Source organism: Schistocerca gregaria, chromosome 2 (assembly GCF_023897955.1).
Source record: "Schistocerca gregaria isolate iqSchGreg1 chromosome 2, iqSchGreg1.2, whole genome shotgun sequence".
NCBI lineage: Eukaryota > Metazoa > Arthropoda > Insecta > Orthoptera > Acrididae > Schistocerca > Schistocerca gregaria.
Window position 1 is genome coordinate 797188073 of NC_064921.1, and position 876659 is coordinate 798064731.

The window sequence follows — 876659 nt, forward strand, 5'->3', positions numbered from 1 at the left end:
GTTAGTGTCTGCAGAGTTGAGAAACAGCTGAAATTGTTAAAATTGAACAAAGCTCCAGGGTCCGGTGGAATCGCTATCAGATTCTATACAGAATTTGCGGGTAAGCTAGCTTCTCTTCTAACTACATCTATCGCAGATCCCTCAGACAACGAACTGTCTCCAGTAGTTGGAAAAAAGCACAGGTCACATCCGTTTACAAGAATGGCAGTAGAACTGATCTGCAAAACTACCGTCTAATTTCATTGTATCGATTTGTTGTAGAATCTTGGAACGTATTCTGATCTCAAATATGATGAGGGATTTTGAATAAAATGACGTATTACATGTCAATCAGCATGGATTCGGAAAACATCGATCATGTGAAATCCAACTGAAACCTATGCACGTTGTTAGCCGATGTGCAAATTAATTTACAAACATACCAAATTTTATTTTTATAAATTTTGAAGTGAGTGAATTGAATCAAATGGATTATCTTTCGATCTTAATTTACAACTCTTGTAAAATGCAAGTCAGTAGTAGTGTGAACTTATGTCGATTTTTGCATTCTCTACGCCGTTGAGATTTCCGTAAATTAGTTATATATATATTTCTTCTTCTGCCCTAAGTACTTCTGATTTTTGACCATGAATACAATGCTGATTTTTTATCGGACTTCCTCTTCGGATGCAGGTAGCTACAATGACATGATGTTAGCATAATGTGCGGAAGGAAATGAAAACTTTCGTGGTTTTGCACTAACAAGAATCCTTACACTTCATATTTTCATAAAAATTATTATTCAATTAATATAATATCTACTACACACTTCTCACAAGAATACGTCTTCTCCCTAAGAGAACTAAAGACAAAATCTATTAAATAATTGACAAAAAATTTAATGAAATTTCCATCATTTGTCATTCGCCTTCTAGTACATCTTTTCTGACACTTACAGCACTCCTGCTAGTGTTTATTATCACAGGTTTTTAACTTTTGTCGTAGCGTGTTGGGGATTTTCCTTGTGTATGTATACAATTGCTCCCACACTGTGCGGTGACATGTAATGGAGGCGTACAATGTTTTAAGTACATTCATAGAGCTTAAATTTAAATTTTGCCTATAGGGGTTCGATTACCTTTTTTGTCGGCCTATTTTTGTTTTTATATTGGGTTGGAAATGTCAGCTTGTCTTGCTTATACCTTATATTACAGGAAATACATGGCTTACATACGGAATGGTAATTCATTAAGTATTTACATGAGAACGCCACTTGTCCTTTTGGTAGCATTGCCAATCTCTGTGCTCATGCACACAAAATATATTTGTTGTCTGTGCAAGAGCCATTAATGCTCCACGCATTATTGTGTACGGTCGTTCGTGCTTCCACTCGCGCTTTCAATGTCATTTTCACACTGAGTGACGTATCATCCGTCGAGTAATTTTGCTGTGGCATGTGAGTGCGGTGCATATGCGTTTACTCTTCAAGAACCGATGCTGTGCCAGATAATTCACCTTTGATACGGCGAACGTGAATCAATACCACCACAGACTTTGCATACACCGAAAAACTCTAGAAAACCGGCCACATATATCTTCTATCATTGTACTTTCAATTAAATGTTATGATCGTGGTCTCAATTGGATGGCATTCGGCAATGAGCGAAGTATCGGAAATACACCCCACTGAAGGCTGTTGTTCTGGAAATGGAAATATCTGTACCTTTCTTACTACTGGACATACTCTTCCCTTTGCCATCACAGTACCCCAAGTCAAATCCATACCCACCTTACGACAGGATATAGTCATTTCCTTTAAACAAAAACAAACTTTATAAACCTCGTGCTCAAATGCGAACATATCACTCACCCACAACTAATACTAGTATAATACTTCGTCAATAACTGTTTGCCTACGATACGAAATAATACTGACCGAAAATCAACGATCGGTGAGCATGTCTCTTACGTTCTTCCTGTGAGTCGTACCATCCTGACATAGACGTAATCGACCAGATGTTAAAGAAAAAACACGATCCCAACAACAACTGCATGTTACTGTCACAAGCAGTCTTTGTTCTACAGGTGCACACAAGAATCCATGTTAATTGCTATATACTCTTTACAAATCGAAGTACGACATTACCTCTGAATGAGGCGGTGTTTTCTGAACAAATACTGTGATGTCGATTTTACAAATACATATTATCAGCCAACGATGCAACCTCGTCATAAAATCAATGAACTTTCAAAGTGAGTCTGTTAAGGAACATGGTATGTAAGAGGTATTTGCGACTCCTTCACACCACCCTAACTAGAAAATTCTTTAGTATTTGCAACGCATACTGTCTCGAGAACATATCAGAAGTTCTGCGATACATCTGCCTAGTTATAGGCGATGATTGATTGAGAAGGAGCACAAAAAGTAGTAGTAGATGATGTGCCGATTGAGGTCCTAAGGAGAAAAAATGTACACTAGCTTCCCAGATCTCTAGTGTTACACTATATGTTAGAAATTATGTCCATCATTTGGAATCAGGTTTTCCATTCAAGCACATACTTCCATAGGCTCACACCCACAACTGAATCATATTTCTGGCACTCTCATATCTCTAAACGAGGCACCTTCCTCGAACCTGTCTGCTACAGTAAAATTACAACCTGGTTTTAGTTACACCGGGCACATCTCACAGTCGCACCCATTTCTACAGCTTTCCATAAGTGTTCGTTCCGATTTAAGTCGGAACTGAGCAGAAACCAGAGAAAGACATATCCACCACCTTCTGCAACCCGTGTAGAAACAGAACTACCTGACTTACTGCAACAGGAACGTGTTTTGAACACTCGATGAAAATGTGGTATGTCGCCAAACTACATACAAGTACTACGGATCCCTGTCCATTCAAATCAATCAGACCAACATGCTATCATAGTTATTCTCTACCCTCCCAACATAGAAAATTTACGCACTGTAAAAGCTCATACATTTTGCAAGTCTCCTAGGCATCGATGCGGATGCAATGACCCATAACCTCGGCGGACCTCCAGCGCGGAGAAACAGATTTTACAATGCTTCCCCAGAATAGTGCAGAGTGCAGCCATCCAATCATTCCTAATGGTGTTCCCAATTCCTCACCTCAAACTGCTACTGCAGATGCCTATGTGGACAAGACCCTATTAAATATGTACAGACACTGCAGAGGCCACTTTAAAGTCTGATCACATATACTCTATGCGAATGATCGTATGAGACGCTCCCTCTTGTCCTGTTTAGTTGTTTCAAACACTGTTTTCTAACACGCTTTTGTAGATCACCAAACATTTACTTTTTTTCTACCACGATTTCGATGCCTGTGTTAGGTTCTAAACTGACATTAAGACGCTCCGATCCACAGCCTCTCATAGAAAACTAGACATCGCATGGCCTAAATCATATTCTTACCGCGCATAGCATAACACTCGATTATTTTAAATAAAAGGTAATTACAATATAAGGCAACTAGAAGAGTTTGGCTGCTTTGTGGAGAGCTTCCAGACTACCGTCCAAAAGGGATCCACGACCTCTTCATTTAAATTCATATGTCACAGTGACGGAACAGATGATGGCTCCGCTTTCCATTTCGAGTGATTCCTCATTTTGCACTCATGTACGTGATCACTGTTTCACTGCTAGCAACCCTCAGAAGTTGTCATCCATTCACAAAACTTTTTCCCCAACTCAAACAAGCGTTGTCAGTCAATCATTATCTGGTAACCAACAGTGCACCAATGCATGGATGGGATGGGAAAGACGCCGCCGATGTACTGTAATATTAAGCAACACACTTGATAGCGAGAAGAATTTTACAGTAACTCCAACACTGGCCAATCACGTGAAAGCATGTTTCCTCAATTTCAATATCATAGCTAAACCATCCCTTCTCTACTTTGCGAGTATCATTGCGAACATGAATAGATGACTACTCAACATGCCCATTCACAGTTAATTCTCGAACGCATAAGGCATAGCTCTACATATTTCTAAGACCTCGAGCATAGGACTTAATTTTCGACCCCTCTCTCTGCTTATGGGGTCACAGAGCTTTCTCACGGTCTTAGGGTAAAAGACCATCGTCACATAATCATTGACCAACCCATCCTGCAGCACCGTTAGAGAATTAATCTCCAACCGATCAAAAGAAGACCGCTACACTCCATGCCTTGTGAATGAATAGAGCGTTCCAAGTCCTAACCGGTCCAAGTGCTCGAGATGTGATCAGGTCGAGGAGCTTAGCACTCCTTATCAATGTATAGTAACAGATTTCAAAGTACCATAATGCAAAAGCATACAGTTAAGAAGAACAAGAAAAGACTGATTTTTATACGCAATGGAGTTCCAGATGAATTGAGTTCGACGCATTTTTACGTAAATCATCCAAGCTATCAACTCGAAAGTATTGTTCTAGAGTCTAGGATCGGTAACTGGAAGGTATTGGTAAGAGAGAGAACATAAACACACACAGTCCTAAGACTACAACGTTCTGCACTAAAGAACGAGCTATAATGTTTGCTCGCATACGTTTCCGGCCTATCAGACACATCCTTCTTCGAGGTTTTTCTACGCTGAACTATCTTATCGAATCGTAAAACGAAAAAACTACTCGGTCTCGGTTTACATGAGCTGTCAAAGAACAGGCGCTCCAGCTTCATCAACTAGAAGAGAAGGTCGAACATCTTGGAGAACTCGAAGTTGTGGTATCGAGAAGCGGCGAAAGTTAACAGGTGTCGTGCGTTATATTAGCAACGTGCTGGATATAAAAAAAATCTCGTTGCGGAATGTGATCGTTACCAGATTATTATTTAAGTATATAAAAATCATGTTGTGTGTTACTAAGCTGTGTTTGTGTGAACATAACATAATATAGCATAACATAATATACGTTTATGTACATAACATTCGTTTATGTGCATAACATTCGTTTATGTACATAATATACATTTATGTACATAATATACGTTTATGTAGTTTCATCTTCATTGTAGGTAATGGAAATCACACAGCAAGAAACAAGTTTCCTAAAAAGGATGTAATGAGACAGAAATGGCTTCATTCAATTCCAACGCAAGGTTTCGTAGTCACTAAATATTCAGTGGTAAGTTTTGCTTTGAATGTGATTTATGAAGGCTTGTTTTAGATTATGTTATATTATTATTTGCCGGGTCACTTGGATTGAGTATATTACGATTAATGTACTTCACTGCTCACTTTGCAGATGTGTCACAGTCATTTCAAAGATAGCAACGTCATCTGAGAAGTATCTGCTACAAACGGGAAACCGTAACTGCTCTAGTTTGAAGGCCACAGCTTTATTCAAATAATGTGCCAGGCATTTTTCCAATCTGTCCGGCCTACCTATCTTCTGCTGGAGGACCATCCAGAGAGGGACCAGAAGGAAAAAGGAGCACGCTGGGGGCAGCAGTATTGCAGGAAATCATCAAAATTAGGGTAGCTAGTCATCAGTATTTGAGAAGAATTTCATGTAACAGCCTCCAGGAAGTTAAGGATAAAGTTAATGTAACATTTTTATAGCAGAACTGAGTGAAAACAGTGAAAGAAGAGAGTATTATTTTTATGTGTGTCGTTCTATCTGTGCAGTCTCATTACTTAGTGTTTACTGTGACTGACAATCATCTGAAAGTGGAGGTCTATTCAAAAGGAGTTTTATGAAACAAAATTCTAGTCACTGAATTTGTTTTAGAAGTTGTACTGCGAAAATTGTGTGAATACATCGACTGTGATTTGCATGCCTCAGTGTAAGAGTAGCGTGTGGAGAGTCGGGTGTTAGCTACACTACTGACCTGATGGGAATGGCTTGCAGAGCACAGAGTTAAAGGTACAGAGAAGAAAGAATTGTGAATTATGATTTTGTAAAAATTAATTGCACAAGTGAAGTTTTTTTTAGGTAAAATGTTGCTGTATCGTTTGCCTGTACATAATTATGAATAACGTACTGTTTTAGTGGGATCTCTCTTATTTAGTATGGTTTAGTTGGTTTCATTGTTAAGATGAGAGTAAAGTTTTCTGTTCACATTGCTTGGACAGAGAAGTTATAGATTTTACCGCTCCATTACCATTTTCAGAAATTAAATTTGGCAGAGTAAAGTTTGCCAGGAAAGCTGAAAGATTGGAATAGTCAGACAATGAGTTTTAGTTTTGGCAATACAGTTTTTTGAAGAACAGTTCTTTTACTGATGAAACAAGAGAATTTTATTTTCTGCTTATGTATGTAGCCACTTTGCACTCTGCGGAACACAATGGTTAAAACTGAGACACGATTTATTCAATATAGTTGCACGTCCTTGCATTGCACTGCACGGAGCTTTTTCTTTCCTTTCAGATTGCTTGCTGTTGTGCTGTGTATTTTGTGTTTACCATTTCAAGCAGTACCAAGTTTCTATTGCCACAGGTAAGCCATACGTAATGTGTTAGGGCCAGTTTTACAGTACAGTTAGGTTACAGTTAGATCAATGATTTAGCATTGCTAACCAAAGTTCATTATCAGATAGGCTCACGTAAAATTTATTTCAGTTTCCATTTCATATACAGACAGTTTTATTTTCACGGTTCAGAGTTACATTCGAATGCCCACTATTCTATGTTTGGAATTTTGTTTAGTCGGATTGAGTACGTAAATGTACAGGGCACTTCATAGAAACATTTTGGTGATTTATTCTTTCATAAATTGATTAGTAGCTTTATACAACATTTTGCGTCTGTGAACATTCTGTGCTGTAATTGCAACTTACGTATTGTGACATCATGTATTGTAGCATTGATCACTCCTGCACCATATATAGTTTCACATAACAGCTTATTTAGCTCAAAGTTTGGATTTTCTGATTACTTCATTATTTAAAAATACAGTTATAAAGGTTTTGGCCACTTATTTTTTATCTGGTAGTGTTTCTGTAGCTACACCACCTTTATTGTTCAGCATTATAACACGGACACGTACGAATACATAGAACACTGGTTCAGTTTACTCAAATTGACAATTCATGAAAATTAAACAAGTAGTAATGTTAATCAGTAAAGCGTATCTTTTGTAAAGACACAGTGAAGGGGGTCGTATATTTGACTGGCAATGAGTCGGACATCAGTGTTGTTCTCCTTACTGCACGAAGCCTAGACGTCGTCAGCTGGAGTACACACTAGAAGTTGCAAGAGATACAATTGTTTTTACCTGTGCTGTAGCTCAACTTCCAGTTAACTTCAGCATGCAAATACGCGGCGAATATACTTTTACGGTTGTCGCAATCTCTAACCTGATCTTAGGAGTCGATTTTTAAACCATTTCCCGCACTTGTGAATATATACAATCATCAGCTAATTAGAATGAATTTAATACATAGAATCCCTTAAACAATGGTGACAAGCCCAAATATCACCACCGCAACTAGTGAAGATGACAGTTCTTTTCGACAACTTCTACGGAGATTTCCAGACTTAATCACACAAGGCATACATACCCCTTACGGAGGCACGAGATCGTTGCACTACATTCGAGCAATTCCTGGACAACCTGTCTCCACCCACTCCCGCTGCTCAGTGCCAGAACGTTACACTGAAGCCAAGCAGCGTTTCGACAGGTTGTTGGACGCAGATATTACACCCTGATCGAACAGCCCTTGGCCATCACTGCTTCATTCAGCGAGTAAAAAGGACGGTACCAACTTGAGGCAATTTCAGGGCTCTGAATCCTGGGACTGTCCCAGATAGTTACACCACTGCAAAAGTCCAGGACTTTACAAGTGCTTTATACGGTTCTAAGCTTTTCAGTGCAATAGACTGTGACAAGACGTATACGCAAATTCCAGCAGCCCTATTTGACGTCCCTTAGACGGCCGTCATTACAAGCTTTGGGTTATTTGAATTCCAATATATGCCTTTCGTGCCAAAGGCCTTGCCATAGTGATAACGCCGGTTCCCGTCACACCATCCGGGTCTGCCGAGTGCTGTTGGCGAATGGGCTACACTCAGACCGTGTGAGGCCAATTGAGGAGCTACCTGAATGAGAAGTAGCGGCACGGGTCACAAAAGCTGACGACGGCCAGGAGAGTGGCGTGCTAACTACATGCCCCTCCGTCTCCACTTCCGGTGACACCTAAGGGCTGAGGATGAAACGGCAGCTGGTCGGTACCATTGGCCTTCAAGGCCTGTTCGGAAGCTGTTTGTTTATTCCGTTGACTGTTGTTACGCATTTCGTATCGCGCTTGAACGGTGGCTTTTTGAGAGGTCTGATTATTTGTTTCACGTATACAGATGACAGCCTGGTTTTTTTTATCGTTATGAGCAAGAGCACAAGGAGCATTTTCAGTTGCCATTTCAACCTCTCCAGCAGTATGGTGTCCTCCTAAATGCAAACAATGCTCATTAGGAAAGCTGCCTATTAAATTTTTTGTATATGAAGTTTCAGCACAAGTTATCAGACCACTCCTAGACCATGTTCAGGCAATTTTGAATATGCCCCAGCCCAGAACTTACCAGGAGTTAAGACGTTTTATAGAGACGATAAACTTTTAGCGACAACATTTAGACGATAAACTTTTAGCGACAACATTTGCCAAATGTTGCACAAATCCAAGCTCCTCGAAACGTCGCTGTTAATGGAAAACACACCACCAGCAGAGCTCGGTAGCATAGACACAAACTGTGAGAGAAGCCTTCAACAGGCTTATGGATGCATTGTCGATGGCTGCCTTGCTCTTTCATCCAAGTCTTTCCGTGTAGTTAGCATTGACAGTAGACGCCAGACAGACTGCCATTGCCGGAGCATTACAATAGTGGGTATCGGGAATCTGGCAACCATTTGCATTTTTTTTCTCATATACCTAAACAGGCGCCGGCCGTTGGTGGCCGAGCGGTTCTAGGCGCTTCAGTCTGGAACCGCGCGATCGCTAAGGTAGCAGGTTCGAATCCTGCCTCGGGCATGGATGTGTGTGGTGTCCTTAGGTTAGTTAGGCTTAAGTAGTCCTAAGTTCTAGGGGACTGATGACCTCAGATGTTAAGTCCCATAGTGTTCTGAGCCATTTGAACAATTTTTTTGAACCTAAACAGGCTCAAATCCTTTGGTCGGCAATAGGGCAATAGATCGAGAGTTACTGGCAATGTACGAAGCTGTAAAATACTTCTGCAGGAAACGTGAAGCAAGAACATTTGCCCTCTTCATGGATCATTGACCACTCGTCATGGTTTCCAGAGAATTAGTCGCAAAGTCCGTTCGTAGCATAAGACATTTAGACTAAATAGGATAGTTCACTACAGATATTCGCGATATAAGCGATTTAAAAATCATGCTGTTGGATTGCGCCTCATGGGCATGCAAAGCAATCAGTGGAGTGTCATGGCCAGACATCGCTGCCGCCCAGCACACAGATCCTGAACTTAAATGCTGCTTTGCAGTTACGAATTTAAAGAAATGCTCTTTCTGGCATTGCAAAGTCGCCCATACATTCCTGCAATACACTGTGAAAAAATAGTCCACGTTGTTCATGATCTTTCTCACCCTGGCGTTCGTGATTCCACACGAACATGGCCAGGAGCTGAAAACAATGCTGCCAGCTAGCGAGGGCATGCTTACATTGCCAACATAACAAATTCAGTCAGCACATCTTCGCACCTATTGGACACATAGTCACCCTAGTAACAGGAGTTATGTACTGGGTACAAGAACTTGTCGATGCTAGTAGATCGCTCTCTCCTTTGGTCAGATTCTACGCCAATCACCGATATTAAGACAGAGACTATAGCTAAAGAGTTTGTTCACACGTGGATGGCCTGAGCTGGAGTTCCACATACAGTGAGCACAGAGCGTGGCCATCAACTCGATTACTTCCTTTTTACGGAGCTCACAAAACTATTTGGAATCTCCCAACTCAAGATTACGAGCTACCACCCCATGAGTAATGGAATGGTGGTACGACTGCGTAGAATACTCTAAACAGCACTCATGTGCCACGACAGTACCTGGAGCGATGCATTGCCTGTCGTACTACTCAGCTTGAGAACAGCTATTAAGACAGACGCTGATCTGGCATGAGTCAACTATGAGGGAAGATCGGAAAGTAAAGCTGACCTAGAGGTAAGTTAAGGTATTTGTAGCGAGAAATAACAAGACATATAAGCTGCCAAACGTGATGGAGCTCATGCACGAAGCTTTGCGACACGTCGCCGCACACGATGGTGAAATGAAGAACAGCACAGCAAAAAAGATGAGGAGGAAATGTGGACTTTTTGGTGGCTTGGTGTTGTGTTGCTGATGGCCTCGTTATCAGTGTAGCAGTACTGACATGTATGTCTTGGAATCCAGTATGGAAGGAGTTCAGAGATTACCAGACAGGTGATTTTAATACCCTCAATGGCTTCAGTACCTAATTACATGGGAAATCAGCAGTTTGTTTTTACGCCAAGCGTAGCTCATGAAGGAAAATTATCCTTGTTAAAGTCAGAAATTTTCATCTTTCTTGTTTTCAATTACAGTACTATGTTAGCTAAGATCGAGAACATGGTATGTTTTCCGTCAGCTCACCTAAGAAGCATATCGCTTGGGTTTTGGCATGTACAACTTCTTTCTGTTTAAAAAGTAAATGCCATTCAAAACTATATTGTTCTCTGCTCGCATCTTTTGGCATCTTTACTGCAACTGTTCACATCACTGCGGGTTAGATGGGTCGCTTGCCTGACCAGTGCTGTCCAAGTTAAAGCTGTTGCCCAGTATCATCGCTGAGTCGATGTACTTGTAACGCACAGGATGAAACGTATCCACATTATCTTACTTGATTGTACTTGAGACTGCTTGGCTTCCGTTCCACGTGAAACGAAATCCAATGAGGTTCCAGTAAACAGGGAAGAATACATATTGTATGTTTACATGAGCTTTATTTTTATGATGAACGGAGTATAGACTGCTGCAATTTCATGACGATATTGTTTAAAGTCTGCGCTACAGAGGGTATTTCGTTTTCGTGTGCAGCTCTAACGATGGAAGCCTGAACTAGGAAACGAATCATGGTGTGCATGTCACTGTCATAAACTTGTGAAGGGCAGCAAAGTGTTGTTCGATATTTGTAGGCCAAAGTGCATAAACCGAGTGAAATTCACAGGGACATGTGCGGCGTTGATGGGGACGACTGTAACAGTGTCTCCAGGTGGTGTGTATTCTACCAAGAGGGCCATCTGAACCTTAGTGATTCGCTATGCTCTGTGCGGGCGATCACAGCTACATCCCCGCAGAATGTCGGAGCCATTGAGGCAGTAATTTTGAACGACCGGCGCGTGCAGCTGCGACCATTATAGCAGTTCAACATTTTCTATGATGTGGTGTGGTGTATGATATTGTAACGACACGTAGAAATTTCGTAAAGTTAGCGCTCGCTGTATGCCTGAGAACCTGGCAGATTACTACATGGGCCAGCGAATGATGACAAGCTCGGATCAGTTAATAACCCATTCGCCGCAGATGGGCTTGACTCTCTGAAAGGAGTCGTCATTGGTGATGAGTCATGGGCGCACCACTACACACCTGAAACAAAGCAGGCCCCTATGGAATGGAAACACGCTGGTTCTCCAGTGCGAAAAAAATTCAGAATGACTCGGTCTGCTTGGAAAGTGTTTGTGACAGTGTTCTGGGATATGCATCGTTTGTTGTCGGTTCTTCGCTTAACACAGGACCATTGTAAATGCTGCAGCCTACAATAGAACTTTCGCTTAGTTATGTCATTCCCATCGTGACAAGCGTCACAACATTAATGGTGACGTGTCAAACTTCTTCATGACAATGCTCGCCCCCATGTTCCTGCTCCTGTTCGTGAGACAACTGGCAATTTTAAACTTTTTGGTAGTAAAATTATTGTGCGTTACTTTCTGATTTTCCCTTGTAGTTTATAGGTAGCAAATTCGCATTGCAGCAGACCTCATAGAGATGCAGGATGTTACAACCGCCCAGCCCACATACTGCAAGAGTTTGAACAGACACTGCATTACACAATACAGCGATTATTCCGGTAGAACCACTCTATCATGGCACAAAGCAAACATTTTTCCACAGGGACCTCCAAAACTATCGATGTGCTCAAGCCTCTGTTGTGTTACCTGAACGTGGGGCGATATCCAGTATTACAACGTGGCTTGCACGCCATCGTAAAGCTGCGAGATGGCAAGCCACAACAATTTATGTCGCGAGAGAAAAGCCTGCCTGTGTCCCTTAGGACGAGTCTTCAGAGACGAAACATGCAGATTTTCCAAGGCAAACCCCACCGAGTGAAGAAACCTCAGAGGAGAATACCACCACAGTTTCACCGAATCAAGCTGTTAACAATACAGTTCCAACAGCAACACCTACGAGATGCAGCTCCCCGACATCCCACTAGATTTAATTACTTGAGCAGGTCAGAAAATTAAACATATCAACCAGTTCTGTTTCTCCTGCATCGACCTATGTCCGATGGGCACAACCAATCTCCACCAACAACATTTTCGCTACCCCCAGCAACCATCTCCCATAATGGTGTTCCATCTACGGCGTCAAGACCTTCTCGAGGTATGTTCACTCCAGCAGGATGGAAGATATGCCTCAAATTACTGTCTATTCCTCGTGCCCCAGGATTCTGCAAGCAAACACTTCAGTCAATGGTAAAAAGTTGTCACCCCTAATTAGCAGAGGCACAGGGTTCGTGTGGTAATGATAACTATGATGCAGAAATGGTACAGCGCCGGCCGGAGTGGCAGAGCGGTTCTAGGCGCTACAGCCTGAAACCGCGCGACCGCTACGGTCGCAGCTTTGAATCTTGCCTCGGGCATGGATGTGTGTGATGTCCTTAGGTTAGTTAGGTTTAAGTAGTTCTAAGTTATAGGGGACTGATGACCTCAGAAGTTAAGTCCCATAGCTCTCAGAGTCATTCGAACCATTTTTTTTTTAATGGTACAGCTGTGCTGTACCCCTGGACAATGTGACACAGCCAGTCGCTCATCATTCCACACGCAAAAGAGATTGACTATTGTGGCGACATATTGGCGATACAGATCGACAGTCAAGGAATCAACACGAGTGCATGAAGTTTCCAGTAACTGATATTTGATATCGATCTCTTGTATGGAATTGGAAATAAAGTATCTTGCATTGTTACCGTTTATCAGCACTTCTTCCTTCAGAATAATGTGAGTTACTACAAGCTCTCCTCTAGCGATAACTAGTCCCAAGTATCATCAAGTATCTTTTCTTTGTTTATTAGTTAATAAATGTTATTTGTTCCTGGTACGCTGGAGTTCATATTTCGTATATCTGATTGAGTGTCTCGAACACGCCATTATAGTTGTTCAGACAGTTAACACCTAGTTGGCTACGTAGTAACTTAATCAAGGAGGTTATTTTGATTTTGTTTTCTAAGCTCCTTGAACTCAACATTCCGTCTATGAGTCCAAAGACAAGGAGCTGCAAACGAAACATTGGGTGGCTGCTGCCTCGCCGTTTTCAATTTTTTGTTGCATACTACTTGGCCAAAAAACAGGAAAAATCTGGCAAAAAAATGGAACCCTCAGAGTAAATGGAAGATCGTGCCCAACATTAAAAATTCTTTCATTCTGGAGTGTGGTTTCAAACAGTTTTCCACACTAGTCTATCCTGTACAAATCTTTCTATTCCTTTCTAAAAAAAATCCATTTAAAGCACTACCCCCCTCTTACCGCTATACACATATTAACTATTTTTAATCCACGTTTTTCTCTTACATGTGGTCATAGTCCAGACAAACATTTTAGTAAAATTAGCCCACTATGGTATTGGAGATAAATCATTAGCTATATTTAGAACATATCCTACTGAAGGGGAAGTATATAAAAATAATCAAACGTCACTGTTGTTCAAAATAAAATGTAGAATATCACAGGAGCCGGTTCTTGGACCATTTCTCTTCAACGTTTATGTAAATGATTTCTCAAGTTATATACCATGCGAGAATGTGCTGTATGCTGACCATATCACACTCATAACAACAGGTGAAAACTTATGAATTGTTCAAAATTACAACAGAGAAATAACTGAGAGGACTAATCACTGGTGTCTGACCAACCAGCTGTCCGTAAGTAAAATAAAAACAGAAGAACTTTATTGCAGTCACAGAGCAATGAAGCCTGGAAGTAAGACTATGAAATTAATTTTACTTGTGAAAGAGAAAAGATTGTCATGGGATGGATACATACTACCTAAGCAGCAAACTAGCAAGATTATTATGTTTGTTTCACAAATTAACATAAAACATCAGTACAAACCATCTACTAAACTCTTACTATGCTGTCTTCCGCACACACACCTGCAATATGGAATACTGCTGTGAAGAAATGCACCAGAGATATAAGTTTCTCTTTGTTCATCACTAACAGCTCCACGAGGAGTGAAACAATCTAGGCAGGTGTGGAGGAAACGCACTTTAAAGGAAATGTCGCATCCAAGTTAATGGTATTACTGCAGGTGTGTTGCCACGAAATGAGAACTGTTATCGTCTCTTTTGTTGTCTAAAAATCCATGAAAACCTCCCGTGAAGGCTTCCTCCAAAACTCTATCGAAAGCAGCATTCTTTACAAGTTGACGAATTTACGGCCCAACAAAATACCTTCCTAAACTCTGCATTACTTAATGAAAGAAATTTGTCTGTTAAGCACTTAAAGACCCGTCCTACTTGGTTTAATGGTTTGACAAAATTTTTCATCAAAACCAGCTTTATATGTAGGGGTGGAAGAATAACATCTTTGAGTCCATTGGAGGCTCAGCGGGCAACAGTTTTCTCGCTAGGGATAAGATTTCTTGCAGACCAATGTGCTTGAATATAATGTGATTTTCTGTCCCTGGTTGGTTGGTTTGTGGGGGTTGAAGGGACCAGACTACAAAGGCCATCGGTCCCTTCTGTCCCCACAGTCGCACATACATGAAAAGCAGCAGTACTTAATGTAGCCCAGATGCATTCCCAAGGGAACACCTGTGATTTTTAGACGCCACATATTTTCCATTTGTGTTCAGTGTATTTGGTGGAGACAAGAGGGCTTTCATGTTAGCATAGGTCTCCTTCATGTGAACTGCTTGACAAACAGGAATACAAGAAAGATGACTGTTATTTGGAAAGTAATAAAGTCTTCTAACTTAGCTTACAGGAGTCTCTGAATTGCCTCCATTTTATAGTATCACGTTTCAGATTCAAAGATTGCCTTAAACCATCAATGTTACAGCAAACAACAAGCTTGTTTTCTTCTCCAAATAAGGAAGCAGATTCCTTTGATATTGTCAACAATGTGAGACTCTGGCATCTTGTTGTCATTGCTGTAATCTTGACCCTAAAAGTTCTTTGAGAAACCAAAGTCTCGTGCGAGATCACTCAATTCTGACTGACTCAGTTGGTGAGATTTATTATGTTATTCCTCAAAATCAGGGTCATTGAAGGCATAAATCTCCTTGGTCTCTTCTTCCACACTGTTTCTGCCTCAAAGTCTTGGGAAGAGAAGGCACTGAAAAAGTATCTGAATGTGGTATACCGCCTTTATGAAATTACTGCAACACGTGCAAAAATCAAGGGGAAAAACTCAGGAGAAAACCAAAGAGATAACTAAAACAAAGTCGTTAAACTTAACCAAAGATGCTGCTAGATAGACTGTCACATAGGCAGAACGATTGGTCACAGTTTTGATTACATGTTCGAAAACTAGCATCGCCACACAGCCACCCCTCCCTCTCCCTCCCCCTCCTGGGATGAAAGGGAACTTGTGCCTGATTGTCCTGCCTGTTCTCAGGCTGACCAGCATTATTATCTCTGAATGCAAGCATTCGTTGAGAGGAGAAGGGCCTGGCCGTATGTGAACGCCTGTGGTGGCTGATTCCATTGACGATGATGGTAGGGCTCTGGATAGGGCAAGTGGGGTGGGGGTCTATTCAGCAAGGGAAGATCTAGAAGCTGGTATCGGCTGATAGAGGGGCTGCTGTTGGCAGTGTTATCTGATGGGTGCAGGTATATTAGTTTTACACATTCAGTGGAAACCCTGTTTGGTTTGGCGTTAGTTAAGAGCATTGGGAAAGGGGCCAGAGTAAGTCTGTGGTAAGGGTGCTTTTTATAGCATCTGTGCAATACCTAATAGGGGATCATTAAGCAAGGTCTTTATGAACGAAAACGAGAGGGTTCATATGGTGTGACGAGACTGAACGTTGGAGATTTGAAATGCAGTTCCTCGTGTATAGCACCAACGAGCAAGGATCTTCAGGGTGGCTTTCTTGTTGAATGAGAAAAAAAATCCAACGGAAGTCACAGGGTTTCATTGTACACCATTTCTACTGCTGAAGTGCCAAGGTCGGTTCTGACTGCAGTCTGCAACCTGAGTAACGCCAGTAACAAGATGGTCAATCAAAAAGACTTTGACACATTTACGCTGACTTGAGTGCCCTGAGCCAGTGCTCCATCAAGCCAGTGCTTTCTGGATGGTGGCTTCTGGAATGATGATTGGTGAATCTACATAAAGTAGCTAGTTCATTGAACAAAGAAGAATCAGATTGTCGATCTGTCGTGTTCACATATCGGGCATCCAGACCTTGAAACCCATGTAGTCAATAAGACTCATGCAACCGTCTCTGCAGAAATGTCGATAATAAGAGTGGCTTCGACTCAACATGTAGACCTGTCTATAGCCGTAAGAATTCGTGCACGGGGGAATAGTAGTCCTCTGAGGTTTTTGTGGATATGAGAAAAGAGCCATGTCGGTTCTCGTAAGCTCGAAAGGAACCGAGAGGCTCGTGGACGTGGCGTTTAACTATGGCTGAATGATAGGGTAAGCAGGTTTTAATCCAGAAGCGACAGTCATGTCATGCCTCCGGCCAAACATACACAGGGTGAGTCACCTAACGTTACCGCTGGATATATTTCGTAAACCACATCAAATACTGAGGAACCGATTCCACAGACCGAACGTGAGGAGAGGGGCTAGTGTAATTGTTTAATAGAAACCATACAAAAATGCACGGAAGTCTATTTTAAAACACAAACCTGCGTTTTTTTTAAAATGGAACCACGTTAGTTTTGTTAGCACATCTGAACATATAAACAAATACGTAATCAGTGCATTGTAAAATGTTAATTACATCCGGAGATATTGTAACCTAAAGTTGACGCTTGAAACCTCCGACGTTCAGTTGCGTGTTGTAACAAACACGGGCCACGGTCGGCGAGCAGCATCTGCAGGGACATGTTTAGGATGACGATCGTGTTTACGAGTGTGGCTGTAGTGCACTGTTGTGGTTTGGTCTAGCTGTCGCAGTGTCCGCATGTAGCGCTTGCTGCTATTGTTATTCTGCATTCGTCTCCGCACGCAGACCAACTGTAGTACAACGTGTTACCAGACGTCTGTGACAGTGTCGTGTTGTAGGAACTGTGACCATGGTGTATTCGAACTCTGAAAAGGCGGAGATGATACTCATCTATGGCGAGTGTCGAAATGCAGTTGAAGCCTGCAGGGTGTATGCAGAACGGTACCTGGACAGAGAGCATCCAACGTGCCGCACATTGCAAAACATCTACCGCCAACTGTATGCAACAGGTATGGTCGCAGCACGCAAACGGATCCGTAACAGTGAAACGTCCCCTTAGAAAAATTATACAAGACTGTGCTTAAACTGACTCACAATATTTTTAGCGCAACGCAAACTGACTTTCAGAAATCCCTACAAAAGAATGGCCCTGACTAACATTAACCTACACCTTTCACAAATCACTTACCTCACAAAAATCTTCTTTACTCGAACTACTGCAATACAGCGAGCACCACTACTGCCAGCTAAATAAAAGATTCAAACTACGGAAGGCACTAACTACTGATAGGCATAGTTAGCAAATGAAAGATTTTGATAGAGAACAAACAATGCATTTACCTCAATAGTGTTCAAAAGTCATAATGTATATAGTAGTTCATGACATCCAGTCTTACAAATTTCAGAACTCCGCCATTTCTCTCCCCACATCCACCACTGCTGGCGTCTCACCTCCAACTGCACAACGCTATGCACCGTTAACATCCATCTGCCCAACACTACGATGGCGAGTATTACAACAATGCCAACCAGCCACTGACTGCACACAGCACAGCCAGTGATTTTCATACAGAGCGCTACGTGGCGTTACCAATATAAAAAACTTAAACAGCCTACTTAGATAGCCCCCACGCTCCCCACAAAAAGTTTACAAATCGTTTCGGGCACTGGCCAATACAGATTTGAAAAAAATTTTCATAATTATAATTACAATAACAAAGAAATCAAATGCACACACTTATTGATACAATGTTGGTCAAAACCTAAAATTTTCTCACAGTCCATAAAGATAGTCCTGATTATTCATTACAGAAAAATTGCAGTGGTTTTTTTTTCTCAAGGTCTGAGCAGTAAAAGAAAATGCTCACGGAAGTAGTGGATTTCCATGCAGTCTTGAAGTAGTGTTGTCCTTCCAACGGAAAGACAGTGCTGACTCTTGACATGCAGACAGGTAATGGGCCACAACATAACAAACCCACAGCAGAGTCAGTCGAAGTTTTGAAGAATATATGTAGGTAGGTCATCACAGAGTAGACCCACTGTAGTCCTGGTAGAGATTACGGTATTGGTGGGCCATCAAAGATGCAGACCCACTATACTCATTGTAGAAATAATGGTATTGGTGGGTCATCAAAGATGCAGACCCACTGCTGTCCTTGTAGAGATGGCCAGCAGCCATCTGTTGTGACTGTGCAGGTGCACAATCACCATTGAAGAGTCTAGTGGACAATATAGCACGTCCATAAACCACCACTTGTGCACTGACAAAGTTTTTTGAATTGTCCTTAAAAGTCTTGAAGACAATATAGCAAGTCCGTAAACCACCACTTGTGCACTCACAAAGTTTTTGGAATTGTCCTTAAAACCAGCAATGCCGTTAATCAGTCCCTTGCTGTATTATTAACACACATGCAAACACTATCAGTCCCTACTTCTCACATATTGTCCATATACTATGACCAACAGAAACGTGTGCAGTGAAATGTAACTTACAAGTTACTTAATTTGATGAACTGGTGACAATTACAATTTTATAATATAAGAATACAAATACAAAGGTACAAAATACATCATTAAAGAACATAACAATGGAGATAACATTTGTAATAATACAGGCTTCACAAAACAATAGAAATTAACATATACATCAGTATTACAGGAATTATGACATAAGTAAATACATAAACGATCAGAATAACTTTTGAAACATCAACTTCACACATGAGCATTAAAATAAAACAGAATAAATAATGTCTAAGCATATTTACAAGGTAAATAACATAGTATTAGAAAAGTTCTACAACATAACTCGTATCAGCTAAACACTCAAAGACAGAAAAAATACAAATACACAAGGGTACACAAACACATAGAGGGATAACACAAAAGGAAAGGACAGGGTTTGTTTTATTGCAGTATTTTGCATAGAGATCTCCCTTCGTTCATCATTATCCCCAAAAAGTCCTATCTAAGCCTGCTTTCTATATACTGTTCACATCCTTTTTCAAAAATAGTTCTTCTCCACTGTACACTACTTTTTTGGCCAAACCATTTTCTTATAGCTTTTCAATGCATTTCTTCCAATTCATCATAACTTGTTCTCTTATATGGCCTACCCCAACTTGAGCTAACTTAAATCTATTGAGCTCAGATGCTAAACTAAGGGACGAGGCAATGCAGCAGCACAAAATAATTAACACAAACAGCAATGACAAAAATTCAAATTGGCAAAGCAAGCAGCAATATTATAACTAATATAAGGCAATGAGCAGCAAACAAGAAAAATAAATCAGTAGTAACACTGGCTTAACAGAGTAATGCAAAGTGAAATTTAGTAGCACTATGCCTGGCAAACAGCAGGAGCAAATGCAATAACTTATATCTAAACATGATGTAGTTCAAGCAGATAAAATATTATAGAAAAATGGCCATGTTTAATACTTATGTCAAATCTTAACACTAGGGTGATGCATCACGAGAACTTACTCTAGCAGACAAGTTACCAACTTGTAAAAAAAATTATTTATGCAGTTCCCTCGTTTTCTTGGAAGTAGATCATAATTTTTTTTACTGGATCTGTAGGCATAAAATAACTATATTAGTACATCTATTAAATTTTATTTTAACCAATGCTGCAGTGCAGCTAGAAACCAGATATTAAACAAAATAGGCAAATCAAGGCGTGAAACGTCATTCGCTAGCCATAAGGCATTTCATAATGCAGTAAACAATCTTCCAACTAGCAAGACAATAGACATGAAATGTTTCTCATCCTTTCATTTCAGTAAATATCATAAATTAAGAACTCTACAGTGTAATCATGTTTTCAAGTTTGAGGGTGTCGTATTTACGATGCTTTCTACAAAGGAATGCCAATAGCGAGGATAATGGCCTCTTTTTTTTTCTGCTCCACCTGTGCCTCTGAAAGGCACACACTAATGGCTTTTTTTCCAGGCGTTTGTTGCGCAGCTGGGTGCCCACGACGCATTATGTGAAGGTGGTCACTTAACTTTCTTACCGAAATATTTACGACAACAGTGACAGTCTCATATAAAAAAAATTTCACCAATCGAGAATTTGCGTTTCAAATCTGTAGAAACAAAATACTGTAAATATAACAGTGTCCAAAAAATTTTCGCCAGCATATACACAGCATATACACACATTTCATAACTCTTAAAGTACGATTGTCGGTTTCCAACATCCTTTTCCACAAATCAGAGCCCTAACCACTACTTCTTATTCCTTACCTTATTACATATATACATATTCGTCGCCATTCTTCAATATTTCATCATTATAAATATGTAGCATAATCAAATTCCTCATATAGCATCAGCTTAATGTTCATAAACATATCGCAACAGCGTAATACACATCGTCATCATAACATCATAAAATCTCAGCCAAATCTTTCAAAACCTAAAACAAATTCTCTGCTCATTTCAAAAGTGTCATCTACCTCAAACGTACTTTTAAAATCATGATCCTATACCAAATACATCATTCAAACCTCTCATAGTATCACAACGGTTCCGAAAAAATATGAAGATTTCAAAAAGTACAGACGAAATACAATTACATAAGTCTGAAGTTATCCAACTGTGTAATTACATAAACATCTGTCACTGAAGTAGTAAAATAAATATTTGTCTTTCTCAGTTAAATGATCAGATAGCTGTGTAATTCTGTGTTAGAGAAATATGGTACCGATGTGTAAAGTTGTATAAGCAAATACCATATTAGCTAGGGCTCCTTGTGCTTGCCACACACAAGGTACACAAAGTAAGAGTGTACCCCCTGCGGATTAATGTAATTATACCTTCAGGTGTTACAGATTACAGCAATGGAATGAAATGTATCACAGAAAACCTTTGTATCATTGTACTTCAAATATCTTTAAAAATAAATGTTTTAAGTACAAAATTAATCACTCAAATACATGTACTGTACGCTAAACTTTGCGTCTTGTTGTAAGATAATCCCTGTGGAAGTGTCGTAGTTATCGTCCTCCGAAAGCTAAGTTCTGCAAAAGTCAATGTACTTACCTCATGATAAACGAAAGTGAAATGCTTTCCATATAGATATCGTAGTTATTACGTAACTTAACATGATGAAGAAAGTACTATAATGTAACATATTGTTGTGCTACGGAAAAGGCTGTCTCATTGTAGCTATACCACAAAAGGTAATACTAAAACATGTTTTCTTTTCCAGAAGAATTCAGAAAAACAGATACACTGAAAAAACAACAATGTAAACTGTCTCACACATTAGTAGCGTCGTGATATAATCCTGTAGCTGTCAAAGAAACCGAATGCTAAATCATCTTTAATCCCACAGAAAGTATTTCAAAGAAAGTATGTATTTTCAAGTAAATCAAAATGTTGCATTAAAATCTCATTAGCAGTACCAGTATATGTTCTAAGTATGTAAGCCTGATAGTCGTTATGTAATCGTGCAACTAACAAGCAAGAATGTACAAATAACAACACTGTGTCGTCTGTTCACTATAACAATGCATTCGTAATTTCTGTTTAAAAATGTTCCCTAGGTTCTAGACTGCATAGTTACTCCAAAACATTGTTGTATGTTAACAGTTTCTCAGTGTGACAAATTGTACTAGTAGCGTGAAGTGAAAAGTTTTATGGCAAAGACTAAGTTAAAAAGCAGATTATCTCTCAATAAACGGTTTTACATGTGAAATGTGGTGCAATCCTTTACTCTTCATGGTACTCAGAGTTTCAACTTGAACACAATTTTCATGCAGTATACGTCGGTAAAGAATACTGGAATTTTTCTCAAGGTTAGCTTATGTTATTTTTCTCTAAGCCAGCCGGCGCACGTGGCTGCCTTCGGTGCGAGTCATTGTCTGTCTCTTTGTTGGCGCGTCGTTATTGGGATTAGGAGATCTAACTTCTAAAAATTCACCTTGCCGAGAGGGCCCTGCCCTGATTGAAGCTCGCCAGTTCTGATGCGATTCAGGTCTGTCGTTACGATTATATCGTCTGTCGTCATGTCGGTAGTTTACATAGTTTCTTGTTTGTCGGTCATGTGGTGGAGAATTTCTCCCGGAATCGTAACTGCGTGGTGGACCGTTGCGTTAGAAGTTATTCTGTCTCCCTTGATAATAATTATTTTGATTCCCATATGGTCTGTTTCTACGGTTGCCTCTGTGATAGTCATTACCGCGGAGAGGCGACCTTTCCCTGTAATTATTACTACTCCGCCAACGGTTGTCATACGGGTGGTGTCTGTTTTGGTCACGATTTACGTTGTAAGAATGGCCTTGTCGTGTATTATTTCTGTCATCGCGGAATTGTGACAGATGTGACCTGTAATTGTTGTGCTCCTGTTTTCGATTGTCAGTGTCAATTTCCAGTTCTTGTAACAGTCCCTGAGAAGCTTCAATGTCGTCTTTGCAACGTCCTGCCAAAATAATATGTCGTAAATATTCAGGTAATTTGATTAAGAAAATGCGGATGAGTTCTGAGGGGCTGTATGGGTTTGACAGGTACTGATTCTTGTGCAACATGTCTTCAAAATATTTCACAAGACTGGAGAATTCAGATTTTTCGAAATGTTTCATCATTATGATGCTATGTTTTACTCGGTCTTGAGTAGCTTGAGACAAATATGCTGAGAGGAAGGCATGATAAAATTCTCCTTCACTGTGACAATCGTGAATGACCTATCGCATTCTTACAGTTGGTTCATTCTCTAAGTAGCCACACATAAATTCTAACCTGTTCTTCAATGACCAGTTGGGAGGAAAACAATGAGAGAATTGATGAATGTCGTTGTCCTGACCTTACACCTCTGGACTTCTTTCTGTGGGGTACGTTAAAGGAGAATGTGAACCGTGATGTGCCTACAACCCCAGAGGATATGAAACAACGTATTGTGGCAGCCTGCGGCGACATTACACCAGATGTACTGCGGCGTGTACGATGTTCATTACGCCAGAGATTGCAATTGTGTGCAGCAAATGATGGCCACCACATTGAACATCTATTGGCCTGACATGTCGGGACACACTCTATTCCACTCCGTAATTGAAACGCCCCTCATGGTAACGTACATGTGCGTCAGTGAAAAAGACCAATAAAAAGGTGTTAGCATGTGGACGTGATGTGCTGTCCCAGTCTCCTCTGTACCTAAGGTCCATCACCGTTCCCTTTGGATCCCTACGTAATTCGGTGCTCTCCGATACACACGATCGAACAGCGGAGGAGTGGTACTCAAGCGTCAACTTTAGGTTACAATATCTCCGGATGTAATTAACATTTTACAATGCAACAAACGGCACTGATTACGTATTTGTTTATATGTTCAGATGTGCTAACAAAACTAACGTGGTTCCATTTTTAAAAACGTAGGTTTGTGTTAAAAAACATACTTCCGTGAATTTTTGTATGGTTTGTATTAGCCAATTACACCAGCCCCTCTCCTCACGTTCGATTTCCGGCTGGGTCGGAGATTTTCTCCGCTCATGAACTGGGTGTTTTGTTGTCCTTATCATCGTCATTTCATCCCCATCGATACGCAAGTCGCCGAAGTGGCGTCAGCTCGAAAGACTTGCACCAGGAGAACGGTCTACCCGACGGGAGGCCCTAGCCACATGGCATTTCCATTTTTACCAACCAAATATTCGGGTTTGCTTCAGAATATGAAGACAGGAATTGCGTCAAAAACCTGTTTCCTACAATGGAAACGTATGAAAGGTCGGGGTCGGCTTTGGGAAACATCACACCAGACGAGGAAGTTGCCCATAGGTAATTGCTTGAACTGCATTCCTGTCTTTTGTTTCGTAAGGAACTTGCGTAAGTCCTTGTATGATTCCTGTGTCGTGGATAGCTGCGTTAGATCCACTCTTGCAGAGAGCACATTGATTCTTGTGAAACAGTCAGGAACCACGTTGTCGGCTCCTCGCAGGTAACGGAAATCAGTAATGAATTGCACGATGAATTTCGAATGGCGGAAGTGAAGAGAAGAGAAGGAACTGCGAGGGTTGTTTAACGTCAAAGAAACAGGTGCACGATCTGTAAGGAGAATGAAGTGGCGTGGCTCACTTTGTGGTCGGAAAAGTCTAATTGCTAATAATATCATTTAGTCTGTGCATTTTGTCTGTGCATGAGGCAACCTACACTAAAAAAACTCTGGGGGCTGACACGAACCTTTGACGTTCTATTCCAGCACGGGTCCTACAGCAGTCTGGCTAACGTCGACGACCACAGCTAGCAACAGCGCAGGCAGAGGGTCAGCAAGAAATTCTGCCTATCTCAAGGAGGATCGACTCTGTAAAAAGCATGCAGCATTTCAGGTGTCTACACGACAGCTGTTATGCTGCAAAGTGCAACTGTGAGCAGTGCCTGGACCAACACTGCACGTGCAGGTGGCGCCCGTAGAAATTAGCCTTGCCTAAGAAACGATGCAATTGCTGATTTGTTTTGGGGAAGGAAATCGACTGAAGCAAGTCCACCTTAGACTGCAAAGGCTTAATACCTTCAGAAGGCACTCGTTGTCCCTACAGTCCACTGCCTGTTTGTGAAACACACACTTGTCACTGTTTATCTTCGATGTATAATCGGAAAGTCTTTTAAAAACAGTCTGCAGATGAATTTCGTGCTCGGCAACAGATGCGAAAAAATTCAACATGTTGTCAAGGTGCATCAAACAGAGATTCAGGCCACGGAAGACCTCGCAAATGGAACGTTGCCATGTTTTTGCTGCATTCTTATGGCAGAATGGCGACTGTACAGGTTCAAAAAGGCAAAAAAGCATAATTACTGCTGTCCTTTGTACATCCTCTGGTAGTGCTGGAATTTGGTGGTAGGCTACAAGAAGTCCATTTGGAAATCTGTCACAGTGGCCATAAAACAGTGTGAGGGTGGGCACACAATAGCGATCGATGGTGGTGAGAACATTTACGTCATGATAGTCCCCACATAGACGCCATGAAGCTTCTTTCTTTTGAACTAGACGCAGGGAAGACCGCCATTGCCAACAACCCTTCAAACTCTTTCTTTGCCACAGAATACATATCAGAAGTTAACCGATTGGCCTTGTAAGCAACCAGTGGTCCTCCTGTAGTTGGAATATGATGTGTAATGTCATGCTGTACTAGGCACGGCAGTCCGGGCTGGCATTCTGTTGCGTCCAAGGTCATACTGGGCGTGACGTCATCTCCGATTTGGCGTAGGTGCCCTTGAACCACAGCAAGTGCGGCGGCAGTGTCTCAAATGCGAGCGGGGTTGAGCCCTGTTGTCCGTGAGGATGTACACCTTCTGCTCTTCCTCCAGTGTAAGTTTTGAAATTAGATCACTGACACTGGACAGCAAGGTAAGGAGTTCCTTTAACGGTGTTTTTGCGCCTACCGCTGAAGCCCTCTCATGTGGAGTGAGCTTGTTGCAACCCAGAAGCATCTCGCAGAAGTGATCTTTTGATCATGTACAGTCTCATTGTTCATTGCAGTGTAGCCTCCGACATGGATACAGTTATGTTGTAACAGTGGACAAAATACGCGCCGAGTGAGAGCTTAGGACACCAAACATTAGGAAAGTCCGTCAAAAATTCTGTGAGAATCGTAAATTCAAAAATGCGTTTTAATGACCGAACGTTTTTCTTTGCTTTTGTTACAGAGGTGTCTTGAAAGGAGGGTATGGATAATGGAATGTAGTCGAATTAAGTCGGGTGATGCTGAGGGAATTAGATTAGGAAATAAGACACTTAAAGTAGTAAAGGAGTTTTGCTATTTCGGGAGCAAAATAACTGATGATGGTCGAAGTAGACACGATATAAAATGTAAACTGGCAATGGCAAGGAAAGCGTTTCTTAAGAAGAGAAATTTGTTAACATCGAGTATGGATTTAAGTGTCAGGAAGTCGTTTCTGAAAGTATTTGTATGGAGTGTAGCCATGTATGGAAGTGAAACATGGACGATAAATAGCTTACACAAGAAGAGAGTAGAAGCTTTCGAAATGTGGTGCTACAGAAGAATGCTGAAGATTAGATGGGTTGATCACATAACTACTGAGGAGGTATTGAGTAGAATTGGGGAGAAGAGGAGCTTGTGGCACAGCTTGACTAGAAGAAGGGATCGGTTGGTAGGACATGTTCAGAGACATCGAGGGATCGCCAATTTAGCATTGGAGGGCAGTGTGGAGAGTAAAAATCGTAGAGGGAGACCAAGAGATGAATACACTAAGCAGATTCAGAAGGATGTAGGTTGCATTAAGTACTGGGAGACGAAGAAGCTTGCACAGGATAGAGTAGCATGGAGAGCTGCATCAAACCAGTCTCAGGACTGAAGACCACAACAACAACAACACATAGGTGGAGCCAGCGCCAGCGGGAGTGGCTTGTACAGCCACTGCTGAAAATCGTTTTCATATCTGTTATGGACACTGAAGAGCCAAACAAACTAGTACACCGCCGGCCGGTGTGGCCGAGCGGTTCTAGGCGCTTCAGTCTGGAACTGTCGCAGGTTCGAATCCTGCCTCGGTCATGGATGTGTGTGATGTCCTTAGGTTAGTTAGGTTTAAGTAGTTCTAAGTGCTGGGGGACTGATGATCTCAGATGTTAAGTCCCATAGTGCTCAGACCCAAACTGGTACATCTGCCTAATATCGTATAGGGCCTCCGCCAGCACGCATAAGTGCCGCAACATGATGTGGCATGGACTCGACTAATGTTTGAAGTAGTGCTGAAGGGAACTGACACCATTAATCATGCAGGGTTGCCCATAAATCCGTAAGAGTACGAGGGGGTGGAGATCTCTTCTGAGCAGCATGTTGCAAGACATCCTAGACATGCTCAATAATGTTCATGCCTGGGGAGTCTGGGGGTCAGCGGAAGAGTTTAAACTCAGAAGAGTGTTCCTGGAGTCACTCTGTAGCAATGCTGGATGTTTGGGGTGTCGCATTGTGCTGCTGGAATTGTCCAAGTCTGTCGGAATGCACAATGGAATAAATGGATGCAGGTGATCTGTCAGGATGCTTACGTACGTGTCGCCTGTCAGACTCGTACCTAGATGTATCAGGGGTCTCATGTCACTCCAACTGCACATGCCCCACACCATTATAAAGCCTCATACCAGATTAAGCAGTGCCCTGCTGACATTGAGGGTCTACATCTACATCTACATCCGTACTCCGCAAGCCACCTGACGGTGTGTGGCGGAGGGTACCCTGAGTACCTCTATCGGTTCTCCCTTCTATTCCAGTCTCGTATTGTACGTGGAAAGAAGGATTGTCGGTATGCTTCTGTGTGGGCCCTAATCTCTCTGATTTTATCCTCATGGTCTCTTCGCGAGATATACGTAGGAGGGAGCAATATACTGCTTGACTCTTCGGTGAAGGTATGTTCTCGAAACTTTAACAAAAGCCCGTACCGAGCTACTGAGCGTCTCTCCTGCAGAGTCTTCCACTGGAGTTTATCTATCATCTCCGTAACGCTTTCGCAATTACTAAATGATCCTGTAACGAAGCGCGCTGCTCTCCGTTGGATCTTCTCTATCTCTTCTATCAACCCTACCTGGTGCGGATCCCACACTGCTGAGCAGTATTCAAGCATTGGGCGAACAAGCGTACTGTAACCTACTTCCTTAGTTGTCGGATTGCATTTCCTTAGGATTCTTCCAATGAATCTCAGTCTGGCATCTGCTTTACCGACGAGCAACTTTATATGATCATTCCATTTTAAATCACTCCTAATGCGTACTCCCAGATAATTTATGGAATTAACTGCTTCCAGTTGCTGACCTGCTATTTTGTCGCTAAATGATAAGGGACCTATCTTTCTATGTATTCGCATCACATTACACTTCGCTACATTGAGATTCAATTGCCATTCCGTGCACCATGCGTCAATTCGCTGCAGATCCTCCTACATTTCAGTACAATTTTCCATTGTTGCAACCTCTCGATACACCACAGCATCATCTGCAAAAAGCCTCAGTGAACTTCCGATGTCATCCACCAGGTCATTTATGTATATTGTGAATAGCAACGGTCCTATGACACTCCCCTGCGGCACACCTGAAATCACTCTTACTTCGGAAGACTTCTCTCCATTGAGAATGACGTGCTGCGTTCTGTTATCTAGGAAGTCCTCAATCCAATCACACAATTGATCTGATAGTCCGTATGCTCTTACTTTGTTCATTAAACGACTGTGGGGAACTGTGTCAAACGCCTTGCGGGAGTCAAGAAACACGGCATCTACCTGTGAACCCGTGTCTAAGGCCCTCTGAGTCTCGTGGACGAATAGCGCGAGCTGGGTTTCACACGATCGTCTTTTTCGAAACCCATGCTGATTCCTACAGAGTAGATTTCTAGTCTCCAGAAAAGACATTATACTCGAACATAATACGTGTTCCAAAATTCTACAACTGATCGACGTTAGAGATATAGGTCTATAGTTCTGCACATCTGTTCGACGTCCCTTCTTGAGAACGGGGATGACCTGTGCCCTTTTCCAATCCTTTGGAACGCTTCGCTCTTCTAGAGACCTACGGTACACCGCTGCAAGAAGGGGGGCAAGTTCCTTTGCGTACTCTGTGTAAAATCGAACTGGTATCCCATCAGGACCAGCGGCCTTTCCTCTTTTGAGCGATTTTAATTGTTTCTCTATCCCTCTGTCGTCTACTTCGATATCTACCATTTTGTCAACTGTACGACAATCTAGAGAAGGAAGCACAGTGCAGTCTTCCTCTGTGAAACAGCTTTGGAAGAAGACATTTAGTATTTCGGTCTTTAGTCTGTCATCCTCTGTTTCAGTACCATTTTGGTCACAGAGTGTCTGGACATTTTGTTTTGATCCACCTACCGCTTTGACATAGGACCAAAATTTCTTAGGATTTTCTGCCAAGTCAGTACATAGAACTTTACTTTCGAATTCATTGAAAGCCTCTCGCATAGCCCTCCTCACACTACATTTCGCTTCGCGTAATTTTTGTTTGTCTGCAAGGCTTTGGCTATGTTTATGTTTGCTGTGAAGTTCCCTTTGCTTCCGCAGCAGTTTTCTAACTCGGTTGTTGTACCACGGAGGCTCTTTTCCATCTCTTACGATCTTGCTTGGCACATACTCATCTAACGCATATTGTACCATGGTTTTGAACTTTGTCCACTGATCCTCAACACTATCTGCACTTGAGACAAAACTTTTGTGTTGAGCCGTCAGGTACTCTGTAATCTGCTTTTTGTCACTTTTGCTAAACAGAGAAATCTTCCTACCTTTTTTAATATTTCTATTTACGGCTGAAATCATCGATGCAGTAACCGCTTTATGATCGCTGATTCCCTGTTCTGCATTAACTGATTCAAATAGTTCGGGTCTGTTTGTCACCAGAAGGTCTAATATATTATCGCCACGAGTCGTTTTTCTGTTTAACTGCTCAAGGTAGTTTTCAGATAAAGCACTTAAAAATATTTCACTGGATTCTTTGTCCCTGCCACCCGTTATGAACGTTTGAGTCTCCCAGTCTATATCCGGCAAATTAAAATCTCCACCCAGAACTATAACATGGTGGGGAAATCTACTCGAAATATTTTCCAAATTATTCTTCAGGTGCTGAGCCACAACAGCTGCTGAGCCCGGGGGCCTATAGAGACATCCAATTACCATGTCTGAGCCTGCTTTAACCGTGACCTTCACCCAAATCATTTCACAATTCGAATCTCCGTCAATTTCCTTCGATACTATTGCACTTCTTATCGCTATAAACACGCCTCCCCCTTCACTGTCCAGCCTATCTCTGCGGTATACATTCCAATCTGAGTTTAGGATTTCATTACTGTTTACGTCTGGTTTCAGCCAACTTTCTGTTCCTAGTACTATATGGGCGTTGTGACCGTTTATTAATGAGAGCAGTTCTGGGACCTTTCTATAGACGCTCCTGCAGTTTACTATTAGCACATTAATATTGTTATTCCTTGTTGCATTTTGCCTACTCCTGCCTTGCCGCGTCTCAGGAGGCGTCTTGTCGGGCCTAGGGAGGGAATTCTCTAACCTAAAAAAACCCCATGTGCACTCCACACGTACTCCGCTACCCTCGTAGCCGCTTCCGGCGTGTAGTGCACGCCTGACCTATTCAGGGGGACCCTACATTTCTCCACCCGATAGCGGAGGTCGAGAAATTTGCACCCCAGCTCTCCGCAGAATCGTCTGAGCCTCTGGTTTAAGCCTTCCACTCGGCTCCAAACCAGAGGACCGCGATCGGTTCTGGGAACGATACTACAAATAGTTAGCTCTGATTCCACCCCGCGAGCGAGGCTTTCCGCCTTCACCAACTCCGCCAACCGCCTGTACGAACTGAGGATGACCTCTGAACCCAGACGGCAGGAGTCATTGGTGCCGACATGAGCAACAATTTGTAGTCGGGTGCACCCAGTGCTATCTATCGCCGCCGGTAGGGCCTCCTCCACATCTCGGATGAGACCCCCCGGCAAGCAGACAGAGTGAACACTGGCCTTCTTCCCCGACCTTTCCGCTATTTCCCTAAGGGGCTCCATCACCCGCCTAACGTTGGAGCTCCCAATAACTAATAAACCCCTCCCCCCGTGTGCGTGCTCGGACCTTGCTGAAGGAGCAGCCACATTTCCACTCACAGGCAGAGCGGGCGATGCCACACGGCCAGCCTCCACATTGACCCTCCGCCTCGTGAGCCGCGAACGCCGCTGAACCCGCCACTCCCCTTGGGGAGAGGGTGGCCCAACCGCGCCCGGTACCCGCGAAGATGTCTCGACAGCAGGGACAGTGGGTGAAGCATCTAACACCTGGGGTGCACCATGCGACGCACCAGACTCCCCACTGCCGCTACACTCCGAGGCAGCAGCCTGAAGACGGCTGACCGCGGCCATCAACACGCTCAGCTGTTCGCGAAGAGTGGCCAGCTCCTCCTGCGTCCGTACACAGCAGCCACACATCCTATCCATCCTAAGAAATCAATTTACTATAGAGTGTTAATCAACTTTTAACTAGACTGCTAATTCACTAAAGGCGGTTGATTATTGACTAAACTGTGATTGCTAACCACTTCTTGTAGAAACAAGGAAAATAGCACTTCCTGTCTCTGGACGGTATTGAAAACAAACACTAGCACTACTAGCACTATGGCTGACTAAAGGGACTCTCTGACTGTATTCAAAACAAACACGAGATCTGTGGAACACTTAATAGCACTCGACTATTAAAGCTTCCTAAAAGCAAAAACACGCAGAAGAAGAAGTGACAAGTAAGAAAAATACAGATAATACTTAAATTAAGGTAGCTCGCTGCACAGCAGACGTGAAGCAGACGGCGGTTAGGGCGGGTCCATGGATTCATGAGATTGTCTACATACTAGTACACGTCCATCATCTCGATACAATTTGAAACGAGACTCATCTGACCAGGCAACATGTTTCCAACCATCAACAGTCCAATGTCGGTATTGACAGGTCCTGGCGAGGCGTATAGCTTTGAGTCGTGCAGTCATCTAGGGCAAACGAGTGGGCCTCCGGCTCCGAAAGCCCATATTGGTGATGTTTCGTTGAATGGTTCATACGCTGACACTTGTTGATGGCTCAGCATTGAAATCTGCAGAAATATGTGGAAGCGTTGCACTTCTGTCACGCTGATCGATTTTCTTCAGTCTCCGTTGGTCCCGTTCTTGCAGGATCTTTTTCTGATAGCAGCGATGTCGGATTTTGACGTTTTACCGGATTCCTGATATTCATGGTACATTTGTGAAATGGTCGTACGGGAAATTCCTCACTTGATTGCTACCTCGGAGATGGTGTGTACGATCGCTCGTGCGCTGACTATAACAACACGTTCAAACTCACTTAAATGTTGATAAATTGGCATTGTAGCAACAGTAACAGATCTAACAACTGCGCCAGACACTTGTCTTACACAGGCGTTGCCGACCGCAGCGCCGTATTATGCCTTTTTACATATGTCTGCATTTGAATTCGCATGCCTATGCCAGTATCTTTGGCACTCCAGTGTAATAGGAAAAGTACTCAGTGACAAGGAAAAGTTTGAACATCTGGCGATGTCTTCAGAATCACCAAGCAATTATGAACATCCAGAGCACACAGAGGTTCAAATGGCTCTGAGCACTATGGGACTTACATCTGAGGTCATCAGTCCCTTAGAACTTACAACTACTTAAACCTAACTAACCTAAGGAGATCACCCACATCCATGCCCAAGGCAGGATTCGAACCTGCGACAGTAGCAGTCGCGCGGTTCCGGACTGAAGCGCCTAGAACCGCTCGGCCACAACGGCCTGCAGAGAGAGGTTTGACAATAAAGAAAGTTTCGATTTGATTAGCTTAACGAATACTCTTGGGTAGTTTATAGCCAGCAACTGAGAGGTGTATGCTGTTTTCTGGTGTAGATGGTGGGGGCAAGCATTCTGAACCTCTAGGATCTTTAGTCACTCGCCCACTTTGTAAAAATTAAAAAAAAAAGAGTCGGAAATCTTCAGAAATCATTCTGCTACCGATTATCACAAGACGGCGGTGTTATAAAGTACATAATTCAAAAGCTGTTATGAAAACCCTGAAAAGGCTGTCAATGTTTTAATTGTAACTGAGAAACTGAAAATAATTAAATCACATAGACAGTGGCTGATTTCTATAGTAAATAAGACCATATTATGTGGTCGTGAAAATGTTCCTTAAAGAGGATACCGAGATTACGGTACAATGAGTGAGGAAATCGACCAAGGAAAATTTCGAGAACTTTTAAAATTTCGCATTGACTCAAATGATTCATCTCTCCAGAATCGTTTGGAGACAGCGTCAAAAACTGCTACATAATTGAGCAAAACATCTCATCTTGATAGTTGTCATTCTTTCAAAAAGGCACCAGAAAAAAGAAAAACAAGCAAAACATTATGCTGTCCCTGGCGACGAAACTAGCGACACTAGTGGTACAGAAAAACTCACTGTATGTAACAGGTATTTGCATATACAGAAGACTGCAGCACACAAAGAGTTAATATACTTTTTATCTGCAACTGACTTGACTGGTGCTGCATTAAGCGATCAGATCATTCTTTCCTGTCATAGATTTTGTATTGGGACAGTTCAGGAGTCGTTGCTCGAGAACAGAGCACTTTTCAGTTCTCAACATGTTCATCCTTATACCAAACACCATCGTAAGAACAGAAAATCTGAACTCAGTAGTGTCACCTGCAGGTGTGTACAGTAGCAACTTGCCTCAACCTCTCTCGTTATCAGGAGAAATAACTCTTTGGAAGGAGTTCTGGAGAGACAGGGAACATCTCCCCAAATAGCAGCAGAGGAGCATTGAGAAACAAATGAGTTTTTCCCAAAGTTAAAAAGTATTTTACAAATTATTGCTACATTATCAGTATCCACTCGTAGCGTGGAGTGCAGCTTATCTTCTCTTAAAGAACCAAAAACGTACCTTTGTATGACAATGTTCGAAGACAGGTTGAACGGTTTGGCTGCCCTGTATATTCACCAAGATATATCTGGCAGAATTTGCTCAAATGTATTACAGTGCTAAATTCCGTGCTTCATCACGGGTTATACAGGGTTAGCTAGTGAAAGGGGCAGATTGGAGATGGCCTTGACAGCTCGAATGTGAGTGGTGGGGGTAATGGTGGCTGACTCCGTTCTACCTGCATGTCCCGCCATTTAGTTGCGATGGATCATTAGATAGGTGAACATCGCGGCAACGCGGTTTAAACGTATAGTATAATATGAATGGTGAGAGTCTGGTGAAAACGCCAGGTGTTTTTCGACGCCATTTCAACATACCGCGCAACAGGCCTGCTCCCTCGGATAACGGAATTCGTTCGTGGATAAACAATCTTGAACAAACTGGATCAACGTCTAAAAAACGAAGTGGGGGGTGCAAAAACCGTTTGAACCCCTCAAAACATCGCTGCTGTTCAACAGGCAATGCTCAGAAGCCCACACCGATCTGCCAAACAACATGCTCTACGTCTTGGAATAAGTAACACTTCGGTGAGAAGGATTCTTCGTCAAGATTTACGTTTTCACCCATACAAAATACAGATTGTGCAATCTATCAAACCCAAGTGACAATCAGAAACGATTACAATTTTGTGAGGAAATGGCCATAAGACTTGAAGAAAATGACGACCAAGTAAACCACTTGTGGATGAGTGATGAGGCGCATTTCACCTCTCTGGTTTTGTTAATAAACAAAACTTCAGATACTGGTTGGAGGAAAACCCTGGCACGCTTCATGAAACGCCTCTTCATGCTCAAAAAGTGATGGTTTGGTGCGCAATGTCGGCAAGAGGAATCATAGGCCCAATTTTCTTTGAGGATATCAATGGAACTGCTGTGACTGTTAACTCTGTGCATTACGTTGCAATGATCCAAAACTTTCTTACGCCAGAACTCGGCCGTTTTCCAGTGAAAGAACACACAATGTTCCAACAAGATGGGGCAACAAGCCACACTGCGAGAATTGCCATGAATGGTGTGAATGCTTTGTTTCCAGGCAGCATCATTCCCCCTCGCTCTCCAGATTTGACAACCTGCGACTTTTTTCTATGGGGTTACTTCAAAACAAGAGTTTTTCAGAACGATCCACCCAGAACTATCCCAGCCCTAAAACAACGAATTCGGAACGAAATTGAAGGAATACCAGTCAATATGCTGCAAAATGTCATGGGAAACATCCAGGCCCGGCTGCAGAAGTGCATAGATTCCAATGGAGGACATCTGGCAGATGTTATATTAAAAAAATAATTTTTTCACCTATTGTACAGTAAATGGCTACCTTTGTACTTTATATTTATAACCATTAAATAAAAAAAATCTTAAAGAATTAGTTACTTATTTAAATCTTCCCGTTTCACTGGCTAACTCTGTACTTGGTGGTATTTTGTGTGGAAAGCTTCATAGAAGTTGTTGAAATGGACTGTCGCCTTTACTAGTGGCTATGGATGTGTTTGGACGTGTCACAATTGTTGCAGGGATTCTATGATGTAGATTCATTCTAATTAGCTGTCATTAAAGAATTTTCTAAAACTTGTCCGATGAGACTCACTATGTGTTGTTGTTGTTGTTGTTGTTGCTGTGATATTCAGTCCAGAGACTGGTTTGATGCAGCTCTCTATACTACTCTATCCTGTGCATGCGTTAAATGAGCAAAATAAAGTTCTGTGGTTTTTTTCGTGTTTACTTTGTAATGCCTACCATCAGCAGCGGTCAGCCCCTTCCAAAGTGAAGCCCCTTCCAAACCAAAATCCTAGAGCGCCACTGAAAGGCCACCAGGTGGAAGAAAACTGGGAAATTTTCTAGTGTCACGTGTCCCGTGGACGCAAGGTAGTGCCGGCTCTATCCAGCTCTAGTGGCATCCTCAGTAATGCAGCAACTGGTGCAGGTGCGATGAGCTGCATCTTGAAGGGCAGCACATCAGAGCACTTTGACCTGTAGAGTGCGGCTGGATTGCATGGCACCTACCAGAAGCAACATTTTTTCCCTTCAGAGAAGGTGGCGGAACCATCTTGCTGCACGGACAGCAGCTTTACTGCAGATTATAGCCGAGGACGAGGCAGACCTCCTCCCACGGAGGAGCTGGTGGAGCCATCTCGCTATGAGACAGTGGCTGCAACAGGAATGACAACTAAGATACGACACCCCTCTCCCCTGCACCACTCCTCTCCACAGAGGGGATGGCAGAGCCATCTGGGAAAAGCAGACCTGAGGAGAAAGGCACAATTAGGCAGGGTCGTCATTGAGGAAAGCTACTGGGCTGCTGAAGGTAGTGCGACAGGCTTGCAGCGAAACTTTCGTGAGTGGAGGACAGGAGCGCAAGCAAAGACCAACTAAAGACCTGGATGGGGTGCCCTGAACAGAAGAACAGAAATATCCAGAACCCATGATCAGGGTAAAACGTCACAGAGTGAGATCCAGATGAAGGCACATGGTAGGTCGCAAAGGTGCCTGTTGGAGAAGAGACCCAATGCATGAGACATGCAGGAGTCACACTACAAAGAGAAGCAGACCAGGAAGGAAGTAGGGCCCTGAGGGCATGGGCAGAACACTGACAACAGGCAAGAAGGACGCCGGAACAAAGGGATACAGGTCTGGAGGAGACAAGGAGAGGAGCAGAGGTGGCAGGGGATACTTTATATAAAGTACCTGTGGCGAGGACGACAGCCAAAGATACAGAACCCCTTTTTGCAACTCTCCTCCTCTCCACAGAAGGGATGGCAGTGCCATCCCATTGAAGCAGACGTGGCACCTTTGGACCGAGAAAGTGTCAGTATGCAGGAGACTGGACCTGATAGTACAGGAAACACCAGGGATGGACTGATGGTGGAGGATGGTGAGTGGGTTGTTGGCATATGGGCAGATGGCATGCAGACCAGAAGCATTTTGGCATGCACCGTGTGGGCCAGCAGTTTGCAGACTGGTGTTATGTGGGCTGACAGCGTGTGGGCCAATGGTGTGCAGGTCAGCAGTGCAATGGCCAGCCATGTGTGGACCAGTAGTATGTGGGATGGAGGAGTGTGGGCCAGAGGCATTCAGAATGGAGGCATACAGGCTGGAGGCATGGAGATCAGAGATATGTGGGCTGGCTTTGTGCAGGCCAGAGGCACACAGGACAGCAGGGTGTGGGCCAGCAGAACGTGGAACTGTGGTGTGTGGGCAGGCAGTGTGATGGTTGCTGGTGGTGATGGAGAATAGGAAGACACTGGGGCCGCCAGCAATGATAGTGATGATGGCGCTGGAACAGGGCGCCAGTGGCTGCTAGGAGACAAAAACTTGAAACAAAGGCGGCTGTTAAGGCACAGAAGTGCTGATGGGGCCAGCCAGGCACAAAGGCTGGATAGGACACACTGGTAACTGGGTCCAGACATGACAATGCAACCAAAACACTTCTGGAGATCATCAGATGTCTTGTGCCCAGCAGTAAGAGGAGCTCTGGGCATTTAGCCACCCACAGAAGGAAATCAGACAATGGCTGTGGGCTTCTGGCAAAAGGAGTAAATAGCATCAGGTGCGAAAACGGATGCAGCAAAAGGAGCTTCACTGCAAGTTTAAACGCAGCCAAAACCTCTCAAACAAACAGAAGCTAAACGATGTCAAAGTTAGCATAAGGAGGGATATGCATGAAGCGGTCAGTGAATTCGAAAGTAAAATTCCATGTACCGACTTGACAGAAAATACTAGGAAGTTCTGGTCTTAAGTTAAATTAGTAAGTGGATCGAAACAGCATATCCAGATACTCTGGGATGATGATGGCGTTGAAGCAGAGGATTGACATGTGTAAAGCTGAAATACTAAACACCTTTTTCCAAAGCTATTTCACAGAGGAAGACCGCACTGCAGTTCCTTTTCTAAATCCTCGCACGAACGCAAAAATGGCTGACATCGAAATAAGTGTCAAAGGAATAGAAAAGCAACTGAAATCACTCAACAGAGGAAAGTCCAAAGGACCTGACGGGATACCAATTCGATTCTACACAGAGTACGCGAAAGAACTTGCCCCCCTTCTAACAGCCATGTACCGCAAGTCTCTAGAGGAACGGAAGGTTCCAAATGAATGGAAAGGAGCACAGATAGTTCCAGTTTTCAAGAAGGGTCATCGAGCAGATGTGCAAAACTACAGGCCTATATCTATAACATCGATCTGTTGTAGAATTTTAGAACATGTTTTTTGCTCGCGTTTCATGTCATTTCCGGAAACCCAGAATCTACTCTCTAGGAATCAACATGGATTCCGGAAACACCAATCGTGTAAGATCCAACTTGCTTTATTTGTTCATGAGACCCAGAAATATTAGATACAGGCTTGCAGGTAGATGCCATTTTTCTTGACTTCTGGAAGGCGTTCGATACAGTTCCGCTCTGTCGCCTGATAAACAAAGTAAGATCCTATGGAATATCAGACCAGCTGTGTGGCTGAATTGAAGAGTTTTTAGCATACAGAACACAGCATGTTATTCTCAATGGAGAGACGTCTACAGACGTTAAAGGAACCTCTGGCGTACCACAGGGGAGTGTTATGGGACCATTGCTTTTCACAATATATATAAATGACCTAGTAGATAGTGTCAGAAGTTCCATGCGGCTTTTTGCGGATGATGCTGTAGTATACAGAGAAGTTGCAGCATTAGAAAATTGCAGCGAAATGCAGGAAGATCTGCATCGGATAGGTACTTGGTGCAGGGAGTGGCAACTGACCCTTACATAGACAAATGTAATGTATTACGAATACATAGAAAGAAGGATCGTTTATTGTATGATTATATGATAGCAGAACAAACACTGGTAGCAGTTACTTCTGTAAAATATCTGGGAGTATGCGTGCGGAGCTGTTTGAAGTGGAATGATCATATAAAATTAACTGTTGGTAAGGCGGGTGCCAGGCTGAGATTTATTTGGAGAGTCCTTAGAAAATGTAGTCTATCAACAAAATAGGTGGCTTACAAAACACTCATCGACCTATACTTTAGTACTGCTCATCAGTGTGGGATCTGTACCAGGTCGGGTTGACAGAGGAGATAGAGAAGATCCAAAGAAGAGTGGCGCGTTTCGTCACAGGGTTATTTGGTAAGCGTGACAGCGTTACGAAGATGTTTAGCAAACTCAAGTGGCATCGCGGTGTAGCTTGCTGTCCAGGTTTCGAGAGGGTGCGTTTCTGGATGAGGTATCGAATATATTGCTTCCCCCTACTTATACCTCCCGAGGAGATCACGAATGTAAAATTAGAGAGATTCGAGCGCGCATGGAGGCTTTCCGGCAGTCGTTCTTCCCGCAAACCATATGCAAGTGGAACAGGAAAGGGAGGTAATGACAGTCGCACATAGGCACAGAAAGTGCCCTCCGCCACACACCGTTTGGTGGCTTGCGGATTATAAATTTAGATGTAGATATAGATGTAGGGCAGCTCCCAGGCAGATAGGGGTTGGGGGGGGGGGGGGGTTGACGAGCAAGGGAGTACACCATGAAGGTTGAGACACATGCAGGGCGATTGTCGAGAAAGGACAACTAGGTTGCCGAAGGTGGAGAGACCAGGCACAGCTGAGCCTTGTGGTGAAACTTCCAAGACCAGAAAAAGGAGCTGCACAGAAGTCCATTAGGCTATAAGAGACGACCACAATGATAGACCTCGAAGGGTGGCGACCAGGCGGAGGGGCGCCTGGAAGGGCTCTACGGACGGTGGAAAGTGCGTCGTGGAGTTGGAGTTGCATTTTGGAGAAGAAGGCGAGAGTGGGAAGTGGGTGAGAACCACACCGAGATGGGATGAGGCCAGGGAGTGGAAGGAGGACACTGGAGGTGGGTTTGAAGAATCAGTGATGTGCAGAATTATTCGAGATGTAGCAAGAGGTGAGACTCCATGAGTCAGCCACGAAGTGGCTGGTGGTGTGGTGATGGAGTCAGTAATGACAGCAGGGCCAGCACTGAGAGCTCTGATGGCGCTAGAACTCGAAGACGTACTGAGTACTATGGCAAGTGTGCCGGCAGTGCGGGAATAGGCGGCGCCCTTGGTGCTTAAGTAGGAGGTGTCGCAACCCGAGGCACTCGAACAGGGGCACTGGAACAGGGAGTGTTGGATGAGAGAGGCAGCAGCACTGTGAGTGAGCGTGCAAAAGGCAGAGTGTCCAGAAGCCAGGGGACTGCATGCGGACTGGAGAGAAACATCAGGATGACACATGAAGAAGGTGGTTCAGTGCAGCCACGAAGGTGGGTCATGAACCTAAGGCTTTTTCTAAGTCGGTAGGAAGTGGTAACGCTGATGTGGAGTCTTGTACTGATTGGGGAGGAGGGGAGGAGCCGTCGAAGAAGCTCTGAGGTATGCAGGAAATGCTGTGCATAATGCAGAAGCTGTGCTGCCATATCTGCAGCATGTGGGGCCTCGCCAGCAATCAGTGTTATGCCAAGTTTGTGGTACCCCAAATCAAACGAAGCAACTGTTGATTCCGTCACTGGAAAAGCTACATAAGAGAAATTTCTCACGTGAGAGACGCTGACATGAAGTGAGAGAAGGGGACGGGTGCAGTGAAATGGCACTAGCAGAAAAACACTAGAACTAAGAAATAAAGCTGCGCTGACACGAGACAGAGACAAGGCAAAACAGGTAGGCATGCGACCTAAAACTACAGAACGTGAGAGATAAAAACGTGCAGTCAAAAGCAAGCCAGAGGAAACAGTAATAATGTTGACTGAACATGAAGTAGAACCATCAAAATAACGTGTGCACAGAGATGAATGCATAGAAGAAGGCTACCTAGCTGAGCACAAGACACGGGAATGGAATGAAGTTCCATTGGCAATGGAGTCATGTAAAGTTTACCCTCGTCGCTACTGTAGTAGCCCAACGTGGGTGATGCATGCACAAGTAGAGAAAGGTGTCACTTAGCCAAGAACAACAGAACTTTAGCCAAGAACAACATAACTTTAGCCAAGAACAACAGAACTTTATTACCATAGTGAAAGTAGATGATGATAACATTAGCAACTGTAATAGCTTTCGATTAAAAGCAGCTTAAAGATTTCTATTTATTTATTTACACATCACGTTCTTTAGGACCAAATTGAGGAGCATATCTCCAAGATCATGGAACATGCAAATGGCTCTAAGCACTATGGGACTTAACATCTGAAGTCATCAGTCCCCTAGACTTAGAACTACTTAAACCTAACTAACCTAAGGAAATCACACACAGCCATGCCCGAGGCAGGATTCGAACCTGCGACCGTTGCAGCAGCGCGATTCCGGACTGAAGCGCTTAGAACCGCTCGGCCACAACGGTCGGAATGGAACATGTCAGTACATGAAATTACAACATAATAGTAATAACAGATAAAAATAAAATGTTTATGAACCTGAAAAAGTCAATCCATAAATTTAATTAAACGCAATCAACAATACAACAAGAATAAGCTTAATTTTTCAAGGACCTCCTCGATAGAATAGAAGGCGTGATTTGAAAGCGGTTGGATTACTGTTAAGATTTTTGAATTTGAGTGGTAGCTTATTGGCAATGGATGCAGCAGTTTACTGCACACCTTTCTGCACAAGAATTAAGGAAGTCCGATTCAAACGCAGGTTGGATTTCGCCGAGTATTAACTGAGTGAAAGCTGCTTATTCGTGGGAATAAGCAATATTGTTAAGAAGAAATGTATATATATTAAGTGGCAAATGTCAAAAATACACAGACTCATGAACAGGGGTCGACAAGAGGTTTGTGAACTTACACCACTTATTGCCCAAACTTCCCATGTCTGAGCCAAAAATATCCTTTTAGAATGGGAAGAGTCACACCAAAATATAATACCATACGACATAAGCGAATGAAAATAAGCAAAGTAGACTAATTTTCGTGTCGAACGATCACTCACTTCAGATACCGGTCGAATAGTAAAAATTATAGCATTAAGTCTTTGAACAAGACCCTGAATATGGGCTTTCCACGACAGTTTACTATCTATCTGAACACCTAGAAATATGAACTCTTCAGTTTCACTAATCATATGCCCATTCTGTGAAATTAAAATATCAGGTTTTGCTGAATTGTATGTTAGAAACCGTAAAATCTGAGTCTTACTGTTATTTAGCGTTAGTTTATTTTCTACAAGCCATGAACTTAGGTCATGAACTGCACTATTTGAAACCGGACCAATGTTGCACACAACATCCCATCCTTTACTACCAAGCTAGTGTCATCAGCAAACAGAAATACGAGGGTCGGTCAAAAAGTAATGCCTCCCATTTTTTTTCTACTTAAAAAAATTAAGTTAAGTGAAAAATTTGAATTTGGCGCCATTCCTCAAACCTTCTTCTGCAATCCACTGCAGTAGTAACTTTCTGTGTCAACAGGTGGCAGCACAGCAGAAGTTTGTAAGATGGCCGACATCGATGTTCGTTTGAGACAGCGTTGTGTGATTGAATTCTTGAATGCAGAAGGTGAAACGCCCATACGCATTCATGAAAGACTGAAGAAGGTGTATGATGTTGTGACAGTGGATGTCAGCACTGTTAGACGATGGGTTCGTCGTTGTAAGGAAGCTGAAGGGCAAACACCGGTGACTGACGAAAAGCGGAGCGGCAGGCCGGTGAGTGCAGTGACTCCACACAACATTCAGCAAGTTGATGACATCATTCGTGGTGACCGTCGGGTGACTGCAGATGAAGTGTGTCGCATTATTTCTCTTAGTAAAGGCAGTGTGATCACGATTATTAAACAATTGGGGTACTCAAAAGTTTGTGCACGGTGGGTTCCAAGAATGTTAACCGATCAGAATAAAGAGGCAAGGAAAACAATAGCCTCCCAACACTTGCAGCGCTTCCGTTTGGAGGGAGATGAGTTTCTGAAAAAAATTGTGACTGGGGACGAAACATGGGTGCATTTTTTTGAACCCGAATCAAAGAGGCAGTCAATGGAGTGGCGTCACACAAGCTCGCCGAGGAAGAAAAAATTCAAAACTGTGCGATCGGCAGGGAAAGTTATGGCAACAGTTTTCTGGGATACAGAGGGTGTGATTCTGGTTGATTTTTTGGAGCAGGGATGCATAATAAATTCTGTTCAATACGTCACAACCCTCAAAAAACTTAAAGCACATCTTCAGCGAATTCGCCCAACAAAATCAATGGCAGATGTTCTTCTTTTGCATGACAATGCAAGACCACACACCAGTCGTCACACCTCTGACGAGATTGTCAAAATTGGATGGGAAGTTTTGCCTCATCCCCCATACAGCCCTGACCTGGCACCATCAGACTTCCATCTGTTCGGGCCACTAAAAGAAGCTCATCGTCGGATTCATTTTGAAGATGAGGAGGCCGTCAAAACATCCGTGCGTCAATGGCTTAGGAAGCAGAGCTGTGATTTTTACCGTACTGGGATACATGCCCTTGTTCAAAGATGGACCAAAACTGTACAGATGGGCGGAGATTACATTGAAAAATGACAAAATGATCCTCAATGTTGTGGTTTTCAACCTATGTAATTGCATTTAAATTTCCTGACAATTAAACGTAGAAAAAAAAAAGGAGGCATTACTTTTTGACTGACCCTCGTATTTTAGAGTTACCTGTAATACTGGAGGACATATCATTTATAAAAGTAAGGAACAGATGTGCCCCTAACACTGATTCCTGGGGCACCCCCCACTTGACTGTACCCCACTCACACCCCACATCGCAGCCATTCACAACATTGTGAATAATGGCCTTTTGCTGTCAGTTGCTAAAGTAAGAGGTGAACCAGTTATGAGTTACTCCTCCGTAATGGTCCAACTACTGGAGCAATATTTTGTGATCAACACAATCAAACACCTTAGTTAAATCAAAAAATATGCCTAGCGTTTGAAACCTTTTGTTTAACACATCCAGTACCTCACAGAGAAAAGAGAATATAGCATTTTCAGTTGTTAAAGGACTTCTAAAGCCGAACTGTACATTTGATAGCAAATTGTGTGATATAAAATCATCAACTGTCCTTACATACACAGCCTTTTCAATAACTTTAGCAAACACTGATGGCATAGAAATAGGCATAAAATTATCTACATTATCCTTTTCTTCCTTTTTATAAAGCGGCTTTACTACTGGATACTTTAATCGTCCAGGAAACTGCCACTCCTAAACGAAAAATTACAAATATGGCTAAATACAATGCTAACATGTGCAGTAGAGTATTTTATTATCCTGCTAGGCAGTCCATTACATCGATGAGAGTTCTTAGTCTTCAGTGACTTAATTAGTGACTCAATATCCCCCTTGTCTGTATCACAGAGGAGTATTTCAGTCATCAATTTCGGAAATGCATTTGCCAAGAAAGTTGTATGATTTCCTGTAGAAACTAAATTTTTATTTAGTTCACCAGAAATGCTCAGAAATAGACAGTATTGTGAAGCTTAGTGCAGTGTTGGCTCAGGTGACTCACAGCATAGGGGAGTTATGCAGGAATTATACGAAGGAGCATCAGGTAGCGATAGTGGGTGGAGCAGGGAACAGTCTTGATAGCGACAGGGAATTTGATTTAGGTGCTGACCTGATAAAGATAGCTACTCAAACTGATGGCACTAATGTGCATTTCGTGCAACTGTTTCTGCGTCATGATCGGCCTCATCTTAACACGACTGTTAGGCGCGTTAACACGGGGCTGGAGAGGGCACTGACGGCAGAAGGCACGGACACATTTCAGTGGTGCCAGTTGGGTCTATAGGTAGATCAGGTTTCACTAGGCAGGGTCTGCACCTCAATAGGTATAGGAAGGAGAGGCTGGCAAAGCCTACAGGTGACAGTGTAGTGGGTGGTGGTGGGACCACTCATGGAAAAATTCCTGCAGTAGTTGGTGTTAGACCTGCACCTTCTTTAGACTGAAGTCAGCTAATAGGTATACCTGCTTAAAGGAAGTCCCTCTAACTAAGGGCTCACCTTAAGAGGACATCATGTTTCCAAGTACTGAAGGAATTAGCATATTTCATCAAAATACACTTCCTGCAACTGCTGGCACACACCTCTACTGTGCGAACTACCTAGCAGCTAGATATAATAAAGGTTTGTCAAAAACACGATAACAGTCGTTGAATGTACAAGCAGAGTACACTGTTGATCACTATCGAGGAAATACTGCCGCAGGTAGAGTCTGTACTCGTGGGACTCGCGATGTGTCTGTTTTCATTAGCGAGCGCTGTGCTCTGGCGACTAGAGGCCTCGAGGTCTGGACCGGTATTCGCACTGGGTGGCTGGCGGGTTGTAGGGCGGTGTTCTATGAAGGTCGCCCGGCGGAGGAGTAATCGGAAGTTGTCGAATGTCACGTGGCTCGTGGACGCAAGTTAGTGCCGACTATGTCTGGTGGGTGCGTAACCCCCCCCCCCCCCCCCTCTCTCAATACTACAGCGGCTGCCACAGGCAACATAAGCTGTGTCGACTTGCAGAGATCTTGATAGGGCGGCAACCCGCATCATTGTATTGTGTGGCGTGCAGCTGGATCGTAAGGCACCAGTCAGACGCAGCATGTTTTACAGAGATTGGCTCTTGTCTTCTATTTATCATGAAGCTCTCTTCCAGTTCAGAGTCCCAAACTACTGGAAAAAAATGCTGGTGGCTCATGTGCATAAGAAGAAACACACAATATTACACACAAATATCCTTAACATCGGTCTGCTCCAGAAATCTTCAAGATATTCTCAGTTCCAATATAATAAATCTCCGTGATAAGGATGAGCTTCAGTCAACAAATCAGCATGAATTTAGAATGCATCACCAGTGCGAAATTCAGATTACCCTCTTTTTCACATGATATCCTGCGAATCATGGATGAAGGTCAACAACGAGATTTCAGATTACTACAGGCCGATCCACGAAAGATGGCGGTTCGCGCATTGCTAGGCACGGACGAGGATTGCATTGCTCATGATTCCAAAGACAGTTGCGGTACATGCTCGTGCTTTCTTCTAGAAGAAAGCATGTATCCTGCAAATTATGTGTCTCCCTTGCTTATGCGGAATGTATTACATACAACCACCATCAGTGATGAGAACTCGTAACAAACGGAATAAAAATTCACTAAACAGTTCCCTACACTCACGTTTAATGCTCACATTAGCTACGGCATACGGAGCAGAGCGCTCAGACCATTACTGAACGCTCATTGGCTTTCGAAAAATGCGTGTCGGACGTGTGCAGGACAAGCCTAAACACAACCGCCATTGTTCATGACTCCAACTATAGATTTCTGGAAAGCAAATGACACAGTGGCGAATTGCAGACTGTTAACGGACGTACGAGCATACATAATAGGTTCTCAGATTAGTGAGTGGTTTGACGACTTCTGGAGAAATAACCCAGTAAGCTGTCTTCCACAGCGAGTTTTCTTCAGAGACAGAGATATCGTTAGGAGTGCCCCATGCAAGTGTGATAGGACCACTGTTATTCTCTACATACGTAAATGATCTGGCGCACAGGGTAAGCAGCAATTTATGGCGTTTTGCTGATGACGGTGTGATGTAAGGGCAGGCTACAGCCGCTCGTTTTATGCAGCAATCCACTCGCTGTTATCAGCAGATGCCCATGAAAGCATTGTCACAACATAGTGCAGGTATAAGTGTTATTCGTTCTTCAGTAAAATGTATGACTAATAGTGATTTGTTTCTCAGCAGCCATCGGTCATTACCCTGATAACAATCATACCACCTCAACTTTGTTACTGTAGCGGTCATCCACCGCAGATCTCTACGACATGAACAACAACACCAGTGCTTGCACAAATAATTCCAGATAATCCCATATTGATAACAGGGCCACAAGAATTTTTACAGGTGCGTTTGGAAACAGCAGTGCATGGTGCCACTGCCGTATCAGCTGTCGTGCCACTTTAGTGGCGTCATTTTTGTTGGATGTGGAAACCCAGCTCAGAACAGCAGAGGATCAGTCAATTCCCGAGGACAGCCCTTTTTCTCGAAAAGACAATCAGTTACTGACAGAATTACAAATTTCGCCAGAATTCAGATGAAACTGCAGGGCTAAATTCGCTAGAGATACCGATGACAAGGCGTACAGATATGTGTGAAATACCATGTGTTAAATATATGTGAAATTATGTATGTGTGAAATGTATGTGACTTTGCGCATACGTAGGCAAAGGCACAGGCAGTAATGAAGAGAGTGGCCTAAATCTGGGAAGTCAATGCATTTCACATGGCCAATTATACTCTGAGGTGATGAAAGTCACGGGATAGTGGTACGCACATTTACAAACTGTGGTAGTTTCGCGTACACAAGGTACAAAAGGGCAGTGCATTGACGGGGCTATCATCTGTACAGAAACACTCCATGTTAAAAGTTTTCCGACGTGATTATGTCCGCACGACGGGAATTTACTGACTTCGAACTAACAATGGCAGTTGCAGCTAGATACAAGGGTATTCCATTTAGGAAACCGTTAGGGAATTCAGTAGTCCGAGATCCACATAGTCGAGAGTGTGCCAAGAATACCAAATTTCAGGCATTACATCTCACCACTGACAACGGAGTGGCCGACGGCCATTACTTAACGACCCACAGTAGCGGGGTTTGCGTAGAGTTGTTAGTACTAATAGAAAAGCAACACTGCTTGCAATAACCGCATAAAAAATGAGACATACGATGAACTTATCATTTAGGACAGTGTGACGAAATTTGGCGTTAATGTTCAAAAAAATGTTCAAATGTGTGTGAAATCTTATGGGACTTAACTGCTAAGGTCATCAGTCCCTGAGCTTACACACTACTTAACCAAAATTATCCTAAGGACAAACACACACACCCATGCCCGAGGGAGGATTCGAACCTCCGCCGGGACCAGCCACACCGTCCATGATTGGCGTTAATGAGCTACGGCAGCAGACGACCGACGCGAGTGCCTTTACTAATAGCACGACATCGCCTGCAGCGCCTCTCATGGGCTCGAGACCATATCGTTTGGACCCTAGACGACTGGAAAAACGGTAGCGTTGCCATATGAGTCCCTATTTCAGTTGGTAAGAGCTGATAGGGTTCGAGTGTGGCATACACCTCACGGAGCCACAGACTCAAGTTGTCAACAAGGTACGATGCGAGGTGGTGATAGCTCCGTAATGGTGTGGGCTGTCTTTACGTGGAATGTACTGAGTCTTTTGGTCCAACTGAGACGATCATTGACAGGGTATGGTTGCTTTCGGCTACTTGGAGACCATTTATAGTCATTCATGGGACGAGTTCATACAACAATTGCTTGCAGTTGGATTGAAGAACATTCTGGACAGTGCGAGAGAGTGATTTGTCCACTCAGATCACCCGACATGAATCCCTTAGATCGTTTATGGGACATACTCGAGAGGTCAGGTCAGTTGACTGCACAACACTGTATTGTATTGTATGTTGACCGGGGACCTAGAAACGACAGAGAGGCCCCGTCCCCGCCGCAGCCGCAGTGGTCCATAACCCCTCGACTACCGCAGTCCACTTACCCCTCCGCCCCACACCGAACCCAGGGTTATTGTGCGGTTCAGCCCCCGGTGGACCCCCCAGGACCCCCGTCCCCGCCGCATCCACAGTGGTCCACAACCCCTCAACGACTACCGCAGTCCACTTACCCCTCCGCCCCACACCGAACACAGGGTTATTGTGCGGTTCGCCCCCTCCCCCCCCCCCCCCCCCCCAGGGAAAGTCCCACACCAGACAAGTGTAACCCCTATGTTTGCGTGGTAGAGTAATGGTGGTGTACGCGTATGTGGAGAACTTGTTTACGCAGAAATCTCCGACATAGTTTAACTGAGGCGGAATAAGGGGAATCAGCCCGCATTCGCCGAGGCAGATGGAAAACTGCCTAAAAACCATCCACAGACTGGCATGCGAAAAACTTTTTTTTTCAGAATATGGAAAGACCAAGAATATTGTACATCCTGAAGCTCATGAATAAACTTTTTTTTAAAGTTACTTTAACACATAAAAAATCATTATCTTTCATTTATTTTCATTGTGTAAATCTGTCTGCTTTGTATGTGTGTACTCACTTAGAAATGAAAAGACACACTGCAACGCATGCCAAGCACACGTACTTTCTTATATATTATAGTAGGAGAGGATAATAAGGTACTGTTTTAATTTATAATTCAATATCCTAGCCTTTTTAATTTCCTACTTGATGTCTGCTGGCAACTTGTTATAAGTCTACACGATTACACAAGAATATGAAGCTCCCCTCTGCGCTCTAGATAGGAATGCACAGTTTGTATCTGCATCTCCAGGTATTTACAAATACATAAGTGTTTGCATGATTAGTCAGTGAAGGAAATCTGCTGTATGAGAGATTTCCACTGAAGTAGTGGTAGGTGGTACAGTTGCGTAGATGAGTGATACCAAATAGAGGTTGTCTTACTGTTGTAGTGTGAGTCGGCGATGGCTGAGTCGAAAATGAGTCTTTAGGTGAAGGCCATAGAGTGCCAAGTCATTGTAATAATTCTTGGCCGGTGGAATACGTTGATCAGAAGCAGAGATATACAGGAATGAGTATGTTTGACCTATGGGCCGTATCCCTTATTAATAATTCACCAGAGGGGGTTGGAGGCAGAGGGACACATGACTCTTTCAGTCAGCCGCATTGGTGCTTACGTCGACGGCTCAGTACCAGAGTAGTTTCAGTTGACTCCCTCTCTGTGTCACTCTCTGAAATAGTGTCTATTTACATACAGTAGATTTCAAAGCTCGCAACAAATCGTGCGCTAAAGCGACCAGGAAGTCGCATGCAGTTACATGCTCCACAAAGTACACGTCTGTACCCTACTGTGTGCACAGAGAGCAAGGTGTCATGATGTTGAGTGCTAAAAGGAAATCAGCAATTTATTTTTTACCTACAGTCACTACATTACATACTGTGGCAGTGAACACCACGGATAGAGACTGAAACGGCCACAATAGATGCAAAAATAGAAAAGCAAGTGAGAGGAGAGGGGAAGCTTGACATTTCTTCGAAAATAAGTTTTTTTATGATGACAAATACTCGTATCGAAATTAAATGACTATGAGCGAGGATAATTATCGATTTCCACCGGATCTTGCGCTACAGAAATCGCGAGACCAGGACGTTTTGATGAGACAATCAATTAATTCTTCTGATAAGTTATCAGCTACTCAAATGTTCCGTGCCGCTGGTGGATCGAAGTTTGTCAAAAAAACTACACACATCAACAAAAGTTTTGCATCACCCCGGTTCCCAGAACTCATGAAGACGTTGACTATGGATATTGTATCACAGACACAATACCTTTGCCTGTTCAGAGATGTCACTAAATCCGCCAAAAGATGTAAACAACCATGCATGAGCAGCGCCAATTAGACAGAGGGGATCCGACAGATGATCCGTTCCAGTCATTCCACCAGAAAGGAGGTACACGGCTCGTGTTGTCTGTAGTTCAGCCATGCCTAGACGGTCAATGCCGCTGTTCGATCAGGCCCGCATTGTTACTTTGTGCCAGGAAGGGCTCTCAACAAGGGAAGTGTCTCGGAGTGAACCAAAGCGATGTTGTTAAGACATGCAGGAATACAGAGAGACAGGAATTGCCGATGACATGTCTCGCTCAGACCGCCCAAGGGCTGCTACTGCAGTGGATGACCGCCATCATGTTGAATAACGCGTTTCGTGCAGCCACAGGATGTCGTCTTACGACTCAAACTGTGCGCAATAGGCTGTATTGATGCGCAATTCACTCCAGACGTCCATGGTGAGGTCCATCATTGCAACCACGACACCATGCAGCGCGGTGCAGGTAGGCCCAACAACAAGCCAAATGGACCGCTCAGGATTGGCATCACGTTCTCTTCACCAACGAGTGTCGCATATGCCTTCAACCAGACAATCTTTGGAGACGTGTTTGGAGGCAACCCAGTCAGTCTGAACGCCTTAGACACACTGTCCGTTGAGTGCAGCGAGGTGGAGGCTCTCTGCTGTTTTGGGGTGGGCTTTTGTGCGGCGGACATATGCCGCTGGTGGTCATGGAAGGCGCCGCAAAGGCTGTTCGACACGTGAATGCCATCCTCTGACCGATAGTGCAACCATATCGGCAGCATATTGGCAAGGCATTCGTCTTCGTGGACTATAATTCGCGCCCCCATCGTGCACATCTTCTGAATGACTTCCTTCAGGATAACGACATCGTTCGACTGTGGCTGTGGCTAAGCCATGTCTCCGCAGTATCCTTTCTTTCAGGAGTGCTAATTCTGCAAGGTTCGCAGAAGAGCTTCTGTAAAGTTTGGAAGGTAGGAGACGAGATATTGGCAGAAGTAAAGCTGTGAGGACCGGGCGTGAGTCGTGCTTCGGTAGCTCAGATGGTAGAGCACTTTCCCGTGAAAGGCAAAGGTCCCGAGTTCGAGTCTCGGTCGGGCACACAGTTTTAATCTGCCAGGAAGTTTCATGCCTGGGATAGATTGTAAACGGCTGTTTATGGACGATGTGACCCACCAACCAATCTGAGGGGTCTACGCCGAATCGCCGTTGAGGAGTGGGACAATTTGGATCAACAGTGCCTTGATGAACTTGTGGATGCCACGACAAATACAGGCATCCATCAATGCAAGAGGACTTCTTACTGGGTATTAGAGGTACCAGTGTGTACAGCAATCTGGACCATCACCTCCGAAGGTCTCGCTGTATGGTGGTAACACATGCAATGTGTGATTTCCCCGAGCAATAAAAACAGTGGAAAGCTCACTATCAGCAATATTCCTCTTCGAGGTCTCAATGTCAAATCTTGCTCGGCAGTACTGTGAACGAAGGGTTTTTATTTTCTGTTTAATTTCTGACACTGCTGTCCGTGGCCCACATTATTTTAATGTACACATATTCCACATAAGGTTGTGTTACGTATGTGTCTGTCGTAATAATCTTTATTTCTGTTAGCAAACAGACACAAATTCAGTACATATTGTTCAGCATAAACCTGCACGTGTTCTTTGCAACAAGCTGCCATATTCTAGTTTCATTCTTCTCGGTATCGCTTAAGCCGTCAGCACACGAGAGCAAGGCACTTATCGTTGAGTGCTTGGAGATGGGATGTAAAGCTTCACCAGAGACAGCGCTTTCGGCTCACAGGAGGAGCCGGTTAACGTGATTTTGCGGCTTTTGGGTCATAAGTCTTAAGCCACACTTGTTGTTCACAAAAATGGACCTCCCTAGTAAAATTCTTACGTTATCTCTATTAAATCCTACATTTCCTCTCTTGTCCATGTGCTACTTATCGTGTTCTGTCTGTGGTATACGTAAATAAAAACTTCAGTGCTTGTGAACATTTAATAAGACGAAAATAAAATATGCACGTCCAGTCAATAAGGATATCACCTTATAAAAGTTCACCAAATCGAAAAAAACTCATTCCTGACAGAGAGCGCACTTACATTTACATTGTAATTGTTATGCAACTAATATGTGTGTAGCTACAGCAAATATGCCGATGTTCGTCAGTGAAAATGGACTCGATAAGCAACCTCAGCTATCAGTAAACGGAATCTAACCTGCATAACACTATCTGAGTATTGTATGAGTGTCAATTTCACTTTCATTTAAGCCCTCAACAGATCGTTACATGTAAAACATAAAACTAACATTTGGATAAGTTATCTGAGTGCCTATTTTAATATGAAAAACTACAGGAATAAATGAACATGTAAGAATGAATACCTAAGCTATCTGACTGCGTTTTTGAACAAGAATGTACAAGTGATACAGAATCTGGCTTGAGCAACGGAATCTACTGAATTAGAGTACATGACAAGCTATGGTTTGTCAATTCTCTGTTTTGGACCTACGTTTTGCAGTCACCTCTTTAAATGACTACCTTTTTCCATGCGGTTTACAGCAATTCGCATGCACCAGCAGTGGCTAAAGCTTATTGTTACTAAGAATGAATTTAATAAAAAGGAGTTTGCTTGGATCCTGTTAACTACTAAATAACTTGTGAGAAGGGATTACATAGATAAAGTCTATTTAAAAACTTCAGTATCATCATAACCCAAAACCAATAACAGATAATGACAGAATATCAATAATGGCTGAATGGCAATTAACAAATTATTTCAATTTCAGTTACATTAACATTTAATAACCACAGCATATTTATTAATTAGATGTGGAAAATAATAATTATTATTTGGAGGACAAGAAGGCTTCTTTAATTGACAAGCAAAACATGGGATTATTGCAAACTCGGACTAACAATCACGAACCTGACCCTGAATGGCATTTGCGCTATGCTTGCGGATTTTACCTTGAATTTCATCTTCAAGCGTAGTTAGGCCAGCTAAAACTCTCCTGGCTATATAAATGATATCAGATCTTGAGTGGGGTAAGATGTGCCATCACTGACGTGAGGGCAACGTGACACGTCTTCTGTCTCAGAGCTCTCGACCGACACTACTACCTCAACTCTCGCAGACAGACCTCGTCTCACAACAATGCCACAGTCTAATATATACAGTCGCGACACTCTCGCTGATTTTTGTTATACACAGCGACAACAGCGCCCCAAGCGGTGGAGAAGCTACGCTGCTGAATACGGTATTTAGTAAACGTAAACAGTATCGTTTATATTCATTTTTAAGATGGTATTTACGAAAGGCAGCGTATGTAGCGCAATCAATTGAAGTAACAATAGGAAGAAGACACCACATTTGTCAATCTTTAGGTTCTAAGGACCCTGAGAGGTATGAAACATCACATTAGAGCGCTTTTTATTTACGATTTTTTTCTAAACTGTATTGAATTACTGAATTTGTTTTTCTTTTTTAGGAGTAAGAAATAGTTAATAAATAGTAGAAGACAAGACCTGCTGCAAAAAGATGTCCTTTATTTGCACAACAACGTGAAGTTTTGTGCGTTACATTTCGAGTCACCCAGTTCATGGGCGAGGAAAAGAAGACAATGATATGGAATGCAGTTCCTGCGTTATTTGACATGCCGAATAAGCCACAACTAGTGACGATGAAGAGAATATTGCCATATAAACGTGAAAGTGTTACTGCAAAAACAATAAAACTGTCTCCTGATGCAGAAGAAACAGCTACCACAAGTGTTCCTACACGAGAGACACATATAAAATCACTAACAACGGAATCTGCAACACAGACATCTTTTGAAGATGAAATGCTTAGATTACGTGAAATTATTCGCGTATTGGAAAATCGTGTGAAATGGAAAAATGTGCAAATCATTAGACTTCATACAAAATTACTACGTGACAAGGAAAGTGCCCATCGTAAGAATAAACTGCAACCACAACGTCACAGGACACAAATACAAAAGGACAAGCCCATTTTAAAAAGTATAGGTTCTAAGTACTTGAAAAAAGATGCTCTCGATTTATTGATGAGCCAAATCAGTATACCATTGAATGGAAAACGTGGTGCGAGATGGAAAGATGAAACTAAATTATTTGCACTTAATTTCTTGTATTATAGTACTCAGGCATACAGTTTTTTATCACACTGTTTTAGCCTTCCATCAGTACGTAACTTACAAAGGTATGTTGAAGATATACAGTTAAATTGTGGGATAAATAATAACATACTTTATCTTCCCCCCATGAACCACGGACCTTGCCGCTGGTGGGGTACAGCCTACAGGAAAATTAAAGAGACCTTTGGAGAAAAGAGCGCCTCTTGTATGAGTATCAAGAGCTCAGATGGAAACCCAGTTCTAAGCAAAGAGGGGAAAGCAGAAAGGTGGAAGGAGTATATAGAGGGTCTATACAAGGGCGATGTGCTTAAGGACAATATTATGGAAATGGAAGAGGATAGAAGAAGATGAAATGGGAGATACGATACTGCGTGAAGAGTTTGACAGAGCACTGAAAGACCTGAGTCGAAACAAGGCCCCGGGAGTAGACAACATCCCATTAGAGCTACTGACGGCCTTGGGAGAGCCAGTCCTGACAAAACTCTTCCATCTGGTGAGCAAGATGTATGAGACAGGCGAAATACCCTCAGACTTCAAGAAGAATATAATAATTCCAATCCCAAAGAAAGCAGGTGTTGACAGATGTGAAAATTACCGAACTATCAGTTTAATAAATCACAGCTGCAAAATACTAACGCGAATTCTTTACAGACGAATGGAAAAAACCGGTAGAAGCCGGCCTCGGCGAAGATCAGTTTGGATTCCGCAGAAATGTTGGGACACGTGAGGCAATACTGACCCTACGACTTATCTTAGAAAATAGATTAAGGAAAGGCAAACCTACTTTTCTAGCATTTGTAGACTTAGAGAAAGCTTTTGATAATGTTGACTGGAATACTCTCTTTCAAATTCTGAAGGTGGCAGGGGTAAAATACAGGGAGCGAAAGGCTATTTACAATTTGTACAGAAAGCAGATGGCAATTGTAAGAGTCGAGGGGCATGAAAGGGAAGCAGTGGTTGGGAAGGGAGTGAGAAAGGGCTGTAGCCTCTCCCCGGTGTTATTCAATCTGTATATTGAGCAAGCAGTAAAGGAAACAAAAGAAAAATTTGGAGTAGATATTAAAATGCATGGAGAAGATAGAAAAACTTTGAGGTTCGCCGATGACATTGTAATTCTGTCAGAGACAGCAAAGGACTTGGAAGAGCAGTTGAATGGAATGGACAGTGTCTTGAAAGGAGGATATAAGATGAACATCAACAACAGCAAAACAAGGATAATGGAATGTAGTCGAATTAAGTCGGGTGATGCTGCGGGAATTAGATTAGGAAATGAAACACTTAAAGTAGTAAAGGAGTTTTGCTATTTGGGGAGCAAAATTACTGATGATGGTCGAAGTAGAGAGGATATAAAATGTAGACTGGCAATGGCAAGGAAAGCGTTTCTGAAGAAGAGAAATTTGTTAACATCTTGTATAGATTTAAGTGTGAGGAAGTCGTTTCTGAAAGTATTTGTATGGAGTGTAGCCATGTATGGAAGTGAAACATGGACAATAAATAGTTTTGACAAGAAGAGAATAGAAGCTTTCGAAATGTGGTGCTACAGAAGAATGTTGAAGGTTAGGTGGGTAGATCACGTAACTAATGAGGAGGTATTGAATAGGATTGTGTAGAAGAGAAGTTTGTGGCACAACTTGACTAGAAGAAGGGATCGGCTGGTAGGACATATCCTGAGGCGTCAAGGGATCACAAATTTAGCATTGGAGGGCAGCGTGGAGTGTAAAACTCGAAGAGGGAGACCAAGAGATGAATACACTAAACAGATTCAGAAGGATGTAGGTTGCTGTAGGTACTGGGAGATGAAGGAGCTTGCACAGGATGGATTAGCATGGAGAGCTGCATCAAACAAGTCTCTGGACCGAAGACCACAACAACAACAACATTTCATCTTTTAAAGCAGAAAGTGCAGCAGTTACCAGAAACTGATATAATTGTTAATTTGTCTATGGATGAGATGTCACTAATGGAAAATTTGATATATGACAGCTCTAGGGATCGTGTTATTGGATTTGAAGACATGGGTTTCATACTTACATCTCTAGTTGCCAATACTGCATTAGTTATAATGATTAACGGCATCTTCTCAAATTTTAAACAGCCATTAGTATATTATTTCTCCAAAGGACCAGTAGGAGCCACTCATCTGACGCGCATATTTTTTGAAGTTGTCAAAAAACTCAAAGAGATTGGTTTGGTTGTAAAAACTTGTGTGACTGACCAGGGCTCGAATTTTGTGGAGTGGAGGAACAGACTGGGTATCACACCAGTTAATCCATGCCTAGTACACGAAGGGAGTAAGATCTACTTTTGTTATGACACCCCACACTTGATAAAAAGCATACGTAATAATTTATTCAGGTATAACATTATCCACACAACAGATGAAGGAGGGATTGGCACTGCTTCATGGAAGGACATTTGTCAGTTGTACTCAAGTGATTGTGAAAGGAAGTACAAGTTGGCCCCCAAGCTCACTAAAAGAGCTGTCCAGCTGCCAGCATTTTCAAAAATGAAGGTAAGCACTGCAGTTCGTGTGTTGAGTCATACATTAGCAGCACGCATTGAAACACTTGTTACTTGTGGCACCATATCATCATCTGCTACTGCTACTGCAGATTTTTGCCAAAAAGTAAACGATATTTTTGACGTATTTAATGCATATAGTGTTAAAGGGCCTGTATCCTTAAGGAACTGCATTACAAGTACCTCAAGACATTTAGGAATATTAACGACACTGAAGCCATGGATACAGTCATGGAAATTTGTAGATGTTGATGGGAAAGATTTTTCATCTAGGATTAAGTGTGTTAAAGCACTTCTGGGTAACATAAGCGTTTTGAACATGTTTGTTGATGTCGTTTTGGATGGAACCAAGTTATATTTATTAACACGCAAAATTAATCAAGATCCACTGAAAAACTTTTTCTCAGTGATAAGGCATAAAGGTGGTTTTTGTAGCAACCCATCACCACGACAGTTTTGTGCTGCATTCAATCATTGTGCTTTATGCAAATTAATGAACACACATAGTGTAGCCACCTCCAATTGTGAGGGGGATCATCTGGGGTCAGCCAATAGTGGATATGAAAGCAGCGCCCAAATTACTTGTTTCACCACTGTTGGACATCAGTGACACGAGTTCATCGATCAGAATACCAAATGTGGAAGTCCAAACAGACCTCGGAGAGGCAAACAGCAAGACATATGTGTTTGGTTATGTATTAAAGAAACTGCTTACAATTCATGACTGTTATAAATGTAGGACAGTACCTGTAGATGGCAGCCAAGACGTAGACTCAAGAGACAAAGTTTATTGTCATTTTAAAAGTTATGAAGAGAACTTTGGAAGCCTATTTATTTGTACAGAAGATGTCAAAGAATTTTTAACTCATTGTGAGACTAAGATGACTTCTACTTTTGATGAATATGTTCACATAAGTAAGCGTGGTGCTTTCTTTGTGCACATGCTGATGGACATCTCCAATTTTCCATCTGGGTGGCTGTGCTGAAACCAAGCTGCTGTTAATAAGACTGTTTGTGAAAGTGAGGCTCTTTCACATTATTAAATTCAGGAATCAAGACTTAGTCTGTAGAAGCAAGAGAAGAAATAGAAAAGTGATGAAGCTGGCTCATTTGGGTTGCTAAAGTGTTAGGACTGACTCATTCATTTAATTTTATTTTCGTTAAATGTATCAATGGGATATAATAAAGTTTTAAAACACTCATACTTTTTATTGAGATAACCTGATACCACAAAGAATAAGACAGAAATTGTATTTTAGGAAGCAGGCTTCCTGCAAAGCAGAATGTAATGAAAAGTGATGTGTCGCTACATTTTTACACAAGGAAGATCATCTATATACTTCATATGTGGGATATACAGTGTGTATTCTCTTGCTTTCAGTGGAATAAGTGCGACTGTATGCTACTTCTTACTTATGTCTTCAAGAATATGTTGCAGCTTATGTCACTTCATTCAATAGTTTGTGCAATGTTTACTTATATATCTCGATCATTTATGTCTCTCGCTGTTTTCCTAACACTTGTGGCGCAAAAATATATTAACTATTTTGTAAATTACGTACAAAACGAATTAAAAACAAACATTATTTTTACGTCGCGTCTGCTGTCAGAGGAAGGCGAGCTTTCTGGCCGCTAGTGGCGCTAGTGTCACTTGAACTGCCACATGGTAACAACTTTCACAGCAGTGAGTGTCGCGACTGTATATATTAGACTGTGACAATGCTTAGAATCGCGCTCCCATGTTTCGCCATCAGATTGTTACTATCGGTATCTGAGTGCTTACAGAAGGCAAAGAATAGCGTTAAGTTGGCTATATTGTTTTCTATGTAATGAAGAGTTCTGACACACTCCTTACAACATAATATCAGATACTACAGAAATTATTTCTATTAACTTCATAGTAAAGTTCCACCACCTTTTAGAAAAAGCTAACATGAAAAAAATGTTTGTGTAGAGAGGGACGAGAACCCTCTACCGATCCACTTTCGATTACGTAAATTGATGTCTCAAGCAACTACACCATGCTGCTACTACTACTCTCGTATTTTATGCTACAGTCTTCTAAAGGCCGTAATCGCTTAAATGTTATTAACTGACACGTTTTCATGAATCTTCAATGGGTCATTGCCTTAAATCTGTTTACTCTCACAACACGTGAGTTATAAAGCGAAAATGACTAAATACGAAAAATCCATAACCCCCAATATGACGTTTCCCGACATTTTATTACAACAAATCGTACCAATATCGATTAAAAAAAATGGTTCAAATGGCTCTGAGCACTATTGGGACTTAATTCTAAGGTCATCAGTCCCCTAGAACTGAGAACTACTTAGACCTAACTAACCTAAGGACATCACTCACATCCATGCTCGAGGCGGGATTCGAACCTGCGACCGTAGCGGTCGCGCGGTTCCAGACTGTAGCGCCTAGAACCGCTCGGCCACTCCGGCCGGCTGTGTTCAATCATCTGCCTTCCTCAGCACAGGCACTCGCTACACTGCTCGAACTTGACGTGCACACATAGGCTACCGTAAAATGCCGGCAATATCGATTCGTTCTCGAAACACTCATTGTTCTGGTGCTTACAAATAGCATATATTCACAGAGTGTAACGTACAGCACAAAACCTACCAAATATGAGCTTTTGCTGAAAAGGACAAAGTACAGCGTCTTGCTTTCTGCTTGTCACTTAGGGAGCGATCTTGCTTCCTATTGGTTCTGCTTTACGTGAAATGTTGCCGAAATACTACAGCACTTATTTTGTATTTCACGTGACGAAATGGCTCCTCAACGCGAAACAGCGGTAAGCGACGTCACAAAACTCGCAGAGCCCCACGTCAGCGTCAACTAACTCGTTCCGTCTGCCGACGGCTTTAGTCAGCAAGTAACGCGAGCTGTGAATTGCACAGGTGCACGTCTTCTCCACTTGAAAGTGCAGTTGTGAGAAAACACTTTGATTTCTATCGGCAACATTTATGTATCACTGAATGTGCTTTCAGGCACAGATATAGATTTATCTTCGGTTACGTGTAACATGCAGAAGCCAGGTGGGATAGCAAGTTCACACACTCAGCAGAAATCTATAAACACTTCGTAGTGTGCTCAAAGGAAGGTGAAAATGGGCACTGAGCGATATAGCACTCTTTTCTTTGAAATGGACGCGTTGGGACTGAGGTACCGCGCGTGTGATTCTCAGGACGAGGAAGAGGGACAATTATGGCTGATGTGTGTTCGGACAGCGCCCTCTCTTTCACTTCCTCCATGTAGAGGCAGGGGCATCATGCTTGGAGCTGGCCAGCAGTAATCATCTCATAGCATCCAGTGGCACTGCAAGGTCCTTATCATCTCAGATGGAGGCCTACATCCTGTTACAGTGGCGACCCCAACAGGGAGGCAGGGTGGGGACATCTCAAGATGGTAATGTTTGCAGGAAGAGTGCATAGTATGGTACTGAAAGTGGAGACAGGGGTGACAACTGCTGCAAGGGCTGTTCCAGCGATGACGATGGCTGTCACGGTGGCCGTGGTTGGGCTGGAGATTTAAGTGACCACTAAAGGCACACCTAGTACTGGTGGTGATGGTGGAAACCGCACTGCCAGTTAGCCACCATGTGAGATCTCCACAGTCGCTGGCATCGATCCTGGAAACATGCAAAATGTACTGGTTCTGACTGCAGAGCTAGTACGGAAACTCATAATGAGGCACTGCCATCTGCATCATCAGCTGCAGCAATATGAATAGCACTAACCACAGCTGTTGACCGCGTAGGATCGTGGATGGACTCTTACAGTTTGAGCCCTGTAAGTGACCACAGACAAGGTTATAGTCATTATTAAAGTATCCTCGTGCTCAGGAGTATGTGAACAGGGTTTAAGAGAATAAATGTTTATTAATAAAACCAAAGCTCAGTTATAATGTCCTTGGGTATCTACACGACTAAATACAACAGAAATGTCTCACGTGTGACGTTGTCTGTGATGTTCCTACCGCCAAAGGCTAGAGTCGTGGTAGGTGGCAGTGCGAAGACCTGGGACGTTACTATACCGGTGCTGCCGGTTTGCGACGGCTGATGTTCTGCTGGTGCGGATCAGAATGAACTAGGCCGGGTCTGCTGGCGTGGAGCACTAATCTGCTAGTACAGCCAACTGGTAGCACTGAGACTGAGATGCTGCTGTGGCCGGACAGAACTGCTGGTACTGCCCACTTGAGGCGCAGGTTATAACTGACTTCACATGATCCAGTTGTGGCCTAAATAGTCAGGAGCGATTGACTACCCACTTGGCGCTGCGAGGGCACATGACTTGGCGTAGCAAAATAGTGCCTTGCCGATAGCGCTGTATGTTGCGACAGGCACGCTGCCTGTCGTCGACGTTAAGAGCCCCAGACGCTGTGGAAGCGACGTGTAACTCTGTGGTAAACGCTCCAGGCTGTACGGGAAAATATCTCAGTGTTGATGTAAGCCATTTACCCATGTCCTTCTGGCAAAGCGACTGCATCTACATCTACATCTACATCCATACTTCGCGAGCCACCTGACGGTGTGTGGCGGAGGGTACCCTGAGTACCTCTATCGGTTCTCCCTTCTATTCCAGTCTCGTATTGTACGTGGAAAGAAGGATTGTCGGTATGCTTCTGTGTGGGCTCTAATCTCTCTGATCTTATCCTCATGGTCTCTTCGCGAGATATACGTAGGAGGGAGCAATATACTGCTTGACTCTTCGGTGAAGGTATGTTCTCGAAACTTTAACAAAAACCCGTACCGAGCTACTGAGCGTCTCTCCTGCAGAGTCTTCCACTGGAATTTATCTATCATCTCCGTAACGCTTTCGCGATTACTAAATGATCCTGTAACGAAGCGCGTTGCTCTCCGTTGGATCTTCTCTATCTCCTCTATCAACCCCACCTGGTGCGGATCCCACACCGCTGAGCAGTATTCAAGCAGGCACGGCGTGCCTGGCGTGTGGAGGAATCTACACTACTGGCCGTTAAAATTGCTACACCAAGAAGAAATGCAGATGATAAACGGGTATTCACTGGACAAATATATTATACTAGAACTGACATGTGATTACATTTTCACGCAATTTGGGTGCATAGGTCCTGAGAAATCAGTACCCAGAACAACCACCTCTGGCCGTGATAACGGCCTTGATACGCCTGGGCATTGAGTCAAACAGACCTTGGATGGCGTGTATAGGTACAGCTGCCCCCGCAGCTTCAACACGATACCACAGTTCACCAAGAGTAGTGACTGACGTATTGTGACGAGCCAGTTGCTCGGCCATCATTGACCAGACCTTTTTAGTTGGTGAGAGATCTGGAGAAGGTGCTGGCCAGGGCAGCGGTCGAACATTTTCTGTATCCAGTAAGGCCCGTACAGGACCTGCAACATCCGGTCGTGCATTATCCTAATAAAATGTAGGGTTTCGCAGGGATCGAATGAAGAGTAGAGCCACGGGTCGTAACACATCTGAAATGTAACGTCCACTGTTCAGAGTGTCGTCAATGCGAACAAGAGGTGACTAAGACGTGTAACCAATGGCACCCCATACCATCACGCCAGGTGATACGCCAGTATGGCGATGACGAATACACGCATCCAATGTGCGTTCACCCCGATGTCGCCAAACACGGATGCGACCATCATGGTGCTGTAAACACAACCTGGATTCATCCGAAAAAATGGCGTTTTGCCGTTCGTGCACCCAGGTTCGTCGTTGAGTGCACCATCGCAGGCGCTCGTGTCTGTGATGCAGCGTCAAGGGTAACCGCAGGCGCAGTCTCCGAGCTGATAGTCCATACTGCCGCAAACGTCGTCGAACTGTTTGTGGAGATGGTTGTTGTCTTGCAAACGTCCCCATCTGTTGACTCAGAGATCGAGACGTGGCTGCACGATCCGTTACAACCATGCGGATAAGATACCTGTCATCTCGACTGCTAATGATACGAAGCCGTTGGGATCCAGCACGGCGTTCCGTATTACCCTCCGTAACCCACCGATTCCATATTCTGCTAACAGTCATTGGATCTCGACCAACGCGAGCAGCCATGTCGCGATACGATAAACGCAATCGCGATAGGCTACAATCCGACCTTTATCAAAGCCGGAAACGTGATGGTACGCATTCTCCTCCTTACACGAGGTATCACAACAACGTTTCACCAGGCAACGCCGGTCAACTGCTGTTTGTATGTGAGAAAACGGTTGGAAACTTCCCTCACGTCAGCACGTTGTATGTGTCGCCACCGGCGCCAACCTTCTGTGAATGCTCTGAAAAGCTTATCATTTGCATATCACAGCATCTTCTTCCTGTCGGTTAAATTTCGCGTCTGTAGCACGCCATCTTCGTGGGGTAGCAATTTTAATGGTCAGTAGTGTATTAGCAGGCAGCTATAACATAGTCCCCCCTTAAAACAAGATGGTACTGCGATCTCGAAGGCGAGCCATATTCTCCGGAGGGGTGGGGAGAAGCAGCCCACCGCCAGTGCTGACTGCCCTGGGAATTGGAACGAGCAACAATACAGTCAGCAAATGGAAAACAGCCGCCCGACAATTGACCAGAAAAATACAATAACAGAACCTTGCATTCGATGTGCATTGAACCGAACAAAATCACTGTGCACATATAAAAACATCGGAAAGTGCATAAGCACTGAATAAAAATGCAACAGACAACTAACAAGACTGCTGAGCGTGTGGTGTAGGTCCAGTGACTGTTGATACAGAAGAATAGTACAGAAATGTTGCAAAAGCCTAGCGTCAGGCACATGAAGATACCGAAGTGAACCACTTATAACACAATAAATGATCCCAACAAAACAAGCTTTCTGTGTCCGTGTAGGGTAACGGTGACTGGCTTCCATCTTTCTGTTCGTAACTATCACTTTAGCTTTCATTACGCACTGAGACGGTAATGCCAATCGTCAGTCGTCAAGTTCCACGATTCACTATCTCGGCAAGTTTTTGCATCTCAAATCAACAAAGCGTGTCTCGCCATATTGCCGCACATACATTCACACAGTGTATCACTGCTCCACCGTCACTTTTGATAACGTTCTCTGTGCTTTCTTGCCTACGATTTACATAGCAGTTCTTCATATGACGCTTAATAATTTAAATGCAGGAAAAATAACCAAAAGAATTTAAGATGTTTTCATATTCAGGTAATAATAAGAAAACATATTTATCCACTAGAGGAGATTAAATAAAATGCAGTTTCGTTTTAACATTATTGCCAAACACAGCTATGCTACACAATCAGCGATATGAATACAACCTGTTTCTCAGTTACATGTTACGAAGGACGAAGTATACGTCCTGAAAATCATCAGAGACAGTATTTAAATAATTAATTTCAATCAGTAATTATAGACTGGGGTGGGGGAGGGAAGAGCAAACAAACAAATAACAAATTTCTGCACCCGTGCAGGAACGAAAACGAGCACTGTGTTGCAAATCTCTGATGCATGAAACGCGTTCGTAAATTATTTTTAAATACATACGGAAATGTGTGTGTGACGTTCCGTCTATGACAATGATAGAATTCTGACTGGGAACATATACAAAAAAAAACAAAAAAAACAGGAAATTAATTACTCCTCCCACGAATTACAGAGAAATCAATTCTTAACCATCTGACTGCAAGTTTTAAAACATCTTCTGATATCTCCTAACAACTGTTCTGCATTGCTCCTGTGCGCAACAGACAACTTACCCCGTCTTGCCGCTGTAACTGCGTGATCAGCAACACATTAAAATATTTCAAAAAGCAATACTGCGATCCATGTGGATCGCAATGCATGGACTAATTGCAACAATTACTGGCATACTTTTATACATAGAAACTGAATGATCAGGAGGGGTTTGGTCAACTAACCTTAAACGATGTAAAGAAAAATGAAAGAAACCAATAAAAACTTTTAATTTGCTGTATTCATAAAATTGATGATTTAAATGCTGACACAAACTTTACATGGACGTTTCTGGCCACAACAAAGATACGAATATTATTCTGAGTGTATCCATCCATAAATCTGACAAAATCCCTCCAGTGCACACGCAATCAACAACTACGTGCAGCGAAAAGGCAAATTAGCAAAAAATTCTTATTTAATACCAAAGTCTACTGAACTAAGCAGAAAAGACAACTACTAAGAAACCTCCCGCAGGGTTAGAAACCCGTATGAGATTAGATTAGAGATTAGATTAATACTGCACGTTGAGGAACCTTGAATGCGAAGAACACTGCCCTCTGACAGGGGGGAACAGAACAAGCGGGAAAACACTTCCCAAGTAAAACTAACTAGCACACAACGAGCCATATGAATACAAGATCTGCTCCAGCAAACAAACCAATACACGGGAAAACTCTAAAACCAGACTAAAATAACACTGAAACACGAAATCTGTTAGAGATAATGTCTAAACGCACTTGTCCCACATGGGAACAAATTCTTCACCAGCAAAGTATGGCGGATATAGAATAACACCGAAAAAACCTTTTTCTCGTCGCTAATGATGTACAGCAGACGAGAGAGGGAGAAAACAACAGACGTCCTTTAGACGCTAAAGCACTGTAACGCCTCACAAAAAGTGTTTCCTCAACGCCAATAAAGTATGCTCATACTGAAGAGTAATCTAAGACACTAAAAGAATAACTTTTTACTAACAAAACCAAAACTGAATTACACTGAAGAGCCAAAGAAACTGGTACACCAGCCTAATTTCGTGTAGGGCCCCTAGTGAGCAAGTAGAAATGCCATAACTCGACGTGGCATGTCTGAAGTAGGGCTGGAGAGAACTGACACCATGAACCATACATCCCTAAGAGTACGAGCGGGTGGAGATCTCTTCTGAACAGCACGTTGCAAGAAAACCCAAATATGTTCAATAATGTTCATGTCTGGGGAGGCTGGTGGCCAGCGGAAGTGTTTAAACTCGGAAGAGTGTTTCTGGAGCCACTCTGTAACAATTCTATACGTGGGGTGTCACATTGCCCTGCTGGAATTTCCCAAATCAGTCGGAATGCGCAATGGACAAAAATGGATGCAGATGCTCAGAGGGGATGCTTACGTACGCGTCACCTGTCAAGCGTCGTATCTAGATATATGAGGGGTCCCATATCACTCGAACTGCACACACCCCACACCATTACAGAGCCTCCACCAGCTTGAACAGTCCCCTGCTGACATGAAGGGTCCATGGATTCATGAGGTTTTCTCCAGACCAGGCAACATGTTTCTAGTCGTCAACAGTCCAATGTCGGTGTTGACTGGCCCTGTCGAGGCATATAGCTTTGAGTCTTGCAGTCATCAGTTGCCCTGTCAAGGCATATAGCTTTGAGTCTTGCAGTCATCAGTGGTACACGAGTGGGCCTTCGGCTCCGAAAGTCCACATCGATGATGTTCCGTTGAATGGTTCGCCCGTTGATGGTCCAGCAGTGAAATCTGAAGCACTTTGCACTTCTGTCACGTTGAACGATCCTCTTCAGTCGTCGTTGGTCCTGTTCTTGCAGGATCTTTTTCCGGCCGCAGCGATGTCGGAGATTTGATGTTTTACCGCATTCCTGATATTCATGGCACACTCGTCAAGTGGTCGTACGGGAAAATCCCCACTCATCGCTGCCTCGGATATGTTGTGTCCCATCGCTCGTGCGCCGACTATAGCACCACTTTCAAACTCACTTAAATCTTGATAAAGTGCCATTTTAGCAGCAGTAACTGGTCTAACAACTGCGCTAGACTCTTGTCTTATACAGGCGTTGCAGATTGCAGCGTCGTATTCTGCCTGTTTACATATATCTGAATATGAATATGCATGCCTATAGCACTTTCTTTGGCGCTTCAGTGTATAATGTCCTTGGATGAATATCCACACAACTATGATACTTGTGGAGGCGCTGGCGCCAGTCGCTTTCTCTGTTCGATTCACCCGGACCGATTTTTTCCCTCTGGCGCTGCTTATCATTGCCTCGTCGGACGGTGGTGGCGCTGGTGGGCTTGCGGGCAGAATGGGTTTTGACTTCGGAACGGCCGGTACGTGTCGCTGCTCAGAGAGTGAAACTTGTGTTTGCGTGGAGTTAGCTGGATTTGACCGGTGTATGTGGCTTGGAGTGCGGAAGCGGGCCTGTTATTGCAAGTTCTTGAGACGTCAATGGGCCATGGTCTTCTACACAGGACGCTGAGCAATGTGTTATTCATTTTAGTTAGTGGAGTTGAACTATGTACCACGCAGCTGTCTATTGAAGCAGTAGACATTCAAGCTTTCTAGTTTTGCACTCAAGTCTACCCGTGTTATCACTAGCTTCTACCTTTTTTTATGAGTGCCGATATTGTATTGGAACTGCGACGTACTGGTGTAATAATATTATGATTTTGACTTATTGCCCTTTTAAAACTGTTGTGCTGGGGCTATTTTACATATTATTTTGAAATTTGAGGTCTACAGTTATTTCTTTGAACCATTTTTATTTGCATTTGACTTGATGTGATCTATCTTTGCAGAATTTTATCTTACTATATTCTGGGGCTGTTAACATTGTTTCTTTTGGCTGTGGCTGTGTGTTTGTGCTTTTCTGTTTGCAGCACTGCTGCGGGCACCTACTCCATGTCTAAATCGATGTCTGGGGTATGACGCCTTGGCCAACCAGTACCAGAGGGAAGGGGAGGATCTTTTGGCCGCAGAGAAAATGGCAACCGATACGGCGGCCACTGAGTTCTTCGGGTTGCAGTGAGTGGGGATCTTGCATTGAGTAAAGTTTTCTCTGCATTGGGATGCTAAGGCGTCTGTTCCGTTTGCTATACTGCTTATATATTTACCCTCAAAACTATAAAGGAAGGAGACTAGTGTTTTGAATTACACCTTACGTGCAGCGGGAGTTGAACTTATGTATATGTTAAAGAGAAATACTTGATGGGTAGCGGAAATTGGAAGTTACGTGTATTGTCCTATTCCGCTTGCCCATGTGACCTATTTAAAAGAAACTTATTTCACCTTTATTTTTCAAGTGCCCTTTGTTAAATGAAACTGATTTTGCCTTTTATTATTGAAGTGTTTACAGCAAGTATAGAAGTTATAAGTAGTTCTTGTTTGCACCTAATTCAATTAGAAAGGTATTGTGTAATGTATTTTTCTGACTTGTGAATAAGAGGCACTTGTAGAAAATTTTTGGTAAATACTGTTCCCTTTGGATTAAACTGTTGATCATTAATAAATTATTTGGATCACTGCTGCAGTGGTACTGCCAAGAGGGGACCTAACTGCTGATGCGGCCGGATGGAACTGCATTTACGGCCGACTTGAGGCGTAGGGCGTAACTGACTTCATACAGTCCGGCAGTAACCTGAATAGTAGGGAACGCATAGATATCTATGTGGCGCTCCGAAGGCACGTGAACTGGCGCAGCAAAATAGTGCCCTATCGACAGCGCTGTATGCTGCGACAGTGCGCTCGCTGCCTGTCGGCGAGGTTACCGCCTCCAGACACCGTGGAGGCGATGTGTAACCCCGTGGTAAACAGGAACAGACCATACAAGAAAGATATCTTGATGCTGATGAGATCAGTTTACCCCGTTCTCCTGGCGGGGAGTCTGCCCACACGGCCTGACTGGTGTGTGAGGAACCGACAGCCAGAGATGTAACAATTATCAATGAAAATTCTGTAATTTTTTCGCCTTTGGGGTTTTCAAAGTGTGAACTTAGTCTTGTATATCCTCATTTCTTTCTGAATCGAACTGCTCAGACGCAAAGAGCACTTACCGTTTGGAATTGGTGCGAAGTACACTGAGCCTCATTGTTTAAAGCCATAGTTTGTGCTAGGTTGACTGTGACGAATCCCGACACAACACTTCGACACTTTATTCTGCAGTTGTTTTAGCTTTCATATTAAATATGCAGGGAAATTTGACAAAGCATATACACTAACTACATGCATAGATTTTAGAAAATGATATATGTTATCAGTGTGGGTGCGTTCCTACAGTTGTGAGTGTATTGGCTACTGTGCATGACTGTTGGTGTGCTGAATAGCTTTTAGTGCAGAGTTTGCAGGGGCATATTAATTTCTCAGTAGCAGTCGATATGTGGTGAATACACGTGATGGTGTACATTCTTCATTCTTCGTGCAAGTGTGATGGGGCTTGGGGCCATAGTGATTGTGGGATCACTGCTCTTTGTTTTTCTACGTTCGTACAGTTTTTCCAAGACAAGAAGACACTTGATGCTGGTGCTGCCTAGTGACGGTGAAAATTGTTGCAAGGCCAGTGTTGTTGGCCGGTACTCACTCGTTTAGGTAACGGCAAAATTTTGCTACTTCACACACTGTATGTAACCATAATTTGTTTACTTTCTACAATATCAGATATCAAAATAAGTGAAGAGGCTGTTCCTAGTTTATCGTGGGACCTACATACGTCTACATACATACTCCATAAGCCACCATTTGTTGTATGGTAGAGGGTATCATGTATCACTACTAGTCATTGCCTTTCCTATTCCACTCGCAAATGGAACGGGAGAAAACGGCTGTCTATATGCCTTGGTATGAGTCCTAATTTCTCTAGCCTTGTCTTCACGGTCCTTAAACGAAATTTACGTTGTCAGCAGTACAATCGTTCTACAGTCATTTACAAATGCCAGTTCTCTAAACGGGCTGTGGTAGAAGTAAACATAGGCTTCCGCGGCCGTTGTCACAGTCAATAAAATTCTTCTGGGTTTGAGGCCGCATTGTCATCTGTAAAATTCCGACGTTTCGGCGACTATTGCAAGGCGCCTTCCTCAGGATGTATTGCTAACTAACAGTGGATATTGCACTGTTAGATCGACAATGTTGACAGCAACCGCACGCAAAATATTAGGAAACCAAACTCGACCGACTTCCACTGACACAAAACGAGGAATTCCTGAGTCAGGACGTTGTGAACACATAATACTTTTGACAAAGATGCATTGTATAACTGACAATGTGTGCCATTGAGGAAAGAGGATGTGTTACAGGGTATTATCACTAGCAATCTTCGGGCCATTGTTTACAAATGTCATCCCTTTCGTCAAGAACGAGTGAGTTTATTATTCGTGCTTTGATCAGAAATTAATCTACAACTGTTTCTAGATCTCTGTCTACTTGCAAAGACACAACTGAGCTGCATTCCTCCCAAATCGGGGCTGCTCCCTTGTATAGATAGTAGCCACACACGGCGAATGTTCCTGACTAGTTTCTGGGCAACGTAAGAACGCCTGGGCATGGAGGCGGCGCCGTATGCCATATACTTAGGGAGTTTTGGCTTATCGGTTGAACTGTGTATAGTTCGGTGGCCGCTGATGTGTTGACACCCCTATGAGCTGAACATCCATCGTGTCAAGTCGGCAGCCCGGCTTGGGGATTGTATTGTTGGCGCCCAGACGCCGGTTGGAATTCAAACTGCCAGCCATATGCTAATGGTCATTTCATGCATATTGTCGTACTAAATTCAAGCGGAAGCCCAGTAGATGGCCTTGCTGTACTTTCATGTGCGCCATCCAGCGGAAAGAAGTCGGCAGCTTATTCAAAAAGAAGACAAAAACAAAAGGAAACAAGAGGTACCTCGCTGTTTTCTTTAATCATTTATACACCGTTGGACAGAGTTTTTTTAAGCGTATGTTAAACAATCGGCCAGTAATTTCATGTATGCACTTTATTGCAAGTTGCTTATTGCTCTACTACATTTGAATGTACTCACCTCTTGTGCTACTACTGCGTTACGTATTTTGTTTCTCTCCCTCTGCTGCACAGTGGGCTCAAGCTAATGTATTTAGTGTCTGTATTGCGGGCTGTAGACAGATATAAATGTTTTAACTGTTATTTCGCCTAATTGAGCACTTAATTTAGTTCCATCAAGGCGGCTCTACACTGAAGCGCCAAAGAAACTGGTATAGGCATGCGTATTCAAATACAGGGTTATGCAAACAGGCAGAATACGGGGCTGCGGTCTGTAACGCCTATAGAAGACAAGTGTCTGCCACAACTGTTAGATCGGTTACTGCTGCAACAATGGCAGGCTATCAAGATTCAACTGGGTTTGAACGTGGTGCTAGACTCGGCGCACGAGCTGTGGGACATAGCATCTCCGAGATAGCGACGAATTAGGGATTTTCCCGTCGGACCATTTCACTAGAGTACCGTGAATATAAGGAATCCAGTAAAACATCAAATCTCCGACATCGCTGCGGCCGGAAAAAGGTCCTGCAAGGACAGGACCGACGACGAGTGAAGGGAATCGTTCAACGTGAAAGAAGTCCAACTCTCCCGAATATTCCGCAGATTTCAATGCCGGGCCATCAACAAGTGTCAGCGAGCGAACCATTCAACGAAACATCACCGATGTGAACTTTCGGAGGAGAAGGCCCACTCGTGTACCGTTGATGACTGCACGACTCAAAGTAATATGCCTTGACAGGGCCAGTCAAGACCGACATTGGACTGTTGATGACTGGAAACATGTTGCCTAGTCTGGAGAAAACCTCATGAATCCATGGACCCTGCATGTCAGCAGGGGGCTGTTCAAGCTGGTGGAGGCTCTGCAATGGTGTGGGGTGTGTGCAGTTGGAGTGATATTGGACCCCTGATACGTCTAGATACGACTGTGACAGGTAACACGTACATAAACATCCGGTCTGATAACTTGCATCCATTCTTGTCTATTGTACATTCCGACAGACTGCAAGGCAATGCGACACCACACACGTCCAGAATTGCTATAGAGTGGCTCGAGGAACACTCTTCTGAGTTTAGACACTTCCACTGGCATCCAAACTCCCCAGACATCACCATTATTGGGCATATCTGATTGCCTTGCTACGTGCTGTTGAGGCGGATTTATGGACAACCCTGCAGGATTGCTGGTGTCAGTTCCCTCCAATCATGGTCGTTGATTTTGGGGCGGGGGGGGGGGGGGGGGGGGGGGCTCATACGATACAAGGTAGAGGTACCAGTTTCTTTTGCTCTTCAGCGTATTTTAATTTCACTCCCTTGCTGGCAGGTGATCTTTTGCTATAATAGCCAATAGCGCTCACAGTTAGTTTTATAACTTAATTAATAATCTGAATGACTGGTACTAAGCTTCGTTAATCATGGTTGTTGGTGTCAAATCTTTTTGTTAAAGCTATATGTGAAGATGTATAATAGTGCAATCGATATGTGTGTGTTGGTATGTTATGGAATTTGCTGATGAAAGGTCATTTCAAAATTTAAAATAATTATCGTGTTCACAGTGGGCCTCCCCTGTACCTAAGTTCAGTACTCTGTGTATGTTTAACATTTTGAGAGGTCTCACTTATCACAAATATTTACTAGCCATGGGCTAAGAATTTAACTGCATTAAAAAAATTGTAACCTACCCGCCGCAATGGCGTATTTGGATAAACATTATAGACATACTTTTGATGGACCTTTTTGTAGTATACTGAAATATTCTGTAACAACCTGACTGGGGGTCTATGTCGCTAATATAGTTGTTCAAGACTGTTATTAGCCTATTGCCATTATCGCTTGAACTGAAACTCTTGCTCTCTAATTGCTAATTTTACCTTGACTCGTTTTTGTATTTCATTTTAGGCGCCGCCGAACTTATACAATATTGTTCTGTGCTTTTAAAATTTCGAAAATTATACTTAATTGTTTGTTGGTAAATTTGCTTAAAGGTGATTGATTCCTCCACCTTGTTATCGTTTGCTGTTAAGAGATTGCTTTGTTTCGAAGAGAATAAAATGTTATTTATGGAAATATGATATAATTTGTGCAGCACCTTACTACTCAGCAACCAGCTCTCTCCCACTTCAACAACGTCTTGTTTATCAAAATCGTGATCTATGACCATTGGCGATCGGGACAATGAATCCACATTCATACGTCTGACATAACATCGTAGTAGAAGCTAAAAAGTAGTACCAGTCGCTGTAACTGCTGCTCTTTTCTTTGTTACATTTTTGCAGGGCTCAAATATATACTACTGAGCGTTTGTGGTTCATTATTAAGCGAAACTTGACGCCATAGAGGTAAAGACGCAACTTCTTTACTGCATAACCACTAGCGAATATGTCATGTTCTATTTGGAACTACTTGGTATGAACCCATTGGCTAGGCTAAGATAACTCCAATCCGATACATGGATACATCTGTCGCGAGAACCAAATTACTGCTGGACGTAAGTGTTGCTGCTCATGGGGCTGATTGCAGCTTCCATTGCATAATGAGAAAAGCTCTGTCGCATTCCGTGGACCAAACGTATTGCAATTCTTTGCCGTCTGGAATAAACTTCGCATAATGGCTCATTTTGCCTGGAGAGCCATCAGCTTCGTTAGATTTTGTTTTGTTTGGGCAATGAATGTGTGGCTTCTAAATGGCACTGTGTTGTAGAGATTCCTTTCGATATTGTGATGTGGCCTAGTTATTCTATTTGATCCTGGAATAATTTACACTTTTCGAATTTGCATTTACTTCTGCATCGTGCAGCTTTGAGAAGCTGGTTCACAAACTGCTCAGATGGTTCTGTTGGTCCACTTCTGTGGCTATGATGATATCCAGGTAGTAGATCAAGCACATTGCTACATTTTGGTTTAGCTTCTCAAAGAATGTTTGAAAAATTGCAGGCGCACACGCTATTCCAAATGGCAATTTTGGTATCCATCCACCTAATAAGTCTATTACTTACTACGTTAGAGAACATCATTTAACAGCAGCTGCAGGCAAACACCTGCAAGGCCAGTTTTCGGAAAATACGTATCAGCAGATAACTTGGCAAGCAGGAAATCTACTACTGACAGCGTTTATGGTGCTCTTGCAATCACCACGTACGTCGGTGTAGGTACTTATTAGAATATTTGACAATAACAGCTGGTGTTGTTCTCGTTGGTTCAGTTAGCCTCATTTCTTTTCTTTGAATAGTTTCTTCTTTCGACATTCCTCACAATCAGTGAGAAATGTGTAGGCTGTGGACGGACGAAATTAGATGTGGCCGTTTGCTTAAGCGTTATTATGAGCTTCGATTTGACATGCATATCCTAACCCAGGTGAAAATAGAAACATATTCTTGGTACAATTTGTTTAAGAATTCAAACTGGACAACGGAAGATATTAAATTCACGGCAGTTTGGATTTTAAATCCAAAGATTGGGCAGACATCAAAGCCGAAAATGTTAGTAGAATTACCCAGAATTACAACTAGAATACTTATTTGCTGTGAAACATTCGCATATTTAGCATATTATTAAATGGCTAAGTGTGTCACCCAGTTCCAGTTGCAGGGTGCCTATCAAACTGCTTCCAGGAGCAACAAAAATTTGATTTCCAGTATTTCATATAATTACTGACCGCATTTGAAAATTTAAAATCATAAATTACAAACTGAAAAAGAGTTAGTGTTTCCTTAACATTTTAATACAAAGTTAGAAACTGTGTATATGTCTTGGGACCGTTTCACTCGTGGTGCACAAATTACCCAGACTATATTCATCCGGTGTTTGGTAATGAGAGCACTTATTGACTTCCAACAAACTGTACACATATTATCAAACCTTTTAGAAACTTTTTCTAGCTGAATGAATAATCAAAGGAAACAAGTTTACAGTAGCGCTTACTTCGTTTTCGCTGTTCCTGCAGTAAATCTTCAAGGTCAGTCTTAAGCTGGGATTTTTTACTTTCTAACCACTAAGTCTATTTGCAAGACGTTATGCAGGGAGTATCCACATATACCACTGAAAGTACCTGTACAATTATGTTATTGTATGATGCATAGTTTAGGAGATATGGTGTCATAAACAATGAGATGCTTGAAAAATTAGCTTAGCACATTAACTCATTTGTAAAATAATTAGACGTTTGAAGACGTTTTATACATGGGAGTTGGATTCTCTAAAGTATCACGGGAGTGGGGGGGTGGTTTACAGGTTGGCAGAGAATCTACTCTTGACAGGAATCGTTTGATTGATTGAATAGTCCTTTCACAATAGGTGGGATGTGACAATGGCAGAGCCTCTAATTGGTAAAATATTCATTGATTTTTATTTGATTACATTTTGTACAAAGTGTGTGCTTCCAATATAGGACAAGCCCCCCTCCCCCCCCCCCCCCCTGCGGGTTCGGGGGTACGAATAGGCCCGCGGTATTCCTGCCTGTCGTAAGAGGCGACTAAAAGGAGTCTTCAAAGTTTCGGCCTTATGTGATGGTCCCCACTTGGGTTTGACCTGCCATTTTCAAAATTTCCGTTGTTAGTGCGTGCCATTTGGGGAAGGACGCCTTACGTGGTGTTTTTCTATTAGTCCATCGTGCACCTCCATATTGCATGCTATCTATTGTCGTGTGGAGGGATTTACACCCCATGTCTTCTGGGTTGCCTCCTCGTCTTGTGCGCAATCCCCTTCTTAGCGCCCACGGCAACTGTGGACCCTTTCAACACCTAAAATCCAGCACGGTAGCCAGTCCGTTGTGGTGGGGTCGTCATGTACCCTCTTGGTGGTAGCCCCCTGACCACGCAGGAATCGCACTACAGATGCCAGAGCTGTTTCCTCCCCATGCATGCCAAGGAGTATGTGCCCATCTTTTCTGGGGCATGGGGACTCCGGGCAATGGGATATCGGCCAGGTACCCGTTGCTTTGGCTGGGTGGCGCCCTTGGGGAGAGCCCTCGTTCGGAGTAGGTGGCATCTGGGCGGATGTGGCGCAATGAAGCGCAATAAATCTCACCAAGCTGGTGGTCGCACTGCCACCAGCGTCTCTAAGCGAGGCAAAATTGAATTCGATGCTGCACAATATGATCCTCAGTCGTTCCCCTCGTTGGCTGCGCCATGGGAGGGACGCAGATCTAGTGCCAAGCAGGAGCCTTATGTACCACAATACCTTGTCTGCAGCAGGACTGATGGTGACTCCTTTCTTTCGACAAAGCCTATGTTTTTTGTGGAACACCTGGAGGATAAGTTTGGGGAAGTGGCGGGTTTGTCTAAAATGAGGAATGGGTCCATCCTCCTCAAGACGTCCTCCCCAGCCCAGTCACGGGCGTTGCTCTTGTGTGATAAGCTGGGAGACGTCCCTGTTACCGTCACTCCCCACAGTAGCTTAAATATGGTCCAGGGGATTATTTACCATCGCGATCTCTTGTTACAGTCCGATGACGAGCTGAGAGCTGACTTGGAACGACGTGGTGTGCATTTTGTCCGTCGTGTGCACAGAGGACCCAAGACCAACAGGGTGGCCACCGGTGCCTTTATCTTGGCCTTCGATGGTGCTGTATTGCCTGAGAAGGTCAAGGTAATGGTTTACCGTTGTGACGTCAAGCCATACGTCCCTCCCCCGATGCGGTGCTTCCAGTGCTGGAAGTTTGGGCATATGTCCTCCCGTTGCCCATCCAGTGCCACATGTCGAGATTGCGGACGCCCCTCTCATCCCGATTCTCCATGTGCGCCTCCGCCTGTCTGTGTCAACTGTGGGGAACTCCACTCTCCATGCTCGCCGGACTGCCCCATTCTTCATAAGGAGCGGAAGATTATGGAATTTAAGACCCTGGACCGGCTTACTTATCGCGAGGCAAAACTGAAATTTGAAAGGTTGCATCCTGTCCCTCTTCAAACTTCTTATGCTGCAGCTACATTATCGTCGCCCTCGCGGGCGGCAGTTGTCGCCTCCTCTGTGCCTCCTTCAGTTGGCCCTCGGGGCCGTCCATCTCTGTCTGCCCCCCTTGTGTCTGGGGGCAAGCCTTCCTCTGTTGCCCCCTTAGCAGTTGGGGGCAAACCCCCTTCTGTCACTCCCCCCGCACATGCTTCAGGAGTGACATCTGCTCCAAAACCAGGGGGCTCGATCCCTCCCCCTCCCCCTTCTCCGCCGGCGTCGTCTCCGCCGGCGTCGTCTCCGCCGTCGTCGTCTCCGCCGGCGTCGTCTCCGCCGGCGTCGTCTCCGCCGGCGTCGTCTCCGCCGGCGTCGTCTCCGCCGGCGCCGTCTCCGCCGGCTCCTATCTCGCGGAAGGGGTCCCTCGGGGCCCTCCCTTCTTCCGTTTCTTCTGCTACCCCGCCGGATGTCAGCCAGTGGCTGAAGGTTCATCCACCTGCTGGTCGTAGGGCTTCTGCGTCGTCGTCAGCCTCCGACGCTCCTTCAGAGAAACTCTCCCAGCCCTCTAAGCCAAAGGACAGACGCGAGAAGATGGACCGGAACGTCCAAGAAGAAGGACGCTCCGGCAGTTTCAGCACCGCCTGCTGTCAATAGCTCTGGCTCTGGGGATGCGGTGGAGATCCTCGCCTCTGCCGCGGATCTCGCCCTCACGGAACCCTCGGGGACCTCTCCTATGGACACAACGGCCGCCACCGAGCGAGAGTCAGCTGACTCTGCGGCGCCGTCTGCCTCTTAGTGGACTTAACGCCCTCCCAGTCCCTTCCTGCTTCCATTCTCCAGTGGAATTGCGGCGGTTATTTCCGCCACCTGCCTGAGCTCCGGATGCTTTTGAGTGTTTCCCCTGTTCTGTGCATTGCTCTTCAGGAAACTTGGTTTCCAGCAATGCGGACCCCTGCCCTTCGCGGTTATCGGGGATACTATAAGAACCGCGCTGACTGTCAACGAGCTTCAGGTGGAGTTTGCCTCTTTGTTCACCACTCTGTCTGTAGCTCACCAGTACCCCTTCTGACGCCTTTAGAGGCAGTCGCTGTCAGGATTGAGCTCTCGCCAGCTATTACTGTTTGCTCTGTTTACGTTCCTCCGTATGGGCAACTCCCCCGACATGTCTTGGCTGCGCTGCTGGCTCAACTCCCGCCGCCATTGCTGCTTCTGGGCGATTTCAATGCCCACAACCCTCTATGGGGTGGGACTGTCTCCGATGACCGCGGTCGCGCTGTGGAGCATGTGTTGGCTCAGCTCGACCTTAGCCTCTTGAACACCGGTGCTCCCACGCATTTCAGTGTGGCCCATGGCTCGTTCTCGGCCATCGATCTCTCTCTTTGCAGCCCCGGACTTGTCCCATCCCTTCACTGGAGAGTGCATCCTGATCTGTGTGGTAGTGACCATTTTCCCATCTATTTGTCACTGCCCCAGTGTCATTCTTCTGGGCGCCTGCCCCGCTGGGCTCTCAACAGGGCTGACTGGCCGGCTTTTACTTCCGCTGCCACCATTGCTTCTCTCCCACAGGGTGACATTGACGAGGTAGTCCGTGTCTTGACCTCGTCAATTATTTCTGCGGCCAAGACTGCCATCCCTAGCTCTTCTGGACTCCCTCGCAGGAAGTCTGTCCCCTGGTGGTCGCCGGAGATTGCTGAGGCTATTCGCGACCGTAGGCGGGCTCTCCAGCGTCATAAGCGGCACCCGTCTCTGGAGACCCTCATCGCCTTTAAGAAGCTCCGTGCCTTGGCCCGTCGTCTTATTGCACGGCGTAAGCAGGAATGCTGGGAGAGGTACATTTCATCCTTGGGCTCCCGTGTCTCCCCGTCGCTCGTGTGGTCCCGCATCCGGCGGATTTATGGATACCAGACCCCTATGGGTGTCCCTGGAATCTCCCTCGACGGCGCTGTCTGCACGGACGCCGCCACCATTGCTGACCACCTTGCCACGCACTTTGCTACGAGCTCTGCGACAGCAACTTACCCTCCTGCCTTTCGCTCTCTAAAGGAGCGCGCCGAGCGGACGCCGTTATCGTTCCACACACGTCGTTCTGAAAAATACAATGCTCCTTTCAGCGAGAGGGAATTCCTCGCTGCCCTCGCCAATTGCCCTGATACAGCGCCAGGACCGGACTGCATCCACGCGCAGATGCTGAAGCATCTCTCCAGGGACTGCCAGAGACACATCCTCACCATCTTTAACCGCATTTGGAGCGAGGGCGTGTTCCCGTCGCAATGGCGAGAGGGTGTTATCGTTCCCATCTTGAAGCCCGGTGCGGACCCTCTGGCGGTGGACGGCTATCGTCCCATTACACTAACCAACGTTTTGTGCAAATTGCTCGAACGTATGGTGGGGCGACGTTTGTGTTGGGTCCTTGAGTCGCGCGGTCTCCTCGCTCCATCCCAGGGTGGCTTCCGTCAGGGCCAGTCTGCTGCGGACAATTTGGTGGGGCTGGAATCTGCTATCCGTACGGCCTTTTCCCGCCGTCAGCATCTCGTTGCTGTATTTTTTGATCTGCGGAAGGCATATGACACAACATGGAGGCATCACATCCTTGCTACGTTGCGCGAGTGGGGTCTTCGTGGTCAGCTCCCTGCTTTTCTTCAAAACTTTTTATTGCGCCGCTCTTTCCGGGTGCAAGTCGGTGCCGCCTCTAGTTCATCTTATATACAGGAAAATGGGGTCCCGCAGGGCTCGGTGTTGAGCGTTTCCTTATTTCTAGTGGCCATTAATGGTCTGGCTGCAGCTGTGGGGTCGTCGGTGTCTCCTTCTTTGTATGCCGACGACTTCTGCATCTCATTTAGCTCAACGACTACGGGAGTCGCCGAACGCAGGCTGCAAGCAGCCGTTCGCAAGGCGGCATCATGGGCTCTGACTCATGGATTTCAGTTCTCTGCGGCCAAGACTCGAGTTATGCACTTCTGCAGGCGTCGGACGGTCCACCCTCATCCGGAACTTTACCTCGACGGTCACCTACTTGAAGTGGTGGACACTAGCCGCTTCTTAGGACTCGTCTTTGATGCCCGGCTCACATGGGTTCCTCATATTACACAGCTGAAGCAAAAGTGCTGGCAGCACCTCAACGCCCTCCGCTGCCTGAGCCATGCGTCTTGGGGTGCAGATCGCAGCACGCTGTTGCGATTGTACAGAGCCCTTGTGCAGTCCAGGCTTGATTATGGGAGCCTGGCCTATGGGTCTGCATCGCCCTCAGTGTTGACGTTGTTGGACCCCATACACCACTGTGGGGTTCGGCTTGCAACTGGTGCTTTCCGTACGAGCCCCGTGGATAGTCTGCTGGTGGAGGCCGGGGTTCCCCCGCTGCGGATTCGCCGCCACCGACTGCTCGGCGACTATGCTGTCCACGTGCATTGCTCACCGGGCCATCCCAATCATCGCCTGCTTTTCCCTGCCAGGGTCCTCCCTCTGCCCGACCGGCGACCTAGGTCTGGGCTTTCCATTGCTGTCCGTGTCCAGTCCCTGCTGTCGGATCTGGGGTCGTTCCCTCTTCTGCCGCCCTTCCGGGCCTGTGCACCCACGCCTCCCTGGTGTATGACCCGTCCGTCCGTCCGTCCGCCTGGACTTGGCACGGGAACCCAAGGACTCGGTTCCGCATGTGGCCCTCCGTCACCATTTTCTTGCGCTCGTAGCCTCATTTTCAGGCTGTGAGCCTGTCTACACTGATGGTTCCCTGGTGGATGGTCGTCCTGCCTACGCTTTTGCTCACGCTGCCCATGTTGAACAGCGCTCTTTGCCGGCTGGCTGCAGTATTTTTACTGCAGAGCTGGTGGCCATATTGCGCGCTCTTGAGCATATGCGTTCCTGCTCAGGTACGTCCATCGTCATCTGCAGTGACTCCCTGAGCAGCCTCCAGGCTATCGACCGCTGCTATACCTCTTCTCCTCTGGCATCCTTTATTCAGGAGTCTGTTTTTGCCTTTACCCGCTCTGGTCGTTCGGTGGTCTTTGTTTGGACGCCAGGTCACATTGGCATCCCTGGGAATGAACGTGTCGACAGGCTGGCCAAAGGGGCGGTCGACGCCCCCACTTTGGCGATCGGCCTCCCGGCTCGTGATTTGCAGCTGGCGTTGCGCCGTAAGGTGCTTCAGATGTGGCGTGACGAGTGGGGTAGCCTGACTTCTCCGAATAAACTGCGGGCTGTCAAGGAGACGACCGATGTGTGGCAGTCCTCCCTGCGGGCTTCTCGCAGGGACTCTGTCATCCTGTGTCGGCTCCGCATCGGCCATACCTACCTGACACACGGACATCTTTTGCGTCAGGAGGATCCCCCCCTGTGTCAGTGTGGGTCCCGGTTGACGGTCGCCCACATTTTGTTGTGTCCCCGCATGCGCATCCTCCGGCAGACTTTTAATCTCCCGGGCATGTTGCCTTTGGTTTTATGCGACGATGCCTCCATGGCTGACGACGTTTTAAATTTTATCCGTGGTAGTCCTTTTTATGGTTCCATTTAGGGGGGACCTGTCCCTTTCCCTTTCTGTGTATCTTGTCCTCGAGTATCTCATTGGTTGCAGATTTTAATGTGTGTATTCGGATGGTTGACTCTTTCCCAATTTTTGTTCCCATGGTCAGTCAACCAGTCTCCGACCCTCTTATTTTCTTCCGTTTCTTTCTGTCCAGTGTTCGTCTGTACTCTTCTTGTCTCTAGTGTTCGCTGACACATTGGTGTTCTTTCAGTGACTGGGGGGAGGGGCGTCTCCTCCCCCCTTGGGGTTTTACCTGTTCTGTAAATTTTGTTTCGCCGGTTTTTTGGAATGGGGGACTGATGACCTTAGCTGTTTAGTCCCCCTTAAACATCCCAACAACAACAACATAGGACAAGCCAACTTACATCTATTTTCTTGCAATATTTAACCTATTTATTACAATTTAATACATCAAAGTGGCAAAACTTATAGTAATGTTGCATATATTTTTTATCCATTTTTAGGCCCTGAAAATTATTTACATACTACATCACAATCATATTTACATTTTTCTCAAACTATTCATGTTCTCAAGTTATTTACACATCATAATATGTTCAATTAGTTACAGTACCTCTTTAACAGCTTATTCATAACAGTGTAGTGGCTGCTCCAGTACATATTTGAAACAGGACTTACTGATAGCCTACTTGAAAAGAAAACGCTTCTGTGGCGTTTGAAAAATTAGACAGTAATGGTTTGTTAGAAAAACCATGTTCATCTGAAAATAGTCTGGAGATTCAATTCTTTCTTTCAGTTTACTTTGATGTACAAGAGCTTTGTGGAAGGATGTACTCAGTGAGGGACAGAGGATGGGAGCTCACCCATTCTTAGAAAAAATTCTTCACAAATCAGACTAACACTGCGGCTCATTAAACTGACATGTTTATCAGGTCAGAGTCAGTTTGAAGACAACTGCAACTTGTAAGGCCAGCTTCACATAGGGCCACTTTACATCGCTGCTCTGTGGTTTGCAAGCAGCACTCAATGCTCTAAGCTCTCCCTTGTAATACACCCTCTGAGGAGACCAAATGGTACACTAACTGACCCTTATACACTATTTCGTGGCCACGTAAATTATGGTGTACTGTCATGGGGTTGATTGGATGTATTAATGCTACAAAAGAAAGTAGTCAGTCATTGCATCAAACAAACGACTGGAGCACTGCAAGCCTATATTCAGCAGTTTAGGAATAAAGACAAGCTTCAGCACAGTACGTGTTTTTGAGCCTCATCAGTGTAAAAGAAACCAATGGGTTTTCAGCATGTGGCAAGACATATATAATCATGATACCTGCAACAAGAGGAACATTGATACACGAAACAGTCGACTGTCTGGAACACATTATACTTTGCTAATGGTTGCTTTAAAAATGTTCGATTCATTACCCCGAGAAGTGCAATCCCTACCACCAGGAACATTAAAAAGGAAAACTGCGCAGGACCTGAAAGAGTACCCATTATACTCCATTGGAGAATTCTTCAAAGGTGACCAAAGTGAATGGGCAAAACTGTTTCATCTTACATGCAGTGGGTATTTTTGTTAATATATATGTATGTATCAAAAAATTGTAAATAAATCACATTTATATGTGTAATCTTGACCAGGCTGTTCAGTCTTGACTAGTAAACAGTGCAGATCTAGTAATAAAATAAGTAAAGTAATAAGTTATAGTGGAGCATTTACCGAGTGAGAGGTGATCCAAATGGGCATTAGTGACACTTGCAAGCTCTACTCACCTTGTGTAAAATACTGAGCAATAAGTGGAGGATATTTCATTAGATGTTCAACAAGTTTTGGCAGAAATTACAATAGAAATTTGCGCCTTCTGCATAGCTTAGTCAGAAAAGAGATGGGTATAAGTTCGATGACACACTTTATTGTTGCTGGACTAGAGGATAAGATGCCAGAAGACAACTCTCTACAGGAAAACGCTAGTACATGCATCCAAACAGCAATTTTTTATTTACTTGATAAATGTAGGGCATTGAAATAACTTAAATGTACATTAAATTTGAAATCAGGATTAATATGCAGCTGAAATGTTTGCTTGAAATACAACTTTGCACATACTGAATTTGTAAAGTATCTTAGTTGCTACAGTATTTCCTGTATTATTGATATTTGATGGAAATAAACATTACTTTTCTCACCGATTACGTTCTTCTCTGTTATGGACATACCAGTCAAATTTGTTGCATTTGATGGACTACCGCGCAGTCTTCTTTGTGATACCGCTGCTGCAGTCCTCACGTTTCGGATCCTCTGTGGCAGGCCACTTTTCAATCTCAGTGGCAAAACTTCTATAGTGACGTTTGGTTTGTGTGTTTCTGTATCCAACACCATTGTCTGTGGCAGTGCAAACCAACCACTCCCTCCTCACAGCAGCTGCTGCAGTAGAAACAGAGCTGCCATCGACTCGTGCGTTAGCAGAACTGCGCTCGTGGTGTAGCTGTGGCTACTGTAATGTTTCCTGCATTATGACGAGTGGAGCTGCTTTTTATGGTCGCCACATTCGTCGTAGCAGACCACCGAGACGACCAATAGAAACACCGTTCAGCAGCTGTGGCTATGCATCAAACAGTTCATATGCCTGTAGCATTCACCATTGGCAGCGCTTTTAAAATGCACTGCTAAGTGGCTATGCACTAATTGGTACTGACTTATAGTGCATATACCTAGAGTCAGTTGTGAAATCTCACAACTATTTAGTCATTTTCCTAAAAACAAACATAAGTCTTCGTTGTCGCCCCCTTCTTCGTGACACCGGCCAGCTCAGGATCCGGGTACACTGTTTGTTACATGATTTTTGAACTTACTGTCCGTTTCTTGCTGAAACAGATGTTGCACATCCCCCCACTACCAAACAAACAGAACATGATGCGCTGAACTACGCCGTTATGGTTTTAAACTTGAGCACAATGCACACTGAGGCGATCAGTTTCAGTGCCAGGCCGGCGCCTCATTATATTCCGTGCTACAGGGCAAGGATGCAGTGAAACCAGTTTGCTTGCTCCTTCGTTGTAGACATGGAATTTTATGCGGAAAACCTCGCTTTGTGTGTTCTCCAACCCTGATGAAGATGTGTATGACTGAGGCTAAGACGAATGGTGCAAATCGGAATTTTATACTTCCCGAGAGTTTTCATCAGTAGTATGCAGGGAGAGTCTACATTCACTCGACCTACAACATTCTCTTTATAGTTTGCTCTTCCCTGAATGCCTGTACAAATGGCAATGCTTACTTCAAAGAGAGATCTGGTAATGTCAATTCTTCCAATCTTACTTCCTTGCATGAGACATACTTCAGCATAATTCACAGATTAGGGAATCTGTATGCGATTATTGGCAACTAAGACTTCCTCTTTGCGGCTGCCGATATTATTCTGTTTAGAATCTGTATAGCGTCTTTGTGTAGCCCGTCACTCCAGTAGCTGCCAGGAACTCGGTCTTACGAACAAAATTCTGTAGCTTCCTGACCGCAAATTGTGTTCCACTATAGTTGATCTACATGTTTCTCTTCAGCAGCTGCCGTTCTCTTCGTTGGAGTCCTGTCCACATACATGTACATACAACCACACGAGATTCTGTGTGGCCTACTCCGGCATTTTGTAGTGACTGGCGAGCATATATCGTCGACGTGAAACATTACTCTGGCTTGCTTATGGATTTCTAGTACACTACAGTGATATGACATTTTTCCACAAACTTCTTTATACGGTCAGTAAGACATTTAATGAAAAATAAAAATATTCTGGGTTTCGTAAAAGGCTGTATGAACCATTTCTTGACAGTCGCAATACACTTCGTATGTTCTAGGTCCTAGAACGAACAGCCAGCCATTGCTTCAGATGCACCACATCTTCCCAAGTAATTTCAGTTTACAGATACAGTATTTCTCCATCCTTTCCTCTAAAGTGTTACAATCCTACTATTCTGTCGTGAATGTGGTTTCGAATCATTGTTTAAGTAAGAGTATATGTGCATGTGGGCATTCGATACTTTTGCCACTTATCAGTCAGATCTTTTCTGAAAACTAATACATTCAAAAAATGTAGTTTGCCCTCTATTTCCTCTTCTGTGGCGAAATGAACATCCGTGTTTCCTCCTCATTAGTAATTTCCATTTTTATTTCTGTAAAACTCGTTATTAACGGACTGTCCATTCGATAAAATGCAAAAAAATCGATCGATTGTACAGGAATTTGGACATATGCTAGCGGTATGCCGTGCTAGAAATAGATATTAAAGCATGAGGAATGAGAGCAATTGAATGTCAGCCGCACAAGGTCAGTGGAGGTGCTGCTGATATTGGAAGACCAACACCTCCGTAAATAGTACAGGTAAATTGAATCGCCATAGCGACGGCTATCGATCTAACACCTTGCGCTGCTGAGTAAGGACGATGTAGTAAAATATACGTATGTTTGTGTGGTTGGAACGAAAAAATTGATATTTTAGGTAGAGTGAAGAAAGCGGTAAAATTTAATCGACGAACGCTTCTGGTTAGTATTCTTGTTAAATATGTATTTCATGGAAGTGGCTGGTACTATCACAACAATGTATCTTTGTTGTCAGTTGCGATATTCGCACTTTATTTTGGGTACTTAAGGAAGTAATTAATCTTTGGTTATGTGTGTAATAAGGTATTGAAGTAAAAATTATTTTAACAGGTGTCAACTTCACAATGAGTGAGGCGAAGGAAGAGAAAAAGGACGATGACGAAGATCCGCGATTGGACTTCATCTTTGCGTATCTCGCAAGATCGCTGAGAATAAAGTCCGAAAAATGGACGAAAATGTTGAGCAACGAAGATACGAATGTAAGAGAAAAGTTCAAATTAGCTTTTGTACTGTTTCATATGTCGCTCGGTGTTTTATAAGAATTGGATGCTGAACGATACTGTTTACTGGGTACACCGAACGTTGTTCCAGAATTTGTGAATATGGGTAATTTGATTAGCGAGAAAATTTTAATTGAATTGTCATTAATTTTTTCTATTAATGAGAGCTGATACACCCCGCATTGCGCAAATCACAATGTAATATAATGCAAACGAGGCGTACAACACCAATGCTACAGTTAAGAATTATTAACCACGATAGAATGTATGGAATTTTTGGTTGTACTTATCGATAAGAATTCAAATAGAAAAAAAATATATATGCTTAATTATCGTAGACGATCCACATCTACACGTTGTGTCATTGCAGGTTTTGGAGAGAAAGAAATCTGTAATTTAGTAGACTCACCGTATTTCATTCAGTAATCTCCTATATAATTATATTTTGAGATAACTTATCGATTTAGCAGTATAGTTCTCATTGTTAAAAAGTGCGCAGTACGTATGTACTAGGATCGTTACCATTTATTACTGTAGCACCGTCATTCGTCAATTATGAGTGGATAGACTCCGTCAGTATTGAAATGTTAACATTACACAAGCATTATAATACAAGAACAGATTAATATAAGAATGCAAGACAATTTAGCATAAATATAGGATAACACTAAAATGACATATAGAGTGGGAAGTTTTTGACTAATGTGTGTTCACTTGGTTTCATATAGGCCTAGTGGTGGACTGTTTAGGCAGTCCAATTTTCTGTTTCAGCGTCAGAAAACTCGTTCAATCTGTGTAGTGGCTTTTGGTGAAGATTGTGCCACTTCTTCCATCGAAATTTCACAAATTCCATTTCAGTATTTAGATGGACGAACATTTTAATGGCCACTGTCCCATGTAATGGAGCATCAACAGCTTTGCATGTCTGCGTCTTTCTTACCATTGTGCGTGTTATAATTGTGGATATCACTCCAGTTGCCGAACGCTTCTGATTTTCTCTCACATATGTGAGACAGCTGACTGAAAATTGTCGTCATTCCTACATTTTTTAAGTACTTTCTTGCAGCTTGTAGAGTGACCCCAGTGGCTTTCAAACTGTGAACAATGTACCATTACTAGTAGATAAGGTACGGATCAGTTATTATGTTATACAGTAGTTTCCTCAGGAGGTCAGGAGGTGTATGAGAACTTGTAAACAACTGTTTAGAGAGTTTAGTATTTTAACTATTGTTATATGATTTCTTATTAATTCTCTCTTAGAGTACAGAGAAAATGATGACATCAAAAATTACAGTATGTTCTTGAAGCAAAAATAACTAGAAGTAAGAAATTGACCTTGTCTTGGAAAGGGTTGAATAATATGTCTACCAAAATCTGTCACCACTTATTCAATAATATTAATTTTCTGTCAGACAGCTAAGCAAAATTTGAAAGTAAGCCAATGAAATAGACTCTTACAGCAACTCCAGATTTTGAAAAATTCTGTTTAGAAATGTAATTTGTTTAGTGTGAAAGTAGCTTGTTATGTAATTTATAAACAAAAATAACCAGTTTTTGAGAATATAGTGTAATTGGATAGATAAGAAATCTACTCATCAAGTGGCTACTACATAATTTCTTATTTATTTTTTTATTCCTGTTGCGTTGGTCTGGTAAACAAAATAATTGCTTCAAAGGGAAAGATTCATGTTACATGAAGTATAAAAAAGTTGCAAATTAAAATATTATAACTATTAATGTGAACAATAACTAAATAGGCCTAAGCTCATAATTACAAACTGTAGTAAATAACATGCTTACAGAACAAAATAGGTTAATAATTACAAACTTAAGCATTTGCTACCATGAAGCTGAAGAATTAAACAATAAAATCGTAAATTGCAGCTATTCCACAACATAAGTTACAAATGTCTTGAACTTAAAGTATGTAATTAAACTGAGCATATAAATTTCAGTGATAAGGTGGGCTATTGTATTCATTTACAGAGTGGAAATAAGAAAAATTACACATATAGTGTGTCATTCCTAAATGACTATGGAGAAATATTTACATTTAAAAAATCAAGATAGTAGAAATAGTTTTCAGTTGATATTCCTTTAGTTTATCATTAAGGTGTGGCACTACAAAAGTAAGCCCTTTATGTCAGACTGCAATGCATTGAACATGTGCTTGAGTATAATGTAGGCGAGAGTAGTGTACAGTGAAATAAAAATGACATTTTTGATGATTTTGTAGAAATTATTTCTTACACAACAAAGATTTTATTTATTTAAAAGAATAATTCATTGACAATGTTTTGGCAGCTAATTAACAAACGAAGTTATAATTGTAGCTATCGGCAACGCTAGAGGCAGAATCATCGCAATGCCCTTAATATGCCCTTAATGTGATACTCAAGCCATGTCTTCTGCTACTAGGGATATAAAATGTTTTTTTGTTATCCCTCTCCCACTAAAGGTATGATACCTCATACTCATCATCACCATCTACTGCCTTCAACACTTTAGTACTAAAAATAGTTAATTTTGAGTTTTACCAAAATATAGACAACAATCACAACATCCCATTTCAAATTAAAAATCTCTAGTGGTGAACTCTCCTCTGATTTACTGGATTACACTTCATCACTTATATCGGAAGCCCTTTTACTTTCATGCTGCTTAGTTTACTGCTTCTGTTTAATTTTCTGCTTGTTGGTTATTGTCATGCTTCTCATTTTCCTTGAAGTTTTTTCTTCAACAGACATTTTTTTAGCTGTTGAAGTCAATATGATGCTTCTCCCTTTTAAGTGTCCAGTTGCTTGTTTTTTTTTTTGTTTTTGTGGGAGCTTTTGGAATACAACTAAAATCCTTCACTAAGATATATGATTTGCTATAGCTTCTAGTGTATAAACTGCAACTGGCTGCCTCAACATCTTGCAAATTGTCTCCCAGATATTGTCTTTTTGGAGGGATCACACATGTATCTGAATCCATTGGTTCTATTGGATCAGGCACACCATCTGAAACCACAGACATGAAGAAATACAACTCTTCGAAGACGTTTACATTAAGTTGATAAATTACACATTTTCTAAACCCAGAAGTTACAGTTGTTAGAGTAAATGCTTTTTTTAATTAAATCCAGAATGACATGCTTTGCTCAGATGGGGTATCATCAGGTTACCCCAAGGAGGCGCCAGCAGGCTGAGCAGTACAGAACAAGATCTTGCTCACAAACGGTATACACAGTCGTACACTAGAATGGTACTGGACGTCCTTCTGTATTCACATTGTCCATACCTATGAATGATCAGTTACAAAGAGATGCGTTAGATTTACTTTCACAGATATGCCATCCCGTGCCAATAGATTTTGGATTAAAAAACTACAACCTCTAAGGGAAATAAAAATTGTATTATGTCACTAAGAAGTGATGATACCTTTGGCTGACTTGATAACACTATCGTCAATAGCTCGGTGGATATTTGTTGAGAATTAAATAAGCTGTAGTAACAGCTGTATATACAACTGTGCATACTCAAACCACCTCATAATTACACAGCTATTTTATTCCTTCCAGTTTTTCCAAAAGTTTTCATGAAATGATTAATTATTGAATACTGCCTCATTTTTCTGAGCGGTACTTATCTGACTCTCACTTTGGATTTTGTAAAGGATTCTGCACAGAGAGAGCTATACAAGATTTCATAAATGAAGTCCTGGCATAGCCAAACAGGAAAATTATTCTGTTGAAGTGTTGTGAGACCATGACAGTGTGGACCATAAAATGCTTGTCAAATAAAATATTTTATCATCAGTGGCACCCCTTTAGTATGGGTGAATTCTTGCTTTCATATCAAAAAGCAATAAGTGACATTAACAAACTGTCTTCCAGGGATAAAGCTAATATCAGAATGGAGGACACTATTTCTGGGATCTTACAAGGTTTGGTACTAGGTCGGTTGCTTCTGTTGACCTGTAGAAATGATCTTCCAAACAGATTTAAAGCACAGTCAAAAACTGTAATATTTGCTGATGATACAAGCATGAAATCCAGGGCCTGAAATCAATCTTTGCCAGACATAACCCAAATGTTAGTCGAACAGGACTACATATGATTCATAGTCAACAGTTTAAGTCCTAATTCACATAGAATTATATAATACAACTTCATACAAGAAAAAAATATCTTCTGATTTACAGATATAAAAATAAATGGTCTTACGCTAAGTGAAACACTTTTTGTAAAATTCCTTGGGATCATCCTCAATAAAAAGTGAAATGGAGTCAATGCAGAGAAATGCTAATGTTACTTACAAGTATTTTTCATAGTGTTGATGAGAAGGCTAGAGTGTTGGTTAATTTTCGATATTTTCATTTCCTGTTGTCTTAACAAATGATTATCTGGGAGATGAAGCTGAAGTTTGGAAAGTGTTTATACTACAGAAGGGAGCAGTGAGAATATTACAATATGTAAAGAATATAACAGCACATGTTGTGGGTGCCTCTGTAAGGACCTTGCCATTGTTACAAATGTTTATCAGAACATTTTTTGCTTAATATTGCATATGGCTTCTAATAATATTTAGTTTCGGCTGAAATGAGATTTGCACAATCAAAATACTGTACAGAAAACTAATTTTCATGTAGAGTTTATCTCATTGTATAGAATCAGAATGCACTTTCAGACCTTGGTGGAAAGTTCTTCAACAAGCTCCAGTCTAACATAAAACAAGATCAGAAGGGAAAGAAAATCCAGAAGAAAATTAAAAGCTTGCATCATTATCCACCCAGTCTACAAATAATCTATGTATCTGGATTCATGGATTAAAATTTCCAGTTGGTTGCATTGTAAGTGCCAATGTTTAGATGTGTGACTTGCAGCAGTGTATTGTAAACAGGTATCTGTTGTTACAAATGAAGGTAAGTATTTTATTCAAACAATAACAGCGTATTTTTCCAAAGAAAAAAAAAAGCTACAAGTAGGAGATATACAGATGTTATCTAATAAAACCGAAGAAGGAGCAGTTTTTTAAAGTAATTGACTAGGTTACATTTAGCTGGGATGAGAACAATTAGTATTAAGAATTTAGTGATAGTTTATTGTTAATACAGCGTGCAGATTGAGTTTCTCTTTTTTTTCATGCATGCCTTGGGTTATTTCAATTCCCTGAAAGGAGCTCATTCTTGTTGTCAAGCCAAAGTAGTCCCATACATACGGAATGAACGCAGGGGAACATATGCAAGAATCCTGTGTTCCACTCCTAGGTGAGGTCCTAGTGTAGGTGGATTGCTGTTGCCTTCCTTTGAGCTGTTATGTAGCGTCAAGTGTGTATCCGCGTTGACTTGATGACTGTGTTGAGTCTCGTAAGTGTAGTGTTCGGTTTGTGGATGAAGTGAACAAAAAGGATGAAACCCAGTGCTGGCACATAGCATACTCCTTTCGAATAGCACCAAGTGATCCTTTGAGTTTAGTGTCCCAATCTGCTGGATGGGTCATCAACAGGATTTTGTATCCGTTACTTTGAGGCACTGAAGGGTGGATGGAAATTTAATGCAAGACATTGGTGCAGATACTGGTGATCAGGAATTTTACACCACTACCCCTCATCTCCCTGCTGGCCAAATACTGACAGTAAAAAATTTCCACCACTGGGCTTCGGATCAACATACCTCTGAGTCTAACTCCATCATGAAAGCATAAGTTAGTGACTTCTGCTTAAGAGGCAGGACTTTCCTATTGGGATATGTACAGAACATGAGGAATGAATAAATGGAGACATTTTTGTGGTCACTTTATCACTAAGCTATGAAAACCGTTTCCTCTAGCAATGACAATCTTTCAACATTTCATTCTAAGTGAGAGCTGTACAAAAAGCTATTTCTTCTGTAGTTTGCTGATTTTTATGGTAGGTGCTTGCAGCTGTTTTATGTCAATGCCAATGCTGTAGTCACTCGTTTAATTCAGAAAGTATTGACATCTGTTTAACTTGTATTACATTTCTTTCTGCTCTTATTTTGTTACAGAAAATTGTGATGGATTTCTTGGATAAGACAACAGAATATTTGTTAATTGTCACAGTCAATACTGCTGGACAGCTTATACCTATCAACAGTTTCCCAGTTAACAGTAAAACAAAATGTTGTTATTTTATCAAATGTTACAAAGAGCCAGTAACATCTCAGAACTATCAGAAAGTATTGCTTTGTGGTGATATGTCATCAAAACCTATTGATGAGTTATCTGTTTTAGTTGCAGAGGTAAGATGGCGCATAAAATATTTTTTTAGTCAAAAAATAATGTGACTTAGATGAAAGCAGTGAGCTACTTTGAAATTGAAAGTTCTTGGATATTGGAGCTGCATCACACTCACTCTTATAATCTGATACTTTGGTCTGCTTGCTGTGCTTGGCTGCATGGTTCAATTTCATGGAATAAGGCCTCAGCGTAAAGTCTTTAAGGTGGACTGGAAGATTCTGTATGTAGGATGTGCTATCGATACCCAAGAACGTGTAACATTATCATCAGTGGTCACAAAATGAGCTACTTTATTTTTTGTTTCTTATTGAGGAGTGAATAACAACATACAATTTAATCAAAAAAAGTCACTTTGAAATTGAAATAGTGTTATTACAGAACTGAATTTTCCCTCTTAGCTGTAGTGAAATTCTGTAAACAAAATGAAATTTATCTATTTTGTTGATAAAAATGTTACTCAAGTATTTTGTTAAAATAATAAGCAGAAATTTTGTATTTATAAACAACTTGTTAGGACTCAAAACTGGACTGGAAAAAAAGCACAGGTCATTCCTATTTTCAAGGAGGGTTGAACTGATCATAAAACTGGAAAACAAATTTTAATAATTGGTTATATCTTGGTATCCATCACTTGTTCTAAGACAAGTGAAACATGCTGATTCAAAATATGCGAACAATTTGTCTCTATCACCCACTTTCTTTTAGATAGACTCCTACAATCTTTTATATTTCAGTATAAAAATTATTTCTTATTGAAATCGTCCACTTTTGGCTATTAAAAGATTATTTATTACCATTAAAATTTAGGCATGTTCTCATTTTCAAGCATTATGGCATGTTCTAACCTACCCAATAATATAAAGCTGTGCCATCTGTGTAAGAGCAATTGCACTAGGTGTTGTGAATTTTTGAGCTATTCCATGTACCATCTATATTACAGAGCTGGAGAAATAATGATGTAAACTTTGAAGTGAACAGCTGATAAATTCACAGCTATTCCATGTATCATACACGGTATAGAGCAGGTCAATAATGATATAAACACTGAAGTGTTTACATATTGGTTATGTACATGGTATATGGAACAGCTGATAAATTCATAACATCTAATGGAACTGCTCTTACACAGCATGGCAGGGCTTTATATTATTGAGTGACTTACATTATCCACTCCAGTCACTAACATCAGCTATCCTATCAAAGGCAGGGCTACCTGTGAAACCAGTCATGTGGTCTACAAGCTAAGCTGCAACCGATGTGCTGCATTCTATGTGGGCATGACAAATAACAAGCTGCCTGTCTGCATGAATGGCCACTGACAAACTGTGGCCAAGAAACAACACCCCAGTTGCTGAGCGCACTGCCAAACATGATATCCTTCATTTCAATGAGTGCCTCAGAGCTTGTGCCATATGGATCCTTCCCACCAACACCAGCTTTTCTGACTTGTGCAGCTTTTCTGACTTGGCCTCAATCTCCTTTAGTCACTTGTCTCACCCATCCAGCCCCTTCCCTGTCCCCATTCCAGTACTACACAGCCATCATTCCACCAACACACACCCAGTCTTTTTATTTCTTTCCTTTTCCGTTACTTCTCCCCCCCCCCCCCCCCTACCTCTCACCTGCCATCCGTCTAGCCTGTAGCACTTCACTGTCTGCCACCCCCACCATACTATCCTTCCCCACCCCAGCTTCCTCCTTACCCCCACCCAGATGCCACTACCACCATTTACTGGTGCACTGGTGCTACTGCTCTGTGTTGTTTCAGCTGCCTGAGACTGCAGTCGTGTGTGTGAGTTGCATTTGCGTGAGTATATGTGCATGTGTGTGTATGTATCTATTGTTGGTGAAGGCCTTAATGGCCAAAAGCCGCTTGTTTACACACAGCGCGTGAAGCACTCGTCGTAACAGTGTGACCAACTGCCACACAAACAGAGTTCTGTACTTATAAAAAGATAGGAGACCTTACGTTTGAGATTACCCTCGCACAATCTAAGCTTTTGAACAAAAAGTCCTTCTACCAAAATAGAACACAAACACATACATTCACGGAAACACAACTCACTCACACAGGGATACTGTGCCTGGCCAGGCCCTGGCAACCATGTTTGTGTGTGTGTGAGCTGTACTTGCCTGGATGTGTGTGTGTGTGTGTGTGTGTGTGTGTGTGTGTGTGTGTGTGTGTGTGTGTGTGTGTGTTCTGTTTTGGAGGGAGGACATTTTGTCCAAAAGCTTAAATGCTTAGCAGTTTTTTCATTGTGCTTCTCTGAAACTCAGTACGTCTTCTAAGTGGTTTGTAGCTATCAATCATTTTCATAATATTGTTGTTATTCCATTCTAGACCTTCCATTATTTAATACAAAATATTCTGAAACACTAAGAAAAATGACAATAATAGCAAAAATAATGCATAATGATGAATGCATTTATAATTAAAAAAGTCAATCTTATGAAAATATAGAATCATACAAAAATAAGAACACTATTATGAAAAGGAAAGTCGGTACTCACCAAATAGCGAAGATGCTGAGTCGCAGATAGGCACAATGAAAAGTCGTGTGTGTGTTGCATTTGCGTGTGTGTGTGTGTGTGTTTGTGTGTGTGTGTGTCTGTTGTCTATTGTTGACGAAGGCCTTAAAGCCCGAAAGCTGTGATTGTGAGAGTCTTTTTGTTGTGCCTGTGTCTGACTCAGCATCTCCGCTATATGGTGAGTAGCGACTTTCCTTTTCATATTATAGTTACATCGTATCCTGGATTTTCCATTGTGTAAGAATAGAACACTGTCACAAGAAAATAAGAAAACAATAAATCACTTGAAAGTAGTCACCACATTTAACAACTTATCACAGGTGTTGCTGCTAGCATGATAAACTTAAATAAAAACGCCCAAGACAATTAATATAAAGTGCATGTAGAGTGCCAGTGAACATCACAAGATGTAGTAACCAAGACAATAAAAGTCCTTCTCTCAAAATAGAAACCCAAACACACACACATTCATGCAAGTGGTGTCCCAGCAACAATCTTAAAGAAGAGCATACTAATTCAAACACTTACATACTTATATCACTGCTCAGGAACTTTTCCCTGATGTATGGAGAACATCTAAAGTTATCCCAGTACACACAAAGGTGAGAGAGATAATGTAAATAAGTACAGACCCATCACAATTTCCTCTTTCATTTCTAAAATATTAGAAAAAGTTATATATGACAAACTTATGGAATTTGTCAATGAAAACAATATCCTATGTAACGAATGACATGGATTTAGAAATAACAGGTACCATGTTTTGTGACTTTGTAGTGAGTTGTTTAAATGTAGAAGTCTCTTATAGCCCTCGCCCCTCTGCTGTCAGAAAAGAAGTCAGTAGTCAAATATGTGTCACTGCCTAGCAGGACAACAACATCAAAAGGAAAGACAGCGACTGTGAAATTCAGGAACAAGGGAACAAGTAAAGACTTGGATCGCGCAATATGCCAATCACTTAAAATCAACTCACAACAAGAAAAACACCTCAATTGAAAGGATAGGGAAATGAGAAATGGAGATGGTATTTGTCACAGTAGACAAGAAAACCGAATCCACCAAAATAGAAATTGAAGCTGCATGTGAGATTGTTTCGGCTAGACTCAGTATCAAGGATGGACAAAAAATTATAAGACAGTCCTTTTACCGACCACTAGATTCTCCTCTTGACGTAACTGAAAACTTTGGAGAAACCCTTAGTTTGCTTGTACACAAGTTCCCTAATTGTACTGCAACAACTGGAGAAGATTTTAATCATCCAGCAATCAATTGGGATAATTGTTGCTTTGTTAGTGGTGGGCATGACAAGAGATACTGTGAAATGTTACTGAATGCTTTCTCTGAAAACTATGCCAAACAGATAGTTCCGAACCCCATTCACAATGGACATATGTTAGATCTTATGGCAATCAAACAGAGCTAACCTCTTTGAGGAAGTCCACATTGAAACTGGTATCAGTGATCGTGAGGCAATTATAGCAACAGTGAATAACAAAACAACTAAAACAAGCAGAAAGATTTGTACATTCAGCAAACTAGACAAAAAAACAGTAGTTTCAAGTCTCAATGAGGAACTTCAAACTTTTAGCTCAGGGCAGGAGCATGGAGAGGAACTATGGCTTAAATTTAAAAGAATAGTTGACTAAGCATTGGAAAGTTGCTAGTCACACAAACGCAACTCACACACATGACTGGAGACTCAAGCAATTGAAACCACAGTGCGAGGAGTGGCACCGGTGCATGATGGGTGTGGCAACTGGGTGGGGGAAGGAGGAGGTTGGGGTGGGGATGGGGAGGGATAGGTGATGTTTGTGATCGGACTGGAGTAGGTGGTGGTGGGAGGATGTATGGGATAGGTCTTGCATCTAGGTCTGTTACAGGGATATGGGCCATGAGGAAAGGGGTTGGGAGCAGCATGGATTAGTATATTGTGTAGGTTCAGTGGACATGGGAATACCACTGTGGGAAGCATGGGAAGAATAGTGGGCAGAACATTTCTCATTTCAGAGCACGACGAGAAGTAGTTAAAACCCTGGCGGTGGATGTAATTCAGTTGCTCCAGTCCTCGGTGGTACTGAGTTACGAGGGCAATGCTCCTCCATGGCCGGACAGTTGGACTTTGGAAGGTGATGGGAGACTGGAAAGATAAGGTACGTGAGATTTGTTTTTGTACAAGGTTGGGAGGATAATTGCGGTCTGTGAAGGCTTCACTGAGACCCTCTGTATATTTTGAGAGGGACTGTTCGTCACTTCAGATGCGACAAGATGGAGGTCAACATCTAGGAAGGCGGCTAAGTCCACTTCAAGGTCACCCGCCTAGCAAGCAAACCAGAGGGCCGTCTTTTTTTAAAAAAAAAAATCTCTAGAGCGGTCTGGTGCGACCCATAACCATCTCAATCAATACCTTTTTTTTTTTTAGAAATGAATTAAGGATCTTTATTGTCTATAATATATCATACAATCAACGTTAATCTTTATTTTACAATTGCCATTACCAACTTTGGCCCATATAAACAGGTACTCATCAGCATTTAATTTCTTCTTCTTCCTAGTACTCAAAACAAATGGCATACTTGGAACTAGAGTACCATAAGGCTGTTTAGCCAACAGTCCTGTAGTCTCCGATATACTCCATGTCTTCCAAGTGAGAATGTTCGCATCTACAAAAGCTTCAAGGCCACCATAATCTGCTTGATTGCCCCACACAACAGCAAGTGTGAGCCAAGTACTACCTCCAAACACTGCCTGTACATCACAGGAAAAGTTCAGATGGAGTCCACGAAATACATTCGGACCTCCAATTAACTGCTACTTATTAAATTGACCAGCAAGGTCAATATCAATAGCCTTCAAGCTGCGATACACAGGTACACTGCGCCGCCAGCGACGACGCCATGCACTTTGCAGAGGCATTGCTGTGGCACGTTAACACAAGTGATTGTCCCCACACAACAGCAAGTGTGAGCCAAGTACTACCTCCAAACACTGCCTGTACATCACAGGTAAAGTTCAGATAGAGTCCATGAAATACATTCGGACCTCCAATTAACTGCTGCTTATTAAATTGACCAGCAAGGTCAATATCAATAGCCTTCAAGCTGCGATACACAGGTACACTGCGCCGCCAGCGACGACGCCATGCACGTCACAGAGGCATTGCTGTGGCACGTTAACACAAGTGAACAAGTGCCTGAGAGACGACTTTAATTTCAATCTCCTGAATAGTTTTGTTTCTCAAATCAAGAAGTGCGTTATCATGCAGTAGCACATGTGATGCAATTGTGTTGCTCGATTTCCTTACGCTGAGACCGAAAGGTGTCTCAGTTGTTGGCAACAAATTCCAGCTGTGTTGCACACAGCCCTTGGGGCAGAATTCGTAGCCCAAAACACACTATTGGAGCTATCAGATGTAAAATATTATGTTCACACTACTCTTTGCTCGAGTTTATGTCTTTGGAGGGGCTCAGCCTTTCATTTCTTCTTAGGAAGTAAAACCATCTGCAATATCTTCACTTCGACAGCTGCCACCTGTTCCTTACCAAGAAGTCCCTTCCACACAGACTAGCCACCCATGGTCTTCGCATCTGCAGTGACGAGCAGTCCCTCTCGAAATTTACTGAGGGTCTCACTGCAGCCTTCACAGACCATAAGTATTCTCCTGACCTTGTACAAAATCAAATTTCCGTACCTTATTTTTCCAGTCTCCCACCACCTCGCAGAGCCCCACACTACGGACTCAGAAGAGCATTCTCCTCGTACCTCAGTACCACCCAGGACTGGTCCAATGGAATTACATTCTCCGCCAGGGTTTCAACTACCTCTCGTTGTGCCCTGAAATGAGAAATGTTCTGTCCACTACCCTTTCCTCACCTCCCACAGTGGTATTCTGCCGTCCACCGAACCTACACAATATATTCATCCATCCGGACACAACCCTTGCTCCCAACCCCTTGCCTAATGGCTCATATCCCTGTAATAGACCTAGATGCAAGACCTGTCCCATACATCCTCCCACCACCACATACTCCAGTCCAGTCACAAACATCACCTATCCCATCAAAGACAGGGCTACCTGTGAAACCAGACTTGTGATCTACAAGTTCAGCTGCAACCACTGTGCTGCATTCTGTGTGGGCAAAACCACCAACAAGCTGACTGTCCGAATGAATGGCCACCAACAAACTGTGGCCAGAAAACAAGTGGACCACACTGTTGCTGAGCATGCTGCCAAACATGACATCCTTCATTTCAATGACTCCTTCACAGTCTGTGCCACATGGATCCTTCCCACCAGTACCAGCTTTCCTGAATTGCGCAGGTGGGAACTTTCCTTGCAATACAGTCTACGTTCCAATAACCCTCCTGGACTCAACCTTCGTTAAGTCACTGGCCTCACTCATCTACCGCCTTCCCTGTTCCCATTCCAGCACTACACAGCCCTCATTCCACCACCACACCAAGTCTTTTCTCTTCTCTCCCTTTCTGCTACCCCCCCCCTCCCCTCCCTCCTTCCAACCTCTCCCCTGCCCTTTCGTGTAACGTGCAGCACTTCATTGTCCAACACCCCAATCCTACAACCCCCCCCCCCCTCCCCCTCGCTACCCAGCCTCATCCTTATCCCCACTGTCACCGCTTCCATCATGCACTGGTGCTGCTGCTCACAGTGTGGTTACAGTCGCCTGAGACTGCAGTTGTGAGTGTGAGTTGCATTTGCTGGAGTGTGTGTATGGGTTTCTGTCATCTGTTTTTGATGAAGGCCTTGCTGGCCGAAAGCTTTTTTGTGACAGTTTTTTTGTTTTGTCTATCTGCGACTCAGCATCTCTGCTGTATGATGAGTAGCAACTTTCGTTTTTACATTCCATCCTGGATTTTCCATTACTTGACTATGCATTGGATAGATATGTACCCAATAGAACAGTTCATGATGGGAGAGACCCTCCATGGTATAGAGTCACTGTAAAGGAACTTAACAAAGAAACAGAGACTACTGCATCATAGGTGCAAACAAAGCCTAGTGCTATGGATTGAAAGATGCAGTGACAGTGAAGAGAGCAGTGCGTGAAGCCTTCAGTGACTACCATAGTAGAACAGTGTCAAATGGTCTTTCACAAAACCCAAAGAAATTATGGTTGTATGTAAAGGCTGTTAGTGGCACCAAAATTACTGTTCAGTCACTCATAAACAAGACAGGAAATCAAATGGAGAGTAGTAAAGCAAAATCAAAAATGCTTAACCCTGTTTTCAAATGTTCCTTTACGTAGGTAAACCTACAAGTATTGCCCAGATTTAATCCTCATACAACTGAAAAGATGAGTGAAATAGATATTAGTGTCAGGGGTGTTGGGAAACAGTTGAAATTGTTAAAAGAGAATAAATGTCCAGGGCCCAATGGAATCCATATCAAATTCAATGCTGAATTTATGGCTGAGCTAGCGTTTCTTCTGGCTGTAATGTTTTGTAGATCACTTGAACAAAAACCTGTGCCCAGTAGGTGGAAGAAAGCACAGGCCACACCCATTTACAAGAAGGGCAGCAGAAGTGATCCACGAAACTATCGTCCAATATTCTTGACACCGATTTCTTGTAGAATCTTAGAACATATTCTGAGCTCAAAAGTAACAGAATGATCTTCTCCGTCCGAACCAGTATGGATTACAAAAACATCGATCAAGTCAAACCAAAGTCGCACTTTTCTCATATGGCTTACTGAAAGACATGGATCAAGGCAGTCAGGTAGTTGCAGTATTTATCAATTCCCAAAAGAGTGCTGCACTTATTCTTATTATCAAAAGTATAATCGTATGAGGTATCAGACGAAATAAATGACTGGATTGAGAATTTCTTGGTAGGGAGGTCACAGCATATTATTTTGGATAGAGAGTCATCGACACGTGTAAAAGTAACTTCAGGTGCATCCAAGGGGAGGGTGTTGGATCCGCTGCTGTTCATAATGTGTATTAATGATCCAGAATGAGATTTTCACTCTGCAGCGGAGTGTGCGCTGATATGAAACTTCCTGGCAGATTAAAACTGTGTGCCCGACCGAGACTCGAACTCGGGACCTTTGCCTTTCGCGGGCAAGTGATCTACCATCTGAGCTACTGAAGCACGACTCACGCCCGGTCCTCACAGCTTTACTTCTGCCAGTATCTCGACTCCTACCTTCCAAACTTTACAGGAGCTCTCCTGCGAAGGTTCGCAGGAGAGCTCCTGTAAAGTGACAGAAGTGACAATACAGTGCTGTGCAAGTGGTTTTCACATTTAGTTTTGTAACACTGTCAAAGTGTTTCCATGCTGGCTGCCAAAGGTGCTGTATTCTATGATGCTTATGCGCTTACTCTTAGAGTAGTTTTTTATTCCTTTGTTAATTAGTTATAGAGTTGCTTTTGACTGTTGTATGTTCTAGTTGTTGGGACAATTCTCCTTCCATGTAAAATACCCCCGTCTAACATATGTCATTTATCAACTCTCTTTACATCTGAATAAAGTGTTGCTGAATCTGATGTGAAGAGTCTTTTATTGTATTGCTGTCTAATAATATGTGCATAGTAATTTGTTCAGACAGCCACAGACACAAGTCCTTACCAACAATGGTGATCATGACATGATTGAATTAGCCACATTATATCACAGGAAGGACCTGCGTTCAACATGATGGATGCATTGACGAAGCCCGTGCCTTCGGTATCATTTGCGACTATTTTGGCCACATAACTCAGCATTATGATTTTGCAGGTGGAAGCAAGCTTTCTCTTTGCTGGAATAATTGCAGATGCAACTAAATTCACCAGCTGGATCAGAAATACGGAATGGAGATCAAAGATGTGATCGCCACTTTGCCTACGATGAATGCAGATGAGAAGTTAAGAATGAAACTGACATGACAGGTTTCCATTTCACAGGAAGAAGAGATCAGCCAAGTTCTAACACAATAAGACATTGGTGACAAAAGATGTTCACAATATTTATGACACCTGCTGAGTGAGGTGGATGTGGTAGCTGTGCCTGATAGTCTTTTGCACACACTGTAGAGTAATTGCTCTGCCACCACAGGTGAAAGGCATTATTGCGTCACAAACCAGCATGCCCTTAGATGCTGTAGTGGAGTTAAATTTTATGCTATAACACCTGCACCAGTGGTGTGCTTGTCGTTGCACATGATAACACCAGCCGATTAAGACATGTTTTCCACCAGAGCGGATCTACTAACCAAGAAGATGGAAGAATTATTGACTAGGGGTGACTGCAGCAGAGACAGGGGTTATTATTGCAAGAGGTCAAGGAGCCGCTCATCTTCTGTTTTGTCGACGTCAGATACTGACAAACCCGCTGTTGGCTGGTATCAAAGCAGATTTGGGGACATGGGAGGCAAGGTACAGGTCTATGTACACACCCAAATGCTGGTGGCAATCAGATGTAGACATGCTGATCAGTTTCTGGGCATCGTCTCAGTGCCTATTCATCAGTTACTGTAAATCTGGGCAGAAATAACTTGTATAAGGGGCGTTCAAATGAAACCCAGTCACTGGTGTAAAGTAAGGGTAATGATTTTATTAACTCAACAGTGCAGTTATAAACAGTACACAAACTCAAAAATAGTTGCCAACACGTTTATCCCATTGCGACACTAGCCGGTCGATTTAATCCTTGAAGAAACTAGTAGGCTGCTCTAAAATCCAGACCGGGAACCAATCACACACTTCATCGTGCTCTACGATAACACAAGGTAACCAATGGATCTTGGTAACAGTGATTCTGCTGTTGTCCAAGACTAAAAGCATTCATTTCTGCAACCATTTCCATTGTGATGACACAATGAGGCTGTCCAGGATGAGCATCGGCTTCTAGTGACTTGTGCCTCTGAAGGAATCGTTTGTGCCATTCCATGACACTTGAACAACTCAGACTGTACTCACCATACACAGCCTTCATCCATTGACACATTTCACGGCCTCCACCTCCGACTGCCATCAAAAATCGAATCACTCCTCGTTGTTCCTGCTTACTCGCCTGCATGTTCGGTAGTGTACGATAACTTGTGTGACCACTTGCTCTTCATCGTGAAACCACACTGTCGCTATGCAGCATCAAACGGTATGCACATATCAATCTGCCTACCAATAGATCGTGCTACCATACCCGCAGCTATGTGGTGCCACCTTACTTGTAAGGCAAAGGCAGACGCATTGACTGGGTTTCGTTTGAATGAACCTCATAGAAAGTGGTTTTTACTTAATGTGTGTTCCCGTGCATGAAGATGCACAGCAAGTGGATCTGTACTGCCATCTGCCTGACTGTTGTCAACAATTCAACTATATCAATGTACAGAACGCTATGAATCAGCTTGGACCTTGGACTACAGTGTGATTTAACATGGGATTTTGCGGTTGCAGACGTGTCAGAACCCATAATAGGTGTGGATGTTTTGGCATATTATCAACTGCTTCCTGACATAGCGAATATGTGGCTTGTCAATGGTGTCATTGGGTTAACAGCTGCAGGTTTTCTTTGAAATGGGGCAGTGCACATGGCTCAGCTCATGCAAGACACCAGTGGTGAGTATGCTGAGATTCCCAACACTGGCAAGAGCTCCGGGAGCACCAAAGGAGATACCCCATGACACTGTGCATCACATACAGTCTCGTGCTGATCTTGCCACTTGGTACCAGGTTGACTTGCCACAAAAAAAGTGGAATTTGATGGCATGATTTGTGAATGTGTGATGCAGCTGTTGAGTTGGCCCTGGTCATGTCCACTACACTTAGTACCAAAGCAGAATGGTAGATGGCACCCTTGTAGCGACTGTTGGGGCTGTAAAAGCTGGATCTGTCCCTGATTGTTACCCCGTCCCATTGCTTTGGGAGTATAATTATGTATTGTGTGGCATGACTGGATTCATTGTTTTAGACTGCGCAAAAGCATATAATCAGATTCTGTTGGCAGGAGCACACACACAAAAGATAGCCCTTATTACTCCTTTTAGCCTTTTTGAGAGTTGGTTCATAACATTTTGCTCACGAGATGAAGCGCAAATGTGGCAAAGATTCATCGACTCCATGCTACAAGGGCTAAAACTTTGTTTGCTTATGTCAGTGACATTTTGTTCTTTTCTATCTCTGTGGAGCAACAATAGCAGCATCTTAATCAAAGTGTTCAGAAGATTGGAATGGTATGGCATTGTTCTAAATACCCCCAAGTATGGCTTCAGCCTGGCACAAGTTGGTTTTTTGAGCCACAGCATCACACCAACAGGTTCGCTGCCCATGCTGGAGAAAGATGAAGCCATTCTGCAGATGACCCAGCCAAAGACCTGCAAGGAACTACATCATTCCCTCAGCATCCTCAATTTCTATTGATGACTTCTACCTCATGTACCAGAGTTGCAAGCACTGTTAACAGCGGCATTCACTGACACAAAGGGCAAGGGAAACTCACCAGTTTCATGAATGGATGAAATGGTCTTGGATTTTGAAGCAACTGAGTGCACCACTTGCAATGGCAGTTGAGTCAGATGGCAGTCAGCATGGCACTGCAACAACTTTGTGATGGAGCATGACAGACACTAGGATTCTTCTGGAATGAGCTATCCCCGTCTCAACAGAAATGGAATGCTGATGACAAAGTGCTTTTAGTGATCTAGGAAGCCATTAAATATTCACGATCTCAACTGGAGGCCAGAGAATCAACCATCTCTACTGACCATAAGCTGCTCGCATGTCTTCCGACAAAATAACATGAATTGTTCACCTCGGTGGCACAACATATTGATCTACATTTCTCAGTGCAGCACAGATATAGAACATATCTCTGGAATATATTGGCTGACTGCCTCTCCCACATTGGGACCATCACTCGTTTCATGGATTTTACAGAACCCGTGGCAGCACAACAGTCAGATAAGCTGCACGATCTGCTTAGGTTGTACTGCTAAATTTCCAGTGACAAATCTCACCTTTTCCTACCCATGCAGATGGCGTTGGATTTTGTTAATAGACATAACTTGCACCATCTAGGAGTTGCTGTTGCAACACGACAATCAGCAAAGTCAACAGATGTGCATTCACCAATTGGTAGTTTTCTGGATACAACAGATCAATTTGCATACATTCATATCAATGTGCTCGGCCCCTTACTTCCAAGGAATGGCCAACGTTATTTATTAACAATGATACACTGCTTCACTGCTTCTCCCACTGGCCGGAAGCTGGATGAGTAGACAACATCTCAGCAGAGACCTTAGGTTCCACCTTTGTTTCTAGTTGGGTGTCACACTTTGGCTGCCATTAGCATGAATCCGACAGTTGAGTCGGCGATATTGTATGGTTACAGGCTGTTTGCTGGTAAGAACAAAGATATGACTTGCAGAATACCACAGAAGCAAACAGCCTGTAACTATATAACATTGCTGGCTTTACTGTCAATACAGCTGTCAAGCACCATCATTATGAAATAAACTGTCATAATTAAACATCATCACAATTAACTGCTCCAGCTAAAGTTTAACACCTACTATAGCTCCACCAACAGCAAAGGAGCAAACTTATTCAGTAGTGTGACAGCAACTGACACATCAATGTCATATGGATGTCAAGACCACCTGATGTAGGTAACAAACCATAATTCTATAATACATTAAATTGTCTAACTCAGAATGTAAAATATTGTACCAAATGATGTGCTTTCCACAGATAACCTGAAGATGGCAATCGTGCCAGAATAGGCATATTGTAATAAACAATATATTCAAACACAGCAGCGTTTTCGTCTCATAGCATAATATATAAATTCTAAAATTTCTGCTCAGTCTTCTTACATTTTGCTCATTAAATATTTGACTACATTGACTTATATTGGTATACAAACTTAAATATTTGTCATTTTTTACATAATTGTTTTCGTACTATTTTGTTTGATACAACTGAATGAAAGTCAGTGATTTCAGCTATGACCTACAGTTTCCCTCAGATCTTTTATTCTGTGGTGTCATTTGGAGGTTAGTTGCCATTTTGGTATCATATTTTATCATTTCTTATTTACAGGTTTTTGTACCTCTTCTATCGAACCCTGGGAATCACAGAGGATGGCCAAAAGTTGTGGCAGAGGATATACAAAGACATATACATGAACTCAAAAGCATTGTGTATGAAGTTAGAGGAAAAATTACTGGTCATACACTACTGCCAATGCCAGCTGGAGTGGAGAGAGTTCACCAAGCCCTAGTTGATATTACTGAGAGGTACAGGCTTACCCGACTGTGTAACTCTTTACCTTATCTGTTAAGTTGCTGCTGGAGTGACTTGAAACACTTGTTACATATGTACAAAAACAAAATAAGTGATGGCAGTCCACAGTGAGACGGCATATCTGAACTGAAGCTGGCATAGGGCTACCAATGAATTGTCTAACTCAGAAGTTAAAATATTGTACCAAGCTCCCAGTGCCTCTGAGGTATTGCCCTTCATATTTACCTCTCGTCTTCCTCATACAAGATGGGCTCTCTTAGTTTGGATCCTGAGTGACATAACTCCCTCCCTCTTCCCCTGCTTCCTCGCCCCTCTGTAGTCCATATAATTGCTTTTTGGCTATAATAAATTTTAAAAAAATGTAGTAACAAGAAACATGTCACTCAATGAATTGAATCTTACTTTACTTCTCTACATAAACATTACTGTTACTAAACAATTTGTTGTATCTGTCACCATCCTTCTGAATTCCCATGTTGTAGTCTGCTGCTACCACTCTGTTAAGCCAGTTGTTCATTGTATTGTTTACCTTGGCATCACTTCCAAAATGTTTCCTGCCTAACAAATTTATGAATCTTGCGAAAAGCCGTTTGTGTTGATTTCATTCTTCAGTTAAGTCTTCAAATCATCTATGGCCATTGTTGAACATTTCACATTGCTTTCACACATTGCATTCATTAGTTACTGTATTATCAAAACATTTCACATTGCTTTTGCACATTTATGTAATTAATTACTTTATTATCATGCATTTCCCCTAGTTTGTGATAAATTTCTATTAACTGAATGCCTGGCCATTCAGAAATCAAATAACATCTCTGACATCACAGTAGATGGGACTTCTTATCACACAGTTAGTTTTAAACAGCCACAGAATGACACAATGCACTTTAACAATTAGTTTGACTTGCCTTCACTCAACACTCATATAAGATGCTGAAGAAGCCTTTGAAGCTTGATTCCAATCTGTTCAGGAATAAAGCTCATAGGTTATTACTCTATCTATTACCCCCATTATTCATCTTTCCTTTCTTTGTAAATAACTTGCACTTACAAAAGCTAAGAATGCTATTGGTGCTCTGTGAATTTATCAGTACAAATAATTGACTTTTGCTATAACTTAAATACTTTGTTATTCACTTTGTTGCTGTGAGTATTCATTACTCGTCTTAGATTATCTGCCACACTTCCAGGCATAATTGCTTAATTTGAAATGAGGTTAAATGCTATGGAAGACTCAAAAAATCGATTAAAAGATGTAAACCAGTCAGTGACAGCACCCTTGACTGTCAGATCTAAAGGAAACTGGCAACCATTCTTCTTCGTTTTGAGAACACCAAACATATGGTGAAGAACTGGAGTTGTATGTTGGATGCCATAGGGGGTATTACTAGAACTTCCATTACTGTGTTCACCATAGGTGACGCCCCCTCCCCCCTGCCCCAAGCAGTTTAGGCTAACTTTGCTTTAGCAACTCACATTGAATTGTGGCAATGCCTGGATTGGGAATGTGTATACTGACCTGTAGTGACACTTTAATGCAGTTTTCTTTTTATTCTGTAATTCGGTACAATGTTCAACAATGATGCCACGAATGCAGTTTTCACTTTGTAACTGAACTAAGTTTCTTGTGTCCTGGCACAGCATGCTGTTTATATTTGCTTACTTACAGATGACTTGAAATTCAGAAAAGTACCAGCTGATACATTTTCTGTCTAGTAATGCCTTATGTCCCACAGATAGCTAATGCAGTCTCTATCTAATAATGCCTCCTCTCTCACAGTTGTCGTGTATTGTAATTTATATAGGATGTGGCCTAACCTTTTTTCTGGTTAAAAGATGAACTATAACATAGTCTCTGTCACCTCACAGGCCCTATTGTTATAAAATGACATGATTAACTGTGAATGCACCACAGCACGTTTTTTTATTGGCTTGTGCTGATGTCGAAGGTAAGTTACACAAGTCATCTCACACTAAGACCATTGTGCAACAAGAGTGATGCTTTGTCAAAAGAGAGTGTTAATTTCTGGATATCCAGCAGACACAATTCTGCTGTAGTATGGATAACAGTTGAAGTACAGTGTGGTATGAAATGGCATGGCAACTGTAAATGTACTTCAAACTTGAAATACATGGGACAGTACAATTCTTGTGGGCAAAAAATCTGAATTACACACAGATTCACTGTGAAATTCTGGGCCAAATGCAGTGTCCAGCCATAGTGAAATTGTGCTAACAATTTGACCATAGCCTCACAGATGTGGGTGATGTTGATCAGAAGACAGGCCATAGATATTTTCCTCGTACAATGATGCACAGGCAATTGAGGAACTGATTTGCAGCAATTTGCATGTTTTTCAGCAATGAGGATGTTTCCACAGCAGTCCTCAAATGGCTCTGTGACCAAGGAGCAGATTTCTATCATTGAGGAACTGAACAGATGGTAGAATGTTCTGACCATTATTTGCAGAGACTTGGTAACTACATTGAAAAATAGTATCATGTATCTCTGTCATTTTGAAATGTAGTGCAGTATTCAGCAGAAGTTACTTGGCCTTCCATAATAATGTGTAACTTACTTTTTTAAGTCCCCTCATAATCACATTCTACATTAGAGATGTATGTATGTATGTTTTGCTTGCAGCGGGTATAGGTCCATGTACACGGAACCAGTGTGATACTAATAATGTTGCAGTGCTTTAGTGATATATCATGCAGAGTAAAAGTACAGTAGTTGTGACAGAGAGCTTTGTGCTGTTGCCAGCATTTTGAATTTACAGTAGCATTTTATCATACTAAAAACTATGCTCTCTCATACTTTTTTATACACTCTTCCTCTTTGGGATTTTACTTCATCCTTTCTCCAATCAATTCATACATACTTTTCCCCGTAGGTGCCTTGTCAAGGTCCTTCTGTATAACTAATTCTTCATTTCTTTCCCCATTTTTCAGTAGCATGATTCTTTTGACCTTTTCTTACCCTGGCTTCTTGTTTTGTTTGTATGAATTCATTTTTTCCCTCCATGATTTGTGGCCATAAGATAGTTATCTTCATTTCTTTGGTGTCTGTTAGTTATTTCAACAAATTATTTAGTAGACACTACTGCATGGCTATTAATCTCCCATTACTGGCCACCACTGTTGAAGAAAAATGGAGAGGATAATAGGTTTATGAACTGTTCACTTAAATTTGATCTTTTAGTTGGTAGCACATTCTTTTAGGAGGGAAATGTCAGTCCTCTTTGTAGCACTAAAATTTTTAATTTTTGATTTCAGTGCATATACAAAATTTGAACCAATATCCATTATGGGATTCGTATAATGTTACAGTAAAATGTTTTTTTTTTTACCCTCCATTTTAGCAAAGGCCAAAAAGTAGACCTGTACTTGAAAAGTGCAATTGAAGGAGTGATCATCAAATGGGCAACACAGATAAATGAAGCTGTAAAGGAAGAATCTTCTGATGCCTTTGAAAATGGCCAGCACCCAACACCTGCAGCTGGTCAGTCACCCTTTTTGTTACTGAAAATAGAAACAATACTACCAACAAAAAATATTTTTTATATTTATTTTACTGTGTAAGTGATTATTGGTTCAATTTCAAAACTTAAAGTGTCAAAGGAACAGTTGGCTGCAATCACCAGCTGTAAGCTGAGGTGACAAAAGTCATGGGATACCTTTTAACATCGTGTTGGTCCTCCTTTTGCCCGGCATAGTTTGGCAATTCGATGTGGCATGGACTAAAGTCGTTGGAAGGCCCCTGCAGAAACATTGAGCCATGATGCCCCTTTAGCTGTCCATAATAACAAAAATCTAGCTGATACAATATTTTATTCACTAACTGACCTCTCAGTGATGTCCCACAAATGTTAGGTGGGATTCATGTTGGGCGATCTGAGTGGCCTGCAATCACTTGAATTATCCAGAACAGTTGTGACCCACTGACATAGCGCATTGTCATCCACAAAAATTCCATTTTCGTTTTGGAACATGAAGTCCATAAATGGCTGCAAATAGTCTCCCGGTAGCCGAACATGACCATTTCCAGTCAGTTATTGGTTCAGTTAAACCAGAGGACCCAGCCCATGCCATGTAAACACAGCCCACACCATTATGGAGCCACCACCAGCTTGTACAGTGCCTTGTTGACAACTTGGGTCCATCACTTCGTGGAGTCTGCGCCACGCTTGAACCCTACCATCAGTCCTTACCAACTGAAATTAATACTCATCTGACCAGGCCATGGTTTTTCAGTTGTGTAGGACCCTACCCATATGGTCATGAGCCCAGGAGAGGTGCTGCAAGTGATTTCGTACTGTTAGCAAAGGCACTTGCATTTGTCATCTGCTGCCATAGCCCATTAATGCCAAATTTCGCTGTACAGCCCTAACAGATATGTTTGTCATACATCCCACATTGATTGCTGCGGTTGTTTGACACAGTGTTGCTTGTTTGTTAGCACTGACAATTCTATGCAAAAGTCACTGCTCTCTATCATTCAGTGAAGGCTGTCGGCCACTGCGTTGCTGAAACATGGTATTCTCAACACACTTGTGTGGATTTTGGAATACTGAATACTCAAATGATTTTTGAAATGGAATGTTACATGTCTCTGGCTCCAACTATCATTCCACATTCAAAGTCTGTTAATTCCTGTCATGCACCCATAATCAAGTTGGAAACCTTTTCACATGAATCACCTGAGTACAAACGACAGCTCTGCCAATGCAATACTTTTTTTACCTCTCGTGTACGCCATACTACCACCACCTGTGTATGTGTAGATCACTATCTCATGACTTTTGTCTATTCAGTGTATAGTTTACTGAGTATGTTTGCATGTAATCCAAGAGTATTACTTACAAAGAAAACTGTGCAGAATGTTCTCAGGTGGATGGTCAGGTAGTTGTGCATGTCTGTCATAAAGATCTGCTTGTGCCCAAAAAATTTTCATACATGGTATATGTCAGAAAAACTGAAGAATTACAGTCATCTGTATCATTTCCAGACCTGCTATTAACATAGAAACAAAATCTGCAAGTAAATGGGAGTACTGACTGGGTTTATTAGGACAAGTGGAGATTTGTAAAGTCTTGGCAGATTAAAACTGTGTATCAGACTGGGTTACAAACCTTGAACATTGTATTTCAGTGGCATTGCTCTTCCCGACTAGTTATCCATGCACAAATTATGATCCACACTCAAAGCTTCAATTCTGCCAGTGCCAGTGCCCATTCTACTTCACAGAAGTTCTCCTATATATCATACTGAAATAGCATTCCTGGAAGAAAGATATAGTGGAGAAACAGCTGAGACACAGCCTAGGAGATTATTTACAGAATTAGTCCTTCACTCACCTGTGAAATATCAGAAGCTACCTTTTTTGCTATATACGTGGACCCTGAAACTGTCTCTTGTACAAGGTTTCACAAGTTCAGGGCAATTTTTTCTTTGCTGTTTTGGGTACAGAGTCAACAACTGTGCTACTTAAAGGCAACATACTATGATTACGCCTTGAAACATTTTTTTGTCCTGTGTGATACATTTAATATCATTTACAAAAATGGGCCTATTTGCCATAATTCTTCCACAGATTTCACATAGTTGTAATGGTACCAGATTGATGGTAACTTGCACGGGGTTGATCCCTCAAGTCATTATTTCCATTCTTCATATGTCCTATGCAGTTTCTTTCACTATTTTTAGCTATAACCGAATCAGTGACTGTGTTCTTCAATGCTGATTGACAAGTGCCTGAGAACTGCTCTGTCCAAAGTAATTCCGTTACTGCTTCCTATGAAAATGATGCGAAGAAAAAAGATAGGTTGGTGGGTAAAATTCATCTGATTGTGAGGTCGTAAGAGATTGAGCAAGCTTAAACTGGACAATGATAGAATGAAATATATCAGTCTAGCATTCAATGTAATTGTTTTATGGAAATAATTGGAAACATATTTCTGGTTGTTGCTTGAGTATTTGAAACCTGCTGCTGCTGCTGCTGCTGAATGTGAATCCAGTGGCTTAACCTCTGCAGTATACTGCCTTAATAAGTAGAAAAAGATACCTAATTATAATTTGTGGCATTAAAAGTTTAGCACATTGCTCAGAGAGGAGATCACCTGCTGTATAAAGGAAAATCGGCTGAATTATTGATAAGCTGCAACACTTTGGGATTATGATGTTTTCTTTAACTATTGTACATTTTTATCTGTTTTCCATATTTTATTGTATTTGCAAAGCTGATTATCTTATATATAAAACTGTAAACTTTGAGAATTTACAATAACTGTATTGCAATATACCACTTAAAGATGATTTCATTTTTAAGGAGCCTCAGGAGGAGCAATAACAAAAATTAGTTGGTCTTCTAAGCTTTATAGTTCTATCGTATTTAAGTACAATGAAGGCTTTCAGGACCAGATGTCTTAGTTCCTATTAAGTCTTCCAGGTCGTATGACCCAATCTATCGATTCTGCAGAGCCATTGCCCATATACCACTAAGTTTCATGGCTTCGTCTTTTCTGTTACAATTGTCCCCGTGATTATGTATTTCGATGGCTTCTCTATATAGCAGTGGATAATACTTAGTCATGTTGTTGTTCTTGTTGATGATGTGGTCTTCAGTTTCAAGACTGGTTTCACCACCTCTCCACACTACTCTGTCGTGTATCAGCATCTTCATCTCCGAATAACTACTGCAACTTACATCTTTCTGAATCTACTTACTGTATTCATGTCCCCTTTATGATTTTTATTTCCCCCCTTCCAATACATACACACTCTTCCCTCCACTAATAAATTTGTGATCTCTTGATTGTCTCAGAATCTGTCCTATAAACCGATCCCTTCTTTTAGTCTACATCTACATGTACATCTACATTCATACTCCGCTAGCTACCCAACGGTGTGTGGCAGAGGGCACTTTACGTGCCACTGTCCCTTCCTTTTCTGTTCCAGTCGCGTATGGTTCGCGGGAAGAATGACTGTCTGAAAGCCTCCGTGCCTGCTCGAATCTCTCTAATTTTACATTTGTGATCTCCACGGGCGGTATAAGTAGGGGGGAGCAGTATATTTGATACCTCATCCAGAAACGCACCCTCTCGAAACCTGGCGAGCAAGCTACACCGCGATGCAGAGCGCCTTTCTTGCAGAGTCCGCCACTTGAGTTTGCTAAACATCTCCGTAACGCTATCACGGTTACCAAATAACCCTGTGACGAAACGCGCCGCTCTTCTTTGGATCTTCTCTATCTCCTCCGTCAACCCGATCTGGTACGGATCCCACACTGATGAGCAATACTCAAGTATAGGTCGATGAGTGTTTTGTAAGCCACCTCCTTTGTTGATGGACTACATTTTCTAAGGACTCTCCCAATGAATCTCAACCTGGTACCCGCCTTAGCAACAATTAATTTTATATGATCATTCCATTTCAAATCGTTCCGCACGCATACTCCCAGATATTTAACAGAAGTAACTGCTACCAGTGTTTGTTCCGCTATCATATAATCATACAATAAAGGATCCTTCTTTCTATGTATTTGCAATACATTACATTTGTCTATGTTAAGGGTCAGTTGCCACTCCCTACACCAAGTGCCTATTCGCTGCCGATCTTCCTGTATTTCGCTACAATTTTCTAATGCTGCAACTTCTCTGTATACTACAGCATCATCCGCGAAAAGCCGCATGGAACTTCCGACACTATCTACTAGGCCATTTATGTATATTGTGAAAAGCAATGGTCCCATAACACTCCCCTGTGGCACGCCAGAGGTTACTTTAACGTCTGTAGACGTCTCTCCATTGACAACAACATGCTGTGTTCTGTTTGCTAAAAACTCTTCAATCCAGCCACACAGCTGGGCTGATATTCCATAGGCTCTTACTTTGTTTATCAGGCGACAGTGCGGAACTGTATCGAACGCCTTCCGGAAGTCAGCTGCAGCTCATTTTGCTATTTCCCCTAGTCAGTGAAGAGTTTCATGTTCTTTTAGTCTTGTATGCACCGTTATGGTGGTAGATCATCCAAGAAAGAGGCAGGTGGAACAGGACTACTGATCAGGTGAATACAGGGTTATAAATACCAAACTAGATAGCGGTAATACAGGAGTATTGAAAACTCCATCCGAACAGGCCTTGGAAGGCCCAACAGTACTGATCGGTTGTTGCGTCATGCTCAGCCCATGGGCATCACTGGATGCGGATATGGAGGGGCATGTGGTCAGCACAATGCTCTCCCGCATGTCAGTGTACGAGACTGGAGGCGCTACTTCTCAATCAAGTAGCTCCTTAGTTTGTCTCACAGGGGCTGAGTGCACCCTGCCTGCCAGCAGCATTTGGCAGATGGTATGGTTGCCCATCCACATGCTACCCCATCCTGGCAGCGCCTAACTTCGGTGATACAGGTACCAGTGTTTACACTGTGGCAAGGCTGTTGGCAATACAGGAGTAGGTTTAATTAATAATGAGAAAATAGGAATGCAGGTAAGCTACAATGAAAAGCATAGTGAACGCATTGTCACATCCAAGATTGACACAAAACCAACACCTTTCACAGTAGTACAAGTTTATGTGCCAACTAGCTCTACAAATGATGAACAGATTGAAGAAATATGTGATGGGATAAAAGAAATTATTCAGATAGTTAAAGGAGATGATAATGTAATTTTGATGGAGGACTGGAATTTGATAATGCGAAGGGAAGAGAAGGAAAAATTCTAGGAACTTTGCAAACGGCATAATTGAACCACCACTAACGTTTAGTTTAAGAGTCAATGACATAAGGTTGTACACATAAAAGAGACCAGGAGACTGCGGAAGTTTCCTGATTGGTAGTACAATGTTAAGACAGAGATTTCAAAACCTGATTTTAAGTTGTAAGACATTTCCAGGGGCAGATGTGGACTCTGACCACAATTTGCACTTCACAAAATGAAAAAAAAAGTGTATCCTTTGACTATAATATCAATGAGTCAGTGTTGGAATCAGCCAACTCCTACAAGTACCTAGGTGTAACACTTTGTTGAAATGTGAAATGGAATGATCACATAGGTTCAGTTATGGGTAAAGCAGGTGGTAGACTTTAGTTTGTTTGTAGAATACTGGGGAAGTGCAATCAGTCTACAAAAGAGATTTGCTTACAAATCACTTGTGTGACTGGTTCTAGAACATTGATCAAGTGTGTGGGACCCATACTAGATAGGCCTAACAGGGAATATTGAACATGTACAGAGAAGGGCAGCTCAAACACATTTAGGTTTGTTTAATCCATGGTAGAGTGTCACAGAAATACTGAAGGAACTGAAATGGCAGACTCTTGAAGAGAGATGTAAACTATCGTGTCTGACAAATGTCCTGATTGTACACCTCATTCACTTGAAATGTGTAATAAGCAATCACATCTGTGCTAGTAAAACTCTCCAGACTTGTAATGGCTTTTACTGTATCACACGATACTGCACAATTGCAGCAGTAACCCAACCATTAGCATGTTGAGGTTTATCTTTCTGCGTAGGTATAAAATTCAGAACATACCTGCTACACAATGACAGGCCTTGTTGAATCCCTTGCGCTCTGACATTACTACTTGTATAACTTCTATGTCATAAATGGCCTTATAGACCAACAGCTGAGAATGCCTAAAGCTCATCCTATAGCATGGCATCTCCATTAACTGTTCAATGCTATTGCACTTGCAGCTGCACAACAGCTGATGCTGTCTTTCCAGATACATTACTTATTTAGCCTTGTGCCGGCCTTCAGCCTTATCAGTTTCTGCCCTGGCCAGATGCAGAATAAAATTCCGCTCAACTCCTAGTCAAACAAGATAGTTGCACGAGCATCACGCCCAAAGTGATGTCAGCTCACGGAGATGCTCAGAGGTGCCTCGCATCCTAGGGTGCACCTGAGAGCTACAACACCGAGAAGAATCCCTTCTTGGCTTTTGGCAAGATCAGTGTGTAGTATGATCAATGTGTGTGTCTCTTATATAAGACATTCATAGGAGATAAGGAAAGGAAACATAATTTATATCAGTTGCGATAATAGAAGGTAACATCAGCAGAAACTTTAATTTTTTACAAAGTCCATCTCAATTAAACCATACAGCACTTCCTGAAAAAATCTGTTAACAAAGTTTCAAGAATCGGTTTTAAATGATTGCTCTCAGGATATACTACAACCCCCTATGTATCACTCACACAGGGATCGTGAGGATAAGATTATGGTAATTACTGGAAGCACAGAAGCATTCAAACACTCGTTCTTCCCACGCTCCATATGTCAACGCAACAGGAAGAAAACCAAATAACTACTACAATGGGACCTACTCTCTGCCGTGCACCTCACGGTGGTTTGCAGAGTATAGGTGTAGATGTAGATTTATTGGTTATGCACTATAGATTAAAACTAAAGAAATTGCAAAAAGGTAGAAAATTATGGAGATAGAACCTGAATAAGTTGAAAGAACTGGAGGTTGTTCAGTGTTTCAGAGGGAGCATTAGACAACAGTTAACAGGGGAAAGGAATACAGTAGAAAATGAGTGGGTAGTTTTGAGAGATGAAATAGTGAAGGCAGCAGAGGCTTAAATATGTGAGAAGACAAGGCCTTGGATAACACAGGAGATGCTGAATTTAATTAATGAAAGAAGAAACTATAAAAATGTAGCAAATTAAGCAGAAAAAGGGAATACAAACGTCTAAAACATGAGATTGGCAGGAAGTGCAAAATGCCTAAGCAGGATCAGTGAAAGAGGAATGTAAGGCTTTAGTAGCATATTTCACCAGGGGAAAGATAGTTACCGCTTACAGGAAAATTGAAAAAATCCTATGGAGAAAAGAGAAGCAGCTGTATGAATATCATAGATGAAGTTGAAGGTGATATTATAGAAATGGAAGAGGATGTAGATGAAGATGAGGTGGGAGATATGATAAATGTGAGAAGAATTTGACAGAGCACTGAAAGAATTTGACAGTGCACTGAAAGACTTAAGTCAAAACAAAGCTCAAGGGGTAGACAGGTATGTGTCAGAACTCTTGGTAGTCTTGGGGGAGCTTACCATGACGGAACTCTTCACCCAGTATGCAACATGAATGAGGCAGGCAAAATATCCTCAGACTTCAAGAATGTAATAATTCCAATTCCAAGGAAAAGAGGTGCTGACAGTTGAGAATAGTACCGAAATATCAGTTTAATGAGTCATGGTTGCAAAATACTAAAGAACGAAAAAACTGATAGAAGCTGACCTCAGGGAAGATCAGTTTCATTTCTGGAGAAATGTATGAACATGGGAGACACTACTGACCCTATATGACTTAACTTAGAAGATAGATTAAGGAAAGGAAAACCTACATTTATAGCCTTTGTAGACTTAGAAAACTTTTGACAATGTTGATTGGAATAATCTCTTTGAAATTCTGAAGGCAGCAGGGTAAAATACAGGGAGCAAAAGGCTATTTACAACTAGTACAAAAACCAGATGATAGTTATAAGAGTCAAGGGGCATGAAAACGACACAGTGGTTGAAAAGGGAGTGAGGATTGTAGCCTATCCCCAATGTTATTCAATCTGTACACTGACCAGGGAGTGAAGGAATCCAAAGAAAAATTTGGAATAGTAATTAAAGTTCCATAAGAAGAAATAAAAACTTTGAGGTTTGTTGATGACATTGTAATTCTGTCAGAGACAGCAAATGACTTGGAAGAGCTGTTGATCAGAATTTACAGTGTCTTGAAAGGAGGGAATAAGATGAAGATCAACAAAAACAAAACAGTGATAATGAAATGTCGTTGAATTTAATCAGGTGATGCTGAGGGAATTAGATTAGGAAACAAACACTTAAAGTAGTTGACGAGTTTTGTTATTTGGGCAACGAAATAACTAATGATGGCTGAAGTAGAGAGGTTACAAAATGTAAACTGAGAATGGCAAGAAAAGTGTTTCTGAAGAAGAGAAATTTGTTAACATTGATTATAGATTTAAGTTTTAGGAAGTCCTGTCTGAAAGTATTTGTATGGATTGTAGCCATGTATGGAAATGAAACATGGACAATCTACAGTTTAGACAAGAAGAGAACAGAAGTTTTTGAAATGTGGTCCCACAGAAGAATGCTGAAGGTTAGATGTGTAGGTCACAAACTAATGAGGAGAAGATACTGAATATAACTGGGAAGAAAAGAAATTTGTGTTAACACATGTGTAGAATGTAGAATGAGGGATCGTTTGATAGGACACATTCTGAGGCATCAAGAGATCAGCAGTTTAGTACTGGAAGTTTTTCTTGTGTGTGTGTGTGTGTGTGTGTGTGTGTGTGTGTGTGTGTGTGTGTGTGTGTTTGGCTGGGGGGGGGGGGGGGGGGGAGGTTAAAAATTGTGGAGTACAGAGGAATACAATAAGCGGATTCAGAAGGATATGAGTTGTAGTAGTTATTCAGAGATGAAGAGGTTTGCACTGGATAGAGTAGCATGGACAGCTGCATCAAACCAATCTTTGGACTGGACATCACAATTACGACAACAACAACAACATCATTTAGATAACAAAAGGATTCTTTTAGAGCTATTTTACCATGTAGCCAAAACACAAATCTGTCATCCACAAATCGATACCATCAAAATGGTTTTGTATTTGCTTTTGATAGAGCTGACTGTTAGAATTTCCCTCTAGAAAAATTAGCAATCACAGGACCTTGTGGGTTACCTCATAATATGCATTATCCCATTGGAAATGACTAGAAGTAAAGTAGTGTCTAAAAAGAGCCATCAAATCCCTTGGGAAAACTTTGGTTGTGTAAATAATATCTTCATTAATGGAAATCATAGTGAATAAAGATACCATGTCAAAACTTAAAAGAAAATCTTAGGAGTTAAAATTAGTTCTTTAGATTTCTTGGTAAAATGATGAGATATTTGAAAGATATTCTTGTGTAAGTTTTGGCATAGTGTTTTTATTCACTATGATCTGTGTTAACAAAGTTATGATCTACCTACGTAACGTTTCTTTTTTGTAGGCAATCTGACTGCTCTCTTTGGACATTTTCTTATTTCTTGTCAGGTCCAATGAACAGTGAATGTTATGAGCAAGTTGATTGTGTTGCAATGGTTAAGCCATTAAACCCTTCAATTGCAATTTTTTTAATGGAAAAATTTGAACAGTCAGCTCTATAAAAAGCAAATAAGAAACAATGTCGATGGCATAAATTTGTGTATGATACATTTGTGGTTTGTCCATCCAAATGATATAAATCCAAAACTCCAGTTTACCTTGGGAATGGAAAACAACAGTACAGTATGCTTTTTGGAAGTTTTATTTATGAGACAGAGTAATGGAAGGTTGAAAAATAAGTTCTTTTAGAAAGTCACTCATGCAGACAGAAATTTGTATAAGATCTCCAACCACCATCCACAACAAAAGAGAGGTGTCATTAAAAGTCTTGTTGACAGAGCCAAAAGAATTTCCATGCTGGACCACTTGGATGCCAAATGAAAACATCTGAAGCAGAGTTTTGAGAAAAAAATGGTTATTCAGGCAAAGAAGTAAATAGGTTTGTGCGATCAAATAACAGTAGGCCAAAAGACAAAGATTAAACACAGTGATGGAATATGTAATGTAAAAGCTTAAATTTGACCCAAATTTTATTAAATCTTTTCAATTAAATTTTAACTATAAAAATTGATAAATGAAAGTATTGATGTTTTCAAATAATTTTAAATGTATCGATGTTTGCTAATGATGTTAAATGTCTTTGACAGTCTATTAAAAGTAAGTGGAGTTACGGATGTTGTTTACAGAAAGCAAAAGCATAATAATGAATGTTTTTCTGTTTTTATAGTGACCGTAATATTCATAGGTTAATTGAAAATGTATAATACTGTCAACAAGCAAATCCACTTTGGGTTTTCAATCTATAGTTGTGTGGATGACCTTGGCACTAAGTGGCACAGAAAGGACAGAATGAAATGAAAAGTCAGCAATTGCAGGCAGGGTGGCCTGGTGTACACACATGGCTGTGCCATGTATGGCAGTGTCAAAATTGAGCGAGTGCTAAAACTCCATAATCGCGTGAAAGTTGGCGAGCTAGTGGCATTTGTGTCATAAAGTTGTCTTCCAAAATTGCAGTTTATGGAAAGCAAGAATATCCAACATTATCTAAGATGGAATTTGGAACTGATGCAGCTTCAAGGAAAATGGCTACCGCAAGCAGCGTGGTAGTAACAAACTAATTCTGTATTAACTGGAGATGTGAAAAGCATTATCATTTGCAGTCTTCAACTACAGCACCACAACAGCCCCTATAAACAAGGCAACACTTTTTATTAAATCTGCATAATCAGAAATGTCTTGAATATTACAGTCACAAGTCTCATATCTAATTATTGAACAGAGTCAGTTTTGTTTAAAAGTATCTGTTAACCCTTGAGTGAGTGAACCTATGTATAAAATGTGCCAAACACAAATAAAATTGTTTTGCATCATTCCCTTGTCTTTTTTTTCATGGTCGCAAGCCCATACCTACTCATTTTTTATTGCTGTACCTAACACAGTGATAAATTGTGTTGTCATATCAAGAAAATGACCCACATTAAGAGCTAGAATCACAATCCCCCAATGATGCATTTGTCTATGAGATAATGAGTAATTGAATAAGCAGTTGTATGTGATGTGATGCAACTGTGTCATTTAATGCTTCGACTGGGGCATTACTGTGAGATAACACCTGTTCGTGTCAACAGAGTGATATAATGAAATTTTATTTCATTGTTTAATTAAACAGTGCTTTAGCTCATATCGTGAAAGTTTATTTTTTGTTGTTTAACCAAACTAAGCTTGAACTATGAATTTGCTCTTACTTGTTTACCTTGGTAAAATAAAGACAGCTATTCTTTACATGTGTACAACAAGTATGCCACCTGCCTGCTTTTGTTATGAAATTCGGCGTGCCCACTCGAGGGGTACAGTCATTATCCTAAAGTCACAAAATGAATCCTTACTTCCTTGTCACTGTGCTAAAATAATTTTGAGTAACTTTAAACAGTCTAAAGAGCATATAAAACAATTTCAAAATTACGACAATAGAAGACTGTCACCAGTATATTGAGTTGGAAAATACAGCTTTAAATTTATTTTTGTGGACATAAAATTATCTTTTTGCATTGCTAATTCACTAACAGCTTCAGATTTTGAGATTACTTTCAGATAATTTTCAGTTATTAAGTTTTCATTAATGCATAACTGCCAATATTGAAGGTGGTAGGTACTGACCTGTGTAAGAAGCTCGCAGCTTGCAAATACATCTTGATTCCAAGTAGAACTTTGAAAATTAGTTGTAGGAAAGTAAATTCATTTTAGTAACAATTAAATATTTTCTGAACAAATAAAGTTAAATTGCTCCTTCATATCTGGTGACCACACTTCTTAGTATCTTTTTGTGAGGGACAGTTGTAAGATATTACAATACCTGTCTATAATGCATTGACTACTGTGGTAAGGATAAAACAAGTTAGGCAGTGCAGTGTATTTAGTGTAATATCCTTTTTTGTATGCAGAAATTATTGCATGTCAAGCCGTGTCATCCTTATTGTGGGGTGGGTCTTTTCATGAGATCCTGAAAACTACTACTGCGGTCAGCCAGAAAATGATGGAAAACACATTGACCATAATTTCCAGTCTGCAAGTACACATTCTTTTTGTACTTAATGAAGAAAGTGTTTCTACTCTCTGTTTACTCAGCAGGATCAGGAACTAAGTTTATAAATAAAAAGTTTGAGTTCTCACTGATTCAATTATATTTTTACAAAATTCACACATGAGAATATTAATAATATTAATAATAATAATGTCTTTATCATAAATAGCAGCAGTTCAGAGGCAACCTCTACTATAACTTTTCATTAAATGGTCTTTCGCCCTGACTTTTAATAATCAAAGTCAATTGCTTGCCACAAAAGTGGAAAATAATCTCACAACTTGCTACGCAGTTTTGAAACATTATGGGTAGCACGCAAACAATTACTTTCCCAAAATCTAACTAATCCAGGATGGTGTACAGTCGTCACGAGTTCATTTTCTGTCTTTACTGAAAACGTGTTTAGTTGCAGCCTGGCTATGACGTCATCTAAGGCAGTGCGTAAGCTGACGTTTGGCTGATGCGGACCATGTGATAACTGGGTGCAAAGTGTGTGTCACAGCCTCTCAGCTGTGTATTTATATATGGGTTCAGCACCCAGCTGAAGGGAACACCTGCTGTCATCTGCTCTTATGTCCCAGTAGCAACCTCTAAATGGTCACTTTATTGGACACATTATTTTATAACACTGTCATGAATCAATTTAGGATCTTAATAATTTTATGTGAATGGAATTAAGTTGGCTTTCTAGAATCTAGAAAAAGTTTTAGCTTGCCTTCATTTAAACTTTGTCGTCTAGAATTTTTGAAATGGAACTGACAGTAGAACATGACATTTGAACTACAACATTAAGAGGCCTTGTATTGATTATTATTTACATTAAGATCTTGAAACTTGTTGTAGCATTATTATTAAATGGGTTTCATCAGGTGCTGTAATAAGAACTATCTGTCATAAATAAAAATCATACTTAATCTATTACAAATAAGGACAGTTTTTTTCCAAATTTTGTTTTCAGAAAATTACTTGAAAACTATTAGAGGTAGCTTAATGGGGTCACATAGTTAATATTTTTATATCAAACTGACACTTCATACTGAGTTTCATCTTTGTAAGTTACTATTTAGCACCTTCAATTTTTCTTAAAAATGCCAATTTTGACCAAAATATTGTGCTGGTCAAGTTGAAACTTGTGACAGTTGATTTTGACATACATTTGCACATTCTGAACAATTTTTGGTTTTCTGGCTTTATTATTTAGTGCCTTTTTTTCTTAAAACTGTGTTTAGGTAAATATGTTCATCTGATCACTCTAGGATTTAACAATTTTAAAATTAATATACTGAAGAGTATGCTGACAAAGTTTGGAAAAGCTACTTTAATTTGTAATTTCATCCTTAGACTATAGCGCAATTACTTGAATGCTGCACACAGGCACTTTATGATGATGTGGCTGTAGTAGCAGTGAACTGGTGTAAGTCCCAGCACACTTGCTCACCCCTCTCAAATGATACAGCACTTGTTTTACCACATTATCATACTTGGAAGAGGCTCAGCGAGAAAATTAGTTGCCACTAATCAGTAATATTCCATTAGGCTACACAGTAAAAAAAATCAGTAATTAAATATTGTTAGAGTTAGTAAACGTGGTAATAGTGGTATTGTACAGATTAAATACCAATGCTCAGCTAAATGAACAAGAGGTGTTAGTTTTCTGGGAAGAGAAACAGGATGCTCAGGGAAGCCACTATTTGCAACGATACAAGATGCAGTGACTGGGTTGTGTGCCATAAAACACACCAATACAGCAGCATGATTTTTTAAGCTCTAGGAATTGAAGCATTTATTTATATTGGGTAACTTAGAGCATTATACTGTATAATATTAAATATGATAGGAAGTAAACTCGGTAAAAATGAGGTGAAATGATTGTTTGGCATTGATGGCCGGGAGGCCCCCATCTGGTAAGGTTTGGCTGTCGGATTGCATTTCTTATATCAGGTGACACCACATGTCGGTGACTTGCATGTCAGTGATAATGAAATGATAGTGAGGACAACACAACACCCAGTCCACGAGCGAAGAAAGTCTTCACCTCGGCTGGGAATTGAACCCAGGCTCGCTGCATGCAAGGTAAACATGTTACAACTCAGCTAAGCAGGCAGACAATAAACACAGTTATTACAATAGCGAAAAGTTGCTAGTTTCATAATTAAAATCAAACAATGGAAATTTTCGGATGGAATGTGACAGTATTATGTATGAAGAGGATAGTTGCCACTCACCACATAATGGAGAATAAACTGGGTAGTGGGGGTACCGAGAAGGCTAGGGCTTGGAGGAGGTGGTGTAACTGGATAGTGGTGTGGAACAGTAAAGAGCTGCTTATGGGAGCATGCAAGGACGAGGTAGAGAGAGGGCATGACAGCTAGGTGCAGTCAGGTGGTTATATGGAGGGCAGGGCAGGATGTAGTGGAAAAGGAGGAAGTAAAAAGACTGAGGGTGTTTTGGCAGAGCAGAGGGCTGCGTAGTGCTGGAATGGGAACAGGGAAGGGGCAAGATGGGTAAGGCAATGACTAACAAAGATCAAGGCCAGGAGAGTTACCGGAATGTAGGATATATTGCAGGGAGAGTTCCCACATGCGCAGCTCAGAAAAGCTGGTGTTTGTGGGAAGGCTCCAGATGGCACAAGCTGTGAAGCAGTCACTGAAATGAAGGATGTCATGTTGGGCAGCATGCTCAGAAGGGTGGTCCACTTCTTTCTTGGCCACAGTTTGTGGGTGGCCATTCATGTGGACATACAGCTTGTTGGTTGTCATGCTCACATAGAATGCAGCACAGTGGTTGCGGCTTAGCTTGTAGATTACATGATTGGTTTCACAGTTAGCCCTGCCTTTGGTGGGATAGGTGATGTTTGTGACCGGACTGGAGTATGTGGTGGTGGGATGATGTATGGGACAGGTCGTGCATCTAGGTCTATTACAGTGATATTTGCCATGAGGTAAGGGTTTGGGAGCAGGGGTTGTGTAGAGATGGACAAGTATAATGTGTAGGTTCGGTGGACAGCAGAATACCCCTATGGGAGGGGTCGAGAGCATAGTGGGTAGGGCATTCCTCCTTTCAGGGCATGAAGAGAGGTAGTAGAAACCCTGGAGGAGAATGTGATTTAGTTACTCCAGTCCTCTGTGGCACTGAGTCACGAGGGTCAGGGGGGATGCTCCTCTGTGGTCAGACAATGGGACTTTGGGAGGTGGTGTGTGACTGGGGAGATAAGGCACGGAAGATCTGTTTTTGTGCATGGTTTGGAGGGTAATTATGGCCTGTGAAGGGGTCAGTGAGAGCCTTGGTATATTTTGAGAGGGACCGCTTTGTCACTACAGATGCAATTGCCATATGTGGCTAGGCTGTATGGAAGGGACTTCTTGGTTTGGAATGGATGGCAACTGTTGAAGGGGAGGTATTGTTAGTGTTTGATAGCTTTATTATGGACTGAGGTACTGATGTAGTTATCCCTGTGGTGGAGGTCAACTTTGAAGAATGTGGCTTATTGGGTGGAATAGGACCAGGTGAAGCAAATTGGGGAGAAGGTTTCGAGGTTCTGGAGGAATCTAGATAGGGTACCCTCCCCCTCAATTCAGATCACGAAGATGTCATCAGTGAATCTGAACTAGGTGAGGGGTTTGGGGTTCTGGGTGTTTAGGAAGGATTCCTACAGGTGGCCCATGAATAGGTTGGAATAGCGTGGTGCCATGCAGGTGTCCATAGCCATACCGTGGATTTGTTCGTAGTTCATGCCTTCAAAGGAAAAGTAGTTGTGGGTGAGGGTATAGTTGGTCATGGCACCTAGGATGGAGATTGTAGGTTTGGAATCTGTCAGGAATTGGGAAAGGTAGTGTTCAATAGAGGTAAGGTCATGGGTTATTAGGGATGGTGGCGTAAAGGGAGGTGGCATCAAACGTGACGAGCAGGAGTTGGAAGAAATGGTCGGTAACTTTTATGTGGTATGGTATATTGTGAGTAATTGCCTGAAGGTGTTGGTCTGTGAGAGCAGAGATTCTCTCAGTGGGGGCACAGTAACTGGATACTACGGGGTATCCTGGGTGGTTGGGCTTATGGGCTTTAGGAAGCATGTAGAAGGTAGGAGTGTGGGGAGTGGCAAGTGTGAGGAGAGAGATGGACTCTGGAGAGAGGTTACGGGATGAGCCCAAGGATTTGAGGAGGGACTTGATAGCGTGCTAGATTTCTTGAATGGGGTCACTGTGGAAGGGTTTGTAGTTAGATGAATCTGACAGCTGGTGGAGTCCTTTGGCCAGGTAATCCTTGCTGTTCAAAACAATAGTGATGGAGCCTTTGTCAGCAGGTAGGATTGTGATGTCACGGTCAGTTTTTAGGTAGTGGATTGTAGTTCTTTCTGCGGGTGTAAGGTTAGTTTGCATGCGAGGGATTTGGGGAATGATGGTGAGGTAAGGTTTGAGGTTAAGAAATTCTGGAAACTTTCAGGGGGTGATTTGGGGCAGTGGAGGTGGATCACTGTTGGATGAAGGAGTGAACTGAGTCAGGCAGGATTCAACATTGTTCTTCGGTTGAGACAGTGTTGCGAGCCGAGAGGATGCAGCAGCAGCAGCTGTTGTGTGATAAACAGTAAATTAATTTAGTCTTAGTTTTTTTTCCACATGCTTCTACACCTCCCCCCATGAACCATGGACCTTGCCGTTGGTGGGGAGGCTTGCGTGCCTCAGCGATACAGATGGCCGTACCATAGGTACAACCACAACGGAGGGGTATCTTGAGAGGCCAGACAAACGTGTGGTTCCTGAAGAGGGGCAGCAGCCTTTTCAGTAGTTGCAGGGGCAACAGTCTGGATGATTGACTGATCTGGCCTTGCAACATTAACCAAAACGGCCTTGCTGTGCTGGTACTGCGAACGGCTGAAAGCAAGGGGAAACTACAGCCGTAATTTTTCCTGAGGACATGCAGCTTTACTGTATGATAAAAGGATGATGGCATCCTCTTGGGTCAAATATTCCGGAGGTAAAATAGTCCCCCATTCGGATCTCCGGGCGGGGACTACTCAGGAGGATGTCGTTATCAGGAGAAAGAAAACTGGCGTTCTACGGATCGGAGCGTGGAATGTCAGATCCCTTAATCGGGCAGGTAGGTTAGAAAATTTAAAAAGGGAAATGGATAGGTTAAAGTTAGATATAGTGGGAATTAGTGAAGTTCGGTGGCAGGAGGAACAAGACTTCTGGTCGGGTGACTACAGGGTTATAAACACAAAATCAAATAGGGGTAATGCAGGAGTAGGTTTAATAATGAATAGGAAAATAGGAATGCGGGTAAGCTACTACAAACAGCATAGTGAACGCATTATTGTGGCCAAGATAGATACGAAGCCCACACCTACTACAGTAGTACAAGTTTATATGCCAACTAGCTCTGCAGATGACGAAGAAATTGAAGAAATGTACGATGAAATAAAAGAAATTATTCAGATAGTGAAGGGAGACGAAAATTTAATAGTAATGGGTGACTGGTATTCGAGTGTAGGAAAAGGGAGAGAAGGAAACATAATAGGTGAATATGGATTGGGGCTAAGAAATGAAAGAGGAAGCCGCCTAATAGAATTTTGCACAGAGCACAACTTAATCATAGCTAACACTTGGTTTAAGAATCATGAAAGAAGGTTGTATACGTGGAAGAACCCTGGAGATACTAAAAGGTATCAGATAGATTATATAATGGTAAGACAGAGATTTAGGAACCAGGTTTTAAGTTGTAAGACATTTCCAGGGGCAGATGTGGACTCTGACCACAATCTATTGGTTATGACCTGTAGATTAAAACTGAAGAAACTGCAAAAAGGTGGGAAATTAAGGAGATGGGACCTGGATAAACTGAAAGAACCAGAGGTTGTACAGAGTTTCAGAGAGAGCATAAGGGAACAATTGACAGGAATAGGGGAAAGAAATACAGTAGAAGAAGAATGGGTAGCTCTGAGGGATGTAGTAGTGAAGGCAGCAGAGGATAAAGTAGGTACAAAGACGAGGGCTGCTAGAAATCCTTAGGTAACAGAAGAAATATTGAATTTAATTGATGAAAGGAGAAAATATAAAAATGCAGTAAATGAAGCAGGCAAAAAGGAATACAAACGTCTCAAAAATGAGATCGACAGGAAGTGAAAAATGGCTAAACAGGGATGGCTAGAGGACAAATGTAAGGATGTAGAAGCTTATCTCACTAGGGGTAAGATAGATACTGCCTACAGGAAAATTAAAGAGACCTTTGGAGAGAAGAGAACCACGTGTATGAATATCAAGAGCTCATATGGCAGCCCAGTTCTAAGCAAAGAAGGGAAGGCAGAAAGGTGGAAGGAGTATATAGAAGGTTTATACAAGGGCGATGTACTTGAGGACAATATTATGGAAATAGAAGAGGATGTAGATGAAGACGAAATGGGAGATACGATACTGCGTGAAGAGTTTGACAGAGCACTGAAAGACCTGAGTCGAAACAAGGCCCCCGGAGTAGACAACATTCCATTAGAACTACTGACGGCCTTGGGAGAGCCAGTCATGACAAAACTCTACCAGCTGGTGAGCAAGATGTATGAGACAGGCGAAATACCCTCAGACTTCAAGAAGAATATAATAATTCCAATCCCAAAGAAAGCAGGTGTTGACAGATGTGAAAATTACCGAACTATCAGTTTAATAAGCCACGGCTGCAAAATACTAACGCGAATTCTTTACAGACGAATGGAAAAACTGGTAGATGCAGACCTCGGGGAGGATCAGTTTGGATTCCGTCGAAATGTTGGAACACGTGAGGCAATACTGACCTTACGACTTATCTTAGAAGAAAGATTAAGAAAAGGCAAACCTACGTTTCTAGCATTTGTAGACTTAGAGAAAGCTTTTGACAATGTTGACTGGAATACTCTTTTTCAAATTCTAAAGGTGGCAGGGGTAAAATACAGAGAGCGAAAGGCTATTTATAATTTGTACAGAAACCAGATGGCAGTAATAAGAGTCGAGGGGCATGAAAGGGAAGCAGTGGTTGGGAAAGGAGTGAGACAGGGTTGTAGCCTCTCCCCGATGTTATTCAATCTGTATATTGAGCAAGCAGTAAAGGAAACAAAAGAAAAATTTGGAGTAGGTATTAAAATTCATGGAGACGAAGTAAAAACCTTGAGGTTCGCCGATGACATTGTAATTCTGTCAGAGACGGCAAAGGACTTGGAAGAGCAGTTGAACGGAATGGACAGTGTCTTGAAAGGAGGATATAAGATGAACATTAACAAAAGCAAAACGAGGATAATGGAATGTAGTCAAATTAAATCGGGTGATGCTGAGGGAATTAGATTAGGAAATGAGACACTTAAAGTAGTAAAGGAGTTTTGCTATTTAGGAAGTAAAATAACTGATGATGGTCGAAGTAGAGAGGATATAAAATGTAGACTGGCAATGGCAAGGAAAGCGTTTCTGAAGAAGAGAAATTTGTTAACATCGAATATAGATTTATGTATCAGGAAGTCGTTTCTGAAAGTATTTGTTTGGAGTGTAGCCATGTATGGAAGTGAAACATGGACGATAACTAGTTTGGACAAGAAGAGAATAGAAGCTTTCGAAATGTGGTGCTACAGAATAATACTGAAGATAAGGTGGATAGATCACGTAACTAATGAGGAGGTATTGAATAGGATTGGGGAGAAGAGAAGTTTGTGGCACAACTTGACTAGAAGAAGGGATCGGTTGGTAGGACATGTTTTGAGGCATCAAGGGATCACAAATTTAGCATTGGAGGGCAGCGTGGAGGGTAAAAATCGTAGAGGGAGACCGAGAGATGAGTACACTAAGCAGATTCAGAAGGATGTAGGTTGCAGTAGGTACTGGGAGATGAAGCAGCTTGCACAGGATAGAGTAGCATGGAGAGCTGCATCAAACCAGTCTCAGGACTGAAGACAACAACAACAACATGCTTCTACAAAGAAGTTAACTATATGTGTATTTTACTGTGTAGACTAGCAGTAAGAAAATTAATCATAATTTTTGTTTTTGCATGTCTTGTGAATATCCTTGTGTAGGGTGGCTTCCTAGTGTAAGTTTTCCCATCACCAGAAGCTCTGTCATTCCACTTAAGTTTTAATTTTGTGCCAGTAGACAGCACACAGTCCAGCACATTCTAGTTTGAACATTTATCTCATGCACTAACTTGGCAAACAGGATTTTTAATGACAGATATCTGTAAATACATCAACTTCAGTAGAGAAATTTATTTCTGTTTAATATCTTGTGGTCTCAGAGTACAGTGAGAAATCTGCACTGCAACTTTCAGTGTTACTTTATTCTTCTTTGGTATATTTTCAAACTCAGTAGCACCATTTGAGACCATATCTTTTTTTTGTACACAGTTCAATATGGCTAGGGTCTGTGCTTGTTGTGTGCAGACACAAGGAGAGTTGGCTGCTGTCCGTAAACAGCTGAAAGCTACATTGGCTACAATCGACAAGCTTTTAGCTAATGCTCAAAGTTGTGGTGATGTCGGGGCACCAGTGATGGGATCTGAAACACCTTTGGTGCCACTGGAATTTCCAGGTGACCTGGACGTCACTGCGGCTTCTGATGCGCAACATCTGACCGGTCCATCCTCACTCCAGAGTGGGTGGCAGACAGCAGTGGGTTCATGTGTCACTGGGTGGAAGGCAAAGAGAGAGCAGGCCATGTGGTGGCTGGCTCCCTAGGCCTTGGCAACAGGTACAAGGTGCTACCCAGTGTTGATGCTAACTCTGAGCCAGCACGGGATGCCTCTCGTGTTGGACCAGCAGTCAATTTTGCTGTCCAGTCCGGACAATTACAGAGGGTGAGTATGCTTGCCATTGGGAGCTCCAATGTTAGGGGGGTGATGGAGCCCTTCAGGGAGATAGCAGGCAAGGTGGGAAAGAGTTCCAGTGTGCATTCTGTGTGGTTTGCAGGAGGTCTTATCCGTGATGTGGACGAGGCCCTGCCAGCGGCTATCAAGTACACGGGATGGAACCGGATGAATGTAGTGGCACATCTCGGCATGAATGACGCCTGCCACTTGGGTTCTGAGGCCATCCTCAACTCTTTATGGCATCTTGCTGATTTCGCGAAGCAAATAGCAATGCACATGGGGCACAGGCAAAGCTGTCTACTTGCAGCATCGTACCCAGTGTTGATTGTGGTCAATTTTTATTTTGTTGTCCAATGTAATTATCTTTTTCTCATGATGAAGCTGCTTCAATTTCTGGATTACTTGCTTCAATAGTTTGCAGTATTCTTTGTAATACATTTTAGTGCTAACATCAGAGCTGTTCCTAGATAGTAAATACAGTCTCCTTTTTGTCCCTCATGATGTCTGTATTCCTTGTGTAATACATGGTTTATTTTTTGACCTGTATGATCTGAGTCACCTTTATGGGAAAACAATTTTCAAAAGTGGAGGTAACTTTATTAATGAATGTTTTGTATTTTCCATTTGAGTCAGAAGTATTGTAAACATCTATACAGTTCATGTCTGTGAGCAATTTCCTGAATTTCTCAATTTTTTACTTATTTATTACCTTCATGTACTCAGATTTAACAGATTTTTTATCTTGACAAGTTTCAACATTTAACACAAGATGATGCATGTCGTGAGCAGGTAGCCCATTTGCTATTGGTTTTGTGATATGACTTTTTTCCCTAGATTTGTTTACAAAGATATTATCAGTAGCAGTCTCAGAGCACTTACATGCCCTAGTCGCGAAGTTCCCGGTAGGAATTAAATTGAATGATAGTGTTACTGACTGCAGTAATTGTTCACTGACAGAGCTTTTCAATAAATCCACAGAAAATCACCACTATTTCCTTGTTTTTTACTGTGAGAAGGGACAACAGAGCTTCCAGATTTTTTTATGAAGAGCTTAAAATTTCCTGAAGGTGATCTGTATATACCTACTATTATAAAGGGCTTTTCCTGAAATACTTCTATTGCACAAGCTTCTACGTGCTGCTCTGAGCAACATTTATTAATATCAGTATTCTTGAAATCGAAATAGTTTCTGACGGATGTAGCAACTCCTCCTTTCTCCATATTTTCTCTACAGAAGTAAGAAGCTAACTTGAATCCTTTAGTATTTAACATATCTATACCAGTGGTCACATGATGTTCAGAGTGGCAGATTATATCAGCTGGTTTGCTCAACTCTAATCCTTCAACACAAACAAGCAACTCATTAAGCTTAACCCTTAGTCCTTGGATATTTTGATGCAATAAGAATAACTGATTTTGCACAATGGCTGAATTAAAACTGGATGAACCTAACTTTCCTGTCAATTTTTGAGTATCTGTCGTTTCAATCAGAGGGCGCGTGCAGGAATTGTGTACCTAAAAATTTGCTTTCTGGCTGCCTGTTTTATCAATGTGAATGTCATTTTCAGTCTGTCTCTGAACATCTTTTGTTTCTCTCCTCCCCACCCTAAAAGAATTTCTAATCTATCACTTGTAACCACTGGTACTTTATCACTTGTGACAGTGCCCCTCCCCCCCCCCCCCCCCCCTCCTCGCCTTAAGTTATTTGCCATTAGCCCAGACAGTTTTCCCTTCCCTTTTTTGTTGAGGCGAAGGCCATGCCTAGTATAGTCCCACTTGCTGCTAAGAGTCAATAGAAACCACACCAATATGAGACCTCATACTTGATCCAAGCAGCCAGTCCACCTCTAAATTAACTCTCGTGACAGAAGAGCTTAAATGAGGCCAGTCATGGTGTCTCAGAACAGACACAAGCCTAACACCAGTTTGTCTCGTTGCTGAAGCTATCTTTACCAGGTCACTCTCAGTTCAATAATTAGGGTTCCTATAGCGATAAGAAGTGCAATAGTATCGAAGGAAATTCACGGAGATCCGAATTGTGAAATGATTTGGGTGAAGGTCACGGTTAAAGCAGGCTCAGATATGGTAATTGGATGTCTCTATAGGCCCCCGGGCTCAGCAGCTGTTGTGGCTGAGCACCCGAAGAATAATTTGGAAAATATTTCGAGTAGATTTCCCCACCATGTTATAGTTCTGGGTGGATATTTTAATTTGCCGGATATAGACTGGGAGACTCTAACTTTCATAACGGGTGGCAGGGAAAAAGAACCCAGTGAAATTTTTTTTAAAGTGCTTTATCTGAAAACTACCTTGAGCAGTTAACCAGATAACCGACTCGTGGCGATAACATATTAGACCTTCTGGTGACAAACAGACCCAAACTATTTGAATCAGTTAATGCAGAACAGGGAATCAGCAATCATAAAGTGGTTACTGCATCGATGATTTCAGCCATAAATAGAAATATTAAAAAAGGTTGGAAGATTTTCTATTTAGCAAAAGTGACAAAAAGCAGATTTCAGAGTACTTGATGGTTCAACACAAAAGTTTTGTCTCAAGTATAGATAGTGTTGAGGATCAGTGGATAAAGTTCAAAACCATCGTACAATATGCGTTAGATGAGTATGTGCCAAGCAAGATCGTTAGAGATGGAAAAGAGCCACCGTGGTACAACAACCGAGTTAGAAAACTGCTGTGGAAGCAAAGGGAACTTCACAGCAAACATAAACATAGCCAAAGCCTTGCAGACAAACAAAAATTACGCAAAGCAAAATGTAGTGTGAGGAGGGCTATGCGAGAGGCGTTCAATGAATTCGAAAGTAAAGTTCTATGTACTGACTTGGCAGAAAATCCTAAGAAATTTTGGTCCTATGTCAAAGCGGTAGGTGGATCAAAACAAAATGTCCAGACACTCTGTGACCAAAATGGTACTAAAACAGAGGATGACAGACTAAAGGCCGAAATACTAAATGTCTTCTTCCAAAGCTGTTTCACAGAGGAAGACTGCACTGTAGTTCCTTCTTTAGATTGTCGCACAGATGACAAAATGGTAGATATCGAAATAGACGACAGAGGGGCAGAGAAACAATTAAAATCGCTCAAAAGAGGAAAGGCCGCTGGACCTGGTGGGATACTAGTTCGATTTTACACAGAGTAGGTGAAGGAACTTGCCCCCCTTCTTGCAGGGGTGTACCGTAGGTCTCTAGAAGAGCGAAGATTTCCAAAGGATTGGAAAATTGCACAGGTCATCCCCATTTTCAAGAAGGGACGTCGAATAGATGTGCAGAACTATTGACCTATATCTCTAACGTCCACGAGACTCAGAGGGCCATAGACACGGGTTCACAGGTAGATTCCATGTTTCTTGACACAGTTTGGCGTTTGACACAGTTCCCCACAGTCGTTTAATGAACAAAGTAAGAGCATACGGACTATCAGACCAATTATGTGATTGGATTGAGGAGTTCCTAGATAACAGAACGCAGCATGTCTTTCTCAGTGGAGAGAAGTCTTCCGAAGTAAGAGTGTTTTCAGGTGTGCCGCAGGGGAGTGTTATAGGACCGTTGCTATTCACAATATACATAAATGACCTGGTGGATGACGTCGGAAGTTCACTGAGGCTTTTTGCAGATGATGCTGTGGTGTATCGAGAGGCTGCAACAATGAAAAATTGTACTGAAATGCTGGAGGATCTGCAGCGAATTGACACATGGTGCAGGGAATGGAAATTGAATCTCAATGTAGACAAGTGTAATGTGCTGTGAATACATAGAAAGATAGATCCCTTATCATTTAGCAACAAAATAGCAGGTAAGCAACTGGAAGCAGTTAATTCCACAAATTATCTGGGGGTACGCATTAGGAGTGATTTAAAATGGAATGATCATATAAAGTTGATCGTCGATAAGCAGATGCCAGACTGAGATTCATTGGAAGAATCCTAAGGAAATGCAATCCGAAAACAAAGGAAGTAGGTTACAGTACGCTTGTTCGCCCACTGCTTGAATACTGCTCAACAGTGTGGGATCCGTACCAGATAGGGTTGATAGAAGAGGTAGAGAAGATCCAACAGAGAGCAGCGCGCTTCGTTACAGGATCATTTAGTAATCGCGAAAGCATTATGGAGATGATAGATAAACTCCAGTGGAAGACTCTGTAGGAGAGATGCTCAGTAACTCGGTTTGGGCTTTTGTTAAAGTTTCAAGAACATACCTTCACCGAGGAGTCAAGCAGTATATTGCTCCCTCCTACGTATATCTTGCGAAGAGACCATGAGGATAAAATCAGAAAGATTAGAGCCCACACAGAAGCATACCGACAATCCTTGTTTCCACGAACAATACGAGACTGGAATAGAAGGGAGAACCGGTAGAGGTACTCAGGGTACCCTCCGCCACACACCGTCAGATGGCTTGCGGAGTATGGATGTAGATGTAGATGTAGATCTATACTGTTGTGCACCTCACCCACTATTACCACAGTGCCTTCATTTGTGAAGTCTTTGCAGAGTGAACCTACATCCTTTGTCACATGACCCAGACTTGCAGTAGGTTTAAAAAAACTTGTGACCTGGTAACCTGACCCTAGTTCATCCTGCAACAGTTGGCCAACACCTCTACCATGTGATTTACCTAAGAACAAAATTGCCTTCTTTCATAACTTTTTCTGACTTCTTACCTTTCAAACACTTTTTGAAAGTTTGCTGTGTCCTGTGTATTCCTAAATCTACCTGTGGCTCATCAGTTTCCAACTGTGACAACAGATCAAACCTGTTTTCCACATTGACGACACAACTGTCTGAGAATGTCCTATTCCTATTTCTTCTTTGACCTGTTGTCACTTCCCACCTCTCTTTTCCCTTCTCTCCCCTTAACTTTTCCATATCTTGTTTCGCTTTATCTAGTTCTGCCTGAAGGGCAGCAATCTTCTCCTGTTCCACTATACAACCAGTGAGCCTTGTTTATTTGCCCAATCCCCACGCTGCTACAGTCACCCACATGAAAGAAACTGCAACAACCCTCACACCACACTCCAGAACTATCAATTCTACGGCTTTAATCTAAGTTAAAACAAGAATAACCTCCTAGACTACTAAATTAATATATTAAATTTATTAGAAATTTTAGGCCTAAATTTTGGATATTAATTTAAAACTTCTGAAAAAAGAATTGATCCTACACTATATAAACTTTTCACTTACTTCACTTACTTCAGCTACTTACTAGAGATTCAAATGGATAGTGTGTAAGAATACAGTAACAACACAAACTTTACTTTATTGATGTAATCTTATAACTTATAGTATATGACAACGTAAGCAAATCCTAGTCCAAAATTCATGCCTATGAAATGTTTTCTTCTTTCAGAAAATACTCAAAAAATGTGAAACCTTCAATTGATAGCTTACAATAGGTATTAATTTACTTATTTATGATGTAATATTGCCTAAATTAATTGTTATTACTCAATTAAACACTTATCTTTATGAGAGCTGTGAATGTACACTCTGGAATTACACGATTAGCACTTGTTTTGTCGAAACCACTGTGATACTTTGTGATATACCAGATTGCGGAACGAAAGGACGGAACTTATTCTGACTTCCTTTTCTCTTCTTTATGAGTCCCATTACATTCTCTCCTTTTTGGTCTTTTTCCGTCCATGCCTATTTTCTTTCATAAGTGACAGTTGATAAATTGGTTAACTCGATGCATGAAGTGATTTACTGTACTATGAGTTGTAATGAATGATGGAGGATGATGTACCCTTGTAAGTTGATAAGGAGGGGTGTGACGACTTTTATCTATTTTCTCCCAGAGGATAACAAAGTTTTGTTGATTTGAAGATATGTGTGAGGAAGTTGTTTTTATTGAGGTTATTTGTGAGCAGGCAAGAGGTCCTGTGGGTTAATGTGTTTGAAGGCAATGTACAGTCAAGAGCTGCTGTGTCATTTGTTTTAAGTGGTGGTGTTTCTGTTGTACAGATAATGTTTTGTGGTGGAAGCAAAGGAAGGTACAATGAATGGTAATGATGTTGCTAATTGTATGAGAGAAGCTGACTGAGTAATGGTAAATGGTGTATTTTATGCTGTCTCCCAGAGGTCAGAGAAGAACAGCTAAATATATTTCATTCTGCCACACAACAAGTTCCTGGTTGAGACAGCAGTGTGTCCTTGAAGTGATTTAAATTGCAGCTTCTGTTACCTGTGAACACTTGCTGTAAACAGAGGCTACATGATGCAAACCTTGTGGATCGGCACCATTATTGCTTGTGACAAGCCAGCCACGCACCCACACACTAGTGCTACTCTTCCTCTTTTTTGTCTTGCCTATCATAATTAAGTTTAGTTTTCATATTGGATAGGTTTTCTGTGAGCATAAAGTGTAATGAACTTCTTGGGAAAATATCTCATCGTCTTTTGAAAGAATTTTTGTCTACTGCCTGTGTTGTAAACTGTAGTTTTTCACTAAGAATTTATTTGGGACAGTGTACTTGCTCAGTTGACTGTTATATAGTGCTTAAGTTTGAAGTGGTCATAAGTAAATATTAAATTTTTTGTGACAAGAATTGTACAGGTACATACTTCTTTGTATTTTCAGAAAAGTTAAGTATTTCTGAAGCTTTTGAGGTCTTTGAAGTTACTCTCTCTCATCTGTTGTTTAGGTTTTTGTCATTTGACATCAGGCATTGTGCATTATTCAGCTTTGTTGCATGTGTTGCATTGTAGGTTTCTTTTGTTGACTAGGATTTTGTTTTGTCTTTCAACAGAATGCATAAAGTGACCTTACTAATGTTTATCTGCAATTATTTGCCTAGCAGTTCTGCTTTGTGGATGATTTCCATGTAACTTTTGTAACTAATGTTCAGCTCGTCTGCAGATGAGCTGATGCCATAGTCAGTCTAGAAGCATTTATTTCCTTATTTTCATTCAAGGCACCTCTCATAAGGGTTAAAAGTGATCGATAGTTTTTCATTCTTATCTGCACTGAATTGACCGTTTCCTTCAGTTTTTCTTTATAAAATTTTTCTAACCTGTGTCCAGTAAAATTATTATGCACTCTTTTCTTACTGACTTGTTGTACATGGAATCCGAAGTTCGAGCTGCAGTAATTTCTGTTGAACTCTGATCTGTACATAACAGAATTTTCACCGACTTGAAGCAACTCTGTTGTGCTTTTCATGCCATAGTGAATTCATAAGGTGACTGCCAGCGTCTTCTGAATTTTGTGTTTGCTGAAAGTCAATGCAGAGATACACTGTTCAAAATTAATGCAAGTACCGTACTAAGAATACAAACTAAACCTTCCTGAACCTTGTTTTTTGTCACACAAAAGTTAAGATCCTTCCATCTACAAATTTGTTGTTTTTCTGTGCAAACTGTTATTGATGTTTAACCGACTGCCAGATAACTTAGTCTATAATCTGTTTTCTCATTTACTTAGTGTTTTATCATAGGTACATGCCACCAGCTGTGCTTCAAAAAACATGTTTTCTTCAAGGTCACAGTAGCAAGTACACGTGTGCTGTGTTGAGTGCTGGAAGCACCACCTTCCTCTCACCACTCTTGTCCTTTCTCCTTCCTTGCATCTAACCCTCTAGTCCCCCTTCACACCATTTAACAGGGACCCATTCCTCCTCTTCTCCCTGCTTTTCCCTCTTCCTAGTGATACTCCATTATCCTCCCCTTTTGCCTCCCCCTTATGCACACACAACATACAGTTGCCCTACTGCCATTCAGAGCTTTACCCCTCCTGTCCCTCAAGTTTTTGAGTTGCCATTATGTTTCAGTGATATCACATAACATATATTACCTTCCCTGGCTTGTGACGCACGTGGGTGCATGTATCTGTCAATCTGAAGTTTGTTTACATGCATGTGCTTCTGTTACACCAAACTGCAACCTAACCACGAATCTTTTTGTATTTTATGAACTGTTTATATACTTACTTCGTTCTCTCATTTCCTTTATGTGAAGTTCTACAAATAGGCCCAGAATATGCATTTCTACATGCCTATGACTTGACATTTTACAAGCTTAAAAAAGCTGCTAGTTGAACCTCCCCTGATAATTTGAAAATTGAAAATGTTAAGAATATCTTTCTTGAACTTCGTCATCATGGAGAAAAAATAAGGTTGTAACTGATTTTCATTTTGAGTTGATAATCCAGCAGTGTTTCTAGTTATAATTTTAGTTGTAGAGAACAGATTATTAATAATTGTTGTATCAGATATTTAGAAAATTGTGGTTGAGGGACACTATTAGGAAAAATATTGAGTCCATGTGTTATCTTGAGCACTAGAGCTTTTACTTTCTTGGTGTATTTTCATATTTTATCCCCTTAGATTAATGAGAATTAGTAGTTTTTTAAATGTTTTCCTGCCATAGGCACTGAGAGTGGTACCATGGTTTTGATGGGATAGTGAGATCTGTTCCTCAACTACTTTGGCTGTATGTTCTTTTATAACTGTGTTGTGATGGAAGAATGCAGAAGATTGAAATTAACAGTACAGATAGTCTACAAAAACCAGCAGAGTCCTCTAACTGGGAAGGTATCAGAATGGTGTCCCACAGGGTCCCTTATTGTGCTTAATGTATATTAACAACTTGCCACTTTATATTCATGAAGATGCAAAGTTATTTCTTTTTGCTGATGATACAAGTATAGTAATCACATCCAGGAAGCAAGAATCACTTGAGGAAATTGCAAATAATGTCTTTCAGAAAATTATTAAGTGGTTCTCTGCAAATGGACTCTCACTAAATTTTGAGAAAACACAGTTTATACAATTCTGTATAGTAAATGGCATAACACCATTGATAAATATAGACTATGAACGTAAGTCTGTTGCTAAGGTAGAATACTCAAAATTTCTGGGTGTGTGCATTGATGAGAAATTGAATTGGAAGAAACACATCGATGATCTGCTGAAATGATTAGGTTCAGCTACTTATGCTATTAGGGTTATTGCAAATTTTGGTGATAATCGTATCAGTAAATTAGCCTACTATGCCTGTTTTCATTCACTGCTTTCATATGGCATCATTTTTTAGGGCAATTCATCAGTAAGAGAGAAAGTATTCAATGCACAAAAGCGTGTAATCAGAATAATAGCTGGAGCCCACCCAAGATCACCTTGCAGACATTTATTTAAGGAACTCAGGATATTCACAGTACCTTTGCAATACATATATTCACTTATGAAATTTGTCGTTAATAACCAATCCCAATTAAAAAATAGCAGCAAAATGCATAGCTATAAAACTAGAAGAAAGGATGATATTCACTATTCTGGATTAAATCTGACTTTGGCACAGATAGGTATGAATTATGCTGACACAAATATCTTGGGTCATTTGCCAAATAGTATTAAAAGTCTGACAGATAGCGAATCGACATTTAAAAGTAAATTAAAAGAATTTCTGAATGACAACTCCTTCTACTCAATAGATGAACTCTTAGATATGAAGTAGTAACAGGGAAAAAATTAGTTAATTAATCAATTATTTTGTGTAAAAAAAAACTTATGTTAAAGTGACACATTCCACATCATTACGAAACGTCATATTCATGATCTGTGGAACAAGAATTAATGTATGTATGTAGTAGGTGACACATGCTGATTTTATTTTGTGATTCTGGGAATTGATAAGCATTCAGAGGAGTATGTGTTTTCTCCAATTACTGAGTAGTTTAAGTGGAAACTAGATATGCCTAGGAAGTCCCTCCAACATTTCATTCGGTCCACAGATGTTTAAGGTCATACCAGACCCTCATTTTGCAATTCAGCAATATTATGTCAAGTCTTTAGCAGTAACGCACGAGGAATATTGAAGATATGTAAAGCTATTTGTATCATTTTAACTAAGTGGTATGTATAAGGACTATTACCACATGAGGTAATTTAAGGTGTATATTTAGCTATATTGGTCTTTCCCAATTACAAACAATTGAGACAGTCACAGTTTATCAGATTCTCTGACTTGTTTATGCTACCATTTTCCAACTGAAATGACTGAATAATTTTGAGCCGCCTGTGAAGTTTCACTCTGTCTTTCTTACTGGGTATTCTGAAGTACTTCAGTACGGCCGGTTGAATTTTAATATTAGACATTTGTTGGTTGTGTTCTGTAGCCTTTCCTATCTCTCAATTTTATCCATAGCCCCAGTATTTTGTCAGTATTATTTTTATGTAGGGATCTAAAATAAACATGTGTTTGAAAGTGAAGAAAAGAGACAGCTTCTGAGTACCCTAAACAGCTGTCACATGAAACCACCCTGTGTGAAACCCAGTAGAATAACAGTTTTCATCTTCCCTATTTGATAATATCTTCACAAACATCGAGAATAGTGTCACTGAGGCACAGAATGTAAACTTAGGTCTTTCATATCACAGCACACTTGTCACATGTATAAATTCTTCTATACCCAAGGTAGTAAAAATAAAAGTGAGAATATAAAAGACACTTCTGCACAGAAAAAGTAAATACTTTTATTCAGACTTTAGCAAAGGGAACCTGGGAACATATATTTTCAAAAACAACAACTGATGACTCATACAATGCTTTTTGTAGTACTTCCATGTACCTATTTGAGATGTTTTTTCCAAAAAAGCTTACAAAAATCAGTGTCATGCCAAGAAATGACAGCCAGTGGGTATCGCCTGCTATCATAGTATCTAGTCAAACTCTAAAACATCTCAGTCAAATAAAAAAAGACAACAAAGACAAACAATTTGCAGACTATGTTACGACATATAAGAACATTTATAGCAAGGTGATTGAAAACACTAAAACAGTGCACAATCACAAAGTAATTTTAGGGTCAACGAACACATCAAATCAATATGGAATGAAGTAAAAAAAAAAAAAAAATAATAATAATAATAATAAACAAAAATGTTAAAAACGAAGAGGACATTGTTTTAAAAGATGATCGTGGTGTTTTACTCAGGAATCTTACCTTTGTAAATTAACAGAAATGACTACTTCATAGATACTCCCATCAATCTGAGTAGAAATTGCCATAGGAATAGTGAAACCTGTGTTCAAAGAGAACAAAGTATCAATTCAATATTGCTGTGCGCCACTAATAAACCAGACATTCTAAGAATAACAAAAACAATGAAGAATAAATTGTCTGCAGAGATTGACGAATTACCTGCTTTGGTCGTAATAAAATGTGCGTGTCGTGTCAAAACTGTTCTCACATATCATAAATATATCATTATCAGAAGGAGTGTTTCCTCAAAGATTAAATATTTCAAAAATAAAACCACTGTATAAAAAGGGCAATAAGTTGGAAATCATAGACCAATAGCTTTGTTATCTATTGTTTCAGAAGTAATATAGGCAGTCATTAAACATTGTATTACAAATTTCCTTGACAAATTCAATCTCTTGTCTGTAAATCAGAACAGTTTTTTCTAAGGCCAAGTATTGCCAACATCTGCAACTATAGTTTTGTAATATTTAGAAAATTGGTTTGAATGAACAAGTTTACTTTAAATATTTCAATCCATTATATGAAAACAAAGTCACAAAATGACCTAGATCTCAGAATACAAAATAAAGAAGTTAAGAGAGTAGCGGTCACAAAATTTTTAGGTGCCCACATAGATGGAAATTTGGATCGAAAAGCCCACATGTCACAAGCAAGTTAAGTTTCACTGGCTTTGCACTACGTGTAACAGTAATGTGTCTAGTAAACAACATAGAAGAACAGTCTACTTTGCTTACATTCACACTGCTATTACCTATAGCCTCACCTTCTGGGGTCATAATATGAAAAATCTAAAAACCATCTTCACACTACAAGAACCATCTTCGCACTACAAAAATGAGCTGTTAGAATAATTACAAACAGTTCCAGGCTAAAAGTGTTGTGACTCACCGATCTTTCAAAGTGCCGCCACGCAGTTACACATGTCCTCTACATGCGGTGCTGTCTGCCAGCCACGCAACAGCAGCGCCATGTAAGCGGCCAGCCGGCCAGCGGGAGCTAGACTTGGACTCGGTTATGATTTGACTGTTAAACTGTACACACGTCTTACTCTGTTTACTTGATCTGTGACTTTCATGTATTGCGTCTTCCTTGAAATATATTTGTTCAACTTGAAGTTATAACAATTGGGGACGAGGATGGGATTTTTCTTTTCCAACGTTGACCCACATATTTCCATGGCTACTTTAGAGGTCTCATAGAACAGCAAATGATTCTCACAAATGCGATTCATGATTTCGTCACGGCATCAAATGCTGGGCGTCTCTCGTCATTCTCTCTACCTACTTTTTCTCCTTACGACGAGACAGCGGAAGACTGGTCTGATTACGAAAAACGTCTTTGACGGCACTTCTTGGCATTTCATGTCGCGGATGAACAAACATGTAAGTCTCTGTTCCTTTCATGGATTTCACCTCAAATGTATCGGTTGTTGTCGCAGTCAGCTCCTTTGAAAGATCCTGCGTCTTTGTCCTTTGCTGAAATGTGCTCACTTCTGTCTGTCTATCACTTCTGCCTGTCTATTTTCAAAAGCAAACACATGTGTTGCCTTTTATTGTTGTCAAAAACAACCGAATCAGTCCTATCGCACTTGGGCTGCTGAACTTCATGGCCTCAGTAGAAAGTGTCAATTTGTTACTGAAGTTCACAAAGAATCCTACGCCCTTTTTCATGGTATGGGATGCTATTATCCAATCGGCGCCCGACAAAGAAGTTAGGCAATGTGCCCTTCAGTTGGCAAATCTGACTCTAGATGAAGTCGTATCCATTGCTCAGTCTTTTGAAATTTCTCACGCCACTGGAGCGCAAATAGAGGCATGGGGTGACGTTGGGGAAATACAACCTCTGTGCGATGTTGCCGAAGTGCTTGGCATGTCCCCACCAGCCAACGTGGCCGCAGTACACTCCCAAGTGCAGCCTCGGCCTAACCTCTAAGAAACTGCAGCAAAACCCACGGCAACTTCCTTCATGTCCGCGGTGTTTTACGAAACATTCACGAGAAGATTGTCCACAACATTGGGCCGTGTGTCACAAATGCAAGAAAAAGGGTCATGTGTCATCTGTTTGCAAATCCGACTGCATACATGATGTTCATGAACATGACGCTGATTCTGATTCTGTGTTGTCTGTCAATTTTACTTCTTCCGTTTCAGGGAAGTTATTCCTCACTGTCCAAATACTTGGCCGAGATGTTCGCATGCAGGTGGATACTGGTTCTGCTGCCATTATCATCAATTCTCAGACATATCTTCATTTGGGTTCTCCAATCCTGTCACCTGTCACTAGGCAATTACGAACTTACAATAAACAGATTTCTCTCTTGGGATAATTTGATGCTGAGGTATCTTACAAATCTGTCGTTCGCACTGTTCACATATTTGTGGTCGACCATAGAAACATGGAGAATCTTTTTGGTTTCAATGCCTTTCACATTTTTGGGTTCTCCCTAGATGACTATGTCAATATCGTCTTTGATGCTATTCCTTATGCTCAATTGGATTCCTTGTCGATGACATTTTTGTCCCTTTTTTCTCCTGGGTTAGGCTGTGCAAACGACTTTGAAGCTCTTATCACACTCAAACCCACTGCTCGGCGTAAGTTTTTTCGGGCTCAGCCCATTCCTGTGGCCCTTCGTGATCAGGTCAAACGGGAGCTGGATCGTCTCACTGCTTCAGGGGTCTTGCTTCCTGTCACTTCCAGTGAGTGGTCCTCTCCTGTCGTTGTCGTTGCTAAGCCAAATGGTGATATTAGTCTCTGTGGCGATTTCAAAGCCACTGTAAATGCTAAATGCCTTATCGACACCTACCCTATGCCTCGACCTGAAGAATTGTTCACTAAACTTGCTGGAGGCCAGTATTTTTCTAAACTTGACCTGTCAGAAGCTTATCATCAACTTCCTCTCGATGCTGCTTCCTGGCAGTTTCTAGTCCTTAACATGCCTTTCGGGCTCTATCAATACCAACTACTGCCATTCGGGGTTGCCCGTGCCCCTGCTCTCTTTCAGTGATTCTTGGAACAATTATTACTCACTGTCCCTGTCCCAACTATCACGTACTTGGGATTTTAACTCTCTCGGGATGGTATTTGTCTACTTCAGCAAACTGTCGCTGTGATCGATGCCCTTCCTCGCCCTACATCTGTTAAGGAACTGCAGGCCTTCTTGGGGAAAATAGCATACTATCACAAATCTTTACCATCTGCTGCTTCGATGGTTCAGCTGTTGCATCGCCTGTTGCATAAAAACGTGCCTTTTCACTGGTCCGCGTCATGCAATGTGGCTTTCCAGAAATTGGAGACTATGCTCAAACAGGCCCCATGCCTGGCTACTTATCGACCTGGCCAACTTCTTGTTCTTGCCATGGACACCTCTCAATACGGGGTCGACGCAGTCCTTGCGCATCGTTTTTCTGACTGTTCTGAACAACCCATTACTTATGCCTCCAAAACACTCACGGATGCCCAACAAGAGTATTCTCAAATTGAAAAAGAAGCTTTGGCCATTATTTATGCTCTTCATAAGTTCGGTGTTTTTCTCTATGGATCCAAATTTCACCTTGTTACAGATCACAAACCACTTGTTTCCTTGTTTCATCCATCGTCACTTCCTGACAAGGCTGCACACCACCTCCAGTGTTGGGCTCTTTACTTGTCTCATTTGAATTATGAGATTCATTTCTGGCCGACGGCTCAACATGCAAATGCTGATGCACTGTCTCGCCTTCCCATTGGTCCTGATCTGGCATTCGATAGGGACAAACGTTTGTGTTTCCACCTGGATGTTGCCGAGCAGTGATTTGTGGACAGATTCTCCATCACCGGGGACAGGCTGGTTGCTGCTACTGGTTCTGACCCTACCCTCTCCCGTGTTTTATGCTGTATTCAGAAGGGTTGGCCAGATCGTCCATCCGCTAAGACTTCTGAATCCATTGCGGAACTACTACGCTTTGCGTTACTGCCTCAAGGCTAGGGATGGTGTTATCCTTCTTTGCACCGAAAATGCTTCGCCGCTTGTTGTGGTACCTGCATCTTTGCGTGCTTCGGTCTTGCGCCTCCTTCACCAAGGGCACTGGGGTGTATCTCGCACAAAATCTCTGGCCCGCTGACATGTGTATGGGCCCGGCATTGACTCTGAAATCACACACATGGTCGCTGCCTGCGGCCCTCGTGTGTCACAGGCCGCCGCCCCGAAGTCATTTTTGGCACCGTGGCCTTTGCCTGAGAAGCCCTGGAAGCGTATTCATGCTGACTTTTTTAGGTACTTATTTGCTTCTCGTTATTGACGTCTACTCTAACTTTCCTGTCATTGTCCGTTGCTTGTTACCTACCACCGCAGCAACCACCAATGCTCTAGCTCGCATTTTCTCTGTGGAAGGCCTTCCCTCTACTCTTGTTACTGATAATGGTCCGCAGTTTGCCTCTTCTCATTTTGCGGATTTTTAAGCCCATCATGGCGTCATGCATGTCACGACCCCTCCGATCCATCCACAGTCAAACGGTGAGGCTGAACGACTGGTCTGCACATTTAAGGCTCACATAAGGAAACTCCTGACTTCTTCTGCTGATGATGCGCTTCTCCAATTTCTGGCTTCTTACCGTTTCACCCCCATGGGTGACCACAGCCCGGCTGAGCTCTTACATGGCCGACAGCCCCGCACACTACTTCATATTCTGTGGCCTTCCACTTCACGGCTGCGGGTGCCTTTGCTTGGCTGGTTCACCGTCGACGACCTTGGATGGGTACAGGGATATGGCAGGTGGCCAAAATGGAGTCCTGGCTGCATCTTACAACACCGTGGCCAACGCCAGCATGAAAACCACACGGACACGGGTGTTGCAGTGCGTCATTCGGACCAGCTTCGGCCTCGTGTGCTGGCAGCGGCTGTTCCGGGTGCCGCTACAACCCCTTTGGCTCTACCTGACGCTCGGGATACTCGAATCTCTCATTACTCACAACGCAATGCTCTTACCATCATATCAGTGCCAGCACAAGAACTGACACCACCAAGAGAGTGCCCATGCAGGAACCAGATGACCATCATCTGTCGGAGCAACTCTACTCACCTCCTTCTCCTACGGATGCGGACACATCACGCACGACTCCTGTTATAACAACCGGACTTGCCACAATGGGCAGAATGGTACACGGGGCCCCAGCAGATTCGAACCCCACGTCTCCTGTCATCTCGACCCGTTATCATCAGGTACACTTCCGTCCATCATCTCGACCCGTTATCATCAGGTACACTTTCGTCCGTACGGGAAGTCTCCTCCTCGAGACTTAACGGCCAGTCAAACAACACCTATGGACGTTAGCAATCTACAGGCCACCTCCATCAAGACCTATGCAAAAAATTCAAAGGGGGGAAAAGTGTTGCAGATCGCCGATCTTTCAAAGTGCCGCCGCGCAGTTACGCGTGCAGCAGCAGCGCCACATAAGCGGCCAGTCAGCTAGCGGGTGCTAGACTTGGACTCAGTTATGATTTGACTGTTGAAGTGTACACACATCTTACTCTGTTTACTTGATCTGTGACTTTCATGTATTGCATCTTCCTTGAAATATATTTATTCAACTTGAAGTTATAACAAAAACTCTCCAAGCATATATTTTGACAGCTGAATATTCTACCTTTACCATGCCTCTGCATACAAAAAAGTGTAACTAACATAAAAATGTGCATTGAAAATTTAAAAAAAACCCAAATCTGCATTCATATAATATAAGAATGTGCAGTGATATCCATATAAAAAGAGTAAACAAGGCTACTACACAAAAGCTAACAAACATTAAAGATATAAAATTGTATTACAAACTTACAGCCCATATAAAAGAAATGAAAAGGTTGTGTACATGTAATGGAGCAATATTCAAGTTATTAATGACCAACTGCTATTACAGTGTAGAGTACCTTCAGCAACCTAGTAGCAAGTCATTATATTCATGGACAGTTGTGGTATACCTTACACACAAGTTGGTGCATCGCTAGTCTCATTGCATATGTATTGTTTTTCTGTTTTAGGAGTGTAAACGATTTTATTTATTATATCATGTTACATCAGCCATCTTGTTTCCGTGTTGGAGAGCAATACATTTATCTGTATCTTGAATTATACTAACAGTCATTTTGTTTTTACATCAGATGAACTATTATTTCACTTCCAATGTTTATCACAGAAGGAGCCATTTCTGACATGATTTTCTTCATAATCGGTTATGGAACAACACAACTGTGTTGTACATTACAGATGAAGTATTTAAAGATTGCTACAGATCCTTTCTTAGTAATAAGAGCGTATTTAATTTCATTCAAAGCTACATATGACACTGTTGTTTTTCTGTTGTGTGCAGAAATTTTGTTTTGGAATAACCGTCTGAAGAACATGGAAAATTTGTACCATCAGATGCGTGACCCTCGAGTTGTGGATATGGCTTCAATACTAGAGCTGACTGATAGTGCATATTTCCCATGCTTCAAGTCAATGTTCCGTAATGTAGTAGCAGGTAATATTGTAATTTTAGACTGATAATTAACATTTTTAAAGTCTTGCTTTGTAAGTCACTGTCATAGTGAAGCTAAGATCAGTACTGTAAATAGTGAACATACAACAATTGAAATTGAGAAATAAAATGGGTTTGAAAGTCTACAACTAAATATGTGACTCTCAGTTTATCCAGTATATCATTAATGGTTTAGTTGTGATTGATATGTGGCAGGTGCCTGTGAACAATGTGTTGCAAATGGCACGTGATGCAACTGTTGAAGTTGTGCTATCAGCTGTACATGAAGTGGTTTCTTTTGGAAGGTTACATAGTTTAGGGCTTTTGAAGAATCACTGTTTTTTATGTCAATTTTCTCTTTTAATTGTATCAGTAGAAAATTCATTCGAGAAAACTAAGAAGTTATGAAACAGAATAGGTAGCCATTATTTACTTCCAGGAGGCAAAATGAGTGTCTGTGTATCTGCGGATGGATATGGGTGTGTGTGCGAGTGTATACCTATCCTTTTTTCCCCCTAAGGTAAGTCTTTCCGCTCCCAGGATTGGAATGACTCCTTACCCTCTCCCTTAAATCCCACATCCTTTCATCTTTCCTTCTCCTTCCCTCTTTCCTGACAAAGCAACCGCCGGTTGCGAAAGCTTGAAATTTTGTGTGTGTGTTTGTGTGTTATTTTATTGTGCCTGTCTACCGGCGCTTTCCTGCTTGGTAAGTCTTGGAATCTTTGTTTTTAATATATTTTTCCCATGTGGAAGTTTCTTTCTATTTTATAAACAAAGATGATGTGACTTACCAAACAAAAGTGCTGGCAGGTCGATAGACACACAAACAAACACAAGCATACACACAAAATTCAAGCTTTCGCAACCAAAGGTTGCTTCATCAGGAAAGAGGGGAGGAGAGGGAAAGACAAAAGGATGTGGGTTTTAAGGGAGAGGGTGAGGAGTCATTCCAATCCCGGGAGCAGAAAGACTTACCTTAGGGGGAAAAAAGGACAGGTATACAGTCGCACACACACACACATATCCATCCGCACATACACAGACACAAGCAGACATTTGTAAAGGCAAAGTGTTTGGGCAGAGATGTCAGTCGAGGCGGAAGTACAGAGGCAAAGATGTTGTTGAAAGACAGGTAAGGTATGAGCGGCGGCAACTTGAAATTAGCGGAGGTTGTGAGGATTCCTTGAAGCTCCGCCTCAACATCAGGAATGGGATTACCTTGGCAAACTTTGTATGTGGTGTTGTCTGAAAGCTGACGCAGTCCCTCAGCCACAGTGGGAATGACCAGCAACAAACTGTCCATTTGCATGAATGGATACAGGCAGACAGTGTTTGTTGGTAATGAGGATCACCCTGTGGCTAAACATGCCTTGGTGCACGGCCAGCACATCTTGGCACAGTGATACACCATCCGGGTTATCTGGATACTTCCCACTAACACAAACCTGTCAAAACTCCGGAGATGGGAACATGCCCTTCAGTATATCCTCTCTTCTCGTTATCTGCCAGGCCTCGACCTCCGCTAATTTCAAGTTGCCGCCGCTCATACCTTACCTGTCTTTCAACAACATCTTTACCTCTGTACTTCCGCCACGACTGACATCTCTGCCCAAACACTTTGCCTTTACAAATGTCTGCTTGTGTCTGTGTATGTGTGGATGGATATGTGTGTGTGTGCGAGTGTATACCTGTCCTTTTTTCCCCCTAAGGTAAGTCTTTCCACTCCCGGGATTTGAATGACTCCTTACCCTCTCCCTTAAAACCCACATCCTTTCGTCTTTCCCTCTCCTTCCCTTTTCCCTGAAGAAGCAACCGTTGGTTGCGAAAGCTAGAAATTCTGTGTGTGTGTTTTATTTATTGTGCCTATCTATGGGTGCTTTGCCGCTTGGTAAGTTTTGGAATCTTTGTTTTTAATATATTTTTCCCATGTGGAAGTTTCTTTCTATATACACTCCTGGAAATTGAAATAAGAACACCGTGAATTCATTGTCCCAGGAAGGGGAAACTTTATTGACACATTCCTGGGGTCAGATACTTCACATGAACACACTGACAGAACCACAGGCACATAGACACAGGCAACAGAGCATGCACAATGTCGGCACTAGTACAGTGTATATCCACCTTTTTCAGCAATGCAGGCTGCTATTCTCCCATGGACACGATCGTAGAGATGCTGGATGTAGTCCTATGGAACGGCTTGCCATGCCATTTCCACCTGGCGCCTCAGTTGGACCAGCGTTCGTGCTGGACGTGCAGACCACGTGAGACGACGCTTCATCCAGTCCCAAACATGCTCAATGGGGGACAGATCCGGAGATCTTGCTGGCCAGGGTAGTTGACTTACACCTTCTAGAGCACGTTGGGTGGCACGGGATACATGCGGACGTGCATTGTCCTGTTGGAACAGCAAGTTCCCTTGCCGGTCTAGGAATTGTAGAACGATGGGTTTGATGATGGTTTGGATGTACCGTGCACTATTCAGTGTCCCCTAGACGATCACCAGAGGTGTACAGCCAGTGTAGGAGATCGCTCCCCACACCATGATGCCGGGTGTTGGCCCTGTGTGCCTTGGTTGTATGCAGTCCTGATTGTGGCGCTCACCTGCACAGCTTCAAACACGCAGACGACCATCATTGGCACCAAGGCAGAAGCGACTCTCGTCGCTGAAGATGACACGTCTCTATTCATCCCTCCATTCACACCTGTCGCGACACCACTGGAGGCGGGCTGCACGATGTTGGGGCGTGAGCGGAAGACGGCCTAACGGTGTGCGGCACTGTAGCCCAGCTTCGTGGAGATGGTTGCGAATGGTCCTCGCCGATACCCCAGGAGCAACAGTGTCCCTAATTTGCTGGGAAGTGGCGGTGCGGTCCCCTACGGCACTGCGTAGGATCCTACGGTCTTGGCGTGCATCCGTGCGTCTCTGCGGTCCGGTCCCAGGTCGACGGGCACGTGCACCTTCCGCCGACCCCTGGAGACAACATCGATGTACTGTGGAGACCTCACGCCCCACGTGTTGAGCAATTCGGCTGTACGTCCACCCGGCCTCCCGCATGCCCACTATACACCCTCGCTCAAAGTCCGTCAACTGCACATACGGTTCACGTCCATGCTGTCGCGGCATGCTACCAGTGTTAAAGACTGCGATGGAGCTCCGTATGCCACGGCAAACTGGCTGACACTGACGGCGGCGGTGCACAAATGCTGCGCAGCTAGCGCCATTCGACGGCCAACACCGCGGTTCCTGGTGTGTCCGCTGTGCCGTGCATGTGATCATTGCTTGTACAGCCCTCTCGCAGTGTCTGGAGCAAGTATGGTGGGTGTGACACACCGGTGTCAATGTGTTCTTTTTTCCATTTGCAGGAGTATATATATATATATAAAATAGAAAGAAACTTCCACATGGGAAAAATATATTAAAAACAAAGATTCCAAGACTTACCAAATGGGAAAGTGCCGGCAGACAGGCACATGAACAAAACACACAAACACACACACAGAATTACTAGCTTTCGCAACCGATGGTTGCTTCTTCAGGAAGGAGATGGAAAGACGAAAGGATGTGGGTTTTAAGGGAGAGGGTAAGGAGTCATTCCAATCCCGGGAGCGGAAAGACTTCCCTTAGGGGAAAAAAAGGACAGATGTACACTCGCACACACACACACACACACACACGCAACACACACACACACGCAACACACACACACACACACACACACACACACACACACACACACACATATATATCCATCCGCACATACACAGACACAAGCAGACATATATATGATGGAATAATGACAGTATTATGAAAAGGGTAGATTGCTATTCACCATAAAACAGACATGCTGAGTTCCACATAAGCACAACAAAAAGACTTTCAAACAAGTAAGCTTTCAGCCATAAAAGGTCTCCATTGGAATTATACAACATACACACATCCGGCTTCAGCACCCAGAGACTTTGGTCATGTTTGTGTGTATGTCGTGTAATTCTGATGAAGGACTTTTTGGCTGATTGCTTACTTGTTTGCCAGTCTTTTTGTTGTACTTACCTGTGACTCAGGATCTCTGCTACATGGTGAGTAGCAATCTGTCCTTTTCATAATATTGTCATAAGCGATAGTTTCAAACATTGCAAAGAGCAATTAATATACTCACAATTTATTCAGAAGTGAATTTGTATTACATGGTATATAAAAAATCCAACATGAATTTTTTAAATAAACTTATTTATAGTCATATTTTATTTTTTAACATCATATTTAATGTATATAATTCTTTTCCATAAGCGTTTGAATGTGTCACTCTTTTTCTTTGAAGCCATGAAATCCAGGTCCAGCAGTAGCAGTCAGTCAGTACCGTAGTGGCATTGTGCAGCAGTGCCTTGTTGCCAGTGACATGAGCAGATTATGATTGCCTCTCAGACACAGTCACTAGCCAAATGAATAACTGCTGGCTCAACACAGTTTACAGCAAGGATAGAGAATGTTACTGGAGGGAATCACATGATCATTCCAGGAGGAACTCATGGGCTGTAAATGGCACAGAGCAGTCACCTATAATGTGTTAGTGTCAGTGAAAATTTGGGAATCTGTTGTTATCGACAGAAATTTAGGAAGCAGGCACACAAGTGCTCCTCACCTTGCACGTGCTCAGATGGCAGTGGCAGTTGCATCTAATTGCAGGACAAGCCTCTGATAATCCATTGAGGACAGTGGGTCAGCAGCTGGACATGAGGTTCTTGAATAATGATGATTAAAACCAACAGCCTTATTGTAATCCAACTTTGTTTATTCAGAACATGCCACCAGTTTCGACACCAAAATGTGTTATCTTCAGGCCCTGAGCATGACCTGCAACAGCTAGTTGCCGTCTGGCAAACATTCGCATTGTCTTACTAAGGTAGCATTCTGTAAAGGCTGCATTCTTGTGCCACACCACAAGCTGGGCAATGGCATTACCTAAGATCATACTTGACCTTTGCAGTACTTGCAAAACAGGCTTTGACTAATCATTAGCGGAGCTTGTATATGGCAAAACAGTTCCACCACCCAGTGAATTCAACAGTACGTGCTACTGGACTAGTCGCCTACTGTGTTTTGTAGCTGAGAATGAGTTCATGCTCCAGTCAACAGAGGTGCTTATTTTCAGCTTCAGTAGTTGTTTTGTATAGTGAAGCTCCAAGAGAATAACAGTGAGATATTCTTTGCTTGTCAGAAGCTCATCGTCCTTAGTGTTAATTTGCTACAGTTCATAAGTCACAAGTTCTTACTCATCTTCAACATGTACATGTTAATAAATGTTTGTTGTTCAGATTCATATAAGTACTAATAATTTGTTTGCTATCACCTTTGATGTGCCTGAACACGTGCAGAAGTAGTCTGGACAGATATTGTTATAGATTCTGTGACAAGTCCATCCCAGAAACCTTTGTGTTCTTGAAGGAGATACCATCCTGTTACATAATGCTACTTTTCAGAATGTCTTTTATACATCTTTCCCATTTTATCTTGTATTTGAAGAATATTATGTTTAATATCTATACATCAAAATATTTAAAAAATGGTCAAGCTTAAGTAAATAAAATTAGTAACATACTTATTCAATATGCAAAATTTTATACATAAGATAAACTTTCAACATAATGTATTTTATACAGCAATATTCTTTTCCAGCTGTTGCAGAAGCACGTGACATAGTCATTTACTTGAAGCCACTGCAAAAATATTTTGATCAGTTAGAAAATACCATCTTTTGTGAATGTCAACCTATTTTGTGGCCACTTATGCATACAGTGTGCCTCGTGTGGGCAAACAGCCGATATTACTGCAACAATTCAAAAATTACTGTACTTATAAAGGAAATATGTAATCTGCTTATTCAAGAGGTAGGTTTTGTATTTTCAAATAGATTAAGACAGTTGTGGACATACCCGAAGCTAATCACATTATTTGTGCCCTGTTACCTTTAATACTGTTCAGCCTTACAGCACAAGTACAATTAAAACTTACATTCAGAGGCCCATTTGTATAGTAATAGGGGAGAGTCGAAGTTAAGTATCAAATTTGAAGAGTTGAAAATGTTTTGAAACATCCTGGCAGATTAAAACTGCTTTCATCCAGGAGTGCTAGTACAGTGAGGTATGCATCATAGCTTCTTTGAAGTTTGGGAAGTTTGAGAGAGATATGGGCAGAAGTGAAACTTGAGGGCAGGTCAATAGTGGTGCCCGTAGTGGGTACACATTCTTGATCTGCCAGGAAGTTTGAAAACTGTGCACATGCCACTGCAGAAATAGATTTTTGTTGTTGTTGATGTGTTTAATTTCTAAATAAGCTAATCTTTTCAAGAGGTAAATATTGTGTTGGTATTTGAACCTGCTGCCTTCTGATAGATATGACTGAAAACCACTGATTACAGACTCCTTTTGTACCATAAGCATCTAGTTTTTGCATAGGAGAAGAATGCAATTGACTGGATCGATGCCTTTTTAAAACAACCAAAGGTTCAGAAGCATAGCAATTTTTATTAAGTGCATGAACTATCAGCCAGTAAATGAAAAGAGAGCCTCATTGATGTGTTTATTTTTTCAAAAACCAAACTGCTGTCCTTTTAGTAGGAAATTTCTTTCAACAAAGGACATTACTTGAGAATATACAATTTTTTGTATTATTGTAGAGTCACTTGGGAGGAGAGAAATCAGTTGAACTATCAGCCAGTAAATGAAAAGAGAGCCTCATTGATGTGTTTATTTTTTCAAAAACCAAACTGCTGTCCTTTTTAGTAGGAAATTTCTTTCAACAAAGGACATTACTTGAGAATATACAATTTTTTGTATTATTGTAGAGTCACTTGGGAGGAGAGAAATCAGTTGATAATTTTTGACCTCGTGCTTGTCCCGGTTATTGTGTGAAGGAAATATATTGAAGGTTTTGAGTGGCCGAGGAAAAAGGCCCCTGCTTATGGAACAGTTGATTATGTAACAAAGTGGTTGCATTATTTAATCATCAACCTATTTTATTACATATCTAGGTAAACCATCAAAGCCAGATAACAGGAAATTTCCCATATTCTTAATAATTAGGAGAACCTCCTTCAAAGGTGCAGGTGTTAGACAAACTGATTTCTCAAATCTTATATACTCTGTAGGGAAAGATTGTTGGCAGAGAGTGAAAAAACTGAAACACTGCTTGATATACCAAAAAAGGTTTGTTAAGTATAAGGCAAATGTGTTCAGCATCTATTATTTGTTGACCATTACATTGGGGAGATTCTGATGTTTTTTGCTTCAGTGATTCAGGGGCATCACATGGAATAATGTTGTGAAAGCTGCACAATGTTTCAACAAGTCAGCTGTTTGTTGTATTCAGATGCTTACTGATGTTTTTCTGCAGTGGCTCACCAATATATGTGTTTGCTAGAAAAGTGTAGGTGGCAAGGGGTGGGACTGTAACATCATTGTAGACAAATCATAGATGCTGGTGACATCCAATGCCCCCTGCTAGGGAAATGGACCAGGTCTTTACATGTGCGATGTGGGAAAAGCAACGGCCCAAGATGCGGCCCAGCACATATATGGGCAGTTTGTAGGTGCCCACTTTAAGTGTCTGGACTCTGATTCCCTGTCTGTTTGGCTTGTTTGATTCATTTGCCTTTGGCTGACAGTGCATTAGTACCTCTAATGCTGGTTCCCATGCCTTGCTAAGTTGAAATCCTGTGTCTCTGTTAATCAGGTCATTACTTAAACGTGTTGTAACTGCTTCTTTAATGATGGAGTTCCAGTGTATGGTGACAGATGAAAGGATCTTTGTCTCTTCATAGTTCATGCTAGTCTCATTTCAAGACAGTGTTCATCAACAGCAGAATTTCTGGTTGAACCAGTCTGGTGTGATGTCTATGTTTAGCGGATCTACCTCTAATAGTGTGACACATCTGACCAATGTATGATTTCTGACACTGGCACAGGATTGTATATATCCTTTCCAGAATGAGATTTTCACTCTGCAGCGGAGTGTGCGCTGATATGAAACTTCCTGGCAGATTAAAACTGTGTGCCCGACCGAGACTCGAACTCGGGACCTTTGCCTTTCGCGGGCAAGTGCTCTACCATCTGAGCTACCGAAGCACGATTCACGCCCAGTACTCACAGCTTTACTTCTGCCAGTATCCGTCTCCTACCTTCCAAACTTTACAGAAGCTCTCCTGCGAAACTTGCAGAACTAGCACTCCTGAAAGAAAGGATATTGCGGAGACATGGCTTAGCCACAGCCTGGGGGATGTTTCCAGAATGAGATTTTCACTCTGCAGCGGAGTGTGCTTCGGTAGCTCAGATGGTAGAGCACTTGCCCGCGAAAGGCAAAGGTCCCGAGTTCGAGTCTCGGTCGGGCACACAGTTTTAATCTGCCAGGAAGTTTTGTATATATCCTTTGTTCCCTTGGACCTACATTGTTATTAACAGGACCTAGCATCATTTCCACTCACCCTGGAGGGCAGAAGGCAAATTTTATTTGATGTTGCTTTAAAACCCGCTCTGATCTTAAAGGACATGCAATCAACGGAGGCTCAAAAAAACCATCCTCGTGGAGTTCTCCATTTCTTCTGGCTGTTCTTGAGGTTTATTGTATGCAGGTTGAAATGCATTTTGAATCTGTTTGTTGGAGTATCCATTTTTTACAAACACATAGCTCTGCTAATAAGCTCTCTGCATATGAGATAACTCTAGCTGCATGAACAAGAGTCCGTAATACACTACTGCATTGGGACGGATGACAGCAGCTCATAGCTCATAGCCTGTACGAGTAGATATAGGTCAGTGTAAGCTGGTTTATGAAACACATTGGGAACCAACAAACCGGTTTCTTTTCTGCGGACAAAGACATCTAAAATATGAGATCCCCATTTTCTTCACTTCCATGTTGAAGCAGATGCTTGGATGGAAGGATTTATGGTGTTCCAGAAAAGCAGGAAGTGTTGCTGCCCCATGTATCCATACTACAAATGCGTGATCCACTTTGCTCCAGAAACATTTAGGTTTCAAAACCACTGACTGAAGTGCTTTTTCTTCAAAGTATTCCATAAAAAGATATGCTACTTTGGGAGACAAAGGGCTACCTATAGAAATCCCATCAGATCACTGAAAATATTATTCATTAAATGAAGAGTAAGTCAAGATAAGCACATGTATGAATAAATGTAAGATTTTACCCTCCAGATTAGTTTCTAAAAGTTATAGTGAATCCACCAGACTTACTCATGTGAAGAAAGAGACCACACTGAAACTCACAAGTACTTCTGCTGGTTCAAGACACAAACTCTTCAGTCGCTGTGTAAAACCTTCTGAGTTTCAAAAATTATGTCCCCATTTTTGTACCAAAGGACTCAAAGAGGGAAGCCAGATGTTTTGCTTGGTAATTAAGATCAACAGGCTGTTCAAGAAACATCAAATAAAATGTGTCTTTTTTCTAATAATGCAAGTAAAAATGTTGCTAGGTTCTGTGAAAAACAACCTAGTTATAAGGAGAAGATGAATGTATAAAATTCTGAGCCAGTGTGGGATATCCTACATTGGCCAGACATGTCGCACAGTTAAAGATAGATATACTGAACATATACATCACACTAGGAACGGCCAGCCAAAAAAGTCTGCTGTTGCTGAACACTGTCTTGATACCAGACATTGTGTGAACTAAGGAGAGACGAAGATCCTTCCGTCTGCCTCCACATACTGGGACTCCACCATTACAGATGCAGTCGAAGTATGTGTAAGTAATGACGTGATTAATAAAGACACGGAATTTCAACTTAGCAAGCCATGGGAACCAACATCGGCGGTACTAAGGCATCGTCGGCAACAGAAGAACGAATTCAGGAAGTCAACACAGGAAGAGAATTGGAGTTGGGACACTGAAAGTGGGCACCAACACACATCCGTGCAAAAACCTGGACTGTTCCTCTAGCACGGGGCATTGTACATCGTCAACCCATACAATTTGTCTACGATGATGTTATAGTTCCACCCCTTGGTTCCCCCATTGTACATCGTCAATCCGTACAATTTGTCTACGATGATGTTATAGTTCCACCCCTTGGTTCCTGCACTTTTCTAGGGAACCAGCACATGGTGAGTCATTGCAGCACCTGAAGATGATGAGCAGCTATCTCATTAAAATATCGTGCAGCTTTCACAGCATCATCGAATGCAATGCTTGAGAACTGCTGAAGCCATTATTGCATCGGAAAAGTTTCATACAGCACATCTGTTGTTTCTTGTTTGATGCTGCAGGGTGAGTGATGGCCTGTGACACAGTTGTGTTGCATGAAACTGTGAGTCTATATAGGAGTTGGCAGTCTGAGCTCACCCATTCACCCTGTGAGTGGACAGGTGGCTGCTCCTTCAGCAGGGTCTGAAAAGGTACATGGAGACAGGGGAATGAATCTGAAATGTGGACCAGGGCCTTTATACTGCTGTCGAGGATGCGGGGTGCAGTCATTTTCAAGTTGTGGCTAACAACAGCACAAACGGGATTTGTCGCTTGGACACTGAGGCCATCCTCACTTTGTATGAGTGACTGGTGGAAATGGTGAATACAGCTGACTTCACTGGCAGGGTGCAAGCTGAGTGCACAGTTTACACTAATGTACCCAGAGTTGACGGGGGTCATTTGGTTTGGAGCTGAGGAGAAGGTCTCAACCAAAGGCTCTGTTGATTCTGCAACGATCTTGGCTGCACATCTGTGGACCTGCATTATGGGATGGATAATTGTAGACCTCACTGTGATAGGTCAGGGGTTCACTACACAAAGGCAGCAGTTACTCAGGTAGCAGAGTACTTGTGGAGTGCACATGGTTTCTTTTTAGGTTAGGCGGTAGTTTGAGGTCCTCTGATGAACATTCGGCAGTTGACACACAGAGAGGGAAATTAGACCATATAGAAAGTAAAAACAATTTGACTGTCAAAATATTAACTGTCAGTTGTCTTAGTATTTAATGAAGTTCCTGATTTACTACTGTCCAGGAAAGTAGTCATGCTCAAATTATTCTGAGAGCCTAGAGCTGGCTGAAACACAAAGTAGAAAGCTCTGAAATATTTAGCAAGGCATGAAACGTTTATTGAAAACACAGATAAGATGCTGTAGGAGGAGTGTTCGTTGCAGTCTACAAAAATAACGTATCTGTCATGGTTGAAACTGAGGTTGTGTGTGAAGTTATCTGAACTAAACTAAACTCCTCTCAAACAGGCCCAACGGTACTGACTGGCTGCCGTGTCATCTTCAGGTCACAGGTGTCACTGGATGCAGATATAGAGGGGCATGTGTTTATCACACTGCTCTCCTGGCTGTATGTCAGTTTATCAGACCAGAGCCACTACTTCTCAATCAAGTAGCTCCTCAGTTTGTCTCACAAGGGCTGAGTGCACCCCACTTCCCAAGAGCATTCGACAAACCAGATGGTCAGCCATCCAGGTGGTAGCCCAGCCAAACAGCACTTAACTTCGGTGATCTGACGGGAACTGGTGTTGCCACTGTGGCAAGGCCGTTGGCGTGAAGTTATCTGGACGTGAGTAACAGATCTAAGTGAACTCAACTTAATTATTAGATGTTTTTACTGGGGACATGATTCCTTCATTACAGTTTTAAAAACATTCAAAGAATAAAACTTCCTGGCAGATTAAAACTGTGGGCCGGACTGAGACTCGAACTCGGGACCTTTGCTTGACATGCTACACCAGTAGCACAGAAATACTCCAATTGTGCAGTGTTATACTGGGACATCTATGGATTCGTTGCAGGTGCTATGGACAGGCAGTTGTGTGAAGTATTGCAGGTGCTATGGACAGGCAGTTGTGTGAAGTAGTCCTAAACATGTTTTCTGAGAACTGTCTTGAGCAGCTAGTTTGATGGACTGTAAGCAATGGAAATATTTTAGGTCTTGTACCTACAGACAGACCTGGGTTCATCGGCAGTGTCAGCATAGAGATAGATTAGTGATCATGATGTCATCTAAGTGACAACAGTTACTAAAGTTAATACATGCGTCAAGAAGGCTAACAGTATTTTTGGTAGAAAGAGTACATAAGCAGTTGTTAGAATCCAACTTAGACAATGAATGAACATCATTTAGTTTCAATATGTTGGATTTAGAGGAATTGTGGGCAGAGTTTATACTGACTGTATATCGCACTCAGGAGAAGTTTGTGCCCAGTAAGTGTATCAAGGACAGAAAAGATCCACTGTGGATTAATAATAATATTTGGAAAATGTGAAAGCAGAAACAGTTGCATTCTCTGATTAAAAGATATCACGCTGTTGACGATAGCCAAAAGTTAATAGAATTGATTCACCTGTAAAGATATAAATGTGCAGTGTGCACAACTGCCACTCTCATACGTAAGGAAAAGATCTTGCTGATATTCTGAGAAAATTCTGGGTGTACGTAAAATTGGTAAGTTTGTCTAATGTTTGTATCCATTCACTGATTGATCAGTGTGATGGGGCAATAGAAAAGGAAAACTGGAGTTTTATATTTTGTGTATAAGAAATCATTCATGCAGAAGGATTGTACAGCATACTGTCATTTGACCATCACACAGACTTTCATGTGAAGGACATATTAATAGACATCTTTGGGATAGAGAAGCAACTGAAAGAGTTGAAAACAAATAAATCACCAATCCCAGTTTGGTTTTGCAGAGTGTACTCTGTGGCATTGGCCCCTAAGTTATCTTGCATTTATCACAAATCTCTCACTCAGCACAAAGTCTTAAGAGACAGGAAAAAGTGCAAGTGACTCCTGTATATACCAGGGTCATTTCAGAAGTTCTCCACACTGTACAGATAAGATGGAATTGAAAAAAGTAATTTATTTTGAAAAATACCTTTACAAGCCTCCAAATAATCCTCATTCTTGCTTATAACAGCTTCCCAAAGTTTTCGCCAACTCCTCTATTCCAGATAGGGCACCTTCATTGGTGAGCTGTCTGATTACTCAGGTCACCTCACTGGAAGCTCCGTCAGTTGTATCAAAACGTTTTCCACAGGGTTGTTCCTTCAGTTTGGGAAACAAATGAAAGTCTGGTGGGCTCATATCAGTGCTTTATGGTGGGTGAGGAAGTTTTCCCATCCATATTTGTCCATTATTTCTCACTGATGGGGCAATATACAGTCCTGAATGTTTTTGCTCCTCACTCGGAGCGTGCAGAACCCGTCTGGCAGCAACTTTTCTGATCTTAGCATTTCAGTTATGATTCTGTAAACTGAAGTGACAGACATTTTGATCTTATACGCGATTTCCTCACATGTTGTTTTTGTCGATCCTCTCTCAAAATTTCACTAACAAAACCTGAAAGGTGTAGTCTGTTGTAGGTAATTGCCTTCCACTTCTGGGGTTCTTCTCATTCCTTTTGATTAACAATAACCTGAAAGATGTAGTCTATTGTAGTTAATGCTCTTCCGCTTCTTGGATTCTTCTCATTCCTTGCCTTGCCTTCACAGAATGAACAGACGACTATGACACTGTGCTACAATCCACTACACTATTGCCACACACTTCTCTCATTGTGTTGTAAACTTCCGTTGGGTTGTTTCAACCTAGAGATTACATTTTGATGTAGGAATGCTGGTCAACAAGTGTAAGGTGACCTAACTTGGTTTCAGCATCTGTTGTAATTTGAATTACTCACTACACAGAGATATGACAATCACACCTAAAATCTTGCTTACAACTGACATGAATTTCAGCTTGATCGTGCCACCATAACGGTGACTTGTGCACTGTGTGCAGGATGTTTTACATGACCCTCATAAGATGGGTAAAAGAATGGATCTGCAAAATTAAGGACCAATACCCTTAACATTGGTTATCTGCAGAATTCCTGAACATATTCTGAGTCTGAATATAATAAATTTCCGTGAAAAGAAAAAGTTTCTCCCCATGAATCAGCACGAATTTGGAAAGTGTTGCTTGTCTGAAACTCAGCTTGCCCTTTCCTCACATGTTGTCCAGTGAACTATGGGTGAAAGACAACAGGTAGATTCTATATTTCTAGATTTCTGTAAAGTGTTTGACACCACAGTGCCCCATTGCAGATTGTTAATGAAAGTCCAAGCATACAGAATCGATTCCCAGATAAGTGAGTAGCACAAAGACTTCTTAAATAATAGATCCTAGTATGTTCTTCTCAGTGGCAAGTGTTCATCAGAGATGAGGGATCATCAGGAGTGTACCAGGGGAATGAGACAGGAGTGCTCTTATTTTCTGGACAGGATGAGATGCAATATGTGGGCTGTTTGCTAATGCCACTGTTGTTTTGTGGGAAGGTGTCATCATTGAATGACTGTAGAGGGATACAAAGTGACATAGACAAAATTTCTGGATGATCTGATGAAAGGTGTCTTACTCTAAATGTTGAAAAATATAAGTTTATGCAAATGAATAGGAAAAACAAACCTGTAATGTTTGAATATAGCATTAGTTCTGTGCTGCTTGACACACTCATGTCGACTAAATATCTAGGTATAATGTGGTATAGCAATACGAAATGGAATGAGCATTTAAAGATGCAAACAAAGGAAAATCCAGGATGGAATGTAACAATATTACGAAAAGGAAAGTTGCCACTCACCATACAGTGGAGATGCAGAGATGCAGGTTGGCACAACAGAAAGACTGTCACAAATGAAGCTTTTGGTCAGTAAGGCCTATGTCAGAAATAGACGACACACACACACACACACACACACACACACACACACACACACACACTCACACACTCACACTCACACTCACACTCATATAAACACGACTCACATACATGACTGCAGTCTCAAGCAATTGGTGCTGCTGCTCACAGTGTGGCTACAGTTGCCTGAGACTGCAGTCATAGGTACTTTTTGTTGTGCCTATCTGCGACTCAGCATCTCCGCTATATGGTGAGTACCAACTATCCTTTTCATATAAAGATGTAGTAGAGAAGATGGGAAATTGTAGTTCACTTTTAAAGGAGACTGCAAATAAATCACCAGAGCAACCTGCATATAACGCACTAACGCAACCAATGCTTGAGTAGTGGTTAAGTGTTTGGGATCCCCACCAGACCAAATTAAAGGAATACTTTGAAGCAATTTCTAGATATGTCAATGGTAGGTTCAATCAACACACGAATATTAAGGAATTGCTTCATGTACTGAAATGGGAATCCTTGTGGTAAGACAATGTTCTTTTCATGAATCACTACTGAGACAATTTAAAGAACCAGCATTTGAAACTGATTGCAGAACAATTCTGTTGCCACCAACATACATTTCGCTTAAGTTCTATGAAGATAAGATAAATTAGGGTTCATACAGAGGTGTATAGACAGATGTTTTTCCTTTGCTCTGTTTGTGAGTGGAACAGGATAGGAAATGAGGTATCCCCTGTTGTGCACCATACTGTGGCCTGGGGAATATGTTGTAAATGTACGAGATTTGTTTACAAATTCTGGAACGTTGTCAATAAAATTTTTCTGTGCTTACTGTTTTCGTATTGTGCATGGTCCCCATTGAAATATTCTCCTCCACAATTGATACACCACTTCCATGCTGTTTCTGCTTCTGGAAGCAGTCTTGGTACACCTTTTGCAGGATCACGCAAAGCGCTGTATGTGAATTTTCTTTTATCTCCTCTATTGTTGCACATCTTCATCCTTTCAATGGAGTCTTCAACCTTGGAAGTAAAAAAATGTCTGCAGAGGCCTGGTCTGTAGAGTACGGAGGATGAGGCAACACAGTGATTTCGTTTTCTGTGTAATAGTTGTGTGCCAACAGGGACGAATGTGCAAGTGCACTATCATTATACAAGAGCCATGAATTGTCTCAGCATATTTCAGACCATTTCCTTCTCACATTTTTTCGCAGGTGTTGCAACATGTCCTGAAAGTACCATTGATTAACAGTTTCTCCCTGTGGCAGAAATTCATGATGAACTAATCCTTCAAAGTCAAAGAAAACTATCAACTTGGCTTTGACATTTGACATGACCTGACAATCTGTTTTGGTCTTGGAGTACGTTTCTCAACACATTCTGAAGACTGACTCTTGGCCTCAACATCATTACTGTCTTATCACCAGTTATGATTCTCTTAAGGAACATCTTGTTCTCAAATGTTCGATCCAAAAGCTCTTCACAGAGTGTGAGGTGAAGGTCTTTCTGGTCTCGACTCATGAGCTACGGAACGAACGTAGCAGCGACGTGATGCATTCCAAGATGCTGTGTCAGTATTTCATGACATGATCCAAGTGAAATGTTACATTCTTCTGCCATCTCTCGGACAGTCAGTTTTTGATTGGCATGCACGGTTTCGTTGATGTTCCTGACATAAGCATCATCAGTAGATGTTGAAGGATGTCCTGAATGAAGGTCATCTTCAGCTGGCCATTTTTGAACTGTGTGAACCATTTGTAACACCAAGTATGGCTTAAGTACTCGTTACTGTAAGCTTCCTGCAGCATTGGGTGTATCTCTGTAAAGGTGTTCTTGAGTTTCATGCAAAATGTAATGCAGATGCATTGCTCAGCTAACTGTGCCATCTCGAAATTTGCAAACTGTGTGTCACAGTGTTCGTCTCAGTACAACACTGAACAATAACTAACAGACATACAAAAAATGAAACTTCTGGCAGTTAAACATTAAATACAGGTGTGTGTATGGATGCCAACGGCATTTTGCTCCAACACATGATTGGTACGAAATTGCAAATGTTCTGGAACTTTTTAAGCAGACCTCCTAGATGTAGACATCAGTTTGTAAAGTTTTTCTTACACTATGAAAAATGGCTTTATATTTTTTATTTTGATCATTTATGTTGGCTTTATTCGTTAGTTGTGTTGCCTAAGATGCTACTTTATGAAGTACTTTCCTATACAGGAACAACTGTGAAAATTCAGATAATCTGTAGTTATGCTTTGTCCATAGAGTGAGTAACCTATTAGTCTTACATGACGTCCTTATACCCATTGGGATCCAACCATTATGAATTTTCCTGATAACTGGATTTGTAATTTATTTTTGTGACAGATTTGTGTCTCCGTTTTGATTTGACATTCTTAGTCATTCTCATTCATCTCATTGTGTATGGATAGGTGTTAATTTCATTTGTCTTCTTAATATTATGAACTGTCATATGACAGTATGGCAGTTTTTTAACACCCGTCAGGAGCTGTGCATCTGTGTTTTGTTCTTGATTTTTGTCTTCGTATTTGGGCTAATTCATGTTTGAATTATGATTGTGTCACATCATAATCAGAGAGGCCCTTATGACTATGTAACTGTTTACAAATTGTGTATGTCTTCATATACTTATGCTTATATCTTATGGTAAGCACAATGTTTTAGAAAGAAATTACTACAGGGACCAAGTTGCAATATTCCTAACTTGTTTTTTGTAGTTATTGCTCAATCTTTCACATATTGACTTCCGGCAACTCATTATGTTTTGGAATCTGAATGTTGAGTGTTACTGCTCTGATGCTTCCAAATCTTTTTATATAGATTATCTCTCTTTTAACTTGTATGTTGCAGTGATTTAACACTCTGCTCCACATCTATTTATCTACTTTTTTAATCACTATATTTATCACAATGAAGTTTTTCTACATAGAAAATACTGAATGGAGAGAGGCCCCCATTCTATTAAATTTGTATGTCCATGGTATACCAGCTATTAACTTCAAGAAGATTGAGTACGCAGATGATGTGGCTTCTTTTAAATTTTGTGCACAAATGTCGTAACCTTTATTTTTAAGATATCATAGACTCAGAAACTCTATCACATTAGTTTTGAAAAGTCATTTGTTACATCAGAAAGGAAATATCGTAGGCAGTAATAGCAGTAATGTTGTTCATGGGAAAAGAGACTGACTTTCAGGCTGACTAGCTAAGGAGACTAGAAATTATTCTCAGTTGAAACACAACACAAAATCATTGTGCTGTTTGTGAAAGACTGCAGAAATATTTTGTAATTAGTGTGAAGTGTTACATACTTTCTAAAATTATTCTGACCAAACAAAAATCTGAGAATTAAGATTGAGTAAAACAGCATTGTGAACAAATTCAAGTGCATGATTTTAGATTGTGGAGTGCTTGGTGTGTTTTTTTAAAAGCATTATGGAGAGGATTCTTGTTGTGTTCATCCTGCAATTCTGTAATTTGGCAACTATGACTTTATATTTTGGATATTGCCAGTCTATTTCAGAGTAAAGTTGAAGCTCCATATTTTAGTCTCATTCGCTCAAGATTGTGTAAATGTTTTCAACTACAGAAACCAGCAAAATTCTTACAAAATATTATTGTGAAATGAATTGAATCTAAAAAACTAAATGAGTTGTTGCTTCAGTTATTTCCTTATCATCATAATTTCCTCAGTGCTGCAGATGATTGATTTGAAAGTACTTATTACTGATGCACCTCTTTAGAAGTATGTAGCTGTTCTAGTCATTACATGTATGTGATATAAAGGCTGAATGATGACAAGCTGTAAATTTGGTATATTTTCAGGCAATTAAATACCTAGATCAATCTACCATTTTCCAAGCAGAAGTTGAAGAATCATATGACAAGATTCTGAAGTGTATTGATACACTTGAACTTTTTCAGTAAGTATTGCTTCATATGAAGATTGTTTCTCAGAAACTGATAAATAAATTGAGTTGGTTGTACTGATTTTATGCAATGGAGACTCTCTCTCTCTCTCTCTCTCTCTCTCTCTCTCTCTCTCTCTTGTCTCTGTATCTGGTCATGAAACTTACACCTATTAACTGTAATTTATTTATTGATTGGTCCTGTGAATCTAGGACTGCAAAATGTGAAAAAGGTATTGTACCGTTCGTTAATTACTATACACATTTTGTGAAATTTTTATACATGTCATTTTTTTCAAACAAATTTTTTTACTCTATACACTTTACAAATACACTCCTGGAAATTGAAATAAGAACACCGTGAATTCATTGTTCCAGGAAGGGGAAACTTTATTGACACATTCCTGGGGTCAGATACATCACATGATCACACTGACAGAACCACAGGCACATAGACACAGGCAACAGAGCATGCACAATGTAGGCACTAGTACAGTGTGTATCCACCTTTCGCAGCAATGCAGGCTGCTATTCTCCCATGGAGACGATCGTAGAGATGCTGGATGTAGTCCTGTGGAATGGCTTGCCATGCCATTTCCACCTGGCGCCTCAGTTGGACCAGCGTTCGTGCTGGACGTGCAGACTGCGTGAGACGACGCTTCATCCAGTCGCAAACATGCTCAATGGGGGACAGATCCGGAGATCTTGCTGGCCTGGCCAGGGTAGTTGACTTAAACCTACTAGAGCACGTTGGGTGGCACAGGATACATGCGGACGTGCATTGTCCTGTTGGAACAGCAAGTTCCCTTGCCGGTCTAGGAATGGTAGAACGATGGGTTTGATGACGGTTTGGATGTACCGTGCACTATTCAGTGTCCCCTCGATGATCACCAGAGGTGTACGGCCAGTGTAGGAGATCGCTCCCCACACCATGATGCCGGGTGTTGGCCCTGTGTGCCTCGGTCGTATGCAGTCCTGATTGTGGCGCTCACCTGCATGGCGCCAAACACGCATATGACCATCATTGGCACCAAGGCAGAAGCGACTCTCATCGCTGAAGACGACACGTCTCCATTCTTCCCTCCATTCACGCCTGTTGCGACACCACTGGAGGCGGGCTGCACGATGTTGGGGCGTGAGCGGAAGACGGCCTAATGGTGTGCGGGACCGTAGCCCAGCTCCATGGAGACGGTTGCGAATGGTCCTCGCCGATACCCCAGGAGCAACAGTGTCCCTAATTTGCTGGGAAGTGGCGGTGCGGTCCCCTATGGCACTGCGTAGGATCCTACGGTCTTGGCGTGCATCCGTGCGTCGCTGCGGTCCGGTCCCAGGTCGACGGGCACGTGCACCTTCCGCCGACCACTGGCGACAACATCGATGTACTGTGGAGACCTCACGCCCCACGTGTTGAGCAATTCGGTGGTACATCCACCCGGCCTCCCGCATGCCCACTATACGCCCTTGCTCAAAGTCTGTCAACTGCACATACGGTTCACGTCCATGCTGTTGCGGCATGCTACCAGTGTCAAAGACTGCGATGGAGTTCCGTATGCCACGGCAAACTGGCTGACACTGACGGCGGCGGTGCACAAATGCTGCGCAGCTAGCGCCATTCGACAGCCAACACCGCGGTTCCTGGTGTGTCCGCTGTGCCGTGCGTGTGATCATTGCTTGTACAGCCCTCTCGCAGTGTCTGGAGCAAATATGGTGGGTCTGACACACCGGTGTCAATGTGTTCTTTTTTCCATTTCCAGGAGTGTACAATCATAATTGGTGATGCAGTTTTGTTTTGATAGATACTCTGTTATTGTATAGAAATAGTGTATAGAAGCAGTGCTTCTCTAAGTAAACTTTACTGCTTGATTTGAAATGGTTTCTGCAAAACGCTCTTTTTTGTGGATATGGTTAACACTGTTGAGACCAGCCAGATAGAAGAATATCAGGCCTGTGAAACAGACAGTTTATGTTGTTATTTAAAATGTTAGCTGCTATGTATGTAACTGATGTATCTGTAAGAGTAATAGATACTAAAAAAAGAATCAAGCTGCAAGATTTATTTTTCATCTTTAGTTTAAGTCTTTCATAGGTTACAGATTTAAAAATAATGAGGACAGGAAGTATACTTGTCCTTGAAAAAGAAAACTCTTCCTCTTGAGCTTCCAAATTTTCTTCTTGCGCAGTCAAAGACATGATGTATTTGTAGCAGAAATTATAGCAAACTGTGTAATCAAATGAGTACATGCACAAAACTATGTCAGTGCGATCATATTGGCTCAGCCATTCGTGACAGCAACTGTTACGTTTGCTTGATAATGTTTCTTTCAAAATAATTCTACAAATTCACAACACAAGATAGCACCAGTCAGTGGGCAGGTAGCGAGATATCTGTACAATATTCTCATATGTAATAAGTCCAGTTTCAAACAGTAGATGGCTCACGTGTCGAGAAAAAACTCAGCCCAACCTATATTCAGGTACATCCTTTTTAATACAAAGTTGTGGCCCTGGCTATGCTCAGTCTTGGTCTACAAATTGTTAATGCATTATACATTATAATGATGGACTGGATTGGACCTTTCCGCAATAGTGCTAATTTAGCTGTTGTGCATTTACACTATTTATTTGTCTTTTCTAGTAGCTGTGTATAGATTTGTTATGGGTGATGGAGGAACTGGTAGTATTTAATTTTTATTTATAATTATTACATTTTCTTATATATATGCAAGTGGTATATTTTATTGTTCCTAAATAGTTGCCTACATGATAATCTTTGATCTACCAATTCCGTTAATCTAATAATCTTTCCCTGTAATCTAAATTATTTCAGACTTGCTCCACAGTTTCCCCATATTTCAGAATTGACTGACCATCAGCAAAATATATGATACTGAGGTTATCATATAAATCATTTTTATCTATCCACTTAAATTAAAAGAGGGTATCATACGATATATAGTTCCTTAATATTCATACTATGAAAATGTTTTACTCAGTTTTCTGTTACTCAGTTTCACATTATTTGTATCCATATGCTGATAAATTTTGTACTCCCTGTTTTCTTTTTCTTTTTTGTCTGTTTATTTCAACATGATGATTAGCTGGGCAGTTTTTTCCAGATTTATCATCAATATGTTAGCATCAAAGAACAATAAATTTTTTTTATGATAGTCTTAATGTTTTCAAGGTTTTTTCCAGTATTTTCTGTAAATAAAAAGATATTGGTTTCATATGCAGATTTGTATAATTTCCTATTACTGCTGTTTACATTTAAATCATTTACATGTACCTTGTGGATGAGAATTAACTCCCTAATAAAAATTGTTTATAACTTTTTTAACACTTTACCAATTTTCATGAAAAAGAAACCATTTTGTTCCTAACAATGGTAGAATTCTTATGCAGTGCTAAAATGCAACATAAGCTCCTTCATTATGTGTAAGTTTCTGTAAACAGATGTGAATGTTTGTGACAGACTTCTGCAGATAATCCAGTGGCACATTTAAAGGAACTTGGCAAATTCACTTCATCAATTGTCAAGAGTTTTTGGTTCTGTCAATACGCTTTGTCTTTCACCCACCCACAGAGGAAGAAATAGCAGGGTATTAAATCAGGACTCCTTGCTGGCCATTCGAAGGCGCTGTGACATTCCAACCAGTGTCCTGGAAAACGGGTGTCAAGCTAAGCTCAGACGGGTTACACTAAGTGAGATGGGGCCCCATCTAGCATAAAGATTAAGTCACTGTAATCATCCCACATGGATACATTACCAAGCATATCAAGGTACTGTTCAACAATGTAGGAAAAGACAAATTTCTACTTACCATAAAGAAGACATGCCAAGTTACAGGCAGGCACAATTGAATGGTTTATTTCAGGAACCAGTGAAGTGTCAGAACCAGAAAAATGAGTTAATGTCACCATATTTGTTTTTGAGGATAGTTGCACATTTCATTGCAGAAAGCAGTTAAATATCTCCAACTGTTGTTGTCTTGCATTAGGTTTATTTTCACGTTTACATCACAAACCAGTCAAACGACTCCATTTGTCTGGTTTCTGCAGTAAACTGTGGGGACACTTTATGCTTCTTTGTTGTCAGTTGGTACTCGCACTCTAAATCAACAATAGTCGATATTCAGATGTTTTCATTGTAATCACTGATCAGTTAACTTGAACTTTTCGTATAAGTCTGTGCTGTTTTCCAGTGTTCATATGTTTCTGATAACAGTATGCCTATATGAAAATGAGATGTCTGCAGGTTCAGAAGACAAACCTCAACACAAAAGGAAATGATGACACAAAAGGAAATGATGACTCGTACAAGTAAAATCGTATTCGGAATGCAAGGGTGAAAGGAGAGAAGGTTATGTTTCTCACACTGGCAAGGAAGTACCTATGAAAAAAAAACCAGCAGTATCATTTGTAAGTGCAATGCAAATTGTTATTTAATCATTAACCAGGACACCATTAATGAAACTTGGAGATATTTTCATTCTCTTGAAAATAAAAACTGTCAGTGTATCTATATTCAGACTTTGATTGAGGTTAATGAAGTTAAGCATAGCTGGGGAAAACAATGGCCAGACAAAAGGTCAGGCGAAGAAAGTGGTAGGCATACTGAAGACAGTTTTAAAAGAAATCACTCTTACAGATATAATGTAAAGATTGGCGGTACACTGAAACATGTTTGCAAGAATGTCTTTATGAAAATCCATGTATACCACATAACAGATTAGGAAGAATTTGCCAATTATTACTTCAAAATATTACCCCTAAAGACATGAGGGGCAAGAGCAGGAGGGGCAATGCTCTCCCTGGCAACATTTGTGTATGTATCCACGATCATATTGAAAAATTTGAAGTTAAAGAGAGCCATTATGGTCGGCAACACAAAAAGTATTTGGATGCTTGTTTAAATGTCACAAACTTCATAAGATGTTCATTAATGACAACCCTGTCATAAAAGATACTGTCAAGTACCATTTTTACTATTCTTATTTTCATGTAAATTTGGGTACTCATTTGGTTGACCACAGGTTGATGTATGCAGTCAGTGTGAAAGCCTAAACACAAAATTTACGGATAAATCCTTGAATGATAATGCTAAATGTACGGCAACTGCAGAGCTTGTTGTACACCAGAGGGTCAAGAAGTTTTATATTAGTATGAAGGAAGTATCTCAAAATGGATGACGAAGAAACCACCAATTTGTATTTTGATTATACGCTAAACTTGCCACTCCCAAATATTCTTGCTCAGGAAATTTTTTACATGTGGCAGTTATGGGTTAACGTTTTTAGTATCCATGATTTGAAAAGTAACAAGTCCAAAATCTGCCTTTATCAGACTCTTTTTAGTGATGATCCATCAGGACAGAACAAGAACCACACTATTGTTAGGTTTTTGATGAACCTCTGTGACAAAGGGCGATATGACAGTATCACCCACAACTTCCTTATTTGTGGTCACTCGAATTCATCATATAACAGAGACTTTGGGGGGTATAAAATGTGTCATGAAGAAAGTGGATCTAATTTATACATCAGAGCAATACATGGAGCTTATACTGAAAGCAAGTAAAACAAATCGTTTTACTGTACAGGAAGTTTCTTTCCAAGGTAACAGAAGTTCCAAAACGTGGTGGCCTCATGCACACAAAAAGCTTACAAACTCAGACAAAACTTCTGATAGAGGTTTTCCTAAAACCAAAAGGTGAATTTCAAGATATCCGCATACAAAAAATTTTGTTACAACAGTAATACATCTGGAAAAGTGGCTGTAAAGCCACATATTGATGGAATCATTCAGTGAACTTTCACAATGCTGAAACAGATCCTGCTCCTGACTTATCCACCAATTTTGCCTACCCTTCAGGAAAAGTAAGTTTATAAATAGTATAATATATTAGGCAACTTGTACAAAACTTACTGTTAGGTGTAACCATTTTCTTTCATTCAAACCTTTACCTAAAGTATCATAGTGCAGTCTGAAATAATATATTTTTTGGCCGTTCTCCATTCATGTTTAGGTCTGAGCCTTAATCCTTTCATTATTGTTTTAGGTTCCTATCAATATCCAGAAGCTGCGAGATCTACATGCCCTAAGACCTTACCTGGCTAGGTATGAAACATTTTATGACAGCATTTTACAATGGCCTACTACAGAGGCAGAATGTGCTGTGGAATTTGTTTATGAGGATAGAGTAGCGATACTGCGATAATTGAAGTAGATGATTATTTCATCTGTGTATTAGTAATGTAGTCTCAATATCATTAAAAATTCTGTCCTTTTCCGGTTTATTTGTAAATCCTAAAAAAATATGGAGAATTATATCATAAAAATACATTTGCTCTACTCGTTTACAGCAGAAACCGGTTAGGTAACTTATTTTTCATTCCATTGACAACAATATTAAATGATCCAAAATATTTTTCTTTGATACAATGATTTGCAATATATACTACTTTCAGAAAAAAATACCAAAGTCACTACCAAAACATGAAGTATGATGGGAGACAGTTTTTTGTGTTTTCACAAAATGGACAAACTTGGTGCTTCACTGGTTTCTGAAATAGACGTTTCAATTAAAAGACACCTACTAGGTACTGTTCTGTATTCATTGTGTCATGAATAATATATGCACCTGCCCACCCACCACAATGTGACCTTTGGACAGTGTTGGCTTTGTTCAACATCCACTATTGCCCAGTAATTACAATTGTTCCAGTTAACAAACTCTCCAGTACGAAATGCGGTTTCATCTGACCACAGGATATTACTGAAATTATCTGACAGCCTTCACATCAAGCAAGCAAGCAAGCATTTTGTGCCATGATCTGCCACTGATGTCTGAAATGACATAAATGAAATACTGCCAGTGAAAGGAACAAAATGTTAAGTATTTACAAAGTTATAAACAATTTTCAATAGGGGCTTAATTCTTGCCCACCTTGTGGTAGGAATAGGATTGGACTAGATGTGGAACCTTGGGGAACTCTATGTTGACCACACAATATATTAAATCTGTGAACTATTTTTTTTTTTCAGAGAGATATCATTTAAGCCAGTTTTGTGTTGCTACCCAAACTGCCCAGTTCTCAGTCAAATAAAAGTAATTTATCATGATTATATTGAGGGCTTTTGATAAGTCTAGCAATAAGCTCAAGGTATATTCCTGCTTGTCTAGTCCTTGTAGCTTTCATATAGAAAAAATAGCTGTTTCGTTTGAGTTGCTTTTTTAAAAATCATTTTTTGAATCTCTTAATCTCTATATGGCAATGTCCTGACTGACTGACTGACTGACTGACTCATCATCGCCCACACCAAAGTACTAAGGATAGAAACTTGAAATTAAGAGAATGAGTGGATCATATATTGTAGATATTGATTTTTTGAAAGTCCAGTCATAAGGGGGTGAAATAGGAGTTTTTTTTTAATTGTCGCTGTTAAGAGAATTTTGAAGCTACACCTACAAAAATGATATTTGGTTTCTTGGTCAGAAATAAAGAAATATGCATTTCAGCATTTTTGGAAATTTAACTCTGTAGTGGTGAAATAGTGTGTGAAAGCCCTTTTTTTGAAGATTTATCATTGTTAAAGAACTACTAAAGAATTTTTAAAGCTACAGCTCTGAACACTAGTATTTGACTTCTTGGTTACAAAAATAAAAAAAATAAAAAATGTGTGTTTCAGTGTTTTTGGGAACTGGACCTCAAAGGAGGTGAACTGGGGATGAGATTTTTTTCTGAAAATATTTTATTATGAAAGCATTTTTTTAAAAGCTTGGCCACCCAGTCAGAAATAAAAAATACATGTTTCACTGTTTTAGGAAATTCAACCCCTATGGGGATGAAATGGAGGATGAAAACTTTTTATGGAAATATTTCATTGTGCAAGCATTTTTGAAGCTAAATCTACAAAAAATTGTGTTTGGGTTCTCTGTAAGAAATAAAACATATGCATGTCACTGTTCTTGAAAAATCAACCCCTGAGGGGGTGAAATAGAGGACAGAACATCGTATGAAAATATTTCATTGTGAAAGCATTTTTAAAGTTAAATCTTTGAAAATTAGTGTTTGGCTTCTCGGTTGTAGATGAAAAAATATATGTTTCACTGTTTTTGGATACTCAACCCCTAAGAGGGTGAAATAGGGTCAGACTGATTCACTGACTCAGCCCAGCTTAGAATGATAGAAACTCAAAGTTTGAAGAGGGTGTGGATCTTATACTGTAGGCATCATTTAAGAAGGGATTGTCTGAAATTCCACTTCTACATGGGTGAAATAGGGGATGAAAGTCTTGTTGCAGTATTTTTGGAAATTTGACTGCTAAGGGGGGGGGGGGGGGGTTAAACAATGAGTGAAAGTTATTTTGAAAATCAATAAATACTAAAGAACTACTAAAGGATTTTTAAAGCTACATCTATGACAACTGATATTTTATCTCTGGGTTAGAAATAGAAAAATACGCATTTAACTGTTTCTGGAAATTCAGCTTGTAAGGGAGTGCAATAGGATGAAAATTTTAAAGAAACTATTTCCTTACATTAAAAAAACTTTAAAGATAAATTTATGAAAGTTGGTATTTCATGTCTTGGTTAGATATAAAGAAATATTTGTTAGTGGATGAAAGTTGCTATGGAAATAACTCCAGAAGAACACAAAATGCATGACTAACAAAAACTATGAACTTCAGCTGTCAGAATTGCTTTTTGGCCAGAAGTACTTTCAGAAAAGACCATCCTTATATGGCATTAATTAGTGTGAGAAACATAGATGGTGTTGCAGTTTGTGAAAAATGTAAAAAATTGATTAAACAAAAACAAAAAAATCTCTGTGGGTCATATGGTCTACATGAGTAAAGCGGTAGCTGCTAAGCTAGTATTTTATATTTATTTAAGGACCTAGTCTTTTATTTTTTTTTAATCAATAATTTTTTTTAAAAATACAGACAGTAGAGAATCACGTCTAGAGTTGACACCTCTTCCTGACTTTTTTGTTGTGAAGTGGTTTCAGTTTTGCGATTTTGAAGCATGTTGGAAAGTTGCCAGTTGAGACGGACAGATTTAAAAAATAAATCAGTGGTTTAGGAATTATGTCTGTACTTTTTTTTACAGCAATATCTGGTATATTATCTGTTCCTGGTGAGTGTTTTGATTTTATTAACTTGATTTCTTGCTGAACTTCTGCATATTTATTGACATGAAATATGTTGTATTGTCTACTGATTCAATTTTTGATGCCAGATGTGTGTGATATTGTCACATAGCAACCACAGTCAAGTCCAAATCTTGAGGTACAGTCGCCACTGAAGTAAAACACATAGAACTGAAAGCACATTTATTACATTCACCAGCATACAGCCAGAGCAGAACTGACTTGCACGGAGAGTGTAGCAGACAATGAATATTTGAGAATACACAAATATTCCAGAAACAATAAATACAGAATAACAAATATTTGTCCATCAAAGCTTGACCACTTTCACATTCTAAATAAAGTAACAATGGTTGGTTTGAACTGGCAACCCACAGCACTCCAACAATGGTACTAACCACTACACCATATTGTGTGGCCTGTAGCTCACACCATTGTTCAGTCTCCTGGAAAAACAGTGACCCCCACTGTTACAGGAATTCTCAGTGGAGCTGACTACTGCACCATTGACAATAGTCTACAATAGTCTACCATATGTCAGCACTGGTGGGTCCTTGCATACTGGTTGTGTTATTATATCCTCTTTACTGTGATGGGCATCAAAGATAGATCATATATCAAGTGAGTCTTCAGATTGCTTTAACATCCCGTCATCAATCTGCTTCTCTGGACTTTAGTAGGGTTTCATCTAGAGGACTCCTCTGGGCTTTTGTCTTTTGGCAAGTGACAAGGGATACAATATGGCTCAAAGCATCATTTTAGTAACTTTTTTCCAATAATCCTACTTTCTACAAAGGCGCAAACATTCAAGCAAAGTCTCTTGGGCTGCATCCCCCTGGTCGGTGCTTGGCCATATAGTACTCTCTCTCTTACTTCTGGGTGTCCAGGTCCATATATGAGCCGGCTAACATGCTTGATGGGTCTTGGTGGTGAGATGTTTGACATAGTCTTTCTAAGTATCAGTTGGTTCTAATGGGAACAGTGTATTCGTTGTCATTTCAGCCTCGCAACTGTGGAGTGGGAAGAACAGTGTTAATCCTGTAGCATATTCCTTCACTGAACTGTATGCAAATATCGCAACGGTTAGTATTGCAACCTAATCTCTCTGTTCAACATCAGTGTACATTGGAAGCATATCTGCCAGTGTCTTATTAAAGGGTTCTGCGAGGCCATGAGCCTGTGGATGGTAGTCAGTTGTCACCTTGTGGGTGATGTTGCAGTGTGAAATTACCTCTGACACTAGTTCTGAACTAACGTCCCCAAAGTTGTTCAGGCTCACATGCAGTTCCTCTTTGTCTAAATGTCTTGGCTCAAACTTGTCTAGGGGTTGAACCACACGTGTCGCATTACACGCCTTAAGTTAGACACTTGTGACCCTTTGGTTAAATTGTCTGGCTGATGGGTAGTTTGCGAAATACAAAGTTAACATAACATATAATAATAGTGATAGTGATAATGATATCAGGAACTAAATTAACGACCCGTAAGTGATGTAGGCCACACAGTTGCAATTTGGTTAGAATAATGTTTATTCAGAAAGCAAACCAATAGTGAAAGTGGTCATATTTAGAATTGCTATTACACTCGAGCCCATATACATTTGACATAGTTTGAACATTCACAATCTCATCGTGAATTAAAGTCCAACACTCCACCTCATTAACTATGTGAAAAGTTAAGAGTTCGCACCAGGCGCGCGGCTGCTCGCCTCTCAGAGACTAAGTCCCACAATACCACACAATGTGAAATTTTCTAAGTTGTTTCACTTCCTAGCCACCTAAAGAATGATACCTGTCAGTGTCGCCCTAACCGCCGTCTGCTTCACGTCTGCTGTGCAGCGAGCTACCTTAATTTAAGTATTAACTATATTTTTCTTACTTGTCACTTCTTCCGTGTGTTTTTGCTTTTAGGAAGCTTTAATTGTCGAGTGCTAGTAATAGTGTTCCATAGATTTCGTGTTTGTTTCGAATACAGTCAGAGAGAGTCCCTTTAGTCAGTCATAGTGCTAGTAGTGCTAGTGTTTGTTTTGAATACAGGTCAGAGACAGGTAGTGCTATTTTCATTGTTTTCTACAAGAAGTGGTTTGCAATCACAGTTTAGTCAATAATCAGCCGCCTTTAGTGAATTAGCAGTCTAGTTAAAAGTTGATTAAGTCTCTTCAGTAAATTGATTCCTTAGGATGGATAGGATGTGTGACTGCTGTGTACGGACGCAGGAGGAGCTGGCCACTCTTCGCGAACAGCTGAGCGTGTTGATGGCCGCGGTCAGCCTTCTTCTGGCTGCTGCCTCGGAGTGTAGCGGCAATGGGGAGTCTGGTGCGTCGCAAAGTACACCCCAGGTGTTACATGCTTCACCCACTGTCCCTGCTGTCGAGACATCTTCGCAGGTACCGGGCGCCGGAAGCGGCTACGAGGGTAGCGGAGTACGTGTGGAATGCACATGGTTTTTTTTTAGGTTAGAGAATTCCCTCCCTAGGCCCGAAAAGACGCCTCCTGAGACGCAGCCAGGCAGGCGTAGGCAAAATGCAACAGGGAATAACAATATTAATGTGCTAATAGTAAACTGCAGGAGCGTCTATAGAAAGGTACCAGAACTGCTCTCATTAATAAACGGTCACAACGCCCATATGGTACTAGGGACAGAAAGTTGGCTGAAACCACATGTAAACAGTAATGAAATCCTAAACTCAGATTGGAATGTATACCGCAGAGACAGGCTGGACAGTGAAGGGGGAGGCGTGTTTATAGCGATAAGAAGTGCAATAGTATCGAAGGAAATTGACGGAGATTCGAATTGTGAAATGATTTGGGTGAAGGTCACGGTTAAAGCCAGGCTCAGACATGGTAATTGGATGTCTCTATAGCTGTTGTGGCTCAGCACCTGAAGAATAATTTGGAAAATATTTCGAGTAGATTTCCCCACCATGTTATAGTTCTGGGTGGAGATTTTAATTTGCCGGATATAGACAGGGAGACTCAAACGTTCATAACGGGTGGCAGGGACAAAGAATCCAGTGAAATATTTTTAAGTGCTTTATCTGAAAACTACCTTGAGCAGTTAAACAGAGAACCAACTCATGGCGATAACATATTAGACCTTCTGGTGACAAACAGACCCGAACTATTTGAATCAGCTAATGCAGAACAGGGAATCAGCGATCATAAAGCGGTTACTGCATCGATGATTTCAGCCATAAATAGAAATATTAAAAAAGGTAGGAAGATTTTTCTGTTTAGCAAAAGTGACAAAAAGCAGATTTCAGAGTACTTGATGGCTCAACACAAAAGTTTTGTCTCAAGTACAGATAGTGTTGAGGATCAGTGGACAAGGTTCAAAACCATCGTACAATATGCGTTAGTTGAGTATGTGCCAAGCAAGATCGTAAGAGATGGAAAAGAGCCACCGTGGTACAACAACCGAGTTAGAAAACTGCTGCGGAAGCAAAGGGACCTTCACAGCAAACATAAACATAGCCAAAGCCTTGCACACAAACAAAAATTACGCGAAGCGAAATGTAGTGTGAGGAGTATGCGAGAGGCTTTCAATGGATTCGAAAGTAAAGTTCTATGTACTGACTTGGCAGAAAATCCTAAGAAATTTTGGTCCTATGTCAAAGCGGTAGGTGGATCAAAACAAAATGTCCAGACACTCTGTGACCAAAATGGTACTGAAACAGAGAATGACAGACTAAAGGCCGAAATACTAAATGTCTTCTTCCAAAGCTGTTTCACAGAGGAAGACTGCACTGTGCTTCCTTCTCTAGATTGTCGCACAGTTGACAAAATGGTAGATATCGAAATAGACGACAGAGGGATAGAGAAACAATTAAAATCGCTCAAAAGAGGAAAGGCCGCTGGTCCTGATGGGATACCAGTTCGATTTTACACAGAGTAGGTGAAGGAACTTGCCCCCCTTCTTGCAGCGGTGTACCGTAGGTCTCTAGAAGAGCGAAGCGTTCCAAGGGATTGGAAAAGGGCACAGGTCATCCCCGTTTTCAAGAAGGGACGTCGAACAGATGTGCAGAAGTATAGACCTATATCTCTAACGTCGATCACTTGTAGAATTTTGGAACATGTATTATGTTCGAGTATAATGTCTTTTCTGGAGGCTAGAAATCTACTCTGTAGGAATCAGCATGGGTTTTGAAAAAGACGGTCGTGTGAAACCCAGCTTGCGCTATTCGTCCACGAGACTCAGAGGGCCTTAGACACGGGTTCACAGGTAGATGCCGTGTTTCTTGACTTCCGCAAGGCGTTTGACACAGTTCCCCACAGTCGTTTAATGAACAAAGTAAGAGCATATGGACTATCAGATCAATTGTGTGATTGGATTGAGGAGTTCCTAGATAACAGAATGCAGCATGTTATTCTCAATGGAGAGAAGTCTTCCGAAGTAAGAGTGATTTCAGGTGTGCCGCAGGGGAGTGTCATAGGACCGTTGCTATTCACAATATACATAAATGACCTGGTGGATGACATCGGAAGTTCACTGAGGCTTTTTGCAGATGATGCTGTGGTGTATCGAGAGGTTGCAACAATGGAAAATTGTACTGAAATGCAGGAGGATCTGCAGCGAATTGACACATGGTGCACGGTATGGCAATTGAATCTCAATGCAGACAATTGTAATGTGATGCGAATACATAGAAAGAGAGGTCCCTTATCATTTAGCTACCAAATAGGAGGTCAGCAACTGGAAGCAGTTAATTCCATAAATTATCTGGGAGTACGCATTAGGAGTGATTTAAAATGGAATGATCATATAAAGTTGATCGTGGGTAAAGCAGATGCCAGACTGAGAATCATTGGAAGAATCCTAAGGAAATGCAATCCGACAACAAAGGAAGTAGGTTACAGTACGCTTGTTCGCCCACTGCTTGAATACTGCTCAGCAGTGTGGGATCCGCACTAGATAGGGTTGATAGAAGGGATAGAGAAGATCCAACGGAGAGCAGTGCACTTCGTTACAGGATCATTTAGTAATCGCGGAAGCGTTACGGAGATGATAGATAAACTCCAGTGGAAGACTCTGCAGGAGAGACGCTCAGTAGCTCGGTACGGGCTTTTGTTAAAGCTCCGAGAACATACCTTCACCGAAGAGTCAAGCAGTATATTGCTCCCTCCTACGTATATCTCCCGAAGAGACCATGAGGATAAAATCAGAGAGATTAGAGCCCACACAGAAGCATACCGACAATCCTTCTTTCCACGTACAATACGAGACTGGAATAGAAGGGAGAACCGATAGAGGTACTCAGGGTACCCTCCGCCACACACCGTCAGGTGGCTTGCGGAGTATGGATGTAAATGTAGATGTAGATGTAGATGTAGATGCTTTCGCGTCTCAATCCAAACTGTAGCCTTTGGTGTCTCCAGCTGAACTGTCTGCTTTCGCATTTGCTCCAGCACTCCCCCTGCCCGTCCCCAGCTGCATTTCCCGCGCACCAAATATCCTCACTCAAATAACTAGGGCAGTTCCCTTTCCTGAAGCCCTCCATCTGATTGGCTACTGCTGATTCTACATTATTTTACATTTTAACATATTTAAGTAATCAAAGCTTGACCACTTTCACATTCTAAATAAAGTAACGATAATAGCCATTACATTATAAACGTTAAATTCTTTTACATAAAACCAATAAAGTTTCCTTCTTAGCTTTGAATGCCATGGCCAGCAGCCCTGCACCAATATCCTTTCTGATAAATAAATAAATTAATTAACTATAATGCACTAAACTTTACAACAAATATTCTGTTACCTAATGATTCAATAAGGTGTCATGCTGTCATCGTTCAGTGTGTTTTGTGTGAGGAAATGGTGATCTGATGCTTAACTGAAAATAGTGATAATTTAAATTTACTATACCTTTTAAACAAATAAAGTTACATATTTGATATTTATAACATTTGTCATTTTAATGATGCGCTTTTATATGAACTGTCGACCAAAGCGTTCAGATTTTAGCATTCTGGTATTTGTTACAAAACTTGTTATGTTCACTTTAACAGTAAATCCTTAACTATTACAGATAGGATCAATATTCAAGTTTTATTTGGATCACCATGAAAATTTGTGGAGGATGGCAGATTAAAAATTACTGTGGCTTGATTCCCTCCACTACTACAAAATTAAATAGTTTTCGTAAATGTTTCCCTTTATGGCTGATCTTGTGTCTGTCGTATTTAACACTGCTACATCTTCTTGGCCACAAATGGCTCATACTGGGTTTCTGTATGACATAGGTTTCCGTCTGTCTCACTCGTACATTACAGCGCTTAGGTCTAATTAGACAGTAGATCACATTTCATGGTGAATCTGTGCCCTTTGTGGCATCCAGTCCTGGACAAGGTTCGTTTCACAATTCCTGAAGGCTGACTCTTTCGGCCATATACTTGAATTACAGTGAAATGCTCATTAACTCACACAGTCTCAACTGGAAAGCTTTTCAATGAGGAGAGAGCATTGGTGCTCTCCAGAGTGCTGTGTGCTTCAAAATGATGTCTTCTACAAGAAACTTTGCAATTTTTGGTGCTTCGTTAGCCAGCACTGCTTAAGTGCCAAAGGGTGAGGTGTTAATGGCAGACTATTATCCATTGATTCAAGATTGTTGACTTTAGGGGCCTCCCCAAGAGGTCGATTCCAATTTGATGGAGTGTTGCTGCTGCAGGTGGGATTGGTACCAGATGCCCTGTAGGTAACTGTGGCACTTGCTTCTGTCAGCATTCCATAAATTGGCTTGACTTAGTGTCTAATGGATTGGAAAAGACTGGCACCTGACACTTGTGCCTGATTTTGTCTAGAGTCTTCACAAATCCTGGGTGACCAGATGTTGCAGTATCACGGGAAAACTTCAACGTAGCTGGCCATAGTTGAGCTGGGATGACGAGCAACCATTTCTGCCCCTTTGGATCATAATTTCTCTTGTACGGTGCTCTGTCAATTGATTGAAACTTCTTTCATCAAGTGTTAGACTTTGTCAGCTTTGGACGTGTTCAGATTTACTATATGGCATTGTGCCAAAATGTTCTTTATGTACGACTATGTTGTTTCCCCATGATGTTGTGCCCTGTTCCTCAGTTGTTCCTCTGCTAAGTAGACTTGTACTCATTGTTACAGAACACTTTCATCGGTTAAGCCTGGAATTTATCGCAGGTGTTGAGCTCCAATCAGTGCTGGTCTGTACCATCCAAGTAAAAGTACACACTTTTCAGACACTTCATGTCTTCCTACCTGTTTCATTTTGTGACTCAGTCAAGTTCTTTAACACATTTTGTGAGATACTGACTCATGTCTCTGGAAAACACTGATAGGTGCCTGATGTGTATCTGACATACTGCTGTGTGGGCTCCATTGGTCTCCTGAGTACCAGGTGTACCAGTATGAAATGAGCATTTTTTTTGAAAATGAAACAGTAATTTTGAATTGAAAAGTAAAAACATTTTATTCAAAGTACTGACCATTGCTTTCCATACATTTTGACCACCTTTCTGGCAATTTGTGGACACCACCCCAATAGAAATGTTCATCTTTTGAAGCAAACCAATCAGACACCCAATTTTCGACTTCTTTGTAGGAATTGAAGTGTTCCTCAGCCAATGCGTGTGCCATTGATGAAAACAAATGGTAGTTGGAAGGGGCCAAGTCTGTTGAATACGGCAGGTGGGGTAGCAGCTCCCAACCAAGTGTTTTGATTGTATCCTGAACCAGTTTTGCTTTGTGTGCAGGTGCATTGTCGTGTAAGAAAATAACTTTGCCATGTCTTCTGGCCCATTCTGGTCGTTTTTCGATCAATGCATAGTTCAATTTGATCATTTGTTGTCTGTAGCGATTAGTATTCACAGTTTCACCAGGTTTCAGAAGCTCATGATACACCACACCTTTCTGATCCCACGAAACACAGAGCATTGTCTTCTTGCCGAATTGATCTGGTTTTGCAGTCGATGTTGATGGTTGTCCCAGATTAACTCATGATTTTTCCCGTTTAGGATTCTTAAAATAAATCCATTTTTCATCGCCAAAAACAATTCGATGCAAAACTGATTTTCTTTCATGTCTTTGAAGCAAAATTTGACAAAGGTTTTTCAGTTTTCCATCTGTCTTTCATTCAATTCATGTGGCACCCATTTTCCACACTTTTGGATCTTTCCCATAGCTTCAAACGGTCCGAAATTGTTAGTTGTGCAACATTTAGCATTGCTGCCATTTGCTTCTGATTCAAAGTATCATCTTCATCCAATATTGCTTGTAATTCAGTGTATTCAAACTTTTTTGGTGGTCTTCCACATTCTTCATTTCTAGCATCAAAATAATTATTTCTGAACCCTTGAAACCATCTTTTGCATGTTGCATCTGATAGAACATGATCACCATATGCCTTGACAAGCATTCGATGTGACTCTGCAGCACTTTTTTTCAAATGAAAACAAAAAATTAATGCTTTCCGCAAATCATCACTTTCTGGTACAAAGTTCGACATTATTAACACGATGAAAACATATGATGTTGTTTGTTCCGTGACTTGACGTATATTAAATATCTTTGACAGGTGTCATACCAACCAAACAAAAGAAAAAATTAAGGCTCGTTCACAACAAATGTTCCCTATCGACACATTTGTATCTTAATGCTCATTTCATACCAGTACGCCTGGTATACAGTGGTACTGCTTGTATTCTGTTTCCTGTTCTTGTAGTTAATGGCTTTTACATTGCCTTATTGAGCTATGGTAATATAAAGTGTGCTCTTAGAAAATTCCCCTTAGGACTTGTGGAGGGTACTGGGTAGACAATATTTTGAATTGTAAGTGATGCCTGGAAATGTACTGTGTCCACACTGCAGCAGTTTAAAGACAAGTTTGCTGGTGGGGTTTCTTAGTGATGGGACAGCTGACTGTTTTTATTAATCAACTGGTCAACTGATTGTTTTTCTGTTCAGACGTTTTTTTCAGTCCAATGGAACAACCAAGTGAAACTAGTCTTTGCAGCCATGTCAGCTACATGAATGTTTTCAAACGTTCACTGGTTTTGAGAGGTTTCACTTGAAGTGAGACAACTGACTGAAACAAGTCCCTGTCAGTTGCGGCTGTTATATGAATCGTTTTCACTGACTGACTAGTTTCACTTGGTGCGAGAGAACTGACTGACTACTGAAGTCTCTGTTGGTTGGGCCATTATATTAATGTTTTCACTTGGCCCCTGGGTTTGAATGATTTTTACAAACTTAATTTTTCACTTTTTTTCCGTAGGGTTGTTGGGGTGGCCTCCTCTTCTGGCTGCCAGGGTCAGGGTTGCAGCTGGCATGAAAAGGTGGTGTGGAAGCGACGACTGGCCACCACGTCACCTCCTCGCACCAGCTGCAGCCCTGGCCCTGGAAGCTGCAGGATGCTGACTGTACCAAACAGGCACTATCTCAGATTTTAATTTCATTTATGGACATCATCTCTTTTCAGTAAAACAGTTGCAAAAATGTGTCTATGTTCCATTCTTCTTCGTATATCCCTAAGAGAACTCCCATGCTTGCTCAGTATTGTACTTCCAATGAAGCTTTGTTAGTTATGTGTTTGCTCTACCTCGAACAATTTAATGCACAGCATTGTATTTATCAGTTTTAAATGGTGAAAAGAAGAATCAGTCTTTCAGTAATGTATGAAAAGATAGATTTACCATAAAGAAGACACGTCAAGATGCAACAGGCACGATTAAAAGACACTCACATATAGCTTTCGGACACAGTCTTTGTCAGTAAAACACACACACACACACACACACACACACACACACACACACACACACACACATGCGCACACACACACACATGCGCACACACACACACAAATGACCACCAATTCCAGCATCTGGGGCCAGAATCCATTACTGACGAAGGCTGTGGCCAAAAGCTATAGGTCAATGTCTTTTAATTGTGCCTGTTTGCAGCTTGATGTGTCTTCCTTATGGTAAGTAGCAATCTATCTTTTCCTACATTGTTGATATTCCTACTGGAAGTTTACATTGTTAGAATTAGATTTTCAGCACATAATGAAACGAATGTCTTTATTGCTTGTCTTCGTGTACACCTGAGGGTATGTGCACCCCTGTTTGTATTGTATGCCACTACTTTACAGCATCTAATGAAAATACTACAGACTGGTTTCACTCAGAAGAATAACTGGATAACTCGCTCATCACATAAACCACTAAACAGTGCTTTCAATTGAATGAACGAATGAATGCAAGCCTTAACTGACAGAAAAACTAGAAACTGCTTTCACGTGAAAAAGAAAGAATGAATAACTCAATCAGTAGTACACAAAATGCCACTGGACTGCGTCGACTGTTTGCATTCAGTTGCTCCCTGAGACTGGTACATGCAAAAGAAATGAATGAATAAAAATTCCACCGATATGTAAAACTACAACCGACTGATTCATTTGTTTCCATTCGGTTGCTCTTGTAAAATGATGCTATTACCCATATAGCAGAGATGCTTGAGTCACAGATAGGCACAACAAGAAGGCTGTCACAAATAAGCTTTTGACCAAAAGGCCTTCAAATAGACGACATACACACGCACACACACACACACACACACTCACACACACACACATGCAAACGCAACTCACACACACAACTGCAATCTCTGGCAACTGCAGCCATGCTGCGAGCAGCAGCAGCAGTGCATCATGGGAGTGGTGATTGGGTGGTGGTAAGAAGGAGTCTGGGGTGGGGAGGAGGAGGGATAGAAGGGTAGGGATGGCATACAGTGAAACAGTGAAATTGTGCTGAGGAGCCTGCATTCCACTACCCCCCCCCCCCCTCCCAAATCTCTCCCCTGCCCTCCGGCTAACCTCCCAACAGCACATATCTGCCCTACCCTCTCTTCACCTCATTCCTGCACTCCCCAGCAACATTTCACTCTCCCCCATCCCAACACCCCTACCCTACTATCCCTCCCCCTCCCCAACCCAGCCCCCTCCTTACTCCCTCCCTGTCGCTATTGCCATGATGCACTGGTGCTGCTGCTCACAGTGTTGCTTCAGTTGCCAGATATTGCAGCTGTGTGTGTGAGTTGCATTTGTGTGTGTGTGTGTGTGTGTGTGTGTGTGTGTGTGTGTGTGTGTGTGTGTGTTTTTGTGTGTGTGTGTGTGTGTGTGTGTGTGTGTGTGTGTGTGTGTGTGTGTGTGCTGGGTGAAAGCTCATTTGTGACAATCACTTTCTTGTGCCTGACTGCGACTCAGCATCTCTGTTATATGGTGAGTAGCAACTTTCCTTTTCATAATATTGTTACATTCCATCCTGGATTTTCCATTGCTTGAAAGGAATGAATGAATAATTCAACCGGTATGTAAAGCTGCAACCAAATGAGTGATTCTATTGTTTTCTAACAACTGACCGAATCAGTTGTTTTCCTTCGGTTGTTCTCATCACTAGTGGTGCCTACATAGGTTCGGCTGATGTCATTTGACATCAGTCCTACCTCTGAATTGGTTCAAGTCTCATTCACTTGTCTGAGAGTGTTAGAGCAACATGGTTGAGCACACATTTGCAGAATACACTGACATTATCTTTCTATATGTTGAAGTCACAGTAATGGAAGAGCTGCTCATCGACTTTCTCATGTTCATTATCCACAACATCCAACTCCAGTGCATACCCTTTTCACCACGTTTATGCTATGGCATTGAGAAAGGGGTACCTTCACTGTCAGCAGGCATGACTGTGGTGCTCCAAGGAGACACATTGTCAAGTGTTGGACGTCATGTTGGAAAGACGCATATTGTAGTCAGCTTATAAAATGTGAACTTTAACAGTGAGGAAGATGTTTTCAAGTATGTTTTGTATTGTGAAGTGATGTTTTGTGTGTTACGTGAAATTGCAACAAAAGCAATAAAAAGGAAGTGTAACTTAAATTCGAAGTGCTGATTATCTTTTTACATCACCATTGTGCTAACTTTGAAAGGTTTAATCTTCAAGAATGGTTTGTGAAACACATCTATAAAACTTTTGAATATAGCAGAATAAAACCCAGCCCTCATTGCATCCGAGTTTGGAATCATCACCACCTACATTTTCAATGATTGAGCCATGATTCTACGAGACCAGCATGGGAAACAGGAAAAGATGAGTGCCTAATTAATTATTACATGAAATGAATTTATTAACTGTGCTCTAATGACACCTGCCACATAATAACTTTGTTGTTGCCCAAAAATGCAGTATTTAGCAGCATGAGCAACACCACAATCATTATTAAATTTTGACCTTTGTTGTGGCAGGGTTGTTAGAAACTGTAAACAAATTACGTGCTGGGTCATGCCTAATAAATTACTTGTAGGAGTGGTTTTGTTACCAACACATTTTCAAATGGTTGTAACACAGAAATGGTATTTTTCTGGACATGGGTTCCAGTTCAAAATATTATGTACTGAGCCTCTTCTACAAGTCCTAGAAGTTTGTAAGGGGAATTTTACAGCATGCTGTATATGTGTTGAAGTACTTGGCATCTCAGCCAAACAGTGTCATATTGAAATGATGTTCAAGTCCAAATCTGAAGACATGGTTGTCAGTGAACTACAACATTTTGAAATGAAGGCACATGTGTTACTGACACTGATGCACAGCCAGAAAACAACTGAACTTGAACTCCTGCATGGAGAGTGCAGCTTTTATAAAAACCATCAAATATTGCAGAATATATTAATATTAAAAACATAAGATATTTCAAAGCTTTTGACAATGTTGATTGGAATACTCTCTTTCAAATTCTGAAGGTAGCAGGGGTAAAATACAGGGAGCGAAAGGCTATTTACAATTTGTACAGAAACCAGATGGCAGTTATAAGAGTCGAGGGACATGAAACAGAAGCAGTGGTTGGGAAGGGAGTGAGACAGGGTTGTAGTCTCTCTCCGATGTTATTCAATCTGTATATTGAGAAAGCAGTAAAGGAAACAAAAGAAAAATTCGGAGTAGGTATTAAAATCCATGGAGAAGAAATAAAAATGTTGAGGTTCGGCGATGACATCGTAATTGTGTCAGAGACAGCAAAGGACTTGGAAGGCAAGTTGAACGGAATGGATAGTGTCTTGAAAGGAGGATATAAGATGAACATCAACAAAAGCAAAACGAGGATAATGGAATGTAGTCGAAATAAGTCGGGTGATGCTGAGGGAATTAGATTAGGAAATGAGACACTTAAAGTAGAAAAGGAGTTTTGCTATTTGGGGAGCAAAATAACTGATGATGGTCGAAGTAGAGAGGATATAAAATGTAGACTGGCAATGGCAAGGAAAGGGTTTCTGAAGAAGAGAAATTTGTTAACATTGAGTATAGATTTAAGTGACAGGAAGTCATTTCTGAAAGTATTTGTATCGAGTGTAGCCATTTATGGAAGTGAAACATGGACGATAAATAGTTTGGACAAGAAGAGAACAGAAGCTTTTGAAATGTGGTGCTACAGAAGAATGCTGAAGATTAGATGGGTAGATAAAATAACTAATGAGGAAGTATTGAATAGGATTGCGGAGAAGAGAAGTTTGTGGCACAACTTGATCAGAAGAAGGGATCGGTTGGTAGGACATGTTCTGAGGCACCAAGGGATTACCAATTTAGTATTGAAGGGCAGCATGGATGGTAAAAATTGTAGAGGGAGACCAAGAGATGAATACACTAAGCAGATTCAGAAGGATGTAGGTTTGAAGTAGGTACTGGGAGATGAAGAAGCTTGCACAAGATAGAGTAGCATGGAGAGCTGCATCAAACCAGTCTCAGGGCTGAGGACCACAACAACAACAACAAACAAGATATTTCAGGAACATTCCAGAAATGGTAAATACCAATTCTGAAAGTTTCTTTTCTGATAAGCCCACAGCGTTCATTGAATTGGTGAATGACATCATATACAGTTTTTCAAGTTTCTGCTGCTCAACAATTTTATTAGTTTGTCATGTATACTCAGTGAATCCCATTACATTATTTTCAAGAGTTCCTGAAATATTAATGAATGTTATAGAAGTGTTGGATGGCCTACTTGAGCATTCTGGAGTTCTTTGTTGAGATTAGTCGTAAGTTTTTGTGCTGTTGGAATTTGTCAGAATTTTACATAAGGCACTTCCTTTTGTATTTGCACCTACGTTTTTTGATGCATACATGTTTACAATGAGTTTACATTAATGGAAAATCGGTGGTAATAACTACATTGTAAAGATCATAAAATCATTATAAAGATCATATTATGACCATCCAGTATTCTTGACATCCATTTGTTGTAGCAGCTTACAACATATTCTGAACTCAAACATAGTGAGCTATCTCGAATGGAATGGCCTCCTCCATGCCAATCAGCAGAGATTTCGAAAATCTTGATCATGTGAAACCTAGCTCCCACTTTTCTCACATGGCATGCCGAAATCTGTGGATTGAGGCAGGTGGGTAGATGCAGTATTTTTTGATTTCTAGAAAGCATTTGACTCAGTAGTGCTGCTAAGCTTATTATCAAAAGTATTGGGGTATTAAGTGAAATTTGTGATTTTTTTTGAGGATTTTCTGCAAGGGAGAATGCAGCAGGTTAGCTTGGATGGAGAGTCATTGACATGTGTAGAAATAACTTCAGGTGTACCCAGGAAAGTGTGTTAGGTCCCTTGCTATTCATGTTGTATGTTAATGACCTAGTGGACAGTTTTAATAGTAATCTCAGACTTGTTGCAATTGATGCTGTTATCTGTAATGATGTACAGTCAGGAAGAATCTGCACAAATAGTTCTACATCTACATCTATACTCTGCAAATAACTGTGAAGTGCATGGCAGAAGGTATGTCCCATTGTACCAAATATTAGGGTTTCTTCCCATTCCATTCACATATAGAGTGCGGGAGGAATGATGTAAGTTTGTATGATTGTTTAAATGCCTCTGTGTGTGTGCTGTAATTAATCTAATCTGTCCTCACAATCCCTATGGGAGCAATATGTATAGGGGTTGTAGTATATTCCTAGAGTCATCATTTAAGGCTGGTTCTTGAAATTTTGTAAATAGGCCTTCTTGGGATAGTACATGTGTATCTACAACAGTCTGCCAGTTTAGTTTCTTAAGCATGTCTGTGATATTCTCCCACAGATCAAACAAATATGTGATCATTTATGCTGCACTTCTCTGTATACATTCAGTATCCCTTGTTAGTCCTATTTAGTATGGGTCCCACACATTAAAGCAAGCATTCGCTCTCTCTTATCTTTCCAGTCTTCCACCACCTCCCAAAGTCTCACTCTCCGGCCACATAGGAGCACTCCCCTTGTAACTCAGTACCACCCAGCACTGGAGCAACTGAATTACATTCTCAGCCAGGTTTTTGACTACCTCTTGTCGTGCCCTGATATGAGAAATGTCCATCCCACTATCCTTCCCACCCCTCCCACAATGGTATTCCGCCAACCACTGAACCTACACAATACACTCATCCATCCCAACACAACCCCTACTCCCAACATCTTATCTCTTGGCTCATATCCCTAAAACAGACCTAGATGCAAGACCTGTCCCTTACATACTCCCACCACCACCTACTCCTGTCTGGTCACCTATCCCATCAAAGGCATGGTTACCTGTGAAACTAGTCATGAGATCTACAAGCTATGTTGCAACCCCTGGGCTGCATTATATGTGGGCATGACAACCAATAAGCTGTCTGTCCACATGAATGGCCACAGACAAACTGTGGCCGAGAAACAAGTGGGCCATCTTGTTGCTGAGCATGCTGCCCAACATGACATCCTTCATTTCAATGACTGTTTCACAACCTGTGCCATATGGATCCTTCGCACCAACACCAGTTTTTCTGAATTACACATGTGGGAACTTTCCATGAAATATATCCTATCTTCTCATAACCCTCCTAGCCTTACACAGCCCTCATTCCACCACCCCACCAGTCTTTTTACTTCTCTCCTTTTCTGTTACCCCCCCACCCCCCTCCCGCACACACCTCTCCCCTGCCCTACATCTACCCTCCTGACTGCCCTACACTTTCTCCATCTTGTCCCTGCACGCTCTTCAGCACAACTTCACTTCAGTTCAGGCAATTGCTCTCTAATAGTTAAAATTACCTAATAACTAGTATTGCCAATGGCACAGTAGTGTGTGTTTTCTGGTGTATGTGTGGTTGTGTGTGTGAATGTGTGTGCTTTCTGTCAGAACAAAAGCCAGATCCAAAAGCTAATTAATGCTGTGTCCCATTACATGTGTCTATGATATAGGTGAGTCATCATGTTTCCTTTATTTTACACATTGTATTAATTTATTTGTATAATTCTCAACACATATTTTACAAAAAATATTACTTTTTACAAATTTATTATAAACTGTAGGCCCTGGAGTTTTGCTATTTAGACACTGTGCATGCATTTATCATCATCTTTGCTCTTTTAAGTGACCTTGATTTTCATTTAGCTTAAGTCTAAAACAGTTACAGAGACACAATAGAAATGATTGAAATATCTTGCTTTTGTTCCATGGAATTTCAGGCAAACTACCAGATGTCAGGAGTTTGGTGCAGAGAGTTCTGGCCATCTCCAGAACCATACTGGTAAAAAGGCACTGGGTTCCTGTATTTGAGTCCACTGACACATGTGTGGTGTACTTAGATGACATTGCAAATCCACTGCTCGAGTGCATGCACTTCTGCTGTGGATCTGTAAACTGCGCTGCGCATATCCATGGTGAAAGCTCACCTTATCGATATAAGATCTATCGTTTGTACACGTTAAAATTACATAAAGCATGAAGTTTATCTGTGACAGGATTCCATGCAGAATCTTAACTGAAAGCCACCAACCTAATAGATAAGGGACTAAGATTTTCCACAGATTCATTGATGATGGAGCTCCAGAAGTTTGACATATGGGCCACAATTTTTACTTCATTGTATTTCATCAAATGGCCAATGGGAACACACTGTTCAGCAACAGCTGTCTTAGTGGTTTGGAGGAGGCGCGTATGCTGCTGATGTTCCACGATGTGTTCCTGAACAATGCGTGTTGTGTGCTCTATATAAGATTTGCTGCATTTCTATGTAATCTATAATTACCTGCCTTGCACAACTCTTAAGTCATCTTTGATAGATCCCAAAAGTGCTGAGATGTTGGAAGGCTGGTGGAAGATTGCTTTAAAGTTATATCTTCTCAATGTTCTGCCTTTTTTTTTGCAAAGACATTTTCAATGTATGGTCAATAAGCAGTTGCTTTGAAGATCCCATTTTCCTCCTTGTTCTGTCATTTGCGCATCTGTGTTTTTTGAATAATCTGATGGTTTCGTGATGGTAAGTGCTGTGTCTCCCCTGGTGGCCAATCCTTTTATGGAAGATTTTGAGGAGTGAGCACTCGCCCAGCTGTTTTAAAACAAACAGAATTTTGGCAATACATTGATGCCACTTTAATAGTTTAGCGTCATAGTTTGCGCAGTCTCCATGAGTTCCTTCAACATCTGATCTTGATTCATGAAACCATAGAATTTACTATGGAGATGGAGAGAGAAGGTTGTTTGTAATTTTTAGACGTCTTGGTGCAATCTAAGAGTGTTGGCACACTTTGACATTTGGCACTTCAGAAGTGTACTGATACAATCCATATTTACAAATACTAGTTGCCACCATCTGGCACAAACAATTGTCATTTTGAAGAACTTAATCCACCAAACCCATACCATCACAGTTGCCGATAAGATGCAGAAGGTACTGGCACACCTACAGACCATGTTTCTGAACAATAGATACTTGTCTCACCAAGTACAGAGTGTGCTACAGATGCACAAACAACTGAAAAAGGAAAAGGATGAGGGTTTCAAAATGAGTGCTTATCTACTACATATTTTCCGTGAAAATATGCAGAATGCTAAGAAGGCATAAGGTTAAAGTGAACTTTTGTCCTCTTTCCAAAATCTTGGTATTTTGGAGATCTTTCAAAAACAACTTAGAGTTGTACAAGACTGGTATTTACAGGATTCCATGCAAATGTGGAAATCTTATGTAGCATAATTGGATCTATTCACCATGTGGCAGTAGCAAAGACAAACAAAAGTTAGGAAGTGTGCAGGCAGTAGCTCAATGTTCTGGCAGAAGGGTTGAAAAGTAAGGAAGGGTGATGAAGGAAAATGACCAGTGAGGTTTAGGAAATGAGGAGAATTATGGAAAAGTCACACTGAACCCCAGGTCAGGGGAGATATGCTTCATGGGACGAGAAGACTTGAAAACCTGAGAGCTTAAAGGCGGGAGATAGTGCTATAAGAAAGTTAGAGATCAGTGACCAAACATCTTGAAATAGTTAGTAAGAGCAGAAAGCTAAGTTTATTATATGTGGTAGATATAGTGGACAGGGAAAATAGATACGTCAGAAAATAAAAGATATAGAAAACTGAAAGGAAGTGAATAAAGAAATAAATTAATGTAAATTAAGGCCAAGTGGGTGGTGAGAACCAAGGACATGTTGTAATGCCAGTTCCCATTTGCAGATCTCTGAGAAACTGTTGTCATGGGGAAGAATCTATATGGTACATTTGGTGAGACAGGCACTGTGGTCATGACATTCATGCTGCAGAAAATGCTCTGTAACAGGATATTGTGTGTTGTCAGTGTGTACCCTTTGTTTATGCCCATTCATCCTAACTGATTACTTAGTGGTAGTCATACCAATGTAGAAGGCAGAACAATCTTTTCAAAACAGCTGGTATACAACGTGTCATTTCACATGTGGCTCTCCCTTTGATAGTGTATGCTTTTCCATTTACAGGGCTGGTATAGGCAGTGGTAGGAGGGTGCATAGGGCAAATCTTAACAGTGATGATGGTCACAGGAGCCATTGGGTAGGAAAATGGGTGCAGAAGGAGCATAGAGTCTATCCAGGCTTTTGTGGAGGGGGAATCTCTTCTAAGTCTGCTGGGCAAAATGTCAGACACAACGGACCTTATTACAGGGCATTGTTTTAGGAAATCTTAGACTTGTAGAAGCAGCTGATTAATAAGTTCAAGACCAAGATAGTACAGTCCTGTATTGTTTTTTGGATGTTTAAGTAGCACCAGGATTGGACATGATGGCCTGGGAAACCTGCTTTTGGACTAGACTGGTGTGGGTGATTATGTCCTATGAAGGCTGAGGTGAGTGTGTTGGTGTATTGCTGTAAATAGTCTGCATGTGAATAAATATGTTTGCCTCGAATACCAAGGCTGTAACTGTGGACATATTTGATATTTAAAGGATGGCAACTATCAACATGTAAGTACTGTTGTCCACTTGTATGTTTAATATGAACAGAAGTGTGCAGCTGACCCTCAGTGAGGGTGAGGTCAACATCAAGGAAAATGGAATGGGATTCAGAATACCACCACGTGAAATTTAATTGGGGGATTTTATTTAAAGATTCCAAAAATTTTAATGGTGCAGCATCACCATGAGTCCATGTGGCAAAAATGTTATTATTGTACAGAAGCCAAAGATGGACCGAAGGCTTATGGATTCTAGGAAAGCTCCCACCAAATGACCCATGAAAAGGTTGGCATAGGAAGGAGCTATCCTGATTCCCCTGGCCGTGCCACTGATCTTTTTGTGTGTCTGCCCAAAGATGGTAAAGTAGTTGTTGGTAAATATAAAGCTGATAAAGGTGAGTGGGAAGAATGTCTTAGGTTTTGAATTAGCTGGTCTCTGTTTGAGGTAATGTTCAACAGCAGACCGACCACGTATGTGGGGAAGTTGGTGTAGAGTGAGATAGCATCAGTGGTGACAAAATTTAAGACAATCTAGAAATTGTCAGTGTCTTTAATATAGGAGGGAAGAATTTGTGCTATAGCTGGCAGGTGTTGATAAACTATGGCAGATATACACCGATCAGTGAGAACATTATGACCACCTACCTAATAGCCAACATGTCCACCTTTGGCATGGATAATAGTGCCTATGAGTCATGGCATGAATGCATTGAGGCGTCAATCACATCACAGATGTGTTCGATCAGGTTCAGCTCAGGCAAGTTGGGGGGCAAGCACATCAATTGGAACTTGCCACTGATTTCCTCAAACCACTCCATCACACATCTGGGCTTGTGACATGGTGCATTGTCTTGTTGAATAATGTCACTGCCATCATCTGCAACCTATGTACGATACTAATGGGCTGTTATGGTGCCCTGCACAAGCTCCAATGGACACATGGTTGCCCACATGAATGTTCCACAGTGTCAACTGGGTATACCACACATGTACTCACAGTGTCTTAAATACAGTAGCTCAGTGCAATTTCATTGTTATTCACCTGAGGATGACCAGAAGACTTGGCACCAAGCTATCATGGCAGGAAGTTGCAGACACCTGGCAGTTCATCCAAAATTTAATGGAACAATTGTATGCTGGTAAAGTTTTAAATTTATCATCATGCTTTTGCTTGTGTGATTTCATGCCACATTAAAAGTATAAGCTGTCTTAAATTAACGTCATTTCAAAGTTTTTTTTAAGGATTACTGTGTTTTGTAACTTCTTGTGATAAAGAGTGGTAGTTAATAATGTTAATTGTTTTTATTTTCAGTGATATCTTTGATGAATGTCGCACATCTCTAGCATCATACTTTAAGGGAAATAATGAACCAGTTCCTTGGACTTTTGACACAAGATTGGTATTTGAATATGAAAATCAGTTTATGGACAGACTGAAGCTAATTAAGGTAAATATATGCTTACAGTATTTACATCAAATCTGAGTATTAGTCCAGTGAAATTTCTATCTTTTATTTCTAAATGATTCATCACATCTGTTTAATTTTTGGTTGACTTTGTATTTCATTCATCTTGTTTGTTTTTCTCACGTTATTGCAGTAGTTTTTGAACTGTGGATGTTCTCTTTCTCTCATTGTTTCAATTATTTAGTGTTTGTTTCCTTATTTTATTGCATACATCACATTGATTCCTATTTTTTTGTCATTTACTTTCTTCTTAGCTAGCAGATCATACGGTGGTAATCAGAGCTGAAAGTTCAAACTTGTTTAAAACATACATAACAACTGTAATTTCCAAAGTAATATACTGATTAATACCTATAGTGTGTACGTCATTTAATGAGCTCCACTACTATGCCAAACATTTATTAATAAAATTTAAACAGCGGGTAAAGAGAGACACACTATGTATAGAGGAGATTCAAAGTGATGAATAAGGGCATAAACAAAAAGTTGAATAATTTAACATATAGTTCAAAGAAGTGTTCTTTTTCAAGCATGAAACCCAAGAATAGCTTTGTAGTTGGTCTCAGCTGTAGTGAATGCTGCTCCACACATTTCATCTTTGGGAAAAATAATCATAAAAAATTGTGTAAAAGGTACCAGAAATTGAATCTGTGGCCTCAACAATATTAGTTATCAATACTAATCACTGCAGTACAGTACAAAATATAACTAATTCTTTTAGACATTACAAGTAACTTATTAACTAAGTTCTGTAATATGCTCCCATACTGTGAAAGTTGGTAAGTTGCACTGTGGCTCAGATTTCATCCTTAAGCGTAGTTTCGCTCTTGACAACTTGTCTATGCATTTTGATTTCAAAGAAGGCAAAAGGATGCAGCTCACTATAAGACAGTGCCTTCTAAAGTTCTGTGTTCATGTTGATTGGCTTTGTAATTGTTTTACTTTTCTGAATTTATTGTGGATAAATTTGCAGTACAGGTAGGAAAGTTAAAATATATCATAAGCTTCATATGTTTCAGGAGTTCTTTGTAACAGCACTTGAATTTTTTAAACTGGAGAAAGTTGAGATTGGAGGAGGGAAGGGGCGAGTACTTGGCCCAAAAGTACAAAAAATTTACTCTGATTTTTGTGACTTATATGGTCAGTTTGGGAGCATTACATACAATCCATTTGACCCAATTGATGAAAGTTTTGTGAAAGATTATTCAGTCTTCAGAGAGAAAATTGAGGACTTTGATCGCAAACTTGCTACTCTTTTGTGTCAAGCCATTGATGATTGCTACAATCTTGAGAGCATTTACAAGGTACTTTAATTTTGGTAATTTTATGTTGTGAAAGCCTAAGCATATGTAAAAAAAATCATTCTGAAATTAATACTGTTATGAAAAGTACATTTTGCTACACCCAGTAAAGATGACACGTTGAGTTGCAGACAGGCACAGTGAAAAGCCTGTTAAACATTGAGCTTTCCACCAAAGCCTGAGCTGTCCACCAAAGCCTTTGTCAGAAAAGAAAACACTCACACATTCATAAAAGTAGGCCAGCATTCTGGCCGCAGTGGCCAGTGATAACCATCATGCGTGAGTGAAGTGTGCCTGCTTGTGTGAAAGTAGCTATGGCTGAAAGCTCAATGTATAACAGTATTTTCATTGTGCTGTCTGCAAGCTAATGTGTTGCCTTTATAGTGAGCAGCAATCTATCCTTTTCCTAATATTGTTGATATTCCAAATTGGACCTTCCATTATTTTGTTCTAAAGTTAATAGTATTTAACAAAAACATACTAGAGTTTCAAATTTATTGATAAATTGTTAAAATATTGAAACATATAGTGCTATTACATTTAATCAAAATGTACTCTTAGTGGCTCTTTACTGAACAGTTTTATCCCCTTGTGATACGATATTTACACTACTGGCCTAAAAAATTGCTACACCATGAAGATGACGTGCTACAGACGCAAAATTTTACTGACAGGAAGAAGATGCTGTGATATGCAAATGATTAGCTTTTCAGAGCATTAATACAAGGTTGGCACCGGTCGCGACACCTACAATGTGCTGACATGAGGAAAGTTTCCAACCAATTTCTCATACACAAACAGCAGTTGACCGGCGTTGCCTGGTGAAACGTTGTTGTGATGCCTCGTGTAAGGAGGAGAAATTCGTACCATCACATTTCCGACTTTGATAAAGGTCGGATTGTAGCATATCGCGACTGCGGTTTATTGTATCGAGACATTGCTGAAAGCATTGGTCGAGATCCAATGACTGTTAGCAGAATGATCACCATGCTGGATCCCAACATCCTTGTATCACTACCAGTCAAGATGACATCCGCATGGCTGTAACGGATCGTGCAGCCACGTTTCGATCCCTGAGTCAAGAGATGGGGACATTAGCAAGACAACAACCATCTGCATGAACAGTTTGACGTTTGCAGCAGCACCGACTATCAGCTCAGAGACCATGGCTGCGGTTGCCCTTGACACTGCATCATAGACAGGAGTGCCTGCGATGGTGTACTCTACGACGAACCTGGGTGCACGAATGGCAAAACTTCATTTTTTCAGATGAATCCAGGTTCTGTTTACAGCATCTTGATGGTTGCATCCGTGTTTAGCGACATCACGGTGAATGCACATTGGAAGTGTGTATTTGTTATCACCATACTGGTGTATCACCCGGCGTGATGGTATGGGATGCCATTGGTTACACGTCCCAGTCACCTCATGTATGCATTGATGGCACTTTGAACAGTGGATGTTACATTTCAGATGTATTATGACCTGTGGCTCTACCCTTCATTCGATACCTGTGAAACCCTACCTTTCAGCAGGATAATGCCCGACCGCATGTTGCAGGTCCTCTACGGGCATTTCTGGATACAGAAAATGTTCGACTGCTGCCCCGGCCAGCACATTCTCCAGATCTCTCACCAACTGAAAACGTCTGGTCAATGGTGGCCGAGCAACTGGCTTGTCACAATACGCCAGTCACTACTCTTGATGAGCTGTGGTATCATGTTGAAGCTGCATGGGCAGCTGTACCTGTACGCACCATCCAAGCTCTGTACGGCCAGAGGTGGTTGTTCTGGGTACTGATTTCTCAGGATCTATGCACCCAAATTGCGTGAAAATGTAATCACATGTCAGTGCTAGTATAATATATTTGTCCAATGGATACCCGTTTATCATCTGCATTTCTTCTTGGTGTAACAATTTTAATGGCCAGTAGTGTAAGTGTGTAGGTGTAATATGGAGATTATTTTGCAGTGTTGTGCAATGATTGTGAATATCATTTTTTTGCTTTCCTTATTAATTTAATGTTTTTTGTCAATTAGTACTGTTTCCAAGATGTTCATAGTGGACGGTCATGGTATGTTTCAATTTTTTAAGCAAATTCTTGCATGAATTTTTAATGTTCATCCCAATAATGATTCTTATAACTCTCTTTTGTATTCTGATGTGCAGAGTAGAGTAAGTGAGAATGTTGTTATATATTTTAGACATGATTGTAAATATGCATAATATGCACTCACATTACTTGCTCACTTATGTGGCATTTCAGGAGCCTTATGGCATAGCAACCTTTACCCAACTTTGAATTAACGTATTCCACATACTTGTCGCATTTCACGTTACTTTGTGTTGTCCAAATGCAAATTGTTTTTCCATTTAGTTTTTATTTAGCAAATATGACAGTTCAATTTGAAAGAGACCTAATTTTAAACCAAAAATACAATGAGTGACTTAATGTTCAGGATTGGCTGAGTAAGAATTCTGTAATGTTTGAACAATGGACTACTTGAGGTTTGAGAACTGATGGTGCAAATAATTCTACCATACTTTTTTGGGGTTAATAATGTTCTTTGTGAATAGGTAGAGGTCCTACACAATGTGATACTATGTGACATAATTCGACAGAATTAAATTTTCATTCTGTGTGTCCCCAATCTATAGTATCTCCAGGAGAATGCATGTGTACTCATTGTTGCCTGCTCTGCAGCAACTCTCTGTAAGGCTTGGAAGTGTTGAAGAAGAGCGCCCTCTTTCTATTGCCACACTTCAGCAAAACTCATCCCCTCATGATTCCGTATCTCACTTTCTCTCTAGCTTTGCAAAGAGGCACCTTTCAATATGAGGGACACTATAATCTTATAAATGTGTATGCGTGTGTTACGGGAATGATATCTGCAACATAATTTGCCATAAAATGTCTCAGTATCCACAAAATCAAGAATAATGTAATCAAATTACACCTCATCATGTTGCAACCGAACCTGTGTAACAGAAACGTGCTGCTGCAAGGACCCACAAAAAGATTGTGACTGGTTGCAACGTTTCCTTCAGTGATATTTGTGAAAATAAGTATGGTGTTCTCAGAATATTATTAAACACCATACTGTGTGTAATACTTGAACTGCAGTTGCCACCGAGAAACTCAAGCAGCAGGTATCTCGAGAACACCAGCAGGAGTGTAGGGAACAGTGAGAAACTGTACCCGTAAAATTGTGGATGGTGAACTATAGGGCAGGCTAATTGCACTCAAATTTTACATAAAATCAGCCAAAAAGTATAAGATCTTCACACATATTTGTTATTGTTAGCAACATGATTTTGAAGATCTTCTTTCAAAAAATGTGCTTTTGATGTTAGTATGCCATATTTTTAAGACATTATTGGTGGTATAACATTATTTACTGGGTAATGTTGCAGTTTATCAACATAGCTGGGACCCTTCTTGAACGTGATATTGTTAAGACAGCAATTGAGCCAAAGTTCTCTATCATTCTCACAATGTTAGGAGAAGAGATGGCCACTGTTCAGGTGAGTTCCCCTTTGTGTATGCCATATACAAGAGATTTGTTAAAAACATTTCCTTGTAAATAAACAAAATTGGTTGCAGGAACTTTTTGAAGAACATCAGATGCTGTACTCACAGAGGAAGTATGTGCCCGCTGATATGAATTTCCCTCCAGTGGCTGGAGCCATTATGACAATCCACAAATTACGAGAGAGAGTTCGACCGCATATTGAGAACTTGAAATCATTTGATAATCCGTATGTAGAAATTTGAATTTAGACAATATTTGTCTTTAAACTAAGTACTGTAAATACCATGTGAAGGTAATTAGTTTTACAGTATTTGGAATATTATAGATAGGTACTCACTGTAAAGATGATACGCTGAGTTGCAGAGAGGCACAAGGAAAGGACTGTTACACATTTAGTTTTCAACCAAAGCTTTCTTCATATAAGAAAACTCTGGCACATTCACACAAGCAAGCACACCTCACACACATATAACTGACATCTTTATCAGCTCGGATGAGAATGCAACTGTCATGTTGAATGAAAGGAGCAATTTGGAGTGAGGCGAGAAAGGGCTTGATAGCAAGGTACAGATGGGGATGAGGAAGAGCTCTGTCCAGCAGAGCATGCAGGGATTAGACGGATGCGTGATGAGACAGCCAAGACTCTTCCCTCCCCCCACCCGTACCATGCTATCCTTCAGCCATGGTCCGTCTAGACCCATAACATGAAACGTTTTACTTTCATGTGATGTTGCTTCTGAATCAGATTCTGGTGGGAAAACAACATTATTTCAGTGTTACCATCCCATTGCTTTCCATAATTTTATTTGCATACTTAGCTGTGTTACTTATATTTACAGTCTGTTTTCAGTCAAAATTCTATCTTCAGCAGTGGATAATATACTTCTTAATAACTAACTAGTATTTCAAATGTACTCCTATCTGTAGAGCCACCATGTTAGAGAAGATGTTCCTCTCCTGTGAAATCTAAATTTAGATGGAATACAACAGATGAGCAACCAGCATTGTCTGAATTCAAAGTAGAAAATGAGTGCGTGGTAGAAGTAGATAGTTGCAGTAGTCTTTTGATATTTTCAGTTTTTTTCAGATGATAAGGACAAAGGCTTACATTTGACAAATTTTCTGTTTACAAGGAAAGGGGATATACAACAACATACTGCTTCTCCTCTAAATATGCCTAAAAACAGACTTTTAGAAAAGCATTTTTCTGACAGAATTTCTTCTGCATAAAAGAAGACCCACCACTCAGTGTGCAGACTGTACACAGAAAAGACCAAATTGCCTAGGGGAAAAACTCCACAAAAAGAAACAGTTTGGTGATATTTTAACTGTCAAGTTCCACTCTGTATGCCAAAGTTTTTTTTAAAAATTTCACTGTAGATGGGCAGATTATCCGTTAAAAGTAGTAATAAAAATCTATGCAGAATTTTTTCACAAAACATATTGACATTTAAGTCAAGTTAATGCACAACATTTTTAGTAAATGTTTTAATTATTTCAGGTTATTCAACTGAATAAACCCATCCTCCCTGTGAGTGGACAGAGGGCCACATCTTCAGCAGGGTCTGAGCAGGCACATGAGGGGGGGGGAGACATTTGCTGCTTTCCAGGAGCGCCAACATTAGGTGCATTATGGAACCCCTTAGGGAAATAGCAATCAGAGCTGATGAAAAATCCAATGTGCAGTCAGTATGTTTGCTAGGGGGCCTCATTCAAGCAGTAGAGGAGGCCCTGCCTGCAGCTGTTGAGAGCGCCAGTGTGCAGTCATCTGCAACTTGGTAGCTCATGTCGGTACCAGTGATGTCTGTCACTTGTTTTCTGAGGGTCCTCAGTTCATACTGGTGGCTGGTGGAAGTGGTGAAGACTGCTGTCCTTGCACATTGTGAGCAAGCAGAGCTCACTATTTGCAACATTATTCACAAACTGATTGGGGGGCCCTTTGGTTTGGAGCCAAGTGGAGAGTGTCAGTCAAAGGCCTCATCAATTCTGTGACAGTTTTGGCTGCAGATTACTGGACCAGCATTATGGAGTAGAGAATTGCAGCACTCCCCCTGGTAGGTCAGAGGTGCACTACGCGAAGGGAACACACACACACACACACACACACACACACACACACACACACACACACATCCATCCGCACATATGTGGTATGTGCGGATGGATGTGTGTGTGTGTGTGTGTGTGCGAGTGTACACCTGTCCTTTTTTTCCCCTAAGGGAAGTCTTTCTGCTCCTGGGATTGGAATGACTCCTTACCCTCTCCCTTAAAACCCACATCCTTTCGTCTTTCCCTCTCCTTCCTGAAGAAGCAACCATCGGTTGTGAAAGCTAATAATTCTGTGTGTGTGTTTGTGTGTTTTGTTCATGTGCCTGTCTGCCGGCGCTTTCCCGCTTGGTAAGTCTTGGAATCTTTGTTTTTAATATATTTTTCCCATGTGGAAGTTTCTTTCTATATATATATATATATATATATATATATATATATATATATATATATATTCAAAAAAGTAATGTACTCAAGAATAGTTGCACACTTTAAGTGGAAACAACTTACTTTGCTTATAACTGTTGGAATTCCAGAAAGGCTTCTTGACTGAGAATGCTCTTTATATATTTCTTAATCAAATAGTACAAGCCTTAAATAATAATGTATAACCCCTTGGTATTTCTTGTGATCTCTCAAAGACCTTTGATTGTGTAGATCATGATGTTCTCATAGAAAAATTCAGAATGTAAAAGGTTATGCTGAATACGCCAGACAATGTCTGAAATGTAGAAAATTTTAGTAACTGGGGTAAAATCACAAATGGAGTCCTACAAGTTTCAATTTCGGGTCCACTGTTGTTCTTAATATATGTGAAAGACCTCCCACTTCACATTCAACAAGCAAAATTGCTGCTTTTTGCAGACAATACTAGTGATATAATAAATCTTATTAGAGAGAAAGCAACAAAAGAGATAGTAAACAATATTTTACAAAGAATTATGAAGTGTTTCCCTGAAAATGGATTCTCCTCAGATGTTGAAAAAACACTCTAAATTCATGCTGTCTAATTCCAGTGGGAACCATGTGCATCACGACCTATTGTTGTCAGTATATTTAGGATAAATGAGGGCATGGGTTGTAAATATTGGAATACTTTATTTTACAGATCGATTTCAGTTACAGTGTGACCATCTTCAGTGCAAATTATTTGAATCTTGTAGACCCATATCATAATAGCACAATATTTTCTATGAAGAGTAACATGTAGTTTTATGATTGCTTCCAACAGATATTGTAACTTTTACTATGTACGATAATTTTTTAATTTGCAGAAGAGCCTATCTTGTAACCTTAACCACTAAGGAGACAGCTTAAACAACCGAAGCTGCTGTTTACTCAAAATATATTGACTCTACATTATTCAGGTCTTTACAACAAATAGAGTCTTACCAACAATTGATGTTGCACATGTGCAGGAGTCAGTAAGTAGGGTGGAATGCACCAAATTTGTAGGTGTACATATTGATGAAAACTTGAATTGGAAGATGCATACTAATGAGCTTCTCAAACAATTAAGTTCAGCTGCTTTTTCTCTTTGTATAATTGCTGATCTTGGAAAAAAACCTTTCAGCCTCCACACAGAGTTTGCATATTTCCAATCAATAATGTCATACAGAGTAATTTTTTGGGGCAACTCATCACATAGAAAGAAAGTATTGAATGCACAAAAGTGAACAATAAGAATAATATGTGGTGTTCACCCACAGACATCATGTAGGCACCTCTTCAAGGAGCAAGGCCATCACAATACATGTTTTTATTAATCAAATTTGTCATAAATAATCCATCACAGTTTGAGAAGAAAAGTGATGTACTTACTTACAGAATTGTAGAGAAAAATTTCTTTTCTTATCCATTGTCAAAACTGACAGTGACTCAGAGAGCAGTCCAGTATTCAGCAAAAACAATTTTTGATCATTTGCCCACTAACACAAAATGTCTGACAGGTAGTGAAGCAAGTTTTAAATCTAACCTAAGGTCATTTTTCCTGAACAACTCCTTCTAATTCATTGATGAATTTCTAATTAAAAATTGGTAGCCAGATAAAAACATCCTTGTTTTTAAGTGTATTTGCATGAGTAGGACCAATAGTAATTGTGTGTTTATTAAGTTAAAACTAATCCCATATACATTACCTGCAAACTGAGTATTTCCACATTATTTCGATAAAATAATTGTGGAAATGATATATGGAACATATAACTAAGTAACTAACTCACACTCAAATTATTCTCGCAACCGAGAGCTGGCTGAAACCCAAAGTAGAAATCTCTGAAATATTTTGCACGTCATAGAAAGTTTGTCAAAAAGACAGATTAGGTGCCACATGACAAACAGCATTCATTGCAGCTGACAAGAATGTTGTGACTGTCAAGGTCAAAATTTAGGCTGCTGGGAAGTTATCTGGATGCACGTAACAGGTCTAGGAGAAATCAGATTAGTTGTTAGATGTTTTTACTGGCCAACCAATTCCACTGTGACAGTTTTGGAAGTTTTCAGAGAAAGTCTACATACAGCAGTGCAGAAATACTCCAATCATGCAGTATTAGTTGGAGGCAACTCACTGCAGGTGGTACAGACAGGCAGTCTTGTGAAGTAATTTTGAGCACGTTTTCCAAAAGCTCCCTGGAGCAGCTGGTTCGGCAGCCCACACCCTCTGGAAATATTTCAGACCTTGTAGCTTCCAACAGGTCTGACCTTATCAGTGGTATCAGTATTGAGACAGGCATTTGTGATCATTACGTAATCATAGCAACAGTGGTTGCTATGTGTTGTGGTGTTGACAGATGTGAAAATTACCGAACAATCAGTTTAATAAGCCACAGCTGCAAAATACTAACACGAATTCTTTACAGATGAATGGAAAAACTAGTAGAAGCCGACCTCGGGGAAGATCAGTTTGGATTCCGTAGAAACACTGGAACACGTGAGGCAATACTGACCTTACGACTTGTCTTAGAAGCTAGATTAAGGAAAGGCAAACCTACGTTCCTAGCATTTGTAGACTTAGAAAGCTTTTGACAATGTTGACTGGAATACTCTATTTCAAATTCTAAAGGTGGCAGGGGTATAATACAGGGAGGGAAAGGCTACTTACAATTTGTACAGAAACCAGATGACAGTTATAAGAGTCGAGGGACATGAAAGGGAAGCAGTGGTTGGGAAGGGAGTAAGACAGGGCTGTAGCCTCTCCCCGATGTTATTCAATCTGTAGATTGAGCAAGCAGTAAAGGAAACAAAAGAAAAATTCAGAGTAGGTATTAAAATCCGTGGAGAAGAAATAAAAACTTTGAGGTTCGCCGAAGACATTGTAATTCTGTCAGAGACAGCAAAGGACTTGGAAGAGCAGTTGAATGGAATGGACAGTGTCTTGAAAGGAGGATATAAGATGAACATCAACAAAAGCAAAATGAGGATAATGGAATCTAGTCGAATTAAGTCGGGTGATGCTGAGGGAATTAGTTTAGGAAATGAGACACTTAAAGTAGAAAAGGGGTTTTGCTATTTGGGGAGCAAAGTAACTGATGATGGTCGAAGTAGAGAGGATATAAAATGTAGACTGGCAATGCCAAGGAAAGCGTTTCTGAAGAAGAGAAATTTGTTAACATCGAGTATAGATTTAAGTGTCAGGAAGTCGTTTCTGAAAGTATTTGTACGAGGTGTAGCCATGTATGGAAGTGAAACATGGACGATAAATAGTTTGGACAAGAAGAGAATAGAAGCTTTCGAAATGTGGTGCTACAGAAGAATGCTGAAGATTAGATGGGTAGATCACATAACTAATGAGGAAGTATTGAATAGGATTGGGGAGAAGAGAAGTTTGTGGCACAACTTGATCAGAAGAAGGGATCGGTTGGTAGGACATGTTCTGAGGCATCAAGGGATCACCAATTTAGTATTGGAGGGCAGCATGGATGGTAAAAATTGTAGAGGGAGACCAAGAGATGAATACTCTAAGCAGATTCAGAAGGATGTAGGTTGCAGTAGGTACTGGGAGATAAAGAAGCTTGCACAGGATAGAGTAGCATGGAGAGCTGCATCAAACCAGTCTCAGGACTGAAGACTACAACAACAACAACAACAACAACAACAACACAACAACAGCAACAGTGGTTACTAAAGTTAATAAATCCAACAAGAAGCATAGGAGAGCATTTTTTCTAGAAAGAGCAGATAAGCAGTTGTATAGCATTTCACTTTGAAAATGGATTGAGATCATTTTGTTCCAGTATGATGGACATAGAGGAATTAGAGACGAAGTATAAATAGATTTATATTGTCCCCTGGAGTATTTTACGCCAAGTAAGTGGAAGATCTGGCAGAGAACCCGAGAAGATTCTAATCCTACATGGAATTGGTTAATGGGTCTAAGGCTTCTATCCAGTCACTTGTTGACCAGTCTGATGTGGCCGTAGAATATAGCAAAAGTAAAACTGAAGTTTTAAATTTCACATTTAAGAAATTGTTCACACAGGTGGTTCATATAAACATACCATCACTTGATCATTGTACAGACTCGCTATATGGAGGACATAATATTAGGCATCCCTGCCATAGAGAATCAACTTAAAGAGTTGAAAACTAATAAGCTGCTCTGTTGAGATGGAATTTCTTTGGTTTTACAGAGAGTACTCCACTGCTTGGCCCCTTATTTAGCTTGCATTTATTGTCTCTTGCCCAGTGCCAAGCCCCAAGTGACTGGAAAAAAGCTCGGTGTCTCCTGTATATAAGAAGTGTAAAATAACAGACCCGTAAAATTATAGACCAACATCCTTAACATCAGTGAGCTGCAGAATTCTTGAACAATTTCTCAGTTGGAATATAATAAATTTCCTTGAGACAGAAAAGCTTCTCCTCACAAATGAACTTCGAGTTTGAAAGTGTCACTCATGCAAAACTCAGTTTGCTGTTTTCTCACATGACATCCTGTGAACCAAGGAGGAAGGGCAACAGGCAGGGTCCATACTCCTAGATTTCTGGAAAGTGCTTGATACAGTCAAAGACTTGTTAAACAATATAACCCAGTACATTGCCCTTAATATCAAATGTTTAATTGAGACAAGGCTATCATCAGGATTGCTCTAGGGAATTGATGCTCTTATTTTACATGTACATAAATGATCTAATTGACAGGCTGAGCAGCAATCGGAGGCTGTTTACTGTGATGCATGGGATGGTGTCATCATTGAGCAAATGTAGGGGGATACAAGAAGACTTAAACATACATACATACATTAATCCTTGTTCCATAGACCATGAATATGACACTTTGTAATGATGTGGAACGTGTCACTTTTAACTTAAGCTTTCTTTACACAAAAGAATTAATTAAATTTTTTATTTTATTTTCTTTTATTATTTATTCATTTATTTACAGTTACTACTTCATATCTAAGAGTTCATCTGATGAGTTGAAGGAGTTGTCATTCAGAAAGTCTTTTAATTTGATTTTAAATGTTGGTTGGGTATCTGTCAGACTTTTAATACTATTTGGCAAATGACCAAAGATTTTTGTGGCAGCATAATTCACCCCTTTCTGTGCCAGAGTGAGATTTAATCCAGAATAGTGAAGTTCTAGTGTTGTAGCTATACAGTTCACTGTTATTTTTGAATTGGGATTGGTTATTAATGACAAATTTCATAAGAGGATATATGTATTGCGAAGGTACGGTGAATATCCCGAGTTCCTTAAATAAATGCCTGCAAGGTGATCTTGGGAGGGCTCCAGCTATTATTCTGATTACACACTTTAGTGCAATGAATACTTTCTCTCTTAATAACGAATTGCCCCAAAATATGGTGCCATATGAAAGCAGTGAATGAAAATAGGCATAGTAGGCTAATTTACTGATATCTTTCTCATCAAAATTTGCTATAGCCCTAACAGCGTAAGTAGCTGAACCTAACCATTTCAGCAGATCATTGATGTGTTTTTCCAATTCAGTTTTTCATCAATGCAAATTTATAGTTTATGTAATGGATGACAACTTGCTCAAAATGTAGAAAAATTTAAGTTAATGCAGAAGAGTGGGAAACACAATCCAATAATTTTGGAATACAGCATTTGTGGTGCACTGCTTGCTGTTTCATACAGTCATATTCATTAAATATCTGCACATTACCTTGCAAAACACTGTGAAATGGAAAGGCAGGCAAGGATAGTAGAAGGGAAGGTGAATGGTTGACTTAAGTTTGTCATAAGAATTTTAGGGGAGTGTGGTTCATCTGTAGAGGAGACTGCATGCATGCGGTGGTTTGGTAGGTCTGGTAAAAAGCAAGGAAAAAAGTTTTATTTGTTTATATACTTTTTAAACAGCTCACATTAATTTCAATGTAGTCACCGTTGAGGGATATACATCTGGTCCAGTGATCTTCAACCTTTTTCATCCCATATGAAAAACAGTTTGTGTAAAACCTTGCAAAATACTCTTTGACTGCAGCTATCACTTCCTCATTTGATGAAAATTTCGTCCCAATATGCCAAAGTTTCAAGTTAGATAACAGAAAGAAATAACTTGGGGCTAATTCTGGTGAATATGATGGGTGACAAAACAATTCAAAACCCAGCTCATGCACAAACATCATTATCAATGATGTGTGGTATGGTGCATTATCCTGGTGAAAGAGCACTTTTTCACATGCCGAACTAGGTTTTTTCTCAGCCAATGCAGATTTCAGACATTCCAACAATGAAGCGTGATAGGGTCCAGTTATGGTTCTGCCTTTTTCCAAGTAATCTATGAGGGTTATTCCTTGGAACTTCCAAAACAGTGACTGTCACATTACCAGCTGACAGAATGGTATTTGCCTTCTTTGATGCACTTTCATCAGCTTTTGTCCATTGTTCAGACTGGCATTTTGACTCCAATGTGTAATAATGTATCCAAGTTTTATCATCTGTCACAAATCAGTGCAAAATGTCTTGTGGATTGTGATTAAACTTTGCCAGACACTGTTGAAATGTGTAAGCAATAGTGGCCCCGACCTATCTTAGAGCTTGTTCGTAGCCATGTCTCTGTGCAGGATATTATGCTGTCACTCAATTGAGGTACCTGCAGTCCTGCAATCTCACAAACTTTTTATCAAGAATATGGGAAAAGATAGATTGCTACTTACCATAAAGAAGACACATTAACTTGCAGGCAGGCAAGTATCTTTTAGATACTTACACAGAGCTTTCGGCCACAGCCTTCATCAACAAAAGAGAAACAATTCATACACAAGAGCAAGCACATCTCACGCACACATGAATGCCAACTCCAGGAGCTCAGGCCAGAATACTAACTTTTATTCGGCGGTCTTGCACTACCATGTTATGGATTTTGTCAATGGTTTCTTTTGTGGTGACCTTTGGTACTTGTCTGATCGAGTTTAAATTCATTTATGCATAGGTAAATGGTCTTCAATGATGGTGCAGACTCTATGTCAATTTCATCCAGTTCTGTTTTGACTTGTGTGGCAGTCCAATCTTTCAAATGAAAATGTTTAATAACAGCACAAAGCTCCATTTCCTCCATTTTCGATCACCAGACAACTCACTGACCAATTCAGATGGCTATCAGCAATGAACTGTGCACTGTACATTGTTGAAATTCTTTATACAAATCTGGGAAGAATCATGATTAAGCTTGTCAACCATGAAGGTGCAATAGAAATGTTCCATTCCTTCGTGGAAATTTATCATATGTATCAAACCTCCCTCATAGAACATTAGTGCAACACATTCTTGAGTATTACTCGAGTGCTTGGGATTTCCACCAAGTTGTATTAAAGGAAGACATCAAAGCCATTCACAGATGGGCTAGTAGATTTATTGTTGGTAGCTTAAGTCAAGACGCAAGTATTATGTAGATGCTATGTGAACTCTAGGGGAATCTCTGAGGGAAGACAACATTCTTTTGGAGAACTAGCACTTGAAACTGACTGCAAAACAATTATATTGCAGCCAACTACATTTCGCATAAGGACCATGAAGATAAGAGGTGTTATGACTGATATCAAGATGTGTAGGCAATTGCTTTTCCCTTGTTCTATTTGTGAATGGAACAGAAATGTAAGCTACTAGTTGTGGTACAAAATACCCTCCACCAGACACCATAAATGGTTTGCAGGATATTTGTGTGGATGTACATTAGATGTGCCTACTTAGGTTTAAAAAATTCTAGAAAGTCTGCCATTTATAACAAACTCATTGGAATAGCCATTTACCGCAAGCTCTACATAAATACTCCTGCTTGATTCTTTCACTCTATAGCAAAATGTGCATTATTTTGAAACCTCCTGGCAGATTAAAACTGTGTGTCAGACTGGGTCCTACACACAGTTTTGATTTTCCAGCAGGTTTTAGCTTTTTAAATATTTGTAAAACAGCATGTTCTTGTTGCATTGCTGAGGTGTCAGTTACCTAGATACATTTTGCATTTTTCCCATGTATGACAGGTATGTGCTGGCCTAGTACACAGTTCTTGTCCCAATTTTTTACATGATTAAAATGACACTTACACTCTTTTTTCCCCCTATCCTGATGATGTATTTGCTTTCTCTAATTTGGCTACAGGTTAAAAGATGCAGTTCCATTATTTGAAATTTATTGAAAGTTCACAGTTCTGATGCAATCGTACACCAAACCTCAACTCACTTGCATCCACAAAATCAAGCAGCACTCCAGCACATTTCTACAAATATTGGATACATAGGTAATGATACTAAAAAACTGAACAACAAATAGAAACATTTGTAGTTCTGTGAGCCAAGGTAAGGACCTGCTGCTGTAATCATGTTACTTGCCGTAACCCAGTGGTGCAACATTTTGCCACACCCTCCATCTAGGTGCCACAAAATGATTGTCCAGCTAATGACCGGTGCAGTTCCCGTGGCACGGGTTACTGTGGCAGACTTGAAGCAACCAGTCAGCAACAAGACTGCCCTTTCACATGCAAGTGCTGGGTGGCCAGGCTAGGCACAGATTCAGTTACTCATTGAGGTGGTATCTACTGCAGTGTGGGATTCCACTGTGAGGCTATCATGGCTATGCCACCATCTTGGCAGGCTCACCTGCCTGGGGTTCCAGTCCTATCACTAATGGGCCAAGGCTGAAACTTAGGCCCTCCGAGCCACTGAACCACTAGGTGTCTGGTAATGCTAGGTGCCACCAGCCAGACTGAGTTTTGGGGTTCACACCCAGATGCCTCCACTGCCACACACTGGGGCTATCCACCAGCCAGCCTTGTCTGTGTCTTAGCCTATCTGAGCTGCCTTGGCTACAGCTGAGCCAGCACAATCAGCCAACAAATGCATGAGTTGCCAAGTTGCCTCACTGATGAGGTGAGCCAGACTTAGCAGTTGCTGGCTACACCTTGTCCCTGTGTCATGCCATATGGTCCTTTGATTCAGTACCCACCACTCAGTGCCAATTGGCACGGGTCTTCTATAATAAACTTCTGCAAAGTAAATAAAGGTCTCAGGGGTGTTCGAGTTGCAAGAGCCTCATCCTGTCACCTGTCTCCACCAGAGAGCCTCAATGCCCATACACAGTAAACACAGGGAGGAAGGAAAAACAATAAATTGTAGGCAGGAGACTAACAGTGCGTCTGCATACAGACAAGGAAACAGAAACCAAGGAAGTAAACAGTTCTTCCTTCATAACTATTACAGCTAACATGATGATCTTGTTTATTGATTACTTGAACATCAGTGAACGTGTAACATGGATCAGAGTCTGGAAAGGAAAAGAAACTGACAATTTCAATAAAAAAATATGTGCCAAAATTTCATACATGAAGTGGAAATACATGTTTCAACTTGTGACCACTTGGGAGGAAGCACTGGCATCAAGGCAAGAAAATTATTTGGTTCATGTATAAGTTAATAGTGTTTTTCCATAAGTGTTTAATAAACACAACAGGTACACATAATAGAGACTTTAGTCATCAGTAATAAATTCTCTTTCACTACTTACAATACTCTTCCAATGCTGGGGTAACTTTTCGATTCTCCGACTGTAGAAATGACGTGCCTTTGAGGCGAGGAACTCTTCAAGCCATGTCTGGAGCACATTTTCATAGGGAAAGAAAGTTCCTTGAAGGTTGTTGAATGGAGAGTGGAAAAGGTGAAAATCTGTGGGCAAAAGAACAGGTGAATAAGATGGATGTGGAATGAATTCCTACACCAGCTATTGTGATAGTGGTTTTTGTCGGTCTAGAAGAATGTGGGCAGGCATTATCATGGAGTGCAGTCTTCGGTCATTTTTCGTAGATTGCATCTACAAGACATCTCAGTAGTTGACAATAAATGTCAGTAGCGATGGTTACACTTTGAGGAAGCAGTTTGTAGTGCACCACACCAGTGCTGTTCCACCACATGCATAATATTATTGTTTTGTTAATACTTTCAGGTCTTTGTGTAGGGAATTGGTGCTTTTTTGGGCTAACCATTCCTTTCTTATCTTTATGTTAGCATAAAGGACCATTTCTTGTCATCAGTAATGACACAGGATAGGAATAGTCGGTGTTGTTCATGAGCCAGTTAATGGTGAGCATGCAGAGATCTCATAGGGCCACCCATAATTTTTTTTGGGTATAGCTTAGAGCTTGCAGTACCCATACAACTGATTTTTGTACCTTCCCCATTAGGCGCAAATTAGTGCAATGGTGGAATGATCACAGTTCATCACATTTACCAGTTCTCAAGTACACTGATGTCTATCATTGTGGATTAAGAGTTTAAATGATCTTCATCAACAACTGGTTATCCTGAATGTGGAGAGTCACTAATGTCAGAACGATCCTCCTTAAAATGAGAAAGCCATTTTCTGGTCATGCTCTGTCCAATGACATTATCCCCATACACAGCACAAATGTTTCTTGTTGCCTGTGCTGCTGTTAACCCCTCTGTTGAGCTAAAACAGAAGAATATGCCAGAATGTTCATATTTCTCCACTTGGCTTCCATTTTCTTGTGTCCACAGCTCCACTAGCTATTTCCAGATTACAAAATGACAATATGTGAACTCAGGTAGCAACAGTGAACTACAAATAAAAAATGGCAGTCAGTAAATAAACCCATAACAACCAAAATACCAACATGCAAAACAAAATTGCTGCAGACTAACGCACCAATTTAATATAACAGTATGTACCATTTTATTTGTGTAAAATGTTAGGTCAAACAGAACTGTACACTATTTCATAGCATCCATTGAGGACACAATGCCTTTTGTGGAAATGATGAAACATATGTCATAAATAAACACCACTATTGCATAAAGATGAGGTGTTTTATGAAAGACTGCTATCTGTGGCGAACCTGAGAATTTTTCAGATGTTTATAATTATAACACTTGATGAAAAGGGATGTGTAAGATACTGAAAGTATTTTAACTCAAAAATTAAATTTCAGTTAAGCATAAGTATTTTTAACTTCCACACATTTTGACAATTTTATTTTATTTTATTCCATCTGTTCAAACAAACAAAAATAATTCGTCATTTGCTACATTAATAAATTCTTGAATCACAAATTAATATGAATTGTTTGAAAATTGTAGTGTTCTAATACATATTAAATCATTTTACATACAAATTCAAGCGAGGAAGCTTTTTACCAATGCAGAAGATAAAGATTTTTTGGTTAAATGCAGGTAACCACTAATAATACTTCATTTGTTGGTTAATCTTGTCTAAGATGCTTTCCTCATGAAATTACAAACTGTGTTGTTTATTTATGTCTAGATGATGACCTGAAGCAGATGTAGCACTCAAAAACATCACCACATTCATTGAAAATTCAGTCTTAGCTCCGAAATGCATTGGATGTTCACAGAAAAATAAAATATTGTGACTACACTTGCAAATATATCCCTAACCAATTATTTTCATTACTTACTATGTTTGTATCTCATTGATCCCTTGAACTACTCAAACATTTAAAGAAATCTTGAAATTAATATGCAGTTTTATCTCTGATCTTAAGTAATTTTTGTGATGGTCTATAGGATATTTACTTGTCACTTAGTATTGCCATGAGGTTCGTCTAATGTGTCTCATTACAGAAGTTTGTAATTTTCATCACTGTTGTTTCATGTACACACAAATCAGCTTTTGCTGTTTTTCAGTTCACTTGTATTGTTTTCACACTTGTCACTGGAATTTATTAGTAATGTTGTCCGTTTACTCACCTTGTACAATCACAGATGAATTTTTTGTGCTGGGAATGAAGCTGTAATGCTTTGAAACCTATCTGTAAAACAAGTGCATAGCTGTGTGGTTAAATTTCATATCCACAGACAATAACATCATATATAAATTAGTAGCACTGCTGCTATTAATAGCTTCTCCTACTTTGTTTTTGTTACTGTAGTTGGAAGAAAATGCTCAAAACTCTGACATGAATCCAATGAAATCATCAAATGTTTTTGTGGTAGATATTGAATTTTGACTGCATCATAAAGAACGCCGATTTGAAACTTCCTGGCAGATTAAAACTATATACTGGATTGAGACTCAAATCCAGAGAACTTTGTCTTTCAAGGACAGGTGTTCTACCGACTGAGCTATCCTAGGGTGACTCAAGATCCATCCTCAGAGCTTTACTTCTGCCAGTACCTCTTTGGAATCGAGGTAAAGAGGTATGACAGAGTGAAGTTTTGAGGGCATAGTTTTAATCTACCAAGAAGTCTCAAATTTTGTGGTTAAACTATATTTGAGTCAGCATAAGTTGATCCCTGTCAGTTTTAGTGGACTGTGCGCAACAACTTTGTGGGCGTACCTCTACCAATAACGTTACGCGAATTTGTAACCATCTCTATGGCAACATGTCATTGTTGACACAGCTCTGTACAGTGCTACTGTTTTTGCCTGCAGCACTTAGCACTCCACATTTGAAAACTGGCAACAATGTATGTGCTGCCAGGAATGTTCTTATATGCACAAAATTCAGGCTGCTGTAAAAATTAGCAAATTACAATTCTGTGTTATAACTTTGCAGAAAACCTTTCATAAGAATTAAACACTGCAACAATAGCAAAATTAGTTTCTAAGTGCTACTGGAGTCACAGCTAGAATCTTTCAATTAAACAACAATGGGTAAATTAGGAAGTTTCATGTTGTGGGCTTCCTCAATTTGGTGGGAAGTCTTATGCATGCATCTACCCTTTGTTTTATATTTCCAACTTGTCCTTCCCGTTCATGTAGTTTGTGTGCGTTCTTGCTAGTCAAAGTTTAGCTCATTCTTCCACAAAACAAAGTGTTTGAATGTCCCATTGTAAGACATTTATTTGAAATCTTATTAGTTTTACAAGAAGAGGGTTATATGATGATTTTGTACGTTGCAAATCCATGCCTACTTCATTGATAAGAACACTTTTGTCATATTTAGAGTAGACTGTAGAAAATGTTTTACTGAGTAATGTTTCAGTATCAGTTAGTCTCAGTCTCACATATTTTGGAAGGCTAATATGCAAAGAGCACCACCTCATTTAGAACTCCCATAGGATATTTCTTTGTAGCATATTTTTTTTTACTATTCCGGATCTCAATTCTGACTTTTTAGATACAGGTTGAATTTGATGCTGTCTCAGTGTGCACCACTCACGTGTGCGGGCACACATGCGCGCGCGTGTTCCTGTTCGAGAACCTCCCCCCCCCCCCCCCCCCCCTCTCTCTCTCTCTCTCTCTCTCTCTCACACATACACACACACACACACACACACACACACACACACACACACACAGAGAGAGAGAGAGAGAGAGAGAGAGGGAGAGAGAGAGAGAGAGAGAGAGAGAGAGAGAATTTGTATGAGGTATGATGATATTTACTGCAGCTATCTTCAAATCCATGTAGCAGACCATGTACTGAGATGTTATTACTTCTTTAATAAAAAAAATCCTATCCCTACTTCGACATGTGAATGTGTCCTTTTTCCTATGACATATAACAATATTATGAAAGGTAAATAAAATAGAAAGAAACTTCCACATGGGAAAAATATATTAAAAACAAAGATTCCAAGACTTACCAAGCGGGAAAGTGCCGGTAGATAGGCACAATGAATAAAACACAAACACACACACAGAATTTGAGCTTCCTCAACCGGCGGCTGCTTCGTCAGGAAAGAGGGAAGGAAAAGGAAAGATGAAAGGATGTGGGTTTTAAGGCAGAGGGTAAGGAGTCATTCCAATCCCGGGAGCGGAAAGACTTACCTTAGGGGGAAAAAAGGATAGGTATATGCTCGCGCACACACACACACACACACACACGCATATCCATCCATACATACACAGACACAAGCAGACATCAAAATATGTCTGATAGATTCATACTCACCATGTAGAAAAGACATTGAGTTGCAGAGGGCACAGTGAAAAGACTTCTATACATTAAGCTTTTGGCTCAAAGGCCTTCTTCTGAAGTTGGAAGCACACATACATTCACAAAAGCCCAACTTGTACACATGTGACTACCATCTCTGGCTGCTGTGACTGAACTATGGTCTACAACTATGCCTGATGGGAGCAGCAATATGGCATGCATGGAGGAGAGTAAGGAGGAGCCACAGGTAGGGATGGTAAGGGTTAGCAAGGTAAGGGTTGGGGAAAGATGCTGTGCTGCCTGCAAGAGTGTGCAGAGACATGTTGGAGACAGGATAGTGCTGGTAGGTGCACCCCCCCCCCCCCCGCACCTCCCCCCCTCCTTCCCTCACAAACCCCCTGACTGCACCTTGCAGCACTACGCTGTCCCAACCCGTCAGCTGTGCCCAACCCTTACATTGCTACATCTCACTGTCCCTGCCTGTGGCTCCTCCTTACTCTCCACCACAAATGCCATATTGCTGCATAGTTGCAGTCTACAGTGGCTGGAACCAGTGGTTGTGTGTGTGTGGATTGTGCTTATTTGAATGTGTGCATGTTTTCTACTCCAGAAGAAAGCCTTTTGGCTTAAAGCTTAAATTTACAGCAATCTTTCACTTGTGCCTCTCTGTGACTCAGTGTATGCTCTATATGGTGAATGGTGATCTATCCTTTTCATAATATTGTTGTTATCCCATCCTGGATTTTTCCTTGATTGATGTTATACTTCATTCCAAAAACACACACCACTTTCTAGAACGGACCTGCATGTTAAGGCTCGTCAGAATAATGAACAGTTTCTCTACAAAGGTTTATATGTGGTCAAATTATCGAACAGATCAACTACTTTAATATGAAAATGGGAAATTAAGGGTGGAATACAGACAAAGGCACTAGTAAAGATAAATGCTCACCAAAAAGTGAAGGCATTGAGCAGTTTGTATATGCATAAACAAGAACTCGAACATTTAAACTGGGCTGAGTTTATTGATGAAGGAGATCATGGAAGAGATGAGTGACAGATGGGGCTAAGTCTAGTAAGAGGGAGGGACAGTGGGGGAAAATGTTTAGAATATGGTTGCAAAGGAAAGTTACCACAGTTGCATATTGGGCGACAGCTAGCTGGGGTTAGAGGTGGTGTGGGATAGAATAGAATATAGGTACAGAGGGTGAGTGAATGCCGAGAAAACAGTGAAATGGAGAGCCATAGAGCTATAAGCCAATGTAATATGTGAGAGTATAGCATTGAAAAGTAATAAATTGTGAGTGGGGGTTGGACAGAAGACTGGAATATGGGCAGAGGTGGAAGTAGAACAGGGTCTACCAGTGACGCCTGAGGTCGTGCTGATTACAGGACTGAATGGTGTGTTCAGGCAGAATTCCCTTCTTCAGTTTAGAGCAAAGGTGTGCTGTGCACTGCATCTTCATGTTATTTGCAAAAAAGCAAAAACATAATCTCGAAAAAAACTGTACAGTGTTAGTTTGTATAATAAGCTGCTATTTTTATGACTGGGTATCATGAATTTGTTGTCTTGTTGCAGAATGAGGAAGTCTGAAGAAGCAACAAACCTCATAAGAAGATGTGATAATTTATTTGAGTCTCTTGATTCATTTGAAGATTATATTTTCACTAATTGGATGACCACAGTTCCTAACATCTGTGCAGAAAATCTAAATAAAACCATATTAACAAGAAAGAAGGGTTTTACTCTGAACTTAAACTTCAGTGAAGAAGTAAGTGTTACAAGTAGGGATTTATATTAATGATACACACCCACCATCTTCACTCCTTACCACTTCAGTAAGTAATAAATATATTTTATTTGTTGTCGCAAATTCAAATTAGTGTAATTGCCTTAATCATTGTAGTTGTATCCATTTGCTAAAATGTAGATTTCAGTTGGTCTTCATTACTAAAGGACTGTTGAGCCTTTCACTGAAAAGAAATTTTTTCTCCAATTGCAACTTTCTCAAGCACATGGAGAACTTATTTTAAAAATAAATTAGTTGGTTAGTTTCATGTTCCATAGATCATATGAATCATTCTTCTATCAGTGTTATGTGGAATGAGTCAGTTTTATTTTTAACATTAATGAACATATTATTTTTCAATAGTCTTACTCACACAACTATTAAACACACCTGTGTTTAAATAACAATTCGGCCATGGATGAGGAAGAGTTGCACAGAAGAAGTGATTTTAGGTTACATTTAAAACTTGCTTTGCTTCCTGTAAGACATTTTATGTTATTGGGAAATAATGAAAAAAATTATTGTTGCATATTGATCTGCTTTCTAAGTCAGTGTCAGCTTAATTACTGGGTAATAAATCAGATTTTTTCCACTAGTGTTGTAGGTATGTGCACTGCTTTTCTTCTCAAATTGTGATGGATTATTTATGAATATATGTGTGAGGATGTGGAGTCTAAATGCCTAACTCCTTGAAGAGGTACCAACATGATGATCACAGATGAAGACCACATATTATTGTTACTGTTCACTGTTGTGCAATCAGTACTTTCTTTTTATTTGTAAGTTACCCCAGAAAATTATTCCATAAACATTATTGAGTGTAAATGTGCTGAATGTCTTAGGCGGTTGATTTGTTTGTTTCCAACATTAGCAATTATTGTTTGCAATGTTAGGAATTAGACAGAGAGACAAATTGTTTACCAGCTCAATAATACACTTCTTCTAAGTTTCATCAATATGTACACCAAAAAACTTGGAGCATTTTACCCTTTTACTAACTTCAGCTCAAGTCCTACATCAGTTCTTGGTATGACTCTTCTTTGTTGCACAGAACTCAATATACCATTGCATGTTTTCTAAAAATTTAGAGAGAGTGTGTTTTCAGAGTGTTTGAAAAACATCACTAACTATCTCTTTTGTTTCTTTCTCTCTAATGAGATTTATTACAACATTGTCTGCCCCCGGTAGCTGAGTGATCAACGCGACGGACTGTCAATCCTAAGGGCCTGGGTTCGATTCCCGGCTGGGTCGGAGATTTTCTCCGCTAAGGAACTGGGTGTTGTGTTGTTGTCCTAATCATCATCATTTCATCCCCATCGATGCGCAAGTCGCCGAAGTGGCGTCAAATCGAAAGACTTGCACCAGATGAACAGTCTACCTGACGGGAGGCCCTCGTCACACGCTATTATTATTATTATTATTATTATTATTATTATTATTACAACATTAATAATGTCTTCAAAAAGTACCAGTTCTAGTTGATTAATGTTACATGGAAGGTCATTCACATTTATATGGAATATGATGATTTCTCCCCAGTCAATAAAATTTTCTACTTCTGGTTAAGCTGTTCATGCTCGCTTACTTTTAAATGTATTAGTATTCTTGAATCAGTGGCTGTATTTATTTCTGATGGTTGTTTGTCATTGTTTTCTCAAACTACAGAATAATGAAGAGAAGAGCTCTTAACATAAAAGACTGTTAGTAGAGACAAGGCATATTTGTTAGAAATTTAAGATGATTTTCATTAATATTTCAGCTTGTAATACTTCTCCGAGAAGTGAGATACTTAAAGATGCTGGGGAAAGATGGGATCCCTGAGGAGGCCATCAACTTGCATCAGAGAGATGAAACATTTAGACAGTGGATATTCAGCCTGAATGCTTGCATTAACTCGTAAGTTATGAAACCAGTCTAAATGAAGTTAGCTAATGCCAAGAATTCTAAATCAATAACGTAGTTTTTGGTGTACCAAAACGTATTTAGAAATGTACTGTAATATCAGAAGTATGCAACATATACCTGTTGAGAAATAGTAGTGTGTCAGTTAAATACTAATAATTGGACTAGCTTTCAATCCCTTGCTCTTTTGTAGTACAAGAACACATATTCACATGTGCAACCATACACACATCCAAACACACACACCAGCAGTTGCTGGTGTGCATTTGGGTGTCTGTGTGGTTGCACATGTGTATGTGGGTTCTTCTACCAGAGAAAGAGCAAGAGCTTAAAAGCTATACTAAATACTTTTTTCTGCTATCACACATCAGTCAGCTATAGGCGAGGTTCTCAATCTTATTCCAGTGCACTCTCATCTGCAACATAAATCATTTTGTACCCCAACCCCCTCCTACTTTTGTCTAATTGTTATAATAGTGTCCTTTGAGCACATCATAAGTAAACATTTCTTTTTTCAAAAATGATCATATATAAGAATAATTAAAAGGGGGTGAAAATTAACAATTACAGCTAGTTTATAAATAACCATGTATGCAATGTGCAATTAATGGAACTGAGGAAATGTGTGTATTTCACTACATATTCTTTTACAAATTAGTTCACAAATCAGTTCCCATGCCATAATCTACACACAACCCCAATCCTCCCATCACCCCAAGAAGCAGGTACAAAGGAGAGTCCCATTCATGACCCAGTACCACCCCAGACTGGAACAACTAAACCACATCCTTTGTCAGGGCTTTGATTATCTATCATCATGCCCTGAAATGAGGGACATACTACCCAAGATCGTTCCCTCCCATCCTAAAGTGGTGTTCTATCGCATACCCACAATGTCCTTGTCCATCATTATTCCACACTCAATAACCAACTCCTTGCGACGGGGATCATGTACCTCTGGAAAACCCAGGTGTAAGACCTGCCCAATCCATCCACCCAGTGCTCCCTATCACAATCCTGTCAGAGGCTTGTCCTACCCCATCAGAGGGCAGGCCATCTGTGAAAGCAGCAATGTTAATACCAGATCTGTGCAATCATTGGACAGCTTTTTATGACTACCAACCAGCTGTCCATTAGAATGAATGGTCCCCACCAAATTGTGGCCAAGAGCAAAGTGGACCACTCTGTGCCACAATCTGTAGCTGAACAAAACATGCTTGATTTCAACGGCTGCTGCACAACTCGAGCCATATGGATCCACCTGCCCACCTCCAGTTTCTCTAAACTGGTCAGATGGGACTTATCTTTACAACACATTCTCTGCAAGCAAAATTATCCTGGCCTCAACCTACGGTGTTCTAGTCTCCCCATACCCTCCACCCAATAGTCTCCACCCTCTTTGTCCTATCACCTAGTCCCATTTCGTGTCCACTACCCTCATTGTTCATTGCTCTTTGCCAGTGCACCCAGCAGTCTTTTTCCCTTCTCTTCTCCTCCCTGTTCCACTTCCCATCACCCCTCCCCCTCCTTTCCTCACAGCCTCCTGACACTGCACCTGGCACCCTTATCCTGCCACCACCTAGTCCCTGCATGCTCCACAAGCCACTGCTATTCTCTCTCCATACCCTGCTATCCTTTCCTCTTGCCTGCCCCATTGCAGACTGCTGCTTTTATTAAATGTGACAGTTGCATTCTGGCTGGTGCAGCCAGAGGTAGTGGTGAGTTATGTGTGCGGCAGGTGTGCTTGTTTGTGTGAAAGTGTGTATGTGTGAGTGTAGGTTTATTTATTTATTTTTTATTTATTTGTCCCATAGATCAAATCAGCACAATGGCTTGTACAACTGATACTGGATAAGTCAATACAAATATACAGTTTACAGGAGTCTAAAACAGTAAACAAGCACACAGAAGAATGATTATTTTACATTGCCTACAAATTATGTTACTTTAAGTTACAGCTTTACAGAGAATTGTTACATGATGTGACAAAATTGACTTAACAACATTCAGCTTTGATACATTATCATGCTTTAAGACAATTTTGATTCCAAATATTCCTGGTTGGTATAAAAGCAATCTTTTATTAAAAGAGATTTCACTGTCTGTTTGATTTCTTTCTTTCTTGGATTTCTTGTATAAAAGTTGGAAGATGGTTATATAATTTTATTCCCATGCACTTGACACCATCACTGTACAGTTTTGTTGAGTGGGGAAGTGTTCTTAGAGAGGTTTTTGATTTTGTGTCATAATCGTGGTAATCCATATTTTTGCTAATTTTGTTGATATTTTTTTTGGTAAAGAATAATAATTCTAGTATGTATTGGCATGGGAGGGGCAAAATATTTAGTTTCTTAAATAATGGTTTACATGTGTCTCTTTGTTTTTTGAACATAATTGTTCTGACTATCTTCTTTTGCAGTTTGAATATCTTAATTGATTCAGAATTTTGGCCCCAGAAGATGATTCCATAGTTAAGTACAGAGTGAAAGAGTGCATGGTACATTGTGGTTAGGGTACTTGTGTTAGTGATATTTCTTATTGATCTAATCATGAAGCATACTTTACTAAGCTTTGTGCTGGTAACGTCAATGTGCCTTTTCCATGTGAGCGTATCAGTAATAGTGACACCCAAAAATTTTATTTCATTTTCAAGTTTAACATTATTTTTTTCCAGTGGTATAGTAGGTAGTAATGGACTTCTGTTTTGGGCAGTGTGGAAGGTTATTCCAATTGTCTTTTTTGCATTAAGAAGCAGCCTGTTACTTTGAAGCCATCGACTTATTTGATCTGTGGTCCTATCTATATTAGGTTGGAGAATTTGTTCGGGTGCAGATATGAGTACAGAGGTGTCATCAGCAAACGAAAGGGTTTTTGTGTCTGGTAAGCTGTGAGGAAGGTCATTTATGTAAAGTAAGAACAGCAAGGGGCCCAGGACGGAGCCTTGGGGAATGCCTTGCTTTATGGTATGTATGGAGGAATGTACAGTGCTAGCTGTACCTGAGAGCTTAGTTTCATTTAATTCGACATACTGCTGTCGATCTTCCAGATAGCTTTTAAACCAATCATAGGCATTTCCTCTTATTCCATAGGAATGCATCTTTTGCAAAAGTATACTATGATTAACCATGTCGAAGGCCTTTGTTAGATCTAGGAAGATACCTATGGCTGGGAGTTTTTTGCCCAGAAGCTCCAGTGCATGATCTAGAAATTCTTGTATTGCATCAGTTGTAGCTTTCTTACTTTGGAAGCCGAACTGAGCAGGTGACAGGATATTTTCTTTGTCTAGAAAGGACATGATTCTGGTGGCCATTATATATTCAAATACTTTACTAAAAGTTGAAAGCAGTGCAATGGGTCGATAATTACTGGGATCCTCTTTGCTTCCTTTTTTGTGGACAGGTATAATTTTTGCAATTTTGAGCATACCAGGAAATGCACCATTCATGAATGAGAAGTTTATTATGTGGGTTAGGGGTTTATTGATAAAATTACTGCAATTATGAAGGAGGAAGCATGGAATTTGATCTTGTCCAGCAGATTATTTTTTTAAAATTTTGCTATGAAGTGTCTTTTCTATTTCAATTTCAGATGTAGGCCTTAAAAATAGAGTCTCAGAGCATAAGATTGATTCTAGTTGTAAGGGACAGCAATTTTTAAGATGGTTAGCCAGGTTTTCTACTGTTTCTGTAAAGTAGTTATTGAATTCCTCTGCTGTTTCTTTCCCACTGGAGAATTTTCCATTTATTTTTAAGCTAATATCACTTTGTAGTTGTTTTCCTCTATTAGTATTCATATTAATAAGTTGCCACATGCTTTTGCTCTTATTTGATGACAATTTGAGGTAGTTATCATTCTGTAGCTTTTGGCTGCATTTACTACGTTCCTTAATATCTTTTTATATAGAGTAAAGTATGACTTAATGCTCCACTACTGCCTAGCTTGGATTTGCTAATGTAAGAAAGTTCTCTTTTTGTTTGTGATGATCTAATGACTCCTGGGGTGATCCAGCTGGAGAGTTTTCTATCTTTGTTGATACATTTTGTTTGTAAGGGAAAGTGGCAATTAAAATAATAACAGAAAATATCCAAGAATGCTTCATATTTGCTGTCTACTGTTTGAGCCTCATATACATTTTGCCAGTTTTCATTTTGTATATCAAAGAGGAAAGTATGCATGTGGGTTTTATTGAAGTTTCTCCTCTGTACAGTGATTTTATTGTGTTCGTGACTGTTATTTTGCAACCAAACCTCCATAATTAATGCATTGTGGTCTGAAAATCCTAGTTTGACGGAGGATACAGTACAATTTATATTGCTTGTTACTTGATCCAGACAAGTGGTACTGTGATTTGTTATCATGGTTGGAGTGTTAACCATTAGGTCTAGGTTGTAGCTGTAATAAAATTTTTAATGCTTAGATGGCCAGAGTTTTCTGAGAGAAAATCTATATTATAGTCACCACATATTAGAACACTAAATGATTTTCTTTTACTTAGATTTTCTATTACTGGTGCTAGATTTTTGTAGAAAGTCCCTATGTTACCAGAGGGTGACCTGTAAAGTGCTATTATATGAACATTTAGATCTGTAAGCTTTACACCTGACAGTTCTATATCTTTCTCAATACTATACGAATTGCAAATATCAAGAGGTGTAGCAGTGATGTTGTCTTTTACAAATATGTAACTACCTCCACCTTTGTAAGATGTACTTGAGAAGTGACCTACGAGTTTAAAATTTGGTATCACAACACTTTCTATTTCAAAAGTCCTCATGAAATGTTCATTAATGCATAATATCTGTGTATCTGACAGTTCACTTCCACTTGATAACAAAATTTCTAATTCATTAAGTTTGGTTTTGAGCCCTTGTACATTATGGATGTATACTTATATATCAAGATTTTTTTTTGTTTAATTTTTTTATACATTGGTGAGGAGGTTCAGACTTTACCTTATTTACTACAATTTGCTGATGGAGTCCTTTGCAAGTTTTATGGTGTACCTTTAACTTGTTTGATGATGCTAAGTTTTTTTCTTTTCTCAGAGGGAGATAGAAAAAATCCTCTTTCTTGGGTATATTCTGCCTTGATCTTAAATTAACTCTTACTGGTGTAGCTGCTGCAGTCCTTTGTGGATCTTCTGATGTCTCCTCTTCCCTGCTTTCTTTGTTCTTGTCAAATTTGCTTTCCTCATTTTTGCCTGTAAGTCTTTCAGGAAGCTGATAGACAGATCTATTTTGTAATAGTCTTTCTTTAATTATTTCAGTGATGTGATCGCACATAACACTTTTTCCGTCGTAATTAAGGTGCATTCCGTGTTTGGTGTGTAGGTTTCGATGTAGTTTACTTATGTCCAGTACATCGCACTTTGGGTATTCTGCACACAATTTCTTAATTTTGATGTTAGTTTTCCTAATTTCTTTATTAACACGCAATCTGTAGATTAGGTCGTGTCTATGAGGCACAGTGGCTAGCTACTATTGTGTTCATAGATTTATTCACTTCTAGAAAGTTCTGTAGCGTTTTAATGCAGACATCGGCTTCATTTTTAGCTATGTCATTCGAACCTGCTATACATACTATAAAGTCATTATCCTGTATTGTGTTCATCTGAAGACCAGTGTCTATGACATGGTGTGTTCCAGCTCCAAGTTTCACTATGCTAGTCACTGCCGTTTCTCCATTTTTCTCTCAGAGCATGTAGGTAGTGGTGAGGTTTGTGTGCGACAGTTGTGTTTGTTTGTGTGAAAGTGTGTGTGGTGTGTGTGTGTGTGTGTGTGTGTGTGTGTGTGTGTGAGAGAGAGAGAGAGAGAGAGAGAGAGAGAGAGAGAGAGAGAGAGAGAGTGAGTTTGATGATAAAACAATATTCAACATTTAAATGACAGTTCAAAAACTGTTATATTCAAACTGATCAACCAGAAAGGAAATAATCAAGAGTAAAAATGCCCAAGGTTCAATATCTGGAACTTTTCTGACATTTCCAAATCTGGTGTGATGTTTGTGCTTGAATTTGTGAATAAATCAGATCAAATCTTTGTTGCATCTTTGAAATAGCATCTCACAGATCCTCTTTCAATTGCAGTCAAGACCAGTGTTTTGTCTTGATAATGTCATTGTAGAAAATGGTGACTCAGACCAGTAAGTTGATGTGAAGGGTAATAACACATCTATTGTCCATCTTGCTGAATTGGGATATTCATTTCAAGTCTTCCCAAAAATTTTCAAGATACTTCAATTTAAATTCATTTCAAAGTGTTCTGTCACTTGAGAGGTCTATTAGCTCACTTTTAGTTCTTTGTGTTCTGCTGTTAACAAATGGTCTGTAATTATCATATTGAACTGATTGTGGATCCAGTCAAACTCGAATGAAGGTTTTGTAAATTTATCGTCAAATTGTTGATGAAGGCATTCAAGATGCATTGTGACAATCTACTAATTTTACCTACATCCAAGCTGTTTTCCTTCACGAAATCATTGAGATGAGCAGACATCTCACATTACCCTTCTCCATCTGGGTATTCTAAAGTTCAGTTTTTCTCTTAGACTCAAGCACTTACTTGCTTAGAAAGAAGATATTACTGTTTCCGCATGGAACTGATTTATGAGGATCAATCAGTTTCTCAAAAACATCAGCCCATTGGTACAACATTAAAGGCCATTTTTCATCTATAAATGGAGCTGTGAGTGTGTGAAATCTATTCAACAGGAATACATAACTCCACAACACAATGAGGAACTAGCTAACACGAGACAACCAATGTTCTTGTGTGCAGTACAAGTGAATTATGAGTAAAACTCATCCCCTTGAAAGAAGGCTACTGTTTAAAGCTCTCGGTTTCACAAAATTTACACTGCTAATTGCGTCGTTCAGCACTTCATTGACTTCCTGTTGTACTACTTGAGAGGCCAATGCCTTCCTATGTGTCATGCAAAGTGTGAATTGTACAGAAGGAGAAACAGCCATGAGCCCATTTTAGTTTCTGTAAGTGCTGCCATCCCATTGTACATATACCAAGTCAATTTGTCCATAGCAGATTATTGTCAACAAAAAAGGAATTCACAAGAGAGAAAATATCTTCACCTATAGTCTCCCTTCCAGAGCTTTACAAAATAGAAAGTCCATGTTCATTTCATTTTTATATCTGGAGAGTACAGAAATTAGAAGCTAGGAAAGATGTCTGATATCAGTACTGTCTTCAAGATGCTGGCAAATTTTGGGCTGTCACAAAGATGTGCAATTGATTTTTCCTGTCAGTGGCTATTGCATCAATATGAGGAACCATACTATCATCTGAGAGCGATATCAACTTCATACTTTTGCCAAACCTTTGACAGCTGCAGCAAAAAGTAATTTCTCGCCAATAATGTGCAGTGAGATGGATTTTGCAATTAAGTAGGATATCTGTAGGGATGCTGTTATGGCTTTCTTAGAAACTGATAATTGTTTTTAGAGAAATCTGTTCTACATGCCGCTTAAAATATTCAGTGTGTTTACTTGATCTCAGTTGGGCATGAGTTGAGAAACACTTTGAAATTGTGGGTACAATGTGTGATGTAATGAAAGTTATTTGAGCATGTGTCTGCCTTGCTCCCAACTCAGATGAACATACTACTTAGACTGTGTACTCTTGTACTCTGCTATGGAGCAAAGTGGGGGGGGGGGGGGGGGGGGGGGGTGGCATAAATTCAAGTTTTGATGTAACTGGAACAAACCTAGTGAAAAAAGTTATTTAATATCCTAAGGCAGCACAATTTCCACTATTTTAATTCAAAACCTACTAGACTAAAAGCATGCATAGGTAGTGTCTCTATTAAGTGTCCTCATGATATGTATTCCACCATTGTAAAAGAGTTTATTTTTTCAGATGACAGTATGTTAACAGTATAGTTAAAACATTGTATAAAAGTGGACAGGAACATGTCCCAACAAAAGTTAACTAAGTCAAAAAATATCTTACTACTAACAAAATACAGTCTGAAAAAAACTAGTGCACCTACTGAGCATAAAGATAAAAATTATTTCTAAGATGTGGTTCCAATACCCAACTTGTTTATGAAACCTTCCACAATTATTTAATTAGTATCTTGAATGCTCATCTTGTTAAAAAGGAAAACAAGGCATTTAACTAGAAAGGAAAGCCATGGCACACCCAAGAATTGGAGAATCTAAAGAGGCAGAAGAAAAGTTAATAATTCTGATGAAATTAAGAATTTACAAAAAAAATGCCAAGAAACTGTACAAGAATGAGTGGCTAAACAAAGACCCAATACTAATTTCATAAAAATACTGTAAAAACAAATGCAAAGCAGCCTATTCATTAATTAATAATATTTAAGATATAGTCAGAACCTCTGATAACACAGTGGCAGTACCAGCAGATACACCCAACCAGCACTTCATAACCTGTGCAGAAGAAATCAAAAAGTCAGTAAGAAAATCTAATGAAACATATATGGATTATCTTAAGAGCACAAACCTGGACCTTCATTAAGCAGCTTTATTGAGGTAAACCATGCATCAATAACCTAATGAAAAAGTTATATATTACCCTGTAGTGCCACTCATATTCTATAAACTTGTGTCTTACAGAGGATATTTTTCCTGATCTCCTCAAATTATATAAGGTGAGTCTGGTCCTTAAGAAGGGAAGCAAATCAAACTGCAAACTACAGGCCAATTTCACTAATCCCATTACTATCCAAAGTCTTTGAAAGCACCAGCCAAAGTGACACAGTGTATTGAGGTAGCAACGGTAGAATTTGTATAAAAAATTTACGTAATAATCGTCTTTTAATTGTCCTTTGTTCTTCAAAGTTGGAAGATCATAGGCCATTCTGAAATGCAACTTTTAATACTGGCCTATAGGATGCTCAGCTTCATTTTGTTAAATAATATGAACACTGGTGGACTTGATGTCTTTAAATAGATTATTTTCTGTTGTTTCACTTCAGAATACAAATCAAAATCAACCACAATGCTAACACAACACACATAACTTGCACCCCATTCTTGCCCTTCAAACTCATACTACAAAGTGCCCAAAGACAAAGATTTACCTCTAACAACATGTAGCAAAGAAAACACTGTTGGATATAGACCTATTTGTGCAAAACATACATTTAAAAAATAAAGTACAAATAATTATTTATCGTTGCTTATCTTTTTGAGAAGTCCATAATCATAATAATTACAAGTATTTATATATGTTGATGTTTATACATTTTATTTATTTATTTACACGTCAAGTTCTGTAGGCCCAAATTGAGGAGCAAACCTCCAAGGTCATGGAATATGTCAGTACATGAAATTACGTCATAAAAGTAATAACAGATAAAAATAAAATGTTTATGAACCCAAAAACGTCAGTCCATAAGTTTAAGTAAACACAATCAACAATACAAGAATCAGCTTAATTTTTCAAGGAACTCCTCGACAGAATAGAAGAAGTGACCCATGAGGAAACTCTTAAGTTTTGATTTGAAAGCGCATGGATTACTGCTGAGATTTTTAAATTTGAGTGGTAGTTAATTGAAAATGGGTGCAGCAGTATACTGCACACCTTTCTGCACAAGAGTTAAGGAAGTCTGATTCAAATGCAGATTTGATTTGTGCCTTGTATTATCTGAGTGAAAGCTGCTTGTTCTTGGGAGTAAGCCAATATTGTTAGCAAGAAATGATATATATATATATATATATATATATATATATATATATATATATATATATATATATATATATATTGAGAGGCCATCTTCAAAATACCCAGACTCATGAGTAGGGGTCGACAAGAGGTTCATGAACTTACACCACTTATTGCCTGAGCCACCCGTTTCTGAGCGAGAAATATCCTTTTAGAACGTGAAGAGTTACCCCAAAATATAATACCATACAACACAAGTGAATGAAAGGAAGCAAAGTAGACTAATTTTTGTGTTGAACAATCACTCACTTCAGATACCGTTCGAATAGTAAAAATGGCAGCATTAAGTCTTTGAACAAGATCCTGAATGTGGGCTTTCCACAACAGTTTACTATTTATCTGAACACCTAAAAATTTGAACTGTTCAGTTTCACTAATCATATGCCCATTCTGTGAAGTTAACACATCAGGTTTTGTTGAAATGTATGTTAGAAACTGTAAAAATGAGTCTTACTATGATTTAGCATTAGTTTATTTTCTTCAAGCTATGAACTTAGGTCATGAACTGTACTATTTGAAACTGGGCCAATGTTGCACACAACATCCTTTACTACCAAGCTAGTGTCATTGGCAAACAGAAATATTTTTAAAGTTACCTGTAATGCTAGAGGGTACATCATTTATATAAATAAGGAGCAGGAGTGGCCCCAACACTGATCCCTGGGGCACTGCCCACTTGACTGTACCCCACTCAGACCCCACATCAGACCCATTCTCAACATTGTGAATAATGACTTTTTGCTGTCTGTTGCTGAAGTAAGAGGTGAACCAGTTGTGAGCTACTCCCTATATTCCATAATGGTCCAACTTCTGCAGCAGTATTTTGTGATCAACACAATCAAATGCCTCAGTTAAATAAAAAAATATGCCTATCATTTGAAACCATTTGTTTAACCCATCCAGTACCTCACAGAGGAAAGAGAATATAGCATTTTCAGTTGTTAAACGACTTCTAAAGCTGAACTGTACATTTGATAGCAAATCGTGTGATATTGAATGATCAACTATCCTTACATACACAGGCTTTTCAGTAAACCCTAGCAAACACTAATGTCATAGAAATAGGCCTAAAATTGACTACATTATCATTTTCCCCCTTTTTATAAAGCGGATTTACTACTGAGTACTTTAATCATTCAGGAAAATGACCATTCCTAAACAAAAAATTACAAATATGACTAAATACAGGGCTAACATTTGTAGCAAAGTATTTCAGTACTCTGCTAGGCATGCCATCGTATCCATAACAGTTCTTAGTCTTTAGTGATTTCTACATCTACATCTACATCCATACTCCGCAAGCCACCTGACGGTGTGTGGCAGGGCACCTTGAGTACCTCTATCAGTTCTCCCTTCTATTCCAGTCTCATATTGTCGGTATGCCTCTGTGAGGGCTCTATTCTCTCTTCTTTTATCCTCATGGTCTCTTCGCGAGATATACATAGGAGGAAGCATTATACTGCTTGACTCCTCGGTGAAGGTATGTTCTCAGAACTTCAACAAAGCTACTGAGCGTCTCTCCTGCAGAGTCTTCCACTGGAGTTTACCTGTCATCTCCATACCGCTTTCGCTATTACTAAATGATCCTGTAATGAAGCACGCTGCTCTCTGTTGGATATTCTCTGTCTCTTCTATCAACCCTATCTGGTACGGATCCCACACTGGTGAGCAATATTCAAGCAGTGGCCAAACAAGTGTACTGTAACCTACTTCCTTTGTTTTCGGATTGCATTTCCTTAGGATTCTTCCAATGAATCTCAGTCTGGCTTTGTGTTGGGGAATGCAGTGGTGACCTCGGTCACTCACCCCCCCCCCCCCCGCCCCCCCCCCCCCCCCCCCCACCGCTCCCCACCCCCCTACTACTTCCAACACTTCCGCTCAATAATAATAAATGCACAGGTTTGACTGCCGCACCTTGTATGTACACAGATGATGCTACTTTACTGCATATTAACTATGTACGTGAAGTCCTTGTCAAAAGAATGAATTAGTTAAAGTAGCATCCATTAAGTGCAAATGGTTTACTATTAAATGTAAATAAGATGCAAAATATATTGTTAATTTTTAGAAAAAAATGTAAATTTTTTAAGCATTACACTTGAGACAACAAGCTACCATGAAGGAACCATGTAGAACAAGTAACAGTTAGGTTATCAAGAGTAATATTCATGCTGGAGGGACTGATGTCATGTGTCATCTTCGAATAGGACAGTGTATTTCGCCCTTTTTCAATCTGTTTTAAAGTGTGGATTAATACTCTGGGGAAATAACAAAATAAATAAATAAAGGAAATTTTTGTAATTCAGAAGAAAGCAATTAGAATAATGGCAAAAGGAGAAAGCAGAACTCATTGCAGGCCTTTGTTCAATAAATATACTATTTTAAGTGTAATTATTTTATGTATTCTAGAAAGTGTTAACCCCGAAGACTAGCAAAAACGAACAATAGTCAGACCCACAGGGCAATCAAAATATGTAGCAAACTGTCTAAACATGTCACAAGCATAACAATCAAATCATTTAAGGAAAAGTTCTTCAGCTCTTTCTAATAAACCCACTTTATTCTTTAGAAACATTTTAAGATATGCTAAATACTACAGTGTAAATAATGTCAATAGGTATTATGTAATATTAATAAGTAAATGGACTGAAGAAAGTATATTGCATGTACAAATGCTGAATGACTAATAAAAAATGTGAATCTGTGTGTTTCATCTGCAGGTGTGTCTAGCTTTATAGGCATCAAGCTATTGTTGGTAAAAATTTCCAAACAATGAACACATAAATGTAATTACTGATAAAGCCTAACATCTAATAATCAACTTGATGAAGATGGTACCTGTTCCCGAAAGAACAGATACCATTGATGAGCGTGCAGCTTCTGTAGAATGAAATGATAATTAAATCGAAACCCTTAGCTGCCGACAGGTGTTGTTGATATACATCAATGGGGACAGCTGAAAATGTGTGCCCTGTCGGACTCGAACCCGGGATCTCCTGCATACATGCCAGACGCTCTATCCATCTGAGCCACCGAGGGCACAGAGGACAGTGTGACCGTAAGGACTTATGCCTTGCACGCTTCCCATGAGAACATTCCATTAGGAACACTACGATTGTAGGTTGTAGACAGTTGGGAGTGTTGGTCTCACAGGAAGTGTGCAAAGGATAAGTCCCTGCAGTCGCGCTATCCTCTGTGCCCTCGGTGGCTCAGAAGGATAGAGCATCTGCCATGTTAGCAGGAGATCCCGAATTCAAGTCCCGGTTGGGGCACACGTTTTCGGCTGTCCCCATTGATGTATATCAACAACACATGTCTGTAGCTAAGTATTTTGATTTAATTATCACTTAATCAACTAGATGTTTACACACTTTGGATTTCCATTTACAACTAATGTTGCTGAGATGGTCTGTTGTGACCAGGCAAAACTGCTTTTGTTTGGGCACAACTGTGGGAAGAACGCTCATTGTATCAGAACAGATGGAGTATTACTTTACTCTATTCGACAAATGAATAAAAGATTTACTTAATTTTGATACAGATCTTTGCCCCAGGCCCAATAAATGACAGTTGTTATTGACTAATAAAGCTTCACTTGAGGCACAGGTTAACAAAGTGTTCTGTTGCAGTACAGTGTTCCACATTTAAATGAAAAAGTCCATCAGAAACTTTTAACCATCACATTGGCCCTATGCTATGATCCTGACTCCTTTAGCAAAGGTCATGAACTGGGACAGAGCTCTTGTTAGCTCGACAATATATTGACTTCAGCATGAGGGACTGCTATGCTGATAAGGGAGGCGTGGTCTTCAGGAGTGCCTCCCATACTTCACAATGAGTGGGCATTTGCTCTCAGTGCCCATGCCCTGCCAAGTACAATGATGGAGGGTGAGTTCATTCTTGCAAACTACACCCCAATGATGTTGGTAGAGTTAAGACAGAACTTTCTGCTGAGTGTTCACAACTTGCCATCACACTTTCTTGTATGCCATAGCAGAATTCCTGATTGTGGAAGCTGCATGATGATGGAAAAATTGTGTCACGACACTGGGTGGTAAATTTTCTTTCCAACTGCGTGGTCAAGCATGGTGCACATGTTGTAAAACAACCTGAAGAACTGAATGAGATTTTCACTCTTCAGCAGAGTGTGCGCCGATATGAAACTTCCTGGCAGATTAAAACTGTGTGCACGACCGAGACTCGAACTTGGGACCTTTGCCGTTTGCGGGCAAGTGCTCTACCATCTGAGCTACCAAAGCACGACTCACGTCCGGTACTCACAGCTTTACTTCTGCCAGTATCTCGTCTCCTACCTTCCAGACTTTACAGAAGCTCTCCTGCAAACCTTGCAGAACTAGCACTCCTGAAAGAAAGGATATTGCAGAGACATGGCTTAACCACAGCCTGGGGGATGTTTCCAGAAGGAGATTTTCACTCTTCAGCGGAGTGTGCGATGATGTGCTCTATCAACCTGAAGAACTATTATAAAACAACCTGAAGAGCTATGTCAGAAGCAACTGCTGAGGCAATAGCCCGAACATTGAGGTGAAAATTTTGAAGGATGTCAATATCCTGAGAATCGATTTGAAAACATAGATGAATCAAATGCTGTGTCTGTACTGAGTGGTAGCTGAGCCACCATGTAAACATTTGAATGTTGGGCAGTAGCCTGGATAACAACTCATACTGACATCAGACGATATCGGAGCCCACTGTTGCAGTTTTTGTACTGTCTGAGGTGGGACATGTTTGACAGGATTGAACGAGATCCTCAAAGGCTGATGATATGTGAGCACATAGAACTTCTGACTTAACAAATACTGGAAACACCATAGATAATGGGGAGAACCTCTTTTTCAAGCTGACTTTAGTTACAGTATTTTAGGGAAAAGCAATAGGTCGCTCAGAAAAACCAATTTTATGGGAGAGCACTGCTCTGATCCCATAAGCAGACGTGTCCACACCTAAATTAGCTGGATCAAAGTGAATCAAATATCTGTGACTTAACATTGCCTCTTTCAGTTGCTGAAATGCTTTCTGGCTTTCTTTAGACTGCACAAAAGGAACATTTTTCTGGTACAACTGGTTTAGTGGGGGAACACTTTGTGCAGTGTTAGGAATAAGTTCTGTATAATTGGGGGGGCTTCCCCAGGACTGATTGTAGCTCTTTAATGTTCGGGGGTGCCAGTAGATCTCCAATCACAGACAGATGTGGTCTAGTTGGATTTATAACCTGTGTATTTATTACGTGGCCTAAATACAACAGTATCATCTAAATAGTTGTGCCACAAGGTACTATTACTGTTAACTGTTCCAGGAACAGGTGTGACATAGCTAGGTTTATAACCTGCATATTTATTATGTTGCCTAAATACAAAAACATAGTTTTCACAAGAAGGGACTATTGCTGTTAATTGTTCCAGGAACCACTGAAAAACTGCCAGAGCTTCACCCAGTGGTAACTGTATGTATGCCTCCTGAAAATCTGTCTTTGAAAAGTATTTGCCCCATCCCAGTCTGTTCTTCAATTCCTTCAGAAGTGGAAGAGGCAAAGAACCCACTAGCAAAGAACCCACTACAGTTTGTGTGTTTACTGTTGCTTTAAAGTCCAAACTCGAACGTAAACCACCTGAAGACTTCTTCAGAATGATCAGGGATGATGTTCCTTGGAGTGCAGAAATGGCTTTGATAACTCCATTGTCTTGCCATTGGCCAGCCGCGGTGGTCTAGCGGTTCTAGGCGCTCAGTCAGGAACCGTGCGACTGCTGCGGTCGCAGATTCGAATCCTGCCACGGGCATGGATGTGTGTGACGTCCTTAGGTTAGTTAGGTTTAAGTAGTTCTAAGTTCTAGGGGACTTATGACCACAGATGTTGAGTCCCATAGTGCTCAGAGCCATTTGAACCATTTTTGTCTTGCCATTTTTGCAATTCCTGAGCAACTTGCTCACATAATGCATGTGGGCAGGTCGTGCACGAAAAAATTGCAGCTGTGCATTGCCTTGCACAGTAATGTTAGCTTCAAAGTCGTTAGCTCTTCCTATTCCTGGTTAAAATAGTTCCATGAACTTACTACACAAGTCAGATAGATTACTGTGAGGCCCAGAAACACTAATTTGTAACATATAATTCTGAATGCACAAATTGAATAAATCAAATAAATCTAAGCCAAATATGTTTGCCTGTTTTTAGAGCTTAGTGTGTGGAAAGAAACACATTGTGTCACTCCCTGAAAAGTTGCTGGCAAACTACTCATGCTAAGAACTGGTATTTTTTGTCCGTTAGAAGTAGATAAAATTGAAGTAGGCTGCTGTAGTGGTGGGCTACCGATTTTGTCATGAGTGACTTTATTTATCAGGGAAACAGAAGCACCAGTGTCCATCTGTGACTTAATTATCTTATGTTTCACTTGTAACTGAACAAAAAGTTTGTTTGCCTGCCGTTATGTAGCAGCAAAAGACCACTGCATTGTGGGAGTACGTGGTGTGGCTTGCATTTGAGCAAGTGGTGTTGCCTGCACCGTGAACATTTGTTGACAGTGAAGCTGTAGTTATTGTGTGCTAGCACATTGTGGGGACTAGCGGCTGTTGCCTTTTGCCCTGCCCCTTCTGCACAAACATACAGTTTGAATATGACCTTCACGTCCACATTGAAAGCAACTAGCATTATGGCACGGGCAATATTTCCTATCATGCCTCAAAAAATGCAGAGGACACAATTTTCTCCCAGAGTTTAGTAACACAGGCCATGTGCTACCAGACTGAAAGTTTTTACTTCAGCTGTTCTTAATTTGTCTGAGCACTGTTCTTAGTTACCCGAACACTATCTGTACATAACTGAATGTGTGGTGCACTATGCACAACTGAAACGCAAGAAGCCTTAAAATTAATGTCTGTTGAGTCCACAGTTTTTTGAAATTTCACAATAGACAGAACTAATTTTAAATCAGTGTCAAGCAGCTTCAGAATTGCAGTGCAAATATGTGCATTGGATAAGTTCTGTGTAATGACATCACATAATGTTACCACAATATAGTTAATTCCACATGAACATTTAAACTTGCAATATGTGGAGAGACCTCTAAGTTCTGCTATCCACTGTTGACTGTGTGAGCAGGCTGTTGCTTCAGATGAAAGAATTTAAACATGCAGCTGATTCATGGACCTGATTGTCAAAATAATTGTGTAACAAATTTACAAACTCATTGTACATGATTTTCTCAGGAATAGGTTCTGTGCACGGTTTAACCCAAAAGTGGTATACCTCGGTACCAGAGGTGGACAAAAAAGAGGCATTGTTCTCTGTACCTGTTAATCTGTAGGCTGGGAAGTGTGCCTCTAATTGTGCAGAGTAGTCTGACCATTCTTCATTTTGGCTGTGATATTGGCAAATTTTGGAGGAGCTACTGGCAGCGGGGCTGCTTGTTCGTGGAATAGTGACGTCAGTTGTCTGACAGTGAGCAGCAGGCATTGTGTCTGCTGCACCTGAAACTGTGCATGTTCAGTTAGAGACTAACCTGTGGCAGGTGAGAAATGTTGAAATGTTGTAGGACACACAGTAAGACAACTGCAAGAAGCAGAGCACCAAAATTCAGAAAAAAAGATTTACGCAACAGGCAGGCAGCTGGAATTAGTTTTGAGCCAGTTAAATGCTGATCATTGTTGCCATTTGTTGTGACCAGGAGAAACTACTTTCGTCCGGCCACAACTCTTGAGTCTTTGTTTGCTCACTGAGAAGGCTCATCAACCAAGGACAGATTAAATATTATTTCAAAGAGATAGAGGGGCTGGCCAGTACTTACCTCAGCTCAGTACAGCCGATAGAAACACAAAAAACAATCGAAAATTTAAGTTCCTAGCTTTCGGAATAAATGTTCCTTCATCAGGGAGGAGAGAGGGGAAAGAAAGGGAAGAAGGGAAAGTGGATTTAGTTACTCACAACCCAGGTTATGAAGCAACAGGGAAAGGAAAACAGGGAAGGTAGCAAGGATGGAGGCATGGTTGTCAGAGGGAAGCCAAAGATATTCTACTGCAGGTACTGTTAGCTATCACTTACATCTGTCATCTAAACACTTTCTCTTCTTCAGTGTTATATATTTATATAAATAAATATTTTCGTCACCAACTGTACTTTCCCTTCTTCCCTTTCTTTCCCCTCTCTCCTCCCTGATGAAAGAACATTTATTCCGAAAGCTAGGAACTTAAATTTTCGGTTGTTTTTTGTGTTTCTATCGGCTGTACTGAGCTGAGGTAAGTACTGGCCGGCCCCTCTATCTCTTTGTTGGTAATTGTTTCACATATTTATATGAGATTTTCCATTAATTAGTTAAATATTATTTCACTTTATTACATACTTGAATAAAAGATTTACTTAACTTTGAGACAGATCTTTGCCACAGGATCACTTGATAAGTTATTACTGAAATTGACTATTAAAGCATCATTTGATGCAAATATTAACAAACTGTTCTCTTGCAGTATAAGGTTCCACATTTAAATGAACAAGTCCAATACTATGATGTTGATTCGTTCAGATGAGGTCCTGAACTGGGACAGAGATATTGACCTTCGCATGAGGGCACTGGTATGCTAATAGGGGACATGTGTTCCTTAGGAGTGCCTCCCGTATATCCTTACAGATTGCAGTGAACCCTCCCTGTCTCTGGTATTGATGTGTGTTGCCAACTTTGAATGATAGAAGAATTTTCTTTTTAAAGTAGTGCATACTTTTGAAGGAGAGAGGGACTCACATCAGTGGGAGCTCTTGTTACCTCCGTAGATCAGCCTCTTATCCATGAGGATGGATCACTTAATTTTAAACCTGGTTAACTACTTCCACTGACCACATATTAGAATTCAACTTCTAGCTAGGTCACTAGCTTCAAACCAACTCTGGAAGCCTGGCTGAAACTGAGTGTACAGTCACAATGGCTGTGATTAACAATCTGTTGTTGTAGTCACTGGTGCAAGGAAATGGCGTTCACATTGTTAAGTGACTTATTGTTATTGGTGTTGTTAAATGTCTGGTACGTAGCTAACTCTGTGGGTAATTGGTGACTGCAGATGGATGATGAAATATTACTCACAACTTATGTCAATGTGTAAGTATTTCAGTGAATGTGGTATCTGCCCCCCCCTCCCCCCTCTCCTATTACTCTCCTGTTCTCCAATTTCACTCAGAAACTTCTGTTGTAGATATACACAACAATAACTAGTTTATGAAATCCAAAACTACATATAGCCTAATTTATTTTCATGTTTGTACAAACCCCAATGTGTGGTTACTGTTGTGACATCATTTGGTTGACAAGCACCTTCTTCTTGATAGCGTAATTTAGAAAACAAACACACACACACACACACACACACACACACACACACACACACACACACACACACTGGTGATTTAAAACATTATGCCCACCTGATTATTAGCATGTTAGCTCACCTTTGGAACATGATAAAGCATCAGTTTTGCATAGGATGGATTTGACAAGTACTTGGTTGTTTCCCAGAGATATGTGTACTATAAGGATGGGGAAGGAACTTGGCTGTTCCTGTCTAAATGAGCCATCCTGGTATTTGCCTGGAGTAATGTAGGGAAACCACAGAAAATATAAAAAACTCAGTCAAATTTGGCTGAAAAGACATTAATGTGCCCCTCAAACCTCTGTAGCATGAATCTGCTCTTGATATTTAGATAGTTATTCTGCTGGGAGATGCAATTTGTTGGGAAAGATATCAAGCATGAAAGGCTGCAAGTAGTCTATGATAATGTTCACATAGTTGTGGTGCTTTTGATCACTTGCAAAGGTCACATGAAGTGCAGCGGAATTTTCTGCATAACATAACACCGCGCCCACAATGGCCTGCATCTATGGTGTAGCGCATGATTTGAGCAACCTGGATGATGACGTGTCTGGTCATGATCTTGGACTTGATGTAACAAGATTCCTGTGGCCCCATGAGACGTTTACATTGATCCACAGTCCAATTTTGATGATATCCACTGTAATCATAATAAGCAATGTCTCACATGAGTATGCAGCATCTCTTGTACATCACAGTGATCATTCAGCAACTGATTCTGTTAATGCCTCTCATATACCATTACATGCGTGGTAACAACACTAAATGTGAACATCAGTAATACACTCTGGTGGCTATTCCACCAGCGTGCAGAGGTAACTTGCATGATGTAACCATTGTTTTCTACATTTTGCAGAAGTAGTTCATTAGACAGTATAATCTATAATCTCAACATAGTTAATTACAATGAAAACATCCACTCAGTCAAATGCTGATAATTTTTCTGTAGAGAACATGGACTGGTTCCAAACAGCCTTTGACTGAGAAATAATAACTTAAAACTGGGATCTTTCATACTACCTTGATAAATGAATAAATAAATAAAGTATGGGAGGGACACTGCTTACATTGCTGAGGAACTACTTGTGATGTATAAGTGGAGGTCTGCTTTTCAAACTCTTCCCTTATGTTTAACAAGTTTTGTCAAAATCAACTCAGTGATCATGGACAAACAGTTTATTATATTGTTCTTGAGATTATGTTGGGAGGCAAAATTGGCTGAGTTCCTGCACAACTTCATGAAAAGTACATGCAGAACAGCTGCAGCAATGAAAGGAACATATGGTGAGACGTGTGGACCCAGATGGGTTATAGAGCAAAGGCAACAACCACCAATTGAAGGCAATTAGTAAGTATACAGTGCAAGGACACATCTGTAGTAAACTGCTTTGCCACTTTTGTGTCACAGTAGTTTAACATGAATACTTGATAGTAACAGTGCATAAAATACCAAATGGAACGAACAGTTAGATTTGCTTACTACAAATCAGGTGGCAGGCGTTGTTTCTTTGGTAGGATGCTGAGAAGCAGATGTTTTCCTATAGCATGTACTGCTTCTGAAATGTCTTGCATCTGCTGCATCTGTGTCAGACTGATTGATTAGATGTTATTCTGACTTAGTGATCCATATGTTAACACTGCATTCAATCCACAACAATGACAGTGTTGAGAGGAAACATTGCAAAGTACAAACCTCTTTCAGGGCAAATGGCTACCATGCTGTGACAACAAAAGTAAAGATAAAGAGTACCAGGAAGAACTGCTGAGGCAGTTTGGTGACTTATCATACATACAAGGCTTTAGTGATAGGATGGTAAAGATCCTACACTGATGGTGGAGGGGGGAGGAGGGGCGGCTCAGACTCATCTACTAAACAACAATAAAATAAGAGACTTCTTGAGTATATGAGTTTTGCTATGATTGTGGACTAGTCTGTATTAGTGAGATATGGAGAACAAGTGATACAAATGGCTTGGTTGGTGATCTAAATTGATGGTGGGAGAATGTCAGACAGATGTGGTACATCCATACAATTTCTACATCTATATGACTACTCTGCAATTCACATTTAAGTGCTTGGCAGAGGGTTCATCGAACCACACTCATACTATCTCTCTACTATTCCACTCCCGAACAGCGAGCGGGAAAAACGAACACCTACTTTAACAAGCCCATGTGATTATTCAGCATCTTCCGGCATAATTCATGATGAAATTATTCATGGGTGAACAGCCGGATGTCAGTGTACCAACAGACACTATATTTCAGCAAGTGATCATATTAGCATTATCATTGATGCATTTACTGATTGGGGTTGATGCAGCACTTTTATCTCCCCCCCACCCCCCTCTCCCCCAACTGTCCAGCCTCTCACTGTACCCACTGTCTGTGCCCAGCATCTTGTCTCCCCATCCTCTCACTGGCATGTTGCTCCATCCAGTATTCACACCAGTGGATGTTCACACCTCTGCTGTTGCTTCCACCTGCTCCTGAAGTCAGCTTGTTGTGTTTCCTCTTTTTAATCAAAGTGCCGGTTCTGAAGTGTTACTAGGAATGTAGCCACTATCGCTTATTCAAATCTTGATTTAATGACACTGTTCCAGAAGTTAAATGGCCGTGTCAGGAACTTAGTATGGTCAGAATCCATTCTGTGCATTTGCGATAGGTGGTGTTCCATGACTGCCAGCTTGTTAAGCTGCCACAATCTGGTGTGCCATTGGGGTTTTCGGAATGATCTTTGGCACTACACATCATCTGACCTATATATGTCTTGTCACATTTGTAGATGGATTTCCCAAGGTCCATAGTCTATAGGCCAAGGTTGTCTGTGCCACAACCAAGCAGAACCTGTGTTCTAGATGGTGGGTGGAGGACCATCTTTACTATTCAACATATGTCTCCAGCTGTCCAACTAGTTCAATTCCTGGACATGGGAATGGATTGATGGTGTCACGTGGGCCACAGGTTTGCACCCACTCCTAAATCCACACTTATCTCTGACATCATCATCTGCACGTGTGACATCTGAATCAGTTGAAGTACGTGGCGTGAAACCTATCATGCTCTAATCTGAAAGAAACCTGTAAAAACAAACATCTGTAGCACTGAGATGGCAGCCATACAGGAAATAAGAGAAGATCCATATATTGTTATCTGACCAGAAAACACAGCCAAAACAACTGTGGTCCTGTCTTACCAGAATTACATTGAGAAGATACGGGACCTGTTCGTACTGGAAAATTGACATTGATCCTACCAAGAGGGTGGGAACACTATGGTACTTTGGAAAGAATCCAGTTTGCCAAACGAAGTTGTTAAGAAACTACAATAGAGAGCTTCAGTTCCACTAAGACTTAATGAACTTCAAAGGTTCACGAAAACTGTTATGAGCAATGGTAGCATTGGTGCCCTAACTTAATCAATTTCTAAATACGTGATGGATTTGATTAGCCCTTACTTTGGGAAGAGTTCATTTTGTACTCACAACTCTGTGAATTTTGTTGGGTGCCTTAACAACTTTAACCTTAATGATAACAATGTCCTTGTGAGATCTGACATTGTCTCTTTTCACCAGACTGCCATAAAGAATCCGTGGAACTTGTTCGCTTAGAAATTTGGTGTAGAGATGACACACCTTTTTATGCATCTCTTGGTGTTGACATACTTTCATCTCAACAGTGGTTACTATGGCAGATGGAAGGAGTAGCAATGGGGACTCTATTTTCACCAGTTTCTGCAAACATGGATGTAGGAGATCTTGAAGACAAAACCTTGCAGTCTACCAGTGTAAATCAACCTATTTTTTGTAAGATGTAGACAATACTTTTATCGTACGACCACTTGGAAGAGACAAGCAGAATGAGTTCTTCATAAATCACTGTTTCATGGACTATAACACCAACTTAACCATGGAAGTCAAAGTGGATGGAGTTCTTCTCTTTCTGGATGTCCCAGTAAAAAGAAGAGCAGATGGCACATTGCACCACAGCATGTATTGGAAGAAGACACACACCCCTCTAATTACCTGGACAGCTGAAATTACCCAGCACAGAGGAATGGGGTGTTCAAAACATTGGTACATAGGGCATGTACCCTCTCTGATAATAAAAGTCTCAACCAAGAACTTGAACATCTGAGGACAGTGATTTGGAAGAACAGCTGCACAGGGTGGCTAATTCAGAGAGCACTAGGTCCTACACTCACTGTACAACTGGAGGAACAGAAGTGGAAGCTCAGGAGAATGCAGCCATTCTGTTTATCCCATTAAAGATTAAAGATAGGATGATTTCTCCAAAAAGACCATGTGAAGACATTCTTCCTCTTCCCAGCTAAAATATCAGCACTGTTTGGTAGTGTTGAAGACAATCTTGGACTTTGGAAACCTTGTGTCTACCACATGCATTGACAATGTGGCAACACACATAAAGGCTAGATAATGTATACTGTCAAAGATCATTGTTGAGAACACCAACAACACACTAGATTGCAGGGTCATGGAACATTGCCTGTCTGATCACACTGAAAGAATTCTGATCATAAGAAGATCTATTGAAATTCAAATAAGGAAGTCTCTGATCAGTTTTAATGGTGGCTACATCCATAGTGAGGCTTGGGAACCTGCACTTAGTCTGATTAGGAAGAGGTAGAGATTAGGAAGAGATAGGAGGTAGTCAACAATGAACTGACTTCAGGGACAAGTGGAGTAACAGCAGGGGTGCTGCCAGCACACATCCCTTGGCATGAAACCTCGGAGATGGAGCAACATGTCAGTTGGAGAAAAAGGGGGGGGGGGGAGATGGGAGAGAGATGCTAGATGCAGATGGCAGACAGAGCAGCAGATTGGAGGGAGGAAAGAGAAAGATAGCAACACTGCACCAACCCCTAAGTAGTAAGTCCATCAGCACACTTGTTGTTGGCAATAAGGTCAATTACTGACATACAGTGTATCTAAAAAAAATGTATGAACACTTTGAATCAATATAAAAACTTTATCTATGGAAATAGAGACACGTTTGAAGGCTTGAATTACAGAAAAAATGTGCTTCAAAGAATCTTGTTCACAATTGATCAAATTGATGGCCATCATTTTCCAGACAAAATGATAATGCGAACCAGTGGATTGGCAAACATCATAAAACATTTCTTTTGGAATTTCACAATATTGTCATTCAATTTCCAATTTCAAAGCACCGTTTGTACTGGGTTTTGTGCGATAAATTCTGTACTTGAGGCATCCCCATAAAAAGAAGTCCATTGATGTGAGGTCTGGGTAACCCACAGCGTATTTAATTCTATCCCTTCATGCAAACCATGTGTTTGGAAAAACTGCATCGAGATGGGTTCTTACATTGCAGTGGTAGTGGGGAGGTGCTTCACCTTGCTGAAAGTAAATCTCATCATTAGTAAACATCTCCTCAGTGTGTGGACGGATGGACTCCTGCAGCATGGTTAGGTACCTGTCATCAGTGGCAGTTTTGTAAACTTAAAAAGAAAAAAGAAAAGGTCCTATGATGCCCAATGCTGGTATCCCACACCACATTGTTACCCCCTGTAAGTTTAAATATTGTTGAGCAATAATATGGGAATTAACAGGACCCAGGCAGTTATGGCAATTAATTGTGTCGTTTAATTTAAAGGTGGCTTCATAGCCCCAGCCAACAATATGTGGAAAACCTGCATCTTCTGTAAATTCTGCCAGGTACCATTCACAGAACTGAACTCTCCGGTCTGTATCGTCTTCGTTGAGAGCATGAATTACTGCTGGTATGTAGTATTTACAGCATGGATGTTTCAAGATGCAATGAATGCTATCTTTTGAGATGTGTGTCATTTTCCGTAGAGTTTTCTGTGGGGATCCAGTGAGGGTTTCCTGCGTCTGCTTTTCTTTTCTAAGGCTGGTGGACAACTGTGGTCATCCAGAACATTTCTTGTTGATGGTGTATACAGGGTGGTCCATTGATCATGATAGGGCCAAATATCTCACGAAATAAGCATCAAACTAAAAAACTACAAAGTGCGAAACTTGTCTAGCTTGAAGGGGGAAACCAGATGGCATGGTTGGCCCGCTAGATGGTGCTGCCATAGGTCAAACGGGTATCAACTGCGTTTTTTTAAAATAGGAACCCCCATTTTTTAATTACATATTCATGTAGTACGTAAAGAAATATGAAAGTTTTAGTTGGATCACTTTTTTCACTTTGTATTAGATGGTGCTGTAATAGTCACAAATATACGGCTCACAAATTTAGACAAACACTTGGTAACAGGCAGGTTTTTTAAATTAAAATACAGAACATAGGTAAGTTTGAACATTTTATTTCGGTTGTTCCAATATGATACATGTACCTTTGTGAACTTATCATTTCTGAGAATGCATACTATTACAGAATGATTACCTGTAAATACCACATTAATGCAATAAATGCTCAAAATGATGTCCGTCAACCTCGATGCATTTGGCAATACGTGTAATGACATTCCTCTCAACAGCGAGTTGTTCCCCTTCTGTAATGTTCGCACATGCATTGACAATGCGCTGGTGCATGTTGTCAGGCGTTGTCGGTGTATCACAATAGCAAATATCCTTCAACTTTTCCCACAGATAGAAATCCGTGGACATCAGATTCGGTGAACATGCGGGCCATGGTATGGTGCTTTGACGACCAATGCACCTTCATGAAATACGCTATTCAATACTGCTTCATATGCACACGAGCTATGTGCCGGACATCCATCATGTTGGAAGTACATCGCCATTCAGTCATGCAGTGAAACATCTTGTAGTAACATCGGTAGAACATTACATAGGAAATCAGCATACATTGCACCATTTAGATTGCCATCGATAAAATGGGGGCCAATTATCCTTCCTCCCATAATGCCGTACCATACATTAACCAGCCAAGGTTGCTGATGTTCCACTTGTCGCAGCCATTGTGGTTTTTCCGTTGCCCAATAGTGCATATTATGCTGGTTTAGGTTACCACTGTTGGTGAATGACACTTCATCGGCAAATAAAATGCATGTAAAAAGTCTGTCATCGTCCCGTAATTTCTCGTGTGCCCAGTGGCAGAACTGTACATGATGTTCATAGTCATCACCATGCAATTCCTGGTGCATATAAATATGGTACGGGTGCAATCTCATGTTGATGTAGCATTCTCAACACCGACATTTTTGAGATTCCTGATTCTCTCGCAATTTGTCTGCTACTGATGAACAGATTAGCCGCGACAGCAGCTAAAGCACCTACTTGGGCATCAGCATTTGTTGCAGGTCGTGGTTGATGTTTCACATGTGGCTGAATACTTCCTGTTTCCTTAAATAATGTAACTATCTGGAGAACGGTCCAGACACTTGGATGATGTCGTCCAGGATACTGAGCAGCATACATAGCACATGCCTGTTGGGCATTTTGATCACAATAGCCATATATCAACACGATATCGACCTTTTCTGCAGTTGGTAAACGGTCCATTTTGGTAAAGGGTCCATTTTAACATGGGTAATGTATCACAATGCAAATACCGTCTGCACTGGTAGGAAGTTTCATGATACCACGTACTTATATGTTTATGACTATTACGGTGCCATCTATCACAAAGCGAAAAAAGTGGTCCAACTTAAACATTCATATTTCAATACGTACTACACGAATGTGTAATAAAAAATGGGTTGTTCCTATTTTTAAAAAAACACAGTTGATAGCCATTTGACTTATGGCAGTGCCATCTAGTGGGCCAATCATAGTGCCATCTGGGTTCCCCCTTCAAGTTTGATGAGTTTCGTTCTTTGTAATTTTTTCATTTGATGCTTATTTCGTGAGATATTTGGCCCTGTCACTATCAATGGACCACCCTGTATACTTCCATTTGCTTCAAATGTATCTCTGATGTGAGCAATGCTCTCATGCAGTGGTGGCAGTTTATTAAAGTCCCTTCTGAAATGTCTTTGTGCTTCCACTGTGTTCTCAGTTTTCCAATAACATTTAGGGACAAACCTTCTCTGTTCAAAGCTAAATCATTCTCCGGTCATTCTCTTTCTTTAGTTACACCTTAAAAACAAAAAATTCAACACATTATGGACAGTAAAGTGTTAGTACACTTTTTTGAGACACCCTGTATTGTGCCTGTGGTAACACGGTTCACGTTTTCTGTCGCACTTCACATAGCATAGACCGGGAACTGTCTCCTAGGCATGCCCAATGTGAACTCACTGGGCACGGCACATGCTGCCTGAGTTGTTGTTGTTGTTGTTTTTCCGCCGGCAGAGGTTGTGGCCGAATTCACGCGTGCCCTCTGGTGGACGGGACTCTACTTGCGGCAACTACTGCCCGTGACGCACTGTGCCAATGTGCGCCCCCCGTGATCTTTCTGGTGGTTACTGCAATGCCCATTGGACACACACATCTGGCTGTTCATTCATGAACTGTTTCGTTATAAACAAGTCCCTGATTTGGCTAGGCAGTTACTCATCACAAAGTGAAATAAGAAAGCCTGTCAGGATAGTAAATTGACTGTACAACATGAGCAGTGAGGAGTGCTACAGACTGTAACTGTCACAGTTGTCAGTTATTGCAAGCCGGTGGACTGAAAGTGCTTGGAGCCGTAACCCCACACTGCAGGTGACAGGCACTAATGACTGCTCTAAGGAGCTTCTGGCCACTAAGTAACCAACAATACATCATGATGTCAGCTTCCACTGTATTCGCTGATGACAAACAATAATAATTCACATCAAATATTCTAGTAATAGCACCTGATTTAACTCAGTTTGCCAAAATGTCCAGTCGTCATTTTCAAATAATAAATGTATAGCACAACTGCAAACCACACATCACCCTGATGGAGGCCGCCTGCAGTAATAGCTGACACGTCAAAAGTTTTATTAACATACTTGATACGACCATGCTACCAGAAGAGTTTTGTTGACATTAATTAGTATTGAGAACCAGTTTTGAAGTATGTAGTTTTTGCACAAGAGCCAGGGTGGAGTCAGAATAGGTATTTAGTGTATCTGATTATAGAATGGGACAAATGTAGTCAGAATAGGTATTTAGTGTATCTGATTATAGAATGGGACAAATGTGTCTACCTATTTAGTGTATTTGATTATAGAATGGGACAAATGTGTCTACAGAGCTTCAAAAATTACCATTAAGGATACTGTGAAATAAATTACATAAAATATATATGGATAATTTTAAAAAAAAACTTTTAAAGAATATTCATAACATTACATGTCAGTACATTACTTTTTTGCAGAATTTTTGATAAGGCAGAAGGAACGGAGATTGGTCAAGAATTGTTAATGCCATACTTGTCTCCTTTTTTGAAAAGAGGAATAAATTCAGTAATTTTGAAAACATCTGGAAACAGCCTGTAATTAGGGAACTATTAATTATATCACAAAGTGGAATTATAATTAGTAGAGCAATTTTTTAGTAACACAAAGGACATGCCATCAATACTAGATGAATATAAGCTGATTGCTACTGCCACTGATAATTTTCAGCACTTCTTCTTGAGGTACTGGAGTTAGAAACATTGACGTGCTTGATTTTTTAAACTCAGTGGGAAAAGTCAGTGCCTGTGAAATAATCTGTGATGAAATATTAAAAGCATTACTTGAAAAATGCTTGTTAAGAGATTTACTTATCTTCTTTGCATCTCATATTTTAGTTCCATTTAGTTTTAGTTATATCAAGGATCGTCGCCTTTTGGTGACCTGTGGGCCTGATTATATACCTACTTAGGCTCACGGGCTGCCTCATCATGTGTCACTACAGCAATGCTCCTAGCACGTAAAGTCAAACCTATTGTGTCCATTTCCATATATATTGGGCGATGCACCAACATTTGTGGTACCCATTTCTTGACATGCCATGCCAACAAATTATGCCTCAAAACACATTTTTTTATTACATTTATTTTATATTCACCCCATCTTCAGATGTTTACATTTATTTACGTGATGTGAACATTGATTTTTCACTTATGATATTTTACAATAGCTGTCTTGAAACTTCTGTTGCAAAATTTTGCAACACCGTTGATAAAGAAACAATGTTCACTGAAGATGGAATGCCAGGAATCTGGCAATGTCATCATGGAAAAATAAATGCCTATAGAAGCAACTGGCTGCAGCTAATTGATTATGAATTACATCAGTTTCAATGGTTACACTGTTCTAATAAATGCACAACAGACAAGAATTATTTGCTAATGTAAATATGAGAAAGGAGGGAAAAACCAAATACAGCAATGAGAGAGGCAGATTCAGTCAACAAGCAATTAGGAGTAACTTAGAAATTTTTGGTTACAGTCAGACCACTCGAGTGTTTGGAATTTAGTGTGATGACATCCACAAACACTATTAACACATATTTTTTAAATACATGTTTAAAAATATTGTTGATGACGACAAATCATAGAAATATGCTAAAATGCTTCCTGGATGGAATACAATGCAAGCACATCACTCTCTCTCCTGCAGATTTTTTCCACAGTCTGAGTTGAGACCAGTCACAGGGCAGATCCAACTCATGGCCCCCTGGTTGCCCACCCATGTACTAGATCATTTGGACCTTCTTTAAAACCTCAAGTTCCAAGGGTCCCTGTAACAACATCCCAGACTGCCTTATATATATATTGTTAGAATTTTTTATACAGTTATTGTTTGTATTTTTCTCACCCTTATGAGTTGTCTAAGTATCTTTTGTATTTGTTTTAAATATATAAAACCTGGAATAATTCCTATCTTTGCTTTCTGCATACAGTTTTCTTTTCATGGGAAAAGAGCTGATTATTCCACTTGTAATCAGGCCTTTAAAACTGATTAATTTGTGCTAGAAAAGTTACTAGTCTTTTAAGGAGAAAGGCAATATTAAAATAATGGGCCACAGTGCCCAGAAATAATTTTGCCTGCTTATTAGTATTATCCTCATTGAACACTCCCAGGATTTGTGATACAACTTAAATCTAAACAATTCTAAATTTTGGGCATCTTTAATTAAATTAAACTCCTGTAGATAACTCCCAGCTTTGTCAGAGGTGATACAGCGGCACAACTCCAATTTTATTGAGATCCCTTGGTGACCAGGCAACCTGTTAGATGTATTCTCAGTATTTAATAATGGTGTGGAGATGCTGAGTCGCAGACAGGCAGAATAAAAAGACTACTATACATTTGAGCTTTTGGTTAAAAGGTCTTCTTCTAAAGCAGAAAACACATGCACATTCACACAAGAACATCTCACATACACATGACCACTGTCTCTGGTCACTGAGGCTGGACTGCAAGCAACTGTGACTGATGGGAGAAACAATCTGTAAGTGGTGGAGTAAGGAGGAAGCTAGGGCTGGGAGGATGAAGGACAGCGGTTGGGGAAGGGTGTGTCAAAAGATTTGAGGGAAAGGGGTGGGAGTGGAAAAGGAGAGAAGTAGTATAGAGGAAATAGACTCGGGGGTGCATTGATGAAATAGAAGGCTGTGTAATGCTGGGATGGGAGTGGGGAAGGGGATATATGGGTGAAGGACAGGGGTTAGCAAAAGCTGTGGCTAAGGGGGGGGTATCAAGGAACTTAGAATATATTGCAGTGAGAGTTCCCACCTGAACAATTCAGAAATTCTGGTCTTGGTAGGAAGCAGCCAGATGGAACAAGCTGTGAAGCAGTCATTGAAATGAAGCATATTGTGTGTTGGGGTGCCTGTTCAGCAACTGGGTCATCCAGCGTTCTCTTGGGCACATTTTGTCGGTGGCTATTCATGTGAAAAGATAGCAAGTAAATTGAATAGTTTAGCATTTTCAATGTGTATTTTCTCAGGTGCCACAAACACAGACACCAGAAAGATAGTGTATCACTTTTATTTTAAGTCTTCATTATGGCACAATCTTTGGGAGAACTCAACAGATGTCACATGGGTACTAGTATTGCAAAAGAAAATAAGATGGAACATATGTTTTGCCAAATTTTCATTTCCTGCATATTTGTGATGTCTTGATTTTCTTACATAGAAAAAAACATACACTTGAAACTTTCATTTTTCACCACAGTTGTAGCACTTATCACAGAGAGAATTCTAAACTTTCCGCATGCTGTTTAAAACCCTATGCCAAAACATCAAAGGATATGGATTTAAACATTTACAGTGAATTAAAAGACAGGAATATATTTCACATGGAGCTTGATACATCGAAAAGATTTCTGTTTACTCCTATAGTGGAAAAGTATTTCATTCCATATAATAGAGGGAAACATTCCACATGGGAAAAATATATCTAAAAACAAAGATGATGTGACTTACCAAACAAAAGCGCTGGCAGACAAACACAAACATACACACAAAATTCAAGCTTTCGCAACCAACGGCTGCTTCTTCAGGAAAGAGGGAAGGAGAGGGAAAGACGAAAGGATGTGGGTTTTAAGGGAAAAGGTAAGGAGTCATTCCAATCCTGGGAGCGGAAAGACTCACCTTAGGGGGAAAAAAGGACAGGTATACACTCACACATATCCACCTGCACATACACAGACACTAGCAGACATTTGTAAATGCAAAGAGTTTGGGCAGAGATGTCAGTCGAGGCAGAAGTACAGAGGCAAAGATGTTGTTGAAAGACAGGTGAGGTATGAGTGGCAGCAACGTGAAATTAGCGAAGGTTGAGGCCTGGCGGATACCGAGAAGAGAGGATATACTGAAGGGCAAGTTCCCATCTCCGGATTTCGGATAGGTTGGTGTTGGTGGGAAGTATCCAGATAACCCGGACAGTGTAACACTGTGCCAAGATGTGCTGGCCGTGCACCAAGGCATGTTTAGCCACAGGGTGATCCTCATTACCAACAAACACCGTCTGTCTGTGTCCATTCATGCAAATGGACAGTTTGTTGCTAGTCATTCCCACATAGAAAGTGTCACAGTGTAGGCAGGTCAGTTGGTAAATCACATGGGTGCTTTCACACGTGGCTCTGCCTTTGATCGTGTACACCTTCCGGGTTACAGGACTGGAGTAGTTGGTGGTGGGAGGGTACATATGACAGGTTTTACACTGGGGTCGGTTACAAGGGTAAGAGCCAGAGGGTAGGGAAGGTGGTTTCTGCATTTCCTCATTTGTAATATTGTCTTTAAGCACCAGATCTGTTCCGCACATGAGCGCCCTTTTCTGAATCCGGCCTGGTATTCACCAATTAGTGTATCTGCTTGGGATTCTATCCTGTTTAAAAGCGCTTTGGAAAGGATTTTGTAAGCGACTGGGAACAGGGAAATTCCTCTGTAACTGTTCATGTCTGTCTTGTCGCCCTTTTTGTGTAACGGGTGAATTAGAGCGCATTTCCAGTCCTTTGGTATCTGCTCCGTTATCCATATGTCTGACATTATATGGTGTAATTTCTGCATAAGCATAGGATAGTTTAGTTTCCAGAACTCAGCAATGATCCCATCTTCTCCTGGTGCTTTGTTATTTTTGAGCTGCTTGACTATCTCCATAATTTCTTCAAGATCCGGGGCATGTGAGTCTGGGTGTGTGAATACTGAGGAAGAGAAGACATGTTTTTCTTGGGGTGGTTCGCAGTTGAGGAGGGAACTGAAATATTGGGCTAAGACTTTGCAGTTATTTTTCGTATTGGTTTCCAAAGAGCCATCGGGTTTCTTGAAGCACAAGCTAGGTGCTTGGTATCCCTGTAAGTCTTATAAAAATTTCTTGTATTATTTTCGATGAAATCCTGCTGGATTTCAGAGAGTCTGTTGTTGTCATATCCCCATTTTTCTTTTCTAATTATTTTTGAGGTCTGTTTTTGGGTTTTAATAAAGTTCTCTCAGTTTTCTTCAGTTTTGTGACTGCTAAATTTTTTCCATGCAGTTATTCGGTTGTCGACTGCCTCATCACAGGTTGCATTCCACCAGTGATGTTTCCTGATACTAAGGGGTTGTTCTAATTTAAGAGCTTCCTGAATTTTCTCTGTTAGTTTCTTCCAGTGTGTTGTTTTTTCAGGATTATCTTTGTTGAGTTGCAGTTATTCCAGATCTGGTTTGGTACTTTTGGGTGGCCTTTTTAGAATTCTGTTGGGTTGGAATTTTGTTTTTATTTGGAGAAGATGATGATCTGATTCAAAGACACCTTTGTGGATTCTGATGTTTCGAATTTCTTTTATGTTTTCTTTGGAAATTGCGACATGGTCTATTTGGTATTCACCCTGTCTAAGACAGGGTGATCTCCATGTGGTTAATTTATGTGCAGGTTTTTGAAACTGGGTACTCATTATTTTAAGTCCAAAGTTTCTGCAGAAATCGATTAGTTTTTCACTATTCTTGTTGGTACGTTTGTGTTTGGTGTGGGGTCTGGTGGTATCTCTGAATTTTTTTTCCTTCCCTAATTCTGTGTTAAAATTGCGTACTAAGATTTTCACATGGTGCCTAGGTACTTTATTTGTTGTTTCTTCTAGTGTTTCCCAGAAATTGTCCACTGTTTCTGGGTAGATTTTACTGTGGTGATTTGTGGGGGCGTGCACATTGATCAGAGTGTATGCTTTATTAGCTGATTTTACTGATAACAGGGAGACTCTTTAAATTGGGAGACGTGAAGTCAATAACTGAGTCGAGTACGGAACTGTGTACGGCGAGTCCTGTTCCGAAAAGTGGTAGTTTGTCTCTTACTTTTTTGGCAGGTTTGCCCTTGTAGATCCTGTAATTCTCCGTGTTAAAGTGTCCTTCATCTGTGAATCTTGTCTCTTGCAGTGCAGTGATTTTCAGGTTAAATTTTCCCATTGCGTTGGTAAGTTGCTGTAATTTGCCTGTTTTAGTGAGGGTGTTCACATTAATTGTACTAATAAAATTTTTACGTTTCATTTTGAGAGTGTGAGGAGTTTTTGAGAAGCTCCGATTCTTCTCCACATGGTGTCCCTGATCCCCCAGAATCCGATGATCAGGTGAATCCAGTCCATCAAGTGGTGCCTGGGGTAGTGACTCTGTGGTCGTCTTTTCCATCATGCGTTCAAGTTGAATTTTAGTTTTTGTGGTGATCTCTGTTGAGACCACAGGTATACGACTCGATTTTTGAGTTTGAGAAGATTTTGTGCAGCCGCCTCAACTAGAGGAACAGACGCTAACCACTGGCCGCCAGATGTTGAACAGACACCACTGGGTTTTTTGGTTTTTGGTCTGCCTTGGGTATTTCATTTCCCCAGTACCACCTATATCTAGGAAGCTTTACCCTATCCACCACCCCGGTAGGCGCCTGATGGGGGTACCAACAACCCCACATATATATATTAAAAACAAAGATTCCAAGACTTACCAAGCGGGAAAGCGCCGGCAGACAGGCACATGAACAAAACACACAAACACACACACAGAGTTACTAGCTTTCGCAACCGATGGTTGCTTCTTCAGGAAGGAGAGGGAAAGACGAAAGGATGTGGGTTTTAAGGTAGAGGGTAAGGAGTCATTCCAATCCCGGGAGCGGAAAGACTTCCCTTAGGGAAAAAAAGGACAGGTGTACACTCGCGCACACACACACACACACACACACACACATATATCCATCCGCACATACACAGACACAAGCAGACATATTTAAAGGCAAAGAGTAAGGGCAGTGATGTCAGTCGAGGCGGAAGTGCAGAGGCAAAGAAGTTGTTGAAAGACAGGTGAGGTATGAGCGGCGGCAACTTGAAATTAACGGAGGTTGAGGCCTGGCGGAAATCGAGAAGAGAGGATATACTGAAGGGCAAGTTCCCATCTCCGGAGTTCGGATAGGTTGGTGTTGGTGGGAAGTATCCAGATAACTCGGACGGTGTAACACTGTGCCAAGATGTGCTGGCCGTGCATCAAGGCATGTTTAGCCACAGGGTGATCCTCATTACCAACAGACACTGTCTGCCTGTGTCCATTCATGTCAATGGACAGTTTGTTGCTGGTCATTCCCACATAGAAAGCTTCACAGTGTAGGCAGGTCAGTTGGTAAATCACGTGGGTGCTTTCACACGTGGCTCTGCCTTTGATCGTGTACACCTTCCAGGTTACAGGACTGTAGTCGGTGGTGGTGGGAGGGTGCATGGGACAGGTTTTACACCGGGGGCAGTTACAAGGGTAGGAGCCAGAGGGTAGGGAAGGTGCTTTGGGGATTTCATAGGGATGAACTAAGAGGTTACAAAGGTTAGGTGGATGGCGGAAAGACACTCTTGGTGGAGTGGGGAAGATTTCATGAAGAATAGATCTCATTTAATGGCAGGATTTGGGGAAGTCGTATCCCTGCTGGAGAGCCACATTCAGAGTCTGATCCAGTCCTGGAAAGTATCCTGTCACAAGTGGGGCACTTTTGTGGTTCTTTTGTGGGAGGTTTTGGGTTTGAGGGGATGAGGAAGTGACTGGTTATTTGCTTCTGTACCAGGTCGGGAGGGTAGATGCGGGATGCGAAAGCTGTTTTCAGGTTGTTGGTGTAATGGTTCAGGGATTCTGGACTGTAGCAGATTCGTTTGCCATGAAGACCTAGGCTGTAGGGAAGGGACCGTTTGATGTGGAATCGGTGGCAGCAATCATAATGGAGGTACTGTTGCTTGTTTGGTGGGTTTGATGTGGACTGATGTGTGAAGCTGGCCATTGGATCGAACCTTATGGGAAAAAAAGGACAGGTATACACTCGCGCTCACACACACACACACACACACACACACACATATCCATCTGCACATACACAGGCACAAGCAGACATTTGTAAAGGCCTTTTTTCTCCCTAAGGTAAGTCTTTGCGCTCCTGGGATTGGAATGACTCCTTACCATCTCCCTTAAAACCCACATCCTTTCGTCTTTTCCTCTCCTTCCCTCTTTCCTGATGAAGCAACTGTTCGTTGTGAAAGCTTGAATTTTTTGTGTATGTTTGTGTTTGTTTGTGTGTCTATCGACCTGCCAGCACTTTCGTTTGGTAAGTCACATCATCTTTGTTTTTAGATATATATGTCAGTCACTGTAATTTAAAAAACCTCTTGTATGTTTGCTCCTATATGGCATGTCCCAGGAGATATTCACAACATTCGTGGATACAACAGGAATGATCATTCTATTCAAAATGGATATTGGCCATTCCTCCTAGGATATCATGTATATGTCTGTATATATGCTGCGAGGACCATACTTCATCACCAGTGATCACCAGTTACACGTGTAGTACCAGAAAAAGATATACACAAAATTGTAGAGTTTACATGTTATTTGTGAATGTGTTAAATCTTATGATATATGCTGCCTACATCCTACATATCTTTTCTCATCCAGGTACAACCAGATTAGGCAATGCAGCCATCCAGTTGAATTTGATTTGGTTGTTGATGACATTGAACGTATTGACTCGTTGATTTCTGAGGCACATGAATCACTAAACTGGAATTCTGCAGGTAAGTCTCGTGTTGGCAATGTGTGTAGTAAGAGATAACTTTTTTCTTTGTGATGAATTATATAGTGGAGATATTAAGCAGCAAATAGGCATGTAAGAAAGAGGTTTCAAAATAACCCAGCTTTTGTATTTTGAATTTGAGTTTTTACACACACACACACACACACACACACACACACACACACACACACACACACAAACCAGATTCCAGAAGTTCTCACACAGCAGATTATCGACCACCTCCACTACGCCTGGGACAGAAACACAGCGGGAGGTGTGTTGGTTCCGAGGCAGTTTTGGCGGTAAAGCAAGTCGTTGTACCAAACTTTGTGCGTACCCAAATGCCACCAGCAGTCAGATGTAGATGCTTCATCTGATTTACATTCTGAGTCACAGCATCTGGAAGTGACTGGCATACTGGGCGGAAATTTCTGATTGACACAGGCTCTGATTTGTGTATCTTCCCACAGTGGATGCTACACTGGTGTAGACCACAAATGTCATTCTGCCTTACAGCCTCAAACAACTCTTTGATCGCAATGTGTGACACGCAACATTTCAAGCTGAACGTAGGCCTGTACCATATGTTCATGTGAAATTTCACAATTGTGGTTGTCACTGAGTTTATAGTCACACTACAATATGTTGTCTGACATCACCAACACACACCTGGGTGACCACATCACTGGACTCACAGCCACTGGATTTTGGAGGCACACCACCATCCAGTCCACCAAGATAATAGAAGCTGCATGAACAGACTGCAAAGGTAATAGAAGCTGCTGACAGTGAGTATGCAACACTGCTTCGAGATTTCCTGGCACTGACAAGACTGTCATGTGTGCCTATAGATGTGAAGCATAACACCTTGCACATATAAAGACTACTGAGGGAGCCCTGTTACTTTGTAGGTCACAGCTATTAGCTCTGGATCACTTAGCAGTTGCAAATGCAGAATATGACAGCATGACTTGAGAGGGTATCACGCAACTGTCCAGTAGTCCTTGATTTTTACTGCTGCATGTAGTGTCAAAGAAGTATGATGCATGGAATGCACACGGTGACTATAGAGTGCTTAATGACTCTACAGTGTCAGATATTATCTGTTGCCATTACTCTGTGGTTAAAACTATGCATTGAGTGGTGCTTGCCTTACAGCATTTTGGACTGTGACAAGGCATACACACAGATTCATGTGGCTGAGCAGCACATCCTTAAGACAGCCCTAATTACACAGTTAAATCTCTTCAAGAACAATTTCATGGTGTTCAGCCTCAGGAATGTTATGCAGACATGGCAGAGATTTATTGACACTATGTTGTACAGCGTCTTATTCTTCTACACCTACCTCGTTGACAACTTGGTATTTTCCGCTTCACCAACATCTGAAGTTTTGAAGTTGCTGGATGAGTATGGCGCAGTACTGAACACAACAAAATGTGTATTCGGTCAACCACAAGTCGATTTTCTTGGCCACCACATTACCATGCCAGGCTCCATACCACTACCTGGAAAAGTGAAAGACATTCTGACGAACCCCCAGCCTTCCACAGTTAAGGCACTGTGATGATTTTTAGGGATGCTAAATTTTTTTCATTGACATCTACCATGGGTCGCAGAAATCTAACAACTATTAACAACAGTGCTTGCAAGTCCAAAATGCAAAGGAACACAACAATAACTGGGACAGTTTGCATGTCTGTTGCATTCTAACAAGTGAAACAAGTGATAGCGGATGCTGCATAGTTGGTGCACCCTGAGCCAAATGTGCTTTTAGCATTGGTGGTAGATACAAGCCTGATGGTGGTGGGCACTGTGTTGCAGCAACACAACAACCCTTTTTATTGCAGAAACTTTCAACATCTCAACAGAAGTGGAGCACTTATGAGCGCAAACTATTAATGATACACAAGGCAGACACATACTTTCGACCTCAGCAAGTAGTCCATGAGTTGACAGTCTTCACCAACCAAGACCTTCGAATTGTTACATGTGTGTCAACCCAGAGCATGCTCTATATTACACCTTGTCATAGGTAGCTGTGTGTGGCCAGGAATGAAGACTGTCTTGGGTGGACGTGATGTTGCATAGAATGTCAATGTTGCAATGTCAACTGTCACATACATGTGCCAATTGGCAACTTCCCTAACACTACTAAGCATTTCACATTATGTGCACATGGACTTCGTAGGACCACTACTGCCTTTCAAGAGTCAGCGGTATCTGGTGACAGTGATTGACCTGTTCACCCATTCGCGAGAAGTGGCAACTGTGGACAGCAACTTTGTGGAAACTTTGGAGCATGCCTTCATGCTATACTAGGTATCATGTTTTGGCTGTCCTTTGCACATTGCAACAAATCATGGCAAGCAGTTCGAATTGGAATTGTTGAAACATTCTGTGGCATGAATCATCACAAAACGACCAGCTGCCACCTGGTCAGCAATGGAATGAGAGAGTGTTGACATGAAACACTAAAAGCAGCTCTGGTATGCCACATTGCCGGGTGGACAGAGCTTCTGCTGATGGTTCTCCTTGACCAGTGGAATACATACAAGCCTGATCTAAATGATTCATCTGCAGAACTGGTGTATGGTGAGATGCTGCAACTGCCAGTGAGAATTTGTATATTTGGCTCTGAAGTTTGTAACATCTGCCTTCGTCGGTTGCCTTAAAGATCACATCAAGAAAATCTGACCTCCACAGCTGTCCAGACATGGAACTGTTTTCACATTTGTTCACAAAGACTTCAGTAAGTCTACACATATGATGATATGTTTTGATGGTGTCAGACTGGCTCTAAAACCACCATAGACCTGGTTGCATAATGTTATCAAGAGGGAAGATTGCACCCCTGACATTCTGGGCAATGGCAAGCACCACATAATTTCATTACACAGGGTTGTGCCGGCATACAGTGTCAATGAGCTGCCTCCCACTGATGGTCGGCGGACACAGCCTCACACTGCATCTGGCCCAGCCAAAGCAACTAGTGTGGCAGCACCACTCACAATGTCTGCTCCAGGAAGGCAATGGACCATGAGATCTGGTCGATGCATCCCCTTCCTGGAGTGCTTCCTGGATGGTGTTCCATTTCTGCTAAGGCAGCTTTTGAACGCGTTTTCTGAAAATTGTCTTGAGCAACTAGTTTGGCAGCCCACACACAAAAGAAATATCATAGGCCTAGTAGCTACAAATAAGCTGGATGTTATTGACAGCATCAGCATAGAGTTAGTAGAGAGACAGGGATTAGTGATCATGATGTATTTAGGGTAACTCTGATTATGAAAGTTAATAAATTGGCCTACAAGGCCAGGCGAGTATTTCTTTTAGAAAAAGAAGATAGGCAGTTGTTAGCATCAGTGAATTGACACCACTTAGTTCCAGCAACATGGATGTAGGGGAATTATGGGCAAAGTTTAAGGAGATTTTAAATCATGGTCCAGAGAATTATGTGCCTAATTAAGTGAATTAAATAATTATACAGACTTTCCTGGTGAGGTGTTGTCACATTGAATAATCAGGTTTCTGCCAGTTATTCATGTCCTTCCTGCATAATATTTCAATTGCATGACTTACAGTCTTCTTCAGGTGCTGTCTGATACTGATTTTGGTGTGGATCAAGTCCGGTATTTATGTGTATGTTGTGATAGGTGTTCCGTCTGCAGACTGTGACAACATAGGTATAAATACCAGACTCATTCCACACTGGAAACAGTATCAGACAGCACCTGAAGAAGACTGTGAGTCATGCAGTTGAAATATCGTGCAGGAAAGACACGAATAGCCATTAGAAACCCAATTACTCAGCGTGACAAGTTAATGAAGGATGGAAAAGACCCAGCATGGTTTACTAACAAGATTCGGAAACTGTTGAGGAAGCCGAGGCTGCTGCACTCTCGGTTCAAAACAGAATGCATAAATGATGACAACTGAAGGTTAGTAGAATTTCGTGCATCTTTGAAGAGATCTATGTGTGATTCATAAAACTGTTACCAATGTCATACCTTACCAAAAGATCTGACAGGAAACCTGAGAAAATTCTGGTCCTACGTAAATGTGTGATTCATAAAACTGTTACCAATGTCATACCTTACCAAAAGATCTAACAGGAAACCTGAGAAAATTCTGGTCCTACGTAAATGTGTGATTCATAAAACTGTTACCAATTTCATCCCAATGAAATCCCCAAACCACCTTCTCTACCCTCTGTCTCCTACCCTTGTAACCGCCCCTGGTGTAAAACCTGTCCCATGCATCCTCCCACCACCACCTACTCCAGTCCTGTAATCCGGAAGGTGTACACGATCAAAGGCAGAGCCACGTGTGAAAGCACCCACGTGATTTACCAACTGACCTGCCTACACTGTGAAGCTTTCTATGTGGGAATGACCAGCAACAAACTGTCCATTTGCATGAATGGACACAGGCAGACAGTGTATGTTGGTAATGAGGATCACCCTGTGGCTAAACATGCCTTGGTGCACGGCCAGCACATCTTGGCACAGTGATACACCATCCGGGTTATCTGGATACTTCCCACTAACACCAACCTGTCAGAACTCCCGGAGATGGAAACTTGCCCTTCAGTTATCCGCCAGGCCTCAACCTCCGCTAATTTCAAGTTGCCGCCACTCATACCTCACCTGTCTTTCAACAACATCTTTGCCTCTGTACTTCTGCCTCGACTGACATCTGTGCCCAAACTCTTTGCCTTTACAAATGTCTGATTGTGTCTGTGTATGTGCGGATGGATATGTGTGTCCGTGAGTGTATACCTGCCCCTTTTTCTCCCTAAGGTAAGTCTTTCCGCTCCCAGGATTGCAATGACTCCTTACCCTCTCCCTTAAAACCCACATCCTTTCGTCTTTCCCTCTCCTTCCCTCTTTCCTGACGAAGCTTGAATTTTGTGTGTGTGTTTGTGTTTGTTTGTGTGTCTATTGACCTGCCAGTGCTTTCATTGTGTAAGTCACGTCATCTTTGTTTTTAAAAACTGTAACATTGGTTTGCTGCAGAATCCTTGAACATACTCCCAGTTCAGATAGAAGAAATTTTCTTGAGGCAGAGAAGCTTATGTCCACAAATAAACATAGTTTTAAAAAGCATCACTCATTTCTTGCAAATTATACTGCAAATTATGGATGAAGGGCAACAGACAGATTCCTTACTTCTAGATTTCTGGAAAGAATTTGACGCAGTGCCCCATTGCGGTGCGTTAAAGAAGGTATGAGCATATGGAATAGGTTCACAGATATGTGAGTGGCTTCAAGACTTCTTAAGCTGTAGAACCCAGTATGTTGTCCTTGACAGCAAAGGTTAGTTGGAGATAAGGGTATTGTCAGGAGTGCCCAGGAAAGTGTGACATGACCGCTGTTATTCTCTATGTACATAAATGATTTGGCAGACAGGGTGGGCAGCAATCTGCAGTTGTTTGCTGATGATGCTGTGGTGTGCGGTAATGTGTCATTGTTGTGTGACTCTAGGAGGTACAAGATGACTTGGACAACATTTCCAGATGGTGTGAAGAATGACAGCTAACTGTAAAAATAGAAAATAGTAAGTTGATGTTGGACGAGTAGGAAAAATAAACCTGTGAAGTTTGCATACAGCATTGTCCTGCTTGACACAGTCACATCATTATTTACCTGGATGTAACATTGCAAAGCAGTATGAAATGGAATGAGCAACTGAGAATTGTAGTAGGAAAGTCGAATGGTCGACTTCATTGTATTTGGAGAATTTTAGGAAAGTGTGGTCCATGTGTAAAGGATGCATATAGGATGCTAGTGAAACCTATTGTTGAGCACTGCTCAAGTGTTTGGGATCTGTACCAGATCGGATTAAAGGAAGACATAAAAACAATTCAGTGGCAGGCTGCTAGATTACTTGCTGGTAAGTTCTAACAGCATGCAAGTGTTAGGCAGATGCTTCAGGAACTCAAATGGGAATCTGTGGAGGGAAGGTGACATTCTTTTCAAGGAACACTATTGAAAAAATTTAAAGAACCAGTATTTGAAGGTGAGTGTAGAATGATTCTGTTGCCTCAAGCATACATTGCGTGTAAGGACCATGAATATAAGATACGAGAAATTAGGGTTAATATGGAGGCACATATACAATTGCTTTTCCATCGTTTCATTTATGAGTGGAATTATAAATGAAATGACTAGTACTGGTAAGGGGTACCCCTGCCACATGCTGTAAGGTGGATTGCAGACTATTGATGTAGATGTAGACAGTGTAGTGATCATGACTGCCGCCAGTGCAGTAGGCAAGTGTTTGACACATGTTGTGCCTCAAGTGTTTGTTTTTGCACTATCCATTCAGTTCTCAAGCCAGCCACCAGGACCACTGCATTTTGGCATCATTGCTGCCCTTATTTATTCTTTGGGTTTTGCAATGTACTTTTTATGTTTTCTCTGTGTCGTAACTGTTAGAGAACTGTCATTCGTGTTTTGTCGTTATGTACCTTACTTATTGATAGACAGTCAAGCTTATTCTCTCTCTCTCTCTCTCTCTCTCTCTCTCTCTCTCTCTCTCTCTCCCTCTCTCTCTCCCTCTCCCTCCCCCCCCCCCCCCCTCACCCCCCCCCCCCCCCCAGCTCGTTATACTTTCACTGAATAATATAGGTTGATTCTTATAGAGAAGACAACAGCTATCTGGATGAACCTTTTGGTTTGAAATCGGTAATGGCACTATTTAAAAAAAAAAAAAAAATAGCATTGTAAAAAGTGGCTGGTTGCTGTTGTCTTCTCTGTATGAGCGAACCTATATTTTGTACACAACCATGGGCAAGAATGTCTGTTTTTGACAAAATAGCAAGACGTACTGTAGTAGCTTTTTGACTGGAAGATTAAAATTCCTTTCAATTTCTGTAATTTACAGCAATTGTGTTTTATTTATTCTAATTCAAACAGACAAACTAACTGGTTGGACAGGCCAGACTAAGCCCTGTGGCCAAAGTTTCATTAATATAAATAGCATATTGATTAAAAGAAAAACAGCAGACCCTCACACGGCAACAGACAAGCTCACTGATGCAAGGAGATACTTGAACTTCAGAGGTCGCATCTGCAGAATGGGTAACTCTAGATTAACTATTACACTCCTTAATATAATAATTCAAAAACGGTAAACCTTACTTGGTTAGTAGAAATGAAGCAGGGCTTACAAGAAATGAGCACTACAGAAGATACTATCAGATAAAATAAAGCCTTTGGAATCTGAGTTGCTTTGTAAATCACACATTCATAGAGGCACCTAAAAAACCATTGGAAAATGTTCAGCAGAGAAATGCAAGTAAACAACACATTTAATTATGAAGAGATTTTGGAAAAAGAAGAAGAAAACAAAGCTGTCAGACCAAGCAAGAAGATGTGGAGGGGTGACATCCATATGTGTATGAATCCTTTCAATTACTTGTTAGATCATTATTTGCGTTGTGAACATTCTTATCATACTCAGTTTCCTTATCTTCACCATTTAAAATTGTTATACATACTCAAAAGAGAACTGCTCTGAATATTTTGGGAAGGGAATTTGTTACCAAATAAATGGCCCAGCAGTGATACTATCATTACGTGATTGAGAAATTCTCCCTTAGTAGAGATAGATGAGACAGATTGCCATTATGGGAAAGTCATGATCGTACATTTATTTATTAAATGTTATGCATTTCGAAAAATCATAATTAGCATAAGCTGTGGGAAAATGTACATAAATTAAGAAAAAATATGTAAGTACTAGTTCAATGTATGATCGTGACAAACACTGTATGCACAATTATTCCAGTACTTATGCGCAGATCAAGTTTTAGGCTCAGCACACTGACCACTTGGACTTGTTTCATAAAGACTGCATATGGTGGTACAGTTGTCAGTTCAATGACTGCAAATGTCAAACAGGCTGTAGCATATTAAATTGTCAAAGAAGTAAACTAATCCAAGCATTAAACAGAGCCAACTCACTTTGACTGCTAAATGTACTAAGATTAATTTCTCTGCAAAATGATGTAATATCTTGTATGAAAGAAGGTATTTAAATTCTGTTGTTGGATAAAAGTTAAAAGACAATAAAATGTGCATTGAAATATAACAATGACACTGTTAAAAGTTAAATGACAATAAAACGTGTGTTGAAATACACGCATCAAAAAAAGTTTCGCATCACCTGGTTCTTAGAGTTCTGGAACCTGTTCAAAAAATTGGAATAGAGAGCAACATAAACATCATTTCCACCCTTTTTATCATTCATGAAAACCACACATTACATGTTATATCACCATACACCGAGACCTTCAGAAATTGTTGTACACACCAGTATCTCTAATAGCCAGTAGCATGTTCTCTTGCATTGATGCATGCCTGTATTCATCAGGGCATACTATTCACAAGTTCATCAAAGCACTATTGGTCCAAATTGTTCCATTCCTCAACGGCAATTTGGGGTAGATCCATCAGAGTGATTGGTGGGTCACGCTGTCCATAAACAGCCCTTTTCAATCTATCCCAAGCATGTTCGATAGGGTTCATGTCTGGAGAATGTGCTGGCCACTCTAGTTGAGCAATGTTGTTATCCTGAAGGAAATCATTAACAAGATGTGCATGATGGGGGCTTGAATTGTCATCCATGAAAATGAATGCCTTGCCAATATGCTGCTGATATGGTTGCAATGTCAGTCAGAATATGGTATTCACGTATCATACAGCCGTTACGTTGCCTTCCATGATCACCAGCGGTGTTTGTTGTCCCCACATAATGCCTCCCCAAGACAGCAGGGAACCTCTACCTTGCTGCATTACTGGACAGTGTGTCTAAGGTATTCAGCCTGACTGGGTTGCCTCCAAACACATTTCTGACGATTGTCTGGTTGAAGGGATATGCGACACTCATTGGCGAAGAGAATGTGGTGCCAATCCTGAGTGGTCCATTCGGCATGTTGTTGGGCCCATCTGAACCATGCTGCATGGTGTCATGTTTGCAAAGATAGACCTCGCCATGGACTTCTGGAGTGGAGTTGTGCATTCATGCAGCCTACTGTGCACAGTTTGAGTTGTAACAAGACGTCCTGTGGCTGCATGAAAAGTATTATTCAACATGATGGCATTGCTGTCAGGGTTCCTCCAAGCCATAATCCGTAGGTAACCGTCATTCATTGCAGTAGTAGCCCTTTAGCCCTTGGGCACTTCGGTTCAGTCCGAGATGCCAGGACACTTCCTTGTCGAGAGCCATACCTGGCACAAAGTAACAATGCGGATGTGATTGAACCACATTATTGACTGTCTAGGCATTGTTGAACTACAGACAACATGAGCCCTGTACTCCCTTCCTGGTGGAATGACTGGAACTGATTGGCTGTCCAACCCCCTCTGTCTCATAGGTGCTGCTCATGCGTGTTTGTTTATATCTTTGGATGGGTTTAGTGGCATCTCAGAACAGTCAAAGTGACTGTGTCTGTGATACAATATCCACAGTCAACGTCTATCTTCAGGAGTTCTGGGAACCGGGGTGATGCAAAACTTTTTTTTGATGTGTGCATAACAGTAACACAGTAGGTAGAAATATTTACTACATGATGTGAATAAAATAGAAAGAAACTTCCACATGGGAAAAATATATTAAAAACAAAGATTCCAAGACTTACCAAGCAGGAAAGCGCCAGTAGACAGGCACAACAAAAAAAACACACAGCACACACACAAAATTTCGAGCTTTTACAACCGGCAGTTGCTTCGTCAGGAAAGAGGGAAGGAGAAGGAAAAATGAAAGGATGTGGGTTTTAAGGGAGAGGGTAAGGAGTCATTCCAATCCTGGGAGCGGAAAGACTTACCTTAGGGGGAAAAAAGGATAGGTATATACTCGCGCGCATGCACACACACACACACACACACACACACACACACACACACACACACACATCCATCCATACATATACAGACACAAAGGATGTCAGTTATAATAGCAATAAAATATGCTATTTATGATAAAACATAAAGAAATAGCTTTTTTCACATTACTTGGAAAGAAATGTAATACAGATATACAAATAATTGCACATACAGTATCACAGTTATGTATTATACTGGTGTGTGTTATTTATTTTTCACAATTTCTGTATTTTGTCCCATGGTTTATGTATGATGATGATTTCTTAAAACGAGCCACATTTAAGAAAGAATTGGGTGAGCAAGACTTTTCCATAATCACAATTTGTGTCAGAGTAATAGTGTTACAGGATAAGAAAAGGAGATTCAAAGGATATACTACAGTAGTGATTCGATCAGGTTCAGTGAGTAGCTACTGCCATGAATTGCTTGTTGGGCTTTTGCAGTTGAAGAAGATGGGTAAGGTCATGCTACATTAGTCATTTAAAGTTTACCATGACTGGGGAGTGAGGAAAGGGAAGCAGAAAACATGAGCAGCTACTTTCAGAATTTCTCTGCTAACTGAGACTGTTACTTTCACAGGAATGCACTACCATTACTTCAAATATGTTCACGTTAAAAATAGCTCATTAGATATGTAATATCTCTCTGATGTTTTTAATGAAAATTCTATGAAGTTTTGGTCTTACGTTAAATCAATACATGGATCAAAGCCATCTCTTCAGACATTCTATAACCACAGTGGCATTGAATGGAGGATGAAACGAGAAAAGGCGGAAATACTAAATGCATTTTTCCAAAACTGTTTGGCAGACAAAGCTCACATTGTCGTACCTCCTAAGAACCATCACACAAATTAAGAAAATGCTGATATCAAAATAAGTGACTGTGGGATGAAAAAGCAGCTGAAATCACTCAGCAGTAGAAAGGCCACTGGGCCTGATCGGATACCAATACGATTCTACATAGTGTATATGAAACTGTAAGTCTGTGGAGGAGTGAAGTGTTCCTGATGATTGGAAAAAAGCACAGGTCATTGCTGTTTTCAAGAAGGATCATTGAACAGACACAGAAAACTATAGGCCTATATCTCTGGTGTTGGTCTGTAGTAGAAAACTATAGGCCTATATTTCTGGTGTTGGTCTGTAGTAGAATTTTGGAACATGTTTTATGCTTGTGTAGTATAGTTCTGGAGACTGAAAATCTCCTATGTAGGAATCAACATGTGTTCTGAAAATAATGATTGTGAGAAACTGAGCTTACTCTGTTCATCCACAAGACCCAGAAAGCAGTAGACATCAATACCCTGGTAGATGCAATTTTCCTTGACTTCTACAAGGTGTTTGATGCTATTATGAATTATCGCCTAATGAACAAAATACAAGTGCACAGAATATCAGACCAATTGTGTAATTGACTTTAAGAATTTGTGATAAATAGAACACAGCATGTCATCCTCAATGGAGAGAAGTGTCCAGAAACAAAAGTAACTTTAGGCATACCCCAAGGGAATGTCATAGGTCCATTACTTTACACAACATATGCAGGGTGTAATTAAATTCCCTTTACAAACTTTGAGGACTTGTAGTGGGGACCAAGACGTTATATTTACCATAGGTACTCATGTCTGGAATTGCATTGTTTTCCCAGTACACACAAAATACCACAACACACATTGCTCTGTGACTCATGCTGGTTGTCGTCAGGGTCCTTTTACAAATAGGGCACCAGCTTCAATACAAATACAGTACCTTTTTACTATGTTCTGATAGACATGATCATCATTCCATAGTCCTCCTTTATACACCGAAGCCATAACACGTGCCAATAGGTGTTTCTTGGAGGCCATAGGTGTCTCATAAATCAAGGATTTCATGTGACACCCCAGGTAGTAGTCTACCAGGTTTAAGTCAGGTGAACCTGCAAGCCAAGCAGTTGGGCCACCATGACATATCTGCTATTGCCCAAATCATTCATCCAAATGATCTTGGAATGCATGCAAAAATGTGGTATTGAGCTGTGGCAACTGAATTGAATGTAAATAACCCTGTAGTGGGCATGGTATATCAGGTAATCTGTGAATTACGTATGTAATAACCCTAGTCAATGGTGTCAGACATGCAGGATATTTGAATGTGTGTTGTGGTATTTTGCATGTAGCAGGAGGACACTGCATTTCCAGACGTGAGTTCTTATACAGGGTGTATACGACGCGAGACAACCGGGAGATCCAGGAAAAACCCGGGAATTTTTTCATCTGGGAGAAAACCGGGAAAAACTCAGAATATTTTTAGAGTTCCAGTAATTTTTCATTGCTTGAGTTTTCAGTTAAATTTTTGTAATTTTGTCTGGTAAGAACCGATACTCTAACAAAGGATATTACTGTATCCTGATACTGCAGAATAATACTTTAACAATAAAACATAAATGAGAGAAAAAAACAAAAATAACTTAAATTGCAAAGGAAATGCGCCATATACAACAACGACACACACAGTGCTCATGCAAGTCTCTGCCAATTGAAAATGTGTCATAGGCTTTAGAAAGACTATGCAGTGCTTCATAACAACAAATTGCCTCCAATGAGCGTGAAGTTGCAGCTGTTTACATTTGATTTGTTTTAGCAGTTGCGCACGGGCTCATGCGCATGCGCAGTTGAGTCATGTTTGAGTAGTAGATTCTTCCGCTTCTGGCTACAGGAATGTGGCTGTTGGCTGTGCAAACAGTAGCAGCAAGCAGCTAGATGCTACCAGGAAAAGGGGGCATCAAATTCATATTCTTGAGGGAAAGAAAACTTGTTTCATATAGCGCCTAGCATCCAGCGAATGTTTGTCTATTGATTATTCATATGATTTCCCTGTTGGTTTATGAATATTTTTGAACACATTTTAAGTTGATTTCTGAATGAATCATTAGGTGACTTTTGAAAGCATGCATAGTGTACGTGATGTGTCTATTAGGAAATCCTTGTTGCATCTAGAAATAAACTTTCCGCGGACAAAAGGGGGCAGGGCAATATGAGCTGAGGGAGAAAAGCCGAACAGATGAATGCCAATCGCTGTCTGATTATGTGGTTGACTGGGTTTGCGAATGATCAGCATTGTTATAATTACTAGCGAAATCCATAGATTCAGACTACCAGAATGGAAATAAACGAATAACATGAATAACAGGTGAGAAAGATTAGATATTATCTTCTCGGTGTATCCAAGAAAATTAAATTTTGACAGAAAATGTTTGGTCGGATCGCTACACTAGTAAGGACCAGTTGTACAGTCTCCGGCTAGCAGACGCGTAAATTCTATTCTGGAAGTAACGAGGAAAACATGTTGTTCGAACACATAATAACGCCTAACCGGAAAATAATTGCAGGATAACTAAACCTCTGATTCTGACAGGGTTAGTGAAGTTAATCGGCAAACAAATTTTGACAGAATTGGTGATAACAAGATAGAACGAGGAAGGAGAAGAAACGGGGACATCACGCAAATTGTGGAAGAATAAGATGATTCCAAATTTATATAAAACTTTCAGAATACTACCTTTTGATCTCATGCTTGAGAAGCTGGTGCGTATGAATGAAATGTGAAACTATTTCCTAACATAAAGGTTTTTGCTTTTAGTGGGCCTAATAGGCACTTGATATAGGTACTTCGTGGATTATATTCTTCCGTGTTATAAAAATGGCAATTTGTGCCAAAACAGTCTCGTTTATTTGGTGTGTTACAAAATTGCTGACATCTTAGAAAGGCCTATTTTGTTTTATGTAGCAGACAGTGACAAAATAGACGTAATCAGATTGAGAAACCACACCACTCTTGGGTATTATTTGTATTAACACCTTTTTCAGTATTAAATAATGACATTTTGATTCTTCATGTAGCAAAACATTTGATGATTTTTGATGAGGTAATAGATTCTTTCGCAGAAAGGAAAGCAGGACATGCAAAGCTGTAGCAACATTAAAGAGAAAAAAATGCTAGGAGCTAAGGTTTGAAGAAGTGTGTAATTTCTTGCTTATCTCTTGCCAGTATTGGTTTTATACATCCTATATTTAATTTTATGTCACACAAAACAGCAAGTTATTAACTAATAGGCAATAAAGAGTTCAGATTTTCTGAAGAGTTCTTGTTCTCTCGATTACAAATGATCCCATCCACTATTAATTGCGAGACTTTTAAAAAGAGAGGCAGGCTGTCAAACTGGCCGACTGGGAGCAGGAGAGGCACCACAGAACATTTCAGTTTCCACTCGCCTGAATATAGTTTGGATGTGCATTAGAAAAATGCTTTATAAAGAGGCATGGCACTGCACTTTGGCATACTTAAGACCAAATAACATGTCTTACATTTCCTCGGCCCACCCGGTTGGCTGTGCAGTCTAATGCATGGCTTTCCGCACGGCTAGGAGCGCCTGGTCCCTGGCACGAATCCGCCAGTGGATTTGTGTCAGGGTCCGGTGAGCCGGCCAGTCTGTGGATGGTTTTTAGGCAGTTTTCCATCTGTCTCGGTGAATGCAGGCTGGTTCCCCTTATTCCGCCTCAGTTATGCTATGTCGGCTGCGGAAACAAGTTCTTCACGTACGTGTACACCACCATTACTTTACCACGCAAACATAGGGGTTACACTCGTCTGGTGTGAGACATTCCCTGGGGGGTCCACTGGGGGCTGAACTGCACAATAACCCTGGGTTCGGTGTGGTGCGGTGGAGGGGTGAAGTGGATTGCGGTAGTTGTCGTGGGGTTGTGGACCACTGCAGCTGTGGCAGGGACGGAGCCTTTCCATCATTTCTAGGGCCCTGGTAAACATCCGGGGCTGATGCACAGAGCAATCTGAGTTATAGTGGGTAGTCTCCACATGACCTGTGTTTACATTTAGTGATTTTGCTGTTTGCCCTTCGTTTACTCTCACGTCAAATGAAAACAAAATGGATATCTGTGGCCAGGAGCTATCAAGTGAATTAAAACACATTCACATAATTACGGAAGGCTAAAATACGTCATTAGTTTCAGATTTTATTTTATTTCCACCTTTCTGACAGTCAAGCATTAATGGCCTTGTGGAACAATTTGAAACAAAATGTATAATTCCACAGTACTGTCTAATTTCAACTGTTCACTGCATTTCAAGTGCACATTTTCATTTTCTAGCACGTATGACATTATGTCATAATAAAGAACCAAACATGGTACAATACATTACTGGTACTCCATTGGGGATCCGGACATACGAATGTGCACTTTAAGTATGCACTTTAAATGTGCACATTTTAATATTGTTCATGAAATTGCAATGCTCTTGCACTATCCTCTGATGTCTTGTTTCTTTTATTATGTAATCTATGATCTTTCAGTGTTTTACACGTATGTACATACGGGCTTCCTACGTCATGATAGCTACCCAAGTGCGGTGTAGCCTGTAATCTGCGCTTTCTGGCAACTGCTGAAACGAACTTATTTCTAACAGCTCACAAGAAAATATTGCGAATAGTGGTTTGAAAACCGTTACTTTCAAAGTAAATATCCTTTTACGTAAGTTGAATTATGTGCAAGAATGTACCATGAATTTATTAAATCACAGAGCATTTGACTGTCATTTAAAAATCAACTCTTTGATGATGCGCCATTTAAAAAAAAAAAAAAACAAACAAAAAAAAAAAAAAAAACCACCAGTATATGCGAAAGCTTAGCTTCTCTTGCAGCCTGAGAACATTGTATATGAAAACTTTGCTTTTCTTGCAGTAACACTATGTATATTAATTTAAACTATCAACTTTCCCTGTTTGTGTGTTCGTGCTACTTAACAGTGATGTTGCTGTGGGCTGACTACATTACGTGTCCTATGCTCTGAATATCCACTGTCATCGGCAGGCGAGATCACGTAACATGAGCTACGAACGGCCTACAAAAGCACATCGAAATCTCGATTTCAATGATTCGGAAAGTAACATGTGGTGTTTGGCGTAATTCCAGTGTATACTTTTGTAATATGAAAATATGCAGTGTACTTGTTGCTGCACATCAAAGATGTTTCCAAAACATGTCTTTTTCCCTGAGTTTCATTTTCTAAAGTGCCGGGAAATTGTATGCCCGTGTATAAAACCATAACCATTCAAAAGATTGATAAGGGAAAGTATACTGTAACCCGGGAGAAAGTGTATTTTTAACCAGTAAATCTGGGAAAAATTCGGGAATTTTTTTTTTCCTTGTCCAGGTAAACACCCTGTTATACTAAACTGAACTGTCTTGATCCCCACTACAAGTCTTCAATGTTTGTAAAGGGAATTTACTATGCCATTACCTTCCTCCAATTCATAAAAGTCAGGATTGATAAAGGAGAAGAGAAGATCAAAAGAAGAGCAACATGTTTTGTTATAGGTTCATCTAGTAAGTGCAAGACCATAATGGAGGTGCTCTGCCAACTCCAGTGACAAATGCTGCAATAGAGGCATTTTGCACGATGATATGCTTTATTGTTAAAGCTTCGGGAGCATACATCAACCTTCACTGGTAGCGCAGCCTGACGTTGACTCACCTCTTCATATTAGTACAATAATGGTGGCAGACGTTTCTCAATGTTACACAGACTGACAGGATTCTGCGTGGTGAGTGGCGGCAGCAGCTAGCTAAAGTTGGCACAGAATTCCTGCAGGTCATAGTGACTGTGTTTGGCAGTACCAGCACAGTGTAGGCAAAGACTATGGTGTGTAGGTTAGACAGGGCAGTGTCCTGAACTCTAGTCCTCATTATGTGGATGGTCGGCTGATGATGACAACGGTTGTTCAGGTGCCTAATAGCATTTGGTTATGGCTGCCGTCTTGATCCTGCCTGCTGGCCCAATTGGTGTGTGTAAATAATGCTCAGGAGACTGTTTGCTTGCTGCCTAGCAGTGAAGGAATATGCCACTGACTGGTAAAGTGTTGCATCAATGTTATCTGTGGCAGGTTGGCTATGTTGGCAGCTACATACCTCTGGGATGGTAAGTGATTCATGGTGTCCCAGATGTCATTGGCATCACCATGTTCTGTCCACATTACAACAGTTTGTTGACAGCTTTACTTTTTATATGTAGTGATGGTCCGTTTAACGCAATATGTGTGCAGAATTACAGGGGGTGGACAAAAATATGGCACCACCAAAAACACGTCACACACACATACACATTAATCCTTGTTCCACAGATCATGAATACAACATTTTGTAATGGTGTGGAACATTAAGTTTTCTTTACACAAAATAATTAATGTTTACTACTTCATATCTAAGAATTCATCTAATGAGTAGAAGGAGTTATTATTCAGAAATTCTTTTAATTTGATTTTAAATGTTGGTTGGTTACCTGTCAGACTTTTAATATTATTTGGCAAATAACCAAAGATTTTTGTGGCACTATAGTTCACCCCTTTCTGTGCCAAAGTGAGATTTAATCCAGAATAGTGAAGATCATCTTTTCTTCTGGTGTTGTAGCTATGCACTTTGCTGTTATATTTGAATTGGGATGGATTATTAATGATAAATTTCATAAGAGGATGTATGTATTGCGAAGGTACTGTGAGTATCCTGAGTTCCTTAAATAAATGCCTGCAAGGTGGTCTTGGGTGGGCTCCAGCTATTAGTCTGATCAAATGATTTTGTGCAATGAATAGTTTCTCTCTTAATGATGAATTGCTCTAAAATATGAATCCATACGAAAGCAGTGAATGAAAATATGGGGTTGGTTGTTGGGTTTGTGGGGGCTTGAAGGGACCAGACTACAAAGGCCATCAGTCCTGAAAATAGGCATAGTAGGCTAATGTACTGATATGTTTATCACAAAAATTTGCAATAACCTTAACAGCATAAGTAACTGAATCTAACCGTTTAAGCAGATCATTGATGTGTTTCTTCCAATTCAATTTCTCATCAATGCACATGCTCAGAAATGTTGAGTATTGTGCCTTACCAACAGACTCTGTTCATAGTCTATATTTATCAATGGTGTTATGCCATTTACTGCATCTATATTCTGCAAACCACTGTGAAGGGCATGTCAGAGGATATGTCCCTTGTTTCTCATACCAGTCACATTTTGAGTGCAGAAAGAATGATTTTTTAAATACCTCTGTGCATGCTGTAAATAATGTAATATTGTTATTATGATCCCTATGTGAGCGATAAGTAGTGGGTTGTAGTACATTCCTAGAATCTTGATTTAAAGCCACTTCTTGAAGCTTTGTAAGTAGGCTTTCTTTAGATAGTTTACCTCTATCTTCAAGAAGCTGCCAGTTCACTTTCTTAAGCATCTCTGTGTCAACACTCCCATGCTCAAACAAACCTGTTACCATTCATCCTGCTCTTCTCTTCACCTATTAGTCCTATTTGGTATGGGACCTACACACTTGAGCAGTATTCCAGAAAGGGTTGCATAAAGTGATGTGCGAGTGAACTACTTTGTAGACTCATTTCATTTTCCCAGTATTGCACCAATAAACTGAAGTCTACCACCTGCTTTATCCACGACTGAGTGTATGTGATCATTCTGTTTCATGTCCCTTCAAAGTGTTACACCCAGATATTTGTAGGAGTTGACCAATTACATCAGTGACTTGATATTATAGTCATAGGAATCTACATTTTTTTTCATTTTGTGGTGTGCACAGTTTTACATTTCTGACATTTAAAGCAATTTTCCAGTCTTTACACCATTTTGAAATTTACCAAGATCTGACTGAATATTTATGCAGCTCCTTTCAGACAGTGTCATCTGCAAAAAGGCTGAGGTTACTTTAATATTGTTCAAAAGATTGTTAATGTACAGCAAAAACAGCAAGGGTGCCAACACATTTCCTCAGGACATACCTGAAGTTATTTCTACATCTCACAGTGACTCTCCATCCAAGATAACATGCTGCTCCCTCCGTACCAAAAAGTCATAAATTTCACTTGATACCACACCTGATTGAATTTTTGTGAATAAGTGTAGGTGTGGTGTTGAGTCAAATCCTTTTTGGAAATCCAAAGTTTTCAGTATGTCATGTGAGAAAACATGTGAGTTGAGTTTCTTTTGATCGATTTTCTTGGAATCTATGCTGACTGGCATGGAGGAGGTGTTTCTGTTTGAGATACCTCATTATGTTTGAACTCAGTATATGTTCTAAGGCTCTACAACAAATCTTTATCAAAGATATTGAATGGTAGTTCTGTGGATCACTTCTACTACCCTTCTTATAAATGAGTGTGACCTGTACTTTCTTTCAACTGCTGGGCAAGGTGTTTTGTTTAGAGGATCGACAATCGATTATAGTCAGAGGATGGGCTAACTCATTCGCAAATTCAGTATAGAATCTGATATGTCTTCAGTCAGGCCCTGGAGCTTTGTTTAATTTTAATGATTTCAGCTGTTTCTCAACACCACAGACCATAACACTATTTCACTCATCTTTTCGGTGGTACACATTGCACTCTTAACAGCCAAATGTGTTTTGTTCAGCATGTCTCTATGTATTGCTGTATGCTTGTTTTACACCTGTTATGCAATACGCTCTATCTCTTTAGAAGTTTCTTTACAGTGACTGTATACTATGGAGGATCCTTCCCACAATGAACTGTTCTACTGAATATGTATCTATCAAGTGTTTGCTCAGGCATTCTTTTAAACTCGAGCCATAGTTCCTCTCCATATCCTGTGCTGAAAAGTTCCTTATTAAGATACGACTCTACAGTTTTTTTTAATATATACATATTTTTACTAGTTTTAGTTGACATTTGTACTTGGTAATCATTAGTTAGTTAGTTAGTTAGTTATTTATATTACTTGTTCCATGGATCATGAACACGATTCTTTCGTAATGATGTGGAACGTGTCAAAGTACAAAAGATTCATTTATCCCAAATAATCTTTGTTAGTCTTAAAATACTTACTGTATTTCTTTAGCCTATGTCTAAAAATTCATCTATAGAGTAGAAGGAGTTGTCATTCAGGAATTCCCTTAACTTACTTTTGAATGCCGATTGGTTGTCTGTCAGACTTTTGATATTGTTTGGCAAGTGACCAAAAATCTTTGTGGCAGTATAATTCACCCCCTTTTGTGCCAATGTCAAATTCAATGAACAGTGGTGAAGGTCACCCTGTCTCCTAGTATTGTAGCTGTGGACTGTGCTATTAATTCTGAAGTGATCTGGGTTACTAACAACAAATTTCATTAGGCTGTATATATATTGTGAAGCTACTGGCAATATCCCTAATTCTTTAAATAATTGTCTACAAGATGATCTTGGATGAGCCCCAGACATTATTCTGATAACACGTTTTTGTGCAATAAATACGTTCTTTCTTAGTGATGCATTGCCCCAAAAGATGATTCCGTAAGAAAGCAATGAATGAAAATATGCATGGTAAGCTAACTTACTGATGTGCTTGTCTCCAAAATTTGCAATGACACTAATAGCATAGGTAGCTGAGCTCAATCGTTTCAGTAGATTGTCAATGTGTGTCTTCCAGTTTAAATTCTGATCAATACAGACACCCAGAAATTTTGAACAATCTGCTTTAGCTAAAGATTTTCCCCCACACTCTATATTTATTTCCGGTGTTATGCCTTTCCCTGTACTGAACTGTATGTACAGTGTTTTTTCAAAGTTCAATGAAAGTCCATTTGCGGAAAACCACCTAATAACTCTTTGAAAAACATTATTTGCATTTTCCTCAGCTGATTCTTGCTTTTTAGGCTTGATTACAATACTTGTGTCATCTGCAAAGAGAACCAAGTTTGCATCATCATGAATATAATTAGGCAAGTCATTAACATATATTAAAAACAATAAAGGCCCCAAGACAGAACTCTGTGGTACCCCATTCTTGATACATCCCCAGTCTGAATAATCTGATGCCCTTTGTGTACTATGTGGGTTTACTGTTTCAACCTTCTGCATTCTACCAGTTAAATATGAAGTGAACCATCTGTGTACTGAACCATTCATTCCATAGTACTTCAGCTTATCTAAGAGGATTTCATGATCCACACAATCAAAAGCCTTAGAGAGATCACAGAAAATCCCAATTGGTGATGTTCTACTATCCAGAGCATTTAAAATTTGATCAGTGAAAGCATGTATAGCACTATCTGTTGAAACACCTTTCTGAAAACCGAACTGACATTTTGTTAAAACGTTATTCCCACTGATGTGTAAAGTTACTCTTGAGTACATTACTTTTTCAAACACTTTTGAGAAGGATGTCAGAAGTGAAATAGGACGATAATTGTTGACGTCTGTCTTGTCACCTTTTTTATACAAGGGTTTAACTATGGCATATTTCAATCTGTCAGGAAATATTCCCTGATTCAATGAGCTATTACATATGTGGCTAAGAACTCGACTTATCAGGTGTGGACAAGATTTTAGTATTCTATTGGAGATACCATCATTATTGCTACAACTGCATCATGGTCACTGATACCAGATTTGATGTGGATGTCCTCAAAAAAAGTCAAGTCTATTTGTTGTCAATATATCTAATATAATTGATCTAATATATTTCCATCATGAGTGGGGTTTTAAACTGTCTATTCTAAGAGGAGAGAGGAAGAGGAGGAGACTAGTGTTTAATAACCTGTCAACAATGAGGTTATTAGAGATGGGGCAGAAGTCACACGTTTTGTAGTATTAGTTGATCAGAAAAAGAAACTGTAATTGCCAACATCATTTGCAACAGCTGTATTTGTGTTTACTTGAAGGCAACATCCATAGAACGTATAATTATTATTTGTGCTTTGATCATTTTGTACAGTGACATGGACAAGATTTATGAAGTGGTAACGGTATATAGAATAGGCATATAGGCTAGAAGGCTAGGTAATGTAACATGAGACAGATTTTAATGTTAATTAATGTATGTACAAAAACCAGGAAAATCTCTCTCTCTCTCTCTCTCTCTCTCTCTCTCTCTCTCTCTCTCTCTCTCTTTCTCTCTCTGTTTCAGGCAGATAAAGAAAGATGCTTCTCAATCTCTGTAGGAATGCCAGAGGGAGGAGTTCCATGAGAAGCATCATCATTTGAAGATCAGGAAGGTGTTGGGGCAGCTTCCTCCATGGCCAGAGCAGGAGGATTGCCTGTTCTGTGAGCCGGGAAGTTGTGCCAGTGCACATCAAGACCCAGTGCTGGAGGGCTGTGTTGTATGGGCCTAGAATAGTCATCTTTGTACTGCCTGCAGAAGCAAGGAATATAGAAACATTAGTTATATTTAAGAAAGAGTAGAAGAGGGTGATAATAAAATGTGTGGAAGGTGCTAATAGGGTGTGTTCCTGCTGCTTCTCTCTCTCTCTCTCTCTCTCTCTCTCTTTCTCTCTTTCTCTCTCTGTCTATATCTCTCTCTTTCAGGCAGAGGGAAAGAGAGGGGCAGTGAGGACGATCTTTATCAGCATCTTTCACATTTTTTATTAGCACCTTTTTTTACTCTTTCTTAAATATAACTAGTGCTTTTGTGGTCTTTGTTTTTGCAGGTGGTGTGGGGATGATTGTTTTGGATTTGTGTAGTATACTTTTCTGGTGTTGGGCTTTGCTTGTTTTGGATTTGTATAGCATACTTTTCTGGTGTTGGGCTTTGCTGTGTGCTGGTGCCACTTCTTGTTTCATGGAGAAGGCAATTTTCGTATTCCGGTCATGATGGGAGGGGAGGGTCTGGGTCATCAAATGATAATGTTTCGTTTTTTGGAATTCTTCCTACTTTTGGGCTGAGAAGTATCTTTCTTTATTCTTGTTGATTCTGACTTCAGATTAAAAAAAAAAAATCTCTTGCTTCCACACATCATTTGTACAGGTTTCATGGATCCAGGAACTCATGTATCTGATTGAATTTTTCTAAGATGTATTGCACTTATCACCTATAGCTATGAGCCATAAATCGAAACTGGTACAGCCATCATTGAATAGAAATTCAGTCTTGTTTTGATTCTTGTTTTCTCGATAATGTTCTCTTGTTCATTTCACAAATTGTGTGATGCATATTCAGTTTCTTATCATTACCATGAGTTAAGTCACAGCTGTGGTATTGGTAATGAGACACTTGCACAATAAGTTTATTATATTTAGGTTTGTTTTTTTCAAACCAGATATCTTTGTCTTGAAGCACTTAGTCTTGGTCTTTTGTGCAAAGCTTTTCATATTATACACTGAGTAGAAATTTTGGAAAAATTATTAAAACTATTTAGTAGTAATCTGCACATGGAGATTTATGATAGTTGTTCTTTACAAACACAATCTGCAAATGGAACAGTGAAGCGGCAAAGTTGGTAGTGGTAGCATAGGTACCCTCCACCAAAGACCATAAGATAGCTTGCAGAGTATATATTCAGAAACTCAGATTAGGGAAGTATGGAGAAGGAAAGTGACTGTGCACTTTCAAAGAACCATCCCAGCATTTGCCTTAAGCAATTTAGAGAAAATCTGTTCTAGGTAGTTTTCAGAGAAGGCATTTAATAATGTTCCACAGGATGTCGTATCACACTCACTGTTAACAAAACTCTTAATTTTTTCAGCAGATTGTTGGATATTTAAAGTCTCCTCTGATGATTACACTATGATTGGGGATCTTATGTCTAAGCGAACTGAGTTTTTCTCTGAAGTTTTCAATTACATCAGGAGGTGAGTCCAGTTACCATTTTATGTCCACCCTGATACTGAACGTTGCCCAAACAACCTCACAGGCAGCTTCAATTTCTTTCTTTGCATTTGAATTTCTTATCTATTGCAATAAATACACGACCTCCACTTCCCATTGGCCTATCCATTTGATAAACATTAAAAATTTTCCCAAAAATTTCCCTGCTATCAGTTTCAGGTTGCAACCAGCTTTCTGTACCTAGTATTATGTGAGCTCCACAGCTTTTCAGGAGGCTTCAAACTCTGGCACTTTGTTGTGAATGCTTGGGCAGCTAACCATTAGGATGTTGTTACTCCCGCCTATAGAAGGATCATTCTTTTGGACCCTACACTTACACTTTTGAGTCTCCAACAACTGCCTTTATCTGTACTGGGTGGAGAGCTAAGAAAAGTCTTGAGTGCACCACACACACAGTCAGCTACCTGGGTAGGAGCCTCTGATGCCTAGTGCACACATCACCCATTTAGGGAGCCCTACAGTTCTCAGCCCTATGGCCCAAGTCCAGGAAGTTGCAGCCTAGCTTGTAATAGAACTCCCAGAGTGTTTAGTTTAGTCCAGGCACTCAACTCAGTACCAGTGGACTTCAGTCAGTTCTGGGGACAATGCTGCAAATTTGAGTTTTGTTGAAACTCTGTGCACAAGGCTGGTATTCTTAACTTTCTCTACCAGTCACAGGAATGATGCAAGTATGACCTCAGAGCCCAGAAAGTAGGCATCATTTGTTCCAATGTGCAGTACAGTCTACAGTTGGTTGTACTCTGTTTCCTCAGTAGCTGCCAAAATAGCCTCTTTAGCATGTTGAATGAGGCCCCCAGGCATACATACTGGGGTACCTGGTGTTCCTTCTTGTCCCCTTTCTTCCATTTCCCTAAGGTGTACATTATTCACTACACATTTCAACTGCCAACAATTAATATTCCTCTGCCCTTTTGTGTTTGCATCCTCGTGATATGGGACAAAGCAGGTTTCTCAAAACAGGTGAAGTGAGTCCCAGTGGCTTAGTTTTAGTCTCAGTGAAAGACAGCACCTCAGACTTGTTGGTTAGGGTGGTTGGTATAAAACCGTGATTCCTGCCTCGTCTCTGTCTATCCTGTACAGGAGGCCTAGATCTAACATTGACATGCCACTCACATTTAAATGGATGAGTAATGGCTGATCCCATACTTCCTGCAGAGGATACACAATACAGAAAAGAGGATAGTGCTTGGAAGTACCTTTGGTACCACAGGTACATCACTCTCAGTAGCTCTTCCAACACACTGATTCATGGCAGTTGCCAATTGTTTAACAGTAGTCAAGCCAATTTCCAGCTGCTTATGAACATCAACTAACTCATCCTGTGTTCATTATCAGCATTCACAGTGGGGCTACATTGTGACTGGTGCAGTGTTATACAGAGCAATGAACAAATAACTGTAAACTAAGAGAAAATGTGATTTCTATTACGGCAACAGAGAAAACTTTGTAAAAATTGCTAGTTTTATAATACTTTTTGACATTTATTGAACTTGCTAACAAAAGTGAAAATAGAATTAATTATGAAAAATGTAGATAATATATTGCGTATTTCTCTTGAAAGGGAAAACGAAATTTAGCACAATATGTTATTATAATATCTGCTTCATAATTAAATCACAAAAAAATAACTTTTGAGGTCATCAGTCGCCTAGAACTTAGAACTAATTAAACTTAACTAACCTAAGGACATCACACGCTTCCATGCCCGAGGCAGGATTCGAACCTGCGACCGTAGCAGTCACTCGGCTCCAGACTGTAGCACCTAGAACTGCACAGCCACTCTGGCCAGCCCCAAAGTTCAATAGACAGAAACTTTGGGAAATAATGATGAATTGTGGATATCCAAAGCATCTAGTAAATGCGATAAAAAGTTTATATCAAGACACAAATATCACTCTAGATCTTAATGGTAAAACAACTAATGAGGTACCAACGAACAAAGGGGTACGGCAAGGCTGCTGTGTCTCTCCAACTTTGTTCAACATCTACATTAATGAAATAATACATACCGGTATATGGAAATCAGAATTTCAGAAAGGCATCTGCCTAGACAGGAACATTCTTGTAAATAATTTACTATACACTGATGACCTTCAGAAAGAAATCTACTTGCTAAGACAAATAAGTGCAAAATTTAACATGGGAATTTCAAAAGAAAAGCCTAAGACAATGGCCTTTGTGGGGAAAGAACCAATCAGAATCAAAATAGTGATAGACTAGAAGATTTTTGAGCAAGTAAACCATTTCAGTTACCTCGTATGTGAAATGACATGGCTACAGCAGAGATATTGAAATTAAGCTTAGTAAATTCAGTCGGGTTTGTGGAACAGTCATCAGGAACCTAAAAAACAAAATCAGGAAAGACACTCAAATTAAATTTTACAAAACTGTTGCAATTCCCACACTTCTCTATGGAAGTCAGACAGGGTGATTACCAAGAAGCCAAGAAAAAGCCAGATTCAGGCACAAGAAATGCTTGTACTTTATCATGAATTGTAATTTTAATTTGTGCTTTGTAGGAACTCTAGGCCACCGTATCCTCATTCAAAACTAGCTGTTCCCTAATTTTATTATATATTTACATGAAAAAGGTATATTTTTGGACACTTGCAAACATATTAATTTTGTGAGTTTTCGTAAGTTGTAAATGTTGTGCATAAGCAATTTAGTAGTAAATCAGCATTTGTCATTTACAGTTACTTTCAATAAATAGCATATCATGCCATATTAGTTTCTCTTTTACCAAGAGTGCATATCATCAGCAACTATCATAAATTAACTCTATTCTCAAATTTGTTAGCAATTGTAGCAGGGCAAATGTTTCAAAGAAACAGCAAATTTGTACCAAGTTTTTCTATTTCCATTGTAGAGATCTCGTTTCAGCCAGTAATTACTTCAGTTCTTAAAGACTACTTCTGATATTTATAGCATATCAGACCCATTAATTACAAGATAGTAGGCAAGCTTCTAAAGTTATTTGCTTATTCTTCAGTAAAATATTACACTAGGCATAATGCAGCCCCATTGTGTATGCTATTCTCAGGCACAGGATGAGTTAGCTGCTATTCATAAACAGCTGGAAATCATCCTGAGTACTGTCAAACAATTGGAACATGTTGCAACTGGGTGTGTTGGGAGAGCTAGCAAGAGTTGTGTACCAGACACACCAAATGTCTTGCAAGTACTGTTCTCTCCTGTTGACACTCTCTCTTCTGTAGGAAATACAGTCGCTGCTTTCATCCACCGAATGCAAAACTGAGCCAGTGACACTCATTACACTTCTTGGGAAATGTGCTGAGTCCCATGTCAAGAGGAGGCAAACACAAAAGGATAATGGTACCCCAAAAGGATAATGGTACCCTTTAGGGAAGTGGCAGTAAGGGATGGTGAGAATCACCATCTGCACTCATTGTTTATGCCTGGAGGCCTCATTCAGGATGTTGAAGAGCTTATTACAGGAGCCACTGAAAAAACGGGGTGTAACCAACTAAAGATTGTGGCTCATGTTGGGACAAACGATGCCTGTTGTTTGTGCTATGAGCTCATACTTGATCACCCCAGTGACTGGCAGAGAAGGTTAAGAATACCAACCTTGCTTATGAAGTTTGAAAAAAGCTCACAATTTGCAGCACTGACCCCAGAACAGTTTGTGGCCCACTAGTTCTGAGTCAAGTGGAAGCCTTGAACTAAGGACTGCGTAGGTTCTGTGATTAGCTAGTCTGTGATGCCTTGGACGTAAGCCAAAAATTGTGCGATCCCAGAGTGGATCAGGTGCTCACTACACATCAGAGGCTGCTACGTAGGTAGCTGATTGTTTATGTGTTGTACACAATGGCTTTTTTAAATTAAGTGGCTCTCCATCCACTCCAGATAATGATAAGTGTAGGAGATCTGGAAATATCAGTATGAGCTCCAAGGAAATGCCCTCCCACAGGCAAGAATATTAAGATCCTAGTAGTCAACTGCCGAAGCATTCACAACATAGTGCCAGTGTAAAAAGAGCTCCTAAAATGCAGTGAAGCTCACATGATACTAGGTACAGGAAGTGGGTTGAAACCAGAGAGGGACAGAGTAAGATTTTTGGAACCAATTTAAACATATATTGAAAGAATATACAGCTGGAAATCATCCTGAGTACTGTCAAACAATTGGAAGATGTTGCAATGTGGTGCTACAGAAGAATGCTGAACATTAGATGTATAGATCACATAACTAACGAGGAAGTATTGAATAGGATTGGGGAGAAGAGAAGTTTGTGGCACAACTTGACGAGAAGAAGGGATCGGTTGGTAGGACATGTTCTGAGGCATCAAGGGATCACCAATTTAGTATTGGAGGGCAGTGTGGAGGGTAAAAATCGTAGAGGGAGACCAAGAGATGAATACACTAAGCAGTGTCGGAAGGATGTAAGTTGCAGTAGGTACTGGGAGATGAAGAGGCTTGCACAGGATAGAGTGGCATGGAGAGCTGCATCAAACCAGTCTCAGGACTGAAGACTACAACAACAACAACATTGAAAGAATAAGCTAATTGTAAATGGAACTGGTATATTAGCTGCAGTAGAAAGAAACTCGTATCTACAGAGATAGAAATTGAAGCCACATGAAAGATTGTTTGGGTATAAAATTATAATTGTTCCTTCTATTGTCCATCAGACTCACCTTCTGAGGGAACTGAAAACTTCAGAGGAAATCTCAGTTCACTTATATGTAACTTCCCCAATCCAACTGTAATCATCGGAGAAGACTTCAATCATCCAACATTCAAATGAAAAAAATAACAACTTTGTTAGTGGTGGGCTTGTCAAGATGTGCCATAAAACACTACTAAATACCTCCACTGAAAACTTCCTGGAACAGATAGTTTGAAAACCCACGCGTGATGGAAATATATTATATCTACTGGGAAAAATAAATCTGATGTCTTTCAGGACATATGCTTCAAAGCTGGAATCAGTGGCCGTGAGACAGTTGTAGCAACAATGATTAACATGGTACAAAGGCCAACTAAAACAAGTAGAAAGGTGGATATATTCATAAAATCAAACTGTGGAAATCCAGGATGGAATAATGACAATATTAAGGAAAGGATAGATTACTACTCACCATGAAGTGAAGGTGTTCAGTAAACTAGACAAAGAAGCAGATAGTCATACCTCAGGGAGGAACTTAGAAACTTTTAATTCAGAACAGGAGCAAACAGAGTAATTATGGCTTAAGTTTAAAACAATAACTGAATGCCCTAAATAGATATGTACCCAGTATAACAGTTTAGAAGATTGGACCCCTCAGTGGCATGGCATACAGTCACTGTAAAGGGACTCCAAAAGAAATAGAGACTACTGCCATCCCTCACTGCCTCTTTCCTAAGGAGTACCATTATTCACCATACGTTTAAACTACTGATGATTAATAGACCCCTGTCCTTTTGTGTTGCCTCCACATGACGTGGGCTCAGCACATTTCCCAAGAAGTGTAATGAGTCTCACTGTCTCGGTTTTGGTTTTGGTGGATGATAGTACCTCGAAATTGTTAGTTTGGGGGATGTAAGTGAAATTCTGAGATTTTCCTAGACCCTGGTACACTTGTACAGAATGTCGAGGCCTACCACTGACATGCCACTCACAGTCAAGTGGACAAATAGTGATAGATCCTGTATTTCCTACAGAAGACATGGTGTCTACAGGAGACAGAAAGCAGAGGGCTATTGAAAGACGTTGAATGAAATGTGTTTGGCTGCCAGGAGAGCAGTGCATGAAGTTTTCAGTAACTACTGTAGCAGAATATTGTTAAAAGACGTTTCACAAAATTAAAGAAATAAAAAATCTGGTCACATGTAATGGCTGTTGGTGGCACCAAAGTTAAATGTCCAGTTTTTCGCAGATGAGACAGGAATGGAAATTGAAGGTTACAAAACAAAAGCAAAAATGCTTAACTCACTTTTTAAATGCACCTTCACATAGGAAAACCCAGGAGTAATTCCAGAATTTTATTCTCATACAAAGATAAATGTTAGTGATGAAATACCTATCAGAATCTATATTGAATTTGCAGATGAATTAACACCTCTTTTAATCACAACATACTGAACCTCTTTTGTACTAAATATTATGCCCAGTGGTTGGAAGAAAGCACAGGTCAAACCCATCTACAAGAAGAGCAGCAGAAACGATCCACGAAACTACTTTCTAGTATCCATGACATCTACTCGTTTTAGAATCTTAGAAAATATTGTGAGCTCACACGAAATAAGGTATCTTGAACGGAATGACCTCCTCCATGCCACCCAGCATGGATTCTGAAAACATCGATCATTTGAAACCTAACTCATACTTTCCTCACATGACATGCTGAAAGCCATGGATCAAGGCAGTCAGATGCAGTATTCCTCGATTTTTAAAAAAACATTTGACTCACCAGGGAACATTCCCAAGTGTCAGTAAATGATCGTGATGAAACTTGGCAGATGTCTAGAGGGGGCAAAAGAATGCAGTATGTACATATTTTTTATTTGCCCCGACTTCACTTCTAAGGGTTAAAATACACCCTGAAAAGTAATTTGGCATGTTACGTTTGGGGACAATATCTTCGAAACAATGATATATAAAAAATGTTTCTCATAAAAGTTGATATAAATTAATGTTCTTGAAAACAATATAATTGAATTTTGTAGTAATTTGAAACTTTGCAGAATACCCCACCACAATTCATTAATTTTTTAAAAACAAAACTTTTGTTATAACATAAATTAAAGAAACTTTCATCCTACATACACCCATGTGTAATAATAAAGCTTGTCTCTGAAATACCATTTCTGGAAAATAAGCTGTAAACAGTGTGCTGTCAGAGTATTTTCAACAAATCTGAAATATCTAAATAGTCATTATTAGTCTAGTTATCTATTTTATTATATTTGCTTTATGTTTTAAATAATTTTTGTTCAAGAATTAGAGTTGAGCACACTAGTTTATATAATCTGCCTCTCTGAACATCATGAGATCACTGGTATAGATATGTTAAATCTTACAGGATTCAAGTTAGCTTCTTATTTCTGTAGATAAAATAGAGAGAAAGGAGGAGTTGCCATATTTGTCAGAAACTGTTTTGATTTCAAGAATATTGATATTAATAAATTTTGCTCAGAGCAGCACTCAGAAGCTTGTGCAATAGAAGTAGTATTTCATGATAAGCCCTTTATAATAGTAGGTATATATAGATCACCTTCAGGAAATTGTACCCTCTTCATAAAAAATCAGGAAGCTTTGCTGTCCCATGCCATAGTTAAATACAAGGAAATAGTGGTTGCTGATGATTTTAATGTGGATTTATTGAAAAGCTCTGCCAGTGAACAATTATTGCAGTCTGTAACACTATCTTTCAATTTAGTTCCTACTGTGAACTTTGCTACTAGGATATGTAAATGCTCCGAGACTGCTATTGACAATATCTTTGAAGACAAATCTAGGGAAAAAAAGTAATATCACAAAACCAATAGTAAATGGGCTATGTGAAATGCAGCATCTTCTGTTAAATGTTGAAACTTGTCAGGATAAAAAATCTATTAAATCGTGAGTACAGGAGTGTAATAAATAAGTAAAAAATTGAGAAATTCAGGAAAAAAATTGGAGTACACAAGGAATAAAGATATCATGTGAGACAGAAAGGAGACTGTATCTACCATCTAGAAACAGCGGAACAGCTCTGATGTTAGAATTGTAATGTATTACAAATAATACAGCAAAATATTAAAGCAAGTAATCCAGAATCCATAGCAGCTTTACTATGAGAAAAAGCTAATTACATAAGACAACAAAATAAAAACTGTATGGGATATAGTGAAGACAGAGACAGGTTGGGTCAAAAAGGAAGAGGAACAGATAGCTCTAAAAATAAATGAGACTTTGGTTACAAGTACATGTGGTGTTGCAAACCTCTCAAACGAGTACTTTATTTCTGTTACTGACAGCTTGTGGTTATCAGGTTCGGTGAACAGTGCAATGGACTATCTGAGACCAGTCTTTAAAAATAATTTCAGTAAAATGGAAATGACTCTCATGTCTCCCATAGAAGTAGCACCCATCATAAAATCTTTTAAAATCTAAGTATTCCAGTGGGTGCGATAACATATCAATGAAGTTAACCAAAGAGTGCTCATGCAAGTTGAATTCTATCTTAAGTTATTTGTGTACTCTATCTCTTATCAATGGAACATTTCCAGACTGGCTAAAATATTCTGAAGTTAAGCCTCTTTATGAGAAGGCGGATAAAGAGATACCATCAAACTATTGACAAATTTCACTTTTGCTGACTTTCTCAAAAAAATTTGAAAAGGTTGTGTTCGAGCATCTCCTTAAGCATCTGACTGCAAATAATATATTATCCAAGTCACAGTTTGGATTTCTTAAGGGTCCTGATATAGAGAAAGCTATTTATACTTACAGTGAGAATGTACTTAATTCATTAGATAATAAATTAGAGGCTACTGGCATTTTCTGTGATCTATCAAAAATCCTTTGACTGTGTGAACCACAGCATTCTCTTAAGTAACTTAGAATATTATGGTGTCATCGACAATGCTGCGAAATGGTTTGAGTCTTATCTATCTAACAGGACGCGTAATACCTGTGTAGTAAGTGGTCAGTCCTCATTTGGCTGGGAATTAATTACATGTGGTGTTCCTCAAGGTTCCATTTTGGGTCCACTGCTTTTTTGTGTGTACATTAATGACCTGTCATCTGTTACATTGCCAGATGCTAAGTTGTTTTGTTTGCAGATGACACGAACATTGCAATAGTTGCAAGTCAAATACAGATTTATAAAGAGATGCTAATAAAATTTTCACTAACATTAATAAGTAGTTTAAACCTAATTCACTGTCATTAAACTTTGAGAAGACCCACTATATGCAGTTCAGAACCTGTAAGAGATTTCCTTTGTGTATAACATATGAAGACATGCAGATCAAAGAGGCTGACAGTGTTAAATTTCTGGGATTACCACTCGATAATAAATACAGTTGGGAAGGGCATACCACAGAATTGCTTAAGTGCCTAAACAAGTCTGTATTTGCCGTGAAAATGATGTCAGATGTAAGAGATATAAATATAAAAAAACTTGCATGCTTTACATACTTTCATTCTATTATGTTATAACAAATCATATTCTGGGGTAACTCATAAAACTGAGCAAAATTTTTGGGTGCAAAAGCATGTGATAAGAATCATGTATCGTGCAAATTAAAGAACATCTTGTAGAAACCTGTTCAAATGTCTTTGTATTCTAACCACTGCTTCTCAGTATATGTATTCCTTAATGAAATTTGTTGCAAGTAATACATCTCTATTTCCAACCAATAGCTCAATACATAGTATCAATACTATGATTAGAACAATCTACATGAAGACCTAAAATCACTTACCTTCATCCATAAAGGGGTCCAATATTTAGGAACACACATTTTGAATAAATTTCCAGCAACCATTAAAAACTTGGTTTGATCAGGGTAGTAAGTATTATATTCAAATGTTTTATGTTTTTATGTTATACTTTCTGACACGTTCCACACCCACGAAAATCATCTCATTTTTTTGGTCTAAGGAATAAGAACTGAATCTAATCTAATATAATCTCTATTATATTATGTTTTACATACCCTTTGTTTCCTATTTCATGTATGTTGATTTTGTTAGTTCAGAATAAAAAGTAACTTATTGTTATGATACAAAATCATTACAACAATAGTAAGACATAAAGAATTGCTTAAAACATAATATTTTCTTGTATGATGCACATAAAATGAATGAAATTTCTTTACATAATGTACACAAGGGAGGACACAATATAAAACAAAATTTTGCAGGATTTAAAATTTTTGTGGGTAACCCTCTAAATATACTGATTTGTATCAAGCATATTTCAGTACATTGATAACCCTTGGCAAAGGGAATTGATAATAATACTAGTGACTGCAGTGTGATTATATTGTTTCTTGAAGGGAGGTAAACATCATGATCATTCAACAAAACTCAATCTGAAAATCTCACAAAGTACTTCCAACATCGAATGTTGTGTACATCTCATGACTGTGCCTGTGCTGTTGAGTCCTTTGGAATCACCAGATGAACAAGTTCCTTGTCCTCAGATACAGTGCTCTATACAGTTATTTCACATTGACAGCCGATGACTTGAACAATAACACAGATATTTCTCCCTCACTGGAAGAGAAAATGTCTTTCAAATATCTTTTGACCTGGTCAGACATTTGTGTACCAGATGCTTCACAAGATATTTTTGAATTATTTGTCCAGACTCACCATTTGATACTTCTAAAACTATAAAAAGCAGGTTGTCACTGTGAGACAACTGTTTTGACCATCTAAACTGAGGACAAGGAACTTGTACATCTCGTGATTGCAAAGGGCTTGACAGCACAGTTACAGTTGAGATGTATACAGCTTTCAATGTTGGAAGACCTTTGTGAGGAGATTTTCAAATTTAGTTCTGTTGAATGATTATGGTGTTAGTCTCAAATTTAAAAACAATATAATCAAGCTGCAGTCACTGGTGCATAATTCTTTCTGTTCACTAAAGCTTACGTGTGTACTGAAATATGCCTGACACAAATCAGTGTAGTTTAAGGATCATCCATGATAATTTGAAATCCTGCCAAATTTTGTTTTGTTTATGTTCTCTATTGCGCATGTTATGTAAAGAAATTTTGTTCATTTTATGTGCATGGTGTAAGAAAATATGTTTTAAGCAGATTATCACTATTGTAATGATTTTATATCATAATAATGAGTTACTTATTATTTTCAATAAACAGGTTGTATGTATTTAAGAAAAAAATTTAAAAAAAGGAATACTATGTAAAACATAAAATAATAATTATAAACACAAAACAAATATATCTAAAATAAATAACTAGACAAATAATGATTGTTTGGATATTTTTTATTATGTATGTTGAAAATACTCTGACAGTGCATTGTGTACAGCTTATTTTCCAGAAATAGTATATCAGAAACCAGCTTTATTACACAAGGATGTATGTAGCTTGAAAGCTACTTGAATTTATGTGTAGCGCAGATCCCATGAAACCATTGACCTAAGTTGTTAACAAGGCACTGTGCAATCTGGTGGTGGCTTCATAATGGTGTGGTTTGTGTTTACTGGAAAGGACTGGATCCTCTAGTCCAAATAAACTGATCATTGACTAGAAATGGTTATGTTAGGTTACTTGGAGAGCATTTGCAGCAATTTGTGGACTTCCTGTTCCCTAACAATGATGGAATTTTTATATGAAAATGTGCAATGTCAGTGGGCCACAGTTGTTCGCAATTGGTTTGAGTAACATTTTAGACAGTTCAAACAAGTGATTTGGTCTCCAAGATCGTCCGTCATGAATCCCATCAAAGATTTATAGGAGATAATCGAAGGTCAGTTCATACACAAAATCCTGCTCAGAAACACTTTCGCAATTATAGACAGCTACAGAGTCAACATGGCTCAGTACATCTGCTGGGCCTGTCGAGTTGGTACACTGCACCAGGCAAAAGGAGGTTCGACGTGATATTAGAAGGTGTCCCATGACGTTTGTCACCTGAATCTTGTTGGAACACTTGCTGTGTGTGTTCCATATTAATGACCTCGCAAGCAATATTATTATAACCTCAGATTTTTGTAGCCAAAGCAGTTATCTATAATGAAATACTGTCTGAAAGAAGCTGGATGAATATTTAATCAGATCTTGATAAGATTTCAAACTATTACAAAGATTGGCACTTGCTTTAAATGTTCTGCAATGTAAAATTCTGCACTTCACAAAATGAAAAAAAAAAAAAAAAAATCTAATAATCTATGACTATATTATCATTGAGTCACAATTGGGACTTGTAAACTCATACAAATAGCTGGGGTTAACAATTTGTAGGGACATGAAATGGAACAATCAATTAGACTGAGTATATGTAAAGCAGGTGCCAGACTGTAATTCATTGATAGAATACTAGGGAAATGCAATCGGTCTACAAAAGAGATTGCATGAAAAGACTTTTGTGACCAATCCTAGAATACTGTTCAAGTGTGTGGAACCCATACTAGATAGGAGTAACATGATATTGAATGGATACAAAGAAGGGCAGCACAAATGGTCACAGATTTGTTTGACCCATAGGGAAAGTATCAGGAAAAAGCTGAAATAAGTGACCTGGCAGACGTTTTAAGTTAGAGGCAAATTAGCCCGTGGGGAATCTATTTAGAAAGTTTCTAGAACTAATTTTGAGTGATGAATCAAGGAATGTATTACAACCCCCTGTGGAATTCTTGTGTAGGGATTGTGAAGACAAGATTAGACTAATTACAGAATAATTAGACTAATTACAGCTTACACACAGGCAGTGGAGTGATAATTTTTCCATTATCCATACGTGGTTGGAATGGGAGAAAGCACTAACAATTGGTATAATGGGACATACCTGCTGCCATGTGCAGTGGTTTGCTTGGATAATAAAGATAACAGCCAGACCATACTGATTTGCATGCAAAAATCCAAAGAGTGTGAGTTAAAATTTAAGATCTTTATTTGCACAATCAAAGTATTCCTCTATGGCATCCGCAGTTTTGAACTCATGTTGCCCTTAGGACAATTCTTCATAACTTCTTAGAAATCAGTGATGTTTCCTTGTTTACAATAATAATTGTTACTTGTGTTTTGCAACTAAACTTTACTTTTTTTTTAACGTCTTACACCTAGTTGTTGTAGGCATCTTTTATGGTTTCTGGCCCCCCTCCCCCATATTTTGTATATGTCCACTAGCTCCTCTAGTAGTACTTCTGAACTCACAATTATGAAATCTCCTTGTATAATTGTTTGTACTGAACTGTATTAGGTGGTACATCTCTTACCGCTGCATTTAATTTTGTTGCAAAGCTAACTTTTATACAAGAAAATTATACACATCCAGTTTCACGAGACCAGAATTGCTCACAGAAGAGCCAGTGGACACATAGAAAAGATGGGAAGAATTTAAAGATGAAGATGTCTAAACAGTCAGGGAAGATACATTTGGTCATTTCAGTTGCAAAAGGTAAGTAATAGATATTATATACCAGATAAACTGCATTTCTTTTGCCAACTGAGGAAGAATGGCCGCAGACCATAAACACCATTTGCAAGATATTCTGCTTTTTACTTATTTTCAGTTTGGGATTTTGTTGACAAATTCAAAAGCATGGTAAAACAACTTCATGAGAGAGTTACTAATGCACAATCAAATATTAAAAAAATCAGAGATCTTATGGGTGCTTGGTCTACAACTCCATTATATGAACGGAAGGAGCGAAAGAAATTTGCTCTGCTTAATATTGAAGATCGTTTGGAAAATGTGCAAAAGAGGTATGTTCAAGTTTTAGGAGTTTCAAAATATGTCACTGAAATCATCACTGACATTTGGTATGTTGCAGACATTGTGGATAAAAGCCTTATGTTGATACGTGGTGTGAGTTACTTAATTAATGATTTTAGGTACAACATCATCAAGGAAACTGGTGTCCTGATACATAATTTTATGGAAACTAATTACAATCTGTATTTTGAATCCAACTATGTGAATGAACAAAGTGAAATAGCACATTTTAATAGCAACTCACCTAGCATAGAGGAGGAAAACAAAAATTCCATTAATCAAGAGAACGCCACTAATAACCATGAACAATTAGATATTACACTGGGAGAAGAAGCAAATGAACAACATTCCGCAGAAGAGGAGAGTGGCTTTGCTGTGACTGATTCAGATATTAATGGTACCTGTTCTGATGAAAGAGGAGGTGCAGGTGAAAGAACTGTAAGTAATTTGTAACTCACTTATGTTATTGTGTCAGTCATAATACTAGCTGTTGCACACAGCTGCACTCGTGTATCAGTAGTTTTCTTATGATGAGTGCTAGAATAAGTAAGCTGCTCTATGTGAAGTAGCTACCTGTTTGGCTAAACATAGCTTGTGATACATTCCCTGCTCTACCCCCTCCAAAGCTGTCCCAATGCATGATGCGTTGATGTGTGCAGCATTGCTGTCAAGTAGTGGGAACAGTGCATCATCAGCAGGAATGTACGTCTGTGCATTGTGCTATTGAAGTAGCATAGAAGTCTGGATTAAATACACTGAAGATTTTAAAGCATTGTATTCATTACTTTGAGTTTATCATGTAGCACATAGCAACCAATAAAAGCATTTTCACAAATTTGATGAAGATCAAAAGTCAAAGAGTAAATATTTTTTCATAATTTGTGTAACATTCTTCAAATCAGTAAGTATCTTGCACTACACTTTTTATGAAGTAGCTTGTTTTTTCCCACAGAGTTCAAGCTATCTCCTTACAAGGTTTCTTTGAAATCAGTTCAGTGGGTTAGGAACAATGAATTTAAATATCGTGCATGATGTGGCAAGTTTTCACACACCTTGGTGTTTGTGATGTCATATACCCTGGACTGTGTGTCATACAATGATATAATTTTGCAAGGACATTGAGTGGTATACGAGAAACTGTCAGCAAAATGTGTAGCAAATACAGTTAGTAGTAAAGTAGTAATTAAGTAAAACATCAGGCAGTCTCACTGCATGAACAGCAAAAATGTAGTAAGCAGTAAACCGTTTTTCCTTTCATCATTTTGCCGAGATTATAAGTGAGAAAAAGGGTCATAAAGATTTGAAATTGTGTGTAATGATGGCCATCCATCCAAGTGCTGGCCATGCCTGAGGGCACTCAACTTCGGTGATCTGACGGGAACCGGTGTATCCACTGCGGCAAGACCATTGCCCTATTATAAAAAACTCATTTAATTTCTGTAGCTAATACTGTGTTTTTAACAGTTATGGAAAGGATAGATTGCTACTCACTGTAAGGATGACATGTTGAGTTGTAGACAGGAACAACTGATTCACACAAGTAAACACTCCTTACATACACCTGACCACTATCTCTGGCCAGGCTATAACTGAAATGCGTTGAATGGGAGCAACAGTCCATAGTGGAGCAGGGAAGGGGTAGGGATAACAGAGTGTGGGTGAGGGAAGAGGAAAGAGTGCTTCATGGTGGAGCACGCAGGCACTAGAGGTGGCAGACAAGGATACCTGGTGCACCATAGGGAAGCTGTGGGAAGGAAGGAAAGGGAAAAAACAGGGAGCTGAAAGGAGAGGACAGATAAGGGGAAGAGATCAGTGTTTGCATTGGAAGAGAGCAGTGCACATTGAGGGCAAGGGGATGTGAGCTGGGAGGAGGTGGTAAGTCAGAGGGGGCAGAAATTTGTGGAGGGTGCAGAGACAGTAGATTACTGTAGGTTGAGGCCAGGATTATTTTGGAAGTGGAGAATTTGTTGTAAGGATCAATCCCATCTTTGCAATCCAGAAAAGCTGACGATGGAAGGAAGGATCCAGATGGCCTGAGTTGTAAAGCTGCCACTGATATCAAGGATGTTATGCTTAGCTGCATGTTGTCCAACAGGATGGTCCATAATGCTCTTGGCTACAGTTTGGCACTGGCCATTCATTTTGCTGCCTAACTGGTTGGTGCTCATACCTATATAAAAAGTTGAGCTATGATTGCAGCAGAACTAATACGCTACATGACTGCTTTCTCAGCTCGGGCTGCCTATGATGGGGTAAGATAAGCCTGTGACAGGACTGGAATAGGAAGTGCTTGGGGGGGGGGGGGGGGTTGGATTCAGCAGGTATTGCACCTGAGTCTTTCACAAGGATATGATCCATTGGGATATGGCACGGGAAATCTGTTTGTGGACTGGGTCTGGGGGATAGTGCCTGTCCGTGAAGGCCTTTGTGAGGCTTTCAGCATACTGGGTAAGGGAGCTACCATTACTCCAGATACTCTGTCCGCAGGTGGTTGGTCGATGGGTTTGATGTGGACAGAGGTGCAGATGGAGCCTTCAGAGAGGGGCAGGTGAGCGTGCCACCTTCCATGGTGGCACTATGGATTGAGAAGAACCAAATGAAGTGAATGGGAGAGAAGGTTTTGAGGTGAGGAAGGAATGAGGATAGAGTGTCCTGAACCTGAGTCCAGACCATGAAGATATCGTTCACAAAGCTGAACCAGATCAAGGGTTTTGGAGGCTACGAAGGTTTTCTCTAAACAGTGCACAAACAGGCTGGCATAGTAGGGTGCCATACATGTTCCCATGGTTGTGCCATGGATTAGTTTGTGTACCTTCCCTGCAAAGGGGAAGTAGTTATGGGTTTGGATATAGTTAGTAAGGTAAATGGGAAATGAGGTAGGGAGGACATTCAGAGAGGTTGTGCTCATTAGTGTCAAAACCACGAGCTTGAGGAATGACTCAACTGTGATGAATAGGAATGCAGGAGGTAAAGGGGTGGGGATGGTGGAGAGTTGGTGAAAGAAGGGATTGGTATCATTGATGTGGAAGGCTAGATTTTGGACAATAGGTTGGAGATGTAGGTCTGCCTGAGCAGCCAGAGACAGTGGTCATGTGTGTGTGAGGTGTGCTCCCCCTCCCCTTTTTTTTTTAACAGTCTTATTGTTGAGCCTGTCTTCAACTCAATGTGTGTCACCTTTACGGTGAGTAGCAATCTATCCTTTCTGTAGTTGCTGATATTCCAACCTGGACTTTCCATTGCTTAATATTGTAATATTGTATAAGGGGTGTTCAAAAAGAAACAAAACAGAGTCTGGAATGTTCCAACCAGTGACAGGAGGGTAATATCATGGTGTGTGTAATGAGGTGTGGTTCTGACCAGAGCTTGGAAGTTCACAGCCCATCGCTACAGGGCACACGTGCACGTCACATGACTATACAGACCTAGCAGCAACATGCATCAATCGTCTAAAGCTGCCAGTCACATTGCAAACAGTGACATGGAGGCATCAAAAGAAGAGCAAAGAATTGTTGTTCGTTTTCTGGCAGTGGAAGGAGTCGGAGGAACTGAAATTCATCGACGAATGGTACTAGTGCACAGCTTACACTATATGTCCCTTGCAAGGGTCAGTGTGTGGCACAAGAACTGCATGGCAGGACAGGTGTCATTATCCGATGATGCACGGTCTGGAGTACCACATTGCATTCCCAGTGACATCCTCCAGCTAGTGGATGCACTCATTACCCAGGACTGCCAAGTGACAGTGAAAGCCATAGCCACCATGGTCGGATTTAGTGTCGGAAGTTTTCACACCATCATGAAGGAACGACTACACATGCGCAAAGTGTGTGCGCAATGGATGCCCCACAGTCTTCAAACACACCAGGAAGCATGTCGAATGGCTCACTGTCTTGCTCATCTGTAGTGCTATGCTCTGGAAGGGAATGCATTCCTGTCATGAGTGGTGGCTGGAGATGAGTCCTGTCCACCAAAAAAAGCCAAGGCCATCCAAACGAGTGCATGAGAGGTTATGCTGACGTTCGTCTTTGACCAAGATGGCCTCCTTCTGATTCACTTCCTGCAGCATGGGAAACAGTGAGTGCCCATTGTTACTTGCAGATCTTGACCACCCTTTGCCAAGTGATCAAATCAAAACGACCAAGCAGTCTCTCCCATGGGGTCATTCTGCTCCATGACAATGCAAAGCCTCATATGGCCAACCAATCGTGGTACTCTTGCAGAAATTCATATGGGAGGTTCTCAGCCACCCTCCATACAGTCCAGACCTCTCTCCCTGTGATTACCCCATTTTTGCTCCACTCAAAAAGGCTCTGAGGGGCAAACAATTCACCTTGGATGACAACGTCCAGCTGTATGTGTGGATCTGGTTAACATCGCAGGCCCGGGAATTTTGTGAGACAGCCATTCATCCCCTTGTGTCACAGTGTAACAAGTGTCTAAACAGCCAGGGTCAATACTTCTAACATACAGATACTGGTTTCTGTAATTATGCCTCCAGCTCATTTCTTTTTGAATGCCCCTTGTATTTTGTGAGTGTATTATTTTTTATTTTTTATTTTTTATTCGGTTGAATATAACTTATTGCATGTACAAAGTTGGATACGAAACATTATATGAATGATCTCTAACAGTAAGTCATGAGACAACTGATACCTGGCATAATTTTAACTGACAGTCTACATGTAACAAAAGCGAAATTCTGTAAATAATGTTCGCTTTACTCAAGACTGAAACATGCTCAAAGTTATGTATTATGCCACAACAATTGTGCAACTTTGCACCAATATGGAAACAATTATGAGTATTATTGCGCAGTATTCAGAGGAAGCTTCCTCATTAGCAGTCTGTACTTATGGACTGCAAAAAAAGAATCATGGAAACCTACTTTCAAAGCATTTAATATGCTGCTATAAAATGTATTTATATTCTTTAAAGTACAAGTCCGCTTAGAAACTGTAGTGTTTGCAATAACACCAAACAGAACAAAAACCTCCACATAATTCGCACCAGTACTGTACAGTACCAGAAGGGCATGTTTCCCACAGCCCCAGTAGGTATGTACAACTTAAGTGTATTTGACATGTTCAGTATCTACAATAGTCAGTGTTATTGTCAATAAAAAGGACTAATAAACAAACATTTAATGTAATGTTTTCTTTAAAACCAAGATATTCCTGGGGCTCATATCGGGGTCTGTTGTTGATAGAAAGATAGGGTCAAGTGTTTTTGATAACCCTTCAGCTAGGAACCATTTGTGTAACTAACAGAAGGATCACCTGTGTCATCATCCTGCAGTACAGGGTCAAAGTAACAATATTGCACTTCCCCCAGCTTAGGAAAATGGAGCAGATAAGCTGGTTCTTTTGCATTTGATGTGGTCTCTGGTGGGCTTTATGGGAGTTATGGAGGCATCATTAGTTCAGAGGCGATTCCTCACAAAACCATCAAAAAAAGTTTCTTTTACTATATTTTCACCTTCAATAGTGGACAAAAATCCAGCCGATGATTCCAAGATGGCTATACACAGCAAATGAACGAAATTATAATTGCACTCATAAAATCACAATATCGAATGAACTTCCACCTTCATATCTTTATTCCTTTCTCAGAAACAAAGGTTCTGAACATATAAAATAGCTATGTAAAAATTAAATAAATTGATTGAAGATGGTATATCTATGATAAGCCCACAGTTCAGTTAAACTGATAGGTATACCAATGAATGAATGAATGAACGAGTGATGCATTACGTGGATGTTTCCAAAGGAAGCCCCTGATAAAGCATTTTTCACCATTTTTCTGCTGCAAGCATCAAACCAAACCCCAGTCGCTTATTCCAAGATGGCTATGCACAGTAAATGGCTGTAATTTTTACGATATATTCCTAAGACTCCAGTCTCAAACAACCTTGAAAATTTTGTAGATTTCTTTATCTGTTTGCGAGATGCAGAGGTTCAACGTAAAATAGTAAAATACTATGTTCTTGTTGCTGTGGTCTTCAGTCCTGAGACTGGTTTGATGCAGCTCTCCATGCTACTCTATCCTGTGCAAGCTTCTTCATCTCCTAGTACCTAATGCAACCAACATCCTTCTGAATCTGCTTGGTGTATTCATCTCTTGGTCTCCCTCTACAATTTTTACCCTCCACACTGCCCTCCAATGCTAAATTGGAAATCCCTTGATGCCTCAGAGCATGTCCTACCAATCGATCCCTTCTTCTAGTCAAATTGTGCCACAAACTCTTCTTCTCCCCAATCCTATTCAATATCTCCTCATTGACTGTCCATGTTTCACTTCCATACATGGCTACACTCCATACAAAAACTTTCAGGAACGACTTCCCGACATTTAAATCTATGCTAGATGTTAACAAATTTTTCTTCTTCAGAAACGCTTTCCTTGCCATTGCCAGTCTACATTTTATATCCTCTCTACTTCTACCATCATCAGTTATTTTGCTCCCCAAATAGCAAAACTCCTTTACTACTTTAAGTGTCTCATTTCCTAATCTCATACATTCAGCATCTCCCAACTTAATTTGACTACATTCCATTATCCTCGTTTTGGTTTTGTTGATGTTCATCTTATATCCTTCTTTCAAGACACTATCCATTCCGTTCAACTGCTCTTCTAATTCCTTTGTTGTCTCTGACAGAATTACAATGTCATCGGCAACCTCAAGGTTTTTATTTCTTCTCCATGGGTTTTAATACCTACTCCAAATTTTTCTCTTGTTTCCTTCACTGCTTGCTCAATATACAGATTTAATAACATCGGGGAGAGGCTACAACCCTGTCTCACTCCCTTCCCAACCACTGCTTCCCCTTCATGCCCCTCAACTCTTATAACTGCCATCTGGTTTCTGTACAAATTGTAAGTAGCCTTTCTCTCCCTATATTTTACCCCTGCCACCTTCAGAATCTGAAAGAGAGTATTCCAGTCAACATTGTTAAAAGCTTTCTCTAAGTCTACAAATGCTAGAAATGTAGGTTTGCCTTTCCTTAATCTACCTTCCACGTTAAGTCGTAGGGTCGGTATTGCCTCATGTGTTCCAATATTTCTACGGAATCCAAACTGATGTTCCCCGAGGTTGGCTTCTACTAGTTTTTCCATTTGTCTGTAAAGAATTCACGTTAGTATTTTGCAGCCGTGACTTATTAAACTGAGAGCTTGGTAATTTTCACATCTGTCAACACCTGCTTTCTCTGGGATTGGAATTATTATGTTCTTCTTGAAGTCTGAGGGTATTTCGCCTGTCTCATACATCTTGCTAATCAGATGGTAGAGATTTGTCAGGACTGGCTCTCCCAAGGCTGTCAGTAGTTCTAATGGAATGTTGTCTACTCCCGGGGCCTTGTTTCGACTCAGGTCTTTCACTGCTCTGTCAAACTCTTCACGCAGTATCATATCTCCCATTTCATCTTCATCTACATCCTCTTCCATTTCCGTAATATTGTCCTCAAATACATGGCCCTCGTATAGACTCTCTATATACTCCTTCCACCTTTCTGCTTTCCCTTCTTTGCTTAGAACTGGGTTTCCATCTGAGCTCTTGATATTCATGCAAGTGGTTCTCCTTTCTCCACAGGTCTCTTTAATTTTCCTGTAGGCAGTATCTGTCTTACCCCTAGTGAGATAAGCCCCTACATCCTTAAATTTGTCCTCTAGCCATCCCTGCTTAGCCATTTTGCACTTCCTCTCGATCTCATTTTTGAGACCTTTGTATTCCTTTTTGTCTCCTTCATTTACTGCATTTTTATAATTTCTCCTTTCATCAATTAAATTCAATATTTCTTCTGTTACCCAAGGTTTTCTACTAGCCCTCGTATTTTTACCTACTTGATCCTCTCCTGCCTTCACTACTTCATCCCTCAAAGCTACCCATTCTTCTTCTACTGTATTTCTTTCCCCCATTCCTGTCAAATTGTTCCCTTATGCTCTTCCTGAAACTCTGTACATCCTCTGGTTCTTTCAGTTTATCCAGGTCCGATCTCCTTAAATTCCCACCTTTTTGCAGTTTCTTCAGTTTTAATCTACAGTTCATAACCAATAGATTGTGGTCAGAGTCCACATCTGCCCCTGGAAATGACTTACAATTTGAAACCTGGTTCCTAAATCTCTGTCTTACCATTATATAATCTATCTGAAACCTGTCAGTATATCCAGGCTTCTTCCATGTATACAACCTTCTTTTATGATTCTTGAACAAGTGTTAGCTATGATTAAGTTGTGCTCTGTGCAAAATTCTACCAGACGGCTTCCTCTTTCATTTCTCACCCCCAATCCATAATCACCTGCTACGTTTCCTTCTCTCCCTTTTCCTACTCTCGAATTCCAGTCACCCATGACTATTAAATTTTCGTCTCCCTTCAGTGTCTGAATATTTTCTTTTATTTTGTCATACATTTCTTCAATTTCTTCATCATCTGCAGAGCTAGTTGGCATATAAACTTGTACTACTGTAGTAGGCGTGGGCTTCGTGTCTGTCTTGGCCACAATAATGCGTTCACTATGCAGTTTGTAGTAGCTTACCCACATTCCTATTTTTTTTATTCATTATTAAACCTACTCCTGCATTACCCCTATTTGACTTTGTATTTATAACCCTGTATTCGCCTGACCAAAAGTCTTGTTCCTCCTGCCACCGAACTTCACTAATTCCCACTATATCTAACTTTAACCTATCCATTTCCCTTTTTAAATTTTCTAACCTAACTGCCTGATTAAGGGATCGGACATTCCACGCTCCGATCAGTAGATCGCCAGTTTTCTTTCTCCTGATAACGACGTCCTCTTGAGTAGTCCCCGCCCAGAGATCCGAATGGGGGACTATTTTATCTCCGGAATATTTTACCCAAGAGGACGCCATCATCATTAACCATACAGTAGAGCTGCAAGACCTCGGGAAAAATTACGGCTGTAGTTCCCCTTGCTTTCAACCGTTTGCAGTACCAGCACAGCAAGGTCGATTTGGTTAGTGTTACAAGGCCAGATCAGTCAATCATCCAGACTGTTGCCCCTGCAACTACTGAAAAGGCTGCTGCTCCTCTTCAGGAACCACACATTTGTCTGGCCTCTCAACAGATACCCCTCCGTTGTGGTTGCACCTACGGTACTGCTATCTGCATCGCTGAGGCACGCAAGCCTCCCCACCAATGACAAGGTCCATGGTTCACGGAAGATAAAAATGTAGTTTATAAAGTGATATAGCATGGAGAAATATGATATAAAATGTCTCCATTATTGTCAGTAGCATTCTGGGAACTCCATGCTGCAGTACTGAAGCACATGTCTGAGATGTTAAATTAGTTTTGTGCTATTACATTTTCACTGAAGTAAACTATCAGAATTTTACTGACCTGTGAAGTTCCGTTCATATGAGAGACATGTCCTGCTGTGGCAGGGGAAAGAAGGGGACAAGCGGAAAAATGATCGTGTCAGAGCACAAAAAAAGACAAATATGCTCCTCTTTATTGAAGGAATCTGACAGAAAAGTAGGATACCAGCTGCCTCAGTTCATCTTCCTCGGCACCTTTATAATTTTTCACAAAAATATTGTCATGTGAACATATTTGCCCTTTTTCATACTGAGAGAGAAGGAAAGAGCGGCACAGGAAAGAAACAGAGAAGTAATAAGTGCTGGATGATACTAGACAGTGCTTCTGGTATAGAAAGAGTGAAAGAGACAACTGTAGTATGAGGGAAAGAGATGTACACAGTGGCAGTGGAACACAGCAGTCAGTGAGAGAGAGGGGTTGAAAAGGGTGAAGGAGACAGAGACAGTGGGAGAGGAATAGAGAGATGGAGGAAGGGGAAGTGGGTGAGATCCTGTGATTTTTTATGCTATCTTGGCTTTTGAATGGTTTTAAACAATTAAAACAGATCACCTTTCAATGCTCTGAAAATGAGAAAATTCAGTATTCTGTTAAAGTTTTCCCATTGGCCATAATTCGTTACCATACAATGCTGTGTTCTAAACCTACAGTCTCAGAAATTTCTTTCCTAAGTTAAGGCCTATATTTTGATACGAATATAGACTACTCTTCGCCAGGAATGCCCCTTTTCTTGCCCGTGCTAGTCTGCTTTTTATATCCTCCTTGCTCCGTCCATCATCTGTTATTACACTGCCTGGGCAATAGAATTTCTTAACGTCGTCTACGTCTTGTTCACCAATTTAGATGTTAAGTTTTTCCGCTATTCTCATTTTTGCTACTTCCAATTACTTTTTTTCATTTTTCAGTTTACTCTAATCCTTATTCTATACACATTAGACTGTTCGTTACACTCACCAGAACCTGTAATTCTTGTTCACTTGTAGTGAGGTTAGCAACATATCAGTAACTTTTACCATTGACACTATTTGACCCTCAATTTCAATCCCACTCTTGAACCTTTCTTTTCTTTCTGTCATTGCTTGTTCGATCTGTATATTGCGCGATAGGGGCATCCTTTTTAATCCGAGCACTTCATTTTTGGTCTCCCAATCTTATTGTTCCCTTTTGGTTTTTGGACATACTGTATATCACCAGTCTTTCCCTATAACTTTCTCCTACTTTTTGTAGAATTTTGAACATCTTGCACCATTTTATATTGTTGTACATTTCTTTCTGTATGACAAAAGCTCCAGGTGTGTGTCGATTTTTACTTCACGCTTGCTTGCACTATCGACCGTAATGTCACCAACTGCGTCTATGGTGACTTTAACTTTCGTAAAACCAAACTTATCGTCATGTAACAGATCTTTAGTTTTCTTTTCCACTCTTCTGTATATTTTTCTTGTCAGCAACTTGGATGCGCGAGCTGTTACTGACACCACCATTTTGTATCAGGTGACTGATTTCAACCCGTGCATCTTTTGCAGCTCTTCAGCGCATTGGGTGATGAGGCCGGAGCCTGTGGTCATCCTGCAGAAATGTTAGCATTGTAGCGCGAGATTTTTCTGCCCAGCCAGCATTCAAATCAAATGGCTCTGAGCACTATGGGACTTAACATCTGTGGTCATCAGGCCCCTAGACTTAGAACTATGTAAACCTAACTAACCTAAGGACATCACACATATCCATGCCTGAGGCAAGATTTAAACCTGCGACCGTAGCAGCAGCGCAGTTCAGGACTGAATCACCTCCAACCACTTGGCCATAACAGCTGGCGAAGACAGTTTTCATTCCGGTCTAGTCTTCTACCTTAACTTCATGAATACTCTAGGCAAGCAAAGCTTGCTAGTGTATGCGCTTATAGTAAAAGCTGTAAAACTTTTTCACATTTATTGGTATGCATGTGACAACATACTTAACATGTTCCAAAACACTGCACATAAAAATGGGATTTTCCATTGCTCATACATGGGGTTCAATCCCAAGTGTTTTGGATAGCCCTTGGGCTTGGGACCATTTGTATAATCAACAGAAGGATCATCTTAGTGTCATCATCCTGCAGTACAGAGTCACAGTATCAATATTGCACTTCCTCCAGCTTAGGAAAATGGAGCAGATCAGTTTCTTCTTTTTGCATATGATTCGGTCTCCTGTGGGCTTGATGGGATTTATGGAGGCACCCTTAGTTAATGGGCAGTTCCTGAGAAAACCTGAAAAAAGCCTTTTTCATCATTTTTTTTTCACCATCAGCAATGGATATCTAAATAACTAACCGCAGTAAATTTCGCATCTTTGTACAGTATATTCTCAATGCGTTTATCATCAGTGACATTTTCTTGTTTTCAAAAATATTATCAGTTATTGAGATACATCCCAACAACATGGCTTTTGGTACTAAAAATGGCCATGCATTCCAAGATGGTTATGTACGCCAAATGGATGTAATTCTTATGATATATTCCTAAAATCCCTATCGCAAACAACACTGAAAATTATCTTGACATTTTTATCTGTTTCTGAGATACAGAGATTCAAATGTACATGTTAAATCCAGTGTGAAGTGGAAACATAGTTTATAAAGTGACATCGCGCCAGGAAATGAACTGTCCAACATCTGTGCTATCAAGACGGACAGGCAGAGACAGATGGACAAAAAACTCTACAAGAAAATAATACACTCCTGGAAATTGAAATAAGAACACTGTGAATTCATTGTCCCAGGAAGGGGAAACTTTATTGACACATTCCTGGGGTCAGATACGTCACATGATCACACTGACAGAACCACAGGCACATAGACACAGGCAACAGAGCATGCACAATGTCGGCACTAGTACAGTGTATATCCACCTTTTGCAGCAATGCAGGCTGCTATTCTCCCATGGAGACGATCGTAGAGATGCTGGATGTAGTCCTGTGGAATGGCTTGCCATGCCATTTCCACCTGGTGCCTCAGTTGGACCAGCGTTCGTGCTGGACGTGCAGACCGCGTGAGACGACGCTTCATCCAGTCCCAAACATGCTCAATTGGGGACAGATCCGGAGATCTTGCTGGCCAGGGTAGTTGACTTACACCTTCTAGAGCACGTTGGGTGGCACGGGATACATGCGGACGTGCATTGTCCTGTTGGAACAGCAAGTTCCCTTGCCGGTCTAGGAATGGTAGAACGATGGGTTCGATGACGGTTTGGATGTACCGTGCACTATTCAGTGTCCCCTCGACGATCACCAGAGGTGTACGGCCAGTGTAGGAGATTGCTCCCCACACCATGATGCTGGGTGTTGGCCCTGTGTGCCTCGGTCGTATGCAGTCCTGATTGTGGCGCTCACCTGCATGGCGCCAAACACGCATACGACCATCATTGGTACCAAGGCAGAAGCGACTCTCATCGCTGAAGACGACACGTCTCCATTGGTCCCTCCATTCACGCCTTTCGCGACACCACTGGAGGCGGGCGGCACGATGTTGGGGCGTGAGCGGAAGACGGCCTAAAGGTGTGCGGGACCGTAGCCCAGCTTCATGGAGACGGTTGCGAATGGTCCTCGCCGATACCCCAGGAGCAACAGTGTCCCTAATTTGCTAGGAAGTGGCGGTGCGGTCCCCTACGGCATTGCGTAGGATCCTACAGTCTTGGCGTGCATTCGTGCGTCGCTGCGGTCCGGTCCCAGGTCGACGGGCACGTGCACCTTCCACCGACCACTGGCGACAACATCGATGTACTGTGGAGACCTCACGCCCCACGTGTTGAGCAATTCGGCGGTACGTCCACCCGGCCTCCCGCATGCCCACTATACGCCCTCATTCAAAATACGTCAACTGCACATATGGTTCACGACCACGCTGTCGCGGCATGGTACCAGTGTTAAAGACTGCGATGGAGCTCCGTATGCCACGGCAAACTGGCTGACACTGACAGCGGCGGTGCACAAATGCTGCGCAGCTAGCGCCATTCGACGGCCAACACTGCGGTTCCTGGTGTGTCCGCTGTGCCGTGCGTGTGATCATTGCTTGTACAGCCCTCTCGCAGTGTCCGGAGCAAGTATGGTGGGTCTGACACACCGGTGTCAATGTGTTCTTTTTTCCATTTCCAGGAGTGTATTATCCTTTGTGGTGCAAAATCAAACAATGGAAAATCCAGAATGGACTAATGACAATATTATGAAAATGATAGATTACTACTCACTGTACAGTGCAGATGTTGAGTCTCACTTGTTTAGCAGTCTTTTTTTTTGTGCCTGCATATGACTCATCTCTCAGTCTCCCCTGCTCATAATATTATATTAACCATTTTGTTGGATCCCTAAAAAATTGACCTTTTATCGGTATATTATACACTCGTGGAAATTGAAATAAGAACACCGTGAATTCATTGTCCCAGGAAGAGGAAACTTTATTGACACATTCTTGGGGTCAGATACATCACATGATCACACTGACAGAACCACAGGCACATAGACACAGGCAACAGAGCATGCACAATGTCGGCACTAGTACAGTGTATATCCACCTATCGCAGCAATGCAGGCTGCTATTCTCCCATAGATACGATCGTAGAGATGCTGGATGTAGTCCTGTGGAATGGCTTGCCATGCCATTTCCACCTGGCGCCTTAGTTGGACCAGCGTTCGTGCTGGACGTGCAGACCGCGTGAGACGACGCTTCATCCAGTCCCAAACATGCTCAATGGGTGACAGATCCGGAGATCTTGCTGGCCAGGGTAGTTGACTTACACCTTCTAGAGCACGTTTGGTGGCACGGGATACATACGGACGTGCATTGTCCTGTTGGAACAGCAAGTTCCCTTGCCGGTCTAGGAATGGTAGAACGATGGGTACGATGATGGTTTGGATGTACTGTGCACTATTCAGTGTCCCCTCGACGATCACCAGAGGTGTACGGCCAGTGTAGGAGATCGCTCTCCACACCATGATGCCGGGTATTGAACCTGTGTGCCTCGGTCGTATGCAGTCCTGATCGTGGCGCTCACCTGCATGGCGCCAAACACGCATACGACCATCATTGGCACCAAGGCAGAAGCGACTCTCATCGCTGAAGACGTCACGTCTCCATTGGTCCCTCCATTCACGCCTGTCGCGACACCACTGGAGGCGGGCTGCACGATGTTGGGGCGTGAGCGGAAGATGGCGTAACGGTGTGCGGGACCGTAGCCCAGCTTCATGGAGACGGTTGCGAATGGTCCTCGCCGATACCCCAGGAGCAACAGTGTCCCTAATTTGCTAGGAAGTGGCGGTGCGGTCCCCTACGGCATTGCGTAGGATCCTACAGTCTTGGCGTGCATTCGTGCGTCGCTGCGGTCCGGTCCCAGGTCGACGGGCACGTGCACCTTCCACCGACCACTGGCGACAACATCGATGTACTGTGGAGACCTCACGCCCCACGTGTTGAGCAATTCGGCGGTACGTCCACCCGGCCTCCCGCATGCCCACTATACGCCCTCATTCAAAATACGTCAACTGCACATATGGTTCACGACCACGCTGTCGCGGCATGGTACCAGTGTTAAAGACTGCGATGGAGCTCCGTATGCCACGGCAAACTGGCTGACACTGACAGCGGCGGTGCACAAATGCTGCGCAGCTAGCGCCATTCGACGGCCAACACTGCGGTTCCTAGTGTGTCCGCTGTGCCGTGCGTGTGATCATTGCTTGTACAGCCCTCTTGCAGTGTCTGGAGCAAGTATGGTGGGACTGACACACCGGTGTCAATGTGTTCTTTTTTCCATTTCCAGGAGTGTATATATTACATGTCATTGAACATTTTCTCACTTTGCAGATGAAATACAACATTGTTTGTACCTTCCTGTGAACCGCATGGTTATGTAGCTTTTTCCGTGTCTTGAATTGTATGTTCACTAAGAGACTTCTTGTTTGTGAACTTCAACTTAGCTTCCTTCCACAAACAATGAACTTCTTTTTGCACGTGTATTCCGACTTGTTGGCATGCAGCTTAACATTCATATTGTAAGAGTTTTGATACAAATTCATGTTGAACATAATGGCATCAGGTTTATATTCGTTACAGAATATCACTGCTTGACATGGAGTTATTTCAACCAGTGTGACAGAAAACTGCCTGAAATGAATGAAATCTGACACTTGGTGCAGAATTTGAATCCCAGGCAGGCACACATGTAAGGCATTCAGTCCAGTCAGCGAGGCATTTTAATTTTGCCTGTTATAATAATGTATATTTCCTGAATTAAAAGGCTTATGTGAGATTTTCATTGCTGCCCTCCCCCTTGAAATGAGATTTTACCAGACCCTTCCCACCCATTTTGAGTTCACATAATTAATGGACATCCCCTTACAATTCTACTGTCATCTGCAAAAATATCTAATTCTACTTATTGTGTATTAGACAGAAGTTCATTTACATATTTGAGGAACAATTAGACTTAAGTTTATTTACATATATGAGGAGCAGTGGAGGATCTAAGATTGAACGTTGGGGAATCCCTTACACGGTCTCACTCCAATCAGAAGAATCTTCACTGATTATATTGGTTGAATTACTGAGTACAACTTTTTGCAGTCTTTTGGTTAGATATGAAAGTTGTCTACAAGACTATTATAATTCACACAGTCAACTGCCTAGATAGGTTTCAAAAAATAATAGTCAATGGTATTTGTTATTTAATGCTTGATAAATTTAGTGGCTGAATGTGTAAATAGCATTATTAGTTGAGCAACAGTTCTGAAATACAAACTGTGATTTACTGAGGATATTATTATTTCTCAGGTGGGGTACTGTTCTAAAATACATCACCTTCTCAAAAATCTTTCAAAGTGATGTCAGTAGTGAATTAGGTCGGTAGTTATTGAAATGTATCACCTGTCGTATGGCACGTTTCAATCTCTCTGGGAAAATTCCTTGAGTTAGAGATGCATTCCTTATTTCAGATAAAACAGGGCTTATTATATGGGAACAAATCTCTTGTACTGTGTTTGAAACACTGTCAAATCCAAATGAGCTTTCATTTCTGGAGAATGCACAGGGTGTATCAAAAAGAATCATCTGATTTTTAAAAAATCACAACTATTATGTAATTCAAGATATGTGCGTGAACAATGTACTGTTGGAAAGAGCAAACTCCTGAGACTTACATGGTTCCCACTAGGTAGCAGCAGTATGCGCCCACTTCAGTTCTAATAAAAATGGTGTCAGGACAAAAGAAAGTGTTTTATGTTCTATGTCTGCACAGTATGGGTCAGTAATAAGTGTTTGGCGTGACTTTCACATTAGGTATGATGTGGATCCTCCTACAGCACAGAGCATTAGATGATGGCATGAACAATTCTGAGAAATAGGTTGTTTCTGTAAAGGCAAATCGCCGGACCGTCCATGAGTGTCTTGACACAGACGTTGAATGCCAAAAACACTGTTACAGAAAGGACATATATTGATATGCTTGAGAACTTTTTTTTTCCCCAACAGTTGGAGACTGATTTGAATGGCTTTATTTATCAACAGGATGGGGTACCTCTGCACTGGCATATGGAGGTGCAGGAATTTTTAACCAAAGTATTACTGAATAATGGATCAGTCACACTGCACCAAACGATACTCCCTTACGTTACTGGCTTCCAACGTCACCTGACCTGACTGTGTGTGATTGTTTATTGTAGAGGTTTGATTTGATTTGATTTGATTTCTTTATTAATCCATGTAACAATTTACATTGTGTGGATTTCGTAAGCAAAATCATATACAATACAATATACCTACAAATTATGCACATAAAATTAATATTTACACAAATTTTTAAAGTATGTTACATTAGTTTTATATCCTTATGTAATTTTCTTATAGTTCTGTAAAATTTTGGATTTCATATTTTAATTATTTCCTCATGTATTACAATGCAGGCTACTTTAATTTCACTACATGTTTTAATTCAGATAGTCCGTTACTGCATAATAACTTTTATTTAATAAAAATTTTTTTAGTTTTGTTTTGAACTGTCCAATTGTGTCAATATCTTTTATATTTTGGGGTAATTTATTATGCAATTTAACAGCATTGTACAACAAGCTCTGCTGCGTTTTAACTTTATTTTTTCTCTCTAGATGCAGATTGTATTGGTTTCTGGTTCCATAGCTGTGTACTAAAGAATTTTTAACATAGCAGTCAATATTTTTCTTTACATACATAATACTTTGAAAAATGTATTCACAGGGGACAGTTAGGATTTCCAGCTTTTGGAAATGTTCAAGGCAGTGAGCCCTACTGCCATTCTTGGTTATTATACGAATTTCTCTTTTCTGTAATTTGAAAACTATTTGAATATTTTTACTGTTGACTCGCCAAAATATTATTCCATAGGTAATAACAGAGTGGATATAAGAAAAATATACAGATCTGACACATGTAGTATCACACACTGCAGTCAGAATTCTGAGAGCATAGCATGCTGTAGCGATTCTGTTACTAAGTATTTTAATATGTTCGTCCCACTTTAACTGATTATCAACATGCATACCAAGAAATTTTGTGTGTATAAAGGACTCTGTTTATATGCCTCCATTATCAACAACAGCGAATGAAGTGAGACATCGCATAACAGCAGCTGTGGAAGCTGTAACTTAAGACATGCGCACTTCAATGTGGGAACAATTTGAATACGACATTGACATATGCTGTGCATCTCGAGGGGGGCATATTGAACACCTATGAAAAGGTATGAAAATAAACTTTTCAAGTTTCCCATTCTTCAAAAACAAAATTAATTGCATTTGATTTTTAGCTTCAGAAATATAGATGCGCCAAATCAGGTGGTTCTTTTCTATACACCTTGTATAATTCTCCCCATTTAAGAAGGAGAAATTAGTGAAACATTCATATCATTGATTTTTTTTGACAGTTGCATTTTCAACATAGTGCTGTGAGTTTTCGCATGAACTGTTTGCCCCTTTTTATTTTCTACTACATGTAGTGAATTATGGTTACATGTATCTGCTATATGTTACTGATCATTTGTAGCTCTTCCATTTAATTCAATAATGACATTGTAAAACTACTTTCTTGTTATTTTAGTTATTTTTTGGCTGTCCGACTCGGATTTAGTAGCTTTACTGAGAGAACATGCTGTGCTACTAAATAATCCTGACCATGCGCTTAATGTGAATATGTGCCTCTTATACAGACCGCTTACACCATGGACAATGCATGTGAATCCATACTGAGAATGTAAGCATCCAATTCACTATTCTCACCGTCTGTTCATGTACTACTCATTTCATCATCTAAGATTGTAGTATCTGTGTCATTCTGGATGACAAACTAAGGTCAGAACTAGGTATTTCAGTTACGAAGTGTGTGTCTGAAGCTGCTTCCAATTGTGACTCCATAGGTAATAGGTACACATGCAACACATGCATTACTCAGGTTCTGTTGGTGATAGAAAGGTAGGGTGAATTGTTTTGAATTGCCTTTGGGCCAGGGACCATTTTTAAAACCAACAGAAGGGTTGCCTTAGCATCACTATCCTACAGTACAGGATCAAATTACGAATATTACACCTTTTCTCCTGCTAATGCAAATGAAGCAGAGCAGTTGGTTCTGTTTACATATGATGTGGTCTACAGTGGTCTTTAAGGGGCTTACCTAGTCACCACTAGTAACCACAGCAAATTCCTCAAATTTTATTGTTATATTTTCTACACACTTATCTAGATGTGTCAGCTTACCATTTTCAAAAATCTGTATCCATTACCGAGAAATGCCCAGTTGGCTACACACAGCAAATGGGTGTAAATTTTACAATATATTCCTAAGATTCCCAATCTCTAACAATGTTGAAAATTTTCGTGGCTTATTTATTTGTTTCTGAGATACAGAGGCTCAAAGTTTCTCTCTGTTCAAATCTAAAACGTAACTTATGAAATGAAGTAGCTGGAGAAATAAGCTGAAAAGTTTCTCCATTATCATCATGAGGATTCTGGGAACCATATGTTGTACTAACGAAGCACATGCTGAATTTTTGTGCATGTAAAATCTGATCTGAGGTTAAAATTAGTTGTTCATTGCTTCTGTTTCACATAAGTAAACTATCAAAATTGTACTGGCCCATAAAGTTCTTTTCAAACAAGTGTCTCGCCCTGCCGTGGTAGAAAAATAAAGGGAACTAGTGGAAAAATGCTCCTATCGGAGCACAAAATAGGTGAATATCTCTTATTTAAAAGATTCTGTAAAGTGTGGTACCAGCTGCCTCATTCTACTTTCCTCAGCACCTTTAAAAATGTTCCCAAAAATAAAGTCATGTGAACATATACATGCTTTTTTATGACGAGAGAAACAGCAGTGGCTGTGGGAAAGAGATCAAAAAGCAATAAATACTGGGAGGTAGTAGACAGTGGTTGTGGTATAGAAAGAGTGAAGGTGACAGTGGCAGTATGAGAGAAAGAGGGGGACACATTGGCAGTGGAATGTAGCTGACAGTAACAAAACATTGCTGGGAAAAGAGTGAAGGAGAGAGTGCCAGTGGAATGGAAATAAAGAAATGGAGAGACTGAAAGTGTGTGAGAGTCAGTGATAATAAGAGACAGAGTCTATGACAATGGCAATGAAGAAGAGAGAGATAGTCACAGTGGGAAGGAACAAATGAGATAGCAACCTTAACAAAAAGCAAGAGGGAGACGGTGAGAGCAGGCAGTAGTAGTAGGACAGAACGAAGGAGACCGCCGGTAAAACAGGACACAGTGACAGTTCGAAAGACACAAAGAGCTAATGACAATGATTTGTGCTGAATGAGTGAGTGAGAATGAGCAAGTGAATTTGTCTCATAACATACATAATATAAATCATTTAATTCAGGTACAGGAGGCATGTCAAATTGTTGTAAAATTTCACCATAAACAAAGAACAGATGTTAACAAACAGCATAATAACAATAATAAGGAAGAAGAAATCGACAACACCATGGATTACAGAAGTAAGGAAAGATCTAGAAAGAAAAAAACATCAAAAAATCAGAAATAGCAGAAAGAAACCATTTTAAAAATAAAATAGTAAATTTGGAAGACTTTCAAAACAGAAGAAATAAAAATCGGGAATAACATGGACAGAAGAAAGGAAGAGACTTCATGGGGAGACAATGAGGGAATACTGAAAAAATAAGAAACAACAACAAAGGAAGAAAAGGAACTGAAGTTGTTAATGTGATCCTAGTTGTTCAATACGACTGAAAAAAAAAAGACAGTTTTGTTGTATGTACATGCAATAAAATTTAACACTTAATTACCCCTTGCTCAAATTATCATTTAATCCTCTATTAATTCTTCTATTGAATACAAGTATTTCTGCCCCAGAATCTGCTCTAGCCACATTTTTAAAGTTTCTGGCTTCATATTAAATATGTTTTTGGCCATTAACTTCTTATATATTGTCATCCCCCATATACTGTGGAGTCCGTGCAGATAATTTCAACTGGTATGTGGGTAGCATTAAATTATTTTCATTTCTTGTGTTATATGTATGGTTAAAATGATTCTCCGAAATGTATATGGAGGGAACAGTTGGGATTTGTAGTTTCCAAAATAATGGGAAACTGTTTGCTGTGCAGTGCACATTTATCAGACAATTTTCTTTTGCAGTCTCAATATGAGTTACACTACTTGGAACTTCTTGAAAAAATGACCCCGTATCTAATGACGATTCAAAATAATTATGATAAGCAATTTTTCGTTTACTCAGGTCAGTGAATTTGCTAGTATTCACATTGCAATGCAAAACTACTCAGTGTATTTAATTGGAAGTCAATATGTGTATTTTAGCTAAAGTTCTTGTCCCCATTCAGCCCCAGGAATTTGACTATATCAACTTCTGTCATAGGTTGATTGTTACATTCTGTTTTGAGTTCCACACATTTTGAATGTTTGGTACTGAAATGTACCATATGGGTTTTTGCGATGTTCAGTTTCAACCCATTTAACTGGAACCAGTTTTCTAGGGTATCCAGTGTGCTTATTATGTAGCTCAGAATTTTTTCTGCATCATCATCTTCAATTAAAACGGAAGTATCATCTGCGAACACAACTGATGGGGAATTTGTATTTATGGGTAAGTCATTTATGTAGAATAGGAACAGCATTGGCCACAAAATGGTGGCTGGAGGCACACTTTGTGGTACTGTACTCCATTTGGAATAATAATTTCCTGCATCTGAGGTGATAGTTCCCCTTTTTTTCTGTTGTACAAGCATTTTTTCTGTTGTACAAGCATGATGTCAGCCAATTTAGAGCATTGCCTTTAATCCCTTATTTGTCTGATTTATAGATAAGCAAGTCATGGTTGATGAAGTCAAATGCTTTTGTGAGATCGCAAAAGGTACCTGTGACTGTACTCCTCTGATCCAAAGATTTGCCTATCTTTTCAGTAGTTATTCACAGCATCCAGAGGGGAGTTTCCTGTTTGAAATCCAAATTAGTTACTTGTAATAATATCATTTTTTACAATAAAGTTTTGATCCAGTTTGCAGCTGATTTCTCTGGTTTGCAGATACTTTCTCTAACACTTTTGACAGGCTGATAATTTCTCATGTTTTCCCTTGACCCTTTCTTGAACAGAAGTCTGACTTCGGCATACTTCAAAACATCGGGAAAGCATCCCTGTTCAAAAGACTGGTTGAATATTTCAGTTAGGGGAGGTGCTATTATGCTACACACTGTTTTAATCACTTCAGTGGGTATCCCATACCTCCCAGCAGAGTTTTTATTTTTAATGATAGTATACATTTTCTACATTCTTTGTTGTGACTTTTTTAAATCCTTAAGGTAGTCAGCTTCTTGGTGGATTCCAAAGGGATTTACTTTACTCTGATACTCTTCTACATCAACATCTAACTTTGCTACTTTTATGAAGAATTCATGTAAACACTCTGATATTTGAGCCGAATTTACAGTAAAACTATTATCTTCTTTAATCCTAAATATTTCATTACTACCAACTCTAATACCTAACTTTGATTTGACAACTGACCACATTACTTTTGTTTTACTTTTACGTTTTACAATGAATTTCTTGTTTGTCTGTCTTCACAACTTCTTTAAATAAAGCTTTGTAATGATGAATATGCTCAGTAAAATGTCTGTTTTTATTATATTTCAGTTCATTATGGAATTTCCTCCTTATGGCACTAGAAATTTTTATACCATTTAAGTTTATTAGTCATTTTCTTGCATATGGTTCTAAGTGGAAAATTTTCATTAAATATTTCAAGAAAGGCACTTAAAAATTGTTTAAGTTACTCATACTCAAAATACATCTGTTGTAAGGCCATTCAACCTCTCTTAACTTATTTCTAAATGTAAATGATTTTTTTTTTCATTGAAGTTTCTTTTCATTTGGCTTTTGTTACATGAGGTTTCATTCTTAATTTTTGGTAGTTCAATTAATAATGCAGAGTGGTTAGAGATTCCTAAATCTATGCAAAAATTTGTAAGTATCTCCAAATACATAATTTATTAAAAACAAAGATTCCAAGACTTACCAAGCGGGAAAGCGCCGGCAGACAGGCACATGAACAAAACACACAAACACACACACAGAATTACGAGCTTTCGCAACTGGCAGTTGCTTCGTCAGGAAAGAGGGAAGCAGAGGGAAAAATGAAAGGATGTGGGTTTTAAGGCAGAGGGTAAGGAGTCATTCCAGTCCCGGGAGCGGAAAGACTTCCCTTAGGGGAAAAAAAGGACAGGTGTACACTCGCACACACACACACACATATCCATCCGCACATACACAGACACAAGCAGACATATTGCCTTTAAATATGTCTGCTTGTGTCTGTGTATGTGCGGATGGATATGTGTGTGTGTGTGTGTGTGCGAGTGTACACCTGTCCTTTTTTTCCCCTAAGGGAAGTCTTTCCGCTCCCGGGACTGGAATGACTCCTTACCCTCTGCCTTAAAACCCACATCCTTTCATTTTTCCCTCTGCTTCCCTCTTTCCTGACGAAGCAACTGCCAGTTGCGAAAGCTCGTAATTCTGTGTGTGTGTTTGTGTGTTTTGTTCATGTGCCTGTCTGCCGGCGCTTTCCCGCTTGGTAAGTCTTGGAATCTTTGTTTTTAATATATTTTTCCCATGTGGAAGTTTCTTTCTATTTTATTTACAAATACATAATTTGTTAGAATATTATCAAGACAGGTAGCTGACTGTGCATTTACTCTAGTAGGTTGCATGAAGTTTATTTTGAGGTCAAAGTTTTTTAATTAAGTATTTGAATTTGGACACATCATCGGTTTCGACTATGATATTAATATTGATGTCAGCAGCTATTACTATATTTTTACTTTTTTCTTTATTGAGTTTTTCAAGTAGGGAATGAAATTTCACCAGAATAGCTTCAGTTGTAGCTTTTTCTGGTACTCTGTAAACAGAAAATACTGTGACATTTAGGTCCCTCAACTCGATATAGCAGCTTTCAAATATACACTCTTTATTCAAATTATTAAAATCATTTCTTATTTCATGTCTTATATCAGAATGAGTAAGTATGCAAGAGGCTCCATGTGATTTCACTCTTTAACAAAAGCCGTTGGCTGATTTGAAGTTTTCAGTTTTACTAAGAATTTTAATGTTGTCAGATTGTTTTATTTATTTCGTTCGTTGTCCTCGGTGGCGATGTACTGCATTGCTACACTGGATGTTAACTGTGTTGTGGATTCCGACACTGACTACTGTAAATAATGTAGCCGACTGGTGGACAGTTGCGTTTCACAGTACTTTAATTTCACTTTTCACAACCCCCTAATAATATACAGTTATATGTATTGTTTAAACTTTTGATAAGCCTCATTAATAGTTAGCAGGCAAACCTCCACATACTGCTACTATAGTTTACTGTTGAACATCTACGAATAGTAAAATCTAACCACAATGTTCACAGTTCTTGAAGAATAAACAGGTACATATGGAAACAGACAATGTCTTTGTTTTTACACGCTGCCTATTGTGTAACATGTATTTCGCTGTTAAGTTGATACATTGTTGTTGTTATAAGCAACACAGGTTCCTCATCTGAAACTTGGCCATGGACTGACTGTCTTGTTACTAAAAATTGGGCCCTTATGTATCATCAAATAATAGGTGCTGAAATTTCACATTGTTCAAAGTTAATTTTACAGAAGTTACAATTAAAGCTAAATCATTAAATTAACTGAATACATTGTAAAATTCATTCCTTTTAACACTTTCTTCTCCTGCAAGAGTTAGCCGAATTGTTTGTCTATATCATGAAATTAACAAATATAAGTACGCAAACAATACTTTGGACAAAACTGTTAATTACTTTGGAATTAATGAAGGGCTGGTTTTGCTAACATGCTTTCAAATAGAGCCAAATAGATACTTTAAGATTACTAGTATTTTGTCTTCCATATGTTTACAATTTGTACAGAATTTACATTTGTTTATATGTCAACAATAGAATTTAAGTTACGAAACAATTACTGATTTCACCCTATAATGAAAGACACTAACTAGGAACAGTCGAAATAAATTGGAAATTCAATTACATACAAAAAACTAAGCACCACATTAGGTCTGGTGACATGTTCTTTAAGACTAAGGGCCGACCTTTCTCTTTTATGAAAAATGTAGATTATATTCACATATGCTAATGGTAAATAGTTAAAGGTAACAAAACAAATTTAAAGAAGCAGATGGCAGAACGAGAGGGGAATAAAAATTATCCCAGCTTGCTTCGTCACAAAATGTAAACCAATGTTCATCGAGGCAAATAACTCTGACATTTCTACATTCAGACAGAATAATTTATAATTCATCCACTTTATGACTTTTGTATGAAAAGTCAGCAAGAGTGGATGGGTATGAGCAATTTACAGTGATGGACTTGTGGGTGTGAAGAACAGTACATGGCTTCTGCATTTCATTACATACATATGTGTGTTACACTTCTTGTCCCTCTTCAAATAGCATCACAATTTTCTTTTGAGTTTCCTCAAATGTTAATTTAAACTTTTCCTTTCTCATATATCCCTGCCATTTTCTCAGCATGCCCATTAAACATTGAATTTGTCACATTATTTAGCATCATCAAATCCACCGTTTCTTCCTTGTTACAGAGCTAAGCTCCCACAACACTGTCTACTGGTACTTGTTCTTTTACTGACAACAGTTTTTCACTTTTAAAAAACTTTTAGTACCTAGACAACAATTTTCCTATTGCAGTTAGAGTACAATAACTAGTTTTGGTTGCTATCTACAACCATCTTCAAATCTGTAAACAAATGGAGGAAAGTAGCAGAAGAAAATTTTGTAAAGTGAAATGGGATATAAAAACACTGTATAAAAGCTGACCAAAAATATAATGGGGAACCAATTCCTATAATAAAAGTGATCGTTTGACAAGTTCATTTAACGGTGTAATACAAAATATGTTAAAGTTTATAAGATAACACTGCTCAAAATAGTGAATATGCATTTGAAAGCATCTTTAGGCGTAGTCATATGGTGACATGCATTAGTAAATACCAAGAAAGTTACCGGTACAGTACGTAGTTCAAAAACATCACCATGAGCAAGCCAGGTTGTACACCTGCCAAAAGAATATAAGCCCAGAAATCTTAAAAAAAACCTTTTATCTATATCCAAGTGAATTTTAAAATTATAAAGATAACAATGGCATTAAGGTAAAATTACAAGGCAGGGATGCTGTATTACATGATTAACTGGCAGCATCAAGTATGTGGGAAGCAGATTATATATAATTGACAATAATTCAAGGAAAAATCCAAGATGTCCAGAGACATATATTATCTGCAAGAAGCTCAGCCAACCTCTCTCTCCCCCTCCCATTCAGGTGTAGGCCCTGTATAGTATATCCCCATCTCTCAATTATAGCAACAGGCACTGTTCTCGTATGAGATTTAATTTTAGAGTTTGCACGGCTCACCAAAATGTTTACCAGGGCTAGTTATGGCATGTAGAACCTCCACACAACTTGCACTTGGGTGTGTAGTTACTATTAATATTTCATCCAGGTCACCCCTAATGCTGTAATTTCTGACCTTACCCAAGCTGTTCCCTGCTCCGATTAACTGTAATAACCTGATCCTCTTTGTGAAAATCTTTACACGAACTCCCTATGTCCTCTGCACATGGCTGGGACTAGCACTTGGCTTCACAATATTTGTGACCTGGAATCCTGTTCCTAATTCACCCTGTACCATCTGGCATACTGCTCTGCCATGGCTACTATCTAATAGCAAGACTCGTTTATTCCTACTGTCTTTTGGTACTGAACTACACTTAGTTTCTTCACTAGAAGTCGTCTGCACCCTATTGTGACCTAAAGCTGGATGAGGCTCTTTCCCTCCTATTTCAGGTAACAAGGCAGACTTATTAGATACTGTGAGCTCAATATATAGAAATTAAGAAGCCAGGATCCTAGATTAAGATTTCCAAAATCAGAAGTCAAGACCATATTCATTGTTGAACATTTATGTCAACCAGAGTGCGATTTATTTGTTATCACTCACACACACAATATTCATGTGACCAGGCCTCTTACACTTAATCGTCACATTAGGTAGGTCAAAAACTTCCAGTCTTTAACAATGTTCATAATTACAAATACTAAAAAAATAAACCAACTTGCCGCACTTTTTCTCCATAAGAATCTGACCAAGAACTAACTGAGAACTGCACCAGCTCAGACCTTATATAGATGAGCACTTGAATATTTGACTATTTCTGTTAATATATCATAGTTTATAATTTCCCAGAGTTAAAATGATCCTTTCTAACTGGTTTTGAAGTTAACTATTGGATTTTTATTATTTAAATAACATGAGTGAGCTGTATCAATTTAAATACGCGGAACTAACTTATGCATCCACCGTGGGAATTCCCAACTTATAAACATGACAGCTCTCTTGAACAATAATTTTTACTTTTTCAAATTTACTTAATTCTCAATTAATGCACTTACAAAGTTGAGATTGCAGTCAATTTATGTAGAAAAATAAAGGTAGCAAAAGTATCGAAACAGATGTCGGAAATATTTAGTAGTTTGGTCACAATTGGCACTGAAAGTCGTACAGGCTACAGATTTTAAGTCTTAATATCTATTTAACTAGTAGACTTTAGGTTAATTTAAACACTTTGCTGGAATCAGTAAAATTAGGCTTTCTTTTGGATGCAGTTGTATAGCTGAATTCGATCGAACCACAAAACACCTTTCCATCAACAATAATTTCATCTGCACTGCTTATAATGTCAGCCTTACCCTTTTTCTCAACAGCCTGTACTGTATTCACAAAGTCCTCACATAACTTCCTTTTCCTCTCAACGCAATTAGTACTCACTTTTTTGTTATCAGTCTCGTCCCTTAGTTTTATCATATTATTATCACAGCTCTTTTCTATTTTATTCACATGTTGTTCTAACCCAGACACTTTTTCATGAATGAGACTAATTTCCTTTTTAATGTCATTAGCTAGCATGGTCATTCTGGTATCCATATTACTTATTTTAGTACCCATGCTAATCACATCACTCCTCACCTTACTAAGTTCATTACTAAGTTTTGCATTACCACTACTTATATCATTACCCATATTATTCATAGACCCCATGATATGCATAAGCATATCTTGTAAATTATTCTCATTTGACGAAGCCTATGCCCTTTGAGTGCCACTATTAGTGTTCCTTTCCTTACTGAAGTCCTTTCCATCAACATTACTCCCCTCTCTTCCCTCTTTGTCTCTAATTTCAGTGGATTAAGCCTTAATTTCCTCATCCTGAATACCACTTGCTTCACTGTCAGTTATGGTCAAATTTAATTCTGACCTATAACCACCGTCGTCTGTGAATTCTAATACTTCAACTTTTCTACCCCCTAAAGTGTCACTCACTTTCATTCCACTCGCAATGTCACTAATGTATTCCACTCGCTTAGTCTTATTCCACTCGCTTAGTCTATACTGCTTTGTTTTCCTCACTTTCCATTTTGATGAAAGTTACATTATATATATTGCTCGTACGATCCCTTAAAGTTCCGGGTGTCTTCTCCATCGGCCGTCAGCCGGTGTCTTGTTTATGATGTCTGTGGTCTGCTACTGCTGCTGTTGCTGCAAACTCGTGATCTGCCAAGCTGCTCCCATTCGTATTCGGCGCCTGTTGTCACTAACCCTGGTCAGCTATGTCCGGCTCGCATGGATTGGCTTGGTCAGCTATGTCCGGCTCGCATGGATTGGCTGCTGCTTCCATCATGGCCGCCGCTGCTGCAAACTAGTCGCGTTGGTTGGCTGCTACTGTTGTGGCTATCTCTAAACTGCGTCGGATGTAGTTATATGTGCACGGTTCTCACTTCTGCTGTTGTTGCCACTAATTTCACTCTCACTCGAAGTCGGTCTTCCAAATATAATCTTAAGGTTCGTAAGTTCGATATCCTCAGCCGAAGGGGCACCACATGTAACGTACCAGAACATTATCTTTGTTCATTAGTTACTCTTAAAGTTCACGTCACAACCGGATGTACCGGTATTGAAACATTTCCTCACCCAGTAGATAGTGCGCAGTGTTCCTGACCTACCTTGCTTTGCTTATTCAATATTGTGTTCCCAGTAGCTGCGTCCGTCTCACCTAGATCACACTGAAATTAAGAAGCCAGGATCCTAGATTAAGTTTTCCAAAATCAAAAGTCAAGACTGTATTCATTGTTGAACATTTATGTCAATCACAGTGTGATTTATTTGTTACCACTCACACACACAATATTCATGTGGCCAGGCCTCTTACACTAAATCTTCACATTAGGCAGGTCAAAATCTTCCAGTCTTTAACAATGTTCACAATTACAATTACCGAAAAAAATTAACACTTGCCGCACTTTTGCTCCATAAGAATCTGACCGAGAACTAACTGAGAACTGCACCAGCTCGAACCTTATATAGACGAGTGCTTGAATATTTGACTATTTCTGTTAATATATTATAGTTTATAATTTCCCAGGGTTAAAATGATCCTTTCTAACTGGTTTTGAAGTTAACTATTGGGTTTTATTATTTAAATAACATGAGTAAGCTGTATCAATTTAAATACGCGGAACTAACTTATGCATCCGCCGTGGGAATTCCCAACTTATAACCATGACAGCCCTCTTGAACAATAATTTTTACTTTTTCAAAGTTACTTAATTCTCAATTAATGCACTTAGAAAGTTGAGACTGGAGTCAATTTACGTAGAAAAATAAAGGTAGCAAAAGTATCGAAACAGATGTCGGAAATATTTAGTAGTTTGGTCACAATTGGCACTGAAACTTGTACAGGCTACAGATTTCAAGTCTTAATATCTATTTAACTAATAGACTTTAGGTTAATTTAAACACTTTGCTGGAATCAGTAAAATTTAGGCTTTCTTTTGGATGCAGTTGTATAGCTGAATTCGATCTATTAGCTCACTCGAACTTTACTTAATATGTATTGCACAATATGTGTCATTGTTCATACTGTTAATATGATGCATTTCCAATAAAACTAATTAGCTCATTACTTTCAGAATGAACATTAGAATGTACTGAAATAATAGATTTTAAAAGGCGAATTTTATTTAAACTATTTCTGAATTCTGTACTATGACGCTGAAGGCCACATAATCTGTAGTCGGAATCTGAATAGTGAAAATGATAAAAAAAATAATGCTTAACTAAGTTACTGAAGGAGTGTAAAACCAAAACAGGATAGCAGTGGGCAACCCTGCTTCATTACACATTCCCACAATCTTTTTCCACCTTTAACCTGTCTGGTTCAAATTCCATATAACCTGATTCAGCCTGACAGGCACAAATCTTCGCTTTCTGTTCAGCAATTCTCTTACCTTTCTTGCAGAGCCTACAGTTTCATGGGAAAGCTTCATTGATTGCCCCCATTCACTATCTCACCACAGACAGTTGCTCCACTATAATTCTATCCCACAATCTACATACCATTCCATATCTGACTATCCCAAGTCAACATTCACACTTATCACACGTTACAACACAGTAAACAATTACCATATTTTACAGACTATAAGATGCACCTTTTTTTAGTCTAAAAATTGTCTCTGAAGTTCGGGTGTGCCTTTTACTCAAAATTAATATAAAAAGTCCAGTGTTTGTTTAAGGTTCCCACCAGTCTTAAAAATGGATACATATTTAATGCTGCAGAAAACCTATCTCAATCGAGTAACATTGGATTCAACTGGCAGCAGCAGTGCACCACTCTGAGGAACATTAATTGCTGGGATTCTCCCTCCCACCCCGCCATCACAAACCCAGAACATGATGCATCATTGCAGTCCACAAAGCCAGTGAACTTCAATTCAAAGTGATTTGTGTTATTGGTAACCATACAATATTTTTGTTAGTAGCTAGTTTTTTAATGCAAAAATTATTCATCTGATGTGGCTATAAATCAAAAGTAATAGCATATGCTGAAGAACATGGAAACAGAGCAGCATGTCGGGCGGCAGGTTGAATTGCAGTTGGTCGGCTAGTAAAGAATACCTGAAAAAGTTGGATAAGACTAATTGTGCAAATAGAGCACTGAATCCAGAATGGCCAATACTGGAAGACGACATACTGAAATGGATTCAAGGACGCCATCAAACTGGCATTGGAATTAATACAAAAATAATTAAAATATGGGCTCATAAGCTAGTGCTATAGTAGAACTTAACAGACTTTAAGGGTGGAGTTTGTTGTTGCTGCAGGTTTATAAAGCATCGTGGACTTAGCATGCAAACGAAAACCAAAATATCTCAGAAAATGCCACAACAGTATGAAGAGAAAATATTATCTTTCCATCACTTTATTATTCAACATTGAAAGAAAACCAGTGTGGAACTAAGCCAAATTATGGAAGAAACTCTTCCGACATTTGATGATGTGCCGAATGACAGAACTGTTGTCATGAAAGGTGCTAAAACTGTAACTATCAAAATAAGTGGACATGAAAAAATGCACTACACTGTTGTTTTCATGTTGTGCTGAAGATTCTAAACTTATTCCAATGATCAGTTTCAAGTGCAGAAAAGTGCCAAAACTTTCTGTTGTTCATGTACATGACAAGGGTTGGATGATTGTGGTTGGTACAGAATTATGGATTAAAAGAGCATGGGAGAGCAGGAAAGGTGCTTTATTGAAGAAGAATTCTCTTCTTGTGCTAGATCAATTTAGTAGTTATTTGAAAAATTCTGTGGAAGAGAAACTGAGACAGGGAAATACAGAGCTTGCTGACTTACTCCACAATTGCAACTTCTTGATGTCTTGATAGAAACATTTAACGTGTATGTGAGGGAGGAATGGAAAAAATGGATGAACTCATCATGAATTCATACAATCAAAGAAGTGTTTCAGTGGATAAAAGAGTTGTGGTCTAAAGTGAGAGAGGACATTTTTCTAAATCTTTTTCAAGAAGTGCAGTGAAGAGAACAGTGATGACGATGAAGAGGAAGAGGAAGAAGAAGAAGAAAGATCAGTTCAGTTTACAGACTAAGAATTTTTTAACTTCGGCTAAGTCCAGTAATAAAAATGAATAAAATGTTATTTTTTAAAAAGAAATTGCTTAAAAATTTAGGTACTTCTTATAATCTGTAAAACATGGTAAAAGTATAATAAATCACTTAACCCACTTTACACTGGACAAATTATGTTGTATACAAGCTGAAAAAATTCGGACTAAAGGTTAGTGCTTCAGGCATATGATATGACATCAAAGTTAATTATTTCCACTTAAAATGAGAACTCAGCACTCACTTAAAAGCAGTATCTGTTAATTAACTTATTCACAATAAAATGTAACTTTTAGTCACTACTTATTACAAGTATTCCTTGATATTAGAGAATGTTTACTATCATCAGAGTATGGTCTACTGTGTGTGATGCAATTTTACACTATAATTCGCATACATTCTGAGAATGAAACCTTCAATTTCCCAGATGGAGAAGATATAAAACAACGAACTTACATATAAGATATGCTTCACACAATCACTTTATCCTGCAAAAATTGTCTACTTTAACTAGTAATGATGATACAATTACAGACAAGCACCATCACACATGCTGTCGGTTTAATAATAAGCTAGCAAAATACTTACACGGCTTATTTAAAGAGGAATAGTAATCAGAGTCATTTGAATAAAGATTTAAAAATGAAAAACTTCTTGCCACTTGATGGTTTTCAAACCAAGACTTTTTTGTTGTTGTTGATTACTAGTAAACAAGGGCCCACTTTCATGAATAACTTGAGTGTGTGATACCTGGGACCCTAATGTACATCACCATATAGATGGGTTCAAAAGAGGTCAGCAGATATTTTGTTCCGCTCACTACTTTCCCAATCCTGCTGTTTCTAACTTTTTTCTGATATCCTTCATATGTATCTGAAAAATCCACAGAAACATTGCATGTTACATACCTACCTTGTTACCCCCACCCCTCACCACCAGTTTCTGTTTTATGCATCAAAGTCAGTTCAGCTTCTTCCCAAACATTTGAGATATGACTGAATCTGACATAGTCTCTCAGGAGATGAAATACTGTTAGTTTATTTTACATATCCTACATAATTATATTCCTTATATTTTTTCCATGAGTTAGTGTTCCTTCTGGCTTGTTCAAGATGAAATCAGTTTTGCTCTCTGTACCGTTGCCAGAAATTCTCAGCTTACTTGTCATAAATAAAACTCCATCATAAACTTCTTTTTTGACCAAATTATGTTCTGACTTGCACAAATTTCTCTTGTTACACCAGTGTCCATCCATTTCCCATACTTCTATATTAGAAGGACCTGTAGTTCTGCTACATGTGCTAAATTGTAACTATAAGGCCATTATCTTCTGTTGTCATTGAATCACTACCTATTCCCCTAATTTACATTACCAGTGACTTGTGGTCAGTAATGTTCTGTACTACTACTGGTGGTCCATGACACAAGTTATGTGGTGTTGCCAGAACAAAGAAAAGTTATGCAAGATACCTGAAAGTAAACGTATAAGAAAGAAGGAGTTAAATACTAATTTGGAGTTTAAAGATATGTAACTTAATATTTATTTGTAAACCATTAGTTGGCATTTTGCCATTTGGTTGGGTTATTCTGTACCATTTACTTGATGGTGCCTTTAAGTTACAGATGAGACATTCTGATTAATTAACCTTGTTGTACCAGCTGGCAGACCCAGTCTTGGAAACGACATTCTAACAGAATTCTAAGACAGCCTAGGTGTTGTTTAGGAATGCAAGGTAAATGAAGACAAGAATGCAATGAATAGTCAATAAAACCAGATTTCCATCAAGTGTGTGGGTTGAAAAGTAATACCAAGAAACAAGCAGTAAAAACAATTTGGAGAAAAGCAAATAGATTGGTGGAGCTTAGTGAATGATATTGTAACTGTAATGATAATTACATCAAGAACAGTTCATTCTGTCATTACTGTGGTAATTTTTAATACTAGTGGCTAGCATAGGTATTGATTGGCTGGTGCTGAAGCTTTCTTGAAGTGGGCATGCATTGGCTTTTACACCCATAAAGGAGGGAGTATTGCCAGTAATGTGAAACATGTTGTGGACAGTTTCTGTTAAGGGTTGGTATCTCAAGTTCAATAGATGGCATGCAGGGAGTTGCAGCAAAAGAGAAATAACATAGGAGACATCTGTAGCATGCCATTTCATTCTGACTAAACTAGGATGAAGTTGAAGTGGGACATTGTAACTACGGTATGTGTCTCAAAAGAGAAGCAAGATAAACTACAAGAAATATTGACATTAATGTAAGAAATGCCATTAAGCACTTGATCAGTTGTGTGCAAAATGGATGTAGATATGGAAAGTACTGTTGATAACATCGGCATTATTACTATCCACAAAATTGTTACCTTGAATCCAGCTGATTTTCACCCCATTGTGTTAATTTTTCTGGCAATGCCTGTGAAGCTCCAATTTCTATGTGAGATGCTTTTCAATGATGTAATGTGTTTCATGTACTCATTACTCTTAACCTATGTAAGATGGACGAAAAGAGTTGGTGGCCAGTGTGTTATATAATTTGATTCTTAATTTTTTCCCTTTTTCGGACTCATGTAAAGAGTCATGTCTGTGAGACACATAAGAAAGTGAAGAAGAATACTGGCAAGATCTGTCATTGCTTATAACATTGTGCAAAGAGTTGTGGAGTTTCTAAGAGAAATGTGTTATAACTTTATTGTGGTGCTGTCTCCCACGCATTAAAAGTAGGAGTGGGCCCGGGCAGTTTTGAAGTATTGCTGTTGTAGCTGACCCTGGGGGGTGGTGGGGTGGCTTTGGTGTATGATGGCTGCAGCGGAAGGTTGCAAAGGCTGCCCTGAAAAATGTGACTGTCAAAATAAACATTTAATTTACTCAGACATTTTCACACTGCTGACACGGAGCACTTGGTGAGGCCCACATGGTTGGTGAGGTGACAATGAGTGCCCAGACAGCTGGCTGCCAGTGACCAGTATGTGGCATGCAACCCAGTTACACTGCAAGCACACAGTGTCATCAGTGCTTGAGTTGGGCAGAATTCTTGCAAGGGAAGCCAGCTCTCCTGTGGTGGGACACAGTGTGGTGAGTAATGGTGTGTGGTGCAGTGCTGCCTGCACTGGGAGTAGCAGAAGCAGCTGCCCTGCCTAGCAATCAACCCACTGCCCCCCTGTGCAGGAGTCTGGCTCACTAATGGAATGGGCTTGGGATAACTCCTATGCATCATGGCACCAAGTCTGGAAGGCAGACTTAGTGCAGGAAGCAGATACAGTAATGGAGTACTGAACTTGTTACTGCTGCTGGCAGCTCCATGTCACCTCCTTGTCAGGTGTAGCCTCTACTTTGTAGTCATACTACAGGGCTATGAATCAGTCTGCTACAAGGTGACAGCTATTTATACCAGATAGGAGCTTATCTGTTATGCCAATGTGCCACTTCTAATCATGTTCCCAACGACACCACTGAAGCATGTTATGGAGAAATACCGTTACCTATACTACAAGGACCACATCGTCCCACTGGGCTGGCAGCCTTTGTGGAGCGAAGCCTGGCCTGTCTTGCGATGAATAGACAGCCGTGTTACTGCAATTAGAATGCTAACACCTTGCACCTGCTGGCTGGCAGTGGCTGCTGCAATACTTTACAACTATACTCCCACAGATTTGCCCCCATATGTAGAGGTAGTGCAGAAAGTGCAGCCATATGCTGCTTTCTGACAGCTGTTTCAGATTACATTGTTTGAATTGGATATTACTGGACTGTACTGCCAAAATCGCAGTTAATTTAAGAAATAATTCACTCATCAGTGAAAACATCAGTCAGGAAATAATGAAATGTATTATAAAAGCATTTGTTTGGAGTGTGGCTCTTTATGGGTGTGAAACGTGGACAATAGGATAACAAGACAGAATACAACTAGTGGCCCTGGAGGTTTGGGGCTACAGAAGGATGACAGCTGAAGAGGCAGAGTTACCAATGAAGAGGTGCTGAGAAGAGTACAGGAAACTGGATCTTTGTGGAGGCATATCCAGAGAAGAAGAGACAAACTTGTAGGACAAGTTTTAAGACACAGTAACATCACTGGAACACTGGCATGAGGAACTATTAAGGGAAGGACTCGCCTGGGCCAACCAAGGATGTCATACATGCAGTTGATTATGAATGTTTTGGGATGTACTGCATACACAGAAACGAAGAGGAAGGCAGACAGAAGAGGGAATGGCATACTGCTGCAAACCAACCTCAGGGTTAAACACTAAAGTGAGAGATTACTGGACTGGCTTACTTGCCTTTTGTATTACTTGTGTAGTTCTCCTTCATCCCATCAAGGGAACACACTGTATGTGCTGCAGTGTTGTTGTCATATACTGAGGTACCTGAGTTGCTGTTTACTTTGTTGGTGTTTATTTAGATATATTTGCAATATCATTACAAGTGTAATTACTATTGTTTGACACATTTGAAAGTTATTTGGGAACAAAATTTGTCATGGTGACATCCTTGTGTGAAAATTCAAGCCTTTGATGATAATGTCCAGTGCCTTCAATAGGAACAACAGAATAAGATGACAGATTTTTAACTATATAGCTATAATTTTTATTCTGATACTGCAGGAATATCAAGACTATTTATATCTGAAAGTTTTGGCTGTAGAAAGTAGAGTAGAGTGTCGATTATCTGAAAATTGTTCAACGGAATTACCACTTGCTCGCCTGTGCCACCCTCCGACCTCTAGTCTTGCTCCTTTCCAGCACCATTTTGAGCTGTAGACAATATTAACTGTTTGCATGCTATTATGATCAGTAGTGTCAACTTTGCTGCATGAAGTAAGATTGTGATATAAAACATCTAAATGTAAAGGTGTCATTATTTGTATGAGAGATAAATATGAGATTATTAAAAGGTTAGAAGAAAGGGAATCTGCAAGCAAGTTATCTATTGATTACAAAGTTGGTATGTTGACAATTACTGACATAACAAACAAAAAGCAAGTATCACACATTTTATATTGTAGCTTGAGTCTACTGATGGATCAACAAGTCGTAAAACTATGAAGGTAACCACTTAAATGGATCTATATGATGCTGTTTACAGGTGGTTAGCACAAAACGGGTCATAGGGAGAACCTGTCCGGTCCCATCCTGTGGAAAAAGGCAGTTCAATTTAATGAAGATCTTGGAGGGCTTTTGAATTTTATAGCCAGCACAGACTGGTTAAAATGCTTAAATCAAGGCATGGCATTCGTGAACTTCAAGTGCAAGGAGAAAACTGTCTGCTGATTCTTCAGCATATGATTCTTTCAAAACGAAGCTACGTCAGGGTGGTGATTCTTCTGGGAAACCTGGAATTCTCGGGAATTATACTTTACCTGGAAAAATCAGTACTCAGGGGATTTCAGAAATTTCATAAAATCTCAGGGAATTCTGCATTTTTAATCTAGCATCGAAACTGATTTTTATTAAGTTTTATAAATCACAAATTTTAAAATACTTAATGTTTCAAAGTGTGTTAATTCTACAAACATCATTCCATATAAATTGTTTATGTTTAAAAACTGTGGTTAAACAACTGCTTATGGCTGGTATATAGCTCACATGAGAGGAAAGAAAAGTCATTATTGTGATATGTGTCCCCCCCCCCCCCCCCCCCCATCATTAATTTATCAAGAGCTTCTTGACACCATCTTCCTGATTACCTCTGGAATTCTCAGGGAATTTTTTTACCAGGTTTGAGTAGCCACCTTGTTAGGGATGTATTGAAGGGGAAAACATTTACAAAACTAACAAAACAGGGCTTGATTGTAAAGCTTTACCAAGAAAACATTTTGCTTCACATTGTGAATTAAGAGCATCTGGTCCTAAAATAAGCATTATATCACTGCTTAAGCTAGTGCCAATGCTACTGGTAGCCACCGATTCCCTCTGCTCATCATTGTAAAACTAAAGAAACCACTTTGTTTCCAACATGTTAATATGTCTGTGATGCCTATTGTACCTGGGGTGGATGGTATGATTTTCACTGAATGGTTTATAGAATATTTTAATCCTCTGTAAAAGCTCATCAGTTAAAGAATGGCAAAAAGAGAGAGAATATTACTGCTCCTTGAAAATATACCAACTCATCCATCATGTGATATCTTGTATGAAAAGGATGAGGAAAAGTGATTTCTTCCTCATAATGCAGAACAGAATTTGAAAAAACCTGGAATAAAATTTTGGATATGGCAGAAAGTTCTTAAAGTCTAATTGAAAATGACAATAAGAATGACATGTCCAGAATGTCCAGTATGCTTTAAGAACTCAATTGCCTTGAATGTTATGAAGAAGATGTTTAAGAATGGACGAGCATCGATGATGCAGATCCAGGACACCACAGCATGTAAGGTAGCAAAACTGTAAACCTAATCACTGACAAAACTGACACTGCCAGCATCTCATTAGCTATTGGTCCAGAAAATGAAAATGAATGTGTACTGGCTGCTTTTGAAGTATTTAATGTTCATATAATGTCTTGCGATGGTTTGAAGCTGTACTTGAGAGCAGCCAGCATCCTGAAAAAAATGTGAGACTTAGCTGCTCGTAAGTGGGTACGCTTGTTTAGACAGAGCGAAATTAAGGTTATTTTTGTAAGAGTTATGTCTTTACATGTGTACTATATGTGAAAAAAGCATAGGTGTTAAATATTTTTGATTTACTAGGCTGTAGTGCATACATCCCTACTGTAGTTGCATTTGTAACAGTACAAAAGATTCAAGTTATTATAAATATATTTAATTTTTGTTTGCAAGATGGTAAACAAAAATATGTTGCTGTTGTGGTCTTCAGTCCTGAGACTGGTTTGATGCAGCTCTCCATGCTACTCTATCCTGTGCAAGCTTCTTCATCTCCCAGTAACTACTGCAACCTACATCCTTCTGAATCTGCTTAGTGTATTCATCTCTTGGTCTCCCCGTATGAGTTTTTCCCTCCACGCTGCCCTCCAGTATTAAATTGGTGATCCCTTGATGCCTCAGAACATGTCCTACCAACTGATCCCTTCTTCTAGTCAAGTTGTGGCACAAATTCCTCTACTCCCCAGTTCTATTCAGTACCTCGTCATGAGTTATGTGATCTACCCATCTAATCTTCAGCATACTTCTGCAGCACCACATTTCGAAAGCTTCTATTCTCTTCTTATCCAAACTATTTATCATCCATGTTTCACTTCCATACATGGCTACACTCCTTACAAATACTTTCAGAAACGACTTCCTGACTCTTAAATCTATATTTCCTTGCCATTGCCAGTCTACTTTTTATATCCTCTCTACTCCAACCATCATAAGTTATTTTGCTCCTTTACCACTTTAAGTGTCTCATTTCCTAATCTAATTCCCTCAGCATCATCTGACTTAATTCGACTACATTCCATGATCCTCGTTTTACTTTTGTTGATGTTCATCTTATATCCTCCTTTCAAGACACTGCCCATTCCATTCAGCTTCTCTTTCAAGTCCTTTGCTGTCTCTGACAGAATTACAATGTCATCAGCGAACCTTAAACTTTTTATGTCTTCTCCATGGATTTTAATAACTATTCCAAATTTTTCTTCTGTTTCCTTTATTGCTTGCTCCATATATAGATTGAATAACATTGGGGGAGAGGCTACAACCCTGTCTCACTCCCTTCCCAACCACTGCTTCCGTTTCATGTCCCTTGACTCCTATAACTGCTATCTGGTTTCTGTACAAATTGTAAATAGCCTTTCGCTCCCTATATTTTACCCCTGCCACCTTCAGAATTTGAAAGAGAGTATTCCAGTCAACATTGTCAAATGCTTTCTCTAAGTCTACAAATGCTAGAAATGTAAGTTTGCCTTTCCTTAATCTAGCTTCTAAGATAAGTCATAGGGTCAGTATTGCTACACGTGTTCCAATATTCCTACGGAATCCAAAGTGATCTTCCCCAAGGTCGGCTTCTACTAGTTTTTCCATTTGTCTGTAAAGAATTCATGTTAGTATTTTGCAGCCGTGACTTATTAAAGTCATAGTTCGGTAATTTTCACATCTGTCAACACCTGCTTTCTTTTGGATTGGAATTATTATATTCTTCTTGAAGTCTGACGGTATTTCGCCTGTCTCATATTTCTTGCTCACCAGATGGTAGAGTTTTGTCAAGACTGGCTCTCCCAAGGCTGTCAGTAGTTCTAATGGAATGTTGTCTACTCCCGGGGCCTTGTTTCGACTCAGGTCTTTCACTGCTCTGTCAAACCCTTCATGCTATATCATATCTCCCATTTCATCTTCGTCTACATCCTCTTCCATTTCCATAATATTGTCCTCAAGTACATCGCCCTTGTATAGACCCTCTATGTACTCCTTCCACCTTTCTGCTTTCCCTTCTTTGCTTAGAACTTGGTTTCCATCTGAGCTCTTGATATTCGTACAAGTGGTTCTCTTTTCTCCCAAGGTCTCTTTAATTTTCCTGTAGGCAGTATCTATCTTACCCCTCGTGAGATAAGCCTCTACATTTGTCCTCTAGCCATCCCTGCTTAGCCATTTTGCATTTCCTGTCAATCTCATTTTTGAGATGTTTGCATTCTTTTTTGTCTGCTTAATTTACTGCATTTTTGTATTTTCTCCTTTCATCAATTAAATTCATAATCTCTTCTGTTACCCAAGGATTTCTAGCAGCCCTCGTCATTTTACCTACCTCTGCTGCCTTCACTACTTTATCCCTCAAAGTTACCCATTCTTCTTCTACTGTGTTTCTTTCCCCCATTCCTGTCAATTGTTCCCTTATGCTATCCTTGAAACACTGTACAACCTCTGGTTCTTTCAGTTTATCCAGGTCCCATCTCCTTAAATTCCCACCTTTTTGCAGTTTCTTCAGTTTTAATCTACAGTTCATAACCGATAGATTGTGGTCAGAATCCACATCTGCCTCTGGAAATGTCTTACAATTTGAAACCTGGTTCCTAAATCTCTGTCTTACCATTATAAATCTATCTGAAACCTGTCAGTATCTCCAGGCTTCTTCCATGTTTGATTATCTGATTAAACCAGTTTTCCAAACAACTGTGTCTCCCATGAATAACTGATGTACTTTAATTAGTTATGACTAATAAATTAAATAATAAAACACAAATTGTCAGTCAATAGGCTACAGAAGGTTAAAATGTGTGTTCTGTATGCTGATTAAATTTTGTGGTGAGGGTGCCTGGAAAATTCATTCATGGCTAATGTTCATGGTAGTTTTAAGCAGTACCATACATACATTGAACCTCATTCCCTGTATTGCACACAGTTTTTTTCTAGCCATATAAAAGGAACCACAGACAAAAATTTCGGAATGTAATTAACACTCACCTTGTGTCCCAGTCTTTCTTCCTTATCTTACAGAACTAGCACTCATGAGAGAATGTTGTAGTGGGAGCCTTAGATTTGAAAGAAGAATTCAGTAGAGTAAGTTTGTTAAAATAATAATTCTGATGTTGTTTTTCATCAGTTTTATCAACTGTACCATTTCAGTCCCACTGAATGTTTAAGAAAAGGGAAGTGGTAATGATGTACTGAAGTATTTAATTGGCTCATCAGTTCTTCTTGACTAGCTCAGTGGGAAAAGCAAGGCAGCAGTCCAAGCCTGAATCTCTATCAATGCATAGCGAATACTCAACACATGTAAAAAATTGTTGCAACACCAAACTTCTTCTTGTGCAGAGTGTCATAGTAAAGAAATTATTTGACTGGATATTGTGTATAGCTTTCTCGGGCTTTTAATTTAAACTGAATGTCAAAGAAGTTCCTTATATAGTTAAGGCTATAAAGATGATGTGTAATGTGAGGATAATGTTATTTGGGGAGGGGGAAGGGGCTGGGGAAATATTATTGGTCGAAATTTTCTATTCCATCTTCCATGTGAATAGACATTGTTAATATACCCATCCACACTGCAGGTGTTTCACTGATAAATTTTAATTGCTTTTTGATGGTCACAATATTCTGAAAACTGCCCTGAAACTTTAACATGAAATAGAAGTATAAAAGAGGAAAGTTCAAATTTTAATTGTGGTATCCAAACTAATTATGGAAATTATTTATGCCTGTTTCAAATTTGGTTCTTTTTTTATTATAGTGGACTGTAAGTGAAATTGAACATGTCATTTCTCATTTGCAGTTGAACCTGAATGATAAAAAATGTAGTGAGAAATGGCTGGCCTACGTAAGATATGTTGATGAAATCGTAACTGAAGGACTTCTAAATGCTATTGGAGGCAGGTAAGCTCCTAAAATTTCTTCATACCATATGAAGGTGATGGAGACATCTCATAAATTTCCACAGAATTGATTATGTATGCGTAGTTAGTGCATACGTATTCTGAAGTCATGTCCATTGACAACCATGTCATGCATAACTGTTTGTGGCATATGATTTATGTTTCACAGCACTTATGAGGATGATGTATCCACATCCTCTAATCGCTTACATGTGCTCAAAACTAACTGTTATTGCATAATTATGTGCTAATTTAAAATAAAAGTGTGGTGCAAATGACCTTTTATTTAATACAGGCTTTGGTTGCCGCCCACAATAAGTCTGTTTCATATATTAATCTCAGTACTATATATTTTGCATATGCTCACTCAGTATTGTAATATGGAGTAGTATTTAAGACAACTGTGGAGCAAGCCAGAAATATTTCAGACTGCAGAGAAAGAGAAGATCAAAGAATGTCATGCAGACAGCTATTTAGAGAGAATAAAATTCTACCTCTTCCCTAAATGTATATACGTATTAGAAAGTGTCATTGTTATAAAAGAAAAAAATTAACAATGGTTATAACTGTCTCATGTGAGACATCCATGCACAACTACTATACAGACAAACAATTATGGTACACAAATTGATTTTACTCTCTTCACGAGTGTGCACTGTTTTGAAACAACTTAGCAGGTTAAAAATGTAAGTAGGATCAGGACTCAAATCCATAATCTTGCCTCTTGCAGGCAGTGCACTTAACAACTCAACTATCTAGACCCAAATAACTCAGTTGGTGAGAGCATTGCCTATGAAACATGAGGTTCCTAGTTCTACTCTAAGTCCAATACTCAACTGTATAACCTGCCAGGAAGTTTCAAAGGAAGAAAATGTTCACTATCTTAAAAAGGCATACTCATTCCTGGCATGAAACTTTATAAAGCATTAAGTAGATAACATTAAAAGAATGTGCATGGATAAATTCAAATCACCAGTGTTTCTATTCTGTGATGTGGTATCTATAAAAATAAAAATGTACCACACTTTGATGCTGTATTTGTAAAATGTTCTCAGTGCTACGATATTATATAATATTCTTTCTAATCTAATGAAATTTTATTCAGCATAAGAAGAAAAGAAATGTTTGTAGTGTTTAAGGACTGGTTCTGTATTTATCATACACTCGGCCATACTATGTAGATTTACAGGATAATTTTGTAAATAAATAAGCATATATAAGAAAGAGATTGTAAAAAGAAATCATCAGCTTTCCATCCGGTTTCACTTTTGATTGCATTTAGGAGAATTTTAGAAAAGCTAACACATAGCAGTAGTAGTAATAGTAGCTTTATTCGTCCATAGATCTCTTTTTACAAGAATATAGGACATGTCAAAGTATTTACAAGTTCTGACCAATTTAAAATAAGCTAATACGTATACACATACATTTACAGATCTAGATAGAGACAGTCATTAGAGGTGTTAGTAGTGCACTATGCATAGCTTAGGGGAAAGTTTTTCTAGAAAAGGAAAAAAAGAAGGAAAAACCATAGTATCAAGGTGTTATGTGGAATCTTGGATGTTTTATAATCATAATTATTATTTATTTGTATAACTTTTTTTCCAAACCCCTAATCTGTTTTATCTAAGTAATTCTTCAATGTATAAAACGTATTGCATAACAGATACCTTTTAGCTGCCTTTTTAAATAAGTGTATTTTTGCAATATCTTTCATCTCTTTTGGCAATTTATTGTACAGGTTCATTCCTTGGTAGAAAATGCTGTTTTGAGTTTTAAGTTTAATTTTTTTGGTAAATGTAAGTTGAGTCTAACTCTTGTTCCTTGGTCATGGACAGAGCTGTTTGTATAGTAATTACTCCTGTTATTTTTTATGCGTACAAGTGACTGGCAAATGTATTCACATGGAGCAGTTAAAATCCTCAATGTTTTGAATAGATCTTTACAATGAGCTTAACTACTATTTTTGGCTATTATTCTTATGGCTCTATCTAAAGATTGAAATTTGTGTTCATATTTTGTGCAGGGCCTACACCTCGCCCATGGCTACTACCTAGCAGCAGCACTTGCTTCTTCCTAACACTTTGTACGTTCCTAGGTTTCTTGGCCTCAGTTGAAGTATATTGCACATTTCCTGCTCCTTGTTCTACCTGAGGCTCTTCTCCACTTAACTCTGGCAGTGGTAGACAGCTGTTTTTGGTGTTGATGATAAAACTGTCATATCGCATTCTCTTTCTTTCTATCTTCCTACCAGCTGCCAGTTTCCAACCACCCTCCTCCCACCTATCTCCATTGATCCTTATCAGTTCCTTCCTTTCTTGTTCCAACTGTGCCTGAAAGGCACAGATTTTCCTTTCCTGTTCCCCAATCAAAATGTTCCTACTGCATACTCTGCAGTTCCAGGAGAGAGCATCTCCTGTTCTCCCAACATTCTCCCCACTGCATCCTGCCCAGTGAAAATATTTCCTACAAGACTGGCAACAAATCTCTCAACTCACTACCCTATAACAGCTCCCACATTTCTCACTTATGGTCAGTTTCGAAGGAATAATTAAGTTTAAAGGATCAATAATGAGATTTTCACTCTGCAGCAGAGTGTGCACTGCTATGAAACTTCCTGGCAGATTAAAACTGTATGCCGGACTGAGACTCAAACTTGGGACCTTTGCCTTTCGCGGGCAAGAGCTCTACCAACTGAGCTACCGAGGCACGACTCACACCATATCCTCACAGCTTTACTTCTGCCAGTGCCTCGTCTCCTACCTTCCAAACTTAACAGAAGCTCTCCTGCGAACCTTGCAGAATGAGCACTCCTGAAAGAAAGGATATTGCGCAGACATGGCTTCGCCACAGCCTGGGGGATGTTTCCAGAATGAGATTTTCACTCTGCAGCGGAGTGTGTGCTGATATGAAACTTCCAGGTATATTGTCTGGACCGAGTTCTTACAACTGATTCACAGTACATTTACTCACTAATGAAGTTTTTTCTCAACAACATGGACCAGTTTAAAATCAACAGCGACATTCATGATTAGAATACCAGAAAAAAGAATGACCTACACTATCCTTTACTTAACCTATCTTTGCCCCAGAAAGAGGTAAAGTATGTTGCTATAAAACTTTTTGATAAATTACCAGATGAAATAAAATGTCTGACAGACAGCAGTAATAGTTTCAAAAACAAATTGAAATCATACCTCCTTAACAACTCCTTCTATACCATAGATTAATTCTTGAATATAAGTAAATTAATCTGGAGATATAATATATGCATTTTGTGCCATTTAAGGGAGTGGGATAGATAATAGAAATATTTAGGTATAACACTGTAATATTAACTAACTAACTTACTCACTCCACACATGTCCTATTGGTCTGTTAACCAGTACAGCTTTTTAAATACTGTCACTATTTTATTTGTAATGTTCTATCATTGAAATGTTTTTCACACTTTTTAAGTTTATTGTTTTGTCTGTTTATATTTATTTTCCTTTACTCGTCTCTTGTCTTGTTTTCTCTCAAAATAAGTGATCTTTTCCTTTTAAATCAATTTCCTTGTTCCGGAATGACCATGATAAGATGTTTCAGTGTGCTTGCGTACTTTATATTAAGCTGATGCCTCGTTTATTTCAAAACATGATGGGGCACATTAGTAAAAGAATAACAAACAAACATTAATAATTAACTTAAAATAGACACATACTTAATAAACTTTTAACAAAAGCCATCGCCTTTCTCGGAAGACTCTTTCTATGGGGTTCCCTGACAGATTATAGCGGGAAATGAATACATGAGGAATTCCCCATGTCTTCATTGTTTTGAACCATGCTTTACTTCAAAAATACGATGCATTATCAGAAATTAACATTGCAAGTTTCCCCACTTTAACTAAATAATCATCTATGATCCTTCTTAACATAGGTTGCACATCAGTTGGTCGTAACGCATACAATTTTACATATTTTGTGAAAAGATCATCCATTGCAAATACATATTTAAAATTTCCTTTTGCTACTGGAAATGACCCTCACGTATCACATGATACGATGCTTAGAGGTTTCCTAGGTATTATTGTATGCAAGACATCTTTAACACAATAATTGATCGACCTTGCCTTTTGACATATCCTCTACCTCTTGAGTATTTCTTGAGCTCTTTCCAGCAAATTTGGATAGAAACGTAGTTGTAATTTCATTACACACTTATGAGCTCTGAAATGTCCCCATCTCACATGTGTGAACCACAATACGGAATCAATACACCTTGAGGGAATCCATATCTTCCACTTATCCTTCTCAGTTTTACAATAAAACAATTCACCTTCTTGCAGTTGCTAATGACTGTTAACTTTATCAGTCATTCCTGTTCTTAAATCACTTATTATTTTTCTACATTTACCATCTACTTTCTGCATTTACCCTATGTGTGAACACATTTCATTAACCTCTTTCCTATATGAAAGTATTCCTAACACCATCACATTAAAATCCATTACTCACTCTTCTTCAACCTCATCAATCCTGGTAGTTGGTAACCTCAACAATGCGTCAGCGACAACATTGTCTCTCCCTTTGACATGCTTAACCTCCTCATTAGTTATGTGATCTACCCATCTAATCGTCAGCATTCTTCTGTAGCATCACATTTCAAAAGCTTCTATTCTCTTCTTGTCCAAACTATTTATCGTCCATGTTTCACTTCCATACATGGCTACACTCCATACAAATACTTTCAGAAACAACATCCTGACAACAAAATCTATACTCAATGTTAACAAATTTCTCTTCTACATTCCATTATCCTCATTTTGCTCTTGTTGATATTCATCTTATATCCTCCTTTCAAGACACTGTACATTCCATTCAGCTGCTCTTCCAAATCCTTTGCTGTCTCTGACAGAATTACAATGCCATCAGTGAACCTTAAACTTTTTATTTCTTCTCCATGGATTTTAATAACTACTCCGAATTTTTCTTTTGTTTCCTTTATTGCTTGCTCCGTATATAGATTGAATAACATTGGGGAGAGGCTACAACCCTATCTCACTCCCTTCCCAACCACTGCTTCCGTTTCATGTCCCTTGGCTCTTATAACTGCTATCTGGTTTCTGTACAAATTGTAAATAGCCTTTTGCTCCCTGTATTTTACCCCTGCCACCTTCAGAATTTGAAAGAGAGTATTCCAGTCAACATTGTCAATAGGTTCCTCTAAGTCTACAAATGCTAGAAATGTAGGTTTACCTTTTCTTAATCTAGCTTCTAAGATAAGTTATAGGGTCAGTGTTGCCTCATGTGTCCAATATTTCTACGGAATCCAAACTGATCTTCCCCAAAGCCGGCTTCTACCAGTTTTTCCATTTGTCTGTAAAGAATTGGCGTTAGTATTTTGCAGCCGTGACTTATTAAAGTCATAGTTCGGTAATTTTCACACCTGTCAACACCTGCTTTCTTTGGGATTGTAATTATTATATTCTTCTTGAAGTCTGACGGTATTTTGCCTGTCTCATACATTTTGATCACCAGATGGTGAGCTGTCCCAAGGCTGTCAGTAGTTCTAATGGAATGTTGTCTACACCCAGGGCCTTGTTTCGACTTAGGTCTTTCAGTGCTCTGTCAAACTCTTCACGCAGTATCATATCTCCCATTTCATCTTCATCTACATCCGCTTCCATTTCCATAATATTGCCCTCAAGTACCTCACCCTTGTATAGACCCTCTATATACTGCTTCCACCTTTTTGCTTTCCCTTCTTTGCTTAGAACTTGGTTTCCATCTGAGCTCTTGATATTCATACAAGTGGTTCTCTTTTCTCCCAAGGTCTCTTTAATTTCCCTGTAGGCAGTATCTATCTTACACCTAGTGAGATAAGCCTCTACATCCTCACATTTGTCCTCTAGCCTTGCCTGCTGAGGCATTTTACACTTGCTGTCGATCTCATTTTTGAGATGTTTGTATTCATTTATTGCATTTTTGTATTTTCTCCTTTCATCAATTAAATTCAGTATTTCTTCTGTTACCCAAGGGTTTCTACTAGCCCTCGTCTTTTTATCTATTTGATCCTCTGCTGCCTTCACTATTTCATCCCTCAGAGCTACCCATTCTTCTTCTACTGTATTTCTTTCCCCCATTCCTGTCAATTGTTCGCTTATGCTCTCCCTGAAACTCTGTACAATCTCTGGTTCTTTCAGCTTATCCAGGTCCCATCTCCTTAAATTCCCACCTTTTTGCAGTTTCTTCTGTTTTAATCTACAGTTCATAACCAATAGATTGTGGTCAGAGTCCACATCTGCCCCTGGAAATGTCTTACAATGTAAAACCTGGTTTCTAAATCTCTGTCTTTCCATTATATAATCTATCTGAAACCTGTCAGTATCTCCAGGTTTCTTCCATGTATACAAACTGCTTTTATGATTCTTGAACCAAGAGTTAGCTATGATTAAGTTATGCTCTGTGCAAAATTCTACCAGGCGGCTTCCTCTTTCATTTCTTACCCCCAATCCATATTCACCTATTACATTTCCTTCTCTTCCTTATCCTACTATCGAATTCCAGTCACCCATGACTTTTAAATTTTCGTCTCCCTTCACTATCTGAATAATTTCTTTTGTCTCATCACACGTTTCTTCTATTTCTTCGTCATCTGCAGAGCTAGTTGGCACATAAACTTGTACTACTGTAGTAGGCGTGGGCTCTGTGTCTATCTTGGTCACAATAATGCGTTCACTATGCTGTTTGTAGTAGCTTACCGGCACTACTATTTTTTTATTCATTATCAAACCTACTCCAGCATTACCCCTATTTGATTTTGTATTTATAACCCTGTAGTCACCTGACAAAAAGTCTTGTTCCTCCTGCCACTGAACTTTGCTAATTCCCACTATATCTAACTTTAATCTCTCCATTTCCCTTTTTAAATTTTCTAACCTACTACTAACGTTCAGTCCAAACGGCATTACTTTAAAATGGTGACTACATCCTAGGTAAATGAATGCCATATATTTTCTTGATTCCTTAGACATTTTAGCCAATACGAGCTTCGTAGGTCATGGGAGGTGAAGGACTTCATCCAGTGAAATTTCTGTAATAGTTATTCTAAATTCTCTGGATGAGTCCTCACAGGATTAATAATCTTATAAATATCACAAGCATCTAAGACTTACTGAATGTCCCCATTTGGCTTAGTCACTGCCAATAATGGGCTTGAGTATTCGGATGTGGAAGTCTCAATAATTGCCCAGTCTATCATCTGTTTTATCTCTTTCTTTACAGCTTCTCTTTTCAACCAAGGGACTGAATACATAGTTTTACAAAAAGTCGAATGAGGGTATGTTTCGGTACAATATTCAAGGTCCTTAATTACACCTGGTATTTTAATTAAATACAGGCAAAAATAATTGCAAGACCTCTCTCAATTCAGTTTGTTGTTGGGATGATAAATATTCCAATTCTCATAGTTTTTCAGCAATGCTCAATACATTGGTCTTAGCATCAGTTTGCCTAACACAATTATTATTCTTGAAATGCAAAGCATTTACAGGAAGAGAATTAATGGTTAGATTCTGGCAATACTTTCATAAAATAATCAAGTGCATTCTAGGGCTACTCCTTGTAGTTCCACTGACACCCATATCTGCTTAATTATGAGCTGTGCTTTCGCGCTAAACGCCCCTGACACTGTGCAGCCTGTTACTGGTAAGGTGAGTATTTTTTGTTGCTGACTAATCATATTCAAGCAACCCATTGTCATCACACTAACCATTGCCCCTGTATCCATCAGTACACTAACTGGTAAATTATTAATCTTTACTACTACAATCGTTTACAAAATATACCCTTTTTCATTCGTTTCATTCTTTGGTTCTTTCATGAGATCTTCCCGAATATCCGGTTCCATATTACAGGGGCTGTGGTCCCCCCCCCCCCCCCCCCCCCCCCCAACCTCCGATCGTATACCTAAGCAAGTAAGAGGTAGGGAGGGGCCAGACCTGTGCGTCATGCGATTGCCCAGCTCCCCCACCACAACCTCGGCCGTTTTCAGCTGCAGTATGTCAGTCGTAGCCGAGCTACGTGTGTGTAAACATGGCCGCTACGCTTGATGCTCCCGCCAAATGTGAGTTACAAAGTGTAATCCGTTTTCTGCAAGCAGAAGGATGTAGTGCTGCGGAAATTCACTGCAGAATGAGCAACGTGTATGGTAACAATGTTTGAGTGATGGTAGTGTTCGGGAATGGTGTCGAAAATTTAGAGAAGGACGAACAGAAGTCCATAATGAAGGTGGACAAGGTCGCAGGTCTGTCGCCACTGTAGGCCTTGTTGAGTGTGTTGATCAGGCAGTGAGATGCAAACAAAGGTTTACAATTAGCAAACTGTCTGATGAATTTCCAGACATATCAAGGTCTGCTTTGTACACAATTGTGACTCAAGATCTTGGCTATCGGAAATTGTGTGCTCGTTGGATCCCAAAAATGCTGAGTACTGACTACAAAATGCAGAGGATGGCGCCAGCATTATCGTTTTTCACGTTATGCCAATGAGGGAAACTTTTTTTGAAGTTGATTGTTACTGGCGATGAAACATGGGCCCTCTATGACAATCCTGAAACAAAGGAACAATCAAAGCAGTGGATGCACACAGCTCTCTCAAGCAAGCCAAGAAAGTTTAAACATTCACTGACAAAAAGAAAAATAATGGCCTCTGTGTTTTGGGACCATAAAGGAGTGCTGCTGGTGGACTTTATGGAGCAAGCTATGATGATAACCAAGGTAGTTTATTGTGAAACTTTACGTCGTCTCCGCGAAACAAACGCAGAGGAATGCTTTCATCTGGCGTTGTTTTTATCCATGACAACACCTGACCACACAGTGTCAACATGACAAAAGACCTCCCCAAAAAGTTTAAATGGGAAGTTTTTGAACATCCACCGCGCAGCCCGGACCTAGCAGCAAGTGATTATCACCTGTTCCGAGAACTGCAGTCATGGTTAGGTGGGCAGCACTTCGCTACTAACGAAGAACTTCAGGATGCCGTTAAGACATAACTGTCCTCACTGGCGGCAACATTCTTCGAGGAAGCCATCAAAAAGCTTGTGTCATGGTATGTCAAGTGCCTCAATCATTTTGGCGATTATGTGGAAAAATAAGTTAAGACTTTACTGTACTTTTGGTAATAAAATTATTATTTTCTGTACTTTTTTCTTTTATTTACAGCCAATCGTAGGTTGAAAAAAAAAAAAAAGAAAAACAGCCCTTGTATATTCAAGAATATTTACTGACTTGTGATGTTTGCCTCCCTCCTCAATACCAGCCACCCGACGAAGGCCTAAAATGACAGGTACTAGTTTGACCACCTGTCATTCAAGTTCCTTGGCTGATCATGTACCTCTACTAAATGAAGTTCATTTCCTGTTGGTGGATATGTATTATCCACAACTACATTTCTCCCATCTGTCAATGGTATGGGTCTGGTACATCCAGAAGATGTTCCTGTAGTATTAGTGTTTGTCCATCCTACATTATTCATCCAATACGTTCCCCAATTTGATTTATTCAGTGGCTCCATAGGAGCCTATGGCCATCGCCGCAACATGGATTGTTTGACGACTGCCGCCCCCCAAACTTTCTTTTCCTATTTGTATTTACAGCGTTCACCCGTTGAAAATGTCCTGCTCCTGGTATTTGGTTATTATTTCCTACAAAATTCCCTTGAGAGTATTTGTAATTCATATTCCAATTTTGATTATTCTTTTGTGCACGATCCACGAATCCACTACTGTTTTTAGAATTATTGTTACTTCTGTTAAAGTCTGGAGAATGACTATTACTTTGATTACCATTATTCCATTGATTGATTCACACATTATTCCTAGAATAATAATTACTATTATTATTTGGCAATTGTCTTGCATCTTCCATCAGCATGTCGATTGAATCGATTACTGACAGAATTCGTTCTGCATCACTGTCGGGTACATGTATAAGTTTCTCTCTGATATTAAAAGGTAATCTGCCTTTTAATATTCTAATAACCTCCCTACTCGAAATCGTTTCGGTCCAATATGTGTCTTGTTGAAATAACGATCAAAATATTGTCTCAATGTTTCTTTCTTTGAATAGCAAAATTCAGGCTGATAAACCTCTTTACGTAATCTCTCTTGTCTACTTATTGACCAATATTTTGCTAGAAATTGCAGGTTTTACTTAACTCAGCAGCCCACAATGCTGCTTCTCCTACAATTTTTGATACTATGAACTGTAGTTTGTCATAGTCTGTCCAACTATGTGGAAATATCCTTTTAAAAGAATTAATAAATACTTTGGGATTAATGTTATTCTTTTCACTTGAAAAAATAGGAAATTGCGTACTTTTGAAAATACTATGTTCTACCTATAATGATAAAATACAACTTCTTTGAACATGGGGATCATCCTCTTCATCCGATTGGGTGTTTACTTCCCATGGTTTACCTGTATACGTGCTATGTTGTACTCGTGGATGTTTTCTCTTGCAGTTAGATTTCATATGGCTACCTATTTGTTCATTTTCCGTCTTGGTATTACTACTTGATTCTATTTTACTTAATGAGCCGCACACTAAATCATTTAGACGACTAATTAATCCCTTTATTTTTTTTGGTAATACGGCAATTATTTTCAGTCAAGGTGTTAACCCTTTCTGATACGACTGCAAACTGTTCAGAAAAATTACTTACACTTTCCTGGATCTTGTCTATATGGTCAATAATTTTAACTTCTTCTTTTTCTTGATAAACTAATCTGGATTCTGTATTATCAGTTTTATTATCAACGTTACCTGCTGTTGAATAAACTTGTCTTCCAAAGCAGCAATCATTTTAGCCTGTTGTTCGGCAAATTTATTTCCGAAGGCCTGTTGTTGATCCCTAAATAGATAGATGCTTGCTGCTCCATTATCCTAGCATTGATGTCAGATAATCTATTTTCTAACATCTCCCGCTGTTCAGAGAATTTAGTATTTAAAGTTGCTTGCTGTTCAGCTACATCAGAAAATTTAGTATTTAAAGTTGCTTGTTATTCAGCCACATCAGAAAATTTAGCATTTAGTATCACTTGTTGTTCAGCTAGCTTAGTGTTTAAATCACCCAACACATTTAGCTTCACTAAGTACATCTGTCTTTCCTGAACTGGTTTGTGCAACATTCATCATGCATTCATTGCCTGCTTTCTCCTTGGGATCAAAATTATCATCATCTAGCTCCATAACCTTACTTTCCATTCCACAACCAGATACACTAGGAGTAATGATTTTGTCCGACTCTGTAAACAATTCTCCTCCTAAGTTAATGATCGTTCTGTTAATTTTCTCATGTTCAGATAATTAATTTAGTTTGTCACCAGATTCTGCAATGTTTTTTGTCAAAATCGCTACGTAATCTCCTACTTCACTTTGACATGATGGAAAATCTTGTTAACTATCATTTACTACAGTTACAATATTCACACGACACTACATTTACTCCTACTTGACACAAGCACAATGAAAATCTCACTATTACCAATATGGTAAAATAATGAAATCTATGGTACCTGAATAATCACTTATTTTGATTAGTGCTTACTGTTTATCATCTATTTGGGGTTGTTGCAGCTTCACCCACATCCCTGCCGGCAGCTTATGTCACTGTCTCGGCTGATGTTCTGCTCTCAAACAGCTCTGTCCGCAGATATCTCTTAGTTGTGAAGCGTTGACCCTCGTGTGGCAGTCGTAGAGGCGGCGAGCTCCGCATGTTGTCTCTGCCATCGTCGTCAATTTGAAGTGCCAAACGGTGTGTAGTCCAGTGTTGTCAGGCTTTGCGCTGTTTGCGAATGATGTGTTGCTTTGCGTCATCGAGCCCCGCATTGTAGGCGCCAACTGATGTGATGTCCCTTCTCTCCTTCTTAACTCGTTGGGAAGAGACGCGACTCGTAACAATGTTCATCACCGTCGGTGTGATGTGGAACAGCATCTGAAACTCTCGTAAGAGCACAACTCCTCGTGTGGTTTAGAAATATTCTGTTATCTGTCTGCAACAGTCTTCTCAGTTTGTGTGAACTGGTAAACTGCAATTGTTTATGTTTATTTTTATGCCCAGTTAGTTCCATGATGAAATAAAATCTTGATTCTTGACTTCATCATTACGGTCATTTTTCACATCATACATAGCGAGAACGAGAATTTGCTGTCTACTATTCCGTTGCTATGTCCAGTTATCAACAATGGTCCGATGTAACTCCAGAGATAACTTATGTTGGAGTAAATTTTTTTTCATTTTTATTTTTTTTTACACCGTAATACTGATTTAAACTAATCACTCTTCACTGTCCATTATTCTTGTATTCACTTAGTCACTTAAAATGTTTAAAGAGTCAATCAACGTGCGTTAATACACATTGTATTGTCCATTTAATGAGTTAGGCGACACGTAAGATTTACCTTTTGATTCAGATTTTATTGTTCTTTCTGTAATTAATTGTTTGTGCCTACAACACACGCACACCAATATGTCATTCAAGATTAACTTCTGTTCAGTTCAGTAATTGTGACACTGGCGACAACGTTTGACTAATCAGCGTACTGGATTTCTTCATGTCTTCGTTTTATAGTGTCCCACTCAAGACTATGATTTGTTTTTCTGTCATTGATCCATGGCTCTGAAGATTTGTAAGTGTTCATCAGTATGAAGGCTAAGTCCGATAAACCAATATCACTCAATTGAAGTCTAACAGTCATCTTACTATACCGTCGTGTTGAGAACGGTAAAGATTAACTTTCATCAGTCGAATGACTGAGCAATACTTCAGTCTCTACCTCATGAATTATCAAACTTCCAAAATTGAAACAATCTAATAGTGTTTGCATCGAGACAACTATCACGAAAGTACTCTAGAGCGACTCAAGAGCAACTAATTAACTGAACATTTCCATATACGAGTTGCATTGTAGTCGCATAGAATTTCCTTTTCGATGTGGCTAAAACTCTCTTCCATGGTAAATGTTGCCTTTGACTGAATTACTTTCTTAGATTTAACCTTCATTCATTTGAGTTTGAATTTATTCTATAGATGTTTGATAAAGAATCTATAATAATCCTTTCCTTTTATATCCCCTTTTTGTATGCTATTCTCAGTATTTGAATAATATAGGTATTAATCAAAATATTACCAGTGTAGATTTTATCGTCAATAGTTGCCGTCACTGTCAAGATGGCTCACTTCCCTACTTTAAGTTTCCACAAAGTTTGTTAATTGGGGTTTTCTGTCCTTGGGGCATTGCACTGTTCCCCCCCCCCCCCCCCCCCCTTGCCCCCCCCCCCCCCCCCCCCGCCCCCAAGAAAAAAGAGTGTAACTACTATAGACATATAGATTAAGAGGAGTTTAAAGGATTTATTATTGGCCAGCTTCTTCTAATCCATTGACAAATATCGTGTCACAACCACTGATGCATATACACTCCTGGAAATGGAAAAAAGAACACATTGACACCGGTGTGTCAGACCCACCATACTTGCTCCGGACACTGCGAGAGGGCTGTACAAGCAATGATCGCACGCACGGCACAGCGGACACACCAGGAACCGCGGTGTTGGCCGTCGAATGGCGCTAGCTGCGCAGAATTTGTGCACCGCCGCCGTCAGTGTCAGCCAGTTTGCCGTGGCATACGGAGCTCCATCGCAGTCTTTAACACTGGTAGCATGCCGCGACAGTGTGGACGTGAACCGTATGTGCAGTTGACGGACTTTGAGCGAGGGCGTATAGTGGGCATGCGGGAGGCCGGGTGGACGTACTGCCGAATTACTCAACACGTGGGGCGTGAGGTCTCCACAGTACATCGATGTTGTCGCCAGTGGTCGGCGGAAGGTGCACGTGCCCGTCGACCTGGGACCGGACCGCAGCGACGCACGGATGCACGCCAAGACCGTAGGATCCTACGCAGTGCCGTAGGGGACCGCACCGCCACTTCCCAGCAAATTAGGGACACTGTTGCTCCTGGGGTATCGGCGAGGACCATTCGCAACCGTCTCCATGAAGCTGGGCTACGGTCCCACACACCGTTAGGCTGTCTTCCGCTCACGCCCCAACATCGTGCAGCCCGCCTCCAGTGGTGTCGCGACAGGCGTGAATGGAGGGACCAATGGAGACGTGTCGTCTTCAGCGATGAGAGTCGCTTCTGCCTTGGTGCCAATGATGGTCGTATGCGTGTTTGGCGCCGTGCAGGTGAGCGCCACAATCAGGACTGCATACGACCGAGGCACACAGGGCCAACACCCGGCATCATGGTGTGGGGAGCGATCTCCTACACTGGCCGTACACCTCTGGTGATCGTCAAGGGGACACTGAATAGTGCACGGTACATCCAAACCGTCATCGAACCCATCGTTCTACCATTCCTAGACCGGCAAGGGAACTTGCTGTTCCAACAGGACAATGCACGTTCGCATGTATCCCGTGCCACCCAACATGCTGTAGAAGGTGTAAGTCAACTACCCTGGCCAGCAAGATCTCCGGATCTGTCCCCCATTGAGCATGTTTGGGACTGGATGAAGCGTCGTCTCACGCGGTCTGCACATCCAGCACGAACGCTGGTCCAACTGAGGCGCCAGGTGGAAATGGCATGGCAAGCCGTTCCACAGGACTACATCCAGCATCTCTATGATCGTCTCCATGGGAGAATAGCAGCCTGCATTGCTGCGAAAGGTGGATATACACTGTACTAGTGCCGACATTGTGCATGCTCTGTTGCCTGTGTCTATGTGCCTGTGGTTCTGTCAGTGTGATCATGTGATGTATCTGACCCCAGGAATGTGTCAATAAAGTTTCCCCTTCCTGGGACAATGAATTCACAGTGTTCTTATTTCAATTTCCAGGAGTGTATTATTAACAGTATTACATAATGTGAAAGTAATATTTTCATTAGTATCTTTTAGAAGGAACATTGACATGTTTGTTCTTTCTTGAACATGAGCTACATAAGTTTTGTTTTTTGGCATGTTCCACATCCTCAAGTATTTCTTCAGCATGGGTATGTAGAATGAACAATGTATCTTATCTACTCTAATCATTTATCATAGAAACTACTTTTTTCAAATTTATCTACCTTTTATGATTCAGTACATCTTATTTCAGGCTGTATGTTTTTGTTACTTTTAAGATACATGAAACAACAAGAGAAACCTTTGTTTTATTAATGTGAATTTTAAGTTTGCAGTTCCTCATGGATGAAATGGATGAGAAACGTAAAAGGCCACCTCTGTTTGAAGTATCACTAGAGTTGCAGGAACCAGACCTTGTATTTGTTCCTTCACTGGATGTAAATGACCCTAAAAGCTTCTATTCTCTTATCCAGAGCATTATAAATGACATTACATACATGGCTACTATTATTCCTCGTGTAGCTCCGAACCCTGGACAAATTGATTATAAGGTATATTTGAAATTTAATGATAAAGAACTGTCATATTTAAAGTTATTATTACTTGCATTAACAAACAATTTCTGATATACTTGTTGTCATTATATTCCAAATTAGGAAGAAATGGAGTCAAATGCAGACTTAATTGAAATGAAAGAAGAAACACTGACACGTGTTCAGCAAGTAATAGAGCAAGTAAGTGGCAAAATAATAAAAAACTTTGGTGTTATTTATTTCCTTATAAATGTAACTAATGCCTGTATGCCTGTAGAATGTCAATGGTTATGGTGTGGTGGATACACTGGTTCCTGTCAGATCAGGAAATTAAGCACCGGTAGGGCATGGTCAGTACTTGAATAGGTGATTGTCTTAATAAATGGTGTGCTGTTGACAATTGTCCCTTCACCTTTACTGCAGAGGGGACAGGATGGGTGGTGATGTGAAGTTCCTGATTGCCAGTCTTTGTGCCAATGTCCTGGATTCAAATTCCAAACTTCTCCATAGGGTCTCATGAAGTGAGGGCAGGTGATACTGTTGATGGTGATATGTCCATTGGATGGGTATGTTGAGTTCAGGGTCCCCTTTTGGTGTGCATCGGAAAGAGTAGCCTATGTGCTGGCAGTAGGTTTCAATTTTCCTTTCTGTCATCATCTCCAACATGAACATGGCACGACACTACACACACACACACACACACACACACACACACACACACACACACACACCATTAGTCATTTTCACTTCACAGATACACCTCCTCAATCAACTCTCATACTTCATGCAGGGAAGGTGCCTATGGGCATGAAGGATATGGGAAATCTTTCCAATTAGATGCTGAACCTGCCCTTTTGCTATAAGACTTTTACTTTTTACCTGTAGACTACATTTGTGTATTATTCTATAAATGTTCAGTATTATGTGTTTCATATGGTGAAATTTATGTGTAATTTCAATCATATGTTGTTAAATTAACTCTTTAACATAATATCCTGGCCGATTTCTGTAGTATGAAAGAAACACATCTAAATGCTGGTTATGACTACGAGCACCAAAATACTGGTTATGACTATGACTGTGGAAAAACCAGAATAGTAGAGGGTTGAAACTTTTGATATGTGGTGTCACAGAAGGCTGATAACAATTATGTGGACTGATAAGATAATAAACGAGGGAAAACATTCACCAAAATAATGGACAGGATAGTACGAAATGTGTTGAGACATCAAGGAATAGCTTTCATGGTGCTACATGCAATAAATCAATACAATACAACAGTGCCTTGTTTCATTTCTTTTACGAAGCGCTGTGCAAATTCTGCAAGGTTGTGCCGAAAATTTCTTTCTTCCACTCCCCACGATAGTCTGAATACTATGTTCTTGTGGATCCTTAGCAGGTGCTCATTTGTAGGTTGGATTGCTTCAGTTTCCTCAACAGTTGCTGCACCAACTTGTTGATCACTTGTTCAGGCTCTTCTTGTATGTATTTGTATATCTGGATTTAGGTTTCTGTACACTTTGTATGTGTTAAACAAAGCACAATTTATTAGAAACAAAGGTACTTTATTTGCCCCTTATTGGTTTTCCACACTATCCCACAATACGGAAGATATTGATCTTCTTTGTCCACACCTTTCATAAATTTATTGTACATGTATCACACTATGTTTTGGTTTCTGTGTGGTTTCATCTTGTTGAGTTACTTTGCCCCAACCCCTTTCGCAACCGTGGACCCATCGTGAATTGTCGTTATCATTCTCACCTCCCATTCATCTTTCCATACCTGCAGCAAAATGTCACGTTGTCTTTGAAATGCAGTGTCACCATTCTCTAGAGATTTGTGTTCTGTTTGTAGATGCTGAGGGAGACCTTTCTTGATTCATGTTATGCACAAACTCTTGTTTTACTTTCTATAAATGTTTTGGCAATAGCTGTACTGTTGTAATAATTGTCTCAATAAACATAGTGCCACATGCCAAGGTGAGGTGAAAGTACAAAGAGAATAGTGTCTTGAAGCTTTTTTCGTTCTCCAGTGTATGTTTCTAAATTTGAGAGGTATCCACTTAAACTTTTGCAAACCATAAGAACAAGCAAACAACTTTTGATACGTTTTCCAGGATTATATGGCCGGAAACTATTGATCTCACTGGGAAGGGTTTCTACACCTGGAATTCCTTTAAATGTTCCTAAAATAATGGTCTTATCCTTCTTCAGCCAACTTTCACTGTTAGAAGGTTTGTCATCTAAATCACTCACAATTATCTCACTTTGGTTGATTATAGCTGTGTTTTACTCTTCTTCACTTCCATTTCCACTATCAGTAACATAATCTAAATCACTTGGCACATCACAACAATTCTTTGCAAACATTTCAGCAAGAACCTCATCAACTGTTTTAGCACCGTACTGCACAAGGCAACACCTACAGTATTGAATGTTTTGTGACACTGATTGTTGGTGGTAAAACAAAAGATAAAAATAAGTTCATACTGATGTTTACATCTACATCTACATTTATACTCCGCAAGCCACCCAACTGTGTGTGGCGGAGGGCACTTTACATGCCACTGTCATTACCTCCCTTTCCTGTTCCAGTCTCGTATGGTTCGCGGGAAGAACGACTATCTGAAAGCCTCCGTGCGCGCTCTAATCTCTCTAATTTAACATTTGTGATCTCCTCAGGAGGTATAAGTAGGGGGAAGCAATATATTCAATACCTCATCCAGAAATGCACCCTCTCAAAACCTGGCGAGCAAGCTACACCGCGATGCAGAGCGCCTCTCTTGCAGAGTCTGCCACTTGAGTTTGTTAAACATCTCCGTAACGCTAGCACGGTTTCCAAACAACCCTGAGACAAAACGCGCCGGTCTTCTTTGGACCTTCTCTATCTCCTCAGTCAACCCGATCTGGTACGGATCCCACACTGATGAGCAATACTCAAGTATAGGTCGAACAAGTGTTTTGTAAGCCACCTCCTTTGTTGATGGAGTACATTTTCTAAGGACTCTCCCAATGAATCTCAGCCTGGTACCCGCCTTACCAACAATTAATTTTATATGATCATTCCACTTCAAATCGTTCCACACTCATACTCCCAGGTATTTTACAGAAGTAACTGCTACCAGTGTTTGTTCCGCTATCATATAATCATACAATAAAGTATGTATTCGCAATACATTACATTTGTCTATGTTAAGGGTCAGTTGCCACTCCCTGCATCAAGTGCCTATCCGCTGCAGATCTTCTTGCATTTCGCTACAATTTTCTAATGCTGCAACTTCTCTGGGACTCTCCCAATGGACCTCAGCCTGGTACCCGCCTTACCAACAATTAATTTTATATGATCATTCCACTTCAAATTGTTCCGCACTCATACTCCCAGGTATTTTACAGAAGTAACTGCTACCAGTGTTTGTTCCGCTATCATATAATCATACAATAAAGTATGTATTCGCAATACATTACATTTGTCTATGTTAAGGGTCAGTTGCCACTCCCTGCATCAAGTGCCTATCCGCTGCAGATCTTCTTGCATTTCGCTACAATTTTCTAATGCTGCAACTTCTCTGGGACTCTCCCAATGAATCTCAGCCTGGTACCCGCCTTACCAACAATTAATTTTATATGATCATTCCACTTCAAATCGTTCCGCACTCATACTCCCAGGTATTTTACAGAAGTAACTGCTACCAGTGTTTGTTCCGCTATCATATAATCATACAATAAAGTATGTATTCGCAATACATTACATTTGTCTATGTTAAGGGTCAGTTGCCACTCCCTGCATCAAGTGCCTATCCGCTGCAGATCTTCTTGCATTTCGCTACAATTTTCTAATGCTGCAACTTCTCTGTATACTACAGCATCATCCGCGAAAAGCTGCATGGAACTTCCGACACTGTCTACTAGGTCATTTATATATATTGTGCACTGATCCCTCAATTCATGTATAAACTTAATGTTAAGTTGAAATAGTTACTGTCATGAGCAACAGGTTTCAGAAAAGCGCCCAGAATGGAAAATGCAAATTTATTTTATCTGTCCCCAACAGTTGAATGTGGAAATACATAAATCTGCATGAGCCATACATGATGTGTTAACCTTCATACATGCCACTAGATAAATATTGATAACATTGGTAAAAAGTGCCAATTTGAAAAGCTTATGCACAAGTTAGCAAAAATTCATTGCTAAATGAGGTATTTTGACAGTCAACAGAAAAAAACAGTATTCCAGAAAGTTCATTAGTTTTCAAGGCACATTTTGACATGTTTGAAGCTGTTTAACAATAGGAAAATTTCACCTACTTAAAAAAATTAACATACTTTGGTCCTAATATGAATTAAGAACAGATTTTTTTACATACTTGGAGACTCTATAGAAGTCCATACTACATGCAAATATCAGAGCTCTTTATATGATTTTGGCAAGAAATAGAGACTTCAAAGCAATTTTCTGTTGCCATGGGGAGCAGTGGTAGTTGGTACTTGTTGGTACAATGTTGCAGCTGTGGACCTTAAATCTCAGATGACAACTAATAGTGAGAACCATAGAGAGCAAAAACTGCAGGGAAATAGAGATTGGAACACATGAGTACATTCAGTGTTTTAAGTGCTACTCCGACTTGGAAAAATTGTTGCAGGAGAAGAAATTATTGTAAGCTACATCAAAGAGCTCAGAAAACTGATCTGGGGAGGAGGAGTATAAATTAGGTTGCTGTTGGAGAAAGTACTTTGGAACATAATTTTAGTTAATGATTGATTCATCATGTGAATTTATTCTCTTTCTCTCTAAGTGCCAGTGCCTCATAAATTCCTATCTTACATTTATGCCTCATTACTCACTAGAGCAAAAACTGAATTAAATTTTTATTTACTTTGCTTTAATTTGTTTCTTGTGTTTTGCTTTCCTTTTGCCATTCCGGTGTCTCACTGAGTACACGTTTTTTACCTTTACTCTCTTTTCTTTTATCGACTTTTGTACTTACATTGTTGCTTGTCATCTTTCCATCATTTCTCCAGTCACCCTTGGTTTGTGATTGTTACTCATTAATCAAATAACTCATATATTTAAACAAGCTTTTTTGTATTTTGCCCCCAACACTTTGTATAGTCCATTTTTCCTACCAGTGCCTACATTTTATGATTACATTTCCTCATTGATGTGTGCCATTTAATTATTTTCAGTTGCTTTGTGTCTCTTTACGATTTCCTTGCTGTTACTGGTGCATAAAATCAATAGAAATCACAGAATATATACAGTAAGCATACAGGTCTCCAGTTCTGAATCTAATAAGGAGTAAAACTTAAGCTTGTAGAATTTACTGTTCACACACTGTGCTACAAAAACTATAGGAAATAATGTTGGATGAATGTAAATAAAATCTGAACTGCTCTGCATGGTGTCACTGTTGCTTAGAACATATGACAGAAACTTATTGTTCAAACCCATATTCAGCTATCCTGATTTAGGTTTTCTGTGGTTTCCCTAATCACCTCAGGCAGATGCTGGGATGGTTCCTTTGAAAGGGCACAGCTGACTCACTTCCCCATCCTTCCCTAATCCGATGGGACTGATGACCGCGCTGTTTGGTGGTCCTCCCCCCCCCCCCCCTCCCCCCCAATCAACCAACCAGAAACTTGCTGCTTACTATTTATGGTTTTTCTTTAACACTCAACTTGATCAGGATGAATTGTCAGATTTTAGAACATTTTGAGTGGAAAGTGTATTTGTCAGCTTCTGTTGTTGAATTTTCCTACCCCCCCCCCCACCCCCCCCCCCCCCCCCCGCCCCCCCCAACCATCACCCACTCTCTCTCTATCTTTTTCTCTGTGCCAAAATAAATACTAAAGTGGTTTCTTCTTGATTAATAGTGTCACCTATAACTTATATGTAGGGATAGAGAAAATCTGAAGTCATAATAAAGCTCTTAATATATGAAATCACTGAATTCGAATTTTCTTTCCAAAACTTTAATTACTGTATGTTACGTAGTATAAAATCATTCAAAATTATTATTTACTTATTATTTTGTTGTGTAAATACGTGGCAATGAATGAGAGAGTGTATGCAGGACATATGTTAAAACTTAATGTCATTTTATGTAAAACGTTATAAAACTGAACTGTGGGAAAATTGTGTTGCAACCACTATGCTGAAGACGTATGTCGATGTGTGCTTGCTTTTGTAAGAGAGCAGCCAGAATAAAAATCTGAAGCGGAAAAAGTTTCTATATTAATTTAAAGAATATTTTGCATTACGTGTTATTTTATTAAACAATATATTAGAAATTGAAATTGCAATGACGTAAATGACTATCTGATTAGTGGTTGGCTAAGGCAAGTTTTGCCGCAAGAATGTTCTGGAGGGATCATTCTGATTGGTCATTCAGATCAATAGCCAATTAAAACTGAGTGGTTCCCGCCCACAGGTAATTATATAAACATAGGGGAGAGGAGCATTGAGATAGTCGCTCACTAACCTGCTTTCGAGTAACACTAAGATAGATGTCCCTGTGAAAATAGTATGTAAAATGAAGAGCTAGTGAGATCATTTCAGATAGAACATGTCGTGACTAAAGCGGCTTAAGTTACAAACATTTTGAGGAAAGTGTGATGTTTCGGAACTAATTAGTTGAAGTCTTATAAGTGGTAATCTTTTGGTCATAGAGACAATTCCGCGTGGCATATTCCGTGATCCTTATGGAATGGCAGTTCTAACATAGAAGACCACTGAAATGACCAAATTTTTAACTCTGTAATAGTGGAGGGTCAGTGACTCTTAGATCGGAAAATTAATTGGGTCAGACTTGCCGGAATTCTGGCTGCTTTTCTGGAAACCCAGAATCTACTCTTTAGGAATCAACATGGATTCCGGAAATGGCTATTGTGTGAGACCCAACTCGCTTTATTAGTTCATGAGACGCAGAAAATATTAGGTATGGGCTCCCAGGTGGATGCCATTTTCCTTGGCTTCCAGAAGGCGTTCGATACAGTTCCGCACTGTTGCCTGATGAACGAAGTAAGAGCCTACGGAATATCAGACCAGCTGTGTGGCTGGATTGAAGAGTTTTTAGCAAACAGAACACAACATGTTGTTCTCTATGGAGAGACGTCTACAGACATTAATGTAACCTCTGGCGTGCTATAGGGGAGTGTTATGGGACCATTGCTTTTCACAATATATATAAATGACCTAGTAGATAGTGTCGGAAGTTCCATGCAGCTTTTTGCGGATGATGCTGTAGTATACAGAGAAGTTGCAACATTAGAAAATTGCAGCGAAATGCAGGAAGATCTGCAGCTGATAGGCCCTTGGTGCAGGGAGTGGCAACTGACCCTTAACATAGACAAATGTAATGTATTGCAAATACATAGAAAGAATGATATTTTGTTGTATGATTATATGACAGCGGAACAAATACTGGTAGCAGTTACTTCTGTAAACTATCTAAGAGTATGCATACGGAACAATTTGAAGTGGAGTGATCGTATAAAATTAATTGTTGGTAAGGCATGTGCCAGGTTGATATTCATTGGGAGATTCCTTAGAAAATGTAGTCCATCAACAATGGAGGTGGCTTACGAAACAGATGTTCGAATTATACTTGAGTATTGCTCATCAGTGTGGGATCTGTACCAGGTCGGGTTGACAGACGAGATAGAGAAGATCCAAAGAAGAGCGGTGCATTTGGTCACAGGGTTATTTGGTAAGCGTTATGGAGATATTTATCAAACTCAAGTGGCAGACTCTGCAAGAGAGGCGCTCTGATCCGCGGTGTAGCTTGCTGTCCAGGTTTCGAGAGGGTGCGTTTCTGGATGAGTTAGCGAATATATTGCTACCCCTTATACCTCGTGAGGAGACCACAAATGTAAAATTAGAGAGATTCGAGTGTGCGCAGAGGCTTTCCGGCAGTCGTTCTTCCTGCGAACCATACATGACTCGAACAGGAATGGGAGGTAATGACAGTGGCATGTAAAGTGCCCTCTGCCACACACCATTGGGTGGCTTGTGGAGTATAAATGTAGATGTAGATGAAATATGTTGGATAAACAGTGAACTTGGAATGATAGAGCAGTTGCATTATTAAATACGGGCTTGATAGCCATTTCATGTGCTGCTTCCTTATGAATAAAAAGACGTCAATAGAATTTTCAAATACTTACTGCAGTTAAATTGCATTCTCCTTCCACCCAATATTTGTGAAAATGAACTTACAGGAACTTGAGTTACACGACCTGTGTGTGGTAGGTATTAGGTGGTGGTTTCATCAATGTTGCTTTTCACTGCCTAGCCAATAAAACACAGTCTTAGGTTTGTCTTCTCCTCAGCATTTTCTATCTGTTCTAGAATAACAACAATATGGATTAGGACAGGTTGCTACTCAGAACATAGAGGGATATTGAGGAACACATAGGCACAATTAAAAGCACAGTACATTTAACAATAGAAACACACACACACACACACACACACACACACACACACACACACACACACACACATGGCCATTATCGTCTTCAGAGTCAGGCTTCAGCATCCTAAGATGACACAGGCCGTGTCTGTATGACTTGTATGTTAGAATGCCCTTAGTTTTTCCTAAAAATTTTACTCACATCCCTCAAATGTTTTCTGTTTGATTAGATTTACTAGAAAAAAGTTTCATCTCAATACAATGACATTAACTTATGCTGACTAGAGCAAAAAACTTTAATGTTGGGAATTTTATGTTATGTAGTTTTTAGTCAGTGTAAAAGTTATTTATCACTGCATAAAGTCAAAATTAAATATATTTTTGCTTTTTAGGATGCATTTAGTATTTGGAAATACTTTTTTTCAGTGCTTCTTTCTTGTTATCAGAATACAGTCTGCAGTGTTCTTGAACTGCATTAATTTAGCAGAGATTCCAACTCCTTAACGATTCTTTTAACATCTAAATATGAATTGTTGCTTGTTCACGTCCAAGTGCTTTCTAAAATAAAACTAGTGTCCATAAGATTTAGGCAAGAGAACAGATCTCTGCTCTTACTTGACTAGTGCAATAAACACCTTTATGTGACCACTTTTGCCAACCTGGTCAATTTTGTCTTTTGTTCTCTCCTGATTTACCTTTGGAGCTACAGCAAATTATTTATCAGATGGTGGGTAAGTATAAAAACTCCATTTTAATAATATCATGGACATTGTCGTTTAAGTTGTGGTGTTGGTATAAAACGAATCAGTTCTGAGGGAATATACAAAATGTGCGCAATGAATTTTAAGTACCAACTGTATGATGATACACCTGCATTCATTTTAATTATTGCTTAGGGAAAAATTTAATATTTTCCAGACAGTAAACTCTAATTTTTTACTGTTTCTGTCTGAATCATCATCTGTTTGCAATGCAGTCGCTGTGTTCAACAATAGAATTGACATAATAAATTTATAGAATAAATACTTCCATCAAAATCCTGAATTTGCAAATGCATTGTCCAAAGTACAAAAGCATCTTTTGTGAACTTGCCCTGACATCTTCATTAAAATAAAAAGAATATTTGCTTTTCATTTTATGCACCCATTACACTCAATGTAAAGATTTGAAAAGAATGTTGTTGTAATGACTTTGACAAGTATGTTACATTGAACCCCAAAAATACAGAATTATTGCTCTAAGATTTTTTTTCCTGTCAATCAATACCATCATATTATACAATACACACATATGACCATTTAATGTCACCAGCATCTTCATCATCATCATTGTTTTCCAACTCACAGTTTCCCGGGTGTGGTGTGCAATAACTTACCAGCAAACTGTATTTTATTGTAAGAAATGAAAACTAATTTCAATAAATTGTAAATAATTTATTTGTGTACAGGCTATATCTTATTGCGAAAATTTTGAAGAACATTCATATCTGTGGTTGGATGACCGTGAAGCATTTCTTGAACAGTTTTTGGAATATGGTCCGCAGCTGACATGTGAAGAAGTTGAGACTACAAACACTGGTATGGAAGAGCAACAAGTAGTTGACACAAAACCTACTCTGCAGCATTTCAAAGAGCAGGTATGTTTGCTGAAATCAACAGTTTGGTTGTTGTTATTAATTTTTCACATGCATTAAAATTATTAGCTGATAAGGAACCCCTTAATTGCGATGTCGCAAGTTTAATCTTTGGTAAGGTTCATTTGAAAATGTTTTGTTAATAATTATGACAGGAAAAATATTAGCTGCTATTGATTCACCACATGCATAAGAAGGGTAACAGAAAATGATTGTCTGTAAGGTGCAGAGATCAACCATGTATGACATTTATGTATTACACTTCACAAAATGGATATTGTCGACATTCAAGAGTAGTTCAGAACAAACTCTTAACTTATACCATGAACAACAGAAGAAATATGGTGCCGCATAGCAATCACAAAAGGTTCACAGCATCAGGATCGAAGGCAAACTCCTTGTGAGCTACAACCTGTGCAGGATGTGAAGTTAGGTATCCTCTCTAAAAGAATGCTTGTCAAATCATATTGGTGTAATGGGTTGATGAGAAGTGATGGAATGTGATGGCATGCAACGAAATGCGAAACAGTCTCTCATGGAGCTTATTGTGAAAATGGCTGCCCTTTAATGCGTAGTTGCAGACAGAGTGATTGTATGATTTATAGGCATGGCAAAAACCATCCATAGGCTGTATTTGTCCATTTGTTTCAGGTGGTATGAACTGTAGTGTCACACACTTTTCAGGAGAGATAGTTTGCAGTAAAGGAGTATGATTTTTACATGCAGACCAGGAATCAAGCAAAAACAACTTATTTTGACCCACTATTTGCCAAAAGCAGTTCTCTTACACCCATTGTCCCACTCTGGCTTGCATTGTTGTAAGTATTCCCTACTGCCCTTGCTAGGTCATTCACACATGAGAAAGAATCATAGGGAGCAGCAACTTCTCACACCACAATAAATAACTTACCAGCCAATTTACCGTCCAGACCAGCAGTCTGTATAAATGTTTACAAACACATTAAGGCATTGGTGTTAGTTGATCTTTATACAACTCTCTTGGTAGCTCTAATTTTTAGGGTTCCTTACTTATTTATTTCCTCTTCGAACCCTGATCATTTGGAGTTACAAACAAATTACTACTGAATAATTTTTTTTAATCTCACCTGCAAATTTTTGGGCTGGTGCTGCAGTTTGCTGTGTATCGTCAAGTTGACACTTTGTTTGAAATTTTGTTATCTTATATCTTCCAATTCTGTGGCACTAATATAACAACAAAAATAATCAATTTTTGACAATACAGTGTAATTGGATCAATAAAAGAATCAACTCACCAAGTGGCGGCAGGAGAACAAACACACACACACACACACACACACACACGCACACACACTGTCACCCAGAACTCTGGGTCAGGAAAGACGCACCAGACAGGATGGGATGGAAGGGTCTTCGCTTCTCATCCCATCCAGTAATTCTCCTCTGACCTGGGGTTCTGGGTGACATTTCTGAAGTGCACCCCTTTTCCTTCACCCCTCATCTTCCCTTTCAACCCTTTACCGGAAGGAGCCACTAGCTCTGAAAGCTTGCATAAGTAAAACATTTTTTTTTATATGTGTGTTCTCCTGGTGCCATTTGGTGAGAAGATTTTTTCTCTCTCCAGTTTCAGTAAATTCTGTAGTACTGTTTTAAGTTATGCAACCATCCACTGCTTCCCTTGGAATCACTGTAATCAATGTGACGTGCAATTGCATATTGTAGTGGATTTGTATCATGCACATCCAGCAAATTGTATTGAGCATCCTTGAAATGCAGAAATACCAGTTTTTGTATCAAGTGTGCCTTTTCGTCCCTTGGATATCCATAGTTTTTCTTATACATGATCGTATTGCTGCTGAATTTTTTAAATTTTTTATTTATTTATTTCTTTTTTATGCAGCAGATGATCTTCCATGAGCATAATTACCTTTAGTACCCACTCTTTGGACAATAATTGTACTTTATTATGTTTCACTGGAGACGGGGTTCGTAGCTCCCTGTTGGACAAGGATGATGAACTACATGGCTCAACACCTGTTTCAGTGTCTTTTACACTTGTCAAGCATGTATTGTCATCACTGTACTGCTCGTGCCCATTGTCTGCACAGTCGAGGGTGTACGACACCACACATTCCACTGAATCATCTTGCAGAAACACTAATAGTTCATGCTCCACTTCTTTCTCACTCTGCAAAATGTCAACTTTGGCGTTCAATGAATTCGAAAGTAAAGTTCTATGTACTGACTTGGCAGAAAATCCTAAGAAATTTTGGTCTTATGTCAAAGCGGTAGGTGGATCAAAACAAAATGTCCAGACACTCTGTGACCAAAATGGTACCGAAAGAGAGGATGACAAACTAAAGGCCGAAATACTAAATGTCTTTTTCCAAAGCTGTTTCACAGAGGAAGACTGCACTGTAGTTCCTTCTCTAGATTGTCGCACAGTTGACAAAATGGTAGATATCGAAATAGACAACAGAGGGATAGAGAAACAATTAAAATCGCTCAAAAGAGGAAAGGCCGCTGGACCTGACGGAATACCAGTTCGATTTTACACAGAGTACGCAGAGGAACTTGCCCCCCTTCTTGCAGCGGTGTACTGTAGGTCTCTAGAAGAGCATAGCATTCCAAAGGATTGGAAAAAGGCACAGGTCATCCCCGTTTTCAAGAAGGGGCGTCGAACAGATGTGCAGAACTATAGACCTATATCTCTAACGTCGATCAGTTGTAGAATTTTGGAACACGTATTATGTTCGAGTATAATGACTTTTCTGGAGAGTAGAAATCTACTCTGCAGGAATCAGCATGGGTTTCGAAAAAGACGGTCGTGTGAAACCCAGCTCGCGCTATTCGTCCACGAGACTCAGAGGGCCATAGACACGGGTTCAAAGGTAGATGGCTGTGTTTGTTGACACAGTTTGGTGTTTGACACAGTTCCCCACAGTCATTTAATGAACAAAGTAAGAGCATACGGACTATCAGACCAATTGTGTGATTGGATTGAGGAGTTCCTAGATAACAGAACGCAGCATGTCATTCTCAATGGAGAGAAGTCTTCCGAAGTAAGAGTGATTTCAGGTGTGCTGCAGGGGAGTGTCATAGGACCGTTGCTATTCACAATATACATAAATGACCTGGTGGATGACATCGGAAGTTCACTGAGGCTTTTGCAGATGATGCTGTGGTGTATCGAGAGGTTGTAACAATGGAAAATTGTACTGAAATGCAGGAGGATCTGCAGCGAATTGACGCATGGTGCACGGAATGGCAATTGAATCTCAATGTAGACAAGTGTAATGTGCTGCAAATACATAGAAAGATAGATCCCTTATCATTTAGCTACAAAATAGCAGGTCAGCAACTGGAAGCAGTTAATTCCATAAATTATCTGAGAGTAGACATCAGGAGTGATTTAAAATGGAATGATCATATAAAGTTGATCGTCGGTAAAGCAGATGCCAGACTGAGATTCATTAGAAGAATCCTAAGGAAATGCAATCCGAAAACAAAGGAAGTAGGTTACAGTACGCTTGTTCGCCCACTGCTTGAATACTGCTCAGCAGTGTGGGATCCGTACCAGATAGGGTTGACAGAGGAGATAGAGAAGATCCAACGGAGAGCAGCGCGCTTCATTACAGGATCATTTATTAACCGCAAAAGCGTTACAGAGATGGTAGATAGGCTCCAGTGAAGACTCTGCAAGAGAGACGCTCAGTAGCTCGGTACAGGCTTTTGTTGAAGTTTCGAGAACATACCTTCACCGAGGAGTCAAGCAGTATATTGCCCACTGCTACGTATGTCTCGTGAAGAGACCATGAGGATACAATCAGAGAGATTAGAGACACACAGAGGCATAGCGACAATCTTTCTTTCCACGAACAATACGAGACTGGAATAGAAGGGAGAACCGATAGAGGTACTCAAAGTACCCTCCACCACACACTATCAGGTGGCTTGCAGAGTATGGATGTAGATGTAGATGTATTGTTGAAGATACAATGCAATGTTTACTTTGTGTATTGTTGCCATTGCTGTGCATTGTATCAATATCACTAGCACTGTAACTCTGTTGCGAGTTAGTAATTGAGTAAGCATTTCAACTACACTCCATAGCCTCAAGCTGTGCTTGCCATTGGATACCTTCAATTCCAGCCCCTGTTGCCATTATCAGCCAATATTGTGATTGCATTGTAGACAATATGTGGCGTGTAAAATGCCGTAAACATCATTGGACTTTTGTGATCTCGCAATCAAGGAGTTCCTGGTGAGATAGGAGCCAAGTTTGTAAACTTATTGTACCATATTTTTCATTTCTCTGTAATAACGTGTTATTTCAAATTCGATGAATATTTTGTATAAGGTTAGCAAATGTGATATCTGAATCAACATTCAGACATGAAGGTATGCAACTGGTTGCTGTGTTAAAATATGAAACTTTTTAAAATTTAAATATGGCAAGATTAAAAAAAAAGACACAAAGAGAGAGCATAAAACATAACATCTATTATTTGTGGTTTCTTTGATCTTATCCGGTTCAAATCCTAGTCAGACCTTGCAAATTTGCTTCCTTTCAGTTTTCGTTTTGCAAATCAGTTTTGATTGTAATGACTTCTGCTTCTTTTGACACATATTAATCAAATGTTGTTAACATACCTATTTTTATACATAGATAAATGTTATGTAACTGCATCACATCTCAACAAGTGCAAAATCCTTATTCTCTGAGAGGTTGATCATGGATGTCATGTAATTACTGTGCCAGGCTTGTGTAGCATTATCAGAGTATACAAGGATTCAGAGATTTGAAATAGAATGAGATATCTACAGTAGTGGTACTGTGTGTAGCTTTAGATTATATATAATACAAATGGTTGCCAGTCCATGAGCACATGCGCTACCTTGATTATGAGCACAAGATTTTGTTCGTCTCTAGCACAAAGATTGTAAACTGGACCATGATTTGTAGTGTGCGGACTGCTTTAAATTCTCAAGTATAGCACAATACTACACTACAGTTTCAAGGTATTGAGACTTTGCTACATCTGTGAATACACTTCACAGACCACAGTCCACTTATGGTGTGTGATGGAGGGTACTTCAAGTATCGCTGTCTTTTTTTCTCCCTTTCTTGTTCCATTCATGATTGGTATGTGGAATTATTGTCAGTAAATCTCCTTATACACACTAATTTCTGTGATTTTCGCATTGAGGTCATTTTGCGGAACATTTGTGGGAGAAAGTAAGTCACATGAGTCTTCTTGGAATGTATACTCATAGAATTTCAACTGGAAAGCTGTCCATAATTCGTAGTGCCTTATGCAGCATTTACCACTGAAGTTTGTTGAACATTACCATAACTATTTTGTGCCAACTAAATCATCCCATAATGAAATGTGCCATCTCTTCATTAGATTTTCTCTATCACTTCCGTTAATCCAACTTGAGAAACGTCCCAGACTGATGAAAAGTACTCAAGAATCAGTCAAACAAGTGTTCTATGAGACATTTGTGTTGTTGTTGTGGTCTTCAGTCCTGAGACTGGTTTGATGCAGCTCTCCATGATACTCTATCCTGTGCAAGCTGCTTCATCTACCAGTACGTACTGCAACCTACATCCTTCTGAATCTGCTTAGTGTATTCATCTCTTGGTCTCCCTCTACAATTTTTACCATCCATGCTGCCCTCCAATACTAAGTTAGTGATCCCTTTATGCCTCAGAACATGTCCTACCAACCGATCCCTTCTTCTGATCAAGTTGTGCCACAAACTTCTCTTCTCCCCAATCCTATTCAATACTTCCTCATAAGTTATGTGATCTACCCATTTAATCTTCAGCATTCTTCTGTTGCATCACATTTCGAAAGCTTGTATTCTCTTCTTGTCCAAACTATTTATCATCCATGTTTCACTTCCATACATGACTACACTCCATACAAATACTTTCAGAAATGACTTCCTGACATTTAAATCTATACTCAATGTTAACAAATTCTTCTTCAGAAACACTGTCCTTGCAATTGCCAGTCTACATTTTATATCCTCTCTACTTTGAACATCATCAGTTATTTTGCTCCCCAACTAGCAAAACTCCTTTACCACTTTAAGTGCCTCATTTCCTAATCTAATTCCCTCAGCATAACCTGACTTAATTTGACTACATTCCATTATCCTCGTTTTGCTTTTGTTGATGTTCATCTTATATCCTCTTTTCAAGACACTGCCCATTCTGTTCAACTGCTCTTCCAAGTCCTTTGCTGTCTCTGACAGAATTACAATGTCATCGGCGAACCTTAATGTTTTTATTTCTTCTCCATGGATTTTAATACCTACTCCGAATTTTTCTTTTGTTTCCTTTACTGCTTGCTCTGTATACAGATTGAATAACATTGGGGAAAGGCTACAACCCTGTCTCTCTCCCTTCCCAACCTCTGCTTTCCTTTCATATCCCTTGACTCTTATAACTGTCATTTGGTTTCTGTACAAATTGTAAATAGCCTTTTGTTCCCTGTTTTTTACCCCTGCCACCTTCAGAATTTGAGAGTATTCCAGTCAACATTGTTAAAAGCTTTCTCTAAGCCAACAAATGCTAGAAACGTGGGTTTGGAATTATTATATTCTTCTTGAAGTCTGAGGGTATTTTGCCTGTCTCATATGTTTTGCTCACCAGATGGTAGAGTTTTGTCAGGGCTGGCCCTCCAGAGACTGTCAGTAGATCTAATGGAATGCTGTCTACTCCTGGGGTCTTGTTTCGACTTAGGCCTTTCAGTGCTCTGTCAACCACTTCATGAAGTATCATATCTCCCATTTCATCTTCATCTACATCCTCTTCCATTTCCATAATATTTTCTTCAAGTACATCACCCTTGCATAGACCCTCTATTTACTCCTTCCACCTTTCTGCTTTCCCTTCTTTGCTTAGAACTTGGTTTCCATCTGAGCTCTTGATATTCATACAAGTGGCTCTCTTTTCTCCAAAGGTCTATTTAATTTTCCTGTAGGCAGTATCTATCTTACCCCTAGTGAGATGAGCCTCTACATCCTTACATTTGTCCTCTAGCCATCCCTACTTAGCCATTTTGCACTTCCTGTCGATCTCATTTTTTAGATTTTTGTATTCCTTTCTGCCTGCTTAATTTACTGCATTGTTGTATTTTCTCCTTTCATCAATTAAATTAAGTATTTCTTCTGTTACCCAAGGATTTCTGCTAGCCCTCATCTTTTTACCTACTTGATCCTCCGCTGCCTTCACTACTTCATCCCTCAAAGCTACCCATTCTTTTTCTACTGTATTTCTTTGCCTCATTCTTGTCTATTGTACCCTTATGCTCTCCCTGAAACTCTGTAGAAACCTCTGGTTTAGTCAGTTTATCCAGGTCCGATCTCCTTAAATTCCCACCTTTTTGCAGTTTCATCAGTTTTAATCTACAGTTTACAACCAATAGATTGTGGTCGGAGTCCACATCTGCCCCTGGAAATGTCTTACAATTTAAAACCTGGTTCCTAAATCTCTCTTACCATTATATAACATGTCTGATACCTTCTAGTATCTCCAGGCTTCTTCCATGTATACAACCTTCTTTCATGATTCTTGAACCAAGTGTTGTTTTATGGATGAATTAAATTTCCTGAAGATTCTTCACATTACTCTCAGCCTGGAATCTGCTTTCCTTACAGCTTGCTTTATGTAGTGATTCTTCTTTAGGGCACTCTGGGTGGTTAATGCTACATATTTTATGTTAGTTACTGTTTCCAGTTGTTGTCATTGCTACTATAATTAAACATTAGTTGAACTCCTATTGAAGCTCAATATGCTACATTTATTTACTTTCAGGGTCAGCTTTATTTATTTCTTTAGAATTTCATTGCTTGGAGCCATCGCAAAGATGGCTTTTGTAAACATCAGAAATTATAGTATGACAATAATCACACTTAAAAATATGTTATAAGCTGCAGTTGTTGCATCTTTTATCTACAGGGTGTTTCAAAATGAATATAAGGGCTTTATCACTTCGTAGCATTTAATATATTCAACTTATAGCTATAAAGTGTACGTCAAATGAAGGAGCGACTCAAACAGTTTCATTTGTATATCTTTGTGCAGGGGGAAGAGTATGGAATAACCAAGAGTAATTGAAGAATACATTGAATAAGTGAGAGTCTCCAAGAATGAAATTTTCACTCTGCAGCAGAGTGTGCACTAATATGAAACATCCTGGCAGATTAAAACTGTGTGCTGGACCGAGACTTAAACTCAAGACCTTTTGCAATTTGTGGGCAAGTGCTCTACCAACTGAGCTACCCAAGCATGACTCACGACCCATCCTCTCAGCTTTAATTCTGCCAGTACCTCATCTCCTACCTTCCAAACTTCACAGAAGCTCTCCTGCGAACCTTGTAGAACTAGCATTCATGATAGAAAGGACATTGCAGAGACTTGGCTTTGCCACAGCGAGGGGTATGTTTCCAGAATGAAATTTTCACTCTGCAGCGGAGTGTGCGCTGATATGAAGGTGAAGTTTGGAAGGTAGGAGATGAGGTACTGGTAGAATTAAAGCTGTTAGGACGGATCATGAGCTGTGCTTGGATAGCTCGGTTGGTAGAGCACTTGCCCTTGAATGGCAAATGGCCTGAGTTCGAGGTTTGGTCCAGCACACAGTTTTAATCTGCCAGGAAGTTTCGAGTGAGAGTCTTTCATGCGGATTCCCATGAAACCCCTTTGGAAGGCTAGTTGTGAATTAGCAATTGCAGTGTGTCTGTGTGGAAACTTTTAATGAGACGCTTAAACTACGTCCTTGTGATTCTCAGTTCTTACAAGTTCTAAAGCCTGCAGACTATAGTTTATGTGCCAATGTGCCAACGTTGCAAACGAAATGTTGCTACATGATGATGGAGATCTTCTGGATCGTGTTGTCTTCAGTGACGAATCGACACTTCGCCTAAGTGGAGTTGGAGAAACATACACAATGTGCACAACTGGGGGTGACCAGTCTGTAAGCTTTAGAACTTGTAAGAACTGGAAATGATAAGGACTTAGTTTAAGAGTCTCATTAAAAGTTTCCACACAGACTCACTGGAATTGCTAATTCACGACTAGCCTTCCACTGGGGTTTCTTGGGTTTCCTCATGAAAGACTCTCACTCGTTCAACGCATTCTTCCGTTACTCTTGGTTATTCCATACTCTTCCCTTTGCGCAAAGATATACAAACAAAACTATTTGAGATGCTCTTTCATTTGATGTACAATTTATACTTGTAAGTTGAAAATAATAAATAATACAAAGTGATTAAACCCGTTTTTGTGTGCACAAACGCTTCACAGCATGAACCTCTGTGGTCCATTCCATATATAAATCTTATTGCTCTTATATGTCACAGCTGTATTCTTTTATTGTGTACATCAGCTGCACAGTCCCATAGCCCAATCTCATAACTGAGGAAGGCGGTAAATCGTTCCTTAATATATTATTTTCAGTGTTTGGTTAGGAACTATCTTGGTGAACTGGCTTAGGTGATATATGGGGCTATTGGCTTTTCCACATGCAAAATTAATGTGGTTTGTACTCCACAAATTTTCATCAAACGTACACAGTCAGAAATTTACAGCTCCCATTTTTTGTCGCTGAGATGTTGCATAAATTAATTATATTGTTGAGGTGAGAACTGCTCACCTTACTGATGGATTGAAAGTTCATCATTTTATAAGTTTATATTAGATTAGAAGTTTTTTTTGTTCCAATTGATTGATAGTGAGAAGATTCCCCAGGATACACCATATTAACCTGATTATAAGATGAGGTATTTTCCCAGACTCATCATTTGAAAAATTTGCGGTCACCTTAAATTTGCCAATTAAATTTTTCCTGCAGAGGTTGATGTTTTTATACTGTTTAATAGATTAATATAGGGGTCATTTTTCATTGACAGATGAAGCTTTGGCTTCTGGGGGTTCAATAAATTTATTTTGAAGAGCAAACAATGCTTTCAATTGAATAGACTCGAGATTTACCGATATGCCAAAGCACTCAATACATTATCGACCTTGTTGGAACAGTCATTCGATCCATGGTAGTAGTGTAAGGGAGATGGGAGACACTTGAACTGTCCACGTCAATACTCTAATGCTCTGCATAAAAATTGATGATTTTGTGAAACACAGGAGAAAATAGCAGCAAATTATCATCTTAAAATTTAGTTATATTTCAACAGGTTTGCAATAAAAGTTCTTGTAGATGTCTGGCTACTGTATATGTACGTCAATGCGACTTTTTAAGGAAAGATAACAAACATTTTGTTTTTCAAAAACATTTACCATGTCAATTTTCTGTATCGTTATGAGAAAATAATGGTTTACCAAGTGGTTTGTAAATGGGGAATTCGCTTACTGTTCATATAGTAGTATTCTGGTGGAAAATGTCACCAGCTTGTGAACAAGATGGTGACATGAAGATGGAACAAATAAGAAAATTAATCCAAAATTAAATGTCTAACAAATGAAATAAATAAAATTAAACTGACTGCAATTGTTATCCCAAGAATAAATTTCAATGCAAACACACATTTTGGAGGTAGTGCAACAGACGTCACTAAATCGCAGGGCAATCAAAAGCATGAATTGTGATTTCTGTCCTTCATTTAAGTATTAGTTTTGTTGTTACATATGACCTGCACCCGAGGAGATATTGCTATCTGTACTTCAGTATTGTTCAAGCGCAGCAGTAAGGTTTGGAGAGGGAACTACAATGAGTGCAATGAGGGGAGTGGTGAGCAGGCAGCAGATTTCATTGTACTGCAAACTGCAGTGCGTACTTTTGACTTTTTATGAACATCTGCCATGTTTAAACTGCAGTTTGCCTGAATCCATTTGCACTCAGAATCAAATAATTGACTTTAAAATTGTACAAATACACAATAGCAAGAAATGCTGAAAGGCTATGTACCTCATGCAGCAATGTAGTTGACACTCACCCTGAGTTATGACGCAAATGATAGGGGATTTGTCAGCTGCTGTTTCTACAAAGCCAAAAATTTTGAAAATGATTTTGCAGGGATTTATTAAGCATCAAAATACTTGTGAGGAGCATCAATACATATATACTCAACACACCTTGAAGAAGCCATGAATACATCTCAGAGAAGTCGATACACAGTCATTTTACTGGAGTTGGTCGATTAGTCGATATTGTGGTGAGCACAGAAGCTCTTATCCATTGAAAAGCTGTACAGCCTACAGCTTGAGTCGATGGTATGTTGTGCCTCATCTGACTTCTATCGTCCCTGAGGACTTGGGACTGACTTCTATCGTCCCTGAGGACTTGGGAGCAGGTAACCAACTCATGAGTGGGGCAGGGCACCTGATTGCAGGCATGGCAGGGCTGTTTCTTGACAGACATGGAAACTGCAGGAGGTGTAGTGAGCACCTGGGCATAAGTCGGCACACACGGGCGCAGTGCCTCAGAGTTTTGGAGAGTGAAACCACCTCACCCCATCCTTTACTATGCACCCAATATCCTGATGCACTAGGAGTCTCCAAGAATTTGCATTTTGTTTGTCTTCCAGTGTGAGTGAATAGATGCTTAACAGAAGACGAATGAGAGATTTCATAAAATACATGTATAAATCTTTGCATGTTTGTCGGGAATTACGTAATCCATACAACATTATGTTGTACTAGTATAGTCCAAACTCTGTTCCCCCCCCCCCCCCCCCCCCCCCCCCCCCAAATAGGAATTTGAGAGAATGCATTGGCACAATCACCAGCACTAAATACAGATGCATCACAAAGCATGTAGCTGAAGGATGCTGTGTTGGGGTCTGGTATGGTACGAGAGCATTTAGAACTCAGCAGTTGCCACATGTCCTCCATGAACCATCTTTCTTTTTTGCCGTCTGAAGTGATGACGCCCGATCACTGTCTGACATAGATACAGTGCCCTCTGTTTACATTTTGTTCATTGCTGGTTGTGCCACTTTGGATTTGTCTGCTGGTAGGCAACATGCATGGGAGGAGATAGGCTGTCCATCCATTCTTTTGATATGACACTGTGTAATGTGCAAATGTTTTTAACATGCTATGGTAGGGTCTGTCAGAGCGGGAAATTGACACAATTAATGAGAACCAATAGTGTGATTGGCGATGGAGTAGAGTTTATTGCCTTGCACCGGTACAGTATTGGTTGTTTTCAGGTGTGTTTCATTTGGATGACGTGCGGGAATATTCACTGATGCTCGTTCCTTGCATTTGTATGTGCACATTATGCTGAACTTTCTTTTTTTTTTTTTTGCATTAGTGCCAAACGTTTTGTGAAACCAACACCAAGTGGAAGAGTGACTTGTGTTACTGGTGAAATTTGGTTTTTTGCGTCATAGAGATTTGACGCACAATACGAAAAAACATTGACTTTCAGCACAGGCATCATTTGCATATTGTGGTGGAGCACATTTCAGAGCCAGATTTGTTGATTGTAGTCATGCGCATTATAGGGCCGCTAGTCGTTACATTGCAGGGCGTGCATGGTCCAAGGCCGCTCTCATATGCACACAGTAACTAATCACAACGAATGCTGTCTTCAAGGTAAGTAGCCATAGTGTCCACCTTTTTAGCTAAATCTGAGAGTGACAGATTAGTTTCAGAAGCTAACACGGGGTGTAACTTTGTGGAAGCTTTTTGAGCATATAAGGCGTAAAAAAGTCTCAGTCAAGAAGTATTTGCGTGCAAATGAATGTAATTTCCGTAGCAGTCCTGAAGGCTTCAAATGAATGTATATTTGTTATGAGAGCATGTTTTTAAAATGTCCATGGAGCGGTAGAGAATAATGTTCAATTAGAGCCTGTTTTAGGTGGGCACACAATTGTTCATGTAGCACATGCTCCATATTTTTGATGTGATTAGGGTCTAGTTGCACTAACATAGAGGATATTTGTCAAAGTAACAAAGCACTTGGTGATTTTAAAATGTTTTTTCCTGTTGAGTAAATCGCAGTTCACTGTTTGTTGACCAAAATGGCAGCAGTTTCATATTACCAGTGTCAGGCATAGACAAAGCATGATACAGATCCAGAATGGCTTGATGACTTATTTGCTCAGCTGTGGTCAAAGTAGAAGTCATTGGTGTAGAAACTGGTGTATGTTCCTGTGTGATTGATGTTGGAAACAGCTCTAAAGTAGGATGCAACAGTGATGAATCTGACTCTGTTTTCAATGGTTTATCTATGTTCTAGTCAGTGGCCACGTCTTACACTTAGGGAAATATGGTAGAACATGTCAGAAAAACAGGAATACATATGCAATAAATATTAACAGTGAAAAACACATGTGCTAATGTACCTTCCACAGATCCCAAGGGAAATGATCATCGTGGGTGAAGAATGAATAAAAAAACGGTAAACAAATTTTCATTTAAAGGATAATAAATACTAAATATTGCATTTTATAATTTTGTGAAGACAGAAAGCGTGAAAAAAAAATTGGTGCTTTACGTTTTTAAATGTTTTTGTTACACATGACAATGTGGCATGAGGTCCAACTTAAAATGAACATGTTTCATAGTAAAAATATGTTTTAAGACCTGTAGATGAGAGCAAAGTGTACCAAAACTGGTTGTTTTAAATAAAGAAATACATATATAATATTGGCTTTAGAATTCTTTTAGCAAATACTAAACAGAAAAAAAATCTTACAACACTTATTTACAAACTAGTTGATAAACCCAGCATTGCCAGGTTATTTATTTATAGCTGAAACTGTGACTTTGTATATATGGAATTTATTTTTGACTTCTAAAATTTCTTTGCATACAACATTTGAAGTAGCATGATAGGGGACATGAAACAAGTGATTGGTGCTTCACTAACGCGGCAGGGAGACATGTAGAGTTGGCCGTGCAAAAAGTAACTAACACTAAGATTATTTGTGGTCATGGCATAACAAGAGCTCACTGGGAATTTGTACATGTTTAATGTGAAATGGTTAATTGTTAGATTCCTAACAATTAACCATCGAGGTATAAAAACTTGCTAATGTGTGCCACATCCCACCAGAATTTTTGCTTCTGTGATGTGGCGTTGAAGAGAAGTAAACATTGTGTCTTGCTTTTGGAAGGCAGTTCCAAAGAGCAAGTTACAGCCTGATGTTCTTGTGCTACAGCAAGTATCGCCTCACGATCTTCTTTTGGCTCTTGAGACCACATAGTCCTCAGTCTTTCAACTTTTCTGGTGTATTCAGGAAGACTCATCTATTTTCTATGTATTTTTATTTGCAAAGAAAACAAAATAGAAACGTCATGAGTAGGCAGCCAATCACAGAGAAAAATTAATAAAATTGATTTTCCTAGGAAAGAATACAAATAAAACCTATCGAAAGAAGTAAAGCAATGTTGTTAAGTCTTTAATACACTAAGGAAATCCAGTAAATCCATTCCTAGCCAAGTAAATTTGCTGTTAATGCCTGTGTCTTCTAGGATGGTTCTTCTGCACGTACAGGCGGAATGGAGTAAGGGGAATGATAAATTTTAAAACCAATTTTGATCAATCATCATGAGAGAATTATTAATTAATGCCTTGACAACATTGTGTCCACTGCTCCACAGATTTAATCTGCGTGACATCGAGAAGCAAGAACACCTGACAGAGCTTTGTGAAGCACATTTTTTCTCGAAATGACAATAATCTAATGACAAGTTCATTGAAACTGCTTGCAATAATGATCATTTATTGCAATTTGTATCGTATTATAAGTAAAAATACAATAAACAACCAAATTAACTTCAAGCACAAATCAAAATCATAATACTTGCTTGACAACTACTACTACTCAACAGAATTTTAAAAAATGTGTGTATAAGGTGTGTGTCTGGCTGTGTTTGACTGTAGTTAAGTGTAATCACTGTGTGTGTAAAAAAGAACTACTGGTAGAAAAGACTAATGTAAAATACTATCATAAAAATGATCATTTCTTAGCTGTCAATGGGTATTATGAGTGTAAACTAACTCTTTCAACATTGCAGTGAGAGACTGCATTTATAATTCATTGAAAAAGCAAACAATTAACCAACATCTGCGAATAACTTCAGGGAATGCTGACCGATAACATCAGAAACCCCTGATATTTCGACAAGCAACTGTTACTGTCATTTTAAGGCATTTTCCACTTCACGTATTGAAAATGACAGGGATGTACATGTGGAAGTATTGGACTTTTGACAAATTTATCTGCATAGAGCATACAGCATCCTGGGAGAACCTTAATTTCTCCTTGGGCAATATGTTGAACGTTATAGTCTGCATAATTCGTAGGATATGAAGTCCTAATCAGTAAAGGTTAGGAAGATTTCATTATTATGTATGCAACTGATATGTTGAGAAACACATTTTTTAAACCACAAGTCTTTAAAACTAAGGTATGTTATTAGTTTACTTTGTGCCAAAATCTACGTTGTAATATCATTGTCACTGCTATTTGATTCTGTTTCTGAATCATCTGATTGTAAATTTACATTGATAGGCTCAAGGCTTATATTCACCATCACTTCCCTTTCAAATTTTTCTTTCTGGAGCTTTTCAGCATGCCGGACAGACTATGCCCATGCTAAAGAGGTGTGTTGTCAATTGCCTCATGCGCAAAAGATTCAGTGTCTGTTATCTTGAATGATTTGTCTTTTTTTTTTTGTCATGTCTGTATAGTCTGTTGCATGACTTGTATAAATTAATTAGCTGCAGGAGACTGGCATGAGTCTGGTTTATACTGGGTGAAATATTTTTATTTTTAAGCCAGAGAAAAATACCCTCTTTTCTGATGTCTGGTCATGATGTTTTTTCTGTAACAGTTGGATTATAACTAGCAATGACCAACTCCGAAGCAAGGTATGACAAGAATTGTAAACCACATCATGAAACTGACAGCATTCATTTCCGAATGGTAGTCACTGCTGTTTTTCTTACACTTAAATACAAGTTTACCATAAGGAAGAAAACCAGAAGAAGAGCCAGCATGCAGAATAATTATCTGAGAGCATATTCTACATCTGCATCTTTATCTACACAGAACTTAACAAGCCAATGGCGGAGGGTACTCTGTACCACCAATAGTCATTTTCTTTCCTGTTCCACTAGCAAATAGAGCAAGGGAAAAACGACTGTCTATATGCCTCTCTATGAGACCTAATTTCTTGTGTGTTATCTTCGTGGTCCTTATGTGCAGCATATGTTGACAGCAGTAGCATTGTTTGGCAGTCACCTTCTGATGGTGGTTCTCTAAATTTTCTCAATAATGTTTCTCAAAAAGAATGTTGACTTCCCTCCAGAGATTCCTATTTTATTTCTTGGAGCATCTCCATAACTCTTACCTGTTGCTCTAACCTACCAGTAACAAATCCAGTAGTTTGCCTCTGTACTGCTTCATTGTCTCCCTTCAATCCAAACACTCAACCAGTACTCAAGAATAGGTCACATCCTATATTTGGTCTCCTTTTTAGATGAACCATTTGAACCACTCTTTTCTAAAATTCTGCCAATAAACTGAAGTCAATCATTCACCTGCCCTACCACAGTTCTCACATGCTTGTTCCATCTCATATCACTTTGCAACATTATGCCCAGTTTTATAAGTGAAGTGACTGTGTCAGGCCGGACACTAGTAATACTGTATCTGAACATTACAGGTTTGATCTTCCTGCTCACCCTCATTAACTTACATTTTTCCACATTTAGGGCTAGCTGCCATTGATCACACCAACTGGAAATTTTGTGTAAGTTGTATCTTCCTACAGTCACTCAACTCTGACACCTTACTGTACACCATTGCATCATCAACGAACAACTGCAGACTGCTGCCCACCCTGTCCGCCAAATCATTTACTTATATAGAGTGCAATAGTGGTCCTATCGCACTTCCCTGGGGCACTCCTGAAGATGCCCTTGTCTCTGATGAACACTCACTGCTGAGGACAACATACTGGGTTTATTTATTTATTTATTTATCCTTTGACAAAGTACATTGTATGGATCAAGATATATTTTCATTTCATGCACCGACAGGTACATAGTATTTACTGTCTCCTATTTAACAAAAATATAATTTATTACAAAATTATTCTAGGACTGTTTCATATTAAATTAGATTTTATACAATTTTTCTTTTGATACAATAATGGTGTTGTAATTGTTTTGAACTTTAGTGCACATAAATTCATTTACACTATAATAACAGTTTTCTATTAGAAAATTTTTGAGAAATTTTTTTCAAGGGCTTTTGCTCCAGCGTATGACACCTCTTTTGTGTGTGTGTGTGTGTGTGTGTGTGTGTGTGTGTGTGTAGGCTCATGGAAGAGATTCCATTTTCTTGTGTCATGGTTGTGTTGTGTGCTGTTATCTCTAGTATCAGGAGGATATTTGAATTTTGTCCAGCAGAGGAGTTCGTATAGGTATATATCGACTAATGTTAGTATTTTGAGAGGTTTAAATGCTGTTTTACATGAATCTTTCCATTTAAGTTTGGCTACCATTCTTATGACTCTTTTTTGTAATTTAAATATTTTATTAATGTTTGTTTTCGAGGTACCTCCCCACAAAGTTATGCTGTAACTTAATGTCGTATGAATTAATGCATAGTATATTGTTTTCATAATGCTTGTATCTTTTAGGTAGCTGAGTTTGTGCTGCACATATTCTATTTTGTATATTTGGTGTTCTCTTCTATAAACTCATCTATACATACATTGATATCTTCACCGTGAAAGTTTCGAAGTCTGAAGTTTACACAAAATGTTTTAGTAATACTGTTGTTCAAGTTTAATTCAGTAACTCATTTGATGGCATTATTTACTTCTACATTGGCTTTTATTTCTAGCTCTTCTGTGTCAGTAGAGTTGTGTCATCTGCATAGGTAACTATACTACCATACCTAATCATATTCAGGATGTGATTTGTGTACAGAATGAAGAATATTGGGCCAAGAATGGAACCTTGTGGCACAGAGAAGTGTAAAAATCTTGCTTTAGATCTTATTTTTTCACCAGTAGTTTTTGTAAGTTCATTATATTGGCTCCTGTTTGTCAGGTATGAGACAATCCAGTCTCCTGCATTTCCTCTTGTGCCATATACTCCTAATATTTCTACTAAAGTTTTGGGGTCTACACAGTCAAATGCCTTTGTTAGATCCATAAATACTCCTACACATTTATTTTTATTGTCCAAGTTTGTTATGATATTGTTGATGAGATCTGTTACTGCATCTATGGTGCATTTATCTTTCTGGAAGCCAAACCGATTCTTGTTGATTATTTCATATTTAATTAGAAAAGCAAGGAGTCTCTGTGCATAAGCTCTACATCTACATGACTACTCTGCAATTCACATTTAAGTGCTTGGCAGAGGGTTCATCGAACCACAATCATACTATCTCTCTACTATTCCACTCCCGAACAGCGCGCGGGAAAAACGAACACCTAAACCTTTCTGTTCGAGCTCTGATTTCTCTTATTTTATTTTGATGATCATTCCTACCTATGTAGGTTGGGCTCAACAAAATATTTTCACATTCGGAAGAGAAAGTTGGTGACTGAAATTTCGTAAAAAGGTCTCGCTGTGACGAAAAACGTCTTTGCTGTAATGACTTCCATCCCAACTCGCGTATCATATCTGCCACACTCTCTCCCCTATTACGTGATAATACAAAACGAGCTACCCTTTTTTGCACCTTTTCAATGTTCTTCAAATGCTCGTTCAAATATTTTTGATATGAATGGTAAAAGAGCTATAGGCCTATACTTTTCTGGCCTTTATCTGTTTCCCTTTTTATGTATTGACTTTATCAACGCTGTCTTTAAGCACTTTGGAAAAGTTCCTTCCAGGAATGATGAATTGATTAATTGTGTAAGAGGTTTCTTGAGTTCCTGCATACAGTGTTTAATTTCTATACTTGATGTTCCATCAATTCCACATGACTTTGTTAGTTTTAGGTTTTTTATTATCTTTAATGTTTCTTCTTCTGTCACTGGGAAAAGTGCCATTGTTTTTCCCTGGGGATTAATAAATGTTTTACAGGTGTTATTGTGTTTTTTATTATTTGTTTTTCTCTTTTAGTTTTTGGCCTACTGTGACAAAATAGTCATTGAAGAGATTTATGATTTTATTCTGTTCATTTATAGTTTTTTTGCTGATCATGATCTGTATTTTGCGATTTTCCTGTGATTGGAGGGTTTGCGATTTGTGTTTATAATAGACCAGCAAGCCTTACTTTTATTAGCAGCACTATTTATGTACTTTTTTGCTTCTATTCGTTTGGCTACTTGCAGTACTTTAGCATAGATTCGTTTATATTTTCTGTAGTACTCTTTAAAGTTTTCATCAATGCTAGTTTAATATATTCTGTGCATCATTTTTATCTTGTTCCTAAAGACCAAAATGCCTTTTGTTTTCCATTTTTTGTTGTTATTTGTGATTTTGGCTTTAGTTTTTATTACTGGGCATGTTATATTGAGATGGTAGGAAAGTGTGTCAATAAAATGAGCCACTTTATGCTCCACTGATGGAGAGTCTTTTTCCAGTATTTCCCATCCTTCTTTTTCACGTTTTATCCTAAGAGCTGTTAAGTTTTGTTCATTTAAGCTTCTTTTTTTCCATATTTTTTGTGTCTTTTTATTTGTGGTGATATGATTTAGACATATTTTTTATTGCATCATGGTCTGACAGGGCCATTTCTATAACTTCACTATTGTACTGAAAGTTCCTTAAATTGGTGAAGATGTGATATATTTGAGTACAGGAGTTTGCAGTAATACATATTGGAGTAGCTATTGCATTGTATAAGCCATATGTTTTCATTGTGTTTAGGAGCTCCCTACAGTCATTTGTGTCTTGCAATGTGTACCTAGTAGTACAAGTGCACAATTCTTGCTTGGGATGATATGTAAGAGCTCTCCTATGTTTTCAATGAACATTTCTAAGCACCCATTTGGAGGTCTGTAGATGTTTAAGATGTACAATGAGGAACTACTTGGAACTATTTTTTGGCCTGTTACTTCGACTACAATTTCAATGTTACATTTTTTACATAAGTCAAGGCTGTTTGTATGGTTTCTGCTTACATTGTTATGGGTTAGTATAGCAGCTCCACCTCCCTTACTATACCTTGTGCATGAACTGGCCGTTACGTTGTAGTTTGCAACAGTACGTTTTGAAATTTCATGCTCATTTAAACCATGTTCTGTGAGAGCCAGAATGTCAGGAGTTTCTTCATTTAGCATTATTTCTAATTGGGTTACCTTATTTTTTAAGTATTGTATATTCTGGTGCATTATTTTTATAACTGAATAACCTGATTCTGTGTTTGTTTTTGTCCTATATTCTTTTTTGTTATCTCTGTTTTTTTGTGATTTTTCACCCCCCCACTATACAGTGTTAGTTTCCCTTGTTTCTAATGATTTTACAAACATCTGCATACAGTCTGCTGAGTGTTATCGAACCTAATCTATTTAAATGTGTGCCATCCTTTCCCAGACAATTTTCGCACAGGAATTTGTTTGGGTCTATGAAGATAGCACCAAGACAATCACACTCTTGTTTGATGGCACTGTTTATTTTGGATATGTATTTGTCACTCACTGACCTCCTTTTTACGATTCCGTTAAGTATGAGCCTGGTTCCTTCAAAAACACTTCTTTCTACATTGGTCATATTTCTTGTTTCATTCACTAATTCATCTTCGCTGCTGCTTTTAAGCGAGTTTGTTCCAACGTGTATAAGAACACCTTTGTAATTCCATTTGTGTTTCGTGTCCTGTTCTGTAGTCACTTGTTTTGCAATATTATCCCACGTCGCACATCGATTTCGCAGTTGGGGACAGTGACATTTTTCAAGAGCGAATGTCCCATTACTTGAAACTAGCAATCTTGTACAGCTGTGGGCTTGTTTCTTCTTTTGGTGTATGTCACCATCTTCCACTTATATTTATCTGCTTGTGTTAGACCTGTTGACTTTTCGTGTCTTCATTGGAGGCACTGGATATATTTTTGTTTTTGAAGTTCAAGCCTGCATATGGAGCACGGGATATGTTATTGTTTCTTGATTTCATAATTTCACGGTGTTCTATTTGTTTTTGGTGGTTTTCATTCTCACAGCGCTGCCTTTTTTGTATTAGTGAATCATTTTCTTTCCTTGCTTAAAATAGTTCAGTTTTTACATTGTCAATGTTGTCTTGTAACCTCTTTATAGTTTTGTTTTCTGATGCTTGTGATTCAATTTGGTGTATTTCACACACGCAGAGCTGCATTTCATGTATTACCCTATTATTTTCTTTCTTTGTTGTTGTTGTTGTTGTCTTCAGTCCTGAGACTGGTTTGATGCAGCTCTCCATGCTACTCTATCCTGTGCAAGCTGCTTCATCTCCCAGTACCTACTGCAACCTACATCCTTCTGAATCTGCTTAGTGTACTCATCTCTCGGTCTCCCTCTACGATTTTTACCCTCCACGCTGCCCTCCAATGCTAAATTTGTGATCCCTTGATGCCTCAAAACATGTCCTACCAACCGATCCCTTCTTCTAGTCAAGTTGTGCCACAAACTTCTCTTCTCCCCAATCCTATTCAATACCTCCTCATTAGTTACGTGATCTATCCACCTTATCTTCAGTAGTCTTCTGTAGCACCACATTTCGAAAGCTTCTATTCTCTTCTTGTCCAAACTAGTTATCGTCCATGTTTCACTTCCATACATGGCTACACTCCAAACAAATACTTTCAGAAACGACTTCCTGATACATAAATCTATATTCGATGTTAACAAATTTCTCTTCTTCAGAAACGCTTTCCTTGCGATTGCCAGTCTACATTTTATATCCTCTCTACTTCGACCATCATCAGTTATTTTACTTCCTAAATAGCAAAACTCCTTTACTACTTTAAGTGTCTCATTTCCTAATCTAATTCCCTCAGCATCACCCGATTTAATTTGACTACATTCCATTATCCTCGTTTTGCTTTTGTTAATGTTCATCTTATATCCTCCTTTCAAGACACTGTCCATTCCGTTCAACTGCTCTTCCAAGTCCTTTGCCGTCTCTGACAGAATTACAATGTCATCGGCGAACCTCAAGGTTTTTACTTCGTCTCCATGAATTTTAATACCTACTCCAAATCTTTCTTTTGTTTCCTTTACTGCTTGCTCAATATACAGATTGAATAACATCGGGGAGAGGCTACAACCCTGTCTCACTCCTTTCCCAACCACTGCTTCCCTTTCATGCCCCTCGGCTCTTATTACTGCCATCTGGTTTCTGTACAAATTATAAATAGCCTTTCGCTCCCTGTATTTTACCCCTGCCACCTTTAGAATTTGAAAAAGAGTATTCCAGTCAACATTGTCAAAAGCTTTCTCTAAGTCTACAAATGCTAGAAACGTAGGTTTGCCTTTTCTTAATCTTTCTTCTAAGATAAGTCGTAAGGTCAGTATTGCCTCACGTGTTCCAACATTTCGACGGAATCCAAACTGATCCTCCCCGAGGTCTGCATCTACCAGTTTTTCCATTCGTCTGTAAAGAATTCGCGTTAGTATTTTGCAGCCGTGGCTTATTAAACTGATAGTTCGGTAATTTTCACATCTGTCAACACCTGCTTTCTTTGGGATTGGAATTATTATATTCTTCTTGAAGTCTGAGGGTATTTGGCCTGTCTCATACATCTTGCTCACCAGCTGGTAGAGTTTTGTCATGACTGGCTCTCCCAAGGCCGTCAGTAGTTCTAATGGAATGTTGTCTACTCCGGGGGCCTTGTTTCGACTCAGGTCTTTCAGTGCTCTGTCAAACTCTTCACGCAGTATCGTATCTCCCATTTCATCTTCATCTACATCCTCTTCTATTTCCATAATATTGTCCTCAAGTACATCGCCCTTGTATAAACCTTCTATATACTCCTTCCACCTTTCTGCCTTCCCTTCTTTGCTTAGAACTGGGCTGCCATCTGAGCTCTTGATATTCATACACGTGGTTCTCTTCTCTCCAAAGGTCTCTTTAATTTTCCTGTAGGCAGTATCTATCTTACCCCTCGTGAGATAAGCTTCTACATCCTTACATTTGTCCTCTAGCCATCCCTGTTTAGCCATTTTGCACTTCCTGTCGATCTCATTTTTGAGACGTTTGTATTCCTTTTTGCCTGCTTCATTTACTGCATTTTTATATTTTCTCCTTTCATCAATTAAATTCAATATTTCTTCTGTTACCCAAGGATTTCTAGCAGCCCTCGTCTTTGTACCTACTTTATCCTCTGCTGCCTTCACTACTACATCCCTCAGAGCTACCCATTCTTCTTCTACTGTATTTCTTTCCCCTATTCCTGTCAATTGTTCCCTTATGCTCTCTCTGAAACTCTGTACAACCTCTGGTTCTTTCAGTTTATCCAGGTCCCATCTCCTTAATTTCCCACCTTTTTGCAGTTTCTTCAGTTTTAATCTACAGGTCATAACCAATAGATTGTGGTCAGAGTCCACATCTGCCCCTGGAAATGTCTTACAACTTAAAACCTGGTTCCTAAATCTCTGTCTTACCATTATATAATCTATCTGATACCTTTTAGTATCTCCAGGGTTCTTCCACGTATACAACCTTCTTTCATGATTCTTAAACCAAGTGTTAGCTATGATTAAGTTGTGCTCTGTGCAAAATTCTATTAGGCGGGTTCCTCTTTCATTTCTTAGCCCCAATCCATATTCACCTATTATGTTTCCTTCTCTCCCTTTTCCTACACTCGAATTCCAGTCACCCATTACTATTAAATTTTCGTCTCCCTTCACTATCTGAATAATTTCTTTTATTTCATCGTACATTTCTTCAATTTCTTCGTCATCTGCAGAGCTAGTTGGCATATAAACTTGTACTACTGTAGTAGGTGTGGGCTTCGTATCTATCTTGGCCACAATAATGCGTTCACTATGCTGTTTGTAGTAGCTTACCCGCATTCCTATTTTCCTATTCATTATTAAACCTACTCCTGCATTACCCCTATTTGATTTTGTGTTTATAACCCTGTAGTCACCTGACCAGAAGTCTTGTTCCTCCTGCCACCGAACTTCACTAATTCCCACTATATCTAAATTTAACCTATCCATTTCCCTTTTTAAATTTTCTAACCTACCTGCCCGATTAAGGGATCTGACATTCCACGCTCCGATCCGTAGAACGCCAGTTTTCTTTCTCCTGATAACGACATCCTCCTGAGTAGTCCCCGCCCGGAGATCCGAATGGGGGACTATTTTACCTCCGGAATATTTTACCCAAGAGGATGTCATCATCATTTAATCATACAGTAAAGCTGCATGTCCTCGGGAAAAATTACGGCTGTAGTTTCCCCTTGCTTTCAGCCGTTCGCAGTACCAGCACAGCAAGGCCGTTTTGGTTAATGTTGCAAGGCCAGATCAGTCAATCATCCAGACTGTTGCCCCTGCAACTACTGAAAAGGCTGCTGCCCCTCTTCAGGAACCACACGTTTGTCTGGCCTCTCAACAGATACCCCTCCGTTGTGGTTGTACCTACGGTACGGCCATCTGTATCGCTGAGGCACGCAAGCCTCCCCACCAACGGCAAGGTCCATGGTTCATGGGGGGAGGTTCTTTCTTTATGTTTATATTTTCTGTTTTTAGTGCCTCAATATCATCTTGTAGCAATTTTATAACTTCATTTTTCGAGTCTGTTGTGTTTAAAAGTTCAGCTGTTTCAGCACATAAACAAACTTGACATGTCCATGAAATATCGCCACTGATGAACTTCATGTTTACCTTTGCATGCTTTTCATGTAGCCAATAGTTTCACTTTGTACACAATATACCTTTCATCACTCGCTTTTTGCATTCTCTACACGAATAACTGTTGTTTGCATTTTTGATGAGAGCGAAGTGTCACTACAGTTTCCTAACGATGCCATATTACTTGTTCTGTTATGAAGGAGTCTTTGAGCCACCCAAATATCAGTGAACTTATTCCATATGCTCATACCTTTGTTATTAGTGTGCAGTGGGGCACCATGTCAAATGCTTTCTGGAAATATAGAACTTTAAAACCACCAGTACGATGACTTACTTTCCAGCAGGTCTCCCTGGAATGATTCCAGGAACTGTTGAACCACCTCCTCTTCTTGTATTATAAATCTTTACATGGAATGTAGTTCTTGTGGCACCTATGCTACTTCTTTGAACTAAAAACTCTCTTCTTAATGTATTTGGAACCAATATCTTTTAAAATTCTCTACATTGATGAAGAGATTACCTTTGAAGCCAATTTTTTCTTGCATAAAAGTAACAAGTTTTTGTGATTCACCATTCACCTGGAACACTTTAAAACATCGTTGTTAAAATCATCTGTTTGTATTACAGGTTTCTTGTAATTTCAGTGTAAAAAAACAAATCCCATTTGATGTTATGGGATGAAAGAATGTGTAATTTGCCAACTTTTTCATTTTTACATTAGTTATATCTGACAACATTTGCATTGCAAATAGAGATTTGTTTAGGCACTTCAGTGGTCCTGTGGTGTACTCCTCACAGTCTAGTTTATTATCAAGCTGTAATTCCAAGAAATTAACACTGTCCACTTTTCTATCTGTTTGTCATCAAATTGTAGTTATATACTGGTGGAAAACATCTTACAAGCTCTGAATTGTATGTAGTTGTTTTTTCAAAGTTTAGTGTCAAAGAATTGTCTAGGAAACATTTATTAATGTCTGTGTAAGTTTCATTACTAATTAATTTACTATTTAGTACAATATTTGTAATGTATTGGGGTGTTTGTATAATTTGCAAACAAAACAAACTTTGTATCTGGTAATGTTACTGGCGAAAGCTCACTGACACACAAAAAGAAGTAGGGGCCCTAAGACAGTACCTTGCAGGACACCACATATAGTTGGTTCCCAGTTGGGTGATGCCTGATATCTTAATATTTCTCTTTCCTAATGACACACTTTGCTTCCTATCAGAGATGTAAGATTTGAACCATTGTGCAGCATTTCCTGTTACACCGCCATATTTTAATTTACTTACAAAGAAGTTGTGATTTACACAGTTAGACACCTTTGACAGATTGCTAAACATATCAATAATTTATTGTTCAGTGAATTAAGTACATTTTCATTGTATGTGTAGCAGGCCCTCTCAATATTAGAACACTTTAGAAATTGGAAGTGCTACTTAAAAAGGTATCAAACACTGGAATCACAAGGTAGGAAGGGTCTTTTCATTGTGCCTTTCTGCACCTTGGGATATCTTCTTTACAGTAAGTAGCAAAGTGTTAGTTGTTTTCAGATGGTTATGAAGTTGATTGTATATCACATTTTCTAAAACTTTTGAGAATGCTGGCAAAATTGAAATTGAATGGGAATTTGACAATATTTCATTATCTCCTGTCTTAAACAAAGTGTGCTTCAGACATTCAGGAAATGTTCCACTGATATACGACTGATTACACAGATAGCTTAATATATTACTTAACTTAGAATTGTATTCTTTAATTAACTTTGTTGAGATTTTATTATGGCCACTAGAATTTTTTTTGTTTGGAAAGATTTTATTGTGAACATTACTTTTATTGGGGCAGTGAGGGTCATATTCATTTTTGTGAAGTTATGTGTAATGACTGGTCTGAGGTACTTGATGGCAGCATCTGCTGAATCTGACAACCCCATCTTTTCAATAGGTCATGATATGCTTGTTAAAAAGTTCTGCAACACTGTACACATCTGTTACCACTGTATCATATACTCTCAATGTTGCCTGCTCCTCTTCAAGTCCGGTTACACCTGTCTCTTTCCATATTGCTGTTATTTTGTTATCTGACATGGTTATCTTTTTTAGTAATGTATTTGCTTTAATGTTGATATTACCACCATTAACATTATGCAATATGCCTTGTAATGTGCTGTAGCATCAACATCAGAGCTGTTTCTGATTGATACAGTCTCATTTTTGTTTTATGAGATATGTTTATTCCTTGAGTATTCCATGGCTTCTTTGTAGACTTTGTTCTTATGTGGCAAAGTTTTGGGGGCATAACAGTATTTAAATAAAATAAGTATTTCATTGATAAAAGTGTTGTATTTTTGATTCATGCTGTGGGTACTGTATACATATTTTTCATTCATGCTGTGGGCACTCTATACATCATCGTACACCTTTTTTTTTTTTTAAGTGATGTCTTAAGATAGTGAGTTTTTGGTTTATTGACTTCCCTCTTGAGTTTATATTCTATTAAGTATTAAAAAAAACTGCATGTTAAAGGCTCTATGACTCAAAGCCTGTGTGACAGATTAGTTCATTGCGTACAGTCCAATAGGTATGTGGGTAGAAGATAAATGGATGGGTCCCCAATGTGATATGACTTAATCTCTCCCTCTCTCTACTTATTTCTTTTTTTTAAAAAAAAAAAAAAAAAAAAAACCAAATAAGTAACCTATGATTTACTGTGTCATATGCTTTGGCAGGTCTAAATATGTAGCTGCACTTTGCATCCTCTGATCCAACAGACAACTTCATGGAAGAACTGTGAACCTGCTGTAGTTGTGCTTAGCATGTTTGTGAAGTCCAGCTGAGAACAGACAAGCAGTGTGTGTTTTGTGAAAAAGACACTTGGCTGGGATATGATAATGCTTTTAAATATCTTACTAAAAGCAGGAATCAATGATTTTGGTCTATAGTTGGAGACATTTGCCTTACTTCCCTTTTTATACACTGGTTTCACTACGCCCATTTTTAGAATGTTGGATACATGTTTTTTCTTATGCTGCAATTAATCAGGTAGGTAAGAAGTTTAGAGATTCATTTCAAGTGCCTCTTAGTTATTTCACTGGATATGGCATTCAGATGATTTTTTTTTTCTTTAGGAAGCATTCTTGCCTCGCATACTTCCTGCTCATTCATTCTATAAATTCAAACTCTCTACACTGATTGAGGTGACATGGGGTCTCTGTGTGTGCATCTATAATATGGATTGACTGGTCAACAAAAATGAAGTAATTAATAAAATATTTTATATAGTGTTTGCAAAATAGTTTTGCAAAATATAATGTAACTGGATAGATAAAAATATCTACTCACTAAGCAGTGGCAGGAGGACACACACATAAAGGTATTAAGGTTTGCAAGCTTTTGGAGCCAGTGGCTCCTTCTTCTGGCAGAAAAGTTGGGGAAGGAAGAGGATCGACGGATAAGTACTGGTGAGGTTTGTGAAAAGGGGTAGAGTTCATAAAATTCGCCCAGAACCTCTGGTCAGGGGACACCAACTAGACAGGATGAGAAGGAAAGACTGGTTGTTAGGGGTCGGCATTGGATGAGATTTGAAAACTTGAAAGATGGAATATACGGTAATACACAAGGCAGAGATTACTTCCAAAACAATGTGCATGAGTTAATAAGAGTGGAAAGCTAACTGCATTGTGTGTGTAGAGGTGGGAGGTGATGAAAAATAGACAGGTCAGAAAATAGAAGATAGAGAAAACTACAAGGGTGTGAAGAAAATAGTTACTGTGAAGAAATGCTAAATCAAAGAACTTAATATAGATCAAGTGCACGTGGGTGGTGAGAACCGAGGACATATTGCAATGCCAGTTTGCATCTGTCAAGTTCATGGAAAATGTTGTCTGAGGGAAGAATCCAGATGGCACGTTTGGTGAAAAGCCACCGAGGTCATGACTGCCATGTTGGAAAGTATGCTTTCCTACAGGATATTGTGTGTTGCCAGAATATATTGTCTGCCTATGCCCATTCATCCTAACTAATAACTTGTTGGTAGTTATGCCAGTGTAAGAGACCAAACAGTTTTTCGTAACGACTCATATATAACACTTACCATTTCACAGGTGGCTCTTCCTTTGATAGTATCTTTTGCCAGTTGCAGGGATGGTATAGGTGGAGTAGGAGGGTGCATAAGGGAAGTCTTACAGCGGTGAGGCTCCACAGGGGTAGGAGCCATAAGCTCTCTATATAGATTAAAAATATATTCACCAAGCAGCGACAGAACACATTTAAAAAGATTTTAAAACTTTGTAGGACCGGTGGCTGCTAATCCCTCCAAAAAACAATCAGGAGCACGCAATGTGTTACTCAGTATTATCCTGAATGTATTAATCAGCTTACCATGCTGATAAACAGTTCTTCCACATTATTATGAGTCTGTATATGCAGAAGAGGCATAGCACCTGACAAGGATATTGCAGAGATTGGAAGGGTGACAAAAAGCTGTTCTAAGTGAGGTGAGCAAAATGTTAGAATGGATCTCATTTCAGGGTGTGATTTTAGGAAGTCATAGTCTTGTCAAAGTAGCTGATTAATACATTCAAGACCAGGATAATACTGAGTGACAAGTTGTGTACTTCTGATTGTTTTTGGAGGGGTCAGCAGCCACTGGTTCCGAAAACTTTAATATCTTTATAAATGCATTCTGTCACTGCTTGGTGAATAGATTTTTTTATCTATCCAGTTACTTTATGTTTTCAAAAATTGATTACTTTTGTTGATGTATTAGCATGTGTAGCCATCATTGCTCCTTATATGACCCTCTTGTCAGTTTTTGTTGTCATTTATCTGGTTCAGACTGTCATCTTCGTTTGTATCTTATGTGCTAGTCCACTCGTTTTTGTATCTGGACCACCCATATCATCCCTTCCATGTCTTCTAGTATCTTTCCCTTCCATGTCTTCTATTAATTATTTCTGTGCATGTAGATGGGTCCAATGTTATTCACGAATTTGTATATAACAATTTGTTTACAGTTTACTACACTGCACGGCCTTCTCCCATTCGTATTTTGCCAATTTATGTGCAAATTTGATCATAATTTTCTTGCCCAGCTACCACTTGCCATGATGATACACAGTTCTTTCACATTATTATGAGTCAATTTTCTGGCAGACCACTCTGACTGACATTTACTGCCATCTCCTACATTACATTATTTGCTGAACATGAAAGATAGCATTTTCTGCAATGACTTCCTCTTGCTGTTTGCTTTTTAAAATTTTGTCAATTTTCATGACTTTCCCAATCAAAAAGTATGTTTTCTCTTCCAGTCATAATTTTTTTGCATAATATAGGTCACTTCTCAGGTGGAAAAATCTCGCCCACCCATTACCTTTTGGTAACTTTAGTCTGCCTCGTGATTTTTGTACAAATTTTTCTGATTTTTCCTGTCTTTTCCCTTGTGTTTCTTCCATTTTTCTATCTTTTTCCATCCTCTGGTTCTTTTTTGCCTCTCCCACCATCTCTAACACTTCAAATCCTCCTCTCTTGTCATGATGAATTCCATCAGTCATTTCATCTGTTCCTTTCAAAAACATGCTTTTGCACTATCAAAACTAAGATCCCCTGTTTCTTGAAACCTGCTTATCCCTTAGAGTTACTCCAAAAGGCCTAACATTGAAAGTATCTGTTTCTGGATGTAATCCAACTCTACACCAGGCTGTTTTACAGTTTCAAATACAGCAATCTCTTGCTCTTAAGTGGCTAACCTGTGGCCTGAATGGTGCATTTGACAATTTCCACTCCACAAGACTTCTCTCGTTCTACAAAACCCTGCAATTATCTGCCCCTCAGGTTTCCTTGGATGGTATCAACTACCACTCCTCTCCTAGAAACTAAGCTTGGCCAATCTCTTTAACATCCTCCAGCCTTCACCATTGCCTCCCAGACCAACAATAACTTGTAATCACAAGAACCAGTCACAACAGTATAGTGTTCTCAACTTCTCGTCTAAAACACTCCCCCCTACTGAATTATCTCAACCATCCAGTGGTTTCACTTTCAGCCCTAAACTTGCATTTAATCTTGCTGCTTTGGTGAAGGACCTATTTTGCATCACACATAATGTCAACTGGAAATATCACTTTGCAACCCAATCCTAAAACCTTTCAAATAGCTTACCTGACACTGAACCCTGCCTTGAACATATCTGACCATGATCCCAACTTAATTCACCACCACTATCACAAAATCATTCCTTACAAAACTTCCAAATATGCCTCACATACAGAATTCCTTCACAGATCTATAAAGCTGCTCTAAGCCATCCTCTGCAAAACTCCAGGCTCTTCATTCCCTAAAATCTGATTACTCCATCGTTATCCTCCCAACAGACAAGGGATCTACCACTGTGGTACATGACTGATGCGAGTACGTATGTGAAGATCTACACCAGGTGTCTGACATCTCTACATCCACAATCAAGATCCCATTCCTGTGATTCAAACTGACCTGCAGTCCCTCCTTAAAAGCTCAGGCCCTTCACAAGGACTAACACCTCTTACCCCACCCAAACCTTGCACCTCAACCTTTTACCTTCTTCCTAAGATCCGCAAACCCAATCACCCTAGCAACCTGTTAGTTGTTGGTTTCTAGGCACCTACCAAATGTACATCTGGTAATGCACCCACCCATCTTTCCCCACTCCTCTCTTTTTTCACTCCATTTTCCCTGGTGCTGTGCCTGTTTGCATTCTAGTCCCTGCACACTCTGCCAGTCAGTGCTCCCCCCCCCCCCCCCCCCCCCCTGTCTGTACACTGCTATCTTTCCCCCTTCTGTCTCCCTCCAGATTGCTGCTTCTGACCCATGTGATAGTCGCTTTCTGACCCAAGCTGAAGAGTTTGCAGTCGTGTGTGTGCGAGGTGTGCTTGCTTGTGTGAATGAATGGTGTGTGTTTCTCTTTTTCTTATAAAGGCTTTGTGCAAGTGTCTTTGAATTATGTCTGTCTCATCTTTATGCTGGTCCCTTTAATCCCCCAAACCAACCGACCAACCAACCGTCTTTATGGTAAGTACTTATATTTTGATGGTTGCCATTGTTTCCATGCCACATGTTCCTTCCCATATGCATTCGAGGCAAACGTCTTTGCTCAGATACAAAATGTTTGCAACAGTACAGCATCATTTTCACCTCAGTCTTCACTTGACATAATTACCCCATCAACATAGTTAAAAAGCAATTTCCCAGGCCATTATGTCCAATCCTGGTACTGCTGATACCCCCAAAAAGCAACTCAGGAGTACACCACTCTTCACTCAGTGTTATCCTGGTCTTTAATGTATTAATCAGCTACCTCAACAAGACTATGGCTTCCTAATACCATACCCTGAAATGAGATCCATTCTGTCTAACATTTTGCCCACTACACCTAGACTAGCTTTTCATCATTCTCCCAATCTTCACAATATCCCTATCAGACCCTAAGCTCCTTCTGCACCCATCTCCCTATCTTACGGCTCCTACCACTGTGACAGTCCCTGCTGCAAGATTTGCCCTATCCAGCCTCCCGCTACTGCCTATACCAACTGTGTAACTGGCAAAATATATGCTATTAAATGGAGGGCCACATGTAAAATCACAAATGTCATATGCCAGCTGTTATGTAAAAACTATTCAACTTTTTACATTGGCATGACTAACACCAAGTTATCAGTTAGGATGAATGGACATAGGCAGAGTTTGTATACTGGAAACACACAATATCCTGAAGCAGAGCAAGCTCTACAACATGACAGTAGTGACCTTGGTGCCGTTTCAGTTTACATGCCATCTGAATTCTTGCCCCAGACACAAATTTCTCAGAAATCTGCAGGTGGGAACTGGTGCAACAATATGTCCTTCCACTCTTATTAAATTTTGCACAGTATTTTGGTAGTAATCTCTGTGTTGCATATTATCCTATCTTCCACCTTTAAGCTCTCAGGTTTACAATTGTCTTGTGGTACAGTCCCCAAAAATCAGCCTTACATCCCCTCCCATCCAGTAAGTCTTCCCTGACATGGGAGTTTGGGTGACTTTTTCGCACTCTACCCCTTTTCCCAAACCTAACTTGCCCTTTTCATTCATCCCCTCCTCCTTCCCCTTCAACCCTCTCTGCAAAGAGAAGGAGCCACTGGCTCCAAAAGCTTGCATACTCTAATACTTTCTGTAAGTGTGTTCTGCTGCTGTCAATTGGTTATTAGAGTTTTTTATTCATCCAGTTACATTACCTATAGTATTGGTTTTTTTATAATGTTACCATCATGAGTTATGCTAAATTGTTCTATGTTCATCTTCTTGGAATCTTTGTGGTATTTATCAGTTAGCTGCCAAGGTGATTTACTTTTGTTTTCAGACTATTCTATTGCTTTGCTGTTAATCTGCTTCCTTGGGTTAGCAATTTCAGTTTTAAAAGTTTTCTTTGCCTGATTGCATTTGTCCTTAAAAACCTCAGATAGTGACTTTATAAATCTGGTTTAGATCGTATATACTCTGCCTAGGATTACTTTCATTTTGGAAACGTTTAACTACCTTCTGGATTTATTTGATGACAGCAATATTCATAATGATTCAGCAATGTTAAGTAGAACTAATTCCATTTGATATAGATCCTTTCAGATTGAGCACGGAATACCATTTCTCATTTGCTATTTTGTATTTAAGGACGCTAATGTTTAATGTATTCGCAGTTTGTTTCTGTAGAACAGTTTTTGTTATTCTTGGCACAACTGAATTTAGGTACTTGTCTCACCTGACAAAAGTCTAAGCTACTGTAATTTACCATATCTATAAAAATTTTGTTGATTGTAACAGTTGATTATAATAGTGGAGCATATGTTCATGAGTCTAATGCCAAAACTTACTAAATTAAAAAGATTATATGACCTTAATACATCACTGAATTTCATGTTTACTGTACTGTTTGAATTTGCACCTGTATTGAAGTTGCCTAATATAGTGAGATTGTTAGGTCCAGTCTCACCAAGGACACTACTAAATCCACTTGTACACAACACTACATCAGCATTTGGTAGCTGATATACCCCGATCACTTTATGCTTCACTAACTTATGATTATTATTGTGGAGTGCAACGCCTGTCATTTTGACTGATCCTTCTTGGGTGTGGTGTCCTAGAAAGGATTTTTTTTTAAACTGCTGTATTCTTAATAATATAAATTAACACACCACCACCTCTGTGGTTTTGCCTACAATAACTGTTTGCTAGTAAGTAACTCTCTAACCTATAATACATTATTTCACTGGATTTTAGTCCATTATTTACTCGTGTATCATAAATATACATATTATATACACAGTTATGACTACATTACTTTCGCTGAAAACTTGGCCACTTACAATGCATTTTATGCTCCTTGATGAAGTTCACTTTCTCTGCAAGAGGCTGGAAACAATTGGCATTGAAGCAAATGATGAACAGTCTGGTCTTCTCTACAGTCACACTGATCATCATCTTGATCAGTGTAACCCTGTCTTGCTAATTAACCTTTTGATCTTCCAACTCCAGATTTTAGTTTGTTAAGGGACCTCCAAGTCATCTGTTTCTCATTGTAGCTAGGGGGCAGAGTTTCTGAAATTCAGTTTCGGCCAGGGGGAAGGTAAGTCACAGCCTTCCATAGTTGTAACCTAGCTTTTTTGGCTCCAAGTACCGTCGTTGTTCTTAGGAAACTCCTCCTTGACTTCTGTCACTGCAGGTGTGCTTCACGCCCATAGAGAAGATGCATTCTCTTGTGCTCCACTTTCTTTCTTTCCATATTTGTGGCTATTTCTTTTCAAACAGGAGATGGTGCTATTGCTGTGAGGTGGTAAAGTCATTTGACTGGAGTGAATTTCAAGCAACCCTTTATGATTCTGCAGGTGTGATTGAAAGCTATTTCCATTTGTTTAGCATGTGTTGAATTGTGCCAAACAGGATATGTATACTCTGCTGCAGAATAGCATAGTGCTGTTGCATAGGCACGTAGAGTTTCAGGTTGACTACCCCACTTTGATCGATCTGGCCAGTTTCCATGGGAGACTGTTTCTGGTGAAAATTTTGACTTTCAGTTCATGCAGTGCTTCTTGAAAGTAAGAACTCTATTACAAACATGTCACTTCTAGATATGTGGGGAACTCAGTGTTCCAGTTCAACACTGACAATACTATCTTTAATCTGTGACCAGCTTCCCAGTTTGTCAGATGAAAAGCACGTATTTGTGTCTTTGTGGGATTTGGTTTATATTGTAGTAGCTGGAAAGTTGGTTGAGGGAATTTGTGAGTGTGTTCTCTGGTGATTCAAAATTCTTGGCCATGCTCAGTTTTTGTTAATAAATTTGGCAAGTGCTCCTGTATTAATATTTGCAACATGTCTAGTTTGTTGCTGATATATTGCTCATTTAAGTGTATCAGTTCTAAGGTTGTTATCTCTTCTTGGTGATTTAGCATCTTCAGTGAATCACATTTATTGAAATTACATTTTTTTACAATAACTTATTGCAAAAAACTGGGTTTTTAGGACTGTCCTGCAATGATTGATCACTTGTTTCAAACCCTTGGCTTTTCTCCGAGTGAATGGGATATAGACACTTACAAACTACATCTTTGACATTAGCAAAACGTCCTTTATCCTGAAAAGTCTCCTGGTTGTAGTCCAGAACAACTGCATTCTCTTCCTTATTATATTTGTTGCACAGTTCACTTATGTGGAAAAGTAGCTTGGCCTTTCTCTTTTGGTTTATGTGGCTTCCATGTCTTGGATGTCCATCACAGTTCATTCGATGTATGGCTCGCAAATGTACATGCTAAACTTATCACACAGTTTCTTTAGCTCAGAATTGTAGTATCAAATCTCTTTATTTACACATGACCAATGTAGCAAATCATTTCGCTCTGCCAACGTCTGCACCAGCGATTGATTCTCTGCAGGTCTTCCTGCATTTCATTACAGTCTTCTAGCATTTTGAACCTTCCTGTAAACAACAGCATACAGTCTCATGGTTTTGTGTTATAGTATTCCTGAAATGATCTTCATATCTGTATCTTGATTATATTCCATTAAGAAGATGGGTTGAGTTCTATATGCAAGAAAGTCCTGAATCCAGTCACAAATATGGTAAGATACTTGGTAAATTTGTAATTTGTTCACTAAGAGAATGCCATCTGGATGATGAGAAACATAGCATCAACGTGGGTGCTGTTGTCTACGCTACCCTTGATTTCTTGTACAAATAGAGTTCAGATGCCTTTCTACAGTTGAGCAGTATCAGTTGATTTTCTAATTTCCAATACTAACCTCAGTATCTGGATCTGGCATTTCAGTATTCATGCCATGATTGAAAAGAGGTACCATATTACGATCTTGCATAGTGAAACAATTTCAGAAGACCAGATTCAGTATGTTGGCATACTCCAATCATCTCCATTTTTAATGCTTTATTTTGTATGATAGTATCCTCATGCATGAATATATTTAGAATGTAGTATTTTAGCTTTCTGTCTGTTGTCTTAAATTTCAATACTAAACTAATCCATAATAAATTAGATTGAAGGTAGGGATCCAGTCATTGACTTTACACATGAACAGAACTTTCTAGGGTTTCCTGATGGACCCCTCACCAGAAACTGACAGTGGAAATTAATGTAAACTTCCTACATAGGCCTGCTCTGATAATTGCACAAATTACCATTAAGTTTTTCAATTAGGTTCCCTGCATTCTCTTTTTAGTGAGAATATAGTAGCCTTATTTTGGAATATTCTCCGAATGCTACCATTAGACCAGGGTAAGGCTTTCCCTTCTTTTAGTGCTTCACTTGGTACATGTTTATGTAGACTGCATTTTGTAATGATATTCGGCTTTAATTACAGTTGTTCTGCACATGTCAAGCTTGAACTAAATGTTCTCAGTTCATTTTTAAGTTGTTATTAGTGACTGTCTACTAAGCCGACCAATCACAAATAATGCATGCCTCTTGATGACTATTGTTCCTGCAGTAGCATTCTGATTGATACTCCATCTCTGAGTGGTGACACACACTTACAAAAAAATTGAGTATGTTTGTAGTGTAGTAGTCTAAAATATTTCTTTTCCATCTCAGCTCTCAGACTAGTTGTTCAACACACTTGTGTGACAATAAGTTCAATATTAGTTAACTAGATGGTCTGCCTTCACCACTGATAATGTATTTGTAGATTTCCCACTCAGTTCTAGGCAGATTAAACTCACCATTTACTCCTACCATAGGATCAGGTTATTTTCTAGGTTTAATCTTTCTTTGAATGACTCTATGGACTGAAGAAGTGTCTGAATCTAGTGAGTATCTTAAATATTTCACTGTAAATCTAAGTCTGCCAGCCGTGGTTAATCTCGTGCACATGAGTTTTGACTGAAATTCATTTTAGACCTCATTAGACTTGTTACTATTTTTGGATGAACACTCCAGAAAAACTGTATAATTTATTCAGGAGAAAGAGCTTCACAAATTGAACAAGTCAATAAAGTGTTTGTTACTATTGTTTTTGAAAAGGATGTTCAATCTATCCAATACAGGGGTGTTTCAGAAGTGATGGTCAATAATTTTCACATGGGAAGTACAAAAGTAGGTACAAAGATCAAATAAACATGGATCCACACATCAACTATTGTTGAGATACAACACATTTTCTGTTGCTGTTCACCAGTGTCCAGGAACACATGGCATCTCTGAACATTAAAGTAGGCATTTGAAATGTTGTCTATGCATCTGAATGCAACATTGAACTCGTCTCTGAAATGAGTTGTGAACCATCTCAGGCAGACGTGGGGAATTCTGTAAATGCTGGAAGGCTGCTTCAGTCTGCAAGTGTAATTCCTCAAGAGAGTTGACCTTTGGTAACATAGACCAGGCTTTTGACATGAACACACACACACACACACACACACACACACACACACACACACACACACACACACACACACACACACACAGACAGAGAGAGAGAGAGAAAGAGAGAGAGAGAGAGAGAGAGAGAGAGAGAGAGAGAGAAAGAGAGAGAGAGAGAGAGAGAGAGAGAAATACATGAGATTTAAATCTGGATACCTTGGAGGCCATGGCACCACACAGACAGAAATACATGAGATTTAAATCTAGATTCCTTGGAGGCCATGGCACAGGCCCTCATCTTACTATCCAATGTTGACCATACGTTCGAGTTAGAAGCCGGCACACTCGTAAATGAAAATGTGTGCTGGAGCACCATCTTGCATGAACCACATGTTGAGGCATTGGTTCAGTGGAACATCATCACGTGCATCTGGAAGCACAGTCCACAGAAACCACATATACTGCTGTCCGATTAGTTTCTGCAGTAGGAAGTGTGGTCCAATTATGTGGTCTCCAAGCAGTCCTGCCGAGACATGCAACAAATAACGTTGCTGTTGTCATGATACATGTGTTGCATTAGGATAAACATTGACCCAAATGGATGGAGTACTTGCCAATATAAAATCCACTACACACTGCTGTGACTCAGGACATAGTCTTGGGTAGCAAACCTCCATGTTGAAGTACTCGGACGTTCGTGTACAATGTGCAACACCCTTTCTTCAACATTGGGTATTATGGATGTCGGTCAACCTTCATATACCCAGTGTGCAAAGCTCCCAGTTTTTCTATGATGCTGATGTAACTGGCTAAATGAATGGCTGTTGGGCTGCTTGCAGAGAGGATATGCTACATCTACTCTTCATTGGTGTAACCTCTGTCCATAGTGCCTTCATGTTCATAACTGAGTGTGAGGCTGGTAATCACAGTGCACAGAGGGGAAAAGGCATGTAATTCCAGAATGAGATTTTCACTCTGCAGTGTAGTGTGCGCAGATATGAAACTTCCTGTCAGATTAAAACTGCACTTGGTAGAGCACTTGCCCGCGAAAGGCAAAGGTCCTGAGTTCGAGTCTCGGTCGGGCACATAGTTTTAATCTTCCAGGAAGTTTCATATCAGCACACACTCTGCTGCAGAGTGAAAATCTCATTCTGAAGCTCTCCTGCGAACCTTGCAGAACTAGCACTCCTGAAAGAAAGGATATTGTGGAAACATGACTTAGCCACAGCCTGGGGGATGTTGCCAGAATGAGATTTTCACTCTGCAGCGGAGTGTGCGCTGATATGAAACTTCCTGGCAGATGAAAAACTGTGTGCCCGTCCGAGACTCAAACTCTGGACCTTTGCCTTTCGCGGCAAGTGCTCTACCAACTGTACCGAAGCACGACTCACGCCCAGTACTCACAGCTTTACTTCTGCCAGTACCTCGTATCCTACCTTCCAAACTTTGCAGAAGCTCTCCTGCGAACCTTGCAGAACTAGCACTCCTGAAAGAAAGGATATTGCAGAGACATGGCTTAGCCACAGCCTGGGGGATGTTTTCAGAATGAGATTTTCACTCTGCAGCGGAGTGTGCGCTGATATGAAACTTCCTGGCAGATTAAAACTATGTGCCCGACCGAGACTCGAACTCAGGACCTTTGCCTTTTGCGGGCAAGTGCTCTCCCAAGTGCAGTTTTAATCTGCCAGGAAGTTTCATATCAGCGCACACTCTTCTGCAGAGTGAAAATCTCATTCTGGAAACATCCCCCAGGCTGTGGCTAAGTCATGTCTCCGCAATAATCTTTCTTTCAGGAGTGCTAGTTCTGCAAGGTTCGCAGGAGAGCTTCTGTAAAGTTTGGGAGGTAGGAGACGAGGTACTGGCAGAAGTAAAGCTGTGAGTACTGGACGTGAGTCATGCTTCTGTAGCTCAGTTGGTAGAGCACTTGCCCGCGAAAGGCAAAGGTCCCGAGTTCGATTCTCGGTCGGGCACACAGTTTTAATCTGCCAGGAAGTTTCATATCAGCGCACACTTCGCTGCAGAGTGAAAATCTCATTCTGGAAACATCCCCCAGGCTGTGGCTAAGCCATGTCTCCGCAGTATCCTTTCTTTCAGGAGTGCTAATTCTGCAAGGTTCGCAGGAGAGTTCTGTAAAGTTTGGAAGGTTGGAGACGAGGTACTGGCAGAAGTAAAGCTGTGAGTACCGGTCGTGAGTCGTGCTTCGGTAGCTCAGTTGGTAGAGTACTTGCCGGCGAAAGGTCCCGAGTTCGAGTCTCGGTCGGGCACACAGTTTTAATCTGCCAGGACATTTCATATCAGCGCACACTCCGCTGCAGAGTGAAAATCTCATTCTGGAAACATCCCACAAGCTGTGGTTAAGCCATGTCTCTGCAATATCCTTTCTTTCAGGAGTCTAGTTCTGCAAGGTTCGCAGGAGAGCTTCTGTAAAGTTTGGGAGGTAGGAGACGAGGTACTGGCAGAAGTAAAGCTGTGAGTACCGGTTGTGAGTCGTGCTTCGGTAGCTCAGTTGGTAGAGCACTTACCCGCAAAAGTCAAAGGTCCTGAGTTCGAGTCTCGGTCGGGCACACAGTTTTTATCTGCCAGGAAGTTTCAAGGCATGTAATTGTGCGTGCATATACAAACAGATAGTTGAACCCGAAACTTGAATTTCCAAATTAAATACCGCAATATCCAGTGTGTTTACTGTTGGTTCCCAACTTGAATTAATGTGATACCTCAGCGATGGTTGATTTGCAGACCCATGATCATTATAGTTTTTTAGCTACTTTTGGCCTTTACTTTCCATATGTCTATTATTGACTATCACTTCTAAATACCTGTATATTCACCTTTTGTCAAAAAATTCCCTACCCCGTACTATGGGTTTCAACTAACTCTTAGTTCCTTATATGATATGGAGACAACTTCTTTCGAAAAGGCTTGGATTCTCGAACTTTACTGTGAATAAGTCAGCCTTTAAGTTCTTAAGAATATCACTCGCTGCACTCCCTGTCAAGTCTGTTGTAGTAATTTGTTTACTTTATTAATGTTTTGGGTTTTTTATTATTAGAATAAGCAATGTAACAAAATATTCTTCAGTAAGTCATGTCACTGTGTTACAGTTAATTAAAATAAAATGTTGAACTTAAAATTATTTCCACATTACAAAAACCACCGTCCATGATACCCATGAAATACAACAAATGTAACGTAATGACAAGGATTTCATATGGGGTTGCCAAAATTTGGTGCCAACACGGATGATGATCTAGAACTGATTGCAGCTTCCTTCTGAGACACCCACTGAGTGCACATTTGTTTTTTTCCTGCACAGGATGCTATTTCTGTGGTGGGGGCCATCACACACCTAAGACATAAAGTGCTTCCTTTTTACTTTCTGTGGTTGCTCATATATGTTGGAGGAGCGATGTCTGTTTGAATAGGAAAGGTAAGACCTTTTTGCTGTGTTTTTATTATCAGCAGAAGGCAATGCCTGTTTGTTAGGTACATGGAACTAACCTCTCAGCTATTTGCTGCTTACATTGTTGCCTGTGAAATATCTCCAGATCTAGGTATGACCTGCCAGTCAGTATCACATTTCTGCTTAGTTCTAGATCAGAGTTCTAACTATGTTGGCCACAGGAGTAGCTGCCAATCTTCAGGATGTTTTTACAACTACAGGACACTGCCCTATCACTCCATCACTGGCACAATTAGCAAAGGTCCCATGCCAGCCTCTTCAGCAGTGCATAAATGCTGCAGTTTATGTCCATTCGATCCTGTTGACTGTACTTGAGTCTTGGCCTCCTTCAAAAAATTTTACAACCCCCCCCCCCCATTTTTCTCCATCATCAAACTGAAAATTTCTTGATTCTTCAGGGTATATTCAATTTTCAGTTTCTGATACAGCTTTCAGTTGTTTGTAGACATCGACCACTTTTTCCATTGAGACCTCACACTGGCCACAAGCTTTAGCCATATCTACTTCTGAACGTAGCTTTTGCAAAACGAAGTAACAAAATAAAGGAAAAAATACTGTTGCTGCTTACTTCTAGAAGCAGCACATAAAAAACTACAGCAAAACACACACACTTTATAAAGACAGCTGCTGTGACAAATACTGCCAATAACTAATGTTAAAGCCTTGGGTTGTGTCATGCAACATGGCCCAAAGCTCCAAAATTTATTGTCCCTAAATAGAAAATGGAAGCAGGATTTGTGTTCCTAGGATCTTTGTTGTTGTGCTTTAGCCAGACTTCATTTTGTATGGTGTGGACACAGAAGTTGCTTGGTTTGCCCCATGGGCTGCAGCCATTGACTGATTGTGCCCAGTTTACTATTCCCAACATTCATTCACCCAGGTTGTAGTATTGATGCTGTAGGTACCTGCATTTGTCATTAGGGCCCCATAACAAAACTACCCATTGAACACAATCCTTTCAGACCATTAAGGGTTTGACAAGACACACGAACAACACTAAACTTGGTCAGAGGTGTGTTCACAGCAGTCTTAGAACAGTGCCTCTGAATCTCGAGATGTGGGATCACCAGGACAGTTTCTTGTAGTGATCACATGGCGCCAGGTCCCTTAACCCAATTTTTTCATCTAGCAGTCATTCAGTATATGTGTGACTATTTATTTAATCTGGAGGGTTGCAAAGGGTTGCAAATATTGACTCCTCATGCAGTGAGCAGTGAGGATTTGTGAACAGCCATACATTTATTCACAAATCCTTCCCTTAAAGTCTTCCCTATAGTGTAGATTTGTGACAATATGAAGTAATTGGATAGATAAAAATCTACTCACCAAGTGATAGCAGAGGAATACACAAATAAAAAAAGGTTTTACCTATTCAAGCTTTCGGAGCTAGTGGCTCCTTCTTCCAGCAGAAGGGTTGAAGTGGAAGGAAGAGGGGTGAAGGGAAAGGAATTGAAGAAGTTTAGGAAAAGGGGTAGAGTTTGGAAAAGTCACCCAGAACCCCAGGTCACGGGAGACCAACGTAAGAGGGGTGAAGGGCAAGGAACTGAAGAAGTGTAGGAAAAGGGGTAGAGTTTGGAAAAGTCACCCAGAACCCCAGGTCATGGGAGACCAACCTGACAACAGAGATGATGTGTTGAACAGCAGGCAGTTACATTTAACAGTAGGCTTTTAGAGTTTTAGCTATTGGACAAAGTACTTTTTCAGATAGAGAAACACACGCAGGCACAAACATGGCCATAGTTGCCTCCAGACATGCATAAACCTTATGAACTAGTTCTAGAGGAATTTTCTCTCTTTTGTCTGCTAGTAAAATTCATCAGTTTTATTCATCAAATAGCGGAGATGTTGAGTCACAGAAAGGCACAACAAAAAGACTGTCGGAAAGTTAGCTTTTGGCCAACAAGGCCTTTGTCAAAAGTAGACAGCATCCACTCCCCTCCCTCCACCACACACACACACATCTGGCAGTCTTTTTGTTGTGCCTTTCTGCGATTCAGCATGCCTATTATATGGTGAGTGGCAACTGTCCTGTTCATACATTGTTACATTCCACCCTGGATTTTCCAGTGTTTGATTTTGCCATCAGTTTTTTTTATTTTCTATTAAACGGTGTATATTTGTTTGTGGGGGGGGGGGGCTAATTGTTCTACAGTATCTGTTCAAAAACCAACACAAATCTGTTCTGCCTTATAGACATGTAAACATAGTATTATTATCTGAAACATAGATATCAAGGACATTACTTGCTCTATGTGCAGATACCTGAGTAGCATAAAAGATATGGAAAAAACTGCTCATCACTCAATGTAGAGACTGGAATGTGGCCCTCAATATAGCCAAATGTGAGGCAGTTGTATAAATTGATCAAAAATATTTTTATGTTGGTTAACTATACCATTGCTGTTCAACAAATTGGGCTGAGTATCAATTGTATATTTCATAATGGTATTTATCTAGAATGATTTAGGATGAACATAAAAATCTGGATCTGGGATCATCCACAAAAGAGATCATGAAGTATGAAAGAAAAACGCATTGTCTAGACAGTTCCTTACTAGTGCCCATGTTTGTCTCGGCACAATCTACAATGTGCTAGCAAATACATTATTTGGTGATTCTCAAATGGTTGTCTTGTATAATCAATATCAGACTTTGTTTGAGAAAAGTGCATTCCCCTGGTGATAGAGATTTTGTAATTTTTGAAAGTGATTTTCCCTTTTGTCAGCAGCCAGAGTATTATCAACTTCTTGTCACAAAATTCTGTATCATCTTTCTAGAAATAGTAGGGATGTCACATGTTGTAGGCAATACAACTTTATCTCTGTTACATTTTAGATTCTACTGTGCTTTTCCTGTAAATTGGTGATTGGAATTGTTCTATTTCAGATCGATCATTATGAAAATCTATATATGGAGATAGAAAGGATGGATACAGAAAAAATATTTTCTGGTTGGTTTCGTGTAAACGTACGCCCATTTAAACAAGCTTTACTTAACACAGTATGCAAATGGAGCAATATGCTAAAGCAGTATTTAGCAGTACACGTCAAAAACAGGTATGATATTTTATTGAAAATTCAACTGCTTGACTCACTTGGGTGCTTTATGTATTAGTGTGATGGTTCTTTTGTACTTGTAATATTTCAGTCACAGCACATACATTCTGGCTGCACATCAAACAGAATACCAACTCATACTGTGGGGAATCACTTTTGTCATCAGCAGTTTGACAATGAAGTTGTGAAGCAGTGGCATAGTTTCTGCAATCACCATGTTGCATAGTATCTTTTTTGGTTCAGTTTCAGGCTTTAGTACACTGTCTTGGAAAGTGAAGTGATAGGGGATATTGATGAAAATTCAACTATTGGAAGAGGGTGTGCTCAGTGATCCCTTTAATTTCCAGCAGAAATGAATTTCATGACTGCTTTCAGTTTCACCTATCTTTTATACCTATTTTAATTTCAAATCATAATAATACAAACAACATGAAGTATGGGGGTGAGGGAGGTTTATAAAGTTTTAACAAAGTTTCATATTTCATTTTTGTGTAATGTTACATGTCTGCACTCATAGCAATGCTGAAATCAATGAGCCACAGTATTGTAGCCCTCCTCTGTAGGAGCCAAAGCGAAATGGCTGTGCCTGTCTCCATCTCAGCTCTGCCCATCTCCATCTTATCAGAGGGCTGTGCCCTTCTATTTTGGCTACTCTAATGGCATGCTGTGTTGCTATTGCTCAGTGATTTCAATGTGTACCAGGTCTGCAGATATGTAACTGAAAGAAACAAAAAGTTGAATATTTAACTTAATTTTTTTGTAGGTGATAATCAAAACTTTGTGGCGACCCCTCATATGTAAGGACAGATGTCTGTTGCCAGTATAGTGGTTACAGAAATATAACTGTGTGTATCTTTGTTTATCCTCGCTTGTCCCTCAATCAACACTCCCACCCTTAAACATTAATCATAAAGCACTGTTCCAAATATGTTTTGCACTCATGCATAGCATGACACATTTCAGGAATTTATTTCCATTATCAAGAGCAACTATTTGCATTGGTATTTTATGTGATGTTTGTGTGTGTTTTGTTCTACCCTGTCTTGCCATACAGTCGTCTTTTAGCACTTCTACTGCATTCAGAAAAAACATAAAATAATAATGTTGTGACATGTGTCATGCTACATACAAGGACAAAAATGTGACCAGTGCTGTGTTTTATTATGAAATCTTTAATAACACAGTTACACGTTTTCTAAAAACATTGATTATGATGAATAAATTAAACTCCCATCCTTCCCTCGCAGCCATTCACACATAAAGCACTGCCTTAGCATAATATAAAATTGTATACTATTTCACTACTTCTGTTTATACTGAATCAGAGATGTAACATGAATGATGTATGAATAGGGGCTGCTAAGTGTGAAGGGAGTTACAGAACTCTTGTTAGCTAAAAATCTTTCTTGAAAGGAAAATAGATATTACAAGTTGCCCATAACTTTACAGATTTTTGAGTTCTAGTAAACCTATTATTAATTGGCATATTGTTTCTGGTAGGAATAGACTGTACACTTACTTTTATACATTTGTATTCAGTGTTAAAGTGGTTGAATTCCAGACTAAACCTTGTTATAAAAATTTAAATGAACTACTTGTGTAAAAAAAGAAAGAAATAGATCCAATCAAAGTTTATATTTCATATATGATTATCCTGAAGCATAGATATAAAGGTTTACATCAAATACAAGAAGAAAAGGGGATTGGGTGATTCGGAATTTTATTATCTCGCTACATACATACATATTTTATTTATTCAGCTATTGGGTTTAATTGTGCAGAAGACTCATCAGTATAAGTAAAATAATTGAGACACATACAATGTGTGAAAAGAAAACTGAAATTAATCTTAATTTACAACCATCAGTACAAGTTTATTATGTTACTCTAGAAAGAAAATTTAACACCATATAAAAGTTTTGTGACTGAATAATATAACTTTTTGCACAAGTATAGGATGTATTTTCTGTTCAGAAAATCTGGTTCTATACTCTGAAGGTTTTCGGTTTTCACTTCTAAGTTATCATAAATTTTCATAACAATGTGTCTAGGAGTCTGTGAGTAGAGTTTTAATATATAAAATGTTAAGCACAGAATTACTTTTGTTTCTAGTATCATACTTGTGCTGAAAATAGTTTCTTGTGATTAATTCTGGATTGTTATGTATAAAAATAAGCAATTAATAAATTTTAATATCCAGAGTAGTTAAAAAATTTAAGAATGAAGTTACCTTTGTTTCTAGAATCATACGAGTGTTGAAAATAATGTCCTACAAATAATTATGTATTGTTATTGTTATAATCGTGTACACAATACTTGAATATGTACCATGGCACCAGGCCGCTGGTGCACTATACTTCGTGTGTCCTGCCAATGGCATCTGCACGGGCCGGCCATCAGAAGCCATGTGCGGTGGTCCTGGTGACTTTACACAAGGCATAGCATTCTCTGTGCTGTGTACCATAGCTCTCCTCTTTATAAGTGCAGTGCAACAGGCACCAGATCTCATATTCTGATCTTACTTATTGTCAGCCACTGATTATATCAGTATGTGGATTGTTTCTATGTTAGAGTCTGTGTTCGTGACTGTTGTTCACTTTTATGTGGAAGAAGAATAAACTTCTATTAATTATAGTCATGCTGTTGTTTCTGTCTTACAGCACAATGCAATTGGTGATGAGTGTGATGTTCACTTCTGGTTGCTCAGTCTATGTGGTTGTTCAAAAGCAGTAGCAGCTAGTTGTTGTGGTTGCTGTCACGAGTTTGTCGGCCATGTTAACTATGCAGACTTCGATGCCAACAGTGTACTTGCCGCCCTTTCCCACCTATGATGATAGAGTCGAAGACTGGGAGGCTTAGGAGAAACAGCTTCAGCAACACTTCCTCGCTTTTGGTGCCAGTGATGCTAACTTGTACAAGGCTTTTTCCTTTCTTGGCTTTTTCTTCAGATGTACCAGTTGTGCCAGTTAGCCCTGTTCTAGGAGCATACATTTGATGTTGTCAAATTATCACCATAAACACATGCATGTGATTGCAGCACGTGTGGAGTTCTATTGTTGTCATAAACAGCCTCATGGGGCCTTCCAGGCCTGAGTGGCCAAACTCCCTGCCTTCAGTTTCAAATGTCAGTTTGTTACTGATGCTTATCATGATTCCTCTGCTTATTCTGACATCCGTGATGTCATCATTTGGTTCACTCCTGACAAGGAGGTGTGTCAGTGCCTACTACAGTGTGAGAATTCATCTTTTCTGAAGTGTAAGTATTGCTCAATCTTTCAAGGTTCGCATGCTGCTGGTGATCAGATTGAGATTTGGTGTGGCATCATCGTACTGGCTCCCGTTTCTGGTCGTCGGTTATCAGTCAGTTATTGGCCAAACATAAAAAGCCACCACAACCACAACAATGGTAGTGCTCAGACTACAAGTAGACATGGTTTAAGCAATGACCTTATTGAACTCACAAACTTACATGGATTTGGGATCTCCGCCATTGTCTCTGGTTACTCAATGTTTGGTGAATTGCAACAAGTAGTCTATTCCAAATTTGTAACAATTCGTGATTCCCATTCTGTGTAAATCTTTGTTTAGTCCTTTGACTTTTTTGCTAGTGCATAATATGATACTGTCACCAATAATTTTTTTGGTCTGTATGCTTTAGGTGCTTTTGGTTTTTCCTTTTCTGATATGGTGCACCTCATTTCCAGCTAGCTCCTTTAGCAGCAGTTAATTTCCCCATGTTCTGAGTTCTTGTCTCTTTTCTTGAATCGATTATGTTGTGCCACTAATTTTGTGTCCCATATTACCCTGAAGCCTACAGTACGGCCTCGCTTTTTCTGTTCACACCCTATTCATGTGGCTTTGCTGGATAAAGAGGAATCAGAATTGGACAGGCTGACATTGCTGTGGATTGTACAGCCCATTACATCGAGTTAGTCTATCTCCCCTTGTGACTGTTAGAAAACAGGGTGGCTAAAAATAAGTAATATTGGAAATTGTCAGAAACTGTCATGCATGTGGGAAATATCATGGAAATGCCAAGGAATTTCATAAAGTTATCGTAGAATTTTTTGCGTTTACACAATATTTTATTATTTATTTATTTTTAAATTACCACGTAGAGGGGTTGCTTTGAGCGAGCATGATCTTCAGATCATAGCATTCCATCTGTGGACTGCAGCTGGAAGCATACTATGCATTACTGTTTGTAACAAAGTCATAATTGTTGAGACCTATATTAATGCTTATTGTTCTGTATTACAAACTGTGGAAACTCTGAGTTGTTGAACTTTCTATGTACATATAGTAGTGCCCTCCTACTAATACAGGTACTATACTTCATTTTGTATGTATAATAAATTGCTTCAACACTCAAAATCCTAGTACATGCTATATATATAACACATCTTGAGGTTTCTTGATTGTATAGACCCACTAGTTTAATTTCAAGTTTTGTATTACAAGTAAGTACAGTTTCTAAGAAGGACCATGTGTATAATACTCTTTTGAAAAACCTTGCTACTTCTATGTGTCATTTATACCATCATTTGTGTCTTTAGGTAAATACGGTAACAGTAAAGATATCAAATCATAAATTGGGTGTAATAATTGTCAAAAGTCACACTAAAGGATTAAACATATTAGCAAATTTAAAATCTACTAGAAAACAACTGCAAACTCAGAAATCACAAAATACTGTCAGCTCCTTTCTTCTCTTTGAAGAAGTAATCTGAGCAGAAGTACTCTGGTGTATTTAGACACTGATGACTCACAAGTCAATGCACTCAGCTGGAAGTGCTGTGCATTTATTAAAAAAAAATTTCCAATGATAGTAAAATATTCATAAGAATGCAGCTGCAGCAAACTAAAATTGTGTACACAGTTTTTTGTGTGACTGCTGCTTTAATAAAGATGGATGGAAGGAATCTATTACTTCTTGTAGTTATATTGTTATAGGATTTGATGGGTCACTGAATAAAGTTTGTCAAGAAATTAAAATGGATATGAATGTCAGAGTTTGGTGCAATGAAAAAAATGAAGTTTGAACACAATACTTAACATTCTTTTCTTCATTGTACAAGAGCTTCTGATCTTCTTCTTTCATTCAAGGACATGCTTCTACTTTTTATGAGCCTTAATAATTTTTTACACATCTCAGTGGATGGACCAAATCATAAATTTTTCAGAGCTGTAGTCTACTAAAGAAGTCGATGATCCAATGATACATGATATAAGCAGCTGTGTTCTTCATATCATGTGTGGTGCATTTAAATTTGGAAATGGAACATTGTTCAGTTTATTATCTGTTTATAGATGTACTGACTCTTTGTCCTCAATTATGAAGTATACAGGATTAAACCTATATCCTAAAAAAAGTGTGCAGTCTGTTGGGTAGAAAATAAAAGTGTTACTACTAGTGCTATTGAAATTATGAGAATCTTAAAAAAAAAATGGCAGAGGCCTTACCCTGTGACAAAAAAGAACTGACTAACACCGTCTACAATGTTGTAAACGGTGCTCTTTCAGATCCTTTACTGCCAGGAAAATTAGAGTTCTTTACTCATTACCAGCTGAGTCACAACTATTCCTACAAGAATATCAAATTATCTATTACTACCTACATCTACATGTACATCTATACTCTGCAAACCACGATGAGGTGCATGGCGGAGGGTACATCCCATTGTACTGGTTATAAGGGTTTCTTACTGTTCCATTCACATATGGAGCGTGGGAAGAATGATTGTTTGAATGCCTCTGTGCAGTAATTATTCCGTCCTTATCCTCATAATCATCCTCATATTGAGCAACATGTAGCTGGTTGTAGTATATCCCTAGAACAATCATTGAAAGCCAGTTCTTGAAACTGACCTTCTCAGGATAGAAGAATATACCATTTCAGTTCATTCAGTATCTCTGCAATTAAACAGACCTGTGACAGTTCAGGCTGCCCTTCTATGTCTACATTGAATGTCCCATATTAGTCCCATCTGGTATAGGTCTCTCACACATGAGCCCTATTCTAGAACGGGTCACACAAGTCATTTGTAAGCAGTCATTTGTAGAGTGATTGCACTACCCCAATATTCTAGACGTTTAGACCAAGTTGCCAATCTCTGCCCTTAGAATTCTTATCACGATCTGACTGAATATTTATGCAGCCTCTCTCAGATAGTACTCCATTATAGATAACTGCAGCATCAGCAAAAAGCTTGATTTTACTGTTAATGTTGTCTGCAGGTTATTAATATATATCATGAACAGCAAGGGTCCCAACACACTTCCCTGGGGCACACCCGAAGTTACTTTTAAATCTGATGATGACTCTCCACCCAAAACAACATGCTGTGTTCCCTCTACCAAAAAGTCCTCAATCCAGTCAGTAATTTCACTTGATAGCCCATATGATTGACATTTGCCAATAAGCATAGGTGCAGTACTGAGTCAAATGCTTTTCGGAAAAGAAGAAAATCTGCATGTACCTGGTTGGCTTGATCCAAAGTTATCAGTATGTCATGTGAGAAAAGTGCAAGCTGGGTTTCACATGATCAATATTTTCTCTAACAATGATGGTTGGCATTGAGGAGGTCATTGTCTTCAAGATACCTCATTATATTTGAGCTCTGAATATGTTCTAAAATTCTACAACAAATCGATGTTGAGAATTTGGGAGAGTAATTTTGTGGATCACTTCTACTACCCTTCTTGTAGCCAAGTGTGACGTATGCATTTTTCCAAGAATGGAACACGGTTGTTTTTTTGAGGGATCTATGATAGTTTATTGTGAGAAGAGGGGCAAACTCGGCCACAAATTCAGTATAGAAACTGACTGGGATTTTATCGGGGCCTGGAGCTTTGTTCCGTTTTAATGATTTCAACTGTTTCTCAACTCCACTGACACTAATACTTACTTCATTCATCTTTTTAGTGGTACGAGGCTTGAACTTGCGCAATTCTCCTGGGTTTTCTTATGTAAAGGAACATTTAAAAATGGAGTTAAGCATTTCAGCTTTTGCTTTGCTACCCTCGGTTTCAGTTCCGGTCTCATTCGCTAGGGACTGAACACTAAGTTTGGTGCCACTAACAGCCTTTACATATGGCCAGAATTTCTTTGGATTTTGTGAAATGTCATTTGTCAATATTGTGCTACAGTAGGCACTGAAGGCATCACACACTCCTGTCTTGACAGCCAGACTGTTTCATTCAGCATCTCTCTATCTATAGCCCTAAGCTTTTTTTACATATATTATGCAGTAATCTCTGCTTCCTTAGAAGTTTCTTTAGAGTGACTGTACACCATGGAGGTTCCCTCCCATCATGAACTGTTCTACTGGGTACATATCTGTCCTGTGCATGGTCAACTATTGTTTTAAACTTGAGCCATAGTACCTTTACATGCTCCTGACCTGTGCAGAATATTTCAAGCACCTCATTGAGATATGACATTACTGATGTTTTATCTAGTTTACTGAACTTATATATCTGTCTGTTTGTTTTAGTTTTCCTCTGTAGTTTGATAATCATTATTGCCACAACTTTGTCATTGTTACTGATACCAGTTTTGATGTGGACATCCTCAAAGAGGTCAGGTTTATTTGTTGCCATTAGATCCAATATATTTCCATCATGAGTAGGGTTCCTAACTATCTGTTCTTGGTAATTTTCATACCTGGAATTTGGTACAGTTCCATGTGATGTCTTATCATACCCACCACTAACAAAATTGTAATTTTTCCAATTAATTGTCAGATAATCAAAATCTCCACTGATGATTACAGTATGACTCCTGATACTGAGTCTTGCCCAAACAATCTCTTGTAGCTTCAATTTCTATCTCAGTGTTTTTGAGTTTCTTGTCTACTGCAACAAATTCACCTCCTCCATTTCCCATTTGCCCATCCTTTTCATATACACTTAAATTTTCCCCAAAAATCTCATTAGCATCAGTTTCAGATTTCAACCAGCTTTCTGTACCTAGTATTATGTGAGCTTCAGTGCTCTCCATGGTCCGCACCATAGAGTTCAAGGGAATGCATGCATGTTGATTTCAAGGGAATCTTACTGGTTGTAGGTTGTCAATGCTTTCTCTAAATATCCATATTTCATCCCCCATCCTTCGATGTCTGCCATGGCTGTGATTCTTTCCCCCCTCCAAAAGTTTTTCTATTGGAGTGTTACCTTATACGCTTGTAATGGATAACCTTCCACAGTTTGGGTCACAAACCTTCCATAATTTCGGTACACATCTTTCTGTCCCCAATCTAACGGGGAGGCAGAATGTCTCATCTGCATGTTCAATGTTCAAATGAAGAAGTACGTTGTGGACTCCTCCATGGATGGTGCCCTGATATGCATCTTGAGTTCCAATAGGTTTATGCAAGTGGGAGATTGGAGGCCAGCCAAGATGTTCCATGGTCACCAGTCCTGCATCCTCCTTCATCTGCTCATGCCAGCTCACCAACACCCACTGGCATAGCCCTCATCTTGGTACACTCCTGCATCCACAATTTGGACTCTGGATGGTTGGCCACTGACCGAATTTAATTCTGGCAATGGTCCACAACTGCCAAGGCTTCTGCTTCACTATGGTGTGCACAAGTGATGGGCTGGTGATGCACAACCACAGCCAGCTGTGTTCTCATGCCACTGTGAGGGCCACGGGTCCACCGTCTCCACCTCGTTCTACACACCTGTCCTGGCCTTGCTGCAAGACAGATCTGCCATCATGGAGGATGTCACCACCTCCTGCCTCTCCTCCGTGGTCCAGCCCCCATTTGGTGATTCTGTCACCATCTCAGCTGGCACCTTCAGTCCTTCAATACCAGCATCCCCCGCACCCCGGACTGAGCAGCCTGTGCCTTTACCATCAGCACAGTTCCAACACATTGATGAACTGGATGTTGAGTGCAACCAGCACTTCGCAGTGGATCAGCTGCCACATTAGTTCACATCCATGCCGTGCCACACCCACCCCTACTCACTGGTTACGGCCAAGAATCTCCTTCTGCCACCAGCATGATGGCTTGTGGCATCTGCTGCAGGGGCCATGATGTTTCAACAGTAGATCTGATGCCCACAGTGGTGGTGTGCCCTTCCCCCAAGGCATGAGGGGTGCTATAAAACTTTACATAATACTTGGATACATGCTGTGGCACCAGGCCACTAGCATGGTACACTTTGACTATTCAGGCAACAGCATCTGCACGGCCCCCTTGCAGTGCGACACATGACTCATGCATACGGCAAGGCATCTGCTTTGTTGTCTACTGGAGCCGTCTTCTGTATCAGCCCAGAGCAGCAAGCACTCCCTCTTATATTGTGTTCATACTTATTGTCAGCAGCTGCTTGTATCAGTACCTGGATTGCCTCTATGTTTGTGTTTGTGTTCTCATCTGTTGTTTGCTTGTATATAGAAGAAGAATTAAGTTAGGTTCATTGTGGCCATGTTGTTTGTGTTTACAGTATGCATACAGCTTAGCAGTTCATAAATATAAATGCACAAAGTGGTTAAAAATGTAAATCCATAAATAATTAATCACACATTGATCCATTGTGCAGTAGGTGAATAGTTACTGTTCCCAAATTTTATATATTGCTCTATCATTGAATTTTACATTATTGTTATAAATTTAGATAAAATATCCTTGAGAAAACAAGCATCATAATACAAAGCAAACTATTGAGCCATAATTCCAAACAGTAATAACATTTCCCTTCCATTTTCAAGTGTTATTCCATCTTGTATGCATGTGCGGATTCGCACCAGGAGTATCCCGCGTGTGTTGTGTAATCAGTCAACATGAACCAGTTTGCAGTTCCAAACATCTACACTTAGGGTGCACCCCAGGTGTATCATGCAATAGGGGCACAGTGTTAAATATATTGTGCAGATGTTCGCCATTTTCCCTTGCAAAAACAAAAAAGCAGCGCCAATGAGGCAAATAATGCATGATGTGCATCACGTCTCAACTGTCTCGGGCACTCGCTGACTTGTGCTGAACATGACCTTTTGGAGCCTCTGCAGAATGATAAATGAAACATCTACACCAGTGGAATAAACACTATAAAGAGGGAACTAATTGATTAGGGTTCCAAAAATATTAGCATTACATGGAGGAATTTGTTGTATAGAGGAAATATACTAAAGAGGAATCTTTAGCATTGTGTGTATGGGCTTTTGGTTGAGACCAGAAAAATGGACATAGGAAGCGTTATAAAGAGGAACGCTATAAAGAATAACTTCTTTATAGCGTTCCTCTTTATAACGCTTCCCTCTATGCTATGTCCATTGGTTTTGCTCAGGTTTAGTGTTGGTGATTTTACTCTAAACCAGGTTAAGAGTTCTGAAAGTAATTTGTTGGTCTCAGCCTCTGTGTTGGTGGACTGTTTGTTGTTCATCACAATGCTAGTATCACCAGCAAACATAGTAAACTTGCGTGTTTTGTAAGACAAAGGTAGATCAGTTATGTAAATCAGAAACAGCAGTGGACTGTAGTCTGATCCCTGAGAGACTCCATGGAGTACAGTGGCTCAGTTGGACTCCACCACCTCCCCTGCTATACTGCTCTTATCAAAAACTACCTTCTGACTCCTATCATTTAGGTAAGATTATAGCAAGTTTGCCACTGCCCCTCTGATGCCATAGTGGCTTACTTTGTTGACAAGTATTTTGTGATCCACACAGTCGAAACCCTTAGAGATATCACAGAAGATACCAACTGGCTTCATTTTTGTTTGTTAAGGGATCCCAATATGCTGTTTCTGAATGAAAATATTGCTTCAGTAGTGGACATACCTTTTTGGAAGCCAAACTGTTTATTGCTGACAGTCTTAAAATTTTCGAGGTGCCTCACAGTTCAGGAATGCAGTAATTTTTCATGGACTTTTGCAAAAGTGGTCAGAAGAGAGATGGGATGGTAGTTAGTGACGTGTCTTGTATCTCCATTTTTGTGGAGTGGCTTACTATAGCCAGCTTCATTCCATCTGGGAAGACACCCTGATACGTAGAGGTATTAAATACGTGAACTAAAACTGTGGAGAGTTGATCAGATCAGACTTTTAGTAGTATACTGGAAATATTATCTACACCTGATGATCCTTTGCTTTTTAAAGATGTAATTGTTTTCTTTTCCTCATTTATGGTCATGGCGGATACACGTATTTCACAAACTGAATAGGGAAAGTGGTGTTGCAGTGTACTTTCTAAAGAGCCATTACAGCCTGTTTGTGCAATAGCACTTATGAAGTGGTTATTCAAGGTTTTTTCTACTGTCTCTTGATTGTTTTAAATATTGATAATAAACATATAAGCAAAGTCAACATGTTTATTAGCACTGTTGACACATGTCTCACTCCTGATTATTTTCCAGATTGTTTTGAGTTTATTACAGGATTAGTTGATTTTGGTGCTAAAATATGAACTTTTTGGGAGTTTAATTACTTTATTGAATATTTTACGTTACTTTTTATCATGATTTATTTGGGTAGGATTTCTTGAATGTTTTATTGTGATGCACAATCATGTTGTGTTTGCAGGATATCTGTATCCCCTAGGCAATCCATGGTTTTCTTGTGATTTCTTTGGGTCGATTTTTTTAAACCTTATGTAGGAAGGAAACTTAAAATAATGATGCAATTTCATTGTGAAATAATTATATTTGGAATTGACATCTGTTTCATAGTATCAGTGATTCCAATTTACATTTTGCAGGCATAACTTAAAGGCCGTATTGTTTCATCACTTATGAGCCTGACTATCTTTCACAGGGGCTCAGATATACTCTGGCAAGTAATCATATTATGAATGGTAAGTCTCTATCCATTGTGATCAGAGAGGCCATTCAGTATTTTACTAACAGAGATACTGCTCAAATTCCCGTGGTATATAAACATGTTGTCAATTAGGGTGATTGAATTAGAAGTTAGTTTGGTGGGAAAATTGACCACTGGGACACGGTTGTAGGTGTCCATCAAATTTTCCAGATCAGACTTTCCACTATTGTGTTGATATTGAAATCTCTAAGTACTGTGATTTCTCTTTTAGAATTAAATATATGAAGTAAGAACGAGTCAAGCTGCTTCAAAAATAGGTCAAGATTGCCTGGCGGTGCCCTATATATTGATGCATTAAGTGGGTTGAATTATTACAGACTACTCAGTAGGACATGCTTCAAAATGTTGCTCTAAGGAAAACTTGTGGACATCAATTGCTTTACAGTTGACACAGTTCTTTGCAAAAATAACAGCATCACCTTCTTTTCTTTGTTTGCTTCAGTATAAAGATGTAACAGTGTATTCAAGTATTACGAGTCTTTCTATTCCTGAACAGATGTGATGTTCAGGAAAGCACAATATGTGGTCATTAGCTATACTTCCGCTGTCCTGCACATTGACCAAGAGTGCATTTAGTTGAATACACAAGTCTGTAATATTCTGGTGAAAGGTTGTCAGTTGACGATTTTCAGTGCTAGTTAAAACATTTTGTCTAAAAAAAGAATTCTGAGACAGTGAGTTCAGGGATGCTTTCTTGATCTGTGACCTTGGAAACCATTCATTTAATGTGGCTGTCTGTATGCACTACCTTTTTTAGAGTCAAATTGCACTTAGAAGGGCACGCATTGCATTTTTTCCTAATCTGTTTAGGTGCATTCCATGGATCATAAACAATTCTCTACTAAAACTGCTGACATCTGTAACATGAGTGTTGCTGAAAAGTTTGCAAGTCTTTGCTAGTTTAAAGTTGGTTTGTGAGATGACTTTGTTTACACAGGACTATGGGGTTAAATCATATCTCTTGGGGATGATCATAAGCAAAATCTTGGATTGATGAAGTGTCAAGAATTTCTCTTTCAATGTTTGTATTACATCATAACCTTCATTGCAGGGCAGGTTGTTTGAACCACCTACTAATATAACATAGTCATTTTTTTATGTTTTTGGGATCACAGCCTGAAACTACTTCCAGGATTTTAGCAGCAGGTTGCACTATTCTACATAATTCGACATTTCCGAGATTGCTTTTTATGATTTCGGTAATAACGCTCCCATGACACCAAAAATATGTACCTGCTTTGTGGCAGATTTTTCTGAGCTTATGCCTATTGTTACAGGAACATGCACTTGTTGCTTTTGAAGATTTGGGTTTCAGCATATTGCTAGTAATTTACTTTTTCTGGTGACTTTCATTTTTTGACAATTTAAGACACTACTTAAGCTTAGGTTTGGAGCCACAAGTTGGTATACTGCTACTGCATGCAAGGACTTTCTGTATCACTTTTGACAAGATTGGAAGAAAAAAAAAGGGATTATAGTTCTCCATGTCTTCCCTCAACCCTTTCTTGAACAGAGGTCTGACTTTGGCTTACTGCAACACATCAGGAAAGCATCCCTGTGTAAACGACTGATTGACTGTTTTAGTTAGGGTAGGTGCTATTATGTCCCACACTGCTTTAATCACTTTAGTGTGTATCCATCCCACCAAGCAGAATTTTTGTTTTGTTTTTTAATGATAATATAACATTTTCCACATCTATTATTGCGACTTTTTTGAAATCTGTGCAATACCCAGCTTCTTGGTGTAGTCCAAAGGGATTTCCTGTAGTCTGACACTCTGCTACGTCGACATCTGACTTTGCCACATTTATGAAAAATTCATTTGAACACTATGATATTTAAGCTGGTTTTACAATAAGGCTATCATATACTTCAATCCTATGTATTTCATTACTACTAACTCTAACACCTAATTCTGGTTTGATGACGGACAACATAGCCTTTGTCTTACTTTGTGTTGTACAGTGAACTTACTGTTTGCCATTTGTTTGGCTGCCTTCACAACTTTTTTAAATGTAACTTTACAATGCCAAACATAGTCAGTAAAATGACTGTTTTTATTATATTTCAGTCCATTGTGGAGCTGTCCTTCCTGGCACTAGAAATTTTTATATCCTCAGTTATCCATTTAAGTTCACTAGTCATTTTGTTTCATGTGGTTATAAGTGGAGAATTGTCATTGAACATTTCAAGAGAGCCATTTAAAAAATTGTCAAAGTTACTACTTGTATTTGAAATACACATATAGTTGAATTTTTTCATTAAGAAACTTATTTGTTAATTTGTGGTGGTTCAATGAATAATGGAGATTGGTCAAAGGTTCCTAAATCTTCTTCAAACACATAATTTGTTAAATATCATCAGCATAGGTCACTGACTGCATTTACTCTAATGGTTTACCTGAAGTTTGTTTTAAAGTTGAAGTTTTTATTAAGCCAGTGAATTTGGACATACCATCACTTCCAACTATGATATTAAAGTTAAAGCCAGCAGCTCTTACAATCTTTTTTTTCTTTTTGAGATTTTCAAGCAGGCACTGAAAGCCGATAAGGAAAGCTTCAATTGTAGCTTTCTCTGGTACTCTGTAAATAGGAACTACAATGACATGTATTTCCCTTAATTCGGTGCAGCAGCTTTCAGATATACAGTTTTCATTCAAATATCATTTCTTGTTTCATATTTTATATCAGAATGAGTAAGTATGCAAGAGCCTACCTATGATTTCTCTTGCCCACAAAAGCTGTTGACTACTTTGAAATTTTCAATTTTATTAAGAATTTTAATATTATCAAATGTAAACCAATGTTCATTGAGGCAAATAGATGTGATATTCTTGCATTCAGAAAGAATAATTTGTAATTTGTCAACTTTATGACTTTTGCTTGAAAAGTCAGCACTTGATCATTTACATTCCAGTACATTATGCAGGGATATTCATGTTTATTTATGGTTTCAAGCACATTTTTTCTTGGTTACTGTTTTGGTCTTGCCATTTTTGTTACTAAACATTGTTTCTCATCCCTGCCATTTCTTATAAGTTTCCTCTGGTATTCAGAATTCTACATGTATCAGCGACCATTTTGCTAAGAATTTTGTATCCTAACATTTTTAAATGAAGACTGAATTTGCACAAGCATTTACTGGTTAAAAATTTAATGGATTTGTAAACACAGCTTGTAGATTATTACAGTTTTTGTTTAAATGATAGGTTATTTTCTCTATATATCAATCACTGATGGATCTTCTTTAGGCAGTACCACCAATCACAGTTCTTGACTTTGTAGAAGTTAGTGGCAGATTGAATTAAATTTCTTGTTCCACTTACAATTTCCTTTTCAGTGTTGCTTCTAATAGAATTTGAATCTACAGGGATGAAGACTTCTGTGTAATTCTTCCGAAATGGCTCTGATGAACCATCCTGTGAGCTATATATTTTGCTTAAGTGTTTCTTCAACTGGTGGATCTTGATTCCTGGGTGAACATTTGTAGCAGAATTTGGCAATAACACATTTTTGAACAGAGAATTGCATATGACAAGCAATTCTTGTCCACTTATATTTATTTTTGGAATTTGAGACTTCTGCATGAGTTTCTTTCATAGGTGCAACAGACTCATTGTTTTGGCAAACAGATGTATCATTCCACCTGTTTTTATGTTATTTTCACGTTCACCTCAACAGTGGTAAAAAAAAAAAATCTCATGTTTCTGGCCACAATATTTTTCTCTTCTGCACTGTTAATTCTGATTTAAAGATAGCTGTCGCTATGTATCATTGAGCCACTTGATTACTTTATGTCATTTCTGTCAAATAGGCACAAAGATTCCTCATTAAAAACATTTTACTTGTAACAAGAAAAAAAACTGATGTTTTCTGTTGACTGTGGGTGGAGCATAAAATGAGATGACAAGTATTTGTTTGGGCTGGCCCCATCCAAACATTACAACTATCTGCTGAAACACCAGAGAAAATGAGCCTGATGGCATTTAAGAAAGACACCACCGATGCTTCTATTTCTTCATCTTTCTTGTCTTTTCTTTATTGGCACTGTAGTTAAGTCGTCATATGTTGATCCCTGATAGTTGCAGTGGACCAGGTGTGGCAGCTTTGCAAGCCTACCTTGAACAGTAAAGTAATGTGATTTTGTACATGTCCCTATGGTAACACCTCAGTTAATCACAGTTCTGTTTTTGTCTGTAGCCATTAGCACTTCACAGCTGAAAGGTAGCAACAGAACCACGAGCTATCGGGCATCTTCTTTTACCTCTCAACTTTAGAGCTATGGGGAAGCCATGCTGCCGGCCTGTGTGCCCGTGCAGTTCTAGGCGTTTCAGTCTGGAACAGCGTGACCACTACGGTCGCAGGTTCGAATCCTGCCTCGGGCATGGATGTGTGTGATGTCCTTAGGTTAGTTAGGTTTAAGTAGTTCTAAGTTCTAGGGGACTGATGACCACAGATGTTAAGTCCCATAGTGCTCAGAGCCAAACAGTCAGTTTTTATTCATTTGTGGATTAGATTAGATCAGACTAATACTTGTTCCATAGAGCATGAGTGCAGCGCTTCGTAATAATGTGGAACATAATGTTTAACTAAAGTTTCTTTACATGTCATAATTCAACCACTGTTGCTTTTTCTCCTCAGCATGTTAGTATGCTACCTGCTAGTGCACAGCCCTGTGGCGTACTTAATGACTTGGGATTTCCTGCAAGCAATTGCACAGCCACCTGTTGCTCAGCAGTGCTAATCCTCTTTCAGCATACATCTCAATTACCTTAAACATAGACATCTCACTTGCCACCTATGCGTCACTCAACCCAGCCTTACTCTCCTTGATAAATTTATGTGTGGCATAGTCCATACCAATTCAGGCAGGATAGGAAAAAATCTTACTTTCATAGTCTTGGATGTTATTAAATATAGCATATGTTAAAATGAAGGACTAAGGAAGGAAAATATATTTCTTTGTTTTCTCCAAAAAAATATCTGCTCTGAGATACATCCCTCCAAAGATGACACTGCGCATACCATTTTGAAGATGCAAATTTTGGAAAAAAAAGTTTAAAATGCTGTATCTCTGGAACAGTTCTAAATATATATTTTTTAAAATTTTAAAGATAATTGCTTTATGATTACAAAGAAATCCTCCATTTGGACTTAATCTGTCAAAGTTCTTTTACCATAGCGTTCTGAACTTTTATTAATATATTAATGGAAAAAAACCTTTTTTATCAAAGATGCCAGTCCATAAAATTTTGATTTTTTTCTGTTGATTAGTATCATATAGTTCTACATTCGTTGAAAAGGAGAGCTTCCACTTTTATGTTGAACAGGTTTTATAAACAATTGAAAATTTTGCCACACATAAAACTTGGTTTATTACCACATTATCACAAAACAGGCTAATAAAAATCAAAACCTAGCCTTATTTAACATAATTTTAGTTTTGAAAGATGAGTAAGAGACACATTTTTCAAACATTTTAAATGGTTCCAAAATGTATGTGAAGAGTCCAAAGACATAAAGTTTTCAGTTTTTACAACTTCTGTGCACTCTGTTTTGCACCAAAATTAGCCAGTCAATAAACTAAAAATGTGTTACACTGCTTCAGTATCTTCATTTGATATAGAGTGATGCCTTCCTGTTAATCAATAGGGACTGGAGCACTTATAATCTTCAAAACATTGTGAACAGGAAGTGAGCACTGATGGCATTGTTGCTGTCCTTCAGTTGGAAACGTATATCCAGCTGCTGGTCCATGTGGCAGCATAAAGTTCACTACAATTTGGTATCTATAATCTCTGCAATCCACCAGTCACAGAGTCCGCCAGAAAAATGAATACACACTTTAAGGAACGAAAAGTATTGCCTGTGTGTTATTTTACATTTAATAATTGATCACACATGTGGTACAACCTTTAGTTTAGCACATGGTCACTTTAAATGTCCAAAATGTTCACCATTGGTGGCTATACACATAACAGAATGATGAGCGGTCACCGCAACTATGTCAGTCAACACTACAGTGGAGATCATTCCATATTTTGCTGTAATCTCTTGGCAAAGTTCCTCCATCATGCGTTGCTTACATCGATGAATGTTATCTTTCACAGTTCCCCACAAGTAAAAGTCCATAAGTGTTAGATGTGGCGACCATGAAGGGAACTCAATGGGCCCTCTACCTTGAAGAGTGTGGTCAGTTTTGCTGTAGTGTATTCATCCATAGCATTAGTGATTTCTCTGTGCTTTCTTGATGCATAGATCTTATGACTTGACTTCACTGGCCACGGTTTCTTAACAGGACAAACACCTACCTCTGTAGTTGACTGAGTCAGGTTATTTAATTATGCCTCTATTGATGCAAAATCTACATTTATTTATTTAATTATTCTACATGAACAAATACAAGGATTTGTTTTGGATAGTTTACATATTGATCATTTCCCCTTATAACATTGTGGGAAACAATTATATACAAAAGGTCTAACAGATAAAAAAAGTTTTTTTTTTTTCATGTAAATGCTATTTATACGAATGAAAGTATTCTACTCGCCTGAGAGGAATTCCTTAATACTATAAAAACACTTATTGCTGAGGAACTCCTTCAAGGCAAGTTCAAGGCAGCTTCCTCTTAAGCTTTTTAATTTTTTTGGAAGTTTGTTATAAATTTTGATCCCCATGTAATAGGGGCTCTTGTCTGCACTTTTTGTATTATTTCTTTCCAGGTGATTATCATCGTCCCTCCTAGTATTGTACATGTGCACTCTCTATTTAGATGGTCGTACTGCTTGTATTTTAGCATCAGCTGAACAGTTTTTTTTAAGGGTGAATACCCTATTTACATGCTTGGCAGCAGCACATCCCCATACTACAATTCCATATGTGAGGTATGGATACACTAAAGCACAGCAGATTATACTCATTTGCTCATATTTAAGAAATTATGACATTGTCCACATTGCATAAATCGATTTGCTAAGTTTTTGGCATAAGAAAACGACATGATGCTCCCAACAGAGATGCTGATCTAACATTACGCCAAGGAAGGAAGTTTTATCTTTCAATTTTATTTCTGAACCATCATCAGACTGCATCATCTGCATCATGGGAGGTGTCAGCTTGTTCAGATACTATCATTGTTATTATTGTGTCAAAACAGTTAGAATACAAAAAGTTGTCACTGGAAATGTCTTCACTTTGAAACAGAGTCTTCACATGAGAACACTTATTCCCAACCTGAACAAAGTCGGTTTTATTGTTTGTCTTATATATTACTCTTTTATGGATAAGCAAATAGTCAGCATACTCTCCTGTTGCCCCAGTCAGAAAAAATTTCAAACCGTCCTTTTCACAAAACACACTGCATCTGTGTCAATTGTTAAATTCCTCATGAAAACATAAAAACACAGAACTCATTGGATGGTCTCAGATTTCTTAGAAGGCTCTTCAGTAAACAAATTAGCACTGTACAACTACAATATAGAAAGCTGCAGTGAACAACCATGACAAAGAAACTGACAAGAAACTACAACAAAGTGTAAGAAATATGTGAAACAATGAAAGTGAAAAGAAATAACTGCAACAAATGTAGTGATAAGAAATAACTGCAACAAAAACAGTAGAAATAAATATTGTAACAAAAAATAAAATAAAATAAAACATGTCCAACATAAAAGTGGAAGCTCGCCTTTACAGAGAATGTAGTACTGCTTGGCACTAATCAACATAAAAAATCTAACTTTTCTGGATTGTCATTTTCAAAAAGAATTTTTTATGTAATTTATAAAAAAAATTCAAAAGGCAACAGTAAAAGAACATTGACAGATATGTTCAAACTGAGGATACCATTGTAATCATAAATAAAAAACTCTAACAAAATATCTAGAACTGTACAGTGATATAGCATTTTAAAATTTTTTGCAAAAATTTTTTGCAATCTTTGAAATGGTGTTCGCAGTGCCATCTTTGGAGGCCTGTATCTTGCGGCAGGAAGTTTTTGGAGAAAACAAAAAAATATGTGTATCTCACTTACTCCTGAATTTTAACGTCTGAGACTATGATGGTAACCCCCCTGCCTGAAGTGAATACGGATTATGCTGTGTCTAAAACCCATAGCTTTTAGTGTTACACATAAGGTAATTATATCTTATTATACTGTTATTTATCTCCCACATAAGTCCATATATTTTCCACAGAATTTTGTGTGTAAATGATCTTAAACAAACTTTTTTTTTGTGACATGGTTCACTTTCCAGGGTCATGTGCTGCCTAGCAAGTAGGATTTTCCCCCATCTTTCTTGGATTCAGCCAGTTTTTTTTTTTTTTTTTTTTTTTCGGGCTTGGATAACTTTTTAGTTATATAATCTCCCCAGAGTGTTACTACAGAATTTAGAAATGCTGGTGGCAAGTTTAAGCTTTGAGTTATCCCATGAAATGACTTTAGGTGCCTCAATTGCTCAGAAAGTAAGCTGCCTGTGTTCTAGATTTGGTCCTGCACGTATACTGTCCATAAAAAAACATTCCAAAACTGATTTTATTCAAGGTGTTAAAGCGACGTTAGCACAGTATCTATGGTGGCAGCTTGAACTAAGAACTGTAAACAACAGATTTTCCAGTCAGTTGTGAGCAGGCAGTGTTAAGTAGTGGAATTGCAGCCATAGTGTGTCAGTGCTATTGTGTCCCAAATCACACTGAAGGAACACCTAATCAAATATTTAAGACATTCATCAGAATGTTTCAAAGAAGAGAAAAGCGTGTGCAATATTTGTCCCACACACCTTGATTCCTTAATAAAAATAACGATGCGTGTTTGCTTGCTGCGACTTCAGTGGAATACAAAAGTGGACAATTCTTTTCTGGAGAAAATCATCGCAGGTCAGTGACACTTGGTGTTACTGATTCCAACCTAAAACACAGTGACATAGTACAGTAATTTAAGTGAAGGACTGACTCTTTGATGACAAAATAAGCCAATTTGACATGTGAATTGAACGGACTTTTCTGACTGTTTGAAATGGTTGTATGGAGGTTCTGTGCATTGTCCTCGAATGGGGGAGGGGGGGAGGGTGGGAAAATTTATAACACCTGTGGCATGAAAACTACCATCTTATCTTTTTATTTACCCAGTCTTGAATCTTTTTGGGCTGGCAGGATGGCTTTAAAATGTCACAAATGCTCATTTGTAATGATGTATATAGAAATTTTGATGTGTAGTACATCATCATTATCAATGTGTGTTCTGTCACAAGGCAGGTCTTTGATACTAAGTTAATCATTTTTCATTTTTTCCCTTCTCTGTAATCCTTTTCAATTTTCATTATATCAAATCTGTGTCAAAGTCATCAGCTAGATTATATTTTCTCAGTCCTTTTGTGTCGAGTGCAATCACTTTTCTTCTAAAGCATTCTTTATATGCAGTCTGTTATTATATGCCACAGCCAACGTCTTTTTCTACTCTTGATTGTCCTTTTTATCTCACCTTCTTCAGCACCCTTTTAAGTACCTCCAAATACCTTATTTTACCTTTCCAGTTGTCACTGTCTTCCTCTAGATTCAGTTCCACACAAAACACTTCACTAACCTTTCACTTAGCTACTTATAGAATGACCCACAGAAAATTTTCTTTTTTCTGTCAAATGCTTCTTTTGGTATTGCTGTGCTTGTTTTTTCCATAATTCCTAATAAAATCAAAAATATGAAGCTCAGTATGGCAAATGTAAAGGTATTGTTTATGTTAAACTGTGTGAAACATCAGTCCTTCTTCACACTGTATCTGTAAGTCAAAAGGATTAACTAAGTGTGTGACTAATTTCTGAAGTTCATTTACTTTGCATATGTATAGGGAACGGCCACACACCTGTCGCATTACCATGTTACTGTTCTGGTAACTTTGTATAGCTTGATTAAATTGCAGATAGGGTTATGGTTTGTGAAATAAATAAATATCCTTAACACAAGCTGAGCCCTGGTTAGTAATGAATATGTTTTTCAGTCCTTACTTAAAACAGTGGGAGCAACGGTAGCTTGATTCACCAGCTTGGTCAAAACTAAGTCTGGCACACTACACTGTTGTCCAAAATTAAAGTAAAAAATCAGTTCTGAATAACTCCTCAAAATCTACAAACCTATGCTGAAGAGTCACATGTCTCTAAAGACAACACTCCCGTTCTGAGTCCATAAACCTATTCAGAAATTCCGTAGTTCGTACACTACTCTGCTGTCTTTTCATAGTTAAAGAATGCAAGTGCAACTTTTGAAATTTTCTATAAGTTTCTGAACTCACACAGAAATCTACAGCCACTAATCTTGTTGCCTGATAAATTTTAAAAGCTTCAATCATGACTGACATGCCACTAAGTAGGACACATTGATAATCGCTAACCTTTCATTGCGAACTACTTCAGGCTCTTATGGCCAATGCCCTTGTATAGACTTGATCTGTCATTGCAAAACCCACAGAATTAGATTAGATTAGATTAATTATTCATTCCATAGACCCATAAAAGAGGGAATCCTCCTGGGTGTGGAACATGTCAGATAAACACATTACAAAAATGTAATTAGAAAACTTTAATTTTAATGATCCTCAGTAAATAAACACTAAAATTATGTACATTAATTAAATTTAAACTTCTAATATTTAAAGGTTTAATACTTACATCTGCTTTCATTAAACCCATCATTCAGACATTTGCTAATTTCTTGGCTGTTACAACCAAATATTGTCAAAAATTAAACTAAATTATTGATTTCCTTGATCCTCAGTGAAGAACAATCACATTATGTACAAGATTTATTTAAAACTTTCACTATTTACAGACTTAAGACTTACATCTGCTTTCCATACATCCACCATTCACACAGTAGCTGCTACAACCAAGTATTGTCAAAAATTTAAGTATAATAAATTTTCATTAAAATGGTCTACTGCACTTGTTGAGAAGCTAATGGATGGAAGAAAAGGAGTTGGCCCCCCAAAATTCTTTTAAATTATATTTAAATTGTGCCTTGTCTGAAACTAAACTCTTAATGGTTGCTTGTAACTTATTGAAAATATGTGTTGCTGAATACTGGACTCTTTTCTGTGCTAGAGTAAGTGATTTTAAATCTTTATGCATATTGTTCTTATTTCTAGTGTTGATACTGTGTACTAAGCAGTTAGTTAGAAAAAGAGATATATTTTTTTACAACAAACTTCATTAAGGAATAAATATACTGAGAAGCTGTTGTTAATATGCCCAATTCTTTGAATAGGTTTCAACATGATGTTCTTGGATTTACACTATTCACTACTCTTATTATACACTTCTGTACTCTACAAATTTTTTCTCTGTTTGTAAAGTTACCCCAAAATATGATACCATATGACATAATGGAGTGAAAATCAGCAAAATATGTTAGTTTTTTTATATTTATATCTCCTATGTCTGACATCATTCGCATTGCAAACTCAGACTTGTTCAGGCGATTTAGCAGTTCGTTAGTATGTTGGTCCCAACTGAATTTATTATCAAATTGTAATCCCAAGAATTTTACACTCTCAACTTCTCCTATTTCCATGTCATCATATTTAATACACACACCAGAAGGAAATCTCTTGGAAGTTCTGAACTGCATGTAGTGGGTCTTTTCAAAGTTTAATCACAGTGAATTGGCTATGAACCACTTATTAATGTCAGCAAAAATTTGATTCCCTGCCCTTTCTAAATTTATATTTGATTTACTATTTATTTCAATGTTTGTATCATCTGCAAATAAGACAAACTTGGCGTCTGGGCATCTGGTAATGTAACAGGTGACAGGTCATTAATATACACAAGAAACAGTAGTGGACCTAGTATGGAACCTTGGGGAACACCACAAGTAATTTCTTCCCAGTCAGACGATGTCTGATTGCCTACTGCTGAAGTGTTACATGACACCCTTTGTTTTCTGATGGTAAGATATGACTGAAATCACTTTGCAGCACTACCAGTGACTCCATAATATTTTAATTTACTTAAAAGAATGCTGTGATTCACCAGTCAAACGACTTTGACAGGTCATGGAATATGCCAGTTGCCTATAATTTGTTGTCCAATGAATTAAGGACATTTTTGCTGTAGGTGTAAATAGCTTTATCAATATCAGAACCCTTAAGAAACCCAAACTGTGACTTTGACAGTATGTTATTTCCACTAAGGTGTTTAAGTAGATGCTTGAACATAACCTTTCCAAAGATTTTTGAAAAAGCTGGAAAAAGTGAGATTGGTCGGTAATTTGATGGCATTTCTTTGTCCCCTTTCTTGTGGGGAGGTATAACTTAGCATATTTAAGCCAGTCCGGGAATGTTCCTGTGACAGGTGATTGATTACACAAATAACTTAAGATATGACTAAGATCACATCAACACTCTTTTATTAACTTTGTTGATATGTTCTCATAACCACTAGAATGCTTTGATTTCAAGGACTTTATGATGGATTCTATTTCTTTGGGTGAAGTAAGTGTCAATTCCATTTTACTGAGATTGCTAGTGTGCACTGGTCTCAGATATTCCATAGCATTATTTACTGAACCTGACAACCCCATGCTATCAGTAACAGAAACAAAATACTTGTTTAAATGGTTTGCAACATAACATGCATTTGTTACCAGGGTTTCATTAATTTTTAGAGCTATTTGTTCCTCCTCATTTCTGGTCCTACCTGTCTCTGACTTAACTATATCCCATATTGTTTTTATTTTATTGCTTCTCCTCATAATGCAGGTGTTTAGATTTCTAGATAACCTTCTTCAATATTTTGCAGTAATTTTTGTAATGAGCTATAATGCTAGTATCAAAAGTGTCTCTACGTATCAGATAGAGTTTCCTTTTTGCCTCACATGATATCTTTATCCCTTGTGTGATCCATGGTTTCTTATTAAACTTATGCTTAATTTGAGTTACCTTCAGGGGAAAACAATTTACAATTAAGGTGCTAACTTTATTAATGAATGTTTTGTATATTCCATGTGTGTCTTGGATGCTGTAAACATCCATCCAATTAATTTCTTTGAGCAATCTCCTAAATTTCTCAGTTTTTGACTGTTTTATAGGCCTTCTGTACTCAGTTCTGATAGATGTTTTACCCTGACAATTTTCAAAATTTAATGTTAGGTGTTGCATGTCATGGTCAGATAGCCATTTACTATTGGTTTTGTAATGTGGCTTAGTTGCCTAGAATTGTCTATAAATATATTATCAATGGCAGTCTTACAACATTTGTATACCCTAGTTGGGAAATTTACAGTAGAAATTAAATTGAATGACAATGTGACTGATTTCAGTAACTGTTCACTGACATTGTTTTTCAGGACATCTGTATTAAAATCACCGGCAACCACTAGTTCTTTGTTTTTTAATTTTAGATGAGATAATAAATCTTCAACACCGTTTATAAACTGGTTGAAATTTCCTAAACATGCTCTGTATATGGCTACCATTATAAAGGACCTATTATGAAATTCTATCTACATTGCACATGCTTCTAATTGCTACTCTAAGCAAAATTTATTAATGTCAGTATTCTTAAATTTAAAACTATTTTGAACAAATGTGGCAACTCCTCCTTTCTCCATCTTTTGTCTACAGAAGTAGGAGGCTAACTTAAATTCTGAAAGGTTTCACATATCTATACCTGTGGTCACATGATGTTCAGAGAGGCAGATTATATCAACTAGGTTCGATGACTCCAATTCATCAATGTACATAAGTAGTTCATTAATTTTACTTCTAAGCCCTCGAATATTTTGATGTACTAAAGATAATTGCCATTTCACATTTGCCCAGATGAAATCGCGTGGAAATAAAATTTCTGCTGATTGCTGTAAATTTTTAACCAACAGCTGTGTTCGGTGATACAATGTGCCAAGATTATGCTGTTTGATTACACATACTGTACATCTTATGATAAAAATTATACATGTAAATACTTTAGATGACCTCCACGTGCATACTGATTCCTTAGCGCTGTTAAAACATATCTGTTCCTTTGCCTCTTTATCAAAAAATCCTTCATAATGTCTTTCATTGGTTGCATATTAACCTTAAGTGTTATACGTGAGTTAGGGTTAGAATTTCAACGGTTTCTCCATAATGACATTAGTTTCTTTGCTAGGGTCCTCAGTGTTTGTGCTGTTTGCTTCTTATTCATTGAAATAGTTAACATTAACATTACAGTATTTAATATTAAATATTGTCTGTATTAAATCTAATGATAATTAAATGTCTACAGATATTTATTGCAGCCTAATATTGGCTCTACATTAATTGTTTTGCAGTTGATTTTGTACTAAAATGCATTTGTAATCCTTGGAATCAGGATTCTGGCTTGTAACTCAAATTGTATTGTTTGAATAGAAATTCTGAAGCTGGTTTTTCAATATTTCTCGTCAAGCACTGTCTTTCGACACTTTATTGCTGAAAGAGTTTAGAAGTTATTAATTTTCAGAGATATTAGGTGCATTTATCTCTTTCAACATCAATGTATAAAGCACTCTTGTATCTACAAAGTGGGTGTTTAGACATGGTTCCATGCCTCGTTTCTCTCATTCATGTGTGGCACCATTACCTATTCTCTGTAATTATTAATAAGGATTTTACTCATGTGTGGTCACTGTGAAATATATGCAGCTTCTGAGTTTGTGCCATGGTGGCATCCTTACATCATGTGCAGGCCAGCAACAGATATTTGCCTGGGAAAAACCAGTTGCAGTAACCCTTCAGACTACCTGCTGCACTTATCAGAGCCAGCTTACTTTGTTGTACCCATATTGTGCCAACACACAGCAGGCATTGATGTGTTGTCAGCTGGTAAAAGAAGCAGCTCCACATGCCACCTCCTCATGAGCTTGCTCACCTGTGTCAGGACTCATGCCATGCCATCACCTGTCAAACAAATGCACAACCAGCTGCATCTGCCCAGTCATCTCTCAATATTAATTATGGTGAATATTAGGAGAAAGGTACGATGGTAGTTTCTTGCTTATGGTTGGTGCTACAGCTTCCCAGCGATATATTTGAATTACTCTAAATACTATAAAACAGACTAAGAGTTAAATGGAATCATTTTACATATAGTACATGAACTTAATATTGTACTTACCAACAGTAAAAATATGCAGTGCTGTTATTCTTGTTTACTGAGCGAGATAACACTTGTTAGGGTTGTTGAGTTCCAGAGGAACAGGTGTCACATCTTATCTTGTCATCCAGATTAATTTTTTTCTGTAATTTACGTACATTGATAAAGGTAAATGCCTGGGTGCTTTTTGGGTGAAAGGACATCACTAATAAGGCCCCCTATCCCTGTCCTGTCAAAGCTATTGCTCTACTCTAAAGACCTTTTCACCAAAAGGGCATTGAGCAGCACTTTAATTATTTTCATTATATTTATCATATAGATCAGAAAAAATTCTGTTTTGCGCAAAAGTTCAGTTTGCAAAAGATGGAATTTATCTACATGATAAATAAATTTGTAATAGCAGCTAAGGAAGAACAGCCACTAACAATATTCCTAATTTCCTGTTATGCCGTCTTTCCTTCAAGAAAATAAAAGTTAAATTTGTCTGCTGTACTGGAAAACTTTGTCTTTTAAACATTTTAATTTTATGAACAGAAAAGTCCAGCCAGGGCAAAAAAAGAGAACATGCTGCCAATCCTGAATGGTCCATTTGGCATGGTGCTGGGCCCAACTGTACTGCGCTGCATAGTTTCATGGTTGCAAAGATGGACCTCACCATGGATGTTGAGAGTGAAGTTGCACATCATGCAGCCTATTGCACACAGTTTGAGTCATAACACAATGTCCTGTGGCTGCATGAAAACCATTATTCAGCATGGTGGCTGTGCTCTCAGTGTTCTACTGAGCCATAATCCGCAGGTAGCAGTCATTCACTGCAATAGTAGCCCTTGGGCGGCCTGAGTGAGGCATGTCGTTGAAAGTTCCTGGCTCTCTGTATCTCCTCCATGTCCGAACAGCATCACTTTGGTTCACTCCAGGTTGCCTGGACACTTCCCTTGTTGAGAGCCCTTCCAGGCACAAAGTAACAATGCGGACGTGATTGACCATCTAGGCATGGTTGAACTACAGACAACACGAGCCGTTTACCTCCTTCTTGGTGGAATGACTGGAACTGATCGGCTGTCAGACCACTTCTGTCTAATAGGCGCTGCTCAAGCATGGTTGTTTACATCTTTGGGTGGGTTTAGTGACATCTCAAAACAGTCAAAGGGACTGTCTGTGATACAATATCCACAGTCAACATTTATCTTTAGGAGTTCTGGGAACTGGGGTGATGCAAAACTTTTTTTGATGTGTGTACATTGCTGGTTGCTCAATTCTTACAAGATAACTATAATTCTTATTTACATTTTGAACTAGTGTGGTTCACACAATGTACAAATTATTTGTTGCATATTTTCAGCCTTCAAGAGCTAAATGACTTTATTGATGAAGCAGATAATGGTCTCCTGCAGCCAGTTTTGGAAGGGGACTATGATGGTCTTCTGAAAGTAATGGGGTACCTGTTTCATGTAAAGGAAAGGACACCAAAAACAGATGAAATGTTTGAGCCTATAAAGGAAATGATTGATCTGCTAAAGACATATGATGTTGAATTTTCAGAAGAAGTGTACTTACAGCTACAGGTAGGTTTTTTGTACATCACTTGATATTATAGCCTACAAAATTAAAAACTGAAAACTTCATTATTTAAACAGATGATAATATCATTCTAAGAAACAACAAAAATATCAAAATGAGAAGTTTGGCATGTGACTCAGTTTGAAGAAATTTTTTGGCAGAAGTCATTGATAGAAGTTGTAGAATAATAGGGTCTCTGAGGAAGTTTTTAGAGTAACTGGGTGATAGTCCCTTTACTACTTCCAAAAGAGTTGTGCAGGAACAGCATCCAATCCAATTTATTGTTGCATAAATTGTGCAAAAATTGTAAATTAGTCAGGTGAGTGGCCAATAATGACAGATTTTTGCTCTAATGTGGTATGCTGTTTAAACTAAAGCTTGAAAATTCTTCCTGTTTAATGAGATAACAGGTATTGTGCTGACCCTTCAATGACTTGTGTGCCAGTTGAACTATTACACTTTAATTAAGCAGTTTGGCTTCATGAGGCAGTGGTCAACACCAAAAAAACAAATCAGGAATCTTTTTGTCAATAGCCAGTAGTGCTAATCAGTAGACTACATAGTTAACTGTAGATTAGTAAAATCCTTCGATGATCATGCCAGTGACATAGGAGAAATAAAAACTGGTACAATTAACAACTTTTCAAAATTCATTTAAAAAAGCTCTTAGTGTTAGTGCGCTCTTTCTAAATACTGAAGAACAAAATGGCTTAAATGAATTCAAAAACGCCGAAGAGTGTGGACCTCAGTTTATGCCTTGGAAGGAAAAGATCCCTGTCAGGTCTGATGCCACTGCCATTTTTAATTCCCATCAAAAGAAAAGAGGGAAACTAACTGAATACAATCCTGCAAGCACGTCACATGTGTCAGGAAATGTGTTGTGTGAGAACAAGCCATGGATGGGCTCAACATCTTAGTAATATTAATATTGTCCTCTAGAACAAAGATCTTCCACCTTTGGCATTTCTAACTATAATACTTCCATTTCATCTCTTGTCAACTGATACAATAGGAAACAACTTGCAGTGACACACAGTTTATCTTGCAGGGTGAAAATAGTTAATTCAGATGTTAACATTACTATTTAGATACCTTTCATTCTGAGATAAATAAGAAGACGTATTAGCTATGTGGTGCTAGAACGTTTGAGAACATGTATTTCTATAAATCACTTAGAGAATACAGTTTTGATAAAAACTTACAAATAAAAGGTATAAAACTTTGCTTCCACCATTTGCCGATAGGAGGCGACAACGGTAAGAAACAGATTGCAGACGTCAGACAGTTAGCTTGGACCTTGGTCAACATAAACTCATTCAAACATTAGTTGATTTGTGAGTGCATCATAAAGTTGTTCTTGATTGAAAATGTCAGTTTATGAGCCTAATTCTCGTCATTTGCAAGAGGTGTTAACTGTTTTGTTTCAGTATTAAGAAAGAAGTGGCTGAGTCTCATCCAATGCTCTCAAGTACGTATGGTAAGGACACTATTAGTGAAAGAACGTGTCATGAGTGGTTTCAACGCTTCAAGAATGGTAATTTTAATGACGTAGACCGGCATAGTGGTGGAAGAGAAAATGTTTTCGAAGATGCAGAATTGGAGACATTTCTGAGTGAAGACTAGCGTCAAACTGGCACAATTAGTGGGAGTGACACAGCAAGCCATTGCAAAATGTCTCAAGACTATGGGCATGATTCAGAAAGACGGAACTTGGGTCCCGTGTGAGCTGAAACCAAGAGATGTTCAATGGAGTTTGTGTGTTTGCAAACAGTTACTTCAGAGACAAAACAGAAGGGATTTCTGCATTGCATTGTGATTGGGGAAGATAAATGGGTTCATTACAATAACCCTAAACGCAAAAAATCATGGGGATATTCCGGTCATGCTTCCACATCGACAGCCAAACCTAATATTCACGGCTCCAAGATCATGCTCCGCATTTGTTGGGACCAGCTCAGTATTGGGTACTATGAGGTGTTAAAACCAAGTGTACAATGACAGGTGCTCATTGTCGAATGCAATTAATGCATTTGAGCTGAGCGTTAAAAGACAAATGGCTGCAATACTGCGAGTGGCACGTTAAAGTGATTTTGCAGCACCACAACGCTCGATCCCGCGTTGCAAAAGAGGTCAAAATGTACTGTCAAATTTTAAAATGGGAAGTCCTACCTGACCCGTCATATTCTCCAGACATTGCTCCCTCTGAATATCACCTGTTTAGATCAATGACGTATGGCCTGGCTGACCAACACTTCCGATCTCATGAAGAAGTCACAAATTGGATCAATTCATGGATTGCTTCAAAAGATGAACAATTTTTTCAACACGGGACCCATACACTGCCCGAAAGATGGGAGAAAGTAGTGGCCCGTGATGGAACTTACTTCGAATGATACGTGTATAACCAATTTGTTTCATTGAAGCCTCAAATGATGGGGAAAAAACAGTGGAAGCAAGGTTGTACACCTTGTAACAGACAAATTATTAAGTTACAAAGTGGTATGTAGGTGGAATTTTTCTACTGAGTAGAGGTTGACTGTTCCACTGACAGTGACACTAATAAACACAACTACAGCAATTATCAGTAACTCCTCGTGCCATCTGGCTCACCACATAAACACGTTTCTGTACTACGATTGATAGAATCTTCAAATTTTCATTATGTACTTATAAAATAATAAGGAAAATTAAATATGTTAAGAGAGAAAGCAATAGTAATGGATTTCTTTTAGAATCATCTCTCTTTGCAAGCAATGTGAAAGTATATGTGCTTTGTTCATATTATATGCATTAAAGTATGGTGCTTTGGAAAACTGGACTAAGGACTTCATGTTGAATAATGTATAAAATTAGTACCAAAGATAATAGAAAATTAACAGCAAGTATCTACAAAATATGGTGTAACATCTGTATTGATCCTCACAAGTATTTTCTTTGCTCGCGTGATATTTTTTCCTAGTTAGAAACCTTGCATCATTGACTGCAATGTCTTCTACCTTTTTTCCCATGCTCAGATTTACAGCTTTAGGAGTATTCATTTACCATCATTGAAGTGTTGGTAACACTTTGTTCCTCTTGGTAAATTGCTTCTAACGAATGTTAATATAGTCTAATGAAAGTGTTCTGAATGTTACCCATTTATACTAGAATGAATTGTCTGCAGTTTTGTCAGTATTATTAATACTGCAATCTAAGGTATTTATTGAGTGACTTGACTCAAGATCTGCTGCTTTTGTTGCACTTATATGAAAATGGTAAGTAGTTTAACCATATAAAAAAACAAAAATTCTATGATCATGTTATTCCTCAGTAATTATTGTTCTATAGTTAGTGTAGGACAATATATTTTTTTTTGTTTCTGATTTTTAGGAACTGCCTGAACGATGGAATGCTACAAAGAAGACTGCTGTAACTGTGAAACAACAAGTTACTCCACTTATGGCTGCTGAGGTTACGCTTATCAGGAAGCGAATAAACTTATTTGACCTGAGACAAAACCAGTATCGAGAATATTTTCGAAAACTGGATTTATTCAAGTAATTTCTTACCTGAAAAAGATATGGTTGTCTTACTGCCACTCACTCTCATTTTAGTTTGAGATTTACGATTCAGTTAATTTCACCTCTTTTCAAGTTGAGAGAGTAACAGTAATGAAACAATGGAAAGAAAGGGAGGAGAGGTTAAAGGGACAGGGGTGGAAAAAAAGAGGGAGAAGAATGGAAAAGGGGAAGGGAAAGAGAGAGAGAGAGAGAGAGAGAGAGAGAGAAAGAGAAAGAGAGAGAGAGAGAGAGAGACTTTAATCATCCGACAATTAATTGGGAAAATTACAATTTTGTTAGTTGTGGGCATGATACGACATCATGTGAAACTGTACTAAACACCTTCTCTGAAAATTACCTAGAACAGTTAGCCAGGGACCCTACTCATGATGGAAATATATTGGATCAAATGGCAACAAATAGTCCTGACCTCTTTGAGGATGCCCACATCAAAACTGGTATCAGTGATGATGGTGTGGGTGTGGCAACAATTATTTCCAAACTACAAAGGAAACTGAAACAAGCAGACAGAGGTATACATTCAGTAAACTAGATTAAAAAATCAGTAATGTCATATTTCAGTGAGGAACTTGAAACATTCTACAAAGGTCAGGAGCATGTAGAGGAACTCTGGCTCAAGCTCAAAAGAATAGTTGACCACACACTGGATCGATATGTACCAAGTAGAAAAGTTCATAATGGGAGGGAACCTCCGTGGTACACAGTCACTGTAAAGAAACTTCTAAAGAAACAGAGAGTGCTGCATAATAGGTGTAAAACAAAGCATAGGGCTATAGATAGAGAGAAGCTGAATGAAACATGTTTGGCTGTCAAGAGAGCAATGTGTGATGCTGCCTGTGACTATCATAGCAGAATATTGTCAAATGACATTTTACAAAATCCAAAGTTATTCTGGTCATATGTAAAGACTGTTTAATGGCACCAAAGTTAGTGTCCAGTCCCTAGTGAATGAGACAGGAACTGAAATTGAACAGAGTGGCCTCCTCAGTGTCAACTGTGTTGGGACCCTTGCTGTTCATGTTGCATATTAATGACCTTGCAGACAATATTATTAGTAAAATCAGGATTTTTGCAGATGATGAAGTTATCTATATTGAAGTACTACGTGAGAGAAGCTGCTTAAATATTCAGTCAGATCTTGATAATATTTCAACATGGTGCAGAAACTGGCAACTTGCACTAAATGTTCTGAAATGAAAAATTTTGCACTTTACAAAACAAAAAAAACATAGCGTCCTATGACTATAATGCCAATGAGCCACTGTTGGATTGGCCAACTGATACAAATACCTGGGTGCAGCACTCTATTGGGATAAAAAATGCAGTGATCACATAGATTCAGTTGTGGGTAAAGCGGGTCGATCACTTTAGTTACAGTTGTGGGTAAAGTAGATGGTAGACTTCGGTTTATTGGTAGAATGCTGATGAAATGCAATCATTCTACTAAAGACACTGCTTACAAATCACTTGTGTGACCTATCTTAGAATATTGCTCAAGTGCTTGGGACCCATACCAGGCAGCACTGACGTGGGATATTGAAAATATACAGAGATGGGCAGCATCAATGGTCACAAGTTTGGTTAATCGTTGGGAGCATGTCACTCTGATACAGAAGTGAACTAGAAGTGTTATTAACGACATATAACTTAGAATCACTGATCAGCTTCCCTAAACGTATGGCTCAAGACAATAGCACTCTAATAGATAGCATATTTGTGTAATAAGATGATGTAAAAATAACACCTGCTTTCCCTGTGATAAATGGATTATCTGATAAGTGGCTTATCAGAGCATGATGCACAATTGATTAACTTACAAAACCTAGTAGCTTGTACAGTTCAGAAACTATTAAGTAAAAGTGTAAGGCTGGACGACCCTGTATCTATAGAGCACTTCAGAGAAAGTTTAAGAAATATTAATTGGGAAAAAATATATATATATATAATAGAAAGAAACTTCCACATGGGAAAAATATATTAAAAACAAAGATTCCAAGACTTACCAAGTGGGAAAGCGCCGGCAGACAGGCACAATGAACAAAACACACAAACACACACACAGAATTACTAGCTTTCGCAACCGATGGTTGCTTCTTCAGGAAGGAAGCAACCATCGGTTACGAAAGCTAGTAATTCTGTGTGTGTGTTTGTGTGTTTTATTCATTGTGCCTGTCTGCCGGCGCTTTCCCGCTAGTGATAAGTGCAACATATTTCTTGATAAATTTATATCCCTTTTTAACACTGTTGCCTCAAAAAAATCACTAAATGTAACACCAAACAGTTTTCAAAGAAACCTTGGATTAATACCGGTATTAAAGTGTCTTCAGAAAGAAAAAAGAAAATTATATGAGCCAGCAATAATGAATTCTTGAATAGGAATAAATAAATCTTCAGGTATAATATATGCATTTTGTGCCATTTAAGGGAGTGGGGTAATCTTTTTTTCTTTTTTTTTAATCAGTGATTCATGTGCGCATTTCTTATACATTTGACGCATTCCTTATCATAATGATGGTTTTCGAGAGATTGATCAATGGAACACTTATCTAAATAACTAACTGAAATGGCAGATTCTTGAAGACAAGCGTAAACTATCCAAAGAAAGCCTATTAACAGAGTTTCAAGAATCAGCTTTAAATGATTACTCTAGGGATATACTACAACCCCCTGCATATCACTCACACAGGGATCCTGAGGATAAAATAAGAATAATACCTGCACATAAAGAGGCATTCAAACTATCATTCTTCCCACGCTCCATACATGAACGGAACAGGAATGAATCCTAATACCTGGTACAATGGGATGTACCCTCTGCCATGAACCTCACGGTGGTTTTCAGAGTATAGATCTAGATGTGGATGTAAATGTAGATAATGTAAGGTGGCCCAGCAGCAGGACACAAAGGCAAATCCCTTTAGTTATTGAGGTCACGTGAGACATTGACATTAAGTCAAATTCAGAATTCAGACAGACTGCATCAAAGGAAATTAAATTGACACAGACTTCCAGTTCATCTTATAATAATAGAGAAAAAAGTTAAGTCAATAATAAGAGTTCCTGTTCGATCAACGTGCTTCATCAGAATATTGGGGGAGAAAACCATTGCAATGGCATCTAACAGCTACTGCTGAAGTAGTTACTCCTCCTAAACAGCATCCCATACGAGCAAACCATTGCATTTTTACCTTCTGTTATTCTTACTTTGCCAGTTGCCTTGCCACAGTGGCCACACTCGTTCCTGTCAGGTCACCAAAGTTAACCGCCGTTGTGCTGGGCTAGCACATGGATGGGTGTCCATCCAGTCTGCTAAGTGCTGTTGGCAAGCAGGGTGCATTCAGCCCTTGTGAGGCAAACTGAGGAGCTATTTGATTGAGAAGTAGCAGCTTCAGTCTCGTAAACTGACATATGGCTGGAAGAGCTGTGTGCTGACCACATGCCCCTCCATATCCACATCCAATGACGCCTGTGGGCTGAGGATGACACGGTGGCCGGTCAGTACTGTTGAGCCTTCCAAGGCCTGTTCAGGCAAAGTTTAGTTAATCATACTTTAGGTATTTGGTGTAGGCATGGCTGTGTTTAAAAAGAGTAGCTTGATGTAGTCATAGGGTTGAGCCTTGCACATCTGCTTTCATGCCCTGCAGATAATTCACTGTAGCTGTGTTCCTACAGCCAGTGGTCTATGCATTGGCTAGAACTGCAAGTTAATTAAATACACATAAATACAAAATTAAAGTAAAATGAATAATGAATAACAGTGGTTCTGTTCTAATATCAGTAATTGATGTAGACAACAAAGAATTATGTTGAATGATGTTTATTCAAGAAAAGACATCTCAAATAAATGGGAAGTGGTTCTGTGATATTCAGTTAAAATGCAGACAGAAAATACTCTTATTGCATGCAGTAAAGTTATGTTGAAAACGATATGAGAATGGTAGCAAAAGTCCCCAAATTAAATAGTCATAAAAGACTCACACAAAATTAAGTCAATTTCTTTATCAAAATACACAAAAGATTCACCAGCCCAAAATAGTTCAAAGTTTAACATGCTGATTAACAAATTAAGACACACAATATGAAGAATGGTAACTAATACCATGTCTTTTCTCAGTTCTGTAAATCAAGTGGCAAAAGTTAGCGTCCTACTCTGGAGCACATTCAAACCTCTTAAAATATAAAGTCCCTTCAGAACTTAAAGTTTGATAGCAGTCATTCACAGCCCATAAACAAGCACCTATGCGACTGAATCATGTATGTTTCTCTAGACAGGTCTTCCTTCTTCCAGAACTTGCCACAAAGTGACCAGCATTGCACACTTGAGCTCTTCCCTCAAAAAGTCCCACTCTGAACTTGACTCCAGCAGTATTCCGACAATGTCCAACTCTCATTAGCTAAAGGCCATCCCCACCAAAAATACATCATTCTATGGCTCTAAAGACATGATTTGACTCAACATGATCACTTCCCAGACTGAACTAATATATTACAACAATACTTAAATAAAGAAATGTTATATATATTCTGTCTCACTCAGATTACTTACAATAATTAAAAGTAAATGTTTGTCCATTAGTAAATACACTAATACTCTTGCACAAGTGTGCTTATGATAAATGACAACAGATTGTCATTAAATATTTTTTAAGCAATTATGAGGGTAGGAACTTAAATAGTGGCAACTATTTATTAACAACCGATACAAAAGAGTTACATGTTTTCACCTGTTACTGTCCTTCAGAGTAATCACCAGTGTTGTGTAGAACCCATTGCCAGCGATGTGGAAGGCATAGTATACCGTTGGCAGAGCCTGTTCTGTTGATGGTGCAAATGGAGTGGTCTAAGCCTTTCAAATCTCTGGAACAGTTCTGTAGCGAATGCCACGAAGTGGTTCCTTCATCTTCGGAATCAAATCAAAGTCACAAGGACATAAGTCCAGGGAGTATGGTGGGTGGTACAGTACTTCACAGTCCCATTGACCGAGCAGAGCAGCACAGCTTGCCCTGTATGCACCCACGCATTGTCGTGCAAAATGATGGGTGGATTGCACAGAAAGTGTTACCACTTCTTTTGCAAAGTTGCTCGTAGGTGATGCTCCAAAATCGAACAGTAATATTGTGCACTGATGGTCTGCTGTGGAGGAACGTAATGTGTTATTATAACCTCATCACAGCCGTACATGAGAATCACATTAACTTGAGACCGCTCCATTCGCACCATCAACAGAACAGGCTCTGCTAATGATATACGACGCCTTCCAAATCACTGGTAACTACTTTGAAGGTCAGTAACAGGTGCAAACATGTAACTCTTTTGTAACAGCTGTGAATAAATAGTTGCCACTATTTGGTAAGTTCCAAACCTCGTATTTATGCTTTCCTGACAGAGGAACCTTTTGATTCTCTTTTTAATTGTGGTGACCTCTAACACATGCAATTGGCCCTTTTAAATTAGCTGTTTTTTAATAGCTCTTGCAGTTGACATTTAAATGAAGTTAAAAGCAAAGGTATGACAAAATATGAGGTACTCATGCTACATTCATTTGCTGTAAATGTGGAGAATTCAATGTTCTGACAAACATTTGGATGATAAAAAAGATATAAAGACATAATAAATCAATAAATAAAATAGATACAGATACATAGCTTTCAGGCATGGTATAACAATGAAAATAATCAATTATTGACAAAATTATTTAATTAGATGTATAAAAAATCTACTCAGCAAGCGGCAGCAGAACACACACATAAAAGACAGTTGTATCTGGCAAGGTTTCGGAACCAGTGGCTCCTTCGTCATGCAGAAGAGTCCAAGGGGAAGGAAGAGGGATGAAGAAAAAATACTGGAGAGGTCTAGGAAAAGGGGTAGATTTCAGATTTCTCCGAAATCTACCCCTTTTCCTAGACTTCTCTAGTACTTTTCCTTCACCCTTCTCCCTCGCCCATCAATCTTTCTGTCTGAAGAAGGAGCCACTGCCTCTGAAAGCTTGCCAGTTACAACCATCTTTTATGTGTGAGTTCCCGTGTCTTGGTGAGTAGATTTTCAGGGATGATAGCTATAGTGCAATGCTATCATCTAAGATATCATATGTTGACATAGCATGAACATTCAAAAGTTGTTATGTTTCGGTTCATTGTGTAAATGTTTATGCACTATGAAATATTAACTTCTGTCTCAACAATACTGGAATGTCATTGTGTCATTGGATGTCCCTCATGTATCTGAAATCTCTGATGTATTCAGATTTGCATTAATATTTGATACGAGTTATTGTCGAATGTCAAAGAGATGTAACCTGGTCATCTTTAAGTGTGTCTGACACTCTACCATTTCCGGTGGCACATTCTGACAAAGGCAAAATGATTATCAGCTGTCCAAATTCCCAGCTCTGGGATTTACCTGTTTTCGGTGACACACTCGTTGTCTCTGCACCTGAGCTTGCCTGGGGCGGAAATGGACAACTAGCCTGGCTGGCCATGGCACGCTCTGTGTCCTGGGCCCACTAGTGTCCAGGTGTGCAACAAATTCATATCTCCTCAGTATCAGGCCCAGGTGGACAAATAACTTGCCCACATACTTGCAAAATTACAATTTAATTATATAAGTAAATAATTTGTGTGCACGATCTTAGCAGGCAGAAAGAAATTGATGTAATTTGTCTATCTGCACATCATATAACCACAGGGATACATACATGGACAACTTAAACAAGTAGAGAGGTATGTATATTCAGTAACGTAGATAAAAACAGTAGTCACACTATGAAAGAGGTAGTTACTAATCACTAAATAGCGGACATACTGAGTCACAGGTAGGCACAGCAAAATGACTGTCACAAAATGAGTTTTTGGCCAACAAAGCCTGTGTCAAAAATAGGCAACAGAACACAGACACACACACACAAATACAACTCATACTTACATGACCACAGTCTCTGGCAGCTGAAACAAGACTACGAGCAGCAGCACATGATGGGAGAGGCAACCAGGTGGCGGTAAGGAGGAGGCTGTGGCAGGGAAGGAAAGGGATAGCAGTGTAGGGGTGGGGACAGTAAAGTGCTGTTAGTAGGAGAATGCAGGTATGAGGTGGCCTCAGCCTTCATTAGTGATTGTCCTTACCTATGTAGTCCATTCCATGTTCCCATTCCAGCACTACACAGCTCTCTATTCCACCAATGCACCCAGTCTTTTTACTTCTCTCCTTTTCCATTACCTCCCTCTCTCCTCCACCCTCGGTATAACTTCCTGACTGTACCTAGCTGCCCTACCCATTCCACCTCAAGTCTGCACAATCTCAGTAGCAGCCCTCCCCTATCCTGCGCTATTCCTTATCCTCCCTGCTGCAGTCTCCTCCCTACCACCACCCAGTTGCCTCACCCATCATACAGTGCTGCTTGTAGTCTGGCTTCAGCTGCCAGAGACTGTGGTCAAATGTGTGTGAGTTGCTTTTGTTTGAATGTGTGTGTGTCTGTTGTCTATTTTTGACAAAGGCCTTGTTGTCCAAAACCTCATTTTGTGACAGTCTTTTTGTTGTGCCTATCAGCGACTCAGCATCTCTGCTATATGGTGAGTAGCAATTATTCTTTTCATAATACTGTTATATTCCATCCTGGATTTTCTGTTGTTTAAAAAACAGTAATGTCATATCTGAATGAGGAACTTGAAATTTTCAGCACAGCGCAGGAGCATGTAAAGGAACTATGGCTCAGGTTTAAAAGAATAATTCACCATGCATTGGATTGCAGCAGAAAAGTTCATAATGGAAAGACTCTCTGTGGTATAAAGTCACTGTAATGAAGTTTCTAAAGAAAGAGAGACTGTTACATAATATGCGTGAAACAAACCATAAGCCTATATAAGAGAGTGTTGAATGAAATATGATTGGCTGTGAAGAGAGCTATGTGTGAAGCTTTCAGTGATTCTGAAGGAGAGTATTCTCAAATGATCTTTCACAAAACCCAGACAAATTCTGATTATATGTAAAGACTGTTTATGGCACCAAAGTTGGTGTCCAGTAATACACAAATGAGACAGGAACTGAACTTGAGCGTAGCAAAGGAAAAGCTGATATACTGTACTCTGTTTTCAAATGTTCCCATACAAAGGAAACCCTGGAGAATTGCCGCAGTTTAATTGTATTATCACTGAGAAGATGAGTGAAATATGTGTTAGTGTCGGTGTTGTTGAGAAACAGCCAAAATTGTTAAAATTGAACAAATCTCCAGGGCCCGATGGAATCCCTGTTAGTTTCTGTATTGAATCTGTGGTTGAGTTAGCCCCTGTTCTAACTATAATCTATTACAGATTCCTCAAACAAAAAACTGTGCCCAGTATTAGGAAGAAAGCACAGGTCACACCCATTTACAAGATGAATGGTATAAGTGATCCACAAAACAACTACTTAGTATCCTTGACATTGATTTGTTGTAGCATCTTAGTACATACTCTGAGCCCAAACGTAATGAGGCATTGTAAATAGAATGATGTCCGGCAAACGAACCCACATCAAATCAAAAAACATTGCATAATCCATCTCACACTTTTATCGCATTCTAAAATCCATGGATCAAGGCAGTCAGGTAGATGCATAAAAAGCATTTGACTCAGTGCGACACCTATGCTTATTGTCAAAAGTATGATCATATGGAGTATCAAATGAAATTAGATTAGATTAGATTAGATTAATACTTGTTCCATAGATCATGAATACGACACTTCGTAATGATGTGGAACGTGTCAGGTTAATAAAAGATGTCTGTACAAGAAATTACATTACACAAAATATTGCATGACACTAATGATTAAGTGTTTTTTTTTTTTTTACTTACTTTATATCTAAAAATTCAGCCAATGAGTAGAAGGAGTTGTCATCTAGAAATTCTTTTAATTTATTTTTAAATGTTAGTTGGCTATCTGTCAGGCTTTTGATGCTGTTTGGTAGGTGCCCAAAGACTTTTGTGGCAGCATAATTTACCCCTTTCTGTGCCAAAGTCAGATTTAACCCTGCATAGTGAAGATCATCCTTTCTCCTGGTGTTATAGGTATGCACACTGCTATTACTTTTGAATTGGGTTGGATTATTATCAACAAATTTCATAAGGGAATATATATACTGTGAGGTTACTGTGAGGATCCCTAGATCCTTAAATAGATGTCTGCAGGATGACCGTGGGTGGGCTCCAGCAATTATTCTGATTACACGTTTTTGTGCAATGAATACTTTTCTACTCAACGATGAATTACCCCAGAATATGATGCCATACGAAAGCAGTGAATGAAAGTAGGCATAGTAAGCTAATTTACTGAGATTCTTATCACCAAAATTTGCAATAACCCTAATAGCATACGTAGCTGAACTCAGACGTTTCAGCAGACCATCAATGTGTTGCTTCCAGTTTAACCTCTCATCAATGGACACACCTAAAAATTTTGAAAATTCTACCTTAGCTACAGACTTCTGTTCAAATTCTATATTTATTACTGGAGTTTTGCCATTTACTGTACGGAACTGTATATACTGTGTTTTATCAAAATTTAAAGAGAGTCCGTTTGCTGAAAACCACTTAATAATTTTGTGAAAAACATCATTTACAATTACATCACTTAGTTCTTGGTTTTTGGATGTTATTACTATACTTGTATCATCAGCAAAAAGAACTAACTTTGCATCTTCATCAATGTGGAATGGTAAGTCATTAATGTATATCAAGAACAGTAAAGGACCTAAGACCGAACCCTGTGGGACCCCGTGCTTGATAGCACCCCAGTTTGAGGAATCAGCTGTTTTAACATTACACGAACCACTTATTTCAACTTTCTGCATTCTTCCAGTTAAGTATGAATTAAACCATTTGTGCACTGCCCCACTCAAACCATAATGATTTAGCTTATCTAAAAGAATTCCATGATTTACACAATCAAATAAGTGACTGGAATGAAGATTTATTGGTAGGGAAGATGAAGCATGTTTTCTTGGAGGAAGAGTCATCAACAGATGGAGAAGCAACTTCGGTTGTACTACAGGGAAACGTGTTGGGTCCCGTGTTGTATTTTAATGACCTTGTGGACAATATTAGTAGTTACCTCAGACTTTTTGCAGATGATGCAAATATCTACAATGAAATAACAGTCTGAAAAAAGCTCCACAAATATTCAGTCAGACCTTGACAAGATTTCAAAGTGGTGCAATGATTGGCAGCTTGCTTTAAATGTTCAGAAATTTAAAATTGTGCACTTCGCAAAACAAAAATAAAAACAAAATACTACATAGTACACTGTGAATATAATATTAGTAAGTCACAGTTGGAATCTGTAAACGTACAAATGCTTGTATGTAACACTTAATAGTGACATGAAGTGGAATGATCACATAGGCTCAGTCATTGGTAAATCAGGTAGCAGACTTTGGTTTATTGGTAAAATACTAGGAAAATACGATCAGTCTACAAATGTGACTGCTTATAAATCAGTCATGCAACCCATCCTACAGTATCGATCATGTGAGTGGACTCTACCAAATAGGACAAGAGGGGATTTTGAACATATACATATACAGAGAAGGGCAGCATGAATGGTCACACGTTTGTTTGATCAGTGAGAGGGTTTCACAGAGATATTGAAAGAATTGAACTGAAAGACTCTTGAAAATGTTGCAAAACTATCCCAAGAAGGTGTGCTAACGATGTTTCGTGAACTGGCTTTAAATGATCATACTGGGTATAAACTAAAACCCTCTATATGATGCTCCCACAGGGATTGTGGGGATAAGAATAGAATAATTTCAGCAGAAACAGAGGCATTTAAATAGTCATTTTTCCCACAATCCACACGTGGAAGGAATGGAAAAAGTCCTAGTAACTTTTACATCGGAATGTACCATCTGCTATGCACTTCACAGTGCATAGCAGGGGGGGGGGGGGGGGGGGGGGGAATATTCCACCTCCTTTAACATGGTATAGCAGCAAGAAGTAATAAAGATGCTAGAAAATAGTAAGTTCATAGCTGTGCATATTGATGAAAACTTACAAGGTGTACAATTTTGCTTCCACCGTTTTTTCTCGCAACATTTGAGGCTTTAACAAAACAAATTGGTTACACATATATCATTCAAAGTATTTTCCATTGCTGGCCACTACTTTCTCCCATCTTTCGGGCAGTGTACATATTGCGCGTCGAAAAAATTGTTCATCTTTTGAAGCGATCCACAAATCGATCCAATTTGTGACTTCTTCATTAGTTCGGAAGTGTTCGTCAGCCAGGCTATGCGCCATAGATAGTCAGAGGGAGCAATATTTGGAGAATACAAAGTGTGGGGTAGGACTTCCCATTGTAATGTTTCCAAGTACATTTTGACTTCTTTTGCAACGTGGGTTAGAGCGTTGTTGTGCTGCAAAATCACTTTATCGTGCCTCTCGCTGTATTGCAGCCATTTGTCTTTTAATATTCTTCTCAGATACATTAATTGCATTCGATAATGAGCACCTGTGATTGTTTCACTTGGTTTTAACACCTCATAGTACACAATGTTGAGCTAGTCCCACCAAATGTAGAGCAAGATCTTGGAGCCATGAATATTCGGATTTGCTGTTGATGTGGAAGCATGGCCGGGATATCCCCATGATTTTTTGCGTTTAGGGTTATCGTAATGAACTCATTTTTCTTCCCTGGTCACAGTGCGATGCAGAAATCCCTTTCATTTTTGCCTCTGAATCAGCTGTTCACAAACACACAAACACCGTTGAACGTCTCTTTGTTTCAGCTCACACAGGACCCAAGTTCCTTCTTTCTGAATCCTGCCCATGGCCTTGAGACGTTTTGAAATAGCTTGCTGTGTCACTCCCACTAATTGTGCCAATTCTTCCTGAGTTTGACGAGAGTCTTCACTCAGCAATGCTTCCAACTCTGTATCTTCAAAAACATTCTCTCTTCCACCACTATGCCGGTCTACGACATTAAAATTACTGTTCTTGAAGCGTTGAAACCACTCACGACACATTCTTTCACTAACAGTGCCCTTACCATATGTACTTGAGAGAATTCGATGAGACTCAGCCACTGTTTTCTTCACATTGAAACTAAACGGTAACACCTCCTGCAAATGATGATAATTAGGCTCGTAAACTGACATTTTCAATCAAGAACAACTTTATGATGCAGACACAAATCAACTAATATTTGAATGAGGTTGTGTTGACTGAGGTCCAAGCTAACTGCCTGACTTCTGCTATGTTTTTCTTTTGACCACTACTTACCGTTGTCGCCACCTATTGGCGAACGACAGAATCAGAGTTGTGCACCTAGTAAATTGGAACAATGTAATAGACCTGCTAAAATGTTTAGGTGCAGGTACTTTGGCCATAGGAAGAATTGCATCTTTGGGCAACATAGAAGTCAGTAAGTAATGTATTATGCAGATTTTAAATTATTATTGATGTCTTATGAGATAATATTCTGCAATAACTCCTCATCTTGGCAAGATGTATACATTGCACAAAAGAAAATAGAGGTAATTAGAATCATGTATGAGGTTCACATATGTATGTCTCGCAGGTATCTCTTTACGCTGAAGGGAATGTTAACCACAGCCTCACAGTATGTTTATTCTGTTATGAAATTTGTTGTCAGTATTCCATCTAAATTTGAGAGTAACAGAGACCTCCAGAATTAAAACATTAGAAGGAAAAATGCTCTGCATTACCCTTTAATGCACCTAATGTCAGTGTCGCCCTAACCGCCGTCTGCTTCACGTCTGCTGTGCAGCGAGCTAACTTAATTTAAGTATTATCTGTATTTTTCTTACTTGTCACTTCTTCTTCTGCGTGTTTTTGCTTTTAGGAAGCTTTAATAGTAGAGTGCTATTAAGTGTTCCATAGATCTCGTGTTTGTTTTGAATACAGTCAGGGAGAGTCCCTTTAGTCAGCCATAGTGCCAGTAGTGTCAGTGTCGCCCTAACCGCCGTCTGCTTCACGTCTGCTGTGCAGCGAGCTAACTTAATTTAAGTATTATCTGTATTTTTCTTACTTGTCACTTCTTCTTCTGCGTGTTTTTGCTTTTAGGAAGCTTTAATAGTAGAGTGCTATTAAGTGTTCCATAGATCTCGTGTTTGTTTTGAATACAGTCAGAGAGTCCCTTTAGTCAGCCATAGTGCTAGTAGTGCTAGTGTTTGTTTTCAATACCGTCCAGAGACAGGTAGTGCTATTTTCCTTGTTTCTACAAGAAGTGGTTAGCAATCACAGTTTAGTCAATAATCAACCGCCTTTAGTGAATTAGCAGTCTAGTTAAAAGCTGATTAACACTCTATAGTAAATTGATTTCTTAGGATGGCTAGGATGTGTGGCTGCTGTGTACGGGCGCAGGAGGAGCTGGCCACTCTTCGCGAACAGCTGAGCGTGTTGATGGCCGCGGTCAGCCGTCTTCAGGCTGCTGCCTCGGAGTGTAGCGGCAGTGGGGAGTCTGGTGCGTCGCATGGTGCACCCCAGGTGTTAGATGCTTCACCCACTGTCCCTGCTGTCGAGACATCTTCGCGGGTACCGGGCGCGGTTGGACCACCCTCTCCCCAAGGGGAGTGGCGGGTTCAGCGGCGTTCGCGGCGCACGAGGCGGAGGGTCAATGTGGAGGCTGGCCGTGTGGCATCGCCCGCTCTGCCTGTGAGTGGACATGTGGCTGCTCCTTCAGCAAGGTCCAAGCAGGCACACGGGGGGAGGGGTTTATTAGTTATTGGGAGCTCCAACGTTAGGCGGGTGATGGAGCCCCTTAGGGAAATAGCGGAAAGGTCGGGGAAGAAGGCCAGTGTTCACTCTGTCTGCTTGCCGGGGGGTCTCATCCGAGATGTGGAGGAGGCCCTACCGGCGGCGATAGAGAGCACTGGGTGCACCCGACTGCAAATTGTTGCTCATGTCAGCACCAATGACTCTTGCCGTCTGGGTTCAGAGGTCATCCTCAGTTCGTACAGGCGGTTGGCGGAGTTGGTGAAGGTGGAAAGCCTCGCTCGCGGGGTGGAATCAGAGCTAACTATTTGTAGTATCGTTCCGAGAACCGATCGCGGTCCTCTGGTTTGGAGCCGAGTGGAAGGCTTAAACCAGAGGCTCAGACGATTCTGCGGAGAGCTGGGGTGCAAATTTCTCGACCTCCGCTATCGGGTGGAGAAATGTAGGATCCCCCTGAATAGGTCAGGCGTGCACTACACGCCGGAAGCGGCTACGAGGGTAGCGGAGTACGTGTGGAGTGCACATGGGGTTTTTTTAGGTTAGAGAATTCCCTCCCTAGGCCCGACAAGACGCCTCCTGAGACGCGGCAAGGCAGGAGTAGGCAAAATGCAACAAGGAATAACAATATTAATGTGCTAATAGTAAACTGCAGGAGCGTCTATAGAAAGGTCCCAGAACTGCTCTCATTAATAAACGGTCACAACGCCCATATAGTACTAGGAACAGAAAGTTGGCTGAAACCAGATGTAAACAGTAATGAAATCCTAAACTCTGATTGGAATGTATACCGCAGAGATAGGCTGGACAGTGAAGGGGGAGGCGTGTTTATAGCGATAAGAAGTGCAATAGTATCGAAGGAAATTGACGGAGATTCGAATTGTGAAATGATTTGGGTGAAGGTCACGGTTAAAGCAGGCTCAGACATGGTAATTGGATGTCTCTATAGGCCCCCGGGCTCAGCAGCTGTTGTGGCTCAGAACCTGAAGAATAATTTGGAAAATATTTCGAGTAGATTTCCCCACTATGTTATAGTTCTGGGTGGAGATTTTAATTTGCCGGATATAGACTGGGAGACTCAAACGTTCATAACGGGTGGCAGGGACAAAGAATCCAGTGAAATATTTTTAAGTGCTTTATCTCAAAACTACCTTGAGCAGTTAAACAGAAAACCGACTCGTGGGGATAATATATTAGACCTTCTGGTGACAAACAGACCCGAACAATTTGAATCAGTTAATGCAGAACAGGGAATCAGCGATCATAAAGCGGTTACTGCGTCGATGATTTCAGCCGTAAATAGAAATATTAAAAAAGGTAGGAAGACAAAAAGCAGATTACAGAGTACCTGACGGCTCAACACAAAAGTTTTGTCTCAAGTGCAGATAGTGTTGAGGATCAGTGGACAAAGTTCAAAACCATAGTACAATATGCGTTAGATGAGTATGTGCCAAGCAAGATCGTAAGAGATGGAAAAGAGCCACCGTGGTACAACAACCGAGTTAGAAAACTGCTGCGGAAGCAAAGGGAACTTCACAGCAAACATAAACATAGCCAAAGCCTTGCAGACAAACAAAAATTACGTGAAGCGAAATGTAGTGTGAGGAGGGCTATGCGAGAGGCTTTCAATGAATTCGAAAGTAAAGTTCTATGTACTGACTTGGCAGAAAATCCTAAGAAATTTTGGTCCTATGTCAAAGCGGTAGGTGGATCAAAACAAAATGTCCAGACACTCTGTGACCAAAATGGTACTGAAACAGAGGATGACAGACTAAAGGCCGAATTACTAAATGTCTTCTTCCAAAGCTGTTTTACAGAGGAAGACTCCACTGTGCTTCCTTCTCTAGATTGTCGCACAGTTGACAAAATGGTAGATATCGAAGTAGACGACAGAGGGATAGAGAAACAATTAAAATCGCTCAAAAGAGGAAAGGCCGCTGGTCCTGATGGGATACCAGTTTGATTTTACACAGAGTACACGAAGGAACTTGCCCCCCTTCTTGCAGCGGTGTACCGTAGGTCTCTAGAAGAGCAAAGCGTTCCAAAGGATTGGAAAAGGGCACAGGTCATCCCCGTTCTCAAGAAGGGACGTCGAACAGATGTGCAGAACTATAGACCTATATCTCTAACGTCGATCAGTTGTAGAATTTTGGAACACGTATTATGTTCGAGTATAATGTCTTTTCTGGAGACTAGAAATCTACTCTGTAGGAATCAGCATGGGTTTCGAAAAAGACGATCGTGTGAAACCCAGCTCGCGCTATTCGTCCACGAGACTCAGAGGGCCTTAGACATGGGTTCACAGGTAGATGCCGTGTTTCTTGACTTCCGCAAGGCGTTTGACACAGTTCCCCACAGTCGTTTAATGAACAAAGTAAGAGCATACGGACTATCAGATCAATTGTGTGATTGGATTGAGGAGTTCCTAGATAACAGAACGCAGCACGTCATTCTCAATGGAGAGAAGTCTTCCGAAGTAAGAGTGATTTCAGGTGTGCCGCAGGGGAGTGTCATAGGACCGTTGCTATTCACAATATACATAAATGACCTGGTGGATGACATCGGAAGTTCACTGAGGCTTTTTGCAGATGATGCTGTGGTGTATCGAGAGGTTGCAACAATGGAAAATTGTACTGAAATGCAGGAGGATCTGCAGCGAATTGACGCATGGTGCACGGAATGGCAATTGAATCTCAATGTAGCAAAGTGTAATGTGATGCGAATACATAGAAAGATAGGTCCCTTATCATTTAGCTACAAAATAGCAGGTCAGCAACTGGAAGCAGTTAATTCCATAAATTATCTGGGAGTACGCATTAGGAGTGATTTAAAATGGAATGATCATATAAAGTTGATCGTCGGTAAAGCAGATGCCAGACTGAGATTCATTGGAAGAATCCTAAGGAAATGCAATCCGACAACAAAGGAAGTAGGTTACAGTACGCTTGTTCGCCCAATGCTTGAATACTGCTCAGCAGTGTGGGATCCGCACCAGGTAGGGTTGATAGAAGAGATAGAGAAGATCCAACGGAGAGCAGCGCGCTTCGTTACAGGATCATTTAGTAATTGCGAAAGCGTTACGGAGATGATAGATAAACTCCAGTGGAAGACTCTGCAGGAGAGACGCTCAGTAGCTCGGTACGGGCTTTTGTTGAAGTTTTGAGAACATACCTTCACCGAAGAGTCAAGCAGTATATTGCTCCCTCCTACGTATATCTCGCGAAGAGACCATGAGGATAAAATCAGAGAGATTAGAGCCCACACAGAAGCATAGCGACAATCCTTCTTTCCACGTACAATACGAGACTGGAATAGAAGGGAGAACCGATAGAGGTACTCAGGGTACCCTCCGCCACACACCGTCAGGTGGCTTGCGGAGTACGGATGTAGATGTAGATGTAGATGTAGATGTAGATGTAGATGTAACTTGGGCACAGAAAGGGATGAAATATGCAGCTATAAAAGTCTTTGACAATCTACCTATGAGAGAAAATGTCTGACAGATGGCAGACGTGTTTTCAAATATAGATCAAGGATGTTTCTCCATAACGACTCCTTCTGTATCTTAAAGAAGTTCTTGAAGAGAGATAATTAATCATTAAAAAAATCGATTCGTAAATTACCAGCATGTCATGGTATAATCCTTTTTTTTTTTTTTTTTGTATATTTTTTTGAAAGTTGTATGTAAGTGTGCTATGTTTGTTCTGTTGATATATTCCATATCATGATATATTGTGAATTTAATGTGTGAAACACTTAACTAACTCCCAAGTGTCATGTTAAACTTCTAAATGGAATACGATATATTTTACACAGACATACTCATTTACATTGCAAATGATTTTAGGTATGGCTGTGATGATGCATACACTTTAATGGATGTTACACATACCATAATTACAGAAATGGAAGAGCAAATGACAGTGCTCCAGGAACAGGCATCATTATTTGAAGTGACAGTCCCTGAATACAAGCAACTTAGGACATGTTGCAAAGAAATAAAAATGTTAAAGGTGTGTGTGTGGTTTTTATGTTAATCGTAACACATTATCATATATAGAAGTATCACTGATTACTACTCAGAAACATTCATATTTTATTAGATAAGTTAAATCCAGTACATTGCTTTACTGTTGTGCAATATATTTTAAAGTTTGCTGTATATCTTGTACAGTATTATGATAATATCCTGTAAGTATTCCAGATTGCATAGTAAATTTCTAGAAATAGAAAATTGGGAATGACAATGGAATTATAGTGCATGTTCTTTTTATTGCCCATTGTATCTTGAGCAACACGTAGTTCCACTTGGCACCTGTGGAAGGTACATTACTTCACTTGTTTTAGTTGTAAATACTTGTGTCATTTATTATTGTTTTTCTGACATGTTCCACATCTTGGATTACCTCCTCACTACGGATCAGTTGGAATGAAACTAAATGTAATCTAATCTAGTACAATAAAATCTTTGAAAGTCTAATCAATGTAAACTCCAGGTAGAAATATCAACAATGTAGGGACAGATAGATAGCTACTTACTGTAAAGAATATGCATCAAGTTGCAGACAGGCATGATTAAAAGACACTCACATGTAGCTTTCGGCCACAGCCTTTGCCACTAAAGACACACACACACACACACACACACACACACACACACACACCTCACACACACATGACTACCAACTTCAGGATCTCGGACTGGCATTCTGGCCCAAGATGCTGGAATTGGTCATCATGTGTGCATCAGGTGTGCTTGCTTATGCATGGGTGTTGTGTGTGTGTGTGTGTGTGTGTGTGTGTGTGTGTGTGTGTGTGTGTGTGTGTGTGTGTGTGTGTGTGTTAATCGTGCCTGTCAGCAACTTGACGTGTCTTCTCTGTGAAAACTTTGTCACATACCAACACGTTTTTGGATAATGTAGTAGAAATATGGCTCAACTGAGATTTTCTCTGTGGATTTTCTTTCTCTTAGTTTACCTGGGGATAGGACACTAATCGCTAGTTATACGGCAGTCTCGTAAACAAGAAATTCATCTGTGGCAGTTTGTTGTGCGCTGATGACTCGGTTGTCTACAGAAAAATATCAGCACTGGCAGTAGTAAGGAAGTGCACAAAGACTTAGACAAAATTTCTACTTGGTGAAGTCAATATGTGACTGTATCACTCTCTGCACACAATGAGCATTGGATGTTAAAATGGATTAATGAAGTGTGTGGCTCATTTTAAAGTTGGTTGGCTAAATTGGTGAGTAGAAGGAGACCCCGTACCAGTCACTAGGCCCAATTATTGTTGTACTAACTTCCTGATAATTGATTTGATTGCGGGAAAGATATGGCTGGCAAAAAAGAAATGTCTTTAACAAAGTGTGGATACTGTTTGACTAGTAAAAATGTTTATTTTACATTTGCTTAAATACTGTGTGTGCAATGACAGAGGGATTTGTGAACTCATTCAAGAATTTAATAAATTCTGAACATCACATTGCATTTCAGAGTTGAATTCTGTGAATTCTGAAAAATATATGGTAGTAAACCTTTCTTCCAAGTCCATGAAATCTTACAGAAATTTTAAAAGTCCTTAGACCTGTTGCATGAAAACTTGTGAGGAACTTTCAGTGGTGACTGATATTCCACATATCTGCACAGGTCTTGCCTGCGTGAGTTCGCACAACCAATGACCAACAGGATCACTGCCTTTAAAAAGCCACCTGTATGTGGCAGCAGATTAAATCACAAAACCAGTATTAAAGTAAAACCTATTTCCTTATAGACTATGCATTTATATCTGGGATATATTCTGCTGCAAAGTTCTATAACCTGCAGACATCAGGCAGGAAATTAGAAAATTCTTGCTTTTTTACTAAACTTATCAAACAATCCTTGTTGTTAATGTGCTGTGTCCATTATTTCAACAATTTTCGAAATTATAGGAACCAGCAAAGGTTCTGGTTCATCCTCATTTTCACTTTCTTCATTTTTCTCTGTCATCTGTTTCTACAAGACTTCATCAGTTTTCATTGACTGACAGATGGCAACAACTTAATCACATTCAACATCGAAGCTAAGGTAATCAGTGTTTTCTTCTTGCTTCATTATTTGCTCCCATGCAATTTCTTCATTTTCTGCCATGATGTCTTTTGTAAGTATTTGATGAAAGCCAGCCTTCTTAAAACACTTTGAGATTGTACTTTCTTGCATGGAATCCCAGGCACTTCTTACAAAATGCATAGTGTTCAAGATTGTAACTTTTCTCAACATAGCATGAAGACAGGCCAGTGTTTTCTATACAAGCATCTTCCTGTATTTTTGTTTCAGGTCTCTTGTAATGCCTTGGTCAAGTTGCTGAAGGTGATTTGTACAATTGGGAGGAAAAAAAAACACTACATTTGTATTAACATTGTAGGAAGAGACAGATTGTTACTTACTGTAAAGAAGACACATCAAGTTGCAGACAGGCACTATTAAAAGACACCCACATATAGTTTTCAGCCACAGCCTTCGTCAGTAAAAGACACACACACACAAACACCATTCTCTCTCTCTCTCTCTCTCTCTCTCTCTCTCTCTCTCTCTCTCTCTCTCTCTCTCTCTCACACACACACACACACACACACAAGGAACCACACCTCATGCACACATGATCACTAACTCCAAAGTTTCAGCCCAGAATGAAGCATCACATGATCACGTGACATGAAAGCAGCAATCTGGAGAGGGTGGGGAAGGAGGAGGGGAAGGGGAAGGAGAAGGGGAAGGGATAGTAGTGTATGGGAGGGAAGAGGGAACATACATTGTCTGGTGAAGTGTGCAGGGACTAGAGTGACAACAGGCACAGTGTCAGGAGATTTTGAGGGAAGGAGGTGCAGAAAAAAGGAGCAAAAAAGGAGAGGAGTGGGGAAAGACCGGTGGGCGTATTGGCAGAAGGCTGCAAATAAACAAGGTGGGAAATGAGAATGGGGAGGAGATGATAGGACAGAGGGTGTGGAAACTGTCGGGTAGAGGGTGGGGGACAATATGTTACCATACGTTTACATGCAAATGCTATTAAGTTTGATCTTTGTATCATAATTGTTGGTTAGATATTTAAATCTAATTAAAATATTATTCATTCAAACAGACTTTATGGGACTATATATACATTGTGAGGTCATACATAGATGACTGGAAGACTACACCATGGAAGAAAATTGATGTAGAAAACATGGATCAGGAATGCAAAAAGTTTGGCAAAGAAATCCGAGGTGAGTGACATTCTTAGAAAAATTCTTTGTCATGAATTTAAATAATTTGGCTATTTCAAGAGTTATACAGCTTTAACTTACATGTCACCTATTTCTTCACCCCTGTATAAATTTTTAGCAGGTTTCATAGACAGATCAATTGTTTCATGATCATATTTTTAATTTTTGTGTATTTCTGTCTTCTGTTGTCTATTTGTTGTACTTTTCATTCTTTCTTCATAATCACCTGTACAGTAAGTAAACTGTACATGTACTTCACTACAAAGCATTACAAAACAGAGAACTACAAAACATTTCATTGCAGAGCACTACAAAACATTTCACAAAAGATCACTCTTAAAAATTGCTGTGTCCTGCAAATTTGGCTATCTTTATTTTGAACAGTAACTAAAGCTGTTAATACACTGAATTGCAAAACCTAAGGACAGAAGTAACTTTTGCATGATGTGTCACTGCCAAGTAATATAGTTAAACGTAACTTCATACCATACGTAGAACAAACTGCTAAATGTAACTGAAAGAAATATCGAATAAGACAAACAGAAATGACACTTTTATACAAAGACAATAATCATACTGAAATCACTGTGACTTATGGTGGTCCCTTTGACATTGTAAAGGGTTCAGACATGGTTTTTAATAGGGTGTGTGATCATGGACAGCAATGCTTGCTCTGTAACATTCTGCCATACTGTCCACAGGGATGGTAAGGGTTTTTGTAGTAGGGTGTTCCATTCCTCCACCAGCCTAGTCGACAACTACTTGGTGATGGTTGTTGCTACATATGGATGAGCTACAATATGTCTCCCCAATGCATACCTCATGTGCTTGGTGGGATTTAAGTTGGGGAGAATGGACAGGCCATTACATTTGACAAGTATCCTCTCATTCCAAGAATTCCTCTACCTGTAATGCTCAATGTGGTTGCACATTTTCATCCATAAAAATAAAATCATAACCTAATGAAAGCCTGAAAAGAAACAAATGGGGAAGGAGTATTGTGTCACAATAACATTGACCAGTGAGTATCATGTACAAATATTTGGAGGTCAGTATGCCCATGCAGCTTACACCTCCCCACACCTTAACACCTGAACCACCAAAACGATCATGTTTGACAATGCTGGGTATTCCCTCATATTACTAGGGGTACCATGTGATGCACCCAAGAACAATGTCGAACATGATCATTCTGGTGGTCCAGGTGGTTTGTTGTGATGAGTCATGATGTTGCATCGGTATACTGGCCTCCACATCTTTGAAAATGGTACTCTTACTAGTCAACATTGTTTTGACACTTTACTCCTTCCCAATTTTTGCTTTTCATGGGTTCATTCAGCAATGACCTAACTTTCATGGGTCAACATTGTTTTGACACTTTACTCCTTCCCAATTTTTGCCTTTTCATGAGTTCATTCAGCAATGACCTAATTTTTATGGGTTATATTTCACCACCATATTCAACAGTGCAGGTGGAGGAGCTCTTTAAATGAGAGGATGTTTGGCAAATTGACTCCTCTGCCCATTCTCCTGACTTAAATCCCATCAAGCATGTGTGGGAAGCAGTTGGGAGATGAGCAGCATGTCCAGATGCACCAACAACCATCCAGCAGTTGTCTACCATACTGGTGAAGGACTGAAACTCCTAAAACAGAAACTTCCTACCAATCTTGCGGCCAGAATGGGAGCATATTGCCAAGAACGCATTTCCATCTGTGGTGATAACATACCCTGTTGAGAGCCGTGTCCTGTCTCTTGTAGTAACTTCAATGTAATTGTTGTCTTTGAATAAAAGTGTCATTTCTTTTCATCTCATTGCATATTTCTTTCAGTTACTTTCTATACTATAGTATAGAAGTTCTTTCTTTGTATGGTCCAAGTTTCATTGAGCTACTTATTTGCAGTGACACATGATGCGAAAATTACTTTCATCCTTAAGTCTTGCACAGCAACATATATTGTTATTACTTTTCCCGTTTTTGTGGATTGCCATAGAAGATAATAGTCAACAAACGTGAATGACGTAAGAATAATATACAGTTGTATCCTGAATGAAATAGGGAAGAAAACTTTGATCAAATAGTAATTGAAACTTTGAATTTTTTTTCAGTAGATTATCCTGTTGCCTTTTTCTGGATATTCTTAGCCACCACCACTTCCTTTACCTCTCTTCCTGTAACTGATGCCTACTATCCACTCAAACTAACCATGTTACTTATTTTCAAATTTGTTTATGGAAATAGTCTAACTCTTTTTGCTATGGTGGTAAGAAGCCAACTATTTTCCATTTCCATTTTGCTTGAATTGGTTACAATCTCCTGTACAACCGTACATGAAATTAATGTGAAACCATTTTGAAAAGCATTTTACACATGAAACTTCAGTATTTCTGGTGTATGAAACCTTTAGACAATTTAAGAGAATTCAACCCGATAACATCTTTGACAACCATCAGTATTTTGACCAGTGAACACTCTGGCATTTTCAAGGTACAAATGCAATGTCAGAGCACTGGATAAGGAAATATAAGACCTCGGTAGGTGGGGCTATGTCGAACAAGAACCGCACTAGACATATGCAGATAGACATCTCACACACCTAAACAAGTAATGCCACCCACACAACCAAATGTGACCAATTTTTTACACACAGAACATGGTGTTAATAGGATCCCAACTCCCACTGATGTGTTTCTTGAGGCTGAAACTTAAACCATCCAAGTCAGCATGAAGGTGTCTGCATACCTTGGTTAATAGGACCCATACCATCTCAGACCCTGGTAGTTTGTCAGATGAATTAGCACACCTTGAAATCAACTTTTGGTAGACAGGTTATAGTGAAAGACAAGGCAGACATGCTGCTCAGTCAATAACTCAGGAATCAAGTGAATGATGAAAATAATGAAGTGGCAACTAAATCTATGACCTTTCTGCCTTAAGCAGTTAAAATCTCCAACAGATTTGGTCACATTCTGTATAAACATAATGTGAAGTGTGTTTTTTGACCACCATCTAAGATTAATGTCTTTTTAGGGCCTGTAAAGCATGATCTAGGTTTGTGTAAGGCAGGAGTTTACATCTACATCACTACTCTGTAATTCACAGTTGAGTGATTTGCAGGTGCTTCATTAAACCACCTTCAGATTACTGGTCTACTGTTCCACACTTGAATAGTACACGGGACAAATGAACACTTAAATCTTCTATGCTAGCGGTGATTTCTCTATTTCATTGTGATAATCATTTGCCTCTCTGTAAGTGAGCACCAATAAAATATTTACACACTTGGAGGAGAAAGTTGGTGATTGAAATCTGGTGAAGAGATCTGACTTCAATGGAAAATGCCAGTGTTAGTGATTGCCACCCCAACTCATGTATCAGACCCATTTTGCTCTTTCCCTTATTTCATGATAATACAAAATGATCAGCCATTGTATTAACTTTGCTGTCCTCTGTAAACGAGCTGCCATTCTATGAACTTTGGTGTCCTCTGTCAACCGTATCTTGTCCCGTACCATACAGCAATACACCACAAGAGGATGGACAAGCATAATGTAGGCAGTGTCTTTAGTACATTTCTTGCATCTTCTAAGTGTTCTGCCAATAAAACACAGATTGTTTCACATACCCCACAACATTCTCTGCTTGATCATTTCAAGTTTAAGGTGTTTGTGATTTGAATCCCTAGATATTCAGTTGAATTGACAGCCTTTAGATTTCTGTGTCAGAAACTTAAAGGATCCTTTTTGGGTAGTCAGGTGGATGACCTCACTCGTTTCATTATTTAGAGGCAATTGGCACTTTTTGGACCCTACAGATATTTTGATGAATTCATTTTGCAGTTGAAGTTTGGATCTTTTGATGATTTTACTAGTTGGTATATGACAGTATTATGTGCAAACAGTCTAAGAGGGTTGCTCAGATGCTTCCTAAATCGTTTTTGTAGATCAGGAACAGCAGAGTGCCTGTAACACTTATTTGGAGAATGCTAGATATCACTTTGCTTTACTTGATGACTTAAAAAGTTACTATGAACTGCAACCTTTCTGAAAAGAAGTCATGAATCCAGTTGCACAGCTGAGACAATACTTCATATGCACACAATTTGGTTAGAAATCACTTGTGAGGAGCAGTGTTAAAATCCATACAAAATGTAGAAAAATAGAATAAATCTGATTCTCTGTTGATAGCTTTCGTTACTTTGTTTGAATAAAGAAACAGTTATATTTCACAAGAATGAGATTTTCTGAAACCGTACTGACTACAGATTGGACTGCAGCCAACAATACACTGCTATATCAGGGGTGGCCTGCTGATACAAAAAGAACAGCTGCTATAATGCTGAACAATTACTAAACTGCCAGGTCAGGTGAGGGACCAGTGTTGTAGTAACACTGGCACGACAAAAAGACAGAACCATTGTAGTGTGGTGTCCTGATAATTCCATGCCCGAGCCATAGGCTGTGTTGGGGCTATGTGATGGGAATCGGTGCCTTGGAAAAATTTGTGCACATCAACCCCATATAGACACCCCTGACTTTTAAATAAATGCATGAAGTCTGGGAGCTGCAAACTTCAAGGAGAGGTCCACGTCAGAATATGAGTTGATATGAATTTACAAGCTGCCATCATGAGATATGGCTCCACTACCTGCAGGCCTTCTGCTGACTTACCAGAGTCTGATATTGTGGACTTAGCACCTTCCAGCCCGTAGGCAACGTCCTGGTATACTTCCAGTCACTGCGAGCCTCCTACCTTGGAGGACTGCTGTTCAAAACTGGGGCAGTGCAGCCACCCAACCACCTTCTCTTGTGCCAGTATACCATCGCTGTCTACCTCCACTTGCAAGGTCGAGGTCTACTGCTGAGAGCTGTCTTCCTTGTGGGACCCACAGTGGAATCTGATGCCAATTGGTGAACCCTGTGTGGTGGCCTAGCTCACCACACTTAACTTATGTCACATTCTTGCTGAATTGCTCGCATCACCATTTCCATAGGTGAGTGACAGAGCAAGCTTCCCGATACCACGGGCTACCTGCTTACCTCATTGCCTCCACATCCATTGTCTTCAACAGACATCTTGGAGAGCATTACCACCACAGAGTGTCATTATGATTGTTGTAGTGTATTCACTAATAAAATCTATGTTTCTTTAGTGATGTTTTCTTGTTGAGACATTAAGCAGCTGACAGGCCATTACAAGTGGTGTCAGACGCAGTATTGATGTCTGTAGCTGAATCCAGGCCCACATGTCTAACTACAATTTGCAGCATCAAAATTCAGTGGGATTATTATCTGAGTGATTCCTGCAAGTATCATGTTGATTCACTGCATCTTCTACCAGGTTTTTAATTGTGTTTACATTCACAAAGGGCGGAAAGTAAACTCCGACAGTGTTCTGAGGATGTGGAAATACAGTGCCAGGGGTGTGGAGGAGGGGGTGGGGGAGGGAGGGAATAGATAAATTGCAACACCGAGAAGGAGTTGTGTGGCATAATGAAAGTTTTTAGGATGTTTCTAGGTCTAAAAAATAATTTCTATTCAGATTTCATGCCAGTCACGTAGCGTAACGCTAGTAGGACAACTGTGGGGATGAAAATCAGGTTTGCCTAAAATACATGCTATAATGGTCATGAGCATTAGATACGTTTGAGATTGAACATGGTGAGTTGATGTTATTCAAGAATGCCCTTAAGGCAACAAAGATGCCATTTATCAACACCTCACTGATTCTGAACAAGGTTGTGTAATATCACTACAATTAGCTGGATGTTCCTACTGCAGTATTTCAGAAAGACTTGGCAGGAATGTAGCCACTGTACATGATCACTGGCAGCAGTGGTCATGAGAATGTTAACTAATTAATTAATTTATTTAGTCCATCAAATTCTACATGTAACAATATTCTGAGAAGGAAAGTTGCTACTCACCACATAGAGGAGATACTGACTCGCAGATAGGCACAACAAAAAGATTTTCACACTTAAAGCGTGTGGCCAATGGACTACCCTCTTGCTGAACATGCTGCCAAACATGATATTCTTAATTTCAATTACTATCTCACAGCCTGTACCATATGGATCCTTCCCACCAACACCAGCTTTTCGGAATTGTGGAGGTGGAGCTTTCCCTGCAATACATCCTATGTTCCCGTAACCCTACTGGCCTCAAACTTCTTTGTCTGTCACAGTCTTCTCCCATCCAGCCCCTTCCCTGATCCCATTCCAGAATTACACAACCGTCATTCCACCGCCACACCCAGTCTTTTTTATTTATTTTATTTTTCTACTTATTTGTCTCTATTTCTTTTCCACTACTCCCTCCCCCCTCCCCACCTCTCCCCTGCCCACCGCCCAACCTGCAGCATTTCACTGTCCACCATCCCCACCATACTGTCCCTCCCCCTCTCTGCCCCAGCCTCCTCCTTTCCTCCACCCAGTCACCACTCCCATTATGCACTTGTTCTGCTGCTCGCAGTGTGGTTTGAGTTGCCTGAGACTGCAGTCGTGTGTGAGAGTTGCATTTCTGTGAGTGTGAGTGTGCACATATGTGTGTCTATTGTTGACAAAGGCCATTGGTTGAAAGCTTTAAGTGTGGAAATCTTTTTGTTGTGCCTACCTGCGACTTAGCATCTCTGCTATATGATGAGTAGCAACTTTCCTTCTCAGAATATTGTGTCAGTACATCCTGGATTTTCCATTGTTTCATTTTTTCGTGATGGCTTTTCTTTGATCCTAACCCGCTGCTTTTCTCCCTTCTTACTATTTTTTTTTACATCACTATACTCAATGTTCATCCTCTTTCTCTTCTTTTGTATATTTCTCTTGTCGCCTTACAAACTGCACTGCATGCTCTTTATAATTGATCACTCTCTCTGTACCACTTCACATATTTTTGCATATTTATTCCCACATGTTTCCAGCACCATACAATATTGTATCTCATCCCACAAACCCTCTCCACCCCCGACACTTTCTCCATTCTATCCCAGTTCGCACCCAATAATTCCGCCATCCAGTCGCATCTGCCATCCCCCTTCTTCACTCTTATCCACACTCAGACCTGCAAACCACATTTTGGCGAGTTTTTGTGTTTCACTATCGTTGACTCCCTCAGATTTCGTCTTGATTCCCCCTTTTGCATTCATTTCACCCTTTTTGTATATTTTCACATGTATTTGGGTCTATTTTTGCAAAATGTTTTGGAAGTTATTTTTCGCATTTTTCCACCAACATGGATCCTTGCTCCTTCCATTTGCGTCAATACAGAAAAGTCTCGTTATCCCTAACCAGATCCCAGTCCCACATACTGTTCCTCCATTGTTGTTTGGCTCATGGAATCCCCCCTAATGGCCTTACCATCAAATTACCCACCTCTGGCTGCCACCCCTCCTTCCACAATGACCTCCACCTGTAAAAATTCTGCCAATCCTTAGCCCTGACCAACATAGTCCTGCAAAATGAATCAACCAATCCCAAACCTCCTTTCTGTACCTTCTCTCCATCCGCAAGATTCTCCTGCTATGCATAGAAGCATAAGCCCCACAGAAATATCAGTCCTTTCCAATGACCTCACCTTTTATCCCACTCCCAAATTCAATCATGCAGTACTTGTTATGATGTCCTCTCCTTCTCCTGTTCCCTGCAGTGGAAACACTTTTTGGCCTCCAACCTGACCAATCAGACTCAACCAAACACCAATATTGAACCTTGCCTAACTCAGTTCACTCCTCCATCCAACAGAGATCCATCCACACTGCCCCTAACCACCTCCGGTTAACTTTCCAGATTTTCTCAACCTCAAAGCTTGCCTCACCATCATTCCCCAAATCCCTCAACATGCAAACTAACCTTACATCTGCAGAAAGAACTGCAGTCCACCATCTAAAAACTGATCCCGACATTATAATCCTACCTGCAGACAGAGGCTCCACCACTGTTGTTCTGAACCGCAGGGATTACCTGGTGGGAGACTCCGCCAGCTGTCAGACACTTCCACCTACAAACTTTGCTACAGTGACCCCATTCCAGTAATCCAGCAGGATCTCCTGTCAGTACTCAAATCCTTAGGCCCACCCCAGAACCTCTCCCTGGAATCCATCTCGCTACTCAACCCTACCACTCCCTGCACTTCTACCTTGTACATGCTTCCAAAAGTCCATAAACCTAACCACCCAGGGTGCCCCATTGTGGCCAGTACTGTGCCCCCACTGACAGAATCTCTGCTGTTGTAGACCAACACCTTCAACATATTACCCGGAACCTACCCTCCTATTTAAAAGATAACTGACTCTCCACATTTCCTGTCCCTTTACCCCTGCTCGTCACTATTGATGCCACCTCCCTGTACACTAACATTCCTAATGCTCTTGGCCTTACCACTATTGAACACTACCTTTCCCAACGCCTGATGGATTCCAGACCAACCACCTCCTTCCTAGTCACCATGATCGACTATATCCTGACCCACAATTGCTGCTCCTTTGAAGGCATTACCTACAAACAAATCTGGGGTACGGCTATGAGTGCTCGCATGGCACCATCCTATGCCAACCTTTTCATGGCCCATCTGGAGGAATCCTTCTGAAACATCCAGAATCCTTAACCCCTCACCTGGTTCAGATTCATTGATGACATTTTTGCTATCTTGATCGAAGGTGAGTACACCCTATACACATTCCTCCAGAACCTCAACAACTTCTCCCCCATTTGCTTCACCTGGTCCTACTCAACCCAACAAGCCACCTTCCTAGATGTTGACCTCCACCTCGAAGATGCCTACATCCGTACCCCCGCCCATATCAAACGTACCAACCACCAGCAATACCTACACTTCGACAGCTGCCACCCATTCCATACCAAGACGTCATTTCTGCCTAGACACCCATGGTTGTTGCATTTGCAGTGACGGGCATTCCCTCTCAAAATATGCCGTGGGTCTCACTGAAGCCTTCACGAACCGTAGTTATCCTCCCAACCTTGTACAAAAACAAATCTCCTGTGCCTTATCTTTCCAGTCTCCTACCACTTCCCAAAGCCCCACCGTCTGGCCACAGAGGAGCATTCCCCTCCTAACTGAGTACCACCCAGGACTGGAGCAACTGAATTATATTCTCCTCCAGGGTATTCTACCGTCCACCGAACCTACACAATATACTCGCCCATCTCTACACAACCCCTGCTCCCAATCCTTTACCTCAAGGCTCAAACCCCTGTAATAGACCTAGTTGCAAGACCTGTCCCACACGTCCTCCCACCACCACCTACTCCAGTCCACTCACTAACATCACCCATCTCATCAAAGGCAGGGCTACCTGTGAAACCAGTCATGTGGTCTACAAGTTAAGCTGCAACCACTGTGCTGCACTCTATGTAGGCATGACAACCAACAATCTGTCTGTCTGCATGAATGGCCACTGACAAACTGTGGCCAAGAAACAAGTGGACCACCCTGTTGCTGAACGTGCTGCCAAATATGATATCCTTCATTTCAATGACTGCTTCAAAGCCTGTGCCATATGGATCATTCCCACCAACACCAGCATTTATGAATTGTGCAGGCGGGAACTTCCCCTGCAATACATCCTACGTTTCCATAATCCTACTGGCCTCAACCTTCGTTAGTTGCTCTCCTCACCCGTCCAGCCCCTTCCCTGCTCCCATTGCACCACCACACCCAGTCTTTTTTTATTTATTTTATTTTTTATTTTCTATTAATTTCTCTCTATTTTTTTTTTTTTCGCTACCTTCTAGCCCCACCTCTCCCCTGCCTGCTGCCCAACCTGCAGCACTTCACTGTCCTCCGTCCCAAACATACTATCCTTCCCCCTCCCCACCCAGCCTCTTCCTGTCCCCCACCCAGTCGTCCCTTCCATCACGCACTGGTGCTGCTGCTCACAGTGTGGTTTAAGTTGCCTGAGACGGCAGTCGTGTGTGTGAGTTGCATTTGCATGTGTGTGTGTGTGTGTGTGTGTGTGTGTGTGTGTGTGTGTGTTGTTGACAAAGGCCATTGGCCAAAAGCTTTAAGTGTGCAAATCTTTTTGTTGTGCCTATCTGTGACTCAGCATTTCCACTATATGGTGAGTAGCAAATTTCCTTCTCAGAATATTGTTACGTTACATCCTGGATTTTCCATTGTTTCAAATTCTACATGTACAAGATATATAAGCATATTGGACAAACTTAAAATTTTTAGAACAAAATTTCAATTCTTTATATGTGACACAAATTTTAATGCATAAATTATACATCACTGCTGAACAGATTAGCTAATGTGTGAACTACACTAATAACTGAGCACAGACAGCTCATCAGATTGGATCACAGTTAAGAAACTTAGTCGACTGTACATGAATAATTCTAAAAATTAAAAATAAAATGCAAAAATACAACAGCACATTCAAATCAATTATATACTATTAAAAATACATACTATGGTACAGCCACATTGTAGACTAAGAGCACAAGAACGCTTAGGAGAAATTCAATTGTAGATATTCATCAGCTAAATAAGAAAAATGCTTGAGTAAGATACTTTTTACTTTGTTCCTAAATACATTTCTATTTTCCTAATTGATGGTGGTAGTTCGTTGTCAACCACACTGTCCATATTTCTAACACCAAGCAAACTTTTGGTCAGTCTTTGAATATTTACCTGAATTTCTACACTAGTACAAGTATTATGGTAATGAATAGATTTATTTGTCTGAAACAAATGCAAATTCTTATTAACAAAAGTTACAGTTTCAAATATATAAATCAAGGGAACAGGTAGTATTTTCAATTCTGTGAAAAGAGGCTTAGAGGACGTATGTGGAGACACCTGTTTCATTATTTTCAAGAGACTCTTTTGCATCACAAAAATTTTTCCAACATTGACCCCCAAAACAGGATACCATACGAGAGAACTGAGTTTACTAAAGCAAAATAAACTGTTTTTAGTGTGGAGATATCACAGGACTAACTAAGAATACGAAAGAAAAGCATAGCATAGACTACTCAGTTTTCTGAGTAGTTTTTCTCTGAATATTCCACTGTAAGTTATTGTCTATCCACACACCAAGAAATTTGAACTCATTGACTGGCTGTATTGATTCATTGTCAATTAGTGTGGGTTCCATGTAGGCAGGATGATTTCTGCAGACACCTCAGTTGACCGTTGTTTCGTTGGACAGAACTCAAATGCCACCTTTTTTTGGGAATTTAATCACCTGCCTCCTGTTACAGATGTTTGACTGAAATCATGTATTGCAAGTTCCTCTGATGCCAAGAATTCTAGTTTTTCAAGCAAGAGTGAGTGATTGACTAAGTCGAAGGCTTTAGTCAGGTCTACAAGAAGACCAGAGACAGAATGTTTATCATTAAAAGCACTTATAACTTGATCAATAAAAGTAAATAAAGCTTCGTTTATAGACCTGTTCTTGTGAAAACCAAACTGTTGTTCTCTGTGTAGGTATTATTTATCAAGGAATGAAATTGCATGGGAATACGTCAGTTTTCCTAGGATCTTCAATATGGCAGAAAGAATAGAGTGTGGTCAATAATTGTTGACTTCATTTATGTCTTCTTTCTTAAACAAAGGAATAAGTTCAGTAGATTTGAAAATACCTGGGGGACAGCTTGTAATAAGGGAACAGTTAATTACATCACAAAGTGGAATTACAGTATCTAGAGCAATAGTTTTTAACAAAAAGTCAGACATGTCATCAAAACAGTATGAATATGAGTTGCTACTTCTACTGACAATTTTCAGCATTTCATCTTGAGTTACTATTACAATGATTTGCCGGATTTTATAAACTCAGTGGGAAGAGACAATTCAGGTTAAATAATCTGTGATGCAAGATTAGAAACAGTACTTGAGAAATGCTTTATAAAAATTTCACTTATCTCCTTTGTATCTCATATTTTACTTCCATTGTTTATTAGATGAACTCGACCTTCTTTAAAACCTGTAGTTCGAAGGGCACCTTTAAGAACATCCCAAGTTGCCTTAATTATGTTCTTAGAGTTTTTATATAATTTTACTTGCCATTTTCATCGCTGTACTTATAACTTGCCTAAGTACTTACGAAATATAAGTACAGTCCCAAGAAGACGGGCTATGTGGCACTACTGAGATGGAAGACTATTGTGTTTTTGTATGGCTCTGGTGTGTTGTACTGCATCTGCAGCAGGAATTTGACCAGCAATTGGCACTACAGTGACACAACGAACTGTTACAAATTGGTTACTTCCAGGACAACTCTGAGCCAGATGTCATGTAGCGTGCATTCCACTGACCGTAAACGACCGCCATTTGCAACTTCAGTGGTGTCAGATGAGAGTTCATTGGAGGGCAAGGTGGAGCTCTGTTGTGTTTTCTGATGAAAAATGGTTGTGCCCCAGTGCCAGTGATGACCATGTGATGGTTAAAAAGAGGCCAGGTGAGGGCCTGCTACCAACCTGTCTGTGAGCTAGACACTGTGCATCTACACCTGGACTTATGGTCTGGGGTGTGATTTTATCCCACACACCCTGACTGCAAATCTGTGTGCCAGTTTGGTGATTCAACCTGTTGTGCTGCCATTCATGAACAGTACTCCAGAGGTGTTTTCCAACAGGGTAATGCTCGTCTATGTACCACCGTTTTTACACAATGTGCTCTACAGAGTGTTGACATGTTGCCTTTGCCCTGTTCAATCACCAGATCTGTCACCAATGGAGAACGTTGGGACATCATCAGATGACAACTTAAGTGTCATCCACAAGCAGCATTAACTGTCCATGTATTGATTGACCAAGTGCAATAGGCGAGGAACTTCATCCCACTTCCGGCACCTGTACAACACAATACATGCACATTTGCATGCTTGCGTTCAACATTCTGACAGTTACATTGCTTATTGATGTATCAGCATTTCACATTTGCAATGGCTTATCTCGTGCATACATTAAACAGTGATCTTATAATGTTAATCACACAAATATGTTACTTAGAGAAATGTATTCCCAAAATTTGATTACTCTACCTTTATTATTTCTTGATGTTTTTTTCCCATCAGTCTATGACTGTTAGTTTTTGCTTGGCTTGTATGGGCAGTATGTCTTATCATGAGCAAGAGGTATGCCTCATTATCCTTTAAGTATATAATGTGTTAACTATCTGTAGAGCTTCAGGAGGTGAAAATAAATTTTGTCAAGATATAGTGATAGTGTTATATTTAAGTGTCCTTCCATTCATTTGATTTTGTTTCTGTTGCTGTTTTGTTGCCTTTATTGAATAGTCTCCACAATGTCAGAGCCTGAGGCACAGCGTGTTTTTGAGAGGAAAGCAATTAGATCCTTGTGAGAGAGTGCAGTTTATTAAGGGCAGTTTATTTAATTCTGAGCTGGCTCATTGTTTTCATTGTGTGAATTGGTAATTATGAGCAGCCACTCAAGCAGACAAGTTAAGTTACATTAAGAAGTGTTGTGATAGTATTATGTTGAAGTGTCCTTGTTGTTTGTGTTTTGTTTGCTCGATATAGGGTTAATCATGTCATTATAGATAACATAGGGGGTTATCCTGTGGGAGACGTGAATTTTAACAGCTGAATTAGGTGAATTGTGAGCAGACAGTGCAAATATGTGAAAGGAAATAGAGTTTATGTGCACAGACCAGTCGGATATAATGAAGAAAATAAATGTTCATGAGAAGAACACAGCTTTGTACAGTTGAGCTACTCCAGAGCATGCAGAAAAGAGGCAGAAAGAATTTGGTATGTAGTTGGCTAAATATGAGCACCGGTATGTTTCTCTGGCAAAAAGGAACCTGAGGCTTTTGGAGAGGCTGGAGAGAAGGGAATGCAGTAACAGCTTGGAAGAAGCAGAAAGTAAGGAGAAAGTAGTTGATAGCAAATTTTGGTTGATGTGCAGAGCACTGACATTGTACAATTTGTGGGGAATAATTTAGAATTATCTTCTCCAATCTCTTGTGAAAATGCGAAGTCAAGGCCATCTGTAGTGCTGGATGAGGTGAGTGTGTGCTGAATGAGTGCATGAGTGGCTACTTACTGATTTAGATGTCAAATCGTAGTACCTATGTTGTTGGGTGGTAACAGTTGCTGTTTTGAGGCCATAGAGCCTGGGCCATATGTAAAAGTAAGTAATTGTGCTGATGAATTTTGTGTTTTGCAGAGAGGAACTACAGTTCATAATTTTTTGCTGATACTGTGGAGGATGCACAGGGAGCTACGCATAATGATAATTGTGTTGTCAGTGTGTCAGCGTAGTCAACGTGTCAGTGTATTTTCGGGGTGCCTTTTCTGGGAAGACATAAGGGAGACTTCTGTTGCATGGACAAAATTCAGAGAGATGTTCCCAAGTTACAAGTTAGTTTTTGCATGGCTTTTATGGGCAGTATGTCTTATCATGAGCAAGAGGTATGCCTGGATAGATGAAAAGAAGTGCTGAATGTAAGACATGAGTTAAATAGTTCCAGTTGCTGTGAAAAGGGAATTTATAAGACAAAGAGTTTTCTGATATTATTGTTAGTTTGTTGCCTGATGGTTTAGTTCAGTAATATTTATTAGGGAAAAGTAAGGTAAGTTTAATGAACTTACAGATGCATGAGATAGGCTGGATTACAAGTCACTAATAAGGAATAGTTAAGTGAAATTTAATGTAGATACAAGGAATTTACTGAGTGAATCTAAGGGGAAAGCTGACTGTGCTGTACACAATTACCAGTTTGTAGGATGTGTGTCAAGATTTTGCAGAATTACCATGCGCTGAGATCTGGATCCACCGTAGAGAGATGGGATGTATCATCACAACTTTATTATTATTATTATTATTATTATTATTATTATTATTCTGATGACCGACGACACTGCCATGGATAGAGCAAGAGCCCATGGAAGTGGGTCAGACCGGAGTTGAACAAATGCTGTTACATCAGGGGCAGCCTGATTGTACAACAAGAACTGCCACTATTACACCCTGCAGTTGCCACATCACCAGGCCTAGTGAGGGACCAGCATTGTAATTATAACACAGCAGACAGATGGAGCCACTGCAGCATGATTACTTCATGCCCCAGCTGTAGGCTCTATTTGGGCTAGCCATTGGGAGTCAATGCCATGACAAAGCAATTACCCCTCATTTTTAGATAGATGCATGCAGTCTGACAACCATAAGCTTGAGAAAAGGTCCACACCAGCCTACATGTCAACATGGATGAGAGGCTTGCCTTCCACTAACTGCAGGTCTACTGCTGACTTCGAGTCTGATGTGGACTCTGCACCTTCCAGCCCGTAGGCCACCTGTGGGCCTGCTTCCAGTCACTGCCAGCCTCCTGTCAAGAAGGGCTACTGTTCGAGATCGGGACAGTGCAGCGGTCCAACCACTTTCTCATTTGCAAGCATGCTGTCACTGTTTGCCTCTGCTTGCAAGTGTGGGCATTACTGCTAAGAGCTGCCCTGCTCTGTAGGGTCCATTTCAGGACCAGCACCTTCTGTTTCGTCCTGCCCTGAGTTTTGAAGCTGCATCCAGTCACTGCATCTGCTGTTCTATCTACCATACGCACCTTGTGTCAGCATTTCAATGGAGTTATTTCCCCTGGAGAGTGATACAGGTGACTTCTAGGAACTTGAACTTGAACCTCTTTTGTTTTTATATCCTCTATGATTACCAATTTATATAGGCATGTCAGCTCCCTAAACACATACATACACAAGTTCTCCTTCATGACAAAGTGCTTGCTTTAAGCACTTAGTCCCATTATTGTCATCAGTATCTGCCCAGTGTTTAGCTTGTGAAGAATGCGCATGCAGCTCGACGTCTGTTACCGTTCCTACTCGGTTTCACATGTTTCATACGAAGTCAGAGCACCCGTGTCATATGACCACATAATCTTTACTGCACGAATTCGTGAAGCTCATTTTCAGCGGTGTGATCCTTTGTGAAATCTTTTATGTGGTGACAACTGGTTGCCATATCAGCAGCCCAAGGAAAGTATTTCACCTCGTCGCTCACACTTATTCAGTGGGGATGCCAGCGATGCATCCAAAAACATCCGCCAACAGGGTAAGTTTCTTGCCACTTCTGCGACACTGTTGAGCACAGAAAATTCATGGTTTTACGAAGTTGTCAAGCACAGAAAGTTCATGTTTTTACGATGTTGCCGTTCACAGAAAATTCATGTTTGTACAACATTTTTGATCACAGAAAATTCATGTTACTCAAAGTATTGTCATTTTTTAGTTCATCACATGTGCACCCACACATCTCATGTGCACACTTAACACTTTGCAGACAGGTTTCATGTGTTTTTGCACTTTGTTTTTGAGCTCCTTTCATACTGTGGCATTACACAAAGTTTTTGTAGTGTCATTTCCATATACTATAGAAATTGAAAAAAAAAAGCTACAAGAATAAATTTATCCTATTCATTTGCTTACATGCCATTTTTGCTACTTATATACATTACAGTCATTTTGCTTTAGGACGGTTTGTTAAAGTATAATTTCATTACATTGTTCAATTCCAATTATATGAGTACACTTTTTGCTCTTGTTTGATTTTACATTATTTTCATAACATGCATACAATAATAGATTTGTTTCTCATTTATGGCATAAATTGAGATACATTTCGTTTCAATTTACTGTGACTTCTTGTTGGAGCATATTTATCATGTTCAAAGAGTTAAAAAAGTAAACAATAGTCGCTACAACAGATTCTACACACTGCTTATATAACTACTCATGGCCTCACCTCTCTGGCATTCTCCAGGAAGGACCTACCCACAACAGGGTTGAGGAAATTTCATGAAAAGGCATTTATGTTCTCAGGGACATCCCATTGCTGGTCTTAACTGCGTTCCCAAGAACAAAATAGTTTGTTGTTTATAAACATAACGCAAACCTGATGATACCATTTGTAACAAGTACTTATTCAGTGTTTAAAGTGCACCTCAGTATTTACTTGCTATGCTCATTGTATAAAGGATAACCATTTCATATGCCGAGGTATACAGAGTTGTATCATCAGTACTATATGTCATGTACAATGAGCTTAAAATAGTGTTCATTTAAGTAACAAACGGGAAAAAAAAGTTCATTGTACATAAGGTGTTTGACGCTTTCCTGAGTAGTCGATGCTCACAGTAGTTATATTTCAACCCCTTGATTATTTGGTAGTGCTGCATGTTAGTTCAGCCTCATCATATGCGACGTACTGCAAATTTCTACACATATTTTCACACTGTCACATTCATACATATCATAAACTTACAACTATATTCACTTGTGGTGCAGTCCTTTCTTATGTTTATGTGGTACGTAACACTCAACAAGCATTTATCCTTCTTCACTTTTAGAATGTGTTGATGCACTCTTCTCTGGAAGAAAAACTTAATGAGTTTATATGAGTACACTTTTTGCTCTTGTTTGATTTTACATTATTTTCATAACATGCATACAATAATCTTCATAGATAAGTGTACAGTGTCTCAATGGTCAGTAATACCTCTTTTATAAATTCAATCATATAGTCATTTACTTCAGGGTGCAGTTGTGCTGTCACAAACTCTTTTAATGTCATGTGTGTATCTCTATTTACTTTATACGAGGTGTGACAATAAAGTAATGAGACTGATTTTCTTTACAAGATGTGGCAACCCTGCAGGCTTGCGTAGGCACACCCAATATCTTTGACCTTGATCTATAAGCTGCTTCTAGTCCAAGCAGCACATCGATGCAACTGTTGAGTTGTGAGCTGTGCTGTAGTAAGTTAACGCGTGTTTGTGTCTCTCGTCACGGAAATGGAACCGCATAATATTGCGCAATGGTATGCCATTTCTTTTTTGCGTTAAATTGGGTGAAAACACATTAAAAACTTACAATAAGCTTCAGAAGGCATTTGAAGAGGAGGTTATGTCAAGAGCCCAAGTTTTTTATTGGCATAAAATGTTTAGTGAAAGCAGAACGAATATTGAAGATGAAGACTGCCGTGGACGACCATCAACCTCACGGACGGATGTCAACTTGGCCAGGGTCCGTGAACTCGTACAATCTGATTGAAGATTATCGGTGAAAATGATTGCAGAATAACTGAACATCAATCGAGAAATGGTTCATCTAATAATAACTGAAGATCTTGGTATGAGAAAGATTTGTGCAAAAATAGTCCCCATTTCCAAACCGGAGAAGTGTCCAACTTCTTCAACTCCTCTCCCTGGAAAGGGGTCCATTGGGTCCCTCCCTTCCCAGGTTTCTACCAGTGGGATGGCTGACGCCCGCCAGTGGCCTAAGTGCCCACAAGCAGCTGGTCATAGGGCTTCACGATCCTCCTCAGTCCCAGAGACTGAATCAGTGAAGCCCGAGGAGCAGTGAGAAAAGTCTAAGAAGAAGACCTCTAAGACCAAGGAACTTGTGGTGGTGCCCACCCCAACACAACCTACGAGCTCTGCATCTGAGGATGGGGTGGAGATTCTGGCGTCTGCTGAGGACCTAGACCTTGCTGGACCCTCAGACACCATGGAAGTCGATTGCACGGGTACTCAGTTGGTGGCAGCAGGTGATCCAATGGCGTAATCTGCCTCCTTGGTCCCTTCAGGCCTTTTACAGCTGCTGATAATGTCATCATCCAGTGGAATTGCAACGGTTTTTTACACCACCTTGCTGAGCTCCGACAACTTCTCAGCTTTTACCCTTTCTTCTGCATTGCTCAACAGGAAACTTGGTTTCCGGTGATGCGAACCCCCACCCTCCATGGCTATCGGGGTTATTATAAGAATCGGGCAACTTACGAGCGGGTATCTGGTGGAGTCTGTGTCTACATCAATAACTCTGTTTACAGCAAGTATATCCCTCGTCAAACACTGTAGAGGCTGTCGCTGTTCAGATGTGAACGCCTCGGGCTGTTACTGTCTGCAGTCTCTATCTTCCATTGGATGGTGATGTCCCGCAGCATGTATTGGCTGCGCTGATAGCCCAACTGCAGCCACCTTTTCTGTTATTGGGCGACTTTAATGCCCATAACCCTTTGTGGAGTAGATTGTTGGCAAAATCATTGTCATTGAACAAGTGTTGGCGCAGCTCGACCTTTCTCATTTAAGTAATGGTGCCTCCACACATTTCAGTGTGGCACATAGCATGTACTCAGCCATCAACCTTTTGGTCTTTAGCCCTGGCCTTCTACCATTTCTCCAATGGAGTGTGCATAATGACTTGTTTGATAGTGACCACTCTCCGATCTTTCTGTCACTGCCTCAGCGTCACTCACCTGGTTGCTTCCCCAGATGGGCTTTGAATAAGGCTGACTGGGACTTGTTTGCCTCCATTGCCACTCTTGAGCCTCTTTCTCACGGCGCCATTGATGTGATGGTTCACACGATCACCACTAGCATCATTTCTGCCATGGAATCTGCAGTTCCCTATTCTTCTGGGTACCCTCAGTGGACGACTTTGTCTTGGTGGTCACCGGAGATAGATGAGGTGATTAGAGATCACAGGCGGGCCCTCCAGCATCATAAGCGGCACCCATTATTGGAACACCTCATTACCTATAAACAGCTCCGTTCCTGAGACCGATGCCTTATTCGCTGACGGAAGCAGGAGTGCTGGGAATGGTGTGTCTCCACCATTGGCACCCTTACCTCTCCATCACAGGTTTGGTCCAAGATTAGGTGACTCTATGGGTATCAGACACTCGTCAGCATACCTGGGCTTTCCCTGAGTGGAGCAGTCTGTACTGAATCAGACACAATTGCAGAACTCTTAGCAGAGCATTATGCTCAGAGTTCCACTTCTACAAATTACCCACAGTCCTTCCACTTCCTGAAAGAACGGTTGGAAAGTCAGAAACTTTCATTCCATATGCACCACCCTGAATCGTACAATGAGTGGGAATTCCACAGTGTCCTAGCCGCTTGCCCTGATATGGCTCCTGGTCCAGATCACAATCCACTGTAAGATGCTGAAACACCTCTCGGTGGACTGCCAGCAACACCTCCTCAACCTTTTCAACCGTGTCTGGGTTGAGGGTGAGTTACCCTCTCAATGGTGGGAAAGCATTATCATCCCAGTGTTGAAACCTGGCAAGAACCCCCTGGAGGTGGACAGCTACTGCCCCATTAGCCTCACCAAAAGTTATGTGCAAGTTGCTCGAATGCATGGTGAGCCGGAGCTTGAGTTGGCTATTTGGTCTCAGGGCCTTCTAGCTCCGTCCCAGGGTGGATTCCGTAAAGGCCGCTCTGTCACTGATAATTTGATCTGTCTGGAGTCTGCCATCTGTGTGGCATTTTCCCACCATCAGCATCTGGTTGCCGTCTTTATTGACATGCGCAAGACATACGATATGACGTAGTGACATCACATCCTCACCACTCTTCATGGGTGGGGTCTTAGGGGCCCACTCCCACTTTTTATTCAAAATTTTCTGTCGATTCGTTCCTTCTGCTCGCAAGTTGGTTCCTGCCATAGTTCCTCCCGAGTCCAGGAGGATGGGGTCCCACAAGGCTCTGTACTGAGTGTCTGCCTCCTTTTAGTTGCTATCAATGGGCTAGCTGCAGATGTGGGAATGTCTGTATCGGCTTATTTGTATGCTGATGACTTTTGCCTGTACTATAGCCCCACTGGCATTGCAGTTACTGAACGGCGGCTACAGGGCGCAGTCTTGGCCTATCACACATGGCTTCCAGTTCTTGGCTGCCAACACCTGCGTCATGCATTTCTGCCGGCATCAAATTGTTCACCCTGAGCCATCTCTTTATCTTGATGGCAAACCTCTTGCCATGTTGGAGACACATCGGTTTTTGGGCTTGCTTTTTGATGCCTGGTTGACTTGGCTCCCTCATATTCTGAAGCTTAAACAAATGTTGTGGCACCATCTTAATGCTCTTTGTTGCTTGAGTCACACCAGCTGGGGTGCCAATCGGTCTACCCTTCTATGACTGTATCTGGCATTGATTCAGTCCTGTCTCAATTATGGGACTCTGGCTTATGGTTCGGCATCACCATCTGCATTGCGGGTGGTTGACCCCATACTTCACTGCGGGATCCGACTTGCAACTGGAGCTTTCCACTCAAGCCCTGTAAACAGCATACTTGTGGAAGCTGGTGTCCCTCCATTGTGGATCCGGCACCAATGACTACTGGCTGCTTATGCTGCACATGTTTTTAGCCAACCTGGGCATACAAATTACCGTCTCCTGTTCCCCAACTCGCTCGTCCATCTTTCAGAACAGCGGCTCCGGTCAGGGTGTATGATCGCAGTTTGCATCTGGGCTCTTCTCTCTGGGCTTGGGCTTGAGTTTTTCCCTCTCTCATCTCTTTTCTGGGCCCATATACATATACCCCCATGGTGTGTGCCCTGCCCATGCCTTCGGCTGGATTTGGCACAGGGCCCGAAGGACTCAGCCCCTCCTGAGGCCCTCTGCCACCGCTTTCTTTCCATCCTTGCCGCGTTTCATGGGTCTGACGTGGTCTATATTGACTGTTCGATGGTTGCTGGTCACACTGGTTATGATCTTACTCTTGGGGATCATTCTGAACAACGCTCATTGCTGGCTGGCTGCAGAGTTTTCAGTGCTGAGCTGGCTGCCATCTCTCACATTAGAGTATATCCGCTTCTGTTCAGGTGAGTCCTTCGTAATCTGTAGTGACTCCCTGAGTGGTTTACGAGCTGTCAACCAGTGTTTTCCTCGCTCTTGTCTGCTGATGGCTATCCAGGAGTCCATCCATACTCTTGCCCGTTGTGGCCGCTTCATGGTTTTTATGTGGACCCTGGGTCATGTTGGCATCCCGGGTAATGAACATGTTGACACGCTGGCCAAACTGGCTGTTGGTGCACCGGCTTTGGAGATTGGCCTTTTGGAGTGTGATATCCATTCAGTTTTGCGGCAGAAGGTCCTTGGTACCTGGGGTGATGAATGGCACACCCTGCCTTCACCCAACAAACTTCGGATCGTCAAGGTGTGTGGTGCTCCTCATTGCGGGCCTCTCGCAAGGACTCTGTTGTACTCTTCTGACTGCGCATTAGCCACACCTGGATGATGCATGGCTATTTATTTCACCGTGAGGACCCACTCTTTGTCGCTGTGGTTCAGCATTGACAGTGATCCACATTTTGATTGACTGTCCGCTTTTAATTACACTCAGGCAGATGTTTGTGCTTTTCCTTACCCCCCCCCCCCATGGTCGGCCAACCACTGTAACACTCTGTGTGTTTCTAATTCATCTTTTCTGGTCTTTTTCTATGTCTTTCTTGTTCTGTGCCATCCCTTGTCATCTCTGTTGCTTGTTTTTGTTCCTTGTGGATGTTTCATGATCGTGGAAAAAGGGTCCGATGGCCTTTGTTGTCTGGTCCCTTCAACCCCCACAAACCAACCAACCTATTGCATTGTGCATTACTGTGTGTTTCACAAGTTTGTTTGTTCATTTACAACTGGGCTACGTGCAAGGCAAAGCATTGTGAGTAAAGTATCGTCGTCTCTAGAGACATAAAAGTAAAAGTCTTCTTGTTACTTCCACTGACTTTATCATTTACACATTTGACGTATAAGACAAAACCTAAACAAAAATTTTCCTTATCAACTAACAACATAAATTCTGGAATGTGATTTTCTAGCATAATAAATTTAATATTACTATACCTATGTACAACATAGAGGGTATACAAACCTTCTTCAGTATATCAACATTCTCAAGTCTTTGTGTGGGTAAAGGCCTTTGTCTTTACCCGTGTTCGCTTGTGCCAATTTGTATGTTCCTGGGTAGGGTATTTTGGTAATTATGTAAGGTCTAGTGTATAGTAATTGCCACTTACGGTTCAGTTTTCTAGTTTTTGTGGATTTGGGGTGTGTTCTAAGTAACTCCCTTTGTCCTATGGAAAACAGTGTCATACATTTCAGCTTTCTGTCGTAAATTCTTTTCCTATATGTAGTCCATGTTTCAAGGTTGATTACTGCTTGTCATATTTTATCATCCAGTGATAATTCCGGTATCAGTATCTTGGTAAAGGTTTTTCCCATTCGTCTACCTGTTTGCAATTGAACATCAGCTTATTTGGTGTAAATCCAGTGGATGTATGTTAACAACTTGTAAGAAAGAAGTGACATATTCAATCCACTTGATATGTTTTACGAGGTATATATGTCCTCACAAACCTCTTGAATTCCTTAAACACCGAAATTTGGATACTAAAATGTGTTTTATTCGGTTGGAATCTGCAAACTTTTTTCATTTACATCTGACAAAATATGAGGCATTATAACATAACTTCCAGTTCTCCTACTCTTTCAAAATAATCCTCTTTAATTTGTCTTATAATTGAATTGGCTGTAGCTTTCTGTATAGCATACAGTTTTACGTATTTAGTGAAAATATCATACAGGCCTACTACATATTTTACTCCCTCCTTACCTCTGGGGTAGGATCCAGCCTCATCTAACAATACGTTTTCTAGAGGTTTGTTAACCACAATGGAATATAGTTCTATCTGTTTGGAGGTGTTAGAATGTTTTGCTTTCTGGCAAACAATACACTTTCTTACCACCTGTAGCACTCTTCATCTAAGGTTGGGCAAATAACAATATTTAGCTATTTTATCAGTGCATTTTGCAGTGCCATAATGGCCCCAACTGTTGTGTGTGTATAAGATAAAATCATCCACATTTTCCTCTGGCAAATACATGCATCTTTGTTCTGGTTCGGGATGGTTCCTATGGAACAAAACACCTTTGTGAATAGTAAAAAACCCTATTTAATTTTTCATGGCCATTACGTGCAAATTTTGCTCTTACCTTAATCCTACTTATGTCTTCCTGTTGTAATCTCTCCATATGTTTGCACATGTGGGCATAGTGTGGTTGGAGTGTTTTATCCTCCATCAACATAGCTCCTATTTCACCTTGCTGCTCTAAAAGATCGTTGATTTACTCTAAGCCCTGTGGTCGGCAAAAAAAATCTTGAGCTATTATGTTTTGATTTCCTTTTTGTATACTATTTCAAAGTCGAGTTGTTGAAGATATATACACCATCTGGCTATCCATCAGTGTAGCCACTAAAAAGTTAACTAAAATGACAGGGACTGATGGTCACAGTACACTTTTGTGGTCTTACCCCAAAGAAAATCTTCAAACTTTTTAAAGGACCAAATTACGGCGAAACCCTCTAACTCTGTGACTGCATATAAACATTCAACTTTGGATAAGGTGCGACTGGTGAAGCTAGTTACATTAGGGATGATATTTCCTTCTTCTTCTACCATTTGAAGGCGGCATGCACTCAGACCATGAGAAAACATGTCAGTGCATAAACAAAAATCTTTTTTCATGTTTTGTTGAGATAAAATATTAGCATTTAATAAGGCTCGCTTGTTGTTGTTGTTGTCTTCAGTCCTGAGACTGGTTTGATGCAGCTCTCCATGCTACACTATCCTGTGCAAGCTTCATCATCTCCCAGTACTTACTGAAACCTACATCCTTCTGAATATGCTTAGTGTATTCATCTCTTGGGTCCCTCTACGATTTTTACCCTCCATGCTGCCCTCCAACGCTAAATTTGTGATCCCTTGATGCCTCAGAACATGTCCTACCAACCGGCCCTTCTTCTTGTCAAGTTGTGCCACAAACTCCTCTTCTCGCCAATTCAATTCAGTACCTCCTTATTAGTTACGTGATCTACCCATCTAATCTTCAGCATTCTTCTGTAGCACCACATTTCAAAAGCTTCTGTTCTCTTCTTGTCCAAACTATTTATCGTCCACGTTTCACTTCCATACATGGCTACGCTCCATACAAATGCTTACAGAAACGACTTCCTGACATTTAAATCTAGACTCGATGACCATCATCAGTTATTTTGCTCCCCAAATAGCAAAACTCCTTTACTACTTTAAGTGTCTCATTTTCTAATCTAATTCCCTCAGCATCACCCGACTTAATTTGGCTACATTCCATTGTCCTCGTTTTGCTTTTGTTGATGTTCATCTTATATCCTCCTTTCAAGACACTGTCCATTCCGTTCAACTGCTCTTCCAAGTCCTTAGCTGTCTCTGACAGAATTACGATGTCATTGGCGAACCTCAAAGTTTTTATTTCTTCTCCATGGATTTTAATACCTACTCCAAATTTTTCTTTTTTTTCCTTTACTGCTTGCTCAATGTATAGATTGAATAACATCGGGGAGAGGCTACAACTCTGTCTCACTCCCTTCCCAACCACTGCTACTGTTTCATGTCCCTCAATTCTTATAACTGCCATCTGGTTTCTGTACAAATTGTAAATAGCCTTTCGCTCCCTGTATTTTACCCCTGCTATTTTTAGAATTTGAAAGAGAGTATTCCAGTCAACATTGTCGAAAGCTTTCTCTAAGTCTACAAATGCTAGAAACGTAGGTTTGCCTTTCCTTGATCTTATTTTCTAAGATAAGTCATAGGGTCAGTATTGCCTCATGTGTTCCAACATTTCTACGGAATACAAACTGATCTTCCCCGAGGTCGGCTTCTACTAATTTTTCCATTCGTCTGTAAAGAATTTGCGTTAGTATTTTGCAGCTGTGGCTTATTAAACTGATAGTTCGGTAATTTTCACATCTGTCAACACCTGCTTTCTTTGGGATTGGAATTATTATATTCTTCTTGAAGTCTGAGGGTATTTCGCCTGTCTCATACATCTTGCTTACCAGATGGTAAGGTTTTGTCAGGACTGGCTCTCCCAAGGCCGTCAGTAGTTCCAATGAAATGTTGTCTACTCCCAGGGCCTTGTTTCGACTCAGGTCTTTCACTCCTCTGTCAAACTCTTCACGCAGTATCGTATCTCCCATTTCATCTTCATCTACATCCTCTTCCGTTTCCATAATATTGTCCTCAATTACATCGCCTTTGTATAGACCCTCTTGATATAAAACTTCCTGGCAGATTAAAAGTGTGTGCCCGACCGAGACTCGACCTCGGGACCTTTGCCTTTCGCGGGCAAGTGCTCTACGAACTGAGCTACCGAAGCGCGACTCACGCCCGGTACTCACAGCTTTACTTCTGCCAGTATCCGTCTCCTACCTTCCAAACTTTACAGAAGCTCTTCTGCGAAACATGCAGAACTAGCACTCCTGAAAGGAAGGATACTGTGGAGACATGGCTTGGCCATAGCCTGGGGGATGTTTCCAGGCTGTGGCTAAGCCATGGGGGATGTTTCCAGGCTGTGGCTAAGCCATGTCTCCACAGTATCCTTTCTTTCAGGAGTGCTAGTTGTGCATGTTTCGCAGAAGAGCTTCTGTAAAGTTTGGAAGGTAGGAGACGGATACTGGCAGAAGTAAAGCTGTGAGTACCGGGCGTGAGTCGTGCTTCGGTAGCTCAGTTGGTAGAGCACTTGCCCGCGAAAGGCAAAGGTCCCGAGTTCGAGTCTCGGTCGGGCACACACTTTTAATCTGCCAGGAAGTTTCATATCAGCGCACACTCCGCTGCAGAGTGAAAATCTCATTCTGGAAACATCCCCGAGCCATCTACAGTAGATGCCCTGGAGGGTATTGCCACCACATGGCATTGTTACGATTGTTGTAGTGTGTTCACTAGTAAAGCATGTGTTTAATCAGTGATGTTATCATGTTGATATGTCAGTTGGCTACCAAGCTTCCACCCACAGCTCCACTGCTACCCCACCCTGGGTAATGAGCCTCCAGTTCCACATACTAACAACCTAGTTCTGTCACCTGCCATAGTGACCGTCAGCCTCCTGCCATTACACCATGCAGATGTGATGTGTCATACAGTTGTCAGACAATCAATACCAGTGTATGAACCATGAATGTCACACATGCTTGCAACAGCTGAGCAAATGTACTATTGCAGAACACCATCATGGTATCAGTCATCCTATGGAATATAACAGCACAGAGATTCTGATGCACACTTCCAACTGTTAGAATAGTGTTATGAAGGAAGTAGTTTAGATTAAATTAGTAAGTGCTGTTGGTAATGGAGACTGAGGTTTTTGCTTCAGTTCTGCTTGGAATCTTGCTCTCTCCCTGATCAAACAACAGAGGTACATAATTGAAAGCTGCTTGCTCACCCATGGCTAACTCATATTCACGTTTGATAACTTCTGACATTGGTCATCTTTGATTGTGTGGTGATGCTAGTTATTTGTGATGTGTTTGTTGCCTTTCCGCATATGTTGAATTATGTTTCTTGGTTGTTATAGCCCCACCTACAGATGGTTTAAATTTCCTTGCACAGTGCTTTCTTGTTATGTTTGCACTTGAAAATGATGGAGTGCTCACCTATTGAAATACCGGCAGTTGTCAAAGGTGGAACCTTGAGTGCATTACTGTACATGAGCAATGCATTACATTTTTTGAAGAAGAATAGAAATAAAGTATTTGCTTTATTGGAGTAATTAGAAACTGAAAATTTAATCACCCTTTTTAACAACAATATGGAGAGGATAGATTGCTACTCAGAACATAGAGGAGACGTAAGGTCGTAGACAGACAGAAGAGAGAGAATCCTAGAAGTATTTAAGCTTTGAGATAAAGTACTTCCTCAGAAGTGGGAATCTCACACATTCACATAAGAGCAACTTACACACACTTGTCTACTGCCTCTGGGCATTATTTGTTGGGGATTAGCACAGTAGCCACTTGTGTTTGAGTTGTTGTGTGGATGTATGAGAGTTCTACTTCTGAAGAAAGACTTTGTCCAAAAGCTTAAATATTTCTAGTATTCTTATTAGTTCTATTAGTCTGCAACTTAATGCCTCCTCTGTAAGATGAGTAGCACTCTATACTTTCCGCATTGTTGTTTTTTCATCCTGGACTTTCCACTGTTTGATTTAACCACCCTCTTTATTTCATAAAACAGTAATTATCAGTGTATGATACACACTCAGGGTGCACTGAGTGTAATACCAGAAGTAATAGGACCTTACTTCGTGTCAAGATTTTGAGGCAGCAATGGAACAGTCAGCTTAACAGAAGAGACACTGTTGGAGCAACTACTGTTAATCTTTGCAGTGTGATATATTATTTTGTTAATATAGCACAATGAAATACATTAGCATTTACAGCTAAACTACACTAACAGTTTCTGTCACTCAACATTGTTTTCCTTTTGGTTATTTATTTACTTGTTAATTTTGTGGTATCTCATTTCTGTTTAAAAGAAACACTTATCCTGCCGGAGAAGAAGAAAGGTAAAAAAGGTAAACAGGCAATAAATCTGTTTGTTATGCTTTTGCAGTTGTACATCTTATACAAAATGTAGAACTCTGTCTTTGCACTTGTGTCTTGTCCTTGTCTATTGGCTTGTGTGTGTCATGTCCTTATATTTGTTTAATAATATTTTTGTTTTATGAGACTTCTTAAATTTATTAACTAGTAATAATGTATGTTTAACTGTTGAATAACTGTAGTACTATTGGTATTCTATATGTAACTTAACTTAATTATGGCTGCAGTATAATATCGTATAAAAGTCATGAGCAAGAAGAGCAGTGTAAAATGCAATAATGAAATGATGGAAGCTGTGTTGAATAACATTGTATCTGAATAAAAGTAATTGTGCTTGCAGTATCTTCAACTGAAGGGATAAACATTAGTGTAGAAGGATGATTTCTAATACTGAAGGGCCTTACTTCATGCTGAGTATGGAAAATGATGAAAATTAAAGGAGTGTTAGGAATTCATTATGACTCCATGGTTGAGGGACTGCCACAGAACATGTACAGGATAGTGAACACAGTAGATTAGCTCTCAGTGTCATGTTCTTTGTCAGATCACTTATACAAAGGCTGCATTGTGATGAGAAGGAGGGGTTTGTGTGTGTGTGTGTGTGTGTGTGTGTGTGTGTGTGTGTGTGTGTGTGTGTGAGTGAGTGAGGGAGAGAGATAGGGAAAGTGAGAGGGCGGGGGGGGGGGGGGGGGGGATAGAGAGGGAGGGAGGGAGAAAGAAAAATAAGGAAATCAGTTTGCTGAAGAATGGAAGTTCAACATGCAAGCTACACTCTTCAATGTCATATGTATGTGGTTACGAACTTAATGTTCCCTCCTTTATGAAGTATCCTTCATCATATTGTTATTTATATTTCAACCAGGATATTTTGTCGTCATGTTAATCATGAGAGGTATGATTGGCTCTAGAAAAAATGTGAGGCAAAAACTGATGAGGAAAGGTTGTTAATTCATCTGTCTCAATAATTTATGCTTTCTGCCATCATATTTCTGTACCGATTACTGTCTTATTTCAGCAAGAAAAGAACATAACATATGCTTCATGTTTTTCAGTGTGCCTATTAAGCTTATTATATTCAAATAAATTGGAGAAATCATTGGCATGATGTATAGGTTACCATTTCTTTCTTTTTTAAAAAAGTTAATCTCTTTCCTAGTCTTTTGACATTTTCACTTTATGAAATCCTATTAATACTGTATGAATTGGACTGTTATTGTAAATGTACTGTCCATTAAATTTCTAGAAGTTCCTGCTGCTACAGAACTTAGTAGTTTGCTCTGGATGTCCAACAACTCCTCTGTGTACTGTAAAACAGCATTTTCTATCAAGGAATAGAACTGCACAATAAAGTGCAAAGGAGATTAAAGATATTGCTAAGACAAACTATTTATAAAGGCAGTTGAACAGTGTCTGTTAAGCAATACATTCAGTACAATGAAGAATTACGTAGGTAACACAGAGTAGAGGTTTGGTAAAAAGTGTAACAGTATTATATAATAATAACAACAACCATTACAAGAAAGGATAGATTGCTATTCACTGTAAAAATGACCCGTTGAGTTGCAGACAGGCACACCGAAAACACTGTTGCACATTATAGCTTCCACGCAAAACTTTCTTTGGCAAAGAAAACACACAAACATTTGTACAAGGAAGCACATCTCAAGCACATGTGACTCCTACCAGCAGTAGCTCTGACTGGAGTGCCATTGGCATTCTGTTTGGAGCAGGTGGTGGTAGCACTCGTGCGCATGATATGTTCTTCCTTGTGCAGATATTTGTGTATTTTTTTTGCTGAAGAAAGCTTTGCCTGAAAGCTATAATGTGTAACAGTCATTTTGGTGTGCCTGTCTGCAGCTCAGTGGGTCATTTTTATGGTGAATAACAGTCTATCCTATTCCCAATATTGTTGATATGTCAACATGGAATTTCCTGCAAATAATATTGTTATTAGTGACTAGTTTTGAACTTTTTGTTCATTCTCAAACTATTACCTGTATTAGAAGACACAATGTTGTTAGGAAAACATGAAATACAAAATTTTCAAACATTTTGTGTGCACAGATTACAACATGGCACAGATTACAACTTTGTGGCATACCTGCATTGAAATATTATGGCCGTATTACCAAAAAGTTAGCTCACTCTTTCCCTAAACAGTACAAAATGGTATTTTGAACCACAGGTCAATTAAGATATAAACTAGTACATAAAATGGTAAAAAATTAAAGAAAGTTTGAGGCATGTGTTGGGTATAAGATTACAATGTGGGAAGTTTGGTTGATTTTATATGGGGCAAACTGATTGTAATTTTGTAACTAGATACAAGTAACATATCAGCCCAAGCAACAAGACTGCTTTTGGCTATCATTTGTGAAGCACAGAATGTACAGTGAGTGGTACTGACAGTACTGTGAAAATTTTACATGTGGCAGCTAAAGGAATGAAGTTAGATATGCTTCGAATTCAAATATAACAATTTTTTTTATACTCTTATGGCATATCAGTAATTTAAAAACAGTGTGATAATGTCTGAGACTTTTACCCATTCAGCTTCTATGTATTTTGTTGCAACGTTAATGATCTGTGACAACAGAACATATGGTCATAGAATAAACAGCTTAAGACACCTGTCATAATTTGCTAGAACAAGGTACTATGAAATTTTGAATGTATCAAGACAACCATAATAAAGTCAAATAACATTTTTATACTGATCTGGTATAAAAAATAATGTATTATGTACAGTGAAACACTACTAATGCAGATATGCAACAAAAGATTTATTGCACTGCTGCAGTCTGTGCACACAAAATGTTTGAAAATGTTGTATTTTGTGTCTTGTTATTAACATTATAGCTTGTAATATAGGTAAGGGTTGGGAAATGAACAAAAAGTTCGAAACTGGTCACAAATAAAAATGTAATTTTCAGCTCTGATAGAATCCTTAATAAATTACAAATATATTGAGCTTACTTTCAAAACTGTACAATGTATCATACTAGCACTTTACCCTCATTCTGAGCTCAGTGATTCCCTCATTATAGAGGAATGTGGACTCAGGTTTTCAGGCTAGCAAATAGGAAGTTACACATTCACAAAATTGTCATCTTGACATCAGCTGATATTGTGTACAGTGTGATGAAACAATGTGTGTGTAGAATGTGCAGTGGCTGAGTGTGAGAAATGTGTAACATTAGACTTTTACATTATTAAATAATTATTTGTTAAACAATATTGTATAGTAGGGACAAACCAAATGATATTGCACTGTTTAAACGGAGGGGCCTCGTGTTTCGGAATGTGGAAGCCCCAGTATTCAACCAGTCGTTCCTATTTAACTTTCTGTAAAACATTCAATGGTGAAAGTAAAAGATTATAGTGGCTACAGTTGCCTGAGACTGCAGTCATGTAAGTGTGAGTTGCATGTGTGTGTGTGTGTGTGTGTGTGTGTGTGTGTGTGTGTGTGTGTGTGGTCTAATTTTTGACAAAGGGCTTATGGGCCGAAAGCTTTGTTTGTGACAAGTCTTTTTGTTGTGCCTATCTGCGACTCAGCATCTCTGCTATATGATGAGTGGCAGCTTTCCTTTTCATAATATTGTTGCAGACTATAGTATATGGATTTAGATAGTGTGACATATGGAAGTTTGGGTCAGTTCAGGAGCCATGCATCGATAGCCTTCTGGTAAGGCAACCATTTGCAATAAGAAGGAAATCCAGGTTCTAGTCTAGGTCGGGCACAGATTCTCTTATGTCACCAGCAGGTAGAACATCTTTACCTGATATAGCTGACACCAAATTATTGACATTCAGCAATTTTTATCTTTTATCTATTTTCATGGGGCTGTCAATTATCACCAATGTAAATAAAACTACTACTACTACATTACAGGTCAGTCTGTGTCATTTGAATTGGACAGTTGTGTAAATAATTTTGTTGATTGTTTTCTGCACTTCTTTATTTATTTTTTTATACTGTGCCGTTGCCAAATGGGATTTGTTTGTGATTGACAAATGATCAGGTAGCAGAAAGAGTAGTTTGAAATTTGTGATTTTCTTTGTGGATGAATGTATAATGGAATATAAGCTTTATGCCAATGCTCCCATCCATCACAAATGGTTTGGTAATCAATGCATCATAACCATGAATCTACTCTGCTGATGAGAAAGAAATTCAGTCAGTTCAGATGTATAGTATGTATGTTCACTTGAGAATGGAACTGTTATGAAAGTTGAGGAAAAGTGATTGACATGTCTTTTCAGGAAACCATGGGGGGAATTATGCACACATTTTGGCCTTTAGTACATGAAAATTCAAAAAGATATGAAGCATTTTGAATTTCTATTTATGTACTAATTACAAATTTGTAGAGACAATTTAAAAATAAATTTGATATTGTGAAGAATTATTTTCTTTAAATTGTTCAGTTAAATTTGAAAGAAAATAAACAAAACTGTAGAAAGACCGCCACTCAACCAGTTACTGACTGATAGTGTGGTGCATAGATGTACTTACCAATAATCTATGCACTCTCTTTTTAAGAAATATCAAAATTGTCAAAATTTTCATTTCTTGTGATACAGAGAAAAAAGGGTTATAGTGAGAATTATGGGAACGTCATATGGAGTTCCATGGAGAATATTGAAGCACTCATAAGTCTACGGCAAAAGACACAGTAGTGCAGAAGGAATTACTGCACAGATAAGGATATGACGAACATCAAAATCATGAACAAAAAGTAAATAGTTGGATTTAAGAAATCGGTTTGCTGATGTTTTGAGGAGAAAGCGCTATAACACCTTTTGATCTGCTTCTCTTTTTCTGGCTTGAGCTAACACTCTGCCTAAAAAAACTTCACAAATATGACTGTGTACAGCTGCTGCGACACTCAGTATTGTTTGCTACTAAAGAAATTGTTGTGGCTGCACGTGACCAAAAGTATGCAACAAACAAACAAATAATTTATAATTAATTGACTGCTTACTCCTGTTCAAGAACTCCATTTGATTGGAGGATTTATTAAAATGAAAGAACGTTGATCTTCATGTGAATTGCTGTTGCTGCCAGTCAGATATTTGATTTACATTACTTATGTCTCACTTCCCCCCCCATGAACCAAGGACCTTGCTGTTGGTGGGGAGGCTTGCGTGCCTCAGCGATACAGATAGCTGTACCGTAGGTTCAACCACAACGGAGGAATATCTGTTGAGAGGCCAGACAAACGTGTGGTTCCTGAAGAGGGTCAGCAGCCTTTTCAGTAGTTGCAGGGGCAACAGTCTGGATGATTGACTGATCTGGCCTTGTAACAATAACCAAAACGGCCTTGCTGTGCTGGTACTGCAAACGGCTGAAAGCAAGGGGAAACTACGGCCATAATTTTTCCCGAGGACATGCAGCTTTACTGTATGATTAAATGATGATGGCGTCCTCTTGGGTAAAATATTCCAGAGGTAAAATAGTCCCCCATTCGGATCTCCAGGCGGGGACTACTCAAGAGGATGTCATTATCAGGAGAAAGAAAACTGGCGTTCTACGGATCGGAGCGTGGAATGTCAGATCCCTTAATCGGGCAGGTAGGTTAGAAAATTTAAAAAGGGAAATGGATAGTTTAAAGTTAGATGTAGTGGGAATTAGTGAAGTTCGGTGGCAGGAGGAACAAGACTTCTTCTGGTCAGGTGACTACAGGGCTATAAACACAAAATCAAATAGGGGTAATGCAGGAGTAGGTTTAATAATGAGTAGGAAAATAGGAATGCGGGTAAGCTACTACAAACAGCATAGTGAACCCATTCTTGTGGCCAAGATAGATACGAAGCCCACACCTACTACAATAGTACAAGTTTATATGACAACTAGCTCTGCAGATGACGAAGAAATTGAAGAAATGTATGATCAAATAAAAGAAATTATTCAGGTAGTGAAGGGAGATGAAAATTTAATAGTCATGGGTGACTGGAATTCGGTAGTAGGAAAAGGGAGAGAAGGAAACATAGTAGGTGAATATGGACTGGGGCAAAGAAATGAAAGAGGAAGCCGCCTGGTAGAATTTTGCACAGAGCACAACTTAATCATAGATAACACTTGGTTCAAGAATCATAAAAGAAGGCTGTATACATGGAAGAAGCCTGGAGATACTGACAGGTTTCAGATAGATTATATAATGGTAAGACAGAGATTTAGGAACCAGGATTTAAATTGTAAGACATTCCCAGGGGCAGATGTGGACTCTGACTGCAATCTATTGGTTATGACCTGTAGATTAAAACTGAAGAAACTGCAAAAAGGTGGGAATTTAAGGATATGGGACATGGATAAACTAAAAGAACCTCAGGTTGTACAGAGTTTCAGGGAGAGCATAAGGGAGCAATTGACTGGAATGGGTGAAAGAAATACAGTAGAAGAAGAATGGGTAGCTTTGCGGGATGAAGTAGTGAAGGCAGCAGAGGATCAAGTAGGTAAAAAGACGAGAGCTAGTAGAAATCCTTGGGTAACAGAAGAAATATTGAATTTAATTGATGAAAGGAGAAAATATAAAAATGCAGTAAATGAAGCAGACGTCTCAAAACTAAGATCAACAGGAAGTGCAAAATGGCTAAGCAGGGATGGCTAGAGGACAAATGCAAGGATGTAGAGGCTTATCTCACTAGGGGTAAGATAGATATTCCCTACAGGAAAATTAAAGAAACCTTTGGAGATAAGAGAACCACCTGTATGAACATCAAGAGCTCAGATGGAAACCCAATTCTAAGCAAAGAAAGGAAAGCAGAAAGGTGGAAGGAGTATATAGAGGGTCTATACAAGAGCGATGTACTTGAGGACAATATTATGGAAATGGAAGAGGATGTAGATGAAGATGAAATGGGAGATACGATACTGCGTGAAGAGTTTGACAGAGCACTGAAAGACCTGAGTCGAAACAAGGCCCCCGGAGTAGACAACATTCCATTGGAACTACTGACGGCCTTGGGAGTGCAAGTCCTGACAACACTCTACCATCTGGTGGGCAAGATGTATGAGGCAGGTGAAATACCCCCAGACTTCAAGAAGAATATAATAATTCCAATCCCAAAGACAGCAGGTGCTGACAGATGTGAAAATTACCGAACTATCAGTTTAATAAGTCACAGCTGCAAAATAATAACGCGAATCCTTTACAGACAAATGGAAAAATTAGTAGAAGCCGACCTCGGGGAAGATCAGTTTGGATTCCGTAGAAATGTTGGAACACGTGAGGCAATACTGACCCTACGACTTATCTTAGAAGCTAGATTAAGGAAGGGCAAACCTACATTTCTAGCATTTGTAGACTTAGAGAAAGCTTTTGACAATGTTGACTGGAATACTCTCTTTCAAATTCTGAAGGTGGCAGGGGTAAAATACAGGAAGTGAAAGGCTATTTACAATTTGTACAGAAACCAGGTGGCAGTTATAAGAGTCAAGGGGCACGAAAGGGAAGCAGCAGTTGGGAAGGGAGTGATACAGGGTTGTAGCCTGTCCCCAATGTTATTCAATCTGTATATTCAGCAAGTAATAAAGGAAAAAAAAGAAAAGTTCGGAGTAGGTATTAAAATCCATGGAGAAGAAATAAAAACTTTGAGGTTCCCCGATGACATTGTAATTCTGTCAGAGACAGCAAAGGACTTGGAAGAGCAGTTGAATGGAATGGATAGTGTCTTGAAAGGAGGATATAAGATGAACATCAACAAAAGCAAACCGAGGATAATGGAATGTAGTTGAATTAAGTCGGGTGGTGCTGAGGGAATTAGATTAGGAAATGAGACACTTAAAGTAGTAAAGGAGTTTTGCTATTTGGGGAGCAAAATAACTGATGATGGTCGAAGTAGAGAGGATATAAAATGTAGACTGGCAATGGCAAGAAAAGCGTTTCTGAGGAAGAGAAATTTGTTAACATCGAGTATAGATTTAAGTGTCAGGAAGACATTTCGGAAAGTATTTGTATGGAGTGTAGCCACGTATGGAAGTGAAACATGGGCAATAAATAGTTTGGACAAGAAGAGAATAGAAGCTTTCGAAATGTGGTACTACAGAAGAATGCTGAAGATTAGATGGGTAGGTCACATAACTAATGAGGAAGTATTGAATAGGATTGGGGAGAAGAGAAGCTTGTGACGCAACTTGACCAGAAGAAGGGATCGGTTGGTAGGACATGTTCTGAGGCATCAAGGGATCACCATTTTAGTATTTGAGGGCAGCGTGGAGGTTAAATAATTGTAGAGGGAGACCAAGAGATGACTACACTAAGCAGATTCAGAAGGATGTAGGTTGCAGTGGGTACTGGGAGATGAAGGGGCTTGCACAGGATAGAGTAGCATGGAGAGCTGCATCAAACCAGTCTCAGGACTGAAGACCACAACAACAACAACAACATGTCTCACTTTATGTGCAAAAGTTAAATTTATTTGATGGTAAAATAAGATAATTCTTTCTTCTGACATTATATTTGTTAGCATTCCTATTACTTTCAAATGCAAGTAGAGTCTTGACAACAAATTTCAGTGTGAATACCTGTACTGTAATGTTGAACAGATGGCTACTAGATCTATTTGAACATACCTCTCTTAATTCTAATTGCTTTCTTTTGTGTCTTGAGATGAACTATTGAATCCAAAGGTCTATTGTCCCTCTCCTAATGGAGAACTATATTTTCCAGGTGTAAGTGCCAAAGTATCACATTTCTCTCAGTTTTTTCCCTTCTTCTTCTTTTTCTTCTTCTTTCTTCTTTTCTTCTTTCTTCCTTCTTTACTTCTTTTTTCTTCTTCTTCTTTTTTCTTCTAATGCTCATGTGAAGACGCCATGCAGAAACTGACAAGCTGTGCGTTTTTGTTAGGAATCTCAAATTTTCGAAAATTTTGTTTCTTGTGATACAAATAAAGAAAACTGTGATCAGTATTATAGGAAAGTTGTGGGCAATGTCATGGAGACTAGTGAATCACTCATAACTCTTCTGCAGATGACACAGAAGTTCAGGAGGAATTACTGAACAGATAAAGGTATGATGAACACTGAGATTATGTCTAAAAGGCAATTGGGTAGGTTTTAAGAAAATGGCCTTGCTGCTGTCAGAAGGAAGCACTGAACAAACAAGACATTGAAAGCACATTCAGGAAATGGAGAATGTCAAGAAAGACAACTAGCCACTTTTTTTCACTTCATTTATGCCAAGATGCACTTCGGATTTGACCTATCTTCAGTTGCCTTAAAACAGTTACATATTTATAATCAGTATGAGTTTGTTCACTGAATTTTGTTGCATCTCTGTCCAACTTGAAAATGTCATTAGTGTGTGTTTGTTTTCTATGTGTATTTAGTTAAAAAAAAAGAATAACACTGAAAGCTAGCAAATTTCGTTTCTATTCTTGTGTGTGCTGGTCAGCGATTCAAGGCTTATGCGTTTCAGTGGGTGGCCTCCATTACCCCTGAAGTTTTTTAATTAACTCCTATATTTTACCTTGTTGCATACTAAAGTCAGCAACAATTAAGCTGCATTAATTTTAAATTAAACATTAGTATGAAGATTGGGGAGAAATAGCGGTTAAAGAAATTGTTGCTTTGCACAGTGTATGTGCAGCATTTAAAATTCATTTGATACATTCTTACTATTCATAACTATATAACTGAAGATTGATGAAACTAAAAGGCATCTTGGCATAAAAAGTTAAAAGTAGCTGCTGGTTGCTGTACATGCTCAAGGAATTTAATCCATATCCAAGAATCCAAACTGTCATTGTCGTGGATTGTAACTAGTACTATGAAATACCATGCAGTTGAGGAAACTAATGTTATTATGTACTCTTGGTACAGTAGACCACAACGTACAGAGGAAATTCATATAGGTGCATATTCAACGTATATTGTTAAGCTTGTGAAACTCTAGATTGAATTTTCTAAAACATCATAATAATGAGAGGATGCATTAGTTAATATAGAGCTGTGGTAACTGCTTTGGTGGAATAAAAGACCTGGCCAGTTACTAAAGGACACTCGCATAGAGCACAATACTGAGAAACAAATTTGTCCTTGGATGAAGAAGCTTTGCAGAATGTTGAAAATTTGTGAATATCAGCCAATTGTCCAACTGAAAGTACTTGCGAATCAAACTGAGATGAACTGTTGGTTTGAGATAAAGTGTCAGAATTTTGAAGACAGTGATCCATTCTGATATTGTGTTTTATTGAGCTAAAAAGTAAGCAGCATTTACGAAGGAAGCTTTCTACAGGATAGGCAGCCAAGTTGCTTAAATCGCTAGCTGCCTGAAATGTCTTTAATGCTCTTCTACTTTTTCAAAACACTTTTCAGCTTTACAGGAATTGTAGACAGTGGGCTACTTCAATTTTTAATCTGGGCAACTAGTAATGATGTGATTACTTTAGCAGAAATTTTTCCTTTTGCTTACATTACTTATGTTGAGTGAACATGCTGCTCCTCCACACAGCTTTGCAAGCAGTCGTCACTGAAATGTAACAAGAACGCAGCTACTAACTGTGGTATCGTCACCCAATCTTTGTTACATTTTTATCTTCTCCTACTGTGCTCATTTTGCCCAGTAAGACATTTCTTGCAGTAAAAGTTCTAGATTTTATGTCTATTTCCTTTTCTTTACTCTTGGCTTTTTCAAAATATAAATAGTCCTCTATTAATTTTTTGTTGTTTATCATTTTATATATTTCTTGTTTATCATTTTATGTGTATTGCTTTTCTAAATTATTTTGAGTTTGTTACAGTTCATATGATTTTACAGATCTTGATTGATTATGTTTCATTGTTATGGTTGTTTGTTGATTATTAAGTCACACAGTTGTGCCAGTCATTTTCCATTTTCTTTTGCCTTTCTCTTTTTGCTCTTTTTGTGCTCATTGGTACATGTTTCTTCTAGGTATTAAAACACATGTAACTAAATACAATGTGAGATGTGCAGCTTATATAACATTTTGGTTCTTTTTCTATGTGATGCTTTTCTCACATGAAGAAACTGTAATGATTTGTGTTGTTTGTGTGTGATCTGAGTTCTTAGAAAACAAATTACCCTTATTCCTTAGTAGTACAATTCTGTGTTGTTTGTTCTGTTACTGTCGCAATATGTGATTCGTCCTAAATGTTTTGTCTTGGACAATGCACCATACGTAGTCACAGTGCTACAGAGCATTAGTCTAACTGAATTTATAATGCTTTGCCTATACTCTTATCAGTAGCTACGTTCTGTGGTGTAGTGTAATGATAAGAAAATTTGGTGGTTGTAAATTGAATATGTTATAAGCTAATGAAGACTTTCCAGGAAAATTAATGTATTTTAGTGGAAAGTTCATTACATTTGTACTGAATTTCTTTGTTTGTTTTTGTATAATTTAATGAACTATCAAATGTGTAAAGTTTATTTAAAATATTAAAAGAAACTAAAAACAGAATAAAAGAGCAGTAGTTACATCCTAGTCAACATTTAAGTTTCACTCACCAAAATCAGGATTTACAGTCTGATGATTCAGTTAATAAAGGGATACTCAAGCAAGACAATAAAACTAGAGATTCTGGACCTGTGTGTTTCTTTGTTAGGAACTGACCTGACCTTTTTCTTTTCTTCTTGAGAGGAGGTGTGTTTGTGTCTATTTTATTTGTGTGGAATTGGGGGGGGGGGGGGGGGGCGGTAGTGGGTGCATATGCTTCTATAATATGTGACAGTGTATTATAAGCTTTTATATACACCTTATGTAAATGGTCTTAATAACTTTTTTCGTAGTTATCATGTTACTTCATTTCTGGGTGGAAAAACTGACACATCATCATCAGCCATTTGACATCCATCACTGGATAAAGATCTCTTAAAGACGTCACGGTCCTCAGTGGTACACAATTATGTTATTTATGCATGCTTTTTTAATGTCATCCATCAACCCTGTTACATCATAATCTCAGTTTTCTCATGTCTCTCACAACCTGCCAAGGAGCTTCCTTGGTCAACTATCATCCATTCATCTGGCTACATATGTCATGCAATTCCCATTTCGTTTCCTTTACAATCATAATTATGTCTTCCTCTCATTTGTATTCCCTGTGCCATCTATTTGTTTTCCTCTGTTCCATAGTAATCATTAAAATGAATCACTCCATTGCGTACTGAATACATGTCATTCTGTAATGATATTTACATCAGAAGTACATATCTCATGGTCATAAATCATAACGTGATAGACACAGATTGTAAACTTTCTACCTCAAGCACATTGTATCCAATGTTTACGTGTCATACAGATGTTTTCTATATGCTTAAGATCATGTTTCCGCTTTAAGATATTTGAGTTCACCGTTGTAAATACTGAAAAAAGCATTGTAGGGATATGTAACTAGTATGAAGCAGCAATTGTGACTGCAATATAACTTGTTAAATTACTGTTAATGTATAAAAGCTTCACCATCAAAATATTCCTTTTCGTAATGTTGTTACAGTTCATCACGGATTTTCTATTGTTTGCTTTCTCCATCAAAATATATATTTCTTACAAGCTGAGAATAATAACTGATTTGTGATAGAGAGGAAGGTGCGGTAAGAGACAACATGCTTCTTCCTCCAAACATTTTAATGGTTTTATCTGAAATATTAATCATTCCTAATAGATCTGAGTTAATAACTGTAATTTATCTTGTCCACCTGCAAATGCCTGTCTCACTTCTACAGATTTCTAAAATCAGAATTCATTGTCATATGACTTCACTTTAGTGGTTGGGCATTGTATCTGATCAGCTTCAGATGTTTCCCTCACAATAAGTAGCTTATTTTGCTATGCTGAAATCTTTATTTATAGATATGACAGATTCATAGAATTTACTGTTTTGTAAAGTTATTTATGGAAAGAAAAATGTTGAATTCTTCTCTTACAAATAATTTCTCTAGTTTTTTGTCTCACAGTAACACTTCTTGTAGAGACTTACCATAAAACTGTATATTGGACTGAAACTTGAACCCAGAACATTTGCCAACCATGGCCAATTTCTCAGAGATTTCATCACTGCCACCCGAAGTTTGTCTTTATCAAATCTGAAAATCGTTAATGTTTCATAGAAGCAGTTTTGAAACTGTAATAATTTTATAGTTTTGAACACACTTTTCTTTCATTGTTTTTTATTATTATTCTGTAGAGGGTTAGGAACCTATTTACTTATTAAATGATGTGTTTTTCATTTTAATTTATGTCATATACCAAATTTTTCAACTGTAAAACTCATCTAAATGAGTTATTAAGTATAACAGTTTTATATCTTACTGAACATATTTCTCTGACTGCCATTGCTTTGTATTTCTCTATAGAGTGAGTGTTGCTTCCTTATAATTGGCAAGTTGAACTTCATGCCAGCTGCATTACTGCAAATAAGATGCTGCCTTGGAAGTATTATTATGTTATCTTGTATTATAGGGATTAATTGTAGTAAATTCAGTTTGTACATTAGATTGCACTAACATTTCTAATACCAAGCTCTGTATACACATAGAATAGGAAAAGAAAAGAGAATAATTATATAAAATTCATGTTTTTTTTCCCCCTGTGTGGTATTTTCTCACAGACATGCACCTACTTTCATGTTAAGGTACTGTGATAACTTTTCATATAGGTCTCGATAAGGAAATGCGATCCTGGGATGCCTATCTAGGTCTTGAGGCTACTCTGAAGAATTTGATGACCTCTCTCAGGGCTGTGACAGAATTACAGAATCCCGCAATAAGAGAGCGACACTGGGAACAGCTAATGGCAGCCACAAAGGTCAGTACAAGCTGATTTAAATCCTAATTTGTATTCTCCACTGCAAATAATAATAGTAATAATAATAATAATAATAATAATAATAATGAAGTTAGTTTATGAGAAAGAGCAAAATTTGTGACACAGTCAGGTCAAACTTTCTGAACAGCTCTCTGCTTCATATTTAGTCATTGCAGGAAACGAAGAGTGAGAAAACTGAGTAGGAGAAACAGGACGTAGACCTGGATACTGCGGGTCTCAAGTAGAAAGGGAACCCTCATTTGCAAGAGAACAAGAAGTATAAATCAGATAGTGTCCACCCTTGGGTTGCGGGATATAGGGAAAAGATTAACACATGTTGTGTCTTTGAACATCACTGTAAATATATTAACAACCTGTGGACATTAATATGCATACATTACATATAAAAGAACATTGAACAAGCATTCAGGATATCATGCTGCTTGTAACCAGTGTTTTTCTGGTTCCTAACATTTTCTGTCTTAACAATTGATCAAAAATTATTTTGTTAAATTGCAGCCAAACTGTACTTACAGTGAACTCAGGGTAGTTCTTTTACAAAGTATACAATAATATCTTCCTTCTGGTATGCTTCACATAGTTGTATGACCACTTATGTGAGTGTAGTAAGTAGAAATGGCATGGAACAGAAAATATTGATGGTAAAAACTTACATTTCTTTCATAACATACATTGTAACAACTCAGTTGAATCTCAGTGTAATAATGCATTCGATGGTCTGATATAACATATATTACAACCAAAATAATTCTATCAGAAAATGCTTTGATAATTCATGGCCATGTTTTATGTTCTTTGGTTTTGACCACAAGACTATTATGTGGTCACAAACTTTACCTTAAGGCACTCTGAAAAATCATGCATTCAGAGTAAATAAACCAAAAACTACAGAATTGTGTATGACCTGTAACTCTTAACATTGCCCAATAACATTATGATGGCAGGTCAGAAGGGACCAGTTTATAATTGAATAGGAAATGAGTCATCAATCATCTGAACATGCATTATTAGAGGAGCATATCTACAACCATACACCATAAACTTTTGTCCAGAATAACATCTCAGCACAGACAAAAGAGAAATGGTTTACTGCCATCAGAAATCACATTACTTAACTCATGTCCTTTTGATCCACTTACTGGTCACTAACCATGTTATAATGTAGTCGTGATGCACAGTTTACTTAGTGTGACTTACACATTTGGGCCCACTTCTAAATGCATGTAAAGCAGAGCTTCCGAGTTAATAATTCATTTATAAAAGCTTGGTCTTGTATCAAGTGTATCCATTCAGGCTTTCCAGTGGCTTCCTTAGGCTGAATTCTTATTGGTCTGATGTTCACTTGTAATTCCCACAAATGCCAATAAACACCAATGCAGTTCTTTACTACATATCTCATTATTATATGTCTCATGAATCATGCCTGTACTAGTTTCCTTCATGCCTAAAACCAGTGATTCCCCCCCTAACATTTCGCAGTACTTGTCTCGTCATTCCATTACAGGGTCTTGTTAACATTACTGCTGACTTGAAAGATAATACCACAGAGACTCTGAAGATAGGGCATAGTCACTAGCCTTAAGTTATCAGAAATTTAATAGCTGTATTCCAGATTACAGGCACTACATACTGGAGGTAATTGTGTTATGCACCCAAAAGCACATCAGACCTGTTGCAGTGCTTGTATTACAGCGATGAAAGCACTGTACATGTACACATACATCTACACTGTATAAACCACCGTGAAATGCATAGCAGATGGTACTTCCCATTGTTCCAGTTCTTAGAGCTTCTTTTTTCGACCAAAATAGCGATTGCTGTGTTGCCAGTTCACGTGTTCCAGACAACATCGCACTGTCCATGTAGATACTTGCCATGCTGAAAACAAACCCATTTCCTGACTCAAGATGTGTGATGTGGCTGTATGATCCTGTACACCAAAGTGAACAATATATCTATCCTGGGTGATGTTTAGAGGGAGAGTAGATTACTAAGGCCCTAGGCTAAGAGAAGAAAGTGATGTTTTGTGATAGCGTCGGATGTGAAACATGGTAAAGTAGTAAGCACTGTGCCTGCTTGTATTCAGAAATTAAAAACAAGGAAGGGTGAGAATGAAAATGGTTTATAAGAGGAGGAGCATTATTTTAATTGAATAAATTGTGGGTTATTGGTGATCCATTGTAAATTAACTAAAAGAAAAGGTTTTGGCCTATAAGGCAATTTTCAAGCATATTACTGAATCTCACACATTAATACGCTGAGGTAAACACGATTTGTTGATCCTTGGCGTTATGTAAAATTACTTCGGCGACTATTTTTTGACAAATTACTTTTGAAATTACACAATACAGCAATTACACGAACATGAGAAAACATGTATGGGAATAAACTTGTGTATCAGCCTAGAACTTCTTATTTACTGATGGATTGAGACCCCAAAGTTTTGCTTCTATCTCAGGGTTGTGATATCAGCTTAAAAAGAGGTGAATCATTGAATTGTGTTTGCTTGTTTCATCATAGGTATGGGGATATACAAATCTGTTTTCTCTTTGTTTTAAATTTCTAGAATTTGTAAATGGCTGAGTTTAGCCCCTTTTCCTCTGTGTAAGACTTGTACATATATTATTTCTTTGTGGTTTAATAATAATGGATGTACAAATCTGTTTCAGGTTATTATAAGATGAGTGTGGTGTGTATCTTCATATAAATTTATTTTTTATGTATTAATGCTTTCTTTTGTTTAAATTTTGGAGACTTGTAACATTTTTTTTTTCTTTTTCATGCTGCTAGTGCTCAGAGCGTCTTCCAGCAAAATATTCGGTAAGTTATAAGTGGTGATACTTATGCATTAGACATGATTTCTAGGATAACTCTATTTAAGAACAGAAATATTTTATGCATTAAGCAAAAACTCTACAGGGATGAGATTTCTAGGTGAAAATTATTTACCTAACTGAGTTTTACTGTGGCAAGAACATTGTTTTTATCATGGTTGCAACTGTAACTGTTGTAATTGCTGTACCAGTAGAACCTGTAAATGATTATTCTGATTTCTGTTAGAACTCAAAGCAAGATATCTTTATAACCAAGTTATTCCCGAACATTTACAAATATATATATATATATATATATATATATATATATATATATATATATATATATATATATATATATAACAGAAAGAAACTTCCACATGGGAAAAATATATTAAAAACAAAGATTCCAAGACTTACCAAGCGGGAAAGCGCCGGCAGACAGGCACATGAACAAAACACACAAACACACACACAGAATTACGAGCTTTCGCAACTGGGAGTTGCTTCGTCAGGAAATAGGGAAGGAGAGGGAAAAATGAAAGGATGTGGGTTTTAAGGGAGAGGGTAAGGAGTCATTCCAATCCCGGGAGTGGAAAGACTTCCCTTAGGGGAAAAAAAGGACAGGTGTACACTTGCACACACACACACACATATCCACCCGCACATACACAGACACAATATGTCTGCTTGTGTCTGTGTATGTGCGGGTGGATATGTGTGTGTGTGTGTGCAAGTGTACACCTGTCCTTTTTTTCCCCTAAGGGAAGAGCTTTCCGCTCCCGGGATTGGAATGACTCCTTACCCTCTCCCTTAAAACCCACATCCTTTCATTTTTCCCTCTCCTTCCCTCTTTCCTGACGAAGCAACTGCCAGTTGCGAAATATATATATATATATATATATTAAAAACAAAGATTCCAAGACTTACCAAGCGGGAAAGCACCGGCAGACAGGCACATGAACAAAACACACAAACACACACACAGAATTACGAGCTTTCGCAACTGGCAGTTGCTTCGTCAGGAAAGAGGGAAGGAGAGGGAAAAATGAAAGGATGTGGGTTTTAAGGGAGAGGGTAAGGAGTCATTCCAATCCCGGGAGCGGAAAGACTTCCCTTAGGGGAAAAAAAGGACAGGTGTACACTCGCGCACACACACACACACACACACACACACACACACACACACACACACACACACACATATCCATCCGCACATACATGTGCGGATGGATATGTGAACACTCGCGCGCACACACACATCCATCCGCACATACACAGACACAAGCAGACATGAAATGTGAGGATGACATTTGGCATTACCCCCAAAGGCCTCACACTTAAAGTTCCCATCTCTGGCTGCAATCCTTCTTTCCATTGGTCCTTATACCAGTTCCAAACAGCACAATCCATAGCGCTCACCCGCCTAATCCTTCACCTATACATCGACTCGGCCAATGAACACACCCATCAACTCCTATCCCAAATCAAAGACCTCAATCTTTCCTCTCCCACATCCACACCGGCTGTTCATAGCATCCTCGTACAGGCCAACCGCAAATTAGAATAGCATGCCACCCTCCACCTCAAAAAACTATCCAATCTCCTGGTTTCCCACCTCCGGAAAGGCAACTCACTCACCCTCCACAACCTTTCCAACAAACCTCAACCTCCTCTCATTGCACACAGACCCAGTCTCTCCCATCTACTCAATCTCCCACTTCCAGCTCCACTCCCCCCAACACCTCAGAATTCTAGTCAACACAATCTGGAACCACAACACCCCAATTCAGTAGTTAACCTTTCCTCCAAACCTCTCTCCCAATCCGAAACCTCTGTCCTATCCAAAGGCCTCACCTTCAGCCCCACTCCCAGGTTCAACCAAACTGCCCTTGTCAAAGATTTACTGTCCTACACACGTAGTCTCTGCTGGAAATATCACATTGCCACGAAGAAAAATAATCCTGATCCCACTCCTAATGATCCAACTCCCCAAGACACTATCCAAATTGAACCCTGCCTGGAACAGTGCCGTCCTCCATCACAGTGGGACCCACCTCCTCTTCCTCAAAATCACCCTCTCCAAACCTTCCAGGAATTTCTCACTTCCAACCTTGCCTGACAAGGGTTCCACGACCATGGTACTTGATCGTCGGGAGTATGTGGCTGAGGGACTGCGTCAGCTTTCAGACAACTCTACATACAAAGTTTGCCAAGGTAATCCCATTCCTGATGTCCAGGCAGAGCTTCAAGGAATCCTCAGAACCTTAGGCTCCCTACAAAACCTTTCACCTGACTCCATCAAACTCCTGACCCCACCGACACCTCGCACTCGTACCTTCTACGTACTTCCTAAAATTCACAAACCCAAACATCCTGGCCGCCCCATTGTAGCTGGTTACCTAGCCCCCACAGAACGTATCACTGCCTACGTAGATCAACACCTTCAACCCATTACATGCAGTCTCCCATCCTTCATCAAAGACACCAACCACTTTCTCGAACGCCTGGAATCCGTACCCAGTCTGTTACCCCCGGAAACCATCCTTGTAACCATTGATGCCACTTCCCTATACACAAGTATCCCACCCGTCCAGGGCCTTGCTGCAATGGAGCACTTCCTTTCACGCCGATCACCTACCACCCTACCTAAAACCTCTTTCCTCGTCACTTTAGCCAGCTTCATCCTGACCCACAATTTCTTCACTTTTGAAGGCCAGACATACCAACAATTAAAGGGAACAGCCATGGGCACGAGGATGGCCCCCTCGTATGGCAACCTATTTATGGGTCACTTAGAGGAAGCCTTCTTGGTTACCCAAGCCTGCCAACCCAAAGTTTGGTACAGATTTATTGATGACGTCTTCATGATCTGGACTCACAGTGAAGAACAACTCCAGAATTTCCTCTCCAACGTCAACTCCTTTGGTTCCATCAGATTCCATGCCACTTTCCTTGATGTTGACCTCCATCTGTCCAATGGCCAGCTTCACACATCTGTCCACATCGAACCCACCAACAAGCAACAGTACCTCCATTATGACAGCTGCCACCCGTTCCATATCAAACGGTCCCTTCCCTACAGCCTAGGCCTTCGTGGCAAACAAATCTGCTCCAGTCCTGAATCCCTCGACCATTACACCAACAACCTGAAAACAGCTTTCGCATCCCGCAACTACCCTCCCAACCTGGTACAGAAGCAGATAACCAGAGCCACTTCCTTATCCCCTCAAACCCAGAACCTCTCACAGAAGAACCCCAAAAGTGCCCCACTTGTGACAGGATACTTACCGGGACTGGATCAGCCTCTGAATACGGCTCTCCAACAGGGATACGACTTCCTAAAATCCTGCCTTGAAATGAGATCCATCCTTCATGAAATCCTCCCCACTCCACCAAGATTGTCTTTCCACCGTCCACCTAACCTTCGTAACCTCTTGGTTCATCCCTATGAAATCCCCAAACCACCTTCCCTACCCTCTGGCCCCTACCCTTGCAACCGCCCCCGGTATAAAACCTGTCCTATGCACCCTCCCACCACCACCTACTCCAGTCCTGTAACCCGGAAGGTGTACACTATCAAAGGCAGAGCCATGTGTGAAAGCACCCACGTAATTTACCAACTGACCTGCCTACACTGTGATGCTTTCTATGTGGGAATGACCAGCAACAAACTGTCCATTCGCATGAGTGGACACAGGCAGACAGTGTCTGTTGGTAATGAGGATCACCCTGTGGCTAAACATGCCTTGGTGCACGGCCAGCACATCTTGGCACAGTGTTACACCATCCGAGTTATCTGGATACTTCCCACCAACACCAACCTATCCGAACTCCGGAGATGGGAACTTGCCCTTCAATATATCCTCTCTTCTCGTTATCCACCAGGCCTCAATCTCCGCTAACTGCTTGTGTCTGTGTATGTGTGGATGGATTTGCCAGGCTGGAGGGTGCCGGTGGACAGGCGCAACGAATGACACACACGGGCAGTCACACGGAATGTTTGGAATGTCTAGCTTTCACGACCGACAGTTACTTCTCCGGGGGAGGGGGGGGCGGGGGGGGGGGGGGGGTTGCGGGAGAGGGTGGGGAGTCGTTCTGGTACCGGGGGTGAGGGCACTTGCCTTGGGGGGATGTAGGGACTTGTGTACGCACACACACACATATCTGTCCGCACATGCGCGGACACGTGCAGACATAGTCAAAATGTCTGCGTGTGTCTGTGTATGTGCGGATGGATATGTGTGTGTGTGTGTGTGTGTGTGTGTGTGTGTGTGTGTGTGTGCGGGTGTACACCTGTCCTTTTTTCCCCCTAAGGTAAGTCTTTCCGCTCCCGGGATTGGAATGACTCCTTACCCTCTCCCTTAAAACCGACATCCTTTCGTCTTTCCCTCTCCTTCCCTCTTTCCTGAAGAAGCAACCGTCGGTTACGAAAGCTAGAAATTCTGTGTGTGTGTTTGTGTGTTTTATTCATTGTGCCTGTCTACCAGCGCTTTCCCGCTTGGTAAGTCTTGGAATCTTTGTTTTTAATATATATATATATAAAATAGAAAGAAACTTCCACATGGGAAAAATATATTAAAAACAAAGATTCCAAGTCTTACCAAGCGGGAAAGCGCCGGCAGACAGGCACATGAACAAAACACACAAACACACACACAGAATTACTAGCTTTCGCACCCGATGGACCGTTTGATATGGAATGGGTGGCAGCTGTCATAATGGAGGTACTGTTGCTTGTTGGTGGGTTTGATGTGGACGGATGTGTGCAGCTGGCCATTGGACAGATGGAGGTCAACGTCTAGGAAAGTGGCATGGGATTTGGAGTAGGACCAGGTGAATCTGATGGAACCAAAGGAGTTGAGGTTGGAGAGGAAATTCTGGAGTTGTTCTTCACTGTGAGTCCAGATCATGAAGATGTCATCAATAAATCTGTACCAAACTTTGGGTTGGCAGGCTTGGGTAACCAAGAAGGCTTCCTCTAAGCGACCCATAAATAGGTTGGCATACGAGGGGGTCATCCTGGTACCCATGGCTGTTCCCTTTAATTGTTGGTATGTCTGGCCTTCAAAAGTGAAGAAGTTGTGGGTCAGGATGAAGCTGGCTAAGGTGACGAGGAAAGAGGTTTTAGGTAGCGTGGCAGGTGATCGGCGTGAAAGGAAGTGCTCCATTGCAGCGAGGCCCTGGACGTGCGGGATATTCGTGTATAGGGAAGTGGCATCAATGGTTACAAGGATGGTTTCCAGGGGTAACAGACTGGGTACGGATTCCAGGCATTCGAGAAAGTGGTTGGTGTCTTTGATGAAGGATGGGAGACTGCATGTAATGGGTTGAAGGTGTTGATCTACGTAGGCAGAGATACGTTCTGTGGGGGCTTGGTAACCAGCTACAATGGGGCGGCCAGGATGTTTGGGTTTGTGAATTTTAGGAAGTAGGTAGAAGGTACGAGTGCGAGGTGTCGGTGGGGTGAGGAGTTTGATGGAGTCAGGTGAAAGGTTTTGTAGGGGGCCTAAGGTTCTGAGGATTCCTTGAAGCTCCGCCTGGACATCAGGAATGGGATTACCTTGGCAAACTTTGTATGTAGAGTTGTCTGAAAGCTGACGCAGTCCCTCAGCCACATACTCCCGACGATCAAGTACCACGGTCGTGGAACCCTTGTCAGCCGGAAGAATGATGATGGATCGCTCAGCTTTCAGATCACGGATAGCCTGGGCTTCGGCTGTGGTGATGTTGGGAGTAGGATTAAGGTTTTTCAAGAAAGATTGAGAGGCAAGGCTGGAAGTGAGAAATTCCTGGAAGGTTTGGAGAGGGTGATTTTGAGGAAGAGGAGGTGGGTCCCGCTGTGATGGAGGACGGCACTGTTCCAGGCAGGGTTCAATTTGAATAGTGTCTTGGGGAGTTGGATCATTAGGAGTGGGATCAGGATTGTTTTTCTTCGTGGCAAAGTGATATTTCCAGCAGAGACTACAAGTGTAGGACAGTAAATCTTTGACAAGGGCAGTTTGGTTGAACCTGGGAGTGGGGCTGAAGGTGAGGCCTTTGGATAGGACAGAGGTTTCGGATTGGGAGAGGGGTTTGGAGGAAAGGTTAACTACTGAATTGGGGTGTTGTGGTTCCAGATTGTGTTGACTAGAATTTTGAGGTGTTGGGGAGAGTGGAGCTGGAAGTGGGAGATTGAGTAGGTGAGAGAGACTGGGTCTGTGTGCAATGAGAGGAGGGTGAGGTTTGTTGGAAAGGTTGTGGAGGGTGAGTGAGTTGCCTTTCCGGAGGTGGGAAACCAGGAGATTGGATAGTTTTTTGAGGTGGAGGGTGGCATGTTGTTCTAATTTGCGGTTGGCCTGTAGGAGGATGCTATGTACAGCCGGTGTGGATGTGGGAGAGAAAAGATTGAGGACTTTGATTTGGGATAGGAGTTGACGGGTGTGTTCATTGGCCGAGTCGATGTATAGGTGAAGGATTAGGCGGGTGAGGGCTATGGATTGTGCTGTTTGGAACTGGTATAAGGACTGATGGAAAGAAGGATTGCAGCCAGAGATGGGAACTTTAAGTGTGAGGCGTTTGGGAGTAATGCCAAATGTCAGACAAGCCTGAGTAAATAAAATATGGGAGCGTAATGTGGCTAGGGTAAAGGCATGTTTGCGGAGGGAATGTAAATAAAATTTAATGGGGTCGTTGTAGGTATGTTGTGGGGTTGACATGGTATTAGTAGGTGGAAAGGGTAATATGAGGTTAAAGTGAAAGTAAATAGAGATTTATATAGGGAGAGATAAAGGTGTGAAAAAAGTCGAAATAGTGTTGGTTTGAGATGAGCTATGTTGATCATGTGCTGAACTTAGGTTGGTGAACAACAATGGGTGCAAAGGTTGGGTAGTTATGTTGTCTCCAGATCACGTTAAAGGGTGGGGAAATTCAAGAAGATTTCGAAATGCAACAGAGACAATAACGAACGTAATTGTTGGGTTCAAATTAAAGATGATGTAAATAAAATAGAAAGAAACTTCCACATGGGAAAAATATATTAAAAACAAAGATTCCAAGACTTACCAAGCGGGAAAGCGCCGGCAGACAGGCACATGAACAAAACACACAAACACACACACAGAATTACTAGCTTTCGCAACCGATGGTTGCTTCTTCAGGAAAGAGAGGGGAAGACGAAAGGATGTGGGTTTTAAGGGAGAGGGTAAGGAGTCATTCCAATCCCGGGAGCGGAAAGACTTCCCTTAGGGGAAAAAAAGGACAGGTGTACACTCGCACACACACACATATCCATCCGCACATACACAGACACAAGCAGACATATTTAAAGGCAAAGAGTAAGGGCAGAGATGTCAGTCGAGGCGGAAGTACAGAGGCAAAGAAGTTGTTGAAAGACAGGTGAGGTATGAGCGGCGGCAACTTGAAATTAGCGGAGGTTGAGGCCTGGCGGATATCGAGAAGAGAGGATATACTGAAGGGCGAGTTCCCATCTCCGGAGTTCGGATAGGTTGGTGTTGGTGTGAAGTATCCAGATAATTCATCCTGAAGGAACATAGCTTCTAGTACCCATAGTCTCAGTTGGCAGAAATTGGGGAGATTGGTACAGAAACTGTAGTGCTACTCCAGTCAGGCCACAGCACCCGGAGACAGTGACTGTGTGTGTGTGTGTGTGTGTGTGTGTGTGTGTGTGTGTGTGTGTGTGTGTGTGTGTGTGTTTTGTGGTCCAACACTTTATATTTCTGATGAAGGCCTTGTGGCCAAAAGCTTAAGACCTTAGAACTCTTTCTTTTTATTGTGCCTGTCTGTGACTCAACGCCTCCTCTTTGTGATGAGCAGTTACATACTACTCATAGGTTCAGTCATTTCTTAGCTATGGTATTCTTTTCTGAGGAAGAAATGCACAAAATATGAACACAATCTGCAGAAAAGGACCATAAAAATGTGAGGGCATGCTGAAAAGTAATCCCTCCTAATTGATTGTTCTGTTCTCAGTATCAGTTGAGGTATTACATGTCGCGCATATTACTTGGTCGATTTTTCTGCTTTGTTGGTGCAAGTTGCAACCCTCTGCTGCTAGAGGACTCCAAATTGCAGCATGTAACATGGCAGTGTGTAATGTAACATCAGTGCTTGAGAAACAACATGCTTTAATCAAGTTTTGAATTCGAAGAGTTCATCCACATGTGGAACACCCTCTCTTTCATCATGACAGTACCAGAATGCACATGAGCACTGTGACTTTTGCAACAATGCAATACCTTGGGTTCACTGTCACTAAACACTTTCCATACAGTTCTGACTTGGCGCCATCTGATTTTCATCTATTACCTTTGAGTACATCAGTTTCATAGTGATGAAGTGGTTCAAGCAGAGGGGAGGTTGTGGCTCTGTCAACAAAGTAAAACATTCTACAGTGACATTATCAACAAACTGGTCTTTCGTTGGGAGGAATGTGTTAGTTGCCAGGGTGACTATGTTGAGAAACAAATATGTAGACATGAAGAATAAAAAATGTAGAATGTTGATAAAGTTCTTTATATTTAAAAAAGCTTTCAGAGTTTTCTGTAAAAAATTTGGAGGCAGTACTTATCAGCATGCCCTTGCAGTACGTCTACATCTACATTTACATTTCACAATTAAGGCCTAGCAGAGGGTTCATCGAAACACATTCAAACTATTTCTCTAGCGTTCCACTCCCAAACAGGGCACTAGAAAACCAAACTCTTAAATCTTTCTGTGTGAGCTCTGTTTTCTCTTATTTTATCATGATGCTCACTTTTCGCTACGTAGGTGGGTGCCAACAGAATATTTTCACAATTGGAGAAGAATGTTGGTGACAGAAATTTCATGAGAAGATCCTGCTGGAAAGAAAAACTTCTTGTAATGATTGCCACCCAAATTCACATGTAATGTCTGTGGCACTCTCTCCCCAGTTTCACAATAATACAAAATGTGCTGCTGTTCTTTGAACTTTCTCGATGTCCTCTATCACTCCCATCTATGGAGATTCCCACCACACAGTAATACTCCAGGAAAGGGCTGACAAGCATAGTGTATGCAATCTCTTTAATACACTTGTTACATTTTCATAGTGTTCTGCCAATAAATTACAGTCTTTGGTTCAACATTCCAATTAAAATTATTTGTAATTGTAATCCTCAAGTACTTAGTTGAATTTACAGCTTTTAGATTTTTTTTTAATTTATCGTGTAACCAAAATTTAGCAGATTTCTTTTATTACTCATCGGGAAGACTACACTTTTCATATTTAGAGTCAGTTTCCACGTATTTTACCAAACAGGTATCTTGTAAAAATAATTCTGTAATTGGCTTTCATCTTCTGGTGACTTTACAAGACAGTAAATGACAGCATCATCTGCAAACAATCTAAGAGGGCTTCTCAGATTGTCTCCCATGTTGATTGTGTAGATCAGGAAAGTAGAAGGTATATAAAACTTCTTTGGGGAATTCCAGATATTACTACTGTTTTACTCAATGACTTTTTGTTAATTACTATGACCTTCCTGACATGTACTCACAAGTATAGTCGCACAACTGTGGTGAGACTCGGAATGCAAGCAGTTTGAATAGAAAACAATTGAGAGGAATGGCACAAAAGCCTTCTGGAAATCTAAAAATATGGAATCAATTTTACGTCCCCTTTTAATAGCACTCATTACTTCTTGAGAATAAATAGCTACTTGTGTTTCACAAGAATGATATTTTCTTAATCTGTGCTATTAGTCAATATATTGTTTTCTTTGAGGTAATTAATAATGTCAAACACACGCTATACATTCCAAAATCCTAATGCAAATTGACATTAGAGATATGGGTCTGTAATTCAGCTAATAGCTCCTCTTTCCTTTCTCGGGTACTAGTGTAACTTGTACAACTTTCCAGTCTTTACGGATCTTTCGATGAGTTAACGGTTGTATATTATTGCTTAGTATGGAGCTACTGTATCAGCACATTCTGAAGGAAACCTGCCTGATATACAGTCTGGACCAGAGGCTGTGCCTTTGGTGATTTAACCTGCTTCACTACACCAAGGATATAGTTGAGCTCATTGTAAAGATCTGTTCATAACATTACAGATTACAGCGGCACTATGTGAGCACATTTACCAATCAGCTATACATATGATAATTACTGCACAAACTACTCTGTCCATGACAATGGAACAGGATCTGGACATAATTTACATTTCCAGTTAAGTATAAACATAAAACTCAAAGCAGCATATTCCACGAAGGTACAAAACTGTGCAATAAACTGCTAAAGGAAATTAAAGAAATTGCTAAAACAAACTTATTTGAAAGGGTAGTTAAAAAGTACCTGTTGAGAAATACATTCCATACATTGAAGGATTACTTATGTACCACAGAATATGGGTTTGGTAAAAAGTGCAACACAAATAAATAATAATAATAATAATAATGATGATGATGAGAAATATCTGTCATTTCACATAACACGTACACACTATATTTCTTCCTTCATGTTTTCTTTTGTGGAAAAATTTTCTCTCAAATCTATATAGTATATAATACCAACACCTGATTCTCTTTATGAGCTAACATCTCACCTGTTATAGAGGGATTTATTTATTTGTTTTATTTATTTACTATCAAGTTCCATGGATTGTTGACACAAGTGTATCGCTAGGATATAGAATGTGTTACATTATTACAATAATAACCATATTTAAATGGTCATGAGATTTACAATCTAAACCATGCGTAAAAAGAAAAATAAGGTACAAGTGTTAAAATAACATAGATTATAGTCTTAATGGTAGTTACACAAACAAATTATAGGGCTTACATTCTAATTCATATAAAAAAGCATTGTCAGCAATTGATACACCAATGCTACATAGTCATTTCTTATAGGAATGCTTAAAATTAAATACATTTTGCTAATTATTACACATTGTCAAAAACTCATGTAAAGAATAGAAAGAACTATAAAAAAGATAAAGTCTTAGCTGCTTTTTGAATTTTGTGTTATTCCCAATGACTGATTTAACATGAGCTGGAATTTTGTTGTATAATTGTATTCTTGAATAATGTACTCCTCTGTGTGCCAAGCTGAGATTTTTTGTATATCTGTGTGAAGATCTTGTTTGCCTCTTGTATCATGATCTAGGTATTCACTGTGTGTCCTATACATTTTATGATTATTGATCACAAAGCACATTAGTGAAAAACTGTATTGGTGTGGCATGGTGAAGACCTCCAGTTTCTGCGGGAGCACCTATGGTGCTCTCTACCTGTAATTCTGATGACTCTCTTCTGTGCAATAAAAACTTTATTTGCCGACGACTCATTTCCTTAGAAGACGGTGCGAAAGGTCGTAAGTGAATGGAAATATCCAAAGTGTGTAGCTTTGATTGTTTCTAAGTCACAAACCGATGAAATTGGGCAAATTGCAAAACCTGCGAAATTCAGTCCTCTAAATAGGTCAGTGATGTTAACTGCTCAGTTTAGAGAGTTTGGAGTGTTCTTAATGTGTAATCCCAGGAAGCTGGAAGACTCAACTCTCAATATTTCTTTTTTTCCCCACATTTTATTTCAATATTTTCCAGTTTTTTGTTCAATGTTTGAAATTGAATGAACTGAGTCTCGTTAACATTGAAGGACAGACCATTAGAAGTGAGCTAATGTAAAGCTTCTTTGAATATAGTGGTCGCAGAGTTCTGTAGACTGCAGTTTGGTACTTTCTCTGCCATAATGGTTGTGTCATGTGCAAGTAGAGTGAAGTGTGCTTTTTTTGACATACACTATGGCAAATCATTGATAAGGATTAGGAAAAGTAAGGACCAAGCACCGAGCCCTGTGGTAATCCACATTTCACTGTGCTCAGTCAGAGCAGGCAAGTGCCTTTGCAGAATCACTAAGTGCTGCCTTCTGCCATTAATAAATGATTCAAGCTACATCCCAACTTTACCACATAAACCACAGTGCTCATCCTTCATAAGTAGAATTTTGTGATGTGCCAAGAAAGATTCCAAAGAGTAATATTTTATTGTTTATGGATTTGAGGAGTTAGTTGACAAATGATAAAATGGTGTGTTCATTTGAAATACTCTTTTGGAACCTAAACTGATTTTTACTAAGAATGTTATGTTTATTAAGATGATCCATGATTCTCTTCAACACTACTTTCTATAGGATTTCAGAAAGACTTGTTAGCAATGAAACTGACTGGTAACTGGAAACCTCAACTTTATCACCTCTTTTGAACGGTGGCTTAACAGTTGCATATTTGAGTCTATTGGCAACAGTACCTTGATGTATAGACTCATTAAATTTGTGACAGAGAACTTCAAGAATAAATTTGCATTACTTTCATAGACACATTATCCACTCTAGTGGAATTTTTATTTTTCATTTGGCTTATTACCTTCTCAATCTCATTGGCTGTAATACAGAGCATATGTGTCTGACTAATTTTGTTCTGCACTGCTTTTTAAAGAATGTTTAATCATAGATCCTTTACAAACAATTTGATCACCCTCTGTCAAAAAATGATAGTTAAAAGATATTTGCAACTATATCATATTCATTTACTGTGCTTCCATGAGGACACACTTCGATATTGTCTGCATCTTCTGAAATTTTTCCCGTTTCGCTTTTGACCACCTTCCAAATAGTTTTTATTTTATGATTTGAGCTATGAATTTCATATTTGATAAAGATGCTCTTTGATTTTTAATTAATTTCTTTAGGATGGTACAGTATAATTTGTAGTGGTCCCTATCATGCATTTTGTTATAATTTCTGAGTAAAACATAAAGCTTTCTCTATGTTTTACAGAATGTTTTGATTCCTTACTGAGCCATTGTTTCCTTTAATTACTCAGGTTGGCACTTCTTTAATTTTTTTAGGAAATTCAACTTCAAAAAGGGTAAAAAATTCATTCAGAAATAGATTAAATTTATCATTGACATTTTAGCCTTACATACTGTGTCCCACTGTAGCTGCTGCAAATGTCTGCTAAGGTTTCTAGATTCTCATTGTTGATTAGACGAAATTATCTGTTCATAAAACTACTCTTGTTAGCAGGGCTTACACCATGCATTTTTAACACCTGCCCATCGTAGTCATACAGGCAATTTAAGATTTGTGTTGCACATATTTTATCAATTCTGTTACTGTTTACAAATGTACTATCAATCAGAGTTTTGTAGTCCTTTGTTACTCCTGTGGGAAAGTCCAACAACTACCGTCAAATTAAAAGAGCTCGTTACATTCTCAAAATCTACTCTGTCATTATTACAAGTAAGAAAACTTAAGTCACCAAGCATGATAATTTCTTTGTTTTTGAGAACTGCACTCTGGGAGTGAGGAATGAGTGAACAGTGTAGCATTAGCCTTTTACGTTACTGGATAACTTACTTCTAAAACAATATTGTAAACTAGGGATTAACCAAATCAGGTAACATTGTTTTAAACAGAGTACCATTGTATTTAGGAGAGTGGAGGATCCAGTCTTCATCCAGCCATCCTGGTTTAGGTTTTCTTTGGTTTCCATAAATTACTTAAGGCAAATGCTGGGATTGTTCTGTATCGTACTAGACCTTAAGTATGTAATTGCCTGTGTATGTAAATTACTTTATATTTTTTGTTCTTGAATTATAATACCAAGATCTGTCTGATATCTTTGTGTAAGATATTGACAGATGAATTAAATAGTACAAAATGCAGATTAAGGAACTCTGACTTAAGCAAATGAGATATACGACATTGTCATTTATGAAGTTACTGGCTGACTAAAGTTCATTGTCATGTTAGAGTATAATGTATAGCTTCCAGATTCCTAGTCATTTCCTCTCATTCTGGTGCAACAACACTTATAAAAATGTGGACACAAAGGGGGAAAGAAAAGTCGACATGTAACTTTAACTCCATTTACAGGTACTGTAGCATACAAGTCTCTTTCAAAGCAGACAGGTGGACATCAAGATTTCAATTATTTCAAAAAAAGTTTCTTGCTGTGTAAACAACATCAAATTATCTATGATTTATGTCCCTAGAGGAATGTAGTAACAGGGAACTTCACACTTCTCCCAGAGTAAATAATGTTTGAGTAACACGCTGATATTTCGAGACAGGTAAGACTGGACACTTAAAGCAGTGCAGCCCAGTATTTTCTGGCAGTATAATTTTCTCACAGTTATTTTTGTTGGTGTTCATCTGTAGATCCTCATCATTTCCTGCCTGTTTCTGATGACAACATTTAAAGAAAGTTGGTCTCCTTCTCTCTTTCTAGTTCATTCATTCACACATTGTGTTCTGTAACTCTGTAATGAAGGAGTGCCTTCAGGGATATGCAATGAATCATATTATACATTGATAAGCACAGGCAACCACTGCAGTCTTTGTTGTTTGTCCTTGTGCTGGTTTCATGTAGTTCTACATTCCAAAAAGGAGTTAAAAATCCTCTTGAAACTCAAATCAGTAGGTATCACCAATTCATTTTTTATCTTTTTTTAATTTTGTAGGCGCTTTACAGTTACGTAAGTTTATCAGTCATAATTGATAGTATGAATTTTTTCGACTTCTTCTCCAATTATTATTTTGTGCAAACTTGCTACTTATTTAATGAGAAAAATCTGTGGGAGAAAATTCTTTAGTTGAATGTTTGTTAAAATAAATATTGTTGTTTGTTTCAGGTTAAATTTGTAATGGATGGTTCAACAACTTTAGCTGATCTATTGGCTCTTAACCTACATGAGTTTGAAGATGAAGTTAAGAATATTGTTGACAAATCTGTTAAAGAAATGTCAATGGAGAAGGTACTTAGGGAACTTGAAATTACTTGGGCAGCTATGGAATTTGATCACGAAGTTCACACTCGTACTAACTGCGTTATTTTGCGAGCTAGTGAGGAGCTAATAGAAACTCTTGAAGAAAACCAGGTATTGGTTTTGCTTATATTTCTTTCTTCTAAAAGTCTAAAGGGATCTGTAAATAGTTATACTTAATCCCATAAAAGTGTGCAAAGATTAAATTACCCACAACATACATGGATTTTATATTGATAAACCAAGATTGCTATGGTTGCTTCAGCTTTTAGAGTCACAGAAATTTTTAAACTGTTTGTACAGTATTAGACTATGCATGAATGCCTTTTTACAGCAGTGAATTAACTAATGTAGTGAGCAAAGTGATAGGTTGAGCTTCATGGAAAGGACAGATTTTGATACAAGTGAGCGGACAGGCAGGGAAAAGAAGACAAAGGTATACTGGAAGGGGAGGTAAGGGAAACAGGATATGTAAAGAGATATGGCAGAACTGGTAATTAATATGATCCATAAAAATCATAATAGTTTTATTTGTGAATTTATTTGACACATACAGCACAATTAAATTTGTCAAGATTAGTATTCTGCGTAGGTGTTACCTGCATCCTCAGAAGTAGATTTGGTGACAGAGCCTTTTTTTTTTCATGACGCAAATTCACATGTGAATTTTCTCCCCTGGTTTTGGGTGCAACTAAGGATGGCGAAGACTTGGTGGTGTATGTACGTGTTGCACTTATAACACTGTGTTGCCATCTTAATTCTGAAGCCAGTATTAGTTTTTTAGGGGTACTAATAAATTCTGCTCACTTTGGGGAGCTTAAGTCATTTACAACTTTACATCTGTGATTTGTAGTTACTTTTCCTATTAATAAACCCCTCAGAATAACAGCCCTTGCATGAAGTGCCAAAGTTCTGAACGGTGAATCCCAAGAAACAATGAATAAGTTGGAAATGATATCTGCACTAATAGTCTTTCTTTGTATACCAATAGCCTTGATCACAAAGAATTTGTACTCCAAGGGCAGAAAGTCAATACTGCCTATGCCATAGACGTGCTCAAGAGAGTGAGAAAAAGGATCGTCTGGACACAAAAGGAGACTGCCAATATCACAATGGAATTGCTCACAGCCCCACATCTCTATGCATCCAGGAATTCCTGGTCAAACACAACTTGACAATACTACTCCAGGCCCCCTTCACTCCTGACATTGCTCTGTTGGACATCTTTCTGCTCTTGAGAATGTAGAATGTGTTGGAAGAAGTCTATTTTGGGGCCATCAGAGTGATCCAACTGCCATGAAAAAGTTTCTGAAAGACATTTTAATTGACACCTTTTGTGATGCACTCATTGCACAGCAGAAACACTGAAACAAAATATGAATATGAAAGGCGATAATTTCAAAAAAAATTAATCTTTGTGAGAATATGTTGATAGGGTTCCATGAAGATTCTTCAGTGAATTGAGAGGCTACCATTTCATCCTGTTTCATGTACCAGTTTCTGATTTAAAGCTTGTTCTACTGAATAGATACTGCTGTGTTGTAACGCTGTTGCTGTCAGATACAAATAGACAAATAATTGCACTGTGTATATGCTCATTTTTAATCTCTATGATTAGAAAATGAATATAAATAGCTATTATTTGATAAATCATGTTTATAAGTGGCAACTGTTTTTATAGCTATTTTATGCAAAGATAAATTTAATGGCTATCATTTCCATATTGGATGAAATAGAAAGTTGAACTTTTTCGGTTATTCTACCAAGCAAATCATATCCATAAAGCAGACATGAATCTGTGGTTTTAGTTTGAAGAAAGAGTCTGAAAGTTTTTATATAGTTTTGATCAGATTTAATAAGATATGGGCATAAGAGAACAATAAACTCCACAGTTGAACAAGAAAATAAAATTGATACCACCAGAGCTTCTCCTGGATTTTCAAAGAAAAATATTTGTATCGTTTGTTGTAAATAGTACAACCCATATTACCTCCATCCAGAATTGTTCTGTTTTGAAAGAGTCTTTAAACAATACAAATTGTTTCTGTGATCAGCATGTATTTTCATACATCCGAATATTTATAATACTCAGCAGGAAATTGAGTGTCAGTATAAGTGTCTGAATGTGTTTGTAAATGGTTCATGGCTTTCATCTCACAATCTCTGGTTGATGGTTCGTGAACGATTTTTCTGATTTTTGCCTGTATCATTGGCTGGCATTATTATAGTTTGTATGTCCATTGGTGGTACCAGCACAAGTGTTATAAGGAAGTAGATATTCTTTGATTTCATTGTACTAATTCCCACCTTACTAAATAGAAGCCTACATGATATTTGTGAATTTAACACCACATTTGCCCTCATAGCTTACTTTGGTCTGAAAATGTTCATTGTGCCTGAACTGAGCTGTCCCAACATATTATCCCACATGGCATCAAGAATCAAAGATATTTAAAGTAATCAATATTCATTGTACCACTAGTCCTAATTGTGGACTTCATTCTGTAGTCTTATTCATTAATGATGAATTACAGCTTTAGCCTCCTTTTCCACATTTGATGTGACACATTATCAGATGCCTAATGAGCACTATTTCACTTCCTGTGTGTCTTTTATCAGTATGGAGTGTGTACATCAATAAAGTACATTATTGAATGAATTATAAGTTCTTATACTAATGAAGTGTTTGACAATAGTTTGCCAACATCTACCATTTTGTAAGGCCATGTTGCTGGCAGCTGCTTATCTTTTGGAGACAAAATGTATGGTACTGCTGATAGATACATATAAAGGTACAGACACTACCATAGCTCTCAGAACTATTAGTTCCTACCCAGGAGGAGAGAGAGAAAGGCTGGAGCTCTCATCATGTGGTCTGAGTTACCTACTATTCATTGTCAACCTTCCTCAACCTATACCTCTTCTCACCTAGGAAGTAACTAATAATTCCAAAAGCTAGGATAGTGAGTATACTTTTAAATGTGTCTAATGACCTTATGTTTCTCCTTCAGATGGTGAATTTGTGTCAGCAATTAATCAAAATCCTATTACTGTCTGTGAGGATGAATCCACAGAACTCAACAAACAAACTCTTATCACCAATCTCATGAACTCAATGTAGATGAGAATGTGGTCTTGTGGAGTGGTCATCTAGGTTGGAAACTCATAATGCGTTAATGGATGCAGTCTTCTTGAACAATTTTTACAGAGGAGCTTGTGGCAAAGTTAACCTGTTGGAACTCTTTTCTAACAGGAAGGACAACCCATCAGACTAAGCAGCCTAAAAACATTGGAAATGAGAAGAAATGAAAGAAGATGGATGTTGGAGCAGGGCTTATTTTCATTTTCCCTTCTGCTCTTCGCATGTGGTATCATGAGTCACAAACTAACCTTGAAAGGTGACCCCTATGTACATGACTGCCAAAAATATTCTTGGCTCCTAAAGTTGTGAACCAGTAGACTGAAGCTAGTATCACTGCTTGGAAATTGTATCTGACTTGGTACATGCTTCATAATCTCAAAGAAATGGAAGTTTGAAATTCCCGTACCTAAACAAATCATTGATATGTGATACTTGACATTTGTGTTTATGTGGCAATCAGTAACACTGTCATTTGTGTGTAGCATGACTATATTCAAATAGTTTGCGTAAGAATCTTTTGCATCCAAGACTGTACTAAGGAAAGTTCTACTTCGGTTAATATTAACATTATCAACTAAAGCTACAAATCAAGCAACTGCTGAATTAGAGTAATAATACAACAATTAAATTAAAAAAAATTTTCCTGTATGTTATATTTCATCTAATGTGGCCAGAATCCTCCAGATTTTTGAAGTTAACATAGCTGCTCACACACCATCTGTGTTTACTGCCCTTCTTTGATGTGGTGAGGTTAACTAAACAAACAGACGTATGGAAGGCTAGAGTTAACATAATGCTTTGCCAATGACACACACACTTCAGCACACATGAATAGTAGAAGAGCATTGCATTTAATGTCAACATGCACTTGCCTGTTTTTGCAGCCCACTAAGTCTGCTATTGCCAAGCACAGTACCTCCACTAGACATCCAGTGGAATATGATACAGCAATTAGTTAAAACACAGCAGCTTCATTCAGGGACTCTCTTATGAAAGAGTCTGTGAGATACACTTAGTGACAAATCTTATTAACAACAATAGTGACTATCCATTTATTTGTTCTCAGTGTTCCTGCCTTTGTTTTTATATAGTGTTGTTACAATCTGTTCTTGTAGTCTTGACACATGTACTTAATAAACAGAGCAGTGTGGGAAATGGGTCTTCGATGACTCATCTGAAGGAGAATGATATGTCCAGGTGGAATATTATGTGCATGTATGGTTTATAATGCCACAAATACTGAAGGACACAATACTCTCACTTAAAAACGTGTTTTAACCTCCACCACCAATTTTTCCAGAGTGTATCTTACTCAGAGATGTGTCACTGCTTATCATTACCTTAAAATAAACTAATGTTTCATCATCTTTACAAAAGTCAGATTAATGAATTTCAATATAAACTGCATTATGTATGTATGCTTTTCTTAAATGCAATAAATCACATAACCTCTGAAATAAATTTTTTTACAGACTCACAGCATATCAAGCAGCACATTTGGGACATTGCACTTCGATTACCCTCCATGAGATATGACTCAGGTTTGTCTGCACTATGTTCCCCTGCACACTTGTATTTTGAAAGTTGTTAATTTTTATGTATCCAGTATTTATGCTTTGCTATTATTTGCATGGACACTTAACTGTGACTGTAAGTAACTCCGTATTGACAAAGAGGCATGACTTGAAACAGTAAACTGTATCATATATAGGCTGTCTCTCATAAGAGTCATTGGACACATTGCCTCTTGTGCTTCAGCAGACATTTGCGATGTGGAGTTGGAGGCAGCAGCTAAAAAATATATTGCAAATTATGTTTCATGTGATTGCTGCTTCCATTCCATGTGACTGTTGCATTCTGGTCTGAGCTGCTGGAGATAACGATCTTGTGTGTGTGTGAGATGTGCTTGCTTGTGGGACCAAATGTGTATGTGTTTCTTTTCTTTTTCTGATGAAGGCTTTGGCTGAAAGCTAATGTGTAAGTGTCTGTTAATTGTGCCTGTCTGCAACTTAACATGTCATCTTTATGAGAAGTAGGAATCTATCATTTCCTTACATTGTTGGTATTCCAATCTGGAGTTTCCATTATGTGATGAGCATTATTTGTGTGGGCCAATTCCATCTCTTTGCAAAAATGAAATTACAAATATCTGCCAAAGCACCAGAGAAAATGTGCCTGATGACTCTCAGGAGAGGCAGTTCGTTTGCATATATATATATATATATATATATATATATATATATATATATATATATATATAAAGAAACTTCCACATGGGAAAAATATATTAAAAACAAAGATTCCAAGACTTACCAAGCGGGAAAGCGCCGGCAGACAGGCACATGAACAAAACACAGAAACACACACACAGAATTACTAGCTTTCGCAACCGATGGTTGCTTCTTCAGGAAGGAGAGGGAAAGATGAAAGGATGTGGGTTTTAAGGGAGAGGGTAAGGAGTCATTCCAATCCCGGGAGCGGAAAGACTTCCCTAGGGGATTGGAATGACTCCTTACCCTCTCCCTTAAAACCCACATCCTTTCGTCTTTCCCTCTCCTTCCTGAAGAAGCAACCATCGGTTGCGAAAGCTAGTAATTCTGTGTGTGTGTGTTTGTGTGTTTTGTTCATGTGCCTGTCTGCCGGCACTTTCCCGCTTGGTAAGTCTATATATATATATATATATATATATATATATATATATATATATATATATATATATATATTAAAAACAAAGATTCCAAGTCTATATATATATATATATATATATATATATATATATATATATATATTAAAAACAAAGATTCCAAGACTTACCAAGCGGGAAAGTGCCGGCAGACAGGCACATGAACAAAACACACAAACACACACACAGAATTACGAGCTTTCACAACTGGCAGTTGCTTCGTCAGGAAAGAGGGAAGGAGAGGGAAAAATGAAAGGATGTGGGTTTTAAGGGAGAGGGTAAGGAGTCATTCCAATCCCGGGAGCGGAAAGACTTCCCTTAGGGGAAAAAAAAGGACAGGTGTACACTCGCACACACACACACACATATCCATCCGTGTATGTGCGAAAGCTCGTAATTCTGTGTGTGTGTTTGTGTGTTTTGTTCATGTGCCTGTCTGCCGGCGCTTTCCCGCTTGGTAAGTCTTGGAATCTTTGTTTTTAATATATTTTTCCCATGTGGAAGTTTCTTTCTGTTTATATATATATATATATATATATATATATATATATATATATATATATATATGTGTGTGTGTGTGTGTGTGTGTGTGTGTTCAATTTTCTTCAGTTTCTTATTATTGTCATTCATCCATGTTACTTATTGTTTAGTTGCTGTGCTTCCAAATATTACAAATAAAGTACTGTTTCATGTTTCAGGTTCAGTTACAAAATCTCATGAGCTCAAAGTACATTGCATATTTTTTGGAAGAAGTTTCAGACTGGCAGAGGAAACTGTCCAATGCAGATCAAGTAATATCGATATGGTTTGAAGTTCAGCGCACCTGGATGCATTTGGAATCTATATTTATTGGATCTGAAGATATCCGTAACCAGTTACCAGAAGATTCTAATAGATTTGATAAAATTGATAAAGAATTTAGAGTAAGCTTGTTGCATATTGTGACATTTCCTCTCCTAGCATTTAATAAACATATTGTCTCACACCTGTGTCTGCTTCCCTAGGCATGATCTTAATGAATTTAATATGCCCTTCCCTTTCTCTACATTACCATTTATGGTAGGATATATAGTTTCAAATGGAATAACTCCTATAGCTTCCTCATCTTTCATGTTGCAACACATGTAGGACACACTGTGGATCTTAATGAATTTAATATGCCCTTCCCTTTCTCTTTACAGTACCATTTATGGTAGGATGTATAGTTTCAAATGGAATCACACAATATGTTTCTTGATCTTTCATTTTGCAACACATACAGGCCACGCTGTGGGTATATTTCATTTACTTTTATAAAGTGCAGTGACAAGTTCTTGATCCATAAAACAATAGTAAGGACCTTCTTTAGGAGGTGAAACATATAAGAAAAACAAAATATGTAACACACAGTTAAAAGACTCCTTTCCACAGATTGTAAGTGAAATGTTAGTGAGAAATGGTGGTGAAGGATCTGAAATTCAATAACTCAAATTTTTTAAGTATTTTCATGATGAAAGAAATATAAAACCTATCAAAAAGATATAAACATATAGCGGCATAAAGATGTAAATGTACAGCCCTCTACAATCATAAGATTATTTCTAGACTGTTATAATCAATGACAATGAAAGTAAAACAGTTTATGAAGCATTACTGTACTTAAACAAACCACATTACTGCAGTGATTAAGTGCAGATGTCAGGTATCACATGCATTCATATTTTATGATATTATTATTAAAGAATGCATCAGTTGGTTCCTTTAAGAAATGTTTCAACATGGTAAAGGAGTTGACAGTCAATAAATTATTTACACTGTTGAAACTGCACCTTATTCATAACTAAACTTGTTGTGAATGCTGGAAAGTTATGTTGAATTGACAAAGATGTATAGTTTGTGACAAAATTTTGTGAAGGGGTAAACATGTAGTTAGTGTACTGAATTAGTCTGTATGGGCTTCTGCAGGACATTATTGAATTCAGGTTTATTTAAATTTGCACCATAAGTAATTTATATAATCAGAAAGTTATGTAAGTTACCCCAAACACACCCTCTAAGATAGGGGCAGTGGCTGATGGAGGAGGGAAAAGAAATAACACACTATGAAGGAATTGTCTAAGTGAGATGGGGATAGAAACCGCAAGATTTGATGTACATGTATAGACAAAAAAATTATTGCACTTTCAGAAAAAAATGTCTGATTTATTCACAAATTGAGCAGCCAATAATGCATTGGTCCACCTCTGGGCCTTATGCATGCAGTTATTTGGCTTGACATTAATTGATAGAGTCGTTGAAGGTCCTGCTGGGGGTATTGTGCTGAATTCTGTCCAGTTGATGCTGTAGATCATCAAAATCCCAAGCTGGATGGAGAGCCATGCCAATATTGTTCTTAATATTCTCAATTGGGGAGGGATCTCATGACCTTACTGGCAAAGGTAGGGTTTGGCAAGCATGAAGACAAGTAGTGGGAACATTCGCTGTTTGCAGTCAGGCATTTCCTTGCTGAACTGTAAGCCCAGGAAGGTTTGCCATGAAGGGTTACAAAATGGGGCATACAATATAGTCAACATACTACTTTACTGTAAGGGTACTGTGGATGGCAACCAAAGGGATCCTCCTGTGAAAAGAAGTGACACCCCAGACCATCAGTTCTGGTTGTCAGACCATGTGGCGGTGAACAAATAGTTGGTATCCTACTGCTGTGTTGAGTGTTTCCATACACGTCTTCAGCCTGGAATCTAATTGACTGGAGTAGAATTGTCTTCAGTGATAAGCCCTACTTTGAACTGAGTCTTGATGACCAGTGAAGAATTTTTGGGGATGCCCCAGAGAGTGGTGAGATGCAAATCTGACCATCACCCATCAAACGGCCCGACAGCCAGGTGTGATGGTCTGTGGTGCCATTTCATTTCATAGCAGGACCCCATTGGTTGTCATTGACAGTACCCTTAAGGCTAAATGGTACATTGACAATATTCTACTGCCAGTTTTATTGTCCTTCATGGCAAGCCATTCTGGGCTTACATTTCAGCAAGAAAATGCCTGCTTGCACATGGCAAAAGTTTCTACTGCTTGTCTCTGTGTTTTCCAAACCCTACCTTGGCAAGCAAGATCGCTGAATCTTCTCCCAATTAAGAAGGTTTGGAGCGTTATGGGTATGGCCCTGCAACCAGTTTGGGATTTTGATGATCTAACCCACCATGGACAGAATTCAACATGGTACATCTCCGGCGGACATCCAACAACTCTATCAATCAGTGCCAAGCCAAATAACTGTTTGCATAAGGGCCACAGGTGGACCAACATGTTATTGACTTGCTCAATTTGTGATGCTCTTTCTCTTGAATAAATCATCTAATTTTTCTGAAATTGTAATCTTTTGCTTGTGTATATATGCACATGTATATCACTTGCAACGATTTCCATCCCATGCAGATAATTCCTTCATGGTGTGTCGTGTATTCCCCCCCTCTCCAGGAGTTATGGCTTTTTTTAAATACCATATGATATGGGGCATAAAAAAGTATGACAGCTTTTTATTTTTGCACCACCTATATCTGACAACATTTTCATCACAAACAATGCATTGTTTAGGCATTTCAGCAGGTATGTGTCACAATTCTTCCAGCTGCAACTATTATCAAGTTTTAATCACAAGAATTTAACACTGTCAACCTCTTCCGACTTTATATTTTATGTATACACTGAATAGAAATGCTTCGTAGTTTCTGCACTGGACTTAATGAGTATAATGACAGTGAACTGAATAGAAATCATTTATTAGCGTTCATAAAGGATTCGTTAACAGTTCATCTTAGAAGTAACCTTGATTTTGCCATTTATTAGAATGTTTAAATTATTTAAAAACAAAAGAGACTTAGCATCTGCTGAAATTACTGATCATAGGTCATTAATACATTCAGGAACAAGTAAGGGCCCTTAGATGGAATCTTGTGGAACACCACATGTAGTTAAAAATGAAATAGAATATTTGTAGATCTTTCAGTGTTTTTCATGCAATAAATCTCACCAATATATACAGTGTAGTTAAGTTTTATACATTTTTTTATACAGTAATCACATATTTTCTGAAATCATTACTGTAGACTGAAGTAAGTAGCCAATAGTGCACAGAACATGCAAGAAGTGGTTGGAGGAGCTTAACTGTCAGAGGACCTCTTGCAAGCTGTGTCTGCTATGCCAAGAGAAGAATCATGAAACATTATACCAGTCAATTAATAAGATCACACAGTCAGTGACATACATTATGTAAATGCATTTTTTGACAATGCCACTAAGTGTGGAGTCTTGTACCACAAGGAAGCTAGGGAGAGGATGATGTTGTGAGTTGCCAGTATCCTCTTTCAACACAAATGAACATGTGGACCAATACATTTCTTTATTTACATGAACTGGAAACTTAACTTGAACAGAGTCAATGTATTGTGGTACAAACTCATCTGATATGTTCCACATCCTAGAGGATCTTCTCAGTAATAGTCCTCTAGCAAACAGATCGGTAATCTTGCTATTATAAACTTTAGTTTTCACTGCCAGTAAAATACAGTTCCAGTTGAGGTAAACCAGTCCCACTATAGTCACTAATCTGGTCACTGTGTACTGTGATGAACTTAAACCACTCTGCGAGTCTGGTGTTGGAAGGCGTGGGAGTTTAATGTAGGCCAGAATGTATGGACCTGGAAACCCACTAGGGGTCTATGTTCTCTGGCACGCGCCTGTGCTGCGAGCCTGTAAGTGCACCACTCTCCATACCATGTGAAGCTTACGGCCAATCGCATTTCCTGTGGTCATGCATTTAGGCAGCCATGCAACACTACCTCGGCAGTCTGGTACTCACCAAATTCGCGCGTGCATCTTTGCCCTACTGTGTGTTGAGATACATACTGTTGTTGTTTGGAGTGTTCCTGTGTTGTTGTTGTTGTCTTGCCATGTTATCACCTCAGTTTTTGCTTGTTTGCGTTGTGTTGTGGTCGGCTATAGTGACTGTCATCCCCTATTTGTTCATCTGCCAGCAGCAGCAGTGCCAGTTAGATGTTTTACAGCAATCCTTACAGTTGCTGATGGTCAAAGTCATGGCACGGGCCGCCCTACTGCACCAGCTCCTGGGTGTCCTGGTTTCTGCCACTTACCCATGTCTGCTGTTGTTTTCACCCTTTAATACGCTAAGAATACTGGGAAACATGTTTGCGTTGTCTGAAAATGCATTTCACAGCATTTCAGGTCATGAATGACTCCCTACAGTGTTCGTTATTCTTGTGCTGTGCATCACCAGACACTTTCTTTCTGCTCGACAAGTTGGCTCCATTCTCAGACCCCATGGCTCTTTCCTTTCTCATGGACTTTCAGGGTCTCAGCCATATATGCGACTTCACTTGCACCAATCAGCATTGCAAGGTGTTGTATGCGGACTTCTTGATTCACGATGTTGTCATTCAACTGGCACCCAATCCAGAGGTCCACATGGCTGTGTTGAAACACGATAACCCCTCACTGGAAGACATCGAGCGAATAGCCCACACCTTTGAAATCACACAACGGCCGAACGAGCATCTATTGGCGAGGCCACATTTGACAGCAGTTGAGGCCTCCCCATGGGTGCCTCCCTTGTGCTGTCGGCATGAAGCAGCCCACAGAGAGCAACATCGTCAGACTCCTTGTTCGACGTCTCTCTGGCTTTTGATGCATAGGTCACTTCTGTCTTGCTCGCAGTGCTTTTCTGCCCACTCTCGTGCTGACTGTCCCCATCATTGGAAGATGTGTGCGCTCTGTCAGAAAGCCAGCCATCTCCAATCTGTCTGTTGCAGATGCTCAACCCGCTCCTGCCCCTTACCCATTGCGCATCAGGATACCTTGCACATGCTGCAACCAGCCATCCCAATGCCCACGCCATTAACACAGAAGTTGTTCCTTACGCTCTGTATTTTTAATGCGGATATCCATTTCCAGATCGATATGGGGGCCACCGTCTCCTTGATCAATCTGGCGCCTTATACACGCCTGGGTTCCCCAGAGGTGTCTCCCACTTCTTGGCACTTGGTCGCATACAGTGACGGTTCTATCACCCTCCATGGGCGGTTCTCGGTCCTGACCACCTATAAACACGTTCCCCGGCTCCTGACCCTACTGGTAGCTGACCATCCCTCAGCTTCTAACATTTTTTGACTTGGTGTTTTCACACTGTTTCTGATGAAGTTAAAGTCATTTCCACTGCGGTCCCTTTCCAGGACCTCGACAATCTGTGCTTGGCCTATGCCTCTCTGTTTAACTCTGACTTAGAGTGTGCTTTGGACTTCCAGGCACACATTGCTCTCCAGCCAGATGCTCTGCTGTGGTTCTTCCTTGCTCGTCCCATTCTGGTGGTCTTACATCCAGCAGTCAAGAAAGAGCTCCATTGACTGCAGGCTGCTGCCATCATCAAGTCCATGAAAGTGAGTGCTTGGGTGGCCCTTTTAGTGGAGATCAGGAAACGCAGTGGCTCCCTTCACTTATTTGGGGATTTTGTAGTTACGATCAATGCTCAGTCTCTGGTTGAAACTTATCACATTCCCCAGCAGGAAGACCTTCTCGCCAAACTTGCACATGACAAGTACTTGTCTAAGATCAACCTGGTGGAGTCTTACCACCTATTACCATTAGATGAAGGATCCCAGAACATCGTTGTTATCAACACCTTTCAGATTATACGAGGGTAATCCCAAAAGTAAGGTCTCCTACTTTTTTATTAGTACATAGACCTGTTTATTTCTACAATAGTTTACAGTTTGAATATTTAGCTATTTTTCGACATAATCACCATTTCTGTCCATGCATTTTTGTAGACGCTGTGGCAGTTTATGTATGCTCAAGTCATACCTTCTCACCACCATACTGTTCAGAAAGTTATGAACCTCTCATTCACCTCATCATCGGAGCTGAATTGCTTTCCAGCCAAACGTCACTGGCCGTACACGCCACGAGCATTTGCAAAGCCTCAGTATCGTATTTCATGCCCAGCAGGCTGCAGGCTTATGCTTTTGTATGGAGAAGTATAGTTTCTTTCAACCAGAAGTCGAATATCTGGGTCACTGGCTCAGTAAAGACGCATTTGTCCATTGGATTGCAGTGTTTATCTGACCTCGAGGTTTTTTGGGGAAGATTAACTACTACTTTAAGGCCCTTGAGGTGGCCCCATTGCCAGCAGCCGATGGCTCTCTGCAGGCATGCTGGCCCTCCTCCCTGTGTCCACAAGGATTGGAGGCACCATACAATGCTGTGCCCTCTGGTGACTTTTTGCTGGATTCCACGGACTGCCCTCCCAACCCACCAGTGGCAGCTGATGACACAGGGTCTCCCTCTGTACCCTCCTTCCGCCCAACACAGCACCATCCGGGGCATTTCCTGCCCTACGCACAGGTTTCAGGGGGTAGGGATCTGGTTTCGGAAGGTGTGGAAGTTGAATGTACGCCAAAGGGTATGGACCTGGATACCCACTAGGGGTCTTTGTGCTCCGGCATGTGCCTGTGCCACCAGCCTCGCCGTCAGAGTCCACCACTCTCCACACCACAAGAAGTCCACGGCCAATGTAATTTCCCACAGTCATGTGATTAGGTTGATTCATAATGCTACCCCGGCAGTCTGGTACTTGTCGTAGTTCTCGTGTGCGTCTCTATTGTGCTGCATTCCAATTCCACATAATATCATTCTTTGGAGTGTTCTTGCATTGTTTGTGTCTCGCCGTGTTATCACCTCAGTTCTTGCTTCGTGTTGTATCCTAGTCAGTTGTAGTGTCTGTCGTCCCCTACTTGTTTGTCTATTCTGTCTGTTTGTTGTTATCAAAACCTACAGCGGCTCCCACCTAGCGGCTTTGGGGCTCCATTCTCTGCCGTGCACTGCTCGCTGGTTTCTCACGGCTATAACAGCAAGTAACTGACAGATTCCAAACTGGATGATTGAGTGAGGGAGTGAGAGAGTGAAGCTGTCCGATCAGTGGCGGCAGCCTAAATACATGCTGTCGAGAGGGCGTTGGTGGCGGGTTGCTTGTGGGTGCGTCTCTGGTCTTCCTCGTGTTAGGTGTGCTTGATTCAGCACCTAGTAATAGATCTTTGCACATCATCTTTGCCGAACAGTGTACTGGCGATAGCTTATGCCAGAACACTAAGGCTTCATTATATTAGGACATGTTTTAGAACAGGTATGCCTTTTCATATTTTAAGCATATGTTCTCCACATGTATGGAACTAATACTTTTTGTTATGGCAGATTTTATTGTTGTAAGGAGTAAACTGTCCACTAACTCCCGTATTTTGTTCTCCAATGTTTTGCTACAGATCTTAGGATGGTCAGCACTGACAAAAACCTGTAGCCTAAAGAAAAAAAAAAAAAAAACTTTTCTGTTCATCGGTTGAAAAAAATTTATTTAAGCACTTGTCTGTTGTTGAGTTTTGCTGCTACTCATTCTGTCACCCGCAATTAATTTCCTTGTGTGTTATGGGGTTCAGCAGATAAGAGATATGCTCCCAGTGGTGTGAGTAGATTTGTCTTGTTCTCTGCCCATCTTTACACTGTGCTTGTGCAGATTGTGACAAGTCCTGTTATTCATGCTGTCACCTTGAGGACATCTGGCCAGAAGGCTGTTCCCAATATTTTCTCTTGTGGTGTGTGTAACATCATGAAACTTCTGACATGTTTGGTGAAACTCTCATTGTTCTTCTGAACATTTGCAATGTATTGTTTCTTGCATCAAAGGGGCTGCAGGATACATATTTATGTTGCACACATTAGAAAAAACACCATATTGATTTTTTTTCTAGTTCAAGTGATGATTTAAATGTATGAGCAGATATTGGCCTTGGTATTTCAAGTTCTGATATATACATGTAAGTTATTACAGTAACAAAATGCAATAAATTAAAGCCATGAATAAAGTGAAATTCTAAAATTATTAAAAAAGAAATGTTTAAGTGGCAAAATGTGATTATAAAAGGTGATTCTAGATAGAAAATAATAACATGTACAAGAAAAAGCATCAGGAGCTAATAACAAAATAATGTAAGAATGATAAAATAACTAGGAAAAGAAATTAAATTGATGGAACCCCCCAAAGACTGAAGTAAGTACCCTCAAGAATGCAGCATATTCAAGACGTGGTTGGAGGAACTTAACTGCCATAGGAGGTTTTGCCATTTCAGATGACAAGTCTATCTAAAAAGAGTAGCTATTGCTACTTTTCATGTCAGTTGTAGATTAAATGCTAAAATAGAGATCGGTCACATGTTTCATAAAGTCATCTGTACATTAATCACTATGACTCTTCACTCTTTTGTGTCACAAACATATCTGTACCACACAATATATTTAAAAGTTATCTAGTCCAGAGCTTGTTTTGTGAACTGTTTTGTCAAGAAATTAGCAGGTATGGACTTAACAGAGTTCAAATAGAAATGCCTTCTACTGTTTATAGAAAATATGAGGGTTGCTCAGAAAGTTATGCACTGCAGTTTTTTGTTTGTGCAAAGTCTATGGTGCACCTGCTGTTGGCAGAAGAACAGTTAGTTGCTGGGCATGGAGAGTGAGGTCATCAGAAGGCAGTCAGGCGGAGCTCCAGGATTTGCAGTAAGTCGGGGAGACCATCCACAGCCGTCTCACCTAACATGTTGCAGTGAGATAATGTTGTCATTCACGAGAACAGATGCAGTTCGACTCAGCAGTTGGTGCTGAATCTGTCAATGATGAGGTGATTCACACAGTGAAGCACTGGCTCTGCCACCAGGAAAAGATTGGTATTGACAGGGCATATATGCCCTTGTTTCGCACTGGAGGAAGGCCATAGAAAGGGATATAGATTATCTGGAAAAATAGGATGTGTACAGAAAACACCATTCTTTCATGTGTATAATTCCCATTATGTTCAATAAAGAATTGTTGAAGGGGGAAAAAAAAGCGGTACATTACTTTTTGTGCAACCCTCGTGTGTTTTCATGGGAAATAGCTTATCATGAGACATATATGAAATAAATTGACGACATCTATGAGGGCCCTCATAAATAAAGAAACAACAATAAAACTGACTACAGTATTACATAGCTCAAGTTACAGGTTAATATCTTTCTCTGCGAAAGGAGTGTTCCATAACCAGCCTAACCGCCATCTGCTTCACGTCTGCTGTGCAGCGAGCTACCTTAATTTAAGTATTATCTGTATTTTTCTTACTTGTCACTTATTCTTCTGCGTGTTTTTGCTTTTAGGAAGCTTTAATAGTTGAGTGCTATTAAGTGTTCCATAGATCTCGTGTTTGTTTTGAATACAGTCAGAGAGAGTCCCTTTAGTCAGCCATAGTGCCAGTAGTGTCAGTGTCGCCCTAACCGCCGTCTGCTTCACGTCTGCTGTGCAGCGAGCTACCTTAATTTAAGTATTATCTGTATTTTTCTTACTTGTCACTTCTTCTTCTGCGTGTTTTTGCTTTTAGGAAGCTTCAAAAGTCGAGTGCTATTAAGTGTTCCATAGATCTCGTGTTTGTTTTGAATACAGTCAAAGAGTCGCTTTAGTCAGCCATAGTGCTCGTAGTGCTAGTGTTTGTTTGCAATACCGTCCAGAGACAGGTAGTGCTATTTTCCTTGTTTCTACAAGAAGTGGTTAGCAATCACAGTTTAGTCAATAATCAACCGCCTTTAGTGAATTAGCTGTCTAGTTAAAAGCTGATTAACACTCTATAGTAAATTGATTTCTTAGGATGGCTAGGATGTGTGGTTGCTGTGTGTGGACCCAGGAGGAGCTGGCCACTCTTCGCGAACAGCTGAGCGTGTTGATGGCCGCGGTCAGCCGTCTTCAGGCTGCTGCCTCGGAGTGTAGCGGCAGTGGGGAGTCTGGTGCGTCGCATGGTGCACCCCAGGTGTTAGATGCTTCACCCACTGTCGCTGCTGTCGAGACATCTTCGCGGGTACCAGGCGCGGTTGGGCCACCCTCTCCCCAAGGGGAGTGGCGGGTTCAGCGGTGTTCGCGGCGCACGAGGCGGAGGGTCAATGTGGAAGATGGCCGTGTGGCATCGCCCGCTCTGCCTGTGAGTGGACATGTGGCTGCTCCATCAGCAAGGTCCGAGCAGGCACACGGGGGGAGGGGTTTATTAGTTATTGGGAGCTCCAACGTTAGGCGGGTAATGGAGCCCCTTAGGGAAATAGCGGAAAGGTCGGGGAAGAAGGCCAGTGTTCACTCTGTCTGCTTGCCGGGGGGTCTCATCCGAGATGTGGAGGAGGCCCTACCGGCGGCGATAGAGAGCACTGGGTGCACCCGACTGCAAATTGTTGCTCATGTCGGCACCAATGACTCTTGCTGTCTGGGTTCAGAGGTCATCCTCAGTTCGTACAGGTGGTTGGCGGAGTTGGTGAAGGCAGAAAGCCTCACTCGCGGGGTGGAATCAGAGCTAACTATTTGTAGTATCGTTTCCAGAACCGATCGCGGTCCTCTGGTTTGGAGCCGAGTGGAAGGCTTAAACCAGAGGCTCAGACGATTCTGCGGAGAGCTGGGGTGCAAATTTCTCGATCTCCGCTATCGGGTGGAGAAATGTAGGGTCCCCCTGAATAGGTCAGGCGTGCACTACACGCCGGAAGCGGCTACGAGGGTAGCGGAGTACGTGTGGAGTGCACATGGGTTTTTTTTTAGGTTAGAGAATTCCCTCCCTAGGCCTGACAAGACGCCTCCTGAGACGCGGCAAGGCAGGAGTAGGCAAAATGCAACAAGGAATAACAATATTAATGTGCTAATAGTAAACTGCAGGAGCGTCTATAGAAAGGTCCCAGAACTGCTCTCATTAATAAACGGTCACAACGCCCATATAGTACTAGGAACAGAAAGTTGGCTGAAACCAGACGTAAACAGTAATGAAATCCTAAACTCTGATTGGAATGTATACCGCAGAGATAGGCTGGACAGTGAAGGGGGAGGCGTGTTTATAGCGATAAGAAGTGCAATAGTATCGAAAGAAATTGACGGAGATTCGAATTGTGAAATGATTTGGGTGAAGGTCACGGTTAAAGCAGGCTCAGACATGGTAATTGGATGTCTCTATAGGCCCCCGGGCTCAGCAGCTGTTGTGGCTCAGCACCTGAAGAATAATTTGGAAAATATTTCGAGTAGATTTTCCCACCATGTTGTAGTTCTGGGTGGAGATTTTAATTTGCCGGATATAGACTGGGAGACTCAAACGTTCATAACGGGTGGCAGGGACAAAGAATCCAGTGAAATATTTTTAAGTGCTTTATCTGAAAACTACCTTGAGCAGTTAAACAGAAAACCGACTCGTGGTGATAATATATTAGACCTTCTGGTGACAAACAGACCCGAACTATTTGAATCAGTTAATGCAGAACAGGGAATCAGCGATCATAAAGCGGTTACTGCATCGATGATTTCAGCCGTAAATAGAAATATAAAAAAAGGTAGGAAGATTTTTCTGTTTAGCAAAAGTGACAAAAAGCAGATTACAGAGTACCTGACGGCTCAACACAAAAGTTTTGTCTCAAGTGCAGATAGTGTTGAGGATCAGTGGACAAAGTTCAAAACCATGGTACAATATGCGTTAGATGAGTATGTGCCAAGCAAGATCGTAAGAGATGGGAAAGAGCCACCGTGGTACAACAACCGAGTTAGAAAACTGTTGCGGAAGCAAAGGGAACTTCACAGCAAACATAAACATAGCCAAAGCCTTGCAGACAAACAAAAATTACGCGAAGCGAAATGTAGTGTGAGGAGGGCTATGCGAGAGGCTTTCAATGAATTCGAAAGTAAAGTTCTATGTACTGACTTGGCAGAAAATCCTAAGAAATTTTGGTCCTATGTCAAAGCGGTAGGTGGATCAAAACAAAATGTCCAGACACTCTGTGACCAAAATGGTACTGAAACAGAAGATGACAGACTAAAGGCCGAAATACTAAATGTCTTCTTCCAAAGCTGTTTCACAGAGGAAGACTGCACTGTGCTTCCTTCTCTAGATTGTCGCACAGTTCACAAAATGGTAGATATCGAAGTAGACGACAGAGGGATAGAGAAACAATTAAAATCGCTCAAAAGAGGAAAGGCCGCTGGTCCTGATGGGATACCAGTTCAATTTTACACAGAGTACGCGAAGGAACTTGCCCCCCTTCTTGCAGCGGTGTACCGTAGGTCTCTAGAAGAGCGAAGCGTTCCAAAGGATTGGAAAAGGGCACAGGTCATCCCCGTTTTCAAGAAGGGACGTCGAACAGATGTGCAGAACTATAGACCTATATCTCTAACGTCGATCAGTTGTAGAATTTTGGAACACGTATTATGTTCGAGTATAATGTCTTTTCTGGAGACTAGAAATCTACTCTGTAGGAATCAGCATGGGTTTCGAAAAAGACGATCGTGTGAAACCCAGCTCGCGCTATTCGTCCACGAGACTCAGAGGGCCTTAGACATGGGTTCACAGGTAGATGCCGTGTTTCTTGACTTCCGCAAGGCGTTTGACACAGTTCCCCACAGTCGTTTAATGAACAAAGTAAGAGCATACGGACTATCAGATCAATTGTGTGATTGGATTGAGGAGTTCCTAGATAACAGAACGCAGCACGTCATTCTCAATGGAGAGAAGTCTTCCGAAGTAAGAGTGATTTCAGGTGTGCCGCAGGGGAGTGTCATAGGACCGTTGCTATTCACAATATACATAAATGACCTGGTGGATGACATCGGAAGTTCACTGAGGCTTTTTGCAGATGATGCTGTGGTGTATCGAGAGGTTGCAACAATGGAAAATTGTACTGAAATGCAGGAGGATCTGCAGCGAATTGACGCATGGTGCACGGAATGGCAATTGAATCTCAATGTAGCAAAGTGTAATGTGATGTGAATACATAGAAAGATAGGTCCCTTATCATTTAGCTACAAAATAGCAGGTCAGCAACTGGAAGCAGTTAATTCCATAAATTATCTGGGAGTACGCATTAGGAGTGATTTAAAATGGAATGATCATATAAAGTTGATCGTCGGTAAAGCAGATGCCAGACTGAGATTCATTGGAAGAATCCTAAGGAAATGCAATCAGACAACAAAGGAAGTAGGTTACAGTATGCTTGTTCACCCAATGCTTGAAGACTGCTCAGCAGTGTGGGATCCGCACCAGGTAGGGTTGATAGAAGAGATAGAGAAGATCCAACGGAGAGCAGCGCGCTTTGTTACAGGATCATTTAGTAATCGCGAAAGCGTTACGGAGATGATAGATAAACTCCAGTGGAAGACTCTGCAGGAGAGACGCTCAGTAGCTCGGTACGGGCTTTTGTTTAAGTTTCGAGAACATACCTTCACCGAAGAGTCAAGCAGTATATTGCTCCCTCCTACGTATATCTCGCGAAGAGACCATGAGGATAAAATCAGAGAGATTAGAGCCCACACAGAAGCATACCGACAATCCTTCTTTCCACGTACAATACGAGACTGGAATAGAAGGGAGAACCGATAGAGGTACTCAGGGTACCCTCCGCCACACACCGTCAGGTAGCTTGTGGAGTACGGATGTAGATGTAGATGTAGATGTAGATGTAGCAGTGTTGCTAGATGCTTTTCCAGGTGATATATTGACAATCTAGAAGCACAAGTGGTTCTTCTTAATGGAATGTGATATTTATAGATTTTTTGCAGTTAATATTGCAAAGGCACAGGACATTTTTGTCGAGAATGTTTATTTGTATTTCATCTCTCTGTCTTTGTGTGTGTGTGTGTGTGTGTGTGTGTGTGTGTGTGTGTGTGTGTGTGTGTGTGTGTGTGTGAGAGAGAGAGAGAGAGAGAGAGAGAGAGAGAGAGAAAGCGGGGGCACAGGGGGGGGGGGGGGGGGGAGGTCCTTGATCAGTTGTTTAATTCATTGCTCATCTCTATTTTCAGTTCAGTTTATAAAACCATGTCATCCGCTTACCTATTTGTGAAATAGAGTGTTCTGTGATAGTATTGTGTTACTAGTTTTTGGTCATGCCTGTGAAGCAGTGTGACCTTGTCACCACATTGCCACATTTATAACTTTTGACTCACAAGTAAATCCATGATATAAACACTCTGAGTACTGATTTTTCATAACCTACACACTCTTAATGTAATTAACTGTGTTAGCACCTCTTTGAAAATTAACTGTAGTCAGGGAAGCATAAGAAGATCTGTCACAGCTCACAGCACTGATGCCAGCCTTAATCTGCAAAGGGTTAAAGGCTGCAGCTGAAAACAGTAACTGTCTACAGAGTTGTGTCAACAATGAGCTGATGCCATAGAGACACTGCAAATCAAGCTGAGGTAGGCGTGCAAATCTCCCGTGCTCAGCCCACTGCAACTGTCAGGGATCAACTTATGCCGTTTCAACTATAGGCTGTCCTGCTTCATATGAATCATTTAGTGGATGGAGTAGGAGGTCATTGTGAAATAAAGGTGTGAACTTTACATATACTTCAGCAATTGTCCTGATAGATGATATTTTCCAATAAAGTGCAGTAGTAGCATACATCACCAGATAAGTATCAATACTGACTCGTCTTATGAACATTCTTTCTGAAAACAGTTTATCACAATGGTCACCATGCACTGAAGGAACAAATATTGAAAAATGCAATGTTTGTTCAACTTAGAACAGTTACTGAATTTGATGTTTCCTGAATGCTGTTAATGTTTGCTATACCAGAATGAGACTTGGTGGACTTGAAATTACTTTGTATTCAGTCATTACATTAAGAATTTGTTAACAAAACTGAATTTAATACTGGAATTATGTCAATAAAAGCCAAGCAAGGACTGAAGCAATGACACAACAAATTTCTGAGGCCCCCTTCTTACATCCATATACAACAATGCCATTGCTGCAACTGGTGAAACTTTTCAGTCAGAAAGTAGTAACTGTAATATAAGATTTAAAACAAATGAAAGAGGCACATGAAATAAAATGTAGTCACCTGTCCTGCAGAGTCATCTGCATTGTTCATGTTTTAAATGAAAATGCTTCTCACACCTTTCAGATTGATATGAGCATGGCTCTCCTACACAATAATAAAGAATAAATCATCTATTGCATACCTTGCCTGAAGCAGTGCAAATGAGATGTGGTGATAAGATATTCTTGCATATTCTTCAAGTCACTAATAATACTGTAATGGCTACCCTTCACCAACTTACGTGAAGCAGTATGGTGCAACATTTGCTGTACCTGATAATGCTGGGAAAGCCTTGCATCCACAGCAACAATATAATAGAGATGACATTCATTTGCAGAAATGCTATTTATTGCTTGTTGCTTTAGTTGTCCCAAAGTCATCACACATTTTCCATGTCTTGCAGAGCTCACTACAACATGACGTTCCACCATCACTGCTCGCAAGGTACTCTACCCAGCTCAATCTTTCTACATTATACCTCCTACTGCAAATTAGGTATTCCCAAAACAGAAAATGTTGCTTCATAACTGCCACCTTCCTGAATGCCAGTGGTCATCAAACTGTGGTCTGCAGCCACATGCAGCCTAATCAAAACTTCATTCAGCATCGTGTAATAATATGTATCTAGCAACTAAGTGCTGAATCTGGAAATATCAGCTAATGTTAAGTGCTTCTTAAGAGTGAAGTACAGAGGTTGTAATATTTTGACATGTGCTTAATTTGACGACTTTGGCTATAAGCTAGGTAGAGCTGACTGCTTACCTCAGGGGCAGGTGGGTAAGTAGCATGGCCACTGTGAAGTTAGAGTATGTAATAGAGGGAAAGCTTTTTTGTTTCTTGTTCCACTACTGACAACTCATGAGTGTGCCAAGCTGGAACTGATCAGCTGCTGTGGCATAAATTTCAAATGGAAGTAAGATGCATTAATGAATGCACAATATAGAGGAGTCATCTGCAAATGTGGTACATATTTGTAGCAAGGAACATGAAATTAAATTAATGGTGTTGTAATACAATTCAGTGAATAAAAAAAAACATGACATTTGAAACACTTGTTATTTTGTCTCATATTGTTTGACGCATTTAAGTATAAGTACAATTACTGTTAATAATCAATTAATCATCAACTCACACAGCGAATACAACAGTTTGTTATGCAATTACAGCGTCACATCTTTGGGGTTGCTGAGGGTGGCAGCAACATGAAAAAGACAAAGTCCTTTGGAACTGTTCTGAATGATGCTGACTTTTAAGGATCAGTACTTGGGACTGCTAACTAACTTACCAAGCTAAAATGTCCTACCTACTCTACTCTTACAGTAATTGAGCCAATTTCAAATCTCTAAATAAATGAATGTTGCTTTTCTTGATGTTCATGGGGCAGGGAAATCAGATTAATTACGGTATAGCCAGTGGACTACACTCGGTGCAAAGAGTGTCCTGATATGGAAATTGTTACTCATCATTTACTGAAGGGTTGTCTACTGAACTGACATCTCCTTATCATACTTGTACCATTGATTTTGGACTTTTATGACTAGTTAGATCCCATAACTAATGAGGAAGTATTGAATAGGACTGGGGAGAAGAGGAGTTTGTGGCACAACTTGACAAGAAGAAGGGATTGGTTGGTAGGACATGTTCTGAGGCATCAAGGGATCACCCATTTAGTATTGGAGGGCAGTGTGGAGGGTAAAAATCATAGAGGCAGACCAGGAAATGAATACACTAAACAGATTCAGAGGGATGTAGGCTGCAGCACGTATTGGGAGATGAAGAAGCTTGCACAGGATAGAGTAGCATGGAGAGCTGCATCAAACCAGTCTAAGGACTGAAGACCACAACAACAACATAGAGAAGTTTAGCCTCACCAGCAGTGGTCTTTCAATTGTTGTTTCCAAATATTTCCTTAGACAGCATTGGCGTAATTCTCCATTTGCCCAATTAATTTCGTTTCCACACTTTAACATTCAGCTTAGTATGCATCAGTATCTCTCCAGACAGAACTCAGCTCAAGCTTATCTCCGTACAAAACAAGACCTACCTCATACCCATATATAGAGTGTTAACCACAGACTAAAGGTAAAAAATAAATAACATAATAATTTATGTGTGTTTCTAATTAATAATCTGACCAATACATATGCTGCCCAAAGTGCTACTCCATGATCTCAGTATTGGTTCTCAAGCAAAAAAAGTTTGATGACCAGTGCTCTACGCTCTCCAGTAGGATAATCTGTTGTACGATTCCCCCTGTAGAAAAAGTGTTTCCAGATGACAAGGGGAATGGCTTGGCTGTCCTCAGGTCCAATGTCTGCCACAGCTCCAATGCAGAAGACTATGCACTGAGTAACAAATTATTTAAGTTAACCATTGGATGAGCTTGGATCACTTACCTTTTGTTTATGCATTGAAGGCTAGGACAATATTTAAATACCCAGTATCAGATAATCTTACAATTTTGCAAGGTGTTTATTACTCCTCTCTTTCTATATGAGCATCATTACATTTTCATAAATCAATCAAATCACATTTCTGAAACACACCACAAGCCAGTTGAAGGAACACAGTTCCATTATAAGTTTTCTGTTGGGCTTCAAATCCATAAGCCACATATCTTCTGTTCATAGCATTTGGTCCTATTAGTCTTACCATCATGCAGAGCTGCACATTTATTAATGATACTAGTTCAAAATTCTGACAGTTCATATGAATATGTCCATGGCATTTTCACAAGGAAGGTTGTCATTACTGCTTCAGCATAGGCAAAATATCTTCTGCTGATAGAATTCTGTTAATGATGATAAATTTTCCCTCTTCTTTTAACTGTGAGGTCTGGAAGAGTTCCATAAACAATCAAACGACTTTTGTCCAAGGAACTTGAGAATATTGCCATTTCATAAAAGAAAAAACTGATATTCAGTTGTTAGCATCCCACTTAGACAATGAGTGGACATCATTTAGCTCTATTATGACAGACATAAAATAATTATAGGCAGACATATTGTAAATCTTGCTCTGGAGATGGATGTACCAAGAAAGTGCATTACGGATGGAAAGAACTGTCAGTGTTTTAATAATCAAAGGAAGTTTGAAGGAAACAAAGATTGTTGCAATGTCTGTCTAAAAAAGAATGCACCTCGATTGACAGCCAAAATTATGTAGAAAGTTTTGCACTCAAAGAAGATCAGTGTATAAAACATACATCTTCCACACCTTAGTGAAAGATTTTGCCAAGAATCTGAGAAAATCCTGGTTATACTTAAAATCACTAAGCAGATCGAAAACTTCTATCCAGTCACTCGTTTCCCAGTCTGGGGTGGCAACAAAATACAGCTAAAGAAAAGCTGAAGTTTTAAATATCACATTTACAAAATCATTCACACAAGACGATTTTACAAATATACTGTCATTTGACTGTGATACAGACACATAGAAGACATAGAAATAGACAACCATGACATAGAGAAATAATTGAAAGGAGTGTAAACAAATAAATCAGCCGGTCCAGATGGAAACCAAATTCTGTTTTACAGAGAGTAGTCTGTGACCTTGATCAGTTATTTAACTTGCATTTATCATGAATCCCTCACCCAGCACAAAGTCCCAAGAAACTTGAAAAAAGTGCAGGTGACTCCTCTGTATAAGAAAGGGAAAAGAATAGATTCACATAATAACAGATCAACATCCTTAACATTGAATAGCTGCAGAATTCGTGAACACATTCAAATATAATAAATTTTTCATGAGACAGAGAAGCTTCTGTCCACAAACTAGTGCATATGTAGAAAGCATTGTTTGTGTGAAGCTCAGCTCAACCTCTTCTCGTATGATATCTGACAAATCGTGGATGGGGGACAACAAGCAGATTCCTTATTCTTAGATTTCAGGAAAGTGACATGGTGTCCCAATGCAGACTGTTGTTGAAGGTTTGAGCTTATGGTTTAACTTCCCAGGTATATGAGTGGCTTGAAGACTTTTTAAGTAATCGATCCCATTATGTTGCCCTCAGTGGCAAGTGTTCATCAAAGACAAAGGTTTATACAAATCAAATGACAGTTTGAGAGATGTACTGGTCTCATACAGAAATGATTTTATGTATATAGACTGAAGTGATGAGTGAAAATTTATACCAAGGCCAGGAATCAAACCCAGGTCTCCTGTTTATTAGGCAGGTGCGGTAGCCACTAAGTCACCTTGGCACAGCAGTTCACACAACTGCACACATTACCCTGGTATATGACCCTCCTCAATCCAAATTCTCACTGGTGCGTAAGTCTTCTTTAAATTCCCCCTTACACATGAACAGAATTGTCAAGGCTCTCCTTGTTCTGGAATAGTGCCTCAGCATCAAATGCAAGTGAAGGAGCCAGCCTCAATCCCAAAAGCAGGTAGTTATACAAATGAGATGACACAGTTTCAGAGAGTTTACTGGTCTCATACAGATATGATTTTATAGAGTGAAACGGTGAGTGAAAAATGTATCAAGGACAGGAATCAAACCCAGGTCTCCTGCTCACTTGGCAGGCTTGTCAGTCACCAAGACAGCTTGGCACAGTGGTTCACACAACTGCACACATTACTCTGGCACACCTCCCTCCTTGATCCAAATTCTCACTGCCGCCCCAGTCTACTTTAAATTCCCCCTTACATTTGCACAGATTATCGTGGCAAGCCTCCCTTCTCAATCCAAATGCTCACTACTGCCCCAGTCTACTTTAAATTCCCTCTCACATTTTTTTGTGTTCTTAGTAGCTAATATATCTGCATAGTAAGCAGGAGTCCCATATTCGATTCCAGTCCTTGGTACAAATTTTCACCTATCACTTCAGTCTATAAAATCATATCTATATGAAACCAGTAAAGTCTCTGAAACTGTGTCATTTCATTTGTGTAACTATCTGCTCCTGGGTTTCAGCGCTGGATCCTCCATTTACATTCGATGGTGAGGTGTCATTCCAGAACATGGAGAGCCTCGGCAATTCTGCCTGTGTGTAAGGGGAAATTTGGATTGAGGAGGGAGGCATGCCAAGGTAATCTGTGCATTTGTGTGAATTGCTGTGCTGAGGTGACTTAGTGCTTAATACACCTGCCTAATAAGCAGTAAACCTAGATTCAATTCCCGGCCCTGACACTAATTATCACTCATCGCCTCAGTCTATATATAGGGAAACAATGGATTCATCAGGAGTGCTCTGCAGAAGCGTCATAGGACTGCTCTTATTCTCCGTATACAAAATAATGTGACAGAAAGAAAGAGCAACAATTTGTGGCTGTTTGCTGACAATGCTGTGGTGTACGGGAAGGTGTTGTCATTGATTAACTGCAAGAGGATACAAGATGACGTAGGCAGAATTTGTAGTTGGTGTGATGAATGTTAGCTTGCTGTAAATGAAAAAAAATGTAGAGTAATGCAGATGAGTAGGAACACCAATCGTGTAACATCCGAATACAGCATTAGTAAGGTGATGCTTGACACAGTCACACCAATTAAATCTCTAGGTGTAATGTTGCAAAGCCATATGAAATTAGCATATTAGGCTGTTAGTAGGGAAGGCAAATGGTTACTTTTTTTATTGGGAGAAATTTGGAAAAGTGTACCTCATTCATAAAGGGGGCAGTGTATAGAATGCTAAAGCAACCCATTCTTGAGTGCTGTTCGTGTGTTTGTGATCCCCACCAGGTTGGATTAAAGGAAGATATAGCAATTCAGAGGTATGCTGCTAGACTTCTTACCAGGAGGTTCGATCAGCATGCAAGTATTATGGAGTTGCTTCGTAAACTCAAAGGGAAGACAACACTCTTTTCATGAGCCACTATTGCAGAAACTCGGTGAACCAGCATTTGAGACTGACTGCAGAACAATTCCACTGCCACCAACATACATTTTACATAAGGAGCAAAAAGGTAAGATGTGAGAAATTAGGGCTCATGTATAGGCTTTTAGACAGTTTCTCTCCTCGCTTTACTTGTGAGTGAAACAGGAAAGGAAATGACTAGTTGTGGTAAATGGTACCCTCTGCCATGCACCACACAGTGGCTTATAGGGTATGTGTGTATATGTAGATTAGGCAGCACATCAAAGAGTTTCCACAAAAGTCTTGACAGTTTCATTATTGATTTTTCCTAAAAGAAACATTAAATTTTGAGTGGGTGGGCATTTGCTAAGTGTCACAGTTCTACAGTTTAGGATTTTTCTGAAGAAGGATTTGTCTGGAAGCTTGCAATGTTCAGTCTTGTTAATGTATCTATTGTAAAACCGGCACCTCATCTGTTTTGATGAGTTGTCACCTTTACTGCTTCCATTATTTATATACCACCAAGGACTTTTCATCACCATATTAAAATCAGTGACATTGAAATTTAATGTTGTGTGACAAGTACCAACACAAGCAATTCATTTACTTGGACTTTTATAAACAAACTAGCTTTTTGCTTGGAGCTTCACCTGTATATACATATGTCATATATATTTTACACATATTTCATCCATATCCATAGTCCTGCAGTTTCTCCTGAATTCTGAGAAAACTTGTAATTCTGCCAGCAACTGATCGTTGTTTCAAGAAAAAGGGCTGTCACTGGCAGCTGTCTGATTTATCACTGTTTTACTCCATGTGTCTCTAGAGATGACGTTAAATGTATCTGTGAAATTGCACCATGTGACATGATCTTTGGCCCCAAAACATGCTGGCAAAATTATTGGATCATTGCAGTGCTCATTCTCACGAAGTGGTTGATGAACTGAACAATGCAAATAAGATACAGATAGCGCTTCATATTTTTTAAGTATTGCAAGTTAACTTATCACAGGAAAAAAATACCACTCCCACAGCATTTTTATACAACTAATGAGTGAATGTAGATGAAAAATTTGGTTGAATTGCTTCAAGCATTCCTGAGTTATGCTTTTATGTCTTGTCTTTTCACCTACACCTTCATTGATAGGACTGCTGTTGGTGACACAGTCATATTTAATTTTTCCAGATAGCAATTGATAAATTTGCCAGTTTTGCTAGAAGTTCCCTCAGGTTTTATGTAGATATACTGATCTATCACCGTCTTTGCTCCATCTCCTACCCCCAACTGTGTGGATGAAACTCCATTGTGACCATCACCAATAAGTCTAGCGATCCCTGGTAATAATATACTTTTACATATCAATCTTTTCATCCCTAGCCTTAGGAGTGGTTCCCATACACAATATTTTTTATAAATAATTATGCAAATAAAAAGTCATGTACATCTGCAGCTACAACTGCATGGATACCTTGCAAATCATACCGAAGTGCCTGGCAGAGGGTTCATCAAACCACCTTCACAGTAATTCTCTATTATTTAAATCTCGAGCAGTTTTGCATTCAGAGGATAAAATTGGTGAATGAAATTTCATGAGAAGATTCTGCCAAAATGAGAAATGCCTTTCCTTAATGATGTCCATTCCTAATCCTATGTCATGTCCTTGACACTCTCTCCCCTATTTGATGATAATGTAAAACGTGCTGCTCTTCTTTGAACTTTGTTGATGTACTGCATAATCCTATCTGGTAGGATCCCAAACCATGCAGCAGTACTCCAAATAAAGACTAGCAAGAGTAGTGTAGGCAGTCTCTTTGGTAGATTTGTTACATTTTCTAATTGTTCTGCCAATAAAACACATTTTTTGTTTGCCTTCTCCACAACATTTTCTATGTGTTCTTTCCAATTTAAATTGTTCATAATTGTAATTCATAGGTATTTAGTTGAACTTATGGCATTTAGATTTGACTGATTTAATCATGTCACTGACATTTAACAGATTGCTTTTAGCATTCATGTGGATGACCTCACACGTTTCATTATTTAGGGTCAATTACAAATTTCCACATCATTCAGGCATCTTTTCAAAATCATTTTGCATTTATATTGATTTTCTGATGACTTTACTAGATGATAAACTACAGCTTCATATGCAAACAGTCTAAGGTGGCTGCTCATGTTGTCTCCTAAATCGTATATATAGATAAGGAACAGCAGATGGCCTATAACACTATCTTGGGGAACACCAGAAATTGCTTCTGCTTTACTCTATGACTTCCTGTTGATTACTATGAACTGTGGCTGTGAACTGTGTATATACAAAACTTGAGTGTAGTTGCTCCCAACCTTCCTGAATTATGCTTTTATGTTACCCCATTTTTCACTCCTAGCCCATGGGTCGTACTTGTTCCCTACCATTACAGAAACGTTTACAGGTATTCATGCTACAACAAACCAAAGTTTCAGTGTAATCAGATAAATGATATAGGAATGTGTAGCAGACAAACAGACAAACAAAAATTCATTTTTATGCAATAGATTTCCATTCTTTATTGTTCAGTATAAAATATCACTGTATAAAATACTGTGCTCCTGAGGTGGAAATTAATTTTTTAACTGGTCATTATGCTGCCTATTTAAAAAATTACTATTTTCAGTTGGAAATGTGTTTAGATTGTCTGTTTTCTTTTTCAGGAAATGTTAGAAGTGATGTCAAAGATGCCAAATGTTGTTCAAGCCACAAACTCTCCTCACTTGTTTGAAAGGCTGGAGGTTCTTCAGGAACAACTTACGCTGTGTGAAAAAGCTTTGGCGGAATATCTGGAAACTAAGAGACTGGCATTTCCACGCTTTTATTTTGTTTCTTCTGCTGACCTGTTGGATATTTTATCTAATGGAAACCAACCTGAACTTGTAGCAAGGTTAGCAATATCAGTACTTTCTTTGAAGCAGAGTTATGGCGAATTTGATGTACCTTCTGTAAAACCATTAACTTCACCATAATTTTTCATACTGTGCAAGTTCCCAACATGAGAGGAAAGTTTATCTGCAATAGGTTGTAGTAATATGTTTGCAAAATGGCAATGTTTTTCATCTTTGTGACATTAAAGGAAATCATTTTAGACTAATTTCCAGCTAGAGATTCTGGAAATCAGTCTCATAAAGCTATACAATATAAAGCAATGAGGTAAAAATATTACAGAAGAATGGAAACACGAGGAGTGAGGAAAGAGAGAATGTCATGTAAAAGAAAGAAAAAAGTAGAAGGATGTATACAGTGTTTTATTTGAGGTGTCAAGGAATTTTCAGTTTGCTAATAGAGCAAATGTGGGGCAAAAATGTTAGAGGAAGACCAGAGCTTAATTACAGTAAACAGGTTTAAGTGGATGTAGGTTATGGAGGGTAGGGAAATGAAGTTTCACAGAATAGACTAGCATGTGGAGAGTAGCATTTTTATGTTTGTACATAACTTTTCACTATTCTATTGACTGTGTTGTAAAATGCTCTTAATCACAGCAGTTAATCATTAGCATATATGTCAACAAAATTTACATATCATTCCAGGTAGTCCTTTTATATAGTTAAGGATTACAAGAAGTGATATAACAATTTTGTTGACATTTATGCTGATGATTAACTGCTGTGATTAAGAGGCATTTTACAATATATTCAGTAGAATAGTGAAATATGGTGTACAAACAAATAACATAGTAAAGCAAATATTGTATGCATCCATGTATGTGTTTGAAATTCTATATATTTATGTGTCTGTATGTATACATAAATTTGTGGACAACAACTGCACAATTTGTATTGCATACAGATGGATAAATCTACATGAATTAAAATTTAAATTTTCAATTGTTGAAAATCATATATTTCGGAAAGCTCTTTACCAATTGCTTTGAAATTTTGACACAATGTTGCATTCAAATATGAGTTTGCTTTTATACATATGTTAGAATGTGATGTGGTATTTAAATATATGTGTAATAATAAAGGGGTCACGTTGTGGGCCTGTCAGTTTGAGGCTCAACTTAGCTGGCTGACTTTTGGCTTTAGATAATTTTCTGGAGGGAAAAATTTGATTGGATGCAGAAATGATTCATTGTCTGAATCTCTCATAAGGAATCAATACATGGAGTATCCATAATATAACAAAACAAACATCAAAGAACAGCACAGCTGCATAAAGATACAACACAGTGCTCTTAGTGGTTGAAAATCACAGTAATTAACTCCCGTGCTGCACATGCTATGCACACACCACAGAACGTAATCTTACCCGCATGTGGTGTGAAAGCCCAGGCTGTGGTGATAGCAGACATCGCCAAAATAGTCACTAAATCAGCCCCCTTGGTGGAAGCAGAATGTCTTTGTTGAGGAAGCATGTGAGAAAGAGTACTCTGCATCCAGAGCAAGTCATCCATGCTGGTAGTTGTGGTTGTGCTTGCAGCAAAAAACTGGTTGTGGGTACTGGAGGAAAGAGCTGTCCCTGAGATATTCGATGTGGACCAGTGTAAGATGGCTGTAATGGTGACTTCACTCCTTCCATGCACCAGCAAGACAATCATGTATGTTTTCAAATCTCTCTGTGTGTAACAATAAGGCATGCCATGCTGAGAAGCTTGTGACAGAAGAGCTTGTGTGATGTGTTTTCGAAGGTGGTGCAAGAATTCTAGTTCGTCCTGATTGATATTGAGCATATCTGTACCAAGGAATTCACTGAGGAGGCACAATCTTTCCCAGTATATCAGCTCAGTGGCTGAGAAATCAATGTCTGGTTTGTGCAGTTTCTTCAAGGCCAACATAACTAATGGCAAGGAGGTTGTCCAGGACATGTCATGACACATTATTGCCACTTTCAACAAAAGGTGTCAGTGCTCCAGTGTCCTTTTAGTGGCTGGGTGACAGGTCATGGCCTTGTGAAGGTTATAGTTGCAGAAGTGTTGACACACTGGGGCTAAGCGAACCACACAGAGGTGAATGCAGAAGCTAAACTCTTGGCCATAATATTATCCAGGGGAACTGCTTCTGGTCAATGTGTATACCAATCAATCATTGTGAATGCATATCTGTTGCCATTTGAGCATGGCAGCAAACCCACAATGTCCAAATTTACGCGGGTGAAACACGCTGTCATGTCTGGGAAGTTACAAGATGGGTGGTTGTGGGAGGATATTTTGCTTCTCAGACACTGAAGACAGGCTTTTGCCCATTGCCAACAGTCTTTCTCAAATCTTGGCCAGACAAGCTCTTTAGACAAGATACGGAAGGTAGGTCATACACCTTTGTGACATAAATTGTGAATATGATCAAGTGCTTGCCATCTTCCTTGAAGATGTTGCAGTATAATTTCACCACTGTCCTGGATATGTCACCAGTTGCAACTGGAGTGATGAACTGGTACCTTCTGGGAGAGTGGGAAGTTCTCATCAGTTTGCTGTGCCTTCGTTAATGTTGTAAAATCTGTATGGCTTGTCATGCTGCTGACATACGAAAGGCAGAAAGGCAGTCTGCTACGTTATTGTCTATGCCAGATAAGTGTTGAAATCTGTGCAGAACTGGGCCATGAACTTGAGCTGATTGAACAGACAAGGAGAGCAACTTGTGCTGTTCCATTTGAGTGTGTGGGTCAAAGGCTTATGATCAGTAAATATAGTAAACACGCGAGCCATGATCTTCTTACGGCTTTATACACTGCCAACAACTCACAGTTGTAAACACTCCATTTCATTTGTGATAGTGGTAGCTTTCTTGAAAAGAACACTAGTGGCTGCCAGGCACCTTCTACGTGTTGTTGAAGTGTGACGCCAGTAGCTGTTTGATACGTGTCAGTGACCAAAGCTCAGAGCGCATCAAGTTTTGGGTGTGCAAGCAATATTACTCTACCCATATTCTGTTTGACATGTCAAAGGCAGTGGTCATTTCCTCTGTCCATTGCATCAAACAGGCTTTTCATCTCTGGTCTTGCGAGCACTGCTGTAAGTGGCACCTGCAGTTTGGCAGTGTGCGGGAAATGACGGCAATAAAAATGTAACAGACCTAAGAATCTGATAATTGTTTGATTGAAGAGGCCTTAAGTGTGCTCATTATTACATCTACTTTTTCTGTCAGAGGCAGGGAACCAGCTGAAGAGATCTTCTGACAGTCTGAAAACCCACTTGATTGTGTGAGACCAATGTGATAATGTTCCAAGCAATTAAATATATCTGTCAGGTGTTGGCAGTGTTGCTTCTTGTCATCCAGGAACACTAGCACATCATCTAGATACACAAAACAGAGTGGAACGCTTTGGAGGATAAAAATCTACAAAGGTGTGCCAAGTCTGTGCCGCGTTCCTCCACCTGAATGTCATGAACATACAAAAGATGTTAGATAGCTGTTTTTGGAATTTACACCTGCTTTTGCAATGTCCATCTTGGCCAGTAGTATTTGCATTTGTGCTTTAGTGCAATTCATGATGCAAAAGATGGTTGCATGGTGGTAATTTCTCAGCAGTGGCATGGATTACCTATCAGGTACTGTCCCTGCATTTAGTGTGTGCTAATCTCCACATGGGTACCAAGCCCCATTCTTCTTAGGCGCAAGGTGCAGAACAGAGGACTGTGGACTGCTGGATGGTCTGATAATGTCTTTGTGCAATGTGGCTGTTAAATTATGCTTTCACTGTGGTGAGTCAATCAGGCACCACAAGTACAAATTTTGCCATATCAGGAGTAACTCCATTGTAACTGCAGTTTGCCCCTACCTGCACAAATCACAGGATGAGGTTATGAGACCAGAATGGAGGTAGGTGGACGACCATATGAGAAACCTTTGGTTCTTCTGACATCTCATACATTATCAAAAGAGTAAACTTGTTATGTGCATGTTTTCCACTCTCTAATGCTTTAGACGATTCAAAGCAATGTGGAGTTGGATTGCACAATTCACACCTCTCTCACATCAGTTGACTTGCTTGATCTGAACAGCCAATCTTCTTCTCTGGATTGCCGGCTCCGTCAGTCTCCAAAACCTTCTTCTCCGAAGAATAATTCTGGTTACAGAAATCTATAAGACTCTCTCTCTTTTGAAATAATTTAGTACTTGAAGAATACTTTTAGTTCAGTCTTGGTATATTTCAACTTCCACCAATAACATATTCACCATTTTTCACATTAATATTTGAATGTTTTCAAGTCATCCAATTCGTCTCGTGTTAGACTCGATAAAATACATCTGCAATAAAATTGGTTTAACAACCACATAATTTGTGGACCCGTCTTGCCTCTAGAGAGTCCAATACATGAAGTACTTAATAGTCTATATTCAATTGTTTATTTTTCTATAACAAAAATCATAGTCACAAAAACAGCAAAGAATACTACATAATTACCCCTTGTTCTTTCTTCACAGTTCTGTGGTGCTTGAGGCAAACACTTGTCAGCATTGTTTGACCGCCATGCTTACAGGGCTTCTCATAACAAACTTCCAACTGGCACACAGAAACAGGTGGCGCAGTAGATACATTTCCACCCATTATGTATTCGCGATGGTAGAGGGATGAATGGTTCTAGAATTTTCACAGAAATTCTCGAAGCACTACATATCCCTCACCTCAACTCGAACACGCAATATTTTATACATAATCATCATATACATTAATATCTCACATAATATTAATTCACATTTTAACCAGTACCTATACATTCTATTTCTTTTAATAACTGAGAACAACCTTTTATTTAATACTTAGTTCTTCTTTTTTTCATTCTACTTTGATAATAACAACTTGAGCATTTCATCTAACATTGGAGTCAGTTCTCTTATATCTAGGAATCGTGCGAACAACATTTCTGATTTCCAGTTGTAAACTCCAGGTGTCATAGACACTTGAGTATTTCATCCTTTATTCTAATTCTTTGTACTGTTTTTCCTTTAGCACGTACACATAGTAGTTTGTAGTATGGAGGAACTCTGGGCAAATGAAAGTATTCTTTCCAACACTGATAACACATAATAATGCTACTGTACATAGAATTCAAACTTACCAGAATAATTCGTACAAAATGTGTGACTTCTGTCTCAATACTGTCCTTTTGCCCAAGGATCAGTACCTATACCTTACATGTTGGTTGACTCTATGATTGCACTTCCTCCTTCAGTTCTGGTAGGTACGCTCCATCATAAAACATCCCTATTCATCAGGCCACAGGTTGTCCTATCCCTATGTAGGTACATGTGCCCTGTATTCTTAGCAAATGCCGGGTACACCTTGTCTTTTGTGATTAGGCCTCATGGCTCATTGCCCTAGTATACATCTTTATGTATGTTATAGTTAAATATTTCCTGGTAAAAATAAAAATCTGTTTTACACCTCACTCTCACTTTTTGATACTCCATTTAGCCCCTGGAGTCCTCTACTTTTCAACTTATACTTACTTGGTATGTATATACTGTATCTCTATACACTCTTCAATATTTAATATGTTTACTTAGGTTATGAGTCCCACTATCCTACAAATAATCAGAATGTTTGTTAAACTGACATTCCTTAATAATTATCACAATCGATTCCTCTCTAGCTTATGTTCTCTTTCCTTACTCAGTCACAATAAACAACAATGTGTGCATATTTCCCTATGTACACATACCTTCCCCTTACAACACTTGATGGTTCTCGCCTTTTGACAGGTTCCTAGTCAGTAGTAAGTATCTTTGTGTGTATGCTGATGTGCGTTTGTGCAACCTGATTCTTTGATCTTCTTACCTGAAGATAAGTTGTAGATTATTGGAAACCATGGAAACCAGGAAGGACTTCTGCGGTATAAGTAGATGAACTTCGAAAGGGAGAAAGAGATAGGTCCTCAAACAAGAAGTAAGAAAGGAAAAAAATAGATGTAGTTGTTAAGATCGAAGAAGAGAAGGAAGACAGCCCCAAAGACAGGAAACCCTTCCCACCCCTTTCCCCAGGACCCCTACCTCGCCAGTACTTGAATGTTTTGATATCTTCAGTATCAAACTCCAACTTTTTTTTCAAATTCTTAAATTGATCATTCTGTCTCTGATTAAAGTCAGTGAACAGTTCATTTATGTGACTGCTTAAAGAACTAGCTAATTCAGCTTTCAAATCTATTTTAAGATTTTCTACTTTAGTAGTTAAAGTGTCAAAATCAGTCTTCAAATGTCCCATACCTTCACATAAATTACTAAAGTCTTTACTTTGTGAATCTACCTTAACACTCAACAATCCTAAAGTTTTATTCTGCACATCCAATGTATTATTTAATTGATTATTAACTGTATCTAATTCTCTACATAAATTAGCACTCTGTGCACTGAGTTTTTCACTTAAAGTTGCAATTATTTCATTTCTCAAAGAAGCACCCTGGTCATCTATTTTATCATTTGAGTATTTACTGAGTCTAATTTGAGACAGTTCCTTTCTTGAAGAAGCATTTTGGGCACTCATTAAGCCTAATTCTTCACTTAGTTTCTTTTTTTAAAGAAGTATTCATGAAGCCTGGTTCTTTACTTTGTGCATCTAATCTAGAATTTAATTGTAAACTCTGAGCTTTGATGAGATTCACTAACAGACCAATCAGGTCCCTCTCTACTAATTCTCATAGCCACTGCTGGTTCGGAAGTATCTTCAGCTGGCTGTACGTTATCCATGGTTTTACCAACCTTAGATCTAGTAATCATAAAAAAAAAAAAAAAAAAAAAGGAACTGAGTATAATAACTACACTAATACAGTCTAGTGAACGGTTTCTTCAACTTTATACTTGAACAATTATTGTTTTTTGCTCACCTGGCATAGTGTTTTTGGCTGCGTCAGTGAGCAGGTGTGGAATCAGCACTGGTGAACAGTAACTGGTGTCGGTGACATCGGTTGCTGGTTCCCGCTTCGGTGTCGGTGAGCTGTTGTAGAATCAGCACCAGTTAGCAGCAACTGGTGCCAGTGGTGTTGGATGTTGTCTCCGCGTCTGTGGCCCCATGATGCGTGTGACATCTGTACACTTTCCACACCAGATCTTCTTAGTTGAATTATTCTTGTCATATTTTAGTCTAATACTCTGAAGTCTTCTTTCCATTCCTTTAAAGTTATTACTTTCATACGTCTTTCACTGTCTTGCATTATCAAATTTTTTCATTTGATTTTTGGACTTAATCGAATTATGCGAAACAGTCCTCTTGTCTTTTTATACCTCGTTGCTATGGCAACACATCATACCTTCTGCTTCAATTTCCTCTCAAAATTCCTGTTTTTCGAGTCCTTTTCACTCGTCGCCACATTCTAAAGCTTTTTGACAATAGAATGTGTGGAGCAAATATACAACGTTCATGTTTTCACCAAGTAACGATGTATTGGATTATGCAGAATAATGGTCTTGCATTTCACATGTAAGTATCTCCATATTCTTGAATTTCACTCATATTTTGAGCTTTAGAAATTAAATTAACATTTATAAGCGAGTTGGTTTAAGAATCACTCGTAATTTATGAACATGTCTTGCCTCTAGAGAGTCCAATATGTGAAGTACTTAAAAGTCTATATTCAATTGTTATTTTTTCTTTAACAATAATCACAGTCACTAAAACAGCAAAGAATACTACATAATTATTCCTTGTTCTTTCATCACGGCTTCAGTGGCACTAGCAGCAAACATTTGTTAGTGTCATTCGACCGCAATGCTTACAGGCTTCTCATAACAAACTTCGAACCTGCACACAGAAACAGGTGGCGCAGTAGATACGTTACCACCCTCCCACTTATATTTAAAATATCATTTGTTTGAGATGGTAGAAGGATGAGTGGTTCTAGAATTTATGCAGAAATTCTGGAAACACTACATCTCCACATCATGTTGGGGTCATCACTTGCTGATTTTAAGCTTAGTTTGACTGGCCAACTTTTGTCTTTACGTGTTATTTTAACATAAGCAGATAATATTCTAGAGGGAACAATTTTATTGGATGCAGAAATTATTCATTGCTTTTAAACCCATGATACAACAGATTTGATTACCACAGCAAGTCTGAACAAAAAAACTTGGAAACTCTTTGACAGAAAAAATAAGTGTGAGGTACATGTGAATGTCTCGTAAGGAATCAATACATAGAGTGTCTATAATATAACAAAACAAAAACCAAAGAATAGTACAGCTGCATCAAGATGTAACACATTGCTCAGGACATACTCAGTGCAGCATTAGGAACAAAGGGAATTTCATGCTTCCCACTCAGAGATTAGAGCTATGTGCAAAACACAAGAATACATGAGCATGAAAATTTGCAATATTCTAAAAACAAAGCAAATCCACAGCATGGAGCTTGGGTTACTGAAACAGAAACTATGAAAGTTGTTAATACAGAAATGCTGTTATTCTTGGTACTGATAACTGATTAGGAGCAAGTGTAGTAAAATTAAATCAGGGTGATTCCCCCCAAAGTATAAGTTCAGTGTCTTAATATTGTATCATCTCTTGTGCCCTCTTGGATTTAAACCATTCACTTACATCACATCCATAGTACCATTTTGGTAGCATCGACATACATACTACAAAAGCCACCATATGGTGCGTGGTGGGGAGTACCTTAAAGTACTAGTAATCATTTGCTTTCCTGTTCCGCTCACAAATAGAGCAAGGGAAAGACAAATTCCTCATTACTGACATTTGAGTCCTTATGCAACATGTACATTGGTAGCAGTATAACTGCTCTGAAATCAGCTTAAAAGATCGGTTCTCTAAATTTCTCAACAGTGTTTCACAAAAAGAATATTGTCTCCTCTATAGGGATACCTATCTGAATTAACGAAGCTACTCTGTAATCATTGCATGTTGATAGAGCCTAGAGGTAAAAGATCTAGCAGTGTGCTTTTGAATTGCTTCAATGTCTTCCTTTAGTCAGACTTGGTGAGGATCCCAAACACTTGAGCAGTACTCAAGAATGGGTCTCACAAGTGTTCTGTATGCAGTCTCCTTTATAGATGATCTACACTGTCCTAAAATTCTCCCAATAAACCAATGTTGACCATCCACCCTCTTCACTGTCGTGCTTCGGTGCTCATTCCATTATATATTGCTTTGCAACAATATGCCTTAGAATGACTGTGTCAAGCAGCACACTACTAATGCTGTATTCAAACGTTGTGAGGCTGCTTTTCCTACTCACCTACTTTAACTTATATCTTTCTGCATTTGGAGCAAGCTTTCATTCATCATGCCAACTATAAATCATGTTTATGTCACCTTGTCTGCTCCTACAGTCACTCAATGATGACACCCTGTACATCACAGAATTACCAGCAAACAGTCACAGACTGCTACTCTCTCTGTCCTTCAGATCATTTATGTATGTTGAGAATGAGAGTGGTCCTATAACATTGCCCTGGGGCACTCCTGATGATACCCTTGCCTGTGATGAACACTTGACATCCATGGTTCATAGGTTATCATGTGAGAAAAGAACAAGCTGAGTTTGATTCAAGTCGTGCTCTCAAAATGCTGCATTCACTGCCTACTGCAGAGAAAATGATTTGGGTGTAATACTTAAATCAAATAAATTTATGTCTTGTAATGTGATTTCACCAGTACACAGAGTGCCAGCTGGCATATACCACCATATCCTATGCTTTGCCATCCTACAACAGTAAGTGTATGAGTCCAGACCCTTATGTAAGTAAGGGGTCAGTTCCGTAGAGTACTCTGTGTAGAGCCGCATTGGGATTCCACCCAGATCTGACGACTTATTTGTTTTAATGCTTCTCTATGTCAGAAACATCTATCACTGTGTCCTCCACACAGGAGAGTGTGCCTCATCAAACGGCAGTATGTTTGTACAGTCCTCCTGCTAGAATTATTTTTTAAACATGAAGTGTAAAACTGTGTACTATTGCCAAACCAGACCTGTCAATGAGTGACTGGATAGAAGCCTTCAAACAATTTAGCGATTTTATGTAGGACCAGAATATTCTCAAGTCTTGGCAAAATGTGCTAAGATATGATGGTGAAAACTGAGTGCTTCATGCACTGATCTGTTTACAGACACAGAAATTTCTACTGATTTCTGTTTATTAATATTTGTGTGCTCTTTTTTGAACCGAGAGTACAACCGTCTCTGTTTCAACAGAATTTTCCAAAATTTTGTTATTAAACCACAGTGTTTTTTTTCCCTTAATTCAGTTACTCAATGTACACTTCTTGAGAGCACTATTCACAGTTAGTTTCAACTTTGCCCCATAATTACTCTGTGTCCAACATGTTGGAACAGAATGATGTCCATTCATTGACTAAGTGTGATACTAAAACAGCTTACGTGTTCTTTCTAGCAAAAGTAGTCTCCTGGCCTTCTTGTTGGATTTATTAACTTTAGTAACCCTTATCACTATGATGACTTCATTATCACTAATCCGTATTGGCACTGATGATAAGGCCATTGCATGTGAGTTGTCGAACTAGCTACTGAAAAGTTTTCAGAAAATATTTTCAAAATGTAAAAACATTTGATAATTAATTTGAGGTCATCTAGGTCAATTACTCATGTCAAGATAACAACATGGACTCAATTGTGACCTCAATAGATAGTACATTTTTGTCAACTGTAATGAGCAGTCTCCCTTCTATGGCTTTTAATGTATACATTCATGCCTTGCTAATTATCTCAGAGATTTCTACTTCAGCTTTCAGCCAGCTCTTGGTTTTGAGAATAATTTCAATGTGATAACTTTCCAGGAGGGGAATAAATTTGACAATTTATTGTAAAAAAAATTTCCAGTCAAATAGTCTTTACTTTGCACACAATCCGCTTTCAGTCCCTGTATGTAGACTGGTGAGCATTCATCAGAGGACCTCAAACTACGGCCCACCCTAAAAAAATCTTGTTTTCTGTCCACAAGTACTCTCCTATCCAAGTAATTGCTTCCTTTGTATGGTGCACCCCTGACCTATCAAGGGGAGTCCTACAAATCTCCACCTCATAACGTAGGTCCAGAAATCTGCAGCCTAGATCATCACAGAATCGACAGAGCCTTTGATTGAATCTCTCCATTTGGCTCCAAACAAAAAGACCCTGACCAAATTTGGCTATGATACTACAAATAGTAAGCTCTACTTGCAATCAGTGAGCAAGGCCAGCAGTCTTCACCAGTTTCGCAGTCATCTGTATTAATTTAGAATGACCTCGGAACCCAAACAACAGTCATTGGTGCCAAAGTGAGCCACAACTTGTAGATGATACCACCATGCACCCTCTATAGTTGCAGGCAAGGCCTCCTCCATGTCTCAGATGAGCCCTGTCCTCTCCCATGGCAGACATACCAAGCACGCATTGGACTTGTCTCCAGTGCTGGTCGCTGTTTCCCTAAAGGGCTTTATAATGCACCTAATATTGGAGCTGCTGATAAATAGCAACCCCTCTCCCTGTATGTGTGCTTGGATCCTGTTGAAGGAGTAGCCACCTGTCCATTCACGGGGTTAATGGGGAAGGACAGATGGCCGTCCTCCACCACAATGACTCTCTGCTTCATGCAACATGGATGTTTTACAACCTGCCACTCCCCCTGTGCTGAGGATGGATTAATGCATTGGGAACACTAGAAGGTGCCTCAGCAGCAGAGCCTGTGTGCCATGCTACACACTAGTTTCTCTGCTGCTGCTACATGCCAAGGCAACAACCTGCAGATGCCTGTCTGACCAGAAGCATCTTCAGCTGTCTGTGAACTGCAGATACACCATGAGGTAGATGTCAGGTTGCGACTATGGTTAATGATGGAGTTCCTCTTCAACACTGTGTGATGAAGCGAGCTCGGATAATTTTTATGACCCTGTTGCTTTGCCATCTGCCTCCTTAAATTCGTTTTATTACTCTTAACTAATTATCATTAAAATATGTAAATATAATCTGATTTCCATAAAATATAAAGATTTGCCCTCAGTTTTGAAGCAAATAACACCAGATCTAATTTTGTGCTTAGTTTTAGAAATGTAATTGATTTTTCTGATTTGTTTTGACTATTCCTAGATAGTATCTTTTGTTATAGGGTGAAATCAGTGATTGTTTTGTATCTTAAATTCAGTTGTTTACATATAAACAAATATAAATTCTGTAATAATTGTAACAATACCAGAGAAGGAAAGTTGCTACTCACCATATAGTGAAGATGCTGAATCGCAATAGGCACAACAAAAAGGTTCACACAATTATAGCTTTTGGCTATTAAGGCCTTTGTCAGCAGTACACACACACACACACACACACACACACACACACACACACACACACACACACATACACACACACAAACACTCAGGCAAATGCATCTTGCACACATGCCTGCAGTCTCAGAGAGCTGAAACTACACTGTGAGCAGCAGCACCAGTGCATGATGGGAGTGGTAAACAGTGAAGAGTTGCAGTTTAGACAGAGGGCAGGAAAGAAGGTGCGAAGGGGGGAGGGCGTAAGTAGCGGAAGTGTGAGAAATAAAAAGAAATTAAAAGACTGGGTGTGGCGGTGAAATGACAGCTGTGTAGTGCTGGAATGGGAAAAGGGAGGGGTCTGGATGGTTGAGGACAGTGACTAACGAAGGCTAAGGTCAGGAGGCTTACGGGAACAAAGGATGTATTGCATGGATAGTTACCCCCCTGTGCAATTCATAAAAGCTGGTGTTGGTGGGAAGGATCCATATGGCACAGGCTGTGAAGCAGTCATTGAGATGAGGGATATCATGTTTGGCAGCATGTTCAGCAATAGGGTGGTCCACTTGTTTTTTGGCCACAGTTTGTCGGTGGCTGTTCATGCAGACAGACAGCTTGTCGGTTGTCATGCCTACATAGAATGCAGCACAGTGGTTGCAGCTTAGCTTGTAAATCACATGACTGGTTTCACAGGTAGCCTTGCCTTTGATGGTATAGGTGATGTTACTGACTGGACTGGAGTAGGTGGTGGTAGGAGGATATATGGGACAGATCTTGCATCTAGATATATTACAGGGGTATGAACCATGAGGTAAGGGATTGGGAGCACAGGTTGTGTAAGGTTGGACAAGTATAGTGTGTAGGTTCGGTAGATGGTGGAATACCACGATAGGAGGGGTGGAAAGGATAGTGGGCAGGACATTTCTCATGACAGGGAACAATGAGAGGTAATCAAAACCCTGGCAGAGAATGTAATTCAGTTGCTCCAGTCCCAGATGGTACTGAGTTATAAGGGGAATGCTCCTCTGTGGCCGGACTGTGGGACTTTGGGAGGTGGTGGGAGACTGGAAAGATAAGGCACAGGAGATTTGTTTTTGTACAAGGATGAGAGGATAATTACAGTCAGTGAAGGCTTCAGTGAGACCCTCAGTATCTTTTGAGAGGGACTGCTCGTCACTGCAGATGCGACGACCACGGGTGGCTATGCTGTACGGAAGGGACTTCTTCTTTCCGCGTTCTATCCCTGTTTGCACCCACTAAATCCACATCATCCAGTCACATCTGCCGCTCCCCTTATGCTTATCTGCTCTCTGACCTATTACCCACAGTAATATACATAAATTTATTATTGATTAGTTATTCTCTACTTTGACCCTTGTGACTTCTCCTCAGTTTTAGTGTGTTTTTGCCTTCCACTATTATCATCTTCCTTAAAGTTCGTCTCCCCCCCCCCCCCTCCCGCCCCCCTTCCATAACCATCCATTTCGTAATTTTCACACCTATTTGGTTGTATTTTTGCTTATTTTTTCGGACATAATTCTACTTTCTTATGTAATTTTTTGCACCACCATGGATCCTTGCTTCTTCCATCTACGTCAGTACAGAAAAGTTTCTTTATCCCTAGCCAGATCCCAATCCCACATACTGTTGCTGTGCTGTTGATTGTCTCCTGTGAAATCCCCCCTAATGGTCTTAGCATCAAATTACCCATCTCTGGTAGCCAACCTTCTCACAGTGACCTCCTCCTGTTCAGATTCCGCCAATCCTTAGCCCTCACCAACATAGTCCTGCAAAAACCATATCAACGAAGCCCAATCCTCCTTGCAGAACCTTTTCTCCATCCGCAAAATTCTCCTGCTATGTAATCCCAAATTCCTGGAACCAATAACACACATTGAAACTCTTGCTCTGCAGGAAATTGAGCAACTTGCACAACACCACCTCAAAAAGCTCTCCATCCTACTCACTTACTACTCCCACCTCGGAGTACCACTGTCCACCACTCCTGCAACAACCTCCAAACCTCCCCCATGACCCCTCATAGCTGACAAACCCTGTCTCGCAGATGTACACCTACTACACTTACCCCACCCTCCATAACTCCCTCTCACCACCACACAGAACCCAGAACCTAAACAGACCCGCAACACAATTATGAACCTTTCCTCCAGAAGCCCTAGTCCCACAGAAATATCAGTCCTTTCCAAAGGCCTCACCTTTTGCCCCACTCCCAAATTCAACCATGCAGGACTAGTTAAAAACCTTCTCTCCTTCTCCCGGTCCCTACAGTGGAAACACTTTTTTGCCACCAACCCGACCAATCAGACTCAACCAAAGACCAATACTGAACCTTGCCTAACTCAGTTCACTTCTCCATCCAACTACAATCCACCCCCACTGCCTCCAAACCACCCCCTGTCAACTTTCCAGAATTTCTCAACCTCGAACCTTGCCTCAACATAATTCCGCAAATCCCTCAACATTCAAACTAACCTTACATCTGCAGAAAGAACCACAGTCCACCATCTAAAAACTGATCCCGACCTTATAATCCTACCTGCTGACAAAGGCTCCACAACCATTGTTTTGAACCGCAAGGATTACGTGGAAGAAGGACTCTGTCAGCTATCAGGTACATCCTCCTACAAACCATGTCACAGTGATCCCATTCCAGTAATCCAGCAGGATCTCCAGTCACTACTCAAATCCTTAGGCCCATCTCAGAACCTCTTCCCAGACTCCATCTCTCTACTTACCCCTGCCACTCCTGGCACTCCCACCTTCTACATGCTTCCTAAAGTCCATAAACCCAACCACACAGGATGCCACATAGTGGCCGGTTACTGTGCCCCCACTGAGAGAATCTCCACTCTCATAGACCTAAACCTTCAACCTATTACCTGGAACCTATCCTGCTATATAAAAGATACCAACCATTTCCTCAACCGACTCTCCACAGTTCCTGTCGCCTTACTGCACAGTGCCCTGCTGGTCACTATTGATGCCACCTCCCTTTACACCAACATTCCTAATGCCTATGGCCATACCTCTATCGAGCACTACCTTTCCAGATGCCCTATGTATTCCAAACCAACAACATCCTTCCTAGTCTCCATGACCAACTATATACTCACCCACAATTACTTCTCCTTTGAAGGCATTACCTACAAACAAATCCTCGGTATGGCTATGGGCACCCGCATGGCACCATCCTATGCTAACCTATTCTTGGGCCATCTAGTGGAATCCTTCCTAAAACCCAGAATCCTAAACCCCTCACCTGGTTCAGACTCATTGATGACGTCTTTGCTATCTGGATTGAAGTTGAGGACAGCTTTTTCACATTCCTCCAGAAGCTCAACAATTTTTATCCGATTTGCTTCACCTGGACCTGCTCAACCCAACAAGCCACCTTCCTAGTTGTCGACTTTCACCTCAGAGATGACTACATTAGTACCTCAAATCCATATCAAACCTGCTAACCACCACCAATACCTCCACTTTGACAGCTGCCACCCATTCCACCGAGAAGCCCCATCCCTACAGCCTAGCCACCCTTGGTCATTGCATCTGCAGTGATGAGCGTTGCCTCTCAAAATATACTGAGGGTCTCACTGAAGCCTTCACTGACTGTAATTATCCTCCCATCCTTTTACAAAAACAAATCTCCTGCGCCTTATCTTTCCAGTCTGCCACTACCTCCCAAAGTCCCACAGTCTGGCCACAGAGGAGCATTCCCCTCATAACTCAGTACCCATCGGGAATGGAGCAACAGAATTACATTCTCCACCAGAGTTTCGATTACCTCTCATCGTGCCCTGAAAAGACAAATGTCCTGCCCACTATCCTTCCCACCCCTCCTATCGTGGTATTCCACCGCCTACCGAACCTACACACTATACTCGTCCAACCTTACACAACCTGTGCTCCCAATCCCTTCCCTCATGGCTCATACCCTGTAATACATCTAGATGCAAGATCTGTCCCATATATCCTCCTACCACCACCTACTCCAGTCCAGTCAGTAACATCACCTATACCGTCAAAGGCAAGGCTACCTTTGAAACCAGTCATGTGATTTACAAGCTAAGCTGCAACCACTGTGCTGTATTCTATGTAGGCATGACAACCAACAAGCTGTCTGTCTGCATGAACAGCCACCGACAAACTGTGGCCAAAAAACAAGTGGACCACCCTGTTGCTGAACACGCTGCCAAACATGATATCCCTCATCTCAATGACTGCTTCACAGCCCGTGCCACACGGATCCTTCCCACAAACACCAGCTTTTCTGAATTGCGCAGGTGGGAACTTTCCCTGCAATACATCCTATGTTTCCGTAACCGTCTTGTCCTCACCCATCCAGACCCCTCCCTGTTCCCATTCCAGCACTACACAGCCGTCATTTCACCGCCACACCCACTGACCACCATTCCCACCATATTATCCTTCCCCCTCCCTACCCCAGCCTCCTCCTTACCTCCACCCAGTTGCCACTCCCATCATGCACTGGTGCTGCTGCTCGTAGTGTGGTTTCAGTTCTCTGAGACTGCAGACGTGTGCAAGTTGCGTTTGCGTGAATGTATGTGTGTGCATGTGCGTATGTGTGTCTACTGCTGACAAAGTCCTTAATGGCCGAAAGCTATAATTGTGTGAATCTTTTTGCGACTCAGCATTTCCATTATATGTTGAGTAGGCAACTTTCCTTCTCTGCTATTGTTACATTCCATCCTGGATTTTCCATTCTTTGGTTTGGTTTGCTTTGTGGGGGTTAAAGGGACCAGACTGCTACAGTCAGCAGTCCCTTTTTCCGACTTTAATAATTGTAAACATTGGAAGACGAAATGCTAACAATCTCTAAGTATCTATTTGGCTCTAGTTGGAAACATTTTAGCAAAACCAGCACTTCATCAATTTCAAAGTAACTAACAGTTTTGTCAAAAGTATTTTATATGTAACCTTATATTTTAATTTCATCATTTAAACAAGTAATTTGTCTTAACCCTCATAGTAGAAGAAACTGCTAAAAAGAACCAATTTTTTGAGCATTCATTTAATTTAATGGGTTAAGTTTTAATTGTAATTTCTGTAAATTTAACTTCAGACAATGTGTAGTTTCAGTATCAATTATTATGATGATATATAAGGGCCTGGTTTATGTCGCGAGACAGTCAGTGCATGTCCGAGTTTCAGACAAGTAACCTGTGCTGGTTAGGGCAACAACAATGTTTCAGGATTATAGTGTAATAAATGTTAAACAATTAGGCCATGTGTAAAAACATTGACAGTGTCTGCTCCATATGCACCTGATTGTTCTTCATGAACTGTGAACTTTGTGGTTAGGTTTTACTGCTTGTATATGTTCAACAAGAAACTGTTGTAGCAGTATGTGGAGTTTATTAATGAGGCTTGTCAAACGTTAAACGAAAGTGCACTGGCTGTATAATTGTGTAATATTGTGGGGTTGTGAATAGTGAAATTAAAGTACTGTAAAATGTAACTGTGCATCTGTTGGCTACATCATTTAAAGTAGCCAGTGTTGGAATCCATAGACCCCATTTTTCAGCCAGTGTAGCAACACAGTATGACAACACCAAGGACAATCAGCAAATGAAGAATTAAAGGCAGGTGAGACAGCTACAACCAGTGATGACTCTGCCACATCGATTCACAGGAAGTTGCTCCCTGTTTATGGGGAGGACAGTGGATCACAGCAGTATCCAGCAGTGGTTGAAGAGGTTTAAAGAAGGTGATTTCTCTCTACTGGACAATCCACGATGTGGTAGACCATTGACGGCAGTGAGTGATGTGAATAAGGAGACCATTGATCAAATCATTCAAAATAACAGATGTGTGATGACATGACAGCTTGCTGAAGTGAGTCATTTGTCATTAAGTAGTGTGGTATCACTGATACAGTCACTAGGGTACGGAAAAATCTGTGCACATTGAGTGCCTGGATTATTGACAAGAGAAATGAAAATGATGAGGAAGAATGTGCAAGAGGGTTTCATGAAGACGTTTACTGAAGAGTGGAAACAGTGCTTCGATGGCATCATTACCCAGGACAAAACATAGTTGTTTTTGTCCGAACTTGAGAGCAAAACTCAATCCATGGAGTGGCGTCATTTTCGTTCCCCTCAGAAGAAGAAACCAAGACTTTAATGAACAGCAGGGCGAAAAGTGATGGCCTCCTTCTTCTGAGATCAGTGTGGTGTCATTTTCATTGACTTTTTGGAACCTGGCTCCACAATTAACTGGACCATTACTGTTTGTCATTGGACAAGCTGTGACGTGCCATCAAGACCCGTAGACCACAGCTTCAGGGTCAGCTTGTCAGACTGCACCACGACAATGCCAAACCCCATACAGCCCTTATGACGCAGGAGAAAATCAGAAAAATGGGTTGGAAAATTGTTCCTCATCCTCACTACAATCCAGACTTGGCTCCATCTGATTTTTACCTGTTTGGTTGTCTGAAGGCCCACCTGTCCGGTAAAATATTTGGTAATGAGCAAGACCTTATTTCCCATGTCAAGTGATGATGTGACAGTCAATCCTCAGAATTTTACCAAAGTGCATTTACATCACGTAAAGAACATTGGGCCAGATGCATCACAGCTGATGGAAGCCACATTGAGTAGGCTCAATGTATAGCTAAATGTTTCAAGTATGTTCACAAAAAATTTTATTCTCCTCCTGCAAAAAATAAAAAAAATAGAGATGACTGTGCAAAACTTTTTCAACACCCTTTGTATAAAGACATGCAAGGAATTTAATTATCAAACTATGAAAACACACAGAAAAAGGTAAATATCATTTTGTGCTGAACACAGTGATTAAGTGAAATATTTCATCTCTTCATTACCCCATTCATCTCAGGAGTGCTTCTCCTGCTGGATTTGCAAGGATGTCTCTGCAGAGTTTTAATTAGAAGGAGTAAGAAACTTTGAGGTAACTCAAGAGAGCGACTTCAGAGTACCTATCGAAAACCTATTGAAAACTGGTCTTGTGTGAACGATGAAACCAGGCGAACAAATAGGAAAATAGCCAAAATAGTGAAATCTTTCCAAAACACTCAGTTTGTAAAAGTCCCTGAGAACAGAGACTGGTACACTTCTCACGGACTACACCTAAATGCTAATGGCAAGGAAGAAATGGCCAGAACTTTACTTGCAGTCATCTCTCCAAAAAATCAACTAAAGCCTGCAACATCACTTGAATGGAAGGATCCAGATGGAACTGAGCAAATAATACCACAGTAAGAAAAAATTACAGTACCAGAAATCAACCACAATGTTGTCAAGAGGACAGAAATGAACAATGGAAGATCAGTTTGGAGCAACAGGATATTCAAAAGTCCAGAAACACATTGTGCTCCTAGAAGATCCTCAAGACTAATGAAACCCAGAGTTCAAAGTGACATGTTTTTGTGGGAAAGTAAAGCAACTAACAAATTCCCAGGACTGGGTAAAAACAACTTGCTGAGCCAGCTAGTTAAAACAACAGAAGCTGTGGCATCAACTGCAGACTCTTCAGCATCACTTACTCAATCAAATGTGGAGGAGTATACAACTCCAGTTACTGCAACACCAGGCAGTTCGGCAACTCCTCGGACAGTACGTAGCAAGAAGGCACCTCAACAGCTACCTTGACAACTAGACAGACAGAAGCCAGGTTGGATAGTAGATCGAGAAATGCAAGATTGCCAAAGAACAGGAACACTTTTAATGCCTGGATCCAGAGTGAACCAACTCAGTGCATTTTAAAGGAAGATAATCAGAGTGACCAGTTAAAAATACCACTAAGGCTCATGCACCTAAACATACAGTACCTTAGAAATAAGCTTAATATATTACAGGTTTTTGTAAATGAACAGTCACCTCATATAGTAGTGCTAACTGAGCATGGATTAAAATCTGATGAAATTATTTACTGTAAACTAGAGGGCTACTCCTTAGCAAATAGTTATTGTAGACAGCAACATAAGGGTGGTGGTGTGGCAGTTTACATTAGTGAGAATCTCGAGTACAAGAAAATAAACTATCTAGACCAGTACAACAAACAAGGCTTTATTGAAGTGACAGGCATTGAAGGCCACACCAAAGAATGTAGAGAGGTTATGAGAAAACATAAAGTTATTGGGATTTATCATCCACCAATGGCTGATGTAGTTAGCTTCATAGACACATATTTAGTAGAGTAGTGGGATGTTGTGGTCCCAGTGACCTAACTATACTTGGTGATCTGAATATTGAGGCAAAATCTTCCAGTTTGTGTCATATGAGGTTAATAGATACTCTTAACTCATATAACCTCATAAATGTAGTAAATAGTGATACCAAGGTAACAAAGTCCACATCTAGCAGAATTGATTACGTTATACTATGTAAACATATTAAAGACAGTGTTAGGTGCTGGAATATGGATTTTCACTACTCTGACCACAAATGCCAGCTTGTAGAGTATGTGAACACAAGCATCCCAAAAATGACAAAAGTTATCGAAAATAAAAGAATCCTAAAAGAGGGTAACATCCTTGCCCTAAGAAATAAATTAGCTATAGAGGACTGGGATCTGGTTTACCAGACTGAAGGATCTGAAAACAAATGGGCCAAATTCTATGATACTATGCTAAGACACTTTGACGGATGCTGCTCTGTTAAGAAAATACAAAGAGTGTTCACCCATAACCAAAGTGCAACAACCAACAGACTGATACTTCCAGCAAATATGATAAAACTCAGGCAAAACATCCGGAACCTGGATGTGTTACACAAGTCAACAAACCTGCAGGTTTATAAGGCCAAGTACAATGAAGCCAAGAAAATCTTTAAGAAAGAGCTTTCAAATCTAAGAAAACAGATATACAGCAGTGAAGTAGCTCAATCAGACAATATAGCCAAGACCTCATGGAGATTTGTAAATCAATTTTGCAATGCCACACTGAAGCCAGAAACTGAAATTGTAAATATAAGACATGAAGGAAACACAATTAAAGACCCTAATAAAGTCTGCAATGTTTTCAATAAATACTTTATATCTGCAGCTGTTATTCCTTTGAAGAGCCACCTTTTGAATTAAAACAAGTAAGTGAAAAAGAAATAGGCAGGATAATAAATAACCTAAAAAATAAGTTCTCATCTGGATGGGATGGTTTGAGTAATATTGTGATTAAAAAATGTAATAAGGAATTAGTTAAAATAATCACCCACCTGGTTAACTGTAGTATCAGAGAACATACATTTCCAAATGTATTGAAATGGAGCACAGTTAAAGCAGTGCATAAAAAAGGATCCAAGGAGAGGTTTCAAATTTCAGGCCCATATCATTAATGCCTGTCTTCAGCAAAGTATTTGAAGTTGTGCTGCTGACACAAATTAGTGACTATTTCTTGAAAAATTAGTTCCTAACAGAGACACAACATGGATTCCGAAAAGATCATAGTACTATCACAGCAATTACAGAATTTCTTCACAAAACATATGGTGCCCTTGATCAAGGAATGCAAACAGCTGGCATATTTCTAGACCTTACTAAAGCCTTTGACTCGGTAAACCATGAGTTACTTTTAAGTAAACTTGAGACATATAATGTAAATGCTGCATCCATGCAATTGCTGGCTACATATTTATTTAACCGCAGGCAGTGTACAAAGCTGACTTACAAAATCAATAATCAGATCATTAATTTCCAGTCCAAATATGAGACAGTCACACAGGGTGTACCCAGAGGGCTCAATTTTGGGCCCTTTCCTTTTCCTAGTGTACATAAATGATATAGAGCAACCTATCAACTCCCAATTGTAATCTATGCAGATGATACCTCACTGTTATTTCTTGGTAAACAAAATGATGAGTTAATGTTGGTAGCAATTGAGGAACTACGTCAAATAACTACTTATTTCCAAGGTCAAGGTTTGAAAGTTAATATCAGTAAATCTCAGTTATTGCCATGTAAACTTACAAACTCACACCAAACCTCTATCAGTAACATAGGTGGAATTGAAGTAATGGACACAGAAGGCTGCAGATTTCTAGGTATTTATTTAGATGAAAATCTAAGATGGGTAAACCATATCAAATTTTTATCCAATAAAATCAGCAGTTCATTACATCTAATCAGCCAGTTATCAAAAGTAGTTCCACATCAGACATTAAAAACCATTTATTATGGAACCATTTTTGCACAGATTAATTACTGGATAGAGATATGGGGTTGTGCTGCCGACATACATATGAACAGAATACTAACCCTACAGAAAAGAGCAATCAGAATTATCCATGGATTAGGGTATAGAGATTCATGCAGGGAAATCTTTGTTCATCATAAATACCTCACAGTCTACTCACTGTATCTTTACAAATTAATTATATTTTTTGTGACACATCAAAACAAAGCAACAGAGTGCTCTGATATGCATGCCTATAGTACAAGAAATAAAGACTGCTACTACAGACAAAGAACAAAATTAAAAACAACAGACCATAGTCCATGCAGTGAAGTAGCTCAATCAGACAATATAGCCAAGACCTCATGGAGAATTGTAAATCAGTTTCGCAATGCCACACCGAATATTACTGAGATTACTGAGCTCTATAAGGTGCCACAAAGGGAACTCGTTCAAAGTGAAACTGAAATATTTCTTGATTGACAAGTGTTTATATTCTTTAAGTGAATATTAATATTAAACTAAAATAAATTATTGTATATATATATATATATATTAAAAACAAAGATTCCAAGACTTACCAAGCGGTAAAGCGCCGGCGGTGTATGTGCGGATGGATATGTGTGTGTGTGTGTGTGTGTGTGTGTGTGTGTGTGTGTGTGTGTGTGTGTGTGCGAGTGTACACCTGTCCTTTTTCTCCCCTAAGGGAAGTCTTTCCGCTCCCGGGATTGGAATGACTCCTTACCCTCTCCCTTAAAACCCACATCCTTTCGTCTTTCCCTCTCCTTCCTGAAGAAGCAACCATCGGTTGCGAAAGCTAGTAATTCTGTGTGTGTGTTTGTGTGTTTTGTTCATGTGCCTGTTTGCCGGCGCTTTCCCGCTTGGTAAGTCTTGGAATCTTTGTTTTTAATACATTTTTCCCATGTGGAAGTTTCTTTCTATTTTATATTTATATATGTATATATAGTTGTGTAAAATCTGAATATTTGTAATAGGTACGATGTAACACCCAATATTGTGCCTTACTAGGTAGAATGGTACATTTGTATCAGGTATATGTAATCACATATGTATATATGACTATACTAAGCTTGTAAAAAAATGCTATGATGTTTGCAAAAGACACTAGTTGATGTCTCCATGCAAAAAAATACAATAAATAAATAAATAAATAAAAGAAAAGCAACACAGTAGTATGTTGAAGCTGTTCAGTCAATTGTCATAAGAGGAGGTGAGCCTATATACAGATAGTTCATATGAAGACTGCCTTCAAAAAGTAAGCTTCAGGACAAAGCCTAGGTATGGCCCACAGTTGTAACCCTGAATGAGACTTTAACAAAGTGAATATTTCTTTTTGATAGTAAACCTCTTCACATTTTCTCACAAACCAATGAATTCCTGACTAGTGCATCAATACTTTCATACTTTAACTTCTATTATTTACTGTTCCATTCCTGTTCGTATTCTCCCTAGTGTAAACACTATACACAAAAGTTTCTTTTTCCTATTTCGTAACTTCTACTTTCCCTCCCCTCCTCCTATTTATATTTATACATCTCAATCCCTTTTTTCTCAGTTTTCTCTGATTTTGATGCCTCAGAATGCTCTCCCCTAGTTTAGTCAAATGGTGGCATAAAGCTCTTCCCCTGCCCCCAATTCGTTAGTTACTCAATATAATCTACCCATCTAATCTTAAGTTTTCTTCTTTAACACTATATTTCAAAAGCTTCTGTTTCCTCTTGTCTGCCAGACTGTTGATCATATGTGTTTCACATCATCTAAGGCTGTACTCCAAAGAAATACTTTCAGAAAAGATTTCCTAACATTTAAATTTAAGTATGGTGTTAACAAATATATATTTTTCAGAACTGTAATTTTTGTTTTTCTTGGCATGCATTTTATGTCTATCTTTTTTGGCCATTTTGACGAATGTGGGAGAGGAGTGGCGAGCAGGCAGAACATTTCATTCTGCTGCCAACCATGGGAATTGAAATGTATGTCATTTCATGAACATCTACCTTGTTTAACTGCAGTTTGCCTGAATTCATTTGTAGTTGAAATTGAACTGATTTTAAAATTGGACAAATACTCAACAATAATATACATTTCTGCAGGAGACGGTAAAAGTTTAGATAAGTGGGAGTGGTGTACTTAAGTGTTTCGAATAGCTATATTCTCAGTGCTCATCGTAAGTGTGCGTGCCAATTGCTGGTTCTTTGCAGCCAGTAAGACAGCAGCAAACAGACCACAGTTCAGAAGCAAGAGGCATATGAATTTTGTCTCACTCTTATGCCAATATAGAAGTGAAATCTGCTATGTGTTCAGAGAAAAAACAACTATGTTCTCATACTGCATCCTAACCATCACACTGCAACTCACCACATACTCAGAAGAAACAGCCAAGTATTTGTGACAAGCAAGATTATAAAGTTCATTGCCTCTTTTCTCGTCTCTCACTGGTTAGCCGAAACTATGATCCTGGATAGCGATTTGAGTGGTGATGATTAAAAATAATGATGTCTCAAATGACTGCCTTAGTAAGCTAAAATGGAAATGAAGATAAAAATTAATGTAAAAGATTTATTTTTGGTAATTTTATTTTACCTTGTATTTGCAAAATGTAGCCCAGAAAATTGGAAGATATCTGTGGTCTTCCCTATAGACAAGAAAGGTGACAAAGTGGACTGCACCAACTACAGACGCATCACTCTTCCAAATGTCTGCTATAATATCTTTTCCAGCTGTATATACTTGATAGAGTACAGCCATTTACAGAAGAAGTGAATGTTGAATATCAAGATGGGATCAAAAAGGGCTGTTAGACAAAATTTGTGTAGTGAGACAACTCTCTGAGAAGATGTGAGAATATGGCAAAGACCTTCTTGTGCTCTTCAGAGATTTTAAAAAGGCATATGAATACATTCACATAAAGAGCCTGGTGAATTGCCTAATGAAATTTGGAATACACAAGACTATGCTCACCCTAGGTTGAGTGTGTCACACTGATTCAAAAGTCAAAAGTGGAGCATGGGAACCAAGTTACAGAGAGCATGAACATAAGACACAAGGTTGAGACAAGGAGATGTGTCACTTATCAAGTGTTCCTCAAAGCAGTTTAGACTATTTAAACTTCAGTGACTGAGGAGATATTAACGATAATGTGACCCAGTTGTGATTATATAGTGATCTCATGACTAGTGTCTGTAGCCATTCATTTTTTCCAGTTGCCAGCAGCTACATGTAAATAACAAGATGGCTGAAAACTTGTCCTTTGGGCAAAGAAAGTGGATTTTAAAGCGTTATTGTTGTTGTAGTTGTTGTGGTCTTCAGTCCTGACACTGATTTGATGCAGCTCTCCATGCCACTCTATCCTGTGCAAGCCTCTTCATCTCCTAGTACCTACTGCAACCTACATCCCTCTGAATCTGCTTAGTGTATTTATCTCTTGGTCTTCCTCTACGATTTTTACAATCCACGCTGCCCTCCAATACTAAATTGGTGATCCCTTGATGCCTCAGAACGTGTCCTACCAACCGATCCCTTCTTCTCATTAAGTTGTACCACAAACTTCTCTTCTCCCCAATCCTATTCAATACCTCCTCATTAGTTTTGTGATCTACCCATCTAATCTTCAGCATTCTTCTGTAGCACCACATTTTGAAAGATTCTATTCTCTTCTTGTCCAAACTATTTATCGTCCATGTTTCACTTCCATACATGGCTACACTCCATACAAATACTTTCAGAAGTGACTTCCTGACACTTAAATCTATACTCGATGTTAACAAATTTCTCTTCTTCAGAAACGCTTTCCTTGCCATTGCCAGTCTACATTTTATATCCTCTCTACTTCTACCATCATCAGTTATTTTGCTCCCCAAATAGCAAAACTCCTTTACTACTTTAAGTGTCTCATTTCCTAATCTAATTCCCTTAGCATAACCTGACTTAATTCAACTACATTCCATTATCCTCGTTTTGCTTTTGTTGATGTTCATCTTATATCCTCCTTCCAAGACGCTATCCATTCCATTCAACTGCTCTTCCAAGTCCTTTATTGCAAATGTGAAAATATGGGAGATGTGCAGAGATGATAGTGGGCAGAGTCTGATACTGCATCACATATAACAATCGTCATGGAGGAATGAGCTGTGACTTATCCTGGATTATCAGTGTGGTGCTTGTGTAAATAACCTTATCATGTTGCAGGAATGACTTCTACTAACAGTTCACCAAATGTACTGAGGTGAAAATTTGGCCAATGTGGATGGGTTGTGTTTCCACACAAATCTCCAACTCTTACATTGTTAGACTTGTACCTGTGGGCAGCTCTGAAAGGCACTGTCTATGACACAGAGTCATGTACACTGGATGACATGAAAGAGGCGATTATGACTGCCTGTGAATCCATTCCGGTGGCAACCGTAAACGGGTGTTGATCCATTGCACAGTGTTGCATATGCTGTATTGCTGCCCATATGGAACATTTTGAACAATTTCAACACTAAAGCATCATCAGTAACGTCTGTGTGACTTAAAAATTAATAATTTTTATTTGAGTTTTTTAAGTTCTAATCATGCATAGCCCATTGTGGGGCAACCTGTATTCAACCTGGTTCTCAAAAAGGCAATGAGAGAAGCTTTCCTTAAGAATTTTGAAAGGATCGAGTTAAGAGAATCACAAATCTTACATTTGCTGATGATGCGACCCTGTTGTACAAATCTAACCAAGAACTGATGTGGATGAGTGTCAGTGTGGAGGTGGCAGCAAGCAAGATCAGTCTCCTAATGAATGAATCAAAGACGGGGTATCAAGTGTTAAGTACCATTACTATTCAAGAGACCCACTCCAGCCACTTGTAGTCAAAACACAATCCTGCTAAAGGGTTCATAGTTTTAACTACACTCCTGGAAATTGAAATAAGAACACCGTGAATTCATTGTCCCAGGAAGGGGAAACTTTATTGACACATTCCTGGGGTCAGATACATCACATGATCACACCGACAGAACCACAGGCACATAGACACAGGCAACAGAGTATGTACAATGTCGGCACTAGTACAGTGTATATCCACCTTTCGCAGCAATGCAGGCTGCTATTCTCCCATGGAGACGATCGTAGAGATGCTGGATGTAGTCCTGTGCAACAGCTTGCCATGCCATTTCCAACTGGCGCCTCAGTTGGACCAGCGTTCGTGCTGGACGTGCAGACCGCGTGAGACGACGCTTCATCCAGTCCCAAACATGCTCAATGGGGGACAGATCTGGAGATCTTGCTGGCCAGGGTAGTTGACTTACACCTTCTAGAGCACGTTGGGTGGCACGGGATACATGCGGATGTGCATTGTCCTGTTGGAACAGCAAGTTCCCTTGCCGGTCTAGGAATGGTAGAACAATGGGTTCGATGACGGTTTGGATGTACCGTGCACTATTCAGTGTCCCCTCGACGATCACCAGAGGTGTACGGCCAGTGTAGGAGATCGCTCCCCACACCATGATGCCGGGTGTTGGCCCTGTGAGCCTCAGTCGTATGCAGTCCTGATTGTGGCGCTCACCTGCACGGCGCCAAACACGCATACGACCATCATTGGCACCAAGGCAGAAGCGACTCTCGTCGCTGGAGACGACATGTCTCGATTCGTCCCTCCATTCACGCCTGTCGCGACACCACTGGAGGCGGGCTGCACGATGTTGGGGCGTGAGCGGAAAACGGCCTAACAGTGTGCGGGACCGTAGCCCAGCTTCATGGAGACGGTTGCGAATGGTCCTTGCCGATACCCCAGGAGCAACAGTGTCCCTAATTTGCTGGGAAGTGGCGTTGCGGTCCCCTATGGCAGTGCATAAGATCCTACGGTCTTGGCGTGCATCCGTGCGTCACTGCGGTCCGGTCCCAGGTCGACGGGCACGTGCACCTTCCGCCGACCACTGGCGACAACATCGATGTACTGTGGAGACCTCACGCCCCACGTGTTGAGCAATTCGGCGGTACGTCCATCCGGCCTCCCGCATGCCCACTATACGCCCTCGCTCAAAGTCCGTCAACTGGACATACGGTTCACGTCCACGCTGTCGCGGCATGCTACCAGTGTTAAAGATTGCAATGGAGCTCCGTATGCCACTTCAAACTGGCTGACACTGACGGCGGCGGTGCAGAAATGCTGCGCACCTAGCGCCATTCGACGCCAACACTGCGGTTCCTGGTGTGTCCGCTGTGCCGTGCGTGTGATCATTGCTTGTACAGCCCTCTCGCAGTGTCCGGAGCAAGTATGGTGGGTCTGACACACCGGTGTCAATGTGTTCTTTTTTCCATTTCCAGGAGTGTATTTGAGGTAAGCTTTTGTCTCTATCTTGGTTATGATGATCCATTCACTAAGCTGTTCATGGTAATTTACCTATATCCCTATTTTCTCATTTGTTATTTGTCCTACTCCTACATTACTCTTATTTGAATTTCTGTGGATAACCTTATCCTTACCTGACCAAAAGCCCTGTTCTTCCTGCCACTGTACTCACTAATTCCCACTGCATCGAACTTCAACCTAAGCATTTCTCTTTTCAAGTTTTCTAGCCCATATACTGGGTTAAAGGAGCTAACATTCCACACTTCAATCCATAGAACACCAGTTTTGGCTATTCTGATGACATCATCATCCTGGTTAGTACCTCCCAAAAATCTGAATTGACCACTATTTTGCCTCTGCAATATTTTACCCAGAAGCATGTGATCATCATTCGATCATACAATAGAGATGCATTTCCTCAGGAAATATAATGTCACAAGTTTCCCCTTGCTTTAATTTTTCCACAGAGCCAACATACGAAGGACATGACTAACATTACAAGACCAGATCAGACAACCATCCAGACTGTTGCTTAAGTATTCATTAAATCAAAGCTTTATTGTGACATTATATGCCTCATACAATCACAGAGATTGAATGTATACTGACGAAGTAAATCTAAAGTTGTTATATAAATGAAATAATGACTCAGAACAAATTCCCTCAAGTGTCAGTTTAGAAAACAGGTTCCAACCAAATGGATTGAAACTGAATAATGGAAAAACACATTTACCATAGTTTAAAACTGAAAACTCAAAGGTAAATGAAGCTCATATTAATCATAGAAACCAAGATCTGAAAGAAGAAGGCTATGTTAAGTTTTTAGGAATTCATTTGATTCAAAATTTGGTATGGTCTTCACATATAAAGTACTTAGCAAATAAATTAAATGCCTGACCTTTGCAATGAAGATTCTGTCATATTCAGCTAGCATGGAGGGGAGAGAAGTAGTTTACCAGAGCCATTTTGAGTCAGTTACAAGGTGTGGTATTATTTTTTGGAATTGTTGTTGTTGTGGTCTTCAGTCCTGAGACTGGTTTGATGCAGCTCTCCATGCTACTCTATCCTGTGGAAGCTTCTTCATCTCCCAGTACTTACTGCAACCTACATCCTTCTGAATCTGCTTAGTGTATTCATATCTTGGTCTCCCTCTACGATTTTTACCCTCCACGCTGCCCTCCAACGCTAAATTTGTGATCCCTTGATGCCTCAGAACATGTCCTACCAACCAGTCCCTTCTTCTTGTCAAGTTGTGCCACAAACCTCTCTTCTCCCCAATTCTGTTCAATACCTCCTCATTAGTTATGTGATCTACCCATCTAATGTTCAGCATTCTTCTGTAGCACCACATTTTGAAAGATTCTATTCTCTTCTTGTCCAAACTATTTATCGTCCATGTTTCACTTCATAACATGGCTGCACTCCATACAAATACTTTCAGAAATGACTTCCTGACACTTAAATCTATACTCGATGTTAACAAATTTCTCTTCTTCAGAAACACTTTCCTTGCCATTGCCAGTCTACATTTTATATCCTCTCTACTTCGACCATCATCAGTTATTTTGCTCCCCAAATAGCAAAACTCCTTTACTACTTTAAGTGTCTCATTTCCTAATCTAATTCCCTCAGCATAACCCGACTTAATTTGACTACATTCCATTATCCTCGTTTTGCTTTTGTTGATGTTCATCTTATATCCTCCTTTCAAGACACTGCCCATTCTGTTCAACTGCTCTTCCAAGTCCTTTGCTGTCTCTAACAGAATTACAATGTCATCGATGAATCTCAAAGTAATTATTTCTTCTCCATGGATTTTAATACCTACTCCGAACTTTTCTTTTGTTACCTTTACTGCTTGCTCAATATACAGATTGAGGCTACAACCCTGTCTCACTCCCTTCCCAACCACTGCTTCCCTTTCATGTCCTTCGACTCTTATAACTGCCATCTGGTTTCTGTACAAATTGTAAATAGCCTTTTGCTCCCTGTATTTTACCCCTGTCACCTTCAGAATTTGGAAGAGAGTATTCCAGTCAACATTGTCAAAAGCTTTCTCTTAAGTCTACAAATGCTAGAAATGTAGGTTTGCCTTTCCATAATCTTTTTTCTAAGATAAGTCGTAAGGTCAGTATTGCCTCACATGTTCCAACATTTCTACGGAATCCAAACTGATCTTCCCCGAGGTCGGCCTCTACCAGTTTTTTCATTCGTCTGTAAAGAATTTGTGTTAGTATTTTGCAGCTGTGACTTATTAAACTTACAGTTCAGTAATTTTCACATCTGTCAACACCTGCTTTCTTTGGGATAGGAATTATTATATTCTTCTTGAAGACTGAGGGTATTTCGCCTGTCTCATACGTCTCGGTCACCAGATGGTAGAGTTTTGTCAGGCCCGGCTCTCTCAAGGCCGTCATTAGTCCTAATGGAATGTTGTCTACTCCTGGGGCCTTGTTCAGACTTAGGTCTTTCAGTGCTCTGTCAAACTCTTCAAGCAGTATCGTATCTCCGATTTCGTCTTCATCTACATTCTCTTTCATTTCCAGAATATTGTCCTCAAGTACATTGCCTTTGTATAGACACTCTATATACTCCTTCCACCTTTCTGATTTCCCTTCTTTGCTTAGAACTGGGTTTCCATCTGAGCTCTTGACATTCATACAAGTGGTTCTCTTTTCTCCAAAGGTCTCTTTAATTTTCCTGTAGGCTGTATCTATCTTACCCCTAGTGAGATAAGCCTCTGCATCCTTACATTTGTCCTCTAGCCATCCCTCCTTAACCATTTTGCACTTCCTGTCAGTCTCATTTTTGAGACGTTTGTATTCCTTTTTGCCTGCTTCATTGACTGCATTTTTATATTTTCTCCTTTCATCAGTTAAATTCAATATTTCTTCTGTTACCCAGGGGTTTCTACTAGCCCTCGTCTTTTTGCCTATTTGATCCTCTGCCGCCTTCACTACTTCATCCCTCAGAGCTACCCATTCTTCTTCTACTGTATTTCTTTCCCCCATTCCTGTTAATTGCTCCCTTATTCTCTCCCTGAAACTCTGTACAATCTCTGGTTTAGTCAGTTTATCCACGTCCCACCTCCTTAAATTCCTCCCTTTTTGCAGTTTCAATCTACAGTTCATAACCAATAGATTGTGGTCAGAGTCCACATCTGCCCCTTAAGTGTCTTACAATTTAATACCTGGTTCCTAAATCTCTGTCTTACCATTATATGATCTATCTGATACCTTCTAGTATCTCCAGGATTCTCCCATGTGTACAGCATTCTCTTATGATTCTGGAACCAAGTGTTAGCTATGATTAAATTATGCTCTGTGCAAAATACTACCAGACAGCTTCCTCTTTCATTTCTTTCCCCCAATCCATGTTCACCTACTATGTTTCCTTCTCTCCCTTTCCCTACTCTCGAATTCCAGTCACCCATGACTATTAAATTTTCGTCTCCCTTCACTGCCTGAATAATTTCTTTTATCTCATCATACATTTCATCAATTTCTTCATCATATGAAGATCTAGTTGGCATATAAACTTGTACTACTGTAGTACGTGTGGGCTTCGTGTCTATCGTGGCCACAATAATGTGTTCACTATGCTGTTTGTAGTAGCTTAGCCGCACTCCTATTTTTTTATTCATTAACAAACCTACTCCTGCATTACCCCCTATTTGAGTTTGTATTTATAACCCTGTATTCACCTGACCAAAAGTTTTGTTCCTCCTGCCACCAAACTTCACTAATTCCCACTATATCTAACTTTAACTTATCCATTTCCCTTTTAAGTTTTCTAACCTACCTGCCCGATTAAGGGATCTGACATTCCAAGCTCCGTTTCACAGAATGCTAGTTTTCTTTCTCCTGATAATGACGTCCTCTTGAGTAGTCCCTGCCAGGAGATCTGAATGGGGGACTATTTTACCTCTGGAATTTTTTACCCAGGAGGATGCCATCATCATTTTACCATACAGTAAAGCTGCATGCCCTCGGCTGTAGTTTCCCCTTGCTTTCAGTCGTTCGCACCACATACTTGGTATGGCCGCAAGGCCGTTTTGGTTAATGTTACAAGGCCAGATCAGTCAATCATCCAGACTGTTGCCCCTGCAACTACTGAAAAGGCTGTTGCCCCTCTTCAGGAACCACACATTTGTCTGGCCTCTCAACAGATACCCCTCCATTGTGGTTGCACCTACGGTATGGCCATCTGTATCGCTGAGGCACGCAAGCCTCCCCACCAACGGCAAGGTCCATGGGTCATGGTGGTGGGGGGTTCGAGTAACACAAGCAAAATGATTATAATATTAAAATTAGAAAAATCAATTGTTAGAAATATGTCTAATGCAAAACCAAAAGAATCCTGTCACTCACTGTTAATAAATTTTAGAATACAAAACTACCTCTGTTTCTGCATCTATGAGCTGATTATTTTGTATACAGTAACCCTAAGTTCCTCATAGACAATAATTTTAAACATCAGTGCAGCATTAGGAACAAGGGGAATTTCATGCATCCAATTCATAGATTAAAGATATATGCAAAACCCCAGAATACATGGGCATGTAAATTTGCAATATTCTAAAAAAAGTCCATAACGTGGAGGTAGGGTTACTAAAACAAAAACTATGAAAGTTGTTAATACAGACATTCTATTATTTCTAGAAGAATTTCTGAATTAGAATGTGAAAATCTGAGCAAGAAAGCAAATGGTTATTAATTAAGCTTAACTGTTTTATGACAAATAAATGACGGTAATAATTATGTTATATTAATGCCAATGTTATATACTGTTTCTTTAATACCTTTGAATTGTATTTGGAGTGTTAAAGAGTCCCCTGTACATTAAATCTATGATTTAACTTTGTATGTTATGGGACAATAAAAATTCTAATTCTGGCATCAAGGCTTGTTACACACTGTGAACTGCATAATGGCATGTACTTAAGAGATATATTTATTTAGGTATTATTGCACAAGACACTGTGTACTACATTTTTTTGCCCCAAATAGAAATTTTGGTTGTTTCTTCCAGATCAGCTCTTAAAGCTAGGCAATCCACTTTGTAATTTTTTCCCCTCAGTTTTCTATATCGACGTCTGAATGTCTCTGTGTGATTCCTTCTGGAATGCTCATTACATTTGACTCAAACATATACTGAAGATAGTTGCTAGTCAGGTTTGTTCAAAGACATTACAATGTTTTTAAAGTTCAGGTGACAACCTATTTCTTTTTCATTCTTGGTTTTGCATTTTAAGGCACCTCACAAAGCTGTATGATTCTCTTGCGAGACTCAAATTCTGTCAAGAAGATGGCAAAAATACCAAGTATGCAGAAGGAATGTTTGCTAAGGATGGAGAATATGTTGAGTTCAATGGTCAGTGTGACTGTTCAGGCAAGGTTGGTATTTTTCTTGTGAAATCAATATTATACAGCTTTAAAAATCAGTTGGAGAATCTTATTTGAAGTTACTTTTATATAAATATCTATAGTTTGAAACCAGCTTGTTTTCTTATCTTTAATTTTAATAGTGCTGAACAGTAACCCAACATCAAATCTGATCCTAAGTTAAACAGTTGGAAAAAAAAAAGATAAATATATAGAGTAGTGATTGACTCAGTCACTATTGCATGTATTTTTTATTTATTTATATATTTTATGACAGCAAGAACAACATTGGAGACATTCCAAGAGCAACGAAATGACACAAAAGCTGGCCATGGATATTTCAGGGATACCAAAAAGTGCTGTATATGAAGTTGTGCCAAGTATTTGAGATATCAGATGATCTTTACACAGTTTATATCATATGTGTTGTCAGCCAATGAAGAACGTGTCTAAATAAACACTGCAAAGGCATATTACATTCATAGAGATTTTACAAAATGGGTTGTGTATTATAATGTTTGGGTAGGGGCAACTGAAACTAAAGAAAATGTCCATTTGAAAGGACTGAATAAAGACATAACCAAAGGAATCATTCACAAAAAAATTCTGTTTGGATGACATAACTCAAACTTGAATTTTCCATTTGAACTCTGTTTGTTAGTATCAGTCAACTCTACATTATATAACCATTCCATAACATTATTCATTCCTAATATTGTGTACCATTAAATTCAATTTGAAAACAGTCTTTTGTCTGAACTTGCCTGTGGCTCACTGAAGTCAGACATGTTTGTCGTGCCTGCTATAAAGCACTGTTGTAATCAGTGATTATATTGCATTCAAACATGCAAAGGAACTGTATCCTTACAGTTGTTACAGTACTGTCCACCACAACTTTTTTTTCTATAGTGACTACCATTAGTTAACATTCTAAAATTTATAATGTTCTCCTTTACAACCCTGCACTACCAGCAGATGCTAGTACGTTGTGTGGTACACAGCAAAAAACCCACTAGTAATCCTCAACAATCTCTTTTAATTGTCTTAAACTCTTCTGCTGCATACTACACTCCTGGAAATTGAAATAAGAACACCGTGAATTCATTGTCCCAGGAAGGGGAAACTTTATTGATACATTCCTGGGGTCAGATACATCACATGATCACACTGACAGAACCACAGGCACATAGACACAGGCAACAGAGCATGCACAATGTCGGCACTAGTACAGTGTATATCCACCTTTCGCAGCAGTGCAGGCTGCTATTCTCCCATGGAGACGATCGTAGAGATGCTGGATGTAGTCCTGTGGAACGGCTTGCCATGCCATTTCCACCTGGCGCCTCAGTTGGACCAGCATTCGTGCTGGACGTGCAGACCACGTGAGACGACGCTTCATCCAGTCCCAAACATGCTCAATGGGGGACAGATCCGGAGATCTTGCTGGCCAGGGTAGTTGACTTACACCTTCTAGAGCACGTTGGGTGGCACGGGATACATGCGGACGTGCATTGTCCTGTTGGAACAGCAAGTTCCCTTGCCGGTCTAGGAATGGTAGAACAATGGGTTCGATGACGGTTTGGATGTACCGTGCACTATTCAGTGTCCCCTCGACGATCACCAGAGGTGTACGGCCAGTGTAGGAGATCGCTCCCCACACCATGATGCCGGCTGTTGGCCCTGTGTGCCTCGGTCGTATGCAGTCCTGATTGTGGCGCTCACCTGCACGGCGCCAAACACGCATACGACCATCATTGGCACCAAGGCAGAAGCGACTCTCATCGCTGAAGACGACACGTCTCCATTGGTCCCTCCATTCACGCCTGTCGCGACACCACTGGAGGCGGGCTGCACAATGTTGGGGCGTGAGCGGAAGACGGCCTAACAGTGTGTGGGACCGTAGCCCAGCTTCATGGAGACGGTTGCGAATGGTCGTCGCCGATACCCCAGGAGCAACAGTGTCCCTAATTTGCTGAGAAGTGGCGGTGCGGTCCCCTACGGCAGTGCATAAGATCCTACGGTCTTGGCGTGCATCCGTGCATCACTGCGGTCCGGTCCCAGGTCGACAGGCACGTGCACCTTCTGCCGACCACTGGCGACAGCATCGATGTACTGTGGAGACCTCACGCCCCACGTGTTGAGCAATTCGGCGGTACGTCCACCCAGCCTCCCGCATGCCCACTATACGCCCTCTCTCAAAGTCCGTCAACTGGACATACGGTTCACGTCCACGCTGTCGCGACATGCTACCAGTGTTAAAGACTGCGATGGAGCTCCGTATGCCACGGCAAACTGGCTGACACTGACGGCGGCGGTGCAGAAATGCTGCGCAGCTAGCGCCATTCGACGGCCAACACCGCGGTTCCTGGTGTGTCCGCTGTGCCGTGCGTGTGATCATTGCTTGTACAGCCCTCTCGCAGTGTCCGGAGCAAGTATGGTGGGTCTGACACACAGGTGTCAATGTGTTCTTTTTTCCATTTCTAGGAGTGTATAACTGAAAAAAATGTGCTGTAATACATACATTTGACAGTGGGTTTAGAATTACTCTCTCAGTAATTTCGTCAGTTGAATTTAATAATACAATTAGGATTTTCTTCTATTAATCATGTAAAGTGGCCTGCAGTCTTTACCGTCATAATTATGAACATCATTCACATGAAAGGTGTAGAAGTGGCAGTTACAGTATTTCACACAATTTAAAGCCCCCAAAGCACTATATAGCTTATTTAAACTGTTTCCTGCAGCCTAGGTTGCCATATTAAAAACACAAACAACTACCTTCACTGGCTCTCAACCATCATTGTCCTATTACCATTTGCCCCTGTCGACACTGCCCCTCTGTACACCAAAAGTCCACATGCCCATGGTCACTATCTCTCCTAATGTCCTTCCAACTCCAAACCCACCACTTCTTGCCTTGCGCATCTAACTAACTACATCTTTTTATAGAGGAAGATAAACAAATAAATCCACTGCATGGCCATGAGCACCCTCTCCTATGCCAACCTGTTTATGGGTCATCTTGATGAAACCTTCCTAAGCACCCAAAATCCAAAACCTCCTCTTTAGTCCAGATTCATTAATGATACCTTCAAGATGTGCACTCAGGGATGCGATACCTAAAATTCTGCACACTTTATTATCTATCCTCTTTATCTGGTGCTCCTCAGCACAGTGGGGCACTTTGTGGAGCTTGGCCTCCATCTCAGTAAGGGCACTATCTGAACCTCAGTCCATATCAAGCCAACTGACCATCGAACAGTGGAAAGGCCAGTGTCCACTGACTTCACAGTTTCTGTTCTGTTACCACAAGGCACCCTGCTCATCATTTGTTGATGCCACCTCCCTCTACACTAATATCCCTGGTGCCCATGGCCTTGCTGTTATTGAACACTACCTTTCAAAAAAACAATGCTCAACTGACTCAAGATGTACAACTTCCTTCCTGAACACCATGACTCAAAATTACTTCTCCTTTGAAGGAATCGCTTACAGTGGTTCAGATTTATTGACGGCATCTTCATGATCTGGATTGAGGGTGAGAACTCCCTATCCACATTATCCAGAACCTCAACACCTTTTCCCCCATTCACCTCACCTGGTCACCCTCAACCAAACAAATAACCTTCTTTGATGTTGACCCCCACCTGAAGGATGAGTATTTCAGTACCTCCATCCATGTCAAACCTACCACCACCAGTAATATATCACTGTGATAGCTGCCACCCATTCCATACTAAGAAGTGCATTCGATATCACCTAGCCACTTGCGGTCATTACACCTGTAGTGACAAGCAGTTCCACTATAAATTTACCATGGGGCTCACTGAGGCCTTCACAGACAGATATCACTCAACAAGCCTTGTATGTTAACAGATCTCTCCTGCCTTGTCTCTCCAGTCATCTAGCACCTCCCACATACCCACCACCTGGCCACAGTGGGGAATTCTCCTCGTGACTCAAAACCACCCAGATCTGGAGCAATCACATCCACTGCCAGGGTTTCAACTACCTCTCGATGTACCCTGAAATGAGAAATGTCCTACCCACAATCCTTCCCACCCCTCCCACAGTGGTATTCTCTTGCCCACTGAATCTATGCAGTATCCTGGTGCATCCTTACTTCACCTCTTTTCTCAACCCCTTGCCTCATGGCTCACATCCCTGCAATAGACCCAGACTGCAAGACCTGTCCCATCGTTCTACCGCCACTTACTCTATTCTGGTCAGAGGCAAAACCTATCCCATCAAAGGAAGGGGAACAAGTTGCTTATCTGCATGGATGGCCATTGAGAAGCTGTGGTCTAGACACAGTTGGACCACAACAGTTGCTGAACATGCTGCCCAACACAATGTGCTTCACTTCGGTGACTGTTTCATAACTTGTGTCATCTCAATCCTTACTATCAACATGAGCTTTTCTGAATTGCACAGGTAGGAACTTTCCCTGTAGCATATCGTAAAAAAACTGCTAGCTGCTGCATCCAGCAGCCCTAACCTGTCCCCACTCCATCCCTGGATGCTCCCACAAGCAACACTACACCTTCCCACACCTCTATCCTGCTCCCCTTCCCTGCCCCAGCTTTCTCCTTACCCCTACCACCCACAGACTGCTTTTCCATCAGGTGCAGGCGCTATGTGCAGTATAGCCTCAGGGATCAGAGGCAATGGTAACGTGTGTGAGTAGTGTTTGTGTTTTCTACATTTGAAGTCGATCTTGTATCCAAAACTTCATACGTATAGCATCTTTTCATTGTGTCTGTCTGCATTTCAGTGTCTCCTCAACATGGTGTGTAGCAATCTAGTCTTTCTCTAATATTATCATTATTCTATACTTTATTTTCCAAAGGAATGAAAGTGCAGTATTAAATGTTATTTAACAACTGAGTGAGCTGTTATAGCAGTTAAGACATTGCTTTCACATTTTGGAGGATTGTGGTTTAAAGCCCTGTCTGGCAATCCAGATTTAGGTTTTTCCATGATTTTCTTAAGTAACTCAATTCAAATACCGCAGTTATTCCTAGGAGAAAAGCATGGTCAATTTCATTCCCAATCCTTGGCCAACCGAAGCTTATGAGTCATGTGATTATGATCTATAATAGCTTTGGCCTCAACAAGACACTGAACCCTAGTTTTCTTTCCTTTCCATTAATTAACTTGTATTTTGAATTAACAGAACTTCAATAAACTGTATCTATTCATTTTATTTTAAAACATAGCAAATGTTGTGTGTTTCTTCCCATTATTACAAAGAGTGACTAGTCTTATAGTCTCATTAAAGCTTATAGTCTCATTATAGCTTATATCCCCACGAGGAGGAGTTTCTGAAAGCGATACGTTAGTGTTTCTAACACATTCGCTTTGTTAGGCTGGCTGCTTTGCCACCATCTGGCCTTTAAATTTATTTTATCAAGCTCTAGACTGACTGTCATATGAACGTAAACTCTCAAACAAGAAACAAACAAAACTTTTTTGCTTTGTGCGGAAAGAGAAGCATTAAGATATAGTTACCTGGAGAAGGTTTACAGTATGTAGAATCTTCCCTGAGATACACGTCTAAATCTATATCTTATTTAGTCCGTAACCAAGTAACTCAACAGGAATATATCTCTGAATACAAGACTAAGAATAAGCACATTAAGCATATGGTGTACACTTCACTAGCATGACACTGCACCAGGAGAGTGTGGTCGCTACACTAGCCCCCTCGGAGAAAGAGGAGAGCCATCCAGAAAATTACTGGGAAATGCATGCATTGTCCTGATCATTTAGTGTGTTCTAGAGAATGGTACGCATTTGATGGTAGGTGTAGGTGTTTGCGCCGTTGGTGGGTACGTGAGTTGGTAGTACTTCCTGGAAAACATACACAAGTTTTGTTGAGACGACAGAGGGCTTGCCATTCTACATCTACATCTATGTGATCAGTCTGCTATTCGTAACTAAGTGTCTGGCAGAGGGTTCATTGAACTACCTTGAAGCTGTGTCTTCTGTTTCACTCTCAAACGGCATGCGGGAAAAACGAGCACTTAAATTTTTTCTGTGTGGGCCCTGATTTCTCTTATTTTATCGTGATGATCATTTATCCGTATATAGGTAGGTTCCAACAGAATGTTTTCACAATCGGAGGAGAAAACTGGTGATTGAAATTTCATGAGAAGATCCCGTTGCAATGAAAAACGCCTTTGTTTTAGTGATTGCCACTCCAATTAATGTATCATGTCTGTGGCACTATCTCCCCTATTTTGTGTGGCACAATCTCTCCTATTTTGCGATAATACAAAATGAGCCACCCTTCTTTGAACTTTTTTGATGTCATCTGTCAGTTCCACCTGATGCGGATCCCACACTGCACAGCAATACTCCAGAATATGACAGACAAGTGTGGTGTAAGCAGTCTCTTTAGTAGCTCTGTTGCACCTTCTAAGTGTATTACCAATGAATTGCAGTCTTTGATTTGCTCTACCCACAACATTATCTATGTGATTGTTCCAATTTAGATTACTTGTAATTGTAACCTCTAAGTAATTAGTTGAATTTACAGCATTCAGATTTGTGTGACTTATCGCATAGTCAAAATTTAGCAGATTTCTTTTAGTATTCATGTGAATAACTTCACTCTTTTCTTTATTCAGGGCCAATTGCCACTTTTTGCACCACACAGATATCTAAATCGTTTTGCAGTTCGTTTTGGTCATCTGACGGCTATACAGGATGGTAAATGACAGCATCATCTGCAGATAATCTACGAAGGCTACTCAAATTGTGTCCAATGTCATTAATATAGATCAGGAACAATAGAGGGCCTATAACACTTCCTTGGGGAATGCCGGATATTAATTCTGCTTTACTCGATGACTTTCCATCTATTACAACAAACTGTGACCTTTCTGACAGGAAATAATGAAAGCAGTCACACAACTGTGGCGGTATTCCATAGGCACATGGTTTGGTTAGAAGATGCTTGTGAGGAACAGTGTCAAAAGCCGTCTTGAAATTAAAAAATACGGAATCAATTTGACATCCCCTGTCAATAGCACTCTTTACTTCACGAGTGTTTCACAAGAACGATATTTCCTGAATCCATGCTGTCTATGTGTCAATAAATCATTTTCTTTGGGGTAATTCATAATGTTTGAATACAGTATGTGTTCCAAAACTCTACTGAAAATCAACGTTAGTGATATGGGCCTGTAATCCAGTGGATTACTCCTATTTAGTGGCACTATCATCAGTGACTTCACCGTTGTTATCGCTCAGTGAAGATATTGATTGTGTTTTGCTACTGGTGTGCTTTATGTATGACCAGAATCTCTTTGGGTTTTCTGCCAGATTCTGAGACAGAGTTTTGTTGTGGAAATTATTAAAAGCCTCTCGCATTGAATTACACCCTATATTTCGAACTTCTGCAAAACATTACCATTTTGGGGATTTTGTTTTCTTTTAAATGGCATGTGAACGTCTTTCTAGGTCGCATTGTACATAATGGGGAGACCTATCATGTCTCAGAGCTTGGCAAGGGTAGTTTCCCTCAATTGATGAACAAAATCACAATGGTTGTGATCATAAAGCTGGAAGGACTGCGCATCTACAAACTTCCCTGGATGTTGCAGCACTTCGTCATAAAGTAGTTCCACTGATGGAGAATCTAAGTCAGACTTGTAACAGAGAACAGTGCCGTATCATTATTCGCCTTGGTCAGATACTTGTACCTCAGAAAATTGAGTTAAATCGATGGTGCTAGGTGCTACTGACATGGGAAAGACAGTCAGCTACTATGTTGTCAAATCCCAAAATGTCTTTGATGTCCACGCTGAACTGCATGATAAATACCAATTAGTCATGTTGGTGAAGGGAGCAGTTGTTGTTGTTTTGCCAGAATGCATAAGTGAGTTTTTTGTGATCCATAAAACTAATAACAACTGCTTTTAGTTGTGGGCAACAGTAATTGATATCCTCATATATAGCAAGAACTTCTCTATTATGTGTACTCCACTTCTGCTGTGAAGCTAGTGGCTTTCATGCAACATCATGGAACTGTTGCAGTGTCACACAGTTAGCTGTTTGGCTTACATCACTAACAAGTGTGAGGATTGCATCCACTTCAGAGTGAGTGAGAAGTGCTGCATCTGCTATGCTTTGTTTTGTTGCTTCGAAGGCAGAGCTCATTGCATTTGTCCTCTGAATCTGTGAGTTACACTTGATTTTTGGACCAGTATTTTTAATTCGGCTGAACATATCAGAAGTCAGAAGTAGAAGTAGAGCAAGTCAAGGAAGTGGTGCGTTTTCTAGCAGTATTTGGTTGAGTAATTTGTAAAGTAGCTTCCTCTTTTTCAGGTAGTGGTAGAAACTCTTTGATGAAATCTGGTGTCCTAGAAAGTTGAACTGTCGTGCTCAGCACTAACTATAATCTTCTAAACACTTGAAAACTTCCATTAAGTGCTGTTTATGCTGCTCCGTTGTGGATGAAAAGACAAGAATGTCATCCAAATGGAAAGGAAGACCTTGCACTACCAAATCAATGAGTCATTTCCATTATTGCACAGCAGTCCATGGGCCAAATATCTTAAAAAGGCTGGGTGATGAGGGCAGTCTTTGGTATATTTTCATCCACATTGGGATCTGAGTAAATGCCTTAGCACAATCAAGAAACTTAATATGGTTGCACCACATAATGTGTAATTATAATCCTGTAATAAAGGCCCTGGTTAATGATTTAGTACTGTTCGAGAATAGTGTGCACAATAGTCCCCACATGGATGCCACACACCACCCTTTTTTGGCACAAGATGCTAGGGGTACTGGATGGACAAATAATTCCTTCCTTAAGCATGGTGTTAAGTTCTGCCTTTCCATTTGGCTAAGTGGTCAGGAGCTGAGCATCTAGGTCTACATGAGGCAGGCCATTCTTTAGTGGTTTAAATATGGTGTACTGTGTTGTGACATACCTCTTTTGGTACTCCAGGTGGTCGCATCAAGGCTGGAAATTGCTACAGTTCAGAAAAGTCTGAACTGTACTACTTTCCTTAAACCTCTCCAGTCCTTTCCCTTCACCCCTCTTTCTTCCCCTTTTACTCTTCTGCAAGAAGAAGGAGCCATTGGCTCCAAAAGCTTGTTAAACCCTTTTGTGTTTGTGTTCCCTTGCCACAACTTGGTGAGTAGATTTTTTATCTGTCAGTTTACATTAAGTTATCAATAATTGATCATTTTTGTACATATTTTCTTAAAAATTCTCATCCAATTGAACTTCCTTAGGGGTGGAATTTCAAAAAAACAGTGAAACACCTTTTTTTTAATTTTTATTTTTAACTTAGAAGTCAAGTACCAGTTTTCACAGATGTACCCTTATAACTCCTTGAGTGGTTCTTTAGTGACTATTTATTTTCAGAAAGTTTTCATCCACTATTTTACCCCCTCAGTGGTTGAATTCCCAAAAATGCTGAAACAAGTATTTTTGTTATTTTCTGACTGAGAAACCAAATACCAATTTTCGTAGTCCTTACTTCAAAATTCCTCTAATAGCGACATACTTTCAAAAAGCCTTTCATTCTCTATTTCACCCCACTAGGAGTGGAATTTTGAACAATCCCTTCTTAAATGGTGCTCCACACCCTCTCCAAACTTCAAGTTTCTATCCTTAGTGGTTTGGGCCGGGCAATGGTGAGTCAGTGAATCAGTCTGACTCTTTTTCACTTGCTTATTGGTTGAATTTCCAAAAACAGTGAAACATATATTTTTTCAACTCTAACTGAGAAGCCAATCACAAATTTTCAAAGATTTTAGCTATAAAAATGCTTTCAAAATGAAATATTCTTACTTTTGCAATGAAATGTTCTCATAAAACTTTTCATCTCCTATTTCTCCCCCTTAGGAGTTGAAGTTTCAAAAACAGTGACATGCATATGTTTTATTTTTGAAAGAGAATCCAGCTACAAATTTTCATAGGTTTAGCTTCAAAAGCACTTGCACAATGAAATATTTCCATGAAAATTTCATCCCCTGTTTCACCCCCACAGAGGTTTAATTGTCAATAACAGTGAAACACATATTTTTTTATTTCTTAACTGAGAAGCCAAATTTAAATTTTTGTAGATTTAGCTTTAAAATTGCTTTCATAATAAAATATTTTTGTAAAAAATTCTCATCATCTATTTTATCCCCTTAAGGGTTTAATTTCTAAAACCCCTGAAACATGTATTTTTTTTATTTGTAACTGAGAAGTCAAATACCAGTGTTCATATATATGTAGTAGTTCTTTAATAATGATACTTTTTTTGAAAAAAAGCTTCCACCTACTGTTTAATCCCCATAACGTTAAATTTCCAAAAACGCTGAAACACGTATTTCTTTATTTCTGACTGAGAAAACAAGTACCAGTTTTCATAGGTCTAGCTTCAAAATACCCTTAATAGTAACATTTTTTAAAAAAAACTTTATTTCATCCCTTTAGGTGATACAGTTTCCTATTTTTTTGCTTAAGATCTTAATTTCACCAGTCATCCAGATATTGCTTTGTTATTAGACTTTAGTCTGTGTTTCATTGTGAATGCAGTTTCGCAGCAATTACTAAAATCATTCGTAAATCTGTTGGACTTTTCATATGTATTGACATGCTCAGATACTGAATTTCTTGTTTCTTTAGCCAGCAGTTGTCGGAAGATGTATATATTTTGTCCACATAGGATTTGTTGTTATTTAACTAATTCAAGTTGCATTGTGGTTTTGGATATTGTGTGGGAAGCAGTAAACTGTCTATTATGGTTACTTATGCTATAGTAGTGGTTCCTGCCTGGAAGTCATTATACTTTGCATCCATAAATGTTTCGTCAATAGTTGTGTGGTTTTTGTAATTCTAGTGGGAGAGCTTATAGTGCCCTGTGGGTTATATGTTGAAAGTACGGAATGAGATTTTTTTCATTTTGTTTGAGTTTTCCTGAAAATTTATATTAAAGTCACCACATACCTTAAGTTTACTGAGTACACTGCCTAATGTCTCTTGTGAAATAAGTAAGTTTCCATCTGGGCTCCTGTCCAGATAAATTATTATTGTTTTTAGTGAAGTTCTTTCTGTAGCTAAAATTTCTAAGTCCTTTTTTCCCAGCCTCTCTAAAGATTTTAAGCATCAAACAGTGGTCACTCAAGCACATAACAGAAACTTCTTTTACAACAACTGACAGGAATATTTCATATTTGCTGATTTATTGGGAAATGACTATACTTTGTACATTCAGATGAAAGAGCATAAATTTTGTACTATTGTCAAGTTCAGGCATATATTATTGACCACTTACAATCTTTTTTGCCTGTTAATTTTCTCCACTGGTATCTGTTTGGTCTTCTTTTTCACCCTCTCCCTTCATGCCGCATTAGTTTCCTTCATTTATAATGATCTTACATATATCTGCAACTGAGTGTTACAAACTCCAAATTTGTTTGGATTTGTGAACATATCCCAAGGTGCTCACATTGCTCTTGGATAGCACAGTTCATTTTAGAGATACATGAAGGTGTGCTGAAAAGTAATGCCTCCAGATTTTCTATGTGAAAACTCTAAAGCTTTTTAAATAAAACGTACATTATTAACATTCTGTTCTGCCTATTTGCAGAACTCTGCCCCTAGAGGGCTCTAAGTTCTAGCATGTAACATGGCAATGAGTAACGTAACTGTGTCATTGCTTGAGAAACAGCATGCTGTAATCAAGTTCTGAATTCAAAGAGTTAGTCCTCACAAGAAGCAACCTCTCCTGTAGCATGACAATGCCAGACCACACACAGGTCCTGCAGCATATGCAACAATCCAACACCTTGGGATCACTGTCATTGATAATCATCCCTACAGTTCCCATTTTGCTCCATCTTATTTTCATCTGCTTCCAAAACATAAAGATCACATTTGAGGCCTTCACTTTGATAGTGATGAAGCAGTGCAGACAGAGGTGAGGATGTTTCTCTGTCAACAAAGTCAAACATGCTGCAGTGACAGTATCAACTAACTGGCCCTTCATTGGAAGAAATGTGTGTTCGTCACCAGGGTGATTGTATTGAGAAATAAATCTGCAGACATGAAGAATAAAGGTATAGAATGTTAATAACATTTGACTTATTTGAAAAGTTTTAAGAGTTTTCACATTAAAAATTTGGAGGCATTACTTTTCAGCACACCGTTGTACTTACAACTCACTAACCTCTTTATGATTCCACTAAATATGGGACTGGATCCCTCATAGACACTTGTTGCCACATGAATCATGTTTATTGCTTTGTTTGTAAATTCTTCTTTGCTGCTGTTTCTTAATGAGTTTGTTCCAAAACACCTCTGCAATTCCATTTTGGTTTAGGATCAGATTCTATAGTTGCTTGTTTTGAATTTACCATATTTTTAAAATGTTTGCAAAGTTGTTGCATCATAATTCCAGGTTGCACATTAATTTTGCAGTTGTGGATAGATATTTCTCAACAGTGGTTCTCCAACTATTAGAAACTTGTTTTTATTCTTTTGCATAGCTGTGGTCTCGTCTTTTCTGTTACTGTATGTCACCAACTTCCATTTACTTTTTCCTGCAGAATTTTTAATTGTTTGCTTTAATGAGACATCATCGGAGATACTGGATTTGTTATTGTTTTTAGAATTTATGTGTGCTCACATATTTTCATGGTCCTGTATTCCCATTTGAAGAATTTTACACTCCAGGACAGCTTTTCTTGAATTAGTCTATCATTTTCTTTCTTTGTAGGTATTGGTTTGGTTTTTAATGCCTCAGTATCCTTTTTTAGTAATTTTATTATCTCATTTTTCAAATTTTTTTCTGTTTTTGTTTGATCCAGGAACAACTGTTGTAAGGAATAACACTGCCAGCATACAGACAAGCAACATTGGATATGGGTGAAATCTGGAGCTGAATGTGTGCTTCTAAACAGGGATGTGTTGTTACCACTTTGTTGAAAATTGACAATCCATTCCATTGCTTGCAGCATTTGAAGAAGCTGATTAAGTCAATTACTGAAATACTGTGCAGAAAATGAACTTATTAACATGACTTAGCAGAAGGGGAAAATGTTGCTGGGGTTTAAAAATCTGTTGTTATGTCGTATTTGCTTTCTCATTTTTAAATCTTAGTTCTTTAGCCGTGAAAATTGTTATAGATATAACTAAGACAGTTAATTTCCTAGATATTAGGACATTAGAATGATCCTGACCTTCTACTTTAAATTCTTCTGTAAAACTGGCCATACATATCTGTGGGTCTGATCTGACGATATTGTTCTATACAGAATAGAATGTTGAAGATTTTGAGATTTATTGAAAGCAGGCCACTGAAATTCTTTCATATCATTTGCTTTAAAATTCTCATTAGATTTTTATTGGAACAATTACAGTTGAATATATCTGAGTACTCTTGCCACAACAAAATTAGCATATGAGGTAATTAATGAATCTTATATACATCTTATTATAAAATTAATATATTATAAACACTACTACAAAGTTCATGAAAACATGCATTCATTTATTTCATTGTCTGAAGTAATCTTTCCATGTTTTAGGTGGAGGTTTGGTTGAGCAGATTAACTGACACAATGCGTCAGACATGCCGCTATTACTTTGGTGAAGCTGTATCATCATATGATGAAAAACCACGTGAACAGTGGCTTTTTGACTTTCCAGCCCAGGCATCTCTCTGTGGTACTCAGATTTGGTGGACATCTGAAGTGAACATGTCTTTCTCCAGACTTGAAGAGGGTTTTGAAAATGCACTTAAAGAATACCAAAAAAAGCAAGTGGGTTATGAAAGAGGAATTTTTCATGTGCTAATCATTAGTTTAAATCATTTTTATAGAATCAGTATGTAATGTTGCATGAAATATGAGCTCACTGTTGTTTTTTGTAATAAATAGTGATGTGCAGGGAAGACATACAGCTATACTGGCTGTTTCAAAATGAATGTCAGTGTTCTAATACTTTATAACATTTATGACATACAATCTACAGTTATAAATAATACATCAAATGGAAGAGCAACTCAAACAGTTTTTCTTGTAAGTGTTGACAGTGAGCCCAATACATCACATGTCCCACATCAAGTTCATATGTGGTAACTTTTCTAGTGAAATATTGCTGCATAATGATGAAGATTTTCTGCATGTTATTGTCTTCAGTGATGAATGAAAATTTCACATAACTGCAAACGTGAACACATATAATCCGTCATCTGGGGGTCAGCAAATCCCCATGAGATGGTGCAGTTGCAATGAGATTCCCCTAAATTGAACATTTTTGTGCTATATCCCTGCAAAAGGAACCTTTATGGACCATTCTTTTTTGCTGAGGCAACTGTAACTGGTCCTTCTTATCTTGATGCACTGGAACTCTTTCTCTTTTCTCAATTGGAAGAATCTGAACCATAGAACATTGTTTGGTAGCAAGACAGTACACTGCCTCACTGGCTAAACTTAGTATGCAATTGTTTAAACAACATTATTCCCGACCATTGGATTGGCAGTAAGGGGTCAAGTGGCAGGGCTTGTTTCACATGGCCTCCACACTCACCCAATCTGATGCCATGTAATTTTTACCTTTGGGGATTCATAAAGGATCATCTGTATGTGTCTTAACCCACAATCTGATCTTCTCAATCAAGGAAACACGACCTGCAGCAGTTGTTGCAACAACTACTCCAGACACACTGATCGGGGCTTGGGAAGAACTTGCATCTCAAGTTGATGTTTGATGAATGATGCTCACATTGAAAACTTGTAAGAAAAGCTATTTGAGTTGTCCTTTCATTTGATGTGTTATTTATAATTGTAATTTGAGTGTAATGAATGTTGCCAAGCCTTAAAACCCCAATATTCATTTTGAAGCCCTTGGTATTTGATAAATACCTTCTAGGATGATTTTTCATAAAGGATTTGATCATTTAAATAAGAATAGGAAAAAAAAATTAGATCCCTGTCCTCCAGTAAAGTACATCATCTGCTCAAAAAATGTAATGAAAAACAGAAGCCAGAAAGCAAAGGAAAGGTTAGTGCTCAACCAAACAGTCCAGAAAAAAAATGGTGAATAATTTTATACTGTTCCATCAAAGTGTTCAGTGCCAGGGCCAGTCGAAGGAACTTTGGGGCTCCTGTGAAGTCATGAGTTTGTCGCTCCCTATCACCCCCCTCCCCCCCACCCCACCCCTCTTTATTCTCCAGAATGTAAGTTTGTTTCACTTAGTATAATATTCAAGGTTTTATATGATTGTTGTGTGTGTGTGTGTGTGTGTGTGTGTGTGTGTGAGAGAGAGAGAGAGAGAGAGAGAGAGAGAGAGAGAGAGAGAGTGTGTGTGTGTGTTTATTTGCAGCTCAGACCGTTTCAATGAAATTCATGGATTGACAATTCCTTGAATCTATGTACAAACAGGCCAGGAGTGTATCAAGTATTACAGTACCCATGACTTTGCACAGTAGGCCTGTGTCAAGTTGTGGGTAAGCAAATACTTGTTGGTAAAAATGCATTCAGTTCTTTTTATATGGAGTGTAGCTAGGTCAACAGTTGGCTTTTCCATTTTAAATGTAAGCACGTATGTGTCAAAAAATTCACAAAAATGCCTTAAATATACACAAAAACAAATAAATTATACACAAAAATACTGATATGCACTTAAAAGGGGTGAACCTGTGCCTAAAACTAACACCAAATGGTTATTGCAAAATAATCCTTGAAAAGTATGTCTAGAATCATAATGCCTATTATAATGTTTTTCTTTAACTCACAAGTTTAACAGAAATCAAGTATATGGTGATTTTGAAATGTACTAAACTCTTAGTTAATGTATTTCATATAAATTGAGGAAATCCCAGATTATAAGTGTATTGATCACAAGTTTTGTAATATGTATATATTTTTTACTACTCCACATCCACAAGGGCTGCTTCATTTGTGCTCTGTGGAAGGTACATTAGCAGATCCATCCTTATTTTGTAAGTATTTATTGTGTATACTTGTTTTCTGATATGTTCCACATCCTAGAGGATCTTCTCACTATGGATCAATTGGATCAAAAGTACACCTGATCTAATGTAATTTACTACAGATATTGCAGTGGGTGTAATTGCTTAGTGTTTCATCACAACTTTTACTTTTTAAAAAACAATAGTGGCTGGTTCAACACTGGGTTTCCAGATAGTGTGAAATGTGGATCTCTTATCACATATGAGCCATCTTATTACATTCAGGGCAAGCAGCTGGTTAGAGCTGTCATAGCAATAAACTTTATTTATATACATTCTTAAATTTTGTTTTCATGATCCTTTTATTATGGATTTCCACACCTTTGTAATAGTTAACAATAGTTACGACTGAAGCCCGGCTTACTTGGTAGTAGTAACCTTAACATGCACCACTGTAACCATGTAAAATTGGAATATAATTTAACAGATACTTTCTAACGATAAATAAAATGAGGAAAAGCCTGCTAAATTGAGGAAACATTATTTTAAAAATGACTCACCTAAATTTTCACATTTCTTGCTTTGTGAGCAGTGAAGACCTTCACCAGATTCTACAGGTGGAGGAAATGTGCAATCTGTCTTACAAATGCTATTATGGTAAGAACTCTTTAGCCGCTCATCGCTCATTGAAGATCTGAGATAGCTTTTAATGATCTTTAACATGGAAAAGCTATGTTTAGCAGAAGCTACAGACACTGGCATGCCCAAAAATATTCATAATGCAATTGTTATATTTCTAAGATGTACTGAAGCACTTCTAAACATGTGTTCGCAGTTTGTGGAAGCATAGGAGAGAACAGTCCTAATTTGTTTGTAAGATCCAGTGAATTTATACTTCCCGAATTCATTTTAGGGTGTTCCTAAGCTTCTGCAAGATTTCTACTGCCTATGTTGAGATTGTATTTCTGTATTGCCAAGTTCTTAATGTCATACATAACACTGAACACATCACACCAGTTAATGAGCTGCAGAAACCTTTAGTTCAGAGATATAGTAGTGGTATCTGCCACAACATAGAAGAGGTTCACTGTAAATGTTTCTCTTCCTCCGGAATTGGTTCATTCTTACTTTTTTTTTGGTAAGAAAACAGCCTTTTAACAGTTGCAGATCTTGTTTCTGTTAACTCAGCAACATTTCTTCTAGATGCAACCAGTTCCTCAGCTTCTTTCTCAGCATTTCAAAACTGTTGACTGTTTATTCATCAATAATACCAAGTGTTGATTTTATTAATTTTTCTATAGTGTCTAGTTGCATACCTTTTTGCTCACAAAGAATACTTAATTTCTGAGAGTTCTTTCAAGAGACTAGATACAAACACATTGTATCATTTTTGCAAGTGTTTTTAACTCTGTTAATGCAAGTTGTATCTTATTATTAAACTCATATCTTACAACCCAAACACTTTCAGTCCTAGTCTCCCATCTTTCAGTCCTAGTCTCTCATCTTGTATCGCACGGTGGCTCCAGAGTCAGCTTTGCATGATTCTTGAGTGTTTCCCAGCACATCACAGAGGCAGAAAATAATGTGAAGAATCTATAAACTACACCGCAAAAAGCAGCACAGTTGTAAATGACTTACCTGCATCACTAACAACCAAGTTCAGTCTGAGCTCAGCAAAGGATGTCATGAGCTCTCAAATTTTCTTCAATGGTACAAACTTGAGTATCACTCTTCTTTCCCCTGTTGTCGTTAAAGTATCCCCCATAGTCTGCAAGCAATATGCCAAGGTTATGTAGTGTCTGAAGTAATAATTCTGTAAGACCTTTCCCAGTAGTGTCACTTGCCCCCTTTTTTTTAATAAAAAAAAACTTTACTTGCAGCTAGTTTGGAAAACACATCTACCACTCTTAAAACCACACTTAATTGTTCCTCATCACTTTAACAGTCCACTGTTATCGAATAATATTTATTTTTGAAAAAGCCAATCTCCACCTCTTTTCTCCCTGATCAAGTTGATCTTGAGTTGCCTGATCAATTAATTTTGAGTTGTTAATTCTCTGTAAAAGCTCTTTCCACTTGTACATTTCAGTAATATGATTGTGGGTACTAAAAAACTATGTATAAATGATAATCTCAGGACCATATATTTTGCTTATGTTCTCTCAATATTGAGATATGGTGTAGCAAATATGGTGGAGAAAATTCGAGATAATTTAGATAGACTAATGGAAAGGGTAGACCAAGGTCATCATGCAAGCCACTACTTTAGAAAAATAAAATCCAACTACCTCCACCTCATCAAGTAGGAAAAAATATAATTATCATAAAAGAAAAATTGAACATTGGCAATCTGGGCATCATCTGTAATAAATCTGTACACAGCTCCACACAAGACCAATGATGTACAGGCACAACAGACAAATACAGCACTGTTCGAGTGAGGCATACTCTTTCCTGGCATCAAACTGTATAACCCATTACTAAAACCCACAAAAATAATAATGGGCACAAACAATTCCAAGTTAACAGCAAAGGATTACCAGGTGAAGCAGTGTATCTATAAGTAAGGGAGTATCAAGAAAAACAAAATTACATATCACCAGTTAAGATTTTTTTGTGAAGTTATAGAATAATAAAATATTGTGTAATATTACCTTTTGCTAAACTGATGTATGTAAAAAATTTCAAGAGATGTGTGTAGTAATTAAGCAATGGTGCAACATCTTTAATACACTATACAGTCCTAGACAAGTAAATAAATAAATAAAGAATTGCCACACCTAATTTTTTCCTGTTTTTCATAGATTTGCAACTAATAGAAATTTGTAGAACACTGTACAGATATTACACAGGATCAACACTGTTCAACTGTCATATCAAAATTCAGCATTAATAAAATGAATAATAAGACACCATGCAAAACCTGGGACTTTGCTGCTGTCCTGGGATTTCTGTCACAACAGATGACATCAACATACTTCATAACCTGGTGAAGGTTCATCATCAGGTAGAGTAAAGAAACTTTAACAGAAGGTTAAGATTATTTCCAAAAGCAGTCTATCATTGAAAGTGGACTGTAGTTTCAAATAAATTGCCATTGGTTGGTGCTGAAACTACGAAGCTTTGCTAAAAAACAACACATGTCAAAGTTTTTTTTTAGCAATAAAGTGGACTAGAGTGAGTTTCTGCAACAGAAGATCACTTATGTTTATTTATTTATTTGGTGTATGGCTTAGTACATGACATGAATTAATTAAATATAAATAGTATACATTAGAAACATTAAGTATGCATATAAAATATACCGGCCATATTTAAAAAATGTTGAAGTTAAAGAGACTGTGGACTTTTGGAGAAAAATGAGTTATTCTCTCTCTTGAGTCTGCCAGACTGAGAGAGCCATGGTTCAAATCCCCATTCCTTGTTACAGATTTAGTATGATGAGGGATGGCTCCAGAACCTTAATGTAAAATTTGTTAAACAAGATAATTATTGATAATGACTGTCAGTTACCGAGTTAGGTTTTTGATATTTTCCTTAAATCATTTGTGATGCATTCTGGGGTAGTTTCCTGGTCGATCTGAGTGTGAATTTTGTTCCAGTGAGCTCATTACCAATGAGACATAATTTTCCTGATCTCATATTACAGATGAGTAGGAAGCAAAGGAAGTGATCTCCATCTTCTCACACACTTAGATACACCACTGGGATGGGAGTAATGTAGAGGGAGCAAACTCCAATGTTACCAATAGAGAAAGGACATACAGAGTTAATAAATAATTAAATGTTACATAGTTACCAGTTTTCACATAAATCTAAAATTAGAAATACACTCCTGGAAATTGAAATAAGAACACCGTGAATTCATTGTCCCAGGAAGGGGAAACTTTATTTACACATTCCTGGGGTCAGATACATCACATGATCACACTGACAGAACCACAAGCACATAGACACAGGCAACAGAGCATGCACAATGTCGGCACTAGTACAGTGTATATCCACCTTTCGCAGCAATGCAGGCTGCTATTCTCCCATGGAGACGATCGTAGAGATGCTGGATGTAGTCCTGTGGAACGGCTTGCCATGCCATTTCCACCTGGCGCCTCAGTTGGACCAGCGTTCGTGCTGGACGTGCAGACCGCGTGAGACGACGCTTCATCCAGTCCCAAACATGCTCAATGGGGGACAGATCCGGAGATCTTGCTGGCCAGGGTAGTTGACTTACACCTTCTAGAGCACGTTGGGTGGCACGGGATACATGCGGACGTGCATTGTCCTGTTGGAACAGCAAGTTCCCTTGCCGGTCTAGGAATGGTAGAACAGTGGGTTCGATGACGGTTTGGATGTACCGTGCACTATTCAGTGTCCTCTCGACGATCACCAGAGGTGTACGGCCAGTGTAGGAGATCGCTCCCCACACCATGATGCCGGCTGTTGGCCCTGTGTGCCTCGGTCGTATGCAGTCCTGATTGTGGCGCTCACCTGCACGGCGCCAAACACTCATACGACCATCATTGGCACCAAGGCAGAAGCGACTCTCATCGCTGAAGACGACACATCTCGATTCGTCCCTCCATTCACGCCTGTCGCAACACTACTGGAGGCGGGCTGCACGATATTGGGGTGTGAGCGGAAGACGTCCTAACAGTGTGCGGGACCGTAGCCCAGCTTCATGGAGACGGTTGCGAATGGTCCTCGCTGATACCCCAGGAGCAACAGTGTCCCTAATTTGCTGGGAAGTGGCGGTGCGGTCCCCTACGGCAATGCGTAGGATCCTACGGTCTTGGCGTACATCCGTGTGTCGCTGCGGTCCGGTCCCAGGTTGACGGGCACGTGCACCTTCCGCCGACCACTGGCGACAACATCGATGTACTGTGGAGACCTCACGCCCCACGTGTTGAGCAATTTGGCGGTACGTCCACCCGGCCTCACGCATGCCCACTATACGCCCTTGCTCAAAGTCCGTCAACTGCACATACGGTTCACGTACATGCTGTCGCGGCATGCTACCAGTGTTAAAGACTGCGATGGAGATCCGTATGCCACGGCAAACTGGCTGACACTGACGGCGGCGGTGTACAAATGCTGCGCAGCTAGCGCCATTCGACGGCCAACACTGCGGTTCCTGGTGTGTCCGCTGTACCGTGCGTGTGATCATTGCTTGTACAGCCCTCTCGCAGTGTCCGGAGCAATTATGGTGGGTCTGACACACCAGTGTCAGTGTGTTCTTTTTTCCATTTCCAGGAGTGTAGATAAGTAGTGCAAGAGAACAATGGTTAATCATGCACTGAAGAGTTGTTTGATCACAGGGTTCAGCACTTGGTGATGCAAATGCACTGTTTGTCTGAAATTGACCAGCTACTACCAACTGAGAAACTAATAGTAAAGGTACCAAAAAAATGTATGTTTGCCGTGCAGTTTGTTGAATCTTCATGTCAAATCCTTGAAAGTGTGCTAACCAAATTAGGCAATACAAATGTAGCTGTTGTAAATCAACTACACAGATACGACCTACCCCCTTGGTCATGTGTGAAGAAGTTAATAGGAAGAGTAAACAAAGAGATAGATGATCTATGCAAAAAATTTCTGTATGTGAATTTAGTAAATGTAAGCACGTTAGACAGGTTCATGCATACCAGCCATGGCCTTCATTTAAATCACAGTGGGAAACAATTTTTGGTTGAAGAAATCTGCCATTTAGCAAATTTGAGTCACAACAGGCATAACATAGAAGCAGTCCAAAGTACTTTGGACAAATGGGTCATAAAGAAAGATGCGATGACTTATAAAAAGGGCAAAAGACATTTTTTAGGGAAGTAGACTGTATCACAAAAAAATGTGATGCAGAATTAAATTGCAAATACACATTGAAGATTGTACACCACAATGTACAGTCATTGACAAACAAAGTTGATGAAATAAATGTATTCCTTAACAGTGAATGGAAAGATGTTTCAGTTTTATGTTTTGTGAGCATTGGATAAAAAACGAGTATTTTCAATACTTGAAAGTATTGCATTTTAAACTTGCAGACTGCTTTTTACAACTGAATCAAAACATGGGGGAACTTATATATATGTAAAAGAAAATCTAGATTATAAGAGAATAGCCTCTGTTTGCAAACTTGGTTGTGAAAGAGATTTTGAAATCTCAGCTGTTGAGTTAATGACTGAAAAAACTATTATTTTATGTGTGTATAGATCTCCTGTTAGCAAAGAACTGGACCTTCCATTAGGCAAACTTAAGACAACTGGAAAAACAGTGGTACTATGTGGAGATTTTAATATTGACTTTCTGAGCCATAACCCTCACAGGAAAAAGATATTAAATATTATAAAAGCCTACAATCTTTGTCTCACTGTTAGCTCTCCAACACATGTAACAAAAACTAGTGTCACTCTCCTTGATCAGGTATGTGCAAACAGGGACACGTGTACATCAGAAAACTTTGATACTGACTATAGTGACCACCCTTTGCAGTTATTAACCATACCTGTAAATCACATTTTGATCAGTGTACAAAATATTATCCATAAAAGGATTTATAGTAGGAAAAATATTGAATGCTTTCAGTACTTAATCAGCGAACAATTTTGGAGAGAAGTATATGATACCTCTATTACCAACAAAAATATGGGAAATTTTGACATAGCTTTTGCACAAAGGAAAGTAATTTCCAAAAGCACAGATAGATTCAAAAACTGCATTATATCAGGCATTAGAGTATCTTGTAAAAGGTAGCAGTACTTTTTCTGCAGTCAAAAACTGACAGCAGTCCAGAATTTCTTAGTTATTTCAAAAAATACGGGCTAGGTTTGAAACGTGTCATAAAAGAGACAAAAATTAAGGAAAATGACAAATATATTATGAAGTCATCCAATAAAACAGAGTCCATATGGAAAGCTGTGCAGGATCTTACGGGGAAGAAGACAACTTACAAAAATATTGTGATATCACATGATAGCAAGAATGTCACTGACCCTGGGGCAGTTGCAAACAGTTTCAGTTCTTATTATGCAACTGTTGCTGGAAAATTAGTGAAGGAAAAATTTGGAAATCCACCTAATACAACATGGAAAGAACTTGGATTGAGGAGCTTAATATATCCATGTTCCTCAATCGAATAGGCCCAACAGAGCTCCTAAATACCATTAATTCACTGAAGAGTAATTATTCAACTACTATTGATGATATTCCAGATTATATTATTAAAATAACACAAGGACAAATACTTTCGCCTTTATTGGACATATGCAATTCATCGTTATCATGTGGTGTCTTCCCACAGCAACTGAAAATGGTGAAAGTAATACCCCTGTATAAAAAAGGTGATCATCAATGTATGGGTAACTATGGGCCTGTGTCTCCACTGTCAGGGTTTTCGAACATTATTGAAAAAGTGTTCCTTTCAAAACTAAATACATCCTTCGACAAGAATAATATTATTTCTGGATGTCAACATGGCTTCAGACCACAGTGATCAATTGAAACAGCCACTTTCAATCTGATAAACCATGCCTTAAATGCAGTGGATAGCCACAGACATATCTCAAGTTTAAAATTTGACATAACAAAAGCTGTTCATGTGATTGATTGTTCTGTGCTCCTGAGGAACCTTGAACACTATGGTGTAAGAGGTGTGCCAAATCAATGGATTAAATCATATTTGGAATATCCATCTCAGGTAACTGAAGCTAAGTACATGGAAGGAAATGAACTCCAGGTACACCTTTCAGAACAATGTGGACTATGTCATGGTGTTCCACAGGGCTTCATTTTAGGGCCTTTCCTTTTTTTTTTTTTTTTTTTTTTTTTTTTTTTTGTATACATTAATGATTTCCTATCAAACAATAAGGATTTTGAACCAGTACTGTTTGCAGATGACACCAGTCTGTTGATTGAAGGGAATAAATAAGAAAATCTTAATGCGTCTGCAAAAGATATTACAAAAGGAGTGTCTGAATGGTTTTCCAGAAACAGGCTAATAGTTAATCCCCAGAAAGCAGTACTCATGAATTTCCAGACCAATCAAAATAAAAATGCGGCCCAACCCGTAATATGGATAGGTAACCAGAACATTAGTGCTGTCAATGAAACTAAATTTCTTGGGGTTCATATCCAGGAAAACCTTAAATGGAGCACTCACATCACATTCCTAAATTCAAAACTCGCAGAAATGAGCTATTTAGTAAGAATTCTTTGCAAAAATACTAGTGCAGAAACAGTTGGGGCTGTATACTTTACTCATGTACATTCAGTACTGAAGTACGGTATTATTTTCTGGGGAAGTATACTTCAGGCAATAACAGTTTTCAGGAAACAAAAGGCAATTATAAGAATAATGAAACACGTGAGCAGCAGAAAACCACAAACCTTTCTTTAAAGATCTAAAGTTCCCATCTCTTCCCTGCATTTGAATATTGGAAGTAGTCATGCATGTCAAAAAATAGTATACTGAGAAAAGAAAACCTTTTTCCTCAAAACAAAAGTGTCCATGATTTCAGTACCAGGTCAGACAGTGACATGCATGTTAATCATTGTAACATCACATTATGCCAAAAAGGTGTATATCATGCATGAACAAAACTATACAACAGATTACCAAGACATATAAAATCTCTTCCTGAACTACAGAGCTTTAAAAAGTCTGTGACAGCCTACCTTCTGAAAAACTGCTACTATTCAATCTCACAGTATCTTATGCAAGAAAAAATTTAATTTGTATTTTTAATTGTAGAAATAAGTTATAAATATACATTATTTTAAAAAATTGTAACTATTAACTGTTAAGATCCAATTAGTTATAAAAATTTAAATAACGTATGTCACACATTTGAAAAACCAATATCCTGTGTACAATATATGTATGTGTATGATATATGTACTGAAAAAGAGATTTATACGGAAAAATAAACAAATGAAAATGATGTGGCCAGCCATGGTGAGCTATCCAGGTATGGCTGACAGTTCAGCTCAAAGTCACAGTCTTGCAATACCTCTCTCCTACTTTCTAGTGTTGGTGTTTCATATCCTGCATGGCATATAGTTTCATTCCATCAGGAAGTTTAGCTCTCCCCTTGAGTCCAGAGCTCTCACCATGTGATTTTGAACAATCTGAGCCACTTATAGAGCAGCAGCTCAGAAGTATTTGTTGTATGAAACAGTTGGTATGCAAGAGATTGAGTACAGTTTCCAGTGGTTTATACTTCACAGGAATCAACATACTTCCCATTTGTGCAAAAATACCACATGAAGAGTGGTAATTTTGGAAAATTAGGATAGTTTCTTCTTTTTTATTTCAAACAAATTAAGATTATTGCATATTTGTAGGTATTCATTTGTAGAAACAGTTAAATTTGTTAGATAAAAGTTTTAATAGTGGTTGTGGTATATAGACACTCCAGTTACTGTATGTCAATTATACACAGGAGACACAGGATAGGAACATTTATCCTTAAGTAATATGGCTACATATCTCATTTCATTAGTTATTAAATTAATAAATAAACTCATTTGACACTGTTGGACAAGTCTTGTAGCTATCTCCAACCTGAGTGGAAGGACTATCCTTCTTCACATGCATATCAGCACCATTCTTTTCGAGACATGATGTTTCTGTCTTGAGTGGGTGACTGTGATAATCATGAAGAGTGCAAGATAAAAGATACTTGATGGAACCTGATAGTGGGCACTCTTACAGACATCTGTAGAAGTTACATAAATAAGCAAAAGAAAACTCAAGTAGTGATTTGGCTAACATTCCACATATAAATGTTATCAACTCCCAACTTCACTATTAACTGCACTGATGAGCTGACATCATGTAGTGTTAGTAATAAAAGCTTTTCGTGTGAATTGCATTTATTCGTATACTTGCAAGTGTAAAATGCGATGCTTATTCTTAATAGCTCCAAGTAATTAATTGCCTGTAACTTTCTAGTCCATAGTTGTAGGAAAGTTATTGTAGAATTAAATACCTTAGGACTGAAGGAGATCACTCATCGAAAAGCAAAAGTGCCAAGTTGTCAATAGGCAAACACTAAATAAAGAAAACTTGCTAGCTTTTGGAGTCATCTTTTGATGAGCTAGAGTAAATTACACATACACACAGTGCCAATGCTGTTTTTTGACAGGTGGGCTAGTTGTGGTGGAGGTAGTAGTGTCAGGTGGTGTGGGTAGAGGGAGAGGGAGCCAGCAATCAGGGAGAGAGACTCAGGGTGCGTAGCTAACAGCTCAGAGGGAGAAAGCTGGTTTGCAGGCTAGGAATGTGGCAGAGAGGGGTGTCAGGTATGTGGGATGGCATATTTGTAGTGACTGGTGAGGAGTGGCACACCCTGCAGGCGACACGGGGGTGTGAATTGGGAGGGGTTGCAGGGGTGGAGGAAGGGACAGAGGAGATAGACTTTTTCTTCATTGAGTGTAATTTTTTTCCACGTATACCTTCTCTTCACACCTCGTGTGTGTGTGTGTGTGTGTGTGTGTGTGTGTGTGTGTGTGTGTGTGTGTGTGTGTGTGTGTGTGAAAGAGAGAGAGAGTAGCGAGTAGTGTACAATTTTAACTAGAAGATTGTATAGTGTAGCATTTTCTTTGTTATACAGATAATGCAGCTTAGTATTCTGATTTCACTCTTACTGGGTGATTTAACAAAAGGAGACAGACAGAAGATAATGACAATATGTACCATAGATGTTCATTCCCGTGATGTTGTTGCTAAAATGATTCAGATGAAAGTGGAGAGTGCATCAGCATTTCAGTGGCAGTCTCAGTTGAGACACAGGTAAAACTTAAACAAACATATTTTACTCCATCTTACAGTGTAAATGAGATGATTACGAACATGGGCTGTCCATATAACTGCTTAGTATGTAGATATCAATGGTATGCTAAAGTATTTAATTTTCTTCTCATTGGAATTGACAAGACTTTGTTGTATTGTACGGAAATGGGGACCTATAAATGACTGAGAGGCATTGCCCCTGCTGTAGCGCACAGTGGTACACTACACAACAGCCTACAGCAGTCCACTCACCCCACCCCCACCCCACACTGAACCCAGGGTTATTGTGTGGTTTGGCACTCCCCAGGAATGTGACACATCAGATGAGTGTAACCCCAATGTTTGGGTGGTAGAGTAATTATGGTGTACACGTACATGGAGAAAGTGTTTGCGCAGCAATCGCCGACATAGTGTAACTGAGGTGGAATAAAGGGAACAAGCCTGCATTCGCTGAGCCAGATGGAAAACCACCTTAAAAACCATCCACAGACAGGCTGGCACACTGGACCTCGACAATAATCCGCTAAGCAGATTCGTGCTGGGGGCCGGCATGACTTCCCGCCTGGAAAGCAGTGTGTTAGACTGCACAGCTAAGCGGGCAGGCTTAAGACCATGTTACTCATATATAGTGTCTAAAAAATAATTGTTTTTTGGTGATCAGATTATTTTATTGGTATGAAGGCCAGTTTGTCACATCACATCAAATTTTTTCTGCCTTTCTGATCAGCTGTTTAACTGGAACAGAATTGCTCATACTGCTGATACTGTTAGATGTGTCCAATTTGTTGCAGTCGTGTGACATTTTTGAGAAAGTTTCGCAGTTGTTACTATCAGAGTTAAAAGATGTCCTCTTCAGTTATCAACACAAGAAATGACAATAACAGTTTTAATCACCAGCAGAGCAAATTACAGTTTTTAAATTTTTCTAGATTGTTCTAGCCATTTTGCCATCGGAATGTAGATCATGTGTTATATGTTCACTTTTTCTTGAATGGTAATTCAGAAGGATGTAGGAAACAGAGGGAACGAGCTCAATCCTTATGTAGATTGCTGCAGGAATAGATGTGGCATGGAGGGAGCGACCTCTCCTTTTTTCACACAATGTGGCCATTGTACTTACGCTTTTCACTTGATCCCAGGTTAGGTTGTTTCTTAGAAAGACTCATAGGTAGAAACTGTACTCCATCACTGCTTTCACCACAAAGAAATTAAGGACACAACATGGGATTTTCAGTAGCTACTGCAGTGCTATTGCACACAGTATTATTTGACCACTAAGGTTTGGAATGGTTTTAAATGAAACACTAATAAGCTGAATTAGTGTTTCATGCATAATCATTTCAAATCTTGGTGGTCAAATAATTCTGTGTGCAATAACACTGTATTAGCCATTGAAAATGCTGTGTTGTGTGCTTATTTTCTTTCTGGTGAAAGTGGTAGTGGAGCAAGATGGCCAAAGTGCTCAAGAAAAAGCAAGCAGGTAGTGCTTGAATATGTGAAATACTATTTTCTTGATTGATGGGTACAACTTCTGAAGATCTCAGTATTTTGAAATGAATTATATTGATAAGAATGTAAAGTTTGCTATTGAAAATATATGATTTTTGGCAATTGCAGCACATTTTACTGAAAAATGTAGGGAATAATATTACATTTCATACTGGATGTTTGCTTTGACTCAAAAAGTTTAAAATAAGAAGTTATGTTACAATAATGAAGTGTATTACTCGCTGTGAAATTTGTGGGTACCTTTTTTTCTCTTCCTTCACTGATCTGTATTCAATAGCAATCTATAAGAAATTTCAGATCAAATCCAGAGATGGGATAACAGTGTGAAGTTAGTTCTGGCAGTAGTAATTCAATGTGATATGCGCAAGAGTTGTCACAATGTATCTGTGAAAAAATGGGAAAGTAAGTTTACATTATTAGAGAGGGGTGTGTCTAAACTGTTTCTGCCATAATTTAAGTTTTAAGTGCAGATGTAAATTATTTACATGGTACATGCAAAGGAGGAAGAGAAAATATTCTTATCAGTCATGAATAAAAACAAAAGACTACTTGTAGCATGGTAAAATGAATTTTAGAATGTTTGTTTGATGGTGACCTGTATCTGCTTAATTAATAGTAGAAATAGCAATGAGTACAGCAAATACGGCAAATAGTATTATGTTAATTATGGAAGTTGCCAGTCTCTAGGAAAGAAGGTCGACTGTTGATGATAGTAAACAAAGTAAGCATATATGAAGCCTGTGTTAAATTGACAATAACAGGTTGCAAAGTGAGAAATAGTAAATAAATATGCTAAAATCCATGGAAACAAATATACATTAATTTTTTTATATATTTGTACTTATCTTTGTGTAGATCATATGTCTGATATCATACTTTATTTCAGATGGGACGATCAGTTAGGAGATTGCTTCTGTAACATATGTGATGCTCAATTTCAGTATGCTCATGAGTATCTTGGTAACACACCACGGCTTGTGATAACCCCTTTAACGGACCGCTGCTATATTACATTAACCCAGGTTAGTACATAAAGCTGACATATCTTCACATCACTTTGCTTTTATATAGTGTTGCCATACATTGTCATATTGACTCTAAATTTTCTATTTCCAATCTTCCAAGATGCAATATGTCTCAAGATCACAAGTACAAAATAAAAACTGACATTGAGTGCCATATATTGTAACAGTCTGTGTTATGTAGTATTAGATAAAAACAACACCAGGATTACACAAGAGAAGGAGCAGTGGAGTTTTTCAAAGTACCTGTTTTTCTCACAGTATATGTATATAAAATAATCTGGAATAACTGGCATGAAGTGTGACATGTCACCTCATCATGTTGAGAGGCAACTTATGTACGTTTATAGGGGCTCATCCGTGTGTGAAATTCCTGGGATAATTCTCACCAGTGTGAGTAAATAAATGCTAGTCATAATTTACTATGAACAGAAGTAACCTACAGTTGCTGCTTGTGTCTGTTGATCTATAACTTGGCTCATTCCGCATCTCGTAGAATAGACATAATAATAACAATAATAATAATTGTTTGTATGTACTTTATCTTGGACATCATCTTTTTTTGTATAGTTACAAAAATGATATCATGGCATAAACATAATGTATATATACAGGAAGTTGTAATTCTGGTTTTCAGACTGAAGAGTGGTTTGATGCAGCTCTCTGTGCTACTCTATCCGTGCAAGCCTCTTCATCTCCAAATAACTACTGGAACTTATGTCCTTCTGAATCTGCTTACTGTATTTATCTGTCTCCCTCTACAATTTTAAACCCCCACACTCCCCTCCAGAACTAAATTGATGATCCTTAGTACCACATTAAATACTATAGGATGACACATGAAAAACTGGCACTGAGTGCATACTGCTTGCCAGTTACACACAAATTATTGCACGACATGAGCAGATACGTGCAAGAATTAAATTATAATGGAATAACAAATAAGCTAATGCAAAGGTCTGTATTTGCTGAATTGATCTTGTCTTTTTCCTTACATTACACTAGGTGCTGAATATGACCTCCTTGTGCTACAGAGCACTTTTCCTTGCTCCCTAACATGTTAATATACACTTAGCACAACTCTGCCGCATCAGTTCTCCAAATTTATTACAAATATTGTCCCTTCAACTCTTCTAATGTTACTGGGTTATTTGTGTATACTTTCCCATTTAGATGCCTCACAGATAATAGCCACAACTGGTTATGTCAGCGAACGAGGTGGCCACAATCGTTTGCTAACAGTCTTTCCTTCTGTGAATCTTCCACGAATTCATGAGATTAACTGGCATGAAGTGTGTGACATGTCACCTCATCATGTTGAGAGGCAACTTATGTACGTTTATAGGGGCTCATCCGTGTGTGAAATTCCTCGAAGGTTCACATACAAGGGCTGTTCAAAAAGTAAGGTGATTTTTCAGATTGCACTGGCAACATACATTCGATTATAGATTTTTTTTTTTGGTTATGTTGGCACACATGTCCCAAACATATGTTCACAGTTTCAAGTGTACAGCATACTTCATTTGTTTGTGATAGATGGAAAGGTTAGATGTGTTTTAGTGTACTTGGCGATTTTGAGTTATTATAAAACTTGGAGCAAAGAATTTTCATCAAATTTTGTGTGCAAAATGGAATCAACTGCTCTAAAACACAAAAAAAATGTTGACGATGGCATAAGTTGAGTCTGCTCTAAATTTAAAAAAAAGTTTTCACATAGTAGAAGCTCTTCCAAGATGGCCGAGAAGATGCAAATGACGAACCTCACTCTATACACCCCAGCACATCAACAACAGATGATAATGTCAAAGCTGTGAAGAAAATTGTTTGAAAAATTGTTGAATTACTGTAAGAGAAGTTGCTGAGGATGTTGTCATAGCAGTCGGCTTGTGTCATGCAATTTTTTCGGATGTTTTCGGATGAGACATATGTCAGCGAAGTTTGTTCCAAAACTTATCAATTCTGATCAGAAGAACCATTGTATGAGCATCGCCCAGGAGCTCTTGAATGATGTCAATGATGATCCTGTTGCTCAAAAGGGTCAAAACTGGTGACAAAACATGGGCTTATGGTTATGACACCAAAACCAAAGTGCAATCATCCCAATGGAAGCATTCCGAAGAGCCAAGACTGAGAAAAGCATGCCAGGTTCTGTCAAATGTCAAAGTTTTGCTCACTGTTTCTTTTTTTCAATTACTGTGGCATGAATTTTTGCCTCATGGTTGTATGGTCAATAAGGGGTATTACCTTGATGTTATGCACCGTTTGAGAGAAGCCATAAAAAAAAAAAAACCAACAGAATTGTGGGAAAACAATTCATGGCTTTTGCGTCATGACAATGCAGCTGCTCATTCATTGTTGCTTGTGAGAGATTTTTTGGCCAAACACAACACAACAATCATGCCTCAGCCACCAATTCACCGGATTTGGCCCCCTGTGACTTTTTCCTGTTCCCAAAACTGAAGAGACCTATGAAAGGATGAAGATTTTCAGTGATTTAGGAAATAAAAACTGCATTGCTGTACCAAAAAGTGCTTATGAGAAGTGCTTCAAAGATTGGATGAAGTGTTGGCACAATTGTATTGTATCTGAGGGGGATTACTTTGAAGGGGACAACATGAATATTGACAAATAATTAAATATTTTTTCGTAAAAATATAAAGTGACCTTACTTTTTGAACATATCTCGTATACACAGCCATGTGTACTGCCATTTCAAAAAATATGGGATTCACAATCGAAGTTGCTGACACAGCACAGTATGCTCTGAGTTTTTCACTGTGAAGAGGTTCCTCATTAATCATATTATGGATTGTTTGTTGACCAGTATCTTGTGTTCCGGGAGTTCACGTATCTGTCAGATTGAACCACGCTTCATCTCTGTGCATGAAATACAGCAGTGGATCCAACATTACACTCTCAATTGTTTGACTAACCACATACAGTAATTCACATGTTTTGCTTTCTCTTCCTCCTTCAATTCTTGGGCACATGTCATTTCGAATGACTGCATCCCCATATCATATAAAACACATTGACAAGAACTCCACAAAATGTTCACTTGTTGCGACAATTTATGTGTCAACTTCTTTGGATTCTGGATTATTTGCGATTGAATATCTACAATCACAGCGAGTGCTCAAACAGAGGGGGCTAGATTCTTTTTTGTGGTTACAGCTGACCCTGTAGTATGCCACTTTGTCACCAAATCTTGTATACTGCTCTTTTCTGGTATGAAAACACTATGAAACTTCTTTGCAAGAATGTCCCACTTTTCCTTAGATGAACCTCCACTGCTGTGATTCTTTCTTGAAGAGGATACATCTCCCTAAGATATTTACTTCACACATCTTAACCAAGTTGCAATGGCTTTCATGGTTATGATACAAAATGTAGTCACAACAGCTTGGAAACAGTGGATGACAGTTGGTGGGCGACAGTGAGCAGTCTAGTACTCAGGGCTGGTTTTTCATGTATCACCCTGTATTAACATACATACATGAATAATCCACTCACCCTAATTTTAAGGGAGGGCGAAATTATTGTATGCACATTTCACCCACTCACAAATCTGGGACAATCTTGATTTTTTCTCTCGGCATGAACTTGCGGTTTTCATCAGCCATCTGTTGCATATATTGCTGTTTAAGTACAGCTTTGAATGCTCAATTTTTACACACATCTAGTGTTTCCAGTATGGATGTTAGGCTGCCACGGATAATGATCAATTCAGTTTTCTGTTTTTGTGTGTTGTCTTGCCCTTCCTGAGTTCTATATTTGTGAAAGCTGGCCAAGAGCAACATGTTAAGTTAATTCAGTAATATACCAGGGTAATGTTGCCAAACATGCATCACCCAGTTAAACAGAAGATCATTTTCCATCCACCCTTTTGGATTTGCTCTTTCTAATATGCCTTTCGCTTACATTTCTGGAATTATTTTCCTTTTAAATATCATGTAAAGTGGTAGCTTTTGACCATTGCCGATTACACACATAACGACCATACATCTTTGCTACTCATTGCCAATAGTTTATGCCATGATGCTGGATTCCATTTTGGTGTTGTCAAGCAACATCACACAATAGACTGGCATTTGATTGATGCTACCAATTTTCCGTAATATGTAGGAATGTTCATGGTGCAAATTTATCACACAGCAATGAAAATTCACTACTTTTTCCTTGTACTCACCTGGAAGCTGTTGAGCAATGGTTAAACATCACATAAGGTCGGTAGGAGTGAGTAATATTTTACAGATAACCAGCATGGCGATCGTCAGAGAAAGGATACGACACGCCAGGTATGAACTGGACACTAATGCTCGCTGTTTGTATAACTGCCATCTCCATTTGTCTGCAGTCCTCTCAGGTTTAGATTGGGAGTGGGTCGATATGTCGACGGCAGCTCATCAAAGAGCTCATTATAGTAATACAATGGCTAAACAAACTAAGAAATTTGAGCGGCTTGCAGGCACGGAAAGATTGGGTTCATCTCATGAACCAGCATGCACTGTCGTCAACTTGTCAAGCAAGAATTTGGACAAAGGAACTATTTCGGCCCTTAATAAAGGACTGAATTTTGCTCCTACACCACGCACTGTTCCTGTCGTGGATTTTATTAGTGGAGTGGAACAGGCTGTTCGACATCTTTCACAGGACGACGCCGACGAGGTAAGACTTACCACCAGTCGCATTTTAGCCTCAGCCAAGCCTCCCAAATCTATCCGTGCATTACAGAGGGATGAAGATCTTGTTGTTCTGCCAGCAGATAAGGGTAAGGCCACAGTGGTTCCTGATGCTAAAGATTATCATAGCAAAATAGCATCTTTATTGGAGAATAGCATTTATAAATGTTTGAAACGGGACCCAACTCTATCATATAGTAGAAAAACAATGGAGCTCTTGCAAAATTCTGGTCTTCCAGAAGATGTCATAACAAATCTTAAAGTCCGAGCCCCTAGGCCTCCAAGGCTTTACGGATTACCTAAGATCCATAAAGATAATGTCCCTTTAAGACCCATCATTGGTGCTACTGGATCTTCTACATACAGGCTAGCGAAATTCTTGGCTAATTTAATGACTCCCATAGTTGGCCATTGTGAACACCACATCAAAAACTATCAAATGTTTATTGAGAAAATCAAACAGATTATAGTTGGTCCAAATGATATTTTAGTTAGCCTAGATGTGGTCTCACTTTTTACCAAGGTTCCTGTTGAGGACACATTGCAATTTCTGACAGAACACTTTCCTCCGGAAACCGTTCAGTTGTTTCGACATGTCATGACGACTACCTACTTTCTGTATGGCGGGAAATTTTATGAAATGAGGGATGGAATGGCCATGGGTTCTCCGTTATCCCCTGTATTGGCTAACTATTTCATGGAACAATTTGAGGAACATGCACTAAATTCTGTTCCACTCCGTCCATCTATTTTTTATCGTTATGTGCATGATACGTTTTTGGTTTGGCCGCATGGCGCATGAGCCCTCGAGAATTTTCTGTAACATATGAATAGTGTGCACCCGAATATTCAGTTCACTGCCGAGATAGAGAGAGAGGGAAAACTGCCGTTTCTAGATGTACTGGTGCAAAGAAAAGCAGATGGGTGGCTTGGCCACTCTGGGCACCGCAAACCAATGCACACAGATCTATATCTCGACGCTAAGAGTTTCCATCATCCAGCTCAGAAGAAAGCCGTTCTAACTACATTGATATATAGAGCAAGAACTGTGTCTGACAAAGACCATTTAAATTCTGAAATTAATCACCTAAAATACGTATTTCGTAGGAACGGCTATGGTTCACGGGATGTAAAGTCAGCGTTCTGCAAGAGAAAGAAAGGTGAAAATAATGATTATTCGCATGATGAACAACCTAGCGTGTTTCTTCCTTTCTTCAGTTCTCTTTCCAGTAAAATAGGCAGGATTCTTCGTAGACGAGGTTTAAGACTGACCTTTGACCTCCAAGGAAAATCAAGGGGATGTTGCGTCCTGTGAAGGACTGCCTCGGTCTCAGGATTCCTGGTATTTACAAAATTCCTTGTGAATGTGGAAGTAGTTACATTGGTCAGTCAGTCCGGACCATTTCCGATCGCTGTACAGAACATAAACGTCACATTAAAAATAGGGAACTGGAAAAATCGGCAATTGCGGAGCATAGCCTCAATAGGAAACATAAAATTTTGTTTGGTGAAACAAAAGTTCTGTCTCAGGCCTCCACATACTGGGACTCCGTAATTAAAGAGGTGATAGAAATTAGAATGTGCAATAACAATTTCAATCGTGACAATGGTTACAATCTTAGTGGTGCATGGAAGCGAGCGCTCGATATGGAGAAGCATCAGAGAGATTCGCCGCGGGTCTTCGATACTCCGGGAGCTATGGCTCCACCAGTGCAGACGTCGACAACATCTGCGACACCATGACGTAATTGCCGTCCAATCAGGAGCCGTCCAATCAGAAGCCGCCCTGGGGCTATATAAGGTCCACCACAGCTGCTGTTTAGCCAGTCAGTTTCCTGACGATGACGATGGTGGTGAATATCGTCGAAAGCTCGAGGTTTTACCAAGATTTGACGCGGCAAGAAGTCCGAGAATATTTTATTCAACAGTGCCGTTGCGAAAGACTTCGTTCTCATGCATTGAAATAGCTTTATTTTCTGCATACAAATATAAAAAATGTGATCAGTTTTTGGTCACTGGTATTGTGCATCATCTGGCGAAGCCCAATTTCAAAAGATAATGGGCTTACAAAGGTTTCTTCATAATAAAAAGTGCCTGCATCTCGTGGTCGTACGGTAGCGTTCTCGCTTCCCAGCCTGGGTTCCCGGGTTCGATTCCCGGCGGGGTCAGGGATTTTCTCTGCCTCGTGATGGATGGGTGTTGTGTGCTGTCCTTAGGTTAATTAGGTTTAAGTAGTTCAAAGTTCTAGGGGACTGATGACCATAGATGTTAAGTCCCATAGTGCTCAGAGCCATTTGATAATAAAAAGTGGACAAATCTCAATGCTGTATCAGTATTTTTGAATGATCTGTTTAAGCTATATGCCACATGATGCAGCATAGTAGTCAGCTGTGGGACCTAGCATTTTAGAAAAAAGAGAAACCTACATTTGTTTGTTAGCTTAAGTTAAAAGTTGGTGTAATGTAGATATACTTAATCTGGCACTTTTAGGTGACAGATGTTTTGAACTGTGGTGGTGCTGACTATTGCTAGATGCCAGGTCTAAACTATCTCATTAACAATGCTCTGCCAACCTCAACAAGAAATTGCACGGTAACTACTCTCAAATGATTTGTGCTTTTTTTCTGAAATGAGTGATGTGACTAATTCTGGTTCATCACATACTTTGATTACAAACTTGACAACACCAGAAGGGATTGACGATGCCTGTGACAATGTGTCACTTTTTTTCACAGAACACAGGTGTAGGCTGCCTGCCGTGCGAAAGCGAGGCTGCGCTTGTTTTCCCACACTGCTCCTGTCATGTCTGGCAGTCAAAATCCTACTTCATTTACACTTGTCGCTATCTGCTGCTAGTTGCAGTTGGAAAACAAAACCTGTCACGTATATTGACTGCATCGAAATTCTTCTCTTAAAGCTCAATTGTTTATTTTTGGTTCGACTTCAATCTCAAGTGCCCTGTCATTCCTATCTGTAGCATTGTCAAGGTGGGACAAACAGCTATCAGTACCTACAAAAGCTCAAAATTAATATTCATCAGGTTTTGTAATCATCAGATTGGGCAGGAAAAGACAAATATTGTTGAGAAAATCAGAAATGCGTTCAGTTCACTGATGTGAAAATGTTGCTGCTTCCCAACAGACTGATCATTTTTTCTTGACTTTATTACCCAGTACATTCATTTAGTTAATTACAAGTCATTGGTATAACTTGTTTACCAACAATCTGTCCTAATTGCAAGATACCATTAATATAAACCTTCATTACCATTGTTGACATGTAAACTTATTCGCAATTACTAATTTTTGGTTAGAGCAAAGGAAAAACAAAGATAAATTTTTAGCTATTTATACAGCTAGTGACATGGTTGTAACTTTTGCTCGCATTTAGTTTCAGAGTAAATAGCATTCATAGTTTAAATATTATTACTAAAAGAGAATACGATATTTTCGCAAACTAGACAGTGTAATTCAATAGCATTTATTGTTTTGTTTAAATGTTCACGTTCAGAAGAATCTTTCTTCGGTATTCACTTAATAAGGAATGTAAATCTTTAACTCAAATTTGTGAAAAGGCAGCTAACAACAATGTCAGAGTGTTTCTAGGAGTTATAATTGTATAAAAGAGAGGCTGCTGGGAGCTGTGTCAGTCAGTCTGTGGAAGTGTATAATGTGAGCAAGATCTGCAGCCAGAATTATAGCACAATGTATATGCAGATGAATTAGCAAACGTCTTAGCGAATGTCACAAGTTGTAGAAAGGTGCCAAGCTACATTTCAATTCTGTGTCCGAGATTTTGTATGGTGACTGTTTGTAAGTAAATGATTGTGAACATTCAATTAGTCACATTATTTGTAATAACCTTCAATAATGTGCTCTGCAAGCTGTGACAATAGTTCTGGACTGTGAACTGTGTTTAATATCCAAATGATATTTACCTTGAACATCGTGTTCATTTTGTCACGATTATCTGCTTGAAAGGACAGTGATTTAAGACCATTAATCAGGGGCTGTGTTAATTGAATGTCTGCCACACGTAAACTTCTGTCACGTGAGTTTCAGGTTACTGCAGTCAAACAATTGTCATCATTGTAGGACATCAGTCAAGTGTAATATGTGGCTTACCCTTTACCTGTGTATAAATTACAATGACTGAGACTCTATCTGGCCATAAACAGTCGGTTATTTAACTCAGACTGCAATTAAAGTATTTTGGAGTGTAAACCTGATGTAGGCAGCATCATTTGAAACAGTCTACATTTGACAATCACTTTTCAGCCATATTCACTGGACGCACAGCTACTGGAGGCATATTAGTGCAAGTAAACAGGGAAATGTTAACATGTTGAAGGTTTTGGAAAACAAAATATTCCTGTCAAAAAGTTCCCAATGAGCACTTTTTTTAAGAGTCTGTTTCAAAGCACAAAAGCTTTGACTTCATTTATGTAGCATTACAATCTTTTAAATTTTTGCAGCTGATCATTTATGAACAAGAAACATAGATGGAAATGTTGACAAAAATAGATGCAAATTTTGCCAAAAATTGTTGCTACATTTTCCAGTTCGTACTGGTGATAATCATAACTAGTTCATGTGTTGTAATTATGAGTCCCTGTATTTAGTATGCTAATTTTTTCATTGTCTTTTACAAACCTAATTGTGTCAAGAATATAGAATCATTAGACAGTCAGTAAATTGTTGTTAATATAGTAGTCTGTACAGGACTTGCGCTTGCTTGTGTTAGCATATATTGTAATGGCTTTTTTCTGTTGCTTGAATATCCCCGTCCTAAATTTCCGTTCCATATTACAAATTTGAGTGTATTAATCTGCAGAGTATGTGTTTAAGGTCAGGAGGTGTTACATTTGGGAGACCTTTTAGTGAGTAAATGTTGCGGCTAATCATTTTACAGGTATAGCATTTGTCTCTTTCCACTAAGACTGTCATCAATCACAATATCTAAAAATTTATTTTCATCCATTGTTTCAGCTGTTGACAGCATTTGGATATTTGTGTCCACATGAGCTTGGTTATAATTTAACGGGAACTTTATTGCAACAGTTTTACGCTTATTCACTGTAAGTTCATTCACGATTGGGTATTTGGGATCAGATCAAAGATCTCTTTATTGTTTAACAATGTTAAATGTTCAGTATGGCCCCAGCTAATAAATTATCAGCATAGTTCACCAGCTTTGAATTTTGTGTCTTTGTCGTGTCATTAAAATATACAAGAAACAAAAATGGCCCAAGTATACTTCTGCAGTTGAGAGTCCTGTATATTGATTTTACGCTTAGGATCTTACTACCCTTCTTATAACATAGTTTTACACCCTGTCTTTGTCTCTGATATAAGAATTTAAGAAATTTAATGTCATTCCTATCTCAGATATAAGAATTTAAGAAATTTAGTGTCATTTCTCTTGTACCATAAGTTCCTAAGTATGATAGTAATTCTGTGTGGTTCATGGAATTAAAGGCCAGAGACAGAAGTCCCAGTGACTTTTGTTTCTTTTATCCAGTCTATGTAGCAGTTAATTAAGAAATGTTGCTATTGCTGTTATTGTAGATCACTGTTCGGGGACCTACACTGCAAGTTGTTTACTGAGTCATATTTACGTAAGAAAACTTCCATTTAGCCAAGAATTACTCTTTCAGGTAACTTTCCAAGTGCTGAAGTGAGTGAAATTGGCTTGTAATTAGTTATGTCAGTGGTTACTCTCATTCTATACACTGGTTGTATCTCAGTAATTTTTAAAAGCTCAGGAAAGATTCCCTGGCAAATTGAATTATTTATTAAAAGTGTTAGTGGTTTTATTAATTCATTTCTACATGGACAGAAATATGAAAACTCCACATTCACAACACATTAACATGCCGAATACGGTGTAGGAAAACTGTTGGCATTCAAAACAGCTTTCATTTGTCTCATAACAGATAAATACTGGTCCTGTATGGTTTTCAAGGGAAACTTTCTGGAAAATAGTGGCAAGTTGAGGTAATGATGATGGAGGTGGAGACGATCACACACTAGTCTCTCCAAGTATGCCATGAAGGCTCAATAATATTGAAATCTGGTGACTGTAATGGCCAAGGGAGATGCGACAATTCATCCTGGAATACGCAAGGTCCTGATGTCTTGGAACAAAGCATCACCATCGTGAAACAAACATTGTACTGTGCGATGGGCCTGATCATAAAAAATGGTCACATCATTCTTATCAGTGATATGACCTTGCGGAGTAAGTGCGGGATCCATGGAATACCACAGTGTCACTACCCAAATCATCATCAAACCCCTGTCATGTTTCACTCCTGCACATAAACTAGACTAGAATTTGGAAACAGTGTAAAACAAGACTCATTGGTCAAAAGACATTCTTCCATTGTCCATGGTCCAGGTTTTATGACTTGGGCACCATATTATACCATTATGGTGTTTGCATAACTGATGAGTGTTTTTGGTATTTCAGCTCACCCAGCAGTTCCCAGCTTATAGAGCTCCCTTCATGTTTTTTTGGTGCTAATAGGGTTCATTAGGGTGACATTCAGTTCTACAGTGACTTTTCCAGTTGTTGTCCTCTTTATTTTTCATCACTGTCCTCTTCAGTTACTATCCACCATGATTTCTCAGTGCAAACTTTCATCCACATAGTGACTTAGTGGGTGGTGTATTTCTGCTTTCTCAATAAGTGATGTAAATCGACTGTGCCTCTAGAAACACCAAACATTTCAGCTTCCTTGGTAATGTAGCACGCATGATGTGAGCACCATCAATTTACCCATGTTCGAATTCACTTAGCTCTGACATAATGCAGCCACAACTACACAGAATACTGTTCTGATCACGAATGCCACTTATAACATATTGAACCACAAGTGCTATTTGTTATCAAGTACAACAGTGCAGTCTACAGGCCTGGCTAGCACCTGCATTTATGTTCAAGTGTGGATTTCTTATGGTGTTTCCATTATTTTTGTTCAACTCCTGTATGTCGTCCCAGCCACCATTTGCTTCTATCATAGTTTCTGAGAGTATTTTCATTGGTTCACATTGTATTACACTCCTTAAGAAAGATGAATTACTCATTTAATCGATTTTATTGATAGTGTTGATTCATCAGTTTTCTCTCTGCATGTCTCATTAAAAATATTCTGTGAAGGTCTTATGCACTGTATTTGGCTGACTCACCAATATTTCATTTTTTCCTAGTGCTTTATTTTTGCAGCCTGTATACTCCCTATTTTTATATTCTTTCTTTACTACATTCCAGGCTGTTTCACTAACATTACTGGATTTGCGTAGAACTGTTCACTTCACAAAACAAAAAAACAGATAGTATTGTATAACTACAGCTCAATTGCAAATTGGTCGGGTCATACAAATATTGTGGTGTAACACTTTGTATGGATATGAAATGGAACAGTCACATTTGCTCAGTAGTAGGTAAAGCAGGTGGCAAACTTTAGTTTTTTGGTAGACTATTAGGGAAATGCAACCGGTCTCTAAAGGTGGTTGCGTACAAATCTCTCTTCCAGCTCATTCTACAATATTGGTTGGGTGTGTGTGATCCACACCAAATTGGATTGGTTGGTTGGTTTGTTTGGGGGGAGGAGACCAGACAGTGAGGTCATCGGTCTCATTGGATTGGGGGAAGAACAGGGAAGGAAATCAGCCTTGCCCTTTCAAAGGAACCATCCCGGCATTTGCCTCAAGCGAATTAGGGAAATCACGGAAAACCTAAATCAGGATGGCTGGACACGGGATTGAACCGTCATCTTCCCGAATGTGAGTACAGTGTGCTAACCACTGCGCCACCTCACTCGGTGCACCAAATTGGACTGACAGAGGGTATTGAATGTATAAGGAGAAGTGTATCATGAATGCAACAGGTTTATTTGACATGTGGGAGAGTGTCACAGAGATGCCGAAGAAACTGAACTGGCTGACACTTGAAGATAGACACAAACTATCCAGAGAAACACCCCTTGTAAAGTTCCAAGAACTGGCTTTAAATGGTGAATATAGGAATATTCTACAAGCCCAAACATGTCACTCCCATAGGGACCGTGAGGGCAAGGTGATATTAACTACAGTGCACACAAAGGCACTTGGACAGCCATTCTTCCCACACTCCATACGTGAATGGAACAGGCATAATCCCTAATAACTGTTATAATGGGAAATGCCTACTGCATTGCACTTTACTGTGGTTTTCAGAATTTGGATGGAGATTTAGCTTATCTATTCAGTATAATAGTGAGCTTTTAGAGTCTTCAGGGATTCCATGTATGTTTTTTCTGCTGCTTTGGTACTTTGTTAGGAAATACTACAATGTTCCATCCCTGAACAGCAAATAATCATAGTCTTGCATATTTTCCTTTAATTTGTGGATTTTGGAAGGACTTGTAAGATTCTGTGTATAATCTGATTTCCTTAGTCTTTTTACCATTGGAAAAGTCCTTTAAAACTGTGGTTAAATATTTCATAGAAATTGCCTCATATTTCATTAATATCATTTCATTTGTATGCTTGCCAGCAGTCTCTGTGTGCTAGGTCCTCCTTAAGTGTCTCATGATCAATTTTTCTTATGTAAGTGAGTAAGTCACTTGTGGAACTATGTTGTGGTCTGTATTTATCTTTGTGGATAGGGCTTTATGGACTGAGAGGTAGTTTTCAATAGCTCTTACCACTAATTGTTCCCTACTTAAATTTGTAGTAACAGGGTCAGTGCAAGACTGCGAGTCAGGTGTTATTGTGGTTGGTGATAAGTGTGTATGAGCACAGTTATAGCTCTGTAACAAGACAGAATACCTAAGATAATTTACATTGTATGTTAGAGAGTCTGTCTTCACATCTCATATTTTTATAGCTTACTATTTTCCTTGAAAGTGTATTCGGAAGTTCTTGTAAATCACAGAAGAAATAATCTACATCATGGTTTGTGATCTACACAGGCCGATTATTACTCTACACAGATCAACTACTATTGGCTATTTTTGCCTGGCTTTATTTTACTGCTGCTGATTCAATGGCTATCTCTGCAGTGAGCTCATCAACCCAGTCAGTTTTTTCACACTGAATGTTCTTTCTACATAACTGCTTCATCACCACTGTTTGTCTTTCTACAAAATACACTCACAATTTTGTAGTTAGTGACCCCAAAACTATGAGTCTCTTTGGTTTTACACCTTAAGTTCATTCACAATATACTGGGACATTTCTTCCACTGTGTACAAACTGTAGGGATTGTTTTATGAAAGGATAAGGAACCGTCTGGTAGAATTTTGCACAGAGCATAACTTAATCTTAGCTAACACTTGGTTTAGGAATCATGAAAGAAGGTTGTATACATGGAATAGGCCTGGAGACCCTAAAAGGTTTCAGATATATTATATAATGGTAAGACAGAGATTTAGGAACAAGGTTTTAAATTGTAAGACATTTCCAGGGGCAGATGTGGACTCTGACCACAATCTATTGGTTATGAACTGTAGATTAAAACTGACGAAACTGCAAAAAGGTGGGCATTTAAGGAGATGGGTCCTGGATGAACTGAAAGAACCAGAGGTTGTAGAGAGTTTCAGAGAGAGCATTAGCGAACGATCGACAGGAACAGGGAAAGAAATACAGTAGAAGAAGAATTGTTAGCTTTGAGAGATGAAATAGTGAAGGCAGCAGAGGATCAAGTGGGTAAAAAGACAAGGGCTAATAGAAATCCTTGAGTAACAGAAGAGATACTGAATGTAATTGATGAAAGGAGAAAATATAAAAATGCACCTAATGAAGCAGGCAAAAAGGAATACAAATGTCTCAAAAATGAGAACAACAGAAAGAGCAAAGTAGCTAAGGAAGAATGGCTAAAGGACAAATGTAAGGATGCAGAGGCATATATCACAAGGGGTAAGGTGGATATGGCCAACAGGAAAATTAAACAGACCTTTGGAGAAAAGACAACCACTTGTATGAATATCAAGAACTCAGATAGAAAACCTGTTCTACGCAAAAAAGGTAAAGCAGAAAGGTGGAACGAGTATATAGAGGGTCTGTACAAGGATGATGTACTTGAGGGATATATTATGGAAATGGAACAGGACGTAGATGAACATGAAATAGGAGCTATTATACTGCATGAAGAATTTGAAAGAGCACTGAAACCTAAGTCGAAACAAGGCCCCAGGAGTAGACAACGTTCCGTTAGAACTACTGATAGACTTGGGAGAGCCAGCCATGACAAAACTCTACCATCTGGTGAGCAAGATGTATGAGACAGGAGAAATACCCTCAGACTTCAAGAAGAATTTAATAATTCCAATCCCAAAGAAAGCAGGTGTTGACAGATGTTAAAATTACCGAACTATCAGCTTAATAAGTCACAGCTGCAAAATACTGACATGAATTCTTTAGAGGCAAATGTAAAAACTGGTAGAAGCTGACCTTGGGGAAGATCAGTTCGGATTCTGTAGAAATGTTGGAACACAATACTGACCCTACGACTTATCTTAGGAGGAAAGGCAAACCTACATTTCTAGCATTTGTAGACTTAGAGAAAGCTTTTGACAGTGTTCACTGGAACACTCTCTTTCAAATTCTGAAGGTTGCAGGGGTCAAATACAGGGAGCAAAAGGCTGTTTACAATTTGTACAGAATCAAGATGGCAGTTATAAGAGTCGAGGGGCATGAAAGGGAAGCAGTGCTTGGGAAAAGAATAAGACAGGTTTGTAACCTATCCCCAATGTTATTCAATCTGTGTATTGAGCAAGCAATAAAGGGAACAGAAGAAAAATTTGGAGTAGAAATTAAAATCCATGGAGAAGAAATAAAAACATTGAGGTTTGTCAATGACATTGTAATTCTGTCAGAGGCAGCAAAGGACCTGGAAGAGCAGTTGAACGGAATAGACAGTCTCTTGAAAGGAGGATACAAGGTGAACATCAACAAAAGCAAAACGAGGATAATGGAATGTAGTCGAATTAAGTCGGGTGATGCTGAGGGAATTATATTAGAAAATTTGACACTTAAAGTAGTAGATTAGGTTTGCTACTTATGGAGTAATATAACTGATGATGGTTGAAGTAGAGAGTATATAAAATGTAGACTGGAAATGGCAAGAAAAGCATTTCTGAAGAAGAGAAATTTGTTAACATGGAGTACAGATTTAAGTAGCAGAAAGTCTTTTCTAAAAGTATGTGTATGGAGTGTAACCATTTATGGATATGAAACATGGACAATAAATATTTTAGACAAGAAGAGAATAGAAGCTTTTGAAATGTGGTGCTACAGAAGAAGGCAGAAGATTATATTGGTAGATCGTGTAACTAATTAGGAGGTGCTGAATAGAAATGGGGAGAAGAGGAATTTGTGGCACAACTTGACTAGAAGAAGGGGTCGGTTGGTAGTTCTGAGGCATCAAGAGATCACCAATTTAGTACTGAATGGCAGTGTGGAGGGTAAAAATCATAGAGGGAGACCAGGAGATGAATATACTAAGCAGATTCAGAAGGATGTAGGTTGCAGTAAGTACTTGGACATGAAGAAGCTTGTACAGTCTAGAGTAGCATGGACAGCTGCATCAAACCAGTCTCTGGACTGAAGACCACAACAACAACATGGAACAAAAAAGGTGTAATGAACTTATAAGATAAGATACTTTATTGTCACATAACATGTTTTTATACAATCATTCGATTGAAAACATTGGTGACTTGTCTTTAACCTAAGTTGTTACAGTATTTTATATACAACAGGAGATACGTCATACATACATTGCTTATTATAATAAAAATACAACATTATATTTTAAATCTTTTCCTAACTCATCGAATCATTACTATAGCCTTCACACACCTATATGAAGTATGGATGTACTGAATGGGATACAAACTGCCATATAATTCTATATATAAACATGAATATAAAGTGAACGTGTATACTTTGTATCTATCTGGCTTCGAAAGTATACCATTTGTACTTGCATCTTTACTCCCTATTCCTATTTATAAATTCTTCTAAACTACACTCCTGGAAATTGAAATAAGAACACCGTGAATTCATTGTCCCAGGAAGGGGAAACTTTATTGACACATTCCTAGGGTCAGATACATCACATGATCACACTGACAGAACCACAGGCACATAGACACAGGCTACAGAGCATGCACAATGTCGGCACTAGTACAGTGTATATCCACCTTTCGCAGCAATGCAGGCTGCTATTCTCCCATGGAGACGATCGTGGAGATGCTGGATGTAGTCCTGTGGAATGGCTTGCCATGCCATTTCCACCCGGCGCCTCAGTTGGACCAGCGTTCGTGCTGGACGTGCAGACCGCGTGAGACGACGCTTCATCCAGTCCCAAACATGCTCAATGGGGGACAGATCCGGAGATCTTGCTGGCCAGGGTAGTTGACTTACACCTTCTAGAGCACGTTGGGTGGCACGGGATACATGCGGACGTGCATTGTCCTGTTGGAACAGCAAGTTCCCTTGCCGGTCTAGGAATGGTAGAACGATGGATTCCATGACGGTTTGGATGTACCGTGCACTATTCAGTGTCCCCTCGACGATCACCAGAGGTGTACAGCCAGTGTAGGAGATCGCTCCGCACACCATGATGCCGGGTGTTGGGCCTGTGTGCCTCGGTCATATGCAGTCCTGATTGTGGCACTCACCTGCACGGCGCCAAACACGCATACGACCATCATTGGCACCAAGGCAGAAGCGACTCTCATCGCTGAAGACGACACGTCTCCATTCGTCCCTCCATTCACGCCTGTCGCGACACCACTGGAGGCGGGCTGCACTATGTTGGGGCGTGAGCGGAAGACGGCCTAACGGTGTGCGGGACCGTAGCCCAGCTTCATGGAGACGGTTGCGAATGGTCCTCGCCGATACCCCAGGATCAACAGTGTCCCTAATTTGCTGGGAAGTGGCGGTGCGGTCCCCTACGGCTTTGCATAGGATCCTACGGTCTTGGCGTGCATCCGTGCGTCGCTGCGGCCCAGTACCTGGTCGACGGGCACGTGCACCTTCCGCCTACCACTGGCGACAACATCGATGTACTGTGGAGACCTCACGCCCCACGTGTTGAGCAATTCGGCGGTACGTCCACCCGGCCTCCCGCATGCCCACTATACGCCCTCACTCAAAGTCCGTCAACTGCACATACGGTTCACGTCCACGCTGTCGCGGCATGCTACCAGTGTTAAAGACTGCGACGGAGCTCCGTATGCCATGGCAAACTGGCTGACACTGACAGCGGTGGTGCACAAATGCTGTGCAGCTAGCGCCATTCGACGGCCAACACCGCGGTTCCTGGTGTGTCCACTGTGCCGTGTGTGTGATCATTGGTTGTACAGCCCTCTCGCAGTGTCCGGAGCAAGTATGGTGGGTCTGACACACCGGTGTCAGTGTGTTCTGTTTTCCATTTCCGGGAGTGTATAATATAGCTTTTTATTCATTTAGAAATTCTTCTAGACTATACTAACATTTGCTTTTTAGGTATATGCCAATGGTTCCCAATGTGGATACAACAAATATTGACCTTATCATATTTCTGATCTTCAGAGCCGTGTAATATGGAGTATTTTCATATACTGTGAGTCGGTAACAAGGTAGCATGTATTTCAATTTATGTCTAGTTTCATAGGCATGTGTGAATGTATTTCCTTCAAACAAATGTGAGTATTTCTGTTCAAAGAGAAGTATTTCATATATGAAGATGGAAGCGATTCCAGGCTTTTGAATAGTGGTTTGCATAAATGTCTACTATTGGTTCCTGCCATTGCTCTGATTTTTTTTTTTTAATTTTTTTTTAAAGATTCGAAGGAGGTTTGTCTTTTCAGCACTCCAAAATATTATTCCATATCTTATAAGTGTTATGAAATAAGTGTGGTTTACAGTTTTCTTCACTGTTAAATCCGTTACTTTGTGTAGTACCCTCATTGCATAAACTAAACTATTTAATCTCTTCAGTAAACTGTCCGCATGGTCGGTCCATTGCAAGTTTTTATTTAAAGTTATCCCAAGAAATTTTACAGAATCAATTGCGGTCAGTTCTTTACCGGAATATTCTATTTGTGACATACATTCAGTAGTTTGTTTGGTCCTGAAGTGTATGATTTGGGTTTTTTCAAGATTTAATTTCATAGCATTATCTTTTATCCATTGTTCAAGTTCTTGTAGAGTTTGTTTCGTGGTCCTTACTAATTCGTCAGTGTTTTTGCAGCAGACTACAGCAGTTGAGTCATCTGCGTAAAGTATTGTATCTGTATTTACTTTTTTAGGCATGTCGTTTATGTAATATAAGAACAGAAGTGGTCCTAATATCGAGCCCTGAGGCACACTTGCTTGAATTTCTTTCCAGCTAGAGCAATTTTTCTCTCCCTTTTGATGTATCACCACCCTTTGGTATCTGTTTTTGAGATAAGATGAAAACCATCTTATAGATTTTCCATGGAAGCCATAGGTACCCAATTTTTGGAGCAGTAGCTTATGGTTTACTGTGTCAAACGCCTTTGATAGGTCACAAAAAATACCAGATACACTTTGTTTGTTGTCAAGGCATTTACTTGCTTTGGAGATTAGTTCATTTACAGCTTGTAAAGTGTTTCGTCCCTTCCAAAACCCATATTGGCTAGTGAGAATAATATTACCTTCCTTATTTTACTTTTCTAATTGATTACATACTATTCGTTCAACTATTTTAGAGAAAACTGGGAGTATAGACACTGGGGGGAAATTTACAAAATCTTCTTGTTTTCCCTTTTTGTAGACTGGGCAGACTTCAGCATATTTCAGTCTCTCTGGAAAGCAGCCCTTATCAAATGATTGGTTTATTATTTTACAGAGTTGAGGTGCAATGCTATCACTTCCTGCCTTTAAGATATTTGTTGGAATTTCATCTTAGCCCACAGATTTAAAATTTTTTAGGGATTGTATGATGTTAGCTACTTCATGACATGATACTGCAGTAAATTTAAACTCTCTTGATGCCTACAGTACTGCATCATTTCTTATTTGTGAAAGTATAAAGTTATGAATTTTGTTTGTGGTTATGAAGTACTTATTAAATTCTTCACAGATGTGCAGAGTGTTAGAAACAGTATTCCCACCAATTTCTAGTTTGTAATTAAAATGTTTTGTTTCTTCAGTACCTGTTTCTTTCTTGACAACCTGCCATACTGCCTTTGATTTATTTGGGGCATTAGCTATATATTTACTGTTTGCCAATCGTTTAGCTGGTTTAACTACCTGATCAAATATTTTTTTGTATTTGATTTTGTACCTAATAAATTCAGCATCATGGTTGGTTTTCGCTTCCTTATGCATTTCCCTCTTTCTAATACTAGAGATCCTGATACCTTCTGTAATCCATGACTTACTTTTATTGTATTTATCATTTGTTGATATGAGGGGAAAGCATTCATTGAAAATGTTCTTGAATTCAGATATGAAAGTGTTGCAATTTTTGTTTACTGAACAATGGTTGCTGAAGGTCCAATGGGTTTCCTTTAATTTCAAGATAAATGTGTTTATATTTGGCTGGCTGAAATTTCTGACCAATTTCACTGTTGGCTTATATGTTTTGTCTATGTATGGCAATGACATAAAAAGTGCTGAGTGATCCGATATTCCTAAGTCTAATACATGTTTTTGTGTATTCCCATAATTTTTGCTGCTCACTATATTATCAATGCTTGTGGCGGAAGTGGCTGTTACCCTGGTGTACTCAGTAAAATTTAGTGTTAAACCGTTTGTAGCCAACAAATCCTTCAGCGTGGTAACAAATCTGTTTTCGTCTCTTATATCTATATTAAAATCAGAACAAATTACAATCTTTTTATATGGTTTCCCTACCGGCAACCTATTTAGCAGAGTTTCAAATTTCTCTAGAAATGCCCTAGTAGCCCAATATTTCGGGACATGATATATGCTTATGATTAGTAAACCATATTCAGACAGCTCAATGCAACAGCTTTCGAATACCTGTTCCTCATTTAAACAATCGAATGTCATTTTGGCTTCGAAGTTGTGTGTGTGTTCAACTAATATACATGATCCCCCATACCCCTTTTTTCTGCAAAAACTCGATGCTAACTTGTATCCTGAGAGTGAATTTAGTAGCTTGACATTGCCCCATTTAAGCCAATGTTCATTCAAACACATGACTTTTACAGAGTTAATTTGCCCTAAGAGTATTTCTAAGTCATATAGTTTGTTCATCATTTCTCCCGACACACCACCTATGTTAAGTGCATTATGAAGCTATTTTTACTAACTAAAGAATTTATAGTATCTATTAAACTGTCGTCAAAGTTTACACTGATGTGAGTTCTTACTGCAAATTTACGGTCCCTCCCTTTGTTAGTCTTTCGGACCTAATTCCATAGGAATTGGTCCGCCGTATTAGTTTCCCTGTGAAGGAGCTTCCATTGCAATAACAGATCTGTTTTCGTTATCCTGAGATATCAGTTCAAGTACACCGTTAATATTCGCAGCTAATCTTTCCCTACCATGTTTGTTGTGATGCATTCCATGGTGTGTGAAACAGTTTCTTTTGTAAGTATCAATATCTATGAGCTTTACATTTACAAATTTGGCACAAAAACTTTTTAACTTATAATTCATTCGTCGAATTTCTTTGTTAACACACGACCAGTCCGGAAGATCATACCTTTGTGGGAGTGTTGTTACAATTACGTTTGTAAAATGCAGGAACCGCAGCACTGTGATCAGCTTCTTAACAAAGGCCGTGGCTTCATTTCTGTAAACGTTGTTTGCACCTCCTATTATCACCACACTGTCTTTTTTTGTGAGTTTTGACCAATCTACGTTAACACTTTTAACTACATTGTCAAAACTGGCACCGGGCTTTATAATGCCTGAGATTTGAACATCGTTATTTACACTGTTTGTCGAGAGTTCCCGAATGTTAAGGCCGAGACTGTCACCGAATATTTTCACCGTCTTCTTCTGTTGTGTCTTCTTCGTAGAATCGTTTTTACACGATGCTGAGAAGACTTCTTTCGATGTTTCTTTGTGTCCATAATCTTCCTTAGACGAGAAATAGTCTTCTCTTACCGAGAAGGAGTCTGGTTTGTTTACACTTGCTTCCTTATATTGAAGATGTACCTTTGTACCATATGTACACTTATTCTTCAGAGTAGCGTATTTGTTGTTCAGAGTAAGTAAATCACTTTGAAGTATTCTGATTTTTTCGTCTTTTTCCATGATGGCGTTTCTTAATTTATTTTCCACAGCATCACTTACACACATGGAACAAGTCCATATGTAGTCCCCATTTACAAATTTTATGCTTAATTTAGCGCACTTCTCATGGAACGAGAAAGGCATGGTTTCCATGCTAGAGACCATTTATTCAATCATAAATTGTTACAGAGACTGCAGTCTAATGTGTGCTATACCATGCAGCCACAGTTTTAGTATGCGTTGCAAATGGTTTCCGTGTGCCTCAATGTATGCCTGTATGCACTGAAGCATGTTCTGTCTTACACGTTCACATCGGCCAGGCTGCATCCGACCAGTGTCGAAGACAGCATGCCCCATTGTCTTTACATCACAGTGGAATCACAGAGGTTGAGATGCGGTGAAGGAGCAGCAAGCAAGTCATGCAGGTGGACTGTCCTCGTCTGATCCATCGACCAGGGAAGATACAATTGAGATACGTCTGGATGTTAATGGCAAAGTGGGCTGGAGCGCCATCATGTACAAGCCACATAATCCTTTGAAACTGCAATGGCACTTCTTCCAGCAGGGGAGGCAAAGTCACTCACAAGAAATGTTGATAATTCTGGCATGTTAGGCAATACAGAAGAAAGACTGGTTCCAAAGTACAGTCACCAATTATCCCGACCTTCACATTCCAACTGCACCGATGCTGATGATTTGCTGTTACCTTACCATGGGAGTTCTGCATACTGTTCCACAGATGACTGTTATGAGAGTTGAAGATATCACTCTGCATAAAGGTGGCCTTACTGTGAATAGGATAGATAACACAAATCCCAGAATCATGGTTGCCTGGTGAAGAAACCAGTGACAAAAATATTCCTAATGTGGAAAGTCTGTTGCTAGTAAGCCCTGCATAAGCTGTAAGTGGTAAGAGTGGTAACAATTGTCATGGAGAATGTGTCATGTGGTCGTCTTAGTCTATTCTGGTGGGCCAACTGATATGGCAGTTGCCTTTCACAATGTTAATCACATTTCCCTTCAAGTCAGATGCCCGAACATTTTGGTTATGTTCTTCACAGTTTCCTGTTTCCTGAAACGACCCTGTCTCAGACACACAGTGAAACACTGATGCGAACATTGACTGCTGTCATTATTGCCAGTGGGGATAGGTCTCCTGATACAACCTTGCCGCCCACCACCCTTGCCATTTTGCCTTTCCGTAAGTAAACATCATGTCAGCAAGCTCTCAATTTGAATACGGAATCATTGTGTTCAACACTGCATCACATCCACTATAAGGTGTGTCAGCAAGAGAAGTGAATCTGACCCCATATTACCAATTACTAGGACAGGAAAGGGTGCTAAGGCATGACAGGAAAGGTTGCTAGGGCATGACAGGAGAGGGTGCTAGGGCATGACATATGAGGAACAGTACCATCCTCTGGGAGGAAGCCATGCATACTATAACTGTGGCTGCGTGGCACAGTGTGTATTGGAACACAGTCTCTGTTCAAAGTACGATTGAATAAATGGTCTCTATCATGGAAAACATGAATTTCCGGACATAAGTTCATTAGACCTTTTTTGTTCTGTATTCTCTCATTGATCAATCCCAAGAGTTTGTACACAGTGGAAAAAACACCGTGTGTAAGTATGGTTTACACTTTCCTAGGAGTTCGTCAACTTGTTAGTGATATACTTGAATTTCTAGAACTTATTTCACACTTTCTGTCTTCTGTGGTCCATCAGATGATGTCTTGCCTTGTTGTGTGCACATGGAAAGCAGCTTTACCTCAAAAAAAGGGGCTTCATGTTCACTCACAAACAAAACTGTTTTCATACAGTAGTCTACTCAGTTTAATCTTTTGTGTAATCATTTTGCTTAATCTATCATGCAGAAATGCTTACACTCATAATTCAAATGTAATTCATGGTTAGTATGCATGTTTTATCTAATGTACATATATCCAGACTCAAACTCTTTTTCATATCCTGCCCATAATAATTTAATTCTTGAATTTAGTTTTTTTATCTCTCTGTTGACATTTGAGTTGTTTTTTAAATCATGCCTATATAGAATGGTAGCAACAATAGTGTTTTTCAGTTTGTTTTGTTCTAGAAATTTAGTCAGACCTCCAACACAAATATTTGCTTCATTACATGCCACATCACTTGCACCTGTTATGCTGATGACAAGATCATTTTGCCTTCTAAGTCTATGTCTGCTACAATGTGTTTCGTCCTCACTCCAGGCTTCACCACACTGGTAACTGAGATTTTATGGTTTATGCTTTCAAAATATCAGCTAACTTCCTTCAGTGGCGGTTAGTAAGCGAAAAGGCATTGCACTTCACTGTGGATTTCCTAGTATAGTTTTGTTACCTTCCTGGTATTTACAGCACTTATTAACCTTATTAAGTGTTGTTTTTCCAGATCATTCTATTTTTACTATCTTTCTTCATTGGAGATCAAATTCTGTTGAATTATTCTTTCATGGACTGGTTTGTTCTTTTTTTGTTCACAAACTGATTAAGAAGCTCGTCATCAGTCTTGGAATGATTACTACTTGTTGATGGTACACTACATCTATTTTTATCATAGAAATTGCTTCTTTTGCTAAGTTTGATACCTGTTTGGCACTTCCTTTCCACCTTTCATCCAATTTTTCTTCCCATTTTGCAATTTACTTTGTTTTGTAACTTGGAACATGATGCGGTTTCTACTGCTCAGAATTTTATTTCTTGTATGTGAAATATCACATCTTATAATATCCACAATGTTTTAAATTTGTGGCAAATGGTTCAAATGGCTCTGAGCACTATGGGACTTAACATCTGTGGTTATCAATCCTCTAGAACTTAGAGCTAATTAAACCTAACTAACCTAAGGACATCACACACATCCATGCCCGAGGCAGGATTCGAACCCCCGACCGTAGCAGTCACACGGCTCCGGACTGAGCGCCTAGAACCGCTAGACCACTGCGGCCGGCTTTTAGATTTGTGATGGATTCATATAGCTTCATGATTTCATTATTACAGTTACCACAAATTCCTTCTTTTACAGCAGAACTGTAACTTTTACTCATTCGGTCACTACATGCCACTGTATTGGACACCATCTTGAAACAATGGACCAATCCTTGCAGACAATGTTAATAGTGATCTCCAACTTTTTTGCAGATTATGCATTTGTTTACAATGCATTTGTGCCTGATAAAAACAGCATAAATACTCAATTAGCTCTTGAGAAGATTTTAAAGCGGTGCAAAGATTAGGAACCTGCTTTAAACATATACAAATGTAAAATCATGCACTTCCAAAACAAAAAAAATTAGTTTGTTATGATTACAATATCAGTGAGTGACAGCTGAAACTTATCAGTCAAACAAATACCAGGGCACAGCATTATGTAGGTCTATGAAAGGAAGTGGTCACATAGGTTCAGTCGTAGGCAAAGCAAATGACAGACTGTGGTTCAGTAGTAGGCTGCTAGGTAAATGCAATCTATCTACAAAGGAGTATGTTTTGGATTTGTATTTATGTGGTCCACTAAATCTTACATATACAGTACAGCACATCAGATATTGTACAGGTCAGTGTAAATATATCTTCACGTTTAGATGATGTTTTCTATGCATTAACGAATACCTTTTTTTCAGCTCTGACTTATAATTAAGCCACTTTAGCTAGTAAATGCCAAATGATAGTATAAATAAAGTGATATTAATGATTACAGTCTTTACATGCTACAAGAAAATAGTTGCAGTTACACAATATTTTTGCAAGTGATAAAGAATGTGGTTTTTTTAACATTAACCTTCTTAGGCATTCAAAGATTTTAGAGAAACTCTTCCAGACTAAAGACGCAATACATTTTTAGATACTCTTTCAATACTGCTTTAAATTTTGTAGACCATTTATTACTTTAATCTTGTAGCAGTTTACCTTGTAATTTTTCTTTTTTTTCACAGACTGGTTTTTATCTGGAGAGTGTGAAAGTCAGTTCTCTGTTTTGTGTTATAATGATGCATTTCCATTTTTGAGGAGTAAACTAGGATTCGTTTTTGCATATTTTTTTAATAAACATTGCACTTTCATAGTTGTAAATACACAGAAGAGGAAGAATCCCCATCCTTTTCAGTAGTGGTCTCTAGGATTTGTTCCTTTTTATTCCAGACATGATTCTCACTATTCTCTTTTGCATCTTAAAGAGCATCAGGCAGTATGGTGAGTTACCCCATAAAGTGATCCCTGATCCCATATTTCAGAACAGAATGTATGTTAACATAATGAACAGTCATTATACAGTCCTTATGGTAACAGGTTTCAAGCATTCTTATTAAATAGCTCATGGTACTTAGTCTGTTAAATAATAATACTATCAATGTGAGTTATCTCATCTAAGGTTATCTTGTAGCTACACAAATTTTGTGTTAGCTACACTTGCAATATCTATGTATGATATCTGAATTTTTATATCCTCTTCACTGTTTCTAGTGACATTATGAAAATTTAACGCTACCGTTTTGCTTTTATTTATTATGTTTGTTTTCGCTGATCCAGTTTAAAACAGTATTTAATGTCTTAGATGGTGTTTTGTGTAACACTTCAGCTATCTTCCCACTGACTAAAATGCTTGTTTCATCTACAGGGTGGAGCAACGGAAATTCGTTTTTCGTTATTGAATGACTGGGACACGGTTTGATAAAAATAATAAAAACAAGCATTAAGTGATAGATTTTTTAATGCAGTTTTGAAATATACATACTTTAATTGGGTTTGAAAAATAATATCTTGGAGATGATATCCTTCTTGCTGGATAAAAATTTGGATCCTTTTCTGAAAGTTACGCATGACTCTCTCCAACATTTCATTCAGCATGGCCTCAATTTCCTGACGAATGGAATTCTTTAAGTAATCGATTGTGTGAGGTTTGTTCATATAGACTTTTGATTTTAAATATCCCCACAAAAAGAAGTCACATATCGACAGATCGGGTGAACGAGGGGGCCAGTTTCAAAATAACATGTCCCAGGAACGTTTGTCAAACCACTTCCATGGATGCTCTCGCCGTGTGAGCTGTGGGATCGTCCTGCTGAAACCATATTTCTCTCATGTTCACTTGATGCCTTTCAAGTTCTGGACGAAGAAAGTTGTTTAACATTTTAATGTACCACACTGATGTCACAGTAACTGCAGTTCCTTCCTCTTCAAAAAATAGGGTCCAGCAATTCCCATCTTTGAAATGCAGCATCACACTGTTACTTTTAAACTGTTGAGAGGTCTTTGGTGTAATTCATGTGGGTTCTTACGGCCAATACCAACAATTTTGAACATTGAAAAACCATCTACATGAAAATGTGCTTGATCACTCATGAAGACTGTAGCATCTGCATCTTCCATAAAAATTTAGTCCATTATGTAACAAAACTCACTGCACTGCACAAAGTCCCTTTTCACTAAGCTGCTGGACAATCATTATCTTGTACGGGTGAAACTTAAGATCATCATGTAAGATGCGGTGAAGTGAATAACGTGACATACCCAGCACTACAGCCTGTCATCTAGCTGATCATTTCAGACTAGCAAGAACTGCCGTTCTCATTCGGTCTACATTTTCTGGAGTACGAACTGAATGAGGAAGACCAGGTGGTTTCATTTTCATCAGAGATCCAGTACTTCTAAATGCTACAGCCCATCGTAGTACAGTATTTTGGTCTGGCATTGCACCTCGACGTCCAACTCTAAAATTTTGACAGAAAAGCCGTTGCACCGTGGCTATGAAATCATTGTTTCTAAAGTACTGCTCGACAACGAACACACAATGCTCTATGCTCCAATGCTCCATAGTGACTGAAACTGCATTGTATGTGCAGTCTGCCAACATTCATTCAAGGTCAGTACCTCCTCTTGTTGCCACATACTAGCGGTTCAAAGAATGTGCTTTTCCTCTCATCCACCCTGTACAAACTGGATACTGCTATGACACAGTTTGGATAATGCTGCATCATTTATAATATCAGAAATAGGAGGAGCCTAGCACTGAGCCCCTGTGATGTGCCATACTTTACTTCCTTGTAACCAAAATAGAGTTTATTGAAATTGTATTTCTATTACCTGCTTGCAACCTGTAAGATATGGCCCAAGCCAGTTGTTAGGTATACCTCTGATAACAAGACTATCAAGTTTCTGCATTGTTCTATGATTTCAAGGGCCTAAGACAGATCGAGGCATATGCCAGTTAATTTTCTCCACTATCAATTTTTTGGAGCACTTGATTCAGAAATTCAAATATTCCTGTTTCTATTGGTCAGCCTTTCTGGAAACCATGTTTGGCTGTGGATAATACATTACACTTTTCTAGAAACTCTAGAAACCTTTTATTAAAAAGTTTTTCTAGTATTTTCAAAAATACAAATAGCAAAGCAATAGGGCTATAGATGGCTACATCTCCATCCTTACCTTTTTTGAACAGTGGCTTAAGTTTTGCTATCTTTAAGCAGGAATGAAACGTTACAGTTGTGACAGAACTGTAGAAAAGGTGGGTTAATGGTACTGGAATGAGGTTACCTGCATTTTTAATGACATATCTGGAATTTCGTCCATACCTGTTGAAGATTTTGTTTTTAACTAACTAATTGCTAGTATAATTTCTTTAGGGTTTTTTGGGGGAAGAAACAGAGAGTCAGGGTTTCTGTTTGGATTTGTTGGTGACCTGTTAGAGTTTTTACTGGAAGATTTCATATCACAGAGCATTTGTTCACTAATATTTGAAAAGTATGTATTAAAAGCACTAGCTACTTTTTCTGTGTTTGTAATTTGTTTGGCATTTTGTCTAGATGGCAATTTACATATGGGGGAGGTGGGGCCTCATTTCCTACTCGCTATTTGATTATCTTTCTCATGGCTTTCATTTTGTTCCCAGCGGTTATTGTGTGGTGATCATTTGCCATTTTTTATCTTCTTTTATGACTTTGTGAAGCACTGTCTTATAATTCTTGAAATAAACCAGAAATTCTCTAGTAACATTTTGTGTTTTTGAAATTTCATTAGGTCTTTTCTTTTCAGCACAAGATATTTTAATGCCTGTTGTCAGCCAAGAAAATTTCTTTTATTAGTGTTGATTTTTTTACCGGAAAGAAATATTGAAATAATTTGAGAATATTTCCAAGAAAATTTCAAAATTTTTACATGTGTCCTTGCAGTTTGTATATGTCTTTCCATGTTTCAAACAATGGAAAGTTTGGGGTGGAATAATGACAGTGTTATGAAAAGGATGGTTACCACACACCATATAGCAGAGATGCTGAGATGCAGATAGGTACAACAGAAATGCGGAAAAATGATGGAAGCCCTGGGAATCCTTTTAGTTATCTCTTGGTTCTAGGTGATGGAAAATTCTTGATTGCCCTTCCCTTTTCTGCATCGGGTAAAATGTCTTTGGAATCTAACGTAAATCTGAGAAACTTAATCCTTTCAAGCCCAGAATGGGAATTCTGGAAACTGGCGGTGACTTCTGCTTTTTGAAACTTATCTAGCACCTTACTTATAAGTTACCGATGTTCTTCCCTAATTGAGGTGGCAATTAAAAGAGCAACAAACAGTGTCAAGCAGTATTGTAGTGATGGCTCTAGAACATAGTCCAGTACGAAAATAAACATGCCTGAGCTCATATTAAGTCCAAACAGCATAACTTTAAATTGATAACTGCATCTGCCATATAAGAAGGTGGTGTATTTTCATGAAGACTGTCCCAGGCTTACTTGCAAGTAGGAAGGGCACATACACTATGTGATCAAAAGTATTCAGACAACCGTAAAAACATACATTTTTCATATTAGGGCATGGTGCTGCTACCTACCGCCAGGTACTCCATAGCAGCAATCTCAGTAGTCATTAGACTTTGCTAGAGAGCAGAAGGGGTGCTCCATGGAACTCACAGACTTTGAACGTGGTCAGGTGATAGGATGTCACTTGTGTCATACGTCCATACACAAGATTTCCACAGTCCAAAACATCCCTAGGTCCACTGTTTCTGATGCGATAGTGTGGTGGAAACATGGAGAGACATGTACAGCACTAAAGCGTACAGGCTGACGTTGTCTCTTGACTGACAAGAGACCGCCGCCGATGGTTGAAGAGGGTCATAATGTGTAATAGGCAGACATCTATCCAGACCATCACACAGGAATTCTAAACTACACCAGGATCCACTGCAAGTACTATGACAGTTAGGCAGGAGGTGAGAAAACTTGGATTTCATGGTTGAACAGCTGCTCGTAAGCCACACATCACGCTGGTAAATACCCAACGACACCTCTCTTGGTGTAAGGAGCATAGACATTGGATGAGTAAACAGTGGAAAAACATAGTGTGGAGTGACGAATCATGGTACACAACACAATGTGGAGATCTGATTGCAGGGTGTGGGTATGGCGAATGCCCAGTGAACGTCATCCGCCAAAAGTAAAATTCGGAGGCAGTGGCGTTATGGTGTGATCGTGTTTTTCATAGAGGGGACTTGCGTAACTTGTTGTTTTGTGTGGACTATCACAGCACAGGCCTACATAACTGTTTTATGCACCTTCTTGCTTCCCACTGTTGAAGAGCAATTCAGGGATGGCAATTGCATCATTTAACACAATCGAGCACCTCTTCATAATGCATGGCCTGTGGTGGAGTGGTTACATGGCAATAACATCCCTGTGATGGACTGGCCTGCACAGAGTCCTGACCTGAATCCTGCATAACACCTTTGGGATGTTTTGGAATGCCGACTTTGTGCTAGGCCTCACCGACCAACATCGATACCTCTCCTCAGTGCAGCACTCCATGAAGAATGGGCTGCCATTCCCCAAGAAGACTTCCAGCACCTGATCGAATGTATGTCTATGAGAGTGGAAGCTGTCATAAAGGCTAAGGGTGGGCCAATGCCGTATTGAATTCCAACATAAAGGATGGAGGGCACCATGGACTTGTAAGTCATTTTCAGCCATGTGTCCAGATACTTTTGATCACGTAGTGTATCTGTGCCAGATAAGTACTTTATACCATTGAACTTTTTAGATGACTGTGTCTATGGTTTCTGGGTGCGTTGTAACTGGAACTGTGATAGTATTGATAACCTGGCATTGAGGACAAATCAGACCTTCCCACGAGCTTTTGATATGACTTGGAGCGATTTGCAGTATGAGCTGTTCGAAGGTTTGATAAAAGCAAGTTGCAGTATGAGCTGTTTGAAGGCTTTATTACATCCCACGCTATTTTTTTGTTTCTCTCAGAAAACTTGACAATAATGGTTAAGTAAATTGGCTAATTTACTCTTCTGTTCAGGAGTAAGATGATTTGGCCCTTGTAACATCCTTTAGACTTTCTCTAGTAAATTAACTTCCCAGTCTGCTAGGTCCTTTTCCTTTGGATTTCGTCAGATACTGGTCTCCATAACTCATTATCATTGGAAGTATTGCTCTTCACTCCATGTGTAAAAGGTCTAGTTGTTTGTCAGTTCTGTCAGTCTTCATATTTAATTTTTCTGCTGAGAAGTCTAATTTACAGTCCTTCCCATAAATCTCATTCAATCCCAGTATACTACTGATGATGACCTTATTCATTGTTAGGAATGGTCAATTAAAAGCTACATTTTCCATTCTGACAGGCAGCATCATCTGTAATTTTACTGGGTGGGCCCGACTGCTCACTGCACTAACTATCCAGTAGTTACTCACCGGATATGTTGGCAAATTCTTCATTTGTAATAGGTTACTGAAGAAAGTTCCTGTGATCACATTTACTGATGCCCTGGTATCCAACATAATATTGCGAGGAATTCCTTCTGCCATGCCTTAACTGCAGAAATTGGTACCAGTTTATATACCTTGTTGCATTCATTGACTTCTGCACAGAGTTCATCTGTAATCTTCAACCAATTGTTGGTTCCCTCCAGTTCTGATTACTGTTCTGGGATCGTGGCTCCAAATTATGGATAGAGTCCAATGTTGTTGATTCTGGTTTGTATTGTTATCATAAAATGAGTTAATCCTTCTCTCCAATTGGGTGTTTCTCCCTTGATTTGGTTGGAGGCTTGATCCATTGCCAGTCTGTTTACTATTTTGTAACTATTTGGTCTGTTCTCATTGTAATTGTTATTATTATATGGATGATGGTTCTGGGTTATATGCTCATCCTTTCAGATTGCTTGGACCTAGCAATTTTTCATTATTTTCCACATCTTGCGACTTAAAATAATCTTGAATTAAGTTTGTGGAATCAAGTATGGACATAAAGTCTTTTACACTTTCTTTGTTCACATGTATAAGTTTCTGTCTTGATTTCAAATGGTAATTTGGCTTTCAGTATCCTTAACAGATCTTTGTGCGTAATTGGTTCTTCCCAGTGTCAAGCTTTGTTCATATATTTTTCCAAATTCTTCCTCAAATTACCTTTTCAGTATAAGAATGGCTCGGGATTAAGTACCTTCTTTTCGTAATCACTCCTGTACATCTCTTGTCGTGTATTTTGCAAGAATTTTATCCACTAACTCTTTGTATGTTTCACAGACATCCATCATGTTAGTGGGCCACAAAAAGGCACCCCCTTGGAAGTAGCCTGCGACATAACTAATTATTTAGATCTTGATCCATGTTCTTGGCAATACTCATCTGAAACCTCTTATAAAAACAACCGGGTTTGCTGTCCTTTTACCTGATGGAAAAAAAGGGCTGAAACTGGTGGTGTTTCAACAGTTTCTCATCCATAGTGTTTATACAATCTTTTGGAGTGATAATGCCCTTGGAACTCCTCTAAGTCCTGCAACACATTTTCTTTCGACCAACTGAGCAATATGACCTCTCCATTGAACAAAATCTGAACTGAGCTTTTCTTTAGCCTCCTTGATTTTTTGCTGCTTAAATTGATCATTTATTGGTAAATCAGTGACTGACAGATTTGATATAGCATCTTCTATGTGTCTCCTTACATAGCCCAGTCATCTAATTTTGTACAAAATCTGCCCTTATGATCTTCAAATTTGCTTTCAATAAGCTCTTACATCCAGAAGAAATGTTATTGATAGTATTCCCAGTTCGATCTATAATCAGTTCAGCATTAACTTGCCTGTTCCTCAGTTCTTGTATTCTTGAGTAAGCTTTGAAATTTCACTAGAAAAATTTCCTTGAGTATGGCACAGTTGTGCAAGCTCATTCAAAAGCTTTTCCGCCTTTTTAGCTATGCGCAAAACTTGAAAAGTCACTGGTTCTAAGTCTTGTTTTGTAACCACATTCTCAGCTTTCTGGGATAATTCGGATTGGTTTGACTTCCTGCAAAGAAGTGTTTTGGCTCCAATTCTGTTTAATATATACACAAACAACCAACCTACAGCTCCAAACACCAGTAACTTCTTATATGCTGACGTCCTCACTCAAGCCACCCAGAGCACAGATTTTGGATCAGTGAAGAACAATCTCACAAATGCTCTTGAAGATCTCTCCAGATACTACAACACAGAACCAGCTTAAACCAAACCCTTCAAAAGATGCAAGTGTGTGCTTTTCTTATGAGACACAAGGAAGCCACTCGCATGTTGAAAAAATGTGGTCAGGCTTCGAACTGGAACATTACAAAACTCCAAAATACCTTGGAGTGACACTTGACAGATCTCTCACTTTCAAAAAGCACTGCATGAAATGCAGTTAGAAAGTTTACACAGTGATTAGTCTCCCATGGAAACTGGCCGGATCACAGTGGGATAGTCAACCTGCAATAATCCGAACATCTGCAATAGTACTATGCTATTCTGTGGCAGAGTATGCCTTTCCTGTTTGGTAAAATTCAACTCATGCCAAACAGGTGGATGTAGCTCTCAACGAAACCTGCAGAATTATAGCACATTGCTTTTAAATCCACTCCAGTCAAATGGCTTTACCACCTCGCAGGAATAGCACCACCACCTGTTTGAAGAGAGATAGCTGCGAACAAGAAAAGAAAGATAGCATAACAGGACATTACCCATCCTCTGTCTGGGCATGAACCACATCCACAGTGACTGAAGTCACGGAAGAGTTTCCTTAGGACATCAGAGGAACTTAGAACCACTGCTGAAAAAGCTAGGTTACTACTATGGTGGGCTATGACCTACCTTCCCCCTTGTTGGAAAAGAGCTGTTGAAGCTTTACCTCCAGGCCATGATGGGGAATGGACAACTTGGAAGTCCCTGAATAGACTGAGATTTGGATTTAGAAGATCAAAAGTTAACTTGGCAAGATGAGGTGGGGATATACTGATCCAAATGATATTCAGTATGCCTGTGGAGAAAAACAAACAGTTCGGCACATGCTTCGGTGTCGATTGTGCCCAGTCTCCTGTACAGAAAATTATCTTCAACAGAAAATGCACTGGAAGTGGCCAAGTTTTGGTCAAAAGTAATTAAATCATAACTGTGTAAAATATATGTACATGTACCTGTATATTTCTGACATGAGAATAATAATAATAATATGTGGTAATGTGGTCGACAATTGTGTGTGAGCCTGTTCTGTATCTGATACTATGATCGACATTTCAGATTAGGCCTTTGACATCTCAGATTGATTGGTAGCAAACAGTTTCAATTGAATTTCAGTGAATGGATCCATTATTATCTATGTTGATACCAATGATTCACCTACACCAGAAACCTCTGACATTGATTGTATATGTGATTCCTCCTCATGCTGTATTTTAAAAATTTTAGAGTGAGTCATTACAATAACACAGGACCTTACTTCAAAATAAATGGTTCCCCTGTTAATGACACTTGACAAGTGTAAACTATATTCAGTACACATTTAATCATATGTGCACAAAATTTCACTTTTGGTGGAACAGAGCACACTAATCTACTAAGCCTACTAATTATGAAGTTAAACAAAACTAACACTAATAGTAAGAGAGTGCCTGCAAAATGGTACAGGTGGACTTCAGTCAAATAATAGCAATAAGTGCTTGGCTGTTGCTTTTTCTGCTGCTGAAGGAAAGTTGCTTGTGTTAGATGAGGCTGCTCTGGTTCCGTGCTCGCACCTCTGCTCCCCAGTAATGCATGAAACAAATCACAAGACATGTATTAATTACAGTATGTAGAAAGGAATATAAAAGTGCATTCAAGGCTAAATAATCCTCCTCAATCATCAAAATTCCATCTTTCCCAAAGTCCTCTCATAGTCACCAATTCAGAAGATTCCTACTTCTGAATGATTATTAATTGAAATGCCTCACTTAAATCTTCTGGGCTAATAGGCCCTGATGAATGTATAAAACATCCTCCTAACATTCCCTCTCCAACTGCAGGAGAAATCTTCAGAGGTAAAGTGGCAGTTCATCATTTTACCTCTGAAGGACGTCAACTGCAGTCAGAGAGGAAATGTTAGGAGACAGTGTTTTACATCGACCATGACCTAGTAGCTCAGAAGTTTTAAGTGATGTCAACACCAGCCATGAAAGCCTACACTGTAAAATTGAAGTGCCTCTTCGAAATATCTATGAGTATTAATCAATTTGAAATGTAATCACCTAAAGGCAAGGCTAGGACTTAAATGTTAGTATACTGCTGTTTCCTGCTACTAGTGTGAGTGAGCATGAGTGCAGCAAGTGTGGTGTCAATGGGTGTGTGTGCTTCAATCAACCGCTAACTGTATAAGTGCGGGCCAGCCGCTGGAGGCCACCTGTGGGAGGTGCGCCCATGGTGCAGTCTCCTCTGCACCATCTGCAGTGACTTGCGCCTATATATACTTGGAGTAGCACTGACTGACACTCTCTATGTTCTTCCGGCTTCTACTGCTCACATCAGTTGTTGTGTGTCTTGTTACATCTGGAGTCACAAGAGGCTTATTTCCGTTATTGTTTATGGCTTTATTCATAAAAAAGATTAATGAATGAAGCCATATTTGTGTTACTTGGATTGCTTTTGTGTTTTACTTGGTTACTGCAAATACATTTAGAGTTCAACAAATAACTGTTACTTGGTTTGAATAAAAAATGTCACTAGCAATAAAAATTCTCAATCAAAATACTGAATAAAAGTTTTTCTAGTAATTCATAGAGTGTGGAATGTTTTTTCCACGTGTAATGATGCTGAATAGTAATTGCTTTCTTAATGTGACAGTACAACATGATGCTGAAGGTCTTGCAGAGCTTCAAAGAAATAATCTGGTAGCCTTAATCCTTTGAGGCTGAATGACACTGCAGCTAAAGTCTTCTTGAGTAATCTAAAACTTGAAATAGATTCAGCAAAGGACAATGACCAGCTGGAGACTAAGGGTGTGCTATGTAGCTTGTTCCTCATTGGCATGATTACTGATATCAGAAAGAATAAGATTAATCTTGAAAATAATCACTATGCCAGTGGAACATTTCTCAGTTTACAAAGCTGGTCCATGTGCAGGCTTTCATCGGTAATCAGTTTGTTTGGAATCCAGCTGTTCAGGCAGTATTCAGTGGTAAGTTCAGTGAAAAAGTTTATCTTAAATCATTCTGTATTTGTTGTGCAACACTCAGTGAATAACCAGGTTATGCTTTCTACACTTGATAACACTGTAGCCCTTTAAAAAAACTTAGGAAAATCCAACATTAAATATGGTGGGAGGCCAACAATAAGAATCTTTAATTGCCTAGCTGACCAATATGCATTTCTTAATCAATGACAGAAAGAGGAGTGGGGCTGGTGGTGCCGGGAGCAATCCTTTTTCTTACTATGATGAACAAGAATTTTTCAGTTTCAAGAATAGCATGGAGAGCTATGAACTTATAGGCTCATGGATGATAACTAGTTTGGACAAGAAGAGAATAGAAGCTTTCGAAATGTGGTGCTACAGAAGAATACTGAAGATAAGGTGGATAGATCACATAACTAATGAGGAGGTATTGAGCAGAATTGGGGAGAAGAGGAGTTTGTGGCACAACTTGACAAGAAGAAGGGACCAGTTGGTAGGACATGTACTGAGGCATCAAAGGATCACAAATTTAGCATTGGAGGGCAGCGTGGAGGGTAAAAATCGTAGAGGGAGACCAAGAGATGAATACACTAAGCAGATTCAGAAGGATGTAGGGTGCAGTAAGTACTTGGACATGAAGAAGCTTGCACAGGATAGAGTAGCATGGAGAGCTGCATCAAACCAGTCTCAGGACTGAAGACAACAACAGCAACAACAAACACTAATTCAAAACCATTCTATTTACTGAAAGGGGCACTAATTTGTGTGTGGGGAGATCAGTGTAAATCTTATGAGTGAAAGTAAGCTGAAAGGTCAGTTCTTAAATCTCTTTTGTTGCTTTAACCTATTTTTTCACATTCAAACCTCAAATAACCATTACATAACATATTTTCAAATACAGGACTTACTGAAGTAGAAATAACACATACATGTTAGGGCTATCTGACCACAGTGCTTATGTCCTCAAGATCCTCTCAGTGCCATGGAAAGAAACAAAAGCATGTTGTATACATAAAAGAAGTTTTTCTGTGGAAAATTGTATGAATTTTTCTAATATCGTAAGCAGTAAACCCTGGGCAAAAGTAATAGCCTGAAAAAATACCTCTTCAACCTTCTTGGAAAATTTTAAGATGTGTATTCCAAAGAACCTGTCAAAATCAGATTTCATGATAACACAAAGGCAAGTTCCTACAACACATCTGCCATTAAAAATTATATTATAACTCTAAAAAGACTAATTTTCAAAATGAAAAGATTAACAACTCCATGGTTTATAGAATATGTTAAGATTTATGAAAGTCTGCATCAAAAAGTAATTACTAAGACAGAAGTTCTGACTGATGATAGCTTAAAAAGGCAGTCTGATCAGAAGCAAAAGGCTATTTAGGGAATGATGAAGACTGAAACACGGAAGAGATGTGAAGAGCAGGCTATCATTCTCAAAAATGTGGAAACTCGTGTTCATTTAGACATTCCTCCCAAAGCTTTACAGTCACTTCCTCAGAAAGGATTCTGTGTGAAGAACTAGCCATTTTGCACCTACTAACTTGAATGTAATAATTACAACATTTCTTTCAAAACATCTGCTACAGTTTGACACCAGGTTAAAATAGGTTTCCTTAGACGGCAGTGCTACACAGCATTTATGCCTAGAACAGTCAGATTTGAGATCATGAAAAGTCATATCATATGAGGCTCAACATCAGAGCGGAAAACAAAATTCATAATGTTGCGTGCCACTCATCTTTGAAGGGGAAAGAGTTGATGCTACAATTTCATTAACTTCAAAATTCACAAATCAAGAATAATTCAAATGTTGGAAAACTGCCCACATGTTTCCAAAGTTGCTTTGACTACACTGCAGAAGTTTCACTGGGATACCTTCACACATCCCCCATAGAGTCCTCATCTGTCCTTATGTGACAGACATATTTTTGGAACCCTGAAGAAAGACATTTGTAGCCATTGATTTGCCTTGAATGAAGAGGTGCCTGCCTGGGTACAATCACGGTTCCTTAGGCGACCAAAAACACTTCTCCATGAAGATATTGGCCTTCTTGTCTAACAGTTGGGTTGTGTTAATAGTTATAGTGATTACTTTTGAAATCATAAACAGTTTACTTACTTTTTTTTCCACATGTCTTGGTTTCATTCGAGTGCCTCTTGTAGTTAGGGACCACCCCACACTAATCAGCAAATATTGCCGAAAAAATTTTTTCAGGACAACAAAGTTGGATAAATTAGCCAATGGTTCATGTTCTTGTAATATCATTTAATGTAGGATGTGCAGATTATCATTAAGTCAGCTATTTGTTTGGATACTGGTAAATGTATTCCTTCACTGTGTTTTAAATCATGGTATTTGAGACTTTGTTTCTGCAGTCCTTGCATTTGACAATGGGAGGTGCCCCAGCAGGACCAGCTGGTACTGGGAAGACAGAGACCACAAAAGACTTAGGGAGGGCCATGGGTGTTATGGTATATGTGTTCAACTGCTCTGAACAGATGGATTACAAGGTAAGTTTATGAGAGAGTTTAAGAACTAGCAGTGGTAACAGATATTGTATATAATTGTGACTTAACTTGTTGTTTTATCTACTTTGCCTTCTGTGTCCATGCAGTCATGTGGCAACATCTACAAAGGCCTTGCACAAACTGGAGCTTGGGGTTGTTTTGATGAATTCAACCGAATTTCAGTGGAAGTATTATCTGTAGTAGCAGTGCAGGTGAAATCCGTACTTGATGCCATAAAAGGTACCAAAAAAACTTTTAGCTTCATGGGCCAGGAAATAGCACTTGTGCCAACAGTTGGCATGTTTGTCACCATGAATCCTGGATATGCTGGCAGGACAGAGCTGCCTGAGAACCTGAAGGCATTGTTCAGGTATGTGTGTAATCATTACATCACATCATTTAAATAAGTTTCACGTATGAGGCACCTTCAAAATTTAAGGGCTGTTTGCATAAAAAAATGTTGGTAGCTCAGAATAAAATTACATTTATGAAGCAACAGAAGTCATCGTTTATATTCAGTACTGGTTTTAATGCAAGTAAAAACTGACAAAAATAACTACAAACATCATTGCTCCAGCTGGTCACAAATTGCATGATGTAGTTTTATCTTTGTCTGTTCAAATTCATGGAGAGTTATGCCCTATTTATGGACTTGTCGTGATGGGTGATGGAAATATTAGACAGTGTTGTTGAGACTTTCAAAGTGGTTTTAAAAATGTTCGTGATGAAGAATGGAATGGCTGGGCCTGTAGCCAGACTTGAATCACCCAGAAAATGAACAATAACTGCAATATGATCAGTGAGCGATGATGATTTGTGCTTTGGCTGAGCGCAACACTATTTACACAGTTTTCATGGAAAAATTTGGTTATAGCAACTACTGTGTCAGTTGGGTGCCAAAATGCTTAAGATTCAGCATTTGTGTTAGAAACCTTTCAGTCACCAATTCTACAGTAACTGCCTTGCACCCCATGACTGTTACCTCTTGTTACACTTGAAACAATGTTTTGATGTGCAACAGTTTCCGGGTAACATGAATCTTAGGACTAACCTTGTCATTCTTAGGTATAGAACTTCTATGGAGATGGATTGAAGAGTCTGATGCAACATGATGAAAATTACATAGAAGTGAATAACAACTATGTAAAAAAGTGAAGTAGGTTTGTAGGAAACTAAAACATCCAGTAAAATCATTTTCTAATGAATATATAGGATATTTACAAATAACTAATTGGGTTTTGATGTCTTATAGTATCAAATACATAATGCCCATGCAAGTGTACTAATAATGAAAGAAAAAAGCTTATTGTAAAGTTTTGTTTATGTCTTTGCTGGTTTCACTGTGAGTCACCTCTGAAATTTTCCAGGCAGCGTTGGAAGATGATGAGTTTGCACCTTAGCTTATTTTCAGTGATAATAGGGATGTTCCAGATAAATGGTCAAGTGAATTGTCCCAACACCATCACAGCTGGTATGACAAATCCTACTGTTGCAGTGGAGATTGAAAGAAACTCTCCAAAGGTGAATGTCTTCAGTTCTGTTTCACGAAGCAAAGTGTACAGGCCCTACTTATTTCTAGGGAAAGCTGCGATGAGACAACACACCTAAATGTGAAACAGGACTACTTTTTTCCTAAACACGTAGCTGTTACCCAAGCTTCATATTCCAATGAAACAGAGTTCCACCTCATTGGTATAGAATAGTGTGCTGCTGTCTGAACTAGGAACTTCCAAACTGCTAGATTGGACACTGTTCTGAGGAAGCTTTGGCACTTTTCAGGTTGCCCCATATCTGCTGATTTCACAGTTTGTGATTTTTTTCTTTGGAGTTACTTGAAGACAATGTTTATGTACCACTTTCACCTGCAACATTCGCTGAACTCCAGGATTACATCACTCCTGTGCCGGTTTACATTGATACGGACACGCTCAAATGTGTATCGTTTGAACTTGACTACTGCATACTGGTAGATGTTTGTTGTTGTAACATGAGGAGAGCACCTAGAAAATTTGTAAGAAACTTGAAAATATACTTTCCATACAATGTATCATTCACTATTTTGTTTGTAATACGTTCTGAAATACCAATGTCCAGAACTTGATAAAATCTTTTGTAAACACTCTGTTTATAGGCACCAAATGACACTTATTTTTTGAATACTCTTCATAGAAAATGAAACAATGGAAAATCCAGGATGGAATAATGACGGTATTATGAAAAGAACACATTGTTATTCTCCATATAGAGGGGATCTTGAGTTGCAAAGAGGATCATCAAAAAGACAGCTAAATGTGAGCTTTCAGCCAAAGAGCTTTCTTCAAAAGTAGGCAACACAGCACATTGTAGGGCCTTCCCGGTTCATTTGACGAACCGGTTCCAGTGTTTTCTGTGGCTGACGATGTCTGTAAGCCAGATGTGGTCATCCACCCTGTTCCAGAGGAAGCTTCTCAGCCCCCAAGGTCTGGGCATTCATATAGGGTGGGTTTGCTGGTAGTTGGGAGCTCCAACATTAGGTGCATAATGGGGCTCCTTAGGAACATGGTTGCCAAAGAGGTGAAGGGAGCCAGTGTGCACTCCATGTGTACTGGGGGGAGTCATTCTGGATGTGGGAAGGTGCTTCCAGATGCCATGAAGAGTGCAGAGTATGTGGTGACTCATATCGGTAGCAATGATGTGTGTCACTTTGGATCGGAGGAGATTCTCTCTGTTTTCAGGCAGCTAGCAGAAATGATAAAGACTGTCAGCCTTGCTTCTGAGATTAAGGCAGAGCTCACCATCTGCAGCATCATCAATAGAACTTACTGTGGTCCTTTGGTGCAGAGACAAGTGGAGGGTCTGAACCAGAGGCTCAGGCAGTTCTGTGACCATGTAGGCTGCAGATTCCTGTGGAAGGGACTGGGTAATATTTAAGGTTAGAGGGTCTCAGGGAACCACAGAAAGGGCATCCATATAAATGGAGGCAGGTAAAACACAGTAAGGTTTGTAGAAATGATTGGTATTGTAGTTGTAAATTGTCATAGCTGTGTTGAGAAAGAACCAGGGCTCCAAGCCCTAATAGAAAGCACTGAAGCTCAAATAGTTATAGGTACAGAAAGCTGACTAAAGCCAGAAATAAGTTCAGCTGAAATTTTTTCAAATGATCTAACAGTGTTCAGGATGGATAGATTAAATACAATTGACAATGGAGTATTTATTTCTGTCAGAAGTAGTTTGCCTTGTAGTGAAATTCAAGTAGATAGTTCCTGCAAAATAGTGTGGGTAGATGTTATACCTGACAATCAGACTAAACTATTAATTGGATCGTTTTACTGACCCCTGACTCACAAGGTATAGCTGCTGAACAGTTCAAAGAAAACATGAGTCTCATTTCAAATAGGTATCCCACTCATACAATTATAGTCGGTGGTGACTTCAATCTCCTCTCGATATGCTGGAAAAATTATACGTTTAAAGCTGGCAGCAGGTATAAAACATCATCAGAAATTGTACTGAATGCTTTCTCAGAAAATTATTTTGAACTATTAGTTCATGAGCCCACTCTAGCCATAAATGGTTGCGAAAGCATACTTGACCTCTTATCAACAAATAATCCTGGACAAATAGTGAGTATTGTGATGAATACAGGGCTTAGCGACCACAAGGCAGTTGCTGTTAGGCTGAATACCATAACACCTACAACCACCAAAAAGAAATGCAAAGTATATATATTTAAAAAAAGCTGATAAAAGTGTTTTTAACACCTTTTTAAGAGACAGCCTTCACTCATTCCGATCTGATCATGTAAGTGTAGAAAAGTATTGGAGTGGTAAATGAAAAGCACCAGTTTGCTTTTTTTCTACAATATTTTTTTAAGAGATAGTATCGACAGAAGCTGAGAGATATATATACCACGTAAATTAATAAGTGATGGTACTGATCCCGCATGGTTCACAAAATGGGCCAGATCGCTGTTGCAGAGGCAGCGAAAAAAGCATGCCAGATTTAAAAGAATGCAAACTCCCCAAGAGTGGCAAAATTTTGCAAAAGTTCGAAATAAAGGACGTACTTCAAAGTGAAATGCTTTTAATAATTTCCACAATTGAATTCTGACTCATAATCTGGCAGAAAACCTAAAGACTTTCTGGTCATACATAAAGGACACCTGTGGCAAGACACAATCAGTACCTTCACTGAGCGATAACAACGGTGAAGTCACTGATGACAGTGCCACTAAAGCAGAGTTACTAAACACTGTTTACCAAAACTTCTTCACTAAAGAAGATGAAGTAAATATTCCTGATCCTGAATTCCAGTCAAGAACAACTGCCAAGATGAGAAAACTGTTGTGGTTGGCAGGAGAGCCAACAGCGTATTGCTAAAGGAGGCCGAAATTCACGCATTTTAGCTCACGCAGGCTGGAGTGAGGGAATTAGAATTGAGAAAAATGGACGTAGCTGGTGGAATACTTAACTTTAATCCATTACTGGAGAACGTTGCTCTTTATGGTACATGATTCACAATATCAATAGTACGAATACTGGCGCCTTTCTAGGTCGTAGCAAATAACATAGCTGAAAGCTATGCTAACTATCGTCTCGGCAAATGAGAGCGTAGAAGTCAGTGAACCATCGCTAGCAAACTCGGCTGTACAACTGGGGTGAGTGCTAGGAAGTCTCTCTAGACCTGCTGTGTGGCGACGCTCGGTCTGCAATTACTGATAGTGGCAACACGCGGGTCCGACGTATACTACCGGACCGCGGCCGATTTAAAGGCTACCACCTAGCAAGTGTGGTGTCCGGCGGTGACACCACAAAAACGTATTCCTGTTAGCGATTCTAAAATATATGCATTGATGGGAATTTTAATTCTAATGGGAGTTTACCGGGACACCAATATTTCTTTATCTGATTTATGGTCAAATTTATAGGGAAGAGCGATTTAGAGAGGAGCTATGGGTAAGACAAGAGAATATCAGCTATTGGAACTTCTTCACTTTGATGATAAAGGCACCAGGTCAGAAAGACGTGTAAGTGCCAAATTTGCACTGCTGCGTGAAGTATTTGAAGTATTGAATGGAATATTCCCACGGTACTTCAGAAGTGAACCTGAGAATATAATTTATGAAGGTTGTGTCTTTTCAGAGGTCGTTGTCTTTTCAAAGTTTTCCTCAAAAACAAACTTGGAAAATGTGAAATATTAGTCAGAATGCTTTGTAGTGCAACTGAACAATACATAATGCAAATGGAAGTATATACTGGAAAATACAGTAGTCCTGCCAGTGAACGAGGTCCTCTTGAGATTGTGAAGAGACTGGTGGAGCCAATAAAGAATACAGACTACAATGTCATGACCGACTGCTTCTACACTTCTGTGGAGTTGGCGTACATTCTCTATGAAGACTACAAACTTCCACTTGTTGGGACATTCAAATGAAACAGAAAGCATGTACCGCAGGAACTTAAGATGACAGCAGGCAGAGAGCTGTATTCCTCCAAATTAGCATTCACAGACCCGTCTTCTAAGAAGTCGCCAGTAACAGTGGTGTCTTACATCACAAAGGAAAAACCAAAGAAAAATCTGTTGATGTTGTCTACACAACATTGTAATGCAGGAGTACATGTTGATACACCAAAAAAGAAAACACACATAAACCTGTACTATAATTCCACTAAGGGAGGAGTGGATGCCGTAGCTCAAATGGTTAGGACATAATCTACAAAAAGGGGTATGAGAAGGTGGTTACTGTCAATGTTCTACAGCCTGCCTGATATAGGTGCAGTTAACCTAGGAAGTGTGGTGTCTGGTGGTGATACCACATTCCTCCCCCCCAAATCGGGGTACGTTTGTGGAATAAGGCTTCCGCCCGCCGTGGGGAAGACCCCATGTTGATGTATGTTGCGAGGTGGGGAGCCTAACAACAGGCGAGGCTGTGCCACCCGCACCCTGCCATTCGGACTGCAGGGAGCTAGGAAATGCCTGAAAACCTGTTCTAGGGTGCACGCCAACACGCGGTGTTTACGCCTGTAGAGAAACGGGAGGGGCCGAAGGGTTGACCTCCATTGGGCCTGGGCACCCGGCGGGCGAAGACGACATATGGTCCGGAGAGGGCAAGTGTTCCATGTCAGAAGACAACTGGTCACGGAAAGCGATCGGCGGCGCGTGACCTAGGGAGGCTCCCGACTGTTGCAGCGACGCGTCCACTGTGGGCATCCCCGGTGGGAGAACAGGCAGTGGCGGCGGCGCGTCACCATGGGGCAAAATGAAAGGCAGCGTCGGTAACACCTGGGGCTGAGGCGAGCCAGTAGATGGGTCCCCAGGGCACTGACTGGATGGCACCGTCGCTGAAAGCAGACGGCAAGCAGCAGATCCTGTGCGATGACAGAGGTGCAGCTGATTGAGATGCCGAAGCACCTCACCAGAGGCCCCCAAAACAAGATACATAGTGCATCTGAGGCAGCGAAGTATGCGCCCTTCGAGCCAACGCCGTGAACCTTGATAGTGGCAATAGTAGACAACGTCACCTGGAGCAAAAGCAGGTGTCTGCCACTGCACAGGAACCTGATGTGGCGGATGTAGCAAAGACATCAAGGTTCGATGATGACGACAGCCGGCGAGCGACCATCTCGAGGCTGAGAGCGATACGAGGACAAAAAGAGCAATAACGCATCCTCCCGAGAATGCGACTCTTTTAACTTCAACATCTGTGACTTGAAAGTCCGGACCAATCGTTCAGCGGCACCGTTTGACTGTGGCGAAAACGTCGTGGACGTCAGATGTTGAATACCATTGGCCTTGCAGAATGACTGAAATTCTGCGGACATGAATTGTGGACCATTGTCGGAAACAATAGTCTGTGGAAAATCTTCAATGCAAAAGATAGCGGATAACGCGTGGATGGTGGAAGATGACGTCGTGGAAGACATCCGGACAACAAAAGGAAAATTACTGAATGAATCTACCACAACCAACCATCGAGCATTCCAGAATGGACCAGCAAAATCGATGTGTAAGCATTGCCAAGGGGAAATGGCTTTTGGCCATGCAAACAATTTCCGCAGTGGTGCTGAGTGTTGTTCGATACACACCATGCAAGAAGAGCACATATTCGTAATCGCGGCATCGATTCCAAACCAAGTACAGTGCTGACGAGCAAGTTATTTCGTTCTCACTATACCCGAATGTCCCTGGTGGAGAAGCTCTAAGGACTTTAACGAACGTGGTACCACGACCCTGGACTGATCATTATCAGAATGCAACAGCAAAACACCACGTCGTACAAAAAGTCTCTCCTTGTGAGCAAAAAATTGGCGAACCAACGGGTCCCCGATCTGTGACTTTGACAAGCGCCATTGTGTAGCAACAAAATGCAGAACGGGAGCAAGGACAGTGTCAGCAGCTGTGGCTGTAGCTACACGACGAAAATCAATTGGAAACGATTTGACCACATCATCGGTTTCCGCATCAATGAACAAGCAAGCAAGTTCGGAGGAATCGAATGCCCTATCCTCAGCAACAGGCAAGTGGGACAACGCATCGGCGTTTCTGTGCTTAGCAGTGGACCGATACAAGATATCGTAGCGGTACTGCGAGAGGAAAATAGACCAGCGAATGAATTTCTGCAGTAGGGACTGACGCACAAACAGTTTGTAGATATTGCTGAAACAATGCAGGGGCGGATGCACACCTGAATGGCAGTCGTTTGAATTGATACAAACCAAGATGCGTGTTAACCACCAAAACGCGCTGAGATTCTTTGTCTACCAGTATTTGCAAGTACGCATCTGCTAGGTCCAACTTCGAAAAATATTTACCAGGGCACAGTTTGTCAAAAAGATCTTCCGGGCGAGGTAAAGGAAAAGTTGCAATCACTAGTGTGGATTCACTGTTGCCTTGAAGTCTACACCAAGTCTCAACGTTCCAGAAGGTTTTGGTAAAATTACTAAGGGTGATGCCCAGAGAGAAGCCTGCACACGTTCAGTTACACCTTGTGATTCCAAATCGTGTAATGTTTTTGCGACCTCATCACGCAATGCGTGGGGAACATTGCGCGCTCTGGAAAATTTCGGTTGCGCATTTACTTTCAGTTCCAAATGTGCTTTATAGTTCTTAGTGCAACCGAGGCCAAGTGTAAAAATGTCTGCAAATTCTCTACATAGACGAGAAACACTGTCTGAAGGCACAGTCTGGTTCACTATAGACAAGTTAAACAACTGAAATAAATCGAAACCAAACAAGTTCACTGCAGAATAAGAACGAAGGACGTAAAATAACACAAGTTTTGTTTGTCCTTTGTATGTTGCAAGAAGCCTGCATTGTCCTAACACAGGGATCGCTTGACCAGAATAGCTAGATAACTTAACATTTGTGGCACGCAATGTAGGTAGGCCCAGCAGTTTGTAACTGTCTTGATTGATCAGTGAAACTGCAGCTCTGGTATCGAGCTGGAATGGTATCACTTTGCCATTAATGTCCAAGTCCACAAAAAGTTTATTCTCATGCTGATGACAAGAGCGACTGTCTCTTGCAACGTGAACTGACACTGGTACATAATCACTTGCGACATGACAGGAGTTCCGGCGATGTGGACGCACACTATTTTTAGGACAAACACAGTCACTGTTAGAGAGAGTGGCACTGGATGGAGTGGAATGAACTACATGAACTTCCATGGGCGAAGTTTTGCGAGCCTGAGTATCCTCGGTTTTATTCCGATTCGGGCGCGAAGCAAAGTGCCTGGAACGGTTTTGAGCTTCCGATCTGAGCTTTTTCTGGCGATTTGATCACTGCATTTGTTTGCCGGTGCGGTACGCATGGCTGAGAGCCTGGCGGCAGTGGCACGGCCGGGCGCGAGGGCTGTTTACTGCTCCATGAAGCTCGCCCGGTGGGCCGGTTAACCTGACACACTGCTGGCAAAGTTTCAAATGATTCCTGAGCAAAGTCAAGTGTGTCCTACCGATCCAATATGTCCATCACTCGTTGAAGGGAGGGATGGACTAGTTTCAAAATCTGTTCCCTTATACGAACATCAGAAACGTTCTGTGCAATTGCATCACGTACCATAGTATCTGAATAAGGGAGTCCACATTGACACTCAAAAGCACAATCCCTAGTAAGGCCTTGCAAGGTTGCAACCCACTTCCGATTAGTCCGACCTGCCGTACATTTTGTACGAAAGAAGGTATACCTTTTCGCACCTACATTGTCTGATTCTTTGAAATATGCATCTAATGCAGGCAAAATTTCTTTGTAGGACAGAGTCGCTACGTCGAATCAGAGAAATAATGTGATTATCACACGGTACATTTGAACCCCGACAGATGAAAGGAGAAAAGGCTGCCGCTTGAATTCTGTAGGCTGCGAGATGGAATCCAAATTGGCATGACCACTCCGTACAGCTTTCCAGTGCAGCATCAAAAGGTTGAAAAGTGGGTGCAACAGCGTGTTGTGGCTGTGTTAGCGGTGGAGCGACTGCTGCCGCATCATTTTGCATCGCACGTTGACCCTGGACAAGCTGTCCAAGGGCATCCAGTAAGGCGTGCGTCTGCTGATTCTGTAAGCAATAAAATTCGTACAGTACATCTGGAGATTGTGGCGAAGCCATTACACAAGTAAATCAGGGTATTGTAGATAAGTACACTTTCACTCTCGTTGCCAATGTTGTGGTTGGCAGGAGGGCCAACACCGTATTGTTAAAGGAGGCCGAAATTCACACGTTTTACCTCACGCAGGCTGGCAGGAGGCCTGGAACATGACAATGGAATTAGAATTGAGAAAAATGGACGTAGCTGGTGGAATACTTAACTTTAATCCATTACTGGAGAATGTTGCTCTTTATGGTACATGCTAGGTTGTAGCAAATAACGTAGCTGAAAGCTATGCTAACTATCGGCTCGGCAAATAAGAGCGTAGAAGTCAGTGAACCATCGCTAGCAAAGTTGGCTGTACAACTGGGGCGAGTGCTAGGAAGTCTCTCTAGACCTGCTGTGTGGCAGCGCTCGGTCTGCAATTACTGATAGTGGCAACACGCGGGTCCGATGTATACTACCGGACCGCGGCCGATTTAAAGGCTACCACCTAGCAAGTGTGGTGTCTGGCGGTGACACCACAAAAACCTATTCCTGTTAGCGATTCTAAAATATATGCATTGATGGGAATTTTAATTCTAATGGGAGTTTACCGGGACACCAATATTTCTTTATCTGATTTATGGTCAAATTTATAGGGAAGAGCAATTTATGGAGGAACTATGGGTAAGACAAGAGAATATCAGCTATTGGAACTTCTTCGCTTTGATGATAAAGGCACCAGGTCAGAAAGACGTGTAAGTGCCAAATTTGCACTGCTGCGTGAAGTATTTGAAGTATTGAATGGAATATTCCCACGGTACTTCAGAAGTGGACCTGAGAATATAATTTATGAAGGTTGTGTCTTTTCAGAGGTCGTTGTCTTTTCAAAGTTTTCCTCAAAAACAAACTTGGAAAATGTGAAATATTAGTCAGAATACTTTGTAGTGCAACTGAACGATACATAATGCAAATGGAAGTATATACTGGAAAATACAGTAGTCCTGCCAGTGAACGAGGTCCTCTTGAGATTGTGAAGAGACTGGTGGAGCCAATAAAGAATACAGACTACAATGTCATGACTGACTGCTTCTAAACTTCTGTGGAGTTGGCGCACATTCTCTATGAAGACTACAAACTTCCACTTGTTGGGACATTCAAATGAAACAGAAAGCATGTACCGCAGGAACTTAAGATGACAGCAGGCAGAGAGCTGTATTCCTCCAAATTAGCATTCACAGACCCGTCTTCTAAGAAGTCGCCAGTAACAGTGGTGTCTTACATCACAAAGGAAAAACCAAAGAAAAATCTGTTGATGTTGTCTACACAACATTGTAATGCAGGAGTACATGTTGATACACCAAAAAAGAAAACACACGTAAACCTGTACTATAATTCCACTAAGGGAGGAGTGGATGCCGTAGCTCAAATGGTTAGGACATAATCTACAAAAAGGGGTATGAGAAGGTGGTCACTGTCAATGTTCTACAGCCTTCCTGATATAGGTGCAGTTAACTCATACACTCTGTTCAACATGAATGCGCCTAAATGGAATGAAGGGAAACCGAATGCCAGAAAACTGTATCTCCATGAATTAGGCCACAAACTTTTGGAATCATACGTAGAAGAGCGAGCCATGGATTTGAAAGGACTCCAGTTGCCTATTCTTGTGCAATGGGAGATATCCTAGGAAAGAAACTAGAGGTAAACAAAATTGCTGCAAATAAAGAACCAACTAGGAAAGAAAGGTGCTAATTATGCTTGAAGAATGCAAGTAACCGGAAAGCAAGTACATCATCACAAAAACCAAGTTAACATGTGGAAGCTGTGGGCGCCATCTGTGTAAGACTCATTCAGAATCAACCATTTTGTGTGCAGGAGGTAAATGTCATCTGTAAGTGAAAATACTCTCTCCAAGTGAAAAGTGTTTTCCGGGAGTTTTCAATGTACAATAACATGTATTTTAGCAAGTATTTTCATTTCTGTTTTTGAAACTTTCTCTCGGTGACAAAGCTGCATTATTCAGTTAATAGATCAAAGAGTGAATAGAAACCTTAGAGAGCCTTTGTATTCAATTACAAACCTTCTTATCTTCTTTACACAAACTTTCATTGACCAAGATTTGACCATTCTTGGTTGTTATATTCACCCTATGAGTGTTAAAAAATTAAGCTTTCAATTATGTTGTCACTATTTCATGTTAAACTAATATCTCAATGGAAACAGAATTATATAATATAAATACATATTACAACAAATTACAAGATTAACAACTTATTGTAACATGGGCAAAATTTGCCCTTCGTTGGTGCTCCATGTAACCTAAAATACCTTGATGTTTCTAGGGTTAATAAAGCCAAGACCTCCAGTCCAGATTGTATACCAGTCAGGATCCTCTCAGAATATGCTGATACAATAGCTCCATATTTAGCAGTTATATACAACTGTTCGCTCACAGAAAGATCCGTACCTAAAGACTGGAAAATTGCTCAAGTCACACCAGTACCCAAAAAGGGAATTAGGACTAATCCACTGAATTACCAGCCCATATCACCAACATCGATTTGTGGTAGGGTTTTGGAACATATACTGTATTTGAACGTTATGAAGTAACTTGAAGAAAACAATTTATTGACACATAGTCAGCACGGCTTCAGAAAATATAATTTTTGCAAAACACAACTGGCTCTTTTTACTCGCGAAGTAATGAGTGACACTGACAGGGGATGTCAAATTGATTCGATATTTTTAGATTTCCAGAAGGCTTTCGACACCGTTCCTCACAAGCGTCTTCTAACCAAAATGTGTGCCTATGGAACATCACCTCAGTTGTGCGACTGGATTCATGATTTCCTGTCAGAATGGTCACATTTCGTAGTAATAGATTGAAAATCATTGAGTAAAACAGCAGTAATATTCGGCATTCCACAAGGAAGTGTTATAGGCTCTCTATTGATCCTGATCTATATTAACAACGTAGGAGACAATATGTGTCGCTGTCTTAGATTGTTTTCAGATGAAGCTGTCATTTACCATCTCATAAAGTCATCAGATGACCAAAACAAATTGCAAAATGATTTAGATGAGATATCTGTATGGTGCAAAAAGTGGCAGTTAACCCTGAATAAAGAAAAGTGTTCAGTTATTCACATTCCAAATTAGCATTCACAGACCCGTCTTCTAAGAAGTCGCCAGTAACAGTGGTGTCTTACATCACAAAGGAAAAACCAAAGAAAAATCTGTTGATGTTGTCTACACAACATTGTAATGCAGGAGTACATGTTGATACACCAAAAAAGAAAACACACGTAAACCTGTACTATAATTCCACTAAGGGAGGAGTGGATGCCGTAGCTCAAATGGTTAGGACATAATCTACAAAAAGGGGTATGAGAAGGTGGTCACTGTCAATGTTCTACAGCCTTCCTGATATAGGTGCAGTTAACTCATACACTCTGTTCAACATGAATGCGCCTAAATGGAATGAAGGGAAACCGAATGCCAGAAAACTGTATCTCCATGAATTAGGCCACAAACTTTTGGAATCATACGTAGAAGAGCGAGCCATGGATTTGAAAGGACTCCAGTTGCCTATTCTTGTGCAATGGGAGATATCCTAGGAAAGAAACTAGAGGTAAACAAAATTGCTGCAAATAAAGAACCAACTAGGAAAGAAAGGTGCTAATTATGCTTGAAGAATGCAAGTAACCGGAAAGCAAGTACATCATCACAAAAACCAAGTTAACATGTGGAAGCTGTGGGCGCCATCTGTGTAAGACTCATTCAGAATCAACCATTTTGTGTGCAGGAGGTAAATGTCATCTGTAAGTGAAAATACTCTCTCCAAGTGAAAAGTGTTTTCCGGGAGTTTTCAATGTACAATAACATGTATTTTAGCAAGTATTTTCATTTCTGTTTTTGAAACTTTCTCTCGGTGACAAAGCTGCATTATTCAGTTAATAGATCAAAGAGTGAATAGAAACCTTAGAGAGCCTTTGTATTCAATTACAAACCTTCTTATCTTCTTTACACAAACTTTCATTGACCAAGATTTGACCATTCTTGGTTGTTATATTCACCCTATGAGTGTTAAAAAATTAAGCTTTCAATTATGTTGTCACTATTTCATGTTAAACTAATATCTCAATGGAAACAGAATTATATAATATAAATACATATTACAACAAATTACAAGATTAACAACTTATTGTAACATGGGCAAAATTTGCCCTTCGTTGGTGCTCCATGTAACCTAAAATACCTTGATGTTTCTAGGGTTAATAAAGCCAAGACCTCCAGTCCAGATTGTATACCAGTCAGGATCCTCTCAGAATATGCTGATACAATAGCTCCATATTTAGCAGTTATATACAACTGTTCGCTCACAGAAAGATCCGTACCTAAAGACTGGAAAATTGCTCAAGTCACACCAGTACCCAAAAAGGGAATTAGGACTAATCCACTGAATTACCAGCCCATATCACCAACATCGATTTGTGGTAGGGTTTTGGAACATATACTGTATTTGAACGTTATGAAGTAACTTGAAGAAAACAATTTATTGACACATAGTCAGCACGGCTTCAGAAAATATAATTTTTGCAAAACACAACTGGCTCTTTTTACTCGCGAAGTAATGAGTGACACTGACAGGGGATGTCAAATTGATTCGATATTTTTAGATTTCCAGAAGGCTTTCGACACCGTTCCTCACAAGCGTCTTCTAACCAAAATGTGTGCCTATGGAACATCACCTCAGTTGTGCGACTGGATTCATGATTTCCTGTCAGAATGGTCACATTTCGTAGTAATAGATTGAAAATCATTGAGTAAAACAGCAGTAATATTCGGCATTCCACAAGGAAGTGTTATAGGCTCTCTATTGATCCTGATCTATATTAACAACGTAGGAGACAATATGTGTCGCTGTCTTAGATTGTTTTCAGATGAAGCTGTCATTTACCATCTCATAAAGTCATCAGATGACCAAAACAAATTGCAAAATGATTTAGATGAGATATCTGTATGGTGCAAAAAGTGGCAGTTAACCCTGAATAAAGAAAAGTGTTCAGTTATTCACATGAGTACTAAAAAAAATCTGCTAAATTTTGATTACGTGATAAGTCACACAAATCTGAAGGCTGTAAATTGAACTAAATACTTATGGACTACAATGACAAATAACCTAAATCCGAATGATCACATAGATAATGTCATGGGTAGAGCAAACCAAAGACTGCGATTCATTTGAAGAACACTTAGAAGATGCAACAGGTCTACTAAAGAGACTGCTTACAACATGCCACTCTGCCCTGTTCTGGAATATTGCTGTACGGTGTGGGATCTGCATCAGATGAAACCAATGGATGACATTGAAAAAGTAGAAAGAAGGGCAGCTCGTTTTGTATTATCACAAAATGGGGGAGGTAGTGCCACAGATATGATACGTGAATTGGAGTGGCAATTATTAAAACAAAGGTGTTTTTAATTGCTATGGGATCTTCTCATGAAATTTCAGTTACCAGTTTTCTCCTTTGATTGCGGAAACATTCTGTTGGCATCCACCTACATAGGGAGAAATGATCACCACGATAAAATAAGAGAAATCAGGGCTCGCACAGAAAAATTTAAGTGCTCATTTTTCCCACGCGCTGTTCGAGAGTGGTACAATAGAGAGACAGCTTCAAGGTGATTCACTTAACCCTCTGCCAGGCACTTTATTGTGAATAGCAGAGTAATCAGGTAGATGTAATGTAGATGTAGATTCATGCAAATGTGCCTCACGCACATGACCACTGGCTCTGGCCACAGAGGCCAGATCAGTGTGAGTTGTGGTTGTGCGTATATGTGTGTGTGTGTGTGTGTGTGTGTGTGTGTGTGTGTGTGTGTGTGTGTGTGTGTGTTGTCTACTTCAGAAGAAGGCCGCAACTCAATATTTCCTCTGTATGGTGAGTAGCAATCTTTTCATAGTATTGTCACACAAAATGAAAATTGTTATGTTCCCAGAATTAATGTTATAACCAATAAGAAGCATAACTTTGTGATTAGAAAGTTGTAATTGCCCCATTTTGAATCATCTCCTATTATGTGTGCTGTAAATCTCAACTGAGCTATTTTAAGTTTTACCTTCTATTTACAACAAATACAATTAGAAACAAGTTCTATTACTTCACAGTAATGACCAAAGACATCCTCATTCACTGGGGGTAAGTGTTGGGAACAGTGCTTATCAATGTAGTACTTGTTGCTTACTGCTCTTTCTAACACTTCCACCTTCATTTTTTTTCCATTTGTTCTCATGACAGGTGGGTCCCTACCATCCCAGAAAGTGAGAGATCTGTCCTTCTTTTGTATTCTTGCTCAACCTAACCCTCTTTCCTCCCTGAGATGGGAACTATAGTTCTAAAAGTTAGGAAAATTTTTTTCACTTTTAAATGTACTTGAATTTCACCTCTTGAAGGTAAGTAATGTTCTGTTTGTCAGTTTGTCTGTAATTTTATGTTTTGATATGGTTCAGAATGTGTACATATTTTTTATATACTTCAAAAATATTAATACCATAATTATAAAATTTCAGACCGTGTGCCATGGTGGTGCCTGATTTTGAGTTAATATGTGAAATAATGTTGGTAGCTGAAGGATTTCAAGAGGCTCGTATCTTGGCTCGGAAATTCATTACTTTATACACTCTTTGTAGAGAACTACTGTCCAAACAGGATCATTATGACTGGGGTTTAAGGGCCATCAAGTCTGTTCTTGTTGTGGCTGGCTCACTCAAGGTAACAGAAAGGAAATCTGTTAGCTACTTATGATCACTATTAATTATTTTTAACTCTTCGTTAAAGTATTCATATTTTATGCACTTTGACACCTGGACTGTGATGATTGCAGTTGAGATATTAATCTTAAGTAAATTCAATTTATATGTATACAAACCGTAAGAAACTGCTGTATACTAGCAACTGGGAGTATCAAGACCTGTCTAACAAGAACACAAGGATGCTTACAGATATCTTGACCTTCCAGTACATGTTCTTAATTCCAAAGCAAAGAAAAAGAACTGCTAATGGTGGTAAACATTGCATAAAGATGTCCAATTCACTTAAAACCATAAATCAGTGGTTACATCTCTTTCCATGTGTGACTTGATTTTCTCGGAATAATTATTCAAATGAGAACAAAATATGTTAACAAAACAGTAAAACTAGGCTCTATGTAAGAGAGAAATGAAGTTTAACAAAGAAATTTATGTTGCTTCTGACTTGATGTTGAGAGTCACAATTGCCTCTAAGAGAGATTTGTAGGTATTTTTATTATTTATATGCCACAGGGTTTCAATTTTTGTTGTTTCTTGTGATGTGTAATTAAATGGAACAAAAGTACTAATTTTATTTATTCAGTGTTCCCCCTGAGTTCATGGTATCAACTGTATCAACAAACATCTGTGGCCTTCAAAGTGTTCCAAAGACTTCATCACTGTTCCAGCACTTTGCTATGAGTTTAGATGTTAATTGAAATTACCTAAAATCTTAGTATCTAAAACATGTCTCAACAGTTCTGTGTCAGGTAGCATTCTAGGACTCTCAGTCTACTGTTTCATTCTTCCTGCTTATTTAGAAACATTTGTCGAATTTGTGCAGGCGAACTGCAGCAACTTACATCCTCCTGAATCTGCTTACTGTATTTATATCCCTTGATATCTCAGACTGTGACATATCAACCGATCTCTTCATTTGCCAGGTTGTGCCACAAATTTCTTTTCTCCCCAGTTCTATTCAGTACCTGCACATTAGTTACGAGATCTACCCATCTAATCTTCAACATTCTTTTGTAGCACCACATTTCAAAAGCTTCTATTCTGTTCTTGTCTAAACTGTTTATCATCCATGTTTCACTTCCATACATGGTTACACCCCATACAAATACTTTCAGGAAAGAATTCCTAACACTTAAACCTATATTCGATGTTAACAAATTTCTCTTTTTCAGAAACATTTTTTGACCATTGCCAGTCTACTTTTTGTATCCTCTTGACTTCGGCCATCATCAGCTATTCTACTGGCCAGATAATGAAAATCAGTTACTACTTTAGGTGTGTTGTTTCCTAATTTAATTTGCTCAGCATCACCTGATTTGATTCAACTGCATTCCATTATACTTTTTTTGCTTTTGTTGATGTTGTTGTTGTTGTTTTTGTCTTCAGTCCTGAGACTGGTTTGATGCAGCTCTCCATGCTACTCTATCCTGTGCAAGCTGTTTCATCTCCCAGTACCTACTGCAACCTACATCCTTCTGAATCTGCTTAGTGTACTCATCTCTCGGTCTCCCTCTACGATTTTTACCCTCCACGCTGCCCTCCAATGCTAAATTTGTGATCCCTTGATGCCTCAAAACATGTCCTACCAACCGATCCCTTCTTCTAGTCAAGTTGTGCCACAAACTTCTCTTCTCCCCAATCCTATTCAATACCTCCTCATTAGTTACGTCATCTATCCACCTTATCTTCAGTATTCTTCTGTAGCACCACATTTCAAAAGCTTCTATTCTCTTCTTGTCCAAACTAGTTATCGTCCATGTTTCACTTCCATGCATGGCTACACTCCATACAAATACTTTCAGAAACGACTTCCTGATACATAAATCTATATTCGATGTTAACAAATTTCTCTTCTTCAGAAACGCTTTCCTTGCCATTGCCAGTCTACATTTTATATCCTCTCTACTTCGACCATCATCAGTTATTTTACTTCCTAAATAGCAAAACTCCTTTACTACTTTAAGTGTCTCATTTCCTAATCTAATTCCCTCAGCATCACCCGATTTAATTTGACTACATTCCATTATCCTCGTTTTGCTTTTGTTAATGTTCATCTTATATCCTCCTTTCAAGACACTGTCCATTCCGTTCAACTGCTCTTCCAAGTCCTTTGCTGTCTCTGACAGAATTACAATGTCATCGGCGAACCTCAAAGTTTTTACTTCGTCTCCATGAATTTTAATACCTACTCCAAATTTTTCTTTTGTTTCCTTTACTGCTTGCTCAATATACAGATTGAATAACATCGGGGAGAGGCTACAACGCTGTCTCACTCCTTTCCCAACCACTGCTTCCCTTTCATGCCCCTCGACTCTTATTACTGCCATCTGGTTTCTGTACAAATTATAAATAGCCTTTCGCTCCCTGTATTTTACCCCTGCCACCTTTAGAATTTGAAAGAGAGTATTCCAGTCAACATTGTCAAAAGCTTTCTCTAAGTCTACAAATGCTAGAAACGTAGGTTTGCCTTTCCTTAATCTTTCTTCTAAGATACGTCGTAAGGTCAGTATTGCCTCACGTGTTCCAACATTTCGACGGAATCCAAACTGATCCTCCCCGAGGTCTGCATCTACCAGTTTTTCCATTCGTCTGTAAAGAATTCGCGTTAGTATTTTGCAGCCGTGGCTTATTAAACTGATAGTTCGGTAATTTTCACATCTGTCAGCACCTCCTTTCTTTGGGATTGGAATTATTATATTCTTCTTGAAGTCTGAGGGTATTTCGCCTGTCTCATACATCTTGCTCACCAGCTGGTAGAGTTTTGTCATGACTGGCTCTCCCAAGGCCGTCAGTAGTTCTAATGGAATGTTGTCTACTCCGGGGGCCTTGTTTCGACTCAGGTCTTTCAGTGCTCTGTCAAACTCTTCACGCAGTATCGTATCTCCCATTTCGTCTTCATCTACATCTTCTTCTATTTCCATAATATTGTCCTCAAGTACATCGCCCTTTTATAAACTTTCTATATACTCCTTCCACCTTTCTGCCTTCCCTTCTTTGCTTAGAACTGGGCTGCCATCTGAGCTCTTGATATTCATACACGTGGTTCTCTTCTCTCCAAAGGTCTCTTTAATTTTCCTGTAGGCAGTATCTATCTTACCCCTAGTGAGATAAGCTTCTACATCCTTACATTTGTCCTCTTGCCATCCCTGTTTAGCCATTTTGCACTTCCTGTCGATCTCATTTTTGAGACGTTTGTATTCCTTTTTGCCTGCTTCATTTACTGCATTTTTATATTTTCTCCTTTCATCAATTAAATTCAATATTTCTTCTGTTACCCAAGGATTTCTAGCAGCCCTCGTCTTTTTACCTACTTTATCCTCTGCTGCCTTCACTACTTCATCCCTCAGAGCTACCCATTCTTCTTCTACAGTATTTCTTTCCCCCATTCCTGTCAATTGTTCCCTTACGCTCTCCCTGAAACTCTGTACAACCTCTGGTTCTTTCAGTTTATCCAGGTCCCATCTCCTTAATTTCCCACATTTTTGCAGTTTCTTCAGTTTTAATCTACAGGTCATAACCAATAGATTGTGGTCAGAGTCCACATCTGCCCCTGGAAATGTCTTACAACTTAAAACCTGGTTCCTAAATCTCTGTCTTACCATTATATAATCTATCTGATACCTTTTAGTATCTCCAGGGTTCTTCCACGTATACAACCTTCTTTCATGATTCTTAAACCAAGTGTTAGCTATGATTAAGTTGTGCTCTGTGCAAAATTCTACTAGGCGGCTTCCTCTTTCATTTCTTAGCCCCAATCCATATTCACCTACTATGTTTCCTTCTCTCCCTTTTCCTACACTCGAATTCCAGTCACCCATTACTATTAAATTTTCGTCTCCCTTCACTATCTGAATAATTTCTTTTATTTCATTGTACATTTCTTCAATTTCTTCATCATCTGCAGAGCTAGTTGTCATATAAACTTGTACTACTGTAGTAGGTGTGGGCTTCGTATCTATCTTGGCCACAATAATGCGTTCACTATGCTGTTTGTAGTAGCTTACCCGCATTCCTATTTTCCTATTCATTATTAAACCTACTCCTGCATTACCCCTATTTGATTTTGTGTTTATAACCCTGTAGTCACCTGACCAAAAGTCTTGTTCCTCCTGCCACCGAAGTTCACTAATTCCCACTATATCTAACTTTAACCTATCCATTTCCCTTTTTAAATTTTCTAACCTACCTGCCCGATTAAGGGATCTGACATTCCACGCTCCAATCCGTAGAACGCCAGTTTTCTTTCTCCTGATAACGACATCCTCCTGAGTAGTCCCCGCCCGGAGATCCGAATGGGGGACTATTTTACCTCCGGAATATTTTACCCAAGAGGATGCCATCATCATTTAATCATACAGTAAAGCTACATGTCCTCGGGAAAAATTACGGCTGTAGTTTCCCCTTGCTTTCAGCCGTTCGCAGTACCAGCACAGCAAGGCCGTTTTGGTTAATGTTGCAAGGCCAGATCAGTCAATCATCCAGACTGTTGCCCCTGCAACTACTGAAAAGGCTGCTGCCCCTCTTCAGGAACCACACGTTTGTCTGGCCTCTCAACAGATACCCCTCCGTTGTGGTTGCACCTACGGTACGGCCATCTGTATCGCTGAGGCACGCAAGCCTCCCCACCAACGGCAAGGTCCATGGTTCATGGGGGGAGGTATTCATCTTATATCCTCCTTTTTTGACACTACATTCTGTTCAACTGCTCCTCCAGTCTTTTGCTGTCTCTAACAGAATTACAGTGTCATCAGAAAACCTCAAAGTTTTTGATTCTTAGTCCAAATTTTCTATTTTTTTCCCCTTTACTGCTTGCTCAATGTATAGATCAAATAACACTGGCAATTGGCTACAACCCTATCTCACCGCCTTCTCGACCCTTGCTTCACTTCCGTGCCCCTTAACTCTTTTAACTGCTGTTCTGGTTACAGTGAAAGTTGTAAACAGCCTTTTGCTCCCTATTTTTTACTACTACTACCTTCAGAATTTCAAAGAGAGTATTGGATTGCAGTCAACCTTTTCAGAAGCTTTCTGAAAGTCTACAATTGCTATAAACATTGGTTTGCCTTTCCTTAACCTGTCTTCTAAGATAATTAATAGGGTCAGTATTGCCTATTAAACTGATAGTGTGGTAATATTCTTAACTGTGAGCACCTGCTTTCTTTGGAGTATGAATTATTACATTATTTTTGAAGTCTGTGGGTATTTCACCTGTCTCGCACATTTTGCACACAAGACGGAAGAGTTTTGTCACAGCTGGCTCTCCCAAGGCTGTCAGTAGTTTTGACACCCTATATATACTCCTTCTACCTACTTTGCTTAGGACTGGTTTCCCATTTGAGCTCATGATATTCATACATCTGTTTCTCTTTTCTCCAAAGGCCTCTTTAATTTTTGAAGGCATATCTTTCTTTCTCTCAGTGAAATATGCTTATAAATCCTTGTATTTGTCTTCTAACCATTCCTGTTTAGCCATTCTGCACTTTCTGTTAATCAGATTTTGTATTCCCTTACACCTGCTTCATTTGCTGCATTTTTATTTTTTCTCGTTTCATCAATTGAATTCAATATCTCCTGTGTTATCCAAGGATTTCTATTAGGTCTTGTCTTTTTACCTATTTGATCCTCTGCAATCTTCACTATTTCATCTGTCAAAGCTACTCATTCATCTTCTATGGTATACCATTCCCCTGTTCTAATCAGTCATTGCATAATGCTTTATCTGAAACTCTCAACGACCTCTCCTTAATTTCCTAATTTTCTGCAATTTCTTTAGTTTTAATCTACTGTTCATAACCAAAAATGGTGGTCAGAGTCCACATCTGCCCCTGGAAATGTCTTACAACTGAAAATCTGGTTCTGAAATCTCTATCTTACCATTATAAAATTAATCTGCAACCTTCCAGTGTCTCCAGTCTCTTCTGCATATACAACTTCCTTTCATGGTTCTTAAACCATGTGTTAGCGATGATTAAATTAGTGCTCTGCACAAAATTCTACCAGGCAGCTTCCTCTTTCATTCCTTTCCCCCAGTCCATATTTACCTACAATTTTTCCATCATTTACTTTTCCTATTATCGAATTCCAGTCTCCATCACATTTAAATTTTCTTCTCCCTTAACTATCTGAGTATTTTCTTTTATCGCATCATACATTTCTTCAATCTCCTCATCATTTGTGGAGCTAGTTGGCATATAAACCTGTACTACTGTGGTAGATTTGGTTTGTGTCTGTCTTGGCTACAACAAATATAGCTACAGCTAGACTTTTAAGATTGTGGTGACATACTACAGCACTGCTTCTGCTGCAGAAGATGGCATATAAAACATCACACTGCATCGGATCAGGCTATGAGCAATAGCGGACACAAGATTTGGATTCTCTCTCTGCCATGCACTTCCTTGCTGCAGCTCAGTTTTTTTCGCAGGAAGGTGCACTGATTGGCAATTCCCATGCTGACACTGAGTGACTCTCATCTTTGTTTAAATGAGATATTGTTTTTCTGCCCCTTAATTCCTGAGTGTATTATGTTAGAGGAATAAAAATTTGATGGCTTCCTCTAACAGTGCTCCAGATAGGTAGGAGTGAAGAGAAGACAACACGCGTGAGTCAGTACTGCACATTTTGGCCGAACTGCAAGGTTTATCTAGAGTGAATGGTTGCGAATGGCAAAGTGCTTCATTTTCTCTCAATGCAGACAAAGTTTTGAAATCTACCCTTACACGCCGCCAAGCAGCTTTGTTTTCACAACTTACTACCTGTACCTCATCAAACCCCTTGCATTCATATTTACGGCTTGATGGACCATATCACTCTTGCCACATGCAGTATCAAAGAAGTGCATATGTGCACCAGCTTGGGACTGTTATTGAGCGATAACCAGTCGTTTCCTTCTCCGCGGTAGCAAGAGGATTTAGTCAGATTGTCTTGCATACATTATAATTATTGTAGAGTAAACTCATACATGGTGTGTCCTTTTATGTACATGTTTCATTTTTGTCTCATGTGTGTTATGGTATTAGCTTGGATAGCTTGCCCTTTCCCTTGCCACTGTAGAGATAGTATTTAAATGTTTTAATTGTATTGTTTGTGTCATATGTGATTAAGCTTAGAGTAAATTCATCCGTGGTCATTTCATCCACCTCCTCTTGTATTATGAGTGTATGATAGTGTTTTGTTGTCACGACAACAATGCATGTGCTCAGTCTGGTTATATCTATGTGCTGACATAGTTGTCTAAGTTATGTAGACTACCACAAGCATGTTCACAAGTTATAGATAGTGTAGTGCCTTGTCAACAGGGTAGTGTGTGATAAACAATGTCCACACCCCAAACTGCAAGCACCCACTGTGTAACACACACCGTGACTTATTCGCAGTTAGGTGTCTGCCCTCTCTAAGCCAAGTTCAGACAGCCCCCCTGTAATCATGCTTATACCAAAATATATTATATTAAAAAATACAGACGCCTTCAAGCTACTATGTAGTTTCACTTTGGTATGTAAGTCAGCTTCCAGTGCATGCAAATAGTTAGTACAGTATTCTACGTAAACCTTCTATGTGAGATGTTATCAAAAAGTAACAGAAACCTTCTAACTTTGTGGGCATTATACATCCAATTTAAAAAAAGAAAAAAATGTTGTTGGTACGTATGTACCTGATGTATATTTGCATGTTCAGGGTGTTTTGCCTACTTGTGTGATATCCTGATTTACTTATGCAATCTTGAGGAGCACTGCCACCATTTCTGGAAGATATTCTCTTGCCTCCAGGAGGTGGGTTCATTATCAAACTGTGGAAGCACATTTTCGGTGTTCTTGAGATCAACTTCCTGAGACACAAGATATCATCTGCAAGCTCCCACTCCTTTGATGAGAGGATCCAGGCCCTGTCCTGGTTGCAATGCACCACTACACTGGTTCCTTGGAGTGGTGAATTTCTCTATTCACCATCTGAAGGATGCAGTAAGCATGCAGGCACCACTCAAGGCTGTACTCCAGGGCAATCAGACGAAAAGCAACAGGCATGTTCCCTGGATGGCACAAGTGTTGGATGGTTTTGAGTAACTGAAGCATGACCTCTCGCAAGCTGCCCTCATTGCCCACCCTCACATGACCATCCTGCCTGCAGTTGTTACCAACGCCAGCCAATCTGCCCTAGGTGCAGTCGTGCAGCAACACCTTAAGGGGACTTGGAAACTTCTGTCATTTTTCCTTACAAAGCTCACAGACCCGCAACAGTGTGGATCGCATATGATCTCTAGGTGCTTGCTGTGTATGAGGCAGTTAGGTATATGCGCATGTTGGTGGAGGGGCATCAGTGGGAGGCAGGGAGGGAAACTGGGGGTCTGTAACTAGCAGCTCAGAGGAAGGTGACAGTTTTGCTGGCTAGATTGTGGGTGAGAGGGGTGGCAGGTAAGTGGGTTGGCACCAAAGCTAGCCAGCCAACTCCCTCTGAGCCTCTAGCCATCCATCCCTATTTCGTCTCCCTGCATCTTGCCTCACTCTTCCTCTACCAATCCCACCTGATAATAATATCCCTACCACGGCCAATCCACATTCCACAAAAGAGCATTGCCACTGTTTATCTAGGCATTTGTGTGTGTGTGTGTGTGTGTGTGTGTGTGTGTGTGTGTGTGTGTGTGTGGTTTGTTTTACTGAAGCTCATCAAAGGAAAAAATCCAAGCCCAAGCAAGTTTTCTTGCTTTAGTGTGTGCCTAGCGAAAACTGAACACATCTGCTTTTTGGTGAGTGGTCTCCATTAATCCAAAAGTATTTACGTTTTACAAGAACTTTCCACAGTATTTGGTGTTAAGTTTGTTTTGGCAGTACGAGAGTTTTCACACAAGTACTCAACGAATTTTAAGGGGAGACACTACAGCATACACTCCAGAGCAATCACACGAAAAGCAACAGGCATGTGCACTACAGAGTGCCCTTGCTCCAATACTCTGTCAACAAATCTTCGCCACATATCTTGTGTGTGATCCCATCAGTAAAATTAGAAATAGTTGGGTGCCTACAGAGGGGTACAGGCAATCTTTCATGTCTCACACCTTCCACAGTTGTAATAGGAAGAGAGAAAAGAATTCTAGGGTATCCTGTGTATCCTGTCATACACCAGGCAGTGGACTGCAGGGTAAAGATGTAGATGGAGCTGTCTTTGCACACTAAAATGTCCATGAATTGACATTATTGATGGGTGAAAAGCTTTGGAGTTGATGCGCGAGATTATTCAAGGATTGAACTGAATTAATGTTCCTTGTCATGTGTGGTGTGTAGTAGTTATTGAATTGAGTGAATATGTATTTTGTTGTTTCTTATATATTACATTTACCATTGAGCGGTAGGTGCACCCATTTAAGGCATTGGGACAGAAGTGTCAGTACATAGATACCTGATATGCTCTTCCCTGAAATGCACTAGGTTCTTGAGGAACAATGAAGCACCTTGTTGCAAGCTGAATAGTGGCTCAATAAATAAAGTTCGTGTGCTTAGCTTTGAATTCAGGATTTTTTTCTAGCACTTTTTTTAAGACAATATCCACAAATCCCAATGTCAGTAGTGTGGATTGTTGTTGTTGTCTTCAGTCCTGAGACTGGTTTGATGCAGCTCTCCATGCTACTCTATCCTGTGCAAGCTGTTTCATCTCCCAGTACCTACTGCAACCTACATCCTTCTGAATCTGCTTAGTGTACTCATCTCTCAGTCTCCCTCTACGATTTTTACCCTCCACGCTGCCCTCCAATGCTAAATTTGTGATCCCTTGATGCCTCAAAACATGTCCTACCAACCGATCCCTTCTTCTAGTCAAGTTGTGCCACAAACTTCTCTTCTCCCCAATCCTATTCAATACCTCCTCATTAGTTACGTCATCTATCCACCTTATCTTCAGTATTCTTCTGTAGCACCACATTTCGAAAGCTTCTATTCTCTTCTTGTCCAAACTAGTTATCATCCATGTTTCACTTCCATACATGGCTACACTCCAAACAAATACTTTCAGAAACGACTTCCTGATACATAAATCTATATTCGATGTTAACAAATTTCTCTTCTTCAGAAACGCTTTCCTTGCCATTGCCAGTCTACATTTTATATCCTCTCTACTTCGACCATCATCAGTTATTTTACTTCCTAAATAGCAAAACTCCTTTACTACTTTAAGTGTCTCATTTCCTAATCTAATTCCCTCAGCATCACCCGATTTAATTTGACTACATTCCATTATCCTCGTTTTGCTTTTGTTGATGTTCATCTTATATCCTCCTTTCAAGACACTGTCCATTCCATTCAAATGTGCTCTTCCAAGTCCTTTGCCGTCTCTGACAGAATTACAATGTCATCGGCGAACCTCAATGTTTTTACTTCTTCTCCATGAATTTTAATACCTACTCCAAATTTTTCTTTTGTTTCCTTTACAGCTTGCTCAATATACAGATTGAATAACATCAGGGAGAGGCTACAACCCTGTCTCACTCCTTTCCCAACCACTGCTTCCCTTTCATGCCCCTCGACTCTTATGACTGCCATCTGGTTTCTGTACAAATTGTAAATAGTCTTTCGCTCCCTGTATTTTACCCCTGCCACCTTTAGAATCTGAAAAAGAGTATTCCAGTCAACATTGTCAAAAGCTTTCTCTAAGTCTACAAATGCTAGAAACGTAGGTTTGCCTTTTCTTAATCTTTCTTCTAAGATAAGTCATAAGATCAGTATTGCTTCACGTGTTCCAATATTTCTATGTAATCCAAACTGATTTTCCCCGGGGTCAGCTTCTGCCAGTTTTTCCATTTGTCTGTAAAGAATTCGCATTAGTATTTTGCAGCTGTGACTTATTAAACTGATAGTTCAGTAATTTTCACATCTGTCAGCACCTCCTTTCTTTGGGATTGGAATTATTATATTCTTCTTGAAGTCTGAGGGTATTTCGCCTGTCTCATAGTATCTTGCTCACCAGCTGGTAGAGTTTTGTCATGACTGGCTCTCCCAAGGCCGTCAGTAGTTCTAATGGAATGTTGTCTACTCCGGGGGCCTTGTTTCGACTCAGGTCTTTCAGTGCTCTGTCAAACTCTTCACACAGTATCGTATCTCCCATTTCATCTTCATCTACATTCTCTTCCATTTCCATAATATTGTCCTCAAGTACATCGCCCTTGTATAAACCTTCTATATACTCCTTCCACCTTTCTGCCTTCCCTTCTTTGCTTAGAACTGTGTTGCCATCTGAGCTCTTGATATTCATACACGTGGTTCTCTTCTCTCCAAAGGTCTCTTTAATTTTCCTGTAGGCAGTATCTATCTTACCCCTAGTGAGATAAGCTTCTACATTCTTACATTTGTCCTCTATCCAACCCTGTTTAGCCATTTTGCACTTCCTGTTGATCTCATTTTTGAGACGTTTGTATTCCTTTTTGCCTGCTTCATTTACTGCATTTTTATATTTTCTCCTTTCATCAATTAAATTCAATATTTCTTCTGTTACTCAAGGATTTCTAGCAGCCCTCGTCTTTTTACCTACTTTATCCTCTGCTGCCTTCACTACTTCATCCCTCAGAGCTACCCATTCTTCTTCTACAGTATTTCTTTCCCCCATTCCTGTCAATTGTTCCCTTACGCTCTCCCTGAAACTCTGTACAACCTCTGGTTCTTTCAGTTTATCCAGGTCCCATCTCCTTAATTTCCCACATTTTTGCAGTTTCTTCAGTTTTAATCTACAGGTCATAACCAATAGATTGTGGTCAGAGTCCACATCTGCCCCTGGAAATGTCTTACAACTTAAAACCTGGTTCCTAAATCTCTGTCTTACCATTATATAATCTATCTGATACCTTTTAGTATCTCCAGGGTTCTTCCACGTATACAACCTTCTTTCATGATTCTTAAACCAAGTGTTAGCTATGATTAAGTTGTGCTCTGTGCAAAATTCTACTAGGCGGTTTCCTCTTTCATTTCTTAGCCCCAATCCATATTCACCTACTATGTTTCCTTCTCTCCCTTTTCCTACACTCGAATTCCAGTCACCCATTACCATTAAATTTTCGTCTCCCTTCACTATCTGAATAATTTCTTTTATTTCATCGTACATTTCTTCAATTTCTTCATCATCTGCAGAGCTAGTTGTCATATAAACTTGTACTACTGTAGTAGGTGTGGGCTTCGTATCTATCTTGGCCACAATAATGCGTTCACTATGCTGTTTGTAGTAGCTTACCCGCATTCCTATTTTCCTATTCATTATTAAACCTACTCCTGCATTACCCCTATTTGATTTTGTGTTTATAACCCTGTAGTCACCTGACCAAAAGTCTTGTTCCTCCTGCCACCAAACTTCACTAATTCCCACTATATCTAACTTAAACATATCCATTTCCCTTTTTAAATTTTCTAACCTACCTGCCCGATTAAGGGATCTGACATTCCACGCTCCGATCCGTAGAACGCCAGTTTTTTTTCTCCTGATAATGACATCCTCTTGAGTAGTCCCCGCCCGGAGATCCGAATGGGGGACTATTTTACCTCTGGAATATTTTATCCAAGAGGACGCCATCATCATTTAATCATACAGTAAAGCTACATGTCCTCGGGAAAAATTACGGCTGTAGTTTCCCCTTGTTTTCAGCCGTTCGCAGTACCAGCACAGCAAGGCCGTTTTGGTTAATGTTGCAAGGCCAGATCAGTCAATCATCCAGACTGTTGCCCCTGCAACTACTGAAAAGGCTGCTGCCCCTCTTCAGGAACCACATGTTTGTCTGGCCTCTTAACAGATACCCCTCCGTTGTGGTTTGCACCTACGGTACGGCCATCTGTATCGCTGAGGCACGCAAGCCTCCCCACCAACGGCAAGGTCCATGGTTCATGGGGGGTAGTGTGGATTATAAGGTATTAATTACACAGATCTGCAACATAAAAATGGCTTCAAATTTATTAAGTGATTTTTATAGTGTTTTCAACGCTGATTTCGGGAGAAATATGAAAAAATTTCATCACATACAGTTTTAGCTTTTTTCAATATTTCACCACTCTAGTGAGTCTGAATTTTGGTTTTTAGGATCTCGATAAACTGTTATTTAGCCATTTTTTTTATACTAGATACACCTAAAATTAAGAGTAATTAGGAGAAACCAGCAGTATTTTTATGTCAGTGCCTGTCTGTCGCGGTGCCCCCCCCCCCCCCCCCCCCATCACCAGGCAGTGAGTTTCTGCTATTGTCCTTCAGTTCACAGTACATCTGTGCTGTTCACGTGTTGTTGTTAGTAGTGCTTTAAAGTAGTGACTGTTTTCTTGTGTAGTGAAGCTGTTTCATGGACAATGGACAGTGGCTACCAGAGGACATATAAACTCGCCAGATTGCTTCTGCCACATTTGTGGTAACCATACCATTAAAAAGCAACAAAGAAACATTTCCGATTTTTTTGAAAAAGTATATTTTGCCTGTTTTGGTATAAAGTTAGGTATAATGTTGGGCCCCACACAAAGTTTGTTCAGTCTGTGTTGTAGAACTGAGGCAATGGTTTCAACGTAAAAATCAGTCCTTACGTTTAGGAATACCAATCATCTGGAGGCAGCCCAAAAATCATAGTGATGACTGTTGTTTTTGTTATTGCAACGTACGAGATTTCAATTTGAAAAACTAAAAGGATATTTCTTACCCTAACATTCAATCAGCCATTTACCCTGTTCCTCATGAGCCTGAAGCACTAAAGTTCTCCACTCACATCTTGACTACTTCCCTGCAAACCTTGGTAATGTAAGTAAAGAGCAGGGTGAAAGATTCCATCAAGACATCAAAGAAATAGAAAGAAGATATCAAGGAAGATGGAACGTCAACATGATAGCGGACTATTGCTGGATGATAAAAACAGATGATCCTCAATGAGTACACAGCAAAAAGCAATAAAAGAAGCTCCTACAGAAAGCAAAAGCATTATTATAAGGATGTATGAGCTTGAAGAGAAATGGAAGTGTACTGAAAATGTAGTTTAGAACATGATTTATAAATAAAATAAAATTTTATAACATTGGAAAAAATGTGATAAATTGCTTAAATTTTGTTATTGAACCCAAAAATACTCCCTTTTTTGTGAGAAGACCTGACATGACAGAAAAAATGGATTGCACTTTTGAAACCATTGCTGAAAAGTACATAAAAGTCAGTTATCAAATTTCAAACAACTTTGAAAAAATATTTTTTTGCAGTCCTGTGTTATGTCACATTTTTCAGTCAACTTGAAATTCCACAAATACCTGCCTAGGGGGCTTTTAGCACAAGTTCTGTTTTCCAATTAATTTTCCTTTGAAAATCCACCATACTGTGCCTGAGTGCGTGCACTAATTTCATTTTATTATGTATTGCTATTTGATGTGATGATTATGTGTAATTATGAGCATTATATGATTTGGTTTAAACTGGCCAAAGATAAACATACATACATTAAAAGTATTAACTGTGAAATTTCTTGTTGAATTATGGAACATATTTTGTACTTGGACACTCACTTTGTTTTATTCTTGAGATGGAGAATGCAGAAAATGAAAGAGTTCAGGTTGACTTCCAGGGAGCCTTCTACACAGTACTGCTCTATGTTGTAGTAAGCATGTTTCCATACAGACCAAATAAGTAAACAATCAGTGAATCCTTGTTCATTAAAATATTGAACTCCTATGTGTAAAACATTGATGATAAGCATATAACTGTGAAAAAGTTTTTAGGTAATGTTTAAAGTTCAGTAATATATGCAGATACAATCCACAACAGTGTGGCATGGATAGTGTTCATAGTAAAGAATTAACACATTAAAAATTCATGCCTGATGCTGAAGTTTTACTGTGAGCCATTTTAAACATAATCTGCTTGTAGATTTAAACACAAAATGCTTTAGATTCACAGTATGGCTTCAGAAAATAACTAAGTACAACCACATCAGTTACTCAGTTCTTCTAGAAAGTTTACTGTCCAGTGGACCAGAGGCTGTGGAGTGCAGTTATTTTTTTAGACTGACAAAAGCATTCAGCACAGTAAACCACAAGTTGCTTCTAAAAAAAAATGGTCATATCATGTCCGGAACCCAACCCTGAATTGTCTAGCCACATACCCATTGAATTGTGAACAATGCACTAAACTGCCTTACAAATTAGATGAGAACTGTCAGTTTACCAGTCTACCAGTGAAACAGTAACACAATGTGTACCTCAGGGCTCAATCTTTGATCCTTTTCTCTTCCTCATATACAGGCTGTTCATTTTAACTGAAGACCTGGAAATATCTCGAAAACTATACATCTGATGAAAAAAGTTATAATTCCAAATTGTTTGTCTCAGAGAGGACATCCAACTATACCATACTCAACCTGCCACTCCAACCCATGCATGGGTGGTGCAGGAGGGGGGGCATTCTGTATTGCAGATTATAATTCTATGGCAGAACCTATATATGTTTTGTCTGAAGCATTTTCTTCATTTCACCCAGATGGTGTTGTAATTGGATGAATAGAAAGGGTAAACAATTATGACACACTACTCAATTACCCTTGAATATTCAATGACAGTGGGATCCCACCTCCATGCTGCAAGGGTAGGACAGGCCAGTATTTCATAGCTTCTAATAGGAAACCCCATTCACAACACTGTACAGGAGAGTACTCAACATGTCACAGGGGCCGTGTAGCAAACTTGACCCAAGCTCACTTATGATACAGACATAAAACAGGTAATGGCTCGAAATGTTACAATAATTGCTCAGTGTTTATTGCCTGCACACCTACCTTTCATTTGGAGATCATATGTGCAAGTGTACGATGAATGTTGCAACCACAGAAGAAAAAACTGAAATGATCCTGATTTATGGAGAATTTAGAAGAAATGTGGGGGCTGCTTTTGCCTTGTATGCTGAGCGTTTACCAGAGAAATCTCACTCACTTGTTCTTTTACAAGGCCATGTCAGAAGGCAATAAACAGACTGGCAAAAGTATAGTATTGTTACAATACTGCATCATCGTAAGAATCATCCATACCACATGTCACTGCATCAAGGACTTCATGGTGCCAATTTCCATAATTGGACAGTGTTTTGTGAATGGGCACTTCAACAAATGCGAACAATCCCCACATTCTTTGCCGAGATACTGTTTTACAATGAGTTTACATTCACAAACCATGGTAGTGACAACCCGCCATAACATGCATTACTGGAGTGCAGACAATCCCCACTGGTTATGGCAAGTTGACCTCAGCATCCTTGGTCGGTTAGCGTGTAATGTGGAATTGTGGGGAAAAAACTCATTGGTCCATATTTTATCGATGTCACACAAATATTAAGTGTTTTTGGAACAGGAACTAAAGGTGCTACTGCAGGACTGCCCTGGATGTTAGACAGTGTATGAGGTATTATTTTTATTTATCGTATAGCAATACGGACACATAAGAAAGAAACAGACAAATCACTAATATAACAAATGTTAATAATTGCAAACAAACATTACTAATATAACAAAGTTTAAGGATAACAAACAAACATCAAGTATATTAATATAATCTATCGACTCTGGAGTTGCGAGCAGGAAGTCGTTGGAGCTCCCATTATTGGGTCTTCTGGAACACTCTTCAACAGTGTGGCTGGAGGTCTGACATTCTCCGCAGTCACCCTGAGGGGATAGTATTTTACCCCATTTATACAGGGAGTAAGCACATGTGCCATGACAAGTTCTAATCCTATTTAGAGTGGACCACATTTTGCGTGATAGGTCAAAACCAGGTGGTTTTTGTATGATGCAAGGCATGTTATGATTTTGCCATGTGTTCCATTTTTCAGACCATGCATTTGTGATACTGAAACCTTCTTGTACACAGTTCCTTGCTGTTCTTGTTGGCGGGTTCCTAGATCAAAGCCTATTAGTGTTTGCAGCCTCAATGTCTTGGTGGATTGGCAGGCTTCGATTTCCCATGATGTTTTTGTATTCACATACAAGGGCATCAGTACGTCGCAGGTGTGGCGGCGGGATGTGGCTTAATATTGGGAGCCATTACGTTGGAGTGGGTTTAATTACTCCAGAAATCATCCATAGAGTGTTATGCAACAGGACATCCACCTTTTTTACATGTGGGTTGTTTAGCCAAATTGGAGCACAGTAATCGGCAGCCGAGAATACAATTGCAAAAGCAGAGGTGCAGAGAGTGGAGGCCGTTGCTCCCCAGGTAGTACCACAGAGCTTTTGAATAATGTCATTTCTTGTCTTTAATTTTTCGGCAGTCTTTGTTCTGCCCAGTGTCATGCCCAAGTACTTCGGAGTTTTATTATGCCTGGGAACAGTGTTTTCAAATCGAATATTGAGTTACTTTTCAGCGAGTTTGCTGTTGAGATGGAAGCAACTAACCTCTGTTTTGGGAGCATTTGGTTGAAGTGTCCACTTACAGAAATCTTCACCCATTATCTTCAGGTCTTTCGTTAGAATATCCTCAGATGCTTCAATTGTGCTACACCTTGTAGCAAGGGCCTGTCAGCATACCCGAACTTTCTTTATTGTGTTTCCGACAGGTCTAATGTATGAGGTTTCAGCATGGTAGTTGGCCAGCGTATCACATAATTGAAATATGGGAGATATTGGACCATGTTTACACTGTTTGGTGGATAAGCAGAGGTGACCATGTTAATTGGCCCACTAGGCCATGGGATTTTACTTCGTTGGATTTCTTTCTTTGGGGGTATTTAAAAGATAAGATGCACCTGCAAGTGCCAATAGGCCCTGAAAACATGGTCGACCGCATCAGAAATGCATGTGTGGAAATTCCTGCAGATGTTCTTCTGTTCTGTGTAGGATCACTAAATGTATTGAAGATGGCAGTACTATGTTGGAATACTTACTCTAGTTAGAAAAGTAGAGTAGCATTCACCTCAAGACATGGACACAGTGGCAAGTCGAGCAGTGCCCTGTTTGGTATGTCACAGGAACAGAGAATTGCAAATGGGCTTTCCAATTAGAAGTTATGAAATACTGACCTGTTCTATCCTTGCAGTGCCTTTGGATATTCAAGGGCCATTGAGTAGTATGTTATAAATTATGATTGTGTATCCATATGTCTTCCCCTGATTACAGCATCACCTATTGTGAAATGAAGAAAATGCTTCATACAAAACACATAAAGGTTTTTCGTAGAATTGTAATCTGCAACATAAAAATGGTGGTTCCCATTGAAGATTTCAAAGTTTCCCGTACCACCCACGTGCAGTGTGTGGTGGGGGTCAAGTGTGGTGTCATTGGATGTCCGCTTCTGAGTCAAACAAATTGGAATTATAACTTGTTTTGATCCAGTGTGTAGTTTTCAAGGTATTTCAATGTTTTCAGTTAAGATGAGCAGCCTGTATCTTAATGACATTGCATAACCCATTAACTCCCATATATTAACCTATGGAAATGACATCTCAATCATATTCTATGGCAGAGAATTTAAGGAGCTAGAATATTATGGTGCTAGTTATGTAACAGAAGTAACAGAATACTTCCAGTGATCAGGGTCTCAAGGTGAATGTCACCAAATCTCAATTACTGGCTTTGGAAATGGACAGTTCTCACCGCAACAAAATAAAAAATGTAAGTAATATTTCATCAACAGATACTGGAAGCTGTAAATTCCCAGATATGTATTTTGTTGAAAAATTTGTGGTGTGCAAACCACATCAATTTTGTGTGCGGAGAAGTCAGTCGTGCCTTATATCTCCTTAGCAAGCTCACTCCTAGCCAGACACTGAAAACTGTTATGTTATGGAACAATTTACCTCTTTCTTAGTTATGGGATTGAATTATGGGGCTGTACAACTGACATACACTTAAAAAGAACACTTCTGTTACAGAAAAAAGCAATAAGACTAATACATGGGGTAGGCCATAGAGATCAATGTTATCAAGTGTTTGTGCAGCACAGATATCTCACAGTATGTTCTCTGTACATATTTAAATTAGTTATATTTTTTAGTGAGTCAATCAGAAGAAGTTATCAACTGTAGTGATGCACATGATCACAACACAAGCACAAAATTTAACTATTTTCCAAAAAGAACGACATTAAAAATGAAAGATAGAAACGCACACATCAATTTTTTGATTTGGTTTAAAAAAACTACCAAACTCTCTAGGAACATACATGGGAAATGGTTTTAACTCAAAATTAAAATCTTTTTTGATAGAACAACCTTTATAGGCATTCAACAAATTTTAAGACACTGATCGTACAAGGTGTACAACTTTGCTTCTGGCATTTTCCCCCCAACATTTGAGGTTTTAATGAAACAAATTGGTTACACATGTATCATTCAGAGTATTTTCCATTGCTGGCCACTACTTTCTCCCATCTCTTGGGCAGTGTACAAATGCTGCATCGAAAAAATTGTTCATCTTTTGAAGCAATCCATGAATTAATCCAAACTGTGTCTTCTTGCTGGCCACTACTTTCTCCCATCTCTTGGGCAGTGTACAAATCCTGCATCGAAAAAATTGTTCGTCTTTTGAAGCAATCCATGAATTAATCCAAACTGTGTCTTCTTCATGAGTCAGAGGGAGCAATGTCTGTATAATACAGCGGGTGGGCTAGGACTTCCCATTTTAATGTTTCCAAGTACATTTTGACCTCTTGCGCAACGTTGTTGTGCTGCAAAATCAATTTAATGTGCCTCTTGCTGTATTGTGGCCATTTGTCTTTTAATGCTCTGTTCAAACGCATTAATTGCATTTGATAATGAGCACCTATGATTGTTTCACTTGGTTTTAACACCTCATAGTACATGACACTGAGCTGGTCCATCAAATGCAGAGCATTATCTTGGAGCCGTGAATATTCGGTTTGGCCATTGACGTGGAAGCATATCTGGGATATCCCCATGATTTTTTGCATTTAGGGTTATCGTAATGAACCCATTTTTTGCCCTCAGTCACAATGCAATGCAGAAATCCCTTCTGTTTTTGCCTCAGAAGCAACTGTTCAGAAACACACAAACACAGTTTAATGTCTCTAAGGTTTCAGCTCACACGGGATTCAAGTTCCTTTCTTCTGAATCATGCCTGTAGCCTTTAGATGTTTTGAAATGGCTTCCTGTGTCACTTCCACTAATTGTGCTGATTCTTCTTGAGCTTGACATGAGTCTTCACTCAGCAATCTCTCCAGTTCTGCATCTCCGAAAACATTCTCTCTTCCACCACTATGCTGGTCTGCGACATTAAAATTGCCATTCTTGAAGCGTTGAAACGACTCAGACACATTCTTTCACTAATAGCGTCCTTACCATACGTACTTGAGAGCATTCGATGAGACTCAGGCGCTGTTTTCTTCATATTGAAACAAAACAATAACACCTCACACAAATGACAAGAATTAGGCTCGTAAACTGACATTTTCAATCAAGAACAACTTTATGATGCAGACACAAACCACCTAATGTTTGAATGAGTTTATGTTGACCGAGGTCCAAGGTAACTGCCTGACATCTGGGATCTGTTTCTTTCGACCGCTACTTACCATTGTCGCCACCTATAAGGAAACGGTGGAAGCAAAGTTGTTACATGAACCAGTAACATATCAGCTGTAAAGTAATAAATGTATCAAATAGATATAAGCTACAACAATTGCATTATATAATATATTTTGTAAATGTAATTGTTGTTGTACTACCATCTCTGACATTTGCAAAAGGCATCATTGTGGTGGCTCCATGCACAAAAAAAAAAAAAGAAAAAGAAAAGAAAGAAGTACATACAAGTAAATACACTCCCGGAAATTGAAATAAGAACACCGTGAATTCATTGTCCCAGGAAGGGGAAACTTTATTGACACATTCCTGGGGTCAGATACATCACATGATAACACTGACAGAACCACAGGCACATAGACACAGGCAACAGAGCAAGCACAATGTCGGCACTAGTACAGTGTATATCCACCTTTCGCAGCAATGCAGGATGCTATTCTCCCATGGAGACGATCGTAGAGATGCTGGATGTAGTCCTGTGGAACGGCTTGCCATGCCATTTCCACCTCGCGCCTCAGTTGGACCAGCGTTCATGCTGGACGTGCAGACCGCGTGAGATGACACTTCATCCAGTCCCAAACATGCTCAATGGGGGACAGATCCGGAGATCTTGCTGGCCAGGGTAATTGACTTACACCACCTAGAGCACGTTGGGTGGCACGGGATACATGCGGACGTGCATTGTCCTGTTGGAACAGCAAGTTCCCTTGCCGGTCTAGGAATGGTAGAACGATGGGTTCGATGACGGTTTGGATGTACCGTGCACTATTCAGTGTCCCCTTGATGATCACCAGAGGTGTACGGCCAGTGTAGGAGATCGCTCCTCACACCATGATGCCGGGTGTTGGCCCTGTGTGCCTCGGTCGTATGCAGTCCTGATTGTGGCACTCACCTGCACGGCGCCAAACACGCATACGACCATCATTGGCACCAAGGCAGAAGCGACTCTCATCGCTGAAGACGACACGTCTCCATTGGTCCCTCCATTCACGCCTGTCGCGACACCACTGGAGGCGGGCTGCACGATGTTGGGACGTGAGCGGAAGACGGCCTAACGGTGTGCGGGACCGTAGCCCAGCTTCATGGAGACGGTTGCGAATGGTCCTCGCTGATACCCCAGAAGCAACAGTGTCCCTAATTTGCTGGGAAGTGGCGGTGCGGTCCCCTACGGCACTGCGTAGGATCCTACGGTCTTGGCATGCATCCGTGCGTCGCTGCGGTCCGGTCCCAGGTCGACAGGCATGTGCACCTTCCGCCGACCACTGGCGACAACATCGATGTACTGTGGAGAGCTCACGCCCCAAGTGTTGAGCAATTCGGCGATACGTCCACCTGGCCTCCCGCATGCCCACTATACGCCCTCGCTCAAAGTCCGTCAACTGCACATACGGTTCACGTCCACGCTGTCGCGGCATGCTACCAGTGTTAAAGACTGCGATGGAGCTCCGTATGCCACGGCAAACTGTCTGACACTCACAGCGGCGGTGCACAAATGCTGCGCAGCTAGAGCCATTCAACGGCCAACACCGCGGTTCCTGGTGTGTCCGCTGTGCCATGCGTGTGATCATTGCTTGTACAGCCCTCTCGCAGTGTCCGGAGCAAGTATGGTGGGTCTGACACACCGGTGTCAATGTGTTCTTTTTTCCATTTCCAGGAGTGTAGATTAAGCAAACAAGTACTAGTTTTTCACTCTTTTAAATGTGTATGACATTATACTTTCCGTCTATGCATTGTAAAATGGTATCATTTTCGAGGTACAGTCAGTGGTATATTTGGATACTGTCTGCAAAGTATGTTTCGATCAGAGTTGGTAACAAAGAAATAAGTTTAAACATCATGTCTTATCCTGTAGTTTGACTACATGAACAGCAGAAAGATAGTAAATGATAAACTTTTTTTGTTCCTCTTTTCCTTGGGGAGGGGGGGGGGGGGGGGGGGTGAGGGCGGGGGTGGGATGGGGGGTGGATGAGATAAAGCATTGTAATAGTTTGAAATGATGTGTCATGTGTGATGGAAGTTGCTAAGTGCTTTCATGCTTAAATACTGGATTAATCTAGTCTAACTATTTGTGCGCTGTCAGTTTTGCTGCCTCAAGACAAACACACAGTTTCTAACTGTAGTATTTGTCTTATTATGTTAAATTTTTAACTCAGAATTGTGAATCTTAATGAGTTAATTAAGACAACACTTTAAATATTTTTAATTTGGTCAATAATTGTTTGAAATATTGAAAATAAAATTTTTGTTGTCCTGGGAAGCTGTTAGATATAAATGTAATGTAATGCTTGTAAATAGATGGACAGACATAATACCATATACAAATCATTGTTGATAAATCACTTGAATCATTCAGAACCTTCAGATGCATATGAATAATGTCTATCTATAGTGATTTAAAGTGGAATGACACCATAAATTTACCTGTTGGAGGAACGCAAGCCACACTCAGATTAATTAGAAAATTCCTATGGATGTGTAATTCATGTTCTAAACCACAACTTAAAAGAACCCTCATTCAGTCAATTCTTAAATAATGTTTATTAGTCAGAGATCTGTGCCAAGTTGTATTAATGGATGAGGCAGAGAATAATTAAATAAGAGCTTCATAATTCATTACAGTTTGGTTTATTGGAATGAAAATCTCATAGAGACGCTCAATACACTGCAGCCAGCAATGTTCGAAGAAAATCATGCTGCAGCGAGAGTCTTACACACAAAATTTCAAAGGCCCAAATTCTAAACCAACTCAAGAATCATATCACTTTCTGCAACAGTCGTATTGTATAATAGTCGCAGCTCACACAGAACCATACTGACTGTTTTTTCTTCCAGTATGCCATCCACAGTTGGAACAGGAAAAGGAGAAATGATTTTTTTTTTTGGACCATCCTTTATCAGAGTGACTGGCTGGCAGTATTCAAATGCTCTCTTTGAAATAACAACTGTTTGTTACCAGAACTGATAGCAGAGACGTGAAGCAGCTCTTGGTCTGTCGGATCCCAGAATGTAACTGGCTTTCAAAGTGTGGAGTACTGACACAAGTAGATGTCTTTGGAAGAATACATTGTAGAGCCACAAGAGCATGTGATGGTATGGATTTAAGTAGGACCTATCACTACTGTGATTTGTGCTGTGATTCACAAGCCTTTTCGTGATGGGGCTGGAGTCCCCGGATGCTGTGGTGGCTGCAGGAAACTTGACTGTACACAATACTATGACTATTCACAAATTACCTCTGAAGTGAGGCAGGGGCCATTCCTGGCCCCTGAAGTGTGGTGGCCAAATATGGAATGTGCCTGGCCCTGCATATATAACATTTTCCCTCTGCTGTGAGTTGTATGTTAGATTATGGAGTACAAATGTAGGCTGTGCTGCTGTAGTTAAATTACAATCTTTAGTTAATTTGTTTGGTACTGATTTCAGTAGAATTAGTGCTATTATTATTTTCTCTAAACAAAAATTGTGACAGTTTCTTCCAGTTTTGATGTTTACTAAAGACAAAAATTCCATGCACTATAAAATCCTAGAAACTGTATGCATTCATGCACTATCAGACTACAATACATGCACTATCAATTGAAAAATACGTTACAATAAGCGCTATAATTTTTGTTCTTCATTTATTAATTCACTCTCCTTTTTGTGCAGTTACCAACTAATATTTCTATATTATTTTCTGTGAGGTTCCTGTGCCGATCAATCAATATATTTTTGTAGGCAGAAAATGACCTCTCTACATCACAAGAAGTTACAGGCACAAATTTGAATGAGCATATTTGTGTCCGTGTCAAGTCCTTCAGTCACGTTTTTACCAGAAAAATTTCTTCTTTACTGAGTCGGTAGTCTGGATTCTTGTGTGTGATGGAGTCCAATTTATTCCTTGCATCTACTCTCTCTTTTCCTTGGACATGACTGAGTTGAAAGTTGATAGTTGATGGTTGGAGAGACATCACAGTTACAGGTAGTCTGCGAATACTAGTCACTGACGTTGGCCACTCACGTGTGTACAGATGTGTTAATCCTCTTATCATCAGCTAAGGCATGAAGATGGTGCATTGAAGTACCAAAACTGGTAGACTCAATGTCAGTTGTTGGGGATTTCCAGAGATATCTTATGTAAGAAAGTGAAACACATACAGCGGTCCTTATGAGGTCATTTATTGTATGACTACCAGTTTCGGTGCTTCAGTGTGCCATCTTCAGGCCTTCGCTTCTAATTTTGTTATAGTAGAGAGCAATTTAGAAAAGTTTATCTTAAAGTTAATTAAATCATGCTGCAGATTTTTTTTCTTTTAAATGCTTGTTATGCACCTCTGATACATACTGCATCATCTGGTGCGGATCTGTTTACTGCCTAAAGTGAAAGAAGTATTTGCTTTAGAATTAAATACTGAAGTATTAATTTTGTCATGATTAATTATATATCAATTTTATTTTGTACCAATTTCATGGCATCAAAATTGTCAGAGTAAAACATGACAGCTACCAACCAAGTAACCCACCTAGTAAGGATTGGCTAAGAGGGTGATGGCAACTCTGGTAGATGTTTTCTGTAAGCAGCTACACATGCTGCAGCAGGCTTTGAGAACTCCTGTATAGAATAATATAACATTTTAAAATGACTAATTTATTTTTATAGCTTTGGAACCATTAAAACTGATACACCACTAAATTTTACATGCATACCTTTTTAGCTGAGGATATCAAATTTTTGACATTGTTATAATTAGAGCAAATTTTTACTGCAACATTATGGAGCCCATGAGTAAGATATCTAATGTGTTTTGTATTTGATAGGATATTTTAGTTGCATTCCCAGCCTTAAGCAGGTAAGGTGCAGCATCACTTAACAGCAAAAGAGCTATCCATTTATTTAGATGATTTGGACACAAAATAAGTCATTTTCTCAGAAAATGATTTATGAAAACAGAGACTTAAACGTGAATAAAATAATTACTTCAAATGTTATTCAGTTACAATTTATGAGTAAAACTTAAGCTGTCAGTCATCAAAGAGAGTAGCAACTGTGGAATTATTTGCTTGTCACCAGGCCCATGCTCAGTTAATTTTCCTGCAACTAGATTAGCAACATAGTGCCCCACAGGATTGGTTGTTTTCATCCACATATGTTTCAAGTTCCCAGGTCCTCTCAAATTTTGTCCAAAACCTGGTTAGCAAAACAAGAAGTAATTTTATGTGAGAGAAAATAGTTTCCATTTTTTTGGCAAATTTGTTAAATATGCCTGCCTGATCATAAGATTTTGGAATATAATTTTTTCTCAGTGTCAAGGGATCATGGACATCTTTTGATGAATGTTGTTGTTGCTGTGGTTTTCAGTCCAGAGACTAGTTTGATTCAGCTCTCCATGCTACTCTACCCTGTGCAAGCGTCTTCATGTCCAAGTAACTACTGCAACCTACGTCCTTCTGAATCTGCTTAGTGTATTCATCTCTTGGTCTTCCTATTCAATTTTTATGCTTCACACTGACCTCCAATACTAAATTAGTGATCCTTTGACACCTCAGAACATGTTCTACCAACCGACCCCCTCTTCTAGTCAAGCTGTGCCGCAAACTTCTCTTGTCCCCAATTCTATTCAGTGCCTTCTCATTAGTTACATGATCTACCTATTTAATGTTGTCGCAAACCTCAAAGTTTTTATTTGTTTTCCATGGATCTTAATTTCTACTCCAAATTTTTCTTTTGTTTGGTCTACTGCTTGCTCAGTATACATATTGAATAACATCGGGGGTAGGCTACACCCTTGTCTCACTCCCTTCCGAACCACTGCTTCCCTTTCATGCCCCTCGACTCTTATAATGACCATCTGCTTTCTGTACAAATTGTAAATAGCTTTTTGCTGCCTGTATTTGACCCCTGCCACCTTCAGAATTTGAAAGAGAGCAACTATTCCAGTCAACATTGTCAAAAGCTTTTTCTAAGTCTACAAATGCTAGAAATGCAGGTTTGCCTTTCCGTACTCTATCTCCTAAGATAAGTCGTAGGGTCAGTATTGCATTCCAACATTTCTACAGAGTCCGAACTGATCTTCCCCAAGGTCAGCTTCTACCAGTTTTTCCATTTGCCTCTAAAGAATTCATGTCAGTATTTTTCAGCTGTGACTTATTAAGCAGATAGTTCGGTAATTTTCACACCTTTCTTTGGGATTGGAATTATGATATTCTTTTTGAAGTCTGAGGGTATTTCACCTGTCTCATACCTCTTGGTCACCAGATGGAAGAGTTTTGTCAGGGTCAGCTCTCCCAAATCTATCAGTAGTTCTAACGGAGTGTTGTCTACTCCTGGGACCTTGTTTTGGCTTAGGTCTTTCAGTGCTCTGTCAAATTCTTCATGCAGTATCATATCTTCCATTTCATCTTCATCTACATCCTCTTCCATTTCCATAATATATCCCTCAAGTACATCACCCTTGTATAGACCCAATGTATACTCCTTCCACCTCTCTGCTTTCCCTTCTTTGTGTAGAACTGGTTCTCCATCTGAGCTCTTGATATTCATACAAGTGGTTCTCTTTTCTCCAAAGGTCTGTTTAATTTTCCCGTTGGCAATATCTATCTTACCCCCTGTGATATGTACCTCTGCATCCTTACGTTTCTCCTCCAGCAATCTTTGCTTAGCCATTTTGCTCTTCCTGTCGATCTCATTTTTGAGACATTCGTATTCCTTTTTGTCTGCTTCATTTGGTGCATTTTTTATATTTTCTCCTTTAATCAATTACATTCAATATCTCTTCTGTCACCCAAAGATTTCTACTAGCCCTAATCTTTTTATCTACTCGATCCTCTGCTGCTCTCAATATTTCATCTCTTAAAGCTACCCATTCTTGTTCTACTGTATTTCTTTCCCCTGTTCTTGCTAATCGTTCCCTCATGCTCTCTCTCTGAAACTCTCTACGAGCTCTGGTGCTTTCAGTTTATCCAGGACCCATATCCTTAAATTCTCACCTTTTGCAGTTATGTTTTGTTAACTGGGGACCTAGAAACAACAGAGAGGCTCCGTCCCCACCGCAGCCGCATTGGCCCGCAACCCCACGACGACTACTGCAGTCCACGTCACCCCTCCGCTGCCCCACACCGAACCCAGGGTTATTGTGTGGTTCGGCCCCCAGTGGAACCCCCCCCCCCCCTCCCCCAGGGAACGTCTCACACCAGATGAGTGTAACCCCTACGTTTGCGTAGTAGATTAATGGTTGTGTATGCATACGTGGAGAACTTGTTTGCGCAGCAATCATCTACATAGTGTAGTTGAGGCGGAATAAGGGGAACCAGCCCACATTCACCGAGGCAGATGGAAAACTGCCTAAAAAACAATCCACAGACTGGCCGGCTCATCGGACCTCGACACGAACCTGCCGGGCGGATTCGTGCTGGGGACTGGTGCTCCTTCCCGCCCACACAGCCAATTTTTACAGTTACTTCAGTTTTAATCTACAGTCCATAACTAATAAATTGTGGTTAGAGTCCACATCTGCTGCTGGATGTATCTTACAATTTAAAACCTAGTTCCTAAATCTCTGTCTTGTCTATCTGAAATGTTCCAGTGTCTCCCCACGTCTTCCACATATACAGCCTTCTTTCATGATTCTTAAACCAAGTGTTAGCTATGATTAAGTTATGTTCTGTGCAAAATTCTACCACGCGGCTTTGTCTTTCATTCCTTACCCCCAGTCCATATTCACCTACTACTTTTCCTTCTCTCCATTTTCCTACTATTATCTGAATAATTTCTTTAATTTCATCATACATTTCTTCAATCTCTTCGTCATCTGCAGAAGTAGTTGGCATATAAACTTGTAATACTGTGGTAGGCATGGTCTTTGTGTGTATCTTGGCTACAATAATGTTTTCACTATGCTGTTCGTAGTAGCTTACCCACGCTCCTATTTTTTTATTCGTCATTAAACCTACTCCTGCATTACCTCTATTTGATTTCGTTGTTATAACCCTGTATTCACCTGACCAGAAGTCTTGTTTCTCCTGCCACCGAACGTCACTAATTCCCACTATATCTAACTTTAACCTATTTCCCCTTTTAAATTTTCTGATCTGACCTTCAGCCCTCCGATCTGTAGGATGCCATTTTTGTTTCTCCTGATAATGGTGTCCTCCTGAGTAGTCCGTGCCCAGAAATCTGAATGGGGGACTATTTTACCTCCAGAATATTTTACTCAAGAGGACACCATGTTCACTTAACCATACAGTAAAGCTGCATGGATTTGGGAAAAATTGTGACTGTAGCTTCCACTTGCTTTCAGCCGTTCTCACTACCAGCACAGCAAGGCCGTTTTAGTAGATGTTACAAGGCCTGATCAGTCAGTCATCCAGACTGTTGCCCCTGCAACTATTGAAAAGGCTGCCACCCCTCTTCAGGAACCACATATTTATCTGGCCTCTCAACAGATATCCCTCCATTGTGTTTGCACCTATGGTATGGCTATCTGTAACGCTGAGGCACGCAAGCCTCCCCACCAACAGCAAGGTCCATCGTTCATGGATGAATACTTCTCCATAAAGCTCTTAAGAGTTAGGTTTCTGAATTTCTCAGCTGGTATATTTATTCCTAGAGAAGCATTGCACAATTCCATCTAAAATCACTATCAGTATCACTTTAGCAAATTTAAATCTAATTGTAGCTTCCTACGATAATCACTACCAGTATCACTCTAGTAAATTTCAATTTAATTCTAGCTTCCTACGATAAACTATTAAATATTAAGCTTACTTCTCTCTGCTGGCAGCATCGGCCTCTAAAATCACTCCCCTTTCCTTTATTTCCACCCTAAGCTGTTTCAAATACTCTAATTACATCTCTCCTCTTACGACATAGGATACTCAGTGGCACACAGCCGTCACCATTTTGGTCATATTCTCCCTGCACCGAATACCACTTATCCATTTTCTATACTCCCGCAACCTCAGGAAATCTCTTGCAGTCGCCTTTCTTTCGGCACTCGCGGACTCACAAACAGGGCGCGCAAAATCTCGGACACCCCTGTATGATGTCACTTGGCGGAAACACCGGCCAGTGCCCCTCGCGGTAGGTAGTGCCTAACAAAGGGACAAACCAGTCTGCCACCCTACTCCAGGCTGCTCAGCGGAACGCGTCCGAGCTTTTAGCAGCTCACTGCAACATTCAGTCTTTACCTGCGCATTACAAAGAACTTAGCCTCCTCTTCAACCAACTAAACTACCACGTAATCCTCTTATCCGAAACGTGGTTGAAACCACACATATCCTCTGCATCTATTCATCTCCCAGGGTACACATTTCTTAGGGCAGACAGATCAAAAAAGCGAGGTGGCGGGGTCGGCGCATATATACGAACAGATCTCAAAGCGAAAGTCTTATGTACGTCAAATCCTGCTGAAGAAAAAGAGGCTGAATTCATGTTCATTGAAATAAATATACAAAGTCGGAAATTCTTGACTGGCGTCGTGTACAAGCCACCAAAAATAAGCTCAATGAGTTCCTTCCAGTCGGAATTACATTCACTTCAGTGTCAATACGAACATGTCATCGTAATGGGTGACTTGAACATAGACCTGCTAAGAGACACTCCCTCCGCAATAAACCTAAGAAGATTGTTTAGTTGCAATAGCATGAACATTCTTCCATTACAACCTACACACCATACGGCGCACAGTCATACTCTTATAGACGTGATCGCAACGAAACAGACAGACAAAGTAAGAGATGTTGGTCAATCATCGGCCCCTGGCCTCTCAGCACATGATGTAATATTCCTGGCCTACTCTGTGCAGCCCCCAAGGATCAAATCGCGTTACATAACTTGTAGGAACATGAAACGTATTGACCTTGACGCTCTAACAGCCGATTGCTCAGAAATCTCATGGCATCAAATAATCAGAGAACCTACAATCGACGGCAAAATTAATGAACTTGGTGATAAACTCACTGCCCTCTATGACAAACATGCACCTGTGCGCACAGTCCGTGTAAGAAAATCTCCTGCTCCATGGCTGACAGCTGAATTACATCAAATGATGACTAATAGGGATACTGCCCACAGGCGTTTCAAGGCAGATCCGAAACCCGAGCGTTTTGAAGAATATAGAAAGCTACGGAACAGAGTGAAACAATGCATTCGCAATGCCAAAATCAGGCACGCTCGCTCCCTTGTATGCAGCGATCTGACACCCAAGACTCTATGGAAGAATCTCCGTAGCTTGGGGGTCAGAAAGGCAAAATCGGAAACTACTTTTCATGTGTCAGCTAACGAATTAAATGAATTCTTCTCTGCACCTCTGAATACCAGCACGGCTGATAATTACCATCCACAAGAATCCCCAAACAGGATAACTAACAACGTTACCTTCCATCTAAAACATGTAACAACAAATACGGCAAGAAAAGCAATAATGAGAATCTCTTCTGATGCAATAGGCAACGACAGTATCGGTATAACCATGATTAAGAATGTTGCCGATATCTTAGTACCTGTCTTAACTGACATATTTAATTTTTCCCTCGTGAATGGAATATACCCCACTGCATGGAAAAGAAGCATAATTCGACCCATCCCTATGATCGAAAACCCACAACTGCCTAGTGATTACCGACCAATTAGCATACTGCCTGCTGTTTCCAAAGCACTTGAATATATTGTTCATGACCAAATCACTGAACACTTGCATGAATTCAGTCTATATGACAAATTTCAATCCGGTTTCCGTAAACATCACAGCACAAACACTGCTCTAATTAAAGTAACTGATGACCTGAAATATGCCATCGACAATCGAAAGGCAACAATATTGACGCTACTGAACTTCAGCAAAGCTTTTGACACTGTTAACTTTGACATATTACTCAGAAAAATGCAACAGCTTAACTTCTCTGATAGTGCAATGAGATGGTTTGAAAGCTACTTAAAAGACAGACAGCAATGTGTTGTCTGCACAAATGAAAAATCTTCCTGGAAACATGTTTCTTTGGGAGTGCCACAAGGATCAGTCTTAGGACCACTTTTGTTTTCTTTATATGTCAACGATATTTCGTCGGTCTGGTCCTCCTGTAAACATCATTTCTATGCCGATGACCTCCAGCTCTACCTAAGCGTCAGACCTGAAGACGTAAACACTGCAATCGCTCTGATGAATGATGATCTGTCTTCAGTAGTGACATGGGCGAAAAACCTGGGGCTTAAATTAAATGCAAAAAAGACGAAAGTAATCTTAATAGCCCATCAGAAATTAATAAGTTTAGATTTCCGCGAACGGCTACCTCCTATTCTGCTCGAAGGTACTCCAATACCATATCAGAAAGCAGTGAAGAACTTGGGTGTAACTTTGGACGAGCATCTCAACTGGGCGGAGAATACAGTCGCAGTGTGCCGAAAGACGTCTGCTTGTCTCTATGCTCTCAAAAAGTTTTGGAACATATTCCCACAGGACTTGAAACGCCAGCTCGTGCAAGCACTCGTTCTACCAAACCTCCACTATTGTGATGTGATTCAACAAGGCATGAGTAGTGAAAACAAAAGACGGCTAGAGCTAACCATGAATGCCTGTGTGCGTTACACCTGCAACATTCGCCGATATGATCATGTTAGTGCTTCATACTCCGAGCTAGGGTGGCTGCGGTCGGACAAACTGCGTGACTACCACACTCTATGTCTACTTCACCGACTCCTCGTCGCGCAAGCACCCCAGTACCTAGCTTCAGAGATTAAAAACCTGTCATGCCATCATAATCGAAACACGAGGTCACTCTTATCTGGTATCCTAACTGTGCCCACTCACAAAACAAAAACTTTTGCAAACTCCTTCTCAGTTGCCGCTGTCCGCCTCTGGAACAAACTGCCCCTTACCTTGAGGAAAATTCAATCTACTGTTGCTTTTAAGAAGAAGTTGAAGCATTTCCTACTATCATCCGCATAAAATTCTCCACAAAATTAATGTGCAAGGCCAATCCTCTCGTCTATCAAATAGCAAAGCTAGCGACTCCTATCTTGCTCCTGAGATGCCTTCCACTTCATCTATCTCTATTAGCCACACAGTCTTCTTTTCCTTTATATTTTCCTTAATCATGTTTCATCATGTCTCTCTATTCTTCTCCTCCCTTCACCATGAGTCTCCCTCATACTCCCTGCTGCCAGCACTCGTACCTAAAATCTTTCTCTTCAATAATGTATTTTTCGAGGTGTACCTTTCTAATTGTTTATCTCACTTTTTGTATTAGATGTAGTTTAACGTGCCTACTAAAACATATGACTGTAAAATAAGTAGAATGCCTGGTTAGATGTAAGAGAGGGCCTGATGGCCCTAATCTTGCCAGGTTAAATAAATAAATATTATTTTGAGATGCCTTACATATGCAAGCAGTAATAAATGACTGTATTTGGTATTTTGCACATTCTTTAGTTTTTAGCATTCTTGTAATATGTGATTCAGATGCAGCATGCTGTTCAACTTGAAACTTTTTAGTTCATATTATCTGATGTTATAAAAGATCTTTCAGTTTAAAGTAAATTTTGTATCACTTTACAGATAACAAGTACCGCACGAAATTTTCCAAAAAAGAATCATTTACCTGGTTACTGTAACACTCACAGAATACATCTCCAGCTTATGTAATAAAATCCTTTATTTCATCCACTGTGCAAGTACACTTCTGGATCTTTTAGTTGGAGGCATATTAGAAGCATATTAACACATTCAGACAGTATTACACAAACTTACAAAGTTCACACCCACCTACACACACACACACACACACACACACACACACACACACACACACACACACACACACACTGCAAAGGCAGTTCAGGGAACGATTTCACTTTTAGAAGAATTTCAATTGTTAGCAAGGTTTGTTTGAATTCCACAAGATCACTCTGCAGCTGTGTAATTGTTGTGGATAAATAACTCTATTTATGACATGCGCCCTGCAGAGGACAGTCAGCAGAATTATGGGAAGGCATCCTATTTTGAGGGTCCTAAATTTCTATTTCTGTTATTCCAATCTGTCGTTCTTCAGTCCTTATTCCTGAAGCAAAAATAAGAATAATAAAAATCAAAGAACTGAGGTGTCTGCTTAAAATCATTAAAATATGCATTTAAAGTGAAAATAATGTATATTATATGCATAATTACGCTGAAAACACCTTATAATGCATTATGCAAGTTTTTCTACCCGAAAGGCCAAAATAAGCAAATACGCACAGAAAAAGTATACATATTTGGAACCAGACAGGAATGAAATACACAAATACTAAGTTTGAGCTCTGTCCAATAATCCTATAAAAACATGCATTTGCATGGTATTCTTGTCTTTTTTGATAACAAATATTTTTACCTTATTTTGTAGGAAATATGTTAGGTAGTGGTGCAATCCTTTAATGTTTCAGCGTGGAGATCGAGGCAGACCTGAGGATCAAGTATTGATGAGAGCTTTGAGGGACTTCAATATTCCTAAAATTGTAACAGATGACATACCAGTTTTCATGGGACTTATAGGTGACTTGTTTCCAGCTCTTGATGTGCCAAGAAAGAGAGACTTAGAATTTGAAAAAATGGTAAAGCAAGCTGCACTTGACTTGAAACTACAGCCTGAAGACAATTTTATTTTGAAGGTATCATTGTATTTTAGAGTTTTTTATTTGACTTTGTGTTGATAATTGAATGTTTGGGTTTCTTTTCATTCATTCTTCAGACAATATGTTCCATGAATCCCATCATGAAAGGGAGTCTTCAAGGATGTGGGCTGAGGGAATTAATTCATTAACAGGCAATTTACAAATACAAATACAAATGTTTTATTCCATCATTGAGCATATTTACATGCAATTGATGTTGTCAGTGTTAAAACAATAATAATAATATAAACTTTGACATGACAAATTTTATTAACTACAATATAATAATCCAAGATGGATACAATATATATTTGTGCAAATGTCAATAACAACAAGAAGTTTCCCAACATATCAGTTACAAGGTAAATGAATTACGCAGTTCAGTGTACAAACAAATAATCAAACAGAAAATTAACAATAATTCCATGAAACAGTAATAAAATAGTTGCACAGTGTGGAACATTCATAGTTTGCAGTTAATTTATAGTTCATTCTCAAAAGGAAAGTGGGTCATTTGTCATATATTTAAGGAACTCTTGAGCAGAGTCAATTACTTTACTTTTGATCCACCTCAAAAGACTAGTTTTAAATTTATTTTCTGGCACTCTGTAGGCATTTTCAGGTTATTTGTTGAAGTAGACAGGACCAAGATATTTGTAGCTGTTATGTGTCTTTGCAGGCATAGCATATGGCATACTAACTGTATGTCCACTTCTTATGTTATGGTCATGAACTGTTCTCCTTAAGTCAAATTCTGGTTAACGAAGAAAAGGCAGGTGTAAATATACAGGTCAGGCACTGTCATTATATTTAGTTTCTTAAAATAATCTCGACATGCTTCATTTAGATTAGATAAGATTACATTCAGTTTTTATTCCATAGACCCAAAAAAGAGGTGGTTCTCGTGGGTGTGCAACATCTCAGAAAAGATAACATACAACATTTGAATATAATACTTACTACCCTTATCATTTCTCAGGAGATACTCGAAATAGTTTAGTACAATGCAATAAACTGTAACAGCTAATATTTACAGAATTAACATACTGTCATAATGAAACACTGTTATCAACTAATAATAAATTTATCATACACAAAATACCTAATCTTGACTGTTGTGACCAATTGTTGTCAAAACTGGAATATAAAAGATATTTTACTTAAGCTGACTTAACAGTCTCTGTTAAGATATTCATCTATGAAGTAGAAGGAGTTGCCTATCAAAAAGTCTATCAAACTCTCTTAAAACTGTGCATTCTCTAAAACCAAGTTTTTAATGGTTGCTGTCAATTTATTGAAAATGTATGTTCCTGAATATTGAACCTCTTTTTGGACCAAATGTAAGTGATTTTAGGTCTTTATGTAGATTTTTCTTATTCCTAGTATTGATACAATGTATTGAGTTATTTGTTGGAAATAGAGATGTAATACTTGCAACAAATTTCATCAAGGAATAAATATACTGAGAAGCAGTGGTTGGAATACAACGTTCATTGAATAGGTTTCTACAAGATGTTCTTGTATTTACATCTCAAATGACTCTTATCACACACTTTTGCACCCTAAAAATTTTTGCTCGGTTTGATGAATTGTCCCAGAATATGATCCCATATGACATAATAGAATGAAAGTAAGCAAAGTATGTAAGTTTTTTTATATTTATATCTCCTACATCTGACACCATTCTCATGGCAAACACAGACTTGTTTAGGCACTTAAGCAATTCTGTGGTATGCCCTTCCAAACTGAATTTATTATTGACTTGTAATCTCAGAAATTAAACACTGTCATCCTCTTTGATCTGCATGTCTTCATATGTTATTCTCATGCTCTAAGGAAATCTCTTAAAGGTTCTGAACTGCATATAGTGGGTCTTCTCAAAGTTTAATGACAGTGAATTAGCTTTAAACCACTTATTAATGTCAGCTATTTCAAAATCTGTACTTGACTTGCTACTTATTGCAATGTTTGTATCATCTGCAAACAAAACAAACTTAGCCTCTAGCAATGTAACAGAGGTAATTAATGTACACAAGAAAAAGCAAAGGACCCAAGATGGAACCTTGAGGAACACCTCATGTTATTAATTCCCAGTCAGATGAAGACTGACTGCTTACAACACAGGTATTTCACAACTACACCCATTGTTTCCAGTTAGATAGATAAGACTCAAACCATTTTGCAGCTTTGCTGGTGATACCATAATATTCTAATTTACTTAAAAGAATGCTGTGGTTCACACACTCAAAGGCTTTTGAGAGGTTGCAGAATATGCCAGTAGCCTCTAATTTATTATCTAAAGAATTAAGGCTAAGCACCTTATGCCTTTCTTTGGCCATTTAGACACTTATTTTGAGCCTACAGAATTGTCCCATAATAGTATTCCATAACTTATGTGTGAATGGAAGAACTCAAAATACTGTCATTGTCATGCAGAAGGAGGTGTAATTAGATGAATGATGGACACTAATTTCACTTAAGGGAGGTTTATTCAGCACTTGCACATACAAGAGCGCGGTTTAGATTAGATTATATTAGGATCAAACTGCCTCCTGCCAGAACACATACAACATTTATACAGCTACAAAACATTCCAGTACAATGATTGTTGACATTTGTGGATACTTCTAAAATGTACTGAAACTGCATATAGAAATCAAAATTGTACAGTCTAGGTGAGTTTTGAACTCACCACCCTCCATGCAGCTGTTTAGTATCATAACCACTACACCACAGTGCTACTCAGCTTCTTCTGCTGACATTGCTCCCTAGTTAAGACAACAGCATCTCGGTGTTATGTCTTCCTAGTCCAGGAACAAGTCATCAGTCCCGCATACTCTGACTCCCAATGACTGATGCTTGTCCTGGCAGTGATCTTCTTAGAACTTCTTTTGCTGCTACGTTCGTCATCATGTTTCTGCTTGCTGCCTGTCGGTGGAGCTTCAAATTTACCCTGGGTTACAGGATCCTTTTATGGCTTCATTTGAAGGATGTGGACCGTATCTCTAATCTTTCGTCGCCTTGCGCCAGGGTCGAAATTTTCAACTTCATAAGTAACATAAATTTCTTGGGGATTCTATCATAGGTCTTAATAAATCCTAAATGTTTGGCCTTAGGTATGTCATGGAATTTCTGTAGAAGATCTAAGTGCATGCGTTTAGGAATCATTGGTAGCTACCTCTTTCCAAATGGATCAAAGTTTTTCTTGCAAAGTAATCCATTAAATACCTTAAATTGTCCTTTCGCATCCTCTGACTGATTTAAGGCAAGCATAATTTGCATTATCTTGGTGTCCTTCTTCTGCTCAGCGGAGAGATCCTTGAGTCCAGTGAGACAGTCGTTACCTTCATCAAAGTCTTGATGGTCTTGCAAGGTTTCTTGAGAGACAGTTGGCACCTTGGTATTTTCTTGCACTTTTGTACACTATGTCATACTCTTGAAGACGTAGTGCCCACCTGGCGAGTCATCCTGTTGGATCCTTAAGATGTGTCAGTCAACAAAGTGAATGATGGTGTGTAACAACTGTGAATGGCATTTCATAGAGATACTGTCAAAATTTGCACATGACACAGACGACAGCAAGACATTCTCTTTCTGTAATTGAGTAGTTTCTCTAAGCTTTTGTAAGTGTCCTAGAAGCATAGGCTATAACCTTCTCTTTTCCATCCGATATTTGCACCTGAACAGCACAGATCCCATACCCGCTGGAATCTGTGCATAGTTCTTTAGGAGCTCTCTCATCATGCAGACCAAGTAAAGGGTAAATTTGTCAGAGCTTTTTATAGAACATCAAAATAATCTTGTTGAGCACCATCCCAGATAAATTTAGCATCAGCTTTTAACAACTCTTGGAGTGGCCTGTCTTTGATGAAACAACGGTAACAAGAACATAATCCGAGGAAGCTTCTCACCTCTCTAATACTTTTAGGAATAGGAAATTCCATTACAGATCTCACCTTTTATGGGTCTGGCCATACACCTTCATTTGACACAAGGTGTCCAAGTATTTTGATTTCTTTTGCTCCAGATAGACACTTTCTTGGATTAAGTATTGGAGACACTTAAGAATGGCCCTCAGTCTTTTTATATGTTCATCAAATGTCTCTGAGAACACTATAATGTCATCTAAATAACAAAGGCACATCATCCACTTCAAGTGCCTTAGAAGATTATCCATCGTCCGTTCAAAAGTTGCTGGTGCAAAACACAAACCAAACAGCATTACCTTAAACTCATGTAGGCCCTCAGGGGTGACGAACGCAGTTTTCTTATGATCAGCCTCATCTACTTTGATTTGCCAGTGTCCCAAGTACATGTCCATGGTTGAGAAAAACTCAGCCCCCCTCAGACAATCTAGTGTATCATCAATTGGTGGAAGAGGGTAAATGTTCTTTTTAGTCATCTTATTAAGCTTTCTGTAATCAACACAAAAGCGCCAACTGCCATTCTTCATCCTCACGAGGACAACTGGTGACGACCATGGGCTCTGCAAAGGCTGAATGGTGTCATTCTTCATCATTTTCTCTACCTCATCACAAATTATTCGACATTCCATTGCTGACAGATGGTATGCTCTGTGGCTTATTGATTGATGGTCTCCAGTGCTAATCCAGTGCTTCACCATTGATTTGTCTAATTTGCTCTTCACCTGTGGATTGAAGCATTCAGAGAACTCTTGAAGAATGGCAAGTAGCTTCTTGTGTTGTTGCTTGGTAGCACCCACAGACTCGGCATGGGAGGTTTCTATGACATTGAGCTGTTCTTTGATTAACGGCTCAGTGTTTGCTATGCACATGCATCTAAGAAGGATCTGCACTTCTCAGCAGCAGTTGACTATCCAGAATTCGCCGAATCCATTCTTAAATGAGATGACAGAGGCTGGAATGACCAAGTTATTCTTCAGTGGTATGCTTCTCATACATTCCACTACATGATCCAAGTGTTGATGCATGGCATGACACATGACAGTTACCTTTCTAGCGATAACTGCAAGAATGATCACTTCATCCAGCACACATAGTCTCCACACACTGGGATGCACATCTTCCTGTCCACAGTATCTCATCTCATCTAACTTAATCTTCGAAGCTTTCAAAAAGTCCCATTTGAGAATGACGTCATCACTACACTCTTGTAAGGCAATGAATTGTAAGGGCTGTGTATGGCCACTTAAACCCACATGAATGGCACATCATCCTGTAGGTTTTACATATCTCCCATTAGCCACCTTCAGCAGAGATGTTTTGTTGTCGACGAATATGGTTTTCTGCAATTGGTGATGGTACTTCTGCAAAATGACGAAATATGATGCTCCAGGCTCCACAAGAGCTTGGGCTGGTTGGCCATCCATATTGACGTAGTTTCCTATCATTTTTGTAGTGATCAACGGTGGAGGATTTTTGTCTTAGACAGTCTCACCTCCAATGAAGGTCACATCCTTTAGTTTTCCAGGTCGCAGCGGCTAGGTGATCAGCTGAAGTTTCTAAACAGCGATGGAGATCTCGATCGGTGTGTTGGGGAGCATCCTCTCCAGTGGCTAGCTTGTGGCGATGGTGACCTATGTCGTCCTGCACCCACATCTTCGTTATTCCAGAGTTGGTGTCGGCTAAATTCGGCCTGCTGTCTTCTGGTGCAGGCATCATCAAATATCCACCACCTTTCTCGACAATACCACATCATATATCCCGGTTGTCTGCAGTGGAAACATACTGGTTGGTTATCCTAGGTTCTCCAGAAGTCAGTCTTCCTCGGTGCCCAAATAGGTTCCTCATGGGGCGTTGTAGGAATGTAACACCACCTGGGTCTTGACTTTTTCACCATTTTATTGGAAATGAAGGACGAGAGATTGGATTCAATGTCTGTTCCACTTTGTCCCTTATGACCTCTTGAAGCATCTCAGTTTTTTGCTCACTGTGCAATCCAGCTGCCTTCTGAACTTTCTCTCCCACTATCTGATGAAGAATGCTTGTGAAATCAGTTGCTTCCTCCATCACAGGTATCAATACAATGTTTGAAGCTGTTCAAACTTCTTGCCTGTAATTCTTTTTTGTTGCATTGTCTCGATATACTTGCACCATTTTATGAAGTCATCTGCTGTTGAAACCACCTTCAGGAGTATGGCTTGATACATGTCCTCAGCAACGCGTTTCATGAGATGTGCAACCTTATCTTCCTTCTTCATTCTAGGATCCACTATTTTACACAGCTCCAAGACGTCTTGAATTTAGGATGCTGTAGTTTCTCCTGGACACTGTGCCCTGCACTTTAATTTATCTTCAGCCTTGCACTTCTGTCATTGTGTGTCGCCAAAATACTTGCACAGTTGTGCCTGGAATACTTCCCAGCTTGTGAACTTCTCCTCATTGTTCTCATACCAATGCTTGGCAGTGCCCCCCAAGTAGAAAAATACGTTATCCAAGCACACTGTGTCATCCCATTTGTTAAATTCTGCTATACGCTCATATACCTTCAGCCACTTGTTTGGGTCTTGGCCATTGTCACCAGAGAACCTGGAAGGATGTCTCATGTGGTGGCACACAGTTGCTGTCACCATAACGTCCTCTTCTTCTTCTGTCTCCGGTAGATTTGTAATCTGTTGAGTATGGCTGGAACTCGGGTTACTTGCCACATAAATGGTGGCTCTGTCGTGGCTTGATTGGAGCCACTGTGTTGTCAATAATGTGTGCTATCACAAGTTCCAATATCCAGAGCCTCCACCAGAATAATGTCATGTAGAAGAAGTGTAATTAGATGAATGACGGCCACTAACTTCATTTAACAAAGGTTTATTCAGCACTTGCACATACAAGAGCATGGACCGAACTGCCTCCAGCCAGAACACATATAGTATATATACAGCTACAGAACATTCCAGTACAATGATTCTTGACATTTGTGGATACTTCTAGAATGTACTCGAACCGAATATGGACATTAAAATTGTACAGTCTAGGTGAATTTTGATCACGTGACCTCCAGGTAACAGTTTAGTATCATAACTACTACACCATGGTACTACTCAGCTTCTTCTGTGACAATATGCATATAACAGAAGTTCTTTACTGACTGTGCTCCTCACCTTTTACAGCAGATATATGGAACGTGCCACTCTGGCACATATCTTCCCTGTGTGAGTATCCCTGCTGAGCTTTTGATCTATTTGAAATCGTAATAATTTTACTGTTTTATGATGACTAGGATCATTCAGATTGAATACAATAGCTTCAGTTCTACTATCATTCTTCTACAGTACATTTGCCTCAAACCAAGAAGTGCACCTCTCTATTGCCACTGCCATGCTGTGTTGGTATCACAAGTGATGAGTGTTGTGTCATCAGCATACAGCACTGAATCACATGATACAACTGCAGGTAAATAATGAAAAGGAAAGGTCCAAGAAAAGATCCTTGACGTATGCCCTTTACAACTGAGAGACATTCTAACGTTTGATTATTTACCTTAACTGTTTTCTATTTTCCAAGTATGACTGCATTAGGCATAGAGCATTCTCTCTCACTCCGTAGTGGTAGTGTTTCTTTATGGGAATACCAGATGAGACCATATCTAAAGCTTTCCTGAGGTCCAACAATAATGCACAGATAATATATTTATTTTCAAACCAATTGTGTATTTTTGCTACCATACTCTCCACTGCTTTGACTGTAGAAAGGCTGGATCTGAAACCATACTGTGAGGAGGTGAGTATACCATTATATTCAAAATATTGACTCTTCTGTTTATGCATGCAGTATTCTATTATTTTTGATATTATGGGTATAAGTGATATTGGTTGATAGTTGTCTGTTGATGCTATATCTCATTTCTTATGTACTGGTTTAACTACAGATATATTTAAACATCCTGGATAATTACCTTCATTTAAGATTTGTTGATTATCTTAGTGGTGTTATAATTTGATTTCTGATATAATTAATTACATAATTTGAGAGACCATAGTAATCCTCTGCTCTAGAATTACTGAGCTTAGCTATTGCCATCTTCTCAGTTACACAAGTCCAGTGAAAGCTGTCTGTCTGCTAACTGTTCATTTCTGGCAGCAATGCCTCTGCCTTACTCACATTCTCCATTATGCTGTTATCTTATTGAGGACTGACAAAATGTGCATTTAGAATATCAGGTGGAATTGGTATCTGGTATACTTTATCATCACAATTAGTGTCTGTTTTAATAATTTCCCATTTGGTGTTACAATTTTGCTTTGATATTTTCTTGCAGCATTTAGGACAACATGCTTCAAAATTTTCAGTTAACAGCTCTAGATATTTGTTGGTAGATTCATTTGCACCTGCAGTGGTTATTATTTTATGCCATTTTATTAAATTCAATTTACTTATCAACTTGTTTAGCTTTGATTTGTTAATTAATTTTAAAAATTTTCTACAGTGTGTGGAAGTTTCAGGTGCTTTAGTGATAAGAGTTTGTCTGAGCCATAGTCCCTCATGATTTGAAATGCCTAGCTTGATTGTGTTGAATTCTGTTTTGTTTAGATGAAAATTACAAATTATGTTATCTAGACATGCTTCCTGTCTTGTGGGTGTGTCATTTATGCAACTGAGGTTAAGGGACCTTAATGTATTTAGCAAGTGATCAACCTTTCTATTCTTAAACCTGATGTCTATATTGATATCACCAAGTATTAGTATTCAGTAATTTTTGTATTTGAGTAGCAAGAGTATCAGTTTCTTCAGAAGCTCCACAAAATGGTCTTCATTGTGTTTTGGGGCGCGGTATACTGAAGCTATTATAATTTCCTGGTTTGGCAACATTATGGCTGCAGCTTCAAATTTTGCTTCTACGCACAGTCCACTTACATCTATAGCTTCATAGATTAGGTTCACACTATTTTTAACATATACAGATATGCCATGTCTAATACTTGTTGTACAGTAGCTGGTTGCCAATTCATATCCAAATGGTACACTTAATTTAGGTTCTTCATTGCTAAACCAGTGTTCATTTATTGAAATCACAATGCAGTTTAAGTTTTCCAGCCAATACTGAAGTTCATTAAGTTTGTTCTTAAGAGACTACACATTAATATGTAAGAACATTACACTTGTATTTATCTTACTGTGGCTTTCCTGTAGCCCTTCAGCAAAAAATCATTGAGATGGGATGGAACTGTTGCTTTCCTCTTCCTGGTATACTGATATGGCCATTTGATGGATTTTCCAATGTTGACTGCTCCTTCAGATGCCATGGTGGTGAAGTTCTTATCTTAGTAAGGGGATGAGCGGCTCCTATTACTTCTGCCAGTGTTGATGTTGCACTTTCCATTGCCTGTGTTTCTGATGATAATGATTCTTGGGATGCTGCTACTGGTGACTGTGGCTCTGCTGCTGTTGTCAATGGTTGTTGTGGTTCTGCTGTTGACTGGGATGATGATGTTGCACGTTCCAGTACTGCTGTTAATGCTGCATCTGCTTCTATTTTTCTTGGTTCAGTGTGGTCAATCTCATTGTTGGAATGTGATTGCATATTTTTTCAATCTTCCTGGTTTTTTGATTTTTCGACTTCTGGCATGATGGTTATTGCTAAGTTGTTTCTCATGACTAAGGTCTGCTTTTTGGTTGTTATTGCATACTTTAATTTTCTGCATAATTTCTTTCTTATATGCAATCCTTGCCATGTGAAATCTTGTCTTCTTAGGAATCTGTTTACATCAAGGACTGTGACACAATTGTATTGTTCACAGGTTTTTACACTGTACTTGTTCAGCTGATATATGACATAATTTGTCTGTACCCTGTATTGCTGGTATGGAATTGTACACAGTATCACCCTTGTGTGTAACGTATTCCTGATTAACTCTTCTACAGCATTTCAAACATTACAGGTCGTCTTCCAGTTTCTGCTGTCATTTGATCCAGCACAGGTGTTTGATTCTGCTATGATTGTCTCTAGTAACTTCATGAAATAACACACCTGGTTTAACAAAAGGATGTTACAGAGAGTATTTCTTGTGATAATTCATTTAACAGGCTGATGCAGTTTCTGATGTTTTCGTCAGTCAGCATAAGAACTTTAGTTTCTGGCATAGCTGTATTACATTGATTCCTGATTCCTTTCCCTGCTAATTGCATTTCTTTTTTGTGCAATATTTACTTTTACTGGGATGTGTTATGTAACAAAATTATTGGAACATTCAGAAATATAACTGTTTTGTTTTTCCTTTTATAAATTTGCTCTACATTTTCAGTCATCTGAACAAATTGACGCACCGTTTGTTGCACCCATACAGTTTAGTTGTTCTTTTAGAGCCTTCAAACTGTCAGTAGGGTGTGCAGTTAGAGCATCCACTCGCAAAACTTCGTCTTTCATTCGTTGTCGGGAAATTTCATCTTGAGTATTTCCTTGTACCATGTTTAGTTTCGAGCCATTGATTTCATTCTGTGCCTTGCACTGACCAATTTACATACTGTGCATTATGATGATTTACTTTTCTGCACCATGCTTCGCAGAAAAAACATTTTTATTAGAACAAGCATACCTGGAATGCTGGTACTGTTGTGTCGTCATTTCCATTTCGTTTGTGCACTTTAAACATATAGTTCAGAATTGTACTACTCACTTATTTCAAAGGTTTTCACTAGTACATGCACTGATTTATATTATACTGTGTCCACAGTTTATACAAATTTCACTAGCTTGATATTGTAACAAACTCTCTTGTAATGGCGAAAATTACTCATGTAGACTTGATTCTTCTCTTGTTTATTTTCACAAATTTGACTATATCACAGTATTATTTCACTAAACACTTGCTATCTTGGTTTGTTTCACTATACTGTTCACTATATGTAACTGTTTCTACTTTCTCTGATTATCCTGTGATAATATGATGCACAATACACGTAGGAGCACTATAGAAACCTCGACATCGATATATTACACATATTTGTCACTCTTCATTCTATACTTGAAGCACTAACACACTCGTGATTTGTAGTGTCCACCATGCTACTTGTGCAGAAGTGCACTATAGTGAGTTACAATTAACACTAATCTGTTAACATAGTTGATTACAGAAATTACTTGTAGATTTCAGTTTTTAATCCATTACAAATCATAATACTATATGATGACCATCCAAATGTAAACGTGAACTTTGTTCATTGGACTTACACGGCATGAGCAGTCTGGCATCTTGGGAAATCTTTTATAGTAGAATGAAGAGGGGATAGAAAGGGGATAGACAGACACATAGTCAACACACTCAAGTCTGTCATTTCAATATCACTTTGAGTAAACAGGTAATAGCTGTGTCTGTTGCACAATGGATTATTATTCATTTTTCCACCAAAAAGGAGTGAAAGCAAGTGACATTTTGAAGAGACTGCAAGCACAGCTTGGTGACAGTACTCTGTGTAAAACCCAACTGTTTGTTTAATCCTTTTGAATCCAGTGTCAGAACGTAGCTGACACAATTTTCTGATATGGCTCCAACTTTGGATGAGTTTCTGACATGTTTTCACTATTGTAATTTCCACCTGCACCATTTTTGGAATTCATTAGGTGCATGGCAGCACTTAGTATATAGCACTGACACCTCAAACCATATTGTGTTTGAACCTTTCTAGTAGGATAATGACCAGTAGAAAATATGTAAGTGATGATACTGCTAAGTGGCTTCTCAAAGACATTGAAAATGAAGGAGAATTAGTGATGTAAGTGATCATGGAGAGATTGCTGTGTGCACTGATATCAATTCTATTGAATCACAGTCTACTAATGGAGTGCAAAGTCTTGAAGAGACCCAATCTGTAGCAAATACCTGGAAGTTTCATCACAATGGTGATGGTGGTTTCATGAAATTTAATTTTTGCTGTCAAGCAACAAGGTTTCACCATTCCTCATGGTTTTTGACCAAAATCCGAACTTTATTATTTCCACATCATCTTCACTAACAATCTTATTAGTGAAATCTATAAACATGTTTATTAACGAAGGAAAAATATCACTCCGCTTACAAAACACTGAACATGGCACTCGTGGAATGATGTTTCATTAAAAAAATTGAAGGTCCACATCTACATCTACATGAACACTCTGCAAATCACATTTAAGTGCCTGGCAGAGGGTTCATCGAACCACCTTCACAATTCTCTATTATTCCAATCTTGTATAGCACGCGGAAAGAATGAACACCTATATCTTTCCGTACGAGCTCTGATTTGCCTTATTTTATCATGGTGATTGTTCATCCCTATGTAAGTTGGTGTCAACAAAATATTTTTGCATTCGGAGGAGAAAGGTGGTGACTGGAATTTCTTGAGAAGATTCCGTTGCAACGAAAAACACCTTTCTTTTAATGATTTCCAACCAAAATCCTGTATCATTTCTGTGACACTCTCTCCCATATTTTGCAATAATACAAAACGTGCTGCCTTTCTTTGACATACTCCATCAGTCCTATCTGGTAAGGATCCCACACCACGCAGCAGTATTCTAAAAGAGGATGGACAAGTGTAATGTAGGCAGTCTCCGTAGTAGGTCTGTTACATTTTCTAAGTGTCCTGCCCACAAAACGCAACCTTTGTTTAGCCTTCCCCACAACATTTTCTGTGTGTTCTTTCAAATTTAAGTTGTTTGTAATTGTAATACCTAGGTATTTAGTTGAATTTATAGCTTTTAGATTATACTGATTTATCGTGTAACTGAAGTTTAAGGAGTTCCTTTTAGCATTCATGTGGATGACCTCAAACTTTTCGTTATTTAGGGTCAACTGCCACTTTTCGCATCATTCAGATATTTTTTCTACATCATTTTGCTGTTTGTTTTGATCTTCTGATGACTTATTAGGCGATAAATGACAGCGTCATCTGCAAACAACCGAAGACAGCTGCTCAGATTGTCTCCCAAGTCATTTATTTAGATAAGGAACAGCAAGGGGCCTATAACACTACCTTGGGGAATGCCTGAAATCACTTCTGTTTTACTCGATGACTTCCCATCAATTACTATGAACTGTGACCTTTCTGACAGGAAATCACAAATCCAGTCACATAACAGAGACGATTTTCCATGAGCACACAATTTCACTACGAGCTTGATGAAATATTGAACGGGGCCTTGAATTTGAATGCTGAACTATTTGGCTGTTTTACAGTAGACTGTTTAGAACAAACTCCATTTTTCAAGGATCTTTTCCCCTGTCTCCTTTTTTATTCAAATATTTTGAATGTTGCATTTATTTTCACTCGTCACAGCACAGGTGTGTCACTGTATAAGAGGGAGCAAGGTGAAGGATGTTAGTGAGTATATTGATGGTAAATGCAAAGAACTTGATGTATACCAAAAAGAAATTTGGCTGTAGATGAGAGCACAGTAGGATTCAAAGGAAGAATTCAATTTACGTGCTAATATCCTTAGAAGCCTATGAAGTGAGGCTTACGAGGTTTGTGTTTCTGTGAGTCAGACAGTGATTGTGTTTTCCCCAAATTCTTTATTATGGTAAGACAACTATTAAAAGTGTAATTCATTCTGATTTACGAGGGCTGCTATATATATTTCTGGCCTAATAATGAAAATACGAATATTTATCAACGAAAATGGTTTATTGTTTTTCAAAATATTCTCCATCAAGATTTATACACTTTTGCATGCGCTCAAACCAATTTTCGAAGCACTTTTTCCACTCCGATTGAGACACCTCCAAAACATGGTTTTTGAATGCTGCAACAGCATCTTCTGGCAACGAAAATCGTTGACCACGCATTTTTTTCTTGATGTGTGGGAATAAAAAGAAGTCATTGGGTGCTAAGTCAGGGCTGTACGGCGGATGACCCATCACTTCGACGTTTTGGCCGGTCAAAAAGGCGCTGGTTTGAGCCGATGTGTGACAGCTCGCATTGTCATGGTGCACAATGATTCGTCTTCTCTTGTTCATTTTTCGAATTTCTCCGAAGACTTCAGGCAAACAAATGGTGGTGTACCACTCAGAATTGACCGTCCTACGTTGCTCAAGCGGAACAGTCGCTACATGACCAGTTTTGCCGAAGAAACAGGCGACCATTTGCTTCGAAGTGCTTCTTCCACGAACAACTTTCGTTGGATTTGGCTCGTCTTGGAAGACCCACACGGTCGATTGCTGTTTTGTTTCGGGCTCATACGCATAGATCCATGATTCGTCACCTGTGACGATCTTATAAACGTCTTTTGAAGCACCGCGATCGTATTTTTTCAGCATTTCTTTACACCAATCCACACGAGCTTTCTTTTGAGCGATTGTCAAATTGTGCGGGATCCAACGAGAACAAACCTTTTTTACGGCCAGGTGTTCATGCAATATCGAATGTATGCTGGTGGGAGAAATGCCTAGGCATGCCTCTATCTCACGGTATGTCACATGACGGTCTTGCATTATCAGTTCACGTACGGCATCGATGTTTTCTGGCACAACGGCTGTTTTTGGACGACCTTCACGGAATTCGTCTTTGAGCGAGCGTCGGCCACGATTGAATTCGTTGTACCAGTTTTTCACAGTGCTATAGGATGGTGCTTCGTCGCCATACAAAGATTTAAGTTCATCGATGCACTCTTGTCGTGATAATCCACGTCAAAAGTTGTGAAAAATGATTGCACGAAAATGTTCACGAGTTAATTCCATTTTTGTGCCAAATTGAGTTCTTCAAGTCCCTGTAAAAGAAAAAAAAATTGTCGTAAGTCAAAAAGTTCTGAGTACATTTATGCTAAAAAATGTCAAACTTTCCAATGGAAATGTCAGATTGCACCTGGCAACACTTAGTGTTGCCTAGGCCAGAAATATATATAGCAGCCCTCGTACCTTGTGGAACCCAGAGAGTGGTTCACTTTGCACAGCAATTGCAAGCTTGTCCAGATGGTTTAGACTATCATATCTTTACTGACAGGTTCCATGCAAGTCCCCAGAGTTGCTCAGAATTGCAGGAAATGCCATTTCATCTGACATGTATAGCTATATCTTTTAGGAAAGACTTTTCATGCTATTTGAAGAAGATGAAGCTTGATGAATCTGAGTTACACACTTATCAGAGAAAGATGAAAATTACATATCTTTCAGTCCGTGACAATGTTCCATACATTTTTTGGTCCTCAAACCTAGTTGATCACTGGTTACAGAAAGAAAGAGCCTTTGCAGTTCCTAAAACTGTCTGTTATTTTGCAATACTCTAAGTTTATTGATGGAGTTGTCAGGGCTTATCAGTGTTGTGGTAACAGTTTTACAAGACAATCATATAACTGGTGGAAAAAATTATTCTTTTGGCTGATTAAACTTATTCTAGTTATATGCTCTACTGAATACAGCAAAATGAATGTGGAGAACAACTGCAGACTCAGCTTTCCTATAGAAGAAATGTAATCAGACAGCTAGTCAGCCATGTGAGAAATACAAATTCAGAGATAAAAGGAAGACTTCACCCACGAGAATGTTTTAGAAGTTAGATACAGAAAAAATTCTAAATAACTTTAAATAAAACACCACATGTAGTTTTAAAAACTAGTGTAAAAGAAAATAAGATTGTTAAGTAACCTCATGTTGCATTTTTTTTAATGGTAGCAAAATAACCTTTAATCCCTCACATATTTAAAAGGATAAAAGAAATAAATTATGGGGAGGATGCAGTGAGTGGAAAAATAGGCTTGGAAAACTTTAAGCCCAGACGTTTCAAAATAGTTATGATAAAGTGAAAGATCAAAGCTATAAAAGATGTCCAGTGACCAGTAGCATTAAAGTCAATATTCAAACTGTGTGTGATATTGTAGAAGGTTATTGCTGCATTACTGTTGCCAAGATTGCATTGCCGGTGGGAATACGTGTTGGCCATGTCGATACCATTTTATCTTACAAACTTGGATATGGAAAAATATTTGCAAGGTGGATTTCATGTTGTCTCACCAAGATTCAGTAGAATGCACAGAAAGGCAACTGTTGACAGCTTCTGAATCACTGTGAAGAAGCAGCCCAAATTACAGACTGCAACAAAACATAGGCCCATCACTATACCCAGGATGTGTATGGAGTCAAGGAGAGTTCAAATGGGGGCACTGATCAAGGCCAATGCTCAAAAAAAATTTGACAACTGTATTTTGGGACTCAAAAGATATATTACTGATTGACTACCTGAATGGGAGAAAGATAGAGAATGCGACATACTACTGCAAGCTACTCGATAGTGCCATGACTACTTACCACAACAAACAGTGCCAGAAACTGATTCGTGATGTCCTCCTCCTGCATGGCATTTTATGGCTGCATACAGTGGCACTAACTTGTGAAAAACTCACTGAGCAACACTGGTAACTTTACAATCCAGACTGCTCCCATGTGACTACCACATTTGAGTCACTGAAGAAGGCGTTAGGACGACAGAACTTTGAAGATGACACTGTTGTTGAGCAAGTTGTGTGCTGCTGGGTACTGGGGCAGCCAACTTCTTTCTTCAATGAAGGAATTGGAAAGATTCGTATCTATTAGAAAAAATGTAATTCTTTTGCTGGAAACTTTGTAAGAAAATAAGGCACGCCATTTTTACGTCACCAATAAAGCTATGTTACGATATTCAAGCTTTTATTTGAACAGTCGTTATTGATATCAGCAGAAAAGCAGCTATTCTGAGGAAACACACTGCTCTTTCTCTTAAAATACATAGCTGTTTTTTATCTACTAATTCATTCTAAATAATTGGAATCAGTCTTTCCTCCTCATCCCGTCCAATAAGTTTGCACTGAACCAGGTTTCTGGGTAACTTTTCCAAACTCTCCTTATTTCTTAAACCTCCCAGTCCTTTTCCTTCACAATCCATTCTTCTGCCAGAAGAAGAAGACATTCACCCTGAACATTTGCAAATTTAAATGTCTGCACATGTATATTCTCCCGCTAATGCTTTATCTATCCAATTACATTATATTTTCAAAAAATGATTATTTTCATTGAGGTAGTAAACATTTAGATAATCATGCTGATTTTAGAGAATACTATAAATTGTGTCTATACTCTGGGAAAATTAAAAACCTGTCAACTGTGTCCCCCCACTGTTCTTATTTTATTCATTCTTCTTGGCCACAATTATCGTCAGTTTTCTTCTCTATGTGAAGGCTTGTTGTACTGGAAAGTGGAGAATTCCATAAAATCTGAATTATTGAAATGTTTTTTATTACAGACTGAAGTCACACTTTTCTACAGTGATAACCAGTTTTATTAAGCTGCTGTACATTCTTCAGATCTTCTGAAAATAAAAAAGGCGTTTTATCTTATCCAGGCCAAGCAAAGTTTGTTTTGTGCTCCACTCAGTGAGGGATGAGCTAAATGCCAGCATATTGACATGTATGGATTATGCTCTTTTCCATTCAGTACTATGCTATGGAATTCTTTTTTGGGGTCATAGTACTGAATCTAGAAAATTATTTATACTGAAAAAAAAAAGCAATCAGAATAATCCTGTACAAAAACAAAGAGGAATGTGTAAACCACTGTTTAAAAATTAAACATCTTGCTTCTCCCTAGCCAATATATATTTGAAATTCTCTATTTTATTAAACAAAACATCAGTAGATTGCATAAGAATCTGGACAGTTGCCACAATGACAGAAAGTCAAAAAAGTTGTTAAGACTAGTTCCCCGTTCTACTTAACAGTATAGCAATAGTGTTAAATGTATGGAAATCAAACTCTACAACCATCTCCCAAAAGAAGTAGAAAGTATTTAGGGGGAAAATATATATATACCTTAAGAGCACTCCTAACAAAGCATTGCTTTTACAGAATACAAGACTTACTTGAATGTGATCTATCACAAATTAAATTATATATTTTTTATGTTTCAAAATCAAACTGTTTCATTAGAAATGACTTATTGTCCACGAATGACTTTTGATGTCTGATTATGACCAAAATTATTATTTGAAATTATTCTTATTCTGGTATTATTATTATGAATACATACGTAATATATCTTCAGTGATGTATACCCTATAAGAAACAGTGCTGTGTCTGTATAAGTTCTTGTGTCATTTTTTTGACTTGTCCCATATCATGTTGTACACTTCGGTACATTGAATGATTGAGTTGATCAATAAAAATACAGATAAAAATCTTACTATTTAACAACACTCTAGAAAAAAATTGTAATGATCTGGAATTTTGAGCTAAAAAAATCACAAAATTGAAGTAATAATTCTGGGACAGAAGTGAGATGGAATTAAGATAAGTGCCTCAGTTTTGAAGTACTTTTACAGTATGTCATAGAAGTAGTTACTCAAATAAGTCTTCTGGAAAAAATAATAAATAGAACTAGTCTCAAAATTCCAGCTGAAAAAAATATGACAAACATGAAAATGCACCAAAATACACAGGAGCATAAATAGGTAAAATAGAGTGAGTTACAAAATTTCAATATCTTGAAGAAACAGCTGAATTGAAAAATTTGCGATATATGTAAAAGTTAAAGCATAAGTTTGACAAAAAATAACACTGGACTTTTCATTGTTTAACTTATCCTTTGAATTTTTTGTAAGCCTGTATTGTGGTAGAAGTATATGTACTTATTCCTCTACCATCATTTTAGTTTTCCACGTGTATGAACCACTTTTTTATATTCATGATTTGTTGGAATATCAGTGATGTAGTATTATTCTTTTGTAGATTGTTCAACTTGAAGAATTATTAGAAGTACGACATTCAGTATTTATTGTTGGCAATGCTGGAACAGGAAAAACTATGGTTTGGCGCTCACTGTTCAAAACATATCAAAATATGAGAAGAAAGCCTGTATTCAATGATCTTAATCCTAAGGCAGTTACAAACGATGAACTTTTTGGCATAATCAATCCAGCAACAAGAGAGTGGAAGGATGGTGAGTGACTGATTCCATTTGCCTACTATACATTTTATAAGAAGGAGTAAATGTAAATAAAAATGTTAACTAAACTGAACTCCACAGTGAATTTCTGCATTTATGTACATAGTGTGCAAGCCAGTACAGTACTGGAAGAGGGAATTTTGTGGTATTGCCAGTCATTTCCTTTGCTGTTCCTCTCACAAGTTGAGTGAGTGAAAAATGGTTGCCTGTGTGCTTCTGTATGTGTGCTTCTGTATGAGCTTTCATATCCCTCATTTTTTATTCTGAATGTTGGAGACAGTGCAGTCACTCTGCAGCCTGTCACAAATGCTGGTGTTCTGAAATTCATGATTACTGTTTTGTGAAAAGATTGTCTTTTTCTCTCCAAGGAGCACCATATAAGCTCATAAAACATTTCTAAAACACTCTCAAACTGACCAGCAAAACATTTTGCAGCAAGCCCATGAATTGCTTTGATGTCTTCCTTTAATTTGAACTGGTAGAATTCTAACTCTCTGGCAGTACTCAAGAGTGGGTCACTCTTGCATTCTGTACATGGTCTCCTGTGTATTTATTTTTATTTTTTATTTAATCAGATCTGATTAGTGTCATCAGGCCCTCTCCTACATCAGACCAGGCTTTCACAAGTACAGTACCATTTTTAAATCATACTTATCTATGAAATGACAATTTTATTAAAAACAAAGATTCCAAGACTTACCAAGCAGGAAAGCGCCAGTAGACAGGCACAATAAAATAACACACAAACACACATACACAAAATTTGAGCTTTCGCAACCGGCAGCTGCTTCGTCAGGAAAGAGGGAAGGAAAGGGAAAGATGAAAGGATGTGGGTTTTAAGGGAGAGGGTAAGGAGTCATTCCAATCCCGGGAGCGGAAAGACTTACCTTAGGGGGAAAAATGGATAGGTATATACACGCGCGCGCGCGCGCGCACACACACACACACACACACACACACACACACACACACACATATATATATATATATATATATATATATATATATATATATATATATATATATATATATATATATATATGCTTGCGAAAGCTCAAATTTTGTGTGTGTGTTTGTGTGTTATTTTATTGTGCCTGTCTACCGGCACTTTCCCGCTTCGTAAGTCTTGGAATCTTTGTTTTTAATATATTTTTCCCATGTGGAAGTTTCTTTCTGTTTTATTTACATCATTAAAATGACAATTTTAATATGACAAATAGTATTAAAATGATTTGAGTGTCTATAGAGGCAGTGTGAGTAAATAATACTGACTATGAACTAATGAAGTTAATACTGACAGAACTTCTATTACTGCTGCTACCACTAATATTAACAATATTAATATTAGTAGTAATAATAATAATAATGGTGACAACAATAACAATAATAATAGCTGCAGGTATAAAAAGAATTTATAGTTATACAAAATAGATGTTTTCTGGTACAGGGAGATGTGGGGAAAAGAAAGTTATGGGAACTGCAGCAATAAGTTTACTGTTATCAGTCACTGTTTATTTATATCCAAAACACATTGTGAAGGCTTGAACCTCAATCATCAGGTGGATTTACATGTGTTAGTATGAGATACGTGTGTGTTGTGATTTTGGGGTAATTTGAGCAATGTCAAATGGAGAAAAGGATTTGCATACCCTTGAAGTTTTTATTCCAATGCATGTATTCAAAAATTCAAACAGAGCTCTCCACAATTCCAAAATAATAATGTTGTTACGGTATATATTCTTTGTACTTCAAGATAATGTTTCTGTTTTGCTATATTGTTCTTCACAACTAGTAATTCCAGGCCCCATCTGTATTCTTTTTCATTTGTTTATTTCCACCTTCAGATATATGTTTAGTTTTTAGCCAAAAATCTCCTCAAAAACATGTTGTAAAATAGTGTTTTGTTTCTCCACTGGACAGCCCCACAAGTTACCCCAAAATTGTAACACAACTGACACATGTTGTACGAACACATGTAGATCCATCTGATGATGGAGATTTAAATCATCGAAATGACTGGTAACAGTGGAACTTATTGCTTATTTTATATCAGTAATAGTCACAGTAAAAGCTAACCTAAAATGTTTGCATTTAAAATGTAACTGCAGTAGCTGCTTGTGGGAAGTTGGGAAGTGAGGAATGTCTGGTTGGAAAGAATGAAGCACATTGGTAACAAGTGTGTGTAGGGACAGTGGTAGTCATTCTTGTTGCTTCAGTAAAAATTTCATTAACTGTCTTCTGAAGCTGGAGATGTTAATCAGTTCTCTAGTATAATGGAAGAGGTTATTCCAGAGTCAGGCTCCTGCTGCTGAGAAGAACTTCGAGAAAGTGGCTAAATAGTGGAATGGGGCAGAAAGGATTTTGCTCTGATGGGAACAGCTGTTTCTACCACATTGTTCAGCCAAGATTGTTAAGGTTGATGATGGATATGAGGGACAGTGTACATTGATAAGACAGCAGATAAGACAGAGGGTAAGGAAATGTCTACACTTGTCTGTACACAGCCATGATAGCTGTACATATGATGGTGAAATATGGTCAGAGAGGGAAACATCACACATATAATGACCACAAGCATTGATAACCAGTTCCAGGTACTATGAGCTTTCTTGGAAAAGACCTTTTACGATAACATCACTGTAATCAATTATTGAGAATATAAGTGTTTACACAAGATTCTTTTTGAGGTCAATATGGGAGAGATTTTTATATTTTTGTGGGGCATGGAGAGATGCTGAAGCCTTTTTGCAAATTTCAGCTACATGCTCAGTCAAATTTAGATTTTCATCTGTTATCAGTCCTAGACTTTTTAGTGAGGGAGAGAAATTGATATTTGTCTCATTTAGAACTAAACACCATAGAGATTCTCAGTTTTTCTGGCTAATGAGCCTGCAATGACCAACCAGTACCACTTGGGTTTTGCATGGCTTGAACTTTAACACTATATTCTGTACCCACTTTGATAGTGCACACAGGTCATACTGAGATTCTCGAGAGCTGTCTCCAGGTTTATTGGGTTTACACTGAGGTACAACTGGAGGTCATCAGCGCGCATGTGGTATTTGCAGTAGGACAAAACCAATGACAAATCAGTGACATAAAATGAAAGGAGTATAGGACCTAAAACTGAACCCAGGGGGACACTTGGTACTACCCGCCTCCACTGCGACTTTATGGTGCCAGACATGGCACTCAGACTTGAGTGAAACCATTGCACTGCACTTGGTGAGAAATTTAGCTACTAAGTTTGATCAGTAACATGTCGAAATCAACATTGTGAAAGGCTTTGCTGAAGTCTAAGACACACATGATAGTCACCTCTAGTGCATCCACGGCAAGTTTGAGGTCATCTGCTACCTTTATTAAGACAGATGTTGTGCTATTATGTTTATGGAAACTTGATTGATATATGTCTAGTAGGTTGTTTGTAGTTATGTAGTTTGTTAGCTGGCTGTGGACTATGAAGGAATAATGCAAATAGTTCAGTAATCATAGGGTGCTGTGTCAATGTCCATTTAGGTAGTAACTTAACTTGCCCCTGCTTCCAGGTCTCAGGAAAAACAGCTGTGGTTAAGGAGTGGTTGAAGATATCTGTTATAGTGGTCAGTAGTGGGTCAATAATAAATATCATCATGACCAGTCTGACACACATGATGGCTTTTGATGGTATAGCAAGTAACATGCTTTAGATAGAATTTTTTATATCTACAGTCATTTGCCCCCATGAAGTAAACAATGAGTCTATGTTTCAATCCCGATTCAGCTGGGTTACAGGTAGTGTGAAGTACTGGTTCAGTTCTTAGGCTGGAACAAAGGGATCAGCAGCATCTTTTACCTTGCCTATATCAATACCATTGGACAGCTGATATATTTCTGTTGTTGATTAATGTGTGGGCATAGCTAAGTTTAGCATTTCTCACAGCTTTACTTACTCTGTTCTGCTTCTGCTTGTAAGCAGTATGATTGTCAGGCATAGGGCACAGCTTGTATGCCTAAGTGCAGGGTCTCTGAGATTCATGAGCTGTTTTAGTTCTCACTATAACCCTGTACATAATACTTGGATATTTGTTCCAGCACAAGGCTGGTGGCACACTACACATAAAATATTCCACCATTTGTGTCTGTGCAGGCCGGTCACCAGAGGCCGGCTGCAGTTGGCCACATGGCTTGTGCACATGGAATGGTATCCACTGCACAGTCTACCTGCTTATAAGTGCAGTGTAGCAGGCATTTGCCCTAGTATTGTCCTCATACTTATTGTCTGCAGCTGCTTGTATGAGTAACTTGATTGTTCCTATGTGGTATCTATATTCTCAACTGTTGTTTATTTGTATGTGGAAGAAGAATAAAGTTTGGCTCACTGTGGCTGTATTGTTTTTAGTGTCTTAAAGTGCAACACAAATGGTGAAGAGCGTGGTGTTCAGTTTTGCATGCTCATTCTATTTGATTGTTCCTTTACTTCTCCTGTCCAAGGAGGCAGTGCTCCAATCTCTCCTTGAGCAGCAGCAGGCTCATATGGTTGCTGTCATGAACTTGTCGGTCACATTGACGGACTATGCAAGCTTCTCTCATCTCTCATGGTCACTCTCATCATGCTGTGTGAATGCTCCTACATCTGTTCACACAAGACTCTCAGACACACAAAGGAAGTACTCACATGGGACTATCAGACAGTAAATGTCAGCAAAAATGCAAAAATTTGTCCTTAGTGTAAACAATTCTGTGAATACTATCTGGGAGTACCTGACCGTCTGATAGCAAAAACTTTCACATGTATCCCAGCCCTTATAACGTTCCTTCCATATATAAACAAATGTCATAATGCTGTTTCATATTAATGATTACAGGACCAAATGATGATGAATGGTGATGAATGTAAGACTGAGTTCCTAAGATTATATGGATTAATGGAGAGAAGCAGGGGGATCATTCTTCTCTCTCTCTCTCTTTCTCATGCAAAGGCTCTCTTTTTCTGATGAGAAGGTGCCCAGTTAATTTCTTTTGATAATCAGAGCTGTCAAGAAAAATTATGGTAATAGTGCTAACTTCTCTTTATGTTACAGAGATTATTAGTTATATGCCACACTGTCCTGATGTAGACAGAGAGCTGAAGTGAAGTAGAAAAGAGAACTGGGTTTGAAACATTGAAAATAATGAAATGAACTTTATAGTCATAATCAAAGTAGAATTTCTCGACCACATCATGAGAAGGCATCTGTACTAACTACTCTAGGTGATTGCTATTCAGTGGAAGATAACATCGTAGAAGTGTTGTAAGAATAAAAGGTTTTATAACTCAGTGTGGGAAAAAAATGAAAAAGAAAGAAAGGTACTTTTACTATTTTTGGAATTCATGGCCATCATATGTTGTTATCTAGTCATCAGAGGTATGAGTGTATTATAATTTGCTGGGCAGAAATGGAATGGTTGTAGCAGTAAATGTTGAGGGAGTGAACAAAATAACTGATTACCTGTCAGATCTGCATCATAAGAGTGCTGTTGTGTGTACATGAAAAGCAATGCGAACCAATATTCTAGGAAGTAATTATTCCTATTTGGTATTCCTCATGTAGAACACATTTTGAGAATATGCTCTAGTGACCAATAATTATGCAGTAAATGCATTTGAATGACACATTTTCCATGTAGAATGTGTAATGGATATGCCTTTTATTCAGACACTCCTGAATGAATAGCAATCTAATAGCCAATCAGATTTTTACTAACAGTTACAGGATAAAATACTGTAGTTTGGTTTGATAGAAATCAACTAACTTTTGGAAACAGTGTGTTAGAAGTGATTTAGTGTCTGTGGCATGCTGTGATAGTAGTCTACATGACAGGAAAGATGTGTATTTGGAAATGAAATCATGAGCCAAGGCTGTTTGCTGAGTACAACTGTGTTCAAAAAGCAAGTTATATCCTTCTCATTGATAGTCTGGCAGAGCAGTCCAATATTAAGATGTGGCACACATTTTTGTTCAGTGTGTTACCACGTGCTGTGGTCTAACAGTATTTAAGCTTATGGAAATGAAAGATTTTGCCATTTATTATCTTGTTACAGGCCTTCTTTCAGCCCTCATGCGAGATCAGGCCAATTTATCTGGTGATGGACCAAAATGGATTGTTCTTGATGGAGACATTGACCCTATGTGGATTGAGTCTTTAAACACAGTAATGGATGACAATAAAATTTTGACACTTGCTAGTAATGAGCGAATTGCTCTAACACCTGTGATGCGCCTGCTTTTTGAAATATCCAGTTTACGAACTGCCACACCTGCCACAGTATCTCGAGCAGGAATATTGTATCTAAATCCTCAGGACCTTGGATGGAACCCGTGAGTCTGTTTTTCTTGTCACTAAAAGTATGAATATATATATCTCTGGAATGAGATCCATCCTTCATGAAATCTTTCCCACTCCACCAAGAGTGTCTTTCCGCCATCCACCTAACCTTCGTAACCTCTTGGTTCATCCCTATGAAATCCCCAAACTACCTTCCCTACCCTCTGGCTCCTACCCTTGTAAGTGCCCCCGGTGTAAAACCTGTCCCATGCACCCTCCCACCACCACCTACTCCAATCCTGTATCCCGGAAGGTGTACACGATCAAAGGCAGAGCCACGCATGAAAGCACCCACATGATTTACCAACACACCTGCCTACACTGTGAAGCTTTCTGTGTGGGAATGACCAGCAACAAACTGTCCATTCGCATGAATGGACACAGGCAGACAATGTTTGTTGGTAATGAGGATCACCCTGTGGCTAAACATGCCTTGGTGCACGGTCAGCACATCTTGGCAGAGTGTTTCACCGTCTGGGTTATCTGGATAATTCCCACTAACACCAACCTATCAGAACTCTGGAGATGGGAACTTGCCCTTCAGTATATCCTCTCTTCCCGTTACCCACCCGGCCTCAACCTCCGCTAATTTCAAGTTACCGCTGCTCATACCTCACCTGTCATTCAACAACATCTTTGCCTCTGTACTTCCGCCTCGACTGACATCTCTGCCCAAACTCTTTGCCGTTACAAACGTCTGCTTGTGTCTGTATATGTGTGGATGGATATGTGTGTGTGTGCGAGTGTATACCTGTCCTTTTTTCCCCCTAGGGTAAGTCTTTCCACTCCCGGGATTGGAATGACTCCTTACCCTCTCCCTTAAAGCCCACATCCTTTCGTCTTTCCCTCTCCTTCCCTCTTTCCTGATGAAGCAACCGTGGGTTGCGAAAGCTTGAAATTTGTGTGTGTGTTTGTGTTTGTTATTGTTTCTATTGACGTACCAACGCTTTCATTTGGTAAGTTACAGAATCTTTGTTTTTCGATATATATTATAACACATACACAAGTAGTGTGTGTGCTGCTAAATGGCAGATAATAAATGCTGTGTATAAATTCACTCATCAAATAGAACAAGCCTTAAATAGTACTGTAGTATGTCACCAGTTGGTATTTTTTTGATCTTTTCAAGGCTTTTGGTTTTGTAGATCATTACAGTCTCTTTTAAAAACTTAAGTCTTACGGACTCATAGCTTTACACACAGCTGATTTGAATCATATTTAACAAACAGAATGCAAAAAGTGGTGCTGAGTAATTCAATGTTGAAACGGCAGAAAATTTTAGTGAGCTGGTGAAAATCACAAAGGATGTTCAAAAGGATTCATTTTTGGGTCTACTCCTATTCCTTATATACAGGGTGTGCATTAGTTCCAGGAACATTTTCAGTTATTTATTGCACAAGATTTAAACATTGTACAGATGTCATACATATTGCATTTTGAAGAGAAACTCTGAAAGTTTTTTTTTTTTTTTTTTTTTTTTTTTTTTTTTTTTTTTTTTTTTTTTTTTTTTTACAAACATTCAATATGTGAACCAAGAGTGACCCAGCATACGTCAATATGGTAATCAAATTCTTGCCATACCCGTCCCAGCATGGCATCATTGACGGTGGCAGTTGCTTTGTGTATTCTCTCCTGGAGCTCTGCTACATCATGTAGTAGAGGTGGTACATACACCAGATCTTTCTTATTTATTTATCCATCCGTAGGCAATAAGGATTGTATGGTATATACAATATACAGTACATACAATAGGTTCACAAATTTATAATTATCACAGTTGAAATTCATGAATATTGTAACATGAAGATACATTTTAAGCCACTTAATATCACAGTTGATAATTTTTACTTATTATTATATATTTACATCATTCCAAGTAATAATACCAGAGAAGGAAAGTTGCTACTCACTATATTGCGGAGATGCTGAGTCGTAATAGGCACAACAAAAAGATTCACACAATTATAGCTTTCAGCCATTAAGGCCTTTGTCAGCAGTAGACACACACACACACACACACACACACGCACACACACACACACACACACACACACACACACACACACACACTCCCCCAAACACAACTAGCACACATGTCTGCAATCTCAGAGAGCTGAAACCACACAGCGAGCAGCAGCACCAGTGCGTGATGGGAGTGGCAACTGGGTGGGGGTCAGGAGGAGGCTGGGGCGGGGACGGGGAGGGATAGTATGGTGGGAGTGGCAGACAGTGAAGTGTTGCAGTTTAGACGGAGGACAGGAGAGAAGGTGTGGAGGCGGAAGGGGGTAAGTAGTGGAGAGGAGAGAACTAAAAAGAAATTAAAAGACCTGGTGTGGTGGTGAAATGATGGCTGTGTAGTGCTGGAATGGGAACAGGGAGAGGGCTGTGTGGCTGAGGATAGTGACTAACAAAGGTTGAGACCAGGAGGGTTATAGGAACATAGGATGTATTCCAGGAAAAGTTCCCACCGGCACAAATCAGAAAAGCTGGTGTTGGTGGGAAGGATCCATATGGGACAGGCTGTGAAGCAGTCATTGAGATGAGGGATATCATGTTTGGCAGCGTGTTCAGCAACAGGGCGGTCCACTTGTTTTTTGGCCACAGTTTGTCGGTGACTGTTCATGTGGACATTAGGCTGTTGGTTGTCATGCCTACATAGAATGCAGCACAGTGGTTGCAGCTTAGCTTGTAAATCACATGACTGGTTTCACAGGTAGCCCTGCCTTTGATGGGATAGGTGATGGTAGTGACCAGACTGGAGTATGTGGTGGTAGGAGTATGTATGGGACAGGTCTTGCATCTAGGTCTATTACAGGGATATGAGTCATGAGGTAAGGAACTAGGAGCACAGGTTGTGTAAGGATGGACGAGTAAATTGTGTAGGTTTGGTGGACGGCGGAATACCACGGTAGGAGGGGTGGGAAGGATAGTGGGTAGGACATTTCTCACTTCAGGGCACGACGAGAGGTAATCGAAGCCCTGGCAGAGAATGTAATTCAGTTGCTCCAGTACTGTATAGTACTGAGTTATGAGGGGAATGCTCCTCTGTGGCCGGACTGTGGGACTTTAGGAGGTGGTGGGTGACTGGAAGGATGAGGCACAGGAGATTTGTTTTTGTACAGGGATGGGAGGATAATTACAGTCAGTGAAGGCTTCAGTAAGACCCTCAGTATATTTCGAGAGGGACTGCTCATCACTGCAGATGTGATGACCACGGGTGGCTAGGCTGTACGGAAGGAACTTCTTGGTATGGAATGGGTGGCAACTGTTGAAGTGGAGGTATTGCTGGTGGTTAGTAGGTTTGATATGGACGGAGGTCCCCTTTTATTTTTTATTTTTTTTTATGTCTTTGATCCCTTGTGGAAGGTTGTTGTGCAATTTAATCCCATTATTATACATGCTATATTGAGTTTTTGATTTGTTTTTCCTATAGATGTGGAAGTGTTGTCTGTGTCTGGTTTCATGTACATGTATAGAACTGTTTCTCAGGAACTGCTCAATGTGTTTTTTTTATGTATATTACTGTCTGCAAAGTGTACTCACACAGAACTGTCACTATACTCAAAGATTTGCATAACTCTGTGCAATGGGATCTATCGCTACTTTTAGTTATGATTTGTTCGGCCCTTTTTTGCAACTTGAATATTGTTTGTCTGTTCTGCTCTGTTGATCCCCAGAAGGATATATATAACTAATTATAGAGTGGACATACACAAAATATGCAGTTCTAGTACACAAGCTACTACACACTGAATTTATTATCCTAAGTGCATAGCATGCTGAAGATATTCGCTTTCCAGGTACCACGGTGTGCTCGGTCCAATTTAGTTGAGACTCGACATGCATGCCGAAAAATTTTCTTGATGGTACACATTCCATGTGCTCGTCATTAACTACTAACTTGGTACTGTTCGGGTTTTTGTTTAAGTGGAAACTAATACTATTTTTTTTTAATATATTTAAGGTTAATTTATTAGCCTCTGTCCACTGGCATACATGCTTAAGTGTTTCCTCGGTTTTTCCATTGAGTACACTTGGTGACTCAGCTTTGATTAAAATGTTATTATGATCAGCAAACAGTACTGATTCACCATGTTTGACACTTTGTGGAAAATCGTTGATGTTTATTAAAAAGAGGATTGGGCCCAGCACACATCCTTGGAGGACTTCTATATTGATGTATTCTTGGTTTGCAAGGTGTGAAAAGATATGAGTGGAGTTACTTTGAGTAATTTCCACAGAAGAAAGTAACACCAAGTGAGATCTGGTGATGGTGGATGCCATTTTGTGAAACAGCTATCACCTTCTGTAGCACAGACATGTTTGCGAATAGCGATGACTGTTGGAAAATGACCAAACTATGCTCTCACGGGGGCTTTAGGGTTTCGCTTCAAAATGACAATAGTATGAAATCCAGACAATTTTTGGTTCTTGTACAGTAAATAATTGAAAGTGTTCCCGGGCTTTATGTACACCCTGTATGTGAATGACCTTCTGCTTAAAATTCAACAAGTAAAAGTGTAAGTCTCATTAGAGAGAAATCAATGGAAGAATTGGCAGATGATATTTTTCAAAGAATTACTAAGTGTATTTGCAAATTGACTCTCATTAAATTGTAAAACATTTGGGTGTAAACTTGAACTGGAAGAAGTATATTATTGAACTTCTCAAACAGTTAAGTTTGCCTAATTTTGCACTTCATACAGTTACTGATCTTCGAAATAAACATATTAATTTCCTTACATGTTTTACATATTTAGTTCAGTAATGTCATACAGCATAATTTTCTGGGGTAACTCAATTTTCTGGGTTTACCCATTACTTAGAAAGAAAGTATTCATTGTACAAAAGCAAGTGGTAAGAATACTCTGTGGTGTTCATGCTCGGATGTCCTGTAGGTACCTCTTCAAGGAGCTATGTGCTTTAACTGCACCATCACAATATATATATGTGCTAATGAAATTTATCCCTCATGAACCATGGACCTTGCTGTTGGTGGGGAGGCTTGCGTGCCTCAGTGATACAGATGGTCGTGCCATAGGTGTAACCACAACGGAGTGGTATCTGTTGAGAGGTCAGACAAATGTGTGGTTCCTGAAGAGGGGCAGCAGCCTTTTCGGTAGTTGCAGGGGCAACAGTCTGGTTGATTGACGGATCTGGCCTTGCATCACTAACCAAAACGGCCTTGCTGTGCTGGTACTGCTAACGGCTGAAAGCAAGGGGAAACTGCAGTTGTAATTTTTTCCAAGGGCATGCAGCTTTACTGTATGGTTAAATGATGATGGCATCCTCTTGGGTAAAATATTTCGGAGGTAAAATAGTCCCCCATTTGGATCTCCGGGCAGGGACTACTCAAGAGGATGTCGTTATCAGGAGAAAGAAAACTGGCGTTCTACGGATCGGAGTGTGGAATGTCAGATCCCTTAATGGGGCAGGTAGGTTATAAAATTTAAAAAGGGAAATGGATAGGTTAAGGTTAGATATAGTGGGAATTAGTGAAGTTCAGTGCAGGAGGAACAAGACTTTTGGTCAGGTGAATACAGGGTTACAAATACAAAATCAAATAGGGGTAATGCTGGAGTAGGTTTAGTAATGAATTAAAAAAATAGGAGTGTAGGTAAGCTACTACAAACAGCATAGTGAATGCATTATTGTGGCCAAGATAGACACAAAGCCCACGCCTACTACAGTAGTACAAGTTTATATGCCAACTAGCTCTGCAGAAAAGGAAGAAATTGATGAAATGTATGATGAGATAAAAGAAATTATTCAGATAGTGAAGGGAAACGAAAATTTAATAGTCATGGGTGACTGGAATTCGAGAGTAGGAAAAGGGAGAGAAGGAAGCATAGTAGGTGAATATGGATTGGGGGTAAGAAATGAAAGAGGAAGCCGCCTGGTAGAATTTTGCACAGAGAATAACTTAATCATAGTTAACACTTGGTTCAAGAACCATAAAAGAAGGTTGTATACATGGAATAATCCTGGAGATACTAGAAGGTATCAATTAGATTATATAATGGTAAGACAGAGATTTAGGAACCAGGTTTTAAATTGTAAGACATATCCAGGGGCAGATGTGGACTCTGACCACAATCTATTGGTTATGAACTGTAGATTAAAACTGACGAAACTGCAAAAAGGTGGGAATTTAAGGAGATGGGACCTGGATAAACTGAAAGAACCAGAGGTTGTACAGAGTTTCAGAGAGAGCATAAGGGAACAATTGACAGGAATGGGGGAAAGAAATATAGTAGAAGAAGAATGGGTAGCTCTGAGAGATGAAGTAGTGAAGGCAGCAGAGGATCAAGTAGGTAGAAAGACGAGGGCTATTAGAAATCCTTGGGTCACAGAAGAAATATTGAATTTAATTGATGAAGGAAGTGCAAAATGGCTAAGCAGGGATGGCTAGACGACAAATGTAAGGATGTAGAGGCACATATCATTGGGGGTAAGATAGACACTGCCTACAGAAAAATTAAAGAGACCTTTGGAGAAAAGAGAACCACTTGTATGAATATCAAGAGATGATATGGAAACCCAGTTCTAAGCAAAGAAGGGAAAGCAGAAAGGTGGAAGGAGTATATAGAGGGTCTATACAAGGGCGATGTACTTGAGGACAATATTATGGAACTGGAAGAGGATGTAGATGAAGATGAAATGGGAGATACGATACTGCGTGAAGAGTTTGACAGAGCACTGAAAGACCTGAATCGAAACAAGGCCCTGGGAGTAGACAACATTCCATTATAATTACTGACGGCCTTGGGAGAGCCAGTCCTGACAAAACTCTACCATCTGGTGGGCAAGATGTATGAGGCAGGTGAAATACCCCCAGACTTCAAGAAGAATATAATAATTTCAAACCCAAAGAAGGCAGGTGTTGACAGATGTGAAAATTACTGAACTATCAGTTTAATAAGTCACAGCTGCAAAATACTAATGCAAATTCTTTACAGACAAATGGAAAAACTGGCAGAAGCTGACCTCGGGGAAAATCAGTTTGGATTACATAGAAATATTGGAACACGTGAAGCAATACTGACCTTACGACTTATCTTAGAAGAAAGATTAAGGAAAGGCAAACCTACATTTCTAGCATTTGTAGACTTAGAGAAAGCTTTTGACAGTGTTGACTGGATTACTCTCTTTGAAATTCTAAAGGTGGCAGGGGTAAAATACAGGGAGCGAAAGACTATTTACAATTTGTACAGAAAACAGATGGCAGTTATAAGAGTCGAGGGGCATGAAAGGGAAGCAGTGGTTGGGAAGGAAGTGAGACATGGTTGTAGCCTCTCCCCGATGTTATTTAATCTGTATATTGGGCAAGCAGTAAAGGAAACAAAAGAAAAAATTGGAGTAGGTATTAAAATCCATGGAGTAGAAATAAAAACTTTGTGGTTTGCCGATTACATTGTAATTCTGTCAAAGACAGCAAAAGACTTGGAAGAGCAGTTGAAAGGAATTGGCAGTGTCTTGAAAGGATGATATAAGATGAACATCAAGAAAAGCAAAACGAGGATAATGGAATGTAGTCGAACTAAGTTGGGCGATGCTGAGGGAAAGAGATTAGGAAATGAGACACTTAAAGTAGTAAAGGAGTTTTGCTTTTGGGGAGCAAATTAACTCACTCATGATGGTCAAGCTAGAGAGGATATAAAATGTAGACTGGCAATGGTAAGCAAAGTGTATCTGAAGAAGAGAAATTTGTTAGCATTGAGTATAGATTTAAGTGTCAGGAAGTCGTACCTGAAAGTATTTGTATGGAGTGTAGCCATGTATGGAAGTGAAACATGGACAATAAATAGTTTGGACAAGAAGAGAATATAAGCTTTCGAAATGTGGTGCTACAGAAGAATGCTGAAGATTAGATGGGTAGATCACATAACTAATGAGGAGGTATTGAACAGAATTGGGGAGGAGAGGAGTTTGTGGCACAACTTGACAAGAAGAAGGGACCAGTTGGTAGGACGTGTTCTAAGGCATGAAGGGATCACAAATTTAGCATTGGAGGGCAACGTGGAGGGTAAAAATCATAGAGGGAGACCAAGAGATGAATACACTAAGCAGTTTCAGAGGGATGTAGGTTGTTGTAAGTAGTGGGATGTGAAAAAGCTTGCATAGGATAGAGTATCATGGAGAGCTGCATCAAACCATTCTGAGGACTAAAGACCACAACAAGAACAATGAAATTTATCATAAATGTCTGATAGGAAGTGAAGCTAGTTTTAAATCTAATGTAAAATCATTTCTATTTGACAGCTATGCCATTGATGAATTTTTCTTAAAAACTGGTAACCAGTTAAAAATATTTAATTGTAGTTGCATGAGTAGGACTAAAAATAATATGTTCATTAATATTACCGCTATTCATGTGTATGTATCTTGTAAACTGACTTGTTCCACATCAATTTGAAAAAAATAGATCATTTAAATGATCTATGGAACATGTGACTAACTAACTGAGCACTGAAGACTTTGCTGTTCAGTACCAAAAATTTGATCCATTTCTTCATATCAGTACGGGTTCTGTAGTATCTACAACAATGCAGTTACTACTCTCTCCCAGTCAAACATATGTATACATTTATGTATTATGGCATAGCTACTCATTACAGTAAATTTTGAGACTGATTCCTCTTTCTGTACTTTAATGAAATAAAAATATTTTCCTGTGGAATTCTGACACTGCTTACCTCCTGAGACTTAAGGTTGTATTCAAAGGCATAACAATATGAAAAGGATGGACTGTTATCCATCACATATTGGAGGCACTGACTAGCAGATACATAAAAAAAGGACTGCTAGGTAGTATTAACTATTGAACAAAGTCTTTCATCAGATGATCAGATGTAGACAAAACAAAATGCACATTCACTTGAGATATGCAAATCTCTCTCTCTCTCTCTCTCTCTCTCTCTCTCTCTCTCTCTCATACACACACACACACACACACACACACACACACACACACACACACACACACACACACACACTCAGGGCCAGCGTCATCTCGTGATGCTAAAGCCTAGCTGCTACTGCATCTAATGTGAGTAGTTGTGAGATGAGAGGCATATAAAAGGGGGAAAGGACTATGCAGGTGTGCTGGTGGGATAGGAAGCTTATGTAAGTCTAGAGTAGGAGCAGGGAAGTATATAGGCAGCTGGAGGACAGGGACTAGTGGAGGTTGAGGTCAGAGGGGTTTGGGACTGAGGAATATGTTGCAGAGAGATTTTCCATCTGTGCATTCCAGAAAAAGCTTGTGTTGGAGGGAAGAATCTAGATGGCAAAGGCTGTGAAGTAGTCACTGAAGTCGGGCACAGAGATTGTTGCTTTTCAACTATCTTTCTGAAATGAGAAATATCTCACCCCTCCTACAGCGGTATTCTGCTGTGCATCCATCCTGCACAATATCCTTATCTGCTCCCATTCCATCCTTGCTCCGAACCCATTGCCCCATGACTCATAACCATGCTGTACACCTATATGCAAGACCTGTCCCATACATCCTCCCACTATCACCTATGCCAGCCCTATCAGAGGCATCTCCTATCCCGTTGGAGGCAGGGCCACCTGTGAAAGCAGTCATATGATCTACCAACTTAGCTGCAACCAGTGTTGTGAATTTTACATGGGCCTGACCACTAATGAGCTGTTTCTCCACCTGAATGGCCACCACCAAACTGTAGCCAAGAGATAACTGAATCACTCAGTTGCTGAGAATGCTGTGTAACCTGATGAGCTTGTCTTCAGTGAGTGCTTCACTGCCTGTGCTATCTAGTTTCTTCTTTTCTGAATTGTGCAGGTGGGAACTCTCCCTGCAACATATCCTTAATTTCTGTGATGCCTCCAAGCCCCAGCCTTCACTAATCTCTGTTCCTCCCCCTTCCCTGGCCAGTATCTCATCCACACCCCCACTACCCACCACAGCAATGATTGATGCTCAACACCAGATGCAGTAGAAGCTGTCAGACCTTAGTGCTCCGAGATGACAGTGGGCATGTGTGTGTTTGTTTGTGTGTGTGTGTGTGTGTGTGTGTGTGAGAGAGAGAGAGAGAGGGGGGGGGGGGGAGGGAGAGAGAGAGAGAGAGAGAGAGAGAGATACAAATATGTATGATATATTTAGATCAAAGAAAAATGAATTTTTGTATGTGCAATTAAAGTTTGACTTGAATGTAGGAAAGACAGCAGCTTGGAGCCAGTGGGCCTGTATTGAGCCCTTAGAAGACATTTGCCATGATCTTCGAAGCCTGGAGCTTAGTAAAGAAGTTCTTGCTACCTTATGGATTGAAGCACTAATATATATATATATATAGGACAGTAAGCAGAACAAACCAATGATGGGATAGATTTCACATTTTGTGCTATTTCCAAACACGTACTCATTTTCCTCACCTTGAGCTGGGCTTCTTGCCATATCATGCCTGATGTTATGTGGAAATCTAAGGGAGCACTGCCGTCCTCTTTTTTCCAGACTCAGAATACTCACAATTATAAGTTTATATATCTATGTGTCTGTACTCTATATTAAAAACAATATTTCAGAATTTATGCCAGAGGAGAAACGTATGAGCACAACACCAGGGCTAAGGGTAATTTAGACATACCATGCCACAGATTAGCAAGAACAGGAAATTCTCACTAAGTAAACCCACTCAAAATGTTGAATAAACTGCCAATTCATGTTCAGTCTACGGATATAAATTTTTAAAAAATTAAGTGGTACAGCTGGTTGTCAGATCATCTATTCTATGACATTAAAGAATTCTGTGAGATCCCTGATGATTAGGATTTTACCATTTAAAAGTTGTCTGTAGTTAAACATATTATTGTGTGCTATGGTTAATCTTAAACATATTATTGTGTGCTATGGTTAATCATGTGTAATTACATAGTGTATACAATATACCATACACTACTATATTATATTAGATTATAGTATAGCTTATTGCAATAACTTTTAGAAGCTATACTGGTGTAATTTGGTACACTACCATGCTTAAAATGTATTCTATAATGTCCTGACACTAGATTATTTTATTTTATGTATGTACTATTACATCCTGTATGACAAAACCAATATCATTGTAAAATGATCTATGGTGAATAAAATTCTTGATTCTTGTTTTCAATGCTTGCTGTAGAGTTGCTGCATCAGATTGGGAGAGAGCCAATGGTAATGAGTGTGACTGTGTCATTAGAAATGTGAGTGGGGAATGGGCAAACAATTTTTGATTTACACTGAGTCTCACAGTCCTGTTGTGTACTTCAAAGAGTGTAGATGAAGAACAGCATCTGGTTGGACTTGTAAAGCCCTGTAATAGGCTTGTTAAGCACAAAGCTTGAAAAGCACTCCTACTGCACATGTATTGGACTTATACAGGAACATCACTGTAATTGGCATCAGGGGTGGCGTGTGGAAAGGAGACTGAAACACTGGATGAAAATGCTGAAAAGATAACATGAATATTTGGTAAGGGGAAGGATTTTACCATCATTTGTGCCCATTACTTCTCATATTTATTTTGATGTGTGAGAAGAAGCAAAGGAAGACCAAGCTGTATGGTGTTGTTAAATATCTTATTTGACACAAGAATGTACCACTCAGAAGAAAAACCAGAAGGAAATCCAATCTGTTTAGAAGTGTGACTTGTGAGAGAAGACAAAGCAGTATTCAGCATGAAACATTGAGGAACTTTGCTCAGCGTAACAAGTGTAGCATTCATGTTTTTCACAGACTTATATTGAATGAGTCTATGAGTGAATGGAGGTCAACTCTTTAAAAACGTGTAAAATAGCTGGACAGTTTTAGACCCTGAGGATGACCATGTCAAAGATTAGAAATGTGCTTTAGAATAATGTGTAGCTGTAAGGATGCAATGGCTTTAGCATACAGGAAAAGAAAGCTAAAGATAAAACTGGACAGAACAACATTATTTTGTGATCAATCTAATAGATGGATTGGTGTAAGATGTTGTGTGCATATGTGTGTTTCAAGAAAGTAGTAATATTTCCATATACTCTAAGTATGAAGCTTGTGTTTGGCCAAGTATGTTTCTTCAGGAATAATTTACAGTATGACTGAAATCTGCATCAATACTCACAGTTGTGCAAGTGCAGCTTACCTAGGAGGACCACTGGCAAAGTATATGTACTTAAATTGTGAAGAGGTCATACTTGTGCAGATATGAAGCAGTTTACTTTAACCAGATAATAAATATGCTTCCCCCCCCCCCCCCCCCCCTCCCAGTTCTTTCTCTCTCTCATAATTCTAGTCCCTTTATTCCCTCCTGAGGTCTGTATTTCATCCATTTCTTCCACAGTGCGGAAGGGAATATGTTTGCCTTGTAATCATTTGCTCAGTTTCATAATTTATGGACGTTTCTTCCTTATTGTTGTATTTGTTACTATACACACTCTATATGTATCCTTTATCAATTAAGTAGTAATGCTTATTAATTTGGTTACAGGTATGATAACTTTTTTAAATATTCATTTATTTAGGTACGTCACCAGTTGGGTGGAGACTAGAGAACACCAAGCTGAGAGATCAAATCTCATTGTCTTATTTGACAAGTACATTCCTTCATGCCTTGAAGCTCTGAGAACGCGATTTAAGAAAGTAACTCCCATAGCTGAAATTTCACATATACAAATGCTGTGCCACCTATTAGACTGTCTCATAATACCTGCAAATCTGCCAAATGACTGTCCAAAGGAATGGTATGAGATATATTTTGTCTTTGCTTGTGTCTGGGCTTTTGGTGCTGCAATTTGCCAAGATCAGGTGAGTTAAATGATGATTTAATTTGTATTAATATATGCTTTATAACTTCTTCGTAACTGTGTCTATCATTTTTGTCTGCTTGTTTCTGAACAGTTGATAGATTACCGCGTGGAATTTTCAAAATGGTGGGCAAATGAATTTAAGACGGTGAAATTTCCATCACAAGGAACTGTTTTTAATTATTTTGTTGACCATGAAACTAAGAAATTTCTACCTTGGGAGGAAAAAGTTCAAAAATTTGAACTTGATTATGATATACCACTCCAGGTAATGTAAAAGTTTCCTGTGCAATTAACGTCAAAATATAAATCAGAGAGATCATTGTCAGCAAAGCTTAGAATTGTAGGCAGAATAACAACAAAAGCAAAAGAAACTGTTGACGCATGAATTTTCAAATCTAAAAGTACTTTACAGGGGAGCAGAAGAGGGAAAAGGAAGAAAGTACATATTTAAAAAATATAAAAAAATCATAATAAAAGACTTACTCACAAGTCTGAATTGAGGAAGGAAGGGAATTGAATTTTTTGTCAGTTTTACATAACATCTCTGTTGTCATCATTTTTGGGATAAGATTCAAGGCATTTTTATTGTGAAAGAATTTCCATTAGGACTAAGGCCTTGAGTTGCAGACAGGCATACTGAAAAAGACTGCTAAAATATTTAAGCTTTCAGACAAAGTCCTTAGGGATGTGTGTGTATTTTCTACTTCAGAAGGAGAACTTTGCCCAAAAGTTAAAACTATTCTCCAAAAGGACATTTATTCAGCAAACTACACAGGGTACCAAAAGCAGGAAAATGCATTTCAAGAAGTTTTCTGTGTCTCTATTTCCTCCTAGTTTTTAATTGCACTTTTTATTTGAATTCTATTTCTGTTCTTTTCCTCTAACCATATAATATCTTTGGACTGAAGGTGGAAGTGTGCTTACCAGTATACAATATTTAACCTCCTACTCTCTCTGACATCTCTCTCTTCCTGTTTGTCACGTTGTTCCTCCCTGAAGGTGGGTCAGGTCAACTTGGGACCTGAGTGACTTACCCTCTTTTCCAAACTTCTCCAGTGTATTCCTCTTTCCTCCTTGAAATAGGAACTAACAACTCTGAAAGTTGATCTGATTAGGAACACAAAGAAACACACAGACATAGAAGAAATACAAATTTATTGGGTCATGAAGTGACATCAACAAGAATACAATGAAGGCAGAGTCATGAAGTGACAACAATAAGAACTCAGTGAAGGTAGTTACGAGTCTTGAACACGCAGCAACTGAGATCCCGGAGGCCTGTGTATAGCTTTATGAAGATGCTGTCTCCATCTTGTGTTGCTGGCTTCTTGTTGTTTGTGTGTGGCTATCCAGGTGACTGCAGTTGGTGATGGTGCTGTCCATGGCAGCAGGCCATTTGGATGTCAGCATACACTATGCTTGCCGTAGTGGCCCCACATGTGTCTGCTGTGAATGGTAGGTCTAGTAAATGCCAGGTTACAACACTCCTCCTTCCTTGCTAGGTGAGTGACCAGGTGCCACAGTCTGTGATGCTGTTTCTGCAAAGAATATCATGGTGTCTGTGGCAATGTTGGGGGTGGCAGTCAAATGTGTGAAAATTCCCAGTCCACCTCTATCAGTGTGTATGGAAAAAAGTGGTTGGGATGAGGGCACTCCCATCACCCATGGACCCAGGGGCGACTAGTGGACAGGACCAGAAATAGGGGGCAGGAGCCCTCTGGACGTCACATTCCACAACAAGAGATAATGGTGGTCTGGAGAGGAGAGGCTCTGGGGAGGGAACCAAATACTGTCCCTGCTGACAGCAGCATATCCTCAGCGCAGTGGGAGGTTTTGGCACTCATCGCAGGTAGCAAACTCATCACCCATTGCTGGGGAAGGTGGACATGGTCAGGCCTGTCCGGAGTGGCCAGGGCTGATGAAGAATGAGATGGAAACCCACAGCCTGAGGAGAGGGACCCACACCAATTCTGGGACACAACTGGCTCTGGTGATATGCCATGAGACGATCTTCAGTGTGAACCATGAAGATGTGGTGATTGTGCTGGCTATGGACAATGACTGGAATCCCGTGAGGACACTACGTGAAACCCCAGACCCAGCCTGGTATGCTGAGCACAGATGTCAATGAAATTGGTGCCGCTGGGGGACACCTATTTGGCAGCAAGAGGTTGAGCAGCATCAATTGCTGATAGCTGTGCAGGAACTCAGCAGACTTTTGGCCTCTGTGTCCATCTTCTTTCTTATGCAAGAGATCCCCCAGTGGCCCAGAAGGACCTCCTGCCACATAGCCACCATAACCACCACACAGGGAATGAATCCTTCCACCGACAAGAGTGAGAGGTACTGACACAATGTGTAATAATTGCAGAGTGGGTCCAATGCCCAGCCCAACGACAGTCTGGCCACCTCTGTTGTACCATGTGCACAACTTGCACCATAGCATCCAATCTGTTGCCACAGCAGAGGCAACAGGAGAACTGGTGATGGAGAAGACATCTGCCATATTCCTCTCCTCGATATCCAGGTGAGAACCCAGCAGTTACTTCTTGTCAAATGAGGCGTCAAGGCCCATTGGGAGCCAGTACAGAACATCCTCATTTGTATGTTGCAACTTGGGACAAAAATGAATGTTGTAATTGTACTGGGACAAGAACAGAACCCAGTGCTGAAGATGACTAGTGGCTTTCTCTGGCAAGGACAATGATGGGCTAAACAGGGAAACCAAAGGCTTATGGTCAGTAGTTAAATGAAATTTTACAGTATGACTGGATTTTTTAAGGCCTAGACAATAGCAGGAACATCTCTTTCCACCTGAGAATAAAGTTGCTTAGCTAGTTGAGTGTTGTGTTTGGTGCAAAGGTAATAGGCTGTTCGGAGCCATCTGAATGGTGTTGGGCCAGGACCACTTCCATCCTGTACTTGGACGCATCCATTAGTGAAATTACATTTGAGGCTAGAACAGAAGTAATGTAGGTGATCCTCTGTGGCAGCATGGCCAGCTCCCTATAGAATATTGTAAAACATGACACAGAGTGAAGGCTATCATTAAGCTGTACAAAAGCATGCTCATAAGCTACAGATCAAACAAAAGGAGAACATTTCTGCAGTAATAGATGCAGTGGGTAGGCAATAATTGCCACTCTGGGAATAAACTTACAATAGTGCACCATGTTGTTGAGGAATGCCTGAAGTTCATGAAGATTAGACAAGGGGGGGGGGGGGGGGGGGGAGATGTATTTTTACTTATGAAAAACAGCATTTTTGAAGTAATCGCAAATGAGTGCTTGGCCTATTCTTCATGCTGTTGTCCAGTCAATGTGCTCAGTGCAACGCACAACCTGTACCTTACATGTTGCTCTATACCTCATGTTTGTTCTTACTATGACAAACTTGATCCCATCCTTGTTTCCAAGTTTGTTACATCTACATACTCTGCAACCTACCATATGGTGCGTGGCGGAGGGTACCTCGTACCACAACTAGCATCTTCTCTCCCTGTTCCACTCCCAAACAGAACGAGGGAAAAATGACTGCCTATATGCCTCTGTAGAAGCCCTAATCTGTCTTATCTTATCTTTGTGGTCTTTCTGCGAAATATAAGTTTACGGCAGTAAAATTGTACTGCAGTCAGCCTCAAATGCTGGTTCTGTAAATTTCCTCAGTAGCGATTCACGAAAAGAATGCCTCATTTCCTCCAGAGACTCCCACCTGAGTTCCTGAAGCATTTCTGTAACACTCGCATGATGATCAAACCTACCAGTAACAAATCTAGCAACTGACCTCTGAATTGCTTCTATGTCCTCCCTCAATTCGACCTGATAGGGATCCCAAATGTTCAAGCAGTACTCAAGAATAGGTTGTATTAGTGTTTTATAAGCAGTCTCCTTCACTGATGAACCACATCTTCCCTAAATTCTACCAATAAATCGAAGATGACTATCTGCCTTCCCCACAACATCCATTACATGCTTGTCCGACTTCACATCACTCTGCAATGTTACGCCCAAATATTTAAACGACGTGACTGTGTCAAGCGCTACACTACTAATAGAGTATTCAAACATTACGGGATTCTTTTAATATTCATTTGCATTAATTTACATTCATCTATATTTAGAGTTAGCTGTCATTCTTTACACCAATCACAAATCCTCTCCAAGTCATCTTGTATCCTCCTACAGTCACCTAATGACGACACCTTCCCATACACCACAGCATCATCAGCAAACAGCCACACATTGCTATCCACCCTATCCAAAAGATCATTTATGTAGATAGAAAACAAGAGTGGACCTACCACACTTCGTTGGGGCACTCCACATGATACCCTCACCTCCGATGAACACTCACCATTGAGGACAATGTACTGGGTTGTATTACTTAAGAAGTCTTTGAGCCCTCACATATTTGGGAACCAATCCCATATGCTCGTACCTTAGTTAGGAGTCTGCACTGGGGCACCGAGTCAAACACTCTCTGGAAGTCAAGGAATATGGCATGCGTCTGATACCCTTCATCCATGGTTCGCAAAATATCATGTGAAAAAAGGGCAAGTTGCGTTTCACAGGAGCAAGCCTTGCTGATGCATGGACAGCAACTTCTCTGTCTCAAGAAAATTCATTATATTCGAAATGAGAATATGTTCGAGAATCCTGCAACAAACCGATGTTAAGGATATTGGTATGTAATTTTGAGGATCCATCCCTCTACCCTTCTTATATACAGTCGTCACCTGCACTTTGTTGCAGTCACTCGGGACTTTGCATTGGGCAAGACATTCGCAATAAATGCAAGCTAAGTAAGGAGCCAATGCAGTAGAGTACTCTCCGTAAATCCGAATTGGAATCCCATCAGGACCTGACGATTTATTTATTTTCAACCCATTCAGCTGCTTCACAACCCCAGGGATGTCTATCACTATGTCCTCCATACAGGAATCTGTACGAGTCTCAAACAGCAGTATGTTTGTACGATCCTCCTGCTTGAAAGATTTCTCAAATGCTAAATTTAAAATTTTGGCTTCTGTTGCCAGGCCAGACTGATCAGTGAGTGACTGGATGGAAGCCTTTGACCCGCTTACTGATTTTACGTAAGACCAGAATTTCCTTGGGTTTTCAGCAAGATCTTTTGTTAAAGTATGATGGTGATAGTGGTTGTATGCTTCGCATATTACTCTTTTCACAGCAGCATGAATCTCTAATAACTTTTGCCTGTCCTCATTCTCCCGATCTTTCTTGTACCGTGAGTGCAACTGTCTTTGCTTCCTGAGCATTCTCCGAATTGCGCTGTTAAACCACGGTGGGTCTTTTCCATCCGTAACCCACTTTACAACTAAAACAAACACTATTTATGGAACAAAGTACTTTATAGAGCATTATGTAAGATACAGGTTGTGTGTAGCACTGAACACATTGATTGGACAACAGTAATAGTGTAAAGAATAGGCTGAACACTCATTTTTGATTGTTTTAATAATGCTGTTTCCTTGGCGGCTCACCAGAGCATACCGGGGGGGCAGACCCAGGTGGCCTCTATAAGTGGGCCTATGAACTGAATGAACATGCACTCACCGAAATTGCACGTGTCATAAGTGAAAATACATCATGGGGCAAAGCTGTAATGGTGGTGAGATGTTATATTGTGGGACACACACCCTGCCAGGAAATTTCATGACCCAAATAAACAACAGAATGCTGGCAAAGAGAGAATTAGTGAGATTATATTTGAGGCTCACAGCTTGGAAAACAGAAGTAATGTAGATGATCCTCTGTGTTAGCATCTGTCATGATGGTGTCATCAAGACAGTTAATGCAAAGGACAACCAACATAATCTGTCCTAAAAAATGTTGAAAGATGGAAGGTGTACAAGCAACCCTAAACATTAGTGATTGATATTGAAAAAGACATAAAGCCATATTAACCACAAGCAACTGTTTTGGTGCCTCATACAATGGACTCAGAAGCTAGCCTTCGGCCAAGTCAATTTTTGGAAAGAATTGGCCTCCAGCCATCTCTGTGGGCAATTCCCCCACTCAAGGTATGGGGTAAGTGTTGATGACCAAATATGCATTGTTGTCCTTGAGGTCACCACAGCACCAAACCCGATCAGTTAACTTCTTTATGATCACTAATACACTGTCCGCGCCCGGTAGCTGAGTGGCCAGCATGGCAGACTGTCAATCCTAAGGGCCCGGGTTCGATTCCCATGTGTACTGTGAAGTTATTTGCACAGCCTAATGCTGGAGCAAACAGATAAGGAAAGTCAGACTACAAAGAACCCAGTTTGTGATATGGCACTTGATCTGACACCACATGCACCACATTCATGGTAGGAAAAACCAAAAGCAGTAAAGGCATCTAACCCAAACAAATTTTCAGTACTCACATAACTGACCACCAACTATTTAATCTTATGGGCAACTGAGTTATAGATTGTGTAAATTTACCATGAATAGGAATCTGCTGTTTGTTGTACCTTAGAATTGACAGTAAACTGTGTGACAATGGTGGGGACCCTAGACTGGTATATGTATGAGAGTTGAGAGAGGACATGGTAACCCCCCTGTCAACTTGTAGTACTAATGGCTGAACCATCATCCACAATTCAGTTAATGTTCTGACCTGATGGCAAAGGTGAACACAGTGATAAAATGGTATGAAGTTGATGGCCATTGAGTCCTACAATTTTTCATGGGTGGATAAAGATTTAAATATCACTGATGTGTGACCTTTTTCTTCACATTTGTGGCAAGAGGTACAGCCCTTGGAGCAGGCCACCTGCTCATGCTGTTTGAAACAAGAGGGGCATGAATTATGTGGCATTCACTGTTCCTGCTGCCGATGAGATGTTTGTCCGCATTGGGCCGGTTGGCATGTTGGTTCTTTGGCTAGCAGCTGTCCCCCCAATGCACTTGGCTCTGTGATCTGGCATTGCACACTGTCAACAATGGTGATGTCACTCAAACATGCTAGTTGGTGGCCCACGGCACAGGAGATGTCGAATGACTGTAATATTCAAAACCTCCTCCAGCGTAGGGTCCTCAAGCTGAAGGGCACATTGACACGTCTCCTAATCTGGATCTGAATGAATGATCACGTATCTGGCACCTGCATATGACTCCTGATACTTAGCCATGACAAACTGACACCTATGACAGGCCATGAAGCTTAGATGCCCAGTTGCAATATGACTGCTGTGGCTGTTTATGACATTGGTAGAATTTAACATACAGAGTAATTTGTACACTTGTGATTATAGGTGGACAGCAAACTACACATATCATTAAAAGAAAAAAACAATGGTTATTTAGAGGAATTAACTGACACAGTTGTGATACATGTGAGGGTGTCCATGATAAGACATGACCTTTTGGACCTCCTTTTGAATCATTTGGAAAGCTGCAAAACATTGACGAAGCCACTTATTGTAAGTGTTCCATGGATTCATTGCAGAGTGGGAATGGTGGCAGATGAACAACTGGCAGTGGAGCCTGCATCAGTGAGGCTAACAAGTGTTCCAACATGGGCATATGCACCTGCTGTTGTTACAGAAGTTACTTGAGTCAAGCCTCAGTGGAAGAGCAAAATGGCAGAAATCCACAGAATTTGAAACACACAAAAGTTTGACCCTTGCCTGTCACCACTTGTGCTATAACTATGAACACAAGGAAACACATGGACATAAAAAGAAATACAAATTTATTGGGTCATGCAGTGGCGTAAACAGTACAGTGAAGGCAGAGTCACAAAGTGACGACAACAACAATAGCTCAGTGAAGGTAATTACAAGTCTCAAATACATAGACGACTTAGAGCCCAAAGCCCCATGTATAGCCTTTTGAAGATACTGTCTCCATCTTGTATCACTGCTTCATGTTGTGTACACACAGCAGTCCAAGTGGCTGCAGTTGGTGACAGTGCTGCCCTTGGCAGCCACCTCGGGTAGCTTTGGGCACGCCATTTGAATGCCAGTGCACACTGTGCTTTCCATAGTGGCCCAACTTGTGTCTTCTGTGGGCAGCAGGTTACTGCGAAAGTTTGGTAATTTTTTTTCCTACTTTTAAATGTATCTGTCACAAGTACTTGGACTTTTTTCTTGTGGAAGTGAATACTGTTCAGCCATTCTGTCTCCCTGTAACTTTAGTTTACTCAGAAGAGTATTCTTTTTGATAGAACTAACAGTCACTTTGCATGACAACAGCCAGTATCTAGATTGTCCGATAATAGTGAACTGCTGGTTTAGCCTCATTGCTGTGGAAACTATTTCAGTTTACCCTGAAACTGCCAGCACATAATATCCTTTATGTTACTTTGTGTGCTTGGTTGTACAGTATTGTTAAATCTGGGGAACATGGAAAGAACTCCATTACCTTTCTTTGGCATGTTCTGTAAGATTGTCTTCACTTTTCATATTTTTTCCTCCTGAGCTTCTGGAAGTTGCACATACCTCACCACAAGTGGCACTAATTTACTAAGTATACTAGTTGTTACTAAAGGACATATTATGCCCGAATGGTGAAAAAAATTGGCCAAGATGTAGAGAATAAGGAGGATGTAAAGAATACGTGAAATGAGTATTTTGAAGAACTCTTAAACCTGAATGGAGACCTGGATGATGAGGAACAAGCCAAGGGGGAAAAAGAGGAGGAGTAGCAAATAGAAAAAGACCTTACATAGGGCTATATGGAAGAGACATTGGGCAAGATGAAGGGAGGGAAGTCACCAGGTCTGGATGAGCTAAGTGTAGAGATAGTGAGAGCAGCGGGAGAGGTGGGGATACAGTGGCTATATCAAGAATTGAAAATTGTGTGGAGCCACGAGATGATCCCAGAAGACTGGAAGAAGGGAATAATTATCCCAATCTTAAGAATGGAAATAGAAAAGAGTGCAAGAACTATCCGGGAGTAACATTGATGAGTCATTGTGCAAAGATTTTTGAGAAAATTTTGGAAGCACAAATTCGGGCAAAATTAGAAGGAGAGATGAGAGAAGAGCAACATGGCTTCAGAACAGGAAGGTCCACGGTAGATCTAATTTTTGCTGCAAGACACTGCAGGAACAGCACTATGAATATGGAATAGATCTACTAATGACCTTCCTGGACATTGAAAAAGCATATGATAGTGCATGTATAAGCACAGTGTGGAAAGCCCTGGAAAACAGAGGAGTAGCAAAACAGATTAGTTGGAGGATAAGGGAAATGTACCAAGGAAATGTGAGCTGTGTGGAAGTAGAAGGAGAGAGATCAGCTTGGATTTAATAGAAGAATGGCTTGAGGCAGGGAAGTGCACTTTCACCATTACTCTTCATTGTAGTGATGGATGATATAATGAGTACAGTAGCACATGTCATTGGCGAAGGAAAGATGAAAGCTGTGGTGTTTGCATATGTTCTGATGATTTGGGGAAATAAGGAGGAGGAAGTACAAGATCAGTTAGACATATGGGAATGAACAGTACAAGAACATGGGATGAAATTTAGTATAAGTAAGATTGAGATGATTATCACAACAAGAACGAAGGAGGAAGGAACAACTGGAATAACAATTGGTGGGGAAAGATTGAGGAGAGTGGAGAGTTTCAAGTACCTAGGAAGCCTGATATAGGAAGATGGATAAAACGACAGAGAAGTAAATGAGTGGGGGAGAAAAGCAGAGGCATTTTGGAAGAGTGTCAGAAGCCCAATATGGAGCAAGGATGTAAAAATGTTATATACCAGTCATACTATGACCTGATCCTGGCATATGCTTCCAAAACCTAGGTTATGAAAGGAACAGAGAAAAGCAAAGTACAAGCTAGTGAGATGAAATTATTGAGGGACAGTATTGGAGTGACAAAGATAAACAGATTAAGAACTGATAGGATCAGAGAGTTAATGAACGTGGAACCATTACAGGAGGAGATGGAGAAATCAAGGCTTAGATGGTATGGGCATGTTAAGCAAATGGAGGAGGATACCCAGGAGGATACATGAGGTGAAACTGGAAGGAAAGAGACCAAGAGGAACACAGAGAGACAGATGGCTGAAAGGGGTGGAGAAATGCATCCAGAAGAAAGGAGAAGACTGGACCAAGGTGAAGATGGAAAGATGGTGGCAAGACAGTAGGTGACGGAGAGGCGTATGTTCCAAACAGTCTCAGCCAGAGGCTGGAAACTGTCCAAGATGATGATGATGATGACTAGTAGTTACTTCTTTTTCTCGTAATTGATCTTTACTTCTCACTCTGTACTTCTGTCATCTTTGATAGAAACTGGCACAGTACTTAGACCTCCTACTCTCTCTGACACCTTCCCCTTCGTCTTCATCTCTCCCATCCTTTCAACTAGTCTCGGACTGACCTATCCCTCTTTTTCAAGCTTCCCAAGAGTACCTCTCTGTCCTCCCTGAGAAACAAACTACTCCTTGATTAAAATTGACACTTCATGCATTGGAGTTAGTTTCCTCCAATCAGAGTGCTGAACATTCTACTTGAACTGTTCATCATTGCCAAACTGCGACAACAATTGGTCATTTCAATTTCAGTTCCTTGTGTGGCATTCTTTCGTAATGTATTTGCATCACGAGTCATGTATCTGACACTTTTATTTCGTATTTCATCATATGTGATAACCACACCACAAACAGCACACACACATAATGATGCTAATGAAATACTTATGTTTCATACACAGCACTAACTAAACATTACTGGATACTTCTGCATAAAATGCAGTTCAGCATCACGAATGTGGTTATTATAATCACAGAGATCAGCTTACATTAGATAAGCTTTGCACGACATTGTGGAAAGCCAGTTTTTGAAGGCTGCAATTCATCATTGCAACTGGGTGAAGCCAAAACTATAACAAGTTCAGTCAGCATTCTACTTTAGTGTAATAGTTAGAGTATTTGGAAGGTCATAGGTTTGAACCTCATCAAATGTTGTGATTTTTTTTTATTTCTAAATCTAATCAAAAGAGTTAAAGAGTTTGATTTTCACTTTTATTCAATTAATTGGTTTAAATGTAATTTCTTTTTAATTTCTATTTCTTTGCCACATCGCTTGATCTTTGTATTGACTTTTTTATTTGCTCTTATTGTTCTACCTATCATTCTTTTTTCATCTGAAATTTGCCTGTGTCATCTATAATCTGCAACTAAGTGCCAGCAAAGACTGCTCATCATCTGGTAACATGGCAGCTTTGTGTAGCCAGTGAGAGGATAGTTTCTGGTAACCAATGATAAGCATGAAGTTACAGTAGCTTTTAGCATTGAAAGTGAACATTTTCTGTCTTGAGTTTGCCCATAGAGGTTAGCTTTAATTGCCATGAACAGAGTGATTGTGATGTTAGCTTTGCCACAGATTGTTGACCATCACTTTCTTGGCTACATTACACATCACAAGGTTGTGGTTAGCTTTGGATGAGAATTTAAATTCAGGGCTACAAAATTCATCTCCTGCTGCTATTCAGTCATAAGTCACTTAAAACCAGCTTTTGACAGTGTATCTTGCATTTCTGACATACCTTGTGGTCGTCACGTCCAACATTGCCCCTCATTACATGTTAACAACATTTGTGAAGTGACTTGCCATGTTTGTGTGTTACCTACAACTGAGGGATACCCGGCAACTGATGTGGCCATACTGCAGTGGCAATCACAGATACCAACTATCAAGTAATTTTAAATGGATACTAGGTAGTTTTCTCTACTTTCGTATATCTCATTGGCAGTTCAGGAATTTGCTGTGTGAAGTAAATGCTGGCCAGTCATTCTGAAATTTTATGCATCTTCTAAAATAAACCTTCATTCAGATATAATAAGCTAACTGAACATTATTACTCTCAATAAAATTTATTGAGCTCCCGTGAGGTGTTGACTCAGTATTACTTGTTCATTCTCAAATGATAACTTCCTAATGTATGGTTGGTGGTCTCTTCCTTACATTTCCATGTTAATGGCTGTGATGTCAGTGGTGTTTGGCCCATTGACAAATAAGAAACTTTACATTCCACATTTCCGACATCTGCTTCAGCCTCACAATGACCGGTTCCTAAATTACACTTGGCTGTAAATTGCCATCTTAATTAAGATAATTTTCCAAAGACAAGTTATTAGCAAAAAATAATCTATGGAGGCACTTTCAATAAACATGACAGCTTACTATTCAGTACAGCTGGGGATACAGTTATCATGAGGCTGAAGCAGGCATGGTAGGTGCACCAGTTAAATATTATGTCATCTGATTCCACAGTCGGAAGTGGTGCAATATAAGGACAACTTCCCGACCAGTCTTAACATTATTACTATTATTCTGATTATTTTATGGAATTGTGTAACATGACTTAATGACCTAGTCTTGTGTCTATTTGTAAATGGTAGACCAGTAATGACTTAACATCTTTCCAATATATATGGCAATGAGTAGTTAAGAGAATGTAGTTTTGACCTTAGCAAACAAGTGAATTATATTGCATTAGTTAATATAATGCTTTACATGCATTTAGATGAAAATTCCAGTGGTCCTCCAAGTTTGGTTATTGTCTACTACTCCTGAAGGATACACAAGATGACTACACACAAGAAATCAATTAATTTCAGTTATGTTCGATGTTGTATAGCAACCACTGATCTACAGGAGCTAACAATTACAGAAATACACAATAATTTATAATGTGTAAAAGGGAGAAAGCCGTGTCATGGGACCTTGTTGTGGAAACAAGTGTTTTGAAAGCACAAGCTGCTGATACCTATCTTTGCCAGAGTTTGAACTTCCACTTTTTGTTGTTGCTCTGTTTAGCTGCTACTGAATGCCATATATTTTAATAATTAAGGTTTTTGTCATTCTTCTTGTTTGCATTCTAAGTAACTTTTTCATTCTTTATAACTAAAGAATATGAACTCTTCTTATTGTACACATAATGGACAGAGAGGTTAGCTATCATTCTAATTTTCTCTGTTCTATTATCATAATGAAAAATAATTGTGATAATATTGTTTATTTTTACAGAATGCTCAAGAACATGTTTTTCTTTTTGCAGTCATTCTTGGTATCCACAAATGAAACTACTAGAATACGTTATTTTATGGATCTATTGATGCAAAAGAGGTTACCTCTTATGCTTGTCGGAGTGTCTGGTTCAGGCAAAAGTGTTATTGTAGCTGATAAATTAGGAAGTCTGTCAGAGAACTATGTTATTACCAATGTACCTTTCAACTTTTATACAACATCCGAAATGCTACAGAAAGTTCTGGAAAAACCATTGGAGAAGAAAGCAGGACGCAACTTTGGACCACCTGGAAATAAGACAATGATTTATTTCATTGATGACATGAACATGCCAGAAGTGGATGCATATGGCACTGTGCAGCCTCATACATTAATACGGCAATATTTTGATTACTGCCATTGGTATGACCGTAACAAATTGACACTTAAGGACATTCACAACTGTCAGTACGTCTCATGCATGAACCCAACATCAGGAAGCTTTACGATCAATCCTAGACTTCAGCGACATTTCTGTGTCTTTGCAGTGAATTTTCCATCTGATGAACCACTGTTTCACATCTATCACTCAATCCTCAGTCAACACTTGGTAAATCCAATACTTAAATTCAGCAACAATGTCTGCAAGATTTCATCAGCACTAGTGAAAGCAGCACTGGCGTTACACCAAAAAATGGCAGCAATGTTTCTTCCTACGGCCTTAAAATTTCATTACATCTTCAATCTTCGAGACTTATCAAATATTTTTCAGGTAAGATTAAAAACATTTTATTCTCTTGACTGCATTTGAAATTTATATTTTATGTATAATTGATCTATTGTAGTATAAGAACTGTGAAGAAAATTTCTTTAAAGGTTGCACAATTTTCAGTAAAGATGGTGAACTTTACATTAATGTTAATAAAATAGAAAGAAACTTCCACATGGAAAAAATATATTAAAAACAAAGATTCCAAGACTTACCAAGCGAAAGAGCCGGTAGACAGGCACAATAAAATAACACACAAACACACACACACACACACACAAAATTTCGAGCTTTCGCAACCGGCGGCTGCTTCGTCAGGAAAGAGGGAAGGAAGAGGAAAGATGAAAGGATGCGAGTTTTGAGGGAGAGGGTAAGGAGTCATTCCAATCCCGGGAGCGGAAAGACTTACCTTAGGGGGAAAAAAGGATAGGTCTTGGAATTTTTGTTTTTACATTAATGATAACAACATATGTTGCTGAGCTTTTGGTACACCCACTAAATTACCAACTAATTGGACACAATCCAAGATCCACCCTCCCAGCTTCTCTTGTGCCAGTGCATCTCTTCTAATTTGCAGACGTCACAGTTCCCTCACACACCTTGCAGAATCAACATCCCCTGCAGAAAGTATATTGTGGGGAAATGGCGTAGCCTCAGCGCAGGGTTTCTTTCCAGAATGAATCTTGTGTATGTTTTCATTCATTATTCTCCTACTTTAAATAAATTTGAATGAGTTATGACATGTTGAATATTTGTCATTAAAAATAGATACTTTGACGTAATGGATTTTAAAGTTTCACTTTATTACCATTGTTTAATTGGACATATTTAGAAACAGTTTCTGCGTATATTTTACCTTTTGAATGTCCTTTGCCAAATGGTACAGAGTTTTTCAAATTAACATTACATTTCACAAGGTTAACTTCTTCAGACCTATAGCACATTGCAATGTTCGCAAATTTAAAACCAAATAAATTGGCCCCAAATTGAGAGAAATTAGTGAACTCTGTGCTGCTTTCTTTTGACAAAGTATTTATTCTTTTATTCTGTGTTATGGCCAACTGCATGTTGGCAACATCTGTAGGCATTTATAACTCTGATATAAAAAGCATCCACTTATCTTGTTTGGTATCATTGTAATGACAAAATATTCTTCCTTTATACAAAACTACTCTGAGCCCAATAAAATGCCTCTAAAATTTTGGTGAATGCTATTTTGTGAAACATTGCATACACAGCCGAGAGATTTTGAAAAGCAGTCTCTTATGTTACCAGTGTTATTTTCCCATAAAAACAAGAGGTCCATTTTCAGAAGACTGATGTCAGTTGCATTTAACAGTATTATTGACTGTTGTTGGGTTCAAACTACTTTCAAATCGATATGAGCATGTACAGAATGACGTAAATTTACAGATATTATCAAATGTTTCTGCTTGTACTGAAAATTTTATTTCTTTTACAAGGGGTCCCTTTTCTCTTCCTAACTCATGTATCTTGATCAGTGAATGCTAAGTACTATTCTGGTTGCCATTAGTTGAGTGTGGATACAAGAAACATGGACTTCTTCTCTGCATCAGTAGAGCACCCTGGAAGGCAGTGGTTGAGTACAGTATAGAAATATCATGAAACAGATATGACAGTGCTTTTCTGTTTTTGATAAAACAAAAATGTAATACAACAAATATTTGATTCTTACCAGTAAACTCATAATTCGGAACGGGAATGTAAATCTCAATTTGATAGTTCTTACTGACAGCTCAGAATACTGTTTGCATTACAGTTCTCATTTATCTTCCAAACTCTATACTGTCATTTGTTTTAGGAAGTCATTTATTTCTGGGATGACATGCTTGTCCAAAGATGACTACCGGTAGTGACACACAGAACTTCAATATCACACCCACTCAGTTACTTCCTCTTCTGAAGTTACTGCATCCACAGTGCAACCTTTAAAATGCATGTCATCTCTCAACTTGGCTTGCCACATTAAAATAAATAAGAGATTATCACAGTAGTCATGCTTTTCTTTGTGATAACTTATTGTACTGTTTTATCGGTAACAAGTCTCATTCATCGGAAGGTATTGTGTCTGATACACAGTTCTAAAGGAAATGGCAGGAAGACTGGGTTTAATGTCCTGTCAATATTGAGGTCATTAGAGATGGAGCAAAAGCTTGGATTGTGTCAAGAGTGGGGAAGGAAACTGGCCATGTCCTTTAAAAGGAACCATCCTGGAATGTGCTTGGAGTGGGAATAAAAAGAAGAAGAAGAAGAAGAAAGAAAGAAAACTTAAATCTGGATGACTGGACACAGATTTGAACTGTCATCCTCCCAAATGCAAGTCCAGTGTGCTAACCGCTGTGCCGTCTCGCTCAGTCATATACTGTTCTAATCTGGTAGGAAGTTTCAAAACAGTCCTCATTCTGTGGTAGAGTGAAAAATTCATTCTGAATGTTTAACTTGACTCATTCCACATCCCTGAAGCAAGGGATGGGGACGAGATGTGATAGCAGGTTAGGGGTGAAGAAAGGTGCTAATGCTTCCTGTGGGAGCATGCATCGATGGAATAGTAAGGTGCTAGGTGCCACAACAAGAGACTGATCTTTGAGGGATGCAAGGAAAGAAATAGGCTGGTGGAAGGCAGAGACTGGCAAAAGTGGATGCCAGGGAGGTTATAGGAATGAAGGGAGGTTTCCCACCTGCAGGGAGGTTTCTCACCTGCTCTATTCAGAAAAGCTTGGTGTTGTGGGAAGAATCCAGATGACACAGGTTGTGAAGCAGTTAATGAAGTCAATCCCAGAGAATTCCAGGGTTTCCCACCGTGTCCCTGCACCCTTTCAAAGGTAGCGCTGATGTCATCATCTCAGCTTTACCCTGCCAACCCTCACCCTCTTCGCCCCACATCTCTTCTTTACCCCCCCCCCCCCCCCCCCCCAGCCTTCAACTACCCACTCCAGCAAAGCTCTCTGCGCATCTCAGGCTCAGATGCAGTCAGGCCCTAGTGGCACACACAGGCAGCACTATTTGTCATTTGTGTAGGTGGCCTCCTTGGCAAGCAATCTTTTCTTGGAATGGTGGATGGACCTTGTGACCTCTATTCTCTAGCTAGGAGTGTCCTTCCTCTAGCTAGGAGTGTCCTTCCTTGTCCTGTTTCATTTCATTGCATTATTACCCCTTTTATTCTCCAGCTATTTATAAGATATTGTTAGTACAAGATTTCAGTGCTAATTTTTGTTGCAATTTGTGTTTTCAGGCAATGCTCTTCACTGTTGCTGATTGTTTGCCGAATCAAAATGAACTGATACGGCTGTGGATGCATGAAGCAACTCGTGTGTATGGAGATAAACTTGTGGACAATAGTGATATTGAAAGCTTTAACAAAATACTACATGACATTGTTAAGAAATCATTTGAAGAACTAGACGAAAGTGTATTTCATAAACCACTTATATTTTGTCATTTCGCAGATGGTATTGGAGAAAGCAAATACATGCCTGTGAAAGACTGGAATGTACTGAGAAGATTACTTGAAGATGCTTTGGCACAGTATAATGATCTTGTAGCTGCCATGAACTTGGTTATGTTTGAGGATGCAATGCATCATGTGTGTCGTATAAATCGCATATTGGAATCTCCAAGAGGAAATGCCCTTCTTGTTGGAGTAGGTGGAAGTGGAAAACAATCATTATCTCGTCTTTCAGCATTTATTTCATCTCTTGAAGTCTTCCAGATCCAGTTACGGAAAGGATATGCAATTAATGACATGAAATCAGATTTGGGAAATCTGTATTACAAAGCTGGCTTGAAAAGTGTGGGGATAATGTTTCTGATGACTGATTCACAAGTGGCTGAAGAGAAGTTCTTAGTTCTTGTGAATGACATGCTAGCATCTGGAGAGATTCCAGAATTGTTTTCTGATGATGAAGTAGAAAATATTGTTTCTGGATTAAGAAATGAAGTTAAAGCATCAGGTTCTATTGATAACAAAGAAAACTGTTGGAAGTTTTTTATCGATCGTGTTCGCCGACAGCTAAAGGTGGTATTGTGTTTTTCTCCAGTTGGATCTACATTACGTGTAAGGGCTCGTAAGTTCCCAGCAATTGTGAACTGCACATCTGTTAATTGGTTTCATGAATGGCCACAGAAGGCATTAGAATCCGTATCAGAACGTTTTCTGTCAGAAATTTCTGTACTACCTTCAAAGCTACACAAGTCTGTGTCTCTTTTCATGGCTTACGTGCACACAGTTGTGAATGAAATGTCACTCACTTATTTACAAAATGAACGTCGCTATAATTACACTACACCTAAATCATTTTTAGAACAGATCAGTTTGTATTCAAAACTTCTGCACGAAAAAACTGCTGAGCTACAAGCTCGTATTTATCGTTTAACAAATGGTCTGGAAAAATTAGCTTGCACTGCTCAACAAGTGGATGGTCTGAAAGAAGTCCTAGCAAATCAGCAGGTGACTCTTAAAGAAAAGAATGACGCTGCTGACAAATTAATACAAGTTATTGGGGTTGAAACAGAGAAGGTGTCTAAGGAAAAGGCAATTGCTGCTGAGGAAGAAAGAAAGGTAAGAATAATTGAAGAAGATGTGAGCCAAAAGCAAAAAATGTGTGAGGAAGATTTGATGAAGGCTGAACCTGCACTTGTTGCTGCTCAAGAAGCATTGAATACATTGAATAAAAGTAACCTTACAGAACTTAAATCATTTGGAGCACCACCGCCAGCAGTGGTCAATGTTACTGCTGCTGTCATGGTCCTGTTTGCGCCAAAAGGTAGAATCCCTAAAGATAGAAGCTGGAAAGCATGTAAAGTTATGATGGCAAAGGTTGATTCTTTTCTAGACAGTTTAATACACTATGACAAGGAAAACATCCACCCTGAGGTAATTAAAGCTTTGCAACCATACCTTCAAGACCCAGAATTTGTACCTGAAAACATACAGGGCAAGTCACTTGCCGCTGCAGGTCTCTGTGCTTGGGTTATAAACATCATGAAATTCTATGAAGTTTATGTTGTTGTTGAGCCAAAGAGACGTGCACTGAACCAAGCCAATGCAGAGCTAGCTGCAGCTAGGGAACGATTAAATTCCCTGAAAGACCAATTGAATTCCCTTGAAGCCAAGTTGGCAACATTAACACATGAATTTGAAGAAGCTGTTGCTGAAAAAGTAAAATGCCAGCAGGAAGCTGATTCTACTTCACTCACTATTGACTTAGCAAATCGTCTTGTTAATGGCCTAGGATCAGAGAACATTCGCTGGAGAGAAAGTGTGGCTTCTCTTAAACAAGCTGGAAACATGCTGCCTGGTGACGTTCTTTTGGTAACAGCATTTATTTCTTATGTTGGTTGCTTCACTCGGAAATACAGAATTGACCTACAAGAAAAATATTGGCTTCCGTATCTGAAAAAGCTAGATCCACAAATTCCGCTTACACTGGATGTGGATCCCTTGACTCTACTAACTGACGATGCTCAGATTGCCAAGTGGAACAATGAAGGCCTACCAAGTGATCGAATGTCTGCAGAAAATGCAACAATTTTGACTAATTCAACTCGTTGGCCACTTATGATAGATCCACAGCTCCAAGGAATTAAGTGGATCAAAAATAAATATGGAGAAAGCCTAAAAATTGTTCGCTTAGGGCAGAAAATGTATCTTGAAGTGATTGAAGGGGCTCTGTCAAATGGGGACACTGTATTGATTGAAAATATTGGTGAATCAATTGATGCTGTTCTGGATCCGTTATTGAGTCGAAATCTGATAAAGAAAGGAAAAGCTATAAAAATTGGTGACAGGGAAGTTGATTATAATCCAAACTTTCGACTAATTTTGCACACCAAGTTGGCAAATCCTCATTATAAACCTGAAATGCAAGCACAAACAACTCTGATTAATTTTACTGTTACAAGAGATGGATTAGAAGAACAGCTCTTAGCGGAGGTTGTAAAAGCTGAACGCCCAGATCTAGAGAAACTGAAGGCTGATCTCACTAAGCAACAGAATGACTTCAAAATTACACTTAAAATGCTTGAAGATGACCTTCTGCATAGGTTAGCTTCTGCAGGAGAAAATATTTTGAAGGACACAGCCCTAGTGATAAATCTGGAGACCACAAAGAAGACTGCAGCAGAAATTGAGATAAAAGTTTCTGAAGCTAAGGTAACTTCTGTTCAGATTGACGAAGCCAGAGAACAGTACCGCTCAGCAGCTACAAGAGCATCACTGCTGTACTTTATTTTGAATGACCTGCACAAAATAAATCCAATATACCAGTTTTCACTGAAGGCTTTCAGTGTTGTCTTTTATAATGCAATGATGTGTGCACGAAAAGATGATAACATTCAGAAAAGGGTATTCAATCTCATTGACAGTATAACATTTGGTGTTTATATGTATACAAGTCGGGGACTTTTTGAATGTGACAAATTAATTTTTATGGCTCAGATGGCTATTCAGATTCTTTTAATGGATAATGAGATAGACCCAGCAGAACTTGACTTTTTGTTACGATACCCAGCAAACCCTAATGTTACCAGTCCTGTTGATTTTCTTACTAATCTGAGCTGGGGTGGGATCAAGACACTTTCTGCAATGGACGAATTCAGAAATCTCGACCGTGACATAGAAGCTTCAGTGAAGCGATGGAAGAAATTTGTGGAATCAGAAACACCTGAGAGAGAGAAGTTTCCCCAGGAGTGGAAGAACAAGTCAGCATTGCAACGGTTATGTATGTTGAGAGCTTTGAGGCCTGACAGAATGACATATGCTATGAGAGTATTTATTGAAGAAAAATTAGGCAGCAAGTACATTGAATCATGGACTATTGAATTTTCAAAATCATATGAAGAAATGAGTTCAAGCACACCAGTGTTCTTTATATTGTCACCAGGCGTTGATCCACTAAAAGATGTAGAAAAAGTTGGAAGAAAACTTGGCTTTACATTTGATAAACACAATTTTCACAATGTCTCTTTGGGTCAAGGCCAGGAAGTTGTTGCTGAGGAAGCAATGGACATTGCTGCTAGGGAAGGGCATTGGGTTATACTACAGAATATTCATCTCGTCAAGAACTGGTTGCCATACTTGGAGAAAAAAATGGAACATTGTGCTGAAATAGCACATCCCAACTTTCGCCTTTTCATGAGTGCAGAGCCATCACCTGATCCAGCTTTCCACATTATCCCTCAAGGAATTCTGGAGTCTTCAATAAAAATTACTAATGAGCCACCTACAGGAATGCTTGCAAATCTTCATAAAGCCCTTGATAATTTTTCACAGGAGACACTTGAGATGAGCACAAAAGAAGCAGAATTTAAAGCTATATTATTTTCTCTCTGTTACTTCCACGCAGTAATAGCAGAACGTCGAAAATTTGGGCCACAAGGCTGGAACAGAATTTATCCTTTCAATGTTGGTAAGCTTTGTTCTGAAAACATGAATTTTGCTTTCCTGAAGTGTGTTTTCCAGTGTTTCTTTTTTTACTTACTTATTGTGTGTTTTGAAACATAGTTATTTTTACAGGTGATTTGACAATAAGTGTGAATGTCCTTTATAACTATCTTGAGAATAGTGCAAAAGTACCATGGGAAGATCTTCGTTATCTGTTTGGAGAAATAATGTATGGGGGTCATATTACCGATGACTGGGACCGTCACTTGTGTCGAACATACCTTTCAGAGTACCTACGACCAGAGCTCCTTGATGGTGACCTCTCTTTGGCACCTGGTTTCCTAGCACCTCCAAATACAGATTTACAAGGTTATCATAATTACATTGATGCTTACCTGCCAGCAGAGACGCCATATTTGTATGGGCTACATCCAAATGCAGAAATAGGTTTCCTGACTACCACATCAGAGACCTTGTTTCGTACAGTTTTAGAAATGCAACCTCGTGAGGCTGGAGCATGCGGTACAAGCACTCTTACACGAGAAGAAAAGGTAAGATAGTACATAGAAACATTAACTGCATTTTGGCTTTGTGCCCTATTCTAGTCTCCACTGCAGTCTAGAATCTTTATTTGCCATTGATCACATGCAATGAAGAGACTTCATTGCTTAAATTACAGACATACAGAGTACACTTTGCATTTTAAAATATTGTATTAACACTACTTACATCAAAGTATTATATGTTATAAAATGGATTTTCTGACAATCAATTATACAGTTTAATTTAAGGTGACATGGTAATTTTTAAAAAACTTTCAGGAAGCTGATTGTGGACAAGTTGGTCATTTTAAATATCAGCCTTTGAATTAGAATACCACTTGTCCTTTTGCGTTTGTTGTGTAGGTGAATATTTTCTGAAAGTTATTCATGTACATACCCAGCTTTGGAAATAGAGAATTGCATGTGGAGACTTAAGTCAACCATGATGCAGGGTTCCTTACTCAGGTACAAAGGAAGATATAAAACAATTTTGAGAGAGTAATAAAACAGCCAAGAGAACTGCTAATAGTAAGCTTATCCTTGAAGCAAGTAAGAAATCAAAAGTCATCTCATCAATCAACAAAATCTAAGTTAGTAGTAGATGGTTAGTTGGTGAAACCATTATGAATCTCATAGATATCTGTGAAGTGCAGGCAATTTATTGATTCCAGTGGAGTAGAGAATGCTTTCACTCCATACATTTATCCTGACACCAACAAGAAAGTTCTGCTAATATCAGATTTAAAACTATACCTTGTAAAAATGTGATTAACATAATAAATCTGAATTAAGATGGACTGGAATAAAATAATAATAATAATAATAATAATAATAATAATATCAACAAAAGCAAAATGAGGATAATGGAATGTAATCGAATTAAGTTGGGTGATGCTGAGGGAATTAGATTAGGAAATGAGACACTTAAAGTAGTAAAAGAGTTTTGCTATTTGGGGAGCAAAATAACTAATGATGGTAGAAGTAGAGAGGATATAAAATGTAGACTGGCAATGGCAAGGAAAGCGTTTATGAAGAAGAGAAATTTGTTAACATCGAGTATAGATTTAAGTGTCAGGAAGACATTTCTGAAAGTATTTGTATGGAGTGTAGCCACGTATGGAAGTGAAACATGGGCGATAAATAGTTTGAACAAGAAGAGAACAGAAGCTTTCGAAATGTGGTGCTACAGAAGAATGCTGAAGATTAGATGGGTAGATCACATAACTAATGAGGAAGTATTGAATAGGATTGGGGAGAAGAGAAGCTTGTGGCACAACTTGACCAGAAGAAGGGATCGGTTGGTAGGACATCTTCTGAGGCATCAAGGGATCACCAATTTAGTATTACAGGGCAGCGTGGAGGGTAAAAATCGTAGAGGGAGACCAAGAGATGAATACACTAAGCAGCGTCGGAAGGATGTAGGGTGCAGTATTTACTTGGAGATAAAGAAGCTCGCACAGGATAGAGTAGCATGGAGAGCTGCATCAAACCAGTCTCAGGACTGAAGACAACAACAACAACAACAACAACAACAACAACAACAATAATAATAATAATAATATGTATGTTCTGCCAGTCGTAAAAGGTGACAAAAAGAACAAACCACTAATAGGGCTAACCCCCCTTTTAGTGTGATTAGTTGGTTCAGGACACAACTAAAGAAGCCTCGGACAAGCACCGTCATGGTCGGGGACGACGCTTGAACCCTATGCCCGCCCACAATGGTAACGACGCTGCTAGTCAACTGGAAAATGATTTAAATCCAAATAGAGGTGTTTTGCAGGATATGCTTCCTGCAACCACCCTAGAAGGAAAACAAAGACAGAGGATGAGATGGTCAGATGAAGTTAATCAACACCTCATGTTCTGTTATTACCAAGCAACAAACCTAGGAACCAACACAACTGGATACAGATCACAGAATTAAAATTTTTAACAGAACAACGACTAGCTGATCAGATCCGTGTAATAATAAAAAATAACAGGATACCCCAGTCAGAATTAGAAAACATCAAACAACAAATACTGGAACAAAATAATGTGCAATCAGAAGAAGAAGAAAATACAGTAATGGACTCAAATATCCCAGAGCAAACAAACAAAGAACAACACACATCAATTAAACAATCAGAGGGAAACGAAATCTTAAGACTGCCACCAGAACGAGCTCAAATAGAACACGAAGTGACACACATGTTAGATATAGAAGAAAAATTTCAGCTGACATATATAGAATACAAAGACACAAATACAGACATTAGACCATTCTTGCATAGACCGCCAAATAACCCACAAGTCGAAACAACAATAAAAACTATAAACACAATCATACACAACAAAATAAATGAAAACACAACTATGGAAGAGTTACAACTTCTGGTTTATATAGGAGCACTCACTACACTAAATATACACCCTAGGCAGAGATCAGAACCAACCAACACACAGAAGAAACCCACAAAACCAGCATGGCAACACAGGCTACAGATCAGAATAGAAAAACTGAGAAAAGACATTGGACAGCTAACACAATTTATAAGGCATCAAATGTCAGAAAAAAACGAAAAAGGTTAGGTAAAATCTCACAACAAGAAGCGATAGAGCAATTAGATGAAAAAAAGCAGAAATTACAAGCATTGGCCAAACTACTTAGAAAGTACAAAAAAAAGTGAAAATAGAAGGAAACAAAACCAAACATTCAACACAAACCAAAAGAAATTTTACCAGACAATAGATAACACACACATTAAAATAGACAATCCACCAAACATTACAGACATGGAACACTTCTGGAGCAACATATAGTCAAACCCAGTACAACATAACAGGCATGCACAGTGGATAGAAGCAGAAACAGACACATACAAGATGATACCACAAATGCCTGAAGTGATAATTTTGCAACATGAAGTCACCAAAGCAATTAATTCTACTCACAATTGGAAAGCCCCTGGAAAAGATAAAATAGCAAATTTCTGGCTAAAGAAGTTCACCTCAACACATTCACATCTAACAGTTACATTGCAGACCCATACACGTTCCCTGATACACTTACACATGGAATAACTTATATGAAACCTAAAGATCAAGCAGACACAGTAAACCCAGCTAAATACCGCCCCATAACATGCCTACCAACAATATACAAAATATTAACTTCTGTCATTACACAGAAATTAATGACACATACAATACAGAATAAAATTATAAATGAAGAACAAAAGGCTGTTTCAAAGGAGCACGAGGATGTAAAGAGCAACTGATAATAGATGCAAAGGTGACATATCAAGCTAAAACTAAACAAAGGTTGCTACACTACGCATACATTGATTACCGAAAAGTTTTTGATAGTGTACCCCACTCATGGTTACTACAAATATTGGAAATATACAAAGTAGATCCTAAACTGATACAGTTCCTAAACATAGTAATGGAAAATTGGAAAACCACACTTAATATTCAAACAAATTCAAATAATATCACATCACAGCCAATACAGATTATGCGTAGAATATACCAAGGAGTCTCATTAAGTCCTTTCTGGTTCTGCCTTGCTCTGAACCCACTATCCAACATGCTAAATAATACAAATTATAGATACAATATTACTGGAACATACCCACACAAAATCACATATTTGCTATACATGGATGATCTAAAACTACTGGCAGCAACAAATCAACAACTCAACCAATTACTAAACATAACAGAAGTATTCAGCAATGATATAAATATGGCTTTTGAAACAGACAAATGTAAGAAAAATAGCATAGTCAAGGGAAAACACACTAAACAAGAAGATTACATATTAGATAACCACAGTGACTGCATAGAAGCGATGTAAAAAATAGATGCCTATAAATATCTAGGATACAGACAAAAAATAGGAATAGATAATACAAATATTAAAGAAGAACTAAAAGGAAAATATAGACAAAGACTAACAAAAATACTGAAAACAGAATTGACAGCAAGAAACAAAACAAAAGCTATAAATACTTATGCTGTACCAATATTGACCTACTCATTTGGATTAGTGAAATGGAGTAACACAGACCTAGAAGCACTCAATATACTTACACGATCACAATGCCACAAATATAGAATACATCACATACTTCAGCAACAGAAAGATTCACATTAAGCAGAAAGTAAGGAGGACGGGGATTTATCGACATAAAAAACCTACATTATGGACAGTAAATAAAATAGAAAGAAACTTCCACATGGGAAAAATATATTAAAAACAAAGACTCCAAGACCTACCAAGCGGGAAAGCGCCGGCAGACAGGCACAATGAACAAAACACACAAACACACACACAGAATTACTAGCCCTCGCAACCGATGGTTGCTTCTTCAGGAAGGAGAGGGAAAGACGAAAGGATGTGGGTTTTAAGGGAGACGGCAAGGAGCCACTCCAATCCCGGGAGCGGAAAGACTCCCCTTAGGGGGAACAAAAGGACAGGTGTACACCCGCGCACACACACACACACGCAGTGTGCGTGTGTGTGTGTGTCCGCGGGTGTACACCTGTCCTTTTTTCCCCCTAAGGGGAGTCTTTCCGCTCCCGGGATTGGAGTGGCTCCTTGCCGTCTCCCTTAAAACCCACATCCTTTCGTCTTTCCCTCTCCTTCCTGAAGAAGCAACCATCGGTTGTGAGGGCTAGTAATTCTGTGTGTGTGTTTGTGTGTCTTGTTCATTGTGCCTGTCTGCCAGCGCTTTCCCGCTTGGTAGGTCTTGGAGTCTTTGTTTTTAATATACTACATTATGGACAGGTAGACAATTTAAGAAAATTCTTTCTAGAACGAGCAGAAACTAGCGAAATACACAAAGCAATCACTCATATAAATACATCGGCTACACCACTGCAATTTCATAACCACTTCTACAACCCTTTAGATCACATAACATCAACAGATATACGAAGAAAGTAAATTGGAAAAAGAAAACACTACATGACAAGCACCCGCATCATCTAACACAGCCACACATCGATCAAGATGCATCCAACACATGGCTAAGAAAAGGCAATATATACAGTGTGACGGAAGGATTCATGATTGCAATACAGGATCAAACAATAAACACCAGATATTACAGCAAGCATATTATTAAAGATCCCAATACTACAACAGATAAATGCACACTTTGCAAACAACAAATAGAAACAGTAGATCACATCACAAGCGGATGTACAATACTAGCAAATACAGAATACCCCAGAAGACATGACAATGTAGCAAAAATAATACATCAACAACTTGCCATACAACATAAACTAATAAAACAACATGTTCCCACAAACAAGTATGCACCACAAAATGTACTGGATAATGATGAATACAAATTATACTGGAACAGAACCATTATAACAGATAAAAAAACACCACATAACAAACCTGACATCATACTCACCAATAAAAAGAAGAAATTAACACAACTAATCGAAATATCCATAGCCAATACAACAAATATACAAAAGATAACAGGAGAAAAAATTGAAAAATACATCCAACTGGCTGAGGAAGTCAAGGATATGTGGCATCAGGATAAAGTTGACATTATACCAATTATACTATCAACTACAGGAGTCATACCACACAATATCCACCAGTACATCAATGCAATACAGCTACATCCAAACTTATATACACAACTACATAAATCTGTAATTATTGATACATGTTCAATTACCCAAAAGTTCCTAAATGCAATATAACATGTACAGTTAAAAGGAAGTCACGCTTGATCAAGGTCCGTGTCACTTTCTACTTCTGACCAGACATAACGTCTGAGATAAGAAAGAAATAATAATGATGTAAAGACTGTATGTTGTAATATAGGACTCTCCCCTCACCTCCCTCTCTCTCTCCCTCATGACTTGTCTGTCATTTGAATATAACTACCCTGAAAAACTGAAATATGCAGAAGTACAACCAGTCCATAAAAGGGCAGCATACACTGGGGTGACATATGTCCAAGGGTGTGATTAGAATACCAAATTTTAGGCATTACCTCTCACCACAGACAGTGCCGTGGCTGACAGCTGTCACTTAATGACCGATAGCAGCGGCATTTGGATAGTGTTGTCAGTGCTAACAGACAAGCAACACCACATTAAATAACTGCAGAAAACAATGTTGAATGTATGATGAAAGTATCTGTTAGCACTGTGCAGTGAAATTTGGTGTTGATGGATATGTTAGCAGTTGTGAGTGCCTTTGGTAACAGCACAACATCGCCTGCAGCACTTCTCCTGGGCTCATAACCATATCGGTTGACTGATCAGATCAGTTCCGATTTCAGTTGGTAAGGGCTGATGGTAGGGTTTGAGTGTGGCGTAGACTCCACGAAGCCATGGACACAGGTTGTCAACAAGGCATTATGCAAGATGGTGGTGGCTACATAATATTGTAGGCTGTGTTTACATGGAAAAGACTGAGCCCTCTGATCCAACTGAACCGATCATTGACTGACTTGATTATTTTCAGCTACTTGGAGGCCATCCAGTGATGGAATTTTTGCAGATAACATGCCATGTCACCAGGCCACAATTGTTCGCAATTGGTTTGAAGAACATTCTGGGAAATTTGAGCAAATGTTTGGCCACCCATATTGCCCAACATGAATCCCATCAAATATTTTTGGAATGTAATTGAGAGATCAATTCATGCACAAACTCCTGCACCAGCAACAGTTTTGCAGTTATGGACAGCTATAGAGGCAACGTGGCTCAGTATTTCTGGATAGTACTTCCAGCAACTTGTTGAGCCCATGCCACACTGAGTTGCTTAACTATGTTAGCAAAAGTAAGTCTAACATGTTATTTGGAGGTATCCCAGGATTTTTGTCACCTCAGTTTATTGCCCTCAGTGTACAGCCAAAAAGAAAATTGTAATAAAATACACAAAACCACCCTTGGCAACCAACATAGATTCCGGAAATGCCACACTACAAAAACAAACAATTAATAAACTTATTACAAAAGTAAGCAGGTGTCTGGATTACAAGATTCATATACCAGCGTCTTTTGTGACTTTACTAAAACATTGAATATGGTAAACCATATTTTGCTTCTTTGCGAAATGGCTACATGTGGCTTCCAGGAAAAGCTCTTCATCAGCTATCTACTTGCTTAAAATGTAGAAAGCAAAGAGTAGTTATTCAGCAAAAGAATGAGAGGACCCATTCAAACTGGAAAGAGATGTGGTCGGATTTTCCTCCAGAGTTAGTGCTTGGCCCATTACCCTCCTTATTTTATATAAATGATATATCTTAAGTATGGATACTATGCTGATGATTCTAGAGCACCGTTTTTTTGGGAAACCGGTGAAGAAGTATTCAGTTGCATCAAACTATTTGTTAATGATTGATGAAAAGCCCTTGGGTTTCAAGCTGAGTGGCAGTGTTAAAATAGCACAGCATTTTGAAGAGTGTCATATTTGTCATCTTCCAACAATGTGCAATGTTGCAGATGTCGTAATGTTTATACTGTGAGTGTGCCTCTTCGATATGAGCACAGGTGGCAGGGTGCTGTCTAGCCATTGGATGGGGAGGCATGCAAGGCTGCTGTGGTGGGGGTAGTAGGAGTGCCAAAGACCGTACTGAAATCTCTGGGCATTATGGATGATATCACATGAAGCACAATGCTGAGTGTGCTGTCTCATTATATTGCTGCTAGCACAGGACACTGTGTTGAACTTTGTCCTTATTGACCAGGTTCTTGTGACTCCTTATTTCTGTGGATTCCATAACAATGCTGTCACAGAAACTAGATGATTGGCATAGTACCGTAGTGTTCTGAAAGTCAAAAGCGTGGTCTTCGTGTAACTGTATTCTGCTCTCACTTATTTATTTGTTTGTCCCAGTTGTATATTCCTGATGTGCTCGTCGCAGTACTTCAAGATACAGCACTGCATTTGCCAGATGTATTAGATGCTGTATACCCCAGGTATGTTAAGTTTTAGTGGGTCTTTTGCAAAGCCAAAATACTCTGTCATCTTAGACAGTGGTCAGAAGATGGTTTTTATTTTGGATTTTTTAAGCAGCTTCACAGTTTTGGCTGAGAGCAAGTAAGGAAAGAAAGCAAGTCTCCTGTCTTCTTCCTCTTCTTAGTTTGCTGCAACTTTCCTTTCTGAAATGCCTAATAATCTGTGCCTCTTTGCACAATTTTTTTGCAGAACAGTTCCTCCACATGTTGTAGTTTGGCTGGAATCTTTTCTTATCACAGATGATGCATGCCCGATGTATCTGGATGGTTAGTACTACCCGCTGTTGCACTGGATGATGGCGCCTTGTTGCATGCAAGTAAAAGTCTATGTGGATGAAATTCCTATATATTGATTGGTCTACTGTACCGTGTGCCTTCTTCCTGATTGATACTTAAGAGAAAGAGAGACAACCACTCCCCATTCTTTCCATAGTGAATGCAGTGTGTTGATGGGTGTTGTTAAGGTGGTCCAGAAACTCATCAAGTGCTGTTTGTATGCTCCCCCTCCAGGCAAAGATTTGTGTTCCCAGAAGCCTGTCAGGATCCCATGGCCACTTCATCTATTGCTTCATAAAACTCTCCTTTCCACTTGAAGTAAGTGGTCATCAGTGCACATTGAAAAAGTTTAACTGTTTGCAAGAAGCAAAGATTAAGAAGCACCAAAGAATCTTGAAAAAAAAAAATACTCCTCTGAACAGCAACATAACATCAAAGCACAGGAACAGGTCATCCCTCTGTAGTCGCAGGTTCTGAAGAGCTTTCATGAAATTGACCAAATTCTTCATGTGGTAGCTACAATGTCCCACAAGAGACTTTAGAAACGTATCCAATTTTTGGCCAGTCCATAATTGTGGGAGTTAGTGGTGTTAGTATAGGTCGCAAGGTGCCCATTATTTGTGGAGTTTGGGAAATCCTTACAGGGATACGACCATTTCTTCTCTTCTTCTGGTTAGTCTGAGCTCTTCAACAGAGCCACAGTTTTCTAGCCACCATCAAAGCTGGATCCCTCTTGAGCTTTTTGTAGGCCAGGTTCTGTAGTGGCGAACCACTTTTATACTGTTAGTTGTTGATGCACATCAGTACCATTGCATTCCCTTTGTGTGCTGGAAGGGCCATAGTGTCAGCATTGTCTCTCAGAGATCAGAGAGCCTCCCACTCCACCATAGTCACATTTGCTTTCGGAAGTCGAGTTTTGCAATGACCCTGCATGTCCCCATCTGATGTCCTTTACTTCTTCCTTTGGAAAGCCTCATATTATGTCCTTCATGCCACTAATAGTGTCTCATTTTGGTATGGTCCTCAGGACAGGCAGGAAGTTAACCCTATTAGCAAGGGCTGAAGTTGTAGCTGAATCCAATACTTTCTCTGTGTAATTTACAATGGCTCTCATGTTATTCTCCTTCTTGTTGATCATCTGAGTTCCTGACAGTCCATCAAGTTTGTGGAGCTGTTTTGCAGCCGTGTGTTTCTGTACCTGGCTGACAGCATAAGATCTGCAGTTCATACACACTAAAGTGTGTGCTGGTGGTGCACTTGTTATACAAAGGTGACATGTGAGCAGGGTACCCACATTCTTGTCCAGCTCTTTCCACATGAAGCGAATGCATGATCTCGCTATGGGCATGCCTGCTTGTTGTAATATTCAATTGCTCTTCAATTTCTATGGGTGTCGTAGTCCCTCAAACTGTGGTAGGATGTTCTTGTTTTGACACCATTTGAAGGAAAGATAATGTGCTGAGAAGTAGTGCTTTCATTGTATGTTCTTTCTGCAGCTGTTTGAAGCTGCAGAGCATTTTCTTCCAGTAGAGGTGCTGTATGTGTGGATGTAATCTTTCCCAATGTATACTGAAATATTTTGATTATTCCACTCAATAATGTAATGCGGAATCATTCTCTGGAGTAATTGATCACTTAGAAAGAAGCTATTGATGGCATAAAAGGGAGCAGTAATAATAATAATAATAATAATAATAATAATAATAATGTGTTCATTAATGTTAACACTAATTATGTATATGTATTCTGTAAACTGACTCATTCCACATCATTTCATTAAAAGAATCATTCAGATGATCCATGGAACATGTAATTAGCTAACTAACTAACTATTGATGAAAAGCTCTTGGGTTTCCGACCAGGTGAGAATGCTAAAATATCATGACATTTAAAAGTGTGTCACACTTATCATCATCTGGCAAAATGTAGAGACATTGTGGCTGTCATAATATTAATTCCCTCTACACCTGGCTGTGGGCAGCGTGGTAGACCTTTGCATCTTAGTTGGAAGACATGTCTTTGCTGTTTGGTTGACATTGTCATTTCTTTGAAGATATCTGAAGAACATCTAAGCTGCCTAACAACTATGTTGAAGTGTGTTCAGACTTGATCTCCATTTGAATCTGAAAGTGTGTCTTTGTTACCAAAGAAAATTTTGGGGCACCTAGCTAATGGTGATGGAGTTCATCCTGATGCAGAGAAAATAAGAGCAATCACAAATTTTCAGACTCCTTGACACATTCATGATGTGAGAAGTTTTCTCAGAATGTGCCTGTACTACAGGCAATTCATGAAGGACTTCTGTACCAAGGCATATCCCTTGCAAGAACTACTGAAGAAAAACACCAAATTTTCCTGGATCGAGATGCAAGAAAGATCTTTTCTTGTCCTTAAGGAGGCTGTAAGTTAACGGACACAGTGTCACATAGTGTGACAGCTTTGAGAGTGACAGCCCTGTGTCATCTGCTGTTGAGTAATAAATATAGTGGAATGTTGTGATGTGATTGCCAAGCAACACATATAAGTCCAGACTGAGCAGATGTTGCAGGGAATTTTCGATGAGGGGAGAGGGGGAACTGAGGAACTGCGTGGCAACAGTGTGCTAAAATGGTGAGATTCTGGCTGTATTTGCTCCTACCAAATTGTCACCATGATTGTACCACTTATACAAAACATTGCTCTTATTGACAGTTGTGTTTAAAATCATTTAACAACTATGACAATGATGACTAACGCGTTGTCTGTGTACAGAATGTAGCAACTCTTAACACATGAAATCTGCTAACAAATGAATATGTGTGGAATTAGGGTAAATTAAACTACCTCTTTATTATAAGCAAAAATCTTAGATTACTAATGCTGTGCGTGAAAAAACAAAGTTATCCATAAAAAGGTGAAGCAGCTACTCTCTGCATGGATAGTTTACAGTAATATTTAATTGTCTGTGTTTATTTAATGAGAAATTGCACATTCATATGTGTAAATAAGACATTTAAATATCACATGAAATCCAGCATGGAATGTAAACATATTGTGAAAAGGAAAGTTGCTACTCACCACAGCAGAGCTGCTGAGTTGCAGATAGGCACAACAAAAAGACTGTCACAAATAAGCTTTCAGCCAACAAGGCCTTTGTCATGAATAGATGACACACACACACACACACACACACACACACACACACACACACACACACACACACACACGTGCGCACATGCACACACACAAACACACACATGCAAATGCTAGTGAGAGTCTTTTTGTTGTACCTATCTGCGACTGAGCATCTCCACTACATGATGAGTAGCAACTTTGCTATTCATAACATTTTTTTTAAATAACATAGTGGGGAACTGACAAGAAAGAGTAAAGGAGCACTTTCGACTAATGATTGGTGTTCCGGTTTGTGCAATGTTGAAAATTTAATAAGAAAATGTATTATATGACATGTAAATGAAATGAAACTACATTTAAATGAACTTTGCTAAACTATATGATGTATTTACTGGGAATATTTAGAACTTGTAAAATGATTGTATAAACAAACGATGTTCAGGCATATAGAGAATCATTTGATCTAAGTAGTGTGTCACATGATATAACTGAGAAAAGAGGGTGCATGGCTGGTATCTGGATCTTTTTCCAGTGGGAGCTGCTGAGTTAAGGTTAGTTGAGCAGACAGAATACTGCTTGTGCTCCAGTGCGTTCTGAGTAAGGTGTATGTATGTGTATTTGGAAAGTAAGTCAGCCTGTATATCATTTGGTTGTTTTGAGACTGTTAAACTGTGTTGACTGAATTTATGGAGTTCAGGGAAGTTATGCAGTCTGATTGAATTTCAGTGCACTGTGCAATGATTTTGGTTTGTGAGTAGTCATTTCCTGCAACTACTCTGCTCATTCTGCTAAAACAGTTATTTCTAATTCCATCTGTATAGTTATTTCTAATTTCATCTGTACCAATGTGGATAGTATTATCCTGTGTAGGACCATCACTCAAAGTAAATTCTGTGAATAAATCAACAGTAAAATTCAAAGGTGCTGTAATTTATATTATTATACTGTGGGGTTATTACCTTAGTTCCTAGTTATTTAATTATTTCTATTTATTCATTTTACATACATATACCATTCACTGACTGCTTTCATAGACTCCTGATGATCTTTAGTTGCTTACATGTGGGCATAATGCAGCAGTATACAACAGAACCCCTGTGTGAATGAGCCATATAGCAGTTTTCTTCGGTTGTGCACTTGCCCACTGGTGAATGGGTACCTTCACGTGGTTAACTAAGCCTATGTACACTGCAAGGTGCTACCGTCTTCTTCAGTTCTGGCGTTGTATGATGAGAAAGCTGAAGCAGAACTTCACATTAATGCTAGTGGTTTTGGGATAGGGGTAGTCCTAATAAAAAATTTTGAAGGAGCTAATAAGGTGATAACTGATGCTTCCAGAAAGTCCAAGAAGTTCTCTACAAGTGAGAAGTAGTGCTTTGCAGTTGTTTGGGCCATCAACAAGTTCCAGCCATATTTATTTAAAAAACCTTTCAGTGTTGTGATGCATCGCTGTTCTCTATGCTGACTAGCCAGAGGTGAACTCTAGTAAGCATCTGCAGTAAAATACTGCATGTGCACTAGGAAATCAAATACTAGCAAAGGGCCCTTCTCAAGACTAGATGACTAAAAAACTCAGACCTTCAGTTCTTGTTTGCCAACAAAATGTAAAAGTAAGTAGTTGAATTGAAAGTGATTACTTGCCAAAAATTTTTTTAAGAAGGAATACTGACATGGTTATAATCCAGGAAACCCACACGTCAAATGGAGAAGAACTTCATTAAAGTGGAAGGATATATGGCTATGAGCTTATTAGTGCAACTTACCACAATGTTTATGATGTTGCTACTTACATTAGAGCTAGCACTGATTATGCACATCCAATCTCAGCAAATAAAGCTGATGAAATTTGTAATGTTTCAGTAGAGATTGTAGAGATCACTATCCATAATGTCTCAAACCACCTAATGTAGAGTGGCTACCAAATTTTCTGCCAATTACCGTCCATCCATGAGTATATACAGGTAATTTTAACAACTAGCATGACCAGTGGAAGTGTGCACAGAATAATGACTGTGGTAAGTAACTTATTGACTGAGCTGAAAATAACTACCTTTACCTAGTTTTTGAGCCAAGGATTTAGAGATATTTTGATTAGCTGTGTGGCAGAGAGGCTCTAACCCATACCTCTGTTTTGTCTCCCATGATTGTGAAGGCCAGCCAATTCCTACATCAAGAAAAGTCTTGTCAGGCTTCCCACATAGCCTACACAGACCTTTTATTCTCAGTATTGGCTTGTCCATCCCTCTGGTTAAGGCAGTGCCACAACCTAGAGGGAATTTTAGAAAGGCAAACTGGCAGGGTTTCTTGGACCACCTGGAAAAATATATTTGTTTCATTCCACCAGAACCCTAGACTACCGCCATTTTGCTTGAGCTGTTCTTGGATCTGCTAAGAAACATATTCCTCGTGGATATAGGAGAGAATATATCCCAAGATAGGATGAGAGATGTGACTACCTACTTGAACAGTTAAACAAAAGTGGAGATAATGAAAATGTCAATGAACTTCTTTTTAGTCTTCTTTTTAGTCTTCTACATCTACATTGATACTCTGCAAATCACATTTAAGTGCCTGGTAGAGGGTCTTGATATTGCAAGGAAAGTTTGCTGGTCTCAGACAGTAGGAAACTTGAATTTCAAATATTCTGGTAGATAGGCTTGGTTGTTGCTCTGTAAATTGAGTGACTACTTTAATAAATCTGGTCAGAAACCTCGTGACTCACTTCTTCTCTATTGCTTTGAAGACAGAAACATTTCCCAAGGAACTGAAAAATACAAAAATTGTGGCAATCTTAAAACCTAACAGATCAGTGGATCTCCTCCAGAGCTTTCAACCAATTTTCCTCCACAGTTGCAAGTATAAGCTCTTGGAAAGATTTATTTACAATAGTATTAGTGGTCGTATTTTAGAACACATTGCAATGGAATAAGTGGAATTTAAGCCTCGTCCTAGTTGTAATGGCCAGGTACTAGCACTGACAACTTCCATACAGGCCAATTTCCAGGAGGAACTAAAAACACCTGTGCTCTTTATCAACCTTATGGCAGCAATGACACCACCTGGAGGGAAAGGATGATTTACAAATTATTGAAAATAATTAAATCCCAAGCAACAGCACCTTGTATTAACAACATGATAAGGAATTGATACTTTCAGGTTTACAGAATGAGATTTTCACTCTGCAGCGGAGTGTGCGCTGATATGAAACTTCCTGGCAGATTAAAACTGTGTGCCCGACCGAGACTCGAACTCGGGACCTTTGCCTTTCGCGGGCAAGTGCTCTACCAACTGAGCTACCGAAGCACAACTCACGTCCAGTACTCACAGAATTACTTCTGCCAATATCCATCTCCTACCTTCCAAACTTGCCCGCGAAAGGCAAAGGTCCCGAGTTCGAGTCTCGGTCGGGCACACAGTTTTAATCTGCCAGGAAGTTTCAAGTTTCACTTTCAGATTTGTTTGGGTGAAAATAGAAGCTCAATAAGGAAACTAAATAATGGCCTGCCTTAGGACTCAGTTCTTGCACCTCTCCTTTATGTTTCTGTCCTTCCAAGAACATCTTCAAGGAAATTCTGCTGTGCATATGAGACTACTCTGGCTTGTCAGTCAAAAGAGCTTGTTCAGTTAGAGGCAGCACTAACAGAGGACTTAGTGGCCCATAACTCATATTTTAAAAAATGGAGTCTGAAGCCCAAGGCCAGTAACAGTGAGATTTGTGTGTTTCACCTTAACAACAAACAAGCTAACACTGAGCTAAAGGTGCAATTTGACAGCGATATTCTCGAGCAGAACAAGTACCCTAAGTATCTTAGCATCACACTCAATCACATTCTATCTTGTAAAAAAACAACTGGGGACCACATTGATCAATATAAAAACTCACAGCAACATCATCCAGAGGCTGAGTGGCACAACCTGGGAGGCTTCATTGGAGACTATCCATACATTGGCTCTTGCACTGTTTTTTCAGCTGTAGAGTATTGTACTTCAGTTGTTACACCAACCTTATCGATGTGCATCTCACCATTACGATGTGCAAGATTTCTGGTACAGTTGAAATAACTCCTGTCTCTTGGCTCGCCCCACCCCCCCGTTTCCCCTCCCCTAACAATATCTACCCACCACATATTTGCAGAACTGTGCCCTGCTTTGCTTAGAGATTACCACAGTATACAACAGAATAAAGAACTACCTAATCATTGCAACATATCTGTCTTATGAAGAAATAGGTTTTGTTCAAGACATCCACCACTACTGTATGTTGAACAGCTAGCTACAACTAATACCAAACTAAGAGATATCTGGAACAAGAACTGCCAACACATTGAAAATTACCAAGTGCTGGGTCAAGGGAATATGGGGATTGGTTCAAAACATCCCAACCAAATGAGTCCAAGAACTCCTTAATGGTTGAGGCTGTGTGAGGATGGGTGCTGTTGTGCCGCAACTAGCATTCCCCATCTTTTGTTTTGAATTCTCCTTTTCGGTTTTTTGAGGGTCTTGCGATATTATTGTGCATTAATGGTCTCCCTCTGAGGCAGAAATTCGAGGAAAATGATGCATTTGGTCCAAAAACGCTGAGACCATGGTTTTTTTTGCCAAAAATTGTGAATTTCAGTGGTTTTGTTGGTGGAAAATTGATGAGACACCACTGTGGTGATTATCTTTTTGTCTCAGGCATGTAATGAACCACCCACATTTCATCTCCAGTCACAGTAGAGCTCAGAGAATCCTCATCTTCCAATTCCAGTCAGTCAAGAAACTCTTGAGTGCTGTTGATTCAGTTTTTCTTGTGCTGCTCTGTGAGCTGTTTTGGGACTCATCTTGTCCACAGTTTCCAATATCCCAGCATTTCTGTGAGCGTCTCATAGAAGAAAGTTTTGGAAGCATTGCAGAAATTTCATCCACTCTTAATTGGCAGTCGTTAAGAACAGTTCCTTTGATTTTTTGTACCAACTCATCAGTCAAAATGGAATATCTCCCAGTCATATATTCATCATGAACATTTCTTCTGCCTCCATTAAATTCCCTGCACCCCTTAAACACACTTTTTTTGTTCACAACATCTTTACCATGAACTATTTTGATTCTCAAACAAACTTTGGTAATGTTAATCCTTTTGTGAGTAGGAAGCAGGTCACAGTACGTGGCTCGTGCTGGCAGTTTTCTTACTGATGTCTTTCATGCAACTGGATGCTGCAACATGAATTCACACATTACCATTTGCCTGTGATGCTCAGTCTGGTCATGGGATCCTCTTCTACCTCTTATTGTTACCAACACTCAAAAAACAAAAGTTCACAGCCCATTATGGTCGCAGTATACTTACTTTCTGAATATACATCGCATGAAAATGGATGCAACTACAAGGATGCTAGCTGCCTTTCATGGGGATCCCTTGGCAGAAAGCAGAAGTGTGGACAAAATACCAGTCACTGCTGCATTATGTGATGGTGCTTCTGAACAGGGGGAGGATCTCGCATTGCTGAAAACCATAGAAGTCTTGAAAAAATGTGAAACCTATCAAAGGAGGATTACAATTAATAAATGGAACATTATAAGGAAGACTATGATCTGATAGGAAGAGTTTCTGAACTATTTCCATGATGCTCCAACATCTGCTCATCTGGGATTTGTGAAGACTCTAGACCAAATCACATGCTGGTGTTTCTAGCCACACGTGTACCAATCTGTTAAGTGCTATGTGAGCCAGTGTAAGGAATGTTAACAACAAAAGCACGTGCCACAGTTACCTCAAGGGCATCTGGTAGCAATCTCACCTGCAGCAACACCATTCTACCAAATTGGAATTGACCTCTGCAGGTAGTTTCCAAAGTCGACACATGTGAATCAATGGATAACAGTTTGCACTGAGTATCTCACTGGTTAGTGTTGTAAACAAACCTGTGTCGACTGCTGAAGCTCCAGGAACTGAAAAGTTCCTTGTTGAAGACATTATTTTCCCTGCTCATGGAAAAGTTTTCCAGTAAAATTAGTATCAGAGAAAATTTCATGCTGTGACATCATCCAGAGGATAACAACTACCTACCATGCACAGATGAACATTCTCACAGACCAATTCAATAAGATGTTGGTAGATATGCTTCCAATGTCCATTGATGTCAACAGAGATTGGGATACAATACTTCTCATCATGACATTCGCCTACAACACAGTGATTCAAGTCACACTGTCCTTTCTGCTCCAAGGTCACAAGGACAAAATAACAGTGCTTACACTATTCTCGTTTCCACCTGATGATACTCGGGTGACAATGTGAAATACCTCACACTGGAACTGAAGAGACAAAGCACCTGGCTTGCATCCAGACCCTGAACATCCGTGCCAAAGACCAAGAGCACTATAATTCCAAGCAGTGCCCAGTGAGATACACCATGGGAGACAGTACATATATTTATACCTCTGCAGAAAGTCTGACTATTGGAAAAGTTAGTTAAGAGCTACTTTGGGCCATATCATATGCTTCGTTCCTTGTCAGAAATCACATATGTTGTTGAGGATTATGATCCTTCATCAAGAACACAAAGGCGCATACACATGTCATCCATATTCTCCAGATGAGGTTATACTCAGCAGTTGCAAAGCTATGATGGGAGAGGTTACCTTCAGTGCTGGTCATAGAGAAGAACATGACCAGAATGCAAGGATCTGCCAATGCCTTTGTACAGAGGGTCATGGAAAAGATCAAGACACACCTGTAGTCAGCCTCCTGAAACAGTGGGCTGCAGTTTCTCTAGAAGAGGGAACAATACCCTGAACTCAAGTGCATGTGATGTAGTGTACTGGTTAGTATGTGCAACTGAATGTTGGGCACAATGGGCAACATGTAATATGTTGTAGCACAACATGCAGCTGTATGTAACATACTTGATCTCTATGACTGGTTGAAACCCATCCCATCTGTATGCTCCACTCCTTCACCAGCTTTCCTGAGATGCAGAGATGCGAGTTGTTCTTTCAACACATTCTCCGCTCCCAAAATCATCCCGGCCTCAACCTATGGTAACCTAATGTCCCACCACCTTCACCCAACTGTTTCCACTCCCTTTCACCTCCACTCAATTCGCCTCTCCTCACCCTCAGTGTGCGTCGCTCTCTGCTCACACATTCTTCAGTATTTTCCCCTTCTTTGTTCCTCTCCTTTCTAATCCTCATTTTCCCCCACCACTCCTTCCCCCACAGCCTCCCAGCACTGCACCTGTCAGCCCTGTCCTGCCACCTCTAGTCTCTGTACACTCTGCCAGACAGTGCCACTTCCTCTTCACCCACCCACCACCCACACCCTGTTATCCCTCCCCCTCCTCTGCCGTGTTCTGACTTGTTGATCGCATTCAACATTTTCCAGTGGAAGTCAGGCCAGAGTGGCTGAAGGAAGCAATCGTGTGAGTATGAGGTGTGCTTGCTTGTGTGAAAGTGTGTGTGTGTGTGTGTGTGTGTGTGTGTGTGTGTGTGTGTGTGTGTGTGTGTGTGTGTGTGTGTGTTTCTCTTTTCTTAAGAAGATTTGGATGAAAGCTTATGTGTAACAGTCTTTTCGTTGTGCCTGTCTGCAATTAAATGTGTCATCTTTACAGTGAGTAGCAATCTATCATTTTCATAACAACAATGTAGAAAAATGCAGATTATTACTTACTGTAAAACAGTCATGTTAAATTGCAGACAGACACAACTAAAAGACACTTACATAAAGCTTTTGGTCATAGCCTTCATCAGCAAAAGAGAAACACACACCATGCATACACACAAGCAAGTATTCATGCACACATGACCACCAACTCCAGCACCCGAAGCTGGAATGCCAGAGTAGTAATTTGTCTTTTCCTACATTGTTGATATTTCTACCAGTAGTATCCTTTTCATAATATTGTTGTATCAATTTGGTCCTTCATAAGGTCTATCAGTGCAGATTTTTTAATGCTGAGTCAAAATTGTAAATTGTGATTTATTAGTCTCATAACATATACTTACAAATCATGTGATTATGGTACAGGAGACATGTCAAAAATTATACACTTTGCTGTATGTAGCTAGAGTATAAATATTCATACACTCACCCACCTCTGTACCCTCATATTGTGCTGGCTGGATACACATCATGTGAGTGGTCTCCTTTACTTATAAATTATTTGAATTCTCCTACCTATTCATACTTACTTTATCTATTTATAAAGACAGAAAATGCCTTTGCCTGATTAAAATCCAATGTTTTGTGAGATTTATGATAATTTTAGTGAAATCTGGAATATTACAGAAAGAGCAGTTCTGTAGTTTTTGTGGCGTGTCTGTTCTCATTTTTATAAAGCAGAATAATTGCTGCATAGTTTCAGTTTTTAGAAATTGTCTTCTTCTGCAGACATTTTTATATCCTTTTGTGTTACTTTTCCTTCTGCTTTAGTAATCTGCATTGAAATGCCAGAATTTCCAGGTGTCATTCCTTTCTTCATATCTCTAATCTCTTTACACAACTCATCTGGCATCAGTTCTAAAATATGCTGATCTTCATTATTAACCATCTCAATTTCTAATTCCCTCGAACTATATATCTAATTCCCTTGAACTACACAAACATTTAAAGAAGTCATGGAACACTTCCACATTTTTATCTCTGTTAGTTACCTTGCCATCTTCCATCTTAAACCACTTGAAGTGTGTGGCAGAGAGTATGACCTGTTGTACAAACAATCAGGACTTTCTTTTATTCTATTCATGTACAAGTTGCAGGAAGAATGATTGCCTAAATGCCTCTGTGCATGCTGTAATTAGTTTATCATTGTCTTCACAATCCCTATGGGGATGATAGAGTGTGGTTGTAGTATGTTCTCAGATTTTTGTAAATACCTTTAGATTTGTCACTTTAAGTTGTCTCTAGAAAATTATTTAACTACATTTTTATGGGATATTTTGAATCTATGTTCAAGCATCTGCCAGTTCCATTTCTTCAGCATTTTTGTGAATTCTGCCAAGGGGTGAATAAACCTGTGACCATTCATGCCATCCTTCTTTGTATCCATTCAATGTACCATCTTAGTTCTATTTGGTATAAGTCTCATACACTAGACCAATATTCTGTGATGGGTTACGCGAATGTTTTTTACACAATCTCCGTTGTAGACTGATTGCATTTCCCTAGTATTCTGTCAGTGAACTGCAGTATGCCACCTGCTTCATCTATGAATAGCCTATTTGATCATTCCATTCCACATCCATACAAACTGTGTATTTCAATCAGTTAACTGATACCAACTCTGACTCACAATGCTATGGTCATGGGACACTACATTTGTTCATATTGTGCACAGTTTTACATTTATGAACATCTAAAGCAAGTTGCCAATTTTTGACCACTTCAGATACTATCAGGATCTCACAAAATACTTGTGCAGCTTCTTTTAGAAAGTAAACCTTTATAGATAATTTCATCATCTGTGAAAAGTATGAGGCTACTGTTAATATTGTTGGCAAGGTCATTATTATACAATGTGAACTGAAATGCACTGAACAAACTTCTCTGGGGCACACTCAAAGTTACTTCTACATCTTTTGGTGACTCTCCATCCAAGATAAATTGCTGCATCCGCCATACAAAAAGTCCTCAGTTGAATCACAAGATTTCATTTGATATACCAAACAGTTGTACTTTCGACAATAAGTATAGATGTGGTACTGAGTGAAATGCTTTTTGGAAGTCAGGGAATACTGCATCTGACTGACTGCCTTGATCTGTGACTTTCAGTGTGTTATGTGAGGAAAGTGCAAGTCATGTTTCACATGATCTGTGTTTTCAGAATCCATGGCCGTGGTCCCAAATGATGTCATTTGATAGATGCCTCATTACATTTTAGCTCAGAATCTATTCTAAGGTTGGATTTTAAGGATACTGGATTATAGTTTTGTGGCTCACTTCTGGTACCCCTCTTGTAGATGGGTGTGGCCTGTGCTTTCTTTCAAATAATAGATGTGGTTTTTTGTTTGAAGATTTTACAGTATATAATCATTAAAGTGGGCTAACTCAGATGCAAATTCACTATAGAATTTGATAGAGATTGCATTGGGTTCTGGAGCTTTTTTCAGTTTTAACCATTTCAGCTGTTTCTTGATGTCACTGACACTAATATCTATTCTACAATTTTTTTCAGTGGTGTGAGAATTAAAGTGGGGCAATACTCCTGGATTATTCTTTGCAAAGGAAAGCAAGATGTATGAGGCAGGTGAAATATCCTCAGACTTCAAGAAGAATATAATAATTCCAATCCCAAAGAAAGCGGGTGTTGACAGGTGTGAAAATCACAGAACTGTTAGCTAAATAAGTCATGGCTGTAAAATACTGACATGAATTCTTTATAGACAAATGGAAAAACTGGTAGATGCAGACCTTGGGGAAGATCCGTTCGGATTTTGCAGAAAAGCTCAAACCCATTAGGCAATATTGACCCTATGACTTATCTTAGAAAATACACTCCTGGAAATTGAAATAAGAACACCGTGAATTCATTGTCTCAGGAAGGGGAAACTTTATTGACACATTCCTGGGGTCAGATACATCACATGATCACACTGACAGAACCACAGGCACATAGACACAGGCAACAGAGCATGCACAATGTCGGCACTAGTACAGTGTATATCCACCTTTCGCAGCAATGCAGGCTGCTATTCTCCCATGGAGACGATCGTAGAGATGCTGGATGTAGTCCTGTGGAACGGCTTGCCGTGCCATTTCCACCTGGCGCCTCAGTTGGACCAGCGTTCGTGCTGGACGTGCAAACCGCGTGAGACGACACTTCATCCAGTCCCAAACATGCTCAATGGGGGACAGATCCGCAGATCTTGCTGGCCAGGGTAGTTGACTTACACCTTCTAGAGCACGTTGGGTGGCACGGGATACATGCGGACGTGCATTGTCCTGTTGGAACAGCAAGTTCCCTTGCCGGTCTAGGAATGGTAGAACGATGGGTTAGATGACGGTTTGGATGTACCGTGCACAATTCACTGTCCCCTCAACGATCACCAGAGGTGTACGGCCAGTGTAGGAGATCGCTCCCCACACCATGATGCCGGGTGTTGGCCCTGTGTGCCTCGGTCGTATGCAGTCCTGATTGTGGCGCTCACCTGCACGGCGCCAAACACGCATACGACCATCATTGGCACCAAGGCAGAAGCGACTCTCATCGCTGAAGACGAAATGTCTCCATTCGTCCCTCCATTCACGCCTGTCGCGACACCACTGGAGGCGGGCTGCACGATGTTGGGGCGTGAGCGGAAGACGGCCTAACGGTGTGCGGGACCGTAGCCCAGCTTCATGGAGACGGTTGCGAATGGTCCTCGCCGATACCCCAGGAGCAATAGTGTCCCTAATTTGCTGGGAAGTGGCGGTGGGGTCCCCTACGGCACTGCGTAGGATCCTACGGTCTTGGCGTGCATTCGTGCGTCGCTGCGGTCCGGTCCCAGGACGACGGGCACGTGCACCTTCCGCCGACCACTGGCGACAACATCGATGTACTGTGGAGACCTCACGCCCCACGTGTTGAGCAATTCGGCGGTACGTCCACCCGGCCTCCCGCATGCCCACTATACGCCCTCGCTCAAAGTCCGTCAACTGCACATACGGTTCACGTCCACGCTGTCGCGGCATGCTACCAGTGTTAAAGACTGCCATGGAGCTCCGTATGCCACGGCAAACTGGCTGACACTGACTGCGGCGGTGCACAAATGCTGCGCAGCTAGCGCCATTCGACGGCCAACACCGCGGTTCCTGGTGTGTCCGCTGTGTCGTGCGTGTGATCATTGCTTGTACAGCCCTCTCACAGTGTCCGGAGCAATTATGGTGGGTCTGACACACCGGTGTCAATGTGTTCTTTTTTCCATTTCCAGGAGTGTAGATTAAGGAAAGGCAAATCTATTTTTCTAGCATTTGCAGACTTAGAGAAAGCTTTTGACAATGGTGTCTGGAATACTCTCATTCAAATTCTGAAGGTAGGGGTAGTCAAATACAGGAAGCAAAAGGCTATTACAATTTGTACAGAAACCAGATGGCAGTTATAAGAGTCGAGGGGCATGAAAAGGAGGCAGTGGTTGGGAAGGGAGTGAGACAGGGTTGTAGCCTATCTCTTATGTTATTCAATCTGTGTATTGAGCAAGCAGTAAAGGAAACAAAAGGAAAATTTGGAGTAGGAATTAAAAATCATGGAGAAGAAATAAAAACTTGGAGGTTCACTGATGACATTGTAATTCTGTCAGAGATGGCAAAGGACCTGGAAGAGCTGTTGAATGGAATGGACAGTGTCTTGAAAGGAGGATATAAGATGAACATCAACAAAAGCAAAATGATGATAATGGAATGTAGTCTAATTATATTAGGTGATGCTGAGGGAATTAGATTAGGAAATGAGACACTTAAAGTAGTAGATGAGTTTTGCTATTTGGGAAACAAAATGATTGATGATAGTCGAAGTAGAGAAGATGTAAAATGTAGACTGGCAGTGGCAAGAAAAGCGTTTCTGAAGAAGAGAAATTTGTTAACATTGAGTATAGATTTAAGTCTCTGGAAGTTTTTTTTTTTTTTTTTTTTAAATATCTGCATGGTGTGTAGCCATGTATGGATGTGAAACATGGATGATAAATAGTTTAGACAAGAAGAGAATATAAGTTTTTGAAATGTGGTGCTACAGAAGAGTGCTGAAGATTAGATGGGTAGATCATGTAACTAATGAGAAGGTGCTGAATAGAATTGGGGAGAAGAGGAATTTGTGGCACAACTTGGCTAGAAGAAGGGATCAGTTGGTATGGCATGTTCTGAGGCATCAAGGAATCACCAATTTAGTATTGGAGGGCAGTGTGGAGGGTAAAAATTGTGGAGGGAGACTAAGAGATGAATACACTAAGCAGAGTCGGAAGGATGTAGGGTGCAGTATTTACTTGGAGATAAAGAAGCTTGCACAGGATAGAGTAGCATGGAGAGCTGCATCAAACCAATCTCTGGTATGAAGACCATAACAACAGCAACAACAATAAAAGAAGATTTGTAATCAGAGTTAAGCATTTCTGCTTTTGCTTTGTTATCCTCAGTTTTATTTCTTGTCTTATCTGTGAGTGACTGGGCACTGAGTTTGGTGCCATTAACAACCTTACTAATACTAATGTACTAACTTTCACATTAGTTCCATAGGGTCCTCGCCAAACCAGTTTTCAATTTTGTTTTTTTCTGCAAGTATACGTTGGGGAAAAGCATGTTGTTCTCAGCAGATTCTACTAATTTACATGCTCTCTCATTCCTTGTATCACATTTGAAATTTCCCACAGGAAAATTGTTTTTAATGTTTTGCTCTTCTCTTGTATTTAAATCCCTTAGATTCACATGGTAGTGAGATTTTCTGTCATTTATCACCTTCTGCATCTTTTTGTAGAGGACCTTGTACCACCTCAGAATGTGAACACGTTTGTGCATGGAATATTTTCTGTTTATTTTGAAAACAAGCCTTACTATTCCCTTCTGAGATACATTTGGAATCTATATTTATTTTCTTAAACTTCTTGTGTTCAATAAATCCCATGCCTGAATTTCCTCCAAGTTCTATTCCTGTTAAGTAAATCACATCACCTGATTCTAATTCAGTTTTATGTTCAGCTTTTTGGTGCACTTGTGATAACCCTACTGTGATGGTAGTAGCTATCAACATATGCATGACCATTAGAATTTCGCACTGTCAGCCACAGCATAGAGAGATTATGCTATTAGAGAAAACACCTGGGCTGCCAAAATGATTGGGGGCACTGTTGCACTGTCTGGAGTCTGTCAGTATGGCAGATGTTTGAAGTTTGGTGCTGCTTCATGGGAGTCAGCAAGTGACAGGTCAACATCACCTGTGAGGAAGGAGCTTATCCAGGAGAGCCTGGTGTGTGTGGTGAGACAGCCATAAGTTACAGGTACCAGCAGAGAGGTCATCTGACAAAAACTATCTGTTCCCACCATAATTGATCACATGGGTCTAACTCATGACTGATTCTTATTTGTAATTCCTGACTGATTCTTATTTGGATTTGATGTAGACCATTATGTCTATGAATTTTGTCAACACCTAGTAACAGTTTCGTGCAGACCTAGCAACACTTTAGTACAGTGACTTGATGTCTTAGAGAATTAGGTAAATAATTTGGTAACTTGTTGTCAAACTGACTAGAGGAAGTGCATGTTAAGGAATATGATACTGAGTTGACTAACAAACTGTTACTCCTCACCCCCCACCCCCCCTCTCTCAATGAAAGAGGTTAAACTCACAACAGGAGAAATATTGGCCAAAAGCATCATCAGGCCATCAAAATTGCTGTACTCACCACTCATTTTTGTGGTGCGGAAGGGCAGGATGGAGTTCATCCGATAGTGGACTATAGGCAACTAAATAAAAGGGTAGTGCTCCAGTCGATTCTCCTGCCTGATCTTCATTCATGCATTGGGTGGTTTCAGAAGACGAGGGACTTTACCAGCCTTGACCTTAATCAAGCATATTACCAAATCCTGTTAGCTGAGGTCTTGAAGTCAGTAACCACTTTCACCATGGATAGTAACCACTACAAATACAATAGGGTTCCATTCAGGTTATCAACTGGAAATATAACTTAGTTGTATTAGTGAGACTTTGATGAGCACTTAGTACATATTATGGAGGTCCTGCAGTGCCTCAGAGAGGCTGATGTCACCATCAACCTTTCAAAAATGAGTTTTTATCAACCAGAAGTGTGCTTTCTGAGACATATGATTTTTGAGTAGGGGTCAGCATTGACCAGCAATGTACTGAAATCACTTATTCATGCCATTCCTCTAGGAATGCTAGGCACTTGGCTCGCCTCATCGGGACATCAGGATTTTGAGCTTCTTTCAGAAGTTCATACCAAATTTAGCGCAACTTGTGAAACCCTCTTAATGAACTGAGAAGGAAAGGAAAGAAGTTCAAGTGGGATCGCTCGCAGGAAGGCACCTTTGAGGAATTAAAGTGGCCTTAATGAGAACACCAGCATTGGTCATGCCTGATTTTGACCAGTAATTCATCGTACAAACAAATGCATCTACGTTTGGTGTCACTGCGGTCCTGTTGCAGGAGCATGTTGGAGTGAAAGCACCCTTCCATGGTATTTGTCATTCTCGAGGCAAAATATTCAGTCTCTGAATTTGAGCTTTTGGTGGTATTATTTGCCATAGTGAAATTTACCTTGAGCATCATTAGTTTTGACTGGAGAGACCCATATTTTGGTGATGATCAGGCCATGGCATACAGGCCACATAGCATGCTAGGCAGTGTGGTTGTCAGCCTGTTGCCTTTAAATATGTCTGTTTGTGTCTGTGTATGTGCGGATGGATATATGTGTGTGTGTGTGTGTGTGTGTGTGTGTGTGTGTGTGTGTGTGTATGTGTGTGTGTGTGTGTGTGTGTGTGTGTGTGTGTGTGTGTGTGCGTGTGCGTGTGCGAGTGTACACCTGTCCTTTTTTTCCCCCTAAGGGAAGTCTTTCCTCTCCCGGGATTGGAATGACTCCTTACCCTCTCCCTTAAAACCCACATCCTTTCGTCTTTCCCTCTCCTTCCTGAAGAAGCTAGTAATTCTGTGTGTGTGTTTTCTTCATTGTGTCTGTCTGCCGGCACTTTCCCGCTTGGTAAGTCTTGGAATCTTTGTTTTTAATATATATATATATATATATATATATATATATATATATATATAAAACAGAAAGAAACTTCCACATGGGAAAAATATATTAAAAATAAAGATTCCACATGGGAAAAATATATTAAAAATAAAGATTCCACATGGGAAAAATATATTAAAAATAAAGATTAAATCTTTATTTTTAATATATATATATATATATATATATATATATATATATATATATATATATATATATATATATTAAAAACAAAGATTCCAAGACTTACCAAGCGGGAATATATATATATTAAAAACAAAGATTCCAAGACTTACCAAGTGGGAAAGTGCCGGCAGACAGACACAATGAAGAAAACACACACACAGAATTACTAGCTTCTTCAGGAAGGAGAGGGAAAGACGAAAGGATGTGGGTTTTAAGGGAGAGGGTAAGGAGTCATTCCAATCCCGGGAGCGGAAAGGGAAGTTATAATCCCAGGAATTTAAGACTGTCAACCTCTTCTATCTGCTCTTCTTCATACTTTATACATATGCTGGGTGGAAACCTCTTACAGGTTCTGAATTGCATATAGTGAGTCTTTTCGAAGTTTAATGTCAGTGAGTTGGCTTTAAATCATTTATTAATATCCATGAAAATATCATTAGCAGATCTTTCTAGAACTACATTCGACATACTATTTATTGCAATACTTGTGTCATCTGCAAACAAAATGAACTCTGCTTCTCGCAGTGTAATTAATAAGAGATCATTAATGTACACAAGAAAAAACATTGGCCCTAAGATGGATCCTTGTGGGACACCACATGTAATATCTTCCCATTCTGATGATGACTGATGACTTAATTTACTAGTCCCTTGCACTGACACCCTTTGTTTCCTGTTAGCGAAGTATGACTTGAGCCATTTTGCAGTTCTGCCTGTGACACCACAGAATTCTAATTTATTTAAAAGGATGTTGTGGTTCACACAGTCGAATGCCTTTGACAAATCACAGAAAATACCTGCTGCTTTTAACTTGTTATTTAATGAATTAAGTACATTTTCATGGTAAGTGTAAATAGCCTTGTCGATATCAGAACTCTTCAGAAATCCAAACTGTGTTCTTGATAATATGTTATTTGTGGTCAGATGGTTGTACATTACTTTTTCCAAAATTTTTGAGAATCCTGGCAAAAGTGAAATCGGTCTGTAGTTTGATGGTATCTCTTTATCCCCTTTCTTGAATAGAGGCTTAACATCTGCATATTTTAGCCAGTCAGGAAATGTCCCAGTTATAATTGACTGGTTACACAAGTAACTTAGAATTGTACTAAACTCACAAGAACCTGTCTTAATTAACCTTGTTGATATTTCATCGTAACCATTAGAATGCTTTGTTTTAAAAGATTTTATTATGGAAGTTATTTCTTTTGGTGAAGTGAGAAACATATTCATGTACCTGAAGCTATTTGTAAAGGCTAGTTTCAGATATTCAAGGGCATATTTACTGATCCTGCCAACCCCATTCCATCAGTAATGGGTATAAAGCACTTGTTAAATAGATTTGCCCATTGGTTACTAATGTGTCATCTACCCTTAGTGCTATTTTCTCCTGTTCCTTTCTGGTTCTACCAGTCTCCTCTATCACTATATCCCATATTGTTTTTATTTTGTTACCTGACATTACTATCTTCTTCTTGTAGTACATTTGTTTAGATGTCTGAATTACTTTTTTTTTAACATTTTACAGTATTCCTTGTATTTAGCTAAATCATCAGAATTGGAGCTATTCTTGGTTGACAGATACAGGAAATCTTTATTCCTTGTGTAATCCATGGTTTTATTATAGACTTCTGTTTAATTTGAGTAACATTTAGAGGAAAACAGTTTTCAAACATGGTACTGACATTGTCATGAATGTTTTATATTTTTCATTCATGTCATGAGCACTATAAACACCTTTCCAGTTCATATCTTTGAGCAGTTTTCTAAAACACTCAATTTTTGATTGATTGACTACTCTCCTATACTTGGATTTAGCAGTCTTGATAATCTACTTAGAATTTACATCTAAAACAAGGAGCTGCATGTCATGATCTGATAGTCCATTTATAACAAATTTTATGATATGATTTTGTTCCTTTGATTTGTTTATAAAAATGTTATCAATGGCTGTCCTTGAGGATTTAGTGATCCTAGTTGGAAAGTTGTGAGTTAGATTGAAAGACAACATTACTAACTGCAGTAAATGTTTACTGGAAGATTGCATTAGAAAATCTATATTAAAGTCACCAGCAATCAAAATTTCTTTGTTTCTTCCTGTTAAATAACCCAAAAGAGCTTCTAGATGGTTTATGAATACATTATAAGTTCCTGCAGGTGCTCGGTAAATAGTTAATATGATATAGGATCTGTTATGGAACTCTACTTCTGTTGCACATGCTTCTAGATGCTGCTCTAAACAGAATTTATTAATGTCAATGTTCTTAAATTTATGGCAGTTTTTAATAAATGTGGCAACTCCTACTCCATCCATATCTACTCTGCAGAAGTAGGCAGCTAGCGTAAATCCTAAAATGTCTAACGTTTCTATACCAGTGGTCACTTTATGTTCAGAGAGGCAGATTATGTCAATTTGATTAGATGAATTCATTTCATCAATACAAATGAGTAGTTCATCAACTTTATTTCTGAGTCCCGGAATGTTCTGGTGTAATAAAGATAACTGATACTGCATACAAATGAGATTATAACTGCTTTGGCAAAGATGAACTGGCAGTTTCTGATTACTTTCTGTTAAATGTTGTTTAAATGGAGGCTGTAATCTAAAATCTGACTCCTGTTCATCTGTTTTCTCAAACTGAGTGTGTCTGCCAATCTCTCTTAAAACTCATTTTCTTTCCCCCTTCCCTATCCTAAAAAAGGCATCCCTCTGACACCTGTGACCACTGGTATTTTACCCCTTGCGTTCAAGTACTGTCATGAGACACCAGCAGGGAGACACCTGGCTTGGGTTCAAAACTAGAAAGAAAATAAGGCAGAATTTTACATGCAAGGTGATGGATAAGGAAATGTGGGATTTGGTTGGTGGGTGTAAGGCTTGTGTACTGAGCAAACCAGCTACTGGGGCATGTCGAGGGTTGCTGGTATCTGAAATGCCTACATAACTGATGGAAGGGTTGAATGTTGATTATGTTTGCGCGTTCCCTCTGTCACAAGCGAGCAGCCAATCCTATCTTGTGTGTGTGTGTGTGTGTGTGTGTGTGTGTGTGTGTGTGCGCGCATGTGTGTGTGTGTGTGTGTGTGTGTGTGTGTGTGTGTGTGTGTGTGTGTGGATGCATGCACGTGTGTACATAGTCTTGTTTTTCTGTGTGATCTCGACATGATGTATGATGACTCAAATTACCACCAAGGCCCTAAAGATGGTATAAAGTACTGGTTACCAGTAATGTCCCGATTTTTTTTTTAAATTGTAATTAGCTATATAACAATCACCCTACAATACCCGATGCTGTCATTCACAATGAGGATTAATCATAATCTACAGGCCACCCTCGTTACTTATCACTAAGCAGGCTGTACAGAATAGGAGTCTTCATTGTCTTGGTTGGGGTATGTTTTTAACACAGCAATGCATGTGGGACATAAGCAAACCACAATCACCTTCATGTTTGCATTCAAACCCAACAGGCCCTTTTGAGTTTGTGGTCATCAAATTATTTACTGCTGGAACAGGCTGATGGTGCACAGAGTGGAAAAACGCTTGCAAAAATCTCGCCCACAGAAGAATGAAGCAGAAGTTCAGTGCTAGGAGCTGGTTGACCTTGCTTCAGCCAGGGGTCGGAGTGTGGGTTAAGAAATTTAATGCAGCAAACAGAGAGTTGGAGAAAGTGATGGGGAAGCAGGAAACATGGGCTTGGAGAAAGTGAAGGGAAGCTGCTACTTAGGTTTGTGGGTCTACCGCAGATCCTGTATTTTGTGATGCTCATCATGTTTCATGTAACGAATCCACATGATAAGTTGATACTGAGAGTATATCTGTCTCAAGTAAAACTATTACACTAGATATCTGTCACCAAGGAGACTTAGATTTTAGATTCTGAAGGGAGTGGTAGGTGTCCATGCTTTGAGGGTGTGTTCATGGTGGCGGTGTGTAACCTCTGTTTTTGTTCCACAATTGCAAAAGTTTTATTGATGTAATTTAAGGAAATGGAATTCACTGACAGTTATTATAATACTGTATCTGTGTTATTACATGGAGCCTATGGCTTGGTGCATGCTCTAATATTGGTCTGAGGTTTTCAGCTTCCAGCTTCTCCCAGACTTCAGGATTGGAGGAAGTGGCCGGGTGAGGGGAGGAGGTATGTCCCTCCCAGCCAACACGACATGCGCGTACATTTGAAATTCCCACTGCTGGCTGCAGGACAGGAGGAGCACTCCACTAGAGAAAACACCTGGGCCACTGTAATGACTGATGTTGGCGCTGTGCTGGCTGGAGTCAATTAATGGGACAGATGTTTGAAGTTGCAGGAGCCTCATGTTGGTCAGTGAGTGATTGGTGAGCGAGCGATGGTCAACATTCCCTGTAAGGATGGGGCTCAGAGCTGGAGTGGTACTGCATGGCATGACTGCACTGTTTGGATTTCACCGGCTGGACTGGAGGCCATCAAGCATTTTTGATCGGTGCCAATCTGAATGAGTTGTTGCAAGGGAGGATTCTGAATAATGAGAGCACATCTGAATATCCTCTGGCCCTCAAGTCTCGATGATTTGTGCCATGGTCAGTGTGGGTCATACTCAAAGGGTGTTGTGTGGTCATCAATATTTCTGTTCCCTCGTGCCCTTTCGATAATTATTGGTGGTTTGATATGTTGTGAAATTAGTTGCATTGTTAACCAGTGAAGTATGTCTGTAGCAGGGGATGTCACAGCTGAGGAGCAGTTTGCAAGAAAGCTTTGTTGTTGTTGTTGTGGATAATTTAATATGTAACTATGATTCGTACACAAACAGCCATCCATTGGTGGGTTTGAGTTTAGTGATTATGTATGCTGTTGGTTCTTAACTGTTGAATAGCCGTGCATAACCTCATTTATTATCACATGCCTTGCTGCTCTCCCCTTTGGCAGTAAATGATCATTTGCGTAATCTGTTGTGGGCTGTTGGTATTTTGTATTGACTATTCTTTACACATGCATCATTGCAGAATGCGTGGGCAGTGTACTGTTTGTTCTTAAAACTGTGATATTAATTGTAGCTGTGCTAAGTGCAGGTTAACTTCTGATATGAACCATGGAGGTTATTGATTTCATAATTAAAGCTGGAACTTCACCAGCACCTGTGTTTGGAACTGTAACTTATGAAGGTTGAGAAACTTGTTTAGTCATCTAAAGTCATTAATTTTAGAGTGCTGTAGCTGGAGCTTGACCAACCTGAATCTATCAAATCTGTCATCAGTAAACACTTCTGGGCTAAATTGCCGTGGTCGGTCTATAGAACTTCTTCTCCCTGACGTTTCATTCTCAACTACGGAGAACATCTTCTGAGGTGAGTTGATGACTGGCTGCTAGGAGCTGGGGTTGCCACTTATATGGAGATCGTAGAGGGCGCCACTGCACGTCACGTGGCGTCGATATGTAGCAATCTCTGGCTATCGTCTGTTCTCTCGATTGCAGGCAATCGATTGTCACGTAATTGATGCAACGTCGACCGCCATATTTTGTCCAATTTTAATCCTTCTTCTTTACGATTGATGTTTGTGGATTTCAATTGCCTCTCTATACATACGTGTATAATAATGCGACGTCCTCGCTAGCACGCTTGTCTCACCGAATTTTATTTCGTTATCTCCATCCTCAAAAACATGTTCCGCTACTGCCGATTTGTCGATATGTTCCAAGCGACAGTTTCTTTTGTGCTCCATCAAACGTGCATTGATGCTTCTTTTTGTAGTTCCTATGTAAACCCTGCCACAACTACACGGAATTTTATATACCCTTGGGGTGGCTAGGGGTGACGAGCATCTTTTGTTGATCTTAGGCACTTACTAATTTTCTTAATAGGTCTGAAAATAGTCTCCACCTAAAACTTGGCTAGTACTTTTCCAATGCGATCAGTGATGTTATGGATGAAGGGCAGAAATACTTTTCCAGCTGATGGTTGTTGCTGTCTCCTATTTTTAGGCATTTTTCTACTTGGGTGAAGTGCTCGGTTAATCTCGTTTTTTGTATAACCATTTTTCACAAAAGCCATTCGTAAATGATTTAGTTCTTCTTGTAAGTAGCCTGGTTCACAAATATTATTGGCCCTATCCACTAGTGTCTTTATGATCCCCCTCTTTTGCCTAGGGTGGTGGTTCGAGTTCTTATGGAGGTAGCGATCAGTATGTGTACCTTTCCTGTAGACCTTGTGGCCTAAGGTCCCATCCGCCCGTTTGATAACTGATACAACCAAAAAGTTAAGTTGCCCATTATTCTCTTTTTCCATGGTAAATTTGATCTTTGGGTTGATGCTATTTAAGTGCACCAGGAAATCATTCAAGTCCTCTTTCCCCATGATTCCATATTACAAAGGTATCATCCACATACCGATACCACTTCGAGGGGCTTTTTGTGGCCGACTGCAGTGCTTGATGTTCAAAATATTCCATGAATAAATTCGCAATTGTGGGACTTAGAGGGCTTCCCATGGCTACCGCATCAATCTGTTCATAAAATTCACCATTGTACTGAAAATAGGTCGAGGGTAGACAGTGTTGGAACAAGTCCACTATATCAGTAGGGAACGTAAAAGCTATATGAGAGAGAGCTTCATCAACTGGAACCATAGTAAGCAAAGACACTGTATCAAAACTGACAAGGATGTCATTCGGACCGACAGTAATTTCCCTCAGTTTCTCAATGAAGTGTAGAGAGTTTTTAATATGACTCTCAGTTTTGCCTATGTAAGGTTGTAACAAAGAGGCAAGGTGTCTGGCTAGTTCTTGGGTAGGAGCTCCAATTGAGCTGACTATTGGTCTCAAAGGAAAATCTGGCTTATGTATCTTTGGTAATCCATATAATCTCGGAGCATAAGCCGTTTTACAAAGATACTTTTTAACTTCAGTAGGAATGGAAAACTGTTTTATCAGATGATTGGTGGCATTCAACACATTCATTGTGGGATCCTTTTTCAGCTTCTTGTATGTGCTGGGTTCCAGGAGATCACTGATCTTCTTGTGATAATCCTCAGTATTCATTAAAACAGTAACATTTCCCTTGTCAGCGGCAACTACAATAACATTCTTGTCTGCTTTGATCTCCCGCAGTGCCTTCCTTTCCCCTTGAGACAGATTGCTGCTGGGTGGTTTAGTTTTACGTAATATCCTGGAGGTTTCCATCATAATTTCGGCAGCAGAATATGATGGTAACTGACGAATTCCTGCCTCTATATTAGCAATAATGTCCTCAATAGGAACCTTGGATGGAGTGATTGCAAAATTCCCTTCCTTAGACAGAACAGAAAGTTCTTCCTTAGACAATTCTTTTTCCGGTAAATTAATAACCGTTTGGGAATTGTTTGGAATCGGTGTTTCCTGTTGACTCTCTTGTAGACGATCAAACTTCTCCTTCTGCCTATTGGAAGACACTTCTGCACTAATCTCCATAGATCTAAATGTTAAACTGTCCACTTTGTTCCAATGACAAAACTGTATTGTATTGCTAATAAGTAAATGAAGATTTAGCAGTTGACTTTCACATACCGCCAGTTCTCATCGTGTCTGATGTATCCGCTCACGTAGTAATGCCAGTTCCATACGAGAATAAATGTGGTTAGCTTGTGCCAAATGAAACATTCTTCTCACTTTTAAAAACTTCGGAACTATACCGGTATCACGACAGCGTAGCAGAAAAGTGAGTGAGCAAAGTTGTTGACCTTTCTTCTTGTGTAGGTTCTCCAGTCGTCGTACCCTAGCTGACATTTCCTCCCCGTAGAGGCGTTGAATCATCCCATGTAGGCTTTCACGGCCAGTGTCTTCATCTGTAAACACTTCTGGGCTAAATTGCCGTGGTCGATCTGTAGAACTTCTTCTCCCTGATGTTTCGTTCTCAACTACGGAGAACATCTTCCGAGGTGAGTCGACGACTGGTTGCTAGGAGCTGGTGTCGCCGCTTATATGGAGATCCGCTACTGCCGATTTGTTGATATGTCCCAAGCGACAGTTTGAGGATGGAGATCACAAAATAAAATTCGGTGAGACAAGCATGCTAGCGAGGACGTCGCATTATTATACATGTATGTATAGAGAGGCAATTGAAATCCACAAACATCAATACAATTTTAATCGTAAAGAAGAAGGATTAATATTGGACAAAATATGGCGGTCGACGTTGCATCAATCACGTGACAATCGATTGCCTGCAATCGAGGGAACAGAGAATAGCCAGATATAGCTACATATCGACGCCACGTGACGTGCAGTGGCACCCTCTACGATCCCCATATAAGCGGTGACCCCAGCTACTAGCAGCCAGTCGTTGACTCACCTCGGAAGATGTTCTCCATAGTTGAGAACAAAACATCAGGGAGAAGAAGTTCTACAGATCGACCACGGCAATTTAGCCGGGAAGTGTTTACTGATGAAGACGCCGGCCGTGAAAGCCTACATGGGATGATTCTATCAAATCTGTGTTACAAAAATTGTAAATTTGTGAATCTAATTTTTATATTTGAGCTTTTACAAATTATGCAAAGGTTTAAGAGGATGTTGTGATATTTTGTGGAATAATTGTATGTGCATAGTTTGGAAGTGGGTAGAGACCATCTTGGAGTGGGGATTTCAGTGTATGAAGAAATAAATGGTTTTAGGGTGTGTACACATCTTCCAACTCAGAACCACCTCTTCCCAAATCGTTGTTCTCACCACATCTACTATATCCAGTTTAGTGTTATGTAACACCCATTTTAAACTTTACTAACCTGTTTTCCTGTCCTAGAATTTTGCAATTTGTTACCCATGAATAAAAACTGGTAGGAGTAGCTGGGTTTTTAAAGTTCATGTCATTATCTATTTAATCAAACACTATGTATTAAGCTGTTGGTACATAAGTATCCATGTGCATCTCTTGGAATGAAGCCATTTCCTGAGTTCCCAGTAATCTCTTACCCATGGCAGTAGAGCCTCATTCTACAATACACCTGTTATACTAGCCTTTGAGGACTTTCATTCAGCAAGACACCTGAACAGTGCTAAACCTCATCAGATATAATAAGGTAGTTGTGTCCAGAATGCAAGTAATTTAGAAGGAGATCACTCACTGAATAGCAGAAGCATTGAGTCTTCAAGGCAGACACAAATGAGAAAGAGAACTTGCAAGGTTTCAGAATAAATCCTCGAGGTCTTCATTACTTTTAAATTATTAATAAACCTCGGCAGGGCTGTACTTACAGCAGTCTCAGCCCGGCCCTACATGATTCTGAATCTCAAGCCTGGCATCCATATGAGCAGTTTGCATGCTGACCAAGGCTTGGCAGAGCCTTAAGATCTCCAGCAGTGATTTGTTGTGCAACCTGTAATACATGTAATTGAGTTGGTTGTAGACTTTGACTAAACAAACTACCTGGAATGCAGGCTGGTGAGCAGCTCACCCACATTTGTTCTAACTAGGAACACATGAAAACATGCAGTTATAAAACAGTTATGGTTTATTAAATCACTGAGTAACAACAGCAGGAATAGACTGGTTGTAGTTACAAATAATGAAAATATTTGACAACTGAGGGCTCTGGAGTCCTGTGTATGGCCTTATAAAGACATTGTCTCCACTTGGTGCCACTGGAGTCATGCTGTGTGCACACAGTGAAATGGGTGACTCCAATGGGTGACTGGGCGGCCACCCCATGTGCCTGTGACGACACTGTTTGAATGTCAGCATACACTCTTGCCATGGCCTGATTCATGTCCCCTGTGGGTAGTAGGTGTGGTAACCGGCGGGTTACTACACTACTCCTCCTTTAGGGGGGAGGGGGTGGAGGAGGACTAGGTGTTGCTGTCTGTGCTGCTGTGACTGCAGAGACATCTGTGATTCTGTGGTGTCTGTGGTATTGACAGCCAAAGGCGCAAGAAGCTGTTAATCTGTTCGGACTGGCACTTATGACCAAAAGTGATTGGGACAAAGGAATCCCTACCACCCGCAGATCCTGGGATGGCAGGTGGACAGGGCCAGTGACCGGGTGGCAGTAGTCATCTGATCATCCAAGTCTACAATGATGGGCATCAGTAAAGGCAGTAACAACAGGGGTTTGGAGAGGAGAGGCTCTGGCAACAAAGACGCGGCTTCCATGCCCATTGATGGTGGCACTGACTCAATGCAGTGTAAGGTGCTAGCACCAGCTGCAAGAAGCAAACTCACCAGCAGTGGTACCGAATACCCTGATTGCCATCCAGTGGAGCATGGACAGGCCTGCCTGAGCCCAGGAGTAGCCAGGACCAACGAAGAACAAGGTGTTGTGCCAATAGCCTAAGAAGGGGGCCTGGTGACCGTCCTAGGATGCAGCTGATTCTTGTGGCATGCAGCAGGTCTATCTTCAGTGTGAACCATGAAGATGCAGCGACAGTGCTGGCTGTGAATAATGGCCACAATCCAATGAGTACACTATCCAAAACCCAAGGCCTAGACTAGTGCGCTGAGCGTGAACATTAACAAAACTGGCGCCTGCCCGGCAACAAGCGGGTGAGCAGCAGTCATGGCTGACAGATGTGGAAGAGCTTGTGGGACTTCTTTTCCCAATTGGAGTTGTTCTGTAAGAGCTTAATAAATGTCAGAGCCTCCTCAGCCAGGAAATTGTCTACGTACTTGCGCATCTGCATCTTAAATGTTCAAACTAGGCACTCTGATTCGAAGTTTGGCTTCACATGGAAGGAGGGAGTATTGTGACATGGCAAATGCCATTATCTGTACAAAAGTCTGTGAAAGACTGCATGACAAATTGAGGGCCACTGTCCAAAACTACGGTGCAAGACAAGCATTCTATGGAGTATATCTTCAACACAGCCTTGACAGTTGCATCTGCTGCCACAATCAGACAACAGATAACATGAGGGATAAGAGAGAAAACATCAATGGACAATAACCAGAAAGTGCCTGAAAAAGGACCAGCAAAACAAACATGGAGTCTTTACAAAGGCTGTGTAGAGCCTGGCCGTGGTGAAAACACAATACGCAGCACTGCCTGGTGAACCCAAACACTTGTGGCAGGGGATAAGGAGGTATTCCACCTCCTGATCAATCTCTAGGCAAATTACACGGCAGCTCGCCATCAGTTTTGTTCGAGAGGGTCCCTGTTGACCTTGGTTTAATAAGCAGAGGACCTCCCAGTGCAGATCTGCGGGCCGTGTGACACATGAAGTAATCCCTTTTATTGACAGGAAAATAAAACCATCCAAGGGGGAGAGGCAATGGTGCACAGTACATAAAAATTCTGAAGCTGGTCGGAAGTCTAGCCCGGCAGTTGGATGGGACACCCGTGTTGTATCATACAAAAAACCTGCGGGGCACAGGATCCACTACCACAACAGAAGGAGTGTTTCAATAATGACTGCAGCAGCATCTCGATGCAAGAGCCAAATGGAAGAAAACTCATAGGACCTGAAACACACAAACATCCTATCCTCACTCATCACCACTTGTGTTCTAATTGGAACATGAGGAAACACACAGTCATAGAGGTCACAGAGTGACAACAAGAATAGATGTATTTACAAGTAATGAATACAACAGTAATGAATGACAACAGGAGGCCCAGAAGCCCAAGTATGGCCTTGTAAAGACGCTATCTCCATTTGGTGTCACTGGAGTCATGCTTCATATGTGCAGAGCATCAAGTGACTGCAGTCAGTGACTAAGCTGTCCCTGGCGGCCACCTCTGGTAGCTGTGGGCTTGCTGTTTGAATGTTGGCACACATTACACTTGCCATAGTGGCCCAACTAATGTCCACTGTGCGCAGTAGGTGTATTAACCAGCGAATTACTGCAATATGTGTATCCTATAAAGTAATACACCAATATTGTTACCTGAGTACTAGTGGCTGTGTGTCATGAATTCCTGGACTGAACATTGAGATCTTCCTCAATAAGATGATTTCAGTGCTGTGACATTACAAGTAGAAGATTAAGAAGATTATATGTTTATATTAGAAACACAGAACACTGGAGGCACCGTGCCTGATTGATCCAAATTTAGAATGCCTATGTCTGGTGTGTATGGGACTGATCAACTGTTTTCTATAAAGATTTGTGGTGAAAACCAAGAACCTGCTGTGTAGACTGTTCCATAGTTTTTAAATAATCAATGTTATTATTTGGGAATGAGATTTTCACTCTGCAGCGGAGTGTGCACTGATATGAAACTTCCTGGCAGATTAAAACTGTGTGCCGAACTGAGACCCGACCTCGGGACCTAAGCCTTTCGCAGGTGAGTGCTCTACCAACTGAGCTACCCCAGCACGACTCATGCCCTGCCCTCACAGCTCTACTTCTGCCAATACCTCATCTCCTACTTTCCAAACTTAACAGACGCTCTCCTGCGAACTAGCATTCCTGAAAGAAAGGATATTGTGGAGACATGGCTTAGCCACAGCCTAGGGGATGTTTCCAGAATGAGATTTTCACTCTGCAGAAGAGTGTGAGCTGATATGAAACTTCCTGGCAAATTAAAACTGTGCCAGACTGAGACTTGAACTCGGGACCTTTGCCTTTCGCGGGCAAGTGCTCTACCAAATGAGCTACTGAAGCACGACTCACGCACCGTCCTCACAGCTCTACATCTGCCAGTACCTCATCTTGCACTTTCCAACTTTACAGAAGCTCTTCTGTGAACCTTGCAGAACTAGCACTCCTGAAAGAAAGGATATTGTGGAGTCATGGCTTAGGCACAGCTAAGGGAATGTTTCCAGAATGAGATTTTCACTCTGCAGTGGAGTGTGCGCTGATATGAAACTTCATGGCAGATTAAAGCTGTGTGCCGAAAGGAAACTTGAACTCGAGACTGAGTTTTAATCTGCCAGGAAGTTTCAATGTTATTATTTATTTGCATACCTTTTAGTTTTTGCACAGGACATCATGGTACACATAATCCAAAGCCTTGCTGAAATGTCAGCAAAACAAAATCAAGAATAATAAATTCTGATGAAAAGTACATAGATATGAAGTCATCTTTTGTACCATGTATAAGTAATTAATGCACATACATTTTGGTCCAAATATACTCATTTTGATGTTTTCCATTTGTACTTCTTCATTGTTACACAGACGCTTTACATTAAAGCTTTGATAACAAGTTAACATTGTGCATTTTTCTTCCTTGTGCAGGTTAAGCAGGTTCTCGATGATATATTAGACAAACTACCTGAAGGCTTTAACATAGCTGAAATTATGGCTAAAGTAGAAGAGAGAACACCGTATATAATAGTTGCATTCCAAGAATGTGAAAGAATGAATATTCTGTCGTCAGAAATGAAGCAGTCTCTGAGGGAACTGGATCTTGGACTTAAGGTGAGGTAATATAATTATAAACACATTTACTGATGTGTTATAATGCAGTGTCTCAGTTTTATTGCACAGTATTATCATACCAGAAGATCACAAATACCATATCGTATCCCAGTTCTAAGATCCCTTCTTTGTGAGACTTAGCTGCAGAAATGTGCTTGAGCTTAAAATTTGCAGACACTTTTTATGTATGCACATGGTACATACATCTCAGAAAACTGAGAAACCCCAGGAATTTTTCATCCAGGAGGAAACAGGGAAAAACCCGAGAATTTTAGAATTTTTCATTGTTTTAGTTTTCAGTGAAATTTTTGTAATTTTGACTCTAACAGAGTTTTACTGTATCATGCTACTGCAGGCTGCAGCAACAGAACATAAATGAGAGGAAAAAACCAAAATAAAACATAATCTGCAAAGGAATTGTGCCACCACAACAAAATACAATGCACATTCAAGCGTCTGCCAACAGCAAAATGTGTCAAAGACGAGCATTGTGCAATGCTTCATTACAAGAAACTGATTCTTATGGGCATGATGGCACAATTAATTACGTTCGTTTGAGCAGTTTCTAGTGGGCTCAGGCACATGTGCAGTTGAGTCACATATGAGCAGTACCTTCTCCCATTTCTGGCTACTTGATGTGTGGCTGTTAGCTGGCTCAGCAGTAGTAATAAGCAGCCAGATGCTGCCCAGAAAAATATTTGTGGTGTGCCCAAGGTACCAGATTCATGTGTGCGCAGAGCAGTCTGAGTTGTAATTTATGGTGGTGGTGGTGGTGGTGGTGGGGGTAGTAGGTAATCTCCATGTGACCCCTGTTTACGTTAGTGATTTTGCTGTTTTCTCTTCATTTACAGCTCTCACACCAAATGAAAATAAAGCAGATTTCTGTGCCAGGAGCTATCAAGTGATTTAAAATACATTCATTTAATTACAGTAGGTTAAAAACGTTATTAGTTTATTTCCACTTTTTTGCAGTCAAGCATTAATCACCTGGCGGAACAGTGACTTTATTTTTGTCAATTTGCTAAAGAAATTTGGATTTTATTAAGCATTTCCACAGAGGCAGTCAATTTATTTGAAACAAAGTGTTTCGTCCCACTCTATTGGCGAGTTTCAAATGTTTGCTGAATTTTAAGTGCATGTTTTCATTTTATGGCATGATGCCATAATAAGGAACCAACCATGAGATGAAACAGTACTGGTACTCCAAGAAAGTTTGATTCCCAAAACCACCCTGAAAAGCTCCAATATCAGGTTGTGGCTTACTTCTTTATGAATCTTGACTTACAATGTAGGTTTGAAAAGCGTTACTTTCAAAGTACATTTCATTTTACGTAGGATGAATTATGTTACGTTTGAGAATGTGCTTTGAATTTCTTAAATCACAGAATGTTTGACTCTCATTTAAAACTTAATACTCTGAGGGCCAACCACTTGTAAGAATTTTATGCCCAGAAGACCAGACATTTACGTTATTATTAAAAAAATGTATGGCACATTTGTGTGATGCATCTTAAAGCGTAACACATTAAAAAAAGACTAATATTATATATGAAACTTTAGCTTTTCTTGTAGCTACACTATCTTCTCGTATATTAATTTAAACCATCAACTTTTCCTATTTGTGTGTTTGTGTTACTTTACAGTGATGTCTGTATTGGCTAACTACGTCATGTGTCCTTTGCTCTGAATATCTGTTATCATCACCTGGCGACATCATATGACATGAGCAATGATTGGCTTACAAAAGTGCATCACAATCTTTATTTCAATGTTTCAAAAACTAACATGCTGTGCTTGGTGGAATTCGAATATATACTTTCATAATACAACAATATGCAGTGTCTCATAATATGGAAATATGCAACCTACATGTTGTTGCACATCAAACATCTTTCGTAAAAAAAAAAACTGCCAGGAAGATCTATGCTGGTGCATCAAACCTTATCCTTTCAGTGGATTTATAAGTTTTGCAGTTCCGAGGGAAAGTATATTGTCCCTTTACAAAGAAAAATAGTATTTTCACCTGGGGCAAAAAGTATATTTTTAACTGGGAAAAAATCCAGGAATTTTTTCATTGCTTGTGCATGCATCCTGATGCATTCTTGATTGACAGACCTATGCAAAGCACACTGCTCTCTTTGCTGCTGGTTGAGTCTGAAGTATTTTCATTGATTGGTGCAGTTTAGGACTGCATGAAATAAATACATTCTGTACACTAACATTCATCTCAACACATTGTCAGTTGAGTTTTACATTTGTCAAGCATCTTGTTGATACAAACAACATGTGGCATTTCAAATGACAATGAGCGTTGTATAGCAATACAACAAATCAATGTTCTCCATGAATGAACTTGATTGGTAAACTTTTGCAAATGATCAGGCCTAATTTCATTGTTTGTGTATGAGGATAATTACTGCAGCAGCAGTATTTCTTTAGGATCTTTGGTGTACATTATCTCAAAATAAATAAATAAATAATTTAGGGAACATCTTCATGGCAGGTTGCATGTCGTAGGGGATTGGGTAAGCTATGTTTTGGAACTAACAAGTTGTAGTCCTAGCTCTGTATGTTCCAAAGAATCCTACAGCCTTTCCTGCGAACTGAAAACATACATCTCAGTCACGTTCATTTCTGTGTTCCACGTAAATGAGTGACTAAGGTTGTGCCTGTGCTTTTTCACCACTTCCCCAACTTCATTTCTACTTCAAGTCTTTCCCCACAAGAAAATTTTAAAAAATCTTTTCAGTTCTATATCATGTTTCTGGCTCACCTGACTTCACTGCCAGGTGCCCCCTCCCACCTACCCCCCCCCCCCCCCCCCCCTTGCCACCACTTTCCTCACATGATGAAGGGTGTATGAATATTATACTGAGAATGACAAAAGATTTAACGTTCTGTACTAAATAATTAATCAGAAAAATATGGAAGACATTATATTGCAGACACTCTTATTATTAAAGGTAAAAAATTGTTGTTGCACAATGATAAAAAATGGAGTACATACTTGGATTTGATCAGATTTACTTTCATTGCAAGACATGTCAGAAAAACAATAATACATGATAAATGTTTACAACTAAAATGAATAAGCTAATGGACCCTCCACAGGTTGTTATTGTTGTACTAAGATTGCATTAATGCACTGGATTTAAAAGTTTTTATTTATTTATAAGGTAATAAACATATAATATAACTACTACAATACTTATTTACAATGAACACATTACTGCACTGAAATGGTGCAGAAGTTAGATTTTAACAGTTGGTTCTGCTGAGAAATTCATCAATGGAGTAGGAGTTGCCCACCAATAAACCCTTTGGGCTTGTCTTAAACTGAATTTCGTTGGTTGTTAAGCTTTTTATGGCTGCCGGTAAGTTATTAAAAATGTGTATTCCTGAATAATGCACACCTCTTTGTTCAAGAGTAAGTAACTTTAAATTGTTGTGAATATTATTCTTATTTCTAGTATTGATTCCATGAATGAAGCTGTTGATTTGAAAAAGTGATATATTTTTAATGGCAAATTTCCTTAAGGAATAAATATATTGGGAAGCTGTAGTTTAGTATCCCTAGTTCCATAATCAGGCATTTGCAGGATGTTCTTGAGTTCAGACCACATATAACTCTTATTGCACATTTTTGTGCCCAGAAAACTTTAGCTTGGCTTGATGAATTACCCCAAAAAATAATCCCATCTCACATTATGGAATGAAAAAAAGAATAGTATGCCAACTTTTTCATTTTTATGTCCCCTATGTCTGACAGAATTCGCATTGCAAATAGAGATTTGTTTAGACTCTTCAACAGTTCTGTGGTGTGCTCCTCCCAGTTGAATTTATTATCAAGCTGTAATCCCAAGTATTTAACACTGACCACTCTTCTATCTGCTTGTCATCATATGTTAGGCATATACTTGTGGGACACCCCTTACAAGTTCTGAAATCCTTGTAGTGTGTTTTTTCAAACTTTAGTGACAAAGAATTGGCTAGGAACCAGTGATTAATGTCTACAAATATTTTACTAGGCGATCTTTCTAAGACTACACTTGATTTGCTATTTATTGCAATGTTTCTATCATTGGCAAACAAAACAAATGTGGCAACTGATAATGTTATTGATGAAAGTTCATTGATATACACAAGAAAAAGTAAGGGCCCTAAGGTGGAACCTTGTGGGACCCCACGTAATTAGTTCCCAGTTGGTTGATGCCTTGTAGCTTAATACATCTCTCTTTCCTAATAACACCATTTGTTACCTGCCAAAGATATGAGATTTGAACCATTTTGCAGCATTTCTTGTTACACCATGATATTCTAATTTACTTAAAAGGATATTGTGATTTACACAGTCAAATGTCTTTAACAGATCCCAAAATATACCAGTTGCCTGCAATTTTTTGTCTAATGAATTAAGTACATTTTCACTGTAAGTGTAGATAGCCTTCTCAATATCAGAACCCTTTAGACATCTGAACTGCGACTTTGACAGTATGTAAAAATTTGTGATAAAATGATTATAAAGCTGATTGTGCATCGTTGTTGTTGTCTTCAGTCCTGAGACTGGTTTGATGCAGCTTTCCATGCTACTCTATCCTGTGCAAGCTTCTTCATCTCCCAGTACTTACTGCAACCTACATCCTTCTGAATCTGCTAAGTGTATTCATCTCTTGGTCTCCCTCTACGATTTTTACCCTTAATGCTGCCCCCCAATGCTAAATTTGTGATCCCTTCATGCCTCAGAACATGTCCTACCAACCAGTCCCTTCTTGTTGTCAAGTTGTGCCACAAACTCCCCTTCTCCCCAATTCTATTCAATACCTCCTCATTAGTTATGTCATCTAAGCATCTAATCTTCAGCATTCTTCTGTAGCACCACATTTCGAAAGTTTCTATTCTCTTCTTGTCCAAACTATTTATCGTCCATGTTTCACTTCCATACATGGCTGCACTCCATACAAATACTTTCAGAAACGACTTCCTGACACTTAAATCTATACTCGATGTTAACAAATTTCTCTTCTTCAGAAACACTTTCCTTTCCATTGCCAGTCTACATTTTATTTCCTCTACTTCAACCATCATCAATCATTTTGCTCCCCAAATAGCAAAACTCCTTTACTACTTGAAGTGTCTCATTTCCTAATCTAATTCCCTCAGCATCACCTGACTTAATTCGACTACATTCCATTATCCTCGTTTTGTATTTGTTGATGTTCATCTTATATCCTCGTTTCAAAACCCTGTCCATTCCATTCAACTGCTCTTCCAAGTCCTTTGCTGTCTCTGACAGAATTACAATGTCATCGGCAAACCTCAACGTTTTTATTTCTTCTCCATGGACTTTAATACCTACTCCAAATTTTTCTTTTGTTTCCTTTACTGGTTGCTCAATATACAGATTGAATAACATCGGGGACAGGCTACAACCCTGTCTCACTCCCTGTGCAACTGTTGCTTCCCTTTCATGCCCATCGACTCTTATAACTGCCATCTGGTTTCTGTACAAATTGTAAATAGCCTTTTGCTCCCTGTATTTTACCCCTGCCACCTTCAGAATTTGAAAGAGAGTATTCCAGTCAACATTGTCAAAAGCTTTCTGTAAGTCTACAAATGCTAGTAACGTAGGTTCGTCTTTCCTTAATCTAGCTTCTAAGATAAGTTGTAGCGTCAGTATTGCCTCACGTGTTCCAGAATTTCTACGGAATCCAAACTGATCTTCCCCGAGTTCGGCTTCTACTAGTTTTTCCATTCATCTGTAAAGAATTTGTGTGTGTATTTTGCAGCTGTGGCTTATTAAACTGATAGTTCGGTAATTTTCACATCTGTCAACACCTGCTTTCTTTGGGATTCGAATTATTATATTCTTCTTGAAGTCTGAGGGTATTTCGTCTGTCTCATACATCTTGCTCACCAGATGGTAGAGTTTTGTTGGGACTGGCTCTCCCAAGGCCGCCAGTAGTTCCAATGAAATGTTGTCTACTCCCAGGGCCTTGTTTCGATTCAGGTCTTTCAGTGCTCTGTCAAACTCTTCACGCAGTATCGTATCTCCCATTCCATCTTCATCTACATCCTCTTCCATTTCCATAATATTGTCCTCAACTACATCACACTTGTATAGACCCTCTATATACTCCTTCCACCTTTCTGCTTTCCCTTCTTTGCTTAGAACTGGGTTCCCATCTGAGCTCTTGATGTTCATACAAGTGGTTCTCTTATCTCCAAAGGTCTCTTTAATTTTCCTGTAGACAGTATCTATCTTACCCCTTGTGAGATAAGCCCCTACATCCTTACATTTGTCCTCTAGCCATCCCTGTTTAGCCATTTTGCTCTTCCTGTCGATCTCATTTTTGAGATGTTTGTATTCCTGTTTGCCTGCTTTATTTACTGCACCATATTTTCTACTTTCATCAATTAAATTCAATATTTCTTCTGTTACCCAAGGATTTCTACTAGCCCTCATCTTTTTACCTACTTGATCCTCTGCTGCCTTCACTACTTCATCCCTCAGAGCTACCCATTCTTCTTCTACTGTATTTCTTTCCCCCATTCCTGTCAATTGTTCCCTTATGATCTCCCTGAAACTCTGTACAACCTCTGGTTTAGTCAGTTTATCCAGGTCCCATGTCCTTAAATTCCCACCGTTTTGCAGTTTCTTCAGTTTTAATCTACAGTTCATAACCAATAGATTGTGGTCAGAGTCCACATCTGCCCCTGGAAATGTCTTACAATTTAAAACCTGGTTCCTAAATCTCTGTCTTACCATTATATGATCTATGCGATACCTTCTAAGTATCTCCAGGATTCTTCCATGTATACAACCCTCTTTTATGATTCTTGAACCAAGTGTTACCTATGATTAAGTTGTGCTCTGTGCAAAATTCTACCAGGCGGCTTCCTCTTTCATTTCTTTGCCCCAATCCATATTCACCCACTATGTTTCCTTCTTTCTCTTTTCCTACTCTCAAATTCCAGTCACCCATGACTATTAAATTTTCATCTCCCTTCACTACCTGAATAATAAGACCTGTGGTTGGCCAACGACGCTGCAGTGAAGTGTGCCGAACACTGGAGAGAGATATGAGCCTTGCTTCAGACAATAATGATGACTTACAATATGTGAAGATCATGACTGTATATATGAATGTATAACTATCATTTACTTGTATTTGTAATCTAGTATATATAGCGTATTAATTAATTACAGATGTAGCTCAGGCACAATTAAATAAACCTGAATAATTTCTTTTATCTCATCATACATTTCATCAATTTCTTCAGCATCTGCAGAGCTGGTTGGCATATAAACTTGTACTACTGTAGTAGGCGTGGGCTCCGTGTCTATCTTGCCCACAATAATGTGTTCAGTATGCTGTTGGTAGTAGCTTACCCGCATTCCTATTTTTTTATTCATTACTAAACCTACTCATGCATCACCCCTATTTGATTTTGTATTTATAACCCTGTATTCACCTGACCAGAAGTCTTGTTCCTCCTGCCACCGAACTTCACTAATTCCCACTATATCTAGCTTCAACCTATCCATTTCCTTTTTTAAATTTTCTAACCTACCTGCCCAATTAAGAGATCTTACATTCCTCGCTCCAATCCGTAGAACACTAGTTTTCTTTCTCCTGATAACGAAGACCTCTTGAGTAGTCCCCGCCTGGAGATGTGAATGGGGGACTATTTTACCTCCGGAATATTTTACCCAAGAGGACGCCATCATCATTTAACCATACAGTAAAGCTGCATGCCCTCGGGAAAAATTACGGCTGTAGATTCCCCTTGCTTTCAGCCGTGATTGTACATTACCTTTACTAAAATTTTTGAGAGTGCTGGCAAAAGTTTTGGATAGAAATTTGATGCTATTTCTTTATTTCCCTTCTTAAACAGTGGCTTAATTTCATCATATTTCAACTGTTCAGGAAATATTCCACTGATAAACGATTGGTTACACAGATAGCTTAATAAGTTACTTATCTCAGAATCACATTCTTTAATTAACTTTGTTGATATTTCATCATATTCACTAGATGTTTTTGATTTTAAAGGTTTTATGATGGACACTACTTCTGCTGGGGTAGTGAGGGTCAAATTCATATTATGGAAGTTAATTGAAATGTCTGGTCTGAGGTATCCCATGGCAGCATCTACAGTATCTGAAAACCCCATCTTTTGAGTAACATCTATAAAATGTTTGTTAAGAAGTTCTGCAACACTATACACATCTGTCAGTTAGTTAGTTAGTTAGTTAGTTAGTTAGTTATATTACTTGTTCCATGGATCATGAACACGATTCTTTCGTAATGATGTGGAACGTGTCAAAGTACAAAAGATTCATTTATCCCAAATAATCTTTGTTAGTCTTATATACGGTACAGTTGTTAATACTTACTGTATTTCTTTAGCCTATGTCTAAAAATTCATCTATAGAGTAGAAGGAGTTGTCATTCAGGAATTCCCTTAACTTACTTTTGAATGCTGATTGGTTGTCTGTCAGACTTTTGATATTGTTTGGCAAGTGACCAAAAATCTTTGTGGCAGTATAATTCACCCCCTTTTGTGCCAATGTCAAATTCAATGACTGGTAGTGAAGGTCACCCTGTCTCCTAGTATTGTAGCTGTGGACTGTGCTATTAATTCTGAAGTGATCTGGGTTACTAACAACAAATTTCATTAGGCTGTATATATATTGTGAAGCTACTGGCAATATCCCTAATTCTTTAAATAATTGTCTACAAGATGATCTTGGATGAGCCCCAGACATTATTCTGATAACACGTTTTTGTGCAATAAATACGTTCTTTCTTAGTGATGCATTGCCCCAAAAGATGATTCCGTAAGAAAGCAACGAATGAAAATATGCATGGTAAGCTAACTTACTGATGTGCTTGTCTCCAAAATTTGCAATGACACTAATAGCATAGGTAGCTGAGCTCAATGGTTTAGATTGTCAATGTGTGTCTTCCAGTTTAAATTCTGATCAATACAGACACCCAGAAATTTTGAACAATCTGCTTTAGCTAAAGATTTTCCCCCACACTCTATATTTATTTCCGGTGTTATGCCTTTCCCTGTACTGAACTGTATGTACAGTGTTTTTTCAAAGTTCAATGAAAGTCCATTTGCGGAAAACCACCTAATAACTCTTTCAAAAACATTATTTGCATTTTCCTCAGCTGATTCTTGCTTTTTAGGCTTGATTACAATACTTGTGTCATCTGCAAAGAGAACCAAGTTTGCATCTTCATGAATATAATTAGGCAAGTCATTAACATATATTAAAAACAATAAAGGCCCCAAGACAGAACCGTGTGGTACCCCATTCTTGATACATCCCCAGTCTGAATAATCTGATGCCCTTTGTGGGTTTACTGTTTCAACCTTCTGCATTCTACCAGTTAAATATGAAGTGAACCATCTGTGTACTGAACCATTCATTCCATAGTACTTCAGCTTATCTAAGAGGATTTCATGATCCATACAATCAAAAGCCTTAGAGAGATCACAGAAAATCCCAATTGGTGATGTTCTACTACCCAGAGCATTTAAAATTTGATCAGTGAAAGCATGTATAGCACTATCTGTTGAAACACCTTTCTGAAAACCGAACTGACATTTTGTTAAAACGTTATTCCCACTGATGTGTAAAGTTACTCTTGAGTACATTACTTTTTCAAACACTTATGAGAAGGATGTCAGAAGTGAAATAGGACGATAATTGTTGATGTCTGTCTTGTCACCTTTTTTATACAAGGGTTTAACTATGGCATATTTCAATCTGTCAGGAAATATTCCCTGATTCAATGAGCTATTACATATGTGGCTAAGAACTCGACTTATCAGGTGTGGACAAGATTTTAGTATTCTATTGGAGATACCATCAGTTCCATGTGAGTTTTTATTCTCAAGTGAATTTATTATTTTCTTAATTTCAGACGGTGAGGTGGGTAGGATTTCAATTTCATTTGTTTGCACCGGGAATGCCTCTTTCATATAGAGTTCTGCCCTATCTGGTGAGCAGCTAGTGCCTATATTTTCCACTACATTTATAAAATGATTATTAAAAATATTTTCAACCTGTGATTTTTCATTTATAAGCTTTTCATTGTGCTTAACAGTAATACTGTTGTCCTGTGACCTTGGTTGCCATGTTTCCCTTTTAACGATATTCCATATTGTTTTAACTTTGTCATCAGAGGTGCTAATCTCAGACTTGATACACATACTTCTGGATTTTTTTATAACTTTCCTTAGTATATTACAATATTTCTTATAATGGTTGAGCTTTTCTTCATCTTGACTTATTCTAGTGTCTTGGTATAGTTCCCATTTCCGGCTACAAGAAATTTTAATCCCTTTAGTCAGCCATGGTTTTTTATCAAGTTTATTTGAATTATGATTCACTAATTTCTTAGGAAAACTGCTTTCAAATATACCCACAAGTTTATCATGGAATAAGTTAAATTTAACATTTGCATCAGGTTCCCGATAAACATCCTCCCAGTCTACCCATTTCAAGCTTTCCTTAAATTGTTGAATTGTTATATGGTTAATTGGGCGTATTATTTTGTTTGTTTTTTTCACATTACTGTATGGAGCAAAGTCATGAATTGAAAGTAGCCCGTTCTTAATAGGATAGGTGCTTACTTCTTTTAATTTATCTTGGTCTATGAAAATGTTATCTATCAGGGTGCTACTGTCTTGTACAATACGAGTAGGAAAATCAATGACTGATGTCAGATTGTAAGAGCAAAGTAATAGTTCAAGGTCGTTCTTCTTGCTTGAGTGTTTAAGAAAATCTACGTTAAAATCTCCACAAATAATAAACGCAGCAAGTGATCTAGGTTTTTAAGAAACATTTGAAAATTTGAAAATTTTGTCACCAATGTATCATTTACTCTTAATGCTATTAGCCGCTCTTCATGTCTGGTTCTGCCGGTCTCCTCCTTCACTATATGCTATGTTGTCTTTTCCTTGTAATATAGTTGTTTTGATGTCCATATTACAGTCTGTAGTATTTTGCAGTATTTCTTGATTACAAGAAATACTGCAAAATACTACATAGCCATAGCATAAACATCAGAACTGTTTCAGATTACAGATAGAGTTTTCTTTTTGTTTTACAAGATACCTCTATTCCTTGAGTAATCCATGGTTCCTTTGGAGACTTTGCTCTAACCATGGTTAGTTTTGGGGAAAAACAGTGTTCAAATAAGGTAAGTACTTTATTAGCAAAAAGGGTTATATTTGTCATTCATGCCATGAGCACTGTAAACATCAGTCCAGTGAATATCTCTGAAGAGTGTCCTAAAATAATCAATTTTTGGCTTATTGATTACCCTCTTGAATTCAGATTTATCAGATTTTATATCGTGTTCAGTATTAACATTTAACAGAAAGAACTGCATGTCATGGTCTGAGAGGTCATTGACTATTGGTTTTGTAATATAATTTTGTTCATTGGACTTTCCTATATTAAAACTATCAATGGCTGTTTGTAAGAAATTGGCTACCCTACTTGAGAACTTTACAGTGGGAATTAAGTTGAATGACAGTGTTACTAACTGAAGTAAGCTCTTATTGGGAGAGCCTTTAATAAAATCTACATTGAAGTCACCAGGAACCATTATTTCATTGTTTTTGGTTGTTAAATGGGCCACTACAGCTGCAAGGTGGTTTATGAACAAATTAAAGTTACCTGAAGGTGCTCGATATACACTCAATATTATGAAATTCTACTTCTGTTGCACATGCTTCCAGATGCTGTTCTAGGTAAAATTTATTAATGTCTGTGTTCTTAAATTTATGACAGTTGCTAATGAATGTGGCAACATCTGCTTTCTCCATTTCTGCTCTACAAAAGTGTAAAATTCAGCTGGATTAGAGGACTCTAGAAAAAAATTCATTAATTTTATTTCTCAGTCCTCGAATATTTTGATGCAATAAAGATAGCTGGTATTTCACATTTACTGAGTTAAAATTGGGTAGAGTTGAAATTTCTTCTGATTGTTGAAAATGCTTAACCAACAGCTGTTTATACTCATGTAATAAGTTGCAATTGTGTTTTTTGTTTCTTTCTCAAACTGAAGGTTTGTCTCAATCTTAACCTGTATTAAAACTTCGTTTCTTTCTGTCCTTCCTATCCTAAATAAGGACCTTATCTGAACCCTATAACCACTGGTATTTTATCACTCATGTGCTATTTCCCCAGCCAGTTCACCATTCCTTTTCCTGTTGAGGTGGAGACCATTTAACTTTCCTGCTATTTCCCCAGCCAGTTCACCATTCCTTTTCCTGTTGAGGTGAAGTCAATGCCTAATATAATCCCATCTAGGAATGACCTTCACCTCAACAGGAAAGGGAAGAGTAAACTGGCTGGGAAAGTAGCAGGAAAGTTAAAGTTACTATTGTAACTTTGCCCGAACATGATATTATAATTCCCACCAACCAATTCTTAATTCACTTACATGTAAATGGAAATACCAATACATTGAATAGTGTTGTAATACATACCACACATGAAATCAGGGCTTACATTAATGCACACTGTTAACAGTGAAGTGTTCCATAGCCACGAAAACACTGGCACAACTAAGGACCTGACGTGCCGGGCTTATATGCAGCTGATTGCACATGGCACAGCACTTGCCTGCACCATCTGTGTTGACATTCAGCAGCTTCTTTAGGCTAGCCATTGGGGTGTGCACTGTTTAATTAGACGTGCTCACTGTGTAGGGTTACAAACTTAAATATTTACAGACATTCCCCATAAAGCACTTTTGAATTACTGTGTGGTTTGAAGATAACTTTTATTCATCTTCTTATGTTTGTATCAATTTAATTTCATTATATTTATGCATTATTTTTTCTATGATATATATTTGTACCCACTGTGAATTATGGATTGTGATTTATCCATTTTGTTAGGTAAATTTCCAATCCATTTGGTTTTTGTGTAGGATACATGTCAGAAATTTACATTCCAGTTACAGTAATTTTCACACTATTGACTAATAATATAATGCCAAAATGATATTTCTCTGATACATTTAATGGCATATGTAACAAACTGTATCAAGTACAATTATCAGTTTGTACTGCATATATTCATCCACTTAGTAATAGTATTTCAGTATCAGGCCTCATACAGATTTCTTTTCTGTGGACTTAACTTCATCTGCATTTACTTGCTCCTATTTGATTTACTATAAATTTTATCCTCGTTTATTGAGGAATCTGAGAATATGGTTTCAGGCAATAGCTGGGAAACATAATGTTTTCATAAATTTATAGGGATGGGAGAATTAATATTTGTTGTTTTCTAATATGGGCCACATGATTCTTTATGCTGTACAGGGCACATGTTCTGAATACTGTAGAGCAGGGCCTCCCAACCGTTTCAGCTGGTGGACCCCTAGTCAGTCAAGTGCACAGGAACTTTAAATTTCAGAGCAAAACCCATGGGAACTGAAAGCTTCTTAATGCAAGTACCATGTTCCCAATTTCCCAATGACCCCCCCCCCCCCCGAAGTATCAATAGTCTTTGGCTTTGGTTTAGAGATGAATGAAAGCAACTTGAAATTAATGATCCAATTTGAATTCCCACTGTATCCAGACACTTACTAGTGGATTTACTCCCTTTGTTCAACACACTATAGCCTGATTAATATTACTTGGTAATTGACATTTCACACGTTGGAGCTGCCTTCCTCCAAGAGCAATCAACGTCATGTCCAAACTGTTCGCTGTTGACAGGCTGCCGCTTGTGTGGTCTGTTCACTTCCACTGTTTGGCTACTGTTGTGTAAGGAGCATGCATATTTTGTAAGAGTTGTGTGTGTGTGTGTGTGTGTGTGTGTGTGTGTGTGTGTGGTTTTTGGTGAAATCTGAAGAAAACACACACACACACACACACACACACACACACACACACACACACACACACACACACGTGCCCGAGGGAGGACTCGAACCTCCGACAGCAGGAGCCGCACCAATGTTTTTGATTGTGTTGTCGACTGTCAAATATTCTTGCCAAAGATCAAATGTTATTGCAAACTTTCGAGTGCTAACATATGTTTTTCAAAGAAAAAAAAATAGTGATGAATTTGATTTTCACATTTTTATTCAATAATTTTACTCATTATTTTACATGATTTGGTGAAAGGTCGCCGCCTGTATTTTTAGTATCTGTACTTTGTTAGCCAAGTTTCCTCAAGAAACAATACCATATCTAATAATAGATTCAAAATAACTTGTATGTGCTACTTTTAGTGTGTCAGTGTCAGTTGCAGGTGACAGTATTTGCACTGCAAATGTAAAGCTACTCATTTGGTTATCTGGGTACTGAGTGCTAATCCTTAGAATTTGACTGAGTTAATTTATTCTATTTCTTTGTTGTTGTGAATTATCTTAATCTGCTCACACTTTGGTTGGTGCTGAAGTGACCCATATGAGTCTTAGATTGAAATCTAATTCAGATTTAGTAACTGACCAGATGCCCTTTGCCTTATTTTAATAGTAACTCTTTCAATTTAAGTCTCTGTATATGCTTAATGCTTGTAGTAACAAGTTAATCTGATAATTGGTGATTTTTCAATTATTGTAAGTAACTAAATTTTCAGGGTGAACTGACTATAACAACAGATATGGAGGAATTGGAAGCATCTCTTTTTATGGATCAGGTCCCAGCAAGGTGGACAAAACTTGCTTATCCATCCATGATGACATTAGGTCCTTGGTTTGCCGATTTTATGCTAAGACTACGTGAACTAGAAGGGTGGTCAACTGATTTCCAGGTATGGTAGCTCTCAGTTAATATATATAACTCAGCAGAATTTGTGGGAATGGCCATTTTATTTTTGTAGCCTCTGTTATAAAAGTACTAACAACAAAAATCACTATAAAGTCAGTAGCAGCTAAAGCTTGGCCCTTCCTCTTCCAGTCATGCATTATTGTTGCACAGTTCTCATCACCTAGTAAATTGGATTTTAACAGATTGCAGGCAACAGAGAGGAACAAATGATATTGTGAGCAAGGACAACAAAACTTAAACAATTTCTTACTAAATGAAATGTGTAAAAAATGCGTAGCACCTGCATGTCTGTGAGCATTCATGGGATTGTATTCAAGAGAAGCAGGAAACATAAGAATAAGCCTTATAAAAGCAAAAAAGGTGCTGTTAATAAAAACAAAATTTTACCAAAGATGGAAACAGTCTGCTTAAACGTGCATATCTGTGAAATAAAAATTTGCAGCTGGCTGACATTCAGGACTGTGTTGCCCCATGCCTACATCATAACATGTTTTGATTCTCTTTGGTGAGCTGCTCATCAGGTGGCCAAGATGTTGCTGCTAAAGGCTTTCCCTCACTTTGACAGCGGCCTTGCCAGCAGTCATATGGTGTGTATAAAGAGGGGGGGTTGCTGAGACGACAATCTGGAAGTTTAATTTAGTTTGTCAGTTAGTTACTTCTTCCATGAATCAAATTTACAATAAAGGTTAGTGTAAGTATAAACAATATAGGAAAAGATAGATTGGTATGCATACGGGCACAATTAAAAGACACTTACATAAAGCTTTTGGCCACAGCGTTAATCAGCAAAAGACAGGAGCACACACCATTCACATACACAGGCATGTACATCTCATATGCACATGACAGCCAACTCTGGCAGCTTGGGCCAGAATGCGATATCATGTAGGATGGAGCAGCAATAATCTGTCTTTTGTTACATTGTTGATATACCAACCTGAGTTCTCATTGTCTGAGGATTAGTATAAATATCAGATGGACACACACACACACACACACACACACACATACACACACACAACCAACAATGAAAACAATCAGTTATTTACAGTATAGTGTAATAGGATAGATAAAAAAAATCTACTCACCAAGCAGTTCTCATTGTCTGAGAATAAGTATAAATATAAGATGGATACACACACACACACACACAAAACAATGAAAACAATCAATTATTTACAGTATAATGTAATAGGATAGATAAAAAAAATCTACTCACCAAGCATGGCAAGCATTCAGAGCCAGTGGTTCCTTCTTCAGACAGAAGGTTGAAGGGGAAGGAAGGTGGATGAAGAAAAAGGACTGGCGAGGTCTAGGAAAATGGATAGATTTTCTGAAAGTCACCCTTAACTGCAGTTCTGGGTGATTTTTCCAAAATCTACCACTTTTCCTTCTTGCCTAAATGTGGAGTTACCCCAGAATATTATCCCATAAGACATCAGTGAATGGAAATATGTAAAATGTAGAAACTTACTGACTTCTAAGTCCCCAAAGTTTGCAATCATTCTTATAGCAAAAGTAGGCAAACATAAATGTTTTAGCAGATCTACTATGTTTTTTTCCACTTTAAAATTTTCATCAACATGCACAACTCAGAACTTAGAATTTTGTACACCTTTTATTATTTCTTATTGGTGTTCGAGGTTAATTTTGACACGACAAAAATGCATGAGCTCTGTTTTTTCAAAATTTAATGTTATCCCATTTTTGCAGAGCTGGTCTGTAACTTTTGCAGAAACATTAGTTACTGTTCTGTTGCTTCTTCACTTAGTTTTATAACTATACTTGTATCATCTGCAAACAGGACTAATTCTACACCCTGATTCAAATAAAATGGTAGATCGCATAGAGAAAGAACAGTAGTGGACCAATAATCAAATCTTGTGGGACTCACTCTGAATTTCACCTTATTCCGAGGATGTACCATACCTCTTTGTATTACTAGAAGATCCTAAGGAAACTTTCTGCATTCTTTTTCTTAAATAAGAACTAAACCAGGCATGTGTTAAACTACACAGAGCACAAAAACTTAAATTCCCTAATAAAATATTATGATTGACATGAACAAAAGCCTTTGATAAGTCACTGGAGATCCCAACTGGTAATATTTTGTCATTTAAAGATTTTATTATGTGCTCATTAAATGTACAAATAGCTGATTCAGTAGAGTGACCCTTCTGAAGTCTAAACTGTGATTGACTAAGTATCTCATTGCTACACAAGTGGATGACAACCCTGGAGTACATCACCTTCTCAAAAATTTAGAAAATAATGAAATGTGGGACGCCAGGCATTAGTTGCAACTGTGAAGATTCCCTTCTTTAAGGGCGGCCTGATAGTGGTGCATTTTAATCTGTCTTGATTAACACCCTGAATTAATGACGTACTACATAAGTGACTAACAACTTTACATATTATAGAGCCACACATTTGCAGTGTCCTGTTGGAGGTGATGTCCATCTCATATGAACTTTTATTTGTTAGGGTTATGATGATCTTCCATACCTCTGATGGGGAAGTAAGATTAATTTTTATTTAATATATCACAAGCATGATCAATTGGGATTATGTGAGTGGATACCCAGGCCATTGAATTTGGTTGATTCCTGCCTCGTGAAGGAAGGTTTCAGTTCACATGGTGAGTGCTATTTGCTCTTATACTGTCATCTTGTAAGATTGAAATCCCATCTGGTGATATTTTATTATTTAAAGATTTGACCATCCTCTGAAGGGCCTATGTTGTTGGTAGTCTGTTTCATTGTGTAGGTCTTCTATTTTATGGCCTGTGACCTTGAGGTCATCTGAATGTCTATCTGTATGCTCTAATGGGGATCTGGGATACTTCCTGTTTCTCTCTGTCTATTAGGTAACAGTCTATGTCTATATTTAGCTTAGGAACTATGAACAAGTCAGGATGAACATGGGCATTGTTAGGGAAAACATATTAATTTGACTTGTACTGTTATCATTTCAAAATGACATTTTTCATTATTTAATTAAATAACTTTAACATTGCACTCCTCCCCCATGAACCATGGACCTTGCCGTTGGTGGGGAGGCTTGCATGCCTCAGCGATACAGATAGCCGTACCGTAGGTGCAACCACAACGGAGGGTTATCTGTTGAGAGGCCAGACAAACGTGTGGTTCCTGAAGAGGGGCAGCAGCCTTTTCAGTAGTTGCAGGGGCAACAGTCTGGATGATTGACTGATCTGGCCTTGTAACACTAACCAAAACGGCCTTGCTGTGCTGGTACTGCGAACGGCTGAAAGCAAGGGCAAACTACTGCCGTAATTTTTCCCGAGGGCATGCAGCTTTACTGTATGATTAAATGATGATGGTGTCCTCTTGGGTAAAATATTCTGGAGGTAAAATAGTCCCCCATTCGGATCTCCGGACGGGGACTACTCAAGAGGATGTCGTTATCAGGAGAAAGAAAACCTGCATTCTACGGATCGGAGCGTGGAATGTCAGATCCCTTAATCGGGCAGGTAGGTTAGAAAATTTAAAAAGGGAAATGGATAGGTTAAAGTTAGATATTGTAGGAATTAGTGAAGTTCGGTGGCAGGAGGAACAAGACTTTTGGTCAGGTGACTACAGGGTTATAAACACAAAATCAAATAGGGGTAATGCAGTAGTTGGTTTAATAATGAATAGGAAAATAAGAATGCGGATAAGCAACTACAAACAGCATAGTGAACGCATTCTTGTGGCCAAGATAGATAAGAAGCCCACACCTACTACAGTAGTACAAGTTTATATGCCAACTAGCTCTGCAGATGAGGAAGAAATTGAAGAAATGTATGATCAAATAAAAGAAATTATCAGATAGTGAAGGGAGATTAAAATTTAATAGTCATGGGTGACTGGAAATCGGTAGTAGGAAAAGGGAGAGAAGGAAATGTAGTAGGTGAATATGGGCTGGGGCAAAGAAATGAAAGAGGAAGCCGCCTGGTAGAATTTTGCACAGAGCACAACTTAATCATAGGTAACACTTGGTTCAAGAATCATAAAAGAAGGCTGTATACATGGAAGAAGCCTGGAGATACTAAAAGGTATCAGATAGATTATATAATGTTAAAACAGAGATTTAGGAACCAGGTTTTAAATTGTAAGACATTTCCAGGGGCAGATGTGGACTCTGACCACAATCTATTGGTTATGAACTGTAGACTAAAACTGAAGAAACTGCAAAAACGTGGGAAATTAAGGAGATGGGACATGGATAAACTAAAAGAACCAGAGGTTGTACAGAGTTTAAGGGAGAGCATAAGGGAACAATTGACAGGAATGGGGGAAAGAATTACAGTAGAAGAAGAATGGGTAGCTTTGAGGGATGAAGTAGTGAAGGCAGCAGAGGATCAAGTAGGTAAAAAGACGAGGGCTAGTAGAAATCCTTGGGTAACAGAAGAAATATTGAATTTAATTGATGAAAGTAGAAAATATAAAAGTGCAGTAAATGAAGCAGGCAAAAAGTAATATAGACGTCTCATAAATGAGATCGACAGGAAATGCAAAATGGCTAAGCAGGGGTGGCTAGAGGACAAATGTAAGGATGTAGAGGCTTATCTTACTAGGCGTAAGATAGATACTGCCTACAGGAAAATTAAAGAGACCTTTGGAGATTAGAGAACCACTTGTATGAACATCAAGAGCTCAGATGGGAACCCAGTTCTAAGCAAAGAACGGAAAGCAGAAAGGTAGAAGGAGTATATAGAGGGTCTATACAAGGGTGATGTACTTGAGGACAATATTATGGAAATGGAAGAGGATGTAGATGAAGACGAAATGGGAGATATGATACTGCGTGAAGAGTTTCACAGAGCAGTGAAAGACCTGAGTCGAAACGAGGCCCCTGGAGTAGACAACATTCCATTGGAGCTACTGACGGCCTTGGGAGAGCCAGTCCTGACAAAACTCTACCATCTGGTGAGCAAGATGTATGAGACAGGCGAAATACCCTCAGACGTCAAGAAGAATATAATAATTCCAATCCCAAAGAAAGCAGGTGTTGACAGATGTGAAAATTACCAAACTATCAGTTTAATAAGTCACAGCTGTAAAATACTAACACGAATTCTTTACAGACGAATGGAAAAACTAGTAAAAGCCGAACTCGGGGAAGATCAGTTTGGATTCTGTAGACATATTGGAACACGTGAGGCAATACTGACCTTATGACTTATCTTAGAAGATTAAGGAAGGGCAAACCTACGTTTCTAGCATTTGTAGACTTAGAGAAAGCGTTTGACAATGTTGACTGGAATACTCTCTTTCAAATTCTGAAGGTGGCAGGGGTAAAATATAGTGAGCGAAAGGCTATTTACAATTTGTACAGAAACCAGATGGCAGTTATAAGAGGGACATGAAAGGGAAGCAGTGGTTGGGAAGGTAGTGAGACAGGGTTGTAGTCTCTCCCTGATGCTATTTAATCTGTATATTGAGCAAGCAGTAAAGGAAACAAAAGAAAAATTTGGAGTAGGTATTAAAATCCATGGAGAAGAAATAAAAACTTTGAGGTTCGCCGATGATATTGTAATTGTAATTCTGTCAGAGACAGCAAAGGACTTGGAAGAGAAGTTGAACGGAATGGATAGTGTCTTGAAAGGAGTATATAAGACGAACATCAACAAAAGCAAAACGAGGATAATGGAATGTAGTCGAATTACGTCAGGTGATGCTGAGGGAATTAGATTAGGAAATGAGACACTTCAAGTAGTAAAGGAGTTTTGCTATTTGGGGAGCAAAATAACATATGATGGTCGAAGTAGAGAGGATATAAAATGTAGACTGGCAATGGCAAGGAAAGCGTTTCTGAAGAAGAGAAATTTGTGAACATCGAGTATAGATTTAAGTGTCAGGAAGTCATTTCTGAAAGTATTTGTATGGAGTGTAGCCATGTATGGAAGTGAAACATGGACAATAAATAGTTTAGACAAGAAGAGAATAGAAGCTTTCGAAATGTGGTGCTACAGAAGAATGCTGAAGATTACAATAACTAATGAGGAAGTATTGAATAGGATTGGGGAGAAGAGAAGTTTGTGGCACAACTTGACCAGAAGAAGGGATCGGTTGGTAGGACATGTTCTGAGGCATCAAGGGATCACCAATTTAGTATTGGAGGGCGGCGTAGAGGGTCAAAATCGTAGAGGGAGACCAAGAGATGACTATACTAAGCAGATTCAGAAGATTGTGGGTTGCAGTGGGTTCTGGGAGATGAAGAAGCTTGCACATGATAGAGTAGCATGGAGAGCTGCATCAAACCAGTCTCAGGACTGAAGACCACAACAACAAAACAACAACAACAACATTGCACTCTAGTCAACAAGATCCCAGGCCAAAGACTTGTATGGAGACGCCCTGGACAGCAGTGGGATACCAACCAGACTGTTGCCCGCCATATGGCTCAACAACAAGGAGTGATGGTACGGGGTGCTATTTCTTTTCATAACAGGACCCCTTTGGTTGTCATCCATAACACTCTTACACCACATTGTAAGTTGATGATATTCTATGCGCCGTTTTGTTGCCCTTCTGGCAATCAATCCTGGGCTTACATTTTGGCAAGATAATGCCTGCCTGCAACTGACAAAAGTTTTTACTGCTTGTCTTCTCACTTCCCAAACCCTACCTTGTCTAGCATGGCTGCTGGATCTCTCCCCAATTCTGAACATTCGGAGCATTATAGGCATGACCCACCAACCAGCTCAGGATTTTGACAATCTGACACAACAATTGGACAGAATGTGGAATGACATCCCCCAAGAGAACAGCCAGCAACACTATCAATCAGTACTACGCCCAATAATTGGTTGCATAAAGGCAAGGAGTGTACCAAAATCTTATTCGCTTGCTCAATTTGTGAAACACTGTCTCTTAAATAAATCATCCAGTTTTTCTGAAATTTTAATCATTTGTTTATCTGTTCATGCTGTCCCTTTCAGATAATTCCTTCATGAAGTGTCTTATTTTGTGTGTGTGTGTGTGTGTGTGTGTGTGTGTGTGTGTGTGTGTGTGTGTGTGTGTGCATGTTTGTTTGTTTGTGTGTGTGTGTTTGTACTTGTGTCACTGAAATTACTTTGGGACTTTGTCAAACTGTCACCACAGTGTTAAAACATATGTACAGCGACAGCATACACCTCACTGCTCCATGGTAACTAAATGTCTGTTACTCTTTTTCATTCCCTTCTTGCCATGATTTTGCTAAAGCAACTCAGAATCTGCAGCAGAAGACTACTGCAGCACCGCTGCCACTGTCCTGGTTTCATCTCCCTTCAACTGCCTGTCATCGCACCGCTTGGACGCAGCTGGCTACAGCTTCGCTGGCTTGTGGCGTGTGTATCCTGCAGGCTGTTTTCTACAAGTACCTCTCCTGGCACACCGATTTGTTCATACTCATGTTTCTCTCCAGCCCTCTTTCTAATCCACTACATTCTGTATCCTTATGTCATTTCCCTCGCCATTATCTGAACCAGGAAGTCCCACATGGAAGTCAAACGCCTCCTGAAAAGCACCGAAACAGCTCCCACCACCCAGTGCTGCTCATTGCACCTTGAACTCAGTACATTATTGGTGTCAAAAGTGGGAAGGCTTGCAGATCAAGAGGAAGGTACACTTCATGCTGATGACTGAAGCAGGTGGAGAGTTCAGTGGTGACTGAACTGGGTCAGCAACATATGTAAGTGGTAATGTAGGGCTGTTTAGGCAAATGACATTTCGTGCTACCAATTTATGGCAAGGAGAGATGATCATGAAAAAATAGTAAAGTAGTATTAGGAAGAGGCTAATTTGTGAAACACATCCTGTGTCCGATTGTTTTGTTTCATGTTTGTGCAGAGTTGAACAGCAAGGCATGATGCCGAGTAAACATCTTTACCTGCTGTGGGTGGGGCCTTTTATGTTTTGGTGTTGTGGCTTGGTGGTTTTTTGACTGTCAAGGAACAGACTCCCTCTCCAAGAATGTAAACAGCAATGAACAAAGGAGCCTCTAAAATGAAATGCCACTGACTTCTTGTCGAGCCTTCAAGGTGGATGTTATATTTAATTTATATTCTGGCTGCTCTAAGTTATGAAATAATGATGATCTGTACACTCACTGAAACAAATACAAGACAGTCAATGATGAAATACTGATATCATTTCATAATTAGAGTAGATAACATTTTTCCTCCCACAATAATATATTAAAGGTAAATCAACACATGACGTGTCAGGTGACAGGTCACATGTGAATCTTGTGACTCAGATCTAAACACATAAGAAGAGGGTCAAGAACACTTCAGCAACCCAGATTTTAGATTTTCACTTCTGGGGTCCGTGTATCCTTTTTTTTTTTTTTTTTTTCATTGTTTTAGTTGTAATGGTTGGTAAAGATGTGAAAGCTGAACCATTAACTCGGTAACATGCAGTCAGTGCATTTTACTGGGACAGACAGCCCAGTGCACCATGCTGTATGATGTAATTTGTTGACCATGCTACCAAAAAGGACGTTACTCTAGCGAGGGCTGGAAGCAGCTGGCATTAGATGTAGGAAACAGTAGGTGCTAAGAAAGTGCAGAAATAGGCAGAATAGCCATACAGTTTTTCTTGCAAGTAGGAATTTCGTAAAGTAGAATATATACTGGAAATAGCAGAAGTGTGGGTTCAGATAATATATTAAAGAATTTTTTAGGTGAGATAAAAGAATAATTGAAACTCAGTATATTTCATTTAGTGAGAAACACAGATGTTTTGTTGCGCAGAATGTAGTAACATAGTACTAGGAGATAGGATATTCTAACAGTATGACCACCAGAACAATAGTGAATGTTATTCAGTTCAAAGATCTGAGGCAGATGTAAGCAGAGGTTGTACGGCACTGATAGAGTAGAACATGGTGTGGGTGTCATAACAGCATCAGATGATTATAATTTCCTGCCTTTGTATCATGCAACATTGAACCAAAGCAGAAATATGCTGAGACAGCACACAGATGCAAGATGAGTCATTGGCCTTGACTTTGTTAATTAAACCACTCCAGGTCTGCCGAGATACAGAACATATGATAGCAGAAAACCTGCCAATGATATCTGTACAAGCTAGATATTTGACATTACAGGAGAATGCATTGGGCACTAGGGAAAGTTTTATGAAGCTTCAGAGATGTATTAAGAGCACAGGAGGGAAGCTAAAAAGTGACTGTGTCCCAGCTAGTAGGTCTGTGGTATTTAAGGGCTTTGTGAAGCAGGGCCAATGGGTACTTATAGTCCCTTGGCGTGAGAGGTAAGTTTGAGTTGAGATATTGAGGTTTAATGTGAAGTATACAAAATTTTTAATGGGAGATGATGAAGAGTTATGTGTGTTTATTGATGTATTTTGAGGATGAAATTTGTGTTATGGGGGTGTCATGGATTCATTGAATCATAGAGTTTTTTCCTATCAATGCATCTGCAAATGCAACCATAGCAACACTACCACTGACTCCTTTCTTTTTTGAATACTTTTCCCCATTTGTTAGACAAGGCAAAAGGGTAGAGTGCATGTAGATTAATATACATGAGTTGTACAGGTCAAGAAGTGCCTGACTTTTGGTTTTAGAGCCTGAGAGCATGTTATATTGCTTGTGTAGGTTAATGCAGAATGCCACGTAAGGATGTATATGAGAATTTTTTTCAAGTTTTCCTGATTAATTATGTGAGGTATGTGATATGTATAATATGAGAAAGTGAGGGATATGAAGTTTAGCATGAATTATTAAGTGAGAAGACTAGTGAGGCTACACTTAAGGATGGCTTCCTAATCTCTATTCCTTTCCCACAATGTGGGATGGTGAAGTTTTAACAAGACTACAGATTGAGAGTTCAAGTTGAAGTGAAAATAGTGCAAACAGTGACCCACAGTCTCTCTGTTGTGAAATAGTGAACTGTGTGCAGAGAAGAAGGGGACACCATGTGACAAAGGTTATTCAGCAGTGTTTACCACAGTCTCAAGATGGAGGATGTGAACCATAACAACAATTGTAATATATAGTGATTCTGTTTCAGCCAGCAGCAATCTGGAGGGCTGGATTTTTCTTAAGGAGGGAAGAAGATTAATGGACTACAACACAGTCACAGCCCATAGTTGTAACTAGGAGTCTGCTGTGGACAACAACTTGCCATATTATTAGCAGCAAGTTGTTTCATGCTGAGATGCCACACATCAATGGCCTGGGATGCTGGGCAACTTGTAGGAAGCTTTTACAGTTCTACCCATCACCGTATTTCAACAGTCAACACTCAGTCACAGGCCTGTGTCAGAGACATTTCACACATGGAACAGAAACACAGTGTCTTCCTCACTGTCAGCACTGGACAGCTGTGTTTAAACCCCCAGTCCAGCTGAGTAGGTCATCAGCAGGGCAGGGACATCCTCGGCACCTCCTATGTGTCAGATGTTGCCACAAATTCTATGAACGCAGCCTTGCCGTAACTATGACACAGCGCCACAGCCCACAGTCTAGGGTTCCTCTCCCTGGGTGGCAATACCTGCCGTCACACCACTAAGACACTGTCAACTAAGTGTAAGACACCTTCACTACCTTGCAGCATGTGTATGCCACAGGCTGTTTTCGACACCCACCTTGGCTACTGTGCCAAGAGGAAATATTATGCGATGACATCACACTATGCCAGAGATGAGGGCGCACCCATATAATTATCCAAATCAGATGGAGGTATGAATAACTGTTCTGTGCATTGTCAGCTTCTCTGCAACCTGCTTCAATGTCTTCCTGCCCCTCTCACCATCATCCAAACCCAGAACACCCCAGATGGGAGTCTAGTGCCTCCTGACAAACACCAAAACAGCTCCCACCACCCATAGTGAACATTACACCCCCAACATGCTACAGTAGAGGGTGGTGTCTCAGTGTGAAGTTCTGGAAAACTTCTGGTGCATATTTGACTGTTCTCTGGTACCTGGATTCTGCGATAGTTCACTACTTTTTAGTAATAGTCATTGGTGAAGATCATTGATTCATGGATAATCAAACACGGGACATTTGAAATGCCAGGATCAGTAAAACTAGGTTTACAAGATTCCAGTTTTTTAATTCCAAGAATTATCCTCAGTGCTCTTTTTGATTGTAAGTACATTTATGCTCAGAATAGCATTTCCTCAAAAAATTAGTCTGCATCAAAGAAGTGAATGGAACTGTGCATAGTATTCCAGTGCCAATGTGTCTTAACTTGATGCAACTTTCAATAACGTCAGACCGCAGTGCACAGTTGAGAAATTATTTTATGGGGTGACTGCTACCAAACCAATAGACCCAAAAATTTTGTATTACAAACATTTTTTACAATCCTTCTTTTAACTGTGCTGGATAAATTTTTCATCTCTTTGATAAGTTAATACTGACTCAGTTCTTTTTCAACAATATTAGGAAAAGGATAGATTGCCACTGACCATAAAGATGTCAAGTTGAGTTGTAGACAGGCACAATGGAAAAGACTGATGTGGGAGGGTAGAGTTTGAGCAGTGGGTTGCAGCTGTTTGTCAATCCTATCAGTTGGAGCACATTAACCAGCTTCAGTGGGGCATCAGGATTGTTGGGTTTGCAGATTTTGGAGATCATGTAGAAGTTGGGTGCATGGGGTCCACATTAAAGGAACCAACAAACTGCATTTTGGCAGCTATTATCTCTTCCATACCAGAAAACCCTCCTACACAGCCCGGCCACCCGCTGAAGGCGTATCTGCAATGACGGGAGCTCCCTTGCTCGGTATGCTGAAGGCCTCACAAAAGCCTTCACAGACACTAGCACTTACATCTAGTCCACAAACATATTTCCTGGAGGGATGGGGGGGGGGGGGGGGGGAGGAGGAGGTGGATTGGGTGTGTGTTGGGAGATGCCCCCAATCCTCCCACCTCGCCCAAGAGCCAGCTACAGAGGAGTGCCCCCTTTATCACTCCAGACTGTGACAAATGAATCACATCCTCTGTCAGGGCTTTGATTATTTGTCATCATACACTGAAATTAGGAGCAGCCTAACCAACATCCTCCCCACCCTTCCTATATTGTATCATGTCCTTGTGGAAGACCAGGTGCAACACCGGCCCAATCCACCCACCCAGCATTTCCTACACAAGGCCTGTCACTGGCTTATCCTACCTCACCAGAGGTTGGGCCCCCGTGAAAGCAAGCATGTTATACACCAGCTCTGCTGCAATCATTGTTCTGCTTTTTGTATAGGTATGCCTACCAACCAGCTGTCAACGAGGATGAATGGCCACCACAAACTGTGGCCAAGTTCTTGGTTGACCATGCTGTGGCACAATATGCAGCCAGTCATAGCATACTTGATTTCAATGGCTGCTTCACAACTTGGGCCAGCTGGATCCTCTTCTCCACAGCTAACTTATGGAAATTATCCGTACAATAAATTCTCTGCTTCCAAAATCGTCCCAGCATCAATGTGTGGTGACCTACAGTCCCCACAACTGGCACTCACCTGTCTCTCCCACCCCCCTCTCCCCCCTCTGTCCTGTCACCTCCTCACAATTCACCTTCCCTCACCCTAATCATGTGCTGCTCTCTGCCAGCACATGCACTAGTCTTTTCCCCTTCCATGCTGCTCTCCTTTCTGCTCCCTGCCTTTCCCCCATCTCTCCCTCCATCACAGTCTCCCAACACTGCTCCTGTCAGGCTTATCCTGCCATCACTAGTCTCCGCATGCTCCGAGAGGCAGTGCCAATTCCTTTTCACCCATCTGTACCCTGTTATCACTTCCCTTCTCCCTCCCTGCTCAGAACTGTTGATCTCATTGAACACATTTCTGTTGCAGTCAGACCGGAATGGCAGAAGCAAGCAGTCATGTGAGTATGAGGTGTGATTGCTGTGTGATTGTGTGTGTGTGTTTTTTCTCCTTTCTGAAGAAGACTTTGGCCTAAAGCTTAAATGTATCAGTCTTTTCATTGTGTCTGTCTGCAACTCAACTTGTCATCTTGGTGGTGAACAGCAGTCTATCCTTTCCATAATATTGTTGTTATTCCAATGTGGACTTTCTATTGTTTGATGTCTTTTTTTACAATTTAGAGCTAGTTTGCTTCCAGTAACCCTCAACAATCTTGACATAAAGTTTTCTGTTGCTAACTCCATAATTTCTATGCTAGATGCAGAGTAATGCACTAGTATCATGAACAAATAGAGCAATTTTTTGGAGGATGTGTTTAACAAGGTCATCTACATAAATCAGAAAGAGTTACAGGCCCTGTATCAAGGCCTGAGGAACTCTATACTTTATTGATAACTCATCTGAAAAGAAAAAGCTGTTTCTGATTTCATTCTGAACTTTCACTCATACTGAAATGATAATTTCCATCTGTCATTTCCTAGAAATGAACACAACCAGCTATCTATCATGGGATTCACTTTACCTCAGCTGTTCACTGGAATTGCTGGGCAGCTTTCTTGTGTGGCTCTGATACACAAAATTTATGTAAATTTTAGTTTGTAGGCAATGTCAATAGGAAATAGGTATACAACAGCTTAAAGATGAAACAGGAACATCGAAGATTGTGACCTGTATTCAATGAATTTTTTTCTTTGTGTGACCAATCTTCATGTATAAATATTTACCTTAAAGCTTTTAATAATGTTCTTAATGGAGGAGAGTACCCCTGGGTACGAATCCAATAAAGTGGTAATTATATGATGTAATCTAATTCCATGTTTGACTTTTATCTCTAGCATTTTTGTTTGCGAATTTTCTATTTGTACCTCTTTTATTGTTTTGAAACACATCAGTGTGAGTCAATCATGCTGAATAATTACTTGTTTTCGAAAAAAATCTGTCAGTCTTAGAATTTTTATTTGTCATTTTATCACATCTTTCACCCCTGGCAATTTTTTTTTGTATGTGAGTTGCACCATGGTTTGAAGTCTACACTAAACTTTATATCCCCCTGTAAGTGACTGGGTTAAGTCAGTTTGAAGGTTGGAGGAAGACAGGACATCCACTTCTATTAGAAACATGGCTAAATAAATCACTGCGGCATTCAAAACTACCTTTGGGTTGAAGCCAGCTTTACCTTTATCATGTTAAAACTTCTCATTCTTCACATAAGGATTGAACAAGGTGACAGCAGATAATAGTTACTGTTGCAGTTCAGTATTTTTGTGTTCAGACTGTTCAGCATAAACATCAAAGTGTTCCTCAAAGAAAGTTGTATACCAGAGTTTCATAATTTTTCAGGAAGCAGAAATAATTGTTGTTTTCCTTTGGTTATATTTATTTATACAATTTACCATGTATCTTCAAGTGATACATTTTGAATCACACAGCAGCAGCTCGTATTAGGGAACACCCAAAAGAAACTGAACTATGGTAATTTTTTCCTGGGCAGAGCTTTTATAGTACACTATTTTGCCACTAGGAGTGCATAGAGTGAATTTTCCAGAGTCAGTGCTGTCACTGAAGGAGGTAAGGACAAGTTTTGTGGGAATTTATAGTGACAACTGTTTTGTTTGGTTGTCAGTTTTGCAATGGCTGTTTTTCATGAACATTGTGCAGCAGTAAAATTCTGGTTTTTGTTCAGAAAAAGTGGAACAGAAACTCTTGAAATGTTAAAAATGGTGTGCAAGGGTTATGCTATGGGGAAACTCAAATGTTTGAATTTTTCTTTCTGTTTCAAAAATGATGAAATGTCAATTGATGACATACCTCATATGGTCATCCTTCCACAGCCTGAACACATGGAAATGTTGAAAACATTTCTACAATCATCAATGAAGATTGATGATGGACATTGAAGAAATTATGGATCTGTTGGGAATGACTTTGAGTTCAGTGCAGCAAATTGTGACAAAATATTTGTGAATGACAGAGGTGGCTGCCAAATTTGTGCCATGACTGCTGACTGCTGAGCAAAAACAAGATTGTGTGGAAACATGCTGAGCTTTGAAAGAGCAGTCCCAAAATGATCAAAAAACTTTTTTTTACCGAAAGGAAAAAAAAAATCACAGTTGATGACAGTTGGTGCTATGGAATACTGAACCAAAGCAACAATCAAGCCAGTAGAAGATTTCAAGTTTGCATCACCCCAGAATGCTTGTCAGATGTAATCAAGCATTAAAACATTGCTGATTTGTTTTTTGAGTGTGAGGAGAGTTGTCCCTTGAGAGCTTGTTCCACAGGGTCAGACAGTTAACCAAACTTTCTAAATGAATCTTTTGAAAAGGTTGCACACTACTGTGCAGCAGAAGCAGCCTCATTTGTGGCAGCTGGGTGACTGGTTTTTCCATCATGGCAGTGCCCCTGCTCACACAGTCATGTCTGTACAGCAATTCTTGATAAAAACTGGTATGATCACCGCTATGTAACCCCCATTCACACCCAATCTTGCTTGTTGAGACTTTTTGTTTTCTGGAATGATAAGAGACTGGTGTTGCTGAGATGAAGAAAAAAACTACAGAGGCACTGTCAAAGATCTCAAAGATGAATTTAAACAATGCTGTGAAAAACTGAATTAGAGTTAACCCAAGTGTACTAGTGCAAGGGAATTGAAGGTTTGTGCTTAAAATGTAAGCAAATAAATTTGAAACAGTAATAAGTGCAATTTCTTTTGGGTACCCTGTTTCAGTGCATTTTACAATATTTAATTTGAATTAATTTTTAAGTAGCTTTTTGTGTAAGTACATCTCATGTCCTGTAAAAGTACATTATGGGATAACACTCTGGGTGTGTGTGTGATGGAATGTAACAATATTATGAAAAGTAAAGTTGCTACTTACCATACAGCGGAGATGCTGTGTCACAGATAGGCACAACAAAAACAATGTCACAAAATAAGCTTTCAGCAAACGAAGCCCTATTTGAAAATGGACCACACACACACACACACACACACACACACACACACACACACACACACACACATGTAAATGCAACTTACAAACACATGACTGCAGCCTCTGGCAGCAGAAGCCACACTGCGAGCAAAAGCAACAGTGCATGTTGGGAGTGGCAACTGGGTGGGGAGGGGGATGGATGGCAGGGTAGAAGTGGGGATAGCAGGGTAGGTGTGGGGAATAATGAAATGCCCACAAGAATGAGATGGAGAGAGGATAGGGCAGCTAGGTGCAGTCGGGAGGGAAGGGGGGGGGGGGTTGGAGGGGGGTTAGTGGAAAAGGAGAGAATTAAAGAGACAAGATGTGTTGGTGGAATGAGGACTTTGCACTGCTGGGAAGAGGGTGGATAGATGAGATAATCAAGGTTGAGGCCAGGAATGTTACGGGAACACTGGATACAATGCAAGGAGAGTTCCCATCTGCACAATTCAGAATAGCTGTTGTTGGTGGGAAGGATCCATATGGCACATGCTGTGAAGCAGTCAGTGTTGGGCAGCATTCTCAATAATGGAGTGGTCCACTTGTATCTTGGCCACAGTTTGCTGGTGGCCATTCATGTGGACAGACAGTTTGTTGGTTGTCATGCTCACATAGAATGCAGCACAGTGGTTGCAGCATAGCTTGTAGATTACATGAGTGGTTTCACAGATAGCCCTGCCTTGGATGGGATGTTTGTGGCCGGACTGGATTAAGTGGTGGTCGGACGATGTATGGGACAGGTCTTGCATCTAGGTCTGTTACACAGATATGAGCCATGAAGTAAGCAGTTGGGAGCAAGGGTTGTGTTGGGATGGATGAGTATATTGTGTAGGTTCAGTGGATTGCAAAATACCACTTTCGGAGAAGTGGGAAGGATAATGGGCAGGGCATACCTCATTTCAGGGCATGATGAGAGGTAGTTGAAACTTTGACAGAGAATGTAATTCAGTTGCTCCAGTCCTGGGTGGTACTGAGTTATGGGGGAAATGCTCCTCTGTGGCCAGATGGTGAGACTTCGGGAGGTTATGAAAGACTGGAGATTCATTTTTGTATAAGATTGGGAGGATAATTACAGTCTATGAAGGCTTCAATGAGACGTTCGGTATATTTAGAAAGGGACTGCTAATCACTGCAGATGCATTAACCATGGGTGGCTAGTCCATATGGAAGGGACTCCTTGGTATGAATGGGTTGTTGTTGTTGTGGTCATCAGTCCTGAGACTGGTTTGATGCAGCTCTCCATGCTACTCTATCCTGTGCAAGCTTCTTCATCTCCCAGTACCTACTGCAACCTACATCCTTCTGAATCTGCTTAGTGTATTCATCTCTTGGTCTCCCTCTACTATTTTTACCCTTAATGCTGCCCCCCAATGCTAAATTTGTGATCACTTGATGCCTCAGAACATGTCCTACCAACCGATCCCTTCTTCTCGTCACGTTGTGCCACAAACTTCTCTTCTCCCCAATCCTATTCAATACTTCCTCATTAGTTATGTGGTCTACCCATCTAATCTTCAGCATTCTTCTGTAGCACCACATTTCGAAAGCTTCTATTCTCTTCTTGTCCAAACTACACTCCTGGAAATGGAAAAAAGAACACATTGACACCGGTGTGTCAGACCCACCATACTTGCTCCGGACACTGCGAGAGGACTGTACAAGCAATGATCACACGCCCGGCACAGCGGACACACCAGGAACCGCAGTGTTGGCCGTCGAATGGCGCTAGCTGTGCAGCATTTGTGCACCACCGCCGTCAGTGTCAGCCAGTTTGCTGTGGCATACGGAGCTCCATCGCAGTCTTTAACACTGGTAGCATGCCGCGACAGTGTGAATGTGAACCGTATGTGCAGTCGACGGACTTTGAGCGAGAGCGTATAGTGGGCATGCGGGAGGCCAGGTGGACGTACCGCCGAATTGCTCAACACGTGGGGCGTGAGCTCTCCACAGTACATCGATGTTGTCGCCAGTGGTCGGTGGAAGGTGCACGTGCCCGTCGACCTGGGACCGGACCGCAGCGACGCACGGATGCACGCCAAGACCGTAGGATCCTACGCAGTGCTGTAGGGGACCGCACCGCCACTTCCCAGCAAATTAGGGACACTGTTGCTCCTGGGGTATCGGCGAGGACCATTCGCAACCGTCTCCATGAAGCTGGGCTACGGTCCCACACACCGTTAGGCCGTCTTCCGCTCACACCCCAACATCGTGCAGCCCGCCTCCAGTGGTGTCACGACAGGCGTGAATGGAGGGACGAATGGAGACCTGTCGTCTTCAGCGATGAGAGTCGCTTCTGCCTTGGTGCCAATGATGGTCGTATGCGTGTTTGGCGCCGTGCAGGTGAGCGCCACAATCAGGACTGCATACGACCGAGGCACACAGGGCCAACACCCGGCATCATGGTGTGGGGAGCGATCTCCTACACTGGCCGTACACCTCTGGTGATCGTCGAGGGGACACTGAATAGTGCACGGTACATCCAAACCGTCATCGAACCCATCGTTCTACCATTCCTAGACCGGCAAGGGAACTTGCTGTTCCAACAGGACAATGCACGTCCGCATGTATCCCGTGCCACCCAACGTGCTCTAGAAGGTGTAAGTCAACTACCCTGGCCAGCAAGATCTCCGGATCTGTCCCCCATTGAGCATGTTTGGGACTGGATGAAGCGTTGTCTCACGCGGTCTGCACGTCCAGCACGAACGCTGGTCCAACTGAGGCGCCAGGTGGAAATGGCATGGCAAGCCGTTCCACAGGACTACATCCAGCATCTCTATGATCGTCTCCATGGGAGAATAGCAGCCTGCATTGCTGCGAAAGGTGGATATACACTGTACTAGTGCCGACATTGTGCATGCTCTGTTGCCTGTGTCTATGTGCCTGTGGTTCTGTCAGTGTGATCATGTGATGTAACTGACCCCAGGAATGTGTCAATAAAGTTTCCCCTTCCTGGGACAATGAATTCACGGTGTTCTTATTTCAATTTCCAGGAGTGTATTTATCGTCCATGTTTCACTTCCATACATGGCTACACTCCATACAAATACTTTCAGAAATGACTTCTTGACACTTAAATCTATACTCAATGTTAACAAATTTCTCTTCTTCAGAAACACTTTCCTTGTCATTGCCAGTCTACATTTTATATCCTCTCTACTTCGACCATCATATGTTATTTTGCTCCCCAAATAGCAAAACTCCTTTACTACTTGAAGTGTCTCATTTCCTAATCTAATTCCCTCAGAATCACCTGACTTAATTCGACTACATTCCAATATCCTCGTTTTGCTTTTGTTGATATTCATCTTATATACTCCTTTCAAGACACTATCCATTCCATTCAACTGCTCTTCCAAGCACTTTGCTGTCTCTGACAGAATTACAATGTCATCGGCGAACCTCCAAGTTTTTATTTCTTCTCCATGGATTTTAATACCTACTCCAAATTTTTCTTTTGTTTCCTTTACTGCTTGCTCAATATACAGATTGAATAACATCAGAGAGAGGCTACAACCCTGTCTCACTCCCTTCCCAACCACTGCTTCCCTTTCATGTCCCTTGACTCTTAAAACTGCCATCTGGTTTCTGTACAAATTGTAAATAGCCTTCGCTCCCTGTATTTTACCCCTGCCACCTTTAGAAGTTGAAAGAGTATATTCCAGTCAACATTGTCAAAAGCTTTCTCTAAGTCTACAAATGCTAGAAACGTAGGTTTGCCTTTCCTTAATATTTCTTCTAAGATAAGTCGTAAGGTCAGTATCGCCTCACGAGTTCGGCTTCTACTAGTTTTTCCATTCGTCTGTAATGAATTCGTGTTAGTATTTTGCAGCTGTGGCTTATTAAACTGATTGTTCGGTAATTTTCACATCTGTCAACACCTGCTTTCTTTGGGATTGGAATTATTATATTCTTTTTGAAGTCTGAGTGTATTTCGGCTGTTTCATACATCTTGCTCACCAGATTGTTGAGTTTTGTTAGGACTGGCTCTCCCAAGGCTGTCAGTAGTTCCAATGGAATGTTGTCTACTCCGGGGGCCTTGTTTCGACTCAGCTCTTTCACTGCTCTGTCAAACTCTTCACACAGTATCATATCTCCCATTTCGTCTTCATCTACATCCTCTTCCATTTCCATAATATTGTCCTGAAGTACATTGCCTTTGTATAGACCCTCTATATACTCCTTCCACCTTTCTGCTTTCCCTTCTTTGCTTAGAACTGGGTTCCCATCTGAGCTCTTGATGTTCATACAAGTAATTCTCTTATCTCCAAAGGTCTCTTTAATTTTCCTGTAGGCAGTATCTATCTTACCCCTAGTGAGATAAGCTTCTACATCCTTACATTTGTCCTCTAGCCATACCTGCTTAACCATTTTGCACTTCCTGTCGATCTCATTTTTGAGACGTTTGTCTTCCTTTCTGCCTGCTTCATTTACTGCATTTTTATATTTTCTACTTTCATCAATTAAATTCAATATTTGTTCTGTTACCCAAGGATTTCTACTAGCCCTCGTCTTTCTACCTACTTGATCCTCTGCTGCCTTCACTACTTCATCTCTCAGAGCTACCCATTCTTCTTCTACTATATTTCTTTCCCCCATTCCTGTCAATTGTTCCCTTATGCTCTCTCTGAAACTCTGTACAACCTCTGGTTCTTTCAGTTTGTCCAGGTCCCATCTCCTTAAATTGCCATCTTTTTGCAATTTCTTCAGTTTTAATCTACAGGTCATAACCAATAGATTGTGGTCAGAGTCCACATCTGCCCCTGGAAATGTCTTACAATTTAAAACCTGGTTCCTAAATCTCTGTCTTAACCACAATATAATCTATCTGATACCTTTTAGTATCTCCAGGGTTGTTCTTTATATACAACCTTCTTTCATTATTCTTAAACCAAGTGTTAGCTATGATTAAGTTGTGCTCTGTGCAAAATTCTACCAGGTGGCTTCCTCTTTCATTTCTTAGCCCCAATCCATATTCACCTACTACGTTTCCTTCTCTCCCTTTTCCCACACTCGAATTCCAGTCACCCATGACCAATAAATTTTCGTCTCCCTTCACTATCTGAATAATTTCTTTCATTTCATCATACATTTCTTCAATTTCTTCCTTTTCTGCAGAGCTAGTTGGCATATAAACTTGTACTACTGTAGTAGGTGTGGGCTTCGTATCTATCTTTGCCACAATAATGTGTTCACTATGCTGTTTGTAGTAGCTTACCCGCATTCCTAATTTCCTATTCATTATTAAACCTACTCGTGCATTACCCCTATTTGATTTTGTGTTTATAACCCTGTTGTCACCTGACCAGAAGTCTTGTTCCTCCTGTCACCGAACTTTACTAATTCCCACAATATCTAACTTTAACCTATCCATTTCCCTTTTTAAATTTTCTAACCTACCTGCCCGATTAAGGGATCTGACATTCCACGCTCCGATCCGTAGAACGCCAGTTTTCTTTCTCCTGATAACGACATCCTCTTGAGTAGTCCCCGCCCGGAGATCCGAATGGGGGACTACTTTACCTCCGGAACATTTTACCCAAGAGGTCGCCATCATGATTTAATCATACAGTAAAGCTGCATGCCCTCAGGAAAAATTACGGCCGTAGTTTCCCCTTGCTTTCAGCCATTCGCAGTACCAACACAGCAAGGCCGTTATGAATGGGTGGCAGCTGTCAAAGTGGAGGTATTGCTGGTGGTTAGTAGGTTTCATATGGATAGAGGTACTGATGTAGCCATCTTTGAGGTGGAGGTCAACATCTGGGAAGTTGGTTTGTTGGGTTGAGTAGGACCATGTGAAGCAAATGGGGGATAAGCTGTCGAGGTTCTGGAGGAATGTGGATAGGGTGTCCTCACCCTTGATCCAGATCGCAATGTTGTCGTCAATGAATCTGAAACAGTTGAGGAGTTTAGGATTCTGGGTTTTTAGGAAGGTTTCCACTAGATGGCACATGAATAGGTTGGCTTAGGACAGTCCCATGCAGTTGCCCATAGCCATACCCCAGATATATTTGTAGGTAATGCCTTCAAAGCTGAAATAAGTGTGAGTGAGTATACAGTTGGTCATGGTGTCTAGGAAGGAGGTTGTTGGTCTGAAATGATTGGGCATTGGGAAAGGTAGTATATAACAGTGGTAAGGCCATGGGCTTTAGGGATGTTGGTGTAAAGGGAGGTGGCATCAATAATGACGAGCAGGGCACTTTGTGGTAAAGGGACAGGAACTGTGGAGAGTCCATGAAGGAAATGTTTGGTATCTTTCATATCAAAAGGTAGGTTCCAGGTAATAGGCTGACTGTGTTTCTATACGAGAGCAGAGATTCTCTCAGTGGGGGCACAGTCACCAGCCACAATGGGGCGTCCAGCGTAGTTGGGTTTATGGACTTTAGGAAGCATGTAGACGGTAGGAGTGCAGGGAGTGGTAGGGGTGAGCAGAGATATGGACACTGGGGAGAGGTTCTGGGATGGGCCTAAGGATTTTAGGAAGGACTGGAGATCCTGCTGGATTTCTGGATTGGGGTCATGGTGGCAAGGTTTGCAAGTGGATGTGTGTGACTGCTGGTGGAGTCCTTCTGCCAGGTAATCCTTACATTTCAAAACAACAGTTGTGGAACCTTTGTCTACAGGTGGGATCATAAGGTCAGGATCAGTTTTTAAATGGGGGACTACTGTTCTTTCTGTGGATGTAAGATTAATTTGTATGTTGAGGGATTAGGGGAAAGATGGTGAGACATGGTTCGAAGTTAAGAAATTCTGGAAACTTAAGAGAGGGTGATTTAAGGGCAGTGGGGGTGGATCGTGGTTCGATGGAGGAGTGAACTGAGTCAGCCAACTGTGATCCACCCCCAGTGGCTCCAAATCGTACTATGTTAACTTCGCAGAATTTCTTAACCACGAAAATTGACTCAACATCATTCCCCGAATCCCTCAACATGCAAACTAACCGTACATTCTCAGAAAGAACCACAGTCCACCATTTAAAAACTGATCCCGACCTTATAATCCCACTTGCGGACAGAGGTTCCACCACTGCTGTTTTGAACCGCAAGGATTACCTGGCGGAAGGACTACACCAGCTGTCAGTTACACCCACCTGGTATGTGGCCCCTTTAATACGACCTTGCACAATCGATACCACAATTATTATCAGGACAGGAAACAGGATTGTGAATCTTGGTTAATAGTCGTACTTTGATTTACACATACTTAATTTATTAACATAAGGTTCCTTCAGATAATTCCCCACAATCTTCAGTGCAATGCAGCAGTTACATAGTATAAGTTCTTATTGAAACAAGGCAGTTACCAGAATCCAACAAGTATTACCATAAAACGCATATAAAATCAGTGAGGGAAACAACCAGCAAACACAGTATTGCCGTGGCTTCGCCACACTTAACAAAAGCTTACACTGTAACTTAAATAGAGATATGACATCGACTCAACAAGCACTGTGGACTGTCTATTACTACAGAGACAGATCACTGCAATTAGCCCAAAATTACATGACGATCAATAGAGAGAATTTAATTATTTTACACCTGCTCTATTTGCTAACGTTTACTTAGTTTCAGGTCTATCTTTATGTAACCAAAAAAACCATTTATTTTCACATCTGAAAGTCACAGTCAAATAACAAAACGTGTTTTACCTGGCTTGGCGGAAAGGGAAGATATACTAAACTTTTGGTATGGGGTCTTCGTCCAAAGCAATCCAGCCATGGCAGGTTACGTAAACACAGCCGGACCTTGGATGCGGGTTACAACTCACTCCCCACCAAGGAATTGGCACTTACAGCAGCTTTTAACAAACACAGGACAATTGTAACTCTCTGAAACACACACAAAAATACAGGACAGAATCCTTGAACCAGACATATGTATGTAAGTGTACAAAATGTTCTGTCCACAGCAATCACTGACCTGTAAATGGAAACCGTTTAAGGATAGTTCATTGATAATAGTAATATCATTTAGGTGCATTTTTCAAGCACTTAACACCCTTAATAATCAATTAGAGAACAACCAGTACAGTTATAACTAAGACTTCTCTGCGAAGCCAACATTTAACCCGCTCACAAGGAGCTCATCCACATACTTTTCAATTAATGGCTGTGTAAGTTCCACAATCATCTTTTGAGCAAAACACCTCTTAACACATCACTCAGCCAACTTGCTTGATGTTTGCACACAGTACAAGTCAGCGGCTCGAGCAGCTTAACCACTTTACTTCAGGGACCTTTTCCTTGATAGAAATCATGAAACTTGGATATCCGAGCTGACCCAAAACACAGACAGTCCTGACCAATACAACTCCGCGGCATACCATGCTGATAGGGCACACCTGGTTGCAGTCGTCACTCCTTTCTCCCAAGTCTCACAGTGTTTTTCTTTTGAAAACTGGTGGCTGACCCTTGAAGCCCGCCAACCCAGAAGAAAGCCAGAATGAGATTTTCATTCTGCAGCGGAGTGTGACCTGATATGAAACTTCCTGGCAGATTAAAACTGTGTGCAGGACCGAGACTCGAACTCGGGACCTTTGCCTTTCCCGGGCAAGTGCTCCACCAACTGAACTACCCAAGTACAACACACGCCCTGTCCTCACAGCTTTACTTCTACCAGGACCTTGTCTCCTACCCTCCAAACTTTACAGAAGCTCTCCTGCGAACCCTGCAGAACTGGCCTCCTAAAAGAAAGAATATTGCGGAGACATGGCTTAGCCACAGCGTGGGGAATGCTTCAAGAATGAGATTTTCACTCTGCAGTGGAGTGTGCATTGATATGAAACTTCCGGCAGATTAAAACTGTGTGCCGGACCAAGACTCGAATTCGGACTTTTGCCTTTCGCGGGCAAGTGATGCTTTCTTTCAGGAGTGCTAGTTCTGCAGGGTTCGCAGGAGAGCTTCTGTAAAGTTTGGAGGATAGGAGACGAGGTACTGGCAGAAGTAAAGCTGTGAGGACAGGGCGTGAGTCCTGCTTGGGTAGCACTTGCCCGCGAAAGGCAAAAGTCCTGAGTTCGAGTCTCAGTCTGGCACATAGTTTTAATCTGCCAGGAAGTTTCAGAAGAAAGCCACACGATATCCAAAGATCACATATAATCTCCAAAATAGATTGCAATGATATAATGAACATACCTGGTGCTGGTGCCAGTCCGCCATGGCTCAACCTCGCCCTCCTATTCTTGTGGATCATGCAAGCTTGACTTGGCTCAGGTGAAATCGGAATACCTTACCAGATCCCAGTTCCTTCACTTGCAAATAAACAGGGCTCAGAGTCTTACAGATCTGACAAGGGCCCCTGTACTTGAGATTTAGCTTGCCCTTCTGTCCTGACTAGAAGGAGCCGCCAAGTTACGAATGAAGACATGATCACCAGTCTTCTCCACAAATGGCCTGTGACCCTTGTTATACCTCAGTTGCTGTCGCCGGTGGGCTAATTGAATGTTCTGCCTTGCCTGTTGCCAATTCTCTCAGAGACTTTCCAGAGTAATGACTGATGGTAATAGATCTTTGATGCTCCACAGATTAGACAATGGAGAGTTGATGGTATATGTGAACATCACCGTGGCTGGTGGTCCCTCGGTTGCCTCTTGTTTTGCAGTATTGAAGGTCAGGTAAATCCATGGGAGAGTGGTACCCCATTTATTCTGGGTGTGGGCATGATAGATGGTTAATGAGGTCTTCAAATTCCTATTAACCCTCTCCGCAAAAGATGACTTAGGGTAGTAGAGTGTGGTCGTAATGTGCTTAATACAATGATTAAAACTATGTGCCTTAAACACTCGCGAGAGAAAGGTGGGCACATTATCACTTACCAGTGATTTAGATGGCCAAAACCAAGCTATCATCTTTGAGAGTTGCTGCATATTGCTGTGTAGTAATCTCAGCAGTAATCCCACAAGCAGGCAGCAACCAAGTGAACCAGGAAAAGGTGCCCACCACAACCAGGATGTACCGGTTGCCCATTTTGGTCTGGGTAACAGGCCAGTGTAATCAATGAACACCCTGTGAAGTGGGTACTGTTCCCTCTGAGACTGCAACAGGCCTCTACAAACCCCAGAATCAGGTTTCGCCATTTTGTAGAGGTCACATTGATGAACTAAATGCCTGATGTCACAATAAAGAGATGGCCATGTAAAAATTTCCCGTACCTTCGCTAAGGTCTTGTATAGCTCCAAGTGACCCCCACGTACTGAGTCATGGTAGCACCAACTCAGTAGGCAAGGACACTCTCCACTGCTGGTCTCCACTAACCTGCTTACACAACACACCTTGCCTAAGGCAATAACCCTGCACAGAAACCCTAGCCATCAAGTTTTCATGAACCGGTCCCCACAACGGGTCCTATGATTGTTTCTCCTTAAGGTTGCAAAATAATTTCGGCAGTTCTGACAAGATGGCTCCGGCACTAACCTCCCCTTCCGGGACCTGTTCTTCCTGGGAGTCCTACATGAACATGCAACTCAGGACATCTGCGATTGCATAACTGGAACCTTTAATGTCTTTCACCTGGAAACAGAATGCAGATATACGCACCACTCAAAGGGCAAATCGGTCTGTCTTCCACTACCTGGCCAAGTCCCATCTTAAGGTTTGGTTTCCGTTTCTAGCACAAAATCTTTGTGCTACAAGTAGAAACAAAATTTCTCCAATGCGAAACTATGGCAAGAGCCTCCAATTCATGCACAGAGTAATTAGATTCCAAGGTGGTCAGTTCCCAGGATCCATAGGCTAAAGGATGCCTCTTCCCTATGTGCTCCTAAAGCAACATTGCTGCCATCCCGGTATGAGAAGCATCAGTCTGTACCACAGAGGTTTTGTTGAAGTCGGGCACAGCCAGTAACAGCAGGTTGGTAATCACCCTTTTACTGTCCTCGAACGCCCTCTGCTGGCTTCCTCCCCATGCAAACTCACTGTTCTTCTTGCGAAGGTCATTAAGGGAGGCTGCAAGCTCACAAATTTGGCAGTTAACTTCCGGAAAAAATTCACCATACAGTCAAAATGAGCTACATCCTTCTTGTTCTTGGGAGGTGGGAAATCCCACAAGACTTTGGTCCTATCTTGATCAATGCTGACCCCTTTGCCAGAGACCAAATGCCCTAAAAAGGAAATCTGTTGCCTACACAACTTAATTTTTGATGGTCTAATGGTGAGGCCAGCAGAATGCAACCTTTGTAAAATATGTTGAAGATGGACAAGATGCTCCTCAAAGGTATGACTATAAATAACTGCATCATCTAAATAGTTATATACACAGACGAACTTCAAGTCGCCTAACACAACATCCAACAACCGGGACAAAATGTTCCATCCATAGCAGTCGCTGACCTTTAAATTGATACCATTCAAGGTTAGTTCACCATTAATAATAATATCACTTAGATGCAGTTTTCAATCACTTAATACCCTTAACAATCAATTAGAGAACAACCAGTACAGTTATAACTAAGACTTCACTGCGAAGTCAACATTTAACCCACTAACAAGGAGCTCATCCACATACTTTTCAATTAACGGCTGTGTAAGTTCCACAATCAATCTTCATTCTTAACACCTTCATCTTAGGTGGAGACAACCCTCTCAATTGAATATCATACTCGAGGATGTTGGTTTCCCCTAATTCATCAGACAAGACCATCAGGCAATGCTACAAAACTTGATGGAGGGATTGCACTTGGTGTGCTGTATGACGCATCGTGTCAACTTGAATCATGCACAAAAATCTCATATTAGTCTTACAAGATTAGTCACAAGAATGTAAGGAAAGAATTTGGTATGAGGCGTGAACTTAAAGTAAATGGTACCCCCAACATAGTCCAATCAAACCGGTACACTGAATAAATTCACACCCGAGCAATACTGGAATCCTCAAATGTTTTGTGATGAGAAATTTACGGGGCCATGAGAACCCGTCAACGTGCACCCACCCCCCACCCCGCTAGAGGTAACTTTTGGCCATCGGCCACCCAATATCTCTGCACGAGAGCTTGAGGAGATGAAAGACTGCACAAATGTCTGTATTCCAGATGCTACTCATAATCAATTAGAGATACAGCACTCCATGAATCTAACAAGGCGCAGACTGGCTCTTGCCCTATTTTTGCACACACATACGGTAGAGCCAGAACATCGGCCCTCCTGCCCCCTGGATTGCTTTACAATTTACCAGCCAATTAGTACATTCACCCCCCCCCCCCCCTTCCTGTCCTCTCTGTTTGGGCGAGGGCCACTAAGCATTGGACAATCCCATACCAAGTGGTCTACAGTATGGCGTTGATAGCAATGGCGTAGTACAGAATTAGCACTGCTATTATTAGGTCTACTACAGACTTGCACTTTAGGAATCTCTCTCTCTTGCATGGTGGCCCACTGTTCATCCATGATGGCCAGTGTGGCTGAGCGGTTCTAGGCCCTGCAGTCTGGAATCGTGAGACCGCTACGGTTGCAGGTCTGAATCCTGCCTTGGGCATGGATGTGTGTGATGTCCTTAGGTTAGTTAGGTTTAAGTAGTTCTAAGTTCTAGGAGACTAATGACCTCAGACATTAAGTCCCATAGTGCTCAGAGCCATTTGAACCATTTTTTTGTTCATCCATCCACGACATCAATTTAATGGAATCAATTAAGCCCAGAAACTGCTCCAAGGAATGAGAACACATTACGAAGGTTAATCTAGAGTGATCCTGAGTATGCATGCCCTCCAGCCCATGCTCGATGCAATCACAATCTGACGCCTGCATATCTAATGCCAGTACTGCCATACAAACCCTCTAGAAATACTGATCTAGGGTTTCATTATGAGATTGCACTCTCCAGTAATATTCTCGAGCCAACTCAACATGCATATGCACTGATGCCCTTCTTTCCATGATGCGCTGGTGAAGCTGTGCTTCTGTATCCTGAAACCGCAATTCCTCAGCTATTATACTATTAAGCACGCCTCTAGCCGTTGGGTACAACAAAGCTAACACCACCGAATGCGGCACATGCAATGTGTCAGCATGAGTTTGTAGGTTGACTAATAATCACAGGAAGGATTAAATGTGGCCCAAGTTTTCAAGATATAGATCAGATTTGTCTTTCAACAGACTCATAATGGGATTGGGTAATTTGGGAAAGCAACTCAAATTTTACTCCCTACACTCGACTTGTGGGACCTCAGCCTCTCTTTCAGGCATGGCACCAGTACTTAATCCTCCTCCCCCTAACACAAGCGCTACGGTGCGAGACTGTAAACCCTGGGCAATAGCAAGTAATTTACGTAGAAGGGACCACAGTAGACCATTGAGATCAAGGGAGGCTAAATCTGACAATTACAGTAATATGCCATGTGGGCCTGTACACGATAAATCTGCTTAAGTGACAGCTGATCAGAGGCAAGAAAGGCAACCGTTCAACCATTATCATCTAAAGCTGTTGTAATGTTAAACAACGAATCACGTATCTCAGTAATAATGGTGGGTGGTAGGGTGATAGGAGTGTTGGCCGCTGTGCGAAGTCGAGCTATCAAATCACCAACATTTCTGTCCACTGGCAGCCCGCATATACGGAGTTTGTACAGCAACTGGTCCTTATGTAAATAAGTGAGACTGGGGCAGGCTCGGATACTCATGCTACGTGAGTCCCTGAAAGATACAAGAGCAATTAGGAGAATACAGGAAGGGAAAGAACGACTAGCAACCAGACAAGAGTGGATAGAAAGACAAGTTCCCCCCTCCCTTCCTTGTATCCTCTGCTACCAAATGGTACATGGCCCCTTTAATAAGACCTTGCACAATCCATACTCCAACTATTATCAGGACGGGAAACAGGATCACGAAACATGGCTGGTAGTCATACTTTGATTTACACATACTTAATTTATTAACATAAGGTTCCTTCAGATAAATCCCCACAATCTTCAGTAGAATGCAGCAGTTACTTAGAATAAGTTCTTATCGAAACAAGACAGTTACCAGAACCCAAAAAGTATACCATAAAATGCATATAAAATCAGTGAGAGAAACCACTAGTATTGCTGCGGCTTTACCACACTTAACAAAAGCTTACAATTGACAGTACAGTTCATATCAGAGTCGGCCAGCCACTTAATTGCATTTGATTACTACACAGCCCAACATGGACCAAACAACACTTAAAACTCACGTGGTTAACCACAATTCACTAGAACATGGATATGTAACAGAAGCAAGAAAGATTGCCATGAAACAAACCCACATTACACTTTACGTGACGACACACAGTGACTTAGATAGAGATATGACATCGACTCAACAAGCACTCTACAGAGACAGATCACTGCAATTAGCCCAAAATTACATAACAATCAATAGAGAGAATTTAGTAATTTTACACCTGCTCTATTTTCTAACGTTTACTTAGTTGCAGGTCCATCTTTATGTAACAAAAAAAAACATTTATTTACACATCTGAAAGTCACAGTCAAATAACAAAACGTGTTTTACCTGGCTTGGCGGAAAGGGAAGATATACTAAACTTTTGGTATGGGGTCTTCGCCCAAAACAATCCAGCCATGGCAGGGTTACATAAACACAGCAGGACCTAGGCTGTGGGTTACACCTTACTCCCCACCAAGGTGTTGGCACTTACAGCAGCTTTTGACAAACACAGGACAACTGCAACTCTCTGAAACACACACAAAAATACAGGACAGAATCGTTGAACCAGACATATGTGCGTAAGTGTACAATATGTTCTGTCCACAGCAATCACTGACCTGTAAATGGAAACTGTTTAAGGACGGTTCACTGATAATAGTAATATCACTTAGGCGCATTTTCCAAGCACTTAACACCCTTAATAATCTACATCTACATCTACATCCATACTCCGCAAGCCACCTGACGGTGTGTGGCAGAGGGTACCCTGAGTACCTCTATCGGTTCTCCCTTCTATTCCAGTCTCGTATTGTACGTGGAAAGAAGGATTGTCGGTATGCTTCTGTGTGGGCTCTAATCTCTCTGATTTTATCCTCATGGTCTCTTCGCGAGATATACGTAGGAGGGAGCAATATACTGCTTGACTCTTCAATGAAGGTATGTTCTCGAAACTTTAACAAAAGCCCGTACCGAGCTACTGAGCGTCTCTCCTGCAGAGTCTTCCACTGGAGTTTATCTATCATCTCCGTAACGCTTTCGCGATTACTAAATGATCCTGTAACGAAGCGCACTGCTCTCCGTTGGATCCTCTCTATCTCTTCTATCAACCCTATCTGGTGCGGATCCCACACTGCTGAGCAGTATTCAAGCAGTGGGCGAACAAGCGTACTGTAACCTACTTCCTTTGTTGTCAGATTGCATTTCCTTAGGATTCTTCCAATGAATCTCAGTCTGGCATCTGCTTTACCGGCGATCAACTTTATATGATCATTCCATTTTAAATCACTCCTAATGCATACTCCCAGATAATTTATGGAATTAACTGCTTCCAGTTGCTTACCTGCTATTTTGTAGCTAAATGATAAGGGACCTATCTTTCTATGTATTCGCATCACATTACACTTGTCTACATAGAGTCAATTGCCATTCCGTGCACCATGTGTCAATTTGCTGCAGATCCTCCTGCATTTCAGTACAATTTTCCATTGTTGCAACCTCTCGATACACCACAGCATCATCTGCAAAAAGCCTCAGTGAACTTCCGATGTCATCTACCAGGTCATTTATGTATATTGTGAATAGCAACGGTCCTATGACACTCCCCTGCGGCACACCTGAAATCACTCTTACTTCGGAAGACTTCTCTCCATTGAGAATGACATGCTGCGTTCTGTTATCTAGGAACTCCTCAATCCAATCACACAATTGATCTGAAAGTCCGTATGCTCTTACTTTGTTCATTAAACGACTGTGGGGAACTGTGTCAAACGCCTTGCGGAAGTCAAGAAACACGGCATCTACCTGTGAACCCGTGTCTAAGGCCCTCTGAGTCTCGTGGACAAATAGTGCGAGCTGGGTTTCACATGACCGTCTTTTTCGAAACCCATGCTGATTCCTACAGAGTAGATTTCTAGTCTCCAGAAAAGACATTATACTCGAACATAATACGTGTTCCAAAATTCTACAACTGATCGACGTTAGAGATATAGGTCTATAGTTCTGCACATCTGTTCGATGTCCCTTCTTGAAAACGGGGATGACCTGTGCCCTTTTCCAATCCTTTGGAACACTTCGCTCTTCTAGAGACCTACGGTACACCGCTGCAAGAAGGGGGGCAAGTTCCTTCGCGTACTCTGTGTAAAATCGAACTGGTATCCCATCAGGTCCAGCGGCCTTTCCTCTTTTGAGCGATTTTAATTGTTTCTCTATCCCTCTGTCGTCTATTTCGATATCTACCATTTTGTCAACTGTGCGACAATCTAGAGAAGGAAGCACAGTGCAGTCTTCCTCTGTGAAACAGTTTTGGAAGAAGACATTTAGTATTTCGGCCTTTAGTCTGTCATCCTCTGTTTCAGTACCATTTTGGTCACAGAGTGTCTGAACATTTTGTTTTGATCCACCTACCGCTTTGACATAAGACCAAAATTTCTTAGGATTTTCTGCCAAGTCAGTACATAGAACTTTACTTTCGAATTCATTGAAAGCCTCTCGCATAGCCCTCCTCACACTACATTTCGCTTCGCGTAATTTTTGTTTGTCTGCAAGGCAATTTCCTTCGATACTATTGCACTTCTTATCGCTATAAACACGCCTCCCACTTCACTGTCCAGCTTGTCTCTGTGGTATACATTCCAAACTGAGTTTAGGATTTCATTACTGTTTACATGTGGTTTCAGCCAACTTTCTGTCCCTAGTACTATATGGGCATTGTGACCGTTTATTAATGAGAGCAGTTCGGGGACCTGCAGTTTACTATTAGCACATTAATATTGTTATTCCCTGTTGCATTTTGCCTACTCCTGCCTTGCCGCGTCTCAGGAGGTGTCTTGTCGGGCCTAGGGAGGGAATTCTCTAACCTAAAAAAACCCCATGTGCACTCCACACGTACTCCGCTACCCTCGTAGCCGCTTCCGGCGTGTAGTGCACACCTGACCTATTCAGGGGGACCCTACATCTCTCCACCCGATGGTGGAGGTCAAGAAATTAGCACCCCAGCTCTCCGCAGAATCGTCTGAGCCTCTGGTTTAAGCCTTCCACTTGGCTCCAAACCAGAGGACCGCGATCGGTTCTGGGAACGATACTACACATAGTTAGCTCTGATTCCACCCCGCGAGTGAGGCTTTCCGCCTTCACCAACTCCGCCAATTGCCTGTACGAACTGAGGATGACCTCTGAACCCAGACGGCAGGAGTCATTGGTGCCGACATGAGCAATAATTTGCAGTCGGGTGCACCCAGTGCTCTCTATCGCCTCCGGTAAGGCCTCCTCCACATCTCGGATGAGACCCCCCGGCAATTAGACAGAGTGAACACTGGCCTTTTGGTGCTCCCAATAACTAATAAAACCCTCCCCCCGTGTGCCTGCTCGGATCTTGCTGAATGAGCAGCCACATGTCCACTCACAGGCAGAGCGGGCGATGCCACACGGCCAGCCTCCACATTGACCCTCTGCCTCGTGCGCCACGATTGCCGCTGAACCCTCCACTCCCCTTGTGGAGAGGGTGCCCAGCAGGGACAGTGGGTGAAGCATGTAACACCTGGGGTGTACCTTGCGACGCACCAGACTCCCCACTGCCACTACACTCTGAGGCAGCAGCCTGAAGACGGCTGACCGTGGCCATCAACACGCTCAGCTGTTTGCGAAGAGTGGCCAGCTCCTCCTGCGTCCGTACACAGCAGTCACACATCCTATCCATCCTAAGGAATCAATTTACTGAAGAGACTTAATCAACTTTTAACTAAACTGCTAATTAACTAAAGGCGGATGATTATTGACTAAACTGTGATTGCTAACCACTTCTTGTAGAAAACAATGAAAATAGCACTACCTGTCTCTGGACTGTATTCAAAACAAACACTAGCACTACTGGCACTGTGGCTGACTAAAGGGACTCTCTCTGACTGTATTCAAAACAAACACGAAGTCTATGGAACACTATTACTAGCACTTGACAATTAAAGCTTCCTAAAAGGAAAAACACACCGAAGAAGAAGTGACAAGTAAGAAAAATACAGTTAATACTTAAATTAAGGTAACTCGCTGCACAGCAGACGTGAAGCAGACGGCGGCTAGGGCGACACTGACACTACTGTCACTATGGCTGACTAAAGGGACTCTCTCTGACTGTATTCAAAACAATTAGAGAACAACCAGTACAGTTATAACTAAGACTTCTCTGCGAAGCCAACATTTAACTCGCTCACAAGGAGCTCATCCACATACTTTTCAATTAATGGCTGTGTAAGTTCCACAATCATCTTTCGAGCAAAACACCTCTTAACACATCACTCAGCCAACTTACTTGATGTTTGCACACAGCACAAGTCAGTGGCTCGAGCAGCTTAACCACTTTACTTCAGGGACCTTTTCCTTGATAGAAATCACGAAACTCAAATATCTGAGCTGCCCCAAAACACAGACAGTTCCGACCAATACAACTCCGCGGCATACCATGCTGATAGGGCATACGCCAACCCCGAAGAAAGCCACATGATATCCAAAGATCACTTATAACCTCTAAAATCGTCACGATAATATAGCGAGCGCAACCAGTGCTGGCGCCAGTCCGCCACAGCTCACCACCTACAAACCTTGCCACAGTGACCCCAATCCAGAAATCCAGCAGGATCTCCAGTCCCTCCTAAAATTCTTAGGCCCATTCCAAAACCTCTCCCCAGAGTTCATATCTCTGCTCACCTTTACCACTCCCTGCACTCCTACCTTCTACATGCTTCCTAAGGTCCATAAATCCAACTATGCAGGATGCCCCATTGTTTCCAGTTACTGTGACCCCACTGAGGGAATCTCCGCTCTCGCATACCAACACATTTCAGCCTATTACCCGGAACCTACCCTCCAATATGAAAGATACCAACCATTTCCTCCATGGACTTTCCGCAGTTCCTGTCCATTTGCCACACAGTGCCATGCTTGTCATTATTGATGCCACCTCCCTTTACACCAACATCCCTTATGCCCATGGCCTTACCACTGTTAAACACTTCCTTTCCCACTGCCCAATGGATTCCAGACCAACAACCTCCTTCCTAGTCACCATGACCAACTATATTCTTACTCACAATTACTTCTCCTTTGAAGATATTACCTACAAAAAAATCTGGGGTACAGCTATGGGCAACCACATGACACTATCCTAAGCCAAACTATTCATGGGCCATCTAGAGGGAACCTTCCTAAACACCCAAAATCCTGAACTCCTCACCTGTTTTAGATTCATTGATGACATCTTTGCGATCTGGATCAAAGGTGAGGACACCATATCCACATTCCTCCAGAGCCTCAGCAGCTTGTCCCCCATTTGCTTCACCTGGTCCTACTCAACCCAACAAACCACCATCCTATATGTTGACCTCTACCTCAGAGATGTCTGCATCAGTACCTCTGTCCATATCAAACCTACTAACCACCAGCAATACCTCCACTTTGATAGCTGCAACACGTTCATACCAAGATGTTCCTTCCATACAGCCTAGCCCCCTGTGGTTATCACATCTGCAGTGATGAGCAGTCCCTCTCTAAATATACTGAGGGTCTTACTGAAGCCTTCACAGACCATAATTATCCTCCCAATCTAATACAAAAATGAGTCTCCCATGCCTTATCTTCCCAGTCTCCGACAACCTCCTGAAGTCTCACCATCCAGCCACAGAGGGGCATTCCCCTCGTAACTCAGTACCACCCAGGACTGGAGCAACTGAATTACATTCTCCCTCAGAGTTTCAACTACTTCTCCTCATGCATTGAAATGAGATATGTCCTGCCCCCTATCCTTCACAGGTCTCTGACAGTAGTATTCGATTGTCCACAGAACTTACACAATATACTTGTCCATCCCAACACAACCCCTTCTCCCAGTATCTGACCTCATGGCTCATATCCCAGTAATACAACTATATGCAAGACCTGTCCCATACATCCTCTAACCAACACTTACTCCAGTCCGGTAACAAACATCATCTACACTATCAAAGGTGGGCCTATCTGTGAAACCAGTCATGTAATCTACAAGCTATGTTGCAATCACAGTGCTGCATTCTGTGTGAGCACACAACCAAAAAGCTGTCTATCCACATGAATGACCATCAACAAATTGAAGCTGAGAAACAAGTGGACCACCCTGTTGCTGAGCATGCTGCCCAGCATGACATCCTCCATCTCAATGACTGCTTCGCAGTGTATGCCATATGGATCCTAACCACCAACAACAGATTTTCTGAATTGCGCACTTGAGAACTATCCGTGCAATGTATCCTGCGTTCCTGTCACCCTCCTGGCCTCAACCTATAGTCATTTTTCTCACCCATCCACCCCTTTCCCAGCTCCACACAGCCCTCATACCACCAATGCACCCAGTCTTTTTACTTCTCTCCTTTTCCTCTACACCCACCCCCTAATCCCAACCACTTCCCTGCCCTCCCGAATGAACCTAGCTGCCCCTACCCTCTCTCCACCTCATTGTTGCACACTGCCCAGCAGCACTTCACAGTCCCCCCACCCTTACCCTGCTATCCCTCCCCCTCCCCACCCCACATAGTTGCCACTCCCATCATGCACTACTACTGTTGCTTGCAGTGTGGATTCAGTTGCCAGAGGCTACAGTCATGTGTGTGTGTGTGTGTGTGTGTGTGTGTGTGTGTGTGTGTGTGTGTGTGTGTGTGTGTGCGTGCCCATCATCTATTTTCGACAAAAGCTTTGTTGGCCAGCATTATTTTAAACCTTGGTTTCACCTTAGCGGCAGGGCGCGTTGTGTTCTCACTATCCTTTAAACAATCAGTTCATCTATCTGGATAGGTTTCAGGTTGTGTGCCCCTTCACTCTGCACTGGTAGATACTGGTTTAACCGACAAAACAGCCTCGATGAAAATTTAACTAAATTCCTACCATGCAAAGGCCACATAACACCAGTCCATGGGCAGTAGCTGAAAGTTAGTTAAACTATCCAGCATTTCGGATTCTTACGTGACTCATTTGAAAAAGCCAAAATTTACTTTAAGTTGGTTTATTGTCCTTAGAGCACGAAAAGTGGCTATCAGGTCCATATTTAATATCTCAATACCAGTTATGCAGTGGTACTGACTGTCTCTTTTACAAGTTCACACCCAAAAGCAGCCACAAGATATTTAACCAACCCAACATTTTGAGCATCCTAAACAGTCACTGATGTATGACTACTTGTGAGTGAACACATTCAGCCATTCAGTAGGCTTTTTGCAAATAAGTGCTTGCCATAATGTCGCGTAATCTGCATAAAACATGCGACACAGATCTTATGTGCAACATGAAATGTTCACATGCAAATATCTCCTAACATAAACTGTGCGAAGTCGAGCTATCAAATCACCAACATTTCTGTCCACTGGCAGCCCACATATATGGAATTCATAGAGCAACTGATCCTTACGTAAATAAGTGAGACTAGGGCAGGCTCGGTTACTCATGCTACGTGAGTCCCTGAAAGATACAAGAGCAATTAGGAGAATACAGGAAGGGAAAGAATGACTAGCAACCAGACAAGAGTGGATAGAAAGACAAGTTCCCCCCTCCCTTCCTTGTATCCTCTGCTACCACATGGTACATGGCCCCTTTAATATGACCTTGCACAATCCATACCCCAACTATTATCAGGACGGGAAACAGGATCACGAATCATGGCCGGTAGTCATACTTTGATTTACACATACTTAATTTATTAACATAAGGTTCCTTCAGATAAATCCCCACAATCTTCAGTAGAATGCAGCAGTTACTTAGAATAAGTTCTTATCGAAACAAGACAGTTACCAGAACCCAAAAAGTATACCATAAAATGCATATAAAATCAGTGAGAGAAACCACTAGTATTGCTGCGGCTTTACCACACTTAACAAAAGCTTACAATTGACAGTACAGTTCATATCAGAGGGGGCCAGCCACTTAATTGCATTTGATTACTACACAGCCCAACATGGACCAAACAACACTTAAAACTCACGTGGTTAACCACAATTCACTAGAACATGGATATGTAACAGAAGCAAGAAAGATTGCCATGAAACAAACCCACATTACACTTTACGTAACTACACACATTGACTTAGATAGAGATATGACATCGACTCAACAAGCACTCTACAGAGACAGATCACTGCAATTAGCCCAAAATTACATAACAATCAATAGAGAGAATTTAGTAATTTTACACCTGCTCTATTTGCTAACGATTGCTTAGTTGCAGGTCCATATTTATGTAACCAAAAAAAACCATTTATTTACACATCTGAAAGTCACAGTCAAATAACAAAACGTGTTTTACCTGGCTTGGTGGAAAGGGAAGATATACTAAACTTTCGGTATGGGGGTCTTCGCCCAAAACAACCCAGCCATGGCAGGGTTACATAAACACAGCAGGATCTAGGCTGTGGGTTACACCTTACTCCCCACCAAGGTGTTGTCACTTACAGCAGCTTTTGACAAACACAGGACAACTGCAACTCTCTGAAACACACACAAAAATACAGGACAGAATCGTTGAACCAGACATATGTGCGTAAGTGTACAAAATGTTCTGTCCGCAGCAATCACTGACCTGTAAATGGAAACTGTTTAAGGACAGTTCACTTAGGTGCATTTTTCAAGCACTTAACACCCTTAATAATCAATTAGAGAACAACCAGTACAGTTATAACTAAGACTTCTCTGCGAAGCCAACATTTAACTCGCTCACAAGGAGCTCATCCACATACTTTTCAATTAATGGCTGTGTAAGTTCCACAATCATCTTTTGAGCAAAACACCTCTTAACACATCACTCAGCCAACTAACTTGAAGTTTGCACACAGCACAAGTCAGCGGCTCTCGCAGCTTGACCACTTTACTTCAGGGACCTTTTCCTTCATAGAAATCACGAAACTTGAATATCCGAGCTGCCCCAAAACACAGACAGTTCCAACCAATACAACTCTGTGGCATACCATGCTGATAGGGCACACTGGTAGCAGTCAACACTACTTTCTCCGGAGATGTCCCAAGCCCGCCAACCCTGAAGAATGCCACATGATATCCAAAGATCACTTATAACCTCCAAAATCGATCACAACGATATAGCGAGCGCAACCAGTGCTGGCGCCAGTCCGCTACAGCTCACCACCTACAAACCTTGCCACAGTGACCCCAATCCAGAAATCCAGCAGGATCTCCAGTCCCTCCTAAAATTCTTAGGCCCATCCCATCTCTGCTCACCTTTACCACTCCCTGCACTCCTACCTACTACATGCTTCCTAAGGTCCATAAATCCAACTATGCAGGATGCCCCATTGTTTCCAGTTACTGTGACCCCACTGAGGGAATCTCCGCTCTCGCATACCAACACATTTCAGCCTATTACCCGGAACCTACCCTCCAATATGAAAGATACCAACCATTTCCTCCATGGACTTTCCGCAGTTCCTGTCCATTTGCCACACAGTGCCATGCTTGTCATTATTGATGCCACCTCCCTTTACACCAACATCCCTTATGCCCATGGCCTTACCACTGTTAAACACTTCCTTTCCCACTGCCCAATGGATTCCAGACCAACAACCTCCTTCCTAGTCACCATGACCAACTATATTCTTACTCACAATTACTTCTCCTTTGAAGATATTACCTACAAAAAAATCTGGGGTACAGCTATGGGCAACCACATGACACTATCCTAAGCCAAACTATTCATGGGCCATCTAGAGGGAACCTTCCTAAACACCCAAAATCCTGAACTCCTCACCTGTTTTAGATTCATTGATGACATCTTTGCGATCTGGATCAAAGGTGAGGACACCATATCCACATTCCTCCAGAGCCTCAGCAGCTTGTCCCCCATTTGCTTCACCTGGTCCTACTCAACCCAACAAACCACCATCCTATATGTTGACCTCTACCTCAGAGATGTCCGCATCAGTACCTCTGTCCATATCAAACCTACTAACCACCAGCAATACCTCCACTTTGATAGCTGCAACACGTTCATACCAAGATGTCCCTTCCATACAGCCTAGCCCCCTGTGGTTATCACATCTGCAGTGATGAGCAGTCCCTCTCTAAATATACTGAGGGTCTTACTGAAGCCTTCACAGACCATAATTATCCTCCCAATCTAATACAAAAATGAGTCTCCCATGCCTTATCTTCCCAGTCTCCGACAACCTCCTGAAGTCTCACCATCCAGCCACAGAGGGGCATTCCCCTCGTAACTCAGTACCACCCAGGACTGGAGCAACTGAATTACATTCTCCCTCAGAGTTTCAACTACTTCTCCTCATGCATTGAAATGAGATATGTCCTGCCCCCTATCCTTCACAGGTCTCTGACAGTAGTATTCGATTGTCCACAGAACTTACACAATATACTTGTCCATCCCAACACAACCCCTTCTCCCAGTATCTGACCTCATGGCTCATATCCCACTAATACAACTATATGCAAGACCTGTCCCATACATCCTCTAACCAACACTTACTCCAGTCCGGTAACAAACATCATCTACACTATCAAAGGTGGGCCTATCTGTGAAACCAGTCATGTAATCTACAAGCTATGTTGCAATCACAGTGCTGCATTCTGTGTGAGCACACAACCAAAAAGCTGTCTATCCACATGAATGGCCATCAACAAATTGAAGCTGAGAAACAAGTGGACCACCCTGTTGCTGAGCAAGCTGCCCAGCAAGACATCCTTCATCTCAATGACTGCTTCGCAGTGTATGCCATATGGATCCTTCCCACCAACAACAGATTTTCTGAATTGCCCACTTGAGAACTATCCGTGCAATATATCCTGCGTTCCTGTCACCCTCCTGGCCTCAACCTATAGTCATTTTTCTCACCCATCCACCCCCTTCCCAGCTCCACACAGCCCTCATACCACCAATGCACCCAGTCTTTTTACTTCTCTCCTTTTCCTCTACCCCCACCCCCTCATCCCAACCACTTCCCTGCCCTCCCGAATGTAGCTAGCTGCCCCTACACTCTCTCCACCTCACTTGGGCGAAGACCCCATACCAAAAGTTTAGTATATCTTCCCTTTCCGCCAAGCCAGGTAAAACACGTTTTGTTATTTGACTGTGACTTTCAGATGTGTAAATAAATGGTTTTTTTTGGTTACATAAAGATGGACCTGCAACTAAGTAAACGTTAGCAAATAGAGCAGGTGTAAAATTACTAAATTCTCTCTATTGATTGTTATGTAATTTTGGGCTAATTGCAGTGATCTGTCTCTGTAGAGTGCTTGTTGAGTCGATGTCATATCTCTATCTAAGTCACTGTGTGTAGTCACGTAAAGTGTAATCTGTGTTTGTTTCATGGCAATCTTTCTTGCTTCTGTTACATTTCCATGTTCTAGTGAATCGTGGTTAACCACGTGAGTTTTAAGTGTTGTTTGGTCCATGTTGGGCTGTGTAGTAATCAAATTCAATTAAGTGGCTGGCCCACTCTGATATGAACTGTACTGTCAATTGTAAGCTTTTGTTAAGTGTGGTAAAGCCGCAGCAATACTAGTGGTTTCTCTCACTGATTTTATATGCATTTTATGGTATACTTTTTGGGTTCTGGTAACTGTCTTGTTTCGATAAGAACTTATTCTAAGTAACTGCTGCATTCTACTGAAGATTGTGTGGATTTATCTGAAGGAACCTTATGTTAATAAATTAAGTATGTGTAAATCAAAGTATGACTACCAGCCATGATTTGTGATCCTGTTTCCCGTCCTGATAATAGTTGGAGTATGGATTGTGCAAGGTCATATTAAAGGGGCCATGTACCATTTGGTAGCAGAGGATACAAGGAAGGGAGGGGGTAACTTGTCTTTCTATCCACTCTTGTCTGGTTGCTAGTCGTTCTTTCCCATCCTGTATTCTCCTAATTGCTCTTGTATCTTTCAGGGACTCACTTAGCATGAGAATCCGAGCCTGCCCCAGTCTCACTTACTTACGTAAGGATCAGTTGCTTTATAAACTCCATATATGCGGGCTGCCAGTGGACAGAAATGTTGGTGATTTGATAGCTCGACTTCACACAGTTTATGTTAGGAGATATTTGCATGTGAACATTTCATGTTGCACATAAGATCTGTGTCGCATGTTTTATGCAGATTACGAGACATTATGGCAAGCACTTATTTGCAAAAAGCCTACTGAATGGCTGAATGTGTTCACTCACAAGTAGTCATACGTCAGTGACTGTTTAGGATGCTCAAAATATTGGGTTGGACTAAATATCTTGTGGCTGCTTTTGGGTGTGAACTTGTAAAAGAGACAGTCAGTACCACTGCGTAACTGGTATTGAGATATTAAATATGGACCTGATAGCCACTTTTCGTGCTCTAAGGACAATAAACCAACTTAAAGTAAATTTTGGCTTTTTCAAATGAGTCACGTAAGAATCCGAAATGCTGGATAGTTTAACTAACTTTCAGCTACTGCCCATGGACTGGTGTTATGTGGCCTTTGCATGGTAGGAATTTAGTTAAATTTTCATCGAGGCTGTTTTGTCGGTTAAACCAGTATCTACCAGTGCAGAGTGAAGGGGCAGACAACCTGAAACCTATCCAGATAGATGAACTGATTGTTTAATGGATAGTGAGAGCACAACGTGCCCTGCCGCTAAGGGGAAACCAAGCTTTAAAATAATGCTGGCCAACAAGGCTTTTGCTGAAAATAGATGATGGGCGCCCACACACACACACACACACACACACACACACACACACACACACACACACTGGCCTGTAGCTTCTGGCAACTGAATCCACACTGCAAGCAACAGTAGTAGTGCATGATGGGAGTGGCAACTATGTGGGGTGGGGTGGGGAGGGGGAGGGATAGCAGGGTAAGGGTGGGGGGACTGTGAAGTATGTTGCAATCACTGTGCTGCATTGTTGTGAGCCCCTTCACTCTGCACTGGTAGATACTGGTTTAACCGACAAAAGCAGCCTTGATGAAAATTTAACTAAATTCCTACCATGCAAAGGCCACATAACACCAGTCCATGGGCAGTAGTTGAAAGTTAGTTAAACTCTCCAGCATTTCGGATTCTTACGTGACTCATTTGAAAAAGCCAAAATTTACTTTAAGTTGGTTTATTGTCCTTAGAGCACGAAAAGTGGCTATCAGGTCCATATTTAATATCTCAATACCAGTTATGCAGTGGTACTGACTGACTCTTTTACAAGTTCACACCCAAATGCAGCCACAAGATATTTAGTCCAACCCAATATTTTGAGCATCCTAAACAGTCACTGACATATGACTACTTGTGAGTGAACACATTCAGCCATTCAGTAGGCTTTTTGCAAATAAGTGCTTGCCATAATGTCCCGTAATCTGCATAAAACATGCGACACAGGTCTTATGTGTAACATGAAATGTTCACATGCAAATATCTCCTAACATAAACCACTCACAAAGCTCAAACATTCGCAAAATACTCAACAATGTAGTTGCTTTTCATCAGTGACATGAGAACTGAGCAAATCCTTGAACTTCTTCATTTTGGTACAAATTTGATTCACGTGGTTTAACATAGGTGTTTACAAGCAGACAGCTTCTGAGTGACTCTCTCGACTCATAGATCTGAAGCACAAAGCCCTACTCAACTGTGCAGCAAATACTGAATTCCTATTGGCTAGTATGTTAAGCAAATCATCTCGAGCACTTGTATACTTGGGTTATTCCTAATGTCACCCAATCAGATTACCACAAGCAATTTAGACTAGAAGTTTTGTAATCCCGAAAATAAATAAAATTTAAAGAAAACAAAAGACAATTCCTTTCCACAAGATAAATTATTAATAAATTTAATACTCTACGCCCCTTCTGGCTGCCTTTTACAAAATCAAGTTCACTTTGACATACCTTACAAATTCCCCTATTGGACAACAACTTTCTCATGCTTACATTTACATACTTTTAATAAAATATCACATCCTAACTTGATGTATGTCCTGCATTCACCCCCTGTCTCTCCAAAACACTCACACTACCGAAACATGGTGAAACAATAATTTTACAAAGTAACTTTTAATTACATCAGATATCTGTGGCAATTAAAGTAAAGAAAATCCCAGAAAATAAGATTACGTGAACCTCTCCTCTTGTCTGTAGTTTCAGTTGATACTGTAGATGAATACATTGCAGTCCCTAACTCAGTTTCAGAATGTCAGCACAGTTGTAATGTGTGTTAGGTAAAAATTTAAATCTCTGAAAGTAGTGAAGCTATTGATTTGAAATTTTAATGGTTTGGTCATGTTATCCACATACTAGACAAAATAATAACGGCCATAGAGAATAAGGAGTATGTAACTGGAGTGTTCCTTGATCTAGAAAAAGCTTTTGATTGTGTCAACATCACCATATTACTTGACAAACTGTGGAACCTGGGTATCAGAGGAACTGGCTATGAGCTAATAAAATCGTATATGAGCAATAGAAAACAATTTGTCTTGCTTAAAACAAACAGTGGGTCTTACAAATCTAAAATTACAGACATCGAATATGGAGTGCCTCAAGGTTCTGTCTTGGGACCCCTTCTTTTCTTGATATATGTTAATGATATAGAGTATTGTTCTCCTAACTGTACAAAAATATTGTATGCAGATGACACATCAATAGTGTGTAAACACAAAGACTATGAGAGTCTGGAGGTACAGTGCAACAGTGTAGCTAATGAAATAGTCAAGTATTTTAATGAAAGCCATCTAAATGTACGTGCTTCAAAGACTGCAATGATGGAATTTAAGGCAAGGAAACAAATAGAATTTGACATGAAATTATCCATAGGAAATGCCATTGTAAAAAAGGAAAAATGGACAAAGTCTTGGGAATTACAATCCAGGACAGCCTCAAATGGGACATGCATATTGATTCCTTAGCATGTAAGCTGTCAAAGAATGTGCTCGCTATAAATATGATTAGCAAATATTCTAAGGACATGGGTGTACTAAAAACTGCTTATCATGGTATATTCTCATCAAACTTAAACTATGCTGTAGAAATATGGGGTGCAACAACTCAAGCCAACCTAAGTACATTATTAATACTACAGAAAAAAGTTATCAGGATCATTTGTGGTGCCAAACCTCGAGAATCATGTCAGAATCTGTTCCCAAAATTAGGTGTGCTTACCATTATAGGTGTGTACATATTGAAAGTTATATCGCTTGTGAAAACAATAAATCCAAGTTTCAACTGTGACCTGCACCAATATGATACAAGGCAAAAATTCAGATAGCATGTAAATAGCCACAGAACAGCTTTATATGGAAAAAAATGCACTTCATGCTGGGCTGAAGCTAGCTAATGCCCTACCAAAAAGTCATGCCTTACCAAAAAGTCTCACAACCCTTCCTACTAACAAATTAAAAGATCAGCTAAAAAGAATTCTAATTGAAAACCCTTTTTATTCCCTAGATGAGTATTATATCTGTATGAAAAGTGTATCATAAGTATGTCAAGCTCATAGTTTTAAGTAACCTACAACTAATATAATGTTGATAAAAAAAATATTTGTGATATCGTGATTGTATACTACCAGACATAAAATCCATCAAAATGTAAAATTTATTAATACAAACAAATCTTTAGTTTGTAGTTTATAAACTGACGTATTCAGAAGGATAATCTGTATGATGTCCTGAAACTGTATTATTTCTAGGGATTGTATTTGATTATTCGATGTTGAATAAATATTATTATTATTATTATTATTATTATTATTATTATTATTATCATCATTACTAAGTATTAAAAAGATGGATTAATATTTAATAGTACTTCTTCAGGTTCATAGAGAGTATGTGTAATGTTGTCCAGCATACAGCTCATCTGGCCCCAGTAGCCAGCATCAGCTGTGTCAGTGTGATAACCAAATCTACTCTGCTCCCAACTCCATGGCAAACTGTGCTTTCAATGCAAGATGACAGCTCGTAATAATTTTCTACATTACAACCTGATGAGCTTTCATGGGGTGAGGCAAACTTGAAGTCTTCCACTGGCTTGATTGTTGCTTTGATTCAGTATTCTAAGCATAGCACAAAGTTTCATCACCTGTGATAATAAAAAAAGGTTTGGATCATTTTGGGGCTCGTCTTTCAAAGCTCAGTGTGCTTCCAAATGAACTTGTTTCTGTTTAGCAGTCAGCAGTCATGGCACAAATTTGTCAGTCACCCTTTTCATTCCACCACCACCTATACCAGCCCTGTAACTGGCAAATTATCAAAGGGAGACATGTCATGTACCAGATTTTATGTAAACACTGTTCAGCCTTTTACAACAGCATGCAGCAAGTTACCAGTGAGGATGAATGGGCAAAGGCAGAGGGTGTATACCAGTAACACACAGTATCCTGTTGCAGAGCTTGCTCTACAAAATGACAGTCACGACTTCAGTGCCTGTTTCACCACATATGTCATCTGAATTCGTTCTCCAGACACCAGTTTTTCAGAACTCTGCTGGTGGGAACTAGTACTTCAACAAGTTCTTGGTTCTTGATACCCACCTGGCCTTAATTTATGTTAATTGCTTCCTTCTGTTCACAGTAATTCCTCTTTTCTTCACTCTGTTTTGGTTTTCTGCATCTTTCATTTTCTGACCTGTCTATTTTTTCTCATCCCCCTCCCACCTATGTTACGTACAATGCACTTAGCTTTTCACTCTTACTATCTCATACGCAATGTTTTAGCAGTAATCTACACTCCTGGAAATGGAAAAAAGAACACATTGACACCGGTGTGTCAGACCCACCATACTTGCTCCGGACACTGTGAGAGGGCTGTACAAGCAATGATCACACGCACGGCACAGCAGACACACCAGGAACCACGGTGTTGGCTGTCAAATGGCGCTAGCTGCGCAGCATTTGTGCACCACCGCCATCAGTGTCAGCCAGTTTGCCGTGGCATACGGAGCTCCATCGCAGTCTTTAACACTGGTAGCATGCCACGACAGCATGGACGTGAACCGTATGTGCAGTTGACGGACTTTGAGCGAGGGTGTATAGTGGGCATGCGGGAGGCTGGGTGGACGTACCGCCGAATTGCTCAACACGTGGGGCGTGAGGTCTCCACAGTAAATCGATGTTGTCTCCAGTGGTCGGCGGAAGGTGCACGTGCCCATCGACCTGGGACCGGAGCGCAGCAACGCACGGTTGAACGCCAAGACCGTAGGATCCTATGCAGTGCCGTAGGGGACCGCACCGCCACTTCCCAGCAAATTAGGGACACTGTTGCTCCTGGGGTATCGGCAACGACCATTCGCAACCGTCTCCGTGAAGCTGGGCTACGGTCCCGCACACCGTTAGGCCGTCTTCCGCTCATGCCCCAACATCGTGCAGCCCGCGTCCAGTGGTGTTGCGACAGGCGTGAATGGAGGGACGAATGGAGACGTGTCGTCTTCAGCGATGAGAGTCGCTTCTGCCTTGATGCCAATGATGGTCGTATGCGTGTTGGTGCCATGCAGGTGAGCGCCACAATCAGGTCTGCTTACGACCGAGGCACACAGGGCCAGCACCTGGCATCATGGTGTGGGGAGCGATCTCCTACACTGGCCGTACACCTCTGGTGATCGTCGAGGGGACACTGAATAGTGCACGGTACATCCAAACCATCATCGAACCCATCGTTCTACCATTCCTAGACCGGCAAGGGAACTTCGTGTTCCATCAGGACAATGCACGTCCGCATGTATCCCATGCCACCCAACGTGGTCTAGAAGGTGTAAGTCAACTACCCTGGCCAGCAAGATCTCCAGATCTGTCCCCCATTGAGCATGTTTGGGACTGGATGAAGCGTCGTCTCACGCGGTCTGCACGTCCAGCACGAACGCTGGTCCAACTGAGGCGCCAGGTGGAAATGGCATGGCAAGCCGTGCCACAGGACTACATCCAGCATCTCTACGATCATCTCCATGGGAGAATAGCAGCCTGCATTGCTGCGAAAGGTGGATTTACACTGTAATAGTGCCGACATTGTGCATGCTCTGTTGCCTGTGTCTATGTGCCTGTGGTTCTGTCAGTGTGATCATGTGATGTATCTGACCCCAGGAATGTGTCAATAAAGTTTCCCCTTCCTGGGACAATGAATTCACGGTGTTCTTATTTCAATTTCCATGAGTGTATGTCTTGCATATTACCCTTTCTTCCATCTTTCAGCTCTAAAGTTTTCACATCTCATCCGGTGCAGTCCCCAACAATGAGCCTTTCCTTCTCATCCCGTCTGGTAACCCTACTCCGATCCATGGTTCTGGGCGACTTTTCTAAACTCTGCCCATTTTCCTAAACCTCTCCAGTGCTCTTCGTTCACTCCTCTTCCTTCGCCTTCAACCCCTCTACCAGAAGAAGGAGCCACTGCATTCACATGCTTGCGTAAGTGAAACCTTTGTGTGTGTGTGTGTGTGTGTGTGTGTGTGTGTGTGTGTGTGTGTGTGTATGTTCTGCTGGTGCCACTTGGTGAATAGATTTTTTAATCCATCCATTACATTATATTGTCAAAAATTGATTCTTTTTTTCTATTCAGTGGCAAATGACAGTGGACATTGCTAAAAGTATATATTATCTGATATGCAGAAATAATTCAATGTGTTTACTTAATTAACCTCCAAATTAGAACTAGCTCTATACAGGAAAAGAAACAATAACAAATAAAAAGTTAAAGAGAGGAATAATAAATCGAACTGTTGACCCAGAATGTAAGTTCACATAAAATTTCCTGTATGTACATGTAGGTATTTACACAAGTCCAACAACTCCAACAATTTCTCTGCTGACAGAGGTAGAAATTCTTTATGCAACAAAGGAATGTAAGATTGATGGAGGACATTGAAAAAGTTCAAAGGAGGGCAGCTCATTTTGTATTATCACAAAATAGGAGAGAGAGTGTCATGGATATGATACATGAGTTGGAGTGAGTATCATTAAAACAAAGATGTATTACATTGTGATGTGATCTCTCCACAAAACTTTAATCTCCACTTGCTCCTCCAAGTGCAAAAATATTTTGTTGGCACCCATCTACATTTGGTGAAATGATCGTAGTAATAAAATAAGGGAAATCAGAGCTTGCACAAAAAGATTGAAGGGTTCATTTTTCTTGCATGATGTTATAGAGCGAAATGGTAGAGAAATAGTGAGCAATTAGTTCAATGAACCCTCTGGTATGAATTACAGAGTAGTCATGTAGATGCACAAAAGCTTGTAAGAGGTATAGGTATATTAATTTGAAGCAATTTTTTCCTTTAGTTTTTAGCAGAGAATGGTGTACCCAAGGGCGAATGACAATATCACTAAGATGCAGGTACACTGAATTGGGATTATCTGCATTGATATTCAACCATGTAACTAGTAATTTTCAAGTTTGGGTCACACTTCGTAATCCATTCAAGAACACTGCCAGCAAGAAAGTGATGCTGTCTCTTTTCCTTCGTAATGAAAGATATCCTTAAACAAGCTTCAGATATTACACACTTCCATTCATAGGTAACCATGACATCCATTACTCTTCTTTTTTTCCAATTAATGTGAAAGTATAGTCCCAGGGCAGAAAGCAGTGTCTCGGAACAATAAACTTTTGCTATACTGTTGTAAGATATACTGCCAGAATAGGGCATTTGTACAAAAGTGCCATTGTCCCATTGTTGTTTTGCCCAGACCTATGGCCAGACCAAACAAATTATTTTAGTGTACAGTTTTACATTATAATACTTCAACACAGGTACCATTTTCACTGATATACATTGATCTTCCAAGAGGTCGGCTGTACAATGACAAAGAGCTCAATTTGTAAACATAAAAAAGGTCTCTGTTGCTATGGTAGCATCTCTCATGTGATGTATCTCTTTATTCTAGTGATAACTCAGTATTACTGGAAACATGATATACAATCTTCAATCTTCTTTGTGGGATGTCTTCATTTCAACAATAGCATTCACTATCCAGCAATCAATTTAGACTAATTCTCTCTCTCTCTCTCTCTCTCTCTCTCTCTCTCTCTCTCTCTCTCTCTCTCTCTCCCCCCTCCCTCTTTTGCTGTAGGTCCATTGTAGTCAAAGCAGCTTATTTTCAGTACATTATTGCTGCAGAATTTTGTATTAATATGCAATGCAGATGGTAATTTGTTACATATTCATTATTGTTGTATTAACGGTAGACTGTTGCGCAAAATTCCTAAATATGATTATGTGATTCTTTTTAGTTGCCATCATCTGTTTGGCTTGCTGGTTTCTTTAACCCACAATCATTCTTAACTGCAATTATGCAGTCTACTGCAAGAAAAAATGAATGGCCTTTAGACAGAATGTGCCTTCACTGTGAAGTAACAAAAAAGCAAAAGGAGGAATTTACGTAAGTGAAAAGTGAAAATCATGACCAGTTTTCTATTTGTGAATATATAGAAAATGAGATCATTATTTTTATAATTTTTCATTGTCCTACAGAACTCCACCTAGAGAAGGTGCATACATTCACAGTCTTTTCATGGAGGGAGCAAGATGGGATCCGCAGACTGGAGCCATTGTAGAAGCTCGTTTGAAAGAACTATTTCCTACTATGCCTGTTATTTTTGTTAAGGCTATAACACAAGATAAGCAAGATCTCCGCAACATGTATGAGTGCCCAGTCTACAAAACACGTGTACGGAATCAAACATATGTTTGGACATTTAATTTGCGAACACGTGAGAAACCAGCAAAATGGACTTTGGCAGGAGTTGCTATTTTATTACAAATATAACCATATATTAATAACATCTTATATTTGGCCATTAATATTTATTTTTCACTATGAGTAATTGCTTATAAATGTGTATCCATTGTTGTTGTTGTTTTGAAGAGTTTATAGATTTTTAGTATTCTTGGAATAGTGCTCTGTTACTACTACTACTACTACTACTACTACTAATAATAATAATAATAATAATAATAATAGTGTATAATAAACAATAGTTTGCTACAGGATATGTTTCTGCTTTAAATATTAATATGAAGGCATTGCACTCACATGTTTTCCATTCTTCTTTAGTCAAAATAATAAAATATTAAGTGCAAAGTAAGGTTTCATTGTTGTGAAATAAATGGATTCTGTTTATCTAGAGATTAGAAAATTAATTATTTATTGTGCTTTGCATTTTAGAGTTCATAACTAACAAATGTGTGCCTTAATATCATGAAGGTACTATTCCTTTCTTCTAGAAGTGCTGTTCTCCCAAGGTATGCAGGAAAACTGTGAAGTTTGGACCATAGGAGAAGAGGTACTGGCAAAAGTAAAGCTGTGAGGGTAGATTACGTGATGCACTCTTACAGTTTATTTGGTAGAGCACTTGGCTGTGAAAGCCAAAGGTTCCAGGCTCATCACACAAAGAGTTTTAATCTGCCAGGAACTTTCTACTCTTAAAGCTACACATTTTAAAAAAGTATGTTAAATTCATCTGATTTTGTAAAATTTTGAGGATATTGCAAAAATCTGCCAAAGCTTGAAAGCTACTATCATGATTTAAGGTTGACAGTGTGATCTCTCAAGTTTTATCACCATAATTGATTAATGGTATGCTTCTGTGTGCTCAGTCGATTTGTTATTTCCATTTTATGCACAATACTACAATGACTGGCACATTCTGTTTCATGAGGTGCTACAAGTTGTGCTGTTATGTGTACTTGCTGCCTGGATTCATTCATACAGTGAGTACACAAAACAGCACAACTTTTCACACCTGAGGAAGTAGACAGTGTCAGTTGTCAAAGTATTGTGCATAAAATGAAAACAACAATTTGGATAGACACCCAGAAGCACACAATTGGGACTGATGTTATTCACATTTGAATGAAGGAAAGAAAAAGTAATAATGAAAGGAAAAATGTGCTGAGTGCAATGAAATTGCAGCACATAAAGAATGAACCATGTTTCCATGAGATAGAGAGGCAGGTCTCTATGCAGGGTGATACAGAAGAGTAAGAGTCAACAGTAAAGTGAAGTAAAAAGATCAGAAGGGAAGTGGAAATGCAGAAAAATATGGTTTATGCATATGACAGAAAAGAGAAGCTAAAACAAAGCTGTAAAATTGTGTAAAAGAAATTTAGGGGTAAAGTGTGTAGTATCACAAAATATGAAGTGTGAGACACATATCCATGCTTCATCCACTCTCAGTAAGTAAAGGAAAGGATTTATTTGATTTTCTTGTTATGTGTTTAGTTTAAGAGTTGATTTATGATCTTTTCTTTTATGTTTCATATTCACGGTGCACGACTGCAGCCAAGTGGTGTCCATTCCGAGCATCCTGCAGCCAAAACTGGCTGTTAGATGAGTGCATGGCATGAGTCTGAAACTGCAGGAAGATGGAAATCAGCAGAAATGGTTACAACAATAAAAAATTAGAATGCTAAATGTAAATAATTTAGGAGTAAACAAGACCACTTAACGAGTAACACAATGACGGAAGAAAACTTGTTATCTTTCAGATTAAATCCTTTGATGAGCCAGATTAAAAAAAACACCCCAACAACACACACAAGTGCACACATGTACACATGCACTGGAAGGGGTGTCAGTACAGAGCAAGGGGAAACTGATAAACTGACGAGTGGGTTATGGGGGACATTGGGTTAATGTAGATTGAGGCCAGGGGGATTATGGGAGTGAAGAATGGGTAACTCCCATCAGTGTAGTATAGAAAAGCTGAAGCTGCAGGGAAGGATGCAGATGGCCTAGGTTATGAAGCAGCCATTGAACTCCAGCATGTTGTGCCACAGAGTGGTAAACTTTGTTCTTGCTCACAGTTTGGTGGTGATAATTTATTTTGGTAGACAGCTGGTTGTGTGTCATACTGACATAAAAAGGTGTGCAGTGATTGCAGCTGAGTTGGTATATAACATGGCTGGATGGGAGACAGAATACCATTATGGAAAATATCTTTCATATGTTTTTATGAGCTAGCAATTTGACTTACTTATCATTATTATGCTCGCTATTGTTTCTGCCAATTTATATCCAATTGTGGCAAGAAAATGTCCACGATAAGAAGCAAAAAGAGCAACAAAGTAGGGAGAGGTGGTAGGAATATTGTGTGATTAAGAGGGAGAAAATGGCAGGGATATTGTGTAGTCGAGAACAAGAGAAATAGAAATACAAAGAAAAAATTTAAGAAACAGTAAAAAGAAAATTACCACTCCCATTGCAACACTGAATGCATTTTGTTGCCATTGTGGACCACTGCCTTGGTAAGGGACAAGTGGGGAATCATTCTAGTTACAATATGGGACACAAATGGGTAAATGCACTAATATAAGTGACTTGACAGAGGGCAAAGTGTTACGGCCTAGAACCTCAGAAAGGGCATCTCTGAAATGAGGAACCTGATAAGCTGTTCACATGCTACTGCCATGGGCATGGGGAAAGTCATTGAAGGACATTGAAATTGCGAGTAGCTAACAGAAAGTTGGACATAAATGCCTCATGACCAACTATGGAGGTCAGGAGCTTACTTGCTCTGAAATGCCAAAATAGGTGGCAATCTGTTGCAAATCTGATGGCAGAGTATAATGTTTAGGCAGGTTCAGGTTTTTTGAATTATAAAATGTGATTTCACATCTGGAAGTCTCACATTTATTACATAATTCCAGGCTGTTATGCTGTGGCTGGATGAATTTGTTATTGAAAATGAAGTTTTGTCTCCATCTGTGGAGAATGTCTTCAAGGGTGGTTTTAAGTTCTTTGAAAGTCTGACGCACACCCTGATTCAATATAAATCTAGTACGAGCATGCAGAAACTGAATTTCACTTCAGTTTGTAATGAGCCAGGGTATGCATCACTGCTTCGAAGAAGCTACAACTCACCTCCCCCCCCTCCTCCTCCCATTGATTTCCTCTGCTGATGGGGACAAAATATTGGGTTTTAATAAGAAATTAATCCTACCATGGCATGATAGCATGGAGTATTTGAATAAGTTGCTCTGCTCTGCAGCAGGCAATTCCTACATGTTTCCATGTTGATTCAAAAACATCATAAATTATGATTACAATAGATATGGAATCATTGAAACTGGACCATAGATCAATGGAAACTTGTAACCTGATTGAGTGAATCATATTTGTTGTTACCCCAGTTCAGTGATTGTTTCCAGATAAGCCATCATCCAGGCTAATTGCTGCTGAAAACATGCACCGTGCCTGGTACTTAGATCAGTGGAGGCAGTATTAGACTGCAACCTCTGATAGTAATTGAAGGAATCATAACAGCTGTGGACTATGTGAATATTGTTGCAGACAAACTGTATCCCTTCCTGCTTGTGTTTTTCCCCGACAGCAGTGGCAGGATAACTGTCCATTTCATAATATCAGAGTTATGTTAAAGTTGTTTGAGGAGATTGGTAGTGAACTCATGTTGTCTTGACTAGCAGATTCAATTGATATAAATCCATTGAACACATCACAGATACTGTTGAGTACTAGGTCCGTCCCCATAAACCAATGGCCCAAAACATGTGGGAAGTTAGTGTTGCACATACTTCTGGTGTCACTTCTACATCTACATCTATGTGGTTACTCTGCAATTCACACTTAAGTGCATGGCAGAAGGTTCATCAAACCATTTTCATACTACTCTACCATTCCATTCTCGAATGGAGCGTGGGAAAAAGGAACACCTAAATCTTTCAGTTCGAGCTCTGTTTTCTCTTATTTTATTATGATGATCATTTCTCCCTACATAGGTGGGTGTCAACAAAATATTTTTGCATTCAGAAGAGAAAGTTGGTGATTGAAATTTCATAAATAGATCTCACCGCAAAGAAAACCGCCTTTGTTTCAGTGACTGCCACCCTAACTCAAGTATCATCTTAGTGACACATGCACCCCTATTGTGCGATAACACGAAAAGAGCTGCCCTTCTTTGCACTTTTTTGGTGTTCTCCGTCAATCCTACCTGGTGAGGATCCCACACCACATTACGAGCAACTTAAATTGGAAAAACCACATAGATAATTTTGTGGGGAAGGCAGCAAGGGACGGACAAGTGTAATGTAGGCTGTCTCTTTAGTGGGTTTGTCGCATCTTCTTAAGTGTTATGCCAACAAAGAGCAGTCTTTGTTTTGCCTTCCCCACAAAATTATCTGTGGTCTTTCCAATTTAAGTTGCTCGTAATTGTAATTCCTAGGTATTTAGTCCAATTGACAGCCCTTAAGATTTGTGCGATTTATTGTATACCCAAAATTTATCATATTTCTTTTAGTACCCATGTTTATGACCTTGCACTTTTCTTTGTTTATTGCCAATTGCCACTTTTCGTACCATACATAAATTCTCTCTGCATCATTTTGTAATTGGAATTGAACGTCTGGTGATTTTACTAAACAGTAAATTACAGCATCGTCCGCAAACAATCTAAGGGGGCTGCTCAGATTATCACCTAGATCACTTATGTAAATAAGGACCAGCAGAGGGCCTATGACACTACCTTGCAGAATGCCAGATATCACTTCTGTTCTTATCAATTATTTACCGTCTATCACTATGAACTGTGACCTCTCTGAGAGGAAATTACGAATCCAGTCACAAAACTAAGACGATACTCCATATGCACGCAATTTGATTAATAGTTGCTAGTGAGGAATGGTATCAAAAGCCTTCTAGAAATCTAGGAATATGGAATTGATCTGAGATCCCTTGTCGACAGCACTCATTACATCATGGAAATAAAGAGCTAGCTGTGTTGCACAAGAATGATATTTTCTGAATTCGTGTTGGTTATGTATCAATAAGTCATTTTCTTCAAGGTGATTCATAATGTTTGAGTACAGTATATGCTCCAAAATCCTACAGCAAATTGAGGTCATTAATATGGGTCTGTAATTCAATGGGTTACTCCTATTTCCTTTCTTGAATATTGGTGTGACCTATGCTACTTTCCAGTCTTTAGGGACAGACCTTTCATCAAGTGAGCGGTTGTATACGATTGCTAAGAAAGGCACTATTGTTTCTGCTTACTCTGAAAGGAACCTGTTTGGTGTGCCATCTGGACTGGAAGACTTGCCTTTCTTAAGTGATTTGAGTTGTTTCACAACACCTAAGATATCTACTTTTGTGTCACCCATGCTAACAGCTGTTCTGGTTTCAAATTCTGGAATATTTACTTCATCTTCTTTCGTGAAGGAATCACGGGAAACTACATTTAATACCTCCAATTTAGTGGCACTATCATTGGTAACATTTCCATCGCTATCGCGCAGTGATGGTATTGACTGCTTTTGCCACTGGTGTACTTTACATATGAACAGAATCTCTTTGGGTTTTCTACCATATTTTGAGAGAGTTTTTCATTGTGGAAACTATTAAAAGCATCTCGCATTGACATCTGCACTAAATTTCGAGCTTCTTTGAAACATAGCCAGTTTTGGGGATTTTACGTTCTTCTGAATTTGGCACACTTTATTCATTGCAAGTGTTCTGATGTGTTTTGTGTACCCTGGTGACTCAGTCCCGTCTCTTATTAACTTATGCAGTATGAATCTATCTATTGCTGTCGATACTGTATCTTTGAAGTTAAGCCATATCTCGTCTACACTTACATAATTAGCTTGGAAGGAATGGAGACTCTCTCTTAGGAAGTCATCAGCCAATTTTTATCTGCTGTTTTAAATAGACCTCCAGAAATCTACCAAAGACTTGGCAAATCCGTGCCTTGCAAAATTGCTACTGTTATGTGTTCTGCAAGTGGACCATCATACTATTAAACAGGCGATCACAATGTTTTGGTTTATTAGTGTTTATAATATGCTGGAAACTTGGGAGGAGGACTATGTAGTTCTTGAAGAAAGACAGCCTTTTATCTTTTGAGTAACTTTCCCTGCCAGCAATTTACTTGCTTGTCTCTAATCAATGACAAGTTGTGATTTCAGTTAAGTTGAACTATTGCATATTTTGAAGTTGACAGCAAACTTATGGTGTCCCAATCCACCAGAAGGCATGGACCCAGACAACGGTCAGTAGGCAGTGCTCCTAAAAATTGCAAGCACTGCTGTTGGTGCCTCATCGTGATGCACAGGGCCCGGACCTCAGTCCTGTTTCAGTTGCACTGTTGTATTGTTCATTTTATTCATCATTGTTTGGTTCCTGATATTTGTATGTCTAGGCTCTCAATTTGGTTCAGACACGGAACTTGTAATTCTGCCGTGTTATCTTCATTGTCCATCCATTACTATTGTTAACTTTCTGTGGTTTTCAGCGACTCACCATTGATGCCCTCAGCTGGATGGCCAGTGCCGCCTGTTTGTGTCCAATTCTGGTTACTAAACAACTTATTAACCATCTGATTTCATTCTTTATTCTTCCGTGTCACTTCAGGCTGCTTCTGTAAACTATATTAGCAACAATGTATGACCATAACCCTGTTTACATTATATGGCGTCTGACAGTGAGCTGACAGTACTGCAGCAGGCAGCAATACAGCAATTGGAGCTGTACTTGACTTGTCACCTCCCATTGCTTTGTCATATACCATACATGAATGTCAGTACTTGTACATGATTTTTGTAGGAGACAGAAACATTAAATTTCATATTTTGTATGAGTTAAATATTGACACATCTGCTGAAAAATGATCTTTTGTGGACCTTACTCATATCAAACATGTTTTGGAAATGTGTGTTGTTTTGTGAGGAAGTTTGGTAGTCAAGGCAAAAAGTATTTCAGATAGTTGTATGGTTTTTGGTATATGGCATGATCAATTCAACACTGTTTCCCAGATAGCAAAATTTCATCTGTCTCGAAAACATTTACAGAATTCTAGCCCTAATTACAATTAAGATCAGATATTTTACTTGGTTAGAGCCACTAGAGAGGTCTATACCGTCAGCGAATTTCAATATGATTATGTGGTTTTTATAGGCAATAGAGACATTAAGGTAATTTAATATTGTCGTGGACTTCTATGATGGCTATCTTCAGGCAGTAGCTGTTGTGACAATATTGCTAATCTACTCACGCTGACACTGGAAGGAATTATGTATAGATTACTGTGTATACAAGTATGAGGGGGAAGAAAAAGAAAACAGCTACTTTGAACTAAAGTCACCACAATTCCTCCTGTACTGCTCGAGTGCTGTTCGTATATAACATTTCAAACAAAACACTTACGTAACCCTACATAAACTTACCAGCTGTTTATATACTGGCAAAGTCAAGGTCTGTGAATAAAACCACAGGAGTTATGCTGAACTTACATTCCTGGGACCAAATGTTTTGATAAATTGCAAGAGTAGCTAATGATTATTACGTACTTGTGATCTTCAAATTTGGAGTCTGTAACTGGCAATAAATTTCCCTACAAAAACTGAAGACCCTTAAAGCTACCTAAGTGCTTTATTAATTATGTGCTATCGGAGTAAGTCTAATTTAATTGTTGATTCACTATTTTTAGTACACTGTAATTGTCAGTGAAGTTCTTAACTTAATTTGAATACTTGTATACTGATAGTAATTTGTGTTGTTTCTGATTTTCGGTTTTTTTCTGTTAACTTGCTTGTTAAAATAAAAAAAAATTATCATCATAAACTCTGTTTAGTAAAGCAAACCTTGTGCTATAAAAAGAGAAAATTGTTCTACTTACCCAAAGCTTCAATTGATAGCATATGAAATGCTACACATGCAAAATAACAAATCTTTTGACATAGAAGTTGCTTCTTCACCAGTGAATATTCAAATATGAGAAAGAAGGAAAAACATGTGGGAAAATGATAAAGGTTGCAGCTATTAAAATACGAGGTGTATGAGAAAAGTAATGAGACTGATTTTTTATCTACCAAAGTTTTTACTTATTTATTTATTTATCTTTTTTCAAATGACAATATTGTCTCCTTCAGAGTAATTCCTGTTGACAGGTATACACGATCACAGTTGTTGTTCCCAGTCTTGGTAGCAGCACTGAAAGGCTTCAACTGGTAGGGCCTTTAACATTTTGGTCACATTCTCCGGAGCCTCAAAATGACAGCATTTTAAGACATTTTTCAATTTCAGGAAAAGAAAAAAGCCACAAGCACTCAGAGCACTTGAGTATGAGGGGCTTTGAAACAATAGCAATGCTTTTTGAGGTCAAAAAGCGAATGTGGAAGTAGCTGTGTAACATGGGACATTGTGATGCAGCATTGACTTGTCTGCAATGTCTGGTCTTGCTCATTCACCCTTTTCCTGAGCCTTTCAAGCACATCTGTGTAAAATACTTGCTTGACAGTTTGTTCTGGAGGAACAAATTATTTATGCATTATACATGTACTGTCAGAAAGGCATATCAGCAGGTCTCCCTGAACAAGGTCCATCGTCAACTTGTTCATGGCCTTTCAAAAATGATTTGCGTCAGTGAAAAACTCCTGATAAGAAATGTTTCCTCTAGGTCTGTTTCAACATTTCAAATATCACACTCCTGTATTCCCCAAGTTTAAAACAAAACTTGATGCC

At 39.9% G+C, this 876659-nt stretch overlaps 1 protein-coding gene across 1 annotated transcript; it reads left to right on the forward strand.

Annotated features, from left to right (window-relative positions):
- Window positions 1–85786: 85786 nt before the first annotated feature.
- LOC126335984 (dynein beta chain, ciliary-like) lies at window positions 85787–867973 on the forward strand. The gene is made up of 50 exons (XM_049999461.1): window positions 85787–85930; window positions 91961–92194; window positions 105761–105957; window positions 109330–109469; window positions 147809–147961; window positions 153636–153847; window positions 166489–166586; window positions 196276–196411; window positions 197449–197733; window positions 201145–201255; window positions 201335–201489; window positions 219198–219390; window positions 221168–221304; window positions 257642–257760; window positions 294501–294693; window positions 294823–295141; window positions 336763–336863; window positions 352074–352296; window positions 352402–352479; window positions 362141–362329; window positions 406255–406424; window positions 434696–434918; window positions 438283–438449; window positions 456023–456188; window positions 459292–459415; window positions 501224–501372; window positions 502963–502975; window positions 506236–506252; window positions 518866–519111; window positions 525521–525745; window positions 549212–549438; window positions 583467–583608; window positions 597139–597372; window positions 610128–610306; window positions 612702–612837; window positions 651558–651692; window positions 651797–652059; window positions 667809–668010; window positions 701950–702174; window positions 720820–721030; window positions 727101–727377; window positions 739889–740171; window positions 740265–740438; window positions 753196–753915; window positions 757166–761339; window positions 761447–761865; window positions 802239–802421; window positions 817051–817224; window positions 867415–867563; window positions 867656–867973. The coding sequence occupies exons 1-50, from the start codon at window positions 85796–85798 to the stop codon at window positions 867948–867950; spliced, it is 13710 nt and encodes a 4569-aa protein (XP_049855418.1). The 5' UTR covers window positions 85787–85795; the 3' UTR covers window positions 867951–867973.
- Window positions 867974–876659: the final 8686 nt, after the last annotated feature.

What these genes read in the sequence shown, in the direction of transcription:
- LOC126335984 (XM_049999461.1), top strand. Translation starts at nt 85,796, where the DNA reads ATGAGTGAGGCGAAGGAAGAGAAAAAGGACGATGACGAAGATCCGCGA. An exon ending in GTAATCTGCTTATTCAAGAG is followed by an intron (nt 153,848 to 166,488) that starts GTAGGTTTTGTA and finishes GTATATTTTCAG; the next exon opens with GCAATTAAATACCTAGATCA. An exon ending in AATTTATCCTTTCAATGTTG is followed by an intron (nt 761,340 to 761,446) that starts GTAAGCTTTGTT and finishes TTATTTTTACAG; the next exon opens with GTGATTTGACAATAAGTGTG.